The 1,035,633-nt window shown below is 37.7% G+C and overlaps 1 protein-coding gene and 1 long non-coding RNA gene across 4 annotated transcripts; one reads left to right on the top strand and one right to left on the bottom strand.

Moving 5' to 3' along the window:
• Window positions 1-297,648: 297,648 nt before the first annotated feature.
• GABRG3 (gamma-aminobutyric acid type A receptor subunit gamma3) lies at window positions 297,649-1,016,541 on the bottom strand. Of its 3 annotated transcripts, none has more exons than XM_043554901.1 (10): window positions 1,016,303-1,016,541; window positions 1,011,060-1,011,208; window positions 958,437-958,504; window positions 619,144-619,364; window positions 611,707-611,789; window positions 388,595-388,732; window positions 314,955-315,107; window positions 311,146-311,342; window positions 310,773-310,850; window positions 297,649-305,828 (listed from the first exon to the last, which is right to left on the bottom strand). In XM_043554901.1, exons 1-10 carry the CDS (start codon window positions 1,016,353-1,016,355, stop codon window positions 305,547-305,549), a joined length of 1,422 nt encoding a protein of 473 aa, XP_043410836.1. In that variant the 5' UTR covers window positions 1,016,356-1,016,541; the 3' UTR covers window positions 297,649-305,546. The 3 variants fall into 3 exon arrangements, with proteins under 3 accessions (XP_043410836.1, XP_043410837.1, XP_043410838.1); XM_043554902.1 differs by having other exon boundaries at window positions 310,791-310,850; XM_043554903.1 differs by lacking the exons at window positions 297,649-305,828; window positions 310,773-310,850; window positions 311,146-311,342; window positions 314,955-315,107 and adding an exon at window positions 344,215-345,564.
• On the top strand, window positions 961,597-977,782 carry LOC122468357. The gene is made up of 3 exons (XR_006293219.1): window positions 961,597-961,685; window positions 966,375-966,380; window positions 977,773-977,782. It is a non-coding gene; the product is annotated as an uncharacterized LOC122468357 (long non-coding RNA).
• Window positions 1,016,542-1,035,633: the final 19,092 nt, after the last annotated feature.

Below are 1,035,633 nucleotides of genomic sequence, written 5' to 3'. Positions count from 1 at the left end.
CTGTTCTGCTAATCCTCTGGCGGTTTTCTGGGTTATTTAGGCAAGTGTAGATGGAATCTAAGTGATCAGCAGGACGTGCGGTGAGCCCAGCGTCCTCCTAAGCCGCCATCTTGCCGCCAAAAAGGTGCAAGGTAATTTTAAATGATAAATTGGTGCTAATCTCTGCCAATTCTATCAGGATGTTGTATTTCTTTCATTTTGCTATCTTGGTGTGGAATGGGGAAACTTTAAAACATAATAAGGAACAAACTTGGAGATTCTGACAGTTATTTGACACATCCATTGCAGGACTCATTTTAGAGCTGGGAAAATAGCCACTATACCACAGGTTCAACTACTGTATGGACTTAGCTCAAGAATGCGTCCACCATTGGACCTCCATAGGCCTCTACCTCTTCCATAGGTGAATCAGAGGGCATTTTGACTGACAATTGCAGAAAATTAACACCTAAAGATGGAGATATAAGTTATTTCTTTTCACCAATGCACAAATCCCCTGATAAATGGCAACAAATGGCTTGTGCTGTTCCCCTGCATTCCTCTGAGGTAAGTGTGAGGGGAGAGCCCTAAACACATTCTTGCATGTATTGCAATGTTCTTTCTTAAAGAGACGTAGTCTCCCTTCAAGGAACATGCTCAGGTCTGGGAAGTGGTTGAGGTTGTTAATCCTTCTTAATGATCCTTGAGTTAGGGATTTTTTCCACTTTTATGTGGGAAGCTGCTCATATAATTAATTACCATGTAATTTGATGTATGATCAATTTGCTTTTTAGTATAGGTCTCTGAAGCTTACCGTAAACTGTGCCTACCTTTGACTGTAACAATGAAGCACTACCCTGGTTTCTCCTGTCTTGGGAACCCATTATTTCCCCTGGGAAAAGAAGACTCAATTCTATTATTGTGACCCCTACTATCATCAACAGTTTTCAGAGAACAGCTATCCCAGGGGTTTTGAAGGACACTGATGCCCTCCTCCACACCCTGCTCTTGTTATGCTTCAGTAGGCATGGGTATGTCATGCACCATCATTCTGAGCCTTAGGACTCATTTTTCTATATGCCAAGGATTAACCAGTTGTGCATAGAATTAACACCTCTTCCAAGCTCAAGCCAACACATGAAATCTCAAATTTCAGGTGAGTGCACTGACTGAAGAATTTGGCCTGTTCAAGCCTTATATTTTATCCTCCCTGGTGTGATATCAGTAGACTTATATCCCTTACATGCTCCCTAAACAGAGTGGTGGAGTTCTATTTCACATTTTCAATTGGCAAGATAGTTTGTTTTGAAGTGGACTTTCTACTTCTCTATTCAAAATGGAAGCTATTGGGGATGCATCTTGAGACAAATTCACATCAGCTTGGGAGGCAACTGACTCAGGTGAAATGGTTGTTAAGAAAGACTGCTCCCCTGTTTATTACTGAGGGGGAGCTCAGGAGGGGCTTGGGGTTCAAAGTTCTCAGTCACATCTTAGTCTGATCACAGGCCCACAGCCTGTGCTTTCAGGATCCTGTTCCTTTTCCTTACCAATCCTTATAATCAAGGCAAGGGCCAAGGCCTCAGCCAGATCTGCTGGACTACTTCCACCTGCCTTCACAGCTTTCTTACCATCTACTCATGTTCTCATCTGGATAAATACAGCTTTCAATTCCTGTCCCTATCTTCTGTATGTGGTCTCCAGGACTGTCGGAAAAAGCCAAAGGACCCACACACCTTGGTGATTAAGCACCACAGCCACTTGGGGGTCCAATGTCTTATCTTCCCTGTAAGCTTCAGTGATAGTGATGCTGTTGCAGCCATGAATAGCCTTGGTTAAGTTCTTCCCTGGAATAAGAGTTATTCCTGCCTTCCTCAGAGATATGAGAAAAATAATTCCAATTCTTATTTTGGGAGGTTATTTCCTGGGGCCACTCAGATTATGAATTAGGTAGCAGAGGGCACAATTAAATAGCAAAATATGAGAATAATTTGATAAAGGGACTATTTACAAAATATGGTGCATTATTAAGAAACAACAAAGGTGAATGAAGTGACTGGGGTTGGTGACAAAGACACAGCATTATCACCCTTAAAGCTATGTGAAGATGACTTTCCAAGAGGACCTATGACCATTGGCCAAGAGCTGCAGCCTTCCCACCAGTGCCTGCAGGAGGGAGTCAGGAAAAGAAATAGTGATCTCAATCTCCCCATCTTACAGATTCTGCCAGTGATTCCCATTGTCCGAACCCAGTGAGAATTGCAGGGTGTGGAAAACCATTCACCCCGATGTGGGCCAACCTCCAGAATGGGACAGGGTGGAAAAAGGAGGGCTACACCTATGGGTAAGAGGGTGGAGATGCAGCTCAGGAAGACGTTCACCTGCTTTGGGATGATCTCATGGTTCTTCTCATCTAAGCCCTCACACTTCATATGCCCGCATCCCCAATTTTACTTCGTTGAGAATATAGAAGCCCCAGAGAAGAAAATTGTCCGCATCTGGACTCAAATGTCTTATAAGAATAGTGCCTCTGACCTTGTGAAAAGCCAATCCCTCCATGTTTGCTCTGAATCTCGTGGCCCTCATTTTTCACAGGAACTTCACTCTTTCCAATGAGAAACTCTTCTCTGCATCATCTACCAAATCATTCCCACTCAGATACAAACATGATTTTGTGGGGGTGCCTCAGTGGCTCAGTCAAGTATCCAATTCTTGATTTCAGCTCAGATCATGATCTCACAGTTCATGTGTTTGAGCTCTATTTCAGGCCCCGTGCTGACAGCGCCAGGCCTGCTTGGAGTTCTCTCTTCCCCTCTCTCTGCTCGCCCCCCACTCTCTCTCTCTGCCTCCTCTCAAAATAAATTAAAAAAACACATGATTTTATGGACTTTATTCATTTGCTCACCCATTCATTTACTCATTCATTCATTTAAAGTACAGGAATACCCTGCTTTTTGAAAGTTCTCATTAGGCACTTCACAAAGACCTACATTAACATCTGTGTTCAGTACTTAAAGGAAATCTGAAGAGGATTTTTGCTTTTACAAAAAGGTGAAAAGCAAGAATAACATTCAGCGTTGGTTTTGCAGGGAGCATTAGAGAGGCAGCACAAGGCCTGAGCAATGAGGGTGGCCCTGGCAAGCTCCTTCCCCAAGAACTATACTCAGAATCAAGCCACCATAGCTTTGAAGTGTTAGCATCTATGCTTTATCTCAATTTATTTTGTGCAACCATTGGCAAGATGTGTCCTAAGGTACCAGAAAACCATGAGAGAGGTTATATTTAGGTCTGCTCGAAACATTTTTGGGACATCTGAATGGCTCAGTTGGTTAAGCATCTGACTCTTGATTTCAGCTCAGGTCATGATCCTACTGGTTCATGAGATTAACTCCCACGTCAAGCTCTTCACTCTGCCTCTCCCACTCCCCGTATCTCTCACTCAAAAAGTAAAACTTAAAAAAAGCATTTTCCATATAAATCAAAGGTAAATTGCTTCCTCACTTTATGACATTTTGGCTTGTGAAAGGTTTCATAGGAACATTCTGCTTTTGGATGGCAAGCAAAACTTGTATTTACTTAATATTTTTTTATGCTTTGGACAACTCCACATGCTAGAGATGAAAGAGCAAATAAATAAATAAATATAACCAACCTCATGGAATTTGCGTCTAATCCCATTTTAAAAATCATCATAGGGCACCTGAGCAGCTCGGTTAAGTGTCCAACTTCAGCTTGGGTCATGATCTCACACTCCATGAGTTCAAGCCCTGAGTCAGGCTCTATGTGGACAGCTCAGAGCCTGATGCCTGCCTCAGATTCTGTGTCTCTCTCTGTGCCCCTCGACTGCTCATGCTCTGTCTCTCTCTGTCTCAAAAATAAGTAAAACGTTTAAAAAAAAAATCATCTTCCTCCAACTACCAACCCATTTCTAAAACTTTTTGAAACAATTTTTGACCGTACCATTTATACTTTCTTTTCTCCAGTTTACTCTCTTTTTACTATAAAATAATTCAAGCACACAAAAAATATAATGAATATCTGTGTATGCACTAACCAACTGACTTGAAAAAAAATACCAGATATCACCCAAGACTGCTCTCTGTTCCTCTCCCAATAACACTCTCTTTCCCCTTTCACTAGAGGTAAGACAAACATAGATTTGATGCTCTTCTGCAACCTCACATAATCAAATTCTCTCCTATCATTACTCCCCAGCAGGGGTCCTGAGTCACATGTCATTGTCACCACTGTGCTTTAGTTGAGCTGGTGTATGGAGTAGATTAAATAAATACGTCAGGCAGTGACAAGTTCTGGGAAGAAAAATGCAGCTAGCAATTTTTGGTAGACTGTGGGGGATGGGGCATCTGAGCAGAGAGTAAATTGAGACCAGCTGTAGAAGGGTCTGGGAAAGAGGGAGCACAGTAAAGTGCTCAGGATGTGAGACCCCCAAGGCAGGGACATGCTGGGTGTTATTGTAACAGCAGAGGGAGCTAAGGGATGAGGAACCAAGGCTCTGGCCTTGCAGAACAGTGGGCCAAGGGGAAGAATTTAGATATTTGTTCATTATTAAAAAAAAGGTAGATGGATAAATGGGGAATGTTTTAAGGAGGGGGTCACATCTTAGCTGCCCTAGAAACATGCTGCTGTCGCCATTTATGCATCAAAGACACGAGCCAGGACAATAAAGAGATTGATTTTATTTAGATTATTGCAATGGAGAGAATGACCCAGATCCAAAAATCAGTGTCTTAAAAGGATGGTTATGGGGCGCCTGGGTGGCGCAGTCGGTTAAGTGTCCGACTTTAGCCAGGTCACGATCTCGCGGTCCGTGAGTTCGAGCCCCGCGTCAGGCTCTGGGCTGATGGCTCGGAGCCTGGAGCCTGTTTCCGATTCTGTGTCTCCCTCTCTCTCTGCCCCTCCCCCGTTCATGCTCTGTCTCTCTCTGTCCCAAAAATAAACGTTGAAAAAAAAATTAAAAAAAAAATTAAAAGGATGGTTTGCTGTTTTTACTGGAGAGTCAATAAGCTGCAGATGTGGTGATTTGCAGTTGGGGTTGCTTTTCTTTGTAGTCAGTGTCAAAAGTAGTAATTAGTAAAATGTTACTGTGCACACACCAAAAATACAGTTTTCAGACATGAAACAAACTAAAACATGAACGGAGGCTCAGAGGTATATACTGTTATAGAACTGCTTGTATAGTGAGCAGGCTGTGACCGTCTATTCTTCACAATGCTTGGTTATTATACTAGAATTTTGTTAAATGATAGAGATTTGATTACTGGTTAACTCATACCAATATCGGGAAGCTGTTTAAGTTTTGCTTATGATTTCCAGAGACACACATAAGAAATAACTCAGATCAAGTTAGTCTTACAAGGTAAAATTTTGGGTTGCGGCAAGATGGCAGCTTAGGAGGACGCTGGGCTCACCGCACATCCTGCTGAACACTTAGATTCCATCTACACCTGCCTAAATAACCCAGAAAACCGCCAGAGGATTAGCAGAAGAGTCGCCGAGCCAAACGCAGACGAGAGGCCCACGGAAGAGGGTAGGAAGGGCGGCGAGGCGGTGCGCGCTCCACGGACTGGCAGGAGGGAGCCAGGGCGGAGGGGCGGCTCGCCGGCCAAGCAGAGCCCCTGAGTCTGGCTTGCAAAAGTGGAGGGGCCTGACGGACTGTGTTCCGACAGCAAGCGCGACTTAGCGTCTGGGAGGTCATAAGTTAACAGCTCTGCTCGGAAAGCGGGAAGGCTGGAGGACAAAGGGAGGGAGAGCTGCTGAGCCCCCGGATGACAGAGCTCAGTTTGGTGGGGAACAAAGGCGCTCGCCAGCGCCATCTCCCCCGCCCACCCCCCAGCCGAAATCCCAAAGGGAACCGGTTCCTGCCAGGGAACTTGCTCGCTCCGCGCAAACACCCAACGCTGTGCTTCTGCAGAGCCAAACCTCTAGCAGCGGATCTGACTCCCTCCCACTGCCACAGGGCCCCTCCTGAAGTGGATCACCTAAGGAGAAGCGATCTAAGCCTGCCCCTCCTGCCCCCGTGCACCTTGCCTACCCACCCCAGTTAATACGCCAGATCCCCAGCATCACAAGCCTGGCAGGGTGCAAGTAGCCCAGACGAGCCACACCACCCCACAGTGAATCCCGCCCCTAGGAGAGGGGAAGAGAAGGCACACACCAGTCTGACTGTGGCCCCAGCGGTGGGCTGGGGGCAGACATCAGGTCTGACTGCGGCCCCGCCCACCAACTCCAGTTATACACCACAGCACAGGGGAAGTGCCCTGCAGGTCCTCACCACGCCAGGGACTATCCAAAATGACCAAGGGGAAGAATTCCCCTCAGAAGAATCTCCAGGAAATAACAACAGCTAATGAGCTGATCAAAAAGGACTTAAATAACATAACAGAAAGTGAATTTAGAATAATAGTCATAAAATTAATCGCTGGGCTTGAAAACAGTATACAGGACAGCAGAGAATCTCTTGCTACAGAGATCAAGGGACTAAGGAACAGTCACGAGGGGCTGAAAAATGCTTTAAACGAAATGCATAACAAAATGGAAACCACCACAGCTCGGCTTGAAGAGGCAGAGGAGAGAATAGGTGAACTAGAAGATAAAGTCATGGAAAAAGAGGAAGCTGAGAAAAAGAGAGATAAAAAAAATCCAGGAGTATGAGGGGAAAATTAGAGAATTAAGTGATACACTAAAAAGAAATAATATACGCATAATTCGTATCCCAGAGGAGGAAGAGAGAGGGAAAGGTGCTGAAGGGGTACTTGAAGAAATCATAGCTGAGAACTTCCCTGAACTGGGGAAGGAAAAAGGCATTGAAATCCAAGAGGCACAGAGAACTCCCTTCAGACGTAACTTGAATCGATCTTCTACACGACATATCATAGTGAAACTGGCAAAATACAAGGATAAAGAGAAAATTCTGAAAGCAGCAAGGGGTAAACGTGCCCTCACATATAAAGGGAGACCTATAAGACTCGTGACTGATCTCTCTTTTGAAACTTGGCAGGCCAGAAAGAATTGGCAAGAGATTTTCAGGGTGCTAGACAGAAAAAATATGCAGCCAAGAATCCTTTATCCAGCAAGTCTGTCATTTAGAATAGAAGGAGAGATAAAGGTCTTCCCAAACAAACAAAAACTGAAGGAATTTGTCACCACTAAACCAGCCCTACAAGAGATCCTAAGGGGGACCCTGTGAGACAAAGTCCCAGAGACATCACTATAAGCATAAAACATACAGACATCACAATGACTCTAAACCCGTATCTTTCTATAATAACACTGAATGTAAATGGATTAAATGCGCCAACCAAAAGACATAGGGTATCAGAATGGATAAAAAAACAAGACCCATCTATTTGCTGTCTGCAAGAGACTCATTTTAGACCTGAGGACACCTTTAGATTGAGAGTGAGGGGATGGAGAACTATTTATCATGCGACTGGAAGCCAAAAGAAAGCTGGAGTAGCCATACTTAGACAAACTAGACTTTAAATTAAAGGCTGTAACAAGAGATGAAGAAGGACATTATATAATAGTTACAGGGTCTATCCATCAGGAAGAGCTAACAATTATCAATGTCTATGCACCGAATACCGGAGCCCCCAAATATATAAAACAATTACTCATAAACATAAGCAACCTTATTGATAAGAATGTGGTAATTGCAGGGGACTTTAATACACCACTTACAGAAATGGATAGATCATCTAGACACATGGTCAATAAAGAAACAAGGGCCCTGAATGAGACATTGGATCAGATGGACTTGACAGATATATTTAGAACTCTGCATCCCAAAGCAACAGAATATACTTTCTTCTCGAGTGCACATGGAACATTCTCCAAGATAGATCATATACTGGGTCACAAAACAGCCCTTCATAAGTTTACAAGAATTGAAATTATACCATGCTTACTTTCAGACCACAATGCTATGAAGCTTGAAATCAACCACAGAAAAAAGTCTAGAAAACCTCCAAAAGCATGGAGGTTAAAGAAAAACCCTACTGACGAATGAGTGGGTCAACCAGGCAATTAGAGAAGAAATTAAAAAATATATGGAAACAAACGAAAATGAAAATACAACAATCCAAACGCTTTGGGACGCAGCAAAGGCAGTCCTGAGAGGAAAATACATTGCAATCCAGGCCTATCTCAAGAAACAAGAAAAATCCCAAATACAAAATCTAACAGCACACCTAAAGGAACTAGAAGCAGAACAGCAAAGGCAGCCTAAGCCCAGCAGAAGAAGAGAAATAATAAAGATCAGAGCAGAAATAAACAATATAGAAACTAAAAAAACTGTAGAGCAGATCAACGAAACCAAGAGTTGGTTTTTTGAAAAAATAAACAAAATTGACAAACCTCTAGCCAGGCTTCTCAAAAAGAAAAGGGAGATGACCCAAATAGATAAAATCATGAATGAAAATGGAATTATTACAACCAATCCCTCAGAGATACAAACAATTATCAGGGAATACTATGAAAAATTATATGCCAACAAATTGGACAACCTGGAAGAAATGGACAAATTCCTGAACACCCACACTCTTCCAAAACTCAATCAGGAGGAAATACAAAGCTTGAACAGACCCATAACCAGCGAAGAAATTGAATCGGTTATCAAAAATCTCCCAACAAATAAGAGTCCAGGATCAGATGGCTTCCCAGGGGAGTTCTACCAGACGTTTCAAGCAGAGATAATACCTATCCTTCTCAAGCTATTCCAAGAAATAGAAAGGGAAGGAAAACTTCCAGACTCATTCTATGAAGCCAGTATTACTTTGATTCCTAAACCAGACAGAGACCCAGTAAAAAAAGAGAACTACAGGCCAATATCCCTGATGAATATGGATGCAAAAATTCTCAATAAGATACTAGCAAATCGAATTCAACGGCATATAAAAAGAATTATTCACCATGATCAAGTGGGATTCATTCCTGGGATGCAGGGCTGGTTCAACATTCGCAAATCAATCAACGTGATACATCACATTAACAAAAAAAGAGAGAAGAACCATATGATCCTGTCAATCGATGCAGAAAAGGCCTTCGACAAAATCCAGCACCCTTTCTTAATAAAAACACTTGAGAAAGTCGGGATAGAAGGAACATACTTAAAGATCATAAAAGCCATTTATGAAAAGCCCACAGCTAACATCATCCTCAATGGGGAAAAACTGAAAGCTTTTTCCCTGAGATCAGGAACACGACAGGGATGCCCACTCTCACCGCTGCTATTTAACATAGTGCTGGAAGTTCTAGCATCAGCAATCAGACAACAAAAGGAAATCAAAGGCATCAAAATTGGCAAAGATGAAGTCAAGCTTTCGCTTTTTGCAGATGACATGATATTATACATGGAAAATCCGATAGACTCCACCAAAAGTCTGCTAGAACTGATACAGGAATTCAGCAAAGTTGCAGGATACAAAATCAATGTACAGAAATCAGTTGCATTCTTATACACTAACAATGAAGCAACAGAAAGACAAATAAAGAAACTGATCCCATTCACAATTGCACCAAGAAGCATAAAATACCTAGGAATAAATCTAACCAAAGATGTAAAGGATCTGTATGCTGAAAACTATAGAAAGCTATGAAGGAAATTGAAGAAGATTTAAAGAAATGGAAAGACATTCCCTGCTCATGGATTGGAAAAATAAATATTGTCAAAATGTCAATACTACCCAAAGTTATCTACACATTCAATGCAATCCCAATCAAAATTGCACCAGCATTCTTCTCGAAACTAGAACAAGGAATCCTAAAATTCATATGGAACCACAAAAGGCCCCGAATAGCCAAAGGAATTTTGAAGAAGAAGACCAAAGCAGGAGGCATCACAATCCCAGACTTTAGCCTCTACTACAAAGCTGTCATCATCAAGACAGCATGGTATTGGCACCAAAACAGACACATAGACCAATGGAATAGAATAGAAACCCCAGAACTAGACCCACAAACGTATGGCCAACTCATCTTTGACAAAGCAGGAAAGAACATCCAATGGAAAAAAGACAGCCTCTTTAACAAATGGTGCTGGGAGAACTGGACAGCAACATGCAGAAGGTTGAAACTAGACCACTTTCTCACACCATTCACAAAAATAAACTCAAAATGGATAAAGGACCTAAATGTGAGACAGGAAACCATCAAAACCTTAGAGGAGAAAGCAGGAAAAGACCTCTCTGACCTCAGCCGTAGCAATCTCTTACTTGACACATCCCCAAAGGCAAGGGAATTAAAAGCAAAAGTGAATTCCTGGGACCTTATGAAGATAAAAAGCTTCTGCACAGCAAAGGAAACAACCAACAAAACTAAAAGGCAACCAACGGAATGGGAAAAGATATTCGCAAATGACATATCGGACAAAGGGCTAGTATCCAAAATCTATAAAGAGCTCACCAAACTCCACACCCGAAAAACAAATAACCCAGTGAAGAAATGGGCAGAAAACATGAATAGACACTTCTCTAAAGAAGACATCCGGATGGCCAACAGGCACATGAAAAGATGTTCAGCGTCGCTCCTTATCAGGGAAATACAAATCAAAACCACACTCAGGTATCACCTCACGCCAGTCAGAGTGGCCAAAATGAACAAATCAGGAGACTACAGATGCTGGAGAGGATGTGGAGAAACGGGAACCCTCTTGCACTGTTGGTGGGAATGCAAATTGGTGCAGCCGCTCTGGAAAGCAGTGTGGAGGTTCCTCAGAAAATTAAAAATAGACCTACCCTATGACCCAGCAATAGCACTGCTAGGAATTTATCCAAGGGATACAGGAGCACTGATGCATAGGGCCACTTGTACCCCAATGTTCATAGCAGCACTCTCAACAATAGCCAAATTATGGAAAGAGCCTAAGTGTCCATCAACTGATGAATGGATAAAGAAATTGTGGTTTATATACACAATGGAATATTACGTGGCAATGAGAAAAAATGAAATATGGCCTTTTGTAGCAACGTGGATGGAACTGGAGAGTGTGATGCTAAGTGAAATAAGCCATACAGAGAAAGACAGATACCATATGGTTTCACTCTTATGTGGATCCTGAGAAACTTAACAGGAACCCATGGGGGAGGGGAAGGAAAAAAAAAAAAAGAGGTTAGAATGGGAGAGAGCCAAAGCATAAGAGACTGTTAAAAACTGAGAACAAACTGAGGGTTGATGGGGGGTGGGAGGGAGGAGAGGGTGGGTGATGGGTATTGAGGAGGGCACCTTTTGGGATGAGCACTGGGTGTTGTATGGAAACCAATTTGTCAATAAATTTCAGAAAAAAAAAGTTAGTCTTACAAAAAAAAAAGCTAAATTAAGCTTTATTTGTATGATTGAATTGGTTTTGTCTTCTCAGGAATTTTGTCTTCTCTGGTTTGTGTTTGTTTTTTAACATTAGCTACTTTCAGAGAACAAACAGTTCTCAATCACTCACAAGAAACAGTTTCTTTGCTAATCAATCATGAAATGAAGAACAGGAAGTTGGAGGATTAGTGTTTGGCCTTGGCAGCTGCAATTACATAACTGCTGGCCGCCTCATCATATTTCAATATAGCAACATTCAAGTAACTGAGACTAACAGAATACAAAATATAAATCTTTCCCTGCATTGTGTAACAGGAAGGTTAGCTAACAAGCCCCATTAAGGGTCTCCACTCCATGAAGGACGGTGAAGAGCATAACACTGCTCACCACTAGCAATGGTGGGGCCACCGCAAGCCTCAGCTCACTGCATCATCTATGGGGTGGAGTCACCAGGGAGAACTCAACACATAAGGTACTGCTGATTCAAATGATGCCTCACTCGGAGAATAGATTTGGCAAGATCAGTGTCTGCAGTGTGAGCTGGTCTCCCATGCCAGTGGGTCTCTCCAGATAACTGATGCAGGGTGATGGGTTGCAAGCTCCCCTCTCCTGCTGCAAAGACATTCCCTTCCTGAAGGGAGTAGATATACCAGTGGGCTGACCAGATGCCATGTGATATATACACTTAAGCAAAACAAGGAAGTCCATTAAGAACTTCACCCATACTGCTATGGGGCTAGAGTCATTAAGGAGAACTCGGCACACACAGAGCTGGTTGGAATGTTTTACAGAAGGAAAACAGACTTGGCAAGATCAGCATTCATTTTAGAACAGGATAGATTCTTCCTAATTAAGGAAAGAGAATCTGGGGTTAGCAACAACTTGGCACCTGGCCTCCATACGAGGGAAATATTCTGGGCCCCAGAAACAGAGGGAAGCAATGTCTCTCCTCCAGGGGAAGGGACACTGCTTCCCCAACAGGCATCTTAAAAGACTAAAAAGAGTGTGCAAACTCACAGAACTCATGAGAAGTAAATCCTTTTTGTCTGTCCCTCTCTCTGTCACTGGCACTGGTCTGGCTCTTGGGCTGTCTTCCTCTACACCTAACAAATTCCTTCCCATTCACCTTCAGTCTTTCTGGATTCATCTTCTGCCCCCTGCCAGTCTTCATTTTCGGTGTAAAATACCCATAATCCTGCTTTGTTGTCTTTAAATTCTGCAGTTCTTTTTCACACCTTATTTTAAGTGATTTATCAATTTATTAAAAGACCACTTTCTCCTTCCCTGGTGGTTCCTCTCTCAGCAATGCAAACAGGGTGGGTGGAGACAGGACTAGATCTAATCACTGTCTTTAGTAATTTTTGCATCTCACTGTTTACATCTGCCTTTTTCCAGCACTAAGGGAGACTAAGGCAGAGATGTTGCTAGGTGAACAGGCTTGGCCAGCTTCAGGGAGACTGAAGGTCTCACTGACCTTCAATCTCTTTCTCACACTCTTTGATGGATGGAAATGTGGTAGAAAATCAATGAAAACTTTCATGGGCAAAATGGATTTTAGAGGAAGCATTTGTGAAAAAGGAAGCAGCTGGTAAAAGATCAAAAGCAGAGACACCACTAGAGTGAAGGTGGTAAGACAGTACACTCAGAAGGCTAGATGAAGAAAAAAGCTGAAAGGTCTAGAAGTGGAGCAGAGGCTGCTGGTGTGGGCACTGAGTCCTGAGAGCAAAGGGAAGTCAGCCTCCTTTCCCTGCTTTGGTCAGTGGATTAATTTACCAGGTGCCATCAGGACATAATCCATGCCTGAAGAACAAGTGTTTTTGATGTTTTATTTATTTATTTTTGAGAGAGAGAGGGAGGGAGAGAGAGAGAGCAGGCAGGGGAGGGAACAGAGGGAGAGAAGGAATCCCAAGCAGGCTCTGCATTTTCAGCACAGAGCCCTTCATAGGGCCCAGTCTCAGGAATCATGAGTTTTTGACGTAAGCTGAAACTGAGTTGGATGCTTAACTAACTGAACCACCCAGGTGCCCCAAAGGGTTTTTGATTGGAATCTACTTGCTTGTGGTGATGGGACTTCTGGCCTTCACCCTGCAGACAGCAAGCTTTTAGTTGCTCAACTTACCAACTCATAGCTCACTGGGCCCCTATAGTGCTTGTAGACCTGACATAAGCAGACATCTGTGACATGCTCAGACTTGTATCCGGGGTGTCTGGACTCATTGCTGCTCTGGAATAAGTTTCATGAAAAGACAAAAGAGAGCAAATGCTGAAACTCCTATCTGGGCTGTCAGGAGTCTCTCTGCTCTGGGGTTCAGAAACACGGAGTAAGGACAATTGAGAAGCATGCTCTTTGGGTATAGCTGATGTTCCTCAGGGGAGAATGAAGTCAACTGGAATAGAGCTTGTCCCTTCCCTTTTCTTGGGAGCACAGCAGAATGTCAATTCCTCTGCTTAGTCTCTGAGCCAAGGAGCAGCTCCTTCCCTTGTCACAAGCCCTCCCAAACTGGGCACCTGTGTCCTTTCGATTGCCTCTTGTTAGCCATGAGTAGTGCCAAGGCACTCCCTTCACAGGCATGCAGCAGAAAGAAACTGAACTGAGGGAGTAAAATGACTTTTTTAGAATGTCTTCCTTGATGACATGTTACACTGTGAGTGAACAAGCTTTCCAATTGTCTAATCTAATACAGAAGAAAGAGGGGGCAACCAGTCCCTGCCTCCAGGAACTCTCATGAAACATTACATATTTCATTATCTTCACAACTCAGCCTCTCTCTGAGGCCACCACCATGTGCTCACAGGCTCTATAATCTCAACGGACTCCTCAGAAGGCTTTGTGGCCAGACCTCAATAAAAATGTGGATTTATTAATCCATCACTGTAGAGTCTATTATACGTAGAAGGAGAGTCTTAGATGTCTGAAAGAATTCTTTCAGTGACAAACCAGCTTCCAGCTGTGATCTCTGCTCTGAATTCCGAAGTCAGTCCTCTCCCCATTTTTGCTCAGCTTCCTTTTGCAGAGGCAGGAAACCTTAAAGCTAATGTGGCCCAGTTCTGCATCACCCATGTAAATCTTATTGGCCTCAGCCATCTAAACTGCACTTCCTTCCTTCTCTCAGGGTCCAGAACTCTTGGAGTGGGAGAGAACCAGCTCTTGTTTCCATCCCACACATCCCCTAATCCCACCCCCCATCCCTCCACCTACTACAGGGCTGGTCTAGTCTGACTTTGGGACAAAAGTTTTAGAAACTGACCATTCCCCAGGGATGTTCTTTGCTTCACAGCTTCCTGGCTGCTTTGCACATTTTTTAGCATTGTGCTTTAGAACAGTTACAAATACCATTTATGTAGCAATCTGCAGCCAGAAAGGTGGGCACCTTCCATTTTTCATCTGTTTTTGCTAAGCCCTGCTCACACCTGTCCTCTACTATCTTGAGCTATACTAGAAGACAGGAAATGCATTCTATTTGTGCATCTTCTCCCAAACCTGGCACGGTGCTTTTCATCTAGTGAGGGTACGTGCTGGTCAAATGAAACATCACCCACCTGCAAGCAAAGGCATAGCTTCAACAGCCCAGATAAATCTTCAATTGTATTGAAAGCATCATTTTTTTGGCAAAAGAAATCATCAAGAGGAAGCTTAAATCATTGCTGAAATGTTCTGTCCCTTGGAAAAGTCAGTTTGGTTTAGAAACTGGTGCTGTGGCTCTGAGCTGTTCCATATGATAAGTGTTTATCATGTAACAATAATGAAAAATATGCTATTCAGAACAATTCATATAAGACATTTGAGTAAAAGTAATTTGTCATAATTCATAGTGATGTTGTTAAACTTCTCTTGAGTCTGTGCTCTTAGAAGCACAAGTTAAGAAACCCCATTCCCTTTGTGTTACCAGAAGTGACTTATTGCAAAAACAAAACAAAATAAACAAAAACAACAGCAAAACCTCTGCTCCCTGTGACTTAGGTAAAACACAGATGCTTTCCTTTGGTTATCTAGAATAAAGCCAGACACTTCAAATTCTTCCTTGCTTCATAAATGCTGAACTGGTTGTCCCCACTCACCAATCTGGACAAAATCCCCTTTCCCCAGACCCCTCAAATTGGGCCTACCCATGAGGATTGCAACACAGAACCCTCCTTAATACTTGCTTGGGAACATCTCCTGCTAAACTGTAGGATAATGCACTCTCTCCCTGCCCTCTCTGTTTTTGTAGACTTGTTCACCTGTCTCTATAACAGAAAGTCTCTTTCTGCCTGACCTTTGAGAGACTTGCAGATCTGACAGTCACAGTGTTCCTGTTATTGCACTAGCGTCTTCTTTCTATAGAAAGATCATTTCACCCTGATTGCAACAATCCTTTAAAGTCTCTTCTTACCTAGTTGTGGGTTTGCTTTTTTATGGGACAATAGAAATCATATATGTTGTGTGTAAGATTCTCCATTTCAAAGGGACAACTGATGAGTAATTATATTGCCTATAATCCAAAATGGAGAATTTTTGTCTTGGTGAAGGTGAGAGGCCTTAGAAATAAATAAGGTACGGATAAAGGCTGTGCTGTAAATAATGCATGGCTGGAAACTTTCACTTCCCACCCCTAGCCTGTCCTGGGAATGCCCTTTGGTCTTCAGTGGCCTGTTTCCTCCATTGCTGAAGTCATGTGACTTTGTGAACTACAGGAGATCCCCATAGGTTCTCTGCCCTGAGATTCCTAGTGGGACTGAATGAAGAGAAACAACCATTTTCAGGAGGCTGGAGACCCATGGAATGGAGGCAAGAGCTTGCTTCTGATGTGCTGACTGCAGAGGCTTCTTCAGTCTGGTGTCAAAGCACAATGTTGAGGTCAGAGGGCAAAAGGTGCACTTGGCCTGGAAGGAAGATGGATAACTGAGGTCTTGCACCAACATCTACTCTGCCAAGCTTGGCTATACTCAGGAGGAAGGCTTGAGTTTCTTCAGGTAGGATCTGAATTAATCTGTTGATTCCACTCATCTTGATTAAATGTTTGGTAAGCACCTGTTACCCTGTTTGTTCTCTCCATAGGCTGTGGGATTAGAAAACGACCATGTATGGCTCAATTTTGCATCTCCTGCCCGCAGTGAAAGACTTAGTCCATAGTTGTTAAATATGTTTTTGTTGACTCAGTTATATTAAATTACCCTCCACCTCTCCTCCTCTCTCCTGGTGGAGAAGGTAGCAAGATGGCAGCGTGGCTAATGTCATGTGAGAGGAGAGGTGGAGAAGTGGGTCCAGGGGTACTTGGATGTTCTTTATCTTCCTGCTAGTGGTGATGATGAGGAAGGTGACTGCTGTTTGTAGCCTGGAAGAGTGGGCATGGGGACTGGAATCCCGTGGGGAGGTGGAGCTGGAACTCCTTATTCTTTCCTGTCTTGTACTCCAAAACACTCCCAGTTAACCCTGCTGGAAATAGGCATGAATCACACTCAAACACAGGGCTGGGCACAGAGTTCAGTAAACTCCACCCTTACTGTTTTTTTTATTCTAAATAACACACTGAACAAATGTGTACACAGCAAACTGGGTGGTGTGAATCATGTTCACAAAAGCAGGTCTGAATAGAAATGCTATGAACAGAACAGTTCTTGAGATAGGCAAGTAGAAAATGGTATCAAATTCACTGTTATTACTCAGTCACAAAAATAATGAGCATACAATTAAGCATATAGCTTAAAAATTAGCATTCTAAGGAATACTACATGAAATACAAATCTCCCCTGTAATTTAGCTTTCCTGAATCATGTCCTTCACAGATAATGATTTCTGGGCAGTTGGCAACTCTCTGGGAGAGGCACCTTTCTTAGTAAAAGAACATCCTCACTGCATAGAGAGAGATGGAAAGGTGTGGGATATACACACGAGGAAGTTTCCAATTGACAGATGTGAGCTGTATGTGTTTAGAAAACATTAATGTTATTATTAATGAGTATAATGATTAGTATGCAGTCATCCCATCACTGCTTCTCCAAGGAACAAATTGAACCTGGAAATAGTATGTCCACCCTACCCATCTCCTATATAGGCAGGATGAATTTGTATCAGAGGGTAATACTGCAGAGTGTTGAGAGTTGAATGGATAATGAGAGAGTTCTATTTTAGTTTTTCCCATAAGTAGCAGTGCAGGTGGGCACGTTTCTTTAAGGAATTACCTTCCTACATCTATTTCTGGGACTTTCTATGTCTCATCTTTTATGGCCATGGCATCTAAAACTGAAGAGAATACTGGTAGTTTATGTTGACAGGGAAAGCTGGAAGGGGCTCCTGGAAAACACCAGGGATCCCATTCTACTCCATTTCCTTCACCGATTCAACCACAGACATGCCCTTTAGTCACTGTGTCTCAGTGTTTGACCCATAGAACAGAGCTATTGAAAAAGATGCTTCTTAACTTTTCTTCCAGATCCTATCACAATTACATGTGTAACCTTGGCTACTTTGTATTTTAAAATAAGCGTTTGTATGGACATGTAATGCACATATATCATAAATCATAATACACAGCTTAAAGAATTTTCACAAAAGTCTCATACCCAGAAGCCCAGTCCCCTCCATGCCCTCAGGAAGCCACTGACTTTCAACACCATAGATTAGTTTTGCTGCTTTTAAACTTTTCTTAAATGGAAGCAAATTGTGTAATTTTTGTGAGTCTTTCTATCTTATTTCACTTAACATTACATTTGTGTGATCCACCTATGGTATTGTAAGTAGAAGAATTTGCTCATTTTGTTCCTGTGAGTATTGCATTGTGTGAACATACCACAGTTTATATATACATTCTATTGTTGATGGAAGGGCATTTGGACTGTTTCCCATTTCTAGATGTTAGTAATAATTATGCTAGAAACATTTTTGCATATTTTTTTATTTTGGTGTACATATATACATATGTCTAACTGATACATACCTAGTGATGAAATTTCTCAGTCCTAGGGGTGAGCATATAATCAACATTATTAGATAGTTTTCCTAAGTGATTATGTTCCTTTACACTCCCATCAGTGGAAGATCAAGTTCCCCTTGCTCCTATCCTTAGCAGTATGTGATATTATTAGGGTTTTGTCATTAGACATTCTGATGGGTGTGAATTGGTACTTTTCTGTGGTTGTAATTTGCATTTTTCTGATGAGTAATGATGAACACATTCTCCTTTTGTCCCCTTTCTTATGCTTTCTGTCTCTTTTTAATATTTTAAGTTTTTGAGTTTATTTATTTTGAGAGAGAGAGCACATGCATGTGTGTGAATGGGGTAGGGGCAGAGAGAGAGGGACAGAATCCGGAGCAGGCTCCATGCTGTCAGTGCAGAGCCCAATGAGGGGCTCAATCTAATGAACCATGAGATCATGATCTGAGCTGAAACCAAGAGTCAGATGCTTAGCCAACCCCCCCAGGTGCCCCTGCTTTCTATCTTTTTGTATGGGAATTCCTTATATATTCTAGATTGCAGTACTATGTTGGATATATGGATTGAAACTATCTTGTCCCCTCTGTGACTGCCTTGTTACTTTTATTAATGGTATATTTAAACATACATGTTTCTATGTAGTCCATTTGACAACTCATTTTCTTTATGGTCAGCAGTGTCTTTTGTCTTTTACAAAACAATTTTTGCCAACCTTCGAACCATATTTTCTCATAGTATCTGCTAGAAATTTTATTGTTTTACCTTTCCAGTTTTGCTCTACAAGTCATCTAGGAATGATTTTTTTATCTATGGCCTGAATAAGACTTAGACATGTTTTTCTGCCTGGGTATTCAGTTGACAAAGCACTCTTAATTGCAAAAGTCTTCATTTTTCTGGACTGTTCTGTACCATTCATATATTTTGCTACACTTTAACAAAAAAAAAATATTAGAAGGAGAAAGAAAGACCGTGAATGGGGGGAGAGGGCCAGAGGGATGGAAAGAGAGAGAGAAAGAGAGAGAATCCCAAGCAGTCTGTGCTCCTCTCAGAGAGCAACACAGGGCTTGATCCCATGACCCTGGGATCATGACCTGAGCTGAAATTCAGAGTCAGATGTTCAACCAACTGAGCCAACCAAGCTCCCCAATATACTTTGCTATCCTTGAACTAATGTTCTCTGTTTTAACAAGTTTTGATGTGTCAAAGTAAAATATTCTTGCGCTAAAGTATAAGTATTCTAACTTTGTCCCTTTCTCAAGATTATCTTGGCTATTTGCCTTCTTCATTTTCATGTAAATTTTATACATTGCTCATTAATTTCCACAAAAATACCTGCTGTGATTTTGATTGGGATTGTATTAAGTACTCAGATAAATTTGAGAAGAATCAAACTCATGAGCATTACATATTTAGGTTTTTTAAAGTTTCTCTGAGGCATGATTTTGAAGTATTTTTGTGGAAAGATCTTTTTTGTCTTTCACTACATTTTTTCCTAAAAATGTGTTTTCCTTTGAGGTTACTGTCAATGACATCTGTTTAAAATTTTGTTTTCTATTAAACTATTACTGGCATAAAGAGAAGTAATTGCTTTCTGTATGTTGTCCCTCTACCTAGCAACCTTGCTTAAGTCAATAATTCCAATGATGTATCTGAATAAAGTCCTATATTTTCTTTCTTTCCAATCATTATTGTTTTATTCTATTTCTTGCCTGGTCAGGCCCTATTTGTTGCACTGGTTAGGAGCAGGCATCCTTATCTTATTCTCAAATCCAGAGAAAAAGCTTTCAGTATTTCACTGTTACATATAAAGTTGCCTGTGAATTTTTCTACCTTTATCAGATAAGGAAATTCCCTCTGGGTAGGATTTTAAAGCAGGTGGGAACTCATTCATTGCTTGTTTTCTGTGGGGACACTTGGATCATTATTCCTTTATTCCTACCAAACTTCCTTATAAATATAACAATGGGGTTTGCTAATTGTAAGATAATCAGGGGGTTTTAGGGGATGTTAAGTAAGAGGTTCCTACCTAAGAATGTTTTCAGCAGGCTAGAATGGGCCTTGGCAGACCCTCAGCTGCAAATGTTATCTTCATACCTCTACAAGACCCTGAACTCTTCCTGGTTTCTTGGCCTCTCAGCAACTCCCTCTGCTCTATGCCAGCCTTTCAAGTGTCTCTGTAGAATCTACAAATAACTTGAAAAACATGCCAGGAAATCTGGGGCTTACCTCTCTACACCTCCCCCTTCTCTTGGAATGTAGGCAGCCTGAATTCTTGCTGGTTCTCAACAAAAATATTTTGTCCAACTGTTGGGAAAATGAATAAAGTTTTACACCATAAGATGGCCAATGGAACTAAAACAAGTGCTGGTCTCTAGCTTAGAGACCCCTTTTCCGGGTTCTTCTTGCCTTGTTTGCCATGCATGCGAAAGCCCGCCACAGATATGGAAGCTGACAACTATAAATTACCCTTCCCCTTGTAATGTCCCAATTTCGAATCTGAGAGACCACCAAGGAGCCAATACTGATGCAAAAGCACAAGGGTTTATTTGCAAGCTCGAGCTTGGGCCCAAGTATACCCGAACAGTGGAGCAGGGACTTGGACCCCTAGGTTAAGAGGCATAGCAGTTTTATAGGGGCCAGTGGCCAATGAGATTGTAACACACACAGAAAGTTGCATAGTCATGTCAGTCCACATGCAGGTGGCCAATTGAATTACAATTTACCCTATAGTAACTGTTTGAACTAGCCTATCACTCTGGTCAGAATTGGTGCACAAGTTTGGCGGGCAAAAGGCGGGGTTTAAAAATTGGCATGCAAGTTTCGCGGGCAAAAGTCGGGGTTTACATTCTTTGGCGGTTAGGGGTTCCGCATTCCTATATGAGCGGGTTTCCAGTAAGGGTGTGCTCAGTGGTTTGACTAGGGTGGGGGAGTGTCTTAAGCAATAAGTAGGTCATGTGGGGGTTATACGTGAGATGGTGGGTGTAGCACAAAATGGAGTTAGTCTTGCTCTGATTGTCCAGGGGTAGGGGATTTTTGTTAAATTCCTTGGGTCCCACACCCCCTTCATTCAGGGCTCAGATCTTTGGGGAAATGGTCTCCTCTGAGCCTGCCAGTGTTAAAGAAATCTCCGATCCACCAAGATCTCCGAGTGCTGCTTGGTTTTTCCTCCAGCATTCCAGCCTGGTTCCGAAACATATTTGGTTCCCTGACTGGGAAACCCTGTAATAGGTCAACTTATAAGATATCAGAAAGTATATTGTATATAAGTTCGGCTTAAACTCATCTTTCATGAATAGTTGAGATAAAAGGCTTATGTAGTTCCCTATTAGGGTTATCAGTAATTGCTAACTGCCCTATCTCACTTCTGTGACCTCGCCTGCTTACTAAATAGATAACTTAGGATGCAAAATGCTCCCCACCCCCTCTACCAAGATCTGGCCTAGGCAAGACCAACATGTAAAAAGTCACGTACTCACTGCCCTATAGCATCTCAGGTGTCTATGATTGGTCATTTTAAACCCTCTTAGGACAAAGACCCTTAAAATTTATAGCTTCCTACCAAAACTAACGTCTGGCTATCGTTGGCTATAATTGTCTACCATGAAATGCTGCACATTGTAATTGGTTAACCAAATAATGATGTATTCTGACTTGCTAAAATCCATATAAGCCCACTGCTGCCTTTGTTCGGGGCCATTCTCTGCCCTTTTCTCCTTAAGATCAGATCAGGTTTGGCCCAGCCGTGAATAAAATCTTGCCTCGTTTCTATTCAGCATCTGGTGATTTTTTCGATATCACCCTGTTTCAACCCAACTGCACTGGCTCATTGTCACCACCGGTTTGGAAGAATGGCGAGGTGGTGATGGAATGAGGAATCTCAAGGAAGAAGGCACCCCCTGTCTGAATTTCAGCAGTCTCCCACTGGGTCACCTCAGGCCATCCCTGCTCCACTGTTCCCACCAGACTTGAGGAGACTTGGCAGGTGAGGACCTGGACCCAATGTCAGAACCAGTAAGGCTGGGGCCAATCTAGTCAGGCCCACTCACAAGAGTGGAAGGGGGACCTGATCACTCTCCAGAAACCTTAGATGTCTTACAGGTAGGAATTCTGTGAGAGCGAATGTAATAACCTCTGGTGTGTACGTGAATGTGAATGTGTGACTTGGTTTTGCTTGCCTGCCAAGTTCGATTCTGTGGCTCCATGGGCGGGTACCCGTAAGGTCCCCAAAAGCCCATGGAGTCTGATTGGGCCCATCTGTGATCCGTGATGAATGACATACAGTCTATGGCGGCATCGGAATAGTTTTCAATTATAAGTCACAAAGCTGAGACTGCTATGGCTAAGCATCACCTAAGTTCCTTCAGGACATGGCCAGATGGGCATCTGACTGGTCTCCTCATTAGAGAGGGCATGCCTATCCCTCTGTCTGTTTTTGCGACTCCACCTCACTGGAACATTATGGGGTCGGGACAGAGCAAAGAAGGAGTTTTTGGGAGATTATTGAATTAAGATAACCTCTGGCATTTTAAGAACCCTATGTGAGTTAGAATGGCCCACTTTTGGTGTAGGAGGCCCTCTGAGAGAACCTTGGATGTCCCAATGGTCCACTGCATCTGGCATGTTGTCTCCAGAGACCCAGGTCACCCTGATGAATTTCCATTCATCAACTCCTGTCTTGAAACTTCCCCAAATCCTCCACCGTGGGTGCAATTCATCTACAGCAAGCAGAGTCAGGCAAAGGTTTTAGCCACCTTATCTGGAGACTCACCCAGGGAACCAAAGAAGTAGCCCACTGTTTCCCTAGTGTTTGCAGGAGACCTGTAAGAAGATCCCATCTTTCTGCCACCTTATGACTCACCAGTCTCCCTCCCCCCTGCCCCTGAGCTTGAAACTCCTCCCTGTCTGTCTCTCCTCTGCCCTGGAAGTGCCACCCCAACTCTCCTCCCCTCCTAGACCCAGAAAACCCTCCCCCACGAGGACCAGCAGCCAGATTGCACCCTCAGTCAGGCACAGGCACTCTCCAGATGTTGGCCTACATCCGCTGGTACCAAAAGGCTCTTCTCCAGGGGATCAGAGCAGGGGTTGAAAAGCCCATGAATATGCCCAGCAGCAAGGGGATTCCTCCGAGGATTGTTATGAGAGGCTATGCGAGGCTTACACCTTGTTTGCTCCAGAGGCACAAGAGAACCATGACAAAAGGTTGGGGAAGGTCTAGTTGCCAAAAGGGGGGAGGCCCAGAACCTCCTTAGCAAGGGGTCAATGAGCCTACTGCAAGGAGAAAGGACATTAAAATAATAAATGTCCCAACCAGGGAAAGTCCCAGAAATCCAGCTGATATCAGAAGGAACCTTGAGAAGGGGACCTTATTGCTCTGGCAGAGATAAAATCAGACTGAAGGGGACACTGACTCTGTCCCTGTTCCTTTGCCTAATAGATGTGAGGGATTCTCCCTCATTTCCCAGGTTAACAGCTATAATTGGAGCCAACTGTTGTTAGTCTACCTCGATATGGGGACTTTAAGAAATGTTCCCAAGCAGTTGCTGAAACTTCATTTGTTTTGGGGAAATTCCCAGTCTTCTCTGTCCTGATGTGCACTCATTTCCACTTTGATGGAAAAAACATGGTGTCTTCTCTGAGTTAAGGTTTTGAATTAGGTTTTCCTTCTCTGCCTTCTACTGGCACCTTGCCTCTTCTGCCTTCCCCATCCCCCTGCTGTTTCTGCACCAACTTGGATGTGGTCTACATAACTGGTTCCAATACCCTCCTCAGTGCCTCAGGCACTATTGGCTCCCCCTCCCATCCTCAATTCAAGGAGTAAAGTGCACCCCCTTGGACATCTAGATCTTTTCCAAATAGAATGAATTGCTAAAGCTTTGATTACTGAACACAGGTTTGTGTTTTTAACTTATTGCAGAGAAATTAAGGCTATTCGGACCTATTGGAAAACGTGCTTTGTATGTAATTGGTTCATGAATTTACCATCTAAAAAAATTCTGGTGTAATCACCTCTCAATTGGTTACTAAGTCCTTACTTGGAGACTAAGGTTTCCTAAGAGTTAAAATTCTGCTAAGTGTACATAAGACTGATGGAAAATAAGGAAAGAAACCCTGTATGTAGGAAAGTAGAAGGTATGTAAGAAAGGTATAAGGAATGGAAATACATTTTTGTTGAGAGTAGAAGAAAGTAATTTTGTCCTAAATGAGACTGTACTATTTGGAGAGAAATGGCTTTGGGACAAAGCTTGAAAGCAAAAGAAAGTTGTAGAAGGTTCATAAGGGAAATCTTTGGAAAAGAATTTTATGTGTGCTCAAGATGTACTAAGGTTGAGATGAATGGAATTTTATTTATTTTTTTTTTTTCTGAAATTTATTGACAAATTGGTTTCCATACAACACCCAGTGCTCATCCCAAAAGGTGCCCTCCTCAATACCCATCACCCACCCTCTCCTCCCTCCCACCCTCCATCAACCCTCAGTTTGTTCTCAGTTTTTAACAGTCTCTTATGCTTTGGCTCTCTCCCATTCTAACCTCTTTTTTTTTTTTTCCTTCCCCTCCCCCATGGGTTCCTGTTAAGTTTCTCAGGATCCACATAAGAGTGAGACCATATGGTATCTGTCTTTCTCTGTATGGCTTGTTTCACTTAGCATCACACTCTCCAGTTCCATCCACGTTGCTACAAAAGGCCATATTTCATTTTTTCTCATTGCCATGTAATATTCCATTGTGTATATAAACCACAATTTCTTTATCCATTCATCAGTTGATGGACATTTAGGCTCTTTCCATAATTTGGCTATTGTTGAGAGTGCTGCTATGAACATTGGGGTACAAGTGGCCCTATGCATCAGTGCTCCTGTATCCCTTGGATAAATTCCTAGCAGTGCTATTGCTGGGTCATAGGGTAGGTCTATTTTTAATTTTCTGAGGAACCTCCACACTGCTTTCCAGAGCGGCTGCACCAATTTGCATTCCCACCAACAGTGCAAGAGGGTTCCCGTTTCTCCACATCCTCTCCAGCATCTATAGTCTCCTGATTTGTTCATTTTGGCCACTCTGACTGGCGTGAGGTGATACCTGAGTGTGGTTTTGATTTGTATTTCCCTGATAAGGAGCGACGCTGAACATCTTTTCATGTGCCTGTTGGCCATCCGGATGTCTTCTTTAGAGAAGTGTCTATTCATGTTTTCTGCCCATTTCTTCACTGGGTTATTTGTTTTTCGGGTGTGGAGTTTGGTGAGCTCTTTATAGATTTTGGATACTAGCCCTTTGTCCGATATGTCATTTGCGAATATCTTTTCCCATTCCGTTGGTTGCCTTTTAGTTTTGTTGGTTGTTTCCTTTGCTGTGCAGAAGCTTTTGATCTTCATAAGGTCCCAGTAATTCACTTTTGCTTTTAATTCCCTTGCCTTTGGGGATGTGTCGAGGAAGAGATTGCTACGGCTGAGGTCAGAGAGGTCTTTTCCTGCTTTCTCCTCTAAGGTTTTGATGGTTTCCTGTCTCACATTTAGGTCCTTTATCCATTTTGAGTTTATTTTTGTGAATGGTGTGAGAAAGTGGTCTAGTTTCAACCTTCTGCATGTTGCTGTCCAGTTCTCCCAGCACCATTTGTTAAAGAGGCTGTCTTTTTTCCATTGGATGTTCTTTCCTGCTTTGTCAAAGATGAGTTGGCCATACGTTTGTGGGTCTAGTTCTGGGGTTTCTATTCTATTCCATTGGTCTATGTGTCTGTTTTGGTGCCAATACCATGCTGTCTTGATGATGACAGCTTTGTAGTAGAGGCTAAAGTCTGGGATTGTGATGCCTCCTGCTTTGGTCTTCTTCTTCAAAATTCCTTTGGCTATTCGGGGCCTTTTGTGGTTCCATATGAATTTTAGGATGGCTTGTTCTAGTTTCGACAAGAATGCTGGTGCAATTTTGATTGGGATTGCATTGAATGTGTAGATAGCTTTGGGTAGTATTGACATTTTGACAATATTTATTTTTCCAATCCATGAGCAGGGAATGTCTTTCCATTTCTTTAAATCTTCTTCAATTTCCTTCAGAAGCTTTCTATAGTTTTCAGCATACAGATCCTTTACATCTTTGGTTAGATTTATTCCTAGGTATTTTATGCTTCTTGGTGCAATTGTGAATGGGATCAGTTTCTTTATTTGTCTTTCTGTTGCTTCATTGTTAGTGTATAAGAATGCAACTGATTTCTGTACATTGATTTTGTATCCTGCAACTTTGCTGAATTCCTGTATCAGTTCTAGCAGACTTTTGGTGGAGTCTATCGGATTTTCCATGTATAATATCATGTCATCTGCAAAAAGCGAAAGCTTGACTTCATCTTTGCCAATTTTGATGCCTTTGATTTCCTTTTGTTGTCTGATTGCTGATGCTAGAACTTCCAGCACTATGTTAAACAGCAGCGGTGAGAGTGGGCATCCTTGTCGTGTTCCTGATCTCAGGGAAAAAGCTTTCAGTTTTTCCCCGTTGAGGATGATGTTAGCTGTGGGCTTTTCATAAATGGCTTTTATGATCTTTAAGTATGTTCCTTCTATCCCGACTTTCTCAAGGGTTTTTATTAAGAAAGGGTGCTGGATTTTGTCGAAGGCCTTTTCTGCATCGATTGACAGGATCATATGGTTCTTCTCTCTTTTTTTGTTAATGTGATGTATCACGTTGATTGATTTGCGAATGTTGAACCAGCCCTGCATCCCAGGAATGAATCCCACTTGATCATGGTGAATAATTCTTTTTATATGCCGTTGAATTCGATTTGCTAGTATCTTATTGAGAATTTTTGCATCCATATTCATCAGGGATATTGGCCTGTAGTTCTCTTTTTTTACTGGGTCTCTGTCTGGTTTAGGAATCAAAGTAATACTGGCTTCATAGAATGAGTCTGGAAGTTTTCCTTCCCTTTCTATTTCTTGGAATAGCTTGAGAAGGATAGGTATTATCTCTGCTTTAAACGTCTGGTAGAACTCCCCTGGGAAGCCATCTGGTCCTGGACTCTTATTTGTTGGGAGATTTTTGATAACCGATTCAATTTCTTCGCTGGTTATGGGTCTGTTCAAGCTTTCTATTTCCTCCTGATTGAGTTTTGGAAGCGTGTGGGTGTTCAGGAATTCGTCCATTTCTTCCAGGTTGTCCAATTTGTTGGCATATAATTTTTCATAGTATTCCCTGATAATTGTTTGTATCTCTGAGGGATTGGTTGTAATAATTCCATTTTCATTCATGATTTTATCTATTTGGGTCATCTCCCTTTTCTTTTTGAGAAGCCTGGCTAGAGGTTTGTCAATTTTGTTTATTTTTTCAAAAAACCAACTCTTGGTTTCGTTGATCTGCTCTACAGTTTTTTTAGTTTCTATATTGTTTATTTCTGCTCTGATCTTTATTATTTCTCTTCTTCTGCTGGGCTTAGGCTGCCTTTGCTGTTCTGCTTCTAGTTCCTTTAGGTGTGCTGTTAGATTTTGTATTTGGGATATTTTTCTTGTTTCTTGAGATAGGCCTGGATTGCAATGTATTTTCCTCTCAGGACTGCCTTTGCTGCGTCCCAAAGCGTTTGGATTGTTGTATTTTCATTTTCGTTTGTTTCCATATATTTTTTAATTTCTTCTCTAATTGCCTGGTTGACCCACTCATTCGTTAGTAGGGTGTTCTTTAACCTCCATGCTTTTGGAGGTTTTCCAGACTTTTTTCTGTGATTGATTTCAAGCTTCATGGCATTGTGGTCTGAAAGTAAGCATGGTATAATTTCAATTCTTGTAAACTTATGAAGGGCTGTTTTGTGACCCAGTATATGATCTATCTTGGAGAATGTTCCATGTGCACTCGAGAAGAAAGTATATTCTGTTGCTTTGGGATGCAGAGTTCTAAATATATCTGTCAAGTCCATCTCATCCAATGTCTCATTCAGGGCCCTTGTTTCTTTATTGACCGTGTGTCTAGATGATCTATCCATTTCTGTAAGTGGTGTATTAAAGTCCCCTGCAATTACCACATTCTTATCAATAAGGTTGCTTATGTTTATGAGTAATTGTTTTATATATTTGGGGGCTCCGGTATTCGGTGCATAGACATTGATAATTGTTAGCTCTTCCTGATGGATAGACCCTGTAACTATTATATAATGTCCTTCTTCATCTCTTGTTACAGCCTTTAATTTAAAGTCTAGTTTGTCTGATATAAGTATGGCTACTCCAGCTTTCTTTTGGCTTCCAGTCGCATGATAAATAGTTCTCCATCCCCTCACTCTCAATCTAAAGGTGTCCTCAGGTCTAAAATGAGTCTCTTGTAGACAGCAAATAGATGGGTCTTGTTTTTTTATCCATTCTGATACCCTATGCCTTTTGGTTGGCGCATTTAATCCATTTACATTCAGTGTTATTATAGAAAGATACGGGTTTAGAGTCATTGTGATGTCTGTATGTTTTATGCTTATAGTGATGTCTCTGGGACTTTGTCTCACAGGGTCCCCCTTAGGATCTCTTGTAGGGCTGGTTTAGTGGTGACAAATTCCTTCAGTTTTTGTTTGTTTGGGAAGACCTTTATCTCTCCTTCTATTCTAAATGAGAGACTTGCTGGATAAAGGATTCTTGGCTGCATATTTTTTCTGTCTAGCACCCTGAAAATCTCTTGCCAATTCTTTCTGGCCTGCCAAGTTTCAAAAGAGAGATCAGTCACGAGTCTTATAGGTCTCCCTTTATATGTGAGGGCACGTTTACCCCTTGCTGCTTTCAGAATTTTCTCCTTATCCTTGTATTTTGCCAGTTTCACTATGATATGTCGTGCAGAAGATCGATTCAAGTTACGTCTGAAGGGAGTTCTCTGTGCCTCTTGGATTTCAATGCCTTTTTCCTTCCCCAGTTCAGGGAAGTTCTCAGCTATGATTTCTTCAAGTACCCCTTCAGCACCTTTCCCTCTCTCTTCCTCCTCTGGGATACCAATTATGCGTATATTATTTCTTTTTAGTGTATCACTTAGTTCTCTAATTTTCCCCTCATACTCCTGGATTTTTTTATCTCTCTTTTTCTCAGCTTCCTCTTTTTCCATAACTTTATCTTCTAGTTCACCTATTCTCTCCTCTGCCTCTTCAAGCCGAGCTGTGGTGGTTTCCATTTTGTTATGCATTTCGTTTAAAGCGTTTTTCAGCTCCTCGTGACTGTTCCTGAGTCCCTTGATCTCTGTAGCAAGAGATTCTCTGCTGTCCTGTATACTGTTTTCAAGCCCAGCGATTAATTTTATGACTATTATTCTAAATTCACTTTCTGTTATATTATTTAAATCCTTTTTGATCAGCTCATTAGCTGTTGTTATTTCCTGGAGATTCTTCTGAGGGGAGTTCTTCCGCTTGGTCATTTTGGATAGTCCCTGGCGTGGTGAGGACCTGCAGGGCACTTCCCCTGTGCTATGGTGTATACCTGGAGTTGGTGGGCGGGGCCGCAGTCAGACCTGATGTCTGCCCCCAGCCCACCGCTGGGGCCACAGTCAGACTGGTGTGTGCCTTCTCTTCCCCTCTCCTAGGGGCGGGATTCACTGTGGGGTGGTGTGGCTCGTCTGGGCTACTTGCACCCTGCCAGGCTTGTGATGCTGGGGATCTGGCGTATTAGCTGGGGTGGGTAGGCAAGGTGCTCGGGGGCAGGAGGGGCAGGCTTAGATCGCTTCTCCTTAGGTGATCCACTTCAGGAGGGGCCCTGTGGCAGCGGGAGGGAGTCAGATCCGCTGCCGGAGGTTTGGCTCCGCAGAAGCGCAGAGTTGGGTGTTTGCGCGGAGCGAGCAAGTTCCCTGGCAGGAACCGGTTCCCTTTGGGATTTTGGCTGGGGGATGGGCGGGGAAAATGGCGCTGGCGAGCGCCTTTGTTCCCCACCAAACTGAGCTCTGTTGTCAGGGGGCTCAGCAGCTCTCCCTCCCTTTGTCCTCCAGCCTTCCCGCTTTCCGAGCAGAGCTGTTAATTTCTGACCTCCCAGACGCTAAGTCGCGCTTGCTGTCGGATCACAGTCCGCCCGGCCCCTCCGCTTTTGCAAGCCCGACTCGGGGGCTCTGCTTTGCCGGCGAGCCGCCCCTCCGCCCCGGCTCCCTCCCGCCAGTCCGTGGAGCGCGCACCGCCTCGCCGCCCTTCCTACCCTCTTCCGTGGGCCTCTCGTCTGCGTTTGGCTCCGGCGACTCTGTTCTGCTAATCCTCTGGCGGTTTTCTGGGTTATTTAGGCAGGTGTAGATGGAATCTAAGTGATCAGCAGGACGTGCGGTGAGCCCAGCGTCCTCCTAAGCCGCCATCTTGCCGCAACTCCAAGAGACTCTTCTGAATGGAATTTTAAAAGTACACTGGTATAAGGTTGAAATTCTGCTTTTCTCTCTGCTCAAATGACAAAATTTTCTTGGACTGTTGATCTCTTGATAAGACAATGCAAAGGTTTGTCTTCCAGGAAAACCAATCTTTATCAGGTCTTTGATTACTTAGTTAAAACTTCTGAATGTTAAAGGAACTAGGTTTTGGTAACAACTATATAATGCTATACATTCACCTTTAGAATCTTTTATTGCCACCTTGATTGAATAAATAACGTTTTAAGATTTGTAATGATCTGTAATCTTATTTAGGATGTACTTATAACTTCCTAAGGTTTTAACAAACTTCACAGGATTTAAATGGTAAATGAAGTCTTTTTGACTAATTAGGCCTTTTTATTTGGGATGCTAAGTTACTCGGAAAAGCACTGTCTTATAATGGTAAACCTTAGGTTGTATTACACAGGAAAATGCTGTAATCGCCCAAATGTGTATGACATTCCTAAAGTTTTAATGTTTTGGTATAAGGTCATCACTTAATATTCTAATTACTTGAAGTGTTATGTGTCACAAAAATAACCGAATTTCTTTGTCAACTGCATCATAATGAACTCTCATCAGATCTTTAACGATGTCTATTTCTGAGATTTTGTCATTTATAATTGTTCTTATTCTCTCACAAAACGTGTTTCTTCAAGGAGATTTATAAAAAGGACTTTGGGAACAAATACAGGTATGCAACATCTTTTTTTTTTAATTCTTTTTTTAACATTTATTTATTTTTGAGAGACAGAGACAGAGCATGAACAGGGGAGGAGAGAGAGAGAGAGAGGGAGACACAGAATCCGAAGCAGGCCCCAGACTCTGAGCTGTTAGCACAGAGCCCGATGCGGGGCTCGAACTCATGAACTGCGAGACCATGATCTGAGCTGAAGTCAGATGCTCAACCGACTGAACCACCCAGGCGCCCCTACGGCATCTTTAAGATTAATACTAAAATGGGTAAGAATTTCCAGAACTAAAAAGCTGCATTCAAATTGAACAAGAATTAAGAACATGGGAATAAATGAACTGAGGAAGATTATAGTTCTGTGATTCCTGTTGAAAATATTGCTGGTTCTCTAATGTTTTCTCTTCCAGATTAAGGAAATTTCTCTTAAGATATCTATGATATACAGAAATGTCATAAAGTATTCATTTGTAAACTGAAGCATTTATCTTTTCTCTCTACATAACTCCTCTGAAATTCAAAAATTCTCAGTGAGTATTATTTCTTTAATGGCAATTACAATTGTTTGCACAAGTTCAATAAGAATCTGTTCATCTTGTAACAGGTCACCATTGGAAATACTGGTTATTTTACCAGTATTTGGAATGTCATATTTGAGAGTGACATGCATAGACTCAGATATGACCAGACAGCTTTAAGGAACTGAGGTTGGCTTTATGAAACATGGAGCCATAAAGCCCCTGGAAATGTTGGCCTGATACCTTGCTTACAGAGTTCCCAGCAGCCTCACCAAGTGAGTAAAGAAGGTCATGTTCTGGCAGGTGCAAGAATCTCAGTATATCTTTGGGGACCTCATGAAGAGGAATTCACCCAATTCTACAGGTATTGCAGGCCTGTCTGATGGCAAGGATTTGGCTTGGCTTCTGGCCTGGAGAGGCGACTAAAAGTTCAATCTGGAGATTCCTTATAAAAGGTTCCAGCAAAGCAAACTTTAAAAGAGCCTCATGATCAATCGCTGTTCTTGCTGAGCTTATGTAAATAATTAGGCCAGGTTTGTTAAGACTGGACTTGTTCTACAAATGCATTGGTCTCAATTTGGCTATCTCCGGAAAAGGGGGTTTTTAGAGAGAAAAACTATGTTTCAACAATGCACTGTTATGGATGTGAAATTCTAGTTATGATTATCTTTAAATGTTTGTTGTTTGCCTAAACTAGACAACTTGAGGTAAATTTCAGAAAAATTGTCACAGTATTTCATGTATAGACAATCTTATGTGCTTGTTATTCTGTGGGGATAATAAGATCCCATGGGCATATGATTATTTAAACAACTGGAAAACAGGATGGGTCTCTATGCAAACCATATCTTCCCTAAACCTGATTGGACAATTACCAGAAACCCACCCCTTTCGAAAACTTGGAGGTGGACTTTACAGATATACAACCAGAGGATTCGGTTTCAGGTATCACTGGGTCCATCACTGCAGAGTTCAGAAGGCCAACTCAGAGGAACCCTCAACCTGGTGAAATGATCCAGATCCAGTCAACCCACTTAAATTGAACCTCAAAAAGACACTGACCCCTGAGATCTTCAGCCCTGCTTCAGCCACACCCTGGAAGCTGGCTGGCCTGTGTGCGGCAGAAGCTTGAGGAATCAATGTGTGGACTGAGCCCAGGGATTCGGATGCAACTCTGCCAGCCCTTGCCCCTTACTGGTATAGCCCTCATCTTGTTTCTTGCTGTTGGGCTAATAGAGACTGCACCAACAAACTGGACATGGAACAGATGGCAGACTCCCTGGTAACCTTATAAAGCCAAATAAACTCCCTGGCAGCAGTGTCCCTCCAAAATAGGTAAGCCCTCAACCTCCTCACTTCAGAAAAAGGAGGGACTTGGATCTTTCTGGGGGAGGAATGTTGCTATTTTGTGAACCAACCAGGAATAGTCAGGACTAAGGTTAAGGAACTCAAGGAAATAATTCAACGTGGACAACAGGAAAATATCAATGGAGAGGATGGGATCTCACAGACTGGGCATCCTGGCTCCCTGCCCTGGCAGGACCCCTCCTTTCCATAATTTTACTTGTGACCATCAGCCCCTGTTTACTAAATACCCTGGTACATTTTATTGAAAACACTGTTGCTCAGCAAACTGCAGCATGTATCTTAGCCCTCTGAGGTTACCAAACCCTAGAACAAAAAGGGATGCCTAAGAAAAGATTTTTTTTAAAAGGCATCAAAGGGGGGAATGTTGGGAAAATGAATGAGGTTTTACACCATAAGATGGCCGACAGGACTAAAAGAGGCTCTGGTCTCTAGCTTAGAGACCCTTCTTCCAGGTTCTTCTTGCTCTGTTTGCCACACACGCGAAAACCTGCCACAGATATGGAAGCTGACAACTATAAATTACCCTTCCCCCTTCATTCGGGGCTCAGATCTTTGGAGAAACAGTCTCCTCTGAGCCTGCTGATGTCAAGTAAATCTCCAATCCACCAAGATCTCTGAATGCTGCTTGGTTTTTCTGCCAGTATTCCAGCCTGGTTCTGTAAAACAACTATTAGATTATTTTGCAGGAGAGAATTCATCAGAAACAACTGAATCTGGTAACTGCCATAAGCAGAAGTAAGTTCTGGAAATGCAAATTTTAGCATATGTTATACATAATTTCAAAATAGTAATTTTAATGTTTTATACATATTATAACGTGAAAATTTATCATTTTAGTAGTATACCTTAATGTAAGACTTGAACGATATTGTATACTATATTGTTTTAAGTTTAAAAATGAAAAAAAATGTGATGATTTAAAATGGAGATATTTAGTTTATGGACAGCTCTCATTATTTTTAAAAAATTTTTTTAGTGTTTTATTTATTCTTGAGAGAGAGAGAGACAGAGCATGAGTGGGGGAGGGGCAGAGAGAGAAGGTGACATAGAATCCAAAGCAGGCTCCAGGCTCCAAGCTGTCAACACAGGCTCAAACCCACAAACCTTGGGATCATAACCTGAGCCAGCATGTGATGTTCAACCAACTGAGCCACCCAGGTGTCCCTGGTTAGCTCTCATTATTAATTAATTAAAAATCATTCACTAAACTTTGCTGAATACCTACTATGTGACAGACACTTTTTGGTGCTTGGTGAGACATCAGAACAAAGATTTCTGCCCTAGAGGGGTTTATATTCCATCAGAAGCAGACACAAGCAATTATACTATGTCAGCCTATAGGAAGGGTTAGGGAGGACTTGGAAGTGCCCAGCTGTGTAGATTCTACCGAAATACTAAACCATGTGGACTGGTCAGGACCATTAGGAAGGAAGGCAACATTGGAAAGAGGATTTGAGCCAGGCTGACTGAGGGGACAGGTTAGTGGGCTGCCAGTCTGAAGGTCTGATTTTTAGAAGGGCTCAGGTTGCAGCAGGAAAGACATAGGTCAGAGGTGGACAGAAATGTGGACCATGGGGACCAGTGACATGTGGAGCTACTGCACTATTGAGGGAATAATGGGGTCTTACATTTTCAAAGAAAAAAATATTTCATCTGAAAGAAAATATGAAGAATTAAAAAAAAAACAAACCTCTAAATTAGACTATATTCTCTATCTTTTGAATGTCTAGATCAATCAAAAACTTTTCAGGTATTCTGTTTATGTTTTAACCAAATCAAATTGGTTCAAAATAATGCAGTCATTTATCAGAGATGAGCACTAATGGATCCTGGGGTCATGAGTGTTCCTAATGCTGAGAATGTTTTTTTTGTTGTTGTTGTTGTTGTTGTCCATGTGTTGTTTTTTTGTACTTAGTTGTAATTATCCTTTGCCCCAGTTTTCTGTAATGGGCAAAGAAGACTGTATATGGTCAATTTGAAAACATATGTAAATGGCAATCAAATTTGTTTCTTCCTGTTGGGTAAAACCAAAGCAATAAATGACAATTTTCTCATACCATAATTTTGTAAACTGTTATCTCCAAAAGTTATGAATGAGCTTCTAGTTTACTGAAACATCTGAAAGAGGACATAGAAAAGGGAGAAATCCCTGTTCTTGTCGTACGAGGGAAGAGGGGCTGTAGCCCAGGCACCCAACCATCCATGCATGAATACAGTGTTTCTGTTCGTTCTTTCCCCAGTTTATGAAGAGACAGATCCTCTTCATGCACAATGGAATTCACTCTCCTCAGCTTCCAGTTGTTTTCAAGTCTACATTTTGGAGGAAGCTAATTCAGAAATGAATATTTCATACAATGGATTGGTATTTAAAATAAGACCATCTCTGGTCAGTAAGCCTGTTCTTATTAACTTGTCCCTCTCACTGTATTTACAGGACAACTGTCACAACGATATCTTGTCAGACACCAAACTGTGCATGTGATAGCCCCTGGGGTTCCTGTCTCAAAGTTGAGCCAAAAGTGATTAAACCTCTTGGCAGCACTGAAATGGATTACACAATTTCACAGGTGGAATAAACAGATGACAGAAAATGAGAAACCACACTGGGAATCCTGTTATTTTAAACAGTGTTAACATATGTGCCATTTTTGAATCTGCTCTCAGAAATCTATCTTTTTAAAATTTTTTTTTCAACGTTTATTTATTTTTGGGACAGAGAGAGACAGAGCATGAACGGGGGAGGGGCAGAGAGAGAGGGAGACACAGAATCGGAAACAGGCTCCAGGCTCTGAGCCATCGGCCCAGAGCCCGACGCGGGGCTCGAACTCACGGACCGTGAGATCGTGACCTGGCTGAAGTCGGACGCTTAACCGACTGCGCCACCCAGGCGCCCCAGAAATCTATCTTTTTAAAGGAGAACTTTTCTTTCTCTCCCCTGAGCACATAGTACCTACTACCTTCCTCCTGCCCTGTTACCCAGACTGACCATGGCATCAGAGACTCTGAGAATCTATGAAGGGGTGAGGATTACAAGTATAATGTTTATTCAACTTCTTCATGCTTCACTAAATCAAAGAAAGATGTTGTTTAGCGTTTATATCTATGAATAGCTTAACATTAACATTACAAGGTATTCATTTCCTTTGAGTTTTTTTTCTTTTTTTACATGCAGGCTGAGGCCAAATCCCACATATGAGGAATCTCTACATCTGCCACGAATAAAATACCGTCTACATTTTCTTCTCAAAAAGAGACATGTAATTTGAAAGTTATATACATATCGCAGCTAAAATAGCTATTCTTGCATAATAATATATAACACACAATTTTCTCCCCACTAAGAACTAATAGATACTATAAATTCAGAGACCCACTATATTTTTATGACAAAGTATATGAGGTTTATAAGACTACTTTTGAAGACATTGCATACAAAGCCATCAGTGCTTTTTGAGTTTTAAGATAGATTTTATAATCGAATGCAAAATCTATTGTAAGTGCTATATGCACATGCGAAGTGTGTGAAACTACCTGAGAGCCAGTGTAATAACAGTCTTGTGGCAGTGTCAAGTTATAGGATCTAGGAGTGCCCTTCTACTTACCAAGTAGATATACTTAGAATGACTTTGCCTGGAAGTAGTAGAAAATTTACATCAAATTAATTAAAAAATAAGGAAATTCATTAACTCATATTAGGGAAAATGCTGATAAAAAGTGGGCTTTGGAGTCAGTTGACCCAAAAACATCCTGAGACCCACTCAATTCTCCATTCCATGCCTCTGTTTTCTGCTGTGTGTTTGGTGGGTTTGGGGTGTTTTTCTTGTCCATCAGTTCTGTTCCCAAAGCCCCGATGCCACCTAATTTTAGAAATGTACTTTCATTGAATATAAATCACAAAACACTAAAGCACCACACTCTTAAGTTTATAGCTTGGTGAATTTTTACATTTGCCGATGTGGTAGGCACAATACTTCCCCCTACCAAGATGTCTATACCCTAATGCCAATAATGTAAGTCTTTAAAAGCAGAAGCCCTGGATAACCTTCCTTGGCTGTAGGCAGAGATGCAGATGGCAGTGAGGAGGAGTTGATACTCCAAGTACTGGCTCTGAGATGGAAATCTCTGTGTGTAAGGAACTAAATTGTTCCAGGAGTTCAAGTGCACACACACACACACAAAACACACACACACACACACACACACCAAAAAAAAACCCACAAAAACAGGTCCTCCTTCAGGGTCTCTGCAAAGAAATAAGGCCCTCTAACACCTTGATTTTAGTTTGTTGAGACTAGTATGAGACTTCTGATCTGTAGAGCAAAAAGATAAGGAATTTGTGTTGTTTTAAGCCAGTAATTGTGTGATAATACATTATGGTGGCAACAGAAAACTAATACATATTTTTAGACCCAGGGGGTGCTATAACAAATGGCCAAAAATGTGGAAGGGGCTTTGAAATTGGAAAGTAGGTAGAGACTGAAATAATTTTGAGATGATAAAGCTTTGATTACCTTGAACAGACTATTAGTAAAGAAAAATGGATGTTAATGACATTGCCACTGAGAAATCAGGAGGAAGTAAAGTATATGGTAGAGCAACCTGTATGCAGCTTAGAGAATATCTAAGTTTGTGAAGAGAATGTTGGTAGAAATATGAGCATTATAGACACTGATGATGAAGATTTAGAAGAACAGAAATGTGTTATTGGATACTGGACGAAAAGGGATATAGTGGTAGAAAACTTAGCATGTCTTGTGGTTGTGTGAAAAAGAGAACTTGTAAGTGACTACAGTCCAGTTTTTTGTTGTTTATAGCATGAAGCAAAAGAAAATAGATAAACTAAAGGAAAAATTTCAAACAAAAGGGAACCAGGACTTGATGGTTTGAGAAATCCTCAATCTATCCAGGTTTTAAAAGACACTAAAATTAAGAGATTTACTACCGAAACAAACAAACAAACAAACATACTCTAGAGAAAAGGCTGAATGGAAGGCCTTACAAACTTTGGTGAATATCTTAGGAAGATCAAAATTTCAGAGTATTCAGTCATACAGAAGGCTCTTTGAAGAGAGTGTGATTCACAGATGCCCTCAATCAAACCAGAAAGCATCTAAAAAGCTTAAAGACATTGTCTCTCAACCATCTTAGCAAAGGAAAAGTGGAGATGGAATTATCTAGGAGGGATATGTGATCAAGCCTCTTATTTAATGGAGTGAATCCGTATGCCATACATGTGTGACTCACAAGATTCTTGAGAATTTTGTATCAGCAGAAACAGTACTAGCTTGTACTAAAAAGTATAGAAAGAATTTTTAAAAAGAAGATTGTTGGACTCTTAAAATTCTACTGAAGGCAAGAAGCTGATAACTACTAGCTGTACACATTTGCTGTATTTCATGAAAAAGGTAGGATAATTCAGAGAGTCACATAGCTGAGAGCCACCTAGTACCATGTTTTGACCTTCAGACCTAATGGAGTTTACTTGTCTTGATTTCAAATTGCTTGGGACCAGTGACTCCTTTTATCCCTGAAAAGGAATGTCTGTAATTATTACCTGATGCCTGTTGCCCCAGTGTATTTTGGGAACAGAAAACATGTTCTTTTGGCTTCAAAACTCCACAGATGGAGGGGAATTTTGCTCCAGGACAGATTGCACTCAGAGCCTCTCTAATACATGATTTAGGTGGTAATATTTTGAACTTTGAAGTTGATAAGATTTGTATTATAAACTTTGAGTTGATGCTATTATGGGTTGAAACTTTCGGGGACTGTGGGATGGAGTGAATGTATTTTGCATGTGTGATGAACATAAATTTTGAGGGGCCAGAGGGCAGACTGTGGCAGGCAGAATAATGCCCCCTCTCAGAGAGGTCCATATCATAATCTCTGGAACCTGTGAATATGTCATACAGCAAAAGGGAAATTACACATGTGATTAAGCTAAGGATCTTGAGTTGAGGGTATTATCCTGGATTATTCAAGTAAGCCCCATCCTTAAGGATGTCTGTCTTCATTTGATTCTTTGATGCAATCTAGTATTCACTGACCCTTAACTCTAGCTACTTATTTTCTTCTTTCCCTTATTAGCAGACCTCCAAAAGATTCATCTCTCTCCCATGGTGCCTCTCTTTCCCCAACAAGTGGTTTCTTTCCAGGACTGCCACCTCTGAACCCCTCAAGATCCTCCTATATGACACCTGAGAAGTCAGTTATTTGATCAAGCAGGTCTAAGACTTGATACCTTTCACACTTAAAGAGGTACTTCTCTATCTTCCTGTGATGTCTCATTGATGTGATCTGGGTTCTGCTCCTACTAGAAGGCCACACTGACTTCTCCCCTGTATCACTCCATCTCTGTTCCAATCTGCGTCCAGGTCTCTAAGACTTTGCTAACCAGAGAGGTGCAGCTGAGACAGCAACATGCCACATTTCCCATCTACTTCCCCTAGAATGAGAAGCTTGGTTGCACATGGTGGACCTTCAAACATATTCCTGCGCATTTTTTCCTAATTGGAAACAACCTAACAGGCATCACATGCTTTCCAGCTTACAAATATCTGTGTCTTTGTCACCTGCCTCTAGATTGTTGAGCCAATGCCACATAGATTTGCTTCTGTTGTATGTTTTCCTTTGTCACGTAACTTTCTAGAAGCAGATGACCTAGGCTGGGTTCCAGACTCCTTCTAGCAAACTGTCACTCCTCCTCAGTTTTTGCTCCCATCTGCATCATCCAGGATGGAGGTACACAGGGAAGAATATGTATGCTCTCTCCCTAGGGGGATAGAAGCAACACCTGTCGCTCCTCCTCCCATCCCATTGTCTGAACAAATCACATGTCCACATCTGGCCACTGTGAAGTGGAGAAGCTGGAGAATGTTCTCTTATTCTTTTTTTTTTAATTAAAATTTAAAATTTTAATTCTAGTACAGTTAACATTCAGTGCTATATTAGTTTCAGGTGTACAATATAGTGATTCAACAATTCTATACATTACTCAGTGCTTATCATAAGTGTACTCTTTAATCTTTTTTACCTATTTCACCCATCCCCCCACCTACTTCCACTCTTGTAACCATCAGTTTGTTCTCAATGGTTAGGAGTCTGTTTCTTGGTTTGTTTCTTCTTTATTCTTTTCATTCTGAGTGTTCAAAGCTTAGCTAAACAGTGTAGTTCTGTTACTCTGGAACAGTTCTTCAAACATGGCCTAATCTGTCCTGGTGCCTCCTTTTTTGTTTGTTTTTTTTTTTTTGTTGTTGTTGTTTTGGTATTGGACATAAGTTAGTTTTTACATTTTTAAACAATTGTTAAAAAAAGTAAAGTAGAACATGTGACAAAGTCAGCATATTGCCCACAAAACCTAAAATACTTCCTACCTGGCCCTTTATATAAAAAACGTGCTGAAACCAGTTCTATAAGAAGAAGGGAGTAGGGGTGCCTGGGTGGCTCAGCTGGTGGAGTGTCTGACTTCATCTCAGGTCATGATCTTACAATTGACAAGTTGGAGCCCCACGTGGGGCTCTGTGCTAACAGCTCAGAGCCGGGGGCCTGCTTGGGATTCTGTGTCTCCCTCTCTCTCTGCCCATCCCCCACTCATGCTGTCTCTGTCTGTCTCAAAACAAAAAAAAACATTAAAAAAATTAAAAAAAGAAGAGGGGAGTGGATCATGGGGATGCATGTCCCTGTGAATGCATTCAGTAGAAAGTCTCACTGATTTTCTTTCCTGACCTTCTCTTTCCAGTGAAGTAGGGTGAAACGCTGATATTCTCCCATCCAAATGCAAACCGTGCCCATCCTCTCCTACCTCCCAACACCTAAGAGAAGACCCTGGGGACAAAAACTCCAAGTATCCAGGAGGGAGAGGCAGCTTTCTCTTCCTAGGTGTAAATAAAGGGCCTCTTAAAGAGGCACCAAAAAGGTTCCTGAATTGCCTTACTTTACTTGAATTTATTCTATTTTACTTCCTTTTGAATAACCCAGGTCTTGGTCTCACTGGTAAGGGGTAATGCATATGCTCCAGGTGACATGTGGTGTGATCCTGGCTATGTCCTGTGGTGATGACATGGACTGGTATTCAGTGTGTCATCAAATACATAGTGGACAGCCAGTGGCAGAAGGTTCACCTTCTTTATTCTTACATGTGTATGACACTTCTTTATCTTTATTTCCAGTTGTTTGCTGGACAATTAGTTTTAGTTCTTAGCATTTGAACTATTCTCCTTTTATCAAACCTTGATGTTGTGGGTTCACTCTCAACTCTATATTTGCTTAAAGCAAGAGTAACAATCATACCTACTTGTCTCAAAGGAACATGCTAATATGTGTGTGTGTGTGTATGTGTGTGTGTGTGTATAACACACGCACACATACACACACACATATATAAAACACAACAGACAAATATTTGGATTTGAGCAGTATTTCACTAGTAATTCCTGAGTAATATTGAGATTATTGAATATGAGATTGAGTATAATACTGAGTTGCTGATTGACTTGAGTTCAGTTTTCTCATATGTATACTGGGAATAAAATGCCTTTCTCACAGAGCTTTGGGGATCAAGTGTATAATATCTCTAAAACAAAACAGAAACAGTAAACAATTTCCCCTTCTTCTTAGTCATTAGTAAGACTAAGCATTAAAGAAGTCAGGATCCCAGTGGCTGACTCAGATGTCCTGGAGCTCAGGATAGCCAGCAAGAGACAATGGATTATAGAAATATGCACAGTACCATTACAGGCCTATTATGGGATGAACTGCATCTCCTCAAAAAAGATATGTTGTATTTTTTAACATCTAATACCTCAGAATGTAATCTTTTGGAAACAAGGTTTTTACAGAGGTGACCAAGTTAAAATGAGGTCATTAGGGTGGGCCTTAATCCAATGTGGCTTTATAAAAAGGGAAAATTTGGACATAGAGACAGCCACGCAATGAGGGGAGACAACATGAAGATACAGAGACAATGCCATCTTTAGCTAAGAATGTCTGGGGACACCAGGAGCCAGGGAAGAGGCCTGTAACAGACCTTTCTCTCACAGACCCTAGAAGAAACCAACACTGGCAACAGCTTGACTTTGGACTTTTAGCCTCCAGAACTGTGAGGCAATAAACTTCTGTTGTTTAAGGCATCCAGTCTGTGGTACTTTGTTACAGCATCACTAGAGACAAATGCATGTACATTTAAAACATCCTTTAGAGCCTGAGAATAGCTCTGAGAACGCCTTCAGATATCTCTTCCTGTGGGTTTCACCTGAGAGATCCCCCAGAGCTTTTTGAGCCACCTAGTTTATGGTACTTTGTTACTGCAGCTCCAGGAAACCATACGGACAGACAGGAGAATTTTGTGGACAGTTTGAAGCTGTGTGCCACATATACTTCTAAATATATGATTTCCCATAATACACCTCTGAAATGTCCCTTGCAGACCAAGTGACTCACATTCTGATTTTTAGCAGGCACTTCTGGAGAGTCCTCTACATCTTAAATGTTGAGAAGCTTGGAACAAGGATTTGGTAAATGTGACAAGGGCAGGGAAGTCTGATGGGTTTGGGTTGATGAGTTTGGTGGATGGGAATATGATATGCAAGGATGGCTAAGGTGGGCAGGAAAATGTGAATGAGCCTTCAAAACCATCCAGGAGGTCAGCTGGCTCCCCCTGGTCTTCCTCAGGGCCCTACATTTGACCTGTTCCAGTTCTGTTTTTCACACTGATTTCTCATCCCTATATATACTCTCTGTGGGCTCCCTCTGTCTCTGGGTCAGACGTGTCCTGGGGGGTGGCTTCCCTTGTACTTTGGGCATATTTAATGTCTATGAGAATATGGCTTATAAGATGTTTATTATGATTTCTAGAAAGAGAAACCATGGACTCACACAGCTGTATTTAACATAGGCATATTTGGATGCACATTCATTCACTATTAGCCATTCATTAAAAAATATTTCACTCCTACTATGAGCCAGATATTATTCTAAACAAGGGAACATGGAGAAAACCAGGTAGGAAACAAAATCCCTGATCTTTTTTTTTTTTTCTTTAATCATGGGGGTGGTGGATAGATAATTAGAAAAGCAGATATAGGTATAAAATTTTAGATGCTGAAAAGAGGTAAGAAGAAATACAAAATAGGTTAAGGAGGCAAGAGAGAATGGTGGAAGGGTGGGAAAGTAGCCCTTAGGGTTCTGTGGATTTCTCATGAATATTAAGATAAATCTGAGCAGCCATTAGACTGCAGCGAGAACACTTAATGAGAGTGTCCACAGCTGCCTTGCATTCAGGAAAGACAGACACATGCTGCCAGCTGTGCAAATAGGAAAGGGCTTGTGGGAATCTGTACTCACAGCCCTGAAAATGTTCCATCTCTGCCTGAGCAATCCAATTTGAGGAATTTATTCTGAACAAATGCCCACATTTGGAAAGATTGGTGTGCTAGGGTTTTCACATTCACATTGCCTACCATTGAAAAATAGCTACATGACTCCAGAGCTCAACTATAGAGATTGGTGCCACAGGTACAGAACAACATCCTCTTGACAACACACATTTTTGGGTCCCTGCTGCACTTCAGAAACTATTACACTTACAGAATTAAACATTGTACATTCGTGCTGACAAGTATATTTAATAACTCAGGTTATTAACTTGAAAACTCCATACAGTATTAACTTGAAAAAGTTGGTGAAATTATTTTAGCACAGATATTTTAATATATACAAATGTATCTAAATTAATATTAGGAAAAGTACTAGTTGCACTGACACAAGCTTGCTAACAAGGGTCATACCTTGGAATTTTAAAATAGATGTTTAAATGATAGATATTCTTTCTTGTCTCTACAATTTTTTTTATTTCCCAAAATTTCTGTAAAGAACACACATTATTTTTTGATCAGAAAAAAAAATATTCTATGGGTTTAAACATGACAGAAAACTAATGTGCTGAGCATATTACCCATAGAGACACACATTTTACAAATAAAACTGTCACTTCCAATTACAGATTTGTGTAGAAGACAAAAGAGCATCACATTGGACTTGAGTCAATTTTGTTTGATTTAATGCAATTTGAATTGATAGTTAGTGAAGGTGATAAATGTCCTTTGGGAATACTGATTAAATTTTAATTTCTGACAGGTTTTCACAGAAAATTGGATTATTTGAAGGTAGTACAGAAATAATATTTCACTTTCATTAAAATTAAGTGGAGCCATTGCTTATAAAAATATATTTCTCCTAATGAAATAACTCTATTTTAGTGTTACTCATTAACATAATATGGTTCATATTTTTTTTGTCTGGAATTTTCCATAGTGTCACATGTAATGTGTCAGACTGAAATTGCACATCATATATTCTTTAATAAATGGATTTGAAATCAGATAATTCTTTAAACAAGCTAAACTAAATTAAGCTCAAGACAAAACACTCTTCAAAGTTCCCAGAATCAACTAACAGAAAATTTAGACAGAGGCGCCTGGCTGGCTCAGTGGGTTAAATGTCCAACTTCGGCTCAAGTCGTGACCTCATGGGTTCGTGGTTTCAAGCCCATGAACAGGTCGGAGCCAGGAGCCTGCTTCGGATTCATTGTCTCCCTCTCTCTCTCTGCCCTTTCCCTGATTGCACTCTTTCTCTCTCAAAAGTAAATAAATATTAAAAATGTTTTAATGGTTTTTTTTAATTTATTTTTGAGACAGAGAGAGACAGAACATGAGCAAGGGAGGGGCAGAGAGAGAAAGGGAGACACAGAATCTGAAGCAGACTCCAGGCTCTGAGCTGTCAGCACAGAGCCCAATGCGGGGCTCAAACTCATGGACTGTGAGATCATGACCTGAGCCAAAGTCAGATGCCCAACCAACCAAGCCACCCAGGTGCCCCTTAAAAATTTGTTTAAGTAAAAAAAAGAAAATATAGACAAATACATGCTACTCGGGTACAACTTTCCAGTTAGAAGATGAATAAGTTCTGGGAGTCTAATGTACAACATTGCCAGTATAGTTAACAAAACTGTATTGTATACTTGAAAGTTGCTAAAAGAGTAGTAAATGTTTCACCACAAAAAAGAAGTGATAATTAAATTATGTGACAGGATGGAAGCATTAGCTATGTGTATCAAATCAACAGATGGATACACCTTAAAGTGACACAATGTTATATGTCAATTATATCTCAATAAAGCTGAGAAAAAAAGATATTAAAAGCAAACCAGGGGAGCTGGATGACTTAATCAGTTGGATGTCCGACTTCTGTTCAGGTCGTGATCTCACAGTTTGTGGGTTTGAGCCCTGCATTGGGCTCTGTGCTGACAGCTCAGAGCCTGGAGCCTGCTTCGGATTTTGTGTCTCCTTCTTTGCCCCTGTCCCGCTCGTGCTCTCTCTCTCTCTCCCTCTCTCTCTCTCTCTCTGTCAAAAATAAACATGAAAAAAAAAAAAAGATTTAAAACCAAACAAGAACCGGGAAGTTAACTGTGATGTTACAACTGTGCATTGAGTAGTTCCATTGGCTGAAGATAACATGAAACTGAACTGTCATTCCTCCCTTCTCATTGCTGCACCTAAGTCCTGATCCAGGAGCTTCTCCATGCTTAGAGATTCAGCTTCAGGATTCAGATGATGGCTATCTTTGGGAAGTAAATACATCATGTGGCAATTTCCCCCTCAGAGATGCTGTGATTAACAGGGTGCACATTTTGTTTTTACAAACTTATTGAGGTATTTGTATTGTACAATGAACTGCATATAAAGAAGATGTGGTATATGTATATACCATTAAATATTACTGAGTCATTAAAAAAGATGAGATTTTACCATTTGCAACACATGGATGGACCTTGACAGTATTATGCTTAAATGAAATAAGTCAGAGGGAGAAAAACAAATACCATATGATTTCACTTACACACAGAACCCCAGAAAACAAAACACATAAACAAACAAAAATCAGAAACAGACCCATAAACACAGAAAACAAACTGATGGTTGCCAGAGGGGAATAGGATGGGGGGTGGAAAAAATGGGTGAAGAAGAATGGGAGGTACAGACTTCCAGTTATGGAATGAGTAAGTCATAGGATTGAAAGGTGCAGTATAAGGAATATAGTCAAGGGTATTCTAATAGTGTGGTGACAGACAGTAGCTATACTTGTGGTCACAGCATAATTTATAGACTTGTCAATAATATTATGTTTTACACTTGAAACTAATGTAACATTGTGTGTCAACTATACTTCAAAAAAAAAATAGAAGAGAGCTTGTTCAACCTGATAAATATCCTCATGAAAACCCACAGCTATCATCATGTTTATTACTCAAAGACTGAAAGCTTTGCCACTAAAATCAATAACATGATAAGGATGCCTGCTTTTGCCACTTATATTCCACACTGTGTTGGAAGTGCTAGCCAGAGCATCCATAATGGAAAGGAATAAGTAAAACTATCTCTTTGCAGCTCAGATAATCTTACATAGAGAACATACTAACAGATCCGCAAAAAGCTGTTACATCTAATATGTTATATATAATAAATTTGGCAAAAGTGTAGAACACAACTAGGTGTATGCTAGACATGCTAGACATGAACAATCTGAAAAAGAAATTAAGAAAACAACTTCATTTACAATAGTATCCAAAAGAATACAATATCTAGGAATAAATTTAATCAGAAAGATGAAAATGTTGTATACTGAAAGTGCCAAACATTGCTGAAAAAAGAAGACTTAAATAAATGGAAAGACATGGTGTTTAAGTATTGGAAGACCTAATATTTTTAAGATAGTGATTAAAATTTCAATAGATCTTTTTTCAGAAATGGTAGGTCTAATCTTCAACTCATATGAAATTTCAAGACACTCAGAATAACCAAAACAATCTTGAAAAAGTAGAACAAGGGGTAGAAGGAAAGATGACAGTTTAGGAGGATGCTGGGCTCACCTCGTCCTGCTGATCTCTTAGATTCCACCCATATAGGCCTAAATAACCCAGAAAACCACCAGAAGACTAGCAGAACTGATTCTCCAGAGCCAAGCCTAGACAAGAGGCCCACAGAAGAGGGTGAAGGGCAGAGAGGCAGTGCGTGCTACACGGACTGGCAGGAGGGAGCTGGGCGGTGGAGGGGCAGCCCACCCAGCAAGGCAGAATCCCCAAAGTCTGGCTTGCAAAAACGAGGGGCTGGACTCCATGAGTTCTGACAGCCAGCGGGACTTAACATCTGGTATGTTAAAAGTCAACAGCTCTGCTCTCAGAGAACGGGGAGGGCAAGAGAACACCAGGAGGGAGAGTTGTTGAGCCCCAGAAAGGCAGAGTTTGGCGGGGGAACAAAGGCACTGGCAAGCACCATTTCCCTCTCCCATCCCCCAGGCGAAGTTCCAAAGGGAACCAGTCCCCATCACCAATCTTGCTTACACCCTGCAAATGCCCAACTATATGCTTCTTTGGATCCATCCCTCCATGGACCTGCCTCCCTCCTGATGCTGCAGGGCCCCTCCTGCAGGGGACCACCAAGGACAAAGCTAATTAAGCCTGCCCTTCCCGCCCCTGTGCACCTTGTGGATCCACCCCTCTAAAACACCCTTGGCCAGATACCATGGAAGCAGCACCACAAGCCTGGCAGTTTGAAAGCAGACCAGACAGGGGCCACACCACTCCACAGTGAGTCCTGCCCCTAGGAGAGGGGAAGATAAGGTACACACCAGTCTGATTTGGGCCCCAGTAATGGGCTGGGGGCAGACATTGGGTCTGACTGCAGTCCTGCCCACCACAGCAAGTTTCTCCAGACAACACAGGGGAAGTGCCATGCAATTTGGAGCTATGCAGGGATTAGCCAAAATGATGAAATGGAGAATTCTCCTCAAAGGAAACTCCGGGAAGTAACGACAGCTAACAAATTGATCAAAACTGATTTAAGCAATATAAAGGAACAAGAATTTAGAATAATAGTCATAAAATTAATCACTGGGCTTGAAAAAAAGCACAGAGGACAGCAGAGAATCTATTGCTACAGAGATCAAGGGACTAAAACATAGTCATGAGGAATTAAAAAATGCTATAAATAAGGTGTAAAATAAAATGGAGGTGGTCATAGCATGTAATGAAGAAGCAGAGGAGAGACTAACTGAATTAGAAGATAAAATTATGGAAAAAAAGGAAGCTGAGAAAAACAGACATAAAAAAAAATCCAGGAGTATGAGGGGAGAATTAGAGAACAAAGTGATGCAATCAAACAGAACAATATCCATATCATAGGAATTCTAGAAGAAGAAGAGAGAGAGAAAGGGGCTGAAGGTGTACTTGAACAAATCATAGCTGAGAACTTCCCTGATCTGGGGAAGGAAACAGGCATTGAAATCCAAGAGTCAGAGAACTCCCTCTAGATGTAACTTGAATCAATCTGCACAACATATCATAGTGAAACTGGCAAAATACAAGGATAAAGAGAGAATTCTGAAAGCAGCTAGGGATAAATGGGCCTTAACATACAAAGGTAGACAAATAAGGGTAGTAGCAAACCTCTCTACTGAAACATGGCAGGCCAGAAAGGAATGGCAGGAAATCTTCAACATAATGAACAGAAAAAAATATGCAGCCAGGAATCCTTTACCAAACAAGTCTGTCATTCAGAAAAGGAGAGAGAAATGTTTTCCTAAACAAAAAAAAAAAAAAACTGAAGGAATTCATCACCACTAAACCAGCCCTACAAGAGGCCCTAAGGGGGACTCTGTGAGTGAAATGTTGCAAGGGCCACAAAGTACCAGAGACACTACTACAAGCATGAAACCTAGATATCACAATGACTCTAAACCCATATCTCTCAGTAATAACACTGAATGTAAATGGACTAAATGCTCCAACCAAAGATATAGAGTATCAGAATGGATAAAAAAAACAAGACCTATCTATTTGCTGTCTACAAGAGACTCATTTTAGACCTGAAGACACATTCAAATTGAAAGTGAGGGGATGGAGAACTATCTATCATGCTACTGAAAGTCAAAAGAAAGCTGGAGAAGTCATACTTATATCAGACAAAGTAGATTTTAAATTAAAGGTTGTAACAAGAGATGAAGAAGGGCATTATATCATAATTACAGAGTCCATCCATCAGGAAGAGCTAACAATTATAAATGTCTATGCACAGAATTTGGAAGCACCCAAATATATAAAACAATCACAAACATAAGCAACCTTATTGATAAGAATGTTGTAATTGCAGGGGACTTTAATGCTCCACTTACAACAATGGATAGATCTAGACACAAATCTGTAAAGAAACAAAGGCCCTGAATGATACATTGGATCAGATGGACTTTACAGATATATTTAGAACTCTGCATCCCGAAGCAACAGAATATACTTTCTTCTCGAGCACAGATGGAACATTCTCCATGATAGATCACATACTGACTGGGTCACAAAACAGCCCTTAATAAGTATAACAGAATTGAGATCATACCATGCACACTTTCAGACCACAGTGTTATGAAACTTGAAATCAACCACAGGAAAAAGTCTGGAAAACCTCCAAAAGCATGGAGGTTAAAGAACACCCTACTAAAGAATGAGTGGGTCAACCAGGCACTTAGAGAAGAAATTAAAAAATATATGGAAACAAATGAAAATGAAAATATAACAATCCAAATGGTTTGGGATGCAGGGAAGGCAGTTCTGAGAGGAAAATACATTGCAATCCAGGCCTATCTCAAGAAACAAGAAAAATCCCAAATACAAAATCTAACAGCACACCAAAAAGAAATAAAAACAGAACAGCAAAGACAGCCTAAACCCAGCAGAAGAAGAGAAATAAAAAAGATCAGAGCAGAAATAAACAATATAGAATCTAAAAAACTGGTAGAGCAGATCAATGAAACCAAGAGTTGTTTTTTGAAAAAATAAACAAAATTGATAAACTTCTAGCCAGGCTTCTCAAAAAGAAAAGGGAGATGACCCAAATAGATAAAATCATGAATGAAAATGGAATTATTACAAGCAACCCCTCAGAAATACAAGCAATTATCAGGGAATACTATGAAAAATTATATGCCAACAAACTGGACCACCTGAGAGAAATGGACACATTCCTAAGCAACCACACACTTCCAAACTCAAACAGGAAGAAATAGAAAACTTGAACAGACCCATAACCAGTGAGGAAATTGAATCAGTTATCAAAAATCTCCAACAAATAAGAGTCCAAAACGAGAAGGCTTCCCAGGGGAATTCTACCAGACATTTAAAGCAGAGTTAATACCTATCCTTCTCAAGCTGTTCCAAAAAAATTGAAAGGGAAAGAAAACTTCCAGACTCATTCTATGAAGCCAGCATTACTTTGATTCCCAAACCAGACAGAGACCCAGCAAAAAAAGAGAACTACAGGCCAATATCCCTGATGAATATGGATGCAAAAATTCTCAACAAGATACTAGCAAATCAAATTCAACAGCATATGAAAAGAATTATTCACCATGATCTAGTGGGATTCATTCCTGGGCTGCAGGTCTGGCTCAACATTTGCAAATTAATCAATGTGATACATCAGAGTAATAAAAGAAAAGATAAGAACCATATGATCCTGTCAATTGATGCAGAAAAAGCATTTGACAAAACTCAACATCGTTTCTTAACAAAAACCCTCAAGAATGTCCGGATAGAAGGGACATACTTAAACCTCATAAAAGCCATTTATGAAAAGTCCACAGATAATATCATCCTTAATGGGGAAAACCTGAGAGCTTTTTCCTGGAGATCAGGAGCACGACAGGGATGTCCACTCTCACTGCTGTTGTTTAGCATAGTGTCAGAAGTTCCAGCATCAGCAATCAAACAACAAAAGGAAATGAAAGGCATCAAAATTGGCAAAGATGAAGTTATGCTTTCAAGTTTTGCAGATGACATGATGTTATACATGGAAAACCCGACAGACTCCACCAAAAGTGTGCTAGAACTGATACATGAATTCAGCAAAGTCGCAGGATACAAAATCAATGTACAGAAATCAGTTGCATTGTTATACACTAATAATGAAGCAACAGAAAGACAAATAAAGAAACTGATCCCATTCGCAATTGCACCAAGAATCATAACATTCCTAGAAATAAACCTAACCAAAGAGTAAAAGATCTGTATGCTGAAAACTATAGACAGCTTATGAAGGAAATTGAAGAAGATACAAAGAAATGGAAAAATATTCCATGTTCATGGATTGGAAGAATAAATGTTGTTAAAATGTCCATACTACCCAAAGCAATCTACACATTCAATGCAATCCCAATCAAAATTGCACCAGCATTCTTCTCGAAACCAGAACAAGCGATCCTAAAATTTGTATGGAACCACAAAAGACCCCGAATAGCCAAAGTAATGTTGAAGAAGAAGACCAAAGCAGGAGGCATCACAATCCCAGACTTTAGCCTCTACTTACAAAGCCTCTAATTACAAAACTGTAATTATCAAGACGGCATGGTATTGGCACAAAAACAGACACATAGACCAATGGGATAGAATAGAGACTCCTGAGTTGGACCCACAAAAGTATGGCCAACTAATCTTTGACAAAGGAGGAATGAATATCCAATGGAAAAAAGACAGTCTCTTTAACAAATGGTGCTGGGAGAACTGGACAGCAACATGCAGAAGGATGAAACTAGACCACTTGCTTACAGCATTCACAAAAATAAACTCAAAATGGATAAAGGAACTGAATGTGAGACAGGAAACCATCCAAACCCTAGAGGAGAAAGCAGGAAAAAAACCGCTCTGACCTCAGCTGCAGTAATTTCTTACTTGGCACATCTCCAAAGGCAAGGGAATTAAAAGCAAAAATGAACTACTGGGACCTCATGAAGATAAAAAGCTTCTGCACTGCAAAGGAAACAACCAACAAAACTAAAAGGCTACCAATGGAATGGGAAAAGATATTTGCAAATGACATATCAGATAAAGGGCTAGTATCCAAAATCTATAAAGAGCTCACCAAACTCCATACCCAAAACACAAATAATCCAGTGAAGAAATGGGAAGAAGACATGAATAGACACTTCTCTAAAGAAGACATCTAGATGTCCAGCAGACACATGAAAAGATGCTCAACATCACTCCTCATCAGGGAAATACAAATCAAAACCACACTGAGATATCACCTCACGCCAGTCAGAGTGGATAAGTGAACAAATCAAGAGACTATAGATGCTGGGGAAGATGTGGAGAAACAGGAACCTTCTTGCACTGTTGGTGGGGATGCAGACTGGTGCAGCCACTCTGGAAAACAGTGTGGAGTTTCCTCAAAAAATTAAAAATATATCTCCCCTATGACCCAGAAATAGCACTGCTAGGAATTTACCTAAGGTATACAGGAGTGCTGATGCATAGGGGCACTTTTACCCCAATGTCTGTAGCAGCACTTTCAACAATAGCCAAATTATGGAAAGAGCCTAAATGTCCATCAACTGATGAATGGATAAAGAAATTGTGGTTTATATACACAATGGAATACTAGTTGGCAATAAGAAAGAATGAAATATGGCCTTTTGTAGCAACGTGGATGTAACTGAAGAGTGTTATGCTAAGTGAAATAAGTCATACAGAGAAAGACAAATACCATATGTTTTCACTCTTATGTGGATCCTGAGATACTTAACAGAAGACCATTGGGGAGTGGAAGGGAAGAAAAGAGTTACAGAGAGAGAGGGAGGCAAACCATGAAAGACTCTTAAAAACAGAATAAACTGAGGGTTGATGTGGGGTGGTGTGGAGGGGAAAGTGGGTGATGGGCATTGAGGAGGGCACCTGTTAGGATGAGCACTGGGTGTTTTATGGAAACCAATCTGACAATAAATTTCATATTAAAAAAAGAAAAAGTAGAACATAGTAGAAGGACTCAATTTTTCTGAATTCAGTATTTATTACAAACCCACAGTTATCAAAAGTCTGTGTTAAGTGCGTAGGATAGATAATATAGACCAATGGAATAGAACTAAGAATCAAAAATAAATCAATATCTATAGTTACTGATTTTTAACAAGTATGAAGACCATTCAAAAATGGTGCTGGAAAATCTGGATATCTACACACCTCACAGTTACCATCACATGTGTAGTAAAATCTAATGCTTGGAAGTCCCTGTTCCCTTGCTCCCAAGGCAGCCCCAAACCCAGTCACTGCCACCTGAACTCTGGTATTGCTGCTCACCGGTCTCCTCTTTTTCTCCTTTCCACTCTTAAAATCCCATTCTACATATTGAGCATCCTTCTCAGTTAACCCAGCCCTTAGGCTCTGTTTGCCCCTTCATAGCATCATTTTATGTGTGGTTGTGTTGGCTTGTGCAAGCCTCTTCTCCAGGGATGATGTGAGATTCATGAGGTCAGAAGCATTTTTTCTTGTTCATTTTGTGTCTACAGGGTGTGGAGAATCTCCTGATCCACAGAGGTACTTTGTAAGTCCTTTTGAAGGGGGGAGTTGTGCTAAGGGATCCAAAAGGGAAAGAATCCTAAGTAGGTCTGATCTAGGATGGGGGTAAAGGAGTGTCTCAGAGTTGACTAGCTTTATTTCTTTCCACCATGGAGTGTATATTAACATCTCCTTAAGCCTTTGTGTCCTTATTAACAAAATGAGGATCCATTAAATCATTTAGAAAAAAAATGTATTCAGAGATTATCCATGCCAGATATGATCCTAAATTCTGAAGCTCTTGTGAGGAGCATATAGTCAGTGGTCCTGCTTTCATGGAGTTTTATATCACTGGGAAGTAAACCTGGGAAATTACATGCATATGTGCTGGGCATGTGCTGTCACCAGGACAGGCATGCTGAGGAGTAGAGCATACAAGGGGAAGGAAGTGACAGAGGGCGTTTCAGCCCAGACGGTGTGTGAGGAAGTGAAAGAGAGCATCTACAAGAAGACATGGAGTCAGCTGTCCGGCCTGGGGGAACAATATCCAGACACTTCCAATAGGCAAGAACTGATGCCAGAGGGCCAGGAAGGGAAGACATGCCTACTTCATAAATCTGAATAACATCGTTCCTGTGGGAAGGAGTGAGATAGTGAGGAAGTTGGACCAGAGGTAGATTGTAAAACAGAACTGACAGGACCAGATAAGAGTATGGAAGTGGGCAGAGAAGTGTTGAGGAGCACTGAGAAATGCCTTACTTAGCCTTTGGGTGGGTGGTGGTGCCATTCACCAAATCAGGAACTATGAGATGTGGAGTGTCAGGGGGTGACTGTGAGTCCAACAGAGTATCAAGAATGTTTGTCATGATATGGGAAGTCTGCATGTCTGCTGGGGCTTAAATGAAGATAGGTGGTGGGGAGCCAAAATGCTCCCCAGAAGTGAGAGGCATTTTTCTTCAAAGAAGAGACCTGTCTTTCTTCCCTAATGCAGTGGCCATGTATTAGAACCAAACTTCTTGTCTCCCTCACACTGGGTGACATTGGTCACCATTTTCTGAACAGGCAGCATGCAAAACGATTGAGAACAGACGTGTGTGTGTGTGTGTGTGTGTGTGTGTGTGTGTGTGTCTGAATAGGCCTACCTCTTGATGATTTCATAATTGATTTTCTTTCAGCAAATATCTACACTAAGTCACTGCCTGCATTTGCAGACGAAGTTACCAGGGCCCAGAGATGCTAATGACCTTCCCAGGAACATGGGACTCGGCAGTTGGGGGCCCTAACTCTGATCCATAGGCCAGAGTACACAGCATGCCAGGCTCACCTGCTACTACACAGCAGCTAGGCTTGTCCCTCAAGGGACTTTCTTCCCATCCTCCATCCTTGTCTTCTATCTAGCACTATTCCTGAATGTTTTGTTTTGTATCTGTTAAATATGGGTCAATAGATGCCAAATGTCTATATTTAATAAAATTCGGTACAAAACTGTGAAGCTTCCAGATCCATAGGGGTGACATTTTGATGAAATGATAGGAGAGAGAGGTGTTTGGCGATCTCCTTTAAGAGATGCAGCTTATGATGCCACCAAAGCAAAAACTGCACCAAAGTTGAACAGTATAATGATTTTATCGCTGCTCTTGCCTGAGAAGAGAAACTGAACTCAAGTTTGCTGAAACAAAAGTGGCGGGTGGAGTTTGCAGTGCTGGGGTGAGTGGATAGTGCTAGAAGATGTTATGGGGATCATGACCAATGCAGTGTTGAGCACATTGAGGGCTGTATTGGTCAGCCTATAATACATTTTGTAACAGAGAGAGTAGTAGCAGCTGGTCCAATCTGCCCACAGGGTCAGGCTGGCTGAGTTTGAGGAGGGGCTCTGGAGGGCTGTGAAGGGGGAAAGTGTAGCTCACCAGGCTTCTGGTTATGCTGAGGAGCCAGAGTTAGCTGGTGTAGAAGCAGAGCCCAGGCAAGAATGCAGCTGGGCACCCTTTAGTTTTGTGCTGCCCCTCTGATACTCCTAGGAACCTTACATCCCTGTATCCCAGGGCCTACCCAGAGCCTCCTTTTACCTAGGGATAAGCTGGAATAGATTGATCAAGCCCTGACCTGGGCATCAGGCAGCAGAAGAGGTTTCTCTGCTCTTTGGGACCTCAGGGAGAATGTCTGTGCCCTGCCAAGAAACATTAAAATCTCAGACACATAATCTTACATTGCCGTGTAGGATAAATGAGGCTCAAGGAGGAAGACAAAGCATGGTCGCATTTCCCTCAGCCTTAACCCTCCCTCCCTGGCAGCAAGCCAGGTAACTAGACAATCACTCACACCCATTTAGATAGGTTCCCAGCAGCTCTTAGCATCTCTCTGGCCATCTACTGAAACCAGCTAATCAGAGGTGGTCAGCAGGATGAACAGAGACCATTGCGACTAACTCACTACTTGGAGGACAGCATCTCTGGATGACCTCATGAAGTATCTGGGAACAGGTTCATGATCAAGATGCTCTGGGAACACGGTTTGTTAGGATTTGTTCAATTAGTAATTGAGTTCCATGTTTCAAAAATGTATATTTAGATATACTATTGAACTGCCAGACGTATACTTTGTAAAATGTTTCAATGCACGTCAGTATTTTTTAATAGTTCAGGGAACGAAGAAAGATAAAATCAAGTCACAGCTATCTAGAGCACAAGTGAAAGGAAAGTAATTCAAATAAAGATGACACTGAGCTTATTTAATAATAATAATAGTAATAAGTGAGGTTTATCAATATTACAAATGGCATTCATAAGTATGTTCTCCTCTAAAGACTATGTCAACATGGGTAAATCCTCAGAGAGCACCTTCTGCTTGATTCCATTTATGTAAAGTATAAAAAACAGGCAAAGTGGCCAAGGCCATTCAAGTCAGGACAGTGACAGACAGTACCTGTGAGCCTGCATGGAGCTGTCAGTGTTGACCTTGCACTTTCTATAAGTGTGTTCTGCTTAACAGAGAAGCTATATACAGCCATCTGGCTCTGCAGCATGAGTTTCTGGAGAGGTGAAAGCAGAGGGGAGCTGGGTGTCTTTGAGAAGTTAGGATCATAGTCCCTGTAGTTTGTGAGTGCCTGACAGCATCAGTTATCATGTGATCTCAGGCTCCTCTCTCTTGACCACACTGAAATGCAGGATACTTACCTTAGATTTGACAGGAAAAAGCAAATATGACACAAGAAATGCCACATGGGGGCGACACTACAGGGTGGGAGTTTTGGCTGTTCTTTCCAAGTTTAATGTTGCACAAATGAAACCGTTACATGTGGAAGAGCAACAACCCGTATTGGGTCCAACTGAGGGTAATCAGGGACAAAAGAATTTCTGCCAAGTTTAGAGCAGACTGAGAAATCTTACTTTCCAAATTTAGGAGTAAATGAAAATTTCCAGGCTTCAGTGTGTTGAACTCTGAAAAGAAATACATTTTTCTTCTTCATATTTTTTTTATTGTGCTAAATTATGCATACCATAATATACATACCATAAAACAAATTTTTTTGGTATACATAACAAAATATACATCATTTTAACTTGACTGGGCCAGGGGGTTTCCTGATATTTGGTCAAACATTATTCTGGGTGTGTCTGTGCAGGTGTCTCTGGATGAGAATAACATTTGAACTAGTGGGCTGAGTAAAGCAGACAGCACTTCCCAGTGTAGGTGGGCCTCATCCAATCAGTTGATGGTCTGGAAAGAACAAAAAGACTAAGACAGAAGTCCTTTCTGACTATGATGAGCTAAGACATTGTTCTTTTCCTGCCTTTGGACTTGAGCGGGGCCATTGTTTTTTTTGCCATGAGCCTGCCATCTTTCAGGCTAAAGCTTATGCTATAAGTTCTCCTGGGTCTCCAGCTTGCTGGCTCAGCCTTGCAGATCTTGGAAATTGTCACCCTCCATAGTCACACTGACCAATTCCTAATAAATCTTTTTTCTATCTCTATAGTCATCCTATTGGTCTTGTCTCTCTGGAGAACCCTGGAAGATATGGCATCTTAACCATTTTTAGGTATACAGTTTCTATGGCCTGAAGTACATTCATATTATCACACAACAATCCATCCATCTCTACAACTGAAATTCTGAAGAAATGCACTTTCTACAGCTGTGCTTTGTTATTTACAAGCAATACCCCCTAATGATCTGAGCAATAAAGCAGAAGATACTTAAAGATAAGACTCTATGCAGTTCAGTAGAAAACACTCATTCCTTGGTTTGTTCATTCTTTTGCTCAGGTACCATGAATAGTTACATAAGTATTCACATAGGTAGAGTAAACTCCAAGATTGTTTTGAATAGTTGAAGCAAATCTTTTCAATTAACAAATAGCCCATACGTGTGTTTTAAGTTAAAACATATTCTGAGTTGAATTATCAAAGTTAACACATTGATCAAAGTTTCCAGATAGTCACTTGTACTTCCACTTAAACTGGTGCAGGGGAGTTTTCAGGAAGAAAAAAAAACTACCACAAACTTCACTAACATTAGACATAATTTTAATTTTAAAATTTTATCCAAGCAAAATAATTTAGAAAAAGAATAAGAGTATTCATTACATGATTCTAATGAAAACCATCACAGGTACCTCATGAACTTCAGCAGGTGGCTAGGGGGATATGCGGTGGGCAGTCCTCACAAATTAGTTGTCACTCTGTATTTAAAACAATTATGCTCTTTCAGAATTGCCAGTGCTGGCTGGGAGGTTTCTCAATTCTTCAACAATGAACAGAGCTAAACCATTCAGGCTGGCCAGCTGAAGGCTGTGTTGCCATGGAAGCAGCCAACACCAACAGCCACATGCTCCTCTGTGGAACCCCTCCCTATTCCAGAATAATAAAGCAGAAGGCAGCTTGCTTTGCTGCTGGCAGCCAACATTTCTGTCCTCCTTGTACCAGCTGTAAGGAGTGAGGGTTTCTCACGGAGCATTTGGCAAGGAAGACATCGATCACAGAGAAAGTGGTTAGAGTTAGCATCTTCTAACCTTAATGATTCTCTGAAGGAATGTGTGAGATCTCATGTCAGACAGGGTGGAGCTTCCTGGTTAAGCCTTATGAACGGCCAGGACTTGGGAATTCCCAGAGGTTGGTGTACTTCCCCTGCCTAGTAAGATGCTGGATCATCCACCAGAGGCCTCCTAGGCCTACCTAGAACTAGATGGTGAAAGAGCCGCCCCAGAAGGAAGCAAAAAGGTGACAGAGACACAGAGGTGCCTCAGGACTTCCTGGGCCTGTTGGAAGTGGGAGGAAGTGTGTGTTTCTGAAACATTTGCTTTAGGCCTGAGAGATTTCATATGCTTGACTCTGTGTGGCTAACGGGTTGTAATGAAACAATCATAGACTGAGCACATTTCCTACTCCTCAGCTGTATGCATACTTTCTGCCCATGTCTTCCTTCTTTAAGTTTTTCCCAAACACTCTGAAGTGGTTACAGTAGTGTCTCTCCCATTATATGGAGGCGCCCAAATATGGGGTGATTTGAATGGTGGAAGCTGGTGCTTTGGGTGGTGAAAGAATTCACCTGAAACAGAACAAAGGAGATAGAAGTTTATTGAATGCACCTCAAGGGAGCTGTGGGCAGTACAGCAGAAGAGAGGCTATCTGCTACTAGGTAGTGGGTAGGGCTGTATTTGAAAGCAGATGGTGAAGAGGTATGGGGACATATGGAATTTCCCCTTTTTTTGTAACTGTGCCTGGTGGTAAGTAGTTAACCGTTGGTTCTAAGTAGCTAACAATTGGTTAGCTGAGGCCTATGAATATTTTGAAGTGGGGGGACATATGGACCTGTCTGTATTTAGCCTGTCTGCGGGCCCTTTTGCCTTGCTCTACATTCCATTGCTCAGGCCTGTTGCCTAATGGTACCCTCTATGGACATAGTTGGTGTCATTCTACACAGGAGGAAATGGAGGCTCAGAGAAACCAGAATCAGCAGGCAGCAAAACCAGCATTTTAATCGCACACTCCTGCTCTGAATTTGTCTTCAGCATCTCACATTCTCTTCTTGGCCTTCCAGTCTAATTAAATAAGAAATATCCCTGCTGCATGTTTTAGGCTGTTGCACCCTCCCGACTCCCTGCACCCTGGCTGGATCCACTCCTCCACACTAGCCAGGCTCCCTGCTCTCCCTGGGAGAGCTTCCACCAGAATGTTCTCTGACAGAGGTCAGCCTTATCACCTCCCACTCTCTGGTCCAACTAGGACATCATTATACATGCTTACATCTGGGCTCTTAATGAGGTAATGCTTTTACTCCAGGGTTAGGTGGAATGAAGTCTTGCTTCCAGGAAAAGACTGAAAATCCTTAAGAGAAGGGGTCACATCTTATGTTTATTTTGCATACCCAAGTCTGAGTGGGTACCATTGACACAGACAGGCCTTAAGCAGAAACAATCCATTTTCCACTTGGCCTTAGAATGTAGCATAAATGCCTGTGGCCACAACCAGAAGCAGACAAGGGCAGTGTGGAGTTTCCTCCCCTGTCCTGGGCCCAAAACAGCTGCCAGATGGAGCCCAGAGACCCACACGAGCCTCAGCACAGGGGGTAGTGAGAGCACCTTCTCTAGAGAGTTATGGTAAAGATCAAATGGGCAAGATGCAAAAGTCTTTTGCAAAAGTCTTAGTAGAAAAATATAAATAATAATTAGATGAAGAAATATTTAAATCCACTCCAAATAGGAAAGAAGAAAGTGTTTCTCTTATCAGCATGGTGTAGTGCCTGACACACAGTAAATACTCAATAAATGTCAGCCCCATTTATTTCTCCCAAATGAATCATGCTGGAATACTTTAGGTGAGGGGGATATGTAGGGAAGTAAGGAAGGACCAAAGAAACAACAGATGAGTGAAAAAAGAAGAAAGAAAAGAATTCCCCTTTAGAGTCAAGGGAAGGTTTGGGGTATGTGTCAATGTTAAAAAAGCCAAAATCCAAATGTGAGAAAGCCAATTTTGGCATTGTCCCAAGTTCAAGTGGAAAGAATAAAGCTTGGATGAGTTTAGGCTCTAGAGCTATGTGATGTTAATTAAGTCACTCAACCTCTGTGGGCTTTTTATTTTTGTCCTTTGACAAGGATAATGATATCTTCCCTGTATGTCTCACAGAACAAGTCTGAAATGCCTTTTGAAAAATCTTATGAAATTTGCAGAGATTATAAAGAATTATAATATTCTCCATTGTTGGGACAGCAGATAATTGCATGTTTTTTTTTTTTTTTTGGACAACTTGGAAAAATATATTGAGTGCATTAAAATATGCATATCTTTTGATCCAGCAAACCACTTCTGAGAATTTTTTCCAGGAAACAATTAAACAGAAATCAAGGAATTTTAGCAAAGATGCCCACTTTGTTGACAGGGAATATCTGGAAATAACTCACGCATCTAACAGAAATGGAATGGCATGTATGCAATAAACCAGTAGGCAACTCTTAAGATGAGTGGTTATTGAAAAGAAAAATTCTTAACAGAATTGTAAAAAAAGAATTAAAATAATATAGAGTATAATTTAATATTTTAACACAAATTATGGAGGGATACACCCAGAATATTAAGTTACTTCTCTAGTCATTGGAATATGTGATCCTACAGATCTTTCTTTCTTTTTTTTTTTTTTTTTTGCAATGAACCCATATTTTAATTTGGGTAGAAACACATGCAGAAATGCCGCATTAATGTTTATTAATATAAATATTAAGTTATTATAGTAAACATCCCACCAGGCATAGGAATTCTCTCTCTGCTATTCTAGACAGACAACCATTTCTAAGCATCTTTTTGATCCTTTTTGGATCTCTTCCAATGACAGCAGTGCACATTATCACAAGCAGCAACTATCCTCAGCATCCTGCTCCCCATAGGTGACACCTTCTGCCAGTGTCCTAGTGTTCAGAGCCTGTCCTTCCATTTATTTCCTTGGTGTTGTTCCCCTCTAGGGCTTGGCTTTCCACCAAGCTCCAGGCAGCTGGGGCAGGGAGCTCTCACAGCTTCCCAGCTTCTACCTCTCCTGTCTGTGCCTCAACATCTAATGCTGCTGCTGAGTTTTATTCTTGAGACATGTCTGTGCAGCCATGTTGACATAAGTGATCATCAAGCCATGGCAATCTCAGCCAGGACATCCCCTGTTTCAGGGAGGGCCCATAGTCACATCCTATTTCCCCTGGTTCCAAAGCCTGTGCACACACAGGCCATGGTCTGTGCACACACAGTGGTTTTGTGCCATGGTCCCTACCATCCCTCCACTGTCTTGTATCTCTCATCTTTTGTCATGTCTTATTTCTCCTAGATCCTTATTCTCTGTACATCAAAGTCACCCCACCCAGCTCTAGCAATGTTTCTGTCCTTCCACCAGCAATAACATTAAAGACTCAACTGTCTACATCTGGTGACTCTGATCCACTGTAATGTGGTTTCATTCACTAGTGTCACACTGGATCCAGTCTTGTGAGGACCTTAGTAAAGGGCATATTTCAATAGCTGTTCTAGAATGAACAGAGAGGCCCTGTCAACCATGTGTAGGTCCCATGGGAGATAATAGCCCTCTCTGAGAGCTCATGGCAACTTGAGAATGCTGACAATGCCAGGAAGTCCTGTCTGAAAGAAACCTACTGAATTCTGTTTGATTCTGCATTGTCCAACCGGCCTTGCCCACAGAACACTTTCAGCTCTGGGGACACACATTGCAGTTGCCATCAGGTGGATGTGACTGCCCTCGGAACCTAGCCTGCAAGATGAAGTTTTGGCTGTACCTTGGCTTATGCTGCAAACGTCTGAAATATTACTGCTGGGGTTGGCCAACGAGGTCCCCTCCTCTTCTCAAGACCAGATTCAAGCCTTCAAGGGGCCCCTTTCTCAGATCTCAGTGACCAAGCATAGTGATATCCTTGGCGGTGACCCATCTGCTGTTCCCATTTGCCAAGTGGAATGCACAGAGAACCAGTGACTCCTTTTTGAGTGACTCCTTTTTGAGTTCAAGCTCCCAGAGCAGCACCTGACTCTGAGTAGTTACTTGACCAATACTGAGTGAACAGTGAGAAAGAAAAATGAAACAAAATGTGTCATTAAACAGTCTGGAAAAAAAAGCCAAGGGAGCAAAAGATGGCTTCTGATTCTGCATCTACCCCTCTCTTCATGAAGACCTCCCCAGATGTCTACCTGGTTCACTTTCTGGCCCTTACAGAACAGAATAGAAAGAAATCATCCTTGGGATGGAGTGTGCATATGTGTCCTGTCCGTACTTCCTTCTGTGATTGACCTGCCTGCTTTCGTCTTACAGAGAAAGCCTGTATTTCTCATGTGACATCAAATGTTAATTTTCTCCAGGGCCATCCAGGCAGAACAGAGTCCTGCTTGCCACGCATGGCTTTTCAGAACCGTCCAAACACAGGGGCCGGGCTATGTGCACCACCTTCTGAATTGCAGTTTATGGAAAGGTGGGCTTGATTCTAATGGAGATTGGGGTTGTCATACAAATGGCCAAATGTGAGGCTTTTTAACAGTCTAGCAAATGCAGCTGTGTTCTCAGCCTACATAGTACAGGTCTTGAAAACACCAGGAAAAGTCATGCAGTCATTGCAATATCAAAGGGGCCAAAAAATCAAAAGTTTTCTCTGTTTCTTTTGCAAGGGGAATTTTGAGAGGATTTTCTTGCAAATGGTGCAGACGTTCTGCCCCCAGAAGATGTCAGCTGCCCAAAGTACCTGGTGGCCTGATGCCAAGGCATCACCTTGGCAACCAATGCATCCCCAGGTCCTCCAGTATCTGTCAGATGTGTTCCTCTGAGGGCACCATGAGCTTGCTCTAGGGCCTAGAAGCTTAGCCTCCCCAGAGCCTGTTCTTTTTGTCTGAGGCATTTTCTCTTATAATTCCCTTTTTTTCTTTCTCTCAGACACTTTTTAAGCCCCTACCAAGTACCAAGCATAGTTATAAGTTACTGGTACACAGCTATGAACAAGAGGAAATGCTGTCTTCATGGGACTTGTGTTCCACTACAGGAGGAGGCCTTTAATAAAAGAGATTATGAAGGACTCTTGTTATGGGAGAAAACAGCAAGGGGAAGGGCTTGACAAGTCTACGTTTCCATGTGATTTATGGTTTTCAAAGAACTCTCACTTACTTTGCAGTGCTTCCTAGTACTGCATTCTTTATTTTTCTGATATGGAAGTTGCTCTTCTAGGTGCAGGCATCACCCCTCCTCAAGGCCAAGCACTGCATGCCTGCATTGCATTAAATGTTCATGCCCCTGTGGCACCTGTGGCCCTTCTAACACCTGGAACTGCTCATAACTCCTTGCCTTGTGCCCCTGTGACCCCACAGCCTGCTCATCCCTGGAGCTGCTGAACTTGAGTGCCTGGCCCTGGTCAACAACCCACATTGGTTGCTGGGGTTGAAGGCAAGACTGTCACAGCATTTCAAAAGCACGGTAGGCTCAGTCTTTGCTCAGATGGACTTGAAGGTAAGTGAGAGGCCCCGTAGAGCAGTTGGGGAGATGCATGAATTGACTTTTACTGGTCACAGAGACAACACCCACTACCACTGAATGGGAAAGGCATGGGCTCACAGACCAGGTGTTCCTACCCAGGCTTGATATCTGAGAAGATACCTCATCTCTTTTTAGAGCCCAGTGAGTCTGTAGTTGGATGAACAAGGGTGGGTAAAAGGATTAGGGCAGCCTTCAAAAGTACCCTCTCTTCTCTGGAGGCTGGCATCCAAAGACGTGGCTCTGGCTTTCCTCTCTCCCTTCTTAAGACTGCTATTTCTCCTCTCTGTAACATTTATGGGCAGCGTTCTTTTTGCAAAAGCCTACTAAAAATGCATTTAATACTGTGAGAAAATAATGGTCTTTAGAAAAGGATTTAGACATATACCCTCAGCAATCTTAATGGCAAACCAAAAGCCTAATTCTTACAGACTGTGAAAATCCTTTTGTGTGTCATGTTGAGTAAGGCATCTTGTGTCTTCTTCTATGTCTGCAGGGGGAAATACCCTCAGAGAAGATTGTTCTTATTTTATAGAACATGCAGGTGTGCCACCCTGAGTGTGCACCTGCCCAGGGTGTGTGCATGTAGTGTATATGTGGGAGGTATATGTGTATTTGTGGTTTGTGGTGTGGTGTGGTGTTTCAAGTTACAGGGATCAGGGAAACCAAGTGAGAGACATTTTGACATTTTCAAATGGCAGCAGTGACTTACCAGGTCTCTTTCAACATTTAGAGAGATTAAAAAAAGAAAAAACTGTACTCTGAAGGCAGTTGTTGGGCAGAAAGATTTCCATTTGAACAGATTGGTTTTGAAAAATTTCATTTTGCTCTCCTATCAAATCCTTGTAATATTTTAAGTTAATGTCTATTATTTTACTTTCTTTTTCTTTACAGGATTAGAAGACAGCATATTCTTCAACAATAGCTATTTCAAAGCCAACCAAATATGTAGGCAGCTGCAAAGCAAGAGAAGGTGAAGAAAAATAAAATGTGAGGTTTGAAATGGCTGATAAAAGTTGGAATTAATCAAAATAGCAAAGCAAATAATAAGAAATTATAGGAATTGAAATCTTTACTGTTTAACAAAGAATAATCTCAGGTTTCCATTAAAATAAATGGCATTTCTCCCATAGACTCAGCAAGTATATCCTTGTTTTCTGAGTTCAGAGAAGCCTGTAATTCTCATTTCTGCTGGCTGCTCTTGAACCTCCCCACTCCCTTTCAGCTCTGGGCCATCTGTGACACTGGGCTGGCCTCAGCTGCATTAGCTGTCCAGTGGATCTATGCAGGTGGATTCTGCTGAAAGCTTTCAATCTTTTTAATCATTTAATTTTGTTTGAGTACTCTGTTTCAGTATCAGCCCTTTCCTTTTTCTTTTTTCCCTGTCATTTGAATTAACTAATAAGGAAAAGTGCATGCAAACATGCAAACACACAGATGCTGCTGCAGAGTCACGGTGAAGCTGCTTACATGGGTTGCTGGCCCGCAGGCAGTATTGCTCTTTTAGAGCTTGGAGTATTTACCAGCTGTGGACAAAAGTAAACACTTGTTTTACAGAAGGCAGCTTAGGGCAGGGATCAGCACACTTCATATGAAGGGGCGGAAAGTAAATATTTTAGGCTCTGAAGGTTGTTAGTGTCTCCATCATGACTACCCAATTCTGCTTTGTGGAAGCATCATGGATGTAAATGTATGTTTGTGGCTGTGTTGCAAAAAAAACCTTGCTTGTCACTGGAATTTGAATTTCATGTATCATGAAATACTTACTATTTCTCTTTTGATATTTATTCAACCACTGGAAAGTGTGAAAATCATCCTTTGAGGGGTATGCTAACAGACAGTGGGTTAGATTTGGCTCTGGGCAGCATTTTGCTGGCACAGGTCACAGATGCTGGGACTGCCATGTCCACAAGCCCTGTTCTCCATGTAGTCCTGGATCCTTCCTGCATTGGGCACTTTCTTTCCAGTTTCAGGCTTATAGTAGGTCTCAGTTGGTGTTCAGTGAATCAAAGTGTGTATAACCCTATGCTTCTCCTGGTTTTGTCTTTCCCAGGCAGGAGTGATTTACTGCGGTCAAACTGCCTTCTCTTGTTCTTATTTTACCCAGACCTTTGCCTGAAAGCATACTGTGAGGCTGGCAGACTGATAGGTGGCATTACTGTATACTAGATAGACATCTCATTTAGTGACAATTTCTCCTGCCTGAGTCAGCTGTAGAACCCAAGTTACACCTGTCCAGGTAACATTTTTCTTTTAACAGAAGTTGTCTGACCTTCAAGTTAGAGCCAGTGGCCAGGCTAATTAAGAGACACTTTGTGATAGCCTCCCTTACAAAACTAAGCTTTGGCTTATGGACAGGTATGCTTTATTAGCTATTAAACCTGGTTCAGTGCTCCTCTACCAACTGGCTGACAGCAAATAAAAACCAGGTGCTAATTATAGACCATCTCCACTTGTATAGTCAAGAAACGGTACATTCTTATCCTTAATCATGAGAGTGTGGATTCACAGTAGCTATTTGGCAAAAGAACGAAATAATTCAAACCTGTTTCCAGGGCCATTGGAGATAACCAAACCCATGGCAGATGGCTCTTGTGTCTCATATGTGGCATGTTCCCCAATGCCATGACACCCCATCCTTCCATGTGGGTGTGATTCTGTCTCTGAGATGTGCTGGAATAGCACTCAGCTCCATGCCTTTCAAAACTCTTTCACCAGATGATCCCTTATGACAGGGTGTGGCCAAGGTCAATTGTAGGCATTTGTTTTATTTTATAACTCCATGTTCATTTCTGAGTCTGGCTACTATTTATGAGTTGTTGTATTCCCAATAGTTATCAAGGATTTTCTTTATATATAGCTCAATTCCTCCTAGGGAGGGAATAGTTTTGGCTTAGGAAAATACCATAGTAATGCCTGAGATGCACGTAAGATACATAAGCATGGTAGTGACAGAGGAAGGCAAAAAAAGGAAGGATTTTAAAAAATTGATTTATTCTAAGAGGTTAGAGTGGGAGAGAGCCAAAGCATAAGAGACTCTTAAAAACTAAGAACAAACTGAGGGTTGATGGGGGGTGGGCGAGAGGGGTGGGCGGGTGATGGGTATTGAGGAGGGCACCTTTTGGGAGGAGCACTGGGTGTTGTATGGGAACCAGTATGACAATAAATTTCATATATTGAAAAATAAAAAAAAATAAAAAATTGATTTACTCTAAAATAAAGAAGAAGTTGGAGACAGTGGAAGGGAGGGAGGAAGAGAAAGAAGAGGGAGAAAAATAGTCGAAATGGCAATTCATGTATGAGAGTCAGTATACCTAGTATGTAATTTTAGGTAGATTACTGTTAATTTTTCTACATCTCCCCAGATCTTTTATAAAATGCAAAAATCTGCTACAAACATCAAGGCTTTGGGGGCTTTATTTTCCTTTACAATAGAGAAGGAAAGTGAAGTCAATCCAAATCAAAGACAAGAACAGTGTTCCACATCTGGATGACACTGAAAAGAAGACACTCTACTGTGGCTAATCCAGCAGGAGGAGGCAGAGGAAGCCTGCAAGCTGGGTGTGCATGTGGCATTTAATGCAAGGGAACAAAGAGGTGCAGAGTCTTAAGTGTTTGCAGAGGACCATAGCAGAGCTGGGACTCATCCCTAGATGTGTAGGGGGCACAGATGGACCAAGGCAGCAGGAGTGGAGCAGGAAGCCCACCACCTCTCTCCCATCCTGAAATTACTAAGACATTTTCCAGGGTATACTTCCAGAGCTCTTCTGCCACGAGCTCTCCTGGCACCATCACATGGGAAACACCGTTCTGTCCTTCCCTGTGGTGAATCAGGCTGGGATGTCTAAAACTGCCCACCCAAAAGCAAGCAGAGTTGCTGTTGGCTGGTCTCTGGACTGAGCACTGCTGCTTCTTGTCTCCCCTACCTCCTTCTTGTCAGGACCCATTCTCCATGCTGCCATTTGGCAGCTGGGCCATGGTAAACCCAGGACTAGTGGAGGAACAGCTGTTTCTGTAGGATACTGGGGATGGGCATGGAGCCAGCAGCCTGGGATGGGTCCAGCCTTCCCCAGTGATGTAAAAATTCTTGTAGCTGTTACTTTAATATTCAGCTTTTGAGGTCAGCTAGGTTTTATGGAATCTCCTGGATAAGGAGAATTCAGCTTGGCTAGAAAAAGAGATACAGGGTCGCATATGAAAAACCATTTTCAATGATTTGAAGGTGCATAACATGGATGAAAAAGGCATCTGCTATTCAAAATCCACGGATAGGACAGAGCAAATAAATCCAAGGGCAAGAAGAACAAATTTCTGGCTGACTGGAAAAGTAACTTAGCACTAAAGGACAGTCTAAGGAAGGATCCTTAAGAACAGTAAGGAACTTAACAGTGAGGAAGAAAAAAAAAAGGGACAGTAAGGAAGAATATTTGTCACAACAAGATAACTGAGGAAAAGTAGAGTTGAGAGCACTCTGCAAGCACAGAGCTGTCAGTATCACTGGGCTCTCCTTGGGGGCAGATGACTAGAATAGAAGACAGCAGGAAAGTCTAGACCTCAACACAGAGGCAGGCACATACAGTGATGCTCCATGGTGGCCAGTCCGTCTCCATTCCCGTCTCTGACTCAATTCCTTCAGATTAAAAATGTTTTCAAGTATTGTAAAATAGTGACAAGTAAATGTACACTTTTGAAAAAATATGTATCTTCTTTGGACAGCTTAAAGTGAGGGTAGGCAGTTGCAGTTAACACTTTCTGGTAGGTTATAGGAAGATGAATCATATGTCTCCCTTTTTTATATCAGTGAACATGAAATTTACCATCCTAACAAGTTTTAAGTGTATAGTTCAGTGGTAAGTACTTTTACATTGTTGTGCAACCATTACCACCATCCATCTCCAGAACTTTCTCATCTTCCTAAACTGGAACTCTGTGCCCATTAAACACTAACTCCTCATTCACCCCTCCCCAGTTCCAGGCAACCTCCATTTTACTTTCTATCTTTATGAACATATGGACTCAGGGCACCTCAGTGACATGAAACACACAGTATTTGTCCTTTTGTTACTGGCTTAGCATAGTGTCCTCAAGATCGTTCAAAGTTGTACCATGTGTCAGAATTTACTTCCTTTTTAATGCTGAATAATACTTCATCGCGTGTGTATAACAGATTTCGTTTGTCCATTCATCCTTTGCTGGACATTTGGGTTACTTCTACCTTTTGGTTATTGTGAACAGTGCTTCTAAGAACACAGGTGTGCAAATATCTCTTTGAGTTCTTGCTTTCAATTATTTGGCGGTATAAACCCAGAAGTAGAATTGCTGGATCATGTGTTAATTCTGTATTTAATTTTGGGGGGAGCTCCCATTCTATTTTCCACAGTGACTGAACCACTTTACATTCCCAGCAACACTGAATAAAAGCTCTAAATTCTCCACATCCTTGCCAACACTTGTTAATTTCTATTTGTTTTGTTTTGGTTTGGTTTTGGTTTTATAGTAACCACCTTAATGGGTGTGAGGTAATATCTTACTGTGGTTTTGCTTTGCATTTCCCAATGACTAGTGATGTTGAGCATCTTTCCATATATTTGTTCACTGGCAGATCTTCTCTGTAGAAATGTTTATTCAATCCTTTACCCATTTTTGAATCAGGTTGGTTGTTTCCTTGTTTAGTTGTAAGGATTCTCTGCATATTAGTTTTATATATATTAGTAGTTCTGGATATTAACCCCTTATCAGATACATGATTTGCAAATATTTTCTATGCGAAACCAGAAGAAAATTCTGAAAGAGAAAAGACCTTAATATTGAAAAATGAGCTGTTTTTCTAGTTGGGAAATAGATAAATAAAATAGTATAAGAACAAAGGTGGAAGATTATTAGGATACTTTTTGAATCTTAGATTGTGGGCTCCTGGAGGATAAGCTTTTGTCATTATTACCTAAAAGGATGCCTGGAATTTAAGGGCACCCATGTCTGCCTAGTCTACTTCACATTCTTTTGTGGACGTAAGTATGAATCAGTTAACTTAATACCACTTAGCAAACAGTTGGGTTGGGTTTTTCTAATGTGGAAACTTTGAATCTCACTTGCCACCAGTAATTGGTTATGGCAAATATAAACATATAAAGTTTTTCACATGGGAATGAATTTGCTTATGTCTTAAATGTTAACATTAATGCCACTATGTGTCAGACCCTGGTAAAGGGCTCAGGGTTGTAAGCACAATTAGTGACCCTGCCTCATGGAATTCACGGCCTGGAGGAGGAGATAGATGAGAAATTATGACCATAATGAATGTTATAGAAACATGGCATATCTGTGAGACCTCCTTGCTGAGATAGTAGAGACCCCTCTGGATAGATTAAGAAGAAAATAAACATGTTAAAGGATGTTAGGAGAACCAGGCTGAGAGGCCACAGGCTGGGGACAATGGCCAATGCGGCCACAGAGAGCTGCAGTGGGCACAGTCTACAGCTGCTAACTTTGAAGCTCCAAGAAATATGGAAGGGGGTGATTCATCACCATAGAAAAGAGATAAAAGGGTCAGGTGGCAGGGAAATATGCTGCATAAAGGAGTGAGTATGTGAAGGGAAAGAATCACATGTGACAGGCCCTGTGTCTGGAGAGGACAGAGAAACACAGTAGCTTCCAGGAGTGTTCAAGAGTGGCTGGAATGCCAAAGGCAAGGCTGAGTGTGAGCAGGACCAACTGCTCAGCTTTCTTCCCAGACTCTTAGGATTTTAGTCTCTATTTCAAGAGTTATGTGAGCTGATAATATTTTAAGAAGGGGATGGAGGTGTATGAAAGGTGTTTTGATTATTTTTTCATTTTGAGAAATCCCTCTGGAAGCATTGTGTGGAATCTACTCTAAGGATAGGATACAGAAAGGTCTGAGGGCAGCCTTGAGAGGGGGGCTGTTTTGTTTCATGCTACAGGAATGGCTGGCACACAAATGGCTCTGAACAGTGTCTGTAGGGTAATAGAAATACTGTGGAATGCTCAGAGGTCAAGGGAGAAGAGAGTAAAGGCATGGGCGAGGTGACAGACTGTGGGGTCCACAGGGTACATGAGAATGGAGGGGACAAGGTGGCTAGGGAGAGGGAAGTGCCAAGGATTGCTTGGATTTCCGAGTTGTAGAACAGGAGGGATGCATTCTCAGAAGTGGGGGGAGGCGTATATACTATATTTCAACAAGCCACTTGCCTGTAGGGAAGAGACTCAAACTCTAAAGGAAGTTAGTATATAAAACCAGACAATTATGTTTAACTCAGTGGATTTTAATATTTTTGGTCAAGGATATCTAACAGTAAACTGTTCTTAAACATGAATCCTTACTACATATATAAGATCTATGAATTATCAACATGTGCTACTGTGTTGGTGAGCTCAAACACATGAGCATAGAAGTCCCAGTGTTTTCTTCCTAGTTCCTGCTGGGTGGATGGGATCCACACAGCTCACTTTGGAGAATGCTGCCCTAATGGTGTGCTGCCCGATGCAATGTGATCACAATAGATGAGAGGAGAGAGGTTTGCATGGCATGTCCTGAAGAGGAAGCAGTTGGAATGCATCTCTACAATTCCTGGGCCAACTAGGAAAGGAAGGATGGAGACAAATGGTCAGTAATGGCCACTGAGCAGAATGTGGGTATGTAGGCAAGGCTGAGGACCACTCTCCAAGCCTGATGGAAATATTGTAGGGGGGGCGGTGGGCAAGTAACCAAGACAGGCTACTGGTGGCTCCTTACTTTCTTCCCACTGAAACAACATGCTTTTGTTTGGCATGTCAGGCTTGTGCAACCTGCTTTTATTTGAGAGCTCTATGGCTAAACCCTGTGCAGAACCTATTACTCTAGCCCTTGCAGCTGCCCTGGGGTCGCCACCAGCCTCTCCAAGCTTTTGGAATCATTGAATCTTGTCAGCTGTGTGGGGAAGGTATATATATTTATCAGTCTGGTTTTACTAATTCTGAGCTCCAAGTCTTTGGCATGATCATCCAGCCATGGGTAGGAGAGTCTGACACAAGCCTAAGGCTAGCTCTGGTGCTTGTTCAGGGAGACCAGGACTCAGATGACAGGCCTGGATATCCCTGGGCAGGTGCCATCCATTTAGGGGCAGAACTTGTTACCACCCTATGTCCTGGAAACCCATCTTGGAAGTATTAACCTTAAGAATAAAATAGGTTTTATTTATTTATTTATTTATTTATTTATTTATTTATTACCAGCGAAGATGGGCTTATTCATGAATAATGGAATTACAATTCAAGACAAGCAAGCTATGGCAAAACCATAGGCAAGTCCTACAAAATGAGGAGAGGAGTTATTTTATGGAGAAGAAGGAAGTCAAAAGGGGTTGTTCTGAACAAAAATTAATGGAGAAAAGCAAGGGTTCACGGTTATGAGGGTTTCTTATTGGCTGAGTTGCAGGAGTTGTCAGTTTCTTATAGGAGATACAATGTATATCTTGCCCTGTGGCACCTGTAATTTATGACCTCTCTTCCTATGGGGATCTGTAATAGATAATTCTTTTTTTTTTAAATATGAAATTTATTGTCAGATTGGTTTCTATACAACACCCAGTGCTCATCCCAACAGGTGCCCTCCTCAATATCCATCACCCACTTTCCCCTCCCTCCCATCCTTCCCCCCATCCTCCCCCCCCATCAACACTCAGATTGTTCTCAGTTTATAAGAGTATCTTAGGGTTTGTCTCCCTCCATCTCTAACTTTTTTTTTCCTTCCCCTCCGGTGGTCTTCTGTTAAGTTTTTCAGGATCCACATAAGAGTGAAAACATTTGGTATCTGTCTTTCTCTGTATGACTTATTTCATTTAGCACAACACTCCCCAGTTCCATCCACGTTGCTGCAAAAGGCCATATTTCATTCTTTCTCATTGCCAAGTAGTATTCCATTGTATATATAAACCACTATTTCTTTATCCATTCATCACTTGATGGGCATTTAGGCTCTTTCCATAATTAGGCTATTGTTGAAAGTGCTGCTATAAACATTGGCGTAAAAGTGCCCCTATGCATCAGCACTCTTGTATCACTTGGGTAAATTCCTAGCAGTGCTATTTCTGGGTCATAGGTAGATCTATTTTTAATTTTTTGAGGAACCTCCACACTGTTTTCCAGAGTGGCTTCACTAGACCACTTTCTTACACCATTCACAAAAATAAACTCAAAATGGATAAAGGACCTGAATGTGAGACAGGAAACCATCAAAACCCTAAAGGAGAAAGCAGGGAAAAACCCTCTCTGACCTCAGCCGCAGCAATTTCTTACTTGACACATCTCCAGAGGCAAGGGATTTAAAAGCAAAAATGAACTATTGGGACCTCATGAAGATAAAAAGCTTCTGCACTGCAAAGGAAACAATCAATAAAACTAAAAGACAACCAATGGAATGGGAAAAGATATTTGCAAATGACATATTAGACAAAGGGTTAGTACCCAAAATCTAAAAAGAACTCATCAAACTCCACACCTGAAAAACAAATAATCCCAGTGAAGAAATGGTCAGAACACATGAATAGACCCTTCTCAAAAGAAGACATCCAGATGTCCAACAGGCACATGAAAAGATGCTCAACGTCGTTCCTCATCAGGGAAATACAAATCAAAACCACACTCAGATACCACCTCACGCCAGTCAGGGTGGCTAAAATGAACAAATCTGGACACTATAGATGCCGGATAGGATGTGGAGAAATGGGAACCCTCTTGCACTGTTGGTGGGAATGCAAACCGGTGTAATAGATAATTCTTATTGTAATTGAGGTTCAGTGGTATAACTTCCTACTTCCAGCTTATGACTTCTAACATCTAGGGTCCACTTCAGTGAGGTTTCCCTTTATTAAATTCACAGAAGATATCCTGGCTCTGCTTCTAAGTAACTACTTTGCACCTCACACTTTTAACCATCTAAGTTAAGACTAGCTTCTAAAAGTACTTTGGAATTGCATATGGGAGCCCCCATAAGCCTTGGAGAGTAGAGTCACTGCTGTGTGTCAGGCTGGGGGAAGGGGTCCCTTCAGAAAAGCACAAGAAATTAAGAGTCCTATGGCCTCATTCCATTTTCCCACCCTTCACTCTGCTGAAGATTTTTTTGTTTTTTCATAGAAAGCTGGTAGGTAATGTCTGTCTAGTTTGCTGGCTAGGTCATTTCAAATTGCAATTTCAGATTTGGTCTTCACTTATCTTTCCGTTGAAATTCCCATTGCTATTCTCAGACATTTATAGAGTCCACTTCTCAGCCTAGGGGAAAAGAACAACATTAACTTTACTTTCTGATCCTCGTATTCAGCTAAAACTGAATGCCACTAATGGCAGATTATCTGAAAATACGGTGAAAGATGAGGATATGGTTAATGCAGTCTGAGAAATAAACCTCTGGTGTGAATTACTCCATTTGGAAACTTCTGCAGTGTCAACATCAACAGGAGCCCAGGAAACAGGTAAGATTTGTGTCTATTCAACATTCTAATTACATTCTATAAATGTTGCTCTTTCCCTTTGCTCTCTCTGCAAACATAAATATCTGTAGTTCCTGTTTCTCTTTCCAGTCTACAGAATATTATTTTTTCCCTTTCAAATGAATGTGCAGTTTTTAAAACCTGAGTGGCTCTAGTTTCAGGATCAGACATAAGTGCAAAATAATTAAAAACATATTTGGTAGAAGTGTGCTGTCAAAAGTCTAGGTGGAGTTGACGTGCGTGGACCAAATTTTGTCTTTTTTTTTTTAATTTTTTTTTTCAACGTTTATTTATTTTGGGGACAGAGAGAGACAGAGCATGAACGGGGGAGGGGCAGAGAGAGAGGAAGACACAGAATTGGAAACAGGCTCCAGGCTCTAAGCCATCAGCCCAGAGCCTGACGCGGGGCTCGAACTCACGGACCGCGAGATCGTGACCTGGCTGAAGTCGGACGCTTAACCGACTGCGCCACCCAGGCGCCCCCAAATTTTGTCTCTTGATGACAGGATCAAACCTCATGGATGGGATTTAGTGAGAGAAAGAGAGAGAGAGAGAGAGAGGGAGAGACGTAGAGAGATTCAGTGTATAACTGTTATTGCAGTGTGCCATTGTTTATTACATCACATGCAACAAAATCTAGTGTGTATGAGGCCTGTGGCCTGGCCAGGATGTGGACACCAGCAGGTCACAAGGTGGGGATGGGAGTAGGTAGTAGTGTTGGTTTTAGAGCTCCTGCCAAGAGCAAAACTACATTTCTGGAACAGTGTGAAAAGGGGGAGAATTGAGACAAGTGGGCACTAATGAAAAGATAGGCTGACAGAAGGTGCAAGTGAGGGCTTTACAAATGCATCTTAAGCCAGGGGTGGTGCTGGGAGCTTCTTACAGGGCTGGTGCCTATGCTATAGCATTACAGCAGGCAGGTGGGAAACACAGCTTTTATTCTGAGCCTGATTTTCTTGCAAGAAACTTGGCTTCTGTGCATATTCAGCATTTACATTACATTATCACATTACATTACATATTACATTACATTACATTTAGAGTGAAAACTGAGTATACAAAAGAATGTTCCCAGAAAGGTCCAGCACTGAGAATTTCTTCTCTTTTTCTATGGGTCTACCTCCTGTTGTTTCTCAGAACAGATGTTAAGGCATCAAAATGAACAATATTGCATTATTTGGGGGTGGTTTGCACATTTCTAATCTGCCTAGTTTCTGTGTCTGTCCCTTCTTTCTAAAGCCTCCCTCACACCCACACAAACAAACTGGTATGTAAGTAAACTCCTGCTACCTTGAAATTTGGAAAGCAGAGAAATCAGTTTACAAAAGAAAGGCCACACAGCATGTGGTCTATCTTGATTCTTCCTATTCTTCCAGTATTTATGTTGTGTGAAGTCACCTGTAACAATGTATTAGTGAATGCTGAACCATTGCTTCTAGGAGAGATACAGTGAGCCTCTGGTCACTTGTTTGTCAACTAATATAGAACCTTATTTGATGGAATTCTTGTTTAAAGACACCTTATTTAATTCATTTACGTTAAACCCTTGGCTAACAGCACTGTAACTCTTGCCTGAATATGATACTTATCCGACACATGTATTTTCTCCATAAGGCTCTTCACAGCCACTGGCTTTCAGGATGGCAGGAAGCTAGGCATGAGCAACAGGAGGATGGACCTTAGGCATCCTCATGGAGAGCCGCATCCGAAACCACCCAGGGACCACCCCATTCCACCCCTCTAGCAGGGTGTCTTTGGTTCCATTGTCCAGGCAGAGGAAGAGTTAAGTGTGTTGTGCTTGTGGCACTTGTCCAGAGCAAGCTGCTTGTCCTTATTTGACTATGTCTCCAGAATAGAAATAATGTTGCTGATTCCTACCCTGTGCAGGTATCTTGAATACATTTTGGGAAACGACATGGTGGTTGGCCAATTATTATATAATTCAGGCCTGTCACTCAAATGTTGTGACCCTAGGACAAACCAAAAAAAAAAAAAGTTGATTTTCAGCCCACACCCCAGAGTTTTCAGGCTTTTGTCTCTCTTGACTGTCCCATTCCTCCTGTGGAGTGTATTTTAATAAAACTTTGCTCTGCTTTACTTTCGTATTGCTGTCCTGTAATTCTTTACTGTGGCAGCCAAGAGAACTGAGGCTTCTTTCCTTTTCCATCTGGTAATAGCAATACCAGACCACACTTCAACACAATGCTTGAGGGTCATTCTAAGTAACAAAATTGCTAACAAAAAGTACAAATAGTCAAGAAACAGGATACTAAATAGATCGTAAAAAGAACACTTGTTTATAGCATGAAAGCTGAAGCTAAAAGGCAGAGTGTTGCCTTGTTTTACCCCAGTTAGGAATGCATGCATTAGGATTCAAATCCTTTGCCATACTCTGAATAACTGGAAAGCGTAGGGAGTATTGATTTGGGGTTACAAATAAATGTTAGTAAGCAGGTGAATTTACAAGTAAGAAATCTACAAATAATAAGGATCCACTGTATTATGTTAATTACTTACAACTGATAGCCCTAAAGAGTTCTAAGAAAATAAATTCTCTAAGTGACATATTTAACTTGGAGCCATATTTTGCTCTGAATGGGAGTAGGGTGGAAGGAGGGGGGCTATTTTCATCTTTTTTTCACATAACCAAATTCCATTGGAATCCCCATAAATTGAATAGTTTTATTTTAATTCTCATAGTATCTGATGTTTCAGTCCTGAAATTCCTTTGAGGTTAAGGAAGGACAGATTAGTGTTAACCTTAAAAATAAAACAGTTACTTTACCAGCAAAAATGGGTTTATTCAAGACTAACATAGAATTGCAATTTCAGACAACAGAATTATAAGCAAGGCCTACAAACAAGGGAATAATATTTTATGGATAAGAAGGAATGGAAAGGATTGTTTTGAAGGAAAGACCATTGGAGAAAAGCAAGGGTTCGGGTGAATGACAGTTTCTCATTGGCTGAGTTGCTGGGGTGGTGGATTTCTTGTGGGAAAGGCAATGTGTAGCTTTCCCAGTTGGAGCCTTTTACAGATTATTCACCTTTGAGAGACAGAGACAGAGAACAAGTGGGGGGAGGGGCAAAGAGAAGGAGACACAGAATCTAAAGCAGGCTCCAGGCTCTGAGCTGTCAGCCCAGAGCCCCATGCAGGCCTGGAACCCACAAACCATGAGATCATGACTTGAGCTGAAGTCTGATGCTTAACCAACTGAGCCACCCAGGTGCTCCTGAAATTTCCTTTAATTTTCATCCTGTGAAACTTTTATTTTCACTTTGAAACTTGTTGATTAAACAGATGGAAAGGCTGTATGAAACACATGCCAGGAGAAAGCGTAGCTCTTGAGCACAGGGCTCTGGCGCTGGCTGCCAGTACTGCTAAGTCGTATACCTCAGTGAGCTCTGCATCTTCCCTGTGCCTCAGCTTATTCACTTGTGAATGGAAAATAATAGTACTGCTAGATACCAGTGAGTCTGGACTTAGGTAAAGAGAGATTTCATCCTTATTTTAGGGGAAGGAGTGATTGCAATAGGAGGAATGCTTTGGCCATGAGATCTGCAGGCATCTCAAATGTCAAGCACTGCCTTACTTACCTTGCAGGGTTAGTGGGAGGCAGAAAGGAATCCTCAGTGTGGCCAACAGCACAAATGGTGCTGAAACATGTGGGCTTTGTGTTATGCCCAGAATTCGTGATCCCCAAAGACCACCAGGGAGCCGAGTCCGATGCAAAAGCAAAAGAGCCTTTATTCGAGCTAGCTCGAGCTCAATCCCCTACCTGCACCAACGCAGCGGTGAGATACCGGGGAGAGAGAGCGAGTTTCAAAAGCACAAAGGTTTTATAGGGGTCTAGGGGCAGCCGATTGGCTGGGGAAGGGTCGTGGCCTCGGCCGATTGGCTGGGGAAGGGTCAGAGTCCTGTTACACAGGTCGCTGGGCGTGTTTTGATCAGGAAGTTTGAACGGGTGAGCGGGTGAGCGGGAGGTTACTCAAGGGGAGGAGGCGCGGTCTGAGGTTTCTGCGATTTTCCCGGAAAAGGGGTCAGGTCCGGGACACAGTCACTCAAGGTGGAGAACACAGAACAAGATGGAGTTGGCTGGCGTAGGCCCGCCCTTTCACTTTGGAGTCTGAAAAGTCTGCTACTTAGTGCAGAGTAAGCCTTCCATGAGCCTCAGCTTCCTCAGCCATAACATGGAGGTACTGATTCCTGAATGGACCTCTGGGACCTCTGGGGAAGTGCTGGGATATCATAAAAGCTCATTAGCAACAGTCTGAAAAAGAAACTTTCTGAATGGACACTGCTAGACAAGCACTGCTATGAGAATATTACCAAATTCATTGCAATTTGCTGGCTACTATGTCCTCATCCTTTTTCATGAACCCTGCTCTGGTGGGTGGCCTTGTGTGCAGGAAACAGGTAACAGGTAGCAGTTTAGTGCTGATAATTGCAAATAATTTTTATTATTAAAGTTCATTTAAAGGATTCATCATGTCCATTAAAAAATATCTTTGGCTGAAATTGAGGGAGAAATTGCTTTCTTCTAAGAGCATTTCATTTTGAGAGATAATGGCCTGAATGCCTAGAATTTAACATCATTCTCCAAGAACAGACCATGAAAATGCTGTGTGCAGAGGAGATCTGATTCTATTTGACTTATACTAGGCTGAGTTCTTAGCCTTGTACTTAGAAAACTTGAATTTTGAATTAAAAAAGAAAAGGCCTTTTATCCATTCATTTCTACAAAAGTATTAGTGTAATCTGTTCTATTCCTGTAGGGTAAGGATTAGCTTGTAGGCCCAATTATCATTAATTCCTACCACTTCAACAGATATTTGTTGAGTGCCTGTTTTGTGGCCAAAGCTTCTTACCTGCCTTTTTCCATCTGGTTCTGTGTTTGGCACTGGATAGTTTACATTTGACAGCTTCATTGTATGAGAGGCCTGGTGGCTCCTTAGAGAACTGAGGCTTCTGGGCCTCACATAATACCATCTGCCAACCATGTTCCTTTTTCTCTCAGAAGACTACTCTTAGCTTGCATAAATCAGTGTGTGTGTGTGTGTGTGTGTGTGGCAGTCTGCCTTCTCTTCTGAATCACTGAGACAAACAAGATACACTTTTAAGAACATTTGTCTCGGAAAATAGATATGGGTATAACCCTGCAGGTTCTATGAGTCCTTTGGATTTTGGTGATCAAATGACCTGAAAGGTGGAGTTTCAGCAACTTGCTGTTTGGGCCTTTGATCTGCAGCTGGAGCTGCTGCTCTTTCTCTGATTACACATGGATGGACTAGCTCAGTTGCTGTTCTGTTGGTTTAAGGGCCAGCTTGCTCTGTTAGTTTCCTTTTATAAACAATTAGAGAGTAAGAGAAGAAAGACTTTCTCAGTCAAAAGGTTAATTATATTCCAAGTAGTAGGACAGAAGACTTGTCTTTGGGGATCCTGGCTTTCTTTCTGTGTCTTTCCTTCTGCTTCTACTTCTCACTCTTTCCTTTTCTTCTCTCAGCACAAGTGCACCTTCTGGAGGCCCTGCCTACCCAGGAGAAACGCAATCTAAATAGGAAAACCCAGAGCACTCTACAGGTGCCAGTGCTGCAGAAGTCACAGCATTACTTCTTCTGTGTGCCTTACGCCTCAAGATCTCAGGCTTATCATCTGCACAATGAGAATAATATTAATAATCATCCCTTAAAGTTGTTGTAATTAGTTAATGAGATAATGCCTGAAAGGGCTTAGCATATATTATGTGGTCATTAAATTTTAGCATATAGTAAGTTGTCATTAAATATTAATTGCCCTTGGGTGCCTGTGTGGCTCAGTCAGTTAAGCGTCCGACTTTGGCTCAGGTCATGATTTCACTGTTTGTGGGTTCAAGCCCCACATCGGTCTCTGTGCTGACAGCTCAGAGCCTGGAGCCTATTTCAGATTCTGTGTCTCCCTCACTCTATGCCCCTCCCCCACTCATGCTCTGTCTCCCTCTGTCTCAAAAAATAAATAAACATTAAAAAATTTTTTAAAAATATTAATTGCTCAAATTATTATCAGCATTATCAAATAAATTAATACATCCCAGGGATATTTAATTATAAAAATAGACCACTATGCAGACATGGCTGGTTAAAGTCTGTTGGAACTGCAGGCATGATGGTGCCTTAGATCAAATTTGATTTAGAGCAGTTGGTCATTATCCCAAATGTCCCTCCTGTCAATACTCCATGTGGCTTTGGGGAGCCCTGGGTGTGGTCTCAGAGAGAGGGAAATCAAAAGACAGATTGTGCAGAATATAACTTGCAGGTCGATTTTTTATTCAAATTAAATGTGTATCCAAATCATCTGGGAGGTTGTTTTTAGAAATATAAAGACACAGATCTCTGGTCACAGCCCCCGCCACAGGCAGAGGCAGACCTGGGGCCCCAGCAATTGATCTTAGTGCTGTAACTATGTGGTTGGTGCCTGTCCATGCCATATAAAAGGATGTGCTTTGGGGGAAGCTACCCTGAACTGCAATGAAAAATATTTCCTGTCTGTAGCCATGTAAACTCCGCAATGCTGTGAAGGTCCAACTGACTTCCTCCTCATGGTAGAAGAGGCCACTTTACCTCCAATTATACAATCCTGTCAATATTCCGATCCTTAAATGTTTATCTGTTCTTGGCTCTCCTTCATTGTAACTGGCTGTTACATCTTACTATTTCCCTCATTAATAATGAGTTAAATAAAGTCTTTAATGTATTTATTTTATAAATCATGATTTTGGTCTTAGTGTGAAAATCATTTTTAAACAATTCCCTAGTGGCCCAGCTCAGGGTGTTAGCACTCCTTGTATACTTGTTGGAACATATCTATTTGAATCTGTCCTTTTAATGATTAATAAATAATTCAGGATTAAAATCCCATTATTTGTCAACTCTATACTGATTCTGAGTCATTAGTGCTTTAACACCCAGTATCTCAGCAACTGTTATATTCTGGGTACACATCTAAATGCACAGAGCGGAGGAAGAAGGGGTGAGGACTTGAGAAAATAGCCATTACTCAAACTGCTAAAATAAATCCAGGTTCACAAATACTAGACTCTGTTTGACTGGACTAGCATTCAGTTCTGAAACATATATCGATTTTTATAAGATTGAGGAAAAATGTTTTGGCGGAGTTTTAATGAGTCTTCTTTTCTTGGCAGACCACAGGGAAGCAGGGGGATGGTTTCCCAGGACCACCAGCCAGGCCAGGTTGGATGGTGATGAAGCTTGCAAGGCCCAGTCTTCTCCGTTTCCTGGCCAAGATGCCCCTAGACTTGGGTCTCCCCAGTGAGGAAGATCCTAGTTTCACAGGGGCTGCCTCCATTCTAGTTAGTGGCAGGCAGCTCCTGAGAAAGGCCTGGGTTTTGGAACCCGAGCCTTTGACCAAGTCTTCTACCTTGAAGGTTGCTACTCTCCTTCTTATGGTAGGGTGCTGTCCCTCCCTCATGCAGGCAATGTCAGGAGCACATCGTATATCCAGTGCCTGCTACTAGCATGCTATGAATGTGCCTTAGCCAAAGGGAAACAAGTGGGGCTTCCAAACTCTGTTCTCAACCCAAGGTAGGTTACTCTTTGTAGGGAGATAAGGCCCATGCTGGGCCTTTAAGCAATAGAAGTCAGGTAGATCAAACTGCTTTGAGCATGTGTTTTCAAAGAAGTTGGATGGAAGAGTAGAAACCTCTGAGGCCTGGAGCAATTTGGTTGATTGCCCAATGATGAGATATCCACTTGCTGGTTTAGGACCTTATTCAAAGATCACATTTGGAAGAGCTCTCATCAGTGCATAGAACATAGGGGGATACTAAAAAGGAAGTGAACAAATCAGGCTAAAGGAAAATGAAGGAAGAAAAGCAAGAGGACTCCAGAGAAATCTTGCAATGCCCACCACACTTCCAGGGTTATTTAAGTGGGTTGTAGTGGTGGGATGCAAGCTGCTTAACTTTCTGGTTTCCCAGTTCGCAGAGCCCATAAAGCCAAAGCAGGATGATAAGATCATCAGGCATGTGGTTAGACAATGCTGAGCTGCAGAGATTCATCTCAGACCTTCTCCATCTAGGTGCAAGATGAGCTGCATTAGAGCAGGGGAGGTGGGAGTCATGGCAGGGGGTGGGGGAGAGCAGAATGCCCTTGAGTCATGAGCAGTTCTCAGATCCCAGGTGTGATTACCTTAATAGGTGTTTTCATACTTGTTCTTTGGGCCACCCCTTAAACACAAAGGACTTGTGAGAGTTCCAGGTCTCATAGGGTTAAAAGTGCTTGAAATGATGAGAAGAGCCACAATGGTGAGAAGAGGCAGTTCAGGAATTTCAGGAAACCATGAGAAAGACAACTCAAGCCACACAGAGCCAATAAGTGTACTTGATATATGCCTTGAATTCCAGAAGAATAGAGAACTACTCCTTTATTGTGTGGGGACATTAGATGATAGGAATAATCCTGTCTGGCTTTTCTGTTGCCAGGGAGCATGCCTAGCCTTGGTAATGAGGGCCCTGGAACAGCTGGGATTCCACCCTCAGCCTCCATGTCTTGCTAGATCTCGGAACCCTGGAAGAAGGACAATGGAGGTGGCTGTGTTGGCATGCGGCGGTGCCTTCCTGTGTCTTCACTACTGAGAACATAGACTGATTCTTCATGCTCACTTCTGCTGGGAATGTAATGAGTGAGCTCTGTGAGGGCTACTCCTTCACTTAACAGTTTATGAGTATGCAGAATCACAGAATTTCTGTTCTGGAAGCTCCTCAGCAAACAGAATTCCATCCTTGTCATTCTATGGATGAGGCTGGAGTGGGTAGTTACCTCCTTAGCTGTTGGGTAACTGCTTTGTGTGTTTGCTGCAAGCCTACCTGTTCAGAACCACACAGCTTCATTCTAGTTAGTAGTCGTGTCCACAAGAGTGTAGCAGAGATGAGGTCTGAGTAAGGACCAGAGGAACAGTGTGTTACCTTTCTAAATGTGAGCAGCTTCTCTAAATGTTTTGAGACTTGATACTCTATTGCATCTTTATAATGTATGCATAGAAGGGGTATATAATACAGAGATAAATATTATACTTTAGCAAATAACTGCTAAAATAACAATATACTTCTGAGTATATATTATTGCCAAGAACAAGTACAGGAACATTATATTTATTATATCTTATCCTTACACAAAACCAAAAGGTGAGTAGAATTTTCCTGGTTTTTATCCCATTGTATCACAGATACCTACACAGTGAATATACCATGAAGTATAATAAGCAATATGACAGAACTAACATCAAATACATTGGTCATTTCATTTCAGCAAATGTAAACGGACTTAACTAAGTTTTTACCAAAAAAATAAGATTTCCAGTTTGGCTAATGAAGTAAAATTCAAATCTAAGTGTTTATATGAGACAGAAAGAGAGATTGAAAGTTTAAAAATAAAAGGATTGCCGGGGAGCCTTGGTGGCTCAGTCGATTGTCTTACTCTTGATCTCAGCTCATGTCACGATCCTGGGGTTGTGGGATCAAGCAGTACCTAAGATTCTCTCTCTCCCTCTGGCACTCTCCCACTCATGCATGCTCTCTCTCTCTCTCTCTCTCTCTCAAAAATAGGTGGATGGATAGATAGATAGATAGATAGATAATAAAAAATAGAATGATTGCCAAAGACATACTGGGACAAATGGAAACAAAAATTCAGAGAAAGTGCCTTGGAATGTCCCAGCCCACACAGGCTGGTCTTGCTAACACTTCAAGGATCTCTGTGTTTCCCTGTGGTTCTGTATGACTCTTCTTCACATCTCTTTAGCTTGTGCAATGAGCAATTAAATATGTATTTAACACAGCATTTCTATCTAAGATGATTTCTGAAGCTCCTGGGATGTGGCCGACTGTATGCGCTTTGGAGCTGCCAAAGCATATGTGTCAGTTATTTCTAAGGGACAGAATAGGAATAGAGAATTAAGTGTGAACATCCTCCAAAACAATGGAAAAGGCCACATTGTCAACAAGGTATGAGCATGTGAGTGTGTGTATGCATTCATGTGTGTATGTAGGTGGACATGGGTGTGTATATGTGTCTGAGCACATGCATGGTGTACATGTGTAAGTGTATATGTGTGGGTACATGTTTGCACCCACACATAGGATCCAGTGTTAGCACTCAGGTCCTAAGGAAATTCTGGAGCATAGCCCCAGGGAAAATTAGAAATTGTCCTTGCAGAGGTAGGTCTTGCTCCTGGATGAGTGCAACAGTAGGCATGCAGAAGAGTTGGCCCGGTTTCCCTTTTCTTGTCTTTCCTTCCCACTCATATCCAGCAAAGGTTTTTGAAGGCAGTGCTCTGGGGATCCCGTGAGCCATGCAAACACTTGGCATTTGTAACTGCCATTAAGTCATACACTCGGGGGACCCTTTGTTAGAGATTCAGAAACTGCAAACAACCTTGCTTTCCTAGGAGTGAAGCAGTAACTGTGCATCATCTTCTACTTTATCCAATAGTAATAAAGTTCATCTTCTTCATCCTAAGAGCTTTGCCATTCTGATCATTTCTGGATCTCTTGGTGATTAAACTTGGAGCACAAACCTATCTAAAGCCAATTCATGCTTTATCTCTGTTTTCCAAAAGGATAAGGCCAATTTGTGGAAACAGATTTCTATTCATTTGTCCAGACAATTACTTTTCATATTTGATCTGTTTTATAACATAACCCTTCTTAAATTTCTGGGTTTTAGAATCCTTTGTATCCACATCATGTTCCTATGGGCGTGCCAAGGATCTCAGTGGGGACTGGCTCTTTGGTGAAACCTGCATAGGACAATCCTCAGGGCATCACAAGCAGTGTGAGAAGAAAAAATGTCATGTGGAAGGAAGGAGGTGTGGGCTCTATAGGCCCCAGTGGCACAAAAGCACTGTGAGCTTGCCATGACATACCCATGTTCAAGCCTCTACAGCATCCCACCTGCAAAATCTCAGGACAACAGTGAGTCCCATGGCTCAGCCATGGCCCAGGCAGGGGCTACGCTACCTGCCCAAGAAGGACAAGTCAAGGAAAGGCATGAAGAGGGGACCACAGTCCATCTGGGCAGCAAGCCATTCTCAAATTGAGGCTGACTTAGGGCATGTGGAGTGAGCAGCTCACACACTGTCAGGGAGAGAAGGGAGCTTGCCTCACCTGTGAGCATGCCTGGCTGTGCCCGGGATTGCACTCATCCACCAGAGCTTTGAGGCTTCCCGAAGTGTTCCCTTCTCTGTGAAGGGAAAAGGGATCAGTGTGACTCTGCAGTTAAAACTGCAAAGCTTAAATGTATATTTAGACTACAGGTTGTCAATATTTTCTTAACGGGCCAGATAGCAAATATTTTATCCATTAAGACTCTACTGACAGTACTTACTCTGCAGTTGTTCCCGGGAAGCAGCATAGATAATACATACACAAATGGGAGCTGCGTGCCAATAAAGCTCCATTTACAAAACAAGGTGTCAGCCTGTGAGCCATATTTTTCTGATCTCTTTTTAGGTCTATAGATTTGGAAAGTGTGCTAGTTGGCAAAATTGCCACTCCAAGTGAGGGCAGCTAGATATGATCTCTCAAGCAGGGAGAGGACAAGGAATTCAGACTCTTGTGCAGTAGAGTTCTTCTGCTGCCCCTGGAGATGGAGTTGCATGTGCTTACTTGTGTTTAGGGTCTAGAAGCAGCATTCATGCAGAAAGTTCAAAAGTGGAAATGGACACAGGTCTCTACAGACAGCCATACATCACTAAGAGAAGGAAGCTCATGGTAGGGAGGTGGATGGCCCTTCCCATTGAGGCCGAGGCCTCCCAATACCCAGAAGGAGGGATAGGTGAAATATCTGGAATTTTACTAAATTGAAGACTGCAAATTTACCAAGCTTCTATCTAGCCTTGGGGGTGGCTGATCCTTATCATTATTATTTGCAATAAGATGGACTAGCAGATTGAGATGGAAGCTAGCTTTAATTATAGGGATGTGGTTCAAGTCCCATTTTTGCAAATGGGTATACTTCTGGGAAAATCACATGAGCTACTATGCCTGCCACACAGTCAGGCAAAGTTTAATAATGGTGGGGGGAAGGCTAATTTTGAGCTGTGTCCGTGGCTTCCAGAGAGAAACCTTACCATTATGTGTGCCACCGTGTAGGAAGCAAGTCTCTTCTAAGACATGGTCTGAGGAGACTTCTGGTGATGTCAGGACAGCTGTCCCTGATGTAGTGCAGGACTGCCAGTCTGGCTGTGTGTGTGTGTGTGTGTGTGTGCACCTGTGCACATGAACATGTTTCTATTCTTTTCTGTATTTGTGTTGTGTTGTGTTCCATAGCTTCTAAGATGAGCCTTCTACTTCTGTTTTATGCACCCCACATCCAACTTTCCTTCTCAAGGTGAAAGATACTTATCTGTAATTAAGGTTACCTGGATGAGAAACTGAATATACATTTGGACAATGGCCAGGACATGTATGCCAATAGAACTCTGTACAACCTCCACAGCAATCTGCCCAGAAAGCCAAAGCTCTGATTCCTCTGTGAGAATCAGCAAAGAGTGGTCAGGACTTGACCAGCTTCCCTGAGTTTTGCCTCCTGGTTGCAAATCAGGACCAGCTGGGAAAAGCCGAACCAATCACATAGGATGTCCCAATTCTAGCTAGCCAACCTCAAGGCTCCTATGCCAACAGCCTCCCATCAGGACACCCCTCCCCCCCTTTTTTTTTTTTTACTATAGGTATTCTCTCTCCTCTGTCTGCCTTTGAGTCTCAGCCAAGAGCAAATGGCAGTAGCTGACTTTCTTGCTCTAGTAAGCACTGAATAAATAGCCTCTGCTTGTTCTAATTTGGGTTGCCTTTATTGCCACATAGAGAATCTCTGACTCCTAGTCTTGCCACTAGAGGAATACACAGGAGTTGAGGGGTTGAAAAGGAACTATTACTTTCCCTTTTTACTGCTCTCTCATGCTTTTGAAAAAAGCAGTTTTTCTTTTTTTGGAAAATTGGTGTCAGGGGATTTGGCTACCAAAAATTGTAGAAAGTGGTTTGTTTAATAAATAAATAGTTCCAGGGTGCCTGGGTAGTTCAGTTGGTTAAGCAGTGAACTCTTGATTTTGACTCATGGTTCCTGAGTTTGAGCCCTGCATTGGGCTCTGCACTGATGGCATGGAGCCTGCTTGTGATTCTCTTTCTCCCTCTCTCCTTCTCCTCCCTCCTCATGCTCTCTCTCTCAAAATAAATAAATAAAATTTAAAATAAAGTAGTTCCATCCACTGGTTATACAACTTTTTATAATTGTGGTGCAACATAGAGCAAGTTTTTGATCTCCATCTTTATTTTTTTATCCATTTATCAGAACTTTATTGTTTTTGTTTCTGATTATCATTAGCCAAATATGTACAATGATGTGTTCAACAATGAGAAAATGAAATACCCTATTGCCAACACTGATGACTGCCTGGTACAGTTGGGTAGCAGTAGAGAGAAGTGGCTGAGATTCTACTTGGCTGCAGAAGGAGACATACTTGGACCAGAGTCCTGGCCTCAAAGCTCACTGGATGTGTGATCCTGTGTCCTGATCTATAAGTGGGCTTATCAAGTGTGCCTACCTTATGTGGTATTTGTGAAAATTAACTGAAAATACAGTTGATAATGCATTAAAAAACACCAAACCCATGTTGTGATATTGTGATTTATAACAAGAAATACATATTTGGTCTTTGTCCTCATTTCTAGTCCAGATGTCCTAAAACTGTTGGAATTCCTAAGTGATGAGCATGATAAATGTGTCTTGATATTCATTACAAACCCTTTTCAACCTCACCTGACTTTATGTTAATGAAGTGATTTTTGGAAAGCCCTAGATAACCACAGAATTGGGGCTGGCTGCTGGGGAAATGAACCATGTGATTAAAGTGGTGAAATTTTCATCTCAACCCTCCTCTAGGTGGAGGAGAGGGGGGCTGGCAGTTGAGTCAACCACCAATGAATGACTTAATGTCTGTGTAATGAAGCCTTCATAAATCCCAATAAGGATGGGGTTTGGAAAAATGCCACATTGGTGAACCAGAACTCTTCCATGTGCTCAGCCCCAAATTCATGGAAATAGAAGCTCCTATGCTCACCCTACATGCAGTCTTCAACTTATGTATATCATGACTGTTCATTTGTATCCTTTAATATCCTTCATAGTAAATGGGTGATCCTACTGAGTAAAATGTTTCTCTGAGTTCTGTGAGATGCTCTAGCAAATTAATCAACCCCAAGGAAGGGTATGTGGGAACTTCTGATTTATAGCCAGTTAGAAGAACAGGTGATAAACTGGATTTGTGATTGGTGCCTGAAGTGGGGACAGTCTTGGGGACTGAGTTCTTAACCTGCAGGATCTGATACTGTCTTTAGGTAGATGGTGTCAGAATTGACTTGAATCTGTGGGACACCTTGCCAGTGTCTTGAACACCTGAGTTAATTGATTGGTGGTGTTAGAAAAACACACAATGGACATATCAATATGAAATATTACATGCTGCTCGTATTATTATCACTGCTACATTGTAAGCAAGTAATTAATGAGAACAAGTGATGTCTGCATGGGTGATTTGCCCATGTTACTATGAAATGATGATCTTTGTCTTTTTGTTTTTATTTTCTGTAAGTTGTAATTTGGGGATTTTTAAAAATGGTCTCAGAACCAATAACATCAAGATGTTTTATAATTTGCTGAAAACTGAAAATACTCCACACATATTTGACAGTAATTATTAGCCTTTGGAATGTTTGGGAATTATGGGGGTAATGATATAAGGCTGGGACTTGAGCAGGTCCTCCAAGATCCTTCTGCCCCTGGATTCTAAGGTGTAGATGCATCTTAGAGGGCAAGGGGTATGAGATAGCTGTCTGAAAAGTGTTGGCATTTAGTGGGGTCACTTATCTATGTCCATGAGAGCCAAGAAAGTCTGGAAGACACTAGAGATCTTTGCATCTTCTGCCTCCCTAATAATTTGTGTATATTGGTAATGAACATTCTTGGAAGGTTAATGGAAGAAAACTAATTAGAACTTCCTACAGCCCCATAGCTCCCAATTGTTTTGTTGGGGACACTTGCTGGTTTGGAACAAGCCCCCAACACAGTCTGCAATTTGAGCCTTTCAAGTGACCCTCAATACTGATATGGATGTTGACTGTTTGGCTGAAGTGCTGGTTGTCAGGTTTCACCACAGCAAAGTTAATCTTCCCTACTTCATTTCTGTCCTGCCGACTTTGCAAAAGAGGTGCTCCGTGTAGCCCAGACTGAAGGGGTGGGAAGTTATGTTCCACATGCTTGAAGGTGGAGTATCTACATAAATTATTAGAAATTTTTCTGCAAAAGAGATTTGTCTTTTCTCCCTTATATTTATTTATTTACTTAATCCTTTATATCATTATGGCTCATGAGTTATTATTTAAATCTGGGTTATAATCCAACACTATTTTCTTGCTCACATGGTTCCAGCTTTGCCCATTGGGAGCTCTTTCAGTTGGCTGTTGTGTTATGTGTCCTTTTAGCATACACCATCATGTTTTTGTTTTTGTTATTTTTTAAACACTTTTTTACTTTCTGGCACTACTAGATATTCCTCATGCTAGAACCAGCCATTTCTCCACAGAGTCCTTGTTCCTTTTATTGTAGAATGGCATTAGTAATCAAGATCTGGGTGCTAGGTATGCTCATTAGTACTGGAATGTGGTTGATTCTAGGCCATGTCAGCTGACAGAACAAGGAAATATATGTATGTATAATAGCCTGTATATACACACATATTTATAAATAATTCTATAGTCCTATCAATCATATCTACATTAAGCTAAACACAAGTTTATACTGATGTCTACAACTCCAGTCCATGAATACATGTATCATTGTAGCCCTCCTTCCCTTGCTTATTGGCAAATTGCCATCCCAACAGTGAGACTCCTAGCTCCCACCGTCTGCCATCCATCATCATTCAACTCTGGTATACATGTGTTGTAGAATCAGAACTGTTAATTGTACTCTCCTGGGATACAACAGCACTTATATGCAGTTCCTTTTGCCTTTAGTCTAAAAGATGTTACACATTTCCAGAGTTATTTAGGTCAGCACCTTTCTCTCATACTTTCAGGGAGATTGTTTCATACATTTGTAACACAGTTCGACTGTTTTGCAAATCATACATTTCATCCTGGGATTCCAAAACCTCCTAAATTATTTTCTTTTTACATTTGTACAATTAACATCCATTCTTTGTGATTTAAAGCTTGTAGCATTTTGACAAATGCATTGTATCATGTATCCACCATAACAGTATCATACAGAATAGTTTTACTGCCCTAAAAATCCCACCTGCTTCACCTATTCAATTTCCCACCTCAAACTCCTGACAAAGTCTGACCTTTTTATAGTCTCTATAAAGCTGCTATAAGCATTCATGTGAATGTTTTATGTGGGCATAAGTTTTCAGGTCAATTGGGTAAATAGGAGAGTGATTGATGAATTTTATGGTAAATCTACGTGTAGCTTTGTATGAAACTGCATAATTGTGTGGCTGTTCTATTTTGCATCCTCCTCAGCAATTGGTATTGCCAGTTTTGTGGATTTTGGTCATCCTAATAGGGTGCAGTGGTTTCTCATTGTTTTAATTTGAAATCTTCTAATGTCAGTGTTGAGCATATTTCATAAGGTTATTTGCCATTTGTATATCTTCTTCAATGAAGTGGTTTTTCAGATCTTTTGTCTATTTTTTAAGTGGGTTGTTTTCTTGTTACTGACTTCAAAGAGTTTTTTTGTATATTTGGAAATAAACCAGATATTTTTTTTGCAAGTATTTTCTACCTATCTGTGGCTTGTTCTTTCATTTTTTAAAAAAAGTCTTTTGAATAATAAAAGATTTAATTTTGATTAAGTCCAACTTATAATTTTTCTTTCATTGATCATGCTTTCCACGTTGTATTTAAAAACTTTTTTAATGTTTATTTATTTTTGAGAGAGAGGGAGAGAGAGAGCACGCACGCATGAGTGGGAGAGGGGCAGAGAGAGAGGGAGACACAGAATCTGAAGCAGGCTACAGGCTCTGAGCTGTTAGTATAGACCCCGATGTGGTGCTCGAACCTAAAACTTCAAGATCATGACCTGAGCCAAAGTCAGACGCTTAACTGACTGCGCCACCAAGGCTCCCCTTTGTGTTATATTTAACATCCCTTGACCAAGCCCAAGATTTCTTAGACTTTCTGCTGTTTTTTTTTCCCCAGAAGTTACAGTTTCAACATTTTACATTTAGGTCTGTGATTCATTTCAAGGTAAGTACTGCTCTTTTCTACACTTTTGTCTCCATTTGTTTTTGTCTGACTCTCCTGGAGGCAGCACCATGCCATGTTTCTGAAACTGTCTGATGGGCTCCATGTCTTAGAGATGTGAATATCTGCTAAATGGAAATGAAATTTCCATCACCAAACAAATCTGCAATGTTAGACTTATCAATATTAAACACGTTTTTTGTTTTTTTTTTTTTTTGCTGTGAAATGCATGAGATTCTTCAATATGCTCACGGGCATTAGGAATCTCCAAACCATCAATATAGTTAGTGGCCAGTGTTCCCAAACTTTTGGACTCCAAGAACAATGATCATAAATCTATTTCCCCAGATGAGTCCTGTTGCCTGGGCATAGTTATTAGCATCTCTTTTTACTCTCAGAAGTGTCTTGGTTGGGTGATTCACTATACAGTAAGTCTAAACATTGAATCTCTTTTTCATGGAATACTTCTTCAATATCTCATAGGTCAGTTTGAGGAGAAAACAGTTCTTATTTATTAGAATATATTTCCTTTTGTTACATTTCTTCTTCTTCTTCTCAGTTGAAGGAATCTGGATCTTCCCTTGACAGTGCCATTTTTTAAAGATACTTTTTCCTAAAATTGTTACTTTTCCCTCATCACCCTCAGCTCAAATACAAGAAGCAGGCTGGTACACCCATTTCCACCTGCTTCCAGATAATTAGCCCTCTATTTCCTTCCAATAAACTCCTTTACTTTGACTTTTTTGGTTATCCCTCTCATCATTCGTCACCAATTTTTATTATATTTCTTGCCAATCCATAATGACATTTCAGAATATCTTCAGCATTCCATAACCCTCTATCCACTCTCAATCATGTCTATCTAACTCCTTCAGTGATGTCATGCACAGGAGCCTCAGAACTTCCATTGATAATTCTCATCAAGTCTGACCTCATCATTTTGATTTTGTACTTCTATTCTTCCCTTGGATCATTATCCAAAGGCAACTGTCAGATGTAGACCTCTCTTTTAGCCCACACTTCAATCAAATCTGATCTCATGACACCAGCTTGGCTGATACTACCCAAGACCCTCTGTAGAATGCACCCTACTGCTGCTCACAGGAGAAAGAAAAATCACAAAACCAGGCTGATTTGTTCAATGCTTGATTGGGTTACAACCATTATTACATTATTACAGCCATTTGATTGAGTTACCTATTGCCTGCCTTCATCTATTGAGGCACTATTACACATGATGAACATTGCCATCTTGTGGCAGGTACATTATGTTTTTCCAATTGTAATAAACACTGTTCCTTGTAAATTCTAAATATTAGATACCCAAATTTACAAACGGAAAAACATCCGTTAAATGAGGACCACTTTTACTATATAGTTTAAACATATATGCTTTTAAATAAATGAACAAAATCACAACATTTGACATTCAAGTTCTTTAATTATTTCTTGCTTTTCTGAATAGACCTTCTAATTGCTAGAAGTCACAATTTATTTTTCTAAAACCATATTTTCTCTTAGATGTTCCTGGATAAACTCAACTGTCTCCTTCCCAAAAGAGAACAACTTAAAATAATTCTCAGTCCTCTTTAGTTTTCTATTATCCTTTATTATGGATAAAGAGGCTTATATTATATTTCCAGTGATCCACCTACCTTTCCTAGGCTTAGAGGCTTAGAATATTGACCAAACTCTTAAAACAAAATTAAATAAGATAAATATTATTATATCATTTAATGCTATAAGTATTCACTTAATGTATGCTTTCACATAGGATATTTTTCTTACTGCCTAACATGATTTTATATTAAAATATTGCATATTGAGGAAACTATTGTTGAATTAGACTAGTTCACAAAACCCTGACCAGATGAATACTGAATGACAACTCAGATTCTGTAAGTTTTCCTGTTAGTCTGCAAAGAGCAGACTGAAGACACCTAAGACTAGGATGTAAGTGCCAACAGCAGGTTTCCTCATTCCCTAGCCACAACTCACGCAGAGCATGATGTCAAGCAGTCTGTGAATAACACAAGTTGCTCACCAACTTTCAGGGGATGGGGATGGAAGAGGGGCTCTCCAGAGCTAAGAGGCTTCTGTTTCAGGAAAAAAGTCTATCCCTTGTTTCACCACAATCATGTGCCTCTATGTTCTGTTCTTTCCTGTGTCCCAAACTTTGGCAGCCTGACAAATATGAAGACATGGCAGAAAATTAGAGAAGTGGTTGGAATCAGCCATCTATCTCTGGATTAAAAATGAAACCCAGATGATGAGAATTTGATGAAAATCTATAGAACTCAGGGGCTTTCTCAGCAGCCACTTCGTTTTTCCTGAAAGTTTTTATCAAGTGGTGATTCTGCTCTCTAGAGATGTCAGCCTATATGACCAGCATCAATCAATGATTTGGTGGAGACATAATAGCTAATGTTCTGAAACATAAAGGAGCCATTCAAAACTAACAAGACAGAAATGAGAATCATTTGCTCAAATGACAGGGTTTGTGAGTGTTCCGAGCCCTGAATACATGTTTAATTGGCTGCATACAGAGAATTGTCACTGATATGTCTTTCTTCCCTTTGACACAATGTCCTGTCCATATTTCCACTTTTGTTACAAGCATTTTTTCATTACAGGCATACCTCATTTTATTGCTCTTCCTTTTATTGCACTTTGCAGATACTGTGTTTTCACAAAGTGAAGATTTGTGGCAACCTTGCATTGAACAAGTCTATTGGCACCATTTTCCCAAAAGCATTTGCTCACTTTGTGTCTCTGTCATATTTTGGTAATTCTCCCAATATTTCAAATTTTTCCATGATCATTATATTTGTTATTGTGATTAGTGATCAGTGATTACAACTTGTTGAGAACTCAGATGATAGTCTACATTTTTTCAGTAATAACATATTTTAAAATTAAGGTATGTACATTTTTTAGACATAATGTTATTGCATGCTTAATAGACTACAGTATAGTATAAACATAACTTTTATATGCAATGGGAAACCAAAACATTCATTTAACTCAGCTTATTGCAATATCCACTTCATTTTTTTATTTTTATTTTTTTTAATGTTTACTTTTTCAGAGAGAGAGAGAGAGAGAGAGAGAGAGTAGGGTAGGGGCAGAGAGAGAGGGAGACACAGGATCTGAGGCAGGTTCCAGGTTCCAAGCTCTTGGCACAGAGCCCAACACGGGGTTCAAACTCATGGACTCATGACCTGAGCCAAAGTTAGACGCTTAACTAACTGAGCCACCTAGGCACCCCACAATATCTACTTTATTGCAGTGGTTTGGAATCTAATCTGCACTACCTCTGAGGTATGTCTGTAATTTACAGTTGGTAAAATGGAATTTTAAAAACTATAAGCCTGTGAAAATTCATTTCATGATAAGATAGTATCTTGGTGGAGATTCTCATTCTGGAGGTTGTCAATCAAGAGTATGACCTTCTTATACTATTTCACACCTGTGTGTTCAAGTCTGCATGTGTCTCTGTGCCTTAATTAGAGGACAGTGTAGAACTGCTTGTATAACTCTCATCTTTGGGGATCAAGATTTTCTCATTGTCAAAACAGTAGCTTCATGGAAACCACATCCCACTTGAGTAAAATGAAAATTGGTGAGGGCTTCAGCATATTTCTTAAAACTTTTATATCAATTTATTTACGGATTTTATCTTACCTTAAAGCACATTTCAGTTAATAAATGTATTTACACAGGTATACATCTGAATTCATCATAGTTATTTTACAGACCATACAGATCATACCCTAGGTCTTCTGCGCAAAGTTGCATTGAATATGATCATTGTTTGAAAATGCCCTCATGGTCAGGGTATTTACACATGCACAGTTGATGGGTTTGTTTTTTCATGTCTGCACAATACATACACGGAGGCTGAGTGTCCACCGCATGTCTTACATGAGCCTCCCACCCAGATGTGTGGTTGGTTGGAATGAAAACCCTGATAAAGATAATAGTTAAGTTCTTTAGTTTACTTGATGAAAGATTGAGGTGAGGTCTGTGAATGGTCATGGTGCAAGTCACTGGGTCCAGTGTTCATTGTAGATGAGTTAGATGTTTTCTATGGCTTACTCTGTGAACATTTACCTTACTTTGTGAACATTTATCCGCACCCCCCCCCTTTTGAATTTTGCACTTCAATGTACTAGGTCTTACCCTGTCTCAGGTGCTGCAGAGTGGGATGTGGTAGAAACTGTTTTTGGGGAGTCTGTCATGCACCTACCTCTTTTGGTGAAATTCCATTTTCTTTGATTATGCTGGGGCTGTCCTTTGCAGAGCCATGCTTTCACCCAGGTCAATCCAGAGTGCCCCATTCCTCTCACCATAAGATTGGTTCAGGTGAGCAGAGTCTTAAGGTTTTCAAATTGGAAATTGAGAAAAGGGGATTTGTCCTTTATGTCATCTTAAATTGGAGACCACACTGCCTATAGAAAAAAAATGCAGCTAAGAAGCTCAATAGAAACAAGGAGAGACAAGAGACACTGTATTCTGATAGGTTTGGGGTCTGTTGTTTTTTAAGGAAATCTGCTTTATGAGAATCACTGGCTGCAAATTCTCTACAAACTATTCCCATTAGCTTTGCTAATCTTGGCCTCATCAATTAGGTCATAAGCTTATAGGACTTTAATGAGATATTGTTTAATCATTTTTACATATATTTATCTATTTCATATTTATATGTGTATATTACTATATATACACACAAACATGCATATATACATGTATTTTATAAAATCTAACCATCCTTCTTCATGTATCTAACAATTTATTGTACTTGTGGTGTGCTAGAAACTATGCTAGGCCTCTGATGAAGGAAATACCCAGCATCCCTGACTTTATAGTCCAGAGAGGGACACATGTCCCCAGAGAGACACAACCAAATTCCATAGCCCAAATGCAAATTGTGTTTAATTCTTATTATTTATTTATCTCAAAAGAAATATTTTCATAGATAAAAAATAAATAACTATGATTAGAAAGTCAAAATGGCCATAATATGGTTCTTCCTTGGTGCTGCTGAACTGGAGTAAATACATAGCTGTAGTAATAACTTTGGGCTATATTGTCTTTATTTCAATGTATCTTATTTATTCCTTGTTGCATGTTATGTATGTGTGCAAGCAAACATGAAATTTCAATGAATACTGACAATTATATGTTAAGATTTAACTGATGCTTAAGTTACCATACTATTCAGGGAAAAGATGCTAGTATAAAAGTTCGAGTCAGGTAAAATTCTAATCCAAATGATCTAATCTAATAAATATGTGCTTGCTATCCTCATTTTAATCAACATCTATTTGTCTTATTTTTCAGATAGAAAAATTCATAATATCAGTTGTTTCTCATGTATACAATACTGGGACAAAAAATGTGACTCGGATCTCACAGTTATACAAATTGTCCTATATTATTTACTTTTATTCTTCATTAGCTTTATCCTGCTACTGATTATCTTTTCTTTGACTTATTCTGAATGTGCAAATCTGATTTACAGAAATAAATGTTCACATTTAATTCACTTAATAACTTAATTTGTTTGAATGCATGTTTATTGCCTATCTACAGTGTATTAGATGCTGTGCCTACTGCTGTTGTCACAGTTCATAAAGAAATAACCATGTTTCCACCATTGGAGAAGATAACCATCAATCCAGTGAAGAAATGGGCAGAAGACATGAATAGACACTTCTCTAAAGAAGACATCCAGATGGCCAAACGACACATGAAAAAATGCTCAACATCATTCATCATCAGGGAAATACAAATCAAAACCACAATGAGATACCACCTTACACCTGTCAGAATGGCTGACATTAACAACTCAGGCAACAACAGATGTTGGCAAGGATGCAGAGAAAGAGTATCTCTTTTGCATTGTTGGTGGGAATGCAAGCTGGTGCAGCCACTCTGGAAAATAGGATGGTGGTTCCTCAAAAAATTAAAAGTAGAACTTCCCTATGACCCAGGAATTGCACTATTAGGTATTTATCCAAGTGATACAGGTGTGCTGTTTTGGAGGGGCACATGCACCCCAATGTTTTTTATAGGAGCACTATCAACAATAGCCAAAGTATGGAAAGAGCCCAAATGTCTATTTATGGATGAATGAATAAAGATGTGGCATATATATACAATGGAGTATTACTCAGCAATCAAAAAGAATGAAATCTTGCCATTTGCAACTACATGGATGGAACTAGAGGGTATCATGCTAAGCGAAATTAGTCAGTCAGAGAAAGACAAATATCATATGACTTCACTCATATGAGGATCTTAAGGTATAAAACAGATGAACATAAGGGAAGAGAAGAAAAAATAATATAAAAATAGGGAGGGGGACAAAACATAAGAAACTCTTAATAATAGAGAACAAACAGAGGGTTGCTGAAGGGGGTTGTGGGAGGGGAGATGGGCTAAATGGGTAAGGGGCATTATGGGATCTATTCCTGAAATCATTGTTGTACTATATGCTAAGTAACTTGGATGTAAATTAAAAAATAAATAAATTATTTTAAAAAAAGAAAAGAAAAATGATAAATGAGTTAAGTGTCATAAATGAAGTGTGATTTCCTGTCAGAACAAACTGATAGTAGACATCACTAGAAAAAAGAGTACATGAAGCATCTCAGAGAATGAAAGGCTTGAGAAAACACTTGAACAATGAGTAAAAGGTAACTAGCTGAAGATTTGGGAAAACGTATGGTCTTAGAATAAATCTTTGTGCTGAAGCTCAGCAGTGGAGAGGAGGTAAAAGGCATATAGAATGTCCTAAACATAGAGCAAAGGAAAGAGTGGGAGAGATAAAGCCATGACCTTTGTGTGGAGCCATCTTAAAGATATTAGATTTATCCTAAGAGCAAAATGGAAGGAAAAGATACATGATGTGATCAACATTTGAGGACAGCTTCTTGGTCATGAGTTTTTATAAATAGCAGAACTCAAGGACTAAAGTTTTAGAAGTCCATGTTGTGGCTGGAGTTGGCCTGGTGGGCATGCAGTGCTCCTGTGGAGAAGGAGAGTAAAGGCCCAGGAGTGGACAGAGCAATCTGAGAATCTCCTGGAATGCACTGGGAGAGATGTTTCCCCCTTCTTGGCATAGAGCTGGGAGAGGTGGTATTGCCACTAAGGGCCCAAAAGAGCTGATGGGTGCCATTGCACTCACCCACATTTTAACCATAGGGGCAGAGACACCTGCTGAGAATGGGTAACCTGGACTTGGGCTTTTTATTGGGCTTTACTATAAATTCCAAGCTCTTGTGTGTTGTTGTGACTGCCCTCTGAGACAAACCAGAGCCTGCCCCAGTGTGGCTAGATCCTCCCCAAAGGACCAGTGTGGATTTATGCTACACTGGCTACCTAAAGTTTGGAGATTTGAAACTCAGCCAGTGTGCCTGAGATAAAACAGTGGTGCACTAAGCTGCTGGATGAGCAGAAGACCTGGACATAAACAGGGTGAAGGCAGGGATCTGAGGGATGCCTGGGACACATGAGAGGTGACTGTTCACTTTTCTGTGAGGGCTTGTTGGACAATAGTGGGCTCAAATTCCCCTCTCTAAGGATGAAGGAGAAGGCTAGGGCCATTTTTCTCCCCTGCCCATCAGCACACACTAACTTCAGGGAGCAGCACAGTGCCAACAGTGGAGGCCTGGCCACTTATACCCAGCCTTGTCCCACTGAGCTCTGCAGGTGTTTCTTTACTAGGACAAGTGTTCCTAAGAGCCAGAGCAGCTGGCCTCTTCCTCAGAAGACCAGAACAACTACCTACCCCACTCCACCCACACACACTGACTATAGAGTGCTGCAAAGATTCAGCTCTGGTGGAAATTGGATCAGGACTCATTTAACAAGTAGAACAGAGCACACCTAGTTAGAACCTGCCACACTCTGGGAAAGGTCCAAAAACTCCCCAATGCAAGCAAGGAGAAACTTCAGAGGACTGACCTGAGGGAAAGAGCAGCCAAAACACAGCAGCAGAGTGCATACAGCATACACCAGATAACTTCCTGAAGCACCAAGCCTTGGACAATATATGACCTTACATTAATAAAGCTATTACTCTCAGGAACAGGAAACAAAAGGATTTCCTAACACACAGAAGAAGACGAGACTTAGAAAAAAAAAGCCAAAATGAATGAGTTCATTCCAAAAGAAAGAACAAGAAGAGGTCATGGCCAGAGATCTAATCAAAAGAGATAAAAGTACTATGCCTGATCCATAATTTAAAACAACAATCATAAGGATACTGGCTGGGATTGAGAAAAGCATAGAAGACACCAAAGATTTCCTTACCACAGAGATAAAAGACCTGAAAACTAGTCAGGCTGAGTAAAAAATGTTGTAACTGATATTAGAAACCATCTATTGTAATGACTACAAGGATGGAAGAAGCAGATGAATGAATAAGTGATATAGAAGATAAAATTGTGGAAAATATTTAAGCTGAAAAGCAGAGGGAAAGAAAAATATTGGATCATGAATGTAGACTTAGGGAACTCAGTAACTCCATAAAGCATAATAACATTTGTATCATAGGAGTCCCAGAAGAAGAAGAGAAGGGAAAAAAGGCAGAAGATTTATTTGAGCAAATTATAGCTGAAAATTATATCTAACATATATATATGTATATATACACATATATACATATTTATACTATACCTAAAAACTTCCCTAATCTGGGGAAGGAAAGAGAAATCCAAGCCCAGGAGGAACAGAGAACTTCCATTAAGATAAACAAAAGCAGGCCAACACCAAGACATATCATAGTAAAATTTGCAAAATACCGGGGTAAGAAAAAAAATCCTAAAAGCATCAAGGGAAAAGAAATCCCTTTCATAGGATTAGCAGCACACCAGTCCACAGAAATTTGGCAGGCCAGATGGGAGGGGTATGATGTATTCAATGTGTTGACTGGGGAAAATATGTAGCCAAGAATATTATATTTAGCAATGGTCATTCAAAATAGAAGGAGAGATAAAGAGTTTCCCAGGCAAACAAAAACTAAACGAATCAGCCCTGCAAGAATTATTAAAGGGAAACCTTTGAGTGGGAAAGAACGAAGACTAGAAAGGAACAAGAAAAATCTTCAGAAACAATGACTTAACAGGTAATACAATGGTGCTATATTCATATCTATCAATAATCACTCTGAATATACATGGACTAAATGCCAATCAAAAGACATAGAACATCAGAATGTATTAAAAACCCCAAGATCCTTCTATGTGCTACCTATAAGACTCATTTTAGACATGAGGATACCTGTAGATTGAAAGTGAGGGGATGGAGAACCATCTATCCCACTAATAGACACCAAAAGAAAGCGAAAATAGCCATACTTTTCTTTAAATATACTTATGTTTAAAATATCCAGTGTATTAAAAAAACACTGTAACAAAAGATGAAGAAGGGCACTATATCATAATAAAGGGGATTATACAGCAAGACCTAACAATTATAAATATTTATTCCCCAACTTGAAGACACTCAAATATATAAATCAATAATAACATATTATAACATTTTATATAAATATATAAATATAAAAATATAAATAAATATATATATAAATATATAAATCAATAATAACAAACATAATGAAACTCATTGATAATAATACAATAGCAGAGGGACATAACATACAACAATGAAAAGATCATCTAAGCAGAAAAGCAACAAGAAAACAATGATTTTGAAGGACACACTGGACCAAATGGACTTAACATATATTCAGAACATTTCATCCTAAAGTGGCATAATATACATTCTTTTCAAGTGCAAATGGGACATTCTCCAAAATAAATCACATACTGTGTCACAAAGCAGGCCTCAACAAATGCAAGAATATTGAGATCATATCATGAATATTTTCAGACTGCAATGCTATGAAACTCAAAAATTTTGGGAAGACCACAAATGCATGGAGATTAAAGAACATCCTATTAAAGAATAAATGGGTTGGGAGGAGTTCAGATGGCAGAGAAGTAGGGGGACCCTGGGTTTTCCTCATCCCTCAAACACAGCTCTGTTGAGGTCAGATCACTTGGAACACCCAAGAAATCAGTCTGCAGAGTGGCACAAGGATTTCTACAGTTGGAGGGAAATAGCTTGGCAGATGTGAGGTGAGTGGATATGAATTGGGAGAGAGAACATCCTGGAGCTGTGAAGGCGAGGGAACACTTTGTGTGGAGAAACAAAGGGAGAGAAAGAGTGAGGGGTTGAGAAAGTGTGGCCTCAAGTTAGCACCAGAGGAAAACCTCCCGAGACCACAGACTGTGGAGTGAGAAATACTGAGTATCCCAGGTCTTCTTTGCAAACAACTTTTGGAGCTCAAACCCAGAGGTTTTGGAAGTTCATGGCTTTCTATGGAATGGAGCCAGGGTGCACGCTCCTGGGGAGGAAGGAGCTAGTCCTGGAGTGCACCGTGTGGTGTGGTAATTTCTGGGGTGCACTGGAGAGAACAGTCCCCTAACTGGAGTACTTTTGGAGGAAGGTTTATTGCCTCTCCAAGACCAACCAAAGGCCTTTCATCAGCAGGGTGAAGGCTGTACTCTGAAGTAAGGGAGTATCTGCACCATATCAATCCTTTAAGACTTTGAATCCCAGCTGTCTGTCAAAGAAAAAACACAAGAGAGTTTTGGCACAGGGTGAGCTGGTTTCCCTCGCTTATTCATGAAGGATTCCTGAACAGCAGGGGTTGAGATCCCTGGGCCAAGGATGAAAGATTGGGATGGCACCATACCCCCACCCCCATGAACACCAACTAGTGGGACTTCAAAGAGCAACACAGTGGCCCCAGTGGAGTAAGACCCACTTACACCAAACCCTGCCCCTCTGTGCCAGGAAATCCTTATTTACTGGGGCAAGACTGACACTGAGCCAATGCAGCCAGTGTATCCTCCAGACCAGCACAGCCACCACTTCCCAGGCACCAACAGAAAACTGATTTTCCTACCTTTTTACCTCCTTCATATTTTCTTTTGGAATCAGGTGCATAGTTACTGATTTGTTTTTTATCATTTCCTTTTATCTTCCTTTTTTGTTTTTATCAGGCTTTTTTATTCTTTTCTTTTTCCTTCTTTTATTTTTCTTCTTCTTTTTTCTTTCTTTTTTCCCCCTTTTACCTTGGAGTCAGCCTTATGGTTTTTTGATTCTCTGTTTGATTTTTGTTTCCTGTCCTTGTTCCTCTTTCTCTTCTTAGGGGATCAGGCTTCCCTCATGTTTTCCAGGGTTACTTCAACAAACAAATCAAAGCACACCTAGTTAAAGGTTCAAACACTTCATCAATGCAAGCAAGGAGGAGCTACGCAGGGGACTGACCAGTGGGAAAGAGCAGCAAAAACACAACAGAATGTACACAGCATACACCAGAAACATTTCCTGGAGTGCCAGGCCCTGGACAGTGTAATATAATTTAATTTTTAATATAGCAGTACTCTCAGGTGCAGAAAACACAAGTTTTTAAAACATGAAAAAGACAGAAACTTAGCCAAATGATAAGATAGAAGAATTCTATCCAAAAGAAATGTCAAAAAGAAATCACAGCCAAGGACTTGCTCGAAACAGATATAAGCAGCATATCTGAATAATAATTTAGAACAACAGTCATAAAACTACTAGCTGGGCTTGAAAGCATAGAAGACACCAGAGAAACCCTAGCTGCAGAGATCAAAGACCTAAGAACTAGTCAGGATGATTTAAAAATGCTATAGCTAAGATACAATACAAACTAGATACAATGACAGTAAGGATTGAAGAAGCAGAGGAGAAAATAAGTGGAATAGAAGATAAATTTATGGAAAATAATGAAGCTGTAAAAAAGAAGAAAAGGAAGTTACCAGATCATGAGGGGGGACTTAGAGAAATACGCGATTCCCTGAAATGAAACAATATCTATATTGTAGGAGTCCCAGAAGAAGTAGAGCAATAAAAAGGGCCAGAAGGTTTTTTTGACCAAATTATAGCTGAAAATGTTCCCAATCTGGGAAAGGAAACAGGCATCCAAATCCAAAAGGCACAGAGAACTCCCTTCAAAATAAAAAAAAATAAACAAAATAAACAAAAAACAGGTCAACACCACAACATATCATAGTGAAACCTACAAAATACAAGTATAATGAGAGAATTCTGAAAGCAACTAGGGACAAAATGTCCTTAACCTATGAGGAGAGATACATAAGTTTAGTGGCAGAGCTATCCATTGAAACTTAGCAGATCAGAATGGAGTGGCAGGAAGTATTCAATATGCTGAAGAGGAAAAAATTTGCAGCTAAGAATCCTTTACATAGCAAGACTATCATTTAGAATAGAAAGAGAGATAAAGTCTTTCCAAGACAAACAAAAATTAAGGAGTTTGTGACCCCTAAACACAGCCCTGCAAGAAACTCTAAGGGGGACTAAGTGAAGGGAAAAAAAACAGCAGCAAAGATCACAAAGGACCAGAGAACATGGCCAGAAACACCAAATCTACAGGTAACACAATGGCACTAAATTCATATCTTTCAACAATCACTCTGAATGTAGGTGGACTAAATGCTCCACTCAAAAGACATGGGGTATCAGAATTGATAAAAAACAAGATGCATATATGCTGCCTACAAGAGACTCAATTTAGACCTTAGGACACCTGCAGATTGAAAGTGAGGGGATGGAGAACAGTCTATCATGCTAATGGATGTCAAAATTAAGCTGGAGTAGCCATACTATATCAGACAAACTAGATTTTAATTTTTATTTTTTGAGTATATTTATTTATTTTGAGAGAGAGAGAGAGAGAGAGAGCAAGAGAGAGACATAGAGAGGGAGACAGACAATCCCAAGCATACTCTGCACTGTAAGCACAGGGCCTGATGTTGGGCTCGATCTCATGAACTGCAAGATCATGATCTGAGCCAAAATCAAGATTCAGATGCTTAACCAACTTAGCCATCCAGGTGACCCAAGACAAACTAGATTTTAAAAGAAAGACTATAATAAAAGGCAAAGAAGGGCATTATATCATAATTAAAGGGTCTATCCATCAAGAAGATCTAACAATTGTAAATATTTATGCCCCCAATGTGAAAACACCAAAATATATTAATCAGTTAATCAAAACATAAACAAACTAATTGATAATAATACCATAATAGTAGGTGACTTTAATACCCCACCTACAGAAATAGACAGATCACTTAAGCAGGAAATCAATAAGGAAACAATGGCTTTGACTGACATACTGGACCAAATGGACTTTAACAGATATATTCAAAACATTCTGTCCTTACACATTCTTCTCCAGTGCACGTGGAACATTCTCCAGACTAGATCACATATTGGGTCACAAACCAACTGTCAACAGGTATAGACTGAGATAATTCCATGCATATTTTTGGATTACAATGCATGAAACTTGGAATCAACTTGGAATCCCAAAAAATTTGGGAAGTTCTCAAGTACATGGAGGTTAAAAAACATCCCACTAAAGAATGAATGGGTCAACCAGGAAATTAAAGAGGAAATAACAAATACATGAAACCCAATGAAAATGAAAACACAGCAGTCCAAACCCTTTGGAATGCAGCAAAGGCATGCCAAAGAGCAAAGTACATTGCAATTAAGACCTATCTAAAGAAACAAGAAATGTCCTAGAAATACACCTGATCTTGCACCTAAATGGGCTAGAAAATAAGCAGCAAATAAAACCCAAAGCCAGAAGAAGGTAAATAATAAAGATTAGAGCAGAAATGAACAATATAGAAATAACAAACAAACAAAAAACCCGGTAGAATAGATTAATAAAACCAAAAGCTGTTTTTTTGAAAGAATAAACAAAATTGATAACCCCCTAGCCAGACATATATAAAATAATAGAGAGGATCTAAATAGATAAAATCATGAGTGAAAGAGAAGAGATCACAACCAACACCACAGAAATACAATTATCAGAGAATACTATGAAAAATTAGATGCCAACAAACTAGACAATCTGGATGAAATGGAAAAATTCCTAGAAACTCACATACTACCAAAACTGAACTATGTATATACTACCCAAAGCAATCTACACATTGAATAAAATCCCTATCAATATACCACAAGCATTTTTCACCGAGCTAGAGAAAACAATCCTAATATTTGTATGGAACCACAAAAGACCTTGAATAGACAAAGAAATCCTGAAAAAGGAAAGAAAATCTGGAGGCATCACAGTTTTGGATTTCAAGGCATATTACAAAGCTGTGGTTATCAAGACAGTATGGTACTGACACAAAAGCAGACACATAGATCAATGGAACAGAATAGAAAACTCAGAAATGAACCCACAGCTATATGGCCAACTAATCTTTCATAAAATAATAAAAGAATATGCAATGAAGAAAAGACAGTCTCTTCAACAAATGGTGTTGGGAAAACTGGACGGCAACATGCAGAAGAATGAAACTGGACCACCTTCTTACACCATGCACAAAAATAAACTTAAAATGGATGAAAGACTAAATGTGAGAAAGGAAACCATTAAAATCCAAGAGAAAAATACAAACACCAACCTCTCTGACCTCAGCCATAGCAACTTCTTACTAGACACATCTCCAGAGCTAAGGAAAAGAAAAGTAAAAAGAACTATGGAGCTTCTGCATAGTGAAGGAAATAATCAGCAAAAATAAAAGGCAACAATAGATGGTAGAGGATATTTGCTAATGACATATCTGATAAAGGGTTAGTATCCAAAAATCTATAAAGAACTTATTGTAATCAACACCCCCAAAACAAATAATTATTACAAAATGAGCAGAAGACACGGATAGACATTTTTCCCAAGAAGACATCCATCTGACTAACAAACACATGAAAAGATGATCAACATCATTCATTAACAGGAAAATGCAAATCAAGACTACATGTCAGAATGACTAAAATTAACACAGGAAAACTACAGATGTTGGTGAGGATGTGAAGAAATGGGAACCCTATTCCACTGTTGGTGGGAACACAAACTGGTGCAGCCACTCTGGAAAACAGAATGGATGTTCATCAAAAAGTTAAAAATAGAACTACCCTATGACCCAGCAAGTGCACTAATAGATATTTACCCAAAGGATACAAAAATACTGATTCAAAAGGATACATGCACCCAATGTTTATAGCAGCACTATCAACAATAGCCAAATTATGGAAAGAGACCCAATTCCATTGTTCCATTGACTGATGAATGGATAAAGAAGATGTGGCATATATATAATATAATATATATATATCTCACAAGTGCCCTCCTAATAATATATATAATATATTATATATTAATATTAATTGATATTAATATATTATATTATTATATATTATATTATATTATAATGTAATAATATTATATATAATAATGTATTATATAATAACATATTATATATACTATATTATTATATATAATTACTATATATAGTATATATACTATAGTATATATAGTATATATAGTATATATAGTATATATAGTATAGTATATATAGTATATATAGTATATATAGTATAGTATATATACTATATATATATAGTATATATACTATATATATATATAGTATATATATATATAGTATATATAATATGTTATTAAGAGGGCACTTGTTGTGATGAGCACTGGGTATTATATGTAAATGATGAATTACTAATTCTACTCCTGAAACGAATATTATACTGTATGTCCACTAATTAGAATTTAAATAAAAACTTGAAACATAAAAAATAAATTAAAAATTAAAGATGAATTAATGCCAATTCTTCTCTAATTCTTCCAAAAAATAAAGGGGAGGGAACACTTCCAAATTCATTTTATGATTCTAGCATCATCCTGATACCAAAAAAAAAAAAAAAAAAAAAAAAGGATGCTACCAGAAAACTACTGACCAATGTCCCTGATGAATGTAGACAAAAAATTTCTCATTAAAATACCAGCAAGCTTAATTCAGCAGCACATTAAAAGCATCATTCACCATGAACAAATGAGATTTATGCCTAGGATGCAAGGACGTTTCAACATACACAAATCAATTAATGTGATACACGACATTAATAGAATGAAAGAAAAAATTATGTAATAATATCAAAAATCATTTGACAAAATTCAACATCTGTTCATGATAAAAATTTTTAACAAGTTAGATGTATAAGGAATGTACCCTAACATAATAAAGACCATATATGATACTCAATGTTGAAAGCTTTCCTTTAATATCAGGAACAAGACAACGGTGCTCACTGTAACCACTCCTATTTATCAAAGTACTAGAAGCCCTTGCCAGATCAAACAGAAAAGAAAAATAAATAAAGGGCATCAGAATGAGAGGAAGAAGCAAAATTGTCTCTATTTGCAGATGATATGATTTTTTTATATAGAAAACACTAAAGACTATAAAAAATTGTGAAATCTAATCAATAAATTCAGTAAGCTGCAGGAAAAAAATGAACATACCAAAATCAGTAACATTTTTATACACTAATAATGAATTATCTGGAAAAAAAGGAAACAATCCCATTTATAATAACATCAAAAACAATAAAATACTTAAGAATAAAGTATTCTTAAGTGAAAGATCTTCAAGGAAGTGAAAGATCTCTACCTTGAAAACTACAAGATATTAATGAAAGTAATAGAAGACGCAAATAAATCAGAAGCAATCCTATGTTCATGGATCATAAGAATTAATAGTGTTCAAATGCCCCTACTTCCAAAATCCTATCAAGATTTCAATGGCATTTTTTTTACAAAAATTAAAAAAAAACAACTAAAATCTATATAGAACCATAAAATGTGCCAATAGCCAAAATAATATTAGGAGTGGAGCAGGAGGTATCACACTTCCTGATTTCAATCTATACAGTATGATACTGGCAAAAAAGAAAAAGAAAACTAGACAAATAGGTCTAGAACAAAATCAACAGGTCAGAAATAAACACAAGCATATACATCAATTAATATTTGACAAGAGAGCCAATAATACTTAATGGAGAAAAGAGAGTCTCCTGAATAAATGGTGCTGAAACAAGCGGATATTCACATGTAAAAAAGTCAAACTAGACCCTTATTTATGCCATCATAAAAATTAACTCATAGTAGATTAAAGACTTAAATGAAAGACCTGAAAACACGAAATTCCAGAAGAAAACATAGAAAAATCTCCTTGATATGAGTCTTGGCAATAATTTTCAGATATGACACCTAAAGCACAAGCAACAAAATAATGAATATACAAGTGGGACTACATGGAACTAAAAACTTTTACACAGAAAAATAGATCAACAAAGTGAAAAGACAGCCTACAAAATGGGAAAAAAATTATAACTGTATATCTGATAAGGGGTTAATATCCAAAGTATATAGATAACTCATACAACTCAATAGCAATAATAACAATACTGATTCAATTAAAATGAGCAAAAAGCTTGAATAGACATTTCTCCAAAGAAGGTATATATAAGATCAACAGACACATGGAAAAATTTTCAACATCATTGATCATTAGCGACACGAAAATCAAAACCAAAATGAATTATCATCTCACACCTGTTAGAATGATCATAATCAAAAAGACAAGAGCAAGTTTTGATGAGGATGTGGAGCAAAGGAAAACTTTATGCACTGTTGGTGGGATTGTCAACTGGTGCAGTCACTATGGAAAACAGTATGGGGTCCTTCAAAACATTAAAAATACAACTACCATACTAGCAACAATTATACTTCTGAGAATATGTTAAAGTTAATGAAAACACTAACTTGAAAAGATAAATGCACCCCTATATTCATTACAGCATAATTTACAAAAGGAAATCCTGCCATTTGCAACAACATGGATAAGCCTTGTGGGAATTATGCTGAGTGATATAAGTCAGAGAAAAAAGACAGTGAGACAGTATGATCTCACTTACACATGGAATCTTAAAAAACAAGCAAACACCAAACTCACATAAAAAGGGATCAGATTTATGGTTACCAGAAGGGGAGTGAGAGGAAGGAGAATGGGAAGAAGGTAGTCAAGGTACAGAGTTCTAGTTACATTATAAATAAATACTAGGATGTAATTTACAACATGATGACTGTGATATGTCATATATAACCGCTATATGATATGCAGGAAAGTTGTGGGAAAATTATTTTTTATTATTTTTTAATGTTTTTTTAAATTTATTTTTGAGACAGAGAGAGACAGAGCATGAGCAGGGGAGGGGCAGAGACAGAGGTAGACACAGAATCTGAAGCAGGCTCCAGGCTCTGAGCTGTCAGCACAGACTCAAGGACTGTGAGATCATGACCTGAGCTGAAGTCGGACGCCTAACCGACTGAACCACCCAGGCGCCCCAAAGTATTTTTTATGTTTTAATTCCATCTATATGAGATGATGGATGCGAACTAAACTTATAGTGGTAATCGTTTCACAATATGTGTAAGTCTAACCATTATGCTGTATACCTTACACTTATACAGAGATGTAATGCCAATTATGTCTCAATAAAAGTGGTGGAAAAGGAAGGAATGAGATAAATGCAAGTGTAAAAAAAAGTGTAACCAAAATACCTAATGAAAAATTGCAGACTTTTGGAAAGCTCTTTTCATTTATGTTAAGTGTTGAAATGAGGAGTTAATTAAGGGAAATGGCCAAAATTGTCATTATATGAAGACTAAGGAAGGCACGCTTTGAAGGAGATTTTCAGGAGCGTGTAGGTGGCTCAGTCGGTAAAGTGTCCGACTTCAGCTTAGATCATGATCTCGCGGTTTGTGAGTTTGAGCCCCATGTTAGGCTCTGTGCTAACTGCTCAGAGCCTGGAGACTGCTTCAGATTCTGTGTCTCCGTCTCTCTCTCTGTCTCTGTCTCTCGATAATAAATAAATGTTAAAAAAAAATTAAAAAGAAAGAAAGAAAGGGATTTTCATCACAGCAAAGGAAATTGAACATATTTAGAAATTATAAAAACTAAAAATTCCAGAAAGCCAATTAAATATTTTTTTGCAATTTTTTCTCACATTAACATATTTACTATTTAGATTTTGAAAGAATATTGTTTATATACCAGTTTTTATTATCTATTAAGATGATGATTGACATAATTGGTACATTATATAGCTCTGAAGTTCAATGGTTTGGGGTACCTAAATATATGTACATAGTTCATCATACAATCTGATATTTGTGAAAATATTACATTTTAGCTATTACTAATATGTATCATTTACCTTTATTTAAAATATTATCAATTAACTGTCTCTTTTTATATTATGAAATATATTATTAATTCTTAATTATGGTGAAATACATATAACATAAAATTTACCATTTCAACCATTTTAAAGTCTACAGTACTGTGGCAGTAAGTATATTCACAATGTTGTGCAGCCATCATCTACAAAGCTTTTACCCTTGCAGAACTGAAAATCCATACCCATCAAACAACTTCTCATTCTTCCTTCTGAGCTCTTAGCAATCACCATTCTACTTTCTGTCTCCAGGTATATTAGGTCAGTGGAATTCTACAGTATTTATCTTTTTCTGACTGACTTATTCACTTAAAATAATGTCCTCAAGTTTCATTCATGTTGTAGCATGTCTCAGAATTTCCTTCCTTTTTAAGACTGACTACTATTTCATTATATAAAAAAATCTATTCATCCATTGATGGACACTTGGGTTGTTTCCACATTATTGCTATTGTGAATAATGCTGCTGTGAACACCAGCATACTATGAACTCTTCATGTCTGTGCTTTCAATTCTTTTGGGTTTATACCTAGAAGTGAAATTGCTGGATTATATGCTCACTCACTATTTAATTTTGTTAGAAGTCACTATAATGTTTTCTATAGTGGTTGCTCCATTTTACTTTCCCACCAGAAACATGCACATATTCCAACTTCTCCACACCGCTATCAGCACTTGTTATTTTCTGTTTTTTTTTATAGTAGTCACCCTAATGAGTGTGAGGTAGTTCATTGTAGTTTTGTAAAATGCATTGTTTTACATCTTAGACACCAAATACTCTTAGAAATACTAAAGAAGACAATTTGATAAGTCATTGCATCATAAGCTACTTTCTCAATAAATAGCTTAAATTATTTTTTTGAGTCAGGACTTAATTCCTATTGTTAATTAAATTATTATTAAAACTCCAGGAGTTATGTCCAGTGTCCTTGGCCTAGGGAACTCAGATAGCAGTGGGCTTCAGGGTAAGGATAGGGTTAATGAAAAGTCCACCTCACAAAAAGGTCACATAAGTGCAAGATCCACCTTGTTCTTTTTTTGTTTTTAACATTAAAACCCAGTGACATACTGATCTTTCACTGCAATCTTGGAAAAGACTATAATATAATTAATCTAAAAATTCAACCAAATGAGCTTGTACATCCATAAATTTTCAGTTAACTAGAATGTTTCAAATAGAGGTGCTTCCTAATCCTGAACTCAGGGTGTTCATGTTATAGTAACCAGATTAGTAAAAATGACATGTGCTCAAAATGTGGCATATGTAATTCTGAAGATTCCTAAGTTCAAGATTTAGTAAAATTGCTTTATTGTCTATTTTTCAAACTCAGGTTTTTATAGACTGTCTTGAATTACTGACTAGTTTGCCAATAATTACTTGAGCTCTATGGATTATCATGTCCATATTCAAGAAATTAACAACAAAAAAAGGCAGAATATTTGAAAGGGAAAACCAACCAGTAGTATTTATCTCTTATTCTGTGTGCTGTTTTTGGTTCATGATCTCAAAAAATAAAAGCACCAAAAACAAACAGAGAGATGCTGTGGCTGACACATTCTGTTTTCTTGAAATATCAATCAAAAATGTCATGTTGATTACTGGGAAGACAATATCTGTTCTGAGTCTACAGGTTCTTATCAACTTCTCAGCTGTCACTCTTCCTTGAGGGTGAGTCCTGAGTTATCCCACCCTCAGTAATGCCTGCTCAGTAGGCAGGGTGGGTAGCTACAGATTAAGACCCCTTGGTATTTATTATAGCTTATTTTTCTGTAAAAAATCTAGTTTTCATAATAGTATGAGTATTCAATATTATAAAGCAATGTATATTATCAAGGTGATACTAGAGCTTGTTTATTCTCTTTATTTTAGAAAGTGGAAGAAATAATAAGACCAATAAATAAAATGTTATTTTCCTCAGAGAAATGAAAATTGGGTGTGAACTTCTCTGGCTTTCAGAGTCACCACAATCTTTGGGCATCCTGATAAAAGCCAAGCCACACTGTAATAGAAATCTGAGACTAAGATTTGAATTTTACTGTAGTCTGAAATACCAGAAATTCACATTCACTTCACCATCAGTAAAACTGGAACATTAATAGCATTGAAAGGGGGATTAGTGAGGATACACTGAATTAGTAGAGACTTTCCCCCATTGGGGGCTCAGCAGTTTCCCTCCATATTCACTGAAAAAAGACGTCTTGAGGCAGGAGTCTTACCCCAGGGATTTTTTGCCTTCCATGTATCTTCCTTTTCTCTCCCTTCATTGTGCCCAGCCATCCTGGGTACCTCTTTTCCTGAGACCTCCTTTTGTATGCACATGCTTCTTGATTATCATCGCATGGTGGTCCCCCAAGAACAGTGTGCATGCCCCGACTCATGTATATGACTCTAAATTTCAGCAATGGCTTGGAACCCTCCACCCACTGTGCACTGTGTCTCTTCCTCAGTCACAATGAGTGCTGAATCTTCCTGGGACACTATCTGTCACTTCTCTCCCCAGATGCTGCCTCAGGAAAGGTGGCAACTATGTTCTAAGGCAGCTTACACAAAGCTGGACACTGAGGGAATGGTACGTACTTTTTCATTGGATTAATACATGTGTGTAGCTTTGTAAGAGTTAAAGGAGAAGAGGAAATCAATATGGCAAAGTGCTCCTTTTTTTGGTCTCAAAGACCTATTTCTAATACCCAAGAAATTCATCCAGTTGTGTTCTACCGTTTCTATTAAGGACAACTTTTTAAAGACTGCTAATCTGAATAAATAGGTTAGAATAAATATATGCATATTTTAGTGAACCAATATTAAAGGTAAGAAGTCCTGGATTCTGGCTGCAGGTCTCCCACATATATGTTCGTGGTTGTAAATAAGTCAAGAAGCCTTCCCGAGCTTGTGTCTGTAATTGAAGCAAGAAGATGTGGCCTTGGAGAGTGGTTTTGCTTCTTCAAAAAGATGAACAGTGCAGTGCTTTGAAGTGTAAAGTGTTATAGATAAATATAAGAAATTATTAAGGCCATAAGTCATCTCCATGCCTCCTGCTGGGAAAATGTGCTGTAAAGAGGAAAGTTTGCTGTGCAGGTTGTCCTCATTCTGTGAGGGAAGGTACATATCAGCCATACAGGCAGGGAAGCAAGAGCTTTGCCCATGGCAAAGGAGAGGGAAAAGCCACAAAGAAGGAGCTATTTTGTTAAGATCTTCTGTTTTCAATGAATCATCAGGGGGAGCCAGGTCCACGTTGCTGAGCAAACAGTGATACCGTTTTATGAAAAGCATTATCTGCACCGTCTGTGATTTGCCTCACAGTACAACCTTAAAATAGGTATTTGGGTTTTTTTCCATTTTATTTGTACATAAAGGACGGAGTTCTAAATTAGAAAAGGCTCATATTATCTTAGTGGGAAGCTTGGGGAAAATACACACCAAGCAATACAATGTTTCAAAGGAGTCTAGGTGAATGGGCCACAAGAACTCTCACAATGGGGGAACCTTTCAGGTACAAACAAACTAAGGGGGATGCAAAACACTAACAAGAAGGAAAAATTCAATATATTGTGTTGTGAAAGCAGCCTCATACACCAGCATATTCCTTGAGGTGCCAAGAATGTTTAGAAATATTTGTAAGCAAATAATACATTGTTGACCCATATTCCAATAAACACATTTGATCAATTTGTGATTGAATTTTTTTCTGAGTTTTGTTCTCAACCCTTGTAATCATGTTTAAATGTATTTGGAACATTTAAGGAGATAAGACAGAAATGGCTAGAGAGACAATTCCAGTCTTGTTTCTGCTAAGCACCCAAGTGTATCACAAGAGCCTGATTCCTGCTTTCAGCATCGTACAGTACTCAGCATGGCCCAGAACACCCCAGAGTTGGGTCATTGTCCCACTTTAATCCTCAAAGTTGGATGCCATTTCTCTCTTCAGTACCCGCCCCTCCAGCGGAATTACATTTTTGTGCAACCAACTACTGATCTAGAGGTTAAAAGGAAAAGAAAAGAAAAGCTTTTGAAATCAGTGAAGGTATAAAAATAACTCCTGCAGGGAGATACTTGCAGGCCATAATACATCTTCAACACAGAAAATTAATCCTGCCAGCTCCAGCTGGGAGCTCAACTGACTTCTGTGCACAGAAACCACCCATCTTCAGAGATCAAATTCAGATTGCTTGTATTCATTATGCAAATTCATATTGTGGCTTTGGCCTTGATTTAAAAAGAAGGGAAGGTCCCTAATTAAAGCAAAAGTCTTAGTAAGAAGGTAAAGCCAATTGAATTTATATATGTGCAAAGGGTAAATGAAATCCCCATTTCTGTCTCTGTCTTTAAGAACAAAACTTTACAGGTTTCAAGAAATATTAAAAATGACATTAAAAGTCCCATTCACATTTGGGACAAATTACAATTATGAGCCTCAAACTGAGAGTATCTATAATGCTCCCAGCACAGAGCTGCCTTTCCTCTTGATACCCCCTTTCTCCATTAGTGACACACCATCATTGTCTCACCAACACCTGAACCTCAACATTCATGCAGCTTTGATTCCACATTTTCTCATTTCTCTAAAAGTCAGCAGTTGCCTAAAACTTGTTCTCCTTTAAAATTATGAAGAAAATGTTGAAAAGTTCTGCAAATACTGTTTAGCTTCCTCATGGTGCAATGTGAACTTGAGAGGCTTATAGCCAAGGTTATTAAGAGCTCAAGTGAGTCATTGAAGTGGATTTGATGTTGAAAACACAAGTTGGATAAAAATGAAGATTCAGGTTTTCCTTTGCAGGATATGACAAAAAAAAAGAAATATTTTTAAAAGGCCAAAATGCCAGCCATAAAGAGTTGGGGGTATAGCCCTGGGGTTACTCCAAGTTCAAAGACAGTGAAGGAGGAGCAGAGCACAAAGTTACCTTAGGCTAACAGAGTTTGGGGTTCCACGAAGGAGGAGCAAAGTTATTGCTTGCCCATGGCAGGTGCTGTGCATCAGGAGAGGGAGGGTAGAATCTTGAGAAGTGGCCTCACCCCAGGGAGAAGGATGCCCGCTCAAAGAGGATGACTGCTAGTGCATCAAACCTAGTAGGAGGACCCCCATGCCCCCACTACCTGCTTGGTGTTGAGAGACAGATCCTTCACAAATCATTATGAAACTTCAAAATAAGACAAAAAATGTAAAAGAATGCATCACCTCAACAATTTGAGAAAAGCATGCCATGAGATAGGGTCCCCTAGCAAAGAAAGCACAAGAAGTAACTCCTAAAGGAACAGAGGTCAGTCTCAGCAGAAGTAAAGTCCTATTTTCCTCACAGATGAGAGGGCAGAGAGGCTTGTGCCAGCTTTCATATTATCGCCCCTCTGCTTCATGTTCCCTCTCCTTCCTGCCATGTGGGTTGCATACTTTAAGCATTTGTCCTCTGTAGTGAGCTCACTGGGGTCAAGCTTGGGGAAGAAGGCACTAGAGCACCTGGCAGGAGGAAAGGGCTTCTGTCTTGGTTCCAGTGTGCTGCTGCTTTTGTTCCTGCTGCACCTTTGCAAGGGGCACCGTGCTCCCGCCTTCTGTGCCCAGAATATCCTTCAGCCAGTCACAGCCAGGGCTCCAGCCAGTGATCATGTCACTGCAGCCCTACTAAGGTGCCACTCTGCCTGCAGGAAGCAGATTCCCCAGGCCTGGACCTCTGTGCACCTGCCCCTCAGCCTGGATGGCCTGCACCCTGATGATTTTTTTCCATGGCCCTCCTGGCATTCTCTTCTACTCTGTTCACTTAATTTTTGTCACTATTGTTCACTTTAAAAATTCTGACATTTCATTCTTTTTATAGCTGGAAGTTCCATGCTCAAATCTGAATATTTTTAAGTTATTTCAATATTGTAATCATGGTCATTTTAAAGCCCATGTCTGGTAATTCCATTCTCTGAATCCCTGAGGTATTCTGCTTTCTGTTGACTTTCAAAAATGTTGACATATTTTGTATATGCCTAATTATATTTATTTATTGTTTCTTTACTTGTAACTTTTCATCTGGTTGTAATTTTAGACACAAATATTGCAATTAGAGTAGAAAAACTTCTATATATACACCACACAGACTTGCCACTTTGTCCCATTTTTCATTATTCTCCCTTTCACTCTCACTGTGTATGTGTGTGTATAGGAATATGTATGGAGAAATTTTTATCTTAGGTACTTCATAATACTCTTGCCTAAACCTTAGAACCCCCGTTTTCTCTTATTCAATTAACTTAATTAACAGATTCAGTCCTCATTGACAAACTGATCACTCTTACAGAAACTTTATGTCAGAGCATTAAATAAATGTGTTAATATGTGTCTACACAGCTATAATAAAAATGTCCAAGAATTGAATGATGGAAAGCATCTTGCAGAATAAATAACTGAGAGTGTGTCTTCGTCAATGTCTACATTCAGCAGTAGGACTGAGTAAGTCAGAAAAGCTTATTCACTGATTTTTTAAAAATGTTATTTGTGCCTGAATTATAGTTGTGTCTGTGTTGATTAATTGAAAAGCCAAAGCTAGGCAATTCTGTTTACTTATGTTCATTGTAATGTGTTTATTGTTGTGTAGAGTGTCCAGTGTTGGTGTTGGAGAGTTGTATGATCATGAACAAAGAGGAACACCCCCTAACAAGGTACTAATTACAGAGGATGGGCATTTTCCAAATGTTTTTTGACACGTTTTGAGTGAGAGAACAAATATATTTTCAATTTGAATTCATCCTTGTTTTCTTTCTTATAACCAAGAAAATATTGAAAATTTGAAATGTAACTTTTTTCCTGAGGCGGTATCCTCCCCTGTAGTTTGGCACTGGTCCTCACAGAAGTTGGCTCAGTGTGTCCTTTTATTTTCCCCCACATGTTGCTCCAATGGAGACTTCCAAGATGAATTGTTAACGCTTAAGAACAACGTGCAAATATCTGCATCAGTATTGTATATGTCAAAGTCAAGGAGAAGGTGTTTAAGCTATGCAAATGAAATCTCTTCATTCCAAAGGGATACAGCATGCTACTGTATGAAAGCAAGAAATGTATCATTTATTTTTTAACTTGAAAAAGAGGATAATGAATGGATAAAGAAATTGTGGTTTATATACACAATGGAGTACTATGTGGCAATGAGAAAGAATGAAATATGGCCCTTTGTAGCAACGTGGATGGAGAGTGTGATGCTAAGTGAAATAAGCCAAACAGAGAAAGACAGATACCATATGTTCACTCTTATGTGGATCCTGAGAAACTTAACAGAAATCCCTGGGGGAGGGGAAGGAAAAAAAAAAGAGGTTAGAGTGGGAGAGAGCCAAAGCATAAGAGACTCTTAAAAACTGAGAACAAACTGAGGGTTGATGGGGGGTAGTAGGGAGGGGAGGGTGGGTGATGGGTATTGAGGAGGGCACCTTTTGGGATGAACACTGGGTATTGTATGGAAACCAATCTGACAATAAACTTCATATATTGAAAAAAAAAAAAAACCCAATAGAACAAGAAAAAAAAGAGGATGATTTTTTTTTCTTAAAACAGCTTTTACGAGAGGGGGAGGTAAGATGGCAGCGTAGGAGGACGCTGGACTCACCGCGCGTCCTGCTGATCACTTAGATTCCACCTACACCTGCCTAAATAACCCAGAAAACCACCAGAAGACTAGCAGAATGGAGTCTCTGGAGCCAAGTGCAGATGAGAGGCCCACGAAAGAGGGTAGGAAGGGCGGAGGGGTGGTGCACGCTGCACAGACTGGCGGGAGGGAGCCGGGGCGGAGGGGCAGCCTGCTGGCCAAGCAGAGCCCCCAAGTCTGGCTGGCAAAAGCGGAGGGGTCTGACAAAGTGTGTTCCAACAGCAAGTGTGACTTAGCATCTGGGAGGTCATAAGTTAACAGCTCTGCTCTGAAAGCGGGAAGGATGGAGGACAAAGGCAGGGAGAGTTGCTGAACTCCCAGATGACAGAGCTCAGTTTGGTGGGGAACAAAGGCGCTAGACAGCACCATCTCCTTCGCCCATCCCCCAGCAAAACTCCCAAAGGGAACCAGCTCCTGCCAGGGAACTTGCTCTGCACAAACACCCAATGCTGTGCTTCTGCGGAGCCAAACCTCCGGCAGCAGCTCTGACTCCCTCCTGCTGCCACAGGGCCCTTCCTGAAGTGGATCACCTAAGGAGAAGGGAGCTAAGCTTGCCCCTCCTGCCCCGGTGCACCTTGCCTACCCACCCCAGCTAATACGCCAGATCCCCAGCACCATAAGCCTGGCAGTGTGCAAGTACCCCAGATGGGCCACGCCACCCCACAGTGAATCCCGGCCCTAGGAGAGGGGAAGAGAAGGCACACACCAGTCTGACAGTGGCCCCAGCGGTGGGCTGGGGGCAGACATCAGGTCTGACTGTGGCTCCGCCCACCAACTCCAGTTATACACCACAGCACAGGGGAAGTACCCTGCAGGTCTGCACCACTCCAGGGACTAACCAAAATGACCAAAGGGAAGAATTCCCCTCAAAAGAACCTCCAGGAAATAACAACAGCTAATGAACTGATCAAAAAGGATTTAAATAATATAACAGAAAGTGAATTTAGGATAATAGTCATAAAATTAATCACTGGGCTTGAAAACAGTATAGAGGACAACAGAGAATCTCTTGCTACAGAGATCAAGGGACTAAGGAACAGTCACGAGGAGCTGAAAAACGCTTTAAACGAAATGCATAACAAAATGGAAACCACCACAGCTCGGCTTGAAGAGGCAGAGGAGAGAATAGGTGAACTAGAAGATAAAGTTATGGAAAAAGAAGAAGCTGAGAGAAAGATAGATTAAAAAAATCCAGGAGTATGAGGGGAAAATTAGAGAACTAAGTGATACACTAAAAAGAAATAATATACACATAATTGGTATCCCAGAGGAGGAAGAGAGACGGAAAGGTGCTGAAGGTGTACTTGAAGAAATAATAGCTGAGAACTTCCCTGAAATGGGGAAGGAAAAAGGCATTGAAATCCAAGAGGCACAGAGAACTCCCTTCAGATGTAACTTGAATCAATCTTCTGCACGACATATCATAGTGAAACTGGCAAAATACAAGGATAAAGAGAAAATCCTGAAAGCAGCAAGGGATAAACGTGCCCTAACATATAAAGGGAGACCTATAAGACTCGTGACTGATCTCTCTTTTGAAACTTGGCAGGCCAGAAAGGATTGGCACGAGATTTTCAATGTGATGAACAGAAAAAATATGCAGCCGAGAATCCTTTATCCAGCAAGTCTGTCATTTAGAATAGAAGGAGAGATAAAGGTTCCCAAACAAACAAAAACTGAAGGAATTCATCACCACAAAACCAGCCCTACAAGAGATCCTAAGGGGGATCCTGTGAGACAAAGTACCAGAGACATCACTACAAGCATAAATCATACAGACATCACAATGACCCTAAACCTGGATCTTTCTATAATAACACTGAATGTAGATGGATTAAATGTGCCAACCAAAAGACATAAGTTAACAGAATGGATAAAAAAACAAGACCCATCTATTTGCTGTCTACAAGAGACTCATTTTAGATCTGAGGACACCTTTAGATTGAGAGTGAGGGGATGGAGAACTATTCATCATGCTACTGGAAGTCAAAAGAAAGCTGGAGTAGCCATACTTATATCAGAAAAACTAGACTTTAAATTAAAGTCTGTAACAAGAGATGAAGAAGGGCATTATATAATAATTACAGGGTCTATCCATCAGGAAGAGCTAACAATTATAAATGTCTATGCACCAAATACCAGAGCCCCTAAATATATAAACCAATTACTCATAAACATAAGCAACCTTACTGATAAGAATGTGGCAATTGCAGGGACTTTAATACTCCACTTACAGAAATGGATAGATCATCTAGACACATGGTCAATAAAGAAACAAGGGCCCTGAATGAGACATTGGGTCAGATGGACTTGACAGATATATTTAAAACTCTTCATCCCAAAGCAACAGAATATACTTTCTTCTCCAGTGCACATGGAACATTCTCCAAGATAGATCATATACTGCGTCACAAAACATCCCTTCATAAGTATACAAGAATTGAAATTATACCATGCATACTTTCAGACCACAATGCTATGAAGCTTGAAATCAACCACAGGAAAAAGTCTGGAAAACCTCCAAAAGCATGGAGGTTAAAGAACACCCGACTAAAGAATGAGTGGGTCAACCAGGCAACTAGAGAAGAAATTTAAAAATATATGGAAACAAACAAAAATGAAAATACAACAATCCAAACGCTTAGGAATGCAGCGAAGGCAGTCCTGAGAGGAAAATACATCGCAATCCAGGCCTATCTCAAGAAACAAGAAAATCCCAAATACAAAATCTAACAGCACACCTAAAGGAAATAGAAGCAGAACAGCAAAGGCAGCCTAAACCCAGCAGAAGAAGAAAAATAATAGAGATCAGAGCAGAAATAAACCATATAGAATCTAAAAAAACTGTGGAGCAGATCAACAAAATCAAGAGTTGGTTTTTTGAAAAAATAAACAAAATTGACAAACCTCTAGCCAGGCTTCTCAAAAAGAAAAGGGAGATGACCCAAGTAGATAAAATCATGAATGAAAATGGAATTGTTACAACCAATCCCTCAGAGATACAAACAATTATCAGGGAATACTATGAAAAATTATATGCCAACAAATTGGACAACCTGGAAGAAATGGACAAATTCCTGAACACCCACACTCTTCCAAAACTCAATCAGGAGGAAATAGAAAGCTTGAACAGAACCATAACCAGCGAAGAAATTGAATTGGTTATCAAAAACCTCCCAACAACTAACAGTCCAGGACCAGATGGCTTCCCAGGGGAGTTCTACCAGACATTTAAAGCGGAGATAATACCTATCCTTCTCAATCTATTCCAAGAAATAGAAAGGGAAGGAAAACTTCCAGACTCATTCTATGAAGCCAGTATTACTTTGATTCCTAAACCAGACAGAGACCCAGTAAAAAAAGAGAACTACAGGCCAATATCCGTGATGAATATGGATGCAAAAATCCCCAATAAGATACTAGCAAATCGAATTCAACAGCATATAAAAAGAATGATTCACCATGATCAAGTGGGATTCATTCCTGGGATGCAGGGCTGCTTCAACATTTGCAAATCAATCAACGTGATACATCACATTAATAAAAGAAAAGATAAGAACCATATGATCCTGTCAATCAGTGCAGAAAAGGCCTTTGACAAAATCTAGCACCCTTTCTTAATAAAAACCCTTGAGAAAGTTGGGATAGAAGGAACATCCTTAAACATCATAGAAGCCATTTATGAAAAGCCCACAGCTAACATCATCCTCAATGGGGAAAAACTGAGAGCTTTTTCCCTGAGATCAGGAACACGACAGGGATGTCCACTCTCACTGCTGTTGTTTAACATAGTGTTGGAAGTTCTAGCATCAGCAATCAGACAACAAAAGGAAATCAAAGGCATCAAAATTGGCAAAGATGAAGTCAAGCTTTCGTTTTTTGCAGATGACATGATATTATACATGGAAAATCCGATAGACTCCACCAAAAGTCTGCTAGAACTGATACATGAATTCAGCAAAGTCGCAGGATACAAAATCAATGTACAGAAATCAGTTGCATTGTTATACACTAATAATGAAGCAACAGAAAGACAAATAAAGAAACTGATCCCATTCACAATTGCGCCAAGAAGCATAAAATACCTAGGAATAAATCTAACCAAAGATGTACAAGATCTGTATGCTGAAAACTATAGAAAGCTATGAAGGAAATTGAAGAAGATATAAAGAAATGGAAAGACATTCCCTGCTCATGGATTGGAAGAATAAATATTGTGAAAATGTCAATACTACCCAAAGCTATCTACACATTCAATGCAATCCCAATCAAAATTGCACCAGCATTCTTCTCGAAACTAGAACAAGCAATGCTAAAATTCATATGGAACCACAAAAGGCCCCGAATAGCCAAAGGAATTTTGAAGAAGAAGACCAAAGCAGGAGGCATCACAATCCCAGACTTTAGCCTCTACTACAAAGCTGTCATCATCAAGACAGCATGGTATTGGCACCAAAACAGACACATAGACCAATGGAATAGAATAGAAACCCCAGAACTAGACCCACAAACGTATGGCCAACTCATCTTTGACAAAGCAGGAAAGAACATCCAATGGAAAAAAGACAGTCTCTTTAACAAATGGTGCTGGGAGAACTGGACAGCAACATGCAGAAGGTTAAAATTAGACCACTTTCTCACACCATTCACAAAACTAAACTCAAAATGGATAAAGGACCTGAATGTGAGACAGAAAACCATCAAAACCCTAGAGGAGAAAGCAGGAAAAGACCTCTCTGACCTCAGCCATAGCAGTCTCTTACTCAACACATCCCCAAAGGCAAGGGAATTAAAAGCAAAAATGAATTACTGGGACCTTATGAAGATAAAAAGCTTCTGCACAGCAATGGAAAAAAACCAACAAAACGAAAAGGCAACCAACGGAATGGGAAAAAATATTTGCAAATGACATATTTGACAAAGGGCTAGTATCCGAAATCTATAAAGAGCTCACCAAACTCCACATCCAAAAAACAAATAACCCAGTGAAGAAATGGGCAGAAAACATGAATAGACACTTCTCTAAAGAAGACATCCGGATGGCCAACAGGCACATGAAAAGATGCTCAATGTCGCTCCTTATCAGGGAAATACAAATCAAAACCACACTCAGATATCACCTCACGCCAGTCAGAGTGGCCAAAATGAACAAATCAGGAGACTATAGATGCTGGCGAGGATGTGGAGAAACGGGAACCCTCTTGCACTTTGGTGGGAATGCAAACTGCTGCAGCCACTCTGGAAAGCAGTGTGGAGGTTCCTCAGAATATTAAAAATAGACCTACCGTATGACCCAGCAATAGCACTGCTAGGAATTTACCCAAGGGATACAGGAGTACTGATGCATAGGGGCACTTGTACCCCAATGTTTATAGCAGCACTCTCAACAATAGCCAAATTATGGAAAGAGCCTAAATGTCCATCAACTGATGAATGGATAAAGAAATTGTGGTTTATATAACCAATGGAGTACTACATGGCAATGAGAAAGAACGAAATATGGCACTTTGTAGCAACGTGGATGGAACTGGAGAGTGTGATGCTACGTGAAATAAGCTATACAGAGAAAGACAGATACCATATGTTTTTACTCTTATGTGGATCCTGAGAAACTTAACAGAAACCCATGGAACAGGGGAAGGAAAAAAAAAAGAGGTTAGAGTGGGAGAGAGCCAAAGCATAAGAGACTCTTAAAAACTGAGAACAAACTGAGGGTTGATGGGAGGTAGTAGGGAGGGAAGGGTGGGTGATGGATATTGAGGAGGGCACCTTTTGGGATGAACACTGGGTGTTGTATGGAAACCAATTTGACAATAAATTTCATATATTGAAAAAAAACCAGCTTTTTTCAAAAACGTATAGACAATTGATGAAGAAATAAAACTTAACTTCAAAGAATTAGATTTTTAAAGTTAAGTTTAATCAAAGAAAGGAATTTTTAAGTTAAGCTACAATTAAAAGATACTTTAACAGCATCGTTTTGAATTATATTGCCATCTAAATTATCTATGCACTCTCTCTAGACCTTTTAGCTGTCTTTCCTGTGTCCATCTTTTGTCTGTCTCTTCTCTGTCACTATACCTTCCCTTCCTCAGACTTCCTCTTCCTTATTTTCTTCCTCTAACTTTAATTAGTCACTTAAAATAGCCTATGCCTCATGGTAGCAAGGGTTTGTGTGTGTGTGTGTGTGTGTGTGTGTGTGTTTGTGTGTAGGTAGGTTGCATGATAGAAGGGGAAGACTAAACAAAGATAAGAAATCATTAAAATGTAATTGCATTGATAATTTGATTATGAAAAGTAAAATTAAAAGTCTTATATGGTGTTATTAAATTTACTTATTTATGTCTTTCATGCTTTAAACTAGGTTTATATCCATGCTTGTGTAAATTTCCCTCAACTATCTATCATTTATTTCAAGATTATTTTGTTAAGCTACTCTTGAAAGAACTTAACTTGTATGTCATCAAAGGAAAAAATTATTTTCTTAGGCACAAGAAATTAATTGATATATAATTAATTAATATATTAATATCAATATTATAATAGAGCTTCATTTTAAATAAATACACTTGAATCAACATCACACAATATTTTGATGTTAAATGACATTAAATCATCGCAAAGATTATGTGGTGACATGGGAATGCCATAAGTATTTAGATTTGCAGCAGGACACAGAACTAAATATATAAAGATCTTATGATTGCAATTAAAATTTGCAATGTTTTATAAAAATAAAATATGCAAGGTGTTAAGAACATAAATTAATATATAAAATAAAAACAAGTTGGCTTAAAAACAAATAAGATTGACTTTAAAAAAAACCAAAAAACCTTTGTAAATTGTTATTTTTCTACCAAGACAAAGATTTTGTCTAAATCCTCACTCCTGTGGGAGTCCTGAAACAGGGCAGCACAGCACTAAAGATAATCAAATGGAAGGATATGTAGGTAGATATGGAACTCATAAGTAGTTTTTACTGTTTTAATAAAGTAAATTCAATAAATTCAAATTTTGCATACATCACCAAATCATCATCTTTAGATTACTCACTGTGCACTGAGGAAGTGGAAAGTTATTTAATATCATCATTGTGATGTAAAACAGGAAGTCGATCTGTTGCCAATTAAAGTCACACTAATTTAATATATAATGTTGAGTATGTTGCCTGGCAATATGAAAATGAATGATAATTAAACACAAAATTAAGCAGCACCACGTAATATTCAGGTTTAGAGAGAGGAAAAATACATTTGATAATGCTGAAAGAAACCAAGAAATCTATAGCTTGGGAAAAATAAAATCTAAACCTCCTGTGAAATTTAAAATTTAAAATTCAATTCCTAAACTCTGAAACAATATTTATTCTGTGTGCAATCCATTCTAGGTGCAATGACCTCATATTCTATTATATTTCGTTATAAAAGCTCTTAGTTCAGAAGCCATAAAATAAAATAAAAATTATATTTTAAAACTCAAAAACTATTTTAGTCAGAAAATAATTGAGGTGTTTGGGTGGCTCAGTCAGTTAAATGTCTGACTTCAGCTCAGGTTATGATCTTGCAGTTTGTGGGTTTGAGCCCTGCGTTGGGCTCTGCTGACAGCTCAGAGCCTGGAGTCTGATTCGGATTCCGTGTCTCCCTCTCTCTCTGTCCCTCTGTCTCTCAAAATACAGGAATCTATCCCCAAAACCAAAAGCACACTTTACACACTGCATGTTAGCCAATTTGACAATAAATTATATTAAAATAAGTAAATAAATAAACATTTAAAAATGGAAAAAAAAAGAAAATAAGATATTCACCTTAAAAATTAACATACCAAGAAAAAATATTTGCAATTTAGCTCACAAAGTGTTTACATCGCTAATATCCAAAGATCCCCTAGAAAGCAATAAGATGACTAAGAATTCAATAGACAACTCATCAAAGGATAGATAAAGACATACAAATGATGCATAAATATATATCTATTAATCAATACATCAAAACTATATCAAAATACTATTTTCATCGATAGACTTAAAAATCCTGCTATGTGCCTTACACAGAAGCAAGCATTCTCTTGCATTACTTACAAGGAAAAATATCTATTAAAAATTAACATGATTGGGGCGCCTGGGTGGCGCAGTCGGTTAAGCGTCCGACTTCAGCCAGGTCACGATCTCGCGGTCCGTGAGTTCGAGCCCCGCGTCGGGCTCTGGGCTGATGGCTCGGAGCCTGGAGCCTGTTTCTGATTCTGTGTCTCCCTCTCTCTCTGCCCCTCCCCCGTTCATGCTCTGTCTCTCTCTGTCCCAAAAATAAATAAAAAACGTTGAAAAAAAAATTAAAAAAAAATTAACATGATTATATATACTTTGACTCCCAAATCCTACTTTTTTACCCCCAAAACCTTACATCTGAAAACTTATCAGATGTGCATTTGGATATTTATAAAGCTATAAATACAAAATTATGCATTACAGCATTGTTTGTCAAAGCAAATGACTATTGACAACCCAAATGTCCATCAATAGTGGACTGGTTAAATAAATTGTAGAACAGTCATAAAATGAAGTGCCATACTTTAGAAAGAAAATGAAGCTCTTCTGATATTAAAAAAATGAGAAGGTGTCTTAGAAGTAACTATTAAGGAAAACTAGAGCAAAGTGTATAGTAAGTGACCCTTTGTTTTTTTTAAAAAGGAAATGAAACAGTATTTATATTTGCTTAGAAAAGTAAGGAAAAATGGATGAATAATGTATCAGTGGTTACCTGTGGAAAGAGAGAAACAAGTTGAGTAAGTATTTTCTATCAACTTTTAAACTATGTATTGCCTACTGAAAATTTTGATAAAAATACAAAATGAGAAGAAAAGATGACTAGTATTGACTGAAGTCAATAAATTGAGTGCCATAGAATTTTAAATCCATACTGGAAATGAGCTTTCAATTTGCCTTCAAGTTACCTGGCAGTCAAAAATAAGACAATCCAAATAAATTACAGGATTCACACTTGACAGAACTATTTCTAGTTTAGAGGCAAGAGCAAATCACCTCCAACAGTTAGGCATAGAGAGAAGATAATATAGTGAAGAGTTCAGTCCCTATAGCAACATTTTTACAGCAGGCATAGGGCTCTTTCTCATCAAATCATCTTGGGGTATATTCAGCAAAATAGTTGTTTGATCAGAATTATATGGACTAGCTACATGGTCCTCCTATTGTCTAGTCTAACCTAAGGATAGCTTTTGGCTGGTTAGAGGAATGAATGTTATACCCACCTTTCAGGCAATAGTCTATGAATGTTTTTTTTTCATAGTCCAGGATTTGAAAATTACTACTCACAGCAGGTTCATGATAATACTCTGACATGACATACTTGAGTTTAAAAGTCTGTGTTGTTGTTATCCTGTTGTGAAAACCAAGGCCACGCGTATGGACTATGGATGCCTTGGAGGGACTCATCCTGACTTGGATGATTATGTTCTTGAAGACCTCTCAAGTATGTCCATGTTCTCTAGCAAGAAATTCTTGCAAATAGTCTCATTGTTATGGATTGTCTCCATGACTGGTTCCACTTGCCATATTGAAGGCTCCATGATCAAATCCCTATAACTACATACATTCTTTACCCTATTTGGCCAGTTTGAGTAATTTATTTTTAAATAAAAAGGAAGCTTGTCATTTGATACTGGACCAAGAATGAACCAACACTGAGCTTAAAACTTTTTTTGAGCTGAAGTTTTTAGGATTAAAATTTTAATAGTTGAAAAAATGAGTGTATCATATTGGAAAAAATTCTTAACTATGTTACAGAAAACACACAGAAATAATAATATGCAATATTCCAGTGGTATTCAGTCTTCATTTATGTAATTTATGTAATGCTTAATATTGATGTTTGCTCTACTCTTTAGATAAGTTGTAAAATTTTGTTAGTTTCTGGTTATATCATACTTTCTCTTTTATTTAATGCATAGGGATTTTTTGAGTTTATTTATTTTGAAAGAGAGTGAGTCAGGAAGGGGCAGAGAAAGAACAAGTGAGAGAATGCCACGCATGATCTGCAACATCAGCAGCAAGGAGCCTGAAATGGGGCTTAAACTCATGAACCATGAGATCATGACCTGAGCTGAAATCAAGAATCAGACTCTTAACTCACTGAGCCACCTAGGCATCCTACATAGGAATTTTGATCATGTTGTTTACTTTAATTGATACTATTTCTGATTCATACATTTTATTCTTTATATCAAAAACAAGCAGCAGATTTATGCATGTGCACATATCTGCCAAAGAAATATTATGCCTTTTACAACATTATTCACTTCCTAAATATTTTTTTATTTGTGCTACATATTTATTACATTATTAGAAGTACCAAGTATTGAGAAATATTTGTAAACTACTCCCTATTCTGGTTAATTACTTAGTATTACCATTTTGTTTCCTATTATGATTCTCACTCCGTCCCATCTGGGGCTATGAACTCTTCCTCATTTATTCATTCATTCATTCATTCATTCACTGGATATTTATACACCTGAGGTACGGTTGAAAAGTGCAGAGGATTCAGTGATGAAACAAATGATCTACTTACCTTTAGGGACTTTGATATTCTGAGAAGGCACAACATAAAAAGTCAATAAATAAGTATAGGGAACTAGTATGGACTACAGGAAACCAAATAAAACAAAGTAAGAAATAAAGTTTAATGGGAGGTTACTTGAAGCTGTTTTAGATCAGTGGTCACAGAAGACCTCTTTACAGCAGTGATGTTTAAGTAGGGAACTGAAAGAAATACTAGCAGGTCATGAAAAGTTTTGAGAAGAAAGCATTCCAGATAAAGAGAATAGCAAGTGCCAAAGAGCTGATAAAGGAAGGAGGTTGGTGTGTTTTAGGAATAGCAAGTCAGTCAGTGTAGATGGAAGAGTGTTTAACTATCCCAAAGTTTAAATTTGTACAACCTCAATTAAAACATTATTCTGGATGTTTCATGGAGAACATGGAGTGTAGGGGGCTAGAGGTAAAATAATAAGACCATTTAGAAGGCCATTATAGTAATATAGGTAATACCCAATGGGGGATACACTAGAGTAATAGCAGGAAGAGTGGTAAAAAAAATTCTGATTCAGAGGTACAGTTGACTCTTGAATGGTACATGGTTAGGGTGCCAACACCTTTGCAGTCAAAAATCCACATATAACTTTTGACTCCCCAAAACTTAACTACTAATAGCCTACTGTTGACGAGAAGCCTTATGGATAACATAAATATATGATTAACACATATTTTATATGTTATATACATTATATACTGTCTTATTATAATAAAATATGCCAGAAAATATAAAATATTATTAAAAAATCAAAAGTAAGAGAAAATACATTTATCAAAATGTACTTATCAAGAAAAGAGGGGCACCTGGATGGCTCAGTCGGTTCAACTCACTTTCAGCTCAAGTCATGATATCATGGTTCATGAGATGGAGCCCTACATCAGGCTCTGTGCTGACAGCATGGAGCCGGCTTGGGATTCTCTATCTCCCTCTCTCTCTGCCCCTCCCTCACTCACACATTCAAAATAAATAAACTTTTAAAAAAAGATAAAATGATCATTTTTTTCTTCCTGTAATTTTCTTAAAATACTGAAACTAATCAATAACATCATTAAAATAGGAGCATAATAAATGTTGAAGTGAAGATTATAAGAAAATACCACAAGAAACAGAAAAGAGGGAAGATAAATGGGCTTAAATTATTTTATGGATACTAACTGGTGAAATGTGAGGAGTAAAGTGGGGCTGAAGTGGGAAGTGGAAGATGAAGATTGAACTCTGTTGGGATAAAGTCAGAAAGGAAGAAATCGCAAAGTCCCAGGTGCAAAATGACATATAGCACGATATTGACTCTAACTGTACACTTTGATAAATTAAAGATAAAAATTATTAGCCATACATGAATCACTATGGGAAAAAAGTATATGGATATATAGCTAAGAAACCAAAAAATGAAGAAAAATAAAAGCTTCATTAACTAAAGGGAAAGTACAAAAAAAAAGTGGTAGAGGTACAAAAAAAGAGAAGGGTAGATAAAAAACAATGGCAAGACAGTAGTTTTAAACTAAACTATATCAATAATTACATTAAATGAGAATGGAAAGAAAAACTAATTAGAAGGTAGGAATTGCCATACTGGAAAAAAGAGCAAGATCCAATGACAGAATCTACAAAAAATTTCACTTATTAAGAATGCAAAGAAGTTGACAAGAATAGAAAATATGTACCACATATATAGAAAGCATAGGAAAGCTTGTGTAGCTCATTATATTAATATCAGGTAGAAGAGTTTAAGACAAAATTATCTCCAACAAATAAAAAAATTGGTGTTTTCTAATGATAAAAGATCTATTTCACAAGAAAATCATAAGAATTCTAAATACATATTCACCAAAACAACAAAACTTCAAAAGTCATGAACTCAACTAAAAGGAGAGACAAGGCAAAATCCACAATTATAGATGGATATTTAAATGTCCCTTTCTTAGTTATTGATAGAACAAGTTATTTAAAAAGCAATAAATATATAGAAGACTGGTATAACACTAACTCACCTGACCTAATTTACATTAATTGAACAGTACAAACCAACCACTGCAAAACACACATTCTTTTCAAGTGTATAGGGAGGGTTAACCAAAAAAGAACATCTGGAATATAAAATACAAACATACCTTGTTTTATTGTGCTTCACAATAAATTTTTTTTTAACAAATTGGAGGTTTGTGGCAACCCTGCATCGAGCAAGTCTATTAAAGCCATTTTCCCAACAGCATTTGCTTATTTCCTGTCTCTGTCATATTTTGGTAATTCTCGCCATTTCAAACTTTTCATTATTATTATATTTGTTATTGTGATTGGCAATCAGTGATAAGAACTTGCTGAAAGCTCAAATGGCTATCAGTTTTTAGGAATGAAATATTTTTAATTAAGGTATATACATTATTTTTTTAGACATAATGTATTGCACACTTAACAGACTATACTATAGTGTAAACATAACTTTTTTTTGGGGGGGGGAGACAGAGAGAGACAGAGCATGAATGGGGGAGGGGCAGAGAGAGAGGGAGACACAGAATCGGAAACAGGCTCCAGGCTCTGAGCCATCAGCCCAGAGCCTGACGCGGGGCTCAAACTCACGAACCGCGAGATCATGACCTGGCTGAAGTCGGACGCTTAACCGACTGCGCCACCCAGGCGCCCCTAAACATAACTTTTATATGCATTGGGAAACTAAAAAGCTCATTTGACTTGCTTTATTGTGATATTTATTTTATTGCAGTGATGGAACTGACCCTGCAGTGCTGAAAGCACAACACAGAACCTGATGTGGGATTTGACCCCACAAACCAGAAAATCATGGCCTAAGCTGAAATCAAGAGCTGGGCACTTAACCAACTGAACAATCCAGGCAACCCCCAAAATGATCATTAAAAAAATATATTTTGTACAATCTTCTTTTTTTTTTTTCAACGTTTATTTATTTTTGGGACAGAGAGAGACAGAGCATGAACGGGGGAGGGGCAGAGAGAGAGGAAGACACAGAATCGGAAACAGGCTCCAGGCTCTGAGCCATCAGCCCAGAGCCCGACGCGGGGCTCGAACTCACGGACCGCGAGATCGTGACCTGGCTGAAGTCGGACGCTTAACCGACTGCGCCACCCAGGCGCCCCTAAAAAAATATATTTTAAATACTCTTCATTTCTTCTTATAGATCCAAGTTTTCCTGTTCTCTGAAAAACCCTTGTTGGCATTTTTTTTGTTCTGAAGATTTGCAGATTATGAATTTATCTCCTCCATTTATCTGAAAATACATTTATTTTCTTCTTGTTTATTAGGGATACTTTAAGTAGGTATAAAATTCTGAGTTGATGATTATTTAAAGAAGTCATTCTATTGTCTTCTGGATTCTATTTTTTTTCAGTTTTAGCAGCTATTATATGCAACATTCCTCCCCCAACATAATGCGTGTCTTTTCTTTGGTGATTTCAAGATTATCTCCTTTCTTCCTCTTTCTTCTCTCTCTCCCTCTCTTTCTTTGATACTTTCTTTTTTGGAATTTGACTATGATGCATCTGTGTGATTTCTTGTGTTTACATCCTGCTAGGGAGCCACTAATCTTCTTGGATGTGTAGGTCAAATTTTAAAAATCAAATTTGGAAAAGGGTCAGCCATTATTTTGTCAAATACAATTTTCAAATCCATATTCAGTCTGTTTTCATTTTAGGTTTCTGTTTACACATATGCTTTCCTGCTTTGTTACCCTAAATGTCCTTATGAGCTGCTCATTTTTTTCAACCTGTTTTCCTTTAGAATGCAAAATTTCAATTTATCTTTTAAATTTACTGACCCTTTCCTTTGCTATCCTCAACATATGTTCAAGCTTATCCAGTGGATATTTTTTTAAATTTCAAGTATTGTCTTTTCTTAGTTGTAGAAGTTTCATTTGGTTATTTTCCAGAATTCCTGTTTATTTTTGAGATTCCCTATTTGTTAATTCATTAAGTATTTAATTGTTATTAAAAGAGTAATTAATATTTAATTAAAAATAATATTCATATAGCTACTTTCAAGTCTTTGCTAAATCCAACACCTGGGCCATCTCATGGACAGATTCTACTGACTGCCTTTTTTTTTTTTTTCTTGACAATGGACCACATTTTTCCCATGTGTTACATTTCTGGTAATTTTCAGTTGTATCTGGGAATTTTGAAAGATATATCATAGAGAGTTTAATTTTTAAATTCCCTCAAGAACTTAATTGTTAATTTAGAAGGCAGTTAATTATCGGGTGTTTCCTTTGAAATTTTGTTGGCTTTGCTTTATGCTGTGTTAGGGCAAACCTATGGAAAGACCAAGATATTTCCAAATCCTCCTTTCTTGGTGGGCTCATCCTCCAAATTGTCTCCCTTGTGGGTCTTGTCACTACTTGGTTCTACATGTGATTTTGTGGCTCCAATATCTTCCTACACTAGTAAATTTATGGTATTACTCCTTTCTTTCAATACCAGAGTAACTGATCTCTGGAAGTTTTAGGATATTTTGTGTGGCCCAGCTCTCAGTCAAAGTCATGGTGGATCCCCACACAGATTGTCCTCACCACACACATAGAGTAATTGCTCACTGCTGTGCTTGGCATTTGCCCTGAATTCTGATCTGCACATCCTTCACTCAATATTACAATCATGCTATAACCAGATTTCAGTTTTTGAATGAGGTTCAGGAAGCTGCAGGCAGGGAACCATGGCAATCATGGGCTCACATCTACAGTGCACTTTCACATATTTTTTTTCTAGTTTTATGGTTGTTTTCAGGAAAGCAAATCTACTACAAGTTACTCATTATGTATGGAGTAGAAACCTTGGTAATTATCCCTAGAAATATTACTTTTTTGCTCCATGCTCTCTTTCATCTCTTTGTAGACTAGCAAGTACATATATGTTAGAAATTTACACCATGACTTTTTTCTCATATTTATTTCCTCTTCTTTGTCTCCTTTTTTATTTCAACCTAGATGATACATGCTGTGTTCTCTTTTGGTTCACCAACTATCTCTTCAGTTTTGTCTGGTTTACTGTTAAGTCTTGATAAAATTCTTAATTATGTTATTTTTTCAGTTCTGGAATACCCATTTCATTATTTTTCACTAATTTCTATTCTGGTTTTTAAAAGTCTCAATTTTGTTCTCTTTTTTAAAAAATATATTTACTAGAGCTGTTTTAAAATCTGTTTTAATACAAAAACTTTAATATCTGGATTGCATGTAGGCTTGCTTATTTTGTCTATTTTCCTCTTGGCCTTATTTATTGCTGTGCCTGGTTATTTTTCATTCATTTTTTTAGTTTCCTCAAATCTAAGATATAACCTTTGGAGAGTCAACAAGGTTTCCTCTTTCCCAACAAGCTCTGAAATCCAACTCTGTGTGCCTAGCACAGGAGAGCTGCTAAACAAGTCTTTTCTCCTTAAGAATCTCCTTTTCCTTTCACTTCTCTCTTCAGAGGATTGTTTTTGAAGTCCAATATCTTTAATAATCTCTGTCTTACCACTGACTGTTCTAGGTTATTATTTTTCCTGGACAAGGTACCCCCTTTAATTGGTAGATAAATGTTTTATTTCTCTTGAATTATGCCATTAAGTATTTGTTCTGCTTAATATTTAATTTTCACCTAGGGTGACACCAATTATGAATATTTAATATTAAATCTGTCATACTTATTATTTTTGAATCTTTTAAAATTCTTTATTCATTTACACTTCATTAACTTGCTTTTTTCACTTTTAATCTCTTACTCTTTCTTTAAACTTGTTTTAATGTTTATTTTTGAGAGAGAGACAGAGCATGAGTGGGGGAGGGGGAGAGAGAGAGGGAGACACAGAATCCAAAGCAGGCTCCAGGCTCTGAGCTGTCAGTACAGACCCCAACATGGGGTCAAACCCATGAATCCCTGAACCATGATAGTATAACCTGAGCCAAAGTCCGATGCCCAACTGACTAAGCCACCAGGTGCCTGTCTTACACTTTCTTTAAAGGGCCAGATAATCAATATTTTTAATATTATTTTTAAATGTTTATTTTGTGGGAGGAGGGGAAGAAGGAATGGGGGACAGGACCTTAAGTGATCTCCACGCTGACCCTGATGTGAGGCTTGAACTCATGAACCATGAGATCAGGACACGAGCTGAAGTCCAATGTTCAACTTACTGAGCCACAGAGCTGCTCCCAGATAATCAGTATTTTAGACTTTGTAGGCACATTTGGTCTCTGTCACAAATTCTGTTTTGCTTTTGTTTTGTTTTTATCAACTATTTGAAACCATTCATTTCCTGTGGTCCATACATGCAGGCCATGCTCTGTTTTCAGCAGTCTCTCTCTCTCTCTCTCTCTCTCTCTCTCTCTCTCTCTTTTTTTTGCAATTGCCAGTTTCATTTTCCTTCATAGGGTAAATTTGGTTTCTTTCTTAAACTTCTTTAATGAGCTCTGCCAAGTTATATTTCATATGCTCCTATTTTTTTCCTGCCATTCCCCGAAAGGGAAATTTTTCAAATTTAGAGGTCTTGTTTTTAAGTTTATTTATCCACTTAGAAAGAGAGGGAAAAGAGAGAGAGATAAAGCAAGAGAGAGAGAGAGAGAGAGAGAGAGAGAGATCACACATGTCCAAGTGGGGAAGGGGTAGAGAGGGAGAGAATTCCAAGCAGGCTCCATGCCGACAGCAAGGAGCTGGACTCAGGGCTCCATCCCACAAACCGTGGCATCATGACCTGAGCTGAAATCAAGAGTTGGACACTTAGCCAACAGAACCACCCAGCACCTGAAATTTAGAGGTCATTTAAAATAATTTTTATCAGCTTTATTGAAAACATTTCCTGGCAAGGTTTATCAGCTGCCATTCTTTTCTTCCCTTTATTTTTCTTGTAGATTCTCTGTGTATAGATTTTTTTCTGAATCTTCTTTTCTTGGCTAAATTTGATGAAGGTACATGCTTCTAGGCTATTTCTAAGGTACAACATGTAGGGGAGGAAACAAGATCATGTTCCAGTCTAGCAATTTACAGTCTTTCTTTCTTCTTTCTTTCTTTCTTTCTTTCTTTCTTTCTTTCTTTCTTTCTTCTTTCTTCCTTCCTTCCTTCTTTCTTTCTATGAGTTTGTATAATCTTTATTTCCTCCAAGCTATATAGAAATTGGCAGCTATAATACTGATCAGAATAGTGTCTCTTCTTCACTTCTACTGGAAAGCCATGCTATAGACAAGGCTTTCTCTGTGTTTCATTATTTAACTTCTCTTCTGCTTTTTGGAATCAAACTAGGACCAATAGAGGTTTTTTTTTTTTTTTTCTGGCAGCCTCTGCTCCCATCCCAGCTGGGCACACATGGACTTGATTGTTTGACCCTCATTATTGAGGCAAACACCAAGTAAACATTCCCCCACTGCTTCCCTCCACACATGCTTATGTCTGACTGCCTTTGCTTCTGGTGGCCTTCTGTCACATTTTGTGGTTTGCAGTCCCTTCATTGAAGTTATATTTTCTCATTATGTTTCTTGTTCTCTTTATTGCTTTTGAGGAATTTCCCCAGAAAAATAAAGAAAAACTTCTTTATGCTGCCATCTTCAATCTGGAACACCCCTTAAACATCTACCCTAATTCATTTTATTATTTTCTGCAGGTGGTCCTATCTTTCTGATTCCTGAGATTATGAATTCTCCTCCTAATAACCTCTATTCTACCTCTTTCATGGTTCATTTTCTTGAGGGATCTGTGGCTAACCCATTTTGGGTGGGTCAACAGCTGTTTGTCTTGAGTTTGTGCAAATTTTATTACAGTTTTGATTGATTTTTCCAGAACTCTAGAGGACTAACTGGTTACATCACAGTTTTAGGCCAATTTCTCACTTTGTAATTCCTGTGCTACATGAATACTATAAATCTGGGCTGAATATGCCTTGTAGGTTTAGCATTAAATTTTTTTGCTGATAATTTCCCCCCAGGCCATTGGAAGATGGAGTACTTCCTTTGGTGTTTTATTCTATTAGCAGATGGAATTTCTAATTTCCTTTGAGGTTTCTGGGTATAAAATGTCTGATTTGGGGCTATTTGGCTTGCACTACTATGGAAAGTAGGAGAATGGGAAAGTTGTTTCTCATACAGAACTACAATATTTTTTTTTAAATCTACAATTAAATTTTCTTTCTGGTTATTCTTTCTCTTCCACCTCCCTTGGGTAATAATATGTTCATTATTTGTGTCTCCTGGACTATCATTCCAGACTCAGCTCCCCAGAACTCTTATTGCTAATTGGTCATGATAAAATATATTGCAGGTTTAATTTTGCCACTGCTAAGGAAGAAAAATGACAAATAAATCTACACTAGTCAAAGTAAAGACTACTTAGTCTTTACTAAGGAGCTACTTTTTGTAATTATGGTGTCTTAAAACATTTTATAGGTATATGCGAGTTAGTCAGAAACTAGACCAATTGTGTTTCAGTTGATTTAGAATTGTGTGAACACCAATTCATACATAATCACATGGCTATCATGGTGGAAATACCCTTTCCCTCCACTGCATCTTTATTGCAGTTTATGCATACAACCTGGAAAAAATTAGAACTTTCTTTATGGACAGGGAAGAAACAAAGAAAGGCACAGGAACACATAAATATAGGTTAAAATATTTATGGACCTCAGATAATGACTAAGTGACTTACAGCATTAAAATAATTGTTCTATTAAGCCAAGGTCCATTTTTTGTTAGTTTAGTGATGACTTCTGCATATCTTTTGTAACACTTTAAAAATTCACTAGTGAATTGTGCTATGAAGAAATTTCTCCAATGGTGCTATGTAGATAATTGCCTCTATGTTTACATTAGAGCCTTTTAAGTAATTCAGTACTGTTAATACTCAAAAGTAGGTAATTTTGAGGGACAAAGACCTGGTAAATACACTTACACATCTACTATATCTCTTTTTCTCTTGCCTCACTTCTACTAGCATGAAGAGTATTTTCCTATATTTTTGCATCAGAAGGAGTAGTAAAAAAGTACTTTATTTACTGTGTCACTGCTTACACATTTTCACCGAGAATTTGGGGTACATGGGGTGAGGTTTAACTGTTTCCAATGATCTTCACTGTCTCTTGTCTCTTTGATCTGGGTAATCAGTAAGTGGCAGCAGACATGGCCTAATTGTGTCATCCAATAACATTCCCATTCTGGTGCTTGAAAACGACGAAATTTCTGGAGCAAAAAGATGGAGACATGTAAGGCCTTCACAGTGGGTTATTATTATTATTATTTTATGCATAGAGGAAAATAATCACATTCTGTGTGTCACTACTCTTTTCCTCTCAAAAACAGCTGGCTAACGTGAAACTTGATTGAAGGTATAAACCAGGGAATGGGAATCTTGAATATGTATTTTAAATGATTTTAAGTAATCTCCACGGACTTATTTAAAATGGCTACCAAAGCAACCTAGATGAAAGGAGAGACACAGCACAACAAAAAACAGAGATTTTTGTTAACGGAAAAATCTTGAAATGAACCACTTTGAAACAGAATCATTTTCTTTGATGATTATCATGTGTCCTTGGTTACCAGATTTTTTGTTTTGCTTAATCAGGTTATTTCCCTAGGCAGTTTGCTTTAGAGACAGAAATGTTATTCAATCAAGGTATATTTTCTGAAGGCCTGGAATTTTATTCTTGCCTTGAATAATTTGGGAAGTTTTAAGAGGCTTAGAATTTTTATTAGAAGGCGTAAATCTTTAATTAGAGTTTCCCAAAGAAACTAGAGGTATGCTGCCTCTATTATTGCGCTGGTTGTACTGTGTTTCACTAGATCCTTAGGTATCTGTTTTCCTACAGAGTTGTTATTTGTCAGAAGTTATTTGTTATCTCTTCATCTACTTAATAATTATTATAAAACAAAGTACATTTTCAAAAAAATTAACAAAATAACAAATGAGTGAATGTCAAAATATTGCATGTAAATGAAAGAACAATCATCTCTCTTGCAAAACATGATGGCAAATCTTTCCTAGTGATTGTCTCCTAGTGATTTTTGCAACAGTGCAAAGGAGAAAATTTAACGTGTCTCTGGTTCTTTACACTATAGTAAAGAATGCTTAGATTTTCAGTACTGATATTATGTGCATTGCTGTTTGTTTCTTCTTTTACTATTTTAAGAAAAAGGCTTTGGAATAAAAAAAATCTATAAAATGAAGCACAGTTTGATTGCCACTGGGGTTGCACCAGGGGTTTAGAAAGAGATGTTGTCAAACCTATGTGGGTCTGCTTCTTGGTGAGTTACAAACATAAACAGACTACACCAGAAGGAGTTGCCTCACAAAGTCATCTTTATTTGCAGCAAATAATTAGATCATAAGAAATAATTTCCAAAGCCATGGCTCCCTGAACAGGGGTAAGCAGGCTCCTTTTATTAAGGTTTGGGATGAATATTCTAAGGCAAGGCCTCATCATATCATGTAAGAGGCAGGTATAAAATTGCACATGTGCACTGGGAAAACATGCTTATAAACAAATATTGTATGTTATGCTAATGAAGGTTATTCCATGCCCAGGGTAGGTATTTTAACATTATAATAAAGCTGAGTTAACTATTATGCACTTTATGATTCATCCTGGAGGTTGTACTCAAAAGCTTTCTTTTCCTGTTCCAGCAATACCTTAGTTAAGAGATAACATTAATAGGTAGAAGCTTCCATGAATTTGCTGAGTTCAGAGGATTTCACCAGTGACAGAGACACCATGTCTGAAGCTGAAGTTCAGTAGTTAAATGTGCTGAATATCAGTTCTGCAATATCAGAATGAGTTCATGTTACTCTGAGGGAGGTAACTGGGAATTCTGAGAGGAAACTCATGCTCTGGTTTGTTTATTGAGTGATATTTAAACTAAGTATGGGCAACAAGGCTATTGTCCCTCAAAGAAAAGAAGTGACCAACTATATTAGTTGTCAGTCTCTCTAAATTAATTTCACTTATATAGTACCTACTTGTTCACAACTATAAAACACTTTATAAAAGAAAATGTATGCTTCCAACCTTTAAGGTGTAAAAAGAAAAATTCCAATAAAATCCTTAGAATATGGTAACCAGGACACAGATGGCCACCTTCTCTCCCTTGCTTCTCCCTGTTGGGGGACTCAACAAATCACCATTGCACCTCTTTGGGAGCTTGGAATTGGGAGTTGATATCAAAATGTTTGCTTAAATTCACCAGAGGGTGAATGAAACATGAAACAAAACATGAAATATGAAATAAAACATGAAACAAAGAATGAAAAGCAGAGGGGTGCTCTGTCCTGGAGGTTAGGTGGCATGGGCCCTGAGAAACCCTGCAGATGTCTCAGTTCCCAGAGCCACAGCTGTGCATGCATGGTGTCCTCCATGGTTGTCCTGGAGGGGCATTTCAGAGTGGACCTAGGGATGTCATGAGGTTACTTTTCCATTTCACAATAAAACATTAATTAAAAAAATGAAGAATTATGTCATTTTAGGCTCCTTGTATAATGTGTATCTGTGATATTACAAAGAGTTCCTTGCAGATGCCCTTTATATCTTTAAAGAAAAGGTGAAGATTTCTGATAATCAACAATTAAATAGTTGTTATGGAAATATAAAATATATCTTTTAAAATTGAGAATAAATGTTTGAAATTTTATTTCCAAAATTTTTTAAGATGTGAAAATGGTCTGGGATAGGTGCCCCTCCTCTGGACTTCCATAAAACCATATATGTCCATTGCTGTGTTTACTACACTGTCTAATAATTATTTTTTAAATACAGTTTTTTGTTTCAGAAGAGTTTTACAGAAAAATTGCAATGTTAATCCATATAGTTGTTCTCTCATACCCTACACCTAGTTACTTTTATTACATCTTACATTAGTTTAATATATTTGTCACAAATAATGAACCAATATTGATATTTTATTATATATTGAAGTCCATACTTTATATGGCTCTCATTAGTTTTTATCTAGTGTTCTTTTCCTTTCCTAAGATTTCATCCAGGATAACACATTATGTTTATTGACCATGTCTTTTTGGGCTCTGCTAGACTGTAAAGGTTTCCTAGACCTTCCTTATTTTGAAGATTTTGACAGTTTTGAGGAGTATTAGTCAAAGATTTTATATAATATTTCTCAATTCAGTTTTGTCTGATTTCTTTTTCAGGATTAAAATGGGGTTATGGGTTTTCGGGAAGAAGACACAAAGGTAAAATGCCATTCTCATAACATCATATCAAAATAGTGATAACGCACTATCAACATGATTTACCACTAATGATGTTGACTTTGATTACCTGGCTGAGAGAGTGTTGGTCAAGTTTCTCCATTGTGAAGTTACTCCCTCGCACCCCATGGTCTGTCTCCTTGAGGACAGAGTATCTTTATAAATTACTTGGAATTCTGCACAAGAGATTTGTCTGTTCTCCCTCAGTGACTTATTTATTTAATAATTAATTTGTATTAGGGGTGCCTGGGTGGCTCAGTTAGTTAAATGTCTGACTCTTGATTTAGGCTGAGGTTATGATCTCATGGTTCGTGATTTTGAGCCTGCACTGACAGTGCAGAGCCTGCTTGGGATTCCCTCTCTCTCTCCCTCTCTCTGCCCCTCTCCAGCTCCCTCTCTCTTTCTCACAATAAATAAATAAACTAAAAAAAATAATTAGTTTATATCAGTATTAATGAATATCTTACTGTACTTTAATTGGTGATCTAACATCACATTATTTTTTGGTTGCTGTAATTGTTCTTTGTTTAGTCTCCATTGAGAGGTCATTCGGGTTGGCTTTGGTGTTCTCTCTATTTTTAAATATATTTTTTAATGTTTATTCAGTTTTTATTAATAATTTACTTATTTTTTAATTTACACCCAAGTTACTTAGCGTATGGTGCAACAATGATTTCAGGAGTAGATTCCTTACTTCCCCTTACCCATTTAGCGCCCCCCCCCACAACCCCTCCAGCAACCCTCTGTTTGTTCTCTACATTTAAGAGTCTCTTATGTTTTGTCTCCCTCCCTGTTTTTTTTTTAAATTTCTTTTTATGTTTTATTTATTTTTGAGAGAGAGAAAGAGACAGAGACAGAAACAACACGAGTAGGGGAGGGACAGAGAGAGGGAGACACAGAATACAAAGCAGCCTCCAGGCTCTGAGCTAGCTGTCAGCACAGAATCTGACACGGGGCTCAAACCCACAAACCGCGAGACCATGACATGACCTGAAGTTGGACGCTCAACCGACTGAGACACCCAGGAGCCCTCCCTCCCTATTTTTATTATTTTTTGTTTCCCTTCCATATGTTTATCTGTTTTGTATCTTAAGTCCTCATATGAGTGAAGTCATATGATATTTGTTTTTCTATGAGTGACTAATTTCACTTAGCATAATACCCTCTAGGTCCATCCACATAGTTGCGAATGGCAAGATTTCATTCTTTTTGATTTCCAAGTAATACTCCATTGCATATATATACCACATTTTCTTTATCCATTCATCTGTTGATGAACATTTGGGCTCCTTCCATAATTTAGTTATTGTCAATAGTGCTGCTATAAACATTGGGGTGCATGTGCCCCTTTTAAACAGCATACCTAGGGGCGCCTGGGTGGCGCAGTTGGTTAAGCCTACGACTTCAGCCAGGTCACGATCTGGTGGTCCGTGAGTTCGAGCCCCGCGTCAGGCTCTGGGCTGATGGCTCAGAGCCTGGAGTCTGTTTCCGATTCTGTGTCTCCCTCTCTCTCTCTGCCCCTCCCCCGTTCATGCTCTGTCTCTCTCTGTCCCAAAAATAAATAAACGTTGAAAAAAATTAAAAAAAAAATAAAAATAAAATAAACAGCATACCTATATCACTTAGATAAATACCTCATAGTGCAATTGCTGGGTCAGGGGATAGTTCTATTCTTAGTTTTTTGAGGAACCTCCATACTGTTTTCCAGAGTGACTGCACCACTTTGCATTCCCACCAGCAGTGCAAAAGAGATCCTCTTTCTCTGCATACTCACCAACATCTGTTGTTGCCTGAGTTGTCAATGTTAGCCATTCTGACAGGCGTGAGGTGGTATTTCATTGTGGTTTTGATTTGAATTTCCCTTTTGATGAGTGAGGTTGAGCACTATTTCATGAGCCATTGGCTGGCCATCTGGATGTCTTCCATGGAGAAGTGACTATTCACATCTTTGCCCATTTCTTCATTCAACTATTTGCTTTTTGGGTGTTCAGTTTGATAAGTTCTCTATAGATTTTGGATACTAACCCCTTATCTGATATTTCTTTGCAAATCTCTTCCCATTCCATCAATTGCCTTTTAGTTTTGATGATTATTTCCTTCACTGTGCAGAAGCTTTTTATTTTGATGAGGTCCCAATAGTTCATTTTTGCTTTGGTTTCCCTTGCCTCTGGAGACGGGTTGAGTAAGAAGTTGCTGCGGGCAAGATGAGAGGTTTTTGCCTGCTTTCTCCTCAAGGATTTTTGATGGCTTCTTGTCTTACATTTAGGCCTTTTATCCACTTTGAGTTTATTTTTGTGTATGGTGTAAGAAAGTGGTCCAGGTTCATTCTTCTGCATGTCACTGTCTAGTTTTCCCAGCACCACTTGCTGAAGAGACTGTCTTTATTCCATTGGATATTCTTTCCTGCTTTGTCAAAGATTAGCTGGCCATATGTTTGTGGGTCCATTTCTGGGTTCTCTATTCTGTTCATTGATCTGAGTGTCTGTTCTTGTGCCAGTACCATACTCTCTTGATGGTTACATCTTTGTAGTATAGCTTGAAGTCTGGGATTGTGATGCCTCCAGCTTTGGTTTTCTTTTTCAAGATTGCTTTGGTTACTAGGGGTCTTTTCTGGTTTCATACAAATTTTAGGACTGTTTGTTCTAGCTCTGTGAAGAATGCTGGTGTTATTTTGATAGCTATTGTATTGAATATGTAGATTGCTTTGGGTAGTATCTCTATTTTAACAATATTTGTTCTTCCTATCCAGGAGCATGGAATATTTTTCTCCATTTTTTGGTGTCTTCTTCAATTTCTTTTATAAGCATTCTATAGTTTTCCGTGTATAGATTTTTCACCTCTTTGGTTAGATTTATTCGTAGGTATTTTATGGTTTTTTTTGTGCAACTGTAAATGGGTCTATTCTTTGATTTCTCTTTCTGTCACTTCATTATTGGTGTATAGGAATGCAACCAATTTCTGTGGATTGGTTTTATATCCTGAGACTGGTGATTCATGGATAAGTTCTAGTAGTTTTTTGGTGGAATCTTTTGGGTTTTCCATATATAGTATCGTGTCATCTGCATAGAGTGAAAGTTTGACCTCCTCCTGGCCAATTTGGATGCCTTTTATTTCTTAGTATTGATTGATTGCTGAGGCTAAGGCTTCCAATACTATGTTGCATAACAGTGGCAAGACTGGACGTACTTGTCATGTTCCTGAACTTGGGAGAGCTCTCAGGTTTTCCCCATTGAGGATGGCATTAACAGTGGGTCTTTCATATATGGCTTTTATAATCTTAAGGCATGATCCTTCTATCCCTACTTTCTTGAGGGTTTTTATCAAGAAAGGATGCTGTATTTTGTCAAATGCTTTCTCTGAATCTATAGAGAGGATCATGTGGTTCTTGTTCTCTCTTTTATTGATGTGATGTATCATATGGATTTTTTTGTGGATTTTGAATCAGCCCTGCATACCAGGTATAAATCCCACTTGGTCGTGGTGAATAATTCTTTTAATGTATTTTTGGATCCGGTTGGCTAATACCTTGTTGAGGATTTTTCCATCCATGTTCATCAGGGAAATCTGTCTGTAGTTCTCCTTTTTAATGGGGTCTTTGTCTGGTTTTGGAATCAAGGTAATGCTGGCTTCATAGAGTTGGAAGTTTTCCTTCCACTTCTATTTTTTGGAACAACTTCAAGAGAATAGGTGTTAGCTCTTCCTTAAATGTTTGGTAGAATTCCCTTGGAAAGCCATCTGGCCCTGGACTCTTGTTTTTTGAGAGATTTTTGATTGCTAATTCAATTTCTTTACTGGTTATGAATCTGTTCAAATTTTCTATTTCTCCCTGTTTTAATTTGGTATTTTATATGTTTCTAGAAATTTGTCCATTTCTTCTAGATTTCCCATTTTATTTTAGTATAATTGCTCATTATATTCTCTTATTATTGTTTGTATTTTTGCTGTGTTGGTTGTGATATCTTCTCTTTCATTCTTGATTTTATTTATTTGGGAATTTCCTTTTTCTTTTAGATCAAACTGTCTAGGAGTTTATAAATTTTGTTAATTCTTTCAAAGAACCAGCTTCTGGTTTCATTGATCTGTTCTACTGTTTTTTGGGGGGTTTTTGTTTGTTCGTTTTGATAGCATTGATTTCTGCTCTAATCTTTATTTCCTGTCTTCTGTTGCTTTTGGATTTTATTTGTTGTTCTTTTTCTGGCTCTTTAAGGTGTAAGTTTAGTTTGTGTATCTGAGAGATTTCTTCCTTCTTTAAGAAGGCCTGGGTTGCTATATACTTCCCCCTTATGACCACCTTTGCTGGGTCCAAGAGGTTTTGGGCTGCGGGGATATGGTATTATCATTATCATTGGCTTCTATGTACTTTTTAATTTCCTCTTTAACTTCTTGGTTAGCCCATTCATTCATTTTTAATGTAATTTATTGTCAAATTGGCTTCCATAGAACACCCAGTGCTCATTCATTCTTTAATAGGATGGTCTTTAATCTCTAAGTATTTATTATCTTTCCAAATTTTTTCTTGTGGTTTATTTTTTTAAAAATTTATTTTATTTTTTATTTTTTTTTAATTTACATCCAAATTAGTTAGCATATAGTGCAACCATGATTTCAGGAGTAGATTCCTTAATTCCCCTTACTCATTTATCCTATCCCCCCTCCCACAACCCCTCCAGTAACCCTCAGTTTGTTCTCCATATTTATGAGTCTCTTCTGTTTTGTCCCCCTCTCTGTTTTTCTATTATTTTTGTTTCCCTTCCCTTATGTTCATCTGTTTTTTCTCTCAAAGTCCTCATGTGATGGGGCGCCTGGCTGGCTTAGTTGGTTAAGTGTCCGACTTTAGCTCAGGTCACGATCTCGTGGTCCGTGAGTTCGAGCCCCGCATCGGGCTCTGTGCTGATGGCTCAGATCATGGAGCCTGCTTCTGATTCTGTGTCTCCCTCTGTCTCTGCCCCTCTCCCGTGCATGCTCTGTCTCTCTGTCTCAAAAATAAATGAACGTTAAAAAATTTTTAAAAAGTCCTCATGTGAGTGAAGTCGTATGATTTTTGTTTTTCTCTGCCTGACTAATTTCACTTAGCATAATACCCTCCAGTTCCATGCATGTAGTTGCAAATGGCAAGATTTCACTCTTTTTGATTGCCGAGTAGTACTCCATTGTATACATATACCACATCTTCTTTATCCATTCACCCATCGATGGACATTTGGGCTCTTTCCATACTTTGGCTATTGTTGATAGTGCTGCTATAAATATTAGGGTGCATGTGTCTCTTCAAAACAGCACACCTGTATCCTTTGGATAAATGCCTGGTAGTGCAATTGCTGGGTTTTAAGGTAGATCTATTTTTAGTTTTTTGAGGAACCTCCATACTGTTTTCCAGAGTGGCAGTACCAGCTTGCATTGCCACCAACAATGCAAAAGAGGTCCTCTTTCTCTGCGTCCTCGCCAACATCTGTTGTTGCCTGAGTCGTTAATGTTAGCTATTCTGACAGGTGTGAGGTGGTATCTCATTGTGGTTTTTGTTTGTATTTCCCTAATGATGAGTGATGTTGAGCATTTATTCTTGTGTCAGTTGGCCATCTGGATGTCTTCCTTAGAGAAGTGTCTATGTCTTTCACCTATTTCTTCATTGGATTATTTGATTTAGGGTGTTGAGTGTGACAAGTTCTTTATAGATTTTGGATACTAACCCTTTATCTGATATGTCATTTGCAAATATCTTTTCTCATTCTGTCAGTTGTCTTTTAGTTTTGATGATTGTTTCCTTCACTGTGCAGGAGCTTTTTATTTTGATGAGGTCCCAGTAGTTCATTTTTGCTTTTGTTTCCCTTGTCTCTGGAGACGTGTTGAGTAAGAAGTTGCTGCAGGCAAGATCAGAGAGGTTTTTGCCTGCTTTCTCCTCAAGGATTTTGATGGCTTCTTGTCTTATATTGAGGTCTTTCATCCACTTTGAGTTTATTGTTGTGTCTGGTGTAAGAAAGTTGTCCAGGTTGATTCTTCTGCATGTCGCTGTCCAGTTTTCCCACCACTTGCTGAAGAGACTGTCTTTATTCCATTGGATATTCTTTCCTGCTTTGTCAAATGTTAGTTGGCCATACATTTGTAGGTCCATTTCTGGGTTCTCTATTCTGTTCCATTGATCTGAGGGTCTGTTCTTGTGCCAGTACCATATTGTCTTGATGATTACAGCTTTGTAGTATAGCTTGAAGTCCAGGATTGTGATGCCTCCTGCTTTGGTTTTCTTATTCAAGATTGCTTTGGCTATTCGGGGTCTTTTCTGGTTCCATACAAATTTTAGGTTTGTTTGTTCTAGCTATGTGAAGAACGCTGGTGTTATTTTGATAGGTATTGCATTGAATATTTACATTGCTTTAGGTAGTATTGACATTTTAACAATATTTATTCTTCCTATCCAGGAACATGGAATCTTTTTTCATTTCTTTGTGTATTCTTCAATTTCTTTCATAAGCTTTCTATACTTTTCAGTGTATAGATTTTACACCTCTTTGGTTAGATTTATTCCTAGGTATTTTATGGTTTTTTGTGAACTGTAAATGGGATCTATTACTTGATTTCTCTTTCTGTCACTTCATTGTTGGTGTATAGGAATGCAACCGATTTCTGTGCATTGATTTTATATCCTGCAAGTTTCTTGAATTTATTAATCAATTATAGAAGATTTTTGGTGGAATCTTTTGGGTTTTCCATATAAGATATCGTGTCATCTGCGAAGAGTGAAAGTTTGACCTCTTCCTGGCCAATTTGGATGCCTTTTATTTCATAGTGTTGTCTGATTGCAGAGGCTAAGACTTCCAATACTATGTTGAATAACATTGGCAAGAGTGGACATCCTTGTCTTGTTCCTGACCTTAGGGGAAAAACTCTCAGTTTTTCCCCATTGAGGATGATATTAGCGTTGGGTTATTCATATATGGCTTTTATGATCTTGAGTTATGATCCTTCTATCCCTACTTTCTTGAGGGTTTTTATCAATAAAGGATGCTGTATTTTCCAAAAGCTTTCTCTGCATCTATTGAGAGGAACATATGGTTCTTGCCCTTTCTTTTATTGATGTGATGAACCATGTTAATTGTTTTGTGTATATTGAACCAGCCCTGCATCCCAGGTATAAATCCCACTTGGTCGTGGTGAATAATTCTTTTAATGTATTGTTGGATCTGGTTGGCTAATATCTTGTTGAGGATTTTTGCAGCCATGTTTATCAGGGAAATTGGTCTATAGTTCTTTTTAGTGGGGTCTCTGGATTTGGAATCAAGGTAATACTGTCTTCATAGAATGAGTTTGGAAGTTTTCCTTCCATTTCTATTTTTTGGAACAGCTTCAGGAGAATAAGAACTAACTCTTCCTTAAATGTTTGGTAGAATTCCCCTGGAAAGCCATCTGGCCCTGGACTCTTGTTTTTTGGGAGAGTTTTTATTACTACTTTTATTTCCTTACTGGTTATGGTTCTGTTCATATTTTCTATTTCTTCCTGTTTCAGTTTTGGTAGTATATATGTTTTAGGAATTTGTGCATTTCTTCTAGATTGCCCATTTAATTGGTGCATAATTGCTCATAATATTCTCTTACTCTTGTTTTTATTTCTGTAGTGTTTGTGATCTCTCCTCTTTCATTTTTGATATTATTTATTGGGTCCTTGTCTTTTTCTTTTTGATCAAACTGTCTAGTGGTTTATCAATTTTGTTATTCTTTCAAAGAACCAGCTTCTGGTCATTGATCTGTTCTACTGGGTTATTTTATTTTTATTTTTTTTTGTTTCAATAGCATTAATTTCTGCACTAATTTTTATTATTTCCTGTCTTCTGCTGGTTTGGGGTTTTATTTGCTGTTATTTTTCCAGCTCTTTAAGGCTCTTTAGGTTGTGTATCTGAGATCTTTCCTCCTTCTTTCAGAAAGCCTGGATTGCTATATACTTTCTTCTTATGACTGCCTTTGCTGCATCCCAGAGGTTTTGGGTTTTTGTGTTTTCATTTTCATTGAATTCCATATACTTTTAATTTCCTCTTTAACTGTTTGGTTAGCCCATTCATTGTTTAGTAGGATGTTTTTCAGTCTCCAAGTATTTGTTACCTTTCCAAATTTTTTTTTGTGGTTGATTTCAAGTTTCATAATGTTGTGATCTGAAAATATGCATGGTATGATCTCGATATTTTTGTACTTGCTTAGGGCTGATTTGTGTCCCAGTATATGGTCTATTCTGGAGAACATTTCATGTGCACTGGAGAAGTATGTATATTCTGCTGCTATAGGATGAAATGTTCTGAATATATCTGTTAAGTCCATCTGGTCCAGTGTGTCATTCAAAGCCATTGTTTCCTTGTTGATTTTTTGACTAGATGATCTGTCCATTGCTGTGAGTGGGGTTCTGAATCTCCCACTATTATGGTATTACTGTTAATGAGTTTCTTTATGTTTGTGATTAACTGATTTATATATTTGGGTACTCCCACATTTAGCACATAAATGTTTACAATTGTTAGGTCTTCTTGGTGTATAGACCTCTTGATTATGATATAATGCCCTTCTGCATCTATTGATACAGTCTTTATTTTAAAGTCTAGACTTTCTGATACAAGTATGGCTACTCCGGCTTTCTTTTGTTGACCATTAACATGATAAATGGTTCAACATCCCTGTACTTTCAATCTGAAGGTGTCTCTAGGTCTAAAGTGGGTCTTGTAAACAGCATATAGATGGATATTGTTTTCTTATCCATTCTGTTACCCTATGTCTTTTGATTAGAGGATTGAGTCCATTAATGTTTAGAGTGAATACTGAAAGATACGAATTTATTGCCATTATGTTGCTTGTAGAGTTGGAGTTTCTGGCGGTGTTCTCTGGTCCTTTCTAATTTTTCTTGCTTTTTGTATTTATTTATTTGTGTGTGTGTGTGTGTGTGTGTGCGTGTGTGTGTGTATTTATATTTTCATCTTTTCTCCCCTCAGGGAGTCCCCCTTAAAATTTCTTGCAGGGCTGGTTTAGTGGTCACAAACTGTTTTAATTTTTGTTTGTCTGGGAAACTTTTTTCCTCTCCTTCTATTTTGAATGATAATCTTGCTGGATTCTTGGCTGCATATTTTTCTGACTCAGCACATTGAATATATCCTGTCACTCCTTTCTGGCCTGTCAAATTTCTGTGGTAAATCTGCTGCAATCCTGATCTGTCTTCCTTTGTAGGTTAGGAACTTTTTTCCCTTGCTGTTTTCATGATTCTCTCCTTATCTGAGGATTTTGTGAATTTGACTATGATATGCCTTGCTGGTGGTAGGTTTTTGTTGAATCTAATGGGGGTTCTCTGTGCTTCCTGTATTTTGATTTCTGTGTCTTTCCCAGGTTAGGAAAATTTTCTGCTATGATTTGCTCACATAACCCTTCTAACCCTGTTTCTTTCTCTGTCTCTTCTGGAACCCCTATGATTCTGATGTTGTGCCTTTTTATTGAGTCACTGATTTCTCTATTTCTTAAATCGTTCTCTTTTGCCTTAATCTCCCTCTTTTTTTCTGCTTCATTATTCTCTATAAATTTGTCCTCTATATCGCTGATTCTCTGTTCTGCCTCCTCCATCCTTGCCACTGCTGCATCCATCCGTGATTGCAGCTCAGTTATAGCATTTTTAATTTCATTCTGGCTATTTTTTTTACTTCTTTTATCTCTTCAGAAAGGGATTCTAATATATTTCAACTCCAACTAGTATTCGTATTATTGTGATTCTAAATTCTGGCTCAGACATCTTGCTTGTATCTGTATTGGTTATTTCCCTGGCTATTGTCTCTTTGTGCTCTTTCTTTTGGGGTGAATTCCTTCGTTTTGTCATTTTGAAGGGAGAAAATGAATTAATGAAGTAGAAAACTTGAAATTAAAATATATTAAAATTAAAAAAATATTAAAATTAAAAATTAAAAACACACAAACACAAAAATTGAATAGATGATGCTAGATCCTAGGTGTGTTTTGGTCTGGGTTTTAAAGTGGCTTGACAGATTAGAGTAAAAAAAAATGGGGTTGGGGACTAAAAAAAGGAAATCGTTTGAAATTTGAAAGAATGAATACACTGCAGCAGACTAAAATGAGATGATGGGGGTAAAATATAATTTAAAAAAATATACCCAAAAGTGAAGATATAGTAGAAAACAAATAAAGAAAAATATTTTTAATAAAAATTGAAAATAAACATGATATTTTTCATTTTCTGTGTTTAATAAAAAAGAAAAGAAATGAAAAAGAGAAAAAAAAGAAAGAAAATCGTTTGAAAATTTGAAAAAGTGAATACAGTGTAGTAGACTAAAATAAAATGATGGAAGTAGAATAGAATTTGAAAAAATTTACATAACAGCAAAAATATAGCAATAAAGATTAAATAAAAATACTTTCAATAGAAATTGAAAGTAAAAATGAAGTTTTTCTGCATTCAAGAAAATGAAAAGAAATAAAAACTAAGAAAGAAAAAAAGAAATTGTTTCTAAATTTGAAAAGCTGAGTACACTGAAGTAGACTAGAATACAATGATGGAAGTAAAGTAGAATTTGAAAAAATGTATACAAAAGTAAAAAATATAGTAATAAAAATTAAAGATATTTTTAATAAAAATTGAAAATAAAAATAAATTTTTTCTCTTTCTGTATTCAAGAAAAAGAAAAGAATTGTAAAAGAAGAAAAGGAAAAAGAAAAAAAATTGAATAGATGAACCTGCTAACAGATTGAACTAGGACTCAAATTGCTTCATTTTCCCCTAATAGTCAGTCTATGTAGCTCTTTATATTCCATAAATTTAGACGGCAGTGAGACGTGTTCTTGAAGAGTGAAGTTGGCCCAGTTGGGCAGGCCTCAGTGTAACAGCTCCACTCTCCACTAGATGGTGCTGCTAGTCTACTGAGGTGGATTGTTGTGGGGCTTGTAGGTGCGTATGCCCATGCACGGGAGCGGTTCAAATGGCACCACTCGGCTACCCAGTCTATTCTCCCAGATCAGCAATCACGCACCCCGTCCTCTGTCTTCAGCTCTCGTCCACTCCCCACTTCTTCACTCTCTGTGACCAGGCTCTAGGCAGCACCTCTCTCCTAAGTTTTGTCTAAGGTGGGGCTGTTTTCCCCAGCCCCTTACTTCTGAAGGACTGCGGCTTTGACCCGTTCTGCCCCTCTGCAGGAGGGTCTCACCTAGCAATGGCTGAATGAGCAATGGCCGAATATTGGCTGCACCCAGGTACACCCACTGGGTTGCCAGTGCCTGTTGCTGCTGGTGCCCTGAGATTGCGGCCAGGTGCCAGCCCATCCCAGAAAATGTTTGTGAGACAGTGTAGCAGCAGCATCTCAGGGATTATGGAAAATCTCAACACACATCTGGCACCAGGCTTCACCCTTAATGACCTTGTCCCAGCACCAGAGAATGTGGCTGCCTTCTGGGGTCTGCTGGGACAAGGTGGCTTCAACAGTCTCTACCAAATGTCTTTCCAGCAGTGGAACCGCTTTTCCCCATGTGGCCTGAGAATCTCCAGGACCCCACTCTGTTCCTAGGATTCGCCCTTCCCACCAGAGCACCACCAGGTATTGAGCTGAGGAGTTACAGCCTTTGTGCTCCCCTTGTTTACAGTCTTAATGGAATTTAAACCCTCTTCTTTCTCCTTTCTCCCTTTTTAGTTTAGTCCGTGCATCTGTTTCCAATTTTCCACTTTCTCTCCAGCTGCTTCTGGGGAGGGGTGTTTTCACATATTCTCCCCCCCTCTCCCAGTCTGTCCTCTCTCCGCCCTCAAAAGCTGTTCCCTACTTTTTACGACTTCTTGCTCCCTAAGTTCAGCTCTCTATGCTGTGTACCTGCTGAATTCTGTGGTTCAGGTTGTGCAGATTGTTGTGTTAATCCTCAGATCAGTTTTCTAGGTGTGCAGGATGGTTTAGTGTTGGTCTGGCTGTATTTCATGGCCATGAGACACACAAAAACTTCCATGCTGTTCTGCCATCTTGGCTCCCCTCTTACTGTTACCAATTTCTGATTTAATTTCACTGTAGGCAGATAAGATACTTTGCATTATTTCAACCCTTTAACTTTATTGAATCTATTTGGTGAATGTACCAGGTGCACTTGGAAGGGAGTACTCACTTTAACCCCACCTCCCCTCTAGTAACCATCAGTTTGTTTTCTATAGTTAAGAGTCTGTTTCTTGGCTTTCCTTTCTCTTTTTTCCCCATGATCATTTGTTTTGTTTCCTAAATTCCACATATACACAAAAATACATTCAAAATGGATGAAAGACCTAAATGTGAGATAGAAAACCATCAAAATCCTAGAGGAGAGCACAGATAGTAACCTATTTGACATTGGCTGTAGCAATTTATCACTAGATACATCTCTGGGGGCAAGGGAAACAAAAGAAAAATAAACTATTGAGACATCATCAAAATAAAAAGCTTATGCACGGTGAAGGAAACAATCAACAAAACTAAAAGGCAACCTTCAGAGTGGGAGAAGATGTTTGCAAATGACACAACTGATAAAGGGTTAGTATCCAGAATATGTAAAGAAATTATTAAACTCAACACTCAAAAAACAAATAATCCAGTTTAAAAATGGGAAGAATACATGAATAGATATTTTTCCAAAGAAGACATCCAGATGGCTAACAGACACATGAAAAGATGCTTAACATCACTCATCATCAGGGAAATACAAATCAACACTACAATGAGAGAAAACCTCATACCTATCAGAATGGCTAAAATTAACAGCACAGGAAACAAATATTGGTGAGTAAGCAGAGAAAGGGGGACCTTCTTACACTGTTAGTTAGAATGCAAACTGGAGCAGCCACTCTCAAAGAGAGTATGGAGGTTCCCCAGAAAGTTAAAAATAGAACTACCCTATGACCCAGCAATTGCACTACTAGGTATTTACTCAAGGAATACAAAAATACTTATTCAAAATGGTCATGTGCACTCTAATGATTATAGCAGCATTATCAACAACAGCCAAATTACGGAAAGAGCCCAAATGTCCACTGACTGATAATGGAATATGAGTCAGCCACAAAAAAATGAAATCTTGCCATTTACAATGATGTGGATGGAGCTAGAGAGTATTATGCTATGCAAACTAAGCCAGAGAAGACAAAAATCATATGAGTTGTTTTTAATTGTAACTATTATAATACATGTGTAGGAATAGTCCACTGCTGTTTTACAGATGAGAAATAATGTTGAACTGTTTTTCAACTGCTTGTTTGCCATCTGTACATCTTCTTGCTTGAGATATTTTAGATCTCTTTTCCAGATTTTCATTGAGTTGAGCTTTAAAGATCAGTTGAGTTTTAAAAATTCTTTGTATATTATGGTTACAAGTCAGATATGTGGTTTGAAAATATTATCTCCCATGGGCACCTGGGTGGTTCCATCCGTTAAGCACCCAATGACTCTTGATTTCAGCTCAGGTCAATATCTCACGGTTTGTGAGTTTGAGCCCCATGTCTGGCTCTGTGCTGCGAGCATGGAGTCTGCTTGGGATTTTCTCTCTCCCTCTCTCTCTCTTTGCCTCTGCCCCTCCTCCACTATAAATAAATAAATAAATAAATAAATAAATACTATCTCCCAGTCTTCAGCTTGTATTTTCATTCTCTTAATAGAACATTTCAAAGAACAAAAGGTTTTAATTCTATTAAAGTTCAATTCATGAATTTTTCCTTCATCATGCTTTTTTGGTATTCTATTATTTCATCACAAAACCTATAAAGTCATATGTATTTTTCCCTGTTTGCTTCTTGACTTTTTATATTTTTCCATTTTCCATTTAGGTCTATGATCCATTTTGAGTAAATTTTTGTGGGTCAGTGTTTACGCTTATTTTTTTTTCAAAAATAAAAATGAGTTTGCAGTGTTTGTTGAAAAGACTACCCTTTCCCTGCTGAGTATCTGTGCACCTCTGTTAAAAATTAGGTGACTATATCTGTGTATCTCTATACTGTCCCACTGATCTATATGTTTATTCTGTTCCCAGATTATACCATCCTATCCCGAATACCATACTATCTTAGTTACTGTAGCTTTTTGTAAGTCTTGGTCAAACAGTGTCAATCCTTCAAATTTGTTCTTTTCTCAGTTCCTCATCTTTCCGTATAAGCTTAGAATTAGTTTGCTGACACTCATAAAACAGAAATCAATCTTGGATTTAGATTGGAATTTTGTTGAATCAGTAGATCAAACGGGAGAATTGACATCTTAATGTATTAAGTCTTTTAAACATGGAATACACCTTCATTTATTTGGATCTTTTTGGATAACTTTACCAGAGATTTACAGTTTTCTGTATATGGTTCTTTTGCATAATTTGTTAGATGTATATCTAAGTATTTCTTATTTGTGTGTTATTATAATATTTTCAGTTCCAAATTCTAAAAGCATTCAGTTTCTTACCAATGAGAGTATTAGTTACAGAATTTTTGTAAATAGTTTTCATTAGGTTAAGGAAATTCCCTTCTAGTGGTGCTGGTTGGCTCAGTAGTTTGAGCATCTGCCTCTTGATTTCAGCTCAGGTCCTGATCCCAGGGTCATGAATTGAGCCCCATGTTGGGCTCTGCACTGACCATGGAGCCTGCTTGGGATTCTCTCTCTCTCCCCTGTCCTTCTTCCCTGCTCGTGCTCTCTCTCTCTCTTTCTAAATTAAAAACAAATAAACAGTGGGGCGCCTGGGCGGCTTGGTCGGTTGAGCGTCCGACTTCGGTTCAGGTCATGATCTCATGGTCCGTGAGTTCGAGCCCCGCGTCGGGCTCTGTGCTGACGGCTCAGAGCCTGGAGCCTGTTTCGGATTCTGTGTCTCCCTCTCTCTCTGCCCCTCCCCTGTTCATGTTCTGTCTCGCTCTGTCTCAAAAATAAAAAATAAACGCTAAAAAAACCCCAAATAAACAGTAATAAAAATTTAAAAAAAGACAAGATTCTATTCATAGGTTATTGACAGTTTTTACTCATAGTTTATTGACAGTTTTTATCATAAAGGGGGTTACATTGTTCAATGCTTTTCATGGATTTATTATTATGATCATATGATTTTTTAATGTAGTCTGATAATATAATGAGTAACATTGATTGACTCACCTAGTGTGCCTGGAATAAACTTTGGTTGTGTGTGCTATCCTTTTTACACATTTCCTGTTTGGTTTTGTTAATACTTTGTTAAGATTTTTCTGTCTCTGTTCATTAGAGACTGGACTTTAGTTTTTTCTCTCTATATTTTTATAATATTTCCATTGGTTTTTGTCATTAGGATAATGAGTCTTCAAAAGATTAATAGGCAACTTGTTCCCTCTTCTAATTTCTAGCAGATTTTGGAGAATTAGTACTGTTTCTTCCTTTATATTTGGTATAAATTTGCCAGTGAAAACATCTGAACCTAATGATTTCTTTCTGGGAAATTTTTAACTACTAAAAAATGTCTGTAATAGTTATATAATTTTTCATGTTATTTATTTCTGCTTGAGTGAGTTTTGTTAACTTGTATTGCCAAGAACTGGTCAATTTCATCTGCTTTAGCAAATCTATAGACATAGAGTTAATAATACAATTCTTTTTTTATAATTTTAATGACTCAATAGTGATAACTTCTCTTTCATTCTTGGCATTCATAATTTATATCATCTCTTTCTCCTGGTTAACCCAGCTAGAAGTTTGTTAATTTTATTAATATTTTGTTATTTTCTAAAGTTTTTTAGTGTTTACTTAATTTTGAGAGAGAGAGAGAGAGAGAATGAGCAGGGGAGGGGCAGAGAGAGGAAGACACAGAATCCAAAGTTTCCAGGCGTTAGGCCATCAGTACAGAGCCCAACATGGGGCCTGAACCTACAAACCATGATGTCATGACCTGAGCTGAAGTCAGACCTCCAACCAAATGAGCCACCCAGGCACCCAAATTTTATTAATATTTTAAAGAACAACCTGGGGCACCTGGGTGGCACAGTCAGTTGAGCATCTGACTTTGGCTCAGGTCATGATCTCATGGTCTGTGAGTTCGAGTGCCGTGCTGACAGCTCAGAGCCTGGAGCCTGCTTCATTCTGTGTCCCCCTCTGTCTCTGCCCCTACCCCCACTCTCAAAAAATAAATACACATTAAAAAAAATTAAAAAATAACCTTTGGTTTCATTTTCTGTTTTCATGTATTTTTTTTAAACATTTATTTATTTTTGAGACAGAGGTGCGAGTGGGGGAGGAGCAGAGAGTTTGGGGGACAGAGGATCTGAAGCGGGCTCTTCACTGATAGCAGAGAGCCCAATGAGGGACTTGAACTCACAAACCATGAGATTTAACTTGAGCCAAAGTCAAACACTTAGCCAATTGAGCCACCAAGGCACCCATCGGTTTTCATATTTTTATTTTATTGACATATGCTCTAATTTTAACTATTTACTTTTCTTCTATTTGCTTGTGGCTTAAATTGTTCATATGTCTTCAGTTTCTTGGTATTCACTCTTAGATTGAATGTTTTTAGAAGTTTTCTTCTTTTCCGTCTAAACATTGATTTACTATGTCATTAATTTTGATGAGTTTATTTTTTTTATTTTATTTTTTTATTTTTTTTTTCAACGTTTATTTATTTTTGGGACAGAGAGAGACAGAGCATGGACGGGGGAGGGGCAGAGAGAGAGGGAGACACAGAATCGGAAACAGGCTCCAGGCTCTGAGCCATCAGCCCAGAGCCTGACGCGGGGCTCGAACTCACGGACCGCGAGATCGTGACCTGGCTGAAGTCGGACGCTTAACCGACTGCGCCACCCAGGCGCCCCATTGATGAGTTTATTTTATTTCATTTTATTCTAGTAGTGTTAAATCCTATTTTCTCTTGTATTTTAGTTTTTTAATTAATTTATTTAAAAGTCACAGTCTAGTTAAAATATGGTGTTATATTTTAGTCAGATGGTCAGATGTATAATATAGTAATTCAAAAATTCTTTTCTTAGAAGTTTATTTATTTAGTTTGAGAGAGAGAGAGAGAGAGAGAGAGAGAGCACATGAGAGCACAAGCTGGGCAGGGACAGAGAGAGAGGGATAGAGAGAGAATCCCAAGCAGGCCCCTCACTGCTAGCGTGGAGCCTGATGTGGGGCTTGAACTCATGAACCATGATATCATGACCTGAGCCAAATCAAGAGTGGGATGTTTAACCGACTGAGTCACCCAGGCGCCCCTAGTGATTCAAAAATTCTATACCTTACTCACTGATCATCATGATTAAATGTATTCTTAATCCCCATCACCTATTTCACCTACCCTTCCCTTGCTCTGGGAACCACCAGTTTGTTTTCTGTAGTTAAGAGTGTTTCTTGTTTTGTCTTTCTCTCTCTTTTTTTTTCTTTCACTTGTTTGTGTTGTTTCTTAAATTCCACATATGAGTGAAATTATATGGTATTTGTTTTTCTCTGACTGGCTTATTTTACTTAGCATTATACTCTCTAGGTCCATCTATGTTGTTGCAAATGACAAGATTTCATTCCGTTTTACGACTAATATTCCATTGTGTGTGTTTATACCACATCTTCTTTATCCATTCATCTATCAGTGGACACTTGGGCTGTTTCCATTATTTGGCTATGGTAAATAATGCTATAATAAACATGTGTCCCTTTGAATTAGTTTTTTTTTTGGGGGGGTGGGGTGGGGAGTAATTACCCAGTAGTGTGATTACTTGATTGTAGGGTACTTCTTTTTTAAATTTTTGAAGAACCTCAATACTATCTTCCACAGTGGCTGCACCAGTTTGAATCCCCACAGTGAGAGAGCTTTCTTTTCTTTCCACATACTTGCCAGCACTTGTTGTTTCTTGAGTTTTTGATTTTAGCCATTTCCACAGGTGTGAGGTGATATCCCGTTGTGGTTTTGATTTGTATTTCCTGGATTATGAGTGATGTTGAGGATCCTTTCATGTGTCTGCCGACCATCTGGGTATCTTTGGAGAAATGTATGTTCATGTCTTCTGCCCATTTTTAATTGAATTATTTGTTTTTGGTATGTTGAGTTGTATAAGTTCTTGATATGTTTTGGATGCTAACCCTTTATTAGGTATGTCATTTGCAGATATCTTCTCCTAATCAATACACCACCTTTCAGCTTTGTTGTTTCCTTAATTGTGCAGAAGATTTTTATTTTGATGTAGTCCCCATAGTTTAGTTTTCCTTTTGGTTCCCTTGTCTCAGAAGACATATGTAGACAAAAGTTGCTATGTCCAATGTCAAAGAAATGACTGCCTGTTCTCTCTTCTAGGATTTTTATAGTTTTAGGTCTCACATTTAGGTCTTTCATCCATTTTGAATTTATTTTTGTTTATAGTGTGAGAAAGTGGTCTGATTTCATTCTTTTGCATGTTACCATCAAGTTTCCCAACACCATTTGTTGAAGAGGCTGTCTTTCCCATTGGATATTCTTTACTGCTTTGTCAAGGACTAATTAAGCATATACACATGGGTTTACTTCTGGGCTTTCTATTCTATTCTATTGATCTATGTGCTTCCCCAGTTTGGGGAGGCTTTCAGCTATTATTTCTTCAAATACAATATTTCTCTTTCTTCTCTCTCTTCTCCTGGGTCTCCTCTGATATGAATGTTATGCTTTGATGGTGCTGTTGAGTTTTCTAAGTCTGTTCTCATTATTCAGTATTTGTCTCTCATGTCTTCAGCTTAATTGCTTTCCATTACTCTATCCTCCAGGTCACTTAGGTATTTTTCTGCATCCTGTAGCCTACTGTTTATTCCATCTATTGTATGTTAATTTAATTAATTGAGTTCTTCATCTCTCTTATGTTATATTTTATCCCTTTGTCAAGGGTCTCACTGATGTCCCCTACTCTTTTCTGAAGTCCAGTGAGTATCTTTATAATCATTACTTTAAATTCTCTATCAGGCATACTACTTATTTCTGTTTTGCCTAGATCTCCTGCTGTGATTTTGTCCTATTCTTTCATTTGGCTTATATTCCTTTGTCTCTTCATTTTGTCTACCTCTCTGTGTCTGTTTCCATGCTAGAAAAGTCAGCTATGTCTACTGCCCTTGAAAGTAGTGGCTTTATGAAGAAGAGTTCCTGTAGTGCCCTCCAGAGTAGTGTCCCCTGTTCAGCAGAAACTGGCACCGGCAGGAGTCTTCTGTGTGTTGCTTATATCCTGCTATTGTTTTTGAGTTACTTTTTATTTCAGTTGAGGCATCTGCACTGACTTTCTTCCTATTGTGGGCTGTGCTTGTTCTCTGTGGTGTTAATGAGACCCACGCAGGCTGGTTTTAAGAGGGTACGACCACAGGAGGGCTGGAAGGCAGGGCAGTGATATCAGCAACATTTGCACTGAGCAGCAAGTACTAGGCTGGATCTGCCAAAGCACAGCAGCTGGAGTGGCAGCCTGGAGTGCAAAGCAGAGTGGCATGGGGATGAGCATTGTGGGGGAAAGGGGCACATGGTGGCTAGACTGAGTGTGAGCATGCAGCATTGACAAAATTTGTCCTGAGTCCAGGGCTGAGGTGATCAAATTTGGACTTGCCAAGTCCTCAGGAGAATGCATAGGCAGGACACACTGCTAGCAAGTTAGTTAAGAAATGTCTGTGCAGCATGGCCTCCTTGTATTTATGCTGGGGGTTGTGGAGGAAAATGGTGTCTACCAGGTCTTTTGTTCCAGAGAAGGCTCCCAGCATGCTCCAAAATCAGTATAAACAGATCTTCCTCTCTTTTGACTCACCCAGTCAACTGAGTCAGCTGACTTTTAAAGCTCCAGGCTCCAAGTCCTGATGGTTATACAAATTCAGGGAATTCAGCCCCTATGGCTTTCAACACCAGATGCTATGGGGATTCGTGTTTCCTATGTGGGGTCCCTGGTACAAGGGGCCATTTCTCTCCCATTTATGCACCAGCAGCTCCCTTCCTCCTGCAGACAGCTCTAGATCATATTTCCATTCTTCCTAACCTCCTCAAATGCAGCGTCTTCTTTACTTTTAGTTGTGGGTTTGTTCTGCTAGTCTTCCAATCACTGGTTTATTTACAAAGATGTGAATAATTTCTAGTTGCAAATGTGAGCTGAGGTGAGCTTAGGATCCTCCTACTCTGCCATCTGCTCAAGCTTGATGAATTTATTTTTTATTTTGATAAACATATTTAAAGTTTTCTCTTTATACTTCTTTTTTTGGCTTATTGGTTGCTTAGAAGTTTGTTGTTTAATTTCTAAATATTTGAAGATTGTCAAGATACTTTTCTGTTATTGACTTGTGGCTTAATTCTGTATGGTCTGAGAATGTATTTTTTATGATTTCTATTCTTTTAAATTTGTAAAGGTATATTTTGTGGCCCAGATGTAATCTATTATGGTGAACATTTTATGTCTGCTTGAGAAGAATGTGTATCTTGATGTTGTCAGATGGAATGCATTATAAATGTGAATTAGATCAGGTTTATTGATAATGTTGTTCAAGTCACGTATATCCTTACAGATTTTCTGCCTATCCTATCTGTTAATTATGGACAGAAGGATGTTGAAATTCCCAAATATAAAATAGATTTTATTTTTCCTTTCAGTTCTATCATTTTTTTGCCTTGTGTATTTAATACCTTGTTTTTAGTGCTAGAACATTTAGGATTGTTGTCTTCTTGGAAAATTGATTGTGTGATGTTGCTTTTTATCTCTCATATTCTTCCCTGTCCTTAAGTCTACTTTCTGGAAAATTAATATGTTTACTCCATGTTTCTTTTTTTAAAAAAAATTTTTTTTTCAACGTTTATTTATTTTTGGAACAGAGAGAGACAGAGCATGAACGGGGGAGGGGCAGAGAGAGAGGGAGACACAGAATCGGAAACAGGCTCCAGGCTCTGAGCCATCAGCCCAGAGCCCGACGCGGGGCTCGAACTCACGGACCGCGAGGTCGTGACCTGGCTGAAGTTGGACGCCTAACCGACTGCGCCACCCAGGCGCCCCATACTCCATGTTTCTTTTGATTAGTGCCAACATGGTATATATTTCTCTTTCTCTTAACTTTTAACTTATCTGTTTCTTGTAAGCTGTATATAATTGGATCTTTTAAAAATTCTTCAATCTTCCCACTTTTGTTTTTAACTGATGTTTAGATATCTGATGTCTTAAATCATTATATTGAAACTATTTACTATTATAGTTGTATTAAAATACCATTAAAATATAACTACTTTTGATTCATTGCATTTGTTTATTTCTCCTCTTTTTCTGCCTTCTTTATATTTAACTGATCATTGATTCTTTTGAAATCACTTCTCATGGTATATGATATATTTGTTTTTAAAAAATATTTTAAGTGATTGCCCTAAGGTTACAGTATACATTTTAAAATAATGTAAATCTCATTTCAAATAACACAACATGTGTAGTACAAGTACACAATACCATTCTCTTGTTTCTTGTTACATTACTGTCATTCATTTCCTTTACTCATATGCTATAATCATGTATTTATTACTACCACTATTGATTTAAACAAACTCATCCTTTAGCTCTATTAAGATTCAGATAAGTGATAGATTTTATCTTCTTTATGCTATTCTCAACACTCATTCTTTATGAAGATTCAAATTTCTGAGATGTCTTTATTCTCCTTTATTTTTGAATGATAATTTAATTCAATTTTTAACTATACTGGCAAATTTGTATTTTTTAAAATACTGTAAAAATTTACTTTATTCTTGTCTTGCTTTCATGGCTAATGATAAATTTGCTATGTGTCTTATTCATTTTTTATATCAGTAAGGTGTTATCCTTTCCTCTGCTTCCTTCAGACTTTGTCTTTGACTTTCTGCAATTTGAATATATGACTAGATACGTGTGTTTTTTTTTTATCTTGCATGGTGTTCTCTATTAATAATTTTGATGCATTATCAGCATTGTCAGGGATTTATTCTATTTTCTCTTTTCTGGTAATCCAATTACTCATTTATTATACATTTTGAACTTGCCCTGCTGTTGTTGGATATTCTGTTCTGTTTTTCATTCTTTCTTTTACTTTTCTTATTGTATTTTATTTGGGAAAGTTCCTATTGAACTTTCTTCAAGCTCACTGATCCTTTCCTTAACTGTCTTCCTTTACAAATCTGCTAATGAGCTTCTCAAAGAATTTCTTTTCTTTTAATGTTTTTGACTTCTAGCTTTTCATTTTGATTTTCTCTTAAAGTTTTAATCTCTTTGCTGACACCACTCATCTGAATTTGCATGCTATCTACTTTTATCATAAGAACTTTTAACATATTATCAATTATTTGGGGTTTTTTAAATCTGATAATTCTAACATCTATATGATTTGAGTCCAGTTCTGATGATCATGATGGCTTTACCTCTACAGACTGTGTCATCCCACCCCAAGCTTGTAGCAAATCTTTAGTGTAGTTTTTATTTTGTGTGTGTTTGTTTTGTTGTTGATAGTGGGACATATTGTGATGGGAATAGGCACTAAGGTAAATAGGCTTTTAGTGTGAAGATTTATGTTAGTCAGACTAGGAGTCTATAGGCACCAGAGGCTTCATTCATATTACTTTAGCTGCCTTGTTTTTCTCCCCTCTTGGCTTTGGGACTTCTTTTTGTGCTGCTCTTCAGAGTCTATGTCTTATTGCTTTTTCATCTATAATCAACTATTATTGTAGTTGGTGTGAGGGAAGGGGAAGCATATGTTAGATTTTGCCAAATTCCTATCTAAAAGGAAATTTACATTTTTCAGCAATGTATTATATAACTTGTTTTTTTTCAATATTGTTCATCTGATAGGTGAGAAATTATATTAGAGTAATTTTACTTTGCATTTCTTTTATCGTAAGCTTGAACTTATTTTCATACATTTAAAGGATACTTACATACATTTTTTCTGAATTGTCTATGTTTTTGCCCATTTAAAATTTTCTTCATTTTCTTTTGAAAAATAGACAAGAATATTTGTCTGCTTATATGTTTCATGGATTATTCTTTTTTCTTTTTAAAAATATTTTTTATTTTGTAAAACTAGTATAGTTCTTACTCAGATTTCCCAATTGCTACCACTTGCCTTATCATTCTTTCTCTATACATTGAGACTTTTTTTTTGTAAACTGTTTGCCCTATTAGCATGCATAACTTTAGTCCTAAATACTTCAGTATGCATGTCCTTAAATAAAGGACACCTTTCCACAAAAAGACCACAATAAGACTATCAAACATAAGCAAATCCATTTTGATATAACACTACCACCTAATGCACACTTCCTATGCAAATTTTGCTGTTCATTATTGAGTCCAGTTTGAGATCATGTCTTTAACACAGTTGTCATGCTTCTGTAGAGTCCTTCCATCTGCAACAGTTCCTCAGTTTTTCCTTTTCCTTCACATCTTTGGCCAATGCTTTTGTAAAAATAATGCATCATAACAGAATGTACCTAATGTAGATTAGTCCCATGACCAGAAATGTTAATTTTATCACTTGGTTAAGATGATGACTTTTCTGTTATAAAGTTACTAAACATGTATTTCCTACTTATTAATTGGCAAGTGATAAATGTGGTTTACAGTCAGCACCAGGAAACACGTGCACATGAATACACAACCACATACAGACACATACCCATGCTTTCTTCTGTTCTTGTGTGGTTTTAACTTTTTATATAGATGTCTAATCCATTTGGAATTAATTCTTTTATTTCCTGGGAAATATGGTTTCAATTCTAGCTTTTTCCAATGACAAATGATTTGCTTCAGTACCATTTATTTATGTTTTTCTTTTTCTTTTTTCTTTTTTAAAATATAATTAATTAATTAATTTATTGTTTACATCCAGTTAGCATACAGTGCAACAATAACTTCAGGAGTAGACTCCAATGATTCATCCCCTATATATAACACCCAGTGTTCATCCCAACAAATGTCTTCCTTAATGCTCTTTGGCCATTTAGCCTAGCACACCACCCAAAACCCACCATCAACTCTCAGTTTGTTCTCTGTATTTAAGAGTCTCTTCTGTTTTATCCCCCTCCTTGTTTTTATATTATTTTTGCTTCTCTTCTCTTATGTGCATCTGTTTTGTATCTTAACTTCCATATTAGTGAAGTCGTATGATATTAAGTCTTTCTCTGACTAATTTCGCTTCACAAAATACCTCTAGTTCCATCCATGTTGTTGCAAATGGCAAGATTTCATTCTTTTAGATTCCTGAGTAATACTCTATTGTATATATAAACCACATCTTCTCTATCCATTCATCTGTCAATGGATATGTGGGCTCTTTCCATACTTTGGCTGCTGTCAATAGCACTGTATAAACATTGGGGTATATGTGCACCCTTTGAAACAGCACACTGGATCCCTTGAATAAATACCTAGTAGTGCAATTTCTGGGTTGTAGGATAGTTCTATTTTTAATTTTTTGAGGAACCTCCATATACTTTTCCAGAGTGGCTGCACCAGTTTGCATTCCCACCAGCAATTCAAAAAGGATCCCCTTTCTCCAACATCTGTTGTTGCCTGATTCTTAATTTTAGCCATTCTGACTAGTGTGAGGTGGTTTCTCATTGTGGTTTTATTTGTCTTTCCCTGATGATGAGTGATGTTGAACATTCTTTCATATATCTGTTAGCTATCTGGATGTCTTCTTTGGAGAAGTGTCTATTCATGTCTTTTGCCCATTTCTTCACTGGATTATTTGTTTTTTGGGTGTTTACTTTGATAAGTTCTTTATAGATTTTGGATACTAACCCTTTATCTGATGTCATTTGCAAATATCTTCTCCCATTCCATTGATTGCCTTTTAGTTTTGCTGATTGTTTCCTTCACTGTGCAGAAGCTTTTTATCTTGACAAAGTCCCAATAGTTCATTTTTCCTTGTGCTGCCCTTGCCTCCAGAGATGTGTTGAGTAAGAAGTTGCTGCAACTGAGGTTTTTCCTCTAGGATTTTGATGGCTTCCTATCTTACATTTAGGTCTTTCATCCATTTTGAGTTTATTTTTGTGTATGGTGTAAGAAAGTGGTCATGCAAAAAGAAGAAAGAAGTTTCATTCCTCTGCATGTCACTGTCCAGTTTGCTGAAGAGACTGTCTTTATTCCATTAGATATTCTTTCCTGCATTGCCAAAAATTAGTTGGCCATACACTTGTGGGTCCATTTCTGGATAGTCTATTATGTTCCAATGATCAAAGTGTCTGCTTTTGGGCCAGTACCACACTATTTTGATGATTACAACTTTTTAATACATCTTGAAATTTGTGATTGTGATGCTTTGGAGCATCGGGAGTTTTTATTCAAGATTGTTTTAGCTATTCGGGTTCTTTTCTGGTTCCATACAAATTTTAGGATTGTTTGTTCTAGCTCTGTGAAGAGTGCTGGTGTCATTTTGATAGGGATTACATTGAATATCTAGATTGCTTTGGGTAGTATTGACATTTTAACAACATTTCTTCTTCTAATACAGGAACAAGGAATATTTTTCCTTTTGTGTGTGTGTGTGTGTGTGTGCGTGCGCATTTGTGTGTGTTCAATACCTTTCATAAGATTTCTATAATTTTCAGTATATAGATTTTTCACCTCTTTGGTTAGATTTATTCCTAGGTATTTTATGGATTTTGGTGCAATTTTAAATGGGATTGATTCCTTGATTTCTCTTCCTCTTTCTTCATTATTGGTGTATAGCAGTGCAACCAATTTATGTGCACTGATTTTATATCCTGCAACTTTGGTGAATTCATGGATCAGTTCTAGCAGTGTTTTGGTGGGACCTTTTGGGTTTTCCATATACAGTATCATGTCATCTGTGAAGAGTGAAAGTTTGAACTCCTGGCCAATTTGGATGCCTTTTATTTCTTTGTATTGTCTGATTGCTGAGGCTAAGGCTTCCAATACTATGTTGAATAACAGTGGCAAGAGTGGTGGGTCTTTCATATATGGCTTTTATAATCTTGAGGTATGATCCTTGTATCCCTACTTTCTTGATGGTTTTTATCAACAAAGGATGCTGTATTTTGTCAAATGATCTCTCTGAATCTATTGAGAGTATCATGTGGTTCTTGCTCTTTATTTTATTGATGTGATGTATCACATTGATTGTTTTGTGGATTTTGAAACAACCCTGCATCCCAGGTATAAATCCCACTTGGTCATGGTGAGTAATGCTTTTAATGTATTGTTGGATCCAGTTGGCTAACATCTTGCATCCATGTTCATCAGGGAAATCGTTCTGTAGTTTTCCTTTTTAGTGGGGTCTTTGGTTTTGGAATCAAGGTAATGCTGGCTTCATAGAATGAGTTTGGAAGCTTTCCTTCCATTTCTATTTTTTGGAACAACTTTAAAAGAATAGATGCTAATTATTCTTTAAATGTTTCATAGAATTCCCCTGGAAATCCATCTGGCCTTGGATTCTTTTTTTGGGGGGGAGTTTTTTTTTATTACTAATTCAACTTATTTACTGGTTATGGGTCTGTTCATATTTTCTATTCTTGTTTCAGTTTTGGTAGTTTGTGTGTAGGAATTTGTCCATTTCTTCCATATTGTGCCATTTATTGGCATTTAATTGGCCATAATATTCTCTTATTATTGCTTGTATTTCTGCAGTATTCGTTTTGAGCTCTCCTCTTCATTATTGGTTTTATTTATTTGGGTCCTTTCCTTTTTCATTTTTATCATACTGGCTAGGGATTTATCAATTTTCTTAATTCTTTTAAAGAACCAGCTCCTGGTTTCATTAATATGTCCTACTTTTTGTGTGTGTGTGAGAGTTTTTTGTTTTTCTTTGCTTCTTTTTGTTTGTATGTTTCTATAGCATTGATTTTTGCTTTAATCGTTATTTCCTGTCTTCTTTGGTTTTGAGATTTACTTGTGTTCATCTTCCAGCTAACTAGGTGTAACATTAAGTTGTATCTGAACCTTTCTTCCTTCTTTAGGAAGGCCTGTATTGCTATATATCTCCCTCTTATGACTGCCTTTTGTGTCCCAGAGGTTTTTGGGCTGTGGTGTTATTTCCATTGGCTTTTATGTACTTTTTAATTTCCTCTTTAACTTCTTGTTTAGACCATTCATCCTTTAGTAAGATGTTGTTTAGTCTCCAATATTTGTTAGGTTTCCAAATTTTTTCTTGTGAATGATTTCCAGTTTCATAGCATTGTGGTCTGAAAACATGCATGGTATGATCTTGATCTTTTTGTACTTGTTGAGGGCTGTTTTGCAGCCCAGTACATAATCTATTCTGGACAAAGTTCCATCTGCACTCAAGAAGAATGTGTATTCTGCTGATTTAGAATGAAATGTTATGAAAATATCTATTAAATCCTTCCAGTCAAGTGTGTCATTCAAAGCCATTGTATCTTTGTTGATTTTCTGTTTAGACGATCTGTCTATTGCTGTAAGTGGGATTTGAAGTCCCCTACTATTATGGTATTATTATCAATGATTTTCTTTGTTAGTGAATAATTGATTTATATATTTTGGTGTCTCACATTTGGGGCATAAATGTTTATAATTGTTAGATCTTGGTGGATAGACTCCTTGATTATGATATAATGTCCTTCTTCATCTCTGGTTGCAGTCTTTATTTTAAAATCTAGAATGTTTGACATAAATATGGCTACTTCGGCTTTCTTTTGGCGACCATTAGCATGATAAATGGCTCTCCATCCCCTAACTTTCAATCTGAAGATGTCTTAGGTCTAAAATGGGTCTCTTATAAAAAGCATATAGATGGATCTTATTTTCTTACCCATTCTGTTACCCTGTGTCTTTTGATTGGAGTTTTATTCCATTGACATTCAGAGTGAGTACTGAAAGATATGGATTTATTGCCATTATGTTGTCTGTAGAGTTGCAGTTTCTGGTCGTGTTCTCTGGTCCTTTCTAGTCTTTGGTGCTGTGTTTTTTTTGTTTTTTGTTTTTTGTTTTTTTGTATTTTATCCCTCAGAGAGTCCCCCTTTAACTTTCACGCAGGATTGATTTAGTGGGCATGAACCAGTTTTTGTTTTTCTGGGAAACTTTTTATCTCTCCTTTTATTTTGAATGACAGCCTTGCTGGATAAAGAATTCTTGGCTGCATATTTTTCTGATTCAGCACATTGAATATATCCTGCCACTCCTTTCTGGCCTGCCAAGTTTCTGTGGATAAGTCTGCTGCAAACCTGATCTGTCTTCCCTTGCAGGTTAAGGGCTTTTTTCCCTTGCCATTTTCATGATTCTTTCCTTGCCTTATGACTCTGTGAATTTGACTATGATATGCCTTATTTATAGTTGTTTTTTGTTAAATTTAATGGGAGTTCTCTGTGCTTCCTGATTTGATGTCTGTGTCTTTCCCCAGGTTAGGAAATTTCTTCTATGATTTGCTCACAAAAACCTTCTACCCCTTTTTCTCTCTCTTCATCTTCTGGGACCACTATGATTTGGATGTTTTCCTTTTTAATGAATCACTGAGTTCTTTAATTTTTATATCATGCTCTTTTGCCTTAGTTTTCCTCTTTTTTTTCCATTTCATTATTCTTCATAAGTTTGTGCTCTATATCTCTGATTCGCTGCTCTGCTTCATCCATCCTTGCCTCCTTGGCATCCATTGAAGATTGCATTTCAGTTATAGCATCTTTCAGTTTGTCCTGACTAGATTTTACTTCTTTTATCTCCAAAGAAAGGGATTCTATGCTTTTTTCAACCCCAGCTAGTATTCTTTTTATCGCGATTCTAAATTTTGTTTCAGACATCTTGCTTGTATCTGTGTTGATTAAGTCCCTGGCTGTCATTTCCTTCTGTTCTTTCTTTTGGGGTAAATTTCTTCATTTTGGAAGAAGAAAAAGAATTAATAAAGTAAAAATAAAGAAAAAATTAAAAATTAAAAACAACACAAAAATCAAATAAAGGATGCTATATCCTAGGTGTATTTTGGTCCAGTTGTTAAAAGAAGCTTGATAGAAAAGAGAAAAATGGGGAAGAAAAGAAAAGGAAAAAAAAAGGGAAAATGTTTGAAAATTAAAAAAAAACATGAATACAATAAATTAGAATAAAATGGAATGATGAAAGTAAAATAGAATTAAAACATTTATAAAAATATAAAAAATATAGTAGAGAAAATTAAAAAAATCTTTTTTTACAAAAAGGGGAAAAAATAGTTTCTTTTTCTGTAATCAAGAAAAAGAAAAGAAAAAGAAAGAAAAAAATTGAATAGATGGACCAGAGAACCGAATGAAGTATGATTAAAATTACATCAGGTTTCCCCTACGAGTCCAATTATGAAGAACTCAATAGTCTGTAAATTAAGCAGGAGGAAAGACTTGTGGTGTTCCTGTAGAGCTTGTTTGGTACAGTTGGACTGGGCTTGGTGTAATGGCTCCATTCTCCACTAGGTGGCACTGCTTACCTTACTGGGGTGGATCGTTGTGGAGCATGTAGGTGTGTATGGACATATGCAGGAGGGGTGAAAATGACATCACCCAACTACCCAGTGTCTAGTATCAGAACTCTGTGCTTTTACCATCTGGCAATCAAGTACCCCTCCTGTGTCTCCAGCCTCTGTCCACTCCCCACTTCTACACTGTCCACATTGAAGCCATCAGGCTACCAGGCAGCATCACCCTCCTCAATTTTATCTCAGATGTGGCTATGTTTTGAAACCCCTCACTTCTGAGGGCCCTGTGGCTTTGACCTGCTCATACCCTCTGGGGAGCAATGGCCAAACAATGGCCAGGTGCTGACCTGTCCCCAGGAATGCTCATGCAACCATGCTGCTTTAGATGCCCAGAGACTCTGGCCAGGTGCCAGCCAGACCCAGAAAAAGTGTGCACAATCGTGTAACAGCAGAGTTTCAGGGATTATGGTAAATCACAACCCACATCTGGCACAAGGCTTCACCTTTAACATCCTTGTTCCAACACCAGCAAATGTGGCTGATCTTCAGGGTCCACTGGGACCTTTGCCTGTGGGGAGGCAGGCCACACAGCCTCTACCAAATGGCCTCTCAGCAGGGAAACCACCTCTCCCCATGTGGCCCAAGGACCCATCAGTCCTTGCTGTCTGTTCATGGGGATTTACCATTTCCACCAGAGCTCCTCCAAGTATAAAGCTGTGGAGTTTCAAACTCTGTGCTCCCTTATTATAGAGTTTTAGTGGGTTTTCAACCTTCTCTTTTCTCCCTTTCTTGTTAAATCCCTTATGGGATTTTCTACTCTTTCTCTTTCTCACCAGCTGTTTTTGGGGTGGGGAGTGCTTTTACTGTACTCTCCCCCCATCTTTGTCCTCTCTCTGCAAGCAAAATAGCGCCCTACCATCTGCGGCTTCTCTCTCCCCCAGTTCACCTCTCCATTCCATGCCATGTACCTGCTGAGTTCTTTGGATCAAGTGGTGCAGATTGTTGTGTTAATCCTCAGATCAATTTTCTAAGTGTTCAAGATGGCTTGGTATTGATCTAGCTGCATTTCAGGGATGATACAGGCAAAAAAAAAAAAAAACCCTTCATGCTGCTCTGCCATCTTGGCCCCTCCCTTCCCCAATAGCATTTATTTAAAAATTTATCTTTGTCTTCTGTGTTTTCATCTGGGAACTTTATCATATGCTAAATTATTTGGGTCTACTTCTGCACTTTCTAATTTAATTTGCTTGTCTCTATTTGTATTCTGATATCAGACTGTTCTAATTTTAGAAAGTAAGATATTTAGACAATTTTGAAATACCAGATCTTGTAATGTCTGGTAGAGCTAGTTGCCTTTCCTTAGAGCTTTGCTTTTTCAGTGTTGTCCCCCAGCTCTATGTTTATTTTTCCATATGGCATTTAGTATCAATACAAAATTACAAATTTTACTGAATACAAAAAGTTATTCATATATGTGGGGAATAAGCTTAGAAATTTCCTGGGCTTACACCAATGGGTTAACAAGGCATAAAGAAGTACAAAGCCATAGGATGCTCACACCAAAGTTTGGGTAAACAAGATTAGGTAAATAAGTATAGAGAAGGTGAGGCAAAGGCCCCAACACATAGGTATATGACGTAAACAAGATTAGGTAGTCAGGGCAAAAGTGCCCCCCAATTGAGTACTATAGCAGAAAGCTGCTTTCACAGGAAGGAAGGACCAAATTATTTAAACAGGTAAATAGGGCTATAGATAACTGCACTGCAGGTGAAACTGCCCAGTGTGGAACTGATTAGCAAAAGAAACGGTGCCTTGTTAACCCTGAGGTTTTTGCTCTGTCTCATCCCATAGACTAAAGATAAACAGAAATGGTGCCTCACGTCCACTGTAAACAACCTTCTCCCAGCTGCCTGGTGCAGGATGTTGTTTTGTATTAACCCAAACCCCTAACCCTGAATATCTTCAAGACTCCCTTTCCCTCATGTCCATGAGTTAATGTTCACAGATTTATTGTCTCTTTGTGCACATCCATCACGATGTTTGTAAGCCTTCTGATCCTATTTAAAAAAAAGGGCAAGGACCCTTATTTGGGACACTTGTCTTTTCTAAGACACTAACCATCTCTTGCTTTTAATCCTGCATCTGCTCTCTTGCTGGCCAAAAGAAAACTTTAGACTTAGGGTCTACAACATATATGTTGAGATTGCCTTATACTCATGAATTAAGTTAGGGAGAATTGATGAGGTTAAGTCATCCTACACAAGGAGAGGGGATACATTCTTATTTGTGCAAGTCTGCTATTATGTCCTTTAAGAGTACTTCTGTATTTTAATTTTATAGATTATGCCTATTTCTTAAGTTTATTTCTAAGTATTTTATCTTCCATATTTTTGTAATATGGAATTTCGTAGGGTACATTGTATATTCTGATTGATTATTCTTAGTGTATATCAGAGCTATTGTTTTTTTTAATTTTATATATTTTTCCTTGCTAAATTATTGTTTGAGTTAATTTTATCATTGATTTTCTAGAGTTTGCAGGTATACTATCAAATTTTCTGTGAATAGTTTTACTTCTTTTTCAATTTTTATACCTCTAATTGATTTTCCTTCTCTAATTGCATTGATTAACACATCTAGTACAGTGTTTAATAGTAATACATATACTGGGCATCCTTGTGGTTTATCTGATTTATTGGAAATCCCCTTATATTTGACAAATAAACAAGATACTGGTTTCACAAAGTATTCATATATTACTATTTTTTGAGTATTTTTTATCACTAATGGGTGTTAAGGTTTTTCAGTGACTTCTTCAGCAAAATAGTGATAATAGTATGATTTCCTCTTTAGATTTATTAATGCTATCTACTGTATTAATGAATTCCAATTTTTGAAACAATCTTTATTGTGTGTTCAAATCTATTTGGTGTTATTTTCTTAATATGGTTTTGTATTTTTTTTGAGTGATAGTTTAATATTTTTTGTTGTTGTTGATAGTCAATGATACTGCTTTCTAACTTTTTAGCATGCTAATGATCAATGTTATACTTGCTTCCACTGGACTTTTTTTTCATTAGTTATTATTTGGAAATCTAATGTAAAATTGGGACTATTGGTTCTTTGAAAGTGTGTAATTTCCTTTTGAAATGATCTGAGCCTGGTGCATTTAGGGAGTAACTCTATGATAACTTTCCCTTTTCTTCTACAATAATTGGTGCATTTGTTTTCTACTGCTAATGGGGTCAATTTTAGTAAGTTAATTTTTTTCACTTAACATTAATTTCATTTAGGTTCTAAATTTATTTGCAAAGAGCCACAAAGTAATTTTTTATTATTAAATTGTTTTTCCTTTGTCAACAGCTGTTTCCACGCTTTTGTTTCTTACATTATGTTATGGTTCTTCTTGTTAGCTTTTTCTTAAGCTACCAAGTGATTTTGCCCATTACTTTATTAATTTTTTTTAAATAAAAGATGATTTTGGGACACCTAAGTGACTCAGTCGGTTAAGCATCCTATTCAGCTCCGGTCTAATCTCATGGTTCATGAGTATGAGCCCTGCATCAGGCTCTGTACTCACAGCTCAAAGCCTGAAGCCTGCTTCAGATTCTGTGTCTCCATCTCTCTCTTCCTCTCCCCACTCACAGTCTGTCTCTCTCTCAAAAATAAACATGAAAACATTTTTTAAAAAGATTATTTAATTTAATATTAAAACTTTTTTTATATTCCCTAGCTCGTTAGTTTTAGTTTTTATTTTTATTATATTCTTCCTTGTGTTTTTCTTTTGCACTATTTTGCTGGTTTTTTTTTTCTAGTTCAGTGCGAGAATTCTTTATTTACTTTTTTTTTTATCAATATAAGTATTTAAGGCAATGGACTTTCCTCTGATCAATGCTTTAAATTTATCCCATAAGGCTTAATATCAGTGTGTCTATTATCATTATCTTTTCTTAAACTTTGTAATTTTGGTTTGTATTCCTGCATTTCCCAAAAGGTTAAATAAACCTTCTATTCCAATATTCCATGTAGATGACCTGATTAAAATTTGTTGCTAATTTCTAGTCATTTTTTGCATTGTAGTCAGAGAGTAGTTGTATTTGTAAAGTTTCTACTTTATAGAACTTGCTGATTCTTTCTTTTTTCTTAATATGCCAAGGGTCTACAATATTATCACCCTCAGGCCAAATCCAGTCCACTACCTATGTGAAATCATTGAAAAAAAATAAATTATTGGAAACAATTATTTTAAAAATTACTATTGCATGACTTATTTAAATTATGTGAAATTCATATTTCAGTGTTCATTGGAATGCAGTCATATTTATTTCTGTATTATCTATGGGTGCTTTTGTGTGGCTTGCATAGCTTAAAATATTCACTACATAGGTACTTCAAAGAAAAAATTTGTTGATTCTTATTATATGTAATCAATTTTGAGGAATATTATCTATTTTTTATATAATTTATTGTCAAATTGATTTCCGTTTCAGACCCAGTGCTTATCCCAACAGGTGCCCTCCTCAATGCCCATCACCCACTTTCTCTTCTCCTCCACCCCCCAACAACCCTCAATTTGTTCTCAGTATCCAGCAGTCTTTTATGGTTTGCCTCCCTCCCTCTCTGTAACTTTTGTTCTACCTTCCTCTCCCCTACAGTCTTCTGCTAATTTTCTCAAGATCCACATATGAGTGAAAACATATGGTATCTGTATTTCTCTGACTGACTTATTTAACTTAGCATAATACCCTCCAGTTCCATCCACGTTGCTGCAAATGGCCAGATTTCATTCTTTCTCATTGCCAAGTAGTATTCCATTGTATATATGAACCACATCTTCTTTATCCATTTGTCAGTTGATGGACATTTAGGCTCTTTCCATAATTTGGATATTGTTGAAAGTGTTGCTATAAATATTTAGGTTCATGTGCCCCTATGCATCAGCACTCCTATATCCCTGGGGTAAATTCTTAGCGGTGCTATTGCTGGGTCATAGGGTAGGTCTATTTTTAATTTTTTGAGGAAACTCCCCCCTGTTTTCCAGAGTGGTTACACCAGTTTGCATTCACACCAACAGTGCAAGAGGGTTCCTGTTTCTCCACATCCTCACCAGCATCTACAGTTTCCTAAGTTGTTCATTTTAGTCATTCTGACTGGGGTGAGGTGGTATTTCTCTGTGGTTGTGATTTGTATTTCCCTGATGAGGAGTGATGTTGAGCATCTTTCATTTGCCTGTTGGACATCTGGATGTCTTCTTTAGAGAAGTGTCTTTTCATGTCTTCTGCCCATTTCTTAACTGGATTATTTGTTTTTCAGGTGTGGAGTTTGGTGAGTTCTTTATAGATTTTGGATAGTAGCCTTTTACCTGATATGTATTTCAAATATCTTTTCCCATTGCATCGGTTGCCTTTTAGTTTTGTTGATTGCTTCCTTTGCAGTGCAGAAGCTTTTTATCTTGATGAGGTCCCAATAGTTCATTTTTGCTTTCAATTCCACTGCCTTTGGAGATATGTCGAGTCACATATTGCTGCAGCTCAGGTCAACGAGGTTTTTTTCTGCTTTCCCCTCTAGGGTTTGATGGTTTCCTGTCTCACATTCAGGTCCTTCATCCATTTTGAGTTTATTTTTGTGAATGGTATGAGAAATTTGTCTAGTTTCATTCTTCTGCATCTTGCTGTCCAGTTCTCCCAGCACCATTTGTTAAAGAGACTGTCTTTTTTCCATTGGATATTCTTTTCTGCTTTGTCAAAGATTAGTTGGCCATACTTTTGTTGGTCCAATTTTCAATTCTCTCTTCTATTCCATTGGTCTATGTGTCTGTTTTTGTGCCAATAACATGCTGTCTTCATGATTACAGCTTTGTGGTAGAGGCTAAAGTCTGAGATTGTGATGCCACCTGCTTTTGTTTTCTTCTTCAATATTACTTTTGCTATTATGGGTCTTTTGTGGTTCCACACAAATTTTAGGATTGCTTCTTCTAGCTTTGAGAAGAATGCTGCAATTTTGATTGGGATTGCATTGAATGTGTAGGTTGCTTTGGGTAGTATTGACGTTTTAATAATATTTATTCTTTGAAGCATGAGCATGGAATATTTTTCCATTTATTTGCGTCTTCTTCAATTTCTTACATAAGCTTTCACTAATTTTCAGCACAAAAATCTTTTACATCTTTGGTTAGGTTTATTCCTAGGTATTTTACAATTCTTGGTGCAATCGTGAATGGGATCAGTTTCTTCATTTCTCTTTCTATTGCTTCATTATTGGTGTATAAAAATGCAACTGATTTCAGTACACTGATTCTATGCCTTGTGACTTTGCTGAATTCATGTATCAGTTCTAGCCAACTTTTGGTGGAGTCTGTTGGGTTTTCCATGTATAGTATGATATCATCTGTAAAAGTGAAGTTTGACTTCATCTTTGCTAATTTTGATGCATTTGATTTCATTTTCTTGTCTGATTGCTGACGCTAGAACTTCCAACACTATGTTAAACAACAGTGGTGAGAGTGGACATCCCTCTGGTGTTCCTAATCTCAGGGGGAGAGCCCTCAGTTTTTCCCCATTGATGATGATATTAGCTGTGGGCTTTTCATAAGTGGCTTTTATGATGTTTAAGTATAATCCTTTTATCCCAACATTCTTGAGTGTTTTTATTAAGTATGCTTTATTTGGTCAAATGTTTTTTCTGCATTTATTGACAAGATCTTATGGTTTCTTTTATTTATTTCTTTTTTAATTTCTTTTTTTATTTATTTCTTTTTATTAATGTGATGTATCACATTGATTGATTTGCTAATATTCAATGAGCCCTGCATCTCAGGAATGAATCCCACTTGATCATGGTGAATACTTCTTTTTATATGCTGTTGAATTCGATTTGCTAGTATCTTGTTGAGAATTTTTGCATCCATATTCATCAAAGATATTGGCCTGTAGATCTCTTTTTTTGATGGGTCTCTGGTTTGGAAATCAAAGTAATGCTGGCTTCATAGAATGAATCAAGAATTTTTCCTTCCATTTCTATTTTTTGGAAATGCTTGAGAAGGATGAGTATTATCTCTGCTTTAAATGTCTGGTAGAATTCCCCAGGGAAGCCATCTAGTCCTGGACTCTTATTTGTTGGGATATTTTTGATAACTGATTCAATTTATTCACTAATTATGGGTCTGTTCAAATTTTATATTTCTTTCCATTTGAGTTTCAGTAGTGTCTGAGTGTTTAGCAATTTGTCTATTTCTTCCAGGTTGTCCAGTTTTTGGCATATAATTTTTTATAGTATCCCTGACAATTGCTTGTATTTTGGAAGGATTGGTTGTAATAAATCCATTTTCATTCGTGATTTTTATCTATTTGGGTCCTCTCTCTTTTCTTTGTGAGAAGTCTTGCTAGAGGTTTATCAATTTTGTTTAGCTTTTCAAGAAACCAACTCTTGGTTTCATTGATCTGTTCTACCATTTTTATTTTGGATTCTGTATTGTTTATTTCTGCTCTGATCTCATTTCTCTTCTTCTTCTGGGTTTGTGATGTCTATGCTGTTGTGCTTCTAGTTGCTTTAGGTGTGCTGTTAAACTTTATATTTGGGATTTTTCTAGTTTCCTGATATAGGCCAGGACTGCAATGTATTTTCCTCTTAGGAGTGCCTTTGCTGCATCTCAAATGGCTTGGGTTTTTGTATTTTCATGTTAATTTGTTTCCATATTTTAAATTTCTTCTCTAATGGCCTGGTTGACCCATTCATTCTTTAGTAGGGTGTTCTTTAACCTCCTGCTTTTGGAGGTTTTCCAGACTTTTTCCTGTGGTTGATTTCAAGTTTCATAGCATTGTAATCTGAAAGTTTTCATGGTATGGTTTCAATTCTTTTATTTTTACTTAGGGCTGTTTTGTGACCCAGTATGTGATCTGTCTTGGAGAATGTTCCATTTGCACTCAAGACGAAAGTATATTATCCTGCATTGGGGTGTAGTGTTCTAAATATATCTGTCAAATCCATCTGGTCCAATATATTATTCAGGGCCATTGTTTCTTTACTGATTCTATATCTAGATTATCTCTCCGTTGTTTTAAGTGGAGTATTAAAGTCCCCTGCAATTACCACATTCTTATCAATAAGTTTGTTTATGTTTGTGATTAAGTGTTTTATATGTTTTTGTGCTTCCAAACTCGGTGCATAGACATTTATAATTGTTAGTTCTTCCTGATGGATATATATAGTTATATAATTATATATAATTATATAATTATACAACCTTTAATTTAAAGTCTAGTTTGTCTGATATAACTATGGCTACTCAAGCTTTCTTTTGACTTCCAGTAACATGATGGATGGTTCTCCATCCCCTCCTTTTCAACCTGAAGGTATCCTCGGGTCTAAAATGAGTCTTGTAGACAGAAAATAGATGAGTCTGTTTTTTTAATCCATTTTGATACACTATGTCTTTTGTTTGGAGCATTTAGTCCATTTACATCAGTGTTATTATTGAAAGATACTGGTTTAGAGTCATTGTGTTACCTGTAGGTTTCATGCTTGTTGTTATGTCTCTGGTATTTTGTGGACCTTGCAATATTTCATTCACAGAGCCCCCCTTAGTATCTCTTGTATGGCTGGTTTATTGGTAATAAATTCCTCAGCTTTTGTCTGGGAAAAGCTTTATCTCTCTCTTTTTTTAATGTTTTTATTTATTTTTGAGAGATAGAGAGAGATAGAGAGAGACAGACAGAACATGAACAGGGGAGGGGCAGAGAGAGAGAGAGGAGACACAGAATATGAAATAGGCTCCAAGCTCTGAGCTGCCAGCACAGAGCCCAATGCTGGGCTCAGACTCATGTAACATGAGAGCATGACCTAAGCCTAATTAGGATGCCCAACTAACCGTGCCACCCAGGTGCCCCCTTTATCTCTTCTTCTAATCTGAATGACGAGCTTTCTGGATAAAGGATTCTTGGCTGCATATTTTTCCTGTTCATCACATTGAAGATTTCTTACCATTCCTTTCTGGTCTGCCAAATTTCAGTAGATAGGTCTGCTACTATCCTTATGTGTTTACCTTTGTATGTTAAGGCACATTTATCCCTAGCTGCTTTCAGAATTCTCTCTTTATCCTTGTATTTTGCCAGTTTCACTATGATATGTCATGAAGAAAATTGATTCAAGTTATGTCTGAAGGAAGTTCTCTGTGCCTCCTGGATCTCAATGCCTGTTTCCTTCCCCAGATTGGGGAGTTGTCTCAGCTATGCTTTGTTCAAGTATACCTCAACCCTTTTTTCTCTCTCTTCTTCTGGAATTCTTATGATACAGATATTGTTGTGTATGATTGAATCGCTTAGTTCTCTCATTCTCCCCCTCATGATCCTGGATTTTTTGTATCTCACTTTTTCTCAGCTTCTTCTGTTTCCATAATTTTATCTTCTAATTCATGCGTTCTCCCCTCTGCCTCTTCAATCCATGCTGTGCCATCTCCATTTTATTTTGCACCTCATTTATAGCATTTTTTAATTCATCGTGACTATGTTTTAGTCCCTTGATCTCCGCAGCAATAGATTCTCTGCTGTCTTCTATGCTTTTTTAAAGCCCAGCGATTAATTTTATGGCTATTATTCTAAATTCTTGTTCAGTTATTATACTGCTTACATCTGTTTTGATCAATTGTTTAGCTGTCATTTCTTCCTGAAATTTCTTTTTAGGATAATTCTTCCATTTCATCATTTTGGCTAGGTTTCTTTCCCGTACGAGTTTTAAAAGCTTGTTATGTGCTCTGCACCTGCCAGCACTGCTATATCAAAGGAGGGTCATACACTGTTCAGGGAGTGGCCCTTCAGGAGGTGTCTTTGGAGAGTGTTACTTTCTCTCTGTTGTAGTGACTTTGGTTATTTTATTTCCCTACACGTAGTTATGATTTTGACCCTCCACAAGGTGTGCTTTGATTTGTTCCTTGAAATAACCCCGGAAAAGAAAAACAGACAAACAGGAAACAAAAACATGCAAACACACAAACAAATAAAACAAACAAATAAATGAAAACAAAATGCAAAAAACTGAAAACAATCCAAAAGCAAAAAACCAGAAACACCAGCTACAAGTAAAGAACAGTGTGGATGTGGTGCTGATGGAAGAGCACATACACAGTGAGAAATAACAGGGAAGGGGAAAAAGAAAAAAAATAAACATTGACCAGGCAGAGAGACTAAAAGGTTTAATCCAGAGAGAGAGAAAGGGAAATAAGAAAGGAGGTGGGGAAAAAGAAAGGAAGATAAAGTTACCCAGAAAAAATATATGAATTGATTATTCCAGAGAGAGAATGGAATGTAAAGAAGGATATGTAGAACATGTATCAAGATAATGGATTAAATATGTCTGTTTAAACAAACCAATAACCAGAGTTACCAGCCTAGAGGAGGGAAGAGATAAGAAGGATAAATGAAGGGAGAATATATATATATATAACAAGAATTGTCCTAGAATTAATCCAGGAAATGCAGCAGTGCTGGTCTGGAGGATGGAGCCTTCTGATTCCACATCGTCTATCCCACTGCAGTAGACACGCTGTTACTGCACAGAGGGATGTGGTTTGGTGTAGTCTGGTCCTGCCTCCACTGTGGGCTCCCCAGATCATTCCCTGAGGCCCCACCTTGGTGGTGATGGGGAGAAAGATGGAAAAACCCCAGTCTCTTCTTCATGACCCAGTGTCCCAAATTATTCCTTTGGAGCAGTCTTCACTGTGCCTCGGGCACAGACAAGGCTGTGAGTTTTGCTCTGCTGACTCCTATGCCCCAGTGCTTGGCTGGGATTTAAACTCCTGCTCCATGCACCCCTGGTACTGAAGAAATTCTCCCAATATGTGGTCCTGGCTGTTCTTGTCCTGTGCTGCAGCACTTCAGGGGAGGGGACTGGTTTCTCCTGCTGTGGATTGTGCCCCTGACCTACCACTGAGCCTGGGGCTGGCTCCCCTCTGCCCCAGGTGTGCAAACAGAGCAGCCTACCCCAGGCTGAAGAAAGCCCTGCAGTTAGCGATGGGATCCCTCTTGTCCCAGACTGAAGTTTTTTCCCTTGTCCAAATACAGTCCTACACTTCCCTAACCACTCTTTCTCTTCCCATTGTCTCTCCGCAGAAGGGGATCCCTCCCCTCCATGCCTGCATGGCCTATTTTGCAATCACCCACCTATGGCCGGTCAAGTTGTCCTGGTTTCAAGGAATATTATCTATATTAGATAATAGAATAGAATAATAGAATATGATCTATTTTTCAGAATGAGGATGTAAGATTTGATATAAAATTATGTTTTTATATCTCATATTTTCTGAGCATGTTATGGTAAAGTCTACTGTTATTTTGTTTCTGTCTATGTCTCTTTGCATTTCTTACACTTTCTGTTTAATGCTGGTAGCTGTGTTACTTGGTGCATACAAATTCATAATTATTATATTGTCATTATGAATTATGGCCTTTAACACTAACAGGTGTCATTTTCTTTCTGTAGCCAACTTTTTCATCTTGTGTTCTATTTTTTCAGCTTTCATATACAGAACCTCTACAATGTCTTTCTTTCCATTAGCTTGAAATAAGCTTGCCAATTATTTTATTTATGTTTGTTTGTTTATTGTTCCAATATAATTTCAAGCATATAGAAAAGATGTAGGAATAGTACCAGAAAGCACTTTTGGATCTTGATATTTTTGTATGAAATCTAAAATCTGTCACATGTTCTCTTCAATTCATGCTGAAGATGTGAGCTTTCAATCATATTACTTGTGATCTGTGTAGTTTTTGGAGGATGTGTGGAGAACTTTTGCTTTGGGTAGCCAAAATTACTTTGGCCACTGATAAGTTTCTAATGATATCCATTTTATAAATTAAAAAATAATAATAAATAAAGGCAGAAAACGGGGATTATATTTTTTATAATTTTATTTTTAAATTAATTGTTAAGTTTTCTAGCACTCGTAACATGGAAAACATTGATTTAGTTTTAGTTACTTAAATAAATTTAGACCATGAGTACTACAGAAATCCATTTGGTAATTATTCTCACATTCTTAGAATGAATTAAAGGCAGAATGTCAATTTTGTTACCTTGGATTTCACAAAGAAAACAAACATCAAAGTCATGTACACAACATCTATGATAACTCATTTTTGATCCAAACATAATGAAGAAAAATTGTTACTCAAAATGTACTTTATTTTTAATGGTACCTTCAATGATACTTTAAAGATACAACATTTAAATAACATTTTAAATACTATCTTTAAAAGGTAGTTTCTTATAAGTTTATGTAGGTGAAGCATGTCAAAATATTTGCTTTTATAAAAATTGATGAAACATTTATCTTTAAATATGTCTAAGGTAATAATATTTAATAGATAATCCCTTTTGGAAAAATGTTACTAAATTTTTTTGTGAATTATATTCTGTAGATAAAAAAATTTGTGACTTTTTTTTTGAGTGAGTTTAAAGTGAATGTCCACTTGGTATTACATGTACTTAGTATAGTGATCAAGGAGATGAACAATAATATTCCTATAGTATATTACAAACTTTAAAGTATAACCACCAAAATTTATAACAATAATATTACAATTATAATTAATTTTTGATATATTTATTTCTATCTCCCCAAATCAGTTTCACAAAGGTGATAGTTGACTTTGCCTTTGTCTATAAACATTTGATTTTCAATATTTGCCATTCACAATAGGCTAAAAATGTTTTAGAACATTGCTAAATTGTTCTCTGAAGCTTGTGACAACTAAGGAACACAATGGGCTGTCAGTAGATGTGGTCAGTCTTTGGAGGTAAGAATAGGATCTTCCTGTTTAGACATGAGCCTCTTCACCTTGAAGGCCTCTCTAGGACAGGACAGTGCCAGGTGTGTCACTGACTCAGTAAGTAGCTTTAATGAGTCAACAGGCCTCTCAATGGCAAAATTAGAATCAGTTAATAATAAGTACTGGGTATATATTTACTTCTGTCTTTTCTAGAGTCTATTTCAGGTAGCAGCAGACTTTAAAAAATTACTTTCTATGAAAATATTCATGCTTAAGATGGCAGCATAGGAGGATGCTGGGCTCACTGCATCCTGCTGATTGCTTAGATTCCACACACATCTGACTAAACCCAGAAAAGCACAAGACTAGCAGAATGGACTCTCTGGAGCAAAGCATGGACAAGAGGTTCATGGAAGGGTGTAGGAAGGGCAGAGAGGTGGTGTATGCTACACAGACTGGCAGGAGGGAGTCGGGGTAGTGGAGGAGCAGCTCGCCCATCAAGGCAGAGCCCCTGAGTCTGGCTTGCAAAAACTGAGGGGCTGGACTCTGTGAGTTCTGACAGCCAGTGGGACTTAACATCTGGAATGTTAAAAGTCAACAACTCTGCTCTCAGAGAGTGGGGAGGGTGAGAGGACACAGGAAGGGAGAGTTGTTGATCCAAGGGAGACAGAGCTCAGCTCAGAGGGGAACAAAGGCTCTGGCAACCACCATCTCCCTCTCCCATCCCCCAGCCAAAATTCCAAAGGGAACCAGTTCCTGTCACCAAATTTGCTTGCACTTTGCAAACACCCAATGCTGTGCTTCTGTGTATCCATCCCTCCAATGGGTTTGCCTCTCTCCTGGTGCTGCAGGGCCCCTCTCACAGGGGACCACTGACTGCAAAGCGAGCTAAGCTTGCCCCTCCTGCTCCTGTGCACCTTGCGGATCTACCCTGGCTAATACACCAGATCCCATTGAAGCAGCACCACAAGTCTGCCAGTGTGCAAATAGCCCAGACAGGGGACACACAACTCCACAGTGACTCTTGCCTCTGGGATAGGAGAAGATAAGGTACACACCAGTCTGACTGTCGCCCCACTGGTGGGCTGGGAGCAGACATCCGGTCTGACTGTGGCCCCGACCACCAACACAAGTCACTACAGACAGTATAGGGGAAGTGCCCTGCAGTTGGGAGCAACCCAGGGAATGCACAAATGATGAAATGGAAAGTCTCCTTAATAGAAATTCCAGGAAGTAGCGACAGCTAAATAAGTGATCAAAAACGATTTAAGTAACATAATGGAAAAATAATTTAGAATAATAGTCATAAAATTAATTGCTGGCCTTGAAAAAACTATAGAGGACAGCATAGAATCTATTGCTACAGAGATCAAGGGACGAAGAAACAGTCTGGAGGAGCTAAAAAATGCTGTAAATGAGGTGCAAAATAATATGGAGGTGACCATAGCATGAAGAGGCAGAGGAGAGAATAGGTGACTTAGAAGATAAAATGATGGAAAAAGAGGAAGCAGAGAAAAAGAGAGATAAAAAAATCCAGGAGTATGAGGGGAGAATTAGAGAATTAAGTGATGCAATCAAACAGAACAATATCCTTATAATAGGAATTCCAGAAGAGGATGAGAGAGAAAAGGTGCTGAAGGTATACTTGAACAAATCATAGCTGAGAACTTCCCTGATCTGGGGAAGGAAAAAGGCATTGAATTCCAAGAGGCACAGAGAACTCCCTTCAGACATAATTTGAATTGATCTTCTGCATGGCATATCACAGTGAAACTGGCAAAATACAAGGATAAAGAGGAAATTCTGAAAGCAGCTAGGGATAAACACACTCTAACCTAAAAAGAGACCCATAAGAGTAGTGGCAGACCTATTTACTGAAACTTGGCAGGCCAGAAAGGAATGGCAGGAAAACCTCAATGTGATGAACAGAAAAAATATGCTGCTGAGAATCCTTTATCCAGCAAGTCTGTCTTTTAGAATAGAAGGAGAGATAAAGGTCTTCCCAAACAAAGAAAAACTGAAGGAATTCATCAGTGCCAAACCAGCCCTACAAGAGATCCTAATGGGGATTCTGTGAGTGAAATGTTGCAAGGATCACAAAGTACCAGAGACATCACTACAACCATGAAACCTACTCACATCACAATGATTCTAAACTCATATCTTTCAATAATAACACTGAATGTAAATGAACTAAATGCTCCAATCAAAATACATAGGGTATCAGAATGGATAAAAAAAACTAAGACCCATCTATTTGCTGTCTACAAGAGACTCATTTTAGACCTGAAGACACCTTCAGATTGAAAGTGAGGGGATGGAGAACTATCTATCATGCTACTGGAAGTCAAAAGAAAGCTGGAGTAGCCATACTTTTATCAGACAACCTAGACTTTAAATTAAAGGTTGTAACAAGAGATGATGAAGGGAATTATATAATAATCACAGGGTTTACCCATCAGAAGAGCTAACAATTATAAATGTCTATGCACCAAATACGAGAGCCCCTAAATATATAAAACAATTACTCACAAACATAAGCAACCTTACTGATAAGAATGTGGTAATTGCAGGGGACTTTAGTACTCTACTTACAACAATGGATAGATCATCTAGACACAGGATCAATAAGGAAACAGGGGCCCTGAATGATACATTGGATCAGATGGACGTGACAGATATATTTAGAACTCTGCATCCCAAAGCAACAGAACATACTTTCTTCTCGAGTACACATGGAATATTCTCCAAGATAGATCACATGCTGACTGGGTCACAAAACAGCCCTTAATAAGTATAAAAGAATTGAGATCATACCATGCACACTTTCAGACCATAATGCTATGAAACTTGAAATCAACCACAGGAAAAAGTCTGGAAAACCTCCAAAAGCATGGAGGTTAAAGAACATCCTACTAAAGATGAATGGGTCAACCAGACAATTAGAGAAGAAATTTAAAAATATTTGGAAACAAATGAAAATGAAAATACAACAACCCAAATGCTTTGGGACGCAGCAAAGGCAGTCCTGAGAGGACTGATGCATTGCAATCAGGCCTATCTCAAGAAACAAGAAAAATCCCAAATACAAAATCTAACAATACACCTAAAGGAAATAGAAGCAGAACAGCAAAGACACCCCAAACCCACAGCAGAAGAAAAATAATAAGGATCAGAACAGAAGTAACAATATAGAATCTTAAAAAAGAGTAGAGCAGATCAATGAAAGCAAGAGTTGGTTTTTTGAAAAAATAAAATTGATAAACCTCTAGCCAGGCTTCTCAAAAGGAAAAGGGAGATGACCCAAATTAGATAAAATCATGAATGAAAATGGAATTATTACAACCAATCCCTCAGAAATACAAGAAATTGTCAAGGAATACTATGACAAATTATAAGCCAACAACCTGGAAGAAATCGACAAATTCCTAAGCACCCACCCATTTCCAAAACTCAAACAGGAAGAAATAAAAAACTTGAACAGACCCATAACCAGTGAAGAAATTGAATCAGTTATCAAAATCTTCCAACAAATAAGAGTCCATGACCAGATGGCTTTCCTGGGGAAATTCTACCAGACATTTAAAGCAGAGATAATACTCATCCTTCTCAAGCTGTTCCAAAAAATAGAAAGGGAAGGAAAACTTCCAGACTCATTCTATGAAGTCAGCATTACTTTGATTCCTAAACCAGACATAGACCCAGCAATAGAAAAGACTACAGTCCAATATCCCTGATGAATATGGATGCAAAAATTCTCAGGACACTAGCAAATCGAATTCAACAACATATAAAAAGAATTATTCACCATGATCAAGTGCGATTCATCCCTGGGCTGCAGGGCTGGTTAAATATTAGCAAATCAATCAATGTGATACATCACATTATATAAGAAAAGAAAAGAACCATATGATCCTGTCAATCGATGCAGAAAAAGCATTTGACAAAATTCAGCATCCTTTCTTAATAAAAACCCTCGAGAAAGTCGAGATAGAAAGAACATACTTAAACATCACGAAAGCCATTTATGAAAATCCCACAGCTAATATGATCCTCAACAGGTGAAAACTTAGAGGTTTCCACCTGAGTCAGGAACACGACAGGGATGTCCACTCTCACCGCTGTTGTTTAACATAGTGTTGGAAGTTCTAGTGTCAGCAATCAGACAACAAAAGGAAATCAATTGCATCAAAATTGGCAAAGATGAAGTTAAGCTTTCACTTTTTGCAGATGACATGGTATTATACATGGAATCCCTCATAGACTCCACCAAAAGTCTACTAGAACTGATACATGAATTCAGCAAAGTCACAGGATACAAAATTAATGTACAGAAATCATTGCATTTTTAATACACCAACAATGAATCAACAGAATGACAAAAAAAGAAACTGATCCCATTCACAATTGCACCAAGAATCATAAATTCCTCGGAATAAACCTAACCAAAGATGTAAAAACCTGTATGCTGAAAACTATAGAGAGCTTATGAAGGAAATTCAACAAGATATAAACAAATGGAAAAACATTGTGTGCTCATAGATTGGAAAAATAAATATTGTTAGAATGTCCATACTACCCAAAGCAACCTACACATTCAATGCAATCCCAATCAAAATTGCACCAGCATTCTTCTCGAAGCTAGAACAAATGATCCTAAAATTTGTATGGAACCACAAAAGACCCCGAATAGCCAAAGTAATTTTGAAGAAGACCAAAGTGGGAGGCATCACAATCCCAGACTTTAGCCTCTACTGCAAAGCTGTAATAATCAAGACAGCATGGTATTGACACAAAAACAGACCCAAAGGCCAATGGAATAGAATAGAGACTCCAGAATTGGACCCACAATGTATGGCCAACTAATTTTTGACAAAGCAGGAAAGAATATCCAATGGAAAAAAGACAGTCTCTTAACAAATGGTGCTGGGAGAACTGGACGGCAACATGCAGAAGGATGAAACTAGACCACTTTCTTACACCATTCACAAAAATAAATTCAAAATGGATAACGGAACTGAATGTGAGACAGGAAACCATCAAAACCTTAGAGGAGAAAGCAGGAAAAAACCTCTCTGACCTCACCCACAGCAATTTCTTACTTGATACATCTCCAAAGACAAGAGAATATAAAGCAAAAATGAACTATTGGTACCTCATGGAGATAAAAAGCTTCTGCATAGCAAAGGAAACAATCAACAAAACTAAAAGGCAACCGACAGAATGGGAAAAGACATTTGCAAATGACATATCAGACAGAGGGCTAGTATCCAAAATCTATAAAGAACTCACCAAACTCCACACCCGAAAAACAAATTATCCAGTGAAGAAATGGGCAGAAGATATGAATAGACCCTTCTCAAAAGAAGACATCCAGATGGTCAACAGGCACATAAAAAGATGCTCAATGTTGTTCCTCGTCAGGGAAATACAAATAAAAACCATACTCTGATACCATCTCATGCCAGTTAGAGTGGCTGAAAATAAATCAGGAGACTATAGATGCTGGAGAGGATGTGGAGAAATGGGGAAACCTCTTACGCTGTTGGTGGGAATGCAAACTGGTGCAGCCACTCTGGAAAACTGTGGAGGTTCCTCAAAAAATTAAAAATAGATCTACCCTATGACCCAGCAATAGCACTGCTAGGAATTTACCCAAGGGATACAGGTGTGCTGATGCATAGGGGCACTTGTATCCCAATGTCTATAGCAGCACTTTCAACATTAGCCAAATTATGGAAAGAGCCTAAATGTCCATCAATTGATGAATTCATAAAGATTTTGTGATTTATATACACAACGGAATACTACGTGGTAATGAGAAAGAATGAAATATGACCTTTTGTAGCAACATGGATGGAACTGAAGAGTGTTATGCTAAGTGAAATAAGTCATACAGAGAAGGATAGATACCATATGTTTTCAATCTTATGTGGATCTTGAGAAACTTAACAGAAGACCATGAGGGAGTGGAAGGGAAAAAAAAAGTTAGAGAGGGAGGGAGCCAAACCATAAGTGACTCTTATAAACTGAGAACAATCTGAGGGTTGATGTGGGGTGGGAGGGAGGGGAGGGTGGGTGATGGGTACTGAGTAGGGAACTTGTTGGGATGAGCACTGGGTGTTGTATGGAAACCAATTTGACATAAATTTCATATTAAAAAAACAAAAAGAATAAAAAGAAAAATAAAAAAAGAAAATATTCATGGTTATTTACAATGAGGCATCACCAAATAAAAACTGGTATTAATTTTTATTCACCACAATGACAAAGATTAAATATCATTGGCATAATCCAGTATTGACAATGGTGTGAAGAAATTTTAATACTTATTGATAGATTGTGAATTTGTCTAATATTTATGTAAAATATGTTTCAAAATATAAAAGTTTAATATATTGTGTCAGCCAGCAAATATCTTATGGAAAAAATTGATGAAAAAATAATTAAGCAAGATGTTAACCGAGGCATTGTAATAGTGACTAGTGTGAAACAATAATATTCAGCATTAAGAGGTTTCTTTCAGGTTATACCTACATTGGAAAACTATGTAGACATTAAAAAGATTGTTAAGGACTTACAACAATTAGTTGACTCCAAAAAGATGTTAGTAACATGTTGTTTAGCTAAAAAAAAGGGTAGGTCTTACAACAGCAGACATAATAAGATGCTATTAATGTAAAACTGTTTCAACATCATATGTGTTGACATGAAGATATTCTCTCAAGGAATAGAGCATATTCTTATAAAATAACTTTTAAATAGATACATAAATAGGTCTTAGAGATTTTAATACAGTTGGTTTTATGAGGAGGCATGTGGAATATGGTAGAATTAAGAAGAACATGCTCAAATATTATCTTATTTAGGATGGTACTGTGGTCTCAATATATATTTTTTAAAGACAGAAAATATCATCAGAGATGTTAAGATACCCCTTACTCTTTACAATAGAATTTTAATAGAAGTTTGAAGTTAAGGTTAATAGACTTTCTATATTTGATTATTTTATCATTTTTTGAAGTACATGTTTGTTCTTAAAAATGTTAAAAGGAAAATTTTCTTAAGATAGCGAAATGATGACAACCATTCATTTTAGAAATCTCATGTTGAAGGGCACGTGGGTGGCTTAGTTGTTAAACATCTGACTCTTGATCTCAGCTCAGGTCTTGATCTCAGGGTTGTGAGTTCAAGGCCCACGTTGGGCTCCATGCTGTGTGTGAACCTTATTTAAGAAAAATAAATAAAAATAAAAACTAGAAATCTCTGGTTGGATCATTGTATGCTAATTTGTGTTTCACAGAACAAAAGGAGTTCAATGGACACATTACTTAGGAAAATAGTGTATTAACCAAATACAAATATTTCCTGTTTCAGACAACTTGTACATGCTTGTAAATGCTCATTAGCATTGCAAATCTCCAAGGGGGGGCATATTTTGGAGGGTTTCCCAAACTTGTTGGACTATGCTTTCTTCTCTTTTTAGGAGGCTGTAGAAAACAATGTTCTGAAAAAAAAATCAAGTCGTGAAACATTGTTAAGCAATGTGTAGCATGTATTATGGAACAATCCTTATAAGCAGGTTCTTAAATATTTATGTATATCTGAGTTTTTCAGTCTTAACACTGCCACTATTTTGGATCTGGTATTTCTTTGTGGTGGGGGCTGTCATGTGTGTTGTGAGATATTTAATAGCATCCCTGACCTTTACCCAGTAGTGTGCTCCCAGTTGGGACAAACAGAAATGTCTCATGTTAGTCCCATGATACTAATTCTTGTTCCATCTGAATGCAGCTTTTTAGTTAGTTCTGGAAATTCTTACCAATTTCAGTTTTATGAATTTAAAGATATCAAAAAGCTGTAATTGTTAAAAAAAAGTCATTTTTATGAATCTCCTTGAAGATGAAACTCATTTTGCAAATGACAAAAGACTATAATACAATTAACAAAGCAATTCATTATTTCTGTGACACATAACACTTCAATAATCAGAATGTTAAGCGATATCCTTATATAAAACATATTAAAAATTTAGGGATTGCACATAAACTCTAGAATAATTATAGCACTTACCCAAACATAAGCCAAAATTTATTATTTATTTCATAGTGCCTCCAGAGTAATTTAACATGCCAAATTAAAAGGCCTAATTAGTCAAAAAGACTTTATTTACAATTTGAATCCAAGGGAAATTAAAAAAACTTTTTTTTAAAGCTTAGAAAATTTTAAAAGCACATGCCAGAATAGGATTACAGGTCATTACAAAACTTAAAACTTATTTATTTAACCAAGTTGACAGTAAGAAATTCTAAATGCAAGAGGCGCCTGGGTGGGTCAGTCAGTTGAGCATCTGACTTCAGCTCAGGTCATGATCTCACAGCTTGTGAGTTCGAGCCCCGCGTTGGACTCTGTGCTGCCAGCTTGGAGTCTGGAGGCTGCTTCAGATTCTGTGCTTCCCTGTCTCTCTGCCCCAACCCACTCACATTCTGTCTCTGTCTCTCTCAAAAATAAATCAACATTAAAAAAAATTAAAAAAAAGAAATTCCCGGAGTTGCGGCAAGATGGCGGCTTAGGAGGACGCTGGGCTCACCGCACGTCCTGCTGATCACTTAGATTCCATCTACACCTGCCTAAATAACCCAGAAAACCGCCAGAGGATTAGCAGAACAGAGTCACCGGAGCCAAACACAGACGAGAGGCCCACGGAAGAGGGTAGGAAGGGCGGCAAGGCGGTGAGCGCTCCACGGACTGGCGGGAGGGAGCCGGGGCGGAGGGGCGGCTCGCCGGCCAAGCAGAGCCCCTGAGTCTGGCTTGCAAAAGCGGAGGGGCCGGGCGGACTGTGTTCCGACAGCAAGCGCGACTTAGCGTCTGGGAGGTCATAAATTAACAGCTCTGCTCTGAAAGCGGGAAGGCTGGAGGACAAAGGGAGGGAGAGCTGCTGAGCCCCCTGACAACAGAGCTCAGTTTGGTGGGGAACAAAGGCGCTCACAGGCGCCATTTCCCCCGCCCATCCCCCAGCCGAAATCCCAAAGGGAACCGGTTCCTGCCAGGGAACTTGCTCGCTCCACGCAAACACCCAACTCTGCGCTTCGGCGGAGCCAAACCTCCGGCAGCGGATCTGACTCCCTCCCGCTGCCACAGGGCCCCTCCTGAAGTGGATCACCTAAGGAGAAGCGATCTAAGCCTGCCCCTCCTGCCCCCGAGCACCTTGCCTACCCACCCCAGCTAATACGCCAGATCCCCAGCATCACAAGCCTGGCAGGGTGCAAGTAGCCCAGAGGAGCCACACCACCCCACAGTGAATCCCGCCCCTAGGAGAGGGGAAGAGAAGGCACACACCAGTCTGACTGTGGCCCCAGCGGTGGGCTGGGGGCAGACATCAGGTCTGACTGCGGCCCCACCCACCAACTCCAGGTATACACCACAGCACAGGGGAAGTGCCCTGCAGGTCCTCACCACGCCAGGGACTATCCAAAATGACCAAGCGGAAGAACTCCCCTCAGAAGAATCTCCAGGAAATAACAACAGCTAATGAGCTGATCGAAAAGGATTTAAATAATATAACAGAAAGTGAATTTAGAATAATAGTCATAAAATTAATCGCTGGGCTTGAAAACAGTATACAGGACAGCAGAGAATCTCTTGCTACAGAGATCAAGGGACTAAGGAACAGTCACGAGGAGCTGAGAAACGCTTTAAACGAAATCCATAACAAAATGGAAACCACCACAGCTCGGCTTGAAGAGGCAGAGGAGAGAATAGGTGAACTAGAAGATAAAGTTATGGAAAAAGAGGAAGCTGAGAAAAAGAGAGATAAAAAAATCCAGGAGTATGAGGGGAAAATTAGAGAATTAAGTGATACACTAAAAAGAAATAATATACGCATAATTGGTATCCCAGAGGAGGAAGAGAGAGGGAAAGGTGCTGAAGGGGTACTTGAAGGAATCATAGCTGAGAACTTCCCTGAACTGGGGAAGGAAAAAGGCATTGAAATCCAAGAGGCACAGAGAAATCCCTTCAGACGTAACTTGAATCGATCTTCTGCACGACATATCATAGTGAAACTGGCAAAATACAAGGATAAAGAGAAGATTCTGAAAGCAGCAAGGGGTAAACGTGCCCTCACATATAAAGAGAGACCTATAAGACTCGTGACTGATCTCTCTTTTGAAACTTGGCAGTCCAGAAAGAATTGGCACGAGATTTTCAGGGTGCTAGACAGAAAAAATATGCAGCCGAGAATCCTTTATCCAGCAAGTCTGTCATTTAGAATAGAAGGAGAGATAAAGGTCTTCCCAAACAAACAAAAACTGAAGGAATTTGTCACCACTAAACCAGCCCTACAAGAGATCCTAAGGGGGACCCTGTGAGACAAAGTCCCAGAGACATCACTATAAGCATAAAACATACAGACATCACAATGACTCTAAACCCATATCTTTCTATAATAACAGTGAATGTAAATGGATTAAATGCGCCAACCAAAAGACATAGGGTATCAGAATGGATAAAAAAACAAGACCCATCTATTTGCTGTCTACAAGAGACTCATTTTAGACCTGAGGACACCTTTAGATTGAGAGTGAGGGGATGGAGAACTATTTATCATGCGACTGGAAGCCAAAAGAAAGCTGGAGTAGCCATACTTATATCAGACAAACTAGACTTTAAATTAAAGGCTGTAACAAGAGATGAGGAAGCACATTATATAATAGTTACAGGGTCTATCCATCAGGAAGAGCTAACAATTATAAATGTCTATGCACCGAATACTGGAGCCCCCAAATATATAAAACAATTACTCATAAACATAAGCAACCTTATTGATAAGAATGTGGTAATTGCAGGGGACTTTAATACACCACTTACAGAAATGGATAGATCATCTAGACACACGGTCAATAAAGAAACAAGGGCCCTGAATGAGACATTGGATCAGATGGACTTGACAGATATATTTAGAACTCTGCATCCCAAAGCAACAGAATATACTTTCTTCTCGAGTGCACATGGAACATTCTCCAAGATAGATCATATACTGGGTCACAAAACAGCCCTTCATCAGTTTACAAGAATTGAAATTATACCATGCTTACTTTCAGACCACAATGCTATGAAGCTTGAAATCAACCACAGAAAAAAGTCTGGAAAACCTCCAAAAGCATGGAGGTTAAAGAACACCCTACTAACGAATGAGTGGGTCAACCAGGCAATTAGAGAAGAAATTAAAAAATATATGGAAACAAACGAAAATGAAAATACATCCATCCAAATGCTTTGGGATGCAGCAAAGGCAGTCCTGAGAGGAAAATACATTGCAATCCAGGCCTATCTCAAGAAACAAGAAAAATCCCAAATACAAAATCTAACAGCACACCTAAAGGAACTAGAAGCAGAACAGCAAAGACAGCCTAAGCCCAGCAGAAGAAGAGAAATAATAAAGATCAGAGCAGAAATAAACAATATAGAAACTAAAAAAACTGTAGAGCAGATCAATGAAACCAAGAGTTCGTTTTTTGAAAAAATAAACAAAATTGACAAACCTCTAGCCAGGCTTCTCAAAATGAAAAGGGAGATGACCCAAATAGATAAAATCATGAATGAAAATGGAATTATTACAACCAATCCCTCAGAGATACAAACAATTATCAGGGAATACTATGAAAACTTATATGCCAACAAATTGGACAACCTGGAAGAAATGGACAAATTCCTGAACACCCACACTCTTCCAAAACTCAATCAGGAGGAAATAGAAAGCTTGAACAGACCCATAACCAGCGAAGAAATTGAATCGGTTATCAAAAATCTCCCAACAAATAAGAGTCCAGGACCAGATGGCTTCCCAGGGGAGTTCTACCAGACGTTTAAAGCAGAGATAATACCTATCCTTCTCAAGCTATTCCAAGAAATAGAAAGGGAAGGAAAACTTCCAGACTCATTCTATGAAGCCAGTATGACTTTGATTCCTAAACCAGACAGAGACCCAGTAAAAAAAGAGAACTACAGGCCAATATCCCTGATGAATATGGATGCAAAAATTCTCAATAAGATACTAGCAAATCGAATTCAACGGCATATAAAAAGAATTATTCACCATGATCAAGTGGGATTCATTCCTGGGATGCAGGGCTGGTTCAACATTCGCAAATCAATCAACGTGATACATCACATTAACCAAAAAAGAGAGAAGAACCATATGATCCTGTCAATCGATGCAGAAAAGGCCTTCGACAAAATCCAGCACCCTTTCTTAATAAAAACCCTTGAGAAAGTCGGGATAGAAGGAACATACTTAAAGATCATAAAAGCCATTTATGAAAAGCCCACAGCTAACATCATCCTCAACGGGGAAAAACTGAGAGCTTTTTCCCTGAGATCAGGAATACGACAAGGATGCCCACTCTCACCGCTGCTGTTTAACATAGTGCTGGAAGTTCGAGCGTCAGCAATCAGACAACAAAAGGAAATCAAAGGCATCAAAATTGGCAAAGATGAAGTCAAGCTTTCGCTTTTTGCAGATGACATGATATTATACATGGAAAATCCGATAGACTCCACCAAAAGTCTGCTAGAACTGATACAGGAATTCAGCAAAGTTGCAGGATACAAAATCAATGTACAGAAATCAGTTGCATTCTTATACACTAACAATGAAGCAACAGAAAGACAAATAAAGAAACGGATCCCATTCACAATTGCACCAAGAAGCATAAAATACCTAGGAATAAATCTAACCAAAGATGTAAAGGATCTGTATGCTGAAAACTATAGAAAGCTTCTGAAGGAAATTGAAGAAGATTTAAAGAAATGGAAAGACATTCCCTGCTCATGGATTGGAAAAATAAATATTGTCAAAATGTCAATACTACCCAAAGCTATCTACACATTCAATGCAATCCCAATGAAAATTGCACCAGCATTCTTCTCAAAACTAGAACAAGCAATCCTAAAATTCATATGGAACCACAAAAGGCCCCGAATAGCCAAAGGAATTTAGAAGAAGAAGACCAAAGCAGGAGGCATCACAATCCCAGACTTTAGCCTCTACTACAAAGCTGTCATCATCAAGACAGCATGGTATTGGCACCAAAACAGACACATAGACCAATGGAATAGAATAGAAACCCCAGAACTAGACGCACAAACGTATGGCCAACTCATCTTTGACAAAGCAGGAAAGAACATCCAATGGAAAAAAGACAGCCTCTTTAACAAATGGTGCTGGGAGAACTGGACAGCAACATGCAGAAGGTTGAAACTAGACCACTTTCTCACACCATTCACAAAAATAAACTCAAAATGGATAAAGGACCTAAATGTGAGACAGGAAACCATCAAAACCTTAGAGGAGAAAGCAGGAAAAGACCTCTCTGACCTCAGCCGTAGCAATCTCTTACTCGACACATCCCCAAAGGCAAGGGAATTAAAAGCAAAAGTGAATTCCTGGGACCTTATGAAGATAAAAAGCTTCTGCACAGCAAAGGAAACAACCAACAAAACTAAAAGGCAACCAACGGAATGGGAAAAGATATTCGCAAATGACATATCGGACAAAGGGCTAGTATCCAAAATCTATAAAGAGCTCACCAAACTCCACACCCGAAAAACAAATAACCCAGTGAAGAAATGGGCAGAAAACATGAATAGACACTTCTCTAAAGAAGACATCCGGATGGCCAACAGGCACATGAAAAGATGTTCAGCGTCGCTCCTTATCAGGGAAATACAAATCAAAACCACACTCAGGTATCACCTCACGCCAGTCAGAGTGGCCAAAATGAACAAATCAGGAGACTATAGATGCTGGAGAGGATGTGGAGAAATGGGAACCCTCTTGCACTGTTGGTGGGAATGCAAATTGGTGCAGCCGCTCTGGAAAGCAGTGTGGAGGTTCCTCAGAAAATTAAAAATAGACCCACCCTATGACCCAGCAATAGCACTGCTAGGAATTTATCCAAGGGATACAGGAGCACTGATGCATAGGGCCACTTGTACACCAATGTTCATAGCAGCACTCTCAACAATAGCCAAATTATGGAAAGAGCCTAAATGTCCATCAACTGATGAATGGATAAAGAAATTGTGGTTTATATACACAATGGAATATTACATGGCAATGAGAAAAAATGAAATATGGCCTTTTGTAGCAACGTGGATGGAACTGGAGAGTGTGATGCTAAGTGAAATAAGCCATACAGAGAAAGACAGATACCATATGGTCTCACTCTTATGTGGATCCTGAGAAACTTAACAGGAACCCATGGGGGAGGGGAAGGAAAAAAAAAAAAAGAGGTTAGAATGGGAGAGAGCCAAAGCATAAGAGACTGTTAAAAACTGAGAACAAACTGAGGGTTGATGGGGGGTGGGAGGGAGGAGAGGGTGGGTGATGGGTATTGAGGAGGGCACCTTTTGGGATGAGCACTGGGTGTTGTATGGAAACCAATTTGTCAATAAATTTCAGAAAAAAAAAAAAAGAAATTCCCAATGCAAATATATAGGGTTATATGATTGTTAACAAAACTTAGATCTTTAATATTGAGAAGTTTTAACTAAGTAATCAAAGACCTGATAAAAGCAAAACACAGAAACTGTTTCTTTTCGCACACCAAACAGAAAAAAAAAATTGTTTACTTTTTTTAATAAAGAGTAGACCGACAATCCAAGAAAACATTTTTTAATAGAAAGGAAAGCATAATTTCAATCTTATGCTAGTATACTTTTAAAATCCATTCATTCCAACTTTAGTACTGACCACATAAAAAATTCCTTTCCAAAGATTTCCCTCAATAAACATTCTACAACATTTTTAATTAAAAAAGTTTTTTTAAATATTTATTTATGTTTGAGACAGAGAGAGAGAGAGAGACAGAACGTGAATGAGGGAGTGTCAGAGAGAGAGAGAGAGACAGATTCCAAAGCAGGCTCTAGGCTCTGAGCTGTTAGCACAGAGCCTGATGCTGGGCTGAAGCCACAAACCACGTGATCATGACCTGATTCCCAAGTCAAACGCTTAACCGACTGAGCCACTCATGCACCCTTACAACAACTTTTAATTTCAGAGTTGCTTCCCTTATTTCTATCAGCTTTAAAATTTTTTTAAACATTTATTTATTATTGACAGACAGAGACAGAACATGAGCGTGGGAGGGGCACAGAGAGAAGGAGCCACAGAATCTGAAGCAGGCTCCAGGCTCTGACCTGTTAACACAGAGCCTTACACAGGGCTTGAACTCACCAACTGCTAGATCATGACCTGAGAGGAAGCCAGACGCTTAACTGACTGAGCCACCCAGACGCCCTTTCCATCAGTCTTAATTACATTTAGCAGAAGAGTTTTAATGCTTAGAAACCTTAGTCTCCAATGAAGACAAAGTAGTAACTAATTATGAACTGTTTGATCAGAATTCTTTAGATCTGAAATTTATAAATACACTTCACAATATGTTTTAAAAACATATTTTTTCATAGTACAATCTTTTAATAAGGCACAGGCATGTTTTTCAACAGATTTAAATATCCTTAGTTTTCTGCAATAAAAAGTCAAAGGCATCAGCCCTCCATCCTAGTTGGAAAAGGCCAGATGAATTCAGTCCAGTTTATTATCAAGGAAAAACTTCAAAGTTCCAGGCTGCCAAAGACTTTGAAAGCTATCTTAACAATTACCCATGAAAACTTTGAGACAAAATTAACCATAACTTTAAATCATCTTTTTTTTTCTGAGAGATAACAGAGCTTATTTGACCCTCAGCAAACCTAGGTAGAATGAAAGCTTCATATTTAATCCTGAAAACTCTAAACACATGTCTATCTTAATTAAACCAACAAACTTAAGTTAGTTTAACCACTAAATATGCTCTATACGTTTACACTTAAAAGTTAATTAGGGGCGCCTGGGTGGCTCAGTCAGTTGAGCGTCTGACTTCGGCTCAGGTCACGATCTCGCGGTCTGTGAGTTCGAGCCCCGCGTCAGGCTCTGGGCTGATGGCTCAGAGCCTGGAGCCCACTTCCGATTCTGTGTCTCCCTCTCTCTCTGCCCCTCCCCCGTTCATGCTCTGTCTTTCTCTGTCTCAAAAATAAACATAAACATTAAAAAAAAAAAAGTTAATCAATTTGTTCCCCATTGTCAATTTTTACTTGGGATACTGGTGGCAAAATCTGAATTTTGTAAGTCCAATGTGGTGCTCTTTGCTGCTGGACAGCAAGGGTAGAAGGAGGAGCCAATGGTGCTGGAGGCACCAAGGATGGTATAGGAACCAGCTATGCGGGCCACAACCAAGGTGGTGCAGAAAGAGGATGGAGAGGGGAAGGCAGAAGAAGCAAGGTGCCCTCAGGAAAGCTGGAGGTGGATAAAAGTCAAGAAGGTAGAGAAAGAGGTCACTTGGTCCTAAAACTCGTCCCCTTGGACAGATGAAAAGCCACGTTTTCTTTTCACTAAAGTGGAAATAGGCTGTCCATGTCAGGCTGGAGAGAACGTAGGGAAATTCTCTGCAACAAAAGGAGTTTCAGCAGCTGCTTGGGAATATTCCTTAAAGCACCCATCTTGAGGTAGACTTACCAAAGAAGGCAATTGGCTCCAAATATCATAGCCATTAGCTCAGGAAATGAATGAGGGAGAAGCCCTTCCCTCCAATACCACTAGAGTAACCTGAGTCTATTTGAAGGAATAGTGAGAGAGTCAGTGTCCCCTTCATTAGGGATGGCCTGTGCTTCCTCCAGCAACCTGGTTTATTCAGAGGAGGCCTGTTTAGACAATTATTATCCAATATATCAGGAGGGAGTTTACTAGCCAAACACATTCTGCAAGAGGCCTTAAGTTGGGGTGATGATTTAGGGTCAGGCAGGATGGGACATAGGTTATCTCTATTTGCTCTGTTTCCTGAAGAACAGATCTAACTGACAGATCCTGTTGAAGTTAATGTCTCATTAATAGGCCATTTTCCCTCATCTCCTAAGGAGTATTGAAGCCATGCAATGTTAGAGAACATCAGTCATTTCTTAAATTTTGTAATCTGAATAGTTTCCAGTGGGTTAAAAGGCATCCCAAGGAAGAATCCTTGGGGACTGAAAAAGAAGATCCCATGCTAGAGAAGGTCCGTTACCAAAAATCCCCCTTGACTCCCAGGTGGAATCCCACATAGGATATAACCCACATAGGAGGTTCCTGGTGTCAAAGTGACAGGAGGCATCTCTCAAATAAAAATTGCTATTGATCACTGTCACACCACAAAGGCCCTGTGGAAAGAGTGCTAGCAGGAAAGAACATCCAATGGAAAACAGACAGTCTCTTTAACAAATGGTGCTGGGAAAACTGGATAGCAACATGCAGAAGGATAAAACTACCACTTTCTTACACCATTCACAAAAACAAACTCAAAATGGATAAAGGACCTGAATGTGAGACAGGAAACCATCAAAACCTTAGAGGAGAAAGCAGGAAAAGACCTCTTTGACCTCAGTCATAGCAATTTCTTACTTGACACACCCCCAAAAGCAAGGGAATTAAAAGCAAAAATGAACTACTGGGACCTTATGAAGAGAAAAAGCTTCTGCACAGCAAAGGAAATAACCAACAAAACTAAAAGGCAACCAACAGAATGGGAAAAGATATTTGCAAATGACATATCAGACAAAGGGCTAGTATCCAAAATCTATAAAGAGCTCACCAAACTCCACACCCAAAAAACAAATAATCCAGTGAAGAAATGGGCAGAAAACATGAATAGACACTTCTCTAAAGAAGACATCCGGATGGCCAACAGGCACATGAAAAGATGTTCAACGTCGCTTCTCATCAGGGAAATACAAATCAAAACCACACTCAGATATCACCTCATGCCAGTCAGAGTGGCCAAAATGAATAAATCAGGAGACTATAGATGCTGGCGAGGATGTGGAGAAATGGGAACCCTCTTGCACTGTAGGTGGGAATGCAAACTGGTGCAGCCGCTCTAGAAAACAGTGTGGAGCTTCCTCAAAAAATTAAAAATAGATCTCCCCTATGACCCAGCAATAGCACTGCTAAGAATTTACCCAAGGGATACAGGGGTACTGATGCATAGGGGCACTTGTACCCCAATGTTTATAGCAGCACTCTCAACAATAGCCAAATTATGGAAAAAGCCTAAATGTCCATCAACTGATGAATGGATAAAGAAATTGTGGCTTATATACACAATGGAGTACTACGTGGCAATGAGAAAGAATGAAATATGGCCTTTTGTAGCAACGTGGATGGAACTGGAGAGTGTGATGCTAAGTGAAATAAGCCATACAGAGAAAGACAGGTAACATATGGTTTCACTCATATGTGGATCCTCAGAAACTTAACAGAAACCCATGGGGGAGGGGAAGGAAAAAAAAAGAGGTTAGAGTGGGAGAGAGCCAAAGCATAAGAGACCCTTAAAAACTGAGAACAAACTGAGGGCTGATGGGGGGTGGGAGGGAGGAGAGGGTGGGTGATGGGTATTGAGGAGGGCACCTTTTGGGATGAGCACTGGGTGTTGTATGGAAACCAATTTGACAATAAATTTCATATATTGAAAAAAAATAATAATTTCAAAAAAAAAAAAAAAGAAAAAGAAAAGGGGTAGGTCCTCCAGCTTCCCTCAAGAAGAGTATTTTGAGGAATGTGTGCATAGTTGAAAAATTGCTTTCATCATTGAAATAAAATATATTTATGTTCAGAATTAAGTAAAATGACCTATTGTTTTTCTGACATAAAGTGAAACCATAAAGTGAGCAGACTGTCAATGGGAATAGAAAGAAGGAGAGAAAATGATCCAGTAGAAACTCTATCAGAAACCTTAGGGAAGCATATAATTTTTAATGTTTATAATAGAGAATCTGAATTTTGAAAAGTATTTTAAATTACACTTCCAAGAAAATGGAGTACATATTCTTTTCTCTATTCCTACTGCTAAGTACAACAAATGCTAAAAAGACTCTGAAATGTAAAGAGAAGAAAACAGACCTGCCAGAGATCTCAGAACTTAAGGAACATGGTGGTGAGTTCTCTCGGTTTTCCTTTTACCTCATATATCCCAGACTGTGTTCTGGAGAAGCCAGATACACAAAATTACCAATGAGCACAGACTAAAAAAGTCTCCAGGCTCAAGGACCATGGAAAGGGCAACTTAGTAAGACCGAAAATATTTAGATAATAAATATTAGACTCCTGCCAAACACCACAGATCAACTATGGCCCTACCCCAACCCTGTCAGCAAAGGCCTTATGGCTACCTTGCATTTTCACTTTCAGAGGCTGTGTTAGGGCACCCTATGTGGGAAGACCGGACATTCCTCCTCTGGCAGCTGGAAATGATCCCCTCCATCCCAGACATACAGCACAAGCGACGATCATGTGGGAGCCACAATTTCCACCCTGCCAGGCAGTAGGGAAGGATTCCAATGACATAAGTGTTACATCTTTTATTATGTCCCTTTCAAAATGCCTTTCCAAAATTCCCTGAGGCTCTGTTAATTTTTCTTCTATTCATGTTATGTTCACATTGGGCAGTTCTATTGTTTTATCTTCAAATCCATTGATTCTTCTCTGTCTCCTCCATTCTGCTCTTGAAGTCATTCATCAAGCCTCTTATTTTGGCTATTGTGTTTTTCAGTTCTAAAACTTCCATTTAGTTCCTCTTCATAACTTTTATTTCTTGCTTACACTTTCAATTTTTTTCATTTGTTTTAAGCATATTTATAATTGGTCATTAAAAATTTTATGTTTCTGTCTTTTTTATTTGTCAGATAATTCTAATATATCTGTCATTTCAGTGTTGGCATCTATGGACTATTTTTGTCACTAAATGTGAGATTTTCCTGGTTGTTGGTATGATGAATGATTTTTTATTGAAAGCTAGACATCTTTTTATTATGCTATGAGACTATGGAGTCCCGTCCCACATACTCTGATTCAGTACCTCTAGGATGGGTCTTGGAAATCAGTATTTAAAAAGTATCTCTGGGATACTGATGCTCAGTCAGATTTGGAACCATGACCATGATGCTCTTAGGACCTTTCTATATCTGTGTCAATAAGGTATGGGATATAGTGTCTGCCAGATGTTGCAAATGACCATTTTATTTATAACATCCTCTCTAGAATGGGAATGAAATTTGACATTATTTGTATCCCTTAGAAGGGGTTGAGTTGATCCTGGATAAGTCCTTGTACTCTCTTTGGATCTCTCTGCTGTCACCTTTGCTGATTCCAGTTGGCATGTGGTGGGTAGGATGAAGGGCAGATGAACAACAAGAGGAATGATCACTGTTCATTTATATGCACACATTAGTAGCATTCATTCTGTACATGCATTAAAAAATTGTTGTGCAAAGGGAAAAAACTGTGGGGTCTTTTTGTTGTTTCCATTCTGATTCTTGGAGGAGAGCCGTATGGTCATAGATCACAAAACTTTTGTCCAGAGTCTAATTTCAGAGCTCTGGCTCTGAAAAATAGTTTCCAGCCATCTTGTGATATCCTTACCTAAACCTCCTACTTCTGTGTCATTATAAACAGGTGTAATGAAACATGCTATGAGGGTTAATTGTGGTTTTTCAAAGTTGAACATAAAGCAGTGGTGGTGGGGGGAGGAGTTGCTGCCTGTCAGTTCACATTTAAAATTATAATATTTTCTTTTTATTCCACTCGTTGTCTGGGCTCAAAGCTAAAAACTCTTTTTCTGAACCAGAGAAACCTGCTTCTTAGGAGGATTTGAAATACTTCCTGGCATTAATATGTGCTACTATTATGCAAAATATTTCTTTCTGAACCTAATATAAAACATTTTTTAAAAGGCAGAGATAGGGGCGCCTGGGTGGCGCAGTCGGTTAAGCGTCCGACTTCAGCCAGGTCACGATCTCGCGGTCCGTGAGTTCGAGCCCCGCGTCAGGCTCTGGGCTGTTGGCTCAGAGCCTGGAGCCTGTTTCCGATTCTGTGTCTCCCTCTCTCTCTGCCCCTCCCCCGTTCATGCTCTGTCTCTCTCTGTCCCAAAAATAAATAAACGTTGAAAAAAAATTAAAAAAAAAGGCAGAGATACCTGGAATTCAAAACAGAAATGGTAGTTTTATATTAAAAAATTAACATCATAATATTTTACATACACTCTTTGTGACTGTAGTTTCCAAGTTTACTCGGCTTTTTAATGTTTATTTATTCTTCTATATAATTTTAGTGTGTTTTCAGTTTCTCAAAAAATCCAATCAGAATTTTTGTTAGTATTACATTAAACTTATACAATAAGTTGAGGGAGAAATAATATTTTTATGCCATTCAGTAAATCTGAGGACTTGATTGTCCCCAGGTTCATCATTATGCCTGATGAACCTGGGGACAATCAATGAGTATGATGAGTCTTATGAAAACAGAAAACACTTTCCCTAAATGTGCAGGTTTACATTAGAAAGCCTATAGTTCAGTTCTTTCAATAAAGACTTAGCTTAATTTTTTTTTTTTAAAGTAAGCTTCACACCCAGTACAGAGACCAACATGAGACTTAAACTCATAACACTGAGATCAGGGCCTAAGCTGATGTGAAGAGTCCCATGCTTAACTGACTGAGTCACCCAGGTACTCTGTAGACTTAGAGCTTCTTAAAACACAAAGCTATGCACATCCTTAGTATTGATGAATCTTCTACCTATTTCAGGAGACCCCAGCTTGGCACATATTGCTGTGCCAGGCTCAGGGCAGGCACAGTCCCACAGGCACAGGGCTCAGGGCAGGCACAGGACAGACCCACAGAATGTGGGTCCTTATGGCTTTGGGGAGCTTGCCAGTCATTTTCACTCCAATTACACTGAGTATAGCAGATTCATTCAGTGGCTCAGGGAACACAGTCATTTGAGAAAGGTGAATAAATATCTCTTTTCAACACAAGTCAGAGAATGGCATAACTAATGTCATGAACAGCTAGTAAACACCCATTGTTCCAGGAAACATGGACAATACACAACATCACAATCATGTGAGAAACAGCTGACATTTATCGAGTTTGCCTGGTCCTATGTTAAGTGTTTTAGCATTTATCCATCCCAAGAGACCTGCATAGTGGGTATCATTATATTCTCAAGCGACCAATAAGAGAGCTGGGACAAGAGAATTGACATGAGTTTTCCAAAGTCACTCAACTAGTAATGATGGAACTAGAGTTTGAACTTAGAAAATTTGGCTTTAGAAACCCATCTTACCCACTCACTTTAGCCACTCAGGCTTCAATTTCCCAGGATGGACATGACATATAGGTGGACAACTGACCAATAATAGAGATCAGTATATGCACCAAGTGCCAAACAAGTGGTTCATTCTTTGAGTATGAAGAATGAGAGCGGTTGAGATGACCCAAGAAACCTTCAGCATTATATGCACTCACAGGTTCCTTGAACCCAGCAAATTTGGAGATATTTGTCTGCATGGAGATGACTTTAAAAAATGTTTGTTTCTGAGAGAGAGAGAGGGTGTGTACGTGTGCAAGAAAGGGAGAGGCAGAGAACAAGGGAGAGAGAATCCCAAGCAGACTTAGCAAAGAGCCTGACACGGGTCTCGAACTCAACAACCATGAAATTATAACCTGAGCTGAAACCAAGAGTTGGATGCTTAACTGACTGAGCCATCCAGGTGGCCCAAGATGGCTTTGTATATGGTTGGCATAGGGTGATTTGGACTCAGTGCTGATAACATATTTTGTTAGTTTTAGAAATAATCTGACTTTTACCTTCTTACCAACTCCTTTGGATATTCTCACCCTTTGCCTTGCAACACGAAAGAGGGTGGGGATGGCTCATTTACCAAATGATGCATTAGCACTGGGGACAAGACAGCACAGGTGGTGTTATTCTTACCAACATAGGATGAGGAGTTAGAGATCTCAGCCCAGCACTACCTCTGCCATGGTCAACCACAAACTGAATGAAGACCTAGGTTTGAAACAGCCCATGTCTAAAACCCTGGCAATTCTGTGATATGTTTTGGGAGGTTTATCTGTCTTTGTACTTACCGAAGGATGAAAAATGTGTTAGGCAATTTTTAACAACTAAAACCATGGTAGCTTGTTCATACATTCTTCTTTGAAGGAATTTGGATAAATCCCTTTTATTATATCTGTAAGAAACAATAAAATGTCAGGGTTTTAAGGCATTTGGTCAGGGTCAAATAATGACAGAATTCTTCTTTCTTCCACCCCTTCTCAGGAGGTACCTAGTGAGGACAAAGGCAGAGAGAATGGGCAAATGCAAGGCCCAGGCCTGAGTATAGGTGGGTAGAATGTGTCAGCTCTGTACCTGGAAAGTTCAAACCTACCCAACCTTAAGCACAGATGCAAATTTCAGTTCTAAATCCTCTGGTGTAAAGAAAGCCCCAGAAAAGAATTCCATAGGGATGGAGGGTACACAAGTGACCTCCACCAGCCTCCCACGAGACATCATCCAAGAGAAGGAGATGCCTGGGCTGCTTGGGAAATGATGGGCCAGCCACATGACTCCTTCAGTAGGAAGTGAAGAGGGCCTTGTACTGGAGGTGGATCCTCCCGATGCCTACATCTCTGCATGGAAGAGAGAATCCAATATGGTAGCACCCATGTTCTGGCCGGGTCCGGGTCAGCAACTCCCCAGATCAGCACTGCATGGGTGAAGTACCATTCTCCAGCCTCCTCCAAAAGTACTCATCCTCCCATGCATAAGAGGTGAGGGGGAAAGGATGGGAACCTGAGCACTTTGTGGAATCCAACACACCACCCATACTCTTTCTTTTGGGCTAAAGCTCTCATCTTGGACCATTTTTCTGCCATGGTGTATGGCCTCTTCCTGAAGAACATGCATGTAAAATGGGAATTCTGCAAAGGGAAAAGTATTTTTGTGAAGCTGCTGATGAGTGATACACTTTGAAATAAGGGTCATGGGATCAGAACTTCCTCCTCTTTATTCTACAAACAGCCCTCAATTTGCCCATCTACACCTGTTCTGCTGGCTTATTGGTCACCTGTGTCCTGACTCCCAGCCTCCTCAGGGGTCTGGCACTACCCACACTCCCTGTCCTGGATACTACCTGTATGTTCAAGCTTCTATGAAACAACCCCCCACTCATACTTGGTATCAACCCTGGCCAACTGTCCTTCTCCTTACAGAGAAAGTCTCCATAGAATTGCCATACTCACTGACAACATTTCCCAAGTGGTCTCTTTCAGGCAGGTTTTGAAATATCCCCTTGTCAAATCAGCTGTTGCTATGGTCACCAATGTCCTCCTTATTTGTAAGTCCAAAGGATATTTCACTTTTAGTTTTCTATTGTCGTTTTAAAAAACATGAAATTGGTCATTTTAACTACTTTAAAATATGCAGTTCAGTGGCATTAAGTACATCTGCAATGTTGTGAAACCATTACCACCATCCATCTCCAGAACTTTTTCATCTTCCTAATTGAAACTTTATCCCATTAAACACTAACTCTCCATTTCCCCTTCCTCTAGCCATTGACAAACTCCACTCTACTTTCTGTCTCTGAATTTGACTGCCCTAGGAACCTCATATAAGTGGAATCATATGGTATTTGTCTTTTTGTGATGGCTTATTTCACTTAGCATAATGTCCTCAAGGATTATCCAAGTTGTAGCACATGTCAGAATTTCCTTTCCTTCCAAGGCTAAATAATATTTTATTGTATGTGTGTGTGTGTGTGTGTGTGTGTGTCTGTGTGTCTGTGTGTATACACACATCAGAGTGTTATTAGTCATCCTTTGAAGGTTACATAGGTATTCCTTCCCTTTGTCTGTTGTGACTCATGCTGCTGTGAAGTGATATGCACTAAAGACATTTTTAAAGCTTTGTCTTATTTGGCCAATCACAGCCATTCTTCATGGGTGGCTGCTGTCTTCTTTCTTTATGAAATATTTTCTTTCCTCAACTTCCATAACACTATATTCTCTCAGATTTCCCTCAGTTTCTTGTTAGCACTTCCTATCTCTTTTCTTGAAGTGGTGTGGTCTTCCAGGTAAGTCCTCTCTGCTCCTCTTCATTTTCAGCCTCCCTCCAGAGAGTACTACGTTCACCCTTTATCTCTGTGTGTAGAAATGCAAACTTCTAGCACAGAGACTGTAGTCTTCCCCACACACAACTCCTCACCTCACCATTTTCTTTCCCTGTCTTCTTCCCCTCCTTGATGTTCTCATCAAGCACTGAAGTTTTAATAGTCAAAGACAAGCTTCTTCCCCTTAGAATGAGCACCAGGCATTTTGTGCATGCTTCATATACGTTTCTCCATTCTAAAGCCTGGTTGACCTACTCAGTCATACATAGCTTTCTGCTCTCCTCTCTACTCTGGAGATAACGAAACCCCCTTTAGCTTTTATTCACATCCCTTTCATTTTACTGTGCAAAGGCAGAGCATTATTGGTAAAGTACAAGAGGGTCAAGTACAAAGACACTGTTTTTAGTGTCAATTTCCCTTAAAGCCGAAAACTGGGCCATTGTGGAATGACAATTGAAGATGATGGGAACAAACACCCTAACTCCCAGAAGCCAACACGCTGCCTTCAGCAAATGATCAAAAGGAAATTCAATATACCCCTCCAATTCAAGACCCCTCTTTTCCCCCTCCCTTCCACCATTTCCTCTCCTTACCCCCTACCCTCTCCTTCTTCCCCTTCTTCCTCCCTGTTCTCTGTGCTCTGCTCAGTACAGCCAGTAACCAAGCAACTCCCCCTCACACCTGGTTTGCACCATCTCCACTGCTTGGCAGGATTTCCTCATGGTAGATACGTAGAGATGAAATTCCTGAATGCACTCCTCCAATACATTTTTGGCTGGCCCCCCTTGGTATACTCTCACCCATATTTTTAATCTGCTAATCACACAGCTGCCAGGTATTTTGAACCTCATATACCCCCTTTGCTCATTTCTTATTCTTTTTTAAATTTTTATGTTTATTTATATTTGAGGAGGGAAGGAGAGTGTGTGAGCAGGGGAGGGGCAGAGAGAGAAAGAGAGAGAGACAGAATCTGAAGTAGGCTCCAGGTTCTGAGTTGTCAGCAAGCACAGAGCTTGAAGAGGGGCTGAAACTCCTGAGCCTTGAGATCATGACCTGAGCTGAAGCCAGCTGCTCAACCAACTGAGCCACCCAGGTGACTGACCCATTTCTTCTTGTTATGACTTCTCCTTGTCCTCCTGGTGTTCCACCTATGAAGATGTATCCCAGGAGACTGTACAGTCCACCCTTTCTAATCCTCTTTACTCATGGTCAAGAACAGAATCTTTTGTGCTGCAGAATCAGAATTGTTTAAAACATTGTTTTGTTTTGCCATATCCCTCCCACCACAAGGCCTTTGCATTTGCTCAAGTTTATGCCTCCCCTACCTGACCTCTCATTCTGGGGGTCTCAGCTTGCTTTAGTGACACCTTGCCGACCTTCAAGACAAGGTCAACCCCTAGAATATAAGATTCTAGCGTCTCATATATCTTTCAATATGAATTCTCACAGTTGCTATTACATCTGTATTTTTGTGATTATTTTATTTAGTCAATTTCCTTTAAAAATGGTGGGTAATCTGAGGGCAGGAAGAGGACTGAATCAATCACCATAGTAGCTCCAGTGCCGAGCATGCTCCATTGCAGATCAAGCCTCTTAGATTATCATAAGTCCTTATGTGCATGTTCCTGTGAAGAAGTCACATGGCGGGTTTCCCATCAAGGAGGACTTTTTTTTTTTTTAATTCCTATCTGGAAGTGCATTGAGGTCACTTTGGATGAGGTCAGGACATCTCAAGACTCCTGGGAGACACATCCAACTACCCCTTGGATAGCCCAATCACTGCATGTGGTTCCCCTTAAGCACATGCACAACCTTGTAATTGGCCTGTGAGCAGGAATTGAGCTCCTACTTGTGACAGTAGCCCTTGGGAATGTAGTAAGTGCTTGATTAATCCTTGTGACAGAAAAAAAGGGAGTCCTAAAAAAGGGAATTTTCAGGAGGCTGCTTGAGGTGGGCAAACAGCTAGTAGCATCTTGTCCTGGTCCAGATAGCTAGGAAGTCTGCCTAATCAGATGGTGCCCTAGGCAGCCTTTGTGGTACAAAGGCCATGAATGATAAAAGTGACAGAATGGAAATGTGCAAATTAAGAACTATTTTACTGGAGGTGGGCAGATTATATAACATACATCTAAGCTGGTGTTTTGCTTCTTTTAGTATAGAAATGTATGTGTATATTACCTTACACACTCTAAAAGAGTTTTGCAAACATAAGCCAAAAGAAAAGCATCCCACTCAAGTTAAATCTTTCCTCTGAGGATGCTCATAGGCATTGGCCCTGATACCTTCCTTTTCCTTGTTAAAACCAGGAGCCTCCAGGAGGCTACTTGTGACCCACTGGGGCACATGCCTCAGCCAAACTGCTTTTTCCCATTTTTATCCCACTAGTTTTCTTTCCTTTCCCATGGGAAGTCTCATAGCTACTCCACCTGTATGACATTATCCTTTCCAAGTTCTCTTTGTACACTCTTTCTTCGCTGCCAATGGGAAAGAAATATTGAATTTCCTTCTTTTGATCATTTGGTGAAGGCAGAGTGTTGGCTTCTGGGAATTAGATTTTCATTCCTATCATCTTCAATTGTCATTCCGCAATGGCCCACCTTTCTGCTTGAAAGGAAATTGACATTAAAAGCAATAGCAGGATTCTCTTGTACTTTACTAATTAATGCTCTGCCTTTGCACGGTAAAATGAAAAGGGTGTGAATAAAGGCTAAGAACATTACAGGGTGAAGGCTTGGTGCTCTCTGGAGTGGAGAGGAGAAAGCTATGTATTACTGAGTAGGTCTACCCATCTTTAGAATGGAGAAACGGGCATGAAGCATTCACCAAATGCCTGGTGCCGGTTCTAAAGGAAAGAAGCTTGTTTTTGACTATTAAAAATTCAGTGCTTAATGAAAAAATTATTTTGCTAAGGCCCACACCAGTCAGATATGCCTGATTGTTTTGGCCCTGCCCTTGTCCAAGTGAGGTCAATGAAATAGTGTTTTAGCCTTAAGGTGAATTAGAGGCTAATTATCTCCCTGTTGTACAAAATGCTGATGAATTATGGACATTGTGCAAGGATATTAGTTATATGCATTGTAGCAACAGTTTGAAAGATATTGGCTTTCCTCCCAATTCTATAGTTCTTCAAATAGAATTTGGTAAAAGCTATTTAAAATGCACTCCTTTATGTGTGCAGCTAAATTTATAATTTTACCTGGAAGCCACAATTGTGGTGTAAGGCCTAAAATTAGCTGTATATGCTGCCTTGACATCTGGTAAAATTGGGAAGGCCTTGAATATCCTAACAACAAGTTCTACCCACTCTGCTCCCATGAATAAGGTTGCCTAGTCAAACAACTCTTTGTATCAAATGGACTAGGTGCAGGTCTGTTTATCCTTGAGTATTGGGCTTCTGTTCCATGCTAGCCTGTGGAATTATAAAAAACAAACAACAACAACAACAACAACAAGTCTCATCCTCCAGTGGGAACTAAGGTCACCTCACCCTCTTTCTACTGCAAAGCCAGCCTCCCACAGGCCTTGGTTATTCACTCTGTTCCTTAGCGCAGCTCCTGTGTATACCTGCATTGTATTGTGTGTTCTCCTCTCCAGGTTGTGGCATATGTGGCTTAAAAACTGCTGATAATCTCATCTATCCAGTATTGGGTATCATGTGTTTGGTCATCCCCATATGCCAAATGGGAATGCCAGTGGTGAATGGCCAAACTACCACTAAGGGCACTCAATGAACTTTGAGTAAGTTATCCTTGGCTATGTAACTGGTTTTGTGATACAGCAATGGCCACCTGGGATGGATCTACCAACCGCTATTGGGCTTGCTGTTTGGCTTGCGTGGCACTATGTTATCTCTCTGTTATGTGTTGTCATTTCTTTCCATCCCGAAATGCAAGACAAAAACTGTTAATTCTACCACAGAATGACTTGCCTTCAAGTTTGGCCTTTATGGCGTGGTCTCTGAATCCCCCACTTGTGAAGATAGCATCAACCTAGCACCCTAACTATTCAGCCCCAATTACCAAGGTCACTATGGTTAACTAATCTATCATGGTGACCATGACTGACTGCTTGAGGCAGCCATACAGATGCAGTTTGTGATTATGCATCCTAGGACAGGCCAAAAGATGGCGTTTTTTGAAATTTGCTGGAAGAAAGAGATGACAACCCTAGGGGAATTAAACATGACACCATAGTGGTGCAATAGTTATTGTTCAGGCAAAAATAGAGCTATTTTCCTATGCTCTTGCTCCCTTAATGCTACTGTTATAGGCTCTCCTGAGCCCCAGGTATGTCCAGGTACATATCCAAGGCAACACATGGCCCAGAGACTGATGATAAAAAAGGGGCGGGAAGAAAAGCATTTGGTACCCAACTCTTCTCCCAATGTAAAATCCCTAGCCAATGTGCCTGCAATTTGCTCAGTATTTCTAAGCAATGATTACAGCCCAATGATTACAGTGCTGGACTACTCCTGCCCATGTCATAGATGAAATGACTACTGTATGTGGACCTTGACCCTGGTGAAATTGACTGAAATTTCCTGGAAAAAGAGGTGGGCCACCAAGATCCCAAATTTTCCTGTAACCATCCAGATAATCCTTCACTATTGGTGATTGACAGAGACAGAAACCAAAAGCTCTCATGTTATGCTACTAAAAATACAATATACTTGGGGAGTTTGGGAAGAAATAGAGGAGGAAATCCATACAGGATGAAAAGGTGAGGCTGCAGAAGGTGGTTTCAATGCAGCCACCTTTGGACTGTGGGTCCAGTGCTCTGTCACTATGCCACTCCACTGCCCATGCCTCTGTCACAATAAAGATCCTGATCCTCAGGGTTGTAGACAAAACACTCATGACAGCCAAGGGCACAGTAAAGGAGATAATTCAAGACCAATGTAAGCTCAGCATCCTTAAACCCTTAAGATAATCTTTGCCATGAATGAGGCCTCTAAACCTGACAATATTGAGTTGAGGGTCTCTGGAAGAAATAGCAGCAGCAGCAACAACAACAGCAACAACAACAAAAACAAACAACAACAAAAAACAAATAAATTCAAGGAAAAGTCCACAATTTGACCTGACTGGAACTCCAAAGTTTACTGAAAGAACTTATACAACAAAAGTATACAAGTGTTTTTTGTGTTTTTATGACACAGGTTCTGAATTAACTTTAGTATTTGCTGAAATGCACCAACTGGCAAACCTTCATGGTTTTACTTGTTAAAGTAAATATGTACTTACTCTGTTTTCCAGAGAGCCTGTACCAGTTCACACTTCCAGCAGTAATGTATGAATGAGCTTGTTCCTTCTCATCAGCATTTGGTGTTGTCACTCCTGCATGTTTGCAATTCTGATAGATGTATAGTGCATAATTCCCTCTTTTCTTTTAGCAGGAGGGAGCAAGTCACCACTTTTCCTGAACCCTTGACTTTGTATTGCTCATTCTGATGGGTCACATGACTACCTTGAGCCAGTTTTATTTCCATGTTGGGTATACATGGGCTGAGAGTGAGGGAGCATTTCTTTTCTTAGAGGAAAATAGGAATATGATTGCTAGAAAGTAAGTGGATGTTCAAGGCCAAGAAACAAATAAGATAACACTGAAAAAATAGTATTCTACAGCACTCTGTTCATAGCACCCCTCACAGAGTTCTATTTTAAGAGGCTTAATCCTAAGTGAATGTGCTAACAGAATTAAAGACTGTAAATTGTGAAATGCAGAATACCCTGTAGTTTGAGGTGCTGTAGTAAGTTCTGTGTTAGAGAACTAACAAGGACTAGTCTCTGACCTGAATAGAGGGTCCAACAGGTCAGTCAGTGAGACAGAGTGGAGAACAGGGAAACAGAAAGTTATTTGTCATTTACGCAATAAGATTGCTTCCTTAAGGGACTCTTTCTGAATACCAATTGAATATGTGCAGTGGGAATCTCAAAATGTGGGTCATTTCATAACAGTCTCCAAGATTTGGGTATTATATAAAGCCCTAATGTTTCACCAGTTTAAAATCATCTTATGCCTTTGAATTCCTCAGCTGCTTTGCTAATGTAGCCAACAACAAAGTCATATGTAATGGGCAATAGTTCACATGTTTTTATTACTTTCAAAAGATATGGTGTTATTATATCCAACGTAAATTTTCTTCATCTGAAAATTACTTTCCTGGGACATTGTTAAAAAATTCAAGCTTCAAATTCTGGACATGAATGTTGATTGTGTGGTTTGTTTAGTGTTTTGGTTTTTTTTAAGTTTGCTTGTCTTTTACAGTCCATGTGAGCTCCTCTGACTCAACTTGGATGTGACCAACTAGTCATACCCTCCACAGGGAGTCACTTGTTAATTCAGTGGCAGCCACTGAAAGCATGTTAGCACATGCAATTCACAGCAGTGGTTATTTTGAGGCTCTTGAGGGAATACAGTTAAACCTCCTTGAGCCTCAGGGGGAAAATTTTTGTTTTAAACTATGCTGAGTCTAAAAAACTTGTTCGAATCTTCCATAACAACATTCAAGACAAAAGACACTGGCTACAATCTTGAATTAGATTTAGCAAATCCAGTGAGTCCTGGGAGAAGGATTTAGTGCACCTTTTTGAGAGTTTCTAGGGTGTTGTCAAGGACTTATATATGTACTCCTTAAACTGAATTTTCTAAAGGGAGACAGATAGTACTACTCCTTGGACCTCTACAGGAAACAGATGCAGGTCTAGGTGCTTGATTCATGAACTTGTGGGTGAAGTTAACCAGTCACATATGCACCTATCTAGGTTATGAAAAGAAAGGAAAAGTTGGAAACTTCCAATTTGCACACATTTTGTTTTACTCTATACCAGATGCATTGCTCAGATGTTTAGTATTGAAACAGGATAAGCTCTTAAAATCTGTATTTCCTGTCTCCGAGCATTCTAAACACCTTGTTTTCTAACCCCAAGCATAGACATTTTTTCTCTACTATGAACATATGATGAACTGCAACCATAATATCTGATTAAAATATACATTTTGACTACTCATGCATGCATAGGTGTCAGTGGTCCTTTTGGCCCCAGCAGCCAGAAGTCACTACATACCCCAGATACATGTGTCTTTCCTTGCCCTTGTTTGGAAAGATTGCTCTTCTCCATGTGCTTGCCTTTGGATTCTCTAACAGACTTCCTTATTCACTCCTCTGTCCACCTCTCCCTTCACCCTCATCCTGTTTCCTGCTGTTTCCTGTTTACTGCCTCTGGTAACCCTTAACTCTTGCCACTTCCTTTCTGTGGTACTAGGGATGAACCCTAGAAGTCTTTGGGCATCTTTGCAGTACATCTATTTCTATTCAATGTTTGCCTACTCAAGGCAAAGCATTATCTCCCCACATAGTCAGGAAACCCAGTGGGGGACCATCACAGGGTGTGATTTTTCCCTAAAAAATTATCCATTCTTGGCGTTTGGTCTTGTATTATGCCGCACTTCTTGTCCTCCCCTTATCCTGCTGAGCAATGTCCCATGTTTTCAACATCAACGGCGGTCCTTTGGACACCATGCTAAACCCCCACTGATGCTCACAAGGGATGTGTGTATTGTTTTCAGAAGTGCCCCTCCTGCTGCTGTGAGCTGAGGAAAAATTTAGAAAAAAACAAAGCATCATCCCATGAGCTGCCCTGGGACTGTGGCTGTCTCACAGTGTGTTGTAGGTATTCAGAGTTTTTTTTGTTTTTTTTTGTTTTTTTGTTTTTTACAGAACCAAGCAACCTTGCTGAAGTTTCAACTTTCTTAATCTCAAGATGACTTTGTTGATTAGAGTTTCTGCCCTTAGTCACTATTGTTACTAATGTTTCCATTTCCTTTGGGAAACTTCTCTGGGCATTTACTGTGACTATGCTTGACATTCCAAAATCTGGCATTTAATCACTTACATTCTGACATGCAGGTGACATTCTAATTCTGACATCAGATTTCACAAAGAGAGTTCTTTCTAGATTGTAATATAAAATAAGCACTATAAATTGGCCTGAGCCTACAGAAAAGCTGGGTGCTGTGTAAAGTAGAACTCTGATCAAGGTTGATACTTTCACCTTTGTCTTCAGCTCTTCCATGGGGTCATTGTGAAGCCAGTACCAGGGGACATGAGGTCTTATTCTTGAATTCAACCTCAGCAAAACCTTTTCTCAAGACTCTTCAGGATTGTTGCTTGCTTTCCTGGATATACTCTGGAAATTTGGCTTTATCCTTTCTTCTGAAATTAAGAGTTCTGTCACTGAAGACACATTTGACCTTCTGTGGGGTGTTTTTCATTGTCGGTACTCAAAAACCCCTTGAGAGGCTTAATTGCAGGTTGCAGTGATTGTTAAGACAGGTATGTTTTCATCACACCAATAAGGATGAAATGAGAGTCCGCCTGCCTTTTACCTACCTTAAAAAGTGCAAAAAGCTGAATGAGTACCCCAGTAGAGTTCTCTTTTTGCACTCAACGCTTCTCCATTTTCTTTTTCAACTGAGCTCTAGAGAAGAGATATAAAATGTCCGTGGTAAAGGCAGTTACTTGTTCCCTGTAGTCTCTGCACTCAGGGACATGAGACAGGAAGTCAGAGCTTCCCTTGAGGAGAAATGTGACTAAGTTTTGATCCATGGAATGCAGGCCAAAGGAATTTGCATTGATTTAAGGCATGGTCCATGAGAATCACCTGCTATTGTTCACTCTTTCTCTTAACACAGATGCAGATTATTCTTTATTTTTCCCCTTTAGATCCATTATCCACCCTTCTGTACCCACTGTGTGTCCTAAGAATCTGACATTTAGACCGCATCATTGGAACATTTTTGCATCCTGGCTTCGTGTTGTGTTCAGCCAACTGGGGCACTGGAAGGAAACTGAGGATTGGTGGAGGGATATGTCAGGATGTCAGGCTAACCTGATCCTGTCTGATGTGGTCTGGTAATGGCTGTATTCCTCTATGGCCAAAGCTCCTATCAGATAGCTCTTCTTAATGGTTCCAGCTCAAACAAGCATCTGGCAACAATCCTGTCTCCTCTTGTCCCTCTACATTAACATGGTCATTGTTTCTGACTATTTCTATCCCTGGGTATCCACCCAACCTTACCATTTCCTGTATCATTGACGCTGCCTGTATCTCTATGAATTGCACCTTCATTCAATTATCTGCACTTGGCCACTTGGAGAGTGCCATCTGTTTCTTGTCAGGATTCTATTTATACAGTGATTAGAACCATGAATACTCCAGAAGTAGACCCTAAAAAGTAATTACAAAATTGAGTTGTTTATATATTTGATGAGTGATTACAGGACCTCTCTGGTGGAGGAAAGGCAATTCTGGTGATTCATGTATGAATTAAAGTGCTGGAGGAAGCCCAGGCTGGGGAAGGTCAAGTATCTCAGGCATGCAGTAGCTCAGTGACATAGGGTATAGAGTCATGGGAAACCTCCTGCTTACAGTTCCAGAGAGCCTTTATAAAATAAAGTTGAAGCTTAGGATTGACCACTCAACTAAAGACACCAACAGAGTTGTGAGAACCATTATGGAGGCAATAAAAATATCATATCACATGTACCTGGAGCAGATCTGGTAGAGGCTCAGGCCCAAGGAAAGTGGTCAATCCAGTCTCTTAGTTAATGTAAAAGCAATACTTAGGAAGGAATAGTCTTTTGGGCATACAGGCATGTGGACAAAGAGACAGAAACTTTGAACTTCTGAATATCCCCAAAATGTCCTTTTTGGAAGAAGTGGCCTTTGTGCTCCACCCAGGGAAGCCAGCTTCCTATGTCACACTGTTTCTTACTGCAAACAAGGGGAGTGTGTGATATACCAAAGATGTAGACATGAATATGAGAGCATGATAATGACTGTCTAGAACAAAGAGAAAAGGGGACATCAGGAGTAGATTTGTAAATGATATGCTATTAATCTGAACCACTTGACAGTGGAGAAGATGAAACTAAGGAACTATAGATACCTCTGTATCAGAACCACCAGTTCTGGCATTGGAATTTTGGAACTATCAACAGTGATTATTATTTATCTGAAAGACAATATCTATAGAATCATGCAATGTCCTCAAAATCATTTAACTTACCTGATGCTACATGTGATGTAACACATATAACATGTGTTCTCTGTAGAACACATTTGCTATGCAGGGTGGAAGGCATTATCTCTGCCATCAAAGGGTATGTGGTAATGATAGAGGAGGTGCTATGGTAACAATGGAAGACATAAGACTCAGTTTCAGGCTTACTGAGGGAATGAGTTTAACCGTGCCAGTGGTGAGGAAACTCTTTCTGACTGCCAAAGCTGGATGTGATTTGTCTATGCTCTAGAATTTGGTCTGGTAGCACCCATTTTCACTGTGGCATAGAAAATCAGTTTTTCCTCTTGACATTCAACTCACTCCAATGCAAAGCTCTGCTTCATATTGAAAGCAAAACAATATCCAATGACATCCATCTACGTTTACTGACATGGAAAAATGCTGAGCTGTGATAATATGATGTCACATGAAGAATACAGTAAACCTTGGTTTGTGAGCAAAATTAATTCTGGAAACATGATTGTAATCCAAAGCACTTGTATATCACAGTGAATTCCCCCATAAGAAAAAATGGAGGGGCACCTGAGTGGCTCAGTATGTTAAGCGCTCAACTTCAGCTCAGGTCCTGATCTCGTGGTTTGTGAGTTCAAGCCCTATGTTGGACCCTGGAGCCTGCTTTGGATTCTGTGTCTCCCTCCCTCTCTTCCCTTTCCCTGCTTGTGTTCTGTCTGCTCTCTCTCTCTCAAAAATAAAAATAAACATTAATAAATTAAAACAAAAGAAATAATGGAAACTCAGATGATTCATTCCAAACCCAAAAATATTCATATAAAAATGATTACAATACTATAATATAATACAAAATAATAAAAACAATACAAAATGTAAATAAAAATAAACAAATTAACCTGTACTTACCTTTGAAACCCTGTGTGGCAGTGTGAGGGAGACAAGAGAGAGGAGGATTATTGTGTAGGATGACTTTTGCTATCACTAATGGATGTTGACTACAGTACAATATTAATAAACTCGTGTCATATATTGTATTTAGTGTAAATGGCAATAGAAAAGCAGAGGAAAAGGTCTATATCTGCAGCCTGACTTAGAATGAAGCAAAACATTCTTTTTTTTTTTTTAAATGAACAGAAAGCCTTTATTTATTTATTTATTTTTTATTTTTTTTTCAACGTTTATTTATTTTTGGGACAGAGAGAGACAGAGCATGAACGGGTGAGGGGCAGAGAGAGAGGGAGGCACAGAATCGGAAACAGGCTCCAGGCTCCGAGCCATCAGCCCAGAGCCTGACGCGGGGCTCGAACTCACGGACCGCGAGATCGTGACCTGGCTGAAGTCGGACGCTTAACCGACTGCGCCACCCAGGCGCCCCGAAGCAAAACATTCTTAAGCTTACTCTTATATGGAAAAGCAAAAGACTGTCAAAAGGTGATTTGAAGTGACAAAAAATGCACTACTGCCAGTTGTGGGCATCTTCCAACATTCTGAAAAATCACTGACTTCTGCCAAACACCATGGCCTGAGACAGAGCATCTGAGCATGGGAGACAATCAGCCACAATCCTAAAGAGAGAGAGAGAGAAACATTTGCTCAGTTGTGATCACGTGACATTCGGTGTCACCTACTACTGATCTTGCAAGACCTCACTCATTTATCAAGTTAAAATTTATTAGAAATGTTTGCCTATCTTGTGGAATACATGCAGAACAAGTTATTCACAATCCAAGGTTTTACTGTATAAGCAATGTTTGAATGTGTATGTGTGTGTGTGTGTGTGTGTCCACAGATATGCAAGAATACCCAATGAAACAGAAAATGTAGTTATGTTTAAATAGTGGGTTTTGAGGGTAAATGTATCCAATTTCTTATAGTAGCATCAATTTGCTGCATGAAATTGTAATATAATCATAACAAGTGATTAAGGTTATTTTGAAAATAAAAAGAAGACATTTGTCCCTTTTCTGCTGTTGAGTTTCTGCAGCTGTGCTCCATATAGACAACACCTCAGAGATGGGCTGAGCCAGCTCAAACTGCTGCTTTGTGAAAAGGACAGGGGCACAAAACAAGCCACAGTCTGTTTGAAATTCCTTCCCTCTTCCATCTAGAAGCCTTCCAATGCTTGAGAACCATGAGAATTCTATCTGGCCTCCCTCATCGTTGGCCTAGTGTGGCACACGCTTGGGCTCTGGCCCCTACCACCTAACCATGGAGTCCTGACTTTGGTAGGGGGTAGGGTGATAACTGGGTACCCAAGAGGTCAATGAAACACAAATAATTGAAAGACCAAAGGAAAAGATGAAGAAAGAAAGAAAAACAAAGATGAACAATGCCAGATTTTAGCTTTCCAAACATTCAATAAAGTGCTTTTTCTGATACCTCACACCTACATATGCTATAATAGCTACTTAAAAAAAAAGTTCATGAATTTATTTGAGAGGGGTGGTGGGAGGGGTAGAGAAAGAGAGAGAGAGAGAAGCCCCCACAGGCTGCATGCTCAGCTTGAGGCCAGGCTTGATCCCATGACTGAGATCATGAAATCAAGAGTTGGCCATTTAACCGACTGAGTCACCCATGTGCCACTATAATAGCTACTTTTAAAAAATACGATGATCAGGGGGAAAATGTTGACGTTTACACTTGCTGGCTAAAAGGGAATTTTGTAAATATAAGAAGATATGAGTTCAATTTCTATTTCCCTGGATAGCTATTCTCCACATCCTTCCTCCATCTAAGATTATCCTTTATGATTATAAAATAAGGGATTAAAAAATATGAAATGTACAGAGTTTAATGAAGAAAATGAAAATTTTAATACTTCTCTTCACTCACACATATCCTGTCAATATCTCCTATTATTTTTGCAGGTATATTCTATATTCTCTTTGTTATTTTATATCCATTTTTAATTTAGCATTATACATTTTTTACTGAACATTTTTTCTTATTTCTTTTACTGAACATTATAAGAGAAAGATATTATACATGACTATGAATTTAAAAATTGTTTAATCTTATTTTTGAGAGATACAGAGACAAAGCGAAAGTGGGGGAGGGGCAGAGAGAGAGGGAGTCACAGAGTCCAAAGCAGGCTCCAGGCTCTGAGCTATCAGCACAGAGCCTGACATGGGGCTCAAAGCTATGGACCATGAGATCATGACCTGAGATGAAGTCAGATGCTTTACTGACAGAGCCACCCAAGCACCCCTGACTATGAATTTTAAACAAATTTTTCTAACAATATTTCCATTCTCTGGCTATATCATAACTTATTAAATTATTTCCTTTTTGGGAGGATTTTAAATGGCTATATGTATTTTCAAATAAATAATGTTTTAATAATATTAAAGCATTCAGTATTTTTAGGGTAGGTTCTCAGAAGTAAAATTATGTCTTATATCAATATTTTAAATATAGTGGATACAAATTGTCAAATCACTTTCAAATATATTCCAGCATTCATTTTAATATACTTCCAACCAATATCTGAGAATTTTCTTTGTGTTAGACACATTGGAATACAGTCATGAGCAAATATAGAAATAGGAACAGTCAAGGTAATGAAAAATATAGAAATTTACCAAATAACCCTAAAAAATGAGCATTATAGGCAGAACAAAATGTTGAAATAGATCAGAGTAGGGTCTCCACCTCTCCCAGCCCCCAGGCCTTTCTCAGCAGAAGCCAAGAAGATCCCCCAAATCTGCATGCTCACAACATTCCTGCCTGTTCTAGCAGCAGGGAAGGACCAGTTCTATTATGCAGTTTATTCTTGTTGGTCTTGGTCACACAGGGACAAGCACTAATCAAATGGTCATTGATTTTTCTCTCACATGTGTATGACCCTTAAGGTGGTAAGGTCATACATGTCTTTGCTGCTCGACCTTCATTGCCTGCTCTGGGCCAATATCTTCCCTCCACCCTAGGAGGCTCAAGCTTTGCATCTCCTGCTCTGCATTATTTCTGCAATAACAGCTCTCACTTATCCTTTGTGAATTTTATTTTCTGGCTCACTATCATTTATTCCCAAGTATTCCTGTCATAATTCTATTTTCTTCCAACCCATCTATTATTGTATATTTAAGTAGTTGGACAAAAGCTATATCAAGGAATGAAAACAGCAAAAGAAATGAAGCATGGCTATGTTAAAATCAGATAAACTAGACCCCAAGACAAGAAGTATTACTGAAGGTTAATACAGAAATTTCATACTGATAAAAGGATCAATTTATCAGTAAAATACAACAAATATAAATATGCACACACCTATTCACAGAACTTCAAAATCCATAAAGAAGAGCTGATGGAAAATAAGGGACAAATTCACAAACCCAAATCTATAGTAGAGATTTTAACATGTACTCTCAACAGCTATAGAATGAATAGAACAGTACATCAATAAAAACATGGTTATGAACACTACAATCAATTTCAATGACTGAATTGATATTTATAAAAAGCTCTATCCTACAGAATATGTTTTCTTCCAAGTGCATCTGGTACATTCACCAAATAGATTCAATAAAGTTAAAGTGTTGAAATAATGCAAAGTATCTTATCTGCCTACAGCAAAATTAAATCAGAAATTGGTAACAGTAAGAGGGGAGCCAAGATGGCAGAACAGCATGGAAGTTTTGTGTGTCTCATGGCCATGAAATACAGCCAGACCAACACTAAACCATCCTGCACACCTAGAAAACTGATCTGAGGATTAACACAACAATTTGCACAACCTGAACCACAGAATTCAGCAGCATGGAGAGGTGAACTTGGGGAGAGAATCTGTGGAAGGCAGGGAGCCACTTTTGCCTGCAGAGAGAGGAAGGAGATGGGAGGGCAGGAGGAAGAGGGGAGAATACGGGAAAAGCACCCCTCCCCAGAAGCAGCTGGAGAGAAAGTGGAAAATTGGAAACAGCCACAGGGACTGAACTAAAAAGGGAGAAAGGAGAAGGGAGAGGGTTTAAATTCCATTAAGACTGTAAACAGGGAGAGTGCAGAGTCTGAAACTCTTCAGCTCGATACCTGGTAGTGCTGGTGCTCTGGTGGGAAGGGTGAATCCCAAGGAGCAGAGTGGGGTCCGGGAGGTTCTTGGCCCACATTGGGAGGAGCCGTTCCATTGATGGAAGGGCATTTGGTAGGAGTTCTGAAGCCACCTGGGCACAGCTGACCCTAGAGAAAGGCCACATTCATTGGTGCTGGAAAGGTCATTGGGGGTGAATCCTGGTGTCAGATGTGTGTTGTGATTTTCCATAATCCCTGAGGCACTGCTGCTACACTGTCTTGCGAAATTTTTCTGGGGAGGGCTGGCACCTGGCCACAGTCTCTGGGCATCTGCACAAGCATGGTACCACAAGCATTCCTGCGGGTGGCCGGCACCTGGCCATTGCTCAGTGAGACCCTCTACAGAGGGGCGGAGCAGGTCAAAGCCACAGTCCCTCAGAAATGGGGGGCCAGGGAAGGCAGCTGCATCTGAGACAAAACACAGGAGAGAGGTGCTGCCTGGGGCTTGGTCACAGACAGTGTGGAAATGCGGAGCGGACAGAAGCCAAAGACGAAGGACAGGTGCACGATTGCTGATCAGGGAGAACAGAGTTCCTAATCTAGAGACTGGGTAGCTGGGTGATGACATTTTCACTGCTCCCATACATGCGCATATGTACCTACAAGCACTGGAACAATCCACCCCAGTAGGCTAGCAGTGCCGTTTAGTGGAGAATGGAGTTGTTACACTAAGCCCCACCTAACAGGGCCAACCTGGCTCTTCAAGAGCACAAGTCTCACCACTTGCTTAGTTTATGAACTATAAAGTGCTTCATAGTTTGATTTCTAGGGGAAAACAAAGTAATTTCAGTCATATTTCAGTCTGTTAGCCTGTCCATCTATTCAATTTACTTTCTTTCTTTTATTTTTCTTTTTTAAATTTCTTTTCTTTTTCTTGGATACAGAAAGAGAAAAGATTCATTTTTATTTTCAATTTTTATTAAAAATATTTTTCTTTAATTTTTTTCTACTATATTTTTTATTTTTGTGTAAATTTTTTTCAAATTCTATTTTACATCCATCATCTCATTTTAGTCTATTTCAGTGTCTTCATTTTTTTCAAATTTTCAAATGATTTCCTTCCCCCCCCCCCCACCGTTTTTTCTCTCATCAAGCCACTTTCAATACCCAGACCAAAACCCACCTAGGATCTAGCATCATTTATTCAATTTTTTGTGTGTGTGTGTGTGTGGGTTAGATTTTAATTTTTTAATTTTAATATTTTCTACCTCATTTATTCCTTTTCTCCCTTCAAAATGATGAAATGAAGGAATTCAGCACAAAAGAAAGAGCAGGAAGAAACCACAGCAAGGGACGTAACCAACACAGATACAAGCAAGATGTCTGAACCAGAATTTAGAATCACAATAATAAGAATACTAGCTGGAGCCAAGAATATATTAGAATCCCTTTCTGTGGACATAAAAGAAGCAAAAGCTAGTCAGGATGAAATAAAAAATGCTATAACTGGGGAGCTTGGGTGGCTCAGTCAGTTAAGTGTCAGACTTGGGCTTGTCATGATTTGGCAGTTTGTGAGTTCAAGCACTGCATCAGGCTCTGTGCTGACAGCTCAGAGTCTGGAACCTGCTTCAGATTATGTGTCTCTTTCTCTCTCTGCCCCTCCCCCACTTGTGCTGTGTTTTTCTCTATCAAAAGTAAATAAATGTAAAAAAAAAATGTTATAACTGAGCTGCAAACTTGAATGGATGCCACAATGACAAGGATGGATGAGGTAGAACAGAGAAGCAGTGATATAGAGGACAAACTTATGGAGAATAATAAGGCAGAAAAAAAGAGGGAGATTAAGGCAAAAGAGCACAATTTAAGAATTAGAGAAATCAGTGACTCACTAAAAAGGAACAACATCAGAACATAGGGCTCCCAGAAGAGGAAGAGAGGGAAAGAGGGGTAGAAGGATTAAGTGAGCAAATCATAGTGGAAAACTTTCCTAACCTTGGGAAAGATACAGACACCAAATCCAGGAAGCACAGAGGACTCCCACTAGATTCAACAAAAACCGACCATCAACAAGGCATATCAATCAAATTCACAAAATACTCAGGCAAGGAGAGAATCATGAAAGCAGCAAGGGAAAAATAGTCCTTAACCTACAAGGGAAGATAGATCAGGTTTGCAAAAGACCTATCCACAGAAACTTGGCAGGCCAGAAAGGAGTGGAAGAATATATTCAGTGTGTGAAACCAGAAAAATATGCAGGCAAGAATTCTTTATCCAGCAAGGCTGTCATTCAAAATAGAAGGAGAAATAAAAAGTTTCACGGACAAACAAAAATTAAAGGAGTTTGTGACCACTAAACCAGCCCTGCAAGACATTTTAAGGGGACTCTCTGAGGGGAGAAAAGATGAATAAATAAATAAATAAATAAATACCATGTATGTATCTGTTTCATTGTGTTGCAAATTATAAGTATGTCAGTGGGAAGTGACATCCTCAGTTTTATGATATATATATAAACACGGAGGGGGACAAAACTTAAGAGGCTCTTAAATACGGAGAACAAACAGAAGGTTACTGGAGAGGTTTGGGGAGGGAGGATGGGCTAAATGGGTAAAGGGCATTAAGGAATCTACTCCTGAAATCATTGTTTCACTATATGCTAAGTAATTTGAAAGTAAATTAAAAAAATAAAATTATAAAAAAAAGAAATTGGTAACAGTAAAATATAAAGGATAAACTCCAAATAAATTGCAAAATAAATTAGAATATATTTTAAACTAAGTAATAGTGAAAATACAACATATTATACTCTTTTGGTATGCTAAAACAGAGTTCACAGGAAAATTTACAGCTTTAAATTATTTTATTGGAAAGAAAAAAGGTATAAAAACAATGACCTAATGTTCCACCTCAAGAAGCTAGACAAAAAAGAGTACAATAAACACAAACAGGTAGCAAAAGAAGCAAGAAATATAAATCTATAAATTACAAGACTGATAAACCATGAAGAAAATAAAGCCAAACCTGGTTTATTTAAAATAAAAAACAAAATTGAATGACCTTTAGTAGTCTGAAAAGGAAAACCAGAAACACAAATCACTGATATTAGGAAGAAAATAAATCATAAAGACATAAAAATATAACAAACAAAACATTACAAACTACTTTATGGCAACATATTTGAAGTCTTAGATGAAATACGCAACTTACTTTGTAAATGCAACTTAACAAATTGAATACAGGATGTCAGAAAAAATATGAGTAGCTCTGTATCTATTGAAGAATTTGAAATCATTATCAAATAAATTCCCACCAAGCACACTCCAGGCTCAGAGAATTTCACTGGTGAATTCTATCAAACATTAAAACAAGAAATAATACAATTGTAAATAAATGTTTCCAGAAAAATATGGATAGGGGAACATTTTAAAACTTTTTTAATGAGAAAACAGAGAGGGAGACAAACCATAAGATACTCTTAAATATAGAGAACAAACTGAGGGTTGTTGGAGGGATGTTGGGAGGGGGAATGGGCTAAATGGTTGATGGGCATTAGGGAGGGCACTTGTTGGGATGAGCACTGAGTGTTGTATATAAGTGATGGATCGCTAAATTCTACTCCTGAGATCATTATTAAACTGTATGTTAACTAACTTGTATTTAAATTAAAAGAAAGAAATAAAACTTTTAAAAAAGAAATAAAAATAAAAATAAAGAAAAAATAAACTTATTTTGTGAGGCCAGAGTAACTTCATCACCAGAGGCTGAGAATTGACATTATGAAAGGTAAAATATCAGAAAAAATCTCTCATAAACATAGACACAAAATTACTTAGCCATATAATAGCATATTGAATCCAGTAAAATGTAAAATGGAAAATGCATCATGAGTAGGGTGATTCCCAGGAATAAACGATGTGTTTAACACTAAAATTTCCATAAATATTCTCACCACATTAGTGAGTAATGGAGAGAACCATATGACGGACTACAATGATTGGTAAAAACATTTGAAAAGAGGTCAACACCCATCAATGACAAAAACGTAAGCAACCAGGAATAGTTGGAAACTTTACAAATAGGATATAGAATATCTAAAAAAAATCCCTACAGCTGATCATGCTTATGTTTAAAGATGAAATACTTTCCCATGTTAGGAATGGAGTTAAAGAAAAGATTCCTAGTGTCACTACTTCTGTTAAATACTGTGCTGTAGTACTTGTCTTTGAAATAGAGCAAGCAATAAAAAGAATTAAATTTGAACAGGAAGAAGTAAAACTGTCTTGTCTCTTTTTTATAAACAGATGATTATTTATTTATTCAATAGAGTATAGATAACATGAATGTTAACATTTTAATCATGGTTAAGTGTGCAATTTGGTGGCATTAAGTAGGTACATTTACAGTGTTGTGTAACCATCATCACAATATATTTTCCTAATTTTTCATCACCAGGAACAGAAAATGGAAACTGTAAGCAATAACTCTCCATACTTCCCACCACCCAGCCCCCAATAACCTATATTCTTCATTATGTCTCTTATGAATTCACTTATTCTAGATATCTTATATAAATGATATGTTTCTCCCTTTATGTCAGACTTATTTCACTTAGAATAGTGTTCTCAAGTTTCATCCATGCTGTAGCATGCATCAGAACTTCATTTTTTTCATTGCTGAATCATATTCCATTGTATGGATATACCACATTTTGTTTATCCATTCATTTACTGATGGGCTCTTAGATTGCTACTATATCTTGATTATTGAGAATAGTACTGCAATGAACACTGACACACAAATATCTGTTTGAATCCTTGTTTTTAATTCTTTTGCCTGTATGCCTATGTGGAAATTCTGAGTCTTTTGGTAATGCTATCTTTTAGAGGAACCATCAAATTATTTTCCATAGTGGCTGTACCATTTTACATTCCCACCAGCAATGCACAGGGGTTCCAATTTCTCCACATCTTTATTAACACTTGATGTTTTTCATTTTATGTTAATTTTTGTTAATTTTTTTAATAATAGCCATCCTAGTGACTGTTATCTCATCATGGTTTTGATTTGCATGTCCCTAATTATGTTGAACAACTTTTCATGTGTTCATTGGCCAAATGTGTATCTTTTTCAGATAAATGTCTGTTCAAGTCCTTTGTCCATTTTTACATTGGGTTGATTATTTTCATTTGTCAGTTATAGGAGTTCTTTATATATTTTAAACATTAATACATATTTGTAATCATATAAATGTGATTTATAGATATATGACATATAGACATAAATTATATATACAAATCATATATAAGTCATATAGATATATACATATATATGTATATATGATTTATGATTTGCAAATATTTTCTTCCATTCTGTGGGTTGTCTTTTCACTCTCTTGATAGTGTGCTTTGAATGCATAAAGTTTTTAATTTTAGTGAAGTTTAATCTATTCCTTCTTCTGTGGTCTGTGCTTTTGGTGTAATATTAAAGAAATCATTACAAATGCAATTCCATGAATATTTTCTTATATGTATTCTACTCAATGTTAGTTTGATTTATTTACTATTTATTTTTTAAATTTTTAAAAATTTATTCTCCAGTTAGCTAACATACAGTGTAGTCTTGGCTTCAGGAGTAGATTTCAGTGATTCATCACTAACATATAACAACCAGTGCTCATCCCAACAAGTGCCCTCCTTAATACCCATCACCCATTATTCCCGCCCCCATCAACCCTCAGCTTGTTCTGTTTGAGTCTCTTATGGTTTGCCTTCCTCTCTGTTTTTATCTTATTTTATTTCCCTTCCCTTGTGACCACATTTCACAAATGTTAAGTTTCACAAATTCCACATTTAAGTGAAATCATATGATATCTGCTTTCTCTGATTGACTTATTTCGCTTAGCATAATACTCTCCAGTTTCATCCATATTTTTGCAAGTGGTAAGATTTTATTACTTTTCATTGCTGAGTAGTATTCCATTGTGTGTGTGCATGTGTGTGTGTGTATGCACATACATACCACATTTTCTTAATCCACTTATCAGTTGATGGATATTTGGACTCTCCATAATTTGGCTATTTTTGATATGCTGCTATAAATATTAGAATGCATGTGCCTCTTGGAATCAGCACTCCTGTATCCTTTGGATATATTCCTAGCAGTGCAATTGCTGGGTCATAGGGTAATTCTATTTTTAACTTTTTGAGAAACCTCCACACTGTTTTCCAGAGTGGCTGCACCAGTTCGCATTGCCATCAACAGTGCAAGAAGCTTCTCCTTTCTCCACATCCTAGCCAACATCTGTTATTTCCTGAGTTGTTAATTTTAGTAATTCTGACCCACGTAAGGTGGTATCTCAAAGTGGTTTTGATTTGTATTTCCCTGATGATGAGTAATGTTGAACATCTTTCATGTGTCTGTTAGCCATCTGGATGTCTTCTTTGGAAAAGTGTCTATTCATGTCTTCTGCCCATTTCTTCACTGGATTATTTGTTTTGCAGGTGTTCAGTTTGGTAAGTTCTTCATAGAGTTTTCATACTAATCCTTTATGTGATTTTGCCATTTGCAAATATCTTCTCCTATTCTGTTGATTGCCTTTCAGTTTTGTTGGTTGTTTCCTTTGCTGTGCAGAAGCTTTTCAAGGAGGTCCCAATAGTTCTGTATTCTATTCTAATTTCTGAGTTCTGTATTCTATTCCATTGATCTATATGTCTGTTTTTGTGCCAATACCATACTATCTTGATGATTACATCTTTGTAATACAAGTTAAACTCTGGGATTGTGATGACTCCAGCTTTGGTTTTCTTTTTCAACATTATTTTGGCTATTTGGAGTCTTTTGAGATTCCATACAAATTTTATGATTGTTTGTTCTAGCTCTGTGAATAATGCTAGTGTTATTTTGATTGGGATTGCTTTGAACGTGTATATTGCTTTGGGTAGTATAGACATTTTAACAATATTTGTTCGTCCAATCCATGAGCGTGGAATGTTTTCCATTTCTTTGTGTCTTCTTAATATTTTTTTTTCATAAGCCTTCTATAGTTTTCAGTGTACAGATCTTTTACCTCCTTGTTTAGGTTTATTCCTAGGTATTTTATGGTTTTTTGATGCAATTGTAAATGGGAGCTATTCCCTGATATCTCTTTATGTTGCTTCATTGTTGGTGTATAGAAATGCGACCAATTTCTGTACATAGATTTTATATCCTGCGATTTTGCTGAATTCATGCATCAGCTCTAGAAGTTTTTTGGTGGAGTCTTTCAGGTTTTCCATGAGCAGTATCATGTCATCTGCAAAGAGTGACAGTTTGACCTCTTCATTGCCAGTTTGGATGCCTTTTATTTCATTTTCTTGTCTGATTTCTGAGGCTGGAACTTCCAACACCAGGTAAATAACAGTGGTGAAAGTGGACATCCCTGTTGTGTTCCTGTTCTCAGGGAGAAAGCTCTGTTTTTCCCCATTGAGGATGATATTAGCTGTGGGCTTTTCATATATGGCTTTTATGATATTTAGGTATGTTCCCTCTATCCCGACTTTCTTGAGGGTTTTTATTAAGAAAGGATGCTATATTTTGTCAAATGCTTTTTATGCATCTATTAAAAGTATTATATGGTTCTTATCCTTTCTTCTATTAATGTGATGTATCACATTAATTGATTTGCAAATATTTAAACAATCCTGCATCTTAGGAATGAATCCAATTGATCATGGTGAATAATTCATTTAATGTATTGTTGAATTCAACTTGCTTGTATCTTGTTGAGAATTTTTGCATCCATGTTCATCAGGAATATTGGCCTGTTAATTCTCCTTCTTAATGGAGTCTTTGGTTTTGGTATCAAGATAGTGTTGACTTTATAGAATGAGTCTGGAAGCTTTGTTTCTGTTTCTATTTTGGAACAGTTGGAGAAGAATAGGTACTAACTCTGCTTTAAATGTCTGGTAGAATTTCCCTGGGAAGCCATCTGTCCCAGGACTCTTATTTATTGGGTGATTTTTGGTAACTGATTCAATTTCTTTGCTGGTTAAGGGTCTGTTCAAATTTTGTATTTCTTCCTATTTGAGTTTTGATAGTGTGTATATCTAGGAATTTGTCCATTTCTTCCAGATTGTCCATTTTTTTGGCCTATAATTTTTCATAGTATTCTCTAATAAATATTTATATTTCTGTGGTGTTGATTGTCATTTCTCCTCTTTCATTCATGATTTTATCTATTTGGACCCACTCTATTTTCTCTTTGAGAAGTCTGGTTAGAGGTTTATCAATTTTTGTTTATTTTTCAAAAAAATAAAACAGGATTCTGTGATGTATTGAACTCTATATTATTTCTGCTTTATTTATTTATTTAAAAAATTTTCTATAATGTTTATTTATTTTGGGACAGAGACAGAGCATGAACGGGGGGAGGGATAGAGAGAGAGGGAGACACAGAATTGGAAGCAGGCTCCAGGCTCTGAGCCATCAGCCCAGAGTCCAATGTGGGGCTCAAACTCACGGACCGCGAGATCGTGACCTGAGCTGAAGTCGGACACTTAACCGACTGCGCCACCCAGGCGCCCCTAAACTTTCTTGCTTCTTGATATTGGCCTGAATTTCAATGTATTTTCCTCTTAGGACTGTCTTTGCTGCATCTCAAAGGGTTTGAACTGTCATGTTTTCATTTGTGTTTGCTTCCATATATATATTTAATCTTCTTTAATTTCCTCATTGATCCATTCATTCTTTAGTAAGGTGTTCTATAACTTCCATGTATTTGGAGACTTTCCAAGTTTTTTCTTTTGGTTGATTTCAAACTTCATAATATTGTGATCTGAAAATATGCATTGTATAATCTCAATCTTTTTCTAATTGTTTAGGGCTGTTCTGTGACCCAGAATGTGATCTATTTTTGAGAATGTTCCATGTGAACTTGAGAAGAAGGTGTATTCTGTTGCTTTACAATGAAAAGTTCTGAATATATCTGTTAAGTCCATCTGGCCCAATGTGTCATTCAGAGATGTTGTTTCCTTACTGATTTGCTGCCTAGACGATCTGTCCATTGCTATAAGTGGAATATTAAAGTCCCCTTAATTATGGTATTATTATCTATACATTAGTTTAATTTGTAATTAATTGATTTATATATTTGAGTTATTCTGAGTTGGGGGCATTAACGTTGACAATTGCTACCCTTTCTTGAATAGACCCCTTAATTATGATATAATGCCCTTCTTCATCTCTTGTTACAGTCTGTGTTTTATGTCTGATATAAGTATGGCTACTCTGGCTTTCTTTTGATATTCAGTAGCATTAAAGATGGTTCTCCATCCCCTCACTTTCAATCTGCAAGTGTTCTCAAGTCTAAAATGAGTTTCTTATAGGAAGCATATAGATGGATCTTGTTTTTTATCCATTCTGATACTCTATGTCTTTTGATTGGGGCATTTAGTCCATTTACATTCAGAGTGGTTATTGAAAGACATGGATTTAGTGCCAATTTGTTACCTGTAGGTTTAGTGTTTGTGTTGTCTCTGGTCCTTTGTAGTTTTTGCTGGTTTCCACTCACAGAGTACCCCTTAGGATCTCCTATGAGGCTGGTGTAGTGGTCATGAACTCCTTCAACAAGTTTTCCTGGGGTAATTGGATACTGCTATGGGAAGGAGGGGAGAAATTCTGACATATACTTCACACTATACACAGATATGACTTTTGAATATCACATATACTTCAATATAAGAGCTAAAATTAGAAAACTTCTAGGCGAAATCAGGGGAGAAAATCTTTGCAAACTTGGAATAGGCAAAAAAAATTTAAATATGAGATGTAGAAGCACAAAACATAAATGAAAACGTAAATGATAAATTAGATTTCATCAATATTAAAACATTTTTGTCTTCAAAAGCCACAGGAACTTATTGTAAATGTTTTGTCATTACAGCTGACAATGCTATATATATACTAGCTTTTTGAAAACATCTTTTTTTGATTGATTGAATGAAAATTAATGCATTCCTAAATAAACTCAGCTAATTTCAACACCATATTTACAACTGATTCCAAATAAGATGAGATGTAACTTTAGTGAACAGAATGGGAGAGATGTTCTGTAAAGGGAGTGGGGTGAGTAAAACACTGGTGAGCTAAAGAATCACCTCTGACATTTTATAGAGGGAACCATCAAACACAGAAGAGGTATTAACATCCAAACTCTTACTTAAATATGAGAAATTACTCAATTGTGTACCTTGATGGGATTTAAAGGCATTCAGGGCTTTCATTAAATAATATTTGTAAGTCTGCCTTTTAAAGATTTGCTTATATTGATGTTACCAATTTTGTTTTATAATTTGTTACATGCTTCTTGCTATCTCTTTCTGAAATAGGGAAGTGTAAATTTTCTCTAACAGGTGAGCAAAGCATCGGGAATAACTCAAATAAGGATGAACTGCTGTAAATCAGTGAAAATTAAGAATTAATCTCACCATTGTGGGTTTCAGTGCCACTTTTGCTGAAGAATAAAGGTGACAGTTTCAATGATTTAAGATTCAGATAGGACTCATTGACAGAGACGGGAAGAAGGGGGAGGAAGGGAAATCAGATGGTGAGTGACTGAGCATGCCTCATGCTTTACTGATACTTTTACCTTTATCTTTCACAGAAGGGTCATTTTAGGCTTTACTCTTCCTCTACTGTGTGCTTGTGTATGTTCATGTATGTATCTGTTTCATTGTGTTGCAAATTATAAGTATGTCAGTGGGAAGTGACATCCTCAGTTTTGAGGCCTTTCAGACCATTCATAATGACGCAGCTGACTTACTGGTTGTTCTTAAGAGCTTCTTTGAAGATCCAAGTATACTCTCTCTTTAATGCTAAGTGTTTTTTTTTTAATCCTTTTATTTCTTGGATTCATTTCAATCCTATAATGGATAAAATACCAGGATACTCTAGGGAGACACCATCACTGTGGTAAAGAACTGTTGTCCCCATGTGCATCTTTCCTACCAGCACCCACCAGCTGCTGGCACCCAACTATAGGCCCTAGTCTCTGTCATTATTTTCCCTTCAGAACTATACAACCCATAATGGCTGCGTCTTCCCAGCCATAAGCATTAGGGCCAGCATGGGTGTGATCCTTGCCTTTTTATATCTAAGGCAATGCAACCAATATGCCTTCCTTTCTCTATATAAAAAATACTTTGTATACTTATTCCTGATATTTCTTTCTCCCAATGCACAAAGAAATATTATTGTTTTTTCCTTAGTGAACCTCTAGAATCCTGAGTCAGAATTGTGTGTGTGGGTGTGTGGCATGTGTGTGTTTATCAATGAAGGTAAGAAAATTAAGAATTAGAAGATGGGAGGTGATTGTCCCTTCTCTAGATTAAAATAACCTTGAAAAGTCAAATTTTCCATATAGTCAGTGAAAGCAAGTTGCACAATTTAAACTCTCAATTACAAAGGATAGTAAAATATATTTATTATCTCTATTACATATATGGAGCCACACAATTTGAGACATTAATTATTTTTTTTCCTTTAACCAACAACTAGCCCTCATCAAAGCCTAGTGTCACAGAGTTGCTCTCAACCAAAGGACATCAGGGCAGGAGAAACACACAACTACCTCTTAGATTTTAGGCTTAAAAACACATTATTTGAGTTAAAGCAAAAAAAGTTAATTAGTTAAAAAGCTGTGTATTTATATAAACACACAGGTATTTTTTGGAACAGTTTCAATCTAGTATAACCTGTCTCCATCTCAACTAGAAAAAAACAGTCCATCTTTAAGAAAAGGAGGAGAAATTTTTAAAAAGAAGAAAGAGTCCTTGGGGAGGGAACTCTGAGACCTAAGAGAAGGTTGGATTTGTGCCTTTTTCACCTTTAATTTCAGAAGTTATTAGCAGCCCCAGATGTCCCCATTATCACATGGCCTAGAATCCATACAGATGGGAACATGATAAGTCAAGATTACAGCTTCCCTTTAATTTCTATAGTCCAGAAAGACCCCAAGTAATGTCTGGAATTTGGTGAGACAGAAAGAGAGAGCAGGTGTCAGAGAGGACCTGAGAAGGGCAGCTGGTAGAAGGATGTGAGTGGATAGTCAGTCCTTCACTGGGTAGGTGAGGATTAGCTCTATGTCCCTGGCTCCCAGGGTTGGGGATGAGTGTGGAAATCTGTGCACTGTCTTGCTTCAGTCATAGAGACAGTCCATACCACCTATCCTCAGGACCAGACCAGATATGTCAGTATAACTTCAAGAGTTATGCTCTTGTTCAAATCTGAATGAACCAATACATCATTACATTGTCATTGAACATAACTGGAAATAAAGATTATGCCCCTGCTTAGGCAGTTTGGAGGATTGGAATCATGCAGTCATTACAATTTTAGGAAAGTGAAATTATACTTTTGTAACCCTGCTTCTATGACCAGGGGTTTTAACAGTTGTGTGCTGTGCCTTCAGCACTTCTAAGAATACTTGTGCTGAATTATCTCTGTGTGGCTGCCCTGTTTTATGGGCAAGGTAGTCTTTTTCCCCCATGATGGTGCCTGATTCAGGTTCTGAGATTTGGAGCTGCCATTTGTCCCTAAGAATAATTGTCAGATTGGGGAAAACAACAAAGACATCACATTATGTATGCTTCTGGGATCAAGAAAAGATTTTGAAAATAGATGAATTCTGGGAAAAGCAGCCCTGTTCTCCCTTCCCAAACTTCTATCCTCTCCACCCCAGATTAATCAGGTTTCCCCAAGCTTGGAGGAAAAGGTAGAGGTGGAGAGATATCAGAGGTTGGTTTCCCTAAAAACCATATCCCAGTGCAAAGTGGAATGTTGGTGTCACGTAGGTAATGCTAACTGCTCTAAATCCCTAAGCCTCAGTGGCCTAATGTGATAGAGGCTTAAATGGTACATATGCTGTGTGAGGAGTCAGTGAGTAGCTTATCACAGGGGATGTTGGCATTCATCCTTCTTGACTGGGAGCCCTATCTTCTCCTAGGGCCAGTGTCCTCTGCATGGGGAAAGAAAATGAAGGATGGCATATGGGAGGTATTTATGGGCCAGAGATGGGCATCACTTCCATTCATTTTTCACTGGCTTTAAGTATGCAAGCCCTGTAAGCTGGGTACCCAGGATAATGAGGAAAGGGATTTAGGAACACTGGGCTAGTCTCTGATAAACCTCATTGAAGGTCTTGACATCTGAGGGCAGAGGTGGCCCCTGCTATGCATCATGGAGTCATGGACAAGAAGTGACAATTTGAGGATCCTAGGCAAGGAGACTTTCCTATGGCTCAGGAGGAAGGCCAGTAGCTCTGAGAACCCATGGACATTAGACAACCCAAGTGGTGTGTCTGGAAAGATCACATATTAATCTTTCTATCACAGTGTTATGTTTTTGGGAAATAAAAAAATACTCTTCACTTTTTTTAAGATGCTTAATATTAGAGTGATAGATTTATTATAGCGAATACAGGTGAACTTAATTACAATGGGTAATATCTTACAGAAGATTTATGTTTTAATGAATCCTGTAAAGTAAAAATCATGTTCAGGCAAAATTTTCCATTACCTTACATGACCATTAAATAATAAAAACATAAATCTTGGATTCTTAAAAACTGTATAACTAAAATTCACAACAGTAATATCAAGCACAGGATAACAAAGTATGGTTTTGCCCATTGGTTTTCCTTCCTTTGAAAATCAATGAATATCTGCACTAAATATTAGATTCAGAACCAAAATCCAACTGCAACTAAATCCTGCAAGTTCATAATGAGTGGCAGCCATGATGTGACTTATCAACTTAAGACAGACATATGGATATTACAACATAAACATGTGATACATGCCCATACACGAATAAACACACACATGTATTTTTATGCTAAGGTTTGTAACCCATATACTAGTTTTGATCAACAAATTGTTTATTAAATCGCTCATCTGTCTCATGTCTTATTCAATGTCTCTTGTTAAGAGCTCCTAAGCTGTGAAAAATATATGTAAAATCACTGTTTGACTTGGAGGAAAATAAGCACAGCAGCACTGTTCCATTTTGTTATGTTGCCAGCAGTGTGTCAATATGTCAGTGGGCCCAAATGAAAATATTACATAAATAACACATCGGTCTGAGAAGATGTGTCCTAAGAGTACATCATATTCACTTGGTGACAAATTGGTCAGGGAATTGACATTACCTTTGGAAGTCATATACTTGATTGTGAAATGCTGGGAAAAAGAACAAGCAAATAAAACAATAACCCTGAAGTGACTTTGTTGGTCTTCCAGCCACTTCTGAAATCTATGACATGGACTTGGCCTCACTCTGAAGGTCCTCCCCACAACCTTCCATCCGGTCTACATCTTGTCCATCCTCTCCACATAGATAGTGTGAGTGAAACTTTAAGTACCCCAAACTCCAGTCAAGGTGACAGGTATTTAATGTCAGTGTTGATACTGGAATATGAAGTCAATTTGGAAATACAGGGCTAAATAGCTGTATTAGGCCACCTTGAGAAATATTTTGTGGGTATAAGAAAGTAGGAAATTCTGATCAGGCCTGGCAAATACATAATGATGGTCTGTGCTCAGGGAAGCCTCTCATCTTCCAGAGTCCTCTTCCTCACACATCTTGGACACAGCTACCACCAAAACCTTCTTGGGACAACACTGGGGCAGCTGCTTCCAGTTGCTCATGGATGGACAGAAGGATCCTCAAAAGTTCCCCTCCATTTATATGGTCCATTGTTTGCTAGATTGGCCTTGTAAATATAGCAATGAAGAGGGAGGTGCCCTGATGGTGAACAGAGTCATTCTGATCACTAAGGTAACAATGACCTTGGGGAAAAAAAATAAGATCTGGTATTTGTCTTTTGAACTTTTAGGAAGCTGGTAACTAGTGAAAGTTTTTCTGGACCCCATAAACTCTGGGATACCAAGGGGCTGACAAACAGATACTGAATGAGGTTAAGTGCCCCAAGCTACTTTCTTTGTCATAAGATACAGGTTGTTTTACTTTTACTATACAGACCATTATTTCAACTCTCTTCTGTAAACATTGCTCCTATCAACACGGACCAATTATTCTACAAACTATAATTGATGGGGTGTGGGGAAGCTACCTAGAACACAGTAGTCTGTTAGTTCATTCACCTTCCTTCTTAAATATGCCATTCCTTCCAATTTCAAATGTATTCTTATAATCTCTAAAAGTGATCAGTGAATCTTTACAAGATGCAGTTCTGCATAACTTGAGACACTCAAAGAACTAAAAACAACCTTCATTTTATTTTCAATCATGGGACCACTGCAAAAACTTTCTTCATACACATTCTAGATATTTGGGATATGATTTATAGCAAATAACCCAATGTGTGGAATTACTGAAATAATAATCTAAGGTCTAGAAAATCATTAGAATTTGCAACCAGATTAACTGAATGTACTAGGATGAAGAGATTCTCAGGTGCCAGCAACAGACCCAGTTTCTGAATCCTGAATGAACTGTTTGATTTGGAAAAAAGAAGGCTGCAGTGATCCACTGCAGTTAGCCCCTGTGAATGTGATGTGGTTGAGATCAGGCCTGGTCATCCCCAGTTCCATGGCCCAGGAACATCTGGGAATAAGTTAACTGCATGTTCAGCATTTTTATCCTAGTGTAATATAAAATGACTGAGTGGCCACTCCTAGTCTGACATCCTTTATGCATTGAGAACAATAATAGTGTAATAGAGATAATAAGCACAAAAGGGGTTAGTGCTTCTAATTGAAAATGGAGTGATTTGGGAAGACCTCAGAGAAAGTGGGGGACATCTGAGAAAAGATAAGAAAGATGGGTGCAGTGTTTAGCAGCCAGCCAGGAGGCAGCAGGGAGTAAGTGATGTGGAGACAGGAGGGAAGTTAGATCAGAGCAGTAATGTGAAAGTGGGGTGCCGGTCTCAGAGAGATGGGGGCCCACTGTGAAGAATATGCTGGTACCCTGAGATAGAAACTCCTGGGGGTCTTTGTCAGGAGAATGGCATCTCACTTACAATTACAAAATTTCCAGGATGAACTGACAAAAGCCTATTTACAGGGCAGGGCAAGGCAACAAGGATTTTTCTTTTCTTTTCTTTTCTTTTCTTTTCTTTTCTTTCTTTTCTTTTCTCTTTCTTTTCTTTCTTTCTTTCTTTCTTTCTTTCTTTCTTTCTTTCTTTCTTTCTTTCCTTTCCTTTCCTTTCCTTTCCTTTTTAACTATTTTTTAAAATTTAAATCCAAGTTAGTTAACATACAATGTAGTAATAGCTTCATGAGTAGAATTTAGTGATTCGTCACTTACATATAACACCCAATGCTCATCCCAACAAGTGCTCTCCTTAATGAAGGGTTTTATATAATAAGAATTAATACTAAGAGGAAGGAAAGCCAGAGAAAGAAGCTAAGTAACAGAGCTTTAATTGTCAAAAAGAAAATGCCCATACAGATGAATTTGTATCAACTGTCTGGTAGTCTCAACACTCACTTTTGAAGACCCTGCTTCCTGCTCAGGCCAGTTGTTCTGTGCGTTACCTTAATAAGTGTCTAGTTCTTAGAGTAGGCTATTTAACTTCTCTATGCATCAGTTTCCTTATCTGTAAAAGAGGCTTAAAATAAACCTTAGCTCAAGAAGTTAATATAAGGATACAATGAGATAATATATGCTTAGAACAATTTGGCATATATGGTAAGAGCTCAATGATAGATATCATTTTTGTTGATAGGGAGAGCCATTTACCCCACTTAGCAGAAGGGCATATAGTTTTAGCACTAACAGCTCCCAGGGCTTTAGTGCAAAGGCAAATAAGGCAAGCATGAAGACATACTGTGTCTGGTGGAAGAGCCACAGAGACTGAGAACAGGGCAAGGACCCTGGGGCAGAGGTCTCTTGTGCAAAGCAGAATAGTTGTGCAATAAAAGTGCTCAACCTGCAGATTGTTTCAGGAAAGGTATGAGGCCCTCTCACTTTCTGTCCCCACATATAAACACTGTAGGCTACCATTTGCAGGAGCAAAAGTCTGAATTGAACATGCAGGCTCAAGAAGAACCAAAATTTAGCTCACATTAAAATAACAATACACATCAAATAATTTCTTAGTTTTTAGTAAGCAGTGATAACAAGTGCAGGTTTAGGAGACTAAGATCTAAAATGACAACTGAAAAGTAGGATTTCTGATGTGGACTCTAGCATTTTGATTCATTTCTATGTGACTTCTTTAGGAATTTAAATCTGTGTCATTACACACTAAACTATATATGCAGAATATCAAACCACCCAGGGGTAAGATTTCTCAAAGCAAGTGAATGTCCATTGACTTTTTAACAAAAGTGACAGAGTTCTATAAATATTAATTTCAATGTTGCATATTTGCTTCAGGTAGGTCTTGATGTTCTCTTAGCATATTGATATGTGGATCACTAAAAAAAAAGTATAAAATCAAAGCAAACCCTATTTGGAGAGTGGAATATAGAATAAGTGATATTTTTATCCCTGTAATAATGCCAATAATAATATCAGATAAAACAAATTTCAGAGCAAGTAAAATTACCAGGGATAAAAGCAATCATTGCATAATGGTAAAAAGGTAAATTAACCAAAAAAAAAAAAACAATCTAAATATGTATGCACCTAACACAGATGATCAAATAATGAAGCAGAGTTGAAAGTATAAATAGTCAAATCCATAGTTATAACTGGAGATCTCAATACTCCTCATTCAATAATCAAAAGAGGAATTAAAAAATTAATAAGCTTATAGAAAAACAGAAAATACCATCAAACAATTTGATTCAACAGTTATAGAAAATTCTACCCAACAAGAGCAGAATGCATATTCTTTTCAAGATCTCATAGAATACATTTCAATATAGAACATATTCTGGGTCATAAAACAAATTTAAATTTAAGATAATTGAAAACCTACAAAGTATCTGATCATAGCGAAATTAAATTGGTATGGATAACAGAAAGGAATCTGAGAAATTCTACAATACTCTAAAATTAAATAACACACCTTTAAAAACTCATGAGTCATAATAGAAGCTTCACAGGAAGTAAATGAAGGTAAAAATATAACATATCAACATTTGTGTGATGCAGCTAACACAGTGTTTAAAGGGGAGTTTACAGCATTCAGTTCTTACACTGAAAGGATAAAGTCTCAAATCAATGACGTTTTCAGATTAGGAAATTAGAAAAAGAACAAAGCAAACCCAAAGCAAGCAAAAGAAAGGAATAATAGATATAAAACCAAAGTATGTGAACTTGAAACAGAAAAAAATATGTAAAAGTCATTAAAAATGGTTTAAGCAGGCCAACATGGCAGAGATACAGGGGTATCCATATGTCCTGTGTCTCTCAAACAAAGAAGTGTAGAAGCCAAAGAACTTTGAACACCAGAGTCTGGGAGGAAAAGAGACTGAATCTACTAGGAAGAAAATGGGAAGTCTGGAAAAAAGATAGGACTACTCCAAGGAACAAATCAAAGCATACCTGGTGGAGGGTACAAAATATTACTATGAGTAGGGTAATAACCAAAGTCACAACAGAGAGCAAATAACAATCCCCGAAAAAACACCTCCTGAAGGGCCAGGCCCTGGGGAGTGTATGACCCTCCTTTAATATAGCAGTGCTCGCAGGTGCAGAACACAAAAACTTTCAAAACTCATAGAGACTAAATGGCCATCCACTAACAAATGGAAAGAAATTGTGGTTTATATACACAATGGAGTACTAGTTGGCAATGAGAAAGAATGATATATGGCCTTTTGTAGCAACGTGGATTGAACTGAAGAGTGTTATGCTAAGTGAAATAAGTCATACAGAGAAAGGCAGATACCATATGTTTTCACTCTTATGTGGATCCTGAGAAACTTAACAGAAGATCATGGGGGAGGAGAAGAAAATAAAACGTTAGAGAGGGAAGGAGACAAACCATAAGAGACTCTTAAAAACAGAATAAACTAAAGGTTGATGGGTATGGGAGGGAGGGGAATGTGGGTTATGGGCATTAAGGAGGGCACCTGTTGGGATGAGCACTGTGTGTTGTATGGAAACCAGTTTCACAATGAATTTCATATTAAAAAAAAACCGCATAAGGGATAGAAAAATAGCCAAAATAACAAAACGGAAGAATTATCCTCAAAGAAATAACAGTCATAAAATTAATCACTGGGCTTGAAAAAAGAATAGAGGACATCAGAGAATCTATTGCTACAGAGATGAAGTGATTAAGAAATAGTCATGAAGAATTTAAAAATGCTATATATGAGGTGCAAAATAAAATGGAGGCGGCCATAGCACGGATTGAAGAGGCAGAGGAGAGAATAGGTGAGTCAGAAGATAAAATTATGAAAAAAGAGGAAGCTGAAAAAAAGAGATAAAAAATCCAGGAGTATGAAGGGAGAATTAGAGAACTAAGTGATGCATTCAAATGAAACAATATCTGTATCATAGGAATTCCAGAAGAAGAAGAGTGAGAGAAAGGGGCTGAAGGTGAACTTGAACAAATCATGGTGGAGAACTTGATTCTCATGTCCTCATGGTGGACACTGAGGAAGGAAACAGCATTGCAATCCAAGAGGCAAAGAAAACTCCCTTCAGACGTAACTTGAATCAATCTTCACAACATATCATAGTGAACCTGGCAAAATTCAAGGATAAAGAAAATTCTGAAACCAGCTAGGGATAAATGGACCCTAATATACAAAGGTAAACACATAAGGGTAGTAGCAGACGTATCTACTGAAACTTGGCAGGCCAGAAAGGAATGGCAGGAAATCTTCAATGTGATGAACAGAAAAAATATGCAGCCAAGAATCTTTTACCCAGCAAGTCTGTCATTCAGAATAGAGGAGAGATGAAGGTTTCCCCCCCCAAAAAAACTGAAGGAATTCATCACCACTAAACCAGCCCTATGAGAGATCCTAAGGGGGACTCTGTGAGTGGAATGTTGCAAGGACCACAAAGTACCAGAGACATCACTACAAGCATGAAACCTACAGATATTACAATGACTCTAAACCCATATCTTTCAATAATAACACTGAATGTAAATGGACTAAATGCTCCAGCCAAAGACCTAGGGTATCAGAATGGATAAAAAAAAAACAAGACCTGGGACACCTGGGTAGCTCATCCAACTTCAGCTCAGGTCATGATCTCACCATTCACGAGTTCAAGTCCCACATCAGGCTCTGTGCTGACAGCTCAGGGCCTGGAACCTTCTTTAGATTCTGTGTCTCCCTTTCTCTCTGCCCCTCCACTGCTCACACTCTGTCTCTCGAAATAAAAATAAACATTAAAAAAATTAAAAAAAACCAAGACCCATCTATTTTCTGTCTACAAGACACTCAGTTTAGACTTCAGGACACCTTCAGACTGTAAGTGAGGGGATGGAGAACTATCTATCATGCTACTGGAAGTCAAAAGAAAGCTGGAGTAGCCATACTTATATCAGACAAACTGGACTTTAAATTAAAAGCTATAACAAGAGATGAAGAAGGGCATTATATAATAATTATAGGTTCTATCCATCAGGAAGAGCTAACAATTATAAATGCCTATGTGCAAAATACGGGAGCCCCCAAATGTATAAAACAATTAATCACAAACATAAGCAACCTTATTGATAAGAATGTGGTAATTGCAGGGGATTTTAGTACCCTACTTACAACAATGGAGAGATCATCTAGACACAGGATCAATAAGGAAACAAGGACCCTCAATGATACATTGGATCAGATGGACTTGACAGATATATGTAGAACTCTGCATCCCAAAGCAACAGAATATACTTTCTTCTCGAGTGCACATGGAACATTCTCCAAGATAGATCATATACTGGGTCACAAAAGAGCCCTTCATGAGTATAAAAGAACTGACATCATACCATGCATACTTTCAGACCACAATGCGATGAAGCTTGAAATCAACCACAGGAAAGTCTGGAAAACCTCCAAAGCATGGAGGTTAAAGAACACCCTACTAAAGAATGAATGGGTCAACCAGGCAATTAGGGAAGAAATTTAAAAATATATGGAAACAAATGAAAATGAAAATACAACAATCCAAACACTTTGGGATGCAGCAAAGGCAGTCCTGAGAGGAAAATACATTGCAATCCAGGCCTATCTCAAGAAACAAGAAAAATCCCAAATACAAAATCTAACAGCACACCTAAAGGAAATAGAAGAACAACAGCAAAGATACACCAATCCCAGCAAAAGAAGAGAAATAAAAAATATCAGAGCATAAATAATCAATACAGAATCTAAAAAAAACAGTAGAGCAGATCAATGAAACCAAGAGTTCGTTTTTTGAAAAAATAAACAAAATTGATAAACCTCTAGCCAGGCTTCTCAAAAAGAAAAGGGAGAGACCCAAATAGATAAAAATCATGAATGCAAATGGAATTATTACAAGCAACCCCTCAGAAATACAAGCAATCATCAGGGACTACTATGAATACTTATATGCCAACAAACTAGACAACCTGGAAGAAATGGACACATTCCTAAGCACCCACACACTCCCAAAACTCAGACAGGAAGAAATAGAAAATTTGAACAGACCCATAACCAGCGAAGATATTGAATCAGTTATCAAAAATTTCCCAGCAAATAAGAGTCCAGGACCAGATATCTTCCCTGGGGAATTCTACCAGATATTTAAAGCAGAGATAATACTTATCCTTCTCAAGCTGTTCCAAAAAATAGAAAGGGAAGGAAAACTTCCTGACTCATTCTATGAAGCCAGCATTACTTTGATTCCCAAACCAGACAGAGACCTGCATAAAAAAATAGAACTACCCAGGCCAATATCCCTGATGAATATGGATGCAAAAATTCTTAACAGGACACTAGCAAATTGAATTCAACAGCATATAAAGGGGATTATTCACCATGACCAAGTGGGATTCATTCCTAGGCTGCAGGGCTTGTTCAGTATTCACAAATTAATCGATGTGATACATCACATTAATAAAAGAAAAGATAAGAACCTAATGATACTGCCCATTGATGCAGAAAAAGCATTTGACAAAATACAGCATCCTTTCTTAATAAAAACCCTCGAGAAAGTCGAGAGAGATGGGACATACTTCAACATCATAAAAGCCATTTATGAAAAGCCCACATCTAATATCATCCTCAATGGGGAAAATGTGAGAGCTTTCCCCCTGAGATCAGGAACACAACAGGGATGTCCACTCTCACCGCTGTTGTTTAACATAGTATTGGAAGTTCGAGCATCAACAATCAGACAACAAAGGAAATCAATTGCATCAAAACTGGCAAAGATGAAGTCAGGCTTTCACTTTTTGCAGATGACATAATATACATGGAAAACCTGATAGACTCCACCAAAAGTCTGCTAGAAATGATACATGAATTCAGCAAAGTGGTAGGATACAAAATCAAAGTACAGAAATCGGTTGCATTCTTATACACTAATAATGAAACAACAGGAAGACAAATAAAGAAACTGATCCCATTCACAATTGCACCAAGAAGCATAAAATTCCTAGGAATAAATCTAACCAAAGATGTAAAAGATCTGTATGCTGAAAACTATAGAAAGCTTATGAAGGAAATTGAAGAAGATACAAAGAAATGGAATAATATCCATGCCCATGGATTGGAAGGATAATTATTGTTAAAATGCCAATACTACCCAAAGCAATCTACACATTCAATGCAATCCCAATCAAAATTGCACCAGCATTCTTCTCAAAGCTAGAACAAGCAATAGTAAAATTTGTATGGAACCACAAAACACCCTGAATAGCCAAAGTAATATTGAAGAATAAGACCAAAGCAATCCCATATTTTGACCTCTACTGCAAGGAAACTCACTTCAGAAGTAAGGATATACACAGACTGAAAGTGGAGGGTTGGAAAAGGTATTCCATGCAAATGGAAATGAAAAGAAAGCTGATAAAGCTGTAGTCATTTCAGACAACCTAAACTTTAAAAAAAAGATTGCACCAAAAGATAAAATAATTACATAAGATAAAGGGGCCAATATTTAGCAATAAGACATAACATTTATAAATATATATGCACTGAATATAGGAGCAACTAAATATATAAAGGAAATATTAATCCACCTAAAGGGAGAAATTAACAGCAATATGATAATAGTAGGGGGCTTTCACACTTCACATCAATGAGTAGATCAAGTAGACAGAAAATCAATAAGGAAACATTGACTTTAATGATAATGATACATTGGAGCAGATGAGTTTAATAGATGTATGCAGAACATTGTATCCAAAAGTAGAAAAAAATTCTTCTCATGTGCACATGGAACATTCTTCAGGATAGATTACATAGTAGGCCAAAAAACAAGCCTCAGTAAATTCAAGAAGATCTAAATCACTTCTCTGACCACAATGGTTTGAAACTAGAAATGAATTACAAAAAGAAAACTGGAAAAAGCACAAAAATGTCGTGATTATGCCACGTGATAGTGAACAACCAAAGGGCCATCAAGAAAATCAGAGAAAAAATAGTTAAAAATATTGAGACAAAGGAAAACATAAATATGACATTCCAAAATCTATGGAGTTCAGCAAAAGTTCTTTGAAGAGAGAAGTTTATAGCAGTACAGATCTACCTCGAGAACAAAGAGAAATCTCAAATGGACACTCCAATGTTATACCTAAAGGAACTAAAAAAAAAAAAAAGAACAAAGCCCAAAGTTAGTTGAAGGAAGGAAATAATAAAGATAAGAGAAGAAATAAATTAAATAGAGACAAAAATAATGGAAGAAAAGACAAATGAAACTAAGATCTAGTTCTTTGATAACTAAGGAAGAAAGAGAGAGGGCTGAAATAAACAAAATTGGAAATAAGACAGAAGTTATAACTGATATCGCAGAAATACAAAGGATCATAACAGACTACTATGAACAACTATATGCTCACAAATTGGACAACCTAGAAGAAATGGACAAACTCCCAAAAACATCATTTTCTCTTTTCTTTTCTTTGTTAAATGTTTTATTTATTTTTGAGAGAGAGAGAAACAGAGACAGAGACAGAGCACAAGCAGGGGAGGGGCATAAAGAGGGAGACACAGAACCCAATGCAGGCTCCAGGCTCTGAGCTTTCAGCACAGAACCCAATGCAGACTCAAACCAATGAACCGTGAGATCATGAGCTGAGCTGAAGTCGGATGCCCAACTGATTGAGCCACCCAGGCTCCCACAGAAACATTATTTTCTAGGACTGAATCAGGAAAAAATAGAAAATATGAGCAGAGCAGTTACTAATAAGGAGATCAAATCAGTAATCAAAAACCTCCCAACAAACAATGGTCCAGGACCACATGGATTCACTGGAAAATTCTACTAAACATTCAAAGATCTTATGCTCATCCTCTCAAAAACTTCCAAAAAAAAATTGAAGAGAAGGGAATGCTTCCAAACTTATTTTATGAGGACAGAATTACCCTAATATCAAAACCATACAAGGACAGCACAAAAAAGGAAAATAATAGGCTAAATTCTTAATGAATACAGACACAAAAATACTCAATAAAATATTAGCAAAATGAATTCAACAATACATTAAAAGGAAGATATACCATGATCAAGTGGGATTTATTCCAGAGATTCAAAGATGATTAAATATCTGCAAATTAATCATTGTAATATACCGCATTAGAAGAATGAAGGATAAAAATCATATGATCATCTAAACAGATGCAGAAAAAGCATGTGATAAAATTCAACATCAATTTTAGGATGAAAACTCAACAAAGGGGAAATAGAGAGGACACACCTCAACATAATGAAGGCTATATATGACAAACCTAAAGTTAACATCTCAAAAGTGAAAACCTGAAGGCTTCTCCTCTAAGATCAAGAACAAGACAAGGATACTCACTCTTGTCAATTTTTTTTCCACGTGATATTGGAAGTCCTGGCCAAGGCAATTAGATAAGAAAAAGAAATAAAAGGCAACCAAATTAGAAAGGAAATAGTAAGACTCTCATTATTTTCAGATGGCATAATACTTTATATAAATAAAAAAAACCAAGGGGGCTGCTGGTTGGCTCAGGTGGTTAAGCATCTGACTTCAGCTCAGGTCATGATCTTGCAGTTTGTGAGTGTGAGCCCTGCGTCAGGCTCTGTGCTGACAGTCCTGAGTCTGGAGCCTGCTTCAAATTCCATGTCTTCCTCTCTCTTCTGCCCCTCCCCTACTCGTGTTCTGTCTCTCTCTCTTTCAAAATTAAACATTAAAAAATTTTTAATAAAAATATATCTAAAAAATCCTAAAGACACCACCAAGAAATTGTTAAAGCTAATAAGTGAATTTAGTAGAGTTGCAGGATAAAAAAAGCACTTTACAGAAATCAGTGGCCCTATTATACACTAATAGCAAGCTATCAGAAAGAGAAAATAGAAAACAAACCTATTGACAATTGCATTAAAAAGAATAAAATACCTAAGAATAAATTTAACCAGGAGGTGAAAAATCTGTACACTAAAAACTATAAGACACTGATGAAAAAAAATTATTAGACACTGAAGAAGATATAAATAAATGGGAGGTATTCTGTTCTCATGGATTGGAAGAATCAATATTATTAAAATGTTCAAATTACCCAAAACAATCTACAGATTCAATGCAATCTCTGTCAAAATTCCAATGTCATTTTTTTTCATAAAACTAGAGCAAATAATTAAAAATGTGGGAGTATCATGCTTCCAGAATTCAAACTATTTTACAAAGCTATAGCATTCTTTTTTTTTAAATATATGAAATTTATTGTCAAATTGGTTTCCATACAATTTGCTCATCCCAAAAGATGCCCTCTTCAATGCCCATCACCTACCCTTCCCTCCCTCCCACTCCCCATCAACCCTCAGTTTGTTCTCAGTTTTTAAGAGTCTCTTATGCTTTGGCGCTCTCCCACTCTAACCTCTTTTTTTTTTTCCTTCTCCTCCCCCATGGGTTTCTGTTAAGTTTCTCAGGATCCACCTAAGAGTGAAAACATATGGTATCTGTCTTTCTCTGTATGGCTTATTTCACTTAGCATCACACTCTCCAGTTCCATCCACGTTGCTACAAAGGGCCATATTTCACTCTTTCTCATTGCCAAGTAGAATTCCATTGTGTATATAAACCACAATTTCTTTATCCATCAGCTGATGGACATTTAGGCTCTTTCCACAATTTGGCTATTGTTGAGAGTGCTGCTTTAAAGATTGGGGTACAAGTGCTCCTATGCATCAGTACTCCTGTATCCCTTGAGTAAATTCCTAGCAGTGCTACTGCTGGGTCATAGGTTTGGTCTATTTTTAATTTTTTGAGGAACCTCCACACTGTTTTCCAGAGTGGCTGCACCAGTTTGCATTCCCACCAACAGTGCAAGAGGGTTCCCTTTCCTCCACATCCTCGCCAGCATCTATAGTCTCCTGATTTGTTCATTTTGGCCACTGACTGGCATGAGGTGATATCTGAGTGAGGTTTTGATTTGTATTTCCCGGATGAGGAGCGACGTTGAACATCTTTTCATGTGCCTGTTGGCCATCTGGATGTTTTCTTTAGAGATGTGTCTATTCATGTTTTCTGCCCATTTCTTCACTGGATTATTTGTTTTTGGGTGTGGAGTTTGGTGAGTTCTTTATAGATTTTGGATACTAGCCCTTTGTCAAATATGTCATTTGCAAATATCTTTTCCCATTCTGTTGGTTGCCTTTTAGTTTTGTTGGTTGTTTCCTTTGCTGTGCAGAAGCTTTTTATCTTCATGAGGTCCCAATAGTTCATTTTTGCTTTTAATTCCCTTGTCTTTGGAGCTGTGTCAAGTAAGAAATTGCTGCGGCTGAGGTCAGAGAGGTCTTTTCCTGCTTTCTCCTCTAAGGTTTTGATGGTTTCCTATCTCACATTCAGGTCCTTTATCCATTTTGAGTTTATTTTTGTGAATGGTGTAAGAAAGTGGTCTAGTTTCATTCTTCTGCAAGTTGCTATCCAGTTCTCACAGCACCATTTGTTAAAGAGACTGTCTTTTTTGCATTGGATGTTCTTTCCTGCTTTGTCAGAGATGAGTTGGCCATACTTTTGTGGGTCTAGTTCTCAGCTTGCTATTCTATTCCATTGGTCTATGTGTCTGTTTTTGTGCCAATACCATGCTGTCTTGATGATGACAGCTTTGTAGTAGAGGCTAAAGTCTGGGATTGTGATGCCTCCTGCTTTGGTCTTCTTCTTCTAAATTCCTTTGGCTATTCGGGGCCTTTTGTGGTTCCATATGAATTTTAGGATTGCTTGTTCTAGTTTTGAGAAGAATGCTGGTGCAATTTTGATTGTGATTGCACTGAATGTGGAGATAGCTTTGGGTAGGATTGACATTTTGACAATATTTATTTTTCCAATCCATGAGCAGGGAATGTCTTTCCATTTCTTTAAATCTTCTTCAATTTCCTTCATAAGCTTTCTATAGTTTTCAGCATACAGATCCTTTACATCTTTGGTTAGATTTATTCCTAGGTATTTTATGCTTCTTGGTGCAATTGTGAATGGGATCAGTTTCTTTATTTGTCTTTCTGTTGCTTCATTGTTAGTGTATAAGAATGCAACTGATTTCTGTACATTGATTTTGTATCCTGCAACTTTGCTGAATTCCTGTATCAGTTCTAGCAGACTTTTGGTGGAGTCTATCGGATTTTCCATGTATAATATCATGTCATCTGCAAAAAGCGAAAGCTTGACTTCATCTTTGCCAATTTTGATGCAATTGATGTCCTTTTGTGTCTGATTACTGATGCTAACACTTCCAACATTATGTTAAACAACAGTGGTGAGAGTGGACATCTCTGTCGTGTTCCTGATCTCAGGGGGAAAGCTCTCAGATTTTCCCCATTGAGGATGATATTAGATGTGGGCTTTTTATAAATGGCTTTTATGATGTTTAAGCATGTTCTTTCTATCCCGACTTTCTCGAGGGTTTTTATTAAGAAAGGATGCTGTATTTTGTCAAATGCTTTTTCTGCATCGATTGACAGGATCATATGGTGCTTATCTTTTCTTTTATTAATGTGATGTATCACGTTGATTGATTTGTGAATGTTGAACCAGCCCTGCATCCCAGGAATGAATCCCACTTGATCATGGTGAATATTTCTTTTTATAAGCTGTTGAATTCTATTTGCTAGTATCTTACTGAGAATTTTTGCATCCATATTCATCAGGGATATTGGCCTGTAGTTCTCTTTTTTACTGGGTATCTGTCTGGTTTAGGATCAAAGTAATACTGGCTTCATAGAATGAGTGGAAGTTTTGGTTCCCTTTCTATTTTTTGGAATAGCTCGAGAAGGGTAGGTATTATCTCTTCTTTAAATGTCTGGTAGAATTCCCCATGGAAGCCATCTGGTCCTGGACTCATTTGTTGGGAGATTTTTGAAAATGATTCAATTTCTTGACTGGTGATGGGTCTGTTCAAGCTTTCTATTTCCTCCTGTTTGAGTTTTGCAAGTGTGTGGGTGTTTAGAAATTTGTCCATTTCTTCCATGTTGTCCAGTTTGCTGGCATATAGCTTTTCATAGTATTCTCTGATAATTGCTTGTATTTCTGAGGGATTGGTTGTAATAATTCCATTTTCATTCATGATATTATCTATTTGGGTCATCTCCCTTTTCTTTTTGAGAAGCCTGGCTAGAGGTTTGTCAATTTTGTTTATTTTTTCAAAAAACCAATCTTGGTGTCATTGATCTGCTCTACAGGTTTTTTTAGATTCTATATTGTTTATTTCTACTCTAATCTTTATTATTTCTCTTCTTCTGCTGGGTTTAGGGTGTCTTTGCTGCTCTGCTTATATTTCCTTTAGGTGTGCTGTTAGATTTTGTATTTGAGATTTTTCTTGTTTCTTGAGATAGGCCTGGATTGCAATGTATTTTCCTCTCAGGACTGCCTTTGCTGCATCCCAAAGCATTTGGATGTTGTATATTCATTTTCATTTGTTTCCATATATTTTTAGATTTCTTCCCTAATTGCCTGGTTGACCCATTCATTCTTTAGTAGGGTGTTCTTTAACCTCCATGCTTTGGAGGTTTTCCAGACTTTCCTGTGGTTGATTTCAAGCTTCATCGCATTGTGGTCTGAAAGTATGCATGGTATGATGTCAGTTCTTCTATACTCATGAAGGGATGTTTTGTGACCCAGTATATGATCTATCTTGGAGAATGTTCTATGTGCACTCAAGAAGAAAGTATATTCTGTTGCTTTGGGATGCAGGGTTCTAAATATATCTGTCAAGTCCATCTGATCCAATGTATCATTGAGGGTCCTTGTTTCTTTATTGATCCTGTGTCTAGATGATCTCTCCATTGTTGTAAGTAGGGTACTAAAATCCCCTGCAATTACCACATTCTTATCAATAAGGTTGCTTATGTTTGTGATTAATTGTTTTATACATTTGGGGGCTCCCGTATTTTGCACATAGACATTTATAATTGTTAGCTCTTCCTGATGGATAGAACTTGTAATTATTATATAATGCTCTTCTTCATTTCTTGTTATAGCCTTTAATTTAAAGTCTAGTTTGTCTGATATAAGTATGGCTACTCCAGCTTTCTTTTGACTTCCAGTAGCATGATAGATAGTTCTCCATCCCCTCACTTTCAATGTGAAATTGTCTTCAGGTCTAAAATGAGTGTCTTGTAGACAGCAAATAGATGGGTCTTGTTTTTTTATCCATTCTGATACCCTATGTCTTCTGGTTGGCACATTTATTCCATTTACATTCAGTGTTATAGAAAGATATGGGTTTAGAGTCATTGTGATGTCTCTAGGCTTCATGCTTGTAGCGATGTCTCTGGTACTTTGTCTTATAGGATACCCCTTAGGATCTCTTGTAGGGATGGTTTCGTGGTGATGAATTCCTTCAGTTTTTGTTTGTTTGGGAAGACCTTTATCTCTCCTTCTATTCTAAATGACAGATTTGCTGGATAAAGGATTCTCGGCTGCATATTTTTTCTGTTCATCACAGTGAAGATTTCCTGCCATTCCTTTCTGGCCTGCTAAATTTCAGTAGAGAAATCCGTCACGAGTCTTATCAGTCTCCCGTTATATGTTAGAGCATGTTTATCCTTAGATGCTTTCAGAATGTTCTCTTTTTCCTTGTATTTTGCCAGTTTCACTATGATATGTTGTGCAGAAGATTGATTCAAGTTACATCTGAAGGGAGTTCTCTGTGCCTCTTGGATTTCAATGTCTCTTTCTTTCCCCAGATCAGGGAAGTTCTCAGCTATTATTTCTTCAAGTGTACCTTCAGCACCTTTCCCTCTCTCTTCCTCCTCTGGAATACCAATTATGCATAGATTATTTCTCTTTAGTGCATCACTTAGTTCTCTAATTTTCCCCTCATACTCTTGGATTTTTTTTATCTCTCTTTTCTTCAGCTTCTTCTATTTCCATAATTTTATCTTCTAGTTCACCTATTCTCTTCTCTGCCTCATCAATCCGAGCTGTGGTTGTCTCCATTTTATTTTGTAGCTCATTGATAGCATTTTTTAGCTCCTCCTGGCTGTTCCTTAGGCCTTGATCTCTGTAGCAATAGATTCTCTACTGTCCTTTATACTGTTTTCAAGCCCAGCAATTAATTTTGTAACTATTATTCTAAATTCACTTTGTTTTTGTTTAAATCGTTTTTGATCAGTTCGTTAGCTGTTGTTATTTCCTGGAAGGTTTTTTGAGGGGAATTCTTCCGTTTTGTCATTTTGGATAGTCCCTGGAGTGGTGCAGAGCTGCAGGGCACTTCCCCTGTGCTGTCTTGAATAACTTGCGTTGGTGGGCAGGGCTGCAGTCAGACCTGATGTCTGCCCCCAGCCCACCGCTGGGGCCACAGTCAGACTGGTGTGCACCTTCTCTTCCCCTCTCTTAGGGGTGGGATTCACTATGGGGTGGCATGGCCCATCTGGGCTACTTGCACACTGCCAGGCTTGTGCTGGGGATCTGGTGTATTAACTGGGGTGGATCGGCAAGGTGCACAGGGGTGGGAGGGGCAGGCTCAGCTTGCTTTTCCTTTGGAGATCCACTTTGGGAAGTGCCCTGCGGCAGCAGGAGGGATCCAGACCCGCTGCCGGAGTGATGGATCCACAGAAACACAGAGCTGGGTGTTTGCGAGTTGCAAGCAAGTTCCCTGGCAGGAACTGGTCCCTTTGGGATTTGCTGGGGGATGGGTGAGGGAGATGGTGCTGGCGAGTGCCTTTGTTCCCCACCAAACTGAGCTCTGTCATCCAGGGCTCAACAACTCTCCCTCCGTTTTCCTCCAGCCTTCCCACTCTCTGAGCAGAGCTGTTAACTTATAACCTTCCAGATGTTAAGTCCTGCTTGCTGTCAGAACACACTCAGTCCAGCCCCTCTGCTTTTGCAAGCCAGACTCAGGGTTTCTGCTTGGCTGGCCGGTTGCCCCTCCTCCCAGGCTCCCTCCCGCCAGTCCCTGTAGCACACACCGCCTCTGCACCCTTCCTACCCTCTTCTGTGGGCCTCTCATCTGTGCTTGGCTCCAGAGAATCCATTCTGCTAGTCTTCTGGCGATTTTCTGGGTTATTTAGGCAGGTATCGGTGGAATATAAGTGATCCTCAGGAGGCGGTGAGCCCAGCATCCTCCTATGCTCACTTCTTACAAAGCTATAGCATTCAAACCAGTATGGCATTGGCATAAAAAATGGGCATACGGGGGCGCCTGGATGGCTCAGTTGGTTAAGCGCCTGACTTCAGCTCAGGTCAAGATCTCGCAGTCTGTGAGTTCGAGGCCCGCGTCGGGATCTGGCCTGATGCCTCAGAGCCTGTTTCCGATTCTGTGTCTCCCTCTCTCTGACCCTCCCCCGTTCATGCTCTGTCTCTCTCTGTCTCAAAAATAAATAAAAACATTAAAAAAATGGGCATACAGATCTGTTCCATTGATTGAAAGCCTAGAAATAAATCTACTCATGCATGGACAATTAATTTACAACATAGGAGCTAAGAAATACAATGAAGAAAGGACATCTCTTCAAAGAATGGTACTGGGAAAATTGGAAATCATGTAAAATAATGTAAAATAATGAAACTGGCCCATCCTCTTATGCCATACACAAAAATTTGCCAAAAATAGATTAGAGTTGAATGTAATACCTGAAACTATAAAATTCATAGAAGAAAGCATAGGTGGTAAGTGCCTTGACATTGGTCTTAGTGATGTTTTTGTGCATCTGACTTCAAAGTCAAGTGAAACAAAAACGAAAATTAACAAGTGGGAGTATCTCAAACTACAATGATTCTAAACAGTAAAGGAGACCCATCATCAAAATGAAAAAGCAACCTGCTAACTGAGAGAAGATATTTGCAAATCACATATCTGACTAGGGGTTAATACCCAGATTATATAAAGAATTCCTACAAATAAACAACAGAAAACAACCTAATTAATAAATAATCAAAGTCTGAATAGACATTTTTTTCCAAAGACACATATAGATGCTAACAGGCAAATGAAAAGATGTTCAACATCACTAATTATGACGGAAATGCAAATCAAAACCCCAAGGAGATATAACTTCACACCTTTTAGAATGGCTATCATCAGGGGCGCCTGGGTGGCGCAGTCGGTTAAGTGTCCGACTTCAGCCAGGTCACGATCTCGCGGTCCGTGAGTTCGAGCCCCGCGTCGGGCTCTGGGCTGATGGCTCAGAGCCTGGAGCCTGTTTCCGATTCTGTGTCTCCCTCTCTCTCTGCCCCTCCCCCGTTCATGCTCTGTCTCTCTCTGTCCCAAAAATAAATAAACGTTGAAAAAAAAATTAGAATGACTATCATCAAAAAGACAAGAAGTAACAAGGATTGGAGAGGATGTGGAAAAAGGGAACACTCAAGTGCTGTTAGTGGGAATGCAAATTGGTGCAGACACTATGGAAAACATTAGTGATATTCCTCAAAAATTTAACAGTAGAACTGCCATATGATCCAGCTATTCCACATCTGGGAAGTCATCCAAATAATGTGAAAACACTAATTCAAATAGATATATGCACTTTGATGTTCATAGTGGCACTATTTTCAATAGGCCAGATATAGAAACAACCTAAATGTCCATCAGTGAATGAATGGAGAAAGTGTGCATACATAATAGAATATTCTTCAGTCATATAATGAAATCTTGTCATTTGTGACAACATGGATGGACTTTGAGAGTATGTTAAGTGAAATAATGCAAAAAGGAAAAGACAAAAATATTTCATTCCTATGTGGAATTTAACAAAACAAAACAGAAGAGGCAAAGAAACAAAACAAGATAAAAATAAACTTATAGACACAAAGAACATGTTATCAGAAGGGAAACCAGTTGAGAAATGGGTAAAATGAACAAAGGGGGTCAAATATACGGTGATGAATGGTAATTAGGCTTTTGGAGGTTAATATCTTTGTAATGAATATAGATGTTGAATTATAATGTTGTACACCTGAAAATTATGTAATGTTATATACCAATTTTACCTCAATAATAAATAGATAATAGATGATAGATAGATAGATAGATAGATAGATAATAGAGAGAGAGATAAATAGATAGACACACAGAAAGAATGGGCAGGGATAAGGATAATGACCAGGGTGGCAGGACTAGCTCAGTAAACTATTGATAAAAATGGGGTGTGTCTGAATTCAGGGTGTGGAAGACATGAGCCCTATTTGTTCTGTTTTACTTCAGAGTCTCCAAACTTGGAACTAGGGTAGGTTCTCAATGGTGGGGATGAAGATTTTCCCACTCTCCTTTTCCAAGGGACATTTGGCAATGACTAGAAACATTTTTTTTGCTGTTACTACTGGGAGAGGGTACTACTAACATCTAATGGGTAGAAATGAAGGATGTTGTTAAATATCCTATAATGCACAGGATAGCTCTCACAAGAAAAATGTCAATATTTTTGATGTTGAGATGTTGTGGGTCCAGGGAATAGTTCTATTCAACATTTCTTCATATATGGATGGGTTTTCTCCACTGTATTATAGGTCTTTTTATTTCTGATTCTTGGCACATAGTAGGTGTTATTTGTTTAATGGATTATTTATTGAATTACTAATATACACAGTCACTGTGGGTCAACTTGAATTTTTCTTTTTTAAAAAAATGTATTTATTTATTTTTGAGAGGCAGAGAGCACAGCAGGGAAGAGGCAGAGAGAGGAGTCATAGAATCTGAAGCAGGCTCCAGGTTCTGAACTGTTAGCATCTAGCCGGACATGGGGCCTGAATTATGAAACATGAGATTATGGCCTAAGCCAAAGTGAGATGTTTAACCAACTGAGACACCTAGGTGCCCGTCAACTTGAATTTTTCTTCATAAAATTTAGTTTTATTTATAAAAATGATACATGTGTGCGGTTCAATTTGGTACTTATCTCAGTGTTGAATTCTGAAAACCCTGCTTATCATAAGGCCTAGTGAACTGAAAAGAGCCACACTAGAACCCCTTCTCCCCATTTTATCCTTTCTGACTATTGAAAACTTCTGGGAATTTGTGGGAGAATGGAGTGGTTCACACCATGCTAACAAGAGAATGGTCTCAATTCTGGGGTGTTTTGGATCAGTTCTGTGTTTTTCACCTTAAAAACTCCATTTGGACACATCAGCACACAAGAAATGTTCATGTACATTAACTGCATTTCTCTATGTGTACATAACTATGGAGTGCACCCCAGTACCACAGTGCCCACACCCTCTGGGAGGGCAGCTTGACCTGGAGCAGTGGCTAGATTGGAACACATCAGGACCCTCAGAGGTAGTACAGAAGACCCTTTCCCCACCTGTGTTCCTGATTCCACTCATTCCATTCTTGGTGTGCTGGATGGGGTATGTCTGAACCATAGGGATAGGAGCCCATGCCTGATGAGAGACAGAAGAGCTCAAGGCAATGCCAATGACTTAATATGTCATTAGCAGCAGCACTTTATGCTTTTCCAGGTACAATCATAAAATCCTGAAAACTATCTGTATTATATCTCTGTTTTACCTATGAGGAAACAGAAGTCAGAAGGGTTAAGAATCTGAGATTATCCATCTAGCAAACAATAGTTGGGCCCAAACCCTACAGTCCCTTCCTGCTCACCTGTCCCCAATGTGGGGTTCTTTGACACAGGTTTCCTGGATGCACTCAGAGTAAGTCAATTTTAGTCCTCTCCAGTGTATTTTTAGATACAAGTAAAATCAGTTTCATGAGCTCTGAGAAACTTTCTGCAGGAATTGTCAATTTTATCTATAACCCTGAATTTTCAGTTTGGTCTCCCATGAGAAATTAATAGAAAATAAGAAGACTGTGCAAAAGATAAAAAGATATTTCTACAAACAATATAAAAGCTATGGCATAAAATTATTCTTTATTATGATTTTCAGACACAGTCTCCTTTTCAAGGGGGAAAGTCTTTTCATTTTTCCCTCTCATGCTTTCCAAATGTGAGTGATGGGAAGGGATGGAGTGGAAAAGGAGTAAGAGTGGTATAAATAGACTTTGTAGTCCAGAATTCTATAGCTGCTAGAATGAGCTAAGGGATAAGATTCTCTCTACCTATACCAATGCAATTATAGCTCAAGAACATCACCTTAACAACAAGCTAACATAACAGAAAAGCTGTAAACATTGCCAAAGGGGGTCAAATATATGGTGATGGATGGTAACTAGAGTTTCAAAGGTTAATGTCTTTGTAATGACATTATAATGGAGAGCTGCCCCCAAGCCAGGGAAAATATATACAGTTCTGAGAAAAAGAAGAATTAGAATTTATAATTTACTGCAAACATACTAAGCAGCACACACTTTGTTTTGCATATGGTTTAAAATAACATGACTTTAAGCACATTTTAGTAGGGATTGATATTTTAAATATTTCCTTGTATCATGAATGAACACAGGTTCATTTTTTTTTGCATATTTATTGAACATCTACTTAGAATTAGACCAGATGATTTTAGATATACAAAGATAAATCAAACATAGGCTCTTTATTCCTAGAATGGCCAACCCCGTAAATGACATCCTTGAATCCTGTTTTGCTCAACTTCCCATCACAGAGAAAGGCCCATGTATGGAAGTCCCAATTTCTGCATGGCCTGGATCTTTAAGTCAACATTTCCTCACATTTTCCAGTAGAGAAGGAAAGGCTCAATTTAATGGCATCATTTATGGCTCCTGTGTAACAGACCACTTGCTTAACCCATATCTAGCCTGGAGGGAGGGACAGAAGGTTGAACCCCTGATAGACTGGAGCCTGTTGGATAATCTCAGGTTGGGCTTTGGGACTCTGTCTAGAACATGTCTCTGCCTTCAAAAGTCAAACCAGGTACTATCTTTAATTTGTTTCCAAAATATCTATTTTGTAACAATAATGACACTGGTCATAATGACACTTTGAAAAAGCTTGTGGTGGGAAGATCCTGAGCTACTAGACTACTAGGGTGGTCTGTTATTTAGGAGATGTCCTATTAAGACATGGTTAGGTAACTATAATGTAAAGCAGAAAGCTTAATTTCCATAGGACATGTACTGATAAATTATTCTAGTTCAGCTGAGGGAGACTATTCATGCTGGAAAAATTCCACATTGGTTATGACCTTTAAGTAGAGCCTTGAAGTATGGGTAAATTAAACACATCCAGACTGAGGGTAAGGAAAAGCTTTCAAGGCTGGGAAAACAATATAAGTGAAGAAATAAAAGTGAAGAAATGAAAAGAAATTTAAAAAATGGTGGATGTGTAGTTTGATTGGAATTTAGTCCACATAAAAAGTGATAACATGAGGATTAAAATGTTTTGGTGTCAGATGATGGGAAAGCTTAACTGTCAGACTAAGAAAATAGATGCTATCCTTTAGAGAAGGAGAATCAATAAAAACAGAGCAGTGGCAATATCAGAAGTATATTTTTGGAAGTTAATTTTTAAAGTGGTAGACTTCAGTAGGGAATAATCAATGAAGATTCAATTAGTAACTATTGAATTAATTCAACTGTACAACTATATAGTGTTCACAGCAGAACAAACAAACAAAAACCACTGACAAGTTTCAGCAAAACATTTTATCTTAGAGTGGAACAGATTTAGCATTAATTCTAGCCTGATACCTTGCTTCCTTTCTGTGAAGTTGGGATGGCTTGATATACATTTTTCAGATCCAGCTCTTCCCTGAGCACTGTCTTCTGAATAGGACTCTAACTTTAACTTACTTCTATGAAAATTAATATCAAGTCACCCTTCATTCTAGCAATCCAGGGCTGATGAATGTACCGAAACAAGATAAAGACACTATAATAAAAGACTAATATCTCTTATGAGCATGAAAAAAATCCTCAACAAAATATTACTAAATTAATTTAACAATGAAAAGAAAAAGATAGAAATCCTAAACCATTCATTTGAAAATATCAGAGAGATACTGAGACAGTCAGAATGGAGGTCTTATGATTCTGCAGAAAAGAAAGGCTTAATTGAAATGAAAACATTATACACACCACTTCTCTTGGAACATGTGCACAATGCAAGAATATAAAAAGATAGCTTACAGGAAGAAAGAAGCAAAGATACCTAATGGCAATTGTATGGGGGCTCTGGAGACATAAACTTATAGTTTGGGTTTTTCAAAGCAGCCTGGACATGAGTAAATAAGGTCATGCAGAGAAGGGCACTTCAAAGAAATAAGCACCACATTTTACTCTAGGTATTATTTCAGGCATTTGCTGATTATTAAACTTCACAGGGTGAGAGGCCAAAATAAAGAGAAATCCAATTAAAAGCTGAGTGGACCTTTCAGAAGTCTCAGGGTGGTGGGGAGAGAAAATGAATGGACTTTAGGAGCCTCCAAGTATAAGAGTCCATGTTGAAGACCTAAAGCTTTGGTACAGAATCTCTTAAAGCTACACCTTAGAAGTGAGAATAAAATAAATGTTTACAGAGCATTAAAAAGTCTGAAACATGTCATGAGTCATTAATAAGGTGAGTCATGCCTGATTAAGCTGAAGATATCTGTCTAACTGCAGCTACTTCCCATATAATAGGGTGAAACCTTTCTGGGAAGATAATATTATCCAAAGCCTCTATATTCTTTCATGCTGAATTTCTGCCATTGAATATGGCATTTAACAGGCATGCTAAGAAGCGGTATAAGATGACAAAACAGATAATAGAATAGATCCATAGGTGATACAGTTATCAGTTATTAGGCATGATCTCTAGAGTAATTTTAGCTATTAACACTAGGAATATAGGTGATGAGAAAGAAATTTTAGCAGAAAAGTATAATCTGTCAAGAAGAATAAAATGGAATTTCTAGAATTGAAATTAAGAACATGCATTTTTAGCAGAAGATTAGAAATATCAGAAGAAATAATTAGAGACATGAAAGATAGATCAAGAGAAAATGGTCACACTGAAGCACAAAGAAGAAAATTTTCAACCATAAGATATGGAGAAAAAAGTATAAGCATGGTGAACACAAGGCAAAGGGTCTAAATTATATGTAATTAAAGCAAATTATAAAGTAAATTATATGTAATTAAAGGTCCATCAGTAGAGTAGCAAAAATAATGTAGAAAAAAGTAATTTAAGAAATACTGCCTGAGGTTTTCAAAACTGTTGAATGACATCCAGCCCTAGATTCAATAATTTCTCAAAAAAATAGTCAGAACAAATACAGTTGACCCTCAAACAACATACGTTTGAACTGCATGGGTCTACTTACACATGGATTATAATTTTTTTTTTGATAAATACAGCACTGTGCCAGAAATATATTTCCTCTTCCTTATAATTTTCTTACTTTCTTTTCTCTAGCTTACTTTATTGTAAGAATACAGTATATAATTCATAAAACATAAAAATATAAGTCAATCAATTGTCATCAGTCAGGATTCTGGTCAACAGTAAGATTTAGTAATTAAGTTTGGAGGGAGTCAAAAGTTATCAGCAGATTTTTGACTGCATGGGGGGTCAGAACCAGTAACCCTTATATTGTTCAGGGGTCAACTGCACAAAGAAACCCACACCAAAGCATATCTGAGTTAGACTAGACTAGTGAAAATTAAATAAAGGAGATCAAAACTAAAACAGCCAAAAAACAAACACAAAACCAGCACACAGAAACATGTATCTTCAAAGGGGTAACAGTAAGGTTGACCTCAGACATCTCAAAAAAACAATAGACAACATAGTACAATGGATTCAACATATGGCATTGAAACAATTAGATATGGGGGCTGGAAGAAGATGGTGGCGTAGGAGGACGCTGGGCTCACCGCATGTCCTGCTGATCACTTAGATTCCACCTACACCTGCCTAAATAACCCAGAAAACTGCCAGAAGACTAGCAGAACGGAGTCACCGGAGCCAAGCGCAGACAAGAGGCCCACGGAAGAGGGTAGGAAGGGCGGCAAGGCGGTGCGTGCTCCATGGACTGGCAGGAGGGAGCCGGGGCAGAGGGGCAGCTCGCCGGCCAAGCAGAGTCCCTGAGTCTGTCTTGCAAAAGCGGAGGGGCCGGACGGAGTGTGTTCCGACAGCAAGCGCGACTTAGCATCTGGGAGGTCATAAGTTAACAGCTCTGCTCTGAAAGCGGGAAGGATGGAGGACAAAGGGACGGAGAGCTGCTGAGCCCCCGGATGACAGAGCTCAGTTTGGTGGGGAACAAAGGCGCTTGCCAGCGCCATCTCCCCCGCCCATCCCCCAGCCAAAATCCCAAAGGGAATTCCTGCCAGGGAACTTGCTCGCTCCGTGCAAACACCCAACTCTGTGCTTCTGAGGAGCCAAACCTCTGGCAGTGGATCTGACTCCCTCCCGCTGCCACAGGGCCCCTCCTGAAGTGGATCACCTAAAGAGAAGTGAGCTAAGCCTGCCCCTCCTGCCCCCATGCACCTTGCCTACCCACCCCAGCTAATACACCAGATCCCCAGCACCACAAGCCTGGCAGGGTGCAAGTAGCCCAGACAGGCCACGCCACCCCACAGTGAATCCCGCCCCTAGGAGAGGGGAAGAGAAGGCACACACCAGTCTGACTGTGGCCCCAGCTGTGGGCTGGGGGCAGACATCAGGTCGGACTGTGGCCCCGCCCACCAACTCCAGTTATACACCACAGCACAGGGGAAGTGCCCTGCAGGTCCTCACCACTCCAGGGACTATCCAAAATGACCAAATGGAAGAATTCCCCTCAGAAGAATCTCCAGGAAATAACAACAGCTAATGAACTGATCAAAAAGGATTTAAATATTATAACAGAAAGTGAATTTAGAATAATAGTCATAAAATTAATCACTGGGCTTGAAAACAGTATAGAGGACAGCAGAGAATCTCTTGCTACAGAGATCAAGGGACTAGGAACAGTCAAGAGGAGCTGAAAAACGCTTTAAACGAAATGCAAAACAAAATGGACACGACGACAGCTCGGATTGAAGAGACAGAGGAGAGAATAGGTGAACTAGAAGATAAAGTTATGGAAAAAGAGGAAGCTGAGAGAAAGAGATAAAAAAATCCAGGAGTATGAGGGGAAAATTAGAGAACTAAGTGATACACTAAAAAGAAATAATATACGTATAATTGGTATCCCAGAGGAGGAAGAGAGAGTGAAAGGTGCTGAAGGGGTACTTGAAGAAATTATAGCTGAGAACTTCCCTGAACTGGGGAAGGAAAAAGGCATTGAAATCCAAGAGGCACAGAGAACTCCCTTCAGACATAACTTGAATTGATCTTCTGCACGACATATCATAGTGAAACTGGCAAAATACAAGGATAAAGAGAAAATTCTGAAAGCAGCAAGGGATAAACGTGCCCTCACATATAAAGGGAGACCTATAAGACTTGTGACTGATCTCTCTTTTGAAACTTGGCAGGCCAGAAAGGATTGGCACGATATTTTCAGTGTGCTAAACAGGAAACAATTAGATATCACATGCAAAAAGATAATAGTAAGGGGTGCCTGGGTGGTTCAATTGGTTAAGTGTCCGACTTCCACTCAGGTCATGATCTCACCATCCATGGGTTTAGGCCCCGTGTCTGTCTCTGTGCTGACGGCTCAGAGCCTGGAGCCAGTTTCAGATTCTGTGTCTCCCTCTCTCTCTGCCCCTTCCCCATTCACGCTCTGTCTCTCTGTCTCTGAAAAATGAATAAACCTTAAAGAAATTTAAAAAGGATAATAGTAATAACCTTGCACCATTTAAAAAATTAACTAAAAATGGATCAAAGATATAGAGAGGTAGAACCCAAAACTATACAACTCCTAAATAAAATATAAGAAATTTCACTTATGCATAGATTTCTTAGCTGCAACACCAAAATCATGATCCATAAGAGTGAGGAAAAAAAAAAAAGATAAATTGGACTGTACCAAAGTTAGAAACTTCTACCCTCTACAAAACATTTTTATAAAAATGAAAATTTGAGCCACAAACTGGGAAGAAATATTTACTTATCATATATCTTACAAAGGATTTGTGTGTAAAATAAAGAACTCTCAAATTTCAACCGTATAAAAACAGACAACCCAATTTTAAAAAAATGGGCAAAAGACTTCAGGGCACCTGGGTGGCTCAGTCAGTTAAGCATTGCACTTTGGCTTGAGTCACGATCTCAAGGTTCATGAGTTTGAGCCCTGCATCGGGGTCCTGGCTGAACAGTGTGAAGCCTGCTTAAGATTCTCTCTCTTTTTCTCCATCTGTCTCTGCCCCTCCTCCCCTCTCAAAATAAATAAATAAATAAACTAAAAAAAAGAGAGAAAAACAAAAAACAACAAAAAAAATTAAAAACAGGCAAAAGACGAGAATAGACATTTCACCAAAGAGGATATAATTATGGCAAATAAACACATAATCAGCTGTCAGATAATACTGGCCATTATAGAAATGCAAATTAAGCCTTTAATGAGAAACCAATACACATCAATTAGAATGACTAGAATGAAAAAGACTGAGCATACCAAGTGCTAGCTAGGATGCAATGTGTGGAACTTTGATAAGTTGCTGGTGGGAATGCAAACTGGTACAGTCACTCTTGAAAATTGTTTCTTATAAATTGAAATACACACTCATTACATTGTCAAGTAATTCTATCCTTGGGTAGAAAAAGAAAACTTATGTTCACACAAAGCCTGCATATGAATATTCATAGCAGCTTTATTTGTAATAGTTGAAAACTGGAAACAGTCCAAATGTCTTTAAATGGCTAGATGAGTAAACAGACTGGGATATGTCTGTAGAAAGGAATAACTACTCATAATAAAAAGGAACAGACTATTAATACATGCAGCAACTGAGATGAAGCTTTGGCATTATGTTGTATTAAAGACATAAGATTGAGAAGATTACATAATGTCATTTATATGACATCCATGAAAAGATGAAACTATAGGAATGGACAACTGATAGAACATATTACTTACAGAGGAATAAGGAAAATAATTTGGGAGACTTCTGATTAATACTTATGCAGACCAGAAGACAATGGAGTGACAAATTTAAAGTTTTGAAGGTAGAAATTGTAAATTTAGAATTCTATAAGTCACAATAATATCTTTCCAAAACGAAGGCAAAATAAAGACTTCCTCATACAGGGGCTCCTGGGTGGCTCAGTCTGTTGAAATTCCAACTTCGGCTCAGGTCATGATCTCGTGGTCTGTGAGTTCAAGCCCTGCGTAGGACTCTGTGTTGACAGCTCAGAGCCTGGAGCCTGCCTGCTTCAGATTCTGTGTCTCCCTCTCTCTCTGCCCCTACCCGACTCATGCTCTGTCTCTCTCTCTCTGCCAAAAATAAATAAACATTTAAAAAATTATAAAAAAAAGAGTTCCTCATACAAACAAAAATTGAGAGAATGCATTGCTAGCAGACCTACTCTCTAAGAAATTAAAGGAAATTTCTCATGCAGAAAGAATATGATACCTGACTAAAATTTAGATCTGCATAAATAAATGAAAATAAATGAAGAACACTGGAAATGGAATAATTAATTTTTTAACTATCTAAAAGACAACTAACTTTCTAAAAAAATAACAACACCTAATGTAGTTTATAGCATGTGTAAAAGCAGTATGTATGAAAAAATAAAACAAAGCATTAAAGAGAAATTTAGAATATATTGTTAGTATGACATGGGAATTGGTATATTATTCCAAGTTAGATTATGGTGAAAAGATGTACACTGTAAGCCTAAAGATGAGCACTAAAAGCAAAAATGTTAAAATCATCTTAGAATATAGAATGGAATAATAAAACGGTATTAAATACCACAAGGCAGAAAGAAAATGTGTTTTTTGTTTTGTTTGGCTTTGGTTTTGTTTTATTGAGAGAGAGTGAGCATGCAGTTGGGGGAGGGACAGATGGGGAAAAAGAGAGAATCTTAAGCAGGGCTCCATAACCAGCATGGAGCTTGATGTGGGGCTCGATCTCATGGCTGTGATATCATTCATGACCTGAGCCAAAATCAAGAGTTGGGTCCCCATTGCCTGAGCTACCCAGGTGCCCCAGAAATATTTTTAAATAAAGAAAATATGGAACTAATATAAAATTGTTATCAAGATGGTAGTTTTTAATCTAATAATCTTAATAATCACATTAATATGAATGTTCTCAACACACTAGTTAAAAATTGATTTTGAATTTGGATATAAAAGCAAGACTCAATTATACACTTTTTACAAAAAACTCACTTTAAACGTAAAGGCATAGATTGTTTCAAAATAATAGGAGAGAAAAACTATAGAATTCAAACATGAATGTAAAGAAAGCTCGAGTAGCAATACTAATTTAAGCAAAGCAGACCTCAGAACAGGGAAAGGAGTTAATTACGCAGGTTGGCATTACCTATATATCATAACTGAACAAAGTCATCATTATAGAAGATGCAGTATAAATACAAGCCTGAACAAAATACTAGAAAATCATATCCAGATTAAAGATAGTAGAGCATGACCAAGTGGGGCTCATTCCAGGAATATAAAATTTGTTAAACATTCTAACTTTAATAAAATCATATCAACAGACTGAAAAAGAATAAAAACACATGATCATTTCAAAAATGCAGAAGAAGCATATAAGAAAATTTAATGATAAAACACTCTCAACAAACTAGGTTAGAAAGGGAATTCCTGAATCTAATAAAAACAATATTTACCAAAACAACAATAATCCTGCAACTAACAAAACAAATAAACAATGAGAGACTGGATGCTTTCCCTTTAGGTTTTAGAATAAAGCAAATTGTCCTTTCTTATAACTTCTAGTCAACATCCTTATGGAAGTTCTAGCCAGTCAATAAGCCAAGCAAAGGAAACAAAAAGAACACAAATTGAAATGTAAGAAATCAAACTGTCTCTATTCACAGGTGTAATATTCGTCTATATAGAAAATGCCAAAGAACTGATGAAGAACCATCTAGAACTAAAAGTGCATATACCAGGACTATTATATAGGAAATTTAAGGTTTTAAATATAATGCTATTTAAAATATCATTAAAAATAAAATATTTAGGTATAAATCTCAAAAAATATACACAGAATATATATACTGCAAACTATAAAACACTGATGAAAGAAATAAAGAATATCTAAATGAATGAAGAGGTATATTGTGCTCATGGTTGCATAATTTCTTTGCCTAATTCATTCTACAGGTTCAAAGCAATCCCAACCAAATTCCATGATGCAGGGTGCATTTTTTTTTGTACTTATAGACAATCCAATTCTAAAATTTCTATTAAGGGTAAAAGAACTAGAAGAGATATACAATTTTTGTCAATATATATGATAACTTACATTAAAAAATCCATGATTCATATGATTTTGTTTTGATTAAATATAGCATTTTGTATTTTCCTGAATTGGGAGTTTTTGTGTCAGCTATACAATATTCTAAGGGAGAAAAAATAAAAAGAAAAATGTGTAAAGGACAGAAGTGGCTACAGTGCAGAGGCTTTTTTGTAATAAAGAAATGAAAGGGGCGCCTGGGTGGCCTAGTCGGTTAAGCAGCCGACTTCGGCTCAGGTCGTGATCTCGCGGTCCATGAGTTCGAGCCCCGCGTCGGGCTCTGTGCTGACAGCTCGGAGCCTGGAGCCTGTTTCAGATTCTGTGTCTCCCTCTCTCTGACCCTCCCCCGTTCATGCTCTGTCTCTCTCTGTCTTAAAAATAAAATAAACGTTAAAAAAATTAAAAAAAAAAAAAGAAATGAAAATATGTCATAAAAGTCCATGAAAAATACAACTTACCAAAACTGGCAAGAGGCAAAATAGAAAGCCTAAAGAGTTCTGTTCCATTAAACATTAATGGCCACTGCATTCATAACAAACATCCTCACAAATTCCCCAATGAGATCCTTACAAGTATTTAAGATATAAATAATCTTTATTTATTTATTATTTTTTAACTTACTTTCAAGTTAGTTAGCATATAGTGCAATAATTATATCAGGATTAGAATCCACTGATTCATCCCCTACATATATGAATATATATGTATGAGTTCATCCCAGAAAGTGTCTTCCTTAATGTTCTTTGCTCAGTTAGCCCATATCCCTACCAAAAACCCCTCCATGAACCCACAGTTTGTTCTCTATATTTAAGAGTCTCTTATTTTTGTCTCCCTCCCTGTTTTATATTATTTTTGCTTTCCTTCCCTTATGTTCATATGTTTATATCTTAAAGTCCTCATACGAGTGAATTCATATGTTATGTCTTTCTCTGACAGACTAGTTTTGCTTAGCACAATACACTCTAGTCTCATCCACGTTTTTGCAAATGGCAATATTTCATTCTTTTGGATTGTTGGGTAATACTCCATTGTATATATATACCACATCTTTATCCATTCATCCATCGATTCACATATGTGCTCTTTCCAAACTTTGGCTATTGTCTGTAGCACTGCTATAAACATTAGAGGATATGTGCCTTTTTGAAGGAGCACACCAGTATCCCTTGGATAAATATCTAGTAGTGCAATTTCTGCATTGTAGGGTAGTTCTATTTTTAATTTTTGAGGTACCTCCATACTGTTTTCAGAGTGGCTGCCCCAGTTTGCATTCCTACCAGCAGTGCAAAAGAGATCCTCTTTCTCTGTGTCCTCACCAACAGCTGTTCTTGCCTGAGTTGTTAATTTTAGCCATTCTGACTGGTGTGTGGTGGTATGTCATTGTGGTTTTAATTTGTATTTCCCTGATGATAAGTGATGTTGAGCATCTATTCTTGTGTCTGTCAGTCATCTGGATGTCTTCTTTGGAAAAGTGTCTATTCATGTCTTTTGCCCATTTCTTCACTGAATTATTTAGTTTTTAGGTGTTGAGTTTGATAAGTTCTTTATAGATTTCAGATACTAGCGCTTATCATATGTCATCTGCAAATATCTTCTTTCATTCTGTCAGTTGACTGTTAGTTTTGCTGATTGTTTCCTTCACCATGCAGAAAACTTTTATCTTGATGAGGTCACTATAGTTCATTTTTGCTTTTGTTTCCCTTGCTTCCAGAGACATGTTGAGTAAGAATTTACTGCAGCTGAGGTCAACGAGGTTTTTTCCTGATTTCTCCTCTAGGGTTTTGATGGCTTCCTGTCTTACATTTAGGTCTTTCATCCATTTTTAGTTTATTTTTGTGTATGGTGTAAGAAAGTGGTCCATGTTCATTCTTCTGCATGTTGCTGTCCACTTTTCCCAACACCATTTCCTGAAGAGACTGTCTTTATTCCATTGGATATTCTTTCTTGATTTGTCAAAGATTAGTTGGTCATACATTTGTGGGTCCATTTCTGGGTTCTCCTTTCTGTTCCATTGATGTAAGTGTCTGTTTTTATGACAGTACCTTATTGTCTTGATGATTGTAGCTTTGTAATACATCTTGAAATCCAGAATTGTGATGCCTCCAGCTTTGGTTTTCTTTTTCAAGGATTACTGGCTATTTGGGATCTCTTCTGGTTCCATATAAATTTTAGATTGTTTGTTCTAGCTCTGTGAAGAATGCTGGTGTTGTTTTGATAGGTATTGCATTGAATATGTAGGTTGCCTTGGGTAGTATTGACATTTTAAAGATATTTGTTCTACCAATCGATGGGCATGGAATATTTTTCAATTTTTTGTGTCTTCTTCGATTTCTTTAATAGCTTTCTATAGTTTTCAGTGTACAGATTTTTTACCTCTTTGGTTAGGTTTATCCCTAGGTATTTTATGTTTTTTGGTGCAATTGTAAATGGGATTGATCCTTTGATTTATCTTTCTGTTGCTTCATTACTGATGTATAGGAATGCAACCGATTTCTTCACACTGATTTTACATCCTGTGACTTTGCTGAATTCATGGATCAGTTTTAGCAGTTTTTTTTTTTTGGTGGAATATTTTGGGTTTTCTATATAGACTATCTTATGTGAAGAGTGAAAGTTTGACTTCCTCCTTGCTGATTTGGATGCCTTTTATTTCTTTGTGCTGTCTGATTGCAGAGGGTAGGACTTCCAATACTATCTTAAATAAAAGTAGTGAGAGTAGACAACCCTGTCGTGTTCCGAAAGCTCGTAGTTTTTCCCCATTGAAGATGATACTGGCCTTGGGTCTTTCTTATGTGGCTTTTATGATCTTGAGGTATGCTCCTTCTATCCCTACTTTCTTGAGGTTTTTATCAAGAAAGGTTACTGTATTTTGTCAGATGCTTTCTCTGCATCTATTGAGAGGATCATGTGGTTCTTGTCCTTTCTTTTAATGATGTGATGTATCACATTAGTTGTTTTGTGGATTTTGAACCAGCCCTGTATCCCAGGTATAAATCCCACTTTGTCATAGTGAATAATACTTTTAATGTATTGTTGGATCTGGTTGGCTAGTATCTTGTTAAGGATTTTTGCTTCCATGTTCATCAGGGAAATTGGTCTATAGTTCCTTTTTAGTGGGGCTTTTGTCTGGTTTTGGAAGAAAGGTAATACTGGCTTCATCTAATGAGTTTGGAAGTTTTCCTTCCATTTCTAGTTTTTTGGAATAGCTTGAAAATAATAGGCATTAAACTTCTTTAATGTTTGGTAGAATTCCCAAGGAAAGCCATCCAGCCCTAAACTCTTGTTTTTGGGGAGATTTTTGATTACTGAATCGATTTCTTTATTAGTTATGGGTCTGTTCATATTTTATATTTCTTCTTGTTTCAGTTTTGGTAGTTTATATGCATGTGTAGGATTTTGTTTTTTTATTTTCTATAGCATTGGTTTCTGCTCTATTCTTTATTATTTCCTGTGTCTTGTTAGTTTTGGGTTTTATTTCCTGTTCTTTTTTCAGCTCTTTAAGTGTAAGGTTTGGTTGTGTATCTGATATTTTTCTTCATTCTTTAGAAAGGTCTGGATTGCTATATACTTCCCTCTTATGACTGCCTTTGCTGGGTCCCAGAGGTTTGGGGCTTTGGTATTACCATTTTCATTGGCTTTCATGTACTTTTTAATTTCCTCTTTAATTTCTTGGTTAACCCATTCATTATTTAGTGGGATCTTCCTTAATCTCCAAGTACTCATCATCTTTCCATTTTTTTTTTTGAGGTTGATGTCGGGTTTCATAGTATTGTGGTCTGTGAATATGCACGGTATGACCTTGATCTTTTTTAACTTGTTGAGGGCTGATTTGTGTCCTAGTATGTGATCTATTCTAGAGAATATTCCATGTGCACTTGAGAAGAATGTGTATTCCACTGCTTTAGGCTGAAAAGTTTTGAATATATATGTTAAATCCATCCAGTCCAATGTGTCATTCTGGGGCATTGTTTCCTTTTTGATTTTCTGTTTAGATGATCTGTCCATTGTCGTAAGGGGGGGGGATTGAAGTCCCCTACTATTATGGTATTATTATCAATGAGTTTCTGTATGATTGTGGTTAACTGATTTATATATTTTTGTTATCCCACTTGAGGGCATAAATATTTATAACTATTAGATCTTCTTGGTGGATAGACCCCTTAATTATGATATAATGCCCTTCTTCATCTCTTATTACAGTCTCTATTTTAAAATCTAGATTGTCTGATATAAGTATGGCTACTCCGGCTTTCTTTTGGTGACCACTAGCACAATATATGGTTCCCCATCTCCTTACTTTCAATCTGAAGTGTCTTTGGGTATAAAATGGGTCTCTTGTGTACAGTATATAGATAAATCTTGTTTTCTTATCCATTCTGTTACCCTATGTCTTTTGTTTGGAGCATTTAGTCCATTAACATTTAATGGGTACTGAAAGATATGAATTTATTGTCATTGTGTTGCCTGTAGAGTTGCAGTTTCTGGTGGTGTTCTCTGACTCTTTCTAGTCTTTGTCGTTTTTGGTCCTTTTTATTTTTATTTTTGTTTTTGTTTTTGTTTTTGTCTTTCTTCCCCTCAGAGATCCCCCCCCCCTTAAAATGTCTTGCAGGGCTGGTTTAGTGGTTACAAACTCCTTTAGTTTTAGTTTGTCTGGGAAACTCTTTATCTCTCCTTCTATTTGAATGACAGCCTTGCTGGCTTGGCTGCAGGGCACCTGAGTGGCTCAGTTGGTTGAGTGTCTGACTTCGGCTTGGGTCATAAACTTGCAGTTTGTGAGTTTGAGCCCTGCATTGGGCTCTGTGCTTACAGCTCAGAGCCTGCAGCTTGCTTCAGATTCTGTGTCTCCTCCTCTCTCTGCCCCTCCCATGCGCATGCTCTATCTCTGTCTCTCAACAAGAAATAAATGTTTTTTTTTTTAAGAATTCCTGGATGCATATTTTTCTGATTCACCACTTTGAATATATCATATCACTACTTTCTGGTCTGCCAAGTTTCTGTGAATAGGTATGCTGCAAACCTGATCTGTCTTTCCTTATAGGCTAAGGACTTTTTTTTCCCATCGTTGCTTTCACGATTCTTTCCTTGTCTGTGTATTTTGTGAATTTGACTATGATATACCTTGTTGATGGTCAGTTTTTGTTGAATCTAATGGGAGTTCTCTGTGCTTCTTGCACTTTGATGCCTGTGTCTTTTCCCAGGTTAGGAAATTTTCCACTATGATTTGCTTACAAAAACATTCTACCCCCTTTTCTCTCTCTTCATCTTCTAGGACTCATATGATTTGGATGTTATTCCTTTTTAGTGAGTCACTGATTTCTCCAATTCTTATATTATGCTTTTTGCCTTAGTTTCCCTCTTTTTTCTGCTTCATTATTCTCCATAATTTTGTCTTCTATATCGCTGATTCACTGCACTGTTTCATCTATCCTTGCCACTGTGGCATCCATTTGAGATTGCATCTCAGTTATAACATTTTTAAATTTTTTTTTTAACGTTTATTTATTTTTGGGACAGAGAGAGACAGAGCATGAACGGGGGAGGGGCAGAGAGAGAAGGAGACACAGAATCGGAAACAGGCTCCAGGCTCTGAGCCATCAGCCCAGAGCCCGACGTGGGGCTCGAACTCACGGACCGCGAGATCGTGACCTGGCTGAAGTCGGATGCTTAACCGACTGCGCCACCCAGGCGCCCCATCATTTTTAATTTCATCCTGAACAGATTTTATTTTTTTTTGTCTCTGCAGAAAAGGATTCTATGCTTTTTTTCAACCCCAGCTAGTGTTCTTAGTATTGTGATTCTAAATTCTAGTTCCAACATCTTACTTATATATGTTTTCATTAAGTCCTTGGCTGTGTTCTTCCTGTTCTTTCTTTTGGGGTGAATACCTTCATTTTGTCATTTTGGAGAAAGAAAGAAACTAATAAAATAAAAATTAAAAAATTAAAACAACACAAAAAATAAATAAACTATACCCAAGGTATGTTTTGGTGTGGTTGTTTAAAGAAGCTTGATATAATAGATAAAAAAGAAAAGAAAAAAGTAAGAAAACGTTTCAAAATTTAAAAAAAAACATATAGACAATAAAATGAAATGAAGGAAATAAAATAGAACAAAAAATAAATTTACAAAAAATAAAAATGTAGTAAACAAATTATATATATATATATATATATATATATATAGCCCCTCTAGGGCTTGGTTGGCTCACTTGGATGGGGTTGGTGTAATGACTTTCTCCACTAGCTTACTGGGATGGATCAGTGTGGTGCACTTGTACTGTATATGTGCATGAGTGAGAGAGATGAAAATGGAATCCCTCAGCTTCCCAGTCTCTAGCACCAGAACTCTGTGCTCTCACTGACTGGTATTGAAGCACCCCTCCTTTCTCTGGTTTCTGTCCACTACATGCTTCTACACTGTCCATGTTCAAGGTGTCTGCTTGCCAGGCGAATTTTCCCTCTCAAATTTTATGTCAGATGGGGCTGTGTTTCCAAATCTCTCACTTCTGAGGGCTCTGCAGCTTGGGCCTGCCCTGACCCTCTGGGGGAGGTTCTCCCTGAGCAATGGTCAGGTACTGGCTTGCCCCCGGGAACATTCCTACAGTCATGCTCCTCTAGAGGCTCAGAAACAGTGGCCACATTATGGCTTGCTCCAGAATGAGTTTGTGCGATCAAGTACCAGCAGCAGTTCAGAGATTATGGTAAATCACAACACACAACAAGTGGCAGGTTTCACCGAACCCTGGCATCTTTGTTCCAATGCTAGCAATTGTGTTTTCCAGGGTCTGATGGGGCTTTTGCCTATAGGGAGCCAAGTGCCCTCCTAGCAGGAAAACCATTTATCCCTGTGTGGCCTGCAGATCCCTTGGGCCTTACTGCCTGCTACTGGGGATTCATCTTTCCCACCAGAGCACTGCCAGGTGTTGGGTTCCAGAATTTCCAATGCTGCTCTCCCCTGTTTATAAGAGTCTTAATGGTATTGAAACCCTCTCCTTTTTCCATTTCTTGTTCAGTCACTCTTTCTCTTTTTGTCCAGCTACTTTTGGGGAGAGTGCTTTTCCTGTCCCTTTCCCCCTTTCTCTGTTCTCTCTACTCAAATTCAGTTCCCTATGCTCTGTGTCCTCTGTCTCTCCCAGTTCACCTCTCCACCCTGCGTACTTGCTGAGTTCTGTGATAAAGTTATGCAGATGGTTGTGTTAATCCTCAGATCAATTTTCTAGGTGTGCAAAATGGTTTCGTGCTGTTCTAGCTGCATTTCAGGGATGAGAGAAGCAGAGAAATTCTATGCTGCTCTGCCAACTTAGCCTCTTCTACCAAGCTATAAATAATTCTAATCATTCTCAAACTCCTCTAGATAGTAGAAAAATAGGAATACTTCCCAAGTTATTTGATGAGGTCATCATAATCTGCCAAAAACTATAAGAAAGGAAATTACAATAGAATAAGAAAAAAAAATTGAGGAAGAAATAAAGCTGTCATTATTCACCAAAGACATCTTGGTTTTTATAGAAAGCTAAGAATCTAAGATCCACATTTGGCTGAAGATACAAGCAGAGATTTTTCCAAAGAAGACATATATATGGCCAATAGACACATAACAAGATGCTCAACATCACTAATAATCAGGGAGCTATGAATCAAAATGACAATGAGATATCACTTCACACATGTCAGAATAGCAAAAATCAACAATACAAGAAACAACAGGTATTGGCAAGGATGTGGAGAAAGGGGAACCTTTGTGCACTGTTAGTAAGAATGCACACTTGTGCAGCCACTCTGGAAAATAGGATGGAGGTTCCACAAAAAGTTAAAAGTAAAACTACTTTACAATCCATCAATTGCATCACTAGGTATTTACATAAAGAATACAAAAAATACTAGTTCAAAAAGATACATACACTCCACTGTTTATAGCAGCATTGCCAACAATAGCCAAATTATGAAAACAGGCTAAGTGTTCATCAACTGATGAATGGGTAAAGAAGATGTGGTATATATATATATATGTATATATATATATATATATATATATACACACATTGGAATATTAGCTAGCCATAAAAAAGAGTGAAATCTTGTCATTTGCAATGTCATAGATAGAGCTAGAGAGTATTATGCTAAGTAAATTAAGTCAGAGAAAGACAATACCATATGATTTCACTCATATGTGGAATTTAAAAAAAAGCTGATCAAAGGGGAAATAGAGAGGCAAACCAAGAAACAGACTCTTAGAGGACAAAGTGACAGTTACCAGAGGGCAGTTGGGTGGAGGGATGAGTTAAATAGGTGAGGGGGATTAAGGAGGGCACTTTCTATAATGAGCACTGGGTATGTATGTAAGTGTTGAATCACTCTATTGTACATCTAAAACTAATATTTGACTGTATGTTAACTAACTGGAATTCAAATACAAACTTTAAAAAATAAAATTCACATTTTAGCAGAACAAAATTGACTTAGCATGTCACTGGACTTAAATCAATGAAAAAGTCAACTTTATTTTCATATACTGGCAACAGAACTTACAAATACTTAACCTATGCACCATAAGACTTAAAATATTAATTAGCTAGGAATATATCTAATAAAATATGATACCTACACAAACCTACAAAAGACTATTGGGTGATATTAAATACTTAAGTATAGCAACAAATTATATTTTTTTACTATCATTTTAGTAATATAAACATAACAATCATCCTTGAGATCTATAGAATCAATGCAGTCATTATTTAAAGATCCAAGAATTTTTCTTTTGTGGAAATCGGCTGCATTTTACTTAAAAAAGCAAAAAAAACAAAACAAAACAAAACAAAACAAGAGTATCCAAATGATTCTAAAAAGTAAGTTAAGAGAGCTTTGTTACTACATACCCACTTTTCTCGTTTCACTGACAAAATTCCAATTTATTTCAGATACTGATGTCCCCAGCTAGGGGTGACCATGGGGTATAGTTATGACTGATGAGATATATATAAACATATGTTGTTAGTTAGACTTACAGGAAAATTCTTTTCAAGGTGGCAGACTCAGTTGACAGGAGATTGTTTTGTTTTTGTTGTTTTTTTCATTTTTACCTGAAATGTGAAGGTAAAGTGACTAAAAATATGGGAAAGCAAAAGTGGATAAAAGCTGCTCTTGGAGAATGATTGAGTGGAACAGGAATAGAAGGTTGGTTCCCAAAATTATTTTGAAGCTTCTATAGCAACCCTGGAGTCCCAACCTCCAGAAATCTTGTCATGTGTGAAAAATAAGACAGCTATTTGCTTCATCCACTGTATTTAGTTTTCTATTACTTACAGCTAAAGAAAATTCCTAACAGACATAAAGTTTAATTTTTATGTTATTTAAATTGAGTTCACTGAACATCTACTATTTTTAAGACTTCTTTTTACAAAGCAGTTTTAGGTTTACGACCAAATTAAAGGAAGGAGCAGAGATTTACCCCTGCCCCCACACATACAGCATCTCCCATTATCCACATCACTCACCAGAATGGTACCTTATTGTTTACCAAGGATGAACTGACATTGACACATCACAATCACCCAAAGTCCATAATTTACTTTAGGATTCACTCTTGGTGTTGTACGTTCTATGGGTTTGGACAAAGATATAATGACATGTACCTACCATTGTTATATCATGCAGAGTATTTTCACTGCCTTAAAAATCCAGTGTGCTCTGCCTATTCATTTCCCTCACATAACCCCCGGGGAATCACTGATCTTTTTACTCTGTCCATAGTTTGCCTTCTCTAGAATGTCACACAGAATCATAAATCATTTGCCTTTTCAGGTTAGCCTCTTTCACTTGGTATATCCATTTAAATTTCTTCCATGTCCTTTCATGGCTTGATAGCTCATTTCTTTTTAGTGCTGAACAATATTCAATTGTCTGAACTTGCACTTATTTATCACTTCACCTACTGAAGAACATCTGGGTTGCTTCCAAGTTTTGGAAAATATGAATAAAGCTGCCATAAACATTTGCGTGCAGGTTTTTTTGTGGACATAAGTTTTCAATTCCTTTGGGTAAATGCCAAAGGGTATGATTTACTGGAAAGTATAATCACAATAAGTTCAGTTTTGTAAGAAATCACCAAACTGTTTTCCAAAGTGTCTGTACTGCTTTGCATTCCCACCAGCAATAATGAGAATTTCTGCTGCTCCACATCCTCACCAGCATTTGGTGTTGGACAGTGTTTTGGATTTTAGCCATTCCAATAAGTGTGTAGTGGTAGCCCATTATTTTAATTTGCATTTCCTTGATGACATCTGATGTGGAGCATCTTTTCCATATTGTAGCATACCTTCTTTGGTGAGGTGTCTGTTAATGTCTTTGGCACATTTTTAATGAGGTGAAATTTAATTTTAAAAATTGGATTTATTATAGTTATTTACTAAGTGATGATTTGTTGATAGCACAAATGGCTGACAGCATCAATCACATGCTAATAAAACAGTTTTATGGTTAGAAATAACTCCTTGACTATCTTTACTATTCATGTAGTCTTGGGCAAATTTCACTGTTTTGTAGCTCAGTTTCTCCACCTTATATCGGGGATCACAATAGACATTACCTCATAGGGCTGAGTTAAGGATTAACTACATTAATGTCAGAAAAGTTCTTAGAACAGTGACATCTTCCATCTGCCTTTATAAGATATATAAAGGCAGAAATTTTTGTTTTGTTCACTATTATTTAATACATAGTAAGTACTTTCTAAAAATAGCATCATGCTGATTAGTACCTAGTAAGTACTCTTTAATTATACATCGTATTGATTAGAGGAGTGAATAAATGAGTACATCTAGGTACAAATTAAACTCATGCAAATGGTTGATTTGTTATTATTATAAGTAATAGTAGTTGTATATATGGTGCACTTAAAATAGTGTATTTTCTGTGTGTATGAATACAATGTATTTTGTAGTAGGACAATTGTTTAGACACGGTGTGTATGATGGAAATGGCTTCACAATGTTGGATGTGACATTTTCTATTTTCAGAAATAGAAATGAGCTATTTTTCATCCTCTGTCACTTAGTGAACCTCTTCACTTACCTAAATTTTCTGAGAAAGGCTGAAGCTCAGATCAGGAGGTGAGTGACATGTGTAACTAGTCTTGGAGGGTCATCCAGGGCAGTTCCCTTGAGGATACACATCTGGGGCTAAGAGTGGTCTATTAAAATATCTTCTGGGTGGGGATTGATGGTTACTCACAGGTATTAGCTAGACATTTGCGAGGAAAAAGCTTAGGGATTCCCTGAGCCTGCATGGATGGGTTAACAAGGCATAAATAATTAGAAAGCCATAGGATGCTCACACCCAAGTTTGGGTAAACAAGATTAGGTAACTAAGAATAGGTAAGGTGGGACAAAGGCACTAGTATAGGTAGGGCAGGGAAAAGACCCCAGTATGGAACAAAGGTATATGAGGTAAACAAGATTAGATATTCAGGGCACAAATACCCCCAACTTAGTACAATAGCAGAAAGCTGTTTTCACAGGAAGGAAGGACCAAATTAGGTAAACAGGTAAATAGGGCTATAGACTGCTTCCTGTGAGGTTGCCCAGAGAAGAGCTAATTAGTAAAAGAAAGGTGTCTTGTTGACCCTGAGGTAGCATGTTCTGTCTTTCTTGTCCCCTAGACTAGTTTAGGTAAACAGAGGTGGTGCCTCAGGTCTGCTATAAACAACCTTCCACCAGTGCCAGGATTTTCTTTTGTATTAACCCAAACCCCTAACCCTGCATATCTTTAAAACCCCCTTTCCCTCATGCCCATGAGTTAGTGTTCACAGGTTCATTGTCTCTTTGTGTACATCCATCACCATGTTTGTAAGCCTTCTGATCCTAATAAAAATGGAGCAAGGACCCTTAATCAGGGCTCTTGTCTTCTCCCAGATATTAGCCATCTCTCCCATTTTTAATCCTGCATACCCCTTTCTTGCTGGACAAGAGAAAACTCTAGACCCAGAGCCTGCAACAGATGGTGACCCTGATGTTACAGAAGGGAAGGAGACTAAAGGCTACAGGCTGACATGGGCAAGGAGCCAACGTGGCCAGGAGACAGTGCAACACAAGGACTGCAGGACACTGTGGAATGATTATAGAAAAAACAAACAAACAACAACAAAAAAAACGACTGGTTACAGTCTCTTCCTAAGGAGGTAAGGGATAAAGCAAAACTATATTAGGATTCACTGTCATGGAACTTTTTGAGAGATCTCTCATGGGAAACTTCCTGGCCCCTGAACAAAAGTGCTATATTCAAATTCTTCAGTCATTAGGGAAGACAGCAGGGACTACTGTAAATTTTAAGACTCTCCTTAAATTATTGTTGGCTGTCCAACAAAATTGCCCTTGGTTCCAAGAACAAGGAACTTATGATCTTGATGTGTGGGAACGAGTAGGGAAAACATTAAAGGTCAGGACTTCTGAAGGGGCTAATGTCCCCCTTGAGGTAATCCTCGCCTGGTCCATTGTCTGCACTGCCCTTCTCCTCTTAAGCTCGGACGGTGTATATGAAGACATAGTGTTATCTAAAAAAGAGGAGAAACCTCAGTCCCTCTATAGTTAGACTGTACCTCTGGTGCCTCTACAGCCAAAAGATACTCCCACTCTCCCAAGAGGGGGGCAATGTCAAGCCTCTAGAGACCTCATCAACCAGCTCTGATAAGGTCCTTACCCCAATGCAAATGTGCATTAAAGAAGCCCATAAGGCTGGTGAATTCCACCTGTTTCCTGTTGTCAGGCAGAATGGACAATACATCCATGAAGTCTTGCTCTTTCCAAAAGTAAAAGAATTGCAAAAATCATTTCAACTGTATGTCCACCACAGCCCTTTTACAATCAGCATTTTAGAAAATATTTATGGTACTTATTCCATGTGTGCCTGGGACTGGGGCTCTCTTATGAACATCATTCTGACCCCAGCCCAGTATGCTGTCTGTGCCCAACAGTTTCACAATGCTTATGCAACTTGTGCTGTGCAAAACTTTGACACTGCTATTCTGGTGTCTTTTGAACAACTGCCTGGCACAGGGTAATATTCCCAACCAAGGCAGCAAGTACAGCTTTCAATCATTGTCAATAAAGCAATGCACTAAAATAGTACAATGTTTTTTACATAGGCCATCCCTAATATAGGGGACTCTATCTCTCTCCCTGTTTCTCCCAATACACTCTGGTTACTCTGTGTGGGGGCTTCTCCCTCATTCATTTCCTAGATTAATAACTATGATTATTAGAGTGAATTGTCTCTGGCTATTCTACCTTGGGATGGAGATTTTAAGGAATATTCCCAAGCAGCTGCCCAAACTCCTTTTGTTTTGGGGAACTTCCCTCTTTTCTCTGGACTGACATGGACTGCCTAATTCCACTAATGGGAAACAAAATAAAACAAAACAAAACAAAAATCAGTATCTGCTCATCTATCTGAGCTGACAGTCTTTAGGACGAAGTGAACTCTTTCTCTGCCCTTTGCACCTTTATCTGCCTTCAGGCCTTTTGGCAGCACCTCACTTTTTCTGACTTCCCTTCCACCTCCTCCAGTTTCTCCACCACCTACGGTGCGGCCTGCATATCCAGCCCTTCAATGCCTCAGACAGCATCAGCTTCTCCTCCCCACACTGTCAAAAAGCAAAGATCACCCCCTTAGACTTCAGATTTCTTCACTGGTTCCATGGGAAAAAATTAACAATGGTAAACTTTTAAGAGGACGCAGATGAAATACTACTAAGATAGGCATGTCTTTTAAATTATAGAACTTTATTCTACTAAGGTTTACTGAAGGTCAAATAAACTCATGTTATCTCTGTCCCAATATGTTAGCAAAAGGATGACTTAAAGTAATGGTTAACTTTGTCTGACTCATAGTTTTCATGGGTAATTGTTAAGATAGCTTTCAGGGTCTTTGGTAACCTAAAACATCAACATTTTGCTTAAATGACACATTGAATTAAGTTCTTCGGACATTTAGGCCTCTTGAAAATCAAATGGAATACTGAAGCATTGCTTACTAAACATAGGTTTATGCTTCTGACTTCTTATGGCAAAAAACAAGCAGACAAACAAACAAAACTAAGGATATTTAAATCCATGCTTTATGTTTAATGGATTCATAAGTCTACCACCTAAAAAATTTTCTGATGTAACAGACAATTCACAATTGGTTACTACTTAGTTTTCACTAGAGACTAAGGTTTCTCAGAGTTAAAATTCTGCTAAATGTAATTAAGGCTAATGGAAATAAGTAACTTTGTATATAAAAAGTAAGAGACGTGTAAGAGAGATATAAAAAATGAAAATATGTTTTTGTTAAAGGTAATAAATAAGTAAATAAATAAATATAATTTAAAAAAAGGGTAAAACAACTGGACAGCATGCCCTTTTTGAGTTGTTTTACTTAAGCCTTAGTTGGAAGTACCCATTCTTTATAATCCACAAGGCCAAGCAATTGTAAAATGAGCACAGAATATACTCAAAAGCAGGTTAAAAAAACAAAAAAGGGGAGATACCCCTGGATGTCTGCATCACAAGTGTGGCTCTTTCTGGATCATTCTCAAAATTTTTTTTTTTTTTTTGGCTTTGAGGCTTAAGTTAAATTTCCATGTTCTCTATAATCTAAGCAAACTTTTTAGGGAAAAATCAGTCAGAAAATGCTCACCATAAATTGTTGCTCTATTAAATAGTCATCCTAACTGGAAGACCTTTGGTTGCAAATTGTCCATGCAAACCTGGCTCTGCTTCTTAATCCCACACTTTGATCAGTGGCTAGAAAGAAATCATGGTGGCAAGAAAACATGGGAAGAGCTGTCAAAACCTTCCTTACCCCATTTTCCAGGAAAGTGGGTCTGTTCGGGAACTCTGAAAATACTGAAGCTATCAAAGTCTGTTTCTCCTTTACACCATCACTTAAAGTAACATACTGCATCATCTGATTGGTTTAACCCTCTCCCCCCAATGACTCCCTCACTAGTTCTCTTCTCCTCATCCCTTGCCACAGTCTTATTAATGAAAACCCAAATCACTTATCTGAGTAATTCTATAACTGATATGCCTCCCACATTCCACCAGTAACTTCTTTACACTATCATCAAAGTGATTTTTCTAAAATTCAAATCTCTTCACTCATAAAGTCTAATTTTCTTAGGGATGGATGACATGAAAAGTTTTTCTTCATCTGGACCCAGCTTTCTCTCCCAACATCACCCTTCTGGCTAAAAACAATAGCATCCTGGCAGTGGCTTTCTGATCGTGTCTGATGACCTCATGCCCATGGCCTTTGGATGCTTGTTCTCTATTAAGCACTTTTCCTCACTGAAATTTGGGACATCTGCACATCCCTTCAACCCCCCTTTATCTCTCAGCGTCCTCCATCAAACCCTCATGGACTCTCCTGTTATATCCACAGCCTTGAATACATCACTATAGTTACTCCTCTGCCGCATGAATTCTCTGTTACTATGGATGAGCATTGCATTAGAATCAATTCAGCATTAATTTAATTAATTTTTTCATTTAGGGGATGGTCTATATAGGGACCTCTATAGTGGGGTAAAAATAATACAGGAAGAGGTGATGAGGAGTAGTTTACATAGAGACCAAAAGGTGAACCAAGGGCAAATCTGTTTGACTAAAACAGGCAGACATTGGGTACGGGAAAGAAAAGGGACTAAGCAGCAAGGCTTTTTCTGTGCCTGTGCAAAAATGTGAGAAATTCCCTGTGCTAAGGTGATAAAAGGAGTTTAAGACTAAGCAGGGCTAATATTTAATGTCAAGTAGTTGAGTTACTCTGATGTAAACTCCTTTCTTGGTCCAAATCTTCAGTAAAATCAATTATATACTGAGGAGCCTTGCCTGCATGTTTTTTGTTTTGTTTTTGTTTTTGTTTTTAGGAATTCAGAGAAAAGGTTTCATTCCAAAAGTAAAAGAGCATTCCTGGGAGATGAATTGTGATTAGAATCTGGTGTTTAGGCAAACTTATCTCAGCACTGGAGGTGGCCAGGAATTGTGAGTTCCCAGGGGAATTTGCAGATGCTGTGCAGAGTCTAGTCAACTTTCCCCAGAATCAAGGACAACAGCTGGAACCAATATCAATTAGATGACAGGGAGCAGAGGGGCCCAAACTGGCAGTTGAGTTTCTCTTGTCTTGATCTTTGTATTCATATACTTGGCACAAAATGACTATTTAGTTGGACTGACCTGAACTGTATGGTTGTGATATGCAAATTGAGTGAAAGACATTTTCTAGATGCTCGGCACTAAACAAATTAAAACCAAACAAAAGAAAACACTAGCTTAAAATTCCAAATAATTGGGCTAATAAGTCGATATGATGTCTCCAGTAACTATAAACAACTTACAAGATTGCCCCTTTTCTCCACATTATAGTATATGGGTGACAAATCTTTGAGGGTCATTGAAGGTAAAGTTAGAGCCACAGGTGCAAGTGTTGGGTGAAGGAATTGGCTTTGAATGTTCAGTAAAAACATTTTATCTGCTAATGATCTAAGGCAATATGTCCTTAGAAACAACATAGTGAAAATATTTATTATGCAGTAGTTCACTCTATTTTGTCCTTATTAGGTTTTACTATCTTCTCCCCAAAGATGTGAACTTTATTGAAATGGAGTAGTAAGAATAATTATTTTATAAATTTATAAATCTCTTCTAAGATTTATGTGATGATCTCTACATATAGCTAACACCCCTCATTGTCTCTAGTAATTGCCAGGTGTATTAAATTTGCCTCAAGGAAAGCAGTAATAAAAACCTATATTCTTTATAAAGTTGCAAATTTTTCTTGAAGGGATTTATGTGTAAATGAAGCTCTGCTTCATCCTCATAATAGAGACATTCTGTTGCTTCTTTTAAAACCTTGACTGTCACAGCACTTAAGCCAGCCCCTTTTGTGTGATTGTCACATGTTCTGTGGAGGAGACAGGAACAGAGTAGAAATGCAACCCCATTGGTTAGTCATGTGGATAGGAAGGATCCAGGCTCACAGAGCAGACCATCTTTGTTGGCTGATGAGTGAACTGAAGAAAAGAGAATGGATCAGAGTATAATAATTATCCTAATCATACTGTAGGCCTGGAATTTTGTAAAGAATGCCTGAAACCTGAGACAAACTTATCAAATGGTTACTAACTTGCTTAGATGAAAAGATCTTAAACATAAAAATACTTCCTCTTCCCAAGCTCAAGGATGTCTGAGGGATTTGGCAATTGAAACCCTGCTCAAACTACAGTGACATTATTTCACATCCCACAGCCTCTTGCTTCCTCTGCCTTGACTATTTCTGAGGGTATAAATCTTTGAGGGCATATTTCCTAATCAACCACCAAGGTTACCACCACCTACTGCTTCACCTGGACCAAGTTATTTGTCATTATGTGGGTCAAGGGTGAATGATGCTCAGTTCAGGAGCGGGGAGGGAAAAAGAAGGAGGAGTATGTGGGAAGGAGGGAGATGGGGAGAAAAGAAAGAGGGAAAGAGAGGGGAGAGAGACATAGGGGAAGAGAGAGGGAGAGGGAAAAGAAGAGGAAAAGGGAAAAAGTGAATCTGTGAATAAAACACAGAAAATGAGAATTTTATGCTCAGTTTTACTTTTTCCTAAGCCTTCTTCCTAAGGATTTCATGTTTTTAAAAAATAGCATATTTGTATACAACTACTATGTATGTATTGGTGGAGGACCTAGTTGACAGCTTTGGAAAAGAATACTCTCCATTTCCAAAGACAACAGCATTCTTCAGCCTTGAGTCTTGCCTCTAAAAGTACATACATGGAGTAACGTGGGAAGAAGCAGAATGCCCAGATCGGATATTCCAGCCTCAGTGGGCACTCATCTATTCAATGAGGGCTGAGTACCCACAATGTACCAGGCCCTGTCCTTGAGATCCCATCAGAAGGGGGGGACATGGATTTGTTCTCACAATGCTTCTGGGATAGTTGATTATTTGTCCTCATCCAGAAGCCCCAACCTGAGCACATTTAGGTTGAGGGCAGTCTGCCCAGACATGGAGTACAGAACCTCTATGCTTAGTGGCAAGGCACTGCATCTATCTTCTACGGGTTCCTGTGGGTATTCTGTTTTCTAGTTCATCTCTGTGAATGGAGTCATAGGTGAAAGGAAAACTCTCCAATATGGAGTGGCTGCAGTGCCTGGGAAACTGCTACACAGCCACCTGTGGCCCTCAAATTTGAGTCCCAAAGGGTGACTGTAGGAGATAAGTAACCAATGGTCATTTTCATTACTGTCCAGCATGGCAGCTTTGATCTCCCAGCATTAGAACTGAAAGGTGCTAAAGAATGATATAAGTAACACAGATGTACCAGATTTGCATAAAAACATACCTCAAAAATTATGTATGAATATCAATGTTCACTTTTATTTCTCCTAAATGTAATGGTGTTTTAAATGCACTACTGAGTAGAACTTACTTTCTAGAGGAACCTTGGACAAGTGTTTGAAATGTCATAATGTCCATCTATACAAACCTAAGTTTTTCCTTCTTGATTTATCTATTTTATTATTTGGAAGCAAAAAGAGTAGGTCTGAGCCCTGATCCTCTTGCTAGTTGAGTAGACCTAGGCAAGACATCCAAGATCACCCTGGCAGCAGAGTGCAGCCCCAGCTCTTTCATTGGTGTGCAGCAACCCCATTGGGAACTGACTGAGAAGAGATTTTGCTGTCTGGCCACATAGAAATCAGAGGTAAGAGGGCCAGGACTGAGGAAATGTGTGCTGCTGTCTGCCCTCATGTTCTGGTCCTGCCCAGCAATCCCAACAAAGAATCTGCCCTCCAGTGCAGGGGTGGGAAGCAGAGCTGAGCTGCCAGGGGGAGAAACATGCTTTTAGGAGAGCTTCATAAGCCTGAGAAAGGTCTTTAGTCCAGACTTTCTAATTCTTTCAAGTTTGTGCATGGCACAATACAGGAAAACATTTTTTGAAGAGTCTTTTAAAATATAGTGGTAAAATACACATAACATAAAATTCACCATTGTAAGCATTTCACATAAATGATGGGTGTTGCCAGTCTTTTCTGACCTCTTTAGAGCATCATCATCTTCATTCTCTGGGCCCCCAGCAATGCCCTGAGATTATACAGAATCTTTGGGTTTTGTGGTGAGTCTTCCCACCACAGCAGAGCCCTCCTCTCAGGGTCTTTCAATCCTCAATCTTCACCTTGTAATTCCAAAAGAAAGAGATCCCTGAGAGCCTGGGGAAAAATAGTCTCCAGATCTTAAAGATTTTACACTGCTTTTTAAAAAGGGTTACTTATCACTTTTTTTAAAGAACATATCTGCCTAAATTTTGATTTGTACTATCATAAAAATTCTACATTAATATTTTTCTGGCCACTGGAAAACTCCTGGCACTGTATCACATGCAATAGAATAATTCGTGCTAGGCACCCTAGGATCAAAAGTGACATTTTCTTTTTTCTTGTTAAGTAAACTACACATTCTTTTACAATGATTGACTTTACTTAATTTTTATAGTTTTATTTCCATTACAGTACTTAATGACAGATTCCTCTAAAAGTGATGATTGTCTATAGCAAAAAGTTGAAATATGCCACATTTGTGATCCTCTTACAAATTAGGTTTATGAAAGATAAACAATGCTGGATGCTGTTTAAACTGGTAAGGATGGATTTTATCCAACAATAACTGTTGCAATAGGAAGAGCATCCAGAATGAAGTAAACTCAACTTTGCTGAAACAAAAGGCAGAAGATATTCTAAAGGCTTGGGTGTGCTAGTGGGTAGACAATGAGAAGTGTGGAGGTCGGTTTTAGTCCATGTGACTACACCATCAGGGCTTATTAACTGGTGTTTATCTGGAAGAGAAACATACTTCTCATACCTTTATGGCAGGAGGCAGTGGTGTGGGTTGAGGCAAGATGCTAAGTTAGGTCCTTACCCTCTCACAGGAGCTTGGAGCAAGAAGAGAGGCATCTCATTGAATGTTTGCATTTCAACAATTCAGCTCTTAGGTCCTTCAGGACACAGTTCTGGTGGTGAAAGAGTTATATCTCAAAGGACAGAGAAAGGATTTACAACTTAAGTTTTCTAAAGTAAATATTCTAAGAGCAGGTACAGGGGCCTATTTGGCTGACACCAGGTTTTAGCTGGTACAAATAAATAAATTTGACTAAAACAAATAAATCCTGGAAGCACTGAGCCTTCTCATGCAGGCATTTTTAAGGAGGGTCGTCTGAGTGACATGGCCTTAGCTGCCAGAAACAATGATAGAGTCTCGTCAAATCATTTCACAGGAGCTCTTCTGTAGGTCTCAGGTTTCACTGGTGTTTGAATTCTATCACTGAATTGAGCTGAAAGCAAAGAGAAAGAAAACATTTTGTCTTAAGCCTAAAGGATGGACATCTCTGTGTGTATGTGTACGTGTTGTATGTGCATGAGTACATATGTGCATGCTCATATGTGTTTCTTTTACAGAACAACTGTATAGAATCTCTCAGTGAGTAAACAAATTCGGTATTTCCAAATTCTTCATCTAGTATTTTTACCTAGTGTCTTAGTTTGCCTCAATTTTTAAAGTTGGGTTAAAAAAAAATGAAATGAAAATTTTAGAACAGGCTATGGTACCAAAAGCCTCAGGCCTGTGACTCTTATAGCCATAGTCCTGGGGAGAGTGTCTTTCCTCTGGACTGCTGCACAATGCTGTGACATGTCAACAGTGATGATGGCAATAGCAATAGCCAGGACATCAGACATACACTGCACATTCTTTGCACGAAGAGCCCAGTTCTACAGATCTGACACATGTTACCTCATTTCATCTGGGGTATCTTCATTCATCACTTTGGTAAATGGAGAGATAGAGAGGCAGACTCAAACAGTATGAAAAGTTTTCAAACTTTAAGCTTTTTTTCCCTTTCTTTTCAGTTTTCCAATCTTAAAAGAAGCCTGCTGTATGCTGTGTAAAACTTTCCCAGAATCTCTCTGGTTAAGGTGACTGGCTATTAGGATTTGCTGATGCTCTCCCACACTCCAAGGACTTGATAGAGCACAGTATGGAAAAATCTTAACTCTTGGCATCATTTTCTGTTTTTAAATATTATACATTTTTCATTTTTTATAGTTTCTAAAAACTACTGTTTATTAGAAAAATCCTAACGTCTTGTTTTTAGGGTAGAGCTACAATTCAATGTGTAATATCCATTATAAAATCATTCTGCTGCAAATCCCTCCCTGACTCCCCACCCCCAAATAAAACTGAACCATGATTTATGGTAAAATGACCAAAGAGGTTCCTCTTTGTACTGTGGCTTCTGTAAGGTCTGAACTGAAATCAGTGAATATTTTTCTCATTAACAATGTAGTACCAATGAACTGGTGACAAGTTTGGGATTATAATATGGCAACTCAGGTATATCCTAAGTACAATAGGTTTTTTTCCCACATTTTTAGAGAGCTTGGAAGAATATTTGAGATCTCTGAATCTGAGGACCACCTTGGTACTAGATCATGATGTGTGTTTATTAGCCTTAGCTGGCTTCATTTCATTTCTTTTTTTTTTTAATTTTTTTTAACATTTATTTATTTTTGAGACAGAGAGAGACAGAGCATGAACAGGGGAGGGTCAGAGAGAGGGAGACACAGAATCTGAAACAGGCTCCAGGCTCTGAGCTGTCAGCACAGAGCCCGACGTGGGGCTCGAACTCACGGACCGCAAGATCATGACCTGAGCCGAAGTTGGCCGCTCAACCGACTGAGCCACCCAGGTGCCCCAGCTGGCTCCTTTCTAATGTGGATTTCTTTTTTTTTTTTCCTTATGTGTGCTTTTTCCTGGTGGTTCACAAATGAAATAAATAGGAAAAGAAGCACTGGGAACCATAAAAATGATTCTATTAAAATAGGTAATAAGCCTGAAAATGCTTATTACCTGTTGTACCTACATATGGATTGCCCATGTGGGACTTCTTTCTACAATATTTGTTTTTTAAGGGAGAATTACAATATCCAAGATAGTGATATTTTGTTTTCGTTTTTGTTTTTTTGTTTTTTGTTTTTTTTCTAGAGAACATGTTTGGTGTGTCCTTTAAAAATCAGACCAAACAGACTGTTTTGGGGAAGGTATTTGAAATACTCGAATAGTTTTCTGTTATTTTCTGTGACGATCCACCCCCCCCCTTCCTCTGTGTGGAGCCTCCATTCTCTGCCCTGTATTGGTGGCAGCAAGTTTGTCAGTGAGCTTGTCATTTGACAGAGGGAAGCTTTTTCTCATAAATAAATAAGGCAGATCTTCAGCCTGCCAGTGGCCACCAAGCAGAACTTGGTATACAAGTGAAAAGTAGACTGCATCCATAATCTCAGGCACTCAAACCTTTTAGTAACCCTGAGTTTTTGCCCAATTGGCCATCAATGTAATAATTGTCACTCAGGATTCTCAGCTTTATTGGCACAGTGATTGAAGTGCTGATATTTGATCTGAATTTAATCTGACACAGTCTCAAATATCTATAAATAGATTCATCTTGTATGAATTTTGATGTTTATGTATTCTTTGTGCTCCTACATGATTTTAAAGATAATCCTTGGAGCTCAGAACTTTAGAATTACATAGGGATTGATATATCTAGATTTGAAATGTGTCATTCTGTCACATGTGAAATAATTATTTTAATTGATATTAAATTTAACGTAATATGTGTGGGATGTCTGGTGAATTTTAATTGAATCAGAGTCCTTTCATTTCCTTCACTGACCTTTGAAGTTACCGTAAGATTAAACTATTTGAAGACAATTCTGACTTGGCAAGAGCAGTCAGTGCCTCTAAAATTTTAAGGTGCCCACAAATGCAGATTTAGTTCAGTAAGTCTGGGATGAGCTGAAGTCTGCATTTCTAACAAGCATCCAGATGCTGTGACTGTTACTGTCCCATGGCAAACCACATGCTGTACTTATTGGTCAGCTGCAGGGTTTTCCAATGTTGCTTGCTGGCATTTGAACTGCAGGGGCTCCCATACCCCACTTTCACTTCTGTTCACCTGTGTGGCAGAGACTCTCACTTGCAAAAATCCTAGCTCACCCTCTTTTTCCTGGGCGAGAAGCTGGACACTTCCCAGCCTTCTGTGCAGTCAATTAGGAGTAACTGTGCTCTTTGGCCCTGCCTCATGGAATGTGTGCCACTTGCCAGCCCAGCCCATAAACAACTTCCACCTGTGAGACTCACTCTTTTTCCCCCATCCAACAGATAAATGGAAAAGAAGAGTAAAGCAACATAGGAGAAGCCACATTAATCTCAACATGTTGAATGGAACTCAACCCCTTGATAGCCTGTCCAGGCTTAAATGTGAGAAAGCTCTGATTATGTGAGGCAGATGAGATTTCAGAGTTTGTTGTACTAGCCTCCCTTGGTGAATACAGTGACTAAGGCCATACTGCTTAATTCTGTAGAGAAGACTTGCTACTTTAATCTCATTTCAAAAATACTTTTTAGCCTCAGAGATATACCTATTTAATTTATGATTTGCATCCCCCTTCCATTCTAAGGGGACAACTAAAGAGGTTTGCTCAGATATCACATTTCCCTCTGGTTTCCACCTCTACATTCCCTCCTCCCAATTTAGTTAGACACATGTTTTACAGATGTGTGTTGTGAATACTGGGTCCTGCTCCAGACCTGATACATGAAAACCTCTGGAGGAGGCACTTAGGAACGCAAGAGTCATGCTTATCATGTGTCATGCTTATCAGCAGCTAAGTTATGAAAAAGAGAAATTAGGCAGAATAGACTTTGTGGCTGGAAGAAGAAACTGGATTGGAGATGACTGGTTGTTTTAACTTTCCATTTTTAAAACGGCTTTCCTTTTATGGAAGATTATTCTCAACTTTGCATTTTTCTTACTTGTTTGGTTTATTCAATTATCACCCCCCCTGCCCTGGGGGAAAATGCATAAGAGTGAAACTCTTAAAATTTAACTTTCTGTCACCAGGTACTCTGTACTTTTTTGCATCTTGCTTTTAAAATGCCAGACGCTGCTTCTCTCTGGGTTGGATATATGCACTTGTCTGCTTGTCCCATGTCTGCTACTTTATTCAGTTCAATGGTTTCATGCTCCATATTGAGTCCATATGAAAAGATATATGCTGTATTCAAACCTTGCATGGCATGGCTGAAGAAGGTGAGAGGGACAGATCAGATTAAAGGTGAGTGTCTAGAAATCTGGCAGCCATTTTTTCATGAGTCTGTTAACACCTGAATTGCTCTGACACTCATTTCTTCTGCCTTTTATTTCTATTCCATTGGTCCTCAATGAATTATGGATAGTATTATTAGACAATGTGGCTTATTTTACTGGAGAGTTGTGGCTGTGTTTGTCTGCCATTGATTATTAAATATGCCATTACTATTTAAGCATTCACCACCAATAAGAGCATTTGTTTTTAGACCATTAATAAATGGTCTAGAGCAGGTTGAATTGGCCTGAAAGGCAGAGGTGCCATTGTATGGGTTTCCATGGCAATGAATAAGGAATGCAAATATGTGAATGGTCTTATTGGCAGGGAAGGAAAATTCATATCAGAAATACTCATCTACTCCAAAGAAGAGGAATCACTCACTACTAGCTCAAGGATAAGTTCTATGTCATAGATCTGCTAGGTAGATGTCTAGTGTCTCTAAGGAATAGTGCCATATCAGAGGCATTGAGTTGGCCTTTTCTGGTGATAGATGGGCACTTATTGGTGGAAGATCATTTTTGGTGAGGCAAAGTCCATTTTGTTGAGCCACATGTGCTCCAACCATATGGTTGTTTTATATATGGTCTTGATACCATGAGAATCTGTATCTGTTGCTCATGCAAATTGCTTATGCTTTCTACCTCTATTCAGGCTTAGTGTCATATATGGAATCTCCATTTATGATGGGTATATATCTTTTTTGGCAACTCATAATCATGAATTAAATTTCTATAAATGTATTAGCAAACCAGGAAATGCTACTAGAATGGAGAATGGTTGTCAATAGAAGGGCATAAATCTTTGCTCCCAAATTTAAGGAATTAGAATGGTGATTATCCTATTACATCATGTCAGAGAGTCCATACAACATCCCTATTGGCCACAGATACTATAAATGCCATTGGCTCTGCTAGGTCACAAAGACTACTTTGCATTTCATCCTGTACTTACGCAGGGCCTGCTTCAAATAATTATTTTTCTGTGAGTCCTACCCCAAATTTTCAACCTTATGGGCTATACAATAAATATGTCAAAAAAATTATAACTACATGTTTTATATATTTCTTCCAAATTCTAAAGAGGTGTATCAAACATTTTATCCCATTATTTATGCTGGGTGACTGAAGATGGAGCAATTTGTCTTTACATATAAAGAAACTATTTAGGTATGCTCAGGATCACTTGACTCCTAGTCAAGTCACTAATATAGTATGATTTTGGGCTTCCCCAGAATTTAGCAGACTCTGGAATGAGTCTGTCTTACTGAAGGCTCTAAGATTCTTAATTCTGCCACTTGAAAGATCTAAATAATTTTGAGTCATTGAAATGAACTAGCATAGTGCTCTGTGGATATATCAAGACGACTAAGGTCCGTCTGGGCTTGATATGACAGAAAGCACATGAGTTTACATTGTTCTGATGTAAGAGTCAAAGTGTATTACTGGCCATTGCAGGTAAAAGCCAATCATTTTTTATTGTGTTTATTAACTGGGACTAAAATCAAAGCATTTGCTGAGTCAATAGCAGCACATTAACTGCCAGGGACTTTGTTCATTTTCTCTAAAAAGTATATCACATCTGGAATAGTCTTTGTGAATGGGATCATAACTTGATTCATTTTATAATAATCACATTCTTTATAAAAGGTCATTCTCTAACTGACTTTTGTACCAGACACATACATGTGCAAGCTACAGAAAGGTCATCTCCCCTGCATCTTTTACATTTTAGGTATAAGGAGACTGACACTCCCCAAGAGATACGACAATATTTTGAGCTTGCTATTTTGGCAAACTGGGGCAGTTAGGCCAGCTTCCACTTGACTCTCATACTGTAGTAGTCCTCACTCCATGACTCAGCAAATGTGGAAGCAAACTGTCAGCCTGTTATCCATTGTGGGGAACATTGTATGGACCACAGTCAGAAAAAAAAAAGGCAGTTTGTCTCCTACCTCAAGTTCTGTGAACAAATAAAACCATGAGCTTTTCTGTTATTGGTTTAATAAGAACATGTTTATCCCTGACTTTTGCATTCCGATGTTTAAAGATACGTGATACCATTTATGGATATTTGTTAACCATGACATAAAATGACTATTTTTGTCACATGAACAGATATTTCTTGGTTACTTTAGTAATCTGGTTTTATTTTCTTTAAATCCCATCGTATTTTCCATTTGGCAAACTTTAGCTGGGATGTCATTGGTAACACTTTTGCAAGTAGAACACATTTTCTTAAAGTCTTTGTCTCTGTCTTCATAGAGCAAATGTGTGAAGATTCCATCAGATTTACAGTATTTATACTTCTCATATACATTAAGAGTCTTACTCCTCTGGGCTCCTGGAGGATTGGCATAGGCAAAGAGAAAGCAGAAAGACTGTTTATGCTCTGAGTTTCATTGTTTCCTCTGACTTTGGACCCTAGTGTATTTTGTGTTCCCAGGGAATTTTTAAAATTCATAAGTCAGTACCAAATAACTCTAGAAATTCTGATTATTTTCCTTTCCTTCTGACACAGTTATTCTGGTAAACAGCTCCTTATCTCTAGGAAATGCTTGGAGGAAGAATCTCAGGATATACTCTTGGCCATGATACAGAATTCCTTTCATAGGGACCTGGATCCTGGCCAGAGGGGGACTCTGAATCTGTGAATTGTATTAAACCAGGGTCACAGTAAGGATCCATGAATTTTCATTATGTCAACATGAGATTCTGCCTGATTGCTCTAGTACTTCCCTGATTATATACATCAAACAAAGCCTCTGTAGCCTTTGCATCTATACCATTCCTACAGACTTTGGCATCAGTTAGCCACTGCCTCAGATGTTTGTGGATTGACATGCTCTGATTTTTCCTCCATTCCTAGGGCTTATTATTGTCATTGAATCCACTGCTTATGAAGATTAAGTCACACCACTTGGCCCTACTACTACAAAATTTAATAATTCCCACTGAAACCAGGGATCCGGGGGTCCATGGTAGCATATCCCCAACATCTGCAGCCTCCTCTGAGCTTCCATGGATGCTGGGGCTTCATCACTGATGTCTTTCTTAGTCTTTAGGTGAGGGGGGGTATCCCTGAATGTCCCTGTTTGTGTTTAGATAGTGGATGGATTAGTTGCATGTAATGGACACATTCCAACATTCTCACCTCCCAAAGACTTGGGCTTTTCCTCTACAATGTATCAAGGAAGTACTGACATTTCAATTTATTTGGCTGAATACCACTGTGAATTCAGGTTTAAATAGTCATTTTACTTGAGTAGTTCATCATTAACCTTAAAGCAAATTGTTAGTGCTATTTGATCCCTTCATATATAAATGTAGCCAGCCCAGTCTTATAGTCAGTCCTTTCTAGTTCTAAAGCCCTTAAAATAACTTCCAGGCAGGCTTCCCAGTTTCCTTTCAATACAAATATTGAAGATGCTGCAGGATCCCAAGAATCTCTGCCATCTCCCCTAGGGAACAGACCAGAAGCATTCCTTCTGGGCTATGTTTGGATGTAACTTTCTTTTGGGCCTGGACCAATGAGGCTATTGGCCCAGGTAAAGTCACTGAAAGGTTTTCAGAAAAGAAAAGCTAGTTTGGGGTGAGGTGGGAGACTTAAATATGCCCCTCCAGGTCTCAGGGTCCCAAATCTTGAGACCTTCAGGGCCTAGCATGAACTCTCTTCTTACTTTACAGGTCAAGCAATCAAGTGAGTGAACGTTGTATGTATTACTTTTTAGTTGAGAGTAGTTTTTGTTGATTTCCGGCAATACTAAAGACAGTCCCTACTAAAGACAGCTGACCTCAGTGTACCATTTGGGCACATTATTTAGTTGCCCCCCTGGAAGAGATGTTATTTTCCAAAGAAAAGTGTGTTTATATTAATTAAAAAGTGAACTTCTACCACAGTAAATGAATGGCCTCAGAAGTTAATTCCATATCAAGGTTTTCAAGACCCTGACTGGCAGAGCGTAGCCACTAAGCACAGGAGTTTTGAAGTTACCTGAAGTCATATTTCTAGCATTTAAATCCTTTTTGTAAGCTTACAATATTGGACAAGTTATTTTAACCCATGTGTCAATTGTCTTATCAGTAAAATAGTGACAAATACAGTACCTCCATCACAGTGTGCTGGAAGGATGGAATAAATTCAATGTGTGAAAATTTCTCAACACATGTGACAGCTGTTATAATTTATCTCTGAAAGGGCCTGCAACTTTGGCCACAAAACAGGGAGAACTTGACAATTCTAATAATAGAAAGTGAGGAATGAACACAAAATGTTCATCAGTGTTTAAGCACAGATTGAAGTAATTCTAGAAGTAATTGCTGAAAACACCAAAATAGGTACTTTGGAGAGGTCTAATCAGCTTCTGAAAATCCAATATCATATTTTATGTCCTCTGTTAGGACTGAAAGCAGAGGTAGAAACAGGCAGAGATGGTAGAAAATGTCTGGTAGCCCCCACCCCACCTTCTACCAGCACAGGGCCATCTGGGAAGAGGTGGGACTATTTTGTTGAAGTCATACTAGGTGAACTAGGTAGGGGACCTGGGTTGTTCACTTTTAGTAATATGTGCTCAATTCAAATAAACTAGAGTATAAAATTTTCTGTCTACCCACAGTGGTGGGAGTTGCGATTGGTTTATAGTTTTCCTGTGTGAAGGTTTGCCTTTATTTAGTATGGGGCTACAGCGCCTTCCCACCAAGCAACTGTTTGGACTTTGGGCGTGGCCAGTCCTTTCAAGATGCATAGACAGTATAGGGTCACTGGCCACACTGTAGTCATCTCCTCAACTGTGGGCAAGGCCCCAGAGGCTGGCATCAGTTGCCTTGACTTGGCTGGAGTGGGGCCTCCTGCTCTCCAGGGATGGGTTAGAAATCTCTGTTCATGGGCTTTGGCAGGAGTGGAAGAGGAAGACACTTCCTTTGGACGCTAGCCACTTATAACCTTTCTGCCAGAGAAGACATTTAACCCTCTCCCCTTCAGCACTACAGAAATGTCTGTGTGGTGCTGGGCAGGGAACTGAGCCTCCAAGAGGGGCACTGGGTGCCATGTCCCCCTGGTGGGCAGGGACCACATGCATAGGGTTACCCTTGACTTTGGCCCCAGCCTGCCTTTCACCATCCTCTTCGTCACCCACCCCAAACCGGAAAGATGCCCATTCCTGGGTCAAGTATTTTTGACAACATGTGCATTTATTTGTATTAGTAGTACAAACGTAGGAATCCAAATACAAATACAGAGTGCGACCCAGCCACCAGGCCCAGCTGGCCCAGGGCAAGGCATGGCCTAGAGGGTGCGGCGGGACCGGACGGGGCGAAGCGGGGCGTGGTGCCGCCCGTGTCGCCAAGGCACGTGGGGCGCAAGTGCGCCCTCGTTTCACTAGGACACCACGAGCTGAGCTGCACGGCTAGCAGGGAGTTACATCCTTGAGAGAGGGGAGGAGGACAGCGGGATCTCAGAACCATCTCGGGACAGTGGGGAGGGGCCCGAGATGGCCCGAAGACTGGGAGTCAGGGCTTCCAAGTCCATGTGGGATGACGGGAGCAGGGACTGTTGGAGGCCACTTGGTGAGTACCCTGGCCTGGTCCTTGGTCCACCTTCCTAGAGAGGGGTGGACACACACACTTGAGCAGGGTGGACCCCTTCTCAGGACCGAACTCATCTACCCTATGTGCTCACAGTCAATTCCAAGATGCTCTCAGACTCTGGAATTCCTCTACCTTCCTCCCACCTGAACGAGATGGCTTCACAAGTAGGAAGAATTGCATTGAGGCAGAGAACAGATCAGTGTTTTTTCCCTCCCTTTCTGCCTGGGGCATTTCCCAGGGCTCCTGATGGTTTACTTTCCACACAAGTTTCAAAAAGAGAGGACAGTCCATGCACTGTGGCTAATTCCAATGTCGCGTGGTTCACACTAGACCTGATCGATGCTTTCTCACGTTGGACATGAAAAATGCATCCTAAACAAGTATGAGGATGGCTATTTGTCACCTCCATCTTGAGAACTACTTCTAGCTTATCAGATAATACTGACCACCTGCACAAATGATCATAGAATCGCTCAGATGTGCACCCAAGTGAAAATATGATCGTGTTCTCAGTAGGAGGCAGGATTGTTTGAACTCAGAACCAACTTTGATCAGGTATTTAAACTTGATTTTTTTTTAAAGAAAGAATGTGGTCCCAAATTTCCAGAAAATATAGAGACTGTCCATTTCTCTCTCTCCCTCCCTCACTCTCTCCCTCACTCCTTTATTCCTTAACTAAACACTTAGTAAGCTAATATACTATCACTAGTAAAACTGTGCTCCTTTCTACTTTTTTCAACTACATTTGGGGTGGTGGGTAGAGTAATACACATGTTAATAAGTTGTTCCAGTTTTACCACTGTACATACATACACAAATACGCACATCACTGCATGTAAACACAAGATGGCCCTTTGCTGCTTACAAGACAACCCAGGCCCAATCCCTGAAAATTATTACTCTTCTAGAATCTTCCATAGAAAATGCAATCATGAGGAATGACCCTTTCACTCAGTCCAGGAGCTGCTTGTAAAGAAAAACATATCATGTAGTTTTATAAATATATGCATGTAAACATTGTTCACTAGCACAAAATTAGTCATTTTGAAGGTCAAGAATAATTGAAAGTATCTTTTACAATATCTTAATACAGTTATTCTAAACAGATAATATAATAGTAAACACTGTAAATGTAATCAATATATTTTGCCTGTGTCTACTTCTATCTAAAAGTAAAAATCTCAAGATAAATTAGGGGTAATAAAAGCCTAGACCCAAATTGTATACTAAGAAGCATATTGATTGTCCTTTTGGGCTAAGAAAATCTGTGGTGTCTGAAGATGCATCCATTTTAGGGAAAAGAGTTCATAGCCAATACATATGTTATCTTCATGAAAAAGAATAACAAAGCCACGTGAGATAAAACAAAACAAAAACAAAAAACCCAGAAGCAACCAATAAAGAAAAAGTAGGTGGAGCGTTCTCTTAAGGAATAATTTCAAATTTGATTGAAGCAGGGTAGACAAAGACTGAAGGGACACAGAGAAGTTATGGAAATGTTTTAGAAAAACAAGTTTTTAAACTATAATCTGCATATCTAATATTTAAGCTAAAATTAAAATTTTCCATTTTCTTCTTAATTTAAGTTCTAATTTTGTTATGATTTGGAAAAAAAACATTAAACCTTTGTTTTGGATCAATAGCTAAGGACTAGTATGGAACATGTAAAAGGATATAGATGATAATAATGGTCATGATGACGATGATGGTGATGATGGTGATAGTTATGATGGTGATGATGGTGATGATGATGATGGTTATGATAATGCAGCATAGTTTATCTTCTAATATCTTACCCTACGTGGCTCACAATTTGAAATTTTAATCAGCAAATATTATGAAATTTCTATTATTACTCTTCTTTCTATATATTCTAGACCTACCCTGCACTAACCAGTGCATGGACTAAATGAATGGGGCAGCTGAACTGAATGGTGGATGGGTTGACTGGGCTAGATAGAGGATGGGGTGGTCTGATCTCTCCATCAAAGTGATTAAACTATTGTTCTCTGTATTGAGGTGCCTTCACTCAGTTGACAAAACTGAAATCCCTCCTCATAAATGTGAACAGTACAGGATAAAATATATTTTAGTAAATTCTAAACAAATAAAAACAATCATTATTTATTCCTAAAAATCAGTCTGAGAGTTAGGACTTCTACTTTTTTTTTTTTTTTTTGGAAATTAGGAATTTTAATCCTTTTGTGAATAACTGATTAGTGGGAGAAATGAAGAAGAAATTCCAAATAATCAGAAAAGAAGAAACTATGGCAGCTACAATCTGTGAGATTTCATTATTGGAAATCAGTCTTCACTATTGTTTCCAATCTGTTCAGTTTAAACTGTTCAACAGACATAGAGAGCCTTCCTTCCCTGCAGGAACCACTATCACCCTCACTTTGTGGAGCTAGTCCACTTGGCTGGGAAAACTGTGTTGTGGTTACAAATTTGAAAAACGAAGTGGTGAAAGTAAGCCATTATCTGAATAATGCAAGCAGAACAATTTAAATTTCCTTTAATTACCTGAATGTTGCATTCAAACAGTGTTTGTTTTGCATGTGTGCATGTGTGTGTACATGCATGTGTATGCATGTGTGTACACAAGTGTGTGTGTATGTGTGTTCATGTTTGTGTGTTTTGTCTTCCAAATTTTCTAGCTCATGTTCCTATATTATACAATCTGAAAAACCTACTTGGTTAGCTCAAAACGTTGAACACTTGTTAGTGGCTGTTCAACTAATTTTTTAGCACTGATTTAAAGTAGTCTAAAATTTGGTTTTTATGTGAGCAGAGTAATAAGAGGATTAAGGTATTTTACTGACAACATTAAAAAGCAAAGCATCATTTAACTAAAGGACATTTTGAAGAAAAATAGTAGGGAATAGCCTCTCTTTAATTTTAATAGAACTAAATCAGGTTATAGCCTGGAATTGCTGACTTGTAATTAGAATAAAGTTGAAAAGAGGAATGGAAATGGTCTAGTCTCTAGTCTTCAAAACTATCAAACATTAAAGAAGGCAAGTTTTTATTCTCCCAGAGACATGAATGACTGAATTATTATCCTGTTATCTCAACATGTACATGCTTTCTCCTTTTAATTATAGAAAATTATTTCTAAAGTAAAAGGTTAAGTAAACAAGGAATACAAGAAGGGATTTGCCATTTAGCCTGAACTGTTATTTATTTATTTATTTATTTATTTATTTATTTATTTTGGTCTTCAGATATGATTATACAATGCAGAAATACTTCTAAATCTTGTCAACCTGAATGTTTCCTACAAGCAAGTTTGAGAGGAAGAAATAGGCACAGATTGCATACTTCCTCAATTTGGGGCAATTTGAAGAAGACTCAACAGAAAGTCATGAATTTACCATTTGCAGTGTATTTACAATCTGTTTGCCCCCCCCCTTATTTCCAGACATCTTTCTGAATATTTTAAGAACAATAGTGTTCTGAACATTCCAGTGTGTATTTATATATGATTATGTGTATCCAAGTCGTTCATTAACTTTTCTTTTTTACAGAAATTGGGTCTGAAACTTCATATTTATATAGTTTATAAATTCTCAGAAAAAGCAGATATTTGTAAGATCATGGAGAGAATTCAAAGTGCTTTGTGTCTTGAGAACATTGATCTGATATAGTGATAAGTATATGCTTGGAAACTAGTTATAATTCTTCAAGTTTGCAAAATAAAGAAAGTTCTCAGTTTTTGGCAGCTGAGATAAAAAAATAATCAAGGAAGAAGAGGTTCTGTTTGTCTTTTTTCTAGCCCTTTAGATAGAGTGCCCCATTGCTTCCTAGTTGTGGCAAGTATACGTTAATGCAAAATGGGGTTATGAAATACCCACCTTTGCTTGCAGAGTATGCTATTTTGCAGAGAAGCAAAAAATATGTCTAGACACTTTTACTGTAGCAAGCTATGGCCAGATAAAAAGACTCAGTGTGAAGGGTGGACACTCACATCCCATAGAAGCATAATTTAGATTGGCCCCAATTTCCCTTATGTAGCCTGAAAATACTTTGCCATGGAGGACAAGCATTTTTTCAACTGAATCGACAAAAACTATTTTCTTACCTGATTTGTTATACAATTAAGGATAAGACTGCTTGGCACACACACACACACACACACAAAAGAAAATCCTGTCTCCATCCATCCATAAACAATAAATAAAACCTGTCATGAATATATGTGATTACAGAAAATGGAAAATCTATGAGATGTGTATGATATAAGCTTTATGTGTTATTTTAAGGCATATGTTGGGTAAAAAGGGGGCAGTATCGGCTGGGTCAAAAGTAACTTATAGTAACATTTTCCTTCTCTGCCCAGTACCTGAGAATCTCTCCTCTGGTCACTGGTATTGAGACTTTGTAGAAACAGAAACTTTCTAGGCTCTGAAGAGGAATTTTTTCTCTAATTTCATTGATGTGGAATGCCTTTTCTTTTGTTTCCCTCTCATCCTGGATGAAGCTTAAAGGAGAGACAGTCACAGTTGTAAGTATGATCCACAGTGGTAAGAAATTAGAAATCCTTTTCAAAATACATAACTCTCATCTCTGCAATTTACAGTATTTCTGTAATACAGTAGCACCTTTAGAATACCAGCCACTTACACAGTTTCCCCACCAGCTGCCATGAAAACACAAAACATATTTCTCAAGTCTAAATGCAAAGCAAGCTGGCCAGAGCTCTACAGGTTCTGGGTCTGGGTGGAACAGCCTTACACCCATGCACCTCACACATACACTACTAACCAAGCATACTGGTGAAGGAGAGTCCCTCAATTTAAGAGAGATACATTTCCTTCACATTCTTCCTGTGCTTCTCCTCTTCCCTCCTCCAAAAGGTAAACTCTTACATAGTTAATGAGCAAGCCCCTGAGCTCTGTACCTGCATGAGGTACATACCATCTCTTGTATTGTGGACTGAAGGCTTATCTCAGAAGTTGAGACTTATAAGAGAACTTGAACAGACAAGCCTGCAGAGAAACTGACATTGGTGTGTTCTGAGGGGATGTTTGAGTTCTTTTTAGTCAGAACCCATTGTGGTAGATTGCTATATGGGCGGGAGTCTATTTTATACTTTGTGAGTGAACATCTATGAGACTCTCTTGAGATAAAAGTTTTCCTTTATGGATAAATGAACCATGAACTAGTGTTTAAATCAGCAGGATGGCTGAGATCAGGGGGAAGAGAATGGTTGGATTCAGCAAATAGGTTATTGGTAAGTATATCCTACACATATAATTTTATGAGTTGCCAACAACACCCAAATATTGAGTAGCTTTGAAATAAGAGGCATCAATATAATTTTTAAGGTAAAAGTAGAGCAAATTTATCTTATAAAAGTGTTCTTAGGTTATGTCTCTTCCAAGAAGAATTTCACTAGAAAATTCATCTCCCTCCATAACTACTTTTAAGACATAACAGGTTGAAATTCTTCATATTGTTAGATATTATAAATTCATAAAGATGAAAATTATGCTTGAAAAGGACTGACTTTGGACCACCTTCCATGGGTACTCAGTACTTTGGTGGGATATGGTGGATTCCTTTGGTCAGGGTGCCTCCAGGACACCACTGCCAAGTGTGGGGGAGTAGTTTATGCATGAGAGACAGAACAAGGATGCTAGTATGTGAAATTCTTCAATAGAGTAGAAATTTCATATAAGCCAATAGGTTCAACTTGTTTCTCCACAAATATTATTTTATGTTTTAAATTGAATTTGCTAAATAGAACCAAATTGGCTTGTGGCCTATGTAGCCACTATTAAATCAAAGTCAGGGAGATGACAGGAAGAAAAGCTGAAGACTTGGGTGTCTCACACTATATAGATTCAGTCCTTGAAAGCTGGGTGATCATACCAATGTATTTGCATTCACTTGATATGAATGATGTTTCATAAATATAAACCGATTTATATTTTACTTTTCTAGCCTCTTCCACTCCCATCCCCTTATGTCTTATCTTAATCCAGTAAATTATGTGAAATTAGCACTTTTATATATTCTCTCTGTGTATTATTTTACCTTTTTTCTGAGTAATAATTGTACTTACAATAGATAATTAAAATAAAATTTTATGGTTTCCAATAAAATTAATTCAATTTTATGGGTGAGAAAGATGAGAAGTACAGAGATACTGGTAGAAAAATTTTAGTACCAAAATTTTAATAATGCCAAAGCATTATTAATGACTGGTGGGACTGTTTTTCCTATCAAGGGTGGGAGGCTTCTTAAGAGTCTTGTGAAGTTACATACTGGTATCCAGTTATAACAAAGAACTAACATCAAGAACTAAGTTAGTTTTGTGTTATAAAAATATCAAAAGAGTAATAATTTCAGGGGATTTTTTCTTTGGGATTTTGCTACATATTCATATCTCAAAGTATAAAATAATTTTGTTCATCAAAATATATCATTGATGATATCCATTGCCCTTTTTTTGCATCTAAAGTTGATTTGACTTGAAAGTTAATTATAACTATGAAAATTTTAAATTCCATCTATATTTCTTTCACACTTTGGAAAACATTTTCACAACAAGGGCTTATGAGTGCTGTATACTTGTCTTTGCAAGATGAAGATAATCATTGAACCTGTAATAGCATAACATACAAAAGATACATACTCTGGGGTTGTGTTTTGGTCTAACAAAACACAACTCTTAAGGTAAAATGTTTAACTCCAACTGAACTAATCCAAGAACGCAAAGTTAAAATACTGCTTACTTTTAGTAGTTTGGAATAGAGTAATAACCTTCTGATGTTCAGAGATAATCATCATTGAATTCAGCAACATGAGAATTTTTCAAATCATATTTTTTTCTCAACTGGAAACTTGTGGATAATGCATATACACCCTTCCTAAACCTAGGGTGAGATTATTAAATAAAGAAATTCTAGGTAACAATGATAGTTCCAGAGTAAAAGAGGTCACAAAGAGAGGAAACCAGGTCAAAACTCACTGCAGTTCATACTTGAACTCAGACTGTCCAGGAACACGGGGATGAGGTCAACATGAGTGTGTCCCAGCAAGCAGTGACTCCACACATGTGGGCACTGGTGCTCCTAAGAGTTGCTAAGGAAAGATATAGAAGGGGTCTTGGCATAAGAGAGCTTCTTGGATATTTGCTTACATGTTTTACAGATTTCCTTGCAACGACAATTGGCAACTGTTTCCAATATCCAAAAACCATTCATAAACATCACCAACTTACAGATTAAATAAGGGATTAGCAAGAATATCACTTTAAAACTCAATTAATGTGTGTGTGCGCACGCATGTGTGTGAGTGTGAAATGCATAATAGAAATGGTTGCCAGGTACTCCGGTGCTGCTCAAAGGTAATGTATAACTTCAGATAAACTGAGCAGTGTTTTTCCTTCCTACTCCAATTGGTCACTACTGGTCTGGGGACAGTGAAAGTAAAGAGTGAAATCTAGTGCTCTTTACTCATCACCACAGAAATATTTAGAGATACAGGTATCCAACCCAATAGACCAAGTTGAAGAGCAGGAATGATGTAGGGAAAAAGACCCGAGAATATGAGTCCAGCTCCAAGATGTCTATGTGAATACGCCCTTTTTTCCAAGATCCGGATTTGCATTCTTCATAGCAGCAGAAGAAGCTCTGACAGTCTTTGCCATCCAGACACTCATAGACGCAGGTATCTTCAAATTCCTGCCAGTACACAGAATTGTTTAAAGTGATCATTGCAGGTGGTGGGGGCCTCACGTCAAGGAGAGAATAGTTCTGTAGGCAATAAGAACAACACAAGAATCATCATGAATGCAGTAAGAACAGCCTGAGATAAATCTAGCAATTAGGTGCATGTTATATCTGTCCACCAAATAAGGAGGATAATGCCATGCCTATTCCCACACATCCCCCATCCCTGAACTGGACATTTCAGTCTTTTAGAGTTCAGTCTGCCAATTAAATATTTGAAAATCCAATACAAAAAAAGTACAATGCAGCTTTCAAAAGTTGCATATCTCAAATTGCTGGTGAGGGAAGCTGAGCACATTTTCAGATATGTATTAACCATTTCAAGTCTCTGTTCTGCCTACTTTTCTGTTGATTTGGAGTAAATATGTACATATTGTATATAATCCCCAAATATTAAGCACTACATATATTGAAATGTGGAGAGATAAATTTGTTTTTCCCTAATTAGTAAGTAGTAAAAATATGGTATTATAAGACTGATGGCAGAATCTTCTTGTTCAATGTAATTAAGGTAAAAAATGAGTTTTCAGTGTGTGGTGGCCAGACACCATTTGTCGCATATAGAGAAATAGCCAAAAATATGTACAATTGGAATGTTTTATTTTCTATTTCCCAAGCTCTCTTCCTGACATGGAAAAGTCAGTGTAGGGCCTGTATAGGAGAGGGGGTGACTTACGTTCACTCATAAATGAGATGAATCACTCTTAACCTTGAGAAGTGTCTTCATATAGACTTGCCAATTCCTCAGGCACTTGTTTGAGTTCTTCCAGATAACTATGAATTATGTATTAAATTGAAGTCTGTTAAGAGGTTATATTTCTAAATTTGACCGAATAATGTGAGAGTATTAAGGATTATAGTTGCCTTTCTGCTTTAGTTTTATTTGTGCTGGTTGAACTGAGGGACTGAAGTGTGCCAATGGAAGTAGTGAAAGCTGAAATCAAGGGAGAGGTGAACACACAAACCCAGTTCTCAGCTGACTGGCTAGATCTGTTGTTCCTTGCTTGGGGAGAGAGACCTTCCAAAATTCATTGGAAAGCATCGTGAATACCTCTTATGCAGCTGATCCTTTAACAACATGGATTTCAATTGTGCAAGTCCACTAATATGCAAATTTTTTCAATGAATACAAGTCCAGTACTGTTAATGTATTTTCTTTTCCTTAATCTTTTTTTAATCTTAATCTTTTTTTCTCTAGTTTACATCAATGTAAGCATATAGTATATAGTACATATAACATACAAAATATATGTTAATCAACTATTTATGTTATCGGTAAGGCTTCCACTCAATGATAGGCTATTAGTAGTTGAGTTGTTGGAGAGTCAAAAGTTATATACACATTTTTGACTGTGTGTGTGTGGGGGGGGAGAAAGGGCAGTGCCCTTAATCCCTGCATTATTCAAGGCTCAACTATATTTTTTAAGGGTCAACTGTATTTTTACCCAAAACTATTTTTACAAGGAAACAGTGTACATCTTTTCTTCTACTTCTGGATTTTAGTTTGATTGAATATGCTCATAGCTATGTGGAGCCGAAAACCAGAGAAAAGCAGGTAAAAGCGTATAGCACTCAGTGTCCTTATTGGTAAGCTTTGGGGCATCTTTTTAATTCAGAAGTATTTGTGTGTGAGGTCCAACCCAAAGTGAGACATCCCAGACCACATGTTCACTAAGCATTGCCTACTCCACACATACCAATGACCAGTCAGGAGCATCATGGAAAACCTTCTACCTTCTTCCACACCTTTGGGCAATGATAGAAATGAAAGCTTTGTTGTTCCATAGGCTCTACTGTGGACACATCTCCTCAAGGTTAATAGTTCTTAAACCTGAGTGGTTATAAAAATCCGTGGGGGGGGGGGTGGTTGCAGAAAAACAAAAAGTTGATTCCTTCTGTATTTCAGTGCATTTGAGGAATCGGTATCTTTTTGGCAAGATTCAGTTGGAAACATCTGCCTTTTTAAAGTAATTGCATATGTGTTTTGACAGTGTTCAGCCAGATATTCATCCTTTCATTTCATCAACACTTTGTCCCTGTGTAGTGACATACAGATGAGAAGCATGGCCATTACTGGCAGGACAGGCCCAAAGGAAGATGTTGACTCAGAATGGGCATCAGAAGGCTCTGAAAGGGTGGGGTCAGCTCCTTAGAGATCTAAAGGGTGATCAAGGAGCTACAGACAAATAAGCAGCCGGGTTTCTGGAGGCAAGGAAACCCTATTCACTTCTTCATTTAACAAACTAAAAACTCCTGATTACTGAAACATAAATAAACCTGATCTAATAATTGAGGGCTTTTAATAAATAAGTAAATAAATATGGAATAAAATTAATTGCATCTTATAATATTGAAGATATTATTATTCTATTATTGAAGATATTATTAACAGCCATATGTTAAACTGCTTACATACTTTTTAAAATGTATATCTCTCACTTATCATAAAAATTTCAAACTGGGCTCAAAATGGAGATTTTAATTAATGCATCTCCAAGGTCACCTACAGCCTGACTCACTCCTGCTTTGCCTGCATGTATGATGCAGTCCCTTGACTTCCCTGGAAACCTGTGCTTCCTGGGTGGCAAGTTCTACTGCACATATGAAGTGGTTAGCTTTGCATTTTACAGGTTAGGAAACTGAGGCACAGAGATGTTCGAACAGCTTGACCCAAAGTGCATGCATGAGTGTTAGTGGGGCCTGCCTCCTCTCCCTCATTGCTTGGAGACTGATCATCTCTGCAGATGTTGGTGATAGAGGGACCCTTAACTAGCCTAACCCTGTGGATCTTTCAACATAGAATTGAATACATTGACAATTTTCATGAAAAGTTTGAAAATTCCCTTTTTTTTTCAAAAAAAATTAAGTTTATTTATTTTGAGGGAGAGAGAGAGAGAGAGAGCACAAGCAGGGTAGAGGCAGAGAGAGAGAAACAATCCCAAGCAGGCTCTGCACTGTTCGCACACAGCCTGACACAGGATTTGAGCTCAGGAACCATGAGACCATGACCTGAGCCAAAGGCAGAGGCTTAATGGTCTGGACCACCCAGGCACCCTGGAAAATTCCCTTTTTCTTTGGCTACTTTATGAACTTTTGTTTAAGATCTCTCTGTGTCTTCTCACCTGGCCTGGAGCCCTTTCTCTCTGAGTTGTTTTTCTATGTACTTTCTTCAAGGTCATTACACTTTTCCTCTTAAAAACAAAAGAAAAAAATTCTGATTTTGTGAAAATTTATTATTATTATTATTTGCTATGTAAAAGATTTTTGGCAATATCTTTTGTATATGAAAGGTGTCAATATTTCTTCTTCCACTCCCAGCTCCCTGGCTGTGTGTGATAATGTGGTTTCTAGGCCTCACGATATGTGTTCTGACTTGTCTTTGTTTACAGCATCCCCATTCCCAACCCTTTCCATTACTTTTCAGTCTGTTGCTATTTGGAAGCATTTGCTGGCAAATCTGTAGTTCTCTGTGGCTTCCCACAGCTATAAAAGTGGCTTCAGCACTCACCTCTGTCAGAACTAAAATGATACACTTTCAGAGTATAGATAACCAAGCAGTCACTTTTAAAAAACATGTTGAAAGGCACTAAACATAAATTACTGATCAGGAGTTAGAAAACCATGTATGGTATATAGGTGGGCATAAAGCATTCAGTGTAATTAGTATAAAGGAATACAAGTAGTTATATATAAATTTTGTTATATGATAAAAGGGTAGCTCACATCAGTAATTTTAAGACATTTCTCTATTTTTCAAAAGTTAAATTCTTACTTCAAGCCATATACTTAAAATTCAGATGCATTACTAATTAAATTTAATAATATTATAAATTGTTGAACCTTCATCAATATTTATAGGGCTTAATTTCTCCGTATTTCAGCTTCCTTGTTAGTAGAATGGGTGAGGTTACATGAACTCACACATGAAAGCACTTACAACATAGGGTCAAACAGAGTAAGTGCTCAAAAGAAAGTGACGGGAGTTAGATCATTCTGAGGGTAGGGAGGACCTTCCCAAAGAGGACACAAGAGGCAGAGACCACAAAAGGAAAGACTGATAGATTTGGCAACAGGAGACTTAATACATGTGGAGAAAAGCATAAGAAACGACAGTGACAACATGGCCATAAAACTGGAATAAAACTACTTAAAAAATATATTAATATGCTTAATTATTCTGTATGCGAGTATATAAATTTTATGTTATATAAAATATAATATACATAATATATGATATAAGTAACTGGCAGATAGTTACTTTTAACTTTAAAAAAGTTAAGACATAAATAAGTTATAAATGTTATATAAAAAACTTACATAAAAGCAGACTTTTTTTACATAAAAAGCAATTCACAGTAATAGAAATGCGAGTAAAAAAATAAACAAGTGAAACATATTCAACTTTGTCAGTAATCAAAGAAATGATAAAGGAACATATTGCAGGAGCCATTTTTCTGTTTGTCTATCAAACCTAATGCAAGGAGAGTTCTGGGTGGTGGGTGTCCCGCATTGCTAATGGAGCCAAGCAACTCTTCTGACCCAGCCATTTTGCTTATAGGAAATTATATTAATAGTCACAGGTATATACAAAACTGCAATGATAAGAATATATATAAAAGTGAAACCGTGTGTATTAGCCCCGTTTCCAGCCACGACTATCTGTGCGTCAATCATTGCATATAATTCAATCATTAAAATGATCCTATAAAATAATATTATAATGCAGAAACTTATTCATAACATATTTTTGAGTTACAAAACAGAAATATGTATGTATATGCTGATCCCTGGGTAGAAGGATTATGATTATTTTGTTCATTTTCCAAATTTTCTAAGTTGCATATTTAAAAAAAAGTATACACACTTTTGAAAGGAGTATGTGCAACACTCATTGTTCTTCAATATATGCATACATAAACAATAACATATTCAATCTTAATTTAGAAGAGTTTTCAGAAATATTTGCACCTTCAATGCTATACATACGGAGGGGGCTTGTAGGCTTATTCGCTCATGAATCCACCTTGAGGAATCTGGATGCAATAACTACAAGAAAACCAGAAAAAAACAATTAGAAAACTTCTATGGAAATCTGCATTACAGATCACCTTAGTTAAGAGAAATCATTCATGTGTGATTACATCAATCCATGTCACTGGTAGGTAAAGTTGAAGAGGTACTTTATGGTTATATTCATATCTTCAGAATATTTGTCTTTTTTTAATGTCTTGTTGAATTAGCTCTTTATATAACAGTGTAGAAGATCCTTAGGAATAAGGATCATTTATTGCAAACTATCCTTCCCCTACCTTTCCAGAAAATCTTTGCTACTGGAACTTACCGATGTTTTCTTCTTAGTGGTAGTTGGTTTTCTACAACTTGAATAGTAGTTGAGGGTGGCATACTCCATCAGAGCAGCAAAGACAAATAAGAAGCAAACAGTCACAAAGAGGTCCATGGCTGTCACATAGGACACACGGGGCAAGGAATTCCTGGCAATGGTGCTAAGCGTGGTCATGGTCAGCACTGTGGTGATGCCTGTACAGGGGATAGTTATCAAGTTGTAAAAGGAACCACACAAAATTCCTCCACTCCAACAGTGTTTTATTTTTAGGTAAATCCTCGTTGACATTGGATAAATGTAATAATACTTTATTTTTAATGTCTATGCAATTTTGCAAACATTTCCATAGAGCTTTTACCATAGTCTTCACAAAAACATTAAAGTACCTGAATTAAGTCAACACCTTTCAATTTATTCAGAAATTCTCAAATTGTCTCATATTTTCTCTTTTAAATATTTTTTAAGTGATACAGTTTGCAGTCCCCCAGACATTTTCTCTGTTCCACATCTCATAGTATTCTTTTGCCAAATAAACCATTTCCTTTCTTGCTTTTTCTTTATGCAATTTGTGAACTCCCACCCTTCTTTAAGACCAAGATGAAGTACCACTTTTTCTGAGGTCCTATTGCATGCACCTCAGAGTTGATAATGTGAATCTGCACTATCTTGTGCCTTCTATGTACCTCATTTCTACATTAGCATAGATAATTGCATATGTCTTTATGGTTTTTGCATGTCTGTCTCCCTGAATAAATTGTGTGATCATTACAAGCAAAACTGTATCTTGCTCATCTTTGCTTACCTGTCAGCAAGAATTGTGCCTAACACATTTTAGGCATTCGAATGGAATGTGTTGATTCATTGATCAATTAGTTAATTCATAATACTTAGTGTTGGTCTGACTTTGACTATTTCAATACTTAGTGAGTCAATTCTAAAGATTCAGAGACTGTGGAAAAGATTTAGAAAAGAGACACCCATGTGATGGATGGTATAAAAGGAAAAAGAAACGAAAAGAGGATGAAGGCTATGAAACATGAAAAAGAATGAAATGACTGGATAATTATTATGCAAAACAAGTTAAGGCTAATTCTACCCTAGATGAGCTCCTGAGAAATCAGAACCTGCTAGAGCTGTTGGACACGCAGGCTAGTGACATGGATCCTGGAATCACAGGAATATGGACATTAACACTCACTACCTGTGTGGCTGAGAGTACTATAAAATATCTGCCAGGCAGTAATACTCAGTGATTAGGTAGACATGATAGATAAATGCACATTAGTTCCCACCTTTACTGTAGCATCATAGCTCCTGTGTAGTGAATGCCTCTCTTACTTCCTCAGGGAGGGTAGCCAGGGCCATTTGGAGGATGAAGCTAACAGCACGGGGTGGACAAGTTAACCATGTGTAAAAGATATTGACCTGGAAGTCAAAGCCCCCTGCCTTGCTCTCAGCCTTCTCAGCATTTGGTCATGTAAAGTCACTTACTTTCTTTGAATCTGTTTCTTTAATCAGTATGGTGAAAATGGAATGCCTCCTTACTGTAGGTGGGAAAGTTGCCATGTTTCATGTAAAAATGGTGTGTAAACTTGGGGCACCTGGGGGGCTCAGTCAGGTTGGTTAAGCATCTGACTTTGGCTCAGGTCATGATCTCATGGTTCATGAGTTTGAGCCCTTCATCTGGCTCTCTGCTGTCAGCACAGAGTGTGCCTGGGATCCTCTGTCCCCCGATCTCTCTCTGCCCCTCCCCTACTTGTGCTCTCTCTCTCTCAAAAATAAATAAATATTTTTTAAAATGCTGTGTAAACTTGAAAAGTCTACACTGATGGCAGGTGTATTTTTATACAAAAAAAGATTTTGTAATGAATATCCAACTTAACTTTAAAAAAAATATGGTGAACATGTCATGCCTACAGAATATCTAGGTAGGAATTTTTTCATTAAATTTGGGGATTTTTAACTTCATTTCTTCAAAAATTTTTATCTTATTTTATTTTATCTCATTCTGTAACATCAGTTACAGCTATGTTATACATCTTCATATTGTCCAACAGACCACTGGGATTTATGTTTTAAAAGCTTTTATCCCTGTCTTCTTCAGATTAGCTAAATTTTGTATGATGGTCTTCAATTATGCCTGAACTTTTTTTCTGCTCTCTTGAATCTGCTCTTAAGCCCATTTAATGAATTTTTCAATTCAACTATTATACTTTTCATTCTAGAATTTACTTTTTAATATACTTTATTTGCTGAGATTACCCATCTGTTCATTCACTAACATTACATTTTCCTCTAAGTCCTTTAACATTGTTAAAATAGCTGCTTTAAAGCCCATGTCTGCTGACTCAAAATCATAGTTGTCTTTTTATATTGACTTTTTTTTTCTTGATCATGAGTCACATTTTCCTGCTTCTAAGAATGTCTAGTAATTTTTTATTATATACTCAATCTTGTGGATGACACCTTACAAAGATTATGAAGTATGCTATCCTTTTTAAAAGCATGTTAAATGCTTTCTTTTGGCAGATAGTTAATTTACTAATTGTTCTCCTTGATCTTCTCATGGCTTGATTTAAACTTTATTCAAAGCAGTCCTACAAGTGCCCCTTTAGTTTTAAGCACAGTCTTTCTGGTGTCTCAACTAAATATTCTGGTGTTAATGACATTTCTTCACTCTTCTGGAGTGTAAATATATTATCTTATCTTCCAGCATTATGTATTTCTAGTATCTCTAGCCCCTTAATGCCATAGTGGTAACTCTTTGACAGGACTTTCATAGTCTCAAGTTGTGCAACCAATACTACATATTATATTGTTTTGAAGCTGATTTTTAAAGTCATGCTTACCTGGCACTTGTAATTGTGAGGTCATAACCCCAAGAACAATTACTAAATTTGTGTTGTAACTTTGCTGGGTGATTTACCAATTTTATTATGCATTTTCTAGAAGTATGCAAAACTAACACTGGCAACAGATATTACAGGTTAGTTTTTTGTTTGTTTGTTTTTTGTTTTTTTTTGCTCAACCAGTACTTTGTTGTTGAACAAACAGAATAAAATGAATACAGAAAAAGCAACATGTAATGTGAGAGATTTTGCAAGGATTTTAAAATTGGGGCAGCTCCCTCTTTTTTCTGAAAGACATTTTTCTGGGAAAACAACTATATATTTAATATATATTACCTGTTTTCACAGGTCAAAATATTGAAAGTTAGGTAATATTCCTGTCATAAAGAAAAATTGATATAAAATGTTACACAATTCTAAAACCACTGAAATTTAATGTTTTATTAAGAGGACTTTTTTGGGGGGGTCAGAGGAAAATTCATGAAGACTTTGAGATTTAGTGTGTAGATTATAGCTGAAAAGAATGATCACTTTCTTGTTTGATGGTAAAGTTGCTATAGACAATCTCTTCTGTTATTGAGAGACTATTTAATGATATCGTGTCTTCAGTCTTCAAAAGTGCATGAAAAGTTGTGTGTCCGTACACTGATGTAATGAGATTTTCAGCATGACAGATTCACAGGACATGACTACATTTTTATGATTGACATCATCCTTAGAGTATCAATGATGCAATTGATTTGTTCTGAATTCCCAACCCCAACTGATTTTAAGTGGCACACATAGAATTCTATTGTCAGAAAGAAGAGTCTAACTTGACTACTTAAAGCAATCCAAGTACATTTGACTAAAGTCTTTTTCACTGTAAGTATTTTTATGAATACGTCTGTGTTAATATTATACAAAATGGTGGAAGAGTTTTTTGTTTTTTGTTTGTTTGTTTGTTTTTTAACTCACCTAATGCTGTTCTTGCTGGTGTAGCATCTTTTTTGATCCAAAATGACACCCAGGATAAAACCACAGTCAGTATACAGGGAATGTATGTTTGAATAGTGAAGTATCCCATTCTTCTACTCAATTCAAAATATATAGTCATGACAACATAATCACCTGTAATAAAGTATTGTCAAAAAGTAAAACAACTTTCTTTGGTTAAAAAATAATTCAGGGGCAATAATTTTGTTAAATATATGACTTGGATAAAAATATACAACTACAGTAGTAAGTTGTGAAAAAAGGTCAAAATGCTGGTGTTCTTAAACTTAATTTTTATAAACTTTATTTTATCTATGGCTTTCAAGGCATTTTACTGGTCACCGGAAAAGACACACAAACAAACATATTAATCGATAGAGGAGACAGATATGTGCATCTATTCTTTGACATATTATTACATAACGAGCTATATTATTACATAACAAGCTTGAGTCCATCTGTGTGTTGCGTGTTTAAAATCAGGGGTAATATGATAGAAGAAGATAGGATTCAGTAGGCAGAGAGTGAAAGATGAGGACCTGAGGCCCCCCGTTAGGGAAAAACACGTATTTGGAAAAATTCTGGGAGTGTCTGACCACAGGAAAAGCCCCCAGGCATAAAGCTCCTCTTAAGAATGTAACAGACCCCACCTACTCCCTCTCAGGTTTCCCTTAGGAATTTAAGGAAAGACCTAGGTGTGGCCATAGACACCCCCCCCCCCCACACTGCTTTTAATGGAAATGAGCCAATCCAGAATGGACAACCCATGAGTCATCCAGCACCCAGAGTCATCCAGAGGGTAAGGGCAGAACCTGAGAAGGAACAAGGGGAAAGGGAAGGGGAGGGGAGGGCTAACCAAAACCTTTTAAAGCAAGGACACTTGCCTAGTGTCGCAGGCATTCACTTTTGAATGTCTCCTTTCTGTAAAGAGAGCTTTCCTACTATTCTTACTTTCTAATCTTATATTCTAATAAACTTTTGCCTGCTGCTCGTTTTGTGTCCACGTCTTAATTCTTCAAAGCAGCAAGAAAACAAATCCGGGTATTGTGGTTAAAAAAAAAAAAAATCCTGCAACAGTAACATAGCAAAATCCATCCTCAAGTAGATCCATAGTCATTTTGTTTTTTTCAATAGTGACAGAGCTATACATAAGCTTTCATACATAAATTTGTGTAACAATTTTATATTTCTATTTTTAAAGCATAATTTTAGCTTATCAATCTTGTACTTTATGTTTTACTCGATATTTTTAGGTTGATGTTATCCTTTCATGACTCCAGCAGTTAGGCTGTGCCAACCCAGAAAACAAAAAGAAGAAATCATTTTATGACTTTGCTTCCTCCTACTACAGCAAAGCTACACCATAAAAGAGTTGGGAGGAAAATAGTTGTTACTAGAGATTCCATAAGATTCCTGGTGGATAAGGAGAAGTTGCATGCTTAATACATGAGACATTTTATTCCAAAATCATCTCTATTTTGTATCTTTTCTGCATAACCTCCTGCTGAGAGGATGTCTATCCCCCTCTTCCCATTTGACTTTCATTCTTCAACATACTGGATTGTCTTTCAGCACCTGAAATTCAGTGACCAGACCTGAACTATCATATCCCCCACACCAGGCTGTTCTCTCATCTAAGCCAGGTCCTTCTCTCTATTCAAGGCACAAGTCCAGAAACCACCTGTTACTTCTTTTCCCTTATTCAATTCCTGCATTGCTCTCAATTCCTTTCCCCGCAAGTACCAGATTCTCTCATAGTCCCTGGCCTGTCTCCTAACAACCAGTCCTTTTCCACTCCAGACCATTCTATGTCCTGCCATCAAAAGGATCATTATAAAACACAAATATCATTATATCCCCTTCCTTATAATCCTTCACCATCATCTTGCTACCTTTTTATTATTGTCATGACTTTAGTATGGTCTCTACTATTCTGCATGCAATACTCGTTTCCCTATAGTCTCTGCACTCTGGAAATCAGATTCTCCCCAGGTCCTCAGACGTACCAAGATTTTTCTCCATGGGTCACTAAGTTTCTTCTCATCTACCTAGGATGATCTTCTTTTCTTTTCCCCTGCATCCCAGTAGTTCCACTCACCTTCAAATCTCAGCTTAGAAATCATTTAGTTCACCACGAAGTCCTCACTGAGCCTTTCCTGACAACTGTTATTCATTCATTTTTATAATTACTAGTATATTCTTCCAGACCAAAAAACTGGTTGGGTTATAGAATATATCATTTTTTTAACCAGTGTTACTTAATGATAAACAATTGATTAGTGTTTATTTATTGAAAAGATCATAATGAAATTTCCATTTTTAGTTTAAAAGATTGACAAGGAGACTATATTGAGCCCATATAAAAACTGCCTTTCAATAATTAGAATTCTTTTTGTAGTGTTCTGTTGTAGCAATATTCAGGATGGTTGATAGAAACATCAATGTTGAGATCATTTTCTGAGAAACATTTAAAATTTTAAGCAAATTAGCATTTCAATGCAAAGGAATCAGAATGATTAACCTGAAGCAATCAAAGGACACAAAGATATATTTCTAATATGAATGCTAAATTACATAATTTCCTGGGGAAATATTGTTGAATTATGTGCAATATTGAAATAACTTTTAACCTTTACATAAAATTTCAGTTAAAAACCAAAGAGAAAACAAACAGTAGACAGAAAAAACAAACATAATAAATCACTCTAGTAGTTATGAACATAGCCCCAACGGAATATCCAAACAGTTGAATAGTTTCTTCAGCTACCATTGTAGGTTCCTGAGAAAGATAAAGAGGGACAATTCCAGAGCAGATACACAATTCATTTTAGCAAATCTCTCTGCTTTCCCCCAACCTAAGGTAAATGGACTCTATATACACCTAAGGTAAATGGACTCAACATATACCTTTGACTAACTCAGAGATCTGCTGAATGTCCCATCATCAGGTATGAAAGTGAGATGGAATGTCAGGGACTCATTCTGGAGCCTGAGTTTATAAGTTAATTGGCTCTTGGTGAGGTTTTGGGACACACTCCAAAATGCAGTTCCAGGGAACTTCATGGTTCCAAATTTCCAGCTTCCATAGGATACAAATAGCTGGGGAAGAGAAGCAGGAGGAATTGTGGGTTCTAGGCCCACTGCCCCTCACAAGAAGACCAACACATAGCCATTATACCACTCATCCTAAATTGGAAGGAAAAGGCCATGGGATCCTAATTTCTAGTTACATCACATATTTCTGTACACACTTAATTGGTTTATGTAGGCCTGAGGTATAATATGTCCTCAGAGGAGGTGAAAGCCCTTCCCTATATCTGTAAAAGTTTCTCAGACAGGTCAAGTGCATGAGTAAATTATATTTGTCATTAGTTTTAGGGTTCTTAATTGAAGAATGATGTTGTTCCTTCTATCTGCTCCCTTTCTGCAAGTGTACATATATCCACACATATACATCCACATACATAGACACTCACATACACCCATGGACCCGGTCTACTCCAACTTGGGTGTGAAGTCTCAGGTCCTGCCTCATGCTCCTTGGAAGCTTTCTTTCCCTCTCTGTGATGTTTAATCATGCACCATGATCAATGTGCAGCTTTCCTAATGCAGTTTACAAACTGGACCAGAATGTTTTTGATTTTCTGTGATCAATTCTTTTCAAACAAAGGTACCTGGAGTCTTGGTTAACTCTTATGGCAATAATAAGGATCTAGCAACCACAGAGATCTCCATAGTCTACCCTGGAATGTGCCTGGTGCCCACTTTCTGGGGGAAAAATGGCATAGAAATAGTTGGGGAGAGAATGAGAAACTTCTCTGATCCATCAAGGTAAAAAGTCATCTTGGGCCCAGTGGATTTAAAAGAAAAAAAAAATGGCTCTTTTTGCCAATAGTTCATTTTTGTGACTTTCTTTCCCTGAGCCAATGTAAGGAAAAATATATGAAATCATTGATTACTTTTTGAGACAGCATGTGTAGTACTACTTTTTAGCACAATGGCACAGAGTAGGCAGTCAATACACATTTAAGAAATAAACATTTATTAAGCTAACACTATGTTTTATGAATTTGGAAGTATAAAGATTAATAACATGCAGAAAGTTCCTTCAAGGCTGAAGACTAGCCACATCTTCCATAATTTACCCCAGCATTGTTCCCAGAGAGAATTATTATAAATCAGTACTTATTCCATGTCATAGATAACCTTATTTATTTATTTCTCCTTAGGCAACAAAACTTCCTTTGAATCTCTTTTAAATATCATTGTTATTTCTCCAGACTTACTCTCCTTCTGATGGCCTTGCCTTCTCTCTGCCTTACAGTGGTATTTTCTCTTGGTCTCCTTTCAAAATATCCTAAGTTAATACCTCTTAAAAGTCGGCTAAGGTGTGGTAATCAGCAATGTTATGTATAAAAGAGCCTAATCTTCTCCATTTTAATCTTCAAGTTTGCCCTGGGAAAACTTACCTTATTCTTTTGCTTTTGACATTCGTACATGAAAATAAATTCTTGATTTTAAGGAATTAAATTTATCAAGCTTTTATTTTATTGTTAGTGCTGTTGTCTTATCCTTGAGAATCTGTTTCCTAACCTAAGATCATATATTGTACTGTTTTTGTCTACAAGTTTTATTTTTATTTTTATATGTAGCTGATCGTTCTTCAAATTGAAAATTTTAAATTCCATGATCAGTTGTCATAATATCATTTGTTGCTACCCTCATTCATCTTCAGTGCCACCTCACATATCCTTATAAGTATGGATCTGTTTTATTCATGCATCCAGATATGTATGGATCTGTTTCTGCATGTCAATTCCTGCACAATTACCATACTATCTTAATCATTAAAACTGGAAGACCCACCCTAAAATGACCTCAAATTAATCACACATTTGTACATTTCTCTCAGTTTGAGTGTGGGAAGAACCTGTGATTTTGTTTTAGCCAATAGAATGTAACCTCTGACTTCCTTGATCAGATTACTTTATATAGTACAGGTGAATGGATATTGAGATCTGTTGATTTCAAGCAAATCCAAAGAGAGACTGTGGATGGGCATGACTCAATCAGGTGAAAACCCTTTGAAGGACTGGGACTTTCCTGAAGAGAGATTCTTCTTTTAGTCTTGTAACTCTATGGCTACAAATAATAAATGATGCCAACAACCTAATAAGTTTAGAAGTAGATTCTTCCTTAGTCAAGCCTCCAGATGAGAATACCCCAATTGTAAGCTATGACAGCTTAAATAGAGGACACAGCTAAGGCAAATCCATTGCTTTTTACTCACATAAACTGTTGAATTACAAATTAACATTTTGTTTTAAGTCACTAAATTTGTGGTAATCTGTTAGACAGAAATGAAAAATTAAGGGGGAGTGACATCAACAAGATGGCCAAATAAGATGTTCCTCAAACATATTCACTCTCAACAACACTCATTTGGCATCCAGCCACCTTTGTGTCTTTGTGGAAGATGTGGGATCCAGGTAGGAGACTGTGAAATCCTGGTGTTATTCAAGAATGAAGACAGCCATTTTGAAAAAAACCAGACTTTTACCAAGGCAACTGACTCATTGAACCTAAAAACAGCTCTGTTTGATTCAGAACTCATCCATAGCCACACTTGTCTTTTGTTCTGTTGCTAGCACCATCTGCCAAGGGACTCATGAAAAGTAACACCTACTATTCATTAGGTAATAGACATACAGAACTCGATCCAGCTGTGGACCAAGAAATGGCTTATGAACTATCTCCAGCCCCTGTTGGTCACTATCTGGGAGTCTCTGAAGAACACTGATTTAGACGTTTACCCACAGATGAGAGGCCTTTGTGGAAGTCCAGGAGTCAAACAGAGATGTTGAAGCACACTGCTAGAGAAAAAAAAAAAAATCCAAGACTGGACACATTGAAGAGGGAAAGAGAAACAGTTTGACTTTACTCATATCACCCACCCCCAAAGTAGCACAGCTCAGTTCCAAGAGAGATCTTCTTGGTCTGTGATTTCTCCCACAGGGAAAGTGAGAAATTGTGAGTACCTGACTTCTCCAGCTGTGTGGGATGGTGCTAATGAGGTCCATTTCTCTCTCCTCTCACACAGAGTGCTGAGTCCTGCGCTGCATGCCTGGAGGGTGGTAAGCACTGAGAGAATAGCAGCCAGGGATTGGAATGGGATATAATAAAGGGACACAGATTGTACTAACAATCTCATGGACTCCATCAGGAGGTATGCCTGCAAGTGGCTGGGAAACCTCATCTCTGGACCTCCCTAACTGGCCAACAGGTACCTCTAGTGCTCTGTATGCCACTCCTTTCCCCAACAGTGGCTGGTTACCTAGGTGCATTCTCAGTGGTGGTAATGGCAATCTTTAGCAAATGGCTAGTGAGCACATACAGAAAGCTGGCTCAAATCTGTGGGCCTGGGAGAAACTACACACTTGAGGACTCAGCACAGCTCTAGGTAATGAAAAAGAGAGGCTGTGAGCACCCACTATGGCTTTTCAGGATTGTGAGAAAGCATATAAATTTAAATATTATGCTACAAGAGGGAGCAGACATACCCATGGAAAAAGTCTGAGAAAGAATCAGAATCCCTCAGGCTGATGGAAGCTATTTCTCTCCCAAAGTCAGCACATAAAGACTGGAGGAAGTGAGTGCTACTTCAAATGCAAAGACAACAGTGCAAGACTTCAAGGAATATAAAAAAATTAAGGAAACATGATCCCAATAAAGAACACAATAATTTTGCAAAAACCAACCCCAAACACCAAGATCTATGATTTACCGAAGAAATAATTCAAAAGAGCTATTTTAAGGAAGCTCATTGAACTACAAAACAACCAGAACAACAATTTAATGAAATCAAGAAAACAAGACACACACACACACAAAATTAGAATTTTAACAAAGAGATAGAAATTACAGAAAAGAACCAAACAGAAATTCTGGAGCTGAAGGATAAAATGAAAGAAGTTAAAAAAAAAAGAAAAAGAAAAAGAAAAAAGGCAATAGAAATCATCAACAGCAGACTTGAAAAAGAAAAAGAAAGAATCTGTAAAATAGAACAGGATTTTGAAATTATTCAGTTAAAAAAGAATAAAAGAAGAATAAAAAAGACTGAAGAAATCTATGTGATATAGAGAATATTACTAATAGAAACAATTTGCCAGTTATCAGAGTCCCAAAAGGAAAACAGAGGCAAATGGAGATAACAAGCTAAATCAAATAGATAATGACTGAGAACTTCCCAAATCTGGGGAAGATTTGGACATTCAAGATCATTAAGCTAATAGGTAACCCCAATATTTCATTCTAAAACAATCTTCTTCAAAATACATTATAATAAAACTGATTAAAATAAAAGACAAATACAGAACATTAAAAGAAAAAAATCTAATACAAGGGAACCACCATGAAGCTATCAGTGTATTTCTTAGAAACCTTGGAGGCCAGAGAGAGAGAGAGTGGAAGGATATATCCAAAGTACTTAAGGAAAAAAAATCTGCCAACCAAGAATACTTTATCTTGCAAGTTGTCCTACAGAAATTAAGGCAAGATAAAGACTTTTACAGAAAAACAAAAGCTGAAGGAGTTCATCACCTTAAAAGAAATGCTGAAAGGATTTCAAGTTGAAAAAAAGGAAGCTAATTAGTAACATAAAAAACAAAAATATACAACACATTGGTAAAGGTAAGTACATAGTCAAATTCAGAATACTCTAATACTAATATGATAATCTATGGTAAATCTAATATGGTAAGGTGTTAACCACTTCAGTATAAAGGTTAAGGTAAAAACAAGTGTTAAACAATAATTATAGTTATAATAATTTCTTAATGGGTACAAGAAATAAGAGGCAAATTCTGACACAAAAATATAAAAGGAGGGAAACTATTAGCATTTTAAAAATGCAATAGAAGTTAGTGTAAAATAGATTGTTATGATTATAAGATATTTTATTTAAGCCTCATGGTAACCATAAGGAAAAAAGCTATAGTAGATATACAAAAAATAAAGAGAAGGGAATGAAAGCATACCACAGTGGGAAGTCATCAATTCAAAAAGGAAGACAGCAAGAGAGAGAGAAAGGAATAAGGGAATTATAAAACAGTCAGAAACAATTAATAAGATGGCATAAGTAAGACCATACTTATCAATAATTATCTTAAATGTAAGAACAAATTCTCCAATTAAAAGATGTAGAGTGGCTGAATAGATTAAAAAGAAGATCCAACTGTATGCTGCCTATAGAAGACTTCAGCTTTAAAGACACACATAGGCTCAAAGTGAAGGGAGAGAAAAAGATATTCCATGCAAGTGGAAACTAAAAAATTGCAAGATTAGATGTACTTATATCAGACACAATAGACATTAAGTCGCAAGTTGTAACAAGAGTCTTTTTTTTGTTAAATAAAATTCTAATATTTTTTCAATATATGAAATTTATTGTCAAATTGGTTTCCGTACAACACCGAGTGCTCATCCCCAAAGGTGCCCTCCAAAATACCCATCAGCCACCCTCCCCTCTCCCCCACCCCCCATCAGCCCTCAGTTTGTTCTCAGTTTTTAAGAGTCTCTTATGCTTTGGGTCTCTCCCACTCTACCCTCTTTTTTTTTTTCCTTCCCCTCCCCCATGGGTTTCTGTTAAGTTTCTCAGGATCCACATAAGAGTGAAAACATATGGTATCTGTCTTTCTCGTAACAAGAGTCAAAGAAGGTCATTATGTAACGTCAAAGGAGTCAATTCATCAAGAGGATGTCATAATTGTAAATATAAAAACACCCAACATTGAAGGACCCAAATATAATAAGCAATTACTAACCAAATAAGACAGAAACAGACAACAGTACATAGTAGGGGGCTTCAATACCCCACTTGCAACAATGAGGAGATAATTCAGATGGAGACTCAATAAGGAAATGTTGGATTTCAACTATATCTAAGATGAAATGGACCTAACAGACATATTCAGGACATTCCATCCAACAGCAGCAGCGATACACATTCTTTTGAAGTGCACGGAGAACATTTTCCAAGACAGATCATATATTAGGTCACAAAGCAAGTCTTAACAAATTTAAAAAGATCAAAATCATACCAACTCTCTCTTTTTTTTTTTTTTACAATAGTATGAAACTACAAGTCAGCAATAGAAAAAAAAAAAAAAAACATGGGACAATTTGCAAACATGTGAGAATTAAACACCATGTTTCTGAACAACCAGTGAGTCAAAGAAGAAATCAAACAGAAATAAAAACAATTTTTGAAACAAATAAAAATGAAAACATAACATACCAAAACCCATAGGACATAGCGAAGCCAGTTCTAAGATGGAATTTTATAGTGACAAATGTCTATGTTAAGAAAAAAGAAAGATCTCAAATAACCAAATTAACTTTTACATCTCAAAGAACTGAGAAAAGAAGATCAAACAGCCCAGAGTTATCAGGAGGAAGAAAATAACAAAGATAAGTTCATGTAAATGAAATAGAGACCAGAAAGACAATAGAAAATCTGTGACACTAAGCTATTTCTTTAAAAATAAAGCAAATTGACAAATCTTTAGCTCGACTAAGAAAAGAAAAAGAAAAAAAAAAGAGATGCCCCAGATAAATAAAATTAGAAATGAAACACCTGAGATTGCAACTGATACTACATTAATACAAAGCATTAAGAGACTAATATGAACAATTATATTCCAACAAACTGGATAAGCTAGAAGAAATTGATAAATTTCTAGAAACATACCTTCCAAGATTGAACCATGAAGAAAGAAAAAATCTGAAAAGACCAATAGTGAGTAAGGAGAATGGATCAGCAATGAAAAAATCTCTCAACAAAGAAAATTATTGAATGGCTTCCATGGTGAATTTGATCAAACATTTACAAATGAATTAACACTAATCCTTGTGAAACCCTTCCACAAAAATGAAGAGAAAGGAATACTCCTAAACTAATTTTAGAAAACCAGCATTGCTATGATTTCAAAGCTGGATAAGGACACTACAAGAAACCTACAGGCTTCTATTCCCAATGTGTATAGATGCAAATATTATCAACAAAATAATAGCACCGTATTCAACACACATTGAAATAATAATATACCATGATCAAGTACGATTCATGCCTGAGATGGAAGGATGTTTCAACACATGCAAATCAATAAATGTGATACACCACATTACTAGAATAAAACATAAAAATCACAATCATCTGAATAGATGCAGAAAGAGCATTTGACAAAATGCAACATCTTTTCATAATAAAAATTCTCAAAAATTTAGTTATCAAAGGAATGGAGCTCAACATAAAAAGGCCACACATAACAAGGAAAAGTTAACATTACACCCAATAGTAAAAGGTTGAAAGCTTTCCTCTAAGATTAGAAACAAAACATATGTGTCCACTCCCACCATTTCTATTCAATATAGTGGGAAGTCTTAGCCAGGACAGTTAGGCAAGAAAAAGAAATAAAAAGCTTCCAAATTGTAAAGAAAGAAGTAATATTGTCTGCTTGCAATGTAATATAATCTTAGATATAGGAAATCTAAAGAATCCACCAAAAAAAACTATCAAAGCTAATAAATTAATTCAGTTAAGTTGCATCATATAAAATCAACACTCAAGAATGAGTTACATTTATATATACTAACAATAAAATATTCAAAGAAGAAATAAAGAAAACAATCTCAGTTATAATAGCATCAAAGACAATAAAATACTTATAAATAAATTTAAGCCAAGGAGTACACTAAAAACGATGAGATAGTGATGGAAGAAATTGAAGACACAAATATATGTAAATAAATATATTAGGTGTTCATGGATTGGAGCAATTAGTATATCCAAAGCCATCTATAGCTTCAATGCCATTCCTATCAAAATGTCAATGGCATTTTTCACAGAAATAAAGAAAAATCCTAACATTCACAGAGAGCCACAAAAGACCCTCAACAGCCAAATCAATCCTGAGGAAGAACAAAGGTGGAGGCATCACACTTCCTGATTTTAAACTATATTACAAAGCTATAGTAATCAAAACAGTAGAGTACTGGCATAAAAATACATACATAGATAAATGGAATGGAATTGAGAACCCAGAAATAAATGTCTACATATATGGTCAACTAATACTTGACAAAGTCAAAAATATTCAGTAGGAGAAATTATCTCTTCAATAAATGAGAAAACAGGATAATCACATGCAAAATACTAAAATTGATCCCCTATCTTATACCATTCACAAAAGTTAACTCAAAGTGGTTCAAAACTTCATTGCCAGTGTCTTAGAATGTAAAACTCCTAGAAGAAAATATAGTGGAAAAATTCCTTAACATTAGTCTTGGCAAAAATTATTTTGGATATAATATCAAAGCACAAGCAACGAAAGCAAAATTAAACAGATGGACTATATCAAACTAAAACTCTTTTGCATAGAAAAGAAATAATCAACAAAATGAAAAGACAACCAATGGAATGGAAGAAAATATTTGCAAACCCTATATATGATAACAGGTTAATATCCAAAATATACAAGGAACCCATGCAATGCAACCGAAAAATTTGATTAAAAATGGGCTGAGAACCAAAATAGATAATTTTCCAAAGAAGGTATACAAATGGCATACAGATACATGAAAAGATGTTCAATATCCCTAATGTCAGGGAAATGCAAATCAAAACCATAATAAGATATCACCCTATACTTTTAGAATAGCTAATATCAAGATGGCAAGAAATAAGTACTGAAGAAGATGTGGAAGATAGAGAACTCTTGTGCACTGTTGGTAGGAATATAGGTTGGTGAAGCCACTTGGAAAATAGTATAGAGGATCCTCAAAAAATTAAAAAGAGAAATGCTATTTAATTTAGCAATCCCACTTCTGGGTATATATTCAAAGGTATCTCAAAGAGATATCTGTAATCCCATGTTCACTACAACATTATTTATGACAGAGAAGGTATGGAAACAACCTAAGTATTTATCTACAGATAATGGATAAAAGAAGAAGTGGTATATATATGCAAAGTTGAATATTTTCCAGTCATGAGAAAGAAGGAAATTCTGCCATTTGCAATGAAACACATGATGGACTTTGAAGGCATTATGCTGGATGAAATAAGTAAGACATGGAAGAAAAATACTTTATGATCTCATTTATAAGTGGAATATAAAAATGTCAAACTCATAGAAACAGAGAGTAGAATTGTGGTTGCCAGCGGCAGGGGTGGGGAGAATGGGAGAAATGGGGGATGTTGATCAAAAGTTACAAACTTACAGTTATAGGAATAATATATTCTAGGGATCTAATATACAACATAGTGACTATGGTTACCCTACTGTATTGTATACGTGAAAGTTGATAAGAGAGTAAATCTTTAAGGTTCTTATGGCAAAAAAGGAAATTATGTAAGATGACAGAGGTGTTAACTAATCCTATTGTGGTAGTCATTTTGTAATAAATATATATATATATATATATATATGTGTGTGTGTGTATGTATCAAATCAACATGTTGTACGCTTAAAATGTACAACAATGTTGGTGTGCTGGGTGGCTCAGTCGGTTAAGGGTCAGACTTTGGCTCAGGTCATGATCTCACGGCTCATGAGTTGCAGCCCTGCGTCAGGCTCTGTCCTGACAGTTCAGAGTCTGGAACCTGCTTCAGATTCTGTGTCTTTCTCTCTCTCTGCCCCTCCCCCCTCAGAAGAAAAAAACGTTAAAAAATTAAATGTACAACAATGTTATATGTCAATAATATTTCAATAAAACTGGGAAAAAGAGAGAAAAATAATGCAATAGCATTGATTACTAGAAGAAAAATCTTCAATTTTAGTATTCTTCTTCAAACATAGCAAGGCTAGTCTTGGGTCTTTGTGTTTCTGTATAAATTGTACAACCAGTTAAAAAACTTCCTCAACAAACACTTTTGGTGTTTTGATTGGAATAAACCAATAAATCAATGTACCTTCACTTATTTAGTTCAGTTGGGCTACCAGGAAGTAGAGCTCTTACAAAACAAAGTTTTATCACTCATAAAGTGTTACTCATTCCAAATTGAATATCCTGCAATAAGATATTGAATTTCTTCCATAAAGCCTTGGCATGCCTAGTGTTTAATTGTTGATATATATTTCTGTTGTTATGAACAATGACATACTTAAATATAAGTTATATTTCTACTTAAATTATATTTTATAACTCTATTTTGCTGGCATTCAGAAATGAAAATTTTCACAAGGATCTTATATCCAAATACCTTTAAAATCTTATTAATTTGAATAATTTCTATGGATTCTGTCTTTTGGGTTTTCTATGTAGAATAATTTAACTTTATGCTTTCAAGTACCTCTACTAATACATTGAATGAACAGAAGGAGCCATCTTGAGCATAGTTTTGTTTTAATTTAGCCTTTCTTTCTCTTTCATTATAACGTAAAAAAAAAATTTCCAGTGCAGTTAGCATACAGTGTTATATTATTTCCAGTTGTACAATATAGTGATTCAACAATTCCATATATTATTCAGTGCTCAAAAGATAAGTGTACTCTTAACTTTTTCACTTCTTTCACCCATCCCCTCCCCCATTTCCCCTCTAGTAACCATCAGTTTTTTCTCTACAGTTAAGAGTCTATTTCTTGGTGTGTCTGTGTTATTTTTTTTCTCCTTTGTTCTTTGATTTGTTTCTTAATTTCCACATACACATATGAGTGAAATCATAGGCTATTAGTCTTTCTCTGATGGGATTATTTTGCTTAGCATTATACCTTTAGATGCATCCATGTTGTTGCAAGTGGTAAGATTTAATACTTTTAAAAGTATATATATATATATATATATATATAGTGTATATATATATATACCACGTTATATATTATATATCATATATATCACATTATATTATATGTTACATTATATATTACATTATATATATTACTATATATATATTACATTACATTGTATATGCCACATATATTATATATTAATATTATATATATTATATATGTGGCATATATACATACAAATACCACATGCCATATATATATATATATATATATATACACACACCACATGTTCTTTATATATTCACCTATCAATGGAAAATTGAGATATTTCATATTTTGACTATTATAAGTAATGCTACAAACATAGGAGTGCATATACCCCTTCAAGTTAGTGTTTTTGTATTTTGGGGGTAAATACCCAGTAGTGTGATTACTGGATTGTGGGGCAGTTCCATTTTTTAAATTTTTTGAAGAACCTCCATACTGTCTTCCACAGTGCCTGCACCAGTTTACATTCCCAGCAATAGTGCAAGCGCATTCCTTTTTCTCCAAGTCTCCCAGCACTTGTTTCTTGAGATTTTACTTTAACCATTTCCACAGGTGTGAGGTGATATATTATTGTGACTTTTATTTGTGTTTCCTTGATGGTGAGTGATGTTGAGCATCTTTTCATGTGTCTGTTGCCCATCTGAGTGTTTTCTTTGGAGAAATCTCTGTTTGTATAAAATTCCCATTTAATTGGATTATTTGTGGGGTTTTTGGTGTTGTTTTGTGTAAGTTCTTGATATATTTTGGATACTAACCCTTTATCAGATATATAATTTGCAAATATCTTCTCCAATTAAGTAGGTTGTCTTTAGTTTTGTAGGTTGTTTCCTTTGCTATGCAGAAGCTTTTTCTGTTAGTGTAGTGCCAAGTAGTTAATTTTTGCTTTTGTTTCTCTTGCCTCAGGAGACATATCTAGAAAAAAGTTGTTACATCCTATGTCAGAAAAATTACTGTCTAAGCTCTCTTCAAGTTTTATTCTGGTTTCAGGTCTCACATGTAGGTTCTTAATCAATTTTGAGTTTATATTTTGTGTATGATATAACAAAGTGGTCCAGTTTCATTGTTTTGCATGTAAGCTGTCCAGTTTTCCCAACAAAATTTGTTGAAGAGACTGTCTTTCTCCCGTTGCATATTATTGTCTTCTTTGTCAAAGATTAAATGACCATTTAATATAGGTTTTTCTCTGGACTTTTGTTCTATTCCCTTGAGCCATGTGTCTATTTTTGTGCAGCAACATACTGTTTTGATTACTACAGCTTTGTAATATAACTTGAAGAAGTCTGAAATTGTGATGCCTCCAGCTTTGCTTTTTTAATTTTTTTTTCCCACAAGATTGCTTTGGCTATTCAGTGTCCTTTGTGGTTCCATACACATTTCAGTATTCTTTGTTCTAGTTCGATGAAATATGTTGTTGGTATTTTGACAAGGATGGGTTTTCATTAAATCTGTAGAGAGCTTTGGGTAGTGTGGGTATTTTAACAATATTTGTTCTTCCAATCCATGAACATGAATGTCTTTCCATTTCTTTCTGTTGCCTTCAATTTCTTCCATCAATGTTTTACAGTTTTTAGAGTACAAGCCTTTATTTCTTTGGTTAAGTATATTCTTACGTATTTTAGTAATTTTGGTGCTGGGAAATGGGATTTTTTTTCTTAATTCCTCTTTCTGGTACTCCATTCTTGGTTTATAAAAATGCAGTGGATTTCTGTCATTGCTTTTGTATCCTGTGACCTTAACCAAACTCATTTATGAGTTCTAGTAGATTCTTGGTGGAGTCTTTTATATATAGACTTGGTGGAGGCTTTCTATATATAGAATCATGTCATTTACAAAATAGGGAAAGTTTGACTTCTTTCTTACCAATTTGGATTCTTTTATTCCTTTCTCTTGTCTGATTTCTGTGGCTAGGACTTCCAGTACTATGTTGAATCAAAATAGTGAGAATAACATTCTTGTAGTCTTCCTGACATTAGAGGAAAAGCCCTCAGCTTTTCCCAATTGAGTATGATGTGGCTGTGGGGTTTTCATATAAGGTCTTTATTGGGTTGAGGTTTGTTCCCTCTAAACATACTTTCTTGGGTTTTTTTTATCATGAATAAATGTACTTTGTCAAATGCTTTTTCTGCATCTATTGAAGTGATCTTATGGTATTTATCCTTTCTCTTATTGATGTGATGTGTCATGTTGATTGATTTGTGAATATTGAACCTCCCTACCACCCTGCATCCCAGAAATAAATCCCATTTTATTGTGGTGAATTTTTTTTTAATGGATTGGGTTTCCTAATAATTTGTTGAGGATTTTGCCTTTATGTTGTTCATCAGAAATTTTGGCCTGCAGTTCTTTTGTAGTGTCTTTATCTGGTTTTGGCATTAGGTAATACTGGCCTAAGAATTAATTTAAGTTTTCCTTCTTTTTCTGTTTTTTGAAAAAGTTTGAGAAGAATAGGTACTAACTCTTCTTTAAATGTTCGGTCGAATTTGCCTATGAATACATCTGATCCCAGTCTTTTGTTTATTAGGAGTTTTTAAATTACTGATTCAATTTCATTGCTGGTAATTGGTCTGTTCATATTTTCTATTTCTTCCTGGTTCAATATGTTTCTAAAAACATATTCATTTTTTTCCCCTAGGTTGTCCAGCTTGTTGTCATATAACTTTCCATAATATTTTTTGCCGATCATTTGTATTTCTATGGTATCAGTTATTATTTCTCCTCTTTCCTGTGATTTTGTTTCTTTGAGACCTCTCTCTTTCTCTCTTTTTTTTTTTTTATGATCCTGGCTAAAGGTTTTTCAATTGTATTGATTTTTTCAAGGAAAAAGTTAATGGTTTCATTGATCTGTTTTATTGGTTTTTGTTTTTTATTTAGTTTCTATTTCATTTATTTCTGCTCTAACCTTTTGGGTTTTTTCTTCTTTTGTAGATCCTTTAGGGGTAAGGTTAGGTTGTTTATTTGAGATTTTTCTTGCTTCTTCATGTAGCCCTATATTGCTATAAAATTTCCTCTTAGAACTGCTTTTGGTGCATTCCAAAGATTTGGGACCATTGTGTTTTCATTCCCATTTCTCTCCAGGTAATTTTAATTTATTTTTTTGAGTTCTTGGTTGACCCATTCTTTATTTAGTAACATGTTATTTAACCTCCATGTATTTGTGTTTTTCCAGATTTTTTTTGTGGTTGACTTCTAGTTTCAAAGCATTGTGGTCAGAAAAGATGCAGGGTATATATTTGATATTTTTGAATTTGTCAAGACTTGTTTTGTAGTCTGATATGTGATGCATTATGGAAAATGTTCCATGTACATTGAAAGGAATGTGCATGTTTTAGGATGGAGTGTTCTGAATAGATCTATTAAATTTATCTGGACCAGGGTGTCATTCAAAGTATTTGTTTCCTTACTGGTTTTATGTTTGGATGATCTGTCCACTGGTGTAAGTGGAGTTTTAAAGTATCCAACTATTATTGTGTTACTATTGCTTAGTTCCTTTATGTTTGCTATTAAGTGTTTTATGTATTTGGGTTTTTCCATGTTGGGTGCATAAATATTTACAATGGCCATATCTACTTATTGGGTTGTTCTATTTATTATTATATAGTGTCCTTCTTTGTCTCTCATTACTGGCTTTTTTTTTTCAGTCTTGCTACCCTGCCTTTTTTTGAACATCCATTTGCATGACAAATTATTCTCCACTTTCAATCTGCAACTGTCTTTAGGTCTGAAGTGTGTCTCTTGTAGGCAGCATACAGATTGATTTTGATTTTGTTTTAATATGAAATTTATTGTCAACTTGATTTCCATACAACACACAGTGCTCATCCCAAAGGGTGCCCTCCTCAATACTCATCACCCACCCACCCTTCCCTCCCACCCCCCATCAAACCTCAGTTTGTTCACAGTTTTTAAGAGTCTCTTATGCTTTGGCTCTCTGCCTTTCTAAACTCTTTTTTTTTCTTCTTCCCTTCTCCCATGGGCTTCTGTTAAGTTTCTCAGGATCCACATAAGAGTGAAAACATATGGTATCTGTATTTCTCTCTATGACTTACTTCACTTAGCATAACTCTCTCCAGTTCCATCCACGTTGCTACAAAAGGCCATATTTCTTTCTTTCTCATTGCCATGTAGCATTCCATTGTGTATATAAACCACAATTTCTTTATCCATTCATAAGTTGATGGACATTCAGGCTCTTTCCATAATTTGGCTATTGTTGAAAGTGCTGCTGTAAACATTGGGGTAAAGTGCCCCTGCATCAGCACTCCTGTATCCCTTGGATAAATTCCTAGCAGTGCTATTGCTGGGTTATAAGGTAGATCCATTTTTAGTTTTTTGAGGAACCTCCACACTGTTTTCCAGAGTGGCTGCACCAGTTTGCATTCCCACCTACAGTGCAAGAGGATTCCCATTTCTCCACATCCTCTCCAGCATCTATAGTTTCCTGATTTGTTCATTTTAGCCACTCTGACTGGCGTAAGGTGATATCTGAGTGTGGCTTTGATTTATATTTCCCTAATGAGGAGCGACGTTGAGCATCTTTTCATGTGCCTGTTGGCCATCTGGACGTCTTCTTTAGACAAGTGTCTATTCATGTTTTCTGTCCATTTCTTCACTGGGTTATTTGTTTTTCTGGTGTGGAGTTTGGTGAGCTCTTTATAGATTTTGGATACTAGCCCTTTGTCCGATATATCATTTGCAAAGATCTTTTCCCATTCCGTTGGTTGCCTTTTAGTTTTGTTGATTATTTCCTTTGCTGTGCAGAAGCTTTTTATCTTCATGAGGTCCCAATAGTTCATTTTTGCTTTTAATTCCCTTGCCTTTGGAGCTGTGTCAAGTAAGAAATTGCTGTGGGTGAGGTCAGAGAGGTTTTTTCCTGCTTTCTCCTCTAGGGTTTTGATGGTTTCCTATCTCACATTCAGGTCCTTTATCCATTTTGAGTGTGTTTTTGTGAATGGTTTAAGAAAGTTGTTTAGTTTCATCCTTCTACATGTTGCTGTCCAGTTCTCCCAGCACCAATTGTTAAAGAGACTGTCTTTTTCCATTGGATATTGTTTCCTGCTTTGTCAAAGATTAGTTGGCCATACTTTTGTGGGTCTAGTTCTGGGGTTTCTATTCTATTCCATTGGTTTATTTGTCTTTTTTTTTTTTGTGCCAATACCATACTGTCTTGATGATTATGGCCTTGTAATAGAGGCTAAAGTCTGGGATTGTGATGCCTCCTGCTTTGGTCTTCTTCTTCAAAATTTCTTTGGCTACTCGGGGCCTCTTGTGGTTCCATAGAAATTTTAGGATTGCTTGTTCTAGCTTCGAGAAGAATGCTGGTGTAATTCTGATTGGGATTGCATTGAATGTGTAGATAGCTTTGGGTAGTAATGATATTTTAACAATATTTATTCTTCCAATCCATGAGCACAGAATGTTTTTCCATTTGTTTACATCTTCTTCAATTTCCTTCATAAAATTTCTATACTTTTCAGCATATAGATCTTTCACATATTTGGTTAGATTTATTCCCAGGTATTTTATGCTTCTTGGTGCAATTGTGAATGGGGTCAGTTTCTTTATTTGTCTTTCTGTTGCTTCATTATTAGTGTATAACAATGCAACTGATTTCTGTACTTTGATTTTGTATCCTGTGACTTTGCTGAATTCATGTATCAGTTCTAGTAGACTTTTGGTGGAGTCTATGGGATTTTCCATGTATAGTATCATGTCATCTGCAAAAAGTGAAAGCTTAACTTCATCTTTGACAATTTTGATGCCTTTGATTTACTTTTGTTGTCTAATTGCTGATGCTAGAACTTCCAACACTATGTTAAACAACAGCAGTGAGAGTGGACATCCCTGTCGTGTTCCTGATCTCAGGGGGAAAGCTCTCAGTTTTTCCCCATTGAGGATGATATTAGATGTGGGCTTTTCATAATGGCTTTTATGATGTTTAAGTATGTTCCTTGTATCCTGGCTTTCTCGAGGGTTTTTATTAAGAAAGGATGCTGAATTTTGTCAAAAGCTTTTTCTGCATCAATTGACAGGATCATATGGTTCTTATCTTTACTTCTATTAATGTGATGTATCACATCGATTGATTTGTGAATGTTGAACCAGCCCTGCAGTCCAGGAATGAGTCCCACTTGATCATGGTGAATAATTTTTTTCATATGCTGTTGAATTCAATTTGCTAGTATCGTAGTGAGAATTTTTGCATCCATATTCATCAGGGATATTGGCCTGTAGTTCTCTTTTTTTGCTGGGTCTTTGTCTGGCTTTGGAATCAAAGTAATTCTGGCTTCACAGAATGAGTCTGGAAGTTTTCGTTCCCTTTCTATTTTTGTAATAGCTTGAGAAGGATAGGTATTATGTCTGCTTTAAATGTCTGGTAGAATTCCCCTGGGAAGCCATCTGGTCCTGGACTCTTATTTGTTGGGAGATTTTTGATAACTGATTCAATCTCTTCGCTGGTTATGGGTCTGTTCAAGCTTTCTATTTCCTCCTGATTGAGTTTTGGAAGTGTGTGAGTGCTTAGAAATTTGTCCATTTCTTCCAGTTGTCCAGTTTGTTGGCTTATAGCTTTTCATAGTATTCCCTGATAATTGCTGGCATTTCTGAGGGACTGGTTGTAATAATTCCATTTTCATTCATGATTTTATCTATTTGGGTCCTCTCCCTTTTCTTTTTGGGAAGTCTGGCTAGAGGTTTATCAATTTTGTTTATTTTTTCACAAAAACAACTCTTGGTTTCATTGATGTGCTCTACAGATTTTTTAGATTCTATATTGTTTATTTCTGCTCTGATCTTTATTATTTATCTACTTCTGCTGGGTTTGGGGTGTCTTTGCTGTTCTGCTTCTATTTCCTTTAGGTGTGCTGTTACATTTTGTATTTGGGATTTTTCTTGTTTCTTGAGATAGGTCTGGATTGCAATGTATTTTCCTCTCAGGACTGCCTTCACTGCATCCCATAGCATTTGGATTGTTGTATTTTCATTTTCATTTGTTTTCATATATTTCTTAATTTCTTCTCTAATTGCCTTGTTGAGCCATTCATTCTTTGGTAGCGTGTTCTTTAACCTCCATGCTTTTGGAGGTTTTCCAAACTTTTGGTTGGAATTCAAGCTTCATAGCATTGTGTTCTGAAACTGTGCATGATATGATCTCAATTTTCTTATACTTATGAAGGGATGTTTTGAGACCCAGTCAGCATGTGATCTATCTTGGAGAATGTTCCATGTGCACTCGAGAAGAAAGTATATTCTGTTCCTTTGGGATGCAGAGTTCTAAATATATCTCTCAAGTCCATCTGATCCAATGTATCATTCAGGGCCTTTGTTTCTTTATTGATCCTGTGTCTAGATGATCTATCCATTGCTTTAAGTAGAGTATTAAAGTCCCCTGCAATTACCACATTTTTATCAATAAGGTTGCTTATGTTTGTGAGTAATTGTTTTATATATTTGGGGGCTCTCATATTTTGCACATAGACATTTATAATTTTTAGCTCTTCCTGATGGATAGACCCTGTAATTATGATATAATGCTCTTCTTCATCTTTTGTTACAGATTTTAATTTACAGTCTAGTTTTTCTGATATAAGTATGGCTACTCCAGCTTTCTTTTGACTTCCAGTAGCATGATAGATATTTCTCCATCCCCTCACTTTCAATCTGAAGGTGTCCTCAGGTCTAAAATGAGTCTCTTGTACACAGCAAATAGATGGGTCTTGTTTTTTTATCCATTCTGATACCCAATGTCTTTTGGTTGGCGCATTTAGTCCATTTACATTCAGTGTTATAGAAAGATATGGGTTTAGAGTCATTGTGATGTCTCTAGGCTTCATGCTTGTAGTGATGTCTCTGGTACTTTGTCTCACAGGATCTCCATTAGGATCTCTTGTAGGGCTGGTTTCGTGGTGATGAATTCCTTCAGTTTTTGTTTGTTTGGGAAGACCTTTATCTCTCCTTCTATTCTAAATGACAGATTTGCTGGATAAAGTATTCTTGGCTGCATATTTTTTTGTTTAGCACACTGAAGATCTCGTGCCATTCCTTTCTTGCCTGCCAAGTTTAAGTAGAAAGATCTGTAACTAGTCTTATTGGTCTCCCTTTATATGTTAGATCATGTTTATCCCTAGCTGCTTTTACAATTTTCTCTTTATCCTTGTATTTTGCCAGTTTCTCTATGATATGCCATGCAGAAGATTGATTCAAGTTACATCTGAAGGGAGTTCTCTGTGCCTCTTGGATTTCAGTGCCTTCTTCCTTCCCCAGATCAGGGAAGTTCTCAGCTATGATTTCTTCAAGTACACCTTCAGCATCTGTCTCTCTCTCTCTTCCTCCCCTGGAATCCCTATTATATATATATTATTGTGTTTCATCACATCATTTAGTTCTCTAATTCTCCCCTCATACTCCTGGATTTTTTTTTTATCTTTTTCTCAGCTTCCTTTTTTCTATAATTTTATCTTCTAATTCACCTATTCTCTCATCTGCCTCTTCAATCTGAGCTGTGGTCGTCTCCATTTTATTTTGTGTCTCATTTATAGCATATTTTAGCTCCTCTTGACTGTTTCTGAGCCCCTTCATCTCTGTAGCAATAGATTCTCTGCTGTCCTGTATACTTTTTTCAAGCCAGTGATTAATTTTATGACTCTTATTCTAAACTCTTTTTCCATTATATTGCTTAAATTGTTTTTGATCAGTTCGTTAGCTGTCGCTACCTACTGGTGTTCCTTTTGAGAATTATTCTGTTTTGTCATTTTGTATAGTCCCTGGAGTGGCATGGAAATGCATTGCTCTTCCCCTGTGCTGTCTGGAGTTACTTGTGCTGGTGGGTGGGACCGCAGTCACACCTGATGTCTGCCCCCAGCCCACCGCTTCGGCCACAGTCAGACTGGTGTGTACCTTATCTTCCCCTCTCCCAGGGGCAGGAGTCACCGTGGAGTGGTGTGGCCCCTATCTGGGCCACTTGCACAGTGCCAGGCTTGTAGTGCTGCTTCTTCTGGATCTGGCATAGTAGCCGGGGTGGATCCGCAAGGTGCACAGGGGCAGGAGGGGCAGGATCAGCTCTCTTTGCCTTCAGTGGTCTGCTGAGGGAAAGCCCCTGTGACACCAGGAAGGAGGCAGACCTGTCCTCTTCTGTGTGACTCTTGTCTACGCTTGGCTCCAGAGAGTCCATTCTTCTAGGCTTCTGGCGATTTTCTGGGTTATTTAGGCAGATGTGGGTGGAATCTAAGTGATCAGCAGGATGTGGTGAGCCCAGCGTCTTCATACACTGCCATCTTCCCTGAGATCCAAGCTGGAATTCTGATTTTGATTTTTTTTAAATCTATTTTGTCACCCTATTTCTTTTTTTTTTTTTAATTTTTAAAAATTTATTTATTTATTTATTTATTTATTTATTGAGACAGAATGCAAGTGGGTTAGGGGAAGAGAGAGAGGGAGACACAGAATCCAAAGCCGGTTCCAGGCTCTGAGCTGTCAGCACCGAGCCTAATGCGGATCTTGAACTCATGAGCTGTGAGATCATGAACTGAGCCAAAGTTGGACACTCAACCCACTAAGCCACCCATGCGCCCCTGTCACTCTATTTCTTTTGATGGGAGCATTGGAGCATTTGCATTCAAATTAATTTTATATGTGTGAATTTATTTCCTTTTGTTAAGTGTTTTGTAGTTGTTTTTGTAGTTCTTTTCTGGTCCTTTCTTCTCTTGCTCTTTTTCACCTTTCGCTGGCTTTCTTTAGTGATATATTTGGATTCCTTTCTCTTTATTTATTCCATATTTAGTACTGGTTTTTGATTTGTGGTTACCATTAGGTTTGCATATGCCATAGTCTGCATATAGCAGTCTATATTAAGTTTGTGGTCACTTAAATTTGAACACATTCTTCACTCCTCTTCCTCACATTTTAGTTATATGGTATCATATTTATCATAGTTTTATCTTGTAAATTTCTGGACTGATTTTTACAGATATACTTACTTTTACTGCTTTGGTGTTTTCTTGTTTTCTTACTTTATGAAGACTTACTATATGGGTCTTTCCACTCAAAGAGTTCCCTTTAACATTTCTTGTAAGGATGGTTTAGTGGTCATGAACTCCTTTAGCTTTTGTTTGTCTGAGAAAATATTTCTCCTATTCTAAATGATAGCCTTCCTGGATAGAGTATTTTTGACTACAGTGTTTTCCCATTCAGCATTTTGAATATATCATGCCATTCTCTTCTGGCCTGCAAAGATTCTGCTGAAAAATCTGCCGATAGGCTTATGGGGTCTCTTTTGTATGTAACTGTATTTTTTTTCTTGCTGCTTTAAAAATTGTCTTATTACTACTTTCTTCCATTTTGATTACTATGTATCTTAGTGTGGATCTCCTTTGGTTGATTTTGTTGAGGGATTTCTGCCACCTGGATAGGAGAAATACCTGTTTCCTTCTGCAGATCAGGAAAGTTTTCAGCTATTATTACTTCAAATAAATTTTCTGCTCTCTTTTCTCTATCTTCTTCTGGGATCCCTATAATGAAAATATTATTGCACTTGATGGAGTCACTGAGTTCCTTAAATCTGTCTCATTTTGCATAGTTCTTTAAGCCTATTTCATTTTGCATACTTATTTTTCTCTGACCTGCTCAGCTTCTTCCTTTCCATTACTCTGTCTTCCAGGTTGATAATTTGTTCCTCTGCTTCCTCTAGTCTGTTTCTTTGTGTTAGGAGAGTCAGCTACATTTTCTGCTCTTGAAAGTAATGGTCTTATGATGAAGATGTCCTGTAGTGCCCTGCAGTTCAGTGTTCCCTGTTCAGCAGAACCTAGTGCTTTAGGGGGTGTCTTCTATGTGTGTTGTGTGTGCCCTGCTATTGTGTCCTGGACACTTTTTCCTTCAGTAAAGTATCTGCAGAGGCTCTCTTTGCATGTTGTAGGCAGTGTTTTGTCCCAAGCCTGGATGCAGCATGTAGTTTTAAGTGTGAGCACTGGTCTGCTTAGGCAATGAGGCCTCCTTCTTCTACTGCTTCTAGGACAGGACCAACCTGGGAAACCACAAAATGCACATGGGCTGGGTGTGCAATTTTAACGATGTGCTTTTGGGCATCTGTCAGCACCACTGGGACTGAGACCCTGCAAAATGTGCATTGGGGAAGAGGTGTTGGCAAGGTTTGTGCTAATCTTCTAGGAGAGGGGACTTGAGGTGCCAGGACAAGGGCAAAAGTGACTGCTGAGGGAAGATATGCTAAAACACTGGGGTGGTGTGGGGCAAATCTTGATATAAACAAGTTAGGTAGTGAATATTGGTGCCCTGCTCTTTTCCTTGGGTGGCTATGTGTTTATGCTGTGGGGTCAGGGAGACAGATGGTACCTTCCAGCTCCTTTTTCTCTCTAGAGAAGTCCCTTAGTGAACCCTATCCCTCGAGGCCATTCTTTGAGATTAGTAAATAACTCTTCCTCTTATATGTCTCAGGTGTTTTTTTCAAATTGTTGCTTCTACACTGTATCTCCACAAGTTGTTTGTCATGCTGTTACTTTAAGGGTAGAGACTCAGCTTCCTGTCAATACCCCCACCTCAGCTTGTCCAGAACTAAACATGCTGATTTTTAAAATTCCAGTTTTAATTCCCACTAGTTGTAAGACCTCATGAAATTCAGCCCCTCTTGCTTCCAAAGTCAAATGTTATGGAATTCATCTTCTCTCTGGGGGATCCTGGTGTGATAGTATGTTTCTTTTCCCTCTCCATGCCTGAGGCTCCCTCTTCCCCATGGACAGCCATGGTTCATTAAACTCTTCACATTGTCTCCACCCTTCCTATCCTCTTTGACATGGGCTCTTCTCTACCTTTAGCTGTGGAGTTTGTTCTGCCAGTCTTTAGGTCATTTTCTGGGTTATTTATGTTTATGCGAATGTTATCTAATTGTATCACTGGGATTAGGTGAGTTTAGGGTCCTCTTACTCTACCATCTTCCCAGCCTCTCCTCTGTTTCTTTATAACTTTATTAATATATCTCATGTCTTGTTTTCCTGGGACCAATCTTCAGATTTATGTATTCCTTGACGTCAGGATTTTTCTCTAATAATATCTTTAAATATTTTACTTTATTTGCTTTGTTCTTTTCCATTTCTCAGGAACATTAATTATGTGTTTGTGAACACTGTTTGATTTACATACTTCTTATGTTATTCTTACTAACTATTCCCTCTTGGGTATACACCTCAGTATTTCTAAACCTGTTGTTCATGTTCCTGAAAATGTTTTTTGGCAGATTGGCTTTTATTATTTCTACTTTTAATGTGGCTTTCACCTTTTATCATCTTATTTCTTCTTCTGTTTTATTCCCCCTACCTCTCCCACACTTTATATTTCCTCTCTGGTTTTATTATATTTTTCTATCTTTCTTTTATTTCCTTTTGGCTATTTCAATTTTGAGTTCAACACCCTTCACCCCCAATTACTCTAAGATCTTAGAGAAATATTTAGTATTTGTTTATTTGATTAGCATTTATTTGGATTCTTAGGATAGCTATGCATCACTTGAATTTGTACTTTTTTATGTTTTGTTTTGTTCTGGTATCTTTGCACAGGTCTTATTTATACGTCTAACCTGATGTTGATTGGAGATACTTTTTTGAGGTTCAGCCCTACTAGAAGAACAGTGCCAGCTGAAGTCAACTTAGCCTAAGTGATTGTCTAAAGATATTTCTAAAGTTCTCAACTTCCTACTTTCCTCCTCAGCTTTGTCTTTGAGCAGTATCTTATCAATCTTGTTTGTGATTGTCTCTTCCTCTCTGCAACCTCCTTTTATGAGCATGTCAATGGCTCAGCCCTGAGATATTCCTTCTATGTTTTTTTCTCTATAGGATATCATCTAATTTAAGGAGTTTAAATAGTACAAATATACCACACAATATTGGCCATTTTCTGGAAGTATAGTCACATATATTCTAACATCATCTCAATATGTCCACACAAATGTCTAAAAGACATTTCAAACTCAATGTTCCCATGACTCCTGCTTCTCTTGTTTCCTACTCTGGACTAAGCAGTTCTACCTGCAGTATAACCATCTCAGCAAACAACTCTGCCCTTCTAGTTGATCAGACCTGAAACTGCACAGCCATTTTTGATTCATCTCTTCCTATCACACTATATGGTCAGCCCATTAAAACACACACACACACACACACACACACACACACACACAAATACACTCAGATTCCAACTACATTATTACCATCTCCAATGTATAGTCATGTCCACCTGATTATTATAATAGTTGCCTAACTTGCCTATCTGTAGACTGTTCTCTATTCAGCAGCCAATATAATTCTTTTAAAATAGAGGGAAGATCAAGCCTTGGCCAAGCTCATCCAGCAACTTCCTGTTTCATTCAGATAAACCCCCAAAATCTTAAGTTGGACTACAAAGTCCTCGATGTTTGAGCTTCCTCTCCATTACTGACCCCAATTACTGCTACCCTGGCTCTCATGCTATCCCTCAAATGTCCAAAATTTTCCTCCTCTGGTCTTGCATTTCTAATTCCCAAACCACTCACCCAACAGATCTTTGCATTTCTCATCTCCTCACTGCCTTCAGGTTTCCCCAAATAAGGTCCCATTAGAATCTTGAATACCCTATATAAAATAAGAATGTTTTGCCACAAACAGTGGAAATCCATTTTCTCCTCCTTGTTTTATTTCTTTCTATAGCATTTATCACCATCAAATATAAAATATCTGTATGTTTATTTGTTTACCCTCTAATCTCCCTGCTCCCTAGAATGCATGTTCCATGAGGGCACGTTGTCCATTTCTTCACTTTCTTAATTCCTGTAGACCCTTCATGAATGTTTGCTGAATAGTCAATTAATCTTTTCAGCATTGTGCTTCCACTGATTTTGCATTGAAAAAGATATCAATGGGGAATCTTAAAGGGTCTTTGCAAGACATAGGGCTAGGTATAGTGATTTAGTGTTTCCTTTTCCATGTTTAGTAGTGGTATGATCAATCTCTCTCTCTCTCCCTCTCTCTCTGTCTCTTTATCTCTTTCTCTTTACTGATATATCAAGTATCCATGGAACAGGGCCTGTCTCTATGATATCTTCTTCTGTGTCACTTCCTCTCATTCACAGGTTAGGATACATACGTATATTTCCTTGCTCTAACTGTGTAGAGGGTTTAGAAGTGATTATACTTCCCTGTCCAGCAATTGGCTAACCCAGGACCTATTTCTTGATTTATAATACTATTCTACAATAAAGAAAATCAAGATTACTTGGAGAAATTTCTGATTTTTTAGTGAGGGCAGAAAATAAACAAGGTGAGCTTGGAGCATCTGTAGTGCTCAAAGTAAAGATGTGATGAAGAAAACTAAATGATAGGGGGTATGTAAAAGGGCTTTTTAATGCTGGAGGCTGGAACAATTTGAGAAGAAAAATAAATAGAACTGTATTTGATTATAACCCAATGTAAAAAAAAATATCATGAGTCCATACCTATATAAATAAATGAACAAGTAAATAAGTGCTGAAGAAGGGACAAATCTGCCATGAAAATTATTAAAATCATTTTTGTACATACTGTCACTTCAAGGAAGTAAAGCATAACTTCCTGCCTGAGAAGTAGGTGCTGTGCTTAATAACTTGTTTTTTAAAGGTCTGTAAAAAAGTGTGAACTGGAAGTAACTACAGTGAGGATATCTGGCACATTCTATCTTATCACCAGTGATAAGTAATGTTCATAGCACTTACCTTAATGTGATGTGTTAAGAATGGTATCTTATCTCTATGGTCTTTCTTCCCAAACACTTAAGTCTAATATAATCATGAAAAAAAAAAAAACAATAAAAAACAAAAAACAAAAAAACACCTGAGAAAGCTAAATTGAGAGACATTTTACAAAATGCCTGACTAGTACTCTCAAAACTGTCAAGTTTACTAAAAACAAAGAATGTCTGGGAAAATTTCACAGCCCAGAAAGGCTAAGGAGATATGATGACTAAATTTAACAAAGTATCCTGGATGAGATCCTTGAAGAGAAAAGATATGAAAAAAAATGAAATCTTATTACTTTGAGTTTATTTAATAATAATAATATATCAATATTGCTTTTTTTTTTTACTTATGTACTACAGAAATGAAAGTGATATTAACAGAGGGTATAGAGGGTACAGGGACTCTTTACATTGTCCTTGGAAATTTTATGTAAATTTAAAATTAGTTTTAAAAAAGTTTATTTAAATTATTAAAATAGCATGAATTAGAGATAAGCAATCAAGTATATGTTAACTGGATTGAGATAAACATTTTTATAATTTATCCAGTCATGAAAAGCAGACTTAGTGTAGTGGAGGTATATAGTTTGTCTACTCATTATTTCCTATGGAAACCTGCCCTCTTCCATTTCACTTAGTCCAGATAAGGTTGTCAATCATTGTCTCTGGCCCTCCTTAGTAATAATTATGTAATCTACTCCTGACCAATTGGGGCAATTTATTCCTTTGTTGTGATTGCAAACTAATACTTTTTATTGAAGCTATCAAAGATGTAAGGTTTCAGAGCAAATGACTAATCTGATCTTTGGAAAGAGAGGCATTAATAGGCATTTGCTTATTTAAGTATTGCTTACTTGAGCTAAATACACCAAACACTATACAATCATTTAAGACTATCAAGCCAGAAGTGTTTACCAAATTACTAAATACTAAATACTATGGGGCAGCATGAAAATGTAAAGCCTGTGAGGACCATAGAGATAAAGGTTTTTCATCTTCTTGCAGGTTTTTATCCAAGAACTTCACCAGGGTTCCAAAAGGAAGATCAAGGCTAATCTTGACAAAGTCTTTCCAGTGGTGCAACTTGTGGGAGGACAACAGTCCCCACTGCCCAAACTCTACCCACACATATTGCTGTGTTCCTTGTGAAATACTTTATTATGCAGGAAGAGAGCAGCAAGTACTATTGCATTAGGGAACTGTTGGAAACCTATTACATCTGTGAGAAGGGAACTGGAAAATAGCTCTTCACTTGCTAGGCTCAGCATTACATCTAGAGGGCCACAGAAACACTTATGAAGTTCACACCCGAAGAACTAGATTCACAAATTCTGCCTAAGATTGGATTTTAGTCAAAATACCAGATAACACCCACCATCCCCTGTTGCAACCACCAGCACACTAACAAGCATTGAATAAAAACAATAGTGTAATCCAGGTGGAAAAACTGTAACAGACAGATTATCTCTTGGCAGATTGAAAGGAAAGACCTGAATCCAAGTCACAAGTCACAAAGTTAAACAGGGAGAAAACTTTAAACACAGTTCGACTTCCTACCAGATAAGCAAAAACCCTCACCCTCACACTAAAGGCCTAGGAGAATGAAAGTCACACTCATCTCTAAGCATACAAAACATTTATGTCAGTGTCTACTATTCTATACAACATATTCAGCTTTCAAATAGTTTCAAGGCATGCAATAAACTAAGAGTAGCAGTCTGAACAGACAAAGCAATCATTAGAAAGAGAACCAGACATAAAAGAGGTGTTTAAAATAACCATTGAATATGTTAAAGGCTTTAATGAAGAAGGTAGACAACAAGCAAGGCTGATAGGTGATTTCAATGGATTAGTGGAAACTATTAGGAAGGGATCTAATGGAAATTCAGAAAAACAAAACAAAACAAAACTTAGTAGGGGAGTTTAAGCATGCTTTTGATGATCAATTGACTTATCACAGCCAAAGGAAAGAACCAGTGAGCTTGACAACAGTTGAACAGAAATTATCCAATCTGAAACACAAAGAAAAAAATAAGTTAAAAATCAGAACAAAGAAACCAAGAGCTGTGGGACAATAACACACTAACATTTGCCATTTGCTGACTCTATATTCAAGCCAGCAAAAACACATGGAATCTTCTAGTGCTTTACTCTAAATTCCCTTTTTGTAACTAGCTAGAAAAAAAACTCTTGTTTTTAACAGGCTCGTGTGATTAAGCAAGGCCCATCCAGATAATTTCCATATCTCAAGTTCAACTGTACCATATAAATAACATAACCTAATCATGGGAGCAAAATACATCACACTCTGTGGAAGAATTTACAGAAGGTAGAAAACTTTGGAAATCATCTTATAATTCTCCCTATACAAGTGAAAAAAATCAAATCATGTTTGGCTAGGAAAAAAGATAAGAAACAATATCATGAATGAAAGAGGGGTTAATATTATTTTTTGATAAATGAATTAAGTGAACAATGCTATATTAATAATTCTACAACCTAGGTTAAATTAAAATATTCCTTGAGGGGTGCCTGGGTGGTTCAGTCAGTTAAGCAGCCGACTTTGGCTCAGGTCATGATCTCGCGGTCCGTGAGTTCGAGCCCCGCGTCTGGCTCTGTGCTGACAGCTCAAAGCCTGGAGCCTGTTTCAGATTCTGTGTCTCCCTCTCCCTGACCCTCCCCCATTCATGCTTTGTCTCTGTCTCAAAAATAAATAAATGTTAAACAAAATTTAAAAAAATATTCCTTGAAAGACATAAACTACCAAAACTCATTCAAAAAGAAATAACCTTTATAAACCTATATCTACTAAACTCTAAATACACAACTCTTTTTTTTTAATTTTATTTATTTATTTTGAGAAAGAAAAAGAAAGTGTGTGTGCACACATGTAGGAGTGAGTGGAGGAGGGGCAGAGAGACAGGGAGAGAGAGAATCCTAAACAGGCTCTGCAATGTCAGTGTAGAGCCTGACATGGAGCTTGAACTCAAGAACCATGAGATCATGACTTGAGCTGAAATCGAGTCAGACACTTAATTGACTGAATCACCCAGGGGCCCCTAAATACACAACTGTAATCAGATAACTTTACTATCAAATTTTATCAAGCATCAAATCCTATCAAGCAACTATAGTACCAAGTACACAAACTTTTCCAGAATATAAAACAAAAAGGAGCATTTTCCAACTCATTCTATGATGAGTTACCAATAGCAAAACCAGACATAAATATTACAAGAAAAGATAAAAGTAATGAAGACAAATGTACCTTATTAATGTAGACACAAAACTGTCAACAAAATAAAAGCAAATTGAATCTAGCAAAATACACATATAAAATAAATGTTGTGGTATGTAAGATTAATTCCAGGAATGAAAGGCTGGTTCATATTAAAAAATCAGTCAATGTAAGATTAAACAGGAAAAATTATTTGGTCATTCAGGAAATGTAGAAAAATAATTTGATGAAAGGAAACATCCATTTATGAGAAAACTCCCAGAACACTAAAACTACAAGAGAAATTCATTAATCTATAAAGAGTATCTACAAAAAACAAAAACAAAAACAAAAACAAAAACAAAAACAAAAACATTGCTGTTAACATCATTCTCTCCCGTTGGATATGGGATAGGCTTAGTAACTCTCTTCTAATTAGTAGAAAAATGAAAGGGATAAAATTGCAACTTTACAGTGGAATAATCTGGTATCAAAACAAAGTGATAAAGATTAATACCACCTGTAATAAGTAATGTTGATATCATGTAATCCCTAATGTTATATGATGAAAGTGTCTAATATGAGAAAACATCAGAAAAGCCTAAGTTGGGGATATTCTAAAAAATATTTCATCAGTGTAAAAAAAAAGTGTCAAGGTTAGTTTGCTTTTCATAAAACAAATTGTCACAGATTGGAGGAGCCTAAGGAGATGTTAAAGCTAAATGCAGCATGATATCTTGGATTGGATCCTAGAACAGGAAAAGGACATTAATGAAAACATTCATGAAGTGCCAATAAAGGCTGTAACAAAGCTAATAATTTTGGGCCTATGTAAATTTCTTCATTTTACTAACTTTAATTTTTTTTAATGTTTATTAATTTTGGAGAGACAGAGAGAGAGTGTGAGCAGGGGAGGGGAAGAGAGAGAGGGAGACAGAGAATCCAAAGCAGGCTACAGGCTCTGAGCTGTCAGCACAGAGCCCCACACAGGGCTTTAACTCACAAACCATGAGATCATGACCTGAGCTGGAGTTGGACACTTAACTGACTGAACCACCCAGGTGCCCTAGTTTTTCTAACTTTTCCATGGCTATATAAAACGTGAAATTACGAGAAAGTGAGCAAAAGGTAAATGAGAAGTTTCTGTATTATCTTTTCTACTTCTTTTGTAAATCTAAAACTTTTTAAAAAGAGAAATAAAAAACAACCCTGTCAACTTATAAGACTATACCAGCAAATTATCTTCCAAGAATAAGGGAACAATAAACACTTTTTTTTTCTAGACATATAAAAGTGGAAAAAATTCATCACTAGCACTTCCACACTACAAGAAATGTTAAAGGAAATCATTCACACATAAACCACCACCACCACCACCACCACCAACAACAACAACCAAATGGAAACATGGATCTACACAAATGAATAACCAGCCCCGTGAATGGTAACCACATAGATAAAGGGCCACGTTAGAAGTTCCATTTTGTATGATTCCATTTATATTGATAGCATTCCTGAAATGGCAAGATGGAAATGGATAGCATTTTAATGGTTGCCAGGGATTAACGGGGGAAAAGAGGGAGAGAAACGAGCATGGCTCTTAAAGAACAACATGAGAGGTCCTTGTGGGGATGGAAATGTTTCATATCTTGACTGTATCACTAATCTGTGATACACTTTTCCCCCCCAAAAACAGTACTATTGGTGTAACCCAGAAGAGTACATGAGATCTCTGTATTATTTATTATAATTCTATTTTAATCAATAATTATCTTAAAAAAAGGGTAATGTAAAAACACCCTATTGATCAAATAATAAATCAAAATGTGAATTAGAAAGTATTTTTAGGGGCGCCTGGGTGGCTCAGTCGGTTCAGAGTCCGACTTTGGCTTAGGACATGATCTCATGGTTCATGAGTTTGAGCCCCACATTGGGTTCTGTGCTGACAGCTCAGAACCTGGAGCATGTTTTGGATTCTGTGTCTCCCTCTATCTCTGAGGGAGACATGCTCTTTCTCTCTGTCTCAAAAATAAATAAATGTTAAAAAATTAAAAAAAAGTATTTTTAACTGAATGAAAATTATATTGAATGTAAATGTTGAATGAAAATGAACTTTGTGAAAATCATCAATGATTCTGATTCAGACTCTATGCCAAATTTGATTAGTTTCAATTACCTAAGTTATCTTATTTTTATTAAATATAAGTCATATGCTCTCCTTACCTTGAGCTTCATCCTTATTTTTAGAGTACTCTGCTACTGGTGATTGTGTCACCAGGTCTGTGCTAGGCTCTTGTTACTGGACACCTAAGATCAAGGTCCTCTCACAACAATCCCTTAGAATGTTTCAACATGAGAAGGCAAGATTCATGGGTAATAAAACAAGTGTCGTATTCTAAGGTTGGCATTTTCTCAATACACTATGACAATTTATTCTCTTACTTGTAGACAATTACATTATAGAAAATCAGAGCTAAAACTAAAAACTCCTACTTTCTCATCCCCAGGTGTTCAAAGGTGCTTTCACACTACCAATCAAGACAGAAATATGGGCACAGCCTTAAGTGCCTGAAGAAGTCAGATGAGGAGAATTCACCTGGGATGTTTCAGAAACATATTTTACTTTGTATAAAGTCTGTTCAAATCTTGTGTTTTATATCTTTGGAATTTTTCACAGTTGATGGAATTACTTCAAATTTAGTGTCAAGGATGAATTGTCAGTGAGGAAGCCTGATTTAAATAGACTGCAGAAGAATGAGCCTCTTTAGGGATATAATTCATTTACATCTGTGATGAGGGTTTAAAATGGTTGTGAGGTGACTGATCTGGGGACTCTAAAAAGAAACCTCAAGGACTGCCTCATGATCAGTCCATAACTGTCTTCAGGGAATATTTCAGGAGATTTGTGAAGCTTGCTTTGAAAAAGAAAATCTCTGTCCCTGGCACATCATTGTGGTTGAAGTCTGCATTCTTTAGGGACAAACATGCTTGTCTGTTTTTACCACTTCTGTCAACATTTGGAAACAGGTGTTGATTCTTATTCTGATGATACAGTTACTCAAGGCTAAATCTAAGGTCATTTTTATCTTTTAATTCTCCCTTATATAAGGTTCTTGGGTTCATTTTTTTATAGTAAATACAGATGATGCCTGAAAATTACCAAAAATAATAGACACTTGTTTATATTATTAATATAGTTAATCATACTGTGGCACCAAACTGTAGGTTTTGTACTCCACTATGTTAACTTTACATAACAAGTGAACATATACCAAAATAAAAATAAATGAGATCAGAGAGTAGGCTTAGCATAGAAAATGCCTCCAGAACAGGCAGATTTTAGGGAGTGGGAATTTAAGGAATTCCTTTAATTAACAAGACATAGTTATGCTATGTCTGTACTGGCCTTGGGCCTCTGTCTACAGAGCTATCCATTGTCTCTCCTCTGTCCCATTCTGTATCTCATGGAGACTGGCAACTGTAACTATTTCCCCAGCTTCTGGGTAAATGGGTACTAATGGGAAATGTACCTAGCAGAATGGAGAATGGGAGAAACCAGGGTATTTTTCCCTCTCCCTGGTTGTCTTAGGCCATTTCTCTAGGACATGGAACCTATAAGGTTCTATAAGGCCACTCTTAACTGGGCTTCTATGAGGCTATTCTGAACACTCCTTCCTTTTTCCCACTAACTTGAGAGAGTAGAGTCTTCCATTTTTGCTAATCTCTGGGTTGTCTCATATCCCCTGTTTGCCTTATCTGCCTTTCAATCACTTGTCTAACCAATTCCCTGCATTCAATTCCCTCAGCTGTCTCCTAATCACTCTCTGACAAGATTTTGTCAGTTGATATATAAAGTATATTTTCCATAGAGACATATATTTCTTCTTCAAGTTCATCTGTTTTTGTTCTTCCTTCACATACAAGCCCCTCTTTTAGTGGCACTGTGCTCCTTCTAACAGCCTGGCTATCCAGAATCACCCTTTCCACCATGTCAAAGGCAGCCCTTGCTTGGTGAGTACCTGCTTGTTCTTTCACCTCAGTTTGAAGATCACCTTCCTGACCACTGAAGTGAAGTCAGGCTCCCCAGTTAGCATCTTATAGAGAATTTTGCCCATGTATTCTCCTTAACTTATGACAGTCGTGATTTCATACTTTCAGTGACATTATTGATTAATTTCCATCTTCCCTACTGACTATAAACTCAATAAGAACTGGGCCTTTGCTTCCTTCAGTCACAATTTTATTCTAATGCCCAGCAAGAGGCATTACCCAGAATAGATGATTATAATCACATCAGTCAATAAATAAATGGAAATCCAATTACCATGTTAGACTACAGCCAAATGGATGAGTAGGTTAAGAAAGATATTGCCCTCATAGGAATAGTTGTGGACTCTGGTCCTCCCTGTCCTCCTCACTCTTTTGGTAATATTCTCAATGCCTACCAATTTTCTGATGTGCTTCGTAGACTCAAATGCAATAGTTCATTCTCTGTGCTTATCAGAATTGCTGGTATATTTTCTTATTCATCATCAGAAGTCTTATTTTTTAAAGAAGCAGAGTAGCATATTTAAGAACACAGCCATAACAATTTTATTACCTGAATTTTGACTAGGTGGTCCATCTTTTTGTGTCCCCATTTTCCTCACATGCAAACTGGTAATAATAATGGTATCTATATCTCCAATGGTCATTGGGAACATTAAATAAGTTAATAAACATAAATCCCTTAAAACAGGGCCCAGCAGAAGGAAGCTGTGAGCACATGTCAACTGTGTTTTTAAACTATGCTGGTGTTGGGGCGCCTGGGTGGTGCAGTCGGTTGGGCGTCCGACTTCAGCCAGGTCACGATCTCGCGGTCCGTGAGTTCGAGCCCCACGTCAGGCTCTGGGCTGATGGCTCAGAGCCTGGAGCCTGTTTCCGATTCTGTGTCTCCCTCTCTCTCTGCCCCTCCCCCGTTCATGCTCTGTCTCTCTCTGTCCCAAAAATAAATAAATGTTGAAAAAAAATAATAAAAAGAATTATTCACCATGATCAAGTGGGATTCATTCCTGGGATGCAGGGCTGGTTCAACATTCGCAAATCAATCAACGTGATACATCACATTAACAAAAAAAATAAAATAAAATAAAAAAAACTATGCTGGTGTTGTCACCTTTGATGTTTTTCAGAATAGAGACCAAGTAAAATTCATATTTGTATCTAATTACTTCAAAAAGGATTACAGTCTTAATTGCTGCTAATGCTCACTGCTTATCAATATTATTAGAAGCCTGTTTCTTACATAGAAATAAGCATTTCCATTAAAACAAAGCTTTTTAACAAAAAGGAGATGGTTTTTGAAAACAAATGTGAGACTAATCCTCAGATTGGCGTTGAACTTTTTTTTTTTAATGACTTGTGCCTCTCATCAATGATTGGGTTTTTTATAGTCAGTAATATGGCTCTAGATTTATTGCTACTGTTTCAATACCGGAAGGTGTGAGTGGAAAAACATGCATTAGAAAGTCACTCTCCCTTGTGTACTGTATCTTATCTCCTGAGACTTTTTCTAGGGAATGTTTTGACTGAGACAAATTAGTGCTTAGAATGCAGCCAGTTCTCAAATATGTGTTTCCAATATTCTAGAATTAGTCTTAATTCTAATCAAATCAAATCCTAAAAATCGTAAGAAGTGTAATAATGTGCAAATATAAATATGAAAAAAGTATATCTTAACCACATAAAGTTAGTTATTTTGGGATGGTGAAGGCATTGTGCCTAGTACTACTATAATTGACCAGGTTTGTTTGATAAGAAATTCCTAATGGGCAGATATACTTTTCCTAAATTATTATCAAGAGCTAGAATAAGCCCAATTATAACTCCAAAAGGTAATACTTCTCATATGAGTGAATAGACATGCCATGTAGATGGAGTAGTTATAATTCACAGTGATTACCATGAGTGAGTTTTTTTTATAATAATTAACATAAAGCTGCTATCTTTCTGATATGGCTTATGCTTCCAAGAGAAAAGCATTGCATTGCCCTCAGATTTCTCCCAAACAACTGTCATGGACAGAAGACAATAAAACAATGTTTACAAAGGTCTCAGGGAAAGAAACTGACTTAGCTAAGACACAATTAATATAGGCAAGAGCAAACATTCTTAAACATAAAATAAGTCAGAGGATACAGCAATCATGGGTCTTTAATGAAAAAAAATAACTTAAAAATAAAATCCACCCCATTAAATATTGGCTCAAATTAAGAATTCAGGGAAAAGGCCAACTTCCTTTTTGAGTCTTTTGGGCCTCAACAGTTTTTGGCCTTCATGCCAAAGCAGCACATCTTGGTGCCACTCCTTCTGAACCCCTTACTACATATAATTGAAATCAGTGGAAAAACAATATCTCCCTTTCCCTTCCAAATAGGTGTTAGGTGTCCTTCTAACATTTTCAGGGCCCAGGGTAAGATTACAAGTAGAGACCTTTATTATATACATCTAGAGTTTTAAAAAAGCATAAACCAACTTAGTAAAGTAATAAAATATGTTTTTAGCCTCTCTATCCTCCTAAGTTGATAATTAGACTTTATTATGACCTAGTAGTCTAGGTTCAAATATGAAATTCCTGGATCCTTGGAATTCCATCCTGGAACATGGAACTGTAAGGAAAGTAAGTTGTGGTTATTGGTCCCAAGCCTGAAGTTTCTTCCTTCTCTCCCTACCTCTAGATCCATCCCACAGCCCAATATATATGGTCAAGCTATCCTGCACGTAAAAGTTTCTTACATATCCAATAAACATTGTTAGTTTGGCCACCCCTCAGGTAAGCAAATGCAACAAAATGTTAACAATTTGTGAATCTAGGTACAGAGAATACAGGTGTTCATTGAATTATTCTTGCTATTTTTCTAAAGGTTTTAAGACACCAATAAAAAAGGAAAATTATAGGCCAATATCCTTGATGACCATGAATACAAAAATTCTCAACAAGTTACTAGCAAATCGAATTCAACATGTTGAAAGAATTATTCAGCATGGTTGAGCAGGATTCATTCTTGGGCTACAGGGCTGGCTCAATATTCACAAATCAATCAATTTGATATACCATATTTATTAATAAAAGAAAGTATAAAAACTATATGATCCTCTCAACAGATGCAGAAAAAACATACAAAATACAGCATCCATTCTTGATAAAAACCCTCAACAAAGTAGGGATAAATAGAACATACCTCAACATTCAAAAGACCCACAGCTAATATCCTTAATGGGGAAAAACTGAGAGCCTTTTCCTAATAGTCAGGAACAAGATAAGGATGTTTACTCTCAAGATGACTATTTAACATAGTACTGGAAGTCTTAGCCTCAACAATCAGACAACAAAAAAGAAATAAAAGGTATCCAAATCAGCAAGGAAGATGTCAAACTTTCACTATTTGCAGACAACATGATACTCTATGTTGAAAGTCTGAAAGACTCCACCAAAAAATTGTTAGAATACATGAATTCTGAAAAATTGTAATAAAAGCAATATGAAGAGATTTCTATACACCAATAAAGAAACAGCAGAAAAAGAATCAAGAAATTCATCCCATTTGTATTTGCACTAATACCAATGACACCTAGGACTAAACCTAACTAAAGAGGTAAAAGATCTATACTCTGAAAACTACAGAACACTTATGAAAGAAATTGAAGAGGTAACATAGAAATGAAAAAGCATTCCATGCTCATGGATTGGAAGAATATTGTTAAATGTCTATACTTCCCAAAGCAATCTACATTTAATGCAATCTCTATCAAAATACCACCAGAAATTTTTTGCAGAGCTAGAACAAACAGTCCTAAAACTTGTATGGAGCCACAAAAGACCCTGAAGAATCAAAACAATTCTGAAAAAGAAAAACAAAACTGGAGGCATCACAATTCTGGATTTCAAGCTATATTACAAAGCTATAGTCATCAAGAAAGTATGGCACTGGCACAAAAACAGACACATAGATCAATGGAATAGAGGAGAAAACCCAGAAATAGAGCCACAACTATATGGTCAACTAATCTTTGACAAAGCAGAAGAGAACATCCAGTGGAAAAAGACAGTCTCTTTAACAAATGGTGCTGAGAAAACTGGATGGCAACATGCAGAAAAATGAAACTGGACCACTGTATTATACCATACACAAAAGTAAATTCAAAATGGATGAAAGATATAAATGTGAGACAAGAAACAGTCAAACTTCTAGAGAAGAACACAAGCAGCAACATCTTTGACCTTGGCTGGTATAGCTTCTTACTAGACATATCACCACAGGCAAGGGAAACAAAAGCAAACATAAACTTTTGGGACTGTAAGATAAAAATCTTCTGCACAGCAAAGGAAACCATCAGTAAAATAAAAAGGCATCTTACAGAATGGGAGAAGATGTTTGCAAATGACAAACCTGATAAAGGATTAATATCCAAAATCTATAAAGAACTTATCTAACTCAATACTCAAAAAACAAATAATCCAGTTAAGAAATTGGCAAAGGCCATGAACAGACACTTTTCCAAAGAAGACAACCAGATGGCTAACAGACATATGAAAAGATGTTCAAAATCACTCATCATCAGGGAAATACAAGTCAAAACCATGATGAAATACCACCTCACACCAGTCAGAATGGCTAAAATAAACAACACAATAAACAACAGGTGTTGGTGAGGACACAGAGAAAGGGGAGCCCTCTTGCAGTGTTGGTAGGAATGCAAGCTGGTGCAGCCACTTTGGAGAACAGTATGGAGGCTCTTCAAGAGACCCTATAATTCAGCAGTTTCACTATTATGTATTTACCTAAAGGGAACAAAAATACAGATTTGAAGGGATATATGCACCCCAGTATTTAGCACTATCAACAATAGCCAAAATATGGAGAGCCCAAATGTCCATTGACTGATAAATGGGTAAAAAATATGTGATATCTATCTATCCATCCATCCACACATACACACAATAGAATATTAGTCATCAAAAAGAATGAAGTATTGCCATTTGCAAAGACATGGATAGAGCTAGAATGTATTATGCTAAGGAAAATAAGTCAGTCAGAGAGAAACAGATATCATATGGTTTCACTCATATTTTCTATGCTGCAACTTTACTGACTTCATTTATCAGTTCTAGTAGGCTTTTTGGTGGAGTCTTTTGGATTTTCTATACATAAAACCATGTCATTTGCAAATAGTAAGTGTTTTACTTCTTTCTTTTCAATTAGGATGCTTTTATTTCTTTTTTTGTCTAATTATCGTGGCTAGGACTTCCAGTACTGTGATGAATTAAAGTCGTGAGATTGGACATCTATGTCTTGTTCCTGACCTTAGTGGAAAAACTCTATTTTCTTCCTGTTGGGTATGGTGTTAGTTGTGGGTTTTTCATATAAGGCTTTTATTATTTTGAGGTATTTTCTCTCTAGACCTACTTTGCAGAGGGTTTTTTAAAATCATGAATGGATGTCATACTTTGTCAAATGCTTTTTCTGCATCTATTGAAATCAATATATGATTTTATCCTTTCTCTTATTAATGTGGTGTATCTCACTGATTGTTTTGCAAATATTTAACCACCTTGCATTAAATCCCACTTGATCATGGTGAATGATTTTTTAAATGGATTGTTGGATTAGGTTTGCTAATATTTTGTTGAGAAATTTGCATCTATATTTACAGAGATATTGGCTCATAGTTCCTTCTTTGGTGGTGTCTTTACCTGGTTTTGGTATCAGGGTGATACTAACCTCATAGAATGAATTTGGTGGATTTTCTTCCTCTTCTATGTTTTTGGAATAGTTTGAAAAGAATAGGTACCAACTCTTTAAATGTTTGTCAGAATTCACCTATGAAACCCTCTGGTCCTGGAGTTTTGTTTGTTGGGAGTTTTTTGATTATTGATTCAATTTCATTGCTGGTAATCAGTCTGTTCAAATTTTCTGTCTTCCTCCTTTAATTTTGGAAGGTTATATGTTTTTTAAGAATTCATCCGTTTCTTCTAAGTGTCAAAAAACATATATACATTTCTGTGTTTGCAGATGGGTCTACTAATTGGTGTGGATTCGCTTGCATATTGTTTTAGAAGACATCTACCTAATATTTATGTGGACTTTACTATCAGATAGTTAAAAAAACTCATCTTTTTACTTTTCTCCACTTTTGAAGGTATTTTTAAAAATATATATATATGGCAACAAATCTATTGTATGAAAAGTAGTAGCGTGTCTTATGTTAAAAAACCCAGAAAAACTCTGGAGACATATATACCAAGTTATTAAGGACTGGTGGAAGATGGAGACTGATTCCTCTTTTACATATTTTCCTGTGATTTTTAAGTTTTTAAGAATAACAATATATTAAAATATGTGCAAAATGCACACATAATTGAAGAGGAATGGAAAATATTTCCCAGAGATGGCAATAAAACCACCATTATGGTTTTGTTTTATTTAGTTTCAGTATACATCCACACCCCAACAAACACAAACTAGGTCATAAAGGATTTTATACAATCATTTTTCTCTAACATTTTACTGTAAACATTTTTTTCCTCATTCAAAATAAATAATTCTTTCAAAGTCTTTTTATTCAATATATCATCCTTTCCTTTGGGGCCATGAACAGTTTGTGAATTGAAGACACAGAATCTCACTGATGACAGACACTTCGAATAGCAGGTGTGATGTTAAAGGCCTGCCTTTATATTAAAAAAGAAAATGCACAGATGTATTTTTACCAGTGGTTCTTTCATCACACAAAGAACAATATAAATATCGGTCTTAAAAAAAATAGCTGTTCTATTTCAGCAAAACAAATTTCTTTATAAAACAGTGTCATTCCATCCAATCCAAGTGGTACTTTGAAGACTCATTTTCAAGAAAGCATTCTGGCCTTCAGTGTAATAAATAATGGCATAAAGAAAGAGGAACCCTATGAGAGAAGGACCTGGGATGAGACATCTGAATACAGCAGATCTATTTACTACACTTGTCACCCCATTAACTAGCCCAAATGCTTAGTTGGTGCAGAGATTCACCTTGGGCCATACGTTTAATTACCTTATGAAGTTCTAGGAACCAGTAGCATTAACTTCACAACGTCTTTTAGATCTTTTTGAAGTGAGACTTAAACCAAGACCAAAACATGAGTTTTTATTCCTTTATCTATGACTTTATTGCAGAAGAGTTTGATTACAAGCTTTTAGAATGCATCCTATCTTTTTACTTAAGACATATTTGGAGAAGCTGTGATGAATTTTTAGCCAAGTCTGCACTTCAAGTTCTCATTAAATCTGTGGGCTTGCTAGATAATTTTTTTTTCTTTTTAAAGAGACTGTTCTAAGTTCAGCATAATTAGTCCTGACAAATGGGCAAGTCATGACACTGCAATTCTGGGTAAAGTCCAAACCTCTAGAGCTTTATTTATTGATAAAGTCTTTTGGTGTAAAGAATCAAGGAATGACCCTAGCATGGCTTAATAGCAAGGTTTTGATAAACAAATTACACAAATCATATTTACTTAAACATATATATATATATTTACTTAAAATATATATATTTACTTAAAATATAAAATATATATGTATATATATATACTTAAATATATATGTATATATTAATTAATATGTACACATTAAATATATGTATATATATTTACTCAAAAATTTATATATGTGTATATACACACACACAAACATATATATATATATATACATACATATATATATACATATATATATATATATATACACACATACACATATATAAAGAAGGAAATAATGGTAGCTTTAGTATGTAAGGGTAATGGAGAAGAAAATTTAGAGATATGCAAGTTGCCAACATTGCTCATGCATTTGAAATAAGAATACAGGGAGTAATAGAGTAATTTCTAAATGTTCTTGTCATTATTACCTCAGTGTAAGCTTTTCCTCAGACTGTGTGATTTTTTTAATTATTTTCTTTACTTCTCTAGGAGGAGTAAGCAGATTGACTAAATAACAGTTTGTATGCACCCTCAGAAGAGTGATTCCAGGTCATTGATGATCATGAATTGGTGACATTGGCTGCAGTGAGGAGCTGATGTGTCACCCACAGCAGAGTGGGGCTAGGCTCATATGGATTATGAATCTAGACCAGTGGGGACTTCTTGTCAGCAGAGCACACAGCAAACAGGGTGAGAGAAGGGCATTGCCAAGGGTCAGGCAGTTAGAAAACCATTGCATTCCTGCTGTAAATGTATGGTATTCTGATAAATTCAATAAGTCTCCTTTTGTTTTAGAGCCAATCAGAAGGAGAAGGTGAACTACTAAATCCAAAGCAGCATGACTCTGACCTCAGACTTCCTTCATGACCACAGAGATACGTATAGTAATGAAACAAGGGCAATAATGAAGAAATGGCAGGAAGGGTGATAGGGTAAGAGCTGGAAGTGGTCTCTGAAAGTATTCTCATTCTTCTGTCTCAGTGAGTGTGGAGAGCAGAATGGAAAAGGGAGTAAGGTCCAAAGAACAGGGTTATTGTCCAGGGAGCATTGGGATCTGTAAGGACTACTTCTTGTATTGAAATATCCATTTAGTTACAGCCATATAGAAACAGAACCAATAGGAAAAGTGTCATTGGACAAAGGAAACATCCCCCGGCTTCTGTAATTGATGGCTTACTGTGCAAATGTTACCATGGTAAAGGAAGGTTGTCTCTGGTGGGCAAACATTTAGTAATCTTGGGAAATAGGTCTGTATTTCCCCCAGATTCTATGTTGATTAAAAAGAAAAATGGAAGTCAGGCCAAAATCTTCAGGTGAGTTAGATGAGTTACCTTCTGGATGAACATTAATAGTTTAAACTCCTGACCCTCTAAGGAATTCTATGAATTCCTTAGGACTGATTTCCCTACCTAGGCAGACAGTCTCCAAAGAGATGCCAGGCTATAACAGTGTAAGTTTCTTAAAACTGACTCCTGTCAAAAGTGTATAGGGTTTTCTGAGAAAATGAAATTGTGGTAAACCACGTGCTTGTGCTGTCCAATAAACATGTATATCAAAGAACTTAATAAATTAATCTGCTTGAAATCACAAATTTCAATTCAGATATTTGTATTCACACACCAATATAAGTGTTACCTGTAAAGTACAAAGTAGATAAAAGTATCCTTTATCAATTAAATTTTAAGTAATAAAATTATAAACAAACAGTAAAACACATTACTAAAATTCAAAATGCATTCCCTTTATTACTGTATCACCTTAATGGTCTCATATTAATATTTCTAAGATGACAGTTAAATGTTGGTAAAGTGAAATATTTTTCTTTTTGACTTGTTTGGTAAACAAACGGTTCTTTTTTCTTCCACACATTCATATATCTACCAAGTACTTTCCTTTTTTATTCAATTTTTTTAATGTTTATTTATTTTTGACAGAGAGAGAGAGACAGAGCATGAGTTGGGGAGGGGAAGAGAGAGGGAGACACAGAATCTGAAGCAGGCTCTAGGCTCTGAGCTGTCAGCACAGAGCCTGATGCGGGGCTTGAACCTACGGACCGCAAGATCATGACCTGAGTCGAAGTCGGGCGCTCAACCGACTGAGCCACCCGGGTGCCCCCCAAGTACTTTCTTTTTGAGAGAATTATGTACTTTGCTAGATCCCTGGGATACAAATAGGTCAATACACACAATATATGCTATGCAATTATTACTATTTTCAAGCTCATTTAATCCTCACAAGAGCCTTGTCTCTGAAGCAGGCGCTAGTACTGTCTTCCCCATTTTACAGATGAGAAAACTGAGGATCAGAGAGGGAAGATAACTGTCCAAGATGACACAATTTGTATGTTTAAGCCTGGAATTTAAACCCAGGCATGATGGCTCCAGAGTTCTTGTTCTTATCTGTGTTTTACATTTCCTCTTTGATTACAATTAGAATACATCACAGTGCGATAAATGCTACCATGGGGCAAAATCAGGGCATTGTGGAAGTAAATGGCTGTCCTACTTCACCTAGTCTTTAAGAGATTTCTTTATATATATATATATATATATATATATATATATATTAATGTTTATTTATTTGAGAGAGAGAGACAGAGGCAGAGAGAGGGAGACACAAAATCCCAAGCAGGTTTCAAACTCTGAGCTGTCACCACAGAGCCTGACGCTGGGCTCGAACTTACAAACCATGAGACCATGACCCAAGCTGAAGTCGGATGCTTAACCAACTGAGCCACCCAGGCACCCCTAAGAGATGTCTCAAAAATGGCTTCCTGGCTGAACATATCCATGTAGGGATGATTAAAGTTAATCAGAGTGGTGTGGAAGGGAATGGGGAGAAGCATGGTGTGACATACTTGCTAAGATGTATACAAGTACCTTAGCATAGGGTTGGGAGAGTTGTTTGATTGTATGCAACCAGGACCCCCCTGGCACTTTCTAGAATGATGTACTCAATAAGAACACTCAATAGTTGTCTTAAGCCTTGACACTAGTTTATATAAACAAGTTTACTTTTAAGACTCAGTTTTGCCATCTGTTAACTAGCATTTTAAAAATGGGGATATACTAGATCATTCCTTGCCAGAGATCTAAATTTCAACAATAATATAATTCTTTTTACAAATAATTTTAAATTATCATCTTTCCTTATGTGACTGTACAAATTTAAGACATTTCCTCCGATCAAATGATTGGAAGCAGGAATGTAACTCCATAATGGAAAAAAAAAAAGATATAAAGTATAAACCATTCTAGGAAATATACCAATGAAGTTTAACCCAACATAGAACTAGATAAAATAAAAATATTCTGAAAATTGAGCGCTAGCCACAGGAAGTACTGTTAACCCTTTGTTCCAGTGATGTCATGGAAAAGCCACTAGCCTCAGAGTAAAAGGCTGTAACATCAGTTGCAGCATATATTGGGTGTTGCTGTGGGCCATGCCTGTGATCTTCCTGAGATTTAGTCCCTTACCTATTAATAAAGATATGGGTACATGTTCTACCTTTCTCAAAGTGCAAGTTGAGAGGCAAATGAAAACTGTAAAATGGTATATGTATAAATTTCACTGTCACCATATTCTAAATATTATAATTTGTTCAGGTCCCATGGAAAGATAATTTTTCTTTTAAGGAGTAGTTAATTAAGTCTAATTTTAAAAGAATAGACATAGTCAGATGTGATTTGTATCATAGAATTTCAATTTTCTTAGTGGATGAGCAGTTCATTCAACCAAGCAGTGTTTTTTCCACATTTCCTCTCTGAATTAGAGGAGGAAGATGATTCACAGTAGGTTTGAAAGATTTTTCACTGAATCTTGTGAACAAAGACACTGTTGCTATTTTTAAAATTCTGACTTTAAAACCCAGACTGATTTATTACTCAGATTGTACTCAGACAAATATGACAAAAAGCCAAGAAGAAACCAGTTTTAGAGTTTCTTCTACTGAAGCTATTTTAAACATACATTCCTATTTGCATTCAAGATACAAATCTCATTCTACTGTCATGTTAAAGCATGTTTCATTGAATAAAATGCTAACAGCTGATTTAATGGACTGTTTACTAAATGAAGTAATGTGGGGAATATCATAATCCTCCCTCACAGGAACTGTATTAAAGCAAATAATAAAAGATAATATTTGTATATAGTGATGGCAATTATGCACTTCACATATGGTGGTTTACTTAAATTCACAATATCCATAGAAAGGAGAAGGCAGGGGCACCTGGGTGGCTCAGCTGGTTAAGCTTCTAGATCTAGAAGTTTCTGGTTAAGCTTCAAGACTCTAGATCTTGGCTCAGGTCATGATCTCACAGTTTGTAGTAGGAGCCCCACATTGGGCTCTCTGCTGATGGTGTGGAGACTGCTTGGGATTCTGTCTCTTCTCTCAGAGCCTCCCCCACTTGTGCACTCTCTCTTTCTCTCTCAAAATAAATAAATAAACTTAAAAAAATAAAGGAGAAGGCAATTTCCTTCTCATTTATGAGAGGTGTACATGGATGGATCACAGAAGTTGCTCAAGGTAAGATAGTATTGCATCCACACGACTCCTGAAACAATGCTGGGGGCACCAGTGACAGTCACAACAAAGTTTATTGCAATGAGAGACAAAGCCGACCGATTGGGACCAACGCTCTTGATAAGAGTGTGGCCCCGAACAGCTGGGGTACAGAGTTTTTATGGCCGATCACATCGTTTTATCATCACCTGGGAACAGAACAGAGAAACAGTTCCCAGATGAGTTAGAAACAGTTGCCGGATGAGGTGATTATTTTAGACTTTCTGCTGCTAAGTTGCAACCAGTGGATCTCCTTGACCTTGCCTCTGATGCTCTTTGAGCGTTTGTTTCCTTAGTTGGTGAAGCCTGATTTACAAGAGTATGAAGTGTACTTTACAAGAGTAAAGCAAGGCTGTTATCTCTTGACCTTCATTGTCAGAACAAAGCTGTTATTTTTCAAGCTACACGTTAGCCCTACATTACAATTTAACCCTTACATTAGCAGATAAATGGTATTGCTGAAATCAAAGCTGGGAAGTCTGACTCCATTCTCCCACCCTCTGTGCTTACTCTTTACCATGGGCACTATCAGAGAAAGGTTTTTTTGTTGATGTTTTTTTGTTTTTATTTTTGTTTTAATTCAACTGGAGCATGACCTACCTGTTGAATATGCAAAATTTAACAAACAGAATAATTTGGGGGGAGTTTGGAGAATTACTTACAGGAGCTGTTAACTTACAGCTTAAATAAACTTCAAAAATATCAGGCAATCACATCAAATGGTGTGGCTTTTGCCGTAGTCATGGAAGAACAGCTCTTTCTCATGGTTACTTTGACTGCAAAAACTTTTCTCTCTTAGGGGGTCTATTTGGGGCTTTGTAATAAAACAGTCACCAGGGGGAAAAGCCACTAGGGCAGTTAAATTTGGGGGTCTCCTTTGATGCCTTTGTTAGGACTGCCTTTGCTAGAAAGCCACTTCTAAGCATGCTCTGAGCATGCTCTAAGCTTGCCATAAAGATGCCCACCACAGAATGTGTTTCACAGTTTTGGTTCCATGTCACAAAACTTGCTGTAGATGTTCTGATCCTCAGGATAAAAAAATGCTGTGTGACTTGCCCAAGTGATTTTAGACAATTGGACTCAGGTTCAAATGGACATTATAGGTAGTCTTGATATATCAAAGAAATGCATTAGTATGCAAATATCTTATGTTATTCCCAGAATTCGCGATCCCCAAAGACCACCAGGGAGCCGAGTCAGATTTAAAAGCAAAGAGCCTTCATTCAAGCTAGCTCAAGCTCAATCCCCTACCTGCATGGACGCAGCGGTGAGATGCCGGAGAGAGAGCGAGTTTCAAAAGCACAAAGGTTTTATAGGGGTCTAGAGGCAGTTGGTGAGGTAATGGCTGTGGCCTCAGCAGATTGGTTGGGGAAGGATTAGAGTCCCGTTATGCATGTCTCGGGGCGTGTTTTGATCAGGAAGTTTGAAGGGGTGAGTGGGAGGTTACTCAAGGGGAGGAGGCGTGGTCTGAGGTTTCTGTGATTTTCTCAGAAAGGGGCCATGTCGGGGACATAGTCACTCAAGGTGGAGGACACAGAACAAGATGGAGTCGGCCGGCATAGGTCTGCTCTTTCACTTAAAGGTTTAACCCATTTAGACAAAAGCAGCTTCCTATAAAAATCACAAAGTCAATCTCTTTCACTCTCTCTCTATGTTCCCTTTGCCTGAAAACATCATCATTTCACTTTTATTTTTATTGCCTATTTTGTTGGATATCAAATTCTGCTTCCTTTTATTTGTTTTTAATCAAAGTATAATTAACATATAGTATTATATTAGTTTCAGATATACAATATAATGAGTCAATAAGTGTAATCATTTTTCAGAGCTCAAAAAAATAAGTGTACTGTTAACCCCCTTTATCTATTTCACCCATCCCTCCAACTACCTCCCCTCTGGCAAACACCAATTTGTTTTCTATATTTAAGAGTCTGGTTTTTTTTTTTGTCTCTCTCTTCTTTTTTGTTTGTTTATTCATTTGCTTTGTTTCTTAAATTGGATATTTGAGTGAAAAAAAATAATAAATACTCTGCTTCTTTTCATACTTGGAATTCCATTGTCATTTCGCAGCCTTGATTTCTAGTTCAAAGACAGATGTCTGTGTTAACTTTGCTCCTTTGAGGGTAATGTGTCTTTTTTTTTCTCTCTCAGTACTTAAAGACATACTTTTTGCCTTTGGTCTTTGGCAGTTCAGTGTTTCCCTTTGTATTATTCATCCTTTGGACTTCACAAGTGTTGCTGAGTGTGTGAGTTAATGTCTTCATTTATCAAGGGTAATTTTAAGTCTTTATGTCTTCAGATAGCGCATCTCATTTTCTATGGCCTACATTTCTGGAATTCTAATTTTTTTTTTAACATTTATTTATTTTTGAGACAGAGAGAGACAGAGCATGAATGGGGGAGGGTCAGAGAGAGAGGGAAACACAGAATCTGAAGCAGGCTCCGGGCTCCGAGCTGTCAGCACAGAGCCTGACACAGGGCTCCAACTCATGGATGTTGAGATCATGACCTGAGCCAAAGTCGGACGCTTGACCGACGGAGCCACCCAGGCGCCCCTACATTTCTGGAATTCTAATTGCACTTAGTTTTATTTTATCTCATTTTACTTTTTACCAATCCATTTATATGACAACTTTATATCACACCCCACATATATTATTTCATTCTTAACTTTTTAAATTATTTATTCCTTTCTATTTTTTCTTTATTTTGATATTTTCTATTGACCTGTTTTATAGTTAGCTGGTCATATTTTTCCCTTTAACTTTTTTTATATAATAATTTAAGTTTATCTTTTGTGTTTATAATTAAAATCCTTGAATTAAAAAAAACTCCATTTGAATGTTTTTCTTTTAAACATACTCGCGTTCTCTGGTGAAAGTATCAATATTTTCAGTCATAATTTTCTCTTTCCCCTGTTCTCTTAAAAATATTAGTTATTTCCATAGTAAAGACTTTGCTGGCTAATTCCAAAATCTTAATCACCCGTGGATCTGTGCTTATACTCTCTTAGTTTTCCTTTGGATTCGTTAATTTGGCAACAGCATATACCTTGTGTAAAATTTGTATGAAAATTTTCTATTATCCTTCAAAGACAGTTCATCACTTTCTTTTTTGGTCAATAAGTTTGGGACTAGTCATTCTAATACAATGAGAGGCTGGGGTAACTCAAGGCTCAGTTAGTTGTAGTTGGACAAGTTTTGTTTTTGTTTTTGTTTTTGTTTTTTTTGTTGTTGGTGGTGGTGGTGGTCTCTTTCACATTTCCTCTAGGCTATAACCCTTCAGGTATTGTAACTGAGTTCTTGTTGTGTTCACCTTGGCCTTTATTTGTGGAGCATACTCAATGATAATTCTTATCTTCCTGACACTGATGGGCTGTTAGACTATCCTTCTCAGAGGCTTTTTGCTTGCTTTAACTTCCTTCTCTTCACAGTCTCAGACTTTAGAAAGTGTTTGTAGAATAGTGTTCATTTCTTTATCTTCCTTTCCCCCTGGGATTCTGGCCTAAAGAGCTTCTTATTATTGCATCTTGTTGATGCTCCAACTTAAGGAGATAGATCTTTCAGAGACATTTTGTTTTCAGAGTCTTTACCTATATTTTTGGATTCACTTTCTATTTCCAGATGCTCAGCAAGTGACCACAGAGATAAAGCCACAACACAATGTGTGTTTACCTCTCTGTGTGGTGTCTACTTCTCCAGGATTTTGTATGCTCAAGTCATGGTTGCTTCAGCACCTACCTGATCAGTCTTCAAAGAGAATATGTTATCCTATCCATTTATTTTTCAGTCTATCTCAATGAAAGAGCTGGCACATTTCAAGCCACTCAAAAAATAATTGGAAGTAAAACTTCATCATTATGATTCACTTTCCTTTTCTTTTAACTTTTTATTTTAGAATACTTTTAGATTTACAGAAACATTGTGAAGATAATAGATGGTTCCTACACTCAGTTTTCCCTATTATTAATGATTACATTGGTATAACCTATTTGTTACATTTAGTGAGACAATATTAATACCTTATTAGTAACTAAAGTCCATACTTTATTCAGTTTTCAAAGTTGTTTCCTAATGTCCTTTTTCTGTTTCAGGATCCTAATCTGGATACCTTTCTTTTCTTTGCTTTTCTTTCTTTCTTTCTTTCTTTCTTTCTTTCTTTCTTTCTTTCTTTTCTTCTTTCAATTTATATCCAAGTTAGTTAACATAGTGCAACAATGATTTCAGGAGTAGATTTTTAATGCCTCCTTACCCATTTAGCCCATCCCTCCTCCCACAAACCCTCTAGTAACTCTTTTCTCCATATTTAAGAGTCTCTTATGTTTTGTCCCCCTCCCTGTTTTTATGTATTTTTTGCTTCCCTTCCCTTGTGTTCATCTGTTCTGTGTCTTAAAGTCCTCATATGAGTGAAATCATATGATATTTGTCTTTCTCTCATTGACTAATTTTGCTTTGCATAATACTCTCTAGTTCCATCCACATAGTTGCAAATGGCAAGATTTCATTCTTTTTGATTGCCAAGAAATACTCCATTGTGTGTGTGTGTGTGTGTGTGTGTGTGTGTGTGTGTATCATATTTTCATTATCCATTCATCCAAGATGGACATTTGAGCTCTTTCCATACTTTGGCTATTGTTGATACTGCTGTTATAAACATTGCGGTGCATGTGCCCCTTCAAAACAGCATACCTGTATCCCTTGGATAGATCCCTAGTAGAGAAATTTCTGGGTTGTAGGGTAGTTTTTTAATTTTTCGAGGAACCCCCATACTATTTTCCAGAGTGGCTGCACCAGTTTGAATTCCCACTAGCAGTGCAAAAGAGATCCTTTTTTTCCACATCCTTGCCAACATCTGTTGTTGTCTAAGTTGTTAATGTTAGCCATTCTGACAGGTGTCAGGTGATATCTCATTGTGGTTTTGATATGTATTCCCCTGATGATGAGTGATGTGGAGCATTTTTTCATGTGTCAGTTGGCCATCTAGATGTCTTCTTTAGAAAAGTGTCTATTCATGTCTTTTGCCCATTTCTTCACTGGATTATTTGTTTTTTGGGTGTTGAGTTTGATAAGTTCTTTATAGATTTTAGAGACTAACACTTTATCCGATATGTCATTTGCAAATATCTTTTCTCATTCTGTCTGTTGCCTTTTAGTTTTTCTGATTGTTTCCTTCACTGTGCAGAAGCTTTTTATTTTGATGAGGTCACAGTAGTTCATTTTTGCTTTTGTTTCCCTTGCCTCAGGAGACGTGTTGAGTAAGAAGTTGCTGTGGCCAAGATTAAAGAGGCTTTTGCCTGCTTTCTCCTCAAGGATTTCGATGGCTTCCTGTCTTACATTTAGGTCTTTCATCCATTTTGAGTTTATTTTTGTGTCTGGTGTAAGAAAGTGGTCCAGGTTCATTCTTCTGCATGTCGCTGTCAAGCTTTCCCAGCACCATTTGCTGAAGAGACTGTCTTGATTCCATTGGATAGTCTTTCCTGCTTTGTCAAAGATTAGTTGGCCATATGTTTGTGGGTCCATTTCTGGGTTCTCTATTCTGTTCCATTGATCTGAGTGTCTGTTTTGGGGCCAGTACCATGCTGTCTTGATTACAGCTTTGTAGTATAGTTTGAAGTCTGGGGTTGTGATGCCTCTTGCTTTGGTTTTTTTTCAAGATGGCTTTGGCTAATTCGAAGTCTTTTCTGGTTCCATACAAATTTTAGGATTATTTGTTCTAGCTTTGTGAAGAATGCTGGAGTTATTTTGATAGGGACTGCATTGAATATGTAGATTGCTTTGGGTAGTATTGACATTTTAACAATATTTGTTCTTCTTACCCACAGCATGGAATATATTCCCATTTTTTTATGTCTTCTCCAATTTCTTCCATAATCTTTCTATACTTTTCAATGATAGATTTTTCACCTCTTTAGTTAAATTTATTATAGGTATTTTATGGTTTTTATTGCAATTGTAAATGGGATTGATTCCTTGATTTTCTTTCTGTTGCTTCATTGTTGGTGTATAGGAATGCGACCGATTTCTGTGCATTGACTTTATATCCTGTAACTTTGCTGAATTCATGAATCAGTTCGAGCAGTTTTTTTTGGTGGAATCTTTTGGGTTCTCCGTATAGAGTATCATGTCATCTGCGAAGAGTGAAAGTTTAACCTCCTTCTGGTTGCTTTGGATGCGTTTTATTTCTTTGTGTTGTCTGATTGCAGAGGCTAAGACTTCCAATGCTATGTTGAATAACAGTGGTGAGAGTGGACATCCCTATCTTGTTTCTAACCTTAGGAGAAAAGCTTTCAGTTTTTCTCCATTGACAATGATATTAGCATTGGGTCCTTCATATATGGCGTTTGTGATCTCATGGTATGATCCTTCTGTGCCTACTTTCTTGAGGGTTTTTATCAAGAAAGGATGCCGTATTTTGTCAAATGCTTTCTCTACCTCTATTGAGAGGATCATGTGGTTCTTGTCCTTTCTTTTATTGAAGTGATGAAGCACATTGATTGTTTTGTGGATGTTGAACCATCCCTGAATCCCATAGTAAATCCCACTTGGTCATAGTGAATAATTTTTTTAATGTATTGTTGGATCCGGTTGGCTAATATCTTGTGGATGATTTTTGCATTCATGTTGACCAGGAAAATTGGTTTATAGTTCTCCTTTTTAGTGGGGTGTTTGTCTGGTTTTGGAACCAAGGGAATACTGGACTCCTAGAAAGAGTTTGGAAGTTTTCCTTTCATTTCTATTTTTTGGTGCAGATTCAAGAATATAGGTGTTAACTCTTCCTTAAATGTTTGGTAGAATTCCCCTGGAAAGCCATCTGGCCCTGGACTCTTGTTTTTTAGGAGATTTTTGATTACTAATTCGATTTCCTTCCTGGTTACAGATATGTTCAAATTTTCCATTTCTTCCTGTTTCAGCTTTGGTAGTGTATCTATTTCTAGGAATTTGTCCATTTCTTCCAGATTGCCCATTTTATTGGTGTATAATTGCTCATAATGTTCTCTTATTATTGTTTTTATTTCTGCAGTGTTGGTTGTGATCTCTCCTCTTTCATTCTTGATTTATTTCGGTCCTTTCCTTTTTCTTTTTGATCAAACTGGCTAGTGGTTTATCAATTTTGTTAATTCTATCAAAGAACCAGCTTCTGGTTTCATTGATCTGTTCTACTCTTTGTTTGGTTTTGATAGCATTAATTTCTTTTTTTTTTTAATTTTTTTTCAACGTTTATTTATTTTTGGGACAGAGAGAGACAGAGCATGAACAGGCGAGGGGCAGAGAGAGAGGGAGACACAGAATCGGAAACAGGCTCCAGGCTCTGAGCAATCACCCCAGAGCCCGACGCGGGGCTCGAACTCACGGACCGCGAGATCATGACCTGGCTGAAGTCAGACACTTAACCGACTGCGCCACCCAGGCGCCCTGATAGCATTAATTTCTGCTCTAATCTTTATTATTTCCTGTCCTCTGCTGGTTTGGGGTTTCATTTGCTGTTTTTTTTCCCCAGCTCTTTAAGGTGCATTCCTGAGACCTTTCTTCCTTCTTTAGGAAGGTCTGTATTGCTATATACTTTCCTTTTATGACCACCTTTGCTGTGTCCCAGAGCTTTTGGGCTGTGGTGTTTTCATTTTCATTGGCTCCCATGTACTTTTTAATTTCCTCATTAACTTCTTTGTTAGCCCATTCATTCTTTAGTATGAAGTTCTTTAGTCTTCAAGTATTTGTTACCTTTCCAAAATTTTCTTGTGGTTGATTTTGAGTTTCATAGCATTGCGGTCTGAAAATATGTACGGTATGATCTCACTCATTTCGTACTTGTTAAGGGCTGATTTGTGTCCAGTATGTGGTCCATTCTGGAGAATGTTCCACGTGCACTGGAGAAGAACGTATATTCCTCTGCTTAGGATGAAATGTTCTGAATATATCTGTTAAGTCCATCTGGTCCAGTGTGTCATTCAAAATGATTGTTTCCTTGTTTCTGATTAGATGGTCTGTCTATTTCTCTGAGTGGGTGCTGAAGTCCCCTGCTATTATGTTATTATTATCAATGAGTTTCTTTATGTTTGTCATTAATTGATTTATATATTTGGGTTCTTGCACAATTTGAGCATAAATGTTTACAATTGTAAGATCTTCTTGGTGGCTAGAACCCTTAATTATGATATAATGCCCTTCTTCATCTCTTGTTACAGTCTTTATTTTAAAGTCTAGATTGTCCGATATAAGTATGGCTACTCAGGCTTTCTTTTGTTGACAATTAGCATGATAGGCGTTTCTCCATCCTCTTACTTTTAATTTGAAGGTGTTTATAGGTCTAAAGTGAGTTTCTTGTAAACAGCATATAGATGGAACTTGTTTCCTTACCCATTCTGTTACTTTACGTCTTTTGATTGGAACATTTAGTCCACTGATGTTTAGATAGAGTACTGAAAGATATGAATTTATTGCCATTATGTTTTTTGTAGAGTTGGAGTTTCTGGTGTGTTCCCTGGTAATTTCTAGTCTTTGTTGTTTTTGGTATTTATGTATGTATGTATGTATGTACGTATGTATTTATTTATTTTTGTCCTTTTTCCCATCACAGAGTCCCTCTTAAAATTTCTTCCAGGGCTGGTTTAGTAGTCACAAACTCCGTTAATTTTTGTTTGTCTGGGAACATTTTAATCTCTCCTTCTATTTTGAATGACAGCCTTGCTGGATAAAGAATTCTTGGCTGCATATTTTTCTGATTCAGCACATTGAGTATGTCCTGCCACTCCTTTCTGGCCTGCCAAGTGTCTGTGGATAGGTTTGCTGCAAACCTGATCTGTCTTCCCTTGTAGTAAGGAATTTTTTTTTCCCTTGCTGGTTTCATGATTCTTTCCTTCCCTGAGTATTTTGTGATTTGGACTATGGTATGCCTTGTTGATGGTCAGTTTTTGTTGAATCTCATGGGAGTGCTCTGTGTTTCCTGGATTTTGATTTCTGTGTCTTTCCCCAGATTAGGAAAGTTTTCTGTTATGATTCACTCACATAACTCTTCTACCATTTTTCTCTCTCTTCATCTTCTGGTACCCCTATGATTCTGATGTTCCTTTCTAATGAATCACTGATTTCTCTAATTCTTAAATCGTGCTCTTTTGCCTTAGTCTCCTTGTGTTTTCTGCTTCATTATTCTCCATAAGTTTGCCTTCTATATCGCTGATTCTCTGCTTTGAGTCATCCATCCTTGCTGCCGTGGCATCCATTCCAAATTGGAGCTCAGTTATAGCATTTTTTATTCATCCTATCTTTTGCTTTTTTTTTTTTTATTTCTGCAGAAAGTGATCCTAACCTATAGATCCTAACCCATCTAGTATTCTTAGTATCATGATTATAAATTCTGGTTCAGACATCTTGCTTGTATTTCTGTTGGTTAAATCTCTGGCTGTCATTTCTTCCTGATCTCTCTTTTGGGTGAATTCCTTCATTTGGTTATTTTGAAGGGAGAAAAGGAATCGATGAGTAAGAAAAAGTTAAAATTAAAAGAAAATTAAAATTAAAAAGTTAAACACACACGTGTGCATGCACGCCTAAGTCAAATAAATGATGCTAGATCCTAGGTTGTGTTTTGGTCTGGGGTTGAAAGGGGCTTGATAGCTTAGAGAAAAAAAAAGGGGGGGAAAGAAAGAAATAGGAAATCGTTTGAAAATTTGAAAAAATGAATACACTGAAAAACAATAAGATGAAATGATGGAAGTAAAATAGAATTTGAAAAATTTACACAAAAGTAAAAAATGAAGTAGAAAAAATTAAAGAAAATATTTTTAATAAAAATTGAAAATAAAAATAAAATTTTTGTGTTTCTGTATTCATGAAAAAGAAAAGAAATGACAAAGAGGGAAAAGGAAAAGAAAATTGAATACATGAACCAGCAAACAGACTGAAATATGATTGAAATTACTTCATTTTCTCCTAGAAGTCAAAATATGAAACGCTTTATAGTCTGTAAACTAAGCTAATGGAGAGATTTGTTTTCCTGAACAGCGAGGTTGGCCCAGTTGGGCAGGGCTTAGTGTAACAGCTCCTTCTCCAGTAGATGGCGCTGCTTGGCTTACTGGGCTGGATTGTTGTGGCCCTTGTAGGTGTTTATGCACATGCGCAGGAGTGGTGAAAATGGCAGTCTCTAGTATTAGAACTCTGTTCTCCCTGATCAGCAATCACACACTCATCCTTTGTCTTTAGTTCCGTCCACTCATCACTTTTACACTGTCCATGACCAACACCCAGGCAGCACCTCCCTTCTGAGTTTTATCTCAGATGCGGCTGTTTTTCCCAATTCCTTATTTCTTAGGGACTGTGGCTTTGACCCATTATGCCCCTCTGTGGGAGGGTCTTACCAAGCAATGGCCAGGTACCAGCTGTAGCCAGGAACACTCGCAGGACCGTGCTGCTGCTGATGCCCAGAGACTGCAGCTGGGTGCCAGCCCGCCCCAGAAAAAGTTCATATAGTTGTGTAGCAGCTGTGTTTCAGGGATTATGGAAAATCACAACACACATCTAGCACCAGGCTTCACCCCCAATGACCTTGTTCCAGCACCAGTGAATGTCATTGTTCTCCCAGGTCCATTGGGGCCTTTGCCTGTGAAGGATCCACACAGCCTCTACCAGATGTCCTCCCAGCAGGGGAACCACCTCTCTCCATGTGGCCTGAACAGCCCTGGACTTCATTCTGCTCCTGGGGATTTGCCATTCTCACCAGACCATCGCCAGGTATTGAGATGCAGAGTTTCAGAGTCTGTGCTCCCCCTGTTTATAGAGTCTTAAGGGAATTTAAACCCTTTCCTTTCTCTTTTTTCCCTTTTTAGTTCAGTCCCTGTGGCTGTTTCCACTTTTCACTTTATCTCCAGCTGCTGTTGGGAAGGTGCTTTGCCTGTATTCTCTGCCCCCCCACCCCCATTTTCTGTCCTCTTTCTACAAGCAAAAAAAGCTCTCTGCCCTCTGCAGCTTTTCTCTCCCTCAAGTTCACCTCTCTGTACCACATACTTGCTGAGTTCTGTGGTTCAGGTTGTACAGATTGTTGTGTTAATCCTCAAATCAGTTTCCTAGGTGTGAAGGATGGTTTAGTTTTGATCTGGCTGTATTTCATGGATGCAAGACACAGAAATTTCCATGCTGTTCCACCATCTTGGATCCTCCGCTGGATACTATATTGACTTTAAGTGGTTGTAACAGTTTTTCAGGCTTCCCTTGTTAGTGATGACCTTGGCAGTTTTGAGAAGTATGGGTAAAGTATTTTGTAGGATATGCTTTGATTGTGATTTGTCTCATATTTTCCTCATTATTAGACTGGGATTCTATGTCTTTTGGAGTAAGTGACCAGAAGTAAAGTACCATTTCCATCACATCATATCAATGGTACATACCACTAACATTATATGACTCTTGATGCTCACCTTGATCCACTGGCTGAGCTGGTGTTTGTCAAATGTCTGCTCTGTAATATTTTTCCATACTGTTTCCATACAACATATATAGTGCATGTTCTGATTGCTTTACCAACTGTTTCCCCCATCTCTTTCCATACTGTACTCTTTAAAAGGAAATCATTATGTGCAGCTCACACTTGAGTAGGAGTCAGTCTACATTTCCCTGACAGTGTAATATCTACATAAATTACATCTACATATTAATATGCACAGGGTATTTGTCCATTTTCTCCTATTTATTTATTCAATCATTTATTTATATCAGTAGGGACTCCAGATCATTTTCAAGTATAATTATTTTACACTTAGTTATAGCCCAATACTACTTTATTTATTTTATTGCTCATAGTAGTCAGCTTTAACAATTGCAACATCTTAGTTGGCTCTTATTTCTCTTTGACATATCCTTTTCATTATGTGTGTGTGTGAATGTCTTAACATTTTCTTTCTTCATGGCACTACAAAATGATCTAGTCTTACTTACATATTGTATATAAGTACAATATGTATGTATCGCCCAAGCCATACAATCAACAATTTCTCCAAGGAACTTTGTTTCCTTTTACTGGAGATTGGCATTAGAAACAAAAATTTCGTCTCACTGGTACTAGGGTATCACTGCTCTAGAACCTCTCAGCTGACAGAGAAAGACAATGTATGTTTATATACTAACATGTGCATGTACAAATATCTATAAATTTTTAATTCTTTTAAATTAATAAAATTTTGAAAACCCAGGTCAAATGTGTTGCCATTGGCTTATTTAAAATAATTCATATATATATGTATATGTATATATATGTATATATATGTATATATATGTATATATATATGTATATATACACACACACACACACACACACACATATACATATACTTAAATTTTATGCAAGTTTTTCTCAGTGAAGAAATTGTATTTAAGTTGTCAGAAAAATAATCTAATGCAGGCATACCTTGTGTTATTGGGCTTTGCTTTATTGCACTCCACAGATACTACATTTTTTTAAATAAATTGAAAGTCTGTGGCAACCCTGCATCCAAAAAGTGTACTGGCACCATTTTCCCAATAGCATTTGCTCACTTTGTGTCTTTGTGTCACATTTTGGTAATTCTCCCAATATTTCAAACTTTTTCATTATTATTTTCATTATGGTGATATGTGATCAGTGATCTTTGATGTGACTATTCTAATTGTTTTGAGGTGCCAAGAACAGCACCCATATAAGATGACAAATTTGATTGAAAAGTGTGTGTGTTCTGACTGCTTCACCAACTCTTTCCCCATCTCGCTCCCTCTCCTCAAGCCTCCCTATTCCTTGAGACACAACAATATTGAAATTAGGCCAATTAATAACCCTTCAGTGGTTTCCAACTGTTAAGGTAAAAAGAAGAGTCATACATCTCTTACTCGAAATCAAAAGCTAGAAATGATTAACCTTAGCAAGGAAGACATGTTGAAAGCTGAGACAGGCCAAAAGTGAGGCCTCTTGCACCAGTTGTCCAAGTTGTGAATGCAAAGGCAAAGTTTTTGAAAGAAATTAAAAGTACTACTCCAGTGAACAAATGACAAGAAAGTGAAATAGCCTTAATGCTGATATGGAGAAAGTTTTAGTGGTCTGCATAGAGGATCAAATCGGCTACAACATTCCCTTAAGTCAAAACTTATTCCAGAGAAAAAAACTTTTTTTTTCAATTTTATGAAGGCTGAGAGGGGTGAGAAAGCTGCAGAAGAAAAGTCTGAAGCTAGCAGAGATTGGTTAATGAGGTTTAAGGAAAGAAGCTGTCTCCCTAATATAAAAGTACAGGGGGAAGCAGCAAGTGCTGATGTAGATCAGCCCCTGTTGCTAGGGGCTAATGCAGCTCATGACTTTAAGTTGAAGCCAATATCCATTTGCTATTCCCAAATCCTAGGGAATAGGATTATTCCCTAGGAATACAATTATGCTAGATCTACTATGCCTGTGCTCTATAAATGGAACAACAAAGTCTGAATGACAGCACATCTGTTTACAATATGATTAATGAAGATTTTAAGCCCACTGTTTATACCTACTGCTGAGAAAAGATTTTTCCCCCAAAATATTACTGCTCATTGACAATGTACCTGGTTACCCAAGAGATCTGATAGAGATGTATGAAATTAATATTGTTTACATGCCTGCTAACAGCATCCATTCTGCAGCCCATGGATCAAGGAGTCATTTCAACTCTCAAGTCTTATTACTTAAGAAATAAATTACATAAGGGTATAGCTACCATAGATAATGATTTCCTTGATAGTTCCGGGCAGTCAATTGAAAATCTTCTGGAAAATATTCACCATTCGAGATGTCATTAAGAACATGAGTGATTTATGGGAAGAGGTCAAAATATCAACATGAACAGGAGATTGGAAGAACTTGGTTCCAATCCTCATGGATGGCTTTAAGAGGTTCAAGACTTCAGTGGAGGAAATAACTACACATGTAGGAGAAATAGCAAGAGAACCAGAATTAGAAGTAGAGCCCAAAGATGTGACTGGATTGCTACAGTCTAAGGATACAGCTTTAATGGATGGGGAGTTGCTTCTTACAGTTAAGTAGAATCTACTTCTGGTAAAGGTGCTGTGATGATTGTTAAAATTACAACAAAGGATTTAGGATATTACATAAACTTAGTTGACAAAACAGTGGCAGAGTCTTCAGAGGATTGACTTCAATTTTTAAAGAAGTTCTATTGTGGGTAAAATTCTATCAAACATCACATGCTGCAGATAAATTATTTGTGAAAAGAAGAGTCAATTGATGTGACAAATTTCATTGTTTTCTTGCTTTAGGAAATTGCCACACCCACACCAAACCTTCAGCAACTGTCATCATGACCAGTCAGCAGCCAACAACACTGACCTTCCACCAGCAAAAAGATTGACTTGCTGAAAGCTCAGATAACAGCATTTTTTGGCAATAACATTATTTTTTAAATTAAGGTATTACTTTATTTTTTTAAAAAATTTTTTTTCAACGTTTACTTATTTTTGGAACAGAGACAGACAGAGCATGAATGGGGGAGGGGAAGAGAGAGAGAGGGAGACACAGAATCGGAAACAGGCTCCAGGCTCTGAGCCATCAGCCCAGAGCCCGATGGGGGGCTCAAACTCACGGACCGCGAGATCGTGACCTGGCTGAAGTCGGACGCTTAACCGACTGCGCCACCCAGGCGCCCCGGTATTACTTTATTTTTAAAGACATAATGCTATTGCAAACTCAATAGACTATGTAGTACAATGTAAATGTATGTTATATATGCACTAAGAAACCAAATAAATTATTTGACTTGCTTTTTTATGATATTGGCTTTATTTTGGTAATCTGGAACCAAACCAGCAATATATATGAGGTATGCTTATAGACTTATTTCCTATTATAATTGGTAGAATCTATGTATTTAGATATAAAATTTCTGGCTTTCATTTTCCAAAATGGCATTGGGCTAAAACAAAGGAAAAGATTTGCTGCAACCATCCTTGGGGAAATAGTTGAAGAAGGCAACTAGACTATCTAAAGAACGTTCAGAAACATCAGTAACATAAAAAATACAGCACACTGTTGACTCAGTCAGAAATCATCATAGGAGATTATTCTTTACTGGCTTTGATCTCACAGTAATGAGATTTTTACACCATCCATCTGCTATAGTCTGGTCTGGTCCACCCAGTACATGCCAACTTTCAGTATCATTAGAATCATATAGGGGTATGAAATTCAGAGTCCTGGACTCCTCCTCCAAGAGATTCTGACCTAAAAGGTTCAAGGTGAGGCCTAGGAATCTCAATTTCCTACTACTTACTAGGTGATGCAAAGGCTGCCCATCAGCAGGTCACACATGCTAGCTGTGCTAGCCCATGGCCTATTTTCTTCGCAGTCAATGAAAACAGTCCAATTGGGAGGGGACACTAATCCTTAAGGGAATTCAAGTATAAAGAATGTGTTTGGGACAAAGAAAGTCTCATTTCCAAATGCAATCGAAATGCTAATTATCATGGTGTGTAATACTTTCTTGTTTACTATTATGGGTTGAACTGTGTTCCCCAAAAAGTATTATACTTCTCACACCAAGTACCTAAGAATGTTACTTTATTTGTAAATACAGTCATTGTAGATGTAATTAGTTAAGATGAGGTTTAACTGGAGTAGCGTGGACCAAGGGGTCTATATCCAATACGACTAGTATCCTTATACAAAAGGGGAAATTCAAACATAGGGACAGACATGCACAGAAGGAAGATGACATGAAGACACAGAGACAATGCCACCTACAAACCATGGAGTGGGAGCTAGGAGCAGATCCTCCTGTGCAGTCCTCAGAAGGAACCAACCCTGGCGACACCTTGAATTTGGACTTCCCACATCCAGAATGATGAAACAATCATTTTGTGCTACTCCTACAACCACCCCAGGGAACCCATATGGTCACTCATGCTCTTAAATGGTGTTTGCAAATTTTAAGTAAGCCTATTTATTTATTTATTATTTATTTATTATTATTTAAGTAAGCATATTTATTATACAGTCATAAAAATAATATTTTTATATTCCTGTTATCTTAACAGAGAAAAGGAGGACCAGTCAGATAAAAGTGGCTGTCCAGGGTCACACCCAAAGGATGTTGGGGTTAATGAAGATAGTGCTCACACAGATTCCATGATAATGTGAGGCAATAATGAAGTCAGTTCATCTCAAAGTATTTGGTGTTGGCAACATACCTAGATAATGGACACCTGGCCTCATGATTGTGAGGTTTATTTCTTTGATCTTCCATTTCACGGATAAGTTCCATAGTAAAATTAATTATAGATATTAGAAAACATGGAATAATAATATCCATCTTTTTCAAACTTCACAATGATTTCTGAGAACCATTTAGATAGATAATGCTCCAAATGCTTTAATCTTCTTGGAAACAAGAAATGTGTAATTCTATATTATTGCCATCATCTTTTTGAGTTAAGAGATTGAAAACAAGTGATGACATTGGTGTATAAAAAGACATTTATCTAACAGGGGTCCTCTAAAATGCCATCAAAGCACTGTGGGTGACCGTTCCATATTGCAAAATGCCAGACACACTTAGCCACACAACGGTGTTTCATGAATATTCATTAAACTGTCTTAAATGTTGACACCTGAATTCATGCTGGATATGGCCAGAAAAACATGTATGGAACAGGACACTGTGGTGTGCAGGCACAGCATGCTTTCTCATCCTTGTGGGCTTCAGCTACCACACTGCCATCTCATGTTATCTTGAGTGCATAGACCTTATGCACAGTTATATATGAGAAATGTTCCCACTTATTCCTGCTGTACTTTCTTGCAAACCTTAATAGTAACCAGAGATTTAAGTTTTATCTCTGCAAATTGTGAATTAGATAAATGGATAAATGAATTGTAATAATTTTGTTTTATTTACTTTAAAAGGATTATGAAGAAGAGGATCAGCAAGGCAAAGCCAGACATTTGTCATGATGCTGCTTTGGGTTTTAAGGGGCTCATAGTACATCTTTTTCAAATCCATTACATTGGATATGAATTCCATTAAGTTTGAATTTATACACAAAGAGGAATATGCTACCCAGGAATTCCCTCATTAAAAAGTGGGGGATCAGGTCAGATCTCCCCAAACTGCAATGGTACTTGTGAGGCCACACTGGGGATCCTAGAAAGATGATGTGAAGCTAAGAATGGTGTGAGGAGACACTGTATAATATGAAACTCACATGAATTATCAACATACCCTGAAGAGTATAAAAACCCAATATTTTTGATCAGTAAATAAACTCCTTCAGGAACAGAGTTTTATTGTTTTGTTTTGTTTTGGGTTTTTTTTTTGCTTTGGTTTTTGTAATTGGAAACATTGCAATGTAAGAATGAGATTGCCAAATAAAGAAATTCTTAAAAAACCTATTTGTAATTTTTACTTTATTTTGTAAACACTCATTCTACTAAGGAATCAATTTCCTGGTTCACATAAACTGGATTCTGCCAATAATCAACAACAATCTATGATAATTGTTTTCAGGCTATAATTAATGCTCATCAATGGCTAACAGTGCACATAACGATTATTAATTAATAAACATATGTATTGGAATATTTTTTACATGTAAAGAATGTTTTCATTACAGGTATATTATATGCAAGATTGACTATGGTTCTAAAACTTTTTAAAAGTATAAGCTCAGATTTAATCTAATTTTCTTATGGCCACAGTATTGGTAAAAATAAATAATCTCACTTGAAGGAAATTAGTATTCCTCATGATAAAAATTTAAATGTGAAATAAATCTGCAAGCTTCTCTGTGGCAGAATGCAATTCTTCCTTTCCTCTCTCAGAGTACATGTGAGAGGCACATCTAAATATTCCGTATTTTCCAAGTAAAAAGCTCAGTTATTGACTAGTATGTTGCTTTTATGGGGCTATTCTTTTTTTTTTTTGCATGTTTCCCTCAATGATGACATTTAGTATTCAATAAATCTTCAAATCCCCAAAAAACAACAATATTATTACACCCAAATGAAATGCCCAAAATGATGTTTTTTCAGACTAATAATGCTGCCCAGGAAGTTGTTGGTTATTCCATGAAAAAAAGTATTTTCTGGTATAATGATCTGAAAAGTGCAGAATTAAACACAGACTGAGTTATTTAACACAATTCTTCCTTGTTTAGACACACTGGACGTCTCCAGGAGGAGAATGCAGTATGCAGTGTTTCCTAATTTATTGCTGCGGTTAGGAAACACTTCTGCTAACACTGATGTTGGCATCTTGTAATATACTGGTGACCTAAAGAAAATGGTGGGGAGGGGCACCTGGGTGGCTCAGTTGGTTAAGTGTCTGACTTCAACTCAGGTCATGATCTCATGGTTCATGAGTTGGAGCTCCGTGTTGGGCTCTGTGCTGACAGCCAGAGCCTGAAGGCTGCTTTGGATTCTGTATCTCCCTCTCTCTTTCTGCCCCTCCCCCATTTGTACTCTCTCTCTCTCTCTCTCTCTCTCTCTTTCTCTGTATTTAGTTCTCAAAAATAAATAAACATTAAAAAATTAAACAAATAAAATGGTGGGGAGATGCTGAAACACCTGATCACATGTGAAGTGCCAGCAATAAGCTCTTCCTTTACTTCTGTGTTCCTGCAGCAATTGATGGGACACATTTATATTGAAACATCTCTCACTAAATTCTAAATCCTTGTCCTTGCAAGCCTGGGGACTCATTAAGATGAAGAAATGTCCAGAACATTTTAGCTCTTCCAGGAATTGTTTTGCAATTAAAAGAGATATTAGATTGTTATTAGATTATTGAATCTAAGAATAGTAGTTAAAAGTACTTTTAAGAAGATAACAAAGTTTGCATAAAAATATTAAAGAGGAAATCAGTCTATTATGAGCACTTTTACAGCTTCTTATATATATTAGAGTTATCTGTCTTGATATTTTAACAGAAAGATTACTTTGTCTGAATTTAACACTTCTTAGCAACATAATCATCCTATGTCTATAAGGGTTGTTTGGGGTTCTAGAGAACCCAAAGCTTTTCAAGATAAAGTAGTGCGCCCACAGCAAGTTATTGGTGGAACTGGAATGCTTTGAAGCCCACTCTTCTATGGTAGGAGTAATAGTGTGTGGGAATTGTGAAATCTAGATGAGTTAGTGCATGTAAAACATTTAAAATAATAACTGGAATATTACACATAAGCTGGCATTATTTTCTTAAGTTTATTTATTTATTTTTGAGAGAGAGAACAAGCTGGGGATGGGGTACAGACACACACACACACACACACACACAGAATTCAAAGCAGGATCCAGGCTCTGCACTGTTAGCACAGAGACTGTCATGGGGCTTGAACTCTTGAACTGTGAGAACATGACCTGAGCCAAAGTCAGACACCTAACCCACTGAGACACCCAGATGCCCCATATTAGCTGGCATGATTATAGTCAAAGTCATCCAGCTCATTGTGCTGTATTTGAGATTGCTTAATTACCAAACTGCTTTACAGATCTTTGGGGAAATGTTTTACTCACAGCCTTACAGCCAGATGCCAGAATGGGTACTGCACAAAGTCAGATCCCAGGAATCTCCCTGGAAGTGCAAGTGAAATCCAACAGCTGTATTCCCTTCTGGCAAAGAACTCCATGGGCTAGGACAATCAGGGAGGGATCCAACCTCAGGCAGACATTATTCCAAAAACTATTTGATCTAGACCTGTTTTTTTCAAGTTTATTTATTTATTTTGAGAGAGAGCATGCACACATGTGCAAGTGGGGAAAGGGCAAGAGAGAAAGAAAAGAGAGAGAGAGAGAGAGAGAGAGAAACCTAAACAGGCTCCGTGCTGTCAGTGTGGAACCCAACATGGGCTCCATCTCACAACAATAAGACCATGACCTGAGCTGATATCAAGAGACAGATGCTTAACCAACTGAGTCGGCTAGGTGCCCAGATCTAGATCTGTTCTTATGGGTATCACCTTTTGGGTGTGACTAGTTATAGACACCCTTCAAGCATGATTCTACTGCAGAAAAATGGGCATCAACTTGTTCAGCCCCCATTTCATAGGTAAGAGATAAGCCTGTTAGATTTGGAGTCATATCTGCCATTGAGGAAACTTAATGAGAATTTTCATCTAGAATATCTGAGCTGGTTTCATTATTCCCTTCAACACATGTCCAATCCTATTGTAGTGATGTGATCACATATTGCTCGAATATGTTTTACTTCATTCCTCTTTGCTTTTGGTATTCGTCACATCCCATATACACATCACTTACTCGACTTGTCCATTTGACTGACATTTTAAATATAATACTTTTAAATATAATACTTCCTTTTCTTTATTTTCTCTTCTTTCTGATAACACTCATGACCTCTTGCCTAGACTCATACCCACCTCCTAACTGATATCCTTGACTCAAATATTTTCCTCTCTATTTCATTTAGGAGAACATCACTAGGAGACAAGAACAGTCTACATGTTTCATATAATTAGTTAACAACATAGACAATAACCCCTTAATGTAACACAACAAAAAAGATAAACTTAATAAATACACAAATTATATGATAGATTATATCAACTATTGAAGGCAGAGATTGCTCATAGGGTAGAATTCAATGAGAAGATGATTTTTGAGCACAAACTTATAGAACATAGGGGAGTTAGTCATGCAGAAATCCTGATGAAAGGCATCTAGGCATAGAACAGTCTGTCAAAAGTCATATAGTGAGAACATGCTTGATATGATGGAAGTGGAGTCAGAGAGAGTGCTTGGGTGAGATGTTGGGGGCAGAACATCAGGGGGTAGATCTTACAGGGCTTTGTAGGTGATCATAAAGACTGGCATTTGCTCTAAGAAAGAAGGGGAGTCATGAAACAGTTTTTAGTGGAGGAATGTTGACTTCAGTAATGATATATCACTTTCTTGTGGACCATAGGTGGGCAAGTCTATAATCAAGAGGATAAATAAGGGGGGTAATGCTCTAATTCAGGAAATAGTTGATGGTGACTCAGATCAGAATAGTAGCAATGCAATTGGTAGGAACCATCATATTTAGAATATTTTGAAAATATAGTAAACAGCATTTGCTGAAATTTTGGATTTGATATATAAAAGAAAGGGAGAGTGGATGATCCTGGAGTTTAGGCCTGAGAAAATGAAAGGATGGAGTTCAGGCCTGAGAAAATGAAAGATCACCACCTGGTAGGGAAAAACTATAGCTAGAATTGCCTGTGTGTGCATCAGTTTGGGACATGCTAAGTGGGACTGGTCTCTGAGACATTCCAGGGGAGATCTTGAACATGTAGTTCAGTCCAGGAGGCTGGAATTTATGAGATATTTGATCTGGAGCTGGAGATGTAAATTTTGGAGTTCACACCACAGAAACCTGGATGAGACTCGGAGGAGTGAGTATGGATAGAAAATAGAGTCCTGGGCATTCCCAGAAAAACAGAATGTGGAGAAGATGGAGGTCCAACACAAAATGTGGAGGAAGAGACATCAAGGGGAGGATAATTAAGAGAGGTGTGTCCTGGGAACTAAGGGAAGAGGTAAGAGGAGTCAGAGAGAAGGAGGCTTAGCATTTTAGAGGTCCCTGGTGACCTTGCTGAGAATAGTGTTGGTGGAAGAGTGAAGAGGAAAGTCTGGCTGGGATGGGCTCCAGAGACAGGCATGAAGGTACTGGGTCGGTGAGACTAGAGGACTCTTTAGAAGAGTTTGCTGCAACAGGCACAAATAGGACAGTAGCTTGTGGAGGAATCATATTCTAGATATTCCCCTTCATATCTACCTTATACTCTATTCCACCTGCTTTATGCCCAGGAAGCTTCTGCCTGGACCACACCATATAATTTCCGTGAGCTTTGGCTTCTAGCCCTTGGGGAGAAGGGACAGAAAATAGGTAAAGGAGGTTAAGACAAGTATTCCTAGGATCCTTTCCTGCCTCAGTGCTGCAGTTCAGCTGGATTATCTGCTGAAAGTGATACTAGCTGCCATACAGCCCTTTCACTGCAACTATTTCTCAAGATTCTAGTAACCACTCCCCTTTCTTGCATCTTCAGCTAATTGGTAATAGCTTCCCAATATCACTAACTAGAGATTACTGCAATATGTCTATATTAGTTTCCTATTGCCGTTGTAACCAATGACCACAAACTTAGTGGCTTGAAACAACAAAACATTTTTATGTTATAGTTCTTCAGGTCAGAAGTCTGATATATGTCTTGCTTGGCTAAAATTAAGATGTCACTAGGGCCATGTTCCCTTCTAAAGGTTCTAGAATTCATTTCCTTGCTCTTTCCAGGTTCTAGAAACTCTCACTTGTCTTGGCTCATGGCCCCTTCCTCCATTTTCAAATCCAGCAAAATTGTACCTCTCTGAGTTTCTTCCACAGTCACATTGTCTTCTGACTCTCTTCCTATCCTTCCTTCTTTCATATTGAACACATCTAGATAATCCAGGATAAACTCTCGGTCTGAAGGTCAGGGGACCACCAACCTTAATTCCATCTGCCACCTTAAGTCTCCTTTGTCAAATAACATGATGTATTCACAGGTTCTGGGGATTAGAAAATGGACATCTTTGGGAGCCATTATTCTGCCTACAACAATGCCTTATTTAAATATGTCATAAGTGGGGCGCCTGGGTGGCGCAGTTGGTTAAGCGTCCGACTTCACCCAGGTCACGATCTCGCGGTCCGTGAGTTCGAGCCCCGCGTCAGGCTCTGGGCTGATGGCTCAGAGCCTGGAGCCTGTTTCCGATTCTGTGTCTCCTTCTCTCTCTGCCCCTCCCCCGTTCATGCTCTGTCTCTCTCTGTCCCAAAAATAAAAATAAACGTTGAAAAAAAATTAAAAAAAATAAATAAATATGCCATAAGTCCTGCCAGCAAGATTGTATATAGTTTATACCCTTCATTATCTTCTTCTTAATTACCCAGTTTGTGTGTGTCATTTTCTTGCACACTGGAGACCTGACTGGAAACCAGTCATTTTTTTGCACACTGGAAACCATTTTTTTTTTAAAAAAAAATACTTAAATAAAAGCTTGTTTTTAAGTAGATGGTAGTAATGATCCAGCAGAAAGTAAAAAATAGTGTGTGAGAGAAGGAGATGTGTTGGAGCAATCTCTTGTATCGGGGAGAAGAAAGATGACCTGGTACATATGTAGGTAAGCAATGGGAGTTCATCTGCAACACTATGAGGGAGCGGTTGCAAGAGGTAGGCAAAGGTGTTGGACATCCTCTGAATTCCTCAATATTCTAGGAACAGCGAAAAGCAAGATCACTAGTAGAAAGTAAAGAATGAGGTTGGGACAAAGAGCAAAATAAGAACTGACCATTCAAGAAAGTGGAAGAATAAATAGACTCCAGTGTAAATTTTAATGGAGGTGATATTACTCCTGTGGGAGTGAAATTCTTTTTGGTGAGAGGTGACAATCTTTGATATTGCTATGTGTAGTCCTCCAAAAGGCCATAATACATGAAAATATGTACAAGCATATCATTAGTATCGGTATTTCTAAGGGAGGTAGTTAAAATATATATAAAGGACTCCTTAGGAGAAGTGATAATGAATAAAAGATTGAGAAACGCTGAGAACAATGTAATATGATAACCTTAAAACCCTCTTGAAATTCATGGCCAACAACTTCAAAAGACAGTAATGATGAAAAATAGCATGCTTTTATTTATTATTATTTTTCCTCCATAATGCTGCATGGGTGTGGTTTGGAGTGGGTAGAGGGCTGTCTTTTACTAGGGTTGGATTGTATGCAAGAAAAGGGGGAAAAGGGAGCTGAGAGAGTGTGTAAAAGTGATCATAGTATTTTTTCCAGGATTTTCCACTGGGGAAATAGGATATAGAGCATTCTGGGCTGCTACAATAAGCATGGGAGTGTGGCAACCACCTTGGGCCCACGTGACATTTAGAAATGAAGAATGAAAATCCATCATTTACATCTCACTCCCATATTAAACAGCATCTGACTTATTAGAGGCGAGTGAGTTTAATTTTTTAATATAGATTAATTTATTTAGAATATATTTTGTTCTTAGTTTCTAAAGGAAGGGGTGATTTATAAGATTCAACATAATGTGAAGTTCAAATAAAAACAGAAGTCAGAGAAGAGCAGGTAGAGAACATCCATCTATCAATGTCAATACATTCATTGACTTCCTGGAACAAGTAAAAAAAAATTCCTGGGGAACAGTCATTTCTTATAAATGACAGCCCTAAACATTGCATAGAATTTAGTTTAATATAATGTCTATTTGTTACGCTGGTGTATAGATTCTTGGTTTGTTCATAAGCCTTTAATGTCTACCATGTTTTTCTAGTGAGACTGAAATCTTCTTGCTGACAGTGAATGTTTTCCATATTTGTTTAAACCCACAGTAATGTGATAGCACTCCAACCGGTCTTAAGGGTTAACTTACTTCAAAGTTAGGCACTCTTTGCAGACCTAAGCCCTTTAATATGTAGCAGAATTTACTTTCCCTGAGATTTGCATTTCCTATCCTTTAACATCATCTTTCAGAGAAAAACAAGAGAAGAAAAACAGCATTGATATTTGGCACTTAAATGCTAGGACAACTCTCTCATTTAGTTACCCTCCTTTGGGCTGCTTTATACCCAAAATGTCTGCTAGTAGATTTCAACTTTTCAAGGAGCAGAATTACATTCTTAATGTAGGTGACTCATAATTGGGAAAAAGTCTCTCCAACACACTTCCCTTCTTGCTGCTTCCACAGCTTATTTAAATAAATTATGATCTTTTATTCTTTTAACTTTATTATTGTTTAATATTTAAACACAGACACCATTTCTCACCTTTACCACCATGACACCTGTAGGGAAGTTTTGCTTTTCTCTGTTAATCAGGGATTTTCAGACTTTTCTTAATGTGGAAATGTTCTATATTTTACTATTCTATCAAGAATTCAGACTATCCTTTAAAGGTATTTACCACTAATTATCAAAGTTTATATCTTAATCTTAATCATCAGTGAAAAAATTGTTATGGAGTTTTAAGTGCCAATAAACTATTCACATTAACAATAAGATCAGAAGAAAAGCTGGCTTTAAAGCCATATGCACCCCATACCCTGGAAAAAGTAAATCAATTGCAAAATCATAGGCCATAATCATAAGTAAATACTGAAAACAAACAAACAAAACCCCCCATAAAACAAAAATCCCCAAACATCCAAATACATTAATAGATGAATTGCTTCTTTTCATCTTAATATGCATATAAGAGTCACTTAATGAAATCAAATTGGTGGATTATTATTCTGTTCAATATATTGGAAAAGAAATACAAAGCTTAAAATAAAGTTTAGAGTAAAGGATAGGAAAAAAACTAGAAATTAAAATGCAAAGGGCATTTCACACCAGCTTCTTTCATGTTGAGATTATCAATAATATTTTATTATGTATGTGGAAAGTTGTACTCCCATCATTACTAAAATCAGTTTATATAAATATGGTCAATAGTTGGAATCCTAGTTAAGCTTATGGACATGATGCAAATACAGCTTTAATTAAAGATTTTTGATTAAAAAAGACCATTCTAATCATCCTTTTCCCATACCAATTAAAACATTAAAAAATATTTTCACTTTTGAATCGGTTATTTTTCCTCAAATATCACTGAGGTATATGATTGCCCTAATATAAGTAGTTAAAGCATATGCATGATGGAATTCTACATTAAGAGTCTGATTATATGTAGCCTTAGGAATGAGGGAAGAAAAGTCAGTCTTTTTTTTTGAAAGTTATACTTCCTTAAGTCCTACCTGCAGATGTTGTTACAATTTCTGTAGTGTTTCTGAGGCCCATAAAGTCAAACTGATAAAGCCGCCAGGATTTCTGATCAGCTGCCTCAACTGAATTTTTTCTCCATCTGTAAATCATTTCTTCTTTGGGGTAGCCATCTGAAAATATAGAACAAATGTTTACCCTTGAAGATATAGGCTTATAAAACATTATAGTCAAAATTATAATTCTGATCATTTGACAGAAGTTAAAATTTTAGGTCATATTTGTTCTCAAAAATTTACTCAAAGGCACTAAAACTCAAAAATTAATGGGTAAAGGCCATTAAACTCAGAGAGTTCCTGCTGCAGATCTTCATGATCAGCAAGATGTTCTCAGCCAGAAGCCTGGTCATCATCTGTGTGGACCCAGCATATAATGGGGCTACTGTCTTTGTTTCTTTAAGCTTGGAGAGCCCCTTTTAGTCACCATAAGCTGTGGTCAGCTTTCAAAGAGGGAAGATGCTAGTCAGAGTGTCACTAGTTTCCAGACTCTGAGATCTAACTATCTGACCTACATCACCTTCTCTCTCCCCAAAACTTAGTCCATTGAGATCTCAGGAAAAACAAATTTAATAAGGCAATCATGCCAGGATTCCAGAGGTCAACTGACTCTCAGTCCTGCTTTGACTTTTATTAGAGACCAGTGCTCACCTTATTAAATTCTCCAGGAAACAAGATGCTGCCTTAAGCCTAGTGTGGCAACCTGCTCAAAGCCAGGTGTCATGAACAGGTGCTGTTACCAGGGCCCTGTGGGGTCCCTGGTCCAAGCAAGAGTTTGCCCCAATTATTGCTTCTCAACTCCTGGATCCCCACTTCTGAACAGCACTTGGACAACACTTAGTTTTTGGAGTACTGTCCTGTCTCCAGGCTATATAACAAGGTTTCCCCATAGGGCATGCCTCACCTAAGAGCAGGCCTATATCCCATGTTGTTGACCAACACATGACAGCATTGGTATTAGCCCTTCACTGATTCACATAGACACTGCTGGCATGACTGTCTGTGGCAGTAGGAAATGTATGCACTAGCATCCTGAATATAAAAAGCACCATACTGGTGCACACATACTAATACAAACATATTAATAAAGTGATTGAAAATTTCTAATTAAACATTGCAAAGATCAGTTTGCAAAACCCTTAAAGACAGTATGCATTCTTGGTATTTTCCCTTCTGCCCATCATTGTTAACTTGGGTCCCTCATTAAAAGACTAAAATAGATCACAGGTATGCCCCCTTCTTTCTGATTGTGTATTGTTCTGTGAAATTATTGTCACCATTTCTGGGATAATTGCTCTCCTTTAACTTGACAATGTTGATATCAAGGCACTAAGACTCAGCTCCAGACATTTCTATGAAGTAAACAAACATTTTACTTGGCCATTAGCCACTGTCCTGCTTGCTTTATCTTCCTATCAGACTACCATAAAGGACTTTATGCTATAATTATTTCTTTTTAACTTGTTTTATTAAACAGCTTTATTGAGGTGCAATTTGCATACATAAAACATGTACAGTTCAGTGGTTTTTAGTATATTCTCAGAGTGGTGGAACTATTTTCATAATGTAATTTTAGAACATTTTCATCACCACAAAATGAAACCTCAGATCCACTAGCAGTCACTTCCCATTCCCCTTGCACACATCACTAACATCACTTGTCTCATCCAGTCCTTGGCATCCACTAATGTATTTTCTGTCTATAGATTTGCCTGTTTTGGACATTTCATATAAATGAAATCATACAACATGTTATCTTTTAAACTGACCTCCTTCAGTTAGTGTAATGTGTTCAAGGTTCACTCATATTGTAGTCCCTGTCAGGTTTTCACCCTTATTTATCACCCAATAATATCCTACCACATGAATATACCATATTTTGCTTATCCATTTGTCAATCGATAGGCAGTTTGCTTGAATCCACTTCTACAATCTTATGAATAATGCTGTTATGAACATTTGACATTTGTTAAACAAATAATTTATTCAAGACTATTGTAATAGGAGAATGAAGCTCCATCAAAATAAAGAACAATAGGGTTTTTTAAAGTTAGGGTGAGCAAGTGAAAAGCAATTAGAGAATGTTAGGAAGAGGTCATAGACCACCAGTGTGTGCTAATAAACTTCACATATCTTTATGATGAGAGGTAGTTATGCAACTTGGAGCAAAGCCCTGCCGAAGTTAGGCTATTACCTTCCTACAGAAACTAGGAGATTGGGATACTATCTTTCTTGAATATATTTTAAAGAGATGGCTCCCAGATCTTTGAGAAAGACAATTTCTATTATGAAACTAACAAGATCCCTTTAAAAAGACTTACATCTCAAAGGGTCAGAGAAAGAACTTATAACTACAATTTTTTTTCTTTTTTTATTAAAAATATTTTCAAATGTTTATTTTTGACAGAGAGAGAGACACACAGCATGAGTGGGGGAGGGGCAGAGAGAGAGGGAGACACAGAATCAGAAACAGGCTCCAGGCTCTGAGCTGTCAGCACAGAGCTCGACGCAGGGCTGGAACTCACAGACCGTGAAATCAACCAACCAACTGAGCCACCCAGGCGCCCCACACTTTTTTTCTTTTAAAGTAAATGCTGTCAAAGAAGGGAGGTTAGGAGCCTATCAGGAAAAAGGCTGAGTGAAGTTTAGTCAAGGTGAGGGGTACTTAAAGCATTTTGGTCATTAGGAAGCCTCAGCATGGTGTACAGTAACCAAAATAAAAATTTTGCTGCTATTGTCCTATTTCTCTGCTTGTCTTCAAGGCAAACCTTCTTGAAAGATTTGCTTATCATCATTATCTCTGATAAATCACCTCCTGTTCACTCTTCAATACATTCCATTACTCCACATCTGATACTCTCCTGTGACTGGTCAACATATTGCCAAATCCAGTGTCCAGGTTCTCCTTCTGTAACTTGATCTCAGCAACGTTCAATAGAATTAACTCCTTCTTCTTGAAACTATATTCCCTTGCCTTATGTTGTTTCATCCACTTCACTGGATGTTCCTTTTCTGACTCCTTTGCTGGTTTCTCCTCTCTGATGTCTGAAAGTTGGAGTGCCTCAGGGTTTGGCCTGGACTTCTTCCTTTTTTTTTTTTTTTTTTTACTTTTGGAGAACCTATTCTCTCTAGGTAATATTTTTCTGCTCCATTATGCTAAGTACCATATTTAAGCTGATGACTCCTATGTCAATGCCTTAGTCTTGACATTTTTCTACGTCTCAAGAATCAGATATCCAGCTCCCTGCTTCTCATAAGATATCTAAAAGCACTACATGTTTAACTTCTTCCAAAGACAAGTTTCCCTTCCCTTAACCTAAACTTGCTTCTTTTCCATTTTTCTATCTAAGAATGGCAGTATTACCCACCTAATTATTCAAGCTATAAACACCTATGTATGAGATTTTGTGCTGTTTGTTTTCAATTTACTTTGGGTTTATGAATAGGAGTGGAATTGTTGAGTCATAGAGTAACTATATTTAACATTTTTTTAAGTTTATTTATTGGGGTGCCTGGGTGGCTCAGTTAAGTGTCCGACTTTGGTTCAGGTCACTTTCTCACAGTTTGTGAGCTTGAGACCACATTGGGCCCCACATTGGGCTCTGTGCTAACAGTTCAGCCTCTGTGCTGACAGCTCAGAGGCTGAAGCCTGCTTCAGATTCTGTGTCTCCCTCTCTGTTCCTCCCTTGCTTGCAATCTCTCTGTCTCTCTCTCTCTCTCTTTCAAAGATGAATAAACACTAAATTTTTTTAAGTTTATTTACTTATTTTGAGAGAGAGAGAGAGAGAGAGAGAGATACCATGAACATGAACAGAGAACAGGGGAGGGAGAGAGAGAGAGAGAGAGAATCCCAAGTAGGCTCCCCAATGTTAGCACAGAGCCTAAAGTTGGGCTCCATTGAATCATGAGATCATGACCTGAGCTGAAATCAAGAGTTAGATGCTTAACCAACCAAGACACCCAAGTGCCCCTATATTTAATGTTTTGGGGAAACTGCCAAACTGTTTTTCAAGGCAATACCTTAAAATCCTACCAGCAATATATGAGGGCTCCAACTTCTCCATAGCCTTTCCAAAATTTGCCAATATCTGTCTTTCTAATTATAATAATCACAGTGGGTGTGAAGTGTACATGGCTGTTTAATTTTCACTTCCCTAATGACTGATGAATTGAACAGCTATTCATTATTTTATTGGCCATATATATATGTCCTCTTTGGTGAGGTATTTAGATTTTTTGCTCATTTTTAAATTGGGTTATTTGTTTTCATATTGTTGAGTCTTAAGAGTTATCTATATATTTTGGGTCAAGTCTTTTATTAGGCATATGTTTTACAAATATTTTCTAGTATTCTGTGGATTATCTTTTGATTCTCCTGCATTTTTGAAGAAGAGTTTTGCTAGTTCTAGAATTATTGGTTGGCAGTCTTTTACCTTCAACATTTTGAAGGAAGTTTTCTAATCATCTTCTGGCCTCCTTGGTTTCTATTGAGAAATTGTCAGTTTGACTCTGATGTGGATAGGTATGTATCTCTTTGAGTTTTTTATAATTTGTTGAGCTTCTTTAGGTTGCTAGCTTTTCAAATAATTTTGGCCCTATTTCTCTGCTCTTCTCCTCTGAGACTTTCATTAAATGTTTATTGGTAATTATCATGATGTGCCAATGGATGTATGAGTTTCTATACACTTTTCTCAACTCAATCTTCATTTTGTTCCTCTTACTAGATAATCTTTACTGGCTTATCTTCAAGTCTGCTGCTATTTTCTTCTGACTGCTCAAATCTGTAATTTGTAGCTGGCTAGTGAATTTTTTCTTTCAGTCATTGTACTATTCAACTCCAGAATTGGAATTGGTTTCTTTTTAATAGTTTCAACCATTTTACAGATATTCTTTATTTAGTGAGACTTAATTATCATATTCTCCTTGACCTTAATTCATCGGACATAGTTTACTTTAGTAAACTATGCATTACCTTGAATGCATGTAGAAGAGCTGACTTAAAGTTCGTGTCTATTACATCCAACATCTGGGATTCTTCAAAGATTATTTCTATTGACAGCTTTTATTCCTGTGTATTGGTATGCTTTCCTATTTCTTTGCAGGTTTTGTAATTTTTCATTGGAAACTGGACATTTTAGATAATGTATTATAACAATTCCAGTATCAGAATCCTCTTTTCACTTAAGGGGTGGTTGCCATTCCTGGGTTTTTTGGTTTCATGCTTGTTTTTCTTCTTGTTAATTTCCTTAGTGACTCTTCTAAATTAATTTGTAAATCTGTATTCTCCACACTGTGTAGCCACTGAGTTCTCTAAATTTTTGTTGTTGATTTTATGTTCTTGTTTTTGTTTTTAAGACTGGTCTCTCCTAAACTTCACTTTTGGTTTATTATAATTTAGTGGTCATCCAGTGATCAGTGAGAAAGTTTCCTTAAATGTCTTGCCTGTATTTCTTCCTAATTCTGCTAAGAAGATCTGTGTGTGAAGGCATAACTTTAAACTTTAAACAGTTTACAGGACAGCCTTAGCTTTAATTTTCTGCTTACACAGTTCCTCAAAGCCAGAGGTTAGTGACAGGGCCTTCTCCATTCCTAGGTGTTTCCTGGGCATGCACACAGCCTTGCACAGATACACAACATTCTTATAGATCTTCAGGAACTTGCTGGAGCTCTTTAAAGTTCCTTGTAGTACAGGTCTTGCTTTAATTTTTTTTTGGCCTGGTCTTTTGTTTGCACTAATTAATATCACAAACTTAGGCAGATATAACATTGTCAGAAGATTTCCAATTTTTTTTTCTACGATGCTTTAGTGATACTGAATCTTAAATTGATTTTTTTTAAAGGTGAGCTGAGCTCTGAGTCAAATCAAATGGCCACAACACCTAGGGAATGAAATTTTTCATTTTGCTAGAATACTGCTAGTTTTGACAAAAGATTGACTTTGCTTTTGGGATAAAATTCTTAACTGAGTACCCAAAGAGGTCTATCTTGTCCACTCATTGTGAGCCTGCACATCTTTCATAACTACCATGCCAATGAGCCTTCAAGAAGGCAGAGAGAAAGGGGATAACCCAAAGCTTACATGCATAGGCTCTATTATTTCTGAGATTCAAAAGTTTCTCTTGGATAGACAATTTGTGACTTTAGTTATTTATGCTGTTTTGAAATTTTAGTTGCTTTGCTAGTATTTTCACTGATTTTATGGGGAAGTGGTCACTGAGAAGCTTACTCCACCATTCCAAAGTTAATATTCCATGCCATAATTATTATAACAATAATAAAGCAACAAATGATGGATTTTATTCATTGTACACCAGTAGGCTCAATAGGATTTCTACCTATATTTTCCATTTAATCTTAATCCTGTTCTGGACTTATCTGAACATTGTAAATATTAAATAACTTACCCAGTGCCACACAGATCACCTTTGATGAAGCTGCAAAACAAACCTAGGTCTATACAACTTCTTGTATAGACTTCTTTCAACTCCATTCTACCTGACTTCTTTTACAACTTTCATTCTTATTTCTAATTCAGAAGGTCTCCTGTTGTATCCTCCTTTTGACAAATGGTCAATACTAATGTGCTAAGTTTATATGTAACATTTTCTATAAAACATATTTACATTTAAATTAACCATAGTCTTCTGAAGATGTATGCAATCACTTGAAATAACAATGGTAGTTGGGATTTTATAGAGAAGGTAAAGTGGAAGAAAAATTCCAGTGTCTTACTTAGCCACTGAATTCTTTTCTATGCCTCCTCTTCCTACACATCATCATCATCACCACAATCATGGTCATGGTCATCATTATCTTCATCACAGTGATCATCACCTTTGCCAATACTGGCACCACCACCACCATGACCATCATCAGCATCACAATCATCACAATATTGCTGTCACATATAACTGTAATTATATGCCAGTCAATATTCTAAGAGCCATGGGACCTTACTTGTAGGGGTCCAAAGTCCTGAGAGGGGCATAGAAACTTTTCTTTTTGGATAATTTTGAATCACTTAGAGAAGTCCTTCCATTCCTATTTGTTTCCTCCTTCTTGGTATTTTTGTTATGTGTGACATACTGAACCTCAACAACTTTATATTAGCAAATTCATCAATCATTTCTTTTTTAAAAATTATTTTTGAGAGAGAAAGAGAGAGGCAGAGAGAGAGAGAGAGAGAGAGAGAGAGAGAGAGAGATGGAGAGAGAGAGAGACTTCCAAGCAGGCTCTATGCCATCAGCACAGAGCCAGACACAGGGTTCAAAACCACAAACTGTGAGATCATGACCTGAGCAGAATTCAAGAGTCAGATGCTTAACTGACTGAGCCACCCAGGCACCCCTCATCCATCATTTCTATATTTACCTTTTTATTGAGGCTTAAGTAATCCTTCCTTTAAAAATGTTCAGATAACTATTTCCAAAATTTAATTATAATTATTTTATAGTTTTATTATTACATTTTTATTAATTATTCTGAAATTATTTTGAGCAGGATATTTCTACTTGAATGTCAGTTCTCTGTGTGTGTACATGTATATGTACGTGTTTGTGTGTGTGTGTCTTACTTCTGTGCATATATATTAACTAATACTACTTGATAGAAATTTTTAAAAGAGAAACATGCCTTATGGTTATGAAAATAAAATTTTCATATCAACAAAGTTAATTACTAATCCTGCCAATCAATCCGTCCAGCTGGCCCCATGTTGTAGTGAAACTACTGAATCTTACATTAAAAGCCATGACCATAGTGAATATGCCTGCTCTCCAGTCTCAGTCCCTGGCTCCCAGGAGGGAGACCCTCTGTTTGGATCCCATAAAACAAAGTATTTTCTAATTTTTGAAGCTAGAAAACAATATTAAGAAAAAGCAAAGTAAGACAAAGAAGACAGATTTTAATCTTGACATGCTTTTTCTGTTAATTGTTGCTTTGTTGTTTCATTAAAACAAAGATATTTTGTTTTTAACCATCAGTTCTTTCACATACATCATGAGATCTAGCCTAATACTTACATTATAAGCTTGAGTATCATAGTTACTATACTATCTTACAGAAATAAAAATTCTAACCATAACCATATATTCCTCAGGAAACCAAATGTGAACAATCTCATTTGTTTCTCACTTGACTTGCTTTATCTGTTCATGGTGAAAACATAAAATTATTTCTTTTATCTTCCTTTATATTGAAGTATATAAAAGTAGGATTTTGATTTTTAAAATCTTTTTAATCACCTTATTATATTGAATAGTTCACATATGAAACAAAAATATCAACGATTCATGGACCAGACATTTATAACTTCAGTGGCTGGTCAAGTTTGTCATGAAGGTTATAGTTCCTTCTAGCACAAACTTAACAAACAACAATATTTCACAATTTGATAGCATTTTCCTCTGTAAAAAGTTTCACCCTACAAGTTCTAATTTTCAAAAATATGAGTATTTTTCTCCTTTTCTGTAGTGTCAAAATTTCCTCCAAAACAATTTAGTTACCATAGGAGAAAAATGGAAGATTGTAGAAAGAGTGCTTGTGTGAGAAAGCATCAGACAGGTGGACATACAGGGAGTCCTACCACACATTTAACAATCAGATACTGTCGGTGCTACTCAAACCAGTCCAGAGAGTAGAAAATGAAGGAAAACATCCTAATTATTTTTATATAGTAAGTATAATAATGATATGCAACCTGATAATGGATGCACAAGAAAAGCAAATCTCACTTACAAATATTGATGCAAAACCTCAAATGAATTGTTAGTAAACAGTCTCAATCAGCATATTAAACACATTATGACCTAATGAGATAAATAGGAAGGAAAGAGTGGAAATTCATGAGCATAATCCATCTGATGTTCATCTTCATAGAAGGCAAAGACATTTGATAAAATGTAGCATACATTTGTGTTAAAAATATTCAATAAAGGAGAGCTTAAATGATATTTCATATATACCTGTATAAGTATATATACATTAGTATATACAGATATATGTATATATGTATACTGTGTGTGTGTTACTAGAAACCAATAACTTAATTACAAAGAAAACACTAGAGACTTTCCTTTTCTTTTTAAAACAAGTAAATGTCCATTATCGTCACTATCACTTGTCATTATATTGGATACATTAACCAAAATAGTTCTAGAAAAATAAATAAATAAAATAAGAAGCATACAAATTAGAAAGAAAAATATGGTTTTGCATCTAGAAGACACAGAAGAATCAATGGATAAACTACCATAAATAATTTTTTAAATATCATAAATAGCTAAGTATAACTTAACAAAAACTCACAAATTTTATAAGAAGCAGTCCATATGTTACTACTGAGCCAAAAGTAAACTGAATAAATAAAAGACACGCCATATTCCTGCCTAGGGGGACTCAAAAACATAAAGGTGTTGATTTACCCAAGTTAAATATGTTCATTTGAAGTAATCTCAAGAAAATCATTAGCTTTTTTTTCTTTCTTTTCTGTTTCCAGACAAGTTGGTTATCTATCAATATTACTTAGAATAATAATTAGGAATTACCTTACCCATGGGTGCCTGGGTAGCTCAGTCGGTTAAGTGTCCGACTTTGGCTCAGGTCATGATCTCACAGTTTGTGGATTTGAGTCCCGCATTGGGCTCTGTGCTGAAAATCAGAGCCTGGAGCCTGTTTCAGATTCTGTGTTTCCCTCTCACTCTCTGCCCCTCCCCTGGTCACGCTCTGTGTCTCTCTGTCTCAAAAATAATAAAATAAACTTTAAAAAATTAAAAAAAAAACAGGAGAAATGCAATGAAGGGAACCAGTTTTTCTTAGATTATAAAATATTATTAAATATTAAAAATTAATATTTATAAAATGTTACAAAGACTACACCAAACTCATTTTTTCTTTAGCATATAACAGACCAAGGGAACAAGATAGTTGAGATTCTCCTGGAATTAGTATATGATAAAGACAACAACTTAAATTAATAGGAGGAAGTAGGAGTTTATGATCTGTGGAAGCCATATGAGAAAAGTATAAACTTAGATGCATTTTTAAAAAAATTTTTTTTCAACGTTTATTTATTTTTGGGACAGAGAGAGACAGAGCATGAACGGGGGAGGGGCAGAGAGAGAGGGAGACACAGAATCGGAAACAGGCTCCAGGCTCTGAGCCATCAGCCCAGAGCCTGATGCGGGGCTCAAACTCACGGACCGCGAGATCGTGACTTGGCTGAAGTCGGAGGCTTAACCGACTGCGCCACCCAGGCGCCCCAAACTTAGATGCATTTTATACCATCCTCCATAATAAATTCCAAGAGGATCTGAGATCTAAAAAACCCCACAAAAATTCTAGAATAGAGATATGAATGAATTCCTTTACAACTTTGGATTAATAAAAAATTTCCTAACAATGACTCAAAATCCAAGAGCAATTAAAAATGTATTTATAAAATTGGCAACATGAAAAAATGATTTAACATAACAAAAACTATGTTTTAAGGAAAGTAAACATGACAAATAACAACTTGAGAAAATATGGTTAATATATCACATAAAAAGGATTTATTATACTAATAAAGAATGACATATAAAAATGAGAAAAAATTAGGCCAAAAATCCAATAGTAAAATCTATGACTAACTAGTTAACATTAAAAATGGACCATAAGTTGATAAAAATACCAAACTTCACTCCAAATAGGAGAAAGGACAAGAAGCTGCTGGGCACCAACAAATTGTACTGAAAATTGATAAATAAATGGCAATATGAATTTTTCCAGGTGCTTTCAAAGGACTGAATTTGAGCTAAATAAATACCAATTAGGGAAAGTTCATTTTTACAGACAAACCACAGCTAACAAATGCAGGAAAAAAATGGCATAATTAAAATATACTCCTCTGTAGCCTCTGATGGATCTGGGAGTCTGTCTCAGCATCACTAAAGAAGGTCAAGCAGACATGTTCCTTCTGCCATGATGTAATCAGAATTACACAGGACGGCCTATGAAGTGCTCTTCAGAAGAGTTGAACCTAAAAGCTCACTAAAGGTCTAGAGCTACCAGTTGTAAGAAATGTGGGGAATACATGACACCATGAAAATATAACCAGCTAAATCTAGGATGTGTGGAAGTTGGCAGGCAAGATGGCCTCATTTATGCCCAAATAAATAAAGGAAACTTGTACTGACTAAAATAAACTTGAGAGAAATATCAAATGCAATGTGTAGACCTTAACTGATACTGATTTGAAATGACTGTAAAAAAGACACCTGGAGAAACTGGCCATGGATTGAGTGTTATATATTAAAGAATCACTATTAACTCTGTGATAATGACACTGGATTAGCAGGGGTGCATATCTATTAGAGGAAGTGTTTATTGGAGAATCCGTATGTTGGCTAACATTTACTTAAGGTATTCTTTAAAAAATATGAGACAGATACCCTAAACCAAAAGAGCAAAATGTTGATGTTGGGTAACTAGCACATGGGTTTCACTGTACTCTTTTTCCCTATTAAAAAATAGAAAGGCCGAGAAAATGTTCATGCAAACTAAAGCTTATCTTTAAGTTTTGCAAACTAAAGCTTATCTTTAGACAATAAAATAGCTATTAGAAGTCTAAGAGGGTTATCAAAACAAAAATATATGAGCAGTCCAAAAACAGTACCAGCGATCCTACACACTGGATTCAGAGTCTGCCATATATATGCTTTAAGACTTTGATCCCATTAAGTGAGACACTTCCCAGGTTTTAGGCTCCTAATTTGTGAAATGTAAAGAATGTGGATAGGATGCCTAACTTTAATAGTGTAGTACTGAAAACTGCACATAATTCCATGTTAAGGAGTGAATGTGTCTCTTGCACCCCACCAAATTTATATGTTGAAGCTCTAATCCCCAGTGTGTTGGGATCTGGAGGTGGGACCTTTGGAAGGTAACTAGATGATGAAGCTTAAGCTCTCTTCATGGGATTAATGTCTTTATAAGAAGAGGCACAAGAAAGACATCTCTCTTTTCCACACATAGGGACACAGTAGGCAGATCTGCAGATCAGGAAGAGGGCCCTCAGTAGACACTGAATTTCACAGCATTTTGATCTTGGACTTCCAGCCTCCAGAACTGTGAGAAATACATGTTCTCTGTTGAAGCCATCCATTTTACAGAATTTTATAATAGCAACCCTAAGAGATTACATAAAATGCTTAGCAGTGTTCCAGGCCATGGTAATTACAAAATTAATGTCGATTTTAGTTTTTATTGTAGTGCCAAAAATAAAACTCATTCAAAATACTGCATTGAAAAGTTTTTCCCTCTCTGGGCTGTGCAAAGGCTCTCCCTTATGGGTTCCAGTCCTAGGTGGCTAAAGGAGGGAGGGTTGGGGGGAGGGTTCAATGATTAGTAGCTATGACAACTGTCAACATGTTTGATCTTGGAGGATCCTCTCTTGCACACCCCTCTGGGTCCCTCTTCTTCCTGTGCTTCAGCTTAGGTTAAAATGGGTCAAGAGGCAAAGCCTTAGATAAGAATTACACTCTGCACAGCCTTTTGTCTAAGGAAAAGTTATATTTGCTTTAAACGAAGAGAGTTAAGTGGTAGCTCCATGTCTGTTGCATTGATCTACTTTGAGAAAGGTTTAGAGGGAAAAGAGGACTGATTTAAAAGATGCAGTAAGAAGCTGCTTTTAAATTTATTTTTGTTTCTATGAAAGAAAACATAAATTCCATTTTGGCAATTGTGATAAATTTTTTGTCTATGGTTGTTGATGTGCCCAAGTATAACTATAATTTTCCTGATGCTAGGAAAAATATTATTTTCTCAATGAAAATGCCACAAAATGCTGCAGAACTTGGGAGCAACTTCAGGCAATGAAAAATTTATTACTGTCAGGGTAGGAGGCCACAGAGATTAAGCAATATTATAAGAGCCATTGGATATATTAGTGGTTACTGGATATTGTAAGGGTTGCTGGATATTGTAGCATTACTATGGTTTGCTGCCAGATCACAAAACTCTATGTTTAAACATAATGACAGATTCTTCCTCAAAATTCTTCAGAGATTTCTCAACTCAGTGTAGTCCAGCAGCATTCAGTGGCTATTAATTATTAAATAAGTGTCCTTGAATTGAAGCTTGTAAGTTATTACTTGGTCTAAACACATTGTTTACCTTGTTTATAGACAGCAGACAAGCCACTCAATCTCTTGGTGGCCTTATCTCTTTTAATATGATGCAGTAATCTAAGACAGTGTTTTTGGATTTCAAAATAATATCCAGGATTTTTTAATGAAATATAGTAGAATAGAAAGAAGCATATCATATGGCATCTTATATAGTCCCCAGAAATATTATTTTGTGTTATTTTCAATATGTGTATGTGTCCTGAATCTGGAATGGAAATGTATTTTACAGGGGGGCTTGGTGTGAAAGGTTGGAAAGATCCATCTAGAGGTGAATTTGCAAGTTCAGTGCTTTCAGGAGCAGGGAGGATAAATGAGGGAGGCCATGAGGTGAATTGGGATGAGGGGGTACAGAGACCTGCAGCACAGCCCTATCCAGAGCAGTGCCCTGTTGTGAAACTGCCCAGAGTCACAAAATATTTTGGCCATTAAAAAAAAAGCAGAAATATTTAATTTTGAAAAAGAAAATCTCCTGGCTTCTAAATGTTTACAACTAACTCTTTTCTTCTTCTTTTTTAAAAAAATAAACACAGTTTGTCCATGGGATGCATGTTGAGCTTTAGGGCATCAGTTGGTACAAGGTAAATGTTTTCAAATTGTGTTTCCCTTGGTAGACAGCAGTCAGTCTATGAGGAGTTAATAGTCAACCAGAGACCCTTGGGCTTATGTTTATATTTTGTATTACTTTGAGGGTTTCATAGCTTTTAAAAAAGGTGAAAACACTGGCCTGGGTGTAATCATATCTTATTCTCTTTAGTGATTCTCAGAAGAGTGTCATTGATCCTTACTCCCACCAAATGGAAGAAAAATGGGTCCAGTTGAGGTGTGTAGGAGCTAGTGTGGCCATATGAGGTTGGCATCCCACCCACTAAGTGAATGGGACCACATCTTCTTATCACCCTTGCTTGGTGCAGCCTGGGAGGCACCCATGTACTGTATGTCTGGGAGTATGTGTGTATGTAGATTCCAAAGTCTTCCAAAGTTTCACCTACTCACTAGTTATAAAAATGTAGCTACTTACAAAGAATTACTCATTCATAAATTTTAAATTATTAGCTGTGTTGTACAATTTTAATATCTTAAAATTTTTTTAATAAAAATAAAAATTTAAAAGCCTACTAGCACAGAATGGGAGAAAATATTTGCAAATAATGCATCTGATGAGGGACTTGTGTCCAGAATATATAAGAACTTTTACATCTTAACATTAAAAAGACAAATAGTCTAATTAAAAAAAAACAGGCAATGGTTTTGAATAGATTTTCTTTCAAGGAAGATATGAGTGTGACCAAAAAGCACATGAAAAGATGTGCAATATCACTAGTCATTAGGAAAATGAAAATCAAAACTAACATGAGATACTGCTTCACATGCACAATGGTGGATACAATTAAAAAAGAGAAAAAAGCAAGTGTTTAAGAGGATGCAGAAAAATTGGGACCCTCAAACACTGTTGGTAGGAATGTAAAATAGTGCAATTTCTATGGAAAACAGTTTAGCATTTCCTCAAAATGTCAACCATATATGCCACTTCAAGGTATATGCCCAAGGTATATGCTTCAAGGTTTGGTATGTTCACACCAAAACCTGGATGCTAGTGTTCATAGCAGCAATAGTCGTAACAACCACAAAGTGGAAACAACCCAATATGTACCAACTGGTTAATATAAAAACAAAACCACATATTGTATGATTGTATTTATGTGAAATGGCCACAATGGGCAAACTAGAAAGACAGAAAATACATTAATGGTTGCCTAGGGCTGGCAGGAGGAGAATGGAGTGACTGCCTAATTGGTGCAGAGTTTCATTTGGGGTGATGAAAATATTTTAAGTTAGGTGGTGATAAGAGTTGTGCAGTTCTACGAATACACCAAGCACTGCTGAAATGTATACTTTACATTGGTGAATTTTGTAGTATATGAAATATAACTCAATAAAGGGGTTATTTAAAAAAAAAATCTTGGGAGTGCCATAAATACTGAGTGCTCATACCTCCAACAGTTGTTTGGGAGCACCAATGCATGAGTGAAATTAGCCCCTTTTACACTGACAGCAGGCTGCATGTGAGTGATTTGAATAAAGATGCAACATGGGGTGCCTGGGTGTCTCGGTTGAATGTCCAACTCTTGACTTCGGCTCAGGCCATGATTTCACAGTTGTGGGATGGAGTCCCACGTCAGGCTCCATGCTGAGCATGGACTGTGTTTAAGATTCTTTCTTTCTCTCTCTCTGTCTCTCTGTCTCTCTCTCCTCTCTGCCTCTGCCTCCTCTCTAAAATAAAAAAAAAGTTAAAAAATTTTTAATAAAGATGCAACAAATTTCAAGTTGTAGTTATGAGAAGGGGCTTGTGGATTTGGTGATGTCAAAATTGAGCCCACTCCCTAGGAGGGGGGCAGAATACGGAAATTTGTTGAATGATGTAGTAAACACCTAGCTTTTCATGAGCAGCAGAGGACATATTACTCTTTTTTACTTCATTTTCCTGAAGAGTTTCTAAAGTGCAAAGCCATCCCTCACAATCCCAGAGAGAAGTACTCAGGAACATCGCTCAAGCCCTGTGCACAGGTGTGAAGTGCAGACACTTATGACCCCAATCAACCTTCCCTGCTACATCCTCAGTGTGCCACTCTGCCCACTGCCTCCTCCAAACTGCTTGGGAGACAATGTGGAAAGAGGCAAGCATGGTCACATAGTATGGCTCAAATATCTTTATTTTTACATATCTTCCTAGAAGCCCTCCTGGAGATTTGGAAAGAGTGTGTGCAAATGAAGGGTCAGGCAGTTGAAGCTTATCATTTTCACAGTAATCTTCCCCTGGATTACTGTTAAAGTTAAGATCCTCTCTCCAGTTGTAACAGCAATTAACACGACTATTATACAGAAAAATCCACATCATTTGAATTCTGTTTGAAATATCTTAATTATCAAATTAATCATGGAAGACATCTTTGCAATAGGAAATCTTTCTTTGCGGGAACATATGCCTCTCTTGAAGGATTGATTTTAGGTTCTTCAATAGAATTTTGATTACTTTTTTCATATATGTCTTGTGCCATTAATGTTAAAAAATGTTCCTATGATATATGTTTGCTTTTGCTTTCTAATTTTTTGTCTAATGTAAAGGTATTTATCATTTCTACTTTTACATAGATGTTAATAATGTGAATTAGAGCTGTTAAACATTATGTATTTATCTTGGATTGAGCTCATATCAGTACTTATATTAATTGTAATCATTTCAGTTGCATGCATTATTTTTTCAAGTTATATGATCATTTCACCTGGAAATAATGATATTGACTTTTCTAGTATTCATGATGCTTATTTTTATTTCTTTTGTATAATTCACTGAAACAATTATATCCCTGATGCTTGCTTTATGTTTGTCACCTACTATTTCTCCCTCTAATGCATGCTTGGTGTTTTTATTGAAATATGCTACTGAATCAGTCTTTTAAGGTTTTAGTATATTCAGTTAATAAATTCTTGTCACAGATATTCCAATGTAGCACCATCACATTTCTGAAATAAGTTCTAATCAGTTGTATTGCTCAATTTTAAAATAAATTGCTAAATTAGGCCTGTCAGTATATTATTTTGAATCTTTTTATCTTTAGTGGAATGTTACATTGTGATGCATCATGGGTTTTACATTTTAACACAAAGGTTACTTGAAAACCCTCTACATTGTGTGATGGCAGAAGTAACATTGGAATAAAACATGATTCCAATGTTGCAATTTTAATTAGAATAATAAACATTTTTTAAAAGTTTGTTAGAATTCATCTCTAATACCATATATACAAATAAGGTCTTAAAATAACTTTTCCTTGAAGTAAACTAAATATACAGAAAAAAACACATGTCAAAAGTACCCATCTTGATGGATTTACAAAACTTAATGTGCCCATCTATCCAGTGTTCTAGTCAGGAGACAGAATATTGCAGATACCCAAAATTTCTGGCAACCCCCAAGACTACTTATCCCAAGGAACTAAAATCTTTATTCCCACCACATTAGCTACCTCATAGTCCTATTCCAGCAATAGCCCACACTCTGCCTTGTAACCTGATTGACTATGCTTTTATGATATAGAACATAGCAGGTCCCCAGGGCTTCCCTATATTACCTCTTTTTTTTTTTTCTTTTTAATTTGAGAGAGTGAGAGAGAGAGAGAGGCAGAGGGATAGAGAGAGAATCAACTCTGAGCATGGAGCCCAATGTGAGGCTTGATCCCATGACCATTAGATCATGACCTGAGCCAAAATCAAGAGTCAGATGCTCATCTGACTGAGCCACCCAGGTGCCCCATCACCTTTATTAATTGCTTCTCTATTGGAATTGTAACCAACATCTTGCCACTGATACCACTGATTAATTTCCTCTGCTTTTGTTCTTAAGATAAAAAGAATTAGTATGTTCACCTTTGTGTCTGGTTTCTTTTTCATACTTTAAAAAATAGTAGCTTTTTATGAATCATTTATTTTTCTTCAGTTGTTGGTCCTTTAGTGTTTTCTTTCTTTCTTTTTTTGATGTATTAAGTTTTATTCATGATTGTTAAGTGCATTATTTACAGTAGAATCCACAATATATTACCACTAAGTATCATTTAATATTAAGTACCATTAATTATCATTTCTGTATTCTTTCATAATTTTAGATATCTTTGTTTCATTGTTCTATATTGATTTTGTTGTGTTGTGTCCCTTTTATTTAGTTTTCTTCCAAACTCAGGGCTTTGGCTGATTGGTTGGTTCTACTCTTTGTTTCCATTTTACTGGGTACCTGACACTACTCTCAGTGCTTCAGAAACAGTAAAGAGTGTGCCAACCTACCTGCTTTCTTAGGCTTCTGTTCTCTCGGGTATAAGACAATAAGCAGATAGAGGTAGGTGTGGAGACAGACTGAGAGTGACAAGGAAGCTTGGGATGTGAGATAATCAGAAAAGAGGTGAGGAAGATGCTGGAGAAACCTTGAGGGTGCAGCCAGCATTAAGGTTATGAGAAAGGGCAAACATGATATGGTTCAGAAAAACCAGGGAAGTGTTTGACAAGGATAAACCAGTGAGGGGACAGAATGAGGGCGAGATGGCTGTGGGAGCAGCAAGTGGCCAGTAAACGTGGAAGAAAATGACCTGATTCATTAAGAGTCAGAAAAAAAAAAGCAACAATTAAGATTCACTTTTCTCATGAGATAGGCAATATGTATTTTAAAAAAACAACTTACTAAAATAGGCAATGCTGACAAAGGTGGTAAAAAAAGGTCACTTACACATTATTAACTAATACAAAATCATGGAATGAAATGTGGTATTATTTTTTTAAAGTAGTAAATGTCATACATTTTGACTTGTGAATTTATGTGACAGAAATTCAGTTCCAGAAAACAAATAATAATAGTAGTAGAAATTCAAACAAAACAGACACACTACAAATGTTTATTGTGATATGCTATTTTTCAGCACCTTGAATGGTGGAAGAAATGATACTCCATCCATATTCTTGATTACAATGTGGCCATTGAAAAGAAGGAGGTAGTAAAATATGCACTGAATTGGAAGTATGCCCACAGCACTTTATAAAACACAAGATCCAGAAAGTTATGTCAAGTATAAGTTTATCTTAAAAAAATAGAGATGTGTATGTGCATGTGTGTATTAATGTACATATTATTATATATGTTTGCATGCGCAAACCTAAGCATATAGGATGAGCACATGTGCTAACTGTAGTTCAGTGTCAAGCAGAGATATGGGTGCTATGAAGAGAGGTGGAATGACTTTTACTTTAATTTAGACATTGTTTGAATTGTTGCTTCATGCAACTTATCACACAAAAATAGTCTGCCTTGAAATAAGTGGGTTTTTTTGCTCTGTCTGTCCAAAATAAATGAAGAACTAGAAACTAAAAGTATACAAAATGTTATATTTGAGGAAATGGTGGGCAAAAATGTTAGCAAAAATAATTATTTAAATTTTTTCTCATTATAATACCATAAATGTAATAAGATATATATATATTACATATATTATAATATATATTATATATTAAGATATATATTTTGGCCTTTGGATAGATTTAGGCATTAGAGTATAATATATAATACATAATACCTAAATTTGAGTATTTAGGTATTATAATATGTATTATGTAAATATATAATATATAATACCTGAATTTACCCAAAGGTCAATGTTTGGTTACTAAATTCAATTCTTTTTGGATACAGCCACAACTCCAGAAGTATGGCCTCTGAGTAATTACAAAAACAGTGACACAAACTAATTCTATAGAATGGACCCTCAGAATTTTAGGCTCCCCATAGTTCATCTAGCCATAGTCACCTTTCCCTCACTTCCCTTAAAACAGAAACAACCAATATGAGATAAATGCAGAAGCATGCAAGTTTCACTGTTTGATAATGAAAAATTACACTTGATGCTGAGAAATGAGAAAGGAAAACTCTAAATATTGGACAAAAGAAACTGTATATTAGTCTAAAGAATTTGCTTATAATTTGAAGGAAGCCTGAATTTGTGAAACTGCAAAGGACTGTCCAGAGATCCATGTTCAAATCATCACTCTGATAAATATAATTATGCTAATTGTAATTTGTTTTCCAGTTTCTTTTTGTAGAAAGTGACATGTTTTGGATGACAACACCCTTGGAAGTGGTTTTTCCATCCTTTTGCAAAACTCCCACATTGTAACCTGTGTCACATGAAGTACATGGGCTGCCTGTGGCCCATAGTATGCATGTTGAAGTTCTGGGCACTCACCACAGATAAGAAGATGTGAGACTGAGGCAAAAGGAGAACAAACCACCACCATGTGGGAACTGACCATTAGAACAGAAAGAGAATAGCCCTCTCATATTTTTACACTGACACATTTTCTTTTTTTTTAAATTTGTTTTAACGTTTATTTATTTTTGAGACAGAGAGAGACAAAGCATGAACGGGGGAGAGTCAGAGAGAGGGAGACACAGATTCTGAAACAGGCTCCAAGCTCTGAGGTGTCAGCACAGAGCCCGACGCGGGGCTCGAACTCACGGACCATGAGATCGTGACCTGAGCTGAAGTCAGCCGCTTAACCGACTGAGCCACCCAGGCGCCCCTACACTGACACATTTTCAATAGCTATCATACATTCCATCTAAAAATTGTTGAGACAGGTGTGCCTGGGTGGCTCAGTTGGTTAAGCATCTGAGTTCGGCTCAGGTCATGATCTCACAGTTCATGAGTTCAAACCCAACATCAGGCTCTGTGCTGATAGCTCAGAGCCTGAAGCCTGTTTCGGATTCTGTGTCTCCCCTTTTCTCTGTCCCCGCCTCTCTCTCAAAAATAAATAAACATTAAAAAATTAGAAATAAATAAATAAAAATTTTTGAGACAGAGGGCAAAGAACAACCAGCTTTTTAAAAAAAAAATAATGTTTTTTTCATTTTTGACAGAGAGAGAGACAGAGCATGAGGGAGGAGGGGCAGAGAGTGAGGGAGACACAGAATCTGAAGCAGGCTCCAGGTTCTGAGCTGTCAGCACAGAGCCCAACGTGGGGCTCCAACTCACGGACCCTAGGATCATGACCTGAGCTGAAGTCAGAGGCTTAACCGACTGAGCCACCCAGGCTCCCCAACAATCAGCTTTTGATATTCATGAATGTGTGCTGGGGAGGTATGTATGTTTGGGGAAAGCAGAGAAGGGAGAAAAGTCTTATAAGAGAGGACGTTGGTGGAATCAAACTATGAAAGCATTAAGATAATGGGCATGAAACACTGGAACCAGAAAGGAGGGGCATAAACATGCTGGAGACAGGGCAGAGACAACAAGTTCCTGGGGATGTGACACCCACAGCATCCTGTGGAGAACTACCTTTCCATGTCTGAATGCCACAGAAACCAAGAGTTCTTCTAAGAGACTGGACAGCCTAGACTTTCATCATTGCATCCTCTGTTATAGGCTATGAGCAGCAAGTTGCATCCATTTACCTCACATAAAAATAATCTTTGGAAAATAAGCCTAGATTATATTCTTTTTGGTTAATTTTTGTCAGAAGTATAAGGACAAAGTGACTCCCCTGAGAAGCACATTTAATTGCCCCCCATCTCTGATCCAAAAGAGCCAGAAGGAATTGATTGCTTCTCAGCCAGATAATGAAATTGAACTTGAATTTCCTCAAATGATGAGACAGCTATGGAACACCTCTCAAGACTTGATGAGCATATGAATGAGCATGGGGATACAATTTCAGGGAAAGAGGATTGTGTTTCCAGTAACCAAGGCCATATTAAATCAAACAATTTCAACTGTTTCAATCAGGGTGAGAGTTGGCTACACAAATACATGTCACCAGTCAAAAAGTACTATTATTAAATGGTTCTATGGTGTGTAATGAAGATAAGTAGCATGATTATCAATGTGATTCACTAGGATGGAACATTGTGATAAGTCAATGGCATTGAAAGAATCAGAGAGAAATTTCCCCTATCAAGCACATTCCAGTGGGCTTGTCATGATGTGCATTTGCTTGTCCTGAAGATGCTACATGGTTATGCCTCAAGCAGAGTGCACTGGCCAGTGTCCAGCATGTGCCAGCAAAAGAAGTCTGAAATTCACCCATATTTATGGAATTCACCAGTCTTACTACATTCTCCAAAATCCTAAACTAGCTTGCTTCATAAAATGGTGGAATGGCCTCTTGAAAACTCAGATGCAACATCAGCTAGGTGGCAATATCTTGCAGGGCTAAGTCAAGATTGTCTAGTGTGGGGAATAAGCTTAGGAATTCCCTGAGCTTGCACTGATGGGTTAACAAGGCATAAAGAATTAGAAAGTCATAGGATGAACACAACCAAGATTGGGCAAACAAGATTAGGTAAACAAGATTAGGTAAACGGGCAAAGGCCCCTGGTATAGGTAAAAAATATAGGAATAGAAAAGCCTCAGGAGGCAAGCATCAAAAATGAGGTAAATAAGATTAGGTGTTCAGGGTGGAAATACTCCCCAACTTAGTACAACAGCAGAAAGCTGCTTTCACAGGAAAGAAGGATAAAATATGTAAATAGGTAAACAGAACTTTAGGCAGCAGCAGGGTAAAGTTGCCCACAGCAGGGTTAATTAACAAAAGAAAGGTGCCTTGTTGACGCTGAGGTGCATGTTCTGTCTTTCTTGTCCCCTAGGCCAGTTTAGGTAAACAGAAGTAGCACCTCATGTCTGCTGTAAAAAGCCTTTGGTGTATATCCAGAATTTTGTTTTCTATTTACCCAAACGCATAAAAACACATATCTTCAAAACCCCTTTTCCCACGCCCATGAGTTAATATTCACAGTTTCATGGTCTCTTTGTGCATGCCCATCATGCTTGTAAGCCTTCTGATCTAATAAAAACGGATCAAGAATCCTTACTCGGGGCTCTTGTCTCCTCCCAGACATTAGCCTCTCTCACATTTTAATCCTACATCCCACTCTCTTTCTGGACAAGAAAGAACTTTAAACCTTAGATTTTAGTCTACGACAATCTAAGATGTTGTATATGCTCTGAATCAGTATTCAATAAAATAGTGCTATTTCTCTGATAGTCAGGATTTACAACTTCAGGAATCAAGGGATGGAAATGAGAATGGCATCATTAATTATCTAGTGACCCACTGCAAAATGTTTCCTTCCTGATCTCTGGAACAGAGGTTTTAGTTTCAAAAGAAGGAGTGTTTCTACCAGGAGACACAACAATGATTCTATTGAGCTGGTAGAGAAGAGTGCTACCCATTCATTCTGGATTCCTCATGCTTTTGAATCAATAGGTAAAGAAGGCAGTCACTGTTGGTCGGAATACCAAAAGGAGATTGGATAATACCACTCCACAGTAGAGTTAAGGAAGAGTATGTCTGGAATACAAGTGATTCCTCGGGATATCTCTTAGTATGACCATGCCCTGTGATTAACATAAATAAAAAAAAAAAACTACAACCACGCAATCCAAGCATGACTAGCAAATGTCCAGACTCTAGGAATGAAGGTTTGGTCATCCCATTAGTTAAAGAATCAAGACCAACTGAGGTGTTGTTGAAGGCAAGGGAATATGGGGTACATATAAGAAGGTAGATATAAATATCAGTTATTAATACATGACCAGTTACACAAAAGAGTGTTGTAACTGTCATAAATAATTGTCCTCTTTATTTTATCATGAATACATGTGTATATAGCAAATATTTTATTTTCTTCCTTCTCTTATTCCCTTATGTAACATAAAATGTATTGACTTTATATCATACTTTTAAGTATTGTTAACTTTACATTATAGTATTTAAGTTTTAGAATATCAAGGAGAAGACTAGAGATTTACTTTCTCTTATGTGGAAGAAGTTAGTGTGTTTTGGATTGTACACAGGGTAGTTGTATCATGTTAGCTGGAATTATGATGTGTCATTGTCTTTGGAGACTAAGTATAGTTTATAGATATGTGTATGGGTGCCATGTTGACAAGGGGTGGACTTATGATGGTGAATTTTATGTGTCAGCTTGACTGGGTTAAGGAAAGCCCAGATAGCTGGTTAAACATTATCTCTGGGTGTGTTTGTGAGGGGGTTTCCAGGTCAGGTTAGCATTTGAATTGGTGGAATCAGTAAAGCAGATGACTGTCCCCTATAAGCACAGGCAATTCAAGCAGTTGAGAGCCTGAATAAAATAAAGACAAAAGAAGGGTGAATCTGCCCCCTTTTTCTTGCCTAACTTTTAAGGTGGGGCATATCTTTTTATTTTCTCCTGCCCTTGGACTGGGATTTGCATCATCAGATTCCTTGGTTCTCAGCCTCAGACATATTGAATTTTATGACCAGCTTTCCTAGCTCTTCAGCTTGCAGATGACAGATTGTGGGATTTAGTAGACTTCATAATCACATGAACTATTTCCTACAATAAATTTCCTTTATAACATATTGGTTCTGTTTCTATGGAAAGTCCTGCTTGATATAGATAGAGACTGAGATGCAGTGGAGTATCAAGAGGAGGACCATGGAATGGAGTTCTGCACATAGTTTCCGCACTTTCTTGAAAGTTCACAATAAAGAGGAAAAAGAATCTTGTCACTGGTCTAGCTTCTGCCTCCTTTGCCAGGCTGCACCCAGTAATATCTCATGAGAAAGTCCCACAGCCCTGAGCCTGGGAGCTTTGTTTAATGGTCTGGAATTAGGAGATGTAGCATCTTCAGATTAGGTTCAGACACATGCACGCACACACTTACATACCATGTGCACACATGCATACATACCCTACACACATACACACACAATCACATGTGACACGCATACACATACATACCACACACACACCATGTGAACACACTCTTAATACATTACACATAGACACATGCATACACACATACTCACCACATATACACACAATATGCACAAATAGTGGAAGATTAAAGGAAGAGAGGTTTGAACACACAGAATGTTCGGTAGCTGTTTACACTGATTCATTTTCTTGGGCTGTTTATAATTCAACCTTCTGCCAGCCTGGATAATGGTGATAACCAGAATATTAGCAATTTTTTACTTTATAAGGCCTTAAAATTTAAGATTCCAATAAAAGAGAAAGGCTCCAATGAAAAGCAAATTCTTTTTATTCAGTTTCAGGCCTCAGGCACAGAATTACCAAAATTATTATGGAAAATAAGGGTGTCTGGGTGACTCAGTTGGTTAAGTGTCCGACTTAAGCTCAGGTCATGATCTCACTACGAGCTTGGGCCCCACATTGGGCTCTGTGTTGACAGCTCAGAGCCTGGAGCCTGCTTCAGATTCTGTGTCTCCCTCTCTCTCTGCCCCCTCCCCTGCTTTCACTCTGTGTCTCTGCCTTTAATAAATAAATATTTTTTAAAAACCTATAAAATGATTATGGAAAATGAACTACCATTAGATGCTGAACTACCATTAGATGATGTAGTAAATGGGAATGGTGCCTATGTTTATTGATGTTAAAGAGAATGCTCTTAGAGAACTATCTGAAGGGAGAAAGAAAAGATTAATAATAACCACAAAGCATTCCAGGTTTACAGTTTTACAGATTTAGTATAGAATTGAATGAACTCATTATTGTTTCCTGCAGGTGTTACTATTTGCAATTTTTCACTTTGTCAACATACATATACATTGATGGGAAACTGTTTTTCAAGAAGCAAAAATGAGCATTTTCCCAAAAGTAGGCAAGGATGATTTGCTAAGGACTAAAACACAGGAATGGAGGAATTGTAATATAGATCATAATAGAACAGCCACTTTGCCACTATGGCCTGAATATTCTAGTAGCTAAATAACAGAATCTGATGTGTGGGTTTCACTTTTCTGTGTTCTGACAGTGTGAAAGAAACATAATTACATCAGCACCACTAGGTGTCTTCATGGTGGCAGCATTACTGGGCCACATGGAGCCTTGAGCCATTGGACCATGTCATTCCCTCTGCTTGAGAAATATTAACACCAATATCACCAGTGTTATCAATTACACTTTCACAAAGTTTTTCAATTCTGAAGAAAAGTTATTAGAAATACACTACTCAACTTCTCTGTATTTAGATGCCTACTACAAAAATTCCCAAGGAGCATAGCAAATATCTAGATAAAGCATGTTGTTATGATCACCATAGCTTTTCATTCATTTTTGTGAAGGGCCAGGGACAGATCACATGTTTACTTGCTTGTCATATCACATATGTTTAGTTTTTCCAAAAATGCTCAATGAAATGCTATATTACTCTTATGAAAACATTATGGGAATAATGACAAGCTTACCTAAAGATGGACACACTGGAGCTACATAAAGGTGCATCCCCAAACTGACCTTGTGAAGGAGTTTTACCTGTACCTTCTGCATGACCCACCAGCATGTCAGTCATCTCTATGGACCTATCACTTTCTGTATAGACTTTGAATAGACTACAGAACTCCTGAGACTTATGACAGAACCATAAGAAGAAGTACACAGACATAAACATAGGGAATAACATAGAAAAAGAAAAAGTAAAAAAATGAGGATGCAGAACAAGAAGAGTGGGGGAAGGCCTAAGATTAAGATCAGTGTTTCTCAAAATAAGACATCCATATGGCCAACAGGTACATGAAAAGTTTTCCAATATCACTAATTATCAGAGAAATGTAAATCAAACCCACAAGGAGATGTTACCTCACACCTGTTAGAATGGATAACATTGGACTTCTGGGAAAGAGGGCAGAGTAGGAGGACCCTAAGCTCAATAAATCCATGGATGCACCTGGATAACACTCTTATCAGCATAAATAACCCAAAAAGTGACCCAAAGACTGGCAGAACAAACTCCACAACCAAAGGTAGACAAGAAGTTATACTGAAGTGGGTAGAAAGGGCAGAGCCATGGTGGGGAGCTAAAGGAACTCTTGGGCCATCTGCAGGAAAGAGGGAGCCATGGGTGTGAAGAAGGGTGAGAAACAAACTATCACATCAGGGAGACCACACAGGGAAGATGAATCCCCATAGTGTTTGGCTTTGAAAACTGAATGCCATGATTTCTTACAACTAGTGGGGCTTAAAGCATGGGACTTTAAAAATCAGCAGCCTTAGTTATAGGAGATCCAGAAGAGCAATAAGAAACCAAGTCATTGCCTTTAACGAAACAACACAAAAACAGCCTATGGAGATATAGAACACAAGCAGCAGTTTGAAAAACACCTGGGGCATTTGGGATGTAGAGTTATTTACTAAATAAGCAATGTATCCCAAATGAACAGAGATCACTGGGAAATTCTTCCAGGAACAAAGGAGTTTACAGGTACTATTTCCCTCCTGTGCTTCTTATCATAAACATACTGGCCACCTGTGAGAACCAGTGCAGTGAAAATATTTACTACCTACCTTGATTATACTGTTTCTTATTCTCTGCAGCCAGGCCTACCTCAATCTCCACACTTTGGGTCCCATCATCAGAAGACCAATATAAACCTTGCCAATATGATGTCTCCCAATCCATGTGGTTAGCAGAACCCTAGTCTTGGCAGTGGCAGTACATCCTTGTGAAAGACGACTGGTGGGAAAAACTGTGTTCACTGAACTTCCTGCCAATACCAGGGTTTTACATACCCTGTGGAAGAGAACTGGTATGAATAACTTGTTGGCACTGCATGCTGCACCTATGCATAATTTGTGGAGCAGCTCCAGCTGCCTTGGTATCAGCAGTGACTGTGCATCTCCACTGGAACAGGATGAGAGAACAAAACTTGTGAGTACTGCATGCCCCATCCAAATAGGCTTTGTGGATTGGCCCTGGTTGGCCTGGTCTTGCTGGCAAGACATGTGCCCTCTGGCAAAGGACCAGCACCACCTTGTGAAAGTGCATGTCTCACCCACTACTTTCAAAAGAAGAGACATAGCTGACTTTCTCAATGGAGAGAAACAACAACAAAAAAAGAGTTAGACAAAATGAGGAGATGGAGCAATTTGTCCCAAATGAAAGAACAAGACAAAATTAGAGCAAGAGACCTAACCAAAATGGAGATAAGTAATATGCCATATAGAAAATTTAAAGTAATGATCATAAAGATACTCACTGGATTTGAGAAAAAGGTGGAGAACATCAGTGAGACTCTTAACAAAGAGATAAAAAAAGAAGCAGAGATGAAGAAAACAATAAATGAAATAAACATACATTAGATAGAATAAATAGCAGGCTAAAGGAAGCAGAAGAATGAATCAGTGACCTGGAAGCCACAGTAATATAAAAAATGAAGCTTAGGGACTTAGAAGATGGCGGCATAGGAGGACACTGGGCTCACCGCGTGTCCTGCTGATCACTTAGATTCCACCTACACCTGCCTAAATAACCCAGAAAACTGCCAGAGGATTAGCAGAACGGACTCTCCAGAGCCAAGTGCAGATGAGAGGCCCACGGAAGAGGGTAGGAAGGGCAACCAGGTGGAGCACGCTTCAAGGACTGGTGGGAAGGAGCCCGGTCGGAGGGGTGGCCCGCCGCCAAGCAGAGCACTGAATCTGGCTTGCAAAAGCAGAGGGGCCGGATGGAGTGTGTTCCGACAGCAAGCAGGACTTAGCATCTGGGAGGGCATAAGTTAACAGCTCTGCTAGGAAAGCAGGAAGGCTGGAGGACAAAGGGAGGGAGAGCTGCTGAGCCCTGGGAAAACAGAGCTCAGTTTGGCTGGGAACAAAGGCGCTTACCAGCGCCATCTCCCTCGCCCAACCCCCGACCAAAATCCCAAAGGGAACCAGTTCCTGCCAGGGAACTTGCTCACTCCGCGCAAACACCCAACGCTGTGCTTCTGCAGAGCCAAACCTCTGGCAGTGGGTCTGACTCCCTCCCACTGCCACAGAGCCCCTCCTGAAGTGGATCACCTAAGGAGAATTGAGCTAAGCCTGCCCCTCCTGCCCCCGTGAACCTTGCCTACCCACCCCAGCTAATACACCAGATCCCCAGCACCACAAGCCTGGCAGTGTGCAAGTACTCCAGACAGGCCACGCCACCCCACAGTGAATCCTGCCCCGAGGAGAGGGGAAGAGAAGGCACACACCAGTCTGACTGTGGCCCCAGCGGTGGGCTGGGGGCAGACATCAGGTCTGACTGTGGCTCCACCCAACAACTCCAGTTATACACCACAGCACAGAAGTGCCCTGCAGGTCTGCACCACTCCAGGGACTATCCAAAATGACCAAACGGAAGAAATCCCCTCAAAAGAATCTCCAGGAAATAACAACAGCTAATGAACTGATCAAAAAGGATTTAAATAATATAACAGAAAGTGAATTTAGAATAATAGTCATAAAATTAATCACTGGGCTTGAAAACAGTATAGAGGACAGCAGAGAATCTCTTGCTACAGAGATCAAGGGACTAAGGAACAGTCAGGAGGAGCTGAAAAACGCTTTAAACGAAATGCAAAATAAAATGGAAACGACGACGGCTCGGATTGAAGAGGCAGAGGAGAGAATAGGTGAACTAGAAGATAAAGTTATGGAAAAAGAGGAAGCTGAGAAAAAGACAGAGAAAAAAAATCCAGGAGTATGAGGGGAAAATTAGAGAACTAAGTGATACACTAAAAAGAAATAATATACACATAATTGGTATCCCAGAGGAGGAAGAGAGAGGGAAAGGTGCTGAAGGGGTACTTGAAGAAATAATAGCTGAGAACTTCCCTGAAATGGGGAAGGAAAAAGGCATTGAAATCCAAGAGGCACAGAGAACTCCCTTCAGATGTAACTTGAATCGATCTTCTGCACGACATATCATAGTGAAACTGGCAAAATACAAGGATAAAGAGAAAATTCTGAAAGCAGCTACAGACAAACGTGCTCAAACACATAAAGGGAGATGGATAAGGCTAGTGACGCATCTCTCTACTGAAACTTGGCAGGCCAGAAAGGAATGGCAGGAAATCTTCAATGTGATGAACAGAAAAAATATGCATCCAAGAATCCTCTATCCAGCAAATCTGTCATTTAGAATAGAAGAGAGATAAAGGTCTTCCGAAACAAACAAAAACCAAAGAAATTCATCATCACTAAACCAGCCTTACAAGAGATCCTAAGGGGGATCCTGTGAGACAAAGTACCAGAGACATCGCTACAAGCATTAAACCTACAGACATCACAATGACTCTAAACCCATATCTTTCTATAATAACACTGAATGTAAATGGACTAAATGCGCCAACCAAAAGAAATCGGGTATCAGAATGGATAAAAAAACAAGACCCATCTATTTGCTGTCTACAAGACACCCATTTTAGATCTGAGGAAACCTTCAAATTGAAAGTGAGGGGATGGAGAACTATTTATCATGCCACTGGAAGTCAAAAGAGAGCTGGAGTAGCCATACTTATACTCGACAAACTAGACTTTAAATTAAAGGTTGGAACAAGAGATGAAGAAGAGCATTATATAATAATTACAGGGTCTATCCATCAGGAAGAGCTAACAATTATAAATGTCTATCTGCCGAATAAGGGAGCCCCCAAATATATAAAACAATAACTCACAAACATAAGCAACCTTATTGATAAGAATGTGGTAATTGCAGGGGACGTTAACACTCCACTTACAGAAATGGATAGATCATCTAGACACACGGTCAATAAAGAAACAGGGGCCCTGAATGATACATTGGATCAGATGGACTTGACAGATATATATAGAACTCTGCATCCCAAAGCAACAGAATATACTTTCTTCTCGAGTGCACATGGAACATTCTCCAAGATAGATCATATACTGGGTCACAAAACAGCCCTTCATAAGTTTACAAGAATTGAAATTATACCATGCATACTTTCAGACCACAATGCTATGAAGCTTGAAATCAACCACAGGAAAAAGTCTGGAAAACCTCCAAAAGCATGGAGGTTAAAGAACACCCGACTAAAGAATGAATGGGTCAACCAGGCAATTAGAGAAGAAATTAAAAAATATATGGAAACAAACGAAAATGCAAATACAACAATCCAAACGCTTTGGGATGCAGTGAAGACAGTCCTGAGAGGAAAATTACATCACAATCGAGGCCTATCTCAAGAAACAAGAAAAATCCCAAATACAAAATCTAACAGCACACCTAAAGGAACTAGAAGCAGAACAGCAAAGGCAGCCTAAACCCAGCAGAAGAAGAGAAATAATACAGATCAGAGCAGAAATAAACAATATAGAATCTAAAAAAACTGTAGAGCAGATCAACAAAACCAAGAGTAGGTTTTTTGAAAAAATAAACAAAATTGATAAACCTCTAGCCAGGCTTCTCAAAAAGAAAAGGGAGATGACCCAAATAGATAAAATCATGAATGAAAATGGAATTATTACAACCAATCCCTCAGATACAAACAATTATCAGGGAATACTATGAAAAATTATATGCCAACAAATTGGACAACCTGGAAGAAATGGACAAATTCCTAGACACCCACACTCTTCCAAAACTCAATCAGGAGGAAATAGAAAGCTTGAAGACTCATAACCAGCAAAGAAATTGAATCGGTTATCAAAAATCTCCCAACAAATAAGAGTCCAGGACCAGGTGGCTTCCCAGGGGAGTTCTACCAGACGTTTAAAGCAGAGATAATACTTATCCTTCTCAAGCAATTCCAAGAAATAGAAAGGGAAGGAAAACTTCCAGACTCATTGTATGAAGAGAGCATTACTTTGATTCCCAAACCAGACAGAGACCCAGTAAAAAAAGAAAACTACAGGCCGATATCCCTGATGAATATGGATGCAAAAATTCTCAATAAGATACTAGCAAATCGAATTCAACAGCATATAGAAAGAATTATTCACCATGATCAAGTGGGATTCATTCCTGGGATGCAGGGCTGGTTCAACATTCGCAAATCAATCAATGTGATACATCACATGAATAAAAGAAAAGATAAGAACCATATGATCCTGTCAATCGATGCAGAAAAGGCCTTTGACAAAATTCAGCACCTTTTCTTAATAAAAACCCTTGAGAAAGTCGGGATAGAACGAAAATACTTAAACATCATAAAAGCCATTTATGAAAAGCCCACAGCTAACATCATCCTCAATGGGGAAAAACTGAGAGCTTTTTCCTTGAGATCAGGAACACGACAGGGATGCCCACTCTCACCGCTGCTGTTTAACATAGTGCTGGAAGTTCTAGCATCAGCAATCAGACAACAAAAGGAAATCAAAGGCATCAAAATTGGCAAAGATGAAGTCAAGCTTTCACTTTTTGCAGATGACTGATACTATACATGGAAAATCCGATAGACTCCACCAAAAGTCTGCTAAAACTGATACATGAATTTAGCAAAGTTGCAGGATACAAAATCAATGTACAGGAATCAGTTGCATTGTTATACACTAATAATGAAGCAACAGAAAGACAAATAAAGAAACTGATCCCATTCACAATTGCACCAAGAAGCATAAAATACCTAGGAATAAATCTAACCAAAGATGTAAAAGATCTGTATGCTGAAAACTATAGAAAGCTTATGAAGGTAATTGAAGATATAAAGAAATGGAAAGACATTCCCTGCTCATGGATTGGAAGAATAAATATTGTCAAAATGTCAATCCTACCAAAAGCTATCTACACATTCAATGCAATCCCAATCAGAATTGCACCAGCATTCTTCTCGAAATGATAACAAGCAATGCTAAAATTCATATGGAACCACAAAAGGCCCCGAATAGCCAAAGGAATTTTGAAGAAGAAGACCAAAGCAGGAGGCATCAGAATCCCAGACTTTAGCCTCTACTACAAAGCTGTCATCATCAAGACAGCATGGTATTGGCACAAAAACAGACACATAGACCAATGGAATAGAATAGAAACCCCAGAACTAGACCCACAAAAGTATGGCCAACTCATCTTTGGCAAAGCAGGAAAGAACATCCAATGGAAAAAAGACAGCCTCTTTAACAAATGGTGCTGGGAGAACTGGACAGCAACATGCAGAAGAATGAAAATAAACAACTTTCTCACACCATTCACAAAAATAAACTCAAAATGGATAAAGGACCTGAATGTGAGACAGGAAACCATCAAAACCCTAGAGGAGAAAGCAGGAAAAGACCTCTCTGACCTCAGCCGTAGCAATCTCTTACTTGACACATCCCCAAAGGCAAGGGAATTAAATGCAAAAATGAATTACTGGGACCTTATGAAGATAAAAAGCTTCTGCACAGCAAAGGAAACAACCAACAAAACTAAAAGGCAACCAACGGAATGGGAAAAGATATTCGCAAATGACATATCGGACAAAGGGCTAGTATCCAAAATCTATAAAGAGCTCACCAAACTCCACACCCGAAAAACAAATAACCCAGTGAAGAAATGGGCAGAAAACATGAATAGACACTTCTCTAAAGAAGACATCCGGATGGCCATCAGGCACATGAAAAGATGTTCAGCGTCGCTTCTTATCAGGGAAATACAAATCAAAACCACACTCAGATATCACCTCACACCGCTCAGAGTGGCCAAAATGAACAAATCAGGAGACTATAGATGCTGGAGAGGATGTGGAGAACCGGGAACCCTCTTGCACTGTTGGTGGGAATGCAAATTGGTGCAGCCACTCTGGAAAGCAGTGTGGAGGTTCCTCAGAAAATTAAAAATAGACCTACCCTATGACCCAGCAATAGCACTGCTAGGAATTTACCCAAGGGATACAGGAGTACTGATGCATAGGGGCACTTGTACCCCAATGTTTATAGCAGCACTCTCAACAATAGCCAAATTATGGAAAGGGCCTAAATGTCCATCAACTGATGAATGGATAAAGAAATTGTGGTTTATATACACCATGGAGTACTACATGGCAATGAGAAAGAACGAAATATGACCCTTTGTAGCAACGTGGATGGAACTGGAGAGTGTGATGCTAAGTGAAATAAGCCATACAAAGAAAGACAGATATATTATGTTTTCACTCTTGTGTGGATCCTCAGAAACTTAACAGAAACCCATGGGGGAGGGGAAGGAAAAAAAAAGAGGTTAGAGTGGGAGAGAGCCAAAGCATAAGAGACCCTTAAAAACTGAGAACAAACTGAGGGCTGATGGGGGGTGGGAGGGAGGGGAGGGTGGGTGATGGGCATTGAGGAGGGCACCTTTTGGGATGAGCACTGGATGTTGTATGGAAACCAATTTGACAATAGTTTTCATATATTGAAAAAAAAGAAAACAAAGCAAATGAAGCTTAGCAGGTGAGAGGGGAGAAAAATGTTATATAAAATGAGGTAGACTTAGGGAACTCAATGACTCCATTAAGTATAACATTTGCACTATAGGGATCACAAGGGAAGAAGACAGAAAAGGGAGCAGAAATTTTATTTGAAGAAATAATAGCTGAAAACTCCCCAGATTTGCAGAAGTAAATAGAAATTCAGTTCCAGGAGACACAGAGGTTCCCCTTTGACACTCAAAGAGGTCACGCAAATATTATAGTAATTAAAATGGCAAAAACAAGTGGTAAAGAAAGAATTTTAAAAACAACAAGATAAAGAAGACAGTTACATAGAAAGGAAACTCCATAAGGCCATCAGCTGATTTTTCAACTGAAACTTTGTAGACCAGAGAGGCAGGGGCACAATGTATTTAAAAGGCTGGAAGGAAATACCTGTAGCCAAGAATAATCTATCCAACAAGGCTATAACTTCAGCATAGAAAGACAGATAAATAGTGTCCCAGAAAAATGAAAGTTTAAAATATATTTATGGCCACTAAACCGGCACTGCAAGGAATATTAAAGAGGACTTTTTGAGTGGAAAGGAAAGACCATAAGGAAGAGTAAAAAAAAAAGTAGGAAACATACAGGTGGTAAATTAAGTATATGTATAAAAATCTGTCAAGATTCACAAAATAAAGAATGTAAAGACACCTTATACCTAAAATGTGGGGGGAGAGAAGTAAAGAATGGGCTCAAACTTGGGGTATGGGTGGCTCAGTCAGTTAATCATCTGACTTCAGCTCTGGTCATGATCTTCTGGTTCCGGAGTGTAAGCTCCACATTGGGCTCTCTGCTGTTAGCACAGAGTCCCCTTTGGATCCTCTGTTCCCTTCTCTCCCTGCCCCTCCCCCATTATGTGCTCTCTCTCTCTCTCTCTCTCTCAAAAACAAATGAACATTTAAAAAAAGAGTGGGTTCAAACTTAAGCAGCCATAAACTTAATATAGACCATTATATGCTGAAGACATTATGTACAAACCTAGTGGTAACCACAAATCAAAAACCAGTAATAGATATGCAAATAAAAAGGAGAAATAAACCATAGTATACCATTAAAGAAAGCCAACTTATGGTGACAGAAGAGAGTAAGGGAAGAAAGGAACAGAGAAGATCTACAAAAATAGTGGCAAAACCAATAACAAAATAGGAATAAATACATACCTATAGATAATTACATTAAGTGCAAATGGACTAAATTCTCCAATAAAATGACACAGGGTGACAGAACAGATAAAATAAGAAGCCCCATATATATGCTTCCAACAAGAATCTCATTTCAGACCAAAAGACACATGAAGATTGAAAGTGAGGGGATGGAGAAACATTTATTACACTAACAGGTGTGAAAGAGGGTAGCAATACTCATATTGTACAATATAGATTTTAAAACAAAAACTGTAATAAGAGACAAAGAAGAGCACTGTGTAATTATTTGGGGAACAATGCAGCAAGAAGACATAACAATTTTAAATATGCACCCAACAAGAAAGCATCCAAATATATAAAACAGTTAATAACAAACATAAAGAGACTAATAAATAATAAAACAATAATGGTAGGGGACTTTAACACCCCATTTACATGAGTGGACAGATCATTTAAACAGAAAATCAACAAGTAAACAATGGCTTTGAATGCCACACTGGACCAGATAGATTTAATAGATTTATTCAAACATTCCATCCAAAACAGCCGAATACACATTTCTTTTTAAGTGCGCGTGGAACATTCTCCAAAACAGATAATGTATTAGGCCACAAATAACTCTCAACAAATTCAAGAAGAGTAAAATTATGCCATGCAGCTTTTTTGATCACAACACTATGAAACTAGAAATCAACTATAAGAAAAAATCTGGAAAGAGCATAAATATATGGAGGTTAAATACCATGTTACTAATGAATGGGTCAACCAAGAAATTAAAGAAGTAAAAAAAATTATACGGAAACAAATGTAAATGAAAACACAATGGCCCAAAATCTTTGGGATGCAGCAAAAGTGGTTCTAAGAAGAAAGTTTATAGCATTAGAGACCTACCTTAAGAAGCAAGAAAAATCTCAAATAAATAATCTAACCTTATCCCTAAAGGAGCTAGAAAAGGGAGAACAAATAAAACCCAAAACCAGCAGAAAGAAGGAAATTATAAAGATTAGAGCAAAAATAGATGATATAGAACTAAATATATAGATATGATATAGATATAGATTATATAGATATAGATATATAGATATGGATATATAGATATAGATATATAGATATAGATGATATATATATAGGTATATAGATAGATGTATATCTATATAGGTATACATCTATATAGTATAGGTATATAGATGTATATCTATATAGGTATATATATTTAGGTATATAGATAGATGATATATCAATGAAAACAGGAGATGGTTCTTTGACAAGATCAAAAAATTGGTAAACCTCTATCCAGACTCAGCAGAGAGAAAGAAAGAAAGAGAGAGAGAGAGAGGTAGAAAGATAGAGAGAGTGAGTGAGAGAGAGATTGAGAGGAACAAATCATAAGAGACTCTTAACTGTGGAGAACAAACTGACGGTTGATGGGGGGAGGTTGGTGGGGGATGAGCTAAATAGGTGAAAAGTTTTAAGGAGGGCACTTGTGATGAGCACTGGGTGTTATATGTAAGTGATGAATCACTAAATTCTACTCCTGCAACCAGTATTACCCTATATGTTAACTAAATACAATTTAAATAAAAACTTGAAAGAAACAAAAATAAGCTTTTCAAAAAAAGAGAAAATTCAAATAAACAAAACTGTAAATGAAAGAGGAGAAACAACAACCAACACCACAGAAATACAAACAAATGTAAGAGATTATGAAAAAGTATATGCCAACAAATTAGATAACCTAGAATAAATGGGCACATTTCTAGAAACGTATCAACTACCAAATCTTAAACAGGAAGTACAAAATTAGAACAGATTGATTACCATCAAGGAGATTAAATCAGTAATCAAAAAACTCCCAACAAACAAAAGTTCAGGACCAGATGGCTTCACAGGAAAATTCTTCCAAATATTTAAAGAAGAGTTAATACCTGTCTTACTCAAACTATTCCAAAAACAGAAATGGAAGGAAAAATTCCAAATTCATTCTATGAAGCCAGTATCACTCTGATACCAAAACCAGATAAACACATCACCAAACAAGAGAACTACAGAGCAATATCTTTGATAAAACATAGATGCAAAAATCCTCAACAAAATACTAGCAAACCAAATCCAGCAATACATTATAAAAATCATTCACCACGACTAAGTGGAATTTATTCCCAGGATTTAAGAGGGGTTTTGATACTCATAAATTAATCAACATGATACATCACATCAATAAGAGAAAGGGTAAAAACCATATAATCATCTCAACTGACACAGAAAAAGCATTTGACAAAGTATAACATCCATTCATGATAAAAACGTTCAACAAAGTAGATTTATAGGAAACATACCTCAACATAATAAAAGTCATACATGAAAAACCTGCAGCCAACATCATACTCAATGGGGAAAAACTGAGAGCTTTTCTTCTAAGGTCAGGAACAAGACAAGGATGTCCACTCTTACCACTTTTATTCAAAATAGTACTGGAAGTCCTAGCCTTAGCTGCCAGGCAACAAAAAGAAAAGTCATTGAAATCAGGAAAGAAGCAAAAGTTTCACTATTTGCAGATGACATGGTAATCTATATAGAAAACCCTAAAGATTCTACCAAACACTACTAGAAGTGATAAATTAATTCAGTTAAGTCAGGATACAAAATCAACATGCATAATTCCATTGCACTTGTATACACTAATAATGGATCAGCAGAAAGAGAGATTAGGAAAACAATCCCATTTACAATTACACCAAAAATAATAAGATATCTAGGAGTAAATTTAACCTATGAGGTGAAAGATCTGTTCTCTGAAAACTATAAAAAATTAATTAAAGAAATTAAAAACAATATGAACAAATAGACATTCCATGCACATGGATCGGGAAGAAAAATATCACTAATTGTCTGTACTACCCAAAGTGATCTACAGACTTAATGCAATCCCTATCAAAATACCAACAGCTTTTTTTCTTTTTTTTAAAGATTATTTTGTTTTAGAGAGAGAGAGAGAAGGAGAATGCACGAGTAGGGGAGAAGTAGAGAAAGAGTGAGAGAATCCCAAGCTGAGAGTGTGGATCCTGACTGGGGACTCAATCTCACAAACTCTAAGATCATGACCTGAACCAAAATCAAGAGTCAGATGCTTAACGAAACACTCAGGTGTCCCCACATTCCAGACTACAAGTTATATTACAAAACAGTATGGTATTGGAATGCCCAGCTTGCAGTCAGTAGAGCATGTGACTCTTAATCTCAAGATTATGAGTTCAAGCCCCAAGTTGGGTGTAAGCCTACTTAAAATAAAAGTAAAAAAAAAAGAAAAAAGAAAACAAAGACAAAAAAGGGTATCATACTGGCACAAAAACAGACACATAGTTGAATAGAACAGAATATAAATCCCAGAAACAAAGCCATGATTATATGATAAACAAATCTTTGACAAGGGAGGCAAGAATATGCAACAAGAATAAGATAGTCTCTTCAACAAATGGTGTTGAAAAATTGTTCACCTACATGCAAAAGAATAAAACTGGACCACTTTCTTACACCATACACTCAAAATGAGTTAAGGTCCTAAATGTGAGAACTAAAACCATAAAAATCCTAGAAAAGAGCACAAACAGTACATTATCTGACACTGGATGACATTTTTCTAGATATGTCTCCTGAGGTAAGGGAAACAGAAGCAAAAATGAACTATTAGGACTTCATCAAAATAAAAATCTTCTGCACAGCAAAGAAAGCAACCACAAAACTAAAGGACAGTCTACTGAATGGGAGAAAATATTTGAAAATTACATAACTGATAAAGGGTTGGTATCCAAATATATAAAGACCTTATATAATTCAACACCAAAAAATCACATAATCCAATTTTTAAAATGGGCAGAAGACATGATCAGACATTTCTCCAAAGAAGACATACAGATAGCCACTGACACATGAAAAGATGCTCAGCATCACTCATCTAAAGATTGATGAGATATTACCTCACACCTGTCAGAATGGCTAAAATAAAAAACTCAAGAAACAACATGTGTTGGTGAGAATGTGGAGAAAAAGGAACTCTTGTGCATTTTTGGTGGGAATGTAAACTGTTGCAGCCACTGTGGAAGACAGTATGAAGTTTCCTCAAAAAGTTAAAAGTAGAGCTACCCTATGATCTAGTAATGGCACTACTGGGTATTTACCCAGTGAAAGACTAATTACAAAAACACCAGTACAAAATTACTAATTTGAAGGGCTACACCCTATGTTTATTGTAGTATCATTTATAATGGCCAAATTATGGAAGCAGCTTAAATGCCCATTAATAGATGGATGAATATAGAACATGTGATACACATCACATTATGTATATATAATTCAGCCATAAAGAATGAATTCATGTTATTTGCAACAAAAACTGGTGCAAATAACACCAGTTATTTGGGAGGAAGGATCTCAGGAGTATTATATGAAGCAATACGAAGCAGTATGAGCCAGTCGGAGAAAGACAAATACCATATGATTTCACTCATATGTGGAATCTAAGAAACAAAACAAATTAACAAAGGAAGTAAAAATAAAGACAAACCAAAAAACAAACTCTTAACTACAGAAAACAAACTGATGGTTAACAGAGGGGTAGTGGGTGGAGGAATTGGTGAAAGAGGTGAAGGGGATTAAGAGTACACTTATCTTGATGAGCACTGAGTAATATATGAAAGTGTTGAATATTGTACCACTGAATCTAATGTAAAACTGTATGTTAACTACACTACAAAGAAAATTGGACAGTAGGCAAAAAAAATAAAAATAAAAAGGATGTCACCAGTAAAACGAGACATAGTATGTGTTGGCAAGTGTGTGGAGAAAAAGAAGGAACTCTTGTGCACTATTGGTGAGAATGTAAATTGGTGTAGCCACTGTCGAAAACAGTATGGAGGTTCCTGAAAAAATTAAAAATAAAACTACCATATCATCCAGTAATCCTACTTACGGGCAAGTTTTCAGAAGAAATGAAATCAGGATCTCAAAGAGATATCTGCACACCATGTTTATTGTAGCATTATTCACAGCAGGCAAGATATGGAAATACCTTAAATGTCCATCAATGGATGAGTGGGTAAAGTGTGACACACACACACACACACACACACACACACACACACACTGAAATATTGTTCAACAATGAGAAAGAAAGAAATATTGCCATTTGTGACAACATGAATGGGTCTGGAGAGCATTATCCTAGGTAAAATAAACTAGACAGAGTGAGACAAATACTGTATGATGTTACTTATAGGTGATTTATTTAAAAAACAGTCAAACTCATAGAATCAGTGAATAGAGTGGTAGTTACCAGGGGCTGGGGAGGATGAAGGAAAAGAGGAAATGTTGGCCAAAAGCTACAAAATTATAGGGGAAAAGAATAATAATATTGTTGCCATCATGAACTTAAAATGGTTTGAGGGATTTTGTGATTTCAAAGGTACTGATGTGATTAAATGGCTATGTTCTACTCTTGGGTATATGAATAACTTATGTATTTTCATATTTTAAGGAAGCATATGCAGTGGATTAAAAATGAAAAGAATGACAGCAGGGAAGGAAGTTGCAAAAGATATGTTTTTGTCAAACTTATGAACATCCACCCCCAAATGCCTATGTCTGCCAGAAAATAGCTATGTTCTTCTCATGGAGGAGGCAGAATTTTTCCAGAATCTCTGTTTATGAACCAAACATCCGTTCAGCCTATCTCCAGTACAAAATGCCTGATAGCAGGGTGAATTTGCAAAATCACATTTCAAATGTATTATTTAAAAAAAAATTAATGTTTACTTATTTTTGAGAGAGAAAGAGAGAGAAAGTGAGTGAGCATGAGCAGGGGTGGGGTGAGAGAGGGAGACACAGAATTGAAAACAGGCTCCAGGCTCTGAGCTGTCAGCACAGAGCCCGACATGGGGCTTGAACCCACAAGCTGTGAGATCATGACCTGAGCCAAAGTTGGATGCTTAACCAACTGAGCCACACAGGCACCCCTCAAATGTATTGAGTATTTTAAAAGACAGATACATGTGCAGCTATAGAAAAGGTACAAAATCAAAGTCACTAGCACCTTCATATACTCCAGGGGAATACTTCACTTTCTACTGAGAGAGTCTGGCAAGAATTTGAAAACATTCAATTATTTTAATTGAACTTCACACAAACTTTATATTGAGTTGATTACAGCATGCCTCACTATGTATGTGTATGTGTTTAGAAATCTTAGAGTCCTCATTGTCATAACCCATATAACACACCAGCACAATGTAGGTACCTTTTATATATGACTCACATAAATGGGTTCATTTTCCTAGAGCTGGAGCCCACATAGCCATTCCATATTCCTCATTTTTTTCCATTATTTTAAACCAGTTTATCTAATATCCCCCTCCCCGTAGCACCCTGGACAAAATGTAGAAATCTCAATAACAAAATTTTTCCTTCCTTGTAAAACAGCAAGAAATGTACACATTGTGTACTTTTTCTATTTTCATGGGATATACCATCTTAACTTTTCAAAATAGATTTTTTAAAAAAAATATTAGATTTCATTACTGAAGACTTATGGGATGGCTGGTCTCAAACTGGGTAAGGTGATAAGGAAAAAAAAAAACAGTCTTTTGCAAAGCTGGGCTTTTGCTGATTGAATTCTGTAGGCTCCCCTATTCCTTCTGAGTTGTCACCGATAATGAATACTACTGAGGAGGCAACCCGATGAGGGAGGAAGTGGCCCAAACTGAGCTTGAGGACCTCCAGGGAACTGTAGTATTCCAACACAGGTATGCTCCAGCTATGCCTGGAAGACTACAGCTCCCATAATGTTTCTTTCCTTCACCGACTGGTATAGGAGATCCCTTTGGAGGAAGGAATCAGGGAAAGAATAAGGGATTAGCATGAAAAGGAAGGAAGACAGATTGTGTGTTATCAGGTACATTTTGGACACCACGCACATTTTTCTTCCCTCTTGGAGATGATCGATGCATTAGAGACTCTTAAAAATTGGTATTAAATGTACTGAATTTTGTTATTCAGGGAATTTTCTGAATCTATCCAAAATAACTACAAAAGAAACAGTTTGGAAAACACTTGGTCCAGACTATACATGATAAGGGCTCCTTTTAGAGGATTTTAATTTAATAACTTTGCAAGTGTGTGTGCATGCATGTGTACCTGTATGTTTGTGTTTGTGTGCAGGCACAACATGTGTGTGTAAAGTCATGCAGTTTCTCAAGTTCTACAGGCTTTCTGAAGGTAATCATTTCAACCAACCAGTGTTTCCTGAATATCTACCATATGAGATCTATGCATATGGGACACATCAATGAACAGAGATTCTTGCTTTCTCTCCCAACAGGGATTATGGAGTGTGCACTAATCAAAATTTGCCAAACTGACTTTAATCAGGGTTCTATGAAGCATACAAAATAATATCAAATCCTAGTGCTATGAATGTGTGCTCAAACTATATTTTTCAGGCATAATTATGTGAATAATTATGTCATAACTGGTATTCAAATGAAAATGAGATGTATTTACAAGTGATATCCTATATGCTCTTCCCTGATAGAATCTTCTGTTTCACATGAGTTGATACCTTCCAGATTTATATTCTAGCCCCATTTATCTGAATTCCAGGTCTGATTTGTGCTCTGTATTTCCATTCCTATTTCAATGAATGAAACAAAATTCATTATTTTTTTTACAATAAATCATTATCTCTTCTCACTATCCCTTCCTTTGGGTAAAAATATTTTAATTTCTTTATACATGTAGGCAAAACATATCAGAGTCATCTCATATCCTATTTGTCCTTTATTTAATCATCAGTATATGTAGTCTTTATCTGTCCCCATCTGCTCAACCCTATCATTCTTGTCTTAGCTCAGACCCTCCCAGGTCTCCTCTAGACTCTGAGGTAGCCTCCTAATTTCTCTTTACAATTATTCAAACCTTCCTGCTTGTATAGTACAAACACAGTTTCAAGAATTATTTTTCTCCCTAAAAATTTTTTTGTCATTTCTTTCATTAACATCGGCTCAGGTCATGATCTCATGGTTTGTGAGCTCGAGCCCCACCTTGGGCTCACTGCTGTCAGCATGGAGCTCGCTTCAGATCCTGTCTCCCTCCCTCACTGCCCTCCCCAACTCATGTTGTCTCTCTCAAAAATAAATAAAACATTAAAAAAAACTTAATGATTCCTCATTTCCCATGGCAAAAATGTCTCCTGGTAAGCAAGACCACCCTAGGTCTAGTGCAGCTTCTCCCACCTACACTTCCAGGCTTGAACAAGCTCCCCTCCCCTCACTGGAGTAAACAGGAATGTTCAGTGCTCCTGGCATGATTCTTGTTTTGCCATGATTGCATAAAATTCGAATCTTCTTCCCAAGGCCTTCCCTTACTCCTCCGCATAGATTTTGTTCTGTCCTCTCTCTTGCTGTTGCATTTTGTACACGTCTGAGTTATGACCCTTGACAAACGCATTGTAGTATTTTACATGTGTGCCTTCTTTCATAGGCTTTGGATTTTTATGAGGACAGGAGTGTGTGCCTGATTTATTTCTATCACTTCAATGCATGGAACCACCTCTGGTGCAGAGGAGGAACAGCATCTATGTTTTTTGAAGGCAAAAGGGATCTCCTCTGCCTAGTTGGAGGTACAAGAGCTCACTGGCCCCAGAATGATTAACAACCATGAGTACTGTCTGTGAGCAGAGTGTTTATCATCCCTATCTAATGAGTCCTAGATGAGGAGGTATTTTTAACATACTTTCTTGACATGAGTGTGACAAGGACTTGAAGATAATAAAAAAGTACAACCATCACAGTCTCAGTGAACAGGGTATCTCTGTTTTTTCCCCACACACACATACACACAAACACACATACCACAAATACACCTTCATATACATACAAACACAACAGTCACAAATGCATACACACATTCATATATGTGCTCACTCATGTACACACACATACCACACTCAGACATACACGTACATTTGTGCACACTTGTTCACATACATATACACACTCATATAACCACATACCACTTTCATTTTTACTTTTCTCTCTCTCTTTTACACACACACAAACACACACTCACCCACATATGCCATTCTGGAAGCTCCAAGATAGCTCAGTAGTTCCTAGGAATAATTAAAGCACAAGGTGGAAGTAGGGTTCTTGGGTGGCTCAGTCAGTTAAGCATCTGACTTCATCTCAAGTCATTATTTCACGGTTTGTGAGTTGGAGCTCTGCATCAGGCTCTGTGCTGAAAGCTCAGAGCCTGGAGTCTACTTCAGATTCTGTGTCTCCCTCTGTCTCTGTCCCTCGCCAGCTCATGTTCCATCTCTCTGTGTCTCAAGAATGAATAAATGTTAAAAAATATTTTTAAAAAAGCACAAGGTGGAAGTGAAATATTTATTATTCTATTTTAAATTACTTTCATATTTCTTTTTCCTTGATGTGACAGAGAATTATGCTAGGGTTTTTTGGAAAATTTTTCTATGTAAATAAGTATATTATTTACAGATTTTATTTCAGGAAAGTAAGAGACATTGAGTATTTGTTATAAAAAGGAAGCATGGATGTTATGGGTGTTATGAGTTCAATTGTTTTTCCAAATTTCATACTTTGAAGTCCTAATCTCCAATGCCTCTGAACGTGACTTCATTTGGAAATAAAATATTTACAAAGGTAATAAAGTTAAAATAAGATATTAGGTAGACCCGAATCCAATGACAGGTGTCCTCATAAAAGGGAAAATGTGGACACAGGGACATATACAGAAGAAAGCCAATATGGAGAGATACAGGGAAAATGGCCATTAGCAAGCCAAGCAGAGAGGCCTAGAATAGATTCCTCCTCCATATCCCTGAGAAGGAGCCAATCTTGCCAATACCTTGATTTCAGACTTACAGCTTTCAAAACTGTGAAACAATACATTTTTGTGGTTTGGGCCACCTATTTTATGGAACATTCTTATGGTAGCCTATCTTAGTCAGCTTGGGTTGCTAAAATAAACACCACAGACTGGATAGCTTTTAAAAAAACAGAAGTATATTGCTCAGAGTTCTGGAGGTTGGAAAATCCAATACCACGATGCCAGCACAGTCACCTTCATGGCGAAACCCCCCTCTCTAGATCATAGTGTCTTCTTATTGTGTACCCATGTTGTAGGCTAAAGATATCTCTAGAACCTTTTATCTCTTAGTTCTTTTCATAAAAGAACTAATCTCATTCACAAGGGTTTCATCTTCATGACTTAAGTAATTTCAAAGATTCTGTCTACTAATACCATCAATTTTAGGGGTTAGGATTTCAACCTATGAATCTGGGAGAACACATATATTCAGACCATAGTGCAGCTTTTGAAAATACAATGGGAATTTTAAGATAATACAATGGGATTACAAATCATGGATCTGCACTAACTGCTTTGGACTGAATTGTGTCCCTCTCAAATTTATATGTTGAAATCCTAAACCCCAATGTGATTGTATTTAGAGATGGGATTTTGGGGAATAGTTAGGTTTAGATGAGGTCATGAGGATAGGGTCCTCGAATTGGATTAATGCCCTAATAAGAATAGACACCAGAGAGCCTGTTCTCTCTCTCTTTGCCACGTGAGGAAACAGGTGGTCATCTGAAAGCCAAGATAAGTGCCCTCACTGGAAACTTATTTGGTCAGCACCATGATCTTGGACTTTCTAGCCTCCAGAACTATGAGAAAATAAATTTCTGTTGTTTTAGCCATCTAGTCTAAGGTATTTTGTTACAGGAGCCTGAGCAGACAAACACACCAATCTATAACTGGAAACATTTCACTGGATCAGGGAATTTCTTCCCATACTGGAAAAAAAGATGGTGTAACCCCCTTTTGCCATGCTATCTAACCCTCAAGGACAGCTCTGTCTCTCATATCATGGAAGTATTGGAATGTGGGGAGAGCTCTTCTCTGACAACACCAGAGAGTCAAAGGACAATCCAGTGGACCACTGTTTCTTAAGCTATATTTCAAATCCTGGACTAAATATACACCTTGTTGTAACAATGTTAAATATTCTATGATGTTTGAAATATGCCCAGTTCTCATTTGCATCAAATGAAAAAAAACCCACCAAGTACTGTTAGATTTTTGTTGAAAACAGACACCTGAGTGTGGAGTAAGACTTACACACACACACACACACACACGCACACACACACACACACACACACACACACGCACGCAGGCACACCCATACCATTTGCCCAAATTTCAAAACTTTACATTGCCTAGTTAATTCTGAGCTGTCAAAAGGATATGTGATGAGAACAGGAGAAATTTGTCATTCATTTTTGCACTAGATTTTGATTGCTTTGTGGTTGTTATTTATAAGCTTTCCACATTCCTCCCTGAAACATCAACAAGGAACAGTTCTCTGAACTTAAAGTCACACATGACAGTATTGCACACACAACATGTTTTAAGGGTCCATGCTCACTGCATTACATTCTCCCCATCTTTACATCTGCCCAAATTACATCTGTTCAGTCCAGAAGACCAATGACAAGCAAGAGGAGAATTAAAAGGGTGTTGAGGGTCTTGGGTGCAGGATAAGGTGAGACATCCATAGTAAGTGTGAGCCAGAATTTAGCAACATTCACTTACAATGACCATCAGTGACTTTTGTGATATTGTGGAGGTCGGTGTTCTCTTGTGTGGCCTCCAGATTCTATTCCCAGCATTTATTTCTTATCTAGAACACTTCATCTTCCCTAGCAATCATTGTATTTTTTCCTGACAGCTTATAGCTGAGTACCAATTAATATCTCATAAGTGTTTATTACATAAAAATGTTGTACTGAAAAATAGCATTCTTCAAGATGACACAAAGAAAGACATATCCAACTAGGTATGGAAATGAAAGGTGAAATAAAAGGCAACAAACATATGGCAAGAATAGGTCCTATTATCTTTCTCCTTTTTCTTTCTTTCTTTCCTCTTTCTTCTTTCTTTCTTTCTTTCTCTTTCTTTCTTTCTTCTTTTTCTTTCTTAATTCTCAGGTTACTTAACATACAGTGTACTCTTAGCTTCAGGAGTAGAATTCAGTGGTTCATCTCTTACACATGACACCCAGTGCTTATCCCAAAGAGTGCCCTTCTTAATGCTCATCACCCATATAACCCACCCTTCCACGCCCCCCCCGTAAACCCTCAGCTTGTTCTCTGTATTTAAGAGTCTCTTATGTTTTGCCTCCCTCTCTCTTATTTTTCCTTCCTTTCCACTATGTTCATCTGTTAAGTTTTTCAAATTCCACATATGAGTGAAATTATGTGACATCTGTCTTTCTCTGATTGACATATTTTGCTTAGCAAAATACCCTCCAATTCTATCCACTTTGTTGTAAATGGGAAAATTTCATTCTTATTCATCGCTGAGTAGTATTCCATTATATATGAATATATATTAATATGTATAATATATATTAAGAAGATGTGGTATATATATATTAAGATATATGGATATATATATATATATATATATCTCACATCTTAATCCATTAATCTGTTGATTGACATTTGGGCTCTTCCCATAATTTGGCTATTAGCACTGCTATAAATATTATGATGCATGTGCCTCTTCCAATCAGCATTGTTATGTCTTTTGGATAAATTCCTGGTAATGCAATAGCTGGGTCATAGAGTAGTTCTATTTTTAACTTTCTGAGTAACCTCCATACTGTTGTCTAGAGTGGCTGAACCAGTTTGCATTCCCACCAACAGTGCAATAGGCTTCCCATTTGTCCACACCCTCACCAACATGTGTTGTTTCATGAGTTATTAATTTTAGCCATTCTGACAGGTGTGAAGTGGTATCTCAAGGTGGTTTGACTTGTATTTCCCTGATGATGAGCAATGTTGAGCATCTTTCATGTCTGTTTGCCACCTGGATGTCTTTGGAAAAGTGTCTATTCACATCTTCTGCCCATTTATTCACAAGATTATTTGGTTTTCAGGTGTTGAGTTTGGTAAGTTTTCAAAAGATTTTTGATCCTAACCCTAATCATTTTCAAATATCTTCTCCCATTCCTTTGGTTGCCTTTTAGTTTTGTTGATTGTTTCCTTTGCAGTGCAGAAGCTTTTTATCTTGATGAGGTCCCAGTAGTTCATTTTTGCTTTTATTTCCCTTGCTTCTGGAGACATGTCAAGTAAGAAGTTGCTGTGGCTGAGGTCAAAAAGGTTGCTGTCTGTTTTATCCTGTAGGATTTTGATGGTTTCCTTTCTCACATTCAGGCCTTTCATCCATTTTGAATTTTTTTTGTGTGGGGTGTAAGAAAGTGGTACAGTTTCATTCTTCTGCATGCTGCTGTCTAGTTCTCCCAGCACCATTTGTTAGAGACTGTATTTTTTCCATTGGGTACTCTTTCCTGGTTTGTCAAAGATTAGTTGGCCATATATCTGTAGGTCCATTTATGGGTTTTTTGTTCTATTCCATTGATCTATGTGTCTGTTCTTGTGCCAACACCATACTGTCTTGATGATTACAGCTTTGTAATACAGTTTGAAGTCTGGTATTGTGATGCCTCTCACTTTGTTTTTATTTTTCAACATTACTTTGGCTATTTGGGGTCTTTTGTGGTTCCATACAAATTTTAAGATTGTTTGTTTTAGCTCTGTGAACAATAGTGGTGCTATTCTGATAGTGATTGCATTGAATGTGTATATTGCTTTGGGTAGTATTGACATTTTAACAATATTTGTTGTTTTGATCCATGAGCATGGAAGGTTTTTCCATTTCCTTATGTCTTCTTCAATTTCTTTCATAAACATTATATAGTTTTCAATGTACAGATCTTTTACCACTTGGTTATGTTTATACCTCTTTGGTTATTTTATAGTTTTTGGTGCAATTGTAAATGGGATCGATTCCTTCATATCTTGTTCTGTTGTTTCATTATTGGTGTATTGAAAATCTACTGGTTTCTGTATATTGATTTTATATCCTGCAACTTTGCTAAAGTAATGTATCAGTTCTAACAGTTGTTTTGGTGCAATCTTTGGGGTTTTCCATGTAGAGGATCATGTCATCTATGAAGAGTGAAAGTTTGACTTCTTCTTTGGCAATTCGGATGTCTTTTATTTCATTTTGTTGCCTGAATTCTCAGGCTAGGACTTCCAACACAGACTTAAACAATAGTGGTGAGAGTGGACATCCCTGTTGTGTTCCTGATCTCAGGGGGAAAACTCTCAGTTTTTCCCTATTGAGGATTATGTTAGCCGTGGGCTTTTCATATATGGCTTTTATGATGTTTAGGTATGTTTCTTCTAGCCTGACATTCTTGAGGGTTGTTTTTTAGGAAAGGATGCTATATTTTCTGGGTCACAAAACAGTCGTGAACAAGTACAAAAATATTGAGATCATACAATGCATATTTTTAGATCACAGTGCTATGAAACTTGAAATTAAGCACAAGGAAAAATTTGGAAAGCTACCAAGTATGTGTAGGTTAAAGAACAGCCTAGTAAAAAATGAGTGGGTTAACCAGGAAATTAAGAAATTAAGAAATACATGGAAGCAAATGAAAATGAAAACAGGACAGTCCAAACCCTTTTGGATGAAGCAAAGACAGTCCTAAGAAGAAAATACATTGTAATTCAGGCCTATTTCAAGAAGCAAGAAAGGTCCCAAATACTCAACCTAACCTTACACCTAAATGAACTAGAAAAGAGGAACAAATAAAGCCCAAAGCCAGAAGAATTGGGAAAATAATAAATATTAGAGCAGAAATAAATGATATAGATTCCAAAACAAAAACAAAAACAAAACATTAGAATGGATCAATGAATCCAGGAGCTGGTTTTTTGAAAGAATAAGCAAAATTGATAACCCCCTAGGAGATTTCTCAAAAAGAGAATAGAGAAAACCCAAATAGATAAAATCATGAATGAAAGGGGAGAGATTACAACAAACACCACAGAAATATAAAAAATTATTAAAGAATACTGTGAAAAATTATATGCCAACAAACTGGACAATCTGGAAGAAGTTGACAAATTCCTAGGCATTTACACACTACCAAAACTCAAATGGGAAGAAATAGAAAATTTGAACAGATCCATAACCACTGAAAAAATGGAATCTTCTGTCAAAAATATCCCAACAAATAAGAGTCCTGGGCCATGTGGCATCCCAGGAGAATTTACCAGACATTTAAAACACAGTTAATACCTATTCTGCTCAAAGTGTTCAAGAAAATAGAAATTAAAGGAAAGTTTCCAGACCCATTTTGTGAAGCCAGCATTACCTTGATTCCAAAGCCAGACAAAGACTCCAATAAAAAAGGATAATTAAATGCCAATATCCCTGATGAACCTGGATGCAAAAATCCTCAACATGATACTAGCAAATTGAATTCAACAGTAATTAAAAGAATTATTCACTATGATCAAAGTGGGATTCATTCCTGGGCTGCAGGGCTGGTTCAATATTTGTAAATCAGTCAATGTGAGACATCATAATTAATAGAAGAAAGGATAAGATGTTTGTCAGTAGATGCAGAAAAGGCATTTGACAAAATACAGTATCTTCTTTCTTTTTTTTTAATTTTTTTTTAACGTTTATTTATTTTTGAGACAGAGAGAGACAGAGCATGAACAGGGGAGGGGCAGACAGAGAGGGAGACACAGAATCTGAAACAGGCTCCAGGCTCTGAGCTGTCAGCACAGAGCCTGACGTGGGGCTCCAACTCACAGACTGCGAGATCATGACCTGAGCCGAAGTCGGACGTTTAACCGACCAAGCCACCCAGGCGCCCCATCTTCTTTCTTTTTTTAAATGTTTTAAATTTCTTTATGAGAGGGAGAGAGTGGGGGAGGGGCAGAGACAGTGGATGACAGGGGATCTGAAGTGGGCTCTGTACTGACAGCTGACAGCCTGATGTGGGGTCCAAACCCGCGAACCATGAGATTGACGTAAGCCAAAGTCGGATGCTTATCCGACTGAGCCTCCCAGGAAGCCCATCTTCTTTCTCCTTTTAAGACAAGTATGCACTGGCATGGCTCAATGAATTTCTAAACTGTTGAAAATTTCCACATCAGTTAGTTATTGTTTCAGGAATAATCAACCCATCAGGTCCTTGTGCCCTTTTGTCACCCTGAGTGTTTTACTTACCTTCCAAGAAGACTGCTGGCTTCATAATGATTCAACAACAATGAAGCCTGCCCTGGCATGGTAAAAGCTGGAGATCTTATTACCAGTGTGTGTGATATACCAATTGTCAAGCCTTGTGAACACCACCTTATGCCCACATTCATGCAGTGCATTTTTATTTTGAAGGGAAAAGTTCACTGATGAATGAGTTTCCTCCTCAGATGCTTGCAGCTTGGTTGTCAACTTGGTCAGAGGTAGAAATAAATGCTCCACTCCTTAGTAAAAAAGATTCCTCCAGTGGTCTTTTTTGTTGTGAATTTAGGTGACTTTAGTAGTTTAGGAGATGTGGCAGGGACATGGGGCATCCAGTATGACCATACAGATGACAGAGGGTAGGTACACCAGTGGTGTGGAGTTCAGTGACATCAAATCTACCTGGTCTTTGTATTAAGAGATAACTACATGGCTGACTCATGCCAGGCCAATCCCCTGGCAATGTAGAGGGAAAAAAGAGATGAAATAGACAAATTTGAATTCAAGCCATCAGAAAACACATTTTTGGCTTTGAGACAGGTGTGAAAGCTTTATAAAGTTCCACATTCATAGCAGTTGTAGAGGGAAGAAAGAAAGAACAAAATAGAACATAAGTGGATCTATTTTGCATTATTTATGAATTAGTTATGTGACCCAGAAACCTCACTTAGAATTAATCCAATCTTACCAAAATTCTTTAGAATATTATTTGTATAGCTCCTAGGTGATCCTATGTGCTGATGCAGTTGGATAGGTGACTTCAGGCACTGGTAAGACCATCCTTTTGGGGAGATGAAAACCCCCCTGTTCCAGGAAATCAGTGGACTTACACTGGAGCTCAGTTAGGTACAGAGAAAGCTAGAAATGAGATATAAATGGGACAAAGTGGGCTTATTTCCATACTTTTATTAACTGATGTGATTGTAAATAGGTTCTATTTTACTGTTTCTTAAGGCCTGCCAAGAGAGGTGTTAAATTCTAAGATGGGCCTCACTATCTTGGTGTCTAATGTTAACTCCCATGATGATGATACTTCACATGGAGAAAGGAGTTTTCAAATATGATTAAGATACTAATCAGTTGACCTTAAAAATCAATAATCAGTTAATTATAGGGTGGGCTTAGCTTAATCACATGAGCCCTTAAAAAGTATAGAGCTTTGTAAAAGATTACAGATATAGTCAAAATATTACAAAAGTGAGAGGGATTGAACATGAGGAAAACTCTCTGTTCCTGGCCTTAATATGAAGGAGGACATAGAATAAGAACTCGTGAGCAGCATATATAAGCTCAGAGATGTCCCTACCTGACATCTAGCAAGAAAATAAGACTTAATTCTTACAAGAAAAAGAAATTGAATTCTGTCAACACCAGGAACCAACTTGTAAGAGGTCCCCAGGAGGACTCTCCAGATAAGCATGGCCAATTCCTTGATTTCAACCTGAGCACATAACCCAATCATGCTATGCCAGATGTATGACCTACAGAATTCTGAACTAATAAATAGGTGTAATTATCCACTAAGTGTGTGATAATTTATTATTCACTGAAAGAAAAATAATGTAAGTAGTCTCAGCAGAGTCCCTCTTATGAGTCTTTGTTCTCTTTTAGTGGTGCTGACAGCTTGACACAGAGGTTGAGAATAATAATGTTAATGATAATAATGATAATGATGACAATACTATTCAAGGACTCCTTAAATATGCAAAGTGCTTCCATAAATGGTTTACCTACATTAATTCATTTATTCAGCCTGTCATAAAGTGGCAGATAAGAATCTGAGATTTCTACATTAGGCTAGAACAACTGAACCAGGCTAAAGTATTTCCAACTTCATTTTGCTCAATGGATGCTACAAGAACTAAAACAAAAATTCTCTCTGGGAAAAGGATATGAGATCCAGGCCAGCACCTGCTCCACTAGAGGAAGAAACCTTTCTTCTGTTCCAGGCATTTATTACCAATGAGATCCCAGTGTCGTACAGCCTTCAGATATTCAGGAAAAGCTAGAAATATGGATTTAAAAACTGTTAAACATTCCCTTTTCTAAATGGTGGCAATTAATTTAACAAGAACTACAAAATTCTGTGTAAAATGGGCAAAGTACCCATCTTCAAACTTTGTTATAGTAAAATGAGCAATGGCTGAAAACAGGCCATTCAGAGGAGCATAAATGGCCAAAAGAAATTTTAAAATATGGTTAATTTCCTTTAATCAGAGAATGACAAAATGAAACTATGAGAAAAAAATTTCATCCATCATACTGGCTGAAATGAATAAGAATAAATAATATTGTGTATTAATATAAAACTTAATAAAATGGGCAATTGCATACCCAGGTGGTAGGAGTTTAAATGCTGATATCCTTTTCCTGGAGGGCATTCTGACACTGTCAAAATTAAAATTTTAAGGGCATGCCCTTTAATTCAGTAATTCTATTCCTAAGTATTTAATCTACTAAAATGTTTTCACCTGTGCACAAATATGTATTTAGTATTTTAATTATATTGTTTATAATTATGAGACATTGACAAATCTCATTCCTTATAGAAGAAGGATGGTTATGATAATTAAATCATGGTGAATCCTCACTGTAAAAAAAAAATCTCCTGTGATAAAGCCTCTGGACTCTCAAAAATGCACAGGAAAGATGAAGTAAATGCTAGTTCTCAATCAAATAACATACAAAACACAAGGAAACAAGGGACCCAGGAAAAAGTATTCTTGGGAAAAAAAACCTAGGAAGTGGAAAAAGGATTAGATAGAAAGGGAGACAAAGGAAGCATGAATATAAGGCAAAACCCTTTAGAGATTCTGACTCTAATTCAATCCTGAATAAATAAGTGTGGTTAAATGAGAGAAACCCTTGTAGGAACTGAAGACCACTTGCAAATCATCTCATACCCTTAGACATCTGCCAGAAGCAAGTTTAACTCACTTTTAAGAAGAAATGTATCGTGGAATAATATTATCTCAGTATATTTTTATATGCAGTATCTAGTACTTAAAAACTATCAGACATTATGTGCTATAATAATTGCATTTAAAACAAGAGGAGAAAAAACAGAGTTATATAGAGGTAATACTTTTTTCAAAATTTTTAAGGTTTTATTTATTTATTTTTGAGAGAGATAGAGACAGCATGAGTGGGGGGAGGGGGAGAGAGAGAGAGAGAGAGAGAGAAAATGTCTCAATGAAGGGCTCAAACCCACAAAATTGTGAGATCATGACCTGAGACAAAACCAAGAGTTGGACGCTTAACTGACTGAGACACCCAAGGGCCCCAAAGTAATATTTCTATACTACACTGTAATTAGCTTAGAGATGAATAAAAAATAAAGAAAAACATAACAAAACTTATGGGATGCAACTAAAGCAGTACTTAGAAATTTATAGTGGTATATATTCATATTATTAGAGAAGAAATATAAAAGGAATAATCTAACATTTTACCATAAGACACTGGAAAAATAAGAATGAATTAAACCCAAAATAAGAAGAAGTAAAAAAAATTAAAGATTAAGGCATAAATTAATGAAATAAACATAGAATATTGAAGAAAATAAAACAATTAAAAGTTGGCCTTTTGAAAAGGTTAACAAAATTGATAAACCTTCACTTAGACTTTCCAAGAAAAAAATCTGAGGACTCAAATTACTAAAATTAGGTATGGAAGAAAGGATATTGTTGCTGAATCTAACTAGAAATGAAAATGACTATAAGAGAATAATATGTATGTTTACAAATTAAATTACTTAGATTAAATAAAGAAATTACTAGAAAGATACACACTGCCCAAATTGGCACATAAAAGAATCCATGTATATCTATAACAAGCTAAGAGATTGAATTTGTATTTTAAAACTTCCCACAAAGAAAATTCTAAGCTCAGATCTATTCACAGCACCTCCTATGAAACATTTAAAAGCAACTTCATATCAATATTTTAGAAACTCTTCCACAAAATAGAGAAAGTGCAAATGATTTCTAACTCATTGTGAAGCTAGCATTATCTAGATACTAAACCCAGACAGCACATCATAAGATAAAAAAAAAAAAGGAAAAACCTTCAGAACAATATCCTCTAAGAAATGGATAAAAATATCATCAACAAAATATTGCAAACCAAATCCAGCAACATATAAAATGGATTATATAATATTATTAAGTGGTATTTATCTCAGGTACACAAGGAAAATTTAATATCCAAAAATTAATTAATGTAATACACCATACTAATATCATAAAAGACATGAAACACGAGTCTCTCAAGAGATGCAGAAATAGAATTTCACGAAAATCCATATCCTTGTGTGGAAAAAAAAGCACTTAAAAACTGAGGAAAAGAGAGGAGCTTCCTCATAAATCCTGATAGCAAAAATCTGAACAATCCAATTTAAAATGGGCAGATGATCTCAATAGATTTTTTTTTTTTTAATTTTTTTTTTCAACGTTTATTTTTGGGACAGAGAGAGACAGAGCATGAACGGGGGAGGGGCAGAGAGAGAGGGAGACACAGAATTGGAAACAGGCTCCAGGCTCTGAGCCATCAGCCCAGAGCCCGACGCGGGGCTCGAACTCCTGGACCGCGAGATCGTGACCTGGCTGAAGTCGGACGCTTAACCGACTGCGCCACCCAGGCGCCCCTCAATAGATATTTTTTAAAAAAAATTATATGTGTGGCTGAAAGATACAAGAAAACATTCTCAACATCACTAATCATAAAAAAAAACAACAACAATGCAAACCAAAACCACAATGAGCGGTAACCTCAAACATGGTAGAATGGCTATTATGAAAAAGGCAAGAATCAATATTTGGCAAGAATGTGACAAAAAGGGAACACTTGTATGCACTTGGTTGGAATATAAATTGGTACAGCCACCATAAAAACAGTATGAAGATTTCTGAAAAATTAAAAATAGAATTACCATATGATCCAGCAATTCTACTTCCAGGTATTTATCTTTAGCTTTAAAAGGTATATTCACTCTTATGTTCATTGTAGCATTCTTTAAAATAGTTATATAGAAACAACCTAAGTGTCCATTAATGGATGAATGAATACAGAAAATGTGTGTATAAATATATATATATAATGTATAATATATATAATGTAATATATATATACATACATACATATATACATATATAGTGTAATATATATACACATTATATATAAACATATATATGTTTACATTATATATACACATTATATATAAACATATATATATGTTGACATTATATATATACACATTATATATATAAACATATATATACATACACACATATATATATTTATATCTTAAATATCTATATTTATAATATCTGAGTAGTCAACCATGAAGAAGAATTAAAGCTTGCCATTTGCACCAACAAATGCTAAGTAAAATAAGTCAGAAAGAAAAAAGATAAATACCACATGAACTCACTTTTATGTGGAACCTAAAACAAAACAAAACAAAAACAGAAAAAATGGAGTTCATGGATATAGAGGACAGATTGGTGGTTGCCTAAGGCAGAAGACAGGTGTTGATGAAATGGGTGAAATGGGTCAAAAGATACAAGTTTTCAGTTATGAAATGAATAATCCATAAGGATGTAATGTACAGCATGGTGACTGTAGTTAATGATACTGTATTGCATATTTTAAAGTAGCTCAAAGAGTAGATCTTAAAAGTTCTCATCGCAAGAAAAAAATTATTAATATGTTATAACGGGATGTTAACTGAATGTTAACTGGATATAACTGTGGTGATCATTTCACAATTTATACAAATATTGAATAATTACATGGTAGTGTAATGTAGTGCTGGCACAACTGGATTTGCATGCCAAAGAAAGAAGCTGCACTACTCTCTCACAGTACCCAAAAATCAACTCAATGTGGAACACAGTTAAAGCTATGAAATCCTTATAAGAAAAAAAGTAAGAGTGGGGTGCTTGGGTGGCTCAGTTCAATGTCCGACTTCGGTTCAGGTCATGATTTCATAGTTCATGAGTTCAAGCCCCGTGTTGGTCTCTGTGCTGACAGCTCAGAGCCTGGAACCTGCTTTGGATTCTGTGTCTCCCCCTCTCAATGTGCCTCCCCACCTAACTCTGTGTTTCTCTCTCTCTCCTTCAAAAGTAAATAAACATTAAAAAAGAAAAAGAAAAAAACTAGGAATAAATGTTGGGTTAGGAGAAGACTTCTTTGATATGACACCTAAGTATAAACTGAAAGAAAAAATAGACTTTATCAAATTAAAAACTTTGCACTCAAAGCTTACCATTATGTAAGTAAAATTACAATGCATAGAAAGGGAGCAAATGTTTGCTAATCTTATAACCTGATAAGGCACTTATACCCAGGATACCTTTAAAAAGGTACAACTCAAAAATAAAAATAACAAATACAATAATTTAATAATGGCAACAGATTTGAATAGACTTCCTTCTCCAAAGAAGATACATAGAAATATTAAAAAACACTCAGCACCAATGGCTTCCTTCTCCAAACAAGATACATAGAAACATGAAAAGACGCTCAACATTAATGGATATAAAGATATTTAAATCAAAACTTCACTTCACACTTAGTGGGATGGCTAAAATAATAATAATAATAATAATAATAAGCAGGTAACAAAAGCATTAGCGAGGATGTAGGAAAATTTCTGGTAGGCATGTAAAATGGCACGACTACTTTGAAAATCATCTTACAGTTTCTCAACAGGCTAAACAAAGTGACACCATATGACCCAGCCAATTCACTCCTAGCTATACATCAAAGTGAAATGAAGAGGGCATCTTTTAGGATGAGCACCAGGTATTGTATGGAAACCAATTTGACAATAAATTTCATATATAAAATAAGTGAAATGAAAACATATGTCTATGCAAAATTTGTATATGAAAGCTAATAGCAGCATTATTCATACTAGGAGAGAAACTGGGCTGGGGAATGCACATCAAGTAATTAATGGATAATCAAAATGTGTCATATCTGTACAGTGTAATGTACCTTGTCAATGGAATGGAATGCAGTAGTAAAGCATGCTAAAGGAAACAATCAACAAAACTAAAAGGCAAGCGATGGAATGGGAAAATATACTTGCAAATGACATATCGGATAAAGGGCTAGTATCTAAAAACCTATAAAGAACTCACCAAACTCCACACCCGATAAAAAAATAATAATCCAGTGAAGAAATGGGCAGAAGACGTGAATAGACACTTCTCCAAAGAAGACCTCCAGATGGCCAACAGACACATGAAACGATGCTCAACGTCACTCCTCATCAGGGAAGTACAAATCAAAGCCACACTGAGATACCACCTCATGCCAGTCAGAGTGGCTAAAATGAACAAATCAGGAGACTATAGATGCTGGTGAGGATGTGGAGAAACAGGAACCCTCTTGCACTGTTGGTGGGAATGCAAACTGGTGCAGTTGCTTTGGATAACAGAGTGGAGGTTCCTCAAAAAATTAATAAATAGAACTACCCTATGACCCAGAAATAGCACTGCTAGGAATTTACCCAAGGGATACAGGAGTGCTGATGTATAGGGGCGCATGTACGCCAATGTTTATAGCAGCACTTTCAACAATAGCCAAATTATGGAAAGAGCCTAAATGTCTGTCAACTGATGAATGGATAAAGAAGATGTGGTTTATATATACAATGGAATACTACATGACAATGAGAAAGAATGAAATCTGGCCATTTGCAGCAACGTGGATGGAACTGGAGGGTATTATACTAATTGAAATAAGTCAGTCAGAGAAAGACAGATACCATATATTTTTGCTAATATGTGGATCTTGAGAAACTTAACAGAAGACCATGGAGACAATTACAGACAGAGTGGGATGGAGGAAAACCATAAATACAGAGAACAAACTGAGGGTTGATGGGACGTGAGGGAGAGTGGCAAGTGGGTGATGTGCATTGAGGAGGGCACTGGTTGGGATGACCACTGGGTGTTATATGGAAACCAATTAGATAATAAGTTATATTAAAAATATTTTTTTCAAAAAATACAAATACAGCATGCTAAAACATGGATGAAACTTGAAAATATGTTGAGAAAAAAAGCCTGTCACAAAAGACTGACCACTTAATTGATAATTCTGTTCATGTGAAATCTCCAGATAGGCAAAATGATTAGTGTTTGTCTAAAGATGGAAAAGTGAGTCAGAGGTAATGAGGAGTGACTGCTAATAAATTCAGGGTTATGGTGGAAAGATGCTGAATGTTTTCTAAAATTGATCATGATGATGGTTGCTTAGCTCTGTGGATATGCTAAATGTGATAGAATTGCTCATATTAAATGGGTGGATTTTATGGCATGTGAATTGTGTCTCAAAAAAGATTTTATATAAAAAGAAGTTGTCAAAGATGTGGAAAAATTATTGAAACCAAAATACATAGCAAATAATAGTAATATATTGCAGGATCTATCTAATGGAATGATCAGACATAGATGCTTAAATACTTACCTTTAATATATTTCAGAAGACAGATAATAAGATTAACAACTTTGGTAAAACACTGGGAATTATACACAAAAAGTGCTAGAAGTTAAGAATACAAAATAAAAATTAACAATTCAGTGGATTCACGTGAAACTATTATAACACTGTATGTTAAATAACTGGAATTAACATAAAAACTTAATAAAAAAAGAACTCAGTGGATAGGTTAGATACCATGTGGATACAGTCAAATAACACAACAATGAACTACAAGATAGCTCAGGAAAGTAATATCCAGAATTAATTACTGAAAGTCAAAGGGCGATAGAATTATTAAAGAAATGGGAGCGGGGCACCTGGGTGACTCAGTGGGTTAAGCATTCGACTTAGGCTCAGGTCATCACCTCACTGTTCATGGGTTCGAGCCCTGCATTGGGCTCTGTACTGACAGCTCAGAGCCTAGAGACTACTTTGGATTCTGTGTCTCCCTCTTTCTCTCTGCCCCACCCAAACTCATGTTCTTTCTCTCAAAAAAATAAACGTTAAAAAATTTTATTAAAAAATGGGAGATACAGTGGAAACGCCTAACCTATGTGTATTTGGTCCAACAAAGAAAAGATAAGTATGGGGAAGAATCCATACCTGAAATAAAAATGGCTAAGTGTTTTATAAAACTATTAGAAATGTACAAAGACATAGATTAAATAAGTTATATAAGCCACAAGTCAAATTGACAAATAAATGCAAATTATACACATGTAGCCCCACATCATAATATTCCTGTTAAAAACAAATGACAAAGAGAAAACCTTAAAAGCAATTACAGAAAATGATAGATGTTTTCAAGTCAGCAACAATTAGACTGATAGCTGACTTCTCGACAGAAAAAATGAAAATGACAATTGTATAAAATCTTCAAAGTGATGAAAGAAAATATTATGAAAATAAAATTTTATAAGCAAAATATCCTACAAAAATGAAGCTGAGAGAGTTTTAGGCAAACAATCAGAAAAGTTTATCATCTATATCTGACCAAATATATTGTTGGCTAAGTAGAATGATTTTTTTCTTAAAGGAAAGCACTGAAGGGCAGTAAGGATTGAAGATCATGCAAAGGGTAGATATGTTGGTAATATTGACTATATAAAATAATAATGATCCACTATGGAAATTTAAGTGTATACATAATTAAAGTGTACAACCACAATGTCAAATTAAGTAAACAAGAGTAAATTATGTTAAAGTGTTATAAAGTATTTTTGTTATCTGAAAACAATAAAAACATACCACATGTCAACAATTCTTACAAACCAGGGAGACTTGTAATAATGCATAGCTTGTAAAACAATGATTTTAAAAACTATATAATGACCAAGATAATAAAAGGGGAAAGTAAAATCTATTGAAATATAATCTGTTCAAAACAAGGTAAAGAAGAAAATAAATGGGGAGGGATTGCAAAGGTGAATGAAGTAAATCCAAACACATCATTAATTAAATACTAAAGAACTAATAGCTACACCTAAGAGAAATAAGTTTAGACTTTAAAAAAATAATCCTGAGAAACAACTCTATTATTTTCAACAAACATATCTAAAACATAAAAATTCAGGAAGTTGGAGATTAAGTCGTAAATATACATCATGAAATTATTAACCAAAACAAATCATCTGTTGCCATATTAGGATTAGAACAGGTAGATTTTAAGATAAAATGAAGAACATTTAATAGTGATGAAAATTTCAATTTTGGGGAGGTATAACAATTCTAAATTTGCCTAAACCTAATATAGCCTCACAATGTTCAAACCTCAATGTACGGGACCAGATATAACAATGAAGAAATCTCAATCATTTTGGAATTTTTGAATATGGGTTGTGATGATTTATTGGTTCTGTTTCTCTAGAGAACAATGGGTGATAAGCGACTACAAGTGAATAAGTAGACAAAAATTCACTAAGTAGTAAGACTTGAAAAATATGTGTGAAAAAGTTGATCTATTTTTTTAAAGAATTTACAAAGAACTGTAAATTCTTTCACAAGGTAGACATGGAAAATCAGTTGTTACCACCTGATTGTATGAGGTCATTTTTACCTTGATAACCTGATACCAAAATTAAAGATATTTTAAGAAAAGAAATTTGACATGAACACTTCACCAAAACATTAGCTATTTGAACCTAGGATTATATAAAAAGATAATATATCATGTTCAAGTAGAGTTTATTTCAGGAATGCAAAATCACATTAACATCTGAAGATCAGTCAATACAAATTTGCTATACTAATAGATAAAAAGAGAAAACCGTATGATCATTCCAATAAATGAAATAAAGACATTTGATTAAATTCAGTACCAATTCATGATAATTTAAAAGATGAATTCATGATAAGTGAATATATTTATTATAGATGAATTCATGATAAAACTTCCCAAGAAACTTGAATAAAAGGAATTCTTTCAACTTGAGAAAGGGCATCTACAAAAGTCCTTTAGCTAATATCATGTTTAATGGTGAAAGGCTAACAACTTTCCTTCTAAGATCTGGAACAAGGGAAAAATGTCTTTTCTTTCAGTCTTGTTCAGTGGGGTCCTGGACATTCTAGCAGGAGCAATCAGACAAGTAGAAGAAATAAAAAGCATGCAAATTAAAACAGAAAAAAAGAAAACATGATTGTGTATGTAGAAAATACTAATGAATCTACAAAAACGCTTTTAAACTTACATGTTAACTTAGCAAGGTCTCAGGTACTAGATCAATAAAAAAATAAATTATACTTCTACATTAGCAATCAACAATCAAAAATGAAATTTAAAGTATAATATCACTTATGATTGAATTAAAATATGAGATTCTTAGTGATAATTTAAATAAAACATGTGGTGCAATATGTGGTACAAGCACTACTCAGAAAATGTAAAGAATACCTAAGTTAAGAGATATATGTAACCTAATGGATTGAGAGACTCTCTACTCTTAAGAAATTAATTGTCTGCAAATTGATCTATACATTTAATTCTATCCCAATTAAAATCCCACTAGGCATTTTTGTTGAAGTTGATGAGGTAATTACAAAATTATACAAGCATGTTGTGGAATTTAGAATAGCTCAATTTTTTAAAAGATCAAAATTGAGGGGCACTTGGGTGGCTCAGTCAATTAAGCATCCCACTCTTGATTTCATCTCAGGTCATGATCTCATGGTTCATGAGATTGAGCCCCACAGTTAGGCTCTCTGCTGACAGCATGGAGCCTACTTGGAATTCTCTCCCCTCACCCCACTCTTCCCCTGCTCTCTCTCTCTCTCTCAAATAAATAAATGAACATTTAAATAAAATAAAATAAAAATAAAATAAAACAAAGCAAAATGAAATGAAATGAAATGAAATAAAATATCAAAGTTGTATTTCAAGATTTACCATATAGCTACAGTAATCAAGACATTGTGTTAATAGAATAAAACAGAGCAGAATCAAGAAGTAGATTCACACATATCTGGTCAATTGATTTTTAACAAAAGGAATAAAGATAAGTCAATAGGGAATGGATAGTCTTTTAAATAAAAGTGAAGTTCAGTCCTTACCTCTCACCATTTACAAAATTTAACTAGAAATGCTTAATGTAATTTAATGTAGGTTTTAATGTAAAGACTAAAGATACAAATCTCCAAGAAGAAAATATAGGAAAAAAATTTCACCTCCTTGAAGTAAGTCAAGATTACTTATCACAAAACACAAAAATCATATCAAAGAAAAATGTCACAAATTGGACTTTCCCAAATTAATGACTTTTGCTCTTTGAAAAACACCAGTAAAAAAACAAAACAAAACAAACAACAAAACTGAGAAGGAAAGCCACTACACATCTACTTGAAAGGCTCTAATTTAAAAGATGAATGATAACAAGTGGGGTGACTAGAACATTCATAATATTCCTGGTGCAAATGTAAAATGGTACAGTCACATTACAAAACTATATGACAGTTTCTTATGAAGTGGAGCAAACCTTTATATTTGACCAAATAATTCACCCCAGTTATTTACCAAAAAGAACTTTGAAGTCATGTCCATGCAAAGATATGCACATGAATGCTCATAGTAGCTCAAAACTGGAAATAACCCAGTTTTCCATCAACCAAAGAATGGATAAACAAATTCTGATCTATCTACACTAGAGAATATTTTCCACTAATAAAAAGGAATGAATTAATTTAATAAATAAAAAATATTAAACTGAATGAAAATAGCCAAGTAAAAATAGTCTACACTTAGGATTCCATTTACATAAATTCTGGAACAGGCAGAATTAATCTGTAGAGAAAGAAGTAAATATAGTTGGTTATAAACTAATAGTTTTAATAAGTTAATTGAAAGTTTCTCATAGAAAAATCTATTATCTTTTCATGTACTAATAATCAATAATTAGAAGAAAACTTAAAAAGTAGCATTTGCAATATAATTTAAAACGTAATTTCTTTTTACTACTAAGTAAATCAGAGGATATTAAAAACATACACAGAAACTTATGGAGAAGGGAAAAAAAGAGAATTTAGTCATTCTGCATTCCATATTCCGTATCCATGTATGGGAAGTCACTTTTGTGCAGATATCAATTGTTGTTATCAGTTGATGTCACTCTCGTTCCCCCACACTCTCATGACTTCAGGACATGCCAGCCTAACCTCCTATCGCCTGTTCATGTTATTGTCCACCAGGGTCTCCTTTGCCTATTTATGTGGTTGCTAGAAGCTTGGAGAATAATTGTCACCTAGGGTGAGGTCTCAACCACGAACTGTTGAATTGCTGTATGAATGCTCCAGCGGGACAGTTCTAAGGCTTTTGAACTGTGCTGGTTTTGAGACTCCCTGAAGTATTGGTGAACTGCATAATTATACACTTTATTGTAAAGTGTGGCTGTGTCCACCCCTTTCTGATAGTGTTCCTGTACTAGTGCTTCTTTCACCTCCCAAATTACAATTTGCACTTCTCTTAGGGTTTGTTGCTGGGTAAACCTAAACAAACTAATCAATTCACACCAAATATAATTATAAATTCAATCTCATTTCCAATAAAATACAAATTATGTGTTTGCACGTGTGTGTGAATAAACTGACAAAATGACTCATAGTGTAAGATACTTTGTCCTAGGCTCTGCAATAGCAATCTGGCCATGTTAAAATACTAAAGCAAAAGTAATTTACTAGGACGTGTTGCTGAAAAACCAGTAAGATGTGCATAAGGGAGTGCAGGTAAGGAAAGGGGTTAAGAATTGATATGGACCAGATTCAGAGTTACCCCATTGGGCAAGAGGTGGGAGTTGGTGTAGTTACGTTTCTGCATTAGTCTGTGGAAAAGGCAGGACTTAGAAGACATATACTTCCATCACTCTGGACCTCCATGTGTACCAGCAGCATGGGCTCTTGTAGTCTCCCATTAAAGATGCTTACCATCAGAGAGAAAGCATGGGGAAGATGGAATGCCAGGAGAATCCAAGGGTACTCTGCATTCAGAGGGACATTTAGAGGAAACAAAAGCATTCTCTCTGGGAGCTGCCACTGACTGAAGCTCCAATGGCTCAAACAGAAACCCTCATCTGGCAGAACTTTTGCCAAGGCATCACCACAAAGTGCACAGCTATCAGAAGGAATGTCCTATGGAAGACATGTTTACAATCGTATCTGTTAAAACTGCTGCCATAAACATCTGCTGATGAACCAAGGGGCTTTCCAGAGGTATCCCTGCCTAGCACATCAGAGGATGCATCAAGCCACAAGCATTCTGATTTATTAGAGGCCTTAGTGTTGCTGTGTGTCCAGCCATTTGACTGAGGTTGCAACTTGTTGTATGTCTAGTTCTAAACTATGGCTGCATTAATGACCAAAATAAGCCTTAATTTGCCTTCAGGGTAAAAGAATAATAATATCATCAGAAGCTGGTTAAATGAAGTAATACTTAAGCACCTATCAGAGTCCTCCAATCATGCAGGTAATTGATATATATTTCTTGAAGCTTATTTGTCTTTTTTTAAGTTTATTTATTTATTTTGAGAGAAAGCATACATGTGAGCTCGGGAGAGGTGGAGAGAGAAAGGGAGAGAGAGAGTCCCAAGCAGGCTCCACACTGTCAGCTTAAAGCACAATGTGGGGCTCAATCTCATGAACCATGAAATCATGACCTGAGCCAAAATCAAGAGTTGGATGCGTAACCAACCGAGCCACCAGTATACCTCTCTTGAAGTTTATTTGTAGAGTAATTAGATTTCTCACTGAGCTATGAGGATACATTCTTCTCTGGGAATACTGGGGTTTAATGGTAGAATTTTGATCTATTGACTAATGATTGTGAGTTCAGTGGGCAAGGTTTGAGAAAAGAGGGTTACAGCAGTCACATTTCACTGTAGTCCAAAATGTCACTTTTATTAGTTGACTGGGAAGAACAAGTGGGCACTCACCCCCCAACAAAAATGCTTAGCTTTATTAAAAACCAGAAAAAATTCCAAAACAAGAAACACAAACAAAACAAGAACAAAAACCTGACCTTAAATTTTTACACAAATTCTGGCTAGCTTAGTTGAAAAGTTTTCTAATTTCATAACTATGATTGCTATGGTTATGACTAAAACTTTTTTTGTTCTTACTTCATAGTTCTTTGGAAAGCAAATAAGTGAAAATACGTCCGTGCAAAATGCTTTCTTTGTAGTCTAAATTTTCTGAAGGATGTCCACTGAAAGTGAAATAAAAGCATGAGCAACCCTACCAAATATATAAAAGGTTACCAAAGATAGTGAAGAATAAAAACTATCAACTGAGGGGATCTAAGATGTTTGTGTGACAGAGTCACTACACTGGATGCTCTGAAAAGAGGATTTTATATGGGCTTGCTTGGCTCTCTCATTTGTGCACAACAAAGTACCACAGACTGGGTAGTTTCAACAACAGAAATTAACATATTGTCTCACAGTTCTGGAAGCTGAATGTCTGAGATCAGTGTGAGCAGGGTTGTTTCTTCTGATGTCTCACTCTTCAGCTTACAAATGGTCATCTTCTCCTTGTACCCTCACATGGTAATCCCTTTGTGTGTGTCAGTGTCCTAATCTCTTTTTATGAGGAACCAGTCAGATTGGATTAGGGCCCGCAGATATGAACTCATTCAACCTTAATCACCCCTTCAAAGACCTTATCTTTAAATTCAGCCACATTCTGAAGTATCAGAGATTAGTACTCCAACATATGTATGTTTAGGAGACACCATTCAGCCTATAACAAACTTCATACAGGGAAGGCCAGACTCTGGCCAGTTCATAGAGCACTGTCCACTTTGGTAGCATACAGAGCACCCTTACTGAAGAGAAACATTCTTCTTGCTTTTTATATTTGACAGCTCCTATTTTCTTGGATGGGCTAACCCTTCTGACTTCATGCAGTCTACTACTTAGAAGAAAACAATTGCATTTTTCTCTGTTTCTGAGATATAAAAATGTTATAAGGATTTATATCCTCACTTGTTCAAATTTCCTGTATAAACTGGCCATGTTGTGGAAAAATAGGTTAAAAAATGATTCTGGAGGTCCTTTTGGAGGATGAAAACTAGAACCCAAAGCTGAATATGTAGAAAAGATAACTTATTGGATTCCAAAGTTCATTTTGTGTAAAGTGCATTTACCTATATGGTTTAGCTTCTAGAGTGTCTGAGAATGCCCAATGTGGCTTGATTAGACATCTTGAGTAAAATACATGTGTGCTGTTTTTCTCTTAGTGGATTCTTTTTGCCACTAATTTGTTACCAGGAGAAGCTTAGCTGTGACATGTTCTTTTGTGCATGGTACAAAGTGGACTTGTGCCCATAATTTTGTTCCAGTGCTCATTCAACCACCATCTACATTCTCATGCACTCTTCACCATTCTGGGGCTGTGGTTGTAGAGAACATTACCACTCTGGTGCACTCAAAGTGATCATCATAAACCACTATAAAAAGAAAGAAAACTCTGGGAGTACCAGAAAGGGCACCTGGAGGAATCCGTGCTTTAGGGAGCAAAGGATCGGAGGAGGAGGTTAAGACTGAGAGCCTTGCCTACTGTATCAGCTGTGAACTCATCCAAGACTAGGGGAGGAGTCAACCCTCCCTCCTAGAAGCTCTGTAGATGGACAATCAATGGGCAGTGGGTTTCTCTGGGCCTGGCTTTGAATAGGTCTCACTCTTTGGTCCAAGATTTCCCTTAGTGTAAACCCAACTGATTCTTTCTTTCTTTCTTTCTTTCTTTCTTTCTTTCTTTCTTTCTTTCTTTCTGATTTTCATTTTTTAAAATATAATCTGTTGTCAAATTGGCTTCCATACAACACCCAGTTCTCATCCCAACAAGTGCCCTCCTCCCTGTCCATCTCCCACTTTCCCCTCTCCCCCACCCCCCATGTACCCTTAGTTTGTTCTCAGTCCTTAAGAGTCTCTTATGGTTTGCCTCCCTCCCTCTCTGTAACTTTTTTTTCCCCTTCCCCTCCCCCATGGTCTCTGTTAAGCTTCTCAAGATCCACATATGAGTGAAAACATGTGATATCTGTCTTTCTCTGCCTGGCTTATTTTACTTAACATAATACACTCCAGTTCCATCCACATTGCTACAAATGGTCAGAATTCATTATTTCTCATTGCCAAGTAGTATTCCATTGTATATATAAACCACATCTTCTTTATCCATTTGTCAAAATATGAGTCTGTGGCAAAATAATTTGGGGAATGCTGTATACCATGTTCTCACTTTGAAATTCTCAATTGGTGTGAGTAACCTCTAAGCAGTAAACTTAATTGAAATGTGTTTAATTCAGTGGTTTCCAAACTTTATCACAAACTTATAAAAAATAGCTTTAACTCTCTGAATATCCAATGGGAGCCATTGCATCAGAATGTGTGGGTTTGGCTGTTTCTTCCCAGGAAGTCATAGGCACAAAGAAGGAGATTCAAGAGATGAGGGATCAATGACAGTTCCTGGCTGGCCTGGGTCTTCCTTGTTTTGGACATGTTCTCAGGATAGTTTGACAGCCTCCCAAGATTTTAAAGATGAGGTTTTGGTTCTAAGCAGAGCAAATGAAGATGAATATAAGTTTTTTGGGGGAAAATGGTTCTGTAATATCAAGAAGAAGGAAAATGATTTTTCACTGCACTCATCCTGGAGTCTGTCTGGGAATTCCTAACTGCTTTGTAGCCAGGAGTTCAAGGACACAACATAGTTAAACATCTTTCCAGGGCTATTTTCCATGTCAAGCATGAAAAAACAACCACTTCATATGATACTCTGTGCTCTACTTGCTAATTCTAAAGCAAAACAGTGAGATACCTGTCATATGGCTTACACAGAACAATAACTTAACATGATAAACTTGGGATGACACAATGTATTCCCTGAAAGAGATTTAAGTCTACAGTGGATACAGAAAATTGACATTGTACAAATGCTCCAACATAGTCTATTCCTTTGAAAGATAAAACTGAACCAATATATATCATAAGTCATGTGAAATAGATCATTGAAATACATGCTCAAAACACATTAGAAGTATATGCTATATTTTTACTGTTCTTCATATTTATGATTTTTTTAATTAAAAAAAAAAAAAAAAGAAAAACTCCTGGTCTTTATTTTCTCACTTAGGGTAAGAAAGGGGATCCACATTTTGAAGTAAAAACAGCACATGGGAATGCAGCTTCTGATGATACTAGCAACCTAAAGTGGTTCTTTAACCCCAACACCTTTTGCCACTGAAGAGAGTAACAACCAGAACAGACACCATAGACTCCCATACATTTCACCTGTTTTTGCACATTAGATTTTTATGTTCACAGATACCAGCCTTCAGAGTCCCTCCCTACCAATTAATAATTACTTTAAAAGTAAATAGATTAAATTATCCAATCAAAAAGCAAGAGTGATTTGGGCGCCTGGGTGGCTCAGTTTGTTGAGAGTCCGACTTCGGCTGAGGTCATGATCTTGCTTTTGTGTGTTGAAGTCTCCCATCAAGCTCCATGCTGACAGCCCAGAGCCTGAAGCCTGCTTTGGATACTGTGTGTCCCTCTATCTCTGACTCTCCCCCACTTGTACTCTTTCTCTGTCTCTCAAAAAATAAAATAAAACATTAAAGAACATTTTTTAAAAATGGCATAGAGTGATTGGATGGAAAGACCCAATTCTATTCTGCCTGAAAGAGACTGATTTTAGTTTCAAGAACACATGTAAGACCAAAGTGAAGGTATAGTAATAAAAGATATTTAAAGCAAATGGAAACCAAAAGAGACAAAGCTAGCTATACTCATATAAAATAGACTTGAAGTCAAAAAGCAGCAAGACACAATAAAGGTCATTATATAATGATAAAGGGATCAATTTATCAAGAAGATGTAACAATTATAAATATATGCACAGCCAACGTTGGATACCTAAATATTTTAAACACATGCTAACAAATCTAAAAAGCGTAGTAAATGTCAATGTAATAATAACAAAAGACTTTAATATCTTACTTTCAGCAATGGACAGATTATCCAGACAGAGAATCAATAAAGAAACCTTGCACTTGAACTATGTATTAGACCAAATGGACCTAACACACAGATACAGAACATTCCATCTACAATGGCAGAATACACATTTTTCTCAAGTGCATGTGGAGCATTGTCCAGGATAAGTCATATGCTCAGTCACAAAATAAGCCTTAGCAAATGTAAGACAATTGAAATCATACCAAGTGTCTTTTTCAACCACAATGTATAAGAATAGAAATCAGTAACAGGAGGAAAACTAAAAAAAAAAAAAAAAAATCACGAATATGTGGCAATTAAACAACACACTCCAATGGATCAAAGAAGAAATCAAAAAGGAAATAAAAAAAAATCTTGAAACAAACATAAATGGAAACACAGCACACCAAAATCTATGGGATAATGCAAAAGCAGAGCTAAGAGGGAAGTTTATAGTATTAAATGCCTACATTAAAAAAAAAATATCTGAAATAGGCAACATAACTTTACATCTCAAGAAATTAGGAAAAGAGAAAATTAATCCAAAAATTATCAGAAGAAAGGAGAAAACAAAGATCAGAGCAGAAGTAAATTAAATCAAGATGAGAAAGACTAGAAAAGATCAATAAAAATAAGAGTTGATATTTTCAAAAGATAAACGAATTTGACAAACCTTTAGCTATACTTACCAAGAAAAAAAATAGAAAGGATTCAAATAAATAAAATTTTAAGTGAAAGATGAAAAATTAAAACTGATATCACTGCTGTTTAAGATTCATAAGAGGCTACTGGAACATTTGTATGCCAACAAATTAGATAACCTAGGAGTTAATGGGTAAATTTTTAGAAACATAAAACCTACCAAGACTGATTATGAAAAAAATAGAAGATCTGAATAGACTAGTAATCAATAAAGATATTGAACTGATAATCAAAAACCTCCCAGGTTATTGGGGTAATATTGGCCTCATAGAATGAATTGGGAAGCTTTTCTTTCTTTTCTATGTTTTGTAATAGACTGAGGAACATAGGTGTTAACTCCTCCTTAAATAGTAGAATTCACCTGTGAGTCCATTTGATGCTAGAATTTTATTGGTTGAAAGTTTTTTTTTTTACATACAAATTCAATTTTGTTACTAGTAATTGTTCTGCAGATTTCCTATTTCTCCTTGATTCAGTTTTGGAAGATTGTATATTTCCAGAAATTATCCATTTCTTCTAAGTTGTCCAATTAGTTGGCATATAATTTTTCACAGTAGTCTATTATAATCTTTTATATTTCTGTGGTGTTGGTTTTTACTTCTCCAATATATGGAAGTGACCTAAGTGCCCATCATAGATGAGTGCATAAAGAAGATGAGATATGTAGAGATGTGAGATATATAACATGTAACTGAACAGATTGTGTACACACAAAATGGGATATTACTCAGCTACAAAAAGAATGAGATCTTGGCATTTGCAACCACATGAATAGACCAAGAGGGTATTATACTAAGTGAAATAAGTCAGGCAGAGAAAGACCAATGCCATATGATTTCACTTATGTGTGGATTCTAAAAAAAAAAAAAAACCAAAAAAAAAAACCAAAAAACAAACAATAACAACAACAACAAAGAACAAGCCAACAAACAAATAAAAAAGTAAAAACAGAAACAGAATCATAAATACAGAGAACTGGGGGGAAGGTGGTTTCCAGAAAAGAGGGGACTGAGATTGAGGGACAGATAAGATAGGTAAAGGAAATTAAAAGGTGCAAACTTGCAGTTATAAAATGGATAAGTCAGAAGAATGAAAGGTACAGCATGAGGAATACAGTCAATAATATTATAATGGCATTTTATGGTGATGACTGGGGAGTGCACTTTTCATGTGAGCATAGCTTAATGTATGGAACTGTCTTATCACTATGCTGTGCACATTAAAATAATGTATGATTGTATGTCAACTGTACTTCAATTAAAAAAAAAATTCAGGACCTGATGGACTCATGGGTTAATTCTATCAAATATTTGAATAAGAATTAACACCAGTGATCAAGACATTATGGTACTGGCACAAAACAGACACCTAGATCAATGGAACATAATAGAAAACCCACAAATGAACCCACGACTGTATGTTAACTAATCTTTGACAAAGCAGGAAGAATATCCAATGGAAAAAAGACAGTCCCTTCAACAATTGGTGTTTTGCAACATCCAAAAGAATGAGCTTTTGACCACTTTCTTACACCATACACAAAAATAAATTCAAAATGGATTAAAGACCTAAATGTGAAACAAGAAGCCATCAAACTCTTAGAGGAGAACATAAGCAGCAGTCTCTTTGACATCAACTGTAGCAACTTCTTATCACATACATCTCCTGAGGCAAGGGAAATGAAATCAAATGTGAACTATTGAGACTTCATCAAGATAAAAAAACAAAAACAAAAAACAAAAAACTTCTGCACAGAAAAGGAAACAATCAACAAAACTAAAAGGCAACCTTTGGAATGGGAGAAGATATTTGCAAATGACATATCTGATAAAGTGTTGCTAATCAGATCTATAAATAACTCATCAAATTCAACACCCAAAAAATGTATAATGCAATTAAAAAATGGGCAGAAAACATGAATGGCTTTTTTGCAAAGAAGACATAGAGATGACTAACAGACACATGAAAAGATGCTCACCATCACTCATCATCAGGGAAATACAAATCAAAACTACAATAAAATACCACCTCACACCTGTCAGAATGTCTAAAATTAATAACACAGGAAACAACAGGTGTTGGTGAGGCTGTGGAGAAAGGGGAACCCTCTTACACTGTTGGTGGACATGCAAACTGGTGCAACCACTCTGGACAACAGTACGGAGGTTCCTCAAAAAGTTAAAAATAGAACTACCTTATGGTCTAGCAACTGGACTACTAGGTATTTTACCCAAAAGATACAAAAATACTGATTTGAAGGGACACATGCACCCCAATGTTTATAGGAGCATTATCAACAATAGCCAAATTATGAGAAGAGCTGAATGGATCCATTCATTTTCTTGTAGATATTTCAGCTATTTCCATAATTTGGCTATTGTTTGATAATGCTGCTATAAACATTGACATATATATGTGTATATATGTATATATTATATAAAACAATGAAAACATATATAAATATGAAATCTTGCCATTTGTTACAATGTGGATGGAGCTAGAGTGTATTATGCTAAATGAAATAACACAGTTAAAGAAAGACAAATACCATATGATTTCACTCATATGTGGAATTTAAGAAATGAAACAGATGAACATTGTGGGGTAAAAAGAGACAGACAAACCATAAAACATACTCTTAAAAAAACAAACTGATGGTTGCTGGAAGGCAAGGTGAATGAGGGTATGGGTTAAATGGTGATCGATATTAAAGGAGGGCACTTGTGATGAGCACTGGGCCTTGTATGTAAAAATCTATAATAATAATAATAATAATACCAATCCTTCACAAATTATTGCAAAAAAGTGAAGAGGAAATCCTGCTATTTGCAACAACATAAATGGATCTAGAGGTAATTATGCAAAGTGAAATAAGTCAGAAGAGAAAAACAAATACTGTATGATTTTACTTATATGTAGAACCCCAAAATGTCAAATTCACAGAAACAAATGGTAGACTAATGTTTACCAGGACCTAGGAATATGGGGAGATGTTGATCAAAAGCTACAAACTTTCTGTTATAAGATGAATAAGTTATAGGCATCTAATATACAACATAGCGATTATAGTTGACAATACTATATTATATACTTGACAGTTGTATGAGGGTAGATCTTAGCTGTTCCCACTATAACTACAACAAGAAAAAATGGTAATTATATGAGGTGAAGAATGTGATAACTAATCTTATTAAGATAAACCTTTTGGAAAAAAAAAAAGATAAACCTTTTGGGGGCATCTGCCTGGCTCAGTCAGTTAAGTGTCCAACTCTTGATATTGGCTCAGGTCATGATCTCACAGTTTGGAAGATGGAGACCTGCACTGTCATTGCAGAGCCTGCTTGGGATTTTCTCTTTTCCCCTCTGTCCCTCTAATCCCCACCACCACCCAATATATAAACATTAAAAAAAAGAAAAGATAAAACATTTTGTAATATATACATTGTACACCTTAGGTTTACATAATATTATATGCTAAATATAATTTATTTAGCATATTCTCAGTAAATTTAGCAAATTCTCAGTAAAGCTGGAAACAAGTAATAAAATTTGAAAGCCTTGCTCCAGGGTACCTTTAGATACTCCTCAACACACACAGCTATGTTCCTCTTGATTATGTACCCAAATGTACTCAAATGTATGATAAAGAACTTTACTTACATAGAGGGGCACCTCACAAATGACACCCAGCCATCAGAGGCTTTTCATGTGGAGGTAAGTACTTGGTGATTTGGAACAGCTGGTAGTATGTGGAGAGCTGCACTCTCCTGCCCCCAGCAGGGCTGTTCTCGCTCACTGACAGAATCCATAAATCACACCATATGATTTTACAGGCCCAAGAGGTATGCCTCTCTGCTTACCTCCAATCTTTCTTCAAAAAAGCAAAACAGGGGTGCCTGGGTGGCTCAGTCGGTTGGCTCAGGTCATGACCAGGGTCATGGGATTGAGCCCCAAGTTGGGCTCTGTGCTGAGCATGGAGCCTGCTTAAGATTCTCTCTCTCTTTCCCTCTGCCCCTCTACCCTGCTTGCACACGCTCTCTCTTTCTAAAATATAAATGAATAAATTAGTAAATAAATAAATTTTTTTAAAATAAAGAATAAAAAACTCCTTTACATGAGGATAGGAAAACCTAATCTCAGGCTTTCACCATGGTAAAATTTGTGATTTACACCATTGTTATAATATTTACATTGTCATTTATCTTCTAATTTATAATGAATAAATTAAGTAATTGAATAATTAGATAAAACATATTATTATGATATATTTTTTAAAAAAATGTTTATTCATTTTGAGAGAGAGGGAGTGCTCACAAGTGGGGGAGGGGCAGAGAGAGAGGGAGAGAGAGAATCCCAAGCATTGTCAGCACAGAGCCTGAATCAGGACTTCACCTCACAAGCCATGAGATGATGACCTGAGCCTAAATCAAAGGTTGAATGCTTAACAGACTGAGCCACGCAGGTGCCCCCACTACAATCTATTCTTAATTATGTTACAGGTATGTTTCCTTTAAAGAGTTGCACTAGGTCCACCCCTTGCTCTGGACTAAATAATGAATCTCTCATATCTTCTTCCTTAACTAAAATGGGGACTAAATATTTAAAATGCCTACTTGATGGGTCTGATAGGTTCAGCATGCTTTATATTGTCTAACACAAGAAAAAACCCTGATCAACATTGTTATATTAACAGAGATTAATATCTGCTGTTAATACCCAGCAAAGAGGAGTGACACCAACAGATGGATTTTGATACCCCTAATGGGAGGAAGTACATTAGATAGAATAGCTAATAATAAGCATTACTGAACAGGAATGATTTTGGAGCCAGAAGGCAAAAACAGTTCACCAACATTTCTAGCTTGTTGGAGAAAAAAAAGATGCACTATCACAAAAACCTCAAACATACACGTGAATCTCAGACTCCATAAAAATGTCATCTAGACAGGTATAGATTCTTAAAAATAAAGGATCAAAATGGCTCAGAAGATCTTACATTATTTATTTGTTTCTATTTATAATGTTGAAAAGTCTTTCATGGTTAATTTTTCAGATGAGACAGGGCACCACTCTGCTAGGGAAAACCCAGAGAAATTCTTGAGAGATTATCAGGAATAGGGGAAGTGTGGCAAAGGCAGATGTCTGAAAATATCTGCAGCTTGAAGCACCCTAGTGCAGAATCTTGGGATGGTGCAGGGATCCTGAATGAAGTCAGGTTGTGGGGGAGATAGTTTGGGCACAAAGTTCACTAAGATCTCACATGTATGGTATCACTGCACGTAGTGGGAAATGTAGAAACATGAAAAGTGCAATAAAGTCCCTGGTGTCAATCTTAAATGCTAACAAGTTGGAAATAAGATTATTCCGTAGGGGGTTAAACTAGTATAATCTATACCTACTCTAGTTATAGAAAATTACAATGTGCCAATGGTAACTTCTAAGGTCCCGTAATAAATGTCTTCAAGATAAATGTAGGGTTCTGCTTTCTATGGTAATTCATCTTGTGGAAGTTGGTAATCAGCAATAAAAGTATTTCCAAGGCATAAGGCCACTCAGAGTTGGGCTTTTTGGGTAGTCTTCTGTTCTGAAGGTGACTCTCTGAGGGTGTCTTGAAAGACATATTTCCACAAGGTTGGGTGCTGGGCAGTTGGTGGTATTTACAGGCATTCCACCACAGGCTTGAGTGACAGTTCCAAAGCTGGATACATTTCACTGAAATGTGACTTCAGAGGTAATGCTGGCCTTATGTATTGTCTTTAGAAAATAAGCCCAGGACTTCACAGAATTATTATTTTTTTAAAACAAAGCCTTCATAAAATGTGTGATACAAATAAAATTATTAGAAAACAGCTTTACATTCAGCTAAGCCATTGAGAAAACACTGAATAGGTCTCTGGTGATTGATACATTTATTAGAAGTAATGAATTCAAATGTCACTTAAACAATCACACCATTTTTTTTATTTCAGGTAATCTAATTTGGATGACTTTTGACTTAATGAATGGAACTGGATAATGTCCTATTCATGCAGGAGAAACACCTTCTTTAAGGATCCACTTTGGATCCACAGACATCCTTTCTTTTCCTTGCTTCTCTGCCAAAATGTGAATGCTCATATGGGACACACCAGCACCCAGACTTCTCTACTGCTCTGCTTTCAGCTGAAGCATCATTTCTAGGGACCTTCCCAGGTCTGCTTCCTAAGGCACAGTCTCCCTCATTTGTGGAAGGTGAACTCTGCTCTGTTAGACATGGATACCTTACTCATTCCTGCATTTCACCCAGAATATAATGCTTCTCTGGGAGGCAGCCAGGTCTGCTTCTCCTCCATTTCATGCCAAGTATTTGTTCAGGGACTGGACATAGCAGGTATTCTACAAATATTTGCAAAATGAGGGAATGGGTAGAAGAAAATGACTTCATTAGAGTGAAAAGTGGAGTGAGGAGTAGAAGAGAGTTGAAAGTATGAAAAAGATTTGTTAAAAAGCCAAGTAATCTGTGTTCCAGATAAAAAAGAAAATTTCAGTTTCCACCAAAAATTCACAGTATGAAATAAAATTTAATTATACTCTACTTATTAAGCAGAGACACAATTAGAGTTGCTATGTTCAGTAACTCTAAAATTTACAACCTGTCTGACTGATAGGCTGAATTCACTGCATCATGTCAGCAGATTTGCCTGAAAAGTTTTAACAATTTTTTCACTCTTCCTAAGCAGCTGCAATTTTAGAACAGTCTGGCATGTATGTGACAAATTAAAAGATTCTTGATGATAATCAATATCAAAGTTAAGTAAATAGAACATGAAAAGGAATATATATATCATTGCTGGTGAGATGATGAGCCTGTGGACTGGCCCCTGTTTGATTATTCCTCCTGACCTCCTGTATGCTATCCATGTTCTTTGTGTGTTCTTTCCCCACTTTCTGGCCAGTCCATGTTGGGGAACCCAGCCTCCAGTAATGGACTCTGTGATCTGCATTTTCTCTAAGAGTTCACATTCAGTGTTGTGGCTTTAAATACAAAGATGTGTGGACAATGATCACATTTCTCTCTCTCACTTACACTCCCCCACCTTCCAGACTCATCTCTCAAGTAACTCAGAATCTCCACTTGTAGATATAATGGGAATCACAATTTCATATTTCCACATCCAAAATGCTTCAGATTGTCTCTAAGCCTTTTCCCACATCTCAGTGAATGTAACCCCACATACCCAGTGTTCAAGCCAAAAATTAAGCTAAAGTGTTTTATTTATCACCTTGGTAACCCTAATATTATGTTCACAACTGCCATCATTATGAACCCCAACATATGTCTTGAATCTGAACACTTCCCTTTATCTTCACTGCACCGTGTAGTCAAAGCACCCTCATCTGGTATGGAAACTACTGCAATGGCCTCTCTTGGCCCTACACACATTCCTAGAGCTCATAGAAACTGAGCAGCTGGAAAGCAAGTTCAATCCTTCTCTCCCTAATTCATACCTGATATAGAGGAAGCATCAATAAACTATGGAATGTTTGCTAAATGATTAAAAGAATAGCTAACAGACCACTAGTTGAGAGGCATGAAGTCTATGGGTTCTGGACTTTGGCCTATCTCCAGATTTAGATATTTTACTTTGGTAGGCTTTGGTGGTGATTTTAATACCATAAACTTAAATTATTTGACAGAGATAAGATGATATTAACATCATTCAATGTTTAAACAGCACTCTTTATTCATGCCTCTTACATTCAGCATATTTATTGAGCACCCATATTCTGGTGAAAGATAATAAACAATATTTTTCCAGTAGTGCAAATTGTCAGTTCTAGAGCAGGGGACAGCATACAATGACTGCAAGCAAAATCTGGCCTCCACCTATTTTTGTAAATAAAGTTTTAATGAATCACGACAACATACATTTTTATGCATATTTTCTATGCGCCATAGTGACAGAATTGAGTAGTTGCAAGAGAACCCATATAGCCCCCGAAGCCTAAACTACTGACTGTTTTGACATTTACAGAAATTTACTAAACTCTGCTAGACAAAGAAATAGAGCAGTATAAGGGGAGAAGAAACTGTAGGATGAAGATCGTGGCAGGATATCTAGGATAATTTGGAAAGTGCTTAGGATAAAGAAAACTTTCAGTAGGTCCTAAAAAAGTGAGGGCACAGACGCTGCACATGTAGGAGAAGAAACTCCGAGCACAGTAGGAAGTTACTTCCTAATAGAAGAAAGTCTGGCATGTTAGAAGAACAATAAGGGTGTCAGGGTTCCTGGGCTGGGTGACTGGAGAGGAGTAGAAGAGATGAGAGCAGGAAGAAAATTCAGATAAATGCATAAATGGATTGCAAATAACCTAAACTGAACTCCAGCTGAAGAAGGATCCTGTAAGGCAGGAGGCAGGAAAATTTCCCTTCACCTGTTAGACATCAAAGAGAGACCTTCCAAACCAAATCCCCCAGAGAGTAGAGCCTGTCCCTTCCTGGTCTCCCCTGGAGGCTGTCCCACTGCTTTGGCCATTGTCTGCTCTTCTCAGTGACAAGTGACACTGGCTCTAATGGCATATGAGTAGACTGTTATATCTACAGACTTACAGTTTGATTGTGTTAGGCTATAGTATGTGCTATAATGTATTTTAATTTTATTAAAATCTATCGCTATTATGTTTTATAAAGGTAAAAAGGATGAAAAAATGAGACCCATGTCAGAGATACTACCTATACTGTATTCTTTGTCTTCTTTCTTTCGCTCTCTATTGTCCCTCCTTCCTTCCTTTCTTCCTCCATCCCTCTTTTCTTTTATCTATCTATCTATCTATCTATTATCTATCTATTGGTCTATCTATCATCTATCTATCTGTCTTTATGCCACAGTGCAAATTGCTGTGTATAACAAATACTTCCTTTGCATTGTGTTTGAATTCTACTGTTATTCAAAGAAGTTATGTCTCATAGTCTTTTTTGACAAAATGATTATCCATAACTGCTCATTGTCTCCATCTTTTTCTAGCCATAAATACAAATTTAAGCTATTGTAATTGAACATGCTGTTAACATCTGCATAAATATGTCATGCATTATTCTGGACTGCTTATAATGTGTGTGAACTATAGTGGCACACTAGCAATTTTCATGTTTATCAAAAAGATTTAGTCAAGCCAAAAATCAACTGCCTACAATTTGTTATGCAAATATATTTCCTGGGTCAGATTGAAGGCTTTACATAGCTGCATTGACATGGATAACTGGTGAAGAAAATATTATAAATAAAAAGGCTCATGTAAATTTCTCTAAGAATTGTGTTGTCTAAACATTTTGAGGAAAATAAACATTTGTTAGAAAATTATTAATCTTAAAAAATAAAATAAAATAATTTAAAATAAAAAAAATTTACTAATCTCAGGTTTTTTGTGTTTACACAGAAGGTATAGTTCATCTTGAAATTTACCTTTTTTGGGATACTTGAAAATGTGGTGACTGATCTATGATCATTGTTCCTCAGAAGGTTCTGAACCAGCATCTACCAAAACAGAGTGATAGAACACATTTTTGCCAAATGAACTAAACCCAACCACATGCAATGGTACCCGTAAAGTCAAGGAAGGCTTCAACAACATCTGTTGAATTGGGACTGCTAAAATAACTGAGATCATTTTGATAAACTAATTGATTAATTGGATTTTAAAATACCCACCAGAGTGGCAACACTTCTAGAATGACAGAGTAAGGATCTCTGCAAAGACACTACTCCATAATAACAAGGAGAACATTGGCAAAATTATTAATCTTTTCATAACTCTGGAAATTAATCGTAGCTTTACAACAATATGAGGAGAATCTACACAGACACATGCTGATAGCTCAGTAAGAAGAGAAACCTTTGTAGTGTTGTGACTTGTCTACTTCTACCTCCCTCATTCCACATCTGTGGTGGCTCTGAAAGCAAAAGTCTTTCTGAGGACACCAGTTGTGAAAGCCAATAGCTTAGAAGGCACAGGAAGAGTCAAAATGTATTGAGAATTCCCCAATAAGTCTTAGACCATAAAATTTTCACTATTTATTCTGTTCGGCAGTGTCAGTGAATAAATAATGACCCTCAAAGATACCCACAACCTAATTTCCAGAACCTGTGTATATCTTACTTTATATGGCAAAAGGGCTTTACAGATGAGATTTAGGGTCTTGGAGGGGAAAAGTATCTTGAATTGTTCAAGGCTCAGTGTGGACTTAATGTAAACAATGATCCTTACAAGAAGGAGGCAAAGGGTCAGAGTCAGAGAAGGATGTGATGATAGAAGCAGAGGTTAGATTGATGTAGTCATGAACAAAGGAATGTAAACAGCCTCGAGAAGCTGGGAAAGACAAGAAATGGAATCTCTAGCTTGTGAAAGAAAACTAAGCTTACTGGCACCTTGATTTTGGCTAAGACCTATTTTAGACTTCTGACCACCAGACCTACAGGTTAACAAATCTGTGTTCTTTTAAGCAATTAAGTTTTTGGTAATTGTTACAGCAACAATAGGAAACTAAGACAGATTTTGATACCTGGAAGTGGGATTCTGGCTTTGGGCAGCAGTCAGAGGCTAGAATCATTAAAAGGACAACAGGAAAAAACAAGTCTAGATTTCCTTGAAAAGACAGCATAAATGTAGATACTAGAAACTCTGCTAGTGAAAATTCAAAGTGAGGATTATGGTAGAGAAAACCTATGTTATCTTAAAGATAATATGCATAAATACACTTTTAAATCATCATAAAAACACTGTTGACAGAAATATTAATATTAAAGCCACTAAAGATGAAGACTCAGAAGGAAATGAGGAATGTTTCATTGAAAACTGGAGGAAAATGACTTATTGTTATATAGTAGAAGAAAGTTTTGCAGAATCATGTTCTACAGTTATGTGGAATGTAGAACATGTGAACAGTTAAGTTTTAAGTTTAGCTAAGGAGATTTCTGAGCAAAGTGTTTTTTCTTGACGCCTATAGTAAAATGTGATTGGAAAGAGATAAAATAAGGAGATAAACTGTTATGTTTAAAAGAACCAGGATATCATGATATGAAAAATTATCAGTCTATCCAAATTGCAAAAGTTGTTAAATTTAGGAAATTCACTGTGAAGAAAGTGTGTTTTGAAGAAAAAGCCAAGTGTGGCTAGACTCTCTTTTCTTCTTTCTAAGGATCAAAATGTAGAATATTCAATCATACAGAAAGCTCTTTGAAGATTTTAGGCATGTGACTCTTGGATCTACTCAGCAATCTCAGCAAATGAAAGAACGCTAGACAATGACTTGAATCAACACAAAGAAATAAAGAACACCAAAGAAATTAACTACATCTGTAAATATAAAAGACAGCACAAATATAATTTATTTCTAACACTTTTATTCTCCTAATATATATATTTTAAAATGTTTTTAAAGTTTATTTATTTATTTATTTATTTATTTTGAGAAAGAGAGAGAGAGAGAGAGAGAGAGCATGAGTGGGTAGGGACAGAGAGAGAGAGGGAGAGAGAATTCCAAGTAGACTCTGTGCTGTTAGTGCAGAGTCCCACATGGGGCTCAAACCCATGAACCGTGAGATCATGACCTGAGCAGAGATCAAGAGTCTACCACTTAACTGACTGAGCCATCCAGGTGCCCCATCTCTTGTCTAATTTAAATGACAAATACACAAGAGAATAATTATATGAACGTGCTAATGGGCTAATATGTAGATAAGCAACTTGTATATAATTAATAGCACAAAGCTGGGGTGAGGGAAAGGAGTTATACTGGAAAAAGCTATTATATAATATTGAAATTAAGTCAATATAAATCTGAACTATTTTGTTTTAAATTAAAATGTTAATTACACTAACAGACATCTATAGAAATGTCTATGAAACAATAACAGAATACATGTTCTCAAGTACACATAGAATATTTTCCAGGATGAGCCATAGACTAGACCATAAAACAAACCTTATTAAATTTAAAATTGTTGAGACTATCCAAAGTATGTTCTCCAAACACAATGGAATGAAATTATGAATAAATAACAGGAGTAAATTTGGGAAATTCACAAATGTTTATAAGTTAAACAACACACTCCCAAGTAATGAAAAGATCAAAGAAGAAATCACAAGGGAAAGAAGAAAACACTGTTAGATGAGTGCAGAAATACAAGATTGGTTTAATATACAAAAATCAATAAATATAATACACATTATTAATATAATAAAGAACAAAATAACATGATAGTCTCAATATTCAGAGAAACACTTTTTAGTCAAACACTTTTATAATAAGAGCAGATAGCCAACAGGGAGTGGTCAATAGGTACCTTCTTCAACTTGATAATGTGTATCTACAAAAAATGTAACAGTTTATAGTGTGCCAATTGTTGAAAATTGCTTTCACCCTAGGAACAACACAAAAATATTTGTTCTTACCATTTCTATTGAGAATTGAACATGAGCTTCTATACAAGGAATTGAGCAAGAAAATGAAAAAAAGCATTAAAATTAAAGGGGAAGAAATAAAACTATCTTTATAGAAAACATGATATAAAATATAGAAAATCCCAAGTAATCCACAAAAAAACTATGTCATGTAATAAATAAATTCAGTAAATTTTCAGTTTTCAAGATCAATCAATATGCAAAACTAAGTTGTGTTTCTATACAGTAGCAGTGAACATTCAGAAAGGAAAATTACAAAACAATTCCATTTTAAAAACTTGCAGATGGTATTTTCCAGAAATTGACAATCTGATCCCAAAATTCATATGGAAATTCAAAAGAACTAGAATAGCAAAACAATCTTGAAAAAGAACAAAGTTGGAGGACTCACAGATCCCTATTTCAAAACTTCCTTCAAAGTTTCAGTAACTAAGAAAGGGTGATACTGTCATAAGGACAGGCATATAGACAGTGAAATAAAATGGACACTCCACAAATAATCCCTCATATATATGGTCAATTAATTTTTGGCAAGGGTGCCAAAATAATTCACTAGGTAAAAGAACAGTCTTTTTAACTAATGGTGCTGGGACAATTGGATATACACATGGAAAAGAATAAGTTTAGATTCCTTCCTCTAACCATATGCAAAAAATAATTAAAAATGGATCATAGACCAAGATATCAGAGATAATATTACAAAACTTAGAAGAAAACTTAGAAATAGAACTTCATAGCCTTCATTAGGCAATGGTTTCTTAAATATTATACCAAAAAGACAAGCAACAAAAGAAAAAAAGAATAAAATAAATTTATTCAAATTTATATTTTGTATTTCAAACAATACCATTAAATAAGTGGAAATACAACCCAGAATGCAAGAAAATATTTGCATGACTTGTACCCATATATTTTGAGAAAACTTGTAACTCAATAATAGATAAATAAAACAATTGAAAAATGGACAGAAGAACTGAGTAGACATATCTTCAAATAATATATATAAAGGACCAGTAAGCACCTGAAAATATTTTCAACATCATTAGTTATTAGAGAAAATAGAAATAAAATCACCATGAAATATCACTTCACACTCACAAGGATAGGTAAAATAAAAAGATAATATCAAAGGATAGTATCAAAGTGTTGATGAGAATGTGGAGAAATTGGAATACTCTCGCACTACCAGTGGTATCATAAAATGGTGAAGTCACTGTAGAACATTGGAAGTTCCTCAAAATATAAACACAGAGTTACTGTATAACCTAGCAACTCCACCCTTAAGTATATGCCCAAGAGTATTGAAAACAAAAGTAAAAACTTGTACATGTTTTTTTCACAGCAGAATTATTCTAACAAAATTAAAAAAAAAATGTCTACCAATTGAAGAATAGACCCTCAAACTAGTATACTCATATAATGGAATATTACTTTTCAGACAAAAGGAATACAATGCTAATATGGACAAACCATAAAACAGTATTCTCAGTGAAAAAAGCCAGTAACAAAAAGCTACATATTATATTATGAATTTATATGAAATATCCAGAGGAAGCAAATCCATGTATAGAAAGCGGTTTCCAGGAGGTGAGGGAAAGAGAAAATGGGAAGTGACAGCTAATGTGTATGGGGTTTATTTTGGAAGTGATAAAAATACTCTAAATAGCAGTGACAGTTGTATAAATCTGTGATTTTACTAAGAAAACTATTACATTTATACTTTAAAAGAAGGAAATTTATAGTACATGCCTTATATCTCATTAAAGTTGTTATTTAAAAATTAGCCATCAAAACATTAGGTTATAAGAGACTTGACTCCAAGATAAACTCTGCTTTAACTGTAGAACTCACTACCATGTCAGTAACCTAAAGTCAAAAATGGATAAATCATCTTTATCTGGAAAATTAAAACATTAGAACAGGTAATCTCTATTCCTTCTATTTCTTAATAATATGATTGTATGAATTACTTAGCTCCAAATCCTGTTCAATTTTGTTTTTAAAGTGTTAATATGATCAAATATTTCTCACTTCTTGATTTCAGTTTCTAATTGACCAAAGTAATCACATTAGGAGACTCACTGTGATTTGTAATTCTATTTTGCAAAAATTTTGTTGAATCTTATCTAAAAGAGTGGGACTCTACTTTTTTTTCTGTCCATGAAGATATTTTCTGAACTTTGTAGAATGTTTTAGTTTCATAGATTCACATTCAACTAACTTTCCTCCATGAACTGTCATAAACACTGAGAGGTTTAGACAGTACATTGACATGTAGCCATTCTAGTTTTAAGAAATTCATTTGTAAACTGACACATTTAAATGAATCTTATTTTTAATTTAATTTCAAATTCTTTCCTTGTTTGCTTATTTGTTTGTTCAGTCAGAAACACCTAAAATCATATGTTGTCACTTCTTGTGGTTAACCAGAAGTATCAGGAATGTGGTGAACACTGTCTTCCATTAAGTTTGTCTGTGATTGCTTCATTCATGGCTGGTGGGCCAATTAGGAAACAGTAGACTAAACAAGTAGGTACAACCCACGGAAAAATGAACAATGAGGGTTCAGATACCTACATATTTTATTTTTTTAAATTATACAAATCTCTCAAATAACAAGGGAGTCAAAAAAGTTGGAGAAGATCATGCATGGTGTCACTTTAAGTTCTCTCCCTTTGTCCCCATAGTCAATCATTCTTGTGGAAACAGATGAGAGCTAAGCTTCAGTTTATATTTTGCCAAATCATCCTAAAGCAGAAAATAATATATCCAGGATGAAAATAACCCTTAGCAATATATCTTTTCTATGAAAGACAGAGCAATACCATTAATCATATATCTCAGCTATATTTTCATACTTAGAACAGCATAAGAGATGATAGTAGTTTTTCACATTCCATGGTAGTAATTTTCAAATGGAAGCTCTGAGACTCCCCAACCTAAAACTCACATTTTATGGATTTATTTGCATAAGTCTTTTAAATTTCAGAGAAGTTAATTATAGCAAGCCACTCCAGGGGATGGGCTAGATATATTTTGATTTATGAATATGTTCAAGCATATATTTAAAGATTAGAAAAGGAGAGAATCAAGAGAAAATGAGTAGAATCATATTTCTCTTCCATATATTCAGGACAAAAATGAAATTTAAAGAAGACAAATAAAACTCAAGGTGAGTAGAAGAAAAGAAATAATAAAAATCAGAGCAGAAATAAATGATTTAGAGACTAAAAAGCAGTTTAAAAAATCAATGAAACCAAGGACTGGTTCTTTAAAAGATAAATAAAATTGACAAACCCTTAGCCAGATTCATCAAGAAAAAAAGATAAAGCACCCAAATAAGTAAAATCAGAAATCATACAGGAGGAGTAACAACTGACACAAAAGAAATACAAAGGATTATAAGAGAATTTTAAGAAAAATGTTATGCCAACAAACTAGACAGCCTAGAAAAAAAATGGGTAAATTCCTAAAAACATATAATCTTCCAAAACACAACCAGGAAGAAATAGAAAATCTGAACACAATGATTTCAAGTAAAGAAATTGAGTTGGTAATAATAATTTAAAAAACTACCAAAAAAATAAAACTCCAGGATCAGATGAATTCACAAATAAATTCTACCTAACATTTAAAGAAGAGTTAATACATATTCTCCTCAAACTATTCCAAATAATAAAAAAGGAAAGCTTCTAAATACATTTCATGAGGTCAGCATTACACTATTAAAAAAATGCTGACCTATATTCCTGGTGAACATATACGCAACAGTCCTTAACAAAATATTAGCAAACCACTTACATCAATACATTAAAAGATTATTCACCACAGTCAAGTAGGATTTATTCCTGGGATGCAAAGATGGTTCAATATTCATAAATCAATAAATGGAATATACCACATCAACCAAATTAAAGATAAAAATCATATAACCACTTCAATAGCTGTAGACAAGATTCAACATCCATTCATGATAAAAACTCTCAACAAAATGGGGTTAGAGAAACATATCTCAACATAATAAAAGCTTTGCATGAAAAACCCACAGCTAAAACATTCTCAATGGTGAAAAACTAGAACTTTCCCTCTAATGTCAGGAATAAAACACAGATTTGATCACTTTTATTTAACATAGTACTGAAAGTCCTAACCACAGCAATTAGACAAGAAAAGTAAATAAGCATCCATGTTGGTGAAGTAGTTAAACTGTAATTATTTGCAGATGATATGGTACCATACATAGAAAATCCTGAAGACTCCACCAAAAAACTATTAGAAGTAATAAACAAATTCAGTAAGGTGGTAGTATACAAAATTAATACCCAGAAATCAGTAGCATTTCTATACAACAACAACAAAGTTACAGAAAGATAAATTTAAAAATAAAACTATTTACACTTCCACCAGAAAGAGTAAAATACCTAAGAATAAACTTAACCAAAGAGGTGAAAAGTTTGTATTCTGAAAACCAATTGAGAGAGAGAGAGAGAACTTGGAGATGACACAAACAAATGGAAAGATATTCCATTCTCATCCATGGATTGGAAGATTAATATTGTCAAAATGTCCCTATTTCCCAAAGCAATATACACATTTAATGCAATCCCTATCAAAATGCCAGCAGCATTTTTTTTCACAAAACTAGAACAAATAATCCTAAAATGTGTATGGAACCACAGAAAACCCTGAATAGCCAAAGCAATTCTGAGAAAGAACAAAGCTGGAGATTGCACAATTCTGGATTTCAAGATATGCTACAAAGCTGTAGCAATAAAAACAGTGTGGTACTGGCACAAAAACAGACACATTGATCAATAAAACAGAATAGAGACCCAAGAGATAAACCTACATTTATATGGTTAATTTATCTATGACAAAGGAGGCAAGAATATAACATGAGGAAAATACAGTATTTTCAATAAATGGTGCCAGGAATACTGGATAGCTACATGCAAAAAAAAAAAAAAAAAAAAAAAAAAAAAAAGAAAAAAAGAAACTGGGCTAGTTTCTAACACCATACATAAAAATAAACTCAAAATGAATTAAAGACCTAAATATGAGACCTGAAATCATAAAAATCCTAGAAAAGAGCACAGGCAGTAATTTCTATGACATCAGCCATTGTCACATTTTTCTAGATATGTCTCCTAAGGCAAGAGAAACAAAGTCAAGATAAACTATTGTGACTACATCAGAATCAAAAGCTTTTGCACAGCAAATGAAAACCATCAATAAAACAAAATGATAATCTACTAACGGGAAAAGATATTTGCAAATGGTGTATCTGATAAATGGTTAATATCCAAAAATATATAAAGAAATTATAGAACTCAACACCAAAAAAAGTCCCAAACAATTCAATTAAAAATAAGCAGAGGACCTGAATAGATATTTTTCCAAGGAAGACATACAGATCGCCAACATACACGTGAAAAGATGCTCAACATCACTCATCATCAGGAAAATGCAAATGAAAACCACGATGAGACCTCATACATGTCAGAATTATTAAAATCAAGAATACAAGAAATAATAAGTTTTGGTGAGGAAGTGGAGAAAAAGGAACCTTCATTCACTTTTAGTGGGAATGAAAATTGGTTGTAGAAAACAATAAGGAGGTTTCCCAAAATATTAAAAATAGAAATATCATATGATCCAATAATTCCTCTATTGGGTATTTACCCAGGGAATATGAAAACACTAACTCAAGAAAATATATGCACCTTATGTTTATTATAGCATCATTTACAATAGCCAAGCCATGGAAGCATCCTAAGTGCCTATCAATAGATACCAGATGAGGAAATGTGGTATATATATTTAACAGAATATTATTAAGCCATAAAAAAGAAGAGATAATGTCATTTGAGACAGCATGGATGGACTCAGAGAGTATTATGTTAAATTAAATAAATCAGAACCAGAAAGAAAAATGTCATATGATTCCACTCAGAAATGGAATCTTAAAAAAATGAATAAACAAAAAACAGAATCAGACTTATAAATATAAAGAACAAACTGATCGTTGCCAGAGGGAAGAAGGTGGGTGGTTGAGAAAAATAGATGAAGGAGAGTGGGGGATACAGACACTATTTATGGAATGAGTAACTCATGGGAATAAAAAGCAAAACATAAGGAATGTAGTCAATGATATTATAATAGCAATGCAATGGGACAGATGGTAGCTATACTTGTGAGCATAGCATAATGTATAAAATTGCCAAATCACTAAGTTATATACCTGAAATTAATATAAAATTGTGTGCCAACTATACTCATATGAATTGTTTAATGAAATTTCATCAACTACTGAGTCACTGCACTTAGTTTTTTTCAGATTTTTTAAAACAAACAATGAAATGAGACAATGGACATGGAGCTAGGGTTTTAAATCCAAATCTCATAAATGACATTTGTTAGATATTGATCCAGGTCCAGTCACTTACCATATGCCTAGTTATAATAGCAATAAAAATATTACAAACATTATTATGCACTCCCTGTGTCAGGCCTACATGAAGCTCACTGTATGCTGTATTTTGTTTAAATTATATAATAAACTATATCATAGCCCTATGAAGAAGGTAGTGCAATTATCCTCATTTTATGAATGAGGAAAGAAACTTAGAAGTATTTGGTCCAAACAGGAAAGGTAGGACTTGAACACAGACGGTCTGATAGCACTCTTGGCAACCATACTGCCTATTGTTAATCTCATTAAACTTTAGGTGCCTTATCTGCAAAATGGATTGGAAAATACATGCCTCAAATTACATAAGTAAAGATCAGGTAAGGTTGTACATACAGAGAGTATTTAAATGTGGATGAATTAAGATAAGAATTTAAAATTATATCTCATTAAATATTAAGAGATAAAACTCAGTCACCATGAAGCACAATTATAAAATGATATTGTTGTATAACACTATCATAAATCTTACATAGGAGAACATATTTAGTATCACATATTTGGATCATTTCCCAGAAGAGAGAGTGTTGAAATAATAAATTTTATTTCTTCTGCTGGTGGAGCCAAACATCAGATTGTCATTCAGGGTTTCTCAGAGAAGATGATGCTCTAATGCTAATATGGAAGGCCTGATTCCAAATGTCCCTAGAAAATCTCTGAGACCAAAAACATGAGTACTGGAAGCCACACCCAGAGGAGCAGCAGGGAAATTCTCAAGGATACTTTCTTTTGTTGCATTTTCAGTATTGAAATATTTCACATTTGTGTTTTTCAGCTTATGGTTTTGGTTAAAAGCCTGTAATCGGATTTTCCATTAGGACTACCCCAGCATAAGACCTTGTTTTGAAGACAAGCTCTTGAAGGGCTAATTCTTTCAAGTGTTGAAATATTTATTTTTCCTCCTCATGCCAATTTTTACCAGCAAACCAGGCCAATCACATTCATTATATGTGTAGAGTCAAAAGAGATGGTTGGTCTTTCTTTTTTCCCAGCCCACATTTTCAGCAGTCAGCTACTTCCTTTCTCTGGGGAGCATGTATTTGGTAATGGGTTCTCCATCTTGGAATATAATTCAGATGTCCCTCATTCTTTGCAGAGATTCTAAAGTTTTTACTCTAGTTTAGGAGTCTTTGGAGTATTTGGATTAATTATTCAAATGTCTACATACTCAGTCTGTGGTAAAGGATGATTATTTTATATCCTCCACTATTGCTGTTGCCAGAATGAAACTTTATTTATCACAGATCTATGAGCTACTTCACTGTTAAGCCAGCTCACATGAAGAAGTAAGCCTCTTTCTTATTTTTAGGCAAATCAAAATTTCAAACATTAAAGGAAATAAGAAAATTGAGAACACAGTTATATCTATTTTACTAAAAATAGCACATTCCAGGCCTAAATTTTCATAAAATCATACAACCACAATTACAGTCTCCAAGGGGAGATAATAAGACAAGATCCTCTCAAAAATTTCACTTTGCACTGACTTAGGGACAAACTTAAAGTTGCTCAGACATTGATAAGCAGATTCTGGGTTTTATAAAGCCACAAATACCTCCAGGTCTCCAAGAGTACACTCATTCTAAACAGCAACTGCAAATTTGGGAATCCGCAAGACCATCCTCAGGTTTATAAATGTGTTAGGGCTCACAGAACTCAGCCAAATCATTCCACTCGCAGTTACAGTTTATTACAGCAAAAAGATAGATGCAGAAGGAAAGTAGCCAAAGAAAGCTGCAAAGAGGGCAGGGTCCAGGAGTGAAAAAGAAAAAAAGAAAAAAAGAAAGAAAGAAAGAAAAAGACTCTTTAACTTGTCTGAATGAACAAAAAGCATACGAAGGGGATCAGACATCAACCACAAGATCTTCCGTTCATTCACTTATTGAGAATAATTATTCCTTCTATGTATTTGCCTGACATTACTGTTAATAGTGTGTGTTCTTTGTTTTCCTATATTTTATTATGTTAAAATAAATCCTTTCTTTTCATTTTTACCTTAGTAGTCGACCTGAAAGACTATTCTGAAAAATACTGAGAAATGATGTGAAAGAAAGAATATTCTAACAGCAAAGAGATTTACACGGAAGTGTCTATTGTCTATAAAAGTACTGAGTTGAAGTAGTGTAATATCATTTCTTTTCTGAAAATGAAAGTTTTCAAGGGCAGAAAACCTCACTTGATATTCTTGAGAGCCTCTGCTATTATATCCAGAATAATAACGCTGCAATGTTTAACTTAACTGGAAAATAGATTATATTTTCAAGGATTTTTAAAAAATCAGACACTTAATATGTATGACTCCTGGAGTGTTTTAAATACATCAAAAATCTTTGTTCTTCAAGTCTATCCTATAAATTTTTGTTAGCGATTTTCCAACCTATTTGTCAGAAAAGCAACTTGACATGTTGCAATTCTAAACACTAGTAATCAAAGCCCATCTTTTGTCATGCAGGTGTGATAGGAGAACAAAATCTTACTATCTGTCAACTATATCTTTTTATCTGAAAGCTGTATTTTCCCCTTCAGTGCAAATAATAATGGGACCAGCCTTATGTGTAAGTGGACTAGACAAAGTTACCTATGTATTATTCGTAATTTGATTACAGAAGATTTATGGAAAAGCCCAAATAGCTCTTCTATTTGTTTTGCGACCTTACTTACAAAAACATACCTGGAGTTTGCATCTCTTGGTGGCAATGATGTTATGCCCTTTTACAATACAAATAACTCTGGGACAGGCAGTTGAGAGTGAAGGGTAAGATGCAGAGACTACACGGAACTATTTATTCCTTAGTGTAATCAGCTTAAGAGAAAAATAATACACTAGACAACTGAGAAAGCCTGAAGGGAATAAGGTACAGACATAGAAATCAGGTAAAGGAAGTAAATGTCAAAGGTTGACAGACTTGAGGCCAAATGTATGTGAAAGCTCAGTGATTGCTGTGGTGTGAGGTTCTGAAAGGCGGGGCAGGGGGCGGGTTGGTCAAGCATCAGGGCACTAGAAGCAAAGAAAGCACGTGGGGCACTATTAGTACTGGAAAATGAAGATATTGCAAAGGCACCTCACATTTAGACAGAGGGCAAATCAGTCTGTGATTAATTGAGCCATTGTTCATTTCCAAGGAGTAAGACTCACCATGCTGATGTAGTAGAGAAAACTAATGACAACATAATGAGAGCTATGTGTGTTATGAGAAGTACAATATCTGTGCATTCAGAATCTAAACTGTGTGTGTAACATTTGTGTTCATAGAGGCATCTTGTGCAACATCCCACTGAGTCTGAGCTGGATCTTGGCTTTTGGAAAAGTCCTGAGTTGTCATGGCAACTGCTTCCCTGAACACTGACATCCATGCCTGCCGCCTGCTGGTTCTGACTTAAATGGTTTGATTTTTTTTAACATAAATTGATTGTGCAATAAAACTTAGTTTAAAGATTGCTGCAATTTGTGCCATAATTTTCCCTCTAGGTTGAAGAAGGAAAATTATTTTAGTTAAAAACCATGTTTTAAAAAACTTATCATTTTTGTGTTTATTCATTTATTCCTTAATGTATTCCTTCTCTAAAAACTAACTGGGGGCATTCTCTAATGTGAGGCTAAAGGCCTACCAATGGAGATCATCAGAGTGCACCTTGTGGTTGAGGGGTCTCTGCCACCCAGAAGCATGGCTGGAGTGGAAGCTGGTTGTATCCACCACATCCCAGAGTCAAAGTTGGGTGCTTGCTTCTACAGGGAGTGTCTTTGTTACTGCCTTTTTTGTTTCTAGATAGTCCATTTCACTATTGGTAGAGGAGTTTCAGTACAAAGTGTCAAAGGAAAGCCCTCTTGTCTGCATGCTTCCTGAGGCTGTGATTTCTCTCTTATACTCTGTCTCTCAATGCAAATGAAACTGGTTTCCAGGAGATCACCTTTTTCATTACTATTTTTCTCTCCGCTGTGGCCTGGATATGCTTCACATTGGAACCAGTGGTAGACTTAAACGTTCCTTGACCTTCAGGCATCTTCCCTGCACATCAATCCAAGAGGGGACTGCCTTACTTCCTCCACTTGTGCTATTAGTTTGTAATACTTTGTAGCAAAGGAAGTCACTTTTATTACAATCAGAGTCTTCAGGTGGGACCAAATCACACCATCTCAGATGTATTTAGAGGTTGCTTCATGTGCTGAGCCTTCTCCCTGGTACAAAGGGCCTGTCAATCTTGACAAGGTATTGTTACTGTGCAGTTTGACTTTTGGCAGAGGTTGGGATGCAGATGTCCAGCAGCCAGGTGCTTGCTTAACTCTGGTATTTCCCTGGTGAGGTATGCTCTTTATTATCCCATTTTGCATATGAGAAAAAGAGACTCAGAGAGGAAAGGGAAGAGACAGGATTTGAACTCACATTGGCCAAGTGTCCCAGTCACTGTTGCCCTCTGCATCCCTGTGACCAACATGTGCAGGTTGTGGTATGCCAATGCTTTTGTCAGAAGGAGAAGGACCTGTACAGGTGGGGAAGGGAGGGCATAACACCTAACGGGAGGGAGCTGTGGGCAGCGTGACAAAGTACAGAAGGATTTTCTGAGGAATTATGAAGAGTTGGTGCCACCACAACCCCTTTCATCCCCAACTCTTTAGGGCCTTTCCCTTCAAGAGTATATATCACTTGTAGCTAGTGACCCTGGTTATTCCTTTCTTAGGAGGGGCATTACCATCCCAACAAAGCACACCAAGGAGAGGGTTGTGAGATTGGAAGGGTAGCCCTGATTTGTTGTCTGTTAGCACAGAAAGGGAGAAAGTACATTGCTTCTGGAAAGAAAAGTGAACGGAGTCAAAGAAATACCCTGCCTAGACTCATCAGACTATGTGAGGAGAAGGGAGGAGGGAGGTAGCAGACTGAGCAGGAGGGAGGTGATCAGCTCCTCTCCTGAGTGCCTGGGTGTGAACATCTTTCACACTTGCTTTATCATCTAATCCTTTCCAAAAGTCCACAGGAAATTGAATGATCTGTCTTTAGGCAAGAACTGAGGCTCCAGGGATCTATGGAGTTAGCCCAAGAGCAGACACCAGTAAATGGGGACATAGACCCAAATGTATGCCCGCTGCTTCTCATGCTCCTAGCAGACCCACCAGCCATCTTGTTTCAGTGAAAAGTATCAGTTGGACTAACAGGAGAGGGAACCTCTGCCCAGTTATAGGACACTGAGAAGAAGAAAAATAAATAAATAAAAACACTCAGAGCAAGACTCTCTTGTTAGAGAGAGGACAGAGGTAAAGGGTCCATATGAGATAGTGGGAGTAACAATAATGAATGAGTGCTCACGAAAGTTACAAAAATGAATGAGTGCTCAAGGAAGGAAAAACAAGGAAAAGATGGCCTAAGAATGAGATTTGACATTTATGATAACTATAATGTGAATAGATGAACACAGAAGAGAATGGAGAAACCCTATGAAGGTCAATAAGCTTTTGGAATTGAAGGGCTAAGCCTTGTGTGATGGGAGACTTAAGGTGAGGGGGCCAAGAAGTGACTTTTAGAGACGGAAACACTACCCACTTAATACCCAACTGTTGGAGTCAGAGAGAAACATAAGCAGGAACAAGAGGAATAGATTTGGGAACAAGTAGTCAACTAAAGATCATTGAGAATATATGGGAGAGGCACTATTTCCAGAGGACTGGATGTCTTCTCAAGGAGGAGAATGCCAGCTAGGGAAAATTTTTCTCATCTCTTGCTCCTACCCATTTGACATGATTAGCACACCACTTCCAGTAGTAAAAATTAAAGAAAAATGTCTGCAGACATTCTCAATATCCTTTGGGGGAGCAATAACACCTCCAGCTGAGAACTCTGTAGAGAATCTCACTGAATGGCTGAGATATTATTTTACTAAACAGTCACATGCTACAGCACACTCAAGTAATTTCCAATTATTTCTCTCCTTTGAACAGGTTTGGTTATATATAACTCTTATTATTTAAAAATTTTTAACATTTATTTATTATTGAGAGACAGAGACAGAGCATGAGCAAAATCCGAAGCAGGCTCCAGGCTCTGAGTTGTCAGCACAGAGCACGACGGGGGCATCAAACTCACAAACTGCGAGATCATGACCTGAGCCCAAGTCAGATGTTTAACCGATGAAGCCACCCAGGGACCCCAACTCTTATTATTTAGATAAGTTCTTAGAAATATAATTACTGTTATTTTAAATATTTTGATACATACTTCCAAAGAGCAAGGAGAGAGGAGTTCAGTTGAAGAGGATGCCTAAGAGCCTGAAAAATACAAGGCAAAAACACAAGTTGAAACTGCTCAAAGTCTCGGAGGTGGGAAATGACTACTCACAAGAGTGTTTCTGTGATGCTGCAACTGGGCCATAGCCACGCAGGCAAGAGATGCTATGGAGAATCCACAGATTCAAGGTATTAATTAGATCAAATGAATACTTATTTCCTTAGTAACAATTCTGACGTAGTCCCTAGATAGCTTTGAACTCCCCAAATCTAAATGTTTATTTTGTTTGTTTAAAATAAATAAAATAGGGCGTCTGGGTGGCGCAGTCGGTTAAGCGTCCGACTTCAGCCAGGTCACGATCTCGCGGTCCGTGAGTTCGAGCCCCGCGTCAGGCTCTGGGCTGATGGCTCAGAGCCTGGAGCCTGTTTCCGATTCTGTGTCTCCCTCTCTCTCTGCCCCTCCCCCGTTCATGCTCTGTCTCTCTCTGTCCCAAAAATAAATAAACGTTGAAAAAAAATTAAAAAAAAATAAAATAAATAAAATAAATGATAAGATCCTGCCCCTCAAAACATCACAGTAATGGAGTCTTGGCACCTTTTAGGCTTGGAAGGAGGCCTTCTTCAGATGATCCTCCTTCTAGTTGTTCACAAACCTATTTTTCATTAGGCTAAATGGTGGGGTGTCAAGAGATGGCTGAGAAGGCACTAAAGTATGAGAGGAAGTGTGAGATGATGAATTGAATGGAAGAATGAAGAAATTGTGAGAATTAGGGAAACTCATAAATAAGAAAGATGACATGAACTTACTCCGGAGAGAAGAGTCAGAAATGAAACATTTAGATAATTTGCTTTAAAAAAATATGACATATATTGGGGCATGTGGGTGGCTCAGTCAGATAAGCATTCGACTCTTGATTTGGGCTCAGGTCATGATCTCACAGTCATGAGATCAAGCCCTGCATTAGTCTCCACCTTGGGCCTAGAACATGCTTAAGATTCTCTCTCTTCCTCTCCCTTTGATTCTCCCTTGCTCTCTTCCTCTCTCTCTCTCTCTCTCTCTCTCTCTCTCTCTCTCAAAGAAAAGTTATGACATATAGTTATTCCATAAACTTTAAGGTGCTTCTGGATAAAAATTTGGTTCAGTATAAGCTACACAGTATTTGTCACTGAATTTCACTAAGTGCTGAAATAGCTATCACTCTTTTATAAGCAATAATAAGAAAGAATATGAGATTAATATTTCTAAAGGAATCTACCTTGTACATTTTATCTTTGTAAATTTAGTTTCCCAGAATAAATCAGACACCCAAAAGATGCCTTGTAGAGACTTTATTCAAATTAGTCCTTCTGAATATGAACATTAATTAACTGAAAATATTCAGGAGAGAAATAGGCATATGGAAAAATTGTCATTTCATTCTTTCTTTCCACCCCTAAAAAGTAGTTGTAGGAAAGATAAAAAGGAGACTTCTTTAGTTAGGCATAAGTGCAAAATTATAGCATTGGATGAAGAAATAATTTTATTCTGTCAGCAAGCTTCATCAGCCGGGATTCATATTCTTGCTTCCTTGTGTAATTCTACATCTTAAAATCAACCACAAGTTATATGCACTGATGTGAATGCATTTTTTAAGGTAAGGACCCAATTAAATATGAAAGTGAACATTTAAATTAGGTACTCAAATGTAATTTAAACCTTAACCACAACTTAAAGATAAGGATTTTCTTGTGCTACACTAAGCACAGGTGAGAACTCATTTCTAATGTTAGCACACATATGTTAATTGCTTTTTCTTTTTAAATATAATCTGTTTACCATAAAATATGCATTTATCATGTTAATTATAAATTTCTATGTAATATCTCTAAACTGTAATAAAAATGACTGTCCTCCAACTGACTTTAACTTAGGTCAAGATCTTCTTCTATATTGTTTTGTCTTAGTTAATAACAACTTTTAGGTGTGTAATATTAATATAAGTTGATATGGCAGACTTATCTTGGACAATACTTTGAACATGAATTATTGTAAACACAAATCTCCTGTAAGTGTGCATTATTATCTGCAAAACTGTTTTCCTAAACATTGCTAAATGGATAAGCTATGATTTATAATCTATTTGTTGCCTCATTTGCTGTTTGTTCTCAAGGGATTTATACATCTTTTCACTTTGGTTGCTTTGACTTGAAGAGAATAATGCAAAACAAATTTAGAAAAAACAGTAAAAATAACTTTGCAATTAATTAGATTCATTTTCACAATGACTTATAATAAACAGGAAAACAGAGTGATTATCCTACTGTGATATTTTCCCAAAAAGCAAATATATCATTTGTAACTGGACATACAAGATTGAATTTAGAGTAATAAATACTGGGGCAGGGGGGTGACTTTTATTTTACTTCCTAAGTGAAGTCATAATATTTGCCTTTTCTTTCAAAGAAATGACTTATGACACAAAATCTAGTCCTTAACTGAGCTAGGGCTTGAGGAAAGATGAAAGCTGACAGCTATACAGCACTGTAAACTCTGTATTAGAATCCTCAACAAATGACCCCAGAAGAAACTCCTTTTCTCTTCCATGTGCAAATGTGAGAAGTTCAAAGAATGCCCAATTGCCCCTTCTCATTTTTTTCTCACCCACCTCAAATTCATGAGTTTAGTTCATTGATTTATGTTATATGAATGGATAATACAATATAAACATGCCTTACTTGGGTGCCTGGGTGGCTCAGTTGGTTGAGCCTCTGACTTCAGCTCAGGTCATGGATCTTATGGTTTGTGAGTTTGAGCCCCACGTTGGGCTTGGTGCTGACAGCTCAGAGCCTGAAGCCCGCTTTGGATTCTGTCTCCCTCTCTCTCTGACCCTCCCCTGCTCACATTCTGTCTCTCTCTCTCTTTCAAAAATAAACATCAAAAATAATTAAACATGCCTTATTTATTAAAAACACAAATCATGCAACAACCTAAATGAATCTCAAAGAATTATTCTGACTAAAAAAAAAAAGAAAAGGCCTATCTAAAAAGCTTACATACAGTGTGATTCCATTTATATAACCTTGAATTGACAAAATTACAAAAATAGAGAACAAATTAGTGGTTGCCAGGGGTTAAGGACAGGATGGAAGTGAATGCAGCTATAAAAGGACAAGAGTAGTGCAAAGGATATTTGTGAGGATGCTCTGTATCTTGACTGTATCAATGTCAGTGTCCTGATTTTCTTGTGCTATGCTTTTGTGAGATGCTACTACTGAGAGAAATCGGTAAAGGGCATATGGGGACACCAAATTACTTCTTACAACTGTGTGTGAATCTACAATTATCTCAAAATAAAAATGTTTAGCTAAAAAAATCTGTATGATAGAAAAAATGAAGGAGAAATCAAGATTTGCTGACAAAAAATTAGGGGATATAATGTCAGAAGAACTGCCCAGCAAGAAATGTTAAAAGCAGTTTTTCAAGGAGATGAGAAATGAAATGTGGAAGCATTAAATCTACATAAAGAAAAGATCTACAAAAGAAAAAATTAAGGTAAAACAAAAATTTTTATTTTTCTTATTCTTTTCTAATTCTTAATTGATGTAAAAGATAACTGTTTAAGGAAATAACAGTAACAAAGTATTAGATGACTAGACATCAATGACACAAGGAACCAAAGGAAAGAATCAGGAATGCTAGTCAGATGCCTGTGCTGCATGTCAAATAGTAGAGTGCTATCTGAAGGTAAACTTAAGTTATTGATTTGTATTTTATAAACTCCATAGCAACCATTTTAAAATAAAAAAAAACAAGTACAAATGATATGCTAATAAAATAGAAAATAGAATCATATAAAATTATCAATTAAGATCATGGAGGTCAAAAAAGAGGTAAAAATGAAGCAAATAACAAATAAAATGAATCAAAAACTATTTTAAAATGGTAGATATTAACCATCTATAAAAATAATCACTTTAAATATACACACCGTAAATATGTCAGTTCAGGGACAGAGTGATTGGATTGCACACACACACACACACACACACACACACGTGTAAGACCTAATAAAGTGTTATCCATAGGGAATCTACTGTAAATATAAAGTCTCAAATAGGTTAATAATAAAGGGATGGGGAATCACTTTTGCAAAGGCTGAATAAGGAAGTCCAAAATTTGCTGATTCATAAAAGCAATCTTATTGTAAAAAGGGGCACCTGAGTGGCTCAGTTTGTTATGTGCCAACTCTTGATTTCTGCTCAGGTCCTGATCTCACAAGTTCAAGCCCCAACTCTATGCTGTCAGCCCAGAGTTTGGAATCTCTCTCTCTCTCTGCCCCACTCCTACTCATGCTCACTCTGTCAAAAATAAATAAATAAATAAATAAATAAATAAATAAATAAATAAATTTTTAAAAAGGACACTGGAAAATAATTTAAAAAAATAAAAACATTTCAGAACTCTGATAATCAAAGGTTTGCAATAATCTAAACAGTATTTATTCAAGAAAAGTGGCTGAATCTTGGTAATGCAGACAAATCATGTGACATTTTCATGTAAAATGAAATTTACATTACATTACATTAAATTACATTACATTACATTGCACTAAATTACAGACATTTAACTGTAAAAAAAGAGCACCTAACAAGTAGAGGGGGCAGAATAGGTTAGAAGTTTCCAGGGAATAGCCTGGCCTAATTTAACCTGTTTGGCAGTTCTATGGAAAACCCCATTCACAGGACTTGTGTTTCTTTGACCTGACTGTGAAGCTCCATCAAAGAAGCCCTATACATAGAGTGTTTGTCCAAAACTATTATTCACAATTGTTTAATATCCAAGCTGCCTGTGGCAGTGATACCAGTTGAAGCAAACAAAAGGCTGGCCAAAAAAAAAATCCTTAAGAGAAAAATAGAGGAAGGAGATATTCATACAGTGCTTTGAAAAGTTCTGACACATTTTTCTGGGGACCTAAAGAACATGCATATATGAAGGACTACGGGCATGGCCATGATAGATCTAAGAAGATCTTAATGTCTCACCTCTGTGCAAGCAGGAAGTGAACACTGATGGTTGAGAAAGGGTTTGTAAACTGTCTGGGAAAGCATTGAAGGCATTCCACAGTGCACACACATGCACACACAAATGCACATACATACACAGACTTACAGAGCTTCAACAAATGCTGGGATTCTTATTGGTTCAAGGCATTAAGAAGATCTCCACCAATGATTAGTTGACCTTATGTTTGAATCTTGAGGCATTATACTAAGTAAGATAAAGCAGTAACAAAACGATAAATACTGCCTGATTCTACTTATAGAAAGTGTATAAAATAGTCATAAAGATGGAACATAGAATGGTGGTTGCCATGGACTGGGGATGGAGGGAGGGAAATGGAGAGTTTTTGTTTAATGGGTATAGAGTTTTAGTTTCTCAAGATGAAAATAGTTACAGAGATTGCTGAACAGTGTGAATGCATTTTATGCCACTGAACTCTACCACACCAAATGGTAAATTTTGTGTTATGTGTATTTTTACCATAATTTTCAAACATAGAAAATTAGACTCAGTAATTTATAAAAGTGGCTATAAAACACTATGAAGGGGGTTAATTCTAGTAATATTTCACCATTTAGAAATCAATCAATGTAATCTACCATATCAACAGACAGAAGAAGACAAATCACATGATCATAGCAATTAATGCAGAAAACCTTTGAAACAAAGTCTTTATAATTTTTTAACAAATTTTTAAACAAAACACTCATTTGTGATAGAAACTTTTAGTAAATTAGGAAGAGAGGAAAACATCCTCAACCCTGCATCTGATATCATATTTTACAGTAAAAGACTAAACGTTCTTTTCCTGATATCAAGAACAAGGTACCACTCTAATTCAACACAGTACTGAAAGTTTGTATATTTGGGATCTCCCGTATTCGGCGCATAGACATTTATAATTGTTAACTCTTCCTGATGGATAGACCCTGTGATTATTATATAATGCCCTTCTTCATCTCTTGTTACAGCCTTTAATTTAAAGTCTAGTTTGTCTGATATAAGTATGGCTACTCCAGCTTTCTTTTGACTTCCAGTAGCATGATGAATAGTTCTCAGGTACTGAAAGTTTGAACCAGTGAAATAAGTAAGGAAAAAAAATATATAAAGTCATGCAGATTGGAAAGAAAAAAAAGATAACTGTTTACTTGCCTATATACAAAATCCTAAAGAATGTAGAAAAAAACTTTCCTAGAACTGATAAATAAGCTTAGCAAGGACATAAAGGACATAAGATATAAGATCAACACATAAAATCTATCTCATTTCTACCTACTAGCAGTGAGCATATGGAAACAAAAATTCGTAACAATGCTGTTTATAATCAACCAAAAAAAGATAAAGAAAAAAAAAGAAGTGTCTAGGCATAAGTCTAATACAGCATGTACATAATTTTCATGCTTAAAATTACAAACTAATTAAGGAACTCAAAGAACATCTAAATAAGTGGAGAGATGCAATGAATTCATGAATTAGAAGACTCAGTAAGGGTAAAGACACCATCAGTTGTTCCTAGTTTCTGTCAAAATCCCAGCAAGATTCTTTTGTAGATATAGACAAGCTTATTCTAAAATTTATGTGGAAAGGCAAAGGAACTTGAATAACTGGAAAACATTTTTAAAGTTTATTTATTTATTTTGAGAGAGAGAGAGAGAGAAAGAGAGGGAGAGAGGATGCAAGTGGGAAAGAGGCAGAGAGACAGAGACAGAGACAGAGACAGAGAGAGAGAATCCCAAGCCAAGCTCTGCACTATCAGCACAGACCTGACATGGAGCTCAATCTCACGAACTGTGAGATCATGACCTGAGCCAAAGCCAAGTGTCAGATGTTCAACTGACTGAGCTACCCAGTCACTCGAGGGAAAAACAAAATGTAAAAGAATAAAGTGGGAGGAAGCACTTTATCCAATGTTGAGATATACTTTATAGCTATAGTAATCAGCACAGTGGGATATTAGCAAAGGGTAGAAATGTAAATCAATAAAGCACACTAAAGTCCCCAGAAATAAACTCAGATATGTCTTAGTGATTTTTGACAAACTGGCAAAAGCAAGTCCATGGAGGAATTACAAACTTTTCAATACAAGCTAGGAAATATTGGACACCAGCAAAAGAAATAAACTGTAACCTAAACTTTATGCCATGGATAAAAATTAATTTTAAATGGATTTAAGTGAAAAACTAAAAATTTTAGGAGAAATAGGGGGAAATCTTTGAGATCTAAGGCAAAACATTATTAGATTATTATTAGATGTAATACTAAAAGGAAGTACCATATAACAAAAAATGATAATTGGATTTCAAGAAAATTAAATTTGTGCTTTATGAAAACACTCTATAAATAAGATGAATAAAAAAGCTATGGACCAGGAGAAAGTTTATGCAATACTTCCACATATATAAGAGAAAAGTCTTATATCTAGAACACCTGTTATCACTCAAAACTCAACTGAGAACAAACAAACAAATAAGTATTTAGAGGATGGTCCAAAGCAATGCAGAGATATTTCACTAGAGAGAAGATATGCATGGCAAATAAACATATAAAAACATATTCAACATCATTTGACATTATAGAAATGCAAGTTTACCTAATAGGAATAGTCATATTACCAAATACTAGCCAGATAGCAGAGCACCTGGATCTCATACAATGCTGGCAGAAATCTAAAATTATATAAATACTCTGGAAAATGGTTTGGAAGTTTTTTTTTAATATATAAAATTAAAAATGTACTTTTCAACAAATGGTGCTTGGACAATAGGATATTTCAAAAAACTATGAAGTTGAACGCTTTCTTTACTATATACAGAAATTAATTCAGGATGGATTAAAGAAGTAAAATTATGAAACTTAAAATAAACCATAGGAGAAAACTTCATGACCTTGGATTTGGCAAGAATTCTTGAATATGACACCAACCATTTTGTTGGTTAAGAAAAGAAAACACAAATAAAATAGACTTCATCAAAATAATTTTTAAATGTTTGCGATTTCAAAGGACACTGTAAGAAAGTGCAATACAACCCATAGAATAGAAGAAAATATTTACAAATCATATGCATAAGTGGCTTGTGTCTAGAATATATAAAGAACTCTAACAACTCAATAATAAAAATACAAATAATCCAGTTAAAAATGGACACAGAATCTGGAGAGGTATTTCTCTGAGGAAAATATACAAAAGGCCAAAAAGCACATGAAAGAACATAGATATCATTGATCATCAGAAATGCAAACCAAAACCACATGAGATACTATTTCACACCCACTAGTAGATAATGAAAACTGATGGTAAGGATGTGGAGATATCAAAACTCTCATAAACTTCTGGCAGGGATGTGAAATAATGCATCTGATTTGGAAAACAATTTGATAGCTCCCCAAATGATCAAACATGGAGTTACCATATGACTTCAGCATTTCACTTCTAAGTATATACCCAAGAAGAATGAAAACAGATGCTCACACAAAAACATGTACACAAATATTTATGCTGGCATTTTTCATAATAGCTGAAAGTGAATGCAACCTACATATCCACCAACAGATAAATGGATAAACAAAATGTGGTATAGCCAATGAAGTATTGCTCAATTATAAAAAGAAAAAAAGTACTGATGCATGTTACAACTTGGATGAAACTCAAAAACATTATGCTATCTGAAAGAAGTTAGGCACAAAGGTCAAGATATTATATGATTCCATTCACATTAAAGTCCAGAATAAACCCATTTAGAGAAGCATGAAGTAGATTAGTGGCTGCTGAAGAGTGGAGAGGAGATGGAGATGAGCAGCGACAGTAAACATGTATGGGTTTTTGGTTAGGTGATGAAAACTGAGTGTGGTGATCATTGCATATATCTGTGATTATACTAAAAACTATTGTACATTTTAAATGAGTGTGGTATGTGAATGGTATTTCAATAAATTTGTTTTTTTTAAAAAAAGGTAAACAGAATTTACAATATGACACAGCAATCACATTTTTAGGAATTTGTAGCAGAGAAGTAAAAACTATACTTACATAAAAATCTGTGTACAAATGTTCATAATAACTATGCATAAGAGCTTTATTTGTAGTAGTAAAATCACTGGAAACAGCTAAGATGCCCTTCAAGTAGTGAGTGGCCAAATTAAATCTGGTATATCCACACAATGGACTACTTCTAAATAATAAAAATAAACAAACTATTGATTTACACAACAACCTATGCTTAGTGAAAAGTGAATCTGATGGAAGAAATCAAAGAAAATCTAAATAAAGAGACATATACGTTGATTGATTAAAAGATTCAATATGAGATATATATTCTCCCAATTAATCTATAGGTTATATACTTATATGATAATATTTATATGGCTCATATAAAACCACAAGAGTATAAACCAGGAACAAGAACAGGTTAGCGGTCTCTATAGGGCAGGGCTGGAAGGTGGGGGGTTGTGATGCATGGTGCAAATATAAAGTAGCAGGAAGAAATTTCTTTGAAGTAATAGAACAGTTTTGTATCTTGAACAGATTTGTATATGAGGTTACACATATCTGTGTGTGTGATTAAACTGCATAGAAATATACTAACACACATGTATGAGTCAATTTTTAAAAAGGTGCGCACTGAATAAGGTCTGTGATCTCTTTACTAATATTGTTCCAATATCAATTTTCTGTTTTTGTTATTTTACTTCAGTATGATGTCACCATTGCAGCAAATATGGGGAAGACTACATGGGAATCTATGTGGAATTTTTGAAATCTATAATCATTTAAAAATTCAGGGCACCTGAGTGGCTCAGTCGGTTGAGCGGCCGACTTCGCTCAGGTCATGATCTCGCGGTCCGTGAGTTCGAGCCCCGCGTCGGGCTCTGTGCTGACAGCTCAGAGCCTGGAGCCTGTTTCAGATTCTGTGTCTCCCTCTCTCTGACCCTCCCCCGTTCATGCTCTGTCTCTCTCTGTCTCAAAATAAATAAACATTAAAAAAAATTCAAAGTTTTAAACAAAGGATGGGGAGCATTCCCTACTTTTCATTGTTGCTATCAATTTAATGCCTACTATCTGTGACACTTCCTCTCCAGTCCCACTCCATGTGCCACCTTGCATGCCCAACCCTCTGCATTTTGTTGCTGTTCCCTTCTGGTGCATTAGCAGATTGTTGCCAATACTCCACTCCTCTCTACTCCATGAAATGAAACACTCTTTCTGTTCCCCATGCTTTTAGAATTTTGGTTTTTGTGTTTTCTAATTCTATAATTTATCCAATTTATCTAATTTGATAAATTAATTTGGGCTGGTGTGATGAGGTACTTTACTCTGGAGAGCACTCAACTGGGTGTTAAGTGCTTCTAAAATTTCTATTGCACACCCTCTGATTTGGTTTCATGGCTTCTTTGAGCCTAAGACATGTTTGATGTGACTAAAATTATCTGACTCATCTGAAGAAAAAGGCGGCCACTTTGCTAATATGAGAATGATAGAAAACAAACTCAGTGCTTTTTATTTTTCCCATTAGTAAAATACATACTGTCTTTTAGGATTTGTTGAAAGCAGTGACTCCTTTTTTATTAATTTCAAAATTAAACAACCTATCCTCTACTGGTTGAAAATGTAGTACAATAACATAAAAGCTAATAAGAGGGATTTGCGGCCAGACAGGGACAACTACTGATATTCTCAAGTCTTTGTACAGAGAGTTTCTTGCTTCACCTGGTGTAGGGTCCAGGACACAGTCTTCTCTAAATTATTAATTTATTACAGACAAAGATACTGCATTTTAAGGCAGAACTTGATTAAGAGCAGTGGCTATATCCAGAAATAACCAAATTTCACTTTGTTTAATTGGGCTATTTCTGGATAGAGACTAACAGTAAATTTTTCTCCAGCTCTTATCTTTGTTCACTATTTACAGAAGCTGGCTGAAGGCTACATAGGAATCAGGGTGGCATGTTCACACTTAGAATGGAAATTGGAAGACACCAAACAGACTAGAACCTTGACATACAGATGTTGCGTTAACAGACTTGTTGACAGAACATTGAACATCACTGCTTAGCAAAGATCATACCATCAACAAGCGGTCATGGCTGCCATCCCTGAAGTAATTGTATTTCAACATTTAGAAAGAAGATAAAACTACACTGACAAAATCTGGAGAGAAAGGGTCATGACACCAAAAGACAATGATTGACAGACTTCAATCCATCCATGACAACTTCCCATAAAAGGGAATGTACTTGTCACATTATCAAGGTAGCTAAAGCAAAGGGCACAGTTGGAAGAATTGGAAAAAAACATTATAGAATTGTAAAGTTTGTAAATATCATAATCTAAAATAAGGAAGGCAAAAATTAGGTTAACAAATTGCATACTTGTGATTTTTTCACTTGCTTTGTGATAGGGATTTTTTGGTTCTTTTAATGCCATCTTGACTCAATTTTGGTATAAAAGCTGATCAATTCCCTTTCTCGACCAGCTGAATAAATCCATACTCAACCACTTCCCTTATCAGGATCTCATATACAAAGCTACTATGCACCAGCCCTAATCATGCAAGGCCAGATGACAGACACCAAAAGGACAACCTCTATGCCCCTGAGTCTAAGAAATTACTCAAATTAGCCAATCCACATGGATTCCATAAAACCTGGCCACCTCCACCCCACATGCTATGTACAAGTTGCCTGCTTGAAAGATGCAGCTTACTGTTACTCTGTCCCAGGGGTCAACCTCCCATTTGACTCTACCTGGCAGCCTTTTCTTGACTGGAACTGCAAGTTATAAAAACGTTCTACCTTTCATCTACCTGAGTGTAATCTGAGTGTCCCACCATTAAAAGAATCTTTTAAAAATTATAAAACATTGCCCAAGGTTATTTTCTAGTTTAAGCAGTGATATCAGTCAATGACCAAGTGCAGCATAGCCAGAAATGTAAGGTATATACTCCTTTTTCTATCCACCAGCCCTGGGGCAGGGAGCACCTCCATGTTTTACTTTCTGATGGTTAGATTGTCTCTTTGGGAGAAGGGAACAAGCATTTTTAACCTCATTGCCTAATATGGTGCCTGAAACTTTTAATATTTTTACTAAGTGATTTTCTTGTAAAACAAGTGAATAATTAGGTGAATAAATGTCATTTAGCAATGTCATATGAAATTAAATAGCAAACAAATTAATCCCAAATGTTCTATGTTAAACTATCCCCAGATAAAATCTGTAAGACAAAAGGTTTCATCTTCTGAGGTTTTCCATGTCTTTGCTGTCACTTTAAGTCTAGAAGATTTCTGTACACAAATACTCTTGGTTCAAACTTTTCCAATGTTGTAGCAGAGAAAAGAGACTGCCAGGTAAAATCCATAGGCTTTGATAATCATCTGAACAAAGGTCCAGATAGTTTCCTCACTTAGATGAGAAATAGAAATAATAGTTTGGGAATGGGAATGAGGGGCTGATGGGTAATAATTTATGAGGTTTACAGCATGTTGATTTTGAAGCAATGATGGGGCATCCAGTGGTACTGGGATGAATGGATCTGTAGTTGAGGTAGAAACCTGGGTAGGAGGTAAGTGTATGTAACTCATTAAAATAAAGACAGTTACTGAAATGATGGTGGCTCTGCAATCATGTTCATACTAAGAAGAGAAAATCCCTGACCTGGGACACCAGCCACTCTGGAAGAGAAATAGGAAAGGGGCTGCAGAAAACACTGAGAATGAGACACTAAAGCTATAGATACAAAGGTGGCAGACAAATCAGAGAGTTGATCTAGAAGCCAAGAAAGAAAGAAATTGGAAGAAGGGGAGAGTAAACTGTGTCTGACATTGCAGACAGAAAGAATCTACTGGGAGGCACATCCAGAAAAGTTTCTGTTGTACAGAAAGTCATTTAACTGTCTTAATATTTGAAGAGTCATTTCTGGACAGCCATATAACATACACTGGGCAAGATGACTTATTGTACCTTAAAATAACTTAATGCTTGACCATGGAGAAAAAATTACTGTGTGACTCAAGATCTCAAAGTGTGTTACCAAGAGAAACTGAAAAGAAAGCAATGATTCCTGATTTCTGTCTGATTTGAATATTTACCTTATATTCAATAGGTAATAGAGGTAATAGACTTCATGACATCTGGAAGTCAGAAAGCAATTAGGGCCCAGCAGGTGCCATGATGAGGAGGAATGTCTTCTGAAGTCATCCTGAAGTAGAATGACACCACACTAGAATTCTCTGGAACTATTCAAAATGTGGCAGGCACTGCAGCTCTCTCAGCTGTTACTGCTTCATTTTTCACCTTCCCATTCACCTTGGCACCAGATTGTTTTCTACCAATCTTAAGTTGAACACTGATAAGCCTTTAAAACTTATAAATCATTTCAGAATTGTGAAGCAACCATTTGTAGTTCTAAGAGATTTGGAGATTTGATTTCTAATAGTAGCTCAGTAATCAAATAGCTGTGTGACCACTGCCTATTCATTAATTTTTTGGTAGGGTTGTTCTCAACTACATTCTTACTCATATATTTTAGTAATATCAAACTCAGTTGGTTTTCTTGTTAAAATTTGCCACTCCTAACTAATTTAATATCTCCTCTCAGGAAAAAAAAATGAAGGAACACTGTAATTACTCACAATACCATGGCTCTTTGAAACCTGTTTGTATAAAAACAGTACATATCTTCTTGCCTCTTGTAGTTCCCTAATACTATTGATTAGTTGTTGGTTACATCATTATCATTCTGCTTCATCCATTGGGCTACTTGTGCATACTAGTTTTTAATAACTCTTTCAGAAGTGTTTATTTTGTTTCATATATGATAATCACAAGTGCAAATCTAAATAAGAGTATGCAGGAAAGTGATAATTCATATTCAGATCATATTACATTTTACTATTTGGAGTTTTATAGCACAAGCATAAAATAATACATTCTCCAACCATATCTTCTCTTGAACTTTTTAGTTCATAATAACTGCATTCCTAGAATGTGATCTGTTTTGATGTGGGCCACATCCCTGACTTCCAACAACACTTCCAGCAGGTAGAATGGGCAAGTTTAGAAATAAAAGCCATGGCATTTATACTAACATGAGCATCCCTCATCCAACATGGCTGAGACGGAACCAAGAGCACAGTGACACCTTATCAATCAAAATCAAGGGAGGACATTGATGGTGACAATTTGTTGCCTTTGTTGATCAATGATCTTGAAAGCCCTTAGGAAAAGTAGTTGTGGCCTTGTGACTGTCATATGGTATAGCCTGAAGTGATCACTCAGATGGCCAATAGCATCGGTGCACAAAGTGGAGAATGCCTTGGTTGTATAGACTAGTGGCAAAACTGTGGTCAGAACACAGATAGTGCTCAAGTCCATATCTGTCAATAAGGCAGATCTCTGAATTCTTCTTGTGTCCAGTATGAGTAAGAGTGATCAAACACAAGTACATCATGACCATTCTTGTGGCTCAAAGCTCAGATAAGTGAGCAGAAGCAGTACATTGACCAGGCTTCCTTCCCATCACCAGGTCTTGCTAGTGGACCCCAAGATGACCCATAGGCATAAGCTGCAGAGTATGTGGGGCATTTGGTTGACCTCATGTATAGGAAAGAGGGTCAGAAAGCACTCCAAAGGAAATAAACAGAGATAAAAGCCAGATATGTGCAACCTGGGCTCAGGTTGTCAAATCACCTGGTCCACCCCACTTGTCACAGACACCAGAAAGAGACTTGGATAATTTTAAAGTAGACATATTTGGCAACTGGGATCCATAGAAGACCTAGTCTGTGCTGAAGGTGCCCTGCCTAGATGCACCAGTCATCCCAAGAAACAGAGAAGAATTTAAAAATGTTTAAGGAATATACTCCAAAGTCATTCCTGAAGCATAAGACCCTGCCTGAAGTCAGTTATTTTTTAAAAGTATTTTTATTTATTTATTTTTTTATTTATTTTTTTTCCTGAAATTTATTGACAAATTGGTTTCCATACAACACCCAGTGCTCATCCCAAAAGGTGCCCTCCTCAATACCCATCACCCACCCTCTCCTCCCTCCCACCCCCCATCAACCCTCAGTTTGTTCTCAGTTTTTAACAGTCTCTTATGCTTTGGCTCTCTCCCATTCTAACCTCTTTTTTTTTTTTTTTCCTTCCCCTCCCCCATGGGTTCCTGTTAAGTTTCTCAGGATCCACATAAGAGTGAAACCTTATGGTATCTGTCTTTCTCTGTATGGCTTATTTCACTTAGCATCACACTCTCCAGTTCCATCCACGTTGCTACAAAAGGCCATATTTCATTTTTTCTCATTGCCATGTAATATTCCATTGTGTATATAAACCACAATTTCTTTATCCATTCATCAGTTGATGGACATTTAGGCTCTTTCCATACTTTGGCTATTGTTGAGAGTGCTGCTATGAACATTGGGGTACAAGTGGCCCTATGCATCAGTGCTCCTGTATCCCTTGGGTAAATTCCTAGCAGTGCTATTGCTGGGTCATAGGGTAGGTCTATTTTTAATTTTCTGAGGAACCTCCACACTGCTTTCCAGAGCGGCTGCACCAATTTGCATTCCCACCAACAGTGCAAGAGGGTTCCCGTTTCTCCACATCCTCTCCAGCATCTATAGTCTCCTGATTTGTTCATTTTGGCCACTCTGACTGGCGTGAGGTGATACCTGAGTGTGGTTTTGATTTGTATTTCCCTGATAAGGAGCGACGCTGAACATCTTTTCATGTGCCTGTTGGCCATCCGGATGTCTTCTTTAGAGAAGTGTCTATTCATGTTTTCTGCCCATTTCTTCGCTGGGTTATTTGTTTTTCGGGTGTGGAGTTTGGTGAGCTCTTTATAGATTTTGGATACTAGCCCTTTGTCCGATATGTCATTTGCGAATATCTTTTCCCATTCCGTTGGTTGCCTTTTAGTTTTGTTGGTTGTTTCCTTTGCTGTGCAGAAGCTTTTTATCTTCATGAGGTCCCAATAGTTCATTTTTGCTTTTAATTCCCTTGCCTTTGGGGATGTGTGGAGTAAGAGATTGCTACGGCTGAGGTCAGAGAGGTCTTTCCCTGCTTTCTCCTCTAAGGTTTTGATGGTTTCCTGTCTCACATTTAGGTCCTTTATCCATTTTGAGTTTATTTTTGTGAATGGTGTGAGAAAGTGGTCTAGTTTCAACCTTCTGCATGTTGCTGTCCAGTTCTCCCAGCACCATTTGTTAAAGAGGCTGTCTTTTTTCCATTGGATGTTCTTCCCTGCTTTGTCAAAGATGAGTTGGCCATACGTTTGTGGGTCTAGTTCTGGGGTTTCTATTCTATTCCATTGGTCTATGTGTCTGTTTTGGTGCCAATACCATGCTGTCTTGATGATGACAGCTTTGTAGTAGAGGCTAAAGTCTGGGATTGTGATGCCTCCTGCTTTGGTCTTCTTCTTCAAAATTCCTTTGGCTATTCGGGGCCTTTTGTGGTTCCATATGAATTTGAGGATTGCTTGTTCTAGTTTCGAGAAGAATGCTGGTGCAATTTTGATTGGGATTGCATTGAATGTGTAGATAGCTTTGGGTAGGATTGACATTTTGACAATATTTATTTTTCCAATCCATGAGCAGGGAATGTCTTTCCATTTCTTTAAATCTTCTTCAATTTCCTTCAGAAGCTTTCTATAGTTTTCAGCATACAGATCCTTTACATCTTTGGTTAGATTTATTCCTAGGTATTTTATGCTTCTTGGTGCAATTGTGAATGGGATCAGTTTCTTTATTTGTCTTTCTGTTGCTTCATTGTTAGTGTATAAGAATGCAACTGATTTCTGTACATTGATTTTGTATCCTGCAACTTTGCTGAATTCCTGTATCAGTTCTAGCAGACTTTTGGTGGAGTCTATCGGATTTTCCATGTATAATATCATGTCATCTGCAAAAAGCGAAAGCTTGACTTCATCTTTGCCAATTTTGATGCCTTTGATTTCCTTTTGTTGTCTGATTGCTGATGCTAGAACTTCCAGCACTATGTTAAACAGCAGCGGTGAGAGTGGGCATCCTTGTCGTGTTCCTGATCTCAGGGAAAAAGCTTTCAGTTTTTCCCCGTTGAGGATGATGTTAGCTGTGGGCTTTTCATAAATGGCTTTTATGATCTTTAAGTATGTTCCTTCTATCCCAACTTTCTCAAGGGTTTTTATTAAGAAAGGGTGCTGGATTTTGTCGAAGGCCTTTTCTGCATCGATTGACAGGATCATATGGTTCTTCTCTCTTTTTTTGTTAATGTGATGTATCACGTTGATTGATTTGCGAATGTTGAACCAGCCCTGCATCCCAGGAATGAATCCCACTTGATCATGGTGAATAATTCTTTTTATATGCCGTTGAATTTGATTTGCTAGTATCTTATTGAGAATTTTTGCATCCATATTCATCAGGGATATTGGCCTGTAGTTCTCTTTTTTTACTGGGTCTCTGTCTGGTTTAGGAATCAAAGTAATACTGGCTTCATAGAATGAGTCTGGAAGTTTTCCTTCCCTTTCTATTTCTTGGAATAGCTTGAGAAGGATAGGTATTATCTCTGCTTTAAACGTCTGGTAGAACTCCCCTGGGAAGCCATCTGGTCCTGGACTCTTATTTGTTGGGAGATTTTTGATAACCGATTCAATTTCTTCGCTGGTGATGGGTCTGTTCAAGCTTTCTATTTCCTCCTGATTGAGTTTTGGAAGAGTGTGGGTGTTCAGGAATTTGTCCATTTCTTCCAGGTTGTCCAATTTGTTGGCATATAAGTTTTCATAGTATTCCCTGATAATTGTTTGTATCTCTGAGGGATTGGTTGTAATAATTCCATTTTCATTCATGATTTTATCTATTTCGGTCATCTCCCTTTTCTTTTTGAGAAGCCTGGCTAGAGGTTTGTCAATTTTGTTTATTTTTTCAAAAAACCAACTCTTGGTTTTGTTGATCTGCTCTACAGTTTTTTTAGTTTCTATATTGTTTATTTTTGTTCTGATCTTTATTATTTCTCTTCTTCTGCTGGGCTTAGGCTGCCTTTGCTGTTCTGCTTCTAGTTCCTTTAGGTGTGCTGTTAGATTTTGTATTTGGGATTTTTCTTGTTTCTTGAGATAGGCCTGGATTGCAATGTATTTTCCTCTCAGGACTGCCTTTGCTGCATCCCAAAGTGTTTGGATTGTTGTATTTTCATTTTCGTTTGTTTCCATATATTTTTTAATTTCTTCTCTAATTGCCTGGTTGACCCACTCATTCGTTAGTAGGGTGTTCTTTAACCTCCATGCTTTTGGAGGTTTTCCAGACTTTTTTCTGTGGTTGATTTCAAGCTTCATAGCATTGTGGTCTGAAAGTAAGCATGGTATAATTTCAATTCTTGTAAACTGATGAAGGGCTGTTTTGTGACCCAGTATATGATCTATCTTGGAGAATGTTCCATGTGCACTCGAGAAGAAAGTATATTCTGTTGCTTTGGGATGCAGAGTTCTAAATATATCTGTCAAGTCCATCTGATCCAATGTCTCATTCAGGGCCCTTGTTTCTTTATTGACCGTGTGTCTAGATGATCTATCCATTTCTGTAAGTGGTGTATTAAAGTCCCCTGCAATTACCACATTCTTATCAATAAGGTTGCTTATGTTTATGAGTAATTGTTTTATATATTTGGGGGCTCCGGTATTCGGCGCATAGACATTTATAATTGTTAGCTCTTCCTGATGGATAGACCCTGTAACTATTATATAATGTCCTTCTTCATCTCTTGTTACAGCCTTTAATTTAAAGTCTAGTTTGTCTGATATAAGTATGGCTACTCCAGCTTTCTTTTGGCTTCCAGTCGCATGATAAATAGTTCTCCATCCCCTCACTCTCAATCTAAAGGTGTCCTCAGGTCTAAAATGAGTCTTTTGTAGACAGCAAATCGATGGGTCTTGTTTTTTTATCCATTCTGATACCCTATGTCTTTTGGTTGGCGCATTTAATCCATTTACATTCAGTGTTATTATAGAAAGATACGGGTTTAGAGTCATTGTGATGTCTGTATGTTTTATGCTTATAGTGATGTCTCTGGGACTTTGTCTCACAGGGTCCCCCTTAGGATCTCTTGTAGGGCTGGTTTAGTGGTGACAAATTCCTTCAGTTTTTGTTTGTTTGGGAAGACCTTTTTCTCTCCTTCTATTCTAAATGACAGGCTTGCTGGATAAAGGATTCTTGGCTGCATATTTTTTCTGTCTAGCACCCTGAAAATCTCTTGCCAATTCTTTCTGGCCTGCCAAGTTTCAAAAGAGAGATCAGTCACGAGTCTTATAGGTCTCCCTTTATATGTGAGGGCACGTTTACCCCTTGCTGCTTTCAGAATTTTCTCTTTATCCTTGTATTTTGCCAGTTTCACTATGATATGTCGTGCAGAAGATCGATTCAAGTTACGTCTGAAGGGAGTTCTCTGTGCCTCTTGGATTTCAATGCCTTTTTCCTTCCCCAGTTCAGGGAAGTTCTCAGCTATGATTTCTTCAAGTACCCCTTCAGCTCCTTTCCCTCTCTCTTCCTCCTCTGGGATACCAATTATGCGTATATTATTTCTTTTTAGTGTATCACTTAGTTCTCTAATTTTCCCCTCATACTCCTGGATTTTTTTATCTCTCTTTTTCTCAGCTTCCTCTTTTTCCATAACTTTATCTTCTAGTTCACCTATTCTCTCCTCTGCCTCTTCAAGCCGAGCTGTGGTGGTTTCCATTTTGTTATGCATTTCGTTTAAAGCGTTTTTCAGCTCCTCGTGACTGTTCCTTAGTCCCTTGATCTCTGTAGCAAGAGATTCTCTGCTGTCCTGTATACTGTTTTCAAGCCCAGCGATTAATTTTATGACTATTATTCTAAATTCACTTTCTGTTATATTATTTAAATCCTTTTTGATCAGCTCATTAGCTGTTGTTATTTCCTGGAGATTCTTCTGAGGGGAGTTCTTCCGCTTGGTCATTTTGGATAGTCCCTGGCGTGGTGAGGACCTGCAGGGCACTTCCCCTGTGCTGTGGTGTATACCTGGAGTTGGTGGTCGGGTCACAATCAGACCTGATGTCTGCCCCCAGCCCACCGCTGGGGCCACAGTCAGACTGGTGTGTGCCTTCTCTTCCCCTCTCCTAGGGGCAGGATTCACTGTGGGGTGGTGTGGCTCGTCTGGGCTACTTGCACCCTGCCAGGCTTGTGATGCTGGGGATCTGGCGTATTAGCTGGGGTGGGTAGGCAAGGTGTTCGGGGGCAGGAGGGGCAGGCTTAGATCGCTTCTCCTTAGGTGATCCACTTCAGGAGGGGCCCTGTGGCAGCGGGAGGGAGTCAGATCCGCTGCCGGAGGTTTGGCTCCGCCGAAGCGCAGATTTGGGTGTTTGTGCGGAGCGAGCAAGTTCCCTGGCAGGAACCAGTTCCCTTTGGGATTTCGGCTGGGGGATGGGCGGGGGAAATGGCGCTGGCGAGCGCCTTTGTTCCCCACCAAACTGAGCTCTGTTGTCAGGGGGCTCAGCAGCTCTCCCTCCCTTTGTCCTCCAGCTTTCCCGCTTTCCGAGCAGAGCTGTTAATTTATGACCTCCCAGACGCTAAGTTGCGCTTGCTGTCGGAACACAGTCCGCCCGGCCCCTCCGCTTTTGCAAGCCCGACTCGGGGGCTCTGCTTGGCCGGCGAGCCGCCCCTCCGCCCCGGCTCCCTCCCGCCAGTCCGTGGAGCGCGCACCGCCTCGCCGCCCTTCCTACCCTCTTCCGTGGGCCTCTCGTCTGCGTTTGGCTCCGGCGACTCTGTTCTGCTAATCCTCTGGTGGTTTTCTGGGTTATTTAGGCAGGTGTAGATGGAATCTAAGTGATCAGCAGGACGTGCGGTGAGCCCAGCGTCCTCCTAAGCCGCCATCCTGCCGCAACTCTCTTTAAAAGTATTTTGAACAGTTTACTTAATTGTCTTCTGAATTCCATCTTCTCAGTTGAGAACATAGCTCTCAATATAATGATTGCAGCTTTGAAGGAAATGATTGCTTTTGCTTTAGGTATTTTTAAGAGTTTTTTATTTGGTCTGATTTTCAGCTGATTACCTCAATGTGCTTAAGTATTTTTTAATTACTTTCTTATTCATCCTGATTGGAATTCATATGTTTTTTTTTTATTTTTTATTTGATACCTTTCATCAGTTTTGAAAATCTTTTAGCTCTTATTACTTCAAATATTGCTGCTGTCTCATTTTTTATCTCTTCTTTTGTTAGGATTCCACTTATACATATATCTGGCTTTTTTTTTTCCTGCTTCACCTAGTCTCTACTTTTGCTTATGTATTATCTAACCTTTAGTTTTTCAACATTTTATTTTGACAGTTTTAATCTGCAGAAGATAAATAGTTATGTCTTCACAAGAAGAAATGGTTAGTGCATGCTAATGGACAACAGGTAGCAACTGATGATTATGGAAACTTTCCTCACAGTCACAACTCAGAGTTTCTGATGGTCAAAGGCTCTATCTAGTATCTCTTGTACAATTGCTTCCCAGGGAAAAGATGGTATCTGCCCGGCTCCTGCCTTCCTGAACAGGGAGAGGTAAATGGTTTAGTTCAAATAGCCACATGGACCAAAATTTTGGGCGTTATTAGGTAGCTGACCAGTCTTCACATCATTCATTTAATTTTTTTTCCACCCAACAATGTGTCAGCTTCTGCAGTCAACAATTCCCTTTATGTGACTTTCTTTCAACAGCCCCTTGCTGGGTATCTCACATGGGCATAGCAGAGTGTAGCTTTTGAGAAAGAAACACAACATTTGAGTTTCAGGGTTGATAGGAAATAGGTAAATCTGATAGGTTTGGACTTCCAGGTTTCATCACAATAACAAAATCACCAAATATTTTCTGTAATGATCACACCTCTATGTTTGGAAAGGTTTGGAAACCTGGAGAATTCAAAAAAAATCTTTAATTTCCGTTTGGACATTGTACTTTTCTCAGGGATGTACCTCTAATGAGAAAGATGGAAGGTAAAAGGACCATCTTACCTTCAATTATCAATTCTGCAGTTGAGTTAACCAGGCCTGAGATTGAATTCACCTTCTTTGCTTATTGTTTACAAGACACACTTTTCTGCACCAAATGCACATCGAACCAACCATAGACTGAAGCAAAATGACAACAATACCAAAGAAATTTAGGAAAATAAGTGTTTTTTTTTTTTTGAGGCAGTTGATATCTTCTTGTCTGATAAGCTCATCTTAAACTTGGAGCACTTCACATATAACTATTTTGAAAAAGCACATTCTTATATAATGATGAGGAATTATGGATTTATAAAGTTATACATTTTTTTTAAATTCTGGGTTTGCTTGCCCAACATGGTTAGTTCTAGGAAAATCAAGTGCTTTCCTAGTTACCACATAAAACAAGTAAACAAACATGAATGGGAGGGGAATAAAGTGAAAAGAATCAATCAATTATTATTATGTAAAAATAAAAAAATAATTATCTCAGCAATGGGTACGGGCAGAATTTTAGTTACTTTAAGATAGTATTTTAAAGTAGAGAAACTGAATTGAAAAATTTCTAAATAATTGCAAAAGACTTTGCAAAATCATAGAATAATAAATACAAATGTGAGATATGTTAAATTCTTAGATCAGAAAAATCCAAAATAAGCTTATTTATTTTCATAATATAGTTTAAGGAAGAAGGACTTGAAAAGATATTTTTAAAATGTGATGATGACTATTCATTTTAGTGTTCTAAATAAAAGCTACTATATGTTAAGTATTATATGTTAAGCTAGCTACTATATGGCTTTAGTAGAGAAGGAAAAACATCATCTGAGAAATATATATTTGCTTCCAAAACTTATTTGGAAACAAAGTGGTAAAATATTTAAATTTTATTTGTAACCTTGAAAATATGGGAAAAAATAAAAACACCATACAATAGATACAAACTTTAATTATCCATATAGATTATTGTATATAAATATATAACTGCTTATATTTCACCTGGAAGCAAGTCCAAATGCCTCTGTGCTTTGTCTGAGTACCCCAAACAGTGTGTTAGTAAAATGGGGATATTTAACTTCTGACTCAGCTTTGATCTTTTCTGTCTTCTTGGGAAGATCTGGGCCTACTGTCATCACTCAGAGGAAATAACTTTAATAGTCTTGAGGCAGAAAATTGAAGACATTTTAATAAAATAGACCAAGCACTTAGAGTTGGTCATTCAAACAACAAGTACAGATAATGCTTTAATATAAATCTAAAATAAAATACTCTCCTTCCTCCACTAAGGGTCCCGAGGTCAACCACAGAACTGTCTCCTTAGAAAACATACTTCCAAGTCAAAGGTTTCTAAACATGTCAAAGCTTAAGCTAGTGCCTTTTGATGTACTAGTTGAAAATGCACTATGGTTTGAACAAAGGTTACTAGCTATTTCTAGGGAAAGCAAAGGGATTACAAAGAAGCCATTGCTATGTAATAAAGGGACTTGAATATTGATTAAGTGCAGGATTGGAAATGATTATTAAGCATCTTAAGCACAGGTTTGAGTCTGGCAGAGAGAGTATTTGTCCATTTATGTAGCATCTCTCCTTTTCAATGGACAGAATTGACATCTGTTTTATTGTCCATTTTTTGGTTTAATCACTCAATCTTTTTTGTAGGGTCTTTTGAAACAGTTTTTTTTTAATTTTTATTTATTTTGAGAGAGAGAGAGAAAGAGAAAGAGAGAGCATGAGCCAGGGAGGAGCAGAGAGAGAGATAGTGAGAGAATCCCAAGCATGCTCTGCACCGTCAGTGCAAAGCCCTACCAGGGCTTGATCCCACAATTCTGAGATCATGGCCCAAGACAAATTCAAGAGTCCAATGTTTAACCACTTGAGCCATCCAGGCACCCCCTCAAACAATTTATAAATGGACTCTGAGGAAGTCTTCAGGTAAAAAGCTTATTATTACTATAAACTAACTTTCTGAAATTTTAGATATTAACAAATTTTAGCTACCCAGAAACTATACAATTCTTTTAGCTTTTAAACCAATTCTTCTATTATAATATAGATTTTTAAATGAGAAGAAAGGCCCGCCATGCTACATATTTAACATTAAGATGACAACTCACAAACTACTGCTCTGATGATGGGAAGGTTCTGTTTGTATGCAGAAAACAAACTTCTGTTTGGTTGCCAGGTGTCCCAATGTGTCCCACATTTGTGTTCTAACCCCACCTCCATGCTTTACTTATTCTCCTTCTGCTCAAACTGCCTTTCTTGTGCACTTCTGATGATGAAGATTTTATCTGTATTTCAGGGACTACTATGTTCTATCTTCTAAAAAATTCAGCAAATAATTCGAACCACATTGGCCTCTTATCAAGCCCTTCATTGAATTCAAATATTATTTAATTTACAGTGCCTTCCATTGTGCTGTGATTGGTGTGCGTGTGTGTGTGTGTGTGTGTGTGATCTTCCCAAATGGATGGCAAAACTTTTTGAATTATTGTTTCCTGTCTTATACATTTCTACTACACCATACCAGTAGGAAATTAGTATTTGTGATTTCCAGATAAAATTCTGGAAATAAGATAGATATAAATAAATATTTCTTTTGCAAATATTAACCATAATTTGCACACATGTACACAAAAACAGATATATATAAATACATATATTAATAATGGCAACTGCCCAATAAATATTTATAAACCTAAAGATGTGATACATCATATGAGAGAGAAAATGACTCAATTTAATGACTATGGTTTTGAGAATGGTAATAATTTTTGTGTATTTCTTTATCTCCACCTTCCAAAAACTTACAGTAGTAGAAGTCCATAAACCCATAAACATATCACCTTAAATTAAGTATATATATTTATTGAATTATTTTTATATTATACAATAATATTGTATTGTATTTACACACATATATGTAATTTTAAATAACAGATACTGTGTAAGATCTTGCCATCCAGAAACTTTTTTATTGAGCAAATGTCAGTCAGGCTTTTCTATAAATGATTTTGACTTAGATTTATATATGATATGGATATAAGATGCTGATTTGCATTTATAAATGACATAGAGAGTAAGTAAAATTTCAGGAAAAAAGTAACTCATGCTGAGATGAAGAATAGTGTACTACTGTGAATGCCAAAAACAAATACCTGTATATAAAATATCCTGTATTTGTATAGGTTATATGTGAATCACTGTCAACTTAATCAGGAGCTTGGAGGAAAATAAAGGAATGGGTTAGGAAAGAACATACATAAGCAGAGACAGAGGGAAAAAAAAAACTAAAAGCAAGAAGCAATGAAAAATCAGAGGTAAGTATGTCCCCTATGTGGCAGGGGAAATGGGTTGTGGTCTGTGAAGGGGCCACTATGAATGGAATGAGAGAGGCAGGTTACAAGAGAGTCTAAAATAAGATGAACTACATAGGATGGGTTCTCATGAGGATGAATATTTCCCAGATGCCAAGTGGAAAACTTTGGGCATGACAAATCAGAAAATATGGAAAGTACATAATAATAACAGATAATAACAAATTGTTATAGCATTTATTGATAGTGATAATTTCCTTATGTAACAGGATTGGAATTATAAACACTAAAAATAAACATGAGAGTCAAAATTAACATTGCGTTTATTTTTATATTTAGCCTTAGAGAATCACATCAAACATTGTTACTTGGGATAATTATTTTTCTCCTCCACCCTTCTCACTGTGGTCATATGTTGTCTTTGTAATGTAATCAGATTCATTTGTCAGAGAATAAATGTCATCTTTCCTTTCATATCCTGATGATTTGTATAAACTTTCATAGAGCAGATTTACTTTTGTTGGAGTGCAATTCTTTTGAATTTTACAAACACATGGCCATGTGCCTACCCCCATTATTCTAGCACTCCCCCAATTTCCCAATGCCTTCCTCCACTTCCTAATCCAAGACAAAAACCAAATACTCTTTTCCCTCCTATAATTTTGCCTTTCCAAAAGTAATATAAATGATATAATACAATATGTAATCAGAATACTGACTTCTTTCACTTCTTTCAGTCAGAATACTGACTTCTTTCACTTTGAGATTTGTTCATCTTGTTGCATATATAAATAATTTAACTTTTTAAAAAATTGTGAATAGTATATCATTATATGAATGTATAATAGCTTGTTTATAAATTAATCAGTTCAAGGAAATTTGAGTTATGTCCCAATTATGACAATTATGAATTTTATAAGTTTATAAATTTTCACATATAGATTGTATGTGTGCTTGTGTGTGTACATATTTTTTTCCATTTCTTATAAGTGGGAATGCTGATAATTATTTAGCAGGTGTATGCTGAACTTTTTGTAAACCAATAAACTGTATTCTAGAGTAGCTGTACCATTTTACTTGCTATATGTATAAGATATACATATGGAAATGTATAAGATATTTGGTTGTTCCATACCCTCACCAGTACTTGGTATTCCATTTTTTAATGTGTTGTTTTTTTATTATTCTTCCTTTATTAAAATATAATTAACATACAGTGTCTATGACTTTCAGGTGTACATCATACTGATTTGACAATTCCATACATTATTCAACACTCACCACAGTAAGTGTAGTCACCAAATGTCATTCTAACCAGTATGTATTTATCTCTCAGTGTAGTTTTAATTTATAATTCTTTAATGATTAATGATATTGACCATCTTTTCATATGCATATTTAACCTTATACACATTTTTTTGGTGAAGTGCTTATTTAAATTTTTTACCTATTTTTATAGGTAAAAATTGTGTTCGTATTGTTGAGTATTATTTATATATTCTGGGTACAGCCCTTTGTTCAAATATGATTTGCAAATATTTTCTCCCAGTTTGTAACTCATGTTTTCATTCTTTTAATTGAATCTAATTGCATAGCAAAATATTTTTAATTTAATAAGTTTAATTTGTCCATTTTTTTTCTTCTTTTGGAAGTTATGCTTTTGAATTAGTATCTAAGAAATACTTTTAGCTAACCCCAAATGAGGCAAAATTTCATGGTTTTGTCTAGAAATAGTCAAGTTTAAATTTCACATTTATGTCAACGATTCATTTTTGTTACTTTTTATGTAAGGTGTTAGGTATGTGTCTGGGTTTATTATTTGATTAAGGATGTCCAAATTTTCCAGCATTGTTTGTTGAAAAGACAATCTTTTCTCTTTCACTTTTGTCAAAATTCAGGTGACTATGGTAGTGTGGACTTATATATAGACTCTCAATGATGTTCCATAGATCAATGTGTTTATACTTTTGACAATAACACTGTGTTGATTGATTTAGTTTTATATAGTATATGAAATAAATTAATCAAGTCTTCTAGCTTCATTCTTTCTTTCCAAAATTCTTTAAATATTATTGTTCCTTTCCTTTTCCATCTAAATTTTAGAATTAGCTTATTAATATCTATAAGTCCTTAGGTTTCACCATATATATAATAACAGTAAAGAGGCAGAAATTGTATACAAATAGACATGATAGGATTGAAAAGTGTAATAAGTGAAACAAAAAAAATACACAAAAGGGGCTCAATATCAGATATGAATTGGCAAAACAAAGAACCAGAAAATGAAACTTAAAAATAGTTTGGTTTAGATTACCCAGTCTGAGAAACTAAAGAAGAAAAAAAAAGACAGAGAGAGAATGAAGGAAAATGAACAGAGCTGTACATCACATGCCATCGAGTATAACAACATATGCATAATGAAATCCCCAGAGAGAAAGGGACAAAAAGAAACAAAAAGCTAATTAAAAAAAATAATTTCCTCATACTTCTCCAATACAATGTCAAACTTTAATCTACATTTCCAAGAATGTCAATAAATTCTAAGTGGAAAAAACTCCGAGATTTCCACACTTAAGCAACATCATAGTCAAACTGAAAACAGACAGTAAAAAAAGATAATCTTGAAAACAACATGCAAAAAGCACCTCATCATGTACAAGGGATCATGAAGAAGATTAAAAGATGGCTTCTCAGGAAAATTAATGGAGGTCAGAAAGCAGTGAAATAATATATTCAACATTGTCACATGAAATAGGTTGTCAACCAATAATTCAGCATTCAGCAAAACTATCCTTTAAAAATTAAGAAAGAACTAAGACATTCCAAGATTTTAAAAATTGACAGAATCAGTTTTTAGCACCACCCCTACAAGATATTCTAAAGGTCCTTCAGGTTGAAATGAGGAGACAAGAGAGATAAGCCACAGGGACAAAGAGTCAAGGTAAATGTAACCATGTAGGTAAATGTAAAAAATAGTACTTGTTTTTTCAAATTTTCATTGTAATTTTATTTATTTATTAAATTATTTACTTTAAATATATAGGTTTCCAGTTATGGAATGAATAAGTCATGGGAATAAAAGGCACAGCCCAAGGAATATAATCAATGATATTATAATAGCATTATGTAGTGACAGATGGTAGCTATACTTGTGGTGAGCATAGCATAATGTATAAAAAGCATCAATGTATTTTTATAAAAGTTTTCTACTCCCATGTGATTTGAAATACAACCACATAAATCAAGAGTTATTAAATGAGTTCATGGGCTTATGATGTATAAAAATGTAATTTACAAGATAATGATAATAATGAGGGGAAGGGGAAGAAGACATATATTACAAAAAAGCTTTAAAGCAAAATTTCTACAAACTATTAAAATTAAATCATCCCTGCATCCCAGGTATAAATCCCGCTTGGTTGTGGTGAATAATTTTTTTAATGTATTGTTGAATCAGGTTGTCTAATATTTTGTGGAGGATTTTTGCATCCATGTTCATCAGGGAAATTGGTCTACAGTTCTCCTTTTTAGCGGGGTCTCTGTCTGGTTTTGGAATCAAGGTAATACTGGCTTCATAGAAGGAGTTTGGAAGTTTTCCTTCCGTTTCTATTTTTTGAAACAGTTTCAGGAGAATAGGTGTTAACTCTTCCTTAAATGTTTGGTAAAATTCCCCTGGAAAGCCATCTGGCCCTGGACTCTTGATTTTTTGGAGATTTTTGATTACTAATTCGATTTCTTTCCTGGTTATGGGTCTGTTCAAATTTTCTATTTCTTCCTGTTTCAGTTTTGGTAAGTGTATATGTTTCTAAGAATTTCTCCATTTCTTCCAGATTACCCATTTTAGTGGCATATAATTTCTCATAATATTCTCTTATTATTGTTTTTATTTCTGTTGTATTGGAAACATGCATAATTTTTAAAATTTAAATTAATTTTAAAATTTATTTTACATTTATTTATTTTTGAGAGACAGAGAGACAGAGCATATGTGGGGGAGGGGCAGAGACGGAGGGAGACACAGAATCTGAAGCAGGCTCCAGGTTCTGAGCTGTCAGCGCAGCACCTGATGCGGGGCTTGAACTCATGAACTGTGAGATCATGACTTGAGCCAAAGTCAGATGCTTAACCGACCGAGCCACCCAGGTGCCCCACAAAGTATTGCATAATTAAATATCAATACTGACGAACTAGTTTTCCCCTTTTGATCCCTGCTTTTCTGCTTCATTTGATAAAATTAGAGCCAATGAGAGGAACCTGAAATTTGGATTGTTCAAATGAAAGTCCAAACAAAGGAAACTTAAATGCTTTCAATAAAGCTCCTGATTTGGTAAGCTCAGGAAATATGGTTAATGAACATAAGTCAGTAAAATTTCAGTCTAGCACGATATTATATTCTAAAGCCCAGTTACGAGCTTCTCTGTCTCTTTGTTTATTTTATATCTCAATAAATCTATATTTGTATCTCTAAATTATTAGAATGATAATCATATGTTCAGAAAATAATGCTTTCACACATTAATTTATATTAATTCTTCCAGTTTGATGATATATTAGTCTTTGTTTTATTGCTGTTGTTTACTACACAGTAATGCAATTTCTCCAGGGCTAAATAGGCATTGTCCAACAGTATTTTATTCCCTGCAAAGCAACTATTGTGCTTTCAGCAGACAAGTCATCTTACAATTTCGATTTTGGACATTTAATGTGTGGAATCCCACTACCTTTTTTTTTCATTGGCAAAACTTACCCACAGATAGTTGCAAACCTACACTGTATTTAAACTTCAAAATATGTATTTAAACATTAAAATAAGTGTTTAATCTCTTGGGTGATTAGTTCTTTAGTCCTTCTCAGTCCCTCCCCAAATTCCACAGATCCCAGAAATTCAGGAGAAAAGATTCTCAGTAGTGTCATCTCCCCAGGAGAGGCTGCTTCCTGGCTTCACAGCTTTTGCTTATGTCACCCTCACATGATATGGTTACTGTGGACAAGACTCTCCATGCCAGTTCAGTTTCCCAGACATCATTCCTTTAAAAACCTGCCCATTTCTCAAACCACTGATATTTCTAAGATAGAAGCCAGCATCCTTGCCTTTTAATATTTCTCATGAACACTTAGCACCTGAATTTGGGTGATATTCTCAAGAATACCTGTATTTGGCTCCATTTCCTAGAAACTTGGGAAAGTTCTGTTGTTGAATTAAGGGGAAAAAATTATCAACTATTTTAAACTACAGAGGAACAACCCATGTGCATACTCCGTCTGTTGTATTAAACATGGTTCTTAGAGTCAAAAACAGTTAATGGGTCAATTATATAATTGTTGCTCAGGACTGATTGAAACAGTGGAGAGCTTCTGAGTCTAGAGTACATAAAAGTCACAGCCTACAAAGCAAAGAATTCACTAGAAGAAAGTAAAATCTGCAATCACACTAGGAAATTAAAGGTGATCATCTTATATTTTTAAAAAAATCAGAAAAACTTGCTGGAGGAAAAATAAAAATTACTTTGGGTCTTTGGTAGGATATCAGAGATGCTTTCTTGGTAACCATACACATTGAGAAAACTGATGACAACTGGGGATACATTAATAAAAGACTTTTGGACCACCAGAAGAAAATTTTGGCCAGTTTCTTTTAACCAAACTTAGAATGCAGTTGTGCTGACATATCCACGTAAAAATCTAATGGAGGTTGAGGGCATGGATACTCTTGTTATTTTTTTTTTCTCATGATCTTTGTACTGTCTGACTAAAATGTAAATTTCTGGAGGACAATGTATTCTGTTTTTAGTACCAAGCATGTGGCAAATATTTGATGGAAAATGTGAATTATATTGTGACTCTGGAAGCCCAGCCACCCAAAATAAAGATATATGGATGGAGATATATGAATTACACATACATACTTGATCTATGTTCATACTCCATTCAAATTGGAGATATTACTCAAGATTTCCTTGATCAGTAGTATCACTAAGATAACCCTTTTATCCACTTCCTCTGGAATACTCATGTTCACTAAATGTATGAAATAAATATAAAGGAATAAATTAAATTAGAATATATTTTTAATTCAAAATTAAAAAAAGATAGTTTTAATTTTGAATGTGGAGGACAAGCACATATAACCCTCACTACATAAAAAATAGCTTAATCAATCATCATTTTGCTGATGTTGTTGGTTTTCTCTGAGTTTGTTATTACATCCACTATGATTGGGAACAGAGGCAGAGGAAAAACATTCACCATCCTTTCATTTTCTTTGTAGTTCTTGATTTCCTGACTTTCTCTTTCTCTAGTTTATATATTACTCTCTAAATAAAAATGTGAGGCTTTACACAGGATTTCTATGTTCCATAGACTGAATATATTCTACTAAGTACACTAAAAGAAAGTAAACAATATTATTCCTGATAGAAAGTGTTTCATATATCTAAAAGAACTATAGAAGCTTTCAAGAAAAACTCTCAAGTTTCAAAGAAAATTTTTGGGAAAAACATTGAAATTGTTTAGTATTATATTCATATAGTTATCTTTCTCTGATTAAATGAAATTTTTTCTCAACTTCTCATTAATTTGTATGTGAAAGATATAAATCAGGTCAATGACAAAAGGCAACATGAACAGGTAATGTCTGGTGGCTCCACATTGTTCATGTTCATAATTGATTTACATTGCAATAAGCCTTGGTGTTTCTCTGTTGGAATCTTCCTTGTCTAAAAGATTTGTGATTACATTATCCATGGTTCTGTTTTTTTAATGGAGATTAAGCCAAAGAAACAAAACCAAGAAAAGCATTTCCCAAATGTACTGAGCATGAAACTCAAGTAACATAACTTTATTTTATTCCCTGACTACATCCATTTCACTGGATGGTCATTCTTATAATGATCAAATCTAAGGATGTGGATAACATCCTACCTGAAGAAAGTAAGAAAATTCAGAACAACCATTACTTTACTTGACACTATGATGTATTCTGCATAGACAACACTATCCATGAATTTATCAAATAGTCTTGTCCTTAAAAATAAAAAGAAATAGGGACACCTGGATGACTCAGTCAGTTAAGCATCCAACTCTTGGTTTTAGCTCAGGTCATGATCTTATGGTTTATGAGTTGGAGCCCCACATCAGGCTCTGCACTGCCAGTGCAAATCCTGCTTGGGATTCTTTTTCTCTCCCACTCTCTGCCCCTTCCCTGCTCACATACACACACTCTCCAAAAATAAATAAATAAACCTAAAAAAATAAAGGCAATAAAACAAGTACTCCCAAATACAGTTTTAAAAACATAAAAAAAGAGAAGGAACCCACATTTTCACCACATTTGAAACATTATTCAGGACATGTATTGTCATGTGAAATCATTTTTCAGACTAAATATTTTTAAAATGATTTTCATTCTCTTATTCCAAAATGTAGAAACATGAGAAATAAAAATTAAGATGTCTTTCTGTAAGATTTCATCACAATTGAGTCTTTTTCTTTGCTCTTCTCTGAGTAAGTTTTTTCTTGTATAAAAGTATTTGGTGAAGTGTTTGCAAAGGGGTAATTATGATATGGATAAAAGGTTTGCATGCTTGGAAAACAGCATATGGCCACTGAGATCTCATTCCCTGCCAGACTCCCATTTTTCTAGTGGATCAGTTGGCATACTCAACTTCTTAATGTCCCTTCTAAAGAAAGGCACTGCCTCTACCATTACCCACCACAGTGATCTTCTGATAATATCTGGTGTCTATGTTCTTACCCAGGGTTAGCACAGGAAACACTCATGATTATTGGTTTTAACATTGCCTGCCTTCTTAGATTCTTGTGGAGACTTGAAATGTATTCTGGGGCTATGAATACATTCTGGCAAATGTACTAATATACTAACATGAAAATTTATTCTAGTCATCTTTGCTTTAAACATGATGCCTCTGGTTTTAAACAAACAACTCAGAAGAAATGCACCAAATTATTTTTTAAAATACATAACTTTTCTAAACACTACCTCTTTGCTTATTCTCAGACATCTAAAATGATACAAGTTAGGGCCTTCCTCATTGTCCAGGCTAGTGGAAAGAACATGTTCACTCATGCATATCCTCTTTTATATGTAGCCTTTGATTTGTGTACATGATATAATCAGAAAATAAATGTAGCAGTACTATCTCTTCTCTATTTATTGGTGACAATTGCTATCATGGATTATTCTCATTCAGCAATAGAGGACTGTATGTAGGTTAGAGACAGTTTGCACAGGGATTAAGAGTAAAGACTCTAGAGCCATATAAATAAAATTTTCATTTCAAAAAAAGTGCTATAATGTAATGAAATTACTTAACTTTAAAATATGAAGTGTTGAACTCCAATATGTAAAGAACTTGGAATTTGTCACTCCAGTCCATTTCATAGGAAAAAGAAGGACAAACTGAAAATCAATGATCTTTTTGCACCCATCAGAGACTTAAAGTTGCTGGGCAAACTGCCACCCTGAAATTTAGAAAGATAGGTGCATCCAAGGAGAAACACCTGAGATCAGTTTACCTGGAACAGAAACTGCTGAACCATAAGATGGTAGAAACAATTAAATGGTGATGTTGATGAAATACTTGAGGCAGAGTTTGGGCTAGAATAAGAGAAATACATGGAGCCAAGTGATGGGAGGGCAGAAGCTCCAACACATTGGGAATTTACCCCAAGGAGCCCATACAGTTCTAACAATGAAGACTCAAGAAAGCTACCCTTTCAGCTTTGGGGCAAAGAGTAGGAGAAGGGGAGGTGGGATGAAGTAGGGTGTAGTAATCACTATGAAATATGCACAGGTCCTTCTTAATAAAAAAAATACCAGTCCTACAGAGACAAAGGGATTGCAAGAAACTTATCCAAGTAGGGAGAAGGAATTCCTCTTGCTACAGCTTACTTCTACCCTTATTTTCTCACCTAAGAGGGCATGGGAAGATAGCCAATGGAGTCAGGGCTTTAAGAAATTACATAGGATAGAACACTGAAGCTAGGCAGGGAGTAGAGGTATGGGTCAAAAAAGCTGCACCAATGCTTATGAATGTCACAGTCTAAAGACCAGTCCTACTGAAATATTGAGATGTAATCAGAAGATTATAGAAAGACCTTCTTCACCCACATTTTATCACCTCACAAATATGACTCTAGTATAATAACAGGATATTCCACTGAATTTTCTGTAACAAACAGATGGTCTTCCAGGAGTAGTAATTAGGGAAGCTCAGAGTCAAGATGGGAGACAAACAAATGCCATTTCAGGAATTTGAAGCCTCTGGCCCCAGTAGGTACAAAGGATATGAAACATAGCTGGACTCTAGCCAGATTAATGTAAATGTTTATACCAAAGCCTAGTTAATTCAGTTTCAATGATCTCATGCAACACAACACATTAAACTTGCCCAAAATGTTATAAGGCATGTCAAAAGGTAAGAAAAAGGCCCACAATCTGAAGAAAGAAAGCAATCACAAGAAACAGACTCAGATATGGACAGATGTTGGAATTATCAGAATGAAAATTAAATTAACTATAATTAATGTACTTAAGGATCTATTAAAAATAGAAAACATGGGAAAACATGTAGAAACCTAAAACATTTTTCGAAAGGTAGAAAACATGTCAAATGGATAATGTAAGCAAAAAGATGAAAATTCAAAAATATCAAGAAGAAATGATAGAAATCAAAGCCATTGTAATATAAATGAAGAGTTTCTTCAGTTGCTTAATGGTAGACTGGAAATGGCCAAAGAAAGAATCAGTGAACATGAAGATAAATCAATAGACACTTCCCAAACTCAAATGCAATGATAAAAGATAATTTAAAAATGAAAATGACAGAAAACTTGAGAGAATTATGAAAAATTTTCAAAAAGTGTAACATGAATGTCACAGAACTACAAGAAGCAAATGAGATAAAGAACAAACCAGAAGAAATATTTGAAATGAAAATGGCTAAGAACTTTTAATTATTGACAGACACCAAACAATAGATCCAGGAAACTTAGAGAATATTGTGCGGGAAAGATACAAACAAAATAAAAAATAAAACAAAAAGAATGCCTCACCTAAGCATATCATATACAAACTGCAGATAGTCAAAGTAAGAGAAAATCTTGAAAGAGTGAAATAGCTAAAGTATTTGAAGAAAAAAAAGAAAACCTACCGACCTAGAATTCTATGTACAGAGAAATTCTCCTTCAAAATAAAAGAGTAAATAAAGATTTCCTGAGATGAACAAAAACTATGGGATTTTGACACCAAGAGAACTGCTTTGCAAGAAGTGTTAAAAAGTTCTTCAAGAAGGAAAATGATAGATGTCAGAAATTTGGATCTACAAAATGAAAATGAAAAGAGCATTCTGAGTAGGGATAAGTGAAAGTAAAATACAATCTTTCATTTTTCTAATTCTTAACAACGTAAAATAAATTTTTGTTTAAAGTAATAATAGTAGGGGCGCCTAGGTGGCTCAGTCATTTGGGGTTCGGCTCAAGTCATGATCTCAGGGTTCCTGATTTTGGTCCTGCTTCAGGCTCTGTGCTGACAGCTTGGAGCCTGCTTTGGATTCTGTGTTTCGGTCTCTGTCCCTCGCCCAATCATGCTCTGTCTCTCTCTGTCTCTCTGTCTCTGTCTCTCTCTCAAAGATAAATAAACATTAAAAATTTAAGAAATAAAGTAATAATAGTAATTATTCACTGAGTGATTATAACATATACATAAGTGAAAGTATGAGAGAGTTCCAAAGGGATAAAAGCATAAAACTCACCTGAAATGGTGTGTTTTTATTTGAAGTTGTACTTAGCTTACTTATAAACTACATTAAAACTATCACATAAAATTTTCAAAGACATATAATGGCACACAAAGACAGCAGATATTATGGAATCATATACATCACTAAATTAAAACCAGAAGAGATAGAAAATCAGGATAGAAGATGAACAAAAAAATAAATGCATTGAAAAGAGATGTTACATCATGCTAGCAACTAATCCAACTATATTGCTAATTACTTAAATAGTAAATGATCTAAATGCACCAAATATAAAATAGATACTGTCAAAGAATAAGAAACTCACTTTACATATAAAGATGCAGGTTAAAAGCAAAGAATGAAAAAATATATATAACATATTAACAGTAACCAAAAAGAAGAGCTGGATTCCTTTATTAATTTTAGAAGAATCAGATGTCGGAAGATGAAAGTTCATCAGAGATAAAAAGGAACATTTCATAATGATAGAGATGAATTCTCTGAGAAGATACAAGAATCATAAACATACATGCACCTTAAAGGAGAACATCAAAACACAGGAGGCAAAACTGAGAGAACTGAAAGAAGAAATAGGAAAACTTTTACTATAATTGGAAACTTTAATACCCCTTTGTTAGTAATTGATAAATCAGGCAGGCAATCAGCACTCCAACGTTAATAGCAGCTTGATGATAATTGTTCAAAATTGGAAGCAGCAAAGATATGCTTCAACAAATAAATCAAAAAACAAGGACATCTCCATACAGCAGACTGTTTTTTTGGTGATAAGAAAGAATGAGTTATCAAGCTTCACAAAGGCACAGATGAATTTTATATGAATCTTATAATACTAATTCAAAGAAATTTTTAAAACGTTCATCTTAAAAGGTTGCATACTACATGATTTCATTTATATGACATTCTGGGAAAAGACTCAACTATAGAGATGTAAGAAGGTCAGTGATTGCTGGGTGTGCAGGGATGAATCGAAATGAAATGAATCAGTGAATCATGGGTGATTCTTTTTTTTTGTACTTTATTTATTTATTTTTTTAATATATGAAATTTATTGTCAAATTGGTTTCCATACAACACCCAGTGCTCATCCCAAAAGATGCCCTCTTCAATGCCCATCACATACCCTCCCCTCCCTCCCACCCCCATCAACCCTCAGTTTGTTCACTCTTATGTGGATCCTGAGAAACTTAACAGGAACCCATGGGGGAGAGGAAGGAAAAAAAAAAAGAGTTTAGAGTGGGAGAGAGCCAAAGCATAAGAGACTCATGGGTGATTCTTTAGCATGATGACACTATTCTGTATGATACAATATTATAGATACATGACGATATGTGTTTGTGAAAACCCATTGAACTTTATAGTATAGTATAGAATTTTAATGCTTGCACGTTTAAAAAAGAAAAACTTTTAGCATGATGACATTATTCTGTATGATACAATATTATAGATACATGACGATATGTGTTTGTGAAAACCCATTGAACTTTATAGTATAGTATAGAACTTTAATGCTTGCACGTTTAAAAAAGAAAAACACTGAGGAGTTTAGGGGATCCCAGAAAAACATGCAGAATGTTACCAAAAAAAAAATCTGTCTTACAAATGTATGAAACAATCTCACTGCAGAGAGAATGGGAGAGAAATGTATTGACTTAAGTAACTGAATATGTGTAGAGTCTCTATAAGTCTAAAGAAAAAGGGGCTGTACTTAAGTACTATACACTAGTTAATAAAGTTGTTTCCATGTGGATATGGGTTATCGACTTTGAAACCACTACACATATACTAGAATTGAACAGTTAAGCAAATGGGATGATGAATGGGAAGTCAGTATTCTAATTGTTAAAATGAGAGTTTACAGATAAAGCAAGTGGAGAAGTCTAGAACGCTCCATGTTGTAATTGATTACAACTGAAGACTTTAATATAAACTCATTTTTAGCTAAACACGAGTTTAATTAATATATGGTTATATAGAGAAATATTTATAAATAAGTGTATATGTATATTTCCAGAATGTCATGTAAATGGAGACACACAATAGTCCTTTTTAGATGAGCTGCTTAGCAATATGCATTTAAGACTCTATTCAAATCTGGTTACTATATATTCTCTCTATATATAAATATATATACATATTATTTGAATATAGTATATTTGAATATATATACTATATATTTACTGTATATATATTTGAAAAAAAATATATATATATATACTATATATATGTGTTTTTTTTTTCAGGTGAGAGAAATGAAAAGCAACAACATCCCAGTAGAAATGAGCACACCTCACACTGGATATTACTCTCTAATAAAAGGAACCAGGGCTTTTTAAGAAACAGATAGTTCTTTGGGACAAAAAAACACACAATATGAGTCTGGAGCATCTTGTGGTAGCAGAGAGTAAGAAAGTGCTTTCAAAACTATTATGTTAGGTATGTCAAAGAGATAAACATGCCAACTGAAAGAGCTCCCAGTGGCCAAGGCTAGAATAGCTGGGTTATTGATGTATAACCCAAATTATAAATTAATATAAATGAATAATTAAATCAATAAATAAATGAAGGATAATAGACAAAATGTTTTTGTAGAAGAATTCCAAACAGTTTATGTAGATGCTCTCCCCTCAAGTAGGTATAGCCTAATTCCACACTCCTCATGTGTTAGCTGCACATGCTGATTTCCTTCCAAAGAAGACAGAGTACTCATGAAAAATAAGGGAAGTAACTTTATAGTGGAGAAACGTACTTACAGTGGAAGACACTACAAGTGATCAAGGTTAATGGCAACAGTGAAAAGTTATGTTGACAGTAAGATGTGATAAGAATTGTACTTTACCTCTGTTGTGTTCCTTTCAAAAGTATGTACCCAACTAGTCACGAGAAAAATATTATACAATTCTTCCCAATTGAAGGACAGTCTAAAAAATACTTGACCAATACTCCTCCGACATTTCAACTAAATGTAATATGTTATTCTAGATTGGTACCTAGAACAAAGAAAGGACAGTAGGTAGGTAAAAGGAAACTCTTAAGTGTGGACAATAGTTAACTATAAGATATCAATATTAGTTTGCTAACTTTCATAAATATATGATGGTAATAATATGGATACTAGGGATTGAGTGTGCAGAGATTTTCTATTCTATCTTCATAATTCATCTGTAAATCTAAAACTATCCTACACTAAAAAATTTTATTTTAAAGAAATAAAAAAATAATGGTGTATGTCACAGTGTATGTATTAGGACTGGGAATTAACTTTTAAAGAAGATTTCAGCAAGTTATTTTCATCCAAGCTTATGCTGTTATGTGAAGCAAAAAAAAACTGGATTATGTCTTGTCCTTTGCTTGTTACTTCTCTGGAGTCATTCTGGTGTAACATGGTTAATGAACAATATTGCCAAATGTATGGGCTGATTTGTGTGAGCATGTTTTTAAACAAATATTTTAAAACAATTCCTGTAGGCATGAAAATAGTGACTATTTTGTTTTATTTTATTTTTAAATACAAAATTTATTGTCAAATTGGTTTCCATACAACCCCCAATGCTCATCCCAATGGTTGCCCTCGTCAATGCCCATCACCCAATTTCCCCTCCCTCCCACCCATGCCCCCTCCATCAACCCTCAGTTTATTCTCAGTTTTTAAGAGTCTCTTATGATTTGGCTCCTTCGCTGTCTGTAACTTTTTTTTACCTTCCCCTCCCCCATGGTCTTCTGTTAAGTTTCGCAGGATCCACATAAGAGTGAAAGCATATGGTATCTGTCTTTCTCTGGATGACTTATTTCACTTAGCTAACACTCCCCAGTTCCATCCACGGTGCTACAAAAGGCCAGATTTCATTCTTTCTCATTGCCAAGTAGTATTCCATTGTATATATAAACCACAACTTCTTTTTTTTTAAAGAAATTTTTTTTAATATATGAAATTTATTGTCAAATTGGTTTCCATACAACACCCAGTGCTCATCCAAAAGGTGCCCTCCTCAATACCCATCACCCACCCTTTCCTCCCTCCCACCCCCCATCAACCCTCAGTTTGTTCTCAGTTTTTAACAGTCTCTTATGCTTTGGCTCTCTCCCACTCTAACCTCTTTTTTTTTTCTTTTTTCCTCCCCCTCCCCCATGGGTTCCTGTTAAGTTTCTCAGGATCCACATAAGAGTGAAACCATATGGTATCTGTCTTCTCTGTATGGCTTATTTCACTTAGCATCACACTCTCCAGTTCCATCCACGTTGCTACAAAAGGCCATATTTCATTTTTTCTCATTGCCACGTAGTATTCCATTGTGTATATAAACCACAATTTCTTTATCCATTCATCAGTTGATGGACATTTAGGTTCTTTCCATAATTTGGTTATTGTTGAAAGTGCTGCTATAAACATTGGGGTACAAGTGCCTCTATGCATCAGCACGCCTGTATCTCTTGGGAAAATTCCTAGCAGTGCTATTGCTGGGTCATAGGGTAGGTCTATTTTTAATTTTTTGAGGGACCTCCGCTCTGTTTTCCAGAGCAACTGCACCAGTTTGCATTCCCACCAACAGTGAAAGAGGGTTCCCATTTCTCCACATCCTCTCCAGCATCTATAGTCTCCTGGTTTGTTCATTTCATCCATTCTGACTGGTGTGAGGTAATATTTTAGTGTGGTTTTGATTTGTGTTTCCCTGATGAGGAGTGACGTTGAGCATCTTTTCATGTACCTGTTGGCCATCTGGATGTCTTCTTTAGAGAAGTGTCTATTCATGTCTTCTGCCCATTTCTTCACAGGATTATTTGTTTTTTGGGTGTGGAGTTTGGTGAGTTCTTTATAGATTTTGGATACTAGCCCTTTGTGCAATAAGTCATTTGCAAATATCTTTTCCCATTCTGTCAGTTGCCTTTTAGTTTGTTGATTGTTTCCTTTGCAGTGCAGAAGCTTTTTCTCTTCATGAGGTCCCAAATAGTTCATTTTTGCTTTGAATTCACTTGCCTTTGGAGATGTGTCAAGTAAGAAATTGCTGTGGCTGACATCAGAGAAGTTTTTTCCTGCTTTCTCCTCTAGGGTTTAATTGTTTTCTGTCTCATATTCAGGCCCTTCATCCATTTTGAGTCTATTTTTGTGAATGCTGTAAGCAAGTGGTCTAGTTTCATTCTTCTGCATGTTACTGTCCAGTTCTCCCAGCACCATTTGTTAATGAGATTGTCTTTGTTCCATTGGATATTCTTTCCTGTGTGGTTAAAGATTAGTTGGCCCTACTTTTGTGGGTCCAATTCTGGAGTCTCTATTCTATTCCATTGGTCTATGTGTCGGTTTTTGTGCCAATATCATGCTGTCTTGATTGCAGTTTTGTAGTAGAGGCTAAAGTCTGGGATTGTGATGCTTCCCACTTTGGTCTTCTTCTTCAATATTACTTTGGCTATTCAGAGTCTTTTGTGGTTCCATACACATTTTAGGATTACTTGTTCTAGCTTCAAGAAGAATGCTGGTGCAATTTTGATTGGGATTGCACTGAATGTGTAGATAGCTTTGGTTAGTATTGACATTATAAAAATATTTCTTCTTCCAATCCATGAGCATGGAACGTTATTCCATTTCTTTGTATCTTCTTCAATTTCCTTCATAAGCTTTCTATAGTTTTCAATATACAGATCTTTTACTCTTTGGTTAGGTTTACTCTAGGTATTTTCTGATTCTTGTTTAAATTGTGAATGGGATCAGTTTATTTATTTATATTTCTGTTGATTCACTATTAGTGTATAAGAATGCAACTGATTTCTGTACATTAATTTTGTATACTGCCACTTAACTGAATTCACGTGTCAGTTCTAGGAGACTTTTGGTGGAGTCTGTCAGGTTTTCCATGTATAGTATGATGTCATCTGCAAAAAGTGAAAGCTTAACTTCATCTTTGCAAATTTTGATACCTTTTATTTCATTTTGTTGTCTGATTGCTGATGGTAGAATGTCCAACACTATGTTAAACAACAGAGGTAAGAGTGGACATCCCATTTGTGTTCCTGATCTCTGGGGGAAAGCTGTCAGTTTTTCCCCATTGAGGATGATATTAGCTGTGGGATTTTCATAAATGGCTTTTATGATGTTGAAGTATGTTCCTTCTATCCTGACTTTCTTGAAGGTTTTTATTAAGAAAGGATGCTGGATTTTGCCAAATGCTTTTTTTGCATCTATTGACAGGATCATATAGTTCTTATCTTTTATTTTATTAATGTGATGTATCACATTGATTGATTTGCGAATATTGAACCAGCCCTGCAGCCCAGGAATGAATCCCACTTGATCATGGTGAATAATTGTTTTTATATGCTGTTGAATTCGATTTGTTAGTATCTTCTTGCGAATTTTTACATCAATATTCATCAGGGATATTGGCCTGAAATTCTCTTTTTTCACTGGGTCTCTGTCTGGTTTTGGAATCAACGTAATGCTGGCTTCATAGAATGAGTCTGGAAGTTTTCCTTCCCTTTCTATTTTTTGGAACATCTTGAGAAATATAGGTATTATCTCTGCTTTAAATGTCTGGTAGAATAACACAGGGAAGCCATCTGCTCCTGGACTCTTATTTATTGGGAGATTTTTGATAACTGATTCAATTTCTTCCCTGGCTATGGGTCTGTTCAAATTTTCTATTTCTTCCTGTTTGAGTTTTTGAAGTGTGTGGGTGCTTAGGAATTTGTCTATTTCTTCCAGGCTGTCCAGTTTGTTGGCATATAATTTTCCATAGTATTCCCTGATAATTGCTTGTATTTCTGAGGGATTGGTTGTAATAATTCCATTTTCATTCCTGATTTTATCTATTTGGGTCATTTCCCCTTTCTTTTTGAGAAGCTTGGCTAGAGGTTTATCAATTTTGTTAATTTTTTTCAAAAAAAACAACGGTTGATTTCATTGATTTGCTATACTGTTTGTATTTTATTTTATTTATTTTATTTTTTTTTAGATTCTATATTGTTTATTTCTTCTATGATATTTATTATTTCTCTTCTGCTGGGTTTGGGGTATCTTTGTTGTTCTGCTTCTATTTCCTTTAGGTGTGCTGTTAAATTGTGTATTTGGGATTTTTCTTGTTTCTTGAGATAGGCCTGGATTGCAATGTATCTTCCTCTTAGCAATGCCTTCGCTGCATCCAAAGCGTTTGGATTGTTGTATTTTCATTTTCCTTTGTTTCCTTATATTTTTTAATTTTTTCTCTAATTGCCTGGTTGACCCATTCATTCTTTAGTAGGGTGTTCTTTAACCTCCATGCTTTTGGAGGTTTTCCAGACTTTTTCCTGTGGTTGATTTCAAGTTTCATAGCACTGAAAGTATGCATGGTATGATTTCAATTCTGTTATACTTATTAAGGGCTGTTTTGTCACCCAGTCAGTATGTGATCTATCATGGAGAATGTTCCATGTTCGCTCGAGAAGAAAGTATATTCTGTTGCTTTGGGATGCAGAGTTCTAAATATATCTGTCAAGTCCATTTGATCCAATGTATCATTCATGGCCCTTGTTTCTTATTGATCCTGTGTCTAGATGATCTATCTATTGTTGTAAGTGGAGTATTAAAGTCCCCTGCAATTACCACATTCTTAGTAAGGTTGCTTATGTTTGTGATCAATTGTTTTATATATTTAGGGGCTCCTGTATTTGGCGCATAGACATTTATAATTGTTAGGTCTTCCTGAGGAATAGACCCTGTAATTATTATATAATGCCGTTCGTAATCTCTTGTTACAGTCTTTAATTTAAAATCTATTTTGTCTGTTATAAGTATGGCTACTCCAGCTTTCTTTGACTTCCAGTAGGATGATACTTCTCCACCCCCTCACTTTCAATCTGAAGGTGTCCTCGGGTCTAAAATGAGTCTCTTGTAGACAAGAAATAGATGGGTCTTGTTTTTTTATCCATTCTGATACCCTATGTCTTTTGGTTGGAGCATTTAGTCCATTTACATTCAGTGTTATTACTGAGAGATATGGGTTTAGAGTCATTGTGATATCTGTAGGTTCCATGCTTGTAGTGGTGTCTCTGGTACATTGTGGCCCTTGCAACATTTCACTCACAGAGTGCCCCTTAGGGCCACTGGTAGGGCTGGTTTAGTGTGATGAATTCCTTCAGTTTTTGTTTGGGGAAACCTTTATCTCTCCTTTCATTCTGAACAGCAGATTTGCTGAATAAAGGATTCTTGGCTGCATATTTTTTTCTGTTCATTACGTTGAAGATTTCCTGCCATTCCTTTCTGACCTGCCAAGTTTCCATAGATAGGTCTGCTACAACCCTTATGTGTCTACCTTTGTATTTTAGGGCTTGTTTATCCCTAGCTGCTTCCAGAATTCTCTCTTTATCCTTGTATTTTGCCAGTTTCACTATGATATGTCATACAGATTGATTCAAGTTATGTCTAAAGGAGTTCTCTATACCTCTTGGATTTCAATGATTGTTTCCTTCCCCAGATCAGGGAACTTCTCAGCTATGATTTGTTCAACTACACCTTTAGCCCCTTTCTCTCTCTTCTTCTTCTGGAATTCCTATGATACAGATATTATTCCATTTGATTGTATCAATTAGTTCTCTAATTCTCCCCTCATACTCTTGGATTTTTTTTCTCTCTCTTTTTCTCAGCTTCCTCTTTTTCTATAATTTTATCTTCTAATGCACCTATTCTCTCCTCTGCCTTTCAATCCATGCTATGGCCGCCCCCATTTTATTTTGCACCTCATTTATAGCATTTTTTAATTCCTCATGACTATTTTTTAGTCCCTTGATCCCTGTGGTAGCTCCAAACTGTAGGGCACTTCCCCTGTGCTGTCCAAAGAAACTTGTGTTGGTGGGTGGTGCCGCAGTTAGACCTGATGTCTTCCCCCAGCCCACCACTGGGTCCACAGTCAGACTGGTGTACCTTATCTTCCCCTCTCCCAGGAACAGGACTCACTGTGGAGTGGTGTGGCCCCTGTCTGAGCTGCTTGCACACTGCCAGGCTTGTGGTGCTGCTTTGATTTGATCTGACCAGGGTGTATTAGATGGGGTGGATCCACAAGGTGCACAGGGATGGGAGAGGCTGGCTTGGCTAGCTTTGCTGTAGGTGGTCCCCTGAAGTAGGGACCCTGTAGCACCAGGAGGGAGGCAGGCCCTTTGGAGGGATGGATCCACAGAAGCACAGCATTGGGCATTTTCATGGTGCAAGCAAGTTTGGTGAAGGGAGCTGATTCCCTTTGGAATTACGGCTGGAAGATGGGAAAGGGAAATGGTGCTTGCTAGTGCCTTTGTTCCCCGACGGGCTGAGTTTTGTCTTCTGGGTTCACCAACTCTCCCTCCTGGCGTCCTCTCACCCTCTCCATTTTCTGAGAGCAGAGCTGTTGACTTTTAACATTCCAGATATTAAGTCCACTGGCTGTTAGAACTCATGGAGTCTGTCCCCTCCGCTTTTGAAAGCCAGACTTCAGGAGCTCTTCCTTGCCCTGCAGGCTTCCCCTCCACCACCCTGGCTCCCTCTGGCCAGTCTGTGTAGCACGCCCCACCTCTCTGCCCTTCCTACTCTCTTCCGTGGTCTCTTGTCTATGTTTGTCTCTGGACAGTCCTTTATGCTTGTCTTATGTTGCTTTTCTCAGTTATTTATACTGATATAGGTGGAATCTAAGCAAACAGCAGGACGAGGTGAGCCCAGCATCCTCCTATACTGCCATCTTTCTGGCTATCACCACTTAGGCCTTCCTAAACTTGCTTTGTTGAAAGTTTTCCCCCAAAATCTCAAATTTAACTTTTAAAAACCTCTCAATGTGTACCTGGGTGGCTCAGTTGGTTAAGCATCTGACTCTTGATCTCAAATCAGGTCTTAATCTCAGCTTAGGTCTTGATCTCAGCTTAGGTCTCGATCTCAGGGTCATGAGTTCAAGCCCCACGTTGGGCTGGCTCTGTAAGGTAAATCCCCTGGGCATCTTGGTGGAACTTCCAAAATTATTTGTCTGACTCTTAATTTCAGCTCAGGTCTTGATCTCAGCGTCTTAAGATCAAGCCCTGCATTGGTCTCTGTGTTGGATGTGAAGCCTACTCTTCAGGTCCAATGTGACAGTTGTCCTGTATGGAATGTTTTAATTTTCTTTGGCATTTTTAAAGACATATGCCTTACTTGTAGACTCTTTTATTCATGTTTTTCATTATTGTACAGGAGCTCAAGAGTTAAAGTTTTGAAAGACAAGGACACACTGAAGAATTGTCACAGATTGGAGGAGACTAAGGGGAAGTGAAAACAAATGCAATGCAATGGGGGATGTTGGTAGAATCATAGATATCTAGAGTAGTCAATGCTTAGCGACAAATTGTAGAATGGTGGTTGCCAGAGCTGCAATTCGGGTCTGTGCTCCATAGGGCTCCACCGTATCCCACGCCTCAATTGCTATTTTTTAATTTTTTTAGAAAGCTTTCCAAGACGTTATGTGAACATTTGGTCCCCACCCTGTATTAAAGGCTGTTTCCTAACTGAGGGATGTCTGATTGCATCCTTTGATCAGAATATAAGACTTTCTAGAAGTGGTGACAAACTCCCCAGGCAGACCGTAAAGGTTTAACAAAAGATTTCTTTAGCCTTCCTTCTTGATTTAGCTATCTGGCACAAGAAATAATGGAACACTAGTTTTTATCTGACTCACTGTGGAATACCAATAGAAATGAACAGGGAAAAAAGTGCAGACAACTTGTGCCCCAGTGTCACCAGATGAGATGACAGTATGGGGGCCATGAGGAGGGAGACAGCTCCCCTTCATCCAGTTCATGAACTGTATTTGTATTTTGAGCACTGCGGATTTACTGATACTGGTGTACTATGTTGCTAAATACTAATCCAATAAATTCATGTTTATCATGGTAAAATAAATAAAATCAAGTCAGCAGTTTGAAGTCGAGTGCTTCAAAGGAGAAAAACTATTAAACTTTATTTTTTGGTTTGTTCATTCTTAACATATTTTAGAAATTACAAGCTTTTCACAGTTTATAATCTATTCCTGGTGATGTCAAATATAATTTCTACAGAGTAACTAATGTTAACAATAGTTATTTGTTTCTCCCTTGTCTAATGAGATCACATATCAATGTAGCAAATTGACCTGAGGTATTATTTTATTTTTATTTTTTAACATTTATTTATTTTTGAGACAGAGAGAGACAGAGCATGAATGGGGGAGGGTCAGAGAGAGAGGGAGACACAGAATCCAAAGCAGGCTCCAGGCTCTGAGCCATCAGCCCTGAGCCCGATGCGGGGCTCAAACTCACAGACTGCGAGATTGTGACCTGAGTTGAAGTCGGACGCTTAACCGACTGAGCCACCCAGGTGCCCCTGACTTGAGGTATTATTTGTGAAACATTACTCATTAAAGTATTTACTGTTCAATATTTCTCCTATCTGACTTTACCACTATGGATATTTGATTTTTAAAAAGTTAAGGCAATAAGAACAGCAAACACCTCACTTGGAGCATCATGAGAAATTTATGCTTTTAGCATTGACATTTATATTTTTATACATTCTTTAATAGATTCCTAGCACACAAAAAGTTAGCACAAGAGGTGAGATAGATTACATTCTTTGTTCTTGAATAATTATTTCCATATTTTCCTAGCTTCCTGACATTTTTTATACCCTGCAGGCAGTTTTATGCTTGCATATTTTGTATCACTTTTAAATTTAACTATAAAGGAGGATATACTACAACATGCTCTTTTCAATTATTTTACTTATTCTATTTTTGTTAAAGGAAAAGATGGAAACCAAATATTTAGTTGTTTTTGAGAATTTTACAAAATTAAATTTTATTTTTTTTTAACTTGAGGGATCATTTAAACAGCTTGCTATTAATAGGTGTGACTGTCTAGTGCTATCATATGTATATATTTTACCAATCAGAATTAGATTGTGGGATGGACTAGAAGCAAGAAGACATCACTTTAGAAGTTTAGGAATATATTTTGACTAATTAAATGTAAACAGTAGACAGCATTTTTCTGAAGGTATACACAAATATTACATATTATTTATCAAAATAATCCATGTATCTTGAATCCATTTGACCTCAGAGAACACTGGTTGTTGCACTGGTACAAAATTTGGCTGGATAAATTTTTAACTTACATTGTGTTCTGTGGTACAGGTAGTATTTTACCACTTAGAAGTAAGACTGTAGGTTTAAATAAAACTTGCATCTAATACCAAATTACTTCCAAGGTGATTATATTGATTTATGTTATTTAAGAACTTCTCCATTTCACACATACTTAACACCAGACACTTTTAGGCAGTTAAATTTTTCTTCTTTCATAGTTAAGAATGAAAACTTACTGTTGTTTTTTTTTTGTTTTTTTTTTTTGGGGGGGGGACAGAGAGAGACAGAGCATGAACAGGGGAGGGGCAGAGAGAGAGGGAGACACAGAATCGGAAACAGGCTCCAGGCTCTGAGCTATCAGCCCAGAGCCCGACACGGGGCTCGAACTCACGGACCGCGAGATCGTGACCTGGCTGAAGTCGGACGCTTAACCGACTGCGCCACCCAGGCGCCCCCTTACTGTTGTTTTTATTTATATTTTCTATTTTATTGATGTGACACACATTTATTAAATTACTATTTGTGGGTTTTTTCTCTATGAATCTCCTTTTTGTATTACATGCAGACCTTCCTACTGCAATGTGAGCTTTATTTATATTTCTGATATTGATTTTTAGGATTGCTTTGTTTAAAAGAGGAATTATGTAGCTCAAGATTCTTTCAGTTGTAAGTCATAAAATCAAATTCAGAGTAACTTAAAACATAATTAACTGGCTTGTGTAACTGACAAAATTAAAATCAGGTATGACTTAAGAAAAGGATGAACTCAGTAACTCAAAAAGTGTATAGACATCAGGAATCAATTTAATGACACTTTTCTCAGCCTTGTCCTACTTTTCACTGGTGTGGTTTGATGTGGTGTGGTTGAGAAGAAGAAGTCAAATTCCTAGTTCCATCACTTGGACCAGAAACAGAAGAGTGGAAATGGTTTGCAGTGTTTTAACCTGTCTGTGGACTACCCAAGCAACTGGTATCTATTTTACCTGGATTCAAGCTCAGACAGAAACAAATTATGGTAGCATATTTTGAATCGTATGCTAAAGTCAGAAGTGGCAGGCATAGCAGTATGTGAAAACTTCAGGGGTACTGTAGACTTGTGGGTGGTGTAAGAGATTATATGAAGAAGAATCCAATAGAATACCTAAATTCCATAGAAGAAACTGGGATCAGATTTTTTTTTAATTAAGGCATTTTAAAACAGTCACAGAAAACTGGGAAAACACACACACACACACACACACACACACACAAACACACACACACATACACACGAGGCCCAAATAACATTCAACCTGGATGGATTTCAAAGTTTAGAAGCTTGCTAATTAGTAAAGGTCTTCCACACAAGTATGCAAAAATAGGGGATATTGCTTTTTTCCACAAATTTCCAACTTTCAACAAAAGATCACAAGACATACAAAAAAAAAAAACACAGCACATTTAAAGAAACAAAATGAATCTCCAAAAATAGTCTCTGAGGGAATGCACACATTGGGCTTACTATTTAAAGACTAAAGCAACTGTTTTATATGTGCTAAAAAAAACCCTAAAAGAAATCATGAAAATACTATATGAACAAAATAAGAATACAAACAAATAGAAATTATAAAATAGAACAAATAGAAATTCTAAAGCTGAAAAGTATGATAACTGGATTGAAAAATTCACTGAGAGAAGTTATCAACAGACTCTAACAGGAAGAAGACAGAATCAGGGAATATACATACATATCATTTGAAATTATTGGGTTTGAGTTAAATTAAATAAATAGACAATAGAGATAGATAGATAATAGATAGATAGATAAATATTTTAAAAGAAGATGAAAAATGGAAAGAATTAAAGGGACTTATCAGACATCATTAAGTTGGATAATATATAGATTAGGAGTCTCAGAAGGAGAAGAGGGAGAAATAAAAAGCTCAGAGTGGTTATTTGAAGAAATAATAACTAAAAACTACACAATTTTGAGGAAAGACATGAATATACAAATACAAGGCAATCAGTGAAATCCCAAGTAGAATAAATCATGAAAACTTACACAGAGATATATAATAAAACTATTAAAAGCCAAATATAAAGAGAAAACCTTGAAAGCAACAAAAGAAAAGCAACTCATCACATACAAGGGCTCCCTAATAAGACTATTAGTCGATTTCTCTGCAGTAAACTTATGGCAGTAGTATTTTTATTATTTAGATGACTAGGATTCATGCCAGTATGAACAATCCTTGTTAATTTATTTCCCTGTGAAATGTGTAAAAATTTCTTTCATTTTGGATTTTATAAATGTCATTATTGCCTACTGTCTATAGGGTGGGGACAGCAGGGGTGGGGGACAAGTGAATATCCCTAAAGGCACTCTTTAGACATTTATGAAGGTCATCCCTTAATGACAAGTTCTAGTATTAGATTTTAAATTATTATTTTTCTACTAAATTCTATGTTTCTTTCCTTCTCCTGTCTCCCTCCCACTCCTATACTCTCCCCTTCTCTATCAGTCCCTGTCTGTAATTTAGTTTTTATTTTCTGCAACTAACTCTCTCTTTCATTGATTTTTCCTCCATATTCCATAATTCTTCAACTTCATTTGCCAGATCACAGTGTTCTCTAATTACTATTCTGTCCTTTTAATGAATCTTAATTTTTGAAAGTTTAGAATTCATATATTTAATTTTTAGAAATTGGTTTTCTTCTTTTGTGTATTGTATATAGTATTGCCTTAGGGATGTAACAGATTCTCATCACTTGGATAATTAATAATTATAATTATTAATTATTCTAAGGTTTTCTGTTTTGTGCCTTAATTCTGTTTCCTTAAAGTTTATGATATCCAGTTGGTGTACTCTTCATGGATTCTGTCAGGACTCCACACATACTAGGCACATTTCCACTGCAGATATTTTACTTGAAAGTAATAGTGTTATGTGGAATATGACATGACAGCCAATCATCTCAGAGTTCAGTATTATTGTAGCAGTTAAAATCCCTTTGAGTCATTTTTCCTAAATATCACCAAAGACTAGTCCGTTCTTTCACAGAGCTATGAAGAATGTTGAGACTTGGGGCAGCTGGGTGCCTCAAGTGTCTGACTCTTGATTTTGGCTCAGGTCATGATCTCTTATGGTTTGTGGGATGGAGTTCCATGTCAGGCTCTGCACTGCCAGAACGGGGCCTGCTTGGGATTCTCTCTCTCCTTCTCTCTCTGCCACTCCCCTTTCTCCTCACTCTCTCAAAAGAAATAAATACACTTCAAAAATGCTGAGGCTTTTTTGACACTTTATTGGAAATTAATATTCTTCTCCTTGTCTGTGCTATACATGTCAACAATGTTTGAATTACAGTTAACACAATCCCATCTATGCTTACTCCTTCCTTCCTTACCTTTCTCCCTTCCTTCCCTCCATCCCCTCCTTTCCTCTATCTTTTCTTTCTTTTCTTTTCTTTCTTTCTTTCTTTCTTTCTTTCTCTTGGGTGCACATAATTGGATTAGTCATAATTCTTGTTTCATGAAATACACTGGTCATTGCTACTTTCAAAATCTCCTTTTATTAATTTATTCAACTAGATAATTCTACGGAATAATAAGCTCTTGAAAAAACTATGACCTAAAGTACAAATGAGGACTTCGATAACAACCTGCATCTAACTAGGTAATCTCCCCCAAATCCACCCACTTGCATACCCACAGTGTAATAATTATCTTGGTGTTTATTGTTCTTTAGATTTCCTTTTATATAGTTGTAGTCCATCTCTATGTATGTTTATGCAAAGAGATGCATGTTTATGTTGTGTGTGTTTATGTTTTTTCCCTTTCTATAAAGTTCACCATTAAGTAAACAATTTATGATGTAAATAACCTTCTGAGACTTATTTTTTCCATTAAATTTAATATTTCTCTATAGTTATCCTTATTGGATCTCATCATAGTTTATTTATCTTTACTACTGTGTACTATTCCACTGACTTTTATTTTTAATATGTTTTTTAATAGTCTGTTCCAATAATGAAATCCTTGGACTTCTTGTGATGCTATTAAATTATTTTATTTTTATATGTTTTCTGTAATTTTAGCAGGATTATGGATGAACAGAAGTTAATATTATGTTCAGCCAGCCATTGTGTGCTAAAAGTAGCACTGTTTTTTTAAGAGTTTATTTTTAAATAATCTCTACACCCAGTGTGGGCCTCTAACTCACAACCCCGAGATCAAGAGTTGCACACTCCACCAACTGAAACAGGTGGTCCTGCATTATTTTATTAAAAGTACTGTTACTTTCTCTAACTTAGGCATGAAAATACAAAATCTCAAAGACAAAAAAAAAACTTTATTATCCAACATTCTTTGTTCTCACCCAAGTAAAAATATGTCTTATGACCCATTACTTCCATTTATCTTAGAGAAATGAAAATATATGATTGAAAGTTAAACAAGAATTTTTATAACAGCCTTTTAATAGCTGAAAAAAATACTGAAATCAACCCAAATATCTATTTACAAATGAAGGGAAAAACAACTGTTTGTTGTAATCATACAACAGAATAAAACTCATTAAAAACATGTCTAGACAAGATGAAACCAATATGCTTCACTCTTTCTCTTCTGCTGACCACTACTCAAAACCCTGAACAGTATGTATAAAGCAACTATCAGGATAATTTGAAAGGGGAGAAAGAATCTAGAATAGCTAGGGACTTTGAGACTCAACAGAAGAGTGGTGAGTTTCCTGGGATTTTGTATTTATATCTCCTTTATATACTGGCCTGGGAGATTGAGGAGCCTGCAACTTGAAAATGCCAGTGACACAGATACACACATGTGCACTCAGACATGTCTCCATGCATGTGTGCACATACGCACTCACACACACACACACACACACACACAATCCATTGTCCCTACTCAAGAAATAAGGAAGAGGGTGTATCTGCAAGATAAAAATTTTTGAGCTATATCTGCCCTACTCCATGTGAACACCACAAAAGCAGCAATATTTATCGCCTTGTTCAGCATGTGCTCTAGAGATTGTGGGATTGACCACTTTAAAGTCCAGCAATTCTGCAGTATTATGAGCACAGGTATTGCTCATCCCACTCTCCACTGGGTCTCTGGATACTGGGGGAAAGAGACCTGCCAGCCATCTCCACTGTGTACTAAATAAACAACAGTTGAGTTGGCTTCTCACCTCTTCTACTTAAAGAGGATAAAGCTAGAAAAAAAAAACATATTTTATAGCTGTGCATTAAGTCCTGGGCACACAACCAAATGGTGCATGAATAAAATTAACCAGAATTGACAGAGAAAAGCTGTAATAAATGAACTAGAATATGGAATATGTGATTGCAAATGGCCTCTGGGTAGTACTAAGAAGGGCCAGAATAGTGCTGCACAGACTTTGAAACTAAAAATAGCATGCAAATGACAGCTCACAAATGTGAGCTAGAATATGGAATATGTGATTGCAAATGGCCTCTGGGTAGTACTAAGAAGGGTGGGCCAGAATAGTGCTGCACAGACTTTGAAACTAAAATTAACATGCAAATGACAGCTCACAAATGTGAGCTAAAATTTGTATTTGGAAACCAACTGATTTATTTGTCTAAAATAATAGACTTAAATAGGTACAGAAGTCTCATAGTTTCATCCTCAAAATGTCTAGGATACAATCCAGAATTATTCATCATATCAAAAAAAGGTGAAATCCCATTTGAAATGACAAAAGATAATCAGCAGACATCAACACCAAGAAAACACATGTGGTGTACTTATCTGACAAGGATAAGTTCTCAAACAAATAATTCAAAACACTCTTTAAGCATATGTGGAAATAGAAAATCTCAGCAAATAAACAGATGATATACAAAAGAACTAAATGAAAATGTTAGAACTGAAAAATGAAGTAACTAAAAAAGAACATTCAGTGGATGGGCTCAAAAGCAAAATGGAGAGGTGTCTGGGTAGTTCAGTCAGTTAAGTGCTCCACTTCAGCTCAGGTCATGATATCATGGTTCATGGGTTCCAGCCCCTCTTTGGCCTCTGTACTGACAGCTCAGAGCCTGGAGTCTGCTTTGGATTCTGTCTCCCTCTCTCTCTTCCCCTCCCCACTCAGGATGTCTCTCTCTCTCTCTCTCTCTCTCTCTCAAAAACAAATAAACATTAAGACTATTTTAGGGGTGCCAGTGGCTCAGTAGGTTGAGTGACTGACTTTGACTAAGCTCATGATTTCGCAGCTCATGAGTTCTAGCCCCGTGTTGGACTCTGTGCTGGAAGCTCAGAGCCTGGAGTCTGCTTCCAATTTTGTCTTTCTCTGCCCCTTCCATTGCTTGCAGCCTGTCTCTCTCTCAAAAATAAATAAGTATTAAAAATATTTTAAAATAAATTAAAAGAAAAAAGCAGAATGGAGATGACAGAGGAAAGACTCAATAGATTTGAAGATAGAAGAATAGGATTAGAAACTTTCCAATCTAAAGGACAAATAGAAAATCAATTGCATAAATTGGAACAGAGCCTCAGGGGCCTGTGAGACATACAAGAAAACTGATATTTGCATTATGGAAGTCCCAGAAGGAGAGAAGGAAGATGTAGTGAGGAAAAAAAAAAGTGTTTTAAAAATAATGGGAGAATATTTCCCAATATTGGTGAAATACATAAACCTACAGATTCAAGAATCTGAGGAACTCCAAAAAGTATAAACTTAAATAAATCCACAGCCAGACACATAATAATCAAATTTGTTGAAATTTTTAAAGAAAAAAAAAGCCTTGAAAGTATTCAGAAAGACATGAAACATTTACTTATATACTTATAGGGGAACAACTATTCAGATGATAAGATTTCATCAGAAATCATGAAGGTCAAAAGGAAATGGCATAAAATTTGCCAGATGCTGAAAGAAAACTGTCAATCTAGAATTTTGTCTCTAGGGAAATAGCATTTAAGAATAAAGATGAAAAAAATATTCTTAGAGAAAAAAATGTAAGAGAACTTGTTGCTATTAGACCCACTCTAAAAAATTGGCAAAGGAGGTTATTCAGACCGAAAGAATGATAACAGAAGGAAACATGGAACATAAAAATTAAGAGAAGGTGATAGAAATGGTAAATATCTGAGTTATTATAATACATTGTTCTTCTCTAGAGTTTTTTTTAATATGCCTGATGGTTGAATAAAAATAAGAACACTGCCTAATGGAGTTTTCAAGGTTTATAGTAGCACTATATATAACACTTATATCATAAAGAGCAGAGCAGTAGGTAAAGAAATGTAAGTGCTTGTGAGATTCTACAGTCCACCTGAAGTGATAAAATGTTGACATTGGTAGACCATGATAAATTAAGTATGTATATTGTAATTCTTTGAGCAGCCCCTACTGCCATACAATTCCTATCAAAATCCTGAGGATATATTTTGTAGCTACAGAAAAGCTATTTCAAAATCTTATATGTACAGGAAAAGGAACTAGAGTAGGTAAAACAATTTTGTAAAAGGATAAAGTTGTAGAAATAACATTACCTGATTTAAAGACTTAAGTATATAAATATAGCATGGAATTAGCATAAGAAGAAGCTCATAGATCAATGAAACAAAAGACAGCCCAGACACAGACTCACCCAAGTGTAGCTAAAAGTTTTTTGTACAAAGATGCAAAATTAATTTGATAGAAATTTGACAGTCTTTTCAGCACACGGTGTTAAAACAACAGTATGCCAAAGTGAAACTTAATTTAAATCTTACAGCTTATAGAATTCAAATATTAACTCTAAATAGGTTATAGATGTAAATGAAAACAAAAGTATATTTTTACTAAAAATATGAAAAAAAATTCATGATCTAAAATTAACTGAAGTGTTCTTAGATGCAAAACAAAATAAAAATTCATTAAAAATTTGTAGATTAAATTTAATTAACATCAAAATTTTCATCTCTGCGAAAGACACTGTTAATAGAAGAAAAATGTATGCTAAGATTGGGAGAAAATATTTGCAAAACACATATGTAAATAATGGTTTTGATCAAAAATATATAAAGAACTTTCTAAACTTAATTGTAAGAAAACAAACAGTGTAATTAGAAAATGGGCAAACACATAAACAAAAAAAAAGAACGTGTAGATGGCACATAAGCATTGCATATATATTTGACATTATTAGCCATTAGGTAAATTCAAGTTAAAGAAGAGTGACTGAAATGAAAAATTGCTGGCAAAACTAATAATGGGATGTGCACAGAACATCTAGATACCTCTTACATTGCTGGTGAGAATGTGGAATAATATAGTGACTCTAAAAAACATTTTGACAATTTCTTATAAAATTAAACATTCACTTTCCATGACTTAGCCTTCTTACAACTGGTTACTTATCATACAAAAATGAAAACTTATGCTCATATAATAGTTTCTGTACAAGATTTCATAGTGGCTTTCTTTGTAATTACTTAAAACTGAAAACAATGCAAATATCAATGGCTGAATGAATATGCAAACTATACTAAATTCATACAATAGACTGCTACACAGCAATAAAAGGAAGAAACTATTGATACATGCAGCAATTTGGATAGCATACTGAGTGAAAAAAGTGCATCCTCAAAAAGTTTGCATCCTCTATTGTTCTACTTCTATAAGATCTCTGGAATTATAAAATCAATTATGGAGAACAGATTGATGTTTATAACTAGTTAGATTTGGATAGAGGATATGAATATAAAAGAGAGTATTTCGTTTAAGCAATAAAATAGTTCTATGATCTGATTATAGTAGAGGCTACATGAATTTATTCACATGATAAAATTTCATTGACACACACAGAAAGTGAATTTACAAACTGGTAAAATCCAAATAAGTTTGTTGTTTTATTAATATATTTTATCAATGTTAATTTTCTTGCTCTTATCATATGTGCAATATTGAAAGATGCTGAGTAAGGGATACACTGGTATTCTCTATACTATTTCTGAGGTTTCTATGTGAAAGCAAAATTATTTACAAATTAGAAAAAATTAAAAAGTAGAGAAACTATTGATATAAACAATAATATGGGGGAATTTTTAAAACTGTCAAAGTAAATCATACACACAAATGTGCACACACAAGTGCACACTATACAATTCCATTTTTCTGAAATCCAAGAAAAAAACAAAAGTAATCCATGGTAGAAGAATGTCTGTGAAAGGAGCTTGGTTAATCCTTTTCCAAAAAAGCAATGATAAAGTTGGCAAGGTTTTCAAAAATTATGATTTAATGTTTCTAGGTATTGGTGAAGGAAACACACTATGTCAAAAATAATTCATTAAAGAAAGCTATTGAACTGGATATAAACTGTGAAAATATGTGTCACTTTAGCCATGGATTGCTTTCGTCCACTCCCAGCTTTATGATATGTAAGTTCATTCCTAAAGTTTGGGGCATTCCATCAGTATTGTCAACTCCACTGCACTGCCAGATGGGGCTGATTTTATTTGGAGCAGAACATGGGAAAATCCTGTTTAAAAATCCCCAAATCCTGTTGGAAAAATCTGAGCAGCATGTCAAAACAATAGACATTTCAGTGATATACCATTATGAAGGCTGTTAGCCTGGTTGTGATATTAGTTGAAGAAAAAAAAATGCAGACCAGCCAGAGATTTGACACATAGATCCAGGGAAAGACATAGCCAAAGAGGACCCTGCTAATATTTCTCTTATCTTGAACCCATTCAGAAGACTGGAGGGGGCCTTTGGAACTGCAAACCCCTAGAGGAACGCAGAAGAGACTTGGTAGGCCCTTTAACTTAAAAAATTCAATGGCAAGTTAATTCACTCAAGGGGCTTAAACATAACCTCTGACTAATCAGCTGTCACTGTTAAGTTGTGCTGCTCCAATTACAAAATCAAGTTTAAAAAGACAAATAAAGAAAAAACTCCGAAAAAGAAAAAAAATATCAGAAGTGCTTCCTGTGAGGGTAACAGATGCCACAGAATTGATCTAGGCAATTTAGTAAACAAACAAAAGCTGCAACAATAACAAAGCTTGGGAATATCAGAATACAGAGTTTCTACAATGTATTATCTAAAATGTCCATTTTTTAATAAGTAAATATGCGATATAAGAAGAAACAGGAGAGTGTGACTCATGTATAGGAAAAACTCAATAGAAACTCCTTGAGAGGGTCCAGATGTTGGACAAGCTGATGAGAGCTATAAAAAATATATTAATATGTTCAAAAAACTAAAGGAAACTAATTTTCCAGAATTAAAGGGAAGTATGATGATGATAATTCACAAAATACAGACCATCAATATGTAATGAAATTATAGAAATAAACCAAAAGGAAATTCTGGATTTGAAAGGGCAATAAAAAAAAAAAAAATCAGGGCGCCTGGGCAGCTCAGTGGGTTAAGCGACCAACTTCAGCTCAGGTCGTGATCTCACAGTCTGTGAGTTCAAGCCCCGTGTCAGGCTCTGTGCTGACAGCTCAGAGACTGGAGCCTGCTTTGGATTCTGTGTCCCCCACCCCCCTCTGCCCCTTGCCCCACTCACACTCTATATCTCTCTGAAAATCAAATAAAGACATAAAAAAAATTAGAAATCAAATACGTGTTTGCACAAGGTACATCTGAACTTAAAAAAAAAAAAAAACTCACTAGAAAGACTCAACATCAGATTTGAACTGGTAGAAGAAATAATGACCTTAAAGATGGTTCTATAAAAATTGCCCTAGGGGCGCCTGGGTGGCTCAGTCAGTTGAGCGTCAGACTTCGGCTCAGGTCACGATCTCGCCGTCCGTGAGTTCGGCCCGCGTCGGGCTCTGGGCTGATGGCTCAGAGCCTGGAGCCTGCTTCCGATTCTGTGTCTCCCTCTCTCGCTGCCCCTCCCCCATTCATGCTCTGTCTCTCTCTGTCTTAAAAATAAATAAATGTTAAGAAAAAAAAAAAAAAGATTGCCCTAAAAACACCTGAAAGAAAAAGAAAAAGTATGAAGAAAAATAAGACTCAGGGACCTGTGGGGCATCATACCAAACGTATGTAATGGTAATGTCAAGAGAGGAGAGAGATAAAAGAATAGGAAATATATTTGAAAAAAAAAATAATGGTTGAAAACTTTTAACTTTGGTGAAAACATGAATATGCATGTCTAGTAAGCTCAACAAGCTTCAAGTAGGATAAACAGAAATAGATGCACAATCAGATACATGGTAGTCAAATTGTTGAAGGTCGAAAACAAAAGTAATTTATAGTGACAGAAATCATAATGCTGTTGCTTTAGGGCTTAAAGAATGTGTAGTGTTTTAAATGCAATTTTTATTATTCAAATATGGTGAGGCCAACAGACCAGGTCACATTTGTCATTGAAAAGATTGTTCCCAATAGGAAACTGTATGCTATGTCATGGGTGAGTGGCGGGGTGGGGACACAGGGAAGCACCAGGGTTGTTGAGGGAATGGAAGGAAAAGGGGGAATCTGTGAGAAAGAATCTTTATTGCAGTTTTTACAAGAGGGAGTAGACAAGGCAGAGTAAGCAGTTTAGGAATGGCTAATTTGAATAATTTCATCAGTGTCTGGAGCATAGAAACTGTCCTCAGTTATACCTGACCCTGGGGTGATTGGGGCATGCAGAGAGGGATCCCAAGTAAGAGACCCTGCAGGAGGTTTTTGGGAGTATGGGCTCTGAATTGTTTGTTTGTTTGTTTTCCCCTGGGAAAGTTGTTTGCTATCCCTAAGAATTAGTTAACCCTGGAAGAAGCAACCCCTTATAATGTCAGCAAGGTCCCAAAATGTCACACATCAGAATAAAAAAAGATATGCTTACTACATAAAGAGGCAGGATGAATATTCTGGGGATAACAGCAATTTTCTGTATCTTTTAGGATCGTGTTTACACAGATGCAGACAAGTGTCAAAATACATTAAACTTACCATCTAAGATCTATGCATTTTATTGTATGCCAACTATACTTCAATCAAAATGTAAACACAAATAAAAATTTGAAAATTAAGAAAATCAGTCTGATATAGTAATATTAAAATTAACAAAATAAAGTCTATACTGGAAAGTTAATATGAAGGTGAGATACCATGTGCAGAAGGTTTCTAGAGAGGAATTTGGTACGTACTAGGGTTTTTAAAAAATAAAGGCATTTTTATTATTGTATGGTAATATAAGTACTACTTGGAATTATTTGGAATACAAGACTTCTCTATTGTCCACCACTTTTGCACATTTAACATTAATGTGTAACTCAGAATTTTGCTGTTGATAAGTATCTGTTAATTGGTTTTCTTCTCTTTTTTTTTTTTCTCCTATGCTCATTTGTTTTGTTTCTTAAATTCCACATATGAGTGAAATCATTTGGCATTTGTCTTTCCTAACTTTTAAGAACAAACTGATGGTTACCAGAGGGGAGGTGGAAGGAGAGATGGGTTAAATGTGTGCTTGGGATTTAGGAGTTGCACTTGTTGTGATGAGCACTGGGTGTTGTATGTAAGTGTTGAATCACTTAATTCTACAACTGAAACTAAAATTACACTGTATGTTAACTAATAGGAATTTAAATTAAAACTTAAAAAAGGGATTATGTTGATAATCTAAGGCACAGAACATTATTAAATCATTACTAAATCAGGACCAAACATCAGGGCATTTTTTATGAGTCTCTATTCTCTAGCATTCATAATTAATCTAAAACAAGAATTAAATTATTCTGTCAGTTAAATTTATCCACACACCTCCTTTCCACATTTGTGTGTATATTTCACTTTTCACTTGTGTTTGTTCTTAGTTATTTCCAAAAATCCTTTTATTAAAATGTCCTCTTACTTTTTCAGCCAGCAGGTGAGTTTTGTGATATCATGACTGGAATCATCTTATTTAATGCAATACTCAATTCTCATTTCCTAGGCTTATGCTAAATTTCAAGGTTCTTCTGCGAATCATTCTCAGTGACAGTTGGTTTACATTTAATCAAGGGAAGCTACAGATTCTGGAAGCCTGAGCCATCTTCTGGGCTGTTTGCAATGATTCACTATGTCCTGGATGTTTTCTGTTGCTGAAATTACTTGACCTCAGGTTTTTCACTTTAGACATACAATAACCATTAAATATAATATAAATGCAGCATTGAATTTATATGTTTGCATTTCTGCTGAGCAAACCTAAACCTGGTTCATTTGTCAAACAGATTTGTTGAATTAATTAAGATAAAAAATAGCAGAAGAATCTACTATATAGTCTATTATGTGGCCCTTAAATATTGCTCATTCTTAAAGGAGATTTGCAGAATAATCAGTTAAAAAATCAATCATTTGGCCTCAGTCAATTTTCCAATCATGAATTTACCACTGTGCTTGGTGACATTGTACAAAAAACAAACAAACAAACAAACAAACAAACAAAAACAACATGGAAAACTGTAATTATCATATACTCTATTTTACAAAATTACTTTCAAGCCTGTAATCACTCATGAAAAAAATAACACTTTTTAAATTTCAATGAATCTGGGTTTCATTTAATGTTTATTTATTTATTTATTTTGAGAAATAGAAAGAGAAAGAGTGAGCAAGGGAGGGGCAGAGAGAGGGGGAGGGAGAGAATCCCTAGTAGTCTCTGTTCTGTCAGCACAGAGCTCCGTGTAGGGCTTGATCTCATGAAATATGAGATCATGACCTGAGACAAAATCAATAGTAGGACAGATGTAGGGGAGCCTGAGTGGCTCAGCCAGTTAAGCATCTGACTTTGGCTCAAGTTATGATCTCCTGGTTTATGGGTTTTAGCCCAGCATCTGGCTCTATGCTGACAGCTCAGAGCCTGGGACCTGTTTCAGATTTTATATCTCCCTCTCTCTCTGCCCATCCCCTGTTTGTGGTCTGTCTCTCTCTCTCCCCAAAATAAATAAACATTAAAAAAAATAAGGGCACCTGGGTGACTCAGTTGGTTAAGCATCTGACTCTTGGTTTTGGCTCAGGTCATGATCTCATAATTTGGTGATTTCAAATCCCACATCAGTCTCTGTGCTGGCAGCACAAAGTCAGCTTGGGATTCTCTCTCTCCCTCTCTGCTCCTCCCCCACTTGCACTGTGTCTGTCTCTTTCAAAATAAATAAGTAAACTTAAAAAATAAAGAAAAATAATTTTAAAAAAAGAGTAGGACACTTAACCAACTGAGCCACCCAGGTGCATTACAATTAATCAGGTTTTTAAGCAAAATAAATATTGAAGATAATTATATATGAATTTGAGCAATGTTCCAAATTCATTGAGACTTATAAGGTGAGAATAATTTTTCCTTTGATGCTGTGTCTTCCTCTTACAGGTACTTGGATAACCCTATGTCCTGTTTTGCTTAATATAGTTGGCAGAGTGGCTGGAAATATTTTGTATAACGTTATATTTCATTAAACAAATGAAACAAGCAGGAAAAATGCTAAACTGGACAGAAATCTTAGAAATAAAAAATCAAAATTGCTTTGAGCAGCTAAATGAATGATCACTTAATAAGATAGGGTAACTGCGGGATACATGACTCACCTACAGGTACAGCCTAGAATTGTAGTCTCCCAGTTTCAGTGGGAGATATCACAGAAGTGTAAGACAGGGGTCTAAGCACACATAGCCTAATTGATAAACTGGATTAAAAAAGTGGAAGTGTGGTCTTGGATAATGGCATAGAAAGACAAAATATATTTTGTATCTTCATGATGGGTAAGTAAGAGTGAAAATCCTCAATTAAAGTAACAGTACTCAGATGAAGATAACTATGCCATGGTTAAGAAAGAGCGTTAAAGACACATTAACCATTAGTTAACACAATTTGCTTTACATCAATATATACCCATTTATATTCTTTATCCATTCATCAGTCGTGGACATTTGGGCTCTTTCCATAGTTTGGCTACTGTTGATAATGCTGCTATAAACAATGGGGTACTTGTACCCCTTCAAATTTGTATTTTTGTATCCTTTGGGTAAATACCTAGTAGTGTAATTGCTGGACCATAGGGTAGTTCTATTTTTAACTTTTTGAGGAATCCCCATAGTGTTTTCCAGACTTGCTGCACCAGTTTGCATGACCACCAAGAGTGCAAGAAGGCTCCTCTCTCTCCACATACTCACCAAGACCTGTTGTTTCTCATGTTGTTAATTTTAGCCACTCTGACAGGTGTGAAGTGATATCTCATCATAGTTTTGATTTGTATTTCCTTGATGATGAGTGATGTTGAGCATCTTTTTGTGTCAGCCAGCCACCTGGATGTCTTCTTTGGAAAAGTGTCTATTCATGTATTCTGCCCATTTCTTAATTGGATTATCTGTTTTTTGGGTGTTGAGTTTGACAAGTTCTTTATAGATTTTTGATATTAACCCTTTAAGACATTTGTCATTTGCAAATATCTTCTCCCATTCTGTAGTCTGCCTTTTAATTTTATTGATTGTTTTCTTCTTAACTGTGCAGAAGCTTTTAGTCTTGAAGTTCCAATAGTTCATTTTTGCTTTTGTTTCTCTTACTTCCAGCAATATGTCTAGTAAGAAGATGCTATGGCCAAAGTCAAGGAGGTTGCTGCCTGCCTGTGTTCTTCTCTAGGATTCTGATGATTTCCTGTCTCACTTTTAGGTCTTTCCCTATCAAAATACCACCAGCATTTCTCACAGAGCTAGAGAAAACAATCCTAAAATTTGTGTGGAACCACAAAAGACCCTGTATAGTCAAAGCAATCCTGAAAAATAAAAGCAAAGCTGGAGACATCATGATTCTGGACTTTAAGCTATATTACAAAGCTATAGTCATCAAGACAGTATGGTACTGGCACAAAAACTGACACATAGATCAATGACACAGAATAGAAAACCCAGAAATAGATTCACAATTATATGGTCAGCTAATATGCAACAAAACAAGAAAGAATATACAATGGAATAAAGACAGTCTATTTAACAAATGGTATTGGGAAAACTGGACAGCAACATGTAAAAGAATGAAACTGTACCACTTTATTACACTATACACAGGAATACAGTTTAAAGACAATGAACAGGTTTCCAAACCAGACTCAAGTATGGCAGAAATTTAGAAACTATCAGATAAGGGATTTGAAACAATTGTGATTAATATGCTGAAGGATTAAATGGAAAAAGTGGACAACATGCAAGAATAGATGGGACATGTAAACAGAAAGCTGAAAATCCTAAGATCAAAAGGAAACATTGACAACAGCAACAACAACAAAAACCTAACAGAAATGAAGAATGTCTTTAATAAGCACATAAATAGACTGGACACAACCCAGAAAACAATTAGTGCTCTTTAAGACATATCAATACAAACTTCCAAAACAGAAATGCAAAGAAAAAAGAAAAAAAAAATGAAAAGGGCAGAAGAGAATATCAAAGAACCATGGGACAATTACATGAAAAATCAATACTGGGTACTATTTCAAAGACTTCACAGGTAAACTTTACAAAGAGCCATGTTTACCTAAAGTACTTTTAATGATATACCCACATGGGTGGTGCTGGCCCCTTTGGCAATCATAGCTCCAATGAGTGGCCTATAGTAGCACCTGCAACTCAGTTTGAAGGCTCCCTTCCACTGCAAATGGCGGGAACTTAGCCAATGATAAATGCAGTTGGAGGATAAGCTCCCTACTTCCTCACCCCTAGTTGAGAAAACTCTGAGGTGTGCTCTATCCCAGGAGCCCACAGCCCACTCTATGCATACCTTTGATTAGCTACCTGTGTTTCATGAGGTTTCTTCCCAAATATACTGCTTGCACTCACTGCTTGCTATAGGTTCTGTCTCTGGGAAAACCCACCCTGAGACAATAGAAATACATAAACAATACAACTAGGTTGTAGGATAAAGTATTTGTGAATAACAAGAACAAACTTGGAAACAGACAAAATATTAGATTGATGCTTAAATTTAAAAACGCAATCATATTAATAAAACATTCTAGGATACATCAGTTGGAACTCTTTTTAACAAAAATAATTTAAATGCCATCTATGAAATCTAAAGAAGCCTTAAACATCCCCTCTGAGATGAGAAAATAAATAACAAAATAAGAAAATATGAAAATATTAGTAGCACATTAATATTACAATGGGATTGTGGCCAGTACATGATAGTGTTTCAGAGAAAACTAAAATAAATCAGTTAATGACCAGAAGAGGGAGCTAATGAAGATTTTCTATTACTGATGTATTAATTATCTTTTGAGTATTTATAAATAAAATTACCCAAGTTTTAATCATAAATTTGTAGTACAGGAAAATTATTTTTCTGTAACACTGAGGGTTAACAAAAATAAACACCAAAGTAAATGTCAGCAGCTGAAAAAGTTCATATTTTTCAAATAAATTTTACTATGAATTGCTGTTGATATAGTTAAATATTATTAATGTGGATTCATAGTATTTTAGAGTTGTGAGAGCCCTTTTAATGAACACTGTTAAGACTACTGATTAAAAGCACCAGTCATAATGAAGCCACCTGTTAACTTGTAGACTTCTGCCCAGTGGAGATGCAAATTATGTTTGATAGAAAAGATAACTCTAAACATTATGGGTTATTTCCCTGAAGGAATTTATTGGTTTTATATCTAACACAGAAATATTTTATACCATTTTTAAAAATAAAATCTCCCATAAATGCCTAGTTATTCAAATGTTCCTTTAACTGGTTTGGCATCTTATTGATTTCCTCATTTCTTAATGAGTTTATTAAAATGTTTGACACGTGTTTAGTGTATATTTTTGAGTCATCTTATTAACTATTTGAAATTATACTTCAGCAGCATATAGTTTGCATTCTTAATTTCATAGGCAAAGATACTTAGAAAGATTATTTTCCTGATCAAGAATTAGGAATTTGGACCCAAGTATTCTAAATACCAGATTGGGCCCTTACTAGAATGGCTCACCTTTCTCCTACTGTATTTTACCTGATATCTGTATGTCCTTTCACATTTACAGGTACTGTTAGGCATGGTTATATACATCTAGCATTTTGTAGATGGAGAAAATTGAACATAGATGGATAATGTCTTGCTTGAAGCCACAAACCTAGTTATCAGATTACCACAGTATGGCGATACCCACAAGGAACTGTCAGGTACAGTTAAGGACCATTCAAGGTACAATGGCCTGGAACCTGGAGAGACATCTGGGTACAGTAAATGCTGCTGGGGCTGGAAGGGGGGCATTCAGGTATGGAGACACAGTGAAGGACTCAGAGGAGATGTTGCTGTTGAGCTGGACCATTTAAACAGGCCCAGCAATTGTAACCTTTATATTTAGTGGCAGACCTAAGTTCAAAGAAGTAGACTAATACTGTAAGGAACTTGTTATTAAGAATAATAAATTGTGGTTGTCAGTCAAATTAGGTTTTCATAATAAAACTGATGAAATAAACACATAAAATATCATCAGAAAATCAGACCTTAAAATTCTGATATTGTTTTACCTAAAAAGAATCCTGAAATGAGAATCAAGCCTAGCAACAATGACATATAGTCTATAGAAGATGGGAAGGTAAAAGCTTGAAGCTGAGTTAATATTTGATTATAATTTTGTGCAATATTTTAAGTTTTTATTAGCAACAAAATATAACTATATCCTAAGTCAATTAAAACTGAACAGTGTGTGCTTAAAATCCATTGCAATACTATTTACTATTCTTTGCTATTAAAAAAAAAAGATTCACAGTGTTCTTTGCTCTTAAGCAACCAAAATGAATTAATAATATTAAACTGAATGTTCCCATAACTTTTATGCTTTCTTATTTTAAGATATTGATATAAAACTTTGGTACGTTCAGCATTATTTGCTTTTTACAAAATATACTGAAGTAAAATATTTATATTTGCTGATGACAAATTCATTGCAATGAGCTTTATTACAATTGAGATGTAGGGAAACAGGGCATTTTTGTAATTCTTTTTATTTCTCCTCACACATGTACAGGTTTGTTGGATATAAACAGAAGAGTCAAAATCAATAGAAACAAATTGCATTTCCACTTTCCTCTGGCATTAAATGCTTTGGAAATCATTTAACATTAACTATACATGGTGCTCTTGTATTGTGATTTGTATTATTAACTATCACCAACATAATTACCACAAACTATAAGAAAATATATTATGTTATATTAAGCTATATTATGTTATATATTAATAAAAGGATCAGATTTTCCTTCTAACAGAGTAGATTGCTTTTTCTAAATTATCTTTCTTTTGTAGAAAACTACACAATTTCTTCAATAAATTTATTTGCATCTTTCTAGCTAGGCTAAAAGAGATTATTTTTAAGGTTTATTTATTTATTTTGAGAGAGAGAGAGTGCATGCATGCTTTGCATGCATGAGCAGAAGAGGGGCAGAGAGAGAGGGAGAGAGAAAATCCCAAGCAGGCTCCATGCTATTAATCTGGAGCCCAACGTGGAGTTTGAGCTGACAAACCTTGAGATCATGACCTGAGCCCAAAGTCAAGAGTTTGCTGCTTAACCAACTGAGCCACCCAAGTGCCCCAAAGATATGAATGTTTAATTCACAACTGGGAACTGCAGATATATTTGTGAAACATTCCAAAAATGTTATTGAAGGGAAAGAGTGTCAGAAAAATGTTGATGTATTCTATCAACATTTAATAATTAATCTAGCCTTTAGGCAAACACATTCAGAGTTTATGGTCTAATATATTATCTTTTGTCACAAAATATTCTGTTTCTAATTCTATTAGGAGATTCAGATCATGGAACTTAGTACACTGGGCATAAAAGCTGGTTAATATGGGGTGACCATATAATTGCCTAGATAAATGAAGGCACCTGTGTTACTTCAAACCTCAACATGAGACACAACTGCTTGTATGTTTGTTTTTTCCCCTATTATCTTGACCTTGTGATTGAGAAAGAATGCAGGAGAGCAGTGAACATCACAGCTGTGCAGCACAGAACCAACACGTTTGTCAGTGTTAATAATGTGCACATGGATCTGCACCCATTTTTGGCCACTGCTAGAATAACAACTAATATCTTTCTAGTAGCTACTGGTAGCATCTCCATGCATGAGAAACACAGATGTTTACTACGTTAGATATAGCAGGGAAATAATGTGCCAGACTGTCAATTTCATTTTACCATTTCTAGTTATTTTTCACATAACTAAAATTTACTGTGGGCTTGCCTCATTGAAATATAACTGATGAGGAAAAAGTGGTGCAGTTATTTTAAACAAGCAGCTAATGAAGTAGGAGGCACCTCCTGGCTCCTCTTCTGAAGTGGACTCCTGAGATTCTTGGGCAAAAACAGGTCCATGTCACAGTGACTGAGTCTGCTGGACCAAACAAAACAGGTGGCCCCAGATTCTGCTGCTCAGATCCCAAGTGGAGTGACAGAAACACTTTGCTAAGCAACCTGGAGATTATCCAAACAGGTAGGAGACTGGCAACTTTAGATTGTCTGATGTTGACAGCAAAACTACAAAATATTTACTCCAGGCTATTGTTTGAGCAGGTAAGTTGCTAAGTGGCCATCTTGTTGGCAATTCTTTACTAGCGATTTGTACATTGCATTGTTCTCCTTAGATTCCCTTAAAGCTCTGCTAAGTGCCTAATGCAATCTTCATGGTTACTGTCAAACTAAATAAAGAGGTAAACTGAGAGAAGTCAAAATTCTCTAGAAGATGAGGAAATAACAAATGAATTGCAATTTGGGACATGCAAACTATAGCAGTCCATTGAGGGTTTGGGGGAAGACTGTATTTATGGGGAGGGAATGTAAAGAGAGGAGAGGTCAGTTAGAGTCTATTAAAATAAAAAAATAAAAAACTAGCTTCAAAATTTTTGTGAGCAGGCAGACCCAGTCCAGTCATACCAAAAAAAAAAAGTTCACCTCATCTGATTTTGTGAGATAAACCTGACCTGGTTTACTTTTTGTTCATTCCTCTGGAACATAATCAATACTTTCCAAGGTTGGGATGAGGCAATCCGTGATCAACTCCTTATAATTTAAGAACATTCCAATATTATCAGTTTTCTGTATATCAGTCATTTATAGAAAATTGGTTTCTTAGGGGCGCCTGGGTGGCTCAGTCGGTTAAGCGTCTGACTTCAGCTCAGGTCATGATCTCGCGGTCCGTGAGTTCGAGCCCCGTGTCGGGCTCTGTGCTGACCGCTCAGAGCCTGGAACCTGTTTTCGATTCTGTGTCTCCCTCTCTCTCTGACCCTCCCCCATTCATGCTCTGTCTCTCTCTGTCTCAAAATAAATAAACGTTAAAAAAAAAGAAAATTGGTTTCTTAGTCTAAGTTTTATTTTCCTGAGCGCTTATGCATGAGATTTTCCATTGTATGTCCTCCAGTTTCATTTTAGATTGAAATTCTTTCACATTGTCAAAGTTGAAAGATACTTAAAATTCACCCAGGAAAATTAGTTCATTTAAAAGATATGAAAACTAAGGACCTCAGTTGAAAAGTGACTACTGCAATATTTCGTTCCACTTATGCATGTTGTTTTTGCAATGCATTTGCTGGTGAATTTTCTTAAGGGCATATTTAAAAAAATTTTTAGCATTTATTTTTGAGAGACAGACACAGAGCATGAGAAATGGAGGGGAAGAAAGAGAGGAGACACAGAATCCGAAGCAGGGCCCAGGCTCTGAGCTGTCAGCACAGAGCCCGATGAGGGGCTTGAACTCACAGACCGGGCATGAACTCAGTTCATGACCTGAGCTGAAGTTGGAGGCTTAACCAACTGAGCCACCCAGGCGCCCCTCCAAGGGCATATTTTAAAGAGTGACTTTGTTCTTCAAGAACTGAAAGTTCACTTGATTAGGATGTACTGAAGGATTATGCAATTAGCATCCAAGCTATTACACTTCCATGTTGGAACTGAGAGCCTCGCATGCCTATCTGAAAACTAAGGGGGCAAAGGGAACATCCCACTCTTGGTCTCCACACGATGAAAGAAGGAGATTTTGTCAATACCCACATGTGAAAGTTTTCTCTGGTATACCTTATCTTCATACAAAAAAGGAATTTCTAGAATCTCATTCAATTTTTAGACAGAATAATTGCATCATTTCATGTTGAGGGAGCACTATCTATACTAGCATTGCCTACATTCCCAACAGAGCTTTGGGTTGGGCAGTTTTCCTAGTTATGCTTCTTATGCACATTAATTGAAAGGTATTATAAATTACATCTAGTCTGAGGTATCTCCTTGTGTTTGTGTTCACTCACCATTAAGTAATCTTGCTGAACACACTTGGTTACCTAGACTTTCTGCTAACTGGTGCTCTACACATCTATAGTGTAATGCTACCTGATGTAAGATAAAATGACCTCTGAGGCTTTAAAAATTTAAGGATCCTTTGAATCATAGACATATGACTAAATTTTTCAGTACATTTTTAATGTTATGCATAAGAAAGGTAAAATACAATTAAAAAACAAAAATACTAGGTACGATGCAAAACATAAAAAATCTTTTAAAATGGGACACCTGGGTGGCTCAGTCAGTTGGGTGTCTGACTCTTGATTTCAGCACAAGTCAAGATCTCATGGCTGAGAGATTGGACCCCAAGTTGGGCTCCATCCTGAGTGTGAAGCTTACTTGAGAGTCTCTCTCCCTTGCCCTCTGCCCCTCCTCTGTGTGCTCTCTCTGTCTCTGTCCTTCTCTCAAAAAAAAAAAAAAAAACTTAAAAAAAAAATAAAGAAAAATGGTGAATTGAAATCAAGTCTTGGAAAATGTAGACGATTTGTTATCTGACCCTTGCCTACATATCCAAGATCATTTCAAGTTGTTGGGTTCCTTCAACCTTGAACTTCATCAGCAGAGAGTTTAGTGCACCAAATATGAACCCTTTCAGTCATGCTGGCCTTTGTCAATGTCTCTCATCCCCTTCCTATCCCATCAGCTCCCCTTCCTTCCCTTCACTTCCCTGATTGCCTTTCCATCCAGAAAATTCCTACATACCTGTAAAATCCTTGATTCACTGTCTCTACCGTGAAACTTCCCAGACTCCTAAGCAAATGCATTTGTTCCTTCTACAGTTTTCTACTCATTTTCAGAGATAATGGGTTAAACACTCTGTGACCTAGAATGAATCACATCCTACATCCCTGTGCTTCAACATCCTGTAAAACTGGAGCATTCTGACAACAATTGTGTTGTAAGGGTTAAATAAGACAGCACTAGGATAATGTAAATAGTATTACCATTTCTGCTAGTATCATTATGATTATTTGTATTATGCAGTAAATTGATTGAAATATTATTTTTTTCTGAGAGGGACAGTAGGTACTGTGAGGACAGCCCCATGTCCTTTTCATAATTCCTCATACTTAGATCTACTATATAGCAACATTTTTGACCAATAACCCTAGAATACTGTCTGTGTGTGTGTGTGTGTGTGTGTCCATGTACTTTGACCCACACACCTCTATCAGGTTACTGATGGTAAGCTTTAGGAATGAGTTTAAAACCTGGATAAGAAGTGGCCAAAGTATCTGTCTTATCTCCATTCCCTGAAATTCACACTATAATCTGAGTCATTAAGCTCTGACTCTACTTCACTGTGGAAGAAATTAAACAAATAAAAGAATGAGTCCTTCTTTCCAAGACCTAAGCTGAGTGGCCCATCACATCAGTCATTTTTCTATCCCATTCCTGGCCATACTGGGTCCTCAGGAGGTGGTGAGGGTCCTGAACCTGGAAATACCCCAGTGAGATGGACAGCAGTGAGAAAGGACAGTGAGCTCAGAAGAAAGAGAGAGACGGAAAGCTAGGATATTTACCCTGATCTCTTTCTACTTTTCTCCCTATAAAAGCGTTCCTCATTACAGTAGTCTGACTTTCCTTGTCTCACATTTAGACTTCTTTGCCTGGTAAACAGAAGGAAAACTGTGCAACCCATGATGGCTAGCCAGTGAGGGCCACAGGGTATCAAGTAGGTTTACAATTAATATATGACTAGTTGACTAAAATTTAAATAATCAACAAGCCACATATAATTTAGAGAAGTTGCCACATATGTTGTGTACAAAGTGATTCAATTTTGCCCTAATATTTACAGATACTCCCACTATATTTGAAGCATCTCAAATGTTGTTTGAAAGTTTATTTTCTTCCCAATTCTTTCCCTTCCTCTCTCTCACACTTTATCTCCTTCCTCTCTCTGCATGTCTCTCTCATTCTCTCTCCGTCCCTTCCTTTCCCTCTCCTTCCTTCTCTCTCTCACCATGCATTGGAAAAGGCACTGTGTAAAAAGAGGACTGCAAATTTATTGACTCCTCAAAACAATATAAAACAACTTTTAGCGACAAAACAATAGTATCCTTGCTCCCACCCTTACCAAGATTTATAAAATTGTTTAGAATAATGAAGCTACTCTTGGACCTTTAGACACCACATACTTTTATTGGCAGCTGGCTTCTTTTTATATCCCTTTTGTGCATGAATATGGGCTAAGAGTCATACTGTTTCAGACAAAGGGCAAGAAGACCAGTGTCTTCCTCCTAGATGACTTAACAAATATCTAGGACATCATAGGTTTTAAGGGTGGGGAATGAGAAAGATGTCACAGATATTCCTACTAAACTGGAAGAAGATATGAAGTCCTTGTGGAGGAGGGAGCTGGCATGAAACCCCAGGTGAGGGAAAAGACCTCACAAAGGTAGAGGAATCTGAAGCAGCAGGCTCCATCATGTGAGGGAAGCAGGAGCAAATCCATGGGCATGAGGAGGCTTAACCCATGTAGACTGGAGAAATACACTGGGGTGTCCCTCAGTTCCCTTAGGAGTCCTGCTACCTAAGTCACCAGAGGTTAGTGGAGGCACATGGAAGTTAGTGGCCAGTGGCCAACCAGAGGGCCTCTCATGATGTTCTTGCAACAGGAGATAGATAAATCACATGGTTGAATCTGAGGAGTGTCTGCCTCTGTTGCAAGTGTGGGTTTGCAGAGACATGGAAACAGTGAGGGTCAAGTTAGTGGGGGTAAGGGTGCCAGGTTCTATTCTGACAGAGGAGAATACAGGTTCTACAAATTGTGCACATCTGGAGCAGATGCAGGAGGAGTCTTCTGGAGTGAATGCAGGAGGAGCCTTATGATGAGGTGGGAAAGGGCCATTGCTGCAGAGGTGAGCAAAGATGTTGTATACCAGGATGTATGTGAGGACCAGGGATTCCTTCATCACTGGGAGAACACAGTCCTCCAGAGGACTGGTTCCTTGACTTGGCATGTGCACAGATAAATCTTAGCCAGGAGAGCAGGGTCGGGAGAAGAATCTTAAATAACTGGGAATTTAGCCCAAGGCAGAGAGCTAAGACAGAACAAGACACCTTTATACTACAGATGGCATACTTTTAGTTGGCAAGTCCATGGCCTGTCCCCAAAACACAAGAATCAATGAGAATGATGCTATATGATGAATTTTATTTTTTATTTTTATTTATTTTAATATGAAATTTATTGTCAAATTGGTTTCCATACAACACCCAGTGCTCATGCCAACAGGTGCCCTCCTCAATGCCCATCACCCACCCTCTCCTACCTCCCACCCCCCATCAACCCTCAGTTTGTTCTGTTTTTAAGAGTCTCTTATGTTTTGGCTCCTTCCCTCTCTAACCTTTTTTTTTTCCTTCCCCTCCCCCATGGTCTTCTGGTAAGTTTCTCAGGATCCACATAAGAGAGAAAACATATGGTATCTGTCTTTCTCTGTATGACTTACTTCACTTATATTAACACTCTTCAGTTTCATCCACATTGCTACAAAAGGCCAGATTTCATTCTTTCTCATTGGCAAGTAGTATTCCATTGTGTATATAAACTACAATTTCTTTATCCATTCATCAGTTGATGGACATTTAGGCTCTTTCCATAATTTGGCTATTGTTGAAAGTGCTGCTATAAACATGTGGGTACAAGTGCCCCTATGCATCAGCACTCCTGTATCCCTTGGGTAAATTCCTAGCAGTGCTATTGCTGGGTCATAGGGTAGATCTATATGATGAATTTTAGATTAGTGTCCTGCAAAACAAGGATAGTGGGATTTTTTCCCCTTTTTTGTTCTTTCTCTAGAATTTTAGGAAATATATGGAATACATTTTTATCCTGCTCCAAAAAATTTTCCACATATGATGTAGGGGGGAAAAAGCATGGAGTTGGACACTTGAAATCACAGACTCTAGGTACAATTTCAGCCTGGCTGGCTGCACAACTGTGGCCTATAACATACCCAAGGCCCACACTCATTTTCTCTTCTCTACTCCATAAGGTCCATGGCTCTTCCTCCTCTGAAATTTTCCAATTCAAAAGGATTGTATGTCTTCTGTTTAAGCTGTAAAAATAATTTTTGCCTCATTCTAGTATCTCTATGAGTGTCTTTGGGTTCTTTACCTAAACTTGATATTTTACAGTCATATTAAAATGTGCCACATGCTCTGGGTCCTCCAAGAATACCTTTCATTCATGTAACTGAAGTGCTTGTTGTCTAGGCAACAACACAGTTCCATCATTTCCCAGACTCACTGTGGCCACCTCAGGACATGCAGAAGCACAACTTTCCCATGAGATCATACTAATGCCCAAAGGGACACATCTATCTCATGCCAAAGTGTAATTTAGCCATGTGGTTGCCATGCAAATTAAATTCTAAACACAAAAACAGATCCCTTTAATTGGAAGCAATTATTCTATTGAGTGTTTCTCTTGAAATATATAAAACCAGAAAGGGCTTTTATACTACAAAGTTATTATAACAACAGAAATCCAGTTCTTAAAATGTTTACTGAGGTCACTGTGAACATGATTTTCATGCACAATTATGTGTTGAAACCATGGTATCTTGTACTAAACTGGTGGCTAGTCTCTGTCACTATCCTTCTCCTCTTCTGGTACAAACATTAGTTCTCTGATATTCTAAAAGAACACCCATTCTGGTCATTTAGACCCAATACATGTACCCATCAGATGCCACACGTCTGTGTCCAAATGGAAGGGCTCCAGAAGTCAAGCTGTGCATCAGGATGGGCCTTGTGGTCATCGTTCCAGTGAAATGTTCAAGCATCATAGCAGACTTGCTGGTCCTCTCCATTCTCTTATCCCTTTGCTCATTTCTGAAATTTCAGTTCAACTTCCATGTAAGTCCAGGTCTTTTTTTTTTAATTTTTTTTTCAGCGTTTATTTATTTTTGGGACAGAGAGAGACAGAGCATGAACGGGGGAGGGGCAGAGAGAGAGGGAGACACAGAATCGGAAACAGGCTCCAGGCTCTGAGCCATCAGCCCAGAGCCTGATGCGGGGCTCGAACTCCCGGACCACGAGATCGTGACCTGGCTGAAGTCGGACGCCTAACCAACTGCGCCACCCAGGCGCCCCTAAGTCCAGGTCTTAAAAGCTGATTTGCTTAGAAGAATTAACAACTCACATGTTGTGCTGAGTTGAGAACTGAGAGCTGGGTAGTTGCATAAATGACAGACAGGGGAAGAGGAAATGCCTGCAAGGTGGGAAGTTAGTGGAGAAAAGGAAAGTGCAATTGCTCAATTATCTGTCCTGGGGTTAAGTCAGACAGAGAGGGTGGCTGACACTGACAATGTGTTTGTCTTTTAAAGACACAGTCCCTACCGTGTATCCACTCAGTGTGGCCAAGGAATGAGAGGCATTCTCACTTCAGTGCTGAGAGGCAGGTGTGTGCCTTTTCAATGTTTGCATTCACAGCACCCTCAGCAGTGTCTGGCCTAGAGGAGGCAATTGTATCCCAATGAATGAATGACCACTGGTTGAAGACCTTTGCCAGAACTGACTCAAGTCTTCATACCTACTTGGAATCAGGACTAAGTCCTAGAGGGTAAATGAATAGTGAAAATATATCTTACTAAGCTTCTAATGTGCATCATGCCTCTAGGACCCTCTTCCTCTCCCTTTTCATAACATGTCATTTTGGCTCACCTACCACCTCCCTCTTTTCTCACTCAACACTCCATCTTGCTGATAGCATCAGTGCAGAAGCTATCATCAGACAACCAAATGCCCAATAGCACTATGCCAAATTTCCAATCCTTCTCCATTACTCTCAGCCATAAATAAGCTACAGAAAGAGAATATGGCCCATCTTGTTATATAATTGCTTTAGTGATGACCGACCTAAGGTTTGCAAACTCAGTATGCTTTTGTGTCCCTACATCTCTGGAGTAGGTCCTTTAACCTACTTCCCTCCTCATTTGGGTGCCTTTGCTTTTATCCTAAAGCTTCTTCAAAGTACCATCATCACGGGCATCCTAAGTTCAATCCTTCTTAAAGACTTCCTAAAGCATCCAGAAGAAGGCTCCTCCTGTGGGGACTCTCTGTGAGTAACAATGCTGTCTGTCTTGGGCCATCTTTGTCTGTCCTGGCTGGCTCCTTGGTCATACCATATGCTTCATCATCAGCACCCATAAGGAAGCATGGCCCTCTCATACCAGCCATTGCTTTATGGACTAGCAAGCACAGGCCCTGGAAACAGAGGATGAACAAGACCTAAGAGTGGCTATCCTTCTCTCACAGACATGTCTAAAGTAAAAGAAACTATGTGGTGGCATTCAGAGACTTACTAACAGTAAGAATCTAAATTCATCAGTTTAACTTGGTTGATAGGTTTTTTTCCTGCCTTGGACAGAACTAGCTCCTTTAAAGTTATCCAACCATCTTGCCATAGAGTATGGATTCAATGACCTGACAATTTGCTCTATTTTGTCTAGTCCTATATCTGGACTGCTCATACTCAATACTCATACTCACATAGGAACTTCTTTTATACTTTCAGGTCAACTAATTTGTTACTACTTCAAAGAAGACTCCCATGGTCACCAAGCCTCACATACTCCCACACCAGTCATTACTTTATTTACTTCATAGCACTTATCTCTTTCTTAAATCTTAACTTAATAAAAACTATTTTTTTATGTGCTTGCTTGATTTCTGGTGGTCTGCCTCTCTTTCCTGGAATGCTATGATCTTGAGGTAAGACACTGAGTCATCCATGTTTACCTGTTTCCTCCATGCCAAGAACCTTCATGGGTGTGTGATCAGCACTTAATAAATATGTTTTTTTTATGAAATTTATTGACAAATTGGTTTCCATACAACACCCAGTGCTCATCCCAAAAGGTGCCCTCCTCAATACCCATCACCCACCCTCCCCTCCCTCCCACCCCCCATCAACCCTCAGTTTGTTCTCAGTTTTTAACAGTCTCTTATGCTTTGGCTCTCTCCCATTCTAACCTCTTTTTTTTTTTTTTCCTTCCCCTCCCCCATGGGTTCCTGTTCAGGTTCTCAGGATCCACATAAGAGTGAAACCATATGGTATCTGTCTTTCTCTGTATGGCTTATTTCACTTAGCATCACACTCTCCAGTTCCATCCACGTTGCTACAAAAGGCCATATTTCATTTTTTCTCATTGCCACGTAATATTCCATTGTGTATATAAACCACAATTTCTTTATCCATTCATCAGTTGATGGACATTTAGGCTCTTTCCATAATTTGGCTATTGTTGAGAGTGCTGCTATGAACATTGGGGTACAAGTGGCCCTATGCATCAGTGCTCCTGTATCCCTTGGATAAATTCCTAGCAGTGCTATTGCTGGGTCATAGGGTAGGTCTATTTTTAATTTTTTGAGGAACCTCCACACTGCTTTCCAGAGCGGCTGCACCACTTTGCATTCCCACCAACAGTGCAAGAGGGTTCCCGTTTCTCCACATCCTCTCCAGCATCTATAGTCTCCTGATTTGTTCATTTTGGCCACTCTGACTGGCGTGAGGTGATACCTGAGTGTGGTTTTGATTTGTATTTCCCTGATAAGCAGCGACGCTGAACATCTTTTCATGTGCCTGTTGGCCATCCGGATGTCTTCTTTAGAGAAGTGTCTATTCATGTTTTCTGCCCATTTCTTCACTGGGTTATTTGTTTTTCGGGTGTGGAGTTTGGTGAGCTCTTTATAGATTTTGGATACTAGCCCTTTGTCCGATATGTCATTTGCGAATATCTTTTCCCATTCCGTTGGTTGCCTTTTAGTTTTGTTGGTTGTTTCCTTTGCTGTGCAGAAGCTTTTTATCTTCATAAGGTCCCAGTAATTCACTTTTGCTTTTAATTCCCTTGCCTTTGGGGATGTGTCGAGTAAGAGATTGCTACGGCTGAGGTCAGAGAGGTCTTTTCCTGCTTTCTCCTCTAAGGTTTTGATGGTTTCCTGTCTCACATTTAGGTCCTTTATCCATTTTGAGTTTATTTTTGTGAATGGTGTGAGAAAGTGGTCTAGTTTCAACCTTCTGCATGTTGCTGTCCAGTTCTCCCAGCACCATTTGTTAAAGAGGCTGTCTTTTTTCCATTGGATGTTCTTTCCTGCTTTGTCAAAGATGAGTTGGCCATACGTTTGTGGGTCTAGTTCTGGGGTTTCTATTCCATTCCATTGGTCTATGTGTCTGTTTTGGTGCCAATACCATGCTGTCTTGATGATGACAGCTTTGTAGTAGAGGCTAAAGTCTGGGATTGTGATGCCTCCTGCTTTGGTCTTCTTCTTCAAAATTCCTTTGGCTATTCGGGGCCTTTTGTGGTTCCATATGAATTTTAGGATTGCTTGTTCTAGTTTCGAGAAGAATGCTGGTGCAATTTTGATTGGGATTGCATTGAATGTGTAGATAGCTTTGGGTAGTATTGACATTTTGACAATATTTATTTTTCCAATCCATGAGCAGGGAATGTCTTTCCATTTCTTTAAATCTTCTTCAATTTCCTTCATAAGCTTTCTATAGTTTTCAGCATACAGATCCTTTACATCTTTGGTTAGATTTATTCCTAGGTATTTTATGCTTCTTGGTGCAATTGTGAATGGGATCAGTTTCTTTATTTGTCTTTCTGTTGCTTCATTGTTAGTGTATAAGAATGCAACTGATTTCTGTACATTGATTTTGTATCCTGCAACTTTGCTGAATTCCTGTATCAGTTCTAGCAGACTTTTGGTGGAGTCTATCGGATTTTCCATGTATAATATCATGTCATCTGCAAAAAGCGAAAGCTTGACTTCATCTTTGCCAATTTTGATGCCTTTGATTTCCTTTTGTTGTCTGATTGCTGATGCTAGAACTTCCAGCACTATGTTAAACAGCAGCGGTGAGAGTGGGCATCCTTGTCGTGTTCCTGATCTCAGGGAAAAAGCTCTCAGTTTTTCCCCGTTGAGGATGATGTTAGCTGTGGGCTTTTCATAAATGGCTTTTATGATCTTTAAGTATGTTCCTTCTATCCCAACTTTCTCAAGGGTTTTTATTAAGAAAGGGTGCTGGATTTTGTCGAAGGCCTTTTCTGCATCGATTGACAGGATCATATGGTTCTTCTCTTTTTTTTTGTTAATGTGATGTATCACGTTGATTGATTTGCGAATGTTGAACCAGCCCTGCATCCCAGGAATGAATCCCACTTGATCATGGTGAATAATTCTTTTTATATGCTGTGAATTCGATTTGCTAGTATCTTATTGAGAATTTTTGCATCCATATTCATCAGGGATATTGGCCTGTAGTTCTCTTTTTTTACTGGGTCTCTGTCTGGTTTAGGAATCAAAGTAATACTGGCTTCATAGAATGAGTCTGGCAGTTTTCCTTCCCTTTCTATTTCTTGGAATAGCTTGAGAAGGATAGGTATTATCTCTGCTTTAAACGTCTGGTAGAACTCCCCTGGGAAGCCATCTGGTCCTGGACTCTTATTTGTTGGGAGATTTTTGATAACCGATTCAATTTCTTCGCTGGTTATGGGTCTGTTCAAGCTTTCTATTTCCTCCTGATTGAGTTTTGGAAGAGTGTGGGTGTTCAGGAATTTGTCCATTTCTTCCAGGTTGTCCAATTTGTTGGCATATAATTTTTCATAGTATTCCCTGATAATTGTTTGTATCTCTGAGGGATTGGTTGTAATAATTCCATTTTCATTCATGATTTTATCTATTTGGGTCATCTCCCTTTTCTTTTTGAGAAGCCTGGCTAGAGGTTTGTCAATTTTGTTTATTTTTTCAAAAAACCAACTCTTGGTTTCGTTGATCTGCTCTACAGTTTTTTTAGTTTCTATATTGTTTATTTCTGCTCTGATCTTTATTATTTCTCTTCTTCTGCTGGGCTTAGGCTGCCTTTGCTGTTCTGCTTCTAGTTCCTTTAGGTGTGCTGTTAGATTTTGTATTTGGGATTTTTCTTGTTTCTTGAGATAGGCCTGGATTGCAATGTATTTTCCTCTCAGGACTGCCTTTGCTGCGTCCCAAAGCGTTTGGATTGTTGTATTTTCATTTTCGTTTGTTTCCATATATTTTTTAATTTCTTCTCTAATTGCCTGGTTGACCCACTCATTCGTTAGTAGGGTGTTCTTTAACCTCCATGCTTTTGGAGGTTTTCCAGACTTTTTTCTGTGGTTGATTTCAAGCTTCATAGCATTGTGGTCTGAAAGTAAGCATGGTATAATTTCAATTCTTGTAAACTTATGAAGGGCTGTTTTGTGACCCAGTATATGATCTATCTTGGAGAATGTTCCATGTGCACTCGAGAAGAAAGTATATTCTGTTGCTTTGGGATGCAGAGTTCTAAATATATCTGTCAAGTCCATCTGATCCAATGTCTCATTCAGGGCCCTTGTTTCTTTATTGACCGTGTGTCTAGATGATCTATCCATTTCTGTAAGTGGTGTATTAAAGTCCCCTGCAATTACCACATTCTTATCAATAAGGTTGCTTATGTTTATGAGTAATTGTTTTATATATTTGGGGGCTCCGGTATTCGGTGCATAGACATTTATAATTGTTAGCTCTTCCTGATGGATAGACCCTGTAACTATTATATAATGTCCTTCTTCATCTCTTGTTACAGCCTTTAATTTAAAGTCTAGTTTGTCTGATATAAGTATGGCTACTCCAGCTTTCTTTTGGCTTCCAGTCGCATGATAAATAGTTCTCCATCCCCTCACTCTCAATCTAAAGGTGTCCTCAGGTCTAAAATGAGTCTCTTGTAGACAGCAAATAGATGGGTCTTGTTTTTTTATCCATTCTGATACCCTATGTCTTTTGGTTGGCGCATTTAATCCATTTACATTCAGTGTTATTATAGAAAGATACGGGTTTAGAGTCATTGTGATGTCTGTATGTTTTATGCTTGTAGTGATGTCTCTGGGACTTTGTCTCACAGGGTCCCCCTTAGGATCTCTTGTAGGGCTGGTTTAGTGGTGACAAATTCCTTCAGTTTTTGTTTGTTTGGGAAGACCTTTATCTCTCCTTCTATTCTAAATGACAGACTTGCTGGATAGAGGATTCTTGGCTGCATATTTTTTCTGTCTAGCACCCTGAAAATCTCGTGCCAATTCTTTCTGGCCTGCCAAGTTTCAAAAGAGAGATCAGTCACGAGTCTTATAGGTCTCCCTTTATATGTGAGGGCACGTTTACCCCTCGCTGCTTTCAGAATTTTCTCTTTATCCTTGTATTTTGCCAGTTTCACTATGATATGTCGTGCAGAAGATCGATTCAAGTTACGTCTGAAGGGAGTTCTCTGTGCCTCTTGGATTTCAATGCCTTTTTCCTTCCCCAGTTCAGGGAAGTTCTCAGCTATGATTTCTTCAAGTACCCCTTCAGCCCCTTTCCCTCTCTCTTCCTCCTCTGGGATACCAATTATGCGTATATTATTTCTTTTTAGTGTATCACTTAGTTCTCTAATTTTCCCCTCATACTCCTGGATTTTTTTATCTCTCTTTTTCTCAGCTTCCTCTTTTTCCATAACTTTATCTTCTAGTTCACCTATTCTCTCCTCTGCCTCTTCAAGCCGAGCTGTGGTGGTTTCCATTTTGTTATGCATTTCGTTTAAAGCGTTTTTCAGCTCCTCGTGACTGTTCCTTAGTCCCTTGATCTCTGTAGCAAGAGATTCTCTGCTGTCCTGTATACTGTTTTCAAGCCCAGCGATTAATTTTATGACTATTATTCTAAATTCACTTTCTGTTATGTTATTTAAGTCCTTTTTGATCAGCTCATTAGCTGTTGTTTTTTCCTGGAGATTCTTCTGAGGGGAATTCTTCCCCTTGGTCATTTTGGATAGTCCCTGGCGTGGTGAGGACCTGCAGGGCACTTCCCCTGTGCTGTGGTGTATAACTGGAGTTGGTGGGCGTGGCCGCAATCGGACCTGATGTCTGCCCCCAGCCCACTGCTGGGGCCACAGTCAGACTGGTGTGTGCCTTCTCTTCCCCTCTCCTAGGGGTGGGATTCACTGTGGGGTGGTGTGGCTCGTCTGGGCTACTTGCACCCTGCCAGGCTTGTGATGCTGGGGATCTGGCGTATTAGCTGGGGTGGGTAGGCAAGGTGCACGGGGGCAGGAGGGGCAGGCTTAGATCGCTTCTCCTTAGTTGATCCACTTCAGGAGGGGCCCTGTGGCAGCGGGAGGGAGTCAGATCCGCTGCCGGAGGTTTGGCTCCGCAGAAGCGCAGAGTTGGGTGTTTGCGCGGAGTGAGCAAGTTCCCTGGCAGGAACCGGTTCCCTTTGGGATTTCGGCTGGGGGACGGGCGGGGGAGATGGCGCTGGCGAGCGCCTTTGTTCCCACCAAACTGAGCTCTGTTGTCAGGGGGCTCAGCAGCTCTCCCTCTGGTTGTCCTCCAGCCTTCCCGCTTTCCGAGCAGAGCTGTTAACTTATGACCTCCCAGATGCTAAGTCGCGCTTGTTGTGGGAACACAGTCTGTCAGGCCCCTCCGCTTTTGCAAGCCAGACTCGGGGGCTCTGCTTGGCCTCTGAGCCGCCCCTCCGCCCCGGCTCCCTCCCGCCAGTCCGTGGAGCGCGCACCGCCTCGCCGCCCTTCCTACCCTCTTCCGTGGGCCTCTCGTCTGCGTTTGGCTCCGGCGACTCCGTTCTGCTAATCCTCTGGCGGTTTTCTGGGTTATTTAGGCAGGTGTAGATGGAATCTAAGTGATCAGTAGGACGTGTGGTGAGCCCAGCGTCCTCCTAAGCCGCCATCTTGCCGCAACTCTCAATAAATATGTTTTGATTGAGAAAATCCACCCATGTCTTTCACATCCTCTCACTCAGCTTCCATAGTAGATAAACTGCCCCTCTATCCCAGATCCCCTCTATAAGTAAGGACCCTTCTGAAGGGCTTTTATAGCTCCAGAACTCCCAGGGGCAAACACTAGGAATTTGTTTTCTATGTCCTCTAGTTTAAAGATTTGGGTGAAGTCTTGTGCTCAGCTGGACCTGGAATCTTATTGAATAGAACTTACTGGTGAATGGGACCAACCTTCCTCCATATTTTCACTCCTTAATATATAAGAAATCATAACAAAGTTATATCATGAGAAATTCAGGGCATTGCTGCTGGTTTCTTCTTGGAAGAAGGAAGGGATGTTCCTTTTTGCTAGACAGAAATGTGCCTGGGCAATGTCTGGGAGGAAGCTTGAAATATGGAGATGTAGGTTCTTCTTTCCTCAAAGACAAGTTTTGGTGGTGGCAAGAAAGATTAAAAAAAAACTTAGGAGAATGAAAATTGTTAATGAACTATGTACCAGTTTACAAGCTCTTAACACTGGATTTAGTATAAATCTTTCTATATATTGTAGCAATATAAAAATATCATTACTTTCATACATTCTTGCTTATCAATAGAATTTCTGGTTTTATTATTTTGTATTTTCTAGTCCCTTGAAATACTGAAGAACAAAGTGTCACTTTGGGCAGTTTAACAGCTTCAAATGCACCACTGTGTGGAGAGATGATCATTTGAAACCTGATGCCTGGCTCTAACATCTGAGGTGGATTGGTAAGCCCTAACCAGTTGGAAGCAGTGACTCTAACTAGAGTTAGATTTTGGCATTAAGTAAAAGGTATCCAACTGAATGTCAAGATATACAGAGCAATGTCCTTTTAGTGAAACTTCCATTTCCTGATACATGGCAAAAATCACAACAATGGGAGACAATTTCACTATGTGTCTATTTTTCATTTTTACTGAATATAAATGCTACCTCAAAAGGTTTTAATGTATACTGAAAAAAATTTAAAAACATGAAAAATGTTAACAATTTAAGTAGGCATTAACCAATTCTTACTACTTTTTTAACCAAAAACCAGTCCCTTGAAAACCTCTACTTTTGCGTTATATGGTCACAATATTTTAATTTTCATTCTTGACTTCTTCCAAAGAACGTCTGCACACAATGACTCAAACTTCAACACCATCTTTAATTCCATGTCTGAACCTCACAGATGAATCCTGCTGGGGCATTTTCCATGTGCAAAAATTTCCTTTTGGTAGAATCTACTAATCTAGATAGATTATACATTTTAACCTAATCTCTGTCATTGAAGTGAAAACAAGTTCCTCCTGATAAAAAAAAAAAAAGCATAAATATAATAGTAGAAGATGTCATTTTGTTACCCTTGCATGTGTGCTTATAATATTCTGTGTGTATATGTAATTAAGCCTATTTGAGCTCTTGAAAGACATTCAATAGTTTGGGAAACATCCAAACTAACGCTAAGTACATGTGAGCAAATAGAAAATCATTTTGTGTAATTAACCCTTGTAGTCATCATAATTAAAAACAATGAGACCAGAGACAGAAAAATGATGTGTTAGTGTCTATGTGTGTGTATAAAATACAAATGTGCATATTAATTTTTAACTTGGACTTTTCTCAAAGCAAATAAAATAGGGGTTATTGAATTATCCTCAAGGGAGATAGTGAATATCAATCAGTTAAATAAGTCCTAATATTTAAAGAAATGGGATAATAATCATTTCAGAAATGTTGAAATTACAGATTGAATGGGAAATATTATAATTTGGCTTCCTTGATACATACTTTTCTGGTATCCTGTCTCCAACTGAAGGATAGATTCAAGACTATAACAGAAAGTGAGTGGCATTTATATAAGAACACAGAAGCCCAGAAGAACCACATGCCCTCTTCTCTTCACAGTCTGTTGACCATTCACCCTCATTAAAGGCTGGTGTGCTTAGGCCCAATCTTGGAAGAATTCCCTCTGGGGACTCCAGTGAGATGAAAGGTCTCCTGTCTTTTACTGTTAGGGATGTTTATGAGGGTGAAACCAGCTTCCATTTAATTTCATGTAAGTTTACCCGGGAAAATAATAAATACCCAGGAAAATAGTATCCCCTCTACCCTTACCTCCAGAACAGAATGATGTTCAGGGAAAGCACTGATCCAGTCCCTAGTCTTGGTGCATTCACATCATTCTGGGAACAAACTAATTCATAATCTTACTTAAGACATAGCATTAACCTTTTCCCGTGTCTGGGGTACCATTTAGATAAACAGACTTCAGCACTCAGGATCCAGAAATGGGTTGACCCAGAAGAAAGTGACGCATACTGTGGAAAGTATCCTCAAGTGCCATGCTAGATCACACCACAAGTCCAGGTGTTTTACTGAACCTACCAGCTAAACATGTCACATAAACATACTCCTTCAGAGCCTTGGGCCTGCTGGATCTTCTCTCCTGTGCTCCCATCCAGCCTGGGAGAGACTGCAGTCACAATGGACCGAAGGTCCTGAAGGCTTGCTGGTTGCCAGGCACGATGCTTAGGCATTTAAATGGGTGATGATTTCACCCTAGCATGGTACTGTTGACATAAGCTATTGATGGTCTCCCTTTCCCAGCTGGGGAGACAGAGACCTCAAGTCAGTCTCAGAATGAATTGCCCAAGGTCATACTACTGAGGAGAGGTGGGCCTCAGCCTTAAATGCATGAGCTCAACTCCAGAGTTGCCTGACTCATGGCCACACAGCACCATCTGGAGCCATCAAGTGTGCCATTTCACACAGATGAAGGAGCATCCCACACATTCCTCTGGGAGCCAAAGAAACTTGGGCTCCTCATTGCAGAAGCAGATGGGAGTTTAGCAACCTTTGAATGTCTCAGGGGTCATGTCTGCAGCAGAGGAATCTAGTTTGACAGAAAGGGATTTGCAGGGCTTATGTAGTAACTGTAGGGGAGCAGTGGACATGGAAGAGGAGTATATCCAACCACCAGACACACCCACAAGCAGACTGAAGGTCCTTATCCAGGTCATATGTCTAGACTGTGATGGCTTGTTTATTAGGAATTATTCACTACTGGTGTTTCATGTTAATAAAATCTCCTTTTGGTACATTCTCATCAAAACAAGCACACATTCTGACGAAAATGTTTTCTAGGCAAAATATCTTGCAAATGAATTACAGGGCTCTGGGTCTAGAGCAGTTAAACATCAATACAAGAGACTGTTAATTCTTTTTCCCTTGGACTTTCTGATACAAGCCAGGGTCATGTCCCATTAACTGTTCCTCAAGCCCTTCCTTCTGTTCATTCTTTGAACCACACCCTCCAGGCAGGACAGGATTACCAGTGAGTCTGCCTGAGGAAGAGCAAGCAGGAGGAAGAGCAGATTTCGATCTAAGTCTTTTTCATGCACATCCCCCCACCTTCCTAGTCATGGGAGAATTGTGTCTGTCCTGCCACAGCTGCCTCTGCCTTCACACCAGACATCACCTCATCTTGGTAGGTTAAAAATGTCTGGTGAGGGGCATCTGGGTGGCTCAGTCAGTGAAGCAGTTAAGCATTGGACTTTTTTTTTTTAATATGAAATTTATTGTCAAATTGGTTTCCATACAACACCCAGTGCTCATCCCAACAGGTGCCCTCCTCAATGACCATCACCCACCCTCCTCTCCCTCCCACCCCCCATCAACTCTCAGTTTGTTCTCAGTTTTTAAGAGTCTCTTATGGTTTTGGACTTTTGATTTGGGATCAATTCATGATCTCCTGGTCGTGAGATTGGGCCCCGCATTGGGCTCTGTGCTATAAGCATGAAGCCTGCTTAAGATTCTCTCTTTCTCCCTCTGCCCTTCTGCCTCACTTGCATGCTCTCTCTCTCTCTCTCTCTCTAAGAAAGGGGTGGGGGGGTTCTGGTGAGCCCATAAGTATTTGCTCCTCTTGCATAGCACTTTTGACACTGCACTGTGGTCTGGAAATGCTCTGGGTCCTGACTCCTACAGGGAGTAAGGCATGTTTTCCCTGTCCCCAGACCCTAGTACAGAATTGTATGTGTGGTCCATACTGAAAAAAAATACATAGTAAATTGAAGAACAAAGTAGATAAGCTTATGAAGAAGGAGGAGGAAGAGGAGTGGGAGGATGAAGAGGAGGAAGAGGAGGAAGACATATAAAAATATTTATATAAGACCTACATCAAAGAACTTGAAGATTTTATAAAGATGTTCAGATAATCTTGGCATTACTTCCCTGGCTTACATAAGCCTCTGCTTCAAATCTATCTTAAAGAAAGGGAAAATATGGATAGCAGTTTAAGATAAACATGCAGAGAAACAACAGAAATGATCTCTTTTTGTAAGTTTATTTATTTTGAAAGGGAGACAGCATGAGTGGGGGGAGGGGCAGAGAGAGAGGGAGAGAGACAGTATCCCAAGCAGGCTCCAGGCTGCCAGTACAGAGCCTGATGTGAGGCTCGAACCCATGAAGCTGAAAGATCATGACCTGAGCCAAAATCAAGAGTCATATGCTTAGCCAACTGAGCCATCCAGGCACCTCCAAAAATTATCTTTTAAATACTCAAAAAATGTAACATGTCATTTGTTTATAATGACTTCATAGAAAGGGTCACACAAAAAAAAATTACATAGGAATGCTTATACAGAGTATAACCAGTCATATAAATGCTTTCCCTTTCATTTTATATTTTATTATATTAAAAAAATTAATGTTTATTTCTGAGAGAGAGTGAGAGAGAGACAGAGACAGAACACAAGCGGGGAAGGCAGAGAGAGAGGGAGACACAGCAACTGAAGTAGGTTCCAGGTTCTGAGCTGTCAGCACAAAACCCCACGCAGAACTCGAACTCACCAAGCCATGAGATTATGACCTGAGCAGAAGTCAGACATTCAACTGACTGAGCCACCCAGGCGCCCCATATTTTATTATATGTTTAACCATGGAGATAGATCACAGTTTGTTTCCTCAGCTTCAAACCAGAGTTTATAATATCTCAGCCGATCTATAATTGCATTGTTTATTCTAGCTTTTGTTTTGTATTTAATTTGATTCTTTGCAAAAATAAAAGAACTGTGGAAAATATTAAGACCTGATTAAAACTGAATATACTGAAAAAAAAAAGGTCAAGAAGGAGGTATAACATAAAAAACAATATATTTTATTTTAATTGTATAACATTTTAAATAGCTTCTGACTATGAGGGAGCTGAAGGACCAAGGAGACAACTGATGGTTGTTTCCGCTGAGCAAATGAGTCCAGCTCATGCTGTTTGAGGCACCATCCTGAAATGGGATCGGCCTGGGGCAAAAAGGCCTCTGGGACATCCTGGATGGAAGGACGGAGGCCAAAGAGACCTGCCCAGTGACGCTTCTCACGGCTTTCCCTCCAAACTTGTGTCTATCAGAGAAGCTTGTAGTGCCTCACAGCCACCAGAGGGTGTCACCGCGGCTCTTGATCTCAGAACCTTTCTGCCCTTCCAGAGCACAGCCCTGCGCAAGAGTCCGACCCCCTGACGAGACACCCCAAAAAGTGACACTCTGCACTGCTTAACTTAACTCTGTGAACTGCAGCTGAGAGCTGGCCCTTCATGGAACTTTGAGACATGTAAACCAATTAATTTCCAGCTCACACAGCAGCCAGAGTTTCCTATGTTTCTGTATGCTTCAAGAGAAAAATAAAAACCAAAGAAAACCCTTGTTTCTTGACTACAAGATTTCTCCCATAGCAGGCTTTTCATATACGTATTTGAATAGGGAATACATTTTTTTATGCAGTAATTTCTTTTGGCATTTTTTAAAGGTTCATCCAGTGTCTTATTTATTACATGTCCTGTGTTCTGACAGTTTTTCCTTGTGGATCTCAGTGGAACCTTGCAGGGATAACAGAATAAAGGTCCTCAGGCAGATCTGTTAGCTCAGGGCATAACTTCCCACTGGAGAGGTACATGGAGGGTGTGTCACTTCTTATCTCACCTCTGGATTTACTGATTGCTTTGCTACCAACCACCATCCCTTCTCTCTACACTTCTTTACCATCTCTACATAGTATGATTTGCATCGGAATAAAATTTCCTAAAGCTGGGGAAGATACCTTCTTCAATAGAGCAGCTCCCAGAGAGGATTTAGAATGAATCTACAACATTCACTTCAAGGTGATAAAGGACAAAGTTTTTCTCATGGAGTAGAAATTTATTTGTAAGAACAACAAGCAGGCACATAGTTACTTTCAGATTTGGGTGTTTGGTAGATATTTTCTTGAAAATGAAAGAAGGGAGTCTGTCACTTCTAGGAAAACAATTGAAAGTATTAGTTACCAATACTAAAATTTGGGATTTCAAGTGGAACATTAAAATTTTGGAAAATTTGTATGGTTTCATATTGCAATTAAATTCTAAGAAATTACTCCTTGTTGAATTTTATGATATGAAAAAAAGAATATCCATGATTACCTGAAACGTCTAATAAAATACTCATCCATTTTTTAACTACAAATCTGTCTCAAGCTGGATTTTCTTCAATCAAAATTATATATCACAAATTATTCAGTACAGGAGCAGATATGAAAATCATCTGGCTTTCATTAAGCCAGATATTACAGAGATTTGGAAAAATGTAAAATAGATCACTAAACTCTTGCTAATTTATTATTTTTTTTGGATAATATAATTGTTTTTTATAGAAGTACATTACTTATTCAGGCTTTTTTTGTTATTTTCAGATGAATTAATAAATGCATATATTAAAATGATTCAGCTTAATTTTAATATAGTAAATATTGCTGGAGGTAATGCACATCAATAAAAGTTTTTGGAGTCTTCTATAATTTTTAAGGGTTTTACATAATACTGAGAGAACTTTTGCTATACTAGTGGGCACATGGACTGGGGGTTTTGTATCTTATGCTAAGTCAATTCACACATTTGAATTTCATGGCTGCTAATGTAAATTTCACTGAGACTTGATGTATCTTAAGAGATTCAAATTGCTAGAAATGGTTTCAAAGGCAGAATGGAAAGTGAACATAAAGGGCTAGACTCTACTCAGCATTAAGGAAAATAGAATGACATTATAGGAGTTAAATACAATGAAGGACCTCTTGACTGAAAGGGTAATTTCTACATTGGAGTACCTCTCTGTGGAATCCCTCTGAAGTAACAACAAACAAACAAACTAACCTGATAAATGCCCCACTCTTGAGGATAATTTATCTTTATAATGTCATATAAATGTCAAATGTACAAAAACACTGAAAGTTTTTTATAACGAACACACATACATCCATGCAGATTCTTCAGGTAACATTGTACAATACTTGTTTTTACATTTATCTGTATAGATCAAATTAACCCATGGGGTTATAGGATTCCTGCTGTGATCTGTCTAACTGCATTTACCAGTCAACATTATCTTAGGAAGTTCCTTTCATTTTATGAATACCAATCCTTGTCACCACCTTCAAAGTGTGCAGGCCATTCTTATCTCAGGCCAACTTATCTCAGATTGTTTAAACTCTTTATTGATTTGAGAAATACTGAGATGGACACATTTTTTTCCCCAACAATGATCCATTATTTCCCTAATTTCAACTCTAAGAATTTGGATCCTTTAGTGAATGAAGTTTTCCAAGGTTTCTTGTGGGTATTTTGGCAAGTTTTGTCAACATGATTTTCCTGTGCAAAATGAGTCCACATGTAGACATCAAAGAAAAGATAAAGTTTAGTTTGAAGACAAGAGGAGTTGAGGGGACATTGTAGCTCCTTTCAGACATCCTGCCTTATAGTGGGTCCTCAATAAATATCAAAGGAATAAATGACTTAATCATGAATCATAGTGCTAGAAGATTTATGTCTGGAGTCTCTCATTGTAAGAGTGAGAATCACAAAGTTGTGTGAGGTCAGACCTCCTGCCTCCATCCCATCTTCCACCAAATCTTCCCCACTCCTTAGATAGGATAATTTTACTCAAATTAATTGTCACAGAGGTAAGATACAATTTATTATATAACTATAAATTTCATTATGGTAAATACACTTCATAAATCAACTATATTCTTTTTAATAACAGCTTTATCTAGCTATAAATTACACATCATAATGTTCACCCTTTAAAAGTGGACAATTCAGTTGTTTTTAGTATATTCAGAAGTTGGTTTCCAATCAATTGATTACCACTGATTTCAGAACATATCATCACTCCAACAAGAAAGCCTACCTATGAGTTTTAGTTCCTATTCCTCATTCCTCCTACTCTCAGCTGCTGGCATCCACTGATATACTTTCTGTCTTTATAAATTTGTCTATTCTAGATATTTTATATAAGTGGTATCACACAAATATTGGTTCTTTTATGTCTGTTTTTTTCATTTAATAAAATGTTTTCAATGTTCATCCATTATATAGCATACCTCAAGACTTCATTTCTTCTAATTGCTGAATAATATTCCATTGTGTGGATATATAACATCTTTTTTATCCATTCATCAGTTGGTGGACATTTGTATTTTTCCATTGTTTATTTATCCTGGATAGTGTTGCTATGAACATTCATGTGAAAGTTTTAGTGTGAATATATATTGTCATTTCTTTGGGCTATATACCTAGGAATGGAAACGATGAATAATATGGTAACTTTATGTTTAACTGTTTGAGGAATTGCCAAACTATTTTCCAAAGCAGATGCATCATTTTACATTTCCACCAGCAATGTGCAAGGGTTCTAATTTCTCCATATCATCACAAAGACTTGTTATGATATCTTTGTGTTACAGCCATCTTAGTGGTTGTGAGGTGGCACTTCATTGTGGTTTTGAATTGCATTTTCTTCATGATTCAGGATATTGAGCATCTTTTCATGTACTGATTGGCCATTTGTATATCTTCTTTGGAGAAATGCCTATTCAAATCCCTTTCCTATCTTTAATTGGCCTATTTGTCTTTGTATTGTTGAGTTGTATAAGCACATGCTCTTATTTTCTCTATTCTCATGGTCTGTTTGTTTACACACAGGAGACAGACACTCCACCAGGTTAAAGGCTTGGTATCACTAAGCAGTTCCCATCCAGTGGAAGATTTTGACACACAAAAAGAGTAGGAGATAAACATGCCATAGCTAATTATGGAAGCCAGTGGAGACAAAAGTTTTCCTGTTGAAGATGAAACCCTGCACACCTTGAGCTTTTCTGGAACAACAAAATTTGGTCCTGTTGTTATCTTAGAATTATTGACAGTACTCTTTTCTTCTTAAAAGTTTTTCAATTGGAATAAGAAATCACATGATATACAAGTCCTATCTATGAACACTGATGAACAGCTAAAGTCTATTCAAAACCTCAGTAATGTAAGTTGTGCATCAACTAGGCTGTGTGCAAGACATGTGATGCTGCATATAGCAGGTGTAGCCACTGACCTCTGGGAGTTTTCATCTAGTAAATGAGAGTCTTCCATAAAATTGTGGTAGAAATTAAGATTGTGGGAATTGAATCATGCTTTAAATGCATGTGATATAGTAACCCATGTAACAGAACCCTGCAGTGAACTTTAACAAACACTAAATTCTTACAGTAGCTTCTCTGGTTGGGGCATACAGCTACTGTAACCCAGAAAATATAATAAAGTGTATTAGCATTTCTTAAAGTCTCTTCTTGATGCTTCTCTGTGCAGCTACATGCTCCTGCCCTTTCTCAGGCCCCTGATGAATGCTGAGACTTCAAGGTTTTCATTCACACACACTCAGGACCACCCATCCTTAGACAGCTCCTGTTGGGTTGGGAAGTGTCCTTGTGCTTCCACTCCAAAGTGAGGTATGGCCCAAGATATATTCATTCATTGTAGTTAAAATAACTGGAGAAGGATATATTTTTGTTAATTTGAGAATATTTGAGGTTATGGTGATGATAACACTGCACTGAATTCCATCTTGCTCTCCTAAGAAGGAGTGGACAGGGACATGCATGATTCCCATGGTGAATAAATGCATAAATGATAACTTGCACCTGCTGTCAGTTTTCTTGTCACCAAGAGTGAGGTTTGCCACTCTACAAGCATTATCTAACTTCATCCTCCTATTATTACTGTAATTTTTCAGACAATGAAACTAAGTCTTAGAAAGATACAGTAATTATCCAAGATCATCCAGTTTATTAGAGCAAAGTTGGATTTGAGCCCAAGCAATCTGACTTTGGAATTAGCCCTTTCTTCCTCCTTTCTTTCAGAAGTCCCATGAGCCCTTGCAGTGCTAGGAAATGCCTTCAGGGTTTAGGGTGCCAGAGAGAACAGAGAAAACTGCTATTGCTCCTGGTGCTCACTGAGGTGGGAGAAGCAGTGAACACAGGAACAAGAGCATGCATGATGTCTGAAAGAAAATAAAGCAGAATCCAAAGGTGGAAGTGTGGTACTGTTAAACACAAACAAATCTGGGAATGCTTCTTGAAAATGTTGAACTTTACACCAAGACCTGGAGAAAGTGTTAAGAAAACCATGCATAAGTGTATGAAAAGAAGCTTCTGGTCTGAGAGAAAAGTTGATGCAGTATTCTTAGGCAGACATACCTAGCATGTGCAGGACACAGGTGTCCAGTGTGGCTGAGCCCTTGGCGGAGCTAGCAGTGTGTCAGTGTGGAGAAGCCTTGAGAACATAGTAAGGAGGTGGTCTTTATTCTAAGTGAAGTAGAAAGCAACTGCAAGAATACATCTGAGCAGTATGGCTGCTCTAGTAAGATGGAGTGTAAATGCCCATGTGGTGGCAAGAGGCATCTGCTAGCTTCCACATGAAGAGACTGCCACTGGGCCACAAAAAAGTTGTGCAGGCACTGAGAGTGGACATAGGCCCTCAGAGAATTTGGTGACTACATGTGAGGGAGAAAGAGATGTCCAGAACGACTCTGAAGTCTGCAAAAACAGAAGTTTCATTTAATGAGCAGAGAAAAGAACAGAAAAGGACATGTTTGGGGTGGTTTGTAGCTGTTACACTTGAAATATTTGATGGACACCCAACTACCAGAATACTCATCACTTTTCAATGTCTCTTTGTCAACAATAGCAAAATTAAATGAGATAATATGGATAATACAGATAAAATGAGGTATCAGTTTTTTATCAAGTGAGCATCTGCCCATCTTGGACAGGTCACAGACGTAGTTTCCTTTATTTTATCCTTCCGATATTGTGAGTTAACTGTTACTATCCTCATACTCACTATCAGGACCTATGACTTTCACTATGTCACCCCTGCTTCTGTGTTAAGTGTGGGACATGGGGAAGACAGTAAGAACATTGCTCAGCATTGACCCTCAAGTTCAACTATAGTGATTAAGGGCTGAGTCTGACCCTGATATATGGCCAGTGGCTTCAAGAAAGTTGCTCCTGCAGCTTCCTTCCCTATCACCAGCATGGGATGATGTGAGAACCTGCCTTATAAGCCAATGAAGAATAACCTCAGACAGTCCCTGACCCAAAATGTGCTCACTGTCTCTCACTTTTTCCATTCTTATAATTGCATACTTTAATATTTTTAATTTGAAGGCTATCAACTTGCTCAGTTCACCTTGGATTTATGTCTTGTGGGATTTCCTGGGTCATTTTTTTCTAGCTTCAGGAAATGAAAAAGAGAAGCTGACAAATCTTTTACCCACTCACCACCCTTTGAAGTATAGAGGACTGAACACACAGTCTCCCTTGGTCCTCTTTTTCTATCTTCCCTGATTTACGAGGTGAAGAGTGACAGGGAGATAGAGATTAAATGGCTGAACAGTTTGTCAGAGTCCCTATGTGACATGCAATCTTAAAAGAATGTAAGATGACAAAAAAGAAAAAAAAAACTCACGAAGAAGAATGCCTGGCCTGTCTAGATCTGTGTATTTTACCTGCAAAGGAATGTCCAGTGGACAGTTTCTTGTGGAAAACTTGTGACCTCCAAAAGCCACATAGCCCATGTCTTCTGTCTCAACACTCATGACAGGCCAACCTCATTTGTCTGCCAGGTCTGGGGAGCCTTTCCTCTTCCACAAAGTTTTCCAGAACCTGCCTTGCTGGGCTCACCTCTCTATGCAGACCTGTCATTCTAGTTGGTCCCTCATTTCTCATCCAGCTCCATCCTGATTCCCCAAACATATGAAGCAATTGGATTTCTACAATTCATTTGGCAAACAATTAGCAACTTCTCTTATGTTGATCATGTCTGTGCTACCTGCAACTACATTGCAAGCCCTTCAATCATCCCTTGCATATCAGGAAAATCAATCTGTATTCAATATTTCTATTTTTATGTATTGATTGCTTATCCATTTTCAGAAAAAGACAACTGCAGTTTATTGAATTGATATTGGATTTTTCCTGCACTAATTCCTCCCAAAATTTAGTAGTAAAAAGAGCACTGGAGGGGGTGCCTGGGTAGCTCAGTCAGTTAAGCATCTCACGTTTCATGGATTTGAGCCCCGCATCAGGCTCTGTGCTGACAGCTCAGAGCCTGGAGCCTGCTTCAGATTTGTGTCCCCCTCTCTTTCTGCCCCACCCCTGCCCGTGCTCTCTCTCTCTCAAAAATAAACATTAATAGTAATAAAAAAATAGCACTGAACCAGAAATCAGGAAATGTGTTTTCCCATCATAGATCTACCAGGACTAGCTGTGTGCCTGTGAGAAGCACAAGTAACCTCTCTGGCCCTGGTTCCTCATGAATGGAATGAAAGTCTTAGATGAGATTGCCAGCTTCAAGCTTGAAACTTTTAAATGTCTCTGAGGTACACAGAAGTTGATGGATATGAACGTTAAAAGGATAACTAGGAAAGCAATTAGGAAGGAAGAAACGTGTGACAGGAGTGGTGTTTTCTCTAACTAAAGTTTATTGTGTGTACAAAGGGGAAAATCACAACCCTACACAGTAACATTTTGACTATTGTTTAAGTTGCCAAAAATAAGTACTGATAAGAAGTGTTTTTGTCACTAAAGGAAAAAAAAATAAGGGCAGCAAAGGATGCAGTCGGGTATGAGCAAAAGGACAAACATGGTTTGCAACTCAATGGGGAATCCAAAAAAAAAACATGTTTCTGGGAGAAAGATTGCAACTCAAGCATTCCTCTAAAATGCATGTTTCCTCCAAAGGGAAAGTTCTAAAGATCCCTCAATTTTCTGATAAACTGTGAATTGTGGAAAACTTTTCACAAAGTTCATGAAGCAGGCAAGTTTCTGTTATTCCAGCCAAACAATAAAGAAATACCCTTAGGTGGGTTTGCAACGACAGAAAGGCAGACTCAATGTCTGGTCAGCATGTTCTTAATGCTGGAAAATTGCAAAGAGGCATTTGCCTTCAACAGCGTTGGTGATGTCCTGGTGAGAGTGGAATCTGAGGACACCACCCATTGTCATTTCTATCGTACCCTATACATGAGTTAAATAAAAATAAAAATAAGTAGAAGTGTGTTTCCTCTGAAAAGACAACATAATCCTTCCCCTGAGAGAAAGTTACTGCAAACCTCATTTCACTTTGGTCTCTAGCTATTGAGAAGATCATCCTTCATTTTAGGTTCCAGCTCAACTAATTATAACTACCCAGAGGGCTAGAGGAGTATTTGAGGAGTTCTCCTCTAAGAAAGAGCTCCAATTTAATTTTAAATGTTATTTTGTATATATATATTATTTGCTCTTTAGCAATATATTTCATCATTCTCCATCACAGAAACTTCAAACACTGGAGTCATTTCTGATTCCCGTTTCATCCTTGACTCACTAGTGAGTCCTTGACCCCTCTTGTCCTCTCTCCCCCCTTCTATTCTCACTACAAAATTATCTAACGTCTGTCTAACTGGACTGTCTCTGTTCCTTATTTATATCCAGCTCTCCATGAGTTCTGCTACACATTGCTCTTTTCCAAACTTGTAAGTGATCCTGTCATTTCTTAATTAAAAAGCTTTCCTTCTTGTTGTTGTCAGAAAACAGTTGAGATCTCCCAGGCTGACATTCTGTTCTAGGCTTCTCTCTCTCTTTTTCACTGCACATTATTTATGAATTTCTGGGTCTGTTCACCATTTTCTTTCCTCTCAAAACTCCTGTCACCATAACTGCTTGTTAAATCCTAACTTTAATAACTGAAAATGCCAACTCTTCCCTGATTTTCTATGACAGGAGTAATTTCCTGCCTCCTAAAATGTCAGAGGAAATTTTACTTTCTTTACTACTATTTGCATTATTATGTGTTAGTGTTAGCATTAGTTTATTATCCACACACAATAGTTGCAGAGAGGCAAACTACAGTGGTTAAAGAGTATAGTATCTGTGAGCTTGTTTTAGAATCTTGACTCTTGGGACCTGAGCAAGTTACTTAATGATCTTGGGCCTCAGTGTCCTCATCCAAAAAGTGAAAACAAGAAAAGTATGTATCACACTGTTTTTTTAAGGGTTTGTTAATTAATTAATCATTACATAAATACAGCAGTCAAAACAGTATCTCATACATAGTAGTAACTTCTCAATAAATTCTTACTGGTTCCACTGAAGAAGGGAGTGTCTGATATTTATTTAACTCTGCAATCTTTTGTTTCCATTTTCAAGGACATTTTCTTTGAAAATGACTAACTCTTAACCATTAGCTGTAACTGAAATAGCATATGAAGATACTTCTGGATTCAACTCCACGCTGAAAAGAACTTGCAAGTTGTCACAACTGTCCTTACAATGAGAAAAGCCTGGAATAACTTAAAGTCAATGACTTTTTTTAGGCTTTCCAAGAACTGAGGTCACAAAGCAAATCACCACTCAGAAGTATGGAAAGACACATGAACACAGAGAGTCAAAGCAGAGGTCTATTCATCTTGAGGAGAAGTCACTGAAGCCATAAACTGGTAGGGACACTCACATAATAATTTTAATTACTGTTGGAGGCTCAGTGTGAACAAGAATGAGACTGAAAGACATCTTGAGGCAGAGACCTCATTTACGGGTTTAACCTCAAGGAACCCTATAAGGTTCTCAAAGTGAAGATCCAAGAAAGATCTTTCCTCTGTCAGGAGAAGATTAAGCATTATAAAATATACATGCAGCATTCGCTATATAACAAAGACTGACTCTAGAAGGAAAATGTCTTTACCAGAACCTTATCTTAATGAGAGAAACCATAAGAGACTCTTAAATACTGAGAACAAACTGAGGGTTGATGGGGCACGTGGCGGAGAGGGGAAAGTGGGTGATGGGCATTGAGGAGGGCACCTGTTCGGATGAGTATTAGGTGTTGTATGGAAACCAAGTTGACAATAAATTATACATAAAAAGAAAGAGAGAGAGAGAGACAAGGGCATTCTTGGCACTTCAGGACTCTATGGCATTCCTGTGTCACCGAAAGGGGTGAGAAACAGTCAGCAGGGACTAGGGCTTCAAGAAAGTCAGATAAGGACATTGTAGCCAGGGAGGGGAGTACGGGTAAGGATGAAAACATCTTATACCACTGGAGGAACATTTGTGAAAGTCTTACCAAAAACCCAGGCTTACTTAAAGACAGAGAAGCAATTGTAAAATTAGAGAAAGTTCCCCCTACCTAATACCTCACCATGAACTAACAGGTCTCCAGTCTAAGAACAATAGATTAGAGATGAGAGAGTTGTAAGATGCAAACTCTCTCTGAGTAGGTGAACCTGGCTAGCCTAAATCACTCAACAAGGACTCTGGAGGAGGCACCTACAGCTCCAGCAAACATGACACACAGCCCAATTCCTCACATTAAAGGCCTATTTATTTGTATTTACTTACCAACACAACTTGTCTGGCTTTCAAAATAAATAAATAAATAAATAAAGTCAGACCAAAAGGCAACAGAAAAACAAAAACAATGTGGAGAGACAAAGCCATCAACAGAACTGTACTCACAGATGCCACAGATGTTGGAATAATCAGATAAGAAATTTAAATTAATGATTAATGATTAATATTTTAAGGATTCTTTTTTTTTTTTAATTTTTTTTCAACGTTTATTTATTTTTGGGACAGAGAGAGACAGAGCATGAACGGGGGAAGGGCAGAGAGAAAGGGAGACACAGAATCGGAAACAGGCTCCAGGCTCTGAGCCATCAGCCCAGAGCCCGACGCGGGGCTCGAACTCCCGGACCGCAAGATCGTGACCTGGCTGAAGTCGGACGCTTAACCGACTGCGCCACCCAGGCGCCCCACGGATTCTAATGGAAAAAATGCAGAACAGTTGAGTCCTGCAGAAAGCTGAAAATAAAACACTAAGAAAAATTTAAAAGGAAATGTTATAAAACAACAAAAATTGTAACAGAAATAAAGACTATCTTAATGGGTTCATCAATAGACTGAACACAATTAAGGAAATAATGAAGACAGGTCGATAAAAACTTCCACAACAAATTAAAAGAAAGGAAAGCAAAAGAGACCATAACATCCAAGAACTGTAGGGAAATTACAAAATATTTAATATATACAAAATTGAAATACCACAAGAAGGAGAAAGAAATGAAAAGAACTATATGAACTAATACAATAAGAGCTAAGGTCTTTCCCATATTGACAGACAGCAAATCACACATCCAAGAAGCTCAGAGAACATGAGGCAGAATTTAAAAAAATAAAAATAAAAAAATAAACAGACAAAAACTCCATCACCTACACATATCTATATTCAAACTGCAGAAAACCAAACAGTAAATTTTGGAAAAAAATGATGAGTATTATAGCAGGTGGTAAGAGGGATTGTAAGTCCTAACATTAGAGAAATAAGGAAAAAAAAGTTATGTTTACAGTAAAACCTGCACACTGTTGTTGGGAAGTAACCAAAATGTTTTTCAGTGGGTTAATGGATAAGCTATGGTACACTCAAACAATGAAATATTAATCAGGACTAAAAAGTAATGAGTTATCAAGCCATAAATAGACACGGAAGAGCATTATATACACATTATTAAGTGAAATACCCAATCTGAAAAGGCCATATACTGTGTGATTCCACCTATATGACCTTCTGGAAAAGAAGGAAGACAATAGAAAAAGCAGCGGTTGCCATGGGATGGAGGCAGGGTGAGGGGATAAATTGGCAGAGCACATGGGATTTTTAGGGCAGTGAAAGTGTTTTGTGTGAGATTATAATGTGAGTAAATATGATTATATATTTTTCTAAACTCATAGCATGTTCAACACCAAGAGTGAACCCAAATATAAACTATGGACTTTGGGTGCAAATAATATGTCAAATGGGAACACATCAATTACAATAAACATACCACTCTGGTTGGGGGACATTGATAATGGTAATGCTATGCTCGTGTAGGGACAGGGGTATAAGGAAAATCTGTAACTTCCTCTAATTTTGTTGGAAATCTAATAATAAATAGTCTTTTTAAAAATTGCTGTCAAGATTCTGGGGTGAAATGGTTATAATGTTGAAAGAAAGAATAAAACACTAACCTAGAATCCAATATTCAGATAAATTATCCTTCCAAAGTGAAAGAAAAATGCTTTCTCATACAAACACAAACTAAGGAAATTTGTCAACTTGCTCTTCAAGAAATGTTAAAATTTGTTAATCAAACAGAAGAAAAATGACATCAGAAATTCAGGTCTATATAAATAAAGGAGTTTTAGAGAAAAATAAATCTTGTACTAATTGATACAAAATGTAACTGTTTAAAATAGTAATAATATAATTATAGCTTATGGACAAGTGAAATAAAAGATAACAATGTTATAAAGGACAGGGGGAAAAAAAGCAAATTCTCTATTCAGGAATCTGCACCACACATGAAGCAATACCTCATTATTTGAAATTAGGTTTATATTTGTTCAGAATGTAAATTGCAAACTTTAAGGAAACTATCATTTTTTAAAAATAATATAATTGATATGCTAAAAAGTAAATGGAATTACATAAAATCACATGAAATGCTCAGTTAAAACTAGAGATGGCAGAAAAAGGGAGAGGAGAATCAAAGAACAAATTTAATGAAAAGGAAACAGGTATAAATATGGACATTAACCCAGCTATATCAATGACCACTTTAAATCAAAATGCTCTAAATACCTCAAGTAAAAGACAGATATTGTCAGAGTGTTTAAAAAAAAAAGAGACCTACATGCTCTCTGTAAGAAACCGATTTTAAGCATAAAGACTCAGCTTAATATAAAAGGGATGGAGAAAGATACACTGACATTAATCAAAAGAAAGAATAACTTTTAATTTCAGGCAAAGTTGACTTCAGAATAAGAGAGTTAATCAGAGATAAAAAGTGGCATTATATAATAGAGGTGTTAATTCTGCAAGAAGACAAAACAATCCTAAATGTGTCTATACTAAAGACAGCATCAAAATACATGAGGTAAAACTGAAAGAACTGAAAGGAGAAATACATATATCTGTTGAGACACTTCAGCATTCTTGTCTAAATAAATAGCAGAAACTTATGCAGAAATTGGATGGCAGAAAAGACTCAAATCTAAATCAAAATAATGTTTTATCAATTGGTAATTTTCCAATTATTTCAAAATATATAATATATATATAAAATATATATATAAATATATAAAATATACAAAAATATATATAATATATAATATATATATTTGATATAATGATCATAATAATTTCATGATAAAATTACGTTGACTTTCAAAAGTTAAGAGTATTTATTTCAGAACGTTTCCGATATTCACTTCTGTCCAATATTAACTTTTCACTATGGAATTTGTTTAATAAAATTCTTTACATATACTAGTAATGGAACAAGCAGAAAGATAACATATTAAATAACGAAGCATAATTTCATTGGCATTCATAATCTGCATCAGATCTATAATAAAAAAATAGCATTCAACACTTCCCATTGCTAAGTTATTAAGACTAATAAGGAAGTCCCTCATCTAAAACAGAGTCTGACCCAATGTTTCTGTTATTCCAAGCATGTAAGCACAAGAACGTATGTTATGTCAGAATAAGCCTAACAATTTGAGAGGAAAATGAAGGCAGAGTAGGTGAACCCTAGACTTGTCTTATCCCATGAGTAAAATTAGATAACTATCAAATCATCATAAATACCCCAGAAATGACCTGGAGACTGATGGAAAAAACTCCATAACTAGAGGGACAGAAGAGGCCACATTGAAGAAGGTAGCAAGTCCAGAGACTTGGTTTCAGGGAGAAAGGATCCTGGTTCCTTGGAGGGGAGGGAGCCATGGTTGCAGAAAAGGCCAGAGAGAGAGGAGCATACAGAGGAACATAGAAGGAGAATATTTTCCCTTAGCCATTGGCTTGGGAAATGAAAAGGGCTGAATTTTATGAGTTTTTGCAACTTTAAACCTGAGTTTTAAAGGTCAGCTGGCTTGACTGAGATACAGCCTGGAGGACACTGCACTGCTCTTGGAAAGAAGGCAGGCAAACAACCCAGGGACGTACAGAGTGGGACATACACTGATCTGAAGAGCATCCAGGGGGCACAGTGGGAAAATTATTTGCTTTTCTCAAATGTCCCTGAAAGGCAGCGTTCCTAGAAACATCTCTCAGGGAACAAATGAGCTGGCTGGTGCCATTTCCCTCCCTGTTCCTCAGAATAAATGCAGAGCCACCTGTGGGAAACAGCATGGCCTGGACACTGACTGCCTAACTTGTTTACACTAAGTCCTAACCCTCTGCAGTCTGATGGCACTGCCCTTCTCAGTCACACTTGCCTCAGTCCCAGTCTGGTATGCACCCTCACCAAAAAGACCAGCATAAACCCCTGCCCACATCATGTCTCCAGACCACAGACTTTTACAGGGATCAATATCAGTGGACGTGGGGATAGGGCTTATTTAACAAGCAAACCAGAGCACACCTAGTTAAAACTCACCACATTCAGGCCAGGGACCAGTAACTCCCCACAGCAGGCAAAGGGAGTCTCTGCAGATGACTAGCATGAGGACAGAGTAGCCAGAACACAACAGCAGAGTGCATGTAATACACACTGGAGATACTCCCTGAAGCACCAGGCCCTGGACAGTACAAGATCTCTTCTTCAGAAGACCATTACTTTCAGGAGCAGGAAATATAACTGACTTTTCTAACATGGAGAAGAAGGCTGAGATTTAGACAAAATGAGAAGACAGAGGAATTTATCCCAAACGAAAGAACAAGATAAGACCATGACCAGATAGCTAAGCCGAACAGATATAAGTAACATGCCTGCTAAAGAACTTAAAACAATGATCATATGGATATGCACCAGACTTGAGAAAAGAATGGAAGAATTCAGTGAGACCCTTACTATAGAGATAAAAAGTTTAAAAAAAAGATTTAGTCAAAAAAGAAGAGTGCAATAAATGAAATTGAAACATGCTTAATGCAATAAAAGTAGGCTTGAAGAAGCAAAATAACAAATTAATGATCTAGAAGACAAAGTAATGGAAAGTAATGAAACTGAACAAAAGAGAGAAAGAAGAATTATGCAACACAAAAATAGACTTAGGACACTCAGTGACTCCATCAAAAGTAATAACATTTGTATTACAGGAATCTCAGAAAAAGAAGATAGAGAAAACAGGGCACAAAATTTATTGAAGAAATACTAGCTGAAAACATCCCAAATCAGGAGAAAGAAACAGACATCCAGATCCAGGAAGCACAGAGAACACCATCAAAATCAACTAAAGTAGGCCCACACCAAGACATAATGTAATTAAATTTAAAAAAATATAATGATAAAGAAAAAATATTAAAAGCAACAAAAGATGTCAGTAACTTACAAGGGAAAACCTGTAATGCTACCAGGATATTTTTCAACAGAAACTTGGCAAGCCAGAAAAGAGTGGCATGATATATTCAAAGTGATGAAAGAAAATCTGCAGCCAAGAATACTCTATTAATCAAGGATAGTATTCGGAATAAATGGAGACATAAAGAGTTTTCCAGACAAACAAAAACCAAAGGAATTTGTGACCACTAAACCAGCCCTGCAAGAAATATTAAAGGGGACTCTGAGTCGAAGGAAAGTTCAAAAAGGACAGTGGGGCTGCCTGGGTGGCTCTGTTAGTTAAGTGTCCAACTTCAGCTCAAGTCATGATCTTGGTCCATCAAGTTCCACACTGGCACTGCAGAGCCTGTGTGGGAGTTCTCTCTCTTTCTCTTTCTCTCTTCTCCACTTGTGCTCTCTCTCTCTCTCTCTCTCAAAATAAATAAATAAACTTTAAAAAGGTAACCATATAAAGGCAAAACACAAAAGCAGTAAATAAATATTTCTGTAAAAATCAGCCAAAGAACTCATAAAAAAGGAAATAAAATATAATAACATATATCCAAAACATCGGAAGGAGAGGAGAAAAGAATAGGTTCATACTTAAACAACCATCAACTTAATATAGACTGGTATTTGCAGAAGAGGGTATACAAACCTAATGATAAACATATGTCAAAACCATTAATAAACATGTAAAAAATAAAGAGAAAGAAATCCAAATATATCACTAAAGAAAATCAGCACAATATGAGTTAGAGGAAGACAAGAAAATATCAGAGAAAATCTCTAAGAACAATCACAAAACAAGTAATAAAATGGCAATAAATACATAACTAATAATAATTACTATGACTGTTAATGGACTAAACCCTCCAATCAAAATATAGAGGGTATCAGAATTGATATAAAAAAAGACCCATCTATATACTGACTACAAGAGACTCATTTTAGAACTAAAGATACCTGCAGATTGAAGGTGAGGAGATGGAAGAATACTATCATGCAAATGGACATCAAAAGAAAGCTGGAGTAGCAAAACATATATCAGAAAACTAGACTTTAAAGCAAAGACTGTAACAATAGCAAAAGAGGGCACTATATAATAATAAAAGGACAATCCAACAAAAAGATATAAAAAAATGTAAATATGCACTCAACATGAGAGCACCCAAATATATAAAACAACTAATAACAACCAAACAGAAAATAATCAATAATAATACAATAATAGTAGGAGACTTCAACACCCTTCTTACACCAATGGACAGATAATCTAAACAGAAAATCAACAATGACACAATGGCTTTGAATGGCACACTGCCTCAGATAGACTTAACAGATATATTCAGAACATTCCATCCTAAAACAGCAGAATAACACATTCTTTTCAAGAGCACATGGAACATTCTCCAGAATAGAGCATATATTAGGCCACAAAATCGGTCTTAACAAATACAAGAAGATTGAAGTTATACCATCCATGCATAGTTTCTGATCACAGTGCTATGAAACTTCAAGTCAACCATAAGAAACATCTGGAAAGACAACACGTACATGAAGGTTAAATAGCATGCTACTAAACAATGAGGGTCAACCAGGAAGTCAAAGAAGGAATTAAAAAAAAATACATGGAAATAAATAAAAATGAAAAATTTCCAAAACCTTTGGGATGCAGCAAAAGTGGTCCTAAGAAGGACATATATAGCAACACAGGCCTACCTCAGGAAGAAAGAAAATATTAAATTAACAACCCAACTTTATACCTAAAAGAACTAGAAGAAAAATAACAAATGAAGCTTAAAGCTACCAGAAGGAAGGAAATCATAAAGATGAGAGAAGAAATAAATACTATAGAAACAAACAAAAAACCCAATTCAAGAAGTTGATTTTTTGGAAAATCAACTAGAAGTTGATTTTTTGGAAAATCAACTAGAAGTTGATTTTTTGGAAAAAAATTAATAAAATTGATAAAATTGTAGCCAGATTATAAAAAATAAAAAAAATAAAGGACCCGAATAATTAAAATTTAAAAATGACAGAGGAGAACAACACCACAGAAATACAGTCATAAGAGAATATTATAAAAAACTATATGCCAATAAATTAGGCAAACTGGAAGAAATGGATAAATTCATAGAAACCCATAAATTACCAAAAGTAAAAGAGGAAGAAAAGGAAAACTTGAACAGAACAATAACTGGCAAAGAAATCGTATCAATAATCAAAAATTCCCCAAAAACAGAAGTCCAGGACCAGATGGCTTCACAGGCAAATCCTACCAAACTTTGAAAGAAGAGTTAATACCTATTCTTCTCAAAGTACTACAAGTAATAGAAAATGAAAGAAAACTTCCAAATTCATTCTATGAGACTATCATTACCCTAATACCAAAACCAGATAAAGACATCATAAAAAAGATAATTACGGCCAATATCTCCTTTAACATAGATCCAAAAATCCTCAATAAAATGCTAGCAAACCAAATCCAACAATACATTGTAAAAATCATTCACCATGATTAAATGGGATTTATTCCTGGGTTGCAAGTGTGGTTCTATATCTGCAAATTAATCAATGTGATACATCACAGTAATAAAATAAATGATAAAGACCATATGACCATTTCCATAGATACAGGAAAAAGAAAACATTTGACAAAGTATAGTATTCATTCATGATCAAAATCGTCAACAAAGTTGGTTTAGAGGAAACATACCTTGACATAATAAAGGCTATATATGAAAATACCGTATGTTTTCACTCTTTTATGGATCCTGAGAAACTTAACAGAAGACCATGGGGGAGGGGAAGGAAAAAAAAGTTAGAGAGGGAGGGAGCCAAACCATAAGAGACTCTTAAAAACTGAGAATAAACTGAGGGTTAATGGGGGTGAGAGGGAGGGGAAAGTGGGTGATGGGCATTGAGGAGGGCACCGGTTGGGATGAGCATTGGGGGTTGTATGGAAACTGATTTAACAATAAATTTCATATAAAAAAAAAAAAAAAGAAAATCCCACAGCTAATATCATCCCCAATGGAAAAAAAAAACTGAGAGCTTTTCCTCTATGGTCAGGAAAAAGACATGAATATCCAGTTTCACCACTGTTATTTAACAGAGTAATGGAAGTCCTAGCCACAGCAATCAGGCATCAAAAAGCCTACGAATAGGTAAGGAAGAAGTAAAACTTTCACTATTTGCAAATGGCATACACTATGTACAGAAAACCCAAAAGACTCCACCAAAAAACTGCTAGAACTGATACATGAATTCAGTAAAGTCACAGGATACAAAATCAATGTACAGAAATCTGTTGCATTTCTATACACCAGTAATGAAGCAGCAGAAAGAGAAATTAAGGAATCAATCCCTTAATCCCTCAATCCCTCAATCCAATTGCACCAAATCCCTCAATCAATTGCACCAAAAACAATAAGGTACCTAGGAATAAACTTAACCAAAGAGGTGAAAGATCTGTACTCTGAGAACTATAAACACTGTGAAAGAAACTGAAGATGACAAAAAGAAATAGAAAGACATTCCATACTAATGGATTTAAAGAACAAATGTTGTCAAAATGTCTATATTATGCAAAGCACTCTATGGATATAATGCAATCCAATGAATATAATGCAAAATACTGACAACACTTTTCACAGAGCTAGAACAAAGAATCCTAAAATTTCTATGGAACCATGAAAAACCTCTAATAATCAAAGCAATCTTGAAATAGAAAAGCAAAGTGGGAGGGACTTCAAGTTACATTATGAAACTGTAGTGATCAAAACAGTATGGTAGCAGCACGAAAATACACATAGATCAATAGAACAGAATAGAAAACCCAGAAATGAACCCACAATTATATGGGCAAGTAATCTTCCACAAAACAGGCAAGAATAGCCAATGAGAAAAAGACTTTTTGTCTTATTTTGTCTGTAACAAATAGTGTTGGGAAAACTGGACAGATACATGTAAAAGAATGAAACTGGACCACTTTCTTTCACCATACACAAAAATAAATTCAAAATGGATTAGAAACCCAAATGTGAGGCCTAAAACCATAAAAATCCTAGAGGATAACATTGGAAGTAACCTATTTGACATGAGCCTTACCAATTTCTAGATGTTTGTCCTGAGGAAAGGGAACCAAAAGCAAAAAGGCACTATTGAGACTTCATCAAAATAAAAAGGGTTTGCACAGAAAAGGAAACAACCAACAAAACTAAAAGGCAACTACAGAATGGGAGAAGATGTTTGCAAATGACATATTCAATAAATGGTGAGTATCCAAAATATATTAAGAACTTATACAACTCACCATGCAAAAAAACAAATAATCTGATTCAAAAATGGGCAGAAGACATGAATAGACAGTTTTCAAAAAAAAAATACACACAGATTGCCAATAGACACATGAAAGGATGATCAATATCACTCATCATTAGGGAAATGCAAATCAAAAGTACAATGAAATATCACTTCACACCTGTCAGGATGGCTATAATCAACAGCAGAGAAAACAACAGGTGCTGAGGAGAATGTGGTGGAGAAAGGACTCTCTTGCACTATTGATTGGAATGCAAACTGATGCAGCCACTCTGGAAAACAGTATGGAGATTCCTCAAAAAGTTAAATAGAACTATCCTATGATACAGCAATTGAGCTGCTAGGTATTTACCCAAAGAATACAAAAATGCAATCAAAGGGATACATGTACCTTAATGTTTATAACAGCATTATCTACAATAGCCAAACTATGAAAACAGCCCAAGTGTCCAGCAACTGATGAATAGATAAAGAATGTATGGTGTATGTGTGTGTAAACAATGGAATGTTACTCAGCCCTAAAACAGAATCAAATCTTGCCATTTGCAAAACCATAGATGGAGCTAGAGAGCATTATGGCAAGTGAAAAAAATGGAAAATTGTGAGAGAAAAGAAAGAGACAAACCAAGAAACAGACTCTCAACAAGAGAGAACAAACTGAAGGTTACAAGAGGGGAGGAGGGTGGAGGTTGGGTTAAGTTAGCAGTGAGGATTAAGTAGTGCACTTACTGTGATGAGCACCAGGTGATGTATGGTAGTATTGAATCACAATATTGTACACCTGAAACTAATACTACACTGTATATTAACTAATGGTAATTTAAATAAAATCTTTAAAAAAAGAATAAGCCTAACAAGTTGAGAACAGACATGATGTTCCTCACTCCTGGTCTTCTCAGAACAGATTGCATAATTCATAAGATGATGGCCTAAGATCCTAGTATCTTCTAAGTTCCCAGGAAATACACCACTCAATATAAGCTATTTGTCAAACATATTTATAGAATCCTGAAACTATGTATTCTTTTCCACATAACTATTTTCCCTTTATTCAAGCTAAAAATATGTGCATCATTTTCAATTCTACAACCTCTGCCTGGCTGCAATGGTTGCAATGGCTGCAATGGCTTCAATAAAACTTGAAAATGTATAGAATTATCTGATTTTCTTCAGTTCTTGGTCATCCAAGGAAAGGAAAGTTGTCTAAAAGTATGAAATGTAGTTCACCTGGTACTTACACATTACCCAAGTCCTCTGTTCATGTTCACATAAGGAATAACGGGATTTTTTGGCTCTATCCCCAAATAATGAAAATTGATCAAAATTACTCTTTGACTTTTAACTCTCTCTCTCCCCCTTCCCCCCTTGCTTCCTTTCTTTCTCTTTTCTAGATAACTAAATTCAAAGTTTACTTATGAACAGGTAATTTTAAAAAAATTAAAGAAGAAGAATGATTCAGAATCCCTGTTTAGGTAGATCATTTAGTTGAATCAGTAGAGAACAGATTTTAAATCTGGGTATTAGTGAAATTTTAAAGAATAACAATATATAGGAAAGGAAATTAATACACAAATTCAATAGATAATTAAAATAATATTATTTGATAGTTATTTGCACTTATAAATGTATTGACTTTCAGCTGTAAATTCACCCTTTACTACCTACTCTGTGAGAATAGACACAGACCTGTCAACAATTATTTACAGGTGGCACAGTGTTAAATGTCAGTAGAAGGCATAGGAAGGAAACTAAGGATGGGGTTTCATTTCCTAGTTTGAATGTGTTTCTGTTAGCTCTTTCTTCCTTTTGCCATACAGTATGCACTCAGAGCATACGGTCTTTTGTGAGTTTGCAGCCCCAGTTCTGGCCTGCTTACCACCACAATGCAATCCTACCAGGAAAGACACTGTATATTCCAGATCTCATGATAACCATTCAGTGATGAGCTCCTGATGCCTTGTCTCCCTCCATGCATCCATTAATGTGCCTTCGTCTACCTGCACCACATGAGTGTGTTAAGAAACATCAGACACAGACACCACATACCTCAGGCCTGATAGCACACAGACATTTAGCAGCTCCTGAAGCCCTCTCTCTTTGGGCCTACCAATCAGGCTTGGTCACCTATACCCAGAGGGCTGTTTCCTGCCTGAAAATCCCAGCCAAGTTTTTGTTTGTTTGTTTTGTTTTTGTTTTTGTTTTTGTTTTTGTTTTTGTTTTTGTTTTTCCCATTTGGATTCTGGCTAGGTGCTCCCTCCTTGCATGCCAACTATAAACCAGCTCTGGCCCTGGACAACTCAGAGAATTTTCCCACCATCTGGGGAGCTGCCACCACACCTGGTCCAAAAAAGTCCCAGTGTAAATCCTGGGAAAAAGTTCTGCTTCCAATTTGTTTCTCTGGATACTCTCCCTCAACCCAAGGTTGTTTGTTTGTTTGTTTGTTTGTTTGTTTGTTTTAAAGATTTTTAAGTGTATTTATTTATGAGAGATAGAGACAGCACAAGTGGGAGAGGGACAGAGAGAGGGGGAGATACAGATCCAAAGGAGGGTCCAGGCTCTGCACTGTCAGCACAGAGCCCAATGCGGGGCTCGAACCCACAAACCATGAGATCATGACCTGAGCTGAAGTCAGATGCTTAACCAAGTGAGCCACTCAGACATCCTTGTTTGTTTGTTTTAATATGTTTTATTTTTTGGAACAGTTTTAGCTTTACAGAAAAACTGAGCTGAAATTACAGAGATTTCCCATGTCTTCTCTTCTTTCATATGTGATTTTAGAATTTTCTGATTGACGATGTTCTTTAATAGCAATAGCATGTGTTCTCATTAATGAGCTCACCACCTACTTAGTTAAATGGTATACCTCAAAATGAGGCATTACATGGGTTGTATCATCTTGAGTTGTTAATACAGATAGTTGACCTTCGGCAGAATGACCTGACCTACACAGAATAAATATCTATCAAGCACCTACTGGAAACAGGTATTTAGCAGCCCACAGAAAACATGATCCCTAGTCTCTAAAACTCGGCAAGGCCATTTTTATTAAATATTGACTAAGTACACAGAAAGAGCAGTTTATAACCAAAATGCATTGATAGATTTTCCTCTCAATTACATTCTGGCTTCATTGGCCCAGCAGGGGAAATTACTTGGTTTACAGGTTTCTAATTTTCATCCTTTCATGCTGTTAAAGTGACAACAAGGCACTTTCCCAGACATTCTTTCAGTTCATCACTGAAGACCACATGGCCTTACGCATTCCATGACCTCTTATACTGATTAAACAGGTATATACCTGAGATTCACATTTCCAAGTTTCTTTTCTGTCTGGAATGTTTGCAGAAATGGAAGCAGTAGCTGTGTCATGTCCTTCATGCCAGTTCATGCCTTGTAATCATCCATTCAGGAGGCAGTGGTCAGATTATGGATGGAAGTGATAGAGAATACATTTCTAGAATGCCCTACAAGGGGTCATTTGCCTTGACATTGGTTCTACTTAGTTAATAACTTCCCAATTAAGGACTAGTCTGGTAGAGAAAACCTTGGATTTGGGGAAGCAAGAGTTGAGTTTACCTGTCTATGATGCACTAGCTGTGTGACATTGAATCTGCATTTTTATTATTTCTGTAAGACTCAGATTTCTCATCTGTAAAAGGGGGTTGGCAGATGAGAATGGGGTTCAGAATATGCTTCCTTGCAAACTGACAAGAAGCACATGCAAAGAAGAGGATTTTTCGCTGCTCTCTGGCCACTGCATAGTACTGGGTGTGGTGTCAGCCCAGAGGGAGAACTGGATGTACCCTTTGCTGTAACTCAGCAGTGGCAGGACCCAGACGCACTGACATTAAGATTTACTAACTGGCATTTACTTCTCTTCCAAATTAATTAGCTTGGGAGAATGGAGTATTTCCTCTTAAAACTGAAAATCATCCCAAATTCTCATATATTTCATACATCACTGTAGCATCAGTGACATTTCCCAAATAATTTTCTAGCTCTGATACAGTTATAAGTTGACACAAGTGTCAAAGATAAAAACTACCATGTTTTTTGGGAAAAAAAATTGCCTTAAATTGTTTACTGGGATAAAGCCACACTGCAGCAAAATACATCTCATATAGTGTGATCTGGGTATCTGTTTTGCTCTACCTGTCCTCTACCAATAAGAATAAAAATAACATGGGGCGCCTGGGTGGCGCAGTCGGTTAAGCGTCCGACTTCAGCCAGGTCACGATCTCGCGGTCTGTGAGTTCGAGCCCCGTGTCGGGCTCTGGGCTGATGGCTCAGAGCCTGGAGCCTGTTTCCGATTCTGTGTCTCCCTCTCTCTCTGCCCCTCCCCCGTTCATGCTCTGTCTCTCTCTGTCCCAAAAATAAATAAACGTTGAAAAAAAAAATTAAAAAAAAAAAAAGAATAAAAATAACAGTAATAATAATAATAATTAAGAGCAAAGACTCAATAGACATTGGGCTTGGTTCAAACCCCCGGTAATATGGCAGATGACCTTACTGCTCTTGCTGGATTTCCTCAGCTGTGAAAGGCATTGGGAAACACAGGGCCTCCCAGGGCCATTGTACAGATCAAATGAAATGATCATAAGTACTCAGAACAATGTTTGGCACTCAGAACAATGCCTGGCCCCTACATAAGTGTTAGTGGTAAACTGAGGATTTCCAAGTTACAGCACTGAGCTCTGTGCTTAACATTAAGCCCCAACACTTCCACTCCAACCTGTGACTATGTCTGAGCAGAGAAGAGGCCAAAGCATCCCAGATACTCAGCACTTAAAAATAAAAACTTTATTTACAAGTTTTTTAAGTTTGCTTATTTATTTATTTTGAGAGAGAGAAAGAGAGAGAGAGAGAGAGAGAGAGAGAGCATGTGCACACACACAAATGGGGGAGGGGCAGAGAGAAGGAGAAACAAAATCCCAAGCAGGCTCTGTACCATCAGTGCAGAGCCTAATGAAGGGCTCAAACCCATGAACCATGAGATCATGACTTGAGCCAAGATCAAGAGTTGGACACTTAAATGACTGTGCCACCGGGTGCCCCAAAACTTTATTTTTAAAGTTTAAAAAACATTTTTAAAATTATATTTTAAAGAATACATGCACTATATAAAATAGCACAAACCTCACAAAAAGGGTAGAGATTTCATCATTTCTAGTTCCTTACATAATGCTTAGTATTATGACTTTTGGGGGCACCTGGGTAGCTCAGTGGGTTAAGCATCCAGCTTCCACTCAAGTCATAATCTTGCAGTTTGTTGGTTTGAACCCCATGTAGGGCTCTGTGCTGACAGCTCAGAGCCTGGGGTCTGTTTTAAATTCTGTGCCTCCCTCTCTCTCCCTCTGTCCCTACCCCACTTGTGTTCTCTCTCTCTCAAAAATAAAAATAAACTTTAAAAAAATTAAATTTTGATGATGGAAAATGTTTAAAGCCAAACAATTTTTTTTCCATAAAAACTGGAAACAGATGTTAAATGAATCCTGAACTGGACAGTAAATACTCAAATGTATTTTTGACCTAGGTAACCATTCAGTAGATTAAGGAATCACTTAGACATTTTTAAGTCTTCCTCTTCATGTCTCTGTTACAGTGTTCCAAACATTCTGTGTCCTGTTTTCCCCCCAGAACACATTCTAAGCAGAAATGTTTGTATCTTTATGTTTCTGTTCCTAAGAACTCATTTTCAAAAAGAAAATACTATACAAAAATATGTAACAGAACTATGAAAAATGTGGGTAAGGAGTCTTTTCTCCACAGCCAAGCAGTCTTTGCTTTGCCTGGTTTCTTGAGACAGAGTTTGTCTGCCTCATGAGTAAAACAGCACTTGTGGGATTATGTCTGATGAAAGGTAGAAAATATCTGTCTACAATAAAGTGATGACCTTGTGATTAGATTCCCAGTTGTTGCTGCTGAAGTTTTGATTCCATCTTTGTTGACTTCAAGTTTTGCTTTTTGCAAGATGTAAGAAACATGAAGATTTTCTGACCTTATAATTTTTGCAAAATTTGATTTTGATGGATCAAGCATCTTGGCAACACTAAGAACTTTCAGTAGTTCCTTCAAATCAGTGTGCTATGGCTGTGGACTTGTGGAGGTTCAGCTGCATGCTTTTGGTGCTATGGTGCTCACATAAGCTGTCTATGGGGGGGAAATGGCCAAGAGTGATGCAGAGGTGGAGGTCTTGGTTGGCAGAACAATCAGCCTACTGATGTTTTCCTCAAAAGTACTGTGGGTACTTTTGACCCTTACCAGAACATGGAGAGCTGGACTAATATTGACACCAATAAGATTTCTCATCAGCTGTCAAAAATATACGAATTTGTATTCTCAGGATGAAATCTTAATTTTATTAAACCTTAAATTACACCTTACTGACAAGACCCAGTTCAGTGAGCATGCCATTGATATGGTCTAGAGAAAGAAATTGGCCATCATACCCCTGGCCTTATTTTTAACACAGTCACAGAGCCTGGTGTCTGTAGGCAACCCTATACAAAAATGTGTGCATTATTGGCTGGATTCTTCTGAATAGGCAAAGGTAAGCACAGTATAAAAGGCTAATGGTTAGTGAGAATTTGTCTTTTTTATTTTCCTTATAAAGTCTTCCCTGTGCAGTGTGTGTTTACTATAGTTGTTCTTCCTTGGGAAACCTACAGGCTGAAAGAAAATGTGCTAACATCTCTAACACTAGTTCCTGTCATCCCAATCTCATCGATGTTGACATGGTTGGCTAAACCAACTAAGAATCTCTAAAGGGAGTGACCCTAGTCCTTTTCCATCATTTTGTAACTTGCTGCTATTCTCACCTTGCAGATGGGAGGAGGGAGGTTTCAAAACATTTAGAGAAATGTTACTACTGCTGATCAGAGAAACTATTGCTTGAGCTCCCTTCTAGGATTTTGTATGGTTTCAGGTCTCAAATTTAGGTCTTTAATCCATTTTTAATTTATTTTTGTTTATGGTGTAAGAAAGTTATCCAGTTTCATTCTTTTGCATGTAGCTGCCCAATTTTCCCAACATATTTGTTGAAGAGACTGTCTTTTTCCCATTGTATATTGCTTCCTCCTCTGTTGAAGATTAATTGACTATAAAATTGTGGGTTTATTTCTGGGTTTTTCTATTCTGTTCTATTAATATATGTGTCTATTTGTGCCATTACCACACTGTTTTGATTATTATAGCTTTGTAGTGTATCTTGATATCTGGGTTTATGATACCTCCTATTTTCTTTTTCTTTTTCAAGATCGCTCTGGTTATTCATGGTCTTTTGTGGTTCCATACAAATTTTAGGATTGTTTGTCGAAGTTCTGTGAAAAATGCTGTCAGAATTTTGATAGGGATTTCATTAAATCTGTAGATTGTTTTGGCTAGTATATAAAATCTTGCCATTTGCAATGGAACTGATGGAGCTATTAAGTGAAATAAGCCAGTCAGAGAAAGACAAACACCGTATGATTTCTCTCATACATGGAATTTAAGAAACAAAACAAAAAAGAAAAGGGAAAAAATGAGAGAGAGTGAGATAGAGAAACCAACAAATGGACTCTTAACTATAGAGAACAAATTAATGGTTACCAGAGGGGAGGTGGGTGAGAGTACGGGTGAAATAGGTGATGGAAATTAAGGAATGCATTTGTGATGAACATTGGGTATTGTATGGAATTATTTAATCAGTATATTGTATACCTGAAACTAATATAACACTATATTAAAACAAAAGCTAAATAAATAAATAAATAAATAAATAGGTTTAGAGAGGTAAATGAAGTTCCCTGATGTTCTATAGTGAGTGAGGAGGCAGCTGGATTCCAGCCCAGAAAACCTTGTTCCATGTCCTTGGCCTCTCCCTTGAAGACTTCTCATTCCCAATACTCTCTTCAGTAACAGGGTTATACACAGTAATGACAATCAAATGACTCCCTCCTGATCTCTTGGGGACTCCTGGGTGGGTGGCTCCCATAATATATACACTCTGTCACTTAATCTTCACAGTGACAGATGAGGTAGGTGTTATGATTCTTATTTCATAGATGAGAAAATAATGTTCAGAGAGGTTAAACAATATGCAAATACCTATACAGTGAGAAGTGGTGGCAGTGGGAAGATTTCACTCTAAGACCTTCTGACTTCCACTTTGTTTTCAGGCATTCAGTGTTTGGAATGGGCAGACTGCACCTGTGTACATTCCAGTGCATGAGTCACAAATCACACTCTTCTCCATGTGATCCAGCTTTGACTATAGGCACATGTATAAGACCATTTGCTGCATAACCTTTATATGGAAAAAGGAGTGGTCTTGCTGCTATATAATAGGATCTGCAGGATGCTGAAAGATCACCTTCTCTGGCACCTCCCTGACCTTCCTGCCACTGTACCATCCACCCTCCCTCATTTGAGAAAGGGGCAGGATGCCTCCAGGGACCCACTGATACAGGGCATTTAGGGCCAGCTGGCTACAGTGGGAGTACATCAAACAAAAAGCTTCTGCAAAGCAAATGAAACAACAAAATGGAAAGCAATCTACAAAATGGGAGGAAATATTTGCAAACCATAAATTCGATAAGAGGTTAATATCCAAAATATATAAAGAGTTCACACAACTCAGTAGGGAAAAATAATCTGACTAAAAATGGTGAAAGGACCTGAATGACATTTTTTTTGAAATAAGACATACAGATGGCCAACAGGTACACAAAAAAGTGCTCAATATCACTAATCATCAGGAAGTGCAAATCAAAATGGCAATGAGATGTTACCTTACACCTGTCAGAATGGTTATTATAAAAAAGACAATAGATAACACTGTTGGCTATGATATAGAGAAAAGGGAACCCTTGTGCCCTATTGGTGGGAATGTAAATTGGTTCTCCTATTATGGAAAACAGTATGGAGGTTTCTCAAAAAATTAAAAATAAAAATGCCATACAATCTAGCAATTCCACTTTTGTGAATGTATTCAAAGAAAATGAAATCAAAGAGATCTGCACACCCATGTTCATTGCAACATTATTTACAACAGCTAAGACATGGAAACAACTTAAGGGACCATTGATGGATGAAGAAGTTTCTAATATATACATTATACACACACACACACACACACACACACACACATATACACACATGCAATAGAATATCATTCATCCTTAAAAAAGAAGGAAATCTTGCTATTCCCAATAATATGGATAAACTTTGAGGGCACTATGCTAAATAAAATAAGCCAGACACAGAAAGATAAATAGTACACGATCTCACATGTGGAGTCTAAAACAGTTAAACATGTAGCTGAGAGTTGAAAAATGGCTGGCAGGGACTAGAAGGAGGGGGAAATAAGGTTTGAAGGGCACAAAGTTGCAGTTACACAAGATGAATTCTGGAGATCCTCTCTACAGCATGGTGATATAGCTAACAATACTGTACTATTAACATAAAATTTAATAGAGATTAGATATTATGTTAAGTGTGGTTATGACAAAATGAAAAAAATAATAAATGGATCTTCAGGAAAATATGGGATGTGATGTATATATATATACATATATATATATATATATATATATATATATAGGCTTGAAGGTGGTGATGGTTTCATGGGTGAATACTTACCCCCAGATTTACTGAGTTGTACACATTAAATGTGTACAGTTTTTTATATGTTGATAATACCTTAATAAAGCGACTTTGAAAAATAAAATAAAAGTGGCTGAATATCATTATTAAAGGAAAAAAGAAAAAAAAAAGAGAAGAGCACGGTCTTCAGAGTCACAACTCCTCTCTTGCAGTGGGGCATTCTTTGTTCTGCCATGATCAGGTCCTTAACCTCTACGAACCACTTACTTCACCTAAAGCCAGAATAAAAATAACCCACCTTCAATACTGGACAGTGGAGCCACAGCAATCATGTGTAGCAGTGGTTTGCACTTCAATGAGTTTTCACCACATTGAGGGTCACAGTAACATGAAGGGAATCCCAAAGCCCTGTAATTTCTGTTGTGGATGCCATCACTTTCATTGTACAAGGCATTCACAGTTATTACCAGCTAGTGGACACCCTCCCATCCTCCAAGGTGTGCAAGTCTACAGCAATGGGAAGGCAGGGGTAAGCAAAACTGGAGAGGCCAGAGATCCAGGAACATATGGGTAATTGAGCTGTCTGCCAGGTGTAGAGTAAACACCTTAAGGAGTATGGGCAAGAAAAGAGAAGGTGGAAAAGTCCACCTCACCTGGTGCACAAGCCTGTCTGGTGTGGTTCTTCATGGGAAACATGGTTTTCAGGGTGTTGTCTTGATTCTCACTGAAAGGGGTAGGCTGCTAGACTCAATTGTGTCTCCCAAACATGCCACAGAGCTCCCTCTAGCTACAACCAAATTAGGTAGATTCAAGCAGATACTGAAGCATTTGAGACCTTGAAATCCACATATTTGGTAGGCTGGAAGGGTGGGAACTTCCTCCTGGTATCAGTCAGGGTTCTCTAGAGAGGGAGAATCAATAGGATAGACAGATATAGATAGGCATCGGCACAGGCATAAGAGAAGACCTATTACAGGAATAGGTTCATGAAGTTATGGAGGCTAAGAAGTCCCATTATCTGTCATCTGTAAGCTGAAAACCCAGAAAAGTTTGTGGTGTAAGGATACCTTAGAGAAAATGCAGGTTCAGTTCCAGATCACTACAATGAAGGGAATATCACAATAAAGCTAGACAAATGAGTTTGTTGGTTTCCTAGTATTTACAATATGTTGCACTCTATGAAGTGTGGAGTAGTGTTATATCCAAAAAACAAACAAACAAACAATGCATGTACTTTAATTTAAAATACTTTTTAGGGGTACTGGGTGGCTCAGTCGGTTAAGTGTCTGACTCTTGATTTTGGCTCACGTCATGATCTCATGGTTCGTGAAATCAAGCCTTGTGTCAGGTGCAAAGTCTGCTTGCAATTCTCCCTCCCTCTCTCTCTGCGCCTCCCCCCTCACACTCTTTCCCCCCAAATAAATAAATAAATAAATAAGCATTAAAAAATAGAACACTTTATTGCTAAAAAAATGCTACCATCATCTGACCTTTCAATGAGTCATAATCACTGACACAGAGCACCATAACAAATATAATAATAATGAAAAAGTTTGAAATATTGTGAGAATTTCCAAAATGTGACACAGAGATATGAAGAGACCAAATTCTGTTGAAAAGAAAAAAAAATGGCATGAGTAGACTTGCTCGATGCAGAGTTGCCACAGAGTTGCCAACAGAGTTGCCTGCAATTTCTAGAAAAACACTGTATCTGCGGAGCACAATAAAGTGAAGTGCAATAAAATGAGGTATGCCTGTATAAGTCTGAGTCCATGGGCCCAACAATTGGGACTTAATCATGTAAGTCCCAGTCTGAGTCTGAAGGCCTGAGAACCAGGAGCAGCAACACCTAAGGGCAGAAGAAGATGGATGTTCCAGCCCAAGTAAAGAGAGCAAATTCCATATTCCTCTGCCTTTGTATTCTATTTGGGTCTTCAATGGATTGGATAATGTCCACCAGTGTTGGTGAGGGTGATCTGCTTTAGTCTACCAGTTAAATATTAAACTCTCTTCTGGAGACATCCTCACAGACAAACCCAGAAATGTTTTACCAGTTACCCAAACATCCCATATAGTCAAATTGACACATAAAATTAACCACCACTGTCCCCTTGGATGATGTGGGGTTTTTTTTCTTTATTTCTTCTTATTTTTTTGGAAGTCTCACACCTGAGCATTTGCTTCAGAGGACACAGGACAACTGCTGGCATTTAACACCATCTGCTATTTGGTGATTAACTCTTCCAACAGAGAGAAAGAACTTGCAAGGAGCTGTGTGGTTCCTTTCTTGCCAAAGCAAAAGGGATGGGAGAGAGTCCCACCTGCCAGGATGCTCTACCTGGCAGAAGGCCCACCTCATTAAGGCACTTGGGCAGCATTCAGGAAACAAGCAATTTTGTTTCATCTTATTTTAAGATACACACCAGTTATAAAAGCATTTTGATGAGCCAAGAGTACTTAGTTCCCTCTCCAGGTCACATCAACAGGGTTGATATTTTATTCAACACGGTTGAATAAACTGGGTTTAGAATAAAATACATTTGGCTCTACTCTGTCTGCTGCACACATAGGAATAAAGGAAGTATTAGTGACCCTTAAAAATAAATCTTTCTGGTTTGTATCTCTGCACAGCCAAACGGATGTTGCCGGAGCCTGATGATGAAGTTAAGTGAAGCCTTCCAGTCTTGCTCAGCCTGCCTTTCTGCCCTGAAGGGATACAATTCAACTGACCATGAGATGCAGCTGATGCCCTCCTCTAGGCTTTGAGATTTAACTTGGAGCATGAGTCTCCTGGCATGCCTTTAGAATCTTTTTCCAAGTCAACATTCCTCAGAGATCCTGCGGCCATAAAGGGATGTGAAGACAGTGAGCCAGTGTCTGAATCAAATTAAGTAGAAATGAATTTAATTTCAGAGCCACAGAACTGGGGAATTTGATCAACTGAAACTGGTCTCCATTGCTTTTTTTTTTTTTCTATCTCATCAAGGCAGATGTGTTTTAAAAGGAAGACAAAAAGGGATGCCAGGGGGCATTACTAAAAGAAAAGTTTGATCAAATAGTCTTTTCTCTATTGAATAGTATGAGTGCTTTTTATATATTGGATATCAGTCCTTCATCATATAAATGATTTGCAAAATTTTATCCTCCTCAATAGGTTGCCTTTTCATTTAGTTGTTTCCTTTGCTGTGCAAATGCCTTTAGTATGCTGCATTCCCAGTTGTTTATTTTTGGGTTTTGCTGGTTTTGGTTTTGGTGTCAGATTCAAAATATCATCACCAAGGCCTATGTTAAGGAACTTACAGCCTGTGTTTCCTTTAGGAGTTTTATGGTTTCAGGTCTTTCATTTAAGTATTTCATACATTTGAGTTAATTTTTGTGTATGGTGTAAGTTACTAGTCAACTTTCTCTTTCTTCTCTCTCTCTCTATCTCTCTCTCCCTTTCCTTCTTCTTTCTTTTTGCATATGGATGTCCAGTTTCCCAACACCATTTCTTGAAGAGGCTATCCTTTACCCCACTGCATATTCTTGGCTCCTTTGTCATTAATTAATTGAGCATATATGCATGGGCTTTTTGGACTCTCTATTCTGTTCCATTGATCTATGTCTGTTTTTCGCAAAAGACATTGGAATATTGATAGAGATTGCATTGGATCTTTAGATTGCTTTGGGTGGTACAGACATTTTAACAATAGTGATTCTTTCAATCCATGAGCATGAAATATGTTTCCATTTATTGTGTCTTATTCAAATTATTTCATTAATGTCTGATAATTTTCAAAATACAGTAATTTCACTTTTTTGGTTAACTTTATACCTAGGTATTTCCGTAAGCTATCTAAACAGGGAGCAAAATTTGCGGAAAGAAGAATCAAGAACATTATTGATATTAAACAAAACACACAGTTTTAAAGGAAATGAGTAGCTGGTTTGGAAATCTGAGGGATGTCTAAGACTGTGCTTTCCAATAAAAGTTAGCCATGAGATATAAGTAAACTACTGAGCACTTGAAATGTGACTACTCCAAACTAAAATGTGAAGTTAGCATAAAATACACGTTGAATATTGAAGACTCAGTATAAAACTATCCCAAACTAATTTATAAAAATATCTCATTATTTTTTTCATATTGATTACATGTTCAAATGATGACATTTTGGATAAATTGTATTAAATAAAAATAATATTAAAGTTAATTTCATGTTTCTTTTAATGTTTTAAAACATGGCTCCTAGAAAATTTTAAATTACACCCTTGGTTTGCATTGCATTTCCAGTAAACAGCACTAATCACTGTATGATGAAAAAAGATCAAGGAGTGTTAATCTGAAAATAAAGACTTTGGAAATGGAGAGACCACAATGCTACTCAGACAAATATTTACACAATTTAAAATGAATGTCAAACAGAGGAAAAACTAATACAGAGATTGTGCTGTTGCCTATGGATTGAATCCAGCTCATGGATATTTTGGCCAGTAGAGTTTTAACCTTCAAAATGTTTTAATTATACATTTAATTTTAAATGAATTTGTTGTCAAGTTTTAAACAATACTGGAACCTTTCATATAAAAATTCAGATCTCCTGCTTGAAAAAAAAAAGTATCTGGCAAAATCTTTTCTGTGTTCCATCTAAGTAAGATCTGGCCAACATTGAAAAGTGACTGTCTCACAGACATTTTATGTAGTTTGCCACAATCTCTACTAGGACTTGTATGCTAGAGACTAAAATTAAATGTTAGCTAGTCAAACATGAAGTCATGCTTCTTGTTGTATACTTATGAAGGAAAAAAATACATATGGTAGCCGAAGTCATTCATTGAAATTCTCAATGTGGCTTTTTTTCATTGCATTTGCAACCCCTACACATGGCATACGAAAGGGTGGTACAGAGCTAAGAAGGGCTAAGGGTAAACCTTAGCATTTGTATAGAATACAAGTTTCTTGGAGTTAGTGAGAGCACTAGATAAAGAAAAATAGAAACATATTTCTGACAGACTACAATGGGGAAAATAATTTTGAAGGATGACCAAAGATAACTATTTCTGTGGCTCCTAATACATATTTTCAATTTATATTCATAAGAACAATTTACAGAAAATTCACAGATCAAGAATAGAAAGCAATATCCCTCTTAATATGATAGAATAATTGTCTATCTATGATAGAATTTATGTCTGTCATTTTACTATTTGTTATCTATGTCATGTCATTTTTGTTCCTATTTCTTCACTATTGTCTTTTTTGTGTGTTAAATAGCTATCTTTTAGTGCAAAAATTTAAGTTCTGTGTCATTTCCTTTAATTTTACTTTTAGCTAATTTTTTGTGATTATCCTATTACAATTAATGTCTTTTTTTTTTTTAATTTTTTTTCAACGTTTATTTATTTTTGGGACAGAGAGAGACAGAGCATGAACGGGGGAGGGGCAGAGAGAGAGGGAGACACAGAATCGGAAACAGGCTCCAGGCTCTGAGCCATCAGCCCAGAGCCTGACGCGGGGCTCGAACTCAAGGACCGCGAGATCGTGACCTGGCTGAAGTCAGACGCTTAACGGACTGCGCCACCCAGGCGCCCCTACAATTAATGTCTTAAAACAATCTACTATGGATTAGTATGAAATTAATTTTAATAGAATGTAAATTTTTTTTTGCTCATATAGCTTCATTTCTACCCCCTTATGTTCTTTCATTTCAGCTTGAAGGACTGCCTTTAGTACTTCTTGTAGGATAGGTTTGTCTGCTAGCAATAAATTCTCCATTCTAATTGATTTGGAAATGTTTTTCTTCAGTTTTAAAGGGTAGGTTTACTGTATATAGAAACTTTGGATGATAGTCTTTCTTCCAGCCTTTAAATAATGTCATCTCCTTGCCTTCTGGCCTCCATGGTTTCTGATAAGAAATCAGCTGCTAATCTTATTAAGGACTAATTATTGGTTATGAGTTGCTTTTCTCTTGTTGCTTTCTCTTTGTCTTTGCCTTTTGACAGTTTGATTATAATATGCCCAAGTATAGATATTTTTAAGTTTATGCTATTTGAAATTCATTGAGCTCTTGGATGTGTAAATCCACATATTTCATCAAATTTGGGAAGTTATTGGTTATTATTTCTTCAAATATTCTTTCTGCTTTCTTCTTCTCTCCTCTTTTTCTTGGATTCTCCTTATGCACGTGTTGCTAAGCTTAATTATATTCCATAAGTCTCTGAGTCTCTGTTCATTTTTCTTAATTCTTTTGTATTTATGTTTTTTGGACTCTATAATGAAAATGAATTTAGAACTTCTGGGTGGCTCAGTTAGTCGAGTATCTGACTTGGTTTTGGCTCAGGTCATGATCTCACGGTTCCTGAGATTGAGGCCTATATTGGGCTTTGCACTGACAGCATGAAGCCTACTTGGGAAAATCTCCCTTCCTCTCTCTGCCCCTCCCTTATTTGCACACACACACACACACACACACACTGTCTCTCAAAATAAATAAATAAACATTAAAAAAGATAATGAATCTGTATTTAAGTATGCTGACTCTTCCTTCTTTATGCTCAAATCTGCTGCTGAGCCCTCGAATGAATATTTTATTCTAGTTATTACACTTTTTGTTCAATGTTTTTGTTGTGGTAAAATGCACATAATGTCAAATGGTAAGTGTACAGTTCAGCGATATTAAGTATATTAATGTTGTGTAGCTATCACCGCTATCCATTTCCAGAGTTCTTTTTATTTTACAAAAATAAAACTATATACCCATTCAACTGTAACTCCTCATTCCCTCTACCTCCAGGTCCTGGTGACCAACTTTTGACATTCTGTCCTTTGATTGTGACTGCGCTCTGATACCTCAAATAAGTGAAACAATACAGTATTTGTCTTTTTGTGATTGTGTTATTTCATTTAGCATCATGCTCTCAAATTTCATCCTTGCTGCAGCATGTGACAGAAATCCCATCTTTTTTAAGTATGAATAATATCCCATTGTATGTATGGACCATTTTTTTTTTACTTATCTATGCATCTGTCAATGGACATTTGAGGTGCTTCCACAGGGAAGGGAAAAACCTCAGCTTGTAGACTGAGGAGAAATTTTCCCTAAAAGGAGATTCCTTGTCCATATTTGGCTTTGGGAACAACAAAAAAGCAAAAAAGTCCTTCCCAAGAATGTAAAAACACAGCCTGAAATCAGACATGTAGCTAGAATTCACGTATTCTATGTGGCCCAGGAATCCAAGCTTAATCTTTAAAGTAATAGAGACAACCAGGCAAAGCCAGAGCAAAACATCTTTAGAAAAAAAAAACTGTTTTAAATGTAAGCCTCAAAGAAATACCACAGAAAAAATTCCAAGAAACATGAGTTCAAATGAACTAATTACTAATTCATCAGAAAAGCAAATTAATTCCATGTAATGGAGTAAAACAAAACAACGAATTCTGCAAATTGCTCCAACAAAGACACCAGAACATTTTGAAAATTTGAATAAATGGAAGATGACATTAAACATTTAGTGAAGAAATAAGGTGCTGTCAAATTGCATAAAAAATTAGAAAAAAGAAAAAAATTAGAATGTCTAATAATGAGAAACAATCATTGAAATTATAAAGTCAATAGGTGAATTAATAGCATACCAGGGCGTTGGAAGGATCTACATAGCTAAATTGAATTGATTGAAGACACTAATAAACAGTGAAGTGGAAAAGTCACTAAGAAAATTATATGCATATATACCAAAGTGACTCACAAAGAACTAAACTATTTGAATGGTTCCATAATTTTTTTAAGTTTATTTATTTATTTTGAGAGAGAGAGGGAGCACGAGCAGGGGAGGGGCAGAGAGAAATGAGAGAAAAAAAATCCCAAGCAGGCTTCCCACTATCAGCACAGAGCCTAATGCAGGGCTTGATCTCACAAACAGTGAGATCATGCATGACCTGAGCCAAAATCAAGAGTTGGATGCTCAACTGACTGAGCCATCTAAGTGCCTCTGAATGGTTCCATAACTGGTAAAGTAATTAAATAGAGAATAGCAGGCCTAAAGTAATCTACAGACAACTTTATCAGACATTCATATACTTTAGACATTTACTTAGTAAGTGTTGAAAATTTGTGTTATCAACAGCATAATGGTTCAGGGAATGTATTGCTTTAAATTGGGAATCAACCAATTAAATTAATCTCTACAAAAAATTTTTTGGGGTTCCTGGGTGGCTCAATCGGTTAAACTCTGACTTCAGCTCAGTTCATGATCTCACGGTTCATGAGTTCAGGCCCCCAAATGAGGCTCTGTGCTGACAGCTCAGAGCCTGGAGCCTGCTCCAAATTCTGTGTCTCCTTCTCTCTGCCTCCCCCTTCTGGCATTCTGTTTCTCTCTCTCTCAAAAATAAATAAACATTAAAATACACACACACACACACACATATATATATGTATATATATATTTACCCAACCTAGGAGATTAGTGAAATTTTGCTTTCTATCTTGTCTTTTTCTGGATCCAAAATGAACTATAAAGTGTGTTCATCACTTATTTCATTTTCATCTTTCACTTCCAGTGAAGAAACCCACAAAACCTTCTGCTTTAGATTTCATCACATTTGTTTGTCAAGCACTGTATGCAATTTTATAAAAGGTCAATAAATTTAACTAAATTCTTATGAGTAATACTTAACTACTTGTGATTAACACATTTAAATTGAAGTATACTAAATTCTACAGATCTATATTGACTATTACTTAAAAAGTTATTTTTATATAAACACATAAATTTGATATTTCCTTTTATATGTATCTTTGTATGTATTAGATTTTGTCTTTAAGAATCTGTGAAAGATTACTTGTTAGTAATTATTGGAAGATACAGTACCAAAAAAATTACACCCTACAAGAGTGCAATGAGACAAATATAAATGTATTTAAATGAATTTTTTAATCTTTCTATTCAGAATATAAAACAGCTTGCTTGAGGATGATACTAAACCCCAAAATATTGCAAATGAATTTTACATACTTCCAAATAACATGCACAATCCATTAGCACAAAGGTCTTTGGTAAGTCGACTGTTCACCAATTTTTGACTCTTCCAATATTACAAGGAATGGTCAAGCTTATCACAGTTTTTTCAAAGATACCTATTCAGTAACATGCATCCTATGTAATAATGTCTGGAGACAAAATGCCCATGTGTCTAATATCAAAACCATTATCAACTCTTTCTGGTTGCACAGTGATGCTATGATGCTAATCACATGTCTATCTGCCTAAAATCAATAGAAGCTACACATTCCTTTACAAAGCATTTATACCCCAAGTTAGTACTCACAGCTGGAAAAAATCAGTGGACAGGAATGTTCATCCATGGGAAAGTTGTGCAGCTGTAGCTGGCACTCTGCATTTATGGTGAGCCTGTGGGAGAGCCAAGAATCACTCTTGAAGTCAGCCAGAAGCAACCCAGAAAAGTCCCAGGTTAAGACTAGGGAGCTGCCACTTTATCACAAGTGGGGAGTGGGAGCAGCGCATTTCATTCTTGGCAGTGGTGCCATAAATTCAGGGATACCATTTAGTGGCTTTTGTGTTATTTTGTTTTATTTTTAACTATTGGTAACAGAGAGAATTTCAGTTACTAAAATTCGAAACTGCACCTAAAAACACAAACTAAGTCAGAGAGGAGAGAAATAAAAACAACTGTTATTTTATATATTTTTGCCTTCAATCTGTTTGACTGAATTAAACACTTCTTCCATTTTGAGACTGACATATTTGTCTAAATAGGTATAATGACAAATTAATCCACTTGCAGAAGCAATTTCAGATTTGGACAACTCCCTCATTTGACCAAGCAGGTGGTAGCACTGCATCCTACCAGAGCAGACAGCCCTGGGATCAGAGTTTCTATAAAGAATCCCTGGAAGGGCCATGTCCCTATTCTGGTTTGCTGAGGCTCACCTTCATTTCAGATTCTCAATCACATTACTTTAAGATTGATGAGGAAGTACCTGTAACACCTCATGGCCACAACTTACCTGCAATTAGGATCTCATACACTGAATGTGGGGGTGAGAAAGGAGAAGTACCCAGCAGCTGGTGGTGGACTTCACTGACACATGGGTGAGAAGAATTAGAAGAATTAGAGAATTCACATTATCCTGAGGCATGCTGAGTTTGAAATGCTTTTTTTAGACCTTCAGGAGGAGACATTACATGGACAGGTAGTTTCAAGCATCTGGAGTCCATAAAGGAAGTTCTGGGTTGGAAGTAGGCATGCAGGAAACCTCAGCATAGATATGGGAAGGAATGAGCTAAGCCAACAGGAGAGAGGAAAATGATTGAAATGATGAGGAAGTCCTGAGACAGAAGAAGCAGTGTTAGGAGGGACAGCATAAGAGCAGGAGCAGGAGACACAGGGAGGAGTCATGGTGCTGCAAGGCAGTGAGAGAAAGTCTGTTAGAAGAGCATGAGCATGCCCAGTGTCACCTGAAAGGTGACAGGCAGTGGGGACAACAGTTTCTGGAAGGTGCTGTCCTGATCCTAATACTAGATGAACAGAAAGGTTAGCTCAGGTGTATGGCATTTCTGTGATATGTTACAGCTAGATTATCAGTTAGACTTGGACTATGCTAATGGAAAGACTCCTGAGATACAGAGACTCTGATAACACTAGTTGCCAGTGGTGAGTTTTGACAGGTAAGTCAGTTCACTTCTCTGAAGTGCAGTTTTTCTTACATTTCCAGGTTTGTGAGGACTGCCTACCCCTTAGGAAGACTCATTACACTAGCTGCCAGTTCCATTAGTGATGCATTGGGGAATGCCCTCTGTGCTCTTTTTTCCCTCTGGTCCTGAATTTGGTTATGATTACATTTGTTAATTAGCACTCTAAGACATCTTTATTTTCCTAGCTGAGTTGACCCATTGGGTTAAATACATTAAACATAATTTCCACAGACTATTTTCAACAGAAATGGATTCTGATGAAGGAATGACTTTATATTCATTGCAGCTAATTTGTAGGTCTTTATTTTCACATATAGTATCATTAGGATGAACTTTTTTAGAATGAGATAACATGTCAAACATGAGAAGTGATAGAACTCACCAATATGAAAAGAGGGTCCCATGTCTATAATAATCTAAATTAGAGACTCCAGTATCAGCCCATCTGTGATCCAATATCCACCAACATCTGAGAGAAGGGCCAACATGGCAGAGAAGTAGGGGGATCCATACTTCCTATGTCTCCCAAAGAAAGGTTGAAGCCAAAGGACTTTAAAGTCCAAGAGTCTGGGAGAAAAAGAGACTGAGTCTACCAGGAATAAACAGGACAATGTGAGAGAACACAGGGCTACTTCAAGGAACATATCAAAGCGCAGATGGTGCTTTGGTGGCAGATCCAAACATCACTACAAGTAGGGAAATAAAATAACCAAGGTCACAACAACAGAGAGAAAGTAACACTCTCCAAAAAACACCTCCTGAAGTGCCAGGCAAGGACAGTGTATAACCAACCATTAATACAACAGTGCTTGCAGGTATAGATCACATAACAAACTTTTAAACTCATAAAGGGCAAAAAACTAGCCAACATGATGAAACAGAAGAATTCTCCTCAAAAGAAATTACAGGAAGAAGTGACAGCTAAAGAATTGATCAAAACAGATTTAAGCAGCATAACTGAACAAGAATTTAGAATAATAGTCATAAAATTAACCACTGGGCTTGAAAAAAAAATAGAAGACAGCAGAGAATCTATTGCTACAGAGACCGAGGGACTCAAAGATAGTCATGATGAATTAAAAATGCTATCAATAAGGTGCAAAATAAAATGGAGGTAGCCACAGCACGGATTGAAGAGGCAGAGGGGAGAATAGGTGAATTAGAAGATAAAATTATGGAAAAAGAGGAAGCTGAGAAAAACAGAGATTAAAAGAAAATCCAGGATCACAAGGGGAGAATTAGAGAACTAAGTGACTCAATATCCATATCATAGGAATTCCAGAAGGAGAGAAAGGGGCTGAAGGTGTACTTGAACAAATCATACTTGAGAACTTCCCCAATCTGGGGAAAGAAACAGGCATTGAAATCCTAAAGGCACAGATAACTCCCTTCAGATGTAACTTGAATTGATCTTCTGCACAACATATCATAGTGAAACTGGAAAAATACAAGGACTAAGAGAGAATTCTGAAAGCAGCTAGGGATAAACAGGCCTTAACATACAAAGGTAGACACATAAGGGTAGTAGCAGACCTATCTACTGAAACTTTGCAGGCCAGAAAAGAATTGCAGGAAATCTTCAATGTGTCGAACAGGAAAAATATGCAGCGAAGAATCCTTTATCCAGCAGGCTTGTCATTCAGAATAGAAGGAGAGATAAAAGTTTTCCCAAACAAAGAAAAACTGAAGGAATTCATCACCACTAACCCAGCCCTACAAGAGATCTTAAGGGGGACTCTGAGTGAAATGCTGCAAGGGCCACAAAGTACCAGAGATATCACTACAAGCATAAAAACCTACAAATAACACAGTGACTCTAAACCCATATCTTTCAATAATAACACTGAATGTAAATGGACTAAATGCTCCAACCAAAAGACATAGGGTATCAGAATGGATAAAAAAAACAACACTCATCTATTTACTGTCTACATGAGACTCATTTTAGACCTAAGAACACCTTCAGATTGAAAGTGAGTAGATGGAAAACTATTTATCATGCTACTGGAAGTCAAAAGAAACCTGGAGTAGCCATACTTATATCAGACAAACTAGAAGAAGGGCCCCCAGATATATAAAACAATTAATCACAAACATAAGCAATCTTTTTGGTAAGAATGTGGTAATTGCAGAGGACTTTAAACTCCACTTACAACAATGGACAGATCATCTAGACAGAGAATCAATAAAGAAACAAGGGCCCTGAAGGATACATTGGACCAGGTAGGCTTGACATATATATTTAGACGTTATATCCGAAAGCAGTAGAATACACTTTCTTCTTTTTTTTTAAATTTTTTTCCAACGTTTATTTATTTTTGGGACAGAGAGAGACAGAGCATGAATGGGGGAGGGGCAGAGAGAGAGGGAGACACAGAATCGGAAACAGGCTCCAGGCTCTGAGCCATCAGCCCAGAGCCCGACGCGGGGCTCGAACTCCTGGACCACGAGATCGTGACCTGGCTGAAGTCGGACGCTTAACCGACTGCGCCACCCAGGCGCCCCTGAATACACTTTCTTCTTGAGTGTACATGGGATAGTCTCCAAATTAGATCACATACTGGGTCACAAAACAGCCCTTAATAAGTATAACAGAATTGAGATCATACCATGCACACTTTCAGACCACAATACTTTGAAACTTGAAATCAACCACAGGAAAAAGTCTGGAAAACCTCCAAAAACATGGAGATTAAAGAACATGCTACCTAAGAATGAATGGGTCAACCAGGTAATTAGAGAAAAAATTTAAAAATATATATATATGGAAACAAATGAAAATGAAAATACGACAATCCAAACGCTTTGGGATGCTGCGAAGGGAGTCCTGAGAGGAAAATACATTGCAATCCAGGCCTATCTCAAGAAACAAGAAAAATCTCGAAAACAAAATGTAACAGCATACTTAAAGGATATAGAAGCAGAACAGCAGACACCTCAAACCCAGCAGAAGAAGAGAAATATAAAGATCAGAGCAGAAATAAACAATATAGAATCTAAAAAATCTGTAGAGCACATCAATGAAACAAAGAGTTGTTTTTTTGGAAAAATAAACAAAATTGATAACCCTCTAGCCAGGCTTCTCAATAAGAAAAGGGAGAGGACCCAAATATATAAAACGTGAATGAAAATTTATTACAACCAATTCCTTAGAAATACAATTATCAGGGAATACTATGAAAAATTATATGCCAGCAAACTGGACAACCTGTAGGAAATGGACAAATTCCTAAACTCCCACACACTACCAAAACCCAAACAAGAAAAAATAGAAAATTTGAACAGACCCATAACTAATGAATAAATTGAATCAGTTATCAAAAACCTCCCAACAAATAGGAGTCCAGGAGCAGATGGTTTCCCTGGGGAATTCCACCAGACATTTAAAGCAGAGTTAATTCCTATCCTTCTCAAGTTCCAAAAATTAGAAAGGGAAGGAAAACTTCCAGACTCATTCTATGAAGCCAGCATTACTTTGATTCGCAAACCAGACAGAGACCGAGTGAAAAAAAGAGAACTACAGGTCAATATCCCTGATGAATATGGATGTAAAAATTCTCAACAAGATGCTAGCAAATCAAATTCAACAGCATATAAAAAGAATTATTCACCATGTTCAAGTGGGATTCATTCCTGGGCTGCAGGGCTGGTTCAATACTTGCAAATCAATTAATGTGATACATCACATTAATAAAATAAAAGATAAGAACTATATGATCCTGTCAATCAATGCAAAAAAAGCATTTGCAAAATTCAGCATTGTTTCTTAACAAAAACCTTCAAGAAAGTCGGGATAGAATGAATATACTTCAACATCATAAAAGCCATTTATGAAAAGCCCACAGCTATTACCATCCTCAATGGGGAAAAACTGAGAGCTTTCCCCCTAAGATCAGGAACACGACAGGGATGTCCACTCTCATCACTGTTGTTTAACATAGAGTTGGAAGTCCTAGCCTCAACGATCAGACATCAAATTGAAATAAAATGCATCAAAATTGGTAAAGATGAAGTCAAGCTTTCACTTTTTGCAAATGACATGATACTGTACATGGAAGACCCGAAAGACTCCAGCAAAAGTTGGCTAGAACTGATACATGAATTCAGCAAAGTCACAGTGTACAGAATCTATGTACAGAAATTGGTTGCATTTTTATAAACCAATAATGAAGCAACAGGAAGACAAATAAAGAAACTGATCCCATTCACAATTGCACCAAGAAACATAAAATACCTAGGAATAAACTTAACCAAAGATATAAAAGACCTCTATGCTGACAACAATAGAAAGCTTCTGAAGGAAATTGAAGAAGGCACAAAGAAATGGAAAAACATTCCATGCTCATGGATTGGAAGAATAAATACTGTTAAAATGTCAGTACTATCCAAAGTAATCTACACATTCAAGGCAATCCCAATCAAAACTGCACCAGCATTCTTCTCAAAGCTAGAACAAACAATTCTAAAATTTGTATGGAACCACAAAAGACTTTGAATAGCCAAAGTAATATTGAAGAAGAAAACCAAGGTGGGAGGTATCACAATCCCATACTCTAGCCTCTACTACAAGACTGTAATCGTCAAGAAAGTACGGTATTGGCAAAAATAAATAAATAAATAAATAAATAAATAAATAAAATACAAAACAAAACAAAACAAAAAAACAGACACATAGATCAATGGAATAGAATAGAGACTCCAGAATTGGACCCATAAATGTATGGCTAACTAATCTTTGATAAAGGAGGAAAGAGTATCCAATGGAAAAAAGATAGTCTCTTTAACAAATGGTGCTGGAAGAACTGGACAACAACATGCAGAAGAATGAAACTAAACCATTTTCTTACACCCTACACAAAAATAAACTCAAAATAGATGAAAGACTTAAACGTGAGACATGAAACCATAAAAGCCCTAGAGGAGAAAACAGGCAACAACCTCTTTTACCTCAGTTGTAGTAATTTCTTCCTCAACATGTCTCCAAATGCAAGGGAAATAAAAGCAAAAATGGACTATTGGACCTCATCAAGGTAAGGAATTTCTGCACTCCAAAGGAAATAATCAACAAAACTAAAAGGCAAATGACATAATGGGAGAAGATATTTGCAAATGACCTGTCAGAGGGTTAGCATCCAAAATCTATAAAGAACTTACCAAACTCAATATTTGAAAAACAAATAATCCAGTGAAGAAATGGGCAGAAGACATGAATAGACACTTTTCCAAAGAAGACATTAAGATGGCCAACAGACACATGAAAAGATGCTCAATGTCACTCCTCATCAGGGAAATACAAATCTAAGCCACACTGAGATACCACCTCATGCTGGTCAGAGTGGCTAAAATGAACAAACCAAGAAACTATAGATGCTGGAGAGGCTGTGGAGAAATGGAAACCATCTTGCACTGTTGGTGGTAATGCAAACTGGTGCAGCAGCTCTGGAAAACAGTGTATAGGTTCCTCAGAAAATTAAAAATAGATCGATCCTATGACCCAGCAATAACACTGCTGGGAATTTACCCAAGGGATACAGGAGTGCTGATGCATAGGGGCAATGTTTATAACAGCACTTTCAACAATAGCCAAATTATGGAAAGAGCCTAAATGTCCATCAACTGATGAATGGATAAAGAAGATGTGATTTATATATACAATGGGATACTACTTGGCAAAGAGAAAGAATGAAATCTAGCCATTTGCAGCAACATGGATGGAACTGGAGGGTATTATGCTAAGTGAAATAAGCAAGTCAGAGAAAGACAGATACCATATGTTTTCACTCATATGTGGATCTTGAGAAACTTAACAGAAGAACATGGGGGAAGATAAGGGGAAATAAAAGTTACAGAGAGCGATGGAGGCAAATCATAAGAGACTCTTGGATACTGAAAACAACCTGAGGATTGATGAGGGGTGGGGGAAAGGGGAAAGTGGGTGATGGGCATTGAGTAGGGCACTTGTTGGGATGAGCACTGGGTGTTGTATGGAAACCAATCTGATAATAAATTTTATCATAAAATTTTTTTTAAAAATACACCAACATCTCACCTTAAAGTGTAAAGGATTTTCCCATCATTCCAAATTCTGAGGAGCTGATTGGGGGTGGTGATCCAGTGAGCCTCTGCAGTTTTAGAATTGCGGAAGATTGTATCTGGAATCCATATTAATCCCACCATGTTGCTGTTCAGAGTGAGTATTTTCATTGTACTGTTGAATCGAAGGCGACTGTCTGTCCAGGTCTGAGCAAAAAATATATCAATTTGGTATTCCTGAAACAGAGAAAAATGAGAGGCAACATCGTTCTATTAGTAAATTTTCTGTATGCTTTATTTCCTTTGTCAAGAGTTTGGTTTTCCTTCATGTATACACCCTTATCCCCCATGTACCTTTCTGTCAGTGCTTGGTATAGTGCCTGGCTCAACATAGCACACATTTTAACAAATGATAACCAGTATTATTAGGCAATAACGTGATAACATATGTAAAAAAGATTCTGTAAATCTTAAATTATAATAAACACATAAAGTGTGATAAGGGGCCAAGAGGTAGTAGACTATAAATCAGAGCATAGATGCAGATCCCCCTGCATTCTCAAGTCCAAGCTTTGACAGGTAACACAGCCTATTTAAGCATCATTATAATCTGTAAAATGGGTAGAATGCCTACTTCCTAAATGAGGTATAAAAAAGAAAGGAAATGATTAAAGGAAAAACCTTAGTGTCTGGCATTGATCCATAAGTATTAGCTTATATAATAATTATTATCTTCACTTAAAGGCCTTCTGAAACAACACAACTCAAATCAGAAAGAAAAGTAAGAAACAAGTAACAACAAAGAACTATAAAGGTGATAGAACTCAAGCCAAACTCTGATTCAAGAGAATGCTGGTGAGGTTCAGGTGACCTCTGTAATTGGAAACCATTTGATATTCTCTGTACAGAATAAGACTTTGCTGTGACCATCAGGTGTGGGATGGTACTAATTTTACCATGAGACCTAAAGAAATGTCCAGAGACTAGACTACCTCAGAGGCATTTCCCCTAATCACAGTTTAAAGCAATCAAGCCCATAGTAAGGAGGATCTAGATGCAGACTATTGGAGATTTTTATATCTTTTAGTTTCCTTTACATATTAGATATTATAAATGAATTGCTCTTACAGAGTGTGGGTTCAGTAATCCTCAACAAATCCCACATTTATTCCTTACACCGAGTTTCCAGTTAAAGAATCTTTCTGAGATAGGTAATTGAACTGACCAGATCCTAGTTTTTATTAATTAATATGTTTATTTATCATATGTTTGCTGCACTGAGTATGCCAGGCCCTGCAAACCACTGAAGACCCAGCCCTGTGCCAAGAAAACTCCTTGTCCTCATGGAGCTTGTATTCTAGTCAGGAAATTAAACATACAGTTAAGGTGAAAAAAACCCAGCATGCTTGATGGTCAAATATACCAATCATAAAAAATGAGTTCAGTGTATTAGTTAATATTTCAGCTAGAAAATACAAAAGTTATCCAAGGGTTCAATATGGAAAGAATTATGTACAGAGAATCTGCATCTTGCTTAAGTGTTTGAGGAGCTGAGAGAGAAAACTCCAGGGAAGCAGCAGCTGAAGGCAGGTTGCTGTGGAAGCGTCCAGAGCTGAGTGAAATCTCAGCATCCAGAAGGTCCCATTCAAGTCCTTCCCTCTGTTCATGTTTCTGCTTAAACAAGCCTCTGGAGAATAATGGCCTCTGACTCCTCATCACCGTCCAGAATTTTTCACGTTTCTCATTGACAGACTCTAAACCCAGAACTGCACAGAGACTGAGAGAGACAGAGAGAGAGAGAGACTAAGAGGAAGTGTGTGTGTGTGTGTGTGTGTGTGTGTGTCTACACGCATGCATATGTGTTATTTCCTGTCATATACTAATTTAAAAATGGGTTTCAACCAGTGCTGCCATAAGTAAAATAAGTCAGACCAAACCAGATAAATACCATATGATCTCACTTCTATGTGGAAACTAAAACAAAACAAAACAAACAACTGAAGTCATGGATGCAGAGAACAGATTGGTGAATCCAGGTGTGGGGAGTTGGAGGGGGGGGAAAGATGAAAGGAATCAAAAGGTACAAATTTCCCATCATAGGATGAATGAGTCCTGGGGGTGTAATGTACAGCATGGTGACTATAGTTAACAATACTGTACTGCATAATAGAAAGTCACTAAGGGTAGATCTTAAAAGTTCTCATCATAGGGGCGCCTGGGTGGTGCAGTCGGTTAAGCCTCCGACTTCAGCCAGGTCACGATCTCGCGGTCCGTGAGTTCGAGCCCCGCGTCAGGCTCTGGGCTGATGGCTCAGAGCCTGGACCCTGTTTCCGATTCTGTGTCTCCCTCTCTCTCTGCCCCTCCCCCGTTCATGCTCTGTCTCTCTCTGTCCCAAAAATACATAAACGTTGAAAAAAAAATTAAAAAAAAAAAGTTCTCATCATAGAAAAAAATATTTCTAATTATGTGGATGATGGATGTTAACTAGACTTATTATGGTAATCATTTTGTAGCATATACATATGTCAAAACATTTGTATACCTAAAACTAATATTACATTAAATGTCAATTATATCTCAATAAAAAATAAAAGAAAGAAAATCAGTTTATTAACAAAAAAGAATGCTGAAACAAAACTATAACAGGCTTAGAACTGGAGATAAAGTGGCTCATGTCATTCATGGGTTAAATGCTTGGCAAAGTTGACACCTGTAATAAGGCAGAACACATCTAATGAATGCGTAGCTCTTTGGGCAGAGGTTGGAAAAGGAACATTAATAAGAATGTGTTGGCTGCTATTGACTGTTTTTGGTAAGTTAACATAAGAAAGAAATTATCTCAGAAGATAATTGGCCAGTCTGAAAGCAGTATGAAAGAGAAAAGAAAGATAAAGCAGTTTCTTGCAGTGTTAGAAGAAGCAAATACTTCTCATTCCCATCAGTAAATCAGAATATCAAGAAATGCTTTGAGAATAAAAGTTGATTGAAACTCAGCTTTGCAAAATAATCAGAATCACTGCTAAAAATCCCTAAATGGATTAAGTTGTCAACCTGTAAGATCTTTAATCATACAAACATGGCTTCAGGATATGAGACTAAGGTATGACTCTTCCATTGAAGGCTGATATGGCCAAGGTAACTATACTTAATTTAAGAGAAAGAGTAAGAGTCCATTTGAAAGCAAAAGGATGGGAGAGGCAGTGGTATGTAAAAGCATAGGCACATGGTGAATCCTAGAATAGTGTTCACAAAAGGTCTGTGAATGTGGCTATGCACATGTGAAACTCTCCTAATAGGTAAGAAGCTGACTCAGTTTTAAGAGAGTTCTACTGCCAAAGGACCATCACGTCAGGAAGAGATGTCTGTGACTCTTTGAAACTGAGATGTATTTTTGCATTACTATCTATAATGGGCTGATTATGGCTTGGAAAACTGATCAGACCTTATTTTCCAATGCTCATTTTTTTCTCATGGCTAAAGTAGTGGAAAAAGAATAAACTCTCAGACAATGGAGTCAAGAGCCAGGGAGAAGAGTCCTTTGGAACCCTACGTTAGGAGCAGAATTAAAGTTTAATCAAAGAAGATGCCTTCCTTCCAGGGAACAGAGCCCACTCAGGATCTGCCAATTAGAGTCTCAAAATTGCTGTGAAACCAGTGGGTTGATTGTGATGATCCTGGTTCTTCTCCATTGTTGTAGACATACCAGGTATGCTGGAGTAGGTCAAATAGCTTTTCTCTTTAGTTTAGAAGTTGATAGATCAAGAAAAACCATGTACAGAATTGATGTGGATGTCAGCACAAATACACATAACCTTGACGTTGAAGCTGGGCCTGGGTGGACCTTTTTGGTTACCTCATTTGAAGAAGGGTGGGATGTATCTTCCCTGATGTCGGAGAGATAGACAATATTTGGCAGCTAGATACAGATCATGGTGGTCACTGGTGCTCTTCACCAAGTACTGTAGCAGCCCTCCTTGTGGGCACAGAGTAGAATTGCACTTCCCCCTCCCCCTTTGGGGCTGTGTCTGCCACCTTATTTATGATAAAGTGTAATGTGAGCAGAGTGAGGTGTGCCATTTCTGAGATGATGTTTGAAGAGCACACCTCCTTTTCAGTGTGTGAGAGACTGTGGAGCATAGCTCCTGCTGATTCATGCTGGACACATATCATGGGTGCAAAATTCCCCAGAGCAGTTTGTAAGAGGAGCAATCCACAGCCTATACCAACTGGTACCTTGGAAAATGTGGAATGGGGAGTGGAATGAGGGAGAAAGTACTGCTTTTCTTATTGAGAAGTTGACTTAGAACCAAAACCTCAGAGAGGTGCAGGAGTGAGCCACACAATAGATGGAACAAAAGACCTGGAGCAAGTTCAAAAGCATACCTGATGAGACAGTAACAATTCTGCCAGACAGAATAGACTGGATGAGGTGAGTAGGCACCTCAACTACTTGATGGCAGGATTTTAGCCTAACAATGATGATTGCTGACTATGTAACAGGCTATATTTGCACAGGGAACACACTCAGTACTTTAAATAAAATTCAGCATATGACAATGACAGTGTGACTCATACAGATATTCATACATGTTACTTCCTTCTTTTCTTTAATACTGGTTTATCAGATAAGAGAATGAGGAGAAAAGGATGAAAAATGTTCTTCCAAGCAGGGCCAAGGCCTACCTATGTGATCAATGATAACAAATAATTGGAGAAAGTATTTGCAAATGACATACTAACAAAGGGTAGGGCAATATCTAAAATCTATAAAGACCTTATCAAACTCAACATCCAAAAAACAAATAGGCAGAAGACATGAATAGACAGACACTTTTCCAAAGAAGACATACAGATGGCCAACAGACACGTGAAAAGATGCTCAACATCACTCCTCATCAGAGAAATTCAAATCAAAACCATGATGACATATCACCTCACGCCTGTCAGAATGGCTAAAATTAACATCACAAGAAACAACAGGTGTCAGTGAGAATGTGGAGAAAGAGAACCCTCTTGCACTCTTGGTAGGACCACAAACTGGTGCAGCCACTCCGGAAAACAGTATGGAGGTTCCTCAAAATGTTAAAAATAGAACTATCTTACAACCCAGCAATCGCACTAATAGTTATTTACCAAAATGATACAAAAATACAGATTTGAAGGGCTACATATACCCCAATGTTTATAACAGCATTAATAACAATAGCCAAACTATGGAAAGAGCCCAAATATTCATTAACTGTTGAATGGATAAAGAAGATCTGGTATACTGAGGTGCCTGTCTAGCTCAGTCCTAATGGACTCTTGTCCAGCTCTTGATTTTGGCTCAGCTGATGATCTCACAGTTCATGGGATCAAGCCCCATGTAGGGCTCTGTACTTATAGCACGGAGCCTACTTAGGATTCTCTGTCTCCCCCTCTCTCTCTGCCTCTTCTCCACTAGTGCTCTTTCTCTCTCTCTCAAAATAAATAAATAAACTAAAAAAAAGATGTGGTATATGTATACAACTGAATATTACTTGACAATCAAAAAGAATGAAAATCTTGCCATTTACAATGCCATGATGGAGCTAGAATGCATTATGCTAAGTGAAATAAGTCAATCAGAGAAAGATAAAGATCAGATAAGTTCACTCATTTTGGAATTTAAGAAACAAACAAACAAACAAACAAACAAAAAACAGATGGACGCAGGGGAAGGCGGGAAAGAGAAGAAAGTGTAACAAACCACAAGAGACTCTTAATGATAGAGAACAAACTTAAGGTTGATGGAGAGAGGTGGAAGGGAGGTGGGATAGATGTGTGATAGGTATTAAGGAGGGCACTTGTGATGAGCACTGGGTGTTGTATGTAAGTGATGAATCATTGAATTTTACTTCTGAAACCAATATTGCATTGTATATTAACTAAAATTTAAATTAAAAAAAGAATACTCTCTATTAAAGTCCCAACTGTATTTTACAAAAAACCTAAAATCATACAGATTTGTTAAAATCAATATTATATCAAGGATATTAAAACTCAGAAAACTTGAGGAATTTTACCAAGGTTACTCAATATGTCAAAATTTGTTTGAATTTTGGGCTCCAAAATTCTAAGTGCTTGTTTTTATTGTGTAAAAATGGCAAAACAAAGAGTGTCCTACAAAGGTTCTTCCTCTCCTCTATCACCTTTACTTCCTATTCCCACTAATGCACAGGTTATATACCTTCACAATAAAACATTTTAAAAATGCTGACTTGAAATCAGTAAATCATACAGCAAGATATGAGGTGCAAATGTTTCTTTACCTTCCAGTCTCTGATTATTGATACAGAGACTATAATAACCCTTCCTCCCAGTGGTTAAACTAAGGTTTAAGAGATTAAGTAATTTTCATCAAGTCCCACAACTGCTAAGCACTAATTGCTCTAAACTACACAGTTAAAATCTGTTTCCCTAGAGGTGGCTGAAATCTGGTTAGAGGAAGAAACCACCAGACATGTAAAAGGAAGAAGCCCAGTGCAGAAGTTCCCTCCCTATTCACCCTGTTTACAAACCACATGAGATTGTTTACCTTCCTCAGCTTCAGTTTCCTCATCTACACAATGGGGTGGTTGGTGTAGATTAAACGTAGGGCCCTTCCAATTGCAACATTTTATATTTCCATATTCATGCCTACATTAGCCTTCTACTGTTGAAAGTAATTTTCCATTTCACTCATTTCTGTCTTAACTTTTGCAAAAAAGATGAGATAGAATGGCTTCTACACAAGTTCTACGCCCTACCACTAAAAGGAAATTTTATATGTTTGAATTCTACATGAAGTACAGTTATCCCCCTCATCCTTGGGGAATATGTTCCAAGAACCCCACTGAATGCCTGACACCACAGATAGTACTGGACCATATAATATACTCTTTTTTTTCCTATATGTACATACATATGATAAAGTTTAATTTATAAATTAGGCATAGTAAGAGGTTAATTATAACTGATACAAAACAGAACAATTATAACAAATATATTGCAAAAAAAGTTATGCAAATGTGCTTTCTCTCTCTCTCTCTATCTCTCTTTGTATCTTATTGTACTGTAGTCATCCTTCTTGTGATGATGTGAGATGATAAAATGCTTACGTGATGAGATGAGGTGAGATGAATGACATAGGCATTGTGATATAATGTTAGGCGACTACTGTCCTAACAATAGATCAGAAGGAGGGTCATCAGTTTCAGAACTGAGGTTGACTGAGGGCTAGCGAAACCACAGAAAGCAAAACCAGAGATAAAGAGAGAACCATTGTTTTCAGAAACCATCTGTGAGGCTTCAGCTTACAGAGTGAGTCATGGATTCCTGTCTCCACCTCCAATATTACTTTCTTGTAAGGGAAAGGAACACCCCATGATGCTCTGGGGTTGGAGGCAGAGGGATTTGAGAGGATACTTCCTTTATTCTAAAGCCTTGCCACAAACTCCAACTCAAGATGGTATAATATGGATAGTGTGTGTAGTGCATGGGATGGATGTTTTGTTGTGTCTACATTTTACTAAATGTTGAAGAAACACTTCCCACCCACATAGAAATATTTTTATGTTTTTCATAAACTTATTTACAATGTCACTAATCAATTTTCCTTTCTGAAGAAGAAAAAAATCATTCTTACAAATAAACATTTTATATAATTCATAAATAGCTGTGAAATCAATGTGTTTAAAATAGTAGTAAATGTAACATGTGATAAATGTGCAGAATCCCCCAATTTAAATCATCATGCTTGTGGAGACCTTATGTTCCTAATTTGTTTTAATAATTGGAGAACTTAAAGATTCCTAAATAGGCCATGAATTGTTGCAGCATGTGGAGCATTTTGACAAAACGGAAGAAAAATTATGCTTCTTAATGATATCAATCTGTGACTTATAAAAATTAGAAAATTACTTCCCAACACTCCTTTACTTTCCTTTGCTGTAGAAGAGGGTGAAATTGATTGATTAATAAACAACAGGGACTCGGATACTGGGTTTGCAAAGGACATACATCCCAGGGACAGAGGCTATCTTCCTTGGATCCCCAGCACATCAGCACATCACCTGGTACTGATGGGTAAATACATTAGTAAAGGAAGTCATGGGAAGTTTTCTTTATAAAATTGTAATACAGACACATGCCAATTAAAGGCTGCTCAAATATCTCAATTATGGGCAAAATGTTAGTTGAAAGTGTCAGAAGTAAAACACAAAGTTATCCAAAGCTGTTCATAACACTTGTGCTTAAACACAGTTTCTTCCACTTTCAGGTTTTCCATTTGAAAATGCACCTACCCTTTCTATCCAAACTCTCATTGTCTCAATATTCTCTATAAAAGTTTACATTTTTTTTTTAATTTAAAAAAAAATTTTTTTTTCAACGTTTATTTATTTTTGGGACAGAGAGAGACAGAGCATGAACAGGGGAGGGGCAGAGAGAGAGGGAGACACAGAATCGGAAACAGGCTCCAGGCTCTGAGCCATCAGCCCAGAGTCCGACACGGGGCTCGAACTCACGGACCGCGAGATAGTGACCTGGCTGAAGTCGGACGCTTAACCAACTGCGCCACCCAGGCGCCCCTAAAAGTTTACATTTTTATCCTAATTTACAATCAAGTGGAAAATCTGTTATATTGAATCTTTATGTGCACATCAGCAAAAATTTTGAGAGGTAAGTGGTTCTGGATGAAAGTGTGTACTGTACTATGGTAAGTTATTTGCAAAAACAGCCATAAGAATTCCTTTTACTTTGTTCATGGTCTTGGGCATGTGGCTTAATAGAAAATGTAACAGCAGAAGAAACTTGGAAAGTCTTGAGTGCTGGGGTAGCCTATCTTGCTGCTCTTGGGAACCATGAAACCACCACCAAATGAATGAGATAGGCCAATCTGCCGGAAATGAGAAATGCCCATATGTTTCCATGGTATCAGCTCAAGTCAAGCCAACACCCAGAGAGGTGAGTAAAGCCATCCTTGACTAGCCATCCCAGATCAGACGACTTGCCAATCCAATCCAAGAATAATACAAAATAATAAAAAACTAGATTTTAGGATGGTTTGTTACACAGCAAGCTAACTGATAGGCTCAATCATCAGTTGTTGCACTTTTAGCATTATGATTTTCAATTCCACTCCCTTTCCTGGAAAGTTTAGCCCTTCATGGTATGTGACCTTCACATAGTCAAACCTACTAAACCTATAGCAAAGCTGGGCCCAATTTAAGTAGTATCTTTATTATCCTTTAACTATTATCTCTCTATCGTCATAGCGTGTGTTGTTTGCGGTGTGGAATAACATTATAATTCATAACCAGTACAGTTCTCAGATATAATTTTGGAGTTGTTATATAGGTGTTTAAGAGTTCATTTGTATTTAGGGTATTTTTTTGGAATTTCTGTATGAACTGCGAATACCTCATTATTATTTTCATTTGAAAATGGAATATAGTGTTCCACTATCTAAAAATCACTATTTATTATGTTTTCACAAAGGGATTGGAATCAAATGATGATTTGTAATTACTGTAGTAAAATCCATGGTTGAAGAAGTTGGTATTACAGGGAAAGCAGATCAAAGAAAACCACTAGAGAGGATATTTCACTACAGAGGATATAAATTGCATTTGCACATCCAAAATAAAGAATGCCATAGAAATAGTTTCCATTTCTCACTGCTTGATGATACTTATCATCAAGATAAGATAGATACTTATCAGGAACGTTTTCTTATCTCTGAAAATTCAAAAATGATTTAAAAATATTATTTTGTTCCTTTACAAATAATACAGGAAATGTACATTAATATTCTCATAGTTGTGTGACTCTAGTCCTCAAAAGGGGTATTAAATACCTTCTAGATGCCATAACTGAGAATGTTTCGGGGAACCCGCAGATACAGCACAAGGTGAAGGCACAGGACCCCCCACCCCAATCCCCTCCAGCAACCCTCAGTTTGTTCTCTGTATTTAAGACTCTTGTTTTGTCCCCCTCCCTGTTTTTATTCTATTTTTGCTTCCCTTCCCTTATGTTCATCTGTTTTGTATCTTAAATTCCTCATATGAGTGAAGTCATATGATTTTTGTCTTTCTCTGACTGGCTAATTTCTCTTAGCATGATACACTCTAGTTCCAGCCATATTGTTACAATGGCAAGATTTCTTTCTTTCTGATTGCCAAGTAATATTTCATTGTATATACATACCCCATTTTCTTTATCCATTCATCAGTCAATGGGCATCTGGACTCTTTCCATACTTTGGCTACTGTTGATAGCACTACTATAAACATTGGGGTGGATGTGCCCTTTCGAAACAGCACACTTGTATCCCTTGGATAAATACCAAGTAGTGCAATTGCTGGGTCATATAGTAGTTCCATTTTTAATTTTTGGAGGAAACTCCATACAGTTTTCCATACTGACTGCACCCCCATCAGTTTGCATTCCCACCATCAGTGCAAAAGTGTTCCTCTTTCTCTGCATCCTTGACAATATCTATCTGTTGTTGCCTGAGTTGTTAATGTTAGCCATTCTGACAGGTGTAAGGTGGTATCTCATTGTGGTTTTGATTTGTATTTCCCTGATGATGAGTGATGTTGAGCATTTTTTCATGTGTCTGTTAGCCATCTAGATGTCTTCTTTGGAGAACTGTCTATTCATGTCTTTTGCCCATTTCTTCACTGGATTATTCATTTTTTGGGAGTTGAGTTTGATAAGTTCTTTATAGATTTTGGATACTAACCCTTTATCTGATATGTCATCTGCTAATATCTTCTCCCATTCTGTTGGTTACCTTTTAGTTTTGCTGACTGTTTCCTTCGTAGTGTCGAAGGTTTTTATTTTGATGAAGTTCCACTAGTTCATTTTTGTTTTTGTTTCCCTTGCCTCTGTAGACATGTTGAGTAAGAAGTTGTTGTGGCAATGGTCAAAGAGTTTTTTTTTTCCCTGATTTCTCCTCTAGGAACACCATTTGCTGAAGAGACTATCTTTATTCCATTCGATATTATTTCCTGCTTTGTTGAAGATTAGTGGGCCGTATGTTTGTGGGTCCATTTCTGTGTTCTCTATTCTGTTCCATTGATCTATTTGTCTATTTTGGTGCCAGCACCATATTGGCTTGATGATTACAATTTTGTAATACATCTTGTAGTCTGGAATTGTGACGCCTCCAGCTTTGGTTTTCTTTTTTAGGATTACTTTTTTAGGATTTAGGCTATTCAGGGTCTTTTCTGGTTCCATACAAATTTTAGGATTGTTTGTTCTAGCTCTATGAAGAATGATGGTGTTATTTTGATAGTGGATTGCACTGAATATTTGGATTTCTTTCAGTAGTATTGATATTTTAACAATATTTCTTCTTCCAATCCATGAGCATGGAATAATTTTCCATTTTCTGTGCCTTCTTCAATTTATTTCATAAGCTTTCTATAGTTTTCAATGTATAGATTTTTCACCTTTTTGTTTAGGTTTATTCCTAGGTATTTTATGGTTTTTTTTTGGTGCAATTGTAAATGAGATCAATCCCTTGGTTTCTCTTTCTGCTGCTTCTATTTTGTGTATAGAAATGCAACCGATTTCTGTGTATTGATTTTATATCCTGTGACTTTGCTGAATTCATGGATAAGTTCTAGCACTTTTTTGGTGGAATCTTTTGGGTTTTCCACATAAAGTATCATGTCATTTGCGAAGAGTGAAAGTTTGGCTTCCTCCTTGATGATTTGGATTCCTTTTATTTCTTTGTGTTGTCTGATTCCTGAGGCTAGGACTTCCAACACTATGTTGAATAACAGTGGTGAGAATGAACATCCTTGTCATGTTCCTAACCTTAGGGGGAAAGCTCTCAGTTTTTCCCCATTGAGGATGATATTAGCAGTGGGTCTTTCATAGATGGCTTTTATGATATTGAGGTGTGATCCTTCTACCCTTACTACCTTGAAGGTTTTTGTCAAGAAAAGAGACTATATATTATCAAATGATTTCTCTGAATCTATTGAGAAAATCATGTGGTTCTTCTTTCTCTCATTAATATGATGCATCACATTAATTGATTTGTGGATATTGAAGCAGCCCTGCATCCCAGGAATAAATTCCACTTGATCATGATCATAATACTTTATTATTGGATAAATATTGTCGGATCCAGTTAACTAGTATCTTGTTAAGAATTTTTGCATCCACGTTCATCAGGGAAATTGGTCTGTAGTTCTCCTTTGCAGTGGGGTCTTTGGCTTTGAAATAAGGGTAACACTGACCTCATAAAATAAGTTTGGAAGTTTTCCTTCAGTTTCTACTTTTTGGAACAGCTTTCAAAGATAGGTGTTAACACTTCTTTAAATGTTTGGTATAATTCCCCTGGAAAGCCATCTTGCCTTGGACTCTTATTTTTGGGGGAGATTTTTGATTACTAATTCTTTACTGATTATGGGTCTGTTCAACTTTTCTATTTCTTCTTCTTTTAGTTTTGGTAGTTTATATGTTTCTAGGAATTTGTGCATTTCTTCAGGATTGCACAATGTATTGGCATATAATTGCTCATAATCTCTTATTGTTTGTATTTCTACAGTGTTGGTTGTGATCTTTATTCTTTTATTCATGATTTTTTTGGGGGGTCCTTTCCTTTTTCTTTTTAAGAAGCATGCTTGGCGTTTATCATTTTTGTTAATTCTGTCAAAGAATCAGCTACTGGTTTAATTGATCTGTTTTACTGTTGTCTTTTTTTTTTTCAATACCATTATTTCCTGTCTTCTGCTGGTTTTGGGTTTTATTTGCTGTTCTTTTTCCAGGTCTTTAAGGTGAAAGATTAGGTTGTGTATCTGAGGCCTTTCTTTCTTCCTCAGGAAGGCCTGGATTGCTATATAATTCCCTCTTATGACCACCTTTGCTACATCCCAAAGGTTTTGGGCTGTTGTGTCTTCATTTTCATTGGCTTCAATATTCATTTTAATTTCCTCTTTAGTTTCTTGGTTAACCCATTTATTTTTTCATAGGATGTACTTTAATATCCATGTATTCATGGTCTTTCCAAAATTTTTCTTGTGATTGATTTCAAGTTTCATAGCATTGTGATCTGTAAATACACACAGTATGATTTCAATCTTTTTGTATTTGTTGAGTTCTGATTTGTGTCTCAGCATGTGATCTATTGTGGAGAATCTTCCATGTGCACTCGGGAAGAATGTGTGTTTTGCTGCTTTAAGAAGAACTGTTATGAAAATATCTGTTAAGTCCATCTGGTTCAGTGTATCATTCAAAGCCATTGTTACTTTGTTGATTTTCTGTTTAGATGACCTGTCCATTGTTGTGAGTGGGATGTTGAAGTCCCCTACTATTATGGTATTATTATCAATGAGTTTCTGTATGTTTGTGATTAACTGACTTATACATATGCTTCCTTCAACATTGGGGGCATGAATGTTTACAATTGTTATACCTTATTGGTGGATAGACCCCTTAATTATGATATAATGCCCTTATTCATCTCTTGTTATCATCTTTATTTTAAATCTAGTTTGTCTGATATAAGTATGGCTACTCCAGCTTTCTTTTGGTGACCATTAGCATGATACATGTTTCTTTATGCTCTTACTTTCAATCTGAAGGTGTCTTTCTGTCTAAAATGGGTCTCTTGTATTACAGATGCTGGAAAGTATGTGGAGAAACAGGAACCCTCTTGCACTGTTGGTGGGAATGCAAACTGGTGCAGAAGCTCTGGAAAACAGTGCGGAGGTTCCTCAAAAAAATAGGTCATCCTATGATGCAACAATAGCACTGCTAGGAATTTACCTAAGGGATACAGGAGTGCTGATGCATAGGGGCACTTGTACCCCAATTTTTATAGCAACTCTTTCAACAATAGCCAAATTATGGAAAGAACCTAAATGTCTATCAACTGATGAATGGATAAAGATGTGGTTTCTATATACTACTTGGCAATGAGAAAAAATGAAATCTGGCCATTTGTAGCAACGTGGATGGAACTAGAGGGTATTATGTTAAGTGAAATAAGTCAGGAAGATAAAGACAGATATCATATGTTTTCACTCATATGTGGATCCTGAGAAACTTAACAGAAGACCATGGGTGAGGGGAAGGGGAAAAAAGTTACAGAGAAGGAAGGAGGCAAACCATAAGAGACTCCTGGATACTGAAAACACACTGAGGGTTTAAGGGGGTTGGGGGAGAGGGGAAAGTGGGTGATGGGCATTGAGGAGGCCACCTGTTGGGACGAGCACTGGGTGTTGTATGGAAACTAATTTGACAATAAATTATATTTAATCTGAAATAAAATAAAATAAAATAAAATAAAAAGGATCTCTTGTAAACAGTATATAGATTGATATTGTTCTCTTATCCATTCTGTTACCCTATGTCTTTTGATTGGAGCAGTTAGTCCACCGATATTTATTTATTTATTTATTTATTTATTTATTTTTAATGTTTATTTTTTTTTGAGAGAGAAAGCATGAGCAGGGGAGGGGCAAACAGAGGGAGACACAGAATCTGAAGCAGGTTCCAGGCTCTGAGCTGTCAGCACAAAGCACAACACAGGGCTCAAACTCATGAACTGTGGGATCATAAACTGAGCCAAAGTCAGATGCTTAACCAACTGAATCACCCAGGTGCCCTGAGTCCATTGACATTTAAAGTGAGTACTGAAAGACATGAATTTATTGCCATTGTGTTGTCTGTAGAGTTGGAGTTTCTGGTGGTATTCTTTGGTCCTTTCTAGTTTTTGTTGCTTCTGGCCTTTATTGTTCCATTTCATCTTTTCTCCCCTCAGAGAGTCCCCCTTAAAATTTCTTGTACAACTGGTTTAGTGGTTATGAACTCCTTTAATTTTTTGTTTTTCTGGGAAACTCTTTATCTCTCTTTGTATTTTGAATGACAATGTTGCTGGATAAAGAATTCTTGGCTACATATTTTTCCAATTCAGCACATTGAATATATCCTGCCATTCCTTTCTGGCTTGCCATGTTTCTGTGGATAGATCTGCTGCCTAACCTGATCTGTCTTCCCTTATAGGTTAAGGACTTTTTTTCCTCTGGCTGCTTTCATAATTCTTTCTTTGTCTGTGTATTTTGTGAATTTGACTATGATATGCCTTGTTGATGGCCGACTTTTTTAAATCTAATGAGAGCTCTCTGTGCTTCTTGAATTTTGAAGTCTGCATCTTTACCCAGGTTAGGAATGTTTTCTACTATAATTTATTCTCCTAAACCTTCTACCTCTTTTTCTCTTTCTTCATCTTCTGGGACTTCCATGATTTGGATGCTATTCCTTTTTAATAAGTCACTGAGTTCTGTAATTCTTGTATTGTGCTCTTTTGCCTTTGTTTCACTCTGTTTTTCTGCTTAATTATTCTCCATAACTCCATCTTCTATGTCACTGATACGTTGCTCTGCTTCGTCCATACTTGTCACTATTGCAACCACTTAAGATTGCATCTTAGTTATAGCATATTTTTAATGTTTATTTATTTTGGGAGAGAGAGGGAGAGAGAGAGAGCAGGGGAGGGGCAGAGACAGAGGGAGACACAGAATCTGAAACATACTCCAGGCTCTGGGCTGTCAGCACAGAGCCCAACGTGCGGCTTGAACTCACGAGCCATGAGATCATAACCTGACCTAAAGTTGGATGTTCAACTGAATGAGCCACCAGGTGTCCCTCGGCTTTAACATTTTTAATTTCATCCTGATTAAATTTTATTTCTTTTATCTCCACAGAAAGGGATTCTATGCTTTTTTAACCCCCAGCTAGTATTCTTATTATCATGATTCTGAATTGTAGTTCAGATATCTTGCTTATGTCTATGTTGATTAAGCCCCTGGCTGTTATTTCTTCCTGTCCTTTTTTTTTTTTTTGGTGGGGGGATGAATTGCTTTGTTTTGTCATTGTGGAGGAAGAAAAAGAATTAATAAAATAAAAATTTTAATTTTAAAAATGAAAAACAACACCAAAAATCAAACAACGGAAGCTAGATCCTAGGTGCATTTTGGTCTGGTTGTTTAAAGAAGCTTGATAGAATAGAGAAATAGGGGAAAGAAAAGAAAGAAATAAAAAAAGTGAGAAAAAGTTAAATTTAAAAAAATGTATACAATAAAATAGAATAAAATGAAGGTGAAATAGAATTAAAAATATAAAAAATAAAAAAATAGTAAGAAGAATTTTAAAAATATTAAAGTAAAATAAAAATAAAATTTTCTCTTTCTGTATCAAAAAAAAATTAAAGAAAGGAGAAAAGGAGAGGAAAAAATGGCCCTTTGATGAAACAGCAAACAGAATGAAACCCAAATGATGTTACATCTGGTTTCCTCCGGAACTCAAACTATGAAGCACTTATAGTCCCTACACTAAGCAGGTGTAGGGACTTGTAGTAGTCCTCTAGAGCATGCACTTGGAGAGTGCAGTTGGATGGGACTTGGCTTAACAGCTCTGTTCTCCTCCAGGTGGGGCTGCTCAGCTTAGTCGGGTGGATTGTTGTGTGAGTGCACATGTGCATGTACGCACATGTGCGGGGGAGGTGAAAATAATGTCACCCAGCTTCCTAGTTTCTAGAACAGGAATTCTACCTCTCACTGACCTGCAATCAAATACCCATCCTTTGTCTCAGGCTTCTGTCCACTCCTTGCTTCTACACTGTCCATGTTCAAGCCATCAGCCTGTCAGGCAGCACCTGCCTTCTGAATTTTATCTCAGATGGAGCTGTATTTCCAAACCCCTCACTTCTGAGGGCCCTGTGACTTTCACCTGCTCAGACCCTTTGGGAGAGTGTCACTGAGCAATGACTGAGTGCTGGCTTGCCCCAGATAATATGCATGTGATTGCACAGCAGCTAAGGTTCAGAGATTTTGGCAAATCACAACACATAGCCAGGGCCAGGTTTCACTGCACTTTAGCATCTTTGTTCCAATACCAGCAAACATGGCTGTTCTCTGGAGTCCGCTGGGACCTTTGTCTGTGGGAAGGCCATATGGCCTCTATCAAACGCTTAAAAGCAGGGGAACCATTTCTCCTTGTGTGGCCCATGGACCCCTCAGACCTCGCTGCCTGATGCTAGGGATTCACCTTTTTCCCCACCAGAGCATCTCCAGGTATTAAGCTCCAGAATTTCTGACTCTGTGTTCCCATTTATAGAGTCCTAATGGTATTGAAACCCTCTCCTTTCTCCCCATCAGTGGTTTTGTGGAACAGATTTGTTGTTCAGTAACTTGCGGGTGTTTTCACTCTTCCTCTTTCTCTCCAGCTACTTTTGGGGGGAATGCTTTTCCTGTAGTCTCCTGATGTGCCACACTCTCCCCCATTTTCTGTGTCCTCTCTCCACAAGAGCAGGTCCTTACCCTCCGTGGCTTCCCTTTCCCCAACTTTACCTCTCTGCACCACATACCTTACAAGTTCTGTAGCTCAAGTTATGCAGATTGTTGTGTTAATCCTTAGATCAATTTCCTAGGTGTACAAAATTGTTTGGTGTTGATCTAGCTGCATTTCATGGACAAGAGAAGCTGAGAACTTCCATGCTGCTCCACCATCTTGGCCCCACCTTTCTCTATTCAGGAAGTACCTTTCAAAGCTGCTTTCTTCTTCCCAGGTTTCTAAAAAAATGGGGACATCACAAGTAACTTCATGACTGCGAACACAAGGGACTGGGAACACCCAGGTCTGAGTGTCCACTCAGATTTATTAGCCTCATCTTCTCATGTTGTTCCTAAGGGAAAAACTGCAGAGCCAACTGGTCCTGTTACACCTTCTGATTCCTCTTCCAGTGTGTCCTGATGAAAGCACAGCCTGGAGCCAGGCTGCCTGGGTACAAATCCCGCCTCACTACTTAGGGCAGTGAAAACTTGGCCATGCTTCAAAACCTCTTCATGACAAAGGTTCTCCATGCAAGTTGGAAAAATAACGATCCAAATATAATTTTTAATTCCATCATGGAAATAAATAGTTTGAACTTAACACATTAGGGTCATTTGTTTTCAAGAAATTATTTAGTCATCTTCATGTAGTCCTAATTTTAAAAAATGTTGGAAGTTTATTCTAAGTATGTGTATATATCTATATTATGCAAATGTATATTAAATATAAATAACTAATAAATATATAAAATAATTCAATAGATACACTAGTTCATGAAAAAAGTATGCCAGGCCATGGTAGAAGTGAGAATACGAAGTATATCATCTTTTACAAATAGTCATGGTAGTGTGGCTCTCTTTTCATATCACTGCACATTGGCAGAGACTTCAAAATTCTTGCATATATAGAAAAGTTTGAAGGAAGGTAGTTACAATACTTACAAGTTAATTTCTAGTTGATTAGTGCTTTGCAATTAAGCAAAGCAAACTTTAAAATAAATTTTGAAAAGTAATGCAAATGATGTGCTTTCCCACTGTAAGGTACACCTTTGCATGGAGATATGTAAAGAAAACCAAGGTGGGTGTAGGTGCCTAGATGCTTGCCTAAATTCTAAGGCAGCCCCCTAAGCCCCTAATTTTTCTGGCTACAAACACATGCAGCCAAAAGTGGTGTTTTCCTCTCCCCATTAATGCCCCTGGCACTGGAGGTAGGACCTTTTCAGAGACAAATTTGCAGCCCCTTGGACCTTAACCATTACAAAAGAGTCAGGAAAGACCCAAAATTGTTTTTTTTCCCCTATTTTTTAAACATTAAATTTCTGAAAGATTTGCACCTTCAATTTTCTAGGACGTCATCTTATGTTAAGAAAAAAGGATGTTATATGTAGAACCTTCTCATGGAATGTATGAAACACTGAAATTGAAGATGTGAATCTTTTAGAACTTTAATATTTGTGTGGAACCACAAAAGACCCTGAATGACCAACACAATCTTAAAAAATAACAAAACTAGAGGTATCACAATCCCAGATTTCAAGAGATACTACAAAGCTGTAGTAATGAAAATAGTATGGTACTGGAACAAAATAGACATATAGATCAATGGAACATAATAGAGAACCCAGAAATAAACCCACCATTATGTGGTCAATTAATCTATGATGAAGGATGAAAGAATATTCAATTAAAAAAAATAGTCTCTTCAATAAATAGTGTTGGGAAACCTAGATGGCTAAATTCAAAGAATTAAACTGTGCCACTTTCTTACACCATACACAAAACTAAAGTCAAAATTCATTAAGGATCTAAATGTGAGACGTGAAACCATAAAAATCCTAGAGGATAGCATAGCCAGTAATTTTTCTGACATTGACCATAGCAACATCTTTCTAGATATGTCCTCTGAGACAAGGGAAACAAAAGCAAAAGTAAACACTATTGGAACTACATCAAGATGAAACGTTTCTGTACAGCAAAAGGAAACAATCAACAAAATAAAAATGCAACCTACAGAATGGGAGAAGATATTTACAAATTATATATCTGATAAGAGATTAATATCTAATGTATATAAAGAACTTATACAACTCAACACCAAAAAAAATCATCCAATTAAAAATGGGCAGAAGAACTGAACAGACATTCCTCCAAAGAAGACATACAGATAGTCAACAGACACACAAAAAGATGCTCAATTTCCTTATCAGAGAAATGCAAATCAAACACACAATGAGATGTCACCTCACATCTGTCAGAATAGTTATATCATCAAAAAGATAATAGATAAAAACTGTTGGTTAGGATGTGGAGAAAAATATCCCTTGTGCACTGTTGGTAGGAGTGCAAACTGGTGCAGCCACTGTAGAAAACAGTATAGAGGCTCCTCAAAAAATTTAAGAGTGAACTACCATATGATCTAGTAATTCCACTACTGAGTATTTACTCAAAGAAAAATAAAAATACGAATTCAAAAAGATATATGTACCCCTATGTTTATAGTAACATTATTTACAATAGCCAAGATTGAAAGAACAAGTTTCCATTGACTGATGAATATATATATCTCACATTTTTCATATATATATATATATATATATATATATATATATATATTTCACTCATATGTGAAATTTAAGTAACAAAAGAAAGAGAGAGATAAACCAAAAAGCTGACTCTTAACTATAGGCAACAAATTAATGGTTTACCAGAGGGGTGGTGGGTGAAGGATAGGGGTGAAATAGGTGGGTGAAGGATAGGGGTGAAGGATAGGGTGAAATAAGTGAAAGAAATTATCATTGTACACCTGTCATTATGAGCACTGACTAATGTATAGAACTGTTGAGTCATTATATCATACACCTGAAACTTGTATAACATTGTATGTTAATTATACTGGAATTAAAAATTAAAAATTAAATTAAAAAGATAACTTTTTTAAGAGTACATGATTTTTTTCTATAAAAATTGTCTTCCACTTTGCTAGTATATTTTCTTTCTAGATAAAATCCTTTCCTGTGTTATTATTTGTATGAAATACAAGTTTTAGGAAGTTAAATATCAGTACAAATGATAAATGCACTTTCTTCTTTCCAAAGTACTGGACACCACTCATTGCCCAAATATTCATGAACACTCCTCTGGAAGTGAATCTTGCAAGTGCTCTCTTTTCCAGAAAGGATGACTTCTAAGAGTAGGAAGTGAAGTTAGCATCCACTGACATTAGGATAGTGCTAATACATGCAAGGGAGTGAGAGAGGGTGCTCTATAACCAAGATAGGGACACAGGACTACCACACTCCAAAAATAATTAGACCTGTAATAGATTTTTTTCTATTTATTTTTTTTAATTAGCTTGTTTTATTTTTTTATTTTTTTTAAATTTACATCCAAATTAGTTAGCATATAGTGCAACCAGGATTTCAGGAGTAGATTCCTTAGTGCCCCTTAGTCATTTAGCACATCACACCTCCTACAATCCCTCCAGTAACCCTCAGTTTGTACTCCGTATTTATGAGTCTCTTCTGTTCTGTCCCCCTCCCTGTTTTTCCATTATTTTTGTTTCCCTTCCCTTATGTTCATCTGTTTTGTCTCTCAAAGTCCTCATGTGAGTGAAGTCATATGATTTTTGTCTTTCTCTGACTAATTTCACTTAGCATAATACCCTCCAGTTTCATCCACGTAGTTGCAAATGGCAAGATTTCATTTTTTTGATTGCCAAGTAATATTCCATTGTATGCATATACCACATCTTCTTTATCCATTCATCCATCGATGCACATTTGGGCTCTTTCCATACTTTGGCTATTATTGATAGTGCTGCTATACACATGGGGGCGCACGTGTCCCTTTGAAACAGCACGCCTGTATCCCGTGGATAAATGCCTAGTGCAATTGCTGGGTGATAGGGTAGTTCTATATTTAGTTTTTTGAGGAACTCCATACTGTTTTCCAGAGTGGCTTGCATTGCCACCAACAATGCAAAACAGATCCTCTTTCTCCATATCCTCGCCAACATCTGTTGTTGCCTGAGTTGTTAATGTTAGCCATTCTGACAGGTGTGAGGTGGTATCTCATTGCGATTTTGGTTTGTATTTCCCTGATGAAGAGTGATGTTGAGCATTTTTTCATGTGTCTGTTGGCCATCTGGATGTGTTCTTTGGAGAAGTGTCTAGTCATGTCTTTTGTCCATTTCTTCACTGGATTATTTGTTTTTTGGGTGTTGAGTTTGGTAAGTTCTTTATAGATTTTGGATACTAACCCTTTATCTGATATGGGTTTGCCAATATCTTCTCCCATTCTGTTGGTTGCCTTTTAGTTTTGCTGAATGTTTTGTTCTATTTTGATGAGGTCCCAGTAGTTCATTTTTGCTTTTGTTTCCCTTCCCTCCGGAGACGTGTTGAGTAAGAAGTTGCTGCAGCCAAGATTAAAGAGGTTTTTGCCTGCTTTCTCCTCAAGGATTTTGATGGATACCTATCTTACATTTCAGTCTTTAATTCATTTTGAGTTTATTTTTGAGTATGGTGTAAGAAAGTGGTCCAGGTTCATTCTTCTGCAGGTCGCTGTCAGTTTTCCCAGCACCACTTGCAGAAGAGACTTTATTCCATTGGATATTCTTTCCTGCTTTGTCAAAGATTAGTTGGACATATGTTTGTGGGTCTATTTCTGGGTTCTCTATTCTGTTCCATTGATCTGAGGGTCTGTTCTTGTGCCAGTACCATACTGTCTTGATGATTACAGCTTTGTAGTATAGCTTGAAGTCCAGGATTGTATTGCCTCCTGCTTTGGTTTTCTTTTTTCAAGATTGCTTTTGCTATTCGGGGTCTTTCTGGTTCCATAAAAATTTTAGGATTATTTGTTCTAGCTCTGTGAGGAATGCTGGTGTTATGTTGATAGGAATTGCTTTGAATGTATACATTGCTTTGGGTAGTATTGACATTTTAACAATATTTGTTCTTCCTATCCAGGAGCATGGAATCTTTTTCCATTTCTTTTTGTCTTCTTCAATTTCTTTCATAAGCTTTGTATAGTTTTCAGTGTATAGATCTTTCACCTCTTCGGTTAGATTTATTCCTAGATATTTTATGGTTTTTGGTGCAACTGTAAATGGGATCGATTCCTTGATTTCTCTTTCTGTTGCTTCTTCGTTAGTGTATAGGAATGCAACCAATTTCTGTGCATTCATTTTATATCCTGAAACTTTGCTGAATTCATGAATCAATTCTAGCAGTTCTTTGGTGGAATATTTTTAGTTTTCCATATAGAGTATCATGTCATCTAAAAAGAGTGAAAGTTTCACCTCCTCCTGGCTGATTTGGATGTCTTTTATTTGTTTGTGTTGTCTGATTGCAGAGGCTAAGACTTCCAATACTATGTTGAATAACAGTGGCAAGAGTGGACATCCCTGTCTTGTTCCTGACCTTAGGGACAAAGTTGCCATTTTTGCCCCATTGAGGATGATATTAACGTTGGATCATTCATATATGGCTTTTATGACCTTGAGGTATGCTCCTTCTATCCCTCACTTTCTTGAGGGTTTTTATCAAGAAAGGATGCTGTATTTTGTCTAATGCTTTCTCTGCATTTATTGAGAGGATCATATGGTTCCTGCCCTTTCTTTTATTGATGTGATGAATCACATTAACTGTTTTGCAGATATTGAATCAGCCCTGCATCCCTGGTATAAATCCTTCTTGGTCGTGGTGAATAATATTTTTAATGTATTGTTGGATCCGGTTGGCTAATATCTTGTAGAGGATTTTTGCATCCATATTCATCAGGGAAATTGGTCTACAGTTCTCCTTTTTAGTGGGGTCTCTGTCTCATTTTGGAATCAAGGTAATGCCGGCCTCACAGAAAGATTGTGGAAGTTTTCCTTCCATTTCTATTTTTTGGAACAGCTTCAGGAGAATAGGTGTTAACTCTTCCTTAAATGTTTGGTAGAATTCCCCTGGAAAGCCATCTGGCCCTGGGCTCCTGTTTTTTGGGAGATTTTTGATTACCAGTTTGATTTCCTTCCTGATTATGGGTCTGTTGAAATTTTCTATTTCTTCCTGTTTCAGTTTTAGTAGTGTATATTATTCTAGGAATTTGCCCTTTTCTTCCATATTGCCCATTTTATTGGCATATAATATTCTCTTATTATTGTTTTTATTTCTGCTATGTTGGTTGTGATCTTTCCTCTTTCATTCTGGGTTTTATTTATTTGAGTCCTTTGCTTTTTCTTTTTGATCAAACTGGCTAGTGGTTTATCGATTTTGTTAATTCTTTCAAAGAACCAGGTTCTGGTTTCATTGGTTTGTTCTACTGTTTTTTTTTTTTAATTTTTTGTTTTTTTTTTCTATAACATTAATTTCTGCTCTAATCTTTATTATTTCCTGTCTTCTGCTGGTTCTGGGTTTTATTTGCTGTTCTTTTTTCAGCTTCTTATGCTTAATGTTAGGTTGTGTATCTGTGTGATCTTTCTTCCTTCTTTAGGAAGGCCTGGATTGCTATATACTTTCCTCTTATTACTGACTGCCTTTGCTGCATCCCAGAGGTTTTGGGTTGTGATGTTATAATTTTCATTGGCTTCCATATAGTTTTTAATTTCCTCTTTAACTTCTTGGTTGACCCATTCATTCTTTAGTAGGATGTTTTTCAGTCTCCAAGTATTTGTTACCTTTCTGAATTTTTTCTTATGGTTGATTTTGAGTTTCATAGCATTGCGGTCTGAAAATATGCACGGTATGATCTCGATCTTTTTGTACTTACTTAGAATGATTTATGTCCCAGTATATGGTCTATTCTGGAGAATGTTCCATGTGCACTGGAGAAGAATGTATATTCTGCTGCTTTAACATGAAATGTTCTGAATATATCTGTTAAGTCCATCTGGTCCAGTGTGTCATTCAAAGCCATTGTTTTCTTGTTGATTTTTTGATTAGACGATCTGTCTATTGCTGTGAGTGGGGTGTTGAAATCTCCTACTATTATGGTATTACTATTGATGAGTTTCTTTATGTTTGTGATTAATTGATTTATATATTTGGGTGCTTTCACATTTGGTGCATAAATATTTATAATTGTTAGGTCTTCTTGGTGGATAGACCCTTTGATTATGCCCTTCTGCATCTCGATACAGTCTTTATTTTAAAGTCTAGATTGTCTGATATAAGTATGGCTACTCCAGCTTTCTTTTGTTGACCATTAGCATGATAGATGGTTCTCCATCTCCTTATTTTCAATGAAGGTGTCTTTAGGTCTAAAGTGGGCCTCTTGTAAATTCATTTTTAAATGCACAGTGGGGCCCCATCAGTAGGCTCGGCATAGTATAAAATTGTGAACAAGAGATGAGAGTGGTCTGACTTCTTGGAGCCATGTGGTCACACCACCACCCCATATATGTCTGCTGTTCCTACTGATAAAGTAACCTCCAGACGCTTTATATGATATAAGTGATCACAAGTGTCATAAGCGACTCACCTTGTTGGAAGAATGTAGGGTCCATCTTATTAATGCACTGATACTTGTACAAGTTCGTAGACTCAGCCCATGTTCTAAATAATCCATCCACATGCCCTCGCTTTGCTGAGTGTTCACAACAGTGTTAACATCCTTGTTTTGCAGACAGGAATTAAGGGGTGGGTAACTCAACCACCTAATCAATGACCCAGCTTTGCTGGAGCCAAGTTGGTTTCAAGTGTTATCTCTTGACTGTGTTCAGCAATAGTGAGAGGCTTCCCTCAGACCACCAGACCGACAGACAGGACCCAAGAGATGGAAAGTGTGCCTTTTGGTGCTAGCCCCCATTCCAGGAAGTTGCATCCATATGTATAAAGCCAAATACATTATAAAAAGGATGCACTACAGAGATTTAAACTCCCTCCAGGTAAAGTAATGAAACAAATTGAGTCACAATCTGTCTTGACCATCTGCATTATTCCTGGAGCATCACTAGTATAAATAACAAACAATTTTTGATATATATGAAATTAAGTATTTTTACCTCCTGAGACCTCATGAGTGATTTAGTGTACATAATGTCCCAAGGTAGAGGAAGGATGAAGGAAGTAGAACTCAGCATTCCTCTCCTTCCCAGCAGAGTGCCTGTATTATCTTAGGGGACCTTTAGCATTAAAGATGATTTTAAATATATAAATCTCCCCTTTGTCACATTGCTTTATATGAGGCCCTATGAAGGTAACAGTGGAAGGTGAAAAAAAATGTGGCTTTTCTGTGCATAAAGAAAACTGCTGTAATTCTGTACTGGTTACATTTTTAATATTACAGAGACAGATCTCTAGTAGATCCCTCCTTTGAGTTTTCTCAAAATGATGAAGTACTTTGCCTTTAAGCACTGCTCAGAAGTACTCACCACCACCCCAAATTATGAGAATTTTAGAAGGTAAAATGATTTGTAAACCTTTGTAAAAGAATCTGTATCAGGTGCTTACATAAGCAAGGTTTTTTACTTTGTGTTACTTGCTTTTACCCTTGAAGAATTGACTTGGGCTCTTTCTCTTAACAACAACCATAAAAATCAGTATTCCAGATTTCATAGTGCTTTTTTTTTAACACAGTGGGTGTTAAAATGTATTACAAGATATGTTAACAAGGCTGTATTTAAACTGCTTGAGCGAAGGATGTGGGGAAGACTTTTCTTTCAACTTTATTGAGATATAATTGACATATTCATTGTGTAAGTTTTGAGAAGTACAATGTATTAATACACTTTTATATTGCAAGTGATCATCACCATAGCTTTAGCCAGCACCTCCATTCCACCACATAATTACCTTTTTGTGTGTGTATGGTAAGACCATTAAATTATTTTCTTGTCCACAGTCTCTAAATCAGGATAAAAGATTCTCTATCTGTAATTTAACAAGAGGACTTCTCAAACTCTTTTTTTTAATTCAAAATGTTTGATCATTCCATGAGAAAATGCTTTGCTGTACAGCTGATCCCAGCAGGAAGTTGGGCACAGTTGGTAACCATTCCTGGTTAAAGTTTACTGCCAAATCACATTTTAAAAATTTAACATTTATTTATTTTTGAGAGACAGAGAGAGGCAAAGCACAAATGGGGAAGGGGAAGAGAGGGAGAGAGAGAGAGAGAGAGAGAGAGAGAGAGAGAGAGAGAATCTGAAGAAGGCTCCAGGGTCTGAGCTGTCAGCACAGAGCCTGAAGCAGGGTTCAAACCAATGAACCATGATATCATGACCTGAGCTGAAGCTGGACACTTATCTGACTGAGCCACCCAGGTGTCCCTTCCAAATCACATTTATCTTCAGACTGAAGTATTTTTTTTTAATATTTACACAGGAGATAGCAGTCCTTTAGTCATACCATACCTCTAAATAACTTTGCACTAGTGGAGATTCTCAATGAACACAGAGCACCTTTGAAGAATGTCTGGATGAGAATCTGAGATAAATGGCTGCTGACACAGGAAATGACAACAGCTGACTCCCAGGCTTGGTTCCTATGAGACCACGATTCAAATTGGCAAATACAAAATGTTAGCCTGAACTAGTCATCCAGTAGAGAAACTGTTGACCTCTTTTTCAGATTGGAAAGTAGTCCCCACAGTGGGATTGGAAGGCCATATAGAAACTTTGCAATCATTCTAGAAGACACCACACCCTTAAGATGGATGCCACAGTGAAGAGGGAGAAAAGGTCAAGGTATCAGTGCAGGGCTGAGAGGACAGATGCATGCGAAGAACAAGAGCTGGCGTGTAGTAAAAAGAAGAGGTGATGCAGCATATGAGGAAAGACCTAGGAAACAATTATAAAAATGGAAAGGAGCTCCAAAACACATCAGAATTTAGAACCTCTGACTTAGAAAAATTAAAATAAGTAAACAAAGAGAGCAAAAACTTTATCAGCTCAGGGATTAGGGTTTGCAGAAGAGAGTTTTTGTCTAGCTGGATAGTACTTTGTGACATCACAAGAAGAAATTTCTGAGATATTGTTACTATACTTGATCTTAGTCAAAAGGTGGCGAAACGATTGAGATATTGTTAATCTTCCTCTGGTTAAAAATTTTAGATTCCTCACAAATATTTAAGAAGTGATTTTAATTTAGAAATTAAGATATAAAAAAGAGTATGTTGAAGATCACCATTTTCTCATATAAACTAGTAGATGAAAAGCATTGGTTCATAAAATAGCATGTCTTGTTTAACAGCTATAGCCCAGATGGAAATCAAAGGTCATGCTGAAAACTCTGCTCCCTAAAACAAACTAAATTCATCATCAATCAGAGGAATTTCTCACATGAAAAATATACACACATTAAGGACATAGAATAAGATTCTGGATTATAATCTTAAACATTTTAAAACACCAATGAGTACTTCATATTTTTGTGCATTCACTATATGCCAGGAATTGTAATTATGTGACAAATATAGATTTTTTTTTTAAGAATGCCCAACTACTTGTGAGGTAGATTTCATTACTTTCTCAATTTTCTATCCAAAGATATACTTTCTTTTCAACTAGAAAGCAACTGAACAATTTTCACATTTTTTTCTAAAAAATCTAATGAATTATAAAGTAGTAAATGAGTGTAATTTACAAAATAAACTATAAAGAAACTATCGTTCAAAGTTATCAAAGTGCATTAAACACACATTTGCAAAAACTCATTTATGGGTAATGTTTGAAAATGTAGAATGCTACAACTAAAAAAATCAGAATTTGGATGATTTTTAAAGGTTAGAGGGGTAGGGAGCCAAAACATAAGAGACTCTTAAAAACTGAGAATAAACTGAGGGTTGATGGGGGTGGGTGACGGGTATTGAGGAGGGCACCTGTTGGGATGAGCACTGGGTGTTGTATGGAACCAATTTGACAATAAATTTCATATTACAAAAAAAGATAAGTGAAGAAGTTTGAACTAAAAAAGAAGTGGATATTGAAAAACTCCAGAAATCAAATGAAATATACACTTGTATAGTCTACATATAGATTCATCAAAATCATTGTGTAGATCTAAGACCGTTTTCATTATATGAAAAGTGTCAACATTTTTATAATAAATGTGTTTTATAAAAATGGTCAAAAATATTTTAAAACACATAATTTCATAGGATAAAAGGATTTCTGTGCATATATGTAATATGACTCATATCTGTCACCATAAGAAGAGAAAGAATGCTTTTGGTGAGAATGTTTAGCATTCAGGTTCCAATTTGCCAATTACCTGGGACTCTAACACAAAGAGGAATATCTTCATTTATTTATGTCCACAAATTTTATTGTCTTGTCTCTTGTATTTTAATCTGTCATCCATCAGAATTGGTTTTTGTGTGAGATAAATGTTAAGTTTTCTTTTCTTCTCATATGGCCATACAATTATCCCAACACTACTGATTGAAAGGGCTGTGTTTTTCTCACTGCTTGGCAATACCAATCTTGTCATAAACCTACTGTCTGTATATGCCCAGACCTTTTTTCCAGACTCTTGAATCTGTTCCACTTCCACTGACCCTAATCAGCTTGTAAATTTTCACAAAAACAAAAACCACTGGAATTTTAATAGGGATTGCATTGGCTCTATGGATTAATGGATAATTTCCCTATTTCCAATATAGAGTCTTCCAAATACATGGACATGGAAATCACTAACCATTACTTAGGTCTGTTAACCTCTCAATAATGGTTTATAGTTAGCTACAGGGTAATATGCGTCTTTTGTTAGGATTTCCTTAGGTACTTGATATTATGCTTTATTTCTATATTATCATACAGCAACTCTTTCAGTGGCTATACAGTTCCATAAATTTTAAACAGATGTAGATATTTGTGTAACTATCAACATAATAAGGGTACAGAACAGTTCTATCATTCTCCAAAATTATCTTCTGCTAAAGCTTTATCACACTTTTTCAGAGTTGTTTTGGATAGTATAAGTCCTCTGCCTTTCTAAATTATAGAATCACTTGTCCATATCTACAAAACTCCTTCTGGGATTTGGATTGGCTTTGCATTAAAACTATGTATCAATTTGTGGATAATTTATATGTTTACTATATGAATAAACACAATGTGACTCTTCATTTCTTTATATCCTCTTTGATTTCTTTTATTTGGATTTTGTAAAAAATTTTTTAACGTTTATTTATTTTTTTGAGATAGAGACAGAGCATGAATGGGGGAGGGTCAAAGAAAGAGGGAGACACAGAATCTGAAACAGGCTCCAGGCTCCAAGCTGTCAGCACAGAGCCAATGCGGGGCTCGAACTCACAGACCATGAGATCATGATCTGAGCCAAAGTCAGACGCTCAACCGACTGAGCCACCCAGGCACCCCTCAGATTTTTAGCTTTCTATAAACTGGCACTTTACATATTTTGTTACTTTTATATCTGAATATTTCAATTTTGAACTTATTTTTATTTATTTATTTTTTCAAATGTTTATTTATCTTCAGAGAGAGGGTGAGGGTATGAGCAGAGAAGGACCAGAGAGTTAGGGAGAGAGAGAATCCCATGCTGTCAGTGCACAGCCTGATGTGGGACTCAAACCCACAAATCATATGGTGACTTGACCTGAAGTCAAAAGTCAAATGCTTAACCAACTGAGCCACCCAGGAACTCCTCAATTTTGGACTTATTTTTAATGATGTTTTCAAACCTTTCTCTTTTCCAATGTATATTATACTATACAAAATACACCTGATTCATATAGGGACTCAGATGTGAGAGAATGAAAGAAATGGGGGAGGAAATGGGAGATTTTTGTCCTCTCTATGAATTAAGAATTCTTTTCCAACTCCTCAAGCCATACTAGAGTATTTTAGAAATTTTCATTGTCTGCAAAAACAGTCCTGACTTCCAGATTTCAACTTGTGTTGAATTCAGGTCAGGAGATCCTGGAAGAAAAACAATGGTAAATTCCTTGATCATTTGTGGTACTTCAAATTTTGGTGTTCTTTCCCAAACTATTTGCTACTATTTAATTTTCAGTGTTTCAGATAGCTGTTGCAAGCACTATGTCCATGTTTTTTTTGTTGTTGTTGTTGTAATGAAATGGGAAAGAAAGAGTGAAGAATGTTTATCCCATCTAACCTAGAACAGGAACTTATAAATTGTATATATTTTTTAAAAGTTTATTTATTTTTGAGAGAGAGAGAGAAAGAGAGCACAGTGGTGGAGGAGCAGAGAGAGAGAGAGGTAGAGAGATCCCAAGCAGGTTCCACACTGTCAACATGGAGCCCAATGTGGCGCTTGAACTCACGAACCACAATATCATGACCTGAGCTGAAGCCAGGTGCTTAAAAAAATGAGCACCCAAGTGCCTCTATAAATTGTATCTTTAAGATACAATTTTAGTTTTGATTTTCTGTTGGTATATAAAACAGTTAATTATGAAATAGTGACCTTATGGCCAGGAACCATGCAGAAACCACATGTTGCATTTAAAAAATAAACTTTATTGGATTTTCTATGTATATAATTATTCATTTCTAATTTAATTCCATTGTTGTTGAAAATTATACATTGCATAATTTCAATCCTTTTAAATGTATTGAGTCTTGTACTAAATTGTGGTTTTTCCTGGAGAATGTTCCAGTGCACATGAGAAGAATGTGCATTTTGCTGTTTTTTTTTATTTTTATTTTTTTATATATTTTTTTTTCTCAACGTTTTTATTTATTTTTGGGACAGAGAGAGACAGAGCATGAACGAGGAGGGGCAGAGAGAGAGGGAGACACAGAAACGGAAACAGGCTCCAGGCTCTGAGCCATCAGCCCAGAGCCTGACGTGGGGCTCGAACTCCTGGACCGCGAGATCGTGACCTGGCTGAAGTCGGACGCTTAACCGACTGCGCCACCCAGGCGCCCCACATTTTGCTGTTTTTAGATGAGTTTTCTAGAGAGAATTTTTAGGTTTAATTGCTTTATACTTTTTTCAAGTTTTCTATTTCTTTGTTGATTTCTATATGTTCTATCTATTATTGAAAGCAGGTATTGGAGACTCCAAATATTACTGTTGAATTGTGTGTTTCTTCTTCAACTTTGTTTTTGCTTTATATATTTTGGAGCTCTTTTTTTAAAAAAATTGAAGTATAGTTGACATATAATGTTACAATAGTTTCTAGGGTACAACATACTGATTTGACAATTCTATACATTATGCTATGCTCACTGCAAGTATATCTATAATCTGTCACTATACAACATTATTATAATACCATTAACTATATTCTATATGCTGTACTTTACTTGGAGGTCTGTTTTTAGGTTCATGTATGTTAACATCTTCCTGATACATTGATCCTTTATCATTGTGTAATACTATTTATCTCTGGGAACATTTGTTTTTCTTAAAGTCAATCTTGCCTGATGGCAGTATAGTAACATTAACACACTAATGTTGACTGTTTTCATGATAATCTCTTTCAATACTTTTACTTTCAACCTACTTGCATCCCTGAATTTAAAGTGTACCTTTGTGGACAGCATATAGTAGATAGGGTCTTTTCCTTTTTTTCTAATCTGATAATCCCTGCATTTAATTAAATTATTTAATTCATTTACATTTAATGTCATTGATATGGTTGGATTTACATCCACCATTTTCTTTTTGTTTTTTTATGCCATTCATACTTTTTCATTCTTTTGTTCCTTGTTTACTTATTTATTTTACATTAAGTGGATGTTTTCTAATATAAAATGTGAGTTTCTACAGTAATTTTTAAATTTTATTTTTAAAAGTTATATTTTTAGTTGTTAATCTCAGGCTTACAATATATATCTTAGCTTATTAAAATATATTTCAGAGTTGCATAATCTTATTCCTGGAAAATACAGGAAACTTTACTACTACACAGATCCATTTCCTGATTTTTGTGTTATTGTTATATGTATGACATTTATACATGTTAAAAATCCAAAACATTGATTAATTATTATTTTATATAATCTGCTTTTAAGAAAGCAGAAAGAAAAGAGAGCAAGTGTATATTTATATTTACAGAGTTTGTTATATTAACCATCTTATTTATCACTTCTGATTCTTTTCATTTTTCCAACAGATTCAAGTTAGCATCTGATATCAATAATTTTCATCCAATACAGTTTTATTCTCGATTCCTCTATGCTTTTATTATGTAATTATATATATATATAACATTTTATGCAATTTTTTAAATAAATTAAGAGAAAAATATACAGTTATACTGTATTTTATAATTACATAATTACCTTTACTGGTGCCTTTGTTTTTTCATGTGGAATTATTGTCTAGGATCACTTGCTTACAGCCAGAAAAGTGTCTTTTAGCATTTCTTACAAACAGGCTTCATCACTGACACTCTTACTCCCATGTTGCATAAGCTTTATTCAAGGTAGGTGCAGCTAAGAGGATAGAGGCTCCTTCTTCATGCAGTCCCTACTCATATGGTAAGATCTCTAAGCACAGCAGGCCATAAACACTGGGAGCCCTAGTAACCCCTGTCCAGTTTGTCTTTGGATGAAGGTCCCATACTAGGAAGGGCAAGCCTATAGTACCAGGAACTACCATCCCATTGTCAGTTCATAGAGCAGATTCACCCTGGAATAAGTAGAATTCCACTGTCCCCACCCCAGTTTCTGTTTCTGTCCGGGGTAGAGGTAGGTAACAGGATTAAACATCTCCACATCTCTGCCTGAAGGGACTGACTTTATTTCAAATGGCAGCAGCTTGCCCATTCCAATGAAACTATAGCCCTAGATTGGGATCTTGGGGGAAAGAGAGTTCCAGTCTTATTGGATGCACCTGTCCAGAGTAAGTGCCTGCATTTAAACATCCATAAGATAAAGGTGGAATGGGTGGGGAGCAGATGTGGCTTGAATGCCAACAGGATCTTGCTGTTCTTACTGAGATTTAGTAGATTTCTTGAACGAATGCTTCTTTTTCCTTTATGCACTCAGGATGAGCTCCAGAGACTTTAAATGCTTGTGTGTGTGTGTGTGTGTGTGTGTGTGTGTGTGTGTTTTATAATTTCCTCCAGTTAAATAGTTGTTTTGCCAAAAAAAGGATCTGCTGAGCTCTTCATTATACCACTCCAAAACACCCATCTGCATTCCTAATTATCTGCAAATAATGACAGCTATATTTGCTCCATTACAACACCTACATTTTAAGAACTGGATTCAGTGTGGATCTATTTCCATCTACTTTTACTCCTAGTCTGTAGACTTTAGGAGTTGAAATCCAAAGTTTGTAGGTTTTACCAGACATCCTCTTGGAGGGCTCTGTACTCTAATTTTTGTCTCCAATCCCTGTAGGGTTGGCTAGAATTTCTGCTCAGTCTCAGCCTGTCAACAGCCTCTTCCAAAATGCAGATGCTCCTTAAGGTAACAGTCCTAACTGCCTGGCTACCCACTGTGAATTTTCTTTATCACTTGACTCTTTCTTCCAAAACTTTTCACAGCCATGATGCTTGATTTCCCATATTTTCAAACTGAAGTTTTGTATTTTGTTCTGCTTTCATGGTTATCTTTAGTAAGTTAGTTGTTCTGATCTCCCTTATTCACTATTATCAGAAGTAGAAGTGCAACATAGCTCAAAACCTAATGACTACTAGTTAAGATTTTAGACCAAAGTGAAAGGAGTAGAGAGATATAAGAAATCTTTGTACTTATCTACCTCCAGTTGGAGTGTCATTTTAATATTAAGTAATGAAAAAGAAGAAAACACAACAAAATTTAATTCAAAACCTACACTGCCCACATTTAGGTGAAAATTGACTCAGTAGTAAATTGTGATGGGTCTCTTCAGAGCTACTTTGCTTTCAGATTGGTTCTAAAAAATCCTTTTTATTTCTCCATGAATTAGATTCCTTTATTCCAGAATTTCCTCCAGGTTGAGTGAATTGGTGTCCCAGAACTTGGCGGTTCCTACATGTGTTCTTTGTTAGGATAGCACCAGGCCAGACATTCATCTTTGGGCATTCATTCACCCTCATTTGGATCTGATTACAGTACTTTGAAGGTATGTTTTTTTTTCATTATGAAACAACTACTGTTGACTATATTCTTTAAAAAAAACTGAGGGACTGGGGGACTAATATAGTGCTTAATAAATTAGGACCCATTTATGCAAGGTTTTATAGATCCCAGAATCAAAAATGAGGGAGGTCACTGAAGAGTATGTATAGTGTATTTAGAGAAGTAGCTATCAGAATTACCTGAGGAGCTTGTTAAAATACAGTTCCTTACATACAAACTGTTAAATTCAATAAGTCTGTGAGTGGGACTTAATAATTTATATTTCTAACCAGCTCCCAGGTAATGTTGAGGCTGCTGGTCCAAAGATAGCCCTTGAGGGATGCCTGGGTGGCTCAGTCAGTTATACCTCAAACTCTTGGTTTTGGATCAGGTCATGATCTCACCATTGGTGAGTTAGAACCCCACCTTGGGGTTGGGATTCTCTGCTTGGGATTCTCTCTCTCTCTCTCTCTCTCTGTCTCTGCCCCTCCTTTATTTCTCTCAAAATAAATAAATTTAAAAAGAAAGACAGCCCTTGCAAACCTCTGAACTAGACCAACTGAACAGGAAATTGTATTGGTGGTAAATTGTTTAAAATGGAGGGATAGAGGGGCGCCTGGGTGGTGTAGTCGGTTAAGCGTCCGACTTCAGCCAGGTCACGATCTCGCGGTCCGGGAGTTCGAGCCCCGCGTCAGGCTCTGGGCTGATGGCTCAGAGCCTGGAGCCTGTTTCCGATTCTGTGTCTCCCTCTCTCTCTGCCCCTCCCCCGTTCATGCTCTGTCTCTCTCTGTCCCAAAAATAAATAAACGTTGAAAAAAAAAATTTTTTTTTAAAAATAAAAAAATAATAATAAAATGGAGGGAGAGAGAAGACAATGGGATACAGAAAACAGGCACTGGTCTGTCATTATCTGGGCATGTGATATTGTCAAGACAATCTGCTTCTTTCTTACTGGGACGCTCTTCCTTAAACTATTTATCATGGCTAATTCCATCAAATGTTGCTTACTCAGTGAGGCGAACCCTGATACTCCATCTTAAATTTCAGCTCCAGGAGTGCCTGGGCGGCTCAGTTGGTTAAGCATCCAACTTTGGCTCATGTCTTGATCTCGTGGTTTGTGGGTTCAGGCCCTGCATCAGGCTCTGTGCTGACAGCTTAGACCTTGCTTTAGATTTTGGATTCTGTGTCTCCCTCTCTCTCTGCCCCTCCCCTGTTCACATTCTGTCTGTCTCTGTCTCAAAAGTAAACATTAAAAAAATAAATTACAGCTCCACCCTCACACCTGATATCCTGATGATTTTGCTTTCTTTTATAGCACTGTCATACACACATTCACACATGCACAATTTTCTTGTTTATTATATTTACTTTTTACTGCCTGTGTTTACCCTCGAGAATGTAGTTCCACAAAGACAGGGATTCTCATCTGTTTAAATCACTTATTTACTCCAAATACTCAGAATAGTATCTGGCATATAATAGAAGCTCAATAAATATGTGCATGAATGAATGCCTTTTAATACTTCATGTGCAAATTGAGCATGCATAGCTCTAAAATGCATTTCCAGCTCTCCAATTTTACCTTCTGCTTTTCTTTCTCCTTTTCTTTAAGAATTTACTTGCAATGAAAACACTCACATGACTACATCAATTCATTTTTCTCTTTTGTATCAGATCTTTGTTATGTAATGCTGCAATCTATTCAGATTCTCTTCACACATTCTAATTTTTTAAATGTTTATTTATTTTTGGCAGACACACACACACACACACACACACCCCGCACGAGTGGGGGAGGGGCAGAGAGAGAGGGAGACACAGAATCCGAAGCAGACTTCAGGCTCTGAGCTGTCAGCACAGAGCCCAACGCCAGGCTCGAACTCACAGACCGCAAGATCATGACCTGAGCTGAGGTCAATGCTCAACCAACTGAGCCACCCAGGCTCCCCGTCTCTCCACACATTCTAAACTTAATTCCATCTATATCACTTCTCTATTGTCTACTTCCTCTATGTCTTGCACTTGTCCCCATGACACACTCTTTGGTACAAATAGATTAATGAAAATTTTCTCTGAATTTTGCAAAGAAAAAAAAGGCAACATTAGTAGCAATGATCCCTTCATTTCCATAAGTGTCAGTAATCCAAATTCACAGCATCACCTCTGGACCTTACTAACATTTTCAATGAATGCAATGTGTATGTTTTATGTTTTTTTTTAGTTAGTTTGTTTGTTTATTTAGAGACAGAAAGTAAGCAGAGGAGAGGAAGAGAGAGAATCACAATCAGGCTCTGCACCATCAGCATAAAGCCCTATGTGGAGCTTGAATTCATGAACTGTGAGATCATGACCTCAGCTGAAATCAAGAGTTGGGTGCTTAAGCGACTGAACCACCCAGGCATGTTTCTGTGTCTTACATTTTAAGCCGTTAGTTCAGGCTCAGTGTTTTCTATATTTGTACTCCTTTAAAATTATTAATGACTAATATCAATATTATTAGGTAAAGAAAAGTATAATCTACCAACACCAGTAGATCTATGTTGCTATGGAAATGGCCCTGATTTCTTTTCCTTTTGTCCCTTGTCTGAAAGCACTTATGTTTACTGCTATTATAGAAATAGTGTGCATCCTGGTAGCAATAGTAACAGATTATAAAAAGTTGCTTTTCACATCACTGCTTCTCTCCCATCTCTGCACAGCAGAGCACAATCCTTACTTCAGCTAGTGATATGGATTATTATCTAGAGAACAGGGTCAGATAACCTATTCTGACATTAATGTTCAAATGCCTCAAAGACATTTGAAGTGTCAGTTACATGGGGAGACACTCAAATGCCACCCCCCTTTCTCTCTCTCACATACATCTAATCAATAGCCAAATTTATTAGGTATACAAGGAGGACAGCACAAAAGGAAGAGCATAGATTCTTCTTTTTAATCGAGTTGATGTGAGAAGCAAAGGCAAATTAAAATTAAATTTTCTTACAACTTACAGCCACTGACAAGTCCTTGAGACAGGCAGAGTGACATTACTCTAGGAACAAAGTTGCCTTGATGATGAAACTTTGCTAAGGGCAAAAGGCAAACTTACTCCCACCTGAGGATCCTGTAAATCCAGTTTAACATTAAAAATTACTTTGGGGGGCGCCTGGGTGGCGCAGTCGGTTAAGCGTCCGACTTCAGCCAGGTCACGATCTCACGGTCCGCGAGTTCGAGCCCCGCGTCAGGCTCTGGGCTGATGGCTCAGAGCCTGGAGCCTGTTTCCGATTCTGTGTCTCCCTCTCTCTCTGCCCCTCCCCCGTTCATGCTCTGTCTCTCTCTGTCCCAAAAATAAAATAAAAAAACGTTGAAAAAAAATTAAAAAAAAAATTACTTTGGAAGCTTCCTTTATTTTTACCACTCCAATATATATGTTGGCAATCATACCCCAAGCTTATGGCCCACTGACATACATCTGAAGTGTCTCATGACTGAATTTTTACTAAATAGTAATTAAACAACTTTTCTTAGTAATAGCCAGCCCCCTCAGGATTCCGGAAACTCTTTTTGGAAACTTGTGCTGTCCCTAACCCCCTCCCAGCTTGAGAGTACATAATCAGTTACCTCTCACGACCCCAGCACAGTTCTTTCTGCCCATCTGTCCTGTCTCCATGCTTTAATAGACTACCTTTTTGCACCAAACACATCTCAATAGTTCTTTCTTGGTCATCGGCTCCAAACCCCAACAGTTTCCACATCATTTGTCACCCTAAAGTGGGGTTGCCTCAGTGCAAACTTGGTGAGTACTTTCTCTTCTCTTCTTTTAACTTTCATTCCAGGGGCTTTTCAAGGAGCATGGACTTATTGGAACACTTTCATGTTCATTGCTCAGGCTAGAATCGTGTAGACTGTGTCCCCATGCTTTAATAAAACCATCTTTTGCGCTGAATGTGTCTCAAGAATTCTTCCTTGGCCATCAGCTTTGAAACCCAAAACTTTTCACATCTGAAAGCTGCCCCAGCAGTGCTCAAATCCATAAGCGTATAGCAGAATGAACCGATGTCACAATTTCATCCCTGCTCTAAACACATTTGTTTATTATTCCATTCACCTTAAAGGAATTCATTGATTTTGAAAAGATTTGGAATACTATAAGGACAAGATATTCATTTTCTGTAGAATGTCTTCATTAAATAAGAAACTTCTGGAATGGACTGCATAATTCAATTTTACTTTTTGTAGTTAAATGGAAATTGGCATTTTAAAATAAGCCTATCTGCTGCCATGTTGATGGATTTCAGTGGAAATCAAATATAGGGTTACAGATCATAGAAGAGAATGATTTTAATCATCAATGTTGAGACCTAAAACCAAGATTAAGCTAATATGTCATCCAGGAATAGCACAGATATTAACATACAAAGCACTATCATTCATAACAACCTACAGTAAGGTTAAGATATCTTAAAAATACAAGTATATCCAAAATTACATGGAAAGCCATATTTATCCTAAGATCCAAAACCATTAATCATGGATCTACTTTGATAAGCATGGGTTATGTCTAACTTTATAATAATCAGAACAGTCAGTTATGGAGTGTTACCATGATGAGAACAAAGGCAAAATAAATGTAGATAAAATTAATTTTTATTACAATTTGAGACCATTGACAAATACTTGAGACAGGCAGAGTATGACATTACTCAAGGAACTCACAACTCTCTTAGTGTTGATGTTTTGCTAGAGGCAAAAAGCAACCTTACTTTGATAATAGCCAGACCTCCAGGATCCTATAAGTCTTCTTTAATATATGAGAATCCCTTTAAAAAAATTCCTTTATCTCTATCCCCCTTCCCCAAAATTAAAAGCATACAAATGGTTAATAGACACATGAAAAGATGCTCAGCATAGTTCATAATCAGGGAAATACAAGACAAAGCAACAATGAGATACCACCTCACACTGGTCAGAGTGTCCAAAATTAACAACTTAGGAAACAACAGCTGTTGGGGAGGATGAAGAGAAGGGAAACACTTTTCCACTGTTGGTGGAAATGCAAACTGGTGCAGCCACCCCGGGAAACAGTATGGAGGCTCCGCAAAAAATTAAAAACAGTACTACCCTATGACCCAGAAATTGAACTACTAGGTATTTACCAAAAGGATACAGAAATGCTGATTCAAAAGGGTACATCCATCCCACTGTTTATAGCAGCACTATCAACAACAGCCAAATTATGGAAAAAGCCCAAATGTCCAGTGACTGAAGAATGGATAACGAAGATGTGATATATATATATATATATATATATATATATATATATCTCATATCTGGAAAACACAATGGAATACTACTTGGCAATGAAAAAGAATGAAATCTTGCCATTTGCAACAACATGGATGGAATTAGAGTGTATGATGCCAAGTGAAATTAGTCAGTCAGAGAAAGACAAATAGCATATGATTTCACTCATATGTATAATTTAAGAAACAAAACATGAACATAGGAGAAGGGAAGGAAAAAGAAAATAAAAACAGAGAGGGAGGCAAACCGTAGAGACTCTTAAGCACAGAGAACAAACTGAAGGTTGCTGGAGGGGAGGTGGGTGGGGTAATGGGCTAAATGGATGCTGAGCATTAAGGAGGGTATTTGCTAGGATGAGCACTGGGTGTTACATGTAAGTGATGTAAATTCTACTCATGAAACCAATACTACACTATATGTTAACTAATTTGTACTTAAATATTAAGTAAATAATAAATAAATAGTGTATAGTCATTCCTCACAAATCCATGGATCCTGTCCTTGTGCTTTAATAAAAATACCTTTTTGGACAAAAAATGTCTCAAGAATTTTTTCTTGGCCATTTGCTTCTGACCCCATCACTTCACCCAAATATCCAAATTATCTTGGAAACTTTATTGTAAACAGTTTGGCAGTGAATACAGTGTGTGTGTGTGTGTGTGTGTTTCTGAGTAAAATTGTATGTGAATATTATTCTTTCTATAATTACTGAGAAAAGTTTTATAAGAAAATAGGAAATCTTTGTTGTTGGGGCACTTAAAATTCATTGTATTTTTCAAAAAACTGTAAATGTGTTTTTTCATGTTTTATCATTTATTTTCTTAATAATTTTTAAATTAAGGACAATTCTGAATTTACAGAAAAACTGCTAATGTATCACAAAATTCTCATATACTCTTTACCCAGTTTTTCTTCTTATTAACATTAGATTAGTATGGCATATATGTAACAGTTAATGGACCAATATTGATGCACCATTGTTAACTAGGTCCATATTTTATTCATATTTCCTTAGTTTTTACCTAATTTTTTTTTATTCCACAATCCTAAAGACTCTGCCTCTGCCCCTCTGGCCAACTTAGTAGTCTTAAACTTTAGCAAACACCTTTAGCCCATGTGATTGATTAAACTTTTCTTTGTATATCTATAGATCACACATTGCTTCCTAGAAAGACTTGGAACCCAACCCTTTTGCATAACCTCCCCACCCCAGACACCAATACACAGCCTCCAAGCATTCGAAAAGGTCTGTATCTGACACCATTGAGTCTGCACACAATCAATAAATGTTACAAACACTGTGTTCTCCATTTACTGATAAACTACCCTAAAATTCCTTTAAAAATATTTGGGCTAGGTAGAAACCTTGAAGTTGACTTTGGGACAAAAGTCTGCCTTCTCCAAGGTGGCTGGCCTCCTGAATAAAGCTCATATTCCTTTCCAATCAAAATGTGTCTCTTGAGTGTTGGCTTTTTGAAAAATGAGCAGCCAAACTTGGGTGTTTCTATAATAATCACATCCAGGTTACCACATCAATTTTAGTTGACGTTTCTCCTTATATTCTTTGTGATTTGACAGTTTTCAGACTTCCTTTGTTTTTGATTACCTTGGCAATTTGGAGGAGTACTAGTTAGGAATTGTGTAGTTTCACTTATGATTTGTCTGATGTTTTTCTCATGATTAGACTTGGGTTATGGTTTTTGGGAGGGAGACCACAGAGGTATAGTATAGTGACATGCTCAATACATTTTATCAAGGGCACATACTGGCTTACCACTTCTGATGTTGACCTTGATCACCTGGATGAGGCAATGTTTGTCAAATTTCTCTTCTGTAAAGTTACTTTTTTGCCCTCTTTCCATGTTTTATTTTTTAGACAAAAACTATGAAGTCCATTTTATGTTCAAGTTGGGGAAGGAGGGTTGAGGTCCACCTCCTAGAAGGGAGTACCTACATAAATTATTTGGACTTCTTTTAGGGAAGATTTGCCTCTTCTCCCTATTTATTTATTTATTTATTTATTTATCTTTCATCTTTATCGGTATGGTCTCATGGATATTTATTTTATATTTTCATTTATAATCCAATTCTACTTCGTGTATTTTTGGCTCAGATTCTTTCAGCTTTGACCATTGGGAGATCTTTTAGTTGGTTTATGTGCATTTTTGACATATCTCCACCAACGAGTGTGTGTGTGTGTGTTAGAACTGTCTTCTTTTCAGGCACTATAAGATACTTTAGACTCACACATTTCCTTACCCAGTCTTAAAATCAGCCATTTCTCCAAGAATCCCTGGTTTAGATATATTTTATTAGAGACTGAGGTTAGAAACCACTATCTAGGTACTAGTTAGGATTGTTGCTGCTGGAATGTCATTATTTTTGACACTCTTAGCTTAAAGAGCAAGGAAATATATATGTATATACTAGTGTATGTATACAGTTATTTCTAAATATTTCTACATGTAACTATCTGTAATATATTAAACTAAATATGAATTCACATTATGCTAAATCATTGTCAACTCTAAATCATTACCATATAGATCATTCCAGCTTCCTCACCTGCTTATGTAAAAATTCTCACTGTAACCATGAGAAACCTGACTCTACCATTGGACATCCATTGATTTAATTGTGCAATTTTAATATACTATATAGCAGTATCAGAATATTAAACCATAGCCCCTAGGACACAAATTTATAATCTAGAGTACAGTGCTTGTGTTTTTTTTTCCTGTGGCTTTTCTTAAAATATGAAATTTATTGTCAAATTGGTTTCTATATAACACCCAGTGCTCGTCCCAAAAGTCTATCTCATTTTATATAACATTTTCACCCCTCTCACCTGCTAAGCTTCATTTTTTTTTGTTTTCTTTTTTTTTCAATATATGAAAATTATTGTCAAATTGGTTTCCATACAACACCCAGTGCTCATCCCAAAAGGTGCCCTCCTCAATACCCATCATCCACCCTCCCCTCCCTCCAACCCCCCATCAACCCTCAGATTATTCTCATTTTTTAAGAGTCTCTTATGTTTTGGCTCCCTCCCTCTCTAATGTCTTTTTTTTTTCTTCCCCTCCCCCATGGACTTCTGTTAAGTTTATCGAGATCCACATAAGAGTGAAAATATATGGTATCTGTCTTTCTCTGTATGACTTATTTCACTTAGCATCACACTTTCCAGTTCCATCCACGTTGCTACAAAAGGCCGTATTTCATTCCTTCTCATTGCCATGCAGTATTCCATTGTGTGTATAAACCAAAATTTCTTTATCCATTCATCAGTTGATGGACATTTAGGCTCTTTCCATAATTTGACTATTGTTGAAAGTGCTGCTATAAGCATTGGGGTACAAGTGCCTCTATGCATCAGCACTCCTGTATCCCGTGGGTAAATTCCTAGCAGTGCTATTTCTTGGTCATAGGGTAGATCTATTTTTAATTTTTTGAGGAACCTCCACACTTTTCCAGAGCGGCTGCACCAGTTTGCATTCCCACCTACATTGCAAGAGGGCTCCCATTTCTCCACATCCTCGCCATAATCTATAGTCTCCTGATTTGTTCATTTTAGCTACTCTGACTGGCATGAGGTGATAGCTGAGTGTCGTTTTAGTTTGTATTTCCCTGATGAGGAGCGACGTTGAGCATCTTTTCATGTGCCTGTTGGCCATCTGGATGTCTTCTTTAGAGAAATGTCTATTCATGTTTTCTGCCCATTTCTTCACTGGATTATTTGTTTTTTGGGTGTGGAGTTTGGTGAGCTCTTCATAGAGTTTGGATACTAGCCCTTTGTCTGATATGTCATTTGCAAATATCTTTTCCCATTCCTTTGGTTGTCTTTTAATTTTGTTGATTGTTTCCTTTGTAGTGCAGAAGGTTTTTATCTTCATGAGGTCCAAATAGTTCATTTTTGCTTTTAATTCCCTTGCTTTTGGGGATGTGTCAAGTAAGAAATTGCTGCAGATGAGGTCAGAGAGGTCTTTTCCTGCTTTCTCCTCTAGGGTTTTGATGGTTTCCTGTCTCACATTCAGGTCCTTTATCCATTTTGAGTTTGTTTTTATGAATGGTGTAAGAAAGTGGTCTAGTTTCATCCTTCTGCATGTTGCTGTCCAGTTCTCCCAGCACCATTTGTTAAAGAGACTGTCTTTTTTCCATTGGATGTTCTTCCCTGCTTTGTCAAAGATTAGCTGGCCATTCTTTTGTGAGTCTAGTTCTGGGGTTTCCATTCTACTCCTTTGGTCTATGTGTCTGTTTTTGGGTCAATACCATGCTGTATTGGTGGTTACAGCTTCGTAGTAGAGGCTAAAGTCTGGGATTGTGATGCCTCCTGCTTTGGTCTTCTTCTTCAAAATTCCTTTGGCTATTCGGGGCCTTTTGTGGTTCCATAAGAATTTTGGGATTGCTTGTTTTAGCTTCGAGAAGAATGCTCGTGCAATTTTGATTGGGATTGCATTGAATGTGGAGATAGCTTTGGGTAGTATTGACATTTTGACAATATTTATTCTTCCAATCCATGAGCAGGGAATGTCTTTCCATTTCTTTATATCTTCTTCAATTACCTTCATATGCTTTCTATAGTTTTCAGCATACAGATCTTTTTCATCTTTGGTTAGATTTATTCCTAGGTATTTTATGCTTCTTGGTGCAATTGTGAATGAATCATTTTCTTTATTTGTCTTTCTGTTGCTTCATTATTAGTGTATAAGAATGCAACAGATTTCTGTACATTGACTTTGTATCCTGCGACTTTGCTGGGTCTCTGTCTGGTTTAGGAATCAAAGTAATTGTGGATTCATAGAATGAGTCTGGACGTTTTCCGTCCCTTTCTATTTTTTGGAAAAGCTTGAGAAAGCTAGGTATTATCTCTGCTTTAAATGTCTGGTAGAATTCCCCTGGGAAGCCATCTGGTCCTGGACTCTTATTTGTTGGGAGATTTTTGATAACTGATTCAATTTCCTCACTGGTTATGGGTCTGTTCAAGTTTTCTCTTTCTTCCTGTTGGAGTTTTGGAAGTGTGTGGGTGTTTAGGAATTTGTCCATTTCTTCCAGGTTGTCCACTTTGTTGGCATATAATTTTTCATAGTATTCCCTGATAATTGCTTGTATCTCTGAGGGATTGGTTGTAATAATTCCATTTTCATTCATGATTTTATCTATTTTCGTCATCTCCCTTTTCTTTTTGAGAAGCCTGGCTAGAGGGTTATCAATTTTGTTTATTTTTTCAAAAAACCAACTCTTGGTTTCATTGATGTGCTCTACAGATTTTTTAGATTGTATATTGTTTATTTATGCTCTGGTCTTCATTATTTCTCTTCTTCTGATGGGTTTGGGGTGTCTTTGCTGTTCTGCTTCTATTTCCTTTAGGTGTGCTGTTAGATTTTGTATTTGGGATTTTTCATGTTTCTTTAGATAGGCTTGGATTGCAATGTATTTTCATCTCAGGACTGCCTTCGCTGCATCCCAAAGCATTTGGATTGTTGTATTTTCATTTTCATTTATTTCCATATATCTTTTAATTTCTTCTCTGATTGCCTGGTTGACCCATTCAGTCTTTAGTAGGGTGTTCTTTAACCTTCATGCTTTTGGAAGTTTTCCAGACTTTTCCTTGGTTGGAAATTGGACTTTTGGTTGGTTCCTAGCATTGTGGTCTGAAAGTATGCATGGTATGATCTCAATTTTGTATACTTATGAAGGGCTGTTTGTGACCCAGTATGTGATCTATCATGGAGAATGTTCCATGTGCACTCGAGAAGAAAGTATATTCTGTTGCTTTGGGATGCAGAATTCTAAATATATCTTTCAAGTTCATCTGATTCAGTGTGACATTCACGGCCCTTGTTTCTTTATGGATCCTGTGTCTAGATGATCTATCCATTGTTGTAAGTGGAATATTAAAGTCCCCTGCAATTACCACATTCTTATCAATAAGGTTACTTGTGTTTGTGAGTAATTATTTTATATATTTGGGGCTGCTGTATTTGGCGCTTAGACATTTATAATTGTTAGCTCTTCCTAATGGATAGACCCCGTAATTACTATATAATGTCCTTCTTCATCTCTTGTTACAGTCGTTAATTTAAAGTCTAGTTTGTCTGATATAAGTATGGCTACTCCAGCTTTCTTTTGACTTCCAGTAGCATGATAGATAGTTCTCCATCCCCTCACTTTCAATCTGAAGGTGTCCTCAGGTCTAAAATGAGTCTCTTGTAGACAGCAAATGTATGGGTCTTGTCTTTTTTATCCATTCTGATACCCTATGTCTTTGGTTGGAGCATTTAGTCCATTTACATTCAGTGTTATTATGGAAAGATAGGGGTTTAGAGTCATGATGTCTGTAGGTTTCATGCTTGTAGTGATGTCTGGTACTTTGTCTCACAGGATCCCCCTTAGGATCTCTTGTAGGGCTGGTTTATTGGTCATGAATTCCTTCAGTTTTTGTTTGTTTGGGAAGATCTTTATCTCTCCTTCTATTCTAAATGACAGACTTGCTGGATAAAGGATTCTCAGCTGCATATTTTTTTCTGTTCATCACATTGAAGATTTCCTACCATTCCTTTCTGGCCTGCCAAGTTTCAGTAGAGAGATCGGTCACGAGTCTTATAGGTCTCCCTTTATATGTTAGAGCTTGTTATCCCTAGCTGCTTTCAGAATTTTCTCTTTATCCTTGTATTTTGCCAGTTTCACTATGATATGTTGTGCAGAAGTTATGTCTAAGTTATGTCTAAAGGGAGTTCTCTGTGCCTCTTGGATTTCAATGCCTTTTTCTGTTCCCCAGATCAGGGAAGTTCTCAGCTATGATTTGTTCAAGTATACCTTTAGCCCCTTTCTCTCTCTCTTCCTCCTCTGGAATCCCAATTATACGTATGTTATTGCATTTCATCACATCACTTAATTCTCTAATTCTCCCCTGATACTCCTGGATTTTTGTATCTCTCTTTTTCTCTGCTTCCTCTTCTTCAATAATTTTGTTTTCTAATTCACCTATTCTCTCCTCTGCCTCTTCAACCCGAGCTGTGGTCACCTCCACTTTATTTTGCACCTCATTTATAGCATTTTTTAGCTCCTCCTGACTGTTTCTTAGTCCCTTCATCTCTGTAGCAATAGATTCTCTGCTGTCCTCTATGCTTTTTTCAAGCCCAGCCATTAATTTTATGGCTATTATCTTAAATTCATGTTCCGTTATATTGCTTAAATCGTTTCTGATCAATTCGTTAGCTGTGGCTACTTCTTGGAGTTTCTTTTCAGGAGAATTTTTCCTTTTCATCATTTTGGGTAGTCCCTGTGGTGGATCCAAACTGCAGGGCACTTCCCCTTTGCTGTCCGAAGGAACTTGTGTTGGTGGGTGGGGCTGCAGTCAGACCTGATGTCTGTCCCCAGACCACTGCTGGGGCCACAGTCAGACTGGTGTGACCTTATCTTCCCCTCTCCCAGGGGCAGGGCTCACTGTGGAGTGGTATGGCCCCTGTCTGGGCTACTTGCACACTGCCAGGCTTGTGTGCTGCTTCTATGGGATCTGGTGTATTTGCCGGTGTGGATCTGCAAGGTGCACAGTGGCGGAAGGGGCAGGCTCAGCTCACTTTACCTTCAGTGGTCTGCTGCAGGAGGGGCCCTGCAGCACCGGGAGGGATGCAGACCCATAAGAGGGATGGATCCACTGAAGTACAGCATTGGGTGTATGCAGGGTGCAAGCAAGTTCCGAGCTTGGAACTGGTTTACTTTGGGATTTTGGCTGGGGGATGGGCGAGGGAGATGCTGCTGGCTAGCGCTTTTGTTCCGCTCTGAGCTGAGCTCTGTCTTCTGGGGCTCAACACCTCTCCCTCCCGGTGTCCTCTTGCCCTCCCCACTCTCTGAGAGCAGAGCTGTCCATGTTATACATTCCAGATGTTAAGTCCCACTGGCTGTCAGAATTCAGGGAGTCTGGTCCCTCCACTTTTTCAAGGGGATCTGCCTTGCCGGGAGGGCTACCTCCCCACTATCCCTTTCCCTCCTGCCAGTCTGTGTAGCGCACACCACCTCTCCGCCCTTCCTACCCTCTTCCGTGGGCCTCTTTTCTATGCTTGGCTCTGGAGAGTCTGTTCTGCTAGTATTCTGGCAGTTTTCTGGGTTGTTTAGGCAGATGTGGGTAGAATCTAAGTGATCAGCAGGACTCGGTGAGCCCAGTGTCCTCCTATGTTGCCATCTTCCTAGAGTACAGTGCTTTCATACAGTGTTTTGGTCTTTAGTCTTACAGACTCCACTCATTTACAATGTTAGGTCAGTAGGTTTTATCCTGCCCTTTTTGTTTCATAAGTGTGTATTATGATTAGAATGTTTTTTTTCATATTCTACATTCAATACAAGGAGTTAAGTTCATCCATGATGAACAGAAAAATATAGATGACAAAGGTTAGTGCCAATGGATTCAAAAACAGATTGTCCAGATTGAAGAATAAATAAAATAACATAAAATAAAATGTGCAAAATCTAGTGACTTCTTAGATACCAACATTTGAGGAATTAGTCTCACTCAAAAAGAAATAAGAGATAAAATGGACAGAAAAATGAAGAAATAACATTTAAAGAGCCACACTGGGCAAAAGTGTGTGTGTGTGTGTGTGTGTGTGTGTGTGTGCGTGTAGATGGTAATGAAAGTTCTTCAGGCTCAAGAAAAATGTTATATGAAAACTCGGAAGAGCTTCATGAATGTTACATATCTTTATAAATAAAAATCACTAACTTTTTACAATTTTCCTCTTTATAATATATATGACAGGGGCACCTGGGTGGCACAGTCGGTTAAGCGTCCGACTTCAGCCAGGTCACGATCTCGCGGTCTGTGAGTTCGAGCCCCGCGTCAGGCTCTGGGCTGATGGCTCAGAGCCTGGAGCCTGTTTCCGATTCTGTGTCTCCCTCTCTCTCTGCCCCTCCCCCGTTCATGCTCTGTCTCTCTCTGTCCCAAAAATAAATTTAAGAAGTTGAAAAAAAATTAAAAATATATATATATGACAGTTTTGAGCAAAAATTGTACTTTCTCATGTATAATATGTGCAGACACAATACATTTAACAACTATAGCATAAAGTACAGGGGAGAGAGGTAAATGGATTTATGCAGTTTTGGAATTTCTGCATTTTATGTGCAGTAGTACAACATCAATTCTAAATAGATTGTCAATTTTAGGGAAGTCTGTTATAATTCCTAAAGCAAGCACTCAAATATAGTGAAAAATATTGTATGTGAAACAACCTAAAAATACACTTGCATTCTAATAATATTAAAATAATTTTCCCCCAAGCCCAAAAAGGTAGGGAAGGAGGAATAGAGGAACAAAAATTAGGCATAATGGGGAAAAATTCATAAAATTGCAGACCAAAACCCAATCCTATCAAAGATATTCAAATTCATTATTCAGTGTTATTGAAGATGTGGAGAATCCTGAAATCTTCCATATTGCTAGTAGGAATACAAAATGTTATAGCCACTTCAGAAAAAAATTTGTCAGTATCTTATAAATTTAGTCACACACATATCATGCAAACCCAGCAGGCCAATTCCTAGAAATTTACCCAGAAGAAATAAAAACATATGTCCACCTAAAGATTTATATGCAAATGTCCAGAGTGGTATTATTTACAATAGCAAACACTGGGAACAATTCAAATGTACTCCAAGTGGTTAATGAATAAGCAAACTGTAGTATGTCTATGCTATAAAATATTAATTGGATAAAGGAAATGAACTATTGGTATATACAACATAGATGAATCTTAATAAAAACATGACATGATGTAAAAGGTTTGAAATACAAATAACTACATATTACATCATCCCATTTATATAAAATTTTGAGTCAAGCAAAACCATAGTGGCAAGAAGCACATTAGTGGCTTCTTGGGCCTAGGGATCAATGGATTGCAGAGGGGCACTAAATAATGGGGTGATGGAAATGTTCGATATTTTGCTTGTAGTGGAAGTTACTTTACTCTATACAACTGAATACTTAGAATTAGCAAGTTTTATTATGTGTAAATTATACGTGAATAAAGCTGAAGGAAAAAATATAGAAAAATACTAAATAGAGCCAGAACAAAACTAAAATAACTTCGAGAGGTCTGATTTAAAAAGAAAAAGAAAAAGAAAAAGAAAAAGAAAAAGAAAGCATGAATACAAAATATTAGGAATAAAAGAGTACAGCAACAAATGTAGTATAAGTTTTAAGAATAACAAATGTAGTATGAATAAATTTAAATATTTAAAAACAATAGAAAATTCTCTACTAAATTTTTATTTATCAAAATGAGCCTAAGAATAAATTGCAAACATGAAGCTACCATGCACAATTAAGAGAACTGAAATTGTAAAACATTTTGCCAATATCTTCCCCTAATCCTCAACCAAACAAAAAAACATACATATTCTGGGTAGTTTCTTTATCAAATTTTGAATGAGTGAATGAGTGGATGATTTCTATCTTTTGTAAAACTGATTCAGAGAATTAAAAAAAAAATCAGGAAGCTACTTAACTTGTATTATGAAGTGAAAATAACCTGGACAACAAACAAAACAAAGCAAAAATACCAAATGCAATTAAAGATATTGTATTCCGTTTTTACTGCTGTTGCAGCAAATTGCCACAAATGTAGTAGCACAAACTGCAGCTCTTGCAGTTCTGGTGGTTAGAAGTTTAAATTAGGTTAGCAGGGCTGCTTTCCTGTGTAGAAGATCAAGGGTAGAATCATTTCTTTGGTTTTCCAGTTACCAGAGGCTGTGGCATTTCTTGGCTCTTGTCTGACATCACTTTGCTGTTTCCTTGACAAGTCTGCTTCTGTGACTCTGGTGTTATGCCTTTCTCTTATAAGAACCCGTCTGATTAGATTAGCATACCAGATAGTAGGATAAGCTCCCCATCTCAAAATCCTTAAGATAATCACATCTGCAAAGTTCCTTTTGTTATGTAAGGTAAAACTCACAGATTCTGGGGATTCTGATAGACATCTCTGGGGGGGCATTATTCTGCCAACCTCAAAGATACAAAAATGCTAGGGGGGCCTGGGTGGGTGGTTCAGTCGGGTAAGCATCCAAATCTTGATTTCCAATCAGGTCGTAATCTTAATCTCACAGTTTGTGATTTCAAGTCCTGTGTTGGGTTCTAAGATGGCAGTGCAGAGCCTGCTTGGGATTCACTGCCTCATTCTCTCTTTGCCCACTCTCCCAAAAATAAATAAATAAACAATTTTTAAAAGATACAAAAATCCTAAATTAAAAAATTATATCAAAACTAAATGTGTATAAAAACAATAAATCATCCTGAACAAATAAAAGTTATGCCAGGAACACAAGGTTGATTCAATATTAGAAATTTCATTATAAAGTAAAAAAAAAAAAAAATGTAGGGGAAGCTCTTTCTGCCCACGGGTCCTGCCCCCTTGCTTTAATAAAATCATATATTTGCACCAAAGACATCTTCAAAAATTCTTTTTTGGTCATTGGTTCTGGACTCCATGAACCCCCATCACCCCAAAACCTCATCATTTGGCACCAGAATGTGGGTTTACGAGTCTCTTCATCTGGACCCTGAACCAGTGCACACTTGGTGAGTACTCTTTTCCTCCTTTACTCTCATGGAATTTTCAAGGAGTATGGTCTTATTGGAGAACTTTCATATCAATTTCTCAGGCTACAATCCACTCACCTGTGGCTACTCTACAGGGAGAAGAAAGCCTGCCTTTTGGATGGAAGTTAGTACCCTAGCCTGAATGGTAATAGGACCAAGAAACTTGATGCTTTCATTTTATTTCTGTCCTAATACAAAATTGTCTATCGTGGGCATGGGACATCCACCTAAGTGACTAGCATGGCTGCCAATCTTAATACTCCTATGTGAGATTTCTTCTTCATTAGTCTAATGTGATCCCCTTCACATCCTGGTCTACTCACTTCTGGCCCTGAGACCTCCACTGGGAGCCAGCTGAAACCAGTACTTGATTGAACTAAAACCCAACAAGGGGCCATTTCCTAGGAAGTCGTTTATAAGGACTACATGTGTTGGAATGTTGCTTAGATCATGATGGATTTCTGTCTTTACTGTTTCCAGTCAATGTCCTCTACTAACTGAAACTACAAAACTGGGTTATTTGGAAAACTTTTCCAGTGTCTCCTATGGTTTAAAAATGGCGTGTTTTTCATGGCCTTCTCTTTAAGGCAAGCACAGTGCAGCACAACATGACCACCAAGGTACAGCATGGCTTTTTCCATGAGGCAAGCCACAGCACAATGCACCAAGCCCCCCCCCACACTGCCCCAGGAATGGCACAACATGTCCTTCTCAGCAAGGCAGACCCTCAGTCCATATGCCAGCACCCATCTGTAGTCTAGAATGCAATGGGAAAGCTGAGGGAGGGTCGACCTCCCTCATTCAGAAGCCCTTAGCGACTGGTTGTGATCATAGCAATTTTGTTCCATGGACACCTCAGGTCAGTTTGACACCTCAGGAACCTCTGACATATCTTGGGCATGGGATGCCACCCAGGAGTTGGGTGGGGGACAATTTTCATGGTAATGGATCTTCTCTCTAGGAGGAACATGAGAGCTCCTCTTCTGTCCCCAAGGACTCTCCCTCGGGTTGCCTTTTTAACCCACTGGAAACCATTCAAATTGCAAAATTTAGGGGAAAAATGACCTCTTGTAGCACTGCATGGCCTTAGTAGAATCTAGCAGTTAGATCTTTTCTGAAGGAAACAGGGCAAATGGATAGAGGTAACCTAGGTCCAGGCCCTCAAGGATCTAAATCAGGACCCAGACCAAAAGACCTCTTACAGAATGTGTTTGCTGAAATGTGTTTGGTTACTAAACTCCCTCCTGACATATTGGATATCTAAACAGGCCTTCTCCTGATAAAACTCAGTTGCTGGAGGAAAAACAAGCCATCTTTAATGAAGGGGGCAATGACTCTCTCTCTTTCTCTCTCTGTTCCTCCTCCTAATAGATATGGGGGCTTCTCCCTCATTCATTTCCCAGATAATGGCTCTAATTGGAGCTAGCTGTTTAGTCTACCCCAGGATGGGGACATTAAGGAATATTCTCAAGCAGAGCAGCTTCCAAAACTCCCTTTGTTTCAGGAAAATCCCCTGTCTTCTCTAGCTGACATAGACTGCCTAATTCCACTAGTTGGTGGAAAACAAAACAAAACAAAAACCTGGTGTCTGCTCTTCTATTCGGGCTGACAAAATTTTAAATTGGGAATCTTCTTTCTCTGCCATCTGCTAGCACCTCACCTCTTCTGTCTTCCTCTCTCTCTCTTCCTGTTTCTGCATCACATGTGGTGTGGCCTGCATAACTGGTTCCTATAACATCCTCAGTGCCTCAGGAACCATTGTCTCCTCTTCACTCCCTCAAAGTCAAGGAGCAAAAATCACCCCCTTGGACCATCCACTTCAAATTCCCCACCAGTGTTCCAGGTTAAAAAAAAAATGACAACAGGGAAAAATTTGTCTTAAGTAGACCCAAGTAAAAAATATTTGTATTTAAGCTAATTTAAATTTGATGGTTTGACACAGACCAGTCCATGACCATTAAAAATGAAGAGTTTTAGTCTATCTAGGTTTCCTGAAGGTCAAATAACTTCATTTTATCTCTGCTGCAATTTGTTAACAAAAAGATGACTTAAAATGATGGTTAATTTTGTCTGTCTCAAAGTTTTCATGGATAGTTGTTAAGATAGCTTTCATAGTATTTGGAACCTAAAACTTTAAAGTTTCATTTGCATGGATAAATGGGATTGAATTCATTGGATATCTAGGTCTTTTCCAAATAGAATGGAAGGCTAAAACATTAATTATTGTACTTAGGTTTGTGCTTCTGACTTCTTATTGCAGAGACACTAAGGATATTTGGGTCGGTTGGTAAACATGCTTTGTGCTTAAGTGATTCATGAGTTTGCTATCTAAAGAATTCTGGTGATAGTTCATAATTGGTTACTACTTTTCACTGGAGACCAAGGTGTCTAAGAGTTAAAAATTCTGCTAAGTGTAATTAAGACTGATGAAAATAAAGAACTCTGTGTGTAAAAAGTAGGAGATGTGTAAGAAAGATAAAAGGAAATGAAATACATTTTTGTTGAAGGTAAAAGAAAGTAATTTTGTCCTAAATGAGATTCTTTGTTTGGAGAGAAATGTCTTGGGACAAAATTTGAAGGAAAGAAAAGTTGTAGAATGTTTTTGAAGGGAAATCTTTGGAAAAGAATTTTATGTGTGGTCAGAATGGACTAAAGCTGAAATAAATGGATTTTAAAAGTACACTGGCATAAGATTAAAATTCTGCTTTTCTCTATGTCAAAAAAAAGGGTTTCTTTGAATTGTTGATCTGCTGTTAATAAAAAAATAATATGCAAAGGTTTTTTCCCTTGTCTGCAGAGAAAACCAAAGCTTGTTTATGTCTTTATCAGGTCTTTGATTACTTAAAGTTAAAACTTCTCAATGTTAAAGGAGCTAGGTTTTTATAACAACTATATAATGCTACATATTTGCCTTTGCAATGTCTTACTGCCACCTTGGTTAAATCAATAAAGTTTTAAAATTTGAAATAATCTGTAATCCTATTTAGGATGTGCTTTATAACTTTCTAAGGTTTTAACAAACTTTTCCAAGATTTAAATTGTAATTGAAATATTTTTGACCAATTAGGTTTATTTCATGTGTTCAGTTACTCTGGAAGCACTATCAAGCAAATAATGGTAAACTTTAGGTTGTATTGCTTGAGTGAATAGTATAACTATTCTAGAGATTATATGCAATTCCTAAAGTTTTAATATGTTCTGGTATAAGGCCCTCATTTAACATTCTAATTATAGTGTTGCATGGGGGAGGAGCCAAGATGGTGGAAGAGCATGGAGGTTTTGTGTGTGTCTTGCATCCATGAAATACAGCCAGACCAACACTAAACCACCATGCACACCTAGAAAACTGATCTGAGGATTAACACAACAATCTGCACAACCTGAAGTACAGAATTCAGCAGGTATGCAGCGTGGAGAGGTGAACTTGGGGACAGAGAAGCTACGGAAGGCAGGGAGCTGCTTTTGCATGTGGAGGGAGGATGGAGAAGGGGTGGGAAGGAGAATATTGGAAAAGCACCCCTCCTTGAAAGCAGCTGGAGAGAAAGTGGAAAATTGGAAACAGCCACAGGGACTGAACTAATAAGGGAGAAAGAAAAGAGAGGGTTTAAATTCCATTAAGACTGTAAACAGGGAGAACACAGAGTCTGAAACCCCACAGCTCAATATCTGGCGGTGCTCTGGTGGGAAAGGCGAATCCCCAGGAGCAGAGTGGGGTTCAGGAGGTTCTTGGGCCACACAGGGAGAGGCGGTTCCACTGCAAGAAGGACATTTGGTAGAGGCTGTGAGGCCACCTAGGCCTAGCAGACCCCAGAGAATGGCCACGTTTGCTGGTGTTGGCACAAGGTCCTTGGGGGTGAAGACTGGTGCTACATGTGTGTTGTGATTTTCCATAATCCCTGAGGTGCTGCTGCTACACTGTCTCGCAAGCTTTTTCTGGGGCAGGTTGGCACCTGGCCACAGTCTCTGGGCATTGGCAGCCGCACAGTCCCACAAGTGTTCCTGGGTACAGCTGGCACCTGTCCATTGCTAGATGAGACCCTCTGCAAAGGGGCAGAACAAGTCAAAGCTGCAGTCCCTCAGAAGTGGGGCGCTGGGGAAGGCAGCCACATCTGAGACAAAACTCAGGAGGCAGGTGCTGCCTGGGGCTTGGTCACGGACAGTGTGGAAACAGGTAGTGGACAGAAGCTGAAGACAAAGGATGGGTGTGCAATTGCTGAGCAGGGAGAACAGAGTTTCAATACTAGAGACTGGATAGCTGGGTGATGCCATTTTCACCACTCCTGTGCATGCCCATATGCACTTACAAGTGCCACAACAATCCAGCCAGGTAGACTAGCAGCGCTATCTAGTAGAGAATGGAGACTTTACAATAAGCCCTTAACAACTGGGCCAACCTCGCTCTTCAAGAACAGAAGTCTCACCCCCTGCTTAGTTTATGCACTATAAAGTGCTTCCTAGTTTGACTTCTAGGGGAAAACAAAGTAATTTCAGTCGTATTTCAGTCTTTAGCTTTTACATCTATTCAATTTTCTCTTTCTTTCTTTATTACTTCTCTTTTTTGTTTCTTTTCTTTTTCTTGAATACAGAAAGACAAAAAAATCATTTCTATTTTCAAATTTTATTAAAATATTTTTCTTTAATTTTTTCTACTATATTTCTTACTTTTGTGTAATTTTTTCAAATTGTATCTTACTTCCATCATTTCATTTTAGTCTACTTCAGTGTATTCATGTTTTCAAATTTTCAAATGATTTCCTTTTTTTTAACTTTTTTCCCTCCTTTTTTCTCTAATCTATCAAGCCACTTTCAAAACCTAGACCAAAACACATTTAGGATCTAGCATAATTTATTTGGTTTTGTGTGTTGTGTTTATTTTTAATTTTTTAATTTTAATGTTTTTTATTTTAATTTTTTTATTTTAATTTTTTCAACCTCATTAATTCCTTTTCTCCCTTCAAAACATGAAATGAAGGAATTTGCAACAAAAGAAAGAGCAGGAAGAAATGACAGCCAGGGACTTTATCAACACAGACACAAGCAATATGTCTGAACCAGAATTTAGAATTACAATAATAAGAATACTAGTTGGAGTCGAAAATAGATTAGAAGCCCTTTATGCGGAGATAAAAGAAGTAAAATCTAGTCAGAATGAAACAAAAAATGCTGTAACTGAGCTGCAATCTCAAATGGATGTTGCGGCAGCAAGGATGGATGAAGTAGAACAGAGAATCAGCCATATAGAGGACAAATATATGAAGAATAATGAAGCAGAAAAAAAAGAGATTAAGGCAAAGAGCACGATTTAAGAATTAGAGAAATCAGTGACTCACTAAAAAGGATCAACATCAGAATCAGAGGGTCCCAGAAGAGGAAGAGAAAGAAATAAGGGTAGATGGATTATGTGAGCAAATCATAGCAGAAAACTTTCCTAACCTGGGGAAAGACACAGCCATCAAAATTCAGGAAGCACAGAGGACCCCCATTAGATTCAACAAAAACTGACCATCAACAAGGCATATTATAGTCAAATTCACAAAATCCTCAGACAGGAGAGAATTATGAAAGCAGCAGGGGAAAAATAGTCCTTAACTGACAAGGCAAGATAGATCAGGTTTGCAGCAGACCTATCCACAGAAACTTGGCAGTCCAGAAAGGAGTGGCAGGATATATTCAATGTGATGAATCAGAAAAATATGCAGGAAAGAATTCTTTATCCAGCAAGGCTCTCATTCAAAATAGGAGACATAAAAAAATTTCCCAGACAAACAAAAATTAAAGGAGTTTGTGACCACTAAACTAGCCCTGCAAGAAATTTTAAGGGGGATTCTCTGAGGGGAGAAAACATGAATAAATAATAAATAAATAAATAAATAAATAAATACCAAAATCAACAAAGATTAGAAACGACCAGAGAGCACCACCAGAAACTCCAACTCTACAACCAACATAATGGCAATAAATTCATATCTTTCAGTACTCACTCTAAACATCAATGGACTAAATGCTCCAGTCAAAAGACATAGGGTAACAGAATGGATAAGAAAGCAAGATCCATCTATATACTGTTTACAAGAGACCCCATTTAGACCTACAGAGACCTTCAGATTGAAAGTAAGGGGTTGGAGAACCATCTATCATGCTAATGGTCAACAAAAGAAAGCTGGAGTAGTCATATTTATATCAGACTATCTAGACTTTAAAATAAAGACTGTATCGAGAGATGAAGAAGGGCATTTTATCATAATTAAGTGGTCTATCCACGAAGAAGACCTCACAATTGTAAACATTTATGCACCAAATGTGAAAGCACCCAAATATATAAATCAATTAATCACAAACATAAAGAAACTCATTGATAATAATACCAAAATCGTGGAGGACTTCAACACCCCACTTACAATTGATAGATCATCCAATGAGAGAATCAACAAGGAAAAACTGGCTTTGAATGACACACTGGACTAGATGACATAACAGATATATTCAGAATATATATATATATATATATGTATATATATGTGTGTGTGTGTGTGTGTGTGTGTGTATTCTTCAGTGGAATATATATTCTTCTCCAATGCACATGGAAAGTTCTCCAGAATAGACCACATTCTGGGCCACAAATCAGCCCTCAGCAAGTACAAAAAGATCAAGATCATACCGTGCATATTTTCAGACCACAACACTATGAAACTTGAAATCAACCATAAGAAAAAATTTGGAGAGGTATCAAATATTTGGAGACTGAAGAATATCCTACTAAAGAATGAATGGAATGATGAAGAAGTTAAAGAGGAAATTAAAAAGTATATGGGAGTCAAAGAAAATGATAACACCAAGACCCAAAACCTCTGGGATGCAGCAAAGGTGGTCGTAAGAGGAAAGTATATAGCAATCGAGGCCTTCCTAAAGAAAGAAGAACAATCTCAGGTACACAACCTAACCTTATGCCTTAAACAGCAAATAAAACCCCAAAGCAGCAGAAGACAGGAAATAGTAAAGATTAGAGCAGAAACTGATGCTATAAAAACCAAAAACAAACAAACAAACAAACAAACAGTAGAACCAAGAGCAATAAAACCAGTAGCTGATTCTTTGAAAGAATTAACAAAATTGATAAACCACTAGCCAACTTTATCAAAAAGAAAAAGAAAAGGATCCAAATGTATAAAATCAAGAATGAAAGGGAGAGATCACAAGCAGCACGGCAGAAATAAAAACAATAATAAGAGAATATTATGAGCAATTATACACCAATAAAATGGGCAATCTGGGAGAAATGGACAAATTCCTAGAATCATATACACTACCAAAACTGAAACAGGAAGAAATAGAAAATTTGAACAGACCCATAACCAGTAAAGAACTTGAATTAGTAATCAAAACTCTCCCAAGAAACGAGTCCAGGGCCAGATGGCTTCCCAGGGGAATTCTACCAAACATTTAAGGAAGAGATAACACCTATTCTCTTGAAGCTATTCCAAAAAATAGAAATGGAAAGAAAACTTCCAAACTCATTTTATGAGGTCAGCATTACCCTTATCTCAAAACCAGACAAAGACCCCACTACAAAGGATAACTATAGACAAATTTCCCTGATGAACATGGATTCAAAAATCTTGAACAAGACATTAGTCAACTGGCTCCAACAATACATTTAAAAAATTAATCACCACGACCAAGTGGGATTTATACCTGGGATGCAGGGCTGGTTCAATATCCGCAAAACAGTTAACGTGATTCATCACATCAATAAAAGAAAGGACAGGAACCATATGATCCTCACAATAGATACAGAGAAAGCATTTAACAAAATACAGCATCCTTTCTTTATCAAAACTCTCAAGAAAGTAGGGATGGAAGGATCATACTTCAGGATCATAAAAGCCATATAGGAATGACCCAATGCTAATATCATCCTCAATGGGGAAAAACTGAGAACTTTCCCCTTAAGGTCAGGAAAAAGACAGGGATGTCCACTCTCGCCACTGTTATTCAATGTAGTATTGGAAGTCCTAGCCTCTGCAATCAGAAAAGACATAGAAATAGAAATAAAAGGTATCCAAATCAGCCAGGAGGAGGTCAAACTTCCACTCTATGCAGATGACATGGTATTCTATATGGAAAACCCAAGATATTCCACCAAAACACTGCTAGAACTGATTCATGATTTCAACAAAGTTGCAGGATATAAAATCAATGCACAGAAACTGCTTGCATTCCTATACACTAATGATGAAGCAACAGAAAGAGAAATCAAGGAATAGATCCCATTTACAATTGCACCAAAAAGCATAAAATACCTAGGAATAAATCTAACCAAAGAGGTGAAAAATCTATACACTGAAAACTATAGAAAGCTTATGAAAGAAATTGAAGAAGACACCAAAAAATGGAAAAGATTCCATGCTCCTGGATAGGAAGAACAAATATTGTTAAAATAGAGATACTACCCAAAGCAATCTACACATTCAATGCAATCCCTATCACCATAACACCAGCATTCTTCACAGAGCTAGAACAAATAATCCTAAAATTTGTATAGAACCAGAAAAGACCCCTAATAGCCAAAGCCATCTTGAAAAAGAAAACCAAAGCAGGAGGCATCACAATCCCGTACTTTAAGCTATACTACAAAGCTGTAATCATCAAGACAGTATGGTACTGGCACAAGAACAGACACTCAGATCAATGGAACAGAATAGAGAACCCAGAAATGGACACATTAACGTATGGCCAACTAATATTTGGCAAAGGAAAGAATATGCAATGGTATGAAGACAGTCTCTTCAGCATGTGGTGCTGGGAAAACTGGACAGTGACATGCAGAAGAATGAACCTGGACCACTTTCTTATACCAGACACAAAAATAAACTCAAGATGAATGAAAGACTGAAATGTAAGAGAGGGAACTATCAAAAGTCCTTGAGGAGAAAGGAGGCAAAAACCTCTTTAATCTTGGCCGCAGAAACTTCTTCACACGTCTCCGGAGGCAAGGGAAACAAAAGCAAAAATGAACTACTGGGACCTCATCAAAATAGAAGGAAACAATCAACAAAACTAAAAGGCAACCAACAGAATGGGAGAAGATATTGGCAAATGACATATCAGATAAAGGGTTAGTATCCAAAATCTATAAAGAACTTATCAAATTCAACACCCAAAAAACAAATAATCCAGTGAAGAAATGGGCAAAAGACATGAATAGACACTTCTCCAAAGGAGACATCCAGATGGCCAACTGACACATGAAAAACATCACTCCTCATCAGGGAAATACAAATCAAAACCACAATGAGATACGACCTTACACCTGTCAGAATGGCTAATTTTAACAACTCAGGCAACAGATGTTGGCCAGGATGCAGAGAAAGTCGATCTCTTTTGCTCTGTTGGTGGGAATGCAAGTTGGTGCAGCCACTCTGGAAAACAGTATGGAGGTTTCTCAAAAAAAATTAAAAATAGAACTACCCTATGACACAGCAATTGCACCACTAGGTATTTATCCAAGGGATACAGGTGTGCTGTTTTGAAGGGACATAAGCACCCCAATGTTTATAGCAGCACTATCAACAATAGCCAAATTGTGGAAAAAGCCCAAATGTTCATCGAATGATGAATAGATAAAGAAGATGTGGTGTATATATACATACAATTGAGTATTACTTGGCAATCAAAAAGAATGAAATCTTGCCATTTGCAACTACATGGATGGAACCGGAGGGTATTATGCTAAGAGAAATTAGTCACAGAAAGACAAAAATCATATGACTTCACTCATGTGAGGGCTTTGAGAGATAAAACAGATGAACATAAGGGAAGGGAAACAAAAATAATATAAAAACTGGGAGGAGTCAAAACATAAGAGACTCTTAAATATGGAGAACAAACAGAAGGTTACTGGAGGGGTTGTGAGAGGGGGGATGGGCTAAATGGGTAAAGAGCATTAAGGAATCTACTCCTGAAATCATTGTTGCAGTATATGCTAACTAATTTGGATGTAAATTTAAAAAAATAAATAAAAGCAAAGAAAGAGAGAGACACACAGGTGCGGGAGAGGGTCAGAAGGAGACTTTTCCAAGCAGGCTCCATGTACAGCGCAGAGCCCAATGTGAAGCTTCATCTCATGACCCTTGGGATCATGACCTGAGCTGAAGTCAAGAGTCAGAGGACCAATTGACTGAGCCACCTACTTGCTTGTGTGTGTGTGTGTGTGTGTGTGTGTGTTAATTCTCGATGGAGTGCCTGGGTGGCTCAGTTGGGTGAGCATCTGACCTCTTCTCAGGTCATGATATAGTGGTTGGTGAGTTTGAGCCCCGCGTTGGGCTCTGTGCTGACAGCTCGGAGCCTGGAGCCTGCTTCAGATTCTGTGTCTTCCTCTCTGCCCCTCCCCTGTTCACATTTTGTCTCTCAAAAAAAAATAAATAATTTAAATAAAAAAATAAAGTGTGGAGTGCCACAAAAATAACTGAATTTCCTTGTCAATTGCATCATAATGCACTCTCATTATATTGTTAATCTTGTCCATTATTTAGTCTTTTGTCATTTATAATTATTGTACTTATTCTCTTATAAAATGTATTTCATCTTCAAGGAGATCCATAAAAAGGACTTTTAGGACAAATACAGGTATCTGACGTCATTAAGATTAATATTAAAATGGGTAAGAATTTTCAGAACTAAAAAACTGCACTTGAACTCAACAACAATTACTAACATGGGACTAAATGAAATAAAGAAGATAATTATAGTTTTGCAACTCTTGTTTTACAGTATTACTGGTTCTCTAATGTTCTTCCAGGTTAAGGAAACTTTCCCTTAAGATCCATGATAATACAGAAATATGATAAAGTATTCCTTTGTAAACAAACTGAGGCATTTAACTTTTCTCTCTTCCTAAACTCTCTGAAATTCAAAGATTATCAGTGAGTGTTCTTTTTCATGGCAATTACAGTTATTTGCATAAGTTCAGTAAGAATCTCTTCTCCTTGTAACAGGATACCATTGGAAATACTGGTTATATTACCAAGGCTTTGACAGGAATGTCATATTTGAGAGTGACATGCATAGATTCAGATATGACCATATAGTTTTAAGGAACTAAGCCCCTTGGAAATGTTGGCCAGATACCTTGCTTACAGAGTTCCCAGCAGCCTTACCAGGTGAGTAAAGAATGTCACTTACTGGCAGATGCAGGAAACTCAGGATATCTTGAGGACTTCCTGAAGAGGAATTTGTCCAATTCTACAGGTATTGTAGGCATGTTTGATGGCAAGTACTTGGTTTGGCTTCTGCCTGGAAAGGTTACTAAAAGTTCAATCTAGAGTCCTTCTAAGAAGTTCCAGCAAGCAAATTTTAAAAGATCTATATGACCAATCACTGTTCTTGCTGAACTTACGTAAATAATTAGGCCAAGTGTGTTGAAACTGGACTTGTTTTACAAGCAAATTAGTCTTCATTAGAATGTCTCTAGAAATGAGGGTTTTTAGAGAGAAAAACTATGTTTCAGTAATGCACCTTTATGGAGATTAAGTTATACTTCCGATTGTCTTTAAATGTTTGTTTGCCTAAACTAGACAACTTGAGGTAAACTTAAATGATACTGTCACAATAGCACAGGTATGGACATACTTTTTGGTATTCTGTGGGAATAATAACCTCATGACATATTATTTAAACAACTAGAAAATGGGATGGAATCCCCCCAACAATTGTGCATGAAAAGGTTTTTTTCACTGTAGACCTATCAATAAATAAAGACAATAGTGCCTTATTAAATGATCCACTTGAGGCCGGGTTACTTTGTAAATCTAAGTGAATATGCAAACCATATCCTCCCTAAATATGATCTGACAGGAGAAACCCAGCCTGTATAAACCCAGGAGACCTGGTTTATTTAAAGGATTGAAAGTCGAATACAACAGCGGATTTAGCTCCAAAATGAAATGGCCCTGTACTGGGTCATATTATATACACCCAGTGCAGTAACATTATAGGGGCATTCTTCATGGACTCCTATAACTAAAAAAACCTGTACTCCCTTTAGAAAGAAAATCAATGAGCAAACTAATGTGCCTTCTTAGTCTTGTGAACCTGTGAAAGACCCCAAACTTCTCTTATGATGGTTCTACCTTTCTTTTACATTCTCCTTTCCCCAATTTATACTAATTCCTTCTCAAAATGGGTCTTTCAAAAGAATCATCACAGACATTTGGATTACAAGCCAGAAAAACCCTTCTGATTCTTCCTGCCTGTTCCCACTCCATCTGAGGATGCTTCAAGCCTGACATCTAAAAATTCCCACTGACAGCACTGGTAGACCCGATGTTTGTAATTTGCTATAACCATTAACCTATATTTTTTTCTTGTTTCTATAAAGATGTTTTTTATTAAGTACCTGATTGCTTAGTAAACAAAACAGTCTATATGATGGCTAAACACCACCTGTTACAAAGTTAAGGCCTTAAATGACTCTCAAAGTAACATTATATTAAATACTGAAATAAATGCAAAACAGTTCTACAAAATAGAATGTCATTAGATGTTTTAAACTGCTGTACAAGGTAAAACTTGTGCTCTCATAAAAACAATACTTTGTATATATTCCAGATTACCACAAATATTTCTGAATTTCTAATGAACGTGAATACTCAAATTGGCACTTTAAACAATCCCTCTCTTTCCTTTAATGATTGGCTAAATTCCTGGACTAGAGGATTTTGGTCAACTCCCAAAAGGAGTTTTATTTGTATTTCTTTCTTGTTATTTTAATTATGTTTTGCTGTTTTCTCCCATATATCTCTGCCTGGTGCCAAGACTCCATCATTACAATGACTTGTTGACAGATGATCCTTATCCACAGAGATACCACCTTATTGTCCACATTGGATTCAGCTGCCTCCACCTTTTGTAACTCCCCTATGTGTTCCCCAACTGACCAATATTGACCCATAGGTAGGGATATGTGTACACCCCTATTCAGCAGGAAGAAGCTACAGAAGATAAGACCTTCCACCTTCAGCAACCTTAAAGATTTAAGGGTCAAAATTGTTCAGGGGAGATATGATGAGGGAGCTTGAGGCAGGGTGAGGAAAAAATATAAGCTAGCACACACTGCCCACCACCCCAGGTGGGATGTATGTATTCTTTGGCACTCCTGGCTGCCCAAGAACAAAGGAAAGGAGAAAAACAAATGGTTAGCTGATAGAGGTCACAGTCCTGCAGGACCCGAGTCGCCATCTATTTACAAATATCTTAGTAAATTATAAGAAAAGTACAATCTTGTCAATAGCCTAATTTCCAGAAACATATGGATTCAGTTTCCTGAAGCCCAAACATCACCCCTCCATAATGATGTGGGAAACAGAAGGAAATGGTAGATAAAATTAAATTTTCTTATAACCTGCAGCACACTGACAGAGTAAAACCTTTCTCCAGGAGCTCCCTACTATCTTAATGCTAATGATTTCCTAGAGGAAAAAACAACCTTAGCTTGACAGTTGCTGGCTTCCAGTATCCTGTGAGTATTTAGCATATGAAGATCTCCTAGAAACTTCCCCTGGTTTTCACCTCCCCAACCTCATAGTATATAACCAGTTTGTCCTCATGGTCCTGGGGCAGCTCTTTCTGCCCACGGGTCCTGTCCAGCTCTTTAATAAAATCACTTTTTTGCATCATAAATAAGTAAATACATACATACATACATAAAGTAGAAAACACTGTATGATTACCTCAAAAGTTGACAAAAATCTTCCTTCAATCATAATAAATATTTATTCATAATAAAATATTTTAACAATTTAGAGGTATGTGTAAATGTGTGAAAGTATACTTAGTCTATTTCAAAATGATTAATGACAACCAAATTATTCTCCAGCATAATTTACCAAATTTAAGTTCATTCAGGAAGATACAGGCAGAAGTTCCTACTTTTCCACATCCTCACCAATATTTGGTATTATCAGACTTTTTTTAAAATTTGCAATATAATGAATGTAAATATAATTTCACTGTTTACCTTTAAGTATTACTGTTTACTGACAGATTCTTCTCCTTCTCCTTCTCCTCCTTCTCTTCCTTTTTCTTCACTTTCTTTCTTCAATAAATAGTTAATTGCTTATTCAAGTTATCTCTCTACCAAATCCTCTGTCCATAACCTTGGCCTATTTTTCTATTGTGTTGTCATTTTGTTTCTCTAGTTGATGTACAGCAGTTCTTTATGTTTTCTGAATAGTAACCCTCATTATGTGAGTTGTATGTGAATTTTATAAATTCAGTTATTTATGAGTATGGGAAACATAGATGGAGTTGCTTTCTGCTCCATTATTTTAATTCTGAAAATGGAAAGTTCAAAATTACCTAACTCAACTGTGATTCAGGCAAACAACAGAATACTACATAGCATTAAATGAATATGAATATGGGATACCTATACATAGAAACATAGCTAGTTTCCAAACCATAGAAACATAAAGTTGCAAGTTAAAAGACCTCATGGGCTATCATATTATTTGTGTGGATTTCAAGACACAACAAACCATACTATATATTTTATAGATCATAGAGCTACTTATTGGAAGTAAAAACAGTGATTGGATGAATACACACCAAATTCATTGGTGTGGTTGATTCTGGATACAGTAGTGTAGATAGGATTATGACACAAACAATAGCTATTTTAATTTTATCTCAAGTATTCTATATCTTGATGTTCAAAGAAAATTAATTTAATTTTAATTAAATAATTATTTTAAAAATTAAAATTAAAATTTTAATTAATTAAATAATTAATAAATTAAGCATTAAAAATAAATACCCTCTCACTTCATTATCAGCACTATCAACAACTTAAAATTGCTTGAAATGATCAACTTAAAGTTTATAAAGATCTTTCCAAAAAGAGAATAAAATTTTCATAATTAACCATATGGAAAATCTAGATATCACCTTTAACCCAGGGTATTTGTGAAAATAAACATATAAAATAGCTATTTTCAAGGATGTCTAAGATATCTATTTCTTATTAGCAGCACTTCAGCTCCATATAACAGAAAATGTTATAACGATCACACGCACGTGCAAACAGTCATCAGTCATGACAAAGCCCACAAAGATGTAAGAGAAAAGGGTATTCTTTCAGTAGCCTACTGCATTAATATTTTATTTTTCTACTGTCATAGATTAACCTTTCTTTTGTTTCTGAAAAACTAGAAAGAGGTGGAATTTCTATGAAAAGGGTACAAGAAAATGAAAACATATAAAGAAGTGAGACTCATACCAAAGTCAACTCACCTTTCCTTCTTTATATTATAAAACGCTATTCTTTATCAAAAACAAATATTGTTTAACTTTAAGCTTTTAAAAATGTTCTTAATATGGCTGAGAAATAGTACAAAAATGATCCAATTAGAAAATTGGCAAATTTTAACAAACAGGGGTGCCTGTGTGGCTGTCAGTTAAGTGTCCGACTTCAGATTATGTCATGATCTTGCAGTTAATGGGTTCAAGCCTTGGGTTGGGCTCTTTGCTGAGAGTGTGGAACCTGGAGCCTGCTTCGCACTCTGTGTCTCCCTCCCTCTCTGCCCCTCCCCCACTTGCACTCTGTCTCTTTCAAAAAAAAATAAACATTAAATTAAAAAAAAAAACACTAATAGACATTTCACTAAAGGGAGAAATAGATGGCAAATAAGCATTTGAAAAAAAAATGTTCAACATCATTAACCACTAGGGAAAGAAGAATTACAGGCATGATGAGATATCAAAACACCTATTAAAATAGCTAAAATATTAATAGAAACATAATAACAGTAGTAAATGATAGGATGTAGAGAAACTAGATCTCTCATATATTGCTGGTGGGAATGTAAAATGGTATAGTCACTCTGGGAAATAGTTTGATAGCGTCTAAAATATAAAAGTTTTATAAAATAAAAATAAAATGATGTAAATAGAATAAACATATCATTACCATAATATCCAGAATCATATTCATGAGATTTTTTATTTCAGAGGAACAAAAACTTAGGCTTATATAAAAACCTGTATAAGAATGTTCAGGGGCGCCTGGGTGGCTCAGTCGGTTAAGCATCCGACTTTGGCTCAGGTCATGATCTCATGGTCTGTGAGTTCGAGCCCCGTGTGGGGCTCTGTGCTGACAGCTCAGAGCCTGGAGCCTGTTTCGGATTTTGTGTCTCCCTCTCTCTCTGACCCTCCCCTGTTCATGCTCTGTCTCTCTCTGTCTCAAAAATAAATAGACGTTAAAAATAAAAAAACAAAATAAAGAATGTTCATAGTGGCATTCTCTCTAATAGTTAAAAGTTGTAAATAATCCAAATGTCCTTCAATGAATGAATGATTAAACAATTTATGGTGCATTCATACCAAGAAATACTAGTCTTAAGAGAATTATGCTGAGTTAAAAAAAAATCCCAAAAGTTTACATTCTTGAAACCCATTTATAAAACAGTCTTGAAAAATAGATTAGTGGTTTCCAGCAGTTACAAATAGGGATGGGGTTGGGGATAGCTTAGTCCAGATCTTCTCAAGAGATACTAAAACCTGAACACAATCTGAGGACAATTGATCATTTACCTGGTGGCATTTGTAAGATACATTTTCTCTTATGTCTCAACAGACAGGATCTCAATGAAGATCATTAAGAACTGTCAGAAACTCAAACCAGTACTTGTGGGAACAGACCTGGCAGGACTGGTTGGTATAGTTTGAGGCAGGAATTCCAATGTAGGGATGGAATTTCCTGGACTTTGCTCATAGAATACCATTTTCTCTATGCAGTTCATAAAAGTTCACTGACTCAATAAGACCAGTTATAAAGCAAATTGCTTAATACTAAAATCCCTTTATTGTAATATTTTTAAAATATTTTAAACAAATTTTAAACAATATTTTAAAAATATTTGTTATATGCAAAGCTAGTCCTACACCTAGACAGGGGAAATTGAATGTATAGCTTAAAAGGATAATAGGTAGATTCAGGAAGAAAAAAGAGATTTTGAACAAAAACACTGAAGTATAAATAAAAAACTCAGGATTATTTGCAGATAACCCAGGGGTTCTAAAAATGCATAGATTGCAAATAAACCTAACATCTGTGATTGTAACATTCATGGTTGGGTTTACCAATACTTGCCCTGAAGGTGGAATCCTTGTTTTTCCACTGCCATATCCCAGAGGTCACAGATAAACAGAGTCACTGTGCTGGTGCAGCACACTGTGACCCAAGTACAGGAAACAGTGAGCTTATTGTAGCTCACTTGTTTTGTTAGACTTCAGTTCATAATCCTTGGCATTTCTATGGTTTTTGCCTTCACATCCACCATAAACATTTTAGTAATTCAAGAAATGTACAATACTTTGATAAAAGGACAGGGGCCTTTATGACTAATTTATTCTTTAATGAACATAGTACTTGTGATTAACTGCAGTGTTGTTTTAAGAAGGATCCTTTATAAGCAAAGTATTCTGTATGTAAGATTCGTGTTATAGAAGGAAGGATGGCAAGAAGAAAGAAGGAAGATGAGAAGAAAGACGAAGGTGGAAGAATGGTAAATAAGTGAGGATGCCTGGAGGAGCAGATGAGTCTTTGGGGGCCAGTGCTATTCTTTCAGTAGCTGATAAGCAGGACAAATAAATGAACCATGTAATGCACATGAATTGTCACTTCAGGTAATTAATCTATCTTTGACACAAGGCTGAGACTGTGTCCTCTTAGAGTGTTTATGTCTCTTTTTCCAAGCAGCATTTCTCTGAGTCTTTCACTGTCAAATAATTACTATGAAATGTTAATAGATATTCCATTAAAAAGTTGTCCATGGTCTAATAACTTTGGGGTACAATGCCCACCATATGTTCCAACCCTGCCAAGATTAATAAGAGATTTTAATATATTAAAGTCTTCAAGAAATCCTGAAATTACAAAACTAACAGAGTTTTACTTTGCTAAACTCAGTGTTTCACAGATATTTCCACATGTGAATTTTTTTTCATTGACTACCGGTTTAACTTATTGCACAGCCCTAGCATGTCTCAGAAGGTGTTCTAGACTGATGCCAATATGTGATATGTGGTGCTTTTTTACATAGGACTAGAAGCAGAAAGCAGGCACCAAAATGGACCCTAATGATCCTTGTCTTTTATTGTTCACTGCCTCGTGTACCCCCTTCCCACATTCTACCAGGGCTGGTCTCTGTGACCAAGAGAATATGCTGAAGTGCTGTATTTATAAGTGACTGTGGTTGTCATCTTGGACTTGTCCCTTCTTGGGTCTCTTGCTCTGGGGTAAGCTGGCTGCCATGTAGTGATGGAGCTCAGGTAGCCTATGGAGATATCCAGTTGGTGAGGAATGGAGGCCTCATGCCAGCAGCCATGTGTGTGAACTTGGAAGATAATCCTCCCTTGGTTGAACTTTCAGTGGACTGCTTGGCTGCAAACTTTAATGGAGCTAGAGCCAGACTCACCAAGGTAAGTCCCTCATGATTTCCTGATCCTCAGAAACTGTGAGATACTAAATGTTGTTTTAAGAAGCTATTAAGTTTTGGGGAAGTTTGTTATGCTGCAATAAGTAACTAATACACTAGATAATTAAGAAAGGCTGAGGAATATGATATTTAGGTTTGTACCAGGAGGACATGCTCATTCATGCAATCAAGTGTAGATTACGTTGATACCATGAGCCATGTACTGAGATATAGCAGTGAACTAAGCAGTCAATCCCTCTCTCTACCTTGCATTCAAGTGTCCATTTACTTGGTAGATAACTCCAGTTGTCCTCGAGAATCTCTCATATCTACAGTGATTCCATTTGTATCTGGTCCCAGGCTGACCCCACTTCCTATCTCTTGTGCAGCATGGTGTGGAGGGGCTACCAATTTATCACCAATGGAATGGAAGCAGCTCATGCAGCTTCTGTGTCTTGGGCCATAAGCTCCTTCCTCTATGTTTCCCTTTTTCTTGATGCCAGTGGAAACACAGACAGACAGTGACATACCTAGCTTTACCTATGCAGAATATCATAATGCCCTTGCATATGATGAATCAAAACATGCAAGAAACCTTGGCCCTTGAGTAATTGCATGGAGCAGAGTCACCCCACAGACCTGAAAGATAAATAAAATAAGCCTTTATGTGTTTTAAGCTCTTTATTATTTGGTTTCTTTATTGCAGCAAGATAGCCTGGACCTTATTGATACAATTTATCATCACAAACTATAGTATATTAAACACATAGTTGAACTAAGCTGTATACAGTTACTCCAAAAAATATCTTCCAAAAATCAAACAGCATCCAAAGATAATATTATTTTTGATTTAGGGGACACACTTCTTTCTGTCACTCTCTCTAGCTTGCCCTTTGTCTATTTTTTATCATCATAGAACAAGAGTCAAGAGTCAGTAAACAATAGTCTGTGGGCTAAAATTTAGCCCATCTATTTTTGTAAATCAAGTTGTATCAGAACACTGCCATGATGCATTAGTGACATGTGGTCTGTGGCTGGCTGCTTTTGCACAACTGTAAAGGTGAGTAATTGCAAGAATTGACCTAAAATGTTTGCTATCTGCTGCTTTACACAAAAAGTCTCAACCCTTGTTGTAGAGTATATGTTTCATTTAAATACTTTGTCAAGGGCCACCTACATCGCTCAGTCGGTTCATGTGTCCAACTTTTGGTTTCGGTTCAGGTCATGATCTCACAGTTTTCATGAATTCGAGCCCCACATCTTGCTGTGTGCTGGCAGCACAGAGCCTGCTTGGGACTCTTTTTCTCACTCTCTCTCCCTGCCTTCTCTGCTCATGCTGTCTCTGTCTCTCTCAAAATAAATAAACTCAAAAATGCATACATACATACATACATACATACATTGTTGAAAACCCTTTATTATTGACTCATTATTAAAAACTGCAATGTCTAAAAATTACTTGCCCTGATTCTATTTTGGATAGCCAGTCAGTTTCTTCTGTTACTTTCCTAAAGGAGAAAAAGAAAACATGTAGTCTTCCTATGAAGCACCCTTTCTCCTGATTGACACTGAAGCGTGCACCCCCATTCTGTGCTCAGCTGTCATCACAATGGTGGCCGAGATGTTGCTCCATGGGTCCCAGATGCTCTAACTGGTATCCTTCCCTGTCTTCAGGAGCATGATTCAGACCTTATTAAGCAACCAGACATTCATAAAAAAAGGCTTTTGAAGAGCTCAGAGTAGGTACAATCATAGAAACATCTCTGTGCAGAGGTCTTTAATAATATACACCAGGGATCCTATGTAAATTGAACCATACCCATTAAAGGTAGGTGGAAATTTCAAAGCTAGTTAATGTGATTAAAAAGGGAGGCTTTACTGGCAAACCTTACATGGGTATTATTCCTTTAGACTTCTCTAGAGCCTGTATATGTTCTCTGTCCTCTTTCTCTTTGCACTTGATCTCCCAAGATGCAGCAGGTGGCTGCATCACACCCTGAGAAGTGCATCACCCAGGAAGGTCCCTCTGCCACCTACACATGCCTGCTCTGATATTAGTTACTAGCAGAGGATTACAGAGGGTGTCTTATTTTCATGCCATGTTTGTGACTGATGCTTGGTTGCGTACCTACTTGTTACTTTCCTAAGGGAGAAATGCAGTCTTCTTATGAAGTATCCTTTCTCCTGTATGAGACTGAAACGTAACCCTTTCCAGGCTCAATTATCACTGTGTTGGTGGCTGAGATGTTGCCATCTTACCTTCCACCCAACCTTCTTGGTTGCTGCCTCCCCAGGGGTGAGACCTGGGCTTGATTTACCTCCACCTCCAGCACCTGGCACATATCACAGCACAGTTCCTAACAAATGACACACACAAGTAGCAAGCAAGTGGGAGCCCAAGTGACTGCCTGAGAGGTACACACAGAGAAATATTTCAGGCAGGAGAGCCAAACACAACTCAAATTCTGGCCCTGCAGGGCTGCAGAACTGGGTCCAGATGTCAGGACCAGAAATTTCAGTGGGCAGGACCATCCAGGAGACTGCTGACTGTGTGGAAGAGCCTTTCTCCCTGTCCTCTCATTCAGCTCCTGGTGACTAGAGGACCTCACCAAACAGGAAGGGAGAGTCTGGGAGCTCAACTCCCTAAGATTACTGTTTCCCCTCTCTGTTCAGGCTCTACTTCAGTAATCATAATACATAAAATGACAATAAAAGAACAAATAAAAACAGTCACCACCATGACCTTGAATTTCCTCTGCCACTTTCTCCTGGTATGACTCATGGTGACCTGCCTCCCAGAAGAATAGCTGTGTTAGTCTATTCTCCTTATATGTTTTGGTATTGGGTAGTGGATTCAAGGTACATCATCTATAAGTGGCATTTTTCCTGGCTAAAATTTCTGTGTTGAACGAACAAGGCAACATGACCAGGTGCCAACATGCAATGTGAAAAAAATTGGGATGGCTAAGCCCCATGTCCACACCATCATTTGATCTAAAGGTCAAAGAAAAATTCAATTAGTAGGCATATGAATACATCTTTTTTTGTGGTATTTCCTTCTTGTTAAAGAGATGTTTCTAGATCTTAAGCCCAAATACAGATCATTCAATAATATTAGCAGAGAGAAACTGACTCATTTTTCTAAAAGTGTTTTTTTAATTTTCATTATTTTTTTAAACTGCATTGAAGAGATGAAACTGAGAACCTAGAAAAACTAATTGGATAGACTTTGCAAAATAGAGCGCTAGAAGAGAGAACTATACTGGGAGAAAATATTTGAAATGAATAAAAATGAAAACATGACATAGCAAACATGCAGGATGTTTCTAAAGCAGAATTGCTTTTATTATTATTGTGCTAAATGCATTTGTTATTGCACTGTTTATTGCACTGTAGATGATATTAGGAGATCTCAAATCAATAACCTTAGCTTCCACCTTAATAAATTTGTAAAAGAAGAGCAAATTAAGATGCAAAACAATGAAAATTAATAAAATAAATAAAAAACAGGGAAACAACATAAAAAAATCGATTAAACCAAAAGGTGGATCTTGGAGATTAATAAAAGTGACAAACCTGTAGCCAGATTAATCAGAAAAGAGAGAAGACACAATTAGGTGTATCAAAAATGAGAGAGGTGACATCACCACAAATTTTGTTAAGAGGAAAATAAGGTAAGATAACTAACAACTTTATGCCAATAAATTGACATCTAAGTTGAAATGGGGAAATTCCTTAAAAGACACAAATGACCAAATTTAAGCCAAGATATAGTTAATCTGAATATATCTGTATCTATTTTGAAATTGATTTTCGATAAAATCCTTTACATAAAAAAAATACCCCATGCCTAGATGTCTTTGCTGAATTTAATCAATACATAAGTGAAAAATAAAACCAAATCTATAGAATTTTACACCAATTATATAAACATCTCCTAGAAAGTTGCAAAGAAGGGAATACTTCCTAATTCATTATATGAGACCAGGATTACTCTAATATCAAAACCAGAAAAAGATGTTGCAAGAAAATTACACAGCAATATTCCTCATGGAAATAAATGCACAAACTTTAAACACATGTTTAGTATATAAAATCCAACAATACATTAAAAGCAAAAGGCAGCATTATCAATTGGTGTTTAATCCAGGAATGTAAGGTTAACATCTGGAATGTAATTAATGTAATTCACCATATTGACATTTAGTTAATATTAACCAAAACATTTAACAACCTAAAAAAGGAATGTAATCATATCAATAGATACAAATAAAGAATGTATCAAAGTACACCTACTCCTGATTAAAAAGAAAAAAACAAAAAAAAATCTCAGTAAACTAGAAATGAAAGACAACTTCCTTAATCTGATAAATGGCATTTTGAAAAATCTTTGAGGTAACATCAGAATTATCAAAGATTGGAAACTTTCCCCCTAAGATCATGAACAGCTTAAGGGTATCTGCTATCACCATTTTTACTGAACTTTGTACTGGGGATTCTAGCCAGTGCAATAACACACATGAAGTAAAGAAATAGGAGACATATAGATTGAGCTGGAAAGAGTAAAAGTGTAATTTGTAGATGACGTAATTATGTATGGGAGTTATCTAAAAAGCATATGATCAAGGCTGCAGGATACAAGACCAATATAAAAAAATAAATTATATTTTTATATACTAACAATTGGAAATTCAAATTAAAAACAATGCTATTTACACTACCAAAAATAGGAAATAAATGGGTATAAATCTGACAGTAGATGTGAAATACATGTAAACTGAAAACTACAAGGCATTGTTGGGAGAAATTCAAGAAATCTTGAATAAAAAAATATACCACATTTATACTTCAGGAGAGTATACCATAAAAATATGTCAATATTAAGACGTCAGTTCTTCCAATTGATCTTTTTGATGCAAATTGTTTGATACATTCCTAATAAAAATCCAGTACAATATATATGTTAGAAATTGGCAAACTATTTTCTAAAATTCATATGGAAATGCAAAGCGCCTATAATAGCCAATATAACTTTGAGAGAGAAAAATAGAAGAACCAAAGTACAGGGCTATAGATCTGATTTCAAAGTTTATTTAAAGCTATAGTAATCCAGATAGTGCAATAAAGACAAATAAATTGATCAGTGGAAGAGGACAGAGTCTATATATAGACCCACACACATGAATGACTTTTGACAGATTAGAAGATAAGAAGACAATACAAGACCATAATCTTTTCAACAAATAGTGTGGAAAGATTGGATATCCAAGTGCAAAAAAAAAAAATTCTGAGCCATACTTCACACCACATATAAATATTATCTCAAAATGGGTCATTCACATAAATGTAAAACCTAAAACTCTAACCTTCAAGAAAAAAACATAGACCTTGGATTTGCTGAAGAATTTTTAGGTAAAGCTCCAAAAGCATGGTCCATGAAAGAAAAAAACAAGTGGATAAACTGGGTTTCAGCAAAATTAAAAACATCTGCTTTTCAAAAGACAGTGTTAAGAAAAGGAAGGACAGGCACAGACTGGGAGAAAACATCTGCAACAGACATATCTGAGAAAGAACGTGTGCCAAAAGTATTCACTTTTGCTCCTTGAAATACCTACTCCTAATCAGGGCCAGAAAGGTCCCTTAAAATACATATCCATTCATGTAACACACATGCCCAAAGCCTCCACTGCTTCCTATTGCTCTGGACATGAAGCCCAAACTCTTGAATGGTTCTGGAGCCCTGGATACTTTGATGATCATCAACCTGTCTCAGATGCTCACTCTTTACTCTCTAACCATGAGGCTTGCTGGCCTTTCTTGGTGTTTTCAGAAGCTCCTGCGTCTACATTTCTCCACACCTCTATATCCTTCCTCTGCTGTTACCTCCAAATAGAATACTGCCACCTCTTCTTGACCCCAAAAAGTTTTGTTTACTTCTCAGCTGTCAGCTCAAACCTTGTTCCCCCAAGAGACACTTCTTGACCCTCCACTTGACTGGGACATGGGTTCTCACAGAATCCTGTGCATCTCTTTCCCAGCACTTGTTACCACTGTAACTTATTAAACAAGAATCTGATCTGTGTTTGTCTACTCAACATGGGGACTATGCTTACTATCTCAGCAAGTAGCATCAATGAATATATAAAAATAATTCAAGACACTTGGGTGACTCAGTCAGTTAAGCTCCTGGCTTCAGCTCAGGTCATTATCCCACAGCTTGTAAGTTTGACCCCACATCAGGCTCTGTTCTGACAGCTCAGGGCCTAGAATCTGCTTCAGATTCTGTGTCTCCTTATTTCTGTTTGTCTCTCTGTCTCCCTCTCATAAATAAACATGCATTAAAAAATAAATATATAGGGGCGCCTGGGTGGCGCAGTCGGTTGAGCGTCCGACTTCAGCCAGGTCACGATCTCGCGGTCCGTGAGTTCGAGCCCCGCGTCAGGCTCTGGGCTGATGGCTCAGAGCCTGGAGCCTGCTTCCGATTCTGTGTCTCCCTCTCTCTCTGCCCCTCCCCCGTTCATGCTCTGTCTCTCTCTGTCCCCAAAATAAGTAAACGTTGAAAAAAAATTAATAAAAAAAATAAATAAAATAAATATATATACATATATATAATTCATAAATATTTGTTTAAGGAATCATAACTGAACACCACTGACTTGGTAGAAATGAATGTTAGGCATAGAATTTTGGGTTTATAAGTTTAAAGCAAAAAAAAAAATGATTCTCACAGAGAGATAGAAAGAAAATGGATGTTCTAAATATTTTGGTTTCCATCTGTGCGTTTGATGTTCTCATCTGCTCCTAAAATGGCTAACAACAGGCTTCATTTGCTTGTTTGAAAGTGTTTAACAAGTTCAAATCTCTTAATGTGGGGAAATATCCAAGTATCAGTCCTGGCATAATTTCTGTCACAGACTCAATAGTTCCTAGAAATTAAGACTTGGTGACTTGAGCAAAACAACATCATACATGTCAGATTAATTTCTTGGGACTCACTACAGCTTAAAGATGACTGACCATTTTGGTTGAGATCAATATATCACCAAATTCAGGAAAACAAGAATCTAGCTATGACACCCCCATTTCAGTGCTGAATTCAAATCACCTCCATTTCTCCTCAGTGTTCCTTCGGGAAAGTTTATGGTCACTGTCCATCTGTCATTACTATTGACACAACCCTGGCACACTGTGCTCTCTATGACATCTCCTGGCTTTGATGTAAGTGGGCTCTGACAATTTCATTTTCAAAGAGGAATTCACTTAATATATATCCTTGACTATAATGAGAATGAGAGCCCAGTTGATTCAAAATTAGTAGCTCTCACCTGTGCCAAATTGATGCAATAATCAATTGAGGAAATGTGTGTTTCTTTGTGTAGAAAATAGCACTGGGCATAATGAGGAGAGAAAAGACATATAATTTAGTGGACTCTATATTTTCTCAAAATTATTTTCTAATTTTAAAAAGAGGAAATACATGTTTCTTTTGTGTAGAAAATGGCACAAGGCAGAATGAAGGGATAGAGAGAAGACATATAATTTAGTGGACTCTATTTTCTCAAAATTATTGGCATATTTTAAAAAGAATGTTTATTAAACTGATTTCTTAGTAAGTCACTTTTGGTTCTTTTGGTTCTTTTGGTTCTTCATGTGAATCCCTAAAAAGTTCCCAAATTGTTGAAGGTAATACTTAAATCAGGAAAGGACATTTGTCCCATCTCAAATAATTAAGAATGTCAAACATGTGAGTACAATTTGTAAATATCCTCAAGACTCCAGTGGGAGTCTATAGATAATGGGGCAGGGAGGAAAAGGAGTTAACTAGATGTCACCTCCCTAACCAGAGAGAACTATATCCCAAAAGGAAATCGCTCATGTTATAGAGACTGTGGAGAGTCATTAAGACCCATTATGGATCAACAGAGCCTACTGAAACCTTACTTTGAAAATAGCATTCTTACAATTTAGTATTATGGAAATAGTTCTGGGTAAAGGCACCCAGCATCATGGGGTAGAAGATTCTACTGACTACCTGCAGCTTTGATCACAAAAGAGAAAACAGATAACTAATGGAAGGGTCCCTTTAAATTCTGAGATGCTCCTTCCTCTTGCCTGACAGACATTATATTTTCCCTCCCTTGAAAGACACACTGGTCTCTGGTCACTGTGTACATAGGATGCACAAATATGGGGTTTTTATCATTTCATTCTTCTCTAACATAGGAAGTTTGGAAAGGGAAGAATTAATGTCTGTAAGGTGGTCTCAAAAATGAGTTCTGGTTTGCTATATAATCATGAAAAAGGCAATATTCTCATGGATCTCTTGGGAAAAAGAGAGAAGCAATAATTAAAAAAAAACAGACATTTTCTAAAGCAAATTTGAATATAAGACACATGTTTGCAAACCCAAGTGATCCATGGGAAAGATAGGGAAAATTGTATTATTGGTCTCAATTCACAATACATAAATTTAGAGAATTAAAAAATATAGACCCTAAATGTAGTCACTCATATAATGGAGGGTTTTTACTTAAATGGAAATGTGACAATCGCATAGCATGCTTTTTTGTGAAGTCAAATAAAATTTTCAATAATTTTGCAAGTTAAGAAGGTATTCCAGCAGATTAAATACACCAGGAATAGTTTATATAAAGAGTAAATGAAAGGGAGAGGTAGTTTTTACTTATAAGTAAGTCTCTATAAACTAAAATGTCAATGTTATAAGTATAAAATATATTCACTTATATGCATTTGATACACTTATTCAATTATCTATTTGTTTATTTATTTATTTACTTACTTACTTACCTACTTAAAGAGAGAGAGAGCACAACCAGGGGAGAGGCAGAGAGGTTGGGAGAGAGATAATCTGAAGCAGGCTCCATGCTTAGTGCAGAGCCCAACACTTGGCTGGATCTCACAACTGTGAGACCATGACCTGAGCTGAAATCAAGAGTCAGATACTTAACTGACTGTGCCACCTAGGTGCCCTGATATACTTAGTTAATTAAACTCACATATATGAATAAACAGAAAAATATCAGAAGGGTATTTGATGGGGACCAATAGTTCCCTGCCCATCTCCCCAACTCAAATACCCTCTAACTTGAGCAGAAGCAAGTGGGGAGGTAAGTGAAGGAGTGTTAATTTTATCGACTTTTTCTTATCCAAGTGGTTAATTCCAGATCTCTAGATAATGCCTTACCACTGAAACACATATTGATTTACCAATTCTAGACTCCAGTATATGAAAAGTAACTCTCCTAATATGCCTCTAAGATTGTTACTACTTCCTACAATGGTTACATTTGTAACTTTAAATCATCTACTCCCACATGTTTCCTTCTACAGATAGGAGATCTTGATTCACAATGTTATTGAATAACTTATTCTCCGATCCTTTCCTCTCATCTCTCAGCTCCTAATTTCTGTCATCTATAAACACAGAGTTTGCATGCCAATTTTAAAAGTTGAAAATCAATAGTTGAAAATCAGTACATAATTTGCACTAGTATTTTTACCACAGAGATAGGTTGGGTATTATTATGTCCTCTTATTTATGCACATCTTGTGGCTTTTTTCATAATTAGTTTTCTTCTACCTTGTTCTCTTGGCCCAGATTATGCTTTGTCCAGTGCCCTTGTTCCTGATCTCCCACCACCTCAGTCCATTTGAACTGATGCTTTCTATAGAGTATCACCACAGCATTATCTTTGAACCCTCTTCACCCATCTCCCACTTTGGGGTCCTTATTTCCTGGATCCAGTATCTTTATTCAAATTGGGTTTACCTGTTTTCTGGAAGGAGGAAAATTCTCTGACTCCTTCACATGTATAAATATCTTTATTTTACCATCACACATGTATGGATTAAATTGTGTTCCTCAAAAACTCATATGTTAAAGCTTTAACCTCCAAAGTGACAATATTTTGAGACAGGCAGTGAAGAGATTATTAAGGTTAAGTGAGATCATAGGATGGGGCCCTAATCCAATAGGATAGTGGCCTTATAAGAAAGGGAGGAAGAGATTGCAAGAGAAGATGGCGGCATAGGAGGATGCTGGGCTCACCGCGCGTCCTGCTGATCACTTAGATTCCACCTACACCTGCCTAAATAACCCAGAAAACCACCAGAAGGCTAGCAGAATGGAGTCTCCTGAGCACAGGACGAGAGGCCCACGGAAGAGGGTAGGAAGGGCAGAGAGGTGGTGAGTGTTCCACGGACTGGTGGGAGGGAGCCGGGTGGAGGGGCAGCCCGCCAGCCAATCAGAGCCCCCAAGTCTGGCTGGCAAAAGCGGAGGGGCTGGATGGAGTGTGTTCCGACAGCAAGCATGACTTAGCATCTGGGAGGTCATAAGTTAACATCTCTGCTCTGAAAGCGGGAAGGCTGGAGGACAAAGGGAGGGAGGGTTGCTGAGCCCAGGGAAGACAGAGCTCAGTTTGGTGGGGAACAAAGGCGCTAGCCAGCCCCATCTCCCTCACCCATCCCCCAGCCAAAATCCCAAAGGGAACCGGTTCCTGCCAATGAACTTGCTTGCTCCCGCAAACTCCCAACGCTGTGCTTCTGTGGAACCACCACTCCAGCAGCGGGTCTGACTCCCTCCCGCTGCCACGGGGCCCCTCCTGAAGTGGATCACCTAAGGAGAAGTGAGCTAAGCTTGCCCTTCCTGCCCCCGTGCACCTTGCCTACCCACTCCAGCTAGTACGCCAGATGCCCAGCACCACAAGCCTGGCAGTGTGCAAGTAGCCCAGATGGGCAATGCCAGCCCACAGTGAATCCCCCCCTAGGAGAGGGGAAGAGAAGGCACACACCAGTCTGACTGTGGCCCCAGCAGTGGGCTGGGGGCAGACATCAGGGCTGACTGCGGCCCCATCCACCAACTCCAGTTATACACCACAGCACAGAAGTGCCCTGCAGGTCCGCACCACTCCAGGGATTATCCAAAATGATGAAACGGAAGAATTCCCCTCAAAAGATTATCCAAGATATAACAACAGCTAATGAACTGAACAAAAGGATTTAAATAATCAAACAGAAAGTGAATTTAGAATAATAGTCATAAAATTAATCGCTGGGCTTGAAAACAGTATAGAGGACAGCAGAGATTCTATTGCTACAGAGATCAAGGGACTAAGGAACAGTCAGGAGGAGCTGAAAAATGCTTTAAACGAGATGCAAAATAAAATGGAAACGATCACGGCTCAGATTGAAGAGGCAGAGGAGAGAATAGGTGAACTAGAAGATAAAATTGTGGAAAAAGAGGAAGCTGAAAAAAAGATAAAAAAAAACCCAGGAGTATGAGGGGAAAATTAGAGAACTAAGTGATACACTAAAAAGAAATAATATACGCATAATTGGTATCCTAGAGGAGGAAGAGAGAGGGAAAGGTGCTGAAGGTATACTTGAAGAAATAATAGCTGAGAACTTCCCTGAACTGGGGAAGGAAAAAGGCATTGAAATCCAAGAGGCACAGAGAAATCCCTTCAGATGTAACTTGAATCGATCTTCTGCACGACATATCATAGTGAAAGTGGAAAATACAAGGATAAAGAGAAAATTCTGAAAGCAGCAAGGGGTAAACTTGCCCTTACATATAAAGGGAGACCTATGAGACTCGTGACTGATCTCTCTTTTGAAACTTGGCAGGCCAGAAGGATTGGCAGGAGATCTTCAATGTGTTGAACAGAAAAAAATATGCAGCTGAGAATCCTTTATCCAGCAAGTCTGTCATTTAGAATAGAAGGAGAGATAAAGGTCTTCCCAAACAAATAAAAACTGAAGGAATTTGTCACCACTATACCAGCCCTACAAGAGATCCTAAGGGGGATCCTGTGAGACAAAGTACCAGAGACATCACTACAAGCATAAAACATACAGACATAACAATGACACGAAACCTGTATCTTTCTATAATAACATTGAATGTAAATGGATTGAATGAACCAACCAAAAGACATAGGGTATCAGAATGGATAAAAAAACAAGACCCATCTATTTGCTGTCTACAAGAGACTCATTTTAGATCTGAGGACACCTTTAGATTGAGAGTGAGGGGATGAAGAACTATTTATCATGCTACTGGAAGCCAAAAGAAAGCTAGAGTAGCCATACTTATATCAGACAAACTAGACTTTAAATTAAAGGCTGTAACAAGAGATAAAGAAGGGCATTATATAATAATTACAGGGTCTGTCCATCAGGAAGAGCTAACAATTATAAATATCTATGCACCAAATACCGGAGCCCCCAAATATATAAAACAATTACTCATAAACATAAGCAACCTTATTGATAAGAATGTGGTAATTGCAGGGGATTTTAACACTCCATTTACAGAAATAGATAGATCATCTAGACACACGGTCAATAAAGAAACAAGGGCCCTGAATGATACATTGGATCAGATGGACTTGACAGATATATTTAGAACTCTGCATCCCCAAGTAACAGAACATACTTTCTTCTCGAGTACACATGGAACATTCTCCACGATAGATCACATACTGGGTCACAAAACAGCCCTTCATAAGTATACAAAATTGAGATCATACCATGCACACTTTCAGACCTCAATGCTATGAAGCTTGAAATCAACCAGAGGAAAAGTCTGGAAAACCTCCAAAAGCATGGAGGTTAAAGAACACCCTACTAAAGAATGAATGGCACAACCAGGCAATTAGAGAAGAAGTAGAAAAAAATATATGGAAACAAACGAAAATGAAAATACAACAATCCAAATGCTTTGGGATGCAGCGAAGGCAGTCCTGAGAGGAAAACACATTGCAATCCAGGCCTATCTCCAGAAACAAGAAAAATCCCAAATACAAAATCTAACAGCACACCTAAAGGAAATAGAAGCAGAACAGCAAAGGCAGCCTAAACTCAGCAGAAGAAGAGAAATAATAAACATCAGAGCAGAAATAAACAATATAGAATCTGAAAAACTGTAGAGCAGATCAACAAAACCAAGAGTTGGTTTTTTGAAAAAATAAACAAAATTTACAAATCTCTAGCCAGGCTTCTCAAAAACAAAAGGGAAATGACCCAAATAGATAAAATCATGAATGAAAATGGAATTATTACAACCAATCCCTCAGAGATACAAACAATCATCAGGGAATACTATGAAAAATTATATGCCAACAAATTGGACAACCTGGAAGAAATGGACAAATTTCTAAACACACACACACTTCCAAAACTCAATCAGGAGGAAATATAAAGCTTGATCAGACCCATAACCAGTGAGGAATTGAATCAGTTATCAAAAACCTCCCAACAAATAAGAGTCCAGGACCAGATGGCTTCCCAGGGGAGTTCTACCAGACATTTAAAGCAGAGATAATACCTATCCTTCTCAAGCTATTCCAAAAAACAGAAAGGAAAGGAAAACTTCCAGTCTCATTCTATGAAGCCAGTATTATTTTGATTCCTAAACCAGACAGAGACCCAGTAAAAAAAGAGAACTACAAGCCAATATCCCTGATGAATATGGATGCAAAAATTCTCAAGAAAATACTAGAAAATCGAATTCAACAGCATATAAAAAGAATTATTCACCATGATCAAGTGGGATTCATTCCTGGGATGCAGGGCTGGTTCAACATTCGCAAATCAATCAACGTGATGCATCACATTAATAAAAGAAAAGATAAGAAACATATGATCCTGCCAATCGATGCAGAAAAGGCCTTTGACCTAATTCAGCACCTTTCTTAATAAAAACCCTTGAGAAAGTCGGGATAGAAGGAACATACTTCAACATCATAAAAGCCATTTATGAAAACCCCACAGCTAACATCATCTTCAATGGGGAAAAACTGAGCTTTTTCCCTGAGATCAGGAACACGACATGGATGCCCACTCTCACCGCTGTTGTTTAACATAATGTTGGAAGTTCTAGCATCAGCAATCAGACAACAAAAGGAAATCAAAGGCATCAAAATAGGCAAAGATGAAGTCAAGCTTTCGCTTTTTGCAGATGACATGATATTATACATGGAAAATCCGATAGACTCCACCAAAAGTCTCCTAGAACTGATACATGAATTCAGCAAAGTTGCAGGATACAAAATCAATGTACAGAAATCAGTTGCATTCTTATACACTAACAATGAAGCAACAGAAAGACAAATGAAACTGATCCCATTCACAATTGCACCAAGAAGCATAAAATACCTAGGAATGAATCTAACCAAATATGTAAAAGATCTGTATGCTGAAAACTATAGAAAGCTTATGAAGGTAATTGAAGAAGATATAAAGAAATGGAAAGACATTCCCTGCTCATGGATTGGAAGAATAAATATTGTCAAAATGTCAATACTACCCAAAGCTATCTACACATTCAATGCAATCCCAATCAAAATTGCACCAGCATTCTTCTCGAAACTAGAACAAGCAATCCTCAAATTCATATGGAACCACAAAAGGCCCCGAATAGCCAAAGGAATTTTGAAGAAGAAGACCAAAGCAGGAGGTATCACAATCCCAGACTTTAGCCTCTACTACGAAGCTGTAACCACCAATACAGCATGGTATTGGAACAAAAACAGACACATAGACCAATGGAATAGAATAGAAACCCCAGAACTAGACCCACAAACGTTTGGCCAACTCATCTTTGACAAAGCAGGAAAGAACATCCAATAAAAAAAGACAGTCTCTTTAACAAATGGTGCTGGGAGAACTGGACAGCAACATGCAGAAGGTTGAAACTAGACCACTTTCTCACACCATTCACAAAAACAAACTCAAAATGGATAAAGGACCTGAATGTGAGACAGGAAACTATCTAAACCCTAGAGGAGAAAGCAGGAAAAGACCTCTCTGACCTCAGCCGTAGCAATCTCTTACTCGACACATCCCCAAAGGCAAGGGAATTAAATGCAAAAATGAATTACTGGGACCTTATGAAGATAAAGAGCTTCTGGACAGCAAAGGAAACAACCAACAAAACTAAAAGACAACCAACGTAATGGGAAAAGATATTTGCAAATGACATATTGGACAAAGGGCTAGTATCCAAAATCTATAAAGAGCTCACCAAACTCCACATCCAAAAAACAAATAACCCAGTGAAGAAATGGGCAGAAAACATGAATAGACCCTTCTCTAAAGAAGACATCCGGATGGCCAACAGGCACATGAAAAGATGCTCAACGTCGCTCCTTATCAGGGAAATACAAAGCAAAACCACACTGAGATATCACTTCACGCCAGTCAGAGTGGCCAAAATGAACAAATCAGGAGACTATAGATGCTGGAGAAGATGTGGAGAAACGGGAACCCTCTTGCACTGTTGGTGGGAATGGAAATTGGTGTCAGCTGCTCTGGAAAGCAGTGTGGAGGTTCCTCAGAAAATTAAAAATAGACCTACCCTATGACCCAGCAATAGCACTGCTAGAAATTTATCCAAGGGATACAGGAGTACTGATGCATAGGGGCACTTGTACCGCAATGTTTATAGCAGCACTCTCAACAATAGCCAAATTATGGAGAGAGCCTAAATGTCCATCAACTGATGAATGGATAAAGAAATTTTGGTTTATATACACAATGGAGTACTACGTGGAAATGAGAAAGAATGAAATATGGCCCTTTGTAGCAACGCGGATGGAACTGGAGAGTGTGATGCTAAGTGAAATAAGCCATACAGAGAAAGACAGATACCGTATGTTTTCACTCTTATGTGGATCCTGAGAAACTTAACAGAAACCCATGGGGGAAGGGAAGGAAAAAAAAAGAGGTTAGAGTGGGAGAGAACCAAAGCATAAGAGACTCTTAAAAACTGAGAACAAACTGAGGGTTGATGGGGGGTGGGAGGGAGGGGAGGGTGGGTGATGGGTATTGAGGAGGGCACCTTTTGGGATGAGCACTCGGTGTTGTATGGAAACCAATTTGACAATAAATTTCATATATTGAAAAAAAAAAGAAAGAAAAGGAGGAAGAGATGTTAGGAATGTACACTTAGAGAAAAGGCCATGTGAGACCATAGCAAGAAGGTGGCCATCTGCAAGTTAATGAGAGAAGTCTCAGGAGAAATCAATCTTGAAATCCCAGCTTCCAGAACTTTGAGTAAATAAATTTCTGTTGTTTAAGCCATGCAGTCTGTGCTATTTTGTTATGGCAACCCTAGCAGACATGGTTATCCATTTAAATTTACATGTAAGGCAACAGAAAATCTTTTGCCTTATGGCTAGCAAGCCTTAGAAGAAGGAGGGATAAACATTAGTGTAAGCAGACAGATGTCCAAATAGAAAAATGCCCAGGGCTATACTCAGGGACCCTGCTTCTCATTGCCTTCCTTTTCAACTTTCTTGAAGAAGAGCTTTTGGGTGTTCTCTTGTAGCATACACCTAAGTTCCATTGGGGTGCTCCTAGTGACTCTCTGTGTAGCTCAGTGGAGGCTTCTTCCTACCTCATATATCTAAGTGCTGGGTATCTTCCAGTCCTGTAGGACCAAGCATGGCTCTCTTCTACAGCCCCTCAGTGGACTTTGTGCTGCAGTTTCTCCACACAGATTCCCACTCATCCACCTGTTCCAAGGTTCCAAGGTATTTCCCATCACTCATAATGAAGACCCTCCTCTCATGCCTTCATTGTTGTAAAGGTTTGCCATTTTATTCATCAGTCTCATGGAAATGGGAATAAGGCAGATGATGGGGTAGTTCCCAATCAGTCCCAGGGAAAGACTTGCTGACAATTTAACCCCCAAAAGGTAGAGGAGAGTCTTTGAGCTTACCTCTTACTTTCAATGGTAAGATTTGAAGGGCTGGAACTTGAAGTGGTGGGACCATGCTGTCTTAGAATTTGGGAAAGTAAAGAAAAGAATCGTATCATAGGCAGGTGTATTCCCAAGGTGGTGGGCAATAGAAGAGTCTGGAAGTTAATGATTGAGTATAACAAAAGAAAAAAAAACAACGTTCTGCAGAAATGCCTCTGCTGTATTTGCACTAAGGTCATCTTTAAAAGAAAAGGAAAGTAGGAGGACGCTAGGCTCACCACATTCTGCTGATCACTTAGATTCCAGTCACATCTGCCTAAATAACCCAGAAAATAGCCATAAGACTAGCAGAACAGACTCTCCAGAGCCAAGCATAGACAAGAGGCCCACAGAAGAGGGTAGAAAGGTCAGAGAGGTGGTGCACACTACCGTACTGGCAGGAGGGACCCAGGGCGGTGGAGCAGCAGCCCACCCAGGAAGGCAGAGTCCCTGAGTCTGGCTTGCAAAAGTGGAGGGGCCAGATGGAGTGAGTTCTGAAAGCCAGTGGGACTTAACATCTGGAATGTTATAAGTCAACAGCTCTGTTCAGAGAGAGGGAGGGCTAGAGAACAATGGGAGTGAGAGTTGTTGAGCCCTGGAAGACAGAGCTCAGCTCAGGGGGGAACAAAAGTGCTGGCCAGTGCCATCTGCCTCGCCCATCCCCCAGCCAAAATCCCAAAGGGAACCAGTTCCCGACAGGGAACTTGCTTGCACCGCCCAAACACCCAACGCTGTGCTTCTGTGGATCCATCCCTCTGACGGGTTTGCCTTCTTCCCATTGTTGCAGGGCCCCTCTGGCATCAGGCCACCGAAGGCAAAGCGAAATGAGCCTACCCTTCCCGCCCCTGTGCACCTTCTGGGTCCATCCCAGCAAATACACCAGATCCCATAGAAGCAGCACCACAAGCCTGGCATTGTGCAAGTAGCCTAGACAGGGGCCACACCACTCCACAGTGAGTCCTGCCCCAGGGAGAGGGGAAGATAAGGTACACATCAGTCTGAGTGTGGTCCCAGTGGTGGGCTAAGGGCAAACATCAGGTCTGACTGCTGCCCCACCCACCAGCACAAGTAACTCCAGACAGCACAATGGAACAGCCCTGCAGTTCCACACCATTCCAGGGACTATCCAAAATGATGAAACGGAATTCCTCTCAAAAGAAACTCCAGGAAGTAGCGACAGCTAACGAATTGATCAAAAACGATTTAAACTATATAACGGAAGAAAATTTAAAATAATAGGCATAAAATTAATCGCTGGGCTTGAAAACAGTATAGAGGACAGCAGAGAATGTATTGCTACAGAGATCAAGGGACTAAGAAACAGTCAGGAAGAGCTAAAAAATGCTATAAATGAGGTGCAAAATAAAATGGAGGCGACCACAGCTTGGATTGAAGAGGAAGAGGAAAGAATAGGTGAATTAGAAGATAAAATTAAGGAAAAAGATGAAGCTGAAAAAAAGAGAGATAAAAAAATCCAGGAGTATGAGGGAAAAATTAGAGAAATAAGTGATGCGATGAAATTCAATAACATATGTATAATAGGGATTCCAGAGGAGGAAAAGAGAGAGAAAGGGGCTGAAGGTGTACTTGAAAAAATCATAGCTGAGAACTTCCCTGATCTGGGGAAGGAAAAAGGCATTGAAATCCAAAAGGCACAGATAACTCACTTGAGACGTAACTTGAATTGATCTTCTGCACAATATACCATAGTGAAACTGGCAATATACAAGGATAAAGAGAAAATTCTGAAAGCAGCTAGGGATAAACATGCTCTAACAGATACAGGGAGACCGATAACACTACTGATGGATCCATCTACTGAAACTTGGCAGGCCAGAAAGGAATGGCAGGAAATCTTCAATGTGATGAACAGAAAAAAATACGCAGCTGAGAATCCTTTATTCAGCAAGTCTGTCATTTAGAATAGAAGGAGAGATAAAGGTCTTCCCAAACAAACAAAAAATGAAGGAATTCATCACCACTAAGCCAGCCCTACAAGAGATCCTAAGGTGGATACTGTGAGTGAAATATTGCAAAGACCACAAAGCACCAGAGACATCACTAGAAGCATGAAACCTACAGACATCACAATGACTCCAAACCCATATCTTTCTATAACAACACTGAATGTAAATGGACTAAATGTGCCAACCAAAAGACATAGGGTATCAGAATGGATAAAAAAGACAAGACCCATACATTTGCTGTCTATAAGAGATTCATTTTAGACCTGAGGACAACTTCAGATTGAAAGTGAGGGGATAGAGAACTATCTATCATGCTACTGGAAGTCAAAAGAAAGCTGGAGTAGCTTTATCAGACAAACTAGACTGTAAATTAACAAGTCTTCATCTAACAAGAGATGAAGAAGGGAATTATATAATAATTACAGGGTCCATCCATCAAGAAGAGCTAACAATTACAAATGTCTATGTGCCGAATACAGAAGCCCCAAAATATATAAAACAATTACAAACATAAGCAACCTTATTGATAAGACTGTGATAATTGCAGGGGACTTTAATATTCCACTTACAACAATGTATAGATCATCTAGACACAGGATCAATAAAGAAACAAGGGCCCTGAATGATACATTGGATCAGATGGACTTGACAGATATATTTAGAACTCTGCATCCCAAAGCAACAGAACATACTTTCTTCTCGAGTGCACATGGAACATTCTCCACGATAGATCACATACTGGGTCACAAAACAACCCTTCATAAGTATACAAAATTGAGATCATACCATGCACACTTTCAGACCACAATGCTATGAAGCTTGAAATCAGCCACAGGAAAAAGTCTGGAAAACTTCCAAAAGCATGGAGGTTAAAGGACACCCTACTAAAGAATGAAAGGGTCAACCAGGCAATTAGAGAAGAAATTAAAAAATATATGGAAACAAATTAAAATGAAAATAAAACAATCCAAATGCTTTGGGATGCGGCGAAGGCAGTCCTGAGAGGAAAACACATTGCAATCCAGGCCTATCTCAAGAAACAAGAAAAATCCCAAATACAAAATCTAACAGCACACCTAAAGGAAATAGAAGCAGAACAGCAAAGACACCCCAAACCCATCAGAAGAAGAGAAATAATAAAGACCAGAGCATAAATAAACAATATACAATCTAAAAAATCTGTGGAGCACATCAATGAAACCAAGAGTTGGTTTTTTGAAAAAAATAAACAAAATTGACAAACCTCTAACCAGGCTTCTCAAAAAGAAAAGGGAGATGACCCAAATAGATAAAATCATGAATGAAAATGGAATTATTACAACCAATCCCTCAGAGATACAAACAATTATCAGGGGATACTTGAAAAGTTATATGCCAACAAACTGTACAACTTGGAAGAAATGGACAAAGTCCTGAACACCCACACACTTCCAAAACTCCAACAGGAAGAAAGAGAAAACTTGAACAGACCCATAATCAGGGACGAAATGGAATCAGTTACCAAAAATCTCCCAACAAATAAGAGTCCAGGACCAGATGGCTTCCCAGGGGAATTCTACCAGACATTTAAAGCAGAGATAATACCTTCTCAAGCTTTTCCAAAAAATAGAAAGGAAAGGAAAACTTACAGACTCGTTCTATGAATCCAGCATTACTTCGATTCCTAAACCAGACAGAGACCCAGCAAAAAAAAAAAAAAGAGAGAGAACTACAAGCCAATATCCCTGATGAATATGGATGCAAAAATTCTCAAGAAGATACTAGCAAATCAAATTCAACAGCATATAAAAAGAATTATTCACCATGATCAAGTGGGATTCATTCCTGGGCTGCAGGGCTGGTTCAACATTCGCAAATCAATCAATGTGATAAATCACTTTAATAAAAGAAAAGAACCATATAATCCTGTCAATCAATGCAGAAAAAGCATTTGACAAAATTTAGCATCTTTCTTAATAAAAACCCTCAAGAAAGTCGAGATAGAAGGAACATACTTCAACATCATAAAAGCCATTTATGAAAAGCCCACAGCTAATATCATCCTTAATGGGGAAGAACTGAGATTTTCTCCCTGAGATCAGGAACACGACAGGGATGTCCACTCTCACTGCTGTTGTTTAACATGGTGTTGGAAGTGCTAGCATCAGCAATCAGACAACAAAAGGAAATCAAAGGCATAAAAATTGGCAAAGATGAAGTCAAGCTTTCACTTTTTGCAGATGACATGATATTATACATGGAAAATCCGATAGACTCCACCAAAAGTCTGCTAGAACTGATGCATGAATTCAGCAAAGTTGCAGGATACAAAGTCAATGTACGTAAATCAGTTGCATTCTTATACACTAATAATGAAGCAACAGAAAGACAAATAAAGAAACTGACCCCTTCACAATTTCACCAAGAAACATAAAATAGCTAAGAATAAACCTAACCAAAGATGTAAAAGATCTGTATGGTGAAAACTACAGAAAGCTTATAGAGGAATTGAAGAAGATATAAATAAATGGAAAAATATTCCGTGCTCTGGGTGGGAAGAATAAATATTTTTAAAATGTCAATACTACCCAAACTATCTACACATCCGATGCAATTCCAATCAAAATTGCACCAGCATTCTTCTCGAAGCTAAAACAAGCAATCCTAAAATTTTTATGGAACCACAAAAGACTCTGAATAGCCAAAGTAATTTTGAAGAAGACCAAAGCAGGAGGCACCACAATCCCAGACTTTAGCCTCTACTGCAAAGCTGTAACCACCAATACAGCATGGTATTTGCACAAAAACAGACACATAGACCAAAGGAGTAGAATGGAAACCCCAGAACTAGACTCACAAAAGAATGGCCAGCTAATCTTTGACAAAGCAGGAAAGAACATCCAATAGAAAAAAGACAGTCTCTTTAACAAATGGTGCTGGGAGAACTGGACAGCAACATGCAGAAGGATGAAACTAGACCACTTTCTCACACCATTCACAAAAACAAACTCAAAATGGATAAAGGACCTGAATGTGAGACAGGAAACCATCAAAACCCTAGAGGAGAAAGCAGGAAAAGACCTCTCTGACCTCATCTGCAGCAATTTCTTACTTGACACATCCCCAAAAGCAAGGGAATTAAAAGCAAAAATGAACTATTTGGACCTCATGAAGATAAAAACCTTCTGCACTACAAAGGAAACAATCAACAAAATTAAAAGACAACCAACGGAATGGGAAAAGATATTTGCAAATGACATATCAGACAAAGGGCTAGTATCCAAACTCTATGAAGAGCTCACCAAACTCCACACCCAAAAAACAAATAATCCAGTGAAGAAATGGGCAGAAAACATGAATAGACATTTCTCTAAAGAAGACATCCAGATGGCCAACAGGCACATGAAAAGATGCTCAATGTCGCTCCTCATCAGGGAAATACAAATCAAAACGACACTCAGCTATCACCTCATGCCAGTCAGAGTAGCTAAAATGAACAAATCAGGAGACTATAGATTATGGCAAGGATGTGGAGAAATGGGAGCCCTCTTGCACTGTAGGTGGGAATGCAAACTGGTGCAGCCGCTCTGGAAAACAGTGTGGAGGTTCCTCAAAAAATTAAAAATAGATCTACCCTATGACTCAGCAATAGCACTGCTAGGAATTTACCCAAGGGATACAGGAGTGCTGATGCATAGGGGCACTTGTACCCACATGTTTATAGCAGCACTCTCAACAATAGCCAAATTATGGAAAGAGCCTAAATGTCCATCAACTGATGAATGGATAAAGAAATTGTGGTTTATGGGGCGCCTGGTTGTCTCAGTCGGTTAAGCATCCGACTTCAGCTCAGGTCACGAACTCGTGGTCCGTGAGTTTGAGCCCCGCATCGGGTCTGGGTTGATGGCTCAGAGCCTGCAGCCTGCTTCCGATTCTGTGCCTCTCTCTCTCTCTGCCCCTCCCCTGTTCATGCTCTGTCTCTCTCTGTCTCAAAAATAAATAAACGTTAAAAAAAATTAAAAAAAAAAAAGAAATTGTGGTTTATATGCACAATGGAATACTACTTGGCAATGAGAAAGAATGAAATAGAGCCTTTTGTAGCAACGTGGATGGAACTGGAGAGTGTTATGCTGAGTGAAATCAGTCATACAGAGAAAGACAGATACCATATGTTTTCACTCTTATGTGGATGCTGAGAAACTTAACAGAAGTCCCTGGGGGAGGGGAAGAAAAAAAAAAAGATTTTAGAGAGGGAGGGAGCCAAAGTATCAGAGACTCTTAAAAACTGAGAACAAACTGAAGGTTGATGGGAGGTGGGAGGGAGGGAATGGAGGGTGATGGGTATTGAGGATGGCACCTTTTGGGATGAGCACTGGGTGCGGTACGGAAACCAATTTGACAATGAATTTCATGGTTAAAAAGAATAAAATCCTATTAAACCTTCAAAAATAAATAAATAAATAAATAAATAAATATATAAAAGGAAAGAGCCAAGAAAGAGACAGAGAAAGAGAGAGAGAGAGAAAAAAAATAGAGAAGAGAATGAAGGAGCATAACAGCTGCAACACAATGTTGGTAGGGAAGTGGGAGCTGCAGAAAGTCAGAACCTAAGGGACTGAGATATCCAGGAATACCAAGGAAAAGAAACAGGCATAAGGAACATAGTCGATAATGCTGTGATAACATTGTATGTTGACAGATGGTAACTACACATCATGGTGAGTATTTTGTAATGTATATTATTATCGAATCACTATGTTGTATACCTGAAACTAATATAATATAGTAGGTCAACTATACTGCAATTAAAAGAAAAAAAAAGTAAGAACAGATATGGGTATCCTCTGGGAGAGGTGCTCCACCCAGGGATGGCGTCACTGCGATGGCCAGCAGGGGGCACATGGCCTTTCCCAGGGTGAAGAGTCTCTAGGAAATTGTCTCTAGTGCTGAGGCTAGGGGTCATTCAAAGCTTGAAGTTAAAAAGGAATCTTTCTCAGGCTGTGGAGATAGTGATTCTGAAGATTGTAGAGAGTGGTGGATTTTGCAACCACTTTTTAAAAGGTCATACTTTGACAGACACTTTAGTTGTTCCATATATTGGCTATTCTCAATAATGCGATAAACACAGGAGAGCAGATACCTTTCTAATATCCTGTTTTCATTTCCTTTGGGTCAGTGGATCAATGGGTAAAATAGATGTGGTGTTTATATACAATGGAATGTTATTCAGCCATGATAAAGAAGGAAATCCTGCCATTCACAACAACTTGGGTGGACCTTGAGGGCATTATGCTAAGTAAATAAGTCAGACAGAGAAAGACCAATATTTTATTATCTCACTTACATGTGAAATCTAAAAAAGCCAAACTCATAGAAACAGAGAGTAGAAGGATGGTTACCAGGGGCTGGGGGATTGGAGAATTAGGAGATATTGTTTAAGGGTGCAAACTTACAACTGGTATACAAATAAGTCTTGGACACCTAATGCACAGCATAGTGAATACTGTATTATAAACTTCAAAGTTGCTAAGAGACTAGATCTTAATTGTCCTCACCACAAAAAAATGTTAATTACATGACATAATAGGTTTTAACTAATGTTATTGGGGATAATCATATTGCAATATATAAGTGTATCAAATCAACATAGGCTTCACCTTAAACTCATACAATGCTGTATGTCAATTACATCTCAATTTAAAAAAGCTTATACTTTCCTTACTAAGATTTATGCTGGGCCTAGGGGTGCCTGAGTGACTCAGTTGGTTGAACGACCGACTTTGGCTCAGGTCATGATCTCATGGTTTGTGAGTTCGAGACCTGTGTTGGGCTCTGTGCTGACAGCTCAGAGCCTGGAGCCTGCTTCAGATTCTGTGTGTCCCTCTCTCTCACTGCCCCTCCCTCATTCATGCTCTGCCTCTCTCTGTCTCAGAAATAAATAAACATTTTTAAAAGGAGATTTATATTGGGCCTTACAATTTCATATCATTGAAGTAAGGCTTATCTTTACATATTTATACTTAGTCTCAAAATGTGTCCTTCAGATTTTCCTCCCACACTCAGGATGCCCTCAAAAATCAATTATTTCCCTTCATACTCTTAAGGGACTGGCCACGCCAACCCCATGTTACTACTGAAGCAAAGACAACTAACACATTTGAAAACAGCCTGCATGGGATACACAGTGTAAATTTGTTATTTAAAAGGTTGACAATAAGAATTTTTTAAAAAAATATACAAATAACATTTTCCTTTTGAATTATAAAAGTTTAATACTTTATTAATTAAGAAATCCCTCAGAAGAAAACTGATTAATGTTTTCAGCAAAACTGCATGTAGAGATACAGGTAAGGGACGCCTGGGTGGCTCAGTCGGTTAAGTGTCCAACTTCAGCACAGGTCATAATCTCACAGCCCATGAGTTTAAGTGCCACATCAGACTCTGTGCTGACAGGTCAGAGCCTGGAACCTGCTTCAGATTCTGTGTCTCCCTCTCTCTGCCCCTCCCCCGCTCATGCTCTGTCTCTCTCAAAAATAAATAATCATTAAAAAATTTTAGAGATATATGTAAATAGATATCATAGTGTTTCACATACTATTCTCAATATTCTTTGGCAGGGATGAGGAATCCTTGAACACAACACAATGTGACAAATTGAAATTATGATTTTTGTAAAAAGAATCACTCTAATAAAAACACTGTATTGTATTAGTTACAATGTATTATATCATTGTATTAATTTTTATCACTGCTTCAACAAATTACCACAGATTTAGCTTAAAATAACACAAATTTATTATCTTGTTCTGAAGATCAGAAGTTTAAAATGGGTCTGCAGCGTTGCATTTTTTATGGAGGCTTCAGGAAAGAATATATTTCTTGCCTTTTCTAGCCTCTAGAGGCCATCTACATTCCTTGGCCCAGGGCCCTCACACCTCCTTTGTTCCACACCATCCTGCCTCCCTCTTATAAGGACCTTTATGATTGCATAAGACCCCCCCAGATAATACAAGATCATCTTCCTATCTCAAGGCCATTAACTTTATCATATCTGCAAAGTCCTTTTTGCTTCTTAACATAACATATTCACAGTTTCCAGGATATGAACATATTTGATGGCAGGAGGTGGGGGGCCATTATTCTACCTTCCACACTTACTAATAACCCACAAAAAGTAACCAAAGTACATTTCAGTTTCAGGCGAAGTTTGGCATCTTTAAAGCCAATCTAAAAGGGGTGCTGTGTAGCCCCAGAACCTGCTGCCTTGAAGGTGCCAGACCTTAATCCCAGCATGGCTCTGCTTCTTAGTGCTTACTGGCTCAGTTACTAAATGCCTCTCAAGGTCTGGAAAGATTTGACAATGACCATGTGAGGTTCTTGGGGGAGCCTAATTTATCATAATAATACTACTTACAGCAGAATTCTAATGAATGAGGTATAATAGATCACTAAATATATCCAAAAAATATGAAAACAGAATAGAAGGTTCAATTTGAAAAGATCTTATGTCCTCCCTATCACTCAAAGATATAGTCTGAAATGAAATGTGTGAGAGCAGGAGGCATGTCAGCACTCATTTCATTCAGTTTTATACCTAAGTAAGCTGACAGCTTTTTAAAGGAAAATGCAAAATGAAGACCAAAACTAAAAATTCTCTGAGCAGACAAAAACATTTAAACCAGGCAAGTAAAACTAAATTTAATATTTTATGAATGTTGGCAAAACTTAACTTAGGCTATTTCTTGTAAATGCCTCTGATGATCATAACAGAAACTTAACTCATCTTCCTAAAAATGGTATATGATAATCACTTTTAACCAATCGCTTGGCATCTAGTACCCTACTACAATATCTAGTCATTGTAAAGGTTAAACAACTTCTTCCTTTTTACTTCATAAGCCATCCTAGAAAGTCATGCCCCTGAGTTGCTCACCAGTTTAGGATTTGAAAGCTCCCATTCACGGACAGTTCTTATGTGCACAATATACTCTTAGTAGTTACTCTTTTATTTACATGGTGATTTTAATTTTGCTATCTGGATTTTTGATAAGCCAAGCAAGGTATAAGTAGCTTTGGATCTCGGAGGTGATCACTGCTGTGCTCTGGCTTCCCCAAAGCTTCAAACAGCAAAAGGTTCCAGGAGCTACTGGTCTATTAGAGTGGGGGAAAGGGAGGAGACAGACAAAGGATGCCAACACAGACTGTCAGCCACATACATGCTGGCGTCTGGAGCTCCTGGCTCATTATTTTTAAAGCTATTTCCCAGGAGGAAGCTCTGCCCATGGGGAAGAGGTGGAGGGATGGATCGCAGGATCCTGCTTCTGTTGATCAAAGGTTTGCCCTGGGGACTAGCCTGTGGGGGTGGAATGCAACTTATTCTTCACTCAACATCAGCGGCCAAACCAGGAAGGACACAGGCCCTGAAGGGGAGCCCTTGGGAGCCCACACAGAGATGGTCCCCATGCAGCTGGGAACCCAAAGGAGCTCCCAAAAGAAACTCAGGTGGTAGTGGGTGGTGTCTGGCCCAGGTGGGACCAGGGTAGCTCTGTCTGTGCCTCGCTGCCTGTGTCAGAGCAGCCAGTCAGCTCACTTCTCATTCCACCTCTCTGTTTTCCATCCCTCTCTCTCCAAGAGTGCTGGGTTACTTCTCCCTGTAATCTGGGTTCTGCTCCTGTGCTACTGCAACTGAATCCCATGGAGTGGAGCACTATGGAAAAGGTCCTTAAATCAAAACCAGACAGTGAAATTTCCTTGATTAAAATGACATGGAAACTTACTCAGAGAAACATTCAAGAATCCTCCTATGTGATGTGCTCCATCTTACAGTGTGCCTCCACTGTGCTCAGGTCACCTTGCCTTCTCTCAGGTCTGTGACACATTGAGCTCCTTCCTGCTTCAGGCCCCTTGCCTTTATTGCTTCTGTAAGCTCTCCATGCAAACCTCTTCCTTCATCTGGTCTCTACTTGAATGTGGCCTCTTGCAGAGACTCTTCCTGATGCTACCCTGCCTCCCTTGCTCTTGAGTCCTCTTGTCCAGGTCCTTCTTTTCCCAGCTTTTATCTCTACCTGACACTATATGCATGGGTATCTGTTAGTGTGTTAGGCAGGTGAGGGCCAGGGAATTGCATTGTCACCTCTGAGTTCTGAAGCAACATTTCTGCAATTATAAGAAAAATTCTAGAATTGGAGCAAGATAAGATTCTTCATGGATGCCCTAAGATTCTTCAAAGCAAGGTGATTATAGTCAGTAATTTGGAAAATTAATTTCAAGCATTATGTTAGGTTATGTTTCAAATTATAAGGCAAAAACATCAATTGGAGAATGACACAACCTTTGAGGATGACTCTTTAAAGCAAGACATTTAAAAGATCACCAACCAGTAATTTATTCCTCTCCCCAAAATGAAATTGAGCTATTCCAAGAAGCTGGGATTAAAATTAAAACTTCACTAATGGCAGAATGTGAATTATTCCTTCACATTCTGTTATATCATAAAAGACAACACCTAAAGCACAGCAGAAGATTGCGTCATAAGCCCAAGTTTATCAGTAAGATCAGAAGAGAGTTTCTGCTTTTCCCACCAGGGGTGAGCACCTACAGTATTGAACAGTGCCTGGGATGCATGGGTCACTCTCCCACATTGTGCCCAGAACTTGTGGCTAATACCACTAATGCCAGGGGCCAGGTCCTTCAGGGTCTTTCCAGAAGAAGTCTACTCCAGATGGAGGCCCTTGCTTAAAAACAAAACAAAACAAAACAAAACAAAACACCAAAAACCAAAAAACAAACAAACAAACAAAAAAACTCATTTTCTAACCAACAGCAAAATAAATCAGTGCACATAGGACCAGGAAACCCTTGGGTGAATTTTACTTCATGGGGATTTCTCAAAGCTTGGGTTGTGGCAAATCAGCCATCTGGGTGGATAGCACCTAGGGAAAGAGAGGCATGAGCCATCCCTAAAGTGGCAGGAGAGGTCAGTCCAAGAAAGTGGCAGAGGGCTATAGTGCAATTCACCTTGCTGTGCTTCATGTAGCAACCAGAATGCTCTGGGAATTCTTAATAAGAATCAGTCATTTCCCTAAATACCCAAACCCATCCATTTAGAAAATACAGTAGTCTACATTTTGATATCTGCTGTCTTTGCAACGCTTCCTTCCCAGGGGGTCCTTCCTTGACTAACAGATTTACTCCATGAGTGGGCCCAAGTGCCCTACAATTAGATCAACGATACCCCAAAACTGTTTCATGTTAGTTCAGTGAAAGTGGCATAACCAGCATTCAGTGTGGGTGTGTCTACATGGGATGTAGCTCAGCAACATGACCTCAAAGCTATCTGAGGAACAAAACCAGTGTTGGGGCTCAAGCTCTAAGTCAGTGAAAGCAAATGACCTCAATGCAAAAGCAAATGTCACAGTCCTTGAAGACACACAGCCAGATTAGCACAAAACATGTGTTGGAGACATACAAATGATTACACATTAAAATCATATATTCTTAGTCAATGTGCTATACTATTATTTATAATAAAATCCTTTGGACATAAACTTTTCAGATCCTGAATTTCTTTAACCATAAGATGATGGGTTGGATTATCTCAGAAATCTCTTCCAGATTTAGTATTCTTTTTGTCCTGTCTGGAGTCAGGCCTGTAGATGGGAAGGGTCCCATCCAAAAGAATATGCCCCATTTGATCCTGTAACTGCATTTAATTGCCACTGTTTCAGAGTTTCTGGAGATTTAAGAAAGTTGTACAAATCCTCAGAGGCCCAGTGGGTTTGCCCACAAAGCAGATGGCATGAGTTTTCCCTGGCAAAGGGAGGTATAGAGGCAGTCAAGTTCTCCCTGACCTGGGGCAATCTCATCTATGTTGAGCATGCAATACCTATAGGATGCATGCTTGTCATCAAGGGTCTGTGCATAGGAGAGGATGGTCCCTTGGGAGCTAGGGAAGTAGTGTTGACAGAGTAACCAACCAGCCTAAGGTTCGAGGCTTGGTGAGGAGGACCAGAGGGGCCAGGCCTAGGCTGGTCCTTGATGATGGATTGTGGCACCCAATTCCAAGGGACCCAGAAGCCATCAGGCCAGGTCAGTGGAAATCTGAGGGCATGAAGGAGAGAGCAGAGATTAGCTCTGTCACAGCAGCCACTCTGTTCTCTTACTAATCATCTCTCATACCCACTGACTGAACAGTCAGTGTTATCATCTGTGACAGGGCACTAGAGAAGGAGAAGGAGACTGCAAGTCTCACTTTAGCGGTTATTAATTTCCCCAGTATGCATCTTTTTCAAGAAGGTACATCTATTCCAGATTTGCAGGCATCAGCCCTCAAAGCCTTGGCAGGATGTATCCACCCAAGCTCTCACAGGGTTATGCTGAGCATCCCTGCTGGGAAAGCCACATCTGTCAGCAGCAAAGATCCCAAGGATCTGGCCCAGGCAGACAGGGGCAGCAATGGCATAGGAAGGGGCTAGGACACAGGAAAAAAAAAAGCCTGCAGTCAATTCTGTTCCCATTTTGCTTTTCATCTGAACCCTGTCTTGTCAGGTTATCCTGGACTAGACTCCCATCTATAGAATCACCTCTGTGAACTAGAGAAAAGAATATACACTTAAAATAAATCAAAACCTCACACAAATGCTTGAATTTTGAAAAAAGAAAAGCCTATTCAAATGATGTTACAACTTACCATATCATACTGAATATTTTATTAGGATTTCTTTAAAAGCACCTTAGCTTATCTGCAACATTTTGGTTCAAGTCAGAATGTTACTATTTATATTCATTAAGAATAGCACTTTTAAAATCAAACAACCAATGAAAGAAACAAAAATGCAAACAAACACATAAAAAGATTTTACTCTCCAGGTATTCTATGTTTTATGTGTCCCTTATCCTCTTTGCTTTGAGAAGAATGAAACATAAGGGTATGTCAGTGTCTCCAAAGGCACACTCTTCCTTCTCGTAATCTAAAGAAACCCTTACTGGTCATCACCTTGAAGTCAGGAATGCAAAAATGTCTGGAGAAGAATCTTCTGCAATGCTACAAATGTTCATATAAAATGCAAAAGGATTTAGCACTTGAGAACAGCAAAAGAAGAATCATGAGTTTATCTTTCCACTAACTACCACACAAGTGTTAGAATTTCCAGAAAACAGACATGGCTTGTCAATTCATTTTAGAATTCTCTCCCCCTGCAAGAGAAAACCACACAGTGGAACTGGAGAGGAGAGAACAGCTAGAGCATCTAGCAGGTGGTCTCTGGTTTGTGAAATGTATCTGAAGGCTCAGTACCCCCCTGGGGCCTTCTGAAGGCAAGACAGGGAAGCAAGGACTGGATGCAAAAAGAATCTGTGAAAGCAGTGGGCTTGGCACTGGGGGTGGCTAACAAGATAAGTGCCTGAGGCTGGCTGAGATCTGCACTGGCCCTTCACTTCCTCTGCACTCTGAGCTGCCTCTGCATTTGCACTCTTCCTACTGTATAACTTGACAGTCTAGGAAAATGTGATGAAATATTTAGCTCTGCTCACAGGTACTATCTAGAGCAGAACTTTCTGTAATTCTAGAAAGTGTTCATATAAAATGTGTGACATTTTAGCACTTCAAATGTGGCTGGTGCCACAGAGGAAGCAAAATTTTAACTTTATTTACTTTTCACTAATGTAACTGTCAATAGCCTGTTGTAACCAGTGGTTATGGTCTGAAGGAAAGCAGCGTAGGTCTGAAGGAAAGCAAAGCTTACACTGCAAGGTGGGGAACAGAGAGCAGCTTTCAGGGCAAAAGCATACAGATGCTCTCCTATATGGTAAAGATGGGGGAGTGTGGCTGGGTGTACCAAGACCCCTTGTGTCCAACAAAAAGGCATCCCTGTTTTTAAAGTCAGATGTGGCCAACCAGGCCAATGGAGTTGAAGTAAATATGGTGATGGGGGTAGGGAGGTGAGATGAGTGTGGAAAGGAATATAGAAAGGAGGGGAAGAAGCAGAGGAGAAGATGGAGAGAAGGACAGAAATGTGAGGAAACTGAGTGTGCACACGGTGATGCCCTCCTGTTCAGGGCATCTTGTGCCAGGCTATCACCTGCCTCTACACCATGGATTTCATCATCTTTGCTGCCCTGAAATGAGGGTCAGATCTAGACTCCCAGCTCCTCTCTATCCCTTGACAGGTAACCTGCTCAGCTTCACAAATCACAAAAATGTCATTATCCTTATGCACCAAATAGAATTATGCAGAAACTTCTTCCTGGATGGCTTGCCAAATGAAGCATCACTTCTTTCTTTGTGCTGTCTCCCCCTACCCTCCCACCTTGGTGTCTGGTAAAAGGTTTTGCAGCTTGAGTTGAAAGGGTCTGAGTGATCAATCAGGTAATCTCCTTTAAAGCCACGTTATTAAATTAATATGTGTATTTGTTCATTCAACATGTGTCATTGAGCTCACACTGTCACACAGTTGAAGGTTATTGGGATGAAGCAGTTAGCAGTTAATCCTACTTGGAGAAAGAAAACAAGGAACCCTGTAGTGTGTCCAGTGGTGACACTATGACCATGGTGAAGGCAAGCAGGAAATCAAGCCTCAGGGAGGAGGGATGATCAGGGAAGGGGTCTCTGAGGAAGGGAGAAAGGATCCAAGAAGATCTGGCAGAAAATGGTTCCAGGCAGGATAAACAGTGAAGATATAGCCCTGAGGCAGGCTTAAGCCAATGGGGCTGAGGTGGAATAGATCAGACATGCACGTGCAAATCCATGCATTCAAATTATATAATCATGGTGACATGCAGGACCCATTAAAAGTGGGTTTCAGTATCAGTGAACACCTTTTAGCAAGGAGATATCTTCCAACAACCCCACTAGTCTACAATTGTCCGGATATGTACCCTGTTCCCAGACAGTCTGATGCCCCCAAATGTGGGGTTAGGTACCCCTAATGCAAACTTTGGTATCAAAGCCAAAGTTGACCCTCATGCTCTGTGTATTTGGTAGTGAAACTTGACTAGTCCTTAAGGTTTCAATAAAGCTCACATAAGTGCCTTACCATTGTATCCATACATAAGGCCCTAAGCATTTTCTACCCCACTGCCTTCCTTGTGCTATTCTATTCATTGCTAAGTGCCCCTGAGACACAGATGTCCCATCACCATATTTACCAGTGTGTATGTATGTTGAATACTATGGAACACACCTGCCAGGAGGGCATAGCTATCCATTTAATGGGACATTTGTGCTCTTCGAAAGTCTCAGAAGGTGCTTTATCTTTCATCAATGTGGCAGAGATGCTCTTATTTGAGATTCTGTGGTGTAACAACATACCAAATTTTACTTTCCTCTGACCACATAGAATGAGACAAAAACTGGTTATTGTACCACCTGGAGAAAAATATGCGCACCACAGTCAGATATTGCAGCTTCATCATGACTTGCTGAGAACAATTCCTCAGCAAGTCAAGCCTGGCTCTATATCTAATTCACACTAATAGGCACTCAAAGGATATGCTTTGCTTCCTGGTAGGAAACTTCTGACAGTAATAGAGATTGCACAGCTAGGCTGAGTTAGTGTGAGATGCTAACATGGGTGCAGACATCTGAACACCTTGTAATGCTGTGGCCTTGGAGTAGGGTATGCTCCACAGGATGGTCTTGGAATAGGCTCAGTAAAGTCCTCAGCAGATACACATGGCAAGCTTAGAAATAGAAATCTTGGAGCTTCTTTCCTGATGAATAACAACTGACTGACCTCAAGTTCCTTGGCCCTTCTTGTGGATGTAGGCTCTTTGGTTCTGGTCCTTGGGACTGTTTTTGACCATGTCAGAAAGAAATCTCTCAGGAATATGGCACATGACTCTGAGAAACTCTGATGATGATGGGTGCCATCTGCAGTCCAGGGCATTCAGGTTCAAGCATTTCTCCTGACCTTCTCCCCAAATGTGTCTACTTGAAAATTGAAAGACACTGTCACTTTTACAACCCACCTCACATCTGTCTATGTCCCAAATACTCTTCCTTAAGTATTGTCTCTGGTTATTCCAGCTATTGAATTAAATTCTGTTATACTTCTCACAGGCAAACAGTACGTGTCCCTCACTCTACATACCACCCTACCACTCAGAAAATAGACTTGTTGATCTGTTTTCAAAGTTTCAATGGTTCATTGTTTCACTGGTGTTTTCCTTAATGACTGAAACACAGGCCCCTGAGGCCCTCTGATGGTTCTTCCTTTCTCCAAGATCTAAAGAAGGTAATATTCTTTTTTACTTCCTTCTCACTTAAATTTTTTCCATTTTTAGGTGTCATTACTGGGATAATCAAATACTCTACAGGTCACTCATTTGAATATTTAACTCTTTCTTAGTGTCAATGATGTGACTGGAACCATATGCGAGAGCTTTATGTGGCCAAACAGCTCGGGTACAGAAATTAAGACAGGATTTAACTTGTACCAATATTGAGGGTTGGAAAATACTCATGTTTTCTTTCTTGGATATATGTGCTATTTTCTGGAATTATACTTCAGTTCTTTGCCTTGCCATCTGATATTAGTGAGATGAACAATAACCCAGCCATTGCACAATGCTGGTTTAGCTCTGACCATGTGACAGACAGTGCTGGGTGGGAAACAGAAGGCAGACTGGCGCACCTACCCGAAGACTGCATTAGATTTGGTGGTGACCCAATACAGAATAACAACAGGAACCTACTAAAACAGGGTTGTGGCACCTATCCTAGGATAATAGGATGTTTTTTATAAAAAAGTGAGATTCAAAGAGAATTTGGAGAAGCAGTCTTGCCTGATGAAGGAAACTACAGGTGAGACAGGACAGCACCTGGAAGACTTGAATGGCAATGACCAAGAATTAGAAAATGAGGCAGAAACTTTTCCAAATATATGAAAAACTTTTCTGCATGGTTCATGGGAGAAAAGAATAAGTGGAAATGCATACAGATGGTGGTGGGGATCACTTCTGCCTTTGTCTTCTCTCTGTGTTTCAGACTCTGTTAGTAATCATCTGTAAGTGATCATTTATGTGTATATGAGTACACATGCACAAAATGCAATCACAAGCAAAATAAGCATTTGTAAATTACGATGCTACTTAACACCACCTTATATTCAGGTCACACTGCTTTTGTTACAGTGCTGTCTTTCAATATTTATAAAACCAGAAAAAAATATTCTTTCCTGGCAGTTCTTTCCAAATTACTGCTTATGATCAGATCATGATTACCACAATATTTATCTAATTAGGTCTGTTATGATTTTAATTCAAGGCAACTAATGATGCTAGAATTGGAATCCTAGTGCTTTGAGCCAGAGTTATGTCTTAATTAGAACAGTTGTCCAAATTTAATATTATTTAAAGCCAATTTAAAAATTAAAAAAGCTAAGAAAGATCTGATAGGTAGTTTCCTTAAAAGAGAATTTAGATAGATAATATTTTATATTAATGGACTATACATTTGTAACCAACTGATACCCAACCTTCAGAGAATAACAACTGCCTTATCTTAGATGTATCTGTTTATCTTTGCATATCAATCTCTATCTATAGATGGAACATGTATATTTGTTGAAAGTAATTATTCATAAAATGATTACATGACTTGGCTACCTGCATCCATTTTCACATTCATTTTCCCCATGTAAGGAATATGCCATATCATCTTGGAACTAAACTTTCCTAAATATGTTGAAATTACTTTATTTTAAATAAAAACAGAGAAAAACAGAGACATAGAGACTTCATCCTTGCTGGATCAGGTTTAAAGATACCCAAAGCATATTTTGGTAACCTTCTGAAGATAGCTTTAAAGAGAATCCAATGTTACTAAATGATTCTCAATAATTTCAACAACTCATTTATACATTTGTTCACATATAAACAATATCATTCCTCAAGAGTTAAGTGCTGGACAATTGGTTTCAATATTGTCAGTGTTACTTCATTGAATCCATACTGTTCCATGAAGTCTTCCACAAGTGAGAAAACAGATGCCCTAAAAAAGATGTCATTTCCAAATGGTAGGGCTATTTCATGTGCTTTTTCTGCCTCACATCTACTACCTGGTCCAAATCATATTTAAAGGTTCAGGTAAGGCCTCATCTCCCCCTTGTAGCTTTTCCTCAGCTCCCACATCACAACACAGAATGACAGCCCTCCTTTGTGGAGCTCTGCTCCGTCAGAGTGTTCAGGTGTCTCTCTCTATGAACCTTCACAGGGCTGAAGAGGGCCTGCTTTACATATATCTCATCCCACACACATGACGAGTGGGATGCATATGGAAGGAAGGGAACTGCATTCATAACTTTAAATTACTTCTCCCTAGGAGCAAGAATACCATGGAGGTTTTAAGAGCACACACACACACACACACACTGTTGAAATGTGTGTTTCTTTCCTTCTTCGGAAAGAAAAATTATTTTCTTTACATATTTCATGACTGAGGGGCTCCTGGGTGGCTCAGTAAGTTAAGTGTCTGACTTTGGCTCATGTCATGATCTTACAGTTAGTGAGTTCAAGCCCTGCCCTGGGTTTTGTGCTGACAGCTCAGAGCCTGGAGCCTGCTTCAGATTCTGTGTCTCCCTCTCTCTCTGCATCTCCCCCACTTGCACTCTGTCTCTCTCTCTCAAAAATAATAAATAAGACATTTAAAAAATTTAAATATTTGAAGACTGATAAAAAGAGAATTCTATTCAAATGATAGTGTATTTTAAAAAGTATCACAAATATTTAATATATATGGTTTACATTAAGCATACAATGAAGTGAAAATGACAGATCCATCTAGGCTGAAGTTATGTGGCATGATAGAGTCTAATACATATCAGTAGTTAAGATGTTCTGTGAGGGGCTCAGCTGTAAATTCCTTGGATTTCAGGAGCTTCTGCAAGAATTGCTTCTAAGTCGCCAACCCAAGAAAGCTCCTGTGGTCTTCTAATGTCTTTTTTATAGTCATCCTCCCATCACCTGTGCCCACACCTTGTTAAGGTGCAAACTGTAGTTTGTAATAAATATGTTAACATATTTGTACCACATGAAAATCATGAGCTCCCATAGCTTAGAGACCATCTCTCTTTCATTTTCATTTTCCCGAACCCTGGGACACAGACTAGCTTCTTCCTACACAAAAATCTCGTGAAAGATAAGGGATGTTATTTTTTCAACATATCTACATCCACATGCTATTAATCTCCAAGCAGATATAGAGATGATGTCTTCTATTTCCTCTGTATTTATCTACAGTGGCCAGAAACCAGCACTTACACATTCCATACTCAATATTTTAAATGCTTTTCTTTTCAATTTCCTTAGCATCCTGTCTATTATTTTCAGAATTCAACAAGGCCAAAATAAACAAACAAAAAGAAACAACAAATAAACACTTAGTATTATAACCTTTTTTCCCAGGAAATCCCAGTATAATAGGGTTATCTTTATTCATGCGTTCCTACAGCCCTAAACGTCAATGTACTAATAAGCTCTAGTGTGTATTTACTGAGATCTACTTGACAGCTTCTAGAATACAGACCCTAGGGACATGCATAAAAGATTCTGAAAACTTCCATTTAATGGTAAAATCATGATTTGGAGTCTTTTTTTCCTGAAAATATTCTGTCATAACATTTAAAAGGATTGCCATTAAGCCTTATTAGTATTAACTGATGTTAAAGTGGTCTGATAGACTAAATATGCAAACAGACAATGCCCAGACTATATATAAAACAGAAGCCATGACCTTTGCAGCAACCAGCCCAGGAAGCCAAACCATAGCTCTGCAACAGTTTGCTCAAAATGTTCTCAACTTGGTCAATAACCGCCAACTTCCCTAATTTTTGCCCCACCTGCAACTTAAGAACAACTAAAGGAATCCATATATGAACCCCTAACCAATCACCCAGGATACCCTGATTCTAGTTAGCCCACCTCCAGCCTCCACATGCCAACAGCCTTCAGGGCACCCGTGAAACAATTCCTTGTTTTCGCATAAAGCTCTCCCACTTTCCTACTGGCTTTTGAGTCTCTGCTACATGATAGTGAGGGTGGCTGACTCCCTTTTGCTATAGGAAGTTCCAACTAAAAAATAGCCTTCGCTTATTATATTTTGGGTAGTCTCATTTATTTCCACAGTATTAATGAAAAGCATGTACCCTTTTTAAGTATTTATTCTTCTTATCAAATGTTTATTCATCTAGTAATTATAAGAAAATAATTGTGTTAGGAGTATCCCTAACATAAGTGGAAGCTTATCTGGTAAGGATCCTAAACTTCTTTGAAATTGACACAACTGGATACTTGGATACTGAAGTCTGTAATCCTAGCAGAATTCAAAAACTATGGCCCACAATAATTTATGTTGATTCCCACTATCATTCATGCAGCTTCAATGTCTTCGGTATCTTCATGGATGTTGAGAAGAAATAGTAATAGAGCTATAAATAAATTAAAATCAATCTTAAGTGCCCGAATTAATTCATTTATTTTCTCAATTAATATTTATAATCTAACTTGTACTTATGTGGCAAGCTACATGAGAAACATGTAAAATAAAATTGCTTATTTTTAACTATTGAGAATAATATGATAGTTATCAAATATCAAATTACCCCAAATTAAATTCTCAGCATTCATGCTGTTATGGCTTTTTCTATAGTCCTTAGCAAATACTGGCTCAAAGTGCAGTTGCTATTTTTCCTGTTCTTTTTCTTTTTTAATTTAAAAAAATGTTTATTTACTTTGAGAGAGAGAGAGAGAGAGAGAGAGAGAGAGAGAGAGAGACAGAGTGCCAGTGGGGAAGGGCAGACAGAAAGGGAGACAGAGAATCTGAAGCAAGCTCCAGACTCTGAGCTGTCAGCACAGAGCCCGACATGGGGATCAAACTCATAGACATCAAGATTATGACCTGAGCCAAAGTTGGATACTTAACCGACTCAGCCACCCAGGTACACCATATTCTTTTTTGTAAGTTTATTTATTTATTTTGAGAGAGACAGAGACAACCCAAGTGGGGGAGAGGCTGAGAGTGAGGGGGCTCCCAAATAGGCTCCACACCATCAGCACAGAGTCAGACGCAGGGCTCAAACCCACAAAACCAAAGGAAATGAAATGTAGAGCTAATTTTTTTAACCAAATTAATGTGAGTAAATTTTAGTTTCTGTGTAAATTAGGATCTACTCAGGAAATACCTAACTGGATTTTACCTAGTTAATTAATAATTTGGGTAGCAACAAACTGTCTTAGTCACAAATACTCAAAAACTTAAAAAATGACTATTCTAAGCCCCAAAACAAATGAATGTTGCAGCATCATAGAGATATGTAATTGTCTCCTGTTGACCCCTGTCCCCTCCTGTCCTTACAAGAAAACCCTAGCCCAGCTTAAAGAGCAGAATTACCCAGCCTCTCTTACAGGTTGGTATAGCCACAAATTTTAGATTTAGCTAAAACGATCGTGTGTTGTGTATAACTTCTGTAAGTGCTTCTCACATGTTTATTCATTTTTGCTGGCTGAAATGCTAGAGTAGCAGTTTGTCCAGGCAAGCCATCCATCATGTGCCTAAAAGAGGAAAGCAATCCAGGACAGAGAAAAGCCAAGAAGGAGGAGCCTGAGTTTCTGATGACTTTATGAAGCCACTGTATTAGTTCTTAACTGTCTACCTGCAGACACCTTCTGGGAGAATAATCTCTTATATGGCTGAGCCATTTCTGCAGAGTTTGCATTACTATTTGTCAAGCTCAATTTCTAAGTGATATACGAGGCTGAAGATGTAATATTAAATCTACTTTTAGTTCTTGTGGAAAGTGGACCTTTTATGAGGAAAAACTAAAACAAAACAATTCAAAATCTGTTATGCCATTCACTTTAGAGAAGGGACATATCAATAGGCAAAATATGGTGTGCCTTGACTGGTCACCTTGGAAAGACAGATGTTCAACTGAATTTAGAATGCTCATGGACTGCTAGCTGTGTACCGGGACAGTAGTCAATGTGACTAGAATCAAATAGTGCATGAACAAGAACATTCAAATGGAAATTTTAAAAGTGAGATTTTAGATGCAGCATCCAAACATTCTCAATTACAACACAGTCCTAACTGCCACCAAATACCCAGTATGCATGTTAAATTGGAGAGTGTGCTGGAAACCATAAAGTCCCACATGCTACTCTAGGCGGTATGGCATTCAGACACAGAAATAGTATACTTCCTAAACAAGTCAGTCCATTCTTTTACCCAAGTGTTGCTAAATGTCTTAATTTGACCAAGGAAGGTGGTAAGTATATAAGAAGAAACAAAGGACATAATGCTGTCACAAACTTTCATTCTATGCAATAGAATAGGATTTTCCATTCACTACATTCTATTTGCTGACACAAAAGCCTCTGAAGAAATAACCTGTAGGAGTGCCTGGGTGGCTCAGTCAGTTGAGTGTCGGACTTCAGCTCAGGTCATGATCTCACAGCTTGTGAGTTCAAGCTCCGCATCAGGCTCTGTGCTGACAGCTCAGAGCTTGGAGCCTGCTTCAGATTCTGTGTCTTCCTCTCTCTTTGCCCCTCCTCTGCTAGTTCTCTGTCTCTTTCTCAAAAATAAATAAACATTAGAAAAAAATTTTAAGAAGAGAGGCGGCAAGATGGCGGCTTAGGAGGACGCTGGGCTCACCGCACGTCCTGCTGATCACTTAGATTCCATCTACACCTGCCTAAATAACCCAGAAAACCGCCAGAGGATTAGCAGAACAGAGTCGCCGGAGCCAAACGCAGACGAGAGGCCCACGGAAGAGGGTAGGAAGGGCGGCGAGGCGGTGCGCGCTCCACGGACTGGCGGGAGGGAGCCGGGGCGGAGGGGCGGCTCGCCGGCCAAGCAGAGCCCCCGAGTCTGGCTTGCAAAAGCGGAGGGGCCTGACGGACTGTGTTCCGACAGCAAGCGCGACTTAGCATCTGGGAGGTCAGAAATTAACAGCTCTGCTCGGAAAGCGGGAAGGCTGGAGGACAAAGGGAGGGAGAGCTGCTGAGCCCCCTGACAACAGAGCTCAGTTTGGTGGGGAACAAAGGCGCTCGCCAGCGCCATTTCCCCCGCCCATCCCCCAGCCGAAATCCCAAAGGGAACCGGTTCCTGCCAGGGAACTTGCTCGCTCCGCGCAAACACCCAACTCTGCGCTTCTGCGGAGCCAAACCTCCGGCAGCGGATCTGACTCCCTCCCGCTGCCACAGGGCCCCTCCTGAAGTGGATCACCTAAGGAGAAGCGATCTAAGCCTGCCCCTCCTGCCCCCGAGCACCTTGCCTACCCACCCCAGCTAATACGCCAGATCCCCAGCATCACAAGCCTGGCAGGGTGCAAGTAGCCCAGACGAGCCACACCACCCCACAGTGAATCCCGCCCCTAGGAGAGGGGAAGAGAAGGCACACACCAGTCTGACTGTGGCCCCAGCGGTGGGCTGGGGGCAGACATCAGGTCTGACTGCGGCCCCGCCCACCAACTCCAGGTATACACCACAGCACAGGGGAAGTGCCCTGCAGGTCCTCACCACGCCAGGGACTATCCAAAATGACCAAGCGGAAGAACTCCCCTCAGAAGAATCTCCAGGAAATAACAACAGCTAATGAGCTGATCAAAAAGGATTTAAATAATATAACAGAAAGTGAATTTAGAATAATAGTCATAAAATTAATCGCTGGGCTTGAAAACAGTATACAGGACAGCAGAGAATCTCTTGCTACAGAGATCAAGGGACTAAGGAACAGTCACGAGGAGCTGAAAAACGCTTTAAACGAAATGCATAACAAAATGGAAACCACCACAGCTCGGCTTGAAGAGGCAGAGGAGAGAATAGGTGAACTAGAAGATAAAGTTATGGAAAAAGAGGAAGCTGAGAAAAAGAGAGATAAAAAAATCCAGGAGTATGAGGGGAAAATTAGAGAATTAAGTGATACACTAAAAAGAAATAATATACGCATAATTGGTATCCCAGAGGAGGAAGAGAGAGGGAAAGGTGCTGAAGGGGTACTTGAAGAAATCATAGCTGAGAACTTCCCTGAACTGGGGAAGGAAAAAGGCATTGAAATCCAAGAGGCACAGAGAACTCCCTTCAGACGTAACTTGAATCGATCTTCTGCACGACATATCATAGTGAAACTGGCAAAATACAAGGATAAAGAGAAAATTCTGAAAGCAGCAAGGGGTAAACGTGCCCTCACATATAAAGGGAGACCTATAAGACTCGTGACTGATCTCTCTTTTGAAACTTGGCAGGCCAGAAAGAATTGGCAAGAGATTTTCAGGGTGCTAGACAGAAAAAATATGCAGCCAAGAATCCTTTATCCAGCAAGTCTGTCATTTAGAATAGAAGGAGAGATAAAGGTCTTCCCAAACAAACAAAAACTGAAGGAATTTGTCACCACTAAACCAGCCCTACAAGAGATCCTAAGGGGGACCCTGTGAGACAAAGTCCCAGAGACATCACTACAAGCATAAAACATACAGACATCACAATGACTCTAAACCCGTATCTTTCTATAATAACACTGAATGTAAATGGATTAAATGCGCCAACCAAAAGACATAGGGTATCAGAATGGATAAAAAAACAAGACCCATCTATTTGCTGTCTACAAGAGACTCATTTTAGACCTGAGGACACCTTTAGATTGAGAGTGAGGGGATGGAGAACTATTTATCATGCGACTGGAAGCCAAAAGAAAGCTGGAGTAGCCATACTTATATCAGACAAACTAGACTTTAAATTAAAGGCTGTAACAAGAGATGAAGAAGGACATTATATAATAGTTACAGGGTCTATCCATCAGGAAGAGCTAACAATTATCAATGTCTATGCGCCGAATACCGGAGCCCCCAAATATATAAAACAATTACTCATAAACATAAGCAACCTTATTGATAAGAATGTGGTAATTGCAGGGGACTTTAATACACCACTTACAGAAATGGATAGATCATCTAGACACACGGTCAATAAAGAAACAAGGGCCCTGAATGAGACATTGGATGAGATGGACTTGACAGATATATTTAGAACTCTGCATCCCAAAGCAACAGAATATACTTTCTTCTCGAGTGCACATGGAACATTCTCCAAGATAGATCATATACTGGGTCACAAAACAGCCCTTCATAAGTTTACAAGAATTGAAATTATACCATGCTTACTTTCAGACCACAATGCCATGAAGCTTGAAATCAACCACAGGAAAAAGTCTGGAAAACCTCCAAAAGCATGGAGGTTAAAGAACACCCTACTAACGAATGAGTGGGTCAACCAGGCAATTAGAGAAGAAATTAAAAAATATATGGAAACAAACGAAAATGAAAATACAACAATCCAAACGCTTTGGGACGCAGCAAAGGCAGTCCTGAGAGGAAAATACATTGCAATCCAGGCCTATCTCAAGAAACAAGAAAAATCCCAAATACAAAATCTAACAGCACACCTAAAGGAACTAGAAGCAGAACAGCAAAGGCAGCCTAAGCCCAGCAGAAGAAGAGAAATAATAAAGATCAGAGCAGAAATAAACAATATAGAAACTAAAAAAACTGTAGAGCAGATCAACGAAACCAAGAGTTGGTTTTTTGAAAAAATAAACAAAATTGACAAACCTCTAGCCAGGCTTCTCAAAAAGAAAAGGGAGATGACCCAAATAGATAAAATCATGAATGAAAATGGAATTATTACAACCAATCCCTCAGAGATACAAACAATTATCAGGGAATACTATGAAAACTTATATGCCAACAAATTGGACAACCTGGAAGAAATGGACAAATTCCTGAACACCCACACGCTTCCAAAACTCAATCAGGAGGAAATAGAAAGCTTGAACAGACCCATAACCAGCGAAGAAATTGAATCGGTTATCAAAAATCTCCCAACAAATAAGAGTCCAGGACCAGATGGCTTCCCAGGGGAGTTCTACCAGACGTTTAAAGCAGAGATAATACCTATCCTTCTCAAGCTATTCCAAGAAATAGAAAGGGAAGGAAAACTTCCAGACTCATTCTATGAAGCCAGTATTACTTTGATTCCTAAACCAGACAGAGACCCAGTAAAAAAAGAGAACTACAGGCCAATATCCCTGATGAATATGGATGCAAAAATTCTCAATAAGATACTAGCAAATCGAATTCAACGGCATATAAAAAGAATTATTCACCATGATCAAGTGGGATTCATTCCTGGGATGCAGGGCTGGTTCAACATTCGCAAATCAATCAACGTGATACATCACATTAACAAAAAAAGAGAGAAGAACCATATGATCCTGTCAATCGATGCAGAAAAGGCCTTCGACAAAATCCAGCACCCTTTCTTAATAAAAACCCTTGAGAAAGTCGGGATAGAAGGAACATACTTAAAGATCATAAAAGCCATTTATGAAAAGCCCACAGCTAACATCATCCTCAACGGGGAAAAACTGAAAGCTTTTTCCCTGAGATCAGGAACACGACAAGGATGCCCACTCTCACCGCTGCTGTTTAACATAGTGCTGGAAGTTCTAGCATCAGCAATCAGACAACAAAAGGAAATCAAAGGCATCAAAATTGGCAAAGATGAAGTCAAGCTTTCGCTTTTTGCAGATGACATGATATTATACATGGAAAATCCGATAGACTCCACCAAAAGTCTGCTAGAACTGATACAGGAATTCAGCAAAGTTGCAGGATACAAAATCAATGTACAGAAATCAGTTGCATTCTTATACACTAACAATGAAGCAACAGAAAGACAAATAAAGAAACTGATCCCATTCACAATTGCACCAAGAAGCATAAAATACCTAGGAATAAATCTAACCAAAGATGTAAAGGATCTGTATGCTGAAAACTATAGAAAGCTTATGAAGGAAATTGAAGAAGATTTAAAGAAATGGAAAGACATTCCCTGCTCATGGATTGGAAAAATAAATATTGTCAAAATGTCAATACTACCCAAAGCTATCTACACATTCAATGCAATCCCAATCAAAATTGCACCAGCATTCTTCTCGAAACTAGAACAAGCAATCCTAAAATTCATATGGAACCACAAAAGGCCCCGAATAGCCAAAGGAATTTTGAAGAAGAAGACCAAAGCAGGAGGCATCACAATCCCAGACTTTAGCCTCTACTACAAAGCTGTCATCATCAAGACAGCATGGTATTGGCACCAAAACAGACACATAGACCAATGGAATAGAATAGAAACCCCAGAACTAGACCCACAAACGTATGGCCAACTCATCTTTGACAAAGCAGGAAAGAACATCCAATGGAAAAAAGACAGCCTCTTTAACAAATGGTGCTGGGAGAACTGGACAGCAACATGCAGAAGGTTGAAACTAGACCACTTTCTCACACCATTCACAAAAATAAACTCAAAATGGATAAAGGACCTAAATGTGAGACAGGAAACCATCAAAACCTTAGAGGAGAAAGCAGGAAAAGACCTCTCTGACCTCAGCCGTAGCAATCTCTTACTCGACACATCCCCAAAGGCAAGGGAATTAAAAGCAAAAGTGAATTACTGGGACCTTATGAAGATAAAAAGCTTCTGCACAGCAAAGGAAACAACCAACAAAACTAAAAGGCAACCAACGGAATGGGAAAAGATATTCGCAAATGACATATCGGACAAAGGGCTAGTATCCAAAATCTATAAAGAGCTCACCAAACTCCACACCCGAAAAACAAATAACCCAGTGAAGAAATGGGCAGAAAACATGAATAGACACTTCTCTAAAGAAGACATCCGGATGGCCAACAGGCACATGAAAAGATGTTCAGCGTCGCTCCTTATCAGGGAAATACAAATCAAAACCACACTCAGGTATCACCTCACGCCAGTCAGAGTGGCCAAAATGAACAAATCAGGAGACTATAGATGCTGGAGAGGATGTGGAGAAACGGGAACCCTCTTGCACTGTTGGTGGGAATGCAAAGTGGTGCAGCCGCTCTGGAAAGCAGTGTGGAGGTTCCTCAGAAAATTAAAAATAGACCTACCCTATGACCCAGCAATAGCACTGCTAGGAATTTATCCAAGGGATACAGGAGCACTGATGCATAGGGCCACTTGTACCCCAATGTTCATAGCAGCACTCTCAACAATAGCCAAATTATGGAAAGAGCCTAAATGTCCATCAACTGATGAATGGATAAAGAAATTGTGGTTTATATACACAATGGAATATTACATGGCAATGAGAAAAAATGAAATATGGCCTTTTGTAGCAACGTGGATGGAACTGGAGAGTGTGATGCTAAGTGAAATAAGCCATACAGAGAAAGACAGATACCATATGGTTTCACTCTTATGTGGATCCTGAGAAACTGAACAGGAACCCATGGGGGAGGGGAAGGAAAAAAAAAAAAAAAAGAGGTTAGAATGGGAGAGAGCCAAAGCATAAGAGACTGTTAAAAACTGAGAACAAACTGAGGGTTGATGGGTATTGAGGAGGGCACCCTTTGGGATGAGCACTGGGTGTTGTATGGAAACCAATTTGTCAATAAATTACAGAAAAAAAAAAAGAAAAAAATTTTAAAAAAAGAAATGACTTGTTGTGACTTCAGGTATTTTAAAATACACACAAAGTCTTTGATCTTGAAAAGACATTAAAAAGCACAATTCATATTTGCTTCTCTAGGAAGATGAAACCAATATTTTTGTGTGTATTAAAACTGTTTTCCTCACGCTGTTCCCTATTGATACTGGGGATATCAGGAGTTACCTGGGGTTGCGGGAAGGGAGGCAGAGGTTGATGGACGTGGAAGGATTTACTTTTGCCTCAACTTTAGTAAGAGCATCTCTTCCTTTTATCAGGATTCCATATAAAATTGTATTTGATGAAAAGCTTCAACACCTACAATAAGTGAAAAAAAACAAAGAAACAAACACCACTAACCTGAACATTTAAAGTGATATAAAAAGTCACCTAACCATGTTCAGAATAATAAAAGAATAAAAGAATAATTAACTCAGAATTCAACCTGAAATTATCTGTTACCTTAATGCCTTTAAATAGGCATTTTGTTGTTCTTTTTTAGTACAACTTAGTCATAATTCCCACCTACTTTTTAAAATATTAAGAACATTGTCAGGTATGTTAATTTTTTTTTAATTTAGGAGTGCCTGGGAGGCTCAGTCAGTTGAGCATCCGACTTTGGCTTAGGTCATGATCTCACAGCTTGTGGGTTTGAGTCCTACATTGGGCTTTGTACTGACAGTTCAGAGCCTGAAACCTGCTTCAGAGCCTGTGTCTCCTTCTCCCTCTGCCCCTCCCCTACTGATGTTCTGTCTTTCTCTCTCTCAAAAATGAATAAAAATTTAAACAAATTTTAAAGAAATTGTCTATTTAGATAATCCAGAAGGAAGCAAAAATATTTAATTATTCTTGTGAACAGTTTTTCAAATGGTATATTCTTATTTTTTTTTATTTTTTAAGTTTATTTATTTACTTTGAGAGAGAGAGAGAGTGGGAGAGTGAGAGAGGGGCAGGAAGAGAGGGAGAGAGAATTCCAAGCAGTTTCCACTCTGTCAGTGTGGAGCCCACTGCGGGGCTTGACCCCACAACAGTGAGATCATGACCTAAGCCAAAATCAAGAGTCGGCCATTCTGCCGACTGAGCCTCCCAGGTGCCCCTCGGAGGGTGTAAGATTTTTAATGTATTAACTAATTATGAAGTAATTTCTACAAGTTATGCAAATCTTCATGTATGGAAATCATCACCTGCAGAACCCAATGTCCTATCTCATCAGGAAACAAGTTCCTAACATCTATAACTTCCCAGGTCTCTGACCAAGGATTTTTCAGCATCTGTGTGTGTGCTGCCTTGTTCTTTGGTCTAATAGCCTTGCTGGCTGCTTTTACCACCTTGCTAGCAAGATAATTAGCTGTGTCTATTTCATTTTCTAAAAGTATAAAATGATTTTACACATAACAAAATGTAGGGGGCTCAGAAAGAAAGTCAAAGATGACAAAAATCGTAGAGCAAGTGGGAAACCTCAGTGAATTTGTATGAGGTTTCTATTCTAAGTTTTAAATTCCAGAAAAAAATATTAAGTAATTGATAGCACTAATTCATTAGGAGTTCTCATAGAAGTTTCAAAACATCAATACAAAATGATTGAATTTAACATCAAGGATGTAACTAATCATTGTTAGTATTATAATAAGGATATAGTAATTTATGATTATACAATTAGCTGAAAGTCTAAGCATACAAATTAATATTACCTTGTAATGTTAAGAGAGCTTAAATAATTGTTGTCAAAGCTTGGGGCGATTTAACTTAATATAAGAGCAATTTATGAATAATTAAAGATTACCATTTTGTTACAAAGATATATGAGGAAATATTTTTTGATAACCTGTAGAAACAAATATATTTACACAGATGGGGAAAATGCTCAACTTAGGCAAAAAATTTATTAATAAAAGATATGATTTGGGGCCTCTGGGTGGCTCAGTCAGTTAAGCGACTGACCTCAGCTCAAGTCATGATCTCCGGTTCGTGAGTTCAAGCCCCACGTTGGGCTCTGTGCAGACAGCTCAAAGCCTGGAGCCTGCTTCGGATTCTGTGTCACCCCCTCTCTCTGCCCCTCCCTCACTCATACTCTGTCTCTCTTTCTTTCTCAAAAATAAATATATATTAAAAATACTTAAAAATAAAATAAATAAAAAAGATTTCTGAAAAATTTCACTTCATGGAATTTTATAGGTATTTATTACTTAAACAAATCCCATGAATTCTGTATTAGAAAAAGAAATATGTAAAATTAGCCTATCAAATTCATGTACATCTTTTTATTTAAAAGGTGAAAATATTTAGCTGTACAAGGCTAGAAAAAATAAAGGTCATCTTAAACTGTATACTAGTTTTATTTCTAAAAAGCTTACACTCTTTTTGAAAGAAACAATATTTTACAAATATCCTCCTAAATTCTGAATTTTAATTTTTATTAGTTTGTTAATTTGACTATTAGGATATGAACAATCATGATAAATTCAGAAGCATTTGAAACAATCTTAACCCATCCAAGTTAGTTTAGCACAGTAGTGATGCTGACTATTCTTTGAAACTTCAGATGAATTAACCCATATTTGTTGATCACCTTCTAAATATAAAGAATTTTACTTGGTTCTCTTATAGGGAACAACTCTTGAAGTGATTAAAAAATTCAAAAATTCCCAACTCTTTTACAAATGAGAGAGAGAAGGGAAACATACATAGCACAAAGAAATATTATTTAGTTCTATTACATGTCATACACAAAGGTTTGGGCTTTAATCTATGTTTATTTTCCCATTTTTCTCCTCATATTGCAGATTAGGGAGGAAGTAAAGAAATGGTAAAATAATTCTCATCCAGATCTCTGTAACTTTACAAATATCATTTCATGTCTTTCCATGTTGTTGCCCTAATGTGAAATAAATGTAGTGATGGATACTATTCTCTAACGTCTTTCTCAGACAATTCTGAGCGGGAAGGAGTGGGTGGAAGCTGCTTTGCTCCTCTTGCCAATGGGTGTTTTGAGGATCCATGTTAAAGAACACTGTCTTTCCCAGCTTTTATTAATTTAAACACATTAAACAAATGTAATTTTTGTCACTGCTTCTTCATGAAGCATAAATTCTTCCATTTCTAAGGTCTCATTTATCACATATATAATAAGGAACAAAAACAAAGAAAAAAAGTGGCAAATCCACCATGCATGCTGTCTATTAGGCATGGAACCCTAGGATGATCTATCATATTATGTGTAAGACAGAGGACCAGGTGCTTCACCTCCTAAGTGCAGAATTGATGATACAGGATCTGAGTTAACTCTTCTCCTATCATTTCCACCCTTCCTTCCTTCCCTCAGATATAATAATAATGTTCCACTGTTCACTAGGACCATGAACAGTCTATGAACAACGGGTATAAATAAAAACTAAATATACACAGACCCACATAATTCACCTACTCCTCACAGAGGTCCTCTATATTAGATGCATTGTTAGTCTCCCTTTACAGAGGAAGAGTCTACCTGTTGTACTGAAAAATCAGTTGACTGGACAATGGCATGTCTTAGTCTGTTCAGGCTGTTGTAATAAAATACCATGGACAGAGTGGCCTATGAACAACAGAAATTTATTTCTTTCAGTTCTGGAGCCTGTAAGTCTCAGATCAGAGCACCAGCCTGGTTGGGTTCTGGTGACGGCCCTCTCCCTGGTTTGCAGACCAGGTTTGCAGACCTGGTTTGCCGCCTTCTCATTGTATCCTTACATAGCTTTTTATCAGCATGTGTATGTGGAAAGAGGGAGTTACCTATCTCCTGTAAGGTCACCAGTCCTATCAGATTACAACATCCCATTTTATCACCTTATTTAACTTAACTACTCTTTTTTTTTTTATTTTTTTTTTCAACGTTTATTTATTTTTGGGACAGAGAGAGACAGAGCATGAACGGGCGAGGGGCAGAGAGAGAGGGAGACACAGAATCGGAAACAGGCTCCAGGCTCTGAGCCATCAGCCCAGAGCCTGACACGGGGCTCGAACTCACGGACTGCGAGATCGTGACCTGGCTGAAGTCCGCGCTCAACCGACCGCGCCACCCAGGCGCCCCTAACCTAACTACTCTTAATGGCCCTATCTCCAAATATAGTCAATGGTAGGTTAGAGCTTCAACACAGGAATTTGGAAGGGACACAATTTAGTCCACAGCGCACCTCCTCTGGTAACATGAAAACATCACCTAGACATCAAATAGTCCTCAGATGGACTGACCTCATTCATGGAGCTCTGATTACATTGGAGGCCTCACTGGAATTTTTTTTTTTTTTTTCTGAGATGTTTGTATGCATTCTGGATATGTCCTACATACAAGACTCCCAGCAGGGTTTCCTGAGTCTCTGCCATGGTTCTTTAAAATGTGCTGCAATGCCATTCTTCAAGTGACCAAATAACAATGGCTAAGAGCTGAGAAGGGGTTGTGTTTGTTTGTCTGAGTGTAGCTGCTTTATGTTCAGTCCTGCAATTAAGAAGTTGTCATTGTTACTGTCAACATTGCCACCATTTACTTCCCATTTATTTTTACATATTCAATTTCATCTGACTATATCATTAACATTCAGGAATTATGTCAGTTTATATATCTTTCTAATAACCTAGAAAGATCATTCAATTCAGCAATCATCCAACCTAATATTTGCTGAGTAGCTTTGACATGCTAGTTGTGTTAAACCTGTTAGATAAACAACAAAGGTACTTGATCCACTGTCAGCTTTTACTGGATTTATAATTTTAGTGGGAAGACGTGATAGAAAACCCAGAAAGAAAAAAATACCCTTTGCAAAGGGAAGGTTCTTTCATTCTCCCATTGGTAGCAATTACTAATAAGGGGAGAGGAGTAGGAGAGACACAGTGCACCCCTTTGGAGGCAAAATAGGGTAGGAATTAATTGCCAGCCCCTGCGGGTCCCAGCAGATCCCAGAAACCATGAGTTAGGGAATCATGGACTGTAGCCATTAATGTCTTAGGAAGTTCTGAAATAATCATTTGATTTAAAACCATTTGTCTACCTTATTTTATGAATGTGGTATTTTTTAAAGTTTGTTTCTTTTGAGAGAGTGAGAGAGAGTATCCCAAGCAGTCTTCATGCTGACAGCACAGAGCCCAATGGATGGCTCAAACTCATGAACTGTGAGATCACGACCTGAGCTGAAATCAAGAGTTGGATATTTAACCAACTGAGCCATTGAGGCACCCTTGAATATGATAATTATTTGATGAAATGGGTGATAGTATTGTATACATCTCTCAATGAATATTTCAGTTTGAATACATCAAGTGAATTGGTTAGTTTTCACCAAAGAAATAAGTGGGCACAGTCACTGGGATTCATTCAATGATTTTATAAAAGTTTTTTAAGTTAGTTTACATTCAACTTGGTGTGACTAGCAAATCACTGACCAGCTCCCAGGGAGACAGGAAGGTAGGTAATTACCGTGCCAAATGCACAGCATGTATGAGCAATAGAACAATGGTAAATCCTAGAGGACTGCCTGGACAGTAGTGTGAAGTGGTAACAGGCTATAAAGGATATCAGTTTCTTGAGTTGTTTTAGTAAAAAAATAAAATAAAATAAAAACTTTGGAAATTCCAACAATCTAAAACATTAAATCCTTGCAATTCTGTGTTAAGATTGAGCTAGGGCCAGGGGGATTTCCCACCTTTTGTAATGCAAAATATCAGCCTCTGAGCTCAGTCTTCTCTTAAATTTCCCCTCCTCACAATGACCTTGTCTCTTATCAACCATTTTCCTGTTAATAGAAGTAATTTGCCAAAAGATAGAGCCCTAATTCATGACCTCTGTATTCTCCTTTGAAAAGAAAGTACAGCTTCAAAGCATTAAGGAAGAGCACAAGAAGAGAAGAAGGCAGATTAGTTGCTTTTCAACTAATCCTAATTGCTGCTAAACATTCTGTTTATCTTTTCACATCAAGAGAAGAGGTGGCTAACTGTGTTATTGTCAAACATGAGAATTCCCAATGCTATCAAAAGAGAGATTGGGAGAGGACATGTCCAAAATAGGAACTCTCCCTGCATGTCTAAATGAGCACCCTGAAATACATACAAAATGGGACCACCTTCCAAATGTTCGGTGAGCTGGAGATAATTTCAGAAGTCAAATACACAGTAGTTGGGGAAGGAGGGCTGAGGAAGGGATTAACCTTCCATTATATGAAAGGTTTTCTTTGAATATGAGTTTGTTAGTACTGGATATTAATTTTTTTTTCAGTAAGAATCTTAAATACGATTAATCAAACTTCTGCCCAAGGTACCCCATCCTTTAAAAAAATAAGTAAAATAGAATTTTAAAATAAAATAAAGTGAAATCCATTCACATGGGTCCTCTTCCTTACTTGCACTCTCTTATTGCTCTGCAGGGTGGTAGGGATCACCAACTCATACCTGAATTTCCCCTAGAGCATGGAAATCTGTGTTCCAAGTATATCCATGACAAGAATAATTCTAAAAATTGGATAAGCAGGACTCTACTCTGCACTTTCTTACTATATCTCCAGTCTCCTCAAATCCTGTGTTCCTATTTGCATGTAATTCACATTGAGAGAACATCAACTCTACTTCTTACATGATTCTCCTCCACCTTCCTCTTTTCTAAACCTCTAGTACACTTCAAGGAGTTTATGGACTCTCTTGTAGGACTAATACAAACATAAGACACCTTAGGTTAGTACAAGTGACAAAGACTCTCTCCTTGACCAAATTTTATCCACATTCCTCTGAGCTCTCTTCTCCACTGAACCTTGGCCTTCTGTACCTGTCCTATCCTTGCTGGGCCTGCCAAACATAGTTTTAGCAATAACTCTGCCAAGTCATTTTAGCTGGAATCCCCCCACTTTTCCTATCTGATCACCTTTGATACCTGATCAAGTTCCTTATCCCTACCGGTAATGTAGAAATCCTCACTTGCCATCAGCAAGAATCCTGTTAGGTCAGTATCTTGAGAATCCCTCTATCCTTGATACTCACCAAGTTCCTCTTAGTAATTTTCCCTCCACTGAACCCCTCATTCTGCACATTGACTATAAATCTCCACTTGTCCCTGATTTGGATTTGAGATCAGTCTCTCTCTCCTATTGCAATAGTCTTGCTATTTTTAACAAGTGCCTGGTGAATAATTTCTCTTTTAACACATCACAAATTGGTCTTTTACACCATGAAATTATTGCACTGTAATGGTTTCCAACTTAGGTTACCCACTTCTCAGGGTTTGGGGACTTGGGCCAACTGGGGATAGGGTAGAATGAGAGTATTTGAAGAAGGCTCTGGGCCCCTTCATCGCTGCTCTCTTTTATCTTATATTATGATTTTATGCTGTAGATTTTATTTAAGAAAAAAATACTGAAAATTGCTGCATGAGTTAAGTGATTTCTATACCTACTGGTGAATTATGAGAAACTTCTGGAGTACAAATGTATGCTGTTAATTTTTTCCATTGTTAAAATTAATGAAGGGTAATGTATGTATATGATAGAAATAAAATAGTGCAAATACAAAGCAAAACATTCATTCTTCTCCCTGGATCTCCATACCCAACTCTTCAATTCTCTCAAGCGTACTAGCCTGTGGTGTCCTTTGACATGGGTTTCTTAATCTGCCTCCTATGTTATCAAGTAAATTTTGCCAGGGTTTTGAATGGCCTCATATTATATTCATGACTCTAGAATTCAATTTTTTTCAATTTTAAATTATGAATACACTATGCCCTCAAAAGCATTACCTTTCATGCAAACCCTCATAACTACTTCCCAAGTTAAAAAGTAGAATGCTATAGGGCCAGGGTGTCTGGGTGGCTCAGTTGGTTAAGTGTCTGACTTTTCATTTTTGGCTTAGGTCATTATCTCACAGTTCGTGTGTTTGAGTCCTGCATCTGGCTCTCACTAACAGTGCAGAGCCTGCTTGGGATTCTCTCCTTCTCTCTCTGCCCCTTCCATGCATTCTCTGTAAATAAATAAATAAACTCAAAATAAATAAACTTAAGAAAAAGAAGAATATTGTAGGGCCACCAAGCCCTTGTGTGTCCAGCCTTCTCCTCTGATGGCATTCTTTACTTTAAATTTGTGCTAATAGTTCTGTTACATTTCACTGTGGGCTTACTGCCTGTCTATGCAGTTCTAAATAACAAAATTTAGTGTTGTATGTTTTACTTAGCAATCAGCCACTTGTGAGGTTGAACATCTTTCAGATTTTTATTGACTATTTACATTTTCTTTTCTGTGAAATACCTGTGAAAGTGCTTTGACCACATTTCTCATGGGTTCTTTGCCCTTTTTCTGTTCTACCGGAATCCAATATACATTATTATTTTGTTTGTTTGTTTAAGCTGGTACAATTTGGCCATTTCATCTGCCAACCCCCACTTCTATCAACTACCAGTCTGTACTTTTTATCTTTGAATTTTTGTGAGTTTTTGTAGCTTACACATATAAGTGAGATCATATAGTATTTTTTTCTGTATGACCTATTTCACTGCATAATGCCCTCAAGTCCCATACGTTTTCACAGATGATGAGATTTTCTTCTTTTGTCATGATGAATAACATTTCATTATATATATATATATATATATATATATATATATATGTATATATATATATACATATATATATATGGCAAAGTTTAGTGTCTATATCTATCATCTATCTATCTATATCTCTATACATCTATCTATCCATCCATCTATCACCTATCTATATAAATTTTCTTTATCCATTCCACAATCAAAACCACAATGAGATACCAATTCACACCCACTGGAATGGCTATAATTTTTTTTTTATAAAGTGGACAATGATAAGTGTTGATCATGATGTAGAGAAGTTGGAATCTTTACACATTGGCTAAGAGGAATGCAAAACAGTGCAGCCTTGTAGAAAACAGTTTGGCAGTTCCTTAATAGGTTAAACAGAGTTGCCATATTGCAAAGCAATTCCTCTTCAAGTTATATACCCAAAAGAACTGAAAACAGATACTCAACAAAGTATTTGTTCACAAATATTCAGAGTAATACACTTTATGATTGTCAAGAAGTGAAAACAATCCTAATGCCCAGCAATGGATGAATGGATACACATGTGGCATTTTCATACATTGGAATACTATTCAGTTTAAAAAGGAATTAACTAATTCTAATCTATGAGCACAAAATATCTTTCAATTTATTTGTGTCCTCTAAATTTTCTTTCATCAATATCTTATAGTTTTTAGTGTACAGGAGTACACCTTTGGTTATATTTATTCCTAGGTATTTTATTCTTTTTGATGCAATTGTAAATGGGTTTGTTTTCTTAATTTTTTTCTGATAATTTGTTATTAGTGTATAAAAAAGCAACAGATTTTTGTATATTGACTTTGTATCCTGAAAATGTACTAAATTTTTTTATTAGTTCTGATAGTTTTTCAGTGAAGTCTTTAGGGTTTTCTATATATAATATCATGCCAGATGCATGACAGTTTTACTTCTTCCTTTCTGACTTAATGCCTCTTATTTCATTTTTTCTGGCTCATTCCTCTGGCTAGGACTTCCAATATTATGCTGAATGAAAATGTCGAGAGTGGGCAACCTTGTCTTATTCCTGATCTTAGAGGAAACTTTTCACCATTTTAGCTTTTCACCATTGAGTATGGCATTAGCTGTGGATTTTTCATATATGGACTGTATTAGGTTGAGGTATATTCCTCCTATACCCACTTTGTTGAGAGTTTTTATCATTAGTGGATGTCGAATGTTGTCAGTTTGGGGGGGGCATACATTACGATGATCCTATGATTTTTATCCTTCATTTTATTAATGTGGTTCATCACATTGATTGACTTGTGGATATGAAAAATACTTGCATCACTGGAATACATCCCACTTAACCATGGATGTGATCTTTTTAATGTATTATTGAATTTGGTTTGCTAATATTTCATTGAGGATTTTTTTTCATCTATGTTCATTAAGACTATTGGCCTGTAATTTTCTTGTGGTGTCCTTACCTGGTTTTGGTATTAGGGCAATGCTGGCCTTATAAAATAAGTTTGGAAGTTTTCCCTATTCTTCTATTTTTTGAAAGAGTTTGATGAGGATTGGTATTAACTCTTCATTAAGTGTTTGGTGGAATTCACCATTGAAGCCATCTGGTCCTAAATTTTTTTGTCATTGGTGAGTTTTTATATATCTTGATATTAGTACTTTTGGATTACTGTGTAATAAAATAGAAATTCTTCATTCTAATACATCTAATTTTGACAATCAAGTATTTTATGGCTAGTGCTTTCTGTGTCTTATCTGAGAAATCTTCCCAAGAATTCCATAAGTCATTGAGATACTCTCTTTTATTTTATTCTGAAAGGTTTCCATTTTGTCTTTCATGTTTACATCTTTTAGCATAAGGTCTTTTTTTATATGGTGTAAAGTAGGGATTAAATTCAATTTATATAAATTAGTGTACATATATGTATGTATATTCACATATAAATTTTGGTAAATAATTGGTAGATAGATAGATATAGATATATAGATATATGGTAAAATGTATATGTACATATGCATAGATGGACTTGAAATATATATACCAATTACTTTTACTTGTTTTATATATTTATCTACATATATTTATATATACACAAACCAGTTATCCAGTAATATTTGTTATAAGTCCATTCATTCTCCATAATATGAAATTCCACCTTTGGTGTGTTTCTAGGACCCACCTATTCAGAGATCTATACATGAGTCTATCTCTGCTCCTTTGGACTACTTACGTATTTCTACACCAATTCTATATACCATAATTACTAAGTTTTGGTAACAAGTCTTAATAAATGTCAGGGCAAAAGCCACTCAATGATTTTTCCCTATCCAGCAGAGTTTTGACTATTTTCTAGGCTCTGTGAAATTACATGCAAGGTTTAGTGTCAATGTCTATTTAAAAGCCTGCTGAGGAGTGCTTGAGTGCCTCAGTCAGTTAAGCATCTTACTTTGCTTTGGCTCAGGTCATGATCTCATGGTTTGTCAGCTGGAGCCCCACCTCGGGCTCTGTGCTGACAGCTTGGAGCTTGGAGCCTGCTTCAGATTCTGTCTCCATCTCTCTCTGCCCTTCTCTGCTTGTGTTCTTTCTCTCTCTCTCTCTCTCTCTCTCTCTCAAAATTAAAATAAACATTTAAAACATTTTAAAAATTGCCTGTTGATATTTCCTCATGACTGCAATGTATGTATGTTGGTCGTTGTCATCCATACAATATTAAGTCTAACTATCCATGAAATGCCTCATTCCCTCACTTACTTAGGTATAAGCCTTATTTAAGTCTCAAATTAGTTCTATTATCCTCTGTTAGAATCTGTCACATCTTCTTTAGATTTATTCCCAAATAAATTTAAAATAAATCTATTTTTGATCCAACTGAAAATGTGTCCTGTATAAAATTTCATTTGATGTTTCTTACTGGTAGATAAAAATAAATTAGATTTCCATTACCATTGTTCATATCTATGAAGCTTGATCTATATGGTTCAATCTATGGTACATCAATTAGCAGGTTAAAGGAAAGTAATCTTTTTAAACTAAAGTAATTGAAAAAACTATAGCAAAAAATCAGAATGTATGGTAAAAAACTCTAAAAGCTTTATCCTTGAAATGAGACAAGACAAGGATGTCTGCTAACAGTAATCCTCAGTATTGTATTAGACACCCAAGTCAGAGCATTTATGCAAGAAAGAAAATTGGAGTAGAAGACACTAACCATTTTCAGATGATGAAATTTTGTGTATTAAAAACTCAAAATAGTCTATAGATTATTTGCATGTAACCTTCATTCTTGTTATTAAAATATATTAAATGTAATTCATAGTTTATAAAAAAGAAAATATTTTCTTTTCATTAGAGTAACACTAATGAATGTAGTAAATAATTTCATTAAATAGAATCACTGATGGATATAAAATATTTTCTAACTGTTAAGTATTAATGTTGTCACTTTATTGAATGGAAAATGGAATGGATCATCCAAATGTATCCCAAAAATATACTGTATAACAAAACAGTCAAAAGTGTAAGCTTAAAGCAAGAACCAAGTACTATTTCTCCTGACTCTGTGGATTGGCTTTGAAGGTCTGCTGATGAACTCAATATAACACCTGAATTTTGTTTCAGGCTGGTGTACCTGAAGGAGCTGGACATTTCTCTCTGTGTGGTCTTGGTTTTCAAGAAGCTTAGACCAGATTCTTGGCATGGTAGCAGCATTCTAAGAAGACAGGCTGCCACATACAGCACATATAAAGGCCCTGTCTTGTCAGGGTTACTTAGGACCCAGTGGCCAGTGACCATAGGACCCAGTCCAGAATCAGTGTAGAAGAAACAAGACCTTGGATATATACAGCTGGACTCTTGACAGTTATTAACATAACAATCAACCACACCCAGTGTGCACTCTGTATGACAGAGTGGATATTTTAAACCATTTTCATTTGAAACTAACAACAGAGTTCTGGCATTCCTGCAGAAATAAAATCAGAGGCACCTGCACTGGTAAATAGACGTTCTGGATTTGCAACAGATTGGTGCGGACTTCCAGAGTGATTTGATCAAGGAACGTTCTGTTTTAGAGCTTCTTTTTAAGAATTAGAATTAGAATTAGAATTAGAATTAGAATTAGAATTAGAATTTTAGAATTAGAATTGGAATTAGAATTATTAGAATTAAAGTTAGAGTTAGTTAGAGTTAGAGTTAGAATTAGTATGTTTGACTTAGAATCTACAGAATCAACCTTGGAGGAAAGTGAGCATTTAAAGATGGTATATAGAGTGCCATGCCAACATGAATTGTGGTTGATAGAGAAGAGAAGCTAAGGAAAATATAATTACAAATACCTTCAAGACTCGTATTTATAGAGTTTTCACAGAGAAAAATGCCCCCGCAGCAGCACCTGCTGGTTAAATATGACTGTGTCATGGTTTTTTCACCTCACTTCCTCAGGCAAGGGACATTCCACCATGCTAGAGAGTAGAGGACAGGAAGCCTAGGGTCACATACTGTGGAGCAGGTCAGGATTTTCCACAAGACCAGTGAGGTGTAATCTTCCATCCTTCACTCCTACCAACCATTTCTGACAGCCTGTATGACTACAGCAGTGTGTCCACACAGGCACATGCTTTATGCAAGTTGTCAGTTTTCTTGAGATGGGGGAAAATTTTATAAGTTGCATGCCTGGCATAACCTGGATCCTACCTCAAATCTAGGATATGTCTTTATGGGCCGATCAAAGCAGAACAGTGATTCACAACAAATGTGAACCTGGAATGGGAGTCACATGGAAAAAGTCACAGAATGATGCACAGCAGGGTCATCAGGGTGGCTACAACTGCCAGAACATTTTCTGTATAATCTCAGTGAGAGGTCTTACCTCAGTGGAAATCCAGTGACATTAGAGGATGTGAAGTGAGGAAATTACTTGCAGAAATTGCTTTACAAAGAAATCAAGTATCAAAATATCAAGTACTATCCCCATAGTAGCTTCCTGTTCTCACCTTGACTTTAATATCTTAATCTGAATCAACATAGAACTGATAAACATCTCCTCTCTATCATATGATTTTGCCACATACAATTCATTTACTATGTTCACATAAGAAAGATAAATTGGTGTTTTTTTTTTTTAATTTTTTTTTTCAACGTTTATTTATTTTTGGGACAGAGAGAGACAGAGCATGAACGGACGAGGGGCAGAGAGAGAGGGAGACACAGAAACGGAAACAGGCTCCAGGCTCTGAGCCATCAGCCCAGAGCCTGACGCGGGGCTCGAACTCACGGACCGCGAGATCATGACCTGGCTGAAGTCGGACGCTTAACCGACTGCGCCACCCAGGCGCCCCTGGTGTTTTTTTTTCTAAACCAAACCCCAGGAAGACAAAATTCCTACACACACCTCAGCTTTCCACATGCCAGTTTGAAGAAGTAAATATAAACTGAACCATGATTTATGAGGATAAGTACATAATTTCACAACTATATGGAGTTAAATCTCAGAGTGTCAGATAAGGCAGTAATCAGCCCTAGACAGTTAAGAGAACCTATAGATTTGATGGGCCATGTGTGGAGGGGGTCGGGCATGAAAGGTTCTTAATTCATGTCTCTCAAAGCCAAGCTCCATCTCCTGTGCATGAGCACGAACAAGAACTAAACCTGTTTTTATAGCATCATTTTGGAAAGATCTGGGGACATTATATTTTATTTCTTTGAACATATGTGAATATAATTTAAATTAGAATGTGAAATCTGTTTAAGTGTCTAAGATAAAACAAACAAAAAAAAACCATCAAGAACATCTGGAGCTTCCAGTGGAGGCCTCTTAGAGTAACCACTACACTCCCCAGGAGTATGAAGGCCACTTGTTCTGCCACTGTATGAAGAAAGAAGGTACCAGAACATGTACCCCACTAAGCATATAGTCTAAAAATGTGGGTGTTTGTCAGATCACCACAGGACTTTTTTTTATCATCTGCCTTGATGACCCAACAATGTCCCTTTTTCTCTCATGATGACCAATCTGGTCGCCTATTGGTGAGATTCTTGTTGGGATTATGGCTGAAGGCTGAGTTTATAGCTGTTCTCAAAGAGGACCTACACATTCCAGTGGCTGGAGTTCAGGTAACCTATCTCAAGGTCTTAGATGCAGGCATTAATGATGCAAGCATTCTTTGGACTGGGTCACTTTGCTTCTTACTTGTTATATCAGTCACAAAGGAGGTCCACTGTACATGGATCAGAATACTTATTCATCAATAAGTGGAAAACTTCAAAATAAAGACTTCACAATTTACCAAATAAATACCCTCTAAATGAGACACCAACTCAGTAACTAGAAGATGACTACTCCAAAGCATATTATCACAGCACCACAGCCCAGTGGCTATGTGACTCAGAAAGCAGTGGGCTCCAGAACAAAGGATGTATCCCCTTCTTCCCAGCATTATTGCTGGAGGAAGTAGAGAATAAAGACACAGTCTCACAGTAACCTGCTTATTATGGAGCAGGTAGGGAGCTAAGCCTTAAGTGTACTAATACAGCTAATCTCACAGCAACCTTAGAAAGAAGGTATTTCTATTTTATAAATGAGAAGACTGAGGCCCAGAGAAGCTAAATACATGTGAAAAGGTCACACAGCAAGAATATAACAGGACTGGCATTGCAGCCCAGGGATATATGGCACAAAGCCCACCCCTGCCCATTTGCTATGGTTGGGAGGACAGGGAGCTTCTTTGAAGAGAATGTGAGCTTCAGGAGGTTTTGTATTTGTTTTTGTTTTTTACACAATAATAAGCTTTCTTAGTTCATTATTCTACCAGCCAAATGTCACAAAACCAAACAGAATAGAAAGGAATAGAATTGAACTAAATGGTTCTAAATAATTTTGGTAATATATTTGTAGAATTTTATTCATTATTTTTTAAATCTTCTCAGACTAATGAAAAACTTTAGAAAAAAAGAAACAGTAATATTTTTCTCAAAAATTATGTGGTCTTGAGGAGTTTCTCTGAAGTACAAATGTTTGTTCATAATATGTAAAGAAGGAGAAAATGCCATATAGAAACTTAAAATAACTTAACCTAACTTAATTAGATATGAAATAATTTACATAGAATATTAATTTCATATGATATCTAAAAGTTTCACAACTTATAGGAAACATAAAAACCATGAATGGGGGCAAAATTTAATGTCATTTTTCCATCATAGTCAACCTCCCTAGTGGTTTATATAGGTGTCTAGTGTATTTTGTAGAAAAATGTTAATGAAATGGGTTTACTTATTTATATAAACTACTATGGACTGAATGATTGTTTCCCCCTAAAATTCATGTGTTGAAATTGTAATCCCCAATGTGATGGTGTTTGTAAGTGGGTCTTTGAGATAAAATTAGGGTTAGGTGAGGTCATGTGGGTGGAGCCTCCAGGATGGGATTAGTGCCCTTATAAAAAGAACAAGAGACAAGAGGTCTCTCTGCTATGGGGAACAGAGTAAGAAGGAGGTGGTCTGTAAACCAGGAAGAGGGTTCTCATCTGAACCCAACCATTTTTGCACCCTGATCTCAGACTTCCAGCCTCCAGAACTATATGAATGTTATGAAATGAATGTTGATATCTAGCAACCCAAGCTGACTGAGGCATATACCTTCTTCCAGTTCTCTATGCATGATTTTAAGGTTTAGCTAAATCATGCTAAATAAAACAGTCAGGAATTTGAAGAAAAGGGAAGCCTAACAGACAGATGTGTGTATACGACAAAAGATAAACACAACTCATCACCCAGAAGTCCCATCTCTTCTCCCCAGCCTGAGATAAAAGGCTCTCACATTTCCAGGTATGCCACCCAGTGGGATAGGTGCAACTTGTCACACAACCACATATCTGATTGCTTCTCCTCAATCTAGGCCCCCACCTCTCCCATTCCAGGGACAAGAGGAGCTGCTGCAGAGTGAGGGCATCATTCAAATGGACAGATGCTGACAGAGGAATGTCTTCTTCCACCTGTGCTTTCTCTGCACCCATGCCCAGGAGAGCATGGCCCTTCTTGATTGACATAGGATCCCCTGAGGCTGCTGCGTCAGAAGTAAGGAAGCAAGTTTCTCATCAACTCATTTCCTTTAGAGATATAGGTACAAGAGAGTTATTTCAACCACAGTGGACCTAACCATTCTATCTTATTTGGGAAGAAACATTTAATACATTGTATCATTTTTCCACTAAAAATGTTTGTTAGTAGAAAATAATTTTGACTCTTCACGTCATCCAACAAAAGAGAATAATGGCCTTTCCTTTTTCATCTATGTTACCTTGCCTCCTGCCCATAAGTCAAGGTTGACTGATCATGAACAGAATTTTCAGGAATATCCTCTAGAGTCTCTGCACTTAGAATGTGACCTGGTGGAAGAAAAGCTGCCTCAATTTACACCTAAGGTAGGGAGTCACCACTGGTGTACTCTGGATTTCCTCCTCTGTCCAGCACACTGCCAAGCTGTCCTTTCCCCACCACAGGCCGTTAAGATCCATGATCTCATCTGCCAAGTGACCATATGCTAACTCTGTACAAGAAAACCTTGGATCTTGAACGAGGCAGGAAGGAAGCTCCTGGTGCACCCAGATGAAATGACAGCCGTTTGGACCACACTTACTTCCACTGAATTTCTTGCCTGAGGCATGAATAAAATGGATCATTTTAAGTACCTACTGAATTTAATAGAAACCAGATTTGCTCTCTGTTATTTTAGTGAGTTATTTTAAGTTTGAAGAATCTGCCCTCAATTCATATTCCAGGGTGGTTAAACACTATTTTCAAGACCTCAAAGTTAGACTGAATTATGACATTATAGAAGTTCCGGCAATGAAATTGGATTTTACTGCACTTAACACAACACCAGAATCATAAAGCGTCTGATGTTTCCATTTTCCTTAATAAAATTAATCTAAAATTGTCTTACTTTTTATATCATTTTCACATATTAAAATTTTATTTTTTACCTGAATTGTGAGAGGCCTAATACAATTTATTGTGCAGTCAGCTTTATTATTTACCGGCATGAAAATTACTTTTATATGAGAAACTCTTACGCACCACGGTAAACAAGAGTGGCATTACAGTTTCCCATCTATTATTTAGACCATTTGATAAAGTAGAAAGGATCTTTGTTATGTTAAAAACATATATTTTAATATGTTTTGATAATTGGATCATTCTTTCCCTCATATAACTATGGAAGAGTCAACACATTTTTAGATATCCTCTGTCTACCAAGCAAAATATAAAATTTACCATAATGAGAAAATGAATTAATGACAGTAAGCTGAAGTCTCTATTTTCACTTCCACAGCTAGCTTACTAGCGGGGGTTCTAGGATGCCAACCTTGACTGGCACCCTGTGCTTTTCTTTTCCAAAAGATATTTTCAAAAAAAGAAAGTCATTGAATTCAAGTTTGCAACGCCACATTCATTTCAACTCCACATTCAATGAATGATAGCAGACAATACAGTGACATTTGGAAATTGACAGCTTATTTCATTCCAAGTTAAAGTCTCCTTGGAAGAAGACCAAGCCCTGCTCTCCTGCTGCTGAAGTCCTCTTCTCCCTTCCCATTTCACAACATCTGTAGCAAGTGAACATCAAGGATTGCTCTGAACTCAAACACAAGTTGCTGCTAAAAAGGTATCCAAACTTCTCAAGAGAAGGTTCTGCCTTCAGGCTTGATGATGTGACTCTTATTAACTCTTTCATCTCTTTCTTTCTTTCTTTCTTTTTTCTTTCTTTCTTTCTTTCTTTCTTCTTTCTTTCTTTCTTTCTTCTTTCTTTCTTCTTTCTTTCATGTTATCATTAGTTTAAGTATAATTATATTACTGTGTTGGGCATCTAGTATTAAAAATATAGATTTTTTTCATATAGGATTTTTAAAAAAATTAGATGTTTGGGAAAATATTTAAAAATAAAGGTAACATTAAAAGTTCTAGGGTGACTGGGTGGCTCAGTCCGTTAAGCATCCAACTTCAGCTCAGGTCATGATCTCACGGTTTGTGAGTTCAAGCCCCATGTCAGGCTCTGTACTTACACCCCAGAGCCTGGAGCCCGCTTCAGATTCTCTGTCTCCCTCTTGTCTGTCCCTCTCCTGTTCATGCTCTCTCTCCTCAAAAATAAATAAACTTTTTTTAAAAAAAAAGTTCTTAGTTCATTCATGCAAATACATGTAGCACTACTATGTATGTACATAGAAACATGAGTTTGAGACCTACATATTTGGCATTTTATGGCAAATAAAATTTGGCATGTAGAAAGTGTAGTGCATTGAAGGTTTCTTTATTTTCTTGAGTTCCATTTAATATTAAGAAGAAAGCCCACGCATGTGCATGTGCACACAAAGTTTTAATGTTTTAAATTTGGTCCAATCACTTAAAATACAGTTTTAAAAGTATACTCACTGTTCAAAGGACCAAAACAAAGACCCACATTTCAGCTGCTCTACTGCCTTCTGCAAAGCACTTTACATTCAGCTGTTAATGACAGGCTACAAAAGCATGGTAGGTTCAGGTCTATAATTTGTAAAAAATATTTTTAGGCCACTTTAAACAATTTCCAGTGTTAAGTCGTTTAATGGCTTAATATCAAAAGTTAAAATAAATAAATAAATAGATAAGAAAACCACAATAGCAGTGCTTCCCAATTTCAAATGGCAGCAACTGCAAAGAGTACTGGAGTAATTTTTTGCTTCACTATTAAATGGTAAACAGAGGCAGAGGAAACCTATTCACCAATAACCAATAGCAAATAATTTAGAAGAAATCATATGCAAATTATAAAAGTCTACACTTGTAGAACAAGTATTTCTAGGAAAAAAAACAAAACTGCAATTAAAAAGTAACACTGAGAGTAACATCCAAGGTAGAAGATAAGGAGAATGAATGTGAATGACCACTCATTCCAGATGCTGAGCATGTACCCTTTTCTAGGGTGTGGCATGATTCTGACAGGTAGAAGCTGATCAAGTGTTGGGAATCAAGTGTTTTATACTGAATAGTATGAAAACTAGTTAGGTTTGATCTATAATTCAATTTCATGTAGTTACCATAGTAAATGCATCTCAGCTCCATGCTATAGAGTCAATTTAGTATACAAGTTCAGAGCTGTGTATTACAATGGATGTTTACTGTTGTTAACATGGTTACTTAACTGTGAAAACATAGTAAACCTTATCCTTCAGTTAATCTATGTGAGCATTTAAAATTGTTAAAATATATACTGTTAAAGTTTTTATTTCTTGTTAAAAGCAAAAAGAAAACCTGCAGCTTTATATGATTTAAGACTGTGAGGAAAAGCATGCATGGTAGGATGGAATTATTAAATAATTGTATCAGCCTTTATATTATTTTTCAAGACCAGACATAGTACAAGGCTTCTCTACCAAATACTTGATAGCATTTCTTTATTTCATGACTGAAATCTAGTAAATGATTTTTTCTATAAAACAGATTACTAACATGGCTGCTTTTATCTTTTCATTAATTATGAGATTACCATATTTTCTAGTTTCTGTTAATAAACTTGACACCTTAATGTTAAGCCAACAACTTTTATATAAGTTAACACCTAGAGAGCTTTATAGTCTTTGCCCTAGAGCCTTTGGCATTTTTGCAACTTATGAAGAATGTTGTTGCTTCCCTTCCCTTCCCTTCCCTTCCTTTCCCTTCCCTTCCCTTCCCTTTTTCCTTTTCTTTTTTTCTTTTTGTTTTGTTTTGCTTTGTTTTAGGGGAATGGATGCTTTATTAAAGGGGGATAAAATGTTCCTTGGGGAGGCAGAGACCTGGGGTTTAATTTCTTTTGCAACAGTGAGGGATGACATACCCCAGGCTAACTCCTTTAGGGTTCCATTCATAAAACAAAACTATAAGGGGAAGACTTAGGGCTCCATTCATAAAACAATATTATAAGGGGGAGATGCTGTCTGTGACCAAATGGTCAAGGTGCCACTCCATGAATCAGGTGAGCATTCATTTGTCCTCATGTCTCCAGGAGTGGAGAGAAAGATAACTAGTTAGGAAAGATATGGCGGTGTTGTTGTTCCATAAACTTGGGACTTTTCACTGGCTGATTACATTAACTAAAAACAGAAGCAAATTCCCCTACCCAACATCTCTGTCTGTATGGGACCTGTCAGCCAGAAGGTGGGCACTGACCAATGAGGTGTAGTACTGCCCCTCCTGTGCCACCCAGTGCAGCTGGGGCTTGCTGCAGCCATGACGAAGCTTACTATGAGAACAAGGTTTACCCCATGCCCCCTGGGCTGACAGTGCATCTACCTAGGCCCATGGCTCCTGAGACCTTGTTCCTCTAATTTCTAGATGTCCAAGAGAGCTACTCCCAACGTTTTGGTGACATTCCCATGACATGATTTTCCATACCTTGGAGTGCACTCTGTACTTCTCCCTGAGCACTCAGTCTCCACCCTCTTCCAGCTGAGGCACCCCCCCACAGTTAATTTTATCCCTCTGTGCTCAGGCTTTCAACTTCCCTGCTTTATTTTCCCAGACTCACATCCATCAGCACATTCTCAGCACCAAATTCATCCACATTTCCCTTTCTGTGCCTGTGCCTACCTGCTGGCCACTTCTAAAGAAAATTAACTCACCAAAGTGGTCATATTTCCAAATGGAGCACTAAATAGGCCAACCACCTTAGTTATAAACTCTGGACCTCTGTCCCTCTCCTCTGGGCTCTTCCTTGGCTCTTGAAGCTCTGGCCACAAGGAGTCCTCTCTCTTCTGGACCTCCCTTTCCATCCTCAGCACCCCATACCCATATCCTGCAAGTCCCAGGTTGCTTTCAGCACTGTGTTGTGACAGAGGACTTCTCTGATCCCCAGGGTAGGTAAAGCTTACCTGTTAGAGTGCAGTTGGTAATTCCAGATGCATTTTACCAGACAGGCTGCAAAATCCATCATACTGTTTTTAGGTTAGTAGGACTGGAACATGGCAGTCCTTGATAAAGTGGTATTAGTTGAATAAAGGAGTATTTCTATACTTCAGCATTCATCCTTTTGGATGGAACACAGTTTGCATGGGTGAAAGTAATCTTAACCACCTGCAAGCCTAACATTTTGATTTAGATTATCCTTCCTCTATCAGGAATGAAAAACAAATTTTACAACAAATCTTCATCTACAAGTAAACATATTCAGAGTCTAGAAGCAAAGTCTTAGACTAAAGAATTCGGTGGTGGGAAAGGTTGTACCCCCACAGGCCCCTGCTTGAAGTCCACTTTCAACACTCTCTGTGCATCCTTTCCAAGTGGCAGTTGTGATTCTATGACTTGCAGGGCAGTGTTATGGGAGCCAAAGCTCCCTTGCTTCAACTTTTGGGGACTGTCATGGGAAGGACAACAGGAGGGGCTTTCAGATATTGTTTTTGTTTCTAATTAAAAGTATAAAAGCCTATGACTATTTTAAGAGAATAAAATTAAAATGATAGAATTGAGAAGAATAAAATATTTGGTTATGAATGATTAGATAAATGTGTTGTGACCACATCTTGGAAGATGAAAGGAAAATTTTTAGTCTTTGTCAAAACAGAGGAGTGGGGTGGGGACTAAGGAGTGGGGAAACCTCCCCGTGTGTTCCCATGCAGAGAGTTCACACCATGTGCTGCTGGCTTTCCCCATTACTAAAAGATAATGTTTGGCTCTTCCATAGGAAGGAAATTTATGTCGTGTTGAATAATGCTTCCTACAGCCATGGCTGTGGAGTGGTTTCCTTTGTGAAAGAAAAGGAACTTCATTAAGTTCACAAATAGCACTGCTAAAATGATACATAGAATCCACTAAAGTCATTCCTAAATGCATAGCATGAGTGAGTTTTGCACTTGTAGGGTATTAGAAATAATCTAGACTATTACTACTTAAGCTTTTCTTTCCATATGAAATGCCTTGGAGATAGTATACATTGCCATAATAGAGAGTAGAGTGTTGGTAGGCAGGGGTTTGGGGTGGTGGAAATGTTGGTCAAGGGTCCAAACTTCAAGTTATAAGATTAACAAGTTCTGGGGATCTGATATATAGCGTGGTGGGTACAGTTAATTATACTGTATTATATACTTGAATGTTGCTAAGAGAGTAGATCTTAAATATTCTCTCCACAAAAATAGCAGTGGTAATATGTGATGTGGTGGAGGAGTTAGCTAATGCTACAGAGGCAATCGTTTTGCAATATATAAATGTATCAAATTAACACATTGTATGCCTTAAACCTGCACAATGTCGTATGTCAGTTATATCTCAATAAAACTATAAAACAAAAAAATACATTCTCATCAAATCATTTTATGGTATTCTTTGCAAGGGCAGGAAAAGGCACTGCAGTCAGTAACGACCATTGATGTCTAGTCATCTCCCATTCAGGTGAGGAAACTGAAACATAGAGGGGAACCAGCATCCTTGCATGGTGTCACCCTGGGCCTTAGACCAACAACTAACTCCATGTTGTCCCATCAGCCAACATCACAAGTCTGGATCAAAGTCAGGCCCAGGTGAGTTTTCACTACCTTGGATCAGGTGAAACTTTGCAGTATTTAGGTTCTCTAAGAGCTACTTCCTACATAGCCATGAAAGCTAGGTAACATGATTCAGTATTTCAGGGTTTCTAAGAAAATGATTCTGCACATAGAGAAACTAAAATCCAGCTTTGACTTTAACAGCTTGGCTGAAACATGATTTTTCTGTGTTTTACATATTTATGTGCTGGCAAAGTGGGGACACAAACATGGGATACTACTGAATCTCTTCTCTCACTGAAAAGCATATTAACTGTTAATCATTCCCTGGGAAATTGGGGACCAGAAGTGGGACAGTGGGGTTTAAAGCAGATTTAAAGTTTTAAGAACTATCCAATCTTACGTCTAAATAGATTTTGGGAATTTACCTAAAGATAATGGTTCTAAATATAGGAAAATGTATGTATAGGAGTGTTCTGCAACGTTAAAAGAACAATCAACGTGTAATCTATTGAGGAAATGGACCAAATGAATTTGGGGGCAGCCACTCACTAGACTTAGTTGAACATTATGCTGGAGGAGACTCACACTTCCTGTGTGTGCAGTGTCAGGCTGTAGATATTTATCTAAATATACTTTTATACCTGTGTAGCTATCTAGCAATATAGGATGTGTATGCATGTATAGAATATAAATAAATATATATAATCTATTTTTATTTATGTAATCCTTCTAGTATTTTAAATATCAGAAAAATAGCCCTACAAAAATGCTAAAAGTAGCTGTGTTAGGGAAATAACATTGTGAATCATTAAAAAATTATTTTCTTCCTTTTTCCAATGTTTTGGAATGGATTTCTATTACTTTAGTAAGAAAAATCAATTAATTATGAACTGCTCTCAAATTTCTGTATGAATATATATATATATATATATAGTTTATAAGAAAAGAAAATTTCCTTAGGGCCCCCCATATTGGTGTTGGATTGAAAAGAAATGCTGCAGAGATACAAATGGATGTTATAACTTGAAATTATTCAGAGCACTTCTTTTTGTGCTTTCAAAAAGAATGAATCATGAATTTAAATTACTTCAAATCTACCCTCAAGAAAGTAAATAAGAATCAAGCAAAAGTGGCAAACAAATGAAGAAAAGTGGAAGGATCTCTTAAGCTCAGCAGCAGATTTTTTTAAATTCTGCTCTGGGCTCTTGGCTCTGGGCAGCCAAGCATGGCAAGGAATCTAAAGTGAGACTATGGAGAATTTATGTGAGGCTCTCTCTGTGTGCTTTTGGGCTGGAACTATTCACAGACCGTGTAGCCACTAACAGGAGCCTGGCTTCAGCCCATGGCTCCCCAGGAGCATCACTGCAGCAATGGCTGGAATCAGTCTCCGATTTGTAAGAGAGGTCATCTAATTGAAGGTAAGAAGTCACTCCAAATACCTCTCTCAAGATCCTTAATATCTTGAACACATTCAGGATTGGGGACCTCCTACCTTTGGAAATAATAAATTAGGTCATTTGACACTTCCAATTCTTAGATTATTATTTGCACTGACTCTATGTTCTTGCAATATGCACCCACATTGTACTCAAGTACCCCCTGCATTCCAAAGTCCACATCCTCCACTAATTCACCTTAGAAAATTAGGAATCAGCTTTTGGATTAGAAAAAGAGTCTAATTTGTGCAAAACCTCTTCCCCAGTGTTAGTCATACGAGGTTTGGGCTCGAGAAGCTCTGTCCCATTTCTGCCCTCTGAATTGTGGAGATGAAATGGTCTCCAGTGGCTCCACCCTTTTTCACCCATCTAGCTTCCACAGATGGGAAAGAGCAAGAAGGGAGCAGGATGACAGATGAGATCATGGCTGTGGATCCCAGGACCCTGGAGACCTAATGTGGAATCTCACAGTTGTCCACTCCCAGTCTCCATCTCCCTGGCCTCTGCCCAGCAGCCAACTATGTGATCACCCTGCAGACTGTATCCCCCAGGCTGGCCAGTGCTGGCTTTGGCTAACAACTAACAGTGCTACCACAGACTAGAACACTGAGGATACACCATCATAGAAATTTAATGCCTGTTTCCTTCTTGCATTGTTTAAAAACATCTCCCAACAATTAATATGATTTACTTAAAACAGATTTTCAGAAATAAATCACTGGATCCAAGTCTGTTTGCCATGACTTGTACAAGCTTCTCCTAAGAACTATTCCCAGCTATATGTTTATCAACAGTTGAGAAATTGTGGTCATTTTACTATGTAGTAGGGAGAGGGGATGCTTGTGTTATCATTCATCCACAATTAAAATGCACAGATCAGGAATTCTGTTCAAACTTTTAAATTGACAGTATTTTATATGCAGGACATTATTTAATCTTTCAGTTGATTGAATCTGGAATTGTTTATTTCTTCTTTTCTTTCTTTTTTTTCCTCTATCCTTTACTCAACAAATATTGAGGTAAACATACTAGGCTACATTAAGGGAAGAAAGTTGCTCAGGCTTTCAGGATTAATTAAGGCGAATCAGAATATGTTCTAAATAGATGAAGTTTTTTTTTTTATTAAATAGATGATTAATATCATATAAAATATTTGAGGAATATTTGTGTCCTAAAAGATGCAGAAATGTAATTATTTTCCTTTTTTCATGACTTTTATTTTTAGACACTTGCTGTGCTCCCAATATACTCTGTAGAGGGAAGCTTCCTTCTCTTCCTATTTGCTTTGAGAAGAGGTTGAAAACCAGTTAATTCCTGGTGCAATATTGGTTTATGTTACTGAATTTTATATATTTAAATCATAAAATCAATGACTACATGATTGGAAAAAGAGTAGAGAAAGTTATAAAACAAAGAACAAAAAAAAAAAAACCAAAAAGCAATAATCTTTTTGTTTGTTTGTTTTGGCAAGATGAAGTCAGAGTGACTGAGTCGATACTAAATGTTAGTTTTAAAGTATTCAGAAGAAGAGTCTGGTAAGAGATGCTGTTTTCTGATTCTCAGAAGGCCTTGAGGGACATAGAGAGTCTCACCCATAGGTTCCCAGATTTTTGGGGCTCCAACTAGCTCATCCTTCACACCTTTGATCTTGTAATATTTTGCCTTTTTACAACCAAATAGCCATTTTCTAGACTGTCTAAATGGCTCTTCATAATTTCTCCTGAGTGTGCCTGGATAAATGTAGCCTGTTTTAGCTTCATAAAATGTTGCTTCCCTCTACTTCTCAATTACTCAAAATCTGAGGTCAGAAAACTGACCTTGCCTGTCCAGATGGCAAATAAAGATGATGAAGATTCTGTTTTATATCTTCTTTTTCAAGTAAAGCCATGCACTAGGCGTTTTTATGATTGCCCCCAAATGGGTTACATGATTGAAATCCATTTAGTTTGAGGATAGCAGGTGCTTTTGGTTTTCCTTCGCTGGCTATATATTCTTTTTTTAAACTCTTTTTAATATATTCTTCTGCCTTTCAAATGCAAATTTCTCTATCATTCTGGTCTCAACCCTTCTCTCTCTTCCGTCTTATTCTTTTCCTGGGAAACTTTTCTGGAGAAACCATTCCTAAGATTCTAGCACACTTTTCAACAAAAGACTTTCCTGAACTGTTTTATACTTTTTGAACACTACCCTGGGTGGAGCCAATCCCCTACTGAGAGTCAGTACGTCTGAGCCAGATGCATAGGCTTGATTTTGATTCTGTTGTTTACCAACAATATCATCTCAGGCAGAGTGCCCCTACATGTAAACGGGATCAATAGAAGACTCTACCTGCAGGGATGTTTGATCAAACATCATGTGAGAGATAATTCATGCCAAATAATTGTTAGTCATAATTATCAGCGATATGATCTCTGTCAGAACCACCTCTTCACTAGGATTTAATGCTGGAAATTTTGGCAAAAAATCCAAAACCTGATTCCTAATTTTCTAAGGTGAATTAGTGGAGGATGTGGACTTTGGAATGTCATGTGTCGCATGACACAGTGATTGTCAAATTGGAGTGAGAGTGTGATCACCGATCATTACTATTTATAGAACACTTCTATATACACAGCTACCATGTGAGGTATTCAAGAGTGAATGCAACATTTTTAACAACAATGTGGCCACAGAATTCATCAGGGTCCTAGAGGCTCCTGGTGGCCTGCATGGAGTCTTTCATTTCTGAAGCCTCAGGTAGAGCCAGGCAGGGCATTACAGGGGGTTCTGGGTAAGGCTATGTGTGATGCCAGGGCATGGGACTCCACAATATCACAAGGTGGTGGGTATTTTGCAGCTGTACAGTAGCATCTCAGAATGATGATACGCTGGTGGATGAGAAAAAGAAGCTAAGATCCCTTTCCCCAAATATCACATGTATACAGCTGTGGCAGCTAAGGCTATAATTTTTGTCCACTGCTATTAGTAATAACCATAGCAGATGTTCAGCCATCCTTACACTGAAATGAACTGGTCACATATAATGGCAAGTTAAATCTTGGGAGATCACACCTGCTAAAACAGGAAATTTATCAATCACAGCATGAGCTCAGCTCCAAGTTCCCTGAGCATTGGTGTCTGACAATTAATCCCCAAGAGTTATTTTGGGAATTGTGTGGTGGATTCTTCTTGAAAACCCACTGATGGAGGTAAATGTCGGAATAGGTGACCCTCAGTAATAAAGTAGCTTCTGCCTCTGAGACTGCACCCAGAGAAATGGCTATTGATGTGAATGTTGAACACCCACCTCCTTGGGCTTTGGAGAGGGACCCCTGTGTTCCCAGGTAGCAACACTGAGCTGAAAGCCTGTCTAGTTTTCACTGTCTCCAAATGCCTCTGCTTGTTGCAGACCCTCCCTTTTTTCCTTTCAAATCTCTGTAAATTTCACCTTTGTGCATCTAATTATCACCAGTTCTATGGCCTAATATGTTTCTTACTCAAGCATGCAGAGGTTTGCACTCATGATTTTTTGTTTTTGTTTTTCACTCATGTTTGGCCCAGAATCCACCTCCCCTAGTTTTTGCCACCTACAGGATGGCCAGCCGGTGCCAGTCTTACTTGCAAAGTGCCATAAATGAGCAAACACCACACAAGAACGTCAGTAAAGCAGAGGACTTTGAATAATCTTGATACAGTGTATGTTAATCCTAGCCAATTCCCTCAGTTCATTAAGCTGTGTGTAAATGTGACTGAGAACACATTTCCATCTCTGCTACAGCAAGTAAACTCAGCTAAAATATAGCATATGCATATAAATTATTTTTAATTTGATCCACTAGTCCTAGGTAACAATATGCAGATATTCACCAGTCCCCAGGAGAGAGAGGACATGACCTAGCAGAATCCTTCCCTAGGACTAGAAAAAACACAACCTACATGTCCTCACAGAGAGTCACTGCCAACATTCATCTGTCACAGACCAGTCATTGCAGGTCCACTCTTCAGACCCAAGTGACTCAAAATATCCTGGTCTTGGCTTGTGATTCATGCCCAAGGAGTGGACACCAATTCTCCCACACAAGTTTTGCAAATGTGTTTAATAACACAGCATCAGATAAGTAGAGCCAAACTGAGTCTTTGCCAGTTAATCATAAGAAATGGTTCTAAGATCCTTGCAATGTGTGGGCGAAGTTTAGAAGCATCTATTAAGATTATACTTAGGATCTTGATGGGGTCAATTGTTGCAGAATTCACAGAAAAAGAGGCAAGAAGGAGGTACCTCTGGGAGAGAGAGAGCTCCTTGCCCCCTTTTAATCCTAGCCATTAGGAAACAGTACAGAAGTACATGAGAGGGTCTCACTTTTATGAGGCTAGGGCAAGAGTGGGACAAAGCATAAAGAAGGCAGACAGACCAAATCCTTCACTCTTCTGCCCTCAGTCCATGTGCAACCCCTCCCTACAAGTGCTTTCTGGAATGTACACCAGGTAGCATGCATCTCACATACTTAACATTTGGAGTGTTGAGCTGTGTCCGGCCTTGTCAAGGTTGCCTAGGGAACTGCGGCATGTTTGCAAGAACAGAAAAGTCAGGGAGTATGTCCAATAATGACCTAGAGAAAGAAAGAGAAGCCAGAGACCTCAGAAGTCACTGGGAACATGCAGGCTTGCTGACTGCTCTTCCTCTTTCAAGATTCCCAATCTTTTCCTGCAAGTAGATATCCAAAAATGCTGGCTGCTTCTCTTTAGAGAAATACTGGCATAAGGTAAATTTGACATAGAGTAAACATTAGCTAGAAGACTTATAGACTTATCTACAACAATAAAAAAATGAAGTAAATGGGAAAAAAGCAAAACACAAATCTGAGACCTGCCACACCACCAATATACATTTATTCCAAGTGTTATCAATGCTATAACTAATATAGCTACCTTTACATACAACTGATTCTAATATCTGAACACAGCATTTGATCGCTTTGTTTTGTTTTGTTTTGTTTTGTTTTAGAAAAGGTGGCAGGCAGAGAGGATACTCCACTCCCTTTGAAGCTCTCTTGCTCACCAACCCTCCCTTTCTCAGAAGGAAGGTGAAAAGATCTTGCTTTGCCATCAGGGTCTGCAAAGCCCTAAATGCACCCCTGATAGGGTCTCACTATCAGTGACTGGGGGTTTCAAAGGCTATTTGGTAAAACAAGGGAGGCATGTCCTATCAAGAAATATGAGTGTTTCGACTAGAAATACCTATTTCAGAATGAGCTAGAAGATGGCGGCTTAGGAGGACGCTGGGCTCACCGCACATCCTGCTGATCACTTAGATTCCACCTACACTTGCCTAAATAACCCAGAAAACCGCCAGAGGATTAGCAGAACGGAGTCGCCGGAGCCAAACGCAGACGAGAGGCCCACGGAAGAGGGTAGGAAGGGCGGCGAGGCGGTGCGCGCTCCACGGACTGGCGGGAGGGAGCCGGGGCGGAGGGGCGGCTCGCCGGCCAAGCAGAGCCCCCGAGTCTGGCTTGCAAAAGCGGAGGGGCCTGACGGACTGTGTTCCCACAACAAGCGCGACTTAGCGTCTGGGAGGTCATAAGTTAACAGCTCTGCTCGGGAAGCGGGAAGGCTGGAGGACAAAGGGAGGGAGAGCTGCTGAGCCCCCTGACAACAGAGCTCAGTTTGGTGGGGAACAAAGGCGCTCGCCAGCGCCATCTCCCCCGCCCATCCCCCAGCCAAAATCCCAAAGAGAACCCGTTCCTGCCAGGGAACTTGCTCGCTCCGCGCAAACACCCAACTCTGCGCTTCTGCTGAGCCAAACCTCCTGCAGCGGATCTGACTCCCTCCCGCTGCCACAGGGCCCCTCCTGAAGTGGATCACCTAAGGAGAAGCGATCTAAGCCTGCCCCTCCTGCCCCCGTGCACCTTGCCTACCCACCCCAGCTAATACGCCAGATCCCCAGCATCACAAGCCTGGCAGGGTGCAAGTAGCCCAGACGAGCCACACCACCCCACAGTGAATCCCGCCCCTAGGAGAGGGGAAGAGAAGGCACACACCAGTCTGACTGTGGCCGCAGCGGTGGGCTGGAGGCAGACATCAGGTCTGACTGCGGCCCCGCCCACCAACTCCAGTTATACACCACAGCACAGGGGAAGTGCCCTGCAGGTCCTCACCACGCCAGGGACTATCCAAAATGACCAAGCAGAAGAATTCCCCTCAGAAGAATCTCCAGGAAATAACAACAGCTAATGAGCTGATCAAAAAGGATTTAAATAATATAACAGAAAGTGAATTTAGAATAATAGTCATAAAATTAATCGCTGGGCTTGAAAACAGTATACAGGACAGCAGAGAATCTCTTGCTACAGAGATCAAGGGACTAAGGAACAGTCACGAGGAGCTGAAAAACGCTTTAAACGAAATGCATAACAAAATGGAAACCACCACAGCTCGGCTTGAAGAGGCAGAGGAGAGAATAGGTGAACTAGAAGATAAAGTTATGGAAAAAGAGGAAGCTGAGAAAAAGAGAGATAAAAAAATCCAGGAGTATGAGGGGAAAATTAGAGAACTAAGTGATACACTAAAAAGAAATAATATACGCATAATTGGTATCCCAGAGGAGGAAGAGAGAGGGAAAGGTGCTGAAGGGGTACTTGAAGAAATAATAGCTGAGAACTTCCCTGAACTGGAGAAGGAAAAAGGCATTGAAATCCAAGAGGCACAGAGAAATCCCTTCAGACGTAACTTGAATCGATCTGCACGACATATCATAGTGAAACTGGCAAAATACAAGGATAAAGAGAATATTCTGAAAGCAGCAAGGGGTAAACGTGCCCTCACATATAAAGGGAGACCTATAAGACTCGTGACTGATCTCTCTTTTGAAACTTGGCAGGCCAGAAAGAATTGGCACGAGATTTTCAGGGTGCTAGACAGAAAAAATATGCAGCCAAGAATCCTTTATCCAGCAAGTCTGTCATTTAGACTAGAAGGAGAGATAAAGGTCTTCCCAAACAAACAAAAACTGAAGGAATTTGTCACCACTAAACCAGCCCTACAAGAGATCCTAAGGGGGATCCTGTGAGACAAAGTCCCAGAGACATCACTACAAGCATAAAACATACAGACATCACAATGATTCTAAACCCGGATCTTTCTATAATAACACTGAATGTAAATGAACTAAATGCACCAACCAAAAGACATAGGGTATCAGAATGGATAAAAAAACAAGACCCACCTATTTGCTGTCTACAAGAGACTCGTTTTAGACCTGAGGACACCTTTAGATTGAGAGTGAGGGGATGGAGAACTATTTATCATGCTACTGGAAGCCAAAAGAAAGCTGGAGTAGCCATACTTATATCAGACAAACTAGACTTTAAATTAAAGGCTGTAACAAGAGATGAAGAAGGACATTATATAATCGTTACAGGGTCTATCCATCAGGAAGAGCTAACAATTATAAATGTCTATGCACCAAATACCGGAGCCCCCAAATATATAAAACAATTACTCATAAACATAAGCAACCTTATTGATAAGAATGTGGTAATTGCAGGGGACTTTAACACCCCACTTACAGAAATGGATAGATCATCTAGACACACGGTCAATAAAGAAACAAGGGCCCTGAATGAGACATTGGACCAGATGGACTTGACAGATATATTTAGAACTCTGCATCCCAAAGCAACAGAATATACTTTCTTCTCGAGTGCACATGGAACATTCTCCAAGATAGATCATATACTGGGTCACAAAACAGCCCTTCATAAGTTTACAAGAATTGAAATTATACCATGCTTACTTTCAGACCACAATGCTATGAAGCTTGAAATCAACCACAGAAAAAAGTCTGGAAAACCTCCAAAAGCATGGAGGTTAAAGAACACCCTCCTAACGAATGAGTGGGTCAACCAGGCAATTAGAGAAGAAATTTAAAAATATATGGAAACAAACGAAAATGAAAATACAACAATCCAAACGCTTTGGGACGCAGCAAAGGCAGTCCTGAGAGGAAAATACATTGCAATCCAGGCCTATCTCAAGAAAGAAGAAAAATCTAACAGCACACCTAAAGGAACTAGAAGCAGAACAGCAAAGGCAGTCTAAACCCAGCAGAAGAAGAGAAATAATAAAGATCAGAGCAGAAATAAACAATATAGAATCTAAAAAAACTGTAGAGCAGATCAATGAAACCAAGAGTTGGTTTTTTGAAAAAATAAACAAAATTGACAAACCTCTAGCCAGGCTTCTCAAAAAGAAAAGGGAGATGACCCAAATAGATAAAATCATGAATGAAAATGGAATTACTACAACCAATCCCTCAGAGATACAAACAATTATCAGGGGATACTATGAAAAATTATATGCCAACAAATTGGACAACCTGGAAGAAATGGACAAATTCCTGAACACCCACACTCTTCCAAAACTCAATCAGGAGGAAATAGAAAGCTTGAACAGACCCATAACCAGCGGAGAAATTGAATCTGTTATCAAAAATCTCCCAACAAATAAGAGTCCAGGACCAGATGGCTTCCCAGGGGAGTTCTACCAGACGTTTAAAGCAGAGATAATACCTATCCTTCTCAAGCTATTCCAAGAAATAGAAAGGGAAGGAAAACTCCCAGACTCATTCTATGAAGCCAGTATTACTTTGATTCCTAAACCAGACAGAGACCCAGTAAAAAAAGAGAACTACAGGCCAATATCCCTGATGAATATGGATGCAAAAATTCTCAATAAGATACTAGCAAATCGAATTCAGTGGCATATAAAAAGAATTATTCACCATGATGAAGTGGGATTCATTCCTGGGATGCAGGGCTGGTTCAACATTCGCAAATCAATCAACGTGATACATCACATTAACAAAAAAAGAGAGAAGAACCATATGATCCTGTCAATCGATGCAGAAAAGGCCTTCGACAAAATGCAGCACCCTTTCTTAATAAAAACCCTTGAGAGTCGGGATAGAAGGAACATACTTAAAGATCATAAAAGCCATTTATGAAAAGCCCACAGCTAACATCATCCTCAACGGGTAAAAACTGAGAGCTTTTTCCCAGAGATCAGGAACACGACAAGGATGCCCACTCTCACCGCTGCTCTTTAACATAGTGCTGGAAGTTCTAGTGTCAGCAATCAGACAACAAAAGGAAATCAAAGGCATCAAAATGGGCAAAGATGAAGTCAAGCTTTCGCTTTTTGCAGATGACATGATATTATACATGGAAAATCCGATAGACTCCACCAAAAGTCTGCTAGAACTGATACAGGAATTCAGCAAAGTTGCAGGATACAAAATCAATGTACAGAAATCAGTTGCATTCTTATACACTAACAATGAAGCAACAGAAAGACAAATAAAGAAACTGATCCCATTCACAATTGCACCAAGAAGCATAAAATACCTAGGAATAAATCTAACCAAAGATGTAAAGGATCTGTATGCTGAAAACTATAGAAAGCTTCTGAAGGAAATTGAAGAAGATTTAAAGAAATGGAAAGACATTCCCTGCTCATGGATTGGAAAAATAAATATTGTCAAAATGTCAATCCTACCCAAAGCTATCTACACATTCAATGCAATCCCAATCAAAATTGCACCAGCATTCTTCTCGAAACTAGAACAAGCAATCCTAAAATTCATATGGAACCACAAAAGGCCCCGAATAGCCAAAGGAATTTTGAAGAAGAAGACCAAAGCAGGAGGCATCACAATCCCAGACTTTAGCCTCTACTACAAAGCTGTCATCATCAAGACAGCATGGTATTGGCACCAAAACAGACACATAGACCAATGGAATAGAATAGAAACCCCAGAACTAGACCCACAAACGTATGGCCAACTCATCTTTGACAAAGCAGGAAAGAACATCCAATGGAAAAAAGACAGCCTCTTTAACAAATGGTGCTGGGAGAACCGGACAGCAACATGCAGAAGGTTGAAACTAGACCACTTTCTCACACCAGTCACAAAAATAAACTCAAAATGGATAAAGGACCTAAATGTGAGACAGGAAACCATCAAAACCTTAGAGGAGAAAGCAGGAAAAGACCTCTCTGACCTCAGCCGTAGCAATCTCTTACTCGACACATCCCCAAAGGCAAGGGAATTAAAAGCAAAAGTGAATTACTGGGACCTTATGAAGATAAAAAGCTTCTGCACAGCAAAGGAAACAACCAACAAAACTAAAAGGCGACCAACGGAATGGGAAAAGATATTCGCAAATGACATATCGGACAAAGGGCTAGTATCCAAAATCTATAAAGAGCTCACCAAACTCCACACCCGAAAAACAAATAACCCAGTGAAGAAATGGGCAGAAAACATGAATAGACACTTCTCTAAAGAAGACATCCGGATGGCCAACAGGCACATGAAAAGATGTTCAGCGTCGCTGCTTATCAGGGAAATACAAATCAAAACCACACTCAGGTATCACCTCACGCCAGTCAGAGTGGCCAAAATGAACAAATCAGGAGACTATAGATGCTGGAGAGGATGTGGAGAAACGGGAACCCTCTTGCACTGTTGGTGGGAATGCAAATTGGTGTCAGCTGCTCTGGAAAGCAGTGTGGAGGTTCCTCAGAAAATTAAAAATAGACCTACCCTATGACCCAGCAATAGCACTGCTAGGAATTTATCCAAGGGATACAGGAGTACTGATGCATAGGGCCACTTGTACCCCAATGTTCATAGCAGCACTCTCAACAATAGCCAAATTATGGAAAGAGCCTAAATGTCCATCAACTGATGAATGGATAAAGAAATTGTGGTTTATATACACAATGGAATATTACGTGGCAATGAGAAAAAATGAAATATGGCCTTTTGTAGCAACGTGGATGGAACTGGAGAGTGTGATGCTAAGTGAAATAAGCCATACAGAGAAAGACAGATACCATATGGTTTCACTCTTATGTGGATCCTGAGAAACTGAACAGGAACCCATGGGGGAGGGGAAGGAAAAAAAAAAAAGAGGTTAGAATGGGAGAGAGCCAAAGCATAAGAGACTGTTAAAAACTGAGAACAAACTGAGGGTTGATGGGGGGTGGGAGGGAGGAGAGGGTGGGTGATGGGTATTGAGGAGGGCACCTTTTGGGATGAGCACTGGGTGTTGTATGGAAACCAATTTGTCAATAAATTTCATAAAAAAAAAGAAATATGAGTGTTTCAATTGGATTCAAGGTTAAATATATTTGGGGAAATTTGAAATTAAGCTGGTTTAATGGTTAAACAACATATGTTTAATCTTCTAATTAATTTTCTTGGAAAGTATACAGACTGGATTTTTTAAAGATTTTTAAAAAATATTTATTTATTTTGAGGGAGAGCACAAACAGAAGAGGGCATAGAGAGGGGGACAGAGGATCTGAAGTAGGCTCTGTGCTGACAGCTGACAGCAGCAGGCCTTATGTGGGACTTGAACTCACAAACCTCAAGATCATGACATGAGCCAAACTCAGACGCTCAACTGACTGAGCCACCCAGGTGCCCCAAGATTTTATTTTTTAAGAGTTGTTAAAGTTTCATAGCAAAATTGAGAGGAAAGTAGAGAGATTTCCCATATACCCTTTATCCTACAAATGCATAGCCTCCTTTATTGTTAACATCCTGTGCCACTGTGGCATATTTGTTACAAATGACGAACCTACATTAATGCATCATAATAACCCAAAGTATGTAGTTTATATGAGGATTCACTCTTGATGCTATATATTCTGTGGGTTTGTCTAAATGCATAATGACATGTATCTATCATTATAGTATCATACAGAATAGTTTCAGTACCCTAAAAATCCTTTGTGCTCTGGCTATTCATACTTCCCTCTCACCTAACCCCTGAAAACCACTGATATCTTTACTGTCTCTATAGTTTTGTCCTTTGCAGAATGTGATACATGTGACTCAGAATACCCTGGTCTTGGCTTGTGACTGGTATCATACAATGTATATAGACTTTTCAGAATGGCTTGTTTCACGTAGTAATATACATTTAAACATTTTCTATTTTTTTCATGGCTTGAGAAATCATTTCTTTTTAGCACTGAATCATATACCATTCCATCCATGTGGATGCACACAGTCTGTTTATTCATTCACCTACTGAAGAACATCTCAGTTGCTTACAGACTTTGGCAATTATGGATAAAATGGTTATAAATGTCTATGAACAGGTTTTTGTCTGAACACCAGGTTTCAAATCCTTTGGATAAATACCAAGGAGCACAATTCCTGGACAGTATGGTAAGAGTATGTCTCTTTTTATAAGAAAGCACCCAACTATCTTCCAAAGTGTCTATACCATTTTGCATTCCTATAATCAGTGAATGAGAGTTCCTGTTGCTCCACATCTTTGTCAGCATTTGGTGTTGCCTGTGGTCTGAATTTTGGCCAGAATAGATATATAGTGGTATCTCATAGTTATTTTAATTTGCACTTCCCTAATGGCATATGATATGAAACATCTTTTCATACATTTATCTGTATATTTTCTATGGTGAAGTGTCTGTTAAGGTTTTTGTCCATTTTTCCACCAAGCTGTTTGTTTTCTTACTGTTGAGTTTTAGGAGTTTTTGTGTATTTTGGATACCATTCATTTATCAGATATGTTTTTGTGTTGTTTTTTTTTTTGCAAATATTTCTTCCAGTCTGTTGTTCTTCTCATTCTCTTGGTGCTGTCTTTCATAAGGCAGAAGTTCAGCTTATCAATTATCTATATTACAGATCATGCCTTTGGCATTGTATCTAAAAAGGCATTACTATATCCAAGGTCATCTACATTTTCTCCTATGTTATTTCTTAGGAGTTTTATAGCTTTACATTTTACATTTAGGGCTATGATCTATTTTTAGTTAATTTTTGTGAGGGGTGTGAAGTCTGTGTCTAGACTCATTTTATGTCTGTGGAAATCTAGTTGTTCCCACACATTTGTTGAAGACTATCTTTGTCCCATGGTATTGCTTTCATTAACGTTGTCAAAGATCAATTGAATATACATGCATATTCCTCGGATATATGTATTTCTGAGAAAATGGAGCTAGTCTCCATTGATCTACTTGATTATTTTTCACCAATACCACACTGTCTTGATTACTGTAGCTTTAAAGAAAAGCCTTGAATTTGAGTAGCATCAGTCCTCCAACTTTGTTCTCCTTCAATATTGTGTTGGCTATTTGGAGTATTTTGCTTCTCCATATAAACTTCAGAATAATTTTGTCAATAACTACAGAATAACTTTCTGGAATTCTGAATGGGATTGCATTAAATCAATAGATTAAGTTGGGAAGAACTGACATCTTGATAGCATTGAGTCCTTTTTTTCTATGAACAAGGCATATCTATTTATTTTGTTTATCACAGTTTTGTAGTTTTCCTTATATAAGTCTTTTACATTTTTTGTAAGTTAATACCTAAGTCTTGGGGCACCTGGGTGGCTCCGTCAGTTAAGTGTCCAACTCTTGATTTCGGCTCAGGTTGTAACCTCATGGTTCATGGGCTCAAGCCCTGCATTGGGCTGTGCACTGAGAGGATGAAGCCTGCTTGGGATTCTCTCTCTCCCTCTTTCTCTGCCCCTCTCCTGCTCTCTCTCTCTCTCTCTCTCTCTCTCTCTAAGTAAATAAATAAATAAACATTTAAAACAAAGATGTATACCCGTTTTCCATTATTTTTGAGTGCTCATGTAAATTGTATTGTGCATTTAATTTCAAATTCCACTTGTTCATTGTTGGTGTATAAGGAAGGGACTAATTTTTTTTTTTTACATTAACCTTGTATCCTACAACCTTGCTATAATCACTTATTTGTTCCAGGAATTATTTTTGTTAATTTGTTAAGGGAGAGGCAGAGAGAGAAGGAGAGAGAGAGAATCCCAAGCAGACTCCACACCAGGAACAAGATATAAGCTGGACCTTCCATGAACTTAAATTTCTCAGGTTATGATTTACAGTTGTTTATAATTTAATTCAAGTTAGTTAACATAATTTAATTTCAGTTAGTTATGTTAGTTTCAGGTGTATGATATAATAATTCAACACTTCCATACATCACTCTGTGTTCATCATGACAAGTGAAGTCTTTAATCCCTGTCACCTATTTCACCCATTTCCCCAATCACCTCCTCTCTGTAACCCTCAGTTTGTTCCCTATAGTTTAGTCTGTTTTCTTGGTTCCTCTCTCTCTCTCTCTCTCTCTCTCTCTCTCTCTCTCTTTCATTTTTTCTTTGCTTATTTGTTTTGTTTCTTAAATTCACATATCAATTAAATTATATGGTATTTATCTTTCTCTGTCTGACTTATTTGGTTTAGCATAGCTAAACCATCCATCCATGTCATCACAAATGACAAGATTTCATTCCTCAATCAGTGAACATTTGGGCTGCTTCCATAGTATTGGCTATTGTAAATATTGTAAATATCCAGAAGTGCAATTGCTGGATCATAAGGTAGTTCTCTTTTTAAATTTTGAGGAACTTCCACACTGTTTTCAACAGTGGCTGCAGCAGTTTACATTCCCACTAATGGTGTATGAGTGTTTAGTTTTCTTCACATCCTCACCAACACCTGTTGTTTCCTGTGTTATTGATTTTAGCCATTCTGATAGGTGTGAGGTGATATTTTATTGTAGTTTTGATTTACATTTCCCTAATGATAAGTGATAATGACCATCTTTTCATGGGTATATTGCCCATCTGGATGTCTTCTTTGGAGACATGTCTGTTCATGTCTTCTGTTGATTTTTAAATTGGATTATTGTTTTTTGGGGTGTGTTAAGTTATATTGGTTCTTTATATATTTTTAATTTTTTTTTCAACGTTTATTCATTTTTGGGACAGAGAGAGACAGAGCATGAACGGGGGAGGAGCAGAGAGAGAGGGAGACACAGAATCGGAAACAGGCTCCAGGCTCTGAGCCATCAGCCCAGAGCCCGACACGGGGCTCGAACTCACGGACCGCGAGATCGTGACCTGGCTGAAGTCGGACACTTAACCGACTGCGCCACCCAGGAGCCCCGATATATATTTTTAATACTAGCCCTTTATTGGGCATATCATTAGCAAATAAATGGGAAAATATTCCCATTCTGCAGGTTGCCTTTTAGTTTTGTTAATTGTTTCCTTCACTGTTCAGAAACTTTTTATTTTGATATAGCCCCAATAGTTTATATTTGCTTTTGTATACCAAGCCTCAGAGACATATCTAGAAAAATTGGCATATTGCTATGCCAATATCCAAGATGTTACTGCCTGTTTTCTCTTCTAGGATTTTTATGGTTTCAGGTCTCACATTTAGGTCTTTAATCCATTTTGAGTTTATTTTTGGGTATGATGTAAGAAATTGGTTTGATATTTTTCTTTTGCTATCCAGTTTTCCCAACACTGTTAGGAACAACATTTCTTCGAGAGACTTTTTTTCCTATTCTTTCCTGCTTTGTCAAAGACTAATTGACTATATAATTGTGGGTTTATTTCTGGGATTTCTATTCTGTTCCATTAATCTATGTGTCTATTTTTGTGCCAATACCATACTGTGTTGATTACTACAACTTTGTAATATAACTTGAAGACTGGAATTGTGTTATCTCCAACTTTGCTTTTCTTTTTCAAGATTGCTTTGGCTATTTTTGGTTTTGTAGTTCAATACAAATTTTAGGATTATTGCTCTAGCTCTGTGAAAAATGCTTTTGGTATTTTGGTAGGGATTACATTAAATGTGTAGATTGTTCTGGGTAATGTAGATACTTTAACAATGTTTTTCCAATCCATGAGAATGGAATATCTTTCCATTTCTTTGTGTTGTCTTGAATATCTTTCATCAGTTTTTTTTTTATAGTTTTCAGAGTACAGGTCTTTCACCTTTTTGGACAGTTCATTCCTAGGTATCTTATTATTTTAGGTACAATTGTAAACGGGATTGTTTTCTTAATTTCTTTCCATTGCTTCATTATTAGTGTATAAAAATATGATCAATTTCTGTACATTGATTTGTATCCTGAAACTTATTGAATTTATAAGTTCTAGCAGTTTTTTTTTTTTTTGGTGTAGTCTTTTGGATTTTCTATATGTAGTATCATGTCATCTGCAAATAGTGAAAGTGTTACTTTTCTCTTATCCATCTAGATGCCTTTTATTTCTTTTTGATGTCTGATTGCTGTGGCTAGGACTTCCAAACTGTGTTCAATAACAATGGTGAGAGTGGACATCCTTGCCTTCTTCCCAACCTTAGGGGAAAAGTTGTCCGTTTTTTCTCATTAAGGATGATGTTAGCTATGGGTTTCTCATAGAGTATCTTTATTCTATTGAGGTATGTTCCTTCTAAACCTATTTTGTTGTGATTTTTAAAAATTTTTATTTACTTTTGAGAGAGAGAGAAAGAGAGAGAGAGCACAAATGAGGGAGGGGAAGACAGAGAGGGAGACACAGAATCTGAAGCAGTCTCCAGTCTCTGAGCTGTCAGCACAGTACAGCACAGAGCCTGACATGGGACTCAAACTCACAAACCATGAGATCATGACCTGAGCCAAAGTTGGATGCTTAACGGACTGAGCCACTCAGGTGCTCCATTGGGTTTTTATCCTAAATGGATGTTGTACTGCATGAAATGCTTTTTCTACACTTATTGAAATAATCATATGGTTCTTATTCTTTCTCCTATTGATGTGATGTCTCATATTGATTGATTTGTGAGTATTAAACCAAGTTTGAAACCTGGAATAAACCCCACTTAATCACAGTGAATGATTTTTTAAGCATATTATTGAATTTGGTTTCCTAGGGTTTTACTGAGAATTTTTGCATCTATGTTTATGAGGGATATTGGCCTGTAGTTAGTTTTGTGTGTGTGTGTGTGTGTGTGTGTGTGTGTTTATTTGATTTTGGTATGAGGGTAATGCTGGCCTCATAGATAGAAAGAATTTAGAAGTTTTCTTTCCTTTTATATTTTTTTGGAATATTTTAAGAAGGATAAGTATTAACTTTCATTTAAATGTTTGGTAGAATTTGCCTGTGAAGCCACCTGGTCCTGGACTTTTGTTTCCTGGGAGTTTTTGTTTTTTTTTTTTTTTTACTGATTCAGTTTCTTTGCTAGTTATCAGTCTGGTCAAATCTTCTACTTCTTTCTGCTTCAGTTTTGTGTATTTATATATTTTTTTAAGGAATTTATCCATTTCTTGTAGGTGCCAAATTTGTTGGAATGTAGTTTTTCATAATATTATCTTACAATTATATTTCTGTGGTATTGGTTGTTAATTCTCCTCTCTCATTTATTATTTTAGTATTTGAGTCCTTTCTCTCTCTTTTTTTTCTTCATAAGTCTGGCTAGAGGTTTAACAACTTTATTGATTTTTTCAAGAAACCAGTTTCCGGTTCCATTGATCTCTTATATTGTCTTTTTAGTTTCTATGTAATTTATTTCTGCTCTAACCTTTTTTTTTTTTACATTTATTTATTTATCTATCTATTTATTTATTTACTTATTTATTTGTTTATTTAATTTATTTTTTAATTTACATCCAAGTTAGTTAGCATATAGTGCAATAATGGTTTGAGTAGATTCCACTGATTCATCCATCTCCTATGTATAACACCCAGTGCTCATCCCAACCTCTTACCCATTTAGCCCATTCCCTCACCCACAACCCCTCCAGCAACCTTCAGTTTGTTCTCTGAATTTAAGGGTCTCATGTTTTGTCCCCCTCCTTGATTTTATATTATTTTTACTTCCCTTCCCTTATGTTCATCTGTTTTGTATCTTAAATTCCGCATATGAGTGAAGTCATACGATATTTGTCTTTCTCTGACTAATTTCACTTAGCACAATATCGTCTACTTCCATCCACATAGTTGCAAATGGCAAGATTTCATTCCTTTTGATTGTTGAGTAATACTCTATCTTCTTTACCCATTCATCTATCAGCGGACATTTGGGTTCTTTGGATATTGTCGGTAGTGCTGCTGTAAATATTGGGGTGCATGTGTCCCTTCAAAACTCTGCTCTAATCTTTATCATTTCTTTCCTTCTTCTGGAAACCCCTTCTTTTTAGGGGTTTTTTGGTGTTCTTTTTCTAGCTCCTTTAGGTGCAAGGTTAGTTATTTATTTGAGATTTTTCTTGAGCTAAATATGTAATGCTATAAAGTTCCTTTTTAGACCCACTTTTTCTGCAACCCAGAGGTTTTGGACCATGATGCTTTCATTTCCATTTGTTTCCATGTACTTTTTAATATCTTCTTTGATTTCCTGGTTAACCCATTCATTGTTTAGTAGCATGTTATTTAACCTCCAAGTATTTGTGGTCTTTCCAGATTTTTTCTTATGGTTCATTTCTAGTTTCATAGCATTGTGTTCAGAGAATATTCATGGTATCATTCAGTCTTCTTGACATTGTTGAGGTTTGTTTTATGGGCTATGATGTGATCTATTCTGGAGAGTGTTCCATGTTCACTTGAAAATAATGCATATTCTGTTGTTTTAGGATGGAGTGTTCTTAATATATCTGTTAATGTGTCATTCAAAGCCGTTGTTTCCTTATTGATGTTCTCTTTAAATGATCTGTCCATTGATATAAGTGGGGTGTTAAAGTCCCATACTATTATTGCATTATTATCAATTAGTTCCTTTATGTTTATTATTAACTCTTTTATGCATTTAGGTGCTCCATGGTGAGTACATAAATATTTACAATTGTTATGTCATCTTGCTGAGTTATCCCCTTTATTTTATAGTGTGCCTCTCTGTCTCTTGTTGTAGTCTTTATTTTAAACTCTATTTTGTCCACTATAAGTATTGCTGCTCTGGCTTTCTTTTGATATCATTAGGATGATACATATTGCTCTATCCTCTCACTTTCAATCTGCAGGTGTTGTTAGGTCTAAAATATGTCTCTTATAGGCAGCATATAGATGGATCTCATTTTTTAAAATCCATTCTGCCACCCTGTGTCATTTGTTGGGGCATTTATTCTATTTACATTCAAGGTAATTATTGATAGATATGGATTTACTGCAACTTTTTTTTTACTTGTTTTGTGTTTGTTTCTTAAGACTTTCTCTGATCTTTTCTCTGATCCCTCTCTCTTTCATGCTTTGCTGATTTTCTTTAGTGGTATACTTGGATTTCTTTCTCCCTATTTTTTACATGTTTATTAGTAGTTTTTGATATATGGTTACCATTAGATTTGTACATAACATCTTCTGCATATAGCAGTGTATATTAAGTTGATGATCATTTAAATTTGAACCCATTATTTTCTCCTTTCCTCCCCACATTTTAGGTCTATGTTACTATATTTTATATCCTTTTTTGTAATTTCCTTGACTGATTTTTTGCAGAAATATTCATTTTTACTATTTTTGTGTTTCCTATCTCTGTATTGTCACTTTTGGTTCTCCTTTCCACTCAGACTCTCTTTTACTATTTTTTGAAGTACTTGTTTAGTAGTCATGAACTCCTTTAGTTTTTGTCTACAAAACTCTTTACCTGTCCTTCTATTCTGAATGATAGCCTTGCTGGATAGAGAATTTTTGGATGCAGATTTTTCCCATTCAGCACTTTGAATATATCATGCTACCTCTTTCTGGATTGTCAACTTTCTGTTGAGAAATCTCATGCTAGCCTTGTGGGTTTTTCATTGCAAGTTAATGTCTTTCTTTGCCCTGCTTTTTTAAGATTTATTTTTCTTTATCACTATATTTTGCAAATTTATTTATAATATATCTTGGTGTTGATCTGCTTTTGTTGATTTTGTTGAGGTTTTTCTGTGCCTCCTGGATCTAGATATCTGTTTCCTTCCCCAGATTTGGGAAGTTTTCACCTATTATTTCTTCAAATAACTTTTCTGCCCCCTTTTCTCTCTCTTCTTCTTCTGAGACTTGTATAATACAAATGTTACTATGTTCACTGGAGTCACTTAGTTCCCTAAATATATTGTCCTTTTGCATAATTCTTTTCTCTCTCTTTTGTTCAGCTTGATTACTTTCTATTACTTTGTCTTCTAGGTCATGAATTCATTCCTCTGTTTTTTTCAAGCCTGCTGTTCATTCCATCAAGCCTGTTTCTTTTTAAATTAATTGTACCCTTTATTTCTAAAATATTTTTTCTTATCTCTGTGGAAGGATATCACTCATGCTTTCCACTCTTTTCCAAAGTCTAGTGAGTCTTGTTATTTCCATTGCTTTAAATTTTTTATCAGGGATGTTACTAATATGCATTTTGCTTAGATCTCTGGTTATGGACTTGTTTTGTTTTGTTTTGTTTTTTCATTTGGGATAAATTTCTCTGTTTCCTCATTTTGTCTGCCTCTCTGTGTCTATTTCTCTGTGTTAAGAATTTCAGCTGTGTCTTCTCCTCTTAAAAATAATGATTTTATGAAGAAGAGGTTCCGGAGTGGCCTATAGTGCAATGTTCCCTGGGCACCAGGACCTGGCATTTCAGAAGAGTATCCTATGTGTATTGCTTGCATCCTGCTATTGTGTCTGAATCACTTTTCCCCTCCGTGCCATCGTCTGCGCTGTGGTGCAGTGCAGTGGTGCACAATCCACTGCCTATTGTGGGCCGTGCTCACTCTCTGTGGTGTTAGTGGGAACTAGTAGGTCAGATCTGGGGGTGCGTGAACATCAGAGAACTTGGGAGCAGGGCAGTAGTGCAGGGCAGTGGTAGCAAAATGTACACTGGGCCACTATTTCTATGCTGGGGCTTTAATGCTATGGTGGCTAGGGGCTGTGTGCCAGGGCAGCCAGGAGCACAAGGCTGAGCACAGAGTCAGATGGTGGTTGGTGCATGCAGCTGGGTACAGTGTGTTTTTTTAGTCCATTGCAGTGGCAGGGTACCTGCTCAGCCTAGGCTGTGTACATGACAGGTGGGCATGGTCCATGATAGCAGCCAGGGTTGAATGGTTGGACAGGGTGCGAGATGGTGCCTGTGGTCACCAGGCTGTGCAGGGGCATGATAACATGGCTCCACAAGGCATGCATGTGTAGCTGGGGGTGCAAGCTAAGAGTGGCTAGGGGAGCACAGCTAAGTGTGGCAGAGGTACATGGCTCTTGGTGGCAGCTGTGCACCTGGCAACTGAGGTGAGGGTGCCCATGGAGTTTTAACAAAATTTGCCCTGAGCCCAGGACTGAGACCATAAGGCTTGGAGTGGGCCTGTCCTGAGGAGAACTTATAGGCTTGGCACACTGCTAGCAAGTTAGGTAGTAAGTGTCTGTGCATCCCTACCTCCAACAGGTGTCTCTGTGCTTATCCTGCGGGCTGGGGGAGAAAAATGGTGCCTGCAGCTCCCTTTGTTCACAGAGAAATCCCCCAACATGCTCAGAAATCAGTATGAGCAGATCTGTGTTCTGTTTGCCTATTGCCTCTCCCATGCAGGCTGCTGTCTCTTTAAAGGTGGCAACCAGCTACTTCTCACCATCCTGGCTCCTTTAGTGCTAAGTCAACTGACCTCCAATGCTTCAGGTTCCAAGTCCCACTTGTTTTACAAACACATGAAATTCAGCCCCTCTGGTTTTTAAAGCCAAACATTATGGGGATTAGTTTTCCCTATGTGAGCTTCCTGGTGTGAGGGTCCATTTCTCTTCCCTCTCCTCTGCTTCTCCGCTCCCTTCCTCCTGTGGGCAGCTTTCCTCTGCCTTTCTGACCTTCCTAACCTTTCAGATGTAGCTTCTTCTATATACATCTTATGGAGTTTTTCTTCCAGTCTTTGAATCACTCTCCAGTTTATTGACTTGGGTGTGTATGACATCTAGTTGATAAATGAAGGGCAGGAAAAAGAGCTCTTTCATCTTCCCAAGCTCCTCAAGTTCTGATTTACTGTAAGATTTGTTTTCTGAGTTCCAAGCTGCTGGAAGCTTAGAAACGTTAATTAGAAACAGAGGGAACTACAATAGACAATACCACTGATGGCATCAAAATGTTAGGAGAGCATAAGATCAGGGAGGAGAGAGAATGAAATGATAACAAGCAGACATAAGATATCAGACATCAGAGAGGTCCACCTTCAGGAGCTCTTGGCATTGTAGCCAGCACTAAAGCCATGCCAGAGGACCTCTTGGGTATCCCAACCAGCCCTCTGTTTAAGGACCACACAGCAACTTATATTTTATGAACTGTCTTTAAGAACACCAAATGGCAAATTACATTTTAGAAAGAGGGTTTCCAAAAGGGTACAGTTAAATCTATCTCTGTGGTTTCAGGATAATACATATTTATGTTCACTCAGGGCTCTCTGATTCTGGACATATGGAGTGTTTTCTTGGGTTCTGTAGAAGGCTCTGTGTGGCACAGACCTGGTGAAGAGATGACTGAAGGAAGACAAGGCATGATGGCATGTACAAAACACTATCTCACATGGCCAGCTTCTGTTAGTAGCAATGACATCTGGCCCTCTCAGTGGACACAAGGAGACCCACATGACTAGAGTCCAGATACAGGCAAGTTTGGGCCTGGAGTTCCCTCACTGGCTCACTTTCTTCCAGGTCTCTTTCTATCTCGGGCTTCCACAATAACAAAAATATATTCCCAACAGGCTCAGAACTGGCCTGTGGTATTTCATCAACCTTTCTTTTATGTCTACTTTCTGATTGACAGGAACATGGTTCTTAAGGAGACACTTCAATAGTGGATCTTCTAAGGACTCTGGAGAGACTGGGGTGAGAGAAAACAAGGAATACATTCCTAGGAACCTGGCCTTTTGATGTGCTTTGACAATCCACATTGTCAAGCAAGATACTTACCCCAGGACTGTCCCCATACCTCCTCCCTTTGTCCCTGGGGGCATCTGCATAGTCTATAGGGAATATTTCTTTCTGAGCTATGGGAATGCTACTCCTCCTACTCTGCTGGCACTTGACTTCTAAAATCTCAATATTTAAATGTTCAAACTGAATCATGGTCTACTGTCATTGTATGTTCTAAGAAAGAGCACTGTCAGTAATATTCTCTATTGCACTTACTGTTATAAAGAGAAATATCAGAGTGGCATTCCTCATAGTTGGCAATTCACTGCTAGCACAATTCCACATCAGTTTAGATTGTGAGTTTGAAACTGAGCATGCACTAGTGTCTGCATGTGTGTGTACAGGTGTGTGAATGTGATAGAGAATTAATTCAAATAACTGCAAACAACCCAAAGCTGGGAGGAATCCTTGGCTGGGAGAAGACAGAAAGGGCAATGCATCATCGAACACTATGGGAACCAGAAAGTTAAAAGCCTCCCATGTCGGGGAAATGTGTTCATGAGTACTCTTGTTACTAAACTCATTTTTTTAGCATTGGTAAAATAGACACTAGCTCTGTGGTCTGCAATCAAGGAGAGGAAAGTTCAAAAGAGTTATAGGTGTTTCTGGAGGCTGAGGAGAAAAAGGGAGCCTTTGTTCTTCTTTAGCTACCAGTCAACATTCACCTCAACTCTGCCCCCTTCCTAAGGCTCCTGTGGCCTTACTTCTGTGGTCCTCAGAGCTCTTGTACAGAGGTGGACAGTCCCTGGTAATGTGGGCATGTTGTCCAGCCTCTAGAAAGGAACCTGGCATATGGTGAAGCCCATGGATGTTTGTAGGATCTTTTTGCCATCCTAAGAATTATCCCTAAACCAAGTTTCCAAGCCTCAAAGATTCTAAGTTATTTATATAGACCAAAACTCTTAAGAAGAAGAAGTTCTCAGTGTTCATAAATACTATGGACTATGGTCCACTGTCCTTGGGCAGATGACCATCTGTTTGTTGCTCAGCATGATTATTCTTTTTATTTCCTTCTGTATTCCTTCTTCCTTATCTCTTCTTATTTCACACGTGCACACGCACACACACACACACACACGCACACCCCAGCCGATTAGATGCTCATTCCATGCACTCCAGTGGCATCATATGTTAAGTTCTGTTGGCTGACTTTATGATGCTTTATCCTGCTGGGTATTTGCTTTTTTTAATTTTTTAAAAAAGGTTTATTTATTTTGTGACAGAGAGAGAGAGAGAGAGAGAGAGAGAGAACCAGCAAGGGATGGGTAGAGAGAAAGGGAGACACAGAATCTGAAGCAGGCTCCAGGTTCTGAGCTGTGAACACAGAGCCTGACGCTGGTCTTGAACTCAAAAACTGTGAGATCATGACCTGAACAGAGATCAGACACTCAACCGACTGAGCCACCTAGGCACCCCGGAGTATTTGCTTTTCTAACTCTCTTCCTGACCTGTCCACATTTAAGCAATAGTAGCCATGCTCTGAAGCTGCATGTCCAAAAAACAGTGTACTGCCAGAGACCCAACAAATATTCGACACAGAACAATTTTTTAAATCTCTTCTTTAGAAATCAAAGCATATGTAGTTAGTCAAGCAGCTGACAGAAGCTAAAGGCAAACATTCTGCTCTATTTCTTCTCTCTGCTTTATATTTGTTTAGATTAGTGGGGATTATTCTCAAGGAGATGTGTAGAGATGGCTGGGTATCTATACAGAATGCGGGAGATGCTGTTTTCTGTGTTTCATAAAGTATGGATGAGCTAAAAAGCTAGAAATAGCTAAAAGGAGTAGCGAATATAGACAACATCAATAAAAAATTTAAAATGAAGTAAATCTCAAATCCCTAAGTAAAGATTTTTGTGGGGAGTGATGAATATAACCTAGGGGTAGCACACTAGGGCTCTCAGGTCAAGTCCACCTGAAGGATATTTTGTAAATAAAGTTTCCTTGGACACAGCCATGCCCACCATTCATATATGGTTCATGGCTGTTTTCACTATGAGGACATGTGGGAGATGCAGGAGAGAAGCATCAAAGGAAAAGACTTCAAAAGGGAAGGGCTGGAGAAGGTGCAAGGCCTTAGGACATGTTTACACAGCTGAACGTGGCTGTGGCTCCTAAGGAATGCCTAGAGCCATTAAAAATGTCCAGGGCCAGATCTTTCTTCACACCTGACCCTTCCTAGTGATAAAGAAACCAATTAACTCAAAATTCAACCTTGAAAAGCTAAACCATTAGATAGCACACTTGCTTAGCTGAGTTTATGCACGTAGTCTATAGCAATTATCCTAATAAAAAGAAGTTTCATTCTGGAGTTGAGGCTTCATTCTGCCTCGAGTATGACGACCTTCACTTAACTGCATTTTGTGGACTTATCTTTTGCGACTCCGGCCATACTCCCTGCAAAATTTGGCATGAGTTGGCATGGCAAACAGTCTTTGAGACTACTTCGGTTTACAGTTGCAGAAGACCAAAGCAAAACCATAGGACAGGTAAGTCCCGGTTTTGGGATAGTGAAGTATGGGAAACCAGTCTCATGATCATGAAGCTTACTCTAAATTACTTCATACTTTATTGCAAAGTTCAGGAGTAAAAGTGAAAAGGGGAACTTTTGATGAGCTCTGGTACTTGGTTAAAAAACATTGCTATTAGTTTAACCCTTCTGGAAAAAATCTTTTAAACCTTAAGCAATGGAGACTAATTATGAAAACACTTAGACACACTCATCAAAATGGAGATATCATTTCTTTAAAAGTTTGGTCTTTATGCTCTATAATTGAGATGGCTTTACAGCCTTTACAGTCTGATTCAGAGCAAAATATAAGTTCACCTAAATTAAAAACTCATCAAGAAGGAGATGATTTGGATTTTACATTTGATAGTTTTGAGGATGAATCTTCCTCTGAAGAAATCAAGGCTATAGCACCTGAAGATACTTTACCAGAATGGCCTCCACTGCCACCCACAAATGATAACTTGGATACTACTGCCCCCTCTTATAATAAAGTATACTCCTGCCCCCACCCTGTTCCTTTACCTGAAAATACACAAATTCCTATTCATGTTAAATGAAAGACTGTCTATCCAGTCACTTCCAATCCTTTTTCTAATGACCACCCTCACATAATAGTTTCTTCCAAGGAACATGAGGGCCCTATCATTACACCTCTGATGTGAGGGTTGATAAGGGCTAAAGAGGAAGGAGATTTAGAATTGATACAAACGGTATCAGAAATATTTCCAGTTACTTTGAATGCTTTTCCACCAAATGCACAATATCCTAATGGAGGCTGTAATGCTGAATACTCTCAGATCCCTGTAAAATGTTTGAAAGATCTTAAAGTGGCTAGTGCCCAGTACGGCACTAACTCTCCTTCTAAGCAAGGCTTACTTTCAGCGTTTGCTGACACCGAATTCTTGATTCCTAAAGATTGGGAAATGTTGGCTAGAACTGTTTTATCCCATGCTTAATATTTACAATTTATAACTTGGTGGGAAGATCAGACAAAAATTCAAGGGGAAAGAAATATTCACAATATTCCTATTGACAAAGAACAATTTTTTGGACAAGGAGAATATTCTCAACTAAGAGATCAATGTGGTATGAATGATCAAGCAATACCACAAGTACAAAATTGTTATAAGATGGCTTGGCAAGGCACAGCTACTCCAGGGGAGGTTACCCCCTCATTTGTAAATGTTAAACAGGGAAATACTGAACCTTATGTTGACTTTGTAGCAAGATTAAGAGATGTTTTGGCTAAAACAATTCCTCAAGCAGGCCTGAGGGATTTGTTGCTTCCTATTGTAGCTTATGATAATGCTAATTCAGAATGCCAGGGAGCTCTTTGTCCTGTAAGAGTGGCTGCTGGGTCCATGGCTTACTATGTGAAAGCATGTGCTGATATTGGTACCCCACGTTACCATATGAACCTCCTTGCAGCCTCTATAAGAGGCCCTTTTAAATCTAACACCAAATGCTTTGGTTATGGAAAAATTGGCCATATGAAAAAAGACTGGAAAAATAAAGGACAAATTTAAAAATACAGGCATAATGATAATAATACCAATACTAATAATCTATCTAAATTAGTATATCCAACCGCTTTATGCCCTTGTTGTAAAAAAAGATACCATTGGGCCAATCAGTGCCATTCCAAATATCACAAAGATGGGCATCCTCTTCCATCTTATAATATTGATCAAAATCAGAGAAACTTCTCATGGGGCCTAGCTCAGGGCCCAACAAACAAAATGAGCCTTTATCCAGCCAGCAATGGGTCTCAACACCACAACACCGACAGGTCACAGACCTCCGTCATGCAACAACTGGGAGTGCTGCCTTAGATCTCCCTGCTATAGACCCAGTTGTTTTACAGCCTTGTTTAGGTGTCATTAAAGTTAAAACAGGAATTTATGGGCCTTTGGAAAAAGGCACAATAGGCCTTATTTTTGGACAGACTAGTCTTACACTTAAAAGTATTCATGGGCATCCTGGTGTTATTGATAGTGATTGTGAAAATGAAATTCAAGTTATGATATTGGCCGATAACCCTTATACTATTCAACCAGGAGATAAAATTGCTCAATTACTTATTCTTCCTTATATAGAGGGCCAAAGCAAACCTGTTATCAGAACTGGAGGTTTTGGCAGTACTGGAAAACAATTATATTGGCAAATTTTTTTGAAAGATCGTCACCCCAAAATACATCTTAAAATTAATAATAAATCTTTTATAAGATTTTTAGACACTGAAGTTGACATTACCATAATATCTGAAAAGTTTTGGCCTTCATCTAGGCCTGTTGAAAACGTACCTGTAATTTTTACAGGACTTGGCTTCTTAAGGGGAATAAAAAGAAGTCAACAGATTATGAGATGTGAAGGACCCAAGGATCAGATATCAACTCTTTTTTTAAATTTTTTTTATGTTTATTCATTTTTTAAATACAGAGAGAGACAGCACAATCAGGGGTGGGGTGGAGAGAGAGGGGGGCACAGAATCTGAAGCAGGCTCCTGGCTTTGAGCTGTCAGCACAGAGCTTGACACTGGGCTTGGGCTCATGAACCTTGAAATCATGACCTGAGCCAAAGTCAGATGCTCAACCAACTCAGTCACCCAGGCACCCCAGATAGCAACTCTTAAACCTTATGTGGCTAAATTGCCATTAATCTGTGGGGTAGAGACTTACTTCAACAATGGGGTGCATATATTAATATCCCATCTATATCTACTCCAGGTAAAAATATAATGTGTGCCATAGGATATGACCCACTGAAGGGATTAGATAAAAATCAACAAGGCATTAAACACCCCTCAATATTTTCCCCAAACATAAAGTCACAAGGCTAGGATATCCAAATTTATCCTAGCGGGCACTGCCAGAGAACAAAAATATATGCTGCCTTTAAAATGGCTTATTGATGAGCCCATGTCAATAGAACAGTGGTGGCTTTCTCAAGAAAAACTGGCAGCTTTAAAATCTTTAGTTTCTGAACAGTTAGAAGCAGGAGATATTGAACCTTCAACTAGCCCCTGGAATTCTCCGATTTTTGTCATAAAAAAGAAATCTGGAAAATGGAGAATTCTGACTGATCTCCGAGCCATAAATAAAATCATACAACCTATGGGGGCTCTACAGCCTGGACATCCAATGCCTGCTGCTATCCCCCGAGATTGGAAAATTGTAATTATTGATCTTAATGATTGTTTTTTCTCCATTCCCTTAAACCCTAAAGATTTGGAGAGATTTGCATTCTCTGTTCCTGTAATTAATCATGAGGAGCCCATAAGCAGATTTCAATGGAAAGTTTTACCTCAAGGAATGTTAAATAGTCCCACTCTTTGTCAGCTTTTTGTTGCAGAACCTCTCTGATATTTACAATCTCAGTTTCCTTATGCTAAGATCATCCATTACATGCATGACATCCTATTAGCTTTACCCGATTGACATGATTTACATGCACTCTTTTTAACAGCTCAGGCAACCCTCTCAGAATATGGCCTCATTATTGCAGAAGACAAAATTCAATTTGAAGATCTCTTATTCTATTTAGGTCAAAAATTAGTACAAAATTTAATAATGCCTCAAAATGTTCAAATTCGTAGAGATACCTTGCATACTTTAAGTGATTTCTAGATGTTATTAGGAGACATTACCTGAAAACGTCCTGCTGTAGGTATACCTACTTATCAACTGACTCATCTTTTTGATATACTTAAAGGGGATTCCAATTTAAAAAGCCCTAGAAAATTGACTCCGGAAGCATCCCAAGAATTACAATGAATTGAACAAAAAATTGTTTCCAGTCAGGTTACTCGAATTAACCCCTCACTACCTGTTTCCTTGTTAATTTTACCATCACCTCATTCTCCCACAGGAGTACTTTGTCAGGCTAATAGAATCATAGAATGGATATTTCTATCCGACAAAGCCTTTACAAAATTATCTACATATTTAGACAAAATAAGAATGTTAATTTTTAAGGGTCGGGAGAAACTTAAGGAAATAACAACCCAAGACCCTGAGACAATTATAGTACCTCTGTCTCATGCACAAATATCCACAGCATATCAGCAATGCATTTCACAGCAATATGGAGCTGTGGATTATATAGGTCACATAGATAACCATTATCCTAAATCCAAATTAATTGAATTTATCAAAACCATCTCCTTTATCATGCCTCAAATTGTACAATCAGTACCTGTAAGTGGACCTAATTATGTCACAGATGCCAACAAATCCAGTTATTATGCATATTATGGTGCTACTTCTAAATATATAAAATCCCTATATGCCTCAGTACAAAAATCTGGACTCTTTGCCATATTTCTTTTGCCTAATAGCAATCCATCAATATCTTAATGGATTCAGCCTATTCTAAACAAGTGATTGAGAATTTGGAAACCATTAATATTTATTCATATGGCTCAGAATTGTCTGACTTATTTTTTCATGTCCAACATTGTCTCCAACACTGATCCCATCCTATATACATCACTCACATATGATCTTAGAAGGAAGGAAACAGTGGATTCCTTATTGGAAGCTCCTGCTATTACAGCACAAGATTTACATAGTCTGATTTATCTTAATGGTAAAGGCTTAAGTAAATACTTTTCTATTTCCCTTAAAGAAGCTAGAGAAATTATCACACACGCCCCACTTATGGGTCTATTGTCATTCCTCCATACTCTTAAGGGGAATCCCAGAGGTCAACAACCTAATGATTTATGGCAAATGGATGTCACCCATGTTCCACAATTCAGTTGCTTTGCATATGTACCTATATCAGTAGATACATATTCTGGTTTTATATGGGTTACACCTTTGTCAGGAGAAAGTCCAGCTCATGTTATTCATCAACTTTTAGAAGCATTTGCCACGATGGGACTCCCCCAGAATCTTAAAACTGACAATGACCTGGCTTATACTTCTCACACCTTTCTTATATTTCATCAAAAATGGGGCATTCATCATACTACAGGCATTCCTTATAATCTACAAAGTAAAGCTATTATTGATTGTGCTAATCGTACATTAAAAACCATGTTACAAAAACAAAAACAAGGGGATGTGGCCTTGAATCCAAAGAATCAATTAATGAAAGCATTATTTACACTTAATTTTTGGATTTAAGAGGTGAACAAGAACTCACCGTAGCAGAAAAACATCACACAGTATCTAATACCAGACCCTTTTCACAACCAATATTTTGGAAAAATGATAATAACCAATGGTACCCTGGGTATGTTAAATTGTGGGGTCAAGAATTTGCTCTTGTATCCACAGATAACAGTGATATCTGGCTCCCAGCCTGGCAAATTGAGACCACAATATGAACAGATGGGTGAAAAGAAAAAGAATTGGCAATTTTCGACCACTGGAGAAAGATATGGAAAAATTAAGCCTGAAGCGAGAGATAAAAAGAACAGAAAAAACAACAAAAGCCAAACCTCCGACATGGGGACAGATGAAGACTCTAGAAGCAGAACAGATCCTCCAAAAAACAGGAACACCCAAGACTTCTATTACTCTGTTTATTGCCATGATGCCGGTTCTTACTTTAACCGTGAGCACTAAAGAGAATCACACATATTGGGCTTATATTCCAAATCCACCTCTTAATAGATTGATTACATGGGATGATCCCTCTTTCCCAGTTTTTGTAAATGATTCAATCTGGTTGCCTGGACCTTATGATAATAGAGGCCCATTTAAACCAGAAGAAGGAAAAGTAATCCCTAAATATTTTGTAGGTGCAGATGAGCCACCTATATGCTTTGGAATAGGCAAACACTGTGTTACATTTCATTCACAGGCATGGAGAGCAAAAATACCCAATGGGACTAATGTCTCTATATTGTACTTACTACAGGGAGTCTCCATGAGAAGTCAAAGAATTACATATGATCACCTTCATAAATTGCTTCAATATCAATTAAGAAAGATTATAAATCCTGAGGAATGGGTTAATTGGGAGCTCTGTAGAGGAGAGGTTGGTAGAGTTCTTCTTGATACTTCCAAAGGAAACATCATTAATTGGGCCTCTGTAGGATCTGCTCGAACTGAATACTCCAAAAAAGAGCTCTGATGGCATCAATATCAAGACTACATCACTTTGAATATAACATCTCAACCCATTGTGTGTCATGAAGGAGGGATGACTCCCCACAGCCCACGTTTACCTGATGGGCCAGTTCATTCAGAACTTTGGAAAATTGGTACTGGATTTTTAGGTATGGCTGCTTGGAAAGGCCATTTAATGAATGTTTCAAATAAATTCTCCATCTCTTTTAGATTAAATGAGGCTCATAAAATTCAAGCATGTGTCAAACTTCTTTTTCTGTTTATGTTAGGCATGCCCCTTTAGAACCCTGATAACGGTCTTCTTACTTGCCATAATTGTACTTTTTGTACTTGTCTTAATTCTACTATTTCTTTTAACCAGGAAAAAAAACCCTTATATATCCTTAAGGCACGTAATGGGGTTTGGATGACTGTAATCATGGATTGGTCTTGGCAACACTCCCCTGAAATGTTTCTCATAGATGAAATATTGAAACGTGTCTTACACCACACCCAACAGTCTGTAGTTTTACTGGTAACTGCTGTACTTGGGATTATAGCTGTTACAGCTATAGCATCTGCCAGTTTAGCACTGCATCAGACTGTACAAACCACTCACTTTGTACAAAACTGGCATCAAGATTCAGAAAGGCTGTGGAACAGCCAATGGTCGATTGATAGCCGAATAGAGAGCCAATTATCCGACTTGCAACAAGCTGTTCTTTTTCTAGGAGATCAATTGATTAGTTTACAACAGATAAAGCTTCAATGTGATTGGAACATAACCACCTTTTGTGTCACCCACCAGGTATATAATCAATCTAAGATATCATGGGACCTGGTGCTTGGACACCTTCTTAATCAAGGTAACACCTCTGCTGATACAGCTCAATTGCAAAAGGACATCTATGAAACATTCAAAATAAACTTGGGATGATTTCTGGTGCTCCTTCTCTATCTGAGATAACTAATCGAATCCCGGAATTGAATCCAATGAATTATATAAAATGCTTAAGCTTTCCTGCAATTGGTATTTTTATATTAATCTTTGTCTTATTACTTTGCATATACCTAGTCTGGAGAAGAGGACAGCAAGGAAGCAGAGAATATGCCTGAGTCTCTGTCTTTGCCCTCCAGCTTTGCCAAATGAAAGAAAAAAGGGGAGATGTGGGAGATGTAGGAGAGAAGCATCAAAGGAAAAGACTTCAAAAGGGAAGGGCTGGAGAAGGTGCAAGGCCTTAGGACATGTTTACACAGCTGAATGCGGCTGTGGCTCTTAAGGAACACCTAGAGCCATTAACATTGTCCAGGGCTGGATTCTCCTTCACACCTGACCTTTCCTAGTGATATAGAAACAATTAACTCGAAATTCAACCTTTAAAAACTAAACCATTAAATTAACACACTTGCTTATCTGACTTTATTCACAAAGTCTTTAGCAATTATCCTAACAACAAGAAGCTTCATTCTGGAGTCGGGCCTCATTCTGACTCAAATATGATGACCTCCACTTAACTGCACTTTGTTTGCAGACTCATCTTTTGTGACTCTGGCCATTCTCCCAACAGCAAGGAAAAAGGTGAGCCGTGGTGACAGAGACCTAATGGTCCACAAAGCCTAAAGCATTTACCATCTGGACTCTTAGAGAAAAACTCTTCTGAGCCCCTCCTCTAAAAGGTCAAAGGGGCTACTCTTCTTTCTCATGCCAGAATGTAAGCTCCTTGAAGGAAGGGTCTGTTTCTGCTGTGTTTAGGGCTATTTCTCAAGTCATTTATGAAGTATCTGACATTTGGAGAAATCCTAAACACTTGATTAACATGCCACTCTCTGGAAAAAAAAATGTGTGATTTCCTCATTTTATTTCATGTAAAATTCCCAAAATGGAGAATATATTTTAGGAATGAAGAGGGATGAGGGTTTTTCTAGTATGGATCATAGAATTCAACCTCATAGTCTAGCTAGATGATTTATACTGAGAGGGAAAGCCACACCTACCCATATAAATTAAGTTTAAATGTAACATGCCATAGCTGCACACATTCAGTGCCAGGAAATAAACTGTACTTGCTGAACTGTACTTCCTGAACTGTATTTGCTGCAACTTCTTTGTTGTAGGGTCTCAGAGAAGCTGGCAAATATTCATCCTACTTTTTCTTCTGTTTTTTTTTTGTTTGTTTGTTTGTTTGGAGGAGATGGAGGCAATATCATACGACAAGGAAAAAAGGAAGAAAGAAAGAAAGAAAGAAAGAAAGAAGAAAGAAAGTAAAAAAACAAGAAAAGAAAAAGAGAGAGGGAAGGAAGGAAAGAAGGAAGGGAGGGAGGGAGGGAGGGAGGGAGGAGGAAAGGGAAGGGAAGGGTAGGGAGAGAGGAAGGAGGGAGGGGAAGGGGAAGGAAGAATAAAGGACAAAAATAAGACAAAACAGTCACAAGTTTATGCAGTGGGTATTTCACTTGAGGCTGCAGTGCTTACTCTCCCAGTAGGGGACACATTTTCTTTCATCCAGGCACCATCAAATGGGAACCCAGTTAATCCTAGCATTGAGATATATTCTGGGAAATCTTGCTTTGTTGCAGTAAGAAACAAATTTCCTTCAAAACGAAAGTTCATTACCTCCAGAACCAGATTAATACAATTGTTGTCATTCTAACCACAATATCAAAATAAAAAAGCTCTCAGTCAGCATGCAGTTATTTTGTTCCAATAAGCTTTGGCTCCATCTATCCTTAATCCTTTTTTGTGACACAGTGTCCATAAAATGCATTTTTGATGTTTGCTTGTATGTGCTCCATTGGACACCAACCCCAAATGCAAGTGTGAGCTCCACTGCTGTGTTTCCTAAGGACATCACCTGTGAGGGTCTCTCTCACTAGGGCATAAGCAACTGCCACTTCATCCACATTACTCTGAAGATCAAGTAAAGACTCACTTAAAGAAGTCAATAATTAAAGAAATAGGTGAATGCTTATTTTACTGTGGAGAGTTCCAGTGGTACCTCCTCAACCAGCCCTCCTATTAACACCAACTTCTTGTTCACAAAATGAAGAGGCAAATCCCATTCTGAGAGCTGTTCAGGATAGAAACAGTTACTAATATGTAAACTTTAAGTGGAATGGAATTTTTGTTCTTTCTAGAGTTTCCTATAGAAGAAACTTGGAAGAAACCAAAAGGGTCATTCCATCTACTCCTCCTCCCACTCCGTGTTTCCAGTGTTGGAGAGACATCTGTCTTTTACCACTTATTAGCTGTGTTTTCTTGGGCTAATTTCACCTCACCAAGCCTCACTTTATGACACAACAGTAATATTAAGTCCAGCAACAACCAGAGCTGCAGGAGTCATTGAGTGCTAAGTATGCTCAATACCTCAAACTTGAAGCAGTCATGCACTGCCTCCTTTAAACTTCACAACATGAGAGTACTGCCCATATTTCTTGGATGCAGAACTATGATCCACATGGTCAAAGACCCTGGGAGTAGGGCTGAGATGGAATCTTCACCTGGGGACTACTCCTCCAGGGCCAAGTGAAAGAAGTCAGCCAGAGAAAGAAAAATACCATATGATCTCATTTATACATGGAATCAGAAAAAACAAAACACTGAACTCATAGATACAGAGAACAGGTTGATGGTTGCCAGGGGCAGGTTGCCATGGGGAGAAGGGGTTGGGAAATGAGTGAAGTTTGTACTAAAAGGTACAAACTTCCAGTTATAACATTAATAAGTTCTGAAGATGTAATGTATAAACATGGTGACTATCGTTAAGAATAACTGTAACATTAACTATTGTTAATAGTATATTGTGTGTTTGAAAGTGGCTAAGAGAATAGATCTTACAAGTTCTCATCACAAGAAAAGAATTGTAACCATACGAGGTGACCATTTTGCAATATATACATACATGAATCATCATGTTGTGTACACCTCAAACTAATACAATGTTATATATCAATTACATATCAATAAAACAGGGGGAAAATATACTCTGAAAGTTTTTAAGGCCCAAAACCATTTCAATCCACCTTCAAAACAGCCCTTTTGTTAATTAAATGCACAGTACTGGATAAAATCAGGGAGTGGGGACCAAAACTATCTTCTCTTAGTGCAGCTCCCTCTGCTTAGTTGTGCAACCTCAAGCACACTATTATTCCATCAGTCAGTTCTCACTCTCTTCATCTTGAGGAATGAAATGCGAGCTGAAAGCCAAACCCAATTGTTTTGCTTTGTTTTATCTTTCCAGTCTTTCTGTGGCCATGTGGTGGTGGAGGGTGGGTGGTAAAGACAACTTTTTTATATTCTTATCATTGAGAAATTCAGCAACATGATAACGTACCTATTAGAAAGAAATAAAACATGTTTGTAATCCATTTAAAATCCAGCTGATCTTTTCACTGCTTGTCAGGAGGAAAAAATTGAAAGCAAACAAACTTCTCATCTGTAATATAATATTTCATAAGTAGAAATCAAGGATTTAAAGAAATCTACCACCTAAGGCTCTTCTCTCTAATGTGAACTGATCAATCATTCTTCATTAAAAACTAAAAATGAATCATAAAAGCTGAAGTTTTATTTTATTGTTGTTTTTTGCTCTATTTAGCTTGATGCCACCCTAAGACTATGTTCTTTTTTTTAAAAATTTTTTTTCAACCTTTTTTTATTTATTTTTTTTGGGACAGAGAGAGACAGAGCATGAACGGGGGAGGGTCAGAGAGAGAGGGAGACACAGAACCGGAAACAGGCTCCAGGCTCCAAGCCATCAGCCCAGAGCCCGACGCGGGGCTCGAACTCACGGACCGCAAGATCGTGACCTGGCTGAAGTCAGACGCTTAACCGACTGCGCCACCCAGGAGCCCCAAGACTATGTTCTTATGTACCAAAGAATTTTTTTTTTGTAGGTTTCCTGTAAACATTAGCTGCCCATTAGGGGCCTGAACCAGGAGCAGCTCATTTCTGTCAAGTGGAAACCCTGCTAGTTGGACCACTGAGCCCACACAATGCCTGCCCCCACAGCAGGACCACTCTTGATTTGCCCCAGTTGCAAATCCAGCTGTGCACAGCTGGGTGTCCAGTGGGGTCACTGGACTTCAGCACAAATCTCTTTTATTGATGGCTGTGTGGATAGCTCTTTCCTCTCTATACTGGCCTCTCAGCTAAGCATCCTCCTTAGGCCATCTCATTCAAATCTTAGCACCATAGTGGGAAGCAGGAATCATTACTTACCTACACTGTATAAAGTAGTAGTGGAAGCCCAGAGGTGTCCAGGCATCAGGACACACAGATTCAGAGCATGGTCTGTGTTTCCTGAGTTCATCCTCTTAAACACCATTTATGGAAAACAATAAAAGCCAGTAAAACTGTATGATTAATGGATTTGACTACCCAAAGTCTTGAGTATTTGAGAATAATTTCTCAGGTCCATGACATTTTACTATCTGTAATTTTGAATAAATATACATTTTAATAATAAATCTGACAAGACTAGTTTGTAGGAGCAAATTACTTAGGTCCAGATACCAGTCTGCATTCCAATACAAAGCTTGCAGTGTAAAAATCAGCCAAAGAAACTGTAGAAAGTACTTGTAGCCAGGGACCATCCCCAGGGTTGATTTGCAAGGATGCCTCAGAGTCTGCAGTTTTTACTATCTTCTCCATGTTATTCTAATATCTGTGTCAACATTCAATTGTGTTGCTTTCTGTTTACTACTAACTCTCATTAGGAATTACATATATTTTTCAGTGATGTTAAGCTGTATACTATAGTGGAAATCCTATGCATTTGGTCATTTCAGGAATTCATTGTATTTTCTTGTGTGCAGAAATAGATGGAAAAGATTGCTATTCATATGGCATATATGGCATAAAAAGTCTAGAAATATTTAAGTAGGACCTTATAATCGGAATATGACAAAATTTGTCATTTTGAGTGCTGGAGTCTTTGGTTTGTTGTTGCTTAGCCAGCATTTTGGGGAGTGCTTACACATAACAACAACTCAATAAATACACGTAAGTGAATGAATAATCATTTATCATTGATATATTACATAAAGAGAAAGGAACAATCGCCTCCAGAAAGATGTGGCTAGGATGCATATGTGTGGTGAGATGGCTTTGTGTACATATGAAAGTGCATTATCACAGGACAAATAGAATTAGCAATTCATTCAGATGGAAATCATGGAGTCTGTGTTTCTGGACCTAACACACATCTGTAATATAGCCTTCCTTATTTGTTGTATGCCCAGCTATTTGTATTAGGATATATCTGTCACACAAATTCAGTCCCCAGTGTGAGTCAAGATAAGACTTCTTAACAAACAGGGTATATACTGGCAAGAAGATTGTTATCAGTTTTTCCTTCCCTGATGAAGAAAGTCTAGAATGAAGGACTCTGAGGATTTGGCATGGGGCAGCATGGGTATGTTGATCTTAGACTCCCCACCAACAACATTCCCTAAATTGCCTGCATGATATGAACAGCTCTCAGTGGCTGTCAATGGCATACAACCAGAGCTTAAAAAACAGCTTTTAACAAACGATTCCTCCTTCCAGGTGCCTGCTTGCAATGTCTCCATACTGAAATGTAGGAGATAAATAGATTTGATGATGAGATATGGAGGAATTTATTGAATTCTGACCCTTCAACTCTTTAGGCCCCTACTTCCCTCTTCCATGTCATGAAGGTTGAAAATGGGGCTCTTGTAAGCAGAGTCATTGCAATCTAGTAGCTAAAAGTAACACCTGATATGAGAGAGGAATTTCCAACCCTGCTATGGACAGCATGTATTCCCCCAAATTCATATGTTGATGCTCTAATGTCCCAAGTGACTATTTAGAAGTAAGGTCTTTATGGAAGTAATTAAATCTAAAGTGAGGTCATAAGTGTGGGACCCCAATGAGATAGGATTAGTGCCATGTGAGAACACATAGAGAAAGCTGCCATCTGCAGGGCAGGAAGGGAGGTCTTACCAGAGATCAAATTAGCTGGCACCTTGATCTTGAGCTTTCCAGCCTCCAGAACTGTGAGAAAATAAATTTATGTTGTTTAACCCAGTGTATGGTATTTTGTTAGTGTAGCCTGAGAAGACTGAAACAAACCCTAAAATACTAAACCAAAACAATTTTGTGTATTAGATTGGTCAGTCCAAATCTCAAGCCCTAACTAGATATTAGAGAATTTCTGGAGGCCATAAGGAGTACATATGCTAACAGTGACAAAATGTGGGTGGTAAGAGTATTAGTAGGTGGGCTTGGGGCCAGGGAGGATGAAGGAGGAAATAAAAGAACAATGAAAGAAAATAGAGCTGCTGGTGGTAGTTTTTTTCAATCATCTTTAGAACTGACCCTGCTTGAACACACACATGCAAGTATGCACACACACACACACACACACACAGTATAGGTTCACCTTAGAAATGGGATCCAAGTTGGAGTGAAGGTAATGGGGTAAATGATGATGTGGTTGGAGCCCTGCGTTGATTTGAAGGTATGAAAGAAGTCGCAGTTGGCTAAGGGAAGTGGGGTGGTCAGTGGATCAGGAGAAGGTGACTGCAAGTTACTGTACAGAAGAGTTTAGTACATTACCAGGGGAGCAATGGGCCACCTGAATAACTGTCACTAAGTGATCTGGAAGAATTTTACAGTTGCTGTTTCATTCAGTGCCTTTTTAATCTTTTGTTTTTTATTTGTCCACTCAGGCCAATTGTTTGTCTGTTCTCAGTTGCTGTTGAAAAGTGTAAATGTTCTCAGTCTTCTAAACTAACAGTTTCCACACCTTTAGTTAGTACTAAGTTGAAAGAAAGAGCATGGTGGTCATTTTCAATTTGTCTGTATAGACCCTAGGTGCCAACTAACATCTTCATGAGCTCTATGACATGTAGATGAACTACACCGAGCCCAATGTTTCCTGGGGAGAGTGAAGAACCCAGGAATTTTCCAGCAGGCAGTCTACCAGTGTGCAAAATGCATTGTGAGACAGAATCATACTGACACCTCAGCGCTACCTCCAGTTATATCTAAATGGCGATGAACTTACTGTGACCTCAGAGAACAATTTGGCAACAGAAATTAAAAAAAAAAAATAGAGGAGCTGTTTTGAGGCATATCAAGCTAAAGAGGTAACTACTCCGCTCTCTCACCTTACATCATTAGATTGTTTCTTTTTCCAAGCACTTTGTGCTTCTTCTGGCCCCCACATACTGTGGTCTTTGAAATTCATCCCATGAAAAAATAAGGAACAAACAAATAGGGAATCAAACTCAACTTTTGAAGACAGGAGATAAATGGGTTCCTGATCAGGCAATAGAACCCTAGGGTACTGCATTTCTTTGTATTCCGGGAAGAAGTGAATTCTAAACATTTTCAAACTGGAAACTGCTCACTTGGGTAGTTCTTGATTAAAATTTTCATACTATAGCAAAGGAGAAAATGATAAATTTCTTGGAGTCAGACTAAGCATAAAGCCATCAGGATTTCATCACAAAAATCAGAGGAACTTGTTATGCAAAGAAGTTAGTAGACCAAAAATAAGTGATTACAAAACTGGAGGCACCATTATCAACAAAAATCGAGATAAGCACAATGCACCTTGTTTTGAATGTGGCTAATGATTTTTATCGTGGACACATATAATGAATGCATAGTGACACTGCATTGCACGGGGCATGGGAAAATGCATGGGAAACTGTTGCAACCTGCTCTTGGAGGGAAGATTGACAATATTGTTTTCCTTGATTGCTAAATTGGACATGTTTCAAAATGGCAAATTGTAGAACTTTATTGATGATATTATTTTCATCTAAAACATAAGTAGTATTTCTGATTCTGGCATTGATTTGAATTTCTAAAGAGGAATTTCACAATTTCTGACTTTTAGGCTTGTATGAATTGTGGTTTTTAGCCAAGAGCAGATATTAACTGAGTCAATAATATTCATCATCACTGTTTGAGAATCTATGAGATGCCCCATGTAATTTTCCATGGTTTATTTAAGCTAGTCCACTTGGCAGCCCTGTAAAACTTTTAAAAAGAGATTGAAATGCATAGTGAAGCAGTTAAGGAATGTCCAACTGCTAATGAATCACAGAAATGAGACACACGCAGGTAGGTGTGACACACACAAGCCAAACCATCAACTCTTCCATACAATGCTCCATTAATGCAAGAGCCATAATTTGGTCATTGTCACTGGTGCTCTTTGTCGCTTTACTTAAAATCAGACATTGAGTTCAGCATCTCATTTCCAGAATTTTCCAAGTTCTCCCTCCAGTGGAAAAGTACACAATGTAACTCCACATAACCAGCGATGGACATTGTAAATTCTTTCAGCTCTCTGCCATGCAAGTTCTCAAACTTGGATTCTCTAGGCACCACTTATGGGAAACATTTCTGACTTTCTAAGGCAGAAGTAATCACTAGTGTTAAGACAATTAAACAAAGGGGCCATTAGACCGGTGGCTCTAATGCCTCGGTAGCCTTCGTAAGCAAACTGAAACCTAAGCCAGAGTCAATTCGTATAAATGCATTGGTATTCCAGAAAATGAAATTTAAGAACAAGTAACCATAAACAGCCAACTAAGCTTTCCCAAGTAAGGAAACTGCTTAAGCTGTAGCTAATAAAATAATTTCTTTGCTTCCACGTCTGTTCCTTAAAACCTTTGCCCCCAGCTCCTGTCAGTGGGGCACTCCAACCACTTCTGGGTTTGAGTGGTTGCCTCACTCAAATTGATGTTTGCTCAAATAAACTTGAAAATTTTAACATACTTCATTTTAACTTTTAATGCTAGAAATGAGCTACAGGTATTTAAAGTAACAATGAAACTGTTCTTAGTATAAAGATCACTTGCTCTTTTAGCCATAGTTCCTCATAACTTTATTACTACTCATTATGTTCTGTTAAGATGATTTACTAACACTGATGTCTCCTTGAAAGCAGAAACGTTATGTGTAAGGTCTTTGGCATAACTAGCATGACCTTGGACAACACCAGGCTATTCAGTAAACAGTGATTCATAACTAAGTGGTTAAAGAATGAATATTATTAACTTTCTATTTTTTAATGTTTACTTATTTTTGACAGAGAGAGAGACAGAGCATGAGCTGGGGAGGGGCAAAGAGAGAGGGAGACACAGAATCTGAAGCAGGCTCCAGGCTCTGAGCTGTCAGCACAGAGCTCCATTCGGGGCTTGAACTCACAAACCGTGAGATCATGACCTGAGCCAAAGTCGGATGCTCAACCGACTGAGCCACCCAGGCACCCCAAACTTTCTTAGGTTCACAGTAGCTTTTGGGTGCTAATAATTGCACTCATTACCTGTGTTCCTTGGGATTTGAACGGTTAAAATATAGATATAAAAAGGCTGGGTGGTCAAGTTAACTTAAGGAATGCAGACTGCTAGCCTTTCTTCAACAAATTCATTATTATATGTGTTGCTATTATGTGTATGTGTATTACATTAGCATACTGAAGACTGCTTTGATCTCCTAAAAAAAGGAACAAATTTTCACTATCGTGTACACCTGAAACTAACATACCATTCATTGTGTGTCAATGTACTTCAATAAAGATTTTTTTTTTTAAGAAATAGGCTTAATTTTACCTAGGAGATAAATTCAAGCTACAGAATGTATTTTTTGCTTGTTTATTATTATTTTTCAGCATTTCTATTTACACAGCCCAAAATAAGTTTCCCTAATATGAGTTTTGTGCTCCAGGACTAATTTGTAAAGCTCCAAGCCCTTTTAATGCAAGGTTGCTAAGAGCTATTCTCTAAGCCCTTTTTTTTTTTTTTTTTTTTTGTATATGATTTGCCCCAGGCCCAATGCTCCAGGCGATTCTTATGGACAGCTCGGCAGGTGTGCTTAAGAAGAAGGGACAATTGTTCTTTTCTTTCATTGTAACCAGAGTTACAGGTGAACTAGAAATGTTTAAAGCAACAACTGAACTATTCTTAGCACAAGGTCAGGATGCATTGTGAGGGAAAGAGAATAAAGACATCCCTTCTTCAGGACAATCCTGAGGGATGTCTGACTCACCAAGGGCCCATTTGCCATGATTTCTGGCATTTGCTTTGTTTTATGTTCTCCACTGGGAACATGTCTGCAATGTCTCCATGAGAGGCATATATCTAGGTTATGTCTAATTATATACTGATCTTAATTTAAATTTTACTGGGCCATGGAATCAGATTGTCTACATGGTTTCTGGATTTCCCCAATTCCCAATGCAAGCCAAACAGATCAATGGAATTAACATATGAAAAACACATGGATAATATCTTTGAAACAAAAACCAAACAAGTGTCAGGGAATTTCCTGAGCCCTAAAATACTGGTGGAGGCCACACTGCTAAGTAGGGTTAGCCTGAGGGTGTTGAGGTCATGGATGATGCAAGAGGGTACCTGAAGTCCCACAGGCTGCCTGGAAGCTCCCATCCCTCCAAAAGGAGGATTTGGCCCCTGGTAGAAACCAGGTCAATGAGTCAGCAAATGATGGTAAAACCAGAAGTCATTGTAGGCCCCAAGCTGAGGTAAGTGCAGAAAGTGTAGCTAGCAGAAGGACTGATGGATCACACAGCATCAGGAAGCTCTGTCATGGGCACAAACACTGGAAAAGCTACAAAAGCAGGATGTGCCTTGAGGGCACAAGCCCTGAGCCAGGAAGCACAGTTCCCCTGGAGTGGGAGAGGTGCAGGAGAAGTGGAACCCAGGGAAAGGCCTGATGGAAGTCCAGCAAATGTGAGACTAACCCTTGGTCTTGATTGCTTTCTTTAAATGCTAGGTACTTCCTAGCTCTGAAAAATACAAGTTTCCAGAAACTGTGACAACCTAATAATGGCAATGCCTACCTATAGGTGCCTGATGGTGTTTTCTAAATGCCATTCCCCACTGAATGGGGGCAGAGCTCCAGAGAGGGATAACTGATTCCAGGTTTGGGGGAAAAATGTAAAAAGAGATTCTGGGACATCCTGAGGAAAGTCAAGTCAAAAGCCACAGAAACCAACTTGTAGAGCCTTCCATTCACCAAAGATAGGTATATGTGAGGATCAAAAAGTAATTATTATAATTGATTGAAATGTGCTGAGTATATAAGGATGTGTGAGTTCATAATGATATTTAACAGGGTGCAAATTTGGGGAAAGAAGGGAGAGAGGAGTAAGAAGGGGGGTTGGAGAGAAGAAAGAAAGAGAAAAAGAGAAAGAAAGACTGAAAAGGAAAGGAGGGAGAGAGAAGGAGCAGGAGGAGCTGGAGAGGGAGACAGAGAACAGTCAGTGGGTAACACTGGAGATAACTGGAGTGCCACCCACTCTGCAAACTGACAATTGAAGGGAAAGATCTCCACATTTATCTTCCTTTTCCTGTACAGTAGTCTTTCTGAATAACCAAATAGCTCTAATTGATGAGGGAAAGTAGTTTTGTACTAAGAAACTCTAGCTATTAAAAATGAAAGACAGGGCACCTGATGTGATACAATATATGTGATGCAGAGAAGATGGGTAATAAGGTAAATTAAATAGTGCCATGAGAAAGAAAACAGCCAAATCTCTTCAGCAAATCAATGTGAGCTAGGAAAAGTGAAGGACTCAATAAAAATCTGCTTTTTGCTCCTTTTCCTGCTTCTATTCTTTCTAGGACCTGCACCTCCACGCCACTTGACACATGCCTTGTAATGCAAATAGCTCTCATCTTTGTTCTAACCAGTTCCTGGATGCCTAAGAGGACATGGACACCAGACCACTGTCCTAAGTAAAAAAACCCCAGACCCCAAATAAAGACAAAACTCCCTCCTTTCCTTTCTGAGTTTCCTGGACATTCCTTCTGTATCTGCACTCCCTCTATACCTTCAATAAACTCTGCTTTCACCTCCTGCTGGCTCGAGTTTGATTTTTATTCTGTGCACAACCAGGAACCTCTTGGCTGGTCCTGTGGAACCCCCACTCTGGTCCGTCGGACCTGGCCTGCTGGCATCAAATGATATAGAAAACAAGCAGCGAGAGGTTCTGCTGGAGAATCAAGGACACCCAACAGACATGATACTTTCAAGTGTTGTCAGGGGACAGACTGATACTGCTTTAAACAAAACAGCCATACAAATACGTTTGAACGTGGACTGGGCATTACTTACAGGATGCCAGAGAAGTACTGGGAATTTTGTTGGTAGTATAATAGCATTGTTATTAGGTTTTGAAAGTTTATATTTTTTAAGGAATGAATTCTCAAGTACGTAGGAACAAAATGATGAGAAGCCTAGGTTTGAAATTAAAACATTTCACTGTAAAAATACCAAAAAATGTGGGGAAATATTCACAATTATTGAATTGAGTGATGGACATACAGAGTTTTGTTATACTATTCTCTCTGGTTTTACATGCATTTAAACATTTCAAAATAAAATTTACTTACAAATATTATTGCAAGGGAAAAGGCCCTCAAATAGACATTTTTATAACTACAAATAAAATATAAAGTCTTATAGCCTTTGAAGCAAGCTCTTCAGAATTTCCACACTAGGCTCTCACACCACCCCCTGCTCCCCTACCATCCCCCTTCTCGTAAAACCACACCAACCGTATCTAGATGGCTTGGAATTGCTAGTCAAAGGAGCAGACATAATGGGCATTTGCGTTTGGGTTATCTTCTCAGCACTGTTAGAACTCAGACAATTCCCTGCTGAATTGCTAATGGGACTCTAACTGCATACAACATTTCGCTACATCAATAAAGAGAATCACATCCAGAACATTTAGAAATTAAGTAGGTAGTTAAAATGTAACAAGAAGAAAGCCTTGACATATCGACTTTAGAGCTAGTAAATGATTGTAGACTTTTAGAATGGCGCATTGTCTGCCTCTGTCACAAGAGATGAATCTAACTGTTTGATGGGGTGTTGCTCTCCTAATACAGGAGTGAGGCTTACACGCAGAAAGAGTATATCTCTAGGTACATTCACACATGGGTGAGTGAAATTCAGGCCACCTAGATGATGATGGCGTGCAAATTATTGCTGGCAATCTGACAGCCCTCTTTCAACAGAGTAGCTGGAAACCTTGTCCAGTATTCCCAGACCACCAGGTGATTTTGAGACCACAGTTTGCCCAAGAGCAATGAGACCATAATTTCCAGGTACAGAGATCTGGACTATGAGCCTGTCTGTGGACTAGAGGCCCTTCTCTGAAGGTCTGAGTACAATGGAAATCCCTGGTTCCCTGGAGAGAAATGTGCATGCCCAGTAATGACTGGGGTTAAACTGGGTTACGGGACTTGCAGTCACATTCAATTTGACTAAAAAGAGTTCAAGGGACATTTCTGGCTCACAGAAGTTTGGAGCTGCAGGTGTACACTTGCTGCCTGCATTAACTAAATGAGGTGGCAGTGCAGAAGTCCGATCCAGGTATGTCTGTCTTGCCAAACCACAGAGCTAGAGAAGACATGGAAGATCCCGTGGAAGCAGTAATAAAAGTGTTAGAGAGAAGGTCAAATGCAAAAGTTCAGGATAGTGACTTGTCTAAGTCATACATGTCGTGGCTCTGAGCCAATGGGTTTCCAAGAAAGAAAGGGGGGTGAAGGTCAGTGTGGAACCAAGTACCGACAATCCCCAGAGAAACTCCACAGCCAGGAAAGCCATCATCCAAAGAATGAAAGATCTTCTAGGATTTCACAGGGACAACTTCATGAACTGGGGGGAAGCTTCACTTGTCAGCACCAACACTAGACAGAAACAGACAAGAAATATGCCAGGTGGCAAGAGAGGGAAACATTCTCCCTCCTTTGTCCTCTCCCTCTTCCTCTCTTTGTCCTCTCTCTCCCTTTCTCTTGTTCTCCATATGCTGCACACACACACACACACACACACACACAATTTGGGGAGAAAAGCAATGGCATGGCAGGTACTTTGGAGGCACTTTTACCAGGAATTTTGATTCAATAGGAACATTTATATGCAACACTATTCCTGTATTTCTAGCTGTTATATTGGGAGGCCAAGTGAAAGGAAAAAAAGTGTTTAATATTAAAATACATTATTAATTAAAGTGAAGGGGTTTCATGATTTAAGATTGATGTAGAATCTCAATTTGGGAGCATGGATTCTAAAATACTGGTGTTTTATCTGTCCTACCAAAGTATGGACTATAATTTTAGGAGAAATGTTTAATGAGATGGATCTAACATAGAACCCCCTCAGCCCACTGTTTAGCAGTGTAATCCATTATTCTATGCTCTGAGACACTGGGTCTCTCTTCCTATCCCTCCTTTGTCACTCCAGCACCAGACCATGCCCAGCTCTTGCTTTTCTGTCACCTGCCCTGGTGAAGTCTGAGTCAGCTACAGAGCAAGAGCTAAAAAGCCCAATCTGGAAGGGACAGACTTGAAAGTAGTAATTATATATTTTCAATTTGAAAACTGCTTGAGATGAGAGATTCAAAATCTATTTGGGGAATGCATAAATAATATACTGATAATTGGCACATATTTTACATCAGCTTTTCCATTTTAAACACTCATTTAAAACAACTGGCAAAAAAATGCTAACAAAATAAAATGAGACCTTATTTCTTGCACACATCTTATTTGTCATATTCTTTACATGATTCTACTGTCATGATTTCAAAATAATCAAGAGAATTAATACTACCATTGAAAAAAAATGGATATATTGGGTTATTAATTGGAGTATTTGATTCATATACATTTTATATGATTATTGGTATGTTTCTGTTTGTGTTCCATCCTATTATCTGTTCTTTATGTGTTCCATCTGTCCTTTGTCCCCCATAATTCTTTTCTATCTTCTTTTGGATCAACTAGGTGTTTTTTATTATTCCACTGTATCTTTTTTATCTGTTTTTAAGACATATCTCTTTGTATTTTTTTGTTTGTTTCTGATGCATCTTTTTTTTTTCTTTAAAGAGAGAGAGAGCATGAGCAGAGGAGAGAGGCAGAGAGAGAGAATGTTAAGAAGACTCCATGCTGAGCTCTATTTCATGGCGATGAGATCATAACTTAAGCCAAAACCAACAGTAGGATGCTCAACTGAGCCAAAATATATATAATAAATTTAGATTTATTTTAAATAATCATTTATTTGAATATATTTTAAAATTATTTCAAAATGAAAAGTTTAAAAATTCATGAAAAACCCCACAAAATTGTTGCTGCACCAATGATTTTGAAGTTACCTATTATAGTTTTAAAATTCATGAAAAATCAGCAGTCTATTGTATAACACATAATGTTTACTTTAATATAAACTGATGATTTAGAGAACTTACATTAGAATTACATGGAAGCCCTATGCCAACCCTGGGGTTTTATGCCCTTCCAGCCACACTTCAGTATCCTGCAGTCTGAGGAGGTTTAGCCTCAGCCACCTGAGTCTGGTCTCTGCCACCTCTCAGTCTTGTGCTCCCCAAATAATAATCTTTCTCTTTTCTTTTAATTTTGTTTTTAATTTTAAAAAATTTACATCTAAATTAGTTAGCATATAGTGCAACCATGATTTCAGGAGTAGATTCCTTAGTACCCCTTACACATTTAGCCCACCCCCCTCCCACAACCCCTCCAGTAACCCTCACTTTGTTCTCCATATTTATGAGACTCTTCTGTTTTGTCCCCCTCCCTGTTTTGATATTATTTTTTCCCTTCCCTTATGTTCATTTGTTTTGTCTCTTAAAGTCCTCATATGAGTGAAGTCATATGATTTTTGTCTTTCTCTGACTAATTTCACTTAGCATAATACCCTCCAGTTCCATCCACGTAGTTGCAAATGGCAAGATTTCATCCTTTTTGATTGCCAAGTAATACTCCATTGTGTGTGTGTGTGTGTGTGTGTGTGTGTATCCACATTTTCTTTATCCATTCATCCATTGATGGACATTTGGGCTCTTTCCATACTTTGGCTATTGTTGATGGTGCTGCTATAAACAGGGGGGTGCATGTGTCCCTTTGAAACGGCACACCTGTATCCCGTGAATAAATGCCTAGTAGTACAATTGCTGGGTTGTAGGGTAGTTCTATATTTAGTTTTTGATGAACCTCCATACTGTTTTCCAGAGTGGCTGCACCAGCTTGCATTCCCAAATAATCTTTCTAAACCTCAGTTTCCTCATCTGAAAAATATGGGCAAAAATTGTATTTAAAGGGTCATTGTCAGACTTGGAGATGATAAATACAGAATGTATGAGAGTTTCTGACATCCAGTAGGGCACACATGTAACTATATATTCATAAAGTAGATCTACCATAAGTATGGATGTGTAATACTTATTTTTTAATCATACACAGATTTACATGAAGTCACCTGTTTAACCAAAAACATTGTTTTCAGGGTAAAATATATATTTTTTTCTATTCTTCCAAAAATGAAAATTACTAATCAGAGAGAGTAATAAAACAACTCAAGGATCACAGAGAAGAGTAAGGAAAGATTATGAATTAATTTTTTTAAAGAGACATGAAAATCCTCTTTAATGTATAAAACATTTAAATTATATTCAAATTTATATATTCAGAATTAAGAATATGAGGGGAGGGGAGGTAAAAAAAAATAGGTAGGGAAAGAAGAGCTAAAGATGCCCTCAGAGATGAGAAGAGTTTCCAAAAGAAAATTTAAAAATTATACTGGAAACATCTGTGTAAGAAAAGAAAGAGAATGGGAGAGATGAGGTATATCCTCACAGTAAAATAGTAGAGATAAAGAGGAATTATTAGACCCTGAGAAAATTCTAAAATCTTGAAGTGCCATTTTCACATGGTGTCTTCCTCAGGACAAAGTTTTCAACTTGCCTTATTGCTCTCTGAAATTCCCACTAACCTGTCTCACCATTTCACATGCTTTTTACGTATTCTCTGAAAGATAACAGAGGATCCACCTAGTAGGAGAGTGATCATGAGGTAAAAACATGTCCTCTAATCTCCAATAGTAAACCAAGCAATCTTGCACACACAAAAGGAAATAAAGTCAAAATCCAGAATATCAGCATCCCTGATTAAGTTCAAGCCATGGAAATAGCTGAAAGAATTACCTGCTTCTAACCAGTCATTGGATTTCCACTTTCCTGAGTTCAATGTTATTTAAAATACTATCTATACCTTTTCTATCAAAAGAAATAATTTTGGAATTGGAAAGGGGAAAATGATAAGAAACGCAATGATGACAATAACAATTACAGTAAGAATATAATTTATTGAGTATTTATTGCATTCCAACTCTGCCAGGGACATTATGCATCATGTCTTGTTTGATTATTATTTATTGTAAAATATTAACAATTAACGTTTATTGAGAGCCAAATGAGTTTGAGCATGCTGCTTTAGTTATGTGTATTATTTCATTGATCTTTACACTTTCATATGAGAAAAATGGAGAGGAGTCAAGTGCCTTGCTTATTCATGTAATATAAAGTGATAGTGCTGTGTTCCAATTCAACTTTTGTAGACCATTGTCAGGATTCCATTTATTCAATCATTCCTTTTTAACTGTTTATAAGACATTGTGTTAACAGGATGTGGTAATTGGTCTCCTGTAGCTAACTGTAAGTAACTTTCCTTGGGTCATAGAGGCAGTAGATGGCTGAGCTGAGTCCCAAACACAAGTCTGTCTGACTTCTAAACCTTGTTCTTTATCCTCACAACCAATCATCTCTTCCTCTTAATGAGATAACTGAGGCTCACTGGAGTTAAGTTATAGTATGTGAATTAATTAACACATCAATCTCCTAAAACAGGCAACCACATGCATTTATATAGCAAGCATTTATCGTATTTTGGGCTCTGTTGTTGGGACTCACAACCACACTTTACAATCCTACTGTTATTTTATAATAAATATTTCCATTCTGTTAATAAGGAAAATTAATTTCAAGGAGTTGTCTGGCCTGAGAGTCTGAACCCAAGTTCTGCTGCCTCCCTGTTAGGCTTTTCAAACACAGTTTGGCCTTCTGGATGGAGGCATGGAGGCATGGAGGCAATAAACAAAGTTGACCGGTAGAATGAATCAAGTCATAAACTTCAGTCTGACACTGAAGGAATGCAAAGTGGATGAAAGAATGAAGATTTCCGTGTGGATTTAACACACTTTGGCCAAGAAGGGACAAAAAAGTAAGGCTTGATTCAACAGGAAATGAAGAATATTTGAAAGCTTTTGAAAAGGAAAATAGCAGATAAAATTTGTGCTTCATAAAACTGGATCTGCAGCAACATATGGGAAGAAAAGTAAGCGTTAGGGTCTGGAGACATTGGGAATGACACAGGCAAGAGGATATAAGAACATGAATTAGACCTTGGGATTTAAAATGAAGGTACAGCTGCCAGATAGGTAGGATTATCAAGTCTTAGAGCTTGGTTGAATATAAAAATAGAAGTTAAAAATAGCAACAAATGTTAATGCTAAGCGAAGCCCAGAAATGGTCAATGGGAGGCTGAAGAATTTTAGAACCAGATATGGCACTCTCCAGTGAGCTTTAGAAATAATGAGAGATCCAGGGGATACTAATATCAGGCAAATTTAAGGATAAAATGGACTTCAGGAGGTTTTAGTTGTAGAAGGTGACATTTAGTTGTTACAATTAGGTTTAAAGTTTCAGGTTCAAGATAATTACCTCCCCATAAAGATGTTAACTGCAAACCTCTGAAAGTGCAGAGAAGGTAGTGGTTATAGAATAGCAGAAACAGGCACATGCTGTTATGGTTTTCATAACAAGGAAATTGTAGGTTTGGGACAGACTGGTAAATCTAACAATCTCTCCTCAAAGGTGAGAATAAATAATTATTGGGTAGTTGTTAAGCCTTTAGAAAAGGATACTGTAATCACTAGGAACAAGATGGAATCAGTGGAAACAACAACAACAACAAAACAAGTTATGGCAGACAATACCACATATTTTCAAGACAGAGCTACCAGAATTGCAGGTCAGAGGAATGCCAAAGAGACCCCATATGCCTTGATTTTCAGCACACTGAATTCTGGGGTCAACACAGAAATGTGGTGACTACATGCTGAGCAGTTCAGAGGTTTAAGGAGGATTCAAGAGTCATGATCAGAGAATAGAAGTTAATATCAGCCAAAAACATACTTCCCAGCATCATAAATATTTTTCACATGTGAGGATATAATGAAGATATAGGAAACATCATAACATTATGAGCTACTGGGATGAGAATTCTGTGGAATGAGGGGAATATCTTGGATGATGTTAATGTCCAAAATGTTCTTCCCAGATTATTATGATAAATTTAAACTAAGAACTTTTAAAGGGATAAAATGTAAAATTAGGCACATAAGAACTGAGTAAGAAGAGATCATACAGCAGGAAATCATTTGAGAAAAAGGGCTCAGAGTTTTAAACCAGCAATAAATAAATAAAATTAAATAAACCAGCAATAAATAAATAAAATTAAATAAAAAAAAATTGCTACTGCTACCTTATAGAAGTCTTATAGAAGTCTTTTATTCCTATTAAGGGCAGCAAAGGTGGCCCAACATTGGACACTGAACAGACTACATCTGGAGTCACTTCATGGTTGAAAAACTTATTTTTATTTTTGCTTTTTTAAGTTTATTTTTAGAGAGAGAGAATGTGAGCAGGGGAACGGCAGGGAAGTGGGGAGAGAGAGAGAATCCCAAGCAGGTTCTACACTTAGTGTGGAGCTTGACGTGGGGCTTGATTTCACGAACTTTGAGATCACGACCTGGGCCAATATCAAGAATTGTATACTCAACTGACTGAGCCACCCAGACAACCTGGGAAACTTATTTTTATTTAAAAAAAATTAATATGTATTTATTTTTGAGAGATAGAGACAGAGCATGAGCAGGGAGGGAGCAGAGAGAGAGGAAGACAGAATCCAAAATAGGCTCCAGGTTGTTTAACTAACTGAGCCACCCAGGCACCCCAGGGAAACTTATTTTTATAACTGCATCACTGAACATGAAGATTTCCAGTAATTATTAGCAAGGTTAAATAATCTGAGAAATGAGATGGATAAAAGCACTTAGGCCCAACCAGGCTAAGAAAGGGAATCCCACTGGGAAAAGACAACAAAATATTTTTAACCTTAAAAATGGAAGACATATTGGTAATGGGATATATTTTCAAATATCTAAAGGACTTTAATAAGTGAAGGATAATTCCGGGAGTAGAATGAGGAGTGCTGGTTTGACAGATGTTAAGGAGTAACTAGGAATATGCTTATGTGGGAGATGTTTAACAAGTATGACTTCAAGACTCTTTTGGCAAAAATATACTCAGTCTTGGACTTACTGGCAATGTCAAGGCCAAAATAACATGTATTTATTCCACAAATATTTTTTAAAGCTTTACCATGACCCACACACTGGGTTTGGGGTTACAGATGCACTGTTAAAGAAGAAAGACCACCACAGACCCATAAGTATGGAGCTAATCATAGTGGGGACCTAAGACTTTCCCATGGGGGTGAGCTCTGGGAAGAAAGTGTTAGCTAAGAGTCTGAACTGCTGAGTCAAGTCTTAGCTCATAACCAAGGAAGAGAGAAAGCCAGGTAGGGGCAGAGGCAGAGCAGCTGGGAGTTTGGTTAACCAGTATCCCACTTAGGTAAATTGAAGCAAAATAATTTTGCTGTTAAGTCCTTTTAACAGAAAGTGGTTGGACTTTTACTTTTTTTTTTTTTAAGGTGTTGCTGGCAGGATAAATAAATATTCATAAAACACCTAGAAACATCCCAAGCACTTACAACAGTGCTACATAAGGGGTGTCTATTATTGCTATTACCATTATTGTTGCCTTTTTCTTGATGGTCTTGTTCGTGTTAGGAACTAAATGTCAGTGTTTTCCCAAAATTCACATTATGAAGCCCTAAACTACCAATGTGATGGAATTTGGAGATGGGGATTCTGGGAGGAAATTAGAGTTAGAAGAGATCATGACAGTGGAGCCCCATGATGGGATTAGTGTTCTTACAAAAAGAGGATGAGAGAACAGAATTTCATCTCAGCACCATGTGAAGACACAGCAAGAAGGCAGCCATCTGCAATCCAGGAAGGGAGTCCTCATCTGGCAACTGCATTGGCCAGGACCTTGATCATAGACTTCCCAGCCTCCAGAATAGTGATAAAATAAATATCTGCTGTTTAAATAATCCAGTTTGCTGTATTTTGTCATGACAGCCCAAGCGAAGCCAGGCAGAAAGAAGGAGGTGTTATCAAAGGACACTGAACTTTCTCACTGGGGAAGGAACACATACTATTGTTGACCATCAGTTTTAGGACCTCTTGTGCAGTAACCCTCAAAGGGAAGGGATTTGGCACACAATCTTTATCACATTCCTATCACTACATCCTCCATTTCCAATGGCTTTCCATAGCTATTAGCACTTAGAAGCCTTAGATAAGCTATCCCGAGCCCACTTCTCCAGTACCTTCCACCAACATGCTCCTCTTTCTTCTCCTCCTTAGACTCACTGGCCTTTGATCAGCTGCTCCAATGGCCAACACTCCCTACAGCCTTCATGATTTTGTCATGCAATTCCCTCTGCATGACATGCTTTTTCATTTCTTTTCACATCCAGCAGTTGTCCAGTAAAGTCTTCTCTGACTTTTCTAATCAGATAAATTCTCCCATTATACATTTCACGACACCTGTATACAGCCCTTACCAACATTTGTAAATACGTTTTCTATGAGTATGAAATTAATGGTTTCTCCCTAACTCTTCTTCCTTTGCTCCATGAGGACAAGGGTCCCCATGCCTATTTTGCTTACCATTGCATCTCCACCCCTCAGCACAGGACTTGACACATATCTATTACTGCACAAATTATCTATCCCAATAAACATGTTAATAAGAAAAAGAAGGGCTTGGAACCCCCATATACATAAGGTCATACCTGCATGGTTCTCCTTTCAGCCCTAGGTTTAATTACTTTGCATGAACCTTGACTACAGGAATCGTGCAGAAAAACAGAAGGAGGGGCTTCTTAACCAAACAACTACATGTTATGCCTTTCACAGGGGGAACTGCCTAATTATTGTATGTTTTCAGACATAAGTGGTGTGGCCACCTGCTAGGGAGTTGTGATGGTTAATTTTATGCATCAACTAGACTAGTCTAAGAGAAGTCCAGAGAACTTGTCGGTAAAATGTTATTTCAGGTTGTATCTGTGAGGATGTGTCTGGAAGACATTAACATCTGAATTGGTGAACTGAATTAAGATAACCTCACCAGTATAGGTAGGTACCATCCAATCCATTCAAGGGCCCAAATAGAACAAAAGGAAGAATAAGGAGGAAAAGCAGCATGCAGTACCATGATGGTGGGAGGACCGTGGCTTTGAGGATGTGATCCCTGCAGTTATCCCTTCACCACTCACTCAAAACCAACAACCCTAAAGCACAAAACCTGGGCCTTGCACTATGCAGGAGCAGGAGACACAAAGTTGAAGAGAATACTCTGTCCTTCATGAGGTCATAGTCCAGAAAACCACAGAGAAGGAGTCATATTTTAGAGAAGTATATACTCAGAGGAAAGAACAAAATTAGTCAAAATTACACTAGCTGGAGAGTTAACTTAGGGAGACTAAGACTCTGTATCACTTGGAGTTTTGGTAAAAAGAGTCTGGCTTCAGCTTAAAGTCCCCTGAGGTAACACAGGAGAAGGTTTCAGGCTGCAAGAGTCATCCTATTATCTCTGTGAAGAAATATGCTAAGAAATATGGGGCATTGTCTTTGCTGAACCAGCGTGGTCTGCATACAGTTTGAGATATTCATCCTGCAGGATGATGAACTTCTCCTTTCTTGTCATTTTATTTAAATAAAATGATATGTAATATTAGTTGTAATAATATATTGAATATGTTTATTTTCCAGGAAATAGTAGAAGTTGTTTGCTTTGCCAGTTCAATGTCAGTGCCTCACTGGGTGCTGGAACCTAATGGATGTGACCATAATGATAGGTGTGGTGGCTGAAGTACATGAAAGCCGAGGGCTACCATGTCTACACAGTTTTCTACATGAAGGCCAAGCCAAGAGAACAGGCGCAGGTCTTCTTGCACTATCTGTTCTGCCCCAGACAGTTCTCCAAAGAGTCCTAATGCTGTGAAGGAAGAAACATAAATGCCTTTACTTTCCACTCAAAACATTTTTTTAAAAATGGCTCTACCCAAAAAAGAAGGCGTTGTTCATGTTAGGGCACTACTTAAACGTTTTTTTAAGAGAAAACAATAATAAAATAAAATCAATGGTGATATTGTTTACAATCAACTGAAGTGCTATACAAAAAACTAAGGTGTTAAGAGGAAAGGAAAATGTAGTTCTTTCTGCATCTCTTTCCTTCATGATATATCTATTAGTTGAGAAAGTATTCTATATCATGTATAGATATGTGAATGCACTTTTCATCAGACACCCTTCTGAAAGATGTGTCTGTCCTGTTACTACTCTGTAATGTGAAACTCATTCTGGAAGCTCTCCCCTTCCCAAAGACAAAATTCAAGCCAGTAAGAAAGGTTCTGAAAACTCTCTATGCCTGGCTCTCTGCATTCTTCTCCATTCCCCACTCCTGCCGCCTTATACTTCCCTACTTTGTAGCTTTGCATGTCTTCTTTTTGCACTTCCCCCATCTAGAAGTTTGACCATACCCACACCTCTCTAGAAAACTACAACGCATACAAAACTGATCTTCACTTTCCTCTTTTGCCAGTGACCACCTCCTCCTTTGTGATGGGTGTGACAGAAGCCCTAATCCCAGTGGTGGTGCTAACTCACTGTTATGAGCACTGTCTGCTTCTCTGACCCTCTCCTTGCACTTTTGTGATTTGTGAGCTCCCTGATGATAAGCATTCACCTTGGTGTTCCCATGCCTGGTTTGCACTCAGTGGGCGCAAATTATTGTCTGAGGAAGGAAATGAGAGATGGAAGGAGGGAGGGATGACTGGAACACACATTTTAAAAATAAAACAGGCAAGAAGTACACACTTACAGGAAATACCCAAGGGACAGAGGGCAGTGTAGGATTTTTAAAGCAGAAGAAAATCCTTCTGAGAACATAGAGCTATCTACAAATATTTGAAGAGATTTAAGGTGGATAAAGGCTTACAAGAACTATAACCTGTACTGATGTATCAAAATAGAGGGAATATTTAATTCAAAAATTTTCCAGTATTTCAATGGATGTCTCTGGAAATGGATATCAATATGGTTGGTGGGGACCAGTTCTCTACAGGGAGTTGATGCAGTGAGTCAGAACACTGTATTACATTATCTTCAGGGTGCCTCCAAACATGGAGTCTGGTTGCAGATAAATGCATAATCACTCATATGGTATTCTAATAAGAAACCCCACTCCATCTGTCCCATAACAGACAAAAAGGAAATAAAATGATCTAGGACAAGAAATTAAATAGCTCCTAACAACCTATCTCAACTACCATTTATTTCTGGTATGTCAAAGTTTGGATTCTATTTTTTTCAAATATTGCCAGTAAAAATATTTAGAGGCACATTTGCCATCTTGTATCCTTTAGAGAAGATTTATAAGAACCATTTGAAGAAAATTCAGATCCACGACTGATTACTAATGTGCTTGTGGAGCTGAATTTCTAAATACTTCAAAAGCAAGATGTATCTGATGTGAGAGACATCACTTTCCATTTGGAATAGGAGATTCACATGTATTAATATAATTTGTTAACTTTGTTGGGATCTAAGGAATTCATGCCCATTATGAAGCTGAATCCTTTTCACAACAGAAGAAAACACAATAATTTTTAATGTTTAATTAAAATCATTTTGATAATGAGACATTGCTGCCAAAATAATGCTCAACATACATTTAATCATGATGCAACAATCAGGTGTTCCACAATGTGGGACATTATGCCATTTTAGCAGATAACTGGTTTGGAATCCTCACAAAAGTAAATGCCATGAGAAAGACACAAATCAAAAAGGAGGGTGCCAATCTAGATCAAAGGTTACTGAAGAGACATAATTAGTAAAAGTCAAGGGTGTACCTTGATTCTGGGATCAAAGTAATACAGCTATGGAAGACATTGCAAATGCAACTGGAAGACTTTTGATTCTGGATTAGACACTAAATGATAACTTTGATTTATTCAAGTTTATTAAATGATTTAGCGGTATTGTGCATGAGGAGTAGAATGCTTTCTTTCTTAGTGCATCTGAAACATTTAGGGGTGACATGCTGTGATGTCTGCAACTTGTTTTCAACATATTAGTGAAAAGTGTGTGTGTGTGTGTGTGTGCGCACGTGTGCATGCGTGCACGTGTGTGTTTAGAGAGAGAAAGTAAATCTGAGAAAGTTAACAGTTGATCCAGGTCATTCTATGATAAATAAAACTAGCTCACTATGACTTACAAAATGAAAGCATGTGAAACTGAAGATTACAGGAGTGGAGGGCTGCCATGTGGAAGGGAATTTCATCACTCATAGCTTTGTCTTTCTCTGGTTATAGTTATTAGTAACCCTTTTATTTGTTCAGAGGTCCAGTTCCTTGTCTGGAGCCCAAGAACGATTTGAGGGAACCTAGGTTATATTTCTGCTCAACTCCAGTTTGACATTAAGAGGTCCGAAGAGAGAGAAAAGCATATATACTGGCATCCAGCTCTTTAAGGATATCAAAAGGGAATTTTCAAGTCATTTTTTGTACAATGTAGCTGTTCAAATTAGCATGGAATCATTTTCCTTATAAATAAAAAAATTTAACTTTCAAAAAATTAATCTAAGTCAAGGGTAAATGAGCATCTACTGTACTATTCCCTCAGCTTTTCTTTACATTTGAAATTTTTCAAAATAAAATTGGAAAATTATTTTTGGAATATTTATGTCAAACATTCTAATTTCTTCTATGTGCAGTGGCAATAAAACTTACTTGGGGACATGGATATAGTTCCCTCTGACATTTTCTTTTTCAAGTTTCTCCACTAACTAAATTGAATCAGAGTCCATTACCAAGAAGATGCTTTTGAGTGACAGTGAGGCTGGGCCTATCAATGGTGGAGTTGGTTCTCTACACAGAGAACTCCCATAGCCCCTGCAGGGGAGTCACCAAGAGGCTCTGTAAACCCCTCCTACCACAGAATGTTCACCTCATGGAGGGACTAAGACACGCAAACCTATATAGTATATTGTAGAAAGCAATGCTTACAGTAGGAGAGATAGTAATGGGAATTTACAAAAACTTTGGGAAAACTCAAGATGTTTAGAAAATTGGTTTAACTAGAGAATAAGAGAGAAGTGAAAAAGAAGAAGGGCATGTGGCTGCCAGGCTGCGGTATTCATGTGTAATCTAGGAGCCAGTGAGGAGTCTTTGGGGCAACTGAATAGAGTAGAAACATATTAAGTGTGGTGTTTCAGAAGAATTTGCCTGAGAGTAGTCTTGGTGGGCAGATGGGTCAGGATTGTTGAGAACATTGGAAGGTGTGAGAAGCCCTGTGGGGACAGTGAGGCTACAGAGGACAAAAGGCAAGAATTAGAGAAAGATGTCCATAGACCCAGTCACTAGTAGACCTGGATTGGCTATTAAAATAGTAGGTAAATCTTTTACTCTCCATGTGATTCCTTCCTTTTCATCTTAGACAAACTGGCTGCAATCTCTTGGGTTGTTAAGAGAATCGAACAGGTAAGATAACTTAAATGTTTTAAAATCCAACAAAAAGCATTGCCTTATGTTAACATTTTCAAAGTAGTTTTCTGCCTGTCCTCTACCCCAGTGTTAAATGGACCTTTATGCTTCCTTCTGCCAACCATTCTCCTGCTTATAATCTATATATAGAAGCTTCAAAAAGATGCTTTATACATCTAAAGAACAAGCCCAGTCTACTCTCTGAACAATCAAAATGCAATGCCCATTTTCTCTCCTCTAATCCTATGCTAGAAAATGCTAGGTACACTCTTTTACATTTGGTGTACTTTATCTATTGTATATAATTTCCATTGTTGCTGGGTACTGTCATCTGACTTGGCACCTGACATGTCCAAAAGATGCCATTACAATTTCCACTTAGCTCACTGGCCCTGTAGTGCTCAGAGGACCAAAGGTGCACAGTGTTCAGTAGCAAAGTGAAGAGAATTAACTTCATGCTTTTATGTAGACCTTGGTCTAAGAAATCTTAAATTAGGGTTGCAACTGCCTCAATATCCTATCACAGTTTCAGTGAAACAGCTTTAACTTCCCACATCTCCTCAGGTACCCTGGAAGAAAGGGAGTGCCAGATACCATACTCAGAATGATTTGTTAATAAATCCAGTTTTCCTTTCCTGGTGCTCCTTTTCTTGGATTGAGTTCTCTTCCAGGAAATTTCTTAATATACCATAAAATACAATTTTTCCAGGCTCCCTAGTTTTCCTTGGGCATGGGCAGATATTTTGGAACAAATGTGACGACTATAGAATTGCAGTAACAATTATACAGTCAGAGAGCTGTAAGAGGCCTTACAGAAACATTTTATCCATTTTATTGCATAAATTTTCCCTTCATTTTAAAAAATTACAGTATATGTATAAAGCTTATTTATATCCATTTGTTTATAACCTCCTTAAAGACAGTTCTTTTATTTCTTTGTTGCCTCTGAATAGCCTAATCACCATTTGGTAAATACACAATAATGACAGCTGTATTTGGTTTCACATTCTATAGTTTATAAAAGTAGCAACATATTAAATACCAAAACATGTTCCCAGTTTTTAGGATTCTATGCATTATTTAAAATAGTTTTTTCCAATATGTGGTCTCACAGCAACTGGATACCATTATGGGGGGAAATTAACCTTGATTTCTGCCTCACATTATAAACAAAATTTAAGTTGAGGTGGATTATGGACATAAATGTGAATTCTAGAATATTCAAATGTTAAAAAGAAAACAAAATTTTTAATTGTTTACTTTTGAGAGAGGAAGAGAGTTTGAGTGGGGGAGGGACAGAGAGAGACAAACAGAAGATCCAAAGTGCGCTTTGAGCTGACAGCAGAGAACCTGATGCAGGGCTCCAACTCATGTGCTGTGAGATCAAAGCCTGTGCTGAAATCAAGAGTTGCATGCTTAACCAACTGAGCCACCCAGGAGCCCCAGAAGAAGATAAATTTTTAAAGTATGTTCATGACTTTAAGGTAAGCAAATATCTCTTAAATAGGACATGAAAACATTAAGCATAAAGGAATTAATTGATAAATTGAATTTCTTTAAAATCAAGAAACTTCTTCATTAAAAACACCATTAAGAGGTGTGAATACACTAAAAAGGTTGGAGTTTTCTAACTTCAGAGATCCTCAGCTGTGACACAAACTGCTTCACATTTACCCCGTGGAACTTGGTGAGGGGGAAGAAAGGGAATATATGCAAACATGGAGCTCATGATTCCTCCTATGCTTTGAATAATAAAGTCATTTGTTTCTGAACCAAATACCTCCCCTCTTCTGCCATAATCTATGAAACTGTAGTGGGCCAACTTGTTAATTCACAAGTAATGTAATATCTCAGACTGTCACATTTCTCTATAGGGATAACCTGAAGCATCTCAAGAGTTACACGTTCTGTGTTTCTCAGGATAGGAACTTGCATTGGGTCCAAAATAGAAGAGAGAGTTAAAAATTCACAAACCAAACAGAATTAGTGATTGGCTTTCCTCATTCCAACAGAACATGCAGTTCCTGATTTTTAGAAGTTAAATCAAAGACCCAAGATTCAGTGACACAGAAATAAAAGGTGAGTACACCAAATCATTTCCCTAATTAGCTCCCAGAATTTTGTCGACAGGTTTTGAACTCCCCAAACAATTGATAAAAAAAAATCCTTGTGAAATTACTAAGCCAAAGTAAAAAGACCTGGAAATAGTAACAAGCAGCAATTCCCCTAAATTCCCAGTCTTTGTCCCAATGTGAGGCCTGCAGAGAGCTTCCAATTATCCATGAATACTTCATTTCTAAATATTAAAAGGTCAGTGAGTAAATGTTTTATTGTAAAAAAAATACTCTGCAACAGAGAGAAATTATATTAGAAGTAACAGAAGCAATGTGGGACCAGAAGAAAATTTCAAAGTAATTATAATGTCTTCAGAGAGAGGAGGTTATTGAGCCAACAAAATAACAAGATGCTGTAAAAGAAGAATAATACAAGGATCAGAAAGACCCTTTGGAATTTTTTTTCCCCTCAATTAGTAGGTAGTTGGAAAGCAAATTGGGAGAAATTTCCTAAAAACTAATGCAAACAGAAAAAAATACACAATATAAAATGATATAAAATAATCATAATATAATTATAAGAGAGAAAAATAATACCATGGGAAAAAGAATTTATTAATGAAATAATATAACAGAAGCTTCAGAGGAAGATAGTGGTGAATAGGAGGACCATAGGCTCACCTCTTTCCACAAACACAACTAGATAACTATAAAATCTTAAATACCCCAGAAATAGACCTGAAGACTGGCAGAAGAAACTCCACAACTAAAGGGAGAGATAAAAGGCCACCTCAAAGAAGGCATGAGGAAGTGCAGATATGTGGTTCCAGGGAGAAACATATTGCTGGTGCTGTAGAGGTGGAGGAACCATGGTCATGAAGAAGGGAGAGAAAAAGTGAGTCACACAGGGAAATTCACAAAGAGAATATTTCCCTAAAGCCTTTGGCTTGGAAAATGAAAGGGGTTGAGTTTTGTGAGTTCATGCAATCAGCAAAGCTTGAAGTCTGGAGTTTTAAAGGTCAGAGACTTAGCTGGGATAGAGCTTGGAGGGCATTGCCTTACTCTGGGAAAGAAGGCAGGCAAACAAACCACAGGCACACAGCCTGGAAGCATCAATCTGAAGAGAACCTGGGGCACACAGTGTGGAGATTATTTGCTCTTCTCAGAGTGCATCTCTGAGAAGCAGCTTTCATGGATACACTTCTCAGGGAACAAATATGCTGGCCAGCACCATTTTCCTCCCCTGCCCCTGCCCCTGCCCATAAACACAGAACCACCTGTGGGAAGCAGCACAGCCCAGACACTAGCTGATTAACTTGCACACACTAAGCCCCATCCCCTGTGCTCTGGTGGAATTGTCCTTCTCAGTCACACTTGCCTCAGTATCAGGCAGTCCTCTACCACAGAAGACCAGGTCAAACCTCTGTAGGCACCACTTATCCCAACCAGAGTTCTGCAGGACCTCAGTTATGGTGGAGGTGGTAACAGGTCTCATTTCACAAGCAGACCACAGCGCACCTAAGTAAAACTTGCCACATTCAGTCCGGGGACCAAACACTGCCTATAGCATGCAAGGAGAGCCTCAGCAGACAACTGATCTGAAGGATAGAGCAGATAAAACACAGTGGCAGAGTACATGTAATGCATGTCAGAGACACTGCTTGAAGCACCAGGCCCAGGGCACTACAGGACCTCTTCTCTATAAGGTCATTACTTTCAAGAATAGGAGACATAACTGACACACATAAGAAGGCAGAGACTTAGCCAAAATGCTGAGATGGAAGAATTTATCCCAAATGAAGAACAAAATAAGGGTATGTCCAGAGATCTAAGCAAAATGGATATAAGCAACATGCCTGATGGCAATTTTAAAATAACAGTTATAAGTATACTGGGCTTGAGAAAAGAACAGAAGATATCAGTGAGACTCTTACACAGAGATAAAAGAATTTAAAAAGAATCAATAAGAGATGAAGTGTGCAATAAATGAGATTAGAAATGCACTTGATGCAAAGAACAGCAAGATAGGAGAAGCAGAGTAATGAAATAGTGATCTAGAAGACTAATAGAAAGTAATGAATCTGAAAAAAAAGAGGAAAAATTATGCAACACAAGAATATACTTGGTCAACTCAGTGACTCCATCAAACGTAATAACATTCATAGTATAGTAGTTCCAGAAGAGGAGACAGGAAAGGGGGCAGAAAATTTATTTGAAGAAATAATAGCACATAATTTCCCTGATCTGGGGAAGGAAATAGACATCAAAATCCAGGAGGCACAGAGAACCCCCATCAAAATCAACAAAGCAGGCCAACACCAAGACATATTGCCATTAAATTTGCAAAATATAGGGATAAAGAAAATAATCTTAAAAACAGCAAGACATAAGGAGTCCTTAACTTATAAGGGAAAACCCATAAGGATAGCTGGACATTTCTCAATGGAAACTTGGCAATGTAGGAGGGATTGGCATGACATATTCAAAATGCTGAATGGGGAAAATGTGCACCCAAGAGTACTTGCCCAGCAAGTCTATTATTCAGAATAGGATAGATAAAAAGTTTCCCAGAGAAACAAAAACTAAAGGAGTATATGGCTACTTAACCAGCTCTTCAACAATTATTATAGGTAACTTTGAGTGAAAAGGAGAGACCAAAAGAGGAAAAAAAAAACAATAAGAAAGCATCAGAGAAAATCTCCAATGTGTATGACAAAACAAGTAATAAAATGGCAATAACACATATATATCAATAATTAATTTCAATGTAAATGTACTAAATGCTTCAATCAAAAGATATAGGGTATCAGAATGGGTTTAGAAAACAAGATCCATTTATATGCTGCCTATGAGAAACTCATTTTAGACCTAAAGACACATGGAGATTGAAAGTGAGGGCATGGAGAAACATTTTTCACCCAAATGGGAATCAAAATAAAGGTGGAATAGTGGTATTTATATCAGAAAAAATAGACTTAAATAAAAGACTGTAATAAGAGAAAAAGAAGGGCACTACATAATCACAAAGGAGACAATCCAACAAGAAGATGTAACAATTGTAAATAAGTATGCACCTAGTATGGAAAGCACCCAAATATATAAACCAATTAATAACAAACATAAAGGAAAATCACTGATAATAATACAATAATATCATGGGACTTTAACACCCCATTTACATCAATGGACAGATCATCTAAACAGATAATCAACAAGGCAACAATGGCTTTGAGTGACACACCAGAACAGATGGACTTACTAAATATATTCAAAACATTCTATTCTAGGGGGGCCTGTGTGGCTCAGTTCGTTAAGCATCTGACTCTTGATCTTGGCTCATGTCATGATCTCATAGTTCATGAGTTTGAGCCCATATCAGGTTCTGTGCTGGCAGTGAAGAGCCTGCTCAGGATTCTCTGTCTTCTCTCTCTGCCCCTCCTTGTCTCAGGTACACACTCCCATTATCCCTCTCCCTCCCCCCCTCTCTCTCCAAATAAATTAATAAACTTTAAAAAATACACTTAAAACATTACACTCTAAAAAGCATAATACACATTATTTTCAAGTGCACATGTAACATTCTCCAGAATAGAACATATATTATGTCACAAAAATACATACACAGACCAAAAAAATGATCAATGTCATACTATGAACCTTTTCTAACCATGATATTGAAGCTAGAAGTCAGCTACAGGAAAAAATCTGAAGAGAGCACAAACACATCAAGGTTAAACAACACACTATTAAACAATGAATGGGCCAAACAGGAAATCAAAGAAGAATTTATTTTAAAGTACATGGAAATAAATGAAAATGAAAACACAATGTTCCAAAACCTTTGGGATGCAGCAAAAATGGTCCAAAGAGGGAAGTTTATAGAAATACAGGTCTACCTCAAGAGGCAAGAAAAATCTCAAATAAACAACTTAACTTTACACCTAAAGAAGTTGGAAGAAGAACAACAAATGAAGGGTAAAGCTGACAGAAGGAAAGAAATTATAAAGATTAGAGCAGAAATAAAAAAATATAGAAACAAAAAACAAACAAAAACCATCAAAAAACAAAAACACATCAATGAAACCAGAAGCTACTCTTTGAAAAACTTAATAAAGTTGATAAACTTCTAGCCTGAGTTACCAAACAGAAAAGAGAAAAATTCAAAATAAATAAAATCACAAATGAGACAGGAGAAACAATAATCAACTCCACAGAAATAAAAACAGTTCTAAGAAAGTATTATGAAAAACTGTATGCCAACACATTGGGCAACCTGGATGAAATGGATAAATTCCTAGAAATATATAAACTGACAAAACTTAAGCAGGTAAAATAGAAAACTTTAACAGATGGATAACTATCAAAGAAATAGAATCAATAATCGAAAAGCTCACAACAAATAAAAGTACAGGGCCAGTTACCTTCACAGACAAATTTTACCTAACATTTAGAAAAGAATTGATACCAATTCTCAAAAGACACTACAAATTGAATCCAATAATACATTAAAAGAATTATTCACCACAATCAAGTGGGATTTACTTCTGCACTGCAGGGATGGTTCAATATCCACAATTCAATCAACTTAATACACCACATTCATAAAAGAAAGAATAAGAACCACATAGATTCATAAAAAGCATTTGACAAAATATAGCATCCTTTATTGATAAAAATATTCAAGAAAGTGGGGATAGAAGAAACATACTACAACATCATAAAGGCCATAAATGAAAGACCCACAACAAATATCATCCTCAATGGGGAAAAACTGAGAGCTTTCCCCCTAAGGTCAGGAACACAATAGGGTTGCCCACTCTCTCCATTGTTGTACAACATAGTACTGGAAGTCCTAGCTTCAGCAATCAGACAACAAAAAGAAATAAAAAAGCATACAAATTGGCAAGGAACAAGTCAAACTTTCACTCTTCACAGATGACATGATACTCTATGTGGAAAACCTGAAAGACTCCACCAAAAAATTTCTAGAACTGATATATGAATTTAGCAAGTTGTAAGATATGAAATCAATGAAAAGAAATCTGTTGCACTTCTATGTACATAAAATAAAGCAGCAGAAAGAAAAAGGGTATTAATCCCGTTTACAATTGCACCAAAAATCATAATATACCTAGGAATAAACTTAACCAAAGACTTAAAATATCTGTATGCTGAAACTACAGAACACTTATGAAAGAAACTGAAGAGGACACAAAGAAATGGAAGAACATTCCATGCTCATGGATTGGAAGAACAAATATTAAAATGTCTAAACTACCCAAAGAAATCTACACATTCAATGCTATCCCTATCAAAATAACACCAACATTCCTCACAGAACTAGAACAAAAAATTCTAAATTTTGCAGATAATATGATACTATGTATAGAAAACCCAAAGACCTCACTAAAAAACTGTTAGGGACTAATAAACAAATTCAATAAAATCAAAGAATACAAAAGCAATGTACATAAATCTGTTGAGTTTCTATATACCAATAATAAAATGGTAGAAAGAAAAATTGAGGAATCAATCACATTTACAATTATACCAAAACCAATAATATAACTAGGAATAAATCTAATAAAGAGATGAAAGACCTGTACTCTGAATATTAAAAAAAAACATTGATGAAAGTAATTGAAGAGGACACAAAGAAATGGAAGAATATTCCATGCTCATGGATTGAAAGAATAAATATTGTTAAAATGTCTATACTACCCAAAGCAACCTACACATTTAATGCAATCCCTATCAAAATATCAACAGCGGTTTTCACAGAGCTAGAACAAACAATCCAAAAATGTGTATGGAACCACAAAAGACCCCTAATAGCCAAAACAGCCTTGAAAAGGAAAAGCAAAGTTGAGGGCATCACAATTTCAGACTTCAAGTTGTATTACAAAGTGGTAGCATGTAATATATAGTATGGTGCTGGCACCAGAACAGACAGGTAGATTAACTGAACAGAATAGAAAACCCAGAAATGAATCCACAATTATAGTGTCAATTAATCTTTGAAAAAGCAGGAAAGAATATCCAATGGGAAAAATATAGTCCCATAAAATAAACGGTTTTGAGAAAACTGGACAGCAACATGCAAAAGAATTAACCTGGACAATTTTCTTACAACATACACAAAAATAAATTCCAAATGGATTAAAGACCTAAATGTGAAACTTGAAACCATGAAAATCCTAGAAGATAACACAGGCAATAATTTCTTTCACATTGGCCATAGCAACTTGCCAGTAAATATGTCTCCTGAGGTAAGGGAAACAAAAGCAAAAAAAAAAACAAAAACAAAAACAAAAACACAAAAACTACTGGGACTTCATCAAAATAAAAAGCTTCTGCACAGTGAAGGTAGCAATTAACAAATTAAAAGACAAAATATTGAATGGGGGAAGATATTTGGAAATGACATATGTGATAAAGTGTTAGTATCCAGAATATATAAACAGATACAACACAATACCCCCAAAACAAATAATTCAATTAAAAAACAGGGAGAAGATATGAATAGTCATTTCTCCAAAGAAGATTTGCAAATCACCGACACACAAAAGATGTTCAATATCACTGATCATCTGGGAAATGCAAATCAAAACTACCTGAGATATTACCTCACACCTGTCAGAATGACTGAAATCAGCAACATAAGAAAAAACAGGTATGGGCGATGATGTGGAGAAAGGGAAATTATCTTGCTATATTGGTGGGAATTAAACGTGGTCAGCCACTCTGGAGAACAGTACGGAGGTTCCACCAAAAAGTTACATGTAGAACTGCCCTATGACCCAACAATTGCACTACTAGGTATTTGAGTACATACAAATTCAAAGTGATACATGCACCCTGATGTCTATAGCAGCATGATCAACAATAGCCAAATTATGGAAACAGCCCAAGTGTACATAGACTGATGAAAGGATAAAAAATGGTGTATATATATACATTATATATTAGGTAATATTCCATTAGAATGGAATATTTTTACCATAAAAAAGGACAAAGTCTTGCTATTTGCAATGACATGAATGGAGCTAGAGAGCATTATGCTAAGTGAAATAAGTCAGTCAAAGATAAATACCATATTATTTCACTCATATATGGAATTCAAGAAACAAAGCAAAGAATCACAGGGGAAAGAAAGAGACAAGAAAACCAAGAAACAGGCTTTTAAGTATAAAGAACAAACTGATGGTTATCAGAGGGGAGTTGGGTAGGGGGATGGGCTACATATGTGACTGGGATTAAGGAGTGCATTTATGATGAGCACTGGGTGTTGTGTGTAAGTGTTGAATTACTATATTGTACACCTGAAACTAATAATACACTGTATGTTAACTACCCAGAATTTAAACAAAAACTAAAAAAAAAAAAAACCAAAAGATATAAGTGTTTGTAAAGTTCTGTGTAGAAGCAAATGAATATAGACCTAGACTTAATTCATTAGAACTACAATGTGTACATCGCATTCCTCAAATAACATCTTCTTCATTAAGATATAAATGTACATAAACTTCTGTGTAGAAGCATATAGGAATCGTTGTATACTTACTTCATTGAAACTACACTTTGTATAATACGTCTTTTAGGTGATATTTTCAATCATTAAGATATAAGGATTTGTAAAGCATGTAGGACTAGCATTATGCTTAACTCATTGATACTACTCTGTGTATAATGCATTGTTTAAGTAATATCTTTATTCTTTATTATAAATGTTTGCAAATACATATGTAAAGCCATATGGAAATAGTCACATGCTTAACTCATTGGAACTGTATATAAACCTTCTTTCAAGTAACATCTTCTTTCATTAAAATTTAAACATATATGTAGTAGTATACAGGAATAACCAGAGACTCAACTCATTGTAACGGACTGTATAGGTAGCGTCCTTCTTGTAAAATCTTTATTCATTATTATATACATATTTGTAAAGGTATGTGTAGAAGCACATATGCTTAATTCATTGACACTAAACTGTGTATAAACTGTCAAATAATATCTTCTTTCATTATGATACAAGAGTTTGTCAATGTATGTTTAGTAGCATGTTAGACCAGTATTATGCTTAACACATTAAAACTACAGTGTATATAAGGAAAAGGAATAATACAAGACATTTTTATCATTAAAGTCTTGACTTTCCAGGTTGCTAAAATTTGCCTAATGACTGGCATAATGAAAGACAAGAAAGAAGATATTATCTGTATCTAAAACACATCATCATAAAATTCCAAAATTTGAAGGAGAAAGTAAAATTTCTGGTTGTGGTTAGTAGTAAAGGGGTTGAAGCGCGAAGTCACAATCAAATGAGCATATGTAAAGATGAGATAGAACCCATTTGCATGCAATAACAGAATCTAGCCAACAATGGATCAATGCTCTCACAACTTTGAGGGGAAATTATTTCCAACCTAAGAAGGTGAAGGTAAAGACAGTTTCAAATATTCAAGGTTTCCCAAAAAGTTACCTTCCATGAAACATTCCTCAGGCAGTCCTTGGAGAATGTGTTCCACCAAAATAAGGGAAGAGAATGACTAAGACTAGGAAGACCTGATCTAAAGATGAGGAAGTTAACACAAGAAAGGAAAGAGCTTTCTAGAATACTGCAAGGAAACTCCAGGTCCACAGCCATTGGGCAGTCCCATGAGAAGATAGGAGAGCAATCTGGGGAAGATGGCTAAAGGGGACTGTTGAAGCGTTCTACCTATAGAGGATTTTATGATTCAACAAGAATTACCGATAAAACACTACAGTGCTAGGATATGACACTATTTTTTAAAGGAAGCAGTTGACTCCTCAACAAATTTCTATTCCCCTCCCTCCAAATTAAGCAAATCACACTAGGACATTCTGCAAAGTTCAGTAATCACATGATTATAACACTGAAAGAAAATAATGTATATTTAATCATGTTTTGTTTTATAATTGTTTTGGGAGAATGGGGGGTGGAGAAAACATAGGGGAGGACAGGTAGCAGAAAACTAAATTCAGGTCATCTTCCATAGGCACTATTATGTATTGTCTTACAATGACTAATATAAGCATATTGTTAGACATGTGAAGATAAATAACAGAAGGTAGAGAATAGAAAGTGGACTGAAGTCAGGCAGGGTGAAGCGTAATGCAGGTTTAATTTATTTATCTTTTAGTATTATTTTTTCTTTAAGTTATGAAAATTTTGTTTTCGTTTAAACATTTTTTTATTTTTATTTTTATTTTTATATATTTTTATTTTTATAATATAATTTACTGTCAAATTGGCTTCCATAGAACACCCAGTGCTCATCCCAACAGGTGTCCTCCTCAATACCCATCATCCACTTTTTCCTCTCCCCCACTTCCCATCAACCCTCAGTTTGTTCTCAGTATCCAAGAGTCTCTTATGGTTTGCCTCCCTCCCTCTTTGCAACTTTTTTTTCCCATTCCCCTCCCCCATGGTCTTCTGTTAAGTTTCTCAAGATCCACATATGAGTGAAAATATATGGTATCTGTCTTTCTCTGACTGACTTATTTCACTTAACGTAATACTCTCCAGTTCCATCCACATTGCTGCAAATGGCAGGATTTCATTCTTTCTTATTGCCAAGTAGTATTCCATTGTATACATAAACCACATCTTTTTTATCCATTCGTCGGTTCATGAATATTTGGGCTCTTTCCATAATTTGGCTGTTGTTAAAAGTGCTGCTATAAACATTGGGGTACAAGTGCCCCTATGTATCAGCAGTCCTGTATCCCTTGGGTAGATTCCTAGCAGTGCTATTGCTGGGTCATAGGGTCTTTCCATTTTTAATTTTTTTTAGGAACTGCCACACTGTTTTCCAGAGTAGCTGCACCAATTTGCAAACCCACCTACAGTGCAAGAGGGTTCCCATTTCTCTACATCCTCTCCAGCATCTATAGTCTCTTGATTTGTTCATTTTAGCCACTCTGACTGGCATGACGTGGTATCTCCGTGTGGTTTTGACATGTATTTTCCTGATGAGGAGTGACATTGACCATCTTTTCATGTGTCTTTTGGCCATCAGTATATCTTCTTTGGAAAAGTGTCTGTTCATGTCTTCTGCCCATTTCTTCACTGAATCATTTGCTTTTCAGGTGTGGAGTTTGGAGAGTTCTTTATAGGTTTTGGATACTAGCCCTTTATCCAATATGTAATTTGAAAATATCTTTACCCATTCCATCGGTTGCCTGATACTTTTGTTGATTGTTTCCTTTACAGTGCAGAAGCTTTTTATCTTGATGAGGTCCCAGCAGCTCATTTTTGCTTTTAATTCCCTTGCCTTTGGAGATGTGTCAAGTAAGAAATTGCAGAGTCTGAGGTCAAAGAGTTCTTTTTCCTGATTTCTTCTCTAGGGTTTTGATGGTTTCTTGTCTCACATTCAAGTCCTTCATCCACTTTGAGTTTATTTTTGTGTATGGTGTAAGAAAGTGGTCTAGTTTCATTCTTCTGCATGTTGCTGTCCAGTTCTCCCAGCACCATTTGTTAAAGAGACTGTCTTTTTTCCATTGGATATTCTTTCCTGCTTTGTCAAAGATTAGTTGGCTGTACATTTATGGGCCCAATTCTGCAGTCTCTATTCCATTCCATTGATCTATGTGTCTGTTTTTGTGCCAATACCATACTGTCTTGATGATTACAGCTTTTTAGTAGAGGCTAAAGTCTGGGATTGTGATGCCTCCCACTTTGGTGTTTTCTTCTTCAATATTACTTTGGCTATTGGGGTTCTTTTGTGGTTCCTCACAAATTTTAGGATTGTTTGTTCTACCTTTGAGAAGAATGCCTATGAAATTTTGATTGGAACTGCATTGAATATCTAGATTGCTTTGGGTAGTATTGACATTTTAACAATATTTATTCTTCCAATCCATGAGCATGGAATGTTTTCCCATTTCTTTGTATCTTCTTCAATTTCCTTCATAAGCTTTATATAGTTTTCAGCATACAGAACTTTTACATCTTTGGTTAGTTTATTCCTAGATCTTTTATGGCTCTTGGTACATTTGTGAATGGGATCAGTTTCTTTATTTCTCTTTCTGTTACTTCATTATTGGTGTATAAAAATGCAACCAACTTCTGTACATTGATTTTGTACCCTGAAACTTTGCTGAATTCATGTATCAGTTCTAGCAGACTTTTGATGGAGTCTGTCGGGTTTTCCATGTAGAATATCTAGATTTTATGTCGTCTGGGAAAAGTGAAAGTTTGACTTCATCTTTACCAATTTTGATATCTTTTATTTTATTTTGTTGTCTGAGAGCTGATGCTAGAACTTCCAACACTATGTTAAACAACAGCAGTGAGAGTGGACATCCTTGTCATGTTCCTGATCTCAGGGGGAAAACTCTCAGGTTTCCCCATTGAGAATGATATTAGCTGTGGGCCTTTCAAAAATGGCTTTTATGATGTTTAAGTATGTTCCTTCTGTCCTGACTTTCTCAAGGGTTTTCATAAAGAAAGGATGCTGTATTTTGCCAAATGCATTTTTCTCCATCTATTGACAGGATTATATGGTTCTTGTCTTTTCTTTTATTAATGTGATGTATCACATTGATTGATTTGTGAATCCACTTGATCATGGTGAATATATTTTTTTATATGCTGTTTAATTCGATTTGCTAGTGTCCTGTTAAGAATTTTTACATCCATATTCATCAGGGATATTGGCCTGTAGTTCTCTTTTGTTGTGGGGTTTCCATCTGGTTTGGGAATCAAAGTAATGCTGGATTCATAGAATAAATCAGGAGGTTTTATTTCCCTTTCTATTTTTTGGAACGGCTTGAGAAGTGTAGGAATTAACTCTTCCTTAAATGTCTGTTAGAATTCCCCAGGGAATCCATCTGGCCCAGGACTCTTATTTGTTGGGAGATTTTTGGTAACTGAATCATTTCTTCACTAATTATGGGTCTGTTCAAATGTTCTATTTTTTCCTGTTTGAGTTTTGGTAGTGTGTAGGTGTTTAGGAATTTGTCCATTTCTTCCAGGTTGTCCAGTTCGTTGGCATATAACTTTTCATAGTATTCCTTGATAATTGCTTTTATTTTTAAGGGATTGGTTGTAATAAACTAATTTGTGATTTTATCTATTTGGGTCCTCTTTTCTTTGTGAGAAGCCTGGCTAGAGGTTTATCAATTTTATTTATTTAAAAAAAAAAAAAACAACTCTTGGTTTCATTGATCTGTTCTACTGTTTTTTTTTTAATTCTATATTGTTCATTTCTGCTCTGATCTTTATTATTTCTCTTCTTCTGCTGGCTTTGTGGTGTCTTTGTTCTGCTTCTATTTCCTTTAGGTGTGCTGTTAGATTTTGTATTTGGGATTTTTCTTGTTTCTTGAGATAGGTCTGGATTGCAATATATCGTCTTTTCAGGACTGCCTTTGCTGCATCCCAAAGCATTTGGATTGTTGTATTTTCATTTTCATTTGTTTCCATATATATTTTTTTTAAATTTCTTCTCTAATTGCCTGGTTGACCCATTTGTTCTTTAGTAGGATGTCCTTTTTAAAAAAAATTTTTTAACGTTTATTTATTTTTGAGACAGAGAGAGACAGCATGAAAAGGGGAGGGTCAGAGAGAGAGGGAGACACAGAATCTGAAACAGGCTCCAGGCTCTGAGCTGTCAGCACAGAACCTGATGCGGGGCTTGAACTCACAGGCCACGAGATCATGAGCTGAGCCGAAGTTGGATGCTTAAATGACTGAGCCACCCAGGCGCCCCTAGTAGGATGTTCTTTAACCTCCATGCTTTTGTAGCTTTTCCTGATTTTTTTCCTGTGGTTGATTTCACATTTCATAACATTGTGTTCTAAATGTGTACATGGTATAATCTCAATTCTTTTATGTTTATTGTGGGCTGTTTTGTGACCTAGTATGTGACCTATTTGGAGAATATTCCATGTACACTCGAGAAAGTGTATTCTGCTACTTTGGGATAAAGCGTTCTAAATATATCTGACAAGCCCACTTGATCCAATGTATCTTTCAAGGCCATTGTTTCATTATTGATTCTCTGTCTAGATGATCTGTCCATTGTTGTAATTGGAGTATTAAAGTCCCTTGCAGTTATCACATTATCAAAAAGGTTGCTTATGTTTGTGATTAATTGTTTCATATATTTGGGTGCTTCCAAATTCTGTGCATAGACACATAATTGTTAGCTCTTCCTGATGGATAGACCCTGTAATTATTATATAATACCCTTCTTCATCTCTTGTTACAGCCTTTAATTTAAAGTCTAGTTTGTCTGATGTAACTATGGCTACTCCAGCTTTCTTTTGACTTCCAGTAGCATGATAGATAGTTCTCCATCCCCTCACTTTCGATCTGAACGTGTTCTCAGGTCTAAAATGAGTCTCTTGTAGACAGCAGACAGATGGATCTTTTTTATCCATTCTGATACCCTATGTCTTTTGATTGGAGCTTTTAGTCCATTTACATTCAGTGTTATTATTGAAAGCTATGGGTTAAAGTCACTGTGTTATCTATAGGTTTCATGCTTGTAGTGATGCCTGTGGTACTTTGTGGTCTTTGCAACATTTCACTCACACAGCCCCCCTTAAGATCTCTTGTAGGGCTGGTTTAGTGGTGATGAATTCCTTCAGTTTTTGTTTGTTTGGGTAAACCTTTATCTCTCCTTCTATTCTGAATTACAAGCTTGCTGGATAAAGAATTCTTGGCTGCATATTTTTCCTGTCCATCACATTGAAGATTTCCGGCAATTCCTTTACGTTCTGCTAAGTTTCAGTAGACAGGTCTGTTACTACCCATATGTGTCTACCTTTCTTTGTTAAGACCCGTTTATCCATAGCTGTCTTCAGAATTCTCTCTTTATCCTTGTATTTTGCCATTTTCACTGTGATATGTTGTGCAGAAGATTGATTCAAGTTACATCTGAAGGGAGTTCTCTGTGCCACTTCGATTTCAATGCCTGTTTCCTTCCCCAGACTGGGGAAGTTCTCAGCTATGATATGTTCAAGTATACCTTCAGCCCCTTTCTCTCTCTTCTTCTTCTTCTGGAATACCTATGATACACATACTGTTCTATTTCTTTGAATCAGTTCTCTAATTCTACCTTTGTGATCCTGGAATTTTTATCTCTCTGTTTCTCAGCTTCCTCTTTTTCATTATTTTATCTTCTAATTCACCTATTCTCTCCTCTGCCTCTTCAACCTGTGCTGTGGCCACCTCCATTTTTTTGCACTTAATTGATAGCATTTTTAAATTCATCATGACTATTTTTTAGTCCCTTGATCTCTGTAGCAATAGATCAATAGATTCTCTGCTGTCTCCTATGCTTATTTCAAGCCCAGAGATTAATTTCCTGACTATTATTCTAAATTCTTGTTCAGTTATGTTGCTTAAATCTGTTTTGATCAATTCTTTAGCTGTCACTTCTTCCTGGAGTTTCTTTTGAGGAGAATTCTTCCATTTTATCATTTTGGCTAGTTTTCTGTCCCTTAGGAGTTTTAAAAGCTTGTTATGTTAGCACTGCTATATTAAAGTGGGATTATACACTGTCCAATGCCTGGCCCTTCAGGTGGTGTTTTTTGGAGTGTTACTTTCTCTCTTTTCTTGCGACTTTGGTTATTTTATTTCCCTACTCATAGTGATGTTTTAGACCCTCCACCAGGTGTGCTTTGATTTGTTCCTTGAAGTTGTCCTGGAACGGTAAAGAAACAGACAAACAAGGAACACAAATAAAACAAACAAACATAGACACAAAATTAAAAAAAAAAACAACTAAAAACAATCCAAAAGTAAAAGACCAGAAACACCAGCTACATGTAAAGAACATGGAGGTGGTGCTAACTGAAGAGGACATACAAAGAGAGAAATGACAGAGGTGGGGAAAAAGAAAAAAAATAAACACTGACCAGCCAGAGAGACTAAAAGGCTTAATCCAGAGAAAGAGAAAGGAAAATAAGGAAGGAGGCAAGGAAACAGAAAGAAAGATAAAGTTAGCCAGAGAAACTATAAGGCTTGATTATTCCAGAGAGAGAGAAAGCAGTGTAAAGAAGGAGGTGTAGAACATGTATCAAGAGAATGGACTAAATATGTCTGTTTAAACAAATCAATAACCAGAGTAACCAGCCTTGAGGATGGAAGAGATAAGAAGGAGAAATGGGGGGGGGGGATATATCTATATATCAAGAATTGTCCTATTGTCCTAGAATTAATCCAGAAAATGCAACAATGCTGGTCAGGAGGAGGGGGTCTGTCTGGTTCCACAGTGTTATCCTGCTCTAGTAGATAGACAGTTACTTGGCACCGAGGGGCATGTCTTGGTGTAGCTGGTCCCACCTCCACTGTGGTCCCCATGGACTGATCCCAGAGGCCCTGCCTTGGGGGTGGTGGGGAGAAAAGTGGTGAAACCCCAGTCTCTTCTCCACAACCTGGTGTCCCAAATCACTCCTTTGGAGCCTTCCTCACTGCACTATGGGTGCAGACCAGGCTGTCTGTCTTGCTCCACAGACTCCTTTGCCCCAGCACTTAGCTGGGAATTAAACTCCTGCTCCGTGTGCCCTGGTACTGGGAAGCACCTCCCGATATGAGGTCCCAGATGCTTTTTTTCCTGTGCAGCAGCCCTTCAGGGGAGGGGACCAGTTTCTCCTGCTGTGGACTGCACCCTTGATCTACCACTGAATCCACAGGTGGCCTCCCTCCTCCCCAATTGTACAAACACGGCAGGCAGCCCCAGTCTGAAGATGGGATCTGCAGTTAGAGATCCTCTAACCTGCAGTTAGGATGGGATCCTTCTTTGTCCAGGTCCGAGGTTTTTTCTCTTGTCCAGATACAGTCCTAAGCCTCCCCAGCCACTCTTTCTCTTCTTTTAGTCTCTGGGCAGAAGGGAATCTCTCTACTCCATGCCTCTGTAACCCGTTTTATCTCCCCCAGTTTCACAATCACCCATCTATGGTCTCTCAGGTTGTTCTAGTTTCTCCCTGGTAGACTCAGTCTCTTTTCTCCCAGACTCTTGGGGTTCAAAGTCTTTTGGCTTCAGACCTTCTTTGGGAGACATGGGAAGTACAGATACCCCTATTTCTCTGCCATGTTGGCCCCAAGTAATAAAAATTAAAATCCACTACTGAACATTAATTTTAGAGAGAAGCAGAAGAAGAGGGAAGCTGGGGGAAAGATGGGGTAGGAGAAAAGAGAAGGTAAGGATAGAGAGCAGAAGAGAAAAAAAAAATAATCCTTGGTAGGTGTATAAGCAATTTGAGAAGGTTAAAGAGAAAACTTCATGTGACTTCAATAGTAAATTGACATGTATAATGAAGTAATTTTGGTGGGAAAGGTGGGTAGTGTGTATAGAGAAGGGAGGTACAAATTATAAGAACAATGTCTTTAAACCATAGAGAAATAAAATACCAATATCAAAATACCGTAATATTCACACGGGATTTCTACATATAAAATTAGTAGTAAAGTATTTTCATCTAAGGAAGGAGGCATTCTCCAAGTGACATGTCTTACAGGGAATAAGAGAGATTTTATTTTCCTTTCCCCCCCCCATACCTGACAATAATGCCATTTACTTGTTATTAAATTTTTAATAGATAAATAGTGATTTATTCTAACCTCTGGAACATTATTTAAAAGGAAACACAATACAAGTCCATGGTTAGGATAAAATAATATATTACACTGAGAATCCTTGTGGAAATAGGTATGAATAGTGTAATTCTTTTTTATTACTGCCATAATTAAACAAAATGTTTAATATAAAGCAAATTTAAACAGTATTTGTAGGTATAATTTGAAAGTAAATTAAAAAAAATCATATTAAACAGGGCATGGAATATGGGGAAATAAAAAGCCTTTAATAAAATTATTTCCTCATGGACTCCCAGACATAGAATCTATTAGGTTCAGATTAATATGTCCTCAGCACCAAATCATGCAAAATCTCTGTTATGGTAAAAGCTGTTTTCCCGTGCTATGCAGTTGCCTTCAGTGTTTAACCCATGGTTTTAAATGTATTTTCTCTTCTTCCTATTTCTCTGTTCTTGTGTAATTAACCCCAAAACTAACTGCACCATTTTCCATATGGGCTTCTATAACTCAGTTCTTATTCCTAACAACTATATTTCCCATCCCACCTACCTTGCAGAAGCTCCTGCCCACTTGGAAACTTCATCTGACCCAACAGAGCAGGAGAAAGACCTGGGGAGCCTGCTCATGGGTCTGGTTTACCGCTGTACAACTAGGGGCCAGCACATGTTTGAACAAAGGAGATGCTCAGTAAGTACTAATGAACTGACAACTTAAGAACTCTACATACTTCATTCAGGTACATAGTAGGGCTTCTGTGCATTTGGGTGAATGTAGATGGAGGATGCAGGTAGTAACTTGTATTCAATAACAGAGCTCTATGCACAAGAAATTTTAGGAGCTATGATCAAAAGAAATATGATAAAACATGAAAAATTCTGACACTGCACACATAGTCTAATATATTCTGACTTGTACTTTGTGATATCTAACTATAGTAAAAATTATAATAATGAGCACATATGCACCTGATATTAGAATATGCTTCTATAAGAATTATTTCTATTATAAGCAGATAATATTATTATCTCTAGTTTATAGGTAAGGAAATAGAAATGTAACACTAATAACTTACCCAAGTGTCATAAAGGCAGTAATGGCCAACCTAGCATTTTAGCCCAGGTCTGTCTGCCTACCTTCCAAGCTCAGGATTTATCTAAACATGGGAGTTAATATGTCAAGTACTTTCAGAGTTTAAGTTGATAATAAAAATATGTGAAACCCAGAAGAATTGACAGTGGCGGGGGGGTGGGGGGTGTTGCACAGGAGCTGTGATGCACCAGAAAATTCAGGATGAGTCTAAAGGAGTTTTAATACATTATTTTTAACCCAATGTGTTATCAAATGAAAAACTATTATTAGCTTTTCTTCATTTTATTGCCCCTGTGTTCAAATTCCAAAAAAGTTGCATTTCATATGTTCATGATTCTTATGGGGAAAACTATCACACTAGAATAAAAAAAAAAATAATGCCATTTGGGTGAGTTTTTCTTAACCTTGGATAAATCACATAGTTTTGCTATCATAATTCTCAAAAAGTATTTTCAATGTTTTTCTTCTCCAAAATATAAAAATTTCCATCTTCTACTTCATGAATGCAGCAATTGAATTATAGTTATCATATTTCTGAAGTGGAACAGAAGTACTGGCAAAATTATTTTTATTTTTTATAGTGCAGTGTTCCCTAACCATGAATGCAAATAAGTTTTCCAATAATATATGCTTCTCTTCCACTTCAGAAATATGATTTTTTCTCTACTTGTCCAGGAAGATAGACTTTGTCATCTCCTATAGGTTCTGTATTTGGAGAAGAATGCCATTCTACACATTGATAAGAGGCAGGTAGGAATATGGTGGGATAAAATTACTTCTTAATTGTGGCCTTCTTTAATGGACAAACTACTTAAACCTGCCATAGAAAGGGAATCATGCCACACCTTTTAATTTTATCTGTGACCCATAGTTACAAATGTATATAGTCCTACCCTTACACAAAAATCAGACTCTCGTCACTAGAATGCAAGAAGGAAAACAAACCCTTATTCTGAAATCCAAACCTCTCTGCATGAGAACAGACTGGGATGAGAAAAAAAAAAAATACATCTCAGAGACACAATTTCTGGGAAGATGCAAGAGACACACCCATATTTCTATTGTTAGGTAAATGAAAATCCTTGGATATTAAAATAAAACAACATAAGAAGACCATGAAAAGAAGAGAGAAGAAGGGAAACCCTTAGGGCATCAGGAACCAAGGAGTGGTTTGGGGGTGAGTTCCTAGTGGTGTCTTTTCACCTCATACAGCCCAGACATGCAGCTGAAGAAGCCAGCAACTCAAAAATATTGAAAATTCCACAAAGCTTGCTAAAAGACCAATAAGAGGTCAGCCTAGAAAAACAGAATACTTTTTAACAATAATCACTCCTATTTTCACTAAACATGACAGATTAAGTTGTGGACCCAGCCCCGGTCATGCCAACGAAGATGAGTGGGGAGCCTTGACTTTCACCCCTACCAGGTTATAATAAGATTCTCCCACCTTCAGCCAGAATGGTGTTAGAGAATGTTGAGATGGGACTTTATTTCCATTGGACAGCAATAAGCAATTAAAATGAAAAATAGAATGACTAAAATTTAAACAAAAATCTCACTGATGAGTTCAGCAACAGAATGAAGGGGACAGAGGAAAGAATCATGAAATTTAACATAGAACAATAAAAATTATACAATATGAAAAAAACAGAAAGAAAAAAGACTGGAAGATAAATCAGATTTTCAGAGACCTTGTGGGGCTATTACAAAATATCTAATATTCATATCACTGGAGACCAGGAAGCAAAAGAGAAGAAAAGTGGTATGAAAAATACTCAAAATAAATTTGTTAAAAACTTCTCAATTAGGCTAACGACATATATCTACACATTAAGAAGCTTAGAAAACCAAAAGCAGAATGCATGCAAAGAAATTGAAACAGACACATCATAGTAAAATTTCTGAAAACTGAAGATTAAAAATATCTTGAAATTAGTGAAAGAAAAATGATACTTTATTTAAAAAAAGAAAACTTGAGTGATAGTGGATTATTCATCAGAAACCATGAAGGTCAGACATAAGTGGCACACATATTTCAAGTGTTTAAAGAAAGAACTATATAGCCCTGTATTTGGCAAAAATAACCTTCAAGAATTCAGAGGTATCCAAGACATTTTCAGATGAAAGAAAGCTAAGAAAAATTTTTACCAGTAGATCTACTCTAAAACAATGGGTAAAGGAACACCTCTAAACAAAGAGAATAAAAACAGAAATTACAGGACCACAGGAGAAAGGGAGTACACAGTTAACAAAAATATGAGAAAATACAATATATATTTTCCCTCTCTTCTTTATTCTTTTGAAATTATATTTGATGGTGGGTGCAAAAAAAATACTATATTATGTGATTCCAAATGTATATAGAGGAACTACTAAGACAATTTTATTATAAACTGGGGAGGGTAAAGGGATGTAAAGGAGGTATGGTCTCTATTACTTCACGTACACTGGTAAAATTATGACAATAGTTACATGTGATAACTTATGCATATATATAATGTATGTCCTAGAGCAACCACTGAATACATAATAAAAGCAATACACACGAACACTATGGATAAGTCAAAATTGAATTCTAAAAATGTTAAACTAATCTATGGAAAGGCATAAAACAGAAAATAAACAAATGAAATAAACAAACCAAAAATGGAAAACAAAGCATAAAACGACTTAAGCCTTAGCATATTAATAAGTACATGAAATGTACATGCTCTAAAGAAATCAATTAAAAGATAAAGATGGGCAGAGTGAATTAAAAAAACATTAACCAATTATATGTTACTTAATTCAACCACACAGATAAGTAGAAAAAGGATGGGGAAGATAAATCATGCAAAAGGTAATCAAAAGAAAGGAAGAATGGCTACATTAACATCAGCTAAAGAAAAGATAAAGAAAATTATCAGAGACAGGGTGGGACAATATATAATGATAAATGAGCTTCAATCTACAGAAATTTTAAATGTGAATGCACCAAACTACAGTGTTATAAAACATATGTCAAGTAAAAGCTGATGAAACTGAAAGGAGACATAAATAAATCCAATATTGTAGTTCATGGCTTCAGCATCCCTCTGTCAACAATTGATAGAACAATCAGGCAGAAAATAAGGAAGGTAAAATTATTCATTCCTTTTAAGTGCTCACAGAATATACAGCAAGACAGACCATATCCTATGTGATAAAAAAACAAAACAAAACAAAACAAAAACAAAAACAAAACCACTCACCAAAGGTAAAATAACTGGAATCATACCGAGTATGTTCTATAACCACAACAGAATCAGACTAGAAAGCAATAACAGAAAGATGACAGGAGAATTTCCAAACACTTGGAAACTAAACAATGTACATCTAAGTAATCCAGGTGTCAAAGAAGTCTAAAGTGAAATAAAAATATACAAAGAATTAAATAAAATTAAAAATGCAACATATCACAATTTGTGGAAGGAAGTTAAAGTAGGTATGAGTGGAAATTTGTAGAATTAAGTGCACATATTAGAAAAGAGGAAAGGGTGATAAAGTCAATATCTACTCTCTCATAGTAAGAACCTTGAAAAAAGGGGAAAAAGTAAACACAAAACAAGCAGAAAAAAGAAATTAGAAGAGTAGAAATCAATGAAATAGAACATACACACACACAACTACAGATAAAATAAAATAAAATCTTTGAAACGATGACAAATTTGACAATCTCTGGTAAGACTGATAAAGAAATTAAGATAAAATATAAATTACGAAGGTAGAGACAATCACTACAGACTCTGAAGACGTCAAAAATTTATTAAGGCAGTATCATGAACAACTCTTCACATATATATTTAACAATTTAGATAAATGGATGACTTGTCCAAAACACACAAACTACTACAACTCACCCAATATGAAATTGATAAATCGAATACCTCTATAATTTCTAGGCATATTTGATACATAATTATAAATTTTCCGAGAAAGAAAACTCTAGGGCCAGATGGTTCTTCAGGAGTATTCTATGAAATATTTAAAAAATAATACCAGTTATACTCAGTGTTTTCCAGAAAATAGAAAAGGGAAATTTTTTTTTAATTTTTAAATTTTTTATTTGTTTTTGAGACAGAGAGAGATAGAGCATAAACAGGGGAGGGGAAGAGAGACAGGGAGACACAGAATCCAAAGAAGGCTCCAAGCTCTGAGCTGTCAGCACAGAGCCTGATATGGGGCTTGAACCCATGAACTGTGGGATCATGAACTGAGCTGGCATCAGATGCTTAAATGACTGAGCCCCCCAGATGTCCCAAAGAGGGAATATTTTTAAATTCATTTTGTGAAGATCCAATATTACCTTGATTCCAAAATCAGACAGACAGTAAAATAAATAAATAAATAAATAAATAAATAAATATTTAGGTGTAAATCCAATCAAACATATACAGAAATTTTATGTTGAAAACAGTGAAGTGTTGATGAAAGTAATCAAATATATAAATAAGTAGAAAGATATTCTGTGTTCATAGATTAGAAGATTCAATATACTAAAAATGTCTTCTTTCCAAATTGGTATATAGATTTAACCAGTTTTTATAAAATTCTCTATATTTTGTATACATAGATATAAGTATTCTAAAACTTTTATGTAAAATATTATTTGCTTTATTTAAAACAATTCTTAAAAAAATAAAGTGAAAGGAATCACTCTACCTGGTATTATGGTCCACTTTGTAGTTACTTTGACCAAGACTGCGTGATATTGGCAAAAGGATAGACAGAATAAAGGAACAGAATAGGGAACTTAGAACTAGCCCACCCAGGTATAGCCAACTTATTTTTGACGATGGTACAAATGCAACTCCATGAAAAAAGTATAGAAATAACTGGATCTCATAGAAAAAATATAAACCTTGATTTAAACCCCAAACCTTATACAAAATTAAGTCAAAAATATCATATATTTAATGTTGAATTATAAAAGGAAAAATAAATTGTAGGACACTTAGTCTGCATCAGAGAATTGTCATTAGAAAGCATTGACAACAAAATTATATGTTGAATATACAAAGAACTTTTATAACTCAAAGTTTTAAAAAATTAAATTAAAAAATGGGCAAAAGGCATGAAGAGATATTTAACACTGATGAAAGAAATCAGAGATCTAAAAAATGAAAAGTCAGACTGTTTTCATTAATTGAATGACTCAACATAATATAGACATAATTCTCCTCAAATTGATGTACAGGTTTAATATAATTCCTATCAGAAGGTATGCAAGAAGCTTCACAAATCACGGCAAACAACACAGAAAAGGAACCAAAGACTGGCTGAACAAATTCTACAAGTAATGCAGAGAAGAGGCTACATTGAAGAGGGCAGGGAGGGCAAGGAGTTGGTGGGAACCTAAACCCTATGGGTCACTGGAAGGAGGGAGCTTTGGTTTCAGAGAGGGGCAGGAAACAGACGAATACACCTTGGAGACTACAAAGGGAATAGAAATCCTCCCATAGCATCCATTTGGCTTTGAAAATCAGAGAGGCAAAATTGTGTGAGTGCTTACAACCAATAGGACATAAAGCATGGGGACTTTAAAATCAGCAGGCTCAGCTCTGAGAAACCCATGAGGGTCATAGAAAGCTGAGCCTCTGTCCTTGAAGAGATGGCACAGCAAACAGCCTAAAGACAGCTTGGAAGCAACAGTTTGAAAGGTACCTAGGGCTTATGGGAGGAAGTGTTAGTTACTAATCTCAGAGGTCCCTGTGGGACTTCTCCAGGAACAAATGAGCTGGCAGGCACCATTTACCTCCCCACCCTTCATCATAAACACACAGTCACCTGAAGAAACCAGTGCAGTGCTGGCACTCACTGTCTAACTTGCTTACACCACACCTCAACCCTCCAGGCAGATCTACCTCAGTCCTAGCACCGAAGATCCTCTCCTCCAGAAGACCCACCTGACCCACATGGAGTATGCACACTTTGTCAAAACTGAATCCCTCTGGCCAAGACATGTAGTATGGAATGCCCTAGCTGGCCCTGGTCTCTGCAGTGGCTGTACATCCTTATGGAGGAGGGCCTGCTTTGCACAAATTATGGGATCATGTCCTTGCCAACCATGTGCACTTTGTGGAGCACACACACAGACATATAAATCAGTGGAACAGAATAGAAAACCCTAAAATGAATCCACAATTATATGGTCAATTAATCTTTGACAAAGCAGGAAAGAATACCCAATGGGAAAAAGACAGTCTTTTTAATAAATGGTGTTGGGAAAACTGCACCGCTACACGCCAAAGAATGACATTGGACCACTTTCTTACACCATACAGAAAAAAAATAAACTCAAAATAAACTAAAAATTATAATTAAAGACCTAAATGTGAGACTTCAAATAATAAAAGATCCTAGAAGACCACAAAGGCAGTAATTTCTCTGACATCAACCATAATGAACATCTGTTTAGATATGTCTCCTGAAGGAAAGGAATAAAAACAAAAAATAAATTATTGGGACTACATTGAAATAAGCTTTTGCACAACAAAGGAAACAATCAACAAAACTGAATGGCGACCTATGGAATGGGAGAAGACATTTGCAAATGACATAACTAATAAAGGGTTAGTATTCAAAACATATAAAGAAATTATAAAACTCAACACTTAAAAAACAATCCAATTAAAATATTAGCAGAAGACATGAATAGACATTTCTCCAGGAAGACATCCAGATGGCCAACAGGCACATGAAAAGATTCTCAACAGTACTCATCATCAGGGAAATGAAAATCACAACTACAATTGGGTATTACTTCACGCCTGTCAGAATGACTAAAATGAAAAACACAGGAATAAACAAGTGTCAGCAAAGATTTAGAGAAGAAAGAACCCTCTTCTAATGTTGGTGGGAAGGCAAACTGGTGTAGCCACTGTGGAAAATGGTATGGATGTTCTTCAGAGCGTTAAAAATATAACTGCCCTATGATCGAGTAATTGCACTACTGGATATTTGCCAAAAAAAAAAAAAAAATACAAAGACACTAATTCAGATGTATACATGCACCCCTATTTTCATATCAACATTATTTACAATAGGCAAATTATGGAAGCAGCCCAAGGGTCCATCAATAGATGAATGGATAAAGAAGATGGGTGTCTGGAGCGCCTGGGTGGCTCAGTCTGTTAAGCATCTGACTTTGGCTCAGGTCATGATCTCGCGATTTGTGGGTTCGAGACCTGCAATGGGCTCTGTGCTGACAGCTCAGAGCCTGGAGCCTGTTTCAGATTCTGTGTCTCCCTCTCTCTCTGACCCTCCCCCGTTCATGCTCTGTCTCTCTCTGTCTCAAAAATAAATAAATGTTTTTAAAAATTGAAAAAAAAAGAAGATTGTATTCATGTATAAGGGAATATTATTGGGCCACTAAAAAGAATGAAATCTTGTCATTTGCAATGACATGGATGGAGATAGACAGTATAATGCTAAGTGAAATGAGTCAGAAAAAGACAAATACATGATTTCACTTATATGGGGAATTTAAGAAACAAAACAAATGAACAAAGAAAAGAAAAGAGAAACAAATCATGAAACAGACTCTTAACTATACAGAACAAACTGATAGTTACCAGAAAGGAGGTGGGTGAGAGGATGGGTGAAATAGGTGATGTGGATTAAGAAGTGCACTTGTGGGGCTCCTGGGTGGTGCAGTCGGTTAAGCGTCCGACTTCAGCCAGGTCACAATCTCGCGGTCCGTGAGTTCAAGCCCCGCGTCAGGCTCTGGGCTGATGGCTCAGAGCCTGGAGCCTGTTTCCCATTCTGTGTCTCCCTCTCTCTCTGCCCCTCCCCCGTTCATGCTCTGTCTCTGTCTGTCCCCCAAAAAAAATAAACGTTGAAAAAAAAATTAAAAAAAAAAAAAAGAAGTGCACTTGTGATGAGCCCTAGGTGATGTATGGAATTGTGGACTCTATACTGTACACCTGAAACTAACATAAGAGTATGTTAACTACAGTGGAATTAAAATTTAAAAAAAGGTCAGGTTTCTTTTGTTGTTATTGTTGAGGTAGAGACTATTATAAAGTTTATATTGAGATAGAAAGGAACTAGAATAGCTAAACCAGTTTTGAAGGGGTGACTGGGTGGCTCAGTTAGCTAAGTGTCTGACTTCAGCTCAAGTCATGATCTGTCGGTTCATGAGTTCAAACCCCATGTCGGGCTCTATGCTGACAGCTTGGAGCCTGGAGCCTGCTTTGGATTCTGTGTCTCCCTCTGTCTCTGCCCCTCCCCCACTTGCACTCTGTGTGTATGTCTTTCTATCTCTCTCTCTCTCTCTCAAAAATAAACATTAAAAATAAATTAAATAAATAAGTTTTGAAAAAGTAGAATTTGGAGGAAATAATTGATTTTGTAACTATGTTAAACAATACTGTATGCTATTTGTGGCATAACATACATAGATAAATACAATAGCAGATAGAACCCTGAAACAGACCCACACAAACGCAAATATGCTCCATTCATATTTGAAGAAGGTTTGAAGAGAATTCAGTGGAGGGAGGAAGATTCCTGTTCCATTAAATGGTGTTGTAAAAATTAGACATCGATTTAAAAAAAAATCAAACCTCATATTGGGATGTCTGGTGGCTCAGTTGGTTGAGCGTCCAAATTCGTCTCAGGTCATGATCTCACGTTCATGGGTTTGAGTCCCACATCAGGCTTTGTGCTGACATCTCAGAGCCTGAGCCTGCTTTGGATTCTGTGTCTCTCTCTCTGCCCCTCCCCTGCTCACGCTCTCTCTCCTTCTCTCAAAAAAATAAAATAAAACATTAAAAAATAAAAAAAAAAAACTTCATACCTTATACAAAAATGTAATACAAAATGAAACAGCAGCTTAAAGAAAAACCATAGGAGAAAATCTTCAAGATCTAGGCCTATGGGAAAGGTCTTGTACTGTCTTCAAAAGCATGAGCCATAAAAATATAAATTGATAACTTGACTTCATCAAAACTAAAAACCATGTTTGGTGAAAAACCTTTTTAAGAGGCTGTAAAGATAAGCTGGGATAAAATATTTGCAAGAACATAATTTATTAAAAACTAGGATGGAGAATATATAAAGAACTTTTAGAACTCAACAAAAAGCCAAAGTGAGTTTCATTAGGCTAAAATTATATGCTGGTAGGAGTGTTTATTTTGGATGCGCCAGGTGAAAATATGTTTCTTTGCCTTTTTTAGCTTCTAGAGAGCTCCTGTATTCCTTGAGTATTATCTTTCTTCCATCTTCAAAGACAGCAATGGTGGGTTCAGTCATTCTTACTGCAAATCACTTACATCTTCTTCATTCTTCACATCTCTTTCTCTGACTTTCCTGTCACTCTCTCTTATAATAATCCTGTGTTTATACTGGGTCAACCTAGATAATCCAGGATAATCTCCTCATATCAAGATTCTTACCTTAATCATACCTTCAAAGTCATTTTTCCAGTTGAGATAAGATATTGAGAGTATCTGGCATTTAAAACATGTTAAGTAGGCTATTATTCTGCCCAACATATTATGAAATGGTTCAGTAGTAAAAGGAACCATCAGTACAATAACCTGGATCAATCCTCAGAGAAGTATGCTGAGTAGAAAAAGCCAATCCCAAAGATAGTATTCTATATGATTCTTTTTCTACAATGATCTTGAATTAACAAAAGTATAAAAATGGGTGACCCATTAGTGGTTGTCAGGGATTGAATAGGGAATGAGAAGAAAATGTGTGTAGCTATAAAATGGCAAGATGAAACACCATTGTGGTGGTGGAAATGTTATATATTTTGACGGTACCACTGTCAACATCCTGAATGTAATATCATACTACAGTTTTACACAATGTTTTCATTTGGAGAAAATGAGTAAGGGATACGGGGGACCTCTTTAAAATTATTTCTTATTATTGCACATGAATCTATAATTGTTACAAAATAATAAGTTTAACATAAAAATGTTTATCTCAGACATGTTATGAAAATCAATAAATTAGGAAATGAGATGCTTCACAGTCCATCTTAATCATTACCTAAGCACCCAGAAAAAACACTCCTGAATTGCTCCTTCTGAGAGCTCATGGTCTATTCAGCAACTTGGAAATATACTGTCTATGCTAAAGTGCTTGTTTCTTTCCAGGCATCCACTTCATCAAGGCGCTACTAAAAATTTCATTTAGGGAATCAGAGGAGTGGTCTGTATTGGAAAAAAAATTAAGCAGTCAGCTTGAGGGAATCTAGGTCCCTTGTCTGCAGTCTGCAGTAACAAGTTGTGAGCAGATGATTCACAAAATTTATTCCTATTGAGTAAATAGGAGTTATATGTAAAAACAACAGGGTTCAGTAGTGATATCATTTATTTTGAATTTTGGCTAGGATCAATGCAGTAGGTTCTTTCTCTTTCTTTCTCTCTTTCTTTCTCTCTCTCTCTTTCTTTCTTTCTTTTGATTTTGTATTCTATGACTTTGCTGAACTTGTTTATTAGTTGTAATAGCTTAATTTTTTTGGATTCCTTTTATTTTCTAAATGTAAGGACATATCATCTGAAAATAGAGATCGTTTTGCTTCTTTTTTTTCCAATAAGATGTGTTTTATTACTTTTGTTATTGATAGATGCCTAATTGTCCTGGGTAGAACCTCTAATACAATGTTGAATAGAAATGGTGATAGTGGACATCTTGCTCTTGCTCTTAGGGTGGATGTTTTCATTATTTTAATCATTAACTACAATGTTAGCTGAGGGTTTTTTATAAATTTCCCTTTATCAGGTTGAAGAAGAATACCTTCTTTTCCTAGTTTGTTGGATGTCTCCATAATGAAATAATGCTTGATTTTGTCAAATTTCTTTTCTGCATCTACTGAGATGAACATGTGACTTTTGGCCTATTCTCTGAACATTAAATTTTATACTCACTTTTGTATATTGAACTATTCTTGTATTCCTAGGATAAATCCTATTTGGTCATTGGTGTATAATCAAATTTATATGTTATGGGATTCAGTTTGTTACTATTTTGTTGGGGATCTTGGCCTATATGTTCATAAGGTATACTGATCTGTAGTTTTCATCATCTTGTGATGTCTGTCTGGTTTTTATATCAAAATAATATTGTCCTCATAGAATGAGTTTGAAAATATTCCCTTCTCTTCAATTTTTTAAAAGAGTTTGTGAAAGAATTGTGTTAATTCCTCGTCAAAGTTTAGGTAGAATTCACTACTGAAGCTATGCAGGTCTACAGTTTTTTTTTTTTTTTTATGAGAAGGCTTTTAATTACTAACTAAACTTCTGTATGTGATAGGTCTATTCAGATTTACTTCCTTTCAGAAAAAATGTTACTGAGATATACTTAATATACAAAAAATTTTCACATATTTGTACATAATGATGTGTTTAGACATGTGCATATATCTGTGATACCATTACCAGAAACAAGTTAATAAACATATCTATCACTCCAAAATATCTCTTGTGTCACCTGTATGTGTATGAGTGTGTGGTAAGAACACTTAGCATGAGATCAACCTTCTTAAGTTTGTCTTTTTTTTTTTTTTAAGGATAGAGAAGGAGAGGGAGAGTGTGCACACTGGGGAGGGGAAGAGACAGAGGGAGAGAGAAAATACAACATACAGAAGAATGAAACTTGACCACTTTCTTACACCATTCACAAAAACAAACTCAAAATGGATAAAGGACCTGAATGTGAGACAGGAAACCATCAAAACCCTAGAGAAGAAAGCAGGAAAAAACCTCTTTGACCTCAGCTGCAGCAATTTCTTACTTGTCACATCTCCAAAGGCAAGGGAATTAAAAGCAACAATGAACTATTGGGACCTCATGAAGATAAAAAGCTTCTGCATTGCAAAGGAAACGATCAACAAAACTAAAAGGCAACCAATCAAATGGGAAAAGATATTTGTAAATGACATATCAGACAAAGGGCTAGTATCCAAAATCTATAAAGAACTCACCAAACTCCACACCTGAAAACCAAATAATCCAGTGAAGAAATGGGCGGAAAACATGAGTAAACACTTCTCTAAAGAAGACATCTAGATGGCCGACAGGCACATGAAAAGATGCTCAACGTCGCTCCTCATCAGGGAAATACAAACCAAAACCACATGGAGATATCACCTCACACCAGCCAGAGTGGCTAAAGTGAACAAATCAGGAGAGTATAGATGCTGGCGAAGATGTGGAGAAATGGGAACCCTCTTGCACTGTTGGTGGGAATGCAAACTGGTGCAGCCACTCTGGAAAACAGTGTGGAGGTTCCTCAAAAAAAAAAAAATAGATCTACCCTATGACCCAGAAATAGCACTGCTAGAAATTTACCCAAGGGATACAGGAGTGCTGATGGATAGGATCACTTGTACCCCAATATTTATAGCAGCACTTTCAACAATAGCCAAATTATGGAAAGAGCCTAAATGTCCATCAACTGATGAATGGATAAAAAAGTTGTAGTTTATATACACAATGGAATACTACTTGGCAATGAGTAAGAATGAAATCTGGCCTTTTGTAACAATGTGGATGGAACTGGAGAGTGTTATGCCAAGTGAAATAAGTCATACAGAGAAGGACAGATTCCATATGTTTTCACTCCTATGTGGATCCCGAGAAACTTAACAGAAGACCATGGAGGAGGGGAAGAAAAAGAAATGGTTAGAGAGGGAGGGAGCCAAAACATAGGAGACTCCTATAAACTTTTTAAAATATTTCTTTTTGAGAGAAAGAACGAGAGATAGAGAGAGCTCATGCATGAGCAGGGGATAGGCAAAGAGAGGGAGACAAGAAGTTCCAAGCAGGCTCCTCTCTGTCAGCACAGAGCCTGATGTGGGACTCGAATTCACAAACTGTGAGATCGTGACTTGAGCAGAAGCGGGACACTTAACTGACTGAGCCACCCAGGCACTCCTAATCTTATATTTATAATTGTATCCTTAATGTGCACATGTGCTATTCTCAGGATCAGAGGTATATTTCTTATTAAATATTTGACAGTAAATAAGGCTGTGCCTCCTCCCTTCATTTTGCCCTAGTCTTTATCCCTAGAATGACATAACACCGAAGTCAATCGTCCTATGTGGGTAGATGGGCACCTCATAGGTGAAGGGTAAGGAAACCTGATTTCTCTCTGCTTATTATTAAAGAGGAAGAAGCAGCTGTCCCGTGACCCTCTTGACAGGATTTCCTTGGGAATGTAATAGGTCTGAGACCTAATTCCAGCCATTTGGTAACTTGATCACCTTAGAGATGTCTCCAAGGTTTATTCATTTTTAAAATGTAAATACCTAGGGAGATAGCCATCTTAGTCCTCCCAGAACCCTAGAGTTTAACCTAGGATCTGGTCTGAGCTGTAACTATTTGGCCTTCTTTGTGGAGATAAAAGATGTGTTATTGTCATTTCAGATCAGAGCCAATTAACCAAACAAATGGCTAGTGATCTAATTGTTAAGGTGTGTGAGATCTGGCATTTAGAGGACTAGGGCCTTTTATAGAAACGATAAGAATTACAGGAACATCTTATTTTTCCATAATCCCAAAGGTTAACTATGTCAGATGTCAGAAAATAAGCTTTTATCTACTACTATTCTACCTTACAACACCACCTCCAAAACAGGACACATGAGCCTACTTTTATGGATAGGCAATTACAAAGAAACAACAACAAAAAGGGGGGAAAATGCAGCAAAGGCTGATGAATGTGAATCCCAAAGGAAAAATATGAGAGACCTAATAACCCTGTAGTGAAGCACTCTTTTCCACCACCACCCACTTAGAAATTCTCATCAATTTTTTAGTAACTCATTCTCAAATATAAATGGTACTAAAATGCCAGGGAACCAGAACCATGAAGCAGACAATAAGATAAAAAGACAAATAAATACTATGAAATGTAGAAGAAAATATCAAAGTAACTATAACACCCTCAGGTACCTTAAAAAAAGTCAATGTATCCATAAAATAAAAACAAGATGCTATTGGGGCACCTGGATGTCTCAGTCAGTTAAGCATCTGACTCCTGATGGTTCGTGGGTTTGAGCCCCTCACTGACAGTGTGGAGCCTGTTTGGGATTTTTTCTCTCTATTTCTCTGCCTCTCTCCCACTCATGCTCTCTCTCAAAATAAATAAATAAACTTAAAAAAATCATGGTGCTATTATAAAGGAACAATAAGAAAACAACAAAGTAAAATCTTAAAAAAAATATGTGATAATTTCTGAAAATTCAATAGAAAACGTAAACTGAAATTGGGGTAATTTCCAAGAAGGGAAAAATTTACAAAGATAAAGGAGTAATGAAAAGAATATTAGGTGATTAGTCTAATGCCCAGTTAATATCAATTCCAGAAAGGGAAGCAAAAAAAAAAAGTGGTAATAAAATTATCAACTAAATACTGCAAGAAGAAATTTCAGAACAGAAACAGAAATAGCCAAGATTGAAAAGGTCCCCAAAATTCATAAGATAGTGAATGTAAAAAGATCAATTTCAGTCATCTCATGGTAGAATTTCAGAAGACCAAGAATAAAAGGTATTTCCCAAAGCTGCTAGACAGAAGAAAAAAAATCACAAAAGCATAATTAATTAGAATGATCTAGAACTCCCTAACCAACCAAACTGAAAGACAATGGAACAATGTCTTCAGAATCCTGAGGAATAATGATTTTCAACTCCTCATTGGAGCTTAACCAAAGATGAGGAAGGCCTGAGATCATAGATAAAGATGTCCAAGACCAGAGGGAAGTGATGCTCAAGGAAGATCCTAGTGGAACAAGTATCCATCAGGGTTACCGCACTCCCACCCATACCAAATCTACATGAAGCACTGCAAGACCAGGACTCTAAGAGGTGGGAGATGGACAAATCATCAGACAGAACTGAATGTCTGGAAAACTGTTCTGAGAGGTATTTTACAAACTGCTTCAGGATATAGGAAGATTTTGTGATGCTTTCCAAGAAAATTGAGCCTATAGTAGGAAAAAAAGGTCAATTTTTTATTCCAAGGAAAAACAAAGAGTTTGATGAGAATGGACATATAATTACAGTACACTAATCCATGAGCAAACAGAATTTACATGGTCAAAAGAATGAAAACTCCTATTATGCGTTTATCCAATTAAGATGCAGTTACACAGGGAGGGTAGAGATTATGGAGACAAGCTGTGAGTTACCTACAATTCTCAGCAACCATTATAGGAAGTCAATAGTCTGTGTCTAAAATTGAGTTAAAGAGATAGAATATGCACATTAGTCTGAACTGCAGAGATAAATATTAGAAAAAAAAAACAGCTAGAAATGTTGAAAGAGGTTGCCTGTAGAAAATAGGATTAGGAAGGAAGAATAATTTTTTGTTACATTTTAAAGTATTTACAAATAACATAAGTAAGACTAGGAATAACAAGTTAAATGAACCCAAAATAAAATTTAGAAAAGTAAAGACATTTCAAAAGTGCTATTGTATAACTCCTTTTACAGGGGCATAAGCTGCTATGTCAAATCCTTAATAAAGGACTTTGTCACATACCCTAATATTGCAGATGAACAAACAGAAAGAAAACAAAAACAAAAACAAAAAACTTAAACAGAAACAAAGTAACTTTCCTGACCCACCACCACCAAAGGAAGACTAATAAAACATAAAAAGTAACCTGAGCACAGGCTGAATTGTCACAGAATATCACTTTATAAAAGAGAAAAACAAATGTGCTCAAGTAGCGGTCACAAAGTCCTCCAAATAAATATGAGCAACTCCTGTAAACTGTTTGAAAAAAAGAGAAAAAGTAGGTAGTTTGTATTACAAATTGTTAGTCACAGGACATCCCAACTGTCTTTGCCCCAGTATATTATGCATTAGTCTTGATTGTCCAGAAAGGATGCACAAGGGTGTTTAGAATACCTAATATTAAATGGACATTGATATAGTTATTACATCAAAAATTACATGATTTTGCCTATATAAAGTGAAAGTTTCAACAATTACAACAACATAATATGATTCTTCAGCAAGATCTTTTTTGGGACAGAGGAGCCACAATAAAAAACAATAAAGCAATAATGTAGTAGTGGATTATCATTTTCTACTTTGGTCTTTTATCTATTTCCCCTTAGACCATTGGGAATTTGGTTGGGAGGTCCTTGAGTGACACTTAGCTTTAATATTCCAAAATATGTGCTCACTGGGATATTTCACCCTAGGAAGGGAAATCTTTTCAGAACAGAGCCCTTGGCTTTCCTCTTTCCTTCACTGCAGTGATGTCTCCTTTTCTTTTCATACTATTTCACTCCATATGCTTCTTCCTCCTGAATTCATTTAACCATTTTGATCTTGGCATTTTCTGGAGACATTTTCATCAATTTCTTTCCTTCATCACAATTATCTCATGATAGTTCATTAATGATCAAAGCATCCTTCTCACCTTCATGGCATGGCTGGACTAAAAAGATGGAACCTGGCATTTCTTTTGCTTCAAGATATCATGTGGCTGTGGATGCCACTCTCATACTGTACCATGTGCTTCCAGATCTTCATGATTCCCATTTAGAGTCAAGAAAATAACTGAGGGCCTCTCCTCAAGGCACAACACTGGACAGTCCATCTCCCTTAGCTCTAATAGGAAACCTAAAGTCAGTGCTGGAAAATTTGACATTATTTGCTCTGACTCACACAATTAGCGTGCTTGAGACATGGTTTACCTGATACATCAAAATCATCATCCTTAAATGTCTAGACCAAGTCTTGGACAGCAGAAGCTACAGAGAAGGAAATGGAAAACAAATTAAGATGGTATGCAGAATTCCCCTTGCTGCTTATGAGAACAGACTGTGTTCAAGTACATAAGAACATCTACTTGGGAAAATTGCCATTATCCATCCATTTAAAGAAGCTCTACCTAGCCACATATTTGGTTACTCTCAAAGTTATTTAATGTGTTCCCTAATTAAGATTGGTTGATGATTCATTGTTTATTTACATAGAAATACACACCCACGCATAAACACACCATATCTTAATCACGGTTACCTAAACTTGTGAAATTTAGCATGATAAAAAAGAAGCATCTCTGCCTACATTGCCACTGACTATTTCTCTTCACCATAGCTGAAGTCACACGTTTACTTATCAATATAAGTATATTTTGAGTACAAATTTTTAGAGGAAATTACTGACCTTGTTTTCTACGAAGTCTGAAACTCCCATATTATCATTGTTGGTCATAATTAGTCTTATCACACTTTGGAAAATTGACTCTAATGTGGGAAACACCATTAATGAATCCTTAGACATTTGTATCTTTTTTTTTTTCTTTTCTTTTAATCAATAAAGGACCAGCTCTTTGAGATTTGGAAGTGAAACACAAAAGCTTCAGCAATGATCACTGTTTCCAAGGAAGCTTTGATGATCTTAAAGAGGAAATCACTTTATTTTTGTCATATGCTTTGGAAGAAATGTTAAATGGCAAAATTCCAACTATGAGTGCAAGATGATCTCTGTGGAGAGTGAGACCAACATGAGCTACAGAATTTCAGGAAGGCTTCTTGAAGAAGGGGTTTGAGAGGGATCTGAAACCAGGACAATTTGTGCCTGTGGTCATTCTGAGGAAGACAGTGCACAGTTGGGCTGAGGTGAAAGGACAAGCCAAACATGGGTGGGAATAAGCCACAAACTAGTGTGGTGACTATACAGGCTTCAGCAGATAGGATGAAGAGAAGGCATCTGGATAGAAAAGTGGCATATCACACGGCAAAGCCGTCAGAAGCCAAGCAGAGGAAGCTAACCTTGAATGGAGGTGGTGGTACAATTGAGCAGACAGTGCTCACAATGGTTGCTTTAGTGGTTCCCCTGACAAAGAACTGAAAAGGGAGATGTCTTTTCAATACTATGAGAAGAGGGAGTAGCAGCAAACTGATACACTTCAAGAATAGGCTGTTGCTGTATCTTGGACAAATCTCTGCTTTGCACCTGGTACTTGCTCTCTAATTTGTGCATGTTTAATTTGATAACATACATTTTTAATTCTGGTCTCTGGCCAATCATCATGGTTATAGCCAAGGTTATTTCTTACATTCAGAATTCCCTAAGGGATGAAATAAATGAGGTATAAGAAATGTTTTTCTGATGCTTATGGACAAGCTCAGAGATGCAAAATTATCTTTTATTTAAGTATCAGGAGGTAAAAGACAAACTATTTAATTACAGGAAGGCCTTAAGTACCAAATAATAATTTTCTCTGGTTCATGAGTAACCAAATGTTGATTTTCTGGAATTAAATGTTTAAAAAGCAAGTAGTTCAAAGAGGTCCAAATGTTTGGTATTCTGTGAGAAATTTTTAAGCTGTGCAGGTATATGGATCTTGCTGAAACATGAAATATGATAAATTCATACTATAAGATGAACCTAGGTATTTATATTAATAAAAATCATTTATCATTCTCACTAGCAATCCGATTGCATTTGCTGCTTATAATAATTTGCTATCCAACTTTGCAAGTGACAAGTTCAGATAACTCACACAAATTGCCTAATGGAGAAAAATTCCATTGTCATAAGAATTAATAAAATGCTCTCCCATAGAAGTTTATATATTGATGTTAGAAAGCAAATTATATACTTGGAAGCAGAGCAACTATCCTTTGTTGCTATGAAAGCATTTTATTAGGTGTCCATTCCAAGGTGGGAAAGTTTAGAGAAGGGGAGGACAATTCACAGCTCTGGATTGAAACACAGGCAATCCACAGGCTGTCTCATGAGCCCCTTGTGTGGTAGCTACAGGAAGTCACCCCATGACTCTGCAACTGGGGGTACAACACCCTCCCAAAGGTGGGAATTTCTATAAGTAATAAACACTCAATGAGGAGAGAAGTTTGGCCATGGAGAACCTGGAAATTTATAGGCATTTAATTCAGAACACTTTCTAAAGAAGTAATGAACCTATTTAAAAACATCTTAATTTCTCAACACGCATGCAAAAATGGCAATTAAAGCATGACCATATTCACTTTTCTGTTCTCTATTCTCGGGCAGAAGAAACCTCAAAAACTGGAGTGAAACTAGAAGTCAGAAGCAGAAGGAAAACTGGGAAATTCACAAACATGTAGAAATTAAACAACACATTCTTAAACAACCAGTGGATCAAAGAAGAAATCACAAGGAAAATTTGAAAGTATTTTGAGACTAATGAAAATAAAAATATCGCATGTAAAAACTTGCAGAATATAGCGCAAGCTGGACATTTAGAGCTGTAAATGCTTACAGTAAAAAAGAAGAAATATTGCAAATAGATTTAAAGTAAGGTAAAATAAGAACAAACTAAACCCAAAGCTAGCTGAGAGAAGGAAATGAAAATTAAAGCAAAGATAAATTGAGCAGACAATAGAAAAACAATAAAGAAAATCAACAAAGCCAGGAATTGGTTCTTTGAAAAATATCAACAAAATTGACAACCTAAGAAAAAAATAAAGAAAACTCAAATAACTAAAATAAAAAATGAAAGGGGACATTATCACCTATTTTACTGAAATAAAAAAAGGATTATAAAAAAGTACTATGAAAAACCAAATACCAAAAGATTGTATAATCTAAATGAACGAAAATTTCCTGGTAATACAACTTATTACTGAGTTATGAAGAAATAGAAAATCTGAACAAATCTATAACTACCAAAGGGATTGAATCAATAGTGTAAAACCTCCTAATAAAGAAAATCTGACAAACTACATGGCTGAATTGGTGAATTCTACAAAACATTTAATGAAGAATTAACACCAATCCTCTTCATTATTTTCCAAAAAAAAAAAATGAATAGACGGGAACACTTCCAAACACATTCTAGGAGGCTTGACACCAAAACCAGACAAAAACACTCTAAGAAAAGAAAACTACAGACTAATATCCCTTACAAATATTTATACAAAAATCCTCAATGAAATATTATTAAATAATATTATTTAAATATTATGAATTAATTATGAATTATTAATAATTTAATATTAATATTATTAAATATTATTCCATAGCACATTAAAAGGATTACAGATCATGACTTAGTGGGATATATTCCTGGACAACAAAGATGGTTCAACATATAAAAATCAATGTAATGTGCTTCATTAACAGAATGAAGGAGAAAACACACACACACACACACACACACACACACACACACAATCTTCTCAACAGATGCAGGAAAAGCATCTGACGAAATTCATTACCCTTTATTGACAAAAACACTAAACAGACAAGGAACAGAAGGAAACAAGCTCAACATAATATAGAAAACATATAAAAAGTCCACAGCTAAAATCATACTTATTAATAAATGACTAAAAACTTATCCTTTCAGATCATGAACAAGCCAAGGATGCACATCTTACCACTTCCATTTATTGTACTACTGGAAGTCCTAGCCACAGCAATTATGAAAGAAAAAGAAATTAAAAGATAGCCAAGTTTGAAAGGAAGAAGTAAAATTATCTCTTCAGAAAAGGAAAAAAAAGCACATGATCTTACATGCAGAAACCCTAAGATTACACACAACACATACATGATTAGGACTATAAACGAATTCAGCAAAGCTACAGGATGTAAAATCCACACCAGAAAATCAGTTGTGTTTCTATATACTAGCATTGAATGATCCCAAAAGGAAATTAAGAAATAATTCCATTTATAATAGCATAAAAATAATAAAATACTTAGGACTTATTTTAATCAAACAGGCAACAACAACAACAAAAAATGTACATTAAAAGCTACAAGGGATGCCTCGGTAGCTCATTTGGTTAAGTGTCTGACTTTGGCTCAGGTTATGACTCATGATTCATGAGTTTGAGACCGACATGAGGCTCTGTGTGGATAGTTCAGAGCCTGGAGCCTACTTCAGATTCTGTGTCTCCTTCTCTCTCTGCCCTCCCTCACTCATTCTCTCTCTCTCTCTCTCTCTCTCTCTCTCAAAATAAACACTAAAAAATTAAAAAAATAAAAACTACAAAAAGTTGTTAAAAGAAATTAAAGAAGACACTAATAAATGGAATTCTGTGTCCATGGATTGAAGGGCAACATTAAGATGTCAACACTACCTAAAGTGAAGACATTATGATAAGTGAATTAAGCCAGTGACAAAATGATACAGATTGTATGATTCCACTTGCATGAGACACCTAGAATAGTCAAATTCATAGAGACAAGAAAATAGAACTATGGTTGCCAGCATTTGGAAGGCATGGGGAATCGGAGTCATTGTTTAATGAGGGCAGACTTTCAGTTCTGGAAGATGAAGAAAATTCTTTGGATAGATGGTAGTGATGGTAGCACAAGTTGAATTTACTTAACTACACTGAATGGTACTCTTAAAATATTTTAAGTGATAAATTTTGTTATACATGTTTTAATACAAGTAAAATAGTCCCTACAAAAGTATCAGGCTCTGCTCTGACAGCATGAAACCGCTTGGGATTCTCTCTCTCTCCCTCTCTCTCTCCTGATCTCTCTCTCTCTCTCTCTCTCTCTCTCTCTCTCTCTCTCTTTATCTCTCTCAAAACAAATACTTTAAAAAAATTAATGTTAATTTTTGAAGGAGAGAGAGACAGAGTGTGACCAGGGAGAGAAGGAGACACAGAATCCAAAGCAGGCTCCAGTCTCCAAGCTGTCAGCACAGAGCTCAACATGGGGCTCAAACCCACAAACTGCACGATCATGACCTGAGCTGAATTTGGATGCTTAACCAACTGAGTCACCCAGGTGCCCCTCAAAACAAATAATTTTTTTTTAAAGTTTAATTTTACTTAAACATGTCAGAACTTAAAAGTAGATATAAATTCCATATCTTCTCATTCTCAACTGTAATACAACTGTAAATACAATTTTATAAGCAAAGTACATAACTCAAAATTAATTAAAATATCAAATAGAACTTGTTAAAATAATGAGACACATGGTAGTGTTTTGTAGACAGTTAATTATAACTGCTTTACTTTCCTCCATTGGACATGGATAATACCTGCCATTAATCACAACAAATCAGATTTTAAAGAAGGAAAGAGGACTTTCCCTCCATACATCATTAGATGTGTGTTAGTGGTATTGACTGTGATGTCCAAGTCACATCTGTTGCTCCTCATTTCATAATCTCGTATCCACACACGTGATTTTGAACTGGCCTCTCCCTGACTTGCTCACAGGACAGAGTATGCCCTCTCCATCTTCACCATCATCCTTCACACACCTAGAAACCAGGTGAGGGTTTCTATTCTTACTGAGAGTTATGTGCTATCCAAATCTGCTAAGGCCAAAGGCAATTTTTATTGTGATCACATGTACTTTTATATAAAGTACACATAAAAAAAGAAAGAAATATTGTTTCTTTGAAAGCTAGGTTCATGTTCACCACACAATGAAAAAGCACTGGGGATCTGGCACTCTGTTTATCAGTGTCTTTGAATTCTCACTCCACCTTAAAATATAAGGATTAGATTTCATAGAAGAAGCTGTGATTTCTGCAAAAAAAGGAGACACAACCTCCAGTAAGAATCTCTATTCAGGGACTAACCTTGGTTTAGGATCACTTTCCAGGGGCTGGCTAAGGTCCACACCTCAGTGGCCTTGAACATTCCAGGTGTCTCCTGCTGGTGTTTTCTGGCTACCCAAGGTTTCATACGTCCTTAACTCTGTGGGCCCAGGTTACTGGAACAGCCTGGAACCAGTGTTAGTGTTGTTTGCCAGGGCAGAGGCAAAGCAAATGCTAAAGAGTGTACAACTGACGATTAAATGTGAAAGTGGTATCAATCTTGGTCTGAACTAGTCCCCTGGCCCTACCCAACTATATGGATCTAGAAAATACAATCTCACCATATAACAGGAAGGTGGAAGGCAACAATATTTTATGAAAAGCACTCTAGTCACATGTGTTTGGCTTCCTTTCCTTCCTGCAGGGGAAACACACTTACCCCTCTACTACAGGGGAGACGACCCATGGATCTTTTTATTCATGGCTTCCAGCTTAAAGCTCCAGCATTTCTGTGTAATATGCAGTGTTTTCTGTCAAGTACCAGATTCAGTTCCTCTTTATCTGGAGATTCAGAACTAAAATGACCAGTTGCCTGCCTTGTCTTCCTCTCAATGGGAATATGGCAGTAACTTGTCTGTACCAATGCTGTGAAGGGTGCCAACTCTTCAAAGGTCCCCACCATTCTCAGACAGGATCTCCCCAGCCCATCATTCTACACGGCTTTGGCTTTGTCTTCCAAGGCAGAAGTGAAATTCCCTCTTGGGCCCTTCTGCAGCAGACACTGGAGAATATTCCTTCTTAGGGGCTTAGCAGGTTTCTTAGCCCTGCTCGTAGATTTTTAATGGGTTATTTTAAGTTTCACAGAGTCATATAAACTTTGTTCAGATTCATGGGCTTACGTGTCTGTGTTTGGGTTGTTTTGGCAGTGTGTCTCCTGAAATCAAGTAGGCTTTTTGAAGCACGATGCCACTAACAGCACATGCTCACAGCTGTTCCCACAGCTGTGCCCTGCAGCTCTCTTTCTAGACACACTAGTTAAATGTAGCTTGTTTCTTTGCCTCCTCTCTCTGTGCCTTCAACCTCCTCTTTCTTGCCATCATTTCTTCTCTCAGCTGTGTGTACTTTCAGTGTGGGTGCTTTGGCCAGTCCATGATCCAGTGTGAGAACTACATCTGTATTTCTTTCTTTGAGCCTTCATGCCCAGTTGGAAGGGCTTATTGCATACCAGCTTAGGTAGTGATTGCAATGGCCACACTCTCACTTGTGTGTTTCCCACTGGCCTATTAAAAGCCAGATTTTGTTGATCAAGATGTTGCTCCATTTTAACCTTTGGAGTTTGGAATCGATAAGTAATCACCTTTTTCCATCTGGTAAATTCCTGAATTTGCAAACTCCTTTTAGTGCCTTAAATTTCTGCTCATAAACAACCACTTGCTTCTTTTAATGCTTTGTCAAATGCAATCAATACCAAGAAACATGTACCATTGACAATCTGTTTTCTGATCTCTCCATTAGCCATGAGGTCTGTAGTACTTGCTCTGCCTTCCAAAGTGTTGCTTATCAAAACCAAATGTAACATCATAGCATAATGCAGGTCAAGATGTCATCAGCCCCAGAGAACAGTTCTCTTGTCATCTACTGTCAGCCTTGAAACCAGTCCTGTATATTTTAGGTGTTTGGTCATTATGTCATCCATTCCTGGTAGCAATTTCTGAATCCATCATAATGGGTAAACTAAACTTTTGCAAAAGACAACTCCATAAGTTATTTGGCTTACAATAATAAACATTATTTTTCACTAACTTTGCACTGTCTATAGCAGGTTGTCAGGGTGCAGTACTGTGCCATCCTCACTCTGGACTTGTTCCAGTATGGAGGATGATTCACTACAGCATGGGGATAGAGAACTTAGAAAGGCCTCACATTAGCCATCTGATGCTCAGGTATGGAAGTGACACTCATTGTTTCTGTGAAAAACCCATGCCCTTATCTGTGCAGGTGGCCAGAGTCAACCACAGTCAGGAAGTGCGGTACTGAGGGTGATCAGAAGGTGAAGACTGAGAAGTATTGTAAGAACAGTACTATACTCAGCACCTCATGGCTGGATATACCTCAACATTTTTTTAAAGAATTTTTTTTAATGTTTATTTATTTTTGAGACAGAGAGAGACAGAGCATGAACGGGGGAGGGTCAGAGAGAGAGGGAGATACAGAATCTGAAACAGGCTCCAGGCTCTGAGCAGTCATCACAGAGCCCAACGCGGGGCTCAAACTCACGGACCACAAGATCGTGACCTGAGCCGAAGTCGGAAGCTTAACCGACTGAGCCACCCAGGCGCCCCTCAACATGTTTTTAAGATAAGTGTTAAGGTGGATTCACCAAGTCAGACAGCACCTGGTCAGGAGTTACATCTCTTCTATGTGCTGCATAATTTTGACTAAGTTACTTAGCCCCGCTGAGCCCATTTCCTCAAATGCAAAGTGAACAATATTTACCTCTAGGATATTTGTTAAGATCCAATAGGATTATGTATGTAAAGTATTTAGTAAAGAGAGTGTAAAATGAAGAACCCCATTCTCACAATTTGTTATTTGTTGGTCTTATGTTGTGCTCCTGGTTGCTGTAATAACGAGACTCTGCTGCTCTAATTTCCTCATGGATTTGGCCTAAGAAAAGGCACATTTCATTCCACTGTAACCAGTGACAACTGTCTAATTATCTCTACTGCATCACATATGACAGTTCTGTTTACTGCCATTTTTAAATTTTTTTTAACGTTTATTTATTTATTTATTTATTTATTTTTTTAAATTTTTTTTTCAACGTTTATTTATTTTTGGGACAGAGAGAGACAGAGCATGAACAGGGGAGGGGCAGAGAGAGAGGGAGACACAGAATCAGAAACAGGCTCCAGGCTCTGAGCCATCAGCCCAGAGCCCGACGCGGGGCTCGAACTCCCGGACCGCGAGATCGTGACCTGGCTGAAGTCGGACGCTTAACCGACTGCGCCACCCAGGCGCCCCATAACGTTTATTTATTTTTGAGACAGAGAGAGACAGAGCATGAATGAGGGAGGGGCAGAGAGAGAGGGAGACACAGAATTGGAAGCAGGTTCCAGGCTCTGAGGCATCAGCCCAGAGCCCGATGCGGGGCTCGAACTCACGGACCGTGAGATCGTGACCTGAGCTGAAGTCGGAGGCTTAACTAACTGAGCCACCCAGGCACCCCTGTTTACTGCCATTTTGACGCTCTTAATACATCTTATTATCTCCCTTCAATTTTGTTAAGGGACATTGAACTACAAAGTTAAATCCAGTCTTGCATTTGGTGTTTACAATGGTCCTGAGCAGGCTCCAGAACACCTTCACATAACCCACATGGTCCAGCAACGTGGTGGACAGCTGCCTATCACAATGTTTTACGTTGAGAGACAATCTTCCTCTCAGGAATACAGTACTCCAGCTAACAAGGCTATTTCTTTACCTATGTTTGAATTACCTTTCACTGTACAACAGTGGCTGCTGAAGCTATCAGTGATAGATTAGAGTTCTTTTTTTTTTCCCTCAATTTTGTTTTCAAAAGCCTTTTGGCATAGCTTCAGACTGAATCTCTTTAAGATCAGAAAAGGTAATATAATTAAATAATGATATTTTGGAAATGCAACTGGCTTCTATCATTAAAACCCAATGTCTGATGAACATTTGGGGAAGAACAAGCCCATATTGACTAGAAAGCAAGCATTTAGAATCATATTGGAAGAAACTGAGTTTTTTATAAAGAAGCAGCTATAATTAAAGTGAAAATGTAATTATAAAGCACCAACAGGTAATCTCATAAACACTGTTGAAAGAGAAAAAAGAAAAAATAGGGCAAGATTTCAAAATATATTCTTTCAAGTTCTCCAGGATTTTCTAAGTGTGGAGAGAACCTCCAGCAGGACAGGTATGAGGCAAGAAGTTCACTGAGTGCACCCACAGTTTTTCCGACAAGAGAGTTTTCTGTGCCTCTCTTCACTCTTCTGCTCCCCTACTAGACCTGCTATTCAAAGTAAGGTAGATCAGATCAACATGGTGGACAATTAAGGGGACCCAGAATTCCCTCCTACATCAAACACAGCAGTGTTGAGGATTCAGGATTTGAACAGTCTGGCCTGAAGAACGACAGAGATGTCTCCAGGGGCCCATGGGACAACTTAGCAGGCCATAGGTGCGTGATTGTGGACTGGGAGAGATAAAACATGCAGCCTAGGCATGGAGGAGAGGGATTCCCTTCTGCAGAGAGACAAAAGGAAGAGAAAAAGAGGCTGTGGAAGTGTAAGATTGTATTTGAACAATAGAAAAACCATGGACCAGGGATTGGAATAAAAACAGAGAAAGATTAAATTTCTAACAGTGGGGCTTTCCTGGGATTGGGGCTGGCTGCCCTGTTCATGGGCCTGGGGAGGAAGAGAGCCAGCCATAGTCTCAGTAACTATCTCAGAGGTGCAATCCACAGTTTGAGAAAGCAATTGCGTCCCTTGAGTGCTGTGGGAAGGCAAAGAGCCATTCCAAGGACAAAAGACCTTGCTTGCATCCATCCTGGTTGGTGGGACAAACCAACTCACTCACACCTGTGTGTCACTGTGAGGAGCCAGAGGTTCTTTGTTGGCTGCGTAGAGTGGCACTTCCCTGGGAAAGGGTGTGAGGAGCAGGATCCTTTAAGAAATCAGGATTTGAATCCTTTATCCAGCAAAGTTGCCCCTCATTCAGAATAGAAGGATAGATAAAGGCTTTCCCAGACAAACAAAAACTGAAATAGTTCATGACCACTAAACCAAGCCCTGCAACAGATACTAAGGGAGATTCTGTGAGTGGAATGCTGCAAAGGCTACAAAGAACCAGAGACACCACCACAAGCATGAAACCTGCAGATAACACAATGACACTAAATCCATATATTTCAACAATAACTCTAAATGTAAATGGACTAAATGCTCAAATCAAAACGCATAGGGTATCAGAATGTATTAAAAAAAAACAACAAAAAAACAAAACAAAACAAGACCCCTCTATATGCTGTCTATAAGAGACTCATGTTAGACCTGAGGACACCTTCAGATTGAAACTGAGAGGATGGAGAATCATCTATCAGGCTACTGGAAGTCAAAAGAAAGCTGGAGTAGTCATACTTACATCAGACAAACTAGATTTTAAACTAAAGCCTATAACAAGAGATGAAGAAGGGAATCATATCATAATTATGGGGTCTATCCATTAAGAAGAGCTAATGATATACAGGATTATGTCCACAACTTGGTAAGCACCCAAATATATTAAAAAATAATCACAAACATAAGCAATCTTGTTGATAAGAATATGGTAATTTCAGGGGACTTTAATACTCCACTTACAACAATGGGCAGATCATCTAGGCAGAAAAAATCAATAAAGAAACAATGGCCCTGAATGATACACTGGACCAGATGGGCCTGTCATATGTATTCAGAACTTTTAATCCAAAAGAAGCAGAATACACATTATTCTTGAGTGCACAGGGAACATTCTCCAAGATAGGTCACATACTGGGTCACAAAACAGCCCTCAGGAAATATAAAAAAAATTGATATCACACCAAGCATATTTTGAGATCACAATGCCATGAAACTTGAAATAAACCACAAGAAATGTTTCAGAAACCTCCAAATGCATGGAGGTTAAAGAACATCTTACTAAAGAAAGGATGGGTTGGGGCATCTGGGTGGTTCAGTCAGTTAAGCATCAGACTTCAGCTCAGGCCATGATCTCATGGTTAGTGGGTCCGAGCCCCGCATCAGGCTCTGCACTGACAGCTCAGAGCCTGGAGCCTGCTTCAGATTCTGTGTCTCCCTCTCTCTCTGCCCCTTCCCCAATCATACTCTGTCTCTTTCTGTGTCTTGAAAATAAATAAATGTTAAAAAAAAATGGATGGATGGGTTAACCAGGAAAATAAAGAAGAAATTAAAAAAATATACGGGAGCAAGTGAAAATGAAAACATGACGGTACAAACCTTTTGGGATGCAGAAAAGGCAGTCCTAAGAGGAAAATACATTGAAATCCAAGCCTATCTTAAGAAACAAGAAAAATCCCAAATACAAATCCTAGACGCACACCTAAAGGAACTAGAAACAGAACAGCAAAGAAACCCTATGGCGAGCAGAAAAAGAGAAATAATAAATATTAGACCAGAAATAAACAATATAGAATGGAAAAAAAAACAGGAGAACAGATACATTAATCTAAGAGCTAGTTTTTTTGAAATCATAAACAAAATTGATAAACCCTTAGCCAGACTGCTCAAAAAGACAAGAGGGCCCAAATAGATAAAATCACAAATGGAAAAGGACAGTTCACAACCAACACCACAGAAATACAAATTATTAGAGAATAGTATAAAAAAATTATATGCCATAAAACTGGACAACCTGGAGGAAATGGACAAATTCCTAGACACCCACTCACTACCAAAACTCAAATGAGAAGAAATAGAAAAGTTGAACAGACCCATAACCAGCAAAGAAATTGAATCAGTTATCAAAAATCTCTCTACAAATAAGACCTTTGGGCCAGATGGTTTCCCAGGGGAATTCTACCAGACATTTAAAGTGGAGATAATACCTATATTCTCAAGCTGTTCCAAAAAGTAGAAATGGAAGGAAAGCTTCCAGAATCATTCCATGAAGCCAGCATTACCTTGATTCCCAAACCAGACACAGACCCCACTAAAAAGGAGAATTACAGACCGATATCCCTGATTAACATGGATGTAATATCATCCTCAATGGGGAAAAACTGAGAGCTTTCTCCCTGATGTCCACTCTCAAGGATGTCCAATCTCACCACTATTTTTAACATAGTGTTGGAAGTCCTAACTTCATGAATCACACAACAAAATGAAATAGAGGGCATCCAAATTGGCAACAAAGAAGTCAAACTTTCACTTTTCACAGATGACATGATACTCTACATGGGAAACCTGAAAGATTCCACCAAAAAAGCTGCTCTAACTGATACAAGAATTCAACAAAGCAGCAGGATGCAAAATCAATGTACAGACATTAGTTGCATTTCCATATATCAATAATGAAGCAACAAAAATAGAATCAAGAAATAGATCCCATTTACAGTTGCACGAAGAACCATAAAATACCTAAGAATAAACCTAACCTAAAATGTAAAATATCTGTATGCTGAAAACTATAGAAAATTCTGACAGAAATTGAAGAAGACACAAAGAAATGGAAAAACATCTCATGCTCATGGATTAGAAGAACAAATACTGTTAAAATGGCAATACTACAATCTACACATTCAATGCAATCCCAATCAAAATTTCATGGGCATTATTCTCAAAGCTAGAACAAATAATCCTAAAATTTGTATGGAACTACAAAAGACTCCAAATAGCCAAAGTAATATTGAAGGAAAAAACCAAAGTGGAAGGGAGGCATCACAATCCCAGACTTTAGCCTCTACTACAAAGCTGTAATCATCAACACAGTATGGTATTGGCACAAAAAACAGACACATAGACAAATGGAATAGAATAGAGAACTCATAATTGAACCCACAAATGTATGGCCAACTAATCTTTGACAAAGTAGGAAAGAGTATCCAATGGGGGAAAAAAAGTCTCTTTAGCAAATGGTGCTGGAACAACATGACAGCAACATGCAGAAAAATGAAAATGGACCACTTTCCAGCACCATACACAAAAATAAACTCAAAATAGATGAAAAACTTAAAGGTGAGAAAGGAAACCATTAAAATCCTAGAAGAGAAAATAGGAACTACCTCTTTGACGTCAGCTATGGCAATTTCTTGCTCAACACGTGTCTGAAGGCAAGGGAAATAAAAGCAAAAATGCACTATTCGGACCTCATCAAGATAAAAAGCTTTTTGCACTTCAAAGGAAACAATCAACAAAATTAAAAGGCAACTGACAGAATGGGAGAAGATGTTTGCAAGTGATGTATTGGATAAAGGATTAGTATCCAATATCTATAAAGAACATACCAAACTCAACACCTGAAAAACAAATAATCCAATGAATAAAGGCAGAAGACATGAATAGGCACTTTTCCAAAGAAGACATCCAGATGGCCAACAGACACATGAAAAGATGCTCAACATCACTCATCATCATAGAAATACAAATCAAAACTACACTGAGATACCACCTCACAACTTTCAGAATGGGTGAAATTAACAACTCAGGAAACAACAGATGCTAGCAAGGATGTGGAGAAATGGGAACCTTCTTGCACTATTGGTGGGAATTCAAACAGGGAGCATCACTCTGGAAAATAGTGTGGAGGTTCCTCAAAAAATTAAAAATAGAACTACCATACAACCCAGCAACATCCCTACTAGGAATTTATCCAAAAGATACAGGAGTGTTGGTTCATAGGGGCACATGCACCCCAATGTTTATAGAAGTGCTTTCAACAATAGCCAGAATCAGAAAACAGTTACACTGGGCTTTTTGGTTCACTTTAATTGACCCTCCGACCTCAATTTTTTCACCTGTAAACTGGGAGTAATAAGACCTCACAGGGTTACTATGAGGATCCCAGGAGATAAAACACTGGCAAACTAGACAGAAGGAGTTAAATAGGATTTATTACCACAGATGCTTCATGTATTTCATTCTACAAGCTGTGTTTAATAGGGAAACCAGGGTTTTACAATATCTGAAAGTATCTATAATACCTCAGTACAAATCATCAATTTGGCAATTTATTCCAAGGTCTTATAAAAATATAAATATGGGCCATTCTACTAGATATTATGTGAGTAAAACTGCTCTAGGGTTTGTCTCCTCACTGTTGCCCTTTAGAGGCATTTCAATACCTCAGGCACTCCACCTTTTTCAATATGGATTTTAATTCCTCTCCAAAACTGAAAGCTTCACAGGTAGGTCTATGTTAGCAAGAAAGAAATCAGCCTAGTGGATGTTCAGCAAATTCCTGGTGAATGGATTAATGGATAGATGGACAGATGGATCTATGGATGGATGGATGGATGGCTCCTTCCAGAAGTGGGTCAGAGGCCACCTTCACTAACTCAATAAAATCAGTTAACCCCCATTGACCTCAGCTTCTGCTTAGCCTATGCTCACTCTTTTGGGTCCTGTTCTATGCAGCTTCAAACTCTAAATTTTAATTTTCATTGTTGTATTTCTCCCCAACTACACACTAAGCTATGATGGGGCTAATGTTTGCAGTATACCAGAACCATAAAATAATCTGTAGGAATGCTACCTTCTTGTTACCTATAAGAATTGTGTCACATAGAGATAATAAATAAAGTGAAATGTAGTCCAAAAATGAATAGCCATCCTTCACTAAGGCAGCACATTCTCTGAATTAGAAGCTATTATTTACATTTTTTTTACCTCAGATTATTTACCTTTTTTAGGCCAACTGAGTGATCAGTTAGGAATAGCACATCCTCATGAAAGTATTGAGATATTGATAACCAGAGAAGATAACTAACAATTTTTATATCAGTGAATCTATAACCTCAGGCTACCTTTGACTAAGGTGAGTATCTATAAGCTATGTGAAACACATTCAAGGAAGCTAGAGATTTAAAGAGATTCACTACAAGTCAACATTCTGATAACAGTAATATGTGGCTTCAGAACTTGGCCTCTGTCAAAGGAGTTTTATTTGGCAGGGACAACCAGAAGCTTTGACCCTGGGATCCTGGTCAAGGAACACCAATTGATAAGCACAAAACCCATGGATGATTGCAAAGTGCTTTTCAGTGGCCAAAGATAGACTATCGTGATTCTTTACAACCTCTGACACAAAACAATGGTCAGAATTTCACAAGGGGTGAGAGCAGTCCAAGACAGCATGTATCCCTGAAGGAAGGAATGAAGTAACATCACATATTTAGATAAGGAGCTATAAAATCTCAAACGTTAACAGAGCCAGACAAGTAATAAAAAATAATTTAATTTGCATAGATGTGAGAAAAAAAAACTATGCAAGCATGATAAAATAACAACATAAAGTAAGAAAAGGGACTTTGAGCCAAAGAGGAACAACTGACCTGTTCAAGGGAAATAACTATTTTTCAGCCCACACCAATTCTTGCCATATAAAAGCATACCTAGTATCAGCCTTCTTAAATCTGGAAACACTTGGTTTTTAATATATGATTTCCTAACATTTAAGTAGTAGCAATGAATTTAATCATTTAAACGTGTCACAGGCAGACACATAGCCCTCCATGATGCTCCACCTCTCCATGTTCACATCTTTGTCAATCTCCTCTTCTTATGTATAAACAGGTCTTGCAACTTACTTGTAAGGAAGGGAACATTGCAAAATGATGGAGTGTCATTGCCATGATCCCAAGACATTTTCTAAGACTGTGCTTTGCTGGTAGACTCACTCTGATGGATGAAATGAGAAACCAAGTAGGGAAATCCCATATGCCAAGGAGCTGCAGGTAGTCTCTAGAAATCAGAGTAAATAGGCCCAGAGTGTTCTCCTCCAGTGAGGATATGCTCTGGGACCTAGGAGCTATCGGCAGTCTACAGTTGACATTAGTAAGACCCAAAATATTCTGTCCAACCCCAGGACATGAATTCTATAAACAAACTGAGTGATCTTAGAAGCAGATTCTTTCTCAGTTGAGACTCCAGAAGAGAACACAGCCAAATGGTACTCTGATTGGAGCCTCCTTAGACCTTAAGCAGAAGACCCAGTTAAGCCACGTCCTGACTGCTGACCTAGAGAAACTGTGAGATTAAAAATGTGTGCTGTTTTAAGCCACCAGTTTTGTGCTCATTTGTTGCACAGTAGTATGCAACTAACACACTATGCAAAATAAACAAATCACATCTAAAAGACATATTTTGCCATGGATAACTAACTTATAATATCTGCTGTATTCTGTTAAACTTGACATCAATATTTGCCAAAATTATAATGCTCTGTAGGCTTAGAGTTCAAAGCATTTATAGGAAACAGATAAGCCCTGGGAGTCATTAGAGTACATGCAGGATAAGTTTTTTTTTTCTAAATTCATTTCCTCATTAGTGAGTCAGGAATATGATTGAGACATAACCCCTTGATTTTACTATCATATTTGGTAAAGATTTATGTGCTCATTTTTGCAAAATAACTAGATGAGTGTGGTCTAGCTAATAACCCAGTTACTTCAAAGGTAGAATTTTTAGAGATTGGGTGACTCACCAAACAACATTTAAAACAGAGCTAGATGTACAGTGATTATATGCTAAATTAATGCATGAATCACATTTAATGGACAGGTGCCACCTTGGCATGCCTCAGGTGCCCGCCCTTGTGCTATTCTTCTACTATATTAGAATTAGTAATTCAAAACAAAGCAGGGTTTCAGGATACAAAATTTATAAATGGCATTTTTTGGGGGGGGGAAGAAAATGAATTGAAAAATAGAACAAAATAGATTCAAAGGGTCAGAATGATGCACCAACTCTAATGATATACAATTTTTTTAGGGTTAAAGTGAAAACTATCAGTTTAGGTTGAAAAGTACAAACTCCACACAGATGAAATGGGGTATATATGGTAGCAAAAATAAAAAAGAGCTTATATCTTGGGCTGCATGTCCTTTCTTTGTAAATAGAAAGACAAAGGGATGCAGTGGATGTGAAGGAATGGGCCTTGATAAATTTTCCTCAATTTAGTACCCTTTGGTCACACCCTTTTGTCCTACCATATCTTTCCACAGCTTTCCATTATTCATCAATCTTATCATAAAATCATTCCATTTTAACAATTTCTTCAGGTCTTCATTTCTTTATGAAGGCTCTGTGTCATGAAAAATTAATATTAAATAAATTTATGTGCCTTTTTCCTGTTAATCTGTCTTTGACAGTTTAATTTCCATATCAGACAGAGACCCTAACAGAGTCAAGGAAAACTTTTTTCTCGTGCTCTACACTTGTAAAGTACACAGACAATGTAGCTAGACTATCTGGGTTCAAATCAGCTCCTATACTTGCATTTTATATTTACTCCCTTTATATTTAAGTGTTCTTATTTGAAAAATGAAGATCAGAATATCAACACCCATATCAAGAAGTGTCATGAAGAGATAACGTGTTAACACATTTACACAGTTTAGAAAGAAGTATGGCATATGGTAATACTTAGTAAGCATGAGTGATTAGTATTAATATCATTATCATTTTTCTATTAACTAAAAATCTAGTTTGAAGTGGGCTTATTTTGAGGTCAGACATAGGCTGACGGATAGAAGTCATGGAGATAGAGACCTGTTCTATATAAAGAAAAACTTTCTAATTATCTGAGTAGCCCTGAAATGGAAATAACATTGTTGAGGCAAAGGATCCCTCACCCCTGGAAATTTGCAAATAATTATCTATGATGTTTTTAGGTGAGTTCATGTGAAAATATCTTTAATTTGTTTTAATCACCCAACAATTCAAATGATTTATCTTATTGGATCCCTTGATCCAACCTCACTCCAAAATGGTACAGGAGGACCACTTTGTGAGCACTTGGGAGAAGGTAAGGGCATGTCATGCAGCATAAGGACAGAGAAAGCACTTCTCTGTGGTCTGTTAATGTCTGCATCTAAGAAATCTTGAGTATTTACTTGATTCAGGGAAGACTCTAAACTGAAATCCAGGCCTGATTTTAGAAGAATGAGAAAGAAATTTACATATGTAAGATTTTTAGGGAGAATAATATTTCAGAAATACTTTAGCGAAATGAGATTTAAAAAAAACAAAACAAAACAAGGGAGTTTAAGGTATGAAACAAAGATTGTACTCTAAAGTCAAACTCTTGGTTTGAATTCTGTCTCCATTCTTCATTAGCTTTGTAACCTTGAGCTATCACCTTGGATTGCTTATATCTAAAAAATTAAGAGTAGCACTACCTATCTCAGAGTTTATGCAAGCATTAAATGTGTTAAGTATTTAGAATATGTTAAGTATGTGTAAAGTATTTAGAAAAGCTTTACATATAAATGATAGTTATAATTCTACTCTTCCTCCTCTTCGTTTTTTTCCCAGTAGTAGTAGAAGTAGTAAACACGGTAGTACTAATTTTACTGGAATATTTCTTTAATTACAGTATTGTGCCTTGAATAAAGTAATTAGACAATAAATATTTCTAGGTTTTTTTTTTCCTAATAAGGAACTCAAGATAGAGTAACAAGAGTATTACATATTCCAGGCATGTATGCGGAAAACAAATAGTCATGAACAGACAAATTGTAAGGGCTGATAAAGTTAATTTGTATATTAGGAACCACAAAATGGATCTAAGCCTGTCACTCTACACTTATAAGAATCGCCTCAGTGTCAAGGAAACCTAACACTAATCACATCCTCCAACTTAGCTTTAGCTGGCTTATCTTACCCTACACAAAAGGACCTGCTAGCCTTAAAAGGAAATCCCCAACTGCCTAACTAGCAATGCCATTTTTGCATTGACTATCCTAACAATCTATAAAACTCACTCTTGCTCAAAGTTCTTCGGGAAGAGTGCTCCTTTGCTTGTGGGAAGAGTGCTCCTTTGCTTGTAAGGCATTTTGAGCCAAAACTGAGTCACCTCTTGGTGGATGTCAAGCCAAAAGACACAACTAAACCAAAGAATAGGAAAAGGAAGGGTTTTGCTTGCAACAAGTAAAGGAGAACACCAGGGATATTTCCCAAAGCGATGTCTCCTTGAACAACAAAACTGGAGAAGTTTAAAGCTAAGGGTGAGAGAGCCAAAGCATAAGAGACTGTTAAAAACTGAGAACAAACTGAGGGTTGATGGGGGGTGGGAGGGAGGAGAGGGTGGGTGATGGGTATTGAGGAGGGCACCTTTTGGGATGAGCACTGGGTGTTGTATGGAAACCAATTTGTCAATAAATTTCATTAAAAAAATAAATAAAAATAAATAAAATTGTATTTTCAACGTAAAAAAAATAAAAAATAAAAAAAATTCAAAAAAAAAAAATAAGCTAAGGGTGCATATATATTCATGAAGGTGCTTGTGCAATAGGAAATTTAGCATGTAATTGGAACAAAAGTCATCTTAAGATGACACAGTCCAGGTCTAAATCACAAGTGCCACAAGGGTCAATATCATCAATTCTCTGGCTTTAGTTGGTAAAGTATCTGAGTGCTCAACGAGGGTTAGATCCTGTAAAAATAACTCAAGAATGTATATCAGATCAGTCTTTACTTTTGAAGCAGACCTGGGAGCTTTACAATTGATTTATTGTCCCTCATATGATTGTGCTATGTCCTAGCCTGATAGTAGCTGTTTGTTCTTACATTCTTTGGTTCCCTTAAAATCATTATCTTTTGGGAGGTGCCTGGGTGGCTCAGTCGGTTAAGCATCTGACTTTGACTTAGGTCATGATCTCACCATTCCTGAGTCTGCATTGGGCTCTGTGCTGACAGCTCAGAACCTGGAGTATGTTTCAGATTCTGTGTCTCCTTCTCTGTCTCTGCCCCTCCCCTGCTCATGCTCTCTCTCTCTCTCAAAAATAAATAATAATTTTTAAAAAAATTAAAGAAAGTCATTATTTGGGTGTATTTTTCGGCAATGTCAACGTATTGCAGGAAATTTTGCAAGAAATGTGCTTTGGGCAAGTTGCTGGTTATGCACGGATCACAATATGGCCGTGGGCCTAAAATGACTTTTCTTATGTCAAGAAAGCTATGTCTCATCTTTCTTTTTTCCAGGGACCCGTACCTCTATTCTGCTTATACCACTGTACTACCCCAGCCCATGGATTGTCTTCCCTTAAGAAAAGGACATCAAATTTCTTATTAAATCATTTTAGTTTATCATTTTTCAAAGCTATTATTGTTTTCTATAAAAGAAAGTGAAGGACAAATCAGTATCAAATCCTATTTTCAAGATTTGTATGTAACTTCATAGATTTGGAAATTGGGAACTTTGAACATTTTACTGCTTATGAATTCATAAAAGGGGGTACCTGAGTGGCTTAGTAGGTTGAGTGTCTAATTCTTGTTTCGGTTCAAGTTGTGATCCCAGGGTCAGGGGATCAAGCCCCACATTGGGCTCCGGGCTGAGCATGAAGCTTGGTTAAGATTCTTTCTCTCTCTCTCTCTCTCTCTCTCTCTCTCCCCTTTGCCCCTCTCCCTCACATGCACACTCTCTCCCTATCTCAAAAATAATTTTTTTAAATAAAATAAAATAAATTCATGAAATAATTTTGTAAATAACAATTAAAAAACAAATATTTATTAACATATGTATTGGGATGATATTAAATTCAAAGTTCCAGGTCCAGGCCTGGAACTAACCAGAACTGTTATACTGAAATAAGAAATGTACTTGCATGGGACTGACACCTAGTCAAGGCATGACACATAATAACTGACAATATTGCTTATAAATGTGTTTTGTTTTGAAGAACCAGCAGTTCCTTCCAAGGGGACACACAACTAGGTGTTTCACCTGATAACCCCTTGTGAGGTGTTTCATCTGATAGCTCCTTACAGGAGCCATTTTGAGCCAGATTGAAGTTGAAGACCTGTGAAGAACCCCCCCCCCCCGAGATGTTGTAAAGTTACCTTTACCTTATTATAATACTAATATTTCCTTCTATGGATGGGGTTTTCTGCCATTTTTTGAATGTGTGATGTATGCACTATCATGTTGTCATGCTAGGGATGTGCATTTGAACCAAAGTGCCTAAGTAATAGAATATGCATAAATTCCTTAATGTATATGCAAACTCCCTCCCTTGCCCCCTAATTCACTGAATAAAAGCTTCTTGTACTAATGCCATGGGGAGACAGTGCTTTGAGAGCTATCTCCCTGTCTCCTTACTTGCTGCAAGTAATAAAAACTATTTGCTCAAACAGAAAGGACTTGAGCTCTTCTATTGACTGACATACTCCAAGACGCAAGCCCTTTCCATTTAGTGACAATAACAGTGAGACTGATAAATTGCACAGGGTAAAGGTGACAATCCAGAAGTATCTGCTGTCGGGGTTGGTTGTGTGGCAAGGCAGGTATGCCACAGGACCAGCAGAATATAAAATATCCTGGTCAAGTCTCAGTTTTGGGCATCTGAATCCAAGATGTTCTGTGCATATGTCAGTGCTTCTTAATCTGAAAGAATGAGTGTTTACATGTGGCACCTGTCCTTTCTGGACCTGTCAGGGTGTCTTTGACTATCAGGTATATATCCTGATATCAATGATATATCCATTTTTTAATGTTATACTCAATCCATTTTCTGCAGTCAACTATAGTTTTGTAGGCATGTTCATTTTGGGACATCTGAAGCTTCTTAACAATTAAGCCCTATCTAACCTCTACCATTATTAAAAAAGTATAGCCAACTTACAAAAAAAAAACGTAGAGAAGTAGCTCACTATTTCTATTTATTTCATTTTATTTCATGTCCTGTATGTGATATTATGAAAGCAAACTAAAGGAAAATTTTAACATTAAAAAGATGTGATTATTTACCTAAAAATATTTTCAGAATTTAAAAGACAAATGACATCTAGTTAGAGACTTCTCCATGTTATGATTATAATAAATTTCTTTGCAATAAAGGCTGCAGATGATAATTATACCTATGAGTTCACTGTACTGATACATTTCCAAGGAAAAGAGAATAATCCTTTTGGGTAAATAATCCCTTATTTCCTCAACAAATCTGTACCTTATATTATCTAGTAAATAAACTTAATCTCCTACTTTCACTTTTAAAACACTATCTTCATTCATCAAATAAAATTATCCTGGAAACTAGTGGCAGAATGTTAATTCACATTTACTCAGCTACTTTCATGCTGTATTTTTTAAATCAAAACTAATTTTTTAAGGAGAACGGGCCCTTAAAAAGTGCTACTTCTTAGCATTGTTATTGTTTTTTTAATATGAAATTTATTGTCAAATTGATCTCCATACAACACTCAGTGCTCATCCCAACAGGTGCCCATCACCCACTTTCCCCTCTCTCCCACCATCCCCCCCCCCATCAACCCTCAGTTTATTCTCAGTTTTTAAGAGTCTCTTATGGTTTGGCTCCTTTGCTGTCTGTAACTTTTTTTTTTCCCCTTCCCCTCCCCCATGGTCTTCTGTTCAGTTTTTCAGGATCCACATAAGTGTGAAAACATATGGTATCTGTCTTTCTCTGTATGGCTTATTTCACTCAGCATAACACTCTCCAGTTCCATCTATGTTGCTACAAAAAGCCATATTTCATTCTTTCTCATTGCCAAGTAGTATTCCATTGTGTATATAAACTACAACTTCTTTATCCATTCATCAGTTGATGGACATTTAGGCTGTTTTCATAATTTGGCTATTGTTGAAAGTGCTGCTATAAACATTGGGGTACAAGTGTCCCTATGCATCAGTACTCCTGTATCCCTTGGTTAAATTCCTAGCAGTGCTATTGCTGGGTCATAGGGTAGATATATTTTTAATTTTTTGAAGAACATCCACACTGTTTTCCAGAGTGGCTACACCCATTGGCATTCCCACCAACAGTGCAAGAGGGTTCCCCTTCCTCCACATCCTTTCCAGCATCTACAGTCTCCTGATTTGTTCATTATAGCCACTCTGGCATGAGATGATATCTCAGTGCGGTTTTCATTTGTATTTCCCTGATGAGGAGCGACGTTCAGCATCTTTCCATATGCCCGTTGGCCATCTGGATGTCTTCTTTAGAGAAGTGTCTATTCATGTTTTCTGCCCATTTCTTCACTGGATTATTTGGTTTTCAGGTGTGGAGTTTGGTGAGTTCTTCATAGATTTTGGATACTAGCCCTTTGTTTGATATGTCATTTGCAAATATCTTTTCCCATTCCGTTGGTTGCCTTTTAGTTTTGTTGGTTGTTTCCTTTGCTGTGCAGAAGCTTTTCATCTTCATGAGGTCCCAATAGTTCATTTTTGTTTTGCATTCCCTTGCTTTTGGGTATGTTTCAAGTAAGAAATTGCTGCAGCTGAGGTCAGAGAGGTTTTTTCCTGCTTTATCCTCTAGGTTTTGATGGTTTCCTGTCTCATATTCAGGTCCTTTATCCATTTTGAGTTTGTTTTTGTGAATGGTATAAGAAGGTGGTCTAGTTTCATTCTTCTGCATGTTGCTGTCCAGTTATCCCAGCATCATTTGTTAAAGAAACAGTCTTTTTTCCATTGGATATTCTTTCCTGCTTTGTCAAAGATTAGTTGGACATACTTTTGTGGGTCTAATTCTGGGGTTTCTATTCTATTCCATTGGTCTATGTGTCTGTTTTTGTGCCAATACCATGCTGTCTTGATGATTACAACTTTGTAGTAGAGGCTAAAGTCTGGGATTGTGACGCCTCCTGCTTTGGTCTTCTTCTTGAAAATTACTTTGGCTATTCGGGGCCTTTTGTGGTTCCATACAAATTTTAGGATTGCTTGTTCTAGCTTCGAGAAGAATGCTGGTGTAATTTTGATTGGTTGCATTGAATGTGTAGATAGCTTTGGGTAGTGTTGACATTTTAACAATATTTATTCTTCCAATCCATGAGCATGGAATGTTTTTCCATTTGTTTGTATCTTCTTCAGTTTCCTCCATAAGCTTTCTATAGTTTTCACCATATAGATCCTTTACATCTTTGGTTAGATTTATTCCTAGGTATTTTATGCTTCTTGGTGCAATTGTGAATGAGATCAGTTGCTTTATTTGTCTTTCTGTTGCTTCATTGTTAGTGTATAAGAATGCAACTGATTTCTGTACATTAATTTTGTATCCTGCCATTTTGCTGAATTCACGTGTCAGTTCTAGTAGACTTTTGGTGGAATCTGTCAGGTTTTCCATGTATAGTATCATGTCATCTGCAAAAAGCGAAAGCTTGACTTCATTTTTGCCAATTTTGATGCCTTTGATTTCCTTTTGTTGTCTGGGTGCTTATGCTAGCACTTCCAACACTGTATTAAACAACAGCAGTAAGAGTGGACATCCCTGTCGTGTTCCTGATCTCAGGGGGAAAGCTCTCAGTTTTTCTCCATTGAGGATGATATTAGCTGTGTGCTTGTCATAAATGGCTTTTATGATGTTTAAGTATATTCCTTCTATCCTGAATTTCTTGAGGATTTTTATTAAGAAATCATGCTGAATTTTGTCAAATGCTTTTTCTGCATCGATTGACAAGATCATATGGTTCTTATCTTTTCTTCTATTAATGTGATGTATCACATTGATTGATTTGCGAATGTTGAACCAGTCCTTGGTTTTATTCAGCCCAGGAATTATTCACTTGATCATGGTGAATAATTCTTTTTATATGCTGTTGAATTCGATTTGCTAGTATTATTGAGAATTTTTGCAACCATTTTCATCAGGGATATTAGCCTGTGGTTCTCTTTTTTTCCTGGGTCTCTGTCTGGTTTAGGAATCAAAGTAATACTGGCTTCATAGACTGAGTCTAGAAGTTTTCCTTTCCTTTCTATTTTTTGGAAAAGCTTGAGAAGGATAGGTATTATATCTGCTTTAAATCTCTAGTAGAATTCCCCTGGGAAGCCATCTGGTCCTGGACTCTTATTTCTTGGGAAATTTTTGATAACTGATTCAATTCCTTTGCTGGTTATGATTCTGATCAAGTTTTCTCCTTCTTCCTGTTGGAGTTTTGGAAGTGTGTGGGTGTTTAGGAATTTGTCCATTTCTTCCAGGTTGTCCAATTTGTTGGCATATAATTTTTCATAGTATTCCCTGATAATTGCTTGTATCTCTGAGGGATTGGTTATAATAATTCCATTTTCATTCATGATTTTATGTATTTGGGTCTTCTCCCTTTTCTTTTTGAGAAGCCTGGCTAGAGGTTTATCAATTTTGTTTATTTTTTTCAAAAAACCAACTCTTGGTTTCATTGATCTGCTCTAAGTGTTTTTAGATTCTATATTGTTTATTTCTGCTCTGATCTTTATTATTTCTTTTCTTCTTCTGGGGTTGGGGAGTCTTGGCTGTTCTGCTTCTATTTCCTTAGGTGTGCTGTTACCTTTTGTATGTGGGATTTTTCTTGTTTCTTGAGATAGGCCTGGATTGCAACGTATTTTTCTCTCAGGACTGCCTTTGCTGCATCCCAAAGCATTTGGATTGTTGTATTTTCATTTTCATTTGTTTCCATATATTTTTTAATTTCTTCTCTAATTGCCTGGTTGAGCCATTTATTCTTTAGTAGGGTGTTCTTTAACCTCCATGCTTTTGGAGGTTTTCAAGACTTTTTCTTGTGGTTGATTTCAAGCTTCATAGCATTGTGGTCTGAAAGTGTGATTGGTATGATCTCAATTCTGTTATAGTTATTAAAGGCTGTTTCATGACCCAGTATCTGATTTTGGAGAATATTCCATGTGCACTCGAGAAGAAAGTATATTCTTTTGCTTTGGGATGCAGAGTTCAAATATACCTGTCAAGTCCATCTGATCCAATGTATCATTCAGGGCCCTTGTTTCTTTATTGATCCTGTGTCTACATGATCTCTCCATTCCTGTAAGTGGGGTATTAAAGTCCCCTGCAACTACCACATTCTTATCAGTAAGGTTGCTTATGTTTGTGATTAATTGTTTTATATATTTGGGGGCTCCTGTATTTGGCACATAGACATTTATAATTGTTAACTCTTCCTGATGGATAGACCCTGTAATTATTATACAATGCCCTTCTTAATCTCTTATTACAGCCTTTAATTTAAAGTCTAGTTTGTATGATATAAGTATGGCTACTCCAGCTTACTTTTGACTTCCACTAGCATGATAGATAGTTCTCCATCCCTTCACTTTCAATCTGAAGGTGTCCTCAGGTCTAAAATGAGTCTCTTGTAGACAGAAAATCAATGGATCTTGTTTTTTTATCATTCTGATACCCTATGTCTTTTGGTTGGCACATTTAGTCCATTTACATTCAGTGTTATTGTAGAAAGATATGGGTTTAGAGTCATTGTGATGTCTGTAGGTTTCATGCTTGTAGTGATGTCTCTGGTACTTTGTAGTCTATGTAACATTTCACTGACAGAATCCCCCTTAGGATCTTTTGTAGGGCTGGTTTATTGGTGATGGATTCCTTCAGTTTTTGTTTGTTTGGGAAGACCTTTATTTCTCCTTCTATTCTGAATGACAGACTTGCTGGATAAAGGATTCTTGCCTGCATATTTTTTTCTGTTCATCACATTGAGGATTTCCTGCCATTCCTTTCTGGCCTGCCAAGTTTCAGTAGATAGATCCGTCACTAGTCTTATCAGTCTCCCTTTAAAAGTTAAAGCGTGTTTATCCCTAGCTGCTTTCAGCATTTTCTTCTTATCCTTGTATTTTGCCAGTTTCACTATGATATGTTGTGCAAAGATCGATTCAAGTTACGTCTGAAGTGAGTTTTCTGTGCCTCTTGGATTTCAATGCCTTTTTCTGTTCCCCAGATCAGGGAAGTTCTCAGCTATGATTTGTTGAAGTACACCTTCAGCCCCTTTCTCTCTCTCTTCCTCTTCTGGAATTCCTATTCGGATATTGTTGTGTTTGATTGCATCACTTAGTTGTCTAATTCTCCCCTGATACTCCTGGATTTTTTTATCTCTCTTTTTCTCAGCTTCCTCTTTTTCTATAATTTGACCTTCTGATTCACCTATTCTCTCCTCTGACTCTTCAAGCTGAGCTGTGGTCGCCTCCATTTTATTTTGCACCTCATTTATATCATTTTTAGATCCTCCTATTTCTTAGTCTCTTGATCTCTGTAGAAATAGATTCTCTGCTTCCCTCTATACTTTTTCAAGCCCAGTGATTAATTTTATTATTATTATTCTAAATTCTTGTTCCGTTTTATTGCTTAAATAGTTTTTGATCAATTCATTAGCTGTTGCTAATTCCTGGAGTTTCTTTTGAGGATAATTCTTCTGTTTCATCATTTTGGCTAGTTGTTGCAGTAGCTCCAAACTGCAGGGCACTTCCCCTTTGCTGTCTGGAATAACTTGTGTTGGTGTGCAGGGCTGCAGTCAGACCTGGTGTCTGTCCCCAGCCCACCATTTGAGCCACAGTCAGACTGGTGTATACCTTATCTTACCCTCTCCCAGGGACAGGACTCACTGTGGAGTGGTATGGCCACTGTCTGGGTACTTGCACACTGTCAGGCTTGTGGTGCTGGTTTGATGGGGTCTGGTGTAATAGCCAGGGTGGATCCTCAAGGTCACAGAGGCAGGAGATGCAGGCTTAATTCACTTTACTGTAGGTGGTCCCCTGCAGGAAGGGCACTGCAGCACCAGGTAGGAGGCAGATCTGTCGGATGGATGGATCCACAGAAGCACAGCTTTGGGTGTTTGCATGGTGGAAGCAATTTCGGTAACAGGAACTGGTTCCCTTTCAGATTTTGGCTGGGAGATGGGAGAGGGAGATGGAGCTGGCCAGAGCCTTTGTTCTCCACCAAGCTGAGCTCTGTCTTCCACTGCTCAACAAGTCTCCCTCCTGGCGTCCTTTTGCCCTTCCCACTCTGCAAGAGCAGAAATGTTGAATTTTAATGTTCCAGATGTTAAGTCCCACTGTCTGTCAGAACTCATGGAGTCTGGCCCCTCCACTTTTGAAAACCAGACTCTGGGATGGGGCGCCTGGGTGGCGCAGTCGGTTAAGCGTCCGACTTCAGCCAGGTCACGATCTCGCGGTCCGTGAGTTCGAGCCCCGCGTCGGGCTCTGGGCTGATGGCTCAGAGCCTGGAGCCTGTTTCCGATTCTGTGTCTCCTTCTCTCTCTGCCCCTCCCCCGTTCATGCTCTGTCTCTCTCTGTCCCAAAAATAAATAAACGTTGAAAAAAAAATTAAAAAAAAAAAAAGAAAACCAGACTCTGGGGCTCTGCCTTGCTGGGTGGGTTGCCTCTCCACCACACCGGTTCCGTCCTGCCAGTCCGTGTAGTGCACACCGCCTCTCCACCCTTCCTACCCTCTTCCGTGTGCCTCTTGTCTATGCTTGGCTTTGGAGAGTCCATTCTGTTAGTCTTCTGGCAGTTTTCTGGGTTATTTAGGGAGATATGGGTGGAATATAAGTGATCAGCTGATGAACAGAGCCCCGCATCCTCCTACACAGCCATCTTCTCTCCCCTCACTCTTCTGATTGTTGGTTTGTTTAAGCAGACATTTTTAATCTATGTTTTTTACTCCTCTTCTGTATCTCCTTCTTGTTTTAAATTTTTTTAACGTTTATTCATCTTTGAGAGACAGAGACAGACAGACAGAGTATGAGTGGAGAAGGGGTAGAGAGAGGGAGACACAGAATCCAAAGCAGGCTCAAGGCTCTGAGCTGTCAGGACAGAGCCTGATGTAGGTCTCAAACTCATGAACTGCAAGGTCATGACCTGAGCCAAAGTCAGATGCTCAACCGACTCAGCCACCCAGGTGCCCCTGTATCTCCTTCTTATTCTCCTCTCTCTCTCTCTCTCGATTGAGCTGTATAGTTTCTCTGATTATCTGCCTGGTGACACCCCTGTCATTTCTCTCTTTGTATGGGATAAGGCTTCTTCCACAACCACCCCCTTTTTAAATTTTTTCCAGGGTTACTTCAATGAACAAATCAATGCACACCTGGTGGAATCTCCCCACCACTATGAGTAGGGAGATAAAGCAACCAGAGTCACAACAATGCAACACACTCCAAAAACACCTCCTGAAGGGCCAGGCCCTGGACAGTGTGTGACCCCTTTCTATATAGTAGTTCTCACAGATACAGGACACATAATAAACTATTAAAACACATAAGGGACAGAAAACTAGCCACAATTATATAACAGAAGAATCCTCCTCAAAAGAAATTCCAATAAGAAATGACAGCTAAAAAAATTCTCAAAACAGATAGAAACAATATAGTTAATAAAATTTTAGAATAATAGTCATAAGGTTAATTGCTGGACTTGAAATAAGCATAGAAGACAGCAGAAAATCTATTGCTACAGAGATCAAGGAACTAAAAAATAGTCACAATGAACTAAGAAATGTTGTAAATGAGGTGTAAAACAAACTAGTGCAGTGACAGCAAGGTTAAAGAAGCAGAGAGTAGAATAAGTGAAATAGAAGATGAATTATGGAAAATTTATGAATGATGAAACCAAGAAAAAGACAGAAAAGACAGTACTAGACCACAAGGGGAGAACTAGAGAACTAAGTGATTCAGTGAAATGTAATATCTGTATCATAGGATTTCCAGAAGAAGAAGAAGAGCGACAGAAAGAGGCAGAAGGCTTACTTGAACAAATTATAGCTGAGATCTTCCCTAATTGGGAAAGGAAGCAGACATCCAAATCCAGCAAGTACAGAGAAAGCCCTTCAGATTTAAAAAGAATAGGTCTTCTTCACAGCATAAATACAAAGATAAAGACAATTCTGAAAGCAGCTAAAGACAAACGGGCCTTAATCTACAAGAGTAGACACACAATGGTAGTAGCCGGCTGGTCCACTGAAACTTGGCAAGACAGAAGGGAGTGGCAGAAAATATTGAATGTGCTGAATAGAAAAATTATGCAGTGAAGAATCCTTTCACTGACTGAAGAATCAGTCAGAGAAAGACAGATTTCATATGTTTTCACTCATATGTAGAACTTGAGAAACTTAACAGAAGACAATGTGAGAAGGGAAGGGGAAAAATAGTTTCAAACAGAAAGGGAGGCAAACCATGAGAGACATTTAAATACAGAGGACAAACTGAAGGTTGATGGGGTGTGCAGGGGAGAGGGGAAAATGGATGATGGGCATTGAGGAGGGCACTTGTTGGGATGAGCATTGGGTGTTGTATGTAAGCAATGAATCATGGGAAACTACCTCCAAAGCCAAGAGCACACTGTATACACTGTATGTTAGCTAACTTGACAGTAAATTATACTTTTAAAAAGGAGGATATCAGGGGAAAAAAAAACATACATAGAGAGAAGACAGTACGAAGATACAAGAAGAAGACAGCCATCTACAAACCAAGGAGAGAGTCTTTGAGGGAAACCAACCCTGCATACACTTTGCTTTTACACTTTTAGAAAATAAATTTCTGTTATTTAAGCCTCCTAGTCTGTGTTACTTTCTTATTTATGGCAGCCCTAGTCAATCAATGCAGTAATGCAATGCACAGTCTATAGTCTACTGGTGTTGACATGTTATCCCTTTGAGTGAAGTAGAGGAAAACTTATTTCATTTTGATCCCTTTATCTTCCCCACTTTCTAAAATTTAATTGTCTCAGTATTTTCTCTGCATAATACACACTTTGTTAAACAATTACAACATCTTATTTATCTTGATATTGGCAACTGTTCATTTTCTCTTCTCATTGAGGTTGTAATTTTCCTGTGTCACTGTATAACGAGTGATTTTTGATTGTGTACATGTCATCCCAGACATCATATTATGGCACTGGGGCTAACTCACCACTGTGTCATTCCTTAAGTCCAAAAGTCCCCAAATGATTTGTTTCTTTATTTCCATGTTTCAGTCTTTCTACACTTAATTATATTAACCCAGGGATTTTCTGTCCTAAAATGAAGGTCCTGAGAGCAATGGGGCCACTCCATCTTGAGTGGAACTAGAAATCTCTCTGATATTTTTAAACCTTTTGTCTGGTACACTGAGTGTTTCTGTATTTTTGGTCCTATCTTTTTGTCATTTTCCATGTGGAAATTTGCCATATGTGATTTTTATAAAAATTTCTTTTTTCTTTAATGAGTTGAGACTCTGCTTTTCCTATCAGACTTGGAAAACTTTCAGGCCTCAATCTTGAAAACATGCTTGGGAAAGGCTCAAATCACTTAAAAAACAATTTTAATTATAGCTATGTAAAATTTCTCATTTAAAAGCTAATAAAGTACTTCCTTTTCCTGATGTCCAAGTCAGGTTGGTTAACAAAAAGGGGCGGGGGGACAGATGAGCATATATTTGAGTTAGTCCTTGTGATATTAACGTTCAATATTTTTTTTTAAAAAAAAGGAATTTTCCCTTCTTGTGTTCTCATAGCATATTTACAAAAATTCAAATAATAAAATTCAAAATACTCCAAATATTCAGGCTTAACTCTATCTGTGTGTTACCCAGGACTTCATTGTTACTGTTTCTTTTGATGCAATGGTAAGTGTGATTGTTTTGTTTACCTCTTTTTTAAGATAACTTATTGTTATAGCTACTGCACTTCTAAGAATTTATCCTAAAGAAATGATTAGACAAGTATACAAAGGTGTTTGCACAGTTGTCCATTGCTGTATTACATTTAATTGTGATTAACTGGAAGAACTTAAATTGGAAACAACAGAGATAGATAGGCCAATGACATGCTGGTGTACCTATGCAGTAAAATACCATGCCACCTTTAAAAAAGACAATGTTCACCTATGTGTACATACATGGCAAGATACTCATAATGTATTCACTGAAAAAATAATCATAGAAAAGTTCTGGAAGGCCTATTATGTTAGTGGGTATTGCGCAAATGGTGTAGGTGAATGCCAGTGAGCATTGCTGGTAGAGGCTGGGCTTTGTGGGGAGAAAGACCTCAAACAGGATCCTCACAATCTCCTGATATACTATAGAGATGCTACCTGGGCCACGGTGCAGCTTGGGGATTGTGCTCTAGAAGAGGGACTTCCCCCTCTGTTGCTCTCTTTTTTTTTTTTTTTTTAATTTTTTTAACGTTTATTTTTGAGACAGAAAGAGACAGAGCAAGAATGGGGGAGGGACAGAGAGAGAGGGAGACACAGAATCTGAAACAGGCTCCAGGCTCTGAGCTGTCAGCGCAGAGCTCAATGTGGGGCTCGAACTCACGGACCGCAAGATCATGACCTGAACTGAAGTCAGACGCTTAACCGACTGAGCCACCCAGGCACCCCTATTTTTTTTATTAAAAAATTAATTGAGATTTAATGGTCTGATATATGTATATATTGTGAAAAGATTACCACAACATGATTAGTTAACATCCATCAGCTCACATAGTTACATTTTTTTTCTTGCCATAAAAATTTTAAGATCTATTTTCTTAGCAATTTTCAAACATATAATGTAGTGTTGTTTACTGTAGTCATTATGCTGTATATTACAACCCCAAGACTTATTCATCTTATAATCATAAGTTTGTACCTTTTGATCCCCTTCACCCATTTCACCACCCACCACCCCCCAGCCCCCACCCCATCCCACTTCTGACAACTACCAATCTGTTCTCTGAATCTATAAGTTGGTTTTATTTTGTTTTGTTTTGTTTTAATTTTTTTAATGTTTATTTATTCTTGATAGAGACACAGAGTGCAAACAGGGAAGGGGCAGAGGGAGAGAGAGAGACACAGAATCTGAAGAAGGCTCCAGGCTCTGAGCTGTCAGTACAGAGCCCAATGCAGGGCTCAAACCCATGAACTGTGAGATAATGGCCTGAGCTGAAGTCGGATACTTAGCTGACTGAGCCACCATGGGCCCCTTGTATTCTTTTTGACTCTCCACATAAATGGGATCATATAGTTTAGGTTTTGTTTTAATTCTACCCACTATCTCCTTTTGTAACATCTTTCATAAAAAGAAAAATACAGTTGAGAAGTAATGAATTTTTAGCTAATAATAATAACAGGCTTGGAATATAATCATTGTGTCTTTTATCCTGGATATCCTTATTTTCTAGGGCAAAGTTTCTCAAAATCTTGACATTATTGACATTTGGGCCAGATAATTCTATATGTTGGGAGTGGGGGAACACCTTCCTGTGCATTGTGGGATATTTAACAGCATGTCAGCCTCCACCCACTCAGTGTCAGTAGCACAACCTGTACACAACGCACCAACAAAAAATGGTTTCAGACATTGTCAACTGTGCTCTGGCGTGTGTGGTGTGGTGGAAGAGATAGCAAAATTTCCCTGGTCATGTATCACTGCCCTAGAGTGATCAGACAACTTAAAGAATATTATAATTAAAGCTAGAGCACCGAAGGAAAGAAAGGTTTGGGTGGGGAAGAATGGAGGAAGGGAGGGAAGGAGACACAGAGGGAAAGGAAGGTAAAAATACCTAGATAAACTTTCCTATGCCTCAGGAAAACTTATGAATGAGGTGAGCTGTGTCTGTGGGTAAGATGTCTTTGCTTCCTAGCCATTCCTACCCTTGGGAATACGCCTTAGGTAAATAGGTCCCTCTTCCAAAGCCTCATGTACCCAAGGCTCCCACTAGCCCACACCCCTTGCCTCAAACCATTTTATCTCACTCACCCCAAGCCTCCCTATGCAGCTTCTCCCATCATTCACAGTTTATGTGCCGGAAAGGGGTCCAGAGTTTCCAAGTACTTTCCCACCAGACTCACAACTTAGTAGAAGGAACTGATGTAAGTAACACATATCAGTATGTAATTCACAAATGTTTTAATATAGTGATGGACTTAGTACAATGATAAAAAAACAAAAACAAGCCCAAAATGGAGGTGGACAGGACCTAGTCCTTGACCCTTATCTGACCCAGTTCAAATTTATTGTTTATTTGGAAAGTGGTTCTAGATTTGAAAAATAAACTTAGAAGGAGAAATTAGCATCTCACAGTTATTTTGTCCTTCTCAGAAAACATACAAAGAAAATGTATGAACAGAGCTCTTGAAATTTGAAGTAAATGCTGGTTCTAATTTTATGCTTTGTCTAGAGTTGTCTATTCTTGACTAAAGACTGTTGTCTTAACACAGTTAAACTTTCAGTCCTGCAGCTCTACCTTAAAAGTCCAAAGATACAAGAACCATGAGCATGAAAAAAGGTGAGTAATCAATCCATCATCTCTGCTGAAAGATCCAATTTTTCCTGTTGCCCAAAACATAACAGAGGTACATCTGGTTTGCCAGATGTTTGTGTGCACCTTTTAGCCACTAATTTAGTTAGTGCCAGATTAGGTATTCCAGAATGGCAGAGACTTTCTCTTACCAACTTTAGGATCTGTGGCAACACAAAGCTCAGGGCCTCTATACAATTGTGCTCAGTAAATATTTGTTAAATTGAATGACAGACATGAGATTAGAAAAACAAAACAAAACATGGAAACTAGAAATCTGCTTTGTGTGATGGCATCCAGTGTGAATCTGTGAAAGAACAATTTGTCATGATTTAGTATGAGCTGATTGAATACATTTTGCTGGGAACTGTATGTGATGAATTGGAGCATTCCTGAATGCAAGAATACACAGCCTGCCAGGCTGACCATATGGTGGCTGTTTATCAAATGTGATAATCCAGGTCAAGCTGAACTGCTGGAAATTGAAGAGCTGTCATTGCACATAAGAAGGGAAGATGGGCCTCAGTAAATTCTGCAGCCAGGGGAACTCAGTCTCAGAATGCAAAAAAGACATGGGCATCCATGTCTGAACACCAGGTTGGTGTGAAGAGAAAGGCAGAAGAGCAGACAGAGCCAGGGAAAACATGTCCTTTCTTGCTATGGTTAAGGGAGTGCAGTTTTTGTGCTAAAAAGCAGAGATGTGAGCAGATGAAGGTATCCAGCAGGATCTGTCCTCAGGGCTAGTCCTGGAGGTATCCAGCAGGATCTCTCCTCAGGGCTAGTCCTTTAGGTATTTCTCTAGGAGGCTTAAATCTCAAACACTTGCTCCATAGAACACAGCATCCAGAGGGAAAAACCTAAACTCAATGAGAGAATGGGGAACAGATGACACTTGCCTCTCCCACCCCCCCCCATGCTTTAGCATCATTCTCTGTGAGCAAGTGATTAGTATAAACTTGCTTATGAAAGGATGCCTGGGTAGCTAAGTCAGTCAAATGTCTGAGTGTCAGTGTCACTCCCCATTTCAAGCTCTGTGCTGACAGCCCCGGAGCCTGCTTGGGAGTCTCTCTCTCCCTCGCTCTCTGACCTTCCCCCCCTTAACAATAAATAAGTAAACATTTAAAAATAAATAAATAAACAAATTTTTTTATGAAAAGTCTGGGGAGGTTTCACAAAATGTAATTAAAGACAACTACAGGTGATTCTGGAAGTATTTCACTGTCAAATACCACCACACTCTAGCACATTACTAAATATCTAATGTAAGAGAGACCTGACCAGAGGAAATCATTTTAAATGAGATAACTTATATTTCTCACATCTGTTGCAGAAAAGTGTGCAGATGGGAGAGTAGCTGAATGACTACTGAGGCTGAGCTTCCAGATGTGATTTGGGGGTGGATCTTGATTCCTAGAACTCTCCTTTGTCACACAGAAGGTTATACATACATAAACATACATGTATATACATATATGTACCTTATATATATTATATACATCTCACACACACACACATATAAAACACCAATTCTTATAGCCTTGTTAAGTTCTATAAAATCCATGCACATTAGCTAAAACAAACATATTAATGCCTTCATTCGACACAGTTGCTGACAGCCAGCTACAGAGGCCTGAGTTAGACACTGTTGATATGAAAGTGACAGAACAGGCTAAGTCCTGCTCCTTGTGGAATTTTTTAACTGACATTTCAGGTTGTTTTGTGTGTGTGTGTGTGTGTGTGTGTGTGACAATGAGAGACATCAATGTAGCAGACAACCCAGTATTGTATTGTTTTTTTGTAGAAATCCCTGCCTCTCAGAGTGGAGAATGCATTAAGGTCCTATACAGAGACAAAGGCTTTGACTCATGACCGTAACAAACTATGGTATAGAAGAAGTTAGTTATCCAGGTACATATATTGTATTCTGTGTAAAAATCATATGGGCGTGTGTGTGTTGTCATAATGTATGTATTTGGAAAACTATATACTAAAATGTAAATGGTAATATTTAAGATTTTTTTCTTCTCTGTGTTTTTTTAAATATATTTTCAAATTACAACAGCAAACATCTATTAATTCTGTGACCAGGAAAAAAAATCTTCATGATAGATTTTTAAAAGTCACCTTTTGAGGGTAGACTCAGGGAACAGAAATGTTGTTGGGCTTTATTCTATCCAGATAAGAAGGTACCTGACTCTGTTCACTGCAGTATTGTCATCTACTTTTATGTTCTGAATCCCTAGAATCTAGGCATCCTATCCCTAGGGCCAGAGGCTTTTCCTAGAACCCAGGAAGGGCAAGCTCTTACGGCCACAATTTATTCATCTGTTTTCCTTGGTTGAGATTGGAAGACAGTACTTTCTGGACCAAGCAAGTTATAAATATCAGGACAGGCAATTTTTCAAAAAGGTAGTCTAGTACTGTGAAAAGCTTTAGAGTCTGACAGTCCTTATTTGGAATCCTATGTCTCCCCCTAAATTCCTAGGACAATGCTCTCAGGTTCTCGAAGCCCTGGTATCCAAATAGCAAGGAAATATGGTAACCTTTGCAGCCTCTGAAGAATCAATATTAGAGTCCTAACTATGAAATGGGAAGTGCCTAAGTTATTGGCTCAGAGCCCAGGGCTGAGCATATGGAAGTATTCAGTTCAGTAAATTGGGTTTCTTATATTGAGTTTTTCATATTGAGTAAATATTTGCCACAACTAATGCTAATTATGAATGTGTACTATGTGCCAAGCACTTTGTTATGTGATCTACATGCATAAAACCAATTTTACTTGTAGAACACTGTAGGAGAAATGTATTATTATCATATTCATTTTTTAAATGCGGAGGCATGGAGTTGACAAAGTTATACACTTGCTCATGACCCCATGGAATTGGCCTTGGAACTAGGTTATCTGACCAAACTTGGAGCCACTTTGTTCTACTACCCTCTGTATGAAGACATTAAGACATTATTAATGCATGAACTAACACACTGAAGTGACCTCAGCATTTAAAATGTGCTATAGTGTCAATAACATATGGAGCTTCTTAAGGGCTCCTCAGGTCATTCTCTGACTGTAATATGGAAAATTAGGTTTTTATTTTGAGCACTCAAGCATTGTTGCCAAAATTGCCCAGTCTGGTATCTTTATGAAATTTAAAAAATAATAATAAAATTCTAAAAGCCTTTCTTTTCACAAAAAATATCCTGGGTATCAGTACATGTAATTATTTTGTACATCCAATAGAAGAGCCAACAGTAAAGATGAAGAGAAAACATACAGAACTGTACCTTTTGCATACTGGAAAAGAAGAATGCCTGAGTCCACCGTGCTTAACATGTGTTTACAAACGATTACAATGAAGTAATAACCGCTAATGCTCATAGAGTACTTTATGTACGTTCTTAATACTTCGTACATTTTTTCATTATTCTTTCTATTATTATTATTAATTGTTATTATTATTATTATTATCCCCCTTGTACAGATGGAGAAACTGAGATGCAGAACATGTAACTGGTCTGCTCTAAGTCACTCAGTAGTAAATGGCAGAGCCCCCCATTTGGCCTGAGTCAGCCTGGTTCAGCCCATCCCACCTTATCACTGCTCTTCTACTTCTGAATTAACAACCTAGTCACACAGGCCTTTGGTTTGTTCCTTTTCACTTTTATAGTCCTTTCTTTTCCTGCTTCATGCTCCAGGTGCCAGAGCCTTCACCTCAGAAACTGGTGTTCTGGGTTAGCCATCCCTCCTGAGGAGATATCTTCATTCATATCGACCAGTACAGGTCTAGAGAAATAAATAGTGGTAGGATTTCAAAGACTGGGGAAAGATGCAAGGAAAAACATATGAGGAAAGAGGTATCTTCTCAGTTCCCTTTAAACTACACCACATAGGAATCTGAAAAATTCAGCTACCAGATAAGGCTTGGTGAAAACTCACTAAGAAGTACCATCTAGATGAAGACATTAGCAACTGTGTGATGCAGCAGTTGTGCTGGAATGTTATACCTGCAGGGCTTTTGTGAACTCTATTCCTTAATCTGTACAAAAAAAAAATCGCTCTCCCCCAAAATAGGCAGTAAATCCTTGGATTCAGTAATATAGGTCTTAGTAATATTTTTTTGGATCAGTATCATCAGGCAAGGTCAACCAAATAAAAAAAAAAATAAACAACTGGGGATACATCAAATTAAAAAGTTTTTAGACAGTGAAGAGAACTATCAACAAAGTGAACAGGCAACCTACCTAGTGGAAGAAGATATTTCCAAATAATATACCTGACAAGAGGTTAATATACAAAATATATAAGAACTTTTGCAACTCAACACCAAACAAACAAATAATCCAATTAAGAAATGAGCAGAGGCCCTGAAGAGGCATTTCTCCAAAGAAGACATACAGGTGGCCAACAGGCACATGAAAAGTGCTCAGCATCACTCAGCATCAGGGAAATGCAAACCAAAACTACAAATGAGATTTCACCTCACCCCTGTCAGAATGGCTAATATTGAAAAGACAAGAAATAATAAGGACAGCAATGCTAGCCCCAATCTACAGATCCAATGCGATTCCTGACAAAATCCCAAGGGCCTTTTTTTGCCAAAATGGAAAATATGATCCTCAAATTCAAGAATTCTGGACTGACAGGTCAGGAAGTATACGGACTTGAACTTCACTCAGGTATCTGTCAGCAGCCCCCTTGGACCTCACTGAACCCACCCACCTCTCATCTCAGCAAGATTTACGTACCCAGACTTACACAGAAGTGTCTGTTCTGCACCACAGAACTGCAGTGAGGTCAAGGATATGTGTGACCAGCTCAGACTGTATCACCATGAAGACTCAGGGCAGGAGAGGCTTCTGAGGTCATCAAAATGTTGTCTGACTGTAGTCAAAACAACCCTCAAAGAACAAGTCTTGGCTGCAGCATGATGTGCTACTAGTGGACCAGAGGATGTACTGCTGTGTTTTTCAAGTGCTCATGAGCATATTTTAAGTACCAGCTAGTTTTCTTTTGCTGGTGGGACCTTTCTGGGTACAGACATCATGGCTTTCTATAGGGGTGGAATGTTCCTGCCTCCACTTGTCCTGAATACCTGGATATCATACAAACGGTATATGGAGACAAGACCATTACCTAGTAGGGTTTTGAGAAACCAGCACAGACATCCCAGAGCAGGTCAAGCTTTCCAACACTGCAAAATGGAGATTGGTACCAAGATTACATTTCAAATATGTCAAAAATAAGCAAATTCAGACAAATCTGAATATTTTTCCCATGCTTTACTTAGGAATTAGCAATTTAAATAAACTGTCCATTGGAAAAAATATTTGGGGGTGCATGGGTGGCTCAGTAAGTTAAGCGTCTGACTCTTGATTTCGGTTCAGGTCATGATCCCATGGTTTGTGGGTTCATGGGATAGAGCTTTGTATCTGGCTCTGCACTGACAGTGTGGAGCCTGCTTGGGGTTCTCTCTCTCTCTCTCTCTCTCTACCCCTCTCCCACTCTCTCTCTCTCTCTAAGATAAATAAACATTTGAAAAAATTTGTCTAATAAACCTAAACATATACATTATAAAGTTGTTAATAAAGTAGCATAGTTGTTTTGTGTGGGTATCAGCCTATGATAGTGATGCTATCAGCTACAAATACCTGGGACACCTATCTGGGAGCATATATTGGAGGCAGCCCCACAGACATTTCTCAGAGTGGAGTCAATGTTGTGGCTGGACCAGCCCTTGTGTTTTTCATTATGATTGCAAGATGCAACTCAGCAAAAACCATGAGGGAACTTTGAGAAAACAGTGTTTAATACTCACAAGTTCTGGGGACTCCACGGCACACCTGGAGCCATGTAGTATAGTCTCAGGGAGATAAAGAAGAGAGGAAAGGAAAGGAAGGAGGGAGAGAGGAAGAGAGAGAGAGGAGATAACACCTGGGCTTCTGCTTTTATTAGAGTTGAGGGTGTGGTGCTCAAGGTTTCTTGGGTTCATTCTTTATTGGTGAATTTAAAGAGAATTTGGTTGTAGGAAGGGAAAAACAGGGTCACTTAAGTAGTCAGTTGTCTAGGTTACCCAGCATTTTCTAAAAGGGGAACTTCATGTGTGGGCCAACTTGGCTCCTTATGTATTTGTATAGCTGGTAACTGTGTCACACAGCTGGCAAGATGTTTATTTGAGATGGATGTCATTGAAATTGATGCTTTGGCAATCAAAAGCTTAATTTTAGGCACTTAAACTACAATAGTTTTTGTTAAATTACGTTTCAAAGTTAAACTTCATTACAGTTTTACCACCCTTCCATTGTATAAGACTTTCCAATTTGCCACATGCTTTCATGAATATTATTCTTTGAATTTTCAGTAAATCCTGGTAAGGTAGGCAGGGTAGTAATTACTGCCTTCATTTTCAGAGGAACAAGCTGGGCCTTAAACTTAGTAAGTTTCAGTGATGTATGACTTCTAGTCCTTAGTCTGCCACTCCATCGCCTACACTGCCTCAGTGTCAATTCAGCCTACATGCCTCCTCTAATAGGAGCAGGTTACTTTCCGGAGGTGAGTCCTTCTACTTCCTACAGGTGGCTGCCTTCTCTGCCTCCTTCCCCAAGGGAAAATTTCATAAAGTGTCTCTTGGAGTGGTGACAGATATGTACAGGTCCACAATCATTCATTTATCTCATTCTCCACCCCCATGTTTCTTTTTTTTGATGTTTAGTTTTAGAGAGGGAGAGTGGGGAAGGGGCAGAGAAAGAGAGAGAGAATCCCAAGCAGACTCCACACTCAGCCTGGAGTTCAACACAGGGCTTAATCTTACCAACATCAGCTCATGATCTGAGTTTGATGCTTAGCTGACTGAGCCACCCAGGTGACCCCCATGTTCTTTATGGAAGAAAAGAAATTGTCAAAATTCCAAAATGTTCAGTTTTTCAAAATTATATGTAATGTTTAATCTCACCAATACTGTATTGAATATTTAAAATTTTGTTTAATGGGTAGATCTCTCAATAGACACTTGGGCTGCTTCCATAGCTTGGCTATTGTAAATAATGCTGCAATAAACATAGGGTGCACATATATTTTCTGATTAGTGCTTTCATTTTCTTTGGGTAAATTCCCCAAAGAAGAATTACTAGCTCACATGATATTTCTATTTCTAATGTTTTGAAGAAACTTCATACTGTTTTTCACAATGGTTACCCCAATTTGCATTCCTACCAATAGTGCACAAGTGATTTTTTCTCCACATCCTCACCAGCACTTGTTATTTCTTGCATTTTTTATATTAGCCAATCTATCGGGTATGACGTGATATCTCCTTAATAGTTCTGGTTTGCATTTCCCTAATGCTGAGTGATGCTGAGCACTTTTCATGTGCCTGTTGGCCACCTGTATGTCTTCTTTGGAGAAATGCGTCTTCAGGTCCTCTGCCAATTTTTTAATTGGATTATTTAGGTTTTTTTGGTGTTGAGTTGTATGTGTGTACAGGTATATATGTGTATACATGTGTTTGTACATATGTATATACATGTCTATATATATACATCCATACACACACATTATAGAATATTACTCAGTCACATAAAAGAATGAGATCTTGCCACTCTTGACGACATGGATAGGCCTAGAAGGCATTATGCTAAGTGAAATAAGCCCAACAAAGACAAATACCATATGATTTAACTTATATGTGGAATCTAAAAGACAAACAAAGAAAAAAAATACAACCAACAGAGAAACAGACTATTAAATACAGAGAACAAACTGCTGGTTGCCTGAGGGGACAGAGGTGGTGAGATGGATGAAATAGATAAAGGGAATTAAGAGGCATAAATTTCTAGTTATAAAATAAATGAGTCACAGAGATGAAAAGTACAGCATAGAGAAGATAGTCTATAATATTATATGGTGAAAGATGGTGACTATACTTACCATGGTAAACACTGAGTAATATATAAAATTGTTGAATCAATATGTCATACACTTGAAACTAATACAACATATGGTAATTATACTTCAATAAAAATAATTTAAATAAATAAATAAATAAATAACAAAAAGCAAATAAAAAGAGAGTAGATCTCATCCTAAGTATTATTACTAAACAAAATTAAATTAAAAAAAGAAGTAGGATGAACAAATTAGAAGAAGAACAAGTTGGTAGCTAGCATTTGGCCACTTTTGATGTGTATTTGGAGTTAGTTTTAAGTTCTTCAATGAAATGTTTACATTGATGGCTAATGTAAAGTACATGAGGGGGTGCCTGGGTGGCTCAGTCAGTTAGTTAAGTGTCTGACTTCAGCTCAGGTCGTCATCTCGCGGTTTGTGAGATGAGCCCCAAGTTGGGCTCTGTGCTAATGGCTCGGAGCCTGGAGTCTGCTTCAGATTCTGTGACTCCCTTCCCCTCTCTCTCAATCTCTCTCTCTCTCTCTCTCTCCTTCTCTCTCTCTTTCTCTCTCTCTCTCTCTCTCGCTCTCTCTGCCCCTCCCCCACTCATGCAGTCTGTCTCTCTCTCTCTCTCTCTCTCTCAAAAATAAATACAAATTAAAAAAAATTAAAGTACATGAATCATTATCTTCCATCTAAAAAGCATGATATATTCAAATAATATCAATTTTAATTTTGGAATTAGTAGAGGAAAGTAAACTGTAAAGTTTATACATCATAAGAAGGTCTTTCTACATATTAAAATAATATACCAGGCATAAAATAAGCCAAAGAATTTTTATTATATTTTAAGAGACCATTATAATATTTTAAAATTTACTGGAACTTGCTGCTACCCCCCTTAATACACACATAAATATACCTCATTCAGTGTTTATCATAAATCATTAAAAACAAATTGTTACTAATCATTAGATTTGCAATTTCTAAGTTAAAATGGGTAATATTCAGTGCTTGTGAAAGAAAAGAAAAAAAAAGAAAAGCAACCTTTACACTATTGCTGGTAGTGATTTGAGACAATATGTTAATTTATTTCCAATAAAATTTGGCAATAACTATGCAAATTTAAGTGTGTAGACCTTGAAAACAGCAACTTCATTATTTCCAACTGATCTGTTTAAAGGGAAAACTGGGGATGCCATCAAAACATACTAGTTAAAAACCAGACCATGCATCTATACTATAGGATTCTTTGAATCAATTAAATAGAATGGGGCAAATCTATCAATGTTATATAAAAGGTATATAAAAGGTTGTTACACAAAATAAAGTTACAGCCTAGAGATGTGGCATCCCATGGGAATGAACTCTGCTCATCTCCAGCTCTTCCTTCAGGGTCCTCAGGATCATGTGATACTCATCACTCAAATCAGTCTTTATATGCCCTCTTGTGAGGCACGGCCTGGGCTCACTCAGTAATGAACCCATTGAGTATAACAATAAATTTAAAGCAGCTCTCAACACATTTTGACATAAACCACTTCTATGAATTGCTGAGATTAGAGACACTTCAATTATTGTAAAAGTCCCAGATCCTATGAAAGATGTTCCAAGTGCTGAGTAGTCAAACAATTAGAAAACACTGGCATCAAAACAAGAATCACTTTTTATGTTAATCCTATTTGCTCAAGAAGCAAAGGAAAAAGCTCTTCAGAGAGGGTGGCACTCTCCTTGGAGTTCTAGTGGTGATAGATATGGCTGTTGGCAGAATCTAGTTGAAACTAGCTTGGTGTCTGCTTCATAAAACAGGATTTTTTGCCCATGTTGTATCCAAATTTGGTAACTAATTCTTTTAGTTTCCATAATCTAAGATAGACACAATTAATTGATTGACTGATGAGTACTTATTGCCTATACTTTGAACTTTCTGGAAGCCTACCTAACTAACTATGGCACCACCAGCCCAAAGGTAACCTAAAGTGTAGTGGTATAATGGCCTTGTCTTCTAAGGGCCTCCTTATTTTTCTCACTACAAAATCTCCTTTGGTTAAAGACTGAATCTCTATTATATGCCAGTGTCCTAGCCCAGGGCCAGGGCAGAACATATGCTTTCCCATTCAGGAAGGACTATGAAAGGCATCCTGCCAGATGAAGTGGAAACACAGACATTTAGGGTACTTCCTTTAATTTCATCCTATCCAGAGAATGAGATACATATATGGAAAAACAAGGGGGAAAAAAGTTGCAACAGAAGGTCTAAGACAGATACAAAGGACTTCAGGAATTGAGAAACAGCTGGGATAATCCAGAAAGGCTCAAAGACAAGGCAGTATTTGAATTTGAACTGAAAGAATGAGCATTTTCGGTGAGACTGGTTTATCCAGACAAGTTTTCAGTTGGAGGGGGAAGCATAAGAACAATGGCTGAGGTAAGACAGAGGCTGGGTTACACACACACACACACACACACACAGGCAAACAAACAAACAAACAAACAAACAAAAACATGTGTTCTTACTGGTCCTGAGGTGGAGGTGGGAAAGAAACTGTCTGCACTGTCTCACCAGCCAATGAGGCTGCCCTCCATACCCTCTTTACTGTGAATGGTTTAACACACAAATTATTAGTAAATGGATTTGTGATGGGATAGACAGACAAAGGTGAGCAGTTCATCCTCACACCATGTAAAAAAAATGAACCTTGTTGCATTAAAATAATAAAAAAAGAAGTCTAGAAACAATACATTTACTTAAACTCTATCAATGGACTGTTAAAGCACCCATGCTCCACATATATGGCAAAATGACACTGAACAAAATGACACTGAACACATATGGCAAAATGACACTGGGGCTTTGTGACACCATTGGCAAAAAATCCATATGTAGACTTTGATGTGCTGGGGAGAAAGACTCACCTAGAGTGAAATGATCTTTATTTGGCTTTTGCATTTAACTATATGTATTTAGAAGTGATGACACTTTCTGGAAAAAAATAGTTAATGGCTCTTTTTCTTCCAGTAATTCAAATTTTGCCATCAGTCATTTCACATGACTAAAAATTTTATGCACTTACGTAGCTTCCTTTGTTAATAAAAGTCAGGAAAAATGATCTTAGCCTTGTTAATGAGAGTTCGCTTGCTTGCTGGCAAGTGTTATTTTAATAACAAAAACTGTCTTATTTTTCCTTGCCTCATTCATGTTGTGCTAATAAGCCCAGCTTGTAAGTTACCATTAAAAACATGAAAATTTACATTTTAATAGTTTAGATTGGTTTGATTGTTTCCTTATAGAGAATAATGACAAAACTAAAAATACACTACACAGATACATATATGCTTCTTTGAGCATAGAAAATGGCAAATGGAAAAAACTTGTAGCACTGAAAACTGTGGGGCGGGGGGGGGGGGGGCGCGCCACAGAGATCCAGTGAGCTCAGCAGGACTCTGGTAGATGAGGTTCAAGGAACAGAGTAGTTGGAGCAGATGCTGCAGGGCACTGGAGCTCTACCAAGCTCACCCAAATTCCTACTGCTGTTCTAGCTGGTCTTTATTCACCAAGCCAGGGGGCTTTTATTGCAGGGTATTTTAAAAGCCACCTGGTGGTTTCTGAGAATTATTTCTCATCTGTTGGTAAGCTAAATAAGGTCACTTTATCCTTTTCACATAAGTCACATTTTCTGCCAACTACTTACTGACATTGTGGTCTTCCCTTGATCTTAAATTGTCTGTGACATCTTTCTTCAGTTGTATGGATCAGAATCAGGCCAAGCCCTTGAATTAGTGATTTTGAATCAGGTTCCATTTATCGCAGTGCACCCATTTATCTTGAATCCTCTTAAAACAACATTTCTGATCTGAAACCTTGTTTACAGTAGTTATTTTATTATTTTGAAAATTTGTTTAAGAATACGAATGAATGACACACAAAGTCATGTGTTCTCCCAGATAGATGAAACATTTTCTATTCAAGGTTCCTGGATTCTTTCTTGCCTATTATTATACCTGCATTTTCATTTCCTTTGACTAAAAGCAGAGTAGTGGCTTCCACTTCACTTGAGGATTGTACAGATTGATGGATCATAAGCCAAATGCCCTGTGACTTATTATTCAGAAGTCATTTCATGTCTGATACTATCTGCCATTGCGATGGAGCAGACAGGACTGCTCCTGTCATCACGGGGAGAACATGGCAACAGGTATAAAGGTATATCTGGACACACCTCAGCCATAGTTGGACACAGGTAATCTTCATAATCAGAGAGAAAAACAGAGCTCACGATGACAGCTAGATCTGTTATTTGTAATGTTGTGACTGTGTGCCCTGCCTCACAACTAAAGATTTACCAGGATGTGTTCAGACAAAGGCTATAACTTAAGCACATTTTGGGTTCCCAAGAGAACTCTCACTGAGGATTAAAACTCAATTCAATGAAATGTGCCCAGTTAATAGCCACTAGAGGGATGTGCTACATTAGCATATATAGCTCCATATATTTTTAAATACATTAAAAATATATTTGATACTCACGTGATCAAACCACAAACATTCAAAGTATGTCTCTCCCAGTTAGCAGGGTCAGCCATAAGCAGATGTGTTCAGGTACAGGCTATTAGACACTGAGTCTGAGAAGCACGTGCTGTTCGTAGCATAATTGGATGGGAGGGATCTCAGTCCTGCCCATTGTTCATTTATAACCCTTTCCTTCCATTCCAGTTCACAAAGCCCCAAGAACATTTCACATAATGTATTCTGATATCCATTTGGGTACCAGCCCCCTCTGGTCCACACATGCTCTGAAGGTTTGTATAGCTTGAAGACAAAGAATACTAGTAAATGCAGTTCTTGATCAGTGAATATATATATATATATATATATATATATATATATATATTTATTTTTAGAATCAATAAATGAATATTCAATGAATTAATTTTTTTTAAATAAAAGTACAATGCTTAAAGAAACCATCAACTTTTCCAGAATGCTTGTCATCAGTTTCCCAACAAATTAAGCAGGAAAAATCTTTAACCAAACATCAGAATAAACAGACCCTGGTTATATTACCATGCACCTAGCATTTTTCTGGGCCTCAGTTGTCTAATTTGCGATCTGTTAGTGGTGGCACTTATATCTCTTATAACCAAAACTTACTTAGGGGCTTAAACCAACAACCATTTATTATTGCTTGTGAGTCTATAGGTCAATAGAGTGGTCTTGCTGAGTTGGGCCAGCCTTAGCTAATTTTGGTTGAGCACACTCATATGGGTGCTATCAGCCCCTAATTAGGGGCTGCCTCACCTATGATGACTTCAGCTGGGATGGCCCATCTCTGCTCTGTGGTCTCTCCTCCTTCAGTGGGCTAGCATGCCTGGTTTCCATGGTGACTGGGAAAAGTCCCAAGCAAGCTGGGGGAAACCACAAGGCCTCTTGCCTCCCAGACTTGGAACTGAAAGGTAACTTCCACTTAAATCCCAAGGAAAAAGCAAGTCCCAAGGCCAGGTGAAAGGCAAAGAATTTAGAGAGAGATTTTAACTCTGATTGTAGGAATTGAAAAGTCATACTGCAGTGTGATGTGGACACAGAGAGGAACATAAATATACCCATTTCTTATAATCATTCAAGCTATCTTCCAAATTTTAAAATCCTGTCATTTATCATGTGTTCCCCATAGGACTTTCCTGTGGCTTTGGGCCCTTGGGATGACTCCAGAGGATGCATCTTTCTTACAGAGATTACATTCTTTAAATTTTTTAAAATATTTATTTATTTTTGAGAGATACAGAGAGACAAAGTGCTAGTTGGGAAGGTGTAGAGAGAGAGGGAGACCCAGAATCTTAAACAGGCTCTAGGATCTGAGCTGTCAGCACAGAGCCAATGAAGGGCTCAAACTCATGGACCATGAGATAATGACCTGAGCCAAAGTCGGATGCTCAACCTACTGAGCCACCCAGGTGCCCTGTGAGATTAGTTTCTCTTAAATAGACTTGACTCCTTTGAAACATTGATGTATTGCCTCATATTTCACCTGATCCTAGAGAGTATCTTTAGCTAAAAGCCAGCCCCTCAAAAAATCAACCTCTGTGTGCAGAGAGTGAACTGGGAATTATTTTGGGAAAATACTTTTCTTCCAGGGATATGATCAACAGAAGAGCAACCTTAGAAGGTGAGACCTAATTATTATTTCATTTTCCACCAACCCATCTTTTGCCATTAAAAGTCCTGGTGGTGCTATGTCTGAGGCTGGCATGAACCAGTTCTCAGGGCTGCTTTGGGGCTGTGTTAGAGGCTGTATGTTCAATTTACCTTGCTTTCCAGAAAGGTGATGAACATGTTAGTTGTTTTTAATAATGTTAATTAATAGCAAGACCTGGGTCTGACGCCACTTGCTAAGCAAGCTGACTTTACTGCCAGACTCCTAGTGGGCCTCTTCATGAAACTGCTGTACTACCATTTTGTCCCCTTTTATCCCAGACACTTGATTGATTGCTGTTAGCCCTTGCCAAGATTTATATCCATATTCCAGTGAAATCTCACACACTTACAACACACACATCCTATGAAACATCTTCTAAATTTTCTCCATTTACAACTTTTGTCCTCAAATTATAAGACCCGTTGCTTCTCCAAACACCAATGCTTTCCTGCTTCCATTTTATTTTAAATTGCCCTTAATTTTTAAAACTATGATTCTAACTTTCAACAGTTGTTAAATTTTGTAGAAGAACAGGGTTTTTGGTGTCTTTTCTCAGTGACTTCTTATTGCCTCTCTACTATTTGTCTTTGCCTTTGCTTTTAGCAAATACCTGTTTTTGGTTAAGGTTATTAGTGAAAACCCTCATTGTTCACCATGCTTATCTCCCAAAGTGCTATGGCTGTGCTCACACTTGATCTTGTTATTAGTCTGAAATCAAGGAGTTGGCTAGGCCATGATCTCTTTGAAGGTTCTAGCAGAGAACTGGTCCATGTCTTTTCAGCTTCTGCTATTGCAACAATCATTGGCATTCCTTGGTTTATAGACACATCACTACAATCTCTATCACTACCATCACATGGTATTCTATCTGTGTGTCTCTGTCTCTGTGTCTCTCTTCTTCTCATATTTAATTAAGGGCTTACCTTCTACTCTAGTATGACCTCACCTTAACTAACTACATCTGAAAAAGCTGTATTTCCAAATAAGGTCACATCCTGAGGTTCCAAGAAAGACAGGAACTTTGGGAAGACACTATGCAACCCATTATAGGCCTCTTTATTTGACAAAGTGATTTTTATCAAAGTTCTAATAAGGTCATCATGCAAAAGACATTTCAATGTCTCCTTTCATCATGACAACAATGGTTTCAGAGACAGTCTATGATTGTTTCCATTTTACAGATGAGGAGATCCTGGGCAATGGCTCAGCTATATCTAACATTACATCCTCTAGAATAGGTGCTTTTCCTTTTGTAACTTCAGTATTCTGTGCATGGATTATATTCCAGTTTCTCTACTATAGTTTTATTTTACTTCTACAAATTTCTTAATGTGTTATGATTTCTATAATGTGTTTATGTTTAAGGAATATTTTCCCTTCCATAGATATGGGGTTTCTTTCATTGGAGAAGAGCTAAGAACTTGGTTTTCCAAAGTTAGGAATATTGTGAGAAGTGTGAGAAAATGATCAGAGCCCAAAATGATAAGAAAAAACAAGGTGCATTAGTCAGCGTTCTCCAGGAGAACAGAACCAATAGAATGTATTAACAGTGAGGTTATTACAAGAGATTGGTTCATGGGATTATGGAGGCTGGCAGGTCCCAAAATCTGAAGGTGGTCAGCAAGGTAGAAACCCAAGACAGTCCATGGTATAGTTCCAGTCTTAGTCCAAATACCTGAGAATCAGGAGAAACAACTGTGTAGTTATCATCTGAAACTGTCAGACTCAAGGCATCAAGACTCAATATTTCATTATGAATAAAGTTGATTTTTCAATTTGAAGTCCAGCAGGCAGGACAAATTCTCTCTTAGTCACGGGAAGGCCAGCCTTGTGTTCTATTCAGGTCTTCAACTGATTGGATGAGGCCAAACCCACATTAGGGATGGCAATCTGCTTTACTCAATCCAGTGATTCAAATGTTAACCTCATCCAGAAAAAAAAAACCTCACACACATCTAGAATAATGTCTGACCAAATAGGGGTGCCTGGGAGGCTTGGTTGGTTAAGCATCTGACTCTTGGTTTTGGCTCAGGTCATGATCTCAGGGTTTGTGAGTTTGAGGCCTGTGTCAGGCTCTGTGATGACAGTGTGGAGCCTGCTTGGAATTCTCTCTCTCTCTCTCTCTCTCTCTCTCTCTCTCTCTCTCTCTCTCAAAGTAAATAAATTAATTAATGAAAAATTATATATATTTGACCAAATATCTGGGCACCACGTGGCTCACTTAAGTTGATATGCAAAATTAACCCTCAAACAAGAAAAACCCACATTCTGCATGTTTATCATACCTGAGACATTGCAGAAATATTAAAATAGCAAATGTTTAAGTATCTCATGTGACCTGACCTGAAAACTTAACCAAAGAAGCCTTGGCCAGCCCATGGGGGCTGAGACATAGCCTGTGCCACCAGAGTCACTGCACAAGTGTTTGTTGGGCTATTTTAATACTCAAAATTGCCTTCCAGAATGATCCACTCTTAGCCTTCTCTTTCTCTCTGATCCTCACAGATCATAGCCTTAAACAATGGTTAGGGCAAAGAAGAAAAGCCCTTCCTTTGATTTCCAGAGCAATCTTCAGCTAACTAAGAGGAGAGTTTGGCTGATCATTACAAAGCCCAAAAAGCCACTGGCCATTTCAGGAAATGGTTTCTTTCATCTTTACTCAATTTCCTCAAAGTATTCTGAAAACTGACAGGGCAACAGGGAAGAATCCTTGTTGAGAACACAAGGAGGATGTTCATCTTCCTGCTGGCTGCCACTTTCCCACAAAGGTCAGCACAGGAAACAATCAATTAAGCCATAAGGGGCATTTGAAAATTAGTCTCCATTTGTCTTGGCATTTCTAAAATTAATACACCCCAGAATAGAACAGAATAGAAAAAAAATAATAATGAGAGAATGAGAGTCCAGCTGCTCTGGAAAATGTAGCTGAACTGGAATGAATCTAACAAACCAATGTGTGGTTACATGGGCCCTTGGGTGCATGTGGGGCTTGTAGTCTTAATTTTCATTAGAATAAAGCTTTTATGAAATAGAGATGCTAGAATTGTGGGAACTATACAGCTCATGAAATGTATACCACAAACACGGCTGCAACATGGTGACTGCCCAGCATGGCTTGAAATGCAGAGTGTTTTTGAGAAACTAACATCCAGTCACTGAGTTTCTGAGATTGCACTCTGTTCAGCTGGATTGGATGGTCTGTTCTGTAAAATGGCAGAGGAAGCCAAATATAACAGGTGTTACCTAGCAGAACTGCAGAATCTAAACTCAAGGGTTATGCATGGGTTAATAAGAGGGAGGCCTTGGGTCAGGGCAGGTCATTGGACTCTGAAATCAATTTTTCCATTTGCCAATAAGAAAGCTTCCTGTGCTACTATAACAGAATACCACAAAATTGGTGATTTAAAGCAACAGGATTTTTTCTTTCATAGTTCAGGAGGTCAGAAGTCTGAAATCCAGGTGTTGACAGGGTCCCACTCTCTCCAAGGCTCCATGGGAGAATCTTTCCTTGCTTCCTCCAGCTTCTAGTGGCTGCTGCATTCTGCAGCCTGTGGCCACATCACTCCAATCTCTGCCTCCATCTTCACACCATATTCCCTCTTCTGCTTGTGTCTTCTCCCTTCTGTCTGACTCAAATTTCTCTTTGCCTCCCTTTTATAAGGACAGTTTTCATTGTATTTAAGACACACACACACACACACACACACACACACACCCATCACCTGGGATGATCTCATCTCACAGTTGTAAACTTAATCCCATCAGCAAAGGCCCTTTTACCAAATAAGAAAACATTCACAGGTCCCAGGGACTTGATGTGATATCTTTTATGGAGCTGTTTTTCAGCTTCCCACAGAAAGGCTGTGTGAGGTAGTCTATAAGACCCATCCAATTCTGACATTCTAAATCAATGAAAGCAACATGTTATCGAGTCAGCATTCCTTTGAAACCAAGACAAATGGAAATGCATGCTAGATTTATAAGAAGGGCATCCATGAGTTAAACACTCATAAACTTATGACTCTGAAGAAGCCCTTCAAAATAAAAATATGACATTCAGTTATGTTATGACATTCAGTGTAGAAACACCACATGCTAAATAAATGCCAAGAACATTTTCATTCTATGAGTTGCATTGCATTCTTGGCAGGGACCAGTAGATGGTAGACCAGACACACACGCATCTTGGTTGCAGTTCTCTGCATCAGAACCTTCATACTGTGGTTTCCCTAGACTGGAGTCCCTTAAACCTCTTGTCTGACAGACAAGGGACTTATCTGTCCAGTACAAATATCATCTCAACCAACAAGCCAACCTGGTTCTCATAGAAAATTAAGTTCTTTCTGGGGCGCCTGGGTGGCGCAGTCGGTTAAGCGTCCGACTTCAGCCAGGTCATGATCTCGCGGTCCGTGAGTTCGAGCCCCGCATCAGGCTCTGGGCTGATGGCTCGGAGCCTGGAGCCTGTTTCCGATTCTGTCTCCCTCTCTCTCTGCCCCTCCCCCGTTCATGCTCTGTCTCTCTCTGTCCCAAAAAAAATAAATAAACGTTGAAAAAAAAAAAAGAAAATTAAGTTCTTTCTTAACAAAGTGACATGTAAATCCTTTTAATAGCAAAGATCACATTTCCCTATCATGTGAATTTAAAAGTTATTCTAATTATATCACTTAGAACAGCATTTCTAGGCTTGCCTTCTGTGTTTTAAATTGTTTGACTCTTAAAATATTCTAAATTATATCTCTTTGAACATCACTTCTAGCCTGCCTACTGTGTTTTGAATTGTTGACTCTTTCAGGTTCAATGAATTACTCAGAGGACAGAACAGATTTCTTATACAAATACCATAGAAAAAGTTTTCTGCTGGCTGCCCAGACCTGCCATCTCCTGGGATACCTTCATTATTGCACTAGGTTAAGGATGAATTATATAACTCATTTTGTATACATACCAGCATTAAACTCCTGCTATGTGGTGGGCACTGTCATTGTTGCTGTGTTTTCAAAATAAACAAAGTTTAGTTTGTTTCCTGAAGAATCTACAGTGTAGTTCAATCAAGGTAGAGCCTGCATACTTAAACATTTGCATGAAAACTGTATTTGTTTTCAATTTTCTAATATGCCTTAAAAATCAACATAAACCTACCCCACTAAATACTTTGTGATGCTTTGCTCAATAAGAAAGGGAAGTCGTCCTTTTATATAACCCCAAGTACTACTAATAGTCAATGATATTACTCCAAACAAATGAGAATAAATAGTAGCCAAAATAGCCAATTAATTTTAAAAAATTGTCTTAGGAATCATGATCATATTTAACTTGATGTATTTAGGAATCATGATCATATTTAACTTGATCCATACATTGGTATCAGTGAGAATTACATTCTTCTACCATCAACTTTGAACATGTACTATTAGGTAAGACTGGTTATTACTTAAAAATAGTTGAAGGTGCACATATTCTCAGACCTTCAAACACAGTGGCTCTTCCTGGAACTTCAGATTAAAGCCTCAGTGTGACATTAAAGCACTTTACAAACCAACCCTTATCTATCTTTCCAGCTTCACTTCCTTCTACTCAGTTTCTAGCCTTACCTTTCATTTATTCATTACACACATACCTGCACATGTGTGCACTAACACACAAACACACACTCCTAAATGCGCCACCCTAAATACTAAATTTGAACCTTTGCAACACCACTTACTGTCAGGTTAGTAACTCATTTGATATTCAATGTTCTTATCTGTGTGATACGAACAATAACTACCTCAAATTTTGTTGTAAAAAGTAAATGCTGTAGTATATATTTACAAACAGATTTTCAATAAAGGCTCTAGAATAACCTGAAATAATACCCACTTCTTAGTCCTCAAGCCCTTGTGCAATCCCTTGTTCCTGAGTGTGGATATAATCTATGATTTACTTTTAACCAATTGCATACAGTGACCAGATATCACTCCCATTACTATGATCATAATGTCAACTTCACCAGGACATTCTCTGTGGCTGCCTCTGATGAAGCAAGCAGCCATGCTAGATGGGCCCATGTGCCAGGGGCAAAGGGCACCCTGTTGTCATAGTAAGAAACTGAGGCCCTCCATTCAACAGTCTGAAATAAATTGTATGTGAACAATAACCCCATGAGTTCAGAAGTGGAGCTGTCCTTAGTCAAGCCATCAGATGAGAACCCAATCTTGGCTGATACCTTGATCTCAGCTCTGTAGGAGGCCTAACCAAGCTGTGCCTGGACTTATATTCCTCAGATTATGTGAAATAATAAATAACTACTGTTCTAAGTCAATGAGGTTGTAGTAATATAATTACATAACAACAGCTAACTAGTTGACAAGGTATTACAAGAAGGAGGTAAGCTCAGTGAAATACTGGTTTGTGTAAAAGTAGAAAAAGAATCTAGAAATGTGGGGCCTTTAGGGATAGTGAAACTGCTTCTAAAGCCAATGATAGAAGTAGAATCATAAAAGATGTTGAGCAACAAAACCCCATTAAGAATTCTCACTCAAACCTGGTGACTCCACACATAATAAACCATCAGGTGATATTGTTGTCTTTAAACAAAGCCTTTTGTTTCATATGGCTTCAATGTGGCCACTACTAAGCAGAAGCAACCTGCACACACTATGCTACCCTCAAAGAAGGTACCCTGCCAATGCCTACCACACTGGAGGACGTAAAGCATCATAGACAAGAAAGAACTTCCAGAAGGCAGTTCCATTCCCAGGAGCTTCCTCCTCTGCCATGGCAGAAACACTGCTCAATGTCTGCCATGTGGTACTTCATGAGGTTGGATTCCTGAAGGTTGTGTACAACCTTGTCTTCTCTTCTCCAGAAGAGATTTTTTTATGAGAAAATTCTGTCTCTACTTCCCTATCAAACAACTGGATAGGGGTGCAAGAAACCAGATATCTCATGGTTTATAAATCCCTAGATACATGAGTCACACTGGACTGGAAAGACTGACCTAAGCATTTTGCACATTGAGCTGGACACAGCCCTGGAAAAGAATGTGGCTATTTGATGAAGACAGTGGTAAATGCATTTGGTCTATATTTCAAAAATAAAGTGAGCCTGAATGTTTGATAGCCATGGGGTTGCACTTTTGTAGAGGTGGCTAAGCGCCCACCAGAAGCCTACATTTTCCACGTTGTAGTATAAAAAACTATTGCTGGGAATTGATGAGCATGTCCCATGAGAGAAGTGGTATTATGAGCTGCTTTGAGTAACCTCATAGAATCCTCTAATAAGATGCATACCTGAGTGTTTATGAATGAATTTCTAAGAATCAGAAGAATGCTTCAAAGAAAAGGTGATGATATGCCAAAGACAAAGTTTATCTATTTCACAATATTAGAAAATGGACTGGGGTCATGGAAAGGCCTTTTATTGAAAGACAAATAATGTCTTTTCTTGCTGGTAAAAGTCTTCAGATCATGAGGCAGCTCACAAGAATATCATCCAGCCTTTCAGGCCCCAGACAAGAGAGGGAGGGAACTGTCATCACAAAAAGTATGACTGGGGATGAGTGTGGTAATACGTTCTCATTTCTAAAGGTAGAATGAGAAAAGCAAGGCTGCATGAACTGAGGTCCGCTTTTTCGTATGGCTTCAATATTGTCCTGATTTACTAGACGTGACCCAGATTTCTTGTCCATGCCTTGAGGCTGACTAATGGGCAGAAAAAACTCTGTGAGGTTTCATTTGCATGAATTGGTACAGCCTGAGAGGAGGTGTCAAAATTATTTTTCGATTCCCACAACTGTGAAAGAGGAAAGTAATTGCTATTCACCAGAAAATTTGTCCTAGAACTCCTGAATAAAATGTTCAAGCTCTAAGATCCACTTTAAGAAGGTAACATCTTAACCAAAGTTCAGAGTAAATATCCATAACTGACTGCAAACAAGACAATTTTGGCATCTCTAGAAAAAGGTCTTCAGCATATTTAGAGTGGTTATTGCTTTATTACTGAGAGAGGAAAAACCCACTCTCCCGTACTGAATCCAGAAGAGAGAGGTGCTAGCAATGCTTTGCAGACTGCCTAGTTAGTGAGGAACAATCAAAATTTTTGACCAGGTGCAAAAGTCAGGCATTTATCAAGCTATAGCACCAAATCAAGACTGATAAACAGGCTTCCTTAATTAAGTGCACTCAAGTTTGCAACACCACTGGTGCATTTTCCAGCAAAGATAAAGAAATCAGAGACTGGGTAGTATGTTAGTAACTGTGTAATTAGCATAGTATCTCCTTCCTCACCTCTCTACAGTTCTAAGTAGACTGGACTAAGAAAAGAGGGAGAGCGGGTAGAAGTGGTAAAAGGATAGAAGTATTTCCTCCTTGGCTGCCAAGCCTGATGCAGTGACACCTAAAGGGTCAAAATGACAGTACCAAGAAAGTTGCTATTAGTTGGGACTAGGGGTTGTGACAAACACACAGGAAGCCTCCCATTTTGGATTATCTCTGCTTCAAATGGTTGCCTAGGATACAAGGGAGCCCAGATTTTGAAAAACAACACAGACACTGAATGCAAGATCAGACATTTTTCAAGTTAGTCAGATGGAAGAGAAATTAGAATGCAGCAGTCAAGCCCATTTTCTCAGTGCTTAGGGAGGTCCTTAGGTGGGAGAGGACCTTGCAGTTTCATCTTCATTTGCAAAGTGAAACCAGTTTTAGCAGGCAGTGGGAGACTCTAAGCTACTATGTTTGAACACCAAGAGCATTAATTGGATACTTCTCTTTTCTAAACAGAATAAAATGTGGCCATTTATCATTGAGACATTTACTTCAGTCCCTTATTTCAAAGGCCCTAGTTTAGTAAATAAACACACCCTACCAGTTCATTCCATTTCTGGCTTCCTGGGACGTATCTAGGGTCACAGCTTGCTCAGGGCAGACTAGAAACAGGTTCCAGCTTCTTCATTTATACCAATTATGGTGAGCCTTAAAATTCTCGCCAAATTCAGTACTTTGGCAAATACTAAGACAAACAGGACAAGGATATGAATTGACCAAAAACTCTTCAGACTGTTGGTAACAAGCATAATTCCATTCCCAAAGATACGGAGAAGAAATTTTGCTGATGTGAAACTTACATATTTATAAGACTTTAAAAAAAATGTGTTTCACTCATGCCAAAGGATGCAGTCTGATTGAACAGAGGAGGGAAGTATAGAGGTCATATGTGGCCACTCTAGGGGCCAAGGAAGGTAACCCCAAAATGTACCATTTTGACATACTAATTATTTTATTTTATTTTCAACGTTTATTTATTTTTGGGACAGAGAGAGACAGAGCATGAACGGGCAAGGGGCAGAGAGAGAGGGAGACACAGAATCGGAAACAGGCTCCAGGCTCTGAGCCATCAGCCCAGAGTCCGACGCGGGGCTCGAACTCAAGGACCGCGAGATCGTGACCTGGCTGAAGTCGGACGCTTAACTGACTGCGCCATCCAGGCGCCCCTTTACTAATTATTTTAAATAAAGTTACTTAACAGAGAACCCATGCAAGGACACTCAGACCTTCTGTCCCCCTGAAAGAAGGAAATAAATCTCCCATGTGAAATTACCCTCCCTGTTCCAGGAAAAAGGGACATCCTTATCACCAAAGATAGGAAATTAAGTGCCATGAAGGCTACATAAACAACTCTTGTTACGTTTTACTCAATTTACTACCATTGCCCAAATTCTGTTTAGAATTCCTTGCTAATTGAAGCTCCCAAAGTTAAGTTTTTTGTTTTGTCCTGTCAATTGCTCATGAATTCATTGGCTCTTTATCTAAAAAGTATATAAACTGCCTGCCTTGGTCATTTCTTTAGGTCTTTATTTCATTATTGAACCACTGTGTGCATGTAATAAATTTTTGGTTTTTATTTCCTGTTAATCCATCTCATGTAAATTCAATCTTAGTCCAGCTGGAAGACCTTGAGGGTAGAGAGAAATTTTTCCTCCCCTTCACCGCAGTCACTCTCAGTGATGAAAGACAGATACAATTTTAAACACAGCCATAACTACTTGAAAAGGTTTCAGAACAGCCCCTGTGATACATCAAATGCAGTAATATCTCACCAACAGGAAGCAATACCCCCAAATGATTTTTTGTCTCTTTTATATCGACACTGAAGGCACAAAATTTGAACTACATTCAAGATGCCAAGAAAATGTTTTGTTTTGCAGAGAAGGTGGTATAACTGGAAACTGGACACTTCCTCTTCTCAAGTGGAGGATGATTTCCCTCCAGGGAGTCTGCATGCCTACCTTCTACCTCTTTGCTTCCTTGTTTCCCCAATGTTTACAAAACTATTACTCCTCTCTCTAACTTGCTTTTCTTTCTGCTTCTTCTGGGAAGCGCAGGTTAGATCATCTTCAAAAGACGGAATTACTCGTATGATCAGAACTGTTGAGGATGTTTGAAAACAGGCTCTGTCCAGAAGACCCATGAGCATTTGAAGAAAACACAAATCTTCAGGCATGGTTTGCAAATGCTCCGACCTCATTTCTTCAGTGAGTGGATTACTGGGGCATTTCACTTTTGCACGTGTGTAACATCGGTGCATATCTTCTATAAGATGTTGAAGCGAATATTACTGCTAAATAAGATCTACTTTTCCTGATTACAACTGGGATGCATTCAGATTGTGTAACATTTGGAAGACTTAGCAAAGTATAAAGAAGGAAATTTAAGTCATCCATAATCCTACCTCCTGGAATAACTATACTTAACATTTTAGTCTAGACCCTGCTGGTCTTCTCCTCATATTTATACATATAAACCCACTCAGGCACACACATTTGCATGGAGAGGAGAGAAAGGGAAGAGGTGGCTGTGTGCATACAGTTGGGATGTCTACATTAAGCTTTCTAACAGAATTCAATTCTTTGATACCCAGTAGAACTATAAAAGTACACAATATTTTACAGTCTTTAAATGCAATGCATTCATTTTATGGATGGAGCAACTGAGACACGAGACCTACAGCAGCTTTTCACAATGAACCAACTAGGTTTGGAAAGAGGTAGTCTGCCTCTCAGTACAGTGATCTTTCCATTATATCATGAATGTCTAGGACAAGTGTTTCATCCCAAATTGACACTAGACCTTGGAAAAATCACAAATACAAAAGTTCAAAAGTATTATACATTGTGAAAAAAGCATCAACTTGCTTAAGAGTTCTAAGAGAAGGTCCATGGCTCAAGGGTATACTGCATCCATTTAGCTATTTTTGTGACATCTAAGAGACAGGACTGCAAGTTTGCAAGAACAGGAACAGAAGCAAAATTATTTGATCAACAGTGTGCATGCCTTCTTTCAGCCATTTATTTGCCTTGGGATTTGCAGTCTCATTTGCTTGGAGGCATGGAGCAGTGGGGTGGGGGGTGGGGCAATGTCCTATTTAAAGTGAGGAGTTTTGATAACAGTGCTTTAGCTGTGTGCTTGCTGGAAAACAATAGAATGTGGCATTCAGAGCCATGGGTGTCATCTGTCTCAGAAGACAGAGAGCCTAGAGAGTGAGAGATTAGGGAGCTCTGATTAAATAAAACACTCTTACTACAGTTCCAAGGTAAATGTTTTTCTCTTTTCTTTTTGGAAGTATTACAATTCATCCCCTTCAATGCCACGGCCTTTGTCAGTTCCACCTCATATTTATCACACACTCCTTATCATACCCAACTAGGAAAGAGTTCCTGCCAGTTCATCACATTAGGAAATAGGACACTGTGCCAGTTATCAACTAATTGCCTCTCAGCGCTGAGTTTGTCCTTCATATCCAATTCATGGAAATGGATTTGGACCCTATATAAATGTTTCTCAGCCAACTGGTAGTAAGTTTTGTCAGCAATGGATGCTGTAGAGACACTGCAAAGGGTTTGTTTCTTGGTTCTGGAACTTTCTGAGCAGGTTTCTGCAGCGTATGCTGCTTCTCCAGCATCCATTCACCTCTTGCAGCATGGCAGCGTCTCCAAGGCCTGGTTCTCAAACATGCACAGCTCTTCCAGTTGCAGGCTCCTGCAATACACAATTTCCCCAGTGTCCAGCTCCTGCAGTGTGGGCAGCTTCTCCCCAGCCTGGCTCCTCACTGCACAGCAATCAATACCATCCAGAGCCAGCAGCTTCCTCAAGACCCACCTTGGGTGATTTTATAGTGCAGTGACTCCCTAGTTGGACACCTCCCAGTAAAGAGATTTCCCCAGCGACTTGGAGGGGATTTCTGACCAGTTCTACTGGTGCAGGACCACATGGACTTCTCTGTCACCCAAGGATCCATAGTCACAGCCCCTTCAACAATTATGCATCTTATCCCTGGGACCACTTCCTTGGGTACCTATCTTTTATCTACTATTCTTGTATTTTTCAGTGTTCTCTACTTATTACTAGCCAATCCCTATTTACTCCAATCCTGTTAGAGTTAGTAATTCTTTATAATAAACTATCCTTGTTCAAAGTACTATACAGCCTGTGTGTCTTCACCTGACCCTGATAGATACAGGTATCAAGCTGTTAGAGCTCTGTGGTTGCAAACAGGATCTATTTAACTAAAAACAGAAAAAAGATTAGTGAAGGCTATTGAGCAGTTCACAGAATGAAGGGGAAGAGTGGAGGCTAGACTTGGAAAGGAGAGCAACTTCAACAGATCTAGGATTCTATGTGCCAAAGTTGTTGGGAAGCCCTGACTTGGGTCAGGATCCCTAAAATTGGAGCCTGAAATGGGGCACTTGAGCAGGTGATATATTGGGGCAGTGCTCTCAGGAGCAGGAGAGTAAGGGAAGCAGAATAGGGGAGGGGGAAAAAGCTAAGCAAGGAAGAGGTTTTAGCTGGAAGCAGACTGGCCCCATGTGGGTGTTCTGGAGCATGGGCCACATTACAGAATGTTCCACCTGTGGCAGAGGGGCCAGCATTTTGTACCAGTTGTCAGTCACTGGCTGTACTGGGAGAGTGATATAAAAATTCATAAGTAGGGTGGTTCCATTCAGTAAGGGATGTTCCCTGGAAAGGGGTAGCCATGAGCCCTCAGCCAGCAACACAACAGTAGCTTTCTCCATAACATATCTATCATAAAAGAAGAAAGGAGAGAAAGAACCTCAAATGAACACAGACTGGAACATGAGAATCAAGACACAGGCAAACCTCACACAATTTACAGCCCTGTATCAGCCAGCTTTAAAGTGAAACACAGGAAGGAAATGTCAGGAACATGCAAATAGCTAAAATGCCTCATAAGACTTTGTTGTTGCTTTTATCTAGATGAATCCAGGTCCATCCATTTCCAAAAATGTCATGTCTTCACTAAGCCTTAGATCCTCTTGACTGGCCAGATCCCAGCATAACACACTACAAAATGCTTCTTTGGTTGGAAAGGGAGGAAGGTAGTTCAGTTTGTAACATGTTTTGATGTGTTCACGGAATTTAAAAAAAAGCTAGGAATATTTCTTTTATGTATACACCAATGCTTTCATTTTTCTTGAGAGAAGCTTGTAGTTGAATTAGTGCTCCACATTCTTCAAATTCATGTTCACACAGAAGTTGTTTGCGTGTTTATTCATTGTTTATTTTTTACTTTGTCCCCTTCACTCTTGACAAGCTATTCTGCAACATTTTGGCACATAGCATAAGTTTAGGTGTGTAATATTTTAAATAAATATTATGAATTTCTTAATCCCTAGGACTTGGAATGAAGAATTTCAACAGGATAAAATCAAGACAGATTGTTCTGGAAGTATGCAAATGAAAATGATGTTGTTTTCCAAGATGAACTGGAGTGTAAATCCAGGAAACATGATCCAGGAAGAGCTTCCTGAATCCTGATAAGGTCCAGGCATCTCCTCACCATTGCAGCCTCTTTCTCCTGTCTGTGATGACTACCCTGCCTCTTCTGTAAAACTGCTTTGAGGTTAAAAGGTCTTTCCAATTTTTTTAAGAATTTGTTCCATTGAATTTTCCACAGATAATAAGGTTTATTATTTTGATGAAAAAATTCATTGCAAAAACAATTTATAAATGAATCAGTAACAAACTTAAAATGAGTTATGTATTTTGCATTTAAAATCAATTTTACAAATATTCATTATTAGTGAATTTTGGTTTTAAAAAAATACTAAGAGTGGGGTGACTGGATGGATCAGTCACTTAAGCATCAACTTTGGTTCAGGTCATGATTTCGTGGTTCATGAATTAGAGCGGGCACTGGCCTCTGTGCTGACAGTGCAGAACCTACTTGGGATTCTCTTTCCCTCTCTCTCTGTCCCTCCCCCACTTGTGCTCTGCCTCTCTCTCTCAAAATAATAAACTTAAAAAAACCCTCTGTATTGATAAAAACAGACTAGCAGAAAGAAAAAAAAGACATCTTTTCAACCGATAGCAAATTATAGTGTTGTTATTTTTTTTATAGTGCATTGGGGAAATAATACAGTTATTTAAGAAAAGTTATTTATAAGTTATTTAGGGGAGCCTGGGTGGCTCAGTCAGTTAAGCATCTGACTTAATTCATGAGTTCCAGTCCTGCATCAGGTAAGCACCAGCTCTGCTTCAGGTGGGCACTAGCCCCTTGTCAGGTGAGCATGAGGCCTGTTTCAGGTGAACACAAGCCCCACTTCAGGTGAGGCCTACTTCTCTCTCTCTCTCTGCCTCTCATGGGATTCTCTCTTTCTCGCTCCTTTCTTTCTGCCCCTTGCTCACTTGTGCCCTCTCTCTCTCAAAAAAAAAGAAAGAAAGAAAAAGGTTATTTAAGTGCTTGATATTGAGTGGGGTTCACATTAAAAGCTATTTTAACATTTGCCAAAAGCTTGAAGTGGTTCCATCCAAGTATGGACAACACTAGTCTTTTCTGAAAGTCCCTCAAGTGACCTGGTATCTACTTTTAAGTGCTTTAAGTGCTTCCATTTTGACGGTGTCTTTCTTTCTTTTTCTTACAGGAATATTTGAATTGTAGCATAAAAAAAGAAAAGGAAAGTATTAACGTCTCATCAAAAGCAGTCCCAATTGTTCCAAATGTTAGTGAGGTGCTTTTTCTTGTCTAAGGTTTGAGCCCACTTAGCTGCAACGTTTAAACAACACTGTATCTTTAAAAGCCATACATACAGAATAAAGACCACCATGACTTCAAGGATATATAGAAAAAGACAGAATAAATTAAAATGATGATATCTTTGATGATCAAAATATATAGTTAGTAATAAGCAAGATTTGTGTGAACATCTGTATGTCACAGTAAGAATTGCTAGTTCTAGCAAGGCTTAGGAAAATTATGGGGGAGGGATTTCAAGGAAGTCTGAAATATGATAAATATAATGACCAAAGGATTTTTCCAGAAACCTAGTTTTTAATCCTTGCAAACAGCCAATGTCACTTTAGTTCACTTATTTTAGCGATCACTTAGCAGTATTATAGAAGTATGATCATGCAAAATTAGTCATTTTCTGGGAATGGTACATAGGAGGTAAATGCCACCTTCCCACAGAGAATGCTCTTCCCTTTAAAAGTATAAATCCAAGTTGACATGTCTAAATTGGCCAGCATTTTGTCTATATGAAAAAAGAAGTCCACATAATGTTTTAGCTGTCTAGTTCAATTCCCTACAGAGGATTCCAGTGGAGATAAAAACTGAAAGTACGCTTGGGTTGTTTTTCTGTTGTTTCTCAAAAAGAAGCATGTAAAGTGCTATCATCCATCAGGCTATATTTTGGCCTCCACGACTACTTGGTTGCTGCTCAGCAGACAGCAAATTTCTGTTTTGTCCTCTTCTCTTTTCTTGTTAGTTGTCCAGAAACAAAAATCCTATGACCACACTTCTTTTACCAAAACAACAAAAAGCACATAAAGATAATTTGGGTTGACCCTCAAATTCCTTGTCAAACTGCTGGCCTAAACCTATGTGATGTCACAAATGGGTGGAACAGAGACTCATCTATTCTACTGAACAGCTTTCAGGGGATGTACAGAAAAGAGAGAAATTGACTCCCTGTGCCCTTACCACTAATAAACACCACTAACCAACCAGAGGAAAACTCATACATTCCTGAAACTTTGCCTCCAACTCTTGCTATCATAGTGAAACAACTTCCTATCATTTCAAATTTTCAGAAATACAGATATATGTCTAGGAGATTTTTTTATGAATCCAATTCCTACTGTATGTTAGCTGAAAGCCCCAGTCCAGAGACAATAGCAAAGACCTACTTAAGAATTTTGTTATACAAATAATAAAGAAGAATCAAATCCATGCATTCATTTGTTCAATGAATTGCAATGATTCGTTCATTAATCCTTTCATTACCATTTTGCTACGTGCAAGGTAAATAGCTAAATGAACTTTTCCTTGACAGCATTACCAGTAGAGTGGGTAGGTGCTATAAAACACAGTTACCAGTTGTTGTGAACTACAAAGATAACAACAGGGTGCCAAAAGAAACCATGGGGGAACCTACCTTATATGATGTGGCATGTAAGCCTTCTGGGGACAGATGACAATGTCAGCCTCAGTTATTGGTGACCCTTTGAGGAATCAAATTTAATGGGTAAACAGAGTTACATTGGCTTTAGAAAAGGAATATTATTTGATAAACTTTTATGAACAAAATAAAGAGAAGGTGGGATGAGGACTATTTATGTATCATGAATAACTAGGTCACCAGTCTAACCAGAAAATTGTACAATATTGCACATGTACCAAGATGGTATGCAGAGGTGATGATGTCTGGAATTGCCCTTGAACATTCTGCCATCATGAGAAGGGCCAAAATGAAGCCCCCCTGTTAGCCACATGCTCCACTCATCTTTAAGTATGTTGAAAACCTAGCAAGGTGAAGAGGAGTAAATGAGGATAATCAAAAGAACTAGGAAGCAATGTTCTTTATTATTCAGCATGCTTTCTGAAATGTGGGGGTCAAAGGACACTGGGGCAAGCTAGTCACCTTGACTGTCCCACCAAGGCAGGCAAAAGCTAGAAGATGAAATGTTCCTTTCCTTCAAGAAGCAGTGGGACTGGGGTTCCTGTGAACAGCAGGATTCATGGACTAAGAGGAAGGATAAGAAAAGCTGTGTCAATTTACCAGCTTTAGATAAAGAGTCCAGAGAATCTAGTATGTGTAACCACTGTGCCTTGCCTCGCTGTGCCCCTTAAACTTAATGGTCAAGAACTACTTCATCTGTAAAAACTTTCACTTTAGTGGTGCATGGGTGGCTCAGTCGGTTAAGCATCTGACTTTGGCTCAGGTCATGATCTTGGAGTTTGTGGATTCCAGCCCTGAGTTGGGCTCTGTGCTGACAGCTCAGAGCCTGAAGCTTGCTTCGGATTCTATGTCTCCCTCTCTCTCTGCCTCTCCAAGTCTCACGCTCTGTCTCTCTCTCTCTCTCAAAAATAAATAAATATTAAAAAAAACTTTCACTTTAATAATTATAGTTATAATGACCACCTTCTTCCTGCAACTCACCCTAGTGAACACTAGGTGTTTTGATCACGTTTGCCCACCTGTTTAGAATCCATTTGCATAAATACATACATACATACATACATACATATATACATAAGAAACCATTTGGCTCCTCTATACCACAACTGTCCACCACACTCCATGGGCCTGATCCTTTCTATTTTTCTCTCCTGGATCCAAAATCAACACTTGCATCTTGAAGTAAATATACTAAAATGATTTAGTGCTTTTCCAGAGACAGTAACTTGGTTGGTCATTTCTCTGATTAGAGATAAACAGGTGCTCTTATCTGTCAAAATGGCTTTTTGTCCTTAGACAGCAGTGAGGGCTAGAATTTGTTGTTTCCACATCAACCCTGAAATTATGTCCTTAGGAGGAAAAGGATGCAAATGAGAAAGTATGCAGAGAAGGTGAACAGGCAGGGCAGCCTGTCCAGGCCAGCACATTTCCTCACCTTCCAAATGAGTCTGAATTTCATGAGGTCAGGCATGGGAGATGGTCCATTGATCTATTCCATGCTCTTTAAAAAGAAAGCTATCCTGCTGTGCTGCAAGGCAACCCCACTGATTGATTTCTAGGGCACTGAACAAGGCCTCCCAAAGCTACCTGAATATCTGCATTTCCCATCTGAAAAAAATAAACTTTGACATTAATATGTTGTCATTGCTGTGACATAACACTGGCAACATTTAAATACAATTTGTTTTAAGTTTCCACTTTGCCATGGTTCCAACTTTGCCTTTGCCTTGCAGTAATTTAGCCAGGCTTAGACAAGTAAGTAAAATATATATATTTCATCCTTTGAGTTTATCCCTCATTGAGGGAAAAAAGAGTGATGAGTCACCCGTCATTTGAATTTTTGCGGTGCAAAATATGACTTCTCAGGAGACTGAACTAAAATATATGAATTCCTTTTATTTGTGAATCACCAGCAAATACAAGAAGTGAAAGGGGTGTCAGATGTATTTCAGCTAAATCCACTTATTTTGCAAAGAAAATAATCTCCAAAGAAATTAATTTTTTTTATTTCTCTTTTAGGGTTTACTTTTAATTAAATCCTTCTCAGTTCAATAATCATTAGCCAGTAAATATTAATTGAACATTGAGCATTAGCCAGTAAATATTAATTGAACACATCTGGTCTTCACAGGGACTACAAAGAGTACAAAATATCTGACTGAATTGTTTACCAAGTTTAGTCAAAATATCTATTCTTCCTCTCAAACAACAGACTGAAATATTCCCTGTCTTTCAAAAGTGGCCACTTCTATCATAGGCACCCACATAACTATGCACACAAAAGCGTCAGTGCCCAGAACTGCTTTTCTTCTCTAGTAAGTCTGTGTTAGATCTATCCACAGAATAAAGCTTAACCTAAGAGTATGAGCTCTGAGGCAAATTCATGCACATCCAGACAAGACAGTTGGGTGGTCACGTCAGAAATTCCACCATACCAGAGTTATACCAGTATCTGGGGAAGCTGAGGATATGCATATGGCACAGAAACGCTGAACATGTGGAAATTGCCTTCAAATGTTTAAAAGGAAGTTTGTGGATTATGGGTAAGAATTATTCTGTAAGACTCCAGGCAGTAAAATATAGGACCAATCGATAGAAGTAAAACAGAAGCAGATTTTAGCATCATGAAAATTCTTTATTAATTCAAATTGTTCAAGAAAATAAGTTTCTCCTACAGAAAATGCTAAAGCAGAAGGCAGGTGATCCTGTCAGGGATATTTTCTACCCAGGGAAGGGGCACTGATGCCAAGGCTTCCACCAGGTCCAAGCTACCTTTTAAAAATAGGCTTGCTGCTGAGAAGTAATTTACTCCAAGTTATGGACTAAGATGGGGTCAGAGCTGAGGTTTCAGCATCAGGGTTAACACTGTTTTTTCTTTTTCCTTTCTTCCTTTCCTTTTTTTTCCTTTTTTCTCTTCTTTTTCTTTTCTTTCAGTCTTTCTTTTTTTCTTTTTTGTTGTTGTTGTTGAGAGGGAAGAGGCAGGAAGATAAAAGTTAGGGAGACTGGTTCCATAAATTAACCTGAGCATTTTTTTGAAACTGATATTTATCATAAATTCCTGGCTGTATCTGACAGGTGTGTAAAAACATGACTCATAAGCACATGATTAAATCTAGGAGAGATGTGATTGTAATCTAAACAGGTTTCATGCAGCTTAACGGTTTGTTTTTGAATTAAATGATAGAATCTGATGTTTAATTTTAATAACAAAAAAACTTATTTCAATGGAAAATTGTTTTGTTATCATAGACTTATAAAAAACCCTAATTGGTTAAATGGTCAGAGTTCAGAATCCAGCCAGCCCAATACACCGTATGAGACCAAACCATGTGGTGTTTTGTGCGATGATCCACTCAGGACTTCCCTGAGGGACCTATGAAACTACGGAGTTCACTGCACTAGCAATATAAGAACGTATGTTTGGTGAAAACTCTCATCATCATTAAAAGTACAAAATAACATCCCCATAAAGTAGTCTTCCATTTTCTGTCAGTGAAGACACACTTGTCCATGTATTATTTGCCTTTATTGGGAGAAGAAAATATGAAACACAAGAGAGCAATAGCAAGTACCCTCATCCCTAATAGATTCCAATTTTGTATCATAACCTTCTAATCTATTAAACTTGAAATGTTTTATTTATGGCTTCACTCATCTGAAATGTATTGAGGCATTGTCCTTTGCCTCATCAGGTAAACTCCAGAATATTTAATGTCTTTTGGTGGCTTCCCTAGAAATTCAAAGCCCTATTAGTACCCCACACGAAGAACAATGGAACTATAGCTAGGACTGCCAGAAAGCAGAAGAGAAGAGAGAAATATAAAAAACAGACCTAAGGTATCTGTCCCTTTACTGAGAGGAGAGAGCTTTGGGGCTATCAGATTCATCTATTTTCAAGCACACATAGTAATCAATGAGACTGGCAGAGTGGGGTGGCAGAAGAAAAAAGTTACTACTTCCTTACAACCCCACAGCTGGTGCATGGATTCTACTTAGCATGGGCTCCTGTTTCCTATCACTTGTTGCTCCTTTTGGGCAGGCACTCATCGGGAATGATCTCTGTGTCATCCTCCCTCCATCTATCACTTAACACAGTAATTCCACAGGGCTCATTGAATTGCTTTGCATGTTAACACATGGAACTATTGACATCCTAGAAATCTCAGGGACCTTCTGAAGCCGAATTGGGTCCTTCTGGGCAGGGACCGTTTTACAACATGTGGCAATGACACAGCATGTTAGTTCTAAGTGCCCGTGGGGCTACCAGCTGTTTGCCAAAGAGGCAGTTCCCAGAGCAATATGCCATGACTTGTAGAACCTGCAATGTGGAATTTTAGCCCTGCCCAGGAATTTTAGCCCTGGCCACTGGCCTGGTCAGCCAGTGAGGAGGTACACTGACAGGCCATGAGATACGTTAAAATAGGTAACCACCCTGCCTGCCCCTTCTGGAGACAAACAGTAAAGGATTTATGTTTGAAAGATTCAAATAGTCATAAGTTCTCCTCTCCTGATAGTTCATGACCAGAAGTGATTCAATACTGGAAATTAATAAAAAACCAACTGGATTTTAAATTCTCCTTCATGCATGCAAATTAAAGTACACATTTACCTTTTTATATATAATTTAAAAAAAATTTAATGTTTTATTTATTTTTGAAAGAGAGAAGGGGGGATGGAAGAAGGGCAGAGAGAGAGACACACCCCCCCCCCACACACACACAGAATCTGAAGCAGGCTCCAGCTCTGAGCTGTCAGTACAGAGCCTGACATGGGGCTCAAACTTAAAGGACTGCAGATCATGACCTGAGCCAAAGTTGGATGCTTAACCGATTGAGCTACCCAGGCATCACTAAAGTACACATTTAAGAACTATGTAGTTTCCTCGGTTCTTCATCTCTTGGTTTATAACTGCAATGAATTGTGAATGTATTATCTATATTGTACCATTTAAATTTGGAACACTGATAAAATATTGTCATTAATATGACACTGTCTGTTCATACATACTTTAGGGGAATGAACTGGAAGGGGGAAGATTGTTCTTTCTCCAATAAGCTTTGACTTCACAGAGCAATAACAAGTTTTTGATGCTAGAAATAACAGATACTCAGGGTGCCTGAGTGGCTCAGTTGGTTAAGTATCCAACTTTTGGTTTCCCCTCAGTTCACCATCTCAAGGTCTGTGAGTTCATCGGGCTCTGCAGTGCCAGTGCAGAGCCTGCTTGGGATTCTCTGTCTCCCTGTCTCTCTGATCCTCCTTTGCTCACTCTCTATCTCTCTCAAAATAAATAAATAAACATTAAAAAAAAGAAGAAGAAAGAAAGAAATGATACTTACGCAAAGAGCAAACCTTGCACACCCTGGTGGTTGATGCAGAAACCTACACTCTCTGTGGTGCCATCTGGTGGTTTGATAACCTAACTGTGTCTCTTTACAGACTAAGGGCATTTTATCGCCAGGTAGGCAAAAGCTTTGCATATGGTTGCAAATCCTTTTACTTTGCATAATTACTTAACACTGTTTCAAGACTACAGTCTTGGAACACATGTCTTCTCTCTTGACTATCTACGAAATGAAAAAGGATATTTGCTAACCTCTTCAGACTTCTTGACATGGTGAGAAACATGTACTTGGTTGATTCTAGACAGAATTTTAGCCTTCTTTTTGGGACTGGTCATGAGAATAAACACATAGCTACCTCTTCAGCAGAGCCAAAGAGGATGTGGAGTTTATTTGCCATATGCCCTGTTAATATCAGTTTTTAGACTAGATCCAGATGGTCTGAAAATAACCAGACATATTTATATCAACACAGCTTTGTATCTCTGACAACTGTGGTGCACGTTGCCAAGGAGGAAATGAAAGGGACTCAGTCCTACCAGGTGAGTCAGCCATGTGCATGTCACTACACATTGGGGACAAAGCCACCATGAGTGAGGACAGCAAAAGAAACACTACTGGGAATCTGGCTTTAGAAATTTTATAAAATAGTGATAAAGACTTGATTTGTGAATACATCCTCATTCCATATTTATTGAACTATATTTTCAAATTGGAATAAAGGTTGAAATTATCCCAGTTATCAATAGCAATTTAGAAATTATAGTCCAACATACTATTCATGTAACTTGTAGAGACTAATGTAGTGGTGGAGACTATTTGCCCACCAAAATCCATTCTCTCAATGTTCTATATAGTAGTGTTGCAGGTGGGAGGTGTCTGATAAATAGGAACTTGTTTCATAGACTCCTTTCCAGCTGGTTGTAGCCCTGAGACTTTTCTCTCCCTGAGAGAAATTTGGACAAACAGAAGCGGAGAGTGTCCCCCCAAGCTCTGCAGTCACACACTGGAAATGACAAGGAGCATGCACTATCAGTCTGCTTCCTGGCATGACTGAAGGACCAGAGCAGCCAACTAGCCTGAAATGTTCACTTCAGAATTCCCACATGAGAAACTTCTATTCTCCTCAGATGACTGAATTACTTGGAGTTTCCTGTTACAGCAGCTTAGTGCTCCCTAACCAACAAACCAAAGTCTAAATTTATTTTTATAGTTGTCATGGGATCACAAATTTATGTATAGGCTTCACAAATAGTTTTATTGGTGACAATGGTTGCATTTAGCCTAAGAGCTTTTCGAAAATACGTGAAATGGTAACTATGTGATAGAATGGAGTTGGTAGCTAATACCATGGTGGTGGTAATCATTTTGCAATTTATAAATGTATCAAATAAAACCATTGTACACTTTAAACTTACAGGTGTTATGTGTCAATTATATCTCAATAAAGCGGGGGGGGGGGGATAAATACTGTAGCAATACAAAAGCAGTTAAAAAGCAATTTTATTTTCTACAAAATGGATATTTACAGACAGTGCTAATTACTTGTCACTTGAGAACAGGTCAATGAACATACTGGAATCTAATAGACTAAATTAGCCTTCATACCTACAAGGATACAATCAGACAGCACACCCCTCCAGTTATTCTGATTAGATATGAGATAGTGGTTCTCAGTTTCCACGACAGTAATTTGATTTTTTTAAAAGTATTTTGACAACAACAGATCAAAACAATTGACCATAAATGGACTTGTAGCCAGAAACTTTGGGATTCATAAATAAATTTCCCAAATGCAGACATACTGTAACTTCTGGGAGAGCATAGCATAGCTCATTTCCTGTTCAATAGATTTATCAGAACTTAGTCAAATTGAGGAATCAAATGATTCAGACTTATGCTGAGTTTTTTCACCCTAAAGCGTGCATCTAAAGCTTAAAAGAAAAAGCATACACAAAAGTCTTCTTCACCTTACCCATAGTTATTCAGTCAGATTCTGCATCTGTAATCCCACCGAATTGAGGACAGCTCTATCTGAGTATAAACTTTTACCACCCTCTGTTTTATTCTCAGATGCAGGGTAAACCTGGATACCAGACTTCCTAGCAGAAATCAACATCGCTATTGTTCTATTATGGCATACTGAAGATCTATGTGATCTGATGTCTTACCATTTTGAGTCATCATGGAAGTTGAATGAGATAAAACTAAGTTCAAATGCTGTCTTTGGAGATGGAGCAGATCAACACACTCTTCAATAAAAGTCCATGGCCTTCCTGTCCAACTGTTTGTAAGAATCTGCATGCCTCTTTGGCTTTGGGAAATATCCCTAAAATTCACCATGAACGTGAGTAAATAAAAAGGTTCCCAGTTGATGTCATGAGCTCTCATGCCATGCAACATATCTGACTGCACAGGGAGTCTAGAGCAAAGGCCTCCTGGCACTTCAATGGAAGCTGGATGTAATGATTTTCATTCTGGACATATGTGGAAACTTCTTATTTATTTTTTGTCTCTAGGACTTCTTTTAGGCAAGTAAACTTGGATTTTCTGTGTTTGGATTAAATGTAAAATATCTTCAAGTCTATTTTCTTATTTTTGCCAACCAGTATTATAAATTTCCAAAGAATTAGTATGTGGTAAAATTCCTTTAAAACAATGCCACATTTTTACATAAGGATGGCATGAAGGGCATGCCCAAAGGGAGCATTAAAGATAATCTGGAGAGCAAGATTCACTTTCTCCAGCATCAGTGTTCTCTGCTGCCTGATCTTTTGAAACATCCTTTAGGATTGTGCAGCCCGGTAGATGCACAAGGCACAGACAGATGAGCAAGCCTCACGTGAGTCCATGACACACCCTCTGGAATCCTTTTGTGTTAATAAACCTGTGACATTCTAGTTATTTATTTGCCATTTTCTCCTAAAAACCAAAAGCATAAATGACCATAGGTGTTGAAGCCTTCTTGTTAATTAGATTCAAAAAGCATTCTTTACTGGAACTATAAGAATAGAAGTTGTTTAATCCCATAAAATATTTGTCTGATTACTCATCCTAACTGGATTTATGCAAAAGACAAAAGACCCAGTTAGAAAACATCTTCATTGAAGTTTTCAGTGACTGCAGATTACAGAAAGCTGAAAGGTTTCTCACAGATCAGCTCACATCCATTTGCTACCAGGTCTGAGGGAAGGACTGCCCTTGCAAAGAACACTAGCAAAACATAAAAATTAAAAAAAATTTAAAAAATTAAGAAAAAATGAAAAGGAACCAAGTACTGAATACTTCAAGACATCCAGGGTTTTTCTTGCTGGATGGTTTTATTTTTCCATTTGGACAATGAATATAGAAGAGCACTGTCTACTCTAGACTCTTTATTTAGATCCTCAATACTTTAAAATAAGCAAGGAAAAGTACAGAGTCTGAAAAGTGGGAAAAATGGCCTACATTCTTATGGCATGTTTCTTTGAGGAAGGTTCAAGCACTTGTTGTATACACAGGAACTGAATGATCTACTGCTGCTTTTTCCTGATCAAAGTTTTGGGACTTAGGAGGAGTCAGTAAAGGAATCCAGAATAATATGCTAGAACCATTCTTGAAAATCCACATAATTTCAATTATTGCAGGATAAATATAACATAATAAAAACAACTCATTCACTCATCTCTCCCACCTGCATATCTATTTTTTTCCTGTTTGCAGTGGATGCCTCTGTGGTGGGGCTTTGGGGTTCCCATTCAGTCCATGCATAATGTGCCAGCAGATATGACATGTTGTACTTTCAAGTGAGGGCATCTCAGAATTGCACCCCATAAACCCAAGCATTATTCTACCACCAACACTGGATGACACATCTCACCTCTTTCTGCGCACTGTGTTATCACCTTTGAGAACATCTTTGCTAATTCCCAGAGTGAATTTTGGTGAATTTTTATTTCAGCACCTAAAACAATGCCTGACCCAGAGAAGGCAGTCAGCATATATTTGTTAAATGAGTCACTTCCTTTGTTTACTGACTTAATACTTGTTTTGTATCTGTATTATCTATTTGTGATTCTTTTCTTGTATACATTTTACAAATATGTTTCCCAAGGGTGCCTGGGTGGCTAGTTAGTTAAGCGTCCAACTTCCACTCAGGTCATTATATCACAGTGAGTTCAAGCCCAGCATTGGGCTCTGAGCTGACAGTGTGAAGCCTGCTTGGGATTCTCTCTCCATCACTTTCTCTCTCTGCCCCTCCACTGTTCATGCTTTCTCTCTTTCTCTCAAAATAAATAAACTTAAAGAAATATTTTCCCAGTACTTCTGGTGTGATGAAGGTTTATTTTTCCTTACTGACTTTTGAGAATGCTTTTATCTTCATTCTCAAACCTTTAATAATCTCTACCATCTAACTTTTCCATTGTCTCCTTTTGGTTTCCTAAATATATAATCATTTCATTAGCAAGTAACAATTTTAGAATTAATTGCCCCAAATTTTTCTTTTAATAGTTCATGTGACTTTTTTTATTGATTGATCTTAATAGCTAAAAAATATTATATTATAAAGCCAAGGGGAACTTGGGTAGCTGAGTTGCTTAAGTATCCAACTCTTGATTTTGGCTCAGGTCATGATCTCAAGGTTCATGAGATCGAGCCCCGCATGGGGTTCTTTGCTGATAGCATGAAGCCTACTTGGGATTCTCTCTCTCCCTCTCTCTCTCAAAATAAATATATACTAAAAAAATTAAAATAAAGGCAGAAAGTTAAGGATGCCTATAGAGCAGGTGTCATAAAACTCTGATCTGTAAAGGTGTAGAGATCAAAAATTTCAGGCTTGCAGGACACAGAATCTATCACACATTCCTCTTTTGTTTGGGAAGCTTTGTTGGTGTTGTTGCTACTGCTCTTCTTTTTCTTTTTTACTATCCTTTAAAAATGTAAAGACTTAGCTTAGAAGAGAAAGAAGAAATAAGGAAGAAGGGAGAAGGAGGAGGAGAAAGAGGAGAAGAAAGAGGAGAGAGAAACACACACACACACACACACACACACACACACACACACGTTATATCTTGGCTCCATCTGGCCCATGGTCTGTAATTTAACAAACCTTGTCCAGCTTCATGCATAGGTCTGACACCCTAGCTTTAAGGCTGACAATCATCCCACAGGGGGCAGGATGAGAAAGCTCAGGGTCACCATAGAAAAGGAACAGTATTTATCATTCTGTTTTTTTGTAGTCAATCTCAATGATTACAAGTGTTTCCTTCTTTGTCTCACAGCTGAGACGTTTGCACTGCTGCATCTCCTTTGATCCAGAACCACCTTTCAACCTGCCAAGAAGTCCTGGAATCTGCAGACGGTCCTCTCAATGTATACAGAGTTTTCTTTGCAACCATTGCCTTTTGTGTTGAGATTGATCTATATTTGTTATATACTACTGATGTACAGTACTTTCTTGTCCTCACTAGCTTTCTGAACTAAGATTACAGTAGTCACAGTAGAGTCACCACAAAATAAAATAGTATTACAAGGAGGGTGTGTTTCCACACACCAGCCAAGTTTTATAATTTTGAGAGTAGTGATGCTGAGAAAATCTGAAAAACATGAATTTGACTCTGACATCTTATTTGGAGGAAATTCTTTGACAACTTTTATAATTTCTCTTAATGTTACTTGTTTACCTTGCATCTAAGTTTTACAATTTATTTTTCCCACAAATTGTCCATTTTATTTAGATTTTTAAAAATATTAACAAAAAATATATTACATTTTTTAAATTATCGGTTAATCTGTTTGCTAAATCTTTTCAACCATTCTTTTATTGGTATTAGATTTCTTGTGTTGTGGAAAGAGTAAGAACAAAGTGGTCTGCTATATGGAGATTTTTGCAGCACTGGTATGATATATTAAGAAGGTACAAGAGAGGAGCACCTGGGTGGCTCAGTTGGTTAGGCATCCAAGTTCAGCTCAGGTCATGTTCTCATGGTTTGTGAGTTTGAGCCCCACTTTGGGTTCTGTGCTGACAGCTAGGAGCCTGGAGCCTGCTTTGGATTCTTTGTCTCCCTCCCTCTCTCTCTCTCTCTCTGCTCCTCCCCTGCTCATACTCTGTCTCTGTCTTTACCTCTCTCTCTCTCTGTCTCTCCCACTCTCTCAAAAATAAATAAATATTAAAAATTGTTTAAAAAAGAAGTTACAAGAGAAATGATGTGTCACACACTTGGGATTTTCTATGATTAACCAGGCTTTTATCCTCCACAGGTGGACCACAGAATGCTGAGTTTTTCCTCCCTCCCTCAAGTTCCACATTCTAAGGCCTCAAAGCCTGAGGGCCGAGTCCTTCCTCATGACCTGGTCTCCATGCTAGGCAAGGAAGTGAGAAATTTCCTCTCAAGACAGCCAGAAGTGTCATGATCAAAGTAACCCACTGCCCCAGGAGACGAAGAGCAAGGTTAGTCCATTTCAGGAATCTCCTTAGGGCGAAACAAGGCAATAAACCTTTGTTCCTACCAGACATGACATTTTCGTGCCCTTCCCTTCTGTCAGCAAAGGAAATAAGACTAAGTGACAGATATTATTCAAGAGAACAGCATTTTTTAATTCATTACGTATAAAAAAAATAGTGCCAATTCACGATGGTTTGTACTTTGGATGTACTTTTGGAGGATATGGACTCAATAAAAAATTCAATAAAACTTATTGTTGCTTAATTCCACGTATCAACTTGCCTGGGCTAAGGGATGCCAGATACCTGTTAAAACACTATTTCTGGGTATGTCTGTGAGGGTGTTTCCAGAAAAGATTATCTTATGAATTGTAGGCTGAGTAAAGAAGATCCACCCTCATCAATGCAGGTGAGCACAATCCAATTCATCGAGGATCTCAACAGAACAAAAATGAATTAGAAAAGTGAATTTACTCTCTTTTTAAACTGGGACATCTGTCTTCTGCCCTATGACATCGGTGCTCTGGGTTCTCAAATTTAGACTGGAACTATATCACCAGCTTTCCTGGATCTATATTTTACAGATGACAGATTATGGGACTTCTCAGCCTCCATAATCATGTGAACCAATATGAAGGATTGGTACACACTTGTCTCTCTCTCAGTCTCTTTCTCTCTCTTTCTCTTTCTCCTATTGGTTGTTTCTCTGAAGAACCCTGACTAAAAGGAACGGATTTCTTCTGAAGTTCTAAAACCACAAGTAAAACTAAGAATGGAGGATGCAGGTCTAATCCTTACCTAGAATGATTAAAGACAGGAGAATCAAGAATTGTAGTTGTCTAGATTTCATAGCTTTGGAAGCCCATCGAGTTTAGGGGACAGGTAGGAAGAAAAATGTACATAATAAATGTATATAATTTGTGACTTGCATCCTGCTACCTAAACGCATCTGGTTGCACCTAGACTTTGTGCAACATTTATTTGCTAGAAATTATCAACAGCTAAAAATAGACATTTAACAATATTTGAATCATTTTTCTTTCATCCTACATAGTGGATGGATGTCTTAACTTCCTCATATGAATTAAAAAACTATCAAATTTGGAAGAGTAGAATCACTGTATTAAACATTATATTGTAAGAAAATTACATACACTATCAGTGATATTATCATACATAACTTATCAACCAGTAGTAATATTTTATTACTATGGCACATTACAATTTCATTATAATTATAAATTATTATTTTACAGTTTTTAAAATAAACAATTGATAAAATATTACAATTAAATAGAAACACCTTGTAAAAATGATGTATTGTCATCAATTTGGAAATAAAAACACATTAAGTATGAAAATAACCAACACTAGGAAGTCTGAATCTTAGAGTTTTAACTCAGCAGATCTACATTACTTTGTTTTACTTATCTGAGGAAATCTTGCTTTCCTTATCCAAAAACAGTTTTACTGTTAGTAAAATTCATACATTCTCTTAAGGTCCATTGTAAGACAGTGCTTTATCCTAAATACAGCAGAAGGAGGATGGAATGATGCATCCCCTCTAAGGAGATGGGTGGAGGAAAACAGTGTGCCATCATAGCCCAGATGGAGAAGCCTGCTCAGGCTGGCTGGAGCTCTTAAGGCTTATGTTATGGCTGAGCCTGCCCCTGCTCCAGGGGATGGAATGGAGTGTCATGTGAAGTCAACACTGCTGATCTAAGGGCCTAAGAGATAGAGCTTCCCATATAAGAACATAAGAAGGCAACAGTATGTTTCTTATATGTCCCATATAAGAACATAAGGAGAAGGAAAATGCAAATTCATTCTTTCATACAGAAATAAAACAGTGAAGTTTTTTTTTTCTAAAGCTAATCTCTTTCTGTGTTATCCAAGCACAAATGGATGCTAATTGAGTTCATGCCCCTTACAGAGACTAAATTTCACTTAATCTGCAATATACACAGGTATTAGAATTGACAAGTGCACCACAAATTACATTTGAACCATCTTACTCTTCCAAAATGCTCTTGCTTCATCTCTGCTTTTGAAAAGACCCATCTCAGAACAAGAGAGAAGAACTCACTTATTAAAGGTCTTATTCAACATACAGAGAGCATTACAAGTACTTGGAGTGATTATCTCATTAACTCACAATCAACCCGTCCATAACAGCATTTAAAAAATACAAAACAGAGACTCAGGGAGGGCACACAAGAGTCCTGGATACAGTCACTCCTGGACTCCTTGCCTTCCAGACCCCTTTCCCCTCATCCTCCCAACTAAAACTCCTCCACACCCAGCTCTCCTGAGTGCTAGCAATTTGCACATTTCACTCACCCTTTTCACTTTTCTTTGAAGGAGTAACTACTAGTTAATTTACATGCAATATCTGGTATACTTACAAATTTATATGATAGATGTTTTGTTGTGTCCACTTTTCAAATATGGAAATAAGCATGATATTCAATCACTGAGAGTTAGAATGTGAGCCCTGATTTGTCTTACTCCATGGCTGACAATTGTTGTCATGTCAGTGTTTTTGTAGTGCACTGTGCAGGTATCTCAACCAACCACATGTGTGGCTTTAAACTATTATAGTTGGTCCCAATTCAGGTGAGTGATTGGCAAGCTTCCTGGGAAGGAAATGAGCTGCAAATTAGAAACTATAAGATTAGAAATTGGAGGGGCACCTGGGTGGCTCAGTTGGTTAAGCATCTGACTTTGGCTCAGGTCATGATCTCACTGTTCATGGTTTTGAGCCCTGCGTAGGGCTCTATGCTTAAACCTCAGAGCCTGGAGCCTGCTTTAGATTCTGTGTCTCTCTCCCTCTCTGCCCCTCCCTTGCTCGTGCTTTCTCTGTCTCTCAAAAATAAATAAACATTAAACAACAACAAAAAAAAAGAAATTGGAAGACACTGATACAAACAGTGTGAATAGCCACTAGCTATTCTAGAAAGCTGGTAGGTCTTTCTAGAAGATTTTGAAATTGTATAACTGCATAATATTTTGCACAGGTGATGCTCTAATTTGTGGGATTACAGGCTGTGTAACCATGTCAAGTGAAACAAACCCACTACTTGAAGGTACAGATTCACTGGAAGATGGGCTGCTTCCACAATTTGTGGGCCCCAGTGCACAATGAAAATGCAGGGCCTCCTGGTCAAAAATTAATAAGAATGTGAAGATTGTGACACGAGTGTTAAACCCATGCAGGGCACCATGTGCCTGCATAGGTGCTCACCCATGTAGCTGCCCTGCAAAGGCAGCTTGATGCTTCTCATCAGTTTCTGACTTCCCAGTCTCTGACTTCTGTGTTCTTTCTCTAGTGTCTGAGTGCAGACTTCCTCCAACAGGTTATATGCCCCACAAAGATATACAGAGCCTGGGCTATGATGACCACAGGGTGCAGGGGCCTTGAGGCTCATGGAGGAAAGTCAGGGAACTGACTATACCAGAAGAATCCCAAGGGTCATAAAATAAAGTAGAGGAGACAGATGGGGGAAATGGACCATCTCATCAAGATGTTCAGGAGGTGAGATACACACTTTGTACAGATATAGGACAGAGAGTTAGAAGGACCAAGTCTTGAGGCTGGGGACAGCAGAGGGGCAGGGGAGATACAACCAGAGGAGGCAGGTGTTGGAGGGACAGAGACCAATGCTCTTGGCTAATCCCAGGGCTTGAGCTTCACCTGGTTGGAGGATTCTGAGCCCAGGGGTGCCACTACCTGGCAAGCACACAAGTTATATCATGGTGACAGTGATTAACATCCCACGTCTCTGGGGGTATATTTAAATTCAGGGTGACAGGTGATAATTTAAGAGGAATATATCTTTCTTTTTAAAGGAGAATTGCAATGCCAGCTCTCAGGGAGCCAACTGATGTTATGATTTCATGATTTTATATTAACATGAATGGCAGTCTCAGGAGACTGAAACCTGCATCTTTTTCTCAGAAAGCTAAAATCCTCATGTTTACTACCATGGGACTGGGTGGGGGAACAGAAAGAACTGGGATTCTGGTGGCTGTACCTGCAGTCCTCATGGAGGGGCCACACTCACTTGGACTCTCTTGAGCTTGCAGTCTCCTCTGCTCTCCAGAGCACATTCCCAGAGTACTCCACTTCCAGGGCTAGATTAACTCCTTGTGGCCTTTCTAAACATATGTCTGTTTAGGCTTCTGCTCACAAGGTCTGGCACAAGGGCATGGCACTTGGAGTTTATGAGGTTTTCCCAGAGATTCTGATGTCCGTGATTGGTCCACTTGGATCACCAAGTCCAAAGGCTCTGCATCAGAGGGTGGGTTGGCTCTGAAACCATGCCAGTGCCCACTCTCAGGAAGAGAGAGAGGCTTGGTTTCTAGGCCCTCAGCTGAGTAATGAGAACCTGAGAGGCATAAACTTTACTCCCAGGGTCAGTGAGGATGCAGCCCTTGGGCAGTCATCTGCAGGCCTTTTGCCAGAGCCTCCTCCTAGGCTAAAGCAGAATACACCCCTCCCAGGTGGGGCCCCACTTTGCCCCTGCTGGGGTATCAACTCAGCCCTCCCATACAAAGTAATAACTCTGTTTGTGTTATCACTTTACTAAATATAAATGAGCTGTGCTTGATTCATTTGCTTGGACCCCCCATTCACTGGTTTCTCTAATTTTCTGTAATTCAGTTGTTTCACAAATTAAATTCTTATTCAGGTTCAAAACATTTAGCAAAATGACCTCTAATTAAAACCTAATAGATCCAAATAAAGATAAAGTACAATTAAGTGTTGTCTCCTAGGCTGAGGTGATCCATCTTGACTCCACTTTTAGCCCACAAATAGATTTATAGTGTTTCTCTCAGATCAGCAAAGTCAGTAGCAGCCCAACAGCATATTCAATAATATTTCCAGCTTGTTTCTTTTAAAACAGAGCCTGATCATGACCCTCAAAATCTAAAATTGTTTTTTATGCTTGTGAAGTATAAATTTGAAAAACTTAAAACTCTGTATTGCCAAATGTATTTCAAGTATTGAAAATTCCCTTTTCCATATTCAATAATTGGAATGTCAGTATATATGGAACCACCTTTGTCCTTCAGCTGAATGTTTTCAAGTGCAACAGACATATGAGAACCAAGAATCATGAACACATATCTGATTTGTATAATTAATTATGCTATGACCTTGGGGCTCCCTCTAAGCCAGGCTATGGACACATCTTTGGTCATCAAAATGATAGTCAGTTCCTGAGAACTACAGTAATGGAAGTGCTGGGCCTCATTCTTCTTCAGTGAGTCTGCAGATAATCATGATGACCTGTGAGGATGCTATGTATCCTTTACATAAGTGTGTACCTCTGGACTTTTTATTCATCAATAAGTTTGGTGATGTAAGAAACACAAGACTGGAAAGTCTCACTGAGTACATAGACACTTGACCACAATATTCCTTCAGAGAAAAACCACCTAACAATGTCCAATATGCTGGATTTTAAATGAACGTGTGGCGGTTTATCTCTGGAAAGCAAGCGAGCATGAGAAGTTATGCAACTAGCTGAGTAAGCAACTGATACCATATGGTCCCACTGAAGACATTATCCTATGTTGTCTTTCACTGTCTCAGGGTTTTAAAGAGAAGTCACTGAAGAAAGATTTAAAACAAAATATACAAGACAAGAAAGACATATAAGTACAGCCATGATTAACAGTTGAGTTTGTGTATAATTCTTCATGAAGACATCATATTATTCTAAGTATTTGTGAGCTGCAGATGTGCCTGATGATATTCTACCTCCACAAGAAGGGTGCCAAGACAAAGGTATAATGAATGTTCTCTTCCATTCCTGGATCAGAACAATATTGTAAAACCATGTGCCTACTTTCTAACCTCCAAAAAACACTCCTCCCATACCAAAGAACAATAAAACATGAACATGAGGTGGCTTTGAATTTGGAGTTCAAAGAATATCCTGTCAATATGTTAGCGAGAAAAATTAAGTATGAAGTATCAGTTTTCTCCTATAACACAGAACTGCAAACCAAAGACTCATGAGGAAACAGCATGTATTATAAAGACATGTGACCTATCTCCCTCACCTTTATATACACCCTGTTTCCTTGTCAGTCTTTGGTTTGCAGTTCAGAGTGCATAGCAGTTAGAAACACAGCAAAGGAAGTTTTGCGGCTGTCTTCCCACTGCTGGAGAATACAGGAAGAGGCCACAGAGACACTGAGGAAGAAGAAATAATTCATTAAAAATAAAAGGACTCAGGGCATGCCTCCCAGCTCCCTGTCATCATTCTACACTCTGAACTTTCGATAGTTCTTGAGTCAAGCTAACATTCACAGCCCCTCTCCACTGCATTGACACAACAAACATATTTAGCATCACCATTTGTTTACAAAGGCATCGAAACTCTGCTCCAAAGTTAGCCAAGGTTTCTCAAGAAATTAGAATTAATTGGCCCATTGGTAAAGATGGAGGTTTGCTGTAAAGTGAAGGGAAAGCCACTCTGCAGAGTGCACACTGCATCTGGAGTGGACAGACCTGACCATGGGTCTCAGGCCACGGTCTAACTGCACTTGGTTCCCTGTCTCTGAAAACATGCTGGTAATACTGACCTCACAGGGCTCTGTGAGGACTAAATGAGATAATTTGGGTAAATCATTTGGTGGATGTGGGAACTCAGTAGATGCTAGTTCCCTTCTCTTTTTCCTTTCATTGAATGTACATCTGCTTTTGAAAAAGCAAAGTAGTGTGACAGGTGACATCCCCCGATACCTAGCAATTTCAGCAGATTTATGGTTTTGTGTTCTAGCCAAAAGCTGTTTAAATTGATTGTTGCCAAAGCATATATCACCTCATTCATTCCAAATAGTTTATCTTGCAGTAGACACTAGGTGCACTCCAGAAAGAGGAAATGGATAAAGGAACTATTAGGCTGAGTGCAAACCAATAAGGATGGAGCATAGGGTAGTAACTTTCTCAAGTCCGTTCTGTTGATCAGAGTTGGTGAGATGTTTTGCCCTTCTTGCATTTTCCAAGCAGCGCTAAGCACGAGCCCTTTTTGCCTGCTGTTCTTCCTGTTCAGGATGCCTGATGCCAACCTTAAGCCTCCCACTACCTGGTCCCCTGGCGTTTCTCAACTTATCTCTTAAATTCTCACAAGTTCCTCAAGAAATCCTCTGATGTCTCTGATCCAGGTCAGCTCTGTTAAAACATCACTTCAAAGTTGCTCACCTCAACTTGTGCAATAATCTGTTTCAGTGGTTATGTGAATTCATGACTGCTATACTTTACAGGACTTGTCACCTTGATTTCAGAGTCTGCATCTAGTTTTGCTCCTAGCACAGTGACTGACTCAAAGCAGGTGTGTGGTCATCAGCTTCTAAAAGAGCTCCCAAAATCTCCTCTTCCTGCCATTATAGCCCTTGAGGATATCCCCACCTTTCCTGTGGGTTGGATGTAATGGTATGCTCCTGCTGAACAGAATATATCAGAAGTGATGGGGTATGACTTCCAGATTAGATTATAAAAACTTGCCTCTTACGTACCTAATCTCTCTTCCCCCAATCTTCCTTCTCTCTTCCTCCTTTCCTTCCTCCTTTCTACCCTTCCTTCCTTCCTTCCTTCCTTCTTTCCTTCCTCCCTTCCTTTCTACCTCCCTTTCTTCCTTCTTTTCTTCCTCCCTCCCTCCCTTGTTTCTTTCCTTCCTTCCTTCTTTCCTTCCTTCATTCTCTCCTTCCTTCCTCACTCTGTCTATGGCTTCTCTCTAATAAAACCAGCTGCCCTGTGGAGAGGCTTGTGTGGCAAGAAATGCAGGAGGCTCTAGCAAAGGCCCAAGTCCAACAACCAGTGAAGAGCCAAGCCCTGCCAACAGCCACATTAGTGATGCTGGAAATGGATTCCGCCCAAGTCAAACTTTGAGATGACTGCAGGTCTGGCCTCATTTGCAGCCTGTGAGAGATCTTAGAGCTGAGATGCCAGCCAATCGTGTCCAGATTTCTGACCATAAAAATTATGAGACAAGAAATGTGCCAATTTAATTCACTGTTAAGATAACATATTACAAAGCAATAGGGAGCCACCATACTCAACTGTATACTCCTGACCTGATGGAGAAATACATATTACATCCAAGCAGCAAGGGGAAAAATGTGTTTTTCTGAACTGTAGAAAAGTGCAATAGGCCACCGAATTCAATGCAATCAACAATTCTTCCTGAAATTTGTTGAAGAAAGCATCTGAAGTAATAGATGTTGGAGTTGAGCTGAAAACATGGAAATCATTTGTCTGGGCAGGGAGAAGCACTCAGACTGTGGAAGAAACATATATAAGCTAGTCAGATTCAGGTGAAGCAAAAGATAGTTTGGGGTCAGTTTCTAGGTCCTGCATTTGCAGGCTTATGACTGAGTACAACACACAAACCTACAGAGAGAAAGTCAACAGTGATATTTGGTAAGTATCTAACAGACATGTGGACCAGGCTTTATGATTACACCAGAGAGTCTCCTGCCCAGCCTTGAGTGATGGCAGAAGACTGCTCAGGAGGAGAACAGTAAGAGTTACATAGGCAAATAGAGGGGCTGAGAGCATTCTCTGTGGAAGCAATGACACCAGCCAAGGTACAAAGTCCCATAAACCTTGTAAAGAATCTGACATCCATGGCAAGGAGTTTGGAGCTGAGCCTGGAAGCATTGCTCACATTGAAAGAATGTGAATAGGTAGTCATGAGGAGTAGCTGGGACGCCCCAGGCCAGGGAGCCTTCTGCAGTGTCATGCCAGCAAGACTTGGTAATGTGCCAGCAGGTGAAAGGGAAAGCAGGTGCCTGGCGATGGTAGCCAGGGAAGGTTAGCCAGCTGCAATCACACAGCCACATGAAAGGGCAATGGGGCTCCCTAAAACATTTTTCAGTAGAGGCCTGGCCAGCTCACTTTGTGCATTTTGGAGGGTTCCTTAGCAGCCATGTACAGGAAGGATAGAAGAGGAAGCAGCTAAAGTCAGGAGCAGCAGGAGGGAGCTGCAGAATTCTAGGTAAGGGATTTTCAGACTGGGTTCTATGGAGCCCAGGAGGCAGGTGGCTCCCTGAAGTTGTGGGAGGGTCCAAGTGGCATGGCTCCAGTTTCATCCTCCTACTTGACTCAGAGAAGCTCCAACATCCAACCATTTTATATATTTCGATTCTGTGTAAGAATTTAGGAAGTAGTGGTGGGGAGGTTGTGCAGCTATTCTATTGAAATTCTCTAGTTCAAGTGAAAAATCAATGAAGAATGATTTCTTCCAACAGCAGTGAGAGTGGGGATGCAGAGGGTACCCACCAGGGTAGTCCTTTCCATCAACCTAGGCCACCTGGGTGCTGCATCCTCACAGACAGATGTGGTCTCTAAGAACCTCATTCACTGAGGTCAGCTTTGGCTTTCTGCCTCAGTTTCCTCTAAAGAAATCAAACACCACAAAATAAGACCCAAAACAGGAGACCTGGTTTGCATGTAGTAGAGGCTTGTTTTAAATGATGTTATTCTTCCTTCATGGATATGAAGACCTATCAGAGGACTTCCTGTACCACATTAAAGACCAGATCAGCTCTACCAAACAGGAACTGCAGTGACCTAAGTCCTTGGACTGAGCACTTTTCCTCTCACTATGTCTTCCTGTGGATGCAGAGATAAGTTTAGAGCTCTGACTCCATGCTGATAGCATCACCTGTCTAGCAGTCCTAATGACAATACATATTTGAAAAGTAAAAGACACAAGATCAAAGATGATTCTGACTCTGCCTATTTGTTTTGACTGGCTGATTTTGTGAATGAATATGCTGCTAACAATATGGAAACCAAGAAGCAGAAGTTTGGGTTGACAAGTTAGGATGTTTAATTAAGAATCTCTGAACGAAAAGTAGTTACTAGAGAGCCATACAAGATATACTAATAAGTCAGAAATCATTCCTACAACTTAGGCTATAAAAACCTCATAAAATGCTCAAATCATAGAATTGTTAAATTAAGGACCACTGTGTGTATATAGTGTATTAGTGCATATAGCATCTAACGTTCTCTCCAATAGTTGTTAGTCTGTCCAGCACTGCTTGACAGAGAGGGATTTTCAACAAATATAGTCTACAGATGTTCCTTAAATACTGGATACTGGAAGAGTTTCACCCACCAGTGCACCTGACAGAGAGGTCAGCTCCTTACAGAGAAGGGGTCTTGCTGGTCAATTTCATCAAAACATAGTTATTCAGAGAAGACTGGACAATTCCAGAAGGAGAAAGGGAAACTGAATTCACAGGGTCACTTTTTTATCTCATGTATATTCCTTTTAAAAGCTTAAACCTTAATTGCTTTCCTCATTCAAATGTCTTTCTCAAAATCTCTTGTAATTTCCCCTTTGTGTCATTGGCTCATGAAATCATATGACATTTACTTTAGAAGAGACCAGAGAGGACCCCACATGCATGTTTATTCTCCCCAACAATGCCCCCAGAACCATGGCTTTCATGGGGCACTTCAGTGACCTGGGAGCAGTCGCCTCTGCCCTTTGGGAGAGAAGGTGCAACAGGCCTGCCTCCAAGGCCCAGCCATTCTTTCCATTCCAGTTCTGTACTGTCACAGAACTTCAGGTGCTCTTGGGTGGACAAAGAAAGAGTGGGCAGTGTGGTTCTTGTAGATTAGAATGTGTCTCAGGATCCTCCCAGTCCTGGATGGCTGCCTGGCAGCCTGAAGGCAGTGAACTCAGCAAATGGTGCTGGATAAGCTGGATGTCCACTCTGCCTGGACACTCACTTCATCCTAACTGGCCCTGTTCTGCTCTACTGCCATGAGCTGCAGGGGCAGCACCAAGTGCAGGGACATGGGTAGTGGAACAGCTGTACCACCAAAGCAAAAACTTGGCAGAGACAGCAAGGAAAGGAGAACTAAGATGAACAAAGAAAGGATGGCAGAAGCACAAAGGAGGAGGAAAGTGTCTACATAAGGAAGAACTTTCTGGAAAGATAAAACAAGAAGCAGACTCTCTTAAGTAAGCGGCTAAAAAAGTCTAAGGGAACTCCATGATGGGAACTTTTCAAGACTGGTCTAGCGTTAAGACACCTATATTTAAAAATACCTTCTCTTTAATTTCAGAGTTGAATTAATTCTTAATATTCATAACATCATTTCCACTTTGAAGATTATTTTCTTACAACTGACTTTCACAAACCTGTACACATTTATTAATCCTCTTCTATGTGCACAGAACCCTGGAAAATCAAAGCAAGAGACAAAAAAAGAACAGTTCCCAACGATTGAACTGAAGAAGCAGTTAAAAATGTTAGGGGTCATACATACATTCAGCCAATAGGTATATGAAGAAGCATGACCTGAGTGACACAATTGAGAGTTCTCATTTGTGTTTGTTTTTGTTTATTTGTTTTGTTTGTTTTTTTGTTTGTTTGTTTTACTGCAACAGTAGCTGCAGAAAGAATGAAGTAAATGGTAGTGGTGAAGTGTCTTCTGGAGTGTGGGAGCCTTGATGAGTGAATGCAATCTTTACAGAAAGAAAAATTGGATAGTCATTCCAGGAGAAGAACAGGATGAGCAGAGACATGAGCTAGGAAAGGGAAATTGGGGGTGTTAGTTCAGCATGCCTGGAGCATCATGTTTCTGGGAATGCAGTGGGTAGTGAGTCTGAAACATGCTGGAGGCAAACTGTACAAGAGCCACAGTGCTGGCTGACAAGCCTTTATTCCACAGGCATCTGGGATCCACACAAGGCATTCCAACAGAAGAGCGGTGAACTGAGACCCGCGTCTAGGTAGACAAGTGAGGCATCTGTGTGAAGGCAATGTGGGAAGGAAAGAATACTGTATACAGGAAAGCCAATCAGGAAGCTGAAGTAGCCCAGTAAAACAGGTTGAGAGCCTGAAGACAGAGCAGAAAAATTAAAGATACAAATGAAAATAGTTCCTGCAGCAAAGTTCCAGGGAGCAGAAGGAGACCTGTGAATGTAGGAAGGAGAAGGGCAGGATGTGACTGAGAGAGCCCATGAAGAGCCCCTCCCAGGGCTCGCCTGGATGAGAAGATGATGGGCAGGCAGAAGAGAGGCCAGACAACAGTTGCTGGAGCCTAGGATGCATCAAGGAGTAGGAACGACTGACAGCCTCCAAGAAAACAAGGTGTTCTTTGTTGCCACCTGCAGTCCTGGAAGCACAGGGGGAAAGTGTGCCATCTTCTCTAAAGGTTGGCCTCACTCAGTCATCTCCATATTCCTCACAAATGAGGAAGATAAAATATGTACACCTTTCTCTCTTTCTCTGGACATTTCCTGCCACCTCTGCACCTGTGCTCTGCCCTTGCAAACACCAAACTCCAAGCACTCCTGAATGTCCACACTGCATTGTTCACATCCCCCACATCCTGATACTGGGGTGAATGTGGTGGTCACTCCAAAGTGGGAAAGTTATCAACTGGTTTCCTGAGGCTTCTACTGTCAAGGCCATTCTTCTGGTCCAACCCTGGCCACCAGGTGAGGTTGGCAGTGTCAAAAGCAGACTGCTTTTTCAAGAAAAGGTGGAGAACAGTGACAAAGCACCATGACCCAATGGTAGTGGGCACATCTGCAATGGGACAGGGCCATTGAGAAGGAGGACACTTTCTTCAGTGACAATAACCAGTATTCATGGTACTCTTTCACTGCAAAGGAAATGTCTGGGTCTGGGGAGTGGTAAGACCTTGGTATAGAATGTCATGACTAAGTGGAGCCCTGAACACAGTGTTCATATTTTATTCATATTATTCCATGTGGTTTCTGTATACTTCAGGAAATTCCTGACCACACAATGTAAGTTGCTTCCATTATAGCCGATTTGAAATGATGTTTGTGGTTATTTCTAGGAAAGAAAAAGTATCAGAATGTCAGATTCTTTAGTAGGGAAATAATCCCTAGTCATAGCATTGTGGTTTTCAGGAAAATGATGTTTAACTGTAAACATGATTTTGAACTGCGGCATCTCTTTCAAGAATCTAAATCATTCTAGTAATTTAAAATGACTGAACTGTACCTGGAAAGAACCACAGGTGAACACATTTCTCCTCATTTTCTTCTCTATTATGGGTGTTGTTGATTCTCCCCTTCCAACTGATTCAGTGAGGCTAGGCACACACATACTTATCTGGTTAAGATAATCTAACATAGACACATGCCCAGCATCATAGCAGGTACTGTAAGAGGCACAAGAATGAGAAAGCAGCCTATAACTTTGGGCCTCTAAAACCTAGATTCAATGGAAAAAGGTGTGCACTTCCAGTCAACACCAGTATTTAGTGACCCATGCCTGGTATTGTGCAGGCACTAGGGTTTGTTAGTGAAAACGATGCTAAGGATCCTGCCTTCCAGAACTCATATCCCTAAATATTATCCCTGCTATTCTGTTCGCAGAGTGCTTCATCCATTCTATCTTTCCTCCACATCACCCCACTCACCAACTTCAAGTCTACTCTGAATCATACATCTGTCCTAATCAGGGGATGACAGACGCACAAATCCATGCCCTGGAGGACTTCTGAGTCTCACTGGATGTGAAAACAAGTGGTTATCCCTTTTACGGAGGTGTTCTGGCCACGGCAATTATAAGGGTGCCAAAACACAGGATGTTCACTTTGAGCTTTGGATTTACAACCCTTGCAGATCTCATTCCAAGTATGAAATGGGGCATAGTGGCCAGGATGAGCTAACACCAGTGGCTGCCACCCAGGAAGGAAGAGGAGGGACTGCCATTCCCCCTTCTGCATAAGCCCATCTCAGCCAAGGGTCATATACAGTGGACACCTGTATATGGACACCTTCCTTGCCCACCTAGGGAGCCTCATTGCCCGTGAGCTGAGAACAGCTGCCAGCCTGATCACAAGCCCCAGTTATGGCTCTTGCTGAACCAATGAATAGCTTGGTTTCTCACAGTGGGAAGTTCATGAAGCACAGTCATACCTCTAGAACCAGCTTTGGATTCAAGTCGTATTTCCACTTACTCTCTATGCTGGGTCTCATGTTGTTCAATATTCTCTCTTTTTTAAGTTTATTTTGAGAGAGAGGGAGAGAGAGAGAGAGAGAGAGAGAGAGAGAGAGAGAGAGAGAGAGAGAGAGTCCCAAGCAGGCTCCACACTGTCAGCACAAAGCCTGACTTGGGGATCGATCCCACAAACCATAAGATCATGACCTGAGCCAAAATCAGGAGTCAGACGCCTAACCAATTGAGACACCCAGATGTCTCTCATGTTCTTCATTAGTAAGTGGAATGATAATCCCTAACTCACAGAACTGTCCTAGACTAGTAATGTAGTATGAAACACAATCCAAGTAGGGAAGCAGCTACACAAAGAGGGAAGCCACACTTGCTTCCACTGACCTGTCAATCATCCCTTCTGTGATGCTGAGTCCTGAGAAAGGGGTAAGGGTAGTGGGTGAACTACAGCTTCCTTGAAGCAGCAAGCCAGTGTCACATGAAAAGTGACAACCTCTTATAAATGACCAGAACCTGCATAATATGGGACGGGCCCTGTCTTAGTTTGCTAGGACTGCCATAATGAACAACCACAAACTGGGTAGCTCAAACAATAGAAATGTGTTGTGTCACAGTTCTGGAGGCTGAAAGCCCAAGATCAAGGTGGTGGCAGGGCTGATTCCTTCTGAGGCCTGTGAGGGAGAACATAGTCTTGGTCTCTTTCCTAGATGCTGGTGGTTTGCTGGCCATCTTTGGCATTCCTTGGTTTGTAGACCTCTGCCCTCATCTTCACATGGTATCCTCCTTATGTGCATGCTTGTGTTCAAATATTCTTATTAAGGCTTAAGGCTTATTCATTTATTTTAAGAGAGAGAGGGAGAGAGAGAGAGAGAGAGAGAGTTGGAGAGGGGCAGAGAGAGAGGGAGAGAAAAAGAATCCCAAGCAGGCTCCACACTGTTAGTGCAGAGCCCGATGCAATGCTCTAACTCAGGAACTGTGAGATCAGGACCCAATCTGATCCAAAATCAAGGGTCGGACACTTAACTGACTGAGCCACCTGGGCACCCCCAAATTTTCTTTTTATAAGAACACTAATTTTGTTGTATTAGGGCCCACCTTTCTCCACTATGGCCACATCTTAACTAATTACACTGACAATGACTCTATTTCCAAATAAGGTCAAATTCTAATGAAGCTGGGAAAAAAGACTTCAATAAACGAATTTCAGTTCAGGGGGTCCTGATGGGGGGATGCGATTAGTCCCATCATAGCCCTCATTAATAAGATTTGTAGATGCTATCTGCTGCCTCCAGGGAACTGGAGGACAAGGGTAAAGCTGGTCTTCCAACATTTGCATAGTCAGGGTACAGCATTATTTTTGAAAGATAAACTACATAATCTACCTATTTAGTAATTTCCATAGGTTTCCTCCTGAACCTAGAATAAAATCCAAACACCTTACTATGTTATCTTATTATGCTTATTGATTGCATCAATAAGCAATCATATCTAGCTGTCTCCACTTTCATACAAGGAAACCTTGAGTGTGTGGTCACATCCAAGTGTTTAATTTCTTTGTGGATCTGCTCATAAATTGAAGCAATATTGTTTGTGTTTGTTCATTGTTTCATGCCATAAGAATTGAAGTTGGATAAATATTGTGGCCTTTTGTGGTTTATTACACAAATCCCATGATCTGCCTCTGCATCTGGCACATAGCAGGTATTCAGTAACACTTACTGGATTAACAAACTCTGCTAGCCTGTGAGTCATCCTTGACTTCTCCAATTCTCTAATGCCTAAATGCAGTTAATTGTCATGTCTAGGAATTTACATTTCTCAAGTCCATACTCACCTCTATATGCCACTACCACTATTCAGGTTCAGGACTCACATTTCTTATACTGGATTTGCATGGCAATCCTTACACACCTCCCATTCAGTCTTGCCAGACCCTACTGTCATCCCCCACAATGGTACAGGAGGGACTTCTCTGAAAGATACATGTGACCAACCACCCTTAGGAGCCTGTAATTGTACCTTGCCACCTGCAGCAACACCTTGGCATGGCACTCTGGTCCTTCCAAACCCACCACAGGTGCATACTAAGGCCACAGTAAACTGAGTGTTGTTTCCTGCTTCTAGGCAATCTGGACCTGTGTGAAAGCTTGTGGGCACCCTGTCAAGTTGAGATGTGACAGCTTTCTCAGATCCCTTAATATTGAGTCCAATTCAATGGCCCACCCTTTCAGAAAATAGTTTTTATATACAACACAAATAAGGTGCTCTTCTCAGAGGTACATCACATAGCCCATTTGTGAATAATGAAGGATATCAATTGTGAAATACACAACAGAAATTGAAAACCTCAAGATGAAAAAAAATCTATTCATACATTTGAAGGAGTTTGTGTGCAATATCTCACTAACAAAGAACATACAGATGCTTTATTATCATTACAGCTATCTCTCTGTTCTTAAATCACTGAAAAGTTCACATCCATTCACACAATGGACATTAGTGTTCCACCCTACCAGGTAGTATCTCTGATGATATTTTGTATAAAATGGTGAAAAATTCCAACACACAAGAGGACAAAGAAAACAGGACATATAGTGCAAGTTTAAAATGCATTGATTTTACATTTAAGATATGCTTGTTAGAATAATTCACACTGATTTCCTTTTTACTTTAAAGTGTGAGTGGTGGCTCTACTATCTTCCAGACAGACAGCTTTTGAGATATGACATGAGGATTGTAAACTTTAGCTTTATTAGCCAGAAGCTTGGGTGATGATATCAATGGCCTCTATAGGTTTGTCAGGATTGATTTCTTGCAACAGTGAAAGCACTGGAAAAGTGTTAGCTAATATTAATAGATAAAGAGAAGTTAATTTATTAACTAATAAAATTGTAACCTAATGACATGGCAAAGTGTATGGTGTGCAGGATGTGTATGTGTTCACACATAAAGATACACTAATGGGTATGTAGGTGGAGAAGCAGACACATGTAACACATACTTATCAGGGCATCTGGAATGAATTCTAGGGGAATCAAAAAGAGATATAGGGGCTCCTGGGTGGCTCAGTTAGATAAGTGTCTGACTTCAGCTCAGGTCATGATCTCATGGTTCGTGGGTTTGAGTCCCACATTGGGCTCTGTGTTGACAGCTCAGAGCCTGGATCCTGATTCTGATTCTGTGTATCCCAGTCTCTCTCTCTCTGCCCCTTTCCCACTCATACACTGTCTCTCCTTCTCAAAAATAAATAAACATTTAAAAAAATGAAAAAAAAAGAGATATGGGTGTTGGCTCAAAGGCTCACAGTCAGGTGGGCACTTGCTACAGAATGAGACTTGAAAAAAGCCTTTAAATATCATCTTCTTTCTCAATCTTTGGGATTCCTCCTAAATTACAGAAGTCATTGTCATTTACACTGTGTGGTTCCTCCAATGTATCCTATTCTTTTTAAGTTTTATTTATTTAAATGATCTCCAAAGCCCACAGGATCAAACTCACAACCCTGAGATCAGGAGTCACATGCTCTTCTGACTGAGCCAGCCAGATGCCCCCCCTCCAGTGTGTTCTATTAGTTTATTTAGCAATGTGTTTATTCTACATATTATTTCTACTGCTGTTAGCTTGGTTGGAGATGGCTCTCTGTCCTGTGAAGAACCAAATTTCAAACACATAAGCTTTATGTGCGAAAGTATTATTATTCATTTATTAGAAGAATATTAAACCTACATATATAAGACCATCCTCTTAAACAATCTATAACAGACAAGTGCTCTGATCCTCTAAAACTAATATCGTCAGAAGAAATACATCATTAACTTTCTCTAGTTTCTCTTGGAAAGTCATTATATAGGGAAAACCTGGACACCCTGGTCTCTAGAAAATTCCATCTTCTTCACTAATCTGAAGGCATTCAGGGAGATTACTAAAGCAAGAAAAAAAAAGTCCAACAGTAATGTTTCACTAATGCTTTACTCTGAGCCCCAAATCACTTCTTTGCTGATTATTATAAATCAAAATTTATTCCATCTAAATTTAAAAGTTCAAACTAAAAGTGTATGGCTATGATGGGATAACTCGTCATAGACCAACACTCTCACTAAGAACATACAGGAAAGCTAGATAAAATACACATTTAAAAAATCAAATTGAGCAGATGGGAAGGCAGGCTGGCCATAGTAGACCACATTTCCCACACACTGCCTTCTCCCCAGAGTGTATTTCTTGGTAGTCTGGTGCATGATGTGGAGGAGCTGAGTGGAGAATGGCTGCTAAGAATATAGACCTCAATAGAGCTTGAGGCAAAACTGGAGTTTGGGGCAGCCAAGGAGTCCTAATTGGAGAGGCTGAGATTTCAGAGAAAACAAATGATAAGGAAGTGAGCCATACTAGTTTTCCCTCAACACATTTACTGATCAAGCTGCATAAAAAATTGGTTAAACATCAGTCATAAAAAATGGCTTAAAAAGAAGAGCAGAATTTTCAGTCAATTTCTAGTGCCAGAAACATAAAAATTAGAGTTTAGGATCTTTTTGGAGTGACACTGGGAAGCATCCAAGGACTTCATTTGGGACCCCTGGGGAGCTATGCCCTCTAGTAGGAGGAAAACAGAGCACAACAGAGCCTCCTGAAAACTCCAACCCAAGCCAGCTCTGACCTCCAGACATGAGAGGAAACATCACCCGAAGTCTCTGCAAGTTTCTGTACATAATCAAACTTATCAGGTACACCAGAAAATGGGGCCAAACAAAAGAAAAACAAAACAAAAGAGAACAAAACAAAACAAAAGAAACAGACAATAAAAATGGTGCCACAGATGACCAGATATTTCAGCTATCAGCCACATTTAATGATTAATATATTCAAGGAAATACATTGCAAAATGGAGAATTTTACCAGAGAACTAACTTATAAACAATCAAGTTGATATTTTAGAAATGAAAAATACAGTAGCTGAAATTAAAAATTCAACAGTTGGCTTTCACAGATAACTGGACACAGATGACGGGCAATGGTCATGTTGAAAGGTAGTCTGGAAGTTTTTCCACTGACTGAAGCATGAAGCAAAGGAATGTCAAAAAGTCCACAAGCATACGGGACAAATGGAATGTGAGGGAAATGTTTAACATTTATGTGACTGGAGTATTAGAGAGTGAAAAGGGGCAAAGAATGGTGTAGAAGCAAGATTTTACAAAATAATGGCCAAATATTTTTAAAAACTGATGGAAGGTATCAAAGTACAGATGCAAACCTGCTATGAACCTTAAGCAGAATAAATGTAAAGAATACCAAAACAAGGGTGGCACCGTGGCACTGCAACCTTCCTTCTTTTAGATTTTCTGGGCTTAGATGTTTTCAGAAAATTTTTTGAAGCATTTGGCATCCTGTAGTAATAATAGATCTTTCTGTAATGGAATGTAACTTCCTCCCTCCTGGGCTTCTATGATTCCACATGGTCCACTGACTTCCCCTCTTAAAACTGCAGCCAAAAGTGAAGGAGATCGGATGAGGTTCACAGACGTCAGAGCAAGCTTTAAGGGCCCACAATTCTTCCCTTCCCCTAGTGGCTGCATGTCTTCCTACAAGTTTTGTATTTTAGGCCATGGAGCATATTCTGGTGATGTTTAACCTGCCCTCATGACATGTACAGCTGCCCCCTTAATCTCTGGGTAACACACAATCACAACCAGCTATTACAGTCACATCATGTTGATTTAATCAGTACATATCTTGGATTTCCTCAGATGACTTAGCACCAGTTCTCTTAAAAACAAAGGCAAAGAAGCCAGTCTGAGAGGGCTACATACTGTGGGATTCCAACTATATGACTCTCTGAAAAGGCAAACTATGGAGACAGTAAAAAGATCACTGGTTGCTGAGGTTGGAACACAGGGATGAGCAGGTACAGCACAGAGGATTTTTAAGGAAGTGAAAATATTTTATACAATACCACAATGGTGGATACATGTCAATATACATTTGTGAAAACCCAAAGAATGGACAACACCAGAAGTGAACTCTCCTATAGATTTTGGTTAATAATAATGTATATTCTTTTATCAATTGTAATAAATGTTCCATACTAATGCCATACTTTAATGATGGGAGCAAGGGTGTGTGTGTGTGTGTGTGTGTGTGTGTGTGTGTAGAAGCATATGGGAACTCTATGTGATTTTTGGCCAATTTTTATGTACATTTAAAAATGCTACATGATGTGAGTCAGAGAATAACAAATGCTATATGATCTTATTTTAATTTTTTAATGTTTACTTTTGAGAGACAGAGATAGAGAGAGGAGAGAGAGAACAAGCAGGGGAGGGGCAGAGACAGTGGGAGACAAAGAATCTGAAGCAAGCTCCAGGCTCTGAGCTGTGAGCACAGAGCCCAACATGGGGCTCAAACTCACGGACTGTGAGATCATGAGCTGAACTGAAGTCGGATGCTCAACGAACTGAGCCACGCAGGTACCCCTGTATGATATTATTTATACGTGGAATCTAAAGAAACTGAAATCTCACAATGGTGGCTGTCAGGGGCTGGGAGTGCAGAAAATGGAGAGATGTTGGTCAAACATCAGAAACCTGCAGCATCAAGATGAATAAGTTCCGAGAAATCTAATATAAAGCATAGTGATTATAGTGAATAATATTGTAATATACAGTTAAAAGTTATTAAGAGAGTAGATCTTAAGAGTTCTTGTCACAAAAAAGGGGGGGAATGGAGGTGTTAACTAACCTTATTGTAGTAATGATTTTGCAATATATGTATATCCAATCGTTAAATTGTAAACTGTACATTTATACAATGTTATATATCAATTCTATCTCAACAAAGCTGAGAAAACATTTTAAAGCTCCTCTAAAAAATAAAGTCTATTAAAAGGCACCTAGGTGGTTCAGTCAGTTAAGTGTCTGACTTCAGCTCAGGTCATGATCTCATGGCTCATGAGTTCAGCCTCATGCCTGGATCCTGCTTCAGATTCTGTGTCTCCCTCTCTCTCTGCCCCTCCCCCACTCATTCCTGCGCGCGCTCTCTCTCTCTCTCTCTCTCAAAAATAATAAAAAATAATAAAGTCTATTTTTTTTTAAAAAAGAAAAATGATTCTAACATTATAATCACTCTGAGCCAGTATCATCTCAACTTCCAAGTTATAGCTGAGGCTCAGTACGTGCTGTTGCCTTATTTTGATATTGACTGCAGAAGTGCAGTAGGTCCTTGTTGGAAGCACTGCTCTGGGATCTCCATCTTTGTGAGCTGCACATACTCACTACAAACACAGTAAGTGGGAAAGAGCAGTATCTTCTCTAACATGACCTTGTGAGGATCAAAGGATATGAGGTCGATAACACTGAGTAGATATCAAAGCATTACTTTTCTTTGTTACTTTCCTAAAAGGTTGCTTATGGTGAACAGTCTCAAAAATAAATGTGCCAGATCTCCTGATCTGCAGACTCCCAGTCTTGAAACAAACCATGCACAATTTCTGTTAAGATCTGTGCACATTTAGGGGCGCCTGGGTGGCTCAGTGGGTTAAGCGTTTTAGTCTTGATTTCAGCTTAGTTCATGATCTCACAGTTCATGAGATTGAACCCCATGTCAGGCTCTGTGCTGATAGTACGAAGGAAATCTCTTGGGAATCTCTCTCTCTCTCTCTCTCTCTCTCTGCCTCTCCTGCTCGCTCTTCCTCTCTCTCTCAAAATAAATAAATAAACATTTTTAAAAAAGAACTGTGCACATTTAGATATATTGTAGTGACAAAGAGAATGTGATTAAAGATGACAAAAAATAAGATTCTCGGGGCGCCTGGGTGGCGCAGTCGGTTAAGCGTCCGACTTCAGCCAGGTCACGATCTCGCGGTCCAGGAGTTCGAGCCCCGCGTCAGGCTCTGGGCTGATGGCTCAGAGCCTGGAGCCTGCTTCCGATTCTGTGTCTCCCTCTCTCTCTGCCCCTCCCCCGTTCATGCTCTCTCTCTCTCTGTCCCAAAAATAAATAAAAGTTGAAAAAAAAAATTAAAAAAAAAATAAATAAGATTCTCTTCAACCCATGTAAGCATTTCTGATTTATTCAATAACTAGAAAAACCATAAGCAATTCTCAGATAAATAAGACAATGAAATCAGTCTGTTAAACAATAGACTGAAATGCCGCTTCATTTTTATTTAGCAAGAAGAATGTATGAAACTGAATCTTCAGTATTAATAATATCAATTTAAGAAGGAGAAAAGTGGGAGGGAGGACAGGAAAAAGAACTAGAAATTATTGTTTTCTCTCTCTCTACTCAAATGAATGTTTGGTAGGAGGAAAGGAATAAATTTATGAGGCTAAAGCCTGTAATACTAAAGCATTACAGTCAAAACCCCAATACAAATTTACATCCTTAAGTCCCATACACATCTCTAAATTGTGCTTTTCCCCCCATAATATATTCTTTAATTTGATATTCTTGTTCTCCCCCATATTCTTCTTTTTTATTATTCCTGACTCAATTCCCAATACCCACTCACACCATCAGTCCCCTACTCTTAAATCGCTTTTATTTTTCATGAGGTCCACTTTGAAGAACCTTACATTCTTTTGAAACTGCATTGTTTGGTGTCATAGATAGAGTGGACGTATGTGATATATTCAGTGATGTGAGAAGAACTCCTTTATCATGTGACTTCCAAGCAAAGTTTGGAAGTTTGGTGGTTTTCAAGTTTCGACCATAAAGGTTAGAAATAGTCATCCTTCAAGAAGCAAATGCATAAAGAGGATTTTTAGGGTAGTGAAACTATTCTGTATGATCCTATAATGGTGGATATGTCTTCACACATTTGTCCAAATCCACAGATGTACATCACCAAGAAGTGAACCCTAAAGCAAATGTTTGAGTGATGATAAGTCACTAGGTGGTCACAAGGGGAAGGCTGTGCATATGTGAAGGCAGGAGTATGTGGAAAATCTTTTACTTTCCTCTCAATTTTGCTGTGAATCTAAAACTGCTCTAAAAAAAGTCTTTTAAAAAATAAACATTTATGTTTATAAAAGCAATTCTTTTTTCAGCCACCTGCTTATTTTATTTTATTAATTTTTAAATATGATTATTGTTAAGTTAGCTAACATACAGTATACATAGTGTGCTCTTGGTTTTGGGGGGGAGATTCCTGCGATTCACCACTTATATACAACACCCAGTTCTCATCCCAAGTGCCCTCCTCAATGCCCTTCTCTCATTTTCCCTGCCTCCCCTGACCCCCCACCCCCCATCAACCCTCAGTTTGTTCTCTATATTTAAGAGTGTCTTACGGTTTGCTTCCCTCGTTGTTTGTAACTATTTTTCTTCTTTCCCTCCCCCCATGGTCTTCTGTTAAGTTTCTCAAATTTCACATATGAGTGAAGACATATGATATCTGTCTTTCTCTGACTGACTTGTTTCACTTAGCATAATACCCTCCAGTTCCATCCACGTTAAAGAGCCCAAACGTCCCTCAACTGATGAATGGATAAAGAAGATGTGGTATATACATACAGTGGAATACTACTCAGTGGTGAAAAAACCATTCTGAAGCTCCTGACTAATGACCCTCTTGAAACATTCCTCAGCGCTACTGGATACTCTCCCCTCTGGGACACTTAGTGTTGAATTTATCTTTGTTCTGTCCCCCTGTGTACCATAATGCTTTGTTCATGAATCTGAACCTTACTCCTTCCATTCATCTTTGTCTTAACCCGCACCCAGCACCATTCATGACACACAACAGTCATATGGCAAACATTTACTGAATGAACAAAGATGGAAATAGAGAAATTCACCCCAGAGAATATAGGACTTGAATATTTAAATGTACCTTTGTGTATCTAGATCAATCTATCATCTCTATCTATCTATCTATCTATGTAACAGACCTTTGCCTATGCCTTACACTTTGCTTAGCTGACATAAGTTAGTAGTACAATAATATTCCTCTTGGTAGCAGACAGGGTAGCTAGAGTCTAGACAACTCTAGCTCTTCTGAGAACTGACCATAATAAACATGTCCCTATTTCCAGAGCAATGCATTTCCTGTCATTCATCTTGCCCACTGTTGCCTAGACACTTGCTTCACTTTCACAAATAAAAGGCAACCAACATTTATTGCTCTAGCCTTTCATTGCAGTAGACACACCTCCTGGAAAGAAAAAAAATGGACCAATGAAATTTCAAGGTATTCAGGGCATCTTTTAAGGTGGGGGGGGGGTTAACTGGAAAAGATTTTTACTCAATCTCCTCACTGGTGGGTGCCTGTGTGGCTCAGTCGATTGAGTGTCCACCTTCAGCTGAGGTTATGGTTTCGCAGTTTGTGGGTTTGAGCCCCACATCAGGCTCTGTGCTAACAAACAGCTCAAAGCCTGGAGCCTGCTTCAGATTCTCTCTCTCTCTCTCTCTCTCTCTCTCTCTCTCTCTCCCTCCCCTCTTCATGCCCTGCCTCTCTCTGTCTCTCAAAAGTAAATGTTAAAAAAATCTAACACCAGTATTTTGGTTTGTCTGCCACAGGATGTATATTATTTTAATGCTAATTATTTTTTTCAGATGATGGAGGTCTTACAACACCTCAGACCATTTTAAGATCATTCTCCCCACCTTGATGAAGGGGTCAGAGTAAATTATTTTAAATAATGATTTTAAATCATTGTCATTTCTATGCCATGTACTTTCTCTCTCTCTCTCTCATTTTTAAAGATAATTTTTTTATTTTTTATTTAATTAATTTATTTATTTGACGGAGAGACAGAGAGAGAGAGAGAGAGAGAGAGAGAGAGAGAGAGAGAGAAAGGAGCAGAGGGAGAGAGAGAGAGAAGAGAGAATCTCACAACCATAAGGTCATGACCTGAGCTGAAATCAAGAGTCAGATGCCTAACTGACTGAGCCACCCAAGCACTCCTCTCTGTCTCTCTTTAAAAGGGAGAAAAGGGGTCTGACTAGACATATTGCTGGGTATGAACTAATCTCACGAATTATGACCCACACATAACTTAGATGAAAGTGGGTCTGCACACTTCCCAAATGCCAACGCCCATCTGAGGAAAACCTAAGGATGAAGCCCAGCTCTTCAGAAAGGCTCCAGGGCCTCAGTCCCAGGTAGGTCCAAGGTGCTGCCTACCCACACCCTGCTCCCTTGGCATTCAAATAACATGCCAGCCCCTCATTCCCCAATCGGGTCACACACCCGTCTTCCTGACTTTTACTGAGGACCTCCCCATGCTATTCCACTTGGCAAATCTCTGTCTATCGGTCAAGTTTCAGATTGAGACCTCATCAGAGAAATCTATTCCAAAGGCCGCCAGCTTTCCCAAGAGGTTGCCTATAGTTAGCAGAGTCCTTATAGCATTCTGTGGGTGATTGTCACTTAGCCTCCTCCTGTGAAGCCTATGACTTCCAGGCAGAAATTTCTATCAATTCCAAAAGTAAAGCTTAATCCCGAGCACAAAGTAGATCTCAAAGTTATAACTTATGAAAATCCATAAGATATACAAATGCAAGCAGTTGTTTCTAAAATAATTTTGTAACTCTATCTCTATGGAGGCACTTCTTTCTTAGTATTAGACATAAATTAGGGTTGGACATAAGGGTGATAAATAATGTGGAACTAATGTAAGAAAATAAAACCCCAGAATAAGAAACAAATGAACTAAGAAGTTATTATGCTTTTTATGCAGTCAACTAAATAATTATTTATCAAAGAAAGGAAATATTACATTTACAATTTACATTTTACAATCTGTAGCCTATAGGCTGTGTAAAATGAATTCTCTTTTATTCACTTCACCTCTTTGCCAGTGTCCCATCTCCAATTTATGGATGACACATTTTTTAAATGAGTCACCCATAAATATAATTTTACCCCTACATGGAAAACTTTCTATCATCAGAGAAAAAATGAACACTTTTAATATCTGGCAATGAAAAGAACTGATTTTGCTACTAATTCTGGAGGGATTATTTCCATCCACAGAACATTGCAATGAAAAGACAGCATCTAAGTCAGCATTTTGGCAATCCCCCCACCCTGAAGCCTCACCCCCCAAATCCAGGAGCCAGTGTGGAGCACTGAAGTACAAAGAAGGTCCCCAGTATACAAGATTTCCTGCAATCACTGGGTCCACAAATGCAAATGTGTGGTCTTGGAACCCTGCACACCACTTAGGGAGCCACACCACGGGCTGTAGCATCTTGCAAGACACTTTTACACTAATGTATTTCAGCATCCCAACACTTTCCTCATAGCTAAGCACTTTTTTACAGGGAAAGCCTTCTTTCACATTGTAGTTACTTTTGGAGCTCATTTTGCCTCTAAGTCTGTGAAAATACCCTCTCAAGGAAATCACATACTTGATCTCATACTTTCTCCTGTTCAAAAAAAAAAGATAATTTATTTACCCACATAGTTCAAACTGAAGAGAAAAGTATACACTGGATAATCTCAGATGCTTTCCTAAAGAAAAACACTAAAGTCCTAAAACACTAAAACACTAAAAGTCCTGAAAAACTGACCAAAAGCCAAAAGCTGTCATTTATATTCATCCCTAATATTAATGAAATAAGATATAATCAATGACTGCATAACTGCAAATAATCTCATCTGAAAATCTATGTGCAATAAATACATGTGTGGACAAGGTAGGAAATGAGGTACCTTTTAAACAGTAGAGCCATGTCTCACTACTAGGGTCATAAACTCCACTCTGACTTTTTAAAATTATTTTCAGTTTTTAAACTATCAATTAGGGCTATAGACTTAAGAATTCAATTGTGAGCTTAAACCTGCATGATAAATCTCGAGCAGAAACTCACAATGAGGATGTAAGCAAGAAGTGATGAGGAGGTGCTCAGACCAGAAAAGAGCTTCTTACCATGTTTATTGATGACACAGGACCAATGCTGTTAACATAGATGTCAACGTCAATTACGGTCGGTTTTACTGTGGAGAAAAATACATGTGTGTTAACACTTTGAGCCAGAGAGACTGAGGAAAGCAGTATTCAACTTCCTTTGACTCATGCGCTAACACCTCACGGGTATGTTGGAAAAGGGTGGATTTTCTTTTGGATTTGCCTTATAGTTGCAATTCAAACCCTGTCTTCCTTTTTAAAATTCTCAAAGGATGAGAGATTCTTACTTGTATTTAATAAATTCTTGGGAAAAAAGGACATTTAATACACTGAAATTTGCCAGGAATAGATGGTTATAAAGATATTCTGCAATATTTGTTAAGCTGATTATACAGAAAAAAAAAACAACTATAAAATGATAAAAACAAAAGACAATACCTAAGTAATTTAATGTCAGTTTCCTATAAAGCAAAACCCCAGTGATGAGTAATATCTGAGATGGCTCCAGTTCCTTATCCATCACCTGACTGCCTAGCTAATGATCTAAAACAAAGTGACTCAAAGCAAAGATCTGGAGAGTACATGCATCAGGGAAGAATAATGAATACTGATAATTGTTATTGTTAGAACTTAAAGACATTTACACATATCACAGATTTATAATCTTATAACTTAAAAACAACACTTTAGTAAGTCAAGGAATTACAGTTTCAACTACGAGGGCATAAAATGGATATGATGAGAGACTGTAACCCAACATTGTGCATCAGAGGTAAAAATGCTTCATTTCTCCTGAAAGAAAACAATTTCTCTTTCCTTGGTAGGGACCAGTAATGAGATTGCAAGAGTCAGGAGCTCATGACCTCTGAAAATAAGGAGGTTCTCTTTCCTCAGTATTTAGCAACTGATAAAAGGAATGACAGCCCCGATTTCAGAATATTTCTGCCCCAGAGGAACATGAACAAGACTCTAAACCTTTGCACATGAAACAAATTGCTTCTATGGAAACAAAAGTGTTTGTATCTGCAATCATTTCAATAAACTTCCTTTAGTTTTGCTAAATAACTAATAATTCACAAATGAACTTCTTCACTCTACTTTTCAAACTATAAGTGGCACTTCTGAGCTCATAGTCTCATTAAATTGCATATCCAGCAGTCTGTAGCCCAAGCCATGTTTTCTGGGCCTCCATGAAAATGAAAACAATGATTATGAATTCGCACCAACCACTCTTAACATCTGTCAGGACAAGCAAGTCATATTAGCTTCAAAAAGCTGTTGGCATTTTGGAAAATACCCAACACTATTCTATATATTATGTATGTAGTGTTTACATTTCATAAAATGACTGTTCTTCATTTTAGACTGACATTTGTTAACTACTACAAATAGTAGCATCTTTCTTCAACTTCATTGGATTCAGCAAGTTGTCTGTCTCCACCAGACACTGCATAACCTTTGGTGATGTCATACAAAAGCCTGTGTTAAGTCAGTCCATTGAGAACCTACTTTTTTGCAAGAGAGTTTTCTGGTTGTTTTATGGTATTAGAGCTTAGGCTTCCAGAGCTCTTAATCTCATTAAATGAAAAAGGACCTACAGACATAAAGCCTTAACAACTTGAAGTGGGAAGTGCCAAATGAGTATTAAGTGTGCAATGAAGGTTTTAAGGAATAACAGTTTGGAATAAACACACACACACACACACACACACACGGGCGGTCGCATACATGTGCACACAAAACAGGGAAATTGTTTGAAGCAAATAATCTTATAAAGCAGTACCATGCTAAAGTAAAAGGAGCTTTGTAAGAAAATGGCTCTGACAGTGGCACTTGGGAAAGATCACAGGTGGGCTCAAGGTTTATAATTCAAAGGCTCAAGATTAGGCCCTGACAAATGAACTTTGACAAGGGCGCCAAGATCATTTAAATGGGAAAAAGACAGTCTCTTCAACAAATGTTATTGGGTAGAATGGATATCCGCATGAAAGAGAATGATGTTAGCCCTTACACTATGTACAAAAATTAACTTAAAATGGATCGAAAACCTAAAGGTAAAACTGAAAACTATGAAACTCTTAGAAGAAAACATAAGGGTAAAGGATCATGACATTGCAGTTGACAATGATTTCTTGGGTATGACACCAACAGCACAGGCAACAATAAATAAATAAATAAATAAATAAATAAATAAATAAATCTACATCAAAATTAAACTTCTGTGTATCAGACACAGTCAACAGAGTGTAAAAGCAATCCAGAGAATCAGAGAGAACATTTGCAAATCATATATCTGATAATTGGTTAATGTCCACAACATAGAAAGAAATCCTATAACTCAACAACAAATAAGCAAAAAACCTAATTTAAAAATGGTCAAAGGACTTAGACATTTCTCTAAAGATATACAAATGGCCATTAACCACATGAAAGATGCTCAACATCATTAGTTCTTAGGGAAATGCAAATCAAAACCACGAGATACCACTTCACATCCGTTATGATGGTAACATTGAAAAAATAATATAATAAGTGGTGGCAAGCACATGCAGAAAAATATACTCTTGTGCATTGTGGGGATGCAAAATGATACAGCCACTGTGGAAAACAGCATGGCAGTTCTTAAAAAAAATAAATAAATAAACATAGAATTACATTACCCAGCAATTCTACTTCTCCAAAGATTTAACAACAAACATATTTGTACACTCATGTTCATAGCACCATTATTCACAAAAGCCAACGGATGAAAGCAACCCAAGTACCTGGGAAGGGATAAATAGATAAACCAAATGTAGTATATTCATATGGAAAATTATTCAGCCTTAAAAAGGAAGGAAATTCTGACTGTTTTGTATTATTTTATGTGATGGTCAGCCATGTGTGGCAACAAAAGAAGAGGTTCCAAATAACAAAGTTTATTATACTCACAAGTCTTAGAGACAGGAGATATGCCTTTCAGGACCACATGGGAAAGACACCACGGTGGTCAGGATACAGAAGATAGGGCAAGGTAGAAGGAGAAGACATTTATGCCATGATCATAAACAGGGTTTCCAAGGGAAAGACACAGAGAGCAGGATAAACAGGTAGGACTGACTAGTTTGAATACTTCCTGTGGTCTGTAATGGTCCTGGGATGATTAAGCAGAAGAACAATGTTTCCTGCAGTGTAAGGATCAGAGAGAGGAAGTAAGGCTCTGGATTGGTTAGCTTGCATATCAAAGGTATGCTCCTGGCTAGGCCCTTTGTTATCTCTAAGAATTGGCTAGTCCCAAAAGAGCAGTCTCTCTTCAACCAAAAAAGGTTTTTTAAGATATCAAAATATCATAATATTCAGAAAGTTAAAATATGTATATATATGTGTATATGTATATACAATATAATGACATGTGGATGAACATTGAGGATGTTTTGCTAAGTGAAATATGCCAGTCAAAAAAGACAGACTAGGGGCACCTGGGTGGCTCAGTTGTTTAAGCGCCCAACTTCACTCAGGTCATGATCTCACAGTTCATGGGTTCGAGCCCCTCATTGGGCTCTGTGCTGGCAGCTCGGAGCCTGGACCCTGCTTGGATTCTGTGTCTCCCTTTGTCTGCCCCTCCCCCATTCGCTTGCTCTCTCTCTTTCTCTCTCTTTCTCAAAAATAAATTAACATTAATTTTTTTTAAAAGACAGATACTTTATAAATCAAATTATATGAGGCACTTGGAGTAATAAAATTCAGAGAGACAGAAAGCAGAATGGTGGTTGCTAAGGGCTGGGGGAAGGAGGAATGGGGAGTTAGTGTTTAATGGGAGCAGAGTTTCAGTCCTGCAAGATGAAAAGTATTCTGGAGTTAGACGTTAGTGATGGCTGCAAAACAATGTGAATGTATACAAGACCACTAAACATACACTTAAAAGTGGTCAAAATAGTAAATTTTATGTTATCTGTATTTTACCACAATTAAAAAAAAAATAAAAGATTAAGCTCTGGTATGGTTGGTAACCATTCTAAGTTGGTAGAAGGATGAACAGTTACACAGAGGTAAAGAAGCCAGAAATGGGGAGAAAGGAGGGAGGTGATGGTGATTCTCTGAGTGAAAAGGGGCAGATTCTATTGAAAAAGAGTATAAAATAGGGCTGATGTTACTGGGTCTCATACAGTTTGTCCAAAAATGGATTCACTTTCCAATTCTTCATCTGAATTCCACCTTACGAATTTGGATATTATTATTTCCTAAAAATTTGGAATTAGTATGTTTGAGACAAATCACAAACTCATAAATTGTGCAGCATAAATGAACATGGCAAAGATGTACTGAGTAAGCCTTGACAAGCATCGGCCACATTTATTACCTTGAAAGATTTACATGGCCCAAAGGGCAATAATGTAGATTGTACTTTTACATGCCTCTGTCACAAAACCAATGAACATACTTGTTCATTTATTTTTCTCCACTCTACCAGGGGCTTCTGCATGCTAAAACAAGCATCTTAGAATTATCACTTAGGAGCTGACGAAATGACCCAGATGCACAGGCAAGAAATGGCACATGTCAAAGTGACCTTGTGGAAAGAAGAGTGTAGGGCCAGGGTGGGTCTGTCCATTGATGGACTTAGAGGCACATGGCTGACTTCTGCTCTTCAGAATGCTACTTACAGCCTGGAGGTTAACAGATTCTTTGTCTTGTTTATTGCGGACAGAAACGGAACTCTGAAGCATAAATACATTATGCTTCAGTGCAAGAGAGTCCATTTTTTTGACCCTTGATATCCAAAACCACATCTAATGTAGTACAAGATTCCTATTAAACAAAATCAGCACTCTTGTGAAAAGAGAAATATATCAAAATTTACTTCCAAAATTCCAAAAAAATTATCCGTTAAGGGGCCTCATTTATGAATCATAAATGGGTACTTCCTAGCAGGTGTTTAAAATGTCAAACCTGAATAAAACAGGTAACAAAAACATTTCTGTGTAATCTGCCACCAGTTTACTGCTCCCCAGTTATGTATAAATCTTAACAAATATCTTTCATCTTTCTGTTTGCCATATTTGGTGGTTACTGTTCTGGCCTTGGGCCCCCAGAGGTGAGCACTGATATCATTCAATAAATCAGGTATGCAGCATCCCTCAAAATAAGGTCAGCTCTGAGCTTCTCTTACAAAGTAAGGGGCAGACTGGCTGATCTGATTCCACCTCTTCTCCTAACTTTCCTAAGAGGAAATGGAAAGGTGTATCAAGCTGGCTCCTCAAACCCCCCAAAAGTTTCTCTATAAAACCATAGAATTATGATAGCTTATTTTACTTTAGAAAAAAAATAGAGAAGAAAGTGAAAAAAATTATAGTGAAAACAAAGGAGGTATGCTCGGTGCAATGTGAATTCATGGGCCTTCAGTGAGTCAGTTGTCAATTCTTCTGGGGAAGGTTAAAGACAGGGAATCAGCCCCAGAAGGAATGAAGCTAAGGACCAGTAATAATAATCATTTGGTTTTGCTTGAGTCATTTGATTAATATCTCTTATAAATGATAGTTCCATACAAATTATGAATCAGTGCATGGGGTCTTCTAGGAAAAATTATTTTTTCATATAGTAACTGAGAGGAAAAGATGTATAACCTTTCTCTGAATCCCCATATTGTTAGATCACTTGCTACTTTTAGGTCATGAGCATCCCTTAATATGCCCACTGGGGACTGGCCCTTGGAGAGAAGGATTTACACATGATTCAGCTTCACCCCTTCCCACAGTTTCTGCTGTAGTTCCTGGCACACAGTAGGTACTCATTGAATACTGAATAACTATGGTACCTGAAACTGTGGTTTTAAGTTATTATTTTAAATGGATTTTACATGTTAAATGTTCACATCAGATTGAAAACTGAAACACGAAGAGTAATTTTTAAATTATGAACCTGATGACAACCACAGGTTGATGCAATTAGTCAATAGTCAAGACCAAGTAGTCAAGAGCTTATAAAAGATTGTCCAAGACAAGGATATAGGGAAATAGGCATCTGGGAATAGGCATCTGTCACAACAGAAATTATATTAGCTCCCTGGTAGAGGAAAAAGCTGAGAATGGCACTGGGAAAACAAATGAAACCATTTATATTCATTCATAAACAAGAAAGAAAATGGACAATGACAGAAACACAGATTAGAAGAGACAGGATATAGGGCCAATAAGTGTTGACAGGGACAGAAACTGCAGAGTGGGGGGAGGCTCCAGGTGATTATAGCTCTCCACAGAAGGCAATCCTTCATGAGCTGGCCCCAGACTGGGAGCAAGAGGGAGGAGGAATGGAGACCTCAAAGGACACTGAGCAAACGTGCTATGTAAAGCAACACAGCCGGTAGAGCATGCTTCCTGGCTGTACAAAGTGGCTCTGCCATTTACCAGTTCTTTAATGCTGAAAAGTATCTTAACATCTCTCTGCCTCAGTCCCACTATGTGTCAAGATGAACTGATGATAGGGGCGCCTGGGTGGCGCAGTCGGTTAAGCGTCCGACTTCAGCCAGGTCACGATCTCGCCGTCCATGAGTTCGAGCCCCGCGTCAGGCTCTGGGCTGATGGCTCAGAGCCTGGAGCCTGTTTCCGTTTCTGTGTCTCACTCTCTCTCTGCCCCTCCCCCGTTCATGCTTTGTCTCTCTCTGTCCCAAGGATGAATAAATGTTGAAAAAAAAATTAAAAAAAAAATAAATTAAAAAAAAAAAAAGATGAACTGATGATAGAACCTAATTCGTGGTGGAGGTGGTTAGTCTATTGTGAAGTAAAAGTAGGAGCTCAGTATATGTTTGCTATTGCTCCTGGGGTCCTTGGAGTTAGACACAGAAAAGAATGCTAAAATCTGGCATTTGTTGCCTTTCAACTAGTATTTATATCTAAAAGTCACCCTTTTCACTTAAATTCTACTTTTTCATGAAAAGCTTAAATATGCTGACAGAAATATTTAAATATCAGCAAATAAATTAAAAAAGAGAGAGAAGTAAGTAATACCAACTCATGCTCATGAGGTTTAAATAGAAGAGTTCTTCCAGTAGCTGAGAACCTCCCTTACAATCTTCACTGCCTTTGAGGAAAAAGTGGGGACTCATCTGCTGTCAGCCCCTCTAATTTATTGCCTCCTTCTTTTACCTGAAACAAGAGTACCACTAGGCAAAACAATTATTAGGTCGACTGAACCCCCCACTACCATCATTGACTTCCCTTTAAGTACTACCTCCCTTCCTGCTGATGCCCACAGACAAAAGCATTAATGTTTATTAAGTGACATTGTTATAAGCATTTGCATTTAATCAGTATGTAATATTCTCATTCCCATCTGACAGATGGACAGCTAAAACATGACTGAGGAGGTGACATCCAGGATTCTGCAGCCTCACTGGAACAAAATCTCAGGGTTCCACCCTCAACTTCCCAGAGGCTTAACTTTAGTAATGAGGCTTAAAGGAATTCTGGGTAACAATGACTTCAGTCATTTATCATCATCATCATCACAAATAACCTTTCCAGGCTCTTCCTAAAATGCAAATACCACCTCTGAGGCATATATTATGTCGATTTATACCATCTCAGTAGAGATGTGTTTTCAAATGCTTTTCTCTAGCTGGGAGAATACTAGGTTATGAGGAGATGGTGAAGAGATTTGGAGAGCAGGTGCAAAGAATGGGCAAATTTAATTGCTGTTACAGTTTTGTCAAGACTACTCAAAAATGTTTGGCATAGGTTAGTATTGGAGAATTGAGAGCACTATTGTGGGTCCCATTTCAGCTCTGTCAGGGTTCCTACTTGGCCAGTTAACTTGGTTCTGACTTTTCATTATAAGGTTTAGAGCTAATACCATCTCCACTAACCCCAGAACTTTGGATGCCAATCCCAAAGGCTTACTTCTTTCTTTATCACTGTTTAAGTATATGATCTCAAGTGGGTCAATAAGAGTTAAATGGACAAGACCAAATAGTTATCACCTCAGACCTGGGTCATACCTGATAAGTAATATGGAAGAAGGCAAACAGTGAGATTCTGCTTTTGTGTACACTCATATAAAAACGCATTACTAAAGTAGACAGTGAATTCATATTCTTAAAAGAATGAAGAGTACTGGTATTAAAATTCAGAACCACAACTTCAGAGCAACAATGGGTAGATAATCAAAACTGGCATCTACATTTTCATGTCTTGAAAGAGTCTGGTGGTAAGAATATAAAGGAATTTAGGGAGGTGCCTGGGTGGCTCAGTTGGTTAAACATCTGCCTCTTGATCTTGGTTCAGATCATGATCCCAAATGTTCATGAGATCGAACCCTGTGTCAGGCTCTGCACTGACATAATGGATCCCGCTTGGGATTCTCTGCCCCCCTTTTGCTCTGCTCTCTCTCTCTTTCAAAACTAAAATAAAAAATAATGGAACTTAGGAAGTCACCTGCAAAGTCTAATAATTTATAAATTTGACTCACAAGTAGCCACATGACCTTGTAAAAATAATTTAAATTTTCTGGGGCTCATTTTCTACATCTGTAATTGAGTACTTGAAGCAAGTTTTCCTTCCAAGCATGAACTCAATTGGTTATAACAGGAAAGATACATTTTAACAACTTTCTTCATGATAGCACCTTGTCCTTTCTACTACCTGACTGGGAATATCAAACTGTATTAACCAACAGAAATTTTAGCCCATAACAGATATGAAAAATCAATGCATTGCATCTTTAAACAGTCAGAAGATTGAGAATGATTGGGAGGCATGGTATGTGACAGATCTTATTGTACCTAAAAATGCATAACAGAGTGATAACAACAAGACTGACAATAATGAAGCCCCAGATCCTCCTACCCCCACAAAGAACCCAACTTAACAACTACGTTTGTGAGAAATCCAGAAGCCAGTTAAGAGGTCCTTGAACCCCAGGTGAACTTGAAACCAGCCACATGGAAGTACAGTAGGAAAATTCATGGCACACAATCACTAGAGACTCTCTCCCTAACATTGAGAGTAAATAATAAGACAAACCTCCCAGCTCCCAATTTCTCACTGGGGAGGGAAAAAGAAGGGTGGAACATACATTCAACATTTTGACTTTTGGGGGAACTTCCCAGGGCCCGTTTTATGTCTTGCCTGAATTTAAGCACTGACAAGAAGTGGACACCAGGTTGGGGACTACTAAGAACAAGAGCCATCAATATGGTTTGGTCCATCAGCAAAATCTGTAGTACCCCACACAGACATTAAGGTAGAGCTCCAGTATCTTAGCTTGCTACAGTACTGGAGAGGCTTCAGTACCACAGTCTGACACAGAGGCATGAGGGTGGGGGACTCACGGGTGGTGCTGGCAAACCTCTTCAATTATATTACAATAAAAATCTCAGGAAGGATGTATCCCCAGACTAGGCTTGAGAAGTTGCCAGAATCTCTAGGCAGAAAGACTGATGAAAGTCTTCCTTGTATGAAACCCGACCACAAAGACTGAGAGAAGTGATTGATAACAAGAGAAACAGCGTTCAAAGAAAAATATTAAATCTCCAAGAAATGAAAAGGAATATATTAATAATCAAACAAAGGATTCAAAAACATCATAAGGATGTTCAATGAAAGAAAAGAGAGCACAGATAGACAACTAAATAAAATTAAAAAAAAATGGTATGTGAGCAAAATGAGAATATCAAAAAGATACAGAAGTTATGAAGAAAAACCAAACAGAAATTCTGGGGATGAAAATTATAGTAACTGAATTGAAAAACTTCACTTGAGGGATGCAGGAGCAGACTTGATCAACCAGAAGAAAGACTCAGTATTCTCAAAGATAGCACATGTAAAATTACCAAGCTGGAAGACGAAAAGAAAAAAAAAAGAAAGAAGAAAAATGAAGATAGCCTAAGGACTTTATGAGATACCATCAAGCAGAACAACGTATGCATATGGAAGTTCCAGAAGGAGAAGAAACAAAGAAAAGTGCAGAGCCTATTTGAAGAAATTATGGCCAAAAATGTCCCAATTTGGAGGAGATATATGGACATACAAATTCAAGAAACTTAAGGAACTCCAAGTAGGATAATCTTAAGAGATCTACACAGATACACATCATTACGAAACTCAAAAATCACAGAGAGAGAATCCTGTAAACAGAAAGAGATAAGTGACTCATCACATATAAGGAAGCTCCCATTAGATCATCATTGGATTTCTCAGCAGGAACTTTGATGGCTAGGTGGTAAAGGATGATATATTCAAAGAGCTGAAAGATAAAACTGTCAGTCAAGAATATTATGTCTTAATTGTGGTTTATATACACAATGGAGTACTACGTGGCAATGAGAAAGAATGAAATATGGCCCTTTGTAGCAATGTGAATGGAACTGGAGAGTGTGATGCTACGCGAAATAAGCCATACAGAGAAAGACAGATACCATGTTTTCACTCTTATGTGGAACCTGAGGAACTTAACAAAACCCATGGGGAGGGGAACGAAAAAAAAAACGAGGTCAGAGTGGGAGAGAGCCAAAGCATAAGAGACTCTTAAAAACTGAGAATAAACTGAGGGTTGATGGGGGGTGGGAGGGAGGGGAGGGTGGGTGATGGGTATTGAGGAGGGCACCTTTTGGGATGAGCACTGGGTGTTGTATGGAAACCAATTTGACAATAAATTTCATATATTAAAAAAAAAAGAATACTATGTCTGGCAAAACTGTCCCTCGAAAATGAAGGAGAAATTAAGACTCCCAGGTAAACAAAAGCTAAGGAAGTTTGTCATCACTAGATCTGCCCTAGAAAAATGCTGAAGGCAGTCCTTCAGGTTAAAGCAAAAAGGTAATAAATAGCAACACAAAACCATACAGATATATATAGATATAGATATAGATATAGATAGATATAGATATAGATAGATAGGATATAGATATAGATATAGATATAGATATGCCACAGAAACCTGTGGTACTGCAATATAGGTATAAAAATCGGTTTTAAATATGATAGAGAATTTTTTTAAAAAGTAAAAATTCACTATAAATCTATGTTAATGAATACACAATATAAAAAGAAGTAATTTATGTCATCAAAAGCACAAAGTTTGGGGCGCCTGGGTGGCTCAGTCGGTTGAGCGTCTGGCTTTGGCTCAGGTCATGATCTCACTGTTTGTGACTTGGGGCTCACCATCTGGCTCTGTGCTGACAGCTCAGAGCCTGGAGCCGGTTTCAGGTTCTGTGTCTCCCTCTCTCTCTCTGCTCCTCCCCTACTTGTGCTCTGTCTTTCTCTCTCTCAAAAATAAATGAATAAACATTTTTAAAAAAGCATAAAGTTTTCAGGGGGTATAGAGATGTAAAGAAGTAGAATTTTTATATGCAATTGAAGTTGTTATCAATTTAACATAGATTATTATAACTTTATGATGTTTAATATAATAGTACCCACAAAGAAAATATCTTATAGAATATAAACAAAAGAAAGTGAGAAGGGAATCAAAATATGTCACTACAAAAACTAAATAAATGATAATGAAAGAATATAGCAGGAGGAAAAGAGGGACAAAAAGGTGCAAGACATACAGAAAATACTAAAATGGTAATAGAAGTCCCTCCATACTGACAATTACTTTAAGAGTAAATGGATTAAATGCCTCAATTAAAAGACACCAAAACAGATTGGCTCAATGATTAAAAAAAACAATATCCAACTTGCTGTCTACAAGAGACTCACACTAGATCTAAGAACACACATAGGCTAAAAGTGAAGGATGAAAAAACGTATTCCATGTTTAAATCAGATGAAAGAAACTTTAAGACCAAACGTGTCACAAGAAACAAAGAACATCATTACATAATGACCAAAGGGCCAATTCACCAGGAAGATATAAAAATATATGCACCTAATTATTAGAAATCTCAAGTATATAAAGCAAATATTGGCATAACTGAAGGAAAAAATAGACAGCCACACATGAGTAGAAGATTCAGCACCCTACTTTCATTTATAGAGAAACAACCAGGCAGAAGATCAGTAAGGAACTAGATTTGAAAAAAACTGTAGACCACTTGCACCTAACAGTTACATACAAAACCCTCCATACAACAACAGCAGAATACACATTACTCTCAAATGTTACAGAATATTCTTCAAGACAGACTACATGGCAGGCCACAAAACAAGTCTTAATTTTAAGAAGATTGAAATTACACATACACACTATCTTCTCTGACTACAATGGAATGAAACTAGGATTCACTATAAGAAGGAAAATAGAAGAATATGCACATATGTGGAAATTAAACATCTCACTCTTAAACAATCAATGGGTCAAAGAAGAAATCACAGGGAATTTAAAAATATCTGGAAACAAATGAAAACAAAAATACACATACCAAAACTTATGGGATACCGTGGAAGTAGTACTGAGGAGAGACTTTATACTGGTAAACACTTATATTAAAAAAAAAGGAAGATTTTAAATGAATAACCTAGTTATGCATCTCAAGGAACTAGAAAAAGAAAAACTAGGGAGGGGTGGCAGGTGTGAGGTGTGTGGAAGTGAACTGAGGGAGAGCAAAATGGTGGTGCCCCAGAGGGGAAGGAGCCCTTTCTGTGCAGAGACAGGAGGGAGAGAAAAAGAGAAGGGTTGAGAAAGTACCTCATAGGTTCACATAAGAGGAAAACTTCTCTGGACCACACATTGGGGACTATGTGCAGCAGATTTTTTTTTTTTCTGAGTGCAGCAGATTTTTTTTTTCAAACAGCAGTTGGAGCTCAAACTCTGAGGTTTTGGAAGTATGCAATTTTCTCTAGAGCAGAGCTGTGGCATGCACTCCTAGGGAGGAAAGAGCTGGACCTGGAGTACATAGCATGGTGTAGGGATCTCTGGGGCACACTCAGAAAGAACACTGCCCTTCCTGTACTACTTTTGAAAGAGGGCATTTTGCCTCCCCAAAGGCAAAAGACCCTGAAGGTGTCAGCAAAAGGCCTTTCATTAGAAGGGGGCGGAGGTGCACCCAGACCAAATATAACATTTGCTGTTTTTAGCAGTGCTACACCATAGATTCTGTGCACTTTGCAGGCATGGCTACTGTTTTTCAGGAACAAAGGACTTCAGACATGGCATGGAGAGGCTTTAATCTAGAGGAGGGGGGTACAGATACACATAGTGCCTGGTCCTTTAAGACATCTTATTTTTAATTCCAGCCATGCACCAAAGAAAAAAAAACACAGGAAAGTTGTGGCACAGAGTAAGCTAACTGCCCTTGCTATTCTGTGAAGGCTGCTTGAACAGTGGGGAGTGTGAGATCCCCTTCTGGGGACAAGAGATTGGGATGATGCTATTTATGCCCTGACACAAATGCCATGGACTTCAGAGAGCAGCACAGCAGCCACCAATGGAGGTGCTTGCACCAAACCTTCCCCCTGCCCCCTTCCCCCAAACTATTTATTTACTGAAGCAAGACTGACTGAGCAAGGAAAGCAGGCTGCTCCTCAGGAAGACCAGCATAGGCAGCCCTGTCTTGCACCAAGTGTTCTGAAACTCCAGCGCTTTAAAGACTCACTTGTAGTTCTGGTGGAAATAGGACCAGGCTTACTTTGTTGTTTTTTTTTTTTTTTCTTTCTGTGTTTCTTATGGAATCAGGCTCATAGTTTGTTGTTTGTTTTATTTATTTCGTTTCATCTTTTCTTTAGATCGGGCTGTTTTATTCTTTGTTTTTACGCATTTTTTTCCTTTTCTTCATTTTCTTTTTCCTTTTTGTTTTTCCTTAGGAATCAACCTGATAGTTTTTGTTTCTCTGGGTTTTTTTGTTCCCTTTCCTTTATTCTTTTTTTTTTTTTTTTTTTTTTTTGGGCGCAGGATCTGGTTTTTCCCCTTTTTTTCCCAGACTTACTTCAACAAGCAAATCAAAGCACACCTATTGAAAGGTCCCCACTTCAGACAAGGAGGAGCTCTGCAGAGGACTGACAGCAGCCAAAACACAACAGCTGATTGCACACAGCATACACCAAAAACACTCTGACTTCAGGCCATGAACAGTGTAAGACTCCTTTTTTTTTTCTTTTAATGTTTTTTTTTTTTAATTTTTTTTTCAACATTTATTCATCCTTGGGACAGAGAGAGACAGAGCATGAACGGGCGAGGGGCAGAGAGAGAGAGAGACACAGAATCGGAAACAGGCTCCAGGCTCTGAGCCATCAGCCCAGAGCCCGACGCGGGGCTCGAACTCACTGACGCGGGGCTCGAACTCACTGACCGCGAGATCGTGACCTGGCTGAAGTCGGAGGCTCAACCGACTGCGCCACCCAGGCGCCCCTCTTTTAATGTTTTAATATTTATTTATTTTTGAGAGAGAGAGAGAGAGCGAGAGCGAGAGAGAGCATGAGACACAGAGGGGCAGAGAAGGAGACACAGAATCTGAAGCAGGCTCCAGGCTCTGAGCTGTCAGCACAGACCCCGACGTGGGGCTCAACTCACAGAGTACAAGATCATGACCTGAGCCGAAGTCAGATTCAACTGACTGAGCCACCCAGGCGCCCCGACTCCTTTTTAATATAGCAGTACTCTCAAGTGCAGGAAACATAATAAGCTACATAAAACACGCAAAGACAGGTCGATAAACGGAGATGGCAGTGTAGGAGGACGCTGGGCTCACCGTGCGTCCTGCTGATCACTTAGATTCCACCTACACCTGCCTAAATAACCCAGAAAACCGCCAGAAGACTAGCAGAACAGATTTTCTGGAGCCAAGTGCAGACGAGAGGCCCACGGAAGAGGGTAGGAAGGGCAGAGAGGTGCGCGCTACACAGACTGGTGGGAGGGAGCCAGGATGGAGGGGCAGCCCGCCGGCCAAGCAGAGACCCGGAGTCTGGCTTGCAAAAGCGGAGGGGCCAGACTGAGTGTGTTCTGACAGCAAGCGGGACTTAACATCTGGGAGGTCATAAGTTAACAGCTCTGCTCAGAGAGCAGGAAGGCTGGAGGACAACAGAGGGAGAGTTGTTGAGCCCTGGAAGACAGAGCTCAGTTTGGCGGGGAACAAAGGCGCTCACCAGCGCCATCTCCCTTGCCCACACCCCAGACAAAATCCCAAAGGGAACCAGTTCCTGCCAGGGAACTTTCTTGCAACTTGCAAACACCCAGCGCTGTGCTTCTGCGGATCCATCCCTCCGGTAGCAGGTCTGACTCCCTCCCGCTGCCACAGGGCCCCTCCAGAAGCAGATCACAGAAACATGAGCGAGCTGGGCTTGCCCCTCCCGCCCCAGTTCACCTTGCCAATCCACCCCAGCTAATACGCCAGATCCCCAGCACCACAAGACTGGCAGTGTGCAAGTAGCCCAGACAGGCCATGCCACCCCACAGTGAATCCTGCCCCTAGGAGAGGGGAAGAGAAGGTACACACCAGTCTGATTATGGCCCCAGCGGTGGGCTGGGGGCAGACATCAGGTCTGACTTTGGCCTCACCCACCAACGCAAGTTATTCAAGACAGCACAGGGGAAGTACCCTGCAGTTCCCCACCACTCCAGGGAATATCCTAAATGATGAAACGAAAGAATTCCCCTCAAAAGAATCTCCAGGAAATAACAACAGCTAACAAACTGATCAAAAAGGATTTAAACAATATAACAGAAAATGAATTTAGTACAATAGTCATAAAATTAATCGCTGGGCTTGAAAACAGTATAGAGGACAGCAGAGAATCTATTGCTACAGAGATCAAGGGACTAAGGAACAGTCAGGAGGAGGTAAAAAATGCTGTAAACGAGCTGCAAAATAAAATGGAAATGACCATGGCTCGGATTGAAGGGGCAGAAGAGAGAATAGGTGAAATAGAAGATAAAATTATGGAAAAAGAGAAAGCTGAGAAAAAGAGAGATAAAAAAATCCAGGTGTATGAGGGGAAAATTAGAGAACTAAGTGAAACACTAAAGAGAAATAATCTACGCATAATTGGTATTCCAGAGGAGGAAGAGACAGGGAAAGGTGCTGAAGGTGTACCTGAAGAAATCATAGCTGAGAACTTCCCTGAACTGGAGAAGGAAAAAGGCATTGAAATCCAAGAGGCACAGAGAACTCCCTTCAGACGTAACTTGAATCGATCTTCTGCATGACATATCATAGTGAAACTGGCAAAATACAAGGATAAAGAGAATATTCTGAAAGCAGCAAGGGGTAAACGTGCCCTCACATATAAAGGGAGACCTATAAGACTCGTGACTGATCTCTCTTTTGAAACTTGGCAGGCCAGAAAGAATTGGCACGAGATTTTCAGGGTGCTAGACAGAAAAAATATGCAGCCAAGAATCCTTTATCCAGCAAGTCTGTCATTTAGAATAGAAGGAGAGATAAAGGTCTTCCCAAACAAACAAAAACTGAAGGAATTTGTCACCACTAAACCAGCCCTACAAGAGATCCTAAGGGGGATCCTGTGAGACAAAGTCCCAGAGACATCACTACAAGCATAAAACATACAGACATCACAATGACTCTAAACCCGGATCTTTCTATAATAACGCTGAATGTAAATGAACTAAATGCACCAACCAAAAGACATAGGGTATCAGAATGGATAAAAAAACAAGACCCACCTATTTGCTGTCTACAAGAGACTCATTTTAGACCTGAGGACACCTTTAGATTGAGAGTGAGGGGATGGAGAACTATTTATCATGCTACTGGAAGCCAAAAGAAAGCTGGAGTAGCCATACTTATATCAGACAAACTAGACTTTAAATTAAAGGCTGTAACAAGAGATGAAGAAGGACATTATATAATAGTTACAGGGTCTATCCATCAGGAAGAGCTAACAATTATAAATGTCTATGCACCGAATACCGGAGCGCCCAAATATATAAAACAATTACTCATAAACATAAGCAACCTTATTGATAAGAATGTGGTAATTGCAGGGGACTTTAACACCCCACTTACAGAAATGGATAGATCATCTAGACACACGGTCAATAAAGAAACAAGGGCCCTGAATGAGACATTGGATCAGATGGACTTGACAGATATATTTAGAACTCTGCATCCCAAAGCAACAGAATATACTTTCTTCTCGAGTGCACATGGAACATTCTCCAAGATAGATCATATACTGGGTCACAAAACAGCCCTTCATAAGTTTACAAGAATTGAAATTATACCATGCTTACTTTCAGACCACAATGCTATGAAGCTTGAAATCAACCACAGAAAAAAGTCTGGAAAACCTCCAAAAGCATGGAGGTTAAAGAACACCCTACTAACGAATGAGTGGGTCAACCAGGCAATTAGAGAAGAAATTAAAAATATATGGAAACAAACGAAAATGAAAATACAACAATCCAAATGCTTTGGGACGCAGCAAAGGCAGTCCTGAGAGGAAAATACATTGCAATCCAGGCCTATCTCAAGAAACAAGAAAAATCCCAAATACAAAATCTAACAGCACACCTAAAGGAACTAGAAGCAGAACAGCAAAGGCAGCCTAAGCCCAGCAGAAGAAGAGAAATAATAAAGATCAGAGCAGAAATAAACAATATAGAATCTAAAAAAACTGTAGAGCAGATCAATGAAACCAAGAGTTGGTTTTTTGAAAAAATAAACAAAATTGACAAACCTCTAGCCAGGCTTCTCAAAAAGAAAAGGGAGATGACCCAAATAGATAAAATCATGAATGAAAATGGAATTATTACAACCAATCCCTCAGAGATACAAACAATTATCAGGGAATACTATGAAAACTTATATGCCAACAAATTGGACAACCTGGAAGAAATGGACAAATTCCTAAACACCCACATTCTTCCAAAACTCAATCAGGAGGAAATAGAAAGCTTGAACAGACCCATAACCAGCGAAGAAATTGAATCGGTTATCAAAAATCTCCCAACAAATAAGAGTCCAGGACCAGATGGCTTCCCAGGGGAGTTCTACCAGACGTTTAAAGCAGAGATAATACCTATCCTTCTCAAGCTATTCCAAGAAATAGAAAGGGAAGGAAAAATTCCAGACTCATTCTATGAAGCCAGTATTACTTTGATTCCTAAACCAGAGACCCAGTAAAAAAAGAGAACTACAGGCCAATATCCCTGATGAATATGGATGCAAAAATTCTCAATAAGATACTAGCAAATCGAATTCAACAGCATATAAAAAGAATTATTCACCATGATCAAGTGGGATTAATTCCTGGGATGCAGGGCTGGTTCAACATTCGCAAATCAATCAATGTGATACATCACATTAATAAAAGAAAAGATAAGAACCATATGATCCTGTCAATCGATGCAGAAAAGGTCTTTGACAAAATTCAGCACCCTTTCTTAATAAAAACCCTTGAGAAAGTCGGGATAGAAGGAACATACTTAAACATCATAAAAGCCATTTATGAAAAGCCCACAGCTAACATCATCCTCAATAGGGAAAAACTGAGAGCTTTTTCCCTGAGATCAGGAACACGACAGGGATGCCCACTCTCACCGCTGTTGTTTAACATAGTGTTGGAAGTTCTAGCATCAGCAATCAGACAACAAAAGGAAATCAAAGGCATCAAAATTGGCAAAGATGAAGTCAAGCTTTCGCTTTTTGCAGATGACATGATATTATACATGGAAAATCCGATAGACTCCACCAAAAGTCTGCTAGAACTGATACATGAATTCAGCAAAGTTGCAGGATACAAAATCAATGTACAGAAATCAGTTGCATTCTTATACACTAATAATGAAGCAACAGAAAGACAAATAAAGAAACTGATCCCATTCACAATTGCACCAAGAAGCATAAAATACCTAGGAATAAATCTAACCAAAGATGGACAAGATCTGTATGCTGAAAACTATAGAAAGCTTATGAAGGTAATTGAAGAAGATATAAAGAAATGGAAAGACATTCCCTGCTCATGGATTGGAAAAATAAATATTGTCAAAATGTCAACACTACCCAAAGCTATCTACACATTCAATGCAATCCCAATCAAAATTGCACCAGCATTCTTCTCAAAACTAGAACAAGCAATCCTAAAATTCATATGGAACCACAAAAGGCCCCGAATAGCCAAAGGAATTTTGAAGAAGAAGACCAAAGCAGGAGGCATCACAATTCCAGACTTTAGTCTCTACCAAAAAGCTGTCATCATCAAGACAGCATGGTATTGGCACAAATACAGACACATAGGCCCATGGAATAGAATAGAAACCACAGAATTAGACCCACAAAGGTATGGCCAACTCATCTTTGACAAAGCAGGAAAGAACATCCAATGGAAAAAAGACAGTCTCTTTAACAAATGGTGCTGGGAGAACTGGACAGCAACATGCAGAAGGTTGAAACTAGACCACTTTCTCACACCATTCACAAAAATAAACTCAAAATGGATAAAGGACCTGAATGTGAGACAGGAAACCAGCCAAAACCCTAGAGGAGAAAGCAGGAAAAGACCTCTCTGACCTCAGCCGTAGCAATCTCTTACTCGACACATCCCCAAAGGCAAGGGAATTAAATGCAAAAATGAATTACTGGGACCTTATGAAGATAAAAAGCTTCTGCACAGGAAAGGAAACAACCAACAAAACTAAAAGGCAACCAACGGAATGGGAAAAGATATTTGCAAATGACATATCGGACAAAGGGCTAGTATCCAAAATCTATAAAGAGCTCACCAAACTCCACACCCAAAAAACAAATAACCCAGTGAAGAAATGGGCAGAAAACATGAATAGACACTTCTCTAAAGAAGACATCTGGATGGCCAACAGGCACATGAAAAGATGCTCAACGTCGCTCCTTATCAGGGAAATACAAATCAAAACCAAACTCAGATATCACCTCACGCCAGTCAGAGTGGCCAAAAGGAACAAATCAGGAGACTATAGATGCTGGTGAGGATGTGGAAAAACGGGAACCCTCTTGCACTGTTGGTGGGAATGCAAATTGGTGCAGCCACTCTGGAAAACAGTGTGGAGGTTCCTCAGAAAATTAAAAATAGACCTACCCTATGACCCAGCAATAGCACTGCTAGGAAGTTATCCAAGGGATACAGGAGTACTGATGCATAGGGGCACTTGTACCCCAATGCTTATAGCAGCACTCTCAACAATAGCCAAATTTTGGAAAGAGCCTAAATGTCCATCAACTGATGAATGGATAAAGAAATTGTGGTTTATATACACCATGGAGTACTACATGGCAATGAGAAAGAACGAAATATGGCCCTTTGTAGCAACGTGGATGGAACTGGAGAGTGTGATGCTAAGTGAAATAAGCCATACAGAGAAAGACAGATACCATATGGTTTCACTCTTATGTGGATCCTGAGAAACTTAACAGAAACCCATGGGGGAGGGGAAGAAAAAAAAAAGTGGTTAGAGTGGGAAAGAGCCAAAGCATAAGAGACTCTTAAAAACTGAGAACAAACTGACGGTTGATGGAGGGTGGGAGGGAGGGGAGGGTGGGTGATGGGTATTGAGGAGGGCACCTTTTGGGATGAGCACTGGGTGTTGTATGGAAACCAATTTGACAATAAATTTCATATATTGGAAAAAAAAAGAAATTAAGGCCTGTCCCAATAAGCAAGAATGGTCCCAAATACACAACCTAACCTTACACCTAAAGTAGTTAGAAAGGAGTGGCAAATAAAGATTAAGCCCGGTAGAAGGGAAATAATAAAGATTAGAGCAGAAATAAATGATATAAAAACAAACAAAAAACAACAGTAGAATAGACCAATAAAACTAAATCCTGGTTCTTTGAAAGATTAACCAAAATTGATAAACCCCTAGTCAGACTTACCAAAAAGAAAAGAGAGAGGACCCAAATAGATAAAATCATGAATGATTGAGATCAAAACCAACTTCACAAAAATACAAACAATTATAAGAGAACACTATGAAAGATTATATGCCAACAAACTGGGGATTCTGGAAGAAATAGACAAAGTCTTAGAAACTCACAGAAAACTTGAACAGACCCATAACTAGCAAAGAATTGAATCAACTATCAAAAATCTCCCAACAAGAGAGTCCTGAGCCAGATGGCTTCCTAAAGGAATTCTACCAGACATTTAAATAAAACTTAATACCTATTCTTCTTAAACTGTTCCAAAAAATGGAAATGGAGGGAGAGGCACTGGTGTAGCTCAGTTGGTTAATCATTTGACTCTTGTTTTCGGCGCAGGTCAGGGTCATATGGTTTGTGGGATCCAGCTCTGCATCAGTCTCTGTGTTGACATCACAGAGCCTGTTTAGGATTTTCTCTCTCCCTCACTTTCTGTCCCTCCCCCATTCTCACTCACATGCTTTCCCCTGTCTCTCAAAATAAATAAATAAACTTAAAGAAAAAAGAAAGAAGGAAAGAAATGGAAGGAAAGTTTCCAAACTCATTCTATGAAGCCAACATTGCCTTGATTCTAAAACCAAAGACCTCATTATAAAAGAGAATTACAGACCAGTATTCCTGATGAACCTGGATGCAAAAATTCTCAATAAGATACTACCAAATCAAAGTCAACAGTACTTTAAAACAATTACCACAGTCAACTGGGATTTATTCCTGGGCTGCAGGGCTAGATCAATATTCATAAATCAATCAATGTGATACACCATATTCATAAAAGAAATTATAAGAAACATATGATCCTGTGAATAGATGCAGAAAAAGCATTTACATAAATACAACATCCTTTCTTCATAAAAATCCTTTAGAAAGTGGGGATAAAAGGAACATACCTCAACATCATAAAGGCCATATACAAAAGACCCACAACTAATATCATCCTCAACTGGGAAAAAATGAGAGCTTTCCCGCTGAGGTCAAGAACTTGACAAGGATGTCCAGTTTCAACATTGTTGTTCAACATAGTACTAGAAGTCCTAACCTCAGCAAATCGGACAGCAAAAAGAAATAAAAGGCATCCAAGTTGGCAAGGAAGAAGTCAAATTTTCACTCTTCATAGATGACATGATACATAGATGACGTGATATGTAGAAAACTCGAACTGACACATGAATTCAGCAAAGTTGCAGGGTATAAAATAAACATACAGATATTGGTTGCATTTCTGGACACCAATAAGGAAGGGGCAGAAAGAGAAATCAAGGACTAAATCTCATTTACACTGCACCAAAAACCATAAGATACCTAGGAATAAATCTAACCAAAGAGGTAAAATATCTGTACACTGAAAATTATAGAAAGCTATGAAAGAAATTGAAGAAGGCAAAGATAAATGAAAAAAACATTCCATGCTCATGGATTGGAAGAACAAATGTTGTTAAAATGTTGATACTTCCCAAATAAAATCTACATATTCAATGTAATCTCTGTCAAATTAACACCAGAATTCTTCAGAGCTGGGACAAACAATCCTAAAATTTGTATGGAACCAGAAAAGACCCTGTATAACCAAAGCAATCCTGAAAAAGAAAACCAAGGCTGGAGGCATTACAATTCTGGACTTCTAGCTGTATTACAAAGCTTTAATGGATGAAAGACATAAATGTGAGATAGGAAACCATAAAAATCCTAGAGGAGAAAACAGGCCGCAAATTCTTTGACCTTGGCTGCAGCAAATTCTTACTAGAAATTTCTCTGGAGGCAAGGGAAACAAAAGCAAAAATGAATTATTGGGACCTCATCAAGATAGAAATCTTATGTACAGTGAAGGAAACAATCAAGAAAACCAATAAGCATCCGACGGAATAGGAGAAGATATTTGGAAATGGCTTATCAGATAAAAGGTTAGTATCCAAAATCTATAATGAACTTGTCAAACTCAATACCCAAAAAACAAATCCTGTGAAGAACTGGGCAGAAGAAATGAATAGACACTTTTCCAAAGAAGCAATCAAGGTGGCTAACAGACATATGAAAAGATGCTCAACCTCATACACCATCAGAGAAATACAAATCAAAACCACAAACTTCACACCTGTCAAAATGATTAAAATTAACCACTGAGGAAACAACAAATGTTGATGAGGATCTGGAGAAAGGGGAACGCTTTTTCACTATTGGCTGGAATACAAACTGGTGCAGGCCCTCTGGAAAACAGAATGGAGATTCCTCAAAAAATTAAAAATAGAACTACCTTATTACCCAGCAATTGCACCACTAGGTATTTATCCAAAGGATACAAAATACTGATTCGAAGGGTCACATGCAATCCAATGTTTATACCAGCACAATCAACAATAGCTAAGTTATGGAAAGGGCCCAATGTCCACCGACTAGTACAAAGAAGATAAGAAGATGTGGATAAAGAAGATGTGTTATATGTATACACACACACACACACACACACACACACACACACATATACACACAATGGAATATTACTCGGCAATCAAAAAGAATGAAATTTCGCCATTTGCAGTGGATGGAACTAGAGCGTATTGTGCTAAGCGAAATAAGTCAGTCAGAGAAAGACAAATATATGATTTCACTCATATGTGGAATTTAAGAAACAAAACAGATGAACATAGGGGAAGAGAATGAAAAATAAGACAAAAACAGAGAGGCAGGCTAACCATAAGATACTCTTGAATACAGAGAACAAACTAAGGGTTGCTGGATGGGAGGTGGGTGGGGGGATGGGTGAAAGGGATGATGGGCATTAAGGAGGACACTTGCTGAAATGAGGACTGTTATATGTAAGTGATAAATCACTGGGTTCTAGTCCTGAAACCAATACTACATTATATGTTAACTAACTTGAATTTAAATAATTTAATTTAAATAAATAAATACATAAATACATAAGTACATAAATAAATAAAATTTAAAAAAGAAAAACTAAGCCAAAAGTTAGCAGATGGGAGGACATAATAATTACTGTAGCAGAGATAAACATAATAAAGAATAGAAAAACAAAAAACTAAAATAAACAAAACCAGGTGTTGATTCTTCAAAACAATCAAGAGAGTTCACAAACTTTTAGCTACACTAAGAGTAAAAGAAAGAAGGCTCAACTAAAATCATAAATGAGAGAGGAGACATTACATCTGATGTCACAGAAATAAAGGGTTTATAATAGTCTATCAATAACAATTATACACCAACAAATTGGATAACTTGGAATAAATGGATAAATTAATAGAAACATACAACCCAACAAGACTGAATTATAAAAAAAAATTAAAAATCTTAACAAACCCGTAACTTGAAAGGAGATTGAAAATGTATTCAAAACCTCTTAGCACAGAAAAGCCCAGAACCAGATGGTTTCACTGGTTATTTCTAACAAACATTTAAAGAATTAACAATCCTCCCCAAACTCTTCCAAGAAATTAAAGAGGAGGAAATGTTTCCAAGCTCATTCTGTGAGGCTGGTATCATTATTCTAATACTAAAGCTAGATAAATACACTACAAGAAAAGTACAGACCGATATCTCTGATGAAGTCTGATAAAAAATTCTCAACAAAAAACTAGCAATCCAAAATCAACAGCAAATTAAAAGGAATATACACCACGAACAAGTGGGATTTACTTGTGGATTGCAAGGTGGTTCAACATATGAAAATCAATTAATATAACATATATACCATTAACAGTTTAAGAAAAAAAACACATGATAATCTCAATTGATTCACAAAAACATTTAACAAAATTTAATAACCTTTCATGATTAAAAAAAAATCAACACACTAGAAGCAGAGGAATTACCTCAACATAATAAAGGCCATACATGAAAAGCCCATAGCTTATAAGGCAAAGAAATAAAAGGCATCCAAAATGTAAAGGAAGAAGGAAAATTATGTCTATATAGAAACGTTATCTTATAAATTGAAAACTCTAAACATTCTACACACTCACACACACACACACACACACACACAAATTCATAAAGTTGCAGAATATAAAATCAACAAAAATCATCTGGATTTCTATACACTAACAATGCACAACATGAAAAAGAAATTAAGAAAACAGTTCCAGTTATAATAGCATCAAAAATAATAAAATAAAAAGGGCACCTGGGTGGCTCAGTCAGTTGAGCAACCAATTTCAGCTCAGGTCATGATATCACGGTTTGTGAGTTTGAGCCCCTTGTCGGGCTCTGTGCTGACAGCTCAGAGCCTGGAGCCTGCTTCTGATTCTGTGTCTCCCTCTCTCTCTGCCCCTCCCACACTCATGTTCTTTCTGTCTCTGTCTCAGAAATAAATAAACATTAAAAAAATTAAAAAATAATGAAATATTTAGGAATAAATTAAACCAAAGAAGCAAAGGACTTGTACATGGCAAACTACACAGCATTGGTGATAGATATTAAAGACGACACTAGTAAATGGAAAGACATCTTGTGCTCATGGACTGGAAGATTTAATATTTTTAAGATATCAATACTACCCAAAATACCAATGACATTTTTGGCAGAAATATAAAATCCTATTGTAAAGTCCGTATGGAATCTCAAGGTACCTTAAGGAGCACGATAATCTTAAAAAGAAAAAGACAAACATTAGCAGTTTCACATTTCCCAATTTTTAGACATACTACAAAGCAATAGTAAACAAGTCAGTGTGGTGATGGCATAAAGACAGAAATATAACCTAATGAAACAGAATTAAAAAAAACACACAGAAATAAACCCTTGCGTACCTGGCTAAATGATTTTTGACAAGAGTGTCAAAACTACATTATGGGGAAAGGACAGTCTCTTCAATAAACGATGTTGGAAAAACTGTATATCTACATGAAAAAGAAAGAGGGTATATTTTATCCTACCCCATATAGAGAAATTAACTCAAAATGTATCAAAGAACTTAATATAATACCTAAAACTATGAGACTCCTAGAAAACTCCTAAAACTACATGGGAATATATTCATGACACTGCATTTGGCAATTATTTCTTGGATATGACATCAAAAGCCCAGGCAACAAAGGCAAAGACAGATAAGTGGGGCTACATCAAATGTGCAAAACACAACAGCCAAGAGGTGGACATAACCTAAATGTCAATTAATATATGAATACGTAAAGAAAATGTGGTATATACATACAATGAAGTATCATTCATCCTTAGAAAAGAAGGAAATTCTATCATATGCTATATATAGCATAGATAAATCTTGATAAATTATATTAAGTGAAATAAGGCAGTCACAAAAGGTCAAATACTCCATAATTCCACTAATAGTAAGTCAAAAGCCAGCTGTGATCCTATGATTCTATAACAGTATACACTAATGCTAAGTATTCACTGACTGTACTCTAACATATTTAAGCAGGTGAATACATATGTATTTTCTTTTTTTAATTTTTTTTATGTTTACTTATTTTTAAAAAGCGGGGAGGGAGAGACAGGCAGAGAGAGAGGGAGACATAGAATCCAAAGCAGGCTCCAGGCCCTGAGCTGTCAGCACAGAAACTGATGAAGGGCTCAAACCTACTAACAGTGAAATCATGACCTGAGCTAAAGTCCGGTGCTTAACTGACTGAGCCACCCAGGCACCCCAACATATGTATTTTCAACAGATCCTGGATGTGAAATTTTTTGTAACATGTAAAAGCTCTGCATCTAGGGGCACCTGAGTGGCTCAGTTGGTTAAATGTCCCACTCTTGATTTCAGCTTAGACCTTAGATTTGTGGGTTCCAGCCCCACACCAGGCTCTGTGCTGACAGAGCCCACTTGGGATTCAGTCTCTCTCTCTCTCTCAAAATAAATAAATAAACATTAAAAAAATAAATAAAAGCAATGAATCTAAAATAATTATTTAGCTGAATTACTTTAAAATGGCCCACACAATGGAAACACTTAAGCTAATTTAAATTCACTACCAGTGTCATATGTAACAGTATTTCTGACATGTTTGTATTACTCTCTAGAAAGATGGACAATGGATAAGATTTATTGAGATAACTTTTTCCAAGATTTTGTTTTTAGAAAATATATGTCTAGATAAAGCCCAAAGCACTGGTCCAGATAAGGGTCAAAAACCATTTAGGAGACCAAATAAAGTTATCCCTTTTCACTATTTCTTGTGCTAATGATGTTCAAAGTTTTGATCTAGAACTGGAAAAATACTGGTAAGTTTTTAAAGATATTACTATTGTGCCCTTCTGGTATAAGTAAATATCAGTGCAACTTTTCCAGAAAGTTTGTATCCTTTTGCCAAATAGTTCTGCTTCTATACATTCATGTTAGGGAAAAGCTGTCAGGGTAGGTTGAAAATGGTCAAAACTACTAACAAGGGTATAGTCTACTTGATCTAAGTAAGACTTGTGACTGATTTTGACCAATAGAACATCACAGAAGCAATGTTGTGAGGGAGAATCTGGGTGGTTCAGTCAGTTAAGTGACCAACTTCTGCTCAGGTCATGATGTCTCAGTTGAGTTCGAGCTCCATATCAGGCTCTCTATTGTCAGCATAGAGCTCACTTCAGATCTTCTGTCCCTCTCACTGCCCCTCCCCGACTCATGCTTCCATCCCCGCTCTCAAAAATAAATAACTAAACATTAAAAAAAAGAAAAGTTGTGTGACTTCTGCACATGACCAGATTCTGGACCCTTCTGAATTTCAAATGCTATTTTGTAAATAAGCCCAGACTAGACATCGTGAGGAAGAGAGACAATGTGGAGAGGCTGACAGCATGGAGAGAGAGGCCCAGGTATTCTGGTCATTCTAATCATGGCACCTAAAGCCTCGGCAGGTTAATGAGGCCAATAGGCACCAGCCAGCCCCTAGCCAATCCTCCAGCTGAGCCCACCTCTGTTGATTCCTACTCATAATGTGAAATCACACAATAATTAGTTTTAAGCCACTAAAACTTGGAATTGGTTACTTTACAGCAATGTCAAATGTGGATATAAATTGATTCACTGGTGGTGTTTATAGTAATGAAAAAGTACAAAATGAATAAATGTCCAATAATGGAGAGATGTAAAACAATCAAATTACAGTTTTAAAATATTTCATGACACTTGAATATCAAATTTATAATGTTTTTTGGGGAAAACTGAGGCTACTAAATCCTGTAATTTCACTATTTTTAATTTTTAATAGAAGCTTGAAAGACATATGCCAAAATATTTCTATATGGTAACTTCTGGATTGGTGTTGTTTTTATTTTTAATTTTTCATACTATTTCACACTTCCCACATTTCTACAATACAATGTATTGTATATACATTAAAAATAAAAATAACCAAAGGGAAAAATGAAATGTTGCATCCAAAGCAGATTACTTCACTAAGATAACTAACAATTAAATGTGGAGGGAAAAATGTTATACACTTTAAACAAAACTTCCATAACCTTGTGAAAATTTCTAAAGAAGTTTATAAAATCAGAATGATCTGTTTAGAGAAAAAGTGTTATCAGTGAAGACTGGCCTGCTGCCAGAGAGAATTAGTAGATGGATTTAGACACTGAACTGATTCTGCCCTGGGATGACACTGGAAAATCTCCCTGTGGGCCAATGAGACCTAACAGAAAATATGGTAGCATGTCATCAGGGTATGAATTCAGGCAGTAGCTTTCAACAACTTTGCATTATAGTTATGGCTCAAGGTACATGTAACGACGGGAAGGTTTTCAATGTTTGAGTAAAATACTAATTATTTTAAAAACTTTGTTGTAGGAGGATTTGATTTACTGGTAGGAATATTTTAAAACAAGTGGTTTGAAAATAAGTAGTTTCCTATGTAACAACTGTAAAAACATATATAATCACTCCACACACATGATAGTTATCATACAATATTTGCCATTGGTGATAATACCCAAACTATCCCTAAAGAGTCCAGTTTGCCTTGACCAGAGTCTTTTTTTTTTTTAAATTTTTTTTCAATGTTTATTTATTTTTTTTGGGGGGACAGAGAGAGACAGAGCATGAGCGGGGGAGGGGCAGAGAGAGAGGGAGACACAGAATCGGAAACAGGCTCCAGGTTCTGAGCCATCAGCCCAGAGCCCGATGCGGGGCTCGAACTCACGGACCGCGAGATCGTGACCTGGCTGAAGTCGGACGCTCAACCGACTGCGCCACCCAGGCGCCCCTTGACCAGAGTCTTTAAAGCTGGATATGGGCAGCTCTAAAAGAGATATCCTCTTCTTCCATTTGTTCCTAAGGCAGAAAGTGGTCAATTGATTCAACCAGATTCAGAGACTGCCTCAGAGAAAACAGACCACTAGAGTATGGACATATCAACTCATCTTTTCCATTCTTCTTGCAATCTACTAGAAACAAGTAATAGAATGTTGTGGATATAAAACCACTATACATACTAACTACTGCACACCCCTACCTTGTGACAAATGTAACTTAAGGAGTATCCTGCTAAGAAAATGGTTAAAAAGAATCAGTAGCCTCCCAATTTAAACAATAGCTCCTCAAATCAAATAGCTAGAAGAAATTCAAGGTCTACAAATGTTATAGAAAAGTAACAGGCTGCAATATTAAACTCAGCTGGGACAATGAACACTCCTGTTTCTATCCAAGATGGTATAATAGGAACTGGATTTACTCTGTAACTTGAAACAGCAAAGAATCAGAAAAAAATGGATAAAACAATGGTTTTCAAGACACTGAATATGTGGCAATGAAAAACAGCGGTCTTTGAGACCAGAAACATGTAAGATTAGCCTAACAACTGCTCTATCTCACTGCCTTAAAAGAGTTTTCAGGCTGTGACTCATGATACAGCACTCAGTCAGAGCTCAGTGGATTTCCTGAGTAAAAGATATGAAGCTGAGAGTTTATGAGACCAAAGCAATTAGAGTTCACAGAACACAATTCAGAAGAGGGAAGAGCCGTGCAAGAGAATTATGGAGATCTGCAGAAGCCCCTCTATGGTATCTGGCAGAGCACTTTTCAGTGCATATGAGTAAGAAAAACTACCTGAAACCAGTGTAAGAACCATCCATAAGGATTAGAGAATGGTTTCCAGTGTTCCCATGTCACTGGGAACAGTGCCTGTCCTCAAAAGCCAGAGTGGAAAAAATAAAAATTCATGGGGATTTTGGTACTCAAAAAAAAAGTCAAGAGAATAATTAGCCCTAGAATCTGCCAGAGAACTTCTCCAGATCTGTCTCACAAATCAAAAAAGCAAGATTTAAAAAATCAAATTGTTTCCAAGTAACTTAATCACACCCTAAAATACCACTCAAAAATATTTACAGAAGTACAAATATCCAGTAGTCAACAAGGTAAAATTCACAATATCTAAAATGCCAACGAAGATTAACAGGCATGCAAAGAATTTCATTATCAGAATCCATGATGTGGAAAATAATCGATACAATAGAAACTGACCAAGATGGATAAAAATGCCAGAATTAGAAGCAACGATATTAAGACAGTTATTAACTAAGGGCACCTGGGTGGCTCAGTCAGTTAAGCATCTGACTTCAGCTCAGGTTATGATCTCAAGGTTTGTGGGTTCGAGCCCCACATTGGGCTCTGTGCTGACAGCTCAGAGCCTGGAACCTGCTTCAGATTCTGTGTCTCCCTCTCTCTATGCCCGTAACCCACTCACACTCTGTCTCTCTCAGAAATAAACATTAAAAAATTTAAAAAAATATAAAAATAAAACAGTTTTTAACTATGTTTCATACATAAAAAACAGGGATGTTCAAAAAGTTAAGTATAGAAAAGGAAGAGATAAATGAGGCGTAAATCAAACTTCTAGATATAAAGACTATGATATTTGCAATGAAGGCTACACAAAAAAGAGTAACAGAAGATCAGACACTGAAGTAGAAAGGAATGGTGAACTTGAAGATACAGTAAAGAAACTATCTAACATGAAACTTAGAAAAACAAATATTTTTGGTAGAAAGAGCATGAGTAACCCATATAACAACAGCAAACAGCCTAAAATATGTGCATTTAGAGTCCCTAAAGAGGAAAGTGATGTGGGAATCAGAGTAAATACATCCTTGAAGAAATAATAGCTGAAATCTTCAGAACTGAATGAAAAGTATATACCTACAAATCCAAGAAGCCTGAGGAGACTCAATTATGAGGAAAATGCCACCAGGTAAATCATAATCAAATTCTTCAGATCTAGTAATAAAAATAAAATCTTAAAAGAATTTGCAGGGGGAAAACCATAGGTATCACAAAGGAACAAAGACAAGTACAACAGCATATTCCTTATCACAAAAAGGTAAGTGAGAATACAGTGGAACAATGTCTTTTTAGTATTGAAAAGGAATAAACAAACAAAAACAAAACAAAACAAAATATGGCTACTAACCATGAATCCTATATCAAAAATGAAGGCAAGTGATGGAATTTCCAGAGTGGCAGGATGAGGAGTTCAGTAGACCCACTACAAAATAAAATAGCCATTTAACTGGCAAAAATTATTAGGACTTAATGTATAACATTGTGACTATAGTTGATGGCACTGTTTTATTTTTAATTTTATTTTTGTAATTTACATCCAAATTAGTTAGCATATAGTGTAACCATGATTTCAGGAGTAGATTCCTTAATTCTCCCTACCCATTTAGCCCATCCCCCCTCCCACAACCCCTCCAGTAACCCTCTGTTTGTTCTCCACATTTAAGAGTCTCTTATGTTTTGTCCCCCTCCCTGTTTTTATATTATTTTTGCTTCCCTTGTTCATCTGTTCTGTGTCTTAAAGTCCTCATATGAGTGAAGTCGTATGATACTTGTCTTTTTCTGACTAATTTCACTTAGCATAATACCCTCCAGTTCCATTCATGTAGTAGCAAATGGCAAGATTTCATTCTTTTTAATTTCCGAGTAATACGCCTTTGTATGTATACACACACACACACACACACACACACACACACACACACATTTTCTTTATCCATTCATCCATCGATGGACATTTGGGCTCTTTTGATACTTTGGCTATTGTTGATAGTGCTTCTCTAAACATTGGGGTGCATAGGTCCCTTCCAAACAGCATACCTGTGTCCCTTGGATAAATACCTAGTAGTGCAATTGCTGGGTTGTAGGGTAGTTCTATTTTTAATTTTTTGAGGAAACTTCATACTGTTTTCCAGAGTGGCTGCACCAGCTTGCATTCCCACCAGAAATGCAAAAGAGATCCTCTTTCTCTGAGTCCTCACCAACATCTGTTGTTGCCTGAGTTGTTAATGTTAGCCATTCTGACAGGTGTGAGCTGGTATCTCATTGTGGTTTTGATTTGTATTTCCCTGATGATGAGTGATGTTGAGCATTTTTTCGTGTGTCGGTTGGCCATCTGGATGTCTTCTTTGGAGAAGTGTCTATTCATGTCTTTTGCCCATTTCTTCACTGGTTTATTTGTTTTTTTTTTGGGTGTTGAGTTTTATAAGTTCTTTGTAGATTTTGGATACTAACCCATTATCTGATATGTCTTTTGCAAATATCTTCTCCCATTCTGTCGGTTGCCTCTAGTTTTGCTGATTGTTTCCTTTGCTGTGCAGAAGTTTTTTATTTTGATGAGGTCCCAGTTGTATATTTTCACTTTTGTTTCCTTTGCCTCCAGAGACTTGTTGAGTAAGAAGCTCCTGTGGCCAAGATCAAAGAGGTATTTGTCTGCTTTCTCCTCAAGGATTTTGATGGCTTCTGTGTCACATTTAGGGCTTTCATCCATTTTGAATTTATTTTTGTGTATGGTGTAAGAAAGTGGTCCACGTCCATTCTTCTGCATGTCACTTTCCAGTAATCCCAGCACCACTTGCTGAAGAGACTGTTTGATTCCATTGGATATCCTTTCCTGCTTTGTCAAAGATTAGTTGGCCATATGTTTGTGGGTCCATTTCTGGGTTTTCTATTCTGTTCCACTGATTTTAGTGTCTGTTCTTGTGCCAGTACCATACTGTCTTAATGATTACAGCTTTGTAGTATAGTTTGAAGTCTGGGGTTGTGATGCCTCTTGCTTTGGTTTTTTTTCAAGATGGCTTTGGCTAATTCGAAGTCTTTTCTGGTTCCATACAAATTTTAGGATTGTTTGTTCTAGCTCTGTGAAGAATGCTGGTGTTATTTTGATATGGATTGCATTGAATATGTAGATTGCTTTGGGTAGTATCGACATTTTAACAATATTTGTTCTTCCTATCCAGGAGCATGGAATCTTTTTCCATTTTTTTTTTTGGATGGCACTGTATTTTTTTAACCGAAATTGTTTAAGACAGAGGAATTTACATATCATATATATATATATATATATATGAGATAATGGATGCGTTAATTAACTAGAAGAGAAGAATCCTTTCACAATATTTATGCACATCAAATTATCATAATGTATAGTTTAAATATCTTAAAATTTTATTTGTTAATCATGCCTCAACAAAGCTGGGGAGGGGAGAAGAATTTAAAGTCCCTGTATCCTAAGCAAATAGAGATACATTCATTTAAAAAAAATCTACTAAATATCAGTGATAAGATAAGAATCTATGGCATTTTAGCCACAAAATGCTCCCTGCACTTCACCCTCAGATTCATTTTAAAAACTCTATTCTGGCAATCTATGTTGGGTGGGTTTTCCAAGACAGCAGAGGTTTCCACTCCTCCAGGCTGTGAGATTAGGGTTATGGTTTCACTCTGGGAGGGGCAGGTCACCAGTATTTCTCACTCTCCCTAGCTTTATTTTTCAGTAGTTCTGTTTCAGGTAGGCAAGTAGGACTGTTGTTGCCTTATCCACTGAGGCCTTCTGCTTAGGGGAGAAGCTTATTCCAGGTACTTTGTACACTTGTACGGTGAAGGTTGCACACTGGATAGAGCAAGCCAAATAGGCCAATGTTACCAACCACCCTCCCCCACAGTGCCTGCACCAGAGATGTCACTCTGAGAGTAGCGGACTGCAGTACCAATCCCCAGGACTATCCAGTGCTATAGAGATTCTTTGCAGAAGAAGAAGGCCAGAAGTATGAAGTACTATCTGCATAAGAAGGATGATATTATTTGGCACAGAGTGTGGATAATATCATGTCTAAGCATGTTGCTGCAAACAATGGAGATCTTAGAAAACAGCAATTAAGATCTTAGCTTTATGATACTGATAACAAAACAAAACAAAACAACAGATCAACCAAAATTTACCAAAGAAAATCAGAGAAAGAAATACCTACAAAGAATGCTCCTGGAATCACAGTCAACCTTGGGCATCAGAAATTCTGTGCATATGTGTTAAACTATATTTACTAAGGAGCAATCAGAGCAAAATATGAGTACACTGACAACATTCCCCAAGCCATAAAAACAGATACATCAATAAAGGTTGGAAACCTCATTAGCTTAAACACAACCACTGACCAAACACTGGCTGAAGAATAAACTACTCTGACCCAGAAGCAATTCCTAAGGAAATCAGACTTTAAATAAAACTATTTGCATACTTGGAAGTCTGGAAGACTGTGCATGACAAAGACCCAACATCTCAGGAGTTGAGTGTGTGTGGGAGGGTGGGGGGGACAGGGATATCCAAACTAGGTGCCTCTAGTTGAACATGGGGTAAAATGTAAAATTTCAAAACTGTGAAAGTAGTCTCCAAATTACAAAGACATACTCTCATAAAAAAACATCTAATTGGATAAAGGAACTTAAGGAGAACCATTGTCCAATAAGTAGATCTGCTGCCACAGACAAGACACAACCACTAGGTAACAAGGCTAAAAGGTGAACATAATGGGGAAAAAAATCTGAGCAGAGACATCAGAGGTTGACTGTTCTGGAGAGTGGGGGTGAAATTTCTCAGAGCTAAATTTCTCTGAGCTAATTTCTCAGAGGTAAGTCACTAAACCAATAAATAAAGGAGGACCAAGCAAATAAAAAACAATATCAATGCCTAAACGATGGAGGATTAGTCTCCAGAGTTGCTACGATATATTATATAAAGTGTCAAGTTAAAGTGTCAATTGTCAAGTTTTACAATATATTACCTAAAGTGTCAAGTTTTCAAAAAAAAATATGGACAAACAAAAAAGTGTGACCCAATCAAGGAGAAAAAAAAAGTAGACACGCTTCAAGAGTTCCAGATACTGGACTTAACAGACACAGACCCCTATAATAGCTCAAAACAGCTATTTGAGTTGTTATAGGGGTTCCTGCGTGGCTCAGTTGGTTAAGCGTCCAATTCCTGATTTCAGTTCGAATCCTGATCTCATGGTTGATCAGGGGATAGAGGCTGCACTGTCAGTGCAGAGCCTGCTTAGGAATTCTCTCTTTCCCTCTCCCTCTTCACCTCCCCAGCTTGCGTGTGTGCGCTCTCTATCACACACACACACACACACACACACACACACACACACAAATTAAAAATTAAAAAAAAATAATAAATAAAAATAAATTTAAAAAAGAGCTATTATAAACTAAATATGTTCAAAGAATTCAAGAAAACCATATCTGAAGAATTAAAGGAATATGATAACAAAGTCTCATGGAATAGAGAATATCAATAAAGGGAGAAAAGGTAACAAAGAACCAAATGGAAATTCCAAAATGGAAAAGTACAATAACCAAAATAAAAAAATCACTAGACTCAACAATAGATCTGAGCAGATAAAAGAATCACCAAATTTCAGGTTAAGTCAGTACATGGACATAAAGAAAAAAAAAATTATCAGAGATCCAGAGAAATGCAGGATACCACTGAACACACTAATATATGCCTAATGGGAATATCAGAAGGAAGAAGACAAAGTGGCAAGAAATATATTCAAAGAAATAAAATTTAAAATCTTCCTAAATTAGATGAGAAACATTAATCTACACATTCAAGAAACTTAACTATAAGTACGATAAACACAAAGAAATTCACATCCACAAAAGTAATAGTCAAAATGTTGAAACTCAAAGTTAAAGAGAAAATGCTGACAGCAGAAAGAGAAAAATAAACATCATATACAAGGTAAGTTCAATTAAACTAAAAGCTGACTTCTCATCAGAAATAATGAAAGGCAGAAAGCAATGGGATGACATATTCATATTCCTAAATATAAAAAAAAAAATCTTTCAAAATAAAGGCAAAACAAATATATTCCAAGATAGAAACTAAAAGAACTTCTTGCTAGCAGAAGTGCCTTATCAGAAACACTAAGAAAGTCCTTCAGATGGAAAGCAAATGACCCCAACAACAATTCAAACAAAAAAACTAATAAAGATAATTATGTAGGCAATTATGAAAAACCATATAATTGCATATATCTTCTCTGTTTTCTTCTTAGCTAATTTAAAAAGTAATTGCAAAAAAAGTACATATACAGTACATATAATAATTATATTGTTAGGCCTATAACAAGAAATACATTTTAAATTAACAAAAATATGTAACAAATATATTTGATGAAATACATTTAACAATAACAATAAGACAAGTGACATTTAATAATAAGAGTACAAGGAGGATGGTGGGAATATAGCTGTTTTAGAATAGGTAATAATCCCAGATGATAACTCTAACCTAACAGGAAAAAATGACAAGAATCAGAAATAATAAGTAGCATTTAGATAGTAAATAGGGGCACCTGGGTGGCTCAGTAGGTTAAGTGTCAGACTTTGGCTCAGGTCATGATCTACCGTTCATGGGTTCGAGCCCACCATTGGGCTCTGTGCTGACAGCTCAGACCCTGGAGCCTGCTTCAGATACTGTATCTCCCCATCTCTCTGTCCCCATTCACACTACTCTCTCTCTCTCTCTCTCTCTTGCTCTCTCTCAAATAAATATTAAAAAATAAAAAAAAATAATTAAAAATAAAAAATAAATAGTAATATAATTTAAAAGACACAAGATTATATACAATAACAATTTTAAGAATAAATTATTGGGTTTATAATACATATAACACTAATATATATAATAACACAACAATGAGTGAGTGAATGAAGATATTAGAGTAAATTTCTATAGTTAATTTGTGTTAATTAGTATGATCTAAGATAGATATTGTTTAGAGTAGAAAAGATTTTGATAAGATGTATGTTGTAATAGGCTTGCAAATACTAATAAAATAGCTACATATATATAATTAAAAATCATTAGTCCATATAAAAACCTGCACAGGGAGATTTATAGCAGGTTTGTTAATAATTTCCAAATCTTCAAAGCAACCAAGATGTCCATCAGTAGGTTAATGGATAAACTGTGGTACATCCAGATAAATATTATTCATTACAAAAATAGAAGTAAGCTATCAAGCTATAAACAGACATGAAGAAACCTTAAATCCTTATTACTAGTAAAAGAAACCAATTTGAAAAAGCTACATACTGTATAATTCCAAGTATATGACATTCTGGAAAGGTAAAACTATGGACATAGTAAAAAGATCAGTGGTTGTCAGGGTTGGTGAGGAAGAGGAATAGATAGAGCACAGAGGATTTTTTAAGGCCATGAAAATAGGCTGTATGTATTATAATAATGGATTCATGTCAATATACATTTGTCCAAACTGACAGAATGTGTATAACACTAAGAGTGAACCCTAAGATAAACTATGACTCTGTGTGACCATGATGTATCTAGGCTTATACTTCGAAAAGTATATAATTCTTGTGGTGATGTTGATAATGAGTGAAGTTACGCAAGTGTGGGAATAGAGGGTATATGGGAAATCTCTGTACTTTCCTCTCAACTTTGTTGTAAACCTGAAAGTGCTCTTAAAAACTGTTTAAGTCATTAAAGAAACTAAACTGTTATACAAGGAAATATCCATTTAATATAAAAGAAATTAGTAAAGAAAGCCAGAGAAAATAAACAACAAACAAACTTGAGACATAGAAAACAAAAAGCAAAATGTCAGATATAAATCTAATCATATCAATAATATTCTTAAAAGTAAAATGAGTACGGGGCGCCTGGGTGGCTCAGTCGGTTAAGTGGCTGACTTCGGCTCAGGTCATGATCTTGCAGTCCGTGAGTTCGAGCCCCACGTCGGGCATTGTGCTGACAGCTCAGAGCCTGGAGCCTGTTTCAGATTCTGTGTCTCCCTCTCTCTCTGACCCTCCCCCGTTCATGCTCTGTCTCTCTCTGTCTCAAAAATAAATAAACGTTAAAAAAAATTAAAAAAAAAAGCAGGGGCGCCTGGGTGGCGCAGTCGGTTAAGCGTCCGACTTCAGCCAGGTCACGATCTCGCGGTCCGTGAGTTCGAGCCCCGCGTCGGGCTCTGGGCTGATGGCTCAGAGCCTGGAGCCTGTTTCTGATTCTGTGTCTCCCTCTCTCTCTGCCCCTCCCCCGTTCATGCTCTGTCTCTCTCTGTCCCAAAAATAAATAAACGTTAAAAAAAAAAAAAAAAAAATTTAAAAAAAAAAAAAAAAAAAAAAAATTTAAAAAAAAAAAAGTAAAATGAGTAAACAATACAGTCCAAAAGAATATAAAAACAAGATGTAATACTGGGTTCTGTGCAGGAGACATATTCTAGAGTCAAAGATACAAATAGTTTGAAATCAACATGATGGAAAAGGATGTATGATGCAAACAACAGCTGTAAGAAAATGAAATAGCTATAGTAATATTAGATAAAATACACTTTAAATTTAAAAAGGCTACAACAGGGGCCTCTGGGTAGCTCAGTCAGTTAAGTATCTTCCTCTTGATTTCAGCTTAGGCCCTGATCTCAGGGTCATAGGATCGAGCCCTGCATCAGGCTCTGAACCAGGCATGGACACTGCTTAAGATTCTCCCTCTCCCTCTCCCTTCTGCCCTGCCTCTCCCTCTCCCTCCTGCCCCACCTCTCTCTGTCTCTCTCTGTCTCAAAAAATTCCTACTAGAAATAAAGAGAAATATTTCATAGTTATGAAGAGTCATTATATTGGTAAATACTGGAAGTATTAATGCAGCCCAATTACATAAAGAACAAAAATAACATAATTAAAAGAAGTAACAGATAATTCCATATATCACACTTTACTTCTATTTTCTACTTACAATAATGGATAGAACAAGTAGAAAGCAATTGACAGGGAAATAAAGAATTTGACCAACACTACAAAATCACAAGACTTAATAGACTTCTACATAGAACATTCTATTAAACAACAGCAGAATTTGTATTTTTCTATTGCAGATAGAACATTATATAGGACAAAGCATATGGTAGGCTATAAAACAAGCCTTGAGAGATGTAAAAGGATTGAAATCATAAAAAAATGTGCTCTTCAATTGTAATGGAATTATATTAGAAATAAATAACAAATTTGGAAAGTTCACAAATATGTGGAAAATAAGTAATACATTTCTAAAAAAACAATGGGTAAAAAAAGAAATCACCCAGAAATTCCACTTCTACATGTATACCTATAAGAAATGAAAATAGGGGTGCCTGGGTGGCACAGTCGGTTGAAAATAGGGGTGCCTGGGTGACCGACTCTTGATCTCAGGTCATGATTTCATGGTTTGTGAATTCAAGCCCCACATCAGGTTATGCACTGATGATGCAGAGCCTGCTTGGGATTCTGTTTTCCTTCTCTCTGACCCTACCGGTTTGTGCTCTCTCTCTCTCTCTCTCTCTCTCAAAATTAATAAACTTTCAAAAATATAAAGAAAATAAATGAAAATACCTGTCTGCACAAAATACGCACATATGCATAGCAACATTATTCAAACTAACCCAAAGTGAAAACAATCTTAATGCCTTATTGAATTTTGTTATTATTAATGGATGAAGGGATGAACACATTATAGCCATACAATAAAATCTTATTCATCAAAAAAAAAAAAAAAGAAATATTGATCCCTGCTATCATATAAATGAACTTTAAAAATTGGGCTAATAGAAACCAGTCACAAAGGTGCACATGTTTCTATGATTCCATTTATATGGAACCTCTAGAATTGGCAAATCTAAAGAGTTGTCAATGAGATTAGTAGTTGCCTACAGTTTAAAGTGGGAAGGTAATAATGAACAGCGACTGCTAATGGATACGTGTCTTTTGGGAGGGATAATGAATATGTTCTCAAATTAACTTATGGCTGCAAAGCTTTGTGAACATCTAAAAACCATGGAATTGTATACTTTAATTGGATAAATTGTATAGTATATGAGTTATATCTAAAGATTTTTTTAAACATTTTTTTAACGTTTATTTATTTTTGAGACAGAGAGAGACAGAGCATGAACGGGGGAGGGTCAGAGAGAGAGGGAGACACAGAATCTGAAACAGGTTCCAGGCTCTGAGCTGTCAGCACAGAGCCCGACGCGGGGCTCGAACTCATGGACTGCAAGATCATGACCTGAGTGGAAGTCGGCCGCTTAACCTACTGAGCCACCCAGGTGCCCCTAAATAAAGATATTTTAAAACAAAGTAAACTAAAACTTCTTCAGGCTTACAAATGCTGAAAGAACTCATAATAAACAGACTCATATTCAGAGAAAAGTTAGGGGAAGTCCATTAAGTAGAAGGAAAATTATAAAAGACAGAAATATTTACCTATACAGAGGAAGAAAAAGCACCAGAATGGGAATGACATGAGTGAATATATATATTAAAAAATCTTATAATTTAATGTCTTTTAGAGATAATCATCTATTTGAACAAACAATAACAATGCACTATAAGGTTTATAAACATGTATGTGTTTAAGTAAATGAATAACCACACAAGCATAAAGTCTGGGAGGAAATGGATAGAAATATACTATTGCAATGTTGTTTTTTTTTTTTAATTTTTTTTCAACGTTTATTTATTTTTGGGACAGAGAGAGACAGAGCATGAACGGGGGAGGGGCAGAGAGAGAGGGAGACACAGAATCTGAAACAGGCTCCAGGCTCTGAACGGTCAGCACAGAGCCCGACGCGGGGCTGGAACTCCCGGACCGCGAGATCGTGACCTGGCTGAAGTCGGACGCTTAACCGACTGCGCCACGCAGGCGCCCCATGCAATGTTTTTATACTATGTGTAAACTGGTATAAAATCGCCTGGAGGTACACTGTTATAAGTTAAAGATTATACTACAAACCTTTAATAAAACCACTAAAATAGCAAAATAAAGGGTTATAGATAATAAGAGGACAAAGGAAATAAAACCGAATCATAAAAAGAGGGGAAAAGAAACAGCAAAGAGAATCTAAAGAAAATCAATAAAAATATGACAGATTTAAATCTAAACACAATAATTGCATTAAATGTAAACGGTTTAAAGACTCTAATTAGAATGTAGAAATTATTATATTGAATTTTAGAAAAGCAAAACAAACCTATATGGTGCCTACAAGAAATATACTTTAAACCTAATGACAAATATAGGTTACAAGTAAAAGAATGGATAGACCTATACCATACTAATACTACGCAAAAGAAAGCTGCAGTATCTATTTTAACATCAGACAAAGTAGATTTCACAAAAAGAATACTTCCAGGTACAAAAATATTCTTTTTCTAGTGATGATGTGGTCAATTAATCAAGAGGGCATAAAAATCCTAAATGGTTTTACCCCTAATATCACTGTTCCAACATCCATAATTTAAGCATTGATAGAACTATAAAGAGAAATGGGTAGATACACAGTTATTACCAAAAATTTCAATACCCCACCCTCAATATTTAATAAAATAGGTTTAAAAATCAGTGAGTAATAAATAAGTAGTGAGGATGAAAAGTATAGCACAGGGAATATAGTCAGTAATACTGTAATGTTGTATGGTGAGAGATGGTAACTACACTTATTGCGGTGAGCACTGCACAATGTATAGAATAGTTGAATCACTATATAATGTATAGAATAGTTGAATCACACATGAAACTAATATAACATTGTATGTTAACTATACTTCAATATCAGGGGTGCCTGGGTGGCTCAGTTGGTTAAGCATCCGACTCTTGGTTTCAGCTCAGGTCATGATCTCACGTTCCTAGGTTCAAGCCCTACATTGGGCTCCACACTGACAGAATGGAGCCTGCTTGGGATTCTTTCTCTGCCCCTGCCCCACTCATGCACGCACATGCTCTCTCTCTCTCTTGCGCTCTCTCTCTCAAAATAAATAAACTTAAAAAAAAACTATGCATCAATAACAAAAAATAAATACATCAGCAAGTAGATCTTTATAAAAATAAGCACCAACTTCACCTAAATGAATTTACAGAAGACTCCACCTCATAATAGCAGAATACACATTCTTTTCCAAGTGCACACCAACATAGATCACATTCTGGGTCATGAAACAAGTCTCAATAAATTTAAAAGGATTCGAGTCATACAAGTATGTTCATTGACCACAGTGGATTTTAATTAGAAATCAGTAACAGAAAGGTAACTGGAAAGATCTTAAATATTTGGAAAATGAATACCACACATTTAAATGAACACCATGCATGGGTGAAAGAAGAAATCAAAAAGGAAATTATATATATATTGACTATGTTATTGACTATATTCCCTGTGTTGTACTTTTCAGCCTCATAACTTATTTATTACTTACTGATTTTTTAAGCCTAGTTTTACTAAATATTGAGCATGGGGTATTGAAATCTCTGATAATAACTGTATATCTGCCCATTTCTCTTTACAGTTCTATCAGTGTTTAAATTATGGATGTTGGAACAGTGATATTAAGGGTAAAACCATTTAGGATTTTTATGTCCTTTTGATTAATTGACCAGATCATCATTAGAAAAAAAAATTGTTCCTGGCAGCATTCTTTTTGTGGAATATACTTTGATGTTAAAATAGATACTGCAGCATTCTTTTGCATAGTGTTAGTATGGAATAGGTCTATCCATTCTTTTACATGTAACCTATATTTGTCAGTAGGCACCATATAGGTGTGTTTTGCTTTTCTAAAATTCAATCTAATAATCTCTACATTCTAATGGGAGTCTTTATGCCATTTACATTTATATAGGCGTATATATAAATTTACTGAATGTAAATGAAATCAAAACATTGAAATTTGTGGGATGCCACTATAGTATTCCTTGGGGGGAAATTTATAGCACTAAACACTAAAATTAGATGAGATGTCAAATCAGTGACTTCATCTTCCACTTCAAGAAACTAAAAAAAAAAGCAAATTAAATATAAAGCAAGAAGAAGAATGATAACAATACAGATCCAAGTGGAAATCAGTGAACTAAAAAACAGAAAAATAATATTCCAATTTAGTAGGTCTTGGGGTTAGGCCCTGATCTCTGTATTTTAAAGAGCTCCCCAGCTCTTCTGATTTAAAGAGCTTTATATCAGAATTATTTTGATAATTCTGAATATAAATTCTGATAATTCTGATAATTCTCAGATAATTCTGATATAAAGCCAGACTTGTGAACTGTTATACAGATTTCCTCTAGAATCCCTTCAAGCCATGATATTCTATGAAACTATAATTTTGAAATCTGCATTTGTCCCTCAAATGTGAATTAGTAGGATAACAACCTAATCAGTATGGGCACAGTAATACTTTATAAAAGGATCTGTAAGATATTTTGGATCAGGATGTTAATTACATACTGATGAAATGCTGACAGTGAAAAAAAAATCTCAATCTAAGACAGAGCTTTTATGCCACTGGAGCTGAGAGTTCTATTCCACTACTCATAAACCAGGCTGAATAGCAGCCAAGATGGTGTGTGGGTCTGGGAACACAGCAGACAGAAGGCATGTGACACTTTCTATTCTCTGTCTATGAGCCAGGTGTTATAATCTATAATTCTTACAACAGGACTTAGATTTAGTTTTAATTATTCCATTTAGAGATGGAAATCTATAAGTGGTGAAGTTGTTTCTTTCTCTCAGTGAATCTGCTGGCAACTGGTGGAAGAACCCATTATTTGAGTCCAGCTCTTTTCTTACTCAAACCCTCTCTAAGCCACATGAAGCTATTTTGCTCAATTCCTGCAGTAGTAATGAATAAACATAAGAAACAGATCATTTGTTATTCTATAAATGGAATTGCATATTCAAATCAAGTCCAGTCATTATATTATTCCTAGGGACATGTGATCTCAGTTATTTACCAAATTACATATAAAAAATACTTATACATTGAAATCTCATTATATGTTTCCTACAAGCAAAAATACAGCCTGGTGAAAAAAAAGTCTTTTTAATGAACTGAACTGCATGCATATGCTCTAATACAGGCTTGCCTTACAAAGAACTCTGCCTTAGGTAAAACAATGCCATGGTAAAATCCTAAGTCTAAGGTACGTGTGTGAAAAGGATCACTGCCCAAAATGTGGGCATTATGTGGGGATTATGTGAGGAAGGGTCACCTACCACCATGTGTTGAGCTGAGGTGATGGGTCTTAACCCAGTGTCTGCTGGATGCCTACTTAGTCTCCCAAAGAGATGACAGGTATAATTTCTCCACAAAATTTATTCTCCACCCCCCTATGCATTTGAAATAGCTTTATGAGAAAATCAGTTAACTGTCTACAGTAATAGCTTTTACTTCAAGGACAGCAATTAAGAATGTCTGTTTCCTCTCCTCCTACATCTGTTCTGCGAATGGAGTGAATACATTTGAATTGTTTTCTGGATATACAGTGATTGTTGAGAAATGACAACTTACCCATCTGTGTAGTAGGCTGTGGTTTTTAGGTGAAGACTAACTAATCTGACCTAAATATACACTTGAAACAGCCCTCCGATGTGCATTAAGAAAGGAAAAGATTGTTAGAAAGGTCATCTGAAAATCAGTGCCCAGCTGAGGCAGTTAGTCTGCTATGCATTAGAGACCCCAAATATAGCACACCTTACCTTCAACTCTTTTCCTCTAACATACAAGCACCGACACTTCAACACTTGAACTTCATTTCTTTGGATTAAAACCTTATGTCTCTTATTCTTCCTTAAAATATAAAAACCATCAGGATGAGGGACAATTGTATATATCCATTATAAATCATATCTTAATAATACATTTGATTCTTTGTACAGCCCTTCATACATTTCAAAATTCTCTCAAATTCTGTGATCTAACTTGAACTCTCAAAACCCTATGGAAGGACATGGTAGGAGTTGTCACATTTACACACATCAGGAAACAGCTCAGAAAGACATGAGGGTTTTCTCTGCCTTTCCACTGGCTATTCCAGGCTTCTCTCTGATACATCACATCTGTGACCAAAAGTCTTTAAGCATTCTTTTTATAGTTCTTTGGTTACTCAATCATGCCCATAATTTTTCACTGAAAGATATCAAAGAGCAACACAATAAGACATGATTTAAAAATTATACTTCAAAGCCCACTTATTATGTCTCTTAGTTGCTTAACATGCATTATCCACAACAAAACTAACTCCTAACTTATCTGGGGTCATATTCCCATACTTAGTATTGTCTCTTTCCCTTTCGTTAGTATTGTCTCTTTCCCTTTCGTCATCCAGCAACATGACCCTGGAATGGGTAGGAGCTCCTCCTGTAGCACTCAGCAGGATATTCTCTAGGTCACTTCAGTAATCTTGAATCAGTGTGGAGCTACCATGTCCAGTTCTGGGAGGTGTGAAGAAAAGAAGTTCAGGACATCTTAGCCAGTGGAGCATTCCCCACTGAGGAGGAGGTTAGGATTCCTCTGTCTTCTGCCACCAAGTTACAGCAGTGGCAGAGATCACCTTCTCACTCATGCAACCAACTTCTTCTCATACCGGATGCTCATCATTCCTCATTTAGAAGAAGTTTTAACTAAACTGGGAAAATAAACTTTGGAAAAGCCTGGAAAAGAAGTCCAGATATGTAAATACCTGAAGAAGAGGGATAGAAAATTAATACTTCTTATCATGGACATAGCCAAGAAAAGATTATTCAGATGTTCTGCTTAGATTAAATGAGTCCATGAGTCATTTCTATGCATTGTGCATGTATTCGGTGTTCATTCACCTTTAAAAGCAAACAAATAAGGGGCGCCTGGGTGGCGCAGTCGGTTAAGCGTCCGACTTCAGCCAGGTCACGATCTCCCGGTCCGTGAGTTCGAGCCCCGCGTCAGGCTCTGGGCTGATGGCTCAGAGCCTGGAGCCTGCTTCCGATTCTGTGTCTCCTTCTCTCTCTGCCCCTCCCCCGTTCATGCTCTGTCTCTCTCTGTCTCAAAAAAAAAAAAAAAACGATAAAAAAAAATTAAAAGCAAACAAATAACCTTTTATTTTTCCCAACACTGACTGTCCTTGGTATAGACAGTCCAGATTATGGACAGGGAATTTGTATTCTGTAATATTCTATTTTCAGGAGAGTGGTTCAAATTTCTTGAAATCCTGAAGGGAGAGAAATTCACTCAGGTTCATTTCCTTTCCTTTTCACAATTCTCTTATTAGAAGGTATATCCTCCTCCAGCCTTTTCGAGCTCACATGACAAGATCTGTTCCGGAGATAAATGATACCCTAAATAACCCTGAACTAGTAAAGGACACAGCAGAAGTATTACTTAGAATGATGGATAGTTAAAGATGGAGAACTAAAACAGATACATTCATAATTTAGAAGTTAGTTGAGGAGAGAGAATAGCTGGAAAAATAGTGAGTATTTTTAAAACATAATGATCACAATTTGTATTATGAAAACTAAGTAGAAGATTCCATGTGGATATGTTACTTCTATGCAACATAAATGAGTCTGTTCGATTCCATCTATTTATTGTTGACAATAACAGTGATGAGCCATTTTATTTATTTCCTGAGGACGCAGTTAGACTATGTATATTGGGAGGTGCCAACGTAAACTACTGCATCTATAGTTAGGAACTGCGAACTGTGTCCTGGGGTGGGGGGAAAGAAGATCAATTCTCAGCTGCAGAACTATGGAAAGTACACAAAAGTGTTGCAGAAGCAGTTTCATGGATGCAACACATTACATCATCCTCAAGACAGTCCTTCAATATGTGCTATTTCTATTGTACAGATGAGGAACTGATACTTAAAGAAATTCAAGGAAGACACTTGTTCCACTCTGGCTGGGAGGTAAGAGGGGGGCAGACCATGAAAAGGGGTTCTTGTAGGAGGTAATATCTAGGCTTGAAGAAAGGTAGCAAAAAGCTTAGTGTGGAAGTGGGAGAAGGTAAGGGAGAAGGTAAGTGTGGAGTTTGAGGAGTGGAAGTAGGTAAGGGCCAGATAGTGGCTTACCTCTTAATTTCATTCTAGGGGCTTGATTTTATCCTAGAATCAAGTGGAGTTTGAATGAATTTAAGCTAAAGAGTGCCTTAAACAGGCTTGCCTTACTCCAAAGTGGGATTTGCAATATCAACTCCTAAAGTGCTTTTTTTGGGGGACCCTACCCCCTTCCATCCTCTTTAGAAAAAAACAAGCATCTATGTTGCTCCCCAGTTGTCCATGGTCCAGGGCTTGGTGCAGAGTGAAAGCACAGTAAATAGGGACTGACTGGGAGAGGGAAGGGAGAGTGATAGAGAGGTGAGCAGATAAATTGGTAATTACAGTAAACTAATAATAGATCCATGTATAGCACTATGTTATGAAATATAAGTTGACTGTATCCTGATGAAGAGGCATCAGGGTTATAGCACATAAAATGGGCTACATGTGAAAAAAGTAGTGAGAAAATAAAATAAATTCTGATTTTTATAGGAAATTGTCCTTTAAAGCAAAGCCCTTCTAAATCCTGAAAGAAAATCATGTCTAATTCAGTATCTTTGACCAGGAGAGCTGATCTTGGGCAGTTATTCTGATTGAGCATCAATGAGTTGCAGGAATTAGCCATTCAGACATTGTTTACCATTTAAATGCAGCAGGAAGAGGATCCTATAATGCACCAGTGATCCTTCAGACTTTCATTAGGTCATTCTGCTGCCCCAAGGATCATGACAATGTGAATGGTGGAACTTTATAGTCATAGACCAAAAGATGTGTATCCTGGTTTACAGTTCAAAATCTTTCACTCAAAAACCACAGAGCCCTTCTGATGACATGAGGCTTTAGAAGAGTTGCCATCTAAAAAAGTATTCTTCCTTTATGTGCATTATGCTGTTTCACCTGGAAAATTCAAAATTCCTTATGTACATAATGGAAAAATAAAATCTCCAGAGTTGTGAATAGTGCTTGCCTTTTGCCTTAATATATCCCCTTCTGAGTGTTTTGGTGTGTGTGTGTGTGTGTGTGTGTGTGTGTGTGTGTGTGTGTAGAAGGGATTCTCTGTTTTTTAATAGGATTGCCTGGCATTTTCTACAACTAGTAATGTGGCTAGGTAATCTAGCTATAGTCAGAGATCTGGGTTGGAAGCTGAACTCACCCACTTTCTACCCATGTCCAATTTTCCACTTCTGAAGACAAATGTGGTGTCTACCATAGATTGAAGGTGCAGTGCTATACTGTAACACAAGATAAGCAAAGGATTATACTTACCCAGAACAGCAAGGAACAAGTCTTATTTATCTTTGCTCTGGGGCCAACCACAGTGTCTGACAACTAATGAGGAAATTAGCACCATTATCTCAATCTTCTCTTTCCATATTAATGCAGAATTACTGCAATCTTCACATTGCATAGACCGACCCTTCATTTAAGGGGAAAATGTGGTGACAATTGAATTTATGAACCTTGTGCAATGGTAATTTAGATGTACTGCTCACTGAATAAATGTCTTAAAACTGCAAGGAAGTTTATGAGTAATTTGGTGCCCTTCTTTCATTGTATAGAAGAGGCAACAGAAACACACAAAGATGACATGAATGCTCCAATAATGCACTGGGTATGTATCTCCAAACTCTCTGCACACTACATCACAAGGGTTTTGATGTTCTATGCCTACTGAAACCAGTGTAATTCTATGTCCTGCTACTGATAAATTGGACACCTGAGCCTCAAACTTGGAAAACCAGAGGAACAAAGAGCTGGGGTAGTATGCAAGCTAGCAAGCTGCTGGACTCTAAATGAAACTCAGCCCCATGGAGAAGAATAAATAAGCTACAGTTTTGGTTCATCCTATGAAAAATGTGTCTGCCACAATCCCCATGTTCTCTGATCATCACCAAGAATATGGTACAGGCCTGTACCAACAACTGTATGCATTCCTCTCCTGGCCAAACACACCACTTTTGCCTTGGTCTTGGATCAGAATCTACTTTTAAAATCAATCTATCATTAATCTATCAAAACAATTGATAGAAAACAACCTAGACAGAAAATCAGCAAAGATATAGCAGAACTCAACAATACCACCAAACAACAGGATCCAATCCATTCAGCGACAGCAAAATGCACATTCTTTTCAAGTGCCTATGGAACATTCACCAAAATAGACCATATTCTGGGCCATACATCAAACATTAACAAAATCAAAAGAATTTAACTCATATAGAGTATATTCTCTGGTCTCAATGGAATCAAACTAGAAATCAGTAAGAGGTAACAGGAAAACTTCCAAACACTTGGAAACTAAAAACACACTTCCAAATAGTCTATGAGTTAAGGGGGGAAAAAAACTCAAGAGAAAGAAACACATTGAACTTAATAAACAATGAAAGTCCAACATACCAAAATCTGTGAGATATAGCTAAACTAGTGCAGTGAGGGTAATTTAAAGTACCCTTGCTTAGATTAGAAAAGAAGAGTCTCATGTCAAGAAACTAAGTGCTACATCAAAACAGAAGAAGAGTAAACTAAACTCAAAGAAAGCAGAAAAAACAAATAATAAAAATAAAAGCAAAGCTTAATGAAATTGAAAACAGAAAAACAATAGAGAAAAACAATGAAACAAAAAGGAGATTCTAATAAATTACATTTAGAATAAATAATAAATAAATTTAGAATAAATAATAAATAAATAAATAAGAAAAGGTCAATCAAATAAATCTCTAGCAAGATGACAAAGAAGAAATAAAGATGACACAAATTACTGTTATCAGAAATGAAGCAAAGGATATATTATAGGCCCTAAAGATATTAAAAGGTTTATAAAGGAATATCAGAAACTATTCTACACACATAAATTAACATCTTAAAGGAAATGGAACAATTCCTTGAAAAGCACAAACCATCATAACTTACCTAATATAAGTTGAAGAGACTTATAACTATTAAGGAAATTAATTTGTAATGACAAAAATCCCAGAAAAGTAATCTCCTGACGCAGACAGTATCACTGAAGAATTCTATCAAATATTTAAATGAGTAGTTAACACAAATTTTTACAGAATCTTTTCCAGAAAACAGATGAAGCTAGTGCTACCTGATACCAAAACCAAAGACTGTCAAAAAAAAAAAAAAAAAAAAAAGGAAAAAGAACTACAGACCAATGTTCCTCATGAATAGAGATGCAAACATTCTTACCAAAATATTGGCAAATAGAATTTAGCAATATATAAACAGAGGTTTTGAAAAAGAGTATTATCAAACACATAACCATGTGGGGCTTATTCTAGGGTTGCAAGACTGATTCAATATTAGAAAAGCACTCAACCTAATTCACCATATTAAGTGTCTAATATATATAAATATAATTTGGCAAAATTCAACATCATTCATGATAAAAAGAAAAAAAAACTTTCAGAAAACCAGAAATAGAGGGAACTCTCTCAGTTTGATAAAGAACATATACAAAATAACTCTAGGTAACATTACATTTAATAATAAAAGACTGAATGCCTTTCCTCTGAGATCTGGAACAAAGCAAGGTGTCCACTCACACTATTGCTCTTCAACAGAGTGTTGGAAGTTCTAGCCAGTGAAATAAGGCTATAAAATAAAATAAAAGACATACAGATTGGAAAGCAAGACATAAAACTTTCAGATGACATGATGGTGTACACAGAAAATCCCAAGGAACCTATCAAAAAATGAACACACAAAACTTCCTAAAACTAGTGAGTTTCAGCAAGTCAGAGAACACAAAATCAACATATAAATAATAACTATATTTCTGTATATCTAGCAATGACACAGGGAAAAAGAAAATTGTAAAAACAGTACCATTTGTAATCACTCCAAAAGCATGAAATATTTAAGGGGAAAATATAACAAAAGATATTCAGGACTTGTATACTAAAAACTGTAAAACACTAGATGTAAAAAATTTAGGAAGATCTAAAATGGAAAAACATATCACATTTGTGGGTCTGAATACTCAACATAGTAATGACAGCATTTTTCCAAAACTAATACAGAGACTTAAAGGTTTTTCTAGATATAGACAAGGTAATTCTAAAATTCATATGGGAAACAAATGGATTATAAGAGTCAAAATAATTTTTAAAGAGAGGAATAAAGAGGCTGAACTAATCTACCCAATTTTAAGACTTACTATATAACTATAGTAACCAGGACTGTGGGTATTGACACAGTGATAGACACAAAGATGAAAAGAACAAAATAGAGAACCCAGAAATAGCCTACACTAGTTGATTTTGGCAAATGTGTAAATGCAATTCAACAGAGAAAAGACAGTCTTTTTAATAAATGGTGATAGAGGAACTAGATATCCATACCAAAAAAAAAAAAATGATGAAGGGAGCTTAGCTCTAAACCTCACACCCTGATTTTATATAAAGACAGATAATGAATTAAATGTAAAACATAAATTTATAAAACTTTTAGAAAAAAACAAAGGAGAAAATCTTGAGGAACAGGGGCTTCATGAAGAGTTCTTAGACAACTCCAAAAGCATGTTCCATAAAAGATTAAAAATCAATAAACTGAACTTCATCAATATTAAAAAATTTTCCTCTGTGACAGATCTTATTAAGAAGATGAAAAGACGAGCTACATATTGAGAAAACATCTGCAAACTATATCTGGCAAAGGAATCACACGTAGATTATATGAAGAACTCAATAACGGAACAGCAAAAATAAAATAAGATAAAATAAATAAAATAAAAATAAAATAAAATAAAATAAAATAAAATAATAAAATAAAATAAAATAAAATAAAATAAAATAAAATAAAATAATTTTTAAAGGGCAACCAATATGAAGAGACATTTCAATGAAGAGGACATAATGTTGGCAAATACACACATAAAGGGAACTCAATATCACTAACCATCAGGAAAATACTAATCAAAACACAATGAGGTATCAATCTAGTAGATTTATACCTATTAGAGCAGCTAAAATAAAAATAGTGACATTGTTGGTGAAGACAGAGAAACTAAATCTCTCATACATTGCTGGTGGGAACAGAAAATGGTACAGACACTTTGGAAAAAAAGTTTGACAGTTTCTTAAAAAAACTAAACAGACATTTATCGTATGGCTTAGCAATCATACTCCTGGGCATTCACCCCAGAGAATAAAATCTTATTTCCACACAGAAACCTCTAAACAAATACACACAGTCGTTTTATTTGTAATGGACAAAAACTGGAAACAACAAAAATGTTCCTCAAGAGGTGAGTGGATAAACAAACTGTGGTACATTGCTGCCATGGATGATTATGTAGTAATAAGAAAGAACACACTACTATGAATACACACAACAACTTGAATGGATCTCCAAATCACTTTGCTGAGGGAAAAAAAGCCAATCTCAAAAGGTCACATACTGAATGACTGCATGAATGTGACATTCTAAAAATGACAAAAATACAGAAATAACAAATAGTGGCTGACGGGGGTTAGGAATTTTGGAGGAGAGAGGTAGGCATGACTACAGGAGCAGCAGGAGTGGGATCTTTATGACGACAAAATAGTTCAGTATGTTGATTGCAGTGGTCCTTCCACAAATCTACATATGATAAGACAACATGAAACCATGCACACACATTGTAACAGTGTCAATCTCTTCGTTTTGACATGATATTACAGTCATAAATTATGTGACTGCACTATCTTTGCAATTTCCTTTGAATTTATCATTATTTAAAGTAAAAACTTAAAGAATATATCTCACAGTATGTTTTCTATTGGAATAACAAACATCAACACTCACTTCCAATATCTGGCCTCAGCTTTTTATCATATTCTCTTAGCAACTTGTTGAGGATAAGAGTCACATCAGTGTCTTGGGATTTTGGAGCCAAGACCCACTTTTGGTTTGATGATGAATCTTCATATTCATCCTCTTCCACCTTCCTGGACCTGTAATTATGGCACAAAGTGTGAAGTATAAGTTGTAGCAATAGCTCCAGGAAGTGTCTTAAGCTTGGCCCACTCAAGCACCATTGACATAGGTAGAAAGTCCCCAATACTCACAGCCCAATCAATGGGTTACATCTAAAATGAAAACAAAACAAAACACATTTTAGAAATAATCCAATTGGATGAATGCCACTGCTCTTAACATGTCATGATGTTTTCATTAAATGTCACAAAATTATTCCTTGTGTACGTTAAACTATAGACTGAAAAGTAAATCAATGCCAGAAGGTCAGCCAAGCAGCAATCACCCTTGCTTGGATCCACCTTGAAAACCTCTGAAGGTCAAAACACAAACCTTCCAGATGTTTGTCAGATGGTGACTTTACATGCTGTTTCCACCCCCTACTGCCAAGACCTCATTTTAGTTGAAGGTGAGAATAGGTTTTGCAGAATCACACTCACTGAAAAATAGTTAAGTCTGAATTCTGTTCTTCTTAAGGAGACTGGAACCTTCGGTCAAGGTAGACATGGGCACATTATCAGGTGGTCTGTTTGGCCAGCACTAATGTGTGGTGACAGGGAACAGAGATGGTGTTTGGTGAATAACTTCTGGCAAGTTGACATGCCTCCTCCAACACAAACTGATTCATTTCTTACAGAGCAGGCTAATACAGACATTAAAAATTAAAATATTTCTAATATGTCTTAATCATTTGGCCCCTCAATAAATGGATCAAAATGAATGTTTGAGCACCTTTGAGCTTGTCTCATGCAACATGACAGCTACCTCTCCTGGGTGATACACACTGACAGGAGTACTTGAATGGAGAGGCATCAAAATGACAAGTTAGTTTTCTTAGCTGAGTGAGGCCACCTCAACAGCACAGCCTTTTGGGCTTGAAAAGAGGAGAGTCTCCTTCTGCATCAAAGCAGCATTTCCAGGTGGACTGCATTTACTAGGGCAAAAAAAAAGCCTGTAAAACAACAAACAGTTTTGCTTATACTCTGTCAACATAAATGTCTTAGTGACTTTTCACCAAAGAGAACAAAATATGGAATAGAAAATTGTATTGAGGTTTATTTGTCCTGACTTTGTATCAGCTCATTTCTGTTTAGCTTCCCAGAGAGAAGCCAAAATGTTAACATTATCCCAGGGCAACTGTGCTCTGGGACACAAGTTTCTTTAAGTTAAATTTTGGAATTGTCTAAATTATCTACAATGAACATGAAAGAAATGAAGAGAGTAAATTTTCAAAAATTTATTATCTCTACTTTGTTTAAATCCTAATAATCATATATATAACATTATATTATAATCACATAATTATATCTATAGTATAATAGTTTATATAATTTTATGTAATATGTAATCATACATATATGTCATATATTATATACATTATAGTCTTTTTATGAGTGTTAACTAGCCTTAACCTAGATTAGGGCAGTATCACATAGTCTAGTCTCAGATGACTATACACATTTATATAAGATTTTGAAAATGAGTACATGGTATATGTCTGGCAGATTGATTTCACTGAAGTTTTTCCTAGGCTTATCTTAAACTGTAATTATATTTCTTGAATATGTATTGACTAGAAGGTTAAAATAAATCATCCATAGAAACTATAAATTGCTGGGAGTTTTTATTTGCACTTAACATTCACCATCAATAAGAACTTAAAAAAATTGGGACACATTCAAGAAGTGACATGTTGCATTTCATTATTTGTAAAACTGAACTTTTACAAATAACAATATAGAATTTAAAATGTCACTGTAGAATATTTTATCAGAAATATTGTCAGGAATATCGTGTTGGGGACAAAAAAAAGAGAGGCTGAAGCAGGCTCTGTAGGACTTGGTTAGCTAGAAGCAATCATTGCCCACAGGACCTGGCAATTCATTCCACAGCAAAACCATTTGGGAGACTGGGGACAGAGGGACAGATCACCTTGGCAGAATCACATATAACATTCTCAAGACATGTTCCAACTCAGCCACAGTCCTTTCCTCTATCCCTCTGTTGTCTGCCTCTTTCTCTCCTCTCTTCTCTTTGCCTCCCATCCCTTTCTCTCTTACCCCTCTCCTGAAGTCCCCTCCCCCACACTCCACAGACCAGACTATGCTTTTTGTGCTCGGCTATTTTTTATTGCCCCAATGGTCATATGTACATAGATTGAGAACATTAACTCTTCATCAGTTCTCTATATATACACAGCCTTCGTTTCTGAAAAATTCTTTTAACTACTTCAAATGCAGGTATTATAATGAGCCTAATTCTCCCTCTAGTGGTGAGGAGAGGGTTTTCCTGAAATTGCATAAGCATCTTCCTTAGAGGCCAAGGCAGGTGAGAGTGGGAGAGAGGAGGAAGGAAAAGCAGCAGCATCCTCTCCCACCCCTTTAGGAAGTCAACCAGGACCTACAGCTTGATGGCTGGGCTGGGGTACACAGTTGCAAAGCGTGGGCAGAGATCCCCTTGTCTCCTTAGAGACTGACACTGAGCTTTTCCCAATTCTGATCTTCCGTCAGTTTGCTGCAGGACTTCAGAGAATGAAATAAAAGCCTCACAGTGCTGATGTCAGACTACCAGCCCCACAGAAAAATCTTCCCTTTGATGAAAACTAAATCTCATCTCAGAGGACCCACTAGAATGTGAATAAAACACAAATGATCTGCTTTTCTAAGTGGGTTATATATAATCTTTACGAGTGTTCTGTTATCAGGATTTTGGATCCTAAATACTATCACTGCAATTAGCTTTTTCTTAAAAACAAACCAGCAATGTATCGCCATTTTTAGATGTTATTTTCACATCTTACACCTTCTCTTTGACTAGAAGGACAAAGTCTGAAGTGTTTTTAAATATTAAAAGGAGCTCCTAAACCTCAGAAATCAGTTAAGTGTCTGCAAGGTATCACCAAGCTCCAGGCATGACTTAGTGCGTTCTAATGCATAATAAGCACATCCATGGGGTGTCTGAACAGGGTGCTTTTCTCTCCATGGAGTTGCCAAGCCATCACCACAGAGCACACTGTTAGAACATTTTCCAGGGATTTTGAACACCAGAAGGGCATTCCAGAGTGCAAACAAGAACCCTCTCAGCATTAATAACAGTTATGAAAGATGACACTGGTCATCAGATTATTTTACATGTCTGTAAAACCCATTCAAAGAATGAAGACACTTTCAAAGGAGAGGCGTATAGCAATATAATTAGTTTAAAATTTGGATTTTCTTGCAACTGATATACAACCTCTATTTTGAAGTCCAGGGAATGAACCAAGATATAGAACATATTAAAATCATTACATGTGCCTTGGTGAAATTTAAGTATGAAGAATCCCAAGAAATTGGACATGTATTTGGGAATTCCCTAGAAACCTGACTGCTTCATGTTAGATACTAAGACATCTTCCTACTTCCTAAGCACATAAACTAATGAGGACAATGAGCAGTTTTCCTTTTAGCATATTAAGTATCTATAAATCTAAAGTATCTGTAATTAATGATCTAGCTCTGAAGTATAGGTCACTTCAGTTTGTGGCAACAGAAAAGATCATGTGGATATGACTTCAAATCTGGACTATATACTTCAGAATTCTACATTATGCCTGGTGCTATCTGCTGGTCTCTCTGGCTCTAGACAGAGATACATCCAGGCGGAATCAATTTCAGAAAGTGGGCTTCCATTTCCTTCCCCAGTTCTCTCCTTAGACGGGAAGAAACTGGAGTTGAAAGGCCCAATGAGTACTATGCCTGGTGGAGAGAGCTGCCTGTGAGTCACCAGTTGACATTCTCTGGCACACTATCTGCCTTTCACACTTTCACCTCTTAGTGGGGATAATGGTATGGAGGGGATGGCCAGGGCTTTCTTCTTCAGAGCCAAACACCCCTGCCAAAGGTGGGGAGTGAGACTGGGGCTCCTATTACGCCTTTTAAGATTTGTTAATGTACCTCCTTCCTTCCTTCCTCACATGAATGAAAATGTAAGCCTGTCATCGTCTACTGACACTTGCAGCACTTACTGCCCATAGGAAGGCTCTCTAGTTCTCTAGCTTCCAGATACAGAAAATAAAGAGGTGTCAAAACAAGAGTGTTTTGGGGAAGTGGGTGTCCCAAGATTCTTGGGATGGGGATAGGGGGAGAGGCATGGAGCTGCTCTGATTTCCAAAGTCTGGGCCAGAGATCTAGTCTAGGAGACAGAACTAAAGAAACCAAACCCAGAATATCCTGTTATATTTACAGCAACAGGGTTTAACCCCTCTGGTCCCATCATCCTTCCACCCTCATGAGCCATCTTCATCCTTTCCTGGAGGTCTCTAAGCTCCCATTATTTGGTTGCTATTCTAGGATGCAGGTTATGGGTATTTATGGTAAGATAATGTCTTACAGTTGCCAGGAAAAGCCTTATTATCAATTATCAACATGCTTTATGGGAGTAAGTGTGTATGTCTGTGTATGTGAAAACTGGCTCATCTAGAAGGGGTGCATGTGTATAGTATGTGTTTGCAGAACCTGGAGAGGAGAATCATTTCTGAGAAGAAGGGTTCTTTCCCTTGCTCCAATCCTCTTCTGCCTGTCTCCAGCCTGGATGTTCTTTGCCAGTGTGATCTAAACTAGGCAGCTAGGAAATCATGACTTCTTAGTCCTGGGAAATTTCAGAGTGATGGAAATTATACAGAACGTCAGTCAATGTGTTTGTATGAACCCCTGGAACACTTGTAGAGAGGGGTAAATGGGAGGTACACACCGCCGGTCATTTATGATAGTGGTTTTCAAAACCCCTTAAAACCACCATATCCGAAAAGCTTCAAGAGAAGAGCCCCATTAATCTCAGAGTCCCCACATTCCTGGTTGCAGAGAAGGCTGCAGCCGCCCAGCCTGGAGAGGCAGATAGCCCTGTCAAAGGGGAGACTGGGACAGGTGAGATGCAGGCGGACTCCGTCTCCCCCGGGCCGGCCCCAGCGGGGCTGTGCCGCAGCCCAGCCGACGGCGGGACGCACCGGGGCTCCTGGCCGGCAGACAGCGCCCCCCGCCGCCTTCCCGTCCCGCTCGGAGCCTCCAGGGCTGCAGGGCCCGGGCGCCACTTACCGGGCGTGCAAACCCGAGAACAGACAGAGGAGGAGGAGCAGCTTCGGGGCCATGGTGCGGTGGAGCTCGGGGAGCAGGGTCTGGGGCCTCCAGCCAGGCGCGGCTTCCTCCGGAGCGCGGGCCTCGCCTCCGCGGGCTCTTCCCTCCCTCGCTGCCTTTGATGCCACTGACTGCGGCGCCACTCGGGCTCCCGGCCACCGCGGCCGGACAGGTGTGGGCTCGGGCGGGCCGCCGCGCCCCCGACGGCCGGCGGGTCTGCGCCCAGCTCTGCGGGGTGCACGCCGGGCACCCTGCCACCGCGGCGCGCCGCCCCCGCCCGCTGCCCGCCGCCCGCCGCGCGCCTGCCGCCTCCAGCCGCCTGGGCGCCGGGTCAGCACAGCCTGGTGGCGGGAGCGGGTGGGCTCGAGCAGTCCCTAATCCCGCCGCCCCGCAGCCCCGCGCGGCGCTGCCCCCTCTGCCGCGAGCTGCGCGCGGGTGCACGGCGGTGGGTTCTGCGCTCGGTGTGCGGCCGCCGCACGTTCGGAGGTGGGGGCAGCAAGGCGGCCGCTCCTCTGGCAGCGCCTGCGAGGCGGCCCCGGCGGGGAGGAGTTTCCCCTATTACACGCCTGGCAACGCGTGCGGCGAAGAAAGCAAGGTTTGAATGGACTCAGAGTTTGAGGCCGGGGAGGGGGCGGGGCTCAGCGGGGGAGGGGAGGCCTGGGGATCCCATAGGAAGCCTTTAGAAGAATCCCAGGGATTGGCATCTCAAGGTTAAGAGTGAGCCCCCTAGTCCGACGCAGTACGTTCCTTCTGTCTTCTCAGCAAACGCGGTGGTTCTCCCGCGCTCCCTGACCGACTGTTGTCTGTCCTTCCCCGCGTGTCTTCAGCTAGGTAGCCATAGCAAAAGGTTTGCTGAAGGCGCCCTTTCCATGCACATGCCCTGCTAGGTCTACTGAGCTCCTATGCACTACTAAGATCTGTGTGAAAAAGTGGCTTCCTAGGGATATTTAGAAAAAATCATTCCCAATATGGACCATCCTAACACATACAATAAACAGGTGGGGGAAAACACACACACACACACACACACACACACACACAATTAAATGTAGGAGAAAGACTCACCCTAAGTCAAAAAGTAAATGTCGTCCTGTTTTATTGAACCATGAAGAACACTTCATTCAGTGTATTTTCACTACCCAAAGACAGAAAATTGCATTTATGTTCTCATTTGTGATAATCACGCCAAAAGCTAGTCTTTCACTATGTATTACAATCTTTACAATGTTACCATAGCCTAGAATAAATCCACTAAGAAGTTTGCTTTTGTACTGCCAAAAATAGCTCTTAGAAAGTATTTCATATTTGAATTACTACTTATAGCATTATGAAAGAGTATGATAACTGTTTCATTAATATTGTCAAATACTTTTGTTCATAAAATATATAGAAGAATAATTGAACGTTGGTGTTTTCTCCACTATTTCCAGTTCATCAATATGAACGTGGTCATACAATAGCATGGAGTGCAGTTGTTGGTGATGGCAGCATTGGTGATTTTAACAATGGAGCTGTAGCTACCTTGGCATTGCCATCTCCCTGTCTCTGTGTGGCCTTGAGCTCACTCCAGCTCACTCCTTTTCAGGGCTCCTTCTGACATCTTCCTCTGCCTGCCACATCTCTCCTACTTAAATGCACAGACCCTATTCAGGTCTTATTTTCTAAGAAGACACCCAATATTCCTGTATCCCTCCACCTCCAGAACATCTTTGAGCTTCGGGGGATTGTGAGCCTTTATCATACCCTGCCCTAATCTCTAATTTTCTCTGTCACACATATGAACACTTTAAAAATCAGTTAGATAACCACTTACCATTTGTTAATTGCTTATAGAAATATGTCAAATGTTCACATAGTTTGTGTGCTGTGAGAAAAACTACAAGTAAAGAAACAATTCTGACCCTCAATTTTTAACACAGCAATAAGAAACACAAGTCAAAGTAATCAACAGACCTTAATAACATAATAGGGGCCCAGGGCTGATGTGAAGACTTTATGTAGATGAACTCATTTTTAACTCACTGCATTATTCCTATTTCAAAGATGAAGGGAAAAGTATAGAGAAGTTAAGTCACTTCCTTAAGATCACACAGATTGAGAACTGGAGGTTAAACCCCAGAGAGTCAGCTCCAATGTCTCAGTCATTTATTGATTGACCGATTGATTGATTAAAAAGAGAATGCAAGATAGGGAGAGGGGCAGAGGGAGAGAGAAAAAGAATCTGTTTTAAGGTTTTTTTTTTTGTGTGTGTGTTTTTAGAAAGAGGAAGAGCGTGAGCAGGGGAGAGGGGCAGAGAGAGAGAGAGAGAGAGAGAGAGAGAGAGAGAGAGACTCTCAAGCAGGCTGCATGCTCAGCACACAGACTGACACAGGCCTTGATCCCATGACCCTGGGATAATGGCCTGGGCCAAAATCAAAAGTCAGATGCTCAATCAACTGAGCCACCCAGGTGCGCCTCCAATGTCCCAGTCTTAATCCTATGTCATGCTGCCTCTCAGATGAGTAGGAGCTCAGTGCACAATTGTTGTTTGCTTCTTTAAACTAAGTTTTAGAGTCCTTGCTCTATACTTTATTATTTGAGATTAAGTAAAATGCTTACAAATTGTTTATAATAAAAACAGACCAGGGGCTGGCCACCGACTGGGTGACTCAGTCGGTTAAGCGTCCAACTTCAGCTCAGGTCATGATCTCATGGTCTGTGAGTTCGAGCCCCGCGTCGGGCTCTGTGCTGACAGCTCACGGCCTGGAGCCTGTTTCAGATTCTGTGTCTCTCTCTCTCTCTCCCCCTCCCCTGTTCATGCTCTGTCTCTCTCTGTCTCAAAAAAAAAAATAAATAAATGTTAAAAAAATTAAAAAAAAAAAAATAAAAAAATAAAAAACAGACCAATAGTTGAGTGTTTTTTTTTTAATTATCAGTATCATGATAAATATCCTGTTAAGTTTTTACAACTCAACCAGTGGAAAAGAAAATGTGATGCTCTTTTTACATCCCTGTGTTGTTTATCCTATTTCTTTCTTGAATATATTCAATGTATTATTATTATGAATGAATGCAATTTGAGATCTTCTGATATTTGGAATGCTTTGTTCCACTTATTAGACTTAGTGGATCAGCTTGGTAGACATGAACATTTTACCTTCAAAACCCCCCTTCTCATGTTGTGGTCTGGAACAAAACAATCTCTTTCTTTCTTTCTTTCTTTCTTTCTTTCTTTCTTTCTTTCTTTCTTTCTGTCTTTCTTTCTCTCTCTCTCTCTCTCTCTCTCTCTCTCTCTCTCTCCCCCCCTCTTTCTTTTCTCCTTTTATTTTCCTTTTTTCTCATAAATAACCTGAATTGAGAAGAAAGAAAATCCAAGGCAAGCCTTCTGGGCATAAGTGTAAAAGCCAAATGCAAGTTCCAAAATCTAGAATCTTCAAAGAACAAACTTTCAGGCTTTGATTTTCCTTTATCCAGTTTGATATGAAGGGTGGCGAGGAGGGGGAGGAAGGAGGTGAGGGAGGGAGGGGAGAGAGAGAGAGAGAGAGAGAGAGAGAGAGAGAGAGAGAGATGCTTTACAGAGCATGCGCGGTATTCACTGTTTTGCCTCAGCTCTCTCCATCTTCAGCACCAGAGAAACTGACAGTTCCACTTAGGCGCGCGGGACTTGCATTCAATCCCAAATCACAGGAAAAGAAAGGAAAATAAAACATAACAAAAGGAGTAAGGGTTGGAGATCCATAGCACGTACACTTCTGTAAACATCGAACATCTAGCAATGCATGCTGTTTGTTTCGAGCGTTTGCATCAGATCCAGACTCAAGGTTTCCGGGGAAAGATCAGGGCTGGCCCGTGCGGAGTGTGGGTTGAGCAGCATCTCTGCAGGAGGCGGGAAGGAACCCGAGGAGGTGGCCAGATTGGCTGCCTTGGTTAGGAATCCTCTTGCGGCTTCTCAGAAATACGTCTAAGGATTTTTTTCATGGCCTCGCTTCACCTCCTACAGGCGCAAAGGAGCAGAGCGAGTCACTGTGCTGAATATAACTGGTCCACTGCATCAGTTCTACATCTTATTCTTTATTGCTTCTGGACGTTGCGTTTAAATAAAATCTCTCCTGCTCTCAAAATTATACTTCTGAATTGTATTATGATGTTTCATAGCTGTTAAAAAAAAACTTTTCCACCACACTTAAAATATTATCAAAGGAACACATGCAACAAAACTCACACATCTTAAAATTGTGGCTCAATGAATTTTTTACACATGTATATTCCATATGTATAAGACTAGCATGTGTATATCATCCAGATAAAGATATAGAACTTTTTCCAGGTGCTCCCTCCCAGTGGCTGGGTCATCTTCCCAGTCAATACTACCCCTAGGTAAACATTATTCTGTCTTCTGTCACAGTAGACTGTGCCTGCTCTTGAAGCTCACATAGAATCATGTAGTATGTTCTATTTAACATGTGGTTTATCTCACCCAGTATAGTGTCTGCAAGATGTATCCATGTTGCTGCATGTAGCAGTCACTCCTTATGTTTTATTGCTGCACATGGTTTTCCACTCTGGTGTTCAATACACTACATATTATTTAGCTGACACGAATATATTGGTACATGTTTTTCGGTGGACATATGTGCTTATTTCTCTTAGTTATCTGACTAAAAAATGGAATTTTTAGAAGGTATATGTTTAGTGATAATAAATATTACTAATAGATTTTCAATGTAGTTGTATCATTTTACCACCATTAGCTATGAGTGATGTCCATACATAACTTCAGTGAAATGTGGCCATATCACTCTTTTTAATTATAACCATCCTGATATTTTATTCCAATTTTAATTTCACTGCGCTCCTTCAAATTCTTACTAACCATCATAATATTTTATGAACTGTCATTCATCTTCTTTCTAGACTGTTCATCTTCTTTTTGTTTATAGAAGCTCATTATGTATTTTTATATGAGTCCTTTAATGTGCATTTGATGAATATCTTCTCTCAGCCAGTAGTTTGCCTTTACTGTTCTCTGAATAGTTTTTTTATGTTCAACAATTTATTTTATTTATTTTATTTTTTATATGAAATTTATTGTCAAATTGTTTTCCATACAACACCCAGTGCTCATCCCAACAGGTGCCCTCCTCAATGCCCATCACCCACTTTCCTCTCCCTCCCATCCCCCATCAACCCTCAGTTTTCTCTGAATAGTGTTTTATGGACATTAATGCTTTGTGTACTATGCAATAAACCATTGCCTACTCAGACATTGTAAATATAGTCTACCATGTTTTCTTCTAAACGTGTTAGAAAAAAACTCGTGTTTTAGGTCTAGATTTCATTTCTAATGTTAGTGGATGATTTTATTTATGAATAATTATTTACTTTTATGGTGACAACTAACTGACCTAGAATGATTTATTTAAAACACCATCTTTCTCCCACTAAATTTGCATAAATCAAATGAACATATATGAATGCATCTTTTTTTTCTGGGCTCTATTCTCAATCTCTTTGTCTATACTTGCACCATTACCACACTTTTTAAAATTACTAAAGCTTTAAAATGGTTCTTAATATTAGTATTATTTTTAGTACTTTGAATTTATTTCTTTGGTTGCTCTAGGCTGTTTGCATTTCCATAGAACTAAGCTTACCCCAAAATTTTAAACTATCTACTCCAAATTTTCCACAAGCTTAAAAAAGAAACTGATAAAAATAATACAAAAATTCAATATGGTAGAATTTACAGTCCATAGTTGAAATTTACTAATGTTCCAATTACATCTTCAATAGCATTTACCCTTGTATACCCTAAGATCGCATTCAGGGTGACAGTGTTTATCACTTATTGTGTCCCTTTAGTCTATTTTTAATCTAGAACATTTCTTGTCCTTTCTCAGTCTTTCATAACATTGATAGTTTCAGTAGAGAAAGTGATTTTGTAGAATGCACCTTAATTTGGATCTCTGTTCTGTTTTCTCATGTTCAGAATCAAGCGATGCATTTTTTGGCAGAAATCTGACATAAATAATGTTGCTTTTCTCAGTGCATCACATAAGAAGCACATAATGTTGGTTTGTCCTATTATGGATCATGCTGATCATGTGGTTAAATTGTTATCTGTCTGTTTCTCCATTGAAGTTACTTTGTTGTTGTTTTCTTTTCTTTTCTTTTCTTTTTGAATGGTTAACTATTCTTTGGGACAAATTCTTTGAAAACATTTAACTATTTTAGTTTAGCTTATATTGATGGTTCTTGCCTGCTAGTTGTAAAAGGTAATTTTGTTGTTCTTTCTACATTTATGAGTTGGTATGCTATAAGAAAGCACTTTCCCTCTTCCTCTTATTATTTATAGCATAGACTCATGGTTTCTTGTCTTATTCAATGCATTTAATTCATTACTGTAATTATTTATTGTTATTCTCATATTATCCAAGATTTAGAGTAGAGTCTCTTTAAGCTGACTCCTGACTCCTTTTACTATGTCCTCTATATCCCCAATATGGTTTTGAGCACCTTCTTACTTTGTAGTACAAGATTTTCCAGATCTTTCCATAATTTTCTTTTCCAACCCTTGAACCCACAATTTGTTCCTGGTTCCTTTTAATTGGGAATGATATTTAGAAAACAAGATCTAATTGTTCTGAAATACCATTGCTTTGAGGCTTTCTATAGGACTGAGCTTATATATATATATATATATATATATATATATATATATATATTCCCATTCCCAGTTTTTATACCTCCAATAGTTTTTGTTTGTCTACTTGCAGTGGCTAATATCTTCTGTATAATAAAGAGTAAAGGAAATAGTGGAGGAAATTTCTTATCCCAAATAATAATGGAAAGCCTGTAGGATATCTTCATGGGAGACAGATAGAAGGAGAATAAGGAGAGACCCACAGCTAACTATTTTTTGAATTGTTGTTTTTGCTTTAAATCAGGAAAGGATGTTGAAATTTGTCAGGCTTTTGTAGCATGAGTGGAGACAATCAAATTATTCTTCATAGATTATTGATACAGTGAATAATAATAGTGAATTTCCTATTACTAAACCATTCTTACACACTTGAAAAAAAGTTTGAAGTTTTTCTTTATTTTCTATGTTTTGGAACAAGTTATTTTGCATTGGAATTATATGTCTTTTAAAGTTTAGCAGAATTCTCCTGTGAAGACACCTGGCTCCTCTCTCCCTCTCTCTCTCTCTCTCTCTCTCTGTGTGTGTGTGTGTGTGTGTGTGTAGAAGTATTTTGATAAAGTTCTTTTTTTCCCCCTATGGAAAATGGCATCTTTAAGCTAAAGCTGTCTATCTTTAATGAGGTTAATTGCAGTAAACTGTATTTCCTCCAAGGAATCGTCTATTATATCTGTGTGTTTTTTAAATGTTTGTTCATTTATTTTGAGAGAAAGAGAGGGAGAGAGAGAGAGAGAGAGAGCATCCACAAGTTGGGAAGGGGTGGAGAGAAGAGGAAGAGAGAATCCTAAGTAGGCTCTATACTAAATGCAGAGCCTGATGTGGGGCTTAATCCCAGGACCGTGGGATCATGACCTGAGCTGAAATCAAGAGTCAGACGCTCAACTGACTGAGTCACTCCAGCACCCTTGTTTCCATGTTTTTGAATAAAGGTGTACTAAAGTACTCTTTTTGTTTTGACTTCTTTTTTTTTTTTTTGCCTCTGTATATATAGTATCATTTCTTATTTTGTGTGTGTTCCTTTTTTTTCCCTTAAATGGATTGTATATTTCAGTTTATTTATCACCAGAGTTTGGGTTCATTAATTAGATCTACTGTTTCTAAATGCTCTACATAATTAATTTCTGCTTTTATCTTTATTATACTTACCTTGTGCTTTCTTTTGGTCTATTTCATTGTTCTACTTCTAGCTTTTTGAGTGAGAATTTAATTCTTTCACATTTTTAAATTTTTATTAATGTAAGTGTTTAAGAATATGAATTTTTCTCTGATATGCTTTAAGTGTATCCTGTACACCCTTAAATGTAATTTTTAATTACATTTGATTTTTTTTTAATTTTGGCAATTGTTATGCCTCCTTTTCATTCCAGTATTAGTTAATAGAAGAATTTTTAAATTTCCAGTTGGAAGAGACTTTTTTGAAATGTTTTTGAAACTCTTTCATGTTTTATTTATTTGAGAGAAAGAGACAGAGAGACAGAGAGACAGAGAGACTGAGCTCGAGCAGGAGAGGGGCAAACAGAGAGGGAGACACAGAATCCGAAGAGGCTCTGGGCTCTGAGCTGTCAGCACAGAGCCTGATGCAGGACTTGAATTCACAAACAGTGAGATCATGACCTGAGCTGAAGTTGGATGCTTAACCAACTAAGCCACCCAGGCACCCTTTGAATTTTGTTTTAATTTCTGGTTTTATTACTTATGACCAAAATACTATCCATGAAATTTCTACTCTAAAAATTTGCCGATATTTTTAATACAAATGGGTAACCTAATAAATAGTTAATTTTGCCATTCCATGTCTATTTGAGAAGAAAGTTTATTTATTTATTTATTTATTTATTTATTTATTGAGACAGAGAGCATGAGCACAAGTGGGGGAGCAGAAGAGAGACAGGGAGAGGACGAGAATCCCAAGCAGATTCCATACTCTCAGTGCATTGCCTGATGTGCCATCCAAACCCACTAATCCTGAGATCATGACCTGAGTCGAAACTAAGAGTCAGACGCTTAACTGACTGAGCCACCCAGGCACCCCTAGAAAGTATATTCTTAATTATGAGAAACTAATATTCAATATATATCCATAAGTCCTACCTCATTCTACTGTTTAGTGTTTTTTTTTTACCTTTACTTATTTTTTGTTCTATTTATTTTTTTTACCTTTACTTATTTTTTGTTCTATTTATTTTGTCCTAATATTGGTTTGTTAAAGTTTCTCATATGTATGCATTTATATCTCTGTCTTCCTTCATCTCCTGCAGTTTCTGCTTTGTGTAGCTGATGGTTGTACTCTTTAGAGTATTTCTAGATATTCTAACTGTTATATCTTTGTTTGTGGTTGTGGCTTGTCATGTTCATTTACTTGATGCCTGATTGCTACCTTGTCCAATGCCAGAATTTCAAACCCTGCTTTCTTCCAATTTTCATTTACCTTCTATATCTTTGTTGTTACTTTTATATTTGGCCTTTTTGGATCACTGGGTTTTATGGGAGTTTCTTCAATAGAACATAAAGTTGGGTTCTGCCTTATGAACCTATTTAAAAATATTTTCCTTTACCTTTATGATAAGACTCATTTTGGTACCAGGTCCCAACTTTCTCTGTCTGGTATGTCTTCTTTGTTATTTTTGGATTTGATTTTAGAAAACATTTTTCTGTCTGGTTTGGATGTTTTGAATTCCCTTCTCTTTTGCCTATTACCTCTATACCAGTCAGTGAAGTAGTTCTATTTTTCCCTTTCTCTCTCCTTCCTCTTCTCATTTTCTCATTTTATTCTTTCTCCTTTGGCACAGTATTTATTATTTGTACACTATTCTCCTACCTTCATTCCCACCCTTTTCATTTTAGATCCAAAATTAAATGTATTGAATACTCACCATCAGTTATTTTAATGAAGTTTCCTGAGGCTTGTCAGGTTTAAAAGTAATAAAATATTTACTCTATCAAAGATAATATGAGTACATAGGATATTCTAACTCAGATTAGGCACACTCTTCCTGCTACATCGTATGCTATAGTTGTCCAGGACTTTATTTTTATCTTTTATGTTCTTCCCACACATAAGCAATGTTTAAATTGTTTTCTATATGCCTTTTTGCTCACATTTCTTTCTTCATATCAGAACTTCCTTCTAGGATATTTTTCCATGTCCTAGAATTTCCTTTAGTGAGGAGCATTTGACATTAGATCTCAGATTTTATTAACATAAATATGTCTTCACTATATTTTCTTCTTTAAATATATAGCTGTCCTGGGTATGGAATTTAATTTGAAATCAATTTAACATTCATTCAGGCTTTTTTTCTATGTATTTTTTTAATTGGAAAAGTATGGTATTTTAATTAAGCATTTTTATTTTTATATAATTGTAGATTCATATGAACTTGTAAAAACTAATACAGAGAAATAAATTTCATGGATCATTTAAAAAAATTTCTTTCACAGGTAATAACTTACAAAACAATGGAACAATATATAGCTAAGGTATTGATAGTAATACAATCAAGATATAGAATAGCTTCCTTACCACGAGGATATCTCATGTTGTCTTTTTATAGCTACACCCACTCACTCCCACTTCCAGCCCTGTATAACAAGTCGTCAGCCTTATGTCATATTTATTCCCACAGAAGTATTGATCACCTTTTCCATACAAAAAAGGGAAGATACTTGAATGCCCATGGCCATTTTACATGGAAAGAAAGATGTCCAGACATTTGAGTCTGTTCTACTTCATGGACTGTGGCTAGTGGTATGGCTGGATGATCTGAGACTTGGAGGAAAAATACAGTTGGAATATTGGCAACAAGGTGATCTAAAGAAGGTGTATGTGGAAATAATTTTCCATATGTGTACATAAGGAAGACATATATATCCCGTGTGAATGCTCACCAGCAAATGACCTCAGCACAGATGAATTTTAGTAAGTAGATAATAAGACCCATGCTTGGGATACTAGACAGCCTCTTTCTTCATGCATTTATTGCCATTGACCAATAGGCCACGATGGGAAGAAAAGAGGTTGTACACAGACTCAGCAACATGGACTTTCACTCAAATAGGCCAATTTGGCTACAACAACTGTGAGAACCCAATATTCCAGTGGCAGAGAGCTACACTGAGTCCTCAATATGGCACCGGTTCTCATGGTGATCAGCCAGCTACCTGGTGAAGTGTTGATTACATTGGACTGCTTCCTTTATAAAAGGACAGAATTATTAGAATAGACACTCTGGATATAAAGCTGCCCTCCCTGCCAATAATACTTCTGCCAAAACCACTTTCTGTAGACTTACAGAATTCTTTATCCACTACCATGGTATTCCAGACAGCATTGCTTCTGATCAAGAATTTCACTTCACAACAAATAAAGTATGACAATGGGCCCACACTCATGGAATTAATTGGTCTTACTATGTTCCTTGCTATCCTATAGCAGCTTTCTTAATAGAATGGTAGAGTAGTAGTACTAGTATAGACTAAATGTTTGTATTCACCTAAAATTCATATGTTGAAATACTACCCCCACTGTGATAGTATTAGGAGGGACTTCAGGAAGTTATTAGGTCATAAGAGTGGAGCCTTCATGATGGAATTAGTGTCCTTAGAAGAGAAGATAATTTCTTTCTTTCTTCTTTTCTTTCTTTCCCTCTTTCTTTTTCTTTCTTTCTTTCTTTCTTTCTTTCTTTCTTTCTTTCTTTCATTCTTTCCTTTCTTCTTTTGTTCTTTCTTCTTTATTTCTTCTTTCTTTCTTTTGTTCATTCTTTTCTTTCTTTCTTTCTTTCTTTCTTTCTTTCTTTCTTTCTTTCTTTCTTTCTTTCTTTCTTTCCTCTATCCTCTATAATGAGGATACAATGAGAAGACATCCATTTGAAACCCAGTAAGTGGGCTCTTAGCAGAAACTGCCAGAACCTTGACTTTGGATTTCCCCATCAACCAGAACTACGAGAAATTGGTGTTTTTGTTTCCGCCCCCTAGTCTCTGATAATTTTTTATAGCAACCAGAACCAGCTAAGACAAATACTCTGTAAAGACTCAACTATGACACCAGTTAATTGATAATACCTAGCAAAATTTTGGTTCCCATCCTTTGACCTTAGACTCTGTTGGTCTAGAGGTACAAGTTCCAAAGAAAGGAATGCTTCCACCAAGGGACATAACAATGATTTCATTGAAAACTAAAAGATGAGACTGGCAGCCAGTCATTTTGGGCACCTCATGCTTTTGAATAAATAGGCCAAGAAAGAGTCACTGTGCTGGCTGGGTTGACTAATCCTGATTACCAAGGAGAAATGGGACTATTATTCCACAATGGAGGTAAGAAAAAGTATATCTGGAATACTGGAGATCTCTTAAGGCATCTCTTAGTACTCTCACGTTCCATGATTAAAGCCAACAGAAAACTTCAACAACCCAATTCAGCAGGACTGCTAATTACAGTTACCTATCAGGAAAGCATCTGGTTCACTTCATCAACTGAAATGCTTACAGATAGTAAAGCAAATATGATAGATTCATGGAAGAAGATACTTGTTAATACCAGCACCAACCATGAGGCCAATTTCAGAAATGAGGACTAATAGTTAAGAATATTTCTTCTTTATTTTAGTGTGAATATTTTTGTATGTGTATACAAATATTTTTGGATTTTTCTCCTTATTATACCCTCATTTAATAAAAAAAATATGTTGGTAGTACTTAATTTTATATCTAATTAAGTTATAAGATATCAAGATGAATTAATAGCACCCAAAGACTTCGTGTAGTCATCTGGGGAAAGTGTTGATGTGTTTTGGTTGTAAGTAGGTTAGTTGTATCATGTTACACAGAAATATAACTTTGCTATTATTTGGAGATTAAATATAGTTAAAGGAGATATGTACGGGTGCTAAGTTGACAAAGGGTAGACTGGTGGCATTTTGATGTGTGAACTTGCTTGATTATTTAATCAAGCACTAATCTAGGTGCTGTTATGAAGATGTAAAATCCACAATCAGTTGAGTTTAAGTTAGAGAGATTATCCTCACTGGACTTGACCTAATCAGATGGAAAGCCTTGAAAAAAAGATTGAGACTTTTTAGAGACACAGAAAGAGAAAAAGAGAAAGAGAGAGGATTCCCAACAGTTTTGGCCTGTGCCCATGGAGTTTCAGCCTGCTTCTGACTGTCCCTTCCTGGTGGCCTGCCCTATAGACTTTGAATTTTCTTAGCCAGCTCCCACACTGTGCAAGTAATTATATCTATCTATCTTATCTATCTATCTATCTATCTATCTATCTATCTATCCTGCTGATTTAGTTGTCTGGTTTACTGCTGATGAATACAAAATCATTAAAATCATTTGGAGGTATATTATTAGTTCTAGTAGCACATTAAATGGATCACAAAAATACTCAGATCACTTCCTTTCACAAACAATGGTCAGGAGTTCAGAAGAAGAGTAGATATGGTCAGACATTTACATTTCCTCTGTCCCTCTTATGCTCAGGAATACTTTTGCTAACAAAATCCCCTCCAGGGGTGCCTGGGTGGCTAATTCGTTTAAACTTCTGACTCTTGATTTCGGGTCAGGATCTCATAGTTCGTAGGATAGAGACCCACATTAGGCTCTGCCACTCTCAGTGTGGAACCTTCTCAGGATTCTCTCTCTCCCTCTCTCTCTGCCTCTTCCCTGTACATGAATATGTCCTCCCTCTCAAAATAAATAAATAAACTTAAAAAATATCCCCTCCATACAATCAGGCTTCGTTAGGTGAGAAAAGTGGAATATATCTCATTCCATCTCTTATTTACCATATCAAGGTTTTAGGATGTTTGAAATTTGAAATGGTATATATTTATAGAATTTCCAGGTAGACACTATAACTAGAAATTAACCATTTTAAAATGCCAAGCATCCCCAAGGCCAAGACAAAGTCAGTAGCCAAATATAACAAAGGGAAAAAGTCAAACTTTTCTTTAACGGTTGCATAGCCCACCTTTTGTCATGTGGATTTAATACAAAAGTCAAAAAAAAATCTAACTGTGTGTTTAAATATTGTTTTAAATGAAGACAGGGCATAATGACTTTAAGATTAATTCATTTGAAAATAAAGTGAAATACCCCAACTCAAATTGTTCTAGAAGATGTGTTGCAAACTTGAAAGTCTACAGAGTGAGGTAGGCTTCACCATGGACATAACTGAAGCAGAGTAGAGGGACTATGGGAAAGTGTATAGTGAGTTCACTACTAAAGTCAGGATGAACACATACCTTGATTTTCTCAAGTTAGTTTTCATTTATGTCTGTTGGTCTGGTGTAATTATCAGTATTGAACTCCTCTTAAAAGTATCCTGGTTTGGGGGCACCAGGTTGGCTCAAAGACTCTTGGTTTGGGGCCAGGTCATGATCTCACAATTTGTGAGTTCAAGCCCCACATTGGGCTCTATGATGATAGTGCAGAGCCTACTTGGGATTGTCTCTCTCCCTCTCTTTCTGACCCTCCCAGCTCACTCTCTCTGTCTCTCTCTCAAAAATAAATAAATAAACTTAAAAAAAACTAAAAAAAAAATTTATTGCTGGTTTGAGCAATAAATATTTAATTCCAGTGTGTTTTGAAAACATACTTTATACAGTTTCAATCTCTTTAAAATTGTTAAACTTATTTCATGACACAGAAAATGCACTCTCTTGGAGAATGGTGCATGTGCATTTGAAGAATATGTGTGTCTTCTCTTGTTGGGTGAAGTGTTCTATAGACGTCAGTCAAGTCAAGTTGGTTGATAGTGCTACTTTTTCTTTGGCATCCTTGTTGATGTTCTGTCTGTTGTTCTATAAGTTACTGAGAGTAGAGTATTGACATTTTCAACTATTATCACCGAACTATTTCTCCTTTAAATTCTGACAGTTTTTGCTTCATATATTTGGGACCTCTGACGTTAGGTATATATCTATTTTTAATTGTTACATATTCCTGAGGAATTAACTGTTTTATCATTATAAATTTCCCACCTTGACTGTACTAATATTTTTTGCATTAAAGTTATTTTTCTGCTATTGGTTTAACCATTCCAGTGGTCTTTTGGGTACTGTATGCAAGTGTGGTATATATTTTTCATCCCTTTACTTTCAATGTGTTTGTGTTTTTTAATCTAAAATTTGCCCCTCTTTTTTAAAAATTTATTTACTGAGGGAGGAGGGACAGAGAGATAAAGGGAGAGAGAATTCCAAGAAGGCTCCACTGGGGCTTGATACCACAAACTATGAGATTATGACCTGAGTGGAAATCAAGAGTCACCACCCAGGAGCTCCTAAAACCTGTCTCTTATTGACAGCATATAGCTGGATCTTAAAAAAAAAAAAAAATCCAGTCTGAAAAATCTCTGCCTTTTGATTGAAGCCCTAAATACATTTCATTTAATGTAATATTGATATGATTAGATTTACAAATCCTATTTTGCTATTTGTTTTCATATATCCTTTGTCCCTGCATTATTTGTTTTTGCCTTATTTTCTAGTGCACCATTTTAATTCCTTTGTTGGATAATTTACTATTTTTCCTTTTACTTATTTTCTTCCTGGTTGTTCTGGGGATTAAATATGTGTTTCAACTTGAAACAATATAGTTGAAATTACAGGAAAACCTTGGTTTGCAAGCATAATTTATTCCAGAAACATGCTTGTAAGCCAAAGCACTTGTATATCAAAGTGAATTTCAAGAACCATTGGCTCAGTTGTGATCATGTGACATTTGGCAACATGTACTCTTCATATTGCAAAACATTGTTCATTTATCAAGTTAAATTTTATTAGAAACGTTTGCTTGTCTTGCAGAAGACTCACAGAAAAAGTTACTCGCAATCCAAGGTTTTACTGTATTACTAATTTAGTTTCAACAGTATATAGAAATTTTTTTCTAGTATCATTGTGATATTATTATCCAACAAATTACTGCTTGTAAACTCAACAATATAGTTTTATAATGATTTTTTAATGTAATTACCTTTTAAAATCAGGAGAAAAAAAGTAAAAATACATTTCTATTTTCTATTATATTTACGTCTGTAATTTCCTCTACTGATCTTCTTCCTTCTTCCAGTTACCATGTAATGTCATGTGTTTTCAACCTGAAATACTTCATCTGATATTTCTTTTAGGGTAGGTCTGCTATAAATTAATTTTATCTATTTTTATTTACCTGTGATTCTGTTTATTTCAGTTGCCTTTTTGAAAGATAAGTTTCCTTGATGTAAAACTTTTGGTTGACAGAGTGTTTTTTTTTTTTTTTTTGCCTCTTTCCTTTCAACACTGTTATGGCCTCTATGGTTTCTGATGAGTTGTCAGCTGTTGAGTTTATGGAGGATCCCTTGTACATGAGAAATATCTTTTCTTGTTGCTTTCAAGATTATTTCTATGTCTTTGGCTTTCAACAGCTTGAATATAATGTGTCCAGGAGTAGATCTCTTTATGGTTAGTATACTTGGAGTTGGCTGAGTTTCTTTGATGTGTAGGTTAATGTTTGTAATCAATTCTAGGAAGTTTTGACTATTATTTCTTCAAATATTTCTTTTTCTTTATCTTTCTACTCTTCTGAAATTCCCGTTATGCACACGTCAGTCATTTGATGGTGTTCCACAGGTATGTTCCATAGGCTCTGTTTATTTTCTTCATTCTTTTTTCTTTCTTTTTGGACAAAAATGTTTATTAACATGCCTTCAAGTTTGCTAGTTATTTTCTTCTGTCTGCTCAAATCTGATATTGACACCCTCTAGTGACTTTTTCATTTCATTTATTGTACTCTTTAACTACAAAATTTCTATTTGATTCTTTATAAAAATAATTTCTCTCTGTATAACTATTATGTATTTGGTAAAGCAAATTTAATTCTTTAAACATGGTTTCCTTTAGTTCTCTGAACAATTTATAAAAGCTTATTTAAAGTCTACCTACTAAGTAAAACATCAGGCACCCTCAGGGTCAGTTTCTTTGGATTATTTTGTTTCCTGTATACAGACTGTACTTCAGTGTTTCTTTGCATATCTCCTAATAGTTGTTGACAACTGGAAATACTAGATGTATATTTTAGTAATGTTGAAATCAGATCATCCTTCCCACCTTTCCACTGTTTGTTGTTGCACTATTTTTGTTGTTGGGGATTAGTTTTGTTTAGTGACTTCCTAGGACCAGTTCTGTAGTGTTTGTATCCTGTGTAGTGTGAAGTATCGTTGTTTGTTTTAATTCTTGTTTAATTTTTAGTCCTGGCCTCCTAGGTATCACTCCTGCATCTGCATGGCTCTTTATGCTCTTTATTTATTGTTCACATAACTCTGACCATGTGAACAGCATTCCAGATCCTCAGGAATATGTCAGAGGTGTTCCTGGCCCACTGTGGACGTGTAATTACCTAGATCTTCCTTTTAAATTTTTGGCTGGGCTCCTTCTTGCCCAGCTGATATCATAGCCTTAGGAAGTCATGACATTTACCTTCCTTGACTGCTATTGGTCTCTACTGTTATCAGCTATGCCCTGGGAATAAAGCTTTTCTATGAAGCTCTAAGTCAGGTTAAATAGTAGCAAAGCTCTAGGGGCAGGGTTTTTTGCAGAGTTCCAAGTCACCTCAGCCCCCTCCGGTAGCAGCAAGACTGCTGGTCTTCAGGTTATCATTCTAAAGAGTTGGTAGGGAGATGGGAGTATTCTTAAATTAAAATATCATAGACTTGGGGCACCTGGATGGCTCAGTCGGTTAAGCATCCAACTTTGGCTCAGGTCATGATCTTGTGGTTCATGAGTTCAAGCCCTGCATCGGGTTCTGTGCTGACAGCTCAAAGCCTGGAGCCTGCTTCAGATTCTGTGTCTCCCTCTCTCTCTGCCCCTCCCCTGCTCATGTTCAGTCTCTCCCCTCCCCCCATTTCTCTCTCTCTCAAATATAAATAGAAACATTAAAAAAAAATTCAAGTGTCATAGACTTCACTGTTCTAACTTAGGCTCAGGAGTTTTTCTTTAATAAGTACTTTTAATTTGTGGTATATCTTTGGTTAAATTTCCAGAGTTCTGAAATGGTTGATTTTGATAATCTTGCCAGTGTTGTCATTTTCTGAGGGGAGAGAATTTTCTGAGGTACTAACTCCACCATCTGGAAGTCTCACCTCTGGCTAATACATTTTTTGATCACTTTACTGCAAGGGTCAACCTGTCAGACCAAGCCTGTGGTCACAATGTGGGACTCTGTTCCCAGTATTGTTATGTGAAATCTTGAAATTTTTATCTTATACATTCTTAACATATTTTGTTTGGTTGGGATATAACCACCCCTACCCAAAAAGAGGTTTCATGACATCCAGTCCATCCACTATCCAATATTCATTCCCTCCAACATTCACTGAGCAGTCGCTGCCCTGGAATAGTGCAAGGTGCTAGAGAGACAGTGGTGGCAACATGAAGACTGTAGAATAAATTGGACTTAAATTAGTGTTGTGTCAATTACAGCCCATTTCAAAATTTGCTCTCTAAAATTATACAGTATAAAATATAGTATCTGATCTTTGATTTTGTCTTTCAGTTTGAACTCAGAAAAGCTAAGGATTTTTATTTATTCAGACTTTTATACTAGGAAAATTTTAAGCAGTAAATATTTTTGAATCACAGTTTTCCATAAAGAACCCATGCTCATTTCAAGATAAGATACAGGAATCCAAGTTTAGGATTGAGAGAGTATTGAAAATGACAGTGAGAAACAGATAATCATGCAAATCTTTGATGAAATGAACCTTTTGCCCACTTTAAAGGCATTACCTGAAAATCTGGCAAGTAAATTGCAATGATCAGAGTTATTCATATTCAAATTCATAGCCATGTCTACTCATGGCATTGATTGCCCCAGATGTGCTAGTGTTGTAAAAAAAGACATTAAGACTAATTTTTAAATATTTAAAACACTGTTTTCACTAGAGAACTATGGCATTTCCAATTTTCAAAAATACTTTTTTGATTTGAAGCTAGTTCTTACAATGGAAGCTAATGTTGATTGAAGACTTGATGTCACATCATAGTTTTGCTTTCTCCTTGAGGCAGACTTCTCCCAATGCAGTAACCATAATCACTTATGTCAGTCCTCTGGAAGGAGCAATCACATCAAGATATGTGGCTCCTGTCAATCAGTGCTTCTCCCTCACCTCCCTTCCTTCCTCTGCCCATTCTTGCTCCCTGCATCTTTCTTCCTTATCACTTCCCCCCCTTCTCTGCTTCTCTTTTTGAGGGGGAGGTGGGATAGAGAGTGCTACCCTGACAGGTCCATTCTATCAAAGGAATTTCTAAGGTCACAGAGTTTTTATAAAGGAAGGGACAGACTTAAAGATAATGCTTTCAGTGCCAAAAAAAGAACCCAAACAAAATAAAAACAAGCCCAAAAACTCTCTAAGGTGTTCTTAATGGATAGATAATCATTCAACCAGAGCACAAAGCACAATTTTTCATTTTAGGTTATATTTTGGTTCTAAATCTACTTCCATCTGGAAGCAATCACATGGTGTTGTGAACTCAGAGTTAGAAACTATGAAAACTAAAATCTAGGCCTGTATTTTCTTCTAACATGTGATATGATTTGAGCCAGTGGATTAACATCTTTTGGTTTCAATATCCTT

This window comes from Prionailurus bengalensis, chromosome B3, assembly GCF_016509475.1.
Source record: "Prionailurus bengalensis isolate Pbe53 chromosome B3, Fcat_Pben_1.1_paternal_pri, whole genome shotgun sequence".
NCBI classification, from domain to species: Eukaryota; Metazoa; Chordata; class Mammalia; order Carnivora; family Felidae; genus Prionailurus; species Prionailurus bengalensis.
The sequence above is the reverse complement of the archived record's forward strand: the minus strand, read 5'-3'. Positions and strand labels throughout refer to the sequence as shown.

Coding starts and splice junctions, on each gene's coding strand:
- GABRG3 (XM_043554901.1), bottom strand. CDS start 1,016,355: ATGGCCCCGAAGCTGCTCCTCCTCCTCTGTCTGTTCTCGGGTTTGCAC. Junction 958,505..1,011,059: donor GCTGAGGCCAGATATTGGAA/GTGAGTGTTGAT, acceptor TTTTCTCCACAG/TAAAACCGACCGTAATTGAC. Junction 310,851..311,145: donor CCACTAAGAAGAAAACATCG/GTAAGTTCCAGT, acceptor GTTTTCTTGTAG/TTATTGCATCCAGATTCCTC.